The 1,014,574-nt window shown below is 42.3% G+C and overlaps 17 protein-coding genes and 2 long non-coding RNA genes across 65 annotated transcripts; 7 read left to right on the forward strand and 12 right to left on the reverse strand.

The window, feature by feature from the left end:
* Positions 1-5,894: 5,894 nt before the first annotated feature.
* PDE7B (phosphodiesterase 7B) lies at positions 5,895-168,122 on the forward strand. Of its 4 annotated transcripts, none has more exons than XM_080999695.1 (13): positions 5,895-6,769; positions 81,393-81,453; positions 138,665-138,748; positions 144,354-144,505; positions 147,023-147,086; positions 148,572-148,667; positions 150,086-150,186; positions 151,483-151,614; positions 155,848-155,939; positions 157,516-157,660; positions 163,195-163,291; positions 165,035-165,115; positions 166,957-168,122. In XM_080999695.1, exons 1-13 carry the CDS (start codon positions 6,653-6,655, stop codon positions 167,172-167,174), a joined length of 1,440 nt encoding a protein of 479 aa, XP_080855821.1. In that variant the 5' UTR covers positions 5,895-6,652; the 3' UTR covers positions 167,175-168,122. The 4 variants fall into 4 exon arrangements, with proteins under 4 accessions (XP_080855821.1, XP_080855822.1, XP_080855819.1 ...); XM_080999696.1 differs by lacking the exon at positions 5,895-6,769 and adding an exon at positions 38,329-38,719; XM_080999694.1 differs by lacking the exons at positions 5,895-6,769; positions 81,393-81,453 and adding exons at positions 102,171-102,217; positions 102,903-103,051.
* Positions 168,123-168,263: 141 nt separating this feature from the next.
* On the reverse strand, positions 168,264-175,833 carry LOC308473894 (uncharacterized protein). Of its 4 annotated transcripts, XM_080999800.1 has the most exons (4): positions 171,927-175,833; positions 170,174-170,223; positions 169,119-169,151; positions 168,264-168,564 (listed from the first exon to the last, which is right to left on the reverse strand). In XM_080999800.1, coding segments are annotated over exons 1-4 (327 nt in total). In that variant the 5' UTR covers positions 172,169-175,833; the 3' UTR covers positions 168,264-168,562. The 4 variants fall into 4 exon arrangements, 1 of the variants encoding a protein (XP_080855926.1); XR_013984367.1 differs by having other exon boundaries at positions 168,264-169,151; positions 170,862-175,833; XR_013984366.1 differs by having other exon boundaries at positions 168,264-170,956.
* Positions 175,834-178,082: 2,249 nt separating this feature from the next.
* On the reverse strand, positions 178,083-191,768 carry MTFR2 (mitochondrial fission regulator 2). 12 transcript variants are annotated; one of them, XM_080999739.1, is made up of 10 exons: positions 191,648-191,768; positions 190,900-190,967; positions 190,258-190,405; positions 189,356-189,478; positions 186,529-186,633; positions 185,334-185,455; positions 184,464-184,639; positions 182,269-182,575; positions 180,518-180,698; positions 178,083-179,087 (listed from the first exon to the last, which is right to left on the reverse strand). In XM_080999739.1, exons 3-10 carry the CDS (start codon positions 190,318-190,320, stop codon positions 179,022-179,024), a joined length of 1,143 nt encoding a protein of 380 aa, XP_080855865.1. In that variant the 5' UTR covers positions 190,321-190,405; positions 190,900-190,967; positions 191,648-191,768; the 3' UTR covers positions 178,083-179,021. The 12 variants fall into 12 exon arrangements, with proteins under 12 accessions (XP_080855865.1, XP_080855861.1, XP_080855862.1 ...); XM_080999735.1 differs by having other exon boundaries at positions 191,534-191,678; XM_080999736.1 differs by lacking the exon at positions 191,648-191,768 and adding an exon at positions 191,142-191,480.
* A 1,742-nt stretch (positions 191,769-193,510) lies between these two features.
* On the forward strand, positions 193,511-197,247 carry LOC308473929. The gene is made up of 2 exons (XR_013984414.1): positions 193,511-194,702; positions 195,620-197,247. It is a non-coding gene; the product is annotated as an uncharacterized lncRNA (long non-coding RNA).
* On the reverse strand, positions 196,930-221,230 carry BCLAF1 (BCL2 associated transcription factor 1). 13 transcript variants are annotated; one of them, XR_013984346.1, is made up of 14 exons: positions 221,050-221,225; positions 218,092-218,144; positions 217,217-217,341; positions 215,732-216,637; positions 214,183-214,851; positions 213,921-214,090; positions 208,090-208,195; positions 205,698-205,782; positions 204,703-204,878; positions 203,457-203,637; positions 200,616-200,762; positions 198,377-198,583; positions 198,173-198,259; positions 196,930-197,137 (listed from the first exon to the last, which is right to left on the reverse strand). XR_013984346.1 is itself a non-coding variant. In XM_080999568.1 (13 exons), the coding sequence occupies exons 3-13, from the start codon at positions 217,318-217,320 to the stop codon at positions 198,254-198,256; spliced, it is 2,688 nt and encodes an 895-aa protein (XP_080855694.1). In that variant the 5' UTR covers positions 217,321-217,341; positions 218,092-218,144; positions 221,050-221,225; the 3' UTR covers positions 196,930-198,253. The 13 variants fall into 13 exon arrangements, 7 of the variants coding, with proteins under 7 accessions (XP_080855694.1, XP_080855693.1, XP_080855696.1 ...); XR_013984347.1 differs by having other exon boundaries at positions 196,930-197,519; XM_080999568.1 differs by having other exon boundaries at positions 196,930-198,259; positions 203,457-203,568.
* On the forward strand, positions 220,230-240,202 carry LOC308473844 (uncharacterized protein). Of its 6 annotated transcripts, none has more exons than XM_080999676.1 (15): positions 220,230-220,453; positions 225,546-225,687; positions 226,524-226,646; positions 227,128-227,247; positions 227,621-227,740; positions 228,393-228,515; positions 228,795-228,877; positions 230,254-230,379; positions 231,712-231,757; positions 233,104-233,237; positions 234,761-234,889; positions 236,096-236,213; positions 236,904-237,038; positions 238,115-238,240; positions 239,099-240,202. In XM_080999676.1, exons 1-15 carry the CDS (start codon positions 220,448-220,450, stop codon positions 239,218-239,220), a joined length of 1,653 nt encoding a protein of 550 aa, XP_080855802.1. In that variant the 5' UTR covers positions 220,230-220,447; the 3' UTR covers positions 239,221-240,202. The 6 variants fall into 6 exon arrangements, 5 of the variants coding, with proteins under 5 accessions (XP_080855802.1, XP_080855800.1, XP_080855801.1 ...); XM_080999674.1 differs by lacking the exon at positions 220,230-220,453 and adding an exon at positions 221,263-221,480 and having other exon boundaries at positions 224,966-225,687; XM_080999675.1 differs by lacking the exon at positions 220,230-220,453 and adding an exon at positions 221,263-221,480.
* Positions 240,203-242,921: 2,719 nt separating this feature from the next.
* On the reverse strand, positions 242,922-345,321 carry MAP7 (microtubule associated protein 7). Of its 4 annotated transcripts, none has more exons than XM_080999631.1 (18): positions 345,169-345,321; positions 284,316-284,420; positions 282,169-282,246; positions 270,658-270,821; positions 270,088-270,205; positions 266,978-267,088; positions 259,017-259,130; positions 256,869-257,017; positions 256,451-256,551; positions 254,914-255,191; positions 253,790-253,973; positions 252,647-252,839; positions 250,990-251,085; positions 249,188-249,238; positions 249,030-249,072; positions 247,782-247,911; positions 244,621-244,853; positions 242,922-243,735 (listed from the first exon to the last, which is right to left on the reverse strand). In XM_080999631.1, the coding sequence occupies exons 1-18, from the start codon at positions 345,227-345,229 to the stop codon at positions 243,725-243,727; spliced, it is 2,220 nt and encodes a 739-aa protein (XP_080855757.1). In that variant the 5' UTR covers positions 345,230-345,321; the 3' UTR covers positions 242,922-243,724. The 4 variants fall into 4 exon arrangements, with proteins under 4 accessions (XP_080855757.1, XP_080855756.1, XP_080855754.1 ...); XM_080999630.1 differs by lacking the exon at positions 345,169-345,321 and adding an exon at positions 344,878-344,960; XM_080999628.1 differs by lacking the exon at positions 345,169-345,321 and adding an exon at positions 326,122-326,855.
* A 2,320-nt stretch (positions 345,322-347,641) lies between these two features.
* On the reverse strand, positions 347,642-448,074 carry MAP3K5 (mitogen-activated protein kinase kinase kinase 5). 4 transcript variants are annotated; one of them, XR_013984340.1, is made up of 30 exons: positions 446,135-448,074; positions 415,708-415,847; positions 412,773-412,796; positions 407,384-407,577; positions 406,630-406,798; positions 404,159-404,265; positions 398,898-399,068; positions 394,537-394,649; positions 392,786-392,945; positions 385,074-385,227; positions 384,146-384,253; positions 380,548-380,597; positions 376,630-376,725; positions 374,660-374,741; positions 373,937-374,070; positions 372,075-372,202; positions 371,010-371,146; positions 367,835-367,940; positions 365,866-366,023; positions 365,380-365,557; positions 364,907-364,927; positions 364,233-364,413; positions 363,972-364,140; positions 359,467-359,652; positions 357,287-357,392; positions 354,727-354,970; positions 352,093-352,205; positions 350,848-350,960; positions 349,079-349,169; positions 347,642-348,613 (listed from the first exon to the last, which is right to left on the reverse strand). XR_013984340.1 is itself a non-coding variant. In XM_080999503.1 (30 exons), exons 1-30 carry the CDS (start codon positions 446,589-446,591, stop codon positions 348,553-348,555), a joined length of 4,134 nt encoding a protein of 1,377 aa, XP_080855629.1. In that variant the 5' UTR covers positions 446,592-448,072; the 3' UTR covers positions 347,642-348,552. The 4 variants fall into 4 exon arrangements, 2 of the variants coding, with proteins under 2 accessions (XP_080855629.1, XP_080855628.1); XM_080999503.1 differs by having other exon boundaries at positions 349,079-349,155; positions 364,233-364,410; positions 446,135-448,072; XM_080999502.1 differs by having other exon boundaries at positions 349,079-349,155; positions 446,135-448,072.
* A 3,725-nt stretch (positions 448,075-451,799) lies between these two features.
* Positions 451,800-457,422, reverse strand: LOC308473922. The gene is made up of 2 exons (XR_013984405.1): positions 457,318-457,422; positions 451,800-454,173 (listed from the first exon to the last, which is right to left on the reverse strand). It is a non-coding gene; the product is annotated as an uncharacterized lncRNA (long non-coding RNA).
* On the forward strand, positions 457,082-509,785 carry PEX7 (peroxisomal biogenesis factor 7). Its single transcript, XM_080999750.1, has 10 exons — positions 457,082-457,366; positions 459,419-459,476; positions 461,055-461,205; positions 465,972-466,049; positions 467,618-467,726; positions 482,266-482,372; positions 484,082-484,195; positions 486,046-486,101; positions 501,525-501,624; positions 509,121-509,785. Exons 1-10 carry the CDS (start codon positions 457,207-457,209, stop codon positions 509,187-509,189), a joined length of 1,002 nt encoding a protein of 333 aa, XP_080855876.1. The 5' UTR covers positions 457,082-457,206; the 3' UTR covers positions 509,190-509,785.
* A 9,056-nt stretch (positions 509,786-518,841) lies between these two features.
* SLC35D3 (solute carrier family 35 member D3) lies at positions 518,842-844,573 on the forward strand. Of its 2 annotated transcripts, XR_013984354.1 has the most exons (3): positions 518,842-519,429; positions 522,771-526,949; positions 843,881-844,573. XR_013984354.1 is itself a non-coding variant. In XM_080999728.1 (2 exons), the coding sequence occupies exons 1-2, from the start codon at positions 518,994-518,996 to the stop codon at positions 523,595-523,597; spliced, it is 1,263 nt and encodes a 420-aa protein (XP_080855854.1). In that variant the 5' UTR covers positions 518,842-518,993; the 3' UTR covers positions 523,598-528,157. The 2 variants fall into 2 exon arrangements, 1 of the variants encoding a protein (XP_080855854.1); XM_080999728.1 differs by lacking the exon at positions 843,881-844,573 and having other exon boundaries at positions 522,771-528,157.
* On the reverse strand, positions 559,241-571,897 carry LOC308473840 (interleukin-20 receptor subunit alpha-like). Of its 3 annotated transcripts, none has more exons than XM_080999664.1 (8): positions 571,354-571,897; positions 569,736-569,810; positions 568,863-568,992; positions 567,787-567,965; positions 566,367-566,542; positions 565,067-565,205; positions 562,816-562,955; positions 559,241-560,529 (listed from the first exon to the last, which is right to left on the reverse strand). In XM_080999664.1, exons 1-8 carry the CDS (start codon positions 571,448-571,450, stop codon positions 559,474-559,476), a joined length of 1,992 nt encoding a protein of 663 aa, XP_080855790.1. In that variant the 5' UTR covers positions 571,451-571,897; the 3' UTR covers positions 559,241-559,473. The 3 variants fall into 3 exon arrangements, with proteins under 3 accessions (XP_080855790.1, XP_080855789.1, XP_080855791.1); XM_080999663.1 differs by having other exon boundaries at positions 569,736-569,813; XM_080999665.1 differs by lacking the exon at positions 569,736-569,810 and having other exon boundaries at positions 571,354-571,889.
* Positions 590,146-608,663, reverse strand: IFNGR1 (interferon gamma receptor 1). Its single transcript, XM_080999723.1, has 7 exons — positions 608,498-608,663; positions 603,196-603,313; positions 602,859-603,028; positions 599,835-600,004; positions 596,574-596,751; positions 594,989-595,107; positions 590,146-593,309 (listed from the first exon to the last, which is right to left on the reverse strand). Exons 1-7 carry the CDS (start codon positions 608,583-608,585, stop codon positions 592,875-592,877), a joined length of 1,278 nt encoding a protein of 425 aa, XP_080855849.1. The 5' UTR covers positions 608,586-608,663; the 3' UTR covers positions 590,146-592,874.
* OLIG3 (oligodendrocyte transcription factor 3) lies at positions 708,302-714,447 on the reverse strand. 3 transcript variants are annotated; one of them, XM_080998432.1, is made up of 3 exons: positions 714,043-714,447; positions 713,767-713,936; positions 708,302-709,591 (listed from the first exon to the last, which is right to left on the reverse strand). In XM_080998432.1, the coding sequence occupies exons 2-3, from the start codon at positions 713,769-713,771 to the stop codon at positions 708,814-708,816; spliced, it is 783 nt and encodes a 260-aa protein (XP_080854558.1). In that variant the 5' UTR covers positions 713,772-713,936; positions 714,043-714,447; the 3' UTR covers positions 708,302-708,813. The 3 variants fall into 3 exon arrangements, with proteins under 3 accessions (XP_080854558.1, XP_080854559.1, XP_080854557.1); XM_080998433.1 differs by lacking the exons at positions 713,767-713,936; positions 714,043-714,447 and adding an exon at positions 712,852-713,070; XM_080998431.1 differs by lacking the exons at positions 713,767-713,936; positions 714,043-714,447 and having other exon boundaries at positions 708,302-709,767.
* Positions 842,170-866,925, forward strand: TNFAIP3 (TNF alpha induced protein 3). The gene is made up of 9 exons (XM_080999602.1): positions 842,170-842,620; positions 848,747-849,059; positions 856,836-857,026; positions 857,993-858,140; positions 858,617-858,787; positions 859,939-860,119; positions 860,959-861,887; positions 863,484-863,713; positions 864,740-866,925. Exons 2-9 carry the CDS (start codon positions 848,762-848,764, stop codon positions 865,022-865,024), a joined length of 2,433 nt encoding a protein of 810 aa, XP_080855728.1. The 5' UTR covers positions 842,170-842,620; positions 848,747-848,761; the 3' UTR covers positions 865,025-866,925.
* A 27,945-nt stretch (positions 866,926-894,870) lies between these two features.
* Positions 894,871-901,857, reverse strand: LOC308473885 (p53 apoptosis effector related to PMP-22-like). The gene is made up of 3 exons (XM_080999784.1): positions 901,415-901,857; positions 897,968-898,111; positions 894,871-896,704 (listed from the first exon to the last, which is right to left on the reverse strand). The coding sequence occupies exons 1-3, from the start codon at positions 901,614-901,616 to the stop codon at positions 896,490-896,492; spliced, it is 561 nt and encodes a 186-aa protein (XP_080855910.1). The 5' UTR covers positions 901,617-901,857; the 3' UTR covers positions 894,871-896,489.
* Positions 901,858-905,286: 3,429 nt separating this feature from the next.
* Positions 905,287-919,146, reverse strand: PERP (p53 apoptosis effector related to PMP22). Its single transcript, XM_080999778.1, has 3 exons — positions 918,788-919,146; positions 910,491-910,634; positions 905,287-908,743 (listed from the first exon to the last, which is right to left on the reverse strand). Exons 1-3 carry the CDS (start codon positions 918,999-919,001, stop codon positions 908,520-908,522), a joined length of 582 nt encoding a protein of 193 aa, XP_080855904.1. The 5' UTR covers positions 919,002-919,146; the 3' UTR covers positions 905,287-908,519.
* An 8,349-nt stretch (positions 919,147-927,495) lies between these two features.
* ARFGEF3 (ARFGEF family member 3) lies at positions 927,496-997,463 on the forward strand. 2 transcript variants are annotated; one of them, XM_080999470.1, is made up of 34 exons: positions 927,496-928,385; positions 933,858-933,909; positions 942,703-942,784; positions 944,357-944,488; positions 959,805-959,873; positions 961,626-961,748; positions 962,481-962,523; positions 963,249-963,327; positions 964,730-964,834; positions 966,787-967,111; positions 968,210-968,322; positions 968,432-969,348; positions 971,074-971,240; positions 971,886-972,120; positions 973,356-973,463; positions 974,370-974,585; positions 975,373-975,483; positions 976,401-976,551; positions 977,300-977,614; positions 978,093-978,226; positions 978,325-978,470; positions 979,044-979,223; positions 980,157-980,301; positions 981,239-981,361; positions 982,399-982,502; positions 983,432-983,576; positions 984,413-984,541; positions 985,628-985,804; positions 986,825-986,939; positions 987,457-987,559; positions 988,382-988,513; positions 989,235-989,365; positions 992,655-993,882; positions 994,581-997,463. In XM_080999470.1, exons 1-34 carry the CDS (start codon positions 928,301-928,303, stop codon positions 994,770-994,772), a joined length of 6,612 nt encoding a protein of 2,203 aa, XP_080855596.1. In that variant the 5' UTR covers positions 927,496-928,300; the 3' UTR covers positions 994,773-997,463. The 2 variants fall into 2 exon arrangements, with proteins under 2 accessions (XP_080855596.1, XP_080855597.1); XM_080999471.1 differs by having other exon boundaries at positions 971,955-972,120.
* Positions 945,089-947,921, reverse strand: LOC308473019 (tigger transposable element-derived protein 1-like; the record flags this gene model as incomplete). The annotated part of the gene is made up of 3 exons (XM_080998266.1): positions 947,763-947,921; positions 946,035-947,602; positions 945,089-945,100 (listed from the first exon to the last, which is right to left on the reverse strand). The coding sequence occupies exons 2-3, from the start codon at positions 947,574-947,576 to the stop codon at positions 945,089-945,091; spliced, it is 1,554 nt and encodes a 517-aa protein (XP_080854392.1). The 5' UTR covers positions 947,577-947,602; positions 947,763-947,921.
* Positions 997,464-1,014,574: the final 17,111 nt, after the last annotated feature.

Here is a 1,014,574-nt window from a genome sequence, read left to right on the forward strand (position 1 = left end):
TAGGGAAGGAGCATGATGTGGTGGGAGGTTTAAAAAAAGAGAGAAGGAAGGAGAAACCCTAATGGACACAAAGTTATCTGGATTCCAGCCCCCTGCCCCCATCTAACATAGATCATTCATCAGCATCCCTGTGCAAGTATCCGCTTCTAAATTGCTCCGTGTGTCAGAGGTTAAGCTTGTTTTCTGAAATGCCAAAGTTGCCCTGATTTCCGCTCATTTTGCGCATAGCTAAATTTGTTCCCCCCAGAAGAGGGCACTGCACATATATACAAATATGCCAACACAGCCTAGAACTTATGCAGAATTGCAGAATTCAGCTCAAGGGTTTCAAGCGGGGAGATCCTCTTGAACAAGGCAGAGGAACAGCAAGCAAGAAGGGACATTTCCCTTAGCTGAACTACTTATAAATGGGCACCTAAAAGTGCTCGCCATGATGTGCCAGGTATTGCTAGCCATGTTTCAAGATATCAATTTGTGGAAGAGTAGCTGTGCTAGGGCCAGTTTAAATGTTCCAGCTGCCACATTTTAGGAAAACTGCCACGAGACACTAGTTTAACTGAATGGGCTATGATGTTTGACAGCTACATACCATGTGGGTTTTCTCAAATCACGAAAAAACTCTCCATATGAGCACTGGTGGTGACATACACCTACTAAAACCTAACCTGACAATATGCCGCATACACAACTGGCTGGCAGCCTGCATGTTCTATATAGAACCAAAAGGCAGCAAGAAACAAAAGCTTGGTCTCTTGAACTTCTCACCTTAACTTGTGATGCAGTCTAATATTTTCCGCTCTATCAAAGCAGCAGCTAGCAGAGGAACTAATCAGAGAGGGTGATAGAGAGTATCTGATATTAAAGAGAGATGACTGATGCAACTGCTGAGTGGAAAGATAGCACAGCTAGTAGCTGGGTAAGTGGTGGCAAAAGAGCTCTAAAAGGATGTTTTAACTCATTTCTTCATCTAGTCAGATTCTTCTGTTATATGGATCCACGACTTGGCAAATTCCTGTTTAACCCAGCTTTGAAAATAGGGCAAGCACGTTGAGCATTGTGTTGGTTGACTTTCTGTGATTCTTTGTGCCGTATCGGGATGGCTTCTAGATGGCATCATCCTCGTTATGCAAGAAGAAGTGGAATATGAAAGCAGCGAGGCTTTAAGTAAAGGCATGCAGAGGAATTGTCCAATTTCCCATGACATAGTAAACTGTGAAAGGTGGCATATTTTTCACCAAAGCTGCGACCACCTAGCAGCAACAAAGGACAGGGTGGCCCCCATCCCCTTACCCCTGAGTATTCCTTGTAGGAAGTCTGCAGTGAGTGATGTTTCACACTGCAGATACATGACTATTGGCTGATCAGTAGAGTACAATGACTGAATGAACTCAGGGCATCTAATCCTTCACATTATATGCAACCTCTTCACACATCCACATTTCATTGAATGGGTCTGTTCTTTCAAACAACAAGATGGTGGAGGCATAGCTATTGTGGAACGCCACCCCAGTCTCTGAGTGGGGTAAGATTCCAGGGGCTCCCGGTGCTTAACCAGGGTTCAGTTTCCTTAGAATGAGGAACAGTGGAGACTGTGGTGTCTTTATGATGTATGGTTTATTCATACATAAATACAACCTGAGCCTATGGTGGAGGGGGTTTATGCATCAACACTGCAGGAGGGTCTTGCTTCTCCCATAGCGACAGCTTTGGACTGTATCAGAAATTAGACATGGCTCTCACTCTCTGACTGCCTCTAGCCCCACACTCACACCACACTCTGACTATCGTCCTTCCAACACCCAACCAGGAGAGGGAGGGAGCCACTTCCTTTCTTATACTGATGACCCATACCAAGGGGCCATTATGGCCCTTGCCTGGCTAATTCAACAGTGGGATCCTCCATTAGATTTTAAACCTTTCTGGATCCAGGAATTGGAAGGAGCTCAAGCATCATACAACCTAACCTTCCCACTCCCCCCCTCAACTCATGACACTATAAAATGCAAGTGAATGAATGTGTGACAGCCCATTCACATAGAAATAATTAAACTTATGTTGAGGCCATTGATTTACTTCATGGGACTTCACAGAGCCACGTAGCAACATATTTTTCTAGTTACTTCTTGTGCACATGGCTGTGCATTTCATTTTGAGTTAATATTCTGTTTTCTGTTAAGTTTTTTCCTACTCAAATACTCCTTAGGGGCCTTCCTAGGTACTTCCTAATATCCTCATTTTGGAGACTTCTCCACAATTCACAGTAATTACTTTCCATGACCTTTTTTTTTTTTAATTAGTTGGAGATAATCCAATTAAAATGTAAAATATGGTTATTATGATTTTCCATTGGCTTAAACCGAGTGTTTGTCTTTCTCTTCATGCATAAGGAAGGGCAGATATTCCACAAAGTTTCTTCAAAGTCACAGTGACATTTTATTCACCACCATACCATTTTATCCTCCTCTGTGTATAATCTAATGATGCAGTTTGCATTTTGGTTTGGAGGGCTAAGACAACTTCTTGGTTTGCTTCTATCTTTAATTTTTTCTGGCAGGCATGAGTCGGTTAGAAGAATAGTGTGTGTGTGTGTGTGTGTGTGTGTGTGTGTATGTGTGTGCGTGTGCCTTTGCTCTTCTACTTAACAGAAGAATAGTTTCTAAAGCTTAAGACTCACTCAGCACAGCAACCAATGGCTCATTTTGTGGCCTTTTGTATTATAACGGGTGCTAGTTTCAGCTGCTACAGCGCAATTTGCAAAACAGCCTGCATCAGGCATGAACACACACACATAGGGCTTGCCTTACGGAGCATTCATCCTAATTTGCTTGTGGGGAGGTTATATGACAGTGAGCATTCATCCTGATTTGCCTACAGTATGTTTAATATGTCTTCCCATGAATCATTCATTCATTCCATACCTTCCCATGCATTTCCCTGTCACTTTCCTACCTGCAGAAAGCTCTGTTTCTTTTATAAAGTGTGCTGGGGTGACAAAGCACCAGTTTCCTGGTATGTGCCTGAATCCCTCTCATAAAATACTAGCAGTCTGAGTGCACTGATGATTTTTCAGAAACCAGTTACATTTGTTATAGGGAATGAAGTTTTCTGTGCTATGAAGGTGAATGTTTTGTGTGGAACTTGTGTGGAACAAAATCCTGTTGAGTTTAGGCAATGGCAATGGTGCCCACCTGAGAGGTGTTGGAGCTGAGCTTTGGTGAGCTCCAGCTGGGGGGTGGGGAGCCTTGAGTTTAGCTATGACTGAGTAACCAAATTATGAAACAAAAATCCAAAATGTGAATGAAATCAGTTTTTCCTATTTGGCAAAAATGTTTGCACTTTCCCCTTTCCTTCTAGCTTTTGAAAAATCTCTTATATGGTTAATTTTGAAGTTCAGCAGTGAACTGTGGTATAAACATATTGATGTTAACTAATTAATTTCAGATGCCTCAGCACTGAGATTGGACCTTGGTCTCACTGTAGCTCTGAACAGTTCACTGGGATGGGGATGGTTCACTTTTGCAGACAGAGCAGAAATGTGCTTATCATTGTACCACCATGAATTGCTGACGGCATCCAGGACAGGGAGGGTTGCATCCAGGGGGGAATGCCGAAGATACAATCCAGACATACAAATTTCCCAGTTACAGAATTAGCCCGTCTATGGGATTTTTCAGAAACGAATGCAAACATTCATTCAAACCATCCAATTCTACCCACCCACATACTTGCATTAAAGAGGAGCATCGTCTAGAGGGCTCCTGCAAGCATGTTCCACTCCAGACTCTCTTAAAAATGTTCAGAAAAAGAGTTTGGTTAAAGCCCTCTTCAGACTACTGTTTCAGAATGCAGGTTTGAGGACCAAATGATTTAAAGTGGCCTCGTGTCAAAAACTCCCAACCTACGCAAAGCCAGCATGGCAGCAGAAGTCTAAATTAGAATTTTAGCATCTTCACTAGAATACTGGCTTTTCACAAAAGGCACACACCCAGAGATGTGATTCTTCATCTTGTTTGATGTTGCACCTTCCCTTTCAAAACAAGGCTTTTTGAGCAGGTGGTGGTGCCACATGCTTCCTTTGGACAGACATAGAGTCTTGAGTTCCATCACTGGAACCTGGTAAAAGGACATACACTTCATTTAAAGAACACAGAGCCCAGGCATCTGAGTACCAGAACTTCATAAAACTCACAGTCCTGCCACAGAAAAGCCCACCCCCAGTCAAATGTTCTTCTTATTGTTAAATAGGGTTGCCATATTTGAAGCAGTGAGCTTTTTTTGACAAAATTGTTCAGCTTCTTTGGGGGGGGGGGCAAAGGTTTGAGTGAAAATGACACTGCCAACATGGGATTTTCCCAGACAATTTGCCAATTTCCACCCGAACACTGCTGCCAACTACAGTATTCCGGATATGTCCAGGAAATTCCAGATGGATGGCAACCCTGATTGTTAAGCAATTCAAATGAGAAGCCTCTGCGGATCTACTGCAAATCACCCATAGATCTGCTAGCAGATCCTGATCTTACCTTCTGCCTAGCCTCTAAATAATGATATATCCTCACTAGCACCATCTCATACCTACCCCCTCAGAAAGGACACCCACAAACACCTTGAAAGGAAGCAAAGTGTTACAAGAAACCCTGCACTCCACCCATAAGAATTTCACTAGCCCTCTCTCTCCCCCTCTGATAATTTTTGAATGCAATTTCCTTTTCTTATTAATTGATGGAGAATGCTTTAAAAATGCAGGAGAAATATTCTCCATGCTGTTCAATTTGAAAAAGCTGGAGAAACAAGAGAGTACACTGCAACAGTCTGGGACTGTCCTGCAGAAGTTACTGCTGAAGATTAGTCTCACAATGCTTGCTGGGTTTCACAGTTGCACTGGCAACACCTTGTGATGAGTGGAACTGAAGGTCACAGAAAGGTCTAATAGGATGGAACACGCACAATTTCCCTTGCCGGATTTGAACAGTAGAGGAAGGGAAGGACTGCAGCTCGGTGTCAGAGCATCTGCAGTGCATGCAAATGGCCCCGGGTTCAAACTCTAGCACGCCCAGGTAGCACTGAAAGAAAACTCTGTCTGAAATCTTGGAGATCTGCTGGCAGTCAGTGCAGACAGTACTGAACCATATGAACCAATGGTCTGATGCAGTACAAGGCAGATTCCTAACTGTTGGAGGCAGACTCTGTATGTTTCTTTCCCTCTTTCCTTCTCCTCCTGCTCTCTGCCCCTTTGTCCCCTTGCTCTGGCCTGCTTCTTCAACATCCTCTTATATCCACTGGTTGAAAAGGAAGATAATTTAATTCTTTCAGGAAATGCATCCCTGGGACATAACTTAAGGCACGCGGACAGATGAGAGCAATGGGGACAGGTTCTTTTTTTAAAAAGAAATATATGTAAAGAGGGATGTTGTTTTTCCTTATAACACTTCTACCACTTTGGGCTCTGAAATCAAGTCTGTTCCAACAATCTTACAGCATAAATCACACAACACACACACACACACAGAGAGAGAGAGAATGGAGATGAAGACGCTTGTTTTGCGGCAGCAATAGCAGCTGCTTATTTTCAGGCAGCATCGCTTGAGAGCTTCTCACATTCTCTTTCTCCCACCTCTCCCCAAATGTTCAGCCTGCTGTGTTCAGGCTTGGTGTTTACAGTTCAGGGCTATGGAGGAGGAGGAAATATTTTGCCTATTGTTCAGTGACGTCAATGGCTTAGCTCCCAGTCACTTGAGGGACTCTGGTGCTTAGCAAATGTCAGAACAGTGCTGCTACAGCATGTGCCTCCCAAGCGCCTGCTTCTTGCAGCATATCTTTCAGAGGCCTCAGCCTGGATCGAACTGGCGTGTGTGAGGGAAGAGGTATGGAAATGGCACATTTTAAGTTTGTTAGCTTTGGAGCAGATATTATTTCCTGGCCTGTGGCATTAGGGGTGGGGGGGAGTGCTTCTAGGCAGTTTTCTATCCAGTGCCATATTGACACTCTTTTCCAGAGTCTTTTTTTCATATTATTCTAGAGAGAGAAGTATAGTGAATTTCATAATTAGAAGCAGCTACTTATGAGGTGGAACTGTATTCATTGTTTCACAGCTGTGAGCAGATGGCCTTCATTGGTTGTTGTTTTTTTGTGACCTTCCCTCAGCTCTCTCTTTCTCTTCCCACTCCCTGGCCCAGAAGTAAAATTCTGAAGGTGGAAAAATACCTGTATGTTAAAATGTAAGCAATATTTCTTCTTGGTATTAGTGCAAGTCATGGCAGTAGAAGGTTAAACTGAAGTGCCATTGTTGCATTTATGTATTACAAAAAAGCATTTGTAAAAAAGAAAGAAATAGAGAAGTGTTTTGGAAAAAAAATTCTGCAGGGACAGCATATTGATTTTATTAATTTGGAAAGCACATACCCTACCCTGCCTCACTCAGGGATACTTCCAACTATTAAAAAGAAAACAGTCCCATAAAACAAAATCTGGTATGTATATCCACCTCAGTTAGGTGCACCAATAGGAAATGGGTCCTGTAGACGGAGATTCCCAGATTGCTTTCTATAGGTCCGTGTCAAATTGTTAAGAGTTGTGCTTAAGGCTGTGATACGAAGCTCACTTGCTTGGAATGCTGCTCCCTTGAAATCAGTGAGATTTCACTTCCAAGTTTATGTGGTTCGAACTGGGTCTGGTGAAGGCACAAGAATATGAATGTGATTTCTGGGAGGAACTTTCATCAAGGTCAGAGGAACTCGAGAACAAGCTTCCCATGTTGTCCATGCCTGAGGTAAGTTTGAGCAGTTTTGGTTCTGCTGTGTTCACATGATTAGATCCTTTGATCTGCACAAGGGTGGGGTGGAGGGTAGAATCCAGCTCAAATGCAAGACATCAAGAGGCAGAAGCAGCCAGCTGCCCTAGGTGACTGATTTGAGACAAAACAAATGGTATTTACCTATGCATCTTTATATGTTTTAGTAGAGTATGGATTTGGATTTTCTCTCTTGGATGCTCTCTCTCTCTCTCTTTTACTGGACCTATAACATGTACAGCAATAATGTCTAAATCTGTTTGTCTCATATTGCATTTGTAAGCTGAGGCAGCAATCTGGCGCTGTCCCTTCTGCAGAATGGCAATTGTCGGCCAGCAGAGACTAACTGTAGGGTCAAAGTAGGAAAATGAACTTGGCTAAGCAAGCCATCGTCCTGGTTTTGACTAATTATCCTGCCGTTGCTCTGTGTGGAAAAGGAAGTCAGCTAGGATCACCGGGTAAGATCCAGCACATAATCAAGTCTTGTTCAGGGCAAGGAAACAGGAGAGAGATAATGCTGAGAAGATGCAGCCTGAAAAGTGGACCAGAGAGGACTGATTTCACAAAATCTGAATACTGCTCAGAATCTTTCTAGGTTTTTCTTTCCCATTTGCACTAGCTTTTGCCTCACAAGGACAGTCAAGGCTTTATTTTGTTTCCCACTACCTGCCTTATCTTAATTCTCCTTGTTAAGGGCTGAATTAATTTTCCATAGTTTTCTGCTGTGTTTGGTTTACAACAGGGGAGTGGGGACCAGTTGGACTCCAGCTCCCATCACCCCTGGGCATTGGTCATGCTGGCTGGGGCTGATGGGAGTTGGAGTCCCACAACAATTTCTCTATACCTGGTTTACAATAATAATTTCAGAGTGGCAAAAGACTGCATTATGGAAAAGTTGCATGTAAATATTTCTAAAGCGCCTGAATCTTTCAGACAGACCATATTTAGGAAAAATTAGACTACTCCAGTTTCTTCCTTGCATTTTGTATCGTCTCTCTTTCTCTCTTTCTACATGTATTTTAAACGTGCTTGATATACGATGTTGGTGGCTGCTGCTTTCAGAAAAAAACAGCAGCAGCAAAATAGGGTTGCTATGATAGAAAGTTCCTACTTGCCTCACAGTAACAACCTGTGAGCTTGTCTAAATAAGCCTATTATTTTACAGTGGGTTACAGAACTACAAGTCTTATTATAAGACCTGCAGTGTAACAGAATTGGCAAGGGGGATTGTCCTTTCCCAAATAAGCATTCTCAATTGGGAACAAATCATCACTCTGTGTACATATGCAATAGTGTCCCCTTTGTTTCTGCAAAAGATTTATATCCCACTAATGCATTAACATGGCTTAGAACAGCTAACACCAGTTGAAATACGACGATCTCATCATAAAACAACAGCACAAACACACACACACACACACACAGAGAGAGAGAGAGAGAGAGAGAGAGAACATGCACAATATAAGAACTGAAACAGGCTCAGCAGATAAAAGCCCTAAACAGGGTTGAGAAAAACATACTGGAACAGGAAAGTTTTCATAAAATGGCAGGAAATGGCAAGGGAAGGAGTCAAGCCAACCTTGCAGAGCAAGATACTTCATAACTTAGATGCAGCCACCAAGAAAGCTCCTTCTCTTGTCCCAAGCAGCCATGCCTCTGCCACAGTTGGGACAGCTAATAGAGTCCCCTAGGTCTTAAGAAGCAGTCATGTATTGAAGCAGTATTGGAGGAGGTGATTCCTGTATAAGGGCTAATTCATCCTATCTTGTGTTATTTTTGTGGTGCAAGCAATGAAATTTAGAGGCTATAAGCCAGGGCTGAAGAACCTATGGCCCTTCAGAAGACTGCAACTCATATCATCCTTAACTATTGACCATTATGGTTGGGGATGATGGAAGTTGGAGTCTGACAACATCTAGAAGGCCACAGTCCTGCTGCAGACAAAGAAGAATAGAAGGGTGAAATCACTCCTTCATCCTAAGCTTTCCACCCAGCCCAGAGGAAAGGAGAGGAAGGATAACAGATCATTTGCACTTTCCTACAAATGCCCAATGATAAGGCATTATTTTCTGGCAGTTAGTGGGCAGTATTTGGGCCATTTAGGAAGCAATATTTATTTTTAGCCCAGGGTTGTTCTTCCCACAGCCAGGATTTTATACATTTCTATGATACCGTCAGTTACATTACCACTTACCCTTTTGGTTTACCAGGAATGAAGTATGTATAGCAAACTAGATGGGTCAATGTTGTATGGTGGGAGAAAAAAATGAACAATGCAAAGTGGGAATGCTCTATTCCCAAAGTTGTTTCTAACTGAACCCATCCCACCCTCACAACCCCAGTAAATATATATATATAAAATAAATAAATTGTCAAGTAGCACCTTAGAGACCAACTAAGTTTGTTCTTGGTATGAGCTTTTGTGTGCATGCACACTTGGTTATATGGCAGATCTTGATTTGAATGGCAGGGGGAGAATTTGTTATCAAGTTGCTAAGGGTGCCTGATGAGTCAGAAAGAAAACAGGGCCTCATACTTCTTTAACTTATGGTTAAGCCAGGCTTCCTCAAACTCGGCCTTCCAGATGTCTTGAGACTACAATTCCCATCATCCCTGACCACTGGTCCTGCTAGTTAGGGATCATGGGAGTTGTAGGCCAAAAACATCTGGAGGGCCGAGTTTGAGGAAGCCTGCATTAAGCAATGGTGTCCTGCTATCTCATTCTTCTGAAGAGGTAGCCAAGAAGGTGCCCACCAGAGGTTGTGGCCAATGGTCGGATATGATGGGAATCATAATCCAAAGCATCTGGAGGGCACCAAGTTGGCTAATCTGCTTCAAAGTTTTGCAAGTGTAGCATTCACTTTGGCGCAGCTGCTGCACCCATGCAAGCGGTGACCACCTGTTCCAGTATACTAGGACTTCCCAATTACCAAATTCAGTCCACAGACAGTTAAGCATGCAGAGAGATAGAGCTATAGATCTTGGCTGGATTGGGACTTGCATCAGGATGGAGAGCAAAGCCAGGTCTAGAGGCAGAAGCCATTCCAGGTCACGCTCTTAGTTGAATGTCCAACCAAAAGGGGATGGAACAAGGACAGAGGAAAGCAGTGGGTAGAATAGTGTGGGAAGGAGAAGAAAGCAGGCTTTGACCAAGATCAGGAAGCCATGGAGGCATGTTTCCCATCTTGGAATCACACCCATTTGTATAAGATCATTTGAAGTCTATTTCAGACAGCTGTTGAGTGCACAGGACTGTTGGCTTGGTGGAGATCCTACAGTGGTGCTGACTGTTGGAATTGAGGCCTCTACGTGGTGATTTTAGGGACAGCCACTAACATTTACACAACCCAGGCTATCCCCCAAAAGCCTCCATAACTGCAGAAGTCACAGTAGCCACATGTTTGGGTCACACATGGAAGCCCTGGTTTATATTACTAATGCCTCCATGCTGTCTCCACCAGGCTGCAAGCCTACCAGCAGCCCTTGCTCCCACCCCAATTCCCATGACCCCTTTTGTAGAGCCAGTGGGTGTCTGAACCAAGCCTTAGTCTTTCCATCATTTCTAAATAATGTAATGAGTTGCAAATTAGTCATTGGGTGGCATGTCATACATTTATTTTTCACTGGTATTCCTCTGTCTCCAGCATTCTGCCGTACATTTTCTCAGTCTTGTCCCTTCCGAAGAGGACCACGACAAGGCCCTCTTTATTTCCTCTTCATGACTACTCAATGCTCTCATTAAAATATGTCAAACATTAATCAGATGTTAAGTACAGGAAGGAAGCTTGTCATCACTCACAGAAACAATGAATTGTATCCAGGGGCCTGATAACAGTCCTCTCTTCACACAATATAAATAACCAGACACTTGGTTTCTCCAGCAGGGGCTGCAGATATATGGATGTGTTTGAAATCTGTCGACATGATGATGATTGACTGTGTGAAGCCTATGAACAAAATGTTGCTATAATTTAATTGGAGAAAAGATTGGGAGGTAGTTCTGGCCAGAAAGAGTGGGAGGTTGTAGTATATTGCTGTAAAGACTGAAAAGAGGAGAAGGAGATGAGCTTTGCAGCCACTGTCCTCTCTAGTTTTCTTGGTTGCCTTGGCTGCATGCACACTAACCAAATGTAGTTTGTTATTCTTTCCCCAATCCAAAATTGTTTGTCCTCAACATGCTGCTTTCAATCTAGATTGATCCTAGATCCTACTGTCCACGAGGTTGGGTGTGGTTACTTGATATGCATTTGAAAACTCTCCCCTTTTCCTCCCTGCAAATGTCCCAGGTGAATGAAGAAGGAAGTGGTGATTGTGACCTTGGTATATGCCCACCCACTATGTCATTGAGCAGATGTGGACCAATGGTGGCCCATTGCCAGGACCACCAACATCTGTTTCCAAATAGGCACGCTGCAGGGTATTGCAGCATCAATCTGCAATGAGCTTTTATTTTCAGAATGAAACCAGTTTCTCAAGAAGCTCTTTTTAGGCTAAAACATATGCAATAGATGTAGATTGTGGGTGGCCTACATTGAAAAAAGAACTACTCAGTCGCCATTGATTCTGGAATAAAATGTTGTGTGTATGCAGCCTTAATCTTTATTTTGCCCCTTTGGATAACTTATACTACTGTACTACTGTTTTACTTTTAATGTTGTAATTTTTTTTGTGGTTTATTATTAGCAGTTTTTATTATGTTGCATCTACTTGCAGAAAAATTGGGTTGTGAAGGGCATCACATTTGATCAGGAAGCTTTGGGCTTCTCCAGAGCACCTGTTTATTAAGCATTCATCCCAATACTGAAAATTTAGGTTTTCACAATTAATGTGGATTGAAGCATTCTGTCACAACAAGTCCACAAAAAATGTAGTTAGGAAAGTGACAGTGAATGTGCTGAAAAGTGCACATTAAAAAATTGATTAACAGGAAGACTGGTAACCTCTGTGCAAGCAAATTAGTGTAAATACTCACCTCCTGCAAATTCCCAATAAAAAACAAACATCATTTATACATTTTTCCTAGTGGAGAACTTGAAGCTTCAGATGAATCATGGCAAAGCACACACACAGAGAGAGAGGATAAATAAAGGAACCAAGTACAAAAGTGTGTGGTGTGATGGTTAGAGTGTCAGACTAGGATCAAACCCACACTCTGTCAATCATGCGCACTGGGTCTCTCAGATCAGTCTACATCACAAGGTTGTTGTGAGGATAAAATGGAGACTGAAGGAGAACCAGGTGTGCTACCTTGGAAGAAAGGTAGGGTATAAATGCAATAATAAATAAACAGAATACCACAAAAAGCCACCGAGTTTATGCAAGGCTCAGTTATTCATTTCCCTAGTGGATACGCATTCAGTAAAATAACCATTTTGTTGTTGGCATCCATCTGTCTTGAGGCACAATGGAGTTACAGTGCCTGCTGTGACTGTAGAGACCAATACAGGAGAGACATGTTTTGTTTAGCTGGGGCAGATGAAGGTGTCCGGTTTTGCTGCTACAGGTGCACCAAGGTGTTTCTTCTCTCTGTGCTCCTCCCAATGGTCATTCCTCCTCTGGTCACTGCTGTGGATACATGACTTGACTGCCTGTCTCCAGGCACTGCGGCTGCCTGCGAGGAATTTCCACCAAGTGGGGTTTATGTTGCCAGCCTTCATGGCACTGGAATTGACATTCAGCCATGAGAAAATGCAAGCATTTGCAGTGGGACTCACAGCAATAGTTTAGCTGTAAACCCCCTGGTAAAAATGTTGTGTAAACACATCTCCCATGTACATAACATAACATTGAAATGCAGCCACCTGCCACCTTTGAGATAGAACAACATGCAGCCTCTCTGTGCGTCTCTTGCTCCTGTGTGTGTAAGTTATCAGATGTGGAATGAATATTGATTTGCAAAGCGGAGGTGGGCCGACAGGTAGGCTGCAATTATTCTAATTGGAAGATAGAGTTAGACTTAAGCTTGCAAGGAAGAAGCAGACTTTTAATTTTCTTCCTCCCACTTTAAAAAACAGAATTGCAAAAGGCACTGGGTATTGTTTCAAACAAGCCCACTGGCCAAGGTAACACATGCAAAAATGGGAATGAAAGGCTTTGCATCAGATGCCACACCAAAGCGGGCATCTGCTGCACATGCAGCATTTCATGCAAGACCTAGAGCATGTCCCACCAGAGGAAAATAGTGCTCATGTTAAGTGTCCTCTAAAAGACAAAGCCTCCCTGAAAGCTGTTATAAAAGTTCCATATAATTTGCATCACAGCTCAACCATCCCTCCTCATTTGAATAGATGGATCAGAAACACATTATCTGTTCCTGAAGTGCTTTGAGACAAAGTTTCGTTCTAGGTGTCAGGAGCATTGATTTAGCTTTCTGGTAGCTCTGGTAACCTCTAGGCTGGATTATTGAAACACGTTATATGTAGGGATGCCTGGTGGTTCAGAAGCTTCAGCTGGTGCAGAATTTCTGCTGAGTGAGATCTCACCTGCCTATCCTGGCCTTCAAAATGACCCACAAGGAAATGTAGTGCATCTATTCCAATGGGCACAAGATGGAATGGCAGCTTACCTACACCTAAAAAATCAGGAGGTACAATTATGCATATCTGGCATTCACGTATTTGTCAGTATGTCAGGGTACAGGGCACATAGAGATGTTTGGCTGAAGATGGTATAGGTACAATTCCTTTGTTGTTCAGCACATCTTTAGTAGGCATTATCCTGTTGCAAATATATGCATAGGCAATAGCAGTGAAGTACAACAAGCATCATGTAAGAATATTGTGGGAATAAAATTTGGGGCAGTATACTGACGTCCAGTTCTTTCCTGCTGTTTTCATGGGGGGGATCATGGTGCATGCACGTGCAAAAAGAGTGGGAGTAGTGATGCTGTCTGATGATGTTCATTATTGTGTCACTGGTGTGAATGAAATTTAGCATGACATGCAGGTTATATTGGTCCAAAAGCCACAGTTCCATAATACAAAGGTTGAAGTGTAGAAGGAACATTAGAAAAGTCACAGAAGAGTTAGCATTATAATCAGGAAATCTAATGCAATATTCCCCACACATGAATCCACCCCTAGGGTTATTAAATGGCTTCCTTGTTTTAAAAATGTTCTCCACTGAGATCAAGAAATCCATTTGATGTACAGGGTACCCTGTTGATAAGAGCTTTAGGTAGGGGTATCTGAATGCATTTCACAAAGTGATTTGTAAACTGGTATAGTGATGGAAACTGCTGCCATCAAGTCATTTCCTGAAGATATTTGCCAGTCTTGTTCAGGCTCGACTAGAAGGGTCCTTATTTTAAATATGTATAAGTATCTGATTAAGAAGACTCTGAGTCCATGGGCCTCTATGGCATTAGAGATTTCAAATGGGGAAAATGAATGAGGTGTTTACAGGTTAGCCAAGACATCTGCAGCCATCCCAACCAAGTCTGTTTTCTTCATCTATGATTCCTGCAGCTCACCGCTGTGGAACAAAACTGAACAAACATGACACCTCATGCAGCATCTGCCAATATAAATTCAAATCAATGCATGACTCCAACACTGTCCCCATTCTTTCCACTCCCCCCTAGTTCAATACCTTTACACTTAGCAAAGCCTAGAAAGCGAAGATTCCTTGTGCCCTTTTTTGTGGACGCACAACTTATTTCCCTCTTCTAATCCTTTTGAAAAATCTTATTTTTCTCTCTGGGATGGAAAAAGTGGATACAGAATGAGCACATAGGGCCTTCCCTCCACTGTAACCTTGGGACGAGGAGAAAGGCTTATGAAAAAAATTAATAATACACGTTAAAAGAATGTTTAAGAACTGCAGGACTGAAAAGAGACCAGAAGACTTCTCAGTTCTCCCCACCTCCTTTCCCACTGCCTGATTACAGAGTCACAACAAAAGCTCTGCAGCAGGGATAGGGAACCTGTGGCCCTCTAGATGCTGCTGTTCTCCAGCTCACACCAGCCCAGCCAGGTTAGCCAATTGCCAGGGATGATGGAAGCTGCTGCCCAACAACATCTGGAGAACCACATGCTCCCCAGTTGTGCTCCACAGTGATGGTAGGACAACTTTGCAGTGTTCCATCAGTTTAAGGATGAAAATTCTGTTTCTTATAAAGTTGATACAATGACTTCTGTCTGTATGAAATTTGCTTCATGAGGTGTACAAGCTCTTTGCATGCTGGAAACTCGGATGACAAAAGGCTGGGATTCAGCAATTTTTAAGGACAAAAATTGGCTGGCATTGTGAGGATCCTTTGTTTCCTCTAGAAAATAATGTACCTTAAAGGTATCTTTGATATTTCAACTATTTGATGGGTTGGTTGGGTTTATTTATGTGTCACCATTCCAGTGGGCTTTGCCAAAAGTTGCGTACAACAATCATTCACTTACACGAGTACAAAGTGTTGGGGTGGGGAAGTGAAATCAGTTTACAAAGTGTGCCAGTAAATTCAAATAGAACAAACCAACAATTTGGCAAACATAGAATAAATTCAAGCTTGGACCCAGGACTCAACATAAGGTTTGAAAAGAAGGAGCAAGATACTGTGGCATTTCCCAGCAGCTCCAGCCCAACTCTAATCTTTCTCTCATTACCACCAGGACATCATGAATGATAATAATAATAATTTAGAATAATAATTTATTATTTATACCCCGCCCATCTGGCTGAGCTTCCCCAGCCACTCTGGGCAGCTTCCAAAAAAAATTAAAATACTATAATACATCATGGCTATGATAGGCATGTGCCTATTCATGTATCAGGCAATGCAGGGTCCCTTTGGCAGCCTAAGACCTCCCTTCCATCTGGTAACCTCTGGAGGTGGAGGAGGCAAGCTCAGGGCCCCAAGAAGATCTTGGAAGAGACAGAGCCACCAGTATTACTTTAGAATCATCAGTCCATAGCTGCTTGGTGCCAGTTCATCTGTTCTGTAAGGCAACAACTCCTCTGGCTTTGCCAACCCAGATTTGGCTGCTTGAATTCTGTCATATAGGTCCTCTGCTGCTTCAGGATGCTGGGGCAAAACCCTCCTCTCCTTCATTCATTCTTTCTGGACAGATTGGCAGAAATACACATGAACCACGAAGGATTTGCATAATTTGGCTGATTTCCCAAAACCTTTAGTTAAGGTTAGGAGCTATGGCTCATAAGGCAAAAGTCTTACCAACTCACACAAAAATGAAACTCATGGAAGACTCCTGCTCTGAATCTGGGGCCAGTGCTGCAGTGTCAGTGTTTAAGAAGATATGCTATGTTAGCAAATTCCATATGATTATTTATGCTACCCAGTCTCTTCCGAAGCCTATCTTCAGCTGCAGAGCTCAATTGTAAGCATGTTTAATTGACGCATTAGCATGATACCAGACTTGGTCCGCTCTGCTTGTAAATTTCAATCCTGTGCATGTTTACTCATAAATCTGGGGCCTACCCATCTCTTCCGTCCTTTTGCAATATAGCCTCTTACCTCAGCACCCTCCTGTCTCTATTCATGTGCCCCTTTGCACACTGCATCTATCAGCCTTGCTTCTCTGAACATGCAGCCCACAGTGGCTATCTCGTGCCATTATGTCCAGTATAAATGGAAGATGCAAGGAAAGCCATGGGTCACCATGCAGCTAGGCAGCCGCCACCACTATAACTGGTGTTGCTTTCAGGAGGATTGTGGCAGGGAAGCCACAGAAAATTGCTGGCACAACTACACTGTAAGAATAGCCAGCTAACACTTGACTCCACTTTATTCCTACATTGAACACCTGCAGCAACTGAAGTCCCCTCACCTGGGATGCCATAGTGTGGCTCCTAGTTAGCACTCCTTTTCCCTGCTGCGGATGTGCTCCACAAACTAAAGGCAAGGGCCGGCAGACAGTAACTGTTGGAAAAAGAGATGCCACTGGTTTGCCTCTCCTCAGGCTCTTCCTGTCACCACACACTCCATCTCCCTCTATGCTTGGCTACCAGCAGTCCAGTGGTGACTCTGTGAGTCCAGAAGCGCTTCAGGGATGATAGAGAAGAAAACACAGGCACTCTAATTCAAACATAGGGTTAAATCACTTAAAAACAAAACAAAAAAACCACTAAAATATATTGGAAGCTGGGGTTGATTAAGTGGTGGCAGCCTTAGGTTATATTTAAGGATGGCAAGATGAATTAAATTCACAGGAGGTGTTGAGAAGAAAAGTATGGAGCTGGCAACTGTCAGCAGGAGTTCATAAGTGTACAGATACTGAAGCACACATCATTGCAAGGAAATAGTGCTGAGCCATCAGGACTGCGTTGTTCAAATGTGCCATACTTTCCAGATTGCTTTGGCTGGTTTTTCCTCAAGAGTAGCCCAAGCAAGCAGTTTTCCAAGAGTGGAATATCAGAGTGTGTCACCATGCATCAGGATGGGGGTCCCATTTACAGAGCTGTGTGTGGGAAGCCGATAAAAGAAAGAAAGAGAGAGAGAGAGAGAGAGAGAGAGAGAGAGAGAGAGAGAGACTGCTTTCAGCATGCTGAACAGCCGTCTTTTGAAAGCATTAAGTTCATTCTATCAAAATATATGCATATAAGCATAATATATTTTCCAAGTGTAGTTTTTTGGCAACTTCTGTACCTCTAACACTTTCAACAATTTAAGCAAGGCTATGGAAATTACTGGGAGCATTGAAGTAGCACATTTTGTTTGTAGAGAAAAGGATTTGCTGTTCTCTGCTTTTTTGGACCAAAAAAACATCAAGCCGAAGATGAACTCTGTCCTTAAAAAGAGAAAACATTTTCAGAAGTTAAAAAGCTTCTGTCCTCATTTAGAGGGTAGTAAAACAATAACTTTATTGGCAACAGCTGAACAAACTCCACATTGAAGAAAGTGAGTAATTTCTAATGATGTTTCTGTTGCTCTTTACCTGAATACACACATGCATATAATAGTTAGTATGCATTAGTATCCACCAGAACTCCTTTCTCTCTATATGAGGATCATTAATAGAGGCGAGGAAGACTCCATTCTGTTGCTCATGGTAAATGCCAGCTTTTATGTCAGATACCTCCTCCACATTTGTTGCTATGTGTGAAGTCCCACCAGTAAAAATAAAACTCGTCAATATATTTTTTAAAGTCACTTTCTGGTTTAGCATCCTAATATTATTCATGGACCCAAACACAAGAAGATATACAATGCATAGAGGAAACAAAAAACCACCACAGTGTTATAATGTGGTCTTTTATACTAGTACTTAAAAATGGAAAAGAAAGTGAGAGAGAGGAGAATGCCTAGCTTTGTGTGGAAGACCAAAATCAGGATTTGGGGGGGAGGGGAAACAGTTGTGTGGGATGTGAGATTTAAGTGGATGAATGACAGGAAGGACAGGTCACTTACTTCCCCACTGGTCTAACACTCTCAACTACAGCATCTGGGGCTACTTTTCAGGGTTTTTTGAAAAATGCAACAACAAGAAAAACACCAGGGGATGATGTTGTTGCTGAAGAAACATGAAACTGGGTGTAACATGTAGTTTGGCTGTCAAGCGTCCTATACAAGATATGGCGCTATTCAAAATTACAGATACCTGCAAACGGTTTTGCATCCTCCATCTGTTTTCCTGTTTTCTGATGCTTATCCTTGACAGATTACTATCCCTGTTTTGCATTTTGCAAAGATTAGAAGCATTTTTAAAAATAAAAACAAACAAACCTGTGCTATTGTGCACCCATATCCGTGCAGTACTGTACAATTAATCATGTTTCAGCCCCATCCTTGAATCTGTCTGGAAGTTAATTCTCCATGTGTGTGGTGGGAGGGCAGATGCACCTTGTCTCTGGCACTGATGGGAGCTGTTGTATTTGTGCGGACACAAAAATAGGATTGCTTTACTTTCCTTCCATCCTACCTTCCCACCCCCGGTGTCTATCCAGATGGTTAATGCAACTAAATGTGTTTTGAGTCACAGCTATTCTATAATGAGTTCAAACAGATCCATTATTAAACATTATCTTAAATATTTGTACGAAAGCAATATTGCAGGCAGTGGCACTATCTATATATTACAGTGGTGCCCCGCAAGACGAATGCCTCGCAAGACGGAAAACCCGCTAGACGAAAGGGTTTTCCGTTTTTGAGTTGCTTCGCAGGACGAATTTCCCTATGGGCTTGCTTTGCAAGACGAAAATGTCTTGCGAGTCTTGAGATTTTTTTTCGCTCCCCCCCCCCTTTATCTAAGCCGCTAAGCCTTTAATAGCCTTTTAGCAGCTAATCCGATAAGCCGATAAGCCTTTAATAGCTGCTAAACCGCTAATAGCGCTAATCCGCTAAGCCGCTAATAGGGTTGCTTCGCAAGACGAAAAAACCGCTAGACGAAGACACTCGCGGAACGGATTAATTTCGTCTTGCGAGGCACCACTGTACATGCAGATGTGTGTAAGGTCCCCTTCAGACTATCACTATTTTGTGGGGGAGATTCAATTATGTAACGACAAATTTAGGTTTGTGCAATTAAAGTGGGTTAAAACACTCTGGTGCAACCACCCCACAAAAACCAGACTTTTTGCAGCAAGGAAAGTGATGCGGAAATACACTAGAACAGGGTGGAGCAACTTAGGCCAGCCCCTTCAAATATGGCTCTCTGGGCCAATGGGAAGCTCCCCATGCCACACACTCTCCCCAGGCTCACCAGTCCTCAAGTGTTTTTACCTGGTTGGGAATTGTCCCTGAACTCTGTTAATTCCCCTTGCTTGGCTGCTGCATGGAGGATAGAGGCATGTGTGTGTGTAGAAACTAGGGGTGAGTGGATCTGTCTATATTGGCTTCTCTCATTCCCCCTGGAAGAAAATAACAGTGGTTTAGCCAGACCTCATTGGTGGGGGCCCCATAACAGGTCAAGGTTCAGGGCCTCCAAAATGTAGGTCTAATAATAATAATAATAATAATAATAATAAATTTTATTTATATCCCACCCTCCCCAGCCGAAGCCGGGCTCAGGGCGGCTAACAACAATCAAATAATCAAACAATCAAACATTTTAAAAACATTTCATTATAAAAATTAATTAAAATCAAATTGGTGGCAACCGTTAAGCAAAATTCTGTGCAGGTTGCCAGAGGAGAGAGTCAGGCTGCGCCCTAACCAAAGGCCTGGTGGAACAACTCTGTCTTGCAGGCAGAGTCTACCACTCTGCACAGCCTCCAGGGGTCCCCAGACGAGAATGTAGCCCTTGGTCCAAGAAGAGTTTCCCAGCCCTGCACTAGAAGGTGTAGGGCAACAATAAATTGGCAGGAAGTCATATGTAACCCCTGCACAAACAAACCAGAATGATTGCTCAATAAACAGGGGACAGCCTACAATGTCCATGCAGGCATTGTGCAAACAAGTCAGGATGAATGCTCAGTAAACAGGTCATCTGGAGAATCCCGATCCTATTTTGAGAAGAAGAAGAAGAAACCAGAGCAGTGTGGGAGAGATGCCCTCCATGTTTCTATGTTTCTGCTCCAAATTCAGGACCAAATTACAATTCAGGACACTTCTTTTACACTTGCCAACAAGTTTGGAATACTGAAGGTTTGGGGGAGCCATGGAGAGGTGATTTGAAGAAGAAACTGTTTTTTGCTGCTTCTTTATTCTGAAGTTCCCTGGCCCGAAGTGTATTCTTGTTGGAAAGAAGGAAGGAAGGGTGTTGGAGCGAAGGTGTTCTCATAATCATTTTGCTTGCAATGCTCGGCCACTCGTAAACATAGACCTTACTTCAGGAGCCAGTCCAAGACAGGCCACTGCAAGGGAAAGGAATGCCATGCCTAGAAGAAGGGTCTTCACAATCTTTCACCTGGCTGGATGTGTGTGTGTGTGTGGCACTCAGGTTGTGACCCCTTGCTGTGATGTTACAAATGCTCAAATGTTTATTTTCATCAGTAGAATGTTGGAGAATATGCACTCTTGGCTTATAGTAGCTATTTATATAAACTTATAAATTCCTTTCTCCTCTTCTTTGAAACTGTGAGTATTGGTGGCGGCAGAAGAGGGGGGAGGTTCTGTCTAGTCTGAATGATTTTCTTTTCTTTTCTTTTCTTTTCTTTTCTTTTCTTTTCTTTTCTTTTCTTTTCTTTTCTTTTCTTTTCTTTTTTCTCCAGTTTTTCACATAAGAGTAGTCTGAATAAGGACATTTGGATTTCACTCCAGCCACGGACGCTGACCTCATGTTCACCATTACCATGACAACTCTTATGATAGCACAAATGTAGAGTAGGACTTCAGTGGCGAAGGAACACAATTGCTAGCTGGGTTGGAAGGCTGAAGAGTACTTATTTGAATGCTGAGATCTAGTGCAGCAACAGAGTAATGAGAAGATTCACAAAACAATGACACAGTTTTATATTTATTGCCCAGCAAAACTAAGAATCAAATTCCACTCCCCAGTTTCTCATAGTAAAAAGTCTCCAGTATTTTCCACATCCCAAAAACTATTGTGGTGAGAGTTGCAGTTTTTTTAGAAAGTCTGTGCAAGCCCTTGATAGATTCTACACTGAATTATTTTTTTTTAAAAAAACTTTCATTCTCCAGAATACTATACAATATTTATAGATGGTGCAGTCCATGTGTACTTTCATTAGCGATTGCTACTGTTTTGGCCCTACACACACACACACACACACACACACACACAGAGTTGTGTGTTTGGAGGTGGGTGGGGGTAGGTTGCATGCATTCCTTGCTGCAACAGGAATTCAATTGCTGAATTAACCAGACAGGGACCATAAAGGTCCCCAAAGTATGGGTCACTAAAGTAACAAAGGAAGTGGCTCTGTGCCAGAGAGCAAATGGGTGGAGCCCCCTTCCACAACTGTCTGGTAGTTAGAAATACAGAAACCAGATTTGTGTGAGAGAGAACTAGACACTAGAAGCAGCCTGGGCAATTGAGAGATGGAGCCATGCCTGTTTTTTGTTGGCACCCAAGGCTTTGACTATGGGACAAGCAAGATCCTCTTGGGGGCTGTGAGCCCCTCCACCCTCTGTTAATTTTAATAGGTTAACTCTGAGTAAAGCTTATTTGAATGCCAGCCTATGACTGTCACCCGTAGAACCAGCCTTTCTGTATCCTCGAAAAGCAGACTTTGCCATTAGTCTTTCTTCCTTCTCTAGAAGGAACAATTTAGCTTTTGGGTACTGCAATAGACAAGGCCCCTGCACTGTTGAGCTAAGCTGTCCTCATCCAAGAAAAAATCCATTCCGTTCCTGTTCTAAATTTTTAAAGTCAAAAGCCAGATCAAGTCTCCAAAGGAGAAATGGCCTTGTGTTCACTTCATCTGAGAGCTGTGACCCAGAGTTCCATCTGCTGATTATACGTCTGTAGCAGTGCATTAGGCAGCCTTCCAATCAGATGTCTGTGTCACGTCCAAAATACACAGCATCTCTAAGCTTTAATAAAGGGTCATTTTTGTCTTTTTATGTTTTAAGACCATCTTTTAGTTAATGCACTTCAGGAGTGGATACAAAATAGTTTGGCTGTGCCCTTAAGCGGCTTTCCTATGGATTTCACCACGCCACAAAATGGAGCTGTGAAAGATAGCAGCAAAAAACATATGCTTCATCTAAGAAGCGTGTGTCGCCTATGATTCATTAAGAGCTTTCTCCAAGATTACTGCCATGCTCTTGGAAATATAATTGCACTTTCAGGGACTTGCCACAGCTCTTTAAATGGTTCAGCTCAAGTTGGAAATTCTCATCAACTCTCTGAGATTTTAACTGGCCGAAAAGCTACTACTATCTGCTATAGCCATTCCATAGAGAGCAATATGCTCCACCCAGACAGTTTAGAACCGAATGAATAAGGCAGGACAGGGGATGTAAATGAAAAGCCGACTTCCTGTTTGCCTGCTGTTGGACAAGCAGACTTAATGCTTCCTCTTTCAACACAAACACAGCTTGCTGCAGAAATGGTCCAATAACAGAAGTAAAATCATTTGTAAGGATAATGCATTAGCAGTAAAGCTGTCAGGGCATCTGTCCACGGATTCCCAAGGAAGAAATGCAGTGCAAACCTAGGCGTGTTTATTTTTTTAAAAGTCCCACTGTGTTCAGTGGGGCTTACTCGCTAGTAAGTGAGTTTAGGATTGCAGCCAGAATGCAGGAGAAAATATAGCAAAGCATGAGGCATAGAGAGAAACACGCAGGACGTAATTGTGGGGTGGATAAAGTAGGCACAGATCAGTAGCTGAAGGGCTTGTTCTCACCAGCCTTGAACTGAAGAACTGGCTCTGGCACAGCTCTGTATCTATGAGGCATGCAGATCCATGGCAAGACTAACATTCTGGCTTGCCTAACTAGCAGCTGAAAGCAACTCCTCTATAACATTATGTGTTTCCTTGCACACGTGTGTACTTGGTTCCAGTGGCTGAAATTGCACTTGATCCAAACATAAACTTGGCTTTAGTCTTGCTTAGGGATTCTTTTAGTTCCTTTTTGGCTGTTATCTCTATTGCTCTGTTCACTGCCTAGACTCACAGGAAAAGAGAGGTTTTGTTTTGTTTTGTTTAAAAAGTGAAATTAGCAGTACCAACAGTTAATGGAAGGGAGTGGAAAGAAAGGGGCCCCATCCAAGCCATATCAAATTGCTGCCGTGACGGAAGGACAATACAGCAACCAAGGGAAGGTCAGAAATCACCTCTTGCCAAAATTTAGGAGTGTTGTTTTTATTTTATTTTTAAATCCATTTGGCTAAAAAACTAGGAGGTAGTATTTCCATTCAGAAAAGCTTTTCTATTCTTCTTCTTAACAGCACACAGCTGTTATCACTAATGCCTTGACTTCACGTGCATAACATGATTTGACTTCACTGTCGTTTTTTTACTGGGGAAAGTTTCCAAATGAATGCCATGCATGGCCATGCAGAGTCCCTGAAATACTTGTCTAAACATTTGGTATATCTGCTACAGCATCATACTGTGCTGAGAGGCCTCAATTGAAAAGATACATGTTTTGTTATACACATTTTATTCTCAATGTAGGGCAAAGTAAGGAAACGACTGGGGAATTTTTTTTCTGGCAAAGCTCCTATCAAAGTTATTACTTTGAAATGTTTAAAAAGTGTGAGCCCTGACTTACTTACTTACTTACTTACTTACTTACTTATTTGTACCCTGGGTTGCCCCAGAGACTCTGGGTGGCTTCCAGCATACCAGGTGAAATATAGAGACTAAGAGAATTAGCAATCAATCAGGAAGGCCCTTCTTCAAATCTCACCTTTACCAGGAGCTCAGTCCTCCTGCCTCCCATCTGTAATATGGAGGATAACGGCCGCTTACCTGGTTCAGAGGTGGGCAGTGGTTGTGGCCCGGCCCAGCAGTCCCTCACACCCCTGGGGACAAAACAATTTCGCATGGTGGTTGGCTGTTGGGACTTGCCCCGGTTGGCGACTAAAGTCGCTATCCCAAATTTTGAAATTGCCTTATCAGAGGCAAACTCGGGGATGGAGCCTGAGTGGCAGACTGGAGTGGAGAAGTCTTCATTCTGGTCTGTTGCCTGCAAATAAAGGCTGGCTGTGCCTGAGCATGGCACAACAGTTGGCTGAAGAGCTACTCTCTCACCCTCAGCCCTCCCCCCACCTGTCTGTAATATGGAGGATAATAGAATTTACAGGGGCGTTGGGAGGATTACAACTAGATAATGCAAGGAAAACTCTTCAAAGCACTATACAGATACTAAGCATGATTCTGATATTAAGTAAGTAAGTAACCCACACCATAGGCTTCTTGTGAGGATGAGATAAAAAGGTCAAATTCTTCTTACCTAAGATAGAGTCATGAAAATACTGCTGGTGCCCTACTCCTTGGCTCTGAACCAGCTAAAGTTAGCTGTGAATAACTTCCATTCAAAGCTATATTAAAATTAAGCCCTGGATTTTTGATTGCATGGAGATTGTGCAATAAAATTCACTTCACAGTTTTGTGAGAAGTTACAGATTATCATGTCCCCCCCACCTGCCCTGACTATACACCCCATGTGCAGTTACCCCTTTCGGTGAACAGGGGTGTGGAGGTGAAAGAGAGCTTTCCATCGTACCCCTTCCAACATTTCATATAGGAAAACATAGACACTCTTGTGTACTTGGATGGTCCATTTTTTAACACTAAGTTTCACTGGCTGAGATTTACCCCTCTGGCACACACATAACTTACACAGAGGGGTGTGTGTGTGTGTGTGTGTGTGTGTGTGTGTGTGTGTGTGCATTCACTCCCACATAAATTGAAGCCAGGGTAGCCAACAACAACCTTTGTCATTCCTGATCATGGGTCATGTTGACTGGGGCTGATGGTATCTAACAATCAAAGAGAGAGGCAAAAGGGGGCTATTTTTCCCTCAGGGAGAGGCAGTGGAAAAGAGGGGCTCTCTCTTGTACATAGGGACGGTTGGGGGATTATGACATTGGACTGCCACTGGTTTCCCGCTCAGGCACTGATCAAGTTCACACCCACTTAACTTCAAATAGACTCTGGCACCGAGTGCTCACATTCACTGAGTTCAAAGCAGAAATCAGCTGGGCCAAATCTTTTCATGAATTTTCATGGATTTTCATTTGCATAGTCACCTCCGTTCTACATCTTTGAGCCAACTTGGTATATTCATTGTTCTGATTAACTAGTTTCATAGCCCATTTGAAAACAGGCATTTTCTCATTTTCTTCTGGGGACCCCGGGGGCTTCTTATTAGAAGAGGCAAAATATCACTGACAGAGCCAAAAGACGTCAATTCTCATTGTCTTTACAAAACAACTTGGAATTTGTATTTTGCCTTTTCCCAGGGCAACTTTCTAATATTGCCGAATTGAATGCCCTAAGTCTGCACTCCCTTCCATCAGACGCTTCTCTTCTTTAAATACGGTAGATCCTGACATTTGCACTAGTATCCTAATTCAGTTCTTGCTCAGAAATTCAGTCAAAAGATATAATCTTGGCTCCTTTTAAAGCCCAGTAAACTCCCACAAAAGTCCACTGATGGGCAGAATGCAAGAAAGAAAGAAAAAAGAAGGTGGCATGTAGCATGGCTTTTACCAGTTACAGCCCACCAGATATTTCCTGTTGTGAACGACACTGATTACTGTCTCTTTAAATCATAAAGGAAACAGTTTATACAAGATTGGAAACCAGACAAAGTGAAGCATCAAAGTGTACTTTACAAGGGAAGGCTTTGGCAGGGGTGTCATTGACGATGCAGAACAAAATTATAGGGCATGCAAAGCTCTCTTTGGTAATAGATTTGTAAAATAACCAAGCTTGGGATTTCACCCTCACCCCTTGTGTGTCCAAAGTCCTGGGGTAAAATCATAAAAAAGCTCAACAACTACAATCCTAAAGGAAAAAAGGTCAACAACTTTGGTCAACCCTCATGCATGTTAATTTCATCAAATCTGGCCCTCTTTGAAAAAAGGTTGGGCACCCCTGGCTACTGCATTTGGTATTCACTCATGCAGACGTCAAGTCCTTTCAATCAGTGTCTAGATGCTGATTTTTCCAATGCTTCGTCTAACCACAAAATGGGAACTAAGATACATTATGCATGAAGTGGGATGGATGAATCTGACCATTTTGGCTTATCTCTGTTTCTCATTTTTCCAAGTTCTGTTTGCCATATCTCCATGTCAGTTTGCACCTTTAAAATACACACACACACACACACACACACAAAACGAGTCCTCCTGAAAATTCTGCAGCATTTCAATGTGAACTTACCCTAATGTGCATGTGTTTGTATGCAATTTCACCAAATACACACATTTTGCAAGCATTATTGCGTGGACAGGCGGAGTCCCCAGATCCCGCGCGGTCCCCCCGTCATGTGGAATAACAACTCATGACAACGTGCTAGGGGATTAAATTGGCCACAACTTTATTAAATTTCAAATGTGGGTAGACCTTGGCTCAGGCATTGGACGTTCTCCCTCCCCAGTCCCCAGCTGGGGACCTAGGGAGCTTCAGTGTTATCCAGTGTGTGTGGGGGGGGGGATGGGCCGGCTCTGGAGAACATATGTTCAAGCAGAGATAGCCGCCCCCGTTACGCCGCCGCCGCAGGGGAGAGCAATGACGACCTTTCGGCGTACGGTCAAAACCTCCCTTCAGAAACCCCTTTAACGGGGAACCCTGGTATCGCCGCCGCAAAGAGGAAGATGGACTAAAGGATTCCACCCAAGGCCTGATACCGCCAAAGTTGTGACGTTTTGCTACGGGAAAGGTGAAACCTGCCAATGCAGGGAAATTCCTTTCCGGCCCTTTAACAGCGACCTTAACGTAGCAGCGCCTGCATACCTGCGAAGAAAAGTTAACCTGCAAAACCTGCGAAGAAAAGTTAACCTGCAAATAAGACATTAACTGAGGGTGGGTAGGGTGGGAGAAGCTCTGGAGCCAAGTGAGGATTCCCAGGTAAGATCCTCCCTCTATTGTGTGGGCAGGTAATCCCTCCCCTACCTGGCCTGGTCTCCTAGGCAACGCTTCCCCCAAGTGGGATTGGACAACTGACTGAGGTAGGCGGAGACCTCCAGGTATCCCACCTGAGGGAAGGCAAACCAAGCCTATGCTGTTGGAGCCGCTCCAGATCTAGGGGCTGCGCGCGTCCACGCAAAGGGCGCCCCCCGTTTTAAGTGGGGAGTGGTCATTCTCTTACATAATGCATTTTGTATGCTATTTTCAATAATGTATACATTTCACACACACTTTACCTTAGCACCTGCATTTTTGTACACATTACTTAGCTGGAGAATTGCTTTGCAAAATCTGAAGAAGTGCGAATTTCAAAGGTTGGCTGTGTTCCAGTTCAAGTCTTGGATCAGAAAGTGTGAATTAGGTAGATTTGCCTTTAAATGGGAAGCAAATTAAATCCCCCCCTTCCATACCTACACATGAGATATCAAGACATCACCTTCCTTGCTTGTTAGCTGCAAGTCTCTCAGGATGAAGCGGCCAGGAGCAAATGTATTAATTGCACATTATAGACATAACAGACAACACAAAAACATATATATCAGGTTTGTGAAGATAAACATTTCCAACTCATGCCGATTTCAAAATGATGTGCATTTTAACGTTGGTTCTAGATTGGGGGAGGAGAGGGCACTTTCCTCGTTGACATTGTCACTACTGCTCATTCACTCTCTCCCTCTGGGAATCTATACCACTTCTTAGATGGGGAGGGTATGGTGGAAGTCACTGCTTGTATGAATAGGCAGCCACACCAAAGAGGAGGTAGCACAGGGTCAGTGAGCCCTGGGGGTCAGCACTGGGATCCCAGATATGCTGACCCTGGATTGCTGTGGTGCTTCCTGCTGTCCTGTCCTGTCTGGTTCTTCCTACTGTACATCCCAATACTTGCTCAGCCTAGAATAAAATAAAATAAAAAATAGACTTTTTGCAATATGGAAAATTATGGGGAAATGCACTGGAAAATGTGGCACAGTACTTGCTTGATGCAATGTCATCTAACCTCTCTTCAGACAAATGAATGTTGAAATGCTCAATAAATTGCCAACATTGTCTAACCTCTCTGCAAACAAATCAGGATAAATACTTAATTAGAAGGTCATCTGGAAATGGCCGGGGGATAAGTTTTACTCAGAAAAGTCCCATTGAAATTAATGTACCTAACTTAGTGGGTCTACTTTGAGTAAAACTTAGTTGAATACCACCTTTAATCTGAAGTGCACTGAAGAAAAAGAAGAAGAAGAAGAAGAAGAAGAAGAAGAAGAAGAAGAAGAAGAAGAAGAAGTGTACTCTGTCCAGCTGACTGGGTTGTCCCAGCCGCTCTGGGTGGCTTCCGACATATATAACATATATAAAAACATAATAAAACATAACACATTAAAAGCTGGTCAAGGAAGCTGGTTTCATAAAGGCTGTCTTCCTACCACTCAAAGAAGATGGACTGCAAAACAGTATCTCTTCCCCTGTTTATAGAAAGTACATCCTCCTATAACAATATTATATGACTGCTTCAGGATGTATATTCATCCTCACTACAATAAAATATATTTCCCCCTTTTTAAGATAAGGAAACTGAGTAGCTGATATATTTCCTGATACGTTATGTGCGAGAGAGAAGGATTGTGAACTTACATCTCACTTCCATTCTCCTCCTCTGTTTCCCCCCCCCCCCTTTACTGTCTCCTCCTTGCTTCCTCTTTCCTTGTTTCTCCCAATCATTCTCTTCTATAGAGACTGTCTGCTTCATATTCTCTTATCGGGGTGACATTCATTTATGTAACCTCTAACACTCTTGATTACTACAGTGAGAGACTGCCACCAGTGATTAACGTCACTCTGAGTGGTGCGCACTTCAAAGAGCACTAGACTTGCTAAGTGTGTCTTACAGTGCGCACAAAAAGTGGGAAAGAGCACTATCTCTCATCTCCACCAGAAACAGTCTCTGCGCATCTGCCTAGTAGATCTGGAGTGGTATTGCAGTTGTGCTTATGGAAATGACTTAGCGATCTGTCATTGAAAAGCAAGGTGTGCCTTGGCTCAGTGTGTTATCTGGACATATATCATACTTCAAGTCATTTATAAGGCTGTCATGGGACAAAAGTTTCAGCATCAGTAGAAATGGTAGCCAGAAGGTGAAATAAAAACATTTTGCATTGAAAGCATGGGTGGGGAACCCCAGGCACAGGGGACAAATGAAGCCCTCCAGGAGTCTCTCTCCAGCTCTTTGGACTCTCCTTGGGCCATTCCCTCTCATCAAATTCTCATCACATTTGCAGATGGCACCAAACTGGGAGGGGTAACCGAAGCCACAGAAGGCAGAGTCAGGATTCAAGATGACCTTAATAAATGGGAGAACTGGGCCCAAACTTACAAAATGGATTTCAATAGGTCCAAATGTAAGGTTCTACACTTAGGCAGGAAGAACCAGCTGCACAAATATAAGATCAGGGGCAACTGGCTTGCCACTGGTACATGTGAATAGGATCTAGGTGCCTTAGTAGACCACTAGCTTAACATGACAAAACAAAGACACTTAGAGACAAATCTTAATCAAGGCAGAGTAGGGCAGAGAGCAACTCATTCCCCGCTTCATCTGCAGACTTGCTGGCCAGGGCATATGCAGAGGTGGTTAAAACTTCTTCCTGTAGCAGCACTCAGACTTTGGATCCAGCAGATCCATCTGTAACCCTGCACTGCATTTCGCAAACCCTTTATTTTGGGGTCTTATGCCAGTGATGCTATTGCAGACGAATGCAATGCTATTGCACACTAACTGCTACCAGCAGCAGGGCTTTTTGTTATTACTCTACCTATGTATCCCTTGATTTAGACAATTCATATATATTAGTAGAATTCATATATAAACTGGGTACAGGTAATATATATTACTCCTTCATAGTCCATTTTCTGCTACATGTTTTCTGTTGTTGGTCAAGAGACAATGGAGTGTGTCCCCGGGTTGAAGTCAAAGGGCTGCATTAGCAGCATGAAAGTGACGTCCCTGGGGCACAAGCCTGGGAAGTGTGTATGGAGGTCCTGGGTTGCCCAGACGAAAAGACCCCCCCCCCCCGGGCTCACCGACATGGTCCAAAGGAAATCAGAGCAAAAGGTTTGGTCCCAGTTTGGCTAGTGGGAAGTAAAAAATACCAACTATCATGATATCACTAGTGTCATTAAAGAACAGCAACACAGAAATTTCATCATTATACACTGTCAGCATGACAGAGAAAGGGAATAGCAACTCAGTGAGGTGAAAAAGTCTTAAACAATACCTTCCCAAGAGATTCTTGCTTGAAACTTAGTCAAGATCAAAATGAATGTTTTGTAGCATCCTAAAGCATAGTTAACAAGGCCCGCGATCCTGCCTGTCCATGTTATTCTGTCATTGGTTCCCGTGGGAAATTTCCTCTCAATACAAATTTCAGAAAAGAGATTTTCCTTGGGATCTCCCTCTTCCTCAGTAAATCCCCCTTCCAGGTTTCCTCTGATCCTGATAGTTATCAGTCTACCCAGCTGGTGCTGGCCCTTGGTCCAGCGCCGAGGGCCTTCTGGCAGTTCCCTCACTGTGAGAAGCGAAGTTACAGGGAACCAGGCAGAGGGCCTTCTCGGTAATGGCACCCGCCCTGTGGAATGCCCTTCTGCCAGATGTCAAAGAAATAAAAACTATATGACATTTAGAAGACATCTGAAGGCAGCCCTGTTTAGGGAAGTTTTTAATGACAGATGGTTTAATGTATTTTTAATCTTTTGTTGGAAGCCGCCCAGAGTGACTGGGGAGACCCAGCCAGATGGGCGGGGTAGAAATGATAAATAATAATAATAATAATAATTTGCAATTTTAGAAAACCCTCAGGTTAAACACCAAAATATCAAGTGTTCTTTGACTCTTAAACTGACTGGAAACCAGGATTAGAGACCACCAAGCTTTGTTTCCGCAGAACTGGTAGCCATTCTTAAACTTGTCAGTATAAGGGCAATACCATATGTGAGTTAGAAATACAATGATACTGAGCCATGGCAAGTGTGATTGGTGAGTTACTAGCTTCCGTACCTTGCTACTTTTGCGAATGAAGATGACCGAATAGCTCGTGTCAGAAAAGCATGAATGTGAAGTTTGACTCAGACGAGTGGTTTTCTGTCAAACTTCATTTCCTTGCATCAAGAATGGCAGCAGGTTTCCAGGCAGAGTACACATGACAAATATGACTCTGTTGTCTCTGTCCTGAAGAAAGTCATTCTGACCTACCACTTTCACAAGGGATTGACTGTAAAATCCTCGCTCATCCCTATAGTGAATCTGAGTTAATCGCTGAACATTGCACAATTCAACTTTTCCTCCCTGCTAGCCAAGAGCTTTCCTCTTAATCTGGGTCATGTTTAGCCCGATTATGAGCCTTGCTGATAGAATAGTCTGCCTTTAGGATTATAGATCAGGAACTGCTCAAATAATTTCAGTCAACATATGCCTTTAATTCACATTTTAGTCCTTTCATAACACACACACACACACTCCTACTCGCTCTCTCACACTTTATTCTTCCTTTGGTTTGTGTTTTCACTACAAGATAATTATTACTTTCTTGTGTACAGAAGAGTCATTACATTTTGGTTATGTTTTTTAAACAAAACAATTAACGTTGGTTCTTAGTTGTGAATGCGACTTCTTCATTTTATATTTGTTACGCAATAATTATATGACTGTTATGGTATGATCCCTCCCAGGGCTTCTTTTTTCAGCCGGAACTCGCCGGAACTCAGTTCCAGCACCTCTCAGATGGGCGCCATTGCCGTTATAAGAGAACAAGGGAGGCGGTTCATGGCAAGCTCCGGCACCTCTTTTCTAGAAAAATAGCGCTGAACCCTCCTACTTCATAAATAAAATGAGGACAGAATTGGAGAAGAACAGTGCCACAATCGTGATAAAGATGTGAGCAAGGGGTATTAGCTGCACTTCAACTGCCCAAATTGGTTAATATGCAGGGCACCAGCCTCTTTCTCTCCCAGCTTCCAGAGACATGTTCGTCTGTGTCTGTGTGAAGCAGGGGCTGGGAATCTTTTTGAGCTTGACAGATGCATTTCCTCATGGCTAGCCTTCTGGAAGCCACATGCCGCTGGTGGGCAGGGCCAATGCAAAAGTGGGCGGGGCCACTCAGGCGTATTCAGACTCCCGCCCTCACCCCCAGCAATCTGGCTTGGGAACAGCCTCCTACTGAAGCCAGTGGGAGGCATTTGCCTAGACCAATTGCTGTGTAGAGGTGCTATAACCCTTAGGAAAGCATTGCTTCTGTAGACAGATTTTTGGGATAAAGTGTAAAGCCATCTAGTTCAGACCCCCCAAAAAGTTACTGCAACCTTGCATGGAAAGGACAATTCTACCTGCTGCCTTCTTCTGTCAGAAAGCATGGGAAACACTACACCTGGTGAAATTCTTGGTTCTGTGCAACTCTTAAAGGAACAGCAGCTTCCTCCAGGGCCTTCTCTTTACCAGCTGGGCTGGACAACCATGGCTTCCCAAAGCTAGCAAGCCTTTTCTGCACCTGTGTTGCCAGCAGCAGGGAAGAGACCGCAGGTGCAACCAGCACAGCAATAAGAAGGAACATGCCTCTTTCTCTCTTTGAAAGCTTCCTTGGGCACCTCGGTGTGGTAGGAAGAAAAAAGCAGGTATGTTTTCCTTTTAAGATACAAAGACATTGACAACAACAGTTGCAGCTGCTTTTATTTTGATTATATGTTTTGTGGTTTTATATTGTGATTTTATTTTGTGAACTGCCCTGAGACCTGCGGGTATAGAGCCGTATATAAATTGAATGAATGAATGAGAAGGCCCATAGCTCAGCTGCAGGCCATTTACAAGATTTAGTGGAGGACTGGGGGATGCAGCAAAGAAAAGGGAAAACTGCTACAATCGTGGAAGGAAAGTTGGGGTCCATGTACAATTACTTTAAAGTCTTTCATTAATTTGCCATGACAGACGGCCAGCCATGACTCTTTCCAGCTATTGCCTGCAATTCTGTGCACACTAGTCACAGGGTTGCATCCCCTGCTATCAGTTAATGCCATTCCATGTATTAATAACCAGCCAGTTAGAATCCTGATCCCAGGGAGCTGCATTCCTTCCTACCACCTTGGAGTGGCAGTGGTAATTTGTATTACATCACACAGTCATGTAATAATAAACTACTGAGCTAACGTAGTAAGCTGGAAGTTCAGTGGTGTTGCCTTACCTGGGAGTGGCTGTTCATGTTAGTACTTGCAACTCTGACCTTTCAGCTTCTACTCTCATGGTTGGGGTATGAAACTAAGACCATCACTAGCATGATGTTGAGGCCCAAATTCCCCACTATAAATGCACCCAGTGCCTTTATATTATAATAGGAACTGCACCCCTGCTCACGCCCCGCGCCAACCCTCCCTGCCACTCCTCCCATAGTAACCCCCTTCCCACCCCATGCAACCGTTTTTTACCTTCCCAACTCCATTTCTGAAGCCACTTTTCTATTCTGCAACCCCATTTTCACCTTCACTCCCATGTCCATGCCTCCTCCTTCCCCTTCTTTTGTGCAACCCTTCCTGGCACACAAGCCACCCCAACGCTAACATACCCTCCGACATTTCTCTGATGAAAATAGGGGCGTCCTAAGGAAAAGTGGGACGTTCTGGGATCAAATCAGAAATAGGAACAGCTTCTCTAAATCAGGGACGCCCCTGGAAAATAGGGACACTTGGAGGGTCTGTAATTATACATTATTTAGGGCAGGTAAAAAGAGATGTCTGTCACCGATGAACACATCCACTCTTTGCAAAACAGTATGGGGGGGTGGGTTGTTGTCTTGAGAACGTTGACCAAAAAATTCCACTGCTGAAACTGGAGGGCAATAGTGAGGATCCCAATAGAACTCAACAATATGATGTGGTATTTCAATCATGTATGTAACAGCAGTGCATGAGAGAACGGAGCGGCAGTGGTGTACTTTGGGTGCCAGTACTGCATCCGTGGGGAAGGTGATGGGGAGATGTGGGAGCAAGGTTAGGGGAACTTGAGGTTGGGTGCAAGCAGTGGGTGCATGTATCTGCAAGGCCACTGCCATCAACCTGGAACTCCCTTCATGTTGCGATCACTGCCCTGTCCCATCCCTATTGTGACAAGCAGTACTGCTGCTGGGAGGGTGCCACTGTTTCATGTATGTGGACAATTTATTTTTTTAAAAAAAAGGTTTTTTACTTGTGTTTTTCAAAATGTAGCAAGTTAACCGTATAATAAACAGAGTACAAATTAGTTTGGAGTACAAACGTAAACAGAAGTGCAAAAAGTAACAGCACAGTCTTGATTTAATATGCATTATACTCAATAATATGGAAATAGAAATATCTAAGACTAAACCTCTGTGTCTAGTACGTGAAGAATTATGAAACCAAAAGTTTGTCAAAATCTAGAAAATTTAAAAGTTTCCTGTTACCCCTAATTTAGTATCAGAAACACCACTGGTTTAAGAGGGTTCCTGTCAATATGGATTTTGAAGATGTGATGACAAACCATGGTTGCTTATGACAAGAATGAGAACTGGCAAGCTACAGGTTTGTACAGTCCTCCCTCCACCATTCCCCTGCACATGAAGGGAGGAGATTTTTCATTTCATCTGAACGTGGCAAACTGTGGTTTGTGCAAACCATCGTTTGCCCTCAAATTATGTAGTGTAGTGCAACAGAAACTTGAATGGGCGAGAAGTTGGGCTGCTTGACTGTTCAAGCTGAGAGGTCAAAAGACCCATTGGAGGTAACTTCTTGACTTGAAAAGTTGAGCATGTGAATGGATTTATGAAGCAGGCAAGTCAGTGGCCTGCTCAACCATCTCTGATCTATTCTGCAATTATTTCTTCACTAATTAATGATGAACCAACAGGAGTCCATAGCATTCAGACATTTTTGAATCTATAAATTATCTGTGAGGGCTGAGGGGAAATGCCACCAAAATGTTTGTTCTGATCCATGCTTGAATTTGTAGTATGAACAATGCCTTTGGAGGAACAGTTTGATATCTGTTGATTAGCGCCACATTTATTTCCCCTATGCTAAGATATAACCTTATTTCTTTCTGCCTCAAATCTCACATGTTATTCTCTTACAAGTTACAGTAGACAATATGCTTTTATCTGGTATATCTACTTAGAAATGTAACCATCCCTTCTAAATACTCAAAATTGTTCTGGAAACTTTTACATAAAAGATTTAACCTTTTAGTGTTCCCCTTGGGAGATTACATGAAACAAGCTTTTACTGAACCTGTGAGACATTTCATAAAGGATTTTTAAAGCAATCCAGTTGTGCTTTATGATTTTAAGGAAATTTGTCTTGCCACTTCACCCCTCCAGCATAACTGGAGCAGTTCACAGCATTCTTTTAACATTCACATTTGCTTTTAAAAAGATGTATCAGAGATAATTCTCTGCTTCCAAATTATGACATGTCTATGCATGATTATTTATTACAGCTCAAACATGGTGTTGATTCACCTGGCTTGTACCACATTTGTATCAATCTGACTTCCAAATACTTTAAACCAGTACTGTATTATAAGCAAAGGATTTGTTGAATCACCACCTTCCCTTTAGCACTGCCAAGGACTTTCCTTCATTGCCACAATCATATCTACTAATCAAACAAACAAACAAACAAACAAAATGTATCACAGGAACTCACACAATTTCCAGTTGCACTTATGCACTGAGTTTAAGCTTTAAATCTTCTAGATTTTTGCAAAGATCTAGCATCCAAGCTATAAAAGCAACTGTTGTTTGCTGAAATATCATGTTGCATTCTGATTACAATTAGATTAGCAGAGACACCATCAGTTGGGCCTTTGTACAAGTTTAGTGTCACGTCTCATGGAAATGTCTTGGAGAGGCTGGTCAGATCAGCATGAACAGTGGGAGAAGCCTGAGGAGCTGGAGACCAATTATTCCAGGGAGGGATCCAGCAGGCTGAGATGGGCCATGAGAGACATCGGAGTTGCCTGGGGAGAACCTGGGGAGTCTGATCCCGGGGAGGGATCTATTAGACTGTCCCCCAAGCAGCCCATGCCAGCCCAGCCCACAGCCCCTGCACTGCTGGAGCATCCTTTCCCTCCAGTTCCTACTGGTGAGCTTCTGCCTCTGGAGGAGCATCAGATGCCAGGTTGCCTAGAACATGGAGTTGCCAGCACTGGCATGAATGGACAGCTCAGGACCAACCCGCCAGAAGGAGTTCCCGTTTGCTTGCCCAGTCCAAAGACATGCCTCACTTGCCACACGAAACCTTTGTCCACCCCATTACTTTACAACAGGGATCCCTGGTATGTGTCAACGACTGGATCAGCATCTTAGCTTAAGCAGCCAACATATTTCACCTGTTGTGCCTTTAACCTGTGCCTTGCTCATGAACCATACTGATTTGAGCCTGGACGTTTTTGGCAGAAACCATAATCTGAGTTTGAATTCTTTACCCAGAGAGAGCCAGGACATCTCGCTCTTAGTGCATTTTCCACACCTGAAAAGGAAAATCTTATGGTTGTGTGTGCCCCCCCCCCCTTCTCTTCAGTTTGCAGGCCCAGGAACTGCTCTGATGGACCACTGAGTCTTCTTACTCAATCTCTCTCCCTTCTCCCTCCATTTCCTCATTCTCCCATGTGAACACCAAGTTAAAGAGTGTCAGTATATGGTCTGCTTCTTTGTTCTTTGCCACTGAATACAGAGGCTAGCCCCCCAACACACACCCACGCACCATGGTGGCTAGGAAGTGGAAGGCAACCTTCATCTACAGTTAACCTTCACCGCCTACAGCTTTTCTGTGGCTTGGAGTCAAGTTTACTCAGAAAAATGGAGTGCTGCCTAGGGGCTTTGAATATGGACATTGTGTAAGTTTCCATGTTATGAAGTTGATAAGTAAAACTTAAGAAACAGTTATTTTTGTCAAATCCTTGGAAATAAAAACAAATAAATCTGGTATCAACAAATACCAGAAACACTGAAGCATGGGAAATCTGGTCCAGAGTAGTAACAAACATGAAAATACAGTGACAATTCAGATCCAAGTCCTCCTTCAGCTCGTCCTCATAGATCTTGGATATATGTTATATATAACAACAGAACACAGAAAGAGAACAGATCCATTTGAAAGCCCTTGCCTTGATGAGCTTGTTTGTGCCTTTTCCTCCTTTCATATGCCCCAGGTGAATGAAGAAGGAAGCGGTGATTGCAGTCTTAGTATACAACTACCCACAAGACTACCGTCATCTGTTTTCAAGTGGACACACTCATGGGCATAGCCGGGGGGGGGGCAAGGGGGAAGTAGAATAGAAAAACAATAGAAATACTTAGGTAACTGACCAGTCACATTGGTTCTGTCGTCCCCCCCCCCAAGTCCTGCCCCCCACCCAACAAAAATCCTGGCTACGCCCATGTACACACTGCAGGGTAATGCATCAATCTGCAATGAGCTTTTACTTTTGTCATGAAACCAGTTTCTCAAGAAGCACTTTTCGGGACAAAACACCAACAAAATAATCTAGACACTGTGTGGACTATGTAAAAAAAAACACCTCCAAATACCCAGTCTCCATTGATTCTAGAATAAAATGTGCGCACATAGCCCAAGGCTCCTTTTTTATTTAGATTCTTTCCATCAAACCCCTGCAACGTGCAGTCTTGCGTCCTGAAACAAATCTATATGTGAAGCCTTTTTATTTTGCTGGCATTCATCAGCTCGCTCTGGCAGCAAAACTGACTGCAAAAACATTTCTAAGTGAGATCTAGATTCTTTTCTTTTCCTCTCTTTTTTAAAAAAAGAATAATCTGTTGGCGGGGCTGGGTTGGGGGGGGGGGGACACCTCCAGCTCTGGTTTCTTTCTAGAGTAGGGTGGTAGCCTGCCGAAATCACTGCCACATTCTTCCCATAGTAGTCCTTTAAAATTAATAGCACATGCAGAGGAAAAACTAAACCCCTTTGACGTCACTCTTGAAACGAGGAAACATAAACAGAGCAGGCTTCACTCTAGCGAGCTCGCAGGGCGCAAGCTGATTGGCCGGCTCGGCTGTGCCTGTGGCAGTTGACAGCACCTCCCAGCCAGGCACGGCACTGGCCTTCGACTTGCTGCTGCTGCTGCTGCTGAACACTCAGCCACTCAGAGACTGCAGCAAAGCCCCAGCTGAGCGCTCTATCCCAGCACCCGTCTGGCAAGAAAGTGCCGCCGCCGTCTTCTGTGGAGAGCCTCTCCTCTCTTTCTGCTTCTTTGGCACTCTCCTGTCTCCTTGGTCCTTCCACCCACCCCGTTGCACATGTCCATGCGCACCTTCCTCTCTCCTCTCGCGCGTCTCCCTCAATTATTTGCTTCATCCTGAATGCAGTTTCTGGATCCTGCAGCACAAGTCTTCATGAACAAGCTGCGCCGCTCACAGATTTCGCAGCATTCAAAGGTCACAGAACTGCCACTATGGTTAAATGTCTTGTTTAATGGTTGAGGTATGTATATAGCAAATCCTCAGAAACGGCATGATCATGGGTGGGAAGGTTTGTTTTAAAGGTTGCAGAAGGGGGAGGGGGAGAAAGAGAGATTGCGTTTGCCAAAGTTAGTAGCAGAGGTGAGATTTGTGTTTGGAAGAAAACCTTGATGGCTCTCACTAAGAAAACTGCTGCTTGTTTATTTTTTAAATATCCGTGGCTGCATTTTCATCGTTGTTGGTATTGTCCTAAGCCACGGAAACTTGCATGAATTGTAACTGAACTGAGTGCAAACGATAAAGGAAAGGTTCTGGGACAGTAACACTTAATGACCATTAGGAGAGCTTTCTTCCCCCTTTAGTTCTTAAGCATTTCAGTGGCTTGAAAAAGAGAAGCTTTACAGGTAACTGAGGCTGCAATCCTGTACCCATTTACCTGGGAGTAAACCCCACTGAACTCAATGAGTCTTATTTCTGAGTAGACATGAAAAGGACTCTGCTTTAAATGTGCTGGAACAGATAACTAGGAATATCGTGTGTTTTTAACCGATGGAGGGAGAAATGAATGGCAATGCAAATAAAAAATATTTATTAGCAATATATGTTACAGATCTTTATCTTCTGAGTGATTTAGCAGGTTACAAATGCTCCTCTGTTTCCTTAACTTCATTGAAGGGTTTGTGCTGAAACTATCAACAAAGAGATAATATATTAACAGCTAGCTGAAGGGCAAAACAGTGAACAGCATCTTCTCAGGACTGTTTGGTGACATATGCGTTCAACTGGTCATCAAAAAACAGCCTGTACTCTTAACTTGGAGGGTGGCTGCAGCATTCAAGTGACCTGCTAGTGCTGCAGGGAGCAGGAGCAGTGGTTCAGCTGAACAGAACTCACATTGTTTTCAGGAGAGTGGCTGCAACATGCATTTGAGAAAGCTACTCTCAGAGAGATGCATGTTTAAAATCCTGCCCAAATAGCCCATGATGCACACACACATATATAATGGCAGAAAGGTGTATTGTTTGAAGGCATTGCAAGGTTTCATCACTCTGAAAGCTCTGCGAGCTGTTCGGAAGGAGGGACGTGTTGCATTTTTGAAAATTATTGTTCTTAATTTCAAACTCATTTTGCTTTTACGAATTCAGAAACCTTTGATGGGTCACCCTAGCAATATACTTTGAAGGGTTTTTTTTTTTTGAGGGGGGGAAACAAGTAACTGCACTTGATTCATAAGTGCCAGCTTAGGAATGGTAAAATATTAGCTCTGAAATGCAGACTATCTGCTATGTGCTGTGAATGGACAATTGCTATCCTGCAGTGCCTGGTGGGAAAAACAAGGACTTTGTGTATTGCAAATGCATAACTGCAGCTCCTCCATTTCCTTTGCTGTATCTTCACTGATGGCTGCAAGAACAAAGAGGCTGCTGTCATTAATAAATTGCTTAATGACACATTTCATATGCAGAGTTAAGGCATCCTTCTTCCTTTTTTGCCTGTCAGCCACAGTCAGTTTTTATCAGCTGAACTGTTAGCTTCTCTCGCTTCTCTCTCCAGTCTACAGTAGATCTTATACACTGAAAAATGTTAGCAAGCTCCGGAAATTCAAAAACACTATTTTGAAGAGAATCATTTCAACTGCAATGTATAAATTGTGCATTATTCAATTTAAATGATCACTGTAGCAGGAACAGGAATATGGAGAAATCCGAGGGAAGAAGAAAGAAGCCCTCAAACTTTCTGAAGGACACTAGTTTCTGATAGTATTAACAGTGCAATTCTTTACAGGTTACTTTGATGCAAGTCCCACTGTGTTCAGTAGTGCATGCTTCCATGGATGCAAGTATAGGGTTGTACCCTGAACATCCCTGTTGCAAGTTTAATTGGGGTATGCAACTAATGCGGCACTATACTATATGAGTGCTGAGGATTGTAAATGGGAAGAGAATTCCCCCCCTGGCATCCAGAAGTCTTGACTGCTGATCAGGAGAGGTTAAGTTCTGTTTAAATGCTTGTGTCCTTGTGAGTTTAATGGGTTTAAATAAGTCACAACAACCAAGGGAGAAGCTAAATGTTATAGAAGATGCATAGATGCTTGAAAAATCAGTACACCATGTGGTGCATCTCTCCAATGTTCCACAACATGTTGCAGCACTTACTCAACGGCGTGTTGTCATCCCACTGTGGGCTCCCTTGTTCCCTTCAGTGGAAGCGAGCAACTTAGAATAGGGACAGTCAAAACATATGAGTGGAATGGAAAGACATCATGTTGTGCCCTTGCATCACCAGAAAAGAGATGCTTCACATTTCACAGGACAGGAGAAGACCTCAGCGCTAGGATACCGTTTTCAGCATCAGCCATTGCCTTTTATAACATGTTGTTCTTACAATTTGTGATTATAATTCCATTGGTTTCAATAGGTTTGGGGCCCTGAGTGTGTCTTCTATATGGTTAGAGGATCACTCTGCCTCTTCAAAGCATCCATTTTATACAAACATTTTGCATGCCCTCAGAATGTCTGCAAAGAGACTGTATGCAGTATTCTTGAGCAGAGCAACTTTTTCAGGCTTGCAAACAGTGATAAAATGTCTTAAGATGCATACTAACTACAGGAACCAGAACAAAATGCGGAAACAAAATTACACTCTGTTGGGACACACTAGCTAGTTTCTGTAAATGTCCTATAAACAACACTGATCAGTCATTTGTTTAAATTTCTGGTCCACTGCATCCCAAATACTAGGAGCTGATTACAATGTATAATTCAGATGTCAGGTAGACACACAACAATGGTAAAAAAAAATATCCACCCAAAGAGCAGTATTCAACCAGGTTTCATTCAATGTAGACCTATTGAAATTAATGACCTAACTTAGCAATAACAAACTCTAGCCCAAATAAATATGTTCTGTTGTGCTTTGAATAATACCCAGGCCAAATGTTTGCTCAGTTTCCAGAGGAGGAAAGTTCCAAAGGACCTCAGGAAAGAAAACTTAGCGTTAGAATGTTAAGACAAGGTAGCCAGCTAAGGGTGGGATTCACCTAACCATCCCTATCAGCAAAAGCCCTGCACAAGGACTTGTGCAATGGGGACTTCTTCCCTCCTTTCCCTGTGCCCTCCAAAATTGGCTCTGGGGTTCAGGAGAACCCACAAAACTGTGCATAGGCAGGGAGAGAGGAGAACATCTGGCAAGATGCAATACGTGGACAGACAGAATTACTGGAAGAGTGTGATGTTGAATTCCATCCTAAATGTCAGAATAAAATGAAATTATTAGAATGATTTGACTCAACCCCTAAGGGGGCTGGTTACTTTGTCCAACAATGTCATAGCCTAAACATATCAAAGCTCCGTATGAGAATATTAACAGCACCATGTAAGCATTCCATTTTTCTTACGATAGAGTTCATAGAGAATATCTTTATCTTTATGCAATGCAACCTTTAAGCTTTCCTTACATGTGCTCATTTCAGCCTCAAGGGAGGTTGGCACAGGCTGAAATGCATTATGATAAACGCTAATAACACCTTCAACTGCAACTTCCGTATGGTTTTAGTTTGTTCACGTATACCACTACACCACATTGCCTTCAGTCAGGCAGACTTTGGGTCAATAGGTGATTGGAATTGATGTGCAAGCAGCCCATCTTTAAAACTTTGGTGCTTCCTACCACCAGCCATGCCCTACCTAAGGGCAGGGGCAGCTCTTTCAGTCTGAGAACCACATTTCTTTGTAGGCAACCCTTCCAGGGGCTACATGCCAGTGGTGCCTGAGGCCAGAGGCAAAAAGTGAGTGAGAGTCTTTCCTTTCTACAGTAAACTACATACCAGCAACACAAAATTCACAGGCTATTACTTCTCTCTCTCCTCCATTTAGGCAAACAATAGGTTTAACATAGTCAAAGGACACATGACTATGTTCTTTGGGGGCAGAGCAGGGCTGGGGAGGAGATGTAGCTCTTACAGATTCAACCCACCATTGGAGACTCCTAAGGGCTTGCGGGGGCTGCATTCAGCCCCCAGGTCCGAGGCTCCTGACCCCTGCCTGACACACTCCCACAAATGCCTAGGAAATCACAGTAAGCATTGTGTCCTCGTGGCCCAGTCATAAACTCATCACCCTCCCTTGATTATCAAGTCTGCAGTTCCTGACCCACGTGAACAGTAAAGCCGATAAAACTGGTGTGTGTAGTTGAATATTTGCCTTAATAAAGATCATGTTTTGCGACTTTAATACATGCTTAAAAAATGAGAACGTTCAGAGCTGCATTACATGTGCAAGGCAGCAGCAAGACAAGATGTGCCAGTCATTCCCGAGTCCTCTGCTGCAGTTTCCTGTAGCAAATGCAGCAGCTGAAAAATGCTTCATATAGTTTTTCTTTATGGATGAAAAGCAGTGCTAAGCCTGTTCTGCTTTTATGTCCTGAACTTAGTCAGCAATTGTACTCTGTTAGAGAGTTATTCCCGCTCCTCCCGTTTTTTTTTCTTCTGAGAGGAACTATCCACGGACGTCTATTTTTGCTTAGGAACCACCTGTTAACCCTGTTCTTGTCTGAACTCATTTTCATCCAGCCTCTTTGTGCATTATTCCTCAGCTGGATCTCTGGTGACCCATGCTTACAATTGATCGATCCCGTTATTACTCACTGATGGATCCTAGCCATATATTCAGTAACTAAACAATGCAGAGACTTTGTTTATAGCTGAAAGCGGTTGGTGCAGCAGCACTGGACGTCTTTAAAATGATGCTCGTCTACTGAGCTCTATTCTCAACTGGCTTGGTACAGATATCCTGCAAAGTTTATCTTACTTGCAAGGTGCCTGTCATCAGCTGCTAGAGCAACCTTGTAATCTCCTGCGCCTTTCATCACAGGGAGCAAGCAGCAGATGCCGTTGGATGAGCACCTAAGTGCACTTGTCTGAAGGAAGGCAGATGTAGGCTTAACCAGACTTCCTTTTGTGCCGTGTTACAAGGCATGGGTTGACACCTTTTCTGAAAACCAATGGGGAGTAAATGGCAATCTGCAGGAAACCTGAGTTGCAGTTTATTCTGATTCAGTCTTAAAGAGCTGAAGGGTGGAGGAAGAGATGGGGCAAATAAAAAAGCACTCCAACACGGAGCTTGAAAGTGCAGGGCTGTGCCTTGAAAGTACGGGGCAAATCGTAATTGTGAATGAGCCTTAAGTGCAGTTGACAGACAGAGCTGGGACTGGCAATACATACTGGGTTGTAAATGCAGCTATCTGACCAGACTCAGCCTTGCATTTTGATTATTCTTTGTGCACCTTCCACCCTCACTTCAGTCAATGCTCATTACTGCCAATTGACAAATTAATGTCACCTGTGCCTAAAATGTCACGACACCTCAGGTGCTTCTAGACAGGGACATAATGTTGCAAGCAGGTCATTGAGATATCAAAAATGGCCCATTGGCAAAAGTTTTTCCCCCCTTTTTCCTCATTGGATTTCCTACTGGATTAAATGGGTGTAGGTGGGATTTTACAGACTGGCATTTTAGGAAAACAGAGTTGTCTGTGTGGAGTTACAGCCTCATATAGCTCTAGCATCTTTGAATCTAATTAGTGCATGAAGGGGTTAAACCTTGGAGTAAGTTGTCCTGCCAGGCTTAGCCTATGTCATCACTTCCCACCTTGAGAGGAAATGGGTCACCAAGCCTCTGTCTTTCTGTCTGTCTCTTTCTACCCATGTGAACTTCAGTATATAAGAAGCTCTGAGCCTGGCTTTAACCAGCCTCTTTTGTTTCAGACCTGAACAGAGTCTGAAGCTAGTGTTTTTCACTACCAATAGTTTAGAAACCTTTACCTTTTGTAACTAAGGAACATTTTACTGCCTGTGCATCTTTTCTGATTGCTGTATGCAAAAGCACAGGAATTCAACATTGGAAGAGTTTTGTGAGTGAACCATTTTATGACTTACCAAACTTGTGCTCTGCCTCTATGCCAGGGAAGTGTGATAGCTTGGAAACTGCTTTTAAAGGGGGACATTTTCGGGACCAGTGCAGGACAAGTCTCCATTACCTGCCTGTCCATATTACCCTGTGACTAAACAGATGCAATCCCATAGGTATCTATCCCACTGCCAATTCCTTTGCAATCTCTCTCTCTGTCTTCTAGTGAAATTAATAGCTTGTTAAAAGGTAAAGGTAAAGGTACCCTTGCCTGTTCGGGCCAGTCTTGCCAGACTCTAGGGTTGTGCACTCATCTCACTCTATAGGCCGGGAGCCAGCGCTGTCCGCAGACACTTCCGGGTCACGTGGCCAGCGTGACAAGCTGCATCTGGTGAGCCAGCGCAGCACACGGAACGCCGTTTACCTTCCCGCTGGTAAGCGGTCCCTATTTATCTACTTGCACCCGGAGGTGCTTTCGAACTGCTAGGTTGGCAGGCGCTGGGACCGAACGATGGGAGCGCACCATGCCGCGGGGATTCGAACCGCCGACCATGCGATCGGCAAGTCCTAGGCGCTGAGGTTTTACCCACAGCGCCACCCGCGTCCCAAATAGCTTGTTAGTTTCTATAAAAATTAAGTGTTGCTGTGCTCAGGAGTGCTTGTGCTCATACATGGCCCCTTTTGAGGGGTGGAACCTCCCCCTCCTTTTCTTCAGCTATGGTGGCAGGGAAACGGACTGGATGGGTAAAAATTCCCTAGCGTGAGTGACAAGGTTTCCCCCAAGGTTGTCAGTTACACTGGAGGCAGGGGGAGGATGGTGAAGTGAAGCTTACTGGCAGCCTTGAAACTGATAAGATTACAACCATGTCATCTTCACTGTAGGTGGGGGAGGGAGAAGGGGAGTTGTGGAAGGAATGAGAAGGTTTTCCTCCCACACTTTTATGCCATTAGTGTTAAAATGTAAAAATCTCAGTCCCAGGTGTATACAACTATGGTGTGTGTGTGTGTGTGTGTGTGTGTAATGGCATATGGAGGACTAAAAAAAGAAAATGACAGAACATTTCTCTTTAAGGTAGTCCTAACACCGGTGTGGGGGAGCTTTGTCCCTCCAGATGTTACTAAAACTACAACTCCCATGATCCCTGACAATTGGCCATGCTTGCTGGAATTAATGGGAGTTGTAGTTCAGCAACGTCTGAAGAGCCAAAGGTTCCCCGTGCCTATTCTAACAGGAAAGGAAAGCTGGAGTGAAATTTCAAATGTAAATCCATCTTCTTGCATAGCCATCGGTTATGCAAGCACACTGAAAACTGCATTTCTGTGTTTCCCACATCCACACCGACCATGAGAGAGATGCCTCAAAAGTAACTGAAATGGTGTGTGTGAAACCTGCATGTGCCTTCCTTTCAGTGGACTCTTTAAAGTACAAAAAAGGCAGGAGGAAGAGAACGCAACCTGGCACAGTGGTGGTATGGTTGCCTCCTTTACCCTTGGGCTTCTGAGTCAGGGAGAGGTGTGAGCAATGAATTCGTTCCTATGTTTGTCTCCCTGCTGTAGTTGAAAGTACTTCTGCTACCTGGTGTCTCTGCTATTGCTTCCCCCAAGTCCAAAGCAAGCCCCAGTAGAGCTTGGGAGCTGTTCCAGAGGGCAGGACCTGAACCAATAGATTCAAATTACAAAAAGGAAGTTCCGACTAAACATTAGGAAGAACTTTCTGACAGTAAGAGCTGTTCAACGTGGAATGGACTACCTTGGAAGGTGGTGGACTTTCCTCCATTCGAGTTTTTTAAACAGCAGTTGGCATAGCTGCCAACGTTTCCCTTTTTTAAAGGGAAATTCCCTTATTCCAAATAGGATTCCGCACAAGAAAAGGGAAAAGTTGACAGCTATGAATTGTGAATCCTGCATTTAAGAGGGTTGGGCCTTTGGTGTCTCTTCCAACTCAACAGTTCTATGATCCCACCTCTATTAGAGCTCATTCACACTTCCCTTAGTCCCGTGGTTTCTAGGCTCAGGCCCAATAGGGTTTTTTTTGCCCTGCTGCTTTCGCAGGAAAACCCATGGTTTATTGATAAATCACAACAAATTTCAATCAGGTTTTCTGCAGATTGATGCTTGTTCTCATTCAGCAGTAAACCACAGGCTTTCCCAGGAAAACAGATGGGACACAAGAAAAACCTCTTGGATCCGTGCCTAGGGACAAGGGAAGAAATTGAAAGACAAAGGGGAGTAGGGATGAGCCTTTCATTTTGTCAAACAACTCAGCTGTTGCAGGTTTATCTTCATCTTAATTGCTAAGAACATGCTTATTTACATATTTAGCATGATAGGCAAAGCAGAGCCAGGGCCAGGCTACAAGCTAGTAGATAGGATTTACGAAAGGGCTGGGATATGCCTTTACCTATTTAGCTGGAGCATAGATGCCTAAACAGTAGTGTTGATAAGTGGTTTGTAAAAAAAAATTATTATTATTTTAATAGAGGTATTGCTAGGACTTTGCATTTTAGAATATTTATTTACAACATGTGGTTAATATGCTTTTAGGAGTCCTCTTTGCTCTCTAATAAACTCTGGGCATTAATATTAATCCCAATGCTACAGCTGCTATATGTAGTAGATTAGTGATTTGGAGTTCAGTCCTAGAGATAGAACATCATGTGCCTAAGCATTCTCAACAGATGCCTGACCAAACATTTCTTGAAAGCTGGAATTTGAATATCTCTCCAAGGAGGGAGATCTCATAGCTCCACTGGGTAGCTTATTTCACTGCTGAATTGTTCTAGTATTAGGGTAACCTTTAGAAGAAACTTTTTATGGAGAACAAGGCTTTCAATGGCTATGAGTTTTGATATGGCTATGTTCTGCCTTTGCAGTTGGCGTCAGTAATGCTTCTGAATACTAGCTGCTGGAAACTGCTGGACGGGAAGGGGGCTCTTGTGCTCGGGTCCTCCTTGAGGATTCCCATGGGCGTACGTTGCCCACTGTGAGAATAGAACTGGACTAGATGAGCTAGATGGGCTGGACTAGATGGGCCATGGGGCCTGATCCAACAGATTCCTCTTATTTTCATCATAGGTTTTCCTATAGTTTTCTCTCCTTTATTGATCTTACAAGAAAGAAGGGAAATGAAAGAAGAAATCTATGAAAATACAAAGAAAGACATATCAAGGTGTATTGTGCACTCTCTCTCTCTCTCACTCTCACTCTCTCTCTCTCACACACACACACAAAAACCACAATATTGTGTGAGAATCCCTGCTGAAGGACTCTGGATTTTTTTAGACATCCCCATTATGAACTATCTCAGGATATAAACGTTCCATGAGTGTCATATTTTATTGTATAAACAGTCCTGAGCTGATTAAAATCAACTACTTGAAAAAGTTGCTGCTCTAGGCCAAATCTCACATTATCATTCCATCCTTATTCCCAATGGGAGTTTTGCTTGAACAAAACATCAAGTAAGGATTTAGGATTTATTTTGTCTCCATATCAGTTTGGAATGCAGTTAATCCCCAAGAAATCAGATTTCCAGGTGAAATATTGTTATTATTATGTTGCATGAAAAATTATATTATTTACATCAGTGATGGGAGTCCTGGTGCCCTCCAGATGTTTTGGACTTCAACTTTCATCATCCCTGACCATTGGCTATGCTGAGTGCTGGTGGGAGATGGAGTCAAACATCTGAAATGCCACAGGTTTCCTCCCTAGATATTGGCTAAAAGGCAAGCTGAGAACTTTTCAGCCACCCCTCATATACCGTAGATCCCACTGTCAACAGATCTGGTACTTTACAGTGAGCACAAGCACAAAAGAAAGACAGTCGATTTGGGTGTGGGAGGCCTCTCTGTTCTGGTGAGCTTGCAATCTAAAATTTAACTGGGTTGAGAGACAAGATAGGTAAGTCAGAAGTAAAAAATTATTGGGGGAGGCCATATGTACAAATGTAGTTATGTGGTTACATGTACACAGGTTTGTTCTTTATCATTTATTTACACTATTTTAATCAGCTTCTCAAATGAAAGTTGCCCGAGGTGGTGTGCAAGATTCAAACAAACAAACCAGCAAATAATAAAAGTGCCATTTGCAATGCACATGAATGATCTAGTAAATTAAGTTTTGTCAAAATGTTAATTTGGTTGCAGATTGCAGTGTTGAGTCAGATAAAATCATGATCTAACTTTTTTTTTTTAGTTCCCATGCTTTTATTGTTAATGTTAAGTTTTCACTAAAAACATGTCAACATGTATTAGTTTTGAACACTTTTTTTTACTAAAGTAAAAATAAGTTAACATTAACATTTTCCTAGGACTTTTTGCTTCTGGAATCTTGTTGTAATGTTCAGAGAACCTCTAAAATTGCAAAGCATATGCGTCCATATATTGTATTATTATTTATCAGTTTATTGCCCTTCAGAATCGTTTTCTCATTAACCCCTCCCAAGAACCTTTTGATAAAAGTTACTTTTTCCCTATGTCTTTTATAAATGGACATTTATATGGAGTAGCAGGGGCTTGTCATTCAGTGCCTATCCTTATGTTTCAACCATCACATGGGACTTTATAGAAATGCTTCCACATGTTCATGTGTGTGAGCACTTGAACGTAAACATCCTATACCCAAGGACCATGTCATACACGATGCTTTCATGTGCCTATATAGTGCCCATCCCATCTCCCTGGCACATGTATATAACCAAACCAAATGTGAGGATTTGGACTGTGATTTGCTGAGAAACCTCATCTATGCATAGCTGCAGGAACCAGTGCCTTTTTTCTAGCCAAGGGTTTTTAAAAGCAGTCTGCTTCACAACCCCAGAGTACGGGAATTTGGACTGTAAGCATATGGGGATCCACATGTGCAGTTTCCAGGTTGTCCCCAGTGGCTGTAAATCTCTTCCTGGCATTCGGCTGCCCTCTAGGTGCCCAGCATAGAGTGAAGAGAACCACCCCCCAAGTTCACAGTGTGTTAAAGAGAACTAAGAGGGGACTGGTAGACTTGTTCTCACCATGTTGGCATGCACAAAGAACTTGAAACATTAACAAGAAGGGCCCATCCCATTCACTTTGTAGTGAAGCAAGCTTTGGAGATACTTCAAGGCAAAGACAGTTTCTCTTGTTGGTGCCTCTGAGTAAAACTGTTGACTACCACCCTTCAAATTGGAAAAAAAACAGAAACTCAACTTTTTGGGCTAAGAGCAATAAGTAAAGGGAAATGGAACTAAGGATAAGAAGGTACAGTACTAGTGCACCAGTCTCCCGCCCCCTCCCCACAATGGGGTTCCCCTTCCAATCCCTCCTCTTAATGCCAGACTTCTCTTTGAAGAACCCCTCAAACACAAAAAGCACTTTGGGGATTAGGTCTGATAGCTATTTAAAGAGGAAAATAATGCATGATCATTGGGGGCTTTTTCTCTTGATCTTTAAACTGCTTAGAAATCTTTAAATGCTAGAACATCAAGAGGAATCAACAGTACTGTAACACTGTGTTTTACATGAACAAGGAAAATAAGAAAGATGAATAGTGAGAAACAGAGAGAATTGTTCCTCAAATCAAATATATTTTTAATGACTAATTAGAACTGAAGTTTAATTTTTAATGTCTAATTTCAACTGATTAACTGTTGTGCAGTTTTTATTTTTTAAAAATCAAGTCACTTTCACATTTCATTTTTAAAATTTGACTTAGAAAGCTTTAAAAAAACCACCCCTGAATTTCACAGCAGAGTAGTTTGTTTTTTAGCAGCCATTCCCAACCTGGTGCCCTCCAGATGTTTTGGACTAGAGCTCCCACCAATCCCAGCAGCATGGTCAGTGGTCAGGAGTGATGAGAGTTGTAGTCCAAATCATATGGATAGCAGCTGGTGGGAGAAAGCCTGATTTAAAGCAATAACGTTAGGTAGTGGTTCATAAATAGGGACGCGGGTGGCGCTGTGGGTTAAACCACAGAGCCTAGGACTTGCCAATCAGAAGGTCAGCAGTCAAATCCCTGCAACGGGGTGAGCTCCCATTGCTCAGTCCCTGCTCCTGCCAACCTAGCAGTTCGAAAGCACGTCAGAGTGCAAGTAGATAAATAGGTACTGCTCCAGCGGGAAGGTAAACAGCGTTTCCGTGCACTGCTCTGGTTCGCCAGAAGTGGCTTAGTCATGCTGGCCACATGACAGGGGAGCTGTACGCCGGCTCCCCTGGCCAATAAAGCGAGATGAGCGCCGCAATCCCAGAGTTGGCCACGACTGGACCTAATGGTCAGGGGTCCCTTTACCTTTACCTAGTGGTTCATAAAACCCAATCATTTGCACCATATTTATCTTTCAAAAACATGTTTGACAGTGGAATTTGCTGCCAAGGAGTGTGGTGGAGTCTCCTTCTTTGGAGGTCTTTAAGCAGAGGCTTGACAACCATATGTCAGGAGTGCTCTGATGGTGTTTCCTGCTTGGCAGGGGGTTGGACTCGATGGCCCTTGTGGTCTCTTCCAACTCTATGATTCTATGATTCTATGATCTTCATATCAGTTTTTGGGAACAACTGGAAGAATGTTCTAAGTAGGAACAAACTATTGAGTGTTTTCAAAGCTGATATCAAGTTAGAATTATTTGCCTGAGAATCGTTTTCCAAATTCATTTTGTCCCAATATGTGGATTGGTTGATAGTCAGAGGAGGATACCAACAAACTGAAGAGAATTCAGGGTGACTGAGTGTTTCGAGGCAGAAGAGTGTCAATATGCATTCAATAGAAAAGGAAAGAAAAATGGGTTCATATGGCTTGGTTGCAATACATTTCCAACCCTGCTAGGAATAGTGGCAAGGCAAAACAGACAAATGAAAGGGAACACAGCTCCCCAAACAAACCATTGTGAAATATGTGTGTTTACAATGAGAAGTGTATGGAAAATATAACCCCATTAACACTAGCATTAACTCTACTCAGGACAGATTAGAAGGCAGTGTTTCTCTAGGACTTTGCCAATAGCATAAAAAAACAAGCCTCCCTTTCTTGTGCAGCTCACAATTAATGTTTTCTGCTTGCTGAATTGGTATATTGGTTTTATATATTATACAACTTTATTGCAGCATCTGTCTTCCTTCACCATATTATGAAAGACCACGCAACCATGATCTTAGCTGTGTTGCTCCGTAGCATTTCGAAGCCACTATAATTCAAACAGCATTTGTCACTTCCATTGCCCTTCTGTCTCTCCTCCTGCCTTTCCTCCAGGCCTGCCACAACATTGTGAAAATAAAGCCCTGCACAGCATTCAGACTGTCAGCATTTGCAAATTAAGTCATAAGCCTTTCCTTTGCAACTACAGTTGTGACCTGGGAAGTGCCTGACTTTTGTCTCCCTCTCGAGACATCCCTGCTACTCCATAAATTTGCCAAGCCCTTGATGCTTCTTTCCAGAGCCATGTAGCTGATGTTGTAGAGTAGGATTTCCCAAACTTGGATCTCCAGCTACTTTTGGACTACATTTCCCATCATCCCTGCTAGCTAGGGATGATGGGAGTTGTACTCCAACAACAGCTGGAAACCCAAGTTTGGGAAAACCATCATTGCCCACTCTACATTTGATTGGTTTTGTCTCTGCCCAACCTGTTTTTGGTACTTGAAGCTACCCTTGAAATTCCAGAACCACCCTGAGCAGCAGCTTCTTGGTAGCATCAAGTCTCCTTCTAGTCAGTTGGAAGATTCAGACGTGTATTCAGTGGCGTAGCGTGGGGGGTGAGGGGGGGCCGGGCACAACATCTGGGGGTTAGGGTTAGGGGCCGCAAATCCATGGGTTAGGGGGTGCAAATTACTTGCCTTGCCCCGGGTGCTGACAACCCACGCTACGCCACTGCGTGTATTGCCTTCATTAGTCACAGTGCGACTTTTCATGATAGGACAGAAATAATTGTTCTCTCTGCAACAAAAAGTCACAGTGTAAAGTGCTTCTGTTTACTCTTTCAGTCAGTTAGCCATGCCCTCCTGTATGATAGTCCATTCCATTCCTCCTTCCATCCAGTTTTCCATTTCCAAACAGGTAGTCAGCATTCCATGGCTGCTGAACACTCTGTCTTCAATGGGTTGTTTTGAGGTTCTCCCTCATTCAGAGTTTCTATAGGGTGCAACTTCTGTAGACGTCTGGATCTCCTGACAGCTTCTTCACATATGTTATTAGAAACAATATTTGCCACAATATATCTCTCATTATCTTTTTGGAAGATCTTCCGTAAGAAGTATTTGATACAAAAAGAAACCAAGTAAAGATAATGAACCAGGCTCATTTATCTTGATACATTGAAAGGCAAGCTTGAGCATTTAATATCATTGTTTAAATGCTATGTTTACTAAGCATTTAAACAACAACAACATTCTTTTCTGGCAGAAAACATAGGAAAAAATATTTAGTCAAGAGAGAGAGAGAAAAGCACTCATATAGATTTTATTTTAGAAAAAGAAAACACATTTGTCTGTGGATACCCAGAAGAAGAGAGGTCAATGGAAATTCAGAAACAACCTCACTAAATTAAGGTATTGAAAAACAAACATACTCTAGCCGTTTGTAATATTCCATATTGGCTTTTACACCTCTGTATTATAGAAATGATATAGAACACAAATTAGGATAGTAAATGTGAGTAACTTGTTTAAAAAAAACCAGAAAAATTGTGGACATAGACTACCAATATTGCAAAATAGTAACTTCAAAAGTTCCATGAGTACACTAGAAACGCTTATAAAAAGTGTCAGTGCTATTCATCCTCAATGGGTTTCAGTGGGGTTTATGCAGGATGCCACCTGCAAGCTAGTCGGTGAAGCCGCAATGCTTGGAGAACCAGCTGCAGATGTAAGTCAAATCAGATTAGTTTCTCCCTTCCTCATGCACAGTTGGTTTTCATTATGGCTGGGACCCTCTGTGACAGCAATATGGCTTCATGAAGTACCGGTATCTGTGCAGCACTCATATGCTAGCTGTCTGGGAGCCCAATTTAAACAACCTGTAAAGATACGGTACTGTGTCCAGTTCTGGGCACCACAGTTCAAGAAGGACACTGACAAACTGGAACGTGTCCAGAGGAGGGCAACCAAAATGGTCAAAGGCCTGGAAACGATGCCTTATGAGGAACGGCTAAGGGAGCTGGGCCTGTTTAGCCTGGAGAAGAGGAGGTTAAGGGGTGATATGATAGCCATGTTCAAATATATAAAAGGATGTCACATAGAGGAGAGAGAAAGGTTGTTTTCTGCTGCTCCAGAGAAGCGGACACGGAGCAATGGATCCAAACTACAAGAAAGAAGATTCCACCTAAACATTAGGAAGAACTTCCTGACAGTAAGAGCTGTTCGACAGTGGAATTTGCTGCCAAGGAGTGTGGTGGAGTCTCCTTCTTTGGAGGTCTTTAAGCAGAGGCTTGACAACCATATGTCAGGAGTGCTCTGATGGTGTTTCCTGCTTGGCAGGGGGTTGGACTCGATGGCCCTTGTGGTCTCTTCCAACTCTATGATTCTATGATTCTAGGATCCAAAATACAAAACAGGTGAATACTTTTGAAGCTGCAGTCCTCTGCAAACCTGCTTGTAAGTACTCTAAGTTTCACTGAGCTCCGCAAGACTTATCTCTGAGTAAACAGGCACACACAAGATTGAAAAAAAAAATTGGGAAATGGGGCCTTTCTGTGCTCTAGAGTGGTCTTTCTGTACTGGAAGGGAGTGGGTGAATGTAAGGAGTTAGATTAAGCCTTTCTATGAACACAAACATGCATGCACATCAGGTGTTGTGCTTTTTAACAATAGCATAATTGGCAGAATCCATCAGGCAAAGATTTTTGTGAAATAGAAGTTAATGGTAGCTGTCTAGACTTCTTTGGTGATCACTCGCAGCCGAGTAAGATTGTCTTCCATGAAGACATCAGGTTAAGGGCACATGAGTGGTGTGGCCAGGTGACAAAGTGAACAGAGTTCTATTTGCAGGTGTGTAAACCTCCTTTTCTATTTAACTATTCAAGGTGTAGAAGACCTGTCCTCTTTTTCACCTGACTACCCTACACAGGAAAAGGGACTGGGAAATTAGTTAACACCGCTAGAAGGTGTTTCTTCTTTGTGGAGAAAATGCTGCTTTTGTTGGACTATATCACTTGACTTCTGTACCAAATTCATCCCATCGTTGCTACTTCTTGTTTTGGATGGAGTACTCTGTCTTCAAGGTAAGCCTCTGAAAAATAGCCTGAATTGCTAGGTCACCATTTGTAAGCCATTTTTAAGACACACAAGGGAATGAGAGGGAAACAATCTAAGGTGCATCTTTCCCTTCCTCAATTTATTAAATTTTTATTTTAAATCCTATGCTTCTAACATGCACTCTTCTCTGTGACATTTGCACAAACATTGCAATATTTATGCTTAACACAAACTTTTTTAAAAACACAACCAGATATAATGTTCTTTTTAATTTACATTCCCATGTACAATAATAACAGTATGTGTCTACAGTTGATTTCTTAAATTGTCTCCAAACTAAATATAGTATACTAAAAATAGACTGAAATATCTCATGACATTCTGCTGATTATCCAAAAGGCACGATTTTTCAATAAAAGAACTTCAAGGTGAAATTCCAGCGTGAAATTGCTGACTCAGAATTTATGGGCAAGTTTGACTCTATTCCTTTAGGACTTGGTTGAGACCAAGGTTTTCTCCCCAACAGAGCTGTTAACACAATCTTAATTGCTTTGATCTTAATTGCTTTTCCAGCAATGGCAGTTGGGATAGTCTCAGTGATTACAATGTATATATTTGAGCTTGGCTTATGCATCTGATGAAGCGGGCTTAGTCCACAAAAATGTATGCCAGTGTAGTCCTATACATGTGTCCTATACACTGAGCCTCTTGGGCTTGCCAGTCGGACAGTCAGCGGTTTGAATCCACACGACAGTGGTGAGCTCCTGTTGCTCTGTTCCAGCTCCTGCCAACCTAGTAGTTCAAAAGCACACCAGTGCAAGTAGATAAATAGGTACCGCTGTGACGGGAAGGTAAACAGCATTTCAGTGCACTCTGGCACTTGTCACAGTGTCCTGTTGAGCCAGAAGCGGTTTAGTCATGCTGGCCACATGACCTGGAAAGCTGTCTGTGGACAAAATACCTGAAAAGCAAGATGAGTGCCGCACCCCATAGTCACCTTTGACTGGACTTAACCATCTAGGGGTCCTTTACCTTTTTTTAGTTTTGGCCAAAGTTGTTGTCAAATTTCTTTGCAATTTTGCAAAACAACTCGTTTTTGAGCTATTTCTCAAATCAGCAAAAACGACATGGATTTTCCTGGATATTTAATACGATTTCCACCTGGACACTGCTTGCAGCAGCAGTATTCTGGATATGTCCAGGAAATGGCAACCCTACTCTAGGACTGCCACTAGGCAGAGCAATCTTACACTTGTATTATGCTGGGACTGGAGATATACCCCAGTGATGCTGACAGGAAGAGCACTCTATTACAGTGGGACCTCAGGCTAAGAACGTAATTCGTTCTGGAGGCCCGTTCTTAACCTGAAACTATTCTTAACCTGAAGCACCACTTTAGCTAATGGGGCCTCCCGCTGCCGCCATGCCGCTGCTGCGTGATTTCTGTTCTCATCCTGAAGCAAAGTTCTTAACCCGAGGTACTATTTCTGGGTTGGCGGAGTCTGTAACCTGAAGTGTCTGTAACCCGAGGTACCACTGTATATTCTTGTTATTATTAATTTGCTGAGTCTGGGAGATAAGATGAAAAACACATGAGTGGGAATGCAAGAATGGTATAGAAACATGCCCCCACTTCCCTGGAAACTCTTGACAGTGGCTACCGATCAGGCACTAGGCCAGCAAAAATGTCCACATAACAACCTACATGTGGAACTAGTGAACTCACAATAAAGTGAGGCATGCCCCCCCAGCACACACCTCTGTAAGAAAGCCACAACACACATGGCAATGGCAACACCGGTATCGAACAGGATAGAGTGGATCCAGAAAGTGCTAACAAGTGTTACGCCAGCAATGCCAATGCTTGGAATGGAGTGCCTGGCCTTTGCCAACAGAAAGCTTGCCTACATGTGCAGATGCGTGTGTTTCCTGTGTGTGTATGTGACAAAAGGTAGGACGACATGGCACTTATACATAATGGTGTATGTTCCCTTATTCTATTGCTCATTTGTGTGGGGTGTTCTTTGCTGGCAATAGTGTGTCAGGGTAGTTCTGCTACTGTAGCTCATATTGCTCAGGCATATTGCGTACCCACCTAGTGCCCAGAAAAAAGGGGCATCCTGTTTTTTGGTATGAGATTGAAGTGACCATCTTACGTGCTCTCATCTTGGGGGAAAAAGCACGGGGGGGGGCCTAAGATTGCAGCGCAGGTCACATGACTTGCCCAGGAGCACATCATGGAAGATGGGGTTTTTTGACCAGAAATGTTGGACAGTATGATATCAAGGCTTCTGTTCCTAGGACCATCTCTAGGGGCGTGTTGTGCCTGAGAAAGTCACACTTGCTGTCCACCTAGCTGTGGGGCTCTTCCAAGTGCCTGTTGCTTCTGCCACCATCCCTGCTCCCATTTCTCCTCCTCTCCCCACTCCTTATTTAAAATTGTTTTGGTGCTACGCCAGCCCCCTTTCATCGAGGAAGGTGGTCCTTCCCCAGAGTGAAGCATTCTGGGCAAGGTGGCGTAAGAGAGCACCTGCAACACTGCTGGCTTAAGAATCTTTATTCAAAATGGTTGAACGTTTAAACAAACTTCAAACGAAAACATTTTCTATCTGCTGCCACAGCAGCACAGGCACTCGCTGGACCACCTGGGCCACCTTGCCCCAAATGCCTCACTCCTTCCTCAGAGGGAGGGAGGGAGAGAGAAATAGATGCTGCTGTAGTGGCAAAACAATTTTAAACTGGAGGGTTAAGGAGAGGAGAACAAGGAGTAGTAAGGACAGCAGCGTCCACTCTGGCAGTGTAATGCCTTGAGCCATCCCTATGCCGGGGTCCCCAAAGCATGCAGCCCAGGGGATTTACCTCAGTTCACCATACCCTAGGGATGGTACTATCCATCACTTCCAAGTGTCCCTAGCTAGAGGATCTTGACTATAGGATTGTGCTGCTCAAATTTGTCTGCATTCTTTCTTCGTATTCCACAAGGGTGTGTGTGTGTGTCTCTCTCTCTGTGTGTGATCTTGTCACATCCCAAGTGCATCTGATGATCAAGGACAAGTGGCTTTAGATATCTCATGTGGTCTTAGGCATAGTTTTGAATATTTGCTGACGTAGTGATTGCTCTTGCTTTGCTGACACATTGGCTTATTTTATCCCCTACTATTTTTGGAGCTGACGTAGGTTTAGTGACATACAGTGGAATGTCAGCGTAGACTAATGTTACTGGCTGAGGTCATTTGTCGTTATACTCTCCCTAGAACATTATCCTATCTTACTTTTCTGTTGCTGAAGCAAAAACTCTTATGGCTGGAGGGAAATATTTTAAGGCTACACTCCAGAGTGTTAAGTTTTCTTAGTATGGGACAATGAATTTTTATAAAATGTAGAATGTTTCTTAGCCAAGCATCGAAGTTCAGTACATTTGAGATTATCTAAATGCAGTATGCAGAAATGAAATTAGTATATCATTTATCAATTCTTTTTATAACATTATTGTTCTGCTCATTTACATTTCAAATTACCTTATCTTCCGCGCAGTGTATAGCTCTTGGATAATTACAGAAATCATGTGGAAAATACTTCAAGGTTAATGTCATTCTTTGAGGTGACAATTGAAACACTTGCTGCAATTCTATGCCTATACATACATTGCATCCCCTTTGAAAACATTGGTCTTGAATCTTAATCCCAAATTTTACTTTGAAGTTAGTCCTGTCCTCATCTCAACATAGCTTATGTCTAAGTAAGCAAATCCAGGTTTCAAATATTCAGTCAAAACCTGAAGTAGAATTGTAACGTGTTTCCTAAAATGTACAGGAATACATCAGAAATATTACAATAACAATAATTCATCTGAATTTCCTGAGTCATAGGAATTTGCAAGGGTTACCTCTTTACGAGATTTGCCTCCTTGTTATAAAAGCAATAGATATGTACCTGCCCCTGCAATATCTGTTTCTTTACAAATTTATAAGCAGATCAATTTCAGAGCAAGCAAACTCCTAAAGCACACAGCAGAACTGCTAATCCTGCATCAGATCTACAACAAATAACCCCAGGAATCCATTTTATTTATAGTTATTTCAGCTAAACTCCTAGTTCTCTTGAACTCCTAGTTCAAACTTCCTCAAATAGTATGCTTGTCCTCTTCCCAAAATCTGCTGCATATGAAATTCCAAAGACTGATGAGAGATTTCCAGTCAGTAATGAGTAAGACACTCTTATCTCCCATTGCTTGTCCAATTATGCAAAACTATAGTGATTGGCTGTTGGGCTTACAGTAAACATGCCTAACTAGAAGCAATATTTAAGGGGGAAAGTGTGCTTCAAAATAACTGAACACCCAACCCTTGGCATAGAAAAACCCACAAGAAATAATAATAATATTCACACATTGTATATTCACACATTGTATAGCTTTTTGTCACAAGTGAGCATGCCAGACTTCAGTTCCGGCCTAGATGAAAATGACTATAGGAATCTGCTTTAAACTGAGTTGGAGCACTGGTCTTTCTGGTCCAGGGATATCTGCTTCGTTCAATAGTAGCTTCCTAGGGACTTGCACAGATAATATTCCTTAGCACCTGTTAGCTGTTAAATCTATTTAGCTAGAGATACCTGGGACTGAACCATGTATAAGAATAAATCATTCAAAGTAAGACATATATAGAAACACATTGTTAAAGATTCACATAGACTAGTATATGAGCTTTCATAGGCATTACACCCTGTTGTGGGTGTAGAGAAAACTAGGAAGTCAAGGTGGCCATTCTACCAGTAAGCTAAGGTCCATTACATACTTTTTTTCTGTTCCACATTAAAATTGAAACATTTTCCCCTGGAATCATAGAATTGAAGGTACCCTGAGGGACATCTAGTCCAACCCCCTGCATGCACGAATCTCAACTGAAGCATCCTTAAAAGATGGTAATCCAACCTCTGCTTAAAATCCTCTAATGAAGGAGAGTCTGCCACCTTCCAAGGGAGTCCATTCCATTATTGAACAGCTCTTACCATCAGAAATCAGAAAGTTCTTCTCATGTTTAGGCAGACTCTCCTCTTATCCAAGCTAAACACTCAATTCCCTCAAACGTTCCTCATGAGGCTTTATTAAACACTTATTACCAAAGTAGGAATAAACTGGCCGTACCTAGCAGGTTTCATGATGTGTATATTTTCGAAACCACTATGCCTCCCTTAGTAAATCTGAATGGTGTAGAAACAAATTCATTACAATTCTATGCTGTGTTGCAGTAGGAGAGGCATTAACATGTCTATAAATCATAGGGACCTTAAACATCATAACAATATGCACTAAAAAGAGATGAAGTTCTGAAGAAAAAGGGTCTAAGAACTATTTCCAGAAGGATAAAAGAAGAGTCCTGTAGTACCTTAAGGATGTATTTATTTTGGCATAGGTTTCTGTGGCCTTTAAGACTCTTTTGTGTCTAGATAGCGCCAAAGGAAGAGTGCTACAAAGAGGAACGGGGGGGGGAATACCTACTTGCAAAATCATCAATAGAACTCTTTGGGAAAAAATATCAGCCATATTGGAGGTTACAGATGGAGAACCAGGAAAATCAGAACCATGGTGCAATGTGTTTTCACACACAAAAAAAAAAAGAATTCTTATGATAGTAAGGTACAGGAGCTGTGCCAAAATAAAATGTTGGAATAACAGGGGGCTTTTTTATTATAAAAAGTTAAACAATTCAGAAATGTTACTGAGATAAAAAAATGATACAACATTGAAAATGTGACCCTACAGAAAACGAAAGAAGTCATTAAAAAGGCAAAGTATAACCTCTGATGCCAGTTGAAAAAAACCTTTTCAACTGAGTAAAATATGTTTTCGGCCTTGATATACCCCAGATTCTATTGGCACTTTGTATTAATTAATGTTTGGCACTGTACAGTTTCACTTGCGACTGAGTTATTATCCTAATAACAAACTACCTAATACTTGCCCACCTTGGAAAAGACAGATTCATAAAGCTACCCCAGAACAATGGAGGTTCTGTAATCTGATTAAATATTACTGGTTACAAATCCTGTGCATATTTTCCATTGAACTCAGCAAGAATAAATCCTGCATTCTGTGGAAATGCCCCCCCCCCCCGGTAAACATAGATGGGATTGTACTGACCCAAATATAATTAAATTCTATGGAGAAATGCCTTAAAACCAGGATTAGGAACATGCTCCAAGGGCCATTGGCCAAAATGGCTGGGATGATGGAACTTCAAACAACATCTGGAGGTGCCAAAGGCCCACCCACCCCCACCTGAAAACATGATAGCAGTAAGAACCTTAGTGCATGACAACTGGCAAAAAAAATTTTTTTTACCTGTGCCATCAACAGAGGTTTAAAATGCAGAAAACAGCAGATGATGATGATGTTGTTGTTGTTGATGATGATGATTTTATGTTGAGAAACAAAATATAACCATCTGCTAGCAAAAGGTTGCCATATTTCAAAAACTGAAAATCTGGACACAAAAGTTGTTGAGCTGCTTTTAGGGGGCAGGCAAAATTGTTGAACTTTTTTTAGTTTTGCTCAAAGTTGTTGAGCTATTTTTAGGGAAATTCACCAAAATCTACACTTCTGACATGGGTTGCCATACGTCTGGATTTTCCCAGACATTAAATCAATTTCTACCTGGACACTGTTTCCAATGGCCGAAACATGGAAATGTCTGCAAAATTACGGATGTATGGCAACCCTAATGTTGCGGGAAGATGATTATTCAAACATACAAAGTACAGAATACAACCTAAAACCTCAAATAGACTATAAAGGTACAAAGCAGCCAAAATTAAGAGGCGGCTTTTTAAAAAAAAGTCCATTATTTAAATATGAGAATAATTCCCCATTTGAATATATCTGATGGATCAAAGGTATTTAAAAGTGCTTGGCTTTGGCAGGATCATGCCTTATGTATTCATGAGCAGGGTGCATCCTTCAGCTCCAACTTTCACAAACAATTTTCTACAAACTTGTTTTCATCCAACACACAGCTGGTTCTTGTATTGTACTAAAAATATTGACTTCAGAAATACTGAGAATAGAATCACATTGCTAGCTTGCTCTTCAGAGTACACATCTCCCAGGGCTGCAGTAAAAATCTCATTTAAAACTGAGACAGGCTGATACACTGGGATATGTATTTGTGGAAAACAATCCATCACTGGCATGCAAATAAACAAAGTAACATATATTCTCAGTCTCTCAATTTATATAGTCTGCATCAAAGTAAGAGCTCGGCATATTTTATTATGTTTTTAACAATTCCCCATTTTCTGAAGGCGCTTTGTATAAAAAGTATTCCTTTGCACAATGTGTTACAAGACAGATTGTGTTTAGATGTGTTCAGATTGTTGGCTATATATCCATATTGTTGCCATTTCAGTGAAGTTGCGCTTTACAGTAAAATCTCAGCTGCTCCTTGAGTGAAATGTGAGACATTTATACAATGTGCTGTGTTTGTTTAAGATGTACATGAGATTCTTAGCATGCCAATATGTTCTGTTTTCCTGTAATAGTGGGAGAAAAAATCTTAACACCATACTGCATGTTGCCTTTCATAGCTACTGGTTTTATGTCTGGAATTAAGCTAAAATGGCATTGTAGGACGGATTATGCCCAAGTTTTGTGGCTTTTTGTATTAGAATTTGTTTGCTGGTTTAGCAGTTGCTTTTGCGAAATCCTTATTAATTGAGCAACAACAGTTGGTTAGTTTTAAGTCACCAAGTTTTAATTCCCCCAGATTATTTAAACAGATACTGAAATAAAATATCATGCCGTCTCTATATGTGAAAACCTATCATAGTTGGAAAACGGTATTACATTGTTACATACACTCCATGTCTCTGAACAGTTCCAGGAGCACAGTGCTTACTTGGGTTATGTTTCCTTTTGAAGGAAGTCACTGGTAGCTGGTTGGCATTTTGGCAGATAGTGAGGTGAATAATGTAGGTTTTGGCAGAAGCTGGGCTGTAGTGGAATGGAAACAGTGCTGATTGCAACAGACTCTGGGTGGGAAGGAAATTGCTGTAGCCTTACATGCCTAGTTGGAGTCCAGCAACTTCTGGAGGGCCACAGGTTTCCCCATCCCTAATTTACAATGTACAAATACAGTAAGCCAAAATTGTGTGTAGTCAAAACACATTGGGTGCAATGGTCGGTAGGATTGCCAATGTCTTTTTTCCTGAATGCTCACCCCCTTTCCACCCCCTTTAAAAATATGTAAAAAATAATAATTGCCATATACATAAAGCTGGATATGCACAAGTTAAATGCACATGTTGCAGATTTACTGTATACAAGCTCAGCACAGGGAAAGACACAACTTTAGTATCATATTTTCCCATGTATAAGACTAGGTTTCCCCCCTAAAAAATAATGTCAAAAATTAGGGGGTGTCTTATACACGGGGCCATCTCCCCCCATTTTCTTAAATCTGAGTCCCCAAAAATAGGGGGTGTCTTATACATGGGGGCGTCTTATAGGCGGAAAAATACGGTACTTCAACAGTGACCGAAAAGACACTACTCTTACATTAGATCTCATTTTAAGCAGAGAGCTATTCCTAATTCTACCCCACGGCAAGTTTATATACCACACCAGGCAGTGAAGGTTTCCAGGATCTTTATTATTGCAGTTTGATGTGGGATTTTGCATCTTTGAATGTGCACTCATGGATGAAGTTCCTTGCACATTTAAAGAGCCACATTGTATCAAGCTCAGCTAGCACAGATGTTGTGAACAGGGAACGTGTGGCCTTCCAGATGTTGTAGGGCTATGATTTGCATCATCATTGACCCTTGGCCATGCTTGGTGGGGCTGATGCAGGAAAATGCAAGGGAAGTATATATGCCATATATGGGCGTCAGGGGCAGGGCTAGGGCACTACGTGATCTTGAGGGTGATTCATTGTCACATGATGCATGCATGAGAGTGGCTTCTCTGACACTAGAAATCTGGCATTCTTCTCAGGTAGCTTCCTTTCCACTTAATTAAAGGAGTGGTATACAGTACCTGTTTGTAAGGGATATTAAAACCTCACATTACAGTATTGTGAGTTAAGCCAGTGTTAAATCACTGAATGGGCCTCAAATGATTTAAAACTCAAGTCTTTAGGATCATATTTAAAGGTCTTCCTGAATCAAACTTTCTGACAGCTCTGTAACTGCAAGTACTGGGCCATAACACAAGCAGATCTTTAAGCTGCTGCTGAACTATGATTTCTCCAAAAGATACAATATGCCTTAAAGTGTCACTTAATTTCCCCCCCCCCCCTATTTAAGGAAGTGAATCACAAGTTTGAAACTATCCCAAAAAGCCACACTGAGAAGCTTCCATCTGTGGGATGACGTCACTGTGGGATTTCTACCGAACTGTATGTTCTGGTAAACAAAGCTACTGTGCCAATTGCCACAGGACAGGAAGAAAAGAAGAAACCCAATATGTGTCGCCACTGTAATTTCTTATCTATTGTTAAGTTCAGATGTAAAAGCATCACAGAAAGAGCATGAGGATAACTGGGGTGCCATTAAGAAAAACTTGGGTCCTGGAGAGTTATTTTTGTACTTAAGAGTCTATCTTGTACTCAATATATGTAGACAGCATTAGAAATTGTGGATTTTTTCAGCAAAATACACACTAGGTTGCCCGAAAGGATAAAGAGTTGTCTGGTCTATGGCTTTCCTCAGCAATTAGCTCTATGACCTTAATGGAGGGTTGTAAGAGTCTAACTAGCATCCTTGGCCCCATTGCTGCAAGTTAACATTTGCTGCTCCCACAGTTGGCCACCATTTTGTGTTATGTCACACATGATGGCAGCCATTTTGTGACTGGCACCCATGGCGATTTCTAAAAATTCCAAATGCATTGACCAACCCCAAAAGGTTGGTAATCCCTTGCCATGGCTCATAAATGGTTATGTCCTCTATTTTATTTGGATTCAGCCTTAGTTTGTTGATCCTCATACAGACCATTGATTATAGTCTCCAGAATGTACTTTAGGATTGGGGGCATTGGTTGGAGGTCGACATTTTATTTTATTTTTTAGTTTAAGCAGTTTGAAAAAATGCATTTGTACTTAAGTTGTGTACATACTTTACTTTCACTTTAGATAAATATGTTTCTTTTTAAATTATTTAGTTGAGTTATTTGAGCCCCCCAAAAAATTATTGAGCCAAAAAAGATGTCTTGGATAGAAATCCTATGCAGATTCATTAGGGAGTAAGTCCTATCTACTTTTGAAATATCATGCATGGGGTTGACTAAAATGAGGACTGCACCAGCTGTTTGCTTGATTCAATTTAACAGACAAAAGTAGAGTTTTGGGGGGGAGTTGGAATGTTTACTTGTTTAATGTCCATTGGTTTTTCAATGAGCTGCTTATTTGGTTCATTTTCTTAATGACCTAGCCTATTGTCTTCCTTGGAATAGTGACCCCTGACAAATGGAGGATCCTGTAGTGGGTTTGATGATGTCATGCAATTATTTGTCCAGTCAGATTTGCCCGTGTGGCAGTCTTAAGCCAATGCAGAGTGGGGGCAATGCTTCCTTTATTCACTTAGCACTCACTCTGAATGGGATAATACTATGTTTTCCTTTTGATGTCATCTCCCACTCCCCCAGAATCCCCCAAAGAATGGAACTTGTCACTGCTACTGAAAATGTTTGAGAAAAGTGCCCCCAGCTTCAACTCTGCCAAGATAGCATACAGTACTTGGGAAAATATTCATACTGAATATAATAAGGGAACATCTTTATCCATCTAGGCAATGCTAAGATTCTGGCAACTGCCATAAGATTCTGATTTATTCACCACAGCCATTTTACTACATCTAATATTAATCTCGTCTCTCTTTATGTTCTTTCTTGTAACATACCAATCACCTGCTTTTTAAACAGTGCAGTCTCTGGGGAATTCTGTGCTGCTTCATTTACACAATCCTATAATGAACAGAGGTTTCCCCCTGTTGACCCATCGTATAACTTGCAGTGTATTTTTATTTCTGTTTCATCTCCCAAGCTTGGCTGTAAACTGCAGCACTCTTTCTGACCCTCCAGCTAAAACTGAGTCGGGCTTCTTGGGTCCTTGCCAATGAACATGGTACAAAGACTTCAAACAATAGGATTCAGCCACCTCCTGGAGAGCTGGCTCGTGAGTCCTACTGGTTTCAAAGCGCACAGATTCCCCATTTATAATAATGTGCAACAAGAAATCACACAGACAAGAACATGACTAGACTTGCAATTAAAAGATGTTTTCTCTTTCTGAACTCTGTATTTCATACAGACAAATCTTTGTCCTCATAATGCAGCTGTCAAAGGTGTGTGGTTGTGTCATAGCCACCAACAGTAATAGGTCTGGACAAGACTGCCTAATCCTTACATTGGTTGGGCCAGGTGTGCATGGGCTGAACAGAAACTTTTCTCAGCAGCTGCTATGGGACTTTAGAGCCAAAGGGCTGCAACTAGTATTTTTCAGCCTCCCATGTAAACTGTGCCAAAAACCCAACCAGGAAGCAGACATCTTTGTTACCAGGCTGTATAGGTCAAATGTGTGTCCATACATTAGCTCCACATAATTAATTTTCTTTCCACAATTCTGCATTTTTTCCTCTTTTTTTGTTTTTTAAAGCAGATGTTTTAAAAAAGCAGTATTTCAGCAAAAGAAATGGAGGAAGGGGAGTTACAGAGTTGTTTCCAAGTTTTTCTCAGTGATCATGAGAACAAAAATTAGATATATATTTTATTTCTACTAATTGTCCATATCCATATAGCACTAATTTTTCATTTTCCAAGCCAATAAGCTTTTGGGTTCACAGGCATTTCAAATGGCTAAAGTATCTGGAAGGGATACTTGGTCTTTTCTTACGTGATCAGGTTTTCTTCAGTTCAGTTCAAATGCAGTGCAAAGCTATAGCTTAGTGACATGGCACATGTTCAATCCCTGGTAACTCCACATAGGGTTGAGAAAGACTCCTGTCTGGAAAACCACTGCCAGTCAGTGTAATACTGAGATTGACAGCTGAGGCGGCTTCCTATGACCATTTGTTTCCACTTTCTTACCCACACTGTCTTGGCTTAAGGTAATACTTTTCTTCTGGGACTGGTGCCTTTCCAACAGCACTAAAAGAGCAATGTGTTTGTATTTGGGGGAAATGCGATACTACCTAAGATAGCACGTTGATTGGGATGCAACTGAAGCTCTGCAAACGTCATGAGCACCACTTAGATAATATACCGTATGTGATATAATTAGTGCTAAGCAACTATTCCCCCCTCCTTTCTTCGCATCCATGTGGCTTTAGTAGCTTGGGGGGGGGGAATCATTGAAGGCCAAGTGCTTCTACCACTGGACAATTCCGGTCCATACATTGTTTTAATTCAGGAATGGGGAACCTTTGACCATCCAAATGTTGCTGGACTACAATTGCCCATCAGCCCTAGACATCACAGCCAATAGCCAGGGATGATGGGAGCTGTAATCTGGAAACATCTGGAAGGGTAAAGGTTTCAAGCACCTGTTTGTTTGTTTGTTTGTTTGTTTGTTTGTTTGTTTACTTGTTACAAAATTGTACACACATAAATAACAAAACATGACATGAGTCACTAGGGGGTATTCTTGTTTTAATTGGTAAAGAGAAACAGAATTCTTTATATGTGCAGCAATAGTTGCACCATTTTATGAAGTTTTATTATTTGGGTGGTTGTTAGTTTTTTTAACTGTAGACTGTGTGCTCTCCTGTTGTAGAACTCTTTTCATCTAGCTAGATCTTTAAAAAGTGAAGAACAGTATGGCTATCTTACTGTAATTAGGACCAAGGGAAAATCGGGCTCAAAAGCCCACTCGGTCATTAAGTCCTCTGGGTGTCCCTTGGGCCCATCACTCCTTCTCTGCTTAATCTACCTCACAGGGTTCTTAGGAGGATAAAATTAGGAGAACCCATGTAAGCCACCTCTGAGCTCCTTCGTGAAAGGATGGGATAAGCATGGAATAAACAGAAAACAATGATCCTCCACATATTATCTGTAGATGCTGTAGGTTCTCAAACTGGTTGGTCTGAGTTTTCACTTTCTGTGCAGCATTTGTAAGCAAGAGGAAACAGCATTTAAGGTGAATTTAAGTAATGTGTATGTGGGTCTGAGTGTTGTCACTGTTCCAAAGCACCTATCTCTGCCTGCACAGTGAAACACTTGTAAAACTGATGCAATTTATTTGTCAACCTTCAGAAAACTCCTGGCATTTTGCAACAAAATTGTACTGCAGAAAGGCTAGAGACAGGTGAGTGTTTGGGTTTCTTTGTCTTTGCAGAGGTGTAGGCAGTTTGAAAGAGGGGTTGTCGCGCATAGTGTGCACTTTTTCCTCTGGTATATATTTTTGTGAAATATATCTAAACCCATTTGGCCAGTGGCAACAGTAGGACAAAATAGATTTGTATGCACCATATTTCTTTTTTTAGGTGCAAGTAAGGAGTTGTGCAGGTCATTGTGTGAAATTTAAGATAAAAAGTCCCACCAGATTGCATAAAATTGTTCCACTGTTTTTTGACTTTCATCACACAAATCTGAAACCCTGGTGAGCTATTGCCAGTGTAGCTAATACTGGTTGGTCTAGCCTGGTGTAAGGCAGCTCACTATCCCCATATGACAAGACGAATCAAGCACAATGTGCTTGAAAACATAGGTAGAGAAATTTTATGGAATAATGCATGTGTGACTTGAAAGTGAGGATTTGGTGTTTGGCTTCAAAGTGGGGACAAAGTGGGAAGTTTCAATCAGGAATGGCACTGCATACTCAGTGGGTCTTGATTCTAGGTAAGTGCATGTAAGATTGTACCCTAAGTGTTCATTTTCACTTATGGACGTTGGAAACCAAAAAGGCATACTTGTTATGTATTTGGGAGACAATAAATTTGTTTTCAGTCAGTCTTCAAACATCCAATTTCATGCTTTTGGAAATTCTTAAGGGCTCTTCAGTTGTTTGGAATGAGGTGAGGTAAGGACAGACAGCTTCTCTATGGGTCCTGTATCCCCGCCCCCACCCACTGGGTTCTCTGGGTTTCTTTGAAAGATGATTTTGTAAGGTGTCAAACTTGAGACACCCTGTTGGATTATAGGGAGCAACTGTCTGGGCGCATTTCAAAGAGACTTGCATTGAGAGCAGCCTTGGCAATATATCCTGGTGACCAGAATTTTTTTGTCTTGTCTTTTTAGTGGAAGGCTGGGAACTTTTAAGTACTTAATCTTCATTATGAAGGGAACCTTGAGTTTACCCAGTGCTTAGTATCTTTGGCACAGAGCTGCTGGTAGCCTTGGATTCCTCCAGGCAACATGCATTGCATTATCCAGGATATTTTGCAAGGCCCTTCTTCTAAGTTATGTGTGTTTCATTTGGAGTGCAGAGTGAAAACTGGGGGTGCGGGCTGTTTGGTGAATATTTGTTACCCCCCTGCAAAACCTCTTCGGCAAGTGACTGAGAAAGAATGGATGCAAATATATCTTAATATACACATTTTTTGCAAAGCAATTTTTCCCAGTGTGATTAATTTTTTTATATTACACTCAATAACCTGAGTATTTCATGCATACAGTGGTACCTCGGGTTACAAACGCTTCGGGTTACAAATGCTTCAGGTTACAGACTCCGCTAACCTGGAAGTAGTACCTCGGGTTAAGAACTTTATTTCAGGATGCGAACAGAAATCGTGCGGTGGCAGCAGGAGGCCCCATTAGCTAAAGTGGTACCTCAGGTTAAGAACAGTTTCAGGTTAAGAACAAACCTCCGGAACGAATTAAGTTCTTAACCAGAGGTACCACTGTACTTTATCCCAACATATGCATTTTTGCATAACTTGGCATTAATGCATTTTTTTAAAAGTGTGTTTTAACTGTTAAGTTGTTTAAGATATATTGTGCATTAGGTGACACATGCATTTAATCAATAATAGAATATTAATAGTTCATATTATTTTTTATGGAATTTATAATCAATAGTGCATCTGAATGCACATCACATTCTGCCTCAATTAGTGACACAGAACTGTGTGTGTATAAAACTGGATTGGGGTGAAAGTCTTGCCTTTGATTGTGCAGAGTTTTAAATCATGAAGAGAGACTCCACAGGTAGAGAAATCTCCCCCACTTCAGATCTTCAATCTCATACTTAAAGGCTGCAGACTGGATGGAAGTGGTGCATTGGAGGGGGTAGAGTTGAAATTGCACCCCCTCCCCCTCAGAGCTTGCTTATATGCAAGTATAATGAACATCCAAATAGGGCTAGCAAGAGTAGAAAGATAGTTAACTTATCAAGGCTCTCTAACACATCACAATGCACTTAACAGTTCATTCTAGTTGATTGGAGAACTCAAGATCCACCAAAGCATAATAAGAAATCTAACTGAACTATTTCAGATTCTCACAGCCATAATTTCATGAGCATATGATTTTCTTAAATTAGAACACATAGAGTAGGTTTAGGAATAAATTAATACTGAACTGTTGCCACCCTTTAAAATATAGAATAATGTGTTTGTATATCTTTAGATCTCAAGCTGTGTGGAGAATTAAAAAAAAGAGGTAAAATATGTTATGTAAATATAGAAATAACAATAGTTATATATGTAATATTGTTGAGTGAGTAACAGTGAGAAGTTATATAACTAAAGCCCAGCAGTTACTTTGTGGGGTAAACTTTTTGTTGGCACAGTGTACCTGACAAACATGCTGGCCATAGTGGCTGCATTTACTATGGAAGCTGTTTTAGGCCTTAAATGGTTCACGGTTAGACCTCTCAGTTTATATAATGGATAGGAAAATCCAGAAGGTTGGGTTTTGATAGGTCAGTTAATGAACCAGTTGGCTCTAATTGTTTCATGAACATAGGCCAATGAGTTGGCCGATAGAGAAATGGAAGGATATTGGCCAGAGAATAATGACTGATACATAAAACGGCAGTCACAGCATTGCCAATTTCAGAGGAAGAAGTTCAGGTAGGGAAGAATCTGAGAGGAAGCAATAGTAACTGTGCCTAGCAGGAACCTTAAGATTGGTTGAAATCATTCAGGGCAGAAGCTGTGAGGGCTAAAAGGGGTTGGAAAGTTCCAAAACTAGTTTCTGAGGACAGTTTTGTGCCAGAGTGACAACAGAAAGTAGTTGGTTTCAGGAACCAGGTCTCCAGGGACAACTGTGACATTGTCTTTTGCATGTCCTGCTTGTCAAATATCTTGACAAGCAGAGAAGATTCAAAGGATGCTCAAGCAAGCCTACTAAAGACGCCCCTGACCAGAGAGCCAATTTCTTGTCCTCTGCATCTTTTAAGGAATGGTTCATTGGCATCTGGATTTCAAATTAAGGCAGTTAATGTTAATGATATAACAGTTTCCCTAAAAGAACTGTACAGATTTCAGTGACTATTGAAGTTTATTGACAACTTCTAGTCCTATGTATTATTAACATACTTGGTTAAGTAAAGTTTTAATAAATATATTTGTCTACACTTTTTAATAATTCTGCATATTTGTTCATTCCATGCCTATAAACTGAATACACCACTATGCATTTTAGACAGTGCATCAAGTGGAAAAGATTTTATTACAAATTCTATAGTGGTGCTCGCTTTTTTAAGGATAAAGAACTAAAGTATATATATGTAATGCATTTTGAGAAAAGATTGGGAAGCCAATGTTCCACATTTCGGAGGTCTAATAGAGTATAAAGACAGCCAAACCAAGATAGTTGAGTAGTGTTGGTGAGATAAAACCTCAATTTTTCACAAACTGGTTGCCTATTTGGTCATTAAAAGTTAAAATTATTCCAAAAGACTGAGATCCAAATCAGTTAAATGGGATCTTCCTTTAAATACTTGATTCTAGCAAACCGTAATTTTTCACATAGTGAATTTAATATTGCAGTGGATGTTTCCTAATGTACTAACTGAGGAGGCCCTGATGGGTTGTGAAATACCACATAAAACACTAAAGAAAACATTATAAACCCAAACCATAACTTTGTTATCCTTTCACTGGACTACATTACATCCAGATGGCAAGAGTAGCCGTCCTAAGAGGTTGGTGGGGGTTTTGTTTGGCCTTAAATACAGACTCCTTTTTAACGTCTGATCTTTGTGAGATGCATTGAAACAGGGAATAAAATTATATGCACCCATAAAAAGCAAGTTACAGCCTATTTTTATTTTTCTGTTGGATATATATCATTACATTTTGTTCTAATTAGCTACAAGCAAGCATGTCTGCTTAGATAAGAAGAAAATTAAAACCATACAGCTGAGGAGGGCCAAGTCTTCACTCTGGTATACACTTGTAATAGACATTTATACATGCCTATGTGAAAATCCAAACTTGGGGCAATTCAGATGCCTGGCCTGCCTGTGTTGCTTTCTTATAACATTAGGCTATCACTATTGAACCTGCTTGCCAATCACAATTAAAAAAGAAGAAGATGGGGATTAAGTTTATAGCCTAATCATCCTCTTAGTGGTTTACTATTCCATGTAAACAATGAATAAATTTCCAGAACTCTGAAATAATAGTAGCCCAAGCATGTTTAATGTAGGCTAACTAACTCTTGCTAATTTATGTAACCAATTACTTCAGATACAATCATTCTAAGACAGATTAAAAACAGGCTTCTATTATACCCAGTAGGGTGACTTGTAACCAATAGGGTAATTTGCACTTCCATAGTTATGTCACTGGAAAAGTACAAGGTGTTTTCTGTAGTTCTCAGGAATAAATGGAAAAAGTGGCACAGAACACATGTGTTTCACTGCCCACTTCACTTGCAATCCTCTGTACAGCCCGTGGGATAAGAAGCCTAAATGCATACAGGGTCACAGCCTTATTGTTTACTTATATACATATGAACCACATTTCTTTGTAGGCATTTCCCCATACCACTCAGTCCTCATCATCTCAAAAATATACTCCAAATTTGAAAAAATTATGTATCTGTGCAGGAAGATTACGTCACATTCACACCATGCATTTAAAGCACATGGCTTCCCTCAAATAATCCTGGAAAGTGTAGCTCTATGAGGGGTAAACTACAATTCCCAGTATTCCTTGGCAGAAGCCAGGTGCGTTAAATGTGCAGTGCCCCCTATCTGTGTCTTCATTTCTTATCAGTGCTGCTATAACGCTGAAAATATTTTGTAGGCTTTGTAGTATACGTGAAATATAAAGGATAACAAATAATTACTACATATCTTAGGAGGTTAATAATGGAAACTACAGAAAGCCTTACTCATCTGTCTTTGAAATAAAACATTATCCACATAAAACAAGGAGCACAGCCTTGCATAGGTGCAGAGTAAGAGTCTTATTTGCAGTATTCCTTCTTAAGCAATTAGAGTAGGGAGGGAAGAAAAATACCAGCATTTTGTAGTCAGTTCATTAGGGGTCCACCAAATTTTCATCCACAAAAATGGGTTGATTGCATTAGATGTCTACTCACAACTTCTCTCCTTGATCTGCAGTTTTAACACCACTTTTTATTTCAAAAAACAAGTGGAGGGCATTGTTCCTGAGGAGATCCCAGCCAGTCGGGGAATCATATTGGCAACATGACTGTGTGACATCACAGCCTGTCAGGTTTGGCTTTTTAAGAAAGCCAGGTTGGAGCGAGGGAAGTGTTTCCCTCTCAAGCAAATTTTTCTAGGACAACAGTTTGCAAGCAAATTAGAACATACATTCTCACAGTTGAAGACTACATGTGCACACACACAGAGAGAGGAAAAAATGTGTTCAAAATTCAATAGCTTAGATTTAAACTTTGAAAAATTATGAATAGTGTGCAGTTCTATGTTCAGTTAGTTTAGATGGTAAAGCCTTAACTCTTTACTATCCACCCCTCTTACTGACAGATATGATGTAGTTGTGTGTCCTAACTTCTTTCTGTAAGACTAAAGCCACCGTGAAGGATTGGGTTGTCTCCCTGCTACTAATTTTATAGACCTCTTCCTGTTTTGGCAAAAATCAGTAGTTATGCTTCTTTCTGGTTTTTCATATTCTAAAACTAACCAAGTGGAAGAGGTTAAAGGATATGCTTGCTCTTTGTGCATGAAAAAAAAGTGGCCTGCAGTTGTTGCCTAGAAGGCAGCTGGCTGCAAAAGAAGCAGGATGTTTCAGGAACAAATTTATCCTTCTGTAAACATCTGGAAAACTAATCATGTCAATAAAACAAAAAGATCCATTGGGAGGGTTTTGCGCCTTGATTAAGAGTTGGTGTAATGTAGCAATGAAGACTGCGTTCATATATTCACTTGCCTGGGAGTAAGCCCCATTGAGTGTTACTTCAGAGTAAACATATTTAGGAATATCTGTAAGAGTATGAGCCATAAAGGAAGGAGCTGCTGGTTCAAATACTGCTTCATTGCTTAACTCATAAGCTGGTTGTAGATGAGCCACTCTTCTCTCAGCCTCAGTACCACCACGACCCTTATGCCTTCTAGGGATGGGCACAACTGTCCATATGTTTTTCTCACTTTGTCATTTTTCCAAACTTTGTCAGTTCTCCAAACTTCCACATCAGTTAGCAGTTTCTTTAAAAGTCCACATGAAAATGCATCAGGATTTTAATGCAAATTTCTTCAAATTACTTTTTTTCTAATACAGTATATGCATTTTAATGCACACTTTACCCTAGTACATACAGTTTTGCACACATTGGCTGGAGAACTGGGCTACAGAATATGGAATATGTTTTGGCTTGTCTATTGTTTCAGAAAGTCCAGATTACCGGTAGTTAAGTTTCCCCTTAGCTGCAAACTGAATCACATTTCTGCTAGGGTTGGCTCAGGGGGCTTGAGACCCAGGTCTTTGATGCCAGGCCACAAATCTCCTGATCTCTTCCCTCCCCCCCCCAAAAGCTTTGTTTACAGGACAGCTGGGCATGCTGTAAAGCAGGGGTTACCAACCTAAGTCCCATGGGCCAGAAGCGGCCCGCAGAGGTTGTTTGACCGGCCCCCAAACTGCCCCCAAACCGAGCTGCCCACTCACACGCTGTGCTAAACTGGCGCAGCACGGGGACTCGCTTCTGCAGCGCTGGAAATTGCAGGCGGGTGCGCGATCCGGCCCAGGCAAGATAAACCTTGCCGACCCCTGCTGTAATAAAGGGTAGTGCTGGTGACACCACAGACATCATCGTAAGTTGCTCAAAGACACTATATACACTTATGAAAATTTGTGTCATGGGCCTCTGCCACAAGTCCTTTAATTACCTAGTAATGCCCCTTCTCCCATCGCTGCAGAGTGGGAAAATAATTGTGCCTCTTATACATTTTGCAGTAAATATAAGGACCTTTCCACATTGCTTATCAGCATGCTTCCAGGTATAAATCAGTACAGTGTACTCTTGCTAGAAGGAGATGTAGATAACTCCTGCAGGCATGCTGTGCTTCTCCAGATTCATGATTTCAGTGGAGCAGAAGCCCATATTAGACCCCACAAATTGTCTTTGATTAGCTGTCTCACATGGTAAACAGAGTCGTCTGGGCCAACATCATGCTGTATGAGTTCACTGGTCCTTTTATACTTGCATAGAAGCTGTTCAATCAGCTGTTGTTCAGCTAGAGTTTAGCAACCCATTAGATAACATAACTATGTAACCACTGGGACAGATGGGATTTTCTGGGCCCAGTGTACCATAAGTAATAATAATAATAATAATAATAATAATAATAATAATTTATTATTTATACCCCGCCCATCTGGCTGGGTTTCCCCAGCCACTCTGGGCGGCTTCCAAAAGAATATTAAAATACAATGATACATCAAACATTAAAAGCTTCCCTAAACAGGGCTGCCTTCAGATGTCTTCTAAAAGTCTGGTAGTTGTTGTTCTCTTTGACATCTGGTGGGAGGGCGTTCCACAGGGAGGGCGCCACTACCGAGAAGGCCCTCTGCCTGGTTCCCTGTAACTTGGCTTCTCGTAGTGAGGGAACCGCCAGAAGGCCCTCGGTGCTGGACCTCAGTGTCCGGGTAGAACGATGGAGGTGGAGACGCTCCTTCAGGTATACTGGACCGAGGCCGTTTAGGGCTTTAAAGGTCAGCACCAACACTTTGAATTGTGCTCGGAAACGTACTGGGAGCCGTAAGTGGATCGGGAGCTTTGCTGAACCTACAGAAGACACAAAATTCTTCTCAGTTTCTCATTTTTCCAATATTAAATTCAGTTCTCCACATTTCTGCAGCAATTTGTGAAGTTCTTTAAATAAAGAAATCCTTATGAAAATTCATCAGCATCATAGTGTGAATCTCTTCTAATAAGCCTATTTTCTTATACATTCTGACTAATGTACACATTTTTTGCCAGCAATTTCCCCCAATATAATACATTTCTGTAAGCTATTTTCACAAATGTATTCATTTCATGCACACTTTCCCTTAATGTGTGATTTTGTAAACATTGCATGGTTAGAGAACACTAAAAAAATTCACAAAAATGTGGATTGTGAACGATTGCTCTGTTTCAGTTCTCATACTCTTTCAGAAAGTGCAGATTTGATAGATTTGCCCTTAAATGCAGACTGAATTGAATTTCTCCTCCATCTCAAATGCAAACCCTAAATAAGGCAAAGAGCTCAAGTGTGACTAAAAATGACAACAGTAAACATCTGGGCAACTTGGTTTTATATTTTAAATAAAAATATAAGAAATGAATATCTGTAACTCTGACTTCAGTTATTGACTAAAAATCCTGTAAGGTGGGAGCAGGCAGCCTGCCTCATTTCACAAAAGGGCACCTGCACATTTTGTTTTGTATCTTCACTTCCAGGAAGCCTAGTGTTTTACCTTTTTGTTTTTTTAAGGAAAGCTTAGAGTTCAGGACCCCTGCTGCCTGTGGGTCTGGTGCATCTGTGCCTTCTGTTCCCACCTCTCAGCGGCACTGCATGAAACAATAATGTGATGGTTTTTTACTAGAGGAAACAGTCTTGGGGCAATTTGGAGCAGAGAAACTACAGCAACTGCTTAACCCTTGTCCCACCTGCTGGTTGTTGTTGTTTTTTGTTCCAAATGCCCCACTCATCTCCTAAAACTACTTTGCCCCAAACATAGTTTCAATGCTTTTTTTAAAAAGGGAAATGTTAAGAAAAGTAGCCACTGAGTTTTTGTTTCCTGTGCATGTATGTAATGTGTAGTTATGCACACAGTCAGATACGCTGGCCATCGCTGAAGGGATATGGCATGTTTTCTCAATGGCCCAGTGTTTTCAAACATTATGAAATCATCCCAGAACTGCTGTTTTAAGCCTTTGAGAATTTACTTAACTCAGCTGATTTTTGGAACACTCCTTAATTTTACATTTATAATACAGGATCGACAAGCAGTTACTTTACAGCTAACACAGTGAGAGATGCATTTTCTCATCTGTTAAATTTATTAAAAGCATTCCTCTTTCCTTCAAAAAATTTAAACATGTGGGGTCTTAGGGGTGGGGGCAGGTAGTTGAACCTCCTCTCCAGGCTTTAGAATATTAAAGAAATCTTCTTACAAGTTTGCATTAGGTGGTGTCAATTTTCCCCATGCAATTTTTGCTGGCAAAAATGTTTTCCCCAACTTATTTTTGTATTTTGGGATTTAAAAACATTAAACGATGGTAACTGAGTTAAATAGAATGTTAGCTTTGCTTTTAGGAAGGATGTCACATGCCTTCTATTTTCCAACTAGTTTTAAAGGCACCCTTCCCCCTCTTAATTGCAAAGAATATTGCTGAATTAGTATTCTGAGCCACATGAAAACGCAGTGTGTGTGCTTCTCAAAGTAGGCACTATTTGAGGCTATTTCTAAATGCATTCAGATGTTTGTCATCATCAGCAGCGAAATGCATGCTTCCTTTTTTTTTCCTCCCCCCAAAATGCCACTTGCTATTTTGTGGCTTCAGATGATCTGTTAGGAACATATTACATTTTGAAGTTCTGGGGTTCATTTTTGCTCTGCATTGAAGTTAAGTTAGTTCCATGGCCTGGCTTACCATTTTCAAAACTGAAGGGAATAAAGTAACATTTGATTGTTAGTTTCACATGCAGGGAGCATCTTGGGCTGGAGAGGCAACAAGTCCTTTACAAATGCTCTTCTGTTCAACATAAATTACCCATTTGGTCACATGCTGGAGAGGGATCCCACAAATATTTGAATTGTGGTATTTGTACAGAAGATCTGGATTTATTATAAGATGCTACTGTATTTAGTGTGCAGATTTTTTAAAAAAACTTTTTTGCTATTTATAAAAGTTGGTGCAGTTACTTTAAATTGTTAGCCTTGGGCAAATAACCAAAAAAAGTAAGTGTTATTGAAATAAAAACCAATGAGAAGATTGTGTGAATTTGGTTTGGGCAGATCTCATGATAGGAGGTTCAATGTTTCCAACAAGTTCAGAAGGATTTTTGTAGTGTGCTAATAGTTAGTCTTTGCTGCTAGTACTGAATTTGTCAGCTTTGTTGATGTAAAACCAGTCATGCCTTCCCGCAGCTATCATCTATCGTTCCTGTGTATAGAAACTAAATTACACATGGATTTATTATGCGTGTGACCTGCTACACCCTAAATTTACCATCCATCTCAATGGAGATTAAATAAAGTCTAGTCCAGATTCCCAACAATTCCTACATAACCAGCATTGGAATGTGATCCACTTCAGCATGATTTCTCCAATGCTACTGTTTATGTTATGGTCTCATAGATACTAGCCAGCAATCTAGGGAAATTATGAGCTGTGGAACAAAACACAAACACTTGACTGGTGTTGCTTAAAATGTTTCTGACAGCCAAGATTCTACAGATTTCCAAGAGATGAAGTGTGGGGTCTTGTCATGGATGCCGCATTGCACTTCAGAGAGACTTGGCGTCCTTCCAGAACACAGTGTAATCACAGACTCATAGAATGCATGTCATAGAATCATAAAATTGTAAACTTGGAAGGGACCCAGAGGGTCATCTAGTCCAACCTCCTGCAATGTACACATCTCAGCTAAAGCATCCATGGTAGATGGCCATCCACGCTGTGCTTAAAAATCTCCAAGGGATGAGAGTCCACAACATCCCTAGGAAGTCCATTCCACGGTCAAACAGCTCTTAGTATCAAAGGTCTTCCTGATGTTTAGTAGGCATCTCCTTTCTTGTAACTCGAATTCATTGGTTTAGGCCCTAGCCTCCAGAGCAGGAGAAAATAAGCTTGTCCATCTTCCATGTGACAGCCTTTTAGATATTTGAAGATGACTATCATATCTCCTCTCCTCTTTTCCAGGCTAACAATACCCAGTACCCTCAGCCATTCCTTATGAGGCTTGGTTTCCAGATCTTTGGTCACCCTCCTCTTCACACATTCTAACTTGTCAGTACCCAGGTGTGGTCTGAGATGCTTGCCATGGCAAGTGGAATGATCATATCAGAGGACCCCTTCTAATAGCCATTGGGAGACAGCCAAAGTTGTCATGCCACTGCATGCGATATAAATTGATGCTGTAGCCTGTACAATTAATGGATGTCTGGAGGGACAGATTGCTGCCTCTACACTGCCCTTCATGCATGCAGAGTACTGTTTGCACAGGGTCCTGAATGCACATTGAGGTAAAAAGAGGAACAGCACAGGAGAAGCAAAGGAGGATTGGAAGGAGCCACTGCTCTCTTACTCCCACAACATACAAAAATATAAGGTCCTTCACACAGACCTTATTCTTGTGTCATAATGAAGAATCCAAAAGGCATACTTTGTGAGAGTAGGAAAAAATGTTAGTTGCTTATAAATAATAGTGAATGCAAAAGAAAAATCAAATGAGAATTAACGAAGTATTTGTTTGCTCAAGAACAGACCTCCCCATACACAAGAGTTTTCCAGTAAAATATACAGCTATCTTTCTCCTCTGGCACTAATAACTTCAATACAGTATGCATCTTTTAAAGTTCTGTTCTATTAAATGGGGGTGGGGGATCAGTAGGAATGAAGAAGCCTATTAAATACTGTGAAATAGGAAAGGAAAAAATGATTTTCTTGACCAAACAGTGTTCTACTGTATAGTCCATTTCCTCCTTGTGGTAAACCAGAGTAAAATGTATTGCATTCTTGGAAAATATTGAATGAGCTCACCAGTGTAGAGCCATGGCTCCTAAAACATATTTGAGGAATGAATCCATTTTTCATGAAACTTCATTGAAACTCTTCCATTCAGCTGAGTAAAAAATATATGGAGGCCCATCTTGGAACTCCCCGATATTTTTAAAAAATCATTTTTATAATTATAATTTTTATTCACTTTTTAAAATCTAACAGTTTAGCAGTGTAGAACACTTATAAGCTCTCAATGTATAGAATATAAAAACAAATAAGAAACATTTCTAATGTAAGACCTCATAGTATTATATCTATGAAGAATCAAATGTCAACAAAAGGAAGACAAAAAAAGAAGGAAGAAAATAAAGACATAAAAATCTATAAATAGAAAAGAATACAATATTTCTCAAGTACATTCATCAGCATTAGAGATTCCAGCGAGTCTGGTGTAAGGATGATTATTAATGAACTAAATGCTTCCTTTATTGGATGATGAAGAACAGTATGTGTTCATGTAAATGTGAGTGTGAGCAGGGAAAGGATTTCAAACCCAAAGCCTTTTTTCTATTGGGCGATCACTCTAGCCATATAGAGCTATATGCTGTGCGGGGAGGGGGGGTGCTGATTACATAAGAAATTGCATACATAATAAAGTTAAGCCAAATCTTTGTGAAATTGTCCGTTTCTTTTTGTTCCCTCAACAACTGTAGTTTATGGGTTAGTTTTTTCAGTAGGCTAGTGTTCCATACACTTTTGATCAAAATTGTTATTGTCATCCTTTTCATTCATTTTTTACCTCTTTGATGTATATGACTTTTTCCAAATATGTGATTTTTTTCAATTAAATTTTTCAATTGAAGAAAATGCAATGATTGTGACGTGTCTGAAATGGACCTGTGCTCAACTGAAATCATGAATTTCCATTAGCTTTCTTCAGGAATAGAAGGGAAATGGGAACATACAACATTAGAAGGGAAATAGGAATGTATAAATGGCAGGCAGTAGGATGACTATGGATGAACCATGCCAGGTGTAAATACCAGAAGCCTTGCCACCTTGACCTTGTATGACAATAAAGCAACCATCCTGCACTTTAGGCTCCAGCATCGCCACATACTGCAAGATACAGTACAGTTAATGTCCTTATAATTAAAGTCCTATAAATTCCCATGATATGTTCAGTGAAACGACTGGTTAAATTCCTACTCAAGCAAAACCCTGATGACAAACCAAACTGAAAAGAAACGCAAAATAAATAGACGAGAAACCCAGGTTCCTTTTCTAAGGCTTACCGCCACCCCGCATCCCAAAGTGCAAGAGTCACTTCTTAGCCTGATCTCAAGAGGAGGAGATGAGCAAGGCATATTTTCTCACTTAATAAAAAGGCTCTGGTTAACAGAGAACTTTGGCTTCTAAAATGACACTGATTTCTAATGTTTGGATGAAGGAATAGGCATATGGAAAACAAAAGCAGTAAAAGTTGTAAAGCTAACGTGGATTAAATATTGGGTTTTGCGTTGAAAATGTTTTCCTCTCCTTTCTTTTCCCCAGAGGTGTGGAGAAATCTCATTCGATAGCCCAGAGCAGAGTGCCAAATGTGTTCGCATGCTAGGTAAGTGGAGTCCATTCTCTTTAATCTGGAGTTTGGTATGTGGAGAAATATGCACTGTTTTAATGAGGTGTTTCTTTTCAAAGAGTGTCTGCATTTTAATGAGGTTGGTTGGTAGCCATAATTCTTCTGGATGTATAGTTGGCTTTGGTGCAACTGGTATGAATAGTGAATGCATATGAGCACTAATTGATTATAATGAGCCCTCAGTTCACTTGTAGAAAGTTGTTGACAGAATGATTTCTGACTGTTGGCTACAAAATCTAAATGCAGATTGTGACAAGACACTGCATAGCTGGAACTGCATCTATTTATTCATTTTTGCATCAACTTGCTTTTTTATTATTTTAACTAGGCAGCATAAAGAGTACAGGTTCTTATTTTTATCAGTTTTAATTCTGTTTAACAACAAATTGTTTTGCATCTAAAGCAGCTTAACTTTGACGGTCTGGTGTGTGCTGATTTTAAGTGAGAAGTCAATTGGGACTGTTGTTAATTTGATACGAGGAGCGACAGTGTGGGCTGGTGCCTAATAGAACTGATAGGATGAGAGGCCAGCAGAAGGTGGAGCCAGAGCCAATGACAATCAGACCCAACTAATTCTAGTTTTGCCCCTGCTGAGTTCTACAGGGGGCAAAACGGAAATTAAGGAGAAGGAAGTTGACAGCCAGTGAACTGGTTCTAGGTCAGAAGGCAGGCAAGTGGGGGATCTGGCTGAGGACAGAAAGAGGTTTGTACCTCATTCACCCTAATGGATCAGCTTGCACTGGTGAGGAGGAAAGACCATGTGTGAAAACTTCAGTCTTTAATTGTTTTATCCATGTTTTCAGACTTTCCAAATAGTCCAGGAATCTACAGTGGTACCTCGGGTTACATACGCTTAAGGTTACAGACTCCGCTAACCCAGAAATAGTGCTTCAGGTTAAGAACTTTGCTTCAGGATAAGAACAGAAATCGGGATCCAGCTGCGTGGCGGCAGCAGGAGGCCCCATTAGCTAAAGTGGTGCTTCAGGTTAAGAACAGTTTCAGGTTAAGAACAGACCTCCGGAATGAATTAAGTACTTAACCCTAGGTACCACTGTATATTATATGCAATGTCAAAGAGGTGGCAGTGTGACAGAACAATCTTAGCACTTGATTCATGCTGCTGGCAGAGGTTATGATTCAGCAGAGGTCCACACCCCCGCCCTACACTAACTGTATTGGCAGCGGTCGGGAGGGAGGGCAGCACCAACCACCACAGTGACAGAAGTCCCTACAGCACCTCTTAAGATATGGGCTCTTGCCAAGCTGGCAATGAATTTCACCAGCAATAGCCAGCACAAGGCCCTGTAATGAAGTATTTTGGGAATAGAGTAAGGTTGGCAATGGGTCAGCTGAATCTAAACTGATCTGACCCACACCCTGCAATCATAATCTGAGGCCCTTCTTTGTGTGCCTCCTCCATGAGAAAAGAAGGAATGACTCCCCACTTGTGGAATGCTCTCCCTAGGGAGGCTTTCCTGGCACCTTCCTCACATATCTTTAGGCTCCAGGCAAAAACATTTGTCTTCTCCCAGACCTCTGGCTAATTAAACAATCCATGGCCTTTTAAACTGTGGAGGGTGGTGTAGAAATTTAATAAATAAATAAAGAATAAACCCACTCTATTTCCCTCAGAGGGGCATTTGAGGAGTTGGGGCAGCAATAAAGTGCTCTTGGGATCTACCCAATGCCTGTGAGATAGAAGTATCATTGTAAATAAGCTGTAGATCACTGATGATACGTTGGAGTGGTTTTAGCTGGGAGCTGTAGGTGACAATATAGTGGTACTTCGGGTTACATACGCTTCAGGTAACAGACACTTCAGGTTACAGACACTGCTAACCCAGAAATATTACCTCGGGTAAAGAACTTTGCTTCAGGATGAGAACTGAAACCGTGCTCTGGTGGTGCGGCGGTAGCAGGAGGCCCCATTAGCTAAAGTGGTGCTTCAGGTTAAGAACAGTTTCAGGTTAAGAACGGACCTCCGGAACGAATTAAGTACTTAACCCGAGGTACCACTGAATGTGGTGCACTGTTGCCATCCTTCTGGGTCTGCCCTGTAGACAATCATTCCTGAATATCTGTGTGAGCTAGTCAGTCAGTTCCCCCCTCCCTATATTGGGTGCATATACATTGTGTGTAATTTGGCAATAAGTCTTCACGGTTCTCACAAAACAGTCCATACAGTTTTTCACAGAGAATAAGAGAACAGTGGTACAAATAACTCATTAATGGCATTGATAAAACTGTGGCCTTTAGTTCAAGTTGCTCTCTGTGATAAAGTGCAGCTGTACCATGCATTGTGTTCTACACAATTAATAATTTGTGTCCTTTAGTTAGAATAATTATTATCCTCCATTTGGGCATATTCATTATGTAACAGTTATGAGCTTCTAATTTTGTTAATCAGCTCATTAGTTAACTGGTTACAACTACAGTCATACCTTGGAAGTCGAACGGAATTCGTTCCAGAAGTTCATTAGACTTCCAAAATGTTCAGAAACTAAAGCACTGCTTCTGATTGGCTTCAGGAAGGTCCGGCTTCTGATTGGCTGCAGGAAGTGGTATGGCCATGACCTATTGAGATGATCCTCCGTGACCTGGTGCCACATCCAGCAATTGTCTAATTTTGAGTGTACAGTGGTACCTCTTGATTCCAAAAGCAGGATTGGAATTTTATTTGTGGACCACTCAGCCCACTGCTTAACTCTCAATGCTGAAGTTGATGGAGGTGGTCTTGGAGATGGTGTTGGTGTCACAAATCTGATTGCCCTGGAAGATGCAGCACTCCTCCTCACTTGGTTCATTTAAGCAGCACCTCAAAATGGCTTGGTTTGGGAGTGGGGTTTTTTCTGGCATTGTTTCTGGGCTCTGGTGTGATTTAGTTATAAAATATTATTTTAGTATTTTAATGTTTATAGTTTTTCTCCTGGCATTGATGATGTCAACCTTTGACATGTTTGTTAACTGCTCTGAGTGCCATATTTAGAGCTGAAGTTGTAGGATGTAAGTGAACTACAAATAAGCAGTAGAGCTGCCGGAGGGGGCAGCAATTGATGGTGGAGGAACTGCATGATTGCTCCAGGTAGGCTTGAAAGTGTGGAACTAACTGTGATTGGGTACCCCCCCATATTATTCTTCAAGCTAATATTCCTGTTTTTAACCCTAACAAATAATGATGATGACGACAACAACTAATTTATTACCTGTTCTTCATCAGCAGGTCACAGGGTGGGTTACAACAGTTTGAAATTCAGTGTTAAAACAGACTTAAAACAAGTTACTGTCAGAGTAACATGGTAACCCAAGTTTAAGTTTTTGTCAATTTAAAAAAATAACCCTGCCTACGCAATGTATTCCACTATCCCCATATTGCTGCAGCTATTAAAGTGCTCTGCACATCTTGGCTTAGAAGTGCCATTTGCTGTCTGGCCTTGAAAAGCAAAATCTCTTGGCTAATCTTAATCTTCTCATCCTCCACAGTCTTATCCCTCTTATAATCTAGAAAACAGCAACAAAGCTTTTGCCTTTCATTAATAATAATAATAAAAGTAATAATCTTATATCAAGCTCTTTTTTCCCATCTACTTTTCTGCAAATATGAGTATATGCAGTGTCCCCTTTGTACGCAGCATGAATTGTATTTCTGAGTACGTTCTGGTTGTCTGAAAGTTGGTTGGTAGGCTAGGTAGCCATAGCAACAGGTTTGTCAAATTCTGAAGCTGTTGCTTCTGCTTCTGCTAACTTGCTCTTCTATCACACAGCCATAGCTGCTAGCCTGACTTCTTCTTTTAGGCAGAGATTCCTCTCTTTCTGGGGTCCCTACTTCCCACCTGCCAACTTCACATTGCAGATTTTAGTTATCCCATCCTCTAGTTTGTGAAATAAGCTTCCTTGTTCCAGATCTCAAATTATTTCCCCCTTTCACTCTGAAGATGCACACTTCTTCTCATGCATGGTGTTTGCTTGTTTACTTGTCATCACTCACCTTTGTCAAGCTTTTGGTTTCTTCACTCATCTCTAACACAGACTCTCCAGTAACTGCTCCTGCTCATCATTTGTGTTGACATACCAAATCATTGCATGCTACTTCCTTTATGCCTGAAGAAGCCTGCCCTTCCAGACTGTTTCTCTGGATGAAAACAGATCACGGTATCTGTAAGAAGTGCAGCTTAGTCTGGTAAGCAACTTGTAAAGTAGAACTGAGATCCCCTCTTGTTTGTAAGACCCAGAAATAAAACAGTAACCTCGGCATTTTACAATCCCTAGAGTTTCTAAAGGGCTCTTCACTCAGGATGAAAAATCAGAATGGCTCTGACCGTATTAATAGAACGTTATAAATCATCACCATTGAATGTAAGGCCAATTGCCAATGTTGAAAGCCAGGCAGATTTATATGTCAAAATACATTTGTGTTCAAAATTCTGCTCCGAACTAAAGAAACGAAAAACAGGGCTCTTGTGTGTTGTCAATTGGCACAAATACCTGTTATTTTCATCACCTACCATTCGTCTTTTTACTACTAGCAAACTCATCCAAGTGTAAATCCTTATGCAACCGAAAAGGCAACACACACAAATGGAACATCTTCAGCAGGCTTGGGAACCTCAAGGTTTGCAGAAGGACAGAAATCTTTAGAATGAGAAGTCTGTGAGGAGGAGGCTCAGAATACCCCAATGGGGACTGAGCATCCTCAGTAAGTACAGAATGCTGGCTGGGTGTGTCCCAGGGGTGGAGTAGAATATTTTTGAGCTGGGCAAGCAGAGAGGGATTCCTGCTATTTGCAGTCAGTGCATCAATGACTAACATTCTGAATGAATGTGCCAAGAGGTGCATGAGATTCCAGGGGCCTTGGCCCTAAACCAGGGTTTTCGTTTCCTTCGGAAAATTAAGGCACAAGTGCTTTTATGAAATATGGTTTATTTACACATATTTCCAACCTGAACCTTTCAGTGGAGAGGGTGCAGATCGTTATACCTCAAGAGTGTCTCTTGTCACTTCTCCCTCCGCGGGCCATACCATTGCCCCGTGTCACCCTGGTAACCTCTGCTTCAAAAGCCTCTTGCAAAAGGCACTTTTAATTTTGGTGACATCACGCCCCCTGCAACCCTGGCAACTCCCATTTCACATCTTCAAGGGTCTTCCCATGAAGGGCTAATGACTGGTCATCAGTACCATTGTTTCTTCAATGACTCCCCCCCCCCCCCCAGCAAGGCATCACCAGGCTGGCCTCATGAGGAAGTTAGTTTGCTAAATTCAGGACTCTCTGAGCCCCTTTGCAGGCATTGCTTCAATGGCATTATGGATAAGCCAGCCTTGGTCCCAGTTGTTGAGCTTACTACAGCTCCCCTTTGTTCTGGGCCCACCAGATCCCTCCCTCACCCCTATCCTCTGCTGCAGTTGCTGAGTCTTCCTTCTAATGCTCCCTTACAGCTTGGGCTCCCCATCCTTCACCTCCTGCTCTTTCTGCTCATCAGAACCATGCAAGTCCAGATAGTGCCAGGAAGGGAGCATTTCACTAGACTACTAACCGCAGAAAAAGGGCTGCCCCTTGTTTAGCGTTGCTTAGTGGCAACTGGCAACGCTGCCCTTGCATAATCTGAGAGAGATTAATTTTGTTTTAGAAATACTTAAAGAGACACGTATTGGATAAACGAATTGGGATCTGAGGGAACGCTGTGCAGAAGCTTTTCCCCACAGATGCTGTGTCGAAACTGTAAGACTGTTGCTATTTCCTGAATTGATGCCAATTAATTACAGTTGTTAAGTATTGAGTAAGCCAGATGTCCTGTGTTATGTCAGATAATCTAGCCTGGCTGTCTCCAGTGCCTGCGTGGATAACCTGACCACAATATGACTATATGGGGGAGGACATGAGTCTTCTTATGCTCCACAGTGAAGCAGATTCTTCTCCTATAACCCACCCCCCACCCCTGCCCAGCATTTCACAGATGATCGCAGGGACACATATATTTGTAACACCCCTGTTCTCAGACCAACAATTAGTGGCCAAACTGAATTTAAACACATACATGCATGCACCCCACATTGCTCTTCTATGCTCAATGTATGCTGAGCATTCATTCTGTTCATCCTGGCTGTCTCACATGCTGAACCTTTCAAAGTTAACATCTTAAACCAGGGGTCAGCAAACTTTTTCAGCAGGGGGCCGGTCCACTGTCCCTCAGACCTGGGGGGGGGGGGCAGACTATATTTTGAAGGGGAAAAAATGAATGAATTCCTATGCCCCACAAATAACCCAGAGATGCATTTTAAATAAAAGCACACATTCTACTCATGTGAAAACACGCTGATTCCTGGACCATCAGTGGGCTGGATTTAGAAGGCGATTGGGCTGGATCCGGCCCCTGGGTCTCAGTTTGCCTACCCATGTCTTAACATGTGAAGTGGTGGGATTTGCACATAACATGATGCCTAGCGTTTCTGGGTACGTGTATCCACTAAAACATTGCATCCTGTCCTTCAAAGAGTTGTTCTTAGATCCCTGGGGATGGAACTAAAAATGGCCACTTATACTAACAAGTGAGGGTATATATTCCATGGCTTGGATCCAGAGAAGTGCCAGCAGAAGGGGAGTAGTAGTAGCAGGGTTGTTGCTGCGACACAGGAGTATGACAAAATTGGCATGTGTTAATTTTTTTATATAGATGCCTCTTGTGGGTGGATTGAAGATGGCTGATGGCTGGGGTCTCACATTTAAAAGTAAATAAAATAAATAGTTTTTAAAGGGGGGAGGAGTAGGAGTTCTGGGGCTTGGTACAAAACACCTGGCCCTCCTATACCACCCCCTAACAATGCCCATGAGTAGAAGACTTTTTTGCAATTCATTAAAGGTGTCTCCATCTGATTTTTGGCAATGCCCCCACATCACAGCCCATCCCTGTTTAGGAAGGCCCACCTGCCTTCAGAAGCTTTGAGAGTGGGGAGCTGCCAAAAGAGAAGGTGGTGGTAAAATCTCCTTCCACCAATCTTCTTGTAGTGCTTCTGCTAACACCTTTTTACAGGTCACACGATACAGCTTTTTTCTATGAGTTATATAAGTTTTCTGATTTGTTTCATTTTTCTAGCAATAGTTATGCTACTACAGATTTGAGTATTTTCATTGTTCATGTTATTGTATTTAATTGTTTCTTGTTTTAAGATAGCTAACCTTTGTTCCATAATGAAGAAATATTTAATAAACACTAATTTTAAAAAGCAGATAAATATTAACAAAAGAATGTTAGGAGTGTTCCCTGGAGTCTCCCCAAAGGCAAAACTGGGACAGGGATTTTTCTGACAGGAAGTAATTGGCTTACTGGGAATGCCTCATGCCACAGTTTTAAATCGCAAATGATCATTTAATTGTGCTTTTTGTCTTGTGGCAAATTATCAGATTCCTCAGTGGAAAGGAGGCAAGGCTACAAAGTGACATAGATTGTACTTCGTTGTTTGCATTATGTGTTTGTTTTTAAAGAGATGGTAATGAAAACCATGAAAAAACTAAACAGACATGAATAATACCTCCAAAGCTTATGAAGTGTTGTTGTTATTGTTGTTGTTTGTGTCCCAGGAGCAGATAGTTTAGCACTGGACAAATTCCATGGCTGCTTCTTCAACTAAATTGTTAGAATCTGCTATTTCACTTCTTAAAAAAAAAAAAAAGACTCCCATGGCACAAGCATGGGCTTGTGCTACTGAAATCATAGGAATAGGTTCAGCTCAGCAACATCTTCGGTTGGATCTAGACCTGCTTTTCTGGTCACAGAAGCAAGTCTGATCCAGGAGGACCTCTTGCTCCATGCACAAGATGTCCCCACTGGTGCAAGTGAGGCAGATGAGGCAATAATTGCTGGTTTTCCCTTTCCTCGAAGCCCCGCCACCACCTCCAGAAGGTTCCAGAAGTTCCCCCAGGCCCGCAGAGCACATTTTCAGGAGCACCAAGGAACTGTAAGGCTGAAATGAGGAGATTGTTTTCTCCACTATCCTATCAGCTGTGGAAGAGTCCAGATGAATAGGCAAGGGAAGCAGCCAGGGAGGGAAGAGGATACTAGTTGCACTACTGCCACAAATAAAAGGATTGGGGCGGAGGGTCCAGTGGTTTGGCAGGGGGAATTGACAGCAGAAGGGCCATACTGAGAGCCCCTTAAGTCCAGGAGCAGCCCTGTGGCTATTACATTATCTCTCATACTAGAAGCATCATGCTTCTGAAAACCAGTCTCTTGGGGTGTGTGAGCAAGAGAGTACAGTTGCTTCCCGCAGGCATCTGCTTGGACACTATGGGAACAGAATTATGGATTGGATAGGCCTTTAGACAGACCTATGAATTCTTCAGATGGTCCAGTTCCATATGTATAGTGTCATAAGGTCCCACCCAAAAGGACTGTAGCAGGACCCAGTAGTTATGTGATGTTATATGGGGGGGGGGGGACTTGTTACGTGGGTAAATAAAGACGAGAAGCCTGTGGACCCACAATACTTCTGTTATGTAGGCTATTTACTGTTGTGGCAGATTTTCTTCAGTGGACTCTTTAGGGAATTGCACATGTCATCTGCTTTATTATTTAGGAGCCAGAAGAATTAAAAACCCATGTGATTCTAATTATTAACATATTTCCATTTTTTTTAATGACAGAAGGAATTGCAGCAGCATAAATCTGGTTGTCTAATTTCATTTGCTGTCATCTGTACGAAAACAAACTATATGCCTTTGAAGTCTATCTAATATGTGTTATGGAAAGAAATGTCACCATAATTAATTTCAAAAGACTCTGGGCAGAAAGCGTCATTGTTGGATTTTTATTTCAGTCTACTTTCCCTGTACTGTGATGGGATCTATGTTCTGTCAAAGAGCAGCCATTTCGGTACTTCAGCTGTTTCAAAATGTACACTGTTAAAATGAAACAAGAAGTTTACTGTAATTAATGTAGCAATGCAAGGCACTAAGGGCAGATTATTGCTAGGCAAGAGGTTTTAGAAGTTGTTGAAACAAAATCACCATAAAATTATTTCCCTCATCATTTCCCCAAGATTTGGGATGAGCCATCCGCCACACAAATTACGTGGCAGTAAAGGAGGAGAAATGCTACTGATACATCACTAAAATAGCCACCCTTTCTACCTACCCAGCCTGGGAGAAGAGCGGAACACACAATAGAATTCCATAGAATACAATTTTTAATACTGTGAATCAGTGTTAAACTTCTTAATTCTAGCCTCCCATTAAATTTGATGACAATCTTTTCCACTCCTTTCAAGTGTCTTCTCCACCTGTCACTTCCTGCCCATCCTGCTTACCTTCTGGGCAGGTTATAAGAAGGATAGGGCAGCAGATGCTTCCGTTATTCTGCATGGACCACCTGAATGAAACTCATGGGCCACAGTTTGGAAAATCCTGCTTTAAGCTGCTCTATTTTAAAGGAACTGGGAAACTGCAGCCAAAATGTTTCCATCGTTTTCAGTAAAAGCATGCAAAGGCTTATTTTAGAAGTACTGTATGGCTGGAGGAAGCCAGACTGTTGTAAAGATAATGGTACTGGAATGTTAAGAATCTGCTGGAAAATGAAGAGTCATGACTGACTTCCTATTTGTAAAAAGTGATAGATGGCAATATCATTCACGTTCTGCTTGGCAGCTGATAGCATTGCACTGTGTGCCATTCTTAGGTCCTCACAGCATACGACTTAAAACTGTGAGCCTTCCAGTAACAATATGATATCAAACTGAGCCATAAACCTGCCATGCCCAAGAAAACTGAAGTGAATAGGACATCATCAGCTTACATCCAATAGCCTAGTATAGTAGTAGATATTGTGATGCTTATAAAGCCCAGGAGTGTGGTAATTAACAGTAAACAAGGGTAACACAAAAATAATATTCTTGTGAAAATTGGATACCAGTGCATTTTATGCAGAGTGTTATTACGATTGGATGTTATTAGACCCTCCTGTCCAGTGCTCTGATGGATTAGAAAGTGACTAGTGAATGCTTTCCTTGGCCAGGGCATCTAATATCTTCATCCTACAAGTAAACAGCTACAGTAGAGCATGGTGTGGTTTCTTCAGTACAGGAGATTATTTTGCCATTCTATGCTTGTTCAGTGAGACAAGTCCAACCCATCATGATGCCTGTCAATTGCAATTCATGGTGAAAGTGTTGCTTATTAAGTAAAGTAGTGAAACAGCAACACTTCAAGAACTGCAATATGTTCAGCACCCTGATCATACTACTAAATCATTCCTTATCGCTTATTAGGAATGTGAACCCAAGCCCAAGTCCAGCCACTGCTTCACCATTTGCCAACTCACTGTTCCATCTGTCATCTTATGATAATAAATTGTGTACTGTGTCGGCGGGGCCACCAGGGGGCGCATTGGAAGATGGCCAACAATAACATCTCTCTGACACACACAAGGTAATTAAGAGGCTGCTATGGGAAGTATGCAGCCTTCCCAGCCCCCCCCCCAAGGGGATGGGGGGGACTGCCTTGCCAGCGGTGTGCATAATTCACCCCCGGATTCGAAAGAAGGGGGTGCGAACACTTGGCACAAGCCCTCGTCTGAAGTCGGCTCTTCCTGACGCTATCTCCAATCAGCGCACTGGTTCGCTTTGGCTTGAAATATATAATTGGAAATACATAACTGGAAAGAAGCTAAAGCACATACATCAAGCGAAGATCGGGAGAAAGACTGCTGATTAATGGATCTCTGTGAGCGGAGCGACGGGCGGGACAAATAAATCAAGTGAGGAATCACCATTAAAAGACTAGTATGTTTGGAGTAAAACGGAAAGGGGGTGGAGGAAAAAACTTTTCTTTTCTTTGCCTTATGTGAGTATTAATAACCCTCCACCCCAGAGAGAAGAATCGTTGCAGTTTATTAATCACAAGCAGGAATTCAAGAACTGTGTGGAGTGAATTATTGATCAAAGAGAGGATTGGTAAACATCGGAGAATGGAGGAAAGTTTTATGACGCAGTTTCAAATGGCGTCTCGTTAAGACAGGCTTGCCTGAGAAGGACAGGGGGAGGAGGACCAGGGTCATCAGAATGCGAATGGTTAATGGAATGTGATCTAGACCTAGCAGAGCCCTCGGAGATATGTTTGGCAAACCTGGGGAAATCAACGGACAGACTGAGGGAAAGTTCTTTACGGAGGTGTGGAAATGGCGTCTGTCCTTATGTGATATGATTTTTGGAGAGTGTCAAACCCACACAGAGGATGTTTGTTTCCAACCCGCTTGTGAAGATTATCAGAGATCGCAAAGAAAGGAATATATGATAACAACAAGAAGATGAGGAAAGTAACAAAGAGACTATCTGGACAGAACTGGATAGAACTGTCTAATTAAAGCAGAAATATAAGTGATGTTTGGACCCCGTTTCGGAGCTTGATGTATGGGTACCCCCAACAAAAATTTAAAAATCTGGCTGTATAATTTGGAACTAATGTGATTCGGAAATAATGTGATTTGATTGGCCTATTAATAAAAATTATATTTTTTAAAAAAAATTGTGTACTGTGTCATGTGCTGCTGCTCTTTGGGGTCTATAAAGATCAGCACAGCTGGTGTAGCATTGGGAATATCATGATGAGCTCCTGTGCATCAAAATTTGCCACAATGGTATCAAAGTGAAGTAACACACCTTACCATCCAAAGAACTTCCCCCAAATGACCACTATGTCCAGAGTCTATAATTGCCTAACTGAACCTTGATTAAAACCCAATCACCCCGACCCTAAGAAACCTGTTATACCAGATGGAAAAGTGAGATAGTGCACATGCTACAAAAAAAAAAAAAAATCCATCTTTCATTTTTCTCAAACTTTAAATGGCAAAACTAAAAGCCCTGCTGTAAAGTAGAATAAATTAAAGAGATTAAGTCCTAGATCAAATAGTTATAACATGTTTTGTGATAGGATAAGGGAAGCTCTATTAATTTTGAGCTTTTTCCAGAGAACATAGTGTCCTTGCTTCAAAATCCTGGCCTTTGCTTACAGTTGACCGGCAGTTTAATACTGTTTTCTTAAACTAGTCATTGGGCATTTCAGTACTCTTCAACCATCACACACTTTTCAATGGTTGTATTCCAGCAAAAAGGGTACTCCATTTATTTTTACAGAGGGTACTGCACAGTTCCTACACTAATACTTTTGTATAAAAGTGCATATATGAGCAGGAACATTTCCAAAGTATTAGTTGTTGTTATTATGTAATAAACAGAGGACTAAGCTCCTCTTCAGCACCTGTGACTCAGCTGGGAGAAGAAAATGTGCTTAGCCAAAGGAAAAGGATCATTTAAGTCCTACATATTACATTATCTTGGTCTATGAACTTGCTTATGGTTGAAAGAGCCTGAAACAAGGCAAGAAGCAGCTTCCAATGTTATCTTGCCTGACATAAAGCCTGTAAAAAATGTAAACAGAAGCAGAATGTGCGTGCTCTTACCTGCTCTAAAAAAAACCGCACAATAGTATCTGAGGAAGGTAGAGTAAGAGGCTTTCAAGTGGCAGTTGTTTACAAATGACCAAAGTCCCTGGTTTACTGCCTCATGTTATTGACATCCTGCAATTTGAAGCTTTGTTGTACAGTAGGAATTCAACCCTAAACTGAAGTTGTGAAGAGAGAGAGAGAGACTCCATAGTCATGTTGTAACTGATCACTAGGGATTTATTCCCACCAGGAAGAGCAATCCTGAGAAGCACTGGGAGAGGGTGAGCAGCAGATTCTCCACCAAATCTGACTTATGCAGCAGCGGGGCATGTATTAGATTTCTCTATGGGGAATAGATAAGCCCAGGATGCAGCAGATAAATGACCCTGCTTCACTCTTGCCTGGTCCCTGTAAAGGCCTGCTTCAGGTCTTGTGCCAGCTATTGCTACAGTAATAGCTTCTTCTTCTGTGCTTTTCATGGCTGCTGCAGCAGCTTTTAGGCTCCATATCACAAATAGAAGCCAAGAGGTGGCAAAATTCACTCAATCATAGCCTGCTCCAGCAGCATGGATTTGGCATTAGGTTTGCAGCCTTAGTATACTTTCTTCTCTTTGTCTCCCGTGCAGATTTTCAGCCTTGGTATACTTCTGGGTCTAGTCTCCAGCCACAGGCTGTCGCTCTCAGCCACCCTGCCTGAGGAGCAAACTACACATTACACTACGCACTGCATGCAACAAAACATGAACAGAAGAGGATACATTGCTTTTACTATCTGATAATTTCTAGCAGCTCATATTTATGAAGGAAAGGTCCATCCGTGACAATTAGCTGTACTTGGCTGTAGTAGCTGTAATTGAGGGGGGGGGGTATGTTCAGATACAGCTCTGTTGGGGGCTCACAGGCACTGCAGTGTTCTCAGACACCCCCTTTGTCCCTACTAATACTTGTATTTTATTTTTAATTGGGCATCTTTTGGTTTGTTTGCTTTTTGTCTGTGCTTTAGGATATGTTTAAGTACTTTGCTTAGTCTTCTTCTTTTTCTTTGCTAGGGTATCTGTGCATACCCTCCAACATTTTTGATGAAAATAGGGACATCCCATAATAATAATTTTACTATTTATACCCCATTCATCTGACTGGGTTGCCCCAGCCACTCTGGGCAGCTTCCAATATATATATAAACATAATAAAACATTAAACATTAAGAAAACTTCCCTATGCAAGGCTACCTTCAGATGGCTCAGGGGTCAAATGACTCCATATCCTCCAACATTTTTCCAGTGATGTGCCCCCCATTTCTCCAGATGTGCCCCCAGACCCTAAAACATAGCTGTCAACTTACAGATTTAAAAATAAGGGACCAGCAGCCTTGAAAATAAGGGACCTGCAGCCTCACCTGTTCCAGGCACTCCAGTCTTCCTGTCCTCCTGCAGTCTGGTCAAACTCATGCTGGGTAGCTTCAAGAACACTGTCCAACCAACTTTGTAACCAGAGGTTCAACTGAATAGAATCTGAAACACATGCACCTCAAGGCCTATGCAGCCTCAACTTAAGATGGCTCCCCGGCCTGGCTTTGCACTGCAAAGTTTGCAGCAGCACGTGCAACAAAATGGCGTCCAGCATTCAAAAACCTCCTCAGCTTGCATTAACTAGCCACACACAAGGCATGCAAGCTCCACCCTCCAGTCGTTCTTAGACTTCTTATTGGGTGAGCAACACAGCCAAGCAACACAGTTGGAGCCTCCCTCCTCCCTGGCCGGCAGGGAGGGAGGGAGGGAGGGAGAGGAGCTGCTTCCTTTGAAATTTAAGGGACATCATTTAAGGGACATTTAAGGGACATCCATCAATAAGGGACAGCAGCGGGACATGGTGCTGGAATAAGGGACTGTCCCTTCAAATAAGGGACACTTGACAGCTATGCCCTAAAAGGTTGGGGACCCCTTTATAAGGGTTTGCTGTCATTAACTAGACTTGACTTGGAGCTGAGCACTGTTGGAAACAAAAGTGAGGACTAGCTGGACCGCTCCGTGTGACCCAGCAATGAAATTCTCGTGTTCTAAATATATGCCGACTGAAGAAAGCAGTAAGTTTATTCTGCATATTTAGGGATTTCATGTCCACAAATATTTAAAAACTTCATCTGTATGTGTTTTTATCTTCAACAGAGTTTTTCATTGCCTCATTTCTGTTTTCAAAATCCAAAAGCACAATGAAGATATCATATCATGGGGACATCTTATCTCATTTCCAAGCAAATAAGCACACAAGTACCTCATTTGCTTTCCTCTGACTATTACAATGTTCATGCCCCATTTACTCCTGCTGCAAAGTGCTTTCTAGGAAAAAATGTTAAACCAGGGTTCACACCATGTGCCAAAATGCCAGAGGCAAAGTGCTCGTCATCTTATATGAAACAAGTAAGAGTTCGTGTTTTGGTTTGCAGTCAATCACTTTATATGCTGCTACTATGGCACAGAAGACGACAAAAATTGTATCTAAAAGGCATATTCAGCCCATCCATCTTTCTTCACAATTACTCAGGCCTATGATTATAGGTTTTTTAGCAATAACCACACATAACCAGAAAATAATAAGCAATTGTAGGTGGTTTTATTATACTTTTACGTTTCTTCTCTCTCCAATCTATCCATCTGAGCACTAGGTCCTCATGCATGTACTGACCATTTTGCAATGAGACCCAGGGGATTCCCATTCCCAGTGTTGGGGTTACAGAAAGAATGAATATGTAACAGTGGGCTCATTTGTTTAGGTATCAGTGGGTAAACTCTGATGGAACCTTTGGCAAAACCTCTGACTGAGGTATCATTTAAGTTGTTGACATGGCAGAACAGGAGGTTATCACTGAAGAATAGTGTCTGGACAGTGGAATGAAAATGACTGGAGTGGAAGGACAAAGGATTTTTAACAACTTTTGTGGGTCCTGACTAATTTGTTGTGGGAGAGCTGTTGGGAGGCAGGAGGCCAAGGCAGTTGAGAGCCAAAAAGACAGTTTGGTGCCAACTTAAAGCCTGCCTTTCCTTTCAGAGGGAAATAGATGAGGGAGACAGAAACTAAAATGAACACAAGTATACTAGGTTATTGATGGCTTTCTAGTAGACTACAACAGACTGGCAAGATACACAGCAGATATTTCTTTTATCATCAGACACATGGTAGATTAAAAGCAAGTTCACAAATATGTGGAAATCCTTAAGATTTAGCTATTTCAAAATGTGATGTGAATAATAACTGCTTATTCTTTGATACTAGATGTTAAATACTTGCATAGTTCACCTCAGAGCACAGTTATTTGTTAGGAATAAAATGGTGGTTGTGTTGTTCAGATGACCCTGATAATTTAACAATCATAGAAGCATCTTCTCATAAAGTGGCGATAGTGACGGCGAAGAAGACTTTCTTCACCGCCTCTATTGCATCTGCGGAAAACAGCAGCAAGAGACTCTTTCAGGTGGTTCACAATTTAGCAGAACCACCTGCTCCATCAGGCCCCAGTACGGGCCACATGATCTCCTGCAATGATTTTGCAAAGTTTTTTGCAGATAAAGTCATTCAGATTTGAGAAGAGGTAGACTCCACCGTGGGAGCAGGGCCGGGACAGGAGAGTGCTAGAGTCCTTTCTAGTCAAGTTGTGTGGGATCAATTCCAATCTGTTACCTCCGAGGATGTGGACAGGCTGCTTGGACGAGTGAAACCAACCACTTGTCTCCTTGATCCTTGCCCATCCTGGCTTATAAAAGCTAGCTGGGAAGAGCTGGGCGATGGGCTTCGTAGGGTCATGAATGCTTCCCTCCATGAGGGAGCCTTTTGGGACCCGCTGAAAGAGGCGGTTATTAAACCACTTCTTAAAAAAACATCTTTAGATGCAGCCATGATAGCCAACTATCGCCCAGTCTCAAATCTTCCATTCTTGGGCAAGGTGATTGAGCGAGTGGTTGCTGAACAACTCCAGGCACGCCTGGAAGAAGCGGACCATTTGGATCCCTTCTAGTCAGGATTCAGGCCTCATCATGGGACTGAAACTGCCTTGGTCGCACTGGTCGATGATCTCCGGCAGGCTAGGGACAAAGGTGAGAGCTGTTTCCTAGTTGGGCTGGATCTCTCAGTGGCATTTGATACCATCAACCATAACATCCTTCTGGACCGTCTTGAGGGGCTGGGAGCTCTGTCATACAGTGGTTCCGCTGCTTCCTTCTGGGCTGTGTTCAGAAAGTGGTGGTGGGGGATGAGTGTTCAGACCCCTGGGCTCTCACTTGTGGGGTGCCTCAGGGTTCCGTCCTCTCCCCCATGTTTCTCAACATCTACATGCAGTTGCTGGAGATCATCAGGGAGTTTGGGCTGGGTGTTCATCAGTATGCAGATGATACCCAGCTCTACCTCTCTTTCAAATCAGAACCAGTGAAGGCAGTGAAGGTCCTGTGTGAGTGTCTGGAGGTGGTTGGAGGATGGATGGCGGCTAACAGGTTGAGGTTGAATCCTGACAAGACAGAAGTACTGTTTTGGGGGGACAGGAGGCGGGCAGGTGTGGAGGTGACCCAGAAACTACAACTAATCCAGAACACGGCAGCTAGACTGGTGACCGGGAGCGGTCGCCGAGACCACATAACACCGGTCTTGAAAGACCTACATTGGCTCCCAGTATGTTTCCGAGCACAATTCAAAGTGTTGGTGCTGACCTTTAAAGCCCTAAACGGCCTCGGTCCACTATATCTGAAGGAGCGTCTCTACCCCATCGTTCTACCCGGACACTGAGGTCTAGCACCGAAGGCCTTCTGGCGGTTCCTCACTGCGAGAAACTAAGTTACAGGGTACCAGGCAGAGGGCCTTCTCGGTAGTGGCATCCGCCCTGTGGAATGCCCTCCCACCAGATGTCAAAGAGAATAACAACTACCAGACTTTTAGAAGACATCTGAAGGCAGCCCTGTTTAGGGAAGCTTTTAATGTTTGATATATTACAGTATTTTAATATTTTTTTGGAAACTTTCCAGAGTGGCTGTGGAAGCCCAGCCAGATGGGCGGGGTATAAATAAATTGTTGTTGCTGTTGTTGTTGTTATTCCAGGATCTTCTTAGCATAGTTTCTAGTGGCTTGAGTGGCAAATTCAGCAGAGCTTCTTCTCAAAGTGTCCAATATTCATACAGAGAGTCTGGATATTTCAAGCTTCCCCCTGCCCCCGGTTTTAAAAAATATTGTTATCAGTGGCTAAGTGGTGTAAAAAGATGTGACTTCCCATGATTATCTAAAGTAGGGGTTATTTTTCCTCCTATTTGTATTTAAAAGTGAGCTCTCATATTCCTGGTTTCTCACAGAAGCCACTCATATCTTCCTGTTCACAGACAACATTCAAAAAAGTGCTTCCATTCATGGAGATCTGGTCACATGTTAGGCAGTAGCTGCATAGGTGACTTTACTGCTGTTTGGTGGGGTCTTTTCACATGACAGTTTCAGTCAAAGATCTCTGCTCAGCCTTCCAGCCGTGGACCATGCAACACACTCACATTATGCACTGAAATCATCACAGATCAGCTTTTGGCCTCCAAGTGTGGTTTTTGGCCAGCTCCAATCATAGGTAGAGTATATGAGAGATTTCCACCATCTTCACATACCTCATGGTGATGTAGTCTGCAACATGCTTGAATCAGCAGCATTGGGTGGACCCAGCAAGCAGGGTCTCACCAGGGAAGAAGTCAGCAACAGTAGGCATTGGGAAGGGGGCAGGAACAGTGCTGCTGCTGCTGCTCACTGGGATAAGGATGTGGCAGAGTAAGGTGACAGTTACGTTGGGAGAGTTCACAGTTTATTCATACCTGCACACCTGTGGACCTACTGCTGACAACCCAAAGCTGCTTCAACTTCACCCCCATCCCCACTGGGGGACACCATTGTTACTTTGCCGCCTCTCCCATAGATGACTGCTTGAAGAAGTGAGGGACGTCTGGGCATGCCAGGTGGTTTATTTCAGTGCACCACAGCAAGTAAAATTGTTACAGGTCTATCAGGGCTAACCTGACGGGGAGAGGGGGGGTCAGAAGCAGACAGAGTTGTTAATACTGACACACACACACACACACACACACACACACACACATATATCACAGCTGGAATTCTATCTGTCTGGGACATAACAGGCTTACAGCCATGTTTTTTTTTATGAATGGATCAGTGCATCTGGAATCCTACAGAATGTCTTTGTTTTCTTTCTTCTTAACCCCTTTGTTCTAAGGGTCAGGATATCCTGGTGCTAACTACTACTGGAAAATAATATAATTGCAACAACAATGGTATAATACTTAAGAAGAACTTTGCTCTTGGTGCAACTGTGACATTGAAGTGCTTACTATAACGACAGCAGAGTTGAGAAATAATTTTTGTAGCACAGCAGATTAGAGAACATTTGAGAAACTCTTTAATAATACAGCCGTCCTCTGTTTGAGGTGGAAACACTTTAAGGTAAACATGGCAAAGGATTTTAGGACAGTGGAAGTATCATGCTGCTGCTTCTGATGATTTTGGCACCAGCAGGATAACCTTGTATGTTCCGTTTTTTAAAACCTAAGGATGTTAAAATTCACCCCGCTCTGTTTCTTCTTCTGAGAATGAAAATCCTGTTTATCTGCAAGTAGATTTTCCTTTCTAGAAAAGGACAATATGCTTAATTTTAGGCTGGAATGAAAACAAAAATTAAGCTGAAATTAAATTTTGCTTGTTGTAAAACTGTGCAGAAAAGGCAGAAGTACTTGAAATTTAAAGGGGGGAAAAGAATAGTTCCTCTCCCCAGAATGCTGAAAGTGGTTTCTACAATCATATAACTTTAGCCTCTAGTAAACAGGTTTTATGTGCTTTTGTAGGTAAACCTAGAAAAGCATGCAAAACAAAATCAGAGATGACAGTGAGAAAAAGAAATACCGGTATGTGTGTGCACTTTGAAGACAATACCTCTCTCAAACTGATTTCAGTGTTCTTAAAAATCATCTTCCATGTCTTGTCTAACTTTTCTTGTGGAGAAGTTCAAATAATTGTCTCCTTAGCCATCATGCAAACATATTAATTACTTAAACACTGCAACCCCATATGTGTTTACTCTGATCTAAGTCCTACTGGCTTCAGTGGGGCTTACAACCTAGTAAGTGTTCTGGATTGCAGCTCTACCAACACATCTGCATCCCACCCTTCCTCCAAGGAACTCAGGGTAGCATACATGGCTTTGTCCTACTTTATTCTCACAATCAACCATATGAAGGAACAGAAGTCAAGAGATACTTCGCTGCCTAAAGTCAATCAATGTACTTCATAGCGAGCATTGATTTAAACTTGGGTCTCCCCAGTGCAAATCTCAACCTGCTATATCATGCTCTCTGTGTTCTCTGTTGCAGATAAAAAAAAAATCCCTTCTGACTTGGCATGTAATGTTAAATTTGTTGGTGATTTATTTTGTTTTTTCCTGCTTCGGTAGCTTAGAACAGCTGCTATTCTTAAAGAAGCAAGTAAATTTTAAAAAGAGAGAGCAGAAATGAAGTATTTAGGAATTAGAAGGCACTTTGTACACCAAAACATACTTACTAGTGCACATCAGTACAAACATTAGTCACTCTTGTTTGTTGAAAACACTTGAAATGAAGGGCCCTCTGTTTCTGTGGATGGCACAAGGGCCTGAAGAGCAGTGAGAAGGATGTCTTTGGTGTTGTCTTCAAAGGTGAATAATGAGGAACTATTGAATTCTTTGTAGAATCTATTAGCCCACACCAACAGATGTCCTCATATGAACTTGCTGCTTCAGTCAGGGCAAACTGTACAGTGAGGGAGCTAAAGATTTGGGGGGGGGGCAGCTCTAAATGGAAATGAGTTTAATTTCAACATCTTGATTTTTCACCTGACAGTCTACCAAGACCACCAATGTCCGCTCTTTTAATAATTATTTTTCTTTTTAAAAAACAAAATTTCAAATTCAGAACAAACCCAGAGCTGTTCTGTTAGTTATTACGCCATCTCTGGATCTTACTGCTTTCCTGATTCATCTCATTCACAGTTCATTCTGGAATGTGAATCAGTGTTATTTCCTGTCCATCTGAAGGGCGGCTGAGGTTACAAAGTGCCTTGATTAATAGTCTGCTCCTCGGATTTGCTGAGATTGAAAACCAAACAACTGGGAAGAGGAAAGGGGGGGTTGGGAAGCTTACGCTAATTGGATTATTTTGCAGATAAATTCAAATACAGCCTTCTTAATATCGACACCAGAAGGTAGTCATTAGCAGATCAGGGGAAATGGCCCTAAGGGCAAGTCCAGCCAGAGTGAGGTAAATTTCAGATGGCTTTGCTAGGCTACTCAGGCTTTCTCTGTCTGTCTCTGTCCCTCAGTACAGAACATAACTTGACAAAGTTCTTGTGTTTGAAGCCAGATGCAGTTCACATTATAGTGCCTAATTATTGCAGAACTGGTAAATAATTTTTTCCCCTGTGGGTGTATTTGCTAGTACCTTTGTTTGCATGTGGCTTATAGTCAGAGCTCTCAGAGGGTAAAACGGGGAGGGGGGGGAGAAAAGAAATATCTCCTCGGTTGTATTCTCCTTTATAGTTCCAGCAGTAAACCGGGATTAATCAAGTGCAGTTAGCTCAAAACTTGAGAGAGGAGGAGGGAAAGGGCGAGGACAATATTTGCATGTATACGAGAAGGAACAGTTCCAGAACACTCCCGACTGGGGAGCTTTGAAAGGTACATTTCTCCAGGGAGTTTTGGCCAATTCAGCTTCAGGAGTTACAAGGCTGCTGCCAGCGTAAGAGGAGCCTTCTCTGTACACTGGATCAGTGATGTGCAGCTTGTTTTGTTTTTTATATTTTCTCCTGGAGCCAAAGGAGTTTTCCTCTCCAGTAGCTGCAGCCTTGTGTTTTGAGGATGCCTTTGCTGAATAGGTTTTTCAACGTGTCGGACATGGGTAGGCGGTGGGGGACTGAGGGAGATCTGATGCCCTTGTCCACGGGCAGCCTGCCCTTTCGTCAGCAGGGGATCCTAGGTTGGGAGTTGCCTGAGATGTTCAGAATGGTAAAGCTCATTTGGAAATCAAAAAGTGAGCTTCGGGGGACAAAGCAGAGAAGCGTTCTGGACAGCAGCGATGGTCCAAATATTTTGCCAGGTAAACTGAAAATGTTATACAGTTCTTTTGTTGTGCAGGGACGTTTCTGATAGTCTTGGAAAAGTCAAAGCTGACAAATGGCATTTTACATAATGTGTTGCTTTTACCAATAAATTATGTATATGTAGTACATGAGCTTAATGTTGCTTATGTGAGAATACACTTAAGAAAAATTGTATTATTATTATTATTATTATTATTATTATTTAGGTATTTAAGGTGCAGTTCTATACTTAGCTGGGGATAGACCCCATTGAACTCACTGGGACTTGATTCTGGGAAGATGTGTTCAGAATAGTCATCTAGGAGCAACAAGATTGTGATTTAGTGCTAACTTGTTAACTTACTTAAATAATTTGGAGCAGTATGCTGGAGACTTACGTACTCCCTAAATGCAATCATCCATGAAAAAACCTAACAGTTCTGCATGTATCATCATTAATGAATATGCTTTAAAAAAAAGTTTCCTAGGTTTGGGGACCGTATAGATGCAGTCTTGGTGGGTTTGAAAGCCAGCTTTGAAAGCTTGTTAGCTCCTCCAGCCCAAGTTCAAAAGGGAATGAGTGAGGGAAATAATAATTTTTTAAATAAACAAACAAAAGTTTCAAAACCCACTAATTTTAACACAGTGCATATATTTATGAATGTGCTAAAGTGTTTTTCCAATGAAATCAGGGGGTGTTTAAAGTGCTTAACTTCGCCTGAATTCTACCCGAATTATCTTTATGACTTGTTTATAAATGTTTTTGCTCTCCTGAACCTAAGAGTGGGGTAAAAGTTGAAACTGAACTTTGAAGTGGAATCAAAGTTACTTTTTGAAAGTAGTCGAAACAAAATAAAAAAAATCCTTCCAGTAGCACCTTAGAGACCAACTAAACTTGCTGTTGGTACGAGCTTTCGTGTGCATGCACACTTCTTCAGATACTTCTTTTGAAAGTAGTTTGTGAACTTTTGAAGATGCCACCTTTAGTGCCTAGCTAGTAAAGTCTTGCAAATATTTTAAATGTGTTTTCCCTCTTGCATGTTTTCAGCCAAATCTGATTGATGATATTTGACTTCTTTAAAAATGTTACTTTAGGAGGCCATTTGGTATATTTATAAATGGTGATTCAAATAAGTCAACAAAAAATACATCTGTGTTATTTAGACAAAATATTCAATTGGCAGTTACTGTGATCCTAATTTACTCTGCATCTTCATATAGTATGAAAATGTCAGTATAGGTCCATTTCTTTTAGCAATACATGTTGGTAAGATCAAGAAGATACTTTTATTATAATCAGTCATTTTCAGACATTTGTTCTGTGTCTGTCTTCAAAATAGGGCAGTAACATTCTTTGGGTTAGAGTTCTTGTCTTGATTATTTGTATCAAAGCTGATTACACTTGACTGAGTTTTGATTGAACTTTTCAGTTGTTAATGTTTATGTATAAGGGAGGAATGGGGGACAAATTCAGTTTATTTCGCAGCTTAATGTGAACATACCTAATTCACATTTCCTGAAACAATATGGGCATCGAAACATAGCTATCCTTTGAAATTCCCACTTCTCTGAATTTTGGAAAACAATACTCCAACAAAAAATTCTGAACAAAAAGGTGTTTATTAGGGGAAAGTGTGCATAGACATATACATAGTAGTGAAAATAAAATGCATAAATGCATTATATTGGGGAAAGTGCTTATAAAAAGTGTATACGAGGAGAAATTAGCACTAATATGCTGCCTAATTTTCATGATGTTCCTTTTTTAAAAAAGAAATTGCAAACTGATATTGAAGTGTGGCAAACCTAAGACTGGAAAACTAAGAAAGAAAAATGAGCAGATTGGTCTATATTCGTAGAATACGGATTATCTGCCTGAACTTTTATGCACATTAGGTTTCCTTGCACAGTGGGTATCTGGCACTTAAAAACACTCTGTACTGACCATTTGATGTACTAACTTGCACTTATGATAATGCAATAAAAAAACCTATTCATCAATGTGAATATCTCAAAGTGCAGTATAGGAAAGGCCACCATAAAAAAATGGGCAGGTGGAAGGGAAAAGTACAAAAGTGATTCTTCTGTTAACTTTCTACTTGCTGTACTGACTTCATCAATGTTCAAATTTTAAAGCCATAGAAAAGAATTGTGGTCCTGTACATCTTCCTAGAGAAAGCCCTATGCATATCTTTATAAATCGGGGCCACTATCTCATCTTGGATTTTTATATATATATATATAATTTATTACTTATACCCCGCCCATCTGGCTGGGTTTCCGCAGTCATTCTGGGCGGCTTCCAACAGGAGATTAAAAATACATTAAAACAGCAGTCATTAAAAAAAAAAAAAAAACCTTCCCTAAACTAATACAAGTTTTGGAAAGTTTGTGGAAATCCAGAGAAGCTTCTTTCCTTTCTTTCTTTCTTTAGCATGCTTACCGTACAAGCAGCAAGTACATAGTGTACAGAAAAGGGCTGCAATAAGCTAACAGCCAACATCATGTTATAGCATACAGATGCCATACTGGTCACGCAATACTTTTGATCCAGAAAGGAATATTAGGACTGTATGGGTGAAGGTATACCAGGAGCACACAGTAACCCCATGGTAGGAACCCACAGGCTATCATTCAAAGAGGATTGAGGTCAACATGAACACTTTTCTACACTTCTGATTGAATCATAAAGACAAAGTGTATCTTTGGAGGGTACAGGCTGAGTTAGGGAGTATATGTATTGTTTTTGGCAGGATAACTTCTGGTCCACATGATATTGTGGTGACTGTGGAGGGAATGATTGGCTAGGTGGCTGTAGCCAAGCAGCTGCGTTTCAGCATTAGTAATCAACACGGAGGGATTAAATATTGGGCTTTTATATTTTTTAATAAAGCAGGGATGGTAAAAGGAGGAAATCATGTCGGCCTCCAGAGAAAAAGCACTACATACTTTATTTTGCAGGCTGGGAACAACTTATATTGAAAGGACACTAAATTAGAAGTCTTTCCAAAGAGGTTATTTTGGGTAAAGGAAAGAGACCAGGCTATGCATGATTTCTAAAGCATTTTGGCTGGAAAGGGAATAGGGCAAATTGAAAGGGATTTTGAAGTTTTGTGGGGCAATTAGCAGTTCAATATTCAGAGGAATGGACCATGGCCAGAGGGGCATGAGGTAATGCTGTACCGGCCACATGTTGTGAGCAAGGGAGGCTGGAAAATACTGGAAAAGCTACTAAGACAGGAAAAACAATATTGTCATCTACTTGCTATAGCTAGAGAAAAGCTCCCCCTGTGAATTCAGTAGAACATGGTTGTCTCCAGGGCTCCTAATGGCTCTCGTATGTCTGCCAGGAATGTGTATCTGTGTATATAAAAAGTGCAGTTAGTGTATTCTGTGGAAACACAAATGTGTATATAGTGTACATATGTTTCAGTAAATGTCAGAAAAGGGACCAGTGGGAAAAGATTTCTAAAATGTGACATTAATCAGGAGTTTCCAAGGGCAACCAAGTGCCTCTGGTTAATGGCCAAATACCATCCTTGTTTCAGTCACTTACTGGGAAAAGATTGCATTCACCCTGCCTAGTCTGGGAATGTAGAAAACTAGCATCATAGCAGACACATTTCCAACATTTAACTGGTATATCTCAAGAACCATCAAATCCCTTCAACAAATTATTCAATGATTAATTGGTATAGTTTATGAACTGCTTTCATCTTCATTATTTACTGATTACTGTTGGGCAGGCTGAGAAATATCCAGACCTGTGAAGACATTGATTGTTTTTGAGGTGTTTTCTTTTTTAAGAAAAGCATTAAACAATTACAGTGGTGCCCCGCAAGACGAATGCCTCGCAAGACGGAAAACCCGCTAGACGAAAGGGTTTTCCGTTTTTGAGTTGTTTCGCAGGACGAATTTCCCTATGGGCTTGCTTCGCAAGACGAAAATGTCTTGCGAGTCTTGAGATTTTTTTTTCACTCCCCCCCCTTTATCTAAGCCGCTAAGCCTTTAATAGCCTTTTAGCAGCTAATCCACTAAACTGATAAGCCTTTAATAGCCGCTAAACCGCTAATAGCGCTAATCCGTTAAGCCGTTAATAGGGTTGCTTCGCAAGACGAAAAAACCGCTAGACGAAGACACTCGCAGAACGGATTAATTTCGTCTTGCGAGGCACCACTGTATCTGCTGTTCTCATTCTCTCAACACATCTTTCCTCACCAACCTACCTTTCCTCACTATATCATACTCTGTCTTTTCTCCTGCCAACCACTTCGCCAGTGACATCTGTATCTGCAAAAAGGCAAGGTCATTTTAACGCAGCAGATTATTGTGGCCACTCTTCTGACATTTGCAGGCATAAAATCCCAGGGTGAAGGGGAATAACTAAAGAAAGGTGTTTCAAGGTGTTGAGACCAAGATTAGAGAAGATCAGCATCTAGCCAATTACATTACTATAAATCCAAAGTGCGTACAGTCATATTTTATGTTGTGAACTGCCCTGAGATCTATGGGTATAGGGTGGTATAAAGATTTCTAAAAACCCATTTAAAGCCACAGGGTGTAATTCAACATCACACTCCCTCTGAACATTTCATCTCTGTAAGCATTACAGTTTGCTGGATGGCATCATCACTTTTCTCCTCCCCTTGCGTGCTGTTCTGGAAGTTCAACTGACAACCTCCCAAGCCAATTTTGGGCATTCAGGAGGAAGAGAGGAAGGGAAAGCCCTGTTGTGCAAGCATTAGAAGTGGTTTCGGTGACTCCTGCCCATAATGACTTGGATTTAGGTGGTTTACATATGCACAGTTACATGCCTGAAAGTTACACTGAAATTGTTGGCAGTTTCTTCCAAACAATATGCTTTAGATCAGGGTATTAATCCATGTCATCTTGGAGCAGCACCCAATTGCTGGAATAAGTATCTGTACAGATGAAACTATGCCAATGGTTGCCTTTACTCCCCCAGCTAGACTGGAGTCAGGTACTAGCACCACCACAACACACTTGTTTGTACTGTGCTAGTACGGGGATTTTCTCTCTCACTATTTCTATATCCGCCTCTAAGCACAAGTATTTTACGGCATCTCAGGATATAGATATACAACCATTTTAGGATATGTTGATTAGTACTTGCAGCAGTCATTTGGTACACACACACAATCCAGTTTCACACTAGAGTGATCAAACCCACAGTGGGCTGTTTAGAGTTATGCAGTAATACATTTTGGTTGGTTGCGTAAAAGCATGCAGCATGCTAAGAAATGCAATGTGCAGAGCTGTTTCTCAGTACCATGGAAACAACTTTTTCTAGCTGTGACTGAGGCACTGTGGAACATTATGTTTGATTCTGAAATGAGTAACTGTAAAATGAAGGACCGTGATCATTATTCCTCTGAAGGAATATAAGCATCATGACCAGCATTACTCCTCACTGTTTCTCCAGAATGGAAAGGGGAAGAAAGAGGGCTATGGGCTTCCAAAACAGTTGCACGACAGGATATCCACAGGAGGTAAACCTAACCCTGCTGTCAGCTATCACTTCATGTACGTCACTTATTAGGGTGTGGAATCACAAACTAAGAGCATAAGAACAGTTCTCTGGCACATCAAAGAAAACTACCTCACATTACAAAATACAACATGGATGAACTCTTCACTGGTTGTTTAAAGCAGAATTTCACTGGGCTGGACCCAATATAATGGAGCAGGATTTTGTTCTATATTTTTAAACACAACAGGAATTACTCATTGTTCAGTTAAATATGGTAGGTTTATTCTACTGTACAGCAATTGTCAGTGTGAATTCTCTGCCTTCATGAAAACCATACATCTCCCTCTGTTTCCTTCCTTCATATTAAAATGCTTGGCAGATCTCTGCATCCACAACAGGAGGGACACGCAGTCACTTCAAATGCTTTTATGTATAATGAGGGTGTATAAGTGTGTACTTACTTCTCAGATGCCTTCAGGAAGTGAAACATCTCAATAGCCTCTCCCTTTTCCTGTAGATCTTTTAACAACTCCAGTACACAAATGTTTCCCAACAAATAGGTGAACACAAAGAACTGTGGCTTTCTATCAGATGACTGAGTGAAATTGTTTAGCCAATTAAAACAAAGAAGTTGATTGGTTAAGCTGGTTGGAATAAACATCAGTCAAACTTTAGGATGCCTGTATTTTTCTAAACCAACCAACCAACCAACCAACCAAACACCCTCTTTATTGCATATTCTCCTACACACGCACACACTTAATAGAAGTTCTTTTTTTAAAAAAACAACCTGTTGCCTCCCATCCCTAGCCTCTATGCTTGGCTGGAGTCAAGGATCTTGCAACACTATCAGAAAATGATTGAAAAGCTAATTCACATCTTATCCTCTCTTACCTGGAAGCAACCCAGCAGTGCCTCTCCATTGCATGTCTCCACACCATGCCACCATGTGGTTTGGTGAAATGATGTAATAGGTTGTTTCTGTATATTGCACACACACATCTTCCATGGAACTGCTGCCATGAGGGCAACTTCTAAAATACCTCACCCTATGTTTTCATGAACCACTGGAATAGAGGAGGCTCAAAGCTTTGGAGTAGCTACCAAAACACTCATTTGCTTGTCTGCACTATTTGCTTTTGCTTCATGGGAGTCACTGTCAAGAGGTTACTTGCCAGTTTTTCATAGGTACTCCAGCAGGGCCTAGAGAATATTGTCTAACTGATGGCTATGAAGATATGCCCATCTGAAAGAGCTGATTTTATTTCCATTGTTTCCAATGTCCACATACTTGACTGATAGCCATCTAATTAGGTTGTGTGTATTAAATTTTAGTACAATAACAAGTACTGTCTATATAGTAATTATGATCCTGATTGACAGCCTGATTATTTGTTTTCGCCTGATTATTCGTTTTCTTGTCATATAGGGACAAAAATATGTTATCAGAATCTGGTTTAATTAGATTGCCTTGCATCTACAGCTGGAAAATGCTATTAAGTTCAGATTTATCATTGAGTACTGAATATACTCACAACTAAAATTCAGTTTTGTATGCTTACCTAAATTCTGTCTTTGATTTAATGGTATAATGAATGTCTTTATTTTTCTGACCATACTTTATTTTTCTGGTCACATACTTTTAGGCACATACGTTCTGCATGACAAAGTAGGGTAAAGGCTTACTTAACAGAGTTTTGTAATTATATGCTGCAAGTTGGATAACAAAAGTGCAAAACACTCATTGTTAATTAAATGTTCGTGCTTCTTGACCAAGTTGGCCACATAGACCTCACAAGCCTTTCGCTAATATTTCTGTAGGCACTGTGTACCCCAAAATGTGCTTAGGTCTGGCTTTACAGTGGAGCACTGAGAAACTTTATGGTTTGGGCAAGGTCAAATTACTGTATTGGGGGGGGGGGATACATACTCTATATTTAGATGGCCTCACATGCACATATGAAAAAGCACACTGTTTATGTACAACATCATGAACAGTATTAATCATAAAAAATCAATTGGCAGAAATCTAAGATTAAAAAATGCAGATTCCAGCCATAACTCAAACTTTGTGAATCATTAAAATGTTGTGTTTGTCTCTGCCTGTCTAATAGAAACCAGTCACAATTGGACAGCTAAAGTATACTGCCCAAGTGCTGACTGAACTGAGTAATCCAAGCGCATGCTAAATATTTTATTTATTGAACATTTATCTTTAAAATTATCAGTCTAAATGCCGGCTAGATTAGCCTTCAAGTCTTGCAGTAGAACAACAACCACATTCTGATCCAATACATTCAATAGGCTCCCACACTCTTCTTTTTCCAAAAACAACTTGCTGTGACAGGCTTTCCCAGCTCTGGGTCTCTGCCACGGGTGTCTATTTTGTATTGTTTGGAGGTAAATAAGTGTCTGTATGTGTGCGTTGTTGTTTGCATATCATCTTGAGATACTTGGGTAGAAGGTAATTAATAAAATAATAAAAACAACAGTAATAACAACAACAACTATTATTATTATTATTATTATTATTATTAAAACCAGTTGGGAATGCCTATGAATACTATTAGAAAAATAAAGGTTATTTTATATAGTTTGATGCTATGTAGTACTTCATAATTCAGTAACTGGGCGGTTCTGTAAACCAGAGAGGAAGGAACATTCTGATGACACTTGTGGGCAGCATATTAGAAGGAATCCTGGCTAATATGTTTTCCATTTTCCTTCCTTAACCAGAGAAGTTCACCAAAGATGCCTTTTATAGAGTCAGTGACTTATGACTTATGACATCATTATCATATTTGTTTTTGTTTACAAAACCAGAAGCTGGTTCAATCCATTTAGACACATGGTTCACATGAGGTTTCATTTAGCTTTCGTTTCGGTTTCTTTGTGGAGAAGAAATTGAAGTTAACCTTGGAAATAATGCAACAAGTGTGGCGGGGGGCGGCGGCGGGGGGGAATCAGTTGAGAGCATGAGATGATACACATCTGAACAGTTCTGTGGTTTACACAAGCGGATGGTAGATTGCACATTTTCTGAGAGGTTCAGCAAATGAAAGCTCCCCAGACCACTTGAAAGGAACGATAAATAAACTCTGGTCTGTTTTATGAAGTTCTATGGAGTGAACTCTGTTGATGTGTCACAGGTAACAATCTTCCATATGGATCTAAGGTGGCCTGGTGCTGCTGTCTTGTTGTGTAGTTCATTCACATTCCAGAGCTTTAGCAAGAAGCAAACCAGGAGACAGGCACTCACTCACTCATGGCTCCCAAGGCTTCAGTACTACAATTATGCAGAATTAATCAGATTTGTGAATGTGGAATCAGAAGGCACATTCTTGTTTTCCTTGCAGCTGTGGGCCTCCCTTCTCTCTCTAGACAACATTGCCAACTTTAGGCAGCAAAGATTTGAGCTGGAGTGGCATCTTTCCAGAACTAACAGGAACTTGAAATAAAGCCCATAACAAAATCCACATTATTTAGGATCACAGTGGCGGCTTCCCTCACTGCAATGTATAATTCCAGAGTGGGGGGTGGGGGAGATGGCTAAAAACTAGACATGTAGATTGCTGTTGCAACAAAACTATATATATTAGAGAGCACTTTGGATAAGTGAAGGATGTGTATAAATATAGACCAGAATAAATCCAAAATAGTTGACTTCTATGAAAAGTGAATATCCCACTTACTCTGGTTTAATTGTAACTTTGGCCTTCTGTTGTCAGTTTAGAAGCTGTGGTAAATACATTTATTGAGATTTGTTTTAACCTCAGTTCTTATGTGTGTGTCACTTTAAACACCCATGTAAATTAAGATTCAAATATTTAAAATTGGAATGAGAGGAAGGCATAAAAGGCGTAGCAATGACTTCCACTTACACAGTGGGACTACTCCACCTCCCCCAATCATCCAGAGCAGATTTGGGGATGGTTACAGGGCACACACAAGGGAAGGAGAGGGAGACAAGTCCCATTGTGGAAGAAGTCATTCTGCTCACACATTTACTTAGTTGAATGCCATCCAATGTCATCTGCACTACAAATAAAGAGTTGAATTCAGGTGGGCAGAGCAGAGAAATAAACTGTGGGAGTCAAACACCAAGAAATGCAAAAGAAAAAAGAAAAAAGGAGAGAAGTTCAACTGAAATTTAAATAGATGTAAATAAGTTCAGTGACTGTTCACAACCACTCTATCAAAGACTCCTGCTTACTGGACAGACTTGTCAAATTAATAGATAATTTAGCAACCAACATTGTCCAGTAGTTAAAAAGAGACTGTTAATCAACAACCTGAAATACTTTCCATTCAGTGAGACAGACTATCATAGTAAACAGCACCTCACTTAGTAGCAAGCCTTTGCACTACGAAAGGAAGCATGGCTGTCTTTTCACCTCCTGTATCCTGTTGGTACACAGAGGATATTGTACCCTCCCCTACAGAAAGGCTTTTATTAACTGTTGGAGGAATTATTTCTAACAGCATTTCCCAGCCAGACTGCAATGATTCAATTCTTAACATTTCTTTCAAGAGAGACATTTTTCAGGCCTCTGGAAGTCAGCCACTAAATGTCTGTAACACCTTAGGCACTGTTTTTCAACACATCTTGTGGATCACTAATTGGGGTTTTCATAATACCACAAAATTGCAAGCATTCCTTTGATATAAGAAAGAATGTGCTTCGCTGTGGGGGTAAAGGAAAAAAAGATATTACCTTTAAAACGCTATTAATTATTTTTTGCATAGCTTGAAAAGCAGAAGTGTGTGTGTGTGTGTGTGTGTGTGTGTGTGTGTTTTCAAAGGAAATGAATTAGATCTTCCTCAAATCTTGAACTTCACATGGTTCTGTAGTTAAAATACTACTATATATACAATGCATTAAATAATATTGAAAATACTTCGAAATATCATTTTTGTACAACTCCCAATCTTGCATCCTATGAAAAAGAAAATAGCTCTGTAAAAGGTACGATGTTTCAAAGGAGCTCTTTGCAGTAGAATTTCTCGTGCTTGGTTCAGTTTTGACACACCATTTCCTTTTCTGTTAATCTGAATGTACATCCTGTGACTGACAAATCATATACATATGTATTCATTGAAAAATCATTTATAGTTTGCCTTTATACCCTAATATGAGGCACCCAATGTGGCTCACAAAAGACTGAAGAAAATCTTGAAAGGAAATGCGAATTAAATGTCTTTGGAATTAACAAGCCATGTTTGTAGCTAATGACAGAACAATCAAAAAAAGTGCAAGGGAGAAAACTAGAGACAGAAAAACAAACACACCCAAATACACCCACCACATACATCATAGTAAACATACATCCGCTTAGGAAAAAGTCTGCAGCTAATATGGGGATGTTCCTCTATGGTAATTGCACACGTATGTTGAGTGTATGAAGCAAAGGCAAATTAAAATCTCTTAGGAGAACAAAAAGGCTCAGTAACAAGGGCTGTTAAGATTAGAAATAAAAGTTTTGCTTGCCAACAAGAATTGCCTCAATATCTCCATGTGGTAAATGTTGCTACAGTTGATTGAATCGGTGGATTGATTTATTTGTGTACCATGCTTTGTAGTGATTTTGTTAAATCCATCATGCTGGACACAAATAAAGAATTCCTTCAGTTATCTAAAATGGGCCTGTTCTATTTATCTTAAAGAAAGATTAGAGCTTGGAGGTTTTGTTCAGCAATGCATGCATCTGAAATAAACAGTTTTTGACAAGAAGAATAAAAAAGAAAATGACAACTTGATAAGCGATAGGGATCTTGCTGCTAAATGTCTATTTTATCCTGTGTTTCTCTCCCACTTAAAGATGTATCGGCTTTGAGAGGCCTTAATTATCCTTAGGTAGAAGTTTTGTCTATCAAACACAGCAAGTTTGTGTTCAGCCTTGCTCATGCTATTAGCTGAGAATGAGCCACCTAAGGACCACCCAGGCTTTAAAACATTTTTCTTATGGACCAGAGTTAAAATAGGTTGCTACTATGCACTCACTAACCAGTGCTATCTTCCTGTCTGAAATTGTTTCAAGATGGACCCATTTTCTATCACAGACGTAACTTAAGATCGTTCTAAGTGGTTTTTTAAAATAAAATCTAGAGAACAAAAACGTATTTTCAAGTTATGGAAGAATTAAATGGGCTTCTGTTATACCTGTCCTGGCTCCTATCCAGAACATGCAGATAGAGGCTTTTACTTGTAAGTAAAGAAATTCTTTATTCTTCTTCTTCTTTGGTGATCACTCGTAGCCAAGTAAGATTGTCTTCCATAAACACGGTTTTAACAATGAGTCCATAAGTGATTGTGGAGGCCAATTCTGGACCCATACGTCCTTCCTTGGTTTCCGGGTGGGAGTTGATCACGGTGTGGATTTGCCAAGTGTGCCTTTCTCTTAGCACGTTTCTCCCTTGTGTCCTGAGTTCGAGCGTCTTCAAAGCCCATGACACCTTTGGTAAAGGCTGCTCTCCAACTGGAGTGCTCGCAGGCCAGTGTTTCCCAGTTGTCAGTGTTTATACTACATTTTTTTAGATTTGCCTTGAGACAGTCTTTAAACCTCTTTTGTTGACCACCAGCATTACGCTTTCCATTTTTAAGTTCGGAATAGAGTAGTTGCTTTGGAAGACGATCATCAGGCATACGCACAACATGACCAGTCCAATGAAGTTGATGTTGAAGAATCATTGCTTCAACACTGGTGATCTTTGCTTCTTCCAATACACTGATATTAGTTCGCCTGTCTTTCCAAGTGATGTGTAAAAATTTTTAGAGACACCGTTGAGGGAATCTTTCGAGGAGTTGGAGATGGAGTTTATAAGCATTTTGGTTTCTCTGCAAATGTCCTGGTTCTCGAACACTCTGCACTTCAATCGGGAGTAAGCCACACTCACAGAGCTCAGGCGATGCTGGATTTCGGCATCAATGTTGGCCCTTGTGGAAAGATAACTGCCTAGGTAAGAGAAGTGGCCAGTAGTGGTTCAGGCTAAGTAGCAGATACAATAGCAGACACAGTGCCCAGGAGCTTATGAGCAGGGCAATAAGTTCAGAAGTGGACAGCAGTGACAGAGATGTCCCAACAAGTTTCCCCATCTCTCCCACCAAGCTTTTAAAGATGAGACATGGTCACTCTCAATACTTTCTTGCTTTGCAGGAATGTCAAACTAGCAAGTTTTCACTTTGTTAGGGTAGGTGGGTTTGCTTCTATCTGCAAAGGTGGTACCTGGTTCTATGTGACAAGACTGACCCTCTTCAGTCCCTAGTACCTTCTGTTCAGTCTCTTCCACTGGTTGATGCAAGCCCTCCCCAGCCACTAGCTTCTTAGAAGTTTATAGAAAAAGAATCAAATATCCTTGTTTTACAATCATGCAGTGTAAGCATATCCAAATAATGACCAGGCTTGTGCCAAACATTCTCATAGGAGCTACTATTTTGGTTTTACCATAGTGTCCTGGATAGAGCGCATTGGCTATGGGAATAGCAGCTACCTCAAAGTAGTGTTTAGAATTCACCATAAGGAGGAAGTAAATGGAAAAAGCTTAGTGGCAGAAATGACAACATAAGCTTTATTTAAAGAATGGACACACACTTATTTCCCTGTGCAGAATGATCCCTTGGGAGCTTCCAGATGATATGTTTCATGAGCATCCATCCTGATTTGTTTGCAGAGAGATTAGATTAAGTTGTATCTAACAAGTATTATCCCACACTTTCCAGTGCAAGTTCCCCACCACTTTTCTTATCACAAAAAGGTCAGTCTTTGGGGAAAACATTTTTGTTTTGCAAAACCTTCAAATTCAACTGTAAATATACAACCTGGATTTTCTGGAAAATAGTGACAGTCTGGAAACACCTCTTGCCATACTAGTTGCAGTGCCAGGCTGAAATTCTTTCTCCTTACAGTCTATTTTCTAACTGGAAAAAACAAAGCAACACTTTTTTTAAAAAGAGGCTTCATAGTCAGGTGTGATCAGCATCCATCCGTTCTGCAAGAATCAGGTTCTTTCCACTTATTGATTTCTTTCTTTTCTTTGCCTCTGCTCTTCTCTTTGGCGAGAACCTAACTCACGGAACAGGATCCTTTTAAGCATGAGTTCTTGAAAAGCTCCTTAAGAGGAAAAGAAGGAAGAGTAATTGGAGTGGGGGGTGAACAGAATTATCTTGGCATTCTGTGACAGCTGTAATATAATGTAAATTATTACTAATAGAGAGCAATTATAAAGTGTTCATCACGCACTACCTCATTCCCAATAGATTTTCACACAAAAGAGGAGAGATGTTAAACTTGCAGTATGGCTCTGGAGCAGCTGATTATATCTTATCTTGTGTACGTAAGAACTGAGATGTTTTAAAAATGGCACAATAACCATGACACACGAAAGAACATGATGTTCCAGGCAGCAGGATTTGCATTTCTCTCCTCTTTTATAACAATCTAGAGGCTGTCACTTTTATAACCTGGCTATGTTATTGCTTATGTGTGACTGCACTCTGATTTTTCAGCCGTACATCCTTCTTATTTGAAAGCCCATTGCTTGGCGTATGTAATCTTAATCTTTCATTTGCACCGTGCATGCTGTTGCTATTAGTGTTCCGATAAGAATAAATCAAATGCAAATATTGATGCTGTTGCTTGTCATTACTAATGGTTCCACCTTGCGTTACATTCCTTAAGAAATGGTACTTCAGAGCTGTACCAGTGGCTCTCAAAGCTCTTCACTTGCATTAACACACGGTTAACTCCTCAGACAGATTTCTTTTTTTCAGAGCTGCAATTTTTCACCCTGTAGGCGGACTGAAAGCAGAGATGAGTTAAAATGATAACGCCAAGATTTTTTTTAGATAATAGTGCAGCCTAAAATATAAGAAAGAGTCTATACAGAATAACATCAGTCCTGTGATACGGAGTACTTATAATTATCCCTTGAAATCACTTTGGTGCAGTTGTGCTGTGGATTCATCTAGTGATCTGGGTACCAAACGAATACAAGACATCTTCCCCTTGGCCTCTTGTAGGTGTGAGGTCTCTGGTGTTGCTATTGAACTTGCCCATGCATTTCACTTGAGCGGGCACTCCCACACTTATTGCCCTTTGTCCTTGCCATGGAAATTAAAAAGCAAGCTGTGCAGGCTGATCACTAGCTTCATGGCAAATGACCTTCCTTGCTTCAGGCTTAAACTAACCATGATGGCCACAAATGCATGTTTCCCCTGCATGTGCAAAGGGTGCAGGGACCAGATATCAAAAAAAAAAAAAAAAAGCGTATGCAAAGAGAGTGGAATTATCATCTGGTCCATGCTGCCTTCCCTACATACCCTCCCAATGGGAACTTTTGTCCTAGAGGGTAGAGCCAAGTTGGTGAAAAGATGTCAGGTGGCAGGCAGCAGACAGGCAAGCAGAGGGTGGTGGAGAGAAAAGGAAAATGGGACTTCCTTGCTGGTTTACCCCCTTTTACTCTTAAAACTGAACCCCTTGCCCCTTTATATGACGGGAGCAGACTTGGGTTTAGAAGCAAGGGTCTACTGCCATGACCTGTAGGTTGATTCTTCATTTCCTCTTCCTTAGTTTCCTCTTCCATCTGCTTATATTCTTTAGCTACAGCAGTAGCTGCTTAAATAAATTGGTTGGAAGGCAATGCACATTGTCCAGCCAAAACTTCATGAATGATACTCTGTTTACTCTTATATTTATTTTGGCTGTTTTGAGAAGTTCTCTTAGGAAGCAGATAAAATGAAGACATTCTGGACAGGGAATGGCAAAGGGATGCTGTCGCTATGTATTTATGATTAGAAATGACTCAAACATTTACATCCATTTAGCCATTAAAGAATCCAACCAGTAGGCCTTCATTATGTTACTCTCTAAAAGATGGTGCAAATTGATAGTGCTGTATAAATTTAATAATAATATTGAATGCATTAAAGTTTCCTGCAGCTCTTGAATGCTCTTTATACCATAGAATAAGCAACACTTGCTGCATATCAGCCACTACAAAATCCCAGGGAAATGCATTCATTTTAATTTTCTTTAAAATGAAGGTCTATAACTTGAAGGCACTAAAAGAACCTGTGATTTAACATTTCTCAAGTGCTCAATTCCTGGCCCAAACCTGATGCTGGGCAGTTCCAGTATAAAGTGAGATTTAGTGCCATGTAATTTGGTGAGGGATATAATTTCCCCCCACAAGAGAGGGTGGTGGATCTCAGCAGCTTTACTAACCAGAAATTTTATTTCTCTAGACAACCCATTCAGTTTTCCTTTTTTTAAACGGGAAGAATGTGGAGATTAAATAAAGGCTTGGAATGCTTAATAACTTCTGTTCTTTCAGCAATGCAACAAAAAATGTACAACAGTGGGTTCATTTTTATAGAATTATATTATATAATACATTTATTGGTATAATACAGGAAATTGTTATTATACCAAAAGTTAAATTTACAAAAACATTTCTGAGTTGGCAAAGTCATTGTGCAGGGACTTCCCGGTGGTAAAAAATGCTTCCTGGTGATAAAAAAAGCATACAAGATTGTAAAAGTGTAGTGTCCTGGTACTGTACAACATTGGTACTAAAAATGTTGTAAAGCAGTGACTATTGAAACAGAAGATTATTTCCCACATCAAATTGAAATAATACCCTACTACCACAACTAGGGCCAGCTCTAGGTTTGAGGCCAGGGACAATGTGATCTGATGAGGCACCTCCTCTTTCATGCTAACGAATATCCTGAGTAGGAGGGAACGGGGAATCTGTCGATTTCAGTTATCTCATTTTTCCAAGTGGAAATTCAGTTCTCCACATCTCTGCAGCAATTTTCAGTTTTTCTTTTTTTTAAAAAAAAAGGCCTAGCGAATCCCCACCAGACCCTCCAATATACAATTTTCCAAAAGGAATCCAATTATCCTATAGAAATGGGGGAGGCTCTGTGCTGCTTCATACCCACACCCTCCAGGATGGAGTCTCGAGCCCACACTCCCATATCATCCATTACTCTTCTCAGGATCTGAGAACTGACTGACAGCAAAATCATGAGAAGTTGTGTGCCAACAATATATGACATTATTGCATCATACAATATGGGTGTACCTTCCCACACTTGGCACAAAGTCATCATTTCAAGGATATGATAAGTTAAAGAGCAGGTGAAGTTCTTATGCACATAACATGTAACCTAATTGGATTGGTCCCTTCTACTTTCATCTGTATTTAAAACAGCACTGAAATGAAGGGTGGAATATATTTCCCCTTCCTTGTTAGGGGTTGCCAGGGCTTTTTCTCTTCGGGGTGTTCTGGCACCTTTGTAGCATTTTGGCAGGGAGGCACATCTCTCAGGGCTGCGTACCAAAGGCTGTGGGTGGCATAGTGCTTTGTGTTGCACAACAGAGGCTGTGGGTAGCATGCGGACTGGTGAAAAAGTGAAGCTTTTTAAGGGGTGAGCTCCTCTAAAAAAGCTCCACAAGTTCTGGCACCTCTTTTTCTAGTGAAAAAAAAGCCTTGGGTGTTGGTATGATAAAATCTAGGATATGCTTACGGTAGACAAATTATCTACTCAGCTAAAATCAATATCTTCAGTACAAAAGACAACATTTTAGAGAAACGGTTCCTCTTCTTAACAAAAGTAGACACTAGAGATTGAAAGTATAAAAGACGAGCTTGACTTTCTTTGATTATTAAGATTATGTGTTTTAAGCCTTAGTTATCTTCTCTCAGTAATATCTAGCTGATATGTCACATATGCTAATCTTTTAAATATATTTTAATAATTTTAGACCTGATGTTTTTCACATGGCTTTTCGTTTTACTTGTTTTAAATTCAGTTGTCCATACTATTAAGGGTCACTTCTTAAGAGTAAAATGGTAAAATAATGAGAAATCAAAATAGAAAAAGAGAGGATTCTGCTGCTGTGTTTTTAAAGAACTGTAAGAACTGCTGGTTTAATACAATTTCTGTAAAGATGCTGAATTAATAAAACCAATACGGTGTCACGGTAGACAGGAGTACTGAGACTGGGGAGACTTGGGATCATTTCTCCATTCAGCCATGAATCTCAGTGACATTGCACCAGTTTCTGTCTGCCTCCTCTTCCCTGTCTCTCCAGTTTTGCTCAACAAAATTAAGCCAAGCCTTGGCTTAGTGAAGCCATGTGAGTATCAGTCTGCCAGAAAGAAGCTCACACTGCTTTGCTCCTCTCTTTCTGCTGGCATGCTGAGCTAAGTTTGACTTAGTATGCTGTCCAAAACCAGGACTTCTGGTTAAGAGCCAGTGTGGTGTAGTGGTTAAGAGTGGTAGTCTCATAATCTGGGGAACCGGGTTCGCGTCCCCGCTCCTCCACATGCAGCTGCTGGGTGACCTTGGGCTAATCACACTTCTCTGAAGTCTCTCAGCCCCACTCACCTCACAGAGTGTTTGTTGTGGGGGAGGAAGGGAAAGGAGAATGTTAGCCGCTGTGAGACTCCTTCGGGTAGTGATAAAGTGGGATATCAAATCCAAACTCTTCTTCTTCTTCTTAAGCTTCGTCCTCACTAAGTCCAAGCTGCAACCAAGAAGAAACAAGGCTTAGCTTAGCATGTCATGCAAACCTGATCATTGCTCTCTTCACCTAACCTGTTATCCCTGACCTTTTGTAATATGGAAGAATTCCACATATGCTATTCTGGACTCTATAGAGAAATGACAGGAAAGAAATGTAATGTGGGATAACAGTTGGAGAATTACCATAGCTCAGTGGTAGTAGGCCTGGGAATGGCCCTATCTGAAACCCTGGAGAGACACTGCCACTTGCCAGTTAGCGCAGCAGACAATGTTGAGCTAGATAGACCAGTGGTCTGATTTCAGTATGAGTCAGCTTCCTTTGCTCCTAATTTGCTCTTGTAGCAATCATGGACTGCTCAGCTTCTTTTTAGTGCCCTCATCTACTATTGTCTGCTGCTTGGCTTGTTAAAAACATCACAATAAAAAAGTGTGGAAAGCTTGTGTTGGTGCTGCTGCAGACTCCGACACAGAGTTTCCTGTAGGCTGAACAAATTATTCTAACTCTTCCTGGCATCGTGTGCTATAGCTTTGGCCCAGCTACTGAAGAAGTTAGTTTTGTTTCTTAGGCTCTCAGGGTCTTTCCTGTGCACTGGCCCTTTAAAAACAAGCAATACAGTATCTGTAGAACCAGCTGCCCTTCCCAAACACCTGGTTCGTTTTAGTGATTATATGTGTGACCCCCCAGGATGGCAATTTCAGCTGTCAGTATCAAAGTAAATTTGCACCAATTGGGGAAACGTAATAGAATTCAGTGCTTGCTTGAGAACATTTTTTCCTTGTGGAATTTTCTTCTTTTTGAAGCAGAGACTCCATTGGAAAGCAATTCTCGAAGCCTGGAGTGAAGGTGTGTTGTAATTTCTTTTGGGCACATTATCTGCAAGAAGGGAGACAAATTGAGGACAGCAATTATTTGGTTGGGGTCAGGGGTGTTGTTAAGGGAGCAGCTGGTCTGCTATGCTGAGGCCCAGCTCTCTAGCCTGTGTGTGTGTGTGTGTGTGTGTGTGTGTGTAAAAGCTCTACTTGCAGAGTTGCTGGAGATACTGGAAAGCACAGTGCCACGTGAGACCACAGCTGCTCACTATCTTAATATGCTCAGAAACTAAAATGTGCATCTATTCACACCTTATATTTAAAGCAGATGAGCTCCCTAAAGAAATCTGGGAACCATAGTTTGTTGAGGGTTCTAGGAAATATAGCTCTGTAAGGGTTAAACCATAATTTCCAGTCTTGGGGAAAGTATATTTTATGTATACAGCAAAAGTTAGTATACACAATTATTATTTAAATTTGTGTCATGGTAGGCCAGTGAGTAGCCAATAATACCACTGGTTTAGGTGTCTTTTTGATCCTAGTGATTTAAAAGGTAAAAGAATGGCATTAATAAACATGCAGGAGCTATTCTGATAAGGCTGGTCTTATTAGTGCTCAGTGAAGTATGGATCTATCAAGTAGCTACATTTGTGGAGCGAGGTAGAGAGAAGCAGTGAAAACAGTGTAGGTACTTGAGAAGTCTAGACAGTGGATTAAGCATTTCTGTCCTAACTTCATCAAGGCCGTTAGAATTGTAGAGTTGGAAGAGATCCCAAGGGTCATCTAGTCCAACCCGCTGCAAACTAAATCATACACCTGTGGGTATAGGGTGGTATTTAATTCAATAAATAAAATAAAATACATGACAGATGCCCATCCAACCTCTGCTTAAAAACCTCCAAGGAGAGCCCACCACATCTCATGTGAGTCCATTCCACTGTCAAATAGCTCTTACTATCAAAGTTCTTCCTGATGTTTAGTTGGAATCTCCTTCCTTGGAGATTGAAGCTACTGGTTCGGGTCCTAGCTTCCAGAACAAGAGAAAACAAGCTTGCTCCATCCTCCATGTGAGGGCCCTTTAGATACTTGAATATAACTACCATATCTCATCTCATTCTCCTCTTTTCCTGGCTAAACATACCCAGCTCCCTCAACAGTTCCTTATAAGGAAGGGGAGTAGATGAATATTTGGAAAGTTAGAAATATTTTTAGTCTTGCTGTTTTTTGCAATATTCAGCCTTTATATGTTCAATCTGAGTTCAGGCATGGCTGTGGTAATCCTGATGGATGGGACGAGGGGAGTGTGACCCTGCTCCTGCTTCTGATACCATACTGGACCAGCTCCATGGAATGGAATGGGGTCAAAGCTTCACCTACTGGGGTCATGCAGCTGCAGGTTCTGGTGAGAACTCACTGGGAGCCACCGTTGTGCAGTCGGTGGGCTGTCCCACAGGATTCTGCCACCCAAGGAACCTGTTTCAGTTCACCTCATGGGCAGCCCTATTACAGTATTTCCAGTCCAGAGAATAGCATTGGGAGGGTGCTTTTCAGTCCCCTAGCAGTTATATTGTGGGGTACCCTAGTAGTTATATTGTGGGGTACCTTTATCCTCAGTGCTATTTAATGCCTATATGAAGCCACTGGGAGCAGTCATAAGGAGTGTGGGAACAAGGTGCCATCAGTACACTGATAACACTTGGCTCTATTTCTCCATGACATCTGAATCAGGAGAGGTTACACAGGTGCCTGGTGGAAAAGGATGAGAGAAAATAAGCTGAGACTGAACCCTAGTATGATGGAGTTACTGTGGGCGAGTGGTTTTTGGGTATGAGAAATTAGATGGGTGGGGCTTCCATTCCCCTTGAAGGAACAGGTACGTGCTCTGGAGGTGCTTCTGGGTCCAGCTTTGTCACTGAAGGCCCATATAACCCCAGTGGCTAGAAGTGTCTTTTACCAGCAGCACCTGGTACAACAGCTTTGATCATACCTGGAGGGTGAAAACTTGACCATAGTACTTCAGGCACTGTTGAGTTCAAGACTGAACTGTTGCAATGCAGCCTATGCAGGGTTTCTCTTGCACATGACCTGAAAACTGTAGTTAGTGCAGAATACTGCAGCACAGTTCCTAACAGGAGTGAGACCCTGTTGGCATATGTCACCTCTGCTTACATAACTTCACTGGTTGCCAAGCCTGATGTTTTGATAGTCTAGAGTTTCCAGCTGGTTGGATTTAAACAAATTCAGGCAGCCTGTATTAGTGTGTGCTCCAAATAACGCACCTCTTAAAATATAGATGTGTAGTAAAATGATTTTGAAAAAGACTTAGATCAACTTCAGATTGAACAATGAAGTTCCAGGAAATCTTTGTGAACAAAATTAACAAGTATTTGTGTCTGTCTGTCTGTAGTACGAATATGAACTATAATATGTAGAAGATAGCAAGAAATGTGTGTGAGTGTAGGCAATAGAGCACATGCATACAAGCACTATTGTGTGTTGGTTGTGCCAGAGAAGCATTATCCATTGGGCTTTACCATCACTACTCCCTTCACTTGGAATTAACTGCTGACAGCAAAGTTGAATAATTTTCATTCGGAGGGTTTTGCGTGGAACATTTTCCACTAAAAATGCATGCATTGTTCGCGCGCACACACACACACACACACACACCCGGAGTTCCCTAACTTTCACAAATTGCACCTGTTGATGCTCCAGTGAACGAAACAAAAATAAAAGAAGACTACGGAAATTACTTGCCTGATTAAAAAGGAAAGAAGCTGGGCCTCTGAACATGTTCTGGCATGTTGTGACATGTCTGCTCTGCATTTCTGCAAATCATTTTTTTAAAGCTTGATTCCAGCTACCTGCTGATCAGATCAGCTGCTTGATTAAGAGCAAGTTAGTGCAGAGCATGCGTCTGAAGAAGCCGGAGCTCAACTTAAAGAGAAGCTTCTTCCTTATGAAGGAAGGGTGGGGAACCAGTGGCCTCTGCAAATGTTGTTGGGCTCCCACTCCCATCAGCCCCATCACAACAGTCTGGGATTATGGAAGTAATGTCTAGAGGGCCACAGGTTCCCCATCCCTGCCCTGGAGGGAAATGGCAGCCAAGTACAGCCTTGTGAAATGAGCAGCTCAATATTATTTGTAGTCCACCATCTATGTACTGCAGCTTCCTAGATTTAATAAGAACCTGGCCAAGCTGATGTTCTATCAAGAATTTTGCAGGCAGAAAGTAAATGGCTGGCATTTTGTGAATGTTCTAGGGTTCTACGTTTGGTAGGCCTACTCTAGTGCTGGTTGTGCATTTATCTGTTGGGTTTCTAGCCCATCCTTCTTTCAATGGACTCAGGGTAACATCTAAGAGATGGTGTTAACCATTCATGGAAGTGTGGTGCACTCAGACTACCAAATAAGCTGTTTGCACCAAATTTTCAGGGATTCACTGGTATCCATCAGCCCTCTATGTGACATCTGACACCATTCACTATTCCCCAACCTTCAAAAGAGGCTTTTAACATAAGAATAGCCAGGTAGAACAGGCCAACAAACCTACTAGTCCAGCAGCCTCTTCTCACAGTGGCCAACCAGATTTCTGTAGGAAACCTATGAGCACAAGAGCACTCTCCCCTCCTCTGGTTCCAGAAACTTGTATTCAGAAACATACAGTTTCTGTTTTTAAAGCCATCCAAGTTAGTGGCCATCATTGGCTCCTGTGGTAGTAAATTCCATAGTTTAAGTACTTTTGTCTTTCTTTCTGACTCCTCCAGTATTCAACTTCTTTGGATGTCAATGAGTTCTAGCGTTATGAGAGAGGGAGAAAAACTTTTCTTTATCCACTTTCTCCATGCCATGTACATGTTTTTGATACATTATGTACTGCAAGCAGGAAGACCTCTTCGTGAATTACTCCAAGACCAAAATTATGGTCTTTGGGAAGCATAGTCTCAGATTCTTTTTTTTTTTTAATGATATTTATTACTTTTTCAAAATTTCCAACACAGCACTACAGAGAAAAAGAAAAAAGAAAGAGAAAACAATACAAATAACAAATCGAGCAAAAACAATTTAAAAACAGCTCAGACATTTTCAATATCTTATATTTCATTCTCTTATTTCCAGCAACTTCCTCACACCTCCCTTTTTGTATTCTACTTCTATTATTTGTTTCAGTAATTCCTTTCCATCTTACTCTGTTTTCTGTTCTATAATTATCTTAACACATTCTTGCCGTACTTTTCGTTTAATTTTCTATTAATCTATTTATACTTAATTCCTTATGACATTTCTACTAAAGCCATGTACTGTAATTTCATTCCAACATTTTTCTAACAATCCTTAATTTTACAATATTTCTATAAATAGTCTTTAAACTTTTTCCAATCTTCTTCCACCGACTCTTCACCCTGGTCTCGGATCTTGCCAGTCATTTCCGCTAATTCCCTATAGTCCATCAACTTCGTCTGCCATTATCCAACACTTCAGTGTTTTCAAGAAGCAACCATTCTCTCAACCAGCAAAAAGCAGATGGTTCACAACGAAGTTTAAAGGTCTGGCAGGGCAGGTCCACCTCCTTCTTTAGCATCCATCAATAGCTTAAGCTTAACTCGAGGCTTCCCGCCCTGCCAAACACCTCTAGGAGCATCCCTCTGCCACCTCCTGAAACCCTCCATCCCATCCAGAGCTTGCAATGTTTGAAACAACAGCAACATCCCCAGCAACACAGCAGCCCCCATCCCCACCACAATGACTCGGCCCAACAGTAACAACTTCTGATTTGTCCATATTTCCAAATTCCCCTTCTCTTCAATCCAACATCCTTCACGGTTGTCCTTAAGCAGATTCACATTTTTGGCGGTCATACTAATCCCCAAATACCTCTCTTTCTCAACCAATGTTAGTCCTGTCGCCTCCTGAAGCTCTGTCAGGCTTTCCTTCTCCAACTCAGACAGGGCCCTGGTCCCCAAATTCTTCCACTCTTCTCTAAGTTCAATCATAACGAATGTCAGCTTATGTTCATCAAGTTGTCTTTGTATGGATGGGACTCTCCTCTCCAGTTGTACCACCTTAAGTTCAGCAGCAAGGGTTTTTCCCCTGACTTCATCTGCAGTTTGCCGTATCAGAGTAGGTTCCTGTATTAGTTTCTGGGTGATTTCTGAATTGGTATTCACCTTTTGTCCCAACTTATTTAAGCTTTCTACAATTAAATCAGTGTCAATATTTGCAGCATCCAGTTTCATATTCCTCGCATCTGTTTTCTTATGAAGTTGTTCCAGCGAATCATTTATTTTCAAAAATGCAGCCACTAAGGCCTCCTCTGTCGACATCCCGACTGTTTTTTCCCTTCCGTTTGCCATAACACTTTAGAAATTCAAGGTCAATTCCAAAGTCTCACACTTTTCTTATCTTGGAGCTGGAAATTCCCCTAGCCCAGCACCTGTAAAGTAACCGATTTCAAGAGCTTCCACTAGGGGAAAATAAGTTGTATTTGTATCAGTCAATATGTCCTCTTTTAAACACAGTTTCAATAATCCGAAGTTGGTTTCAATTTTCAGTTACTTTCCTCCTTTTTTAAAAGCAGCCAGAAACAGTAGAAACATTGTATTTCTCTTATTTAGCTAGCTGTCAATGAACGTTCTAAGCGCTGTCAATGAACATTCAAAAAAAAAAACATCAGTCTTACTAGCAGCCCATTTCCAGGGTCAGAGCGGCGGTATTTTAAGCCTCTTCGCTCTCTCCCGCAGGCACCCTCAATCCACAACCTCCCCCTCTCTTCTCCACCTCCAAGAGGGGGTTTAATGTTCTTCACCGTTGGAAATTTGATCTTTTACAAAAGACCTTCCAGGACTCCAGCTTGCAACTTCGTTGCCTCAGTCTATTTACACAAAGGGAAGGCGGACTTCCTGTTTTAAACCTCCCCGTTACGATACCAAATTAAACTTTTAGAGATCCAATTCTTCCGTTTCAGCTCTACTCACGGGTAATTACTTTAAAGTCAAATTGTCCACAGGAAAAGGTCAGCGCTCTCCGGCAACAGCTATGCGGCTTTGCTCCGTGGAAGAAGCAGATGATTCGATGCACCGCGCCACTCACCCCACGTCGCTCTGGAGCCCCAAAAACCAGGGTTCCCCGTGAGTGGGGGAGGCGCAAAAGGTGCCCGCTGAATCCCACGTTCACAGGCTTCTCCCGCCTGTGATTTTAACAGGTCTCCGCCTTCGCCGTGGCAGCCAGACCCAGATTTCCATGGAGCAGATTCCTCCCGGTCAGAGGAATTCCGCCATTGCCGGAGGCGCCTCCCCTGGAAGTCCGCGTAGTCCCAGATTCAAATGGAAAATGGATCAGCAGAATCTGGAGCAAATACGCTCCTTCAGATATCTGGGAGTTCTTTTCACTGAGACACTATCATGGAATTGAGGCTATGAAACTCAAAGTGCAGAAAGCTTGTGGGGCACTAATGAAATTCTATTTTACCGCGGGTAAGAACCTATTAAAACCTGTGTTGAAAATCTTAGCCAGTAAAGTGGTTTCCCAGATGCTCCATGGAGTAGCGATATGGGGCATGGACCCAAATGCTAACAAAGCCTTAGAAATAGTGCAGAACAAATTCCTCAGGAAAATGCTCTCACTCCCCAACGGGACCCCAGCTGCTCTTCTTCGTGCTGAAGCTGATGTGAGAACAATACAGGCTAGAACTGATTGCCTGTGCCTAAATTACCGTATTTTTCGCTCTATAACACGCACCCGACCATAACACGCACGTAGTTTTTAGAGGAGGAAAATCCATAGGCATGCCACCCATAGGCATTCCCTCTATAACACGCACCGACATTTCCCCTTACTTTTTAGGAGGAAAAAAGTGAGTGTTATGGTGCAAAAAATACGGTATGTGAAAAGACTTCAATCTCTTTCTGAGGAGAGATTCCCCACTATGTCTCACATAGAACGGGAACAGACCAAATGTTGGAAGGCTGGCATCCAACGCCTCTTGTCCCAATATCAATTACAAGATCTTCAGGGTGACCATGAAGATGGATAAGAGGCACTTAAGAGACTGTCTCTTTAGGTCCAATGCAGAAAGGGATCTAACCATGATTGCTTCTACCAAGAGCTCACCATGGTTCCCACTTATCAAGACGTAGCATGCCCGAGCCAGATACCTGACAAAGCTCCCACTTGCCATACTAAGAATCGCTTTTACAGAACTAAGATTCCAATCGATGCCCTCGGCGGTGTTGGATGGATGGTATAGCAAAGTACATTACGAAGAGAGACTCTGTGTGGACAACCCTGCGTCAAGGACCTGTGCCATTATTTATTGCAGTGCCCGTTATATATAGACCCAAAAGACCGATTTATAAAATCCCTATTTACAAATGGAACACATCTGAATAGGGTGGAAGGGGTGAAATGGCTGCTGAGTGACACTGATGACTTTGTTACTTATAAAGTAGCACTCTATGCACTGGCAGCTAAGAAGATCAGGAGGAAAGAACTAGATAAAATAGTGGTCAACTACAAAGGGGATTCGGATACTTAATTTGGCACATCTTACCTGAGAATCTTCTGCTATTCTATTCTATTTAATGCAACAAATAATTTTAGTAGCTGTGACCATGGTTTTATTGTATTTGTGGTGCCCAATGATTTTAATGGTTATTGTTGTTGTTCTCCTTCTGAATGATGCCATGGCCTATGGCTAGTGCAATAAAAAGTTTAATTGAAAATTGAATTGAATTTTTGATACATGGCAAAAAGCAGGAGGATCATGAACTTTTCTTGCTATATTCTTTCTACTCTTGGGACCAAATGATTGAAATTTCTCAGCATTCTGCCATGTGACCACTTTGGTGGGCTGCTGCAGGGAGGAAGGGGGAGGAAAGTCAACTTCATAGCCTTTTTATTTTATAAATGTGTATTTATAACACTTATACCTTAAATAGCGGTCCAAGGTACATTCACTTCAAGGCACTACTTGGCTTGCAGCATGTTCTCTCTTTTTCTCCTGATCAAGGAGGGATTATATAAATAAGATAAATAAAAATTCAGAAAATTTTGACCCCCTGTATTCACATTGATTTATGGCAGGGTAAATGAATGAATGAATGAATAAGTAAGCCTTTCTTATTTACCTCCTTCTAAGATGCAAAAGTTGCATTTCAGAGAAGCCTGTACACTATCACACTGAGCTACAAAATGAGTTTATGTGCCTGGGAGGAAAAAGCTCTGTGCAGTATTTCCTACAAGTTTACACATGCTAAAATATATGCAATGAGAAACCATATATTTCTACAATTTCATTCAATATTACACAGTCATATGCCTTTGTTCCCAAAGACTCAAGGTTGTGATTTGAGAGAACTAGTATGGGAGCCACTATTGGTATATTACTTCAAGATCTGTAAAATGTTTTCATCTAGAAGTTTTAGATTAACCATCTGTTTTGCATGAACATCCAAACTCCCCCTCTTCTCTCTATATAAAGATTTGCTGCCTAGAAAGAAACAAAATACAGAGGCACGATTATAGGACTTTCCTGCCAAAATAAATATCCTCACTGATTTTTCAGCTTTAACCTATATCTTAGGAAACATTGACAGTGAGGGCAGCAGAAGGGAGGGGGGCATTTTCCTTTGTATGAATAGGATGAGGATATTACAATTTAGGGGCCACTTTCTTTGTGATGTTTTTGGCCAAAGTTGGCCAAAAGGCTTGTCCCCCTGGGATTACTCTGTTTGGAAATTCAGAAAGATTTGGGGAAGGGGAAAACTGAGCCTGCATCACACAACCCAGTTCCTGAAACGTCCTGCTCTTTATGTTTTCAAATATGACTTGAAGAAGAGTTTGGGGAATTGAAGGGCACAGCTAGGACCCTTCTAAATGAATTCTTAAAAACAATTATTTGGTTAATACAGATATTTGTAATTTAAAGGCCTGGACTACAACCTTTGGAGAGATTTTTCAGGGGGCAGAGGGGGTGTGGGAAACTTTTCTTCTGTGAATTTCCTTCCGTCCACATCTTAGGATCCAAGCAAAGTATGTGAAATACAGAATCCTAAACATATTATACGTATTATTATTATTTAGCCTTCATGGTCACAGAGAAAAACTTTTGAGAACTATACAGGAAGTTGTGCTACCTGCATACAGCTATTCACTAGTAAGAACATTTTAGCAGATGAATTGTACAGTTTATAATTTGTTAAATTGAAATAAAATTGCACATTTAAAGAAACCTCTCTATAGGTGTGTTTTGGGGAACTGTGATATAGCTTGGCATATTAATAAATGAAAACTTCCACACAATACTAAGAAGAGCCTGTTCATTGCTTACATTTTAATTCCTTGTCACTAGAGGCAAAATGGCTTTGAAAAGTCAGCAGTCTTGGCCCCACTAATTAAAATGCATACACTGACTAAAATTTGCAGCTGTATAACAAGCAAGGTTTTAATTGATGAATCTAATGATTAAATCGCTGAAAGCTTGCAAACCTTTTAGAAATCAATGGGTGATTTGTGCCGGACTCTTGGTGATCACAAAAACTCCTACACAAAGTTATTTCTGTACCTTGCATAACTTCCCCTGTATAAATCCTACTGCTAGCTCTCATGCTGCTACTGGATTTTCTGAAGGCATGCTTGTCTTCCTTTCCCCATTGCCCAAATGTTTAGATTCCTGCCAGAAATCCAAGACTTGCAACCTAAATATTCAAATTTTGCCAATTTGAGCATGTCATTTGAGTTTTCCCAAAACAAAACCAGAAATGCCTGTGATACAAATAGGGCGTCCAATCTAGAATATTGGAGATGTTCAAGAGCACAGCACAAGCCTTTTAAAACAAAGAACATCCCCCAAAGCAGGTGGCATTTGTCAGAATAAAGACAATCAAAGACAGCCTGGCTAAATTTCCAGCAGGATCGGTTTCAATGGTTATTGTAACACATCTGGCAGGAGAAGCTGCCCATGAGCCAGATGTTACAGCAGCTACTTGGCATTGGGATGCATTAGTTGGCATCTCATGCAAAGAAGGGGGTAGGGAGGAATGAGGGGGGAAATGCTAGGGAAATAAGCCCCCATGCATCTGGATTTAGCTATAGAGCTGTATACACCACAGTCTTGGGAGGTAGAAGGCTCTTTTATTCTACACTAGTTGGATGGGAGCTGCTTACAGTTAAAGTGAAGAAAGCCCACGAAATGCATTGGAAAGAGAATCCCAACCAGTGCTTTGGGGGGGGGGTGTACTCAAGGGTACATAGTACTGGCACCATTTTTTCTATAAGTAAAGCACTGATCCCAGCTGAAGCTCATGTGTGATTTTGGCCAGGCTGTGCTTTAAAATAATTGAAAAACAAAGAAAGTCCAATTGTATCTTCAATAGAATTCACAAATTACTATGTACATATTACATCAATTGCACAATCATAAAACAAAATGCATGCAGTGTGACTCGTTAAATCCATGAGCACAAAGGACATGCATTTGCTGAGAGCTATAAATGATCTGCGAGTCCGTTCTTAATTGGAAATTTGTTCATCATTTGCAAGAAATAGTCACAGATATTTCAGGCAATTGGAAAGGGCACAGTTGTTTAAAATTGTGAAAGTTAATGGTTTGATTCTGCTTTATTGTGTTTGCAAATAAGTTATTACAGTAGCACACACTAATTACCGAGCGGTGCCTACCACAACACTGAAGTGCTTAAAGAAACAATGAGCTAAGCTTTGCAAACAAACTAGTGAAAATTAGTCTAGTCTACATATGCAGCCGAATAATGAAGTGGCAAATTGGGGCTGTATCACTCCAGATTGTTGAAGGGAATGCCTTTTTAATAAGAGCAACTCCTTGCAAGCAAAAGCACATAAAGGATCGGATTTTTGAAAGCTACTGTGTATGCAAATAAATTTCCCACCACCACCACAACAACAACAGAGAACTAACAGAGCACATAGAGATATAAGCAATAACCTTTTCTGCCTGGTGTGCTATATTGTGTTGTTGTTAAGAACATAAGAAGAGCTTGCTGGATCAGGCCAATGGCCTGTTTGGTCCAGCATCCTTTTCTCACAGTGGCTGACCAGATGCATGGGGGAAACCAGCAAGCAGGATTTGAGCACAAGAGCCTTCTCCCCTCCTGCTGTTTCCAGCAACTGGCATTCAGAAGCATTGCTGCCTCCAATTGTGGAGACAGAACATAGCTCTCATGGCTAGTAGCCATCAATAGCCCTCTCCTCCGTGAATTGGTCCAATCCTCTTTTAAAGCCATCCAGGTTGGTGCCATCGCTGCCACCTATGCAAATGAGTTTCATAGTATAGCTGGGCTCTGCATGAAGAAGTGCTTTCTTTTATCTGTCTTGAATCTTCCAACATTCAGCTTCATTGGAAATCCACGAGTTGCTGTTTCTACTTCTAGGACTTAGTAAGCTGAAAACAATTGGCATCCTCCAATTGATGGCAAGTCATGAATCCGAGACATGTCATAGATGGGGGAGCTTCCTATGCATAGTGTTTACTACAGACCTTTGAACACAAGTAGGAGCAAAGGGAGGGGGAGTTGCTAGGAAATTGGTGGAAGGTCAGATCCAGAATCCTGGGACCCTACAGCTTCTTTTCCGTCAAAATAAAATTGGCAGTGGTGAGCATGCTTTAATGAAAAAGGTTAATTCCCAGTTCAGTTCTCTGCATCAATATGTACATGTGAACGCTGCTCCTCTGGTGAAAGGAATTTTACAAAGGCAACAGAACACTCATCAACTAGTATTTACATAATTAATAAAACACATTATCGTAATGAAACTTGTTAGAAATATTAATGAAGGCCCTGGCTATCGGGTTGCCATAGTAACACAATGCATTATATGTTGCTAAGTGAGTTTAGTTATATCAGACTGCATGCGCTGTGCACTTTAAAAACAACAACAACACCCTGTATAGGGTAATTTAAATTCTTCTAACTCAGAAGCTAAATTCCATATATTATCTGGCATTTTTCATTTTTTTATTCTGCTAATCATTGGTTCAGGGAATAAGCTGTAGAATGTGATAACCCTTGTGGTCTACAACGTGGTAAAATGCAGCAATGGCATTCAAGGACAGTTGAGTTATGCTCGTTAGCTTTTGAATCTGGACAGCAATGCAATTGATCTTGATACCTGCAAGGTTTGTTTTTCAAAAACTGTTTTTCAAAAACTAAAGTGAATTGTTTTTTCCAAATGCAATATACCCAACAGGATGCGGCACTAGATGGGCATTTGGACTGATCCGGTAGGGCTCTTATGTTCTTAATGTGCTCTTGAAGTTATGCTAAGATTATAGGGCACTGCAAGGGAGGAAGCCTGGACTTTTACCTTTCCGGAGGTTTTAGAAGGCTAAATGGACCTGTCTGGGGTTGGGTTTGTGAATCTCATTAAAAACATGGGGGAGGGGGAACAGGTTGCTGTTGCACAAATATCATGATAGATCACGTCAGTTGTTCCTTACAGCATAATCCTAGCCATGTCTGCTCCGAATTAAGTCCTGTTGAATTTAATGGGGCTTACTCTCAGGTAAGTGGGGTTATGATTGCAACCTTAGTTCTCAGTGTTTCTTTGCACACTCACAGACTTTTATAGGATAACCATTTCAGTCTGTTTTCTGTAACAAGTGTGGTATTGCACACCCATGAATTGCAGATGTTTGGAGTAGCCCCATTCTCCTCAGCATTGCATATATGTTGACTATCCAGCTCAATATGTTTTTGGTCTACAGCCCTGCTCTTAACTGGTGCTGGTACCAGCCATGTCCCAGTCTTGTCTTGCTTTCTTCTCTACATCCCACATTGATCTTGATGCTTTAGCTATAGCCAGCTGCTTGTTTCTGGTCACTTAAACTGATGTTCCATTAACAGAAAGCTGTCATCAGAGCACCCACACTCGCTGACAGTTACATAATAAGCCATATTAAAAACAAAAAGTGTTACCTAGCACAGACTTTTGTTAAACACAGACAAAGTAAGAAGCGAAGTGGGCAACAGATTAATCTGAGGAACGTCTCCTTTGGGAGAACCAGCAGCTGCCCCAGCCATTGGCTCTGACAGACAAGTAGCTGTTTGTAACACTGAACATTCCTGAGTGATATCTTTTGACTTCAGCTTCAACAAGCAGAAAAGAGACAGCCCTTTTTCCATTTCTCTTTGCTATGATTATTTTTCTTCGTGGTGCAAAGAGGCTGGAGCAACTCTAGCTTTTCAAGATTATAGTTTTCTGTTTCTTTTCTACAGAATCCTTTCTTTTTAAGAGAAGATGAAGTTAAAAGAAAAATGTAACACCCATTCTGCTTTGGTTTTGAAGAAATTAGGCAGGAAGGTAGAATGCATGCAAGAAAGCCTAAAATGCATGTGCCGATTCCTGCAATTAATTATGCTACTATCAAACCTCCGAAATCTTAAGGGTAGAACATACATTACAGTTGCCATGGAGTTGCTATTGGAAATGTCTCCTATGGTAAACAATCTTTACCTGGCCTGCAACTTTTGCAAGTACTCAGCATGTGATTTACACTCAGCACTTTTCTATATACACACAGCCTGTGGTCACTGGGGTCACACAACAGGGACACAGAAATTCACAGCATGATGTGGGCAGATTGCTCTTTTGCCAGGTTGTTAGGGTTTTGTTTTATTTTTGTAAACATGGAAGTTATGCATTCCAGAAATGAAGAAAGTAGAGTGAGCTCTTATAAACTAAAAAAATAAAAAGAACAGGAGAAACTAGTATTCCTCAGCTGAGCCTCTGAAGAAGACAACAGTGTCTGCAGATTAAGATAATCTGTTTTATCGAGCATGGGAGGCGCTGCTTTTGTCAGTGATGTCCTCGGCACTAGCCAATACACTCCTATGACACTACTTCAACTACATATCAGGAAGAGTGGGCGGGTAATCAAATATGCCAGTGATAAATGTAATTATCGAAGTGATGAAAAATGAATTCCCCAATAGCAGATGCACTATCTAGGTGAAAGGGTTTAATCTCAGCATGTGAACACATTTTTGTGTGTGGGAAGGTTGGGGGTGATGTGGAGGGGGCAGGGCTGGCACACATGCACCTGTTCACCCTGTTTCTGCCCTCATGCATGCATTAGTCTCCTTGCTGTTAACTCCTAGACTTGAGAAAGAAACGTTTTCCAAAGTCTTGCAGTAAGTACCCAAGATTCTGATGGAGGTACTTCATGGTAACCTGCCCCAAGGAGAAGGAGCAAGAAACAGTGGACCAGATCCAAATGCATTAACACTTTAAAAGTTGTTTACATGTGACTTGTTGCACCAGGCTGTGAACATCAGAACTTAGACTTCCTAACCATCCACTCCACACTCTTCCCCCCATTTTCCTGTTTTCTTTTTACTACTTACTCCTGCCTAGTAATGTAGGTCAAAATAATGTGAGGAAATCAAGTCCTGTCATGTGTTGCAATAAATCTGTGTTCTGTTTTATTTCTTTTTATTTTACGGTTTAGTATTGCTTTTATTTTGTGCCACAACAGCAGCAAGGATACTTCTCGCGAAGCACTGGAAAACTCAAGATCTACCCACACTGGAAGAATGGCAGATGCAACTGATGGACTATATGCAATTGGCTGAAATGACCGGCAGAATCCGAGATCTGGGAGAGGAGACGGTAGAAGAAGATTGGAAAAAATTTAAGATTTATTTGCAAAAACATTGCAAATTGTATGAATGCTAAGCAGGATGCTTGATCATAAACAATTTGGCACCATCAAAATAGATGAAGAGAAGTAGGAAGATAAGAAAATGTAAGAAAAAACAATTTTTATTTTGGACAAACAGTTGGATAAATTTAATGGATAATTAGACAGTGAGGATGGAAGTAAGGTGATAATTTGCTGGATAAAATTTTTTTTAACATGGAAGGTAGGGGCGGGAGATGTGAGGAGGTCACAAGAAGATAAGAAAGTATGTTATGTTTTGTTATAATTTTGTTTGATTATTATATTGTAACTTAAAAATTTCAATAAAATATTTATAAAAAAAAAAAATAGTATTGCTTTTATTTTGAATTACATGTGGAGGGCACAATAATCTTTTCAGTGCTTAGGGCTTCTAAATGTCTTAATTTGGTTCTGCTTGGATGTCCATTTGATTTACGTCTGTTGTTCCTGAACCAGCAACTGATACACATGGGGAAATGTACTAATGGAACAACTTATCATGCAAAACTCTAGTCAGATTGGAACCAGAAAGTACTAATTTCAGAGTAATATTTTTTCTTTTTAAGCTCATGTTTTGAGAAATGCCTTTAAACATATTATGAGCCAGTCTTTATAAGAAATGTAACTTTAAAGATTGGTGCCTAAGTTTGCCTTTTCCTTCTTCCTCCTCCCCTCTTTTCCTTTTGTACCATGTCTTTTAAATGGTAAGCCTCTGGCTTTTTTTTTTTTGTTTTTAATAATAATCTGTAAGTCACCTTGGGAGCCTTTTTGGGAGAAGAATGGGATTTTAAAAAATTAAATAAAGAAATATTGGTATTTAAAATGCATGTTAATTTCCCAGGAAAGATCCTTGTATTAGAAATGCCACAAATACAGTGGTACCTCTGGTTACGTACTTAATTCGTTCTGGAGGTCCGTTCTTAACCTGAAACTGTTCTTAACCTGAGACACCACTTTAGGTAATGGGGCCTCCTGCTGCTGCCATGCCGCCGGAGCACGATTTCTGTTCTCATCCTGAAGCAAAGTTCTTAACCTGAGATACTATTTCTGGGTTAGCGGAGTCTGTAACCTGAAGTGTCTGTAACCTGAAGCGTCTGTAACCCGAGGAACCACTGTATATGCTCTTGCTTGCAGATCTTCAATGATAATTTTACACTATTTCACCCCATGTATTTTTAATTAAATAAAGATTAGACATTTCAAATCAGCCTAGAGATACATGAAATCAATTGATATGTTCACTATTTTTGATGAAGTAATAAATGAGCAAGAGTCAAGACCTATAGGCGAGGAGTACTATAATTGTTTCCAGTATGTGCTTGTTTTGCTAACCAGATACAGATATGGATTTCCAGGGATATGGAAGTCTTGAATTACTCCATAAGAAGGAAATGACTCACATTTCTTGGACTCTGTCACTGTATTGTCAATTAACTATTGCCCAATTTCCATTAACTTACATGAAACTTGCAAAAGACTTGTTTCTTGTGAGTGTGCTGAAAAACCCGTTAGCATAAAGGATGTGTGTGTCTTAGGCTGTGTACACATTCTTGTTTACTCTGCATCCAGTGCTCCCTCTGCTATTCTGAGAAGCTGTGTACACACAATGTAACACAGAATACATACCTATTCTGTATCTATCCATACAAAATACCAATCTGATGAGTTTCCCCCCAAACCAACTTCAGTCCAAACTGAGAAAAGGAATGACCTGTGTTTTAAGCTTATAAGGTGTATGCAGCCATATTATAGTTCACTGGCCGCTTCCTCCTCTCACTCTCCAAAAAAGGATCAGTGCAGATTCCACGAGCAGTAGGAACAGCATAGGAACATCAAATGTGCACAGATGGCTGTAGACTTCATTACTTTGACTTTTTTTACTTTTAACTGGATGGCTAACCACAAGGAAATACAGACCCTAAGCTGAGAAAAGACCACCCCTCCCCCCAGGTATAGTAAACCCAGTTTACTATATCAAATCAAACTTGGCTTCGTAGACATTTTCCTTTGCTACCATTAATCTCGTGGCTTAATAAGGTATCTCAACATTCTCTTGGAAGAAAATGTGTCTCTAATCTTGGCTGAATAATCATGTTTTGCAGGAGATGCACGGCTGAGAGGTCAGACAGGGGTTCTCTCTGAGCGACGTGGTTCCTACCCATTCATAGACTTCCGCCTTCTCAACAGTAAGTGATCACTTATTGGAAAGTGGATTTGTGGGCAGAGGGGCTTTTTTAAATGCACTATTTAACTTGTTATACCACAAGTCTAATAATTATGATCAAAGTCATAAATTAAATTTCACATTCATAAATTATTTTACCTTAGCTGCGGCATCAGGTGAAAACTGCTTACTCAGTTCTGGATGTTCCCAGAGGCTAGAATTCATGGACAGATAAGAGAACAAGCTAGTACACACTACCTTGCCTGCTGTTGAAGAAATAAAATCAGAGGCACATATGGAAAATCTATTTAACCACATTTCCTTTTGTCCCACAGCTCCCCCCCCCAGGGAAAACTGCTCTCTAGCACTCAATCAGAGCAAATGGCAACCAGGTTTTCTGTGGGTTGCCATTTCCTCCAGTTTAGAGCTAAAGAGTGGGTTTTCCCTGAGAAAAGAGTGGGGCAAGAGGGAGACTGCTTGGACCCATGTTGTCTAGGCACAGGACAAGCAGATGTGGTGGATGCGCCCTTAGAAAGTATCCTAGGGAGTTTCCCCTCCATCTTCCTTATGTGTCAAATAGGAAGCTAGACATACAAGCAAAGGGCTGTTATGTGATGAAGAATCCTGTACCTGCATAACGTGCGGGATCAGGTGTGCTATTTCCACTTGGGATTTCAGGTGGGGCTTCTTTTCTTTGAGGCCTGGGAGTTTTCTAGAATATGTAATCCTGAATTTTGCAACTCATGAAGATTTATGGTTTTAGCTCAATGTTCCTTTCACTTGGTGGAATTTCTGCTTGTGGTATGGGCCACAATCAAGCCACAGTTAAGCACTCTAAAATCCTATTGAACATAACTTAAAATGCTTTCCTTCATCTGAACTGTGCCTTTAACCTGCATTTATTAATGAATCTGTAGCACATTTCTGTGTACAAACCATGTCGCAATTCTGTAAACCCCTCAATTCTCTCAAAGTGAGAGTTCTGATGTGTGTGTGTAATTAAAAATGGCCATCTGTAGAAGAACAAGTTATCTGTATAGTATGAAGGGTAAATTTCACATTTATTTATAGCGCTTCTGTTATCAGATGTTTATTGCATCCTTTCCCCCCATTTTACTGGAGCTTAGCCCAGCTTGGATTTCCAAACAGATTCTCCTGGTAAGGCAGCAATAATTTAATCCTCCGATTGACTAAGTTGCTCAGTGAATCACTGAACCAAATCTTTTCAGTGACTCATGTGTGGTGATTAAAATTGGCTTTCATTATCTTAGGATGCAATCTGTCAATGACTGATACAGCACATATTTCTTGATTGCCTTAATTAAGAACAAGAGGGAATTCCATGTGGTACAGTGGCAGGGGGGCGAGTGAATCCCAGAGTACTGGGGGGGGTGCTTTTCCTTGTTTGTTTGTTTGTTTGTTTGTTTGTTTGTTTGTTTGTTTGTTTGTTTGTTTGCTTGCTTGCTTGCTTATACCACCCTTCTTCCATAGATCTCAAGGCGGTTCACAACATACAAATGCAAGTTAAAAACACCAAATACATAATAAAAGCAAGAACTAAAAACCTCACAAACCAATAACCTGTTATGTTCCTAATGGGAAATTTGTTATTAAGCACTTAGAACTACAGCCCAAGAAAGGGACTATGAACCATATTAATATACTTCATTATTAACACCTATAAGTGATTGATAATGAGACCTACATCTCTTATTGTTCATTAGGACAAATTACACAAGATTGTCCAGTGAAAGTCACTTTCATATCTAAAAATATTAACACTAGGATGCAGATTTCCTTTGACCAACAACTATACAAGTACAGTTAGTATTCTTGGGTTATATTTTCATTCTCTGAACTTTCTTCCTTCATAGAAGTTAGCTTGGGGCTTGGGGGAGACACCACTTGGAGATTTTGCTTCAAGCACCGAAATGTCTTTAGGTAACCCTGGCTCAAGTATAGTGAACTGTATGCTTTGAACTTGACTTGTGGCTCATCTGTCTACTTTAGAGCACATTCTCTCTCCCTCTCTCTCTCTCCCAAGTTTGGCAGAACAGACTACAGTAAGTCTGTAACCTCCAAGCATTTAACTTTATGCACTTAGCAATTAAAAAAAAAAAATGAAAGTGGGGAAGAAATAGGGCAGACATCTGGGGGGGGGGTAATATTCTGGACATCCCACCTGCCATTGAACCCAGTGCTTTGTCTACTGTATATGCAGTTTTGGCTTTAGGTGTGATCACCAGAACGTAACCCCCATGAAAGTTGATACTGTGTTCCAAACCAATATCATAGTGTTCAAATGTAGTGTCTGGTGCACTCAGATACCAGTTTCTTGAAATCCCTGTCAGGCACTAAGGCACAGCTGGAGAGGGGAAAGTGCCCTGGGGAAAGGCATTTTTTTCTCTGAGACATCCCCATGCTCACCATAGAAAGTTCAGCCTGTGTCAGACTGGTGCCTACCAAGATGGACTTAGTAAAGAATCAAACAGGCTGAAGGGCACTGCATATGTGACTTACAGGTTTTGAAAGCACAGAAATTGATACTGGTATCAGACCCATCTAGATGTGGCTTGAGAATTTTTCAGCTCACCCACTCATGAACACCATAAAAAGAATATCCACAAAAACTCCAGCATACCTTTTGGATTTCTTGGTGTGTGTGTTCAAATCAAATACTAGTAAAATGGCATTTTATTTTCAAACCCAATAACATGAATCATTTCATTTGCTTAAGTTAGGCTGCAAGGCTGTGTATGCACCATCCATTTAAAGCTCATTTCTTTCCTCATGCCCAAATGGGATCCTGGATACTGTAGTATACAATTCCAAGATTCCTTAACAAGTTCTCAGGATTCTTTGGGAAATGAAATGTGATTTAAAAGTATGGTGCAGAAGCAGTAAGTCTCATAAAATTTAATCAGGCTTACTTCTGATTAGACATATATTAAAGTATTTGATGATACTTTTAGCTAGAAGATGCACAAGTAAAGCTGGAATACCATGAAACAGGACATAGTTATGGAATCCTCGTGTAGGATTCTCAAAGGACTTCAGTTATGGTGAAAATATCTATGTTTTTCAAATTTTAATTAGTTGAAACCATTACTGAAAGTAGGTTAGACTCTTCCCTTCCCTTCCTTTTTTTTTTTTTTTTTTTTTTTTGAGAAAACCAAATCAACTTGTTGAGATATTTTAATTCACTAAAATAATGTCCCAGTGTTAACTTGCAAATACAATAAAGGATTGTTTTTCTAATTCCATAATTTTTTTTATATTACTTGGACAATATTTGTACAAGAATCTGACTAGTTACTTGATCCTTTTTCATATATGACTTACACTTACTTACACACACACACACACACACACACACAGCGGTGAGTTGCTTAATTTGTTACCTGACCTTCTGTTCTAAGGAAAGGGTGTTCTGATGATAACATTGAGATTTTCCAGCTGACACAAGGAAGAGAGAGAACAAAGTGGATGAACTATTAAGATGATAAATGAAAAACAGGGTTTTCTGTTATTGCAGGTTATGTTCATTTTCCTTAAGGAGGAACGGGGGGAAAGAATGGCTATTTCCTTTCACTTACTCTGTAATCAGCCATAATTTTACACTTTGAAATGTATCTTACTATAAAACTACAGATAAGATTTAGGAAGCTAGGTTAAGACACTCAATCTGAAAATTCCTTAGATGGTTGATTGTCAAATTTATTACTGCGACACAATGCAGTTCTATCATACAATTGCATTTGCAGAATGATTTGCTGCCCCTCTAGAGTCAGTGGAACTAAACCTAAGTTTGCAGTACTTTACCTTAATCTGTTTGCAGATTCAGCAGTTAATGTGCTGTCAGGTATCAACTAATTTGGCCAGTACAATGTTGCTAATTTTGATGGTTTCCCTACTGAATTTAGTAGGTTTTCAGTGGAATAAATTCCTGTCCAGTGGTCGACTAGAAACACAGTGGCTTCTCTAATAGTGGTCATTGGGTCTTTGTCTAATCTTCAGTGGAATTTCTGAACTGGATTGGAAAGCTTGGAGCATACTTCTTGTTCAGAGAAGAAACTCACAAGCAGAGGCAACTGCTGACCAATCAGCACAAGTCAGGCTGTATCCCTGCTTCCATTAACTCCACACCCAGTATGCTCCCACCAATGGACTGTGAACACAGAACATTAGCCACAATCCATATCTATCCTGTAGATTATTGGGAAATGCTGCACTTTGATGCATTTCCCCCTATACCAGCTTCAGTCTGATTTGAAACTATTAAGTCATATGATGAAGACATAAACACACCCTCTCCTCCACTTGTATCAACAGACAGTGGCTTGTTGAAGAGAGAGGTTTGGAAGAGATTGTTTTCTCTCTTGTAACAGAGAGGGAAGCAGGAGAAAGAAAAGAAAGAGAGGGGAGGAAGCAAAGGCTGCTGGAAGCCTAGTAACTTCACCTACACTGGCAACTTGAGCTCAGGGCAGGCTAACCCTTTCATGCACTCAAGCGTGAGTCAGTAAATGAATATTACAACATAGGTGACTTTGAAATACATGAAACCATACTGATAAATACGAAAGTGGTTTGAAACACAGCCAGGGTAGAGTTAACCTCATTATATTTTAAGTCAGTAATATGCACACAGCCTCTGTTAGAAACAATTGATTGCAGATTCTTTGGGAACTGGTCTCTCAGACTGTCTGGGTCAAGCCGCTTCAGTCCTGGCAGTCTGAGAGAGGAGGGGAGGCCAAACAAAGGGACAAAAAGAGAAGATGTCTCTTTTTGAAGTCAGACCCAGTAAATGGAGTATAGCTTATGATGAACACTGAAACATAACCAAGTTTGTCTTGGTTTGTTTGGGTGCCTCCATGTACGAGGCCCAAGACAATTGCCCCAACCTGAACATCGCCTATGCAAGGTAAGTTGGGAGACATAAAAATATAATGAATTGTACATTATCATGCAGCATCTTGTACCAGATACCATCTGGTCATGTGTGTTTAGTCAGTGCCACCATTACATTATTTAAATATAACATGCATTTTTAAGGATATTTTTCACACTTCTGTTATGACTGCAGATGTTTCATTCTGTTTGAAATTTGGCTTTGTTTCTATCTTCCAGTGCTCCCCTCAGCATGGTTTACTCAGCATTCCCTAGAACATTGTTCTATCAAATATTCATGCTGGTTGCAAGTCCAAGGTGTTCTGAATCACATTGCTTTTTTGTTTTTCACTGAAAAACCCACTTAAATAATTCACTCTATCCTTATATTTGTTTTTCCAGTAGAACATGTTAAAGCATCCATGCTTTGATGCTCCATATCTTTGACAGTTTATAATTTGTTTTCTTGTTGCCCTTGGGTGAGTAGAATATAGCGGCAGAAACATACCGTATTTTTCGCTCTATAACACGCACCTGACCATAGCACGCACAGACATTTCCCCTTACTTTCTAGGAGGAAAAAAGTGAGTGTTATGGTGCAAAAAATACGGTATCTGTTTGGAAGAGAAAACCCCACGGTCCTAGTACTTCTGCATTTTCAGCATAGTCAAAATCTGGCCTTCATTGAGTTCCTGCTTATTCGTTTAGCGAAGATCTTTGTACCTGTCATTTTTCCACAGATACCATTTACTCAGGGGAAATTGGAACAAAGAAAAAGGTAAAAAGACTGTTGAGCTTCCAGAGATACTTCCATGCATCCAGGCTACTGCGTGGAATCGTACCACAGGCTTCGCTGTACTTGCTGGATGAAGGCTACCTTGGGCAAGCAAGGGTAAGAGGCATCTCCAACAAACTCCCTACTAAAGACTTATTGTTCTAAATGTAACAAAGAGATCAGCTGAAGATTTGCTTGAGTTCAACATGAAGGAATGTTAGATATGTAGAATTGGATCCTGAGATAATTTAACATAAGGAAGTTCATGGAAAGAATGTTTCTCACCCCCTCCTCCCCCTGTAACCACTTGCACCCCCTGAAATGCCTCTCCAGTGGGTCAGAAGCCTCTCCTGAACAATGTGTGGTAGGGTTTGGGGACTGCTGAGGGAGGGGAAATGACCCAAGTGTGTTGTAGCACACGGGTGGTCAACATGGTGCGGTCAATATGTTGTTGGTCTACAACTCTTATCAGCCCTAGCCAACATGGTCAATAGTTATGAATGTTGCAAGTTGTAGAACTCAAAAGTGTGTGACTCTGGGGGGCACCATGTTGGTTACCCTGATTCTACTATATCTTTAATCATCCTCATGGTCCCTTCCGACTCTGTGATTCTGTGAAAAGCCATACCTTCAAGCAGAGCTGGCTCTGCCATTAGGCACACTGCTGTGGATGCTTCAAGCAGCAGTCCCATGGATGCCCCACTGCCTCCGCAGAAGTGCCACTGATTTCAGCTGTAATCGCGCAAGATTTGTGAGTGCGCAAGATCTTGATTGTTTTGGATAAGATCTCACCCCAAACTGCAGAAGCAGAAGGGCATGCAAAGAAGGAGTGCCAGTGGCGCAACAGGTATGGGAACGGAAGGGCAGGGAAAGGTGGCACCTCCTATTTTGCCTCAAGCGGCAAAACAGGATGCGCTCCCCCTGCCTTCATGGTTTCTAAAACAGCACTGGACCAGGTATTGCAGTGTAAATTAATACAGCAGAGAGCAGGCATTTCAGCAAACAAACGTTTCAAAAGGGTTAAAAGTAGGTTTCAGCAAAGCATACTTTCAGCTAGAGGCAGCAATGGATACTGGTTGCTGGGAACCACAGGAAGGAGCGTGTTCTTGTGCTCGAATCCTGCTTGTGGGTTTTCATGCAGGCCACAGTGGTTGGCCACTGTGAGACCAGGATTCTGGAGTAGATGGGTCATTGGCCTGATCCAGCAGGCTCTTCTTACATTCTTATGTCAGGAAATTTCAACCAGTTGAGGTTTTGTAAATGTGTCCCTGTTTTTGTCTGAAATGTTGGAGGGTACAGAGTTGAGAAGCTCATTTCAGTCTTGGGCAAACCTTCAATTTCTCTTTCTAAACCACTTAGAGACGGTTCTAGCGTTAAGCAGTATGTAAAATATATATGAAATAAATAAATTTCTGAAGTCTGTGAAGCTGAAAGTGGAAAGCAGAAGCTGTGGTTCTTTAAGATGCTGGTTCTTTTTAGAGAAATATATTTAGAGCTATGCTAAGAACTTATTTCAAGGATATATATCTGCTTGGATGGAATGGGATAAAAAGAAAGCAAGTTCAGCATAGCTAATTTTCTACGGTTTCTATGGGTGCTTCTAGAGAACCTGTTTATTGAGCATTTGTCCTGATTTGTTTGCAGGTAGATAAGATGGTCTTGCTGATTTTCTAAATTGTTGTTAATTACACTACAGCCGGGATGTGAAACTATGGCCATCCAGATATTGTCAGACTCCAGCTCCCATCAAGGATGAAGAGAGCAATAGTCCAGAAATGAATGGAGGGCCATAGGTTCCCCAACCCCATTTTCTGAGTTCCTCCCTGCCCCCAATAATGTGAGTTCCAATAACGAGCTTTCCATATAAAAACCTAGTTTTGTTTACAGTGCTGTTTTCCCAACTGACAAATACTAAGCTATATGTAGGTGTCTTAGACTGCAATCTTATGCACAATCAGCTGAGAGTAAGGCTCATTTTGGGCTTGCTTCTGAGACTGGATTAGACATGTATAGGATGGCAGTGTTCGCTATGCAGGTTCCTCTCTAAAACTGGCTACATTTGAACTATTACTTAATTAAAACAAAGGTACTTACACTTTCAAATGTCATAAATGTACCAAAGAGTACAATTTTATGTACTAAATTATTTCTAATATATATTTTTTTCTTAAATTAGTATAATTGTTTTAGGTTTATTATTAATTATTAAATCTAAATATTTATTGTTATCCTTGTTGTTGCTATTAAATATATCGCCTGCCCTTCACCCGGGACAGGTTACAACAAATTAAAATTCAAAATGCAGTTAAAACAGATTACAATCACAGGACCAGGGTGAGTCCTGAAAGCACGTATCTCAGGTGTCAAAGGCCAGGGCAAACATAAGAAAGTAAATAATAATTTGTGAGCTCATATCCAGAGCATATGAAAGGGGATGGTTACTTCTGAACATATATAGAGTGCATTTCCATTACCACTGTGCAAATTCAGCCCACTTCCACATCTCTTAAATGAGGGTGTGCAGTTTCTCAGAAACCATGAGCCCCATAATTTATAAAGTATATTTTAAAAGATTTCACGTAAATCTGTCAATACTTATTTTGTACATTCTGCCTTTTATTTTTATATTCCCAGTATATGCTATCCAAAGTGGGAATGTGGGATTTTGACATTTTCCTGTTTGACCGCTTGACAAATGGTAAGTTGCATAAAATACCTTTCAGAGAACATTGATTCTTAATCATTGCCTTTAGGTTTCTCCATCATCCTTAAATCTTTTATTGCCATAGTTTTTACCTATGTCTCAGTTTTCCTAAATGAAGGGAAGGGTTTAGAAGTGTGCATAGCTGCAGTCACATCATGTATTGCAGAATCTGTTCCATACGGAATCTGGTGGCATGTGCAAACTTCTGAAAAAATGCAATCCATTTTCAAGAGCCCAGTTTCTAGCTCCCATGGTTGTGGGAAAAGGCTGACAATATATGTATGCTGAAGAGATGTCAAAAGGCAGTAGAGATTTGGCTATTGACACCATTATTCCTGGCATCCTTGAAGCATAGAAATACTCATTTCCCTCAATCGCCTAGATCTTGTTTTTTTAAAAAACAACACAAAAAACATATCCAGACCATTTTCTGCTATAATCCAGAATTTGTCTTGCAGATAATTTAAGAAAACTACAATACAATTTTCTTGGGAATTGTTTTTCAATATTATTTGGTTGAAAAAATATATATGCTATTATCTCCTCCTAGCTCTTGAAGCAGAGCAATTTAAATAGCAACCATTCATTTTAGTTTCCAGAATTTGCAGAACTTTTAGACATGTAGGAGGATATTCAGTGCTAGTTCTACTCAGCGTAGACCCATTTACATTAATGGACACTACTGACTTTGATTCATTAATTTTAACGGGTTTACTCTGAGAAGGCTGTAGTTGAAGACAACCCCTTGGAATTTTGAATGTGAATACAAGACAGTTCACCACACCAAACTATTTGCAAAAAATTGCTATCTACCCTACAGGCACATTGTGGGACCACAAGCCAGTACTGCCACCAGCAGTCTCACTGTCTTTAACTGGAGATGGTAGGATATGAACAGGGGATCTTGTTTGGGCAAGCCATTTAGATTACCCACCAAGCTATGCCCCCTCCAGTCCTATGGCCCTTATTTTGGGGGACGCTTCTGAAAATACCATTACGAGAGGGATATTCTTGCCATTGCGGTAACTATGCGTTAACATAACTGAGAAGCAGAAGGAAGGTTTTCAGGCTTATGGAGCCTGCATTTCTGGGTCCCCAGCAAAGCCATTATGAATTATAGAAGGCTGCATTCTAGTGAAATCACCCTCAGGGCCCTTCCAACTGTACAATTTTATGATTCTAATAACTTGCATATCCATGGACAGCACTAGCGGCGCAAGACAGTAACACAATTAACAAGGTTGCTAAATACAGTGATACCTTGGGTTATAGACGCTCCAGGTTACTAACCCAGAAATAATACCTCAGGTTAAGAACTTTGCTTCAGGATGAGAACAGAAATCGCATGTCGGTGGTGCAGCGGCAGTGGGAGGCCCCATTAGCTAAAACGGACCTCCAGAACGAATTAAGTTCTTAACCCGAGCTACCACTGTATGGGGTTTTTTCATCCAGTTAATGCACGTCTCTCTGTTCCCTCAGGAAACAGCCTTGTAACCTTGCTGTGCCACCTCTTCAATGTACATGGGCTTATCCACCATTTTCAGTTAGACATGGTTACATTACACAGATTCTTAGGTAAGTACTTCTTCCCTCTCTCTAGTAAAATAATAATAATAATAATAATAATAATAATAATAATAATAATAATAATAAAATAAATAAATAAATAAATAAATAAATAAATAAATAAAATAAATTTATTATTTATACCCTGCCCATCTGGCTGAGTTTCCCCAACCACTCCGGGCGGCTCCCAATTGAGTGTTTAAAACAATACAGCATTAAATATTAAAAACTTCCCTAAACAGGGCTGCCTTCAGATGTCTTTTAAAAATAGGATAGCTGCTTATTTCCTTGACATCTGATGGGAGGGCGTTCCACAGGGCGGGTGCCACCACCAAGAAGGCCCTCTGCTTGGTATAATATGCTCTTCTTTAGTGTGGGTTAGTGTGACATTTCCTTTATCAGTCTTGGGTAAGTTGAAATTGAACAGTTACATGGGAGGCTCAGCTTCAGCAGCAAACCTGCACAATTCTCATTTCTTATGATAATGGGAATTGGGAGAGCTGTAAAGTTGGAAAGTTGACCCATTCCAGAACTGGAATAAACATATTATCTAGGGAATCTTAAAATGCTAAATTGTTGTTGTTTTTAAGTGATAATCCAGATTCAGAATATCTGGTCTCTGTTTGCCTTAGTGCAGGGGTGATTTTGGAGGACCATATTTTGAGGCCATTTTCAGATAGGTAGTAGCTGTGTTAATCTCTTGCAGCAGAAAACGCAGCTACCAACATATTAATATTCATATAGAAAAGCAATCTTATATAATTATGCAATCATAGATTCTCCCCCTGCCCTCCACAAATACTATTTATTTTTCTTGTGAATCCATGCTTTCATGAAGAACAATAAAGGGTGATTTATAAAATAGGCTTCAAAACCTTTAAAAGTCTGGCAAAGCTTTTCTAGCATGTGGATGCGTTTTTCTTCCACCAAGGGACAGTCTTGTAAGGGTGCCAAGCCACTGGGTTCTTTTTAAGAAAGAGCTTCAGTGGGTTGAATTCAAGACATAAATCCAAAGTTTCAAAATGACCAAACATATTTTAATCACATATTCAAAGAATGATCATGTTTTGGGGTAAGAGTCAGTGGTGTAGTGGTAAATTCTGAAGTGCTGGCACTCTGCATGACAATCCCTATACCCTTAGCCATTCTGCCTATGCAACAAAAATGAACTTTTGACCAATGTAGGCATTATGAATTCAGTGCCAAACCAGCTTTCCTCTCACTTCCACTCCTGCTTAACATCTCCCCCTTCTGGTTTGCTTAACAAACCAGAAGAATTCTCTTGGACTCAAGAGCTTGCTCACTATTTTGTGATATTTTGGTTGGTCTTGACTTTTGAATGCTTCAAAATATAAGTGACACTTTAACCCTTTGCCTTCTAGCACTGTTAAGGGCTACACCAATTGTTTATCTTCTTTTACTTCTAGTTATGGTGCAAGAAGATTACCATAGTCAAAACCCATACCACAATGCTGTTCATGCTGCTGATGTCACTCAAGCTATGCACTGCTACCTAAAGGAGCCCAAGGTAACCAAACTCCTTCCCTCCTAAGAATTAAGATAATTTCTCAATAGGAAATGCTGATGCCATTCTGCTAATGAAAGACAAATGCATTCCTCAAGATGTATATTGGGGTTTTTTGCTTGTGGATTGACTGAGTTGCTCTGAAGCAGAATATAGACTGGGATCTACTAGCAGACCTGTTGATCAGCAACGGTTTCTTAGTTGCTTAAAAATGACAACAAAATTACACAAACACGCAGAAATTATGAAGCTCAAATGAAGCTGCAAGGAGAGGGGGTTTCAGTGGATCCACACTGAGTAAAAGATAGCTGACTACCACCCAAAGTATCTTAGACGTGCATATCCTTTGCTTGGAACATATGAAGGACCTATAAGGCAATCTTAAATCCAGTGTCACCAAATCAATAGAACAGCTGATGAACATATCTGTAGGTATGTACTCTGCTTATGCAGCACCTTTTCCATTTGTTTAGAGCCCTCAGTTAAGCTATTCACAGCTACATTATTCATGAATGCCAGCCAGCAACAGAACAGCTGGATCCGCCCCCCCCCATCATAAATCAAAGGGTGCTACACTGACTTTTGAGATTTGCTAAAATAATGCTTTTTTTACAATGCACTACTTTTACTCACCATTAATATCTGTCATTGTGGCAGTAGTGCATGAGGTTTGGCTGGTATCACTTGTATCTGCATTATCCTTTGGCAGATTTTCAAAAGGTATTTACACGTAACATCCACCTCCCCATTTGAACATTGTTTTGATTGCTGGCACCTCAACCATTTGTTTCAACTGAGGTCACTTCCAGGCATTCATCCTGATTTGTTTACACAAAGTTTGTGACGTTAGACACTGTCAGCTACCTATTGAGCATGCATTCAGATTTGTTTGTAGGGAGGTTGTAAAATGTTGCATTGAGAAAATGGTATCCCACACTTCCCAGGGCTTTTTCTTTTCACTTACTTTTATGCAAAAGGTCTGGTTATTTTTTTTATAAGAAGGGGGTTTCTTTGTGCTAGAATGCCACATCAACTTAACTGCACAACTGGATTTGCTAGTATGTGATTAAAGCCTGGAAGCACCCCAAGTGTGCTGCTGCAAAAATCATTAATGTGGAGCTGCAATATAAACTCAAGAGCCTTTATGACCTCATCAGTGTCATGCAAATGAGCCACATAGTGAATACTCTGCATTGTCATAAAAGTTGAACAGTTTTATGGGCATGAGTTCACTTAACTGTGAATGGTGAGCAACAGCTCTCATATTTCATTTAACCTTGATTTTTTGCATGGTTGCAGCTTGCCAACTTCCTCACACCTCTGGACATCATGCTTGGACTACTAGCTGCTGCAGCACATGATGTAGATCATCCAGGAGTAAACCAACCATTTTTGATAAAAACCAAACACCATCTTGCCAGTTTATACCAGGTGAGAATGTACTTATGTCTCAAAAGTTATACAAGTACAATTTTAGATTTTAATTATAGTTTAGCTGCATTTTATATTGCAGCACTACAATTAAAACGTTAGGTTTTCTATCTTAGGAAGGAGTCATGTAAACTCTGGAACCATTTCTGGATACGAATCCTTCACGATTCTTCTCCCTTATACAAACAAACGTTCTAGTCACCATCACAAATAATCAGACATCATTATATCCAGGGCTGCTCCTTCCTTTTCTTTTTCAAGTTGAGTTTTGGCATCTAGGCAACCCAACTTTTGTGAGAACATCTGAACTTGGTAACTCGTGAAAATTAAACTGATTTGTATAATTTTTCTGTTTTGCACAATACATTTTTGGTTTTTTTTGGTCTTGGGGAGAAAAGTGGAGCTATGTAGACAATGGAAAACTTCCCCTCACACTTTCAAACTTTTAAAAAAAGTTATATTCCCATTACAACATTCAGTGCTATTCTGTATTTCTGTGGAATCCTACCCAAAGCCAGACTTTTCAGAGAAGATCCCAGTTCAAAATGAAGAGCTGTTTCACACAGATACACTGCTTTACTAGTAACTAGCTACATCTTTGTTCCCTGTGCTCCCCCACCCTCTCCACTTATTATATGGTGGATGAGTTACGTGTTTGGCATAGGTTACCTAAATGACAATATAGCGTGCCCTCTGGCATCCCACAGAACCCCTTCCTGATTTAAAGTAGGCCGTAGTGACTGGGAGGTGGGGTTGGAGAGAAGCAGTTGGCCTTTTCCTAGATATTCTTAAGAAATTGGAAAGTTTCAACTCTTATCCTCAAAACATAAAGTACAGTGTGCACAGAGGGGATTTCCAAAGACTGCACCCATGTCTTCAAAAAAGAATGTGAGAAGTTGCCCACAGCAAGCAGTTGCTTTTGTATCTGAAATGCGTAACTGTGGTCAGAGAACCTTAGGATTTATTGTGCTAGTACAGGTTGTATTTTATACTACCTAATTCACTGGCCACTCTCACTTGTGCTCTGCTTATTTCTGGTGAACTAGATTAGTGCGATTGAGTCTGTAACCAGCTCTCTGGGGAATCCTGGCTTTCTATTGAACTAATTGGGGATGGAGGGGAGAGAGAGAGAGAAAGATTCTCTTCACTTCTCACTACCATCTATACTTTCTCCCTGGAGATGTCAGTTGTGTAACAGGCCAGACTGTCCTTCTACACTAAGATAAAGCAACAGACAGGGCTATGAGAGCCAAGGCTATGACAGAAGGATGCTGAGATATCCTGTGACTAACTCAGCTTGCTCTATCTGTTTTGACAAGCCATAGCCAAACATAGATATACCACTGTGATGATCTGGGGCACTGCTCCAGACTCCTCCAAATGTCAGGGGTTCTGGATAGGAGGAAAAGAAAACTCTGAGGGACATTATTATCCTATGAAGTAAATGCAGATTATTCTTTGAGAACTGTACAGTCTTCACAGATAAACCAAAATGTTGCATAATATAATCACATAGACATACAGATAAACTGCTATGTCAGGAATCTTCATAAGTATATTTTCCAAGTGTCCTCATCCTCACATGAACAACCACATCTCAGAGGGCATCCTATTTTAGGAAACCCACATCATGCTAACTTCAAAAGAAAAAATCTAGAGAGCAATATCATAGTTCCATCAGAAGACAGGCTCAACAAACCATTTACAAATTATAAAGCAAGCAAGAAACCTTAATCTTGTAACAAAACAAGATTCAGACTAAATTACCTCCATTTTTATTTTTTATTTTTACATTTGTTGGTTTAGAGTGTTCAATATAATTGTGGAGGCATATCTGAGGCATTCGTTACTGTAAGGCTCCTCAAGACAACATTTTTAAATTAAATACTCATCCTGATTTGCTAATTTGAGGTTGAATCCTGACAAGACAGAAGTACTGTTTTTGGGGGACAGGAGGCGGGCAGGTGTGGAGGATTCCCTGGTCCTGAATGGGGTAACTGTGCCCCTGAAGGACCAGGTGCACAGCCTGGGAGTCATTTTGGACTCACAGCTGTCCATGGAGGCACAGGTCAAATCTGTGTCCAGGGCAGCTGTTTACCAGCTCCATCTAGTACGTAGGCTGAGACCCTATCTGCCTGCGGACTGTCTCGCCAGAGTGGTGCATGCTCTGGTTATCTCCCGCTTGGACTACTGCAATGCGCTCTACGTGGGGCTACCTTTGAAGGTGACTCAGAAACTACAACTAATCCAGAATGCGGCAGCTAGACTGGTGACTGGGAGCGGCCGCCGAGACCATATAACACCGGTCTTGAAAGACCTACATTGGCTCCCAGTACGTTTCCGAGCACAATTCAAAGTGTTGGTGCTGACCTTTAAAGCCCTAAACGGCCTCGGTCCAGTATACCTGAAGGAGCATCTCCACCCCCATCGCTCTGCCCGGACGCTGAGGTCCAGCGCCGAGGGCCTTCTGGCGGTTCCCTCATTGCGAGAAGCAAAGCTACAGGGAACCAGGCAGAGGGCCTTCTCGGTAATGGCGCCCGCCCTGTGGAACACCCTTCCAGCAGATGTCAAAGCGATAAACAACTACCTGACATTCAGAAGACATCTTCAGGGAAGTTTTTAACGTGTGATATTTTAGTGTATTTTTGGTTTCTATGGAAGCCGCCCAGAGTGGCTGGGGAGGCCCAGCCAGATGGGCGGGGTATAAATAATAAATTATTATTATTATTATTATTTCACAAAGCTTATGCAGGTCTGGTTTTTATTGAACATTCAGTCCAACTTGTTTGTAGGGTGGTTATATGACAATGAACATTCGTACCAATTTTATTTATTTATTCCATACAATTTAGATACAGCTTGATTATTTTTTAAAAAACCACCACTTCCAAGTAGTTTACAAATTTCAACCTGATTTGTTTGCATAATGGTTATAAGTCTTCCTGTTAATCATTATCCCACACTTTTTACTTCATTTCCCCATCACTTTCCTAACTGCAAAAAGTCAGGCGTTTTTTTTAAAGCGGATTTGCTGTGCCAGAGTGCTTTAACCCAATTGCACAAGCCTAATTTTCTGGTATGTGGCTGAATGCCTCCTGGTTGCAGTATCTCAAAGTATGTGAAGAGCTGTAGTAAAATACCACATGTAAGGGCAATTTTAGGTGTGTTTTGAAAGTGCATGTGTGGATACAGTGTGTAAAAATATAAGTCTGATGTTTGTTTCAAGCCTGTTAGAACAGCATGCTTTAAAATGTAGCATGACATGGAACAGTGCCCCCTATATCACTATCACATACATAAGGAGCAGCATCTAATTTATTTTAAAAGTTCCAAAACATGTTTAAATTACTTTTTTTAAAAATCCAACCCCCCTTAGCACTCACATGCCTAGTCAATGGTTCTTCTTACACATTTTGGCATAACAACCTGTCAGTCATTTACTGATGCATGTTGATGTGTGCAAAAATGCTAGTTGCAAATAATGAAAAAGCAGCATTTATGTCAAACATTAGACACGACTAAATGTGAGCGCATACAGGAATAAGGTTGTTGGATGAATAATTCCAGAAGAAAATGTGTTATTTCTAGTACATTCCATCATTTATGCATGACAAAGCTGCCTTTTGTGACCGGAGATTTCCAGATGGGAACAGCATGTACCAAGTACCATAATTTGCTTCCCAAAGTACAAAGTTCTGATTTGAGCCCCTGATGCCACAAGGACAGCAGGGGAGCTTTGAACAATGATGACAAGGACCTTGGAACCACAGTCCCCACTATGAAAAACGCCTCGTTATCGCGCAGACTTTGCCTCCAACTTTCAGAGGCAATTACAAATGAAAACATGAGCTCTTGTTTTCTTCCTGCTTGTCATTATAGATCACGAGGTACAGTCAGTGTTAATCATAGCAGCACCAGAACTAAGATACAAAATTAACACACGTACTGTATAAGGGAATTACATTAGTTAGTTGAGGACTCATGATGCTGTTACACTGGTAAAGCTAAGGAGGGAGCCCTGCTACCCATTTCATTCCAAACAACTGATGTACAATGGTTCAAGTGTGTAATTGGAGTGATGTAGTCCTGACTGGTGAATAGGACCGGGGAATAATTCATGCAGCAACCATTGTTTCCCATTCAGTTAGGGAAACATGCACTGATGCCTGTTCCTCCATGCACATGGACTTCACTGGGCTGAGAATCTTTTTGGTTATTTGTTTCCTCCTCCAGAATGTCTCTGTATTAGAAAATCATCACTGGAGATCTACAATAGGCATGCTTCGAGAGTCAAGGCTGCTTGCACATCTGCCAACAGAAGAGAGGTAAGCACCATCCACTAGGAAACTTAAGAAACATGGTATTTTCCAGAAAATTTTGACTCTGACTACTTCGTAACTCCCCTGCATACAGGGAGGTATGCAGAGTATTGATGTGAATGAAAGAAAATACGCATCCTAGGGATAGCCATCTGAAAAAAGTAAAATTACAACATTAAAATCGCCCAGTTTGACTGGTATTGCATGCATTCTAGGGTTCAGCTGAAACACACACACACACAAATTTTGTATCTGAAATGAAACATGGTTCCCATTTCAACAATTGCAGTGATGGAAGGGAGTGTTTGGCAAATTTCGGGTGTGTGTGTGAGAGAGTGAGAGAGAGAGAGAATCAGTGACTGCTATTGTATTTTCTCAAAATTACCCAGAAATTTATTATTCTGGGGCCATCACCACCACACATCCCTTGTGGGTGCTCTTTTGTGCGTTGAACATTTCTAAATAATGTTCTTGAACTGCAAGCCAGGGCATTCTGGGGGGGAACAGCCACCACTCGGTAGTCAACACAAGCAGCTCTGCTGCTGCTGAAGAGACAGCGAAGCACATTAAAGGAGAAATATGCTGCCACCTCTGACCCCAAAGTAATTTTGCAAGGTAATTTTGTGCTGCTCACACCCACTAGAATAGCTTAATTTTCCTCATACATTTGAGCTGAACGTGCCAATATTCAGTCTTTGGATTCTGCCTTAATCAATTCGCTGTACTACTAAGTCATTTTATGAAACAATATACTTTTAGAAATGGGAACAAATTTCGGTAGGGGGGAGGAATTGTGGATAAAAAAAACCTCCCATCCTTCTATTTTTCATGGACAAAATAATGTCACAGTTAATTGTCTGACTAAAGTAACAGCAGATAAGACAGACCAAAGAGAAAAATACCGGCTTACCTTATTTTGTTTACATTCCATTTAACCTTTGGGTATAGGGCAATATATAAATTCAATAAAAAATCAATAATAATAACCACCTGAGGTATACATGAATAGGAACCTTCTATCTTGGACCAGGGTAATGTAAAACATCCCGCTGCAAATAAAGTCAGCATAAAGCAGTGATGGCCAAACTTGGCCCTCCAGCTGTTTTGGGACTACAACTCCTATCATCCCTGACCACTGGTCCTGTTAGCTAGGGATGATGGGAGTTGTAGTCCCAAAACAGCTGGAGGGCCAAGTTTGGCCATCACTGCCATAAAAGCCTCAAAAAGCTTCTCTGGAAAGCCATACATTTTCCTTCACCACTTGCTATTTGAGCTTGTTATGACAAGAGAGCCAATTAAGTAATTGAGCGATTCTAACCAATTACCAGGATGCAGTTAGTGGTCATGTGTCGATAGTTGCTAAACCAGTTCAGAGTGTTTGCTTCTGGGAGTGGGGAGAAAACTTTTGGAGCATAATTGTGAAGAAGTATACCAATGTGAGTTCAGTAATGGTGCATTAAACCGGATGCGCTAAATAAGGATTGCTACAACAATTGGCATCCCCAAACACCAGAAGATAGATGATATGAAGAGGTATTAATAATGCCTTGCTCAAAACACACTTTTCCTTTTTAAACTACAGGCATGATATTGAACAGCAGCTGGGCTCCCTGATCTTGGCAACAGACATCAACAGGCAGAACGAATTTCTGATCCGGTTGAAAGCGCATCTCAAAAATCAGGATTTGAAAATGGAGGATGCTCCTGATAGGCATTTTATGCTTCAGGTAAATGTAAAGATTTTCCTACCTCTTTCTGTGAACACATAACCCGTGTGTGTGTGTGTGTGTGTGTGTGTGTGTGTTTGTATTCATACATTCAATGTGTGGATTGGCTTGACAAACTGTCAAACACTCTATGTTGGGTCCTTTTGTAATACACATGCAGAACAGGGAACAGCATACCACTTCTCTCCTGCTACTTATAGAGCAGAGCTTTCCTCGCCATATAGTTGCATCAGGATTGATACAGGGGCAACAAGTGCTTGTGAACATGTGTAGCGTTTGGAGTATTCTGGTTTACCTAGGCTGCTCCCAGAGGAGGCATTTATTGTGCAAGTGATATACCCTGTTTACTCATATTTAACAGAAGGGCTAAACAACTCGGTCATCATCCTGTAACCTCCCTATATTTCCCAGCACTACTTTTGTCATTTTACCTATCTCCCAAAAAATTTATGATGAAAGGAGTGGAATAGCAGCACATTCCTTCTGCAGTTGCAGACGCGAAAAAAGTAAAACTGAGGCACAGTGGGAGTTGATTCTGGGAAGCTAAATGACATGCTAAAGATGCTATTACATTTCTGGTTGCAAAGCCATTTCATGTCCTGCACTGCAGATAAGGGGAATTCTCTCTCCTTAGCTATTTGCCTGGAGCTTAGAAAGGGGGGGAGGGGGGTTCCATTGAAAACAGCAGGGTTTACTTTTGAATAAACGTAATAGGTGTGGTTCCAGATGGAATCTTGTACGGCTTCAGTCCTCTTGTCTCAGGCTGAAAGTGCTGGTTTTTTGTTTTGTTTTTTACATGATTTTAAAAGATCAGAACACAATTGTTCTGCTACAGTTCGTGCATTTTTATTGGTGCACCCAAGTAAAAGCTAGCAAAGCTCTCACCAGTGTAGGCTTTTTGTTTCTTGAAAGCCATTTAAACAAGCAGGCATTGGTTTCAAAACATTAGAGGAGACGACAGGGAAAGAAGGCAACAGAACAGCAACTATTGAACATTACTGTAGTGTAAAAGATTCCCGGTGTTACTTTTCTGACTTCTTTTAAGGCTCAGCCTAATTAATTACTTCCTCTTTTTACAACTGCACAACTGTTTGGCCCCTTAAATACAAAGAGCAGTTTCTCTGGTTGCAAGGAATCCTCTGTTTGCAAGGTTTTTTTAGAATGCCTGGGACAGAAAGGGAACTAAGGAACGCATTGCTTGGTTGAGAGAAGATGGCTGTAATGTCCTTGCATAGCCCCTTTTCTTTAAAAACACCCTAATTAAATTGCTGCCTCTCCTAGAGGGAGTTGTCCTCACTCTCTACACAATGCTGTTTGCGCTTTTAAGTTTTTTGGTATATGAAGAGCACAATTACAATGTAACAAAATTCTAGTTGCCAAACTGCCTAGAAAAGGCAAACATTAAATTGCTAGCTGGGTTGTGAAGAAAAAGGAAGGACCTAGAACCCAAACACAGCAATGTTTACCTGAAAGTAAGGCTATGATCCTCTTGCACTGGATTGCACTCTTTTAAGTTATGCAATTGTATTATCGTGGAATATCGAAACTGGCCATGAAAAAAAAAGTGCATGCACACCAGTTCAAAACTGGGTGCTGAAATGGTGATGAAAGGCACCAGCTTCAAAATGTGAAGAGAAAGTGTGTGGTGACTATGTGGAGTCAGTAAAGGGGAGGGGACAATACTTCCCACTGGTGTATGGCCCATCGTGGTGTAGACAGAACATAGCAAGATGCTGACACCAAACAAGGGCCACACCTCTGGAAACATGGACAGTGAATGACATGTCAACTTGTGCCTTCCAGCAGAAGAGCAATAATTTGGCAGGGCTAGAAGCCCTCCATCTGGAAGCATTCCAAGGCTAGTTAGATTGAGTGAGACCACTGAGGTTGTGTTCCATGGGGCACATATAACTCAGCCTCTGTATTATACACTTCCATATAAAAAATCAGAATAGTAACTGAGATGGAAGAAATTAAATGTACATATTTTTCTGTAGAGTACAGTGGTACCTCGGATTACAGACGCTTCAGGTTACAGACTCCACTAACCCAGAAGTAGTACCTCGGGTTAAGAACTTTGCTTCAGGATGAGAACAGAAATCGTGCAGTGGCGGCGCAGCGGGAGGCCCCATTAGCTAAAGTGGTACCTCAGGTTAAGAACAGTTTCAGGTTAAGAACGGACCTCCGGAACAAATTAAGTTCTTAACCCGAGGTACCACTGTACAAGAAAAGGTAGAGGGCAATAAAGGGGCTGATGAGAAGTGATGCTGGTTCTGGTTACATATGGCTGAGGTTTAACTATTCTAACAATGAGCATCATAAACAATGTTGGTTGCTGGGGGGGGTGGGGTGGGGGAGTACTTGAATGCCTTGGTTCTCTCCAATCTGTTAAGCTGCCTACAAGATAGACAGTGGGGGGTTTCCACCTATATTTTTTCTCTGTTGGATTTTCTATTACTTTTCCTCTCTGAGATTCATATAGCATAAAATTTGGCATTCATAGTTTGCTTTCCAAAGAGATTCTCTCAGCACTTGAACACAAACAAGTACCAAATTTCAGGAACCGGGCTTCTCAAAAATTAGTGGTCCTGCTGATGGGAACATAATAATTCTCATGTGCAGGGTCATGGGATGACTGGAAACATGTCAGCATGCCAGCCAAATTCTAACCATTTTCTGTTGCTTTAAACTAGGATCTGGCTGCATATATTATGGGAACATTTAATGCAGCATGTAAACTTTTAGCCTGAAGGTACGTCAGCCTCTGTTACTGAGACAGAGCTCTTCTCTAAATATCTTCCCTTTATAGAGAAATACCAGCAAAAATAAATGGCATCACATGAAAATCTTAAATGGATTTTGCAGATGATGTCTGAGTAGAAAAAGCTGCAATTAAACTACTTATTTTTGGTGGGAGGATATTCCCCACTTCTAAAGAGTTCAGCAAAAATATACAAGTCCCTTGTTCTATCAAAATAAAGCCTCACCCTTAATGCATTTTGTTTCGAAGAGGTTCTGGATTGTATTTTATTGAATATTTATACCATTATAGCAGCAGAGATGCTAGATGCTACTATATAGCAGTTAAAGTGTGCTGCTGTTCCTCTCCACTTACCTGATGTAGCTCCTCAGAATAGATGTATTTAACACTTTTTGTTACTCAAGTGTGCACTGAAAGTTATTCCAGAGAGATGTATCCTAAAGCCATTTAGACAACAGTGAACTTCACGTTATAATGAATTATGCTGCATATTCCTATGCATCAATGGCTGGTGTCTGGTTAACTATGAAAATGATACAGTACAGTCCTGCACCTAGTTAGCCTTATTATTTATCTTATCAGCATACTACTACTAATGTGCTGCATGGAACATCTAAGCAGACTGCCATGCACAATTCAGCAGGTGAAGCCTTGACAATCAATGTATCTTCAACTAGGAAGCATTTCACTTCTGCAATTTCTGCTAATCAGGCATCTTACTAAAGGCAGGAGAGCCCTGCCAGAAAAGAAGCTGGTAGCCCTTCTTTTTGCCCAGTATCAAGAATCATTTCCCCTAACTTTGTTAGAAGTGAATGCCAAGCCATCCCTAAATATTTCTAATCTGCTACATTCTACCTATCACATCTCGCTTGGCTGTTCTTCAGAGGGCAGTGACAAAGCCAAATCTAATTTAGGCTCAGAAAGACTCAAATTGGTTGTTCTAGCTGTAATGCAGTAGGTAATAGGATCTTCAGACTAAGGTCCCACTATTATGGTTATTAACCTGAAATATAACTTGCGCTGATTGCTTAACAAAAGAAATGACAGTAGAAGATGCCTCCTACTTCATAGCTTTTAGCTTTTTTAAAAAGCTTAGATCATTATTCCATTTCAAATGGAAAGCCCGCCTGCAGACTGCTTAACATAGCTGCTACTGTGGAGGAGTCAGAGGAACAAATCACGAAGCAGATGCTGCTTCTTCCAAAGCATAATTACAGGCTTACCTGTCATTCTTGCCTCTAGTCTCTCACACCTTGTACTTAATGTTCTTTGACCAAAATAGTATTTCACATGTTCATGGCATAGCCATATTTGCATGAAAGATAAAAGGAGACAACAAAATGAACTCCTCCTCACAGGGGCTGAGATATTTCATATGTGATCAGAAGCAGTATTTGGGATGAGGGAAATGAGAATAAAAGCCACCTAGTAATCATAAAAAGAACAAGTCACACAACTTAAAACAGCTGTCCTGATATATACCCTCACCCAATCAAATAAGTCACTAGGACCACAGCATGGTACTCAAGCATTCTTCCCCTACAGTGTCTTCCTGATTTTGTATTTAGCCAAAGTATATAGGCTAAAGCATTCTACCTCAGAAGGGAAATTCCTGATGTTGATGAACAACTTGTGGGGATAAAATTTAGAAGTGAGCAAATTGATTAAACTGAGTAATGCACTTTCTGGTTGCTTAATGAATAGTGTATCAAGATTTAAGTGTTTGCGTATGAATGCTCTTGCTGTTCGATCAACTGGTCAATTTTGTGATTAATATCTTATGAGGTTTAATTCAGGATTTAGACTAATTAATTGAAAGATCTAATGAAATGATTAATGAACTGGTGTTTATTATGATTAAGTAGCAATGCTAATATAAGGACTACCAAGGTATCAGAAACTTTAAAAAGTTGAAGTTATGCTAGAACATATCAAGTAGTTTGTGCTCTGTCTACTTTTGGTCAAAGTTTTCAAAAGATTGGATTCACAGACCTGCTGTAGGCCACCTGAATGAAGATCATGGAACATTCAGGGTAGATTGGAAACACCTGATGTATATAGCATATCATGCAACAATCTACAAATCTAAGACCAGAACCAGCTAAAAATTATTATGCACCTGAAATTAAAGGGTGTGTTATCTGACCTATATCTGAGCAGGAGCCCAGTTATGTTACAAAGTGGGAAAACAAAGCTGGCAAATGGAGGAAACTCAGGGTTAGAGTCTAGCAGGAAATCATGACAATGGCAATACCAAAGTCAATGTATCATATATGGCAGAATAAAAACATATGGTTTTGCAGCAGCATTCTGGAAATTTTCAGGTACAAAGGTTCCCATGGACAAACCTGGATCCAGAATGATCCTTCCATTAAAATGGTTAATTAACATTTAAGACAATGTATTTGCTTTATGCTAGAATTGACTTTGTTTTATACCATCACTATTATTATTATTTTGACCCAAGTATTCTGTGGGTTATTAGAAGGGGTGGGGGACACTTGCTTTTAGATGGTACTTTTGAAGTTGTGTGTTTATTTCATTTGAAGTTTCTCCCCTTTCCATTTTATTCTTATTCATGAAAAATCTAGTAACTCCCAAAAAATGTGCTGAATTAAACTTTTAATACTGTACTGAGCAATCCTTGTGCCCATAAACAACAGTGGTGTTCTTGGCACAACAGACATTAGGCCTATACTACTCATTCGTTTTGAGTGTATGGAGTGCAGTATCTTTTACTGCGTCATTCATACCATCTTGTCCTTATTTCCAGATTGCGCTAAAGTGTGCAGACATCTGCAATCCTTGCCGGCTCTGGGAGATGAGCAAACAGTGGAGTGAACGGGTTTGTGAGGAATTCTACAGGCAAGGTCAGCAGGCTCATACATTTCACTTTGTGTTTCCAGTCACTCAATCCGGTTTTGTTAATGGGAAATGGCATTTACTCATCCCACAGTGCCCAATGCTCACTTTAAGCCTCCCACAAAAATATGCTGACAGAATTGAGGCCTTGTTGAATAAGTGGCTAGGATTAAAGGGCAGAAGTAAGTTAATAGAACTAAGGCTGTTTAATTAGCTGGGCTACCAGATACTGGGCAACGATGTCTTGAGTTTGCCTGCAGGCATGTATCATTCTTAAAATGCAGTCCTTACAAGTGACAAACCACCAGCAGAAGGGTTTTCAGACAAGCTTTTGTCTACTGGTACCTGGTCATATTATATGGTATGATAACATCTGAGGACAACATGAACCCAACTCACTCAAACTTTTCTGTTCTTGACAAATCTCTACTTGCCTCCAAAGTGAGGTATCATCTTGAGCATTGTGCATGTCATTAGAGTTGCTAATGATTAGAATGCACTTGTCAGGCACACCAAGGGAGATGCCAGTAGATCACAGAGTTTCATGTTATCTTTTATTCATTGAGCTTCACATAGTCCTAATTGTTCCAAAAGGGCATTGCAAACATGTCATACAAAATTACAATTTGGTAAGTTACAAGTCATTACAAAATCTCTATTAAATGTGTGTTGTTGTTATCATTAATCTATGAAAATCAAGAGTCTAAGAATCTTCATCGCAGTAACTGAATGACACAAACCAGGATTAAGTAAAATTTCCTAGGGGAAATTAACACTTACCAGGGAGTACATCCCATGGAACTCAATGGGACTTCCTTCTGAGTATCCCATAAAAGCCAAGATGATAGCAAGCAGCATCAAGGAAGATATTACAGGCAAGAAATGAAGAGCGAGAGAGAATCAGACTGTCATAAATATCTATGGTGTGATTGCACCTGGTATGTTGTGTAGTTTTGATTGTACCATCTCAAAAAGGATCTTATAAAGGTGGAAAGGGCTTGAAAAAGGTTCAGAAAGGTATATTTGGCGCTTTTTAGTGTGGAAAAATGGAGATGAAGGGGGGATATGCTAGAGATGTATAAAATAACGCATCATGTGGAGAACGTGGATAGAGAGAAGTTCTAAAAATACTAGAAACCATTTTCATCAAATGAAGCTGAATGGTGGGAGATTCAGCACAGGGAAAAAAGAAATACTTTTTCCTGCAACACATAGTTAAACTGTAGAATTCACAACAAAATGTAATAATGAGCACTAGTTTAGAGATAAATTTATGGAAAATAAGGCGACCAGTGGCTACTAGCAATGATGGCTGCATCCTACCCTCCAGTATCATACAGGTTTGCTGAGGAGCAGCAGCCATGGGGAGAGTGCTGATGTGCTCATTACCTGCTTGCAGGCTTCCCATAGGTACCTGGTTTGTAGAAATATTGTAAGAATAAGTCACTGGACTAATGGGCCTTTGCTCTGATCCAGCAGGGCTTCTGGTAGACATTTTTAGGATAGCACTGTTAGGACGCATGGTTTTGTAAAGGCTATTTACAATGTGTCTTTTAGACAGCAGTGCAAGAGTACTAGACAATGACAAAGCTTTTTGTTTGTTTGCACGCACATTTACAGCCTCAAACATGGTTGGTATATTAATAGACGTTTCTAAACTCTTGTTAACCTGTGTCCTGTATATCACACAGACACAAAAGAACCGCAACCACCCAGATAAGCCTTCAAAAGTTGTTCCTTCTTTCTGGTAGGTGACCTGGAGAAGAAATTTGACTTGGAAGTAAGCCCTCTTTGTAATCAGCAGAAAGACACAATACCTAGTATACAAATTGGTGAGTATGCAATGCCTTCCATCATTAGCCTGATCATAAACCAAATGATGAAGCACAAATAGATTATTTATGTAAAAGTTACCCAAAGTCAAAATAGTTTTGCAAACACTCCAAGAGACAAATTTAAGCTGCAACAAAAAGTATATACAAAAAAGGTACATACAGGTCAGATCAGCTGTATGGAATCTTTCACTCGCATGATCTGATGCTTTGTCAGACAAATGAAATGTGGGGGGTGGGGTAGGAGAGTAAAAGATTAAATATGAAAATGAAGCCTCAGACATTTTTAAGGCTGGAAACAGACAGCAGATGGAGAGCTGCATGTGGTGGTAAAAGCCCTTTCCCCATGTCCTGTTGCTATGTCAAAACCCATTTTGCAAAATTTTGAAGAACCAGAGTAGTCCCACCTGAAGCCTCCTTACCAGACAGAAAAGTAGATATAATGTAGACACCATACTCAGTGTTCCTGTTTCCAAATCACTTTCAGCGTTCTGAGTAGAAAAATCTATGTGTAATGGTACAGACATTGGTTCCATTAGTAGCTATAATTAAAAAAAAAGAATTCATGACCACCAACCCAGTAAAAGGGTGCTGCCTGAAATGCCTCTAGATGAACCTTGTTGCTTACCTTCTGCAACACAGCCTCAATTAAATACTTAACAAGGAAACAAAATATGAAATCCTGTATTTGTGAAGGACCAAGTTGTTTGTAGTTTTCCAGGAATCCTCCACATCTTCCCCTTTCCCCCTTTGCATATATCGAAGCACATGCGCCTGTGAAGTTGAGAGGTGTGATGCACCCCAGTTTTGCACATTTTGAATAAGCAATTGGAGATCTACTTCACCGTCATCTCTTTCAAATAATTCAAGTCACTAAGATGCAAAAAACTTCCATTCTCCCCCAAACCTGGATAGATTATTTACAAAGTCCTCTTAAGTCTAGGACAGAATTTTAGGACAAAGCTCGTTAGTTGAATAACTCAATGGTTGTTTTCCATTTAAAAATAAATCATCTTTTGGTCCTGTGCCTGCCAAACAAAAGAGAGTTATAACCTTTAAATGTTTTGCTCAAAGAAATGCTTCTACTTTTCTCTGAGCTTTGGAGTATGCAAAAGTTGGACCAGCTATGGTTAAAATCAATGACAGATTAAATTGTTTTGGTGTCTGTCTTCTTTGAGTAATTAAATATGAATTTACCCAGAGATCAAATTCAAAAAGATAGATGTCTGATATTTTTATAATAGTAGCAGCATCACATGAAATGAGTTCGCAACAATTTATGGCCCAACTCTAATTACTGTTTCAGACATTGAACAGATGTTTATCAGGAGTTGTAATATCCTTTTCTGGAATGTGCAAAGTAGCCCTAAGACTTCCTGAACTAGTAAATAAGCTCTCAGGACAGGGGGCACTACTAGATAAGCTAGCAACGTCTCTGCAGGAATTAAACAAATTCAAATTTAATTCAATTTAAACTTAAAATTGGATTAGACAACTAATTCAAGCTTCTGCATGGGGCAAGTCCACACAGTTCAAGTGGTATACCATTGCCCTTTTTTATTAGACAATTTCCATTGCTGAAAACAGCAGAAGAAAGGAGTTGACGTAGAAGCAACTGGTGGTGTTGCCAGCCTAATTAACATAAATTTACATTAAATTTAAATAAATTGAAGGCCTGAAGCTACATGAGGCTCCAATGTTGCCATCTTCCCCCTGCCCTGCCCCCCCCCGCATCACTGCTGAAGAAAACATGGTCCACAGGTTTTATTTCAAGCTTTGTACTAGTGGGAAGGCCTAGCTGACTTAGCTGCTGATATGCTCTGCCTCGTGTTTTCCCTCAGGCTTCATGACCTACATTGTAGAGCCACTCTTTGAAGAATGGGCCAACTTTACTGGGAACACACCCTTATCTGAAAACATGCTGAACCATCTGAGGAGGAACAAGACCAAGTGGAGAAGTCTGCTTCATAAGCAATACAGCAGCAGCAGGAGCACTGACCACACAGTCCCAATGACTGAAAATGAAGAACAGACTTTAAATGAAGGAGAAGCCCCATAGTGCTGGCTTAGCACTCTGCTGCAGTGCTACTACCTTTCACAACAGTGAACAAAACCCTAAGGGGTCTGTTGGGCCATGGTCAACAATGCAGGAAGCGAAGAAATCAGGGAGGAAAGCCAAAGCGACAGATGTCCTCCTCAACTAAACCTACACCACTTCAGGGTTTGGCCCTAAAGTTTAGCCAAATCCCACTTCCTCATCTTACTATCTGAAGCCATTCATCACTTCTGATCACAAACTGCTTGAATGAGAAGCTTTTCAGTAGTGCTGAAGCTGGGGCAGTAGGCAGGTACCAACTAATAAGAGGATTAGAGGATACAGGCAAGACCAATGCATTCTTGGTTATCTATTGCATTCACTTTGGGTCATGCTGTGACGTGTGTTTGTGAATGACGGCTTAGAGCAATGTACAGTCTTCAGTCTGGCAGCTGGGCTGCACATTAAAACCCACCACCAGCACCGTCAGAAGGACATCTGGCCATGCAAGAGAAAAGCGTCTCATTTTAAACAATTAAAGCCTTTTTAATTTTTGTATTTGGTGCACTGGACAAGGAATCTAAGAACCTTGATGTAAGGTTATTCTGTGTACACAAAGCTTTTCCATGGTGGTGCCCCATTTTGTTAACCATTTTATGCCACTTTAGGTAAAGACTGGCATTCTTCTCACTGCAAGAACAGTATTTCCTATCAAATCCAAAAGGGAAGAGTTGTACAGTTTAAATGTTTCCAGATGTCTCTTTTGATGACTGTATCTGTGACCTGTTTATATTCGCACATGTGTGTCTCCTGTACATATAAGGCGCTACTGATCCCATACCGAAATAACAAAGTATTATGGGAAAGCTACCTATATAAACAATGGCACTGTGAACAAAATACTGTTAGTTTTAGTATTGGAAGCATTTGTAAAGATGTTAGACTATTAATACACTTTTGTTTGCAGATAAAGGCCTTAACCTCTAGCATCCATTACTTTCTGATGGCTATCAAAAGTCATCTCATTTTAGTCCGGCCTGTTTTCAGTTGCCCAAGGGTTAGATTAGAAGGGCAATTTATTTGAATGCTTGATACACCTGCGGCTCCGTAGTGTTAAGCCACACTGCTCTAGTTAAGCTGCACTCAGTTCAGTTGTTGCCAATCCCTACCCTCCTCGTATTTTCAAATGATCTGTCCATATTTTTCACAAAATTTTACCTTATTTAGGAACATGGTGGCAAACTGCAACCCAATTAAGCTTGGAGAATAAACACTTAGGGAAAATCAGCAAGGGCTTCATCGTAGTCATGGATCTTGTTGAAATTTTGCAGTAATTGAATATGCTGAGATGTATCCACAATCATTGGGAGTAGAGAGGCACACCCCACCAAAAATTTGTTGAAAGTCATATTTCCTGTCAGACATAAGCTCATTCTTTTTATCATATAATGAGAAGTACTCTACCTACAACAATCACAAACAGCTCATTTTGAATCTCATGAACTCAGTTTTGCATGCCAAAATTAGCAGAAATATGGGAGTACAGTAACTGATTACTGAATATATAGGGGGGAAATTTTCTGGACTCACTTTCTCCTATATATAAGTAGAACCATTAATGGTTTTGCTTATCTACTAGTGCTTCACCAAGCACATTTCATAATGATAGTTACATCTTATTTTGGGCTGCTGAAATTCAGAGAAAAATACAAGATTTCCTAGACTTGTTTGAGAGTGTGATGTGTTTAACAATTTAAAGAAAAATCATCTTGAAAATCATCCAAACCATTATTTTTTTACACTAGTCACATATAAGTTATGTGACTATTAGGTGTGATCTACTTCCAGATTTGCCATAAAATTGCTTATTACATAAGTACTCCTTAATTTCCATGATAACCAAACTGTTATACAATTATGAGGGAGTTTCTATGACAGATTAATTTCAAAAGGCAAGTGAGTACATACAATTACATGTCAGCCCATTCTTCCGTATGCATCCTGCAATGGAAATGTGAATCATCATAAAGTTTAACTATCCTTTGATTTCAAAAAATTCATCATCAAAATAAGGAACAAGTCAACTACCATGAAATCTTAGGTGTTGCCTGAATTGGAACACAGCAGAAAAGCAAACTCACAACAATGCAAAAGAACATTTTGTTTGCAAGTCAAATCAAGAGCTTACTTCTGCTGAGAGATTGAAATATAAAGCTTTTTCTCCCTTTGTACAACGTGGAAGAAAGTGTACTGAGCAAACAGAGCTTCAGGCACACATTTTAGTTGCAACATACTGCAAGAAATTCACTGAAGAACAGTGCTCAAGAACTCTATGACATAAAGCTACACAACAGCATTACATTTTGATTAAACTCAGAGTTCTCTGGACGAGATATGGTACATCTGTGCTTAGGAAACACCCACACTTTCATTGCCTTAATGAGGCCTATAGCAACTCCATATAGCCAATTCACATAGCTAGAGCGGTAATCAGTTTTTTCTGTCTCAGCTTCCCTGACACAGATGAGTGCACTGTTCGTTTAATAAGGGAGCTCTATCTGTGCCACCAGCACATGATAAATTACAACCTACTGTAGGAGAAACCTGGTTGTGTGAATGAATGTCTTGAAGTGCTACTTCCATTAGTTTAAAAAACAGATACTAAAAGCAAGCATTAAGAAGTGAAATATCAGTGATTTGCCAAAAACCAGAACTAAGAAATACACAGCAAGAGCCACAGAGTCTCCAAGCCAAAGGAATGTAAACCTTAGTAAGTCCCAAGGCAGAAAGGAAAGCTTAGGTTGAAAAAATAAAATACTAGTGTGATCTCTTTAGATTAGTGTGAAAATGGACTTTGAAGCCACATTTCACTCTGTGAAGAAAGGAGCTTTATATAAATAGTAATAGCAGCATTAACTTGTCAAAACTATAGCAAAGACTGTTCAAGATTTTCTTCCACATATCAGGATAAGAAAAAGCTAATTAGGATTCCATAGATTATTATTTTAACTTTAATTACCTACCGTGGTATCTCTGTGTCTTTCTGAAGATTGAAGGAGGGATGAACAGATTGCTGAAAAGGATAAATTACTGAATGTTTCAATATTTAACTCCACTTTAACATTTTTCTACAATTCTTATCAGATTCCTTTCTTTTTCAATTTAGGTGGGCAAGTGGGCCACATTGTGATACCAGTGCACTTTAAAACCCTAGCTGCAATTTACTCAAATATTCCAAAACTATATACATATATTTGTGAGAAGTCTCACTGATTTCAGTGAAACACACTTTAAATAAAGGCTGCAATTCCTAAGCACATTTACCTGGAAGTGACAAATAAACAAAAATTCTAGAGTATGTTGATGTTCTCCCCAAGTCTGAAAAACAAGATTTCTCTGGGCATTATCTTCTTTCATTTTTGAATGGAAGAATGGCTATCATGGACAATTTTATTCTGATAGGTCATGTACCAAGCAGTCTATTCACGGGTCAGTCTGAGTTCTTTAACTAGATATGGGCATAAGACACCCTCAACAGCATTTATTTCTGTGGGAACCATACTGCAAAAAGAAACTCTTGCTTTTGTATTGTGGCAAATATTTCAGCACAGCGGATGGCATCTACTGCTGTCTCTCCACTGAACTGATGGAAGGCATGTCAGCAAAACAGAGATTTAGGCAATTTCCAATTATTCCCCTCCCTTCCGCTACCTATGCTTCCCTAAATCTGTTCTGAAGGGCTGGGGGGATCCTCCAAAGAAGATTTTTTAGTTTGGGGATCACTGAAAATTTGCTCCATTCCTCTCCTGCTAACAGATGATGAGCATAACATTGGTAATACTCAATCATATATATATTTAGGTACATAAATTTTACATGCAAATAGAAGTTAGACTTGAGTATAAAACACATCTTTTTACATAAAGCTGCTATGCCAAATAGTATCACATGGTCCTAACAAAACCAAATGTAGGACCAAACTTTAGCTACTATGATTGTGTATTAATATGCATTAAGCTGAAAGGAAGCAATAGATTGTGTTTGAGCATAACACCAAGCAACAGTTCGTTAAAACCAGTTTGTTTACCAAGCCATGAATTTTGTTCACAATTAATACAATGGATTGTTTTGCGTAATGCTGGTTTGTTGCCCACTCTGCTGCCTCTGCAGTGGCCAAGGAATGGCATGGCCTTCACATTACTGGTTCTCTTACTACTACCTAGCTACAAAAATGGGACAGGAACATACTTGTTACACCTCATGCCAAACACAAGCCACAAACTTTTCCTCTCTTCCCCAGTTCTTCAGAATGCCCTACACATCTCTAGATCCTTCCTTCTCAACCCTCCTGAATAAAATAATTTCTTGCTGCAAGACATCTCCCTGCAGTTCCATGGCCATTTCTTTGAAATTTGTTAGCCACCCCAAAATATGACTGATGATAATGGAAGGGATGCATATACTACTCCAGTGGATACTCAATCATCCGACACCAGCTCTGAAAGAACTACCCACCCAGCTTTACCAATCACCCAGTAAACACAAAAGACTCTTGCCCAATTTCTGCCTCCAGAGACCCTCATAGCTGTGAATGAAACACCAAACTTCCCAACCATAAGCAGTGTAAGATGGACTCTTTCCACAGACATGAACATACCCCAAACCACCAACCTCTGTTTCATACCTGAACATATTTGAAGTCTGCTCCCAACTTTGTAAAAATCAATTCCTGACTCCGACTTCTGACCAAGGTCTGCATTATGTCAAGTTTCTTACCTATAGTTGGAGCTCTGGATGGTGGTTGCTCTTCTTCTTTTCCTATCTTGGAACCTAAGGAAGGTGGTGAACCAGTCCTCAAAAGACTGTAGGAAATACACAGGCAATTCATCAGCCCTCTTGGTCCCATTGCACAGTTCCTCTGAGGCATCTGACAGCACATTCAGGCTGATATAGCAGTTGTTTCTGGTACAGACACAATCAGCCTTTTTGTCCTCTTGATGTTTGTACACGGCTACCATGATAATGGCACTTACTGAAGCTTTGCCACCGAAGATGCCTCTCCAGAAATTCCAGGAGCAGAAGAGATGATCTGCCTAGCCAGCAATGGAGCAGCCTGTCTTGGCCACCAATGCTGCTGACTGCCCAGTAGCCAAGGGTGGCATCTGTATCTAGGAATAAGGCTAGTTTATAGGAGAACAGCATAGTGCATGGTTCTACCCCAGAGTGCTTATTGTGAGTAGTGAGAATTTTTAAAAGCTTTTAAGAGTGTTCATCTTTGCACAGCACTGAAGAATGCAACAACTGAACCCTTTCAATGACATTTCTTTGGACAGCTGGCTAAGTATCGCCTCAATGCAGTTCATATTCTAGAGTTCCCTTTTGTACTTTTCTTCATGTGTCAACAAAAATCCCTCTCTCTTTCTTGTCTTTTGCTTCTGTAACAACAGCTACTACTAGTCTGCAGCAGCAGAGCTGAGATATTGCTAATGCAGCTGACACACATAAACAACACCATCTTTCCAAGGGAATACAAAGTAACAAAGAGTGTTTATGTAATTTTTTTTTTAAAAAAAACACTCTCCCCAATAATTGCTATCACACGTTGTTTACAATCTTCAAACCTTGGTACTAGTATGATTACTCTGAGTGAGCAATCATCCTTGGACTGCCTGAGTCCATGGTGATAGCATGATACTGACCAAAGGGGGACTTCAGAGAGCTAAGTACTGAAGGGTCATGAGTGTTTCCCAGAAGCAGAACTGCCAAAAGCACATAAATGGGGAAGAACAAAGGTCAGCTTCATGTACTTGCTATAGATAGGATTTTTGTGAAGCTGCATTTGTCTTTAAAATTGGGGTAAGATACTAAGAACAAAGGAATGCTTTCAACATGTGCTCCTGGATACATGCTAGTAAAAAAATGGCATAAATTTTCTCATTGCAAAGTGGAGCTAGGTTGGCAGGCTGGAAAGGAAGAGCTTGTCATGGCATGGGTGTGGGGAACCCTAATGCTAGGCAGAGGAGGAACGAAGGAAAGAGCTGGAAAACTGCCAGTGAGATTCACTTGGCTGCATGAGCATTTTCTAACAACTCTTACCCATGTGGGTGGCTGGGATACAAGGCTGGAACAAAAGGGATTAACCCAGGATAGCAAGTTTGGCTGCAATGACGAACATAGTTCAAGCAAGCAGAGAATCATGAACCAGTTTCAAACCATGATTTCATATTCCAATATCCTGGTTGTATATAAGCCATAGTTAGGTGGCTGGGGAGGGTTTGGATGTACAAACTACAGTTAAGTTAAACAGACAAACTGTGGTTTAGTGTTAGGTCTGAACAAGGCCTTGTGTGAAATTGTGACTGCTATGCAGTGATGCCAAGAACTAAACTGTATCTTTAACATACTGCTGTAAGTATTCATGTCAAAAGATAACTGTTAATAAAAAAAATACAGAAGGATGATGTTTGCATATGTGCATATCTCACATTTTAGCCAATTTAGTCAAGCATTTGCTTTGTGCTTGCATCTTCACAAGAATTTTTGCCGCTTTCAGATGCTGTTTATAAATACAGGCTGAATTCTACAAGCCTGCTGAACACTCTAGACTATTTCTGAAAATCCCCCTACAGTTCAGAATTGGTTCAGGAATGGGTAATATTTCTTATCACAGCAATCCGTGTGGTTTGGCCCTCTTAGAGCACGTCATACAATTAGTAAGAAGTTCTCAGAATGCACTTCAACTTTTAGATGTCAAAACATCCCCTATTTTCTCACTTTTCTTTAATCAGGATTCTCCCCCCCCCCCCATCAGGATCTCTTGAAGCCCTTCTTGGTCACAGAAGTATCCTAATAACTTTTATATTTGTGAGTCAAGGAAACAAACCATGTATTTCTGACTGCTAGTAGAAATTCTCCATTACCAAATCAAAAACTGATGAGGGTGGGAAAAGGTAACATGACTCCTATAGCCCAACGTTCAATTTCATGCCATTTGTTACTTGGGCTGCCTATGCCAATCTGCATTATGAGTTAATATGCTAGAAATTTTGATCCCATTTTCGGGCTTTTCCAGCAGTTGAGAACATACTGCACTCCATAATTTTCCAAGTGTCAGAGTTCTGTGCAGTGTTTTTTATCAAATATCCATAAATATAAAAGTTAGTCAACACCAAGTACAGAGAATTTATTCAACCTATATTAACCCTAGTGTGAAATATAAGCCAATGCTCATTTATCAATTGAAAGATAAGCAAATTAAAAATAATTAACCACAACCAAAGTGCTGTCTCTATTCGCATGATGATATTTTCTATAGCTGAGTTTCCCCCTTCTACTTATTTAACTTGAAATAATGCTTAATGCATGGTAAAATGCTGTAGAAAAAACCATCAGTATTTTAAAAGATGCAAAACTCCTTAGATGAAGCAAAAAGTTTTATCAGATAAAATGTATTATTTAAGATACTAAAAATGACTTGAGGGCAGATTACTGGATTATGGGAGGTATGTTAGTGCACCAAAATTCTTATGATTAGCAGTGTATCACCAGATGGCACTTCTGCTTTATAAAAAATAAGCCCTAGAATATGCTCCAGATAAAGGAACCTCAAGTCCCATTTGCATCTCAGGATCCAGGAGATCCAAGAAATCCAGGCTACAGAGGTGATTACTAATTCTGTGCCAGGCAATGGTAACTCTATGCCATGCAATGCATTGATTTTTTGGTTTTGGAAAGAAGACCGTATGAAATGTAAGAGAGAACTGCAAAACACAACTGCCAAGCGTTAGAGCTCCCATACAATATCAGGAGATGCACACGCACCAGAAGACAAAGAACAACCATGCATCATGAGGACTGAGCACTTGTAGAGGTTTCACTCCACTGATAAATATTAACAGACCACAGGGAGAAGGGGAAGACAGCAGCAAGCACACTGAGCAAAGAACTCACAAGAAATACCACGGTCACTACAGTCCACATACTACTACATTAAGAAATAGCTGGTCAGCTAGCTGGTCTAGTTCCAAGTGCTGGTGCAGCTGTAATCTTCTAAAGACACCAACAGAATGGGGATGCCATACAAATCAGGGGACTGCTAACAGAACAAGTAGCATAGCACAATAGTAGAGAAATATGTGGTAATGAGCCCACAGAGAGGGGAATTTACCTCTGGATATGCAGGAATCCTGTTTATCACCAGGCAACTGCAGCTTTTGAGAAACTAGCCTTCTACGCTCAAGTTCTTTTAGTATCTACAAAGACCTAGAAACTTCATAGCATGAATATCAACAGACTAAAAACAAAACCAAGGTATTTGGTTGTTAAACTCTACTTCTGGGAAGAAAAGGTGCTGTCTATGGAAAACAGGCAATATAAAAGCAAAACTATTTTTTTTTTGCAAAGCTATAGTATCAGATTGCCCTCTGGTGGTTAGAAGCATGTGTTAATCACATTTAAAATACATGGGTTGGTCATTAACATCTACGGTAAAGGATGTGACTGAGATACCATTTTCACAATCAGGATGACGGAGGAATTTGTTCCGTATTTTTCCGATCGTCCTTTTGGCTCAGAATGCAATCATACATTCCTCTGGATTTTGCAATAGTTTTGGTCAAAAAAACTGTGCACAATAATACGTATTTTATGTACCGTATTTTTCGCCCTATAGGGCGCACCTAGGTTTTTTTTTGGGGGGGGGGGAGAAATAAAGGGAAAAAAAAATATTTCCCCCCCCAGGCGGGGGGGGCGGGGGAAGCCCGAGCTTCCCCCGACCCCAGCCCCCAGAACAGGCTGCTATCCGCAAGCCTGGGGAGCCCAGCGGGAACTCCCGCCAGTCTCCCCAGGCTTGAGGATATCTGCCCGAAGCCCGGGGCATGCTCCGCTGCGCTCCCCGGGTTTCGGGCTGCAGGCTGCTGTCCGCAAGCCTTGGGAGCCCGGCGGGAACTCCCGCGGGCTCCCAAGGCTTGAGGATAGCTTCCTGAAGCCTGCATTCACCCCATAGGACGCACACACATTTCCCCTTCATTTTTGGAGGGGAAAAAGTGCATCCTATAGGGCGAAACATATGGTAAATTAAGTCATATTAAAAGAGGAAATGCATTCAAAAGCATTGAAATCTGTATGTTTTGTGGGGAAGTGCATGTAAAATGAACCTATGATTGAGGACTAGTGACAGTGAAACAAAATGGATTTAGGCTAGTCTAGTTTAGGCTAGTTTAGGTTGGGTCTCTCTCAGTTTTTGGACTGCAACTCCCAGCATCCCTAGCTAACAGTACAGCTAACAGTCATGGATGATGGTAATTGTAGCCCAAAAACTGATGGAAACCCAAATTTGGGAAACCCTGGACTTGATAGTCCTCAGGGTCCCTTCCAATTCTATGATTCTATGAAAACCAACCTCACTCTCAAAATTTCATTGTTCAAAATACAACCACAACTGAACATTCAAATACAAAATGAATTCCGTTTGGAAAAGTTACAAGCAACTGAAAATTATGACAAACATGGAAAAAAACAACTCCTATAAAATATTTCTCTTTTAGCATGAGTGAAACACTCATTAAGACAAGGTTTTTACTCACTCAAAATGTATGGTATAAAGATTTTTATGCAATAAAATCTACAACAGTTGAGAGTAATAATTGCCGTGTCTAAAGGAGATACAGATAACACTCAAATCCAAAATGTGTTTGGGGGGGGGGCTGTTACTGACATTGTTATGCAAAGTGTATGCAGGGCCTTAATTATCTTGTGAATTGCTGCTTGCCTTCTGGAGACCCTTTGATATAGCTTAGACATACTGCTAGAAGCAGAGTTTCCTGCATCTGCTGTCCTTCCAACCTGACTCCTTTTTCACCTCTCCCCTCAAACAACTGAGAGACAAACAATATGCTACAAAACTAACGGAGAAATACTTTGCAAGTTATACAATGCATTTTTGTTGTCGTTCAAGAAGATAAATAGGTTTAGGTCTGATAAGAAGGCAAGTATTGCATATCTTTTAATTTGTCCTAGAATTTCCATTACTGCCACAAAAAAACACCCAACCATACATGGCTTCCAAGTTATCTCTAACCCACTGTTTAAATATTAAAAGGCTATATATCACACACTGCTAATTGTTTACAATTAAGAGGTGACATACTAAGACAGACATCAATATACTGTTAGCTCTAGAGTGGCACATCACTCAATAACTAAACAGGCACACATAGCCAACATTCAAATTACATGCATTTACTGCTATCACATTATTTATGATACAGGCCAAGTAATGTCTTTGCCTATGCAAATATCAATACAGAACTAAAAGCTATCTCTCCCTTGAGAAAGAACCATGCAATGATGGAACAGAATACAATATCAAGCAACAAATTATCAGAAGGAAGCAATTTAATCTCAGGGAAGGAAACCAATATATTGAGCCAAATTTCCTCTGCTTGCCATCCACACAAAAAAACCCATTTGCAAGAATTATAAGGAACAATGCACTGTAACTGGGAAAATAAATAAAAATATAAATACGGTAAGTAAATAAAAATATAAAAATACAATAAATAAAAAGCAACACTCAAAAGTCCGCAGGAGTCCACCAGAAGGTTTGAATACATGGGGAGAACCTGATAAACACACATTACGGGTAAAATCCAGAAACTCTCTGGGCTGTGCAATATCTAGGTTGCATGTATGACGGGGCATCCAGAGTTTAAATGGTTGTGGTAGAAGAGATGCAAACTTTTTTTAGATAACACTTCGACCCTGTATAGTGTACTGTAAGTTACAAGGGGAATGACATATCATATAGCTTATATTCCTCCACAAATCTTCATACACAAGACTACGAAATCTGAAATATTTCAATCATGGAGAATGATCATACAGTTTAGACATAAAGATTTCTTTTGTAAGCAAAATTTACTGGAGTGCAAATAGTCAACAGCAATATTTATTTGAATCATGCATTTCAAATATGCACACAGTTCCTGTGTTTTCTTTACAAACTTTTACAGTATTCAAGGAAATTAATGGTCTCTTACTCAAAACCAAGCAAACACCACTGGTGCCAATTATTGAGATCTTATAAGGCTGCACCACTGAATCAAATTGAGAAAGGGATAATTTTGAGGAAGCTATTCCTTATTATCAACACATTAGCCCTATTCAGTGATGTTCCCATCATGAAATTAGCAATCATGTAAGAGGAAGTGGGGCTCTGTCCACTGGTCCTGTCTTTGTGTCTTCACCCCCAACCTCTCCCTCGTTGTAAATGCATTGGGGGCAAGATCGCAAAGGGAAAGCCCATCAAGCACATGCAAGCTCCGTACATAAGGGTCCCAGTTAATGGGGAAAGGCTACATGTGTTAGGTGGGACAGATGCTCCCTCTGCAGAGATATCCTCAATGTGTTGAAGTAAGGCTGCTGAGATTGTGAATGTGCAGGGGAGAGGCCAAAAGCCACAGCACGCATCAACTCTTCACACAATAGCTAATCCCATTACAGGAAAACAAATGAACAGGATACTGTTTCGTAAATATATTATCATCTACATATAACCAAATTAATTTATATTTTGTTTCTATGGTACTATTCTCTTCCCTTTTTTGACATGTTTATGTGTCTGCTTTAAATTCTGCAGCCCAGACTAGAAAGTTGTTATAAAAACCAGTAAAACATACTCCTGCTGATGAAATATTTTACGCAAACAAATTCCAGAAGCTTGGCTGCTGAAGTAGATTAATGAAAAACAGCTAGCTCTAAAAGCCGTTGCTTTATAGCACAGTATCAAGGTCTACGAAACCAGTGGCAGAGCTTTTCTCAAGAAGCTCTACACCATGGCTAAATATGAATTGCTGGTTTTGCAGGTGATACCTACATCAGCTCATTAGTTCTAATAAGCGTCTGCTTCATACTTGGCTTCAAAACGCGACAGCCAACCTGAAACAAAACACATTTTAAATGCTATTTTTAGAAAAGATTGAAAAAGGAAAATATGAGTTGATTAACACTTTCTCCAATCTTAATGAAGAGGCCAAGCAAGAAACTTCATTGTAGAGCGAGTGAGAATGTCAAACATAGACCTACAATAAACAACCAATTTGTTAGGAAATAACTTATCTGTTTTAAAAGAAGCATTTTGATATGAAATATGTTGGGCTTCCATATATTAGATGGAAATATGCACTAAATATTCTAGCAAAATAAATAAACAAAATGGTAATAGGACAGTCTGCCACAACGCGGCATGAAGTTTTACTCATTTTTCAGAATGAATTATTTCATCACCTGCTCCTATGTGCAATGTGAACAAATCGACTGCTCTTCATGACAAAGAGTTTCATGGGTTGCTTCACAACTTCCTTTCCCACTTTGAGTTTGTCATGTTCTAGTATTATGTGACTAAACTCATTTTATATGGGTTTTTAATTGTTCTTAGCCATTGTGTCTATGTTGGTATATTTTGCTAATGCTTTTATAACTGGTTTTGCTAATTTTGGATGTAGCTGTTGTATTTTTAATGTCTCTGTAAATATGGGCAGTATACATATGCAATTATTGTTGTTCAGTTATTTATTTAATTCAAAATGCATCTGTAAATCTCCCACCAGCTTCTGAATAACTGAAACTACTGCATGGCAGTTTATTTTTTAACTCATTTCCTGAATTCAAGAAGGGTCAAGAGAAAGTATCACAAGAAAATAAACTTGGGATCACAACTGTACAGCTACTGTGTGGCATCCTCTCTGTAAGACAACAGAATATTTCAAGCCATCCCTGTACTTTGAAAGTAAGCCCCCTTCTACTGGCCCCTAATGCAGAAGATGGAAGGCCCTTGCCAGCACTGGGCAAGGATGGGAAAGACATTCAGCTAGTGCAGAGGCAACCCTCTCCCAATCCTTAATCATGGGTAAATGATCAACATGGAAGCCTCCTTCAGGAAGTCCACTCTCAAGTTTCGTCCACTAGCTTTAAAACCATGCTTAATGCTTTTGTAGCAGCATTAACCTTTTAAATTTGGTTACATCTCTTAGTATGTTTTAGATCTCTTCAATGCTGTTGATCTTTTTTATGCTGTGCTACAGTTTCACCTGTTATGATTGTTACTGTTTTCTTTTAATATAAACTGTAAGCTGTAAGTGTATTTTAACTGACTTTATATGTTCTTGTGTAGGTTGCCCTAGCAATTTTAATTAAGAGCTGTACAAAAATATCTATAATTAATAAAATGACAAACTATTTAGCATTTGCTTTCCCCCCCTTAATTGAGATCATAACACTGGACACTATTAGACTTCATTCTATATCACTAGTATTCATGCCATATATAAATAACAGAAGCCATTAACAAAATAAAAACATATACATACCACTGGGGTATCTGGACTGGAAAATGGAGAAGTACCATAGGATCTGTTCTCTTTATCAAAGGAATCATCATTGTTCTGTGATGCAAATTTCTCTTTAAGAGCTTCTGCTATTAAAGCTGCTGGATCCCACTGTGATGCAATTCTTTTTTTTGTTTTGGGTAGAGGTGTACCTCCTGGTGATCTGGAAAGAGAGCCAAAATGTTTGCAATCTTCAGTCAAAGATGCTGCTTCTCCTACATAGTAAATGCATGCAGTACTACTTGCCACCCTCTTCAGTTCTGTGACCCTCCACAGATAGAAGGCTTTTTTTATTCCAGGGAGGCTTCTGACAATACAAGCAGGAAAGAGAAAACTTTCACGTATTCCCTCTCCCCCCTTCAACCACCAAAGCCTTCACAAATCTGCTTCAGAGGATTGGGGGTACTCTTCAGAATAGCATGGGAAGTGTCACAAGGAGAGGTGTATCTGCGAAAGTTGTTTTCTTCCCGGTTTGACAGACAGGATCAAAGTGCTTTCTGAAAGCAAAGGGTCACTTTGAAAAGAATCAATGCATTCTCATGCAAAGTAAATTCTGGGTATCTTGATGTACCACTTGACACAATGTGCACCTGGCCTAGTATTGGGGAAGAGAGTTAAAGAACTCATTGAGTCCACTGTAGATCCTTTCCCATGAGTTCAGCTGCATGTGAGAGAGCATGAAGGAGGCACTTGAACTTTTCAAATAAAACTGGTAACCAATTCTTCATCTATGTCTGGGGAGCTGACACCAAGACGCATTGAACTACATGACAAGTAGGCATCTTCACAACAGCACAATCTCGTGCAAATTTATGTGATGTGCTGATGCATTCAGGTATCAAATGCATGCATTTGCTATCAGACACCTCATTCTTGATTTCAGTTCATTTTCAGATCCAGGAAAAGACTCCTTAGGAAAAAAAGGAAGCTAACCTATTATGGCTATTATTTGAATTCAACAAATTGTAGAACACATATTTTTAGCTTTTGATTTTATTGATCTTCCTTTTCAAAATAAACTGTTTTTAATTAAAAATTGATTTTTATTGGCCATCTTGATGTGATTTTTATCATCTTTGTAAACCGCTTTGAGGTTGTACAGTCGTACCTTGGTTCTTGAATGCCTTGGTACTAGTACATTTTGGCTCCCGAATGCTGAAAACCTTGAAGTAAGTGTTCCGGTTTATGAACGTTTTTCAGAAGCCAAATGTCCGACGCAGCTTCCACTTGAGGGCAGGAAGCTCCTGGAGCCAATCGGAAGCTGCGCCTTGAACGTTTTGGAAGTCAAACAGACTTCCGGAATGGATTACCTTCGAGAACCAAGGTGCGACTGTATTTAGAGTTAAGTTGTATACACAGTTTGTTAAATAAAAATAAATACAGTATATAGCAAAAATGATTTGTAGCAGCTATAACGAACTATCAGGAGAGGTTTCAATGCCATGTCCTCTGTCACCCACTCAGCAGAACAGGGAAAGGAAGGAAGGTTATGAGCACCAACTTAGATTTTCAGGGGAAATAATTCTGCTAGTTCAGTGTGAGTTCTCTGCACAATTTAAGTATTCACTCATCAGTCCAAGTGCATTCAAGCAGGAGTGGGCGCTGACAGCAGCTAGGCACCTGTGCATATAACACCAGTTTCAGGCACTCTTAAATAACTTCTCAGAGGGAAGATGTTGACCATGTTTTATATTCATTATTTTATCTTCAAACGCATGTTCTGCTCAACATACCTCTCAACTGCTCTTAGTTTGATCTTATTTATATCCTTCAGAACATCCATCATAGTGGGAAGAGCTTCTTCCTTCTGCCAACCTGTACTATCTGTAGTATTTCTTATCTTACTTGAAGCCCGACGTTGTTTAATAAGCTCAATGGCTGAATTACGGGAATCAAAATTAGATAGCGGTACAGCTGGACATGGTGGTGCTGGTGGCGGTGGAGGAACAGCAATGTGAGAACTTGGGACTGGTGTCGAAGTCACTCCTGGCTGTGGGAGAGCATTAAAGGCCATGTTTGAAGAATTCACAATGCCTGAACCTATTAAACAATTAAAGAGGTGATATTAGGTGTCAGAGCTGCTTCCAGATCCTAGCTCACAGAGGATCACGCTAGCCAGCGATCATTAAATAAAAGTCTTTATTGAGTTACAGTTTCCATTCTCAAGCTGCTGCGTGCAACTCTACGTCTCATGGTTAGATCGGCGAAGCCCCATCTGAGTCTCCGCCCCTTGTACACCAACTTAATATCCTAGCCTTGCTCCACCTTTTCCGCCTGACTGTTCTTCTCTGGGTCCCTCTGCCCCCCGGGGTCTCTTCCTTCCTGGATTCCTCTGACGCTGACGCTGACCCCCCTGACTCTTCTCCCTCCTTTCGGCGGGCTTTAGGACCTGGCTCCCTTTCCGGGCTGCCTACTGCGCCACCTTCCTGTGCATTTGAACTTGGCACGCGCGCCCAACCTTCCACCTTCCGTCTGACCGTTTCTTCGCTCCCCGATGGAGGTGTGGCCACTCCTGACTCGTGCCCTCCCCCCTGTTGTGAGCTGCCAGCGCTTGATCCCTGGCGCCCTTCCTCTTCCCTGCTCTCTGGCGGTGACGCTGGTCCTGATTTCCAACTGCTCCCCTCTGAGTCCCCTCTGGCTCTATCTTCCTGGGGTGTCCCCCTAGGCTCCCCCCTTGCCCTGGCCACTGGTGCTCCTTTCTGTGAATCTTCTGATTCACTGGAAAGACTCGGAGATCTCGGGTCGTCGTCATCACTCATCTTTTCTTCTGCCTCCTCTCCCTCGCTCTCTGTTTCCTCCCTTGCCCTTGCCTCTGCTCCTGAACCCCTGACATTAGGGAACTTTAATGTTGATATGACAATGGCATGAAGGTCCTTTGATGCACTTTTAACACTACCTGCAAAGTCTAGCAAGTGTTGTCTTCCATGAAACAACAGAAGACTCCAAGGAACAAAATCATACTACCTTGAAAGGTTCTTTTAAAAAGATTATTCAACAGACAAATCATTATGCTACACTGGTTCTGGCAGATTTCAGACTTGGACAAGGAAGACCTGGATTCAGATCACTGTTCAGCCATGACAACTACTGAGTGACTCTCTCTTAACCTAGGTTTCCTCAGAAATATTGCAAGGGTAAAATGTAATATTATAAATAGTGCCATGAATTCTATGGAGAAAGAATTGGATAAAAATATGGTAAATAAACTATACTGGACAACCTCCCACCACTAAAGTCACTCACAGTCCTTCTTTAGTTTAAGATTTCAGACATCACTATTACACCTTTTCAAGCACATTACTATAGTTATAAGGGCTAAAAGAAAATGTTTACAAATTTATTTGTTAAAGTGTTTATAATCCTCATTTCTAAAAGGCTGAATCCTGAAGAATATAGTAACATTTTCAGCTGGTATGGTACAATGGTAAAATATGGGCAATGCACAGAGCCCCAACTTTCATTTACATAATTAATGAATATTTTATAACACACAACAGCCATGACTCCCCCTTTTTTGTTTGAACAGTAGACCTCTATACTATTTCACAATTGCTTTTGATCTTTCCCTCAATCTGAAAAGAAGTTTACCAGGCAGCATTGCGGGGGGGGGGGGGGGGAGAGAGAATGCTGTTCCCTCCTAGGAAGATATAGAAATAATTGCGAGTTCTTTGGATTCAGGCAAAATTCCCAATAACTCTCCTATCTAGTGTGTTGACTAGACTTCTATTTCTAATATATGTTATTTCGTTTTCTCTTGCCTACACTACATATCTAACTTTTAAACATATGAACACTGTGTGCTGGATAATGAAATATCAAGACAGTTTTCTATATAAATGTTGCTATGAGATGGCAGTGTGACTGGACATTATGAAGAGCAGGAGCCATGCATGGACACATGTATCAGGAATCACAAAGACAGGCTTACATGGTTGATCATTTCCTGATCTAGGCACTGCCACAATTGCTGCAATCTGTGCACGAAGATGAGCTAATTCATTCTCAAGAGCAGAAATTTTTTTTAATGCATCTTCATTCACAACAGTTAAGTTTTGCATACTTCCTTTTGTAGCAACCGGCATAACTCCTCTCCATTCATCAAATCTAGAAAATACCAATGTATAGATTTATAAGTGAACAGAGGAAACACTGAAAAAGCCAAAATTATTACTGTAAAGAGATATACAAACATATTCAATCTGACCATGACAGAACTCAACATTAGGTGTTCTGCAGCACAATTCTATATACCGTATGTCTGTGTTTTATGGGCATTTCTCTCAGGTGCAGAAGAGTGCAGTTGTACTCACATCCTGTTTGTTCACTTCTCATAAGCAGCTGGTTGGCCACTGAAAGAACTGGATGTTGGACTAGGTGGGCCACTGGCCTGATTCAGCAGGTTCATCTTATATTCTTATGCACAATCAGAAGTCTACTTGTACAAAGTGCTTCTATTACATATTGGGCAATCTTCTTCTCTCAATAAACCCCCCCATGCCACTGTTCTTTGGGGGGGGCGTGTCTCCTGACATTTAAGAGAGGCATTTCTCGGTGGGTGGGCAGAAGGAAAGGGAATGAGAAAGCCACCATCCTCATCTTCCCTCACTCTCCGTTCTCAGGATACAACCCATTACTGAGAAATATAAATGTGACTGCAAAAGCTTGGATGATGTTCTTATAAAAAATCAAATGCTGATTGTTATTGTCTCTCAAGTAAGGAAAGCAGTAGCTAAGAATCACTGAGACAATTCCATTATAAAACAAACATTTATTCTAAAGACATGTCAGTTTTACTTACCTAAATCTAGCGTATGGTTCTCTTTCATTTTCTGCCATCCACAAAACATCAGCAAGAGATGGTGTAACAGAGCTACTAGAAATACTTTGCTCAGATGTCAAAGAATTCAAACTCTGGATTACCTAAGGCAGCACGGAAGAAATATTATTAAAAGTCTATAAATGTATATCAGTATACATTTATATATACTGTATATATACAAAATATACTATATATATACAAAATAAAAATATCAAGCATCCACTAGTTCTAGTATTTTAATGAATTATTTCTGTTTAGTGAGTGGTGCAGGAGAACCATGTTGTTGTCCTGTCCGATATCCTATCAGCTATTTGCCAAGCAGAATAACCTTTTGAGAGCAAGAACAGACAAATCAGCCACCAATTAAGCCACTGCGGGTTGCCTGCCTTTGTGTGTCAATATGTGATGTGCAGAGGCTCACTGCATGGATCAAACCGCAAGGGCAAAGAGAAGTGAGACATGGTGAGTATCACCTGATCTGCATGGCAAGCCACTGTACACAAATGGCAAGAAGCAGCCTCCAACATGACAACTCTTTATTGCCCTCTTTGGTAGCAATGCCATACTTCCAACCACTTTTTTTACTCCTTGTCTTTATCTTTGAAAATTCTAATCATTCATTTAAGATGAGGTAAACTAGAACTGTCAACAGCAGGGTTATACATATTGTTTCAAGAGGTTTGGAGGCACTACCACCATAACTCTTCTGAAAAGCCAACACTTAGGTGGGAGAGAGCACAATTCTCTCAATTTGTTTTTCAGGAGCACAGTTACAGCACCATCTTTTAGCTGAATTGCAATGGCTAGCAGATAGTATTCAGTACTCCCCCTCCCAAGTACTACAGCATAGATGATCTCATTGTCTCCAAAATCATTTGGCTCTGGACTCTCAAATACTTCTTTTTCATATTCATAGCATAGAAATATTTAGGATTTTCCCTTCCCTTTATCCATTTTCCTCCTTAATTCTCAGTGCTGGATAATAATCATTTCTACCATAACTCAAAATACATTTCTATTACCAATTTCCAAATCCTAAACAGCACAATTCCAGTAGAATTCATTTAGGGATGCCTGCTGTTTGTTCCCTACATTATTATATGCCACACAGAACATGATTTTAAATAATGTATTAAAATTGTATTAATCTTACACTTTGCAATAACCCCTATACCTGAAACTGAGGCCTTGGACAAGGAGTTAAAGAAAGATATTTCCCCAGTCTGCGAACGAAACTTCGGGTAGATCCATACTTCTTTCTTTCCCATGCCCAGGACACCTAAGAATCAAGCAATCCTCTTCAAGTTAAATGAGAATATTTTTAAAACAGCTGTCAACCAATAAAATAACATTTGTTGCTTTGTCATCTATATTTTAGCCAATAAAATGTATGTGCACATTACCGAAACCTTAAGATAGATGCGTTTTGCAGGAATTAAAAAAATGTAGGCTGGTTTTCAGCTTAGTAGCAGATGCAAACACTTGCTGTTTGGGCAAATAAAGGTGATTGTTACTGTGCAGGATTTTAAGGTAAACACGAATCATCAATTTTAATCATACATTTAGGGGGGAAAGGGGGGGTTTCCCCAGGAATGCTTCAGTTGGAAACTGTTTTCATAAATTGATTGACGTCTGATTCAGCATGTTTATTTTACCTGATACATTAATTTATGTGTTGTATCTCTCAAAAGGCCATGGCTGGATGGTTGCGTGGGAGCCTGTTGAAGCTAAATTCTTTAAAGACAGAGGTCTTCTGGTTGGGTCGAGATGACATGGGGTTGGGGGTTAAACTCCCATCCCTTGCGGGGGCGCAATTAGTGCCAGTCTGGGTGTAACCCTTGACGCCTCCGTCTCTATGGAGGCGCAGGTTACAGATACAGCAAAGGCAGCATTTTTCCATCTCCGCCATGTTAAGCAGTTGGTTCCTTATCTTTCTCGCCCTGATCTAGACACTGTGATCCATGCTTGATTACCTCCAGGCTTGATTACTGTAATTTGCTGCTCCGGGGCTGCCCATGAAGCTGACCCAGAAACTCCAGCGGGTGCAGAATGCCACAGCGAGACTACGTATGGGGTCTTCGCCGTGCGACCACATCCAACCAGTGCTATATCTGCTGCACTGGCTCCCGGTGGAGTACAGAGTCAGGTTTAAGGTGCTGGTTCTAACCTTTAAGGCCCTATACAACCTGGGACCCTCGTACCTATGGGACTGCCTCTCCTGGTATGCCCCACGGAGGACCTTACGGTCTGCAAATAATAACATCTTGGATGTCCCGGGCCTCAAGGAGGTTAGACTGGCCTCGACCAGAGCCAGGGCCCTTTTGGCCCTGGCCCCAGTCTGGTGGAATGCTCTGTCGCAAGAGACTAGGGCCCTACGGGACTTGACATCTTTCCGCAGGGCCTGCAAGATGGAGCTGTTCCGCCAGGCCTTTGGTTGGGGCTCAGTCTGACCCCTCCCCTTTTACAAGACCCTGCATATAAGTGGCCTCTCTAACTCTTCTCACCGGCTCATACAAATAGCTGAGCATGGTGAGTACTTAAAGTTCCCAACCCCTAATAGTTATAATTTGCGGGTAGCCATCTGATCTTATTTTGATTTAAATCCGATTTTAAGCTGTATTTCAGTCGATTGCTGAATTTTATGTCTTAATGTATTATATATTTTGATGTTAGCCACCCTAAGCCCGGTTCTGGCTGGGGAGGACGGGATCTAAATAATTTTTTATTTTTATTATTTCAGTAGTCAAAAAGTACTTGGCATGAAATAATGGGGTTGGGGGTGGAGAGATTCAATAAAGCACACTGACAGTGCAATCCTGTGAATGTCTACTCAAAGGGAGGTTGTACCAAGTTCAAGGGGGTTTCCCAGGTAAGTATCACCTAGACTATTGAAATGCACTGTATCTATTATCTATTCTATTAGAGTGCATTTCAATAGTCTGGGTGTTACTTACCTGGGAAACCCCCTTGAATTATTTTAATAAATAATAATAATAATAATAATAATAATAATAATAATGAAATGCACTCTACACTGGGGATCCCTTAAAGACATCCAGAGATGTCTTTTAAGCAGCTAGTGGTAAATTCTGCCACTGGAGTATTGATAGGTGCATCTGCACCGTTTTTACACCTATTCTGCATGATCTGTATTGGCTGCCTATATGTTAGCAGGCACAGTTAAGATGCTAGTGTTGACTTTTAAAACTTCAAATGACCTGCAACCCTGTTATACTTCTTCCCATACCAAACGGTTACCGGGATGGAGGATATGAACTTGTCTGTTGTGGCGTAGCACTATGAGTGTAGAATTCTCTTCTCCTGAAGGCACAGATGGCAACATCCTTGCTGGGAGTCAACAGTCAAATTAAAATACACTTGTTTTTATGGACCTTTCTATTTACTCTGCACCAACATGTTTGACTGATTATTGTTTTTATTAGCAATTTAAGTTTATTACTGTTTTATGTTATATGAGGCTGTGTTACATTATGTGGGAAACCACCCTGTGTTAACCGTGTGTGATGAAGGACAGTCTTGAAATTTCATTAACAAAAATAACTAGCACATGAAGTTATTAAAAGGTAGTGTAGAACTGTAGAAGTTACAAAAAGATAACTGCTTGTGAAAAAGCATATATTTGCTAAATTTTATTACATAATCTGTCCTGTGTTGCATATACTGCAACTTATTTTCATTGCTTATATTTTATTTTAAACATTTTTATGTATGCCACCAATAACTTTGGTTACAGGATGGCATAGAAATATCATTAATCATCATGATGTATGGAAAACTCCCAAGATAGAAAAGAAAGAAAGAAAGAAAGAAAGAAAGAAAGAAAGAAAGAAAGAAGTGAAGGGAAAGGACACACTGGAGAACATTTCTGATAGTGCAGAAATGTGAAGCTAGTCATGAAGTAAAATTGCTATGGAAGAAGCCAACACCTACACACTTCATAAGCACTATTAAGGAAAAAAGAAAAATGTTGATGATCTTACTGCATAGCTTCTTGAGATGGCACATAACTGTTGGAAGTGTGCTCCTGAAGAGGTGTTTGAAGGAAGATGGGATGCAATCATATGAGCAAAGGCATTAAGACAAACTTCACACCTCTGTATAAGCTGTAAAAAGAAAAATGTAATAAAAAGGCAATCTATGCAAATCCAAGAATCTATAATCAACCCAAACATTCTAGATTCTCAGTCAGCAGGGTAGGGAAGCAAACAGAAAAGAGCTAACTCTTCTTCAGAAAGAAGGCAGGATCAGGAGGGGAAAACTTCATGCCATCCCTGGGAAGGAGGAACCTTCCAGCTCTACCTTCTAGAGAAAAACATGGTAGCTCTAGTCATGGTGGCTGTGCTCTGCCTTCACAATCACTTTATTCTACTGAATACCCCTCTGCTATTTGGTGCACTACCCTCCTGATTGAGAACAGAAAGTTGGACTCGCTTTGTTCTTCAGGTCAGCAGGGAGTGGAACAGAGAGGCAAATTCACATTATATAGATCAATCAGATTATAGAGGGTGGTTTATGCCTCTCTTCCGTGATATTTATTATAGTCCTTTTTTTGTTAAGGACATTGTTGGACTCCTAATTCTTGTCCCTTATGATGTTCTTCTTTACTACTATGTTATTGGTGATAAATGCAGTTCTAAGCACTTTCAGTGCTGAAATCAAATCTGAAACTGCAAGACTCCTCCTCTCCAGGAAGGATATACAAGTTTCTCAATCATTCAGCTGTCTTCCTGCTCTACTCCCCAGAAGAACCCTAGACGCTGATGGTAAGCATACAGAATGGAGTCATGGAACACTGTGAAAACTGTATAGCTCTAACTCTGTTTTAATACAAAACTTCCATAAAACATCCCCACTCCTGAGCTTGTCAATAATATTTGCTTACCAATTCTGGTGGCACACCATAATATTCCAGCAGTTGTCTTAAGAGATTCAGTACAAGAGACATAGTACAAAGCACTTGAATTAAGTCAAGTGCCAGTTAAAAATTACTGTTGCACATGCCAGAGGGGCTCAGCAAATATTTGCTACAGCTGCAAAGAGAAGAGTTTATTTCATAATTACGGTAAAACTACAAACTCAGTTTACTTATACATCCACATGAAATATTTATAAATGCAATGTAAAAGCACAATTAGTTAAAAGAGTAATAAGGAAGGAGTATTATAAATTATTAGAAATAATAATTGAATCATTGAATTGTAGAGTACTTTCCCCAAACTCAAGCTGGATCCATAGCATGTGTTTGCAGGAGCAGTATTAATATTCAAAAGGGACACACCTCTCACACACAACTAAAAAACATTGCCACACTTTTACAGCCAAGAGAATGAACCACAATTTCTCAAAAAACACCCCCCCCCCGCCCCTTAACTCAGGAGGCTGCTGATGTTTAACACAACCACCATTTCACCAACACCTCAAACTGAGAATTGTAGAGTTGGAAGGGACTCCCAGGGTCGTCTAGTCCAACCCTCTGCAACGCAGCAACCTCAACCCGCGCTCCCCGATCCAATCCGAAACCAACCTGGACCCGGTTCAGCTTTGCAAATGTGCGAGCAGTTTTATTTCCGCGCCATTCGGAGGGTCACGTTTCTACGGAAGAAAGGGACGGTCGTGCGTTTAGAGACGGAAGGAAACGACTTTTTGTAAACAGAGACCTGGAAATATGATTAAACTGTGATATAAAAATATTGAAAACAAAAAAAGTATTAGCTGAATGAGAAACTGTTACCAGGACAAACTCTGCAGCTTTTGCAGAGACCTCACCAATGTGACAGGAAGAAGGGAGAGCGGGCGAGAGGTCTCAAGCAGAGGAATCCCTTTTCCTCGCTCGTTCATTGCAGCAGCTGAGGGGTCAGGAAGGGGCGTTTTACCATTCGGTGAGGGGGCTGTTGGTGGCGGGTTGCTTTTTAATTTTATTTTTTTGCATCCCGTCGTTTGTCTCTCGACAGGCCCGCTTCCTATCGGCCGGGGAGGAAGCTAGCCCACAACTCGCGTGGAGAGCCAACCCCGCCCCAACGGTCCTCTTCAGCCGTTGAAGGGCTGCTTTCATACGACTTTCCCAAACCGTCGGCTAAAGCAGGACGCTGAACGAAACCCGCCCCGAAGCAGGAGCGCACCGCGCGTAGACCGAAGCAGCTGCCGGAGGGGAAACTCACCCGCCACCGCGAGACTTCTCTCTCTCACACACACACACACACACGCGTGGACGCCGAAGCGAGAGATGAGCAGAAAGACGCCGAGCGCGAGACAAGGACTTAGCGCAATCAAACCTTGGCACTCCTTCTCTCGATTGGGTGAGCGGGAAGAGGCGTGGCTTCGCTCTGCAGCCAATCCCGCAGCGCTAAGGCGCCGTTTCTGGAAAGGGTGTGGCTTGCCGCGGCGCGGAGCCCAACCGTAGGAGAGACGCTTTCGGACCTCGGGGGATGATGGAAAGCGGCAGCGCGCTCTAATAAGTGGGTGGCAGAATCCCCAAGGTGCTATTGCGTCCGCTGTGTGCACGAGACAGTGCCTTATACTGTATATGTTAAACATACGTCAGCGAGGGGTTGTGGTTATAGTTGCACTTCTAGCTGCTTTTATGGGAGATAGCACACAAGACAAAAGCTATAATCACATAATATTTAATCAAGTACCTATTGAAGCTAATGAAAACTTAACAACCGTTGCCATCCCTACCATAATTATATTTATTTATATCCCGGCTTTCCCTTTGACAGCGACTCAAGGCGGCTTAGGTGAGCTAATTTCCACACAAAGCTGCCACGGCAGCCCCTCAGCCATTCCTCCAGAGGTCCACTAGCCTATTGAAGAACGAAGTTGTGTGCCACAAATCCCTTTTTGTGCACCGTCCTAAGCTAACAGGACTCTCAAAGCTCCACTCAGGTGCATTGGAGGATGCTATCCCATCACCAGGGCTGAAGAGTCAAGTTCCGCTTCTCTACATGGAATGGGGGAAGCCGTCCTTTGCTCAGGAAGCGGAATGTTTAGGACCTGCCTTGATAACCACCACTCTGCAGATGAAGTCTCAAAACTGCTAAACCCTAGGGAATAGTGTATACTACAAATCAATTGTTTCCTGATGGCTATGCAAATATCTAAAACATGAGTGCAATTATGCACATGCTAATGAACAGTATTACTAGATTTCACCTTCCTAAATCTAATTTTGGGACGCGGGTTGCGCTGTGGGTTAAACCAGAGCCTAGGGCTTGCCGATCAGAAGGTCGTCGGTTCGAATCCCCGCGATGGGGTGAGCTCCCATTGCTCGGTCCCTGCTCCTGCCAACCTAGCAGTTCGAAAGCTTGTCAAAGTGCAAGTAGATAAATAGGTACCGCTCTGGCGGGAAGGTAAACAGCGTTTCCGTGCGCTGCTCTGGTTCTCCAGAAGCGGCTTTGTCATGCTGGCCACATGACCCGGAAGCTGTATCCCAGCTCCCTCGATCAATAAAGCGAGATGAGCACCACAACCCCCAAGTCGGTCACGACTGGACCTAATGGTCAGGGGTCCCTTTACCTTAATTCTGATTTAATTTTTGTGCAAAGGAAAATTCCAGGTTTCAACTTGCTTTATTTTCAAATTTAGTCTTGATTATTGCTATAAATCCCCTTCCCACAGTATGAGCCTGCTTAAAGTGTATAAGCTCCCACCACTAAACACTGTTGGTTGTTGTAAAGATGCCAGGTGTGCTTTCACTCCCAAGTTGCAGCCTTTTTCTCTGCTTGCAACATGCACTGTTAACAAATAGATACAGTCAGTGGCGTAGCGTGGGGGGTGCAGGGGAGGCCGGCTGCACTGGGCGCAACATCTGGGGGGGGGCACGCTTGCACTCGCAGCTCTCTGCCCCTACCTGGCTCACTCACTCTCTCTCACTGCAGTGCTGGCTGTGCGAATCCGATCCGAGCCGCTGGGTCACCGCCCACTGTGGAGGGGGTGGGTGCCAGGCGTGCGGTGCGGAGAGAGCGCGAGGGACTATCTGGGGGAGGGACAGTGCAGCGGCCACCCAGCGCAGCGCTGAGCGCGGGAGAGAACCACACCAGACCAGACCAGGCAGCAGCAAGAAGCAGCTGGCAGCGGCGGCAGGTTAGGGGTTAGGGGGCGAACATTACTTGCCTTGCCCCGGGTGCTGACAACCCACGCTACGCCGCTGGATACAGTGGTACCTCTGGTTACGTACTTAATTCGTTCCGGAGGTCCGTTCTTAACCTGAAACTGTTCTTAACCTGAAGCACCACTTTAGCTAATGGGGCCTCCCGCTGCTGCGCCGCCACCGCGTGATTTCTGTTCTCATCCTGAAGCAAAGTTCTTAACCCAGGGTACTATTTCTGGGTTAGCGGAGTCTGTAACCTGAAGCGTATGTAACCCGAGGTACTACTGTACAATATTGTCTCAAGAAAGCAATGCCTTCAGGTTTACCTTAGTGCTTAACCACTACTGGCACTGTGATTGTTCCATAGTCCAAGAAACAAGCTTCTCATCTGGTTCAGAAAAAACTTGTTTCCAAATTGAGATTGTGTCTGTGGTCACTCCGATCTGTCACATCTTGAATCTATGGCCAGTTGCAGCTTCCTGGAACATGTCTCTGTGTAACTCTCTCATCAGAAAACACAGCAGTTTCAGTCATGTAAACACTGAATTGGTCCTGCATGTCAAAACACATACCTTATTTCACTTGTAGTGATCTCAAGTCTGACAGGGCCTTCCTTGTTTGCTACTTTGCTCAGTCAAAGTGGTTTGGAAGTCTGTATCACCACATCCATGCTTTTAACCCTTGTTCATTGTAATGTATTTGGTTCTTAAATTTAAGCCAAAACAGAAACTAAAGAATGCTATTCCAGGCCTTGCTGCTCACTGCATTTGCTCTTTGGTTTCCCCCAATGCTCAAATTCTGTGCCATAGCTCATTCTTCTTGCGATTTCTGAACTAGTGCTGCACATGCCTGACTACTTGGGATTTTCACCAATATGTAGGATGATCCTGATGATTTTACTTTTACCCTAATCTTCCGAATCTTGATATAAATATATCTAATACACTACAAACCTTCCATCTCCTGCCACATTATAAAACTAACCAACACATTTATGTCCAAGTCATTTATTTTCATTTATCAGTTCTTCCTGGAACAGTACAAGTGGTATCACCAACATATTTTTTAAGGTGGCTGGGTTTGAATAAAGAAATAGAGCAGAAGTGTGTCTGGTGTATGAGAAGGTAGATGGAGGTGGTCAGTTCTGTTTGTTGTTGTTTAGTCGTGTCTGACTCTTCGTGACCCCATGGACCAGAGCACGCCAGGCACTCCTGTCTTCCACTGCTTTTATATCGTATGTCTGTCAGTATGTTCAGTATACCAGAACTAAGCTTGTTGCAAGCTAGTCAGTGCCCATGCTCTTGGAAGTGACTTTGTGAATTTCTCGAGGAAGAAACATCAATGGCAAAATTATTTTGGTTAGCCTTTTCAAACCCCACAAAACCCCAGGACTTGACAGGACCATAGTATACAAGTAAACAAAACTCACTTTGAACACATCTTTAGCAATCTGAATTAGTGGGGAAATGACATAAGCAAGAGCTATGGAGGGCCAACAGATAGATTTATTTTGCAGTTGTTATATTAATCATCACTAGGCTTGCCTCTAGGACTGAGTTGTTTATTTCAATGCCTAAGGATACCATTCTACCATCAGACTTTGATGCCTTTTATTATCAGAAGGGGTCACATCTGACTGTACTTCCTGAAAATAGAAGATGTCAGGGAATTCAATAAATGTGACAATGTCATAATACCTTTACCTTACTAGATTTTAAAATAAAGGGCACACCTGCCCTCCTGAACATCAAGTTGCAGCTCAATCAAATGGGTGGGTTTTGGTGCATAAACGTGTCAACCTGAGATGAGCTGGCCAATTTTTCCACTACTTCACAGACGCCCCCCCCCCCCCTTTGTAGATATTGAATTGTATCTGATTAAGTAATGCTCAGTGTAGAACCACTGAAATCAATGGACTACTTTAGTAATAGTCCAATAGGACATATAAATGAAAGTACGTATTCTCATAGTGTATAGTTACAGTAAACTATGGAACTTGCTGTGATGGCCACCAACTTGGATGGCTTAAAAAGAGGATTAGACAAATTAATGGAGGAGTAAGCTACTGGTAGCTTCAAACCCCGATGGTTATGTTCTGCCTTCACTGCTGGAGGCAGTAATGCTTCTGAATACCAGTTGCAGGAAACCCCAGGAGGGGAGAGTGCTCTTGTTCTTGAATTCTGCTTGTGGGTCTCCCACAGACATCCAGTTGGCCACTGTGAAAAGGATGCTGGGCTAGATGGTGATCCAGCAGGCCCTTTTTATGTTCTTATGTTAGTAACTAAGTTAAGCCCACTGATTTCAATGGGTCTGCTCATATGATTTAGTCAGAGAGAATCCATTGCTCCCAATGTTGCAAATCTATGCTACTGTTGTAAATTGATGACTTCTGAGCTAATCTACCTTAGAATCATAGAATTGTAGAGTTGGAAGGGACCCAGAGGGTCATCTAGCTTAAAGCATCCATGACAGATGGCCATCCAACCTCTGCTTAAAAACTTCCAATGAAGGAGGGTCCACCACGTTCTGAGGGAGTTCGTTCCTCTTTCAAACAATTCTTACTGTCAAAAAGTTATTCCTAATTTTAGTTGTAAACTCTGTTGTTGTAACCTTGCTTGTTTAAAATAGGCACTGTGCTTCCACCCAAGGGCTTATAAAAATAAAATCCTGTGTGATCTGTGACTAGATTAAGAAAGCATAAATCTCCCTTTTAGATCCAAACTACAGTTTTATAAAGGAGATGCATGGTTGTACATTACAAAAGCCTAGAATTTATTTTGTGAAAACAAGTAATTTGGACAGCTGTATCTAGACTTCTTGGTTACTTAACCTAACAAGGTAAGAATAAATTAGGCTGCATCCATAATACCCATCTGCTTGTGCAACAGAGCTTCCAATTTCACTCCCCCGAGCTCCCAAAAATTGCTCCATAGGGTTCCCCAACTCTCTGGAACAGATTTGGGGGGGCTGAAGGGAGAACTGGAAAGAGCAGCTCTGTTGTGATGTCATAATGTAGACCATAATCTTCATATCACAGTTTACCTTACAAAAGAATGAATTTTTTTTTACTAATGAATACAGTACTTTGCACATTATCATTAAGATACTGAGCAGGGTGTGCTCAACGGTACACCTCAATGCTTTGCATTTATAGATGCCATTCAGTCTAATACCTGGCAGCAGCAGTCAGAGTTCAAGTACCAACAGTGTGACTTTCAGAACTTAGCAATTACTGAAATATAATTTCAAGCAGTAGAATTTATTGGACAAAACACTGGTATTCAGCTTTTAAATGGACACATGAATTCAAGTTTGGCGTAAATTACTCTTTCAATATGTGGTTTTTAAATGTAAAATAGAATGTCAGACTTTCCTCCAAGAATCCTTATAGCTTAGACTTAAACATACAGCTTTAATAATGTTTCTATGGCATGTGTTGGACCTGCAAATGAAAGTCTCATGTCATTTTAGAATTTTCACATCTTTATTCCACTGAAGACTGAAAACATGAAGATATCCAAATGGTCAAGTTATTTATCTGAAGAAAACCCACGGAAAATACTATTTTACAAACTGGGGAAAAGATTGATACATTTGGTAGCTGGATCAATATTGCCATGAGTTTTCTGGCCGACACTTTCATGAGATGTCAGTGAGTCTTCCTCTAATGTTCCTGCAGTAATAATGTCATTTCGTTATACACACTGCTTAAATGTTATAAATGGATAGCATCTAGTGCTTTACATAAGACTATGTTTATTATGCATGTAAACTCTGGGGGGGGGGAAACACTGAAACATGCTTGTGTTAAAAGGTAACTTTTTCACTACAATTTACCTCTTTCTGTCGTACGCCTAAAGGTTTGGAATGTAGGACAAGTCTTCTTGTAAGAAAAGTATGCAGAAGGTCAAGCTACTTTTAGTGCTGTTGCACAAACAGTTGAGGCATTTCCCCATTAGCAGTAAGGGTATGTGGACGGAGAAACGTAGCACCTGTTAAGCTACAGCTCTACTTGTCAGATCTAGATCAGTTCAGAAGAGAACTCCCATCGTGTTCTAGAAATGTGAATGTATGAGAGAATTAATAAGATCCCAACACTGACTTGCATAATGTCCTATTTGCACTCATTTTTCAGAAAATGGGATACAAAAGATAGCAAAGTACTCAGGTTCTCAAACGTGATCAATACCAAGCTTTGTGAAAACAGATTGCAAATCCTTAATCTTGCAGTGCTGTTCAAATGTTGAGACATTTGGTGGCTGCGTTAAACAAACTATTAGTCTCCCAACCCAAATCAGTCAAAGAAATATTATGCTGCAATTTAAACATAAGCCACACAAATAAAAAGTTCAGGAAATTACTAACTCCATCATAGAATTGATCTTTAGTACTGATTTATTTTAAAATGCTGCCTCAAGATTTAGATGTGCAGACCTAAGTTTTACTTTAGAATAAACACAGCTGTGGAAGGGGCAATGAAATACAACTTTCAGGGTTCTCACCATATATTCTGGACAAAGCAAAGTTACACTGCTTATAACAATCAGTAAACATTTTAAAAAGTTGCTCATGACAAATAGTATTGTACTTTTTCTACTTGCTTTTGTATAATCATCAACAGTTACTATTTAGTGAGATTGCAAAAGAACAAAAAACAAAAACTAAACTAAACTACTCTCCAACAATAAAATTTAAGTAAAATGCTTACATTCATTTGAAGACAAGTCATATTATTATGCTGTGTAGATAGCACATAGGTGTTTTCAGCTGTAGTTCATCTTCAAATTTACTATTCCTGTGCAAAAAGAGATGAAAATGTTTGCACTATTTACACTTTGGGTTTTTAAGCCATTTAAAATTAGAATTAGAATTCATAGAGCAATAAAGGAGTTCATAAACCAGAACTACTTACTTTTTCTTCTTTACGTCTCTCCTTGTCTTCATTTTCCATTGTTTCTTCTTCATCTTCCACAAGCCCATCCCCTTGGTATTTGTCATGTGTCCACTTTGGACTGCTACCTGATTTTTTGAAGTTGAATCTTCCTCTGCTACGCTGGAAAGTGCCACGACCTCTTCCTCTTTTAGCCCAGTAATCTACACCATCATCTCTGTCATCATGCTAGAGTAAAACATGGATTAACAATGGAAAATTAAGCATCTAACACACTTTATTTGGAAAAGTTTAAGCCACCTGCTTCACACAGCTAAAAACTGTAGCTGAGTCATTTGTTCTTGATGTTCTGAAGCATACAGACATACAAAATTGCCCGATATCAAGTTAGAATATTGGGTCCATCAAACTCAGCATTGTCCATTTGGACTGGAAAGCTTGCGCAAAACTATGTCTTGGGTACAGGCATCTCCCAGAGCTGCTACCAAAGATCCCTTAACAGGAGATGCCAGTGATTAAATTTAGTATGTTAGATATACAAAGCATATGCTGTGCCACTAATCTAAGGGCCCTCATTGATTTGAAGGGACACAGAACAGATTATTCACAGTTTTAGGTGCAACAAAATATCTTAGTCATTTGCACAGGCTTCTAAACTTCTGCTTGTCTGATTCAATATAAATTGTCTATATTTCAATTATCTATACTACACCCTTGGGTTTACCAGTACTAATTGATGGGATGCAAAAATGTATGGGAAGAAACAGTAAATAATGGGTTAATATACATATTTTCTGAAAAGTCACATGGCAGATTTTGCTACATCAAAAAAAATCAAAGAAAACTAACCATGCCTACCATATCATTCTCTCAATTTCCAATGTTGAGGAATGAGTGTGGTTGCAACTATAACTTATATAGTCAAAACTCAGAGGAACTTTTGCAGAAGTACAAAAAAACAAAGTGGAGGATTCCCAAAACAGCCCAGTTAGGGCTAGGTATGTACAATGCCTACAAATGTTGGCTGGCTGCTGGAGGAGGGGGAAAGGGGAACAAGCACTGTTAACATTTTGTTGCAGATTACACTTGCATTACATTTTTTGATTTTCATCTATAAAAATCTGCCAAGTGAGCAATCAGAAAGATTTTACACAGAAATGCCAGTTCCCAATATTGACATAGTGTAGACCATGAAACAGAAAACAGGACAGACAAGGCTATTCAGATATAGCCTTGACTTTCTTCCCAATGCAAACAGGCTAAAAACAAGTTAAGGAATTGCAAAGCCCAAATCACTTTGGATAGATGACAGGAATTCATTGTCTTCCTTGAATGGATGCTTTTACTTTCCCTCCAATAAATGAATTGCTACTGGAAATGCTATACTCTGGGGGCAACCCTTTGGGGGATAAACTTGCCCATTACCCAATACTGGACGACCAGGCTATCACTGATAGGGAAGGCATAAATAACTCTTTTGCCTCATAAAAGCAGCACAAAGTTATGGTGCAGGTAAAGTTTGTTGTAAACATTCCCCCCCCCAAAAAAAAAACCCGGGTCTAAGGGGCATCAGGAGAATACAATGCAAAAATGTGCTTTTCTTTCTAGTCATATATTGACCAAAGGCTTTGGGTCAGGGAAGCATTTATAACTTCCTCAGGGCCTAACAAGTACTTGGGGGAGGCGGTCGGGGTGAACAGGAGGGGCAAGATTTTTATTTTTATTCAACTGAAACCAGTGGTGCTATTACTATCGGTTTCTCTCACAGCTCTTATGCAAGCCAATCTCCTTACAGTTGAAGGTATTACAACTGTGAAATCTGCTATAGAATAAGGTATTTACAACAGTGTATTGCAGGAGTAAGTCAGGCACCCCAAACTCAGCCCTCCAGCTGTTTTGGGACTACAACTCCCAACATCCCTAGCTAACAGGACCAGTAGTCAGGAATGATGGGAATTGTAGTCCCAAAACATCTGGAGGGCCGAGTTTGGGGACGCCTGTTGTAAGTGCTAGACTTTCTCTCCTTTTCTCTTCACAACTGACAAGCAAGAGGTTGTGCAAAAAGACCTGTCTTCTACAGCTAGTCATTTCTTATCAGCCTATGTAGATGGATATAAAGGCAAGTATGAGCTCTAATGCTCCCCCTATAGGACTCTTAAGATTCTTCAAATGATAGAAGATGCTTTAGATATTGCCTACATAAATTTGCTTATAAGACAAGCTTTGAGAAAAGATGCATGCATAATAGTATGGCACCCACCAAGAAGTATTTCTTGCTTTTTGGGGTATATTCAGGATCCCATTCCTCCTCCTTCGGTCTCTTTTGAAAAGTAGTGTTTGAGTTGCTGGGACCAGTATTTGTTCCAGCAAACACGCCTCTGGCTCTTCCTCTGCCCCTAATTCGAAACTGATTAACCAAAGCATTTATGCATTTAATTTGTTTACACAAAGCAAATGATAAATTCCTAATGCATGAACTAATATGCTTTGTTATCATTCATCAGATAATACCACACACAAATGAAGTGGCTTATGGATCAATCTACAGAATTTAACTGCCACTTTAAGGTAATGGCATTCTAGCTAGCAGAAGAGCGTTTACATATTTTTTTAAAAAGGGGCGTATCCAAGATAACACTTTGAAAAAGTAGTATATGATAGTGAGAAATTTCTAATGTCTAGTAGTCCATAGAAAACACAAAATTCAGCAATTTTTGCTGGTGCTTCTAGTTCTCCAAAGAAGCAGCTTAAAAGCCTAGCTTTGAAGGATGGAGAAATTAAACACATGTGTTCGGGAGTTACTGTTCTCTTACTGCACATTACATTGAACAATCAAAGTCTGGTGGTCTAGAATATTCAACATAAAAAGCAAGAAAGGAGAAAAAGTAAGAGACATGGAAAGAGCCTAGATTTTTTAAAATGCATTTTAACTGAAATAGCACAACAGAGATGTAATAGGAAAAATACTTTCAAGTAACTTTAAAAAAGTAGCATTAAAAAACAGTCTTGACCTTTTTCTAGTTGCTGGCATGGCAAGACCCACAGTTCTGTCCAAGTCATAGCTGCCTTTCAATGTTTCATACACTATCCCATATAGAAGGCTCATTTATAACAGGAACTATATGGCACAATATTACTTACACCAAAAACATTAAATGATTATGTATTCACTCAAAGCCATTAACTAAGGTATAAACCACATTAAGTAACTAATTTGAAGATTTTGGAAAATGGACTTTGGTAACATTTCTGAAAAGATAAAAAGATTGTGGTGTAGTTTTGAAGCAGATGTGGAGGAACAACTGCTATAAGGAAGAAAAGAATAGGTTGCCTGAAGCTTAGGTTCTTAAATGTACATAATACATTTATATTAAGTATGTAAATTCCAAGTCTAATATATAATATGGGTAAACAGAATTTTCATACAGGATTGCATTGCTAGGGCAAGTGCATTGTATTCCCCTTTAAGTCCACTCACATCATGTGAAGAAAACAAACCAAATTATTGGGCGCCAATTAAGAGTCTGCTGAAAGACCAGCAACTTCCGGCTCTTCTTTCCCAAATCTTTCAATTCCAGCTGGTCATTACAAGAAACTCAAGTACATGAGCTTGTTTCCTCACCCCCCTTCAAACCCCTTTTGCTTCTGTGTGTCTCTCTTTCGATCTAAAGCCCAAGGGCAAGGACTACCTTTCTGATGATTTTTGTAAGTCACACCAGAGCCTTTTTTTTTTATGAAGAGCAGAATAAAAATACTTTAAAGAAATAAAAGAAAGCACCACTAAATCATCTCTCTCTAATATACTTATTTGCCACCAAGTAATAGTGTTTCTTAAAATTTAAAACTGGACACACCCTCAATAATAATAACCAGTCCCAATTCCATCTTCCCATTTAAACTACTAAGCTGTTAAAATGTTGCTTTATATTTCACAGCATACATGTCATTCCATAACAAGAATGTTATATATCCCTTTATTGTTGATTATATTCTTGTGTAACTTCTTAGGTCACTTTTTACAAATACTGGTTGCTCACAGTCCAATTGAACATAAGAATTTCTTGTAATTCTTTAAAGTACTTTGCCCTACTTTAGGTACCCTTGATAAACTGTAATATTTTACTATTAAGAATTTAGCTATCCTACCCTATTCTGAAACAATGAAACCATAAGCACAGCAAAGAAGAGAGCAAACAACAAGCCAACTCTGGATTATTTAAATCTTGCAGTTTTAAGGGCCTCAGGATTTTGGCATTTGCAATTAATGGGCATTACTTAACTGTGACTACGTGTCACACAAAACCAACACCTTACTAGTGAAGTTTGGGTTGGGTAGAAGTAATCCATTATTCGATTTGGCCTGCAATGAGATGTAGGCAGTAAAAATGCATCTTGCTCTTCCCCATAAAGAACTCTCTCATCCCATTTTAAAGCACATGATACTATCCAGAGTGTAATGAACTTTAGCCCAATACAAATAAGGCAACTGCTTTAAAATTGTATACACCTGTCTCTCATGCCAATCTCAAATAATGGATGACTTGGCTCCTTATTTGTCACTGAACATGAAAGCCCAGATGGCACTGTTTTCTCTTGTAGTCACACATTACTCTGGTTAATTTGGTCCCTCCTGCTCAAAACACTGCTCATGATTAAAAAGAGACTAGAAATACAAAAAAGTAAAACAAAGAATATGGACAAAGGAATACACACAGCAGAAAAACTTACTCCTTAATTAAGTATCACCAACAAGGTAGAATATTCTGTGAGAAAATTCACAATCAACTTTTCAAACACTTAAAATCATGACTACCAAGCATATGTGCAAGCTAATGGTAGAACAGAATAGGAAACACCGCAGGTGTGGCTAGATGTTTATTGTGCATATTTTTATTATTTTAAGCCAAAAAAGATAAATATATCCCTATCTAGGATAGGATTTTATATATTTCCTCCTTGCAAACTACATTTCCAGCAGGAACTTCTTCAAAATGCACTTCCATAATATTTCACATAAAACAACTAAACCCTAATAATTTGAATGCAGTTATTACAATTATGACTTTTTTTAAAAAACAGGAAAAGTATGGTAGAAACTCACAAATGTGCCTCTAGGTCTTCCAACTCCTGTAAAACCTGGGTATTCTTTCTGCTCGTGATGGGGTTTAAATTCTTCATCTCTTTCTTTCTTGCTGTCCTTTTCTTCTCGGGAACTGGATGAGGAGGAAGATGGGGAGGAAGTTGAGGAAGATCGAGAACGGTCTTGCTCTCTTTTTTGTTTACTGAAAAATAAGAAACCATACTGTTTGCTGTAGCATCCTATACATAGGATTTATTTTCTGTGCCCATAGAAGCTATCCTCTTTTCTTGTTTGAATCTAACGTGCAGTATTATTACACTATCCAGTTTCCGTCTATAACTCTTTAACAGCTAATGGCTCATAGCACCTAACAAGGAGAACCTATTAGCCAGCAAACTAATTTAAATATATATGCATGCTTTACAATGGAAGAGAGAATAAAAGGTAGGGGGAAATCCCCAAGGGTAAAATTCTAAAGTGATACTATTTCATTTATTTTGTACATCTTACCAAGAAGCAAAAATTGATATTGCCTTTTTGCTATATAAACCCAGGGTGCAGAAATAATCAGCAACTGATGGTTGTATGGACATCAGTGTAAGAAAGTAAACAGAAAGTGCAAGTAAATCCATGATTATGTAAGTAAGAGCAGGAAAATATGATCTTCACATTCAATTTCCCCAAAGCAAATACATTTGGCATTGATTTTACAGTTTTTATAGACTATAATACAAATCCCCAAAGGTAGATATACCTGAAGTAATTCTTATCACTGCTACAAGTTCACATTGAGTAAGTTGCTTTATTAAAGACTAACCTGTTCCTCTGAGCCCACTATCTGTCTTGAGGGGGGGAAATAACTCTCACCCCCCCCTTTCCCACATTAAGCCTACATGTCAGTAAAATTCTCATAATCTGGGTGTTATGAGTTGAAAAAGTGCGGAATCAAGCATAACGAACCAAAGTTCTTACACAAACTGTTTACAGAAATGTACTGCATTGAAGTCCAACCTCCTGATGTAGCCTGGATAATAGGACAGATTAATTTGTCATTTTTTTTCAGTGTTAGCTTGCTATTCCAAAGTTTTTGTCCTCATCCACCATAAGCCGTGTAAAAGACAAATACATTTTTGCTGTAAAACAAATAATTTTAATTGTTTAAATTTAGATGTTCCATTGTACAGTGATAACTGAAAGCAATTAAGCTTATAATTACAAAAGTCTAATTAGAAGCTAAAAGCCTAGTTATGGGAGCTAAGCCTTTTACCTGTCATCTTTGTAAGATTTATAATCCTTGTAATCCTTTGGAATTTTCTCCTGCTTCCTTGATCCACTGGATTCCCTGGAACCTTTAGAGTCTCCTCGTTCTTTACTTCTTTCTTTTCTACGACGGTCGATGTCATGTCGAAGATCTGCAGCATCACACTTTAATTTTTTATCTCCCTGGATCAGAAATGTGCAGTGTTTTAGTATTAAAAACCCTTAAGAGAATGAAATAGGAAATCAACCTCTTTGCATGCAATCCTATACATACTTTCCTGTAAGTAAATCATAATGAACCTAGTGGGAATACATCTAAATAAACAGGCATAGAATTCCATTGTTACCCAGCTATGTAAGCGATATTCCCTTTCCCAATAGCTCTTTTGCACATTTAGTAGAATGATCTTTCACAGAAGAGAGTAAACTTGCTTGAATTGGGACTGAGAAGTTATTCTTACAAAAAGAAAGCAGACCTGAAAGAAGCTTTCAAGTGTTATCCAGGAACAAAACTTCAATATAACAACATCTTTAACAATTACGAGGACAGTCTAAAGAAAAGTTTATTTTACATTCTTCGTGGATAACATTGGTAATTAATGGATTGAAGCCAGAGGTAGGATACCACTCGTGAAACAGGGCTTTCTGGATATCACACCCCCACCCACCCCCACTTAAAAGAAAAAAAAACTGCTCCTGAGAGTGAAAGACTTTAGTGCGACTGGCAAATTCGAGAATTAAGCAAATTCAGAGAATCCATTGTCTATTTTTCTAAGAACAAAAAGTACAGTAATCCTTTTGTGTCAAAGTGATAAAATGTCACAATTAGATTACACAAAACTGGTCCACTGAATCCTTCGAAAATGATCAGAACTAGGTCAGACCTATTATCACTTAAGACATAAAATGATAAAAGCACAATTTGTAAAACATGCCTCTTGGATAAAGGGCTTGGATGCTTTAAACCAAAACTAAAATTAAGAATATCAATTTAGAACCTACTTTCTGAGTTTCTTCTTTAAAGGCTCTCTCTTCTCCCGCTAAACGGGTATGCTTCCTCAGGGCACTTGGAGAGATGTCAATCCTCCTAAATGCAAGATTTTTAAAAGTAATAATTATGGCTGCCAACATTCATCTCTGTCAAGTGGAAAACTGGAAACACAAAAGAAGAAGTGCCATTGTGCAGTCTAAAATTGAACCCATTTAAAAGTACAGATACATCTCAAGAATAAAACCCATAGACCTACCAGTCAAATCAAAATAACAACAGCTACACATTTCCACGAAGTTAAACCAACAGCAGTATTCAAAAACCACATAATGCAACATTTTCTTTCAGGGGCAATTTCAAACTAGAAAATTCAAATGCCTTTTTACATTAACAATACACAGACATAGCAACTCCACACAGAGAAAAACAAAACCTGTAGTTCATTTGACAGGTATCATCATTCACTTAAACACACATAGCTAGAGTTAGGGAGTAATGTTTTATATCCTATTTAACTTTTTGCAAACTTAGGCCTTGAGTCAAAGAGCTGTATATCAGAGAGAGCCCCAGCGAGAATTCTAATTCTCTTTGAGCAATTGCCCTGTATGTACTTTTGTAACTACATACAGTTTGTGATACAGTACAGAGGATAGCTATGGAAAAAGCACATATAGTTCCCTTTGCTCTTTGTATCCTGGCCATAAAGTTTCATATCCCCTCCCCAACAGGCCCAGGCCATCCATTAGCTATGCTGAGACCTTCTCTTCAGATGGCAGACTGAGAAGAGTAGCATATTCACACACTGTCCCTCAGTCTGGTCATCCTTCTATTTAGCACTCAAGGAGTTTCTACAAGGCTTTTAACTGGAACTGGGTCACCCAGCCTTGTTCTAAGGAAGAGTAAGCAGTTTAAAGTTTAAAAGTAGTACACTGTTAAATTTAAAAGGTATTTGCTGGCTGCCATGGGAATGGTACACTGGGAAGCAGTGCTGGCTGTGCCCTCAGGTACCAGGAAATTTTGTGCTGGTCCTGCCAATATACACAATTACCATTTAAACTGAATGAAGCATTTATTGATTTACTTACAATATTTCTATACTGCCCATCAACAAAAAATTCTCTGGGCAGTTTACATATAGAAGTTAAGCTATGAAATGTAAAAATAGAAGAAAGACATAAAATATTAATCAATTAAAACAGCATCAGAAAACAACAATAGTGCACAGAACTTAAAAATACACTAAATCTAAACGACATTTGAAAATAAAAAAGTATTCATTTGGCACCAAAAATACCACAACCTTTTTGGAGATAACAGTCTACAACTGGGGCCTCACCACTAAAAAGATCCTTTACCCAGTGGCCACCCACCTCACTTCATTGGGTGGGAGCACCTACAGACAGACCTCTGAAGATGATCTTGGGGTCCAGGTACATCTACACGGGAGGAGACTATCTTCAGTCAATACCAACACTGGGCCCAGAAATTGACTAGGAGTCAGTGCAGTTAACAAAGCATTGGTGTTCTTTTTGTCCTATTTTAAACCAGCTGGATTTTTTGGACTGTTTTCTAAGGCAACTCCATATATATCTCATTGTGGTATTCCTACTGCTTGCCTTTCAGAACTGCACTGTAAACAGGCCTTTATACATCTGGAAAGGTTCAGCTAAATAACACTGAGAATACAGTGGTGAACATAATTTTTTAATTTAGCAGCAACACTCCCACAGAATAATCTCAATAGAATGATCAGGTCTCAGCACAAGTCTTCATTTCTCTGCATTTAAGCTGTCTCCCATCTTGTTTAATTGCCCTCACCATAACCATAACCATAATAATATCCTGCTTCTTCCCCAGAAACAGGTATCAGTATAGCTATATACCAAATGCTGCCCAGGTTCTGCTAAGGAGAAGGACACCTGGGCACTATGATGTCAACTGCCAAGTCATCTCCATATTCTACAGAGCAACTAAGGCTTCAACAGCAGTGCCAAACATACCAGAAGTCCTACAGAGCCCCCATTAGTCTTCAGGGGTGACCCATTTCAATAGGTCTCCATCCATTCACAGGGGGGAAATCTAAACCTCAAGAGGAAGTAACCATGACAAGGGATTCATGTTAAATTCCCCACTTTCAAATCTCCAACCTCCTGCCTTTTTGAAAGAAAGAAAAACCCAATCAGGAGTGTGTCCTGTTACAGAAACATTTTCAATTCATGAAACATTTTTTTATTATTACCAGACTTTAACAATTAAGTATGTATCACATCTGATCTGGCAATTTCCCCCAATAATTTCTTCTCCATAAGGAACTTGTTGTTTCACTAAGAAGTTACTTATCTTTTGGAGAGTAACTAGTATTTCAGCTCAGCAAGAAGCAGAGAAAATTATGTAATACTGCACCTGTGTATTTCAGGACTCTTTTGCCGGGTGCTATGTTCTTCAGTAGACTTCTGATAAGCAGTGAACCTCTCACTTAGGGTCATTCCAGCTGACTTGAAATATTGTTCTGTTGGTTGCAGAGGACAAATACTGTCTAATTTCACTACACACACACACACACACACATACATATATATAATACCAAACAAGGATGTAAAAGAAGCAAATGAATTCTTAAAATATACAAGACACAAAAATAACATTTGTCCCCACATCTTTCTCAAAGTACAGCAACAGGTAACCATTGTATTTTACAATTTTCTCTACACATACACTCTGCCCAGTACGACTACGAATTAAAAAAAAAATAACTTTTTAATGCCGGAGACAGTTCTTTTTGCCAAACATTTTTGCTTTGTGCCCAGAAGAGCAGAATACATTGCTGTATTTGTAGAGGAAAATATTACAAATTTAAAGAGAGCTTATTTGGTTATTTAATTAATTGATAGATAGATATAGAGCTAAGTGTTCTTCATTAATGTTGTAACCCTACACACGTTTATATTAGCGTAAGCCCTCTTAAATTCACTTGGACTCATTTCTAAGTAAACATATATAAAATAAAGATATAGGAGGTTTTTTCCTTAAAAGAAACACAACTTCTTCTTTTCAGACCAGAATGAAGACCTTAACAGCTGAATATATTTAAACATCTGGCATCTTGGCAAACTTGGTAGCATATTTAAAAGTTTCCTTTTTTTAACCCAAGACCATAAAATTAGTAACACACATTACATTTTGAAAGACCAGTTCAACAGATGTTTGAATGTAAATGTAAAATAGAAACACGTGTAAAATTATAACGGACTGTTAAATGCTACAAATAAAGCAAGCTATCCGCTTAACAGGTCAATGTACATCTGTATCAACTTACCGCCCAACATCCAGCACATCTCTCATAACCAATCATTAAAACTTGATATGGCCACTACAAGGGTAGTGCCTCAATCATAATTCCATCAAACACAGGAATTTGAGCTAGCAACTCAGTTTTTGTGCCATTTTTGCCAGGAAGATAGAAGGTTCAACTTTGCCTGTTTGTGCATCTGTTATCTTTCAACAGCTATTTTACTTTTGTAATATGGATTTTGCCATTTCAAAACACATTCCAGGACCTAGTTGCAATGAAAAAGAAAATATCACTGGGCATTTTCAGCTCTAGGAAAGTGAAGAGCTGTTTAGTCTAGCTGCATTGCACCAATAATGTAAAATTACTACTATGCTTTTACCAAAACTCGATCAACAGGTTTTGTTTTGTTTTTTCAAGTGTGTAAAAAGATTGAAATACCTTCGGAAACAAATTATGATTTAGACACAGCACTAATTTGGTCACAGATTAGTGATATCTGGTCAAATTGTGTATTTTATATATTCACTGGAACCATTCAATTTAAATGATCTCTTTAGCTAGCATAATGTCAGGGATTTCATAATTTGGTAAAACATTTTCTGGGTAGGGAAGCTTATTAAGATTTGTTTTGCAGTTCTCAAATTGGCATGAATTGAAAATGTTTAGAAGATCAGCTGACAACTACAGTCGATGTACAAATATAACACAAGACATACAGAAATGCAACTTTCTATCTAGGCCAAGATAAATACTTCATTCTAAGGGTGACATGCAATGATGTACACCCACTTGCATAAAGAAAATTTGCTTATGCAATATGACTACTGGTTTCTCTTCTCCACCCTCCAGCTACTTGCAGCTCCAAAATCTGCTCAAGGGTCCCCCAACTCGCCAGGGCAGATTTGGGGGCATGCAAGGGAGAGAAGGAGAAGAAGATGGCTTGTTACGAGAACAAATGCTGGCTCTTGCTATGTTGGATCTCATCCTATAGTAGGCAAAAAAATCAATTGTCTGCTCCTCCCTTGATGAACAATTAGCAACATCTAAGTTAGTACAGTGAGAGAAATAAAAGCATAAGAAAATGAATTTTCAGTAACTTTATTATAATATTGTGCCCCATGTTGCATAACTGTTAGAGATCTGGTCAATCAGTCCATATACTATGTTATTTTCAATATTTTCACCAGCAAAGTCACATCTTTGAAATTCTTCATGATTTATTACTATTATAACAAAACTAGCTGTTCCTCAAGAAAAAGCAACATAAAGCAGAAAATTTAGGGTGGTATTTAACTACATTCTTGAAATAGCAAAATGAAACCCCCTCTTCTCCCCCATCACCCCCAAATCTGCTCTGGAGGGCTGGGGGAACTCCAGAACAGATTACATGGGTGCACAGGGGAAGAACATACCATTGCAAAAGGAGAAATCCTTACACCAACAGAATGTTCACATTAGTGCTACACTGAACACAACCCAAAATCTGTCCTTAATCAAGATGTCCTGCAGTTGATATTTGCTGAGCTTGAGTGATGGTGCCTTCCAATGAATACATTTGGCAGACCCACTATTCGAACTAAAGTATATGCATGTGGAAATGTTAGGAAAACAGCTATACATATCAGTAATATTAGATAAGAGAATTAACTGTAGCTAAGCAATAAAGCACATATTTTGCAAGCTCAAGGTTCCATATTGAATCCCAGGCCTCTCAAGTTAAAAAGAGGAGTAGGTAACACGAAAGACCTCTGATTGTTACACAAAACCATACTGGGCTAAGTAGACAAAAAGTCTGACCAAAATGAAGGCAGCTACCTATGCTCTCTTCCCAAATGCCTACTTCACCAGGGGGGAAACCCCAATGGCTAACATCTCTAGACTTATACTTAAACACATTCAGCTAGTGTTTTGCAAACACAGCCACATGCCTCTGGCTGCAACTGAAAATCTTCCCCTTCTAATCCCAGCTTGATTCAAATATATGACTGAGCAATGTCATATGTGGATGCTTTTGTTTTGTTTTGTTTTGTTGGATTTGGAGGTAGGTCTTGGGACTTGCCTACACCAAGTAGCAGCTTTCTAGCTAGCAAGTAAGAGCTATCACCATTTTGAGGAGAAACTTAGAAATCTATTAGTAACCAGGGTGTCTTTAAATATCTATTTCTAGAAGAATATCATTTGAATCAGTCAGGCAATCCCAATCAGCTTTAAATATAACTAATTTAAATGCAACTCATTTAATTACAAAATAAGAAAAGTGCTAACACACTGAAATCTAACTAAGATTGGCTTCAGTGCACTGTTCCTTGTACATGTAACAGCTAGGCTACAGCCTGGCCTCCAACTTGCCATTCCATCTTTCACTTTACAGGTGGTCCAGTGCACTGAGGCTGGGGTTATAATGTCTGTCTGTGCCCCCTGTACTTCCAAGTACATCAGATTGCTCTTACCCATAGTGTTTAGTAGATCTGCTCCTATGCACAGAAAGGGTAACATCCAAGACCACAGTTCCAACTGTGTAATATATTTCTTTGTACAATCAAACTTCCCCTTCCTCTCTTCCCACTTTTAGCTCCCACACCCCTCAAATCTGCTTGATAGTTCAGAGACCTTTCAGAGAAGATCTGCAGAGGGCAACAGGGTGGAGAAGAGAAATAGGAAGTCCCACTGAGCAAGTGGAAGTCCACTCACATGACAATGGAGGTCACTCAGAGAGTTCATGGGACTATGGAGGGGGCACACTGGGGGATTTTATATGACATTATTCATATTCATCTCAAAATAGAGTATGCAACTATGGAGAGGAGCATGCATTCCATTTGCCCACTGGGGCTATGCAATGCTGTGTGTCTCTGGATTCCCAAACAACTAATGATTTTGAAGTTCAGCCCTGTACAGGTACCTAAGGACAACTACCATAGTTTTTGCTCCATTACACACATTTTTTTCCTCGTAGAAAGTAAGGGGAAATGTCTGTGCGTGTTACGGAGTGAATGCTTCCCTCCTCCGTGGTTTCCAGCGGGAGAAGAGCCGCTGAATGGAGAGGAGAGAGGGACAGAGTGCCTGCTTCTTTAAAGGAGCAAACCGGGAGGGGAGGCCGAGTGTAAGCGGCTACTGTCCGGTTGGCTCCTTTAAAGCAAGCAGGCTCTCTGTATCTCTCTCGTCCCGCTTTGCTAGAAATAGCAGGAAAGATTTTCAGCTCGCTAAGCGGGGGGGGGGGGGGGAGGAGGGAGAGAAGCAGAACCTGCTTGCTTTAAAGGAGCCTACCGGACAGTAGCCGCTTACACTCGGCTCTCTGTATCTCTCTCGTCCCCACTCAGCGGCTCTTCTCCCGCTTTGCTGGAAATAGCAGGAAAGATTTTCAGCTTGCTAAGGGGGAGGGGGGGAGGAGGGAGAGAAGCAGAACCTGCTTGCTTTAAAGGAGCCTACCGGAGTCCGGTAGGCTCCTTTAAAGCAAGCATGCTCTCTGTCCCTCCAGCAAAGTTTTTCAGCTCGCTAAGGGGGGAAGGGGAGGAGGGAGAGAAGCAGAGCTTGCTCCACGTGTGCTCCTTGTCCCTTGAGTGCTTTTCCTTCCCTCCCCACTTAAAACGTGGTTACAAAGCACAGATCCACATGGATCCTCAGGATTTTTGCACTGGGTCACCCCAAATTCACCATCAGATCACATAGCATGCCCATGGCTACAGTTTGCACCAAAAAAATCACGCACCCACTGTTGCCTGGGGCCGCAGTGGTGCAAAAACATGGTTACAAACATGGATCCACATGGATCCTCAGGATTTTTGCATTGGGCTACCCCAAACTCACCATCAGATCAGCATGAACCACAAAAATCATACATCCACTGTTTCGTGTAGAATATTTTTTTTCTTGTTTTCCTCCTCTAAAAACTACATGCATGTTATGGTCGGGTGCGTGTTATCGAGCGAAAAATACGGTAACTTCACACTCCCATGCCAATCTCTGCCCTTTGGGTACCATCCAAGGCCTACCCAGCTATAAATGGACTGCCTAAGCTCCTTACACTGGAGCAGGAGACCCAACTTCTGGCTGTAAGTTGAAAAACAAACACTTACATCTATGCAAGGCTATTTAGTCAGCAATGCACTTAGTTCCACTACATATTGACATGAGGATGACTTAATTTGTCACTACAGAATTCCTACTGGAGTGTGACAGTAAGGATCAAGAAGACTTAACTAAAAAGACGTTATGCTGCATTTCTCTTTTATATTGACATGTAGTGCAAACCAAAATTATTCAAGACCAGATGAAATCTCAGCAAGTTGTAACTGTATCAGATACACATGCACACAATTAGATGCAAGAGACTGGCCTATGCCAGAGGCACACAACTCAAATCACCCCGAGGGCCACTTTCTTATTAGGAAACCACTATATTTCCCACAATGTTATGATTTTATGCCAGCACTTTATTTAGTCATCTCTAACTAGGTTGCTCTGTACATCATAGCACACACTCATCTTTCCACCCAAACCTTTCTCAGTTAACCCTCTTTTTAATATTTCCTCCCCACCTACAGGGGTCTCTGCAGCTCAATTTCTGTTTCCCCCATCTTTTCACTGTGTATCCCTTAACACTATCTGCTCTCTCACCTCTATTATCCCCATCTTTTCCCATCTCTCTGTCCTACACATCTCTTTAATCTCCATCTCATTTCCTCCTCCTTTTCATCGGAATCCAGGGAAAAGAGGAATAATTTAAGTAAAATCTGCCAAAGCTTCTCTAAAACTATGCAACACTCATCAAAATCTACATATCCATTTCCTAGAATGCTGAATGTTAGGATATATAACCATAAGAGGAAAGCATTAAAGTCTACATGAACATAAAAGTGCTGAATTTCCCAATGGATTGACTTCACCATCACTTTCCTAATGCCATATGATGCTCACTTTGTATGGCAAATTCAAAGCATACCTTTCACATGATGAACTAAGGACACAATGTGCTGAATAAATGACTCTGATGTGCTTTTGCTGGCCTGTGGTAGCTTAATGTGGTCAAAGATGGATCGGAATTCTTGCTCCTTCTTGACTGAATGGACAAGTGTACTAGCAAGCAGCCTGTCTTTAGTCAAGGAAGCAGGTCTAAAGTGCATAACACAAAAAGAAGAACAAAAATTTATGAAAAGCAATTCCTTCATGGATAAGTGAAAATGGTTACAAATTCAGATAATTACCTGTTTGAATCATCAAGTGGTACAGGTGCCATTTTAAGTTTAACTTCAGGTCGATGAGAATCACTGGCTATCATTTTGATCCTAAGTGGGCTCTCCTCCCTGAAAGTAGATTTCTCTCTTGCATCCAAATTCTTGTGCAGGGGAGGACTATAATCAAAGAGTTCTTTGAGCTTCTCAGACTTTACCTGCTCAGGTGACTGGGTTTCTTTCTTCATCATTCTCTCAGATACTTTCTCATCTTCCTTGTGCTTATCTTTTAGTGCACTAGGCCTCTCCACTACATAGCTAGTTGTGTCTTTAAGCTTGTAACTTTTATCTTCTCTAAATCCTTCACTGTCTCTGTTTGCCTTCAGAGAGATTTTAGATTTATACTTTGAGCCTTCCTCCTCAGCATTCCGGTGAGATGCAGCAAAGCCCTTACCCTGATCTGCCAAAACAGACTTTCTGAACTGTCTATAATCTTCAGTCTCCTCTGTGTCCTCCCCTTCAGAGTCATTAAATTTTTGTTTTCCAGATTCTTTATCCATATAATATTCCAAAGCTTCTTGGTCCTCCCACTCTCTCTCTCCCTCTGTCCTCCCTTTTTCTAGCCCTCTCTCCTTCTGAGCATCTTTCTCCCTAGCATTACTCCTCTCAAGCAGGTATACTCTAGACTCTTCATCTGTGTACCTGTGGATGGCAAAGAAGAGAAGAATAACTCCCAACTGCTTTCATTTCAGTTTGTAGCATTTATCCTTATGGCATCCCAACTCCACAAAATGAGTACCAAAGCAAACAAATTTAATTATACAATTATAACGTTTTTTATATATTGACTGATGAGATTCTTCAGTGGCTCTTCAGATTTTTAAACTATTTCTTGCACAAGTTCCTGTACTTCTGTGCCTATTTTATTTTGTAAGAAAACTGCTCTCTATAAGTGAACAGAATTGTACTATCTATCCTGCAGAGCTCAGAGAAACAGATTTCCAACTGGTTGATTATTTCATTTTTAAAAGACACAACATTGCATAAATGGTTACAGCTATGTTCAGTTCTACAGATACATTATAAACAAAGGTGAGAACCTTGTCAGCTAGAAAGTTGCCAATGTCCAGTTTAAATTTAACAATTTCTCTACTGAAGATAGATACAATCTTGCACTTTTGAAAAATCTGGGCCACCACAATGGTATTTCCTTTACCAAGACAAAAGGATCTTTCAGCACTACTGCTTAACACTGCTAGAGCAACTCTTATTAAAGCTGTAAAAAATATGGGAAAATCACTCTCATAACAGGACTCTGTTAATACACATTAATCGGCAGTATATTTCTTCTTTAATTGCTTCCAATGAAGACACTGTAACATACTAATGAAAACATATATTTACAGCTCTGACTGAGAAACAATGAAAAGTTCATGTATACATTCCTAAGTCAGAACCTTAGTATAACCAGCATAAAATTAGAGAAAATTCAGGTACTTTTCACTGCACAATATACATGTATAAAGAAGTATGCTTACTGTACTATTTATGTTATCTTTATTTTTGTAGTTATGGTTCCTACCTTTTCAGAAATTTTGCACCCTTTGTACTTTCTTGATCCCCAGCTTCAGGATAAAAAGAACGTATCCGAGATTCCTCACGTGGAGCATTCTGCGATGCAACTGCTTTAGCAGGACTTCTCCTTGAAGGAATGTGATGCAGTGGGCTATTCTGGGAAGGGCTATAGCGACTAGAGCCATTTCCAAGGGAGCCAGACCCAGACCTCTCAGGGCTATGCTGAATGGAATGCGAGTGCTGAGGTGTGTTTTTTGCTGAGTGGACTGTGCTGAGTAAGTGGGCATCAGAGCATGAGGAACTCTGACTAGGTGGGGAAGCAATAGAAGGACTATGGGGAGACCTCGGACTGTTATCATATGCTGAAAGGCCAGGCCAAATATCACCTGAAGCTGCTGCAGATTTACTGAAATCATCTAGTGCTTCAGAAGGATCATGTTCAAATGCACCCTTCTCCTCCTCTTGTGATTTATTTTTTAATGGACTGTCTTGTAAAGCAGCTCCCTCCGTTTTCTTTGCTTGCTTTTCTGATGACCCACGTCTTTTAGAAGATACGGGAGACTTGCTATATGGAGATGAAGACCGAGATGAAGAGGATCTTGGAGACCTGGAAGATCTGTAGGATCGGCGAGATCTGCTCCGAGATCTCTGGGAAGAGACTGACCTTCTCTTTGGACTTCTAGAACGTGAGCGACCTCGTCTAGGGCTTCGAGAGTGTCTTCTATTCCAAACGGGTCTGTAACCTCCACGGTGGTATCTACCTCCACCTCCTGGGTAATATCCTCTACCTCTTCCTCTATAGCCATAGGGGCGTCTCATTCCTCTATTATTTCTGTAATCTCTGCGGTAATCTCTATTATAAACACGATCTCTACTGCGAGATCGTGAGTACGTCCTAGACCGAGACCTAGAACTAAGATAAATAGAAATGTTAGTGCCCATAGTTTATGACTGTTCTAAAATAAGAGTTACCCATATTATGTACAGTGGCATGGCCCAGACACACCTCTGCCCCAAGCAGCTCCATTAAGGTCAGGAGGCACTCTGAACAGCAGCCTTTGAGGTTCAAAGTGCTCTATCAATGGAATAAAATATAGAAGCCCTCCCTCAAAGAAATGTGCATATAGCTACTCTTTCTGTTTATATGATGGGAGCTGGAGGGGGCTGGGGAGAGTCAGGGTAAAGAATCAGAGCAACTAATTCCCTTGGTTTCTCTTGTTTATAAGCATTTCTTTCTTGACATTTCATCTGCTATAAGCATTAATTCCTGTACATCCTCTGCAACTACTCCACACCCAACAGTAGTCTACAAGCTTCAGTAGCCAAAGCAAAAAATGTCTTCTAAAATCAGTTGAATCTTCTCAAAACAGCACTTAAGCTATTATGTGATTCTTAGCATGCATTTCAAATTTCTGCTGATAATAAAGTCTGTCTTTCAAATGTTAAAAAAAAATTAAACCACTGAGAAAGTTAATAAATGTAGGAAATGTACCTGTATCTCTTTTTTCTAGAGTGTGATCTGGATCTTGACCTTGAACTGGACTGTGATCTGGATTTTGATCTTGAAGAATGTGATCTAGTGTTAGAGCGACCCATTTTTCCCCCAGTAGCTTACACCTACCAAATAGAAAATAGTAAAATGAAACACATTACCTTAGTTTCAGGATGATCAATTCATATATGGATAGTGGTAAATTATGTTTTTTAAAAAAAAAAAATTCAAGAAGAAGCCATTCCACCCTTCCAAAAAAACTTTTCAAATTATCACTAATCTCCTCAAACATTATGTCCCACATCATGGCAAAGATCAGTGGAAAGCACTATAGGTAACAGGGAACAAAAATGTCAACTATTCTTTCAATATTCACACTGAATACATTTAATGCTTATGCATTTTTGTGTGTGCACTGTTCCTTTCTTGATTAAAAAGACCTTTCACTTATCCATGTCTATATTGAACTAAAAATAGTCACTAACTACTCTACTGTTCTTTACCCCAAATATCTACCTTTGATCCATAACTCAGAAAGTCACTCAAAACACCAATTCTTTTTGGGAGCAGTTACAAAGTACCAATCTCTGTAGCCACAGCAGGTGCTGTGATTCTCCAGAGGTTTGAATTCACCCCCCGAGATGCACTCCGTTGTCTCTTGAGACAGACGGATGCCAGCAAACTGTCTCCATCCCCCCAAATGAAACTATAAATGATATGGTTTAATAAAATAACAACAACAACAAATTATTTATACCCTGCACATCTGGCTGGGTTTCCTCAGCCACTCTGGGCGGCTTCCAACAAAATATTAAAAATATTTTTGAATTTTAATGGTCTTAAAAATATTTAAAATAGCTAAGTATTTAGCTTACCTTGCAATCCTGCTAGACAAGAAATGGATTTAAAATTCTCAAATGTTTAATTCCTGTTTTTAAAAAACAAAACAAAAGAGGATGTTATTTGACTGCATAGTTAATACAGGTTTTAAAAAATGGTTGAAGTATTTAAACAGAGAAGATCTGAAGCACAGTCTGATGTGGTGGGTTATGTTGTTTCAAACTCAGAGTAGCATTTACTCGGTGCAACACTGTCTCACAGCCTGCTAAGTTTAAGTTGGTTGTCCAGAAATACAGTACATGTTCACATTGACTTAATTTATTGGCCTTTCCAAAAATTGCTCAGTAAGAATATATAAGTATTGTCTCACAACGTTCTTGTATCTTACAGTAACCTATCCTAGTGCCACCACCTATTGTGGTGCCACAAATTAATAAAGAGGTTTGGGTTTGGGGCATAAAAGCCAGAGCTTAGTCAGAGCCCCTTACCTGCTTGGGAGCAACAGGAAACCTAAATCTAAGGCCCTATCCTGATGTGAAGGTGCCAATGCTCTTTGCCTCTGAATGCAGTGCCTAATCCACCTAAAGTGCTGAACAATGGTATCAGGGACACACAGAGAAACTTTTCTGAATGTAAGAGCTCTCAATGAATCACAAAAAATATATGCTCAACATATATGGTTGCTTATACCTCAATACCTGCCTCTCTTATGAATATGAATGTAATTTTCAGTATTCCAGCATAGTTAAAGAATTTATTTTATTTAGTGTGTTTATATCCTGTCTTCCTTTCACCATAGAGCTCAAAGTGGCTTATATGGGATTATCAGGTGGTCTCCCATCCAGGTCCTAACTAGCTACCAGACTTGTTTAACTTAAGCTTCAATGTGTGTCCTCAGACCAAGCAATGTAAGCCTAGACATTTAGCAAAATAAAAATGAACTTTTTTATTTTAAAAAGCCAGATTAAAATTAATCACACATTTTTAATGTTATCTGGTAACAACCAACCCAAATGAACACATCTCACAATTCTTCCAGAACTGCAAGTCTATGACAAATCCATAATGGGAGAAAAATACTGCACATACTAATCTGCACCACTTACTAGCCACTTTTAAAGTGATTTATACTTCTAACACTTTTAACAGGAAAGTACAACGGACTCTCTTTAAAAAAAGTTCTGACTAGTAACAGTGCTGTTACTTATTAACCCTACAGCAATAACTCTTAGATGCTCAGCCTAATATGAAATGGAGAAAACCTTAATGTAGCCTAACTTGCTGTGAGAAATATAAATTTATGTCATTTATATACCACCCTTCTGCTGGCCTAAGAGTTCTGTAGAACTGTGATGGTTCTGTCAGGAGCTGATGAAATCTGCTCCCTGGTCTAAACTTCTTCCTTCTGTCTTCCCTCAAGGTCCTAAGAAGGTACTCAATATTTTTTCAGCTTGATGTGTTGTTGTTTTTTTGTTTATTGTCTTTGCAAATCTCATTAAAGAAAACATTAAAAAAGAAAAGCTATGAGCCACCCTCCAGCACACACTCCCAAGATACATAAATGAGAGCTAGTTTGGTACAGCAGTTATAGTGCTTAAAATAATAAGCATGACACACCCATTCACTAAGGAGTGTTCCTGCTGCATTTTGCATGGTTTACTGATCCAGCTTGTTTTTTCTGATAAGCCTCTGCTGATGTTGGAAAATTCTACCACCACTATCAAGACTAATGAGCTGACTTGGTGTAAGGCAGCTTCCCAAGGGCCAAATAATAATTATACCAAGTTCACTGTGGAGAATGGGGGAAAGAGTCATAATTAACAACTCTTTTCTTGCTTTGACTTGGGTAAGTTCAATCACATGAAATGAATTGAAAGGGCTTGGATCACACTGTAAATTTTACCTCCAGATGCTGCTCTCAGAGGACACATTTGCATGAGCCTGGGACAATATCCACACACTGCTGCAGTCGAAAGATACTGCAAATTACTGTGATAAGTCATTTTTTGTATCTGTTGGTAATGAAATTCTTAAGGATACACCCCCTTTCTCCAAGATAAGGCCTCCCTGGAAACTCTTGACCGTCATTTGGAAGCAAGTTTAATCGTGCGGACTTGCCCAGAGTCCTGGCACTGTGTGAAGAAGGCACGATCCACTGACTATTCTGCACACCTTTTCGCCTTTCTCAACAAAAGGTCTGGTGCTCAACTGGGAGCCGCAGCCAGTTACGGGCAGCTGTCTGGCAGGGCACGTGCATGATGACATGCGTGTTCGAGGCATCCATTTAGGGCCCTTGGTGTAGCGAGTGTGCCGGGAGGCTTGCCAAGGTCTCTCTCCTTCCCCCTAGCTACACCTCGTCGCCCTTCAACCGACTGGTCGGGATGGCGAAAGATGGAGGCAAGTCAAAACGTTATCAGGCGCCGCTCGTCGCGCGGAAGAGACTAATCAGAAAGCGACGGGCCCCCCCCCCCGCCTGCTCTCGAGGGGCGAGGCGGACCGCTCTCTTTGGCCCCGCCCAGCCGGCCTCGTTCCGGCCTACCTGTTTCCTCCCCCCGCCCCATGGGGGAAAGAGGCGGGAGGGAACGGGGAGAGATGACGGGCCCTGGTCCAAACAAGGGAGGCTGCGCGCAGTGTGTGTGTGTGAGGGAGATGGGAGCCGCCTCTAGTCCCCCTCCCCCTCCGTTCCTCCCGCCCTTGTGAGGCAGACCAAGCCCCTCCCCCGCCTTCAGTTAGAAAAAGGGAGGGGGGGTTGCGAAGGGAAGAACTTGAGGGAATTTTTCAAAAAATAACGGCGTCTGGAAGCAGGGGAGGGAGGGTTGCCGAGCGCGCGAACGAGGCTTCTCGCGCCGGAGCTCCGAAAGCTGACGGGGGGGGGGGCGCGTTTGGAGGGAGGGGCACCCATGGCGCCCGAGGAAGAACCCGAGCAGGCAGAAGACCTCTCTGGCTCCAGCCCTCCTCGGGCCGTTCGAAGTCCTGCGTTGGCTATGGCTCACCCTTCTCTGAGCGACAGCTCCCGTTCGGCTCTCTACCGCTCGGCGGCCATTTCCAGTCACGGCGAAGGAAAAGAAATGGGGGGCGGCGGGGGAGAAAGACAGAGAGGAAGGAAGAACCATAGAGAGAGAAAACCACTTTCTGCGACGTTAGAATAGCACGATGGCATCACTTCCGCTCGGAGAAAGGGCGGAGAGGAAATATGACCTCTTTACCTTGGCGGCCCCAGCTACCCGTATGAAAGATGGCGGTTAAGAAGCGGCTGAGGCGGCGTGAGTGACGCTAGCTGCCCTGGCAGGAAGTCTTCGGCGTCACGTGATCTTTCCTTGCGTTGGAAGGACGCAGGGAGAGGGAAAAGCCTATGCTGCTGAGGCGCATGCGCCTGTCGCGCTTTTTTTTTCTTGTTAGTTATCGTCTGCGCAAGAAATCACGGGTAAAAAATAGGGTTGATTGCTCGAGTCTTCAGAGTTTTGCTATAGCTGCGGGATTACGCCATAGTTTTGGGAAAAACATAAGGGCAGATAATTTTGGGTTCTCATTATGTTGCTCATTTAGGAAAATGTTCGTGCATAGGGTTAGCAGGGAAATTGTGTAACTGCCTTAAAACCAGCCATTGAGCTGCGTTCCTTGGTCCAAATCCGGGATACTGTACAGCCTCCTACTTTGCACTTCTCTTTTTAGCTTATTGTGCCCTTCCTGGGGAAAAGTATAGAACGCCATTTTTCAGTCTTTTGAGTCCGTTGCTGCAAAAAGAATGAATAGTTCTGTGGCATCTTAAAACAAATTCATGCTACAGTTAATTTGTTACCCTGTAACGTGTAACAAACCTAGCAGTTTGAAAGCACTTCAAAGTGCAAGTAGATAAATAGGTACCGCTCTGGTGGGAAGGTAAACTGTGTTTCTGTGCGCTGCTCTGGTTCGCCAGAAGCGGCTTAGTCATTCTGGCCACATGACCCGGAAGCTGTACGGCAGCTCCCTCGGCCAATAAAGCGAGATGAGCGCCGCAACCCCAGAGTCAGCCACGACTGGACCTAATGGTCAGGGGTCCCTTTACCTTTAAGGTGCCACAAGACTCTTCTTATTGTTTTAGAACAGCGTTGTAGAATCACAACATCCATTTAATGTAGGTTGGACTGAGAGACAGCAACTTGTTCCTTGCCATCCAGTGATCTTCTGTACCTTTCGGGCCAACACTGAGCCACTACACACACATTTCCCGGCCATCATCAGTTCCATCCCCATCAATCCCAACCATCATTACTTAGCATTTGGATTTCATAGTACCATGTTTTAAAACTGGCTAACTGACCCTATCCGTTTTCAAATGGAGTGTCCTGGGGAAATGATCCACCGTTATTAAAACCTAGACCTGTCCATTCATCAAAATGAAAGATGCTCCCAACCTCTCAATTCCTTCCCACTCAAGGTTATGATGTTTGCCTAGCTGGGATGGTTTTGCCATATATGAGCACTTAAGTCCACAAAGTGACTTGGGACTTTAGAGTATCCCTGATTCAACATGAGACACCTTATTAACAGCACAATCTGACCTGGGCACATACAAACTGTCCAAATCCCTCATTTCACATTGTCATTTGGGCTTCACAGAGAGCCAAAGCACACCTCTTGTAAATACCTTATAAGCAACAATTTACAAAAGAAATAAAGAAGCTTCTGTCATCTATCACTTGTACATTGTGGGTCTTTACAAAATTGAATAGGTAGGGAAAGAAGCCATATTGTATACTTTGTGACTCTAAGGACAGAACATATCAATAGGTGGCACTCTTCACTCATGCTGCTATCATTATATATCACTTAGTAATAGTATAAGTATAAGCAATTTAGGTTAGTATAGTGTATAGTATAGTATAGCATAGCATAGCATAGCATAGCATAGCATAGCATAGCATAGTATGTGTTTTTTCTGGGGGGTTGCAGGGGTCCCCTAAACATTTTTTGAACCTTTGTCCATTTGTCCATTTACTGTATTTATTTTTCCCATTTTGAAGTATAAAATGGTGATTTTCTTGAGTCAAAATGATAGTACTCCTAAACATTTTTAGAAAAAAGCAGTAAGTATAGTATAGTACAGTATAGTATTATTATTATTATTATTATTATTATTATTATTATTTACTAATACTAGTATAAGTTTTAAAACAAATGCATAGAATAAAAATGGAAGTAGAGGGAATATACAGCTGGGATTAGGGATGGGAGACTTGACAGCTGGGGCAGGATAGTTAACACTAGGCAGAACCAGGGCTCACAGTGTCCCCACTCTTTGTACTGGTTCCATTCCTGTGATCCAGCAGATTAACAAGCAAACATTTATTAGGTCAAGTTATTCAGGGCACAGCTATACCCATATGTATACTTAGAAGTAAGTCCCACTGTGATCCAGTGGACTTACTCCTAAATGTATCAGATGACCATCTTCATTGGCTTATGTTTTGCATGTCAAGGTAGTGCTGACCTTAAAGGAATAAAATAAAGTTGGCTATTCTGCTACCACTGTGTTGTCCAGAAAAGTGCTTCAGATCATACATTTCCAGGGGAGAAGTAATTGAAAGAAAGTAAAATAAAGTAATAAATAGAGGCAATCTTTCAAATACTTTGGTCCCAAACAATGAACAGCTTTAAAGGTCATCAGCTCTTTGCATTGGGCTCTGAATTTGAGAGGGTGGATATGATTAAGTGAGGGAATGAGAGGAGGGGGTGGAGATGGAGGGTGCTTTTTATCATTTTTCTATTCCCTGCAAATGTAACCAGCCCTAATTTAAGGTTTTGATGTGTATACAGTCCTGAGCATCTCATTGTCTAAATGCTTGGCAGACGGCCTTTCCCAACCCAAGTTTTCAATCAAGCGCACCCCTGCTTTCTATGCTGGCAATGGGTGTTGCCCATATGTGGAGCAGGACCTTCTCTGTGACAGCACCACAATTGTGGAACTACCTCCCATTGTTGAAATGACTGCCCCCCTCAGTATTGTCAATTTGTTGCCATTTGAAGGGCATTTATGCATTCAGGCCTTTGGAATAAATTGAATCTTTGCACCATGTGGTATTTATATTTATTTTATGTAGGATTTTATGTACTGATTGTGATAGCTCAGTCGGTAGAACATGAGACTCTTAATCTCAGGGCTGTGAGTTTGAGTCCAGTGTTTGGCAAAAGGTTCCTGCATTGCAGGGGGTTGGGCTAGATGATTCTTGTAGTTCCTTCCAACTCTACAATTCTAATATTCTATGATTGGAGGCAGTGGCCAGAAAGTAAGGATGAAATTTGGCTTAATAGAAGCCAGGACAGACTAAGATAAGAAAAGAGGTGGTAAAGAAACAGCTAAGCTACTTTAAATGAATTCAAATCTCCAGGGCCTGATGAGCTGCATCCAAGGCTACTAAAGGAGCTTGTGGGTGTAATCTCAAAGCCTCTGTCTATAATCTGAGAATTCTTGGAGAACAGGTTAGGTTTAGGTCCCTGCAGACTGGAGGTGGGCAAATGTTCCCCCCCCCCTGTAACTACAAACTGGTCAACTTGATGTAGGTAGTAGGAAAATGATGCTGTGATTACTAAGACCCATTGTTTCCCCATCATCCTGGAAAAAAGTAGCAAGTGTGGTGCTGCAGGGTTTTGCCTCTAGGAGTTGGCTCCTGTGGTGTCCTTATAAGCAACTTGGATGAAGGAATTGAGGGGATGCTCATCAAATTTGCAGATGACATCAGAGTGGGAGGGATAGCAAACTAAATATTAATGATTGTGGATGCATTTGTTTATTCTTCTGCGTTTGCCTACGTGAAGTATTCAAAGCCATTATGGCCGGCCGGCCAACCAGACAGTACTATTGTTTCTGTCTGGTAGAAACTGGAATTTCTTGTTAGTTTATTATTATTTTTTGTCTTTTCTGATTGGCAGCTTAGTTGTAGAGGTGGAGCCCAGCAGGTGTGCTGCCCTCACCTGTGATGTCACTCCACAATATGCAAGCATTCTTTTGTTTGTTATCCCAGAGGCTGGTGCTGCTAGCCTTCCAAAACAGTTGACCTTATTCTTGGCATACAAAACATGATTTCTCTGCTACAGAACAGAGGTGGATTCTGAATGTACTGTTTTTGTTTGACCGCCTAATTTTTCTCCTTCCTAAGATAGAGGAAAGGTGATCACCACCGGCTGCAGCCTAAAGTTTTAAAAGTATTTCTTATGCTTCGCAAGAGAGAACAGCGGTTAGATTTTGCTCAGCCATGCTGCTTGGACACAGAAAGCAGCAGTAGCTTTCCCTCCCAACTTGTCGAGATAATTATTTTTTGAGTTATCTAGATCGCAATCTGCCAGTACAAGGGAACACAGGAGCAACAGTGGCAGTACAAACTCTCAGTCTGCATTTCTGATTTTCTGTTGGATCTGAAAGTTAATCATGGGTCAGCTGTGTACAAAGTGTGTCCAGTTGCTTTGTGACTTGGCTCTCTCAGTAAAAACACTGTCTTCGGGTCTGGTGCAGGATATTCAGGAGTGCTTGGGTCAGATCCATGAGTGCCCCTGTCTGAAACGGAAAAACTTTAAAACAAAGCAGCTATACAAGCCTGCCCTTCAGACCCAGGAAGAGGAGATTGCTCAGGAGTTTCTGCAGCACATTGAAAGAGGTGAGAAGTTTCTGTTATGAAGGTGGGGCAGCCAAAGTTGGAGAGATGTTTACTTGAGCTCGGTTGCTTTGTTTAAGTTCAGTGATCGTATAAAGTGAATGACACAGAGCTGTTTATGCTTCTGCTCTTATAAGCAATGAAGGGAGAATGGGGGAACCAGTATTTCACCAGCACCAAATATTCAGACAAAGCAGTGGATCCCAGTTCCAGGCCGATTGATTAAATTACTCTCATTCAGCATTTGAAATCCCAGTTCTACAAAAGGCATCATAGCAAGGGGTAGACCTGTCAGCCTCTTGCATAAAAGCAACAAGAAATATTGTGGCATCTTAAAAGACTAACAAGCACATACCGTACTTTTGGTACAAGCATGAGCACTTTCCTAAGCCAACATTGAAATACTCTCTGTAAAAACCTATTAGGTATTAGAGGATTGGAGTTGAATTTGTTATTTGAAAACAGAAAGACATCAAATGGAATGCTGTCCACTTCTTCCAACTTTTAAGTGCTCCCATCTTTTGTTTTCATCCTTGATAATCAAGGAAATAGCATGGCTAAGCTGGTTTGCTAAATACAGTAACAGAAATCCAAGTTTGGAATGTCCCAACTACTCTCACAAACTGGCATATATAACAACTTTTTTCTCACATGAGGTTTGGACTGCAAAAATTCAGCTCTATCTAGTATGCTAATTTTAAAGAAGAGAATATTTCTACATGGAAGTTTGTCTCTGTCGTGTTTTATCTGTTGCTTTAAATTCTGTGCATTTGGACTCTTCAGGTATTTAACTTCTTCTGACACAATTCAGACTCTGTTATTATCACATCTTTCTTAAGGCTTTGAAATGTCACCACTTGGCAAGGTCTCCCTAGAGGCTCTGAGGACCTTGGCGTTTTCAGAGAACCCCGGCTTGCAAAAGTCTGCTGCTCTCTATTACTTGAACATAAATCATCAAAACTGTAAGATCCATTCCATACTCTCTTTTTAAAAAATTTGTAGAAACCTGGAGAAGCAAAACAATTTCTCCCAAACGTAGCTGAGTTGTGCCCAAGGCAGTCTTACTGGTTCCCTAGCATGTGTGAATTGGGTCTAGCCCCTTCTAATGCAAGTTCTGTGGATATTTACTTGGAGCCCAGATAATGTGGCACAACATTTGCAGTTACTAGTCTCCCATTTTATTATTTTATAGAGGTGGGCGAGTGCTAGCTGGCTTTTTACTCATATGAGAGGTTGGCAGAAGAGGGTCTAGTAAAAATAAGTAATACAGGTTTAGTTTTCACGTGAGTTTGCACAGACAGCTGAAAGGAGGGCTACAAGGTATTTTGAAAGGCAAAGTAGGCCATCTAGGTGTTGCTCCAAAAGCATCAAGTGTTTGAAGATGTAAGGGACAAGTGTTCCAGAAGAGCTTTTTGCAATCAGCATTTCATCTCATTCTTGCAGGGAACATCCAGCTGCCTCGAGAGCATCTGGAAATATACTATGCTTTGTTGAAGTCTAATGACTTGGAGGTTCAGCAGATTTCATCGTCGTCCCTTGTGAATTTCTTACTGGAGGGAAATGGTGAGTAAATGCCCAAGATAGCATATCCTGAAGTCTCCATCAGCATCAGCTGTGATCTTAGGAACTACCACTGTCCAGTTGCCCTGGTATTTTATTTGAAGGGCAGGATATAAATTCCTATACTAAAAAGTGATAATCAGTAGGATGGATGTTTGCCCTGATAAAATGTGGGGTTTTTTTTGGGGGGGGAGCATTCATTCAGAGGATGGGTTTTGCTTACTTCTCGTACAAAAGGGGTGAGAAATCATTTACTCCGGTGTAAGATGCACTAGTGATATTGTGCGCTGATGGCAATCCTTTTCTCTCTCCAGTATATAGCTGAATTAATGGCACTGTAAACATAACATTTACTCCTGCTTTTACTGACAAACAGTAACCAAGGATCATGTCGTCCAAATGGATCTAATTGAGCCAATTCTGGAATTGCTTGAGTCTGAAGATGCCACAGTCCAGTGTAATTCCTGTGCCTGCATAATGACACTAGCTGTCACAGGTGAGGAGCGTGTCCAAAGCATAGCGCAATAATCAGGTCCAGGGACAATATCACACCCACACCTTGTGATTGAGAGGTAATGATGTGCCTTATCGTTATAGAAATTCTGAATCAAGAAGAGCTGAATTCTGCGAGCAGAGTGGATTATTCACATTGGTATGCTATAACTAGTCGTGGTCAGTGTAGTGGGGCAGAGCTTGTGGAGGCACACTTCTGACACCAGTTTGACTGCAGCTTACCTGGAGGGCTCTGGGTGGTGACACGCTTGGTGCTTCACAGACACACAAGTGGAGCCAATGCAGTACTCCAGGATTGCCTAAGAACTGCCTAGTCACTGGCCCCATACTGTGCAATGAATATAAAGTTGGCCTTGGAGTCCTGGGTTCAAATCTTAATAAATGATGACGTGTACTTTCTAAAGTCAGGTTTTGCTTCAAGGTGACCCATAGCAATAAGCATCTTCACAAAAACCTGATGGTAAACTCTTAACATTATTCATTCTGCCACTAGGCACCCAGGACCCCCAACTCATATGCTGCAACTGTTTTGTGCTGTCCACTCTCTGTTCTTTAAAGTGTGGCTGGAGGAGCATGGATACTTCTTCCTCCAAAGAAACCTCATTGATTTCTATTTTGCCCTGTTGTTTTGCCAGATGTCAGCCATGAAGCCATCGCAGCAGCAGGAGGAGTGGTACCCTTACTGGCCCTTTCTAAATCCTACGATCCAAGAGTCCAACGAAATGCAGTTGGAGCAATTTTCAATCTCACACAATCAGGTATTAGGCTGCAGGGGATTTATTTCAAAGGGCCAAGTGCACTGACACAGAAATTTGTGGCAAGGGAAACTTATCGTCAAAGCTATTGTTTTCTTTAAAATGAAATGTTTTACTTCAAGTACAATGCTAAATCATGTCTACTCAGCGGGAAAGCCAGTTGATTCCAATTGGGCTTATTCCCAGAAAATGCTATTTTTAGCTCTTATCTATGCAGTGATGATAAAGAGCATGTTCATTTGGTCAAAATAGCTCATTAGCAATACCACTCTTCCCTTGCAGAACGGATTCAGCAAATTTTGTTTCGACAAGGTGCTCTTCCAGTCCTCACCCTTTTGTTACAGTCTCCCGACTCGGAAGTACAGGTAAACTTGACATTAAAACAGAAGTTTTTGAGCATTCAAAGCTGTGGAAATAGCCAGCTGCTCAACTGAACCTACAGACACAGGAAAAGATAGACGAGACAGTAGTCTTTTAACATTTTAACTTCCAGAAATTAGTAATTCAGTGGTGTTGCACATACTTTTGCTTGGAGGGGGGTACTACATATGTTTGTGCACCGTGGAAATGAACTGCTAACCTCTTTAGTGAAATGAAGAAACAGGTCATTGCAGCTTGAAGAAAGGTGCTCGTTTCATAGTTCAGATTTGTTGTAGGGTTAAAGAAAATAGCCAGGGGGTATTCCGGTTCCTCAGTTCTGTTCTCAACGTTTGTTTGGAAATAGCTATTAATAGGCTCTAACCTGTTTGAGATTCAAGAACTGAACAAATACTTCTTTCTCATCTTCAAATAGGCTAGTGCAAGAGAAATGCAAACATGTGAATACATGACTGGAGTGTAGATTTTTATTCTGTTCTTACTATGACTCCTGAGAATTGTAAACAGCCTCATGATGAGTATTCTATGATTGCAAGGAATGCCATTTGCCTAGCAGAATCTATGCAGTATGCCTAGCAGAAGGGGGCAAAATAGTGTGTGAGTGATTTGTTAAGAAAAGGGATCTGGTCACCTCACCGTTGCAGTATTGTCCCCCTTTTTTGACTCTTAGACATCCAAACTCTCTACAGAATGATAATTTTCTAATCATATAGTCAAATAGAGTATTTCATAGACCCATAGAATTATAAAGTTGGAAAGGAATCCAAGGGTCATTTCAATACATGCTGGTTGGCACAGGTGGCAGGGTCTAGTGCAGGACCAGCACAGTCTGTGTGGACTGTAGCCATCACAGTTGTGTCTCGTCGGGCAAATATTCTTTTTTCCTGGGACATTCCCAAAACTCCTGGAGATGTAGTACAGTGCCAATCCAGAAAATGCAGGGAGATGCTGTATGCAAATACTCTCTCAGCCAACATCCCCCAAAGTTTACTGTATCTTTCTGGACTCTCTCCAGCTTCATCACACACACACACACACACACACACACACACACACATGCATTTCATAAGAATGTATGGATTCCCTTAAAAATCTGTGGCAAATAAACATGAAAGTTTACTTTAGCATGACTTCAGACCTCGCTCCCCAGCAAATTACCCAGTTCCTGTTTGCAGAGTCGCCAGAGACAGGAGGGGAAACCCTGAGATCCTGGTTATTTTTCAGCAGCAGCAATTTGATCACCCTAGGAACGCCATCATCAGTCATGGTCCCTTTCATTTGCTGTGAGGTCTTGACCACAGTTTAAGAACCCTTGGCCACAAGCTTTCCTTTCTCAAAATCACACCACTTCTCTTTCTTACAGTATTATAGCTGTGCAGCTCTGAGCAACATGGCCACAAACTCGCAGCACCATAAAGCCATGCTCCAAACCGGTGATAGGTTTCTTCTGCGGATGCTCCTTTTCCTTCTGTCTTCATCTGTGGACAAGGTAAAGCTGTGGATTATGCAGGTTTGTTTTACTAACAGCCCCCCTGGTTTATTCAGAAATATTATTTTGATACCAGTGGGATGTATTTCCAAGTAAGGTATGCTTAGTACTGCAGGCTAAATATCTTGTGTTCAGGGAAATGACTGAAAAGATGCTTTCTTCAGCATGGGGGCGCAAGAATACACAAAGGCTGGAGTTAGCTAGATGTGGCATCTTCCATGAATTTCTAAGAGATCAAACTCAGAATCTCCTACAGTCAGAGGGGATTCCATGTTTAAATAATGGTGAGATCTCTTGGTTCAATATTTTCATTCTCACAGTGGTGGCCTGGGAATATAGGGATGGGCTTTTTCCTAATCTCTGCCTGGGGAAGATTGTGAGGTAGTGTGAGGAGTAAAATTTCACAATTACAGATCTTCCCAAACAAATGCAAAATTAACTGGATTGTTCACTAAGGCTGCATACACACCATGCATTTAAAGCACATGACTTCCCTCAGAGTATCCTGAGCACTGTACTTTACCCCTCACAGAGCTTCAGTTTGTAGCACTGTTAAACTACAGCTCCATTATTCTTTTCTTTTGGGGGGGATTGTCATGTGTTTTAAATATGTTTTAAATGCATGGTGTGTATGCACCTTAAATCAAGAGCAATTTGTTCTTCTGAAAGGCTACACATCCTTGTACTATTAGGCACCCACAAGTGGCGCTTTTTTGAGTATCTCTCAGATATCTATGGGGCACTTTCACAGTTGCCTTTAAAGGCTTAGTTTTGCCTCATGTTGCCACAGAGGACATGCTTACATTTTAACTTTACCCATCATTGACACATACCGTATTTTTTGCACCATAACACTCACTTTTTTCCTCCTAGAAAGTAAGGGGAAATGTCTGTGCGTGTTATGGAGCGAATGCCTGCGGGTGGGGGGGGGGGATCTGCTGCAGTCATGAGCAGAGGATCCATGGTTCCCCTTCCTTCCCTCCTCCGTGGTTACAAAGCATGGATCCACATGGATCCTCAGGATTTTTGCATTGGGCTACTCCAAACTCACTGTCAGATCACATGTCTGTGGCCACAGCATGAACCACAAAAATCATATATCCACTATTTCGTTTAGAATATTTTTTTTCTTGTTTTCCTCCTCTAAAAACTACGTGCGTGTTATGGTCTGGTGCGTGTTATAGAGCAAAAAATACAGTAATCCTGTCAGAACATTTTGGAGGTTTAGCAAGTTTTGCATGAAGCTGTTGTGGACCAGTCAGCTTTGCAGCCTTTTCACAGCCAAAAGTTGTTTCTCTATTGTGTTCTGATTTCTTTGTTTTCTGCAACTAGGTTTCCAACCAGGCTTGTGTCTGTCTCAGGAATTTAGCCGTGAGTGGTAAGTACTACAGTCCTAGCATGCTAATAAACGAAAAATTGCAGTCACTTAAAAGATACAAAAATAGAACCCCCTCCTTCCTGTGTTTTGTACAGTCTAGCCTCTGGAAGGAATGTCCTCAAGTCACTCTTTGTTCTTTTAAGTAAGACGAATACCATGTTTTGGTTTCAGGCACGTGGATGGTGTGACTTTTTTTTTTTTTGAAAGTTAATAAACCCTTCAGTTACCAGAGGCTGTGAGAGTGACAGTACTGTTGTTCTAAAGTATACCAACAAACACGGATTCAGTTTTTTAGAGACGGTAACTGCAAACCAATTCAGCATTCAGACTGATGTAAAGATTAGTAAAACTTGATTGACCAATACCTTACAATGCTCAAGGCACATTTCTGCCACAGATGTTCGGGGTGGGGGAGAGATCATGTAGAAGTTTTCCACCATCTATAAAAGGAGAAAAGAGACTAAAGAAGGAGTTGGTGAAAAATATCCCTGGCCACTGAGATTTTTGCTCATGTGCTTGTAATGAAAGATGTCTCTCTGTGTTTCAAATTGACAAGCAAGATCATTAATATGGATTATAACTACAAATCCATACACTTCCTTTTACCATTTTTAAACTGTCGATTCTGTGTGGAAAAAGTAGACAAGAATATGGACACACACACACACACACACACACACAGCTTTTTCTGGGGGGCAGCAGCGTTATGCATACCCCTAAACATTTTGTGAATCTAAGTTTGGCCTCATTGAGGGGCAGTATTTCAATAGTATTCCTATGAATAGGAAAATGAGAGTACCCCTATACACCCCCCCCCCGAAAAAAGCACTGGTTGGTTTTTTGTGTGTGTGTGAGAAAGAGATCTAATCCAGTGGTTATCTAATCCAGAGGCTGCAGTCAATCACTTGCGCCTAGCAGCTGATTTTGAACAACCACAATCCCAACCAAAGTTACAGAAACACAACTCTCTGTACGCTTTCTATCAATTTCAGTCCCCTGATTCTGAAGAGAATTCTTTCCAGCAGTGCCTTTCTACAAACATTTTGCATTGCTCAAACATCCTATTGGTCTGTCTTTCTCCCTTTCTTTTATGCCATTGGCCAGAACACAGGTCCAACCCTCTTGTGCAGTTTGGTCTTCATCTTCTTTTGACTTTTCATTAAAATCAGAGCCTAAAGTTTAACTTCTATACTGTCATAACATAACATTGCCTGATCTGTGAAGTCCAGCTGACTTGACTGAGTCAGTCTAGAGGAGGCCCCTTTCTCTCACAAATCCTTTTCTCCAAAGCAGCTTCTATTGATCTGCACACATGACCTTGAACAACCTTCTCATTTTCCAAACAGAGAGTGGTCAGACCAGCATCGTTGCTTTGCAGATCCCGTCCCACCTGCTCCCTCTCCTGGCATCTAACAAGAAAGACACTCAGCACAATTCCATCATTCTTCTCCGGATTTTATCCCAGCACCCAGACAACCAGGTACACATTTCTGTTTTATATTACCCTTTGCCTTGTAAGCTTTAGTCAAATGTGCATGGCCATAATGTTCCGAGGCAGCTCAACCTTGAAAGACGACAGTGGACAAAAGTTTCATCAGAGGTAACACATTTAAAATGACAGTTTGACGCGGCCAGGTGATCAGTAGACAATAATTCAAAATTCATTCTGAAAAGGCTTCAGCATGCATTTGAAAGTGTGGGATGATGTGCATATCCAGAAATAAGGTTGGAAAGGGAGCGCTGGGAACAAATTCTGATTATAATCATATTGGGTTCTAATCTGTCTTCTCGAGATTCACATTCTGTAGCAAATATCCATTTGTGGTTGTGATGGATGGTATAGCTGCTTTGGCATTGGAGAAAATGTTCTGTGACAGAGGAAACCTGAACAATTAATCCTCAGTAGAGATGCTTATATTGTCTTCTGTTGGGTCAGCTTTTCATCTTGGTTTGCTCAGACTACTTGTTTCAATGCCCTCCAGCCTGGGGTTGTTTTTTTAAAGACCTTTTCAAGGATTCCCATTCTGCTCTGACCTGAATTCCAAGTGAAGTAGAAAAGGAGCTCTCCATGGGAACCCCAGCAGGAAAACAAACTGTGGGACAAAGCTAACATTTCCAACCAAGATGAACTAATGTTTCAGTGGTTACCAACACTACACTGTGTTCCTAGGGAAGAAGAAATCATTTGTTCTTTGGTGACTTTGGGTTTGGTTGACTTCATAGCACCTTCATTCCTTAACAAACGGAAAAGCCCCACATCTTCATAATATAAACTTGCCTGCAAAAATGCATTCGGATGTGGGAGTGACATACAAGTCTCAATATGGTGGGACACAGGCATCAGTAAAACGAATGGAGGTTGTAACATGGGAGGTTTGTGGTGGAACAGGAAAGTCAAATCCTGCATGTGCCATTGGATGCACACACACATTTCAGTATCATCTGATGTGGTTTGGAGGTAGTGGAGGCTCGATTTCTCTGCATTGCTGCCGTGAGTTGGGACTGAAACACGAAGAGACAATTTGTGGAGCTTTTCATAGTTCTTCATAATTGTAGCTCCCAAACTGCAATACACTTGTTGCAGTTCATCCTAAATGTAAAGAGTTTTAAAAACTTAAAAGCATATCTCTTTGATTCCTTAGTAATTCATTCACTCTACTCTTTTTGGTGCCTGCTTAAAAAAAAAAAGCATGTTTGTTTCAAAAGGCCTGTCTGGACATGCAGAATATTGGCATGTGTTTTCTGGTTTTAGTTTATTGCTGATTTTTAATTTTTTTAATGTTTTAAATACTAGTTTTAATTGGGGTTTTTTTTACTGATAATTTTATTGTTTTTATTCTTTTTTTACCCGCTTTGAGCTTTTTATTAACAATCAAGTGATATATATCTATATATCTATATCTCAATCACCCATCTCTAGTCCCATTCACAGTGGTATGGTAGAACCATGTCTCTTCTGCTGCCTTCATTTCAGCTACTCACTGGCTACCTTTCCCTTTGCAGGATGCACTGATGTGTGATGAAGTGCTGCAGGCGGTAGGGAACCTGCTGCTCGCCTCGAAAATGGACCCAGTGATTGTAGGTCACGCTGCCTGCTTTATTAAAAATCTCAGCCTTTCCAGAAGCATAGAGGTGAGTGCCAAGTCTCCCTTTCAGGATTACACATTGTTCTGAAGGCTTCACTTCACTGTTTCTCTTACTAAGTGATATTAAAAGAAGGTTACCAGATTTTTCCCCCAATGAATCTGGGGACACTTTTCAACTTCAATGGATTTTGTATGGGGACTGATTTGTAAATCTGGGGACTGTCCCCGGGAAACAGGGACATCTGGTAACCTTATAATTAAAATGAAACATCGTCTTTGCTTCATTCAAGGGAGTAAATGACCACGTGTTTCAAAAAGAAAAATCTTACCAACAAATAAAAAGCAAGTTGTGACTTTTACGCCTTCACTGTAGGCTTTTTGGAAATTTGGCTTTGTTGGTATACATGCTTTTTCAACTAGGTTGTTCCTGTTCCTCCTCCTCCTCCTCCTCCTTCATTAAATTTGTATACTGTTCTCCATTTGAAGACCATAGGGCAGTTCACAACATAAAAGTACAAAATGAGAACACAAAATACATAATAAAACAAAACCAAAAACCAACCAATAACACGCCTTCCCACATTTAAAAGGCCATAGAATTCTCAACCAACCAAAGGCCTGGTTATAGAGAAACATTTTTGCCTGGCACCTAAGGATATATAATGAAGGCACCAGGAAAGCCTCCCCGGGGGGAGCATTCCACAAACAGGGAGCAACTGCAGAAAAGGCCCATTCTCATGTTGCCATCCTCCAGACCTCTCATGGAGGAGGCACACAAAGAAGGGCCTTAGATGATAATTGCTCAAGAAAGTGGAAACCCACTGTGTATGGATAAATGCTTGCAGGAAATATGCCATATATTCTTGGCTCCTCATACCATCTCCCAGATTGCCTTGTTATCACACACTTGATGGCTTCTTGTGAAATGAAGGCTATTGTAACACATATCATTGCAGACTTACTCTGTATTCATTAATTTCAAGCACATCCGTGTAATTTGAACTCTCCTGGTGGGACAGTCTCAGGGCGTCATGATGCATAACTAGGGCATTTAATAGAACATGCATTTGCATAGATTAAATCCCCACAGATGCCTTTGTTGCACACATTTCTCGGCTTAACACTTGAATAGGCACAGCCCTGAAGGCCCAAGGCAAACTAAGAGCTTGGCATCTATAATTGCGGGTGGGGGGGGGGACACCACAATTTTCAGAATGAATGTAACAACATCATCTACTTTTGTTATTTGCAGAGAGTCATAGAAAGTCCATGCATTGAAGGACTTTTTCAAGCTGTCCAGAGTGTAGACTTTCTAGAAGAGGAATCTCTTCACTGTGTGATGTCTTGTCTTGTTGACCTGATGAAACATGGTAGGGGGCATTCAGAGTGCTGAGTGGATGGGCTGAGAGCACACACATTTTGTACTCATTGATTTCCGCTGCTGCTGCCAACTTTACAGCACAGTGTTATGCATGTCTGCTCAGAAGGAAGTGCTGTAGCCTTTACCTATGCAAAAAGTCAGTGTGCATAGGGTTGCAGCAACCTTACAATTTTGGAGCACAGAGGGAACCAAAGGGCAGTCGTAAAAATCAACAGATTCCCACAGTCAGTTCTACGTTATCCCACTGGCTGCATAGCTACCAGAGCTGCTAATAGGAGTGAAACACAGCAGACAAGTGATTTTAATCCCAACTCAGAGTTGTATCGGTAACTTAGTGTTGACATTGCTAGTAATTTCTCTAGTGCTTCTAGACCAGCAGAGGCAAACATGGTACCCTCTGGGTGTTTACTAGCTGAATGTATGGAAAGGGAGGTAGCAGAGCAGCAGAGCATCAAATTTCCCATCAGTGAAACCCTCCCTAAGGAATCTTCCCACCTATATCTGCTTCTGAACATTTTAACCCCCCCCCCATGTATGTATTTCAGTCTTCTGAAATCCATTTTACTGGCCTCCCAAGCTCTGCTAGTGTCTTTTCAGCCTTGGCCCTAGGCCTGTTCATTTGTCTCCTTTTATTTCAACTCTGCTGATTTAGTCTTTTACACTGCTCTTTTACCACCAGAGGGAGCCACAGTGCGCATGCTGGAATTGGTGGATGACTCCGTGGTATGCAGTCTGGCGACACTGGCTGGCCAAGTGGAACAAGCAGAGCTTTCGTTCCACGCTGCCCTTGTGATCAAACACCTCCTACAGCACAGTACGTATCAATGTAAAAGATCTGATGTTTGCATTTCCAGCGTGCCTGATAACACTCAAGTGACAACAAGAGAAGTCCCATGGGCCCAAACAGGTTGAATAGCAGGGGAGTACACTGTACTGGTCAGCTTTGACAAAACTTTTATTTATTTTCCAATCCTGCTAATTCTAGGATAGTTTTCAGAGAGTTCCCTGGGCTACAATAGGACTCCCTAAGGTGTTGTTTTTTTTCTGGACTAAGTGGCAGCTGCATCTATCAGTTGTCCCACACCAGCAGACTCCTTTGGGCGTAAAGAATACATGTTGAGTTCATGACAGGAGCTTCTGTCTTCCATGTGTACATCCTTTTCTCAGTATTACATTTCCCTGTTGAAGAGAGCAACACTGCACAAAGCCGCTAAAATATTTGTACATCACTGTGCACCATATGAAGTGATGCTTAATTTGAATAACCAGTGATAACATAAACTTGATGTCTCTGTTGAATGCACAATATAACATTAAAAAATAACAGCTGTTGTAAGTGTCAGATTCAGAATAATCGCAGTGAGTGTATATTATTATTATTATTATAGCAGCCAAAATCATCAAGAAATCTTATCATTCCGAGTTACAAACTTCAACTTTATGAACCAAACCTGAAGTTTAAGGCTCTATTCTCCATGCCATACTGGCATTCATGATTGGTATATATGAATTCTGAATATTATTAATTAGCATTATAAAATCTTTATTTATTAAGGTCTCAAGGCAATTACATAGTAAACAAATATAAAAAACACAATAAAAATGATCACACTAAACAACTGCCCAAGCATACATTTCCCACCATAAAATTATCATAAGCATTCCCAAATTATGGATACCAATTTATAATTTGTCATTCACCCAACAACTTAGTAACAAGAAAACCAAGTAGTGCATCAGCAATGTAATGGGGTATCAACATTTTACAGTGCATGTTTACTCAGAAGAAATCCCACTTTGTTCAGTGACTTACTCCCAGGTTAAGTGTGTAAAATGTTGCCTCATGCATTCAGTTTTGTAATTATTCCTGTCTCCAAATTAATTGCACAGAAGAGGTGGTGTCTTTGTTGAAATCTCATATGAGCAAGGTACAGCAATACCTCATCAAGTATCTTATTCACCAAGAGAATCGCTTTCAGCATCTGGGCATATCCACTCTCTGCATATTACAGAAAGGTATGGACTGCTGTATCACTCGCCACATAACGTCCCATGGGATTCCTATGCTATGGCATAACAGCTAAGCTCATCAGTACTTACCAGAAGCACCGCAGCTATAATGCACAGCTGAGTCCTGCCTGTTTCTGGTAATGAAAACCAAAGTCCTCCTTTAAAAAAGGTTTGGTGGAAAGTTAATTGACTCTTATTTCACTGAGAATGCAATCAGAACTTTATACAGGCTCATTTGCCGTATTCATTACAAGCTTCCTACTGGAACTGAATCTGTTCTCATAATCGCAGATATGAATCCTGGAAACAGCTATTTACGGTTCTCATAAAAAAGTGGGGAGCAGTCTTCTTTTTTGGCATTTTTAAAGAATCACAGTGGAAAAGTAGTTATGCATGCACCTTCCAGCACCAAACAAAACTGACTTACTTTTGTTAAAAAATGTATCTGTTAACATGGAATGCAAAATAACTTCCATGCATAAATGTTTGATAAATGGCTTAGATTATCATCACACTCTGTGTCTGAAAGTGGGGAAATACCCCTAGCAAAGAAAGCAGGAGGCAAGATTCTCAGGAGACATTGTTGAACAAGTAAATGATCAAAGGATGCATCTAACTTACTCTTGGAAAGTAATAAAACAACAAGGAATATATTAGGTGTGAGTAATAGATAACTCCTGTTCTCAAAGTTGGTCAATTTGGCTTTGATATGAATGTCAGATTTTTGTAGATCCAAGCTGAATGCAAAACAGGAGAACAAACCCTCTCTCCAATGTTTTGTATAGTTGTGGACCAGAGCAAGATGTACACATATGACAAGTTGTGCAGGTCTAGAAGTTGAGTTGTTGCTTCCCTATTTTTTAGATGCAGAGTTTTCATCAGCATTCAACCAGAGCCAACTAAAGAAGCACCTTGACCAAGTCCGTCAACAAACTGCAGAAACACAGGAGCTTCTCAGTATTGCTATCAGACATATGGACACCTGAAGCCTTGTTCCACCCTATGCGTTTTGCTCTAGGTGATGTCGCTCTGGGTGGCTAGCTTGTTGCCTCTGTATAGGGAGCTGACTCATAATGTGGGTGTCTCAGCTTCACGCCATGGCTGTGGGCAAATCCACAGCAAGCACATGCACAATAGGACTTTTAACTTCCATATGGGTGGAAATTAGGGACCAGTTTACACAGTAATGTATTACTGCTCCATTATTCAACGCTTGATGACTCACAGTAGGATGTGTGGGCAGATTCTACTAAAAAGCACTGTGCTTGAAGTTTTATAAAAGGTCTGTTAGTGCTATTTGATCCATGATGGCTGATTCATACAATGCAGCTCATTATTTGATACATGGATGGGCCAGGCCTGAGGATACTTTCACTATCCTTAGATGTACAGACTGTAGCATTGCATTGTCCTTGTTGAGGCATTCATGAACTGTGAGAGCCTATACTGGTAGACTAATCAATCTTGCTCTAGGTTCAGCTCTGACAGCATGCAATCCATTTCACGAGGCAAATATCTTCATGCTGCCTAGGTGTTTCTGATGGCCTTAAACTCATCTGCAAGTTGATGGCAGTCTCGCATTTCAGAATACCTGAACCCTAATTTCACCCCTTCCAGATGTCCAGTTGTAAATAATAAAATCTTAGCTTTTCAAGTGAAATTTTATTATATTTTATTAAAATCTACATTTTGAAAAAGAAATGTGTGTGAAAAGTATGTATCATGTTAGCTGGTACCATTATATAATGCTACCAAGTCAGCCTATGTTTATACTTGAATGACCAATCAGTTCTTTCATTGCCTAAGGATATGTTGTGGTGGAACACTTTACAGCTTTTGAGACCTCAGTTTTCAGCATGAGGATTTTAGCACATTATCCAAAGCATGAATTTGTTGGCACATTTCAGAAAACTGTTTAGCTTTCTCCAGGATTTAATAAAAATAGTATTCCTTCAGCTTTAAAAAAAACCACACACACACACACACACACACACACACACACAACCTGGATGATTTTAACCCAAGAGCGACAAATTCTAGAAAAGCAGTATATACCCTATCCCTATACACACACACACACCAAAAATACCTGGCAGGAACCATCTAGACAATCCTGGATCACTAGTTTTTATAACTGCCCCACTAGCAAATGAGGACTTCACCAGCATTCATTTTGATATGTCCTAAAGTGAGAAACACAAGTATCATCCATTTATCTCCGTTTGCAATTCTCTTTCTGCTGTCCATCAAAACTCTTTCCCTAATTCAAACACTTCAAAAAGTTGTTATGCAGGGTCCCTGACACTGATCCCTCGTTTAATACACATCATTTTGGAATAGAACACACCTATGGACGTCAGAACAAATTTGCAATAATTTGGAAAAACTTTTGAGCAGTAAATTTGAAACCATGTTGTAATATTTTCCTCTAAAAAGTTCCCATGAGTGCTACTTTTAACAGAAAATGGATGTTAAGTTGAATTATGGCTGCAGTTCAGATGGCAAGGGCATTTACGATACCATGTTATGAATGACGGCACTCTTGATTAAGGGCAGGTAAATTTTACAGTGCCCAAATAACAATTCATAAAATGTTTAATTTGCTATTTTGATATCCTATAAACAGAGACCACTATTGTGCTTTAGGAGGAGTCATGTCAAAAGAAATAAACCCTTTCCCTTAGTTCCCATGTTCTTGTAATATTCATTGTGGTAACATTTGAGAATAATTGGGTTGGATCCTCCTAGAGAAGTCGTCCTTCTTATTGGAGGAAAAGAACCCTTGGATTTAAGTCAATGTCATATTGGATTAACTGCTTTTGAATGTGCTTAGGAACACAATAAGAGGCTTGCTGGATCACAGCAAAGGCCCATCTCGTCCTGCATCCTGTTCTCAAATTGACTAACCATTTGCAGAACCTTAGCACAACCATATAAGCAGGACTTCAGTACAACAACACTCCCCTGACTTGTGATTCCCAGCAACTGGTATTCAGAGGCATACATATGCTGAAGGTAGGACTCAGCCACACCAATGGCTAGTAGCCATTTTTAGCCTTGTCCCCCATTCATTTGTCTAACCCCCTTTTAAAACCATCAAAGCTGGTGGCCATTGTGACATTGTTCGACTAGTGTTGCTTTTATGTTATTTCATGTGACTAGTAGCCCAACTACATGGCTACAATTCAACACCTGAGCACACTGATTTTCTCTATATATTTAAAAAGTGCAAATGCCCCGATACATCAATAGCTTCTTAACTTGCACGCACAAAGGCTTCCACAGCCAACACAGAGCTCTTCTGCCTATAAGGGCTTCCCCTGTTATCTATCAGAGAGGAGAGATGTGTTCACAAACGGAAAGCACATTCAGACCCTGCCCCTCCATTGACATGAATGGGAAAGCCTGTCTGTTCTGGAGTTCCACTGTGCACACAGGAGTCAGGATGACACTGGTGGCTATTTTCGCTCAGCCTTCTGCTGAAAAATAAAAAGGGTTTAAAAACTATGTACTGGCCTCTATACAGGAAACAGGAACACTACAGTTTTGTATTAACCTAAAGTGCATCATCTGAAACCCATCTCCAACTCGAACACAAAAGAGCTAAGATGAAATTTCCTCTATTCAGCTCCCCAAATAGACACATTATATTTGTTCAACAGCAACCAGTGCACCAACAAGTAAATATTAAAAGTGCACATGTTTTCTATGAAGTTTACTTGATACTTATATCCTATATAGAAGCAAAAACTACATATTTTGGGCATTTTAAAAAATAATAATAGCTATGTACAGGGAGCATAGATAACAACATAAAAATATTTTGTTTTTGCTATACCACAATTACTAAAAAGTCCAGACTGGCTTTTGTTCCTCTCCTCCAATTTACTCTAGCCCACAAAGCAGAATTGTCTCACATAATTCCCAACACAGTTGGCATAATTTTCTTTGACACAGCACGCACCCAATAAATTACATGAATTCAAGTGCATTGCAAATCACTTCTCTTTATGACAGCATCCCCTTGGAGACTGATTTCCCGCTACACACTAACTGCCCAATCACACACTAACACCCAGCACTCCTTTTGACTTGAACTGGCACATCATCCAGCACTTTAAAGTGCAACGTATCACTTTAGCGATATCCACTTATAGCAAGTTTGATATAAAAGCAAAAGACCAAACTGAAAGGTAGGCAGTGTGGGAGGCATAGCAGTGGGAGGTGCAAAATCAGAGGGGGGAAATGTCAGGGGCAGCACATGGAATCACAGGATATGAGAGCTTCCTGTTGAACATACAACTTTTACCTGAGTAGCCTGCAGCACTTGTACGCTGAAACAATCCTAACCAGGGTTGCTCAGTCTAAGTCAATCAGGCTACAGGCAGCCCAAGACCTGCTGTCCCTGCCAGAACCTCAACAGAAAGGACTGGAGCCTTCCAAATTATTTTCCATTGCAGCACTTGTTGACCACACACAGAGGTTTGCATTTCCAAAACACCATGAGAGAAAGATCTGGTCTGGGTGTGTAGGAGTCTCTTGCATCAATCACATCATCAGCTAGAGAGAGCTCTCCACTCCTCATTACTATCCAAGTATGGGGCTGAATGACTCACATCATGCCAGAAGATTTTGCTTTTATTCCCTTACAGAAGGGAAACTAGGAAAAATCAAGTTTACAATGTAGTTTTTAAGCACATTTTCTATGATTTATTTTGTACAGAACAAAATTAATAAATACATTATCTAGGATAACAACAGGTTTTCCATTTCATCCATGAAAAAATAATGCTTTCGATTTTTCACATTTTAAAACCTGCTATGTTATTTTATTTTTTAGAAGAAAATGCAAGAAGACAGTAGTGATGCCTAAATATACAGAATGTCCATGTAGGAGTTACATTTACAAGAACCTGATACAGAAGCCTCTATGTTGCCCCCATAATTAAGAGTTCTCTGCAATAATATTTAAACCAAAAGGCTTAAATAAAAAAACACCCCAGTAGCCCTACTTGTAGAGCAGTGAGGCATTTACTTTTCAAGTATTCAATCCGTAAAATGTAAAAGATACTTTGCTGATTTTACATACCTTTTAAAACCAAATACCCATCTTCAAAAACAACAGAAAACAAGTCCATTACCCCAATCAGCCCGTTATTTTTAGAATCCAGTGAAGCTTTTGTCTTCAAGAATGCAGAAAATATCTGTTATGCTAACCAAAGGAACTTGCTGGATATAAGCAATTTATGCACATGAAACATGATTTTTCCTAGTGGTGAGATCTATTTGATAGAAAGGTAATCCAAGTCTATTCCCAATAAATTCTTCTGCTGGTTTTACTATGGCCTTAAAAAAACCCAAAAAAACAGTGTCCAAGAAATCTTTAGAAAACTCGAGAGTGCAAAAACTACCACACTCCTTCATAGCATGGAAGGAACTCCACTGGCTGCAGAGACTTTTATGCCACCTTTGGTAATTTGTAAGCAGAGATCAGACAACTTCTAGAAGAAAAGCCAATAAAGAGCAAATTAGCAGAGAAGGAAAGTTCTTTATAGGGAACAAACAGCAAAAAAGAGTACTTTTATTATAATAAAAACACGCTGGCTACTTCTGTGGGCAGAAGGAGAGAGAAGAGGTGATTTTCACCGGTTCTCCCTTTTACCCACCCTGTGCCACCTGCAAATATGTTTGATAGAGTTGAGGGACTTTCTGGAACAGTGTAGGAGATATGAGGGTGGGAGGCTGAAGGGAGAAATCAGTGGATTGTTAGCAGAGCCTCCATTGGGTCAGAGTTCCTTCAATCAATGGAGGAAGCCCTCCCATCCATGGAAGAGAAGCTCAAGTTCCAAGTCACAGACAGAAAAAGTTAATCAAGGACTTAGTTGCTTCGTATGGTGATCAGATGCAAAAGAAAATAGAATTGCTGAGTAGCAGAGGGTGATCATACAGATGCATCTTGTCGTGAAGGGGTAAAAAGAGCTGCACTGGTTGACATTTCTATTCCTGTACGTCTGCTAAAGTTATAAGAACCCTGCCCTTTGCATCTTGTCATCTTGCCTCACCCTTATATCAAAACAGCCGGTTTCTTAAAGAACACACATTTGGGTGGAGAAAGGATGAGGTATATGCTCTTTCTCTTTGCGGTGAATAATTCATTCCAATCTTAGATTGGCCCAGTGAATCGAACCAGCAGGTTCCTAGTTATTTCTATCTTTCCAACTGGGCTGCAACATGACAAACGTTTTTAAAGCAGAGGTTGTACAATTTGTTCCATGTCCTGAACTTGCACTTAATAAAAAATTGAATCCAGACACTTGCTAGAAACATCTCGGATGCCACACCTCATGCCCATTAGAAAATCAACAAGAGATTTAAAACAAACCTACCTGCTGTTTGATGTGTTTGAACGTTATCTACCTGAGGCAATGGCCCTAGGGTCCCCTCCTCTTCAAAGGCCAAAATGGGAGTCAAAGAAATGTCAGGGCTATTTTTATCATCATTGTTCATAGCATCCAGCCTGGATGGTTTCGTTCCCATGGGCAAGCTGATGACCTCCTCAAAATTATCATTCTGCATAGACACTCCGTTTTCATTTGGATGTTTTCCTGGGTTGAGATTACTGAAATATAATGAAAATATTTTATGGATTATAGAACATTTTAAAGATTATTTTTCTTCTACATTTGTATGCTACACTACTGTATACGGTATGTGAAGTTTAGTACTTGCACCATTTTTGTTGAAGTAAAGAATTAATTTCCACCACAGACAATAATAAGGTCACAAAAGATTAAGTGCTTTTCAGCTGCACTGATTTCCATTAAAGAGGTAACCCAAATGCTTTCCTTTGAATGTCTGTTTCTCCTCTAAGAAAAAGCAGCGGTGCTACACATTGGCCAGGGCCTTTCCCACAAGTTGAAGATTAATGTCCTATTTTTGATAGAATCCTCCCACTATCTAGCATTTTAACATCCTGATTCTTATAATTTTTTAATGTATAAGCTCACATTGCTTTTATCAAGACGAGAATAATCATGACAGTAGAAATAGTATTATGCAGTGGTACCTTGGTTTAAGAACAGCCCTGTTTATGAACTATTTGGTATACAAACTCTGCAAAACCTGAAGTAGTGTTCTGGTTAGCGAACTTTACCTCGGTCTAAGAATGGAAGCCGAACGGTGGAAGGGCACCGGCGGCAGGAGGCCTCATAAGGTAAAGCGCACCTCAGTTTAAGAACGGCTTTGGTTTAAGAACGGACTTCCGGAATGGATTAAGTTAGTAAACCGAGGTACCACTGTATAAAGAAGTCAGTACTAACTCTGTGTAACTGACTGCATATCATGCGGTTTCATTTCCAGAGTCAAACAATCGCATCATATCTATGTAATAATAATAATTATAGTAGTAGTAATAATAATTTATTATTTATACCCTGCCCATCTGGCTGGGTTTCCCCAGCCACTACAGTGACATTATTCCATTAAATAGAATATGAAACAATTGCTACACTGTTAAAACACTGATTTCACTGGAATCAACACAAGCTGCACAGCACTGGCAAGAATATAATAGCTCGGATGGTTAGAGGGTGGTGCTGATAATGCCAAGGTTACAGGTTCGATTCCTGTATGGGACAGCTGCATATTCCTGAATTGCAGGGGGTTGGACTAGATGATCCTCAGGGACCCTTCCAATTCTATGAAAACAATTGAAAACAACTGTTCAAAACTCTCTTAGATGAATTTACAGTGCTGTCTTTGTTTTTCATGCACTGGCAATATGAAGCATTTGCCTGACGCTAGACTAGCTTCTGTTAATGTAAACTCGCAGCTCAGTGGAAGAGCACATGGTTTGCAAAAATAGGAGGTTGACACTTCAGTCTTTAATCATTCTGGTTAAAAAGATCTCAGGCAGCCATGCTGGGAAAGTCCTCTGCTAGAGGGCCTAGAGAATCATTAGCCATGGGAATAGACAAAAATGGTTTAGATGCATCAAATGGTCTGATTCAGTATATAGCTCCATCTGTTGGACTACACCAACTTTAAAAGAAGATTAAACAAATTCATGGAGGATAAGGCTATCAATGGCTAATAGTCACAATGGCTATGTCCTACTTTCATTGTTAGAAGCAGTCATCTTCTGAATACCAGTTTCTGGGAAGTGCAGGTGAGCAGAGTACTTTTGTGCTCATGCCCAGCTCACATGCTTTCCCAGGCATCTGATTGGCCACTGTGAGAACAGGATGCTGGACTAGATGGGTCACTGGAGGGGCAGGCTCTTCTTAACATTAATGTACACAGAATTTGTCAGGCACCAGTGGTGCAAAATGAGTTACAATGCAAATACTGTTGGTCATGTCAAAATAGTGGCCAATAACAAATTTTCACCACTTCTAACCCATGAGCGTCAAGAAAGTGTCCTCTGATTTAACAATTCAATATTATTTATGCAAATTGGATGCATCAGGTATTCTTGTTTTAGTCTGCTTTTCTGCCAATATACACCTCTCTAGAGTTTACACAATTTGCAGATATAACATTCAATCTAAAGAGACAGATAACCAATATACACAATGATAAATATTGACAGCCAGGTGGTACTTGCTAATTAATTTGAAGCAGAATTAAACATTGGCGGGTGCAGTTTTCCCTTTAAATACTGAACATATTTCACTTCTAATGAGCTTTGTATAGTGTTAAGGGTTGGAGTAGCTGTTTTCATTTTGCCTTAAGGCACCTTTCCTGCTCTGGCACAATAAACAGTGCTGTTCAGGTTGGCCATCCTTGTTGCTTTGTTGTTCATTGGATATGCAGATGATGATTTGGTCATCATAAGGAACGGTAGTTTAAAATGAAAAGTGGAAGCTTCTGACCAACTCCTCATGAGCATGAAAGATGAGGAGAGGAGAAGGGACATGCCTAAGCACAAGGTTCTCGATGGCTTATTCTGAAGAGTGGGAAACAAGCTTCCTCCAAGTCTATGTGTAAAAAGTGTGACTATGAGAAGCTAGATAGCTGTGCCGCTGCTAACTGTGCTCCCCGCCCAGGAAGTGCAAAGAAATCTTTGTATACACAAAGGATATTCTTGCTCTGATTCTAGTTATAAAAAAGCTTAAAAAAAACTCAGACATGCTGACTGACACTCATGTAAGAGAGCTACCATTCTTTTCTGTACAATGAAAAGCAGAAATCTAGCAATGTATTTCCTACAGCAACTTCTTTTTCAATAATGGTGTAGTGCAGATAGGAGGAGAAAATGTCTCATTAAAATTTAAAGGGCATGCTCTTAGCTACCAAGCAGCAAGCTGTGCTTTTAAGTGGTTTGATAAGAACGACAATATTTAATGTAGGAACATTTGACAGACACTGAATACAGTAGTACTCAGTGTATTTGATTGCTGGGGGTTGTTTGGTTGTGTTGAGCAGATGATGAAAACTTTCTGATGGATGCACCCAAAAAGGGAAAATAATCTGATTTAATACGCTTTCATATCAGTAAGAAGAAACATCAGGTATTGCTAGAGACATCTCAGTTCAGGTCTCTCACCTGTCAAGGTTGACTGTGGGCTGATGAGAAATTAGCACGTGGGTATGGGTGAGCAATTCCCCATTCCGTGGAGATTCTGGCACACACTGAACCTGAGAACCCATCGCAGGGCTTAATGGAGTGCTCACAGCTAGAGAAAGGGGGGAAAGTTTTCCACATCACTTTTGACAGAAAAGGGTGCATTTACTTCAATCCATGTACATGCTCAGAACAGAAAAGGCAGCAGATAACAGGAGAGGAACAATTATGAGGAGTTCCTCCTACTGATGTGGATGACAAGCCACAAAATGACTATGACTATCTGTGACAGAATAAACATGAACATGAGGAAGCCAATGTGCCAAACATGCACACAGAAAAATTAGATCTGAATAACCTGTTTGAGATACAAGCCGCTCATCTGGATCATCCTTAGTTGTACCAACAGACTTACTTTTTTCCTGTGTTAATTCCATAGCACATCCTTCTCAAACCCGGTGCCTTCCAGATGTTTTTGACTCCAGGCTCCCATCACCCCTGACCATTGGCTGGTTGGGGCTGATGGGAGCTGGGAGACCAAAACATCTGGAGAGTTCCTGGTTGGGAAAGGTTGTCTTAGCACATCATATGCTCCGGGCTTAAAGCAAAGACAGAAATAGAGGGTTCTGCATCCAATTAAGCTCTGCAAACAACTTGGGTTTCCCTCTTGGTGTTAGGAAAACCTCTAATATCTAATTAGTAACAACATCATGGCTTTACAAAACAATCTAGCAAGAAATCTCTCCTTTTGCACCTCTTTTGTTTAGAAATCATAACAGATAATTTATGCCCTTCCAATTTCATGTTTTAAAAAATGCAAATAAAAGTAATTTATGACAGTAGCATAATTACACTTGAAATCAGTGACCCTGCCATGGCCATAGGTCATGTGCAGCTGGAAAGACTGATGATTTTGCCCATACTGATTAAAACTGACCCCCAACTGACTAATTATTTAAAGCTTTGGTTGATTAATTTGGCAATTAAACTAATAAAAGCTTGTATTCCTAATTATATATTTAATTGCACACTGATAATTATATATTTAATTGCACACTGATAATTATGTTTGTAGCAGACTATCATGTGCTTTCACATGCTTTGATTCATCATTGATTTTTTGTTAAATATATTTGGACTGCCAGCTTTTAAAATTGTCTCCTACTCAAGTCATGCTGTGAATAATAATCATTTCAGAACGAAAGGAGATGCGGATCAAAAAAGTAATACCTGTTTCCTTTGCTATCTCCCCATTTTGCTGCTCATTTGATTTCTGTAAAATAAATCATTTTTTAAAATAAAAGTTAGAAGCTCCACTGACAGAAAATGTATCTATATATGAAGGTAGCAATGTTTTCTACAAAGAGAGGATGAAGTGAAGTATCTACCTTCTCTGCAGCTTCTGTTCTCCTAGTTCTTTTCATAATTTCCTCAAGACGCTGCAAAGATAATAAAAATACCCTTTACTGTGGTTAGTCTTTAACTACGGGCTGTGAACACATTGTGAACTCTCTTTTTAATGTATGTGTTCCTATACCAGATATGGGGAACCAATGGCCCTTCAAATGCTGGTGAACTACAGCTCCCATCAACCAAGACAACTGGGAAAACTGGCTGGGGCTGATGGGAGTGGGAGTTCCAACAGCATCTGCAGGGCTACAAGTTCATAGTACTGAATCGGAAACTGGTACTTACTACAGACATGCCAATGCTGCCACTTCTTTTTCTTCCTATTGCTGCGGAATTAAGTGCCCTGACACTGATTTCCTGAAATGGGCTTTTCTATCTCAAGAACCCAGCAGCAGGATAAGAAGGTACAGGTAAAGGTAAAGGACCCCTGGATGGTTAAGTCCAGTCAAAGGTGACTATGGGGTTGCAGCACTCATCTCACTTCAGGCTGAGGGAGCTGGTGTTTGTGCACAGACAGCTTTCTGGGTCATGTGGCCAGCAGGACTAAACTGCTTCTGGCGCAACACCATGACAGAAGCCAGAGCATACAGAAACGCCGTTTACCTTCCCACCGCAGCGGTACCTATTTATCTACTTGCACTGGTGTGCTTTTGAACTGCTAGGTTGGCAGGAGCTGGGACAGAGCAACAGGAGCTCACCCCGTTGTACAGATTCAAACCATTGACCTTCCGATCAGCAAGACCAAGAGACTCAGTGGTTTAGACCACAGCACCACCCGCTCCCTACAGGGGGAGATGGCGGCAGTGGGAGGAAGATGGTGAACAAGCTGCCTCCTTGCATGCTCCCACTCCTGGTTCCCTCCTCTCATGCTCCAGTCCCCCTTGCTACCATGTCCTCCTCTGCCATTTCCCCGTCCTCCCAAGACAGAAACATTCTCAAGAAACTTATTATCCAACAGGCAGGATGGAAGGGGGAGGTGGCAGTGACGGATTGGCCAGGTAGCATGTATCACCATCCAGTTTCTTTTTAACAGGCACCATCACACTATAAGCAGCGAGTTCAAAGCACATTCACAGCACTCACTGCAAAGCTTGTTTTGGGGGTTTCCCTCCATGCAAATGGATGGAACAGAAGAGGCCATCCCTGTTGCCACACTGTACATGTTTGGACTAACAAATATGAAGAGAAGCCTCGTCGTATATGCATAGATCAGGGATGGAAAAACTGTGGCCTGAGGGCCACCTGTGGGTCTTGGCCTAGTTTAATGTGGGAGGCATAGAAGGGGAAATAGGGTGATAAAGGGGAAATGGGGTGGCAGAAACAAGGAAGGAAGGAAGGAAGGAAGGAAGGAAGGAAGGAAGGAGAGAAAGAAGGGGATGCCCATTTCTGGTTTTGGCCCCACTCACCAGCATGTTGCCCCCAACAGATTATCCCTGATGGTATGTGGCCCTTAACAGAAAAAGTATAGGTCCTCCCCAGAAGTGTAGGTCCTCCCTGTGATTTGCAACTCTGATTGTGCAGGGTTCCAAATCAGAGGGCTAATTTGTGCACGTGCAGCATGGACACAAGGAGGGTGCAAGGCCAGAAGACACCCTCTTGTAAAGGAAGGTCCCTGGAAAATGGCTGGAGTTTCTTCTGTTAGGAAATCTAGCCCTCAAGCTCAACCACCGCCCATCCACAAGGCTAAATCGCAGGAAATTCCAATGGCCACCTGCCCTAATGGGAAGGTTCCAGCCACACACAAGATCCCGTTCCACATGCCCATGTGCCTTCCTGTTACCTTCTTCCTTTCCAAGCGCTCTTGTTCTTCTCTCTGGAAATGCTTTTCACGCTCTAACCGAATCTGCTCTTCTCGTAACCGAGCCTCCTCTTCCTTCTAAATGCCAACACAGCAAAGGAAAACATGGATTAACTCATCTATCAACAAACATTTGCTTATCTGCTCATCGAGTTTTTAACTACCCTGACAGTTCACTTCCATGTCTGCAATCCCACAAGCAGGCACCAAGAGGCTGTGTAAGTACAGAAGTGTTTGCATCATAGTTCTTTTCTATTTCCATACTGAAATCAGCTTCTAATAGATTTCATAAGCAGCTTACAATTGGGCTGGGGTTGGAAGGGAGGGTGCTGCTGCTCACAAAAGAACATCACTGGATGTGCAATCTCATTACTTCTCTGTATTTCAATCACAGTGCTTTCCAAATTAAAATGTAGGGTTCTAAATTCAACCCTGTGATTCTATACAGCCTCCTCAAAAAATTAAGATGCCAATGTTCCTGCTTACAGGATCATTCATTTTCCTAGGAGTACATAATTCTTACCTCCACGGTTACTCTTGATGTCTGTATTTATCACCAAGTACCTCCTTTTCTCTGTACATGGATGATATGTTGGGAGGATACATTGAAAACTGTGTTTAGGGGGCCAAACTACACAAGATGCTAAGTGCATCTTTGTACTGAACATGCAGGTTTTAATAAATTGCACTATCTTGTGGGGGCAGTGTCTGATAAAGAGTGGAATCAGAGCAGGTGCAAAGGGGGAGCTTAACCCTTTCCTCTCCTGCTGTAACCCTGAGAGGAATTCCTCCTTCTGAAGGTGCTATTTTCACTGGGAGTTGCGGGGGTGGGGCGGGGCAGGGCACAGAAAGAGTTTTTAGAAAAGGGATTTCCCCTCGCATGTTCAAAGCAGAAATGTACTGGATGATGTGGATGTGACTCAGTCTGGATTTAACCCTGCATTAGTCCTACTGGTTTCAATGGGTCTTCTCTAAATGCTACTAAATCTAGATCCAACCTTATATTTCCAAGTTAAAGATGGAGAACTGGAACAGGGAAAAGGCTAGTTTTGATCTCACTAGAAGCAGACTATTTCAACAAAACCGCTAAAGCAAAAATATGAAACCCAGCATGAACCAGGAGAAACATGTTGTTGTATTCCTAGCAGAGCCTTATTTGAGTGTGTGCTGCCTCCTCCCACATTCCATCTTATGACTGTGACTAACTGGCTTCTAACATCAGCCAACTTTTTCGCCTCCCCCACTCCTCACTTTGTTTACCATCTCATCTGAGAACTCTGGAGAACTCCAAAGCTTCCACACTATTTCGTGACATTTTGGTTGGCCTCATTAAAGTATTGCCCTAAGGTGGCAACGCTTATTGTCCAAAGTGGCAACATTTGTTTTTTGCAGGAATGCAGGGTGCCTAAATGTAGACCAGTGTGGTGCTGTGGGATGTCAGGTTTGGCCACATGAGGTGGCACGACTTGTGTGTCTAAACCAGGAATTCTCTAGGGTGCTAAGGGTGTTTTCTATTCCCTTCATTTCTTAATTTTATCTCGAAAGTTTCCACCAGTTCAGAAAGTCGCATAAGCATCCTTTAGCTATCTCTGCAATACACCCTGATAAAAATGTGAAAATCCTCTTTAATTTCTAAAACCTGCTTCTGAAGGTGTTCCATTTCCTCTCGTTCTTTCTTTTCTTTTTCTTCCGCCAGGCGGCACAGCTGCTCCTCTTCTTCCTGCTTATGCTCTGCCTCTTTCTGCTTCCTCTCTGCTTCCTGTTTCTGAGCCTCCTCCTCTCGGCGAGCTCTTTCTTCCGCTATCCTCTGGGCCAGCTCCTCCTTCTTTTGTCTATGAGCATCAAGAATGAGCCTCAGAAGAATGTACAGTAGGGGAGAAACAAGTGGCAGACAGCAGCAGTTCATAACACAAAAAGTAAAAAGAAGAGTTTTCCTTCTCTGGAAACACAGAGACTCACTCATTCTTTGGGTGGACACCATTAGTAAGGGCCAAATCATACTTCTCTCTGGCCTGTACCAATTTAGAGTGCAGGGGGCAACACAAGCTGGGAGTCTATTGTGTGAGGGTTTACCAAAGTTAGAACTCCCCTTCCATGAATTCTGCAGAGGCGAATTTAGGGGAGCACGACTGGTTCCCCTGCACAGGGCACGGCGGTGGGGGTGCCTTCCTGCTTCCTTCCCAAAGCCTGGTAAGCACTGGGCTTTGGGAAGAGCTGTGAGGGCTCTGACAAGGTCCTAGAATCCTCCATATACCCATATATCATGATTTCTGAAATAAGGTGGAACTATGTACAGTGGTACCTCGCAAGACGAATGCCTCGCAAGACAAAAAACTCGCTAGACGAAAGGGTTTTTTGTTTTTTGAGCTGCTTCGCAAGACGATTTTCCCTATGGGCTTGCTTTGCAAGACGGAAACGTCTTGCAAGTTTGTTTCCTTTTTCTTAACACCGTTAATACAGTTGCGACTTGACTTCGAGGAGCAACTCATAGAACGCGGTGTGGTAGACTTTTTGAGGTTTTTAAAGACTTTGGTGATTTTTGAAGCTTTTCCAAAACTTTCCCGACACCGTGCTTCGCAAGACGAAAAAAATCGCAAGACGACAAAACTCGCGGAACGAATTAATTTCGTCTTGCGAGGCACCACTGTAGATGCAAACAGTAGGGCTGGGCAATATCTGGTTTTCAACATTGTGATTTGGGGGGCTATGACTCATGCAAAGAAATGTTAAGCTGTGCTAAAAGGGCATCTTGTACATCTCTTCTAAATGTTGAGATTGTCACCTTTCAGTCTCTTCCCTCTCTCTTCTTTCCTGCTCTTCCCGCTCTCGTTGTTCCCGGGCCAGCCTTCTTTTTTCGCTAAGCAACCTGGTTGCTTCTTCTGGGTCTGTTGTCCCCGCAGAAGGCTTGCTACAGATAGGAGGTGGTGAAGCAACTGAAGGAGCAGAGGGCAAAACTGGAGCAGCAACTGAAACAGTAAGAAAGGAATATTCAGCAATGCATATTGTGTGTACCTGGACATCCTAGCATCTTGGTGATATTAGAGGGGAGAGGGAGAGGGAGAGGGAGAGGGAGAGGGAGAGGGAGAGGGAGAGGGAGAAAGAAAGAAAGAAAGAAAGAAAGAAAGAAAGAAAGAAAGAAAATAAAAAGCATCTCTAAGTGGTTTAAGAAAAACAGCATAAAATATTCATTAAAATAGTGGTAAAACAGACTTTGAAAGCAGTACACATAGTCCAATGATTAAAATCTAGATAAATCCATAGCTTTAAAAAGCACAAAACACATATTAAAATTACATGTCCGGGTAGAGTTGCCTAAACAAAAAAGTTTTTATCAGGTGTCAAAAAATCAGGAACCATTTATGCAACTTCTGTAACTAGAAGGAAATTTTAAATTGCCAAGGCAGGGTCTGCTAGCTGATGTTGAGAAAAGGAGAGAGGCAGAAGCTGCCCAGAGTGGCAGTGTAATAATAATAATAATAATAATAATAATAATAATAATAATAAATGAGTGGTGAGAGAGGAGTGGGAGGGGGAAGCAGCTTGCTTGCTCCCTCAGGTCCAGAGGGTGGGTGACTAAATGAGTGAACAAGATGACAGTGGCAACAGTGGTGAGGAGGGGAAGAACATGGCAGCAATGGTAGTACTAAGGAGGTAGCCCATTAAAGCAAGGGTTGCCCTCACCAAGGAGGAGGCCACTGTGGGTTTTCTTGCCTGACGGCTCTCCAAAATTTGGAGTCTCAACAAAGACAATGAATGTGAAGCATTTTGAAATCATTAAACTTGGAGGCCTGCCACGACTCCCCCCACTGGCTTTAGCGAATCAAAATGGCACCCAAATGCTACCTGTTTGGAAGATGGGCCAGGGTAGTTAGGAGCACACTGGAACGCTAATAAGGCAAGTCTTACTTTGTGTGGTCTCTGTTTTACAAGGGAGTGCTTCTTGGTTTGTAACCACTGTGGGACTGATGGTTGCTTTCACATGGTCTGTCTTTTCTTCAGTGGTCTTCTCAGACTCCCGCTGTATTTCTTTTTTCACATTTTCCACTTTGCGGTCATTTTTGGTGGGTCGGATGTTGCCAGGGGAGGGAGGGCGTTGTTGAGCGGAAGAGATTCTGGATGATCCATGTGCTGAAACCCCCTTTTTGGGTGTTCCAGGCAAGAAAGGTAAAGACCTAGAGGCATGCCTATTGGAGCCATAAAGGAACAGTATCAGCAACATTAATAGCTGATAACTTATCTTCAAGACTAGCAAGAACAGAACTAAATACAGATAAGCATTTAGCTGTGAACAGTCATGAAGAATACTGCAATCATGCTGAAAAGCTTTCCCTTTTTTCTTGCCAATGGATAAAGATTATGCTGGCACCATGGAAACAGGATTGCCTTCACTAGATGTAGAACAATGAGTTATTGTAACTCTGGGACTTTCCATGCAAAAGGTCCTAGGTTCCAGAGAGAGCTGAATCTGAAACCCTGGAGAGCAGCTGCCAATCAATGGAGACAGTAATGAATGAGATGGACCACTGATCTGACTCAGTATAAAGCATCTCCCTGTGTCCTGCTATCTTCTTCCATGTCTTGCAAACGTCAAAAGTCTGCCTCAACAGAGAGTTCTCTAGTATGAGAAACTCCCTGTGGCCCAGAACCAAGCCCTTCTGTAAAGCTCTACATACCAAAGAGGCATTTTTCAAAAAAGCAGGCTTTCCAGTGTCTCACAGCAAAGCACTTGGAACTAAAGACTACTCTCAAGAGCAATCTGTGATATAGCATGGGCTGTTCAGAGTAGGGGTGGGAAGTTACAAATCCCACTGGACATAACAAAACATGCAACAGCAACATGCAACAACAACAACAAAAACCCTGATGTGTGTAAATGAACTCTTTGGATCCTGAGCAGTGTGTGGGGGGGGGGGTGTGGGTGTTTATAAATAAATAAATAAAAGTATCTGTACACTGCCATAAAAGGATTACTATACTGCCATAGCATTAAACATCAGGGTGGTTCTTCAAACATTTGTTAGCTGTACAATGGTCCTAGAGTGCAAAACAAGGCAGATGAGTAGCGGCCATTTTCTTAGCTACAAGGTAGCTATCATGTGGTGTGAAATGCCTTACTCTCTGTACTTCCATACAGATGTCAGCTGCATGTTTAGCAGGCTGTGGGAAGTATGTCCACTTTAGTATGTGCACGCATGATCGTCCTCTGCCTACATCAGAGACAGAGTGTCCCAGTCTGGTGTGATATCACAGTCTGTTCCAATATTCTCCAGGGTCAAGTGGTTAAAGAAGGCCTTCCTGAGGTGAGTGGGTGGAAAATCAGAGTAGGGCCACTCCTCTAACAGTTGCACTTTCTTTCCATTTCTATGTACATTCTATTTTTCCAGCAAATGCTGGCTGAAAACAGCACTTAAAACGATGCACAGGCGGGCAGCCAATTACTTACCAAGCAGCTGATTTGCTTCTGAAGGTAGCAGGTGAACGTGATCTTTTTTTGCCAGATGGGTTAGACAACGAAAGGACCTTTTCCTTTTCTTTTCTGCTCATCTAAAATTTGACAAAGAGGTTCAATCAGCCACATCACCATGTGATTCGATAAGAAGTTCTTTGCACATTGTGCATGGGAAAAGAGATAGTACACAAAGAAAGGCAACCTTTACTATTAAATTTGATAGTATCTGGTGTTTGGAAATAAGCATTTGCTTATTGGGGGAAAAACCTCAGCTGTTTAAAACTTCATATTAATCATCTTGTTGTCTACCAAACCCATTTTCTCTGATGAAAGCAGAGTATGTAGTCTATCATTTCTGTAGCTTCGCTTCACCACAGCAATAAGCCTATTCATAACTAATGAGCTTACTTACCCCTGCTGAATGTGTAGTCCTCCTACGTCTAACATCAGGTGTCGTGCCAAAGAGTTTTGCTCTGTCTGCTGGATTCCGACAGCTTACGGCCTTGAAGGAGAGAGGGCTGATGGGGCTGCAAGATGCTGAACGAGGACAAATGGGGATGACTAGGGTATGGGAGGTTTTTTATGTTAAAAATTTACATAATATATACAAAACCAAAAAGGTAAAAGGAAAGTCAAGAGAAGGAAATAGGAACAGGAAGAAGGAATGAATGAAGGAGGAAGAAAGGAAATAAGATATTAATACAGAGAGAAAAAGAGACATGCTCAAACTAGAAAGATCACGTGATCATCCTTGGATACCTACAGAGACATTAAAAATGGGAATAGGCCAAGTGTTTCACCACCAAAGTTACACTACTGAATTAGACTTTGTTTCTTGGATTTTTTAAATACTATACCAGTGTGTGGGTTTGTTTTTGGGGGTGGAAATGGGGTGTCGAGTCTCAATGCATAGACTAGAAAGTTTAAGGACAAGGCAAATACAGATAACTTTTTCTTGTATGGATAAGGCAAACACTGCTTGGCTTTGTAACATATTTCTCTCTATGGAAAGATATGGATTGCCTATCTACCGTCTACCCTAAATGTTTTTACTGTATGTATGCCTTAATCTTCCTCTGAAAAGCCAATGGTCCTCAGCTAGAATAAGTATTTCAAATTCTATTCTCCCATGCCTGCTAGACTCCTTTTTCTGAAATGAAGTTGTAAGCGCCTGGGAATACTAACATATTCATAAGAGGTTGTAATATAGTACCAAAATCACCTAGCAAAGGCCTACATTAACTCTTATTATATAAGCTGTGAAATTAATCATTTCCAAACTGATATAATGAGAGAACAGGAAGTGTCATCATTCATTTGACACACTGGGTTTTGTATCAAACACAAGTGACTTTTCCTCAAGTCTCTTGGGACTTAATTGTGTGTGTGTGTGTGTGTGTGTGTGTGTGTGTTCCAGTCTGATGCCTCTTCTTTTTATCCCCTGGCAAATTATTAATGTAGAGCAACAAGGGAAGATTTAAGGATGACCTTGGGATAGAAATTATAGCTGACACACTGGGGAACAATTTGAGGTCATTTGTACTTTAAGATTTTGTAACATTGACGCTTTCATTTTCTATGCATTACTGTTCTCAAGCACTGAGTTCATGAGGTAGGGATGCTGAGCAAATATGTAATATGTAAACAAGGCTCTCTTTCACAAACTCTCTCACAGAAATATTTATCTCGCTAATCATGTTTTCATTCTTTCTCTCTCTCTCTTAATCCAGTAGATCATGTATGGGGAACAAGTGGCCCACCAGATGTAGCTGGACACGCATCAGCCCCACAGCCAATAGTTCAACAACACTGGAAGGGCCAAAGATTGCCCATCTCTGAGGCAGTACCAGACAAAATACTCCCTATTTAATGACTAAGGACACAAGTCAGGGAAAGGTTCCCACTTTCCACTGAAAGTCAGTGGGACTCAGGCCCAAAAGTAAATGGTATGGCCCCCTTAATATCTTAGGGACGTCAATGTGCTCGATTTCTGCAAAACCACTCCTCAATAACCTCTAGAACACCCCCCCCCTTATTTGATAGGCTAAAAACTAACATATGGCTGCGGGAGCAAGTTCCCGCTAATGGAAAAATGCCACATTCTGCTGGCAACTGGATCCTTTTTTTAAAAAGTCAAGTTAATTCCATCTATGGACAAATCAACTATATATTATGAACCTTGGACAAACTTCATTTTAAAACAGGCTTGCAGAGATATACAGTGGTACCTCGTGTTATGTACTTAATCTGTTCCGGAGGTCTGTTAGTAACAGGAAACCGCTCATAACATGAGGTGCGCTTTCTCTAACGGCGTCTCCCGCTGCTGCCACACCGCCGGAGTGTGACTTCCGCTCGCATCCTGGGGCAAAGGTCGCAACAAGGGGCATCTACTTCCGGGTTAGCAGAGCATGTAACCCGCAGCATTCGTAAGGGGGACAGTACGTAACACGAGGTACCACTGTAGTAGTAGTAGTAGTAGTAGTAGTAGAAGAAGAAGAAGAAAAAGATGAAAAAACACAACTGAGTAGAAGAATTAGTTCTATAATGTTTTTCATTTTACCTGCATCTCCTGACAAGGTGGCTGCACTTTTACTTCTGGCCAAGAATGAATGTGTTGGTGTCAGTAGTCTGCTAACAACGCTGCTTTCCCATGGACTTAGCTGCAGACGTCGAGCTGAGTGTCACCATATAAGCAAGATGTTAGATCACATGCCTTCCACAGATGAGCAGGTACCCTACAAAGAGGCTATAAACCACTGCCCCCTGGCAAGAATATTTTTATGACAAACATTAAGCAGCTACAGACTCCTCACTCCATTTACTTTTTATAGTATTATTTCTATTTCACTTTAATTGTCAACACACCTTTTCAAGAAATTGTTGACATGTATCACAGTGCTCTGATGAGCAATAGATGTTCTGTTACTCCTAACCAGAATATATGTCTTTCAATGTGAAGCGTATAGAGTGGCTTATTGTAAAAGGTTTTTTAAAAATTATTTCCATGCACCATCACTACTGTTGCTCATGTCTTTTATTTATCAGCTCTCACAAAGAAAACATTTACCACGGCCTGTTTCACACACTCCAAGAAGCTTTGAAATGGAACTGCCTCCATTTCTGTTGCTTCTTGCAATGTGCAAAAGGAAAACACATGGGAGATGCACAAGGTCTACATGCACTGCATGATTTTCCACACGAAGGAGATGCACATGCTTCCTTTCAATCTGCAACAAGTAGTGGCAGAAAGTGTGAAAGCTTGCCCAATAAGCTTCATCAATCTGCTTCTCGCCTAACACAGGGTTTCATGACACACTAGAATTGATTCAAAGTCCATTTTTCAGATGGTTATGTAACGCTTTTCACATACATGGAGAAACAATTCTTCCAATGTGGGGAAAGAAGTAATCTCTTCTGAAGCTGGTATGCATTCACAGAGAAACAGACAGATAAAAGCATTATATAAGTGGATCCAGATTAAGTTAGCTATACACAGGTCTGATTGAAACCAAGGGGACAATTTAATCACAACTTAACTTCAGTAGCCCTTGTTTCCAAGTGCAACTTAGACTTCATCTAACCCTGAAGCACAAATCACATCTCAAACTTTTCCTGGAAGGAACTTGAATGCTCCTTCTAATTTAATTTTATCACCCCGGGAAAAATGGAGTTGCAGAAGAAAAATTTTCTCACATTCATAGTAGGCTGCCTGCATAAATGCTCTTACATAATAAACTGCTGCAAAAGAGGTTTTTCGTTAATAGAACCATGTCCAGACAGATTACATAAAGTACAAAATATACTATGTATGCCCCCATTAAGGCACATCTGTGGCCATTAAAACTTGAATCTTAAAAATGCGGGGGGGGGGGGCATTGCAGTAAAATCTTGAGGAACATCATTTGCATTATTTCCCCCAATGAGCTGTTCCGGGCACCACTTTTCTCTGCCTACTATGAAAGTCAGCAGATTTTATTCTCCGCCACTTCGTTCACACACATTCGCTTCATTAAACTGTTCACTAGCAAAGTACAAGTTCATGGGAGGGAAAATAATTGAAAGATTCAAGGAAGAAACATCGCTGAGTACTATTGCTCTTGCTGCCCTTTCATTTCCCCGCCTCCTGCTTCTTCTGTAGCAGCACCTTGAAACTTAAGATAGAAATACATGCTTGGAGGCAAACTAAGGGCTTGGAACCTTGCATTTTCCCTTTAACACGAATGCATGGGTGAAACTTGGTGTGGGGGAGCATTTTACCCCATTTTTCTCTCAAGTCAGACTCTGAAACTGGAAGTAGGGGGGAAAATGAGGGGAGATTTGCAAGTCATAATCAGTAGGCATGGGAAGAATTAAATATCTTTCTCCCCTACAAATTTTCCTTGGAAAACCTGAGTGAACTGATTATTTTCTAATCATTTGTTTCTCCCAGTTGTGCAGTGGTTCAATATTGATAAATAATAAAAGTAAAGTCGGCACTGTCATCTATTAGTAACTAGAAAAAGTTGTAAAAGCTAATTGCCAAGTTAACAACATAATGCATTTGTACCACACCACCCCCAAATTTTGCACCAGAAAAGCAAAACAAGCTGCACAACTTCACTTGCTATCACGAACGTTTTACATGCTTCTGTAAAATTTGCTATCAACACAGTTCTAGGCCAAAATTAGAGACCAGTGTGTGGTGGTGGGCTATGCACATGTATCTCTTCTGTGCATGGAGGTCCTTAAGCACTAAGAGGAAGGTCTCATTGCTGGTGCTTTCCCCCTGCCAGCAATGTAATGCCAGAGAAGAGAAGTTGTAGAACACCACAGCTTCTTCCCAAGATCAGAAATATCACAACATCCAGTTCCTCCAGTACTGGTGAGTAATAACATAAGCATGTTGGACAGGAAGAGTAACGTACAAACTGGGTCAGAGCTTCCATGCCTAGAACAGGTTAGACAGAATTGAATCTAAAGTTTTGCAGAAATAGGTTCTGAATATATGTGGTGACAGAACACACACAAATGCTGTATATGTCTAGGAGAAAAGTGGTAGGATATTACAAAGTTATATGTTGATGGATGAAATTAACAAGCCCATTTGCCCCATATCTAAACAATTTTAATAAAAAAACCCACTCCATATCAGCTTCTACCATCTGAAGATCAATAAAGAGAAAAGCAGAGATATTTTTCCACTGGGCAATCAAAGTGAAACTATTTGGAAGGTGAACAATTTTGACTCCAAAGCACTGTAACAAAAAGGAAGAAAAGTACAAATGCATTGTGGTACTTTCTCCTAAGCATAGCCATGAAGAGGTTTCAGTAGGAATCAGTTAAATTTAGCCTGATGTAGGCACTATGAAAAAGGGAAGGACACTTAGCTAGTTGTTGTATAATTTCTTCAGAAAAATGAGGTCTCGAGATCCCGTTTAGTTTTCATTGACCCGAGGGGTCATGCTAGAACAATTAGGAGTAATTCTCTTGGGTTGGCTTATCAAACAGCAGTGCAATAAAATAAAATAAAAAATTATCCATTTTTTCCTATCAAATAGAAAATTTACTTATGTCAGAAATCTAAACCCAATACATTGCTTAAAGTGGGAAAGTATTTTATTGTTCTCAGGATATTTAGTGAATATATGTTCATAAAAGATTAGATTTTAGAAAGGAAATTGCACTTTGTTATTGTTATACTACAACTACACTATTTACTGTTAAAATTGGTCTAAACAGGTAAATGAAAGAAATGGGCTAAATGTAACTCTGGAGTGGAACTTTTCAAAAACATCAGTGACTATTCAGATTTTGTAAACAGCACCAGAATATTTATGAACTCAGGATTCAGGTCTAACTGAAAAGTGTGCTACATCCCCAGTAAAAGGTTTTGAACATATATTTTATGTTTTAGAGCAAAAAGACGGAGCTATTTGATTTATTTATTTTTTACCCATCTGAATTATGTGCACTGTGGAAGCCAACGGTGAAGCTAAGGGCCACCTTTTCCTTTACCTACTAGAGGCATAATTGAAAAATTAAATGCAAAATGCAATTGTGCAAAAGTATGCTAGCATTTTATACGGTTAACAACTAGTTTTCTGAGCAATTAAAATAGTTGTACTCAATTTATTGTATGCATAAGAGACAATGTGTGATAGAGACAGAGTAGACCCACTGAAACGAGTAAGTCCAATTATTTCAATTGGTCCTTCTGAGTACCATTAACAATGGATAAATTTGTGTCACATGGAAACTGCTACATATACAGAGCATATGAAACTGCCTTGTACTGAACCCATCTGTGTCTATTAGTCCAGCTAACTAAATATTTTCAGCCAGGGTTTCAGATAGGAGTCTTACCTAGCCCTACCTGGAATGTAGGTATTGCCCCAAGGACCCTGTGCATGCAAAGCTTGTGGCCTGTCACTGAGGGATAGTCCTGTGTGGTGTTACCTTAATGCATCCATTAGTGGAAAACTACTTAGGGTGCTCCAAATGGATGGTGGGTATAGACAACTATTTACTTGGAAAGTTGTCACCAACCAGCTAAATGGCAAGGACAAATTTGCCACTTTCAGTAGTTCCTATTTGGTGTTGCTGGACAAAAGCTTGAATGGCCTCTTTGATATGTCTTATATCAGGTTGCAGAACCTGTGCTTTCAAAGAACCTTGGGCTTTGCAGACAGTACAATTTATGTTGATCTCAATATGATCTCACCTCCTGGACAGGCACAGATTACACTATGTGTGGGGTTTGTGGAGAGCCGATGTGCTGAGTCCACCCACGCAATCTAAAAACAAAGCCAGTTTGGCTACAGTCCTGCAGTTGGTTCAGAGAGCTATTTTTCATTTTCCGTAAAATATGTTTTTTCTACTAATCCTGTTGTGAAATCATCATGGAGCTAAGTAAGTGGAGCGGGTGTGTGTGTGTGAGATCCAAAAACTAGTACTATTTATTATGCATAGGGAATTTACTTCTGAGCAAACATCCATAGGATAGGACTGCAAGTTCCCCTCATATTTTGAGCTGGGAGTCTTTGTTGGGTGCAGGATCTGTTGAGAAAAATTTAATAAAATGCCCTAGCTTTATAGCCATGCTTTTGCACACCACAGCTTAGCTCCTGAAACTAGCCTGGCTAAGGGCCATCTGGAGTTTAATTTGTGAGGCAATGCCATTTTGGGGAGCAAGGGTGGGGAACTGCTGGCTCTCCAGGTGTTCCTTGACCACAACTCCCAACATCCCTGAGCACTGACGTACGACAACATCTGGTGGGCCACAGGAATCAGGTTTTCGTTCTACACCATAGATGCCACACAGCCACAAGAGCAGAGGACAAAGGGTGCACACATAAAAATACAGCAGAGCACACATAAAAATATAGTAGATACACACACACACACAAACACACACACAGAGAGAAAATGTGGCTCGATAGACTTTTTCTTCCCCTCACATAATACCAGAATGAAGGATCAGCCAACAAAGCTGAATGATGCGAGGATTCAGGACAGACAAAAGCAATTACTTTTTCACAGAGCACATACTTAAATATGGAAGGCACTGCTGGAAGACATGACGGTCACCGACTTGCATGGTTTAAAAATGGCGTTGGACAAATTCATGGATGAAAGTATCCATGGCTACTAGTTACAATGGCTGTGTACCTCCTCCAGTATTGGGGGGAGTATGCCTCTGAACATCAGCTGCTGAAGCTCATAAGCAAGCTTGCTCCTCTTGTACTCATGCACTGCTTGTGGCCTACCAAAAGCCATCTAGTATGCCACTATGAGCAGCAGTATACTGGACTAGTGTTGGGCTGGTCTAGCCAGGCTCTTCTTGTGTTAGAATAATAGAATTGTAGAGCTGGAAGGGACCACAAGGGTCATCCAGTCCAACCCCCTGTAAGGAATCTTTTGCCCAACGTGGGGCTCAAACCTACGATCCTGAGATTAAGAGTCTCATGCTCTACCAACTTAGTAGCAGATGCGGCAGATGTAGTGGCAAATAGGAAAAAACTGGAATTCTTTTGTATAGCTCTGCCAGCCATACATTTGTGTAATGGAGGGGGAGAAGATAGATGACAATCTGACCCTTTAGGGGGAATACATAATTGATAGTCCTTAAAATTGCATTTAATTCTTCGGGTATCTCAAAAGATGCTCGTGTTTAAAAGGCAAATATGACACTTGGCTCCAATTCATATTTAAAGCCATGATCCAAAAATGCAATTTAGGACTACAGAAGAGCTTTTCCATACATAGTTTTCCTCCATTTAATACCAGTGTCACATCATGTCATGTCAGAGGGAAAACTGCTTTTGAGACTCAGTTTCAAAGGCGGCTTGTCAAATAGTGCACAAGGATGCAGCAATGGGAGGGGGGTGGAGAGTTAGCTCTCACAGTGGCCCAGCTTACTGATCTAGATCAGAGATGGGGAACCTCAGGCATTGTGGCCAAATACAGCTCTCTAGACCAGGCATAGGCAAACTCGGCCCTCCAGATGTTTTGGGACTACAACTCGAATGATCCCTAGCTAACAGGATGAGTGATCAGGGATGATGGGAATTGTAGTCTCAAAACATCTGGAGGGCCGAGTTTGCCTATGCCTGCTCTAGACTTCTCTACCTGGCCCATGAAATCCTCCACAGGCCGCACCCCTTTCTAGCTCTGCTTTGCACCCTGATAGTTTTTGCCAGGATGGAATGTGTCCTTGAACTCTGATAATAGATCCAAGATAGAGAGAGGTATATGAGACAAACTAGCTGTACTACTATACATAGAGGGGGAAATACATCTGAGACTCCACCCACTTTTGCTTCTGGCTCCACCCACCACTGGTATAGTTCCTGTCAAAGCTTTCTCAAAAGCAATGCCACCAGGGCTATGAGAGCTATAATCTCTGATAATATGAAGAAACCTAGCTGGTAAAACTCTTAATGACACCCAGGTAGCTCTTCAGAACCCTTTCTTGTTCCAACAACTGAAACTGGGAATCTAAAGGACCAAGTTTGGTAGGACAAGAGTCAACTTTGAAAATCGCTCTGTATTTTCACAGCAAAACTAGGTTACCTCATTCATTTAAATGTTACACGGACACTTCTGCCTGAACATACAGAAGTCTAAATTGTCATGGAATGGATGTACTGGGGAACTGGGAAAGTAAGTTTAAGGAGAGCGCTTTTCAGGAGCAAAACACATGCAATTACAACCACTCCTTTCAAAGCTCAATTCGTGATTTGCAAACGGGCACACTTATCTACAAACACCACTTGCAATAAATAGGAAGTGTGTATCTCTTTTCTGGCTTCCAATACATTTTATCATAAACCTTAAACTTTTTTTTAAGAGAAGAGTTAACTTTTTGGGGGGAGGGGATCTTTCAAAGTTTCTGTGCATTAATATAGAAAAGAACTAAACTATTTTTCTTGTGTAAGAACAATTTCTTGAGAAATTGTACTTTGCTACCTAAAAGGTTGTTACAGCTAGATCAGTCACTCTTTGACAATGTTTCAAAGCTACAGCACATGAACTGTCAGCCTGGCATACAACACAGCATGGGGACACATATATTGCCATACATGCAGAAAAGTACACACAAATACTGAAAGCAAACCCCACAGATAGCAAAGACATAATCAGAACAATCCTACGCATGTTTACCCAAAGCAAGTCCCATTGAATTTAATGGTACTTTCTCCCAGGTAAGGGTGTATAGGATTGCAGCCTGGGTTTACCAAACATATGAGACCTTCCAACCAGTTTCACAATGCTATCTTAAAATAATTGATAACCTTTTAAATATATATAAATAAATAAATAAATAAATAAATAAATATCAACCTATATTTTAAAAATGAGTATCTGCAACAAACCAGATTACAACACTCTGGATATTTTTGGTTAACACTGAGATAGTATATTTCATCTATCGGTTTCTAAGCAACGAACATATGAGACAGACCCCATTTTTTGTTCTATATCCAATAAGACATTAAAATGAAAGAAGCATCTCATTTAGCTGAATGCCCCCCACCCCCGGCCAAAATACTGAAATATGATTTGGAATAAAGCTTCTCTTTCAAATCAAGTCACTGTGTAAGATCACAGTCACTGAATATCCAGTTTCTTACCCAACTTAAGCCAGTTATCTGAATGCCCTGGAGAAATTCAATAACTTGTTTTTAAGTGGTTAAAAAAATATAAAATGACCAAATGAGTATGGTCTAGTGGTGATGTTCAAAAAATTAAAATGGATTCCATGCAGTATGGAGAGATAGATGAGCTGGTTCTTTAGTTTTCAATTCATTTACTAAAAAACCTGACAGAAGCACTGCTTTTAGCACTTGCTAAGTGTACCGATTCAGGCAAGTTTCAATATTTCAGATATGTGGTGTTTTTTTCTTTCCAAAACATGGTCTTGTGTTGGAAGCTTTTTTCTTTCCTCTTTGCCATGTAAATAAAGTGCCTTTAATAGTTGCTGAGGTTTTACAGAACATTTTAGCTCTTTCCTTTCAGTTGTTCCTTTTAAAAAAACTGTACCTCTGTCTGGAGAATTTAGTAATGTTGCAGATGAGGAGGAGAGTCGCTTGTTAATGACTGGATCAACATGTTTCGAAAGGTTCATTGTTGAAACAGATCGCCTGTCTGGATCTAAAACAAATGGAAATAATGCTAATTGACAGCCCACATGCAGAAATGCAACTTCCTAGTCCTCTAGAGGGAAAAGTATACCAGAGTAATAGGTTTTCTTCCTATCAAATGGCACCTTTAACAAACAGGAAGGACTTTCAGGGGACTTTGTAGGTGACTCAAAGACTGGGCACAAAATGATATAATGTCAGGTTGCCATCATTATTCATTCAGCCAAACAAACAGCATTTTAATGAGACAAATCTGAATGAAATGGCAATAAATAAACACAATGAGATTTCCATGTCCATCTCATTGCGCTTACAATAAAGGTGATGCAGTAAGCCTGGAGGAAATATGGGGAAATGACAGAGAAGCATTGGCATGCCTACTCGTATTTGGGCTTTATAAAAACAAATCTGTTTAAAAAGAGCATTTGGCTACTAAGTTCTGGTTTGCACGAACAAACCTTGGCTACAGCTCATGGTTAAGGAGGAGAAGGTTTTAACCACAGGCCCTGATTCAGACACTAGACTAAGTGTAAGCTTGGTGTAGCCCAGCATGTAGTAGGAGCAAAAAAAAGACATAGCAGGGGCAAAGGGGCTGCAAGCTTCTTTCCAGGAGCCTGAATTTTCAGTCTCGGTAAGCCACAAATTAGCTTATGTGTCATGCAAACCAGAAGGAAGTAAGTCTTTTGACCAGGATGCTTCAGAATCATGAGCACCTGTATTATTAAGATGAGATAGGAGTGAATACAGCCAGCACACCATGCCAAGAAAGGAGACCAAAGAAGGGGACGAAAAGTTCGGCAGACTCGAAGTTCTAGGAATTCCTGTAAATAAATTATAGAGGATATAAAGCTGATTTTTGAGGGTTCTTCCCCCAAAGGGAAAAGTTGGTGTCACATACAATAGATGCCTTACCAAAAGCATCCATTACTGAATGGCCATTTGGGCAAATGTCATATTATCCTAATCATTCCAGCCATTATACCAACACCTATATGCCACTTTTTATCAGGACTTTTTTCATTGTCCATATCCACTTTTTCTTATCCTCTCCACCATTTCCACTAGCATGATATACAATCCGAGCCATTTTGTAACCCTAGAGTGAAATTTCTCCTCCACCACCAGCCTTTTTAAAGAAACAAAAACAAAAAAAAAAAAAACAGGATAGGCCAGAAAAATCTGCAATTTTAGTATGACATTCTTTTTTCTATAACAGAAAATAAGCAACTAGTAGTGTGAGGAGAAAGCATGGGGGCTGGGAGGGGGGTTTTGCGAAAAGCTGTTGTGAGTGGTGAGAGAGGTTAGAAAGGAAAAATTAAGAAGTGCTAGGAGAGAGCACTGAAGCAGACATGACCAGAATGCCATCTGCCATGTTTTTTGGATAGACAGAAACTGCATGTCTAGAGAGAGGGGAGGGAGGAGTGAATGGCAATCTGAAGGGCAATCTGCAACACACATACTTTGTAATGGGGTTTATTTTACTTTCCTTAAATGCTGGCTTGGTTTGAGAATGCACTATCACTCTGCACCACCCTTCTCTTCCAATGCTGCAAAGTCAGCAGCTGTGCTATGCTGAGAACTTAACAGTTACTTCAAGAGCACGGAAAGGTAAGCGCACAGTTTAAAGGGATTTCAGTTGTAAATGAGAGGTGGGAAGTGGGGAGAAAGGAGGATTAAAAAAAAAGAACTGAACAACTATATTCCCCCAAAAGGAATTTTGAAAATGTTGTTTGCTTCTGAAAGTAGAGGCGGGGAGAAGAGTCCAAATACTGTATATAAACAGAATCCCTTCAAAACTGTATGCTGTATTTTGAGAAGCTGTGCCACATTCTTTAAGTCACCCAATAATAGCTTGGTAAATGTGAAGGCGGCAGGGGCTATCTATCAGCTCTAGTCTATGCGGCAAGTGTTAGGCATGCACTGTCTCTAACGAAAGATGGTTTAGTTACTGGTGTACTGGTCCTATTCTGAGGAGATAAACTACTGGTGATAAAAATAAAACCAACAAAATCACAGGGATTTATGTACCGGGTTTTCTAGCACCACCCAGAGGTCTGAAGTGGTACTCCAAGCCTGCTAAATCGAGAAAGGTGAATGATGATTCAACAAAATAACCTAGGGACAGAATGCAAGACAATGATTTTCAAAAGTAAAGAAAAATTTAAAAGGCAGCAAACAAGTTATAAAGAGAGAAGCAAAGAGAGTAAGTAGAACATTGTTATGGAAAAGCAACTGTTTATTGATTTTGCAACACAATGAAATTAGTAGTAATATGAAGTACTTGCTCTTGGTAAGCGCAGTGATACACATATTTGTTTCATGATAAAGGCAGTAACACCCATTATTGAGCTTGTGTAGAAGAAAGTATTAGATATATATGCAAATTCCTAATGTTAAAGCGTACCAGGCATCTCTTTAGAATTAAAGCCATCACATGACACCTGCATACACAGAATGCGCTTGGGGAAAATACTGCATGATTTATTTTGTACCTGATATTTTGTCAAACTGATTTTTTTCAGAGGAAAGGAGAAAACTACTTAAAAAGCTTTTCAATATTAATGAATATTAGTTATGCTGATGAGTGGACCCGCCACCCACCCACCCCAAACACTGGCTTTTAAAGCAGCAACAAAATAAAACCCCACTTCTACTTTTTATATAAGAATTCACATTGTTTCCCTAAAATACTCATATTAATAAAGTTCAGCAAGTACATGAGTTTTCAAAAGTTTGGCTTAGACCAAAAGACTGCTGGCACACACACACAAGGTCAGAGAAGAGACAGGCAGAGAGAGAGCGAAAGAGACGAACAAAGCAAATTAAGTGCAAATACAGATGCAGAGAAAAAGAGCAGTCAGTTCTTAAAGCATTAGTTCAATTTCTCATTTGTGAGTGCCTAGGCATAAAAGGCAAGAAGAGTGGACAAGCTTCCTCAATCACAGTCCATAAAGCCATATTAGCACAAAGACAGGGAGCCAGGCTGAGACACCTGGTCTCCTGTTTTACCTGTATTGTTAATGCTGCTGCTGTTATGAAGTGCACCTCCCCAGGACCACCTATTTTGCTTTTGTTTCGGTTTCTGGCTCCTCTCAATTGTGCGCCGCACGACCGCTTCATGGCGCTCCTAATGAGATAACACACAGCTAAATGTCTGAACAGATGCAGCCATATTTTGACAACAACAATGCAATCAACAAGCGTACAATGTGTTCATCTTCAGGTGTGCCCAAAGAGCCATTCCGAATGGAGACATGCATGAACTACCAAGTACACCCATCCTGCTGTATGGGTGGTCACTGCTGCTCATTGAGGCTCACAGACGTTTCCTGCGTACCTGCAAGTCATTTATTTCTTAAATTCATATCCTGACCTTCCATCCAAAGGAGCCCAGGGCCTCAAACACACCAGCAATAAAACAATAAAAAAAAATCTAAATACATCTAAAACTGTATACACAATGGGAAGAATGCAGGAAGGAGCCCACATTGATGCTAGTGGCAAAAAAGTAAATGTGTTTTCACTGCTGAAGGTGGAAATTCAACTTCCCATAAGATCCTCCTAGGACAGTCCGCTTACCTTGTCCTCTTCTATCCGCTGTCGGCGTTTTTCCTCCACTGCAGCTCGCCTTCTCTCTTCTTTTAGTCTCTGCTCTTCTAATTTCTTTTTGCGCTCCTCTAGGTGTTTCTCATAATATTGCCTTGCTCTCTCTTCTTTTTCTACCCAGGCAGCTTCTCTTGCCGCTAAACAGCAACAAAGGAAATTTCACTTACAATGCTGTTTGCCTGGCAATATTCCCAGTTTGAACACCTTAACAGCACTCTAGTATTAAGGTCATTTCCCATTTTAGTTGCAATAAGGTTGGTTATTACAGTGGTACCTCGGGTTAAGAACTTAATTCGTTCTGGAGGTCCGTTCTTAACCCAAAACTGTTCTTAACCTGAGGTACCACTTTAGCTAATGGGGCCTCCCACTGCCATCGTGCGATTTCTGTTCTCATCCTGTTCTCATCTTAAACTGAGGTACTATTTCTGGATTTCTGGATTAGCGGAATCTGTAACCTGAAGCGTCTGTAACCCGAGGTACATTATTTATTTATTTTTTTTATAATGATATTTATTAAAGTTTCACAAAATTATACAAAACAAAGAAAAAAGTATAAAGTACAGCAAAAAAGTAGAAAATAAGAAAAAACATACAAAATAAAACAGTTAAAAACACAATAATGTTCCATAACCTATCTTCCTTACTCTTATTTCCCCGGACCTCCTCATACCTCCCTTCTTTGTATTCCAGTTCCATTTGCTGGTTCAGCAAATCCTTACCATTAATCTTTTACCCAATTGTTAACCTTTTTTTTTTTTCCATATCTCACTGTACATTATTTTACCCATGACTAGAAATTTAATGATTGGTGATGTTTTGCTTTGATATAAATAGCTAAAAAGTTGGATTCTATATCCAAGTACTAAAAATTAACAATAAGTGGACACTATGAAAGCCTTCTTGGGACGCGGGTGGTGCTGTGAGTTAAACCACAGAGCCTAGGACTTGCTGATCAGAAGGTCGGCGGTTCGAACCCCCACAATGGGGTGAGCTCCCATTGTTCGGTCCCTGCTCCTGCCAACCTAGCAGTTCGACAGCACAAAGTGCAAGTAGATAAATAGGTACCGCTTCAGCGGGAAGGTAAACGGCGTTTCCGTGTGCTGCTCTGGTTCGCCAGAAGCGGCTTAGTCATGCTGGCCACATGACCCGGAAGCTGTCTGCAGACAAACGCCGGCTCCCTCAGCCAATAAAGCGAGATGAGCGGCGCAACCCCCAGAGTCGTTCATGACTGGACCTAATGGTCAGGGGTCCCTTTACCTTTACCTTTTATGAAAAACTTCTAGAGTGGAGCATGATTATACTGAATCAGACCATTGATCCATCTAGCTCTGTGTTATCTACATGTACTAACAGCCCTTCTGCATAATAATGGATGGGAGAGGGGAATTACCTTGGGAATTTGTGGAAATTCTACCATGGGCGGTGTTTTAAAAGATGCTAAATTACTACATTATCAACGATGTTTTGAAACATACTTTCCTTTAGCATTTAATAACTATAATCTAAGAAGAGCTATTTTTGCAAAAAGGACAAGGGAACCATTATTATTTAATACATACATACTTTCAAGGGATTGGGGATTGCCAACATTGCCTCCATTAGTATTAGGCTTTTAATTTTGCATGTGACTTTAGGACATTTTTTTAAAAAACTGTTTTGCTCTCGGGTATCATTCATATTCTCTCTCTCTCTCTCTCTCTCACACACACACACACACACACACACACACACGAGGGAGAGAGAGAGAGAGTATCTTATGGGAAGTCTTCATGTAACATCCCTAGAAGGGATCTGGAAATTAGGGTGCATTTTCTGAGATACTCTGAACCTAAAATGTTTAGGAGCATTAAGGATGTGATTCTAAGCGTACTTACAAGGTGGAAGATCTGTAACATATTTTTTTTATAAAGAGGCTTAGGCAAAATTTATTAAATTTGAATAGCATTTCACACTAATAAGGAAAAAACAACACAACCACCAACTTTTTAGAGTAAGTTTTTGTTTATCCCTAAAGGAATGATAGTGCATTATAATAATAGGTTGTATTCAACAAAGTGCTAAGCAGATTGTTTCATCGGAGCAAGAATTTCTCCTCGTACAATGAAACCATCTCTTTCTTTCACCCTCCCCTTGCATTCCTCTAAATCTGAATTTTCTCACTATCCTCCAGAGCATATTTGGGGACAGTGAGGGGGAGCAGGAGGGGGGAAACCCCCTTGTGCTAGTGCTGATTCTTGCACTAGTGCAAACATGGACTTGAATAACACCCATTATATATGCTATATTCTTAATTTATTCAAAAATTTATATCCTGCCATTTCCAGGCAGCTCACAACAAAATTAAAATGCACAGGAAACACAAAACAAATAAAATAAAATGCAGTCTACTCAATATTTAACTAGTCCTGCTGCAGTTCCTGAGAACAGATAACAGCGTACAGGATAGACTGGCTCTGATTAGGGGACATTTGCAGAAGGTGACCTGAAACTCTAGTTGCTAAAAATAAAAAAAGCAATTGATACAATTTTTATCTAAACTTCCACCACCCCTCACTGGCTTGCCAACAAGGTAATAAGTTTTGTCTTATAGATTGATGGCAAGTTATGGATTCTACTGTGAATGCCAAGAAATTAATTTACACTTTGAAATCTCAAAGAATGTTCCTCTGCGTATCTCGGCTGGGTAGTTGGAGAAATGGAGCTATTTAAAAATCTCTTCTTATGAATGAACTGAAGCAGAACACAATGGCATTAGGTAAGATTCTAGCTTGCAAGCACTGATATATTATATAAATTAGCTTACGTCTTGATTATCTAAGCAAATACCAATGGCATCCTTTCGGGCTACGGTTCATTTCAAAATGCAAATAATTGATAATCCAGACAGCAAAACAAGAATAGCTTGTTCTTCCACTTACAGAAACATTAGCATTACTACTGTACTACACTTGAATACCCAGCTTAACCTGACAGGAGCAGGGGGAAGTGAAGGTGGATATTATTATTCAGCTCTGTACTGTACAGGGCCAGCCCTCGGCAATTGTCCTGTTTTGACCAGGACATCCTGGAATTACAAAAGCCATCCTGGATTCTGACTGGATCCCGGAATGTCCTGTCTTTTGGTCTCCTGCAAGAGTGAGGAACTCAAAGACGCTCATTCTTGGGTGCCACGCAAGTCAGCTGGCACATTTTAAATAAGAGAGAAATGTGCACAGTCCCATCTTAGCAGGAGACTGGAGCTGTGCTCTGCGCACCCTCTGTAACTTGCATCCTGTTCAAGCACAGCAGAGTGCAGCCACTTCTTCTCCAAGGAGGAGGCCTGGGCTCTGCTCTCCTTCTGGTGGCAGGAAGGAACCAGATGATGATGGTGGTGATGACAGCCTAATAATAATAATAATAATAATAATAATAATAATAATAATAATTTATTATTTATAGCCCGCCCATCTGGCTGGGTTTCCCCAGCCACTCTGGGCGGCTTCCAACAGAACACTAAAATACAATAACCTATTAAACATTAAAAGCTTCCCTAAACAGGGCTGCCTTCAGATGTCTTCTAAAAGTTTGGTAGTTGTTTTTCTCTTTGACAGCCTTTGCACTCAGGCTACTGCTGCTGCTCTTGGGGGCACCCAGAGGGTCCTCATCAAGGCCTACCCACCACTGCCAGCCCTGCAGGATGCTCACCTTCCTGCTGCCAGCCAGAAGGAGTGCTTCTAGCAGGGCATGCCAGGCAATGGCTCCATGGAGTTCAAGTACCAGGTGGGGGAGATAGGTGGGGATTCAGAATCTTTGTGCTCAGTGCTTGGTGCTGGTGGAGAGGAGTGGTGGGTAGACTGCCCCTGAAGGTGGAGTTTCCACTTGGCTGCCATGACCGAGGCTGTGCACACACACACACACACACACACGTATATGGGGCATGTGGACAGAACTGCCGTCTTCATTTTCATCACTGGGATGTTGGAGGGCATGCTACCATTAGGAAAAAGAGGGGCAATTGCTGGAAAGGAAGTAGCTGCAGCCCTCTGATGGGAGGCAGAGCAGTGCATGCCACATGGCACAGCCAAGACTCCTTCAACAAGCCCGTTGTCTCACACAAGATGGAGAATGCTATATTGTCACCAGTGTCTGTTTGTTAGTTAGCTATTGTAGCATAGCTACCGTTACTAACAACCCAAAGGTGCAGCAGCAGGGTGTTATACCACACCATATACAAAGCAAGCAAGCAAACAAAATAAAATAACACATCAACTTAAATAAATATTTCCTGAGCTGGATAACGCTGCCAGGGTTGAAGTAAGATTCAACTGGCAGTCCAGTCAGCTTCTGTACATTGAGTGGGAAGGTGATGCCATCTTGCCCTTTACTGCAGGCATCCTGATGAAGGATGCCACCTTTAATAACTAAATCAAAAGGATGCTATTTTTCAAGGGTTTGATATATATTCTTCCAGATCTAGTTATACCAGAAAATAAAGCTTCACAGAAGTATCTTAGTGCTGTTGGTCTTTAAAGAGATGACTGTATGTAAATGTATATACATTATGTTCTATGTAAGTTGTTATAATTATTAACAATAAGTTAGAAATGCTGCTCTTTGAAATGAAAAAAGTTTCAAGTGATAGAAACTCATGGGTGGTAAGTCAATATTGCTTCAGGGAATAAATATTGACTGAGCCATAAGTTAATAATGCTACCCCCTCTCCAAATCTCATCTATCATTCAGCGCTTGTCTACATTTGGCTTGTCTTACAACATATGCAACATGCAGATGGCCTGCATAGTGAGGGCAAGAACCTAGCTCTGAAATGTATGTGGATGGAAATTGTGCAAAAGGAAAACAGGAGATAAAAAGAACTCTGCGCTTCCTCTGTTTATGGTTTGCCCTGTATCATTGCTCCATTTCCCTGATACCTCTACAGTGAGAAACAATATAAAAATCACAAAGGCCTTATTCAAAAGTAAGCATGACCCACTGCCAACCCCCCCCCCCCACATCATTAACGAGAATTTAGGGGGAGGGGAATTAAGTGTGAAAAAGAAACGAATGAAGAATCTTGAATTGTCTGTAGATGCACAGACACAGACAGGATGGCTTCTTGATGCAGAGATAAACTGAGAAGAATATTCAAGCAAACAGAAATACATTTTGTGGAATTCAAAACAAAGCTGATAAAAGTGAAGCTGCAATAAAACTGCAATGCAGACATAGCCTAAATCTAGACATAGCCGCTGGGGATACATAAAGCATCAACTGCTTTCCTTAATAGTTAACTATTTCCCCCCTCCAAACACAGTCTTTCTCATCCATCTGCAAGACATAACGGTTGCTGACTTTAAATTATCCTGAAGAGAGAGAGGATGTGAAGCCAAGGCTGCCTCCAACATCTCAGCAGCAACATTCTTTTCTTCCTCAAAAAGGTCCACAATGGACTTGGCAACTTCAGCATGTGACAGAAAGAAGAGTTATCTAGAAGACAGCTTGCACACAAAAAACCCCTAATCTGATCAACAGTATTAACTTTCATTATACAGTCTTGTGTTCATTATATAGTCTTTAATCAAGTGGAAATAATTTTATAAACAATAACTCTCATAGGCATAATATTCAATTGCCATAACAGAGAAAGTTGCAAAAAATGCTGTTGATCTTTTATTGCCTTTTAAATAAACCCTGTAGTTTTTATTATTATTAAAGTTTATCATTACAATTTAATCATCATAACCCTAGAATCATCCTTCATACACTGCCTCTAAACAATCAATGAATTTACAAATGCCCATAAATGCAATTATTTAAAATTAATTTAGAAGGCTCCATTGTCCTATCTTAAGCAATTTCTCCACAGAAAAAAGAAGCCAGGAAAATATTGGTGTATCATGCTGGAAAGTGTTTGCATGCACTTTTTTGCCAATCTTGTATTTCCAAACACTTGGGACTCACATGAGTCTGTCTTATAGCTGAAAAGGAGAAACCTAATATTTCTTTGCGTCTGCAAAAAAAGTGTTCCCTGCTGCCCCAGTTGAACATCTGGATGGTAGTGGGCAGCATGGTGCGGAGCTGCTTCTCACCTGACCCCAGGCTGTTTGCACTGCCATTGCTTACCAGGAGATAAAGGGTGAGGTTGTAGGGAGATTGGTATGGTGCAAATACACTAACAGGAGAACCAAATTGGCTTTGCTGCTGCCTTTGCACTGCATTCACCTGGCCACAGCCTCACTCCTCTCCTCCTAAGTAAGTAGCAATAGCAGCTGAGGCTAGATGACCATCTCCTGGGGATGCTTTAGCTCTGCATTTTCTGCCTCAAGCTTGATGGCCTACAATGCCACCTCCAGCTCCATGGTTCTGTTTTGGCCATGCTGATGGAAGAGCCAGTCTCCTTGTTGCTTAATTGTGTGAGGAAGTCATACTCTATCCACTGCAGCTTCCAAAAAAGATACAGTGGTACCTCGGGTTAAGTACTTAATTCATTCTGGAGGTCCGCTCTTAACCTGAAACTGTTCTTAACCTGAAGCACCACTTTAGCTAATGGGGCCTCCTGCTGCCGCTGCGCCACCACTGCACGATTTCTGTTCTCATCCTGAAGCAAAGTTCTTAACCCGAGGTAATATTTCTGGGTTAGTGGAGTCTGTAACCTGAAGCATATGTAACCTGAAGTACCACTGCACTGTATTTTGGAAAATCGTTCCATAACAAACTGCTGCAGTAAAGTCATACATCTACTGAACCATGCAGCTCTAGCATAGAGACTTTAAGGTTTCACTCTGTTGTATAACCATTTCTCCTGGATGACCAATGAAATAGTTTTAGAAAGTGGAAGAAGAAACTGAACAGGGTACACCAGTCACCAACGTTGTGCCCGAGGGCACACATGTGCACGCAGAGGTCTTCCCTGGTGTCCACAGGTTCCCCCTCCCTTCTGAAATTAAGACTGGCATTCTATTGTAGCCAACAGAATAGGTTGCAGTGTGTATGTGTGTGATATCCACAACACCTGCTTTACAAATGTGCCCACAGGACCTCAAGGGTTTGTCTACCCTGTCTAGGAAATGTTCCTTCTATTGGTTAGTGACGAGGATCATTTCAGGAGGAGGGAAGGGAATTAGTTGCATTTCTGCCTATCTGCAACTGGAGTGAAAAACTGATCTACATCAAAATTTATATAGACAGAACAAGGCATCAGCACTTACACTCTAAATGAAGTGTTACAAATCCCACAACTCCTGCAGCTTGCTGAGGCAGACTGAATATTTTTAGAATGCCAGACTGCATAAAGCAATTATCTGCTGTTTCAACTCCTTTCAGGGAAGCAGGGTGAGTATAAGTTATCTAAATAAATACTACTATGCAGCTGTTTTTGTTTTTTTTAAATGCTGGTTTTATGCTGGTGCTGTCATTTCAGTATCAAGATGTTGTGTATTTGTTGTGCTTTGGGACTAATAGTGAGTGTGTGTGTGTGTATTATTCTAAGAACAGTTTACACAAAGGGAGCAGGAAGTTTGCTACGTTTTCCTAACAGGAAAAAGGAAAGCACCTTTGAACATGACTTGTCATCTTAACAACTATAAAGCATTAAACCAAAAATAAAATAAAATAAAAATAAAAATAAAGCATTAACCCAGGCTTCCCCAACCTAACATCCTCCAGGTGTTGTTCGCCTACAATTCCCATAATCCCTGTTCATTTCCTGTGCATGGTGGGATTTATGAGAGTTGGAGTTCAAAACAACAGGGGAGCCCTGGGCTGTGGAAAGCTACTTAACTGAGAAGCTGGATGCTACAAGCACCTTCTCAGCATAAATCAGGACCCTCAGAAAAAAATAGTAAACCACAGCTAGATTCATATGGAAGGAGGGAATCTTCCAGCTATTCTGGCCCCATGCCATTTAAGAGTTTTCTAAGTAATAACCAGCACCTTGAATAGGGCCCTGAAATGAATCTGAAGCCAGCACAACTGGTATCAGGCCAGTGTAACATGGTCCAAGAAACAGACACCAGAAAGCATTTTGCACCAGCTGCAGTTTCTAAAAACTCTTCCACGGCAGCCACACACAGACCACACTGCAGGATTCAAGTCTGAAGGTGTCCAAGGCATGTGACTAGACTCACTGGGTGTAAAATATGAGGGACACTTCACATAGTATTCCCCCCCCCAAAAAAAATGGAAATGGAACTTATGCTTCAAGTCCCTATTTTGCTTTCCTCTGGTGCCTTGCACTGTCCCTTCAAGTTTGAGCCATGCTGTTCAATTGAATCCTGAGAGTTTGGGCAATATGGTCAAACCGATCAAAGAGAACCAGACTGACTGATGAACAGCCTGGATTAGTGCCAGACAACTTCCTGTTCTATAGTACATGGAATAAAATTATTAAGAAATAAGCAAACATAAACGGAAGAGAAGAAACATGAAAAACACAGCTGTTTTGCAGAAATGTATGTCCAAATGCATGAGAGAGCTGATGATTTACAGATTTGACAGGTAAATAGATAGATAATTTGTTTATCTGCTGTTAATTTTATACTGCTTATTTATCTGTAATCTCAAACCAATGCAATTATGCTTTATGGTCTAAATATAATAGTGTGCAGGGTCTGATTAGAGTGTGAAATAACTATCTTTGCATTCTACTCTTCTTTCTGAAATGCAAAAGGAACACCACCAGCAGGGTCAGCTGCAGGCAACTGTAATGTGCCATTATGATCTATTTTAAAATATGGCAAGTTGACAGACATCATACTGAGGAAGACATTTTTCACAAAATTAAGAGTGGCAGCCACTGTGCTTTGCATTCACATAAGAAGAAAAACAACCTTTTCTCCTCCTCCTTTGAATGGTTGGCAGTTCAGATGCCTCTGGGTATATCCAGAAGAAAAAGTTAAAATATGTTCAAACCTGCTTAACCCTCATGGTTCCTAGCCAAGGAATCTCAGAAATGGTGGATCTGTGAAATGACTGGGAATCTCCAGGATTTGTAGCACACTCACAAAACAACAATTCTCAAAAATTAATTAGTGGAAACTAACTTAGCTGATTAAAGGTAAAGGGACCCCTGACTGTTAGGTCCAGTCGTGGCTGACTCTGGGGTTGCGGCGCTCATCTCGCTTTATTGGCCGAGGGAGCTGCCGTACAGCTTCCGGATCATGTGGCCAGCATGACTAAGCCACTTCTGGAGAACCAGAGCAGCGCACAGAAACGCCGTTTACCTTCCCGCCGGAGTGGTACCTATTTATCTACTTGCACTTTTGACGTGCTTTCAAACTGCTAGGTTGGCAGTAACAAGGACCGAGCAACGGGAGCTCACCCCGTCGTGGGGATTTGAACCGCCGACCTTCTGATCGGCAAGTCCTAGGCTCTGTGGTTTAACCCACAGCGCCACCCGCGTCCCTACTTAGTAGATATCAATTAGTAGATATCAATTTACTCTCTCTTCTATATGGGGAGCTTCAATATAAGGGAACAGACTTCAAGATGGAGAAAACAGACAGAATTTTTCCCCCTCTCCTTTCATAAAACCAGAACTTGAGGTCATCCAATGGCAGGTGATACAAGACAAAGGAATCATAGAATCATAGAATCATAGAGTTGGAAGAGACCACAAGGGCCATTGAGTCCAACCCCCTGCCAAGCAGGAAACACCATCAGAGCACTCCTGACATATGGTTGTCAAGCCTCTGCTTAAAGACCTCCAAAGAAGGAGACTCCACCACACTCCTTGGCAGCAAATTCCACTGTCGAACTGTCGAAGTAGGTCTTCACAATGTGCACCATTAATTTATGAAATTTGCTACCACAGGATATGGTGATGCCCACTAGCTTAGATGGCTTTATAAGGGGAGTATAAAAGTTCACAGAGGATAAGTCTACTAGCCATAACGGCTACAGTGGTACCTCTGGTTAAGAACTTAATTAGTTCTGGAGGTCTGTCTTAACCTGAAACTGTTCTTAACCTGAAGACCACTTTAGCTAATGGGGCCTCCTGCCACCGCTGTGCCACCGCTGCACGATTTCTGTTCTCATCCTGAAGCAAAGTTCTTAACCTAAGGTAGTATTTATGGGTTAGTGGAGTCTGTAACCTGAAGCGTATGTAACCCGAGGTACCACTGTACATGGAAATTCCAGGTTCAGAGGTGAGATGCCACCAGACACCAGTTGTCAAATAGCTGTTACAGGAAGAAGGGCTATTACCTTCATGTGCCGCTTGCAGGCTTTGCTTACCCGAGGCCTCTGATTGTCTACTGTGGAAATCAGAGCACTGGACTAGAGGGATCTTTCACCCTGATCCAACAGGATCCTTCTTATGGAACAAGGGCAGCCAGTGCTGCATTTCAGATGTTGTTGGATTACAGTCCCAATCAGCTTGCTCAATTATCAGTAATAATGGGAACTGTAGTTATAAACATTTGAAGCTCACCATGTTGACTATCTTTATAATACCATTGCAATAAGAAGGTTCTGCATACATCATATTTTAGTTTGCTATGAAACCATGTCAAAAATGAAACCCACCCCAAAACGAAACAAGATGACTTTGATCCAGAGCTCCTGTAAGTAGAACTCTTTTCACAGGACACTCTCACCGGAAGGAGGAGGAGGGAGAGAAAAACCTTCTGGAAAAGTATGGGAAATAGAATTGGGTGTTTGAAGGGAGTAAAATTGGTAAAAACCATCTTCCCTCCTTTCCTCCAGCAGGAGCCTTCAGTAGATCTCTGCGTCTTCCATAAAGGAAGAAGCATTTATGTTTTTGTGGGACACTGTGAGTTCAACCTTAGAACTTCAGAGAAGAAATACCCTTGCAGGAGGTGCAAAGCTTCCTTTTCAAATGTGAACAATAAGAAAATGTACGGCAACCAGTCCGTACGCTTAGATAGTCTTTAGAGGTCTTCCCATGACCTGAGCAAGACAGCCTTTTCTGCTGTGCCCTCTACAGGTGGAAGGCTCACATGGCTCTCCAATGTATTTCCTATTGCAGGCAAAGACATTGGTTATTTTGAAATGTCATGGATGGAGACTGAAAATAGTGTTCCAGAACCTGCAGTAGCTCCTGCCAGTTTGCACTTATTGTGTGAGTAGAACCAAGACACACAAAAGTCTTTTTCAGATTAATGACATTAAGTACTTCTCGTGCTAAGTAACACTACTTTATCCAATGTAGGCCTGACAACAAGACTTGGGTTGGCATGTTCTGTTCCACCACATGCTGAACTTTCTTGTATGAACACAAATCCCTCTCTGTACACAAGATCATATGTGAGGAGGACATGTCTATGCTCCAGCACATGGACAACTTATGTGCTAGGACCACGTGTTGACCAGACCTCAGAGATCTAGTCATTAAATTCCATGAATTATTTTTAATGGCTAAAAGTACACATTTAATTATAGTCTTGTAACTCATGCTGTTTAATGTATAATATAGATGTCAAATGACAAGCATGTTATAACTGACGAGAATCACCAGCTAGAAAGAGTACATTGAGTATGACTCACCTAACAGCTTTTCCCGTTCTTCTCTCCGTTCTCGAGCAAGTCGCTGCCTTTCATCAACTTTCAGTACTGGCGCAGGGTCTGTAAAATAGAAGAAGATTTGAGATGTCATATTAGAAAAAGCAACATTCTAAAACTAATTAACAAGCAACTGTAATGTTACCATTTAAGACCTTTCACATATCATCACTTTCACATATTTAATTGCTATGAGCTTGGGATCTCTCTGTCTTAAAAAAAAAAAGAACCACTGTGAATGGCATCCAATTAATTCTTAGAATAACACTTAAGGCCCGGTTCCCAAAGAGGTGGTCAGCTTCTGTCTGTGTTGCAGCACTTCAGAAAGCAGGTGGGACTGGATGTTCCCATATGAAAATCCTTTCAAATAGAATACACACACACACATATGATTTTTCTCTCTCTCTTATAGACGAGCAACCGTTCATATGAGCTCCACCCTTCAGTGTGAAGTGAAACTACTGAGACACTGAATTTCTACCTAAGTAAGAACTTAACAGGCCATTGATTGGATCCAGAGAAACACCAGCGATGGAAGGGGTAGATGGAAGGGGCTTCTGTCCAGTTTTCAGGGTTATCTTCTCCATCTTTATTCCCCTATCTTGAAGCTCCACCTATTCAATAGGGTTTCCTGACCTTCATGTGAAGTTGTTTGAAGGCTTTGGGGGTGACTGGTGGTGTAGGGAGTCAGAAAGTCACCTTCCACACCCCTTCTTCCACCGCCATTTCTCAAGATCCAACCTCAGGTGTTAGATGTTCAGGGATTTTTTATTTATTTATTTATTTATTTGTTTAGTGCTAAAAACCCTGGTCCAAAAAACTGCTCAAATTACATACCAACAGTCTGTATACACTGCAGCATTTACCAGAAAATGCATGCTTTGTTCCATGCAAACAATATGTGAAAGCATATGTTGTACACCATCGTGATCTCAAGAACAAAAGCTAACTCTTCATACACAGTACTTCTCAGACCTCAAAGATGGTGGCATTATTTAAATAAGAAGACTTATTTTCCTCTGTTGTCACATGCCATAGATCTTGCCTTTATAACTTTTGTTTTAGGGGTACTGAATGAAAGGTTAATTACTTGGCAGAATGCCCAGGTGCCAGCAACTGTGTTATGGGTACAACTGACCAGCTTACGTCCTGTCACTCGATATATAAAATTTAAGATATGCAATAGGGGAATGAAACATTTCACAGGATTTGAGAGTCCTTTATTTCTCACAATTTATAATGAACTGCCTTTCAAATCTGAGCTGCAGAACAGAAGGCATACAGACAGTTGTTAAAGTGATGTGTATATTCAAGAAAATAGAACTCTTTCCTGACTCCTTTAACACTGTGCTTGCCAGAGGGTAGAAAAAAAGGAAACGTGCAGCTAGGACAATATATTCAGTAAAGCCTAGGAGTGTATTTGTTCTCTGAATCCTGTAAAGTAAGCAAAAGAAAACTGGAGTGTGAGACTGAGCATACACAGAAATTCATTTCACCTGGTGCTTATGAAATACATTTACAATATTCAGCATGGGAAGAGAGAGCCAAGGGCATCTGAACACGTGCAGAGAGCCAAGGGCCTCTGAGCACATTCACAAAGAGGTTGGTCAGGGTATGCCTGACCCTAATCTGTATCTTGTAGCTTTGCAAAGGAATAGTTTGTCTGTACATACAGTACGCCGTTAAAGGGAACATCAATTTCCTGGGTTTCATGACTTTGCAAGAACTGTGTCTTGCTCTATGTAAATGCATAGTACAAATACAATATCAGTTTGCCTATGTTGTTTCAATGTTTCTTATCTATATCTGAAAATACAGGTGGCGACCATTTTAGGCACGTCCAATTGATGCATGATTGCTAACGTGCAGGTCCTTTTGGATCTGGAAAAGGGCAGAATGGGGGAAGAACGGGAGGCAGAACGGGGGGGGGGCACACTTATACATGCTCTGCTAATGCGTGCGGGGCCAGAAACGCCCCCCCCCCCCATGAAATGGTTGCCATCTGTAATTAAAAGTTCAGTGACACCTGTGACTGAAAATATCTGTGAAAGAGGTGAAATACATTGTTAAAAGGGGTTTTAAAAATACATCTCCAGGCCGGTGAAAGCAATGAAAAGTTCACAAACTGATACCTGGCTTGGCTCCAGCACTACTGGCATTCTGTCCTAAAGCGGCAGAGGTGGGGCGGCTGGATGGAGCAGCTTTTTTGTCCTGCACCACTTTGGAGTTTTCAGATACTAAAACAAAAAGAGGGAGAAAAAAATATCAGTTAATCAGACCACTACTACTGAGTCAAGCCACCTTTGTTCTATTCACACAAACCTTGCAAAAGCCAAGGCAAAATTTACTACGCAGTGCAACTCTGCAGAGAAGGGGTTCTACGGGATTTCCATTGGCTAGGAATTCAGGGCCTTCTGCTCATTCCATGGCTATTAGAAGTGGAGTGGATTGTGCAGAATGAGCAATTACATCTATTTGTGCAGGCTGTAGAATCTGAGTTAAATGAGCAAGTTTTATTTTAAATTCTAGTGCAGAATACACGCAACCTGATAACCAAGTACATGCTGCCATTATGAAAGATGCAGTCCTTTTTTATTGTCTCTTGCCACCTCTTTTCTTCCTACATATTCTCCCTGTTCAATCATTGCCCCCACTACATATGAAATACAAACCACTGCCATAAGAAATGGGTAGTAATTAAGACAATGATACCTGTACACACCAGATGGTCCAATACTAGAGAGGGAGGCATCTCAAGAGGGAAGAGCCATAGCTCAGTGGGAAAGACTCCCACTCTGAAACCCTGGAGAGCTACTGCCAGTCAGAGTTGACAATACTGAGATAGAAGGCCATTGGTACGACTTGGTATAAAGCTCTCCCTATCTTCCAAAGAGAGAAGCTCTCTTCTATGAACCCCTCATGGGGATTTAATAAACTTTAAAATCCACTAGTATTTGAAAAGGTTTTATTGTTTGTGGGAAGTTAAAGGTTAATCGCTTCCTTAAAATTGGCAGAAAGCACCAAATGTTAAATTCAGAGACTAAGCTGCTGTATTTGAACGTGGTCCAAAAACAAGTACTTCAAGAGAGAGTCAGCCAAATCAATGTGGGGGAAAAGGGTTCCCTGATGTAGTCTGAAAATGTTCTTACAAACATAAGCTACTTTTAAAATAATCAATGAGTACAAACATTTATTATTACAAACAGGGCAATGATTTACACTTCCATCTGCTTAATTCCTTTTCCTGTGCCGATATATTTTTATCCATCAATTAACTCAGGCAGCTCCCTATTTTCACCGACAATACACAGCCATAGGAAAGAGTTCTTTGCCTATGTGCTCTGTCCGCATAGGATCAGGTCCCTCAGCAGACCAGTCAACTTGGAAAGTGTTCTCTGAACGTGAGCAAGATTCAGAACCACTGCTTTAGATTAACAGCCCTGGAACTGTCCAGCAGGTGAGCTCCACTGCCTCCGCTGGAGCTGTTACTGAGTCCAGCACACCTGTTGCTTCTGGTAGGTGCTTCATTTGCAGTCACCCCCCCCCCCTTTTTAAGGTAATGCAAATGGACGCTTTGTCACATGAGATTCCATGGGAACAAATATCTCATGGCCACTGCCAAACTTCTATTTATTTATTATTTGAAACAGTATTATCTTTGGCAGTTAAAAAACAACTAACCAATGACAATATACCTTTTTAAAAAAAATAATGTTTGAACATGAGCAAGGCCACAATCAAACTAAATCAAACTAAACTAGAATTTTAAAAAGTTCTGGGAAGATATAAAGGTCTTCCTGTGGCGCTTAAAAATGTGAAACTCCCAAGCATCCCACCCCTGACTAGGAACCACAACTGAGAAGGTCCTGTCAGGAGACACCACCCACCAGTCTTCAGGCAACAGGAGCACCTAGGGAAGAGTCTTTGTAGATGATCTTAACACATACAGTATATGTCATGAACTGAGAGTCAGACTCCTCATCAGGTGAAAGAGGCTGAAAGGAAGAGCATGCAGAGGAACTGGTACCCGATGAACCTGGGGTAGGCGGTGGTCTCTTCCTAGCCCAAGAATGTGCCACTGCTATCCTCTCTAGAAGACCCTAGAAGACCTGACCCTCCCTTTCTCTGTTGCAATAGGAGTTTTGTAGGAAAAGGTTGAGTCCTTTTAAGTACAGCAGCATCCTGCAGCACAGGTGGCACTAACAGCTATTTTGTACCTGGTGCTACTGCTGGAGAAGGGTTCAATTTTAGCTTGCTCTGTGTTTCCCAGAGCTCTAGCCAGAACCCTGTGGCCCACCTCGCCTTGTATCCAGTCTGAACATCATCTTGTCCTACACCCAGTTGAGTCTGGCCATGCTGCAGTGAGGAGGACAGTGAGCAGGTTTACATGCAGCAGCCATTGTTATACTGCACACACAGGATCCTGAGCAACAGATGCAAACCGAATGGGGAGAAAAAGAGGCCAGATGAGCTATTCTAGATTATTTGTACTTTCTATTATATGGTTTCATCCCTTCTTTTCCTGTGTTTTAAACCAACCTAAATAATAAGTTTAAGGCTGTAAACTAGTAACAGAGCTTTAACTATTGGAATTATTGTACTGTGTTTCGTGTCTATGTGCTTTAAAAGTAAAGAAGTAAATAGTTTTAGTGGTCTGTTACGAAAGACCCATTTGCATGCGCAAAGATTCAGAATAAATCATCTTCTGATCATTTACAGCTATATAATTCCTGGGGTAGAGATTCTTTGCATCAAATTTTCTAGGCACATGAATCCCTGTGCTCTTCCATAAAATCAGGCATTTTGTTATGTAACCAGGAGACATCCTGTTGGTTTCAAAGCCTTGATTTAAGTCACAGAAATGTAAATCTGTAGTAAAATGAAACACCATAGGCCTCATACAGTATGCAAAGAACAAAATTTCAGCAATATTTTATTAAATAAGTTAGAAATAAGCTCTAGGCATGAGTTTCACTAAGTATTCTTATGACATTCTATACTCACTGAATACACCAAATAGTTTATTTCCAATACTCCATGCATGAAATTTTAATGACACTGCTCCGGAGACAAAGCCAGCAATATTAAGGGAATATTAAGGAAATAGTTCATATTGCTGCTACATATGATGAAGGACTTTGCTTATATCAACACAGAAGAAGGTAGTCCAGACAGACACACATAGTTTAATGAAATCGGGAAAGGCAAGACTATTGCTCACAGCATGGTATCATCAATGGTTATTGACCTGAAAACTCATCTAAAATTAGTTCAATTATTACCATATAAATATATTCTATACAACCATATAAATATATTCTATATAACCTCATACATCTCACTCAGCAGTCTCTAGGTTATTAAGAATTGTACCACAATAAATACTTCAATCTTTAAAATTGCCAAAGAACTTCTTGTTGATTTTGCTATAAAAAATGAGCATGGCTGCACTTCTGGAACATATATTGTGTCAGCAAACACTGTCAAAAAATTCAAAAATAAATACACAGGCTGTCTTTACACATCACAGTAAACCATAGTTAATGGCTCCCACTTTACTCCTCTCTTAGTAGTAACAAGAAACCACAACACTTGGCTTAGAGTTGCATCCAAACCTGGGATTGTGGATTGTTCATGCAAACTATAATTTAAAGTCAAGCTCTGAGTGAAACAAACGACAAATTCTGCTTTCGGTGTAACACTAAGCCAGGCTTGTGGTTTGTCGCTCCCTCTAGTGCGAGTGTAGGAGCAAAGCAAAAGCAATCTCCATGTTCATAGTAAACTATGGTTTATCGTGACATGCAGACAACACCATATTGTTCACAATCACACAGTCATTGTTTAAAATTAGCTTTTGAATGGTGTCTTGTTAGGAAGCCATTAACTACATCATGTAGTTTGGGAAGCTACGATTAACTGCTGCTTCCTGGTTTATTTCCCCACTTGAGCAAAGGAGTGAAAGAAGATGGACCAAAAAAAAAAAAAAAAAGAAGAAGAAGAAGAAGAAGAAGAAGAAGAAGAAGAAGCTGTGTGGGTGTAAGATGCTCACGCAGATCCTGCTTCATTCAGTTTATATGGCCTTAAAGAGCTGGTAAGGGTGGCGCTGTGGGTTAAACCACAGAGCCTAGGACTTGCCAATCAGAAGGTCGGTGGTTCGAATCCCCACGATGGAGTGAGCTCCCGTTGCTCAGTCCCTGCTCCTGCCAACCTAGCAGTTCGAATGCACGTCAAAGTGCAAGTAGATAAATAGGTTCCGCTCCAGTGGTAAGGTAAACAGCGTTTCCGTGCGCTGCTCTGGTTCGCCAGAAGCGGCTTAGTCATGCTGGCCACATGACCCGGAAGCTGTACGCCGGCTCCCTCCGCCAATAAAGCAAGCTGAGCGCCACAACCCCAGAGTTGGCCACAACTGGATCTAATGGTCAGGGGTCCCTTTACCTTTACCTTTAAAGAGCTGGTAAAGAATGTGTCAAATATTCAAAAACAAACCAGAAGTGGCTCACTGGGTGGGGTGGACCCACCATCCCAGCTTCCCAGCAGGTGGGTCACTATTGCTTGCCTGGAATGATGCGAGGGTGAGGTGGCAGGGAGATCAGCATGGGGCAAATGCACTGGTAAAACTCCCCACTGCCTTGCCACTCTCCTCTCCTTCCCAGTAACCAACAGTGATCCACCTGTTGAGAAGCTGGTGCTCTCCACCTCAACTGGCAACCAACTTCTGACAATAAGACCATACCACAATACAAGCCACAGTTGTGAACTGGGAAACAATTCTTCCAAGGAATCCATTCAGAACAAATAAAATGATTGGTTCCACACTCAATCCCCTTAAGCACCTCTGAGACCTTTCTTCAATCATCTAAATGTAGAATTCAAGCACAGAGCTTCTACAGCCCCAATATTTCCACAGTCTTTCTCTGCAGCTAAGATTCTTCTAGTAATGTTTACTCAGAAGCACATTTTGTTCAGCCAACCCCCCCCCCCATGTTACTTAAAAAGCTTTTTGCTTATAGTTTCCAGCCTATTTTATCAATTCCCGCTGGATGTGGCTAAGGGAATTTCCCCACTGTTTTTTGTTTAAATTTTGATTTAGGATAATACATCTGTTTCACTATATAAAAATGAAAAGAAAAAGGGAATGGAAAGTACAGACACCACTTCGGAGGAGAAACTGATAACCGGGGCAAATAACACTATAGCACAATCCTAAAATAGGTTATCTGAGGAGTGATATACAGGATATTCATTAATGCTCCCTGAGCCACAGTCAACAGGATGGGGAAGAAAGGGCAGAGCCAGCAAGGAAGAAACTTTTAATTAATAGCCCTGAAAGATGTTTGTCTTTCAACATTTGACAGGCTTGGACTAAAATTGCATTTTAACTTTTTTTTTTTTTTAATGACACAAATCAACAGGTCCGTAAAAAGATGGGAGGACAATTAAGACAGAAAACACAACACGGGGATGTAATGATTTATCAATGACACAGTCTGGGTTCTCCACAAAAAAGTGAGTAACAAGGCTGGCAATATCAAAGGGGAAGCTAGTGCATAAGCAACCTGATTCCTCTTCGCAAGCGTTCTGCATACGTGTGTGTGACTTAGGCTGTGCAACACAGATGACTATGTAGGCAGTCATGATGACTCTGTCTTCAGATTCTATCCTATCCTAAGTCACAGCAAGTACACCTAGGGAGAGAGTTCCATAGGAGCAGTTCAAAGGAGAGGAAAGAAGAGCCATCTGCCTGAGCTCAGTGGGGGGTGATCTCAGAATTTGATTTTCTTTAGCAGGTAGGACATTTAGGGCTTCAAATGTAAATATCAGCACTTTGAACTGGACTGGAAATTACCGTATTTTTCGCTCTATAAGACGCACCAGACCACAAGACGCACATAGTTTTTGGAGGAGGAAAACAAGAAAAAAAATATTCTGTATCTCAGAAGCCAGAACATCAAGAGGGATCGCTGCGCAGTGAAAGCAGCAATCCCTCTTGCTGTTCTGGCTTCTGGGATAGCTGTGCAGCCTGCATGCGCTTAATAAGACGCACACACATTTACCCTTACTTTTTAGGAGGGAAAAAGTGAGTCTTATAGAGCAAAAAATACGGTAACTGGGAGCCCACTGAATGTCTTTTAACATTCAGTTAAAGAAGACAGTAGCAATTAACAATCTGTCCCATGGACTCTGAACCAGTTGTAGTTTCTGGGCCCTTTCAAAAGGCAAGACCACATGCAAACACTTCTTGCCATTCACTAGAATGCATGTTACAACACAGATTAAAGTACTCTCCAAAAAGCAATGCAGCTGTCATAGCAACTGAACTGACATTGATGAAAGTCACTATAAGTTATCGAAAACACTAGGGCATCCATCAGCAACACTGGATCTAAAAACGTCTGTAAACTAAACCTGATTCTTAAGACGGTACAACTCCATCTCAGTTATTACGCTTGTTTGGTTTTTCTCCTCTGGAATCAAGGAAAATTACAGTGAATTTTTATTGTTGCAGCATTATGCTTCAGTCATGAATGAAGGCTGTGTCATTGTCAAACTGAAGTTGCCCTCCTGGGCTGAAAAGCATCTTTTCTAGCTTCCCTAAGCAGTTTTAACGCCAGCCAATATTCAATTCTGCAATGAAAGTTTTGTTAGCTGCTCCTTCACCTGCCAGCTTGCACTCATCCAATCCTAAATTTTATGACCAACGTTCCTTGTGACATGCCTCCTGCCCCAAGAAAAATTTAGAAAGCCCTGAAATCTCATAGAAGAGACTGAATAAATGGCTGCCCACATCACAGAGCAGGGGGGCAGGAGCTAGAAGATGATGCAAGTATAGAAGATGGGCCCAAGTTCAAAAAAGGGTAAGAAATGCCTAATTAGACTGTTCTTCAGAAGCACTGGTAAAATGAAGGCACATATACAATTTTTAAATGCAAAACAATGAATAAACATGCCAGATGTGTGAACCAAACTCATCTAAAAAATAAGAGTTGCATTTTAGAACAAGCCCTGAAGCACATAAAAACCTACGAAATCACCTTGTCCCTGTATGTGACCACCCAACCACTTCAGTCAGCAGAATTGGCACAATTACAGGTGCTACATAATGTCTGTTCCCGGTAATGCAAATACAAGATCCAAGGCTGAGATCCAAGGCTGCCTTTGCTTTAGTCAGTGGAACAGTTTTCTGCTTGTACAAGGCAAGGAATCCAATTTTTGCCAGCCCCGTCTACATACTACCTCTGTGTCATACTTTATGCTATTCTGAAATGTCTCCCAGGATATTTCCAGAGGCTACAAGAGCACAAGTGAAAATCAGGTATCCGTCTTGTATGGAGGTTCATGGTCACAACTGAATACAACCCAGGACACTGGCAATTTCATGCACTTGTAGTACTAGTGACATGCAAAAGCAAAAAGCACTGCCATTTTTAAGAAATTGTATTTAATTTTTAAATTCTGCTAAAAACACTTCAGTTTCTTTTTATCAAATCTGCATACTTTTATCATAAAAAATAAACCCTGATCATTGGAGTTCTAATTCTGACCCTCCTTATATATATCTGTTTCATCTACATCTATAACAGTAATTATATAAAAATGAAGCTTCATGTTGTTCCACCACTGGCCTTCATGTTTTTAATATCCTCACAATGCTTTCTAGTTCAAGGATAGGTTAAAACAGCACAGAACCCACATCTACTTGCAAGGACATGGTAAGGAATTGTTTTCAGGCTGCTTTAATTTATAGAAATCATGCTGCTTTTATTAAAGCAACCTTGGTTTTGAAATGAACTGTTTTATGAGTTTGCCTTTGGGTACTGCAGCTAAGAAAACAACATTATTTGAAACACAATGTTTAATTTATATACAGTGTAAGCAGCTACAATCCTAAGGAACAGTAAGTAAAAAATGCATTTGAGGCAGAAGACCTGAGCAATTGCAAAATACCTTCATTCATAACAAACTTCTCCTCCCTGCATACAGCTGTGTCATCTTATGTTTCACCTGGCTTAATTCATGTTATGACAATCTAACAAAATATTTCAGCAATGTCCTGATTTAGTCAATCCTGGTACAGGGAGTGACAAGGTAATTCATCTGCTATATCAACATGATGATGTGAGTGTCACAGCATATTAAAATCTGGCACCAGACGCAGATATTTGCAGCAACAAGTCTCAAATGAACATTATTCAGTGGCGGTAGCAGCAGGTTAGAGCCAAGTAGAATATAAAACAGAAAAATCTGTGTCCCGGGTATTTTTTGAGATCAACTCAAAGCAAAGACACAAGATAGTAGCAAGAAATCTCACCATATGCACTACATTAAAATGAATTGTTTCCCTTAACGTTTGAAAGATACACCCTTCTCTTTTTTTAAAAAAAGTATCATTTATACTCCAAAAGGAGTTCATATTCTGTTATGATAGAAGGACTGTGAAGACACATTAAAAACATCTGCTTTTCTGTTTTAAGAATCAAAGAGACACAAAACAATTCAGAAGCAATACAATTGCATCAAAAATAAACAAAGCCATATTAAAAGCAGACCTTAATACAACAGAAAACAGTACATCAGTATAATGAATTAAGCTGAAATCCATCCCTGTATTGGAGGAATGAGAGGCACAGAAAAATAAGGGCTTTAAAATCATAATTTAATTGTTTTACGTCTATAAGAGATGGTATAAAATTAATGAATGGCATCTCCTGTCCCTTCAGGTCTATTGCATTAATATTGCGCACTCTCTCTCGCGCGCGCACACGCTCTCTCTCACACGTGCGCGCGCACACACACACACACACACACACAGTCAGTATCAAATACTGCTCTAGCTAAACACTTCCCATAATAATGAAGATCACGGCTTCCACACCACATTTTCCTGATTGCCACACTGCAGTACATTAAGATGAAACATTTTGATCTACATCTTTTTACTCTAAGCCATTGGGTCTCAATCCTACACAGATCCATGGGCAAATAAATGCCATATTTTAAAAAACCAATGGTATTTGCTTACAGTTGTATATGTTTTGGGGCACATATCAATTTAAACCAGTACTCAGAATGTACGGGATGAATTTAATTCTTGTTAACCTGAAAATAATAATTGACTGGATACAGACTTGTGTCTAGCAAAGTTGTATCTGTGCAAGAGGAAAGGGTTAGGAGGTGAGTTTCATCCATTCCTCTTCTCCTGTGCAGTCTCCTGTCCTGTGCCTTCTGAAAAACTACTGGAGGGCTGGCAAACTGCCTGGAACAGCCTGGAAGGTGGTGCTGAGAGAAGCAGAATTTGTGAAAACTGCTCTCCCTCCCTCCTCCCACGTAAAACCTTTGCAGGATCACAGCACTTTCTATGGAGAGAAAAAATGGAATTCTTCCATCACAGAGGAAAAAGCCTGGCTCCAACCACAAAAATAATCAACTTACATGCAGCATATTATTTGAAGTCTCACACACATTAGTTCAGTAATTTTAGCAACAATCTACTGGATTGCTAATAGGCAATTATTATAATCCTTGGATAAAGGAAGGAGGTGCACCAACGCCACAAGGGAAAAAACAAATCACATGTTTGGGTACTGAGGCAAAGAATGGGTGAAATAGATTTAGAGAACAAAACTCCATCTAAAGTATTAAACTTCTGGAAGCCATTTTGTATATTGCGCCCAACGAGAAACCATGGTAAGCAGCATAGATGGAAACTGCAGTCTGTTACAGTCCTTTGCAGCAGAAAGGGTGGGTGGATAGACCATTTTCTGGCTAGGCTTTACTAAGGCAAAGATTTCAGCAAGCGACTATTGTCTCAGCTCTGCTTCATATATTCACCAAGAAATGAAATAGCATAGTATTGTGGTGTGACCATTAAGGTAACTTGCTGGCTGTGATGCAAATATGGCAGGGAGAGAGCAGGTGGCTTTCCTCGCCAATGGTATTGCTGCTCTGGTTCTTGATAAATGCATTAATCAGGGCCTGAGGCTTATAACCAATATGGGAATTGAGCTGGGAACTATTTCACGCTTGTGGTATTTGAGAGAGGAGGAGGAATATGCTCTGCAAGTTTCTAAAGCAGGGATGGGAAATTTGTAGTCATCCAGATGTTATTGGATTACAAGAAAGAGAGAGAGAGAGAGAGAGAGAGACTGAGTGAAATGTAAAATACTGAACACATTTGTATGCAACTTGCAACAAAAAGCCAAAAAACCAAGGCAAGTAAATAGCTCCTTTATCACTGCTTCACTTGTCCATACTGCTTTTAACAATACTGCACTCTAAAAGCTTTTAAGAAATGAAAGCTGCATTCTGCCTTTCTGGAAAACAGCTCATCTTACACAGCTTTCCTTTTTTAAAAGCTATGTGTCCAACAATTTGATATACTGTGCTGCAGATTAATGTATATAAAATTAACATCTATCAAAAGAAGTAGAGTCAGCAGGACTATAGAGATGGCTACTGTTCAAGATCCGCCAATTTGGACTCTCTAGACAGTAGGTTGATAATATTACCGCTGACTGTTCTTCCCCTTCTGCTATCAGATCTAATGCTTCCTCGATAATATTTGTTCTGGTAAGCTTCACCTAAGTATTACTGTTGGGAAATTTTCCTGCCTCTGTTTAAATCAAGTCTAGGAAGGAACTGAGGAAGCTGCTTTATGGTTGAGTCAGACCATCGAGCTCAGCATAGCACACACAAGGGACTGCCAACTTTGGGGAGGGATATGGGCACACCTATAAACCAGAGAAACAGTTGTGGGCACTCTTAAGGCACTGCAACAATTATGATCCCCAAAATTACCCTTTCCTCAATTCAGCTTGAAAAAGCCTTCCATTGCCTACAATAGAAAACTTCTTTGAAGCCTAATTGTGGTGGTGGGACTTTTTCAGCAAGGGGAGGGGGTTTCACAGCTTCGGAGGGGATAGTTAACCTTTCCGTGCGCAGATAGCTCCCCGCAACACCAACCTGCACTGTGATTAGGCTCGAAATAACCTTCTGTTTGGTACACTAGAAAGTATCTTTCAAATTTAATTTTAGGAGTGGGAGGGGTCTTCCTTTAGGCATGAGGGAAAGCCTCTGTGGCCCCAGAGGATGTGCACATTGGACAACAGCAGTAATGTCTAAATTGTACTATTGTTATTAGTCATTTCAGTTTATATGGATCTTTAAGAGGATCCCTTATCTAATAATTATCTGTGCTGCTCTGAAATGAAATTCATTTTACTGTATTTTTTTCTATATGAATTTCATTTGTGATATTTTCAGGATGCTGAATACTGCTTAGAGATTTTATTTGAAATGTGAGGCGGCATATAATTTGCCTAGATAAATTTTGTTCATCTCTGTGAAAAGAGGGGAAAAACAAAGCATGTTTAGTCCATTCATGTTTACTCAGTAAGTCCCACTGAGTTCAACAGGACTTACTCTAAGGTAACCAACTACAGGATTATAGAGTAAATTGTCACAATACTTTGGCTGCAATCTATACACATTTACCTGGATGCAAGTCCCATTGAAAGAAATGAGGTTTACTTTTGAGTAGATAATCCTAAGATTGTAGTATTAAAGGATGACAAATTGAAAAATTATTTTCATTATGTACTGGAATGATAAATACTGTGATGAAGCGAATTTATATGCTATGCTGACAATATTGCTATGCTGACAATACATGTTTAATATTTAAACATGTATTTAAAGAGAGAAATAGAGAGAAAGACTGGAATTTAGAATCGGAATCAGAATCTTCATTACCAGAACAATTTTTGATCTGAAATCATTAAGTACAGACAGCACAAGATAGAAGAACATGTCAACCAGTCTCTCCTTTAATTAGAAATGATGTTCTGCAGACAACATGTGGTTTTTTGGCCGGGCTGAACTCTGCTTCGTACCAAAGGCTGAACTAAAACTGAGGCTGTAACTGCCCATAGTCTGTGATGAGCTCCGTGTGTGTGATACTGCTCTAGTTCTTTGCAAAAGTTAAGAGGAGCTGTGCCCCTTAAGATGCTTTAGATGAGCATTGAACGTGGCAGGAGATGGCAGAAATGCTACAGCACAAAAGACGCAGGAGAGAGAAAGCCACGTTGAATCAGTTACATAGATAGAGAATGGAAACACATATCGTTACTTGACCGGTCTCAAGTGATTTTCTTCTCTGTCAGAAAACAGACTCCTATTCAGGGCACAACATCACATAGAGAATGAGCTAAATGCAGCTACTACCAGCCAACCATAACTTTAACCATAGGAACATAACAGAGTGTCAGGGCAGCAGTCCACATAGTTCAGTATTGTCTATACTGACTGGCAGTGGATCTCCTGGGTTTCAGATGGGTCTCAGACCTACCTCGAGATGCTGGGGTTGAATCTAGGACCTCCTGCACATAAAACAAATGCTTTACCACCGAGTTATGACCCTTCCCCAAAGAAAAACAACACTATAGTGCATACTAACTTGGAGTGCATGGGCTCTTGTAAAGACTTAAGATTAAATCTCTCAAATATACCTTTTGCTTCAGTTGCACAAAATACTACCGGAAAGTCAAGAGTCTCTCTAATTTGGGAACTATGTGTGAAAACGTTTCCGTTAGACAAACACATTCTTACTAAGATGAGCCTAATTTTCAAAATAAAGGTTGGCTGTTTGTTGTGGGAATTGGGGTATCTGATGTATTTGCCCATCTTTTTAAAAACTGCCAAAGAGCTACAATTGCATGCCTACGCTATAAAAATTAAACTGTTTCTAAAGCATCATGGCTCCTCTTAGTAACCTGGGAGATGAGAGAAATTGCTGTGATGTCTAGGAGGCTTCTTCCCCTCTACAAACCCAAAGACAGGTTTGCAATGAGCTTCATCAAGGTATTTTAGTGTATATAAACAAAGTGTATATAAACAAAGATTTATCTTGGCATGAAATTTTTGTCCCAAACACTTTTTATTAAGGAATATGTTTATTTTGATAGAGCTATTTGAAACATGGTGGCAATCATACCAAGCTAGGCAGCTCTTTTTGTGTTTTCAGGGGTGGTCAAAGTAGTGCTTTCCAGATGTTGGACCATGGCAGGCCCAAGACATTTTGCTGCCTAAGGCATTAAAGAAAATGGTGGGGATCTTCCTCCCACTTGAGGTGACTGGAGGTGGTAGCCCCAGCATGGTGGGAGGCAAAAAGGGGGCTGGAAAGGAGTAGGCAGTGGCAGTGGTGGCCCTGCTCTTGCTAGATGTTAGTTGAAGGTGACGAGTGCAGGAAGCACTGAATGGTGCACTTCTTGAGGTGCAGATTTGCCACTCCTCCCAGCTGCCCTTAGCCTGCCGCGTGTAGCAACTGCCTCATGGAGGCTAATGGGCCTGTGTGGGACTTCAACTCCCATCAACCCCAGTCAGCTCAGCCATGAAGGGAGTTGTAAACTACAACACCTGGAGGACACAACATTGGTTACCTCCCTGCTTTAATTGTCATTGGGGATTTGTGTCCCTCCCCTTCTAGATTTGGAAAAATATTTTAAACTGCTGGATACCAGCTGTATACAGAGTAAGAATGAAAAGGTACCATTTAAAATCCACAATGTAAACATCTGATTTTTTATGTGTCTTGGGATTTCTCCAGCCCTGGTAAAGGCCTAACTGTTAAAACCACTAACAGTCTAAAAAAAAGTGGGGGGGGGGGCTGAATTAATGTGCTCAAAATACGTAAAGCTTTATGTACAGCTATATATTCCAAGAATGAATTATTTCACAAAATGTAGAATGTTTCAGCATTACAGGCAGTGCATTTATGTCTTTTTGATTTATTTTTAAAATAGCATATGGATAGTAGATCATAGATTATAAGAATGATCAATAACTTCAGTTACAAAAACATTATTGCTGGTTTCTATTCCTTCATCATCCTTCCTTCTGTTCTTTCAACCCCAAAAAGAGAATAATCTTTTTCTATACAAATAAAAGAAATCTGTCATTTTATGCTACTATAAACAAAAATTAGAATAAATATTGGAACAGTCTGTTTTAAAACAAGCATAGTATGACTTTCAAATTCCTGCAATGCTTTCAACTCTCAAGCCTAAGAAAATATTGTCCTGGTGGGAGAAGATCATGCTAAATGTTATATCATCAGTATCATTGTTGGCAGTTCAACAAAGGAACTGTTTCCTGCTTCTTAATACCATACCTGACTTAAATTGCAACAATTTGCCAGTAGCACTTTGTTATATTGGCACTATGTTAGGAAACCTGAAGTCTCAGTAGGACAGTCTAAGGGTGCATTCAGACTTGAAGAATATTGTATTAGTAACAATGCATTAGTTACAGTGCAATTAGTTACAATTAATTACCATGCTTGTTTAAAAACATGGCCAAACAGTTATGTCCATATAGTAGACAAAATTAATAATGGCAGTGTTTTGCTTATTAAGGTTAACCAAAATCTCACATAATGAATATTGTTTTGTCCATGGCGCCTTACCTGAATGACACTTGCCATGAAATATGGCAACACTGAATATTTTAAATCCCATAATTGCAGTAAAAGCCACCAGTTATCACCTTTGTGTTTTCCTTTCTGGTTAGCAAATAGAAGAGGGACAGGGTTGGGGTTTTTGTTTTTTTTTAAAAAAGCAGCCCATCAGCTAACTGTATTTTACTAAACAATGCCATGCTTTGAAATATGGGGCACGCCAATGAAACTTACTGTCTCCTAGCAGTTGATCAGGTTTGGAGTCTTCCATCCATCTGTCACTTTTTATAGCGAGCATTTTTAAAACATTCATGTTATATTCTTCCCCCTGCTGTCCCTTCTTTTGGTTGCCATTTTCAAAGAGCCATTTAAACCACCCAAAGTAAAGACTGAAGGCAGATTAAGCACCTTACGTATTATTTCCCACACAGCCTGAAGGTCATTCAGGGTAAAACGCTATGGGTGACCAGACATACAACGCAACTGCGTGCATACACTTTTGTTTTCAGACAACAACTTTGTTCACTGAATCAGCTCCAGTGGGGAGCTGTATTGTATGCAAGACAGGGGGGAGGGGGAGGCATACTTAAATAACTAACCCTTAAACCATCAGTGCAGCATCATAAATTTGAAGGGTAAGCTTTGTTAATGAATTAAAAATGACACGCTCCAGCAAAAATTGTAGAAGAAGAATGCAGGTACTTGGATTCTTTCAGTGTCAGTGATACCTAGATTACTAAATAGAGTTTTGTGAACTTCGCACTAAACTGCTAAACACTACAATATGGAAAGCAAATTGCACGAGCATAGTGAAGTGCCGACGTGTCCAAATAAAAAACACCAGTAGCAAGAAAATAACAATGGTAGAATGTATGTGATGCAGCCAGTTCTGAGGCAACCTAACAACTTTTCCAACCCTAAAGAGGCCACGACATATTTTAGGGGGCTTTATATTTTGTTAAGAAATGGCTGAAAAGCTAAACATCCTGAACAATGTGCTTCCATGGTCTGGAGATTAACTGGGGAAGCTGTACCTGTTGTATTTGTGTCTGCTACGTAGCTGACCAGGCTAGATTTTCTCTCTTGCACATTTGTAAAAACATGAACAAAAAATGGAGAAATAGAGGGGGACATGACCATCAAATATTTAAATAAATTGTTTTACTCTATTTTAGATTGTAGTCTTTTGAAATACGCTATAACTGTTTTACTAAAGCCAGCCTGTGGAGATTTTGCCCTAAAAGGTGGCCTAGAAATACTTAAATAAAGACTAGTTACTTCCAACGATGATTCAGCATGATACCAAAGGCCAGATGTTTCAGAGTCCATTCACAGAGCTTTAACTCAGAAGCTAGTTCAATAGGCAGAAAGTGTCTTCCTGTCTTCCTCCCAGAGCCAGGTCATCCCAGGAAAAGTTAGACATTGGAAACTGCTCTAGCACAGTGGCTATTTAAACTGAAAGACTGCATAGAAGGAGAAAATAAAAGCAAACATTGTTTCCTCAAACTCATAGCCTTCAGCAAGCCTTTTTTTTCAACACAAGAGCGAGAAACTTTATTTGCAAAAGACAATATCCTCAGGAATATGATGGATGCACTCCAGGAAAGAAGGCTTTCCTGAAAACCGAATACCCCCATGTAAACATGTGTGCTGACTATAGAAGGTGAAAAAGCAAACAAGTTTACAAAAAGAGTAACAGGTTATGAAAAATCCCTGGTGCTAATTCCCCTTTGGGAAACTTCCAATGTGAAAATAAATCTTATACTTGTATACTCAAGAGGAAAACTCCAGTGAGTTCAATGGGACTTACTCTCATCATGGGCACCCACAGAAATTTTTTCAGGGGTCTGTGTGGCAAAAGAAAACGTTGAAAGATTGAAGCATCTTGTGGATACTGGTATGAGACATACAGTGGTACCTCGGGTTAAGTATTTAATTCATTCCGGAGGTCCGTTCTTAACCTGAAACTGTTTTTAACCTGAAGCACCACTTTAGCTAATGGGGCCTCCTGCTGCCGCCGCGTCGCCAGAGCCCGATTTCTGTTCTTATCCTGAAGCAAAATTCTTAACCTGAAGCACTATTTCTGGGTTAGCGGAGTGTGTAACCTGAAGCGCATGTAACCCAAGGTACCACTGTACCTCTAAAACCAGGGCAGCTCATGTGATCAGCACTTGTGCACATTGCTAACCACAGAAAATCAGTAGAAACTAAAAGGTAAAACAAAGAAATGTATACTCATACTGTATTTACTTTTGAGTTTGTCCTGAGTATGCAGAGAATCTGGGAATGGCTCTGTCCTCGTTTGGCAATTTTTCTATTTGCATAGAACCTGTGAACTGCCCTGAGACCTGAGAGTATAGGGTGGTATATAAATAAATAATAATAATAATACACAGGGGCTGTTCATATTCTCAGGAGCAACTGGCATGGTGGGGCGGTGTTGCATTGCCATTCTCCTGACAGTGGCATAATTGTCACTTACCAGGATGGTGCAGGAACAAGGCAGTAGTGAGGTCAGAGCTGCAGAGTCACACGGGCAGGAGCATCAGTGGATGCACTGGAATGATTCTGCTGGTGTGTCCGCATAGTCCCACCCCTGCATTGTAACAGGATGTGGCAGTGATGCTGCTGTTGGGAGGGTGGGCAGCATGGTATCACTCACCATACCAGTCACTCCTGGTTTTCTTTTGTATTCATCTTTCTTCAGTATCCTTTTGATTTTGTGGATTATGATTTTTTTAAAAAAAATATAGAAACATACATCACCTTTGCAGCATGTGGTCCCCCTATGCACTCTCATAAATCCTCTGGGGTCTTCCAAACAGCTCCTCACAAATCACTGTTGCCCAAAGGAAAATGTGCCAGAAGGCACTTTGCATGTACACATGGATCTCTCTGGCTCTCAGCCTGTATTAGTTTATTTTTTAAAATATCTCATACATTTCATATTTTATATGGCAGGAAAAATACCTTGGAATTTAGTTCTGTTTCACAAGTCCATAGAAAAAATATACATTATTTTGAATTACCTGATCAAACAAAAGAACTATAGTACTCTCGGCTAAACTTGAAGGGTATGATTTTCTTTTGAAGTTTTCCTCCTTGATTATATGTGCGCAAGAGAACATAATTTTGCAATCTTAAGGTCAAAAAGTAAAACAAGTCTGAGCAAGCGGTTGCTTCTCTCTCTCTGCTTTGCTCATGGACTTTATGGGAAGGAAGATTATAATGGTACAACTGAACTGCGAATAACCTTTTATTAACGCAGTCAAAAGATAACTTGTCACACAGCAGCTATATGTTACAGCTAATGACAGAGTCAGGCTAAATAATGCTGAACAAACTTATATTGCATGTGGAAAAGAAATACTTTTATTCAATGCACAGAAATATAATGCACCCTCATCATGCAAAATTCCATTCTTGTCATCATGTGGCTACAGGCTTAATTCCTAGTGTGGGATTTTAAGCAATAGTCACCATCTGGTTCAAGAGGCTTATATGGATTCTGTGATTTATTTTAGATGTAGTTATGTTAAAAATAGCCATAGGATGTTTTCAAGCAATGTTTTCAAATATGATTGATGGGATTTTTTTTTAACCTTGAAGAAAATACTTGGAAATCCTCTTTTAAATATAAACAATTTGGAAATGTAAGTTTTTGAGAGTGATCATGGGGGGGGGGGGGTAGATAAACAATTGTTTTTAAAAATACATTTTGTGATTCCATAAAATAAAACACACCACTTAGTATACATCTCCTTTGCTCAGATTCTAAATGATGCCACTTAATTCACATTGTACAATATCAGTGAAGTGACAGTTCAGTTACGGTTAAATGCTTTCAAAGATCAGTTTTGTTTACAAGCACAAAATGCCACATTTGGGTTTTAATTTATCCAATATACACAACTTCTGGGAGCATGCAGCTGCACATTTACTTCATGCAGGTGTGCACATTTCCTTTTCAAAAATGCTTGTTGCTAAGTAACATACATATTCCTTCCTAAGAAACACTGCAATCTTGCTCGAAAAGAACCCCAATGAATACCCTTCCCCTCTTCCAGCACTGATTTTTTCTCTCAAGGTTGGCAACTACCTGTAAAAGGTACCAAGAAAGGTACCAAGATATTTTGGGCCTCCAACCAGCCAAAGAAATCACAGAAATCCATCAGCTACAAACTCAAGTGACCATGTACTAAGCCTCCAGGTTGAGGATCATCAAAGTACACCAGTGTCCTTCTCACGCAAGTGTTCCATTGATATCAGGCTGCCCCATGATCCCTGCCCTATAGGCAATATTATTATATAAAGCAGATCACCATGAACACCTGGGCAAGAGAGATTACATTAGTAACATATGCTCTAAAGTATTCCAAGAGCTCAAAGAAACAAGTTTCGAACATAGCATTATACCAAGTCAGATCATAGGTCTATCTTGCTCAGTATTGTCAACACTGACTGACAGCAGCTTCCCATGTTTTCAGTCTTACTTGGAGATGCTAGGGATTAAACTTGGAACCTTTTGCATGCAGAGCATTTGCTCTACAGCTGCAGTCCCTCCCAGAATGCAGTTAGAAGCTACACAAATTTCCAGAGCTGTTGAGTCCTACAGAAGTCCTGTACATAAAAACCACTGAACTTGTTCCACAATATCAGAGATCATTTAATTATTTTCCTAGTATGAAAAATATTCAGAGTGGAAATGTTACTAAAAGAACACTTCAAATTGGAAATCCTAAAGTCAATAGTTGAATGGCCTTCTCCAGCAAGACGGGTACTAAGTCAGAAGGTATAATATGGTGGTCCCCAACACTGAGTTAGATCCTGACCTGGAAGACAAAATACTAAGAGGACTCAAATAGTTCTGATGAACTCTCAGTCCACTCTGCTGAGGAGAAGAGCAGAGAAGTTGTTTTACCATCAGGCATGGATCTATGAGTAGCAGCTGAAAAGACCCAAATAGACAGCTGGAGTCTTCTGCATGGGCCTCTTTATTCATCCGGTTCACTGAGATCCTAGAGATGCACCAATAAACCAAAGAGCCAAAATAACCCTACATTCCAAGCTCTAATGCAACTCTTTAAGCAGCCACTCCTTACCAAGGAAGTTCAGGCAACAGGGAAGTATACAGAGGCATGATTCAGCTATGGAAGCTGTTGGCCCAAGCCATGTGCTCTGGAGCTATCCATGGTCCTGCAGACGGTGCTGGGTCCCACTGTTTATAACCCAATTCCTGTTCCTTCAGAAGCCCTTGAATGAACCAACTCCTCAAAGTTCACTTAGACCACACTTCTGCATTACTTCAGCTGGCTACTGGGGAAAGTGGGGGGTGGGGACTCCTCCCTTTTGCCTCCTGTCACTACCAGTTACTGCTCATGCTCCTAAGAAGGCCGGGAGTTGGATACGCCAGGACTGACTGCCCATGGGAGATATGAAAAGGATTAGGAACTGGGATTCAGAACCAGAGGACAAACCAGACAGCTTTATTTCAGTGCTATTCACAGACACTTTAAGTATCAGATCAGTGGAGAGCATACTTGCAGTACTGACTGATTTTTTCATTTCAACCCTGAGATCCACTGACCAGAGCCTACTCCAAAAGACATGCACTTTTAAATTTAAATAAATCTCCATTTGTTTTGGGTACCGGAACTTAACTTGTCTTGCAGTCCTTCTACACATAAAAATAATTCGATCTTGGTTTATCCCTCCCATCCAAAGCTCTCTTAGTTTAAGCAGTATATTCTCTTGGGAGGGGTATCATACTGCTGTTACAATTTTTGACAACTGGGAGTCAGAAATATTTTCTCCTGCTTTGCTTTCTAGAAAAGAACCAATCCTTTCATCCATCTGTTGAGAGGCAGCCTGAGAACATGCAAGGAAAGCCTTATTCTGGTAAAGGACAAGCGTTTTATGAATGACTACTGGTTCTTTTTAAAGTAGGAGACCATACACTTCCTTTTTTCTTGCTTTATCTCTTTCTCACACTAGAGTAATGACAGCATGACCATTTGAACCTTTCACCAAATGATGGTTCACCTTTAGATGCTCTTTTCAGCTCTTGCAGGTAGCTATAAATGGGAAGAAAGCCTATGTGGGATGAGATTATCACCTTGTGAATGGGTTGCTAACAGGTTTCCCAAATCTGTCCTTCAGTGAGAAAAGATGCAGAATTAAAGAGCATTAAACATTTTGTTAAACAGCTAACCTGACAAACGGCCATGATCAGCAACGGTGATTGCGCATAGACAAGTAATGAAGAGATTAAACAAAGCACCAGGATTTAAATGGACCTTAACATTACTAACTAATGTAAAGGTCTGCAGCAATAGTACTGGTTAGCTTAATGATATTTCTATCTGTTGTAGCAATTGCAATGCACTGTATGACTTTTAACTGTATTTTTACAAACATGCCATGGATCATCTGAAGGAAGCTCACAGAACCCACACTTTGGGAACTCCTGAGCAAGTCCAAACCTGCCATGCCTGGAAGGATGGGAGGATGGCACGTCAGGCAATGAAAAAGAGTGGATGCAAGGGTTAAGTAGCTTCAACCTGGCTCTTTTCTGATTGGTCCATTTACACCCAACATTCTTTAGGTGTGACTGCAGTGCTTGTTCTCCTTGGCCCTATATGGAAATACACAAAGAAGCTCTCTTGCATTATTGCTGGGATGGGGGACAGGCACAGACGTATCATTTTTTGAGGAATTGTTTTTGGTGTCTCCATATGTCTTTGGAATCCTGAATCCTGAACTGAATATAACGAAAGCATAAACAGAATCAGTTTTATGCTCCACTGAAATCAATGGGAGATGCCCCCTCAAATCCTATGCAAGTTTAATTAGAAGGAAGTATCACTGAGTTCAAATAGAACTTACTTGTTGAACTCAGTGATACTTCCTTCTAATTAAACTTGCATAGGATTTGAGGGGGCATCTCCCATTGATTTCAGTGGAGCATAAAACTGATTCTGTTTATGCTTTTCACTGAGTTCAAATAGAACTTACTTCTTTCCCACGCTGGGGGAATGGCAGATGAAACTTATGGACTATATGGAATTGGCGGAAATGACTGGTAGAATCCGTGACCAGGGAGAAGAGTCGATGGAGGAAGATTGGAAGAAATTCAAAGACTATCTTCAGAAACACTGCAAAATTAAGGAATGTTAGAGTGATGTTGGACTGAAAATAAGTGGTTTCCAGCTGGACAGGTTAAAGTTAATGATAGACTAAGATTAAAGATTAAGATTAAAGATATGGAAATTTGATATTAAGAGGGAAAATTTTAACGGTATATGATATTAAGACCAAGGATTAGGTTTAAAGAAGTTGAAGTTATATATTTTAATATTTTATCAAACTAAAGATTGGGATTAAAAAAGTGGAAAAGAAACTGCTGGGACTGGAATACAAAAGAGGGAGGTATGAGGAAGTCTAGAAAATAAGTAACTTAAAAATGGAAATGGAAAAGAGATATTGTTTTTAATTGTTATGTTTTTTGGTTTTTTTTAATTGTTGAATTTTGTGTTATTTTTTGTGTGTGTTGTTGTTATATGTATTGCGTATGTTTTTTTTCTTTTTCTTTGTTGTTTAAAACCTTAATAAAAATTATTTTAAAAAAAAAACAAATAGAACTTACTTCTGAGTAAGTTTAGATGGGAAGGTGATATTTGATGCTGTATTGTGTTTTTAATATTCAGTTGGAAGCCGCCCAGAGTGGCTGGGGAAACCCAGCCAGATGGGCGAGGTATAAATAATAAATTATTATTATTATTATTATTATTATTAAGCATTTAACTTTGCAACTTCTGTTCCATTCATTTCAATAGTATTTAGGTGTGGCTGATTTCTGCTGGGTTGCACAATTTAAGCCACCCACCATAAGGTTCAGGCTGCACTGCATGAGCACTCCTTGGTTGTTTGGTATCCTTGGGTTAAAGTTAGTTATTTAGTGCATTCCTGAGAACAGCTGTTTTAGCAGTCACCTTCCCTGTACGGCTGTTTCCTGGCCTACAGAAATGTTACACCGGTTTAGTATTTCAAGCAAGGTTTTCAAAACACACTATCATTCAAATCTACCACAGATAGAGGGCCTCCACTCTCACTGATCTCCTATTCAAAAGCCCTCCCTGCACTTGCAATTCATATATTTTTCCTCAGCCTTCCGTTAACTCACACTTTACCACCCTGCATTACTTCGGAGACCAATTCCCAACGGGTTTGCAAAGTTCAGCTGATGTGGATTCATTTTGAGAAAGAAGAGTTTGGGAGCTGCATGGAGGATTAAATAGAATGGCCTTTCACATCTGGACAGATGGATTAAGGCTGAAATGAAAATGAGGCTGAAGCCTCGGCCTACTTCGTACTGAACGTTTATTCACTTAACAAGCCACACCCATCCCCCATTTCCACAACATGCAATCTGTTACTATTTGCAGTCTTTAAGCTCATGACTGAAATAAAGGGGTGGGGGAAGGATGCTAGCTGAGCAGAAGGCAGCCTGGTACCTGTTAGAACATTATTGTCTTCAATGTCTCCCATATCTGCTATGCTTTAGGGCACATTTTATTTCTGGGAATTAATTTTGTTTTAAAGCACATAAACTAAACAGTCAATTCCTATCAATCCATGTTAAATAGCACATAGATTAATGCACACAGTGTTTTCCCATTGCTTATGGAAGAAGTCACTTAACTTCATCATGAATTAGAATAATTTCAACCAGAACAACATGAACCTGGCCAGCAGTAGCTTCTTATTTTATCATACATTAGCAGCAGCACTGATCATGATGCCAATGAAGGAAGCTTTTTTCTTTCAGAAATAGGAGATTAAAAAATAGCTGTGGACATTCACTAAAAGCATGCACAGCATGACACACCTGAGATTTCTAGATAGGAGATACTTTTACAGAACAGTCCTTCAGTTCTATGAACTTCACAGAATAGGGGGTCAGATATTAAAGCATTCTGACTGAGCTGCGGCTACAGGTCTTAATTCAAGGCACATTAAGACATGCTAGCAAATAGGGCTTCCAGGGCTCTCACTACTTTGCAGTGAATTTGCTACTCCTTTAGTCCTTAACTCGGGCTTACCCTCTGCATCCATCAAGTTTTGAAAAATACATTGGTAAGTTAGGTCCAATTGCCACAGCAGGAAAGATAACTCATTGTTCTGTATTCTGGAGATGGGTCTTTGAAGCCAGAAAACAAATTTAAGGCTATAGGAGAATACACTTCATTGAATAAGAAAAATCCTATAAATTACTGCAGAAGGTTTTCTAAACAAGCTTTGCCCATTTAAATTCCAGGGCAAAATGTGTAACAATGCAACACTCATTCAGATACAGCATAATCATTTTATGTTTCCCTGAAATAACTGCAGTGTACTGGCTTCTACAAGCACATTTGGAAAATACACATTATAAAGAAAAAAAGGTTACTTTCCTAATTTACAGACAATTTAAGGCCCTTTTCCTATACTTCAAATCACAGAGAACCATTTAAGATGAAAATAAGGACCTTACCCACTTCCTCCATTACCGTGGGTCATGTACGCTTTTCCAAGGATCTACTATGGCTTCACGGTGTGACCCATATCAGAGCTGCATGACTTTTCCATTACTTAAATCCACACACAGCCAGCTGGCAGCAAAGCAATCCACAGAAGGAAAGAGAGAAGAGCTTGTGGAAGATACTTGGCTGTGCTACTTCAAAAAAGCCAGGAGGGGAAATATCCTGTCCAAAGGGAACATAGCTATCCAAATCAAGACTGACTTCTTCTTATGGTTTCTGGTTCAGCATCTGATCAAAATGGAGCTTGTCAGTCACATCCATGAGATTATTTGTGGGGGCAGAGAAGGGGGAGACTCTGCAGAGCCTTTCCCAATGCAGTGCGTCAGTAGTATGAGCAGCTTAGCTGAAGGTAAGCCTGAAGCAACTGGCTAGTGGTGGCAGCAGCTGTCTATCACACCACCTCACTTCACAAGTCATAGCACACGCTCCACATGCCCCTATCTACTAGAGAGGGTCCTTATTTTCCAGGACCTTTCCTCCATGCAAATCAATACACACACACCCATTTTGCTTCTGGGCACATTTTTGCTAATATTTAGTTTGTGTACGTTCCTAGGTGTGCAATTCTTCAGTGTTTAACTCTCTCCCTAAAGTCTCTAAAATATGGATGGGGACCTTGTGGTCCTCCAGGTGCTGCTGCTGGACTCCAGCTCCCATCAACCACAGCCAGCATGACCAATGGTCAGGGAATGATGGGAGCTGTAGTCCAGCAACATCTGGAAGGCCACAGGTTCCCTGCCATAGCTTTAGATGCTTGGGGAGGAGTGCCTATGTCATCCGGCCATTCTTTGAACTTTGTCACCACCCAGTAAGCTTCTGAACCAGGCACAGTATCAAACTGGTCGAGTGCTGAAGCATATGACCAACTTTACTGCAGAGGCTAGGGATCTAATTGGAGCACACATTTGACTTGTATTCTGATGGAGCCCTTTTTAAGTGAGTTGTAAGCACTCTTAACTGCTCATAAAAACTTGTCTGTGTTAACAGCTTTCTAACTCTGACTTGTAGCTTTCTATTAAAGTGGGAAACAGCTTAGCTAAGAGCAATATGGTACGTATTAAGACATAATTGATCTTAAGAATGGCAGTATAATGCACCAGCTTAGGGTCAATATTCACAATTGGCTTTGTCCATATATGGGGGTACAAGTATCTGTGTATGAGGATTCCCAACACCCAAAGCAGCTGCCAATCAAGGAACATATGCTAGGATACAGTCTGGCAAGACAGAGAGGCTGAGCATGCCATGCTTGTGGATCCATGACTACAAATGTGAACTGGAAGGGCTTAAACAATTGTTTCAATTATGGGGCTGCACTAAACACTCCACAAAACTGTGAGTTTAATCTCGGCCGACTAAATTGGAAAGCTAATAATAGGAAGCAGACCAAAATACCTTCCTGATAATTATAGTGAACAAATATTTTAAGCATTTTGGGTTACAACTGCCCATCAATATATGCAAACCTTTCCCTCTAACCACAATCACATAATAATTCATGTAATCTGTAATAAATAAGACAAATGTTCTTTTGTGTTCTAGTCCCTACCACAACTGTACCAGGGTCAAGTACAAACGGGCATTAGGGTCAGTTAGAAGCCAATTAAAAAGAATGAAGGAAAAATTAACATGATATGTTAAGAGCATGAGTAAAGTCTGGGTCTAAAGTGACATAGACATAATGAAAATTTTCTTTTTTCACCACAAACAGGAACTTTATATGGACGCTGCATGTGGTTTCTTCTCTACCCAGAAGGATTTTCTTTCAGAATTATATATTAGAGTTTTGCCAACATCTTAGAAATTAATAACATTACAGGTCACAGTACCATTTCCGTTCAGTTGCAGCACTGTAATCTGTTCTAGATAATTTAATTCTTACATTAAATTGGAATAATTGCAAAAAGAAAAAAACCTCATTCTTTTTAAAGTGTAACTTGCACTACAATCCTATGCAGCAACCCTCAGAAGTTAAGTCCTATTAAGTTCAATTGGACTTACTCAGAGGTAAATGTGTATAGGAATGCAGCCTTAATTGAGATCCATCTGACCCTGTCATCCGATTAATAGTGTTTTACAAGCTCAGTATGGTTAAAGGTGTCGGTGAATTTAACAATTCTATCTGAGATATAATTTGAAACAGCATTACTGTTAACTTATCAGAAAAGGGTTGTAATGCTAATAGGCTCCTGAGCAGAAACAAAGAAGTTACACTGTATATTATTATTATTTTTATTATTTGAATTTATATATTGCCCTATAAGGTAAAGTAAATGTAAAGGACCCCTGGACGGTTAAGTCCAGTCAAAGGCGACTATGGGGTGCAGCGCTCATCTCACTTCAGGCCGAGGGGGTTGGCATTTGTCCACAGACAGCTTTCTGGGTCATGTGGCCAGCAGGACTAAACCTCTTCTGGCACAACGGAACACCGTGACAAAACCAGAGTGCATGGAAATGCCATTTACCTTCCCACCACAGTAGTACCTATTTATCTACTTGCACTGCCGTGCTTTTGAACTGCTAGGTTGGCAGAAGCTGGGACACTCCATTGCACGGATTCAAACTTCCAACCTTCCGAACAGCAAGCCCAAGAGGCAGGGCGGTTCACAGGATAAAATCAGAATATAAACCACAAAGTACATAATAAAAATAAAACCAACAACAACAACCCCCCAACACATTTTAAAAGGGCATAGAATGACAATCAGATCAACCAAAGGGCCTGGTTAAAGGTGTATAAAGAAGGCACCAGGTGAACCTCCATTTATTATTTAATACCGCAGAATGTAATTTTTAAGAAGCCCAAGCTACAATACTCAGGCACCACAATGAAACTAAATCTGGTACTGCAGCTGCTGCCACAGACCACCTCCCCTCCACAAAACTGACAAGATTTAAGGCCAGCCTTGTTTTTATTTTATTTTTTAAGAAAAAAATAAATGTGGTTTGAATGGGTGCATAGTTTTTTACAAATAATTTCCAAATAAGTCACAAATGTGAAGCAAACACAGAGCATTCTCTATACGGAGTTTACCTAAGTCTCCTACTGATCCAGTGCCACAAGGCAGAAGATATGTGGCCAAGAATAGCTGATCAGCATGCAAGAGTAGCTGCAGGTTGTCCTAGAACAGAAAGATGTAGGGCACTGCCACGTGCAGCCCTGGGAGCTAAACAGGGTTTGCCTTGGTTATGGGCAAGAATTGCAGCTTTTTAAAGAACCGTGTTGTTTTAGGCACCACAGGGTGATAAGCTGTTGTTTTTTGTGAAACATCTACTGAGTTTGCCAACAATGTCCTAATCGGCTTTTGTGTGTGTGTGTGTGTGTGTGTGTGTTGTTGTTGTTTTTTTTGGTGAAGATACATAGAACGTTGTGATTCAAAAACATAAAGAATTATATACCCTGATGTTGGGAAAGATTGAGGGCATAAGGAGAAGGGGACGACAGAGGACGAGATGGTTTGGCAGTGTTCTTGAAGCTACTAACGTGAGTTTGACCAAACTGCAGGAGGCAGTCGAAGACAGGAGTGCCTGGTGTGCTCTGGTCCATGGGGTCACGAAGAGTCGGACATGACTAAACGACTAAACAACAACAGGGAAAGGGGTGCTGAACTTTTTTTAATGCGAGGGGAAGGATGTGAACAGGAACCTGCCCCTTGATGGGTCCAGAATAATACCAAGGAGTTCACATCCACACACAAATGGTTCCAGACCATACCATCTACTTACATAGCTGTATCTCAAGCGGAGAAGATAAAGAAGCAAAGGGCTTCTGAAGTTGGAAGCCCTGTCAGAAAAGGTTCAGGTAACTGTCAAATTCTTTTTCTCTCTGGAGTCAGTAGAACTCTACCTGGTTTCCTACTCTCCCTATTAACATATGCATGCATAGATGAATTTGAAAAACCCCAACATGCAGTGCAACTAACATCTAGATGAAATGAAGCTGTTTGGATGGGAGGAAGAAATGGTGAGACTCCTTCAGCCTCTGAGGAGCATTGGCTGGGAGGTACCATACCATGCATAGGTATACACTGAAACATGATTCTGGGTGTGCATGATATGTGCACACAAACACACACACCTAGTGGCTACAGGGCTGTGCAGAATCTCTTCCAAATTAACAGATTCTGCACGCATGAAATCAGAATTCTGGTATGAATCAAGCAAATTTGCCTATATTTGCATAATCTATTCTGCCTCTGCTGGAAACAGGTAGGGACAAAGAACAATCAAGCCCAACCCCTTAGGAAGACCACCTACTGTAACCTTTTCTGAAATTCAGCAGTCTTGTCTACGTACTTTTAAGCCTTACATTTGTAACTATAAGACTGTAATCCTATACTAAACTAGACTAAAGGAGAACTACTGGTAGTTCTTTACCGGTTTCTTGCACTAAAAACTTGCTTGGGAAAAAACTTTATTGGAAAAATGAAAAACAAGATTCTCATAATGCAAAATTATGCAGCCACAGCTAAAGTCAGTGCCTGCACAGAATGGATCGTTGAATATACACCTTGAGTTCATTCAGTGAAAGCAGCCCCCTGTCAGCTGCTAAACAGCAGAACAGGATTCCATTTGGCACACTCAGTTCTCCTTTGAAGAAAAGCCACTGAGCTAGTCTAGACTTCAAGAGCGCTACTTCATTACTGGTGATTAATTACCATGGATATGATCTTCCAGTCTGTTACTGGAATAACAGTGGGAATCTGGCCCAGTCTGGGGATCACAGTCCAGGTCAACTAGCTGACGCAAGGAGTATTTCCCTGGATTAACAGAAGATTGACCTGGATTGTCGGGCTGCCCTCACCTATATTCAGGAGCAGGAAGGACAGACATCAGTCCCCGTCCCCACCCCTCTTCAGATTCTCCTTACTGAAATTGGTAATCACACATAATACCAATTGTGAAAGGATGGCTAAGCTTCCTTCTAACCCAACTCTTCTATCTGTGGTAGCTCTTTCTGGCAGTGACAAAAGCATCGGTAGAAGTTTTTTTCAAAGAGTGACTGATGCCAGCACACAGGGTATCTTGCCAGGCAACTGCCTGCAGCCCATAGAGGTCTAAAGGACCCACAGAGTTAAGCCCCAAACCAGCCATCTCTCATGTTTTCTTGGTAATCAGGAAGTCTTGTAGGGAAGTTGAATCATGGGCTAGGGAAATTTGGCAAGCAGCATTCTCTCGAAGGTGCCTATTTATGTATCACAAAAAGAACAAAAGCATTGCAAGGAAAAAGGACAAAAGTGGAAACTGATGTGCACAAAATTTGAATATGCTAATACAGAGATATAGATGCAAATTTGGAAATAATTACTGTAATTTAAACAGAAACGCAATACATCACACCATAGTGGGGGAAGACTGAAACTAGGAGACTGCCTGCTCAGTCTGTTGTTCAATGAGCTAACCGTCAGTGATAAACTTAATGCTTTTTTATGGCCCCTTATCTTTAAATGGGACTTGGATCAAGGGCTCTTCAAATAGAGGACTATGCTCTGTGAAGTAGGCCACATGGCCATCCTCTTACTGGAGAAAAGACCTCCTGCATAAAGACAAACTTCCATTGTGTTCAAGCAGCAGCCCCTACAAATCTGAGAGTTCATATTTCACTCTTCCTAACTTAGCCTCCACACAGCTCTCCCAACACTTCCATGGTTCTTAACTTACCCTTTTTACTGACTTCCTGAGCAAACACTGTGCTCTTGCAAAGAAGGAGGGCCCCCACAAAGACCTCAAGCTGATCTTGGTGTGAAATACAGTGGTACCTTGGGTTACATATGCTTCAGGTTAAAAACGCTTCAGGTTACAGACTCCGCTAAGCCAGAAGTAGTACCTCGGGTTAAGAACTTTGCTTCAGGATGAGAACAGAAATCGTGCTCCGGCGGCGCAGCGGCAGCGGGAGGCCCCATTAGCTAAAGTGGTCTTCAGGTTAAGAACAGTTTCAGGTTAAGAACAGATCTCTGGAACGAATTAAATACTTAACCTGAGGTAGCACTGTATGGACAAATGGATTGAAAGAGAATGAAAGTAATGGCTTTAGCTTCAATACTACAAATTCCGGTTCCTGAAGAATTCTGAAATTGGAATATTGAGAAATCAGTTCCCAATGCTTTCCCCTGAAGTGCATGGCCTCTGTATGCTCTGCTTCAATTTCTGCTAAGGATCATGATGGTCTGCCTTGCTTACAAAAAGGCTAGTGGAATATTTTTGCCCTAGTGCAGGAGGGGTTCTTAAACTGGGGTCCATGGGTAGACTTCAGGGGATATGTGAACAAAAAATGATTTTTTCCCCATGCAGTAAAAGAAATTGTATGTAAAATTTTGTACGTGTTTATGTGTCTTTTTCTGCAGGGGTGTGTGCATAGGCTCCAGCAGATTCTTAAAGCAGTTTTAAAAGGTTAAAAGGTTAAGAAGCATGGCTCTAGTGTGTACATATTTTTCAGTGAACAAACTAGAGAAATAAGAGTGGCTTTAAAATAACTTGAATATTATCCCCACAGTCAACACACCTAAACATTTGCTCACTATCAAATGTCTAAAAGAAGGTTGGATATAAAATGTGAAAACGTATTGTCCTTGGCAGCCCTCTGTGACTTGCCTCTTACCTACCTAAAGGGAAATGAGATTGAATATGTCTGAGACACACAAAGAGACACAAGCAATAGTATTAAGCATTTTAATGTTTGTGTGCACTTGTGCTTATCAGGGCTAAACAAAAAGAATAATTCCACATCATGCCAGGCATTCATTGCCATTTGAGGAGTGTCATAAACTACATATTACTTTATCTATAACCGCAAACATGCCATAATTAAGAACTCAGATAAATGACTGGTTAGAAAAAATGAGATCTCATGTAAATGTAATTGCTTGTTATGCACCTGGCAGGGTTGGCCCAAGACATTCTGATGCCTAAGGAGGAGGAGGAGGAGCAGCAGAGCAAACAAAGGCCATTTGCTCAGCAGGGCAGAGCCGCAACAATAGCCTCCTGGCAGCTGTGTCACTGCCACCTACTGTAAGGTGGAAGGGAAAGGCAGTGGTGCAGCTGGGAATGAGCAGACACCATCCTAGTACACAGTGGTGACAATGGTTCTGGGAGGCTTTTGCTGTAGCTTTGCCCCATCAGGCAAGTGGTTTCTAGCAGCAAACAGTGCTCCCTTCCCAACCAAGTCACAATATATAGTATCCAAGTATACTGCTAAACTATTTTGGCAACTGAGGCAGAAGATTTCACAAGCACCTCTTCCCCCTCACCAACTGTAAAATATATAGTAATGGGGAAACAACTAACTAACTAACTAATCACTGCCCTTTCATGACACCAAGGAAGCACCCTTAGATAATTCATTTATTACAACCTTAGGCTTCACCTCAGATGCAGTCTGCCACTCGGTGAATACTCGTAAAGGGAACAGCGTGCAAATCAATGTCTGCGTGCAGTTTTTGCAAATCACATCTACTACTGTCAGAAGGGGAAACCACTGTTCAAACTTACATATCTTAAATAAACTTACAACACCAATGGAGAGCCAAGGGTTGCATCATGGTGCTGACTGCAGTTGAGGTAATCCACTGCCTTTTCACCTGGCTAACACTCAGAGGAACAGGCCTCAAAAATCAGTTAAATTTGGTTCAAACCAACCATAACCATTTGTATATTATTTTTTAAAAGCAGTATTTTGTTTGACTATCTAGTGAAGGTTCCAAGTGACCCAACCTTGTGAACCCAACCCTCCTATGAGAGTGAAGTGCAATAGTTATTAAGTAGAAAAGGCATGGTAAGCAGTCTTCAACAGCCAGAAAGCCTCAGGAAATAACATAAGATGAGTCATGTCAAAGATCACACTAATCTTTAAGCAAGCAAGTCCTACAGCACTAGCTTCCTGCAACTCTAATGAGAAAAATATAAAAAGGTTAGCATTACAAACATTTGCAACGTATCTCACAAAAAGTAATCCATTTCGCATCATAAATAAGAATCTGTCTGGCTCAACATACCATATTAGGTCATATATGAACATCTGCCAAGAATGAAAGAGTTAGATTTGTTTCTTGTCAATAGCTGCAATCATCTTGCAAAACTAACTAGGGCAAAAAAATCAAGCAGATAACATAAAGTGCACTCCAAGTTACTGATTATATCAGACAAGCAATATCTTAGAGCTACAGGTTATTTTTTTCCTCTTATGAAGGACAAGAGAGTTTTCATTAATGACTCTGGTATAACAATATGCTCAAATAAAATGTGCTTTGGGTCTCCCATGTAAGGGGAGGGGGACATTCTTTCCGCTGCTCAGTTGGGGAAGAAAAAAACAGAAAATAGAAAAAAGAAAAAAGAACCAGGTTGCCATACATACGGGAAACTCTGGACATCTCTTAAAATTCAAAAATTCCCATTATAGGCATCCAATTTCCTGGCATGTCCGGAATTTTCTGGACAAATGGCAAGCCTAAGATTAGTTTCTTAATAGAACAATGTTCCTAGTCAGTTTCCGTCTTGTTACTGGAATCATCATTGTGATAAAAGCTTTGAATTGGACTGCAAGGTCAGTGGAGTTGTCTCATCCTTGAGTAGCCTTAAATCATAAAGGAGTTTGGAAACAAAAAGCTGAATTAAAGGTCCATCAGAAGCCTTCATTCAGCACTGTAACAGTGACACAACAGTGATGGGCAATTAGAGAGGTAATGAAATCAGATGTCTACATTCCACCCCTCCTCTAGCAAGGCCAGCTCAGGATCTATTCATGGAAGTAATAGATGCACATGTTATAGAGGATGATGAGGATTTCACATCCACTTCCTCCTGTCAGTAAAAGAGCAGCACAAGGCAACCAACCAGAAGGGTGTGGGGATGGGATGGATGGAAATTCTCTCTAGGATCATTGCTGCCCAGTGAAACTAGAAACACCAGAGCACAATCAAGCATCCCAAGGACACTTTGGAAACTGAAGCATCAGGGGAAAGTATCTGCCAGAAGTAGGTTTCAGGGACAGTTTTTAGGGGCCAAATTAGACACATTGTGTGAATGAAATCAGTGGCAGACCTTGGCACCTCAAATTTCAGTGCTGCCCTGTGTACACCAAAATCTGCCCCCACACCTCTTGCCTTCCACTGGATGTTGTAGTTGTGGTGCCTGCTGCAGCACCCCAGAAGCTCTGCACCCAGTGCAACCACACTGGTCGCGCTCCCCTAGATTTGGCTTTGATGCAATTATATATTTTTTAAAAACCACAACCCACTAATAGCAGCTGCAGGAGGAATGGAGCAGCAGCAGGGTCACAGGGGTTGGAGAGGGGGTGTTTAACCCTCTTTCCTCCACCCAGTGGTGGCCATAATGAAAACTGCCTCCTTGTGCAAATAGCAGCTTCAGCAATGTGACTTTAGCAGGACCATGGCAATCTTGCTAGTGCTTGGGTCCCCTGCAGCCAATATTTGCATTTTTAAAAGGACTTATATTGCATTCACACCTAGATACGTGAAGGACATGCATGTAGTGAGGCACAGAAGTGAACTGAGGCCTTTACGCTTTCCTCTACTATGCATATAACCTGTCATGTGTGTCAGGGCCTACACACGTCAGCAGCAACATTACTGGGACCGATGCACACAGGTGCCTGCCCCTCTGACAGGCAATATAGGTGGTGGTAGGGGCTGCAGAAACAAAACGTCCACTCCCATGTCCCAAGCATAGATATTCTTCGTGTCTGGGCCATGTGTGATGCAACACCAGGAAAATTCCACTGTTCAAACGTTGCTTTTGGACTTCAACCCTTACCATAAGCAATGGTCAGAGATAAGGGGAGTTGTGGTCCAACTACATCTGAAAGGCCACAGGCTCCACACCCCTGTATTAGGGTTTGTCTCATGTCTCATAAAAATGGTCTCCTGGTCTCCTTGGGAGTGCTCAGTTTCATTTTATGTTTCAACTACAAGACGTCCAGCTACAAAAAGCAACATGCATTTCAATGTTGTTCTAAGACGAAAGTAGGGGAGCGGGGGCCAGAGAAGCAGTGGGTGGGAATACAGTGGTACCTCGGGTTAAGAACTTAATTCGTTCTGGAGGTCCGTTCTTAACCTGAAACTGTTCTTAACCTGAGGTACCACTTTAGCTAATGGGGCCTCCCACCACCGCCACTGCCACCGCCACCAGGTGATTTCTCACCCTGAAGCAAAGTTCTTAACCCGAGGTACTATTTCTGGGTTAGCGGAGTCTGTAACCTGAAGCGTCTGTAACCCGAGGTACCACTGTACAAGGTCCTGCTAATGGCTCCCAGTACACAGAACCTTAAAAGCTTCTGCTATACAATAAGTAGAGTGTGGCTCACAATCAACTTGGCCAAAACACCATCATTCTGCATCTGGCTACTGTTGCTCTATTTTATTTACAGATGGCTCCTGCCATCTGGTATTTGTGTGTCTGTGTGCTTGCCTATCACATATGCCTGCACCTAGGCAGAGAGAGCTGGCATATTCCACATTCTTGTAAACCTTTAAATCTGCAAACAAAAGGAATATTGGGAGGGGGGGAAGTCCACAGATTTTGTTGGAGGTAAATGCAAGTGGGAGGGCTGATTCAAAGGTTTGATTCCTTTTGTGGGATATCCCAAAATTGTATTGTATTAAGGACTGAACAGCTGAATCAGCCTTTATTGTTTTCCTTATGGTCTATCAGTATCCATCTGTACATAAAGTAGAATCCCTATTTCCCAATTATCCAAATTTGCTTTACACTCCCTTTGTAGCCTCTTCTAACATAATCCAATGATAGAGTACATCTGCTTATCTAAATATTGAGGATTCTCCTTCTGCCTCCCTCACCCAAGCATTTTTTTTCAAAAATAAAAGGCAATTAGTCTGTATTGCACACACAATGTATTTTTTTTTATCCAAATATATATTTGCAGCATGATGGCATATGCATTTTGCCTCAGAAGTCAGTCACCTTTTCATAATGCTGAAAGTACTATGGGATATGAACCCAAGTCAAAGGAATAGAATAATCTATTTGCTCAATTTCTAAACCAAGGGAGATGAGCAGCACACACTACAAGGGACCTCAAAGGTTATCGGGTAGTTCTGTGCTCTGTTCAATGCATTACCCAGTCTTGAAAGCAATCTGGTAATCCACCACAGGCAGAACTACTGCATTGCAATAAATAAACTTTGGCTATATGCAGGTTACTAGTGCCTGGTTTACAGTGAATATGACTTCAATTTCCTAGAACTGTTTGTCAGATTAGCATGTTACTACCCATGTCAGGAATGTACATCAGTCCTGATCTTGCACCACTGTATGTGCATTAGGCAACTTATGAATGCAGGAAGCTTCCTTATATATGGAATCAGATAGTTCATCCATCGAGGTACAGTATTGTCTACAATGACTAGCAGAAGGGTTTCAGAAAGGACACTTTCCCAGCCCTACCAGGAGATGCTGGGGATTGAACCTGGGACCTTCTGTGTGCAAAACAGATGCTCTAACCCAGTCTTCCTCAACCTCGGCCCTCCAGATGTTTTGAGACTACAATTCCCATCATCCCTGACCACTGGTCCTGCTAGCTAGAGATCATGGGAGTTGTAGGCCAAAAACATCTGGAGGGCTGAGGTTGAGGAAGCCTGCTCTAACCACTGAGCAGCGACAATCTCCTCATTTTGAAATGAGTGAATATAAATTTTCATATTTATAAATGTATTAAAATCAGTTGCAAAATAGGACATTTGTGTACGAGTTTTTGAAGGTGTGATATTACGGGCACCACCCAATAGGCTTTTCCTAGTTCAAACTAAATCCCATACAAACAGGTTTTTTTTCAAAGCTCAGTCCAGAACTAGAAAAAAAAAATTAAAAGGTGCTGACCGAGCAAGGAATGCACTTTCACCAGTCTTCTAAAAATGTTTTTTCTTCTTCACCCAAAAACCAAGTTTATTTTATATCTATGAATCAATAAATTTATTATAATATTATTGGTTATTACCATTCTGAGATTCTTTGAAGGGTGGGATACACATTTAATAGAATTAATAAAAAATATTTTGTGCATGTATACTTTTATAATGTGAATTTGTTTTAAGATGCAATACCAATTGCAACTGACCCCTGACTGCTCCTCTGCTGGGTATGGTAGGCATACCACAGTGGGAAACCTGTGGCCATCCAGATGTTGCTACGTCGTAACTTTCATAATTCCTGACCATTGGCCATGCTGTCTGGGGCTGATGGAAGCTGGAGTCCAACAATATATGGAGGACCACGAGTTCCCCACCTCCTGTCAGTAGATGAAGCTACTGAGCAAGGAATACATACAAGAATCACATTTGATTTCAGCAGCCATAAGGCATGACTGCAGGCTAATTCAGGGAAAGACAGGTCGTACACTGATAATCAAGACCAGTGCAAGCAGTAATGAGGAAGAGACAAAAAGTACACCCTTGACAAGGCATCCAAAAAGCAGAGCCTCACAGACACTACTACACATACAAGAGAAAGGTGCAGAGACCAAATGCTGCTCATTATCTGATTTAGGGCTGTGGCCACAGCCTCCTATAGCCTATCAATGACATCTGTCATAAAATGGCTATTAGGAGCGGCCCTGCTGTTCCTGGTAAGGCAAGGTTTGGTAGCAGCTTTTTCAGTTCACTAATACAGCACTGGAAAGACGGGTTTTTCCATTCTGTGAAGGGAGGGTGGCTTTTTTTTCTTTTTTTGAAGAATAGAAAGGTACAATAAGAGCTTTATGAGTAAGTGAGCTAATGCAGTTCATGTGGGTGTGTTGGGACAGGAATAAGAATTGTTTATGTAAAGAGTGAGGCATCTAGTTTCCTTCAAAGGTTAAGATAAGCCAGCATAGATGGGCACAGCTTCGATGTTTTCACCAAGTTCTAGATTGCTTCAGCTTCTGCCATCTATCATGGCAAGTAAAACATCCCATAACTGAACTGGTGTAAGTACTAGGGAAGATGTAAAAGAATAAGCCAGCATGGGAACCAGCCTGTCTTTTCAGATTTAAGAGCCAAGTTTCAGACAGGCAACCACTGGCTCAGCTGTGAAAGAAAAGGCTTGCATTTCCAGTTTTTTTGCCCTGTGTACCTTCTCTGGATTTCAATATCCACAACTACCACCAGAGGCCTACCTAGGCTGCCTTTAACCCTTGGCAAGACCCCTCTCCCCTTGCTCCCTTGGAAAGGAACTGTATTGGTGCCTCTGAAGCTGAGAGTAACAATGAACCAGAAACTCAAAAGTTTGCTTTTCATCACCTTTCATGCTCCATCAATGACTTCCTCCACAGCCACTGGGGTCAGGTCTTCTCCACTCTGTTCCACTACCTCCTCCTCCATCAGTCCATCTTCCTGCCTGCCTGCCTGCCTGCCTTCCTCCCTTCCTTTTTCCTCTTCCTGCAACTCTTGCCTGTTCCCTCCTATTTTTTCTCTCCAAGCCCCACTGGCTTCTATAGCAGCACTGGCTGACTGTGGAGGAGACCCCTTGGGTTGCTGTAATGGTCCATGCCAGCGAGCAGATTCCTCCACCAAGTCACACAGAGGAGCCTGCACACCTCACCCAGCCACCCAGAACAGCGGAGGAGCAGCCCAGAGAGCAGGTAGGTGGGCAGGCTATAAATCACTCTGAGCCAGAGTGGAGGGGTGTGGTTTTTGTGCCCCCCTGGGCCTGGGCCCTTGGTGGGGGCCAACCTAGGCAACCCCTAGGTACACCCCTGACTACCACATGTCACTTTTTATGAATATTAAGATCATGAGTAAGTCCTATCGACTGAAAAAGTCAGGTTTCTCAGCCCACTGCCTACTTTCACAAAATTAGATACAACTTCCCATGCCCCGTACATACACACATAACACACTTTCAGAACAATGAAGACTACAAAATACACAGCTGCTATGAAAATAAATCTCTCTCATCTTTCTGGATGAACAAAATAAAGCTCACTGCTGGAAACGCAGTCACACAGTATCATTAGCATGAAAGCATCAGATGTTAAACTTCTGTGATCATCACAGACATCCCTGCCATGCACCAAAGTTAAGAAAAAAGGGGCCTTTTCTTCATTTGTTTTCAAAGTGTCAGAGAGAGAGAATTGATATTATTGTTCACAGGCCCAGAACACATTTGACTGCCCTTGTTATCAGCTGACTGAAGATTCTCTCTGCCTCATTTCCTCTTTAAACATTTAGGTTTCAATTTATTTGTTTACTAAAAAAAAATCAAAATTACAAGAAACTTAGATGCTTAATTACAAAAGCCAACCACAAACTTGTTATCACAAAAGTCAGTACCTGAAATGAGTACTAAATATAGAGAAATCACTTTTAAGACATAGGATAAGTTGTTGTTATATATAATATACGTATGGCTTACCAAAATGTTCAATGCATTGAAATATTCTTTTCCAATAGATATATCTGGCTGGTTAATGTTAAACAAATACTAACATTGCATCTGGATGAACAGGCAGCAATACAGAAAAGAAGAGTCTGTCTTTAAAGAAATACTGTAGTTAACGTTTTGCTTCAAAGGCTTCAAAGAAACAGTGCAAGCCTGACTGTATCTACTCAGAAGTAAGTCAGTAGGGCTTACTCCCAGGCAAGTGGGGTTAGTACTGTAGGCTAAGTCACTTAGCTCAACAGTCATCTCTTTTAAAGTAAAAAAAAAAAAAGCAACTACTTTCCCCTGTTCAATGGACAGATCAAAAATATAAACCATAAGCCACAAACAATGGTATCTAAAATAATGGCTATTCCTTACATTTTGTTGAGTCATACTTTTCTAAATCAAGAGATAGATCCATCTAGATGAGGAATTTGACTCCGTCGCTTAGAAGTCTCCCAGCTAAAACAAGCTTATGATTAACTTACTTAAGTTGTTACCCAAGATGCTCCACATGTGTGCTACTGAACTGCTAAAGGCCATTTGTTTTAGCACTACTTCAAGAAGCTTTGCACAGGAGGGGAAGAAATGACACCAGAAATTCAAGGACTGATTTGCATGACTGGGGTTTTGTGTTTTGTTTTGTTTTTCCAAACCAGGTTGCTTTTCCTTCTGTCAACTCTGTCTGAATCAATGTGCACTGAACCCAAGAAGCAGCAGTTGTGTACAAAAGAAACGGCAGGCCTCTGGTGCACTGGGAGTCCAAAGTGCATCTCTGAAAGTATATAGTGGCCATTATCAATTCAAAAATTCCGTTTGCCCATCACAGTTAGACAACCACAGCTAGAAGAAATACAAGTAACAAAAGGACCTGGAGCACCTAGAGAAGATTAGAGTCCTGAAGTGATTTACAAGGACAGCATACAATGAAAAGCCATTAACATAGGCTCAATGCACAGAGTTACTGAACAAGGAGAGGAAGAGACACTAAACAGCTTGCAAGAAGCCTAGAAAGTTGCCTTATACGTATTGACAGCAGCTCTCCAGGGTTTTTGACAGGATATATCAGAAAGATCAGGATAAAGTGTCACTGGTCTTGCAAGCATCACCAGCTGAAATTGAACAAGCATCTTCTTCTTTTTTCATTTAGAAGAAATAGCAAATTGTTTTGGGGATAGGTAGGTGGACTTAACTGCAAATACTGGAATATGGAGAATACATTCATATACAAACTTTAATATACAATAAATGGCCAATAAATCAGGATTTCAACATAATGAATCCACTTTCATATAGGCTGATATAAGGCCAACAGATCTGTCACTCTCTCCTGCAATATCACATGCTATTGTTAAGGATTTCACTGAATCAAATTCATAAGTCCTACTGATCTTATTGTAATCTGAAATGTATCAATGTGTACAGTATTTGTCTTACACAGAAACATACTTATTTCCTTCATATGTAAACCACCCAGAAAAACTGGTTGAAATTTATAAATCTCTTCTAAACGAATTGCAACCAAACCCCCAGATATTAACAAAATTTACATGGACGTCAGTACTCCTGTATCAACGGAAAATTTCCCCAAGTAAACATGTTATGAATCTCAGTCTTGATGGTGCACTTATAGTGAGTCTTCAAAGTACTTTAAAATGACAGTCAGGTGAGATTTTCACTCCAGCAAGCTGGGGGAAATGGTACTTTGAAGCTTTAAACATTATTGCCCCCATCTGTTGGCACACATAAGCAGCAGCAACAGTGTAGGGCAGGGGGTCAGCAAACTTTTTCAGCAGGGGGCCAGTCCACTGTCCCTCAGACCTGGTGGAGGGCCGGACTATATTTTTTTGGGGGGGGGGGATTCCTATGCCCCACAAATAACCCAGAGATGCATTTTAAATAAAAGCACACATTGTACTTATGTAAAAACACCAGGCAGGCCCCACAAATAACCCAGAGATGCATTTTAAATTAAAGGACGCATTCTACTCATGTAAAAACACACTGATTCCTGGCTGGATTTAGAAGGTGATTGGGCCAGATCCGGCCCCCAGGCCTCAGTTTGCCTACCCATGGTGTAGGGGCACCAGGTTAACCCTCCTTAATATCATGCAAAACTCACTTTGAAGAGAGCACCCGAATGGACACTTCAACATGAAAGCAAATGTCCAAACAAGAATCCGTGTCCTGGAAACTGAAGTGCTAAGGTAAACAAGTTTGGAAGGGCTCGGTTTCTAACAAGCCCATTTGCTCCAAGTTAATTTCCTCCAGTAATTGCATAGAATATAATTTCTACTGGGATTATGACATACGTACATTAAAATAGATAAACAAGAAGCTAAAGTAACTGTGGCTTTCCCAACATAAGTAGTTTGGGACTTGGAGTGGGGATTAAGTAGAACAGCGAATATTCAATAGCTCACTGTTGAATAATTTTCCTCCATTTCCAAACAAGCATTTAAAAACTTTGAAGTGCATATTTTGAAGTACCCAGCCTCCTGGGAGTTAACTATTCAGCTGAGCACATGAATGTAACTGTCATTTTCAAACAAACTAGCACAAGGTAAACATGAATGCTGTTTAAATCTGTAAATATTAGCCTGTCAAACCCTCCCATGGGTTATCTGGCTGAATGAACAGGGAAAATAAATGATCACTATGTCAACAACACAACTGAACTGTGTGAAGTCCTCCTACTTAATAAATACTACCAAAAACCTGACAGCTGTTTTTCATGATTTCACAGTACTGTTAGGAAGGAATACTAATGTAACGTTTTCAATTCTCACAGCTGAGAATGCAAAGGTGAAAAAGCAGTAAGAAATGCAGTCACCCCAAGTCCCAGGTCAAAGGTTGAGACTGAATGGCAGATAATCAGAACCTCAAAAATCCTGGGGGAAGGGAAGCTATTATGATGACTACAGATGTTTAGTTGAGATTTTGCCAAGCAATTCTCTGTAAAACCTCCTTTCAAAGCATGTCTGGACAGTATTGATGTTTTGGGTCAGATGTTTTAAGTACTGTACTTGAGCAAAAATTTGTACCCAACTATCTATAACGGCACCACAATCTGCACAAACACCAACTGAAAATTTCATATTGTGTTAGTTTCCTCAGTCGTCTGGTTTCCTCGGTGGTTTCTCCATTTTAATGACTTTGTTTTATCAGAACGTGCCAAAGGAATAAAACAAACACTTATTCCCTAAATAGAAACACAAATGCCTCTTTACATTATCAGAGCTTCACTGTTAACTGACTGTGTGACTAAAAAGATATAGCATTTTATTTTATGTGATAAACATATCACAACAAGAAGCAGAAGGGGCAGGTTTACAGCCCAGAACAGTTAAAATCCAGAAATCTAGCAATAATATTTCACTAAACACAAACACGTTCAGCATGCAAAAAAGTCAGAGATACAAAACAGACAAATCCTACCCATTATGAAGAATAAGCAACACAGCTAGCAAAATATACTATTTGCTGAGCTGAATATCCTGCAGAGAGCCCTCGCTCCCTGTATTAAGTAATGCATACCTTTCAGTCTCTTGGAATGGCCATTCTTTTGCTGCTCATCTTCCTCATTAATGGTGAACAGAACAGGTGTATTTGGCCTCACGCCTGCCTTCTTTAGCCTCTCTTGCCGGATAGTGGTTGCCGAACCGGGCATGTTGCTATCTTCTTCCTTACTACAATATATCAGTCCCAGACTCCACTTAGCAGCTAGCTAGCTGCAAAGCAGCTCGTTCATTTGTAACAGATCCCGTACGGGTATAAGCAGTGCACAAACAGCTGACGAACACCAACATCCACTTGGCAGACGAGGGCCTGCAGTTTCCTCCACCTTGACGAAATAAAAGGCCTTAATTAAAGGCCCATCGGTTTGGAAACCTCCTCCTCCTCTTGACGCCTTTAAACCTGTTCAGTCAGATCCCATGTCTTCTGTCCTTCCTGATGCAGCACCTTTCCCCCCTCCCTGTATCTTCTTCTTCTTTCCAGCTACTGCACACTGAAATATTCAGCAGGCAGCCCAAGAGGAGAAAATATGATACGCCACCGTTAACAGTTGCCCTGACAACAGTGACATATCCTAATCAAAAGGAGGTCCGTGAATGTCGTCTCCTCAGCTGCAGAAAAGCAGCCTGCCGGAATGTTCCCTCTGTGCACTTGCTTGCTGCTGAGGCAGAGGAAGCCAGCGCACAAAAGGCCGAAACCACCTAGCAGGCTGGGCTGCTCCTTCTTCCCTCGGAGACTGGGTGGAGGAAGGATGGAGCTCCTGCTTGCACAAGCAGGCAAGTTCTGAGGAAGGGAGGCCGACTAGCCTGCAGGCAGGTAGGTAGTATTTTTTGCCAGTTCCTCCCTTAGCTCAGAGTCTGCAAGTTTTACCAAAGCAGGCTCTCTCTTTTGAATTCTCCAGCAACGCTCCCGTTCTTGCAATTGGAAAACATGCTCTACAAAGAAGGTAGGTGCATATTCCGTAAAGGGCAAAAATCTCAAGGCGGTACACAAGTATTTTCTTGTGCAATTAAATAAGAAGATGGTTTTAAAAAAAACCTGAGGCAATGCACCTTGCATGAATAACTGGTGTTCCCTTTGGCAAACATTAACTCGATGCAGCACAAAGGTTATTTGTAACAACAACTTAAGAGGATAGGACAAAGTATTTATCAAAGTTTTCTGGCAGTCAAAGTGTAACATGACAGTGCTCTTTGCTGTTTATAGTACATAAGTCTGCCTGTACATTACATTTCATGAACAACTTTCTTTGTTGGTTTACTTCCTTTTACTATGCCTTTCCGCTCAAAGGCAGCTTAAAATGTTTAGAGAAACAGATCACAAAATATACGCTAAAATTGTAACGATGCATAAAAAAGAAACAGCACAGAGCAAGTTTTTTTAAACACAAACATACACAAACAAACAAACAAACACAGCAAGGAAATTAAAAAAGGAGAAAAACAGAAAGCAAACCAAATGCTTGACTGAACAGAAAATCCTTTACATTTCCATGAAAAACCGCACATAGTCCCATATGCGCTATATATTTAATGCAGTAGCATACCACTTTAAACTGTCATGGCTTCGCCCAAAGAATCCTGGGAACTGTAGTTTGTTAAGGGTAGTGAGAGTTGTTAAGCGTTATTATCCTCACACAGCTACGGTTCCCAGAGTAGTTTAACAATCAATCTCTCTTCCCAGGAAACTCTGGAAATTATAGCTCTGTGAGGAGAATAGGGGTCTCTTAACATTCCCCACTTAACTGTGAGGGAAATAGGGGACTCTTCCTGTCCAGGAGGATCCAGCGGCATGTCTGGATGAACAGAACGAGAGTCCAGAGTCTGAGGTACTACACTGAGAAACTGCCATCCAGGGTTCAATGGCTCAAAGTTCCTGGCAATGCAACCCTAGTATTTCCCACAACAAACAGAGTGAGGAAATTAAAGTATGCATAGTACATGAACTTCTCTCGGCCATAATGGCCGCTTGGCAAAAAAACTCATTCATTTCAATATCCAGTGCTTGAGGCACTTGCAGTAATTTTAGTTCTAGACAAGAAACAAACCTCTATTTGCCAGCACATCCTGCAACATTTCTTCTTCTCAACCTAGTCCGAAGAGGCTATACAGTGGTGCCTCGCAAGACGAAATTAATTCGTTCCGCGAGTTTTTTCGTCTAGCGAATTTTTCGTCTTGCGAAGCACGAAATCCCATAGGAATGCATTGAAATCCAATTAATGCGTTCCTATGGTCAAAAAAAGTCCAAACAAAGCCAAATTTGGTACAACAAGAGTTTATTAAGTGCTCTTTAAAGTCACACATACTGTAAAGAGCATTTCAAAAACTGAAGGAACAATAAATTAAGTTTATAAACATGACAGAAAAAACATTTAAAAATCAACAAAGTGTACATTACATTTTCTAAGACTCTGGGGGACCACTCGAAGAAGGTTCCTCTTCCACTCTTTGCTTCTTGCTTAAGAACCTGTCTATGGTCTGCTGCTTCATCCGCCTTTTCAGCACCTCCCTGAAAGACGACATGACCTTCGTATCAAAAGTGTTCGCAAGGTCACGTGTCACGTGCTTGTCAGGGTGGTTCCGCTCTGCAAAAGCCTGCACATCCTTCCACTTCAGGCAAATGTCCCTCAGTTCTTTGGAGGACAGCCGTTCCTCAGTTGCTTCCTCCTCTTCCAGCGAGGCCTGCTCCTGCGCAGCCTCTGCCTGCAGTTCGACCAGCTCCTGGGTGGTCAGCTCATGGTCGTGCTCCTCCACCAGCTCGCTGACATCCTCCTCTGTGACCTCTAGGCCCATGGTCCTCCCCAAGGCAACAATGTCCTGCACCACTGTTGACTCTGGTGCATCAGAGTCACTTGGTGCCACACAGTCCGGCCACAGGCTGCGCCAAGCGCAATTCAAATTTCTCTGGCTGATCCCTTTCCAGGCCATGGTGATCATCTTCAAGCAGGTGATGATGTCGAAGTGGTCCTTCCAGAATTCCCGCAGGGTGATGGTGGTGCAATCAGTCACCTCGAAGCATCGCCTGAAAAGCTCCTTGGTGTAGAGTTTTTTGAAATTGGCGATGACCTGCTGATCCATCGGCTGGAGCAGTGGCGTGGTGTTAGGCGGCAGGAACATGATGTTGATGAAGCTGAACTCCTCCAACAAGTCCTCCTCAAGGCCTTTAGGATGAGCAGGAGCATTGTCCATCAGAAGCAAAGCCTTCAGCGGCAGGTCGTTGTCCAGCAGGTACTGTTTGACAGCAGGGCCAAAAGCAAGATTGACCCAGTCCACAAACAGCACACGTGTGACCCAAGCTTTGCTGTTGGATCGCCACATGACACTCAGCTGCTCCTTGTCGACCTTGTGTTTCTTGAAGGCCCGTGGGTTCTCCGAGTGGTACACCAGCAGGGGCTTGATCTTCAGGTTGCCGCTTGCATTGGCACAGAAGAGCAGGGTCAGACGGTCCTTCACCCACCACACAGAAATTCAAACCCAGAATTTAAAAAAAAAAAAACCAGCAGAGTGCCCCAATGGTCACAAAAAATCATAAAAATGCAGAAAAAAACCACACAAGCTCCCAGATTCTTGCAAACCTCTCCCCAACACCAAGTCCTTGAATTCCAAACACCCCAACCCAAAATCCAAAACCCCCAAAAAAAGTTTTAAAAGTTTAACTTACCAAACAGCTGCAAAAGAAGTTTTGGAAAAGCTTCAAAAATCAGCAAAGTCCTCAAAAACCTCAGAAAAGGCTACCACACCGCGTGCAATGTGTTGCTCCTCGAAGTCAAGTCACAACTGCACCTCTTCCAGCAATGCACCCTGGGTATTAACGGTTTTACGAAAAAGGAAACAAACTTGCAAGACGTTTTCGTCTTGCTAAGCAAGCCCATAGGGAAATTCGTCTTGCGAAGCGCATCGAAAAACAGAAAACCCTTTCGTCTAGCGAGTTTTCCGTCTTGCAAGGCATTCGTCTTGCGGGGCACCACTGTATGAGGCAAATCTCGAAAAGTGTACCTAGAGGATTTTCAAAACTGTAGCACTCAGGCACTGGCGAAGGAAGAGGAGTGTGGGGGGAGCGGACCGCCCCCAGCAGTGCGATCCCCAGGGTGCCATCCCAGCTGCTCCCCCCTCCCCCAGGATGTGCACCATGCCCCTGTGGGCATGGCGCCCCGCCCCGGGACACACGTCAGCCCCGGCCCAGCCTGCATGAAGCTCCGCCACTGCACTCAGAGGGAGGCTGAAGGCTGGGGTGTGTGAATGTGTTGTGTGAATACATTTTTAAAAGCAGTTCTAGACTACATTGTTAAAAGTGCATTTCTATTTTGAAATTAATAATTCTGAACAGTCAGCTCATAAAAATATCATGGCAGTGTATAATAAAACGATCAAAACATTACCAAATCATGAAATGGTCAACACTGAATCAAATTACTTCTCTGAAAATGACTGGCAAACCAAAAATGTTTTCAGCAGATGAAATATCAAAATTGTAGGCATTTGTCTGATTTCAATAGGAATAGTACTTCAAAGCACTGGTGGTGTCACAACCCTCACTTTTATGGGAGACGCTTGCTCACTTAAGTTTGTTCAAATGCTGGAGAGAATTTACTAGATGATGCAAAATGGTTTCTCTAATACACCTTTCAATTGAGGTCAAAGGTCCATTTTTCACACATCCTTCTATGTATTTGTCATTTTCTGTGTTTGGCCTCCTTGTCACTCTCTACGAAAACTCTGAAAACAAACCCAGTGCAAGGTTATGTAGATGGACATAACCTTGGGCTAAAGATATATGGGTTGGGTTCCCTTTCTGTGTTCTTCAGAGCAAAACAGATGCATGGCAATCTGGGCCAGACTTGGAAAGCCAAACTTTGCCCTCGATTCTAGATACAAGCCCTCATTCCATCCCCCATGCTCAGTTGCTAGTATTTGACCAGCCAATAATAGGTGGGATGAGAGACTTCTGAAGATTTTGTGAGCAGAGAGAGAGAAACACTCATAGAATCCACATGTAAACAATGGCACAAACTACTGAGCTAGTTTTGCCTCACTGTGTTTCCAGTTTTGTTTAAGCTCCTTCCTTCTTGGCAGGATTCCAGCTCTCACGTGTGACACAAGGTGTATAATGAGGCAGAAAATTTTAAGAAAAGAGTGTGAGCCATATGTAAACTGAGTAAATCCCTGCATGGCCCAAGTTGCTCATCCTTCATTAGTTTGCCTCCCAGCATTTTTCAGCCCATCTGCTAATCTAAAGATGAACTAGAAACTTCATTTCTCAAACTTTATCCACAAAAATGCGCACATACCATACTTTAAAAACTACATGTACACAGACATTCTTGATTAAAAGAATGAGCCAGATATTTTTGGTTATTGTAAGCAGCACAGTCATGTCTTAAATAAGCTCCTCTCCCCCTCAGAGAACAATAATTTAGAATGTGTACAATTCACATCTAACAGTTCATGCCAGCTGGCTTTATTTTGATTTAAATAATAATAATATGAAGATCTGAGTTTCAAAATACTTCAGAGCCCATTCCAGAGATGTTTTTATTTAATGCTTTCCAAGGGGCCATTTAGCATGGAAACATACTTTGAATCAAAAGTGTGTTGTGGGTATGTTGGAGATAGTCTTTACCTCAGCTGGAACTGAAAGAATGAAAGGAAGGAAGCAGCCTGTGGGTTCCTTCCCTTCAGTTTGGGACCCCTTCAGTTTCCCCCTCACACATTAAAGCCCTATGATGGGATAGGGAACAATTGACCTTTCACGATCCTTTAAGCCACTATTCCCCATCCTGGTGCCCTCCAGTTGTTTCCAACTATAGCTCCTATCAACCCCAACTTTAAGATATTGAAGGGTCATTATGAGTAGGGTAGTGGGGGGCTTGCTTCCAATAAGTCTTCTTCCCAAGAATATTTCAAACTGCTAGTGAGGCTTGTCACAGATTAATTTATGGGGAGGAGGCATAATTTTCCCTCATGCACTTGTCCATTTTAGGACAACATGCTCAATGTGACATTTTCCCAAGGACTTCGCTTGTAAAAACATAACTGTGAAGTTCCCTGTCTATATCCACCAGTCATGAATGTGTTTTATTAAATTTATTCCTTTTTTTTCTGAAAGCTTCAGAAAAGGAAAGACCATCAGACATGGGGTGGCTGATTTTTGCAAAGGATTTGCCAGAGCCAAGTACATGGCCCGAGGAACTGAACTGTTCAATTGCAAATGATGGCAGATGATAAAGATATCAGCATTGAGCCTTGAGGTCTTTGCCTTTCCTGAATGCTTCAAATATGAAAGGAACAATTGGGATGCACAATTATGCTTCCCTGGCTTCAAAAGTAGATGGATGAACACTTGGGGACAGAATACACCACTGAGGAATTCAGGCCTGTATTCAGGGATACATTCTCTAAATGTCTTGTCTCATATTAACCTGTCACATGACATTCTCAAAGTCACTCAACTTTTCATGTTTCTGCTTTGCATGCACACCCTGTAGTCTAACTTGCTCTATGATGTAGAATTTTGCACTGTAGACCACCTTCGGTGTCCTTGCCACAGAAAGGCAGGGGGAAATGCAAATATAAATACACGAGTACAGGACAATCTATTCACACCATTTCACCTTCAACAACATCTTCCCCCTCCTGAACCACAAATTCTCTGCCAGTCCCTGCCAGTCCCCAATAAACTGCTAAACAGGAGCATTTAGAATTCCTTAGGGCATCTACATTCACCACAGAATAGCCATGATTCAGAAATGTGCCCATCAGGGGGTTTCTCCCTCAACAAACTTCCCATATGAGACTATGGCAGTATAAAATGCATTTGCAGGTGGCATCACCTCCTGCTATCACAGTGACAGATAGATCCACTTCAGCAGCAATTATAGGAGGTGGCATTTCTAAGATTATGCCACGGTGTGGGACTTCCGGGGTGGCGCCATCGGCAATGGCGGACTCCCTCTGAACTGGAGGGACTAGCTCCGCGCGAAACGGGTCTTCTCTGCTACGGCGAAGCGGGGACCCTTTTAAAAATCACAGGCGGATGAAGCCTGTGACCATGGGACTCGGCGGGCACCTTTAGCGCCCCCCCAACTCGCAAAGGAACCCACTAACGGGCTCCGAAGTGAAGAGGGGGAAGTGGCGCGGTGCTGTGAGTCAACTGCTATTTCCGTGGAGCGAAGCTGCATAGCCGTTGCCGGAGAGCGCTGCCTTTTTCCTGGGACAATTTGGACTCTAAAATAAGCACCCGTGAGTACTTAAACTTTGAACAACTGGACCTTAAATAAGGACTTGCGAGCAGAAAGGAATTGGACTTAAAAATTTATTTCAATTTGGTACTGAAACAGGAAGGTCTAAACAGGAAGTCAGCCTTCCGTTCTTTTGTAAACAGAATAAAGCAAAGACAACGTAAACTAGAGCTCAGGAAATCGCCTCTAAAGGGTTGGATTTCATCATTTAAAATTGTGGAACCCCCCTTCGACAGCAGGAGAAGAAGGGGGATCTTTTTCGGACTGTTTAAACCTGCAGAAGTGAGTTTAAAGTAAAGTAACTTTCCACTGTCCTGATCCTGGAGCGGGGTGTCAGGACTGACGTTTGAAGCTCACTGACCAGAGACAAACGTTTTTGACAGATAGCTAAAAGAAGAGAAACATAGTGATTCCACTGTTTCCCTTCGCAGTTTAAAGGAACAAATATTGACAAAATATCTCAAAAAGGAAAACTTTGTTGCAAGAACAAATAGAAGTTTTCCCCCTAGAGGGAGACTGTGAAACTGTAACCAATTCCAGGGAGCCGGCAGCTGTTACAGATTACAATCGTGGGAATAGACATTTGACCTTGCAAGACAATGTATTCAGAAGCTCTGTTGTGTGCTTTCTATAAAACAAATGCCCTACTGGAACAGTTACATGAGAAGATGAATTTGATGGCGAATTCGACTAGAAATTTTGAACAGGCAGTGGGAAAATATGTGGAGCCCACCCAGGAATTAAATCAGGAGTGTGTCCTGACAGAACAGGCCCAACAGGAATATGAGCTTTCGGATTTGACAAATGAACTTGGAAAAAGCCAGATTTGGAAAGAAAAAGTTTGGTTTGGCTTGGAAATGGGGGGCTGGATTGACCCCCCTATGCAGGGATGTTTGGACTTTTCAAATCTGGCAATGGGCCGTGATATGTTTGAGATTGTGGGGGCTCTTAATTTTGGAGGGTTTTTGAAACATGTTTTTAACTACCACATGGAATTTAGTGTTGAATATGGAAAAGGGGCTGATCTGTCGAGAAGAGTCAAAAATATTGCCAAGCTGGAGTTCCCACGAGCAGGAGACAAGGGAAAATACAGTTACAAATATGAAGAAGAGCTGCGGAAGGGACATGGAAGAGACTTAAGGGCCTCGGATATAAGGTTGCCAGGTTAATGCGCTAGATCGATGGGATAATAAGGACTGACAAAACCCAGGACCAGGAGGAAGGGACGCTGGATGAAGATTGGATTTGTTTGTATTTCTTTTTTTTACTATTAGGACTGTTTTATAAAATTGATGAATGTTAGAAAAATGTTGGAATGAAATTACTCGGCTTTAGTAAAAATGTTTAAAGAATTATGAAAGAATATTATGGTTATGAGAAGTTGGTAAGGATAAGATTTAAGTTTTAAGTTTCAAGGTTTTTTTAATAGAAAGATAAGATTAAAATAGTTTAAGGTAATGTAATGACAGAATATTATGAAATATGGAAAGGATTTGCTGGGATAATTAATAACTGGGATACAAAGAAAGGGAGGAGGAGGAGGTCAAAGAAAGAAGGTAATGACAGTTGAGGATTTGAGAATAATGGATTTGTTTTTAAATGTTTTTAAATGTTTGTGGTGTATTTTTGTTTTTTTCTGTTTTTCTTCTTATTTTGAATTTGTATTCGTATTGTTGGAAGTGGTTTGTTTCTCTCTTTTTCTACTTTGTTTTTTTTGTAACTTAAAAAAAATCCAATAAATATCATTTAAAAAAAAAAAAAGATTATGCCACGTTGTGCACATTCCATTGTGAGCACACACCCTAAACACTTCCTTTAGTGCAGCCTTTCCAACCTGATGCCCTCGCAACGTTTTGGACAAAGACCCTGATTTGCTGCTCCTTTGCTGCCATCAGAGATAGTGGTTTTTTTAAGCAACACCTTTAATAGGCAGCAAATTTGAACACTGATTCTGTCAATGATGACAGAAAAAGCATCATGGCACCTTAAAGTTATTAGGCCATAAGTTTTTGAGCATGTGATTGAGTGTATTCTTATCTGTGAAAGCTGATGCCTTAATACATTTGCTCCATCTTGAGTGTGTGGCACAAGACTCTCTGCTATTTTTGCTGTAACCAACATAACTATCCCTCTGGAAATTGTCAGTACAATACCGTAAATAGAGGACAGCTGATTAAAAATGAATGAAATGATCTACCACACACTTAAATATGCAGCAGGAGTCAAAATAGCTGAGTCCTTCCTTAACTTTGGGGGAAAGTTAATTATATGCCATTAAATGAGTACTCTGGGTATAAATTGCCATTGCTAACTTAGGAACAATGGAATGTACAGGTTTGCACTTGGAAGTAAAAACCATATATAAAGCACTTTTTTCCAGAAATGTGGGCCTACTTCAAAGAAAAGTTAATACACCAAACATAAACATTAATATTTCCTCATCATGGCGCCAACACTAATATTACCAACAAACTAAAACCTCCCATCTCTACATCTTAAATGGTATTGCCTACTAAGCAGTTAATTCCTCATTATCCAAATATGCAGTGCAATTGTGTGTTTACTTCTCTCTCTTTCTCTCTCATCTCGCTTACTCAAGGAGATTGTTTCTTTTAATTCTCTAGAGCTTAGGCATTCAGAATGTTTTTCTCCTACTCTAGTGGTCTGGTAGTAGTTTTTGTCATGTTGTTAGAGAAGGATGGCCAATTTAAACCCAAAAACAGGTTTGGACATGTTTGGCACTTGCATTTCTGCATTTTTTTTTCCAAAGTAGAAAAGAGAAGCATGTTGTCTGGTGGCTACAAACTGCCTACTTAATTGAGATAAATTGAGGGATAATGTTTAATTATCTTTGACATGCCAAATCCTTTTCCACCTTGAAAACAGATGAAACACTTCCTTTGTATGCACACTCACTTGCGCTCTCTCTCTGGAAGAACTGCTTCAGAGTTTATAACATGCCTTCGTCATTTACCACAAACCAAGATCCCTGAACTCTAAAAAATAAATTTCCAAGCCCACTAGGCATATGAGCTTTTAGAATGGTGGGCCATGATATTTCCTGTCATTTCCCTTGTTCTATGGAATGTTGCTATATAGCAAATATCATCAGCTAGTTCCTTCAGACATCTTTTGAAGGCATGCCTCTTTTCTTCAGGCTCTCTCTGGCCATTAAAGCTGGACTCTGCTTTTCTACAGTGTGATGCTGTGTTGTACTTTTCATAGTCTTTAATGTTGCTTTCAGTGGTTTAGACCATTGGTTTTATTGTGCATTTATGGTTTACTGTATACCTTCTGGATATTTTTAGAAATGGTCTTAAAATAAATAGTTCAATCAAAAGAGGAAGATCTGTGCACACATTTTGTTCCCTATACTGGAATTAACAGAGCAATCATAAATGTGCATATGGTGAGTGAAGTGGTAGGAGATTTGTTCCTTTCATGGACTGACCATCAGGGACGGCTCTATCATTAGGCTGCCTCAGGTAGCAGATTAAGGCGGGGGTAGGAGATTCAGGTGCTGTGTGGTGCTGGAAGACAGAGCTGTTTGTACCACATGGCTGGCCGTGTGTGCGTGTGTGTGTGTGTGCGCGCGCGCCAAGCTAGCTGTCCTCAGGTGCAATGGAAGACGCTGTCCTATCACCAGTGCTGAAGTAAGATTCAACTGAAAATTCAGCCAACTTCCCTAAGTGAAATGGATGGCAGGAAGGGCATGCCCATTTGTCCACATCTTGCTCCAAACCTACCTGTTAACTCGCTCCAGCCAGAGTGGGGAGATGGTTTCTCTCTTGCTGCTGTTTGTTTGCTTACTGAATTGCCCCCTCATTTAAATTAGCAGGAGGGAAATTAATTATTCAACAGACCTGATCTGGGTGACTGTCAAGGAAGGAAGAAAGGAAGGAAGGAAAGGGCTTTGAATCCAATGTATCCAAGACTATCCCAACACAGCCCAGAGCATCCCATATCAGGTCCTACCACTGGTGGAAATGTTGCTATCATTGCAACTATACCCACAGAGCTTTCTACAGATGAACCAGAGGCCTCCAGGATAAGAAGGCCATGGCCAGCCAGCAGAGGTCCTCCCTGTTGGTGGCCACCCTTCTGCCTCATCCTAAACCCCCTTCAGCCAGCCTTCACCAGGGGTTAGGATTGCTCTGCAAAAGGTCTCCCTTATACTTTCCATTTTCTTTATGAAATGTGCAGTAATCATACTGCATATGACTGTGAAACTTTTTATTATAAGGCTTTAAAATATTGCATCAGTATTCTAGAAGGCATTTATGTTTTATATATGTAAATATGTGTGAGAGCACCTTCTGAAATATGTTGCTTTTAAATGAAAACCAATCTGATCTTGACAGCTTTTAATTTAAAGAAATTTTTTTCAGCACTTTTTCAGGACCATTATCTGCAATATCATTTTAATGAAAACTTGTTAAGATCAGAGTATGTTATAATACAAACATTTCAACTGTCTTCAGAAAGTGGCATCATAAATAAATACAGTACATCCTTTACAGAACAGAAATAATGCTACTGCTCAGCAGCATATCCTTCGATTAAAATGTCAGCAGCACCATCTTGTGGTTCAATCTGTGTATAACTAAATCCTGTCAACTAACTACACAGAGCAGCTGGCTATACCTAAAGTGTGATAGTGTTTGCAGTATTTTATACCTTATTTTGCTTCACTACTCAGTCTGTGCCTTCAGACTGTGGATCTTCAGTCATTAACGTTCTGTGTATGTTAACTGGCGGCAAGAAACACCCCTTCCTATATTTACTATGTTTTTGTGATAAAATAAAATTTCAAAATGCAGCTGCTCTCCAAGGGCAACGGTAAATGTGAGACTGTTGGGCAGATTCTTAAAAGCTCAACCTTGCCTTCATAAAACATTATGTTATCTCCCTGCCAAAGTGCCTTTGGAGATCAACACAGGGCGATGATGGATATAATGTAAAGAGAAATCACAGCAGGTTCTTCCTCCTCCCCTCCTCCCCTGAGCAGTTTCCTTCCTGCTTCACAATTTGCATGTGAGGCAAACACATCAATGAATCACATTACTCTTGCTCCAAAGAGCCTGCTGGATAACTCCAAGGGCTCTAGTCTAGCACCCTGTTCTCACAGATGCCTAAGAGAAGCCCACAACCAGAACTGGAGCACAGCAGCACTCTCCTCACCTGCAATTCTCAGCAACTGGTATCAGGTGAACCACACACCACTTCTTTTTTAGAGCACTGTACAGTGGTACCTTGGGTTACAGACGCTTCAGCTTACAGACTCTGGTAACCCAGAAATAGTATCTCGGGGTAAGAACTTTGCATCAGGATGAGAAAAGAAATTGTGCGGCAGCAGCGCAAGGCCCTATTAGCTAAAGTGGTACCTCAGGTTAAGAACAGTGTCAGGTTAAGAACGGACCTCCAGAACGAGTTAAGTTCTTAACCCGAGGTACAACTGTATATGCATTTATATGTTTGTTTGTTTGTTTGTTTGTTTCTCTCTCTCTCTCTCTCTCTCTCTCTCTCTCTGTGTGTGTGTGTAAACAGTTTTGAAATTGCTCCAGGAATTAAAGGAATTTTATGACATCCAAAGAAAACCTGACTGGTATTCATGCTTTTGACATTTTGTTTGCCTCACCAGTTACAAGATATGCCTTGTAAAATATACCTAGTAAAAAATAAAAGCAACAGCCAATAAGGTGAATCTTCCCATTCCCAGAATCAAAATAAAATGTCTACTCTCAAAATAGTACATGTTTGTGCACAACCAATGGAGACTAGGTCAGACTGCCTTCTTGGGTGGAACAAATTTAAAGCTATTTATTTGACGTAAAATACACACTCCATAATTACAAGCAAATAAACTTGATCCAAAGTGTAGGAAGATCTGTATCCACAAGGCTCTCTCGTCTCTCTTCTTAGAAAGGAAATTTGATAAAGACACGGGATGTGGATCACAGCAGATGTGTGTTAGGACTGATGCATTTATTTCCCTTAAAATATTTTCCTTGACAAAGAACATCCATTCTCATGCACTAGCAGAGTAAAGGGTGACAGCTCAGGGGAAGTTTAGTGAAAAGCATGAGCCATTTCTAGTGCAAGATTACCAAAAACAGCTTCTGTTTTTAAACACTTAGTATGCCATCCTGCTTACAGTTACAAGTGCACATGTCTCAAGGATTTCAGTGGATTTTTCACCCTGTAATGGTGTGTTCCACTACAGCCATTAAAAAATATAATTTTAAACAAGAAAGAAAGACTTATTAAAATGTAACATGTGATTCTTGGCTTCCACGTGTTTAAGACTAGATGAACTTTGATACAGAAAGCCACTTAAAAGGTAGCTTTCATGAAGTATGTCCCAGAAAACAACATAGACTACAACTTCCATCAGCCCCTGCCATAAAAGCCAGCGGTCAGGGTGCTGCAGTCCTGCAACATCTGGTGGGGAATGGTGACTGCTTAGGGAAGGCTGATCTAGAACAGTGGCTCATGCTCAGTTACAAAGAAGATGAAAGAGGAAGAACTCTCCATAAACTGATTAAAGGAAAAGAACTCTCCTGTAAATAGTGACGCCTATGCTGGTATGGTGCTGCCATCTATCAAGGGAGAAAAATCTATTTCCTCTGTAGAAAAGAGGATATCTCAAAACATACCACTGAATATAATTCCATGTCCTTGTGACTAACACCTCCAGAAAGTAATTAACCTGCATTGCAACCTATTCATTTCATCCACCTACACGCTATTTGGATTCTGCTACCCCATATCCTGGCATGGCACACATTGGCAAAGAAATTGCTTTACATCAGCTAGGGGCACACAAATACCAGGGACTGATTTGAATTACATTCGCCTGAGTTCCAGCCTTTTATTAACGTGATCACCTGCTACACCTTGTTGTAAGATATTTTGTATATTACACACACACCCACTGCAAAAGAGCAAACTGAAAGCCCTGCTTTTCGAAGAGAGTTCTGTAGCAAACACTAATTCTAGGATGTAAGGAATTAAATAGATTCCGGGAGGGGGAGGGGGTGAAACAAACAATTTGCACAACAAAAATCAGAGTCAAGACGTTACTCGGCACATTCAGTTCTGAACATCATGTGAGATTTTGAAGGAGCAAGCTTATGCTGAATACAGAAAAACCAAACCATTAAGCAGCTTGACCCTATTCAGAGTCAGATGGACTTTTGTGGGGGTGTTGCTTTGCCTTTTTTATGAACTGCAGCACTTTGCATGAATGTGTTCCTATTATAATGTATGTCCATTCATACTTTGGTTTTAAATCTGCTGTTAGTTGCTTGGAAGCCATTAGTGTAACAAATGACTAACAAGGTAAGAACAACAACAGCAGCAGCAGCAGCAGAGTTTAGGGTAAATAAGCCCACTGAAAGCAATGGGCTGTGGTTCCCCCAACTCTGAATAGGATCAAGTATGTGCTGTTCTCAACTGAGAGATACTTTTAAAAACTCTGGTACAAAAGGTAAAAGCATATGTTGGCTCACAGTCTCCTTTGTCTGCATGTCCCACTTCCATTAGTCATGCCAACAAAGCAGATGATCAGGTCCCCACTTAGCAGAACAATCAGAATTGCCCCCAAATGCAGCTGGGTGGTGCTGTGGGTTAAACCACAGAGCCTAGGGCTTGCCGATCAGAAGGTTGGCAGTTCAAATCCCATTGCTCGGTCCCTGCTCCTGCCTACCTAGGAGTTCGAAAGCACATCAAAGTGCAAGTAGATAAATAGGTACCGCTCCGGTGGGAAGGTAAGCGGAGTTTCCGTGCGCTGTTTTGGTTCGCCAGAAGTGGCTTAGTCATGCTGGCCACATGACCCAGAAGCTGTATGCTGGCTCCCTCGGCCAATAAAGCGAGGTGAGCACCGCAACCCCAGAGTTGTCCGCAACTGAACCTAATGGTCAGGGGTCCCTTTACCTTTTACCAAATGCAGCAGGGGTAGCTGACTAGATTTTGAAGTTAGTTAAGTAACGCACCTTACAATTTAAAGACGTGGGGAAGCTATTAAGTCCAGAGTCTCAAAAACCTAAATGCGCCACTGTCTGCAATAGACAGGTCTTCCTTCTTTGGCCAGCCCCACTCAAGACCATTCTTGAGCAAAAAGAAAATTCTGAACCTTTAGCTTTCCTTCTGGCTAATCTGACTTTTTCCTCTTATGCTCATGCCGATATTTCACTCTGTACCTTGTCACTCTACTACCATCTTTGTCTAAAGTAGACTGAATACTCTCTGGGCAAAGATTGCATCCCTTTCACATATTGCAGAATACTTACCGGTATTTATCACATAACATATCAAGGTGGTGTACAATACATCCACATATAATAAAGCCCAGAATGTCATCAAAACAATGCCAAATAATCATTCAAATGACTGGCTAATCTTAAGAAAACTTAAAAGAGAATAGGCCTGGCAGCATAAGGAGGTCCTCAAGAAACACTTGAATGTCAGTACTGAGAATGCCTGCTGGACACAGCGTGGGGCTGCTGACACTAAATGTCTGACTTCTAGTTGAAGCGAATCAGGCAAGTCTCTGTAAACATGGGAGATTGAGCTGTGATATAAGAGCTCAGGTGGTCTTTAAGGTATCCTAGACTGAGGGTGCTCAGGGCTTTATATATTAATATAAGAACCTTGAACCTGGCCCAGTGTCATATTGGCAGCCACTGCAGATGTTTTAGAAGATGTCACATGCTATCAACCATCTACCCCCATCAACAGTCTAGCTGCTGCATTCTGCGCTAGATGGAATGTCTGGTTCAGGCCCAAATGAGGCCCCATATAAAACACATTGCAAAAATCCAGTCTTGGAGATACCAAGATACTACAGTCACCAAGCTATTCAAATATGGCTGTATCCTGCATACCCTGACAAAGCTACCTAGCATGCAGTTAAAAACAGCACTGTAGTTTTGCTGTCAACTATTCAGGGTATCTTCCAAATGTCCCACACTGATTCAAAAATATTTGACTGGATCATCATGCACAGATTAATCAGCCTTTATCTCCTGGTGCCTTAGAGATGCTTTGGATTACAACTCCATTAAGCCCCAGTCAGCACACCTATGCTGGTTTAGGCAAATTATTGGTTAACATTATTTGCAATTTTGCACTATGCTTCTGTAGTTCAAGAAAGAGAGCTTTCTTATTTCAGAGTTTTCATTTCCATGAAATTACCTGGCAGTTTCACACCCTCCCATTCAGCTCCTAATCCAGAAATAGTGCATAAAGTGTTAAAAAGCACACATCTAGCTACAGATCTTTAGCACCCTGCCCATGAATCTCTATTCTTTATGGCAATTTAAATAAAACAGATATGTAGAAAAAACTGCAATGCTACACAAGAGACAGACAATATAAGAAACAAGGCATGACGAGTATTAGCTTTATTTCAATGTGTGGCTTCAGGAGTACAATTATGATACCAATAAAACAAGGAAGTGCAAATCAGCTCATATAACACGCACTCCCAGAACCAGCTGCAATACTGACCATCCTTAAAAGTAGAATACAGTGTACCCAGAATTGGCTATTTCTACTCAGTAAGCTAGTTCAAATTAAAATTGAAATCATTAATCACACACACCATGCCACAACTCTAGCAAGTGTGCTTTTTCATGTACGTTCAAATTTATTGCTATGAGTCATTCCATTAGGACCAAGTAGAGTTATCCATGCATGTACTTCTGCACAGGATTTTCGACTGCAAAGCGTACACCTGCCTTTTAGCAGAAAGCTTTCAAATCAGATTAACCACACTCTGTAGAAATCAGCATGCTGAAAGGTTCTGCTCTCCAAGTGCTGCCAACCAAGCTATAAAACCCTGGAAAATATAGTTTAAAAATAAAACGTAACTCCCTTACACTCATGGCAATCTAGATCAGGGCCACTTCCAAGTCAAATGAGCAAAATGCAAAGGTGGCAGTTGAAGGACAAAGGCAAAGGGCTCCCCACTATCATGTGTGGCTAATCCTGCAAGGAGGGGGGGATGGCTTGAGAGGGAGAAATAGGGTGACCTGGTTTGACTTCATAGTGAGAGGTTTCAGGCCTGCATCACTTAAGGTACCTGAGGCTTGGCCTTGGTATCTTGTGAGACTTAAAGTGAGAGGAGAGACCTATAAATGTCCAGTTTTCTGGACCAAATTTCCATCTAGTCCTGCATCCTGTATTCCACAGGGGCCAGTGAGATGGGTTTAGGAAGTCTACAAGAAGTCACCAGCCATCTTCAATTGCTATTCCCCATCAACTGATTAGCACATTATTGAAGGACACTGGACCCACGGCAGTTAGTTCCCATTGTTAGGATTGTTTGAAAGTAAATAGGTTCTAAAAGGGAAAGGCAAAACTCTGTGGGCTGCCCTACCAAGATGGGAAACAGGGCAAGGAAACTAGAGAGAGACACAGGCAGGATTATTTCAAGGTGGGCGTTCCAGTAATTAATGAACCAGATGGAGCGAAGGGAGTTTGGGGGCGAAAATGTTCCCTTCTCTGAGGCAGTATGCAATACTTAAGGGACACAGCTGTTGAGTTCCAGGAAAGCTTAGGGGGTAAAGGAAGGGAATCTCAGCCAGGATATGGGGAAAGCTGTCCAAAAGGGCTTGTAAACATGCAAGAGTGGCAGATGGCTCCAGTGGGGACACAACTTCACACCTCCCTCGGCTTGAAAGGGTAAGAGATGATTTCTCCAGCATAGGTCCTAGGGGAGCTGTGCCAGGGAAACATATTGGCTTGCTGTCCATGGCAGTCTTTGGGGGCCCTGCAACATAAAATGGGTCCTTATCTGCTAGTCTTAATAGCTACTGTGTTGTACCATGCTCCTACCAACAGAGTTATGATTTGCTTAATCCACCTCTTTACTACCCTACAGAATAAACAAACTGTGTAATGGTCTGATGTTCAAAAAAAAGCTGGCAAACACTAGATGTCACAGTTCTGTTCTGTTCTCTTTAAATGTGTCGCACCTCAAAGTAAAAAAAAAGCCCATGAGCAAATCACAGAAAACATTATAGCACAAGCTGCAAGTGCCAAGATTCCACTAAAATCCAACCCCTTACCATAACAAAGTAAACAACAGAAGATGCTGGGGAAATCAGCGACAGCTTCGCCAGTTTTTATCTAGCAAGGCTGCCTTTAATTGTTGCCCAGCAAGCAGATATTCAACAGGTGCAGCTTTTCTCTGTGAAAAGCTGCAATCATTGCTAATGGCAGAGGAACCCTGACAATGTAAGAAAATGGGAGGGGGGGATTAAGAAGGAAGTAAACCAACTTGACTGCAATTTCTGAAAGCCCGACTATTCTCATACAACCCATTAGTTCTCTTGCACATCAGAACTTTCGTGGTTATGGCCGCACTGAAACCCTCGATTTTATTTTGGGGCTGGGGATTTTATTCTGGATAACGGAGCCTTGGCTCCACATCCTTGACCAAGATGAAGGTCACAAAGCAACCACAGGTATAGGACGATTTTTATTCTTTTTAGTCTTCCTGAGAAACTGGGGTTGTGCAGGTGCGGTGCCCTTACCTGTTCCAGCAGGAGGCGGCGGCCGGACCCAGTGGCCAGGGCGGCCGCCTGAGTGCATCCGCATCACCTCAGCAGGCGCGCCTTCCGCGCCAGTCCTATGACTCGCTGGCGCGCCTCCACCCTGGAGCGCATCTGGTGTTTTCAGACTCCTTCCCTCAGCAATAACATCCGGCTTCGAGCCGGGCGAAGAGGGGAGAGGGGCGCCCGGGCGCTCGCCGCCTCCCAAACAGACGCCCACCCCCCACGGCGCCCCTTCAGCCCCGTCGGCTGAGAGCCACGGGCCAGACTCACCTGTTTGGGCAGCGGGAACGCCGCTGCTCTTCTTGGCGGCCGCTCCTTCTGCCTCCGCCATGTCGGCTCCCTCCGCTCCGGCGCTCCGCCCCGGAGCTGCTCCGTCCCACCCCCGGGGAGCGGAACGTGGCCCGGGCAGGTGAGAGGGAAAAGGCGCGCGCGCCACAAGCAGACCCGGGAGGGAGGGGCGCGTGGCCGGGCTCGGGTGTTTATGGCAGGCAGCGCCATCTAGTGGGCAGGTTGAAGGCGAGGGAGATGTTGAGGATGCCGCCGCCGCCGCCGCCTTCTCCTACCCCTGCCCGAGGCGCGACGGAGCCCCGCCATCTCCAGCTCTTGCTCAGGCAGGGCTGTGGTGCCTTTAAACGGCACGGCCATGGGGAGACTTTCATTGGCTGAGGGGTGGGGTGGGGTGGGGGGCTGCTTGTTGGTCTGCCCGCCCCATTGAAGTCGCTTGGATTGTTCCTGAAGGATTGAGGCTTTTGCCTCGCCCAGAGAACCATCGTTCTGACTGGGGCGTCTGCTCAGCCGACTAAATAAACAGGCAACAATAAAGTGCGAAGTGGCGCTTCCGCCCGAACGTCTTGAAAGCTGCACATTATTGTATATGGGGCTCAAGGGAGCGGCGGCGGCAGAAATTGGCATTTTAATAACCCTCGCTTTATCTTCCGCTCTCGCGTGTACTTCCTTGATTCTGTTGCGATCCAAGCGCCTTTAGGCACCTCAGTCCCTTCGGAATCCTGCACTGTCCGAGCCCCCCTGGCTAGACGAGCAATTTGGCTAAGCGTAAGGGGGGGGGTTGCACGAACGAAGGGCCACGGATTAGCATATGCTAATCGAAATAGAAATCCGTTTGGCTAAACTTTGAAATCCACAAAACAGTCGGGAGAAATGAACTGTGAACTTTGGATTAATTGGAGCCAAAGTGCAGCAACGAACAGCAGCAGATGGTGATAAAGCCACGGTTCATTCCGTAGCCTGGAGAAGGTGAATGAAATCTAGTACCGATTGTAAAGAAATTACAGCATTATATAACCCAAACTAAAGAAATAAAAGAATCCTACGCAATGCATGCGAAACAGCATTACAATGACCCATTTGAACAGTCAATGAGTTTAAAAGCATTTCTTCTTTATGCCTGTTTCCTGAGCTGCATTCAGCTTTACCAAGTTAACTTCAGTCTCTGGACATGTAGCTGCATTTATTTTCTTGCTTTTGAGGCTTGCAGAGCTCCTTGTAAATTTAAAGGATCCCTTCCAAGCATTATGAATGCTAGTTCATCCACTGGTGTAGCGCATCTACTGGTGCAGAAAGCTCAGTGAGGTCCAGCTGACCCTTCTGCAGCAATGGGTACTGAGAAGCTGTGTTTTTCGCACACAGGCCATGGCTGATCAGCCTCACATGAGTGAGTTGTGAGGGAAATGATGTTTGGCAATGAGGATGGAGAGAGATAAATAGGGCAAGGGAGGACACTTGCCATTGAACAGCGCTCCTGATGCATTTTTCTTTAAAATTCAACGGTATTGGCATTTGGTTTGCTATTGCTAAATCAGAAATTTATACTAAACGTATAGTGATGATTTTGGCAGCTACCTCATTGGTTGGTTGGAAAAGATTGTTGCACCAGAGCAAAGGGCAGTCCAGCCTTGTTGGTAGGGAGAGGGGATTATATTATGTGTTGCCACTGTCCTGTCCCTGAAATCTGATTTTGCTACTTTTGGCACACTCCTAATGGGAGTTTTTTTTGGGGGGGGAAACCCTCCCACTTTCCAACAACAGGCCTCCACCTCCACACACATACCCGCCACCCTATTTTTGAATGGCCCTCAAGTCCAAAAGCATTGCCAGGAAGAGTGCACAAGTATATGCATGGTACTTTGGATCCTGGCCATAATCTCCTGAGCTACTGCACCAGTGCAACTTTCATTAGGGTACAAAGACAACTCCAGGGCAACACTCATGCAGCAGCTCTTATAACTTATCATCACTAAACTAATTTAAAAAAAACCAAAAAAAACACACTACCAACTAAACCAGGCTTCTTCTGTTCTTGTACAGAAGCAAGAACTCAGACTGTGCCAGGCTTCTATTGAGAGACAAAAGCACTCAATTTAGCTACTGGCCCACCTCAGCCCTTTTGATGATTTAAGACTAGCACTAAACTAAAAGTATGTGAAAGCAGTTTTTAGTGCACTGGTGACTAATTAGTGTATGGTCAAGTGTACTAAAATCCTATCAGTTATTTTCCCACTGATTAAAAAATGCATCTGCACATTCCTTTGATGTACAAATTGATGGGTAGCTTTTCTAACTTCTACAGATATTTAGACACTTCTCTGTACTGTACTTCTGTAAAGATGTTTCTGCCTGCTATACTTTCACTAGCAGGACCCTTTAATTATTCTCCATTTCCTCCTGTTTGTCATAGTTCAGATCTTTCAACTACAACTTTAAACCCAGTAAGTCAAGAAATCTATCAGAATTGTGCATCATTTTTTATTCCTAAAATGTATATCACAATGGATAGCTTTAGAACAAGCTAACAGTACTATATGTATTTTCAGGCATATGTAACTGGTACAGTTCAGTAGTACATAAACAACACTAAAAACAAATTGCACTGTAGACCAGGATTTAAGTTACTAAAATAAAAACAATATAAACATTTATAAAGGACTGTAAGTACCAAGTATAATATTCAGCATACTAGAAGGAAAAAGCTACCAAATAAGCTTTACACAATCATTTCAGTTACGAATTCCACCCCAAATTATGAAAACATGCAATGGCCTCAGAACAATGTCTTCAGTTCTTGGAAAGACACTACCCATGGGCCCTTGTGTTTCCCCTGCCCAAAACCTACCCCTTCTACTGAGCCACCCACCCCACCCCAGGCAAGCTGCAAAGCCACCCTGAGATTGAACTGATAGGTCTCTCATCATTCTCTTCTGCAGGCTGAGAAAAAGAGACCGAGTCCCAGAAAACACCCTGCCCCTATCACAGGCTCTGGTTACACATATTAACGCAGAAAGCTAATTTTCACATTTGCTTCACTGATGTGGAATCACATGAAATCGTACAATGGGTCTTTGTAATATTTACATGGGTTTTGTTAATTATAGCCGCTGTTCCATCATTTTAGAAAAAGAGAAGTTTCTGTGTAAAAAAATATTTAAAACTAAAATAAAATTTAATGTTGTAGACAGGTCTCTCAGGAACGTTAGGAGTAGACGCAGCCAGAAAGCTACAGTGTCCTTAGCAACAGTAAACAAATACTGGATTAAAGTGCAACAGCATTTTTATCTTTTTTTTAATACAGAACTCCTGTTCTGGGCTGCTGGAAAGCTCCAGTTCTCTTCAGAGATGGAGGAATCCCTTCAGTTGGGGTCAGGTGTGCTTCTCTCGGAAGTCAGTGATGGCCTTCCACAGTGTACATAAAATCCCACCTCTGCAAAAGAAAGTCACAGCAGGCTTTTTTTTCTTGTTTTGTTTTGTTTTGTTTTACTCACAACAAACAGTATTTTCACTGGCAAAATGTCTTCATTCAGACACCTTGTGCGCTTCTTAAGCAGAAACAATGCACATTAATTTTAGTTCCTATCAATCACTGTGCAATAATGACATCCTAATGGAGATTTTGATGTATATCTTATAATTAAATGCAGTGCACTAGTTACGTAATTGATAAAATGTACTAGTTTAGTTTTAGCTATCATTAAAAAAATACATTAAAAAGCAACACAATTTGTATAAATGCATTATAAATAAGGATTCAATATGTATATGTGAAAGATTATGTCAGTCTAAAGCTTGCAAATAAAAGTAATCGATTCATTGAAATAACAATAAGCCCTTTGATAAAATGAGTACTACAAGTTGTTTTTTAAAACAAAAACAAAAAACACTTGGTTACCTGAGTCTAAGGCATTTTAGATCATCTCGAGTAACATAGCAGAGAACGTCCATTAGTGTGTAGTCTTCGGCCAAAAACTAAAACAAGAAATCTATGATGAAAGTTATGCTGATTGTGCCACTGGTTATCACTCTTGCTTTATTCTTGGGGTTATACAATATCCCCGATTAAATCAAAGTCTATTTGTCTGAAAGATGCACAGAGCACATGTAACATATGAAGAAAAGTGTAAGATGAATGTGTAAGAGTAATGTAATACTTTTGTTTAATACTTTAGTTCTTTATGTACCCATAAGAGCCAAGTAAGAGAACCATGGTGTTCTGGATTCTTTCTACAGAACTCTGGATCTTACACTGTAAAGACTATAATAAAGACAACTGAGCTTTGGTCAGAGGCAGTGCATAAAGAACCAGATAAACTGCTCAAAATTAAGCAGTGTGCTAGTCATTAGTGCATTAGCATTTTTACACTAAAGTTCAGGGCTGTGGAACCGGTGGCCCTTTGGATACTGTTGGACTCCAACTCCCAGTCAGCATGGTCATAGGTCAATCATGATGGGTGCTGGAGTCTATCAGCAGCATCAGGAGGACCACAGGTTTCCCTACCTCTACTCTAGACATTAAGAATATCAGCTATAAGCATTTAAAACAACAACAGCCCAACAACCGGCATCTATGAACCATTTAGAATTTATTTTGTAACAGAAGTCATGGGACTAAGCAAAGTTGTAAGTAGAAGATTGCTTGTTTAGCTGCTTTGTGGACTGCAATAAAGTCACAGAAGGTTTTATCCAGGAGTTGTTGTCAAGGTCGGGGCTGAATGCGTGCACTGGAAAAGCCAATCCAGCATTTCTACCAATGCATCCATGCAACCCTGACCTCGCTAGCATCCTGGCCCACCCAGATGAGCAGTAAGTGACACCAGTGTCAAGAAGGTGACTCCTTATGACACCGTCAGCTCCTGATTTGTTCATTTGCCAAAAAAAGTGACTTTTTTTGGGGGGGGGGAATATGTTTGACTTAATGGTAGTTTACAGAGATTCTTCACACTTATGCCCTGAATGCCCATAGCTCAGTGGCAGAACACATATGTGACATGTAGAAAGCCTACAGCTCAGCTATAGTACAGTGATATTGGACTAAGTAATAAATACAGTGGTGCCCCGCAAGACGAATGCCTCGCAAGACGGAAAACCCGCTAGACGAAAGGGTTTTCCGTTTTTGAGTTGCTTCGCAGGACGAATTTCCCTATGGGCTTGCTTCGCAAGACGAAAATGTCTTGCGAGTCTTGAGATTTTTTTTCGCTTTCCCCCCCCTTTTTCTAAGCCGCTAAGCTGCTAATAGCCTTTTATCAGCTAAGCCGCTAAGCCGCTAAGCCTTTAATAGCCGCTAAACCGCTAATAGCGCTAATCCGCTAAGCCGCTAATAGGGTTGCTTCGCAAGACGAAAAAACCGCTAGACGAAGACACTCGCGGAACGGATTAATTTCGTCTTGCGAGGCACCACTGTAATAAAAGTAGCTCATGACTGAACTAGTGATCCAGTGATCAGACATAATGTATTTCAACACACAATATTAATTCAAATCCAGGAATGATGAACAAATATAGCAATTCTTTTTATGTTTTTTATACACATCGCATTTTCTTCCCATTATTTGATTTCCCCCCTCATTAAACAGATAAAGCAACATTTAAAGGTTTGCAAACTAAACCTCTGGGTCTAGCAAAATCACAAACAGAACATACCTAATAAAATATCTTTCCTACCCTGTTTATGGTTTCTTCATCAGCACCATGAACTCTCAGCCAATTAGTAAGATCTGGATCTTCAACCCCTCCATCAGTTGTGCTATGGTGAGACAGAGACGTGCCAGGAATAGCTGAAACAAATTTTTGAGACTGGTAAGTTAGTGCATTTTTACATTTACATGGACCCATAAACTTCCTCCAACCTTCACGCGGAATTTTACATCATGTGCCCTATAGTTGCCAATGGGGCGAAGTGCTAGATAAAGACTGTGAACTTCAGAACTGAGCTTGTGCTAATTATGATCGGCAGCCAATATGAAGAAATGGCAGGGAAGGACTGTACCCATAATCATGCCATTTGTCATTTTAAGTGACTTGATTTGGGAGAACCCATTTGGAAGAAAAATATTTGTTCATGATCCTTGTGTACATAAAGTGCAGCTAGCTAAAAAACATCATGTATGGTTCAAATTTATGTGAATTGTTTTTTTAAAAAGTGATAACAAAAATGGACCTAACTAGTCCACAAAATAGCTATTTCAGCAGAGTGATTCAAAACAATGTGTGCTAGAACATAAGATTCAAAGAAATCTTAGTTTGCATGTGTAAATAACTTAGGGCAAAGCTTTATAGATAAGTGATTACTGAGTGGCAGAAGGCACCCAAATCTTATCAGATCTGTTGTCAGAATTCTTTCATAAGATCTGCCATGCTGAATTACAACAAGGTCGAGCCTTGTGACAATTAATTTGAATTGTTGCAGGGAAACCTCATGGGCATTTGCTTTGCTCTGTACTTAAGAAAAGTGAGTTGTACCATTCCATTTTGTGGTCTAGGTTTCTGCTCCTGCTTACTCTGGTAAAGCTTCACAATGACCAGTGTCAGTGCTTACACATAAATAATAAAACTAGGCATGTTACAGATTTCTTTTTTAAAAAAACCCAACAACCTAGAAATAAAATTCAGAGAGAATCTTGCTGTTAGCTAGTAACGTATAAATCTTTGTTCTAAGTAAAATTGGTAAAACACTTGCTTTACTGATGCTATACAGTATCCGAAATAATATGCATGCTATGGGTATATCATATGCCTGTTTCAAAGAACTAACTGCCTAGAAAATGTGATAAAGGGTCTTAAAGAAAGGAGGCAAAACAACCAAAATGAAAAAGATGGGTCAGGATGCATGTGAAGGCTTTGACTGCTCAGTCTTCTTTTGAAAAGTGCTTTGAGGAGCAATTGCCTTTGAAGATTCTAGTGGAGCACCTATTGGTTGAGTCCTAAGCTTCAGGTGTTTGATTTCCTGTTCCTTTTCTTCTATAGCGTGATGCAACAAGGCTTGAAATTCTCTCTCCTTCTGCACTAGCTCTTCCAGTAGCCTGTTAAGGAAGTCAGAGAGATGAAAGGAAAGAGTTACATTTCACTATGTGTTTGCCAAGGCAACAACATGAAGTGAAAAGCAAAAAAATGCAGAACTGCATTAGTAATTCCCCAAAGCTACTTCCGTATCTTCACACAACTTCCATGACAAAGCAAATGAAGAGGCACCTGTTAGGCCTATTTCTGAAGTTCCAAAACCTATGCAACTTCCATTCATTTAAGTGAAATGCATTTATTGTTTAATTTCTACCCTGCCTATGGCAAATAAAATCTGAGGAGGAAAGCAAAAAAACCAAAACAAAAAATTAATAAAATCTCACACAGAATCAATAAAATTCTCTCTGTACTCTCTGGCAATGCATTAGTAATGATCACTAAAGAGCAAATTCAACTGTCCGCCTAATTAAAACCTTTAATTTGTAATGATGGGCTGAGACAATTCTCCAAACAGAACCAATTCTGAAGGCTGACAATTGCATCAGAAAAGGTTTTATATGCTGTTCTGTGAAACAGCCCACCAAGATTGAAGGATCCCAGAGCAAGTCCTTTAGAATCAAGGTAAAACATTACATGAAACAAATACTAGGAAAGGAAAGGAAGAAATTAGGATGTGATAATTTTATGCAGTTGCAAATTATTGTGCGTTACAAAGGAGTGCATATATGTAGCAAGCAGGGAGAGGAGGTGAAATGAACAAGAGACCATCCAGTCAACAACACCTGTCTCATCTTGCTTCCTTGCCCCACCCCACTGCCAACCAACCAACTGTTAGACAACACAGATAAAAAGAGTATTTCCCCACCTGCTTGCCAGTGTGTAATGCAAACAGGGAATGCACCTTTGCCTCTTAAATTGGAGCTTGGATTAAATAATATGTGACATAAAGAGAAGCAAATGACCCTCCCCTACACAAATATCCCTCTATTGTTCTTCATATGAGTCCTTCACAAAAGCCTGAACTGCGATGAAAAGGTGGTGCAGGACTGTGTCTGCTTCCAGTGTAATGATGAGTGGAGGATCATTGGCCTTCTCTATAATTTCCCACTCCACTTCCTTTGCCTCGCTCAGGAAGGGGTGTGTGTGTCTGGCTGCAGGAGCTAACTCCCTACATTTACTCTCCCCACCATAATGAGATCCCAGGGAACTGATAAAAGAAGTATGGTACTGTTCCATTTCCCTACCACACTGAATGTCCCAGTATACAACACTGAGCAGGAGCAAGAGATAGTGAACAAGAGTCCACCTTTAGCAGTGCACATACATAGCGAAAAAGTGGTCATATATACAGTATGTGCGAGCATATGCATGTGCACACTTCCGCCACTGAACATTAATTATATGCAGTGTGGAAGGTGTATTAGGATCATAGTGAATTTAGTAGATATTCATGTAGATGGGGGGGGGGGATCCATGCTAACTCCTACAGAACAATCCCAATAAGCAGAAATCTTAGGATTTATGCCTACTTGCTTCTATGAATGTTTTCAGAGCAAAATCAGTTTTAAAAGCAATACTTAAAATAGTTTTGGACCTGGAAGCTAACAACAGAGTTTTTTTATATTCTCTCTCTCACATTATTTGATATATGTTTTTATAATTATTTAGTTCCAAAGACTGAGTTTTCTATAGTATATTTTGAATGGAGGTCAGTAACAATGAAAACAATGCGCTCTAGGTAGCTGTGCTAAGCCAGGTGTTCAGTAGCTTGGATTTGTTCCCGGTGAATGAATTATTAAGAAGACCTGGTGGTGGTTCATACTATTATGAAAATGAATTGTTATTTAATCATGAGTTGTGAATGGCAGGAATATAACAGAAGATCTGGGAAGCCCATGTAACGAAGGAGCTTTAAAACCCCAAGGACATTTTAAAAGCAGGCTTTAGACTGCTATATCAATCTAGCTAGATGTACGATTCACATGGAAGCAGCTTTTTGTGAACCTATTCTAGCCAGAACTAGAAGAATTGTGTATGGACTTTTATTCAACAGCCAGATTTTTATTTTTATTATTTAAGAAAAGCTAAAATCCTATCAGTTGTCTGTTGGGGAGAAGTCATTAATGGAGTAGGGCCTAGATTTGCCCCCCTTGCTCCTCCTTCCTACCAAACAGCTGATAGGCGTTTGTCTGCAGACAGCTTCCGGATCACGTGGCCAGCATGACTAAGATGCTTCTGGCAAACCACAGCAGCGCATGGATACGCTGTTTACCTTCCCACTGGAGCGGTACCTATTTATCTACTTGCACTTTGATGTACCTTCAAACTGCTAGAACTTCCATTTTTCTCTCTCTGCATGCACACAGCCCTGACAGCTCTGTGCTCACTCCACTAAATGGGAGTGTTGGTGTTTTACTAGTCTCAAAGAATTAAACTGATCTGGCACAGCAGATTAAGACTTGTGCAAAAAAATCAATGAAAAATGCCTAATGGATTGTGCAACAATATACTTTAAAATGTTGGTGCAACTTTGTTAAGTGTGATAAGGAATCAGCTCCAGGTCTTCAACTACCTAGGACTTACCTGTTAGTTTCCAATTTTAGCCTTCCAAGTTGAACATTGAGGGATCGCTGGGCAGCCTGGGATTCATGGGATACAGTAGAGCTTAGAGTGCTCACTCCTGAGGTAGCTATAGCATCTTCCAGTACAAGGCAAGGCCGATGAATGGTTGGATTTGGAGGTTGCTCTTCATGTTCCTCCTCACCTTCGATGTCCTCCTGATCAGCTGTATCACTCTCAGATGCTAAACTGAAGTGTGTCCTCAATTCTGTTAGGGAGAAGGCTTGGTGTTAATTATAGCAGTGAAATCACAGAAAAGTATGACGGGCTCTGCAGCCTCCTGTATGATGGGCAGAAAACTTGGAGGACTTGGAACAGTATGGGTTGCACCCATTCTCCAGGCTGAAACCAAGATGCAGTTTGTGAAATAAGAAAGGATCCCAGGGATAATAACCTTGCAGATCTGGCACATCAGGAACAAATAAGAAACCAAGCTGCTAAATTAGGTGCTGATCCCCAGGAGAAACTGGCACAGACTTGTCACCAACAAAGCTTGCTAGTAGCGCCACCAAGAAGGGATAAGATCACACCTATATAAAGCTAAAAGCTGTGTTCAGCTGACGAGACAGCAGCTTGCCACAGAAATTATGCTGACATAGCATAGCAGAGTACTTTGGCTTCCAGTAGAAGTTGAGGAAGTGTACTTATATTGAAACAGACTATATTTGTTTATCTAGTCAACCTATTGCAATTGGCAGAAGTGTCGTCCAGCAAGGCCAGCTATGATCCTGTTTAATTGGGGGGTGCTGAGGATCGAACCTAGACAGCTCATTCATACTGATTCAGATCACTGATCCATCTGGCTCAGTGCTGCCTACACCAGCTGGCAGCAGCTATCCAATGTTTCAGGCACAGGTCTTTCTCAGCCCCAGGTGGAGATGCCAAGGATTGAACCCAAGATCTTCTGCCTACGAAGCATGTGCTGCAGGGTCCTCACCCCTCAGGCTGTTCTTGCGCTTTTTCTTGTTTGCTTACCTTCTTTCCTCCTACCAGGCTTGTTTGACTCTTGCTTTCTTTGTAGTAATTATGTATTTAATTAATTGTATTTACAAAGATTTATAAACCACTTGGCTGCAAAGCTCTCCAAGCACTGTACATAATAAAACTGTACTAGTAGACTCCACTGATCGGCCTGCCAAGCCAGCACTTTTGTCCTGCCTCGCGTGGTTCTATACTGCTCTTGCTTTACATTCCATTCCATTTCATTTTATGGATATGCTTTTGATGCAACGTTGGCATTTTATTGTGTTTATATTGTAAGCTGCTTTGATTTGGTTATGTAAGTGAGATGCAGTTGCAACCAAAAGAAATTATTACTAATTCTAGCAGCCATGTCCTTTATAGGATGTAGGACTGGCACGTAGGCTGATCGTTATAAGAGATGTACAGCAACCTCTGCACTACACACAGGCCTTGAGGTCTGACCAGCGGCAGCTACTAAATCAACAAGTGCTGACTAGGATTTGCACTACATCTATCAGGCAATTCATTCTCATGTCTTGCAAATACTCATTGCAGCTGCATGCAGAATGGAAGGCTTATGGGATTTTTCAAAAATAATCTCTAAAGCTCTTTCCTGGTCACTAAGCCGGAGCACTTTTCATACAGCAAATGCTTCAGGGCTTACTATTTTCCATGCCTCTGACCAGAGTTGATTTTTTTCAAACATTTTATAAATCTATCTAGACCAAACTGCACACTTCCTACCATTTATTTTTATTTTTATTTTTATTATTTTTATTATTATTATTATTATTCAGTAACTTCAAGAACCAGTGCCTGAATGTATGTGCTTTCTTCTTCCTTCCCCATTCTTCTTTTCCTTTTGCATGTTGTTGATAGATTGTGAGGCTGCAGGGCCTGGATCGACTTACCTTTCAAACTCTGTATAGCACTTAGAAAATGATAAGCACTTCAAAAGTGATAAATCGCCTCTTGATTTTAGAAGGAGCTTAGGAAGTAGAAGCTGAACAGTTTTTGATCATTTTGTCTTAATGATATGTACCCCAAAGGGAGCTAATATATATGGTCCGATTAACTGTGTGTTCACCGATCACAGCATGTACTAAGCATTCTGGGAAAGATAGAGTCTCAGATTAAATCTAATGCATTGCTAAACCTTAAAGAAATAAAATGAGGAGTGTAAAATTCAAGTGCCTTGATAATCAGGTGTCAAGTTTTTTAGCTGTAGGTCTTAGAACACTTGCAGCTTTAAGTCCTTAGGACTGAAACTATCATCTTCTTCATACATACATTTTAGTGGGTATATTTTAGAGACACATAGTTGGCATATTTCTGATCCTTCAATCTGTGCTTGAGTCCTGTGCTTGTACACTCCCCCTCCCTCATGGGTAAGCAATAACTGCTTCAAAGATTACAATTTTATTAGGGGAACACAACAAGGGTATGCAACCGCAGACATTAACATGTAAAGTTGGTGATTTCAGCAGAATTTTCCTCCATGTTAAGTGCACTTAGGAGGATAGCCTTTGAGAACTATTTCAGAGAGTGGCAAGTGTCTCACCTGGAACCAGGATCGTAATAGCAGTCTGCACAGCTTTGCGAATTATGCTATCTAGCGCAAACATCCAATGTGGTTTGATATTGTGAGTTCTTAAAACTTTATTCACCTGGAAAGAGACACCGGAATTAGAAACACTATTAAGTTTCCTTTCTAATATTAGAGTGTAGGTGTGCATAACAAAGAAAAGTTATTATTCATTGTCGGAAAGGAAGGCAATTTTGATATTTTCATGTTTCACCACCATTACAACCTAAAAATAGCACCAGAAAAGGATCTTGTGTCCTAAACAGCCATCAGCCTTGGTAGCATGTCAACAAAACAAGCCCTTGCCTTCCCCCCTAACCTTGGGGCTGGAAAGAGGGATGATAGATGCCCGCCCCTCCACCTCAAAGATTGGGAAAAGGGCTGGGTCTTATGAAGCATGCCAGAGGGCATGGAAAATGCACTTTTAAAAACCCTTCAGAATGTATGTTGTCTGAAGACATCTTTTGGGAAATTTTTAATAAAAGTTCAGAACTAGTACCTTGGAGACCAGAGTTTAAATCCCCATTCAGCCATGAAGCACACCAAGTGAATTTGGGCAGTCAATGACTCTCAGTCTAACTTATTTCAGAGAGTTGTTAACACCACCTTGAGTGTCCTGGCTCCCACTCAGTGAAGAACTTGAACATAGGTTGCAGTTTCTACCAAAATCTTTAACGCAGAGATCAGTGCAATGCATAGGCAAAATGCAGTTCAAAGGGACAGCAGCTACACAAGCAAAGACACCGATACGCCAACAACATGCCCCCCTGCAAGGGAATGGGGTGTGCACGACTTAGCACAGCAAGCATTTCTGCTCTGAAGTCTGGGCAAGCAACCTAGCTGAGCCTGCTCTACCTGCTCATGTCTACACTGGTGTCTCTGTGACCTAGGTGGGTCACTGCCTCATCAAGGTGGATGGGGCAGGTGGAAAGGCAACACTGAACATGGTTTCTGACAACTCCAGAGGCAGAGCTGGTGTTCCTGCAGGAAAAATGGATGAGGCAGAACCAATCTTCGACTGCTCCAGAGATGGAGAAGCCTGTGCCTCGGGGCTGTGGGGACTGATGGAGAGGTGGAATAGGGCAAGGGAACGCCCCCGCCTATTTGAACCCTTTTCAGGAATCTCTTCCTCCAGCTCTCCCAAGCAGAGGCCTTCTCAGTCCACTGGATCAGTGGCAGAACTTGGGGCCTCAAATTTCAGCGGTGCTCTGTCCAATGCGGGACACAGGTTAAACCACAGAGCCTAGGGCTTACCGATCAGAAGGTCAGCGGTTCGAATCCCCGTGACGGGGTGAGCTCCCGTTGCTCGGTCCCTGCTCCTGCCAACCTAGCAGTTCAAAAGCACATCAAAGTGCCAGAAGCAGCTTAGTCATGCTGGCCACATGACCCGGAAGCTGTACGCCAGCTCCCTCAGCCAGTAAAGTGAGATGAGCGCTGCAACCCCAGAGTCGTCCGCAACTGGACCTAACGGTCAGGGGTCCCTTTACCTTTACTGTGCAATGCCAGAATTTGATGCCCTCCTGCCTCTCGCCTTCCATTCTACCTCATAGCTGCAGCGCCCCTTAGGCTCTGTACCCAGTACAATCAAACTGAACTAAATTTCTTCCTGGGGTCATATATTTATTGGCCACATCTCTTCTCTGCCCTGGCTCAACCAGCCTCCTTGCACGCACTCACCCACCCGGATCCATGACATCAAGCTCCTTGGAGTTAAATGCGTGAAATAAATGTGATATGTAACTAAAGAAGGAGGATATTTCTCACATTATTCATAATGTATTAGCCTGGACATAGTGTTTCTCATTCTAAACTCTAGCACAAGAAACTTGCTTATTTATGTATTTTGATTCCATTTTGTCTCCAATGAATTCTAGGTGACATACATTGTGTTTCCTCCACCCCTATGTTATCTTCACAACAATGCTGTGAGGTTGGTTAGAATGAAAAACAGTCTTGCTCATGGTCACCCAGTGAGCTTCATGTCTCGGTAGGGATTTAAACTATGCCTTCCCAGCCCTATCCAAGCACTGTGACTACTTTACCAAACTGGCTCGTGATTAACTTTCACTCAGTTGTGTTGCAAATTTAAGACATTCATCAGTATATGAAAAATCAGTTTGGCAAAACTAGCAAAAAAGAGAGAAAGGTATGCTTACTGCATCTTGGAAACCAAAGAGGACCAGCTGAACTTGGCTGATGCCATGACTGTCAAAGTCTAGCTCTAGTTTTAGCTTTGAAAGTGTATTTGCAATAATTTTGCGATCAGTTGTCCGTATAAATTCTCTGAGACTGGCGACTAAAGTTGTGATGTGTTCCCATTTCAGCTTAGGCTCTTCAGGTCCCTGTTAGAACAAACAAAAAATAGCTAATTACCTTTGTGTAATCATGAGGCAATAGTGAAAATATTCAGTGAATATTCTTCTAGGCACTACTTCCATCTATAGATTTCCATAAGGCTTCAACTATTCAGCCTTTTTGCAAATACTGTGCTCTTTTAGCTAGCGGGTGTATATAACAGAAATTGCAGGCCTCCAGAAATAGAAACAAGTGTATTTGGACTTTCAAAAAAAAAAATCTGATAAAAGTTCCTGACCCAAGGTATCTGAAGAAAGTATGGACAGATTACTGGTTAAAAAACAGGAAGAAGAAAGTAGGAATAAACTGAAGGTTTTCACAATGGAAGAAATGGGTTTCCCAAGGATCTGTGTTGGGACCTGTGATTTCTGACTTGCTTATAAATGATCTGGAGTTACGGATTAGGTGTCCAAGTCTGTGGTTCAAGTGTGAAGTGATGCATATTGGGCACCAAAAATTCAAATTTCACAAATATGCTAATGGGGTCTGAACTGGTGGTGACTGACCAGAAAAGGGACCTTGAGGCCATTCAATGACATCAATTAACCCAGTGCATGGCAAACATGTACTAGCAAATTATATGCAAGAGATTATTAGGAAAGGAATTGAAAACAAAGTTGCCAATATTATAATGTTTTAATATTAATCTGTGAGGTGATCACATTTGGAATACGTTGACACATCTTTAAAAAGGATATTGTAGAGCTGGAAAAGTTGCAGAAAGGGGAAAGCAAAATGATCCCGGTTGGAGCAGCTTCTCTATGAGGAAAGGGTACAATGTTGGGAAAGAGGGTTACTTCAGAAAAAAGGTGAGTTAGAAAGACATGGCTGAAGTTCATAAAATTATGCTTAGTGTTAAGAAAGGGGATAGAGAGATGCTTTTCTCACTCATTAGCACTCCCAAGCACCTAATGAAGGTATACAGTGGGATATCCAGGACAGATTGGGGGGCAGGGGGCAAAGACTTCATTACCCAGCACATAGTTGAACTATGGAATCGCCTACCTCAATATGTGGTGATGGCCATGAACTAAGACTGGCTTTAAAAAAGAATTAGACAAATTCATGCATGATATGGCTAAAAATGGCTACTCATCATGTTCACTTTATTCTACCCTCCAGGATCAGAGGCAGCAGGCATCTGAAAAGCAGGAAACAACAGAAGAAGAGAACTATTGCTCTCATCCTGCTTATGGGCTTTTCATAGGCACCTGCTTGCTCACTGTGAAAAGCTGGCTTAGACAGGCCTTTGTCTGACCCAGCAGAGGCTCTTCTTATGTTCCTATGACTTTTAGAAGGCTGTTCTAGACATAAAGAGAAGTGTGACACAAGGCACAGAGGCAGGAGTGAGAGAAAAAGACCAGGCTACTAGTGGTGTATTCATTTTCCAAACTACAGTGTAGTTCATTACTATTCATTGAAGCAGTAAACATTTACTATATGAGCATTTCCAAAACTGCAATAGAAAATGTTGTTTTCAGTTCTATTTCCTATGTCGTTGGTGGCATCTACAGGTGCAAAAGGACTTGGTACATGACACGATGTCATGTATTCAGTGTATGGAGACATTTGGTTTATTACCTTTTCCCTACCAGCACATCTCATTCACACTTTGGAATTTATACCCTGAACTTCTCAGCTAAGACTCTCACTTTTGAATACTTTTGAATACATTTCCCCTGAATGTGTGAGGAAAGCACAGTGAAAAGGATCACATGCCTTTTGAATATTTTTGTATGAACTGCATCACTGGTTATCTGAAGAAAACTCCTCAATTCATTTTAACCACTAATTTGCTTAGAGGCACACACAGGATTGTGGACATGGGTGGCACTGTGGTCTAAACCACTGAGCCTCTTGGGCTTGCCGAGCAGAAGGTCGGCAGTTCGAATCCCTGCAACAGAGTGAGCTCCCGTTGCTCTGTCCCAGCTCCTGCCAACCTAGCAGTTTGAAAGCACACCAGTGCAAGTAGATAAATAAGTGGCAGGAAGGTGAACGGTGTTTCCGTGCGCTCTGGTTTCTGTCACAGTGTTGCGTTGCACCAGAAGCAGTTTAGTCCTGCTGGCCACATGACCCAGAATGCTGTCTTTGGACAAACACAGGCTCCCTCGGCCTGAAAGCGAGATGAGTGCCGCAACTCCATAGTCGCCTTTGACTGGACTTAACCGTCCAGGGGTCCTTTACCTTTACCTTACACACAGGATTAATAAATAAAGTTTGAAAGCAGCAAATTATTATTAATTATTATTATTATTATTATTATTATTATTACCCCGCCCATCTGGCTGGGCCTCCCCAGCCACTCTGGGCGGCTTCCAACAAAATATTAAAATACAATAGTCTGTTAAACACTAAAAGCTTCCCTAAACAGGGCTGCCTTCAGATGTCTTCTAAAAGTCTGGTAGTTGTTTTTCTCTTTGACATCTGGTGGGATGGCGTTCCACAGGGCGGGTGCCACTACCGAGAAGGCCCTCTGCCTAGTTCTCTGTAACTTGGCTTCTCATAGCGAGGGAACCAGCAGAAGGCCCTCGGCGCTGGACCTCAGTGTCCGGGCTGAACGATGGGGGTGGAGACGCTCCTTCAGGTATACAGGACCGAGGCCATTTAGTGCTTTAAAGGTCAGCACCAACACTTTCAATTGTGCTCGGAAACGTATTGGGAGCCAACGTAAGTCTTTCAAGACTGATGTTATGTGGTCAGGGTGGCCGCTCCCAGTCACCAGTCTAGCTGCTGCATTCTGGATTAGTTGTAGTTTCTGGGTCACCTTCAAAGGTAGCCCCACATAGAGCGCATTGCAGTAGTCCAAGCGAGAGATAACCAAAGCATAAACCATTCTGGTGAGACGGTCCGCGGGCAGATAGGGTCTCAGCCTGCGTACCTGATGGAGCTGGTAAACAGCTGCCCTGGACACGGATTTAACCTGTGCCTCCATGGACAGCTGTGAGTCCAAAATGACTCCCAGGCTGCACACCTGGTCCTTCAGGGGCACAGTTACTCCTGACTAATGAGAGATTTAATTACTCTCATCTCAGAATGGTCTGGCTTATTTAGTGTGGAACTTCCTGTACATAATAATGCTGCAAGAGTAAGCCACTTTGAGGCACAGCATTTCCCATATTTGCTGCAACTTGTGGCCTGGGGTTGATAAAATTAGACTCATTGGTGGTGAAATAGATCAGATTGCTCAGCCCTAGTGCTGAGCACAGTTTAGGTATATGCCACGGTCAACTCAGATTTGACACTAAAGTTACATTACTTCACCCAAGGTGAGTCACAGAACAACACTTCATTTATCTACTAATTGCAACATCTGCAATGTGATGCTGTTGTTAGATAGTCATGGCCATTCTCCTGTAACACAATGAAATTTTCTAGCACCATACAAACCAAAGGCTGTTGAGTAAATTCCTCAAAGCAAAGTTGCCAAACTACTAGGGTTAACTGGAGTCAATTCCTTGTAGGCCCATCCTAATGGTGTGCTCTAGCAAGGTCAACTGTGTTACAATTTGGCCAGGGAGAGGAAAGTATTTTTCTGACATTTTTCTGTTCATTTTCCTCACTTTTAAATTGTATTCCCAGATTAAAGTACTCTAATAACAGTGTGTGTGTATTTATACAGAACCACACAAATATTTTTGCATTTCTGTTTCCAAGTCAAACTATAGTCTCTGAGAGTCAAATAGAGCATTTGTCACTATACATATCTTGATTGACATGCTTTTATTCCCTATAAATTTTACATAATTCAGCCATCTAGTAATCTGTTTCTGCTTTCATTTTTAAAGACAAAAGCCCCCAAATATGTGGATTACTGTTTACTAGGAGAATTCAAGTTTGACTTGTGCACACCATATAGTATTTTACGCTTCTCTGCTTCTATTTTTTACTACTTCTTAAAGCCAATTATTTCTGAGAAATATTATTCTACTAAAAAGCCTCTGCTTTCAAAGTACATGCCTAATTTGCACAATTTGGGTGCTTGCTATGCACAATTCTAGGATGTCTTAAATAACTTGTTATACAGTGCACTGAACTTTATAGTTCCATAGTAGTTACTCCTGCTTAAGTGTATATAGGATTGCAGTCTTAAGTCTTGCAGAGGTACTTGCATTTAATTATGTATCCCCACTAAATGAGCCCCTAAACACTCAGTCATCTGATAAAGGTGTTCTAAATTATCAATCATAAACAAATACACCAGAGTAATATCAATGAAACCTTGCAAAAACTTCCAGTTTGGGATGTGCTAGTCCTCTGATTACAAGCACTTATTTTACTGTTAACTATGCTAAGGGTATTTGTTTACCTGTGCTAAGGCTTCCATCAAGTTTCTCACCACCTTATCTTGGTCCTCTGTTAGGATTCTGTGAAGGGTGGCTCGCCGTTCACTATCCTTTTTGAGCATGAAGATGCCAGAATCCTTCTCTTCAGGTGAAGGAGGTGCACTGTGGTCCTCAAAATTCTCATCTGGGATGCTGCGAATATATAAATTAGAAACTGCTATTAAAACCACCAAATTTATTTGCAAAAGTCACTTTCTTTCCATGAAGCAATATGGAAGTTTTACCTTAGAAAAAGGGACCTTAGCCCCTTTGCATCCTTTTCTCCACAAGATTTGGCTCTCATTTTAAAAGAGAATGGGTCAAGCTTTAATTCTGTGTCAGGTGAAACAGAGCCATATTCGCTGCTGCTACTAGTATCTTCTACAACAACAGGAACAGGCAAAGATATGCTTCGAAGATATTCTGCTTATGGAAATGAAGAAACCCAGAAAATTAGTGTAATCAAGCCTGCTGGACACAGTGAATTATAATAAACATTAGCAATGATCCATCTCATCTAGCATGCAAAGCATATGTAACCTGTGGGGCCTATGGGAGTTGATGTGATGCTCACATCCAAGATAATGTCCAGATACACTGAACTGGACCACAAGGAAATGTGGCTTTGGTGGGGAGAGAGAGTACATTATACCCTATGAAAATCCCCACCCACATGTACAAGTCTGGGATCTGCATTAATAAGACAGGATTGATTGTACCAATTATGTCTCTATTATAGCCCTTTGAAGCAGGTTTTGAAGTTGCACAAGAGGCTGTGGAAGGTGAAAAGAGGAAGTCCCACTGTATGAGCAGATGTCATATTCGGATATTATTTTCTCATTTGAAATGGTAAATAAAACACCGAAGTTCAAAGATTTCATTAAGTGTATGAAAAGGAAGGTCTAAATATTAATCTTACCATTTGATCCAACTGAGAGTGCTGTGAGAAAAAAAATAGAAAAGGAAAAGTAATTGAAACCATCCAGAATTCACTTATGAAGTAGAACAAGCAGCAGGTAATTTGACCATATTACTGGGTGGGGGGGGGGGAGTTCAGAGAATTTAAAACAGAGGGGGTTTTGTGTTTTAAGAATTATTTTAAGACACACATAAAGGCCTCAATCTAGCTAAAGTTATTCATGACTCGATTTCACTGAAAAAAGAATTTAACAAGCCTGTTATTACTCTCTTAAGTAAGTCTCAATGCTTTCAAAGGGACGTTAAATATTAACAAATAGTATCATAAACATTTTAAAAAAACTTATTCGATGCAAACTGGTTGATTAAAGCCACATTTTAAGTATGTGTTGAGCTTCTCAAAGAAGCTGTCAGTGTAGGCTAAATTAAACAGAATTGCTAAGCTCTTTGAGCTAGGCATAAATAGGTCTTTACCTGCTAACTTTGACTGAGACTTCCTTTTTTTGCTTGTAACCTTTAAAAACTCATCTATAAGAAGCTCGTTAGCACAGGCTCTCTTGTCTGGATCTGGTTCAAAGCAGCACAATAGGAAGGCTTTTGCCTCTGCTGACATGGATTCAGGAATCTCAGGGTGTATTTTGAACATTCCAACCTGACAAATACAGAAAAGGAAAGACAATCAAGACCTTCCACCACAGAGAGGAGTCTCCTTAAAATAAAACATTACATAAAGTCATTAGCATTTCCATTTGAAACTGGTTTTCATTCCCAGGGAGGCATTCATTGGAATTTGAACAACTTCTTAATATTCTCTCTTTAGCGTATTTTCCCTTTTAACTGAATCACTACTGCAAAATATATTATTCCTCACAGACACACACAGATGAGTGTTTCATCTTATGGCTCTTCTCCAGATCAGCGTCTCTTTTACAAAAACCTAAAACATCTATAGGATCTAACCTTAAACATTGCTGCCTGAGGCTCTCCAAGTTCGTAAAACGGAGGTTTCCCTGTGGCCATTTCAATAATTGTGCAGCCTAGGGACCAGATATCTGCAGCCTTTCCATAACCTCTTGGTCCTTTATCAATGATTTCTGGCGCCATATACTGAAGAGTACCTGTTAAAAACAAGCAGGCAAGCAAAAATTCACTTAGGCAGGAATTTCTTTAATCAAAAGCGAAAGCTGGAAGAAAAGCACACAGTCAAATATTAAATTCCCAGGCTTTCATGGTGTTTTGCACTTTATTGAGCGTGCAAAGCATTTTAGCTGTGTTGGCCCAATGTAATAGGCTTTGTGTCCATGTTCTGTTCTCACCCTTCCCTTCATGTGCGAAGTTTGGGTGCTTCTAATGTGGTTCATTACATCAGAGTTTCCCCAGTTACACCCAAACTGGGAAACTGGTTTAATTTCCATTTACAATCCAGAATAAACCTCAGAAGTGTTTGATTATGGTGCACAAGTGAAAGAAGGAAAGGAGAGCCAGTGTGGTGTAGTGGTTAAGAGCAGTGGACTCATAATCTGGTGAACCGGGTTTGATTCCCCGCTCCTCCACATGCAGCTGCTGGGTGACCTTGGGCTAGTTACACTTCTCTGAAGTCTCTCAGCCCCACTCACCTCACAGAGTGTTTGTTGTGGGGGAGGAAGGGAAAGGAGATTGTTAGCCGCTTTGAGATTCCTTAGGGTAGTGATAAAGCGGGATATCAAATCCAAACTCTTCTCTTCTTTTTCTCTTGTTCTCAGTCCGATAAATCACAGTTTAAAGCAGCCCATTATCTCAGCTATTCTTACAACATAGGTAAAAATAAATACAGTGGTACCTCGGGTTAAGTACTTAATTCGTTCCGGAGGTCCGTTCTTAACCTGAAACTTCTTAACCTGAAGCACCACTTTAGCTAATGGGGCCTCCCGCTGCTGCCGCACTGCCACTGTATGATTTCTGTTCTCATCCTGAAGCAAAGTTCTTAACCTGAGGTAATATTTCTGGGTTAGCGGAGTCTGTAACCTGAAGTGTATGTAACCTGAAGTGTATGTAACCTGAAGTGTATGTAACCCGAGGTACCACTGTAAATGGAATTGTGGGGAGTGACTAAGAGATTTAATTTATTTATAAATATATCTAGACTTTCTCTGCAAGGCAGGCATAAAGTGGAATGCAGCAGTAGCTTACCTTAGGCCACACTGCTTTTATGCAAGTTCTGTTTGCATAAAAGTAAGACTATAATACTGAATTTAATATCCACCATCACCACCAATATCAATTGAAATTAAGAATGAAGAGATTGGTAATCAAAATACATTCTGAACATGATTCAAATCTGCATCTGTGAAGCTCAGTCAGATAATCTGAGTATCATTCATTAGCTGTTTAGCAAGAAAGGGGAAATGAGGCAGGGAACAAAGTCTACAAAGAAACATACTGTCTCAAACAGTATGCTGATACCAAAGTATCTATGGATGCATGCTGTCTTGGCTGCTAGACTGAGGAACAGAACACATACAATACCTCGCTCATCTAAGCAGACGTATTGCCTCTAGCTATATCAGAACGTTTCCTTATAACATGGAAGGTCAGGAAACTGCAGCAGTCTGGGCTTCTCTTGATTCAGGGACCAGGAATGTTGCTGATAACAGTGAAGGAAACTGCTATGTGTGTTGCGCAGGCAGACTATTAATACTTATCTGATGACCACAACTTGGTCAATGAATAAAGCCACACTCCTGAAAACATTTCCCAATGACTTCAGTGCAACTTTGCAAGTCAGTGTGCTTGGGATCTCAACCCGTATCAGGGTTTTAAAAAATGTACAGAACTAAAGCTGTAATCCTGTACCTACCTTCCTGCGAGTAAGTGCCTTATCTAATTTATGCTCCAGAATATTATTTTACTCTTAAATTAGGCGACTCTGCAATATGTTTTAGAAACATACCTGTGAATGTTTCAGTGCATGGATTTATGCCAGCAAGCCTCTTTGATGTCCCAAAATCTGAAATCTTTAGCACTCCACTGTATGTGTTGATAAGTACATTATCACCCTGGAGGGGAGAATATTTGGGATTGTTACTTTTTTTTAATCTTATGGCGGATCTTGAAAAAGAGTTTGCAGCTAAAATTAATGATGAAATGGCTTGTAATAAAAGAGGAATTAAGTGGAAGCTGCTATTAGTCACTTCATTTCTAGTTCAATGAAACTTCATTCCTGAATGGAAAAATTACTTTCAAACATATTATGAACAAATTATTTCAAACATATTATGAACAATTGGCTATTTTGATATTTATTACGAGATTTTGGAATTCTAGATTTCTCTAGGTTTATTATGTAAAGTAACATTTGGATCCTTTCATACTTTCTACAGAAATTAGTTTTTTATTAAATTAGTTTTTAGGGGCTTTTTAATTTGTTTTTATAAATTAGCTTATACAGTGCTTTTTTCTTTAAAAAAACCATGTATAGGGGTACTCTCATTTTACTACTCATATTGAAATACTGCCCCTCAATGAGGCCAAACTTAGATTCACAAAATGTTTAGGGTATGTGTACCCCAGCGTCCCCCCAGAAAAAAAGCACTGAGTTTATATAAAATCTCCCAATCATTTTTTTTTTTGCTTTGCATTTTTAAATATCATGCTGCCTTATTTTTAAAAGCTCTCTACATAAAACAAGACAGAAATGAAATCTAGAAATGAGCAGAAGTACCTCAATCTGCTATGGTTGTGTGTTTGCTGCAAAACAAATAGGTCCATGCACAGTTGCATCTTCTATTCCGAATAGGGGGGTTTCCCTGTGTCATATAACTGCTTATGCAATGCTGCCTGGCAGTTGATAGCTGGCGCTGTTGCAGCAGCAGTGATCTGTCTTATAACATAGGGTGTATACACTGTGCTAGGAAAGAGAACTCCATCTGATTTTATGCAGGCAACATTTTTGAAGAACATGAGTAAAATGGACAGTGCCATATGCACAGCCACAACGTGAACTCGTAGCTGTAAAGGAGATTTGAACTCTGGCAAAGAATTCCAAAAGGTCTGTCCTATTGGATCATAGTAATCTATCCAACTGGATCATTAGCAGCATCTAAGGAAACCGGTGTGGCTGCATAAGGAGCTTACAGATGAGCTGAGAGTTAAGAAGGGAAAATCACAGAGGAGGAGAATACACAAGTAGCCAACAGTTGCAGGGGGAAAGTCATGGTGGCTAAAACTCAGAATGAGCCCAGGCTTGCAAGAGAGGTTAATAACAACAACAACAACAACAACAACAACAACAACAACAACAATAAATGTTTCTTTGGCTATGTCCAAAGTAAGAGGAAGAACAAGCAAGTGGTAGGTCCTCTGCGTGGGGAACATGGAGAAATGGGTGACAGAGAAAAGATAGAACTACTCAACACCTACTTTGCCTTGGTATTCACCCAAAAGGAAAGCAATGCCCAACCTGGTGATAACAGAATGGTAAGGAGGGTGCTACAGCTCAAGATAGGAAAAGAGGTAGTAAGGGAACACCTAGCTACTTGAAATGAATTATACTTTAAATGAATACTAAAGGAGTTGGTGGATGTAATTTCAGAGCCTTTGTCTATTATCTTAGAGAATTTTTGGAGAACAGGTGAGGTCCCTACAGACTGGAGGCGGGAAAATGTTGTCCCCATCTTCAAAAAGGGGTGAAAAGAATAACCAGGTAACTACCGACCAGTGAGCTTGACATCGATACCAGGGAAGATCCTAGAACAGATAATTCAGTAGTCGGTCTGTGACCATTTAGGAAAGGATGCTGTAATTACTAAGACCCAGCATGGGTTTCTCAAAAAAAAAGTAATGCCAGACCAATCTGTTTTCTTTTTTTGATGGAATTACAAACTTGGTGGATCAAGGAAATGCTGTGGACATGGTGTATCTTGATTTCAGTAAGGCTTTTGATAAAAGTCCCCCATGATATTCTCATGAGGAAGCTGGTAAAATGTGGGTTGAATGAGGTAACTGTTAGGTGGATTTGTAGCTGGTTGACTGACCAAACCCAAAGAGTACTCATTAATGGTTCCTCATCATTCTGGAAAAAAGTGACAAGTGGAGTGCCGCAGGGTTCTGTCCTGGGCCCGTTGTTGTTCAAAGTCTTTATAAATGACTAAGATTAAGGAATTTAGGGGATCATATTTGCAGATGACACCAGACTGGGAAGGGTAGCTAATGTTGCAGAAGACAGAATCAGAATTCAAAATGACCTTAACATATTGGAGAACTGGGTGCATGCTAACAAAATGAATTTCAATAGGGACAAATGTAAGGTTCTACACTTAGGCAGGAAGAAACAGACGCACAAATATAGGATGAGGGACACCTGGCTTACTAGCAGTACATGTGAAAAGGATCTAGTGGTCTTGGTGGACCACAAACTTAATATGAGTCAACAGTGTGATGCAGCAGCAAAAAAAGCAAAAACAGCTAATGCTATTTATGCTGCATCAACAGAATTACAGTGTCCAGATCAAGGGAAGTAATAGTACCACTCTATTCTGCCTTGGTCAGACCACTCTTGGAATACTGTGTCCAATTCTGGGGACCACAAGGGTCTGGAAACTAAGCCTTATGAGGAGTGCTTGAAGGAGCTGGGTATGTTTAGCCTAGAAAAGAGGAGACTGAGAGGAGATATGATAACCATCTTCAAATATTTTAAGGGCTGTCACATGGAGGAGAGAGCATGCTTGTTTTCTCTTGTTCTGGAGGGTAGGACTCAAACCAATGGCTTCAAGTTGCAAGAAAAAGGATTCTAACTAAACTTAAGAAAAACTTTCTGACAGTAAGAGCTGTTCAGCAGTTGAAGAGACTCCCACAAGAGATGGTGGACTCTCCTTCCTTGGAGGTTTTTAAATAGAGGTTGGATGGCCATCTGTTGTGGATGCTTTAGCTGAGATTCCATCATTGCAAGGGGTTAGACTAGATGACCCTTGGGTCCCTTCCAACTCTAAGCTTCTATGATTCATCAGCTTAAGACTCTGAGAACTGAATCAAGTTCCTCTCCATTCCATTGCATTTTGCTTCAGAGGGCACTTAAGGGTAACTTCATGTCCATTACATAAATCTAATGCTTTTTTAGAGAAATCTACCTTTATGTCTCGATGCACTATTTGATTGTCATGGAGGTATTTCAATCCTTCAAGAATCTGTTTGGTATAAAAACCAATGGTCTGTTCATTATCCTTTAATGGTCCCCATTTTGATCTCAGAAGAGCAGAAAGGCTGCCTGTAATATGGAAAAAAAGACAATGAAGGCAATTTTCAAATCAGGAAGATCGCCATTGTCATTAGCCCTGTGGAGATGTTCTGGCCAGGCTGGACGGAAAGGGGAGCAGGATTTGGACAAGAGTATGGAACTGATCCTGGGGAAGGGCCCAGTGGCCCGGGAAGGGCTGATCTGGTTGCTGCCTAAGCATCTGGTAGGCTTGTCAATTAAGATAAACAATATCCCTTTTTATTATATAATAGAAAAAGAGAAGGAACTGCTTATTCCAGTTCAAAGGCCTATGCTATTTTTAGGTCATCTGAGATATGCAAGTCGGCAGGAAAGCAAATCCCAACATAATGGAATTGGTAAAGTTCTGTTAATCCAGCCAGCCGCACTAGTTCTAGATAACTAAAGTATAAAATGTCAACATCCTAGGCACATAGAAAGGAATTTCACATTGCACTAAGGTGACTGCTAAACATTTTGGCTTGCCAGACAGAAAAATGCCCCTTTCCCATTCCTGCTGCTCTGGGGCACCCCCCCCCCCACTTGAGCCAATTTCAGGTAGTGTGGGAAGAAGAGGGCAGGAAGCTCTATTGGGGCAAATGGAAGTCATTGTGCAGGGCTGCCACTGACGGGACTCATTAGCTGAATTGTGCCCCAAGATTTGTATACATTGCAGTGCAATCCTAGTGCTGTCTTCTCAGAAGTAAGCCCCACAGAGTTCTCAAAGGCTTACTCTTAGGTTAGGCCTATGGTCTAAGGAACTTAATGTTGTATACATGCCTATTAGATGGGTGTCGTCAGTAAACACTTCAATGCCTGAGCTAATATGAAGGGTCCTGCTTTCTCCCGCTCAGTGAAAATGTGAGCGGAGCCTTGTGAGCACAACAATCTCTGCATCAGAACAGAATATATATATATTCATTAACCAAAAGCTGCTTACCTCCTGGTACTTGTTCCATGAATATCTTAATGAATCCATTTTCACTAAACGAGCCAAGATACTGGACAATGTTCTTATGTTTGAGGTGCTTATGCAAAGCTATTTCTTCATGCAAAGGCTGGGAATACCTGAAAGAAAGTTCAGACTGCTTCAACCAGCTTATTTCACTGTATGGAGTTCCATACCCTACCATGCTGTGATATAAATTCAAAAGCAACCCGAAATAGCAATTCTGCTAGTAAATACTTTAAGGTAAAATGGTATAGGAAATTGCCCAGGCAACGTTTATCAAAAGGAAATAGGTCTAAATGATAATGGAGAACAAACAGGCAGGCAGAAAGCTTGAAGGCTAAATAAATGAACCATCCCAACAGCATAGAAAAATAAAACTCAAGCTTATCTCTTTGGTTGAATAATCCAGCATAAATGAAAAGCTTTTAAAGTGGGAGGTTTATAGGAAATGTCAACCATGGATGTTTGCCTAAAGTGCAATAACATTTTTTTTCCTTCTTCACTGAGAGATCTGCGGTTTTCAGCCAGTATCCACTCACATGTGCTATTTGGCTGGCTTTTTCAGTGATTTTCTGTGTTTCTTCTGGAAAACTAAGGTATGGAGCCTGTTTTAATGACATGCCAGCAGCCAGCTTTTGCAACCCCACCCCTGCTCACAGGAGTAGTTAACTTGTGTTCATGGTGTATTAGTCATTCTATTGTTGTACTGATCATGTGAGTAGACCACACAATCTATTAGGATTTTCTTTGGTGGTGGTGGTAAACCACCAGTGTAATCAGGACTGAGTCTCTGATTTGAGGTATTAAGGTTGAATTTTTACAAATCCATCCATTTGAATCCTTCTGCAGTGTCGTGTTCCTGACCATGTGCTGAAAGTTACCAGACACAAAATCTTGAGGCACAAGACTACTCCAATTTCAGGGATCGAGGGGCAGGGAAGGGCCCACCTTTTCCCATGGCACTTCACATACTCCCATGTGAAGTCTATGGCAGCAATCAGGAGCGTAGAAAGCTGTCATAGACGAGTGTTTTCGAGAACCTGTGTGTTGTGGCCCTCCTGCTCAGGCCCCTGATTCTGAGCTGAGCCCCTCCACTGAAACTCTCCCTCTGAAAGTCTTCCAGGTCCCCTCCTTCCTTGGCTTAGGATGAGGAGGTTGAGCTATCCAATGCCAGGGAAGCCACTTCTCTGCCAGGAGAGGTGAGGGGCTCCATGTCACAGAGTGAGCTATCAGAGGAGCAGGAAAGCCAGGCATTGTCTTCAAAGAACCAGAAGTGCAACCAGAGGCAGGATCATCCACCCTCCCCCCAAGTAAGGAGCACCTGGCTTCAGGCCAGGAGTTCTCAGCAGGCCAAGCATTCTCGCAAGTAACTAGACTTCCCATGTCTCTGTTTAAAAGCATGGCAGATAGTTGGGACCAGTTGTCTGAACAACTTCACATTCCTGTGCAGTCTGATGTTGCAGCTCCTGATCCTGGAATCCTCACCACTGGCCTCATCCCTTAACTGTGTTTAGGGAACCTCGTTGGCACCTAAGGGCATTTGGACTAATTCCTGCTCTTCTCCTGTTGCTAAATTTGCACTGTCAGTCTTCTAGAATGAAGCTTGGCTTCTTTAACTAACAAGCAAGTGCAGCTGTCATTGTTCTTGGGCAGGAGCTAGAACACTGAGAGCCTGGAAATCAAAATATTATGCAAAAATGACTACACCCTGCACACCTAAAGCAGCCTATGAATCACTTTGATTAAGCTTTTTATGCCTAACATCTAACACATCATGCAATTGTTTAAACTTTGGAGAACAAAGAACATGGAGCACATGAAAGCCTATGGAATGCAGACCGTTACTTTACCTGCTATCTCTTTCTGGGATTTCTTTAATGGCAATTCTCACTTGATTGCTCATATCTCGTCCTGCATAAACTACACCGTAAGTGCCTTTACCCAGAATAACTCGATCACCATTTTCATCATATTCGTAGTCATACTACAACAGAAAGTACAACAAAAGGAAAATATCAGTGATTCTAGTATTTATTCCGTTTAAGTATTGTCTTGTGTGCTTAGAAATAACACAGGGAAGTCATGCCTTACCTGAATTAAATTGCAGTTGTCAGCCTGGAATAAACATTTCTAAGAAGTATCTTAGAAGTTCCAAGTCTTCGAAACATAGCGTAACCTCCATTTGTTTCTAAATTTACACCCTGCACTTCAGTGGCCAACTGATATTCCCAAAGCAGCAATTCACTATGATAACACTACTTTGCAATGGATTTTACAGCTACCACAGAGGAATCAAGAACATGACTGAAGCCAGTGATTGTTGGACATGCTTAGGGGCGCAAGACTGAAGCAGTACTTTCAAGTTTGAGATAAACTGCATTAACAACTATTACTGGAACAATCCAGAAGTTGTTAATTTGACACCAATATGAAAGAGATGAGGATTTGGCTTGCTTTTTATCCAAAGCAGTTAAGGCTCATCGAGCTAATTATCCAGTTAAGAAAAAGTAACCCAACAGGAGCACAATTCTGTAAAAGTGTGAGAAGTAGCAGGAATGCAAGACTGCCCTTACCTCCAGAGAGTCTCCATCACATTCACCTTCCTCTGTGTTCTTTCCTATTTCTTCAGTGATGCTATTAACCATTTCAAAAAATCTGCCAAAAATCCATATGAAAGAAAATATAGTATTACAGCAAAATGAATCCTAGTGGTTGCCTCTTTTTTTAGCTGCTTATGACTATTTCGCTGTGTTCATAATAGCTTTCACCCCCTCCGTTTTAAGAACATTGTAACGTAATAAAAGCCTGCTGGATCAGGCCAATGACCCATCTAGTCCAGCATACTGTTCTTACAGTGGCTGGACAGTTGCCTGTGGGAAACCAGCAAGCAGGATCCGAGCACAAGAGCACTCTCCCCCCCTGTGGTTTCCAGAAACAGGTATTCAGAAGCATTGCATAGCCACTGTGGCTAGTAGCCATTCATAGCTTTCTCCTCCATGAATTTGTCTAATCCACTTTTAAAGCCATTTCCCTTCTCCACTCAACAGCATCAGTTCTGATATACAACAGATGCCCATTACTGTGTCCTTTTTGGAAACACAGGAAAACCTGGGGAAAAGTCTCTTCCTTAGATGATTATTCTGCATTGTTTTAAAACCTATCTTTAGTTGTCATTTTTGTGGTGTTTTTAAAGCTATTGTGGTAGATTTTCTGTAAAGTGTCTCAAGATTAATGTGAAGAGTTTTTCATAAATTGATAAAATACATGCAGTTGTGCATGTGTTTATGAATGAATGCGTACTCTAATAATATTGTGCTTCTGAGTACAAACCATGATTTCTAATTATATCACAGCTGGACAACAGGGATTAACAAAATCTACCACATCCATTTTTGCCCTATTCTGTTTGCCATCCAGATTAATTTTTAAAATAGCAGTTGCACAATTTGGCACAGTTTTAGCTTGTGTCTTATTTTCTTTACATTGTTACTACTGTAAAGGAAGACATGCTGATAAAACATCATGCCAAAAGGAATCCTGAAATAAGTTTACTATCACATCAGGATTTCTTTGTATGCTGGAATTGTCTGTATGTGCAATGATTCAATCTTGATGTGAATGTATGATTGCAGCAAGATAATTACTATTACAATTGTTGTTGTTACAATTGCAAAGAAAAATTTGATGGATGTTGATGATTAGAACAATGTAAACTGAAAAAAATGTGACCAACTATTCATCTGAATACAAATTGGAAATCAAAACCAGAAGAATGTTGTGTTTCCCAACACAATGGTGCAACCCTGTAAGCAAGACCAGGTAACTCGTAGCTTCAAAATCCAAGGACAGATTTGGATAGGTAGAACTTTGTAAGCAACCCTTCTAAACATCACTTCATTCTCATCATTCTATGTTCGCCTGAGGCTCACAAATGCTAACCAGTTCATCAGCAGCCGTTACTTCTTTTTAGAATACTGAATATTATTTTTCTTCAAACATTTCAATTCCTGTCAAAGAGCCATTCAGTGTATTATGCAGAATGAAGTAAGACACTGCTGGCAAAATTCTAGAATGTACCAAAAATTGCAGGCATATGAGTGTATCATTTTTTTGAATGTAAAATTAAGCCTGCCTGCACGTAGTTAACTAACAAAGGTATGGTGTAGCCCCCTTTCCAGTGTGCTTGTTCACACATGCCGGGTTTTCTTTTAGAAAACATAAGACCAAAAGGAGACCTTCCACCTGAAGTGGTAGATTCTAGAATTCTAACACTTATACCACTGCAGCATGCTTAGAGAGAAAAGGAATGTGTTGATATTCCCAGTAAAATCACTTCATCTCAATTTTATCTGTGGGTCTCAATTTATTTTGATAAACATTATGCTGACTCTAGTATACACTTGTCTCATGCACACACATCTCATGCTCAGGCGGAATGTAATTGGTCAAAGATGATCCTGTCAGCCAAAGCCAATTTTCTAAACAGCAGCAGCTCACAGGATCACCGTCACGCAAACTGTATAGATAATTGGTGAAAACATACTTTTTGCAGTGGTGTTCTGTACAGAAATAAATTTGGAAGTCATCTGAATTGTGCAGCACGTACAAGAAACAGCATCGTTCTTCAAATTTTGAAATGCTGGAAGAGAAGCAAAGATAGCATGGGTTACTGGTTTTGTGACTCTCTGCTTTAGGCAGTTTTCGTATTTCAAAAAGAAAAATTATGTTCTTTATGCTTGCAAGAGAAAGGATAGAACCATACTTTCTCCAGTTAGTTCCTTCTAAATGGAAGTTGCTCCAGGGAAATTTGTGGCTGTTATACAATTGAAAGATGGGTCAGGATTTCATGGAGGAAGCAGGATAATAAATATTGCATAATGAAAATGAATGCTCTATATTGTATTTCATGTATAATAGATGAACTTAGATTATTGTCCTTTTGCTATATTAAAATATAAAGAACATTCTGAAAAAGCTTCACATAACTGAAAAGATTTGGACCTCAATGATTCAACAAAACTGACTGTTGCAGAAAAGCAGCCCTGAGTGTTTTCTAGAGACAACGCTTTCCAGTCAGTGCTGAGCACACACAAAACATCAGTTTAACAATTACTTTTGCAACAGGGACATTTTGGGACGGCTATTCCCTGTAACAAACAATTTGAGGAGTAGGCTAACTTATTTATCTTACCAGAAATAAACACTTATGAGGAAAATACCTCTTTCTGACATGTGCTGCATAAGCTAATGTAGAAGTCTAGCAGAGTAAAAGCCCACCAACAGAATATAAGTATAATCCATTTGCATTTTACATCTTTCTGTTGAGACAATGCCTCTTCTGTACTTCTGCTTGCAGAATCCTTGTCTGTTTGCTCATCTGTTCTTTCCATGGAGACTAGACCCTTAAAAGTGTTTGAGCCAAGAGTTTCGATTCAGAATGAAGGCCAGGCACCGTTTATTTCCTACCAGATTCTATTTCTTAATTTATAATGAAATGGAAAGAGCCATCAGGGGGCACCCTAGCACAACCGTATAAGTCATTTTGTTGTTCTTAAAGTAGTAAAAGCACCACCACTCAAAAACTGCTGTTACATAGTTATTCTAGGAAACACACAGAAACAGAGGAAGTTATCTATACCAAGTGAGACTGCCTCTCCATCTGGCTCAGCAATGTAAACACTGACTGACAGCAGCTCTCCATGATTTCAAGCAAGAGACATTTCCAAACCTACCTGGAGATGCCAGGGACTGAATCTGGGACCTTCTGAGCCACAGCCCTTTCACATATTTGGAAAGGAGTGGAGTAAATGGTAAAAAGTGCTATGCTCCTTAAACTTCCTAGGGAGATGGGAGCATAGCTGACTCCAAAGGATACAACAAATGTAAAACCTTTCTCCCTCCTCTGTACCTCATATTCAATGACTCCTTGTCCAGAATATGTTGGTCGCACTTAAGTTCCATCAAAATTAATTAATTTAGCAGCATGGTTAGCTTGCCTGATTGATTTAAATCTAACTATCTCTCTGGATTGAAATGATTTTCTACCTCTGAGTTTTGGGATTTCTTTTAACCAGTTATTTTCTAAGTTAATTAACAATGAGAATCATTCTCCCCACCACCACCACCAAGAGTTTGGGGTTGTTGTTTTTTTGAGAATTTAACTAAAAGTTAAATCTCAAATAAAGTAATAAGGAAAATGAGACACTGCATATCCAAGATACTAGGGTCTAATCATCTCCATGGTCAAAACTCACCCATTACAAAAACCACTGCATTATTTTAATGCAGCAGTTGAGATAAGAAGGCGCTAATCTTTATTTGTTCAAGAACAGGCCTTACAATGTTGTCTAGAATTGGAAATATTGAAGATCTGCAATGTGGAGATGTGATGTGCCTCTTTTCCTTTCAGTATGTATCTTGGTGGCTCCTTTCTCATTGAACTGCCGTTCCCTACATGGTTAGCCAGTGTCAGGAGACTTGAGAGAAATTTATAAATCTTCCACTTTGGTGCTATGGAAGGGCACCACGCCATGCCTTCTGCAAGTGCCCTCGGAAGACCACCACTACGAAGTAAGCCCACCTGATACAGTGCAGACCCATCAAACTGCTGCAGTCAGCAACATGTACTCTTTCCTGTATTTCAAGTTTAACAACAACTCATCAAACCTGTCTACAGGAAGCTCCTGTGCAGACAAGCCCTACATAAAACCCAAGCTACTAATGAAGGGGGGGAGGACTGAAGAAAAACCACTCAAACACGACAGAATTACATACACTTGTTCAGCACTCACTGTTGTAGGCCTAGATTTCTTTAATGACACCCTTCATTCTGAAGGAACAAATTCTAGTAACCATGGATTATACAATCTGATTTCAACACTCCTTTTAAAGAAGATGTCTTTTCAGAGCCATTTTATGTCAGCAGAACCAAGTTTAGACTGTACTACTTTAGGCTGCATGTAAAGCTTATGTGTTTGAATGCTTCCTCGCAGAGGAAACACCCTTCCTGAACAATGAAAGCTAGAAGGGCAGGAATAATGTTCACTATAGTCCTCTCCCTAATATGCTTTTTCATTACTGAGATGTCATTTTTGGTAGCAGAAGCATTCAAACATGCAACAAATTCTCTCTCCCAAGTGTCCAGGCTGCCTTCCCATATACTTTCTTTCTATATTCGGCACCTATTTATGGTTCTTACATGACATTTTGTGGTTTTGGTACTGCTACTCCAGAGGATCCTATAACATGCATTTCACCAGCTATCAAGGTACTAAATGTGTTTATATCACTGCCTCTCTCCTAATACTAGTAGATGGAAGCAATAAGCGAGAAACAATTAGGCCCCTGTCCGCATATGTACTAAATGGAAACTTCATCACCACATTTCTTATTGGCACAATGCAGCAGAGGGCAATGCTGCAGGCAGCGGCGTAGCGTGGGTTGTCAGCACCCGGGGCAAGGCAAGTAACTTGCGCCCCCTAACCCCTAACCTGCCATCGCTGCCAGCTTCTTCTTGCTGCTGCCTGGTCTGGTCTGGTGTGGTTCTCTCCCGCGCTCAGCGCTGCGCTGGGCGGCCGCTGCACTGTCCCTCCCCCAGATAGTCCCTCGCTCTCTCTCCGCACCGCACGCCTGGCACCCACCCCCTCCACAGTGGGCGGCGACCCAGCGGCTCGGATCGGATTCGCACAGCCAGCACTGCAGGGAGAGAGAGTGAGTGAGCCAGGTAGGGGCAGAGAGCTGCGAGTGCGAGTGCGCCCCCCCCCAGATGTTGCGCCCGGTGTGGCCGGCCCCCCCTGCACCCCCCACGCTACGCAACTGGCTGCAGGGTGGGCGGTGTGTTGAGATGAGTCTGGGAAACCTGGCTTCGGAATTATGTTAACCTGTGAAGTTCAGACTGCATTCCTATGCATGGCTACCTGGGTGTAGGCTCCACTAATACAGCATGACTTGATTCTGTGTAAACATGGATAGAACTGGGCAGCCCCCATATATATATAAGGTGTTGCCAGCAAACATTTATGAAGAGATAAATGTACTGCCAATATATAATAACTGCTTGAATTATGAGAGGAAGATAATTTATGGACTAGAATATTTGTATGGGGAAAGGTCATGTGGAGCCTCTGGGCAAGATTAAACATTATGTATGTATGTATGTATGTATGTATGTCAGTCATACAAGACAGGAATTCAAAAACTGCTTCATGCACATTTTGAGGATTTCCCCCACAGTTCTGACACCCATTTTTAAAGATTTTGTTTATGTTTAGCTTTTTAAATATGTTTGTGAGGGGGTTATTGGTTTTGCTGCTGCTGCTGCTGTGTATTTTGTGTTCTCGTTTTACATTTTTCTGCTGTAAACCACCCAGCGATCTTCGGATGGATGGCATAAAAATTAATTAATTAAATAACGGCTACAGAGGAAATGTCATAGGTATCACAAATAAATAAATAACTTTACCTTACTCCTCTTATAGAGTCAGCACTGAAGTTCCATTCATGAATGCCTTTCTGTAATGAAGAAGTCAACAAAAATTACCGTTCTTGCGCATATAGCTGTACATACATACAAATGTGTTAATTTGTACATGTTTATGATCAAACAATAAAAATTATTCATTTAAAAAAGAAGCAGCGTACAACAGCTTTTAGTCTATAACTTACAAAATAATGTTTGCAGGTTATTTCCCCCCCACTGTGTTGGCCCTTTTGTAACTGTACACGTCACCTTCATAACAAAGTAGAAATAAAAACACAGTGCATGTGCACACACAAACCTGCAAAGATACAAATAATTATAGTACTGTATGTTTCCTTCACTGAACCTCTGAAACAAAATCTGTTATTTTACCCAGTCTTCACCCTGTGCTATGGGAACCAGTGTGTATCACATTCTTCAAAACAACCCAATAAAATCTCTCTCCAAACATGCCTTTTTTATGTTAAATTCATACATCAATTCACGGCCACTATGCTGGAAAAAACCTATATGTAAATGAAGGGGTTAAGCTGTAAGAACATTTCCATTTCTCATTTCTAACTTAAAACAATCTAACACACATACAAAACCACAGCCACAAGCCCAAGACATTCCCAACCCTTCAAAAATCCTAGTTTCTCTTTGATGCATGTGAGTGACCTCTTTGTTTATGCTGTTATGTTCTCAGGCTGGTGAATTCCTGGCGATTCTGCCAAATTTTCAATCCATTGGAGTAAACATTTTATGGGGACTGTCTAATTCTGACATCTGTTCTTTGGTTACTAATAAAAAAGGCAATTGGAAAACTGCTTCAGCAGCCAACATGAGAGACCCAAGTGTCCAGGCTAAGGCACTACTGAGAGCAGTAGCAATATCAATTCCAGCTGCTACCTTTTACTGTAGCTAAAGTTCAGAGCCAGAAAGTTTCATGCTATCAAAACAATTCGGAGTTATGCAGAGTTTTTTAACAGCCAGGAAAAGTCAGCAATTCTCTCCACGTCAATTGAATATTCAGAGTGAGACTTCCCAGCTATGATGGAATCCAGGGAATGAGTCATGAAGAGTTAGGACGTCAGTGTAATCCAGAGGACAGAGTGACCCTGGACCTTAGGCCTACATTCAGATACCTCTCCAGCCATGAACATACTTGGACAAATAAGTGCTCCTGAAGTCCTACTTCCAAATCCACAAAATGGGAATAACAGTAAATTGATGCACGGGGTTGTGGAAAACATGAGTAAGATAAGGAACAGAAACAAGAATTTCCACATTATGCACTCAATGGTCATTATTACAAATGTGATGTGATGTTTATGGAATCAGCCAGATGTTTAACACTGTTCAACTTGTGGTAACTTGGGGAGCTTGCTAGAAATGATTTTTGCTACATGTAATACAACACAAATAACGATACAGATGTGTCACACGGTGAAATGAAGCAACCGCTGACCTAGTAGAAACTAAACCAGTGTGCAGTTCAAGTTCTGTATGCTTCTCTGACATGGATTCTTACTTAAGCAATCTAGACTGGCTGAATGATGTTAAAGTCCAACTACCGCAAGGGGGAAATGGCTTGCTTCTAAGCAAATTAAATGAAATGGATATAAACAGCAATATTCTACCATGTTTTGCCTTCATAAAGCTAACAAAGGCAACCCACTAGCTTAAAACGAGTTATTAATTCACTGTTAATGTACATGTGATGTGATACTTGAGTATATTCTTACATATGGTATCCAGATTTACTCTACCTGAACAGGCAAATGGTCATGTCTGTAATGTCTTAAGAGATTGTGTTGGTTTATATTCAACAGATATGTTTGATGCAGCAGAAAAGACAGAAAAGGGGGGGGAAAACTGTCGCTATTCCATGCTGCATCAACAGAAGCATAGTGTCCAGATCAAGGGAAGAAGAAGAAGAAGAAAAGAGTTTGGATTTGATATCCCGCCTTTCACTCCCCTTCAGGAGTCTCAAAGCGGCTAACATTCTCCTTTCCCTTCCTCCCCCACAACAAACACTCTGTGAGGTGAGTGGGGCTGAGAGACTTCAGAGAAGTGTGACTGGCCCAAGGTCACCCAGCAGCTGCATGTGGAGGAGCGGAGACGCGAACCCGGTTCCCCAGATTACGAGACTACCACTCTTAACCACTACACCACACTGGGTGTAATTGGGAAAGTAATTGTACCACTCTATTCTGCCTTCGTCAGACCACACCCGGAATACTGTGTCCATTTCTGGGCACCACAAATTAAGAAGGATGTTGACAAGCTGGAATGTGTGCAAAGGAGGGCAACCAAGATGATCAAGGATCTGGAAACTATCTGTCACCGATGCTTTAGCTGAGATTCTGGCATTGCAGGGGGTTGGACTAGATGACCCTTGGGCCCCTTCCAACTAAGATTCTATGATTGATTATGAAAGCTGAGTACACCTACTCAAGAATTTACTGCTCTTCGTTTCAAGATTGCTGCTACCTTTACTCCAGAACTAAACGTGAAAACATCACAGAGTGATCACCTCAGGTTTTCCATGTACTGTTGCAATAAAAAAGATGAACAAAACAAAAAAAAAAACAACTTTCCAATAAATTGCTACAAAAAGCAGCCAATGCCAGGAAAAATTCTCTGCTACATTCTTCTGTAGTGGAAGCAAAATAGAGAAGAAATAACATCTTATGGGTATGAAGTATTTGAGATGTTATCTGGAAAATAACTTTTCCTGTTTCCAACTTTCCCTCAACCCATTCTATTTACACTTCCAGTTTTCCCTCTATAACTTTTGCTTGCTGCCTCCAGTTCCTACTATCAGCCACTTAGGACCACTTTATACATCACGCAGCAGTGAAGCTGAGCTTGCTACCCTTGAAAGCAAGAGCAAGCAGCAACAACTCCTGGTTCCCTGATGAGTGTACCTATAGGATATATCTGCTTTTAAACACCTGCTTCTCACACATGCATTCTATATGTTTAGATATATTCTGTAAAACCACAATTTGTAAAGAAGCTCTTATAAGTACACCTCAAGGTACCAACCTGGTCTTCCATAATTTTATTTTCCGCATCTCTTTAGGCCAAAGTCACAGCACAAGATTCTCCAGAGGTATAAAGGGAGAAGTCTGCCTTTTATATCCAGAAGGTTTTCAACTTCTTGTTTCTTCAGATTCCTGATTACCAATTATGAACATTTCTCAAACAGGCCAGTCACTCTATCTGCCACAAATGGCAGCCTATACATGGAGCACTTAGGAAACAACCTTATTTTGATGGTGAAGTCTGAAGAGTTGTTTCTCATGCTCTGTGCCTGTACCCTTCAGCTCCAGACCTGTAGCCTGTATGGACATGCCATGCTTAATACTCCCTTTTGTTCCCAATATTCATTACTTCCTCACCCTTGGGCTGCTTTGGCTGTTCTGTGTTTCAATCTCTCAAACATGAAAGGCTCTAAATTCTCTCTCGTTTCCACAAACGTCTCCCAATTTCCTTTAAACTCCTTCGATCAAGCAGTCAGCAGTTACAGGATATAAGCTGCACAGAGGAGTCAATGGTTTGTTGCTGTAAAAGTGGTGTGGTAGCAGCTTACCTTATCATCAGGCATAACATGCCAGATAGAGACTGTCTTCTCTTCAGCCTCACTATTAATGGACAGGTAAGAAGGCTGGTAGATTTTCGTAGGCTCTAATATTAAAACCTTTGAACAGAAAAAATACATAGAACATTGTTAAACAGTTACTACATTTCTTCAAAATACCCCCATAAAATTATAAAATTAAGTACTGACACTTCTCAGTTTAGCTCTTGGAGGCAAGGACAAACTGCGCAAAAGACAAACTTTTACTATTTGCCATAAGCAGTTTTGCATTTTGTTAGCTAAATAATTTACTGAATGTCTTCCAGCTTTCAATTTTGATGAATATTCTACTTTACTTTTGTTATTTGGTTCTTACATGCAAAAATGTGAGAAAAAATGTTTTGCTGAAGAAGAAGCACTTGCCAATTTCACAAATTTCCTTAGTCCAAGCCTGATTTGCAGATCAGCCACCTGCAATCTCACTCCATGTTATTAAAAACAAACTCCAGGCCCTCCGAAAGTCTTTGGGAGGAGAAGAGGCACGAGTAGCTACAGGGGAGAAGGGACACCAAACTTTCCTTTTGTGAACTTCCTAAAGTTAGGATCCACTAGCAATATTTAATTTTTATTTTCTTTTTATGAGTAAAACCTACAGAATCAGACTTGAACATGTAAAAATCATTACACCAGATCCACCAGAAGCCTGAGTGAATAAAAAATGTCTTTATGTGGCAACAGAAACTCATCAAGGATGTAGCAGTTTGTGCCACCAGGAGAAGCAAGGCACCTTCATAATTATTCAGATCAACTCATCTTGCTGTTCAAAGTTTATTGCTTTCCAAATTAAAAATGCTTCCCTGCCCCTCATGAATCACATGGCAAGACAAACAGGAAATTGAAATGGTTAAAAATTAATTGGAAGAGTTCAAAACACACTCACAGGAAATCTAACTACAGAGACGTCTGACTTTGTGGCCTCAACCAGAAAGTCCATCCAAAAGTCCACAAGTTCATGTTTTGCTACTTGCTGTTCTGGATTCAGTTTCTTAAAGTGCTGATATATCAAAATAGTCTCCACAATGGACTTGAGGTACCTAGGAGCAACCAACAAAAAACGAAACAAGTCTGTAGCTATTTCCAATTCATTATAACCACTATATGCTTTATCACATTTATCTGCACATCACATTGCCAAGTTGAGAGACTCTCTTATCAGCTATACTGAAAGATGAGAAACATGGGCATGTCTGCACAAAGCTTTATCTGGCATTGTTGCACTAGTCTAGAAAAAGATTGCACAAAAGCAAACACACAAATATAGGCACAAAGTGCAACAAGAAAATCATGCAGACTCTTTTCTTGGTTCATGAGAACAGTACACACCGTGCTGGCCTGCTAGGATCACTTTCTGATCTGCAGATGGACAAGAAACAAACATATTCTAGAGATCTACAAAAATTACAAGAGTACCCAGAGAGTTCTCCAAGACTTAGGAGAGCCAAGCTTATTGCATGTACACGCAGCTGTAGAAACCCAGGGCCAATCATAGTTCCTTCAGTGTGTATGAATCAAGTAAGAGAAAAAAAGATAACTCCGAATTCAGAATGCACCACAGCTAAACAGGTGTTTACTGCTATTTCCACAGCATGTGAAGCAACCATTAATTTGGGATATGTGTGGCTTTGCAGGACTCATTCGACAGAATGAGTGCATCTGTACTATAGCTGGGTAGTAGAGAACAAGCTTTGCAACTTCAAATTCTGGCACCTCCTGTTGAAAGGATCTCAGGTTGTGGGCTTAGGGACAGAACATCTGCCTGAGATCAGTCAGATCATTTATAGCATTGGATTAGATAGAACAATAGTCTGACTCACGCTAAATCAACTCCTTATATTTACCCCCAAAAGCTGCTTGTAGACACATGGAATGTGAGATAATACTTTTTATGGACAAACTGGGCTTTACAATTCTGTATTTTCAAATGCATGTCTTTGTAAAACTCAGATGTACTTGCCTGCTCTCTATTTCTCATCACTAAGATGGTCCAGTGTCAAACTAAATTATAGGTTTATAATATAGTCATGCTGATGACAAGGTACAACAACATTCAGCACATATGCCATGGGCAGCTTGTGTCACTGACAATAAATCTTGCAAATTGTCCTAATTAAAAACTTCTGGTGTCACAAACATATCTGCAGTAGCTAGAAATAGCACCTGTACACGGGTGTGGTTCTATTATAGAATACACAAATTACAAAATCCTGCAACAATAAACATACACCACCATGCCTAAGAAATTGCTTGTACCTATTTCAGATACATGTTGATTGGGCTCCATCACATATTGGGATTCTATCCCACCCAGGGTTTCCAATTGCTTTTGGACTACTGTTCCTATCATCCCTGACCACTAGTACTGCTAGCTAGGGATGATGGGAGCTGTAGTCCAAAAACAGCTGGAGACCCAAGTTTGGGAAATTCTGATCCCACCCAAGGTGGGAAGGCATTGCTTTAGCCTGCTGTGACTGTTCTTTACTGCATCATCTTTGAATGTTCAGTTCAGGTATTTTAAAACACTGAATGTGTTGGTGAGTGACTGTGTGCTTTAACTGCACTTTCAAGAAACAGGCCTCTGCTAAACTGATTGTCACTAATGTGTCAGAAAATGCTGCAGCTGTTCCATGATGGATGTATACACAATCTCTCCTCCCTCCTTCATTTAAAAGTACGGAATCATATATTCTGCGAGGATTAGATAAATGATATTTGTCTTCCACAAATCTTATCTTAATACTGACACTGCCAACATTATCTCTATGGCATCATCTCGATGCCACGCTATGGCAAGACATACAGCTAAAGGTCAGCAGGAGCTTTTCGCCATAGTCGCTAAATAAGACAGTACGTACTAGCTGCTCCTTATAAAACAGGTATTATGGTCTCACTGCCCACATTTTTAATTTACTAAAACAGGTATGTTCCACCTTTCTGTTATAAAAGAGGTTACAAGGACCTCGTTATACACATTTTTATTTATCAAAACATCTATATTCTGCCTTTCTGTGACAGACAGCTCATATAAAAATATATTTAAAATCATCAAAATAAAACCAGAGCAGCAGATAAAAAATAATAATCAAGCAGGGGAAAATGAATTTGGTTTTCCCTCTCATAATTGCATGTATGGAGTGGAGAAAGTGGCTTGGGGCAAGCATGACGAGGAGCAGGAAAATGGTGAGTGGAGAAAGGGCTAAAATACGCCCCCCCACAACTGCTTATTTACTCTAAATGACCCATCTCCCAAAGCTGCTTTACACAAAAAGTGTAGCCATAGGAATATATAGCAAATACACATTCACATTATACATCTGTTGTTGTTTAGTCGTTTAGTCGTGTCCGACTCTTCGTGACCCCATGGACCAGAGCACGCCAGGCACTTCTGTCCTCCACTGCCTCCCGCAGTTTGATCAAACTCATGCTGGTAGCTTCAAGAACACCATCCAACCATCTCATTCTCTGTCGTCCCCTTCTCCTTGTGCCCTCCATCTTTCCCAACATCAGGGTCTTTTCCAGGGAGTCTTCTCTTCTCATGAGGTGGCCAAAGTATTGGAGCCTCAGCTTCACGATCTGTCCTTCCAGTGAGCACTCAGGGCTGATTTCCTTCAGAATGGAGAGGTTTGATCTTCTTGCAGTCCATGGGACTCTCAAGAGTCTCCTCCAGCACCATAATTCAAAAGCATCAATTCTTCGGCGATCAGCCTTCTTTATGGTCCAGCTCTCACTTCCATACATCACTACTGGGAAAACCATGGCTTTTACTATACGGACCTTTGTTGGCAAGGTGATGTCTCTGCTTTTTAAGATGTTGTCTAGGTTTGCCATCGCCTTTCTCCCAAGGAGCAGGCGTCTTTTAATTTCGTGACTGCTGTCACCATCTGCAGTGATCATGGAGCCCAAGAAAGTAAAATCTCTCACTGCCTCCATTTCTTCCCCTTCTATTTGCCAGGAGGTGATGGGCCCAGTGGCCATGATCTTCGTTTTTTTGATGTTGAGCTTCAGACCATATTTTGCGCTCTCCTCTTTCACCCTCATTAAAAGGTTCTTTAATTCCTCTTCACTTTCTGCCATCAAGGTTGTGTCATCTGCATATCTGAGGTTGTTGATATTTCTTCCAGCAATCTTAATTCCGGCTTGGGATTCATCCAGCCCAGCCTTTCGCATGATGAATTCTGCATATAAGTTAAATAAGCAGGGAGACAATATACAGCCTTGCCGTACTCCTTTCCCAATTTTGAACCAATCAGTTGTTCCATATCCAGTTCTAACTGTAGCTTCTTGTCCCACGTAGATATTTCTCAGGAGACAGATGAGATGATCAGGCACTCCCATTTCTTTAAGAACTTGCCATAGTTTGCTGTGGTCGACACAGTCAAAGGCTTTTGCATAGTCAATGAAGCAGAAGTAGATGTCTTTCTGGAACTCTCTAGCTTTCTCCATAATCCAGCGCATGTTTGCAATTTGGTCTCTGGTTCCTCTGCCTCTTCTAAATCCAGCTTGCACTTCTGGGAGTTCTCGGTCCACATACTGCTTGAGCCTTCCTTGTAGAATTTTAAGCATAACCTTGCTAGCATGTGAAATGAGTGAAATTGTGCGGTAGTTGGAGCATTCTTTGGCACTGCCTTTCTTTGGGATTGGGATGTAGACTGATCTTCTCCAATCCTCTGGCCACTGCTGAGTTTTCCAAACTTGCTGGCATATTGAGTGTAGCACCTTAACAGCATCATCTTTTAAAATTTTAAACAGTTCAGCTGGAATACCATCACTTCCACTGGCCTTGTTATTTGCAGTGCTTTCTAAGGCCCATTTGACTTCACTTTCCAGGATGTCTGGCTCAAGGTCAGCAACCACACTACCTGGGGTGTACGAGACATCCATATCTTTCTGGTATAATTCCTCTGTGTATTCTTGCCATCTCTTCTTGATGACTTCTGCTTCAGTTAGGTCTTTACCACTTTTGTCCTTTATTATGGTAATCTTTGTACGAAATGTTCCTTTCATATTTCCGATTTTCTTGAACAGATCTCTAGTTCTTCCCATTCTGTTGTTTTCCTCTATTTCTTTGCATTGCTCGTTTAAGAAGGCCTTCTTGTCTCTCCTTGCTATTCTTTGGAAATCTGCATTCAATTTCCTGTATCTTTCACTATCTCCCTCGCATTTTGCTTGCCTTCTCTCCCCCGCTATTTGTAAGGCCTCGTTGGACAGCCACTTTGCTTTCTTGCATTTCTTTTCCATTGGGATGGTTTTAGTTGCTGCCTCCTGTATAATGTTGCGAGCCTCCACCCATAGTTCTTCAGGCACTCTGTCCACCAAATCTAAATCCTTAAACCTGTTCCTCACTTCCACTGTGTATTCATAAGGGATTTGATTTAGATTGTATCTTACCGGCCCAGTGGTTTTTCCTACTTTCTTCAGTTTAAGCTTGAATTTTGCTATAAGAAGCTGATGATCTGAGCCACAGTCAGCTCCAGGTCTTGTTTTTGCTGACTGTATAGAGCTTCTCCATCTTTGGCTGCAGAGAATATAATCAATCTGATTTCGATGTTGTCCATCTGGTGATGTCCATGTGTAGAGTCGTCTCTTGTGTTGTTGGAAAAGCGTGTTTGTGATGACCAGCTTGTTCTCTTGACAGAACTCTATTAGCCTTTGCCCTGCTTCATTTTGATCTCCAAGGCCAAACTTGCCAGTTGTTCCTTTTATCTCTTGATTCCCTACTTTAGCATTCCAATCCCCTATAATGAGAAGAACATCCTTCTTTGGTGTCACTTCTATAAGGTCTTGTAAGTCTTCATAGAATTGGTCAATTTCAGTTTCTTCAGCACCAGTAGTTGGTGCATAAACTTGGATTACTGTGATGTTAAAAGGTCTGCCTTGGATTCGTATCGAGATCATTCTATCATTTTTGAGACTGCATCCCAGTACAGCTTTCGCCACTCTTTTGTTGACTATGAGGGCCACTCCATTTCTCTTACGGATTTCTTGCCCACAGTAGTAGATATGATAGTCATCCGAACTGAATTCGCCCATTCCCGTCCATTTTAGCTCACTGATGCCCAGGATGTCAATATTTATTCTTGCCATCTCATTTTTGACCACATCCAACTTACCCAGGTTCATGGTTCTTACATTCCAGGTTCCTATGCAATATTTTTCTTTACAGCATTGGACTTTCCTTTCGCTTCCATGCATATCCACAACTGAGCGTCCTTTCGGCTTTGGCCCAGCCGCTTCATCAGGTCTGGATCTACTTGTACTTGTCCTCCGCTCTTCCCCAGTAGCATGTTGGACACCTTCCGACCTGAGGGGCTCATCTTCCAGCGTCATAACTTTTATATGCCTGTTGTCTTTGTCCATGGAGTTTTCTTGGCAGGGATACTATACATCTAGTTTGTGTCTTAACAGAAGAACTATACTTATTGGGCATGTTCTAGCCGAAGCTAAGCACTTTGAATTAGAGGTGCCTGTGAAGTTATCCCTATCCAGGCGTGGGGGGGGGGGGGGAGAGAACACTGTGGGCTGATAAAACTTACCTCAAAGTGGAATCTTTCCCAAAAATTCTCCAACTTAGATAAAAAAATCAAGCCAGAGAAGTATTCCCCTCTCAAATTGCTCATCTCTGTCAACATCTACAATCCCCCAAAGGAGTCCCGTGCCAAAGCACCTCCAAATACACTTACCCCCATAATATTGGTGGCAGCACAGAACAGTAGTATGAAAAGACAGCGCGCGCGCACACACACACATCCTCTCCATCCACCCCACAGTGCTGCCTAACAGCGTGCAACTCTGAAGGGAACTCTGGGAGACAGTTTCACCCAAGGATTCCACAATGACTCCTGTGCAGCAGTCAATATAAGGAAAGGGATTTCTGAAGGTGTAAGGGAGGGCGAGCTTGGATTGGTTCATAAAACCTTTCTCCTGGGAAAGTCAGAGAATCCCAAAGCCAACCCAGAGAGAACTTTAGGAAGTTCACCTGTCTCCCTGGGAGAGATTTCAGCAGGGACCTAAACTGTACCAATGAGGCTTCCCATAGGCATCTGGTTGGCACTGTGAAAACAGGAAGCTGGACTAGATGGGTTTTTGGCCTGAACCAGCAGGCTCTTCTCAAGTTCTTATTGTTTGTACAAGGCAAAGGGGAAAATACAGTGGTGTCACTAATAGGCCATTTTATGATTGAAGGGTTAACCACAAAAAAATAAATAAGGGAACAGCATCTGCTACCCAAACTAATAAGTTGTGTGGTCTGTGGACTTGAAATCCCTTGGTTCAAATCTCATTTTAGCCCATGGAATTCAGTGGTTGACTTTTACCTAGACTCTTATAGCTTGGAGCACACTGAATGTCATCCACATTAACCAGAGAAGGCGCTAATTTAAATGGGTTCCTAGGTCTAGGTTCAATGACGTTTAGACAACCAGGAAAAGGATGTTGAGAAAACTAGTTATCACCAAATAAGGCTGCAGGCTTATGGACACTTACTTCCATCTAAGTCCCAATGAAGTTAGTGGGGAATTAAACATACACAGGCCTGCATAAATACATGAAGTTGGAATCTACACTTTTCTGTACATGTAAACACAGAACAAGTGCATGCATGTCCTGATTAAAGGAGCTAACTTCATGTACATTTCCACACCTTCCATTTCCCAGTCCTTCAGGTCCCTGTGACCTCTTACTTCCCCAGAGACCCACCTTCCCCCCAATTTGATCTGAAATTGGCTGAGGGGTTTTTGTTGCCTAGCAACGTCAAGCCAGCTTCCCGAAGCAACCAAATGGCTGACATTTGTGAGTCCGTAGAGGCTCTAAAGAACGACAACACTGCTGCCTCTTACGTTTTGGAAAGCAAATAATGTCTCATCCATCCACTAGTCTGGCCCTGGCCACAATATCAAGTGGAGGCTACACTGTTAAGTAGAAAATGAAGCAACTTGATTTCAATGTGTAGTTGCTATTTTATTGACTAAAAGCCAGAACCATTTTGAGCTAATAAAAGAGTTTAAAAAGAAGGGGGTGAAACTAGCAACATAATTGGCTTTAGCTATCATTCTGGATGGACAGCATTGCTGAATACAGTACTGCAACTGTCTGTAAATTGTTTACATGGGCTGACTGAATGTATTGGGGAATCTATTTTTTAAGATAACGTGACTAAAATTTTCTGAGCAGTTATTACCAACTACTGCAAGAGATTCTGTTTATATGGAATGTGGGGTCACCTTGCTATGGAATTGTTTGTATAGAAAGGGGGCGGTTTTTGCTTGATGACTTGGCCTCCCGCAAGAATGCCAAGAGCCCAACCTTAAGAGGCAATTGGTGTAATGGTTAGAAAGCCCCACCCATGATGTTTACTGGGTGATCTTGGGCTGGTCAGCTGGACCTACCTCACAGGGTTTTGTGAGGATAAAATAGGAGTAATTTAAAAAAAAACACCACACAGTTGCTGAGCCCATATTCAAAAATCTGGGAATGGGAAATATTGCCACTTAGATTTACACTAATTTCCCCCTCCCCCCAGAATATTCAGATCAGAACAGATGCTAGAGTACTTTGAGTATTTTGATTCAATGCACACGGATCATACAAGAGCCGTACCACGCTGGCGTCTTCAATTTGAAAAGTTTCTCTGAAGCCTGTATCACTCTTGTGTGGTCATTTGCCAGAACACTAGCTCCCAGGAAAAATCCGACTTCCCAGTAACTCTGCAATTTTTCCAAGTTTCCTTTTTTCCCAAGCAGGCTGCTTATCTTTACTCCTGGAGAAATAATACAGAAAAAATTCTCCGTAAAACTGCACCGCAAACAAAAACTCAAGTTAATGCATACTTAAGCTCCGTTGAAATTGGTGGTCCTAATCACCCACAATACGGTGTTCTGATTTATAAACCAGTCTTCCTTCTCTTTCTGCTTCTCTCTTGCTTAACTGCAATCCAGTTTCTCAATATGACAAGATAATAGAAAGCGAGCATTTAACTGGTAGCTTCACTGGATTCTAGACCAGCACCACTAACACATATGGTGACTGGGACGGCAGACAACCTAATCATCCCAAGAGTGCATGCTTTAAGAGATGAGGACATATTGTAGGCCCTTCAAACCCTACCCATGTCCTAGCCAATGGCTACCCAGAGTTTTGAACACTGATCCACTGAATAATTCCGGCATTCCTTACCTATTCTTTGCATCTCCCCATTTTTTAATTCAAGGGGACTGTGACCCACTAATATAGAATAGACCCACTGAGATCAAGAAAACCACAACAAATCTTAATCCCCTGGTTTCAATAGGTCTGTTCTGAGTATTACTTAGTCAGATCTTGTGTTTGTTCTGTAAGCCTCAGAGACATTTCAAAATAGACACAGTGAAGGTTAAGGAAACTCATATCCACAGAACAATCCTCAAAACACTGCTACTAAGCAAGCTTAATTTAGCTCAGAGAGACTTCATTCGGAGCCCTGCAAAAATAAATAAGATTTATTTGTTGTCATATTTAGAACCCACTTTTGAAAGCAATCGTGCAGAAAGTGGCTCACAAATAACAACCACAAATGTCATTTAAAGCATGTGCCCTTCAGATATTTTGGACTATAACTCCCATCGTCCCTGACCACTGGCCATGCTGGCTGGAGCTGATGGGAGTTGTAGTCTAAAACATGTGAAAGGCACTATGTTGGCAAAGGCTGAAATATCAGTTACAAAACAACAATCTAACCATAATAATCATACAAGCAATCTAACCATAATTGCTTTTGCAGCTGCATTGTAGCCGTTTAGAATATTAGTCTGCTATAACAGACTCTTGATAATGCCATGCATTAACCCTAGGACCCTTAGGTTTCAGGGGAAAGGAAATGTTATAGTAAATAACTATTACAACTAATTCCACATTTAGAGGAAGTGTAAGATAATATGTAGCTCAATAAGAACAACCAATGGGGGAAACAACAGCTTGCAGGATCCTCACTAGGACAAACCTTAGTCCTAGAGAGCCAATGAAGTTCGTTATTAGATTATTCATAGACTAGAACTAGCAGGGTTTACTAATCAGTATTCATAATTTATCCAACAATATCACTGAGTCACCATAAAAAGCTCTTTTCATTACTGACTCTGCAAGAGAGACATTTAACCCAGAAAACTGAACTTAGGCAAGATAATTGTAACAGGCAGGATCCATGCAGTGGCTCAAAGTTATACCTTTTTAATGGAAAACTTAGCCGAAGTGCAGAATTACTAACTAACAAAGAACTCTGAATGCATTCATCAGATTGTTTCCTGTAAAACAGAGGGTGGTGAAAATGCTGTCACTGAATTTTATTTGCCTGTGCATCAACAGGCTATAATTACCAACTTTCCGTAGCTCAAATGAGGTATCAAACTGGTGACCAGCGGCCAAGAGAAGGACTGCATAATTAATCCCCGACTGTAATGTTGGTTCTGACTCAAATGCCTTCTTGAACCTAGGAGAACAAACAAGTTATAGATATAGATATATAAAAAATAAGACGTACAAAGGGACAATTATATACATATTTGGTACTCTAAGTGCCGCTCTTCAGTTTGTTCAGCCTGACCAACCCATTCAAGCACAAAAATATTCTGCTTATAATTTTCCATCCAGGCAGCATGGTTATTTTAAGAAGCCAACATTTACAGCACCCTCCTACTGTTTTCTTCAGATTCTTGTGTTTATTCACTTGTGAAAAATATATAGCTGGTTAACATCTTTGCTGTTTTGCACGAAGAACTATTTCTGAATGCTGGCATTAAAATTCCTTATGGCATTTATACTAGAATTATGATTTATGCCCCCTCATTAGAGATTAATATTGTTGTCATGAAGTTCTCCTTCTCTTGTTTATATTCAGTGATCCTGCGACAGTAGGCAAATCAGTACAGCGTTATGCAGTATACCAAACTAGAAGGAAAGGCGGAAGAGTTTTCAAATACATATTTAATAATATCAACACCCAGGGCTTATTTGTAGAATTCATCTCAAGTGCTCAAAGTGCTTCACAATAAAACAATCCTGGCAAGGCATGCCAGGCAGACAAAGGCTGCGGGAATAGGAGCTTGCCCACAGACTTGGAAGTGCTGTAGCTCAGTGGTAGAGCATGCCGAAAGCCCCAGCATCTCCAGGTAGGGCAGGGAGAGGCCTCTGCCTGGAGACCTAGAAAAATGCTGCCTGGCAGAGAAGCCAATACTGAGCTAGATAGACCAAGAGTCTGATTCCATATAAGGAAGCTTCCTATGTACTTAATGAATTCATCAGAAGAGGCTTTAACTGCAGGGACATCCAGCTCACAACTTACACTCTTAGGGTCCATTTATGCACACCCCTTAAGCATGTGTCAATGTAGCTGGGCAGGTCTTTGTTGTTTGAAAAGATGTGTTGGAAGGGACTGGAGTGAGAAGGAAAAAGCGTCTCTATTTTCAGTTACCCTCTCTCACAGCAACTTTTCAAACAAAAGACAAAGGAACCCACAGCAGATCAGTGGTCAGAGCACTGGTCCTTTCAACTCAGTTTAACTCATTTTATTACCTCTCTTCATTTTGCAGTACAGTCAGGCATGACAAAATGAGGAAGGACATTCAAACTAACACAATGTTGATGTCCAAAAAAGAAATCCTTCCCTCCCTCACTAATAATTAACATGTTTGGCAGACACATAATTTCATTGCTGCTATACATTTTCCTGGCAACTTTACAACAGAAAAGAGAAAAGTCCACCAAATAAACTGGAGTTAATCCTTCTACTCAGAATGCACTAACTTGGCACTGAATAACAATTAATTCCTTAAATTTGTAAGATTCCTTGGATCTCTTAAAATGCGGTATGTTGCTAAGCAGGGCAAAAATGCATGAGAGACTAAATCCAATCCAAACAAGCATTTCTGTTCATCCAAAGTGCACACACAAAAGGAAGGCAAGCGGCAGCCTATATTTACCAGACACACCACTTCCCACTTTCCACGACTTTTAAAATGAATTTACTGTAAATAGGCAGTGGCAGAGTTACATGGTGGAAGGCAAAAATCTTGTTTGTATGGAAAACAAAACAGCACAGTGAAAGCATGCCCAGAACTCTCTGCCTGAACCCTGTCTAAAGACCACAAAACAAGGTTAAAGGTGACTGTTTATTGCATTCCCTGTGCTCATCCAGCCTTTGCCCAGTTAAGTCCAACAGCTGCTTTCAGAGGAGGGACAGGAAGGGAAAAGTACAGCTAAAGAACCTGCATTAGGCAAGAAGTTAGGAATCAAATGGGTACAGGAATCACCACCATCTTACCTCCAGAACTCAAGTAGAAGGGCTCTTCAAATACCCCAAATGCTACTGGCACAGTTTCTGCTGTTGCCACTGTTATAACCCACCCATTTTAACACTGGAGTGTTTTGAGCTACGTAAGCTGAGACCTTCCCCATCACCCTGAGTAGAAGCCTGATACGCTGGGAAAGGAACAAGATGGCTCTGCCATAGAGACTTGCCAGTCCTGCCATGTTTAGACGATTTGCAAGGTATGCTACTGCCAGCAACTACAGAAACTTTCTATGTGATCAGGGTGAGACCACACTAAATGGTTCTCCCCGATTATGTGTGCCACTTTGAGCTATCTCTATGTGCAGATGTTTCCAGAAACTTCCTCATGGTGGGTGGTAGAAATGTAAGATAAGAGGTTTCCTCACTGCTTCATTACTTCATGGGTCATCAGTTCACAAACATGCCTCCAGGGAACAACTTGAGAGTACAACATGAATCCTGTGGCTAAAGGCTCTTGGGATTCTGATGCCTCTGAATGGCATGAGGGATCATATTGCTTGCTATCACACTGCAGCTGGATTCCAATGCAATGCTAAACCATGGTTTGGTGCTACACATGCACGAGCACATGCCCTCTCCTCCTCCCGCCACATGGCCAGGAGAAGGACGTCACCAGCAGTTATTTTCAGTTTCCACTAATCTTGTATTTGTTTGGGGACCAAGGATCATGGTTTATCACAAACCCTGGCCAGTTTCAAAAGAAGCCAAAAAAGATATTATGAAGATAGTTTGTTTAGTTAACCAGGGATGTGGGTGGCGCTGTGGTCTAAACCACTGAGCCTCTTGGGCTTGCCGATCAGAAGGTTGGTGGTTCGAATCCGCAAAATGGGGTGAGTTCCTGTTGCTCTGTCCCAGCTCCTGCCAACTTAGCAGTTTGAAAGCACACCAGTGCAAGTAGATGAATAGGTACCGATGTGATGGGAAGGTAAATGGCATTTCCATGCACTCTGGTTTCCGTCACGGTGTTCCGCTGCGCCAGAAGTGGTTTAGTCATGCTGGCCACATGACCCAAAAAGCTGTCTGTGGACAAACACCGGCTCCCTCAGTCTGAAAGCGAGATGAGCGCCGCAACCGCATAGTCGCCTTTGACTGGACTTAACCGTCCAGGGGTCCTTTACCTTTACCTTAGTTAACCAGAGGTTGTGAAGCACCATAGTATCTTATCTGCATGTAACTACTAACTGAGATAGAGATTTCCAGGTGCGTGGAAGGAAAGAGGAAGCCCAAGACTTTGCTTGGGCTTGTTTCAGTTTGTACATGTAGTGCTAAAATCATGGTTTAGCATTATGTACAAATGCAGCTGGCAAGTAAAAGCCCTTCAAGGTGACAGACTTTATTTCCAGTCACAGTCTCAGAATTTATTTAAAATTCTTAAAATTAATAAAAATTGAATAGCTTTTTATATCTGGCTTTTAGAAGAATCTGTCTAGGTGGAAGTTTTCTTTAGTGTGTGACAGAATCTCCTTTAATAATGCATATGGAAACAATACAAAATATACTGTAATACATTAAATGCTAAAGCCAAACCTTTATATTACTACAGCACATAAAATGTCTGCCCAGCACAATAATAAAAACTCAATGTAAACAAAATAAAACTGCACCAGCATGTCAGCCTTGTTACACCATGTATACAAGGAACTAAACATTCATTATACAAGGTCAATTTAATGACTTAACAGCTCTAAACATTTTTAGCAGAACTCCTAGTACTATGCTGGAAGCTTGTTGCTAACAAGTCACTCTCTTCAACTTCTAATATCTGTCCTCCTTTAACCCTCTTCTCTCTCTCTGCTATAGGCTGCTTTTTGGTTATGCCTGCTTGGCTATAGTCATCTACTGGAAACTGGCACAAGCTGAACCCAACCAGCTGACAGCTTTGGGCCCACACCCAGACTAGCTAGAGATTTGTTAGCCAAGCTAACAAGAGGAAGAAAACCATCTTGCCTGATTTACCCTGTCAGCATTATAGCAGCAACGTGTCTGAGAAAAATCTGACAGCTAATAATTAACTTGTCATCGCTGTGTTGATATTAATAGAAAGTCTATCACCTAGCAGCGTTCACTCTTGTCCTCAACTTGGAAACAAGCAGATCATGAGAGAAGATAGGAAGATAAGCCACATGGACTCATCGAGCATGCTTCAATGGGCAAGAAAAAATAATGAAACAAAACTTCTGGCAGTGGAAGAGTTGGTCCCTATCCTACGACATCAACTGTAAAGTTGCCCAGCCTAACTGGAATCATATTTATTCACTAGATTATTAATTAATTTTATGTAGCCACGAGTTTGTAGAAATAGAAAAAAAGGAGCCCATTTCCAACTCCTGTTGTCAGCTGGAGTGTTTTTGTTAAAATTATGTGGACATGTAACATGGTGCTACTTACCATAAGGTGCCTTGGTCTCTACTTTCTGTATCTGTAAATCCAGAATCCAGAAAGATATCTTTGTAGATCCGTCCCACAAGGCAGTACATATCAGAAGGTACTTGACTCTCATGTTCCACTAGAGGTATCATAATATCTAGAGCTTTCTGTCTGTCTCCAGGAAGATTTCGCCTGGGTTTTTTTAATATATAAGAAAAAGAATACAAACATTTGAATTTGTCATAATTCTCTGTTGTCCTGATATCTGAACACATTGCATTCTTTTGGCATGGCTAGAATTTGAATAGAGCTGGGGGGCAAGGCAGGGAGAAAAGATAGCTGTCTCATTAAATTGAATGAAAATAACCTTCTCCTTTTGCTCTTCACAGAAAATTGTACTGTAGGCATCTGGCGGTATGACATAATGCATATGAAACAGGGAACATTTTAGTAAACTCTCTGTTCAGATATTACAGAATAGTTTCTCTTTGCAGTATGATTTTCCTCTGGAGTTTTAACATAATGGGTTGCAATAAAGGTAGCAACAGGAAATGGATCTCATAATCTGTCACAGTCAGTTGAGGCCTTTTGACTTAAAAAAATAGTTTGTTGCTCTCAAGTAGGAAATCTAAAAATAAAACTACTTGCTGATTGGTCAGTGCAGGGAGAATCCATTCTTGCACTGACCACTTTTTGAAGGTCTTCCCATTCCATGTTCTCATGATCATCAGAAACATTCATTCCTTGGCTGACCTCAAATTAATGCAAGTTTCTTTGAGATGCAGAATTGCTTCTAATGCAACCGATTCCAGCATACAGCATTTCCAAGTAGGAAAAAGCACACAAACAAGCCATCGACTCTCAAATACAGATTTCTTTTGCTGCTTGTACAGTGTGTTTATATGCTAAAAAATAATCCCATGTACAATTGTCACACATGGTAATCTAGACCTTGTTTGTATAGCTGTTCTACACAGAAGCTATACATGCAGGAAATTAGTCACATTTGAAGCATCCCTGGGTAAGCAGCCCTCTCCATATTTCCCTAGCAACACAATGAAGGAGACATTCAAGAGTGCCTTTCTATGCTTTGCAGCTTTGTAAAATAATGAACAAATAAAGAATGCCCAAGAGGCAAAATCACCAAATTAATTAGATTTTCTCCACATCATTCCAACTATATTTTATCTCTGTTTTGTCCTCAACTTTCCATCTAGAAAGCTGACTGATATGAGAAATTTAACATGGCTATAAGAGGCTAAAGATTCACTTAATACAGAGTCCATTTCATGTCACATATGTTATGTAACCATTTTGTAAAATGCTGATTAAGTGGTGGCAACATTTGCTCCAGATTTTTTCAGTGTAATTTTTCTCACCTGCTTACTTCCCGGTTGCCACTTTGCTCTCTGTTTATCAAACATGAAAGGCACAAGTCCCAAAACTGGATATGACACTTTGTTCCAAGTGGATTTGCTCTGAGCAGTAGACTCACATGATTCTGCTTCCACCCCATTATTTGCCAAAGGAATAATGCATTGTTTCAAGCTGAAACATTAGAAGAACGAGCCTCACTCCTACCTCAAGTTGCCTAAAGTATTTTACATTTTATTGTTATGAGATATTCAAAACTTAAACTGGTACCCACACACTTTCCGTTCTTCAAGATTACAACAAAGGTGAACTTTCTGTGCATTTCTTTATGATGATGATAAGTTTAAACATATTGTGCCATAACTACAACTATCATATCACAAAGCCTGTGAAAGCTATCATGGCTCACAGATTACAGCTAGAACTTCCTTACAATATGAACACATTACTAGTCAAAAGAAAAGAGATTGCCAAGTAACATTTCAGTTGACCTTGGGAACTGGCCTATCCACTTCCACTGTGTCATCTTTGCTTGCCCAGTGACACACACACAACTCATCCTATTCCATACCCCACTTCAAAACAACCTTCTTCCATGAAATCTTTTCTGCCCCTTTTCAGTTGAACCTTCACCAACCTGGTGCCCTCCACATGTTTTGGCCTACAAGTCCCATTAGCCTCTGCTCGCAAGGCACTAAGTTGACAAAGGCAGCTCAAATGCAAGCCTTGTCCTCCTTATACCCATTCAAAGCCAGGAAATGTTCAACATCCCTTTTTAAAATAATATTTTAAAAAACCAAATAGTTGCCCCTGCATATTCTTATGCAGGGACAGAATGCCTTGTATATTCTATGCCGTGCTAAGCACACCTTTGTTGCTAGATAGCTAAAGGAATTCCAGAGGAAGACCAAATTTGTCCAGGTGCAGAGCTTCCAAATCTGATAAGAAAGAAAGCCAAAGTTCAGAGCCCCATGAGTTGCCCTCTGCTTCTTGTTATCTGCTGCCACTTCCTAACAGAAGCTGTTTTGTCCCACCTATTTCCCAAGCCACCACAGATATCACTGTGTGAAATAAACTGGCAGCTGCCAGAAGACAGTGGCGGCATTGCAAATGGAGTATTGGCTGCACTGTAGCCCAACATTTTGCTGCCCAGTTCTGAGCTTGCCCCACTGATAATAACCTCTCTGCAGGGTTATGCTAGGGCATATAACCATAGCAGCTTGTATGTTATATATGGCAGAAGGTTTCAAATCCTGGTCCAACAAGCTTCCCCAAATGTAACTGAAATCAGTGTCAGGTCCTACTACAATGCAGAGCAAAAGAAATTGGAGGAGAGAGGGAGGGACCAGGGTCAGCTGAGGTCTAACTTATTCCAGGAAAGAAAAAGTAGGGGTGTCAGAGTTTAGGGGAAGCATTATTTCTAATGGTAGCAATCAACATAAAGAATGAGAATCATAGACTACTGCATTATGTAGCAAAGCAATGAATTGGGGCTTACATTGTGCTTTATTTCGTGATCCAGATAAGACATTTCATATATGCACATCACCAGATGTCTTGCAAACAAGAGATGGTCTAAACATTGCACTCGTCACAAGGATGCTAGCCTCTAGTGACAATATTTATTTACCTAAAATATTTATATGCTTCCCTTCATTTTACAAAATTTGCAAGGTGAATAAAACAATTCCCAAGACTGTTTCACAACAATAATAAAAAAAACAACAGTATCATGCACAGTAGAATGCAACATTAAAACCAACCCAACAAATACAAGCATAAACACAGCAGAATCAGTAAAAAAAAACCTTCAGTTTAAACCAGCTTCAACGACATGCTGGAAGGTCTGGGTAAATCATTGCCTGGTGTCAGAAGGACATCAGATTCAGTGCCAAATGAGCCTCATGGGAAAGGCATTCCACCTCCACACAGGACAACTGACGGCACAGCACACAACAGTCACCACCAGCTCAGCTTCAGAAGAGTGGAAGGACTCAAGGAAGGGTCATTGATGAGGATTGTTCGGTCAGCTCAGGTGTGGGAAAATAGTCTTTTAGAGGTATCTGGGTCCTAAGCTGTTTTGAGCTTTTAAAGGCAACAGAACCTTTGACTGTGCTTGGTAACTGAATAGCAGCAAGTGTTCTCATTTTTCAAAACAACTATTTCCCACAGCCATTCCCAATTAATAGTCGAGCATCTCTGTTTTGAACTGAAGTTTCTGAAATGTCTTCAGAGGAAACCCCACATACTTCAGTCTAATTTGGAGGTTACTAGGAAATGGATACCAGTAGCCAGGTATTCTCTCCCTCCAAGGGGGGAATTATGGCTGATGCAAAGGCAAAAGAATGGGGAGGCACCAATTTGAGCTATAAAAGTAGATGCAAGCCAAAAAGTGCAGGAAAAATAGTTTTCAATGTAGAGACATTCCAACAAATGTTTTGCATCAGACATGCTGTGAACAAGCTGGCTCTTCCTCAGAGGGTTCATTTTAGTTATAACTGGAGAACTTGCCTTAGCTGGTAAAAGGTACTGTATTGCATAGATGCCAATTGGTCTCCAGTAACAAAACTGGGTGTTTCAGCTCTCAACCTTTTGAGGGAGTGCATCCAGAACGAGTTGAACACCACTGCACAGGTCACACAATTCACCAACAAAACCTCTGTCTTGACTGGACTAAGCTTCATTTTTTGGCCCATAAACTATCCCAGACAGATATAGCCAGGTACAGTGGTGCCTCGCAAGACGAAATTAATCCGTTCTGCGAGTCTCTTCGTCTTGCGGTTTTTTCGTCTTGCGAAGCATGGCTATTAGCGGCTTAGCGGCTATTAGAGGCTTAGCAGCTATTAACGGCTTAGCGGCTATTAACAGCTTAGCGGCTTGGCGGCTTTAAGAAAAAGGAAACAAACTCGCAAGAACTCACAAGACGTTTCGTCTTGCGAAGCAAGCCCATAGGGAAATTCGTCTTGCGGAACGACTCAAAAAACGGAAAACTCTTTCGTCTAGCGAGTTTTTCGTCTTGCGAGGCACCACTGTATCAAAAACTCCACACCAGGAAATATATGACTTAGCTAAATTGTTTAGCACAATTCATTATGTAAATTAAGACCTTCAAGTCATAAGCATTCCGGTTTCCACCAGGGAACACCATTGATGTAGATATCTAGGCTAGCTCTAAGTGAACGAACTGCCTCCATCTCAGGTGCAATGAAACCTTAATGATATTTGATTACTGATGGCTCAGATCATAAATACGGTAAATCACCAAGTGACTAACATACTAAAGATGCAACACAGAAATTTCATTTCTCTTAGCAATTCTACAGGCCCTACTGCGCCCTGCCATGCCCCAGTTTGCCTCGTGCACAATTTAGAGAACCACAGCTCAAAATTTTAGTCTACCATTCTAATCCTAAGAGAGTATTCATACAGGCTAATTATTTCAGCCACAGAGAAGTCATGTTGTATTCTTGCAAGGGCACAAGGCCTGCTTACAATTACATGCCTACAGTACATTGTGCAAATTTATGTCAGTGTGCATGCTGCACATCACGTCTGACCAGAATTGTGCCGATTTGTACTTTATGCTTTTGAGTATGTTTCATGGATAGTTCAATCAACAATCGTCTCTTCATGTTTTCTGTTTGATCAAACTGCTTTCATAATCATGAGCAGAAAATAAAGTTAAATATCGATTTTCACACAGATGGAAAGCCAAATCTAACTCCCAGGGTGTGAAGGAAGAAGAAGAGGAGGTAAAGAAGGCAGGGAAATGCAGAAAGAGACATATGACTCGAACAAGAAGTTCCACTGAAAAAGCTGAGAAAAGCTTCAAGCTTTTGTAGAAGGAACATTTAAGGAAATGACTTACACGAAACCAACAAAATTCCATTAGGAAAGAAAGCTCTTACCTGTTCAGTGCAAATGCATAATGAAACTTCACGTGATGATGCAAAGCCAAGTCAAAGGTTGGAAGTTTTTCTAATGTCTCTACCAGCTTCACAATAGAATCATAATCCTTCCAAGAAACAGAGTGAAAGGATTTATTTAAGTCATTATAGCAAGAAAGAGAAATAAGAGTAAACTTTCCTGGTGCACTTCTGACATGACAAAACGATTTAACAGTTGCACCTGAAGAGGCACAAGTTAAAGTGGATACTATAATCATAATGTTCTTCATTATCTAATGAAAGAGCTTTTACTCAACCATCCTCTTTCTGCTTCCATTCAACTGCCACCAACTTACTTCTGAGCAGACATGCATAAAATTGCACTGTTCATTTTAAAAACACTAATTTAAACCTGATGTCCCCAATGCAGCACCTACCAAGGCAACTTGCCCACCCTCCAAAAGGAGGGTTTGGGGGAGGGTTGCCTCCCTTTTAGTCTGTGTTATATTGGTTGGTAGGGTAGTAATAGATCTTGATGCCTTTTTGTGTGTTTGTGGGCTGGTTCTGAACATCACCAGTTTTTCTTTTGTGAAATGCATATTCTGTGGTGCCAGAATTCCAAATGTGCCCCTGAACTGAAAAAAATAATGGGCTGCAGGTGGTGATTGAATTAAGCATAATTAAGCCATATTTCTTTTTCATAGGAAAAGGGACTATTAATAGCAAATAACAAATGAGGTAAAATGAATAATTAAAGCTTTCTCTACACACAGGAATAGAAACTGACACAGGTATAATTAAGAAAGGTTATTCAAAGGGCAATTAACATAGGCTAGTTATCACCAATCCCCCCCCCCCCCCGTATTTATCAGGAAGTAATAAAAACAGACTGAATTTACAAGGAGGAAATGTTTCAGTTAAAAGGCACAAGAGCCTTTGAAAAGCTTCAATAATGCCTTGCAGGGGTTTCTAAGCACCATCACAGGAGCATGTGAACAAGTACATGAAGGACCATAGCTCCATTGCAGAGCACTCACTTTACATACAGAAGGTCCCAGCATCTCCAGATAGAGCTGGGAATATTCCTGGTTTGAAGCCCTGAAGAGCTACTGCCAATCAATGGGGGCAATATGGAGCAAGGCAGTATAAAGCAGCTTTCTATGTTGCACTGGGACTCCTGCAGCTTAATCTGACAGTAGTTCCTTGCATACTATCAGATGGCACTTCTGTAGGGTTAAACCCTCCCCCCATCCACTTTGTGAAGTGCTATAGCAAGAAAGGGGATCTAAGTCTGTATGAGAGAGCTTCCTATGTTGCACTGGGACTCCTTCAGCTTGCACTAAAAGTCCCAGCATAGGCATGGAATTTTCTCACATAATTTCTTTATAACCCAGCTACCAAACTTAACACAGTGTTCTCCAATATGCATAATATAATAGACTTTTTTAAAAGGAATTCAGAATCCTAGCCATTATACACCCACCCCTTTCCACAGGCCTAGGCATAGATGTACACAAAGTTGCCATGGCAACAAAGTTCTGTTTTAAAATCTGGCAACTGCATGAGTGCTTTCACTCTGCAGTGAGACATAAGTGCCAGTGAGCCATTTGTCCAGAGCTCCCCGCATGCGTCACCATGCTCTTTTCACTGGAAGCAGCAGCTGACCCAGATCCATTTACTGGTCAAGCATTTGCTCTGAGAATTTCCTGCAGCAGATATTAATTCCCTCTGTTTCTGATGTTCAGGTGTGTGTGCCACTCACTGCTCATGTAGTCAAAACCCATGTTCTGGAGCAGAGGTGTGGAACCCAAGGGCCACATTCCCTTCTGTGCAAGCTTCTGAGGGCCACATGCCCAATGGTAGGTGGGCTGAGAGACAAAAGTGTGCGGGCAAGCTAATGCAAAGTTTACTTTTGTGTGGTAGGCATTACCCAGGTTGTAGGACACATTTCAACCATGAAAAATTACCAGGGATGGGAAGCAAGGCCACTGAGGGGGTGTGGCCTGGAAAGTGTTGTAAGGGCAGATAAGAGCGGCCTGGAGGAATAAGGTTCTCCACTGCTGCTCTAGAGGGAAGTATTAGCAGGCTCAGGAAACCTACAAAGGTTTTACCTTTTTTATTTGTTAAATATCTATCTCCCCCACCCCACCAGGAATGCAAATGTCAAAATGATAAATCAATACAGACTTACAGTAGGAGAAAAACACCTTTTGGGAGGGGACCTTAATGGGGGCAAGCCTCCTCTGAAATAAGGGCCTTGTGTGTTTAGTTAGCCACGGAAAGCTGACTGACCAGGGGTGTGTGGAAAACTGGTTGGGAGGTGGAACTTGAATGAACTATCTGTGGAAGAAGGCACATCTGACTTCTAGGAACAGTGAACAGGAGCACCCCACAGAGTATGATTTTGTTATAATGGATATGTTAGTAGTGAGAAGAAATATGTCGGTGGAATAACAGGAGCAATACATTCAAATTAAACAATAGGATCCTACCTGAATATCTCTGTAAGACAACAACAAGTTTATCACAATGTCAGCAGACAGAAGCTCAATGTTATCCACCCGTTGTCGTATCCTGGCCAGTTCTGTGGCTAGTTCTTTTCCCGTGTATAAGTTACGTGCTTTTCGGATATCATTAAGAATTGACTCCCTGAAGTATTGACTAGAATGGAAAAGAAAACTATCAATTTCAGCCTGAATATTCAAGGACAGTTACTTTTCAGGTAGTCCCTTCAGCTTCTTGAGCTTTTGAAGAAGCTGAGGTAGGATTGTGGGTTCTCTCCAGTTTCAGCAATATCACAGCTGAGGTGCATTGTCCTTGCTATCAAACAGCTTGACCAGGAACAATGTCACTCCACCCAGGTCACTCCCAATACAAAGAATGCTCCTACACACAAGGTTGCACCTGACAAAGTTGTTCCATTTGCATAAATGCTTGTGCAATAAAACATCCCCACCATCTCCTGCCCATGCACACACCACTAATTTGTTCTGGGACTCTCCCCAACCCTAAAGTAGAATGGTGGGAAGTGTGTGGGGATGGAAGAAGAGTAAGAGGAAGTGCAATTGTACAAGCAGAAGTCATTGAATGAATGGGACAACTTCACTGTACAACCTAAGAACACAGAGATTATCATCCCTTGGATGCTACTACCATATGCTATACTTGTCTCACTGATTTCCCCCCTCTTGAAAGGCTTTCACATGTGAATTTGGCAGACGATTGCATTATCGTGAGGATCCTTACCTTGAGCTGGCCTGTGCCACCTTCAAAAGCTGAATGAAACGGTCAACCAAAGGTAAACATATTGGCCCGAGCAGAAGTTCAAAGCTGGGCTGCATCAGCTCAGTTAGTCCTTTCATAAAACTGCTGTCACAACAGTAGACTTTGTTATGGGGAGTTATCATATATGGTACGAATATGTAGTTGCCAGTGCACATCTGCAGGAGAAATAAAAATATACACTCTGTATAAATTATGACATGAGAATGCTTTATTAAAGCTAAACCATTGGACCCATTGAAATCAATGGACTTGAATAACATGTCAATTCATTTCAATAAGTCTGATCCGAGTATGACTTAGTTGGAAATAACCCAGTACAACCTATATTCAATGCTTTCCTGTTGATTACAGCAATTCCTTGGGGGGTTATCTGTCAAGGACCACATGCCAGTTGCAGTCAGGGCAAAAGCTAGCAGCTAGTGGGGCAAAGTCCGAAGAGGGCAATGCACAGCCCTTTCTCTCTCTCTCTCTCTTTCTTTCTTTCTTTCTTTCCATCATCTTTCTTTTATCTCTCTGTGTGTTTCTGTCCAGCTGGGAGCGGAGACAGGTTGGCTGAGAGCTGAGGGTCTCATAACATTAGACCAAAGCTTGCAGATGGCTCACATTTGCTTTAAAACAATTCAGGTTTGAGTTTGTAAGTAGTTAAAAAAAAAAAGGAAAGGATATTGTTTGCAAGCTCAGTGGTACACTTAACGATTACTATTTAACTTGCTATTATTTTGCATTTCCACACATGTGGATCTGCAAGGCCGCGGACAACAACAGAGCAATAAAACATTGCTAACCCAACAGCAAAAGCAAAACTAACCACAAGGATCACAAAGAGATCAACAAAACTGCCTTGAGGCGGGGGCTTGTTTGTTTGTTTCTTACAATCAAGCAGTATACAGTGGTACCTCAGGTTACATATGCTTCAGGTTACATACACTTCAGGTTACAGACTCCGCTAACCCAGAAATAGTGCTTCAGGTTAAGAACTTTGCTTCAGGATGAGAACAGAAATCGTGCTCCAGCGGCACGGCAGCAGCAGGAGGCCCCATTAGCTAAAGTGGTGCTTAAGAACAGTTTCAGGTTAAGAACGGACCTCCAGAACGAATTAAGTACTTACTGTATTTTTCACCCCATAGGACGCACCTAGTTTTTTGGGGGGGAAATAAAGAAAGGTGGGCTTCTAATGACTGAGTGAAGAAGTAGGTCCACGTGGTACGTTATTTACAATGGATGTTAATGCCATGTTCAGGTGTTTTGAGTATTCAGGCAAACCTCTGTATCTGTGAATTGGGGGCAGCACAGGTACTGATGCCAGCACTGCCCTCAACCTTCCTATGTCCTCAATTCCCAACCATCTCTATGTTCTGTGTGGAAGGCCTATAGGGGCTTCTACTCAAAGAAGCCCCCTGCACACCTTCATATAACAAAGAGAAGGCCAGGAACTGAGGGGGACGTGGGGTGGGGCTTGCATGTGCCCCTCTGTGCCCCCATTTACACTGTGAGTTTTCACATTTTAGAAATTATGGTTGAAGCTTCATTTTAGTGTCAGAGAGCTCAAGCAGAGTAAGATCAGTTTCTTAGTATATCTACGGTGGTGTCCTTATCAGTGTTATACTGCTGTAGGGAACGTTACAGGGAAATCTCAGAAGATATCTAGTTTCTGTTACTGAAATATGAACAACCCTAATGAGAACTTATAGCAAAAGACTGGAATTACAAAGTCCTGTTTCCTTAAGCCACATTGGGACTTATTTCCAAATAAAAAAGCTAGCAGTTGTATTATCTATATTCCCTCTCTGTGCAATAATCACAACTCCTCTTGGCTATAAAGATCCTGCCAGCTCTGGAGAAGCTATGACACGTTCATTATTGAGCCTGTCACCACTACACCACGACAAGGTGGTAATCTCACAGCATTCATTATTACGTCATCCAGTACTTATGCTTGGTTAGTGTGATAGCGAAATTGCCAATATTATTGTGGTGATGAGTCGGTGATGAATCAGTTCTCCTTTCTACAGCCCTTGCTGTGTCTCTTTCAGAGACCATCCATAATAACTGTATTGCGTAAGACTTATTGGGGAAAGTACTTCTCTGCAGGGTTTTCCTTTCAAACAGTTGTAACAGATGGCAAAATCTAGAGCATACTATTAAGCCCATTTCTCACATAATTTTCAGCAATCAAGTCAACATGTGCTAATATTGTGATTAATACAAATATACAGCAGAGAGTCCACTTTTACAAGGAGAAAAATAGACAGCTTGCTATCTAACTTGCTATCTAATAGGGATAAGATCAACACACATTTGCAGGATATTGAAATGTTGACAAACTTTCTCATCTTTCATTAGTGGAGCAATTCTCACAATTGTTTTGAGTGTGATAAGCTAGGGGTGAGGAACCTCGCCCACACTTGTATTTCATATAGCCCTTTGGATCCCCTTCCCACCAATTAGGTCTTCATCAGGGAGTCGCTAAGAGGGTTAAGAGCTTTGATGTGGTGAAATTACAAATACAGTGGTGCCTCGCAAGACGAAAAGAATCCGTTCTGGGAGTCTCTTCATCTAGCGGTTTTTTCGTCTTGCGAAGCAAGCCCATTGACGGATTAGCGGATTAGCGCTATTAGCGGCTTTTAGCGGCTTTTAGCGGCTTATCAGCTTATCAGATAAGCAGATAAGCGGCTTAGCGGCTTAGAAAAAGAGGGGGGAAAGGAAAAAAAAAACCGCAGGAACTCGCAAGACATTTTCGTCTTGCGAAGCAAGCCCATAGCAGATTCGTTTTGCGAAGCACCTCCAAAACGGAAAACTCTTTCGTCTAGCGAGTTTTCTGTCTTGCGAGGCATTCGTCTTGCGGGGCACCACTGTATCTGCTGCACGAAAATCAAAACAGAAAGGGCACAGTCCGAAGCAGACTTGCGTTTCTTGCAAATATGAAAACAGCAGTCCATACATTATGCAATTTCATGCATGCAATATTCAGGATGTGATTGCATTTTGAAGTTTGAGGCTTCAAATAACTGCAATGCTTGCAGTTCAGCTGTGTGCTGACCTTATTTGCAGCCTTCTGCTGGGTCCTTGGTGCCTTTTGCACAGTCATGATAAAGGCTGCTGAAGAGCTTTTTAAAAATTTAAACTACAAACCTTGCTTTTTTTTTATTTAAAAAAAACTCTCAAGGAGGTGAAACCTGAGTGGAATTACTAAGAATTAAAACATGACTTTGTTTCCACAGGAAATCGCTCTTGGTGTATGTGTTTTAAAGGTGCATGACTGCATGTCTAAAATGTGACCCTTGAACAGCTTCCACTAGGGCAGGGGTGTCCAACAGGTTAATCGGGATCAACAGGTTGATCCCCGGGAGGTTCAGGTCAATTGTGGGCTCCTTTTACTTTGCGTTGGCATAAGAGCATCCTGCCCCAGCCCCTCACCCAGGCTTTTCACACGATCAGTGGAACAATCTGTGAGGCAGATTGTTTCCTTAGCGATCTTTTGGTGAGCGACTTTTCCCCTTACCCCTTTACTCAATGTTGTACCCCCTCCCCAAAATGGGACTTTCCTCCCTAAAAAAAAGCTCAATAACTTTGACCTGATCCCCTCAAAAACAGCATGTTGTGCATATCTATTGTAACATGAATGGGGAACCTATGCTCTTCTAGCTCTTGTTGAACTCCAACTACCGTCATCCCTGGGAGTGATGGGACTTGGAGATCAGCAACATATGAATATGGCAGGTTACTCTACTTTGCATTAGAGAGATTTATGACAGGCGTCCAGAGGATGCCAGTTTAACCTGTTCATGTGAGATAGAGTATATTAAGGTGTCAACAGCACAAAACATTTCAATATCGAAAGACCTGCCTGCATAATGGAAACATCCAGAAGCCTCCTGTGTCTTGTTTCTAAAATATAATCTCTTTGAAACACATTTCCGGTTCCTGATGTAGCCACAAAATATATAGAATAAAAACAAAAATATCCTGCCCATCTCCCCTACTATTCCTCCTTTGCATGATTGCAGCTGTCTATAAAGTGTTTTGGGAATGCACTCACCCAATGAGTCCCGCCAGTCAAAGTCTTATAGAAGGACTGCTCCTCACACAACGGGGCTCCCCTCCCTTTCTCCCCAATACTGGCTAGGTGAAGGGGTTGAGAGATCCCCCTGAACATCACACAAGGGGGGGGAGAAGGAGGACTGTTCCATCTGACAAACAGAACAGTTTAGATAATTGTGATGCCAACCAAAGGAGAAAACCCACAAGGCCAGCTTCCTTCCTCCTAACAGGTTCCAACAGTTTGAGGCAAATATGAAAGAAAACCATATTCGGCTGACAAATGGTTATTCTGAAAAGCTGAGGAACAAGTGTTTCCCTGTTGTTGTTGTTGTTTGTTTGTTTGATAAAATTTATACACCACTTGATTGTAAAAACAAAAAACCCCAAAGTGGTTTACAGAAAAGTAAAACAATAAAAGTTAACACCCATGCTTACAAACATACAAAAGTTAAAAATTAAAACAGATTAAAATTGCCATTGCTAGAACCCCTTTTCACCACTCTTCTCATTGAAAGCAGAACCACTCTCCACAATCCTATATGGTTTTGTGCACTATTTTAAAGCAGCCTGCGAGCAATTCTTCTGCCACGTTCCCAAATTAACTTGACTTTCCACATTCTGCTCCAACAACAAATTGCTGAATCCTAAAAAGACTAAAGACAAGCCTTAGGCTAGGTGAGCAGTCAACAGTTGTATAGTTAGAGGTCCACCTCTGAATCTCAGAAGTTGAGGGACAAATGGCAACAACCTGCTTGTGGCTTCCTGGAAGCATCTGATGTTTGGATTACAACCATAAGAAACCAAATGCTAGACTATATGAGCCTCTAGTCTGATCATAAGAGCTTTCCTTGTGTCATGAGGATGTTGTATGGGAATTGTGGGCTAAATGCAGTTTATCAGTCCTGGGCATTTGTAAAAGCAGGAAGCTTATCTATCTGTACAGTTTCCAAAAGCAGGAAAAGGAAAGCAACTTGCTTAAAATCAAGCCAAAGGGAAGAAATAAGAGTAGGAATGAGAGAAGGGAATGCATGGGGGTAAGAATCAAGGAAGTTTGCTTGTGTGAAGGGAAAAGAGACAAATTGTAGAAAACCTGGTAAAGACAATGTGAAATGGTAAACATGGCACTAGCAACAGGTTAATTAATGTGATTTCTAGTATTTGCTGCTGGAAATTCAGGCATTTTGACCTAAGTAACAGAGATATATGGAATAGGTGTATCAGAGAAAACTGAGTGGCATACTTTTAAACCTTCAGCTAAGTCACAGGGCAATTCATACCACAATTTACTATTTTTGAAAAACATACTTACATTATTCTTCTGGCAAATAATTTCCTATAAAGAAAAAAAGATAGATATCAGTTGTATAAATTGCAGATGATAACTAATACAGAACTTTGGACCTGAATGCCATTATGCTTGTCCTTGGAATTTTGCATTTATTTTATGGGATTCCACTGCCTAGGGAGAAATTCCCTTTGTATTGAATGCAAGAGGTACAGTTACTGAACCTTCTCTTGTGCCTTTAACAGTAGCCTAGACCACAGAGATTAAAAAGTGACACTTTCCCTAACATGAAGATAAAAGGGACAGGAAAAGATTCACCATTCTGGTTTATGGACTGGTGGTGACTTGAAGGCAGGCTTTTTCAATGTTAGCACCAGCGTCTGACATATGAGAGCCCCCATCTGTACTGGCATTCCACTGTTATTTGAAGGCACACCTGTTTACAAAGGCATTCTCTTGACCTAAGTCTCCTGTTTTAACTGCCGTGCTGTTTTCATGGAATGGTCTTACTCTACGTTTTAAATGCTGTACATTTTAACCATGTTATGTAATGTAATTTTATAATGTAATTTTATAAACCATTCATTATAAACCATTTTATAATGTAATTTTATAAACCATTCAGAAGCCTTTTTTGGCATTAAGTTGATCGATCTGATTAATAAGGCTACATGTCAGACTGTTGTTGAATGTGCAGAAGTAAAGAATTGTGGCAACCTTAGATACAAAACTGGGCAAATGTTACCAATTCCTGTTAGCAAGATAGCAGTTGAATTTGCAACAATATGCCAACCAAGGTTATTTGTTAATAAATCCATTACAATGTCCATTCTGAAGATTTGCGCCGGCACAGCTACTTGACAACTATTTTTATCCAATATATTAAATACTAGTTGCTATTATTGGGAAATTCATATTCATCAGTTATCATTATGCATATCTTGCTGTGCTGTCAGTTGCCATGGACACGCCTTTGAATTGACTGCAAGGAAGGACTTAAAAACATCCAGACGCTCCACACTATTTCTGAATGACACAACAGAAGGGATGTGAGGAAACCACAGGTTAGCTACATAACTTCATCTGTTCGAAAGTCCAATCAGCTTAGTATTTGTAGGCCTGAAGTAAGATAAGGTATATGGTTGTGAAGGGAAGAGTTGTGGTTAGAACTGATTTTGTTCACTTTTATTTAAACAGTTCTATCCCACCTACTTCCCAGACAAATCAAGACAGCTAACAAACCAAAATACAGGAGTAATATTTCAAACACAGTGGTAGCTCTAGATACGAACGGGATCCGTTCCGGAGCCCCGTTCGCATCTAGAAGTAAACGTAACTAGCAATGGCACATCTGCGCACACACGTGTTGCTTTTCGCCGCTTCTGCGCATGCGCGTGACATCATTTTGAGCATCTGCACATGCGGCGAAACCCGGAATAATGCGCTCCGTTACTTCCGGGTTGCCGAGGAGCGCAACTCGAACACGCTCAACTCGAAGCGTATTCAACCCGAGGTATGACTGTACAGAAAAATCAACAAGGAAAACCCACTCATAACAACCAACAATCCCCCTCCTCACACCCACCCACAAACACCCCAGTAATAAATCCAACACAACCAAGCCCCAAAGTCCTTTTCAGAAAGTCAAATCTTTACCGGCAGCCTGATACACCTCAGAATCCCATACTGATTCAATTCTGTGTTTGATGCTCCTATATATCACAAGGTGTATGTATGTTTACATATATTTGCATCAGCTGCTGTTTCAGTTTTGTTTTTTGACCACAGGTTTCTGAAACAGGAAGTGAGACCAGTTGTGGGGTGCGGGGAGGGGGTGGAATGGGAGAACCAGCTGTGGGGTAGTAACCAGTGTCTCAACCATTACTTCCTGCAATTCCAACAACTGAATGCCATACGCTGTCAAATTAAGTCAACTACCTGTAGTAAGGCTAATGCGGAATGCATTGTGCAGGATCAGACCCCCATGGGCTCAGATAGTACAAGCACTCTCATCACACCCAGGCTTGCCCTCCATGGTTCTGTAGTTTTAATTTGCTAGGGTAGTACGATGAGGTTGATACTAGGAAAAACTCCCTAACTGTAATTACAGTGCAACAATGAATTGTTCTGTCTAGGGAAGTACTGCTATTTTCTCCCTTGAATTTACCAGCATATACTGGATGGGCATCCGTTCTGGATGCTTTAGGATATCCTGTCACAGGAATGACATACTGGGTTCCTTCCAACTCTGTGGGTATGTCTGAACTAGAGTCTCTGTGGGCTAGTTAATTTCAATTTTTTATTTGTTCTTCAACATGTCCCACCCGTCAGTTCTTGCCGCTCTGCCCTTTGAACATTTAAGGTGCAAAGAGCAACAGGGAATCAATGCGGGCAAAAAGAGCGGGACAGGTGGGCGGACAGGCGAAGGAGGAATACAAGAATTTTAAAACATTACTTTAATGCAACAGGAAAATTAGCCACGGTGGAGTGAAGTAGACGTGGAATACCTTTTGGGCGTTTACTGCGATTTCCAAAACCTCTGTTCCAGGTTTCTTTCACACTGAGCTTTGAAGCAGTTTGACAGAAAGCAAGAGTAATTGGAAAGACATTTTGTGGTTCCCTTAGCATAGTATTTTTTATTTGTAAATGACTACCCTGTGAGGTAGGCTAAGCCAAGAGGCAGTGACTGGCCCAAGGTCACCCAGTGAGCTTCATGGCCAAATAGGGATTTGAAACCTGGTTTCCCAGGTCCTAGTCCAGCACTCTAACTACCACACCACACTGACCCTGTATGTTTGGCATCTGATTGTGTTTTCCTTTCCAGCTGTTAAGAAATCATGATGACAAATAAAACTGGGAACTGAGTAAGCATATAGAAGTCAATGCAATAAGACATTTCTCTGAAATTCTCAGGTCCCCTCCCACTTCAATCTTTTCAAGCTACAAGAGCATCACTTACCTTCAATGACTGCAGAGAGTCTGCATTTGTATCACAGTAGAGGATAATATTATTGGCCATGCTGAAACTCTCTCGGACTCCCAGGTGATAGAAGAGGGAGGGCTGGCGGAAAGCATCACTCATCTCCACCACTGCAATATCTGCAAGGAAAAGTGAAAAATATGCTTGTCAATCTTAGTTTTAAAGTTCCAGCACTGCAAATATATTTTTAATTAACCTGATGGCTTTTCTCAGCAACCATCAAAGGTAGCTGCTGTCCTGGAGAACAGAAGTTGCTTTTAAAGCCAATTCCAAAACCAGTAACTAGAAAATGAACTACAGTGATGAAATGAAAAAGAACTTGCAACATTTTTGTTGTTGCAAGTTCGTTGCAAGTTCTTTTTCATTTCATCACTGAGTTCATTTTCTAATTACTGGTTTTGGAATTTTCCATTTCGGGGTTCCGGAGTGAAGTGGGGTGAGCGGCGCGGTGCTGCGAACTGATTGCTACTTTCACGGAGTGAAGCCGCACAGCCATTGCCGGAGAGCGCTGACTTTTTCCTGTGGACAATTGGATTTAAAACAAGTACCCGTGAGTAGAAACGGAAAATTGGATCAAGAAATATCCTAATTTGGCACCGAAGTGGTTCAAACAGGAAGTCCGCCTTCCGCTTTTTGTACATAGACTGAAGCAAAAACCTTGTAAGCTAAAGTCTGGAAAGTTGTTTAAAAAGTCTAAATTTCCTTCATTTATAACCACTAAAACCCCCTTGGAAGCAGGAGAAAGGGGGGGGGGAATCTTTGTTTAAGCCTGCAGGAGAGGGAGTGAAGAAAGATAAGTTTCCACCGTCTCAAACCTGGGAACGGGGGGTCAGAGACAGAAATTGTTGGAGAGGTTCATTGACTGTGAATGGAATACTTTGACAGATAGCTAAAGAAGAGAAATAAACTGATTCCAATGTTGCCTTTTGCATTCTAAAGAAACAAAATATCTGAAAAATGAAAATAATTTTCCTTTGTTGGACTTGCCTTAAAAAGATGGATACAAATAGAAATTGTCTCCTCTAGAGGGAGCTTGTTAAATTGTTGCTGCAGTCTACTTGAGGACTCTACAGCTGTGAGATTAAGATCGTGGGACCAGTCCTTTTGACCTCGAATAAAAATGAGTTGGGAGGAAGTTTTGGTGCTTGCTTTATGCAAGACAAGTGCTTTGTTGGAACAGATGCATGAGAGGATGGATCTGATGAATGAGAAAACGGATTTGATGACTGTTGTGGTCAATAACTGTGGACAAACAGGGAATACTGAATCAGAAACCATTCAGGGACCAACTCAGGAACCTGTATTGATTGGGCAAGTGCAGAAGATAATGGAGGAGGTTGCGGTTGCACCTCAAATAATACAAATGGAGAGATCCGAGGCCCTGCAGGAGTATAAGCCGCTGTTTTTGAAGATTGAAGTTGGAGTGGGCCAGGGGGAGTCTGGAGCTGAGGAGGTTCTTAACTTCGGAGGGACTTTGAAATATGCTCTTAAATATTTTTTGGATTACATTGATGACTGTGGGGAGTGGGACTGTGGGGAATGGGCTGGTTTGATGAAGGGAGATGGAGATAATTTTGGGCTGGAACCTCCCAGAGACCTACTCCTCAATTAGAAAGGAAGGAAATTAAGAAAGAGACCAACAAAAGACAAGGAAAAGTGCAGGTATAAACAAGAAGAAGAAGATCTGCAGAAGGGACATGGAAGAGACTTAAGAGCCTCGGACATAAGATTACCAGGTTGATGGACTAGATGGAATGGACAGTAAGGACTGACATGACCCGAGACCAGGAAGAAGAGACGCTGGATGAAGACTGGAAGAAAATTTATAAAGAAAAATTTTTATTTAGGGTTTTAGCCTAAAATTAATGAATATTAGGGAAAATGTTGGAATGAAACTATATGGCTTTAGTAGAAATGATATAAGGAGTTATGTATAATTGAGTATTAAGTTTCAAGCTCTAAGGTATTTTACGGTAAGATAAGGTTAAATAAATTAAGGCAATTTGAATAACAGAATATGGGGAAAGATGGAAAGGATTTGTTGAGTTAATTAATAGGTTAAATTGTTAAGATAAATTATTCAATAAAAATTGAGAAAGATGGAAAGAATTTGCTGAAATAACTAATTAAACTAGAATACAAAAAGGGAGGTGTGAGGAGGTCAATGAAACAAGCAAATGGAAGTTAAAGATATGTAACATGGGATTTGTGTCTTTTTCTTCTTTTTTATCTTTTTGCTGTATTGTTGTATTGGTTTCTATGCTTTGTCTTTTTTTCTTCTTTTTTATGTATTGTAGTGTTGTTTCCTATTTTTTCTTTTTTTCTGTAATTCTGAAACTTTTAATAAATATTATTTTTTTTAATAAAAGAAGAACTTGCAACATTTTTTTGCTATGGAACAACAGATCTAAGCTTTTGTTCCAAGAAGGCTGTACTTTAAGGGGAAATGGCAGAAGAGGAGGGATTTCCTCTTTGAAATAACTAAATAACTGAATCTTGAGGACTCTTCTAGTAGTGGTTCCTCATTGCAGCACCGGCAGCACATCTGGGAGCTATGGACAGTTCTAATATTTTGCATTTATGGGTTCCACCTTTAAAGTGTTCTCATACAACAGGGAAGCATTATGCGGCTTTTATAACTTTCCTTTAACAGAGCCATTAGATTCCTGGCTGTTCACAGGATTTCGCTCCATGGTCTACCAGATTCCACGTAATGCTTCCACATAAAATAAAGTCAAATCATTTTTTTAAAAGTTGTTCCACATCACCTCATCTACCAAAGAACCCTGTGCATTAAAGAAGATTTTGGGATATGCCATAAGGTGTGCAGACAGTTCACATACAGAACTGGCCTGGCTTCCTGGGCATCATCCTTCCGATGAAAAAAGAGTAAAACCTTAGAACGAACACTCTGTGCAATTTCACATTACAGGGAACGATCAATGATAGAGGCAAATCATATTTCAGAAAAACTTGTCTCCCTTTGAATAACTTTCAATGAGTTTCAAAATTTACCAGAACACTGTCTGATATACCAATATACAATCCCCCCCCCCCTTGCTCAGAACATTTTTGTGATTGGTTACTTGCAAGTTCTCATCCTGGAGAACTGAAATGTTTCTTGGATTAGATATTTATAAATTAAACATCCTAGAACTCTGGAACCCTTTAGCCATCCTCCTCTCCTTTGGTGATCTGATAATTTACACCATCCATACAGTGTAATATGTAGGAGTAATGATAAGGAGACATATTCATCACTTTAGAGTCATGATTTGTATCCTTGCTTAAAGTTTACAACTTATTTATGAAGAGCTGCTGTCAGGGCTGGAGTCAAGAGCAGGTCAGAAAGCAAGAAGCAGAGTTTGGCAGGGAAGTTAACTCTTTATTAAAAGAAACAGCATACAACTCAGCAACACTTCCCAGCAAGTACTGCCCCTATGGAGCAGTGGCCAGGACTGATGGTCCCTGCCTTCAACCCCCTCTAAGGCCCCTCCTCTGCCAGATGTTTCCGAAGCAGTCTCAAACCGCTGTAGGGGTACCTTTAATCTCTGCTCCACTCTATGCATCATCCCGTATGGCCTTGATACAAAGGGTGAGGGGAGCTTGTTGCGGTTTACAACACCTGGGAGACAGACTCCTGGGATTATTCTGCAGCCTCTGGGCACCCCTTCTCTGCTTCAGCCTCTGAGGCTGAACTACTCCCTGTCATAGGCTCTCCTTGCTCACTAAATCCCATTGCCTCTTCAGCATCCAATAACTCCCTCCACTCCTTGCCCTCTGACCTCTTGTTAGTGTCCCACCACCAATCTTCTGGCTTTGAGTCTTCCTCCTCTGGGGTGTCCCTTGGGAGTTCCCTGGCCGGTGCCTCCCACCACTCCTTGTCATCCAGCTAATCCCTCCTAGTTACATAAATTTCAGAAAGCTGAATTAAATGCAAGATTCCACATCTCAAAAGCAACAAACTATTCCAGAGGTATCTTTTATCAGAGAAAGTAACTATAGATCAGGGGTAGGCAACCTAAGGCCCTGGGGCCGGATGCAGCCCAATCGCCTTCTCAATCTGGCCCGCAGACGGTCCGGGAATCAGTGTGTTTTTACATGAATAGAATGTGTCCTTTTTTAAAAAAATTAAAATATGCATCTCTGGTTATTTGTGGGGCATAGGAATTCGTTCATATTTTTTTCCAAAATATAGTCCAGCCCACCACATGGTCTGAGAGACAGTGGACTGGCCCACAGTTGAAAAAGGTTGCTGACCCCTGCTATAGATAGAAGTCTTCCTACTTCTGCCTCCACAGTAGCTTCTGAATACAAGTTGTTGAAAACTGCGGGAAGGAAGAGTGTTCTTATGCTTGGGTCCTGCTTCTGGGCTTCCCATGGGCATCTGGTTGGCCACTGTGAGGACAGGATGCTGGACCAAATGGGCTACTGGCCTGATCCAGCAGGCTCACCTTGTGTTCTTATACTATATGTATTGTATTTCTCTTTACATTGTAGTAATTACTTCTAAATCTGCATTTGCTTTTTTCGTGATACGTGTTCTCCTTTTTGGCAAGGCGTAAGTGGTGTCTCTAGCTGCACTCCTATCAGTCTATCAGCTTCACCAGAAGTGAATTAACAAAGAACAACTTTAGAAGTATCTTGGATTCTCTTGTGTGGCCACACTCACGTTACAGGACTGGTTGGTTTTAAAACAGTGAAAGGTGTTGTCTCTGGGTAGGCTATCTACCACAAACCTGTACTATCCGTTAACATTTACTGCATAAGCCTCAGTGCCATAATTCTCCCTAGTAACATAGCTAGCTTTGTGTTAAAGCAAGCAATCTTCTGCTCCTACAGCATCATAAAAAGGCAACATAGAAGATGTGTCTTTTCTCGTGAACATGCCATCTGTCTTTCTCACCCACAACACTTCCTTCCCCTAACCATTCAGTAAATTGTGCTGATTTTTCAAAGGAAAAAAGTGGGGGAGAATCTGTAAAGAGTTTCTCAGAATCTAATAAGCAAATGGATATTTTCAGTTGTTAAAAATAGAGCAATATTTTGTTTTCAACACTATTTCTATCTATAAAGTTATAGACGCTTCTACTGACAATTCAAGAGTAGAAAGTAAAGTGTTGTTAGTAATACTTGTTAGATTAATTATTTTTTAAAAAATAACCCTCAAACATTTAATTGACTGAAGAGTGCACCCTAATAACCAGTCAGTAGATCATCTATACCTTTTTAATACCAGGGCTTATAAAAACTGCAGATGGCAAACACTAAGAGGCATCTCCCCTGTTCTCCCACATAGGATGGATCTTCTAGGATGATCTGACACAACACATGAACACATCATTTGAAAACTGTATTTCTTGCTTCAGAAATGTTGTTTTTAACCATACACAAATTTAATTACCGGTAATGGGTTAATTTAAAAAACTCATGTAACCTAAACTTTATGTTCATTTGTACGCACAGCTTGTATCCACCAAGAGCCATGCATTCAGTATTGTGGGCCCAATTCTGTGCAACTGCCTCCCAACTGAGATCAGGCAGACCCTCTCCCTGTTGAACTTCACCTAGTGAAGTCCTATTTCATCAGGCATTTAAGTACGGTTTCTTATTTTTCTAGTTAGTTTTAACTGGTTTTATCTTTGTAGTGTCTTTTTAACCTGACTTTACACCATGCACAGACTAAGGTGTTAAGCAGTATTTAAATTGTTGAAATAAATAAATAAACAAATAAATAAATATAACTAAGGTAAGCAAGAGCCTGGGGTATAACAGTTGGTAGAGCATAAGACTCTTAATCTCAGAGTAGTGGTTCAAACCCCACATTGGGCAAAATATTCCTTCACTGCATGTTGATTATTATTTTCTGTTGCCTTTTGTAGCGTTCTGCCTTAAATGATGTATTTTTTCATTGTTAACCACCATGGGGTTCTGTGAGAGGAAGGGGTAGGTTATAAGAAACAAGGAGACTGGCTTCATTCTGGCTTAAGGTTTTAGTCTTTTGTATAGACACTGTGAACAATTCTATGCATCTTTACTCAGAGTTAAGTTACAGTGGGCCCAGTAAAGATTATTTGTAGGTAGATGTTCATGAGATAGAAGCCCACGTCTCTTAGGAGATAATACCACAATCATGAATAATTCTGTGTTTTGTTTTTACAGCAGTCTTGTAAATAAAAACTCCGAGGAAGATCACATAAATTCCCTCAAGCTCTCTCAGATGAGAGGATGTACTTCACAGCAAAATAAATAAATAAATAAAAATCATTAAATTGTGGAACTCACTACCACAAACTGTAGGGGTACAAGACAAATTCATGGAGGAGCAAGCTATCAATGGCTACTAGCCCTGACAGCTGTATACCACCTCCAGTATTGGAGGCAGCATGCCTCTGAATGCTAGTTGTTGGGGAAGACAAGTGGGGACGGGACTGTTGCATTCATGTCCTGCTTGTGGATTTCTCATACTGGTTGGCCACTGTGAGAACAGGATGCTGGACTAGATAGGCCTTTGGTCTGGGGACTTATGTTCTTAAATATGCCTTGAATGGATTTCAGAACATAAAGCTTACAGCCCAATTCTATGCACCAATGACCACTGTTTTCTATCATATTATAATATGATAAACGCTGTAGTAAGAAGGGTGAACACCCACTATGACGAACTTTGCACTTAGCTTAAATCAATACTATTAATCACTAAGGTGAATTACCGAAGTTGAAGTGCTCTCATTGTTCTTTGTCATGTAAGCAGCCCAAGAACCAAATGATTACTTCCCATTTAACTATACACTCCTGTTTGCCTCCTAAGGGATTTCATTTAATTTCATACAGGACAAATGAACTGGATCTATAAATGAGCCAGACCAATTTCCAATTGAGCTACATCATGGATTTTCTGGTAGTATTGATAGGACAGCGTCTCATGCTAACGCAATCAAATATTTCTCCACTTTCCCTCTAGTTGGGCTCTGTGGTGAAAGGTGATTAGCAGAACATTAGCCCCTTGAAACTGAAAGGGGGCTAATGATGCATTTCTTTCACTGTAGTCCTTTAGCAAACACAATAAATCTGTTACCCATTTGTGGTATACCAAGCACATCAAACGGTTTGATAAAAGAGCAGAATAGATAGAGACAAGAAGACAAAAGTAACAGCTGTATGTCTATTAAGTTCCATTTCCACCAACACCCATCATTAAAACAAACAGGCAACAGCTTTATCAATCGTAGTGATGTCTAGAGTTGAAGCAACTACACCTGAAACAGAAAGAAATGAGATACTAAACAGCTTGCCTAATTCACTGCCTACTGGGCTCTACATACTTCACAAGGTCAAATGTGAGCAATGATTAACAAACCTAAATACTAGACCTTCACATGGCCTATCAGATATACTGACTATGAAAAAGATATACTTCTCAGGGGGTGGGGGTTATAAATCCCATTCCTAGAAGTTTATCTACAGAAGCGTTCAGGTTGATTTTTATTTTAAACAAACCGCTTACGTATAGTACAAATACTTAAGAAAGAACACTGAGAACTGTAAGGCTGGTCCACAGTATCATTGGAATTATCCAACCAAACTACAGTATCTCTTTTATTTATTAACAAATAAAACCTTTGTTATGAGGAAACTCAGCTGAGCAATATAAATAACAATAAAAACAAGAAAGCCAGTGAAATACGGACATGAGCATGAAGAAGAAATTAAAAAGGGGGAACCCACAGAGGATGCTTCACATGTTTGGCTTGGGCAATTGGCAATATCAGTGAGGTCTATTTTTGTTCAAAGCCCAATGAGATCCAGAGTTAAGAATGCTTGTAAGAATTCTTTCAATAAGTGCCTTTGTGCTCTTTGCATCACTCTAGGAATCAGTGCTTAAAGGTTATAAGGCACTTCAGATTATATCTATGAGCGCTGCAACAAGATTTAGACATGGTATTACTGATATTCATATGATAATTGTAGCTACCACCTACTAGCTCAGGAAGTGCTGAAGTTTCTTATAAACCTAGCATGTATGTGAAATATTCATCAGGAGTAGGAAAGCAATAATAAGCTGATCAAATCACACAGGAGCAGTTCCACCAGTATGAGATTATTGCTGAAGGGTCATGGAAAGCAGAAATACCATTAAAGGTGACTGCATCACTCAGTTTGATTTGTTCTCAAAATTAAAAATCAACTTGAATTGAAGCAACCAGCTAACAAGGCAACAGGGTATCACCATGTGAGTGTAACTACCTGGGTCTGTTTGTCCCTGTCCAACCCCTGCATTTAGAATCCTCAAAGCCCATTGGCTACCTGTTACTTCTGGGTGTTAAGAGTGCTAGGGGAGGGGCAGTTACTTCGCCTTCCTTCCCACAAAGGCAAACACAATATAGTAGCTATCTTTACTGAGAGGAGCACTCACTGGAAGCCTGCTGCCTGCTTATTGGAGCCAAACAAGTGCTCCTATGTTTCAGTTCATTAGTCTTTGTTATTCAGATGAGGTAAATTAGGGTGGGGTGTTTTTTTTAGTTTTTACTGAAAGAAAAAATGATTTAGGAAGCTGAATGTGAGGTAAGAGTGCCACAATTCAACCCATCTCCAATATTTCAGACAACCATCTTGACTGTGGTTTGTCAGTGGTAGAAAGCAAGGTACTAACTTTGTACTTAGGTTTGTAATGTCTGGTTTCCTGTTAGTGTCTAAGGAACTCAATGCTTTTCTAAAAGGATGGATTCCAAGGCTTGCCTAAATTATTATTATTATTATTATTATTATTATTGATTGGCCGGTTACTGACTCACCTTTTATACATATTTCAAGGTGATTTACAAACATATAATAAAAACAATTATATATTTTTAAAAAAACAGTACAAAACACAACTATATACAAGTTTAAAAACAACACAAAACGATCACCCAGAGACTTTTCATCCTGTTAGAAAAAATTGCTGAAACAAAAATGTCTTCAACACTGATGCACATCCTATTCTTCCTTCCCTGGGAAATGTTCTCAGTAAAAACAGACATGTAGAAGCAAGTTGAGATTTCTCCACAACACAAAGCCAGAGGCTACATTTCCAGGGCAAAATTGTTGCAGTGAAAGTAGCTTCTTCCAATTTTTTATGTTATTTTCTGTGTTATTTTCCTGTACTTGTGGTGATTTTGCTCTTTTGACTTTCCAGTATGAACTAGAAAAGTAATACTGAACTGTTTTCCAGCTACCAGATTTTTAATCAGTCATTTCTTTATCTGTTCTTTTCTTTTAAGATTCATTTGGAGTCTCAGCTACTGGCTTTTTAATTAGTCGTTCCTTTCATTTGCATCTATATTACTACTACTACTACTATTACTGTTAATTAACTGCTCTTCACAAGCAGGTGCCAGGGAGAATTAGAACAAATTAAATTCAGTATTAAAAACTGTTAAATTATTCACAGGAATAGGTTGGGCCCTGAAAACACACCTCTCAGGTGTCAAAGGCCAGAAGTGCATCTTCAGTATTCACAGAAAGATGAATAGTGAAGGTGCCAGTTGTGCCTCTGTGGGGAAGGATTTCACAGCTTAGGAGTCACCACAGGGAATGTCCTCTTCTGGTCCATCTCTCCCCCAACTTCTAAGGGTGATGAGACTACCAAGAGAGTCCTCCTGCTGACTGTAATATATGAGAGGATCTATAGCAGGGGGCAGCAAACTTACCGCGCCTCGGGCCGGTGTCTCCAGTGCTGATCATGCGGCAGGCCGGAGGGCGGGGGAGCACGTGCTCATATGCATGCGCACAAGCTATTTCTGGTGCTCCTCCGACCCGGAAGTGGGTAGCCACGCAGTGCAGCGCTGGTAAGAGCGGGCGGTGGAGGTCGCCACGGGCCGGTTAAACGAGTCCCTCGGGCATTATCCAGCCCGCGAGCCTTAGTTTGGGGACCCCTGATCTATAAGGACAAAGGCTGTCTTTCAGGTATTTGGGGCCTGAGACATTTAGACCTTTAAACTCCTTAAACTGCGAGCACCTTAAATTGGGCCTGGAAACGAACTGGCAACCAATGCAGCTGTTTTAGAATGGAGTTTATATAAGTTCTAAAGGCTAAGAATGTCCATCAACCCCAGTGAGTGGGGACAATGATTGGGAAAGATGGAAAATGCAGTTCACAAGACCTGGAAGGCACCATGCTGGCCACCCCAATATCCTTAAGCAATGTGTGTATTTAGTGCCATTTGGGCAGCTCACTATGACAAGGGAATGGTGGATGACAGGGCAATGACCCACCACCAGTAAGGAGTTGGGGAAGCTGGCCGCCAAGTTCTATTGCCACAAATGCAGCTCATTCACCTGCCTCTTTGAGTATACGCAGCAAGAGAAGAGTAGTAGATGCCACCATCAAGAGGCCCAAGGAACTGCGGTAAGCTGACTTTTATTCAGTTGTATAGGTGACCAAGATTAACTTTGCTGAGTATTTATATTCATGCAAGAGAAGCACATGTGTGAAATTACCAGCATGGCAAACAAGAAGTTATTATGCATGCTACTAGAATATTATCTAACTAGTAATTAAGTTATGTTAAATTGCACTTACGTATCCAATACAGAAAGCGGATATGACTCACCCAAATTAAGATTCTTAACACTCTGCATGAAGGCTGTCCAACTTTGTAACATGAGATTAAACAAACATGATAAACAGGTTTGCTTTCATTTTTCACTGGTAGTGCCTGATAGCTTCAGCTTGTGACTGCAGTGACTTAGTTCTTATTCATTCAGTGTTATAGCCAAAAGGTTCAGGGTATCAAATGTTAGTGATATGCAGAGTACACTCACTGAAATCAATCAACATGGCTAACTTAGGTCCACTAACTTAAACGGGTCTGCACCAAGTAAACTTAGTTGGATACAAACATTAAATTCAGAGAAAAAACCTATTATTTTACAAAACAGCTTTATTACAAACGAGTAGCTTCATTATTATTTTTGCATTCCAGTGCTACAGCAAGCCACTATGAACTTTGACAGCTAGTGATGTCATAATGATGTCATGCGCTTGACAGCTGTCAAAATTCATAATGGCTTGCTGTAGCTGCCAATTAGCTCTCATCAGAGGTTACAGAGACCTCCTTTGAAAACACTCCTTTGAGTACATAGTTCCAAAAAGCCCATCTGAAGTCTGCAGATTAAAAATGCTCCTTTTGTAGGAAACAATCTTGCCCCAAACTTATATTCATTAAGATGAACGATAAAAACCTCAGCTTTTAGTTCAGCTTTTAGAGACTAATAGGCTGAGTCATTTTTAAATTGCATGGTTGCTGATTATGTTATTTAGGCGTTTTATGAGAGTTCTTGTTTACATCATAATTTTATTTTGCCCTATTTTGTTGTATACCACCCTATGACCATGTTTGGTGAAGGGTGGTACAGAAACCTTGTAATAAATTTTGTAATAAAAATAGGCTCCAGAGTTACAGCAAAAACAGGCAATTTGTAAAAATTGCTTCTTTCACCTCCCTTTAATTGCAGCAATGAAACTTCTATGAGTAGGGCAGGGGACACAGCCCCTTATATGTAGAGTTTCATGCATACAGCATTGTATCATGTACATTAGAGTCCTGCTGGATCAGACCAAAGGCCTATGCTGGATTAGTCCAGCATTCTGTTCCCACAGTGTGAAGCCAGATGCCCCCAGAATGCCTGCAAGCAGTACCTAAGTGTGACAGCACCCTCCCACTTGTGATGCCAAGAAACTAGCATTTCCGAGGCAAGCTTCCTCTGACACCGGGAGCAATGCATAGCCATCATGACTAGTAGTCATTGATAGCTCAACCCCCATGAATTTGTGAAGAAACATGCATGTCATGGGCTGTTGCTATTATTATTAATTGCACTTATCGGTTTGATTCCCCCCCCCCCACAAAGTAACTCAAAGAAACCTACAAAATACTACAAAGAATAAAACCAGTATAAAGCTAAAACAGAATAAAAACATAAAAACACAAAGCCTAAAAATACATATAAAAGGCAGGTCTAACACATTCCACCTGTCAAAAGAGGCCATGAATATATAAAATCCTTCAAATTAAGGGCCAACGGCCTGGGTAAAAAGAAACCTAACAGACCAAAATTGCATATAATTGAAACCCATTGAAAAAGTCAACAAACACCTTGTTCTGAGCTTTTGGTGACATTTCAGTGACCTCTTTATGACGTTTCCATGATACTTCCAGGTTCAACATGATGTGCATATACATGGTCATGCACATATTGAATGATTATCTCTCTTTTTGTACCCTGAAAAAATATGGGCATTAAATTAGATGGCTAGGTTAATATCGCATTCAAGTTAATATAGTACAGCCTAGTTCTTTTCTCCCCACAGATTGGGGGAAAGGGAGGACAAGGGTGAGACTGCATCCAAAACTAAGGCCAGATTGTGTGTTCTCCCCAGAATATAATGCATGAACAGGCTTAGTTAAGTGCTCTGCATTCTTTTACCAATATGGTCCAGAAAGCTCAAATGTTTTTATTAGTCTCACTTAAGTGCTGCAGCATTCCTTGCAGTCTTTCAGAGTTATGACACAGACACGCAACAGAAAGAAAAGAAGCAATAAACCTGCACTTGAAACTATGTCATAATTTATACATTTCCTGTTTTCATCCAGGTGTTCTTTTTCAGTTGAGCAGTTGATTGACCAATGCATGAGCTCAAATTAACCTTTTAAAACATCATTTATGTCATTCACAATAATCACATTTCCGTTCCACATCATGACTGTACAATTAAAGCTCTACAGTTCTCTCACCGCATTGGAATCCTGCTGTGTAATATCAATATTCACAGGATTCCTGCTGAGTAACATCAATGTGAGGCATGTGATGAAGTAAACTGTAGTCCACAGAAGGTCATGCTACGTTATGTCACAAGATCAGCCTCATTATTATTAGTACACTTTCCCGTTTTGTCAATGGAGCTGCAATGCTGATGCCTTTGGTAATGTTTAGTGTATACTTCCTTTCTGAACGCTGGAAAAGATGGAATGTACAAAGCTGAAGACTAGTGGGACTACTAAAGTACTAAAGAACTCACATATGGCACTTATTCATTTGTTATTTTAGTCTTTGGTTACAACGGGTTGTACAATGTACAACGGGTACATAAGAAGCACGATCCATCCAAAGTTAAGCACTGTTAAAATGAATGTGATTTCAAATAAAGACATTTAAACCTCTGTGTTACCCTCTGACTGAAATCAGTAGGACTTGTTCACAGCAATCCTGATTATGCCACTGAGTTCAATGGGACTTCCTCACAGGTTGGTGAGTACAGAATTACAGCCTGAAAGTGCTTAACTTTGGCTGGATCGTGGGTTGGGTTGTGCCCTTTTGATGTTAGTATAACCTACAGTGGATAATGAATATCTATCTGCATGATGACCACAGCTAGAGATTGAAACATGTATTCTAGTGCTATTGAATGAAAATATAAAGAACCTCCAGTGTTCCACATCTGCTCTCCAGGTGTCTTGATTCTAACATACCATCATTAACAAGTGTGCTGAACACATAAAACAAGGTGGAGTGCCATACGGTAGCTAAGTGTAGCTAAATGAGCTGGAGGAACGCAATCTTAAATGTGTGCACAGAACAAATATCTGTGTAGGTGGAAGCAGAACAGCTGAAGCAGACACAGCCCCTAAGTTATACACGCTCATTTCAATTTGTGATGCCATCCTCCATACATACTATATACACATTGGGGTTGTTTTGAGCAAGTTGAAGAACCTGCTGCCCTCAAGCCACCTCCCTGCCTAGGATGCATTTGTTTTATTTCCATTTGACTTCTGAAAAAGGTCCATAGCCTACCCTTGTACTACAAATGTAGGATTTATTTATTTTTAAAAAAATATATCTTTGAACATGGTGGTGGGGAAAAAGGAGCTATACTATGATATGAAATAAGTGATTATAGGACAACTGTTGGTACTTTCCCACAATATCAGGCCTTGAACACTACCCACCAGGATTTACACTGTGAGAACAAAGAGTCTAAATTGTGATTAGCATGTGCTCAAAACCTTTGATGGGCAGAGCAGTACGTTCTCCCTTTGCACCCGGGAGCTGGATTGAGTGGAAGTATCCCTTGGTCTGGCCCTGCTGGCTTCCATCAGCCTTCCCCTGAAATGGGAGGTAGGATTCTGGAGGGAATCCACTGGATCCCAAGCCAGCCCCACTGGGCCTCATCTGATTCTGATCACGGTTCCAAATCCAGCAGCAATCTGCCTGCCACCCAATGTTCACCCCAGCCACCACGTGGGGCATGACTCCTCAATTCAGCCCCACCAGGCAAACGCCAGTGTTATGACTGCCCCCAAAACTTGAATGTAGCAACTCTGGTGCTACAGAACCAAGCCATGGTCAAAGATAGTGTGCTAGATTACAAATTGAATATTTGCAAGGTTGTGCCATATTGCACGAAGAAACCACGCAGCTCATAGACTGAAAAAAAGTAACCTATCCCATTGCGATACAGCAAGCCCTGTTCAACTGCTCCTGTTATTGCAAGTAGATAATGGGCTGTTATCTGTGATGGGACGATGAGCTGCTTGTGTGTAAAATCCTAGTCCCTCAGAGTTTGGTCAAGTTTGCAAACCTCTGTCTGTAACGGAGCCCCTTAAACATGGCTCCGTCAGTCGCTGGCAGATTCCGACAGTGGTTGCTTTCGGAATCGCTTCCAACATAAAAGCTCCTTAACGGAAACACGTCTTCTGGACTCTCTGCGTGACAGTTTCCGGCGAGGAGTGGGTGTCCCTACAGGAGGTCCTGAAACCTCCCCACTGTTTTCGCTGGAAGTGTCTCTGAGCCATCCCTCCAGCTCCCTTTCCCTCAGCTCAGCTCCTCTCCCCCTACTGGTTCCCTCTTCAGCTGCTGAGTCTCTCCCAACCTGTGTGAGCCCTTTCACTTCCCTTCCTTCCGATGGCAGTTCCCTGACATCCACCTCCCCTCCAGGGCCCCCTTCATCCCCTCTCGCCCCCTCCTCTACGGGCGGTGAGGAGGCAAAACCCCGGAATGAACTTCCTTCATCTTCCGATGTCCCGAACACTTCTCTCCACCTGTTGCGGTTCCTGGTCTCGAAGTACTCCTCCTCCTCAGAGTCCATCTCCCCTTCCCCTTCCGATTCCGAGAATCCTTCCAACTCCTCCTCCTCATCGGTGGTCCCAAAGTATTCCCTCCGGAACCTCTCCACAGGCTGAGGTTTCCTTGGGAACCTTTGATGGAACGTTTCTATCAATACCTCGTCATTGATATCTTCTGCCATTACCCAAGTGTTTTCTGACTCCGGTTCTCCTTCCCACGCTACCAAATACTCCACCTGATCCCCCTTCCATCTGGCGTCGAGGATTTCTGCCACATGGCTGCTGCATTCCCTTTCTTCTATGACCGGTCCCCGAGTGGCCATCCCTTCTCGTCCCCCCTCATACGGTGACAGTAACGACCTGTGAAATACTGGGTGCAGTTTCATGTGGTTGGGTAACCGGAGCCTGAAAGCCACTGGGTTGACCTGTTGAATGACCTCAAAGGGACCCAATCTCCTGGGTCTTAATTTCTTACAACCTCCTTTGAACGGCAACCCTTGGGTTGACAGCCACACCCTATCTCCCACCCTTATGGTTTCACCTTCCCTTCGGTTCTTGTCTGCCTGCCTCTTGTATTCTTCCTTCGCCCTTTCTAAGTTGAGTTGGAGCTGACGATGGATTGCTTCCATTTCTTCTACAAAATGCTCGGCTGCCGGGACACCCCATCTCTCCCCTTCTCCCCCTGGGAAAGCCCTGGGATGACACCCATAATTAGCCAAGAAGGGGCTCATCCCTGTGGACACATTCTCGGCATTGTTGTAGGCAAATTCCGCCAGCGCCAACTTTTCTACCCAGTCATTCTCTCTGTCATTGACATAACACCTCAGGTATTGCTGGAGGACACCGTTTGCTCTTTCCGCCTGCCCGTTGGTTTCAGGGTGCCGGGCAGTCGAAAAGTTGACCTCCACCTGCAGTAAGCTCATGAGCTTCCTCCAGAACCTGGAAGTAAATTGTTTTCCTCGGTCTGAGACCACCCTCAATGGCACCCCGTGCAACCTAAAAATGTGTTCTACAAATAACTTCGCTGTCTCTTCCGCCGTGACTGCATGCGAGCAGGCTACAAAGTGGCACATCTTTGTTAGTAGGTCTACCACCACCATGATGGCTGTTTTCCCCTTGGACTTCGGCAGATCAGTCATAAAATCTATCGACACTGCCTCCCAAGGTCGTTCTGGGGTTGGTAAGGGTTCTAATAGCCCCGCCGGTGCCCGCCTCTCCCCTTTGGCTCGCTGGCATTGCTCACACCCTCTTACATATTCCCGTACATCTTCCCTCACCTTAGGCCACCAAAATTCCCTGGTGACCAACCACATGGTTTTGTGTTGTCCAAAATGCCCCGCCGTGGGGCTGTCGTGCAACTGCTTGAGTACCCTCCCCCTTAAGTCTCCTTCAGGGATATACAGTGCCCCTTTGTAATACAAAGCTCCATTTCTTTCCTCGAAACCCCCTGGTTCCTCTCCCTCACCCCTAAGACCTCTGAGCTTATTCTGGGCGTATTCATCATTCTCTGTTTCCTCTACCAGTTCTCTTTGTCCCACCAATGTCGCCCCACACACCCAGCGGTCCTCTGGAATGACATGTCTCTCTTCTGGTGCTCCCTCCCCCTCCAAATATTCAGGTTTGCGTGAGAGAGCGTCCGCCCTAATGTTCTCTGGGCCTGGCACGTAACAAATCTCAAAGTTAAATTTGGAGAACTCCTGGGCCCATCTCACTTGCCGTTGGTTGAGCACTCGTGCCGTCCTCCAATACTCTAGGTTCTTGTGGTCAGTGCACACTTGCACCTTATGTTGTGCGCCAATTAGCAGGTGCCTCCATCTCCGGAACGCCTCATGAATGGCGAGTAGTTCTCGGTCATACACCGTGTAGTTCCTCTCGGATTTGTTCAGCTTTCGCGAAAAAAAGGCACACGGTCTCCACTCTGACTCCTCCTTCCCTGGCTGCAGAAGCACCGCCCCAATAGCTCTGTCTGATGCGTCAGTTTCCACTCTCATCGGTTTTTGTAAATCCACATGCAGGAGTTGTTGTTCCGAGGCGAAGGCCCTTTTTAGTTCCTCAAATGCTCGCTCCGCCTCCTCAGTCCAAACGAACTTCTTCTTACTGCTGAGACAGTCCGTAATGGGCGCCGTCAGGTGGGCAAAGTTTCGGATGAACTTACGATAGAAGTTCCCAAATCCTAGGAACCTCTGCACATCCTTCCTTGTTTTGGGTGTTTTCCATTCCAGCACCGCCTGGACCTTGCCGGGATCCATGGCCAATCCCTTGTCTGACAGGCGATACCCCAGGAATTCCACCTCCTTGGTATGAAACTGACACTTCTCCAGTTTCACCCACAGCTGGTTGGCTTGCAGCCTGCTCAACACTTCTCTGACGTCTCTCACATGCTGCTCCTCATTCTCAGAATACACCAACACGTCGTCTAAGAAGGCCACACAATTCTTGTAAAGCAAAGGCCCCAGGACGTGGTTCATAAACGATTGAAAGCACGCGGAGCCTCCTTGTAGGCCGAAGGGCATAACTAAATATTCAAATGCCCCCAAAGGGGTGAACATGGTGGTTTTCCATTCATCCCCCTTCCTTATTCGTATCAGGTTGTACGCCCCCCTTAGGTCCAGTTTAGTAAAAATCTTTCCCTTCCTGACCCTTGTCAAAATGTCGTCAATCCTGGGCATAGGGAAAGCCACTGGTTCTGACACTGCATTTAAGGCCCTGAAGTCACACACAAGCCTCGGCTTGTTCGTGTTTTTTTTATCCACAAAAAACACTGGGCTGCCCCCCACCGCCCTGGACTCTCTGATGAACCCTCTCTTCAGGTTCTTGTCAATGAACTCTCTTAGCTCCTGCATCTCTCTGTCTGACATGGCGTACAGCTTGCCTACAGGGAGCTGTGCCCCAGGGAGTAAATTGATTTGACAGTCAAAGGGTCTATGCGGGGGTAGTTGGTCAGCCTCCCTTTCGCTGAAGACGTCGCGGAGATCTGCGTATTGTCGTGGTACCTTCACGTTCTCCGTTACTTCAGTCCCTGCTAGGGTGGCTTGGGCCCCTGCCAAACCCTTTCCCTCTTTGCAGTGTTCTAAGCAATGTGCTGAACCAAAAGAAACCACTCTCTGATGCCAGCCCACCAGCGGATCATGTAACGCTAGCCAGCTCATCCCCAATATAATGGGAGCTCCTCCCAAGGTGGCCACATTAAACGCTATCAGTTCGGTGTGCCTTGCCACCTTCATTATCATTGGGACGGTCTGCAAGCTGACTTCTCCTCCCAACAGCTCCCTGCCATCGATCGTGGTCACCTGCAGGGGGTTGCTTAAAGGGATCGTCTGTATCTGGTGTTCAGCTGCAAACTCTTTGCTCATGAAATTGCAGGAGCTGCCTGAGTCCAACAGCGCCTTTATCTTTAGAGGGTGTCCGTTTGGCAGCTCTAGCGTCACTTCTATCACTAGGGCGGGTTTAGGAGGTTCTGGCGTGGGCACTTTCACTGCTCTTTGGCCTGGCTGCTGTGCCCCGACGGTGGCAGCCAGGCGTTGGCTTTTACTTGCTTCGGTATTTCTTCCTCTCTTCCCTCCACAGCTCCTACCATCCCTTGCCATTCCTTCCTCTGGGGGCAGACTCTGGCAAAGTGACCTGGCTGTTGGCAGAGATAGCATTTCCGGGCGCCTTTTCCCTCCTTCTTTCCCCCCTCACTGGGCTTTGAAACTGCGCGCGCGCGCGCTGTTCCGATTTCCATCGGCTCTGCCGGCGGGAAAGTTGGCTCTGGAATGTCTGGAATGCGGAACTCCTTCCAACGTTCCCCCTTCCCTTCCCGCCTCTCCAATGCTCTCGCCTCCTGGCGCGCTCCTATGGTCAGCGCTGATTTGGTCAGCTGGTCCATAGACTCCGCCCTGGGCGCCCGGGAAAGTTCGTCTTTCACAGCCGAAGAAAGCCCTTCTTCAAAGAGCATTTGAATGGGTTCCGCCGATAGATCCCACCCCAATTTATGGATCAACATGGTGAACTCAGTCCAGTACTCACGGACAGATCGGCTCCCCTGTTTGCAAGCCATTAACTGTCTGCGGACCACTCCCTGTTCAATATCGCTGGAAAACATCAGATCCATGGCGCGAAAGAACTTCATCGTGTCCTTTAGGACGTCACTATTCGCTGCCATCAGGGGTCTAACCCAGTCTCTCGCCCCCTTTTCAAGATGCCCAATCACGAAAGCCACTCGTGATTCCTCGTCAGGGAATTCATCAAACTGCAGATTGAGGGCATATTGCATCTCTGTCCGAAAGCCATGATAGTCTTTGGGCTCCCCCCCAAACTTCTGCACCAATCCTGGTACCTTTCTGACGAGCTGGGTGTCTTTCCCCTTTTTGTCTGCATCCTGAGCCCTCCTCTCCTCAAGCCTCGCCGTCTGCAGCGCTAGCTGGACCTCCAACACCCGGTACCTTTCTTCCAGGCTTGGACCCGCTCCAGCTCCTGCTTCTCCGGTTCCGGCTGGGTTGCTCATGATGCCTTCTCCTGCACAAGCTGCTCACGAAGACTGTCGGAATGCTGTGATGGGACGATGAGCTGCTTGTGTGTAAAATCCTAGTCCCTCAGAGTTTGGTCAAGTTTGCAAACCTCTGTCTGTAACGGAGCCCCTTAAACATGGCTCCGTCAGTCGCTGGCAGATTCCGACAGTGGTTGCTTTCGGAATCGCTTCCAACATAAAAGCTCCTTAACGGAAACACGTCTTCTGGACTCTCTGCGTGACAGTTTCCGGCGAGGAGTGGGTGTCCCTACAGGAGGTCCTGAAACCTCCCCACTGTTTTCGCTGGAAGTGTCTCTGAGCCATCCCTCCAGCTCCCTTTCCCTCAGCTCAGCTCCTCTCCCCCTACTGGTTCCCTCTTCAGCTGCTGAGTCTCTCCCAACCTGTGTGAGCCCTTTCACTTCCCTTCCTTCCGATGGCAGTTCCCTGACATTATCCTTGCAGCATAAAGAAAGCCAAGTTAAATTTGTGTTGTAAAGGGCCTTCAAATTACAATCAGATTGCAACTAATTTAAACATTCAATAAGCATACAATAAACTGAGCACATGTAGAGCAAGTTCATATGTTACATTATCCACACAAATGCAGCAATCACTTAATAATCTGAATTTGTGAATCTATTATGATTCTGTCAGTCATCTCTGCTTCCTACTACATCAGTCCATTTCTCGACAATATAAGACAAGGGCCAGTTCCAACAACGTTTGTCCTCCCATGAAGAAGTAGTCACACAAGGGGAAAAAGAAGAAAAAAAACTAAAATACATATTGCAGGGGGAATTCCAAAATCACAGTAATGCAGTTTTTATCTGAAAGATATCCCTGCCCCCATGGTGTCACTTTTTGCTTTCTGAGCCTAAACAAAGACAACAAAAATGTTCTGTATGCCAGTGACTCAATAATCAAAGCGTATTATTACAGTGTAGCCTCACTAGGCACTACTCCAAGCACTAGAAGAAGGTCCTTTTAATCTGTTTAGAAACAAACCCCATCCAAATAGTTCTTAGAGGGGGGAGAAAACAAAAGAAACATTTGAATAACCCCTAGCTAATCCAACACATGATGCATTGCAGATGTTAGGGGGTGGAGGTGGGGGTGGAAGCAAGCAGGCAGAGACTTCACTTAAGAGAAACAAGTAGAATTAAAAGTGAAATTTCTTAATCACTCATTTTTATTCTATAACTGGTAGTTATTATTATTCTGGAACTGATTTTCAGCCACTACAAACAGCAGATGTTGTGGAAAGCATGTATTTCTGTGCTAAAATGGGGTTTGGAAATCACTCAATCCACTATTAATAGGGGACAAAAGTGTTTTAAGAAGCAACTGAATGTTGCTTCAAGAACTCCAAGACAGAGAGAAAGCCTTAACATTACATTTCATCACAAATTCCAGGAAATCCAAAAATAAAATAGGAATAGTTTTGTAACCAACATTCTGGTTCACAATGTCAAAGGAAAAAGCCTTGGAATGTAGCATCTCCCAAAGGTAAGCAAGACACTATAAGAAAAGAATCACTGGAATTTAGAAAGAGTTGCTCTGCTTCTTGCATTCCCTATGTCCTTGTATGTAAAGCCTTTGAGTCTGCAGCCAAGCAACCATGGTAGAGACTCACTTCTGTACATTCTGGACAGCGTCAAAACTTTGTAAAACAGCGAGAGCCAATTTGCATTGTTTTGTCGTGTGCAATTGTAAAAGCCTTTACTCACTGACAAGTGCATTTAAAACTGTAGTGCAATTTGTTGCGTGGCTGAGAACTGCCCCCTTTTCCCCAGGGGGCAAATTACACTTGTAAAGAAGAAAGTGAGCCAGGCATCCAGATGCCATAGGACCAACCAAGGGAGGCTGGCTGCACGCGCAAGTGCTCCTTATCTCTTGCATTTCCTGAAGAAGCAGAATTGTCCTTTAAGGCTAGGAGGCAAGGGCCATACCTCCAGCAAACTGTGGGACACAAGTGTGCTCTGACTTTAAAGAGCTACTGACCTTTTCAGATTAGAAGAGAGGCAGAGCTATGAATACAACAACCATACCGCAACAGGGACTCCAGTGAAGCACAACAGCAGCTCACACAAAGCCCTCTGTCCCTTCCACCAGTGGAGAGTGACGATAGCCACTTATCCCCTGAATAAGGCAGCTAATAAAAGTACTTGGTGACAACTAATGGCTGCAACTAACGGCTGGCAGGTAATTTGGAACCAATATGTGAAATACTGTGATGCTGCACACACCACCAGCTCGTGGATGTTAGCCTTGCACAAATCCTTGCCCCACTAACCCCAGCTTTAGCACTAAAAGCTCAGACACCCACTTCAGCCCCTATACCCTGGGAAAGGATCTCTACCAACCGCTTCTTTATCTCAGATCCCTGTTAACCATCGGGAACTTCAGACCCAGGAGCTTCACTCCCTAGGCCACACAGCTCACTGGCCCAGCTTCACACCCCAAATATTTTCGCATGGCTGGAATGCACTCTTGAACTCTCATAACGCTTCTTTATTGTCTGGATGGAGAACAGAGACGAGTGGGGGAGTGCATGCAGAAACCAACCTAATGTACAAAGTGGGTGCTACTCCATCCACTTGTCCTTCTGGCCCCACCCACCATGAGCATGTGGCCTTTGGAAAGTTTACCAGAAGGGAATGTAGTCCTTAGGTGGAAAAAAAGTGCTCCCCACTCCTTTGTTCCATTGCCTTCACATGGGTCCCCCCTCCCTCTCTACCAGCACAGTGTGTAAACCAAAATTACTCTTCCACTCAGATGCCAGTTAATTGCATCATGTCTGAAATTTCTATGACTGCCCAGCACGAGAATACTCGTGAATGATCCATGACATCGCAAGAACTCAGTCAGTAGCCAAGGGGGAGACTTGCAGGCAAATGAAATGTTCAACCTCCTTTATGTATGTGAGACAAGTGTTTTCGTTTCTCACTCCAGCTCAGAGATAAAATAATGTAGCCAATGTCTAAATAAAGTCTCCCATTTGGCCTCCATGATTTTGCTAAGCTTCCACAAGACTCCTCCTGTTTCCATTATCACTTATAAATTGCAGTACTGAGCTACTCCAGCCAAAACCTATGCAAAAGGGAAGATGAATGGCACCAGACCGCATGAACTAGTTTGATTTTTCTAACCTGTTAACTACAACTTTTATATTCCAATTCTTATTATAAGAGAAATAGATGTATTTCCCTACAGTCCACCACTTCCTCTGAGAAAGCCAGCTGCTTTAAATTCTCCTCGTCACATAGTAATTAAAATATTTTGGGAATTGTTATGGTTGAGGAAAAGTAAAACAAGCACAGTAAATTAATTAATTAAACGAAAGACACAGAAGCATTCTGCCGGCCAAGAGCTGGCAATTCTAACCTGAAGCACAAAGCAGAAAACAAAGTACGTAGCACCTTGGGATGCACTGGCTAGAATAATGTTTTATGTAACAGGAGTTAATCCCTATGAGTCAGAAATTAACAGCTCAAGCCGGGAAAACATGTTTTAGAGATGAACAATAATGATGCTGTAAGGAGACAATGCTATGGTGAGAAAACGCACATCAATAAGACAGTGATTTTGACTAATTAAAGAGTTTTGTATGCACTGACACACTGATTTGAAATTAACCTTTGTATGTCTTTCAGTGCTGGTGCAAGATTTAGCAAGGTCTAACACAGGGATGGGGAACATCATTCAGCCCAAAGGTCCTATTTCATTTTGGTCAACTTTTCATAGAACCATTGAACTGTAGATTTAGAAGGGACCCCGAGGGTCATCTAGTCCAACTTCCTGCAATGCAGGAATCTCAACTAAAGCATCCATGACAGACCAAAGGTTAAAAAAGTGAGAAGAGCAACAGAGATGGGAAATTTTACCTCCATGCAATAGTTTCTGCACACACTCATACACCCCTCTATATCCTCCATCCGGGCAAGCGTGAATCATTATTAGAGTTCAAAGACACATTCGAGCCAAGCAAAACCATTCAAGGAAGGTGCAAAGCAGGGCTGACAAGGGATGTGGCCAGGCAAAAAGGTGTGTGGCTAGGTGTGGCTGAGACATTTGGCCCACAAGCCTGAGGTTCCATCTCCTTGGTTTAATATATACTGCAACACATACTATTATATAATAGGAGGCTATACAGGACAGCCTTGCAAATAAGTACTAGCCTGCATTTTTCTTTGCCAACCTGTTAGATGGATGATGGAATGGGGTGGGAGGTTGGAGAATTCCACCTACAGCAGCGTGATGCATGCATTTGCTAGGTGTGAAATGGAAGGGGGGCAGGGGGTTCTCCTTTGGCAGAGTGCTTGGTTTCCTTGCTGGGTGCCATGAAGAGGCAGAACATTCCATTCCCCCCACAACCAGCAACAGCAGCCTGCTCCCTCACCTACATGTAACTCCTTCTCACCAGTGGCTACCAGGTTACACACGTGCACACCTATGTTTCTAGATGCTACTGGTAGTCCCCTGGCCTGCCAAATCTAAGCTTGACAAAGCAGTGGAACACCCACAGAGCTTTATTCAAGTTCCAAGCTGCCATCTCTTTGTCACTCCAACATGATCAAGAAATGAAACTTATGGCAGAACCTATACAGATGAAGAGGCAGGCTCAATCCCCAGTGCATGAATTCAACAGCACAAAATAAACTAGAAAGGAGTCTCCTTTGCTTTCTTTGTTAACCGCTCATTGTCATTTTCCACTCACTCTCTTTCTGTATACGACAGCATTTGCATTCCTCTTTTTCTGCTTTACTACACAACTGTAGTCACATGCCCTCTTCTTTTTCTGTCTACCTACCCGCGGGAGTTACTACAGGTTTATTCCTAAATTATCTCTGTTCCCACCCCTCCTACACAAGGGAGACGGGGAGTACAGAAAAACACATGCAGCAATCTGCACAGTGATCTGGAGCTGATTTATTTCTAGCATGCCTGGAACTGATTGATTGATTAATTGATTGATTGATTGAGTTATATACTACCCTATACCCAGAGGTCTCAAGGCAGTTCACAGAAGAAAATCAAAACCACAAAATACATAATCAAAATACCGTGGTACCTCAGTTCACGAACACCTCTGTTGTTGTATGTTTCAGTTCTCGAATGCCGAAAACCTAGAAGTAAATGCTTCTGTTTTCAAACATTTCTTGGAACTCAAAGGTGCGACGCGGCTTCCGCTGAGTGCAAGAAGCTCTTGCAACCAATGGGAAGCTGCACATCAGTTTTTGATCGTTTCGGAAGCCAAACAGGCTTCCGGAATAGATTCCGAGGTACCACTGTAAAAGCAACAACCCAATAGCCACCCCCCCAAGCAAAAAATACCACCACATTTTGAATTCTCTTTGCACTTTGTACACATTCTAAAGTTGGCAAGACTCAGAATTAAAATGTCTTTGTAATTTTTGGAACCGAGTGTGCCCATTGTTGCTGTACTTCGGAATGGACCCATCAGTCTACTTCTGGTCAGCATCAATTTCGCATGTGTTCACTGGTAAATCCATTCTGTCTTCATTTCATGTATTAAGTTATCTGTGTGCATGTTCTGAAACATTTTATCCAGTGTGCACATTTCAAAACATTATATATATATATATATATATATATATATATATATGCACTTTTTCACCTTACACTTTGGAATTCCCTGCCTATTAAGATCAAGCAGGTACCTTCACTTTACTCTTTATGGAACCTGCTAAAAACATTTCTACTTAGACAAGACATCTCAGATGCTTAGAAAGTTTAGGTAATCTTAATCTGTTTTAGTATGTTATCTGTCATATGTTTTAAAGTAGGGTTGTCTGTTTTTTTCTTGATTTTATGGTTTTATCTTCTGCAAAGCGCTTTGAGGTTTTTTATAAGCAAGTGGTGCATAAATTTTTATGAAATTAAATAAACAAATCAGGATTTCTGTAAGTCTCACTGAGACCTAGACGAAAAGCAGGGTATGCATTTTCTTAATTAATCAATATATAAACCTTAGAATTCAATCAAGTATGCCTAGCTTTAGCTCACTCCAACCATACTTGCATATAAGTGTAAGCATGTGGGAGTGTTACTAATAATATTATTATGGTCCTAATCCCGTATTCCATTAGTAAATATTATTCAGTATTTTCTGCTCCAGTATTGCTGAAGTTACAGCTGTTGATACCACCCATTAACACTTTCTTGGTTAACACATCACATTAAGCCAAAGTTGTTGCTATTGCTGTTTTAATGCCTTAATGTGAACATGCAATGCTGGTGAACACACGGCTCAGAAGTTCTTGCCGAGTTCCTCCCTGGCTCCTGCTGCTGCCACACCGACAGGAAACAAGCCAGAGTGTGGCTTGTCATGCCCTCAAACCCGAGTTGTAGTTTCTTTTTCTCGAAACAAACCATGATCCCAGGTTCAGATGTTGTGAGGGGACACTCTCTGGCTTGTTTCCCAGCAACTAGAAGGAAGAACACAGTGAGAACTTTAGAGCAGTGTGTACTAGTGAACTGCATGTTCACATTATGCATAGTTTCTTTAACTATGGTTTAGTGTAACATGCGAAGTGGGCCACCAGGAACATAGGAAGCTGCCTCATATTGAGCTGGACCATCTAGCTCATTGGCTCTCCAAGGTTCCAGGCAGGGAACCTGCCTAGCCTTACCTGGAAAAGCTGCAGATTGAACTTGAGACTTTCTGCCTGAAAAGCAGATGCTCTACCACTGAGCTACAGCCCTTCCCTTACAGCAGAACAACATTTATTGTGTAACCCTGGGACAACATTTCCTCACCAACGGTGCTGGTGGTCATAATAAACATCATCACCCGAATTCTGTAGTCAGAGCTTGGTAAGGTAAACAGTGAGCTAATTCTAGTGGCACGTCAGCTGTTTTTAAAAACTACAGTGACAAAAATGTTCCTTTATAGAGCTCTGACATCACAGGAGCTAAATATAAAGAAGGGGAAATTCCCATACTCCCACACCTTCTGTTGACCTTTTGGCTGGTAATTGCTTGTTAGCTTATCATTTACAGCTGAATAATTAGTATTTATTTCTTAGGTAATTCTGTTGGGGGGGGGAGGAAATAGGCGTGTATATTCTTATTTGCAGGGATGTTGGCATTTTTAACAAAGAACAGTTAATCAACTCTCTTTAATCATGCACACAACTAGGACTGTCAAAGAGTGTAAAGGGGTAGTTGTCACCAACATGTGGATGGCAGCTGGAGGAGGAGAAGACAAAGGGTGAAGAAAAAGCTGTGAGCATAGCAGCCTCTCCCCCATACTTTGTACCCTCTGGAAAACTCAACAAACCTTCTGCACCTGGAACTGGGTGTGGAAACAGCTGTGGGCAAGTGCCTGAGGAAGTACCGTCCACTTTGGGCCTGCCCATAAAATGCAATCCTAGTGTGAGAGACTAGAGTGATGTCTCCTGTTTCCAGGAACTCTTATTGCTGTGAAACTTCTGTGGTTGAGCTGAGTTTGCTTGGACCCTGGGTAAGAACCCAGAGACTGAGATGGAGGTTGTGTCAGAAGGAAATGGACTGAAAAGGATTTTTATATATTAGTAACTTTGCATTGTTATATGTAACTGTGTATTTTTGTTATATTTTTGTTTGAGCTGTCTGTTGTTGCTTCAGGTTTCTGTACACTCCTTAGAGATATTTTAAATATATTAAGTGGTATGGGAATTAAATAAATAAATCAAGTCATATGGCAATCAACTCTGTCTCCGTTCATCTGACTTGGAAGAGGCAGTTGAGGTACTGGACAGGTGCTTGGAGGCACATAAAGATCTGATGTGGACAGATGAATGGAAGCTGAGCCCTGAAAAGGCGAACGTGTTATGTGTTCCAAGTTCTTGTGCCCAGGAAGAGGGAAGACAGTGTGCTATGCATGGGGTTTCACACAGCCCTGCCCAGGAGGAGCAGGTCTGAAGCTTGGGGTCACTGGAGACTCAGGTGGCCTTGATGACTATGAGTGCCTATTCTGAGCGAAGGATGGTTTGTCAACAACTTTAGTAACTCCTAGACTGGATTATCGCAGTGCCGCCTATGTGGTGCTGCACTTGAAGAGGCCTCTTAAACTTCCAGAGATCCAAAAAGCAGCAACCAGACAACTAGCTGGGGTACAACTTGGAACTTACCAAACCTCTTTTTTAAAAATGGCAGCACTGGTTGCCAGTTCGTTTGAATCCAAATCAGGGTGCTCCTTCCCCACAAACTCTATTGGACACAAAAATTGTCAGAGGGTATCCCCCTGGTAGTACCACCACCCTTAGAACTTTGGGTATCAGTGGTCCAGGAGAGGACATTTTTGTGTAATGTCCTCCTCAGAGAGGTGTGTCTGACATCATCATCGTGTAGTTTTTCTCTGTACACTGAGGAGGTACCTCTTTAACCTGGCTTTTGATATATCATTAAAGGGTCTAACCTGTTCCCTGATCTTAAGCTGCTTATAAATTGTGGTAACCTGCCCTGAGGCCTCATGATGATTGATTAGATTCTTACCTGCCCTTCACAATCTCTTTCCTATACACTGTGGGAGAGGAGTCAGGTCCTAAAACAGGGATGAGGAATCTGGTTTTCCAAATGTTATTAACCTACAAGTCCCATTGGCCCTATCAAGCATGGTAAATGGAATGAGGGGATCTGTGCTCCAACATCTGGAGGGCCATAGTTTCCTCACCTTATAAGATATTTATAGGCCAAGTAGATTGATATATTAAGCACTGCCTCTAAGAACCCATTCATATGATTAATCTGGCATAGTATGCCTGTGGGTTTAAGATGTTTTTGGGATATACTGAAAAGTTATGTGTGCCAGCTCAGGACCCAACCTATATTTACCATACTAGTGGCCAATACACTTTCAGCAGCTGGTCAGTAAACACAGGCTAGGGGGTGAACTGAGTGTGGTGAAAGAGTTGCACAAATGGTCCCACCACACAAAAACTAAGCTTGGTTTTTGCTCAGCCCATGTTCAAACCACACCAATTAGACAGTGTCACATGAACAAGTCCAAAGCCACATCAGTGGCTCTGAAAACAGAAATAGAAAGGTGGATGAATTAATTCTGAATAAATCTTTATGTTCCCAGGGAATCCCTGGGTGTGAACAGACAAGAGTGGACTACTTATTTCCAAAGACTTCCTGCCAAAAGACTTAGCACTGAACGCCTATTCACCTTTGTTTACAATCCTCGGGTACTACTGGCTAACAGCAGCTGCAGAATATGGACTGATTACTATCTTTGGAGCCAAGGAAATTATGAACAGCACAAGATGTGACAAAACACTCTAATTATTCTGTCTTCCATACAAAAGCCTAATAACAAATACACACGATCAGCTTTCCCAAAGACTAGCCCAGGTTTACTTCACAGACTAGGAAACAGCAGAAAGCATGTCACATGCTACCGACCTTCCCCAAGGGCCAGATCCCTATGCTAATACTTATCTAGATATTTAAAATATTTCTAATCTACTGTTCAGGTCACATTGTCCTTGCAAGGTATTTCACAAAAAGTTTTAAAAACAAGTAACATAATAAAAACAGGCCTCTGTCTAAACAGGTGATAAAGATGACAACATGCATGATTGGTTTGAAGGGCTGACTCCCAAATAAGGCCCTCAATTGAAAGAAAAGTTGGGTATGATAGCGTAAACTGGTTCCAACTACACCAAGTTATTTACTTTAGCTTAAACCCAGATCTCAGTGGCTACCACAGGAATCGAGCTATTAGATCTTTATCAAGGTTTGAGCAGCTGATGATTGTGACTCCCTAATATTTATAAAATCTTGATAGGATTTGTAGGCAATGGGATCAACCCAAAGCTTAAAAGAATCATGGGAACAGTGTTTCATGAAATAAGAGAAGAACGGAAGTGGAAAGTACTGGGTATGAAAAACCATTATATTCAGTCTCAGCAAAAATATGGGAAAATTCCCTGAAAGCTACTCTCTGCTGGTATATGACCTCAACCACCCTTCGTCATATTTTTATGGTGCTTAACATCACCTAAGTGTTGGAGGGAATGTGAGGCATGGGGACTTATTTCCTTATGTGGTGGGAATGCACTCTTCAAGGAGCTGGGATTGGCTGCAGCTCTTTACCAAGCATGAACACGCAGTGGCAAACCTGGATTTACTATTTTATAACGTGTGTGAAACGTCCCCTCATTTTATCTTTAGGAAGCTGCCTTATACCAAGTCACACTATTGGTCCATCTAGCTCAGAACTGTCCACACTGACCATCAGCAGCTTTTCAGGGTTTCAGGCAAGGGTCTCACGCAACTTTACTTGGCACTTTCATGGACTGAACCTGGGACCTTCTGCTTGCAAGCAAACCCAGGAAAAACAAAAATGTGATGGGTTACGTTTGAATTTCAGACAAAATAATTGCCAAACAGCATTTAAGGGCCACTGGTGTAGATGACCTCAAGACCTTACTCCATGTGCCATGTGAATGATCTGGAATAAATAACTGCCAACCACAAGGCCACCACCTGGATGAGGCTCAGCAGGTCTGGCAAGTACTTCGACGGGTGAACACCTGGGAACTGCACTTGTGCAGCCCCCGTTTCCATAACAGAAGAAAGTCAGCATAGAAATGTAAGAAAACACAGACATAATGCGTATTCCTCTCTTCACCCTACGTAGGTACTGAGAAGAGGTAAATGAAGCCTGAGGCCCTTCGCTTGCCCCACCACCTGCATGCACGCGAGGGAGACTCTCCTCAGGTAAGCGCGCTTTCGACAGCAGGCGCGGCGGCTTTTGCCTTCCGCTCGCCGGAAGGAAGCTCGCCTGCCGACTCACCCGCGTTGTAGAAGCGGTCGAGCACCGCCGTCTCGCCGAAGTCCAGCTTGCCGAAGTGCAGCGTCTGCAGGTCGGCGCCCACCGCCTCGCACGCTTCCCTCAGGCTCTGCAGGGCCCCGCTCTCCGCCGCCTGCAGCAGCCCCGGACTCGCCTCGTTGATCACGTAAGACACCGTGGTGCTCCTGTTGCTGTGGCCGCCGCCGCCGCCGCTGTTGTTTTTGGCCCGGGCCGCCGTGTCGCTGGCGGGGCAGACGGAGCTGCTGTCCTCATTCCAAAAGGTGCCTGGCGGCGGCGCGCCTGGGCCGCCCAGGAAACCCCGGCCCGCCGTCCCCTCGCCTGCCGCCGGCGCTCTCCTGGCGAGCCCATCCTCGTAGAGCAGCGGGCAGCCGCCGCCAAGAATGCCCGGCGGGCTGGGCACCGAGAAGCTGATGATCCCCGCCTCGCTGGGGTCGCTCATGCCGGCTGCTCCTGTCCCAGCCGCCTCCTTGCCCCGGGACGAGACTTTATGCAGATGCCATGCCGCCGCCGCCGCCGCCTTTCCCCCTCGACCTGCTTTCTGCAGTTGGCTTGTGCGAGCTGTTGCCGAGCTGGAAACCGGAGCGGGAGGGGAGGAGGGAGAAAAGGAGCCCTTCTTTGATTTCAAGCTGCAGCGGCGAGGGAAACGCGGATTCCTCCGTTGCCCGCCAAAGCCACCATTGCGCACTCCTTTGCTGAGCCCCGCCGGCTCCTCAGGTTGGCGATCGGCTCATCCGGCAGCCCCAGGCGCCTTTGCAAGGGTATTACTGCACGCCAGCCGCCCTCGCTTTCGCAGGTCTTCAGCAAACCCGCCGCCGTTTGCGGGAGCGCGCCTCTCGCCGGTACGCAGCGTCTACCTCGCCCGAGGGGCTCTGCCAACGTGAAAGACCGGGGAAAAGCAAGCGAGCGAGCTCCCAGCCACTTGTTGCATTGCTACTGTGCAAAAGCAGCACCCTGCCCAGGAAAGGCTCCGCCCTCCTACCTTAGCCACGCCCCCTGCCCTGTAGTAGAGAGAGAACTGCGCATTCCTGCGCTTGTAAACATAAGACGAGCGCCAAAGTTTGGTCGAGAGGAATCGTGCGGCGCCTGAACCGAGAAGTGGCTCCTGTATGATAAAGCGCCCTCTGCTGTGCTGCTCCTCTCGTCGACTTTGCTCAAGGTTGCTTTTACGCAAACGGGAGCCCATTAAGAGGCTTCGCTTTACAGTCCCCACTTTCATTTCCTTTTTAAATGCAGAGACAACTAGTGTTGCAAGATCCTCACCGAGTATAATTTATAAATTTCAGTCCATTTAGATTTTTTTTTGCTGGCATATTCTTCTTCCCTGCCCTTCTCCCCAAGGTCCCAGGGTGGGTTACAGCATTAAAGCACATGGCATGAACCTTATTCTTGAAATACTAGATGTGAAATCGGATGAAGTTAAGCACATATACGAATTCTTATTCTGTTCTTCATCTGTTCAGATATCTTGGGGGGAGGGGTGTCTTGTTCTCCTTAGAGCTGGAAGGTAACAATGAACTGTTCTCTTTGGCAAAGGGTTGTAGCCAAGTGATTGAGCACATGCTTTTCATGCAGAAGATATTCCCTGTCCCAAGCATCTCCAGGTAGGGTTCAGGAAGGCCATTGTCTGAAACCCTGGAGAATTACTCTCTGTCTTTGGACTATAATGAGCTAGATAAGCTAATGGCCTTATTGGGTAAGGGAACTAAGTTTCCTATTCTTATTTATTTAGTTCTAAATCTTTTATACACATCAAAGCAATCCTAGGGTTGTTTCCACCAAGATGTTTCAACAAATATGTTCCAGGTTTTACTTCCAAGTGTACAGGACTAGGGTGGGTTCTATAGGGCTATAAACATTAAAGGCCAGAGTGATTACTGATTGGTTGATTGCATTTATATCTCACCTTGTTTTTCCAAGAGATCTGGGTAGCATACCATATTTTTCGCCCCATAGGACGCACTTTTTCCCCTCCAAAAATGAAGGGGAAATGTGTGTGCATCCTATGGGGCGAATGCAGGCTTTCGCTGAAGCCTGGAGAGCGAGAGGCATCGGTGCGCACCGACCCCTCTCGCTCTCCAGACTTCAGGAAGCTATCCGCAAGCCTTGCAAGCCCGGCGGGAGTTCTCGCGGGCTCACAAGGCTTGCAGGCAGCAGCCTGCAGCCCCGGCGAGTGTCCGCAAGCCTTGCGCGCCCGGCAGGAGGTCCCGCCGAGCGCGCGAGGCTTGGGGCGGCAGCCTGTCGCCCGAAGCACAGGGAGCCCTCAGGAGGGCTCCCCGTGCTTCGGGCAAGTGTCTGCAAGCCTTGCGCGCCCCGCAGGACGTCCCGCCGGGTGCGCGAGGCTTGGGGCGGCAGCCTGTCGCCCGAAGCACAGGGAGCCCTCCGGAGGCCTCCCGTGCTTCGGGCGAGTGTCTGCAAGCCGAGCGCGCCCGGCGGGAGGTCCCGCCGGGTGCGCGAGGCTTGGGGCGGCAGCCTGTCGCCCGAAGCACAGGGAGCCCTCCGGAGGGCTCCACGTGCTTCGGGCGAGTGTCTGCAAGCCTTGCGCGCCCCGCAGGAGGTCCCGCCGGGTGCGCGAGGCTTGGGGCGGCAGCCTGTCGCCCGAAGCACAGGGAGCCCTCCGGAGGGCTCCCCGTGCTTCGGGCAAGTGTCTGCAAGCCTTGCGCGCCCCGCAGGAGGTCCCGCCGGGTGCGCGAGGCTTGGGGCGGCAGCCTGTCGCCCGAAGCACAGGGAGCCCTCCGGAGGGCTCCCCGTGCTTCGGGCGAGTGTCTGCAAGCCTTGCGCGCCCCGCAGGAGGTCCCGCCGGGTGCGCGAGGCTTGGGGCGGCAGCCTGTCGCCCGAAGCACAGGGAGCCCTCCGGAGGGTGTCCCGTGCTTCGGGCAGGTGTGCGCAAGGCTTGGGGCGGCAGCCGTGGTGGGGGCATAAATTTTTTAAATTCATTTCCCCCCCCCCAAAAAAACGAGGTGCGTCCTATGGGCCGGTGCGCCCTATAGGACGAAAAATACGGTACACGGTTTTCTCCCCTGCTCCTTTAATTCCCACAACTACTGTGTGTGGTAGGTTAGGCTGAGGTAGATCATCGCCGAGTGGGGATTTGAACCCTCTCCCAATTCCCACTCCAACACTCTAGCAACTATAGCACACAGGTTCTACCCATTGACACACACTCCAGCATGTGCAACACAGTGTCCTTCTGCCTAAAGAATGCATATTATTATTATTATTATATTATTATTATTATTATTATTATTATTATTATTATTATATTTATTTTAAAATTGTTACATATAAAAAAATAAGCCTATCAAGAATAAACTTTCTGTCCTAACCTCCTTCATATGCTCATTTTCTGTATGCAAGTGCATTTTGCTAGGGGGAACATTCAAAGATACCATCATCCAACCTGTTCCTTGAAACCAAGTTCAGGGACCAATCCCATGCACCCACCAACATGCAGAAATAGCTTCCCTGTCTTCTTTGTGACTCTTTTCTTGCAATAGAACAAGCACTGTTGCTGATACCTCAAGGGGAATAATCCCCTGGCATAGCCATAACAGATGATGTAAGTGCAAATGCAGAACGGGAGACAAACAGACTGGAGGTAGTATGAGTTAAAAGGCTATGGGAAGAAACTTTTCATTTGTTTAATAAATGTAGGCAACATTTGAAGTGACAGGTCTGTTTGACATTCAAGCAAGTTTATTTACAGCTTGTGCCCAAGACCGTACATCTTTGCATTGGCTCAACACTATTAGAAAAAATATAAATAGAAAATACTTTATATGGGATCCACTGTTACACAGTGGTTACAATGTTTGTCTCAACTGGTAAAAGTCAGTATGTTTTGATTTCAATACAACCAATGGTAAAAATGGGAACAGTGGTCAAGTTAAGTTAGACAAAGCTCTTTGCAATGCAATTGAATAAATAGGGTGAATAGAAAGGGTGGAATCTAGCCACTTTCTCACAGCTTTCATCAAATATAATGTTGCTTACAGTGTGACCCCTCTTAACACCAAAAATGTCAGGGATTTTAATTCTGGTTATGTATAGGATACCTTTTGTGTGGCCCAAAATGGTCAAGGACTGAAGCACATGTTCAAATATGATAATTGGGCAATTGGTGGTTTCTGATTAAATTTTTGTGGCATCTACACCTGTCCACAATTTAATTAACCTATTCATTATATATGGAATGAAAATGTATCTGGAATATCCTGAAATACTGCAAGAGCTCCCACAGCGTGTTTTCCCTAGGGAATTTGCAATTTATAGGGAAAAAGAGCCTGTAGCATCTTAAAAACTAACAAATCTTTGAGCATAAGCATTCATGAATTATACATGTGCTGTAATAAAATTCTCATATCTTTAAAGTGTCACAGCCCTCTGTTGTTTCTGTTAAAACAGACTAAAATAGCTCTCAGTCTGGAAGTTTTGGCATTTTATAGAATAGTCCTTGGCTGCCACCTACTGTTCTCTTGAGTGGATCCCCTTTTAGGACACTGTTACATCACATAACAATATAAATTACATTGTTTTTTACACTTAAAATGTTAAGAATCACCATTAACTTTTCAATGACAAGCGTGTTCGTGATTTACAGCCATTTTTCTAGATCAGACAGGAACACTGTAGTATTTACGTAGCCAGGTCTGGAGGGAATAAGACTGTCTTGAAGTAACATAATCAAACTTTTAAAATTAATTGGCCTTATATTATTTGCTTGTGTCTAACACTGTGGACAGTGTTCTCGAAGCTACGAACATGAGTTTGACCAAGCTGCGGGAGGCAGTGGAAGACAGGAGTGCCTGGCATGCTCTGGTCCATGGGGTCACGAAGAGTCAGACACGACTAAACAACTAAACAACAAAATTTGTATTAAATATATATTAAAGGAAAATGATTGCCCTTCACCTTCAGTTTAAAATTTGGCCCTGGTAATAATTGTTGGCCTAGAATATTTTAGGAGCAGACAGAGCCCAACTTTGGGGCAAACCTTTAACCCATAATTTATAACAGGGCTGGGGCACATCAAGCCTTGGGGCCAAATGCTGGCCTCCCTTGGGACTTTGACCAGGCCATATCTCCCCCTAAGCCTTGTTTCACATCTTCCTTGAGTGTTTTGGCCTGGCTGGAAAATGTCAACACTGATGGCACTCTCTGCTTACCTGGATGGTGATAGAAGGGTGTGTGAGTGTGGTGTAGAAACTAGTCTACTATATGGAGATAGATTTTATATTAATTACCCCACCACACACCTTTTCCTCTGGCACTGCAAGCAGCCCCCAGATGGGAATGCCACTCATGGATTAAAACAGGTTCCCTGCCCGTGATGTATAATGTAAACCACCAGCCAATGCTTCTTTATCTGCATGTATTTATCATGTATATGGCTGGATTGGCTGCTTTGCCAGATTATAAACTTAGAATCCTTAGTTTTGAAAAGAACTTTTATATGGGGGCAGAATGTTGGGATACTGCCAGGGAGACAAAGTCCATCATGACTCCACGTTGCCTCCAGACGTCCATCGATCTCCCGTAGATACAGTATCAGCAATTAGCGACACGAGGTCCAGAAATAGCTTGCCACATTCCAGAGCTCATGCACGCTCTATCAGCAGAATTCACACAGCGAAAGATGCACGCAGGAGAGCATTATTTACAAGTTTATTCAGCGTTGGTCAGAACAAAGAAAACATGACTGCCTGCTTCGGTGTCTCAGGCACAGAGAGAAAACGAAAGCATAGACACAACAGAAACATCCTGTGAACAGGAAATACGCAGGCTGTGACACAAACATCCTGCTCCCTTTTAAGGTGGAACGGAAATATCCTAACACAGAATTCCCTTATTCTGCTTCCACTTTCACTCCTCTTTCCCCTCATTATCACCATAAACAACTGCACTTCCAAGACACAGCCTGGAAGAAACACGGCTACTATCTTCCTCAGCAAGTTCTCATCTGTTTGTGATTCAAGAAGTATCACACTGAACCCAATTTAAAAGGATGCACAATTCCTCTTCCTCTGCTCTAGCCTTGCAAAAGCCTCCCACTTCCTCAATGACGCAACCTTTCAAAAGGGAATCAGCCCAGAGAAGACTGAGAGGGAAGGAACTCTCTTCCACATACTCTGCAGCTGTTGCTGCATGCCCCACAAAATCAAGGAGACACACAGAAACTTCTTGAAACACAAACACACACACCAGCAGCTAATCTAGAGGGTGCCAGAAGGGTGGGCAGAGGCCTCCATCTCTTCAGGCATCCAGCACAGCACAGTCTTCCACTCACACTTTTGCTTGGGATTCACCAGGCTTGCTAGAACTGTGGCTGCACTGCTCTTCCCAATGCAATTGGTATTACAATTAGCACTTAACTGAGAAAGGCTGAATTCTTATATCCACATTTAGAAGGCATTTCTATTATACAGAGCCCCTTATCCTTTTCTGATACTTCAAGATTTTTGAGAATTCTCATGTATGGCAACACGGCTGTAAATTTGTAAGTTTCCCCAGGGCTTCCATTCTGGGATCCTGAAGCCCACAACAGAAACGCCCTTCTTCTCAAACCTTCTTGTTTTCAATGCTGGGACAAGGGTCAACACTGTCTTTGAGAGTCAGCTAATTTACTCCCTTCACTTTTCAGTCTAATTTACTCCCTTCACTTTTCAGTCTAATTTACTCCCTTCACTTTTCAGTCTAATTTACTCCCTTCACTTTAATTTGAGGATTCAGCCTAAGTATATTTTAGAATCATGTATCAAATTAAAAAATTAGTTTCTAACTTCTGAGCGGCAAGGTCACATCCTGGATTCTCAGTACAGAGCACTTCATATGACAAGAATGATGTTTTTTGATGGGTGGAAAATGATATAATTCCATAATTTCTTGTTGCACACAGGGTACTTTTGATAAATCTAATGCACAAGTTAACATGTTTAGTCAAACAAAGTTGTACTTTGTATTAAAATTGCTTAATGGTTATGCAACCCTTTTGCAAAATCTCATTATTTATGCTGCTTATCTTTCAGCCACCTACGCAGCTTGAAACCGATTGAAACTTTCAGGCTTTTTGACAATGCCAACAATAACACATCCATGCAGGAAATGCTAGAGGCTAAAATAATTAGGCACTGGTTTTTACATGGCATTGTTTATCATTCCAAGTTCAGAGTCGCAAAAGTGTGTGTCTTAAAACATTTCAGTTATTACAGAACAATGTAATAATTTGCAGAACGATTACTGATAAAACTCTACTAAGTGAGTCATTGGACTTTTATCATGCAAAAACTTACTCACATGATAGGATTTCACAACAAACAGAGCTGCAATCCTATGAGATAAAGTGGTATTAAAATCAATTAAACTTTCTTCTCAGAAAACATGCATCAGATAAGTCTCAAAGCTGCTATCGGAAAAGCATTTGCTCCTGAGAAAACTGACTCAAAAGGGACATCAATCCCACAATGTTAGATATACTTATTAAGATGTGGCATGTATGTTTCTTGAATCGTGGGAAGGAAGGAGGCAGACAGGCTTGGAGGAGGAAATAAAACATACAGAAAGGGGGCAGAGAAAGAAATTAATCTCCTTCGCCCAAGAAGCAACAAACAGACCACTCAGAAAAGAGGAGAGGCAGGAGAAACCAAAAAGACACATGGGAGCAGGTGAGGGAAAGGAAATGAAACGGAAGCTGCCTCCAGACTGTCAGTATTTTGTGGGAGGGAGTCTACGCATATTGGAAATTAATGTTTGTGCAATTAAAATGGATTTAAGTGCTCTGCTGCTCTAGTGCTAGTGCAAAAAATTTAAAAAGAACATTGCCTTTTTGTAGTTTGGAAAGTGATGAGGAAATGCACTGAAAAGTGTGGGACGAATGAATGATTAATAGGAAAACGCCCACAAGCAATTCAGGATGAATGCTCATTATGATATAACCTTCCATCATGCTTTGTGTAAGCAAATCAGAATGAGTGCTGAACACACTGGACACGCCCAAAGAACTCTGCTTTCTTGGTGCCAATCTCAACCTGGGGGAAAAAGAGAGAATGATAAGAAACTGGAATCAGTGGCACTCCTCCTACTTCCTTTCAAAGCTTTCTGTAGTTTTCCAATGAGAGATTGCTCCTTTCTCATTTCCAAGGAATACAGAAAAAAAGTAAACTCCTGGAGAGGGGCAAGAGTGCAAAAGTTTCACAGGCACTGGAGGAGGCTTTCAGGGGCACCATTGCATCTGCCACACTGGGGACACTAGGCCTAATATGTTGTCAGGTGAGAGCTTATGGTGGAAGGAATCTGGCATTTCAACAGAGCTGGTACAGTGGTGCCCCGCAAGACGAATGCCTCGCAAGACGAAAAACTCGCTAGACGAAAGGGTTTTGCGTTTTTTGAGCTGCTTCGCAAGACGATTTTCCCTATGGGCTTGCTTCGCAAGACAGAAACGTCTTGCAAGTTTGTTTCCTTTTTCTTAACACCGTTAATACAGTTGCGACTTGACTTCGAGGAGCAACTCATAGAACGCAGTGTGGTAGCCTTTTTGAGGTTTTTAAAGACTTTGGTGATTTTTGAAGCTTTTCCAAAACTTTCCCGACACCGTGCTTCGCAAGAAGAAAAAAATCGCAAGACGACAAAACTCGCGGAACGAATTAATTTCGTCTTGCGAGGCACCACTGTATTTTTGGTAGTCCTGTATCTGTGTTATCAACATATTTTATGAATCACCAGTTAAAAATGTAATTATCACCACCTACTTTTATTTCATTTCCTACTGACCTCATTGTTTACAATTCCCCATACACATCTCAACAATGTATATTCTCCTGTGATTTAGAATAACACTTTTATGCATCAAATGAAGTATATCAGAGATAGCCAATATGCTGCTATCCCATCATAACTTGTGGCACACAAGTTTCTACCTAGCATTCTCCCAAGAGAAAAAGGCTTCACACAACTCACTCTTCTTCCAGTTACGTACAATCCTCCATACGTGGAGCAAGAATCAGTTTTAAAATGAAACTGAAGGGAGGCTGGGTTAGTTGATCTCTTTCGTTGCAAATGCTTTGAAATAATTATGTGGTAAACCACCCCCTGGGGGGAACCAAGTTTTTTTTTGTTCCTTGTTTGTTGGAACAGAACTCTGGTTCTATTTTGTTGTTTGGGGCAATGCAGACTGGAGAATGCAGTCAATGAAAAAGTTAAAAGCTCACATTCTGTGCATAGAGGTTAATTCTTTTGTAGTTATTTCAAACAACACACATTTTAGAAACTCAAAGCTGCCTCTTTTCAATCCTAGTAATGCTACCTTACTGGCAGAAAGTAAAGCAGCATTCAGATTACACCAGCGCCCAAACTTTTTTAAAGAGGGCCAGATTTGATGAAGTGAAGGGCCATGAGGGCCGACCAAAGGGCCAACCAATGTTGTTGACCTTTTTTTAGGATTGAAGTTGTTGAGCATAGAATATTTTTCCAGATTAAAAGGGAACCATTAAACAGATTTTTAACCATTTGCCATGTCAAACCTGTTCACTAGAATCTGAAGTGAACATTTTATAGGACTATGGCAAAACCCAGCTAAAGTTTATGGCAGGGGTGGCCAACTCCCAAGAGACTACGATCTACTCAGAGAGTTAAAAACTTGCAGTGATCTACCCCCTTTTCAGGTCAAGTTCAGGTCAAAGTTGTTAGTTTTTTCAGGGAGGTGGTAAAATGTTTAGCTTTTTTGGGGGGGAGCCACATTTGTACAGTTTCTTTGGGGGGAGCCAATGATCTACCAGTGATCTACCGAAGACGTCCAGTGATCTACCGGTAGATCACAATCTACCTGTTGGACATGCCTGGTTTATGGGAACGTGCTTTGTCATTACTGATTAATTGCTAGGCTTCCTCTTGTGCTTTTTTTGGTTAACCCTGCCTTTTTGCTCTGGAAAGCAAACTTGCTAAATGCACGCTGCCACCTGCTCCTGTGCTTTTTAGAGGCCTAATTACAATAGTATCTTCAGTTTTATGCATTTGTCTATTTTTAACCTTGTAAATTACCCTGGAATCAATCCTCATGAAGATCAACATAAAAAAATTCCTTCCAGTAGTACCTTACAGACCAACTAAGTTTGTTATTGGTGTGAGCTTTCGTGTGCATGCACACTTCTTCAGATACCATGCACATGCATGCACACGAAAGCTCACACCAATAACAAACTTAGTTGGTCTGTAAGGTACTACTGGATGGAATTTTTTTATTTTGTGTTGACTTCGGCAGACCAGCACGGCTACCTACCTTTATCTAGTAGATCAACAGTTCTAACTGAAATAAATTTAAAAATTCAAGAGCTACACAGGCGAGGGCTGCATCCCCTGTGGAAGTATTTTGCCTTTGTAGTGTCTTTAATGCCCCCAAAGCCCTGTGCAACCCTCATACTTTTAAGCCTCGTGTAGTCTGTCTTTACATATGGGGCAGGGCCAGCCCCTCCATGAGGCAAGGTAAGGCAACTGCCTCCAGAATTCACAGGGGCGGCAGATCCAGATGTAAATCTTTAGTCCCCCTCCTTGTTGCCTGATGTAGATCTTCATGCTCCCCTCCATCCCTGCTGGGGAGGGGGAGGCCGCCATTTTGTGGCTCGCCTCAGTTGCCTCAATGTATCGGGCCACTCCTTTGCGTTGGGTTAGAGAACACGATTAACGGCGCTTCAAACCACGGCAAGGAAACGAAGCGCGCCCAACTCTGCTTGCTATCGTGTTTCACGTTTCTTCCCCGCACGTGGGGGGGAAACGTCCCTCGAGCTGCGACGCGGAACCGGAAGCCTCGTTGAAGAAACACCGAGTAGGCTACTGCTATTGCAAGCCCTAGGGCGCTTCTCCATTACCGCCCCGCCCCAGAAACTGGAGAGGCGGCGCTCTTTGCCCAAACCTATGATGGCGGCGGAGGTGACTTCTGCCCACAGTTCCGGCGGCCGGAGCTGGGCGGGGCGACGGCAACGGGAGCGGGACCTCCCCACAGAGAAGGAGAGGAGGCAGCGCCTCTCCCGCAGCCGGCCCGGGATAGCTCGAGCGACGCGGTTGAGGCTATGAGCCGCGGCGGCGGCGGAGGTGGTGGTGGCGTGCCGGCGAAGCCCCCGAGGGCGCAGGCCTTCCGCCTGCCCGGCCGCCACGGCTACGCAGTCGAGTTCTCGCCTTACCTGCCCGGGCGCTTGGCCTGTGCTGCCTCGCAGTACTACGGAATTGCAGGTGAAACGGCAAGCAGAGTGCGCATGCGTGGAGAGGGGCAAAGCCGTGTTGTGTTTTCCAGGCTGCGCGGTTCTTCCTGCCCATCGACGTTGGTTGAAGGATGTGGTTTGCCGGACAAGCAATTCTTTTAAAAAGAGTAATCTAAAAAGAAATCGAACGGCATCCCGTTTGCATGTTCGCTCAAGCCTTGCTTATTTAGGATTACCTTCCAAGCAAGCGTGATCCCAGCCTTGTTGACTTGACAGCACTGTCCCACTGATTTCGGTGGGGTTTGCTAGTTGCTGCCGTCTAGGCTTGAGGGCTGCATCCTTTAGATGAGTATGCGCTCAGTGGGGCTTGCTTTGGAGCAAACACGCTTGTGGTCGGGCTCGTGCTGCGACGTTGAAAGGTTCCCACAGTGCATAGTAGAAAAAGGCAGTGCTTTTTTTCCTTTAAAAAATGTTTAGGGGTACTCTCAATTGGACTCAAGAAAACCACCATTTTATAATTCAAATTGGGGAAAATAAATACAGTAAATGGACAAAAGTACGAAGATTCACAAATGTTTAGGGGTATGCGTATCCCCAGAAAAAAAGCACTGGAAAAAAGGCATCCAAACGGAAGAAGCGTGCTGTAGGATTTCTTGTAAGATTCTGAGCTGGAGAAAAGGGTGTTAAAATAGCTCTCCCGTTATGTGCAGTGTCAAAACTGTTTACTAAAACACACATACCTAATCCCAATCGTTTCCATGGTTGTCTCTGCTGATGATCTGACATAGGATGTGCTTTTTTGAGGTACTTGTGGCTGATACTTAGCCATAAAGACCAACCTTAACAGTGTTTAAACATAAGGGCCTAAGAACAGTCCTGCTGGATCAAACCAAAAACCCAGTGGCCAACTATATGCCCATGGAAAATCCATAAGCAGGACACTCTCCACTTGTGCTCCCCAGCGACTGTTATATACAGGGATATCACCTCTTATACACGCTAAAGGACAACTTCATATTCTGTCTATGCCACCATAGTATCTTCTTTGTTTTAGAAAATGGTTGATTCCAAACTGTAACACTTAACTGTAACACTTTAGATAGGTTTGATTATGTAAGTGAAAAAATTGTTTTGCAATCCTGTGCATGCTTTCCTGAAAGCAACTCCTGTAAGTCAGTCTTCTTAAATCACCATTTGGTGGCATTGGACCTGACATTCAAGCTTGCTTAAGATGTCTAGTAATGTTCAGCTGAGGTTTTAAAATGCTTTGTATTAAGACTACTGTTGAGTGTCCTGTCACTTCTTACCAGTCCCATTCCAATGAAGAACATGGTTCTGGTCTTGCACCAATAGCATTAATTTCATGGGATTTGTGCAAAAGAATGTCCTGGTGAATTATGTGCTTGCATGACTTAATATATAAAACAGCAGAATTCTACACAGCATGTTTACATAAAATATGTAAGGTTTGCTGTATTAAGTGGTGCTTACTTAAGAGGTAAATATACTGCAATTGACAACAATTAAGTGCATATTTATACAACTTAATGATGTCAATTGAGTTAAACTCCCACAACTTTCTGTGGCTACTGTTTCTTTACTAAGGTTACAAGAGTAGTAGTTTACAAGCATTTTACTGTTGATTTCCCCACCCTTCTGCTTCAGTGTCTTAACTTTGCATTTTCCATCACACATTTCTAGCAGTTGATTCCTACCCACTATGGCATTTGGACTCTGTTTTTTTGAACTGCTGCCAGCCCGAGTGGTCAATGCAGTGCTAGACAGATAAATAGCCTGGCATGGTACAGACAGCTATCATCCTAATAATTCAAGTACTTCACTCTAATCTAATCTAATTATCCTAAAGTATAGTCTAAAGATAGATAAGACCACTGTTTGCTACATTAAACCAGATTGAAGCCTGAATATTCCTGATATTTCCAGGGAACCACAATTATGCCACATTGGGTTCTATGGTGGAATAATGACTATAAATTAAAGAAATAAAATAAAGAAAATAAATACTATATTCTACTATAAGGTATTTCCTTATTTTTCAAAGGGTAATATTTTTCTTTTTCAGGTTGTGGAACTCTGGTAGTATTAGAACAAAATGAAGCTGGAGTTCATCTCTTTAGAAGGTACTATTGTTCTATAATTTATTAATAAAAATATAATCATATAACCTTGATGTGTAGGAATTGTCTCTAACCATCAAAATTGGAGCAGTCAAATAAAGGAAGTTGTGATCAACTTTTGGACTTCAATGTTATTTTAGAAGCTTCATTTTGCTTCTGAATCCAAGCCAAAACTTGGATTTAATGGAACAAAAATGGGATCCTTGGCTGCCTGGGATATATTTCCAAAATTAATTTCTGATTATTCTTGAGGGATAATCTTTAACTACTTTAGCTAGGCTGTAGCGAGGATCATTCATGTGCTCTGATCCTTCAGTGGCAAAGTAGGTTAATTCACAGGTCCAAATATATAGAAGTGCACAAACTTTGGAGTGTCTTAGTGAGCCACAAGGTAATGCCCTGTTCCCCTCACCACCTCTACACTTTAAACTTAAGGGAGAAGTGAGACTTTCTACTTCAGGGATGCTGAGAGGGTCTCCAGCGTAGTCCAGCTGAAGGGATATGATACCCTTTCTCCTCACTAGATTCAAGTACAGGAGGAAGTCTGGGGCTTGTCACACTCACCAGAATGCGGTGAGAAACACAATGGCAAGCATGACAATTAGAATTATGGATTCTTGCAGGTGTGTTTCTGCAAAATGTGATTTACATTCAGAAGAGAATGTGATTCTTTAGTACACTATGTGGATGGGGATACCTGTATACACCCATTTAGGTGCCAATGAGTGCTTCCATCTGCAGTCTTGGTGCCTAAGTTGTGTCCAGTACCTTGTGTGTGACTACATCTCTTGACTGAGAATGTGGAATTTTAGCTACAATGCTACTTGAATGCCGTTTAGAACGTAAACCCTTTAAGCTGAAAAGGGATTTAAAAACCAGTAATGGGTAAGTGGCTGAGGCCTACCATTTGGCAGACTGAGGCCTACCAGACCCCAACCCTTACATAAAGTTTTAGGGCCTTGAAAACAAGGCCAGGGGAAGCAACTGAGGAGGTGGGCAACAACACTCTTGAGATTCCTGACCAAGACGTCAGCTTATAGGTTTTACAGCCAGTGCAGGTGGTGCAGGGCACACACAAGTTGTGCTGCCCTTTATGGAGATACAGGAGAGCAAAGCTTAAAGCGGTGGTGAGGAACCTGTTGACTCTCTGATGTTGTTGCACACCAACTCCCATCATTCTAGTTTAAAACATAGGAGAGGCACCAAGCTAGGGAAGGCTAACTTTGTGAATCAGGCAAGTTATTTATCAGGTGTTTTTTAAAAATCCTGCCCTCCTCTTACGGAGTTCAAAGTAGCATTAGTGGTTCCCCTCTTATCCTTACACAAGTTCTCTATGAGGTAAGTTAGGCTAAGACAGAATGTGTTTGGCTATAGAGTACTCAGTGAAGCTTCATGGCTCATCCAAGATTTTATTCCTGGTTGTTCCCCAGTCCAAAACTATCACTCTTTCTATGGAACTATACTAACTCCTGAGAAGTTAAAAAAAATAAATCAGACTTAAATTTCCTATCTTAGCATATGAATTTATTTAAGTTATGTACCATTTCTCATGAACTAATGTGTTGGTTGCTATTTCTTTAGTTTTGACTGGAACGATGGCCTGTTTGATGTGACGTGGAGTGAGAACAATGAGCATGTGCTTATCACATCCAGTGGAGATGGATCATTACAAATCTGGGACACTGAAAAGCCCACAGGTCCACTTCAAGTCTATAAAGAGCACAGTCAAGAGGTATAATACATGATGTTGTTCCATTTCTTTTCCTTCATAAATAGGGACCTTAACACTTAGGCCTACTAAATACCTACTAAGTTGGTACAATGATAAGTGCAGTATTGACTTTACTCTTAGATTTCATTTTTCATCCTTTTTCGGGGTAATAGCTTGGAATTGGCTCTTTGAGCTGAATTCTCCTAATCTCTCCGTTGGTTTCTTGCCATTGGTCTTGCTCCACTTTCTTGTGTTGTTTTTGAAAGAAGGAAGATCATCTTAAAATTTAAAGAGTACTTTTATAAAGGTTAACTTATTTTTGAACACAGGAAAATCATATTAAAAATTTTAAGAGAAGCACTGCAGATGAGTTATAATTCCTTACTAAAAAGTAGGAGAATTAAATTACATCCACTAGAAATTGTAGTGATCTATCCTAAAGTTATATTTTATTTATCTTTTTCAGAGTTGCCACACATATTGAGTTAAGCTGTTCATGTAAATGTGACCGTCTATTTAAGCAGAGCAGTGCATAGCATATAGCTTTTCTGATCCACTCGGGGAAAAACCACAGTCATTTCATCATCCATAGCATTAATAGCAAACATAAAAGTTTTCACATTCTATAAACTGAACTCAAAAGATTTTTTTCTGGGCTACAGAAATCATTAGCTTGTATTCTCCTATATCATATGAACTTCTGCCTTCTGAAATGAGTTATTACTTATTGGCTCTCATAAAGATGCCTAACCTCTATTTTTTTGCAGACATTGCAGCTATACGGGTTTGACAGAAGCGTGCTGACTCATAATGTTCTGCTAGCCTTCTAATATCTGAAAAATCCTTCAAGAATTATAGCTAATTTTGCTGTGGTTCATATCTGCTGAGGATTGTATTGATCATATAATTTATTTGCCCAGTGAAAAAGAATAAACTTCCTCCTAAGTATCAGAGGTTAGAAAGAAATTCACTGTTTTGGGAAGAACCTGTTTTTAAGCTATTCCTATGACAAAGGGCATGCCTCCTCCACTTATAAGTATCTGAATCTGGTGATTTCTGGAGACAATTTGAGAAGATTATGAAGACTACAAGTCTGAGCCAAATCTAGTCTTTGGGCCTACCCTTGAAACTTTGAAGGTGTATTGTTTATTGAAAAGGGAAAGGTGATTGCTCAAGAAACTACTTGGACATGCTTTTTACTGTCTGATGCAAATTCCCCACCCTGTGAAGTGAAAGCGACCCATGATGTTTGACTCCAGGGTCATCACATCAGTACAGAGGAGACACACAAGCATTCCATTTGCGCTGGTGTTTGAGCCAGCACCACTGATGTGTCAAGGAAAGCGGCATGTTGCAGTGAGATGGGCTTGGTGGCATCACCTTGGGCTTCACCTTCTAATACAAGCAGAGTGTTTCACCAGCAAGTTTCTGTCAGTAAGGGAACTGGGGTCACCATTTGAGGCAAGTGAGACAGAGGCCTTGGGAAAGATTGGATGCCCCGTGGGTTGTTGTGTTAGTTGTTAAAATGGTGGCACAGGCTCTCAGTTCTTAGCATGAAGAAGTAGTTAAAAGTAGTTTGTAACTACTTCTCAATGCTAGAATTATATTTGTAGAATACAGCACAAGAAGAGACTTGATGTCCAGTGTCTCATCATTGGGGAGGGGGGCTTGAATGAGCAGTACAGAGATGGGATCCAAGGCCAATAGGACAGAGCACTAGGGATCATGCATAAGCCAGCCTTCTGTCTCTCTCCCCACTCCAAAATGAATGTCAGGGCCACACATCATACAAGCAGAAGTCCTGGATTGGTGCTGTGGGTGACAAATCAACATTATATAAAACTCATACATTATCTTCAGAGCAAGGATTAAGTCTTGCACATCAGATACTCAGGGCAAGAGGAAATCTGCCTCCCTCCCTCTCCTTACTTTTGGGTGTCACATATCAGAGTTTGTGGCAGCTTGTCTATAAATAGGTAAGACATAGTCTTTGCCCTAAAAATGATAATATTTTACTAAAATATTACATTATTTTAAACATAGTTTGGGGATAGTCTATTACTTATGTTTATTGCTTATGAAGCAAGAGAACTGAAGGCATCAGCCATGGAATAGAGACATTTGTACTGTGATTAGAGACATGTGTACTGTGAGATAAAGAAAAGACTCTTGCAGGTCATCTAAACATGTAGCAAGATTCCAGACTGGAATATGGTTACAGATATCTGGCTGCCATTGCTTTTGAAGAATATCTTAACGCGTAATCCATTTCTTATGAATACTCTCATTAATGTTAATAATATTTCAGAAATAAGCCTGAGAGATTTTCGTTATTGTTGAGGATAAATCCTAATCCTCCCAACATCAAGAGAATAAATAATATAAATATTATATAGATCTTTTATCAGAGAGACTGTTGCTTTTCATTCTCTCTGACAGACTTGGCACTTAAAGGTTCTCTGAGTGATACGACTACTTGTTTCAGAGAATAATGCTGTAAGCATCACATTTTGTTAGAAGTTTCTTTTACCTTGCCCTTGTGTCTGATCTTGTATAACCACACACACACACACACACACATTACTATCAAAGCCAAACTTAAAAGTAGTCACTTGCCTGGTTGAAGGGTAATAATTGTCTCTAAGCAATATTTTTATTTATTAGGTAGTAAAAAGTTTCACGCTAATAGCATCTCTTAGTTTGCTTACAAGGCTTATCAAAAGAAAATCAGCTGGTACAGATAAAAGTAAAATGTTTCTCATTTAAAGTCTTTTTGCATGTTGGTGGGTTCCATTTGTGCAAAGCAGGTGTCACAGGCCCAGCAGGTCTATTTTTGCACACTGCATCAGGATTAGCATTCGACAATTATGGGAATGGTGTTCCACAAGCAGTGAGGACTTTGTGAATTAATGCCCCAAGAGGCTTATCACGGAAACCTCAATATAGTGGTTGTGCTGCCAAATTATTTGTGTTTTGCAGCCTAGTTAACTCACAAAATAGCTATTGTTAGTCATGAGAGGAAAATAGTCTTGCAATCCTTCATGAGTTGCCTCAGATTATACTTTGTGAAGTACAATTGTTGAGATATACTTTCAGATTTTTTTAGCAGAGTGGACAAACGAGGCTGGCAGTTCTGACATGTTGGAATCAGAACTGTCTGGATGTGGTATTCCTCCATTGTGAATCTCTGTATAGGGGGATCCACTGGTACTTTGAATTGTGAAAGAGATACAGTGTTCAAAAACCTAGGGGGTTTCCTGATTTGGGCATTGCCTTCCGTACACAATAAAGGGAGCGGAGGACAGATGAGGGGGAAATGTGTCAGCCTGAGGATAGCCTGACAGAATCATAGAACTGTAGAGCTGGAAGGGATCACAAGGGTCATCTAGTGTAACCCCCTACAATGTAGGAATCGTTTCCCCAACATAGGGCTCAAATCCACAACCCTGAGATTAAGAGTCTCATGCTCTACCAACTGAGCTACCAGAACAGGGGTAAATAATATCTGGACAGAGGTTTAGGAGATAGTCATAGTGAGCAACAGAAATGGCTCTAATCATTTGGACCATAGGGACCATCTTGGAGAGCACATTGTAAATTGCTTTGAGGTTACTTTTTAACAATCAAGTGGTGTATGAATTTTAGGAAATAAAGAATAAGTAACGGAAAGCTTTCAGCTTTCTGTTTTAGGAAGGAAGCCTTGGTTCTAAAGTAAAGACTGCAGTAGTACATTTCCACAAATAATACAATGCATCTACCTACTCATTTATTTCTCATTTCATATGTCATATCATGTAGCTAAATAAGCTTGCATCTTTATGAACGTGTTACTGAAACTTCATGTATCATTAAGCCTTATACAGTGGTACCTCGGGTTACAGATGCTTCAGGTTACAGACTGTTGTTCATTGTCTGAACATGTGCATCCAATTAGCATTATAGGCTACTACAGTGGTACCTCGGGTTACATACTCTTCAAATTACATACACTTCAGGTTACAGACTCCGCTAACCCGGAAATAGTACCTCAGGTTAAGAACTTTGCTTCAGGATGAGAACAGAAATCGTGCTCTGGCGGCACAGCAGCAGCGGGAGGCCTCTTTAGCTAAAGTGGTGCTTCAGGTTAAGAACAGTTTCAGGTTAAGAACGGACCTCCAGAATGAATTAAGTTCTTAACCTGAGGTATCACTGTATAAGGTAAAGGTAAAGGTACCCCTGCCCGTACGGGCCAGTTGTGTCTGACTCTAGGGTTGTGCGCCCATCTCACTTAAGAGGCCGGGGGCCAGCACTGTCCGGAGACACTTCCGGGTCACGTGGCCAGCGTGACGAAGCTGCTCTGGCAAGCCAGCACCAGCGCAGCACACAGAAACGCCATTTACCTTCCCGCTATAAAGCGGTACCTATTTATCTACTTTCACTTAGGGGTGCTTTCGAACTGCTAGGTGGGCAGGAGCTGGGACCGGAAGACGGGAGCTCACCCCGCCACGGGGATTCGAACCGCCGACCATGCGATCGGCAAGCCCTAGGCACTGAGGTTTTACCCACAGCGCCACCTGCGTCCCACATGTATAGCAAACAGTTTAATTCCTGGTGTTAACAAGAGAAAGCTTTCATTGTGGGGCTTTGTTTTGCTAGATACATAAACATTTCAGAAGGTTTGTGCTTTAATTGATTTCATAACAAATATTCTCACTAGTGGCAGGACAGAAAAAAACCACTCTAACTATAGTTTGTCTAACTTGGATGCTTTGTGAACTTGTAAACTGAAATTAATCCTATATTTTCAGGTTTACAGTGTTGATTGGAGCCAGGCCAGAGGAGAACAACTAGTAGTATCTGGGTCGTGGGATCAAACAGCAAAATTGGTATGTTTGTACTTCTGGCTATTTAAATTTTGTATTAATTCAACATGCAGGAAGAGAATCCTCTCTTAACCTGTACCATTCTGTTGACTCTTTGTTTGAACAGATGCTACCTTGCTCTCTCTGCTGAAATTATACTGGCTTAATAAAAATGAAGATGGTTTAGGTCAAGAATGGGGAATCTCGGAATTCTAACTCTCATAATCCTTAACCATTAACCATCCTGGTGGGAGTTGCAGTCCAATAGCAACTGGAGGGCCATTCCTGCTTTATTTCTTGCAAATGCCATAGGCAGTGAATGAATTCAGCATCTGGAGTCAGCACAGGTTGTGGTTCTCCACATAGCAGAAGACCAACTGTTCAAACCTGTGTGAGAGATTTAAGAAAAAATTGCCACCGACCCACTGGGTTGATGATGAAAATAAATTTGAACATAATATTATGTGAAGCAGAATTCCTGGGAAACGAGCAAAACTACAGGTGCTGAAGTATTGCTTTTGGACCTACATGTCCTGCAGTAAGAGGTGAATAAGATGAAAACAGAAAAATAGTACTGCCACTGATATAGAAAGGATATTAGGCCTGGTCTGAGCATGCAGTTGAATGAGATAGTAGAATTCTGAAGATTGTTACCCTTCAGCTGTAGGTGAAGGCGCCATTTTTTAATCCATCTAAAATTGCCTACCTCCAAAAAGTCTATCACTGTTCTATTTCTTCTTGAATAGGTTCTCGTAGCATGTTGTCATGTGCACCAATTAAAAAAGTTTCATGAATAACAAAACCAGAAGTTTAAAGTTTGCTGTCATAAGTGCTGGGGAGAGATTTTTTGCAACACAAACAAGATAAGATGGTAACGAGATTGCTCTAGGACAATGTAGGAGTATTCAAGCACTCAGGTTGTATAGAATTATTCATGCAGCAGGATGGAAAATAGCTAATTTTCAGATATATAAAGCAAAGCTGCTTCATAGGTGCACATTTCTAACAGATCTTAGATTCACACTCCTACACAGAGAAGTTGTTCTAGTGGAAGATGACACCTTTTTATTTTGTATTATTTTCAACAACTAGTGACAACAACTAGTTATTTTTTCTTTCATTTTTTTACAATGCCAAAAGAAAGCATTTTTCTGTCTTTGAATTGGCTCTGTTTTTAAAACTATCTGGGGCTATTTAAAAATAATGTTCATCCTGTGCCTGTTTATGCAAACATAAATCATAGTGATTCCAATGACAGTTGCTACCAAGTAAGTGTGCCTATAGTTATACCTTAAGTTTTTAAAAAGTCAAGGGCTGACATGACTGAATTTAAAATAAAAACCTAATAAACATAATAAAAAACAAAGTTCATCTGTGTAGTAATTTTCCTCTGCTCAGTACTCAGTACTACTCAAAAGTAGAAAATGCTGCCTTGTTTATGAACATCTTATAATAGGACAATAATGTATTCTGTAGTGCACATATTTAGCAAAACAAGTCTATGTTTTTAATGTGAGCAAATAAAATTCAGTATATTGCCTTCAGTTATTACACTGCACAAACAGCTGTTTATTTGTTTACATTATATCTAGTGGGATCCTGCAGTGGGACAGTCTTTATGTACTTTTAAAGGCCACGAAGGTGTCATTTACAGCACAATATGGTCTCCGCACATCCCAGGCTGCTTTGCATCTGCCTCAGGTAAATATTTAACTGTGCAGACATACTCAAAAGGGGAACTCTTACATTATTTTTGATTGCTTTCAAATCCTGTCCAGCAGGTGGTGGTATAAATTTATAGAAGTGGCAGAAGAAATGATAAATGTATAGCTATAATTGAAGTGGAGGTTCAGTAGTTATCTTTTAAATCCACTGACTTGGCCTCTCTACATGGATCAGCAATTGTCTCACTTGAGTGAGCTAGTGGCAATTTTTCACACTGGCATTTCCCCCCCTCCCCCCGCTTCTCTTCAAAAAGTTTTTTCCCCCTTGCCTGTTTGTCTGTATGGCAGTGTAGTGCTTTGCTATACAATTAGGCTTCACCTCTTTTACCTGATATTTCTGTGTCCGTGAGATCAAGGCGTTCCCTGAAAAATGCACCTCGGCAAGGCTTTAGGTAGTGTGTTGATTAAATTTTGAAGCCTGTGGTTCAGAAGAATCGAAAACCAACCATTGTGTAACTTCAGCTCATGCTTATTTCTTGTGTATCTGGCTGACTTTTTATCAAAATGATTAGTATCTCTTGGGGCAAGCTGAAATCCTCACAATGATTTGAAAAGGGATTTGGGAGTATAATGAAAAGGTTCACTGCAGTAAAGATTAAAAAAAAAAAATGATTTCCAGGATATTCTTTAGGTTAACACCATCATACTGTTGCACCAATTTACTTCCTATGGTTTTCTAGGATTATTGTAGTGGCTGCATTAAGACTTAATGTTTGTATCATGCTTTTGAGTGTTCAGAGTGCTTTGTTCACATTACCTTACTGCTGTTTTTGCAACAAATTATATATATATATATATACACACACACACACACACACACACACACACACTGCAAAAGGTGGGCAGGTTGAAGGCAAACATGAGCAATAGTGGCATCCTATAACCAAAGTTAGTTTGCAAAGTAAGATACCAAACCACAGTTTTATTCTTGGGGTTTTTTTTTCTCCTCAGCTGCATTTTGTTAGTTCTCTGAGTACATAGCATGGAATTGTTGCTTTCAGTAATGATGTCTTGAGGTTACTAATGCATGAATTACTGTGGCCTGACTGTCCGGGTCTAAGAATGGCTGCAGTTGGCATACCAACCATATCTGGTAAAATGATTTCATAGCCACTAAGCTATGTGAGCTTCCAGTGAGAAAGATGGATTCAGGAGCACTCCCAAGCTCAAAACCTGTTTTTTCAGAGGGAATGCTATCTTGCCCAGAACAGGCAATCTCTCGGACACCCACAGTGCCTCCTATTTCCCAGAGTCAAAGCTCAGTTTACCATTCATTCCATCACTGCAGCCAGATAACAGTCCAGATAATGCACAGTCTCTTTTGACTCAGATGTTACAGGGAAGTAGAGCTGTGCGTCATCAGCATAGTGACGACATTTTGCCCCAAAGCTCTGAATGACCATACCCAGTGGCTTCATATAGATATCAAACAACATTGGGGACAAGATTGTACCTTGCAGTACACCCGAGTACGAGGACCAGGGAGCCAAAACACAGTTTCCAATGCTACTCTCTGGGCATAACCTTTTAGGTAGGAGTGAAGCCATTGTGAAAGAAGTGATTCCAATACGCATCCCATGGAACCAGTCCAAGTGGATCCCATGGCAAATGTATCAAAAGCTGCTGAGAGATGGAAGAAGCAGTAACAGACGTGCACTCCTTGCATCCTGCTCTTGAAACAGGTCATCCATCAGGGTGACCAAGACTGATTCAGTCCCCAAACTGTGCCTGAACCCAAAGTGAAATGGATCCAAGTAATTCATATTCTCCAGGAACTCCTGCAACTCCTTTGCCACCACCTTACCCAAGAAAGCAGTATTTGCAAACAGGTGGTAGTTGTAAGCCATAGGACTCACATATTACACATTTTTACCTTTACAGCAATAAACATTAACTAAAAATTAGGATTGTGTTTAAGGAAAGATGTACCCTGTGTGTGTGGGTGTTATTTTTAAAGCTCAGCATGTTGTGGAGCTTCTTTGCCTACTGAAGCAGCATAATTAATCTGTTTGATTAGTAGCAGCATGACCATTTCTCTTCTGTGTACCAAATGGATAGGTCAGCCAGATTTTTCTTTCAAGTGTAATGCCATTTAACACTTCAGAGTGATGCATCTTCCTTTCCGCTCCTGAACCAGAATTATTTGAAACCAAATCTAATTTGTTTCAATTGAAATCAGTAAGAAAAGCTGGCTCTAGCCCTCAGCCACATGCAGCTCCTTCACTTGTTGCATGCCTAAAGGATGCTTGAGCTGCAAGATTTTGTACATTTCTTGCAATTCACTGGCTTCTATTCTTCAGTTAGTTTCCCCACCTACCCACCATTGGTAAGGGCAGGCAAGAGTCTTCTGAGCCAAGCTCCTTCAGGTGTAAAACAGCAGATAAATAAATGCCCTTTCACTAAACAGTTGTGCTGGACTGAAAATTTTAGACCCAAAGGTGGACACATACTGTAGTGAAATGGGCATCTTGAACTGTACCTTCCATTTCTTTTGACAGGCCCTTTAAGGACTATTTAATGAGCCATTTTCTCAATCTTTTTGATTAATGAAACACATTATAGAAAGAACAAGATTCAGCACATAGAGGTAGAATACGGGCATCTCACTGGCTGTACTTCTAAAGATGCCGTCCTTTTCTGACCTTAGTGTTCCAGACTTGCTTTTTCTGCTGCAGCTTCTGCAGCTTTTGCAGGGAAAATATTTTATGCTTTGGCAAACTACAGACTCCTAGTTTTCGTTATTCTTTATGGTACAGAGGTCGAACCAGGCCAACAAACCAGCTGTGACCATTATAGACCTTGTTTAGAAGAAGATGCCATACACAGGTCTTAAGAGAAAAATTCCCAGGGACATTTATTGCTGTGTAATAGCAAGAAAAGTTCCAAATAATGAATGATCATTTTACCTGCTTGTGTTTCCCATCAGTTTTGACTGATTTCTGGGTGAATGGACCAGACCAGAAAGTAATAAAGTTGACTACATTGGGTACTGAAAAAGCACAAAATGTATTCTTCGTTCTCTGGGCTTTCCTTTTAAGAACTGTTCTAGGTCAGAACATTGGGACATCTGGCTAGTTCTGTATTTAGTTATTAGTGTTGACAGTGGCTGGGATCCAAAGAGCCACTTACTCAGTATTGCCCTTACACTGTGACCTTTCCAGTGATACTTTGTTTGATCTGATTGGTTAAGATGAGTGCTTCCAAATCATTTTACTAGGAGAAAATGTTAGTCTGTTTTTGTTTGGTTTTGCTGCTTTGAATTTCCACATCAGATGGATCTCAAGATACAATGGTTAAGAGTAATTTATTTGGATAGCTTTAAGAGACATATGATGGGAAGCCACAAATGATGATTTGCCGCTTATGGATGTGATGTAGAAGCTATTTCGTTCTCTGGATTATCCTTTACTATGCAATACAGAAACACATGGCTGCTGTCAAACACTTGGCTTTATTATGTTATTATTATTTAAATATTTATACCACCCTTCATCTGAAGATCACAGGGCGGTGATCTTACATTAAGGCAAAATATGAATTAGCCTTTTGCACATATACATAGCCCCTTCATTCCTTCGTGACATGAGCAATCAAGTGAGGAAGTCTCAAATTAACCATAGTTTCCCATTTTATCTGGACCAGGAAACCATGGTTACCAGCTTTTGATAAAACAGGAAACTATGGCTACTTTGAGACGGCCTGATTAATTAGGGTTATTTAGAGACTGCATTCATGAGCAGGCAAAAGGCTTATTCATATACTGGCTTATTAAGTTGAGAGAGGATTGCCTGAACTGGATTTATATCTTTGGTTGTTTATTCCGCATAACCTTACATGCAATCAGTGCTGATTGTCCATCTTTCCCCCTAACATCCCTTTTTACCATGTTGGTTGATGTAGCACTTTGAGATGACATTTTCAAGGAATGACAAAAAACAGCCTTCCTCATCCTAGTGACCTCCAGTTGTTTTGGATTACAGCCCCAGTCAGCACAGGCATGCTGGCTGGGGCGGATGTGAGCTGTTACCTCCTGGTGCCTTAGATATCAGTTTGGGGAAAACTGACCTACAGGGATGACCAAAATCTTTCACGAGCTGTGAAATATAAACAACTTTCTTAGCTTGTTATACAAAAAATATCTACGTATATTGGCTTTCTGGATTTTGTATATTTTGCTGATTAGGTTAATTGTGTCAAATGGGTTGGCTGGTGCTGCTTCTTAAGACAGGTGGGTTAGTTTGATTGATTATATGTAGTTTTGCCTCTTACATTGTTTCCAGCTCAATAACATTAAAACTGTTTGCCATACCTATGAGACTTTTGTATGGGTTACCGGTCAAGTCACTGCAAGAGATTAACTGCAAAAATCTGTTTCATTTTAAGTTGGCTTGAAATGTCATGAGAGGCATTTGTGTTCAGCATCAAAATGGGTAGGGGTCCTTTTTGAATGACACCCACTTACTTCTACACAAGCTGATAACCAAATGGCGCATGTGGTGGGTGCCCACAAAGAGGAGCGCCCTGCCATTCACAAGTTTTCCCAGCAGTAACTGCACACAGCTGGTCATGTGAATGAACCCTGAGCCACTAGCCTGAAAATGAAACATCCTTTGAAGTTATTCAAGGCTGCTCTAAGTGAGGAGCTTTGCTTGCTACCACAATAACAAGGATACTAGTTCATGGAAGAGTTCAAAATGACATTCTTTTCTTAACTGTGATTCCTGCATTGCAGGGGGTAAACCTAGATGACCCTCCGGGTCACTTCCAGCTCTACAATTCTGTGAATAGAGTTAAATATAAAGCTAGCAAATAACTTACTGTTAAATTAGATTTTTCTATTTGCTGTTCTCCAAAGCCCTAACTGCTGGTGTGTGTTTGTGTGTGTTGCACACACATCCCATCCTATACACGTGAATGGAATTGAAGCTGCAAATGGTTGTTTTATGGAAAAAAATGCATTGACAGCTTCAGGCTTTTTATGGAATTCCTCCCATTAATGCAGCAGACACTTAATCAGATTGTCAGTATATAGATATATTACAGTATGTTTGACAGTATGTAAATCTCTAAACTCTACTTTAGTTCATTGTTTGGGAGAAGGGGAGAATATTATAGGAGAAAAGCAAACAGAAAAATCACTGTATTTATGGTCTAAGAAGTAGAAATAGAAAAAAGTGATTAAATACTTAAGGGTCTGGAGTTGTGCAAATTACACCCATGAGCACTTATTTGAACAAGAGTAGATTATTGGGGGTGATGGGGGTGGCCCTGCCTGAATGGCATTTCAATTAATGTGTATTCAGCATTAAATACATTTTCCATTTGGAAAGGTGCAAAGCACTTTGCAGAGCTGTTAATACTGTATTCAATCATCTGCACTCCTGTGGGAACTTACCCAGTTGCTTCAGCTCTTGTTTAGAGCCCGAGATCAAGATAGCAACCATGAGTTGTTAAATCGATGTTGTCTATTCTATTCTATTCTGTCATGATGTCAGTACCAGTTTCTGGACTGATAAAGCCGGGTGGGAGATCGGGTGGAAGCGGCTGCTCTGGCTCATGGGCCTGATAAATGTCTGGCTGACAACAAAAGGCTAGCCATGTGGAAAATGTGATTAAAGAAATGACATAAATAACAAAACCGCCTGGTGCTTAAAAGGGTTTAATGAGTCATTGTGCCATTTGCCCAGAAGGTCCCTTCTTCCTATCTGGAAAACAAAACCGAGTATCACATAAAGAAGGCCCAAATGCATCTGATACTCGCATTCGGCACTCCTGTGCGATCTTTTGCCATTCAGTCTTCAGAGTTAGAGGTTGTGATCCATGCTTCCATTTTATCATGAAAAACATCATATTTATATTCAAATACTGTTTATGGCAGACTTGTGAAACCACAAAAGTGATAAGCCTGCAAATATTTTTACTACCTCCTCTAGGACTAGCTTGGAAATGCAGGCTTGCTAGCCTCTTAATAGGCTAGTAAGTAAAATTGCCTTCAACGATACAGCCTGGTGAAGTTGTGGCCAGATACTTGTGCCTGCTCTGTTTCCATGCCAGTTGTGGTCAAAACCATGTAGGCTGCTGGAGGAGGGAGGGAGGGAGGGAGGGAGGGAGTGAGTGATCTGTCTTCCCTCTGCCTGCCTACACAGTTGCCTATATAGAATTGCTGGTCGCCTGTGGCCACCAGGATATTGGTCATAAATTTGCCACTAAGTAGCTTCTTACAAAACAGATGCTTACATGTAAGAGGAAAGAACTCTTACACTTATAAATGAGAGCTGCTTCGGCAGCGGGAAGAAATCTGTGAAGCTTGGCATAACAGCCAGCTATTATCTTAACTGCTAGGACTTCAGTTTTAATGTTGCATTCATTTAGAACTTTAATGTGGCTATTACATTTATTTATTATAGTAAATGCAAACTGGTTTTACTCCAGCATTTTCAAGCATCCAGAAAAGTAAATGTGGACTTGCATTTTAGTAGAATTTAGTCACGCTGAAGTTTTCCATTCATCATAATTAAGCTTGGCTTCTTGTAGTAGGGCAATTTTCTAAAGGTTTCCCCCAGCTGCAGTGGACTTGTTTTTCTTTTCAATTTGCACACCAAAGTATCAGTACACACAGAGAAGTAGCAAGCTACATAGCTCTCGAATTAATTAAATTCCTATTTCTCATTCAGCTCTAACATTTTATGTTTAAGAGTTCGACAGCAGTGTTAATGACCATAGTGCATTATGGGAAAATAATTTACACATGAGGAATCTGGAGCTGCAGATAATATGAGACATTGGCAGTCTCCCACAAGCAACTTCAGAACATCAAATTGTTAGGAAAATGTTAACAGACTTTTCCTTGAACTTCTCTAAGAATGGTTTTGATGGGCTACCCATGAGTCAGTTTTAGGATGATCTGAATACTCGCACTAAGTACAAAAGTGCTATGTTTTGAGTCCCTGTAGATCAGTAGAAAATTGTTTTCTCTTTTTACATAAGGGGACTTCCGAGGCTAAGAAGCTACAGATTCTTCAGTGTATCTAGTGGCCTCCTTCTAAGGCATGCAGAGCTGACGAAAACGCTTAAGTTGAGGTATGCTGGCTATACTGCCAGCACATCACAAAACATGGCATTATTCCAGCATTGCAGGTATGTTAGTCCACAATTGTAGCCAGACGCAGCAGCATGTTCATTTAGAACTGGCTGTTTGGGTTTCCATGTAAATCAGCACGCAGCATCCTTGGATATTAGAACTGATCGAAAAGTAACATACCGTATTTTTCCATGTATAAGACTAGGTTTCCCCACCCCCCAAAAATGTCAAAAATCAGTGGGCGTCTTATACACGGATAGTGCCAAGGGTGGACTGGCGATTGGTTGTTGCCCCAAAAGCATGGGGGCATCTTGTAGAAAGAAAAATACAGTAATTTCTGTGTTTTATTGCTATTAAAATTTAGGGGGGGTTATTGGGTTATTCTTGTTTTTATTTTGATTATTATTTATTCTGTGTTTTTATATCGTGGTTTTATCCTGTACCACTCTGAGACCTGCAGGTATAGGGCGGTACAATTGTTGCTGTTGTTGCTGCTGCTGTTGCTGTTGTTATTAACAACAATGCTAATAATAGGGTGCCTGATGATTTTTATGGTTATTGGGTTTTTGTTGTTGTTCTCCTTCTGAATGATGCCATGGCCTATGGCTAGTGCAATAAAAAGTTTAATTGATAATTGATAATAATAGTCCAATGAGCTTTTGTTTGACTTCGTAATAAGCTACACAAATAGCAAAGCAATTTTACATTATACTGGTTCCACTTGTAAGACTGGATGAGTTGGTAGGTGCAACCCAATACAAATATGCAAAGCTGGATTTCTCATTCCAACACAATGGTTTGGGATTTCATCATGTATTGGTACATGCTTGCACAGTACATTAATTTAATGATTATCAAAAATTACTTGGTATGTTTATATTTTATATTTTGTTTAAGCTGTTGCTAAAAATAGTAAAGTTGTTTCAATTTTGCTTAGGCCTATGTATTCCTAGTATACATTGTTATTATGGCAGATGCTTTAACAGCAGTGTTAGTAACTAACTGTCATGGGGATTGCATCTGAACTGGTGTAGTGCATTATCTGTACCCTTTAGATTTGGATCATGGGGAGGCATTTTAACGTACAGGTGCTAAAATAGTCTAGATTTGTTGCTGCCAGAAGTTCATCTATTAGTATGCCTGGCACCATCATTGTCTACATTTAGGTGCTAAGCTAAAAGGTTTGTTTACTCAGGCCTTTGACTGTTCACTTGGAGGGAGGCGAGTTGTGAGGAATTGGCTAGTTTTAGTGCTCATATTCCAGCTGGGAAGGGACGCGGGTGGTGCTGTGGGTTAAACCACAGAGCCTAGGACTTGCCAATCAGAAGGTCGGCGGTTCGAATCTCCGTGACAGGGTGAGCTCCCGTTGCTCGGTCCCTGCTCCTGCCAACGTAGCAGTTCTAAAGCACGTCAAAGTGCAAGTAGATAAACACGGCGTTTCCGTGTGCTGCTCTGGTTCGCCAGAAGCAGCTTAGTCATGCTGGCCACATGACCCAGAAGTTGTACACCGGCACCCTTGACCAATAAAGCAAGATGAGCGCCGCAACCCCAGAGTCGGCCACGACTGGACCTAATGGCCAGGGGTCCCTTTACCTTTATCTTTTATTCTAGCTGGGTGGCTGGGATTTGTCCTTTTACAAATATTCTTGGATTAGTAAGTTCAGGTATGGTGTTTTACAACTGATTTATATATGGTTTTAATTTCACTTTGGGGCACCCATTTGTGTATGAAAAGTGATGACTAAATACAATAAACAAATAAAATTTAGAATAAATACGGGGACTTTGACAATGTTACATTCTTGGTCATTTCTGAGCCTAGAAAAACTGGTTCCTCTGTTGTTCCTTGAGACCTGAAGCTGTTCAGCACCTCAAACTACCTTCTAGCTCCTGTAAAGCCACTTGGTAGCATAAAGACTAATAGCCTTTTAAGACTTTACTGTGGGGACCTTGTTTTGGCCACAGCAGATATGTGAAGTGTGAACACAAGACATATGTACTTAAAAGCGTGTGTGTACCCAGCTGGGAGACCTGATTTGTATGCTATTCTCTGAGAAGTATACATGGGTGTTGAGGGATATGCATCTGTAAACAAGTTTGCTGCATAAAAGTGTGATGTGACCTTTAAGAGAGATGTCGAACACACAGCGGGCTATTTAACAATGGGTCAGAAATCCTTAAATTATTTATTGATTTATTAAATTTATGTCCAAGCCTTAAAGGATGATGTTCACAGTTGTTGTTTTAAAAAAGAACAACCTAGTAATTTTTTTTCAGACAACTGAGACCCATTATTAAAATACAAAAAAAATCCTATCTGCGGTATGGATGAAGACCTCTTGCCTTGGCACTAGTAGCCATTTTCAGCTGCCACGTACTTCATGAGTTTAATGTTAGTCAGATCTATTATATGGGGAAATGAGGCGAATATTCCATTTTGGAATTCAGCATCCCAGATCATGGCACCCTAGTAGTAAATTCGATCTGCGGCCTGCTATAATTAGGCCTGAATAAATGAGCCTTTATTTATAACCTATCATGAATATTATGCAATAAATTAGCTTCCCCCTTTCTGGCAGTAGTTTGCTACAGAAAGGAATGTGACACAGCGCTTTGCGTAGTATTTTTTTATTTATTTGTCATCTAGTAAAATGTTACTTAAATGTTGACCATGAAAATACGCTTTCATTAGCCAGAAACTCACAAATACAAAAACAAAAAAATTATACACTGTGTGAAAGTGAATCTTGTGCATAAGAGGTATGTTGAAGAGCTTGAATGAAGAGCTGAGTATCTTTAATATGTTTTTGCTTGGTTATATTTTGATATAAATATGAAGGTGAGAAATGAATGAAAAGAATGTAAATGAGAATGAATTTATGTCAGGAGGAGGCGGTTCTACAGTCAAACCTTGGTTGTCGAATGTAGTCCATTCCGGAAGCCCATTCAGCTTCCGAAATGTTTGACAACCAAGGCGCGGCTTCCGATTGGTTGCAAGAGCTTCCTTCACTCAAGCGGAAGCCGCTTCAGACATTCGGCTTCTGGAAAACATTTGAAAACTGGAGCATTTACTTTCAGATTTTCAGCGTTCGGGAGCTGAAACGTTCCAAAACAGAGGCGTTCAGGAGCCGAGGTTTGACTGTACAGTACTCGATCTAAACCAGGGGTAGTCAACCTTCTTATACCTACTGCCCACTAATTCATCTTTCTTGATGGTAAAATTTCCTTACCGCCCACCAGTGCTCAATGGAAGGATTCAGCTTATGCCGTAGAACCCCCTACCGCCATCCATTTAACGAAATTTAACAGAATAATGACAGCAAGTTGCATTAGTTTTCTACCCACAGCAGTTAAATGCTCCTCAATCCTCCCCAACCCTTTTTTACTCTTGTTCACCTAGAAACAGGGCCGTCTTTAGCATGCACCACTGGGGTGCAAAGATCCACCCAGCACCCCCAAATTTAGTTTAGCACCCAAATTAACTTTTATTATGCTTATGTCACTATTATCATTTAATAAATAGCGCTCACGCCTGTGCGGCTCCAAAAGGAGTTTTTGTGTGTGTGTTTTGTTTAAAACCAGCTTTTCTAAAGAAGACAAAGGGAGTCGGTGTAAAGACTCCACACATGCACTTACGGTCATAGGGAGGTGTCTGAAAGATGAGACGGGCGGGCATTGTGCGCATGCGTGGGAGAGCCATCTCGGGCAGCTTTTCATTGTTGGAGCAACCTTGTTTCCAAAGGAGCTGGGAGGGCCCTTGCGAGCGTATACGAGTTCTTCTTCTGGAGCCTGTGCATGCTCCCGTCGCTAGATAGGCGCGTTCTCTTTCTGTCTGTCTCTCCCTCTTTCTTGTCATTCCCCCTCCTCCCGGCTTTGGTGAGCGAGCCTTTCCAGAGAGCTCTCCCTGCAGGCGGCGTGAAATCAGTTGTGTCAAAGGTGCTGCTGACCCCGCTGCCACATAGCAGCTCAATACAATACACTTCAGCAGTGGGCGCCTGGCACCCCCCAGAATTCGGTGCCTGGGTGCCCCCCACACCCCTTACACCACCGGGTGAAGACGGCCCTGCCCAGATACATCTTAGGCCGAACTCATCACCTGCTTAGCCTCTGCTTAAGCATCAAAGTAGATAATGGGCCAGACTTTTGTTTCAGGAGAGAAATGGAATGAATGAGCCCAGTATTGCTGGGGCATGCCCAGTGGCATCTTTATAGTTTACCATGCCATTTCACAAACTGCTTATGAAACTTAGCTCAGTTTGCAACCTGCGAGGTCAGGCCCAGTGTTGGAACATGGCATGGTGGCGTGAAAGACCATGTAGATCAGCAGGGCCAAGCAGACTCTTGCGGGCATGCCTTTCATGTATATCTGCATGGGTGGTGGTGGTGGTTTTTTAAGTTTGACCTTTTAATTTTACTGCCTAGCACTGATAGGAGAGGTGATCAACTGGGTGCCTGCATCCACAGCCATTTTTTAAGTTTCCCACAGTGCCTCTGAGCCCAGCCCTCAACATAGAAACACAACGGCAGGACCAGAGGCATAGTGGGAAAATAAAGATGGTGGCAGCTGCGCCATTTTTCTAACTGTGCTGGGCCATAAGTACTAGTGTTGTTTTAAACACTGCTTTCCATTGCTGTAGCAATTGCTAGGGTAGTGCTGGGACAGCCATGGTGGGGAGAGTCCACTAGGCCACTTTCCCCAAGGATGCTTTAAACTTCTGCCAGTCCTAAGGGTGGGGGTTTCTGTGAGAAAAACAAGTTCAAATCTTCATTCAGTGTGCTAAACTAATTGCAGTTATTTGGATATAGGCCAATAAAATTAGCCTGCTGTGATCTTCTCGGATTTTATTTTTCTGACTTTAAAAAAACTGATTCTGATTCTTTGCCACTGGCAAGATTACATGCTACTGCTACATCCTATAGCCAATAGACATTTTTTGGCAGTAGGTACAGGCTGCCATGCCAGGGTTGTTGTTAAAAAACCACTATCCTTTTCAGTAAACTGCGATTAGTGATTCGGGAATAGAGGACAAGCAGTGGCTCCCTCCAGACTGCTACCATTCATTCCCACACTTGGGAAAGAGAGGCTGCAAAGAACACCTGTGCCCTTAGGCAAGAACACATAGCTGTCTGCACTTGTGCAGACATGCATTTTGGTAAGTGGTGGGAAACCGTTGGACCAGAATTCACCCCATCTTCTAGGAATTTGTTCCCATGTGGGCTTTGGGCTTATGCCTTATCCCAGTCTTCTGAGTCATCAATACCAGGAAACTTTATTTATTTATTTAACAACCTTTAGTATATTATTACTTGAACATAATAGCTTTGGGCGCATGTGGAGTGAGGCAGTCCTTCACGTTAACTGGTCCCAAGCTGTTGAGGACTTCATATACATTAAGAATATGGCCCAGTCATAACTTGAATATGGCCCAGTCATCAACTGACAGCCAGTTTGTATCTCTGAGCGAGGATATTTTATGCTTATAAGGTATTGCTCCGGTCAGTAATTGTACTGCAGCATTCTGCACTAACTGCCAAATGGCAGGAGAGATCTGTGTTCTGTTGTCTTCATCTGGCTTCATTCAAAGCCCATAACATTTTGAAGTACCAAAGAGCCATCCTGGCCCTACAATGCTAGAGAGAATAATCAGGGACAATTGTGTCAACCACCTGTCTCATCTAGACTAGGGCTTTGACAGGATTGCAAAATGTTTAGTTTTTGCTTACGGTTGCTTGTTCTCCAGGTGTCCTTGTGTCACAAATATCCAAAAATACTCATACTCCTTCGCTTCTGTACTACATCCAAGTGTTTGTGTTTGTGTGTGTATTAATCAGTTAAAGGCAGACTGTCAAGTATTCTGGGCAGCAAAATGTGGGTTATCATCAAAAACTGTTACCTTATGACAATTTCCCACCAAGTATAATGCTGACATAAAACAGATTTTCTTTTAATTGTATCTCATCTTGAATTGTTCCCGGTGGCTGAAATAACCTCCCACTTCCATCTGGCAGTCTCACTTCTTCAGACTTTTCTGAACCCTCATCTACAGAATCATTTCTGAGCTTTACTTTTTTCTAATTTTTGCCATTGGTTAACCAGTCACTACTTTATCCTCTCATATATATTTTTCCATTTTTAATTTTTAATTCTTGTTACTTTTTGAAATCAGGATTTATAACATAGATATTGCCCAGGGTCATGTCATTTATCACACAAAATGAAATCTTAATAGCAGCATTGTGGTGCAACGGGATTGGTGAACATGTTCAGTACCAATATTGGGAAATACTTGCATTGCAGCTGGGAAAGGGCTGTAGCTCACTGGAGGAGCATGTGTTTTGTATGCAAAAAGGTCCCAGATTCAATCCTTGGCATCTCCGGGTAGGTATGGGAGAGATCCTTGCCTGAAACCCAGGAGAACAGCTGCCAGGCTGTGTCAGCAATAGTGAGTTAGATGGACCAATGGTCTGAGTTGATACACAGCAGCTACTTGGGTTGTATCACTGGGATAAGATGAAAATACAAGGCAGAACAAATAGGTTTTGAAGCAGCAACAGGGGTTTTGAGCCATGGAGTCCAAAGTAGTAGGGGTCCAGTTCTACAGATGAAGGCAGATCACCAGCCTGTTTTAATAAGCCCTTGACCGTTCTTTACCACTACATAACACTTATGCTTATCACTGGTTAGAAGTTTTAGTTGAATTGGGTTCCCATTGTCTTTTAAGCTCTTTTAAGGGAAAAACATTCTTTGATACTGTTGCAGCAAAACAGGCCTGTGCCCAGTTTCCTTTTTCCTTTTATTGAACAGGGAGGCGCTCATTGCATATACATCTGTGTGTGTTATAGATTAGATTGGTTCTAGAGCTGGGCAGCGGGCAAGGATAAATGGTGCTGGGCAAGGAAATTTTATAAATATTTGTAGAACAATTGGAGTAGTCTAATGTTTAAGCAAGTGGTTGATATAACTGAGTTCTAACTGAATTTGGATTCTCTACTGTATGTTTTGATGTTGCAGTTGTGCATTGACTGTCTATACTGTGAACCATTTTGAGGGTGTCTGTTGGGCCAATAGTAGTTGGTATGGCTTTTATTTTTAACAAAATTATAATTACTTAGTGGATTTTAAAAATGTTGCACAGGTTGTTGATATTGACCAAATCATATCCTTACAAACAAAAAATGCGTACCAAAACAAGGAATAAATGCAAACAATGAGAAACGAGGCTGAATCTTGCACTGGTTGTTTTTTAAATGTAGAATTACTGTTGTTAATTCCATCTTGTAGCTTTCTTATTCATTTTTATTTTGCATGTGGTGTTTGATTTGTAAGCTTTCCTAGGTGCAAGCTTAAAAGCTTCACCATTGTGATTATATGAAGAATTGAGTGGATATGTATTGGAAACAGGAAAAGCATTACTTTTTAGTGCTTCTATTTCAGGTGACCAGACTTTAAGAATTTGGGATGCAAAATCGCCAAGACCCCCAGTGATCATTCCTGCTCACCAGGCAGAAATTTTAAGTTGTGATTGGTGCAAGTATGATCAGGTATGATAGCTGGAAACAATATATTTCTAAACTTTCAGTGGTCATGTTTCTGGCTGGCTTGGTAACGTATAGACAAGGAACTTGCTAAAGTTAAGTACTTTGGACAGATTGCACTGGGAGAGACATAAGCACTTGCTTAACTGTTACTTTAAAATTGCTCTCCCCTTTTAAAATGCCACTATCAATATTAGTTTACAAAAAATGAATATTTAACTTCTCTATTGTTATCCTTAATTTGCTACTTGTTTAATTAATACCCCTATGAGAGAACCAGAAGAACACCATTGTCAGGGTGAGGAACCTTTTTTGGCCTAGCGGGCCAGATCTATATCTGCCCCACACTGCAGGCCAACTTTGACAACTGCGCAACTTTGACAACCTGTCAATCATATGATGTTGTAATAACATCATTATGGTAGGAGGAGATTGAACTCCTTATGCATAAGTGTTGATCATTGCCCTTCCAAAGAGGTGTCCTTGTATTGATTCTAGAATTACAGTGGTGCCCCGCAAGATGAATGCCTCGCAAGACGAAAAACTCGCTAGACGAAAGAGTTTTCCATTTTTTGAGTCGTTCCGCAAGACGAATTTCCCTATGGGCTTGCTTCGCAAGACGTTTTGTCTTGCGAGTTCTTGCGAGTTTGTTTCCTTTTTCTTAAAGCCGCTAAGCCGTTAATAGCCGCTAAGCCGCTAATAGCTGTGCTTCGCAAGACGAAAAAACCGCAAGACGAAGAGACTCGCGGAACGGATTAATTTCGTCTTGCGAGGCACCACTGTAAGAGTTTGTGCGATTGACATCTTGGTTTCATTGGCATTCCTGTTGGTTGTTGTTCATTGTCTGAACATGTGCATCCAAGTAGCATCCAATAGGCTACTATTTAGAAAAATTCTACCTGGATGCATAAGTCTTATTTTAATCATATATAAGTTCAGTGTTACTTAGACAATAGACTAAACATTACCTGTTGCCTACCTATTTGTAATGCTATATAAAGTTCATAAACCTTCTCAAATTTTTCAGCAGTGTTAGCTGTTAGTAATGACAAAATAGACACATATTCCATGATGGGAGTCCACGAATAGAATTGCACATTTACATTAAAAGTAATGGGGATATAGAGGCAGAATGAATAAAGGCAAGGAAAACAGAATATGGATATTGATTTAAACTAACTGACTTCAACTTTAGCTGTGGATTGATCTTTTAATTTTTTACTTATCTTACACACATTTTTGGAAACACTGACAAACACACCCCCTTGGTGTGTACGCCTGGTTGAAGAACACTGCTCTAGTATTTAAAGCATTTCTCTCAATCACATATACTGTCTGTCAACTCTAGATTGATAACAGTATTTGTCTGAGGCTGTACTCCTATACACATTTTCCTGGAAGTCCCACTGATTAGGATTAGTATTGTTAATTTCTGTCCCAGCTAACATTGTGCCCGAGTGAATCTTGGTTTATATTGTTCTGTGACATTATATTGCTTTTATTTGATCTATTTTCCCATTTTTGCACAACACCTTGGTGTAGTAAACTGTAAGCCTCTAAGAATTATGCAGTATATAAAAAAAATGAACTCAATAGGGCTTACTTCTGAGGAGACATTATAGGATTGTACTGTTAACAACTGTTCTTTAAGTTTAGCATTTGAAAGCTACACATATATTTACTTTAACCCATTCTACATTTTATTAAATTACCAGAACTTGCTGGTATCAGGTGCTGTTGACTGCAGTTTGAAAGGCTGGGATTTGAGGAACATCCGACAGCCAGTATTCAAGCTCTTTGGGCATACATATGCTATAAGAAGACTCAAAGTAAGTTTTTTTAAAAAAATATTATTACCGTATTTTTCGTTCTATAGGGCGCACCGGCCCATAGGACGCACCTCGTTTTTTTGGGGGGGGGGGAATGAATAAAAAAAATTATTCCCCCCCCCGCCGCGGTTGCCGCCCCAAGCCTTGCGCACACCTGCCCGAAGCACGGGGCACCCTCCGGAGGGCTCCGCGTGCTTCGGGATGCAGGCTACCGCCCCAAGCCTCGCGCGCTCGGCGGGACCTCCCACCGGGCGCGCGAGGCTTGCAGACACTCGCCCGAAGCACGGGGAGCCCTCCGGAGGGCTCCCCGTGCTTCGGGCGACAGGCTGCCGCCCCAAGCCTCGCGCGCTCGGCAGGACCTCCTGCCGGGCGCACAAGGCTTGCGGACACTCGCCGGGGCTGCAGGCTGCTGCCTGCAAGCCTTGTGAGCCCGCGGGAACTCCCACCGGGCTTGCAAGGCTTGCGGATAGCTTCCTGAAGCCTGGAGAGCGAGAGGGGTCGGTGCCCACCGATGCCTCTCGCTCTCCAGGCTTCAGCGAAAGCCTGCATTCGCCCCATAGGACGCACACACATTTCCCCTTCATTTTTGGAGGGGAAAAAGTGCGTCCTATGGAGCGAAAAATACGGTAGATTTCTAGTTTGCTGTACATATATCACTAACATAGGCAGTCTGTGTAATGGAGTTAATGAATGCACAGACACCCGTTAAACATTTGTTTTGGAATCACTTTTATGATTAAAGTCTGGCAGTAACCTGGCTCCATTTTTGTGCCTAGTTCTGCACTGGGGAGCACATTCCATAGACAGGTCACCTTGGCCTAGAAGGTCCCCTCTGAATCTGCTCTTCAGAAGAAAAACCACACCACTCCCATTGGGCTTGCCTACCCTTTGGGTATTCCTAAGTAACTCTTTGGACCACAGCCACTTCAGTGGGTGATTGTGCAAAGAAGTCCCTGTGCAAGTACCTTGCTTCCATCTTGTGGATAAAGTGCACTTTTTTTGTTGATACTTTCAGATAGTATGCTGAAGTGGTTGCTATGATGAAATATAGAACTTATTTCAGATATCTTTTGGAAGTTCTTGCTACTTGTTTAAAACAAGAAAGAGAGATGAAAGGATATTAGGACTATAAACTTTGCTGGGTGGCAGTGGTGAGGAGAATGAAAATTATTATTTTTCACCATTGACGTGCTTGAAAATGATGAGTTACAGTTTTAATTGTGTAAGAGCCAGAAATGAGGTTGACAGAGTTTGGCTCTTGGCTCTTATCTTTGCTGCAGCCTTTGTTTCATCCCCACTGTGTCTGCCAAGGACTATAATAATATATCTACTCTCCCTTATGGGTGAAATTATGAGACTCTTGTGCTGTTGCCAGATTTCAAGCTTGAATCCAGTTTTCTTAATAATAGTAATTAAATTAAAAGAGGGTATTGGAAGAAAATATGGCCTTGTATAGAGTAGCAGTATAGAGTATATCTCTCTCTTAAATGTTCTGTGAAATGATACAGAATGGAAAAGGATACTGCTGCTGAATTGGGATGAGCATTTAAACACTTTGACCATTCATAGGTTGAGAACTCATGCTCATTCTGCAGCCCAAGGGAAAATGTAATAGCCACCTTGGGTGACTGTCATGTAAGGGATTTTAAATGGAGTTGAGAACTTAATTTATGGTAGAGCTGTTGGGTGCTTCTACTGTATAATAAAATAGAAGCTGGTAACTTTAAAGCAGTCTTTGTACTGAGTAATATACTTTATAATGACCCTTTACAAAATTCTCTTCTTAGTTAACTTATATATCTCTCTCCTATATTTGTGCTGTTAATATATGTATCTTTATCTCTTTGTAGTTTTCACCATTTCATGCTACTGTATTAGCTTCCTGTTCCTATGATTTTACTGTGAGGTACTGTAATTTTTAAATTATTTTTATTATTGTTGTTGTCATATACGCAAAATGTCTTGCACTTTATGAATCATGTGCTAATTTTTGCTTCTAGTCTGGGGAAACAGAATTTCCAGGGGAAGGTGCTATATTCTGTGTCTTTGGCCTTGAAAAGGTGTTGTGGGAGATAATTTGGTTATAACTATGGCAATGAGAGAAGATTGGGTTCCAGGATAAGGTTTTATACTTCTGTTGCAGAAACTGGAGATGTTACCTTGCCATCCAGTTATATACTGGCAGCATTACAATTTCTTTCTTAATCCACTTTAATCAGCTTGATACCTTTTGAGTTTGACAGATGGTTTTATAATTTGCCCTCTCTGTATCCTGGCATCTTTATGCCTTTATATTTGGATCTGTAAACTGCATATGTCATACTCAAATAATGGAAAGACAAAACAGATACAGATATTGTTTGCAGTCATTATACATATGTACAGAGAAAGTCTGCAGGGTATGACATGAATCCTGCTCTTATGAGTAATATGAAAGGCGTTTCTATGTGGAGGCTTTTGTGACTGACTGTCATGTTCAATCAGTGCACCTGCCGCTTATAATTCACGCAGGGACTTTGCCAGTGCCTATAGCAATTGCTGCTAAATCAGCATGGGTAACAAACCCAGCCACCAACACTGTAGTAGCTGGTACTGAAGTATTTCTTTCCCCTGTTCTTAATGTTTATAATGCTCTTTTTCCATCTCGAAGCTTCTCAGGCCCAGTTTTCACCAGCAAATGCAGTGGGAGGCATGTGTCTCCTCTGTATCACTTTAGTTTATTTCACTTCTTCATATTGTCTTCCACACAACACCAAAATAGAGCATGATAGAGTGCATGCTTTGTTTGGAAATGGCCTGTCCTTTACATCTACAAGGTAGGACTGGGACTTCATAACATTAGTGCAGAGGGTTCCAAACTAGTCTCCTCCCTGATCTTCTGGCTTTCTAAGCATATGAATGTATATATTTTGCAGGGGAGCCAGCACATGTAGCCTGAAGCAGTACCACTTAGACACAGGTTTACCATCTCATCAGTTATTTTTTGAAGAGTAGGTTTAAGAGGAAAAATGCATTTGTTACACTTGTAGACAGTGTTTTCTAATTGGGGAACACAAGTACTTGTTTATAGGTTTAGACTTGCAAATTTATATTTTCAAGTGCTAGCTAAAAATGTGTGGCTTCTTGCTGTTTAAAGACTGATTTGGCGAGGTGGGGGTGGGGGGGAATTGGCCATCTGCCATGACAGATGCTCTTGATGAAATAGCTGTTTCAGCTAACCAGTATCCTGGACAATGCGGTGGCTTTTTTCATACATGGAACATACCAGAAATAACTTGGTTAGAACTCTTCGAATAGCAACATACCATTTGTTATTATTAAATGGTTTGTGAGAGATAACTTAATCTGTTTCTTCTCATTTTGGAAGATAACCTTCTGTCTCCCCACCCCCACCCCTTTTTGGTACTAATACCAGCATTGTGTTGTTGATACTGTTGGATTTCTTTGTAGCTTATTTAGAACATGTTTCAGAACTGAGCATATCAGTGTTTTACAATTTGATGAGTAGTGAATTAGCTGTAAGGATACTAAGAAACCGACCCATAGTACTTTAAAAATAAAATAAAGTATGTGTTTTAGCTCCACCAATAATGAAGGCATGGTGACCCCCCTCCCCCAATGCCTTTACTATGCCTGCTCTTGTGCTTTGAACAGAAGTTTGATATGTATAAAGTAGGGGAGGATTTTCATGGAATGATGGGCAAATGAGGCTTTCCCCATCACTTGAATTTCTACATGTCAAGTTATTAATGATCCAGAGGCAGAATCCATACCAAAGTTGGCAATCAGAAAATACCATTTAGGACTGCCATAGACATCCATATGTAAAGAGCAGCATTTGATTCTCTAAATCACATCAAAGACTCAGATACCATGCAAAGTTATATGCACACGGGAGTATTTACCCGAAAATGGTACTAAAGCTAAAGAACAAATGTTCTCTAAATCCATTTAAATATCTATAATTCAAAAAGAGAGGTAAGCTCTTGGGGACTTGAAGACAGTATCTTTCTATAATGAATTGGCATACATTATAGCCAAGAAAAAAAAATCGTGTGTGTGTGTTAATGTAGATAGGAAAACTGTAAATTCATTCTGTGGAACATATACTTGCCTCAGCATAAATGCTTTACCTGGTGCGACTTGCCAAGCTAGGAAGGGACTACTGCACAGCAGGGAACATTCTCCTTCCCAGGTCACTGGCATATGTCCAGCTAAGTCCGGCATTTGCCAGCTCATTCAAGCAGCATTTCCCTGCAAGCTCATCAGGAATGAACTTCTAGTTGGACACACTAGGCATCAGGAGTAAGTCTAAAACTGGATTGTTAATGCCCCTCTCCCAGTTTGCACATAATGGCAAGCCATGCTCTGAAAGAAATGTTTGTTCTTGGCTTACCGTATGTGGCGTGCTTAGAATAAAGAAAGCGTAAACACTGGCTTGCAGCTGCTCTGCAATTCGCTTCCCAGCTCCAGAAAGGGAGCAGCAAAGTAGACCCAGCTGAGCAGTGTGCACCAGCTATGCCGCTCATTCGCAGTAAGCCGCCCTTTCTTTCTCACCTTGCACGTGAGTTAGACCACTGACTGAAGCTGGTTGGTGGTGTTTGCCTGCATATTGGGTACCTGCACATTTCACAGTTGAGAACAGATGACATGACTAAGAACGGAAGAAGAGTCCTGCATGTAGTTCCACCATCCTGTTCTCACAGTGGCCAACCAGATGCTTATGGGAAGCCCACAAGCAGGACAGGGATGCAACAGTCACCGGTATTGAGTATCTGATATCCAGCAGTTTAACCACTCCATTTAGTAAAAACTTTCCCCCTAAACAGATGGTGAGCTCTTTAAAAGAAACAGTGCTGTCACCAGGAGGTTTGGTGCAGTGTCATACTTTGACTGCAATTCCATTTTACTAGTTTCCCCCTCCCCTCCCCCAAAGTACCATATTCTCCTCTGTTCCAAATAGAATTACATTGCCATTACAATGACAATATAAGGTTATTAATTCTCTGTAGTTGTACGCAGATGCTTTCTATCGTAATGGCTATTACGGTTTGCAGTTTTACCTGGTATTGTTCTGCAAATAAAAAATACCCTATGAACATCCCAGATAGAGTCTGTAATGCATGCAATTAAAAAACAAACAAACTATGAATGTTATGCAATGGAAGGGAAATGCCAAACTGCAGCAGCTTGTAGGATCTGGCAGATGGCAAGATCTGCAATACCGTAATTGCTAGGTGAGGGATTCTGAAGAAGTCTGGTGCCTCTAGAAGATAATGGAAGATGCCATTTAAACTGTGGTGATAAAAAAATAAAAACCATAAATCCACAAATGGAAAATTATGAAAAGGCAATCTTCCTTTAAAGACATTACTATAGAAGTTTTCCATAGACTATCATTCCACCAATATGTTTTCTTGGAAGATATAATGCAGCAAGTTTTCACAGCTCTTAAAGCAGCATAGCCTGTGCTCACAATCCTAACCCTTTTGAGGTGTTGTTGCCTAAAGTCTTATTTGTATTGATGGAGCATGTCAACAATTCCAGTTGACCCGTGATTAAAGATAAAAATAAGGTACTGATACTTCAGTGATAAAACAACGTTTGTAACATCCTTCATGTACATAGTTCTTCTGAAGTAGATGATTGCATGTATTATTAAGATTTACATTTCCCCCCTTGTTTTTGCACCAAAGGCGCTCTGAGCAGCTTCCAGTAAAATGTAAACATACAAAATCAAAAAATAAAATAACAAAACCAATGCATCTTCTTCTAATAATACAATTTTTAAACTCTTGAAATGATAGACTTCATTAAAGTAATTAAAATCAATAAATTCCATGGCCCTAAAAGGCTTTGCAATAAATAAAAGTTTTGATTTATAGCTTAAAGTGGTAATTTAGTGGGTGACATTAGGAAGGGCATTCCAAAGTATTGGTGCCACTATGGGAAAATAGCTCTCTGGCTGGTTTAATTACTGAATAACCTGTCATGGACTTGGCTGGATGCAGAGGAGGAATGGGAGGCACCAGCTGGGGAGCCCCCAAGGGAAGAAGGCTCAGAGCCAGGGGACTGATGGCAGGACAACAATGAGTGGTCATAGGGAGAAGAGGGGGCAGACTGGGAGGAGGAGGTGTTGGAAGCTGAAGAGGTAAGAAGAGCAGGAAGGGACCGTGGCAGAGATAAATCCAGAATCAGAGACAGGAGGAGGATGGAGAGACAGGAGACAGATGAGTCAGGCTGCTGAAGAAGTCAGGGAATCTCCCCATCCTGCTGCAACCAACGAGGGCTGAAGACATGAAGAAGGCAGAGCAAAGAAAGACAGAACAAAGGAGCCAAAGGTTGCTGGGGGAGGAGGGAACTTAGAGAGCAGTGAGAACTGTCTCATTGAGGCAAGACATGCTGGGAAGAGTTGCTGTGATCACTAGGCCTGAGCTGTTTTGTTTCTTTGAATAAAGAGTGAACTTCACTGACACCTTGTGAATTATTGCTGACTTGATCCCAACTCCCGCCTTGGCATAACCCCTGGTGAGGAAAGGGAAGTACCTCCCTTGGCTCCTTTGGAAGGAAGGTTGGAATATAAATTGAATAAATAAAAAGTATTTCTTGAGGTATGCTAACCACTTAGGTTCCAGAACTGCATAGAGAATAGTTACTTTTCAAAAAACTCTAACATTAATCTGTGTAGTCCCATGCATCATTATACAAGGGCCATGTAATGTTCATTCTGCAAATCTTTTAGTGGTTCATGTTTTGGAACTCATTGCCTATAGACATACTATACTGTTCTAGGTAGAAACAGGCTGAACACAGTTTTATTTCTGCAAGCTTACCCAGGAATATAATTTAATTATCTATATTTAGAGTTTGGTGATTAAGAAGACTGTATATCTTTCTAAATAAAGACTTTTGGACCTCAGATTAGTATTTTATTAGGTCCAGTCTACAACAGTGCCTCATCAATACAGAACACTTAATCAGTACACCCTTTAGCCCAGCCAATAGCACCCATCCATGGTGTGGGGTATCCTGGTTTGCTGCTCCCCAATGGGAACTTTTGAGCAGCTCCTCTTAGCTACAGGAAGCAGGAAGCCCATGTAATTTCTGGACCACCACCCTGGAATTTGCGGTGGCTGGGGACTTGCTTGTACAGCAAGACAATGTTGTGGATTCGATCCCAAAATTTACATAAAGAGTTGACTTTAAAGGGGACTTTTCTTCTATAGAAATACTACCTAGTGCACAAAACAATAGCAGGGAAAGCAAAATGTGCATGGATTTCATAGGAAATAACCATGAGCAGGAGTAAAGTGGCTTTTACATTCTGATGGCGTTTAGCTCAGGAAGTCACTTTTGTTCAAGATAATTTTGTAGTGGAATTAAGTTTCATGGTTTTGGCAAATGTTTATAGATTTGGGACACATGCCTTGCACATAAATGGGGAAGGGACTTTAAAATCAAACTTTGGGGACAGGTACTTTATCTCTTATCTTAACAATACCTTTCAGTATATTCAGTATATTCTGGTTTCTTCTAATTCTTAAGAACATTTGTTCTTTAGCCTTAGTACCATTTTCAGGTAAATACTTCAGTGTGCATATAACTTTGCATAGTCTTTGATGTGATTTTTTTTTTTTGTTTCAGTAATTTTCCAACATCTAGAGGCAAGGATAATTGATTGCAATCAGTTAATTAAAATTGACTATAGATATTTAATTAGGAGCCAAAATAAGATAGCATTATTTATGATGCTGTGATAAAACTTGTAAGATTTCTACACCAGAGAGAACTGCCCTGGTGTGATCTATAATTGTATGATGGTTCATCTATGACTGAAAGCTTGTATTGCTGATAGTGCTCATACACTACATTTTTCAGGTCATGACTTCTAGAAAAATGATTTTGTTAACATCTGTGCAATGAAGTGCCTCACATTCACTGTGATTGGGAATGCTAGGAAATGCATTGTTCTTGCAAAGTACTTTGATTTAATTTTAATTTTTTTGCTGGTTTCTTTTTTATAATTGAAATTCAGCAGCAGTTCTCAACCATTTTTCATGGACCACATGATCATTGCTGGAGATCTCAGGAGATCTCTTTATAAACTTCTTGTTATTCAGTGCCATCATTACCATCATCACCATTACCATCATTACCAGCATCAAAACAATGAAAATCATGGTCCCTAGGCTAGTTGTGATCTGCACCTCCCAAAATAATTCACCTTTCCAATTTTTGCAGTAGAATTCTTGACTGAAAAAAATGTACTGGTGTGTTAAAATGCATATTTTAAAATATATGTCAGCAATACATTTGGAAATACATACATTTAGATAAAAGATATATTTTAATACAATTTTGTGAGGGGTTTTTTTTTAAGGTTGCAGATTAATGTGGAAATGGGGTAGAATGGCTTTATGAAAGAACACATGTAAAATAGAACCACAGGATTGTAGAGCTGGAAGAGACCATGAGGGTCATTTAGTCCATATTCCTGTAATGCAGGAATATTTTTGCTCAACATGGGGCTTAAACCCACAACCCTGAGATTGAGTCTCATACTCTACCAATTGAGCTATTTTGATTGATCCATAAATCCCAGCCTAGGCCAGTTGTTAGCCTGTTCGACATATCTGGTCCTAATCAAAACACCTCTGTCTCCATTGTCAGAGCCAAGTACAGATATTCTCAGCTGTTCCCCAGTCTATCTTCTACCTGAATGAAGCCCACAGACCATAGTTTGAGAACCTCTACAATAGACAGTTCTAATTCAGGAGCAATATTATTGACTTTTATCTGTGTAGCTTGTTAGCACAGACTTCAAGCTGATTCATGTTTACCTATCTATTGCTGCCTCAGTTTATTCAGTCCTTATAAGTTCAGCCACACAGATCAGCACAAAAGTATATGTAGAAGACTTCCCATCTATAATGTATGTAATGAACCAACACTGTTAACTCTTGAAATGCTTAGCCTTTTGTTCATTCCCCATACCTGAAATTTCTTTACTGGATGCAACTAAAGGGGTAAAGCTTTGCCAGCAATCTCTCTTCCCTCTCACCCCCTAGTTATGTGTGCCAATAATCTGAGTGCATAGTAAAACCAGCAGCATTACTCTTCCAGTCTGCTGAGTCAAGCGGTCTGCCTCATATCAATTACTTAATTTTATTTATAGCTAAAATATGTATCTTGCATAATACTGCACAAAACATAAGTGATGTTTTTATGTGATTTTGTTTTAGAGTACAATGCCAGTTAATAATAACCAGAGCTTTGCTTGCTTTGTCTGCTACAAAATCAATGGGAATGCAGACCTGTATTAGGAAACGTTGGTGAGGAGGGGCCTTTAGGGGATGGAGAATCATTGCCGAACAGCCACAACATAAACGAGGGTAACCTAGCATGTTGATTACCGTATTTTTCGCCCTATAGGACGCACCTTTTCCCCTCCAAAAATGAAGGGGAAATGTGTGTGCGCCCTATGGGGCGAATGCAGGCTTTCGCTGAAGCCTGGAGAGCGAGAGGGGTCGGTGCGCACCGACCCCTCTCGCTCTCCAGGCTTCAGGAAGCTCTGCGCAACCCTCGGGAGACCGGCTCCGAGGGTTGCGCAGAGCTGCCTGCAGTCCCGGGCTCAGCGCAGCTCAGCGCGGCCATCGGGAGCGGGGCACAAAGTCCCACCCGGCTCCCGATGGCTGTGCAGAGCTGCCTGCAGTCCTGGGCTCAGCGCACTTCTTCCCATCGCCAGCCCCACAAGCTCGGGGGACAACGGGGAGGCGGAGCACGCCTTCCCGCTGTTCCCTGACCTGGTTCTTCCAGCCCCGCACCTGGGGGGAAATAAATTTTTTTTCTTTATTTCCCCCCCAAAAAACTAGGTGCGTCCTATGGGCTGGTGCGTCCTATGGGGCGCAAAATACGGTACATTGAATACAATTCTTCTTCTTCTTCATAATAATAATAATAATAATAATAATAATAACAATAAACGCCTAGTGTTTTCTCATAATTTCTATCAAATACTGCCTTCATGGTTTTCCCTATACAGTGGTACCTCGGTTTAAGAACAGCCCTGTTTACGAACTATTCAGTATATGAACCCCGCAAAACTGGAAGTAGTGTCCCGGTTTGAGAACTCTACCTCGGTCTAAGAACGGAATCCAAACGGTGGAAGGGCACTGGCAGCGGGAGGCCTCATTAGGGAAAGCGCACCTCGGTTTAAGAACGGTTTTGGTTTAAGAACGGACTTCCGGAACAGTTCGTAAACCAAGGTACCACTGTATCAAAGTGAGAGAGACTTGCATTGCAGTCTTATTCATGCCTACTCAGAAGTAAACCCCATTGAGTTCAGTGGGACTTACTCGCAGGCAGAAGTGGATCACCTTGTGGGTGGAGCCACTGCTGCTTACTGGGAGGCAGAGGGGAAAGGAATGGAAATATCAGCAGGGTTCAGGCTCTCCCACTGGTGCACTTCCACTATGCTGACCTCCCTGCTGCCGCCCCGCACTTACAAGTGGTGTGTGGCAGTGATCCCAATGCTGGCAAGCCAGCATTGTTGCCCTGCCCCATCAGGCAAGCCACCTCTGCTCCCAGGTGCATGCATATAGGATTTCAATCTTACTTTATTTAAACAAAAGTTGAGTATTGAAAGAGGAACCCTACATGCCTTCTTTTGGCTGCAGGCTACAGCCCTTGGAGAATACAACAGACCTAGTCAAATATGTAGTATCAACAGAACATGAAGATAAAGCAATATCTTTGTTTTAGTTGTGAAAAAGGTAATCTTATGGTTCCTGTTTTCATATAGAGTAGACTTGCAATCTGGGTTTATCTTAATGTATTTTGCTTCCCAGATACTCTTGAGTATTTGCCGCTTGACATTTTATTGCTGAACTTGTCCTGCTGTTAAAGAAGCAATATTTAGTTTATATGCCACATACCTGGAAATGAGAAGCATAGACCTTTGCATGAAATGCCGTATTTTGCCATAAGCACTTCTTCACGTCAAAATATATTCCTCAGTCTTATTAGGGGCTAAAAGATCAGGATTGAAGGGGTGAATCCTAGTTTTATTGTAATCTCTTGAAAGTAATAAATGGCTTTCTAAATTGTGACCAAAGAAATATTGGTGGCATTAAAGTATTATGTGTGATTCACTTCCCCTCATATAGACATTTGAGAAGAAAATCTGGCTGATTTCAAACACTTCTAAATAGAACTAATTCACAGGCAAGCTACTATATTCAGAAACCCTTTATAAATGGTCAAATTCAGCCCACAATAACTTTTATTTGAATTTATATAAATGATCTGAACATACATATATTTGGGTCTTCCCCAATTTAATTGTATAAAAATTCCATAAATATAGATATATACAGTAGAACCTCCATTCCAGAAATCCATTCGATTTCCGAAATGTTCAAAAACCGAGGGTCAAAGGGCTGCCAGCAAGTTCAGTGGGGAAAATTGAGAAACACACCTCGGAAGCATTCACTTCTGGGTTTTCAGCGTTCGGCTTCCGAATCGTTTGGCAGCCAAGATGTTCAAAAACCAAGGTTTGACTGTATAGATAAATAAAAATTCCATGCGCACGGCTTGGAAGCTTTGCAAGCATGTATGCTTGGAGGTCCCTTCCAGAATACTCAAGTAGTGTCACCTTCCTCTGTTCCTTTAAAGCCCACCTCTTCCGGGGGGGGGGGGGGGCTTGAGTTTGGTGTAACCACACAATTCTCCAACCTTACTGAAATGACACCTAAATGCATGCAAAGGTTGTTGTTGTTGTTGTTGTTGTTGTTGTTGTTGTTGTTGTATTTGTACTCCATCCATCTGACTGGGTTACTCCAGCCACTCCGGGTGGCTTCCAACAGATATGAAAACATAATAAAACATCAAAAACGTCCCTATACAAGGCTGCCTTCAGGTGTCTTCTAAAATTTGTATAATTATTTATCTCATTGACAGTTGATGGGAGGGCATTCCACAGAACAGGCTCTGCTTCCAAGAAAGCCCTCTGTCTGATCCTTGTAACTTCATTTCTCGCAGTGAGGCAGCCACCAGAAGGCCCTGGGAACTGGACCTCAGTGTACAGACTGAAAGATGGAGGTCGAGATTCTCCTTCAGATACATAGTCATATCCATCCCTTGGTTCCTGCTCCTTGACTAGATAGTAAATTCAGCATAAATATCTGACTTTTTGTAGGTTACCTGTAGACAACCAGAAATCCTGATGGCTGTATATAAGTAACATGTCTGCACTATATAAAGTACAAAATGTTGCAGTATATCCTCATCCTCTAACGTTAAGGGCTACTGTTCAGGGTTCCAGCTTACCATGCCTTCCTCCAGGATGCTAAAACTGTCAGGTGTTGAAGTAGGCCAATATATTCCCCCACATATAGTATTCAACATTTTGTGGTTTCTGGAATTTTAGTTTGTTGGGTTGGGGGTAGGCAGGCATTGTTTTGTAATTCTATATACCTGAAGGTTCACCAAGGTATGCAGATACCTATCCCCGTTGTTTCTCAGTGGCTTTGTTTTACTCCAGTCCAATAAGCATCCAACCACTTGAGTTCATCATTAAAGGGAATTATATTAATAACAACTCTAGGCCATGGCAAATGTGTCAAGAGCCCCCTGCTCAAGCATTTTGGATGTATTTTAAGAAACCAGGAGAGGTAATTCAGTTATCTTCTGTTGAAACTTTAGGTAAGCAGAGTTTGGAATATAGTGATTAAAACAACTTGAACTTACAGGTCATTTCACAAACTAGAAGTACTAGTTTATTTTGATGGAACAATGAATACTACAAAAAGCATTTGGCAGTACAATTGATTGATTTATGTATGTGACAGAGGCATGCATCAATAAATGCATTCTTATTTCTGGTCCAGTACCAGCTTAATAGCTTTTTTCTGATTTATCTGTTGACACATCTTAGGCTTCCTATGTGTGCTAATTACACCCAAATCCTCCTCCTTTTTTGAATGAAGCCAACCCCCCCCCCAAAAAAAAACCCAGTTAAAGCTATAGTTTCCGACTATGTACAAACTCCCATATCCTCTGCATTCAGTGGTCTCCCACCACTGGTTTGGAACTATCAATCCTGTATGTAGTATCTTAAGAAATACTGCATTTTGATGCATTTCCCCCCCAAACCCACTTTGATCCACATTGGTAGAAAGAATGTGATTGTTTCTTAGTAAGACAAGCAATCATTTGCAGCAGGCAGCATTGATTTCTCATATTTATTTTTATGATACTACCTGTGCAAGAATCATCCACAGTTAACATTTTGACTTCGTATAGTGGTTTTAGGAATTCCATATGTAGTTGACTGGAAACATTTCTTTCTATACTTCGAAGATAAAGATTATGTGTAGCTCAGATTTGGGAAACTGTAGGAGTTACTGAACTGTTTTCATGAGGAATTGGCTCTCCACTTTTGTATATATAGAATATCTAGTCATCTGTGGAAATGAAATAACAGTTACAGTGAATGGCCACTAATATACTATAGAACAGTACAGCCCAGAACATTCTTCATACTGACTGCACTTATCAAGGGGGGAAATGCTTCTTCCTTAAATCCTGTTCTTTGATATTCCATTAAAGTTTGATGGGGGGAGAGTGTTATATAAATGAGGCTAGTTCTGAACTTTCAGTAACACCTGAAATAACCTTTCTTCGGAAAAGTGGATGAAAGTTCTTTATACAAGTTATGAAGTGTAAATAGGCAGCTGGTAACACATTCAAACAGATTCTTATTTGGAATCTTAATTCCATAGTAGTCCATGGAAGATTATATTGAACAAGAATGCATTCTTTGAGTATTCAAGAACCTAATTAACCATCCCAGTTGTCTAGTGCTTTTGACTCTGCTTTCTCAAGCTGGGATATTTTCAAATATAGTATGCACATTTGTTTCTGTGGAGGGAGAATAATTTGCTGTAGAAGTATATTTCCTTCACATGGGAATAGTCAGATACAGACAACGACCACGTTGCGTGTGTTCAAAGCATGTGCAATTGTGCACGTGCGCATTACCGCGAACCCGGACATGGCAGAGAAAGGGGATGGGGCTTGTACACACTCCTCTGTCATGTACAATGACCTGGAACGCGACCCCCTCACAAATCAGGGGTTGCCTGTACTGTCACAATGTGCCTCTGTCTCAAGAAAATGTAAGGACCATCCGTACAGCACAGTTTTGGGAGCATAGCACCAAAGAAATCCCTTCAGATAGATTATTAGCTGTCATGGCACTTTGTTGTTTTATCTCCTTAAAAAGGTAAAGGACCCCTGACAGTTAAGTCGCGGACAACTCTGGGGTTGTGGCGCTCATCTTGTTTTACTGGCTAGGGGAGCCGGCGTTTGTCCACAGACAGCTTCCGGGTCATGTGGCCAGCAGGACTAAGCCGCTTCTGGCGAACCAGAGCAGCGTACGGAAACACCGTTTTCTAAACTAAAGAGCCCCAAGTGTTGTACCTTTCATCACTGGAGCATTTCCTGCTCTTAGGTTGCTTTGTTCACATTTTTCTGCAGCTTTTCTAGCCTTGCAGTATCTTGTTGAGAACTGGTGGCCAGATTGTGTGTGTGTGTGTGTGTGTGTGTGTGTGTGTTAGTGTTAGTGTAAAGGCTTGCTGATACTGGCAGTTTTATTTTTGACTGTTTTATTAATATGTTTAAATAGGTTTTAAAGGTTAGGCTCAAATGTGTTGGGTTTTTTGTTTTTTTTTAAACTAATCTTTTCCAGTTATCCAATAATATACCGTAAATGTGTGATATCATGGTTAAATGGATGTTGATCTGCATATGCATTTGCTCTCTGGAAATGAGCGTGTTGGAAAAGAACCTCTCGTTCTCCTGTTCCTCTAGTACTAGGAGAAGCGAAAGAGGGCTGTTGCCATAGTGCATCCATTGTGTAGCCACCATTCTGGTCAGGTGATTTGCAAAGAAATTAAATGAAGATAGATTAAGCAAACTAATTCAGTTGCCTCTAGTGTTTGCAGTGTCCCTAAACCACCCATGAATTGCATTTTCCATAGTTTGGTCTTTCCCCCCTTTCTTGGTAACCACTCTAATGGCAAAACCAGCTGTGTACATTATGAATTGCATATTGTTCTTCTTTTGTAAGCATAGCATGCATATATGTTGAGAGAGAAGGGGTCCTTGGGAGAGAAAAGAAGAAGAGACAAAATTGGTTGTAGTAGAAATCTATTGACTGTAGTGGATGAAGTAAGGGCAAACATTGTATCTCAATGAAAATAGTGAAGAATTATATTTAGTGCACACTAGTTATTAGGTAATGTAGAAGGTGTGTGTGTGTGTGTGTGTGTGTGTGTGTGTTGCAACTGCATGCGGTAAGTAAACAAATGCAGAATGTGATACTAGGTGGAGGTTTCACTTTAAACAAAAGCCCTTATGGATGCAAAGAAATAATTGGAAGGATGTGAGTAATTCCTGGTAAGATCTCAGAAGCTGTGCCACAGATGGGTTGCTGAATCAAAGGTCAGTCACTAGAAGAGGCTGGACTTCAGTGCCCTTCCTAATTTCTTGTCCTGCCCACAAGAACAGAAAAATCTACAGTATAGTTAGAATGAGGACCAAAGTGTGCACAAAGATGTCTGAATTTTATACCATCGTTCATTTATGGAATTGGAATTGTCACTCTATATCTTAATTTTTTAAGTGCAAGGATATACCAACAGCTCAGTACATAAAGCCGAGGTAGAGAACCTCAAGGCCCTGGATGACTGCTGATCCCTGATCATTGGCCATGCTGGCTGATGGGAGCTGTGGTCCAACAACATCTGAAGCAGATTTTCCCAACCTGGTGGTCTCCAGATGTTGTTGTACTACAACTCCCATTATGTCTGACAATTAACCATGCTAGCCAGAACTGATAGGAGTTGTAGTCCAAAACATTTGGAGGGTACCAGGCTCAGGAAGGGCCCCTAACTTAAAGGAATGATTTGGCCTGCATTTAATTTACCTTACGGCTCAAACCAGGTAACAAAATCTTAAGTAATCTAAAAGAGGCCTGAATTTTGAGTACACATTCCAGAATGTAAATGAGAAATGTTTAAGCAGTTGAATTGTCACATAACTGAGAATTATTGATCTTTTGAGTAGAATCTACCTTATACACATACAGGCATGACTGTTAAACAAAATAAGAAAAGAAATTAGTTGTTTCAGTTTTATTGTTGGCTATAAATATACTTTAAACACAGGCTGTCCCACGTTTGTTTCTGTGTGTGTGTGTGTGTGAACATAATAGCTTATTTTGAGTTACTATTTTGTTAATATCCTCTAGATTATAAATGTTTTATTAATGTTTTGTTAATCACATAATGTGACATGCTGTAATTGTGATGTTTAGCTTATTTTTTTGCTAATAGTATTTATAGATTGTAATTATTTTACTGATGGTTCATTAATATATTATTTCTGCTGTAGCGATATTATGTTCTGTTATTGTTATTTTTTGCTTTGAGATTCATTTGAATGGAAAGCAGTATAGAAATACAATTAACCATAAATCACTGAAGATCCTGGTTAACAGGAAGGGAAGTTTAGTCCTTGAAGTTTCCATGTCAGGAAACAGAAGGTGGGATGGAGTATGTGACAGTATGTAGTCCCTCCCAACGGCCTTACTTAGCATAGTAAAGAGTTTTCTCTGCCCTGCTGCCTGCTGCCTGTCTAAACAGGTTTAAGATATTAGGGACGCCGTAAGCACCTAGGACACATCTGAAAATCCCACATTTGCCTGGTATTCTTGTGTGAATTCTGCAGAGCATCAAGTTTCAGACCATTGATAAAATATAGCTAAACGATGAATCAAATATTTCTGATGTAGAAAGTCTCCAGTTGCATCCTTGATATCGTCATTTTTTAAAAAAGAAAAATCAGGTGTGAAACTCTGAAAGACTTATTGCCCCATAGTCTGTAGAAATAGATAGTTCCAGTCTAGATGTCCCAGTTATCTGACAGTAGAAGACAGACTTTATAGGTTCATATGTCATAAAGCTTTACTTACTGTTTAATAAAGATACTTCAGTTTACTGTTTTGCAGTTTATCCCAATGGGAGATCATCATGCCAGCTCTGGATCTAAATCTCCATACTGGGCTGAAGGAGATGTAGCCTTAATGAAGTACTTATTTATGCAGATGAGTCAAAAGACTTGTGCAATAGGATTAATTGCATTTCTAAAGTGGATGAGTTTGTTTTTTAAAAGCATTTGGCAGCTTCAAGCACATCAGCAGTCCAGCATTACATTTTTTAAAATGGCCTTTCAATTACCATAATTACAATATTGTTTCCATCTATAGATTCTGGGATTTCTCCAAGCCTGATCCACTGCTTGAAACTGTGGAGCATCATACAGAGTTTACTTGTGGCCTGGATTTAAGCTTGCACCACCCGAGTCAGGTAAGAGAAAAGAGAGTGTCTTCTTCTTTTTCCTTATGTAGATGGAAACATCAACTGTAGTTTATATAAATTAATCCTCACTTATAAGGGCAATAGAAATTACTCTCTCTGACTAGAGTCTGAGTGGTAGGTTATCAAAACCACAGCTTTGTGTCCTAAGCACTGGGTGCACCTGTTCTACCTCTGGACCCTCAGAATGTGTGAACATGTGTATTGGCCCCAGGTCATGCAACTTGCAGACATTATGCTTACACATGGAATACACACAAGTCCCAGTTACCAAACACAGTGCTTTCCCAGGAAATCGTCCATTAGGTGAGCTGATGGTTTCCATGATTTCCTATGGGAACATTTCTGATTTGTGATCTCTCTCCCATGGTTTCTTAAAATGGCTGCAGCCAGACAGTGAAGCGCAAACAAGTAAGGAAGTGGGCAGACTCTGGCTGTTCGGTTATCTGAATCAACTGTGCACGTAGTGAGGTTTGGGTAAAGATAAGTGAATTTTAAAATAACAAGCAGGCAGATAGTGGGACCTGCTTGTATATGCATAGCATTTCCTTGGCGAGAACGGCATCCGAACAAATCCAATATTAGTATATGGATAGTGTAGACTTAATTATTTATTTTCTCTAACAGCTGGAAAGGTTGGAAGGGATTATTTTTTTTCTGGCACCTAATCAAAAGCCACACTCCTCAAACTTCTCCGGGTGTCCACAGGCAGAATCAACTTGAACCCATTGGTCTTTGGGGAAATGGTGGTTTAATTTTTTTTTATTTTTTTTAAATAGAATCAGTCCCTTTTGGAAGGGTCCATGAGAGAATCCAGTTATCCCATCTTGCACTGCAGCAATTCATCACTAGCAGTTACTGTGACTCTTAGTAGAAAAAAAGTAACAAGCCAAGTACAGTTGTACCTTGGTTGTCAAACAGAATCTGTTCCGGAAGTCCATTCAACTTCCGAAAACGTTCGACAACCAAGGCCGGGCTTCCGATTGACTGCAGGAGCTTCCTGCACGCAATTGGAAGCCATGTAAGCCCCGTCGGACATTCGGGTACTAAAGAACATTCGCAAACCGGAACACTCACTTCTGAGCGGCGTTTGGGAGCCAAAACGTTTGAGTTTCAAGGTGTTCGGGATCCAAGGTACGACTGTAAAAGCAGCTTATTTTATTAAACCACATTTTGTATATATCTCACCTGTCAGGATATAAATCCTTCCATGGCAGCTTATAAGTAACATTGAGTTATATATTTTTTCAATGCATCAGGATCCTTCCCACAAGGCAGTTTATGGTACATCATGCTCTGGGGAGAAATGCAACTATTCACCTGGAGCAGGCCCTGAAGTAACATTTCTTGCCTCTCTCCTGGAATCCTTCCAACAGAGCTGTTAATGGTAGATGACCCTGCTTGAGGCTGTGTGTGTGTGTGTCCAGCTAGAACAGCCCTGAGGTGGTCTTCCCCTGTCTCCCTCTCTGTCCTGGAATCCTTGCCACCCTTTTAGAAATTGCATTTCCCCCTCAATTTTTTTGTGGAGACATCACTTTAAAATTTGTATAGCATAAATAGTACCCATTTAAATAGAACGGATGAACTCCCCTGCTCTTGCTTCAGCGGCCAAATTCATCTTTTCTCAGCTGAATATGTTACTTTGAAGATACAGTGAAATGAGGGAATGTTTCTTCGCTTATCATAAAGGGGTTGAGAGGATGGTATTTTAAGACTTCTAATGTAATAAGCCTGAATAACATTCAACCCCAATGTAAGGGAAATAAATGTAAGTCCTGGGAACTCTTTCTTTAATTCTGCGCCTAGTTTTCATCAGGCCTTCTCTTATGCTACTGAGATAATTGGCTACCATACCTAAATGAATGCTTTCTGTTGAGCAAGGTTTTTTTCTATAGCTGTTGTCTGCCTGAAAGCAGGACTCGCGGTTTGAAGGGGTGCGCACAGGAATATTCTCTTGTAAAAGTTCTGTGAAGTATGAACCATGATTCGGTTTTCTAAATTGCAGTTTTTAAATTTATTTCAAAAGCAGCTGTAGTAAAAAGAATATACATATATTCTATCTTTGCACTGAAGAACAAGACACATGCAAATACACAAGTGTTACATTCTGTGAAATAAATTGCTCAGGGCATCTCTGAGATTAAAATTAAATTCCAGGTTTGGACCCCCTAGAGTAATAAATTTATCCCTACAGAAATCAGTGGCAAAACCTACATTGATTTTAATAGTGCAGGTTTTTAGGACCAAAAACAGCTACTGACTTTCCTAGAGGCTCACTTTGTGAGGAACCACTTATATTTTTAAAAAGTTATTGTTAAGTGGTATATAAATCTAAATAAATAAATAAATAAAACGTTGATGGGTAAGTAAAGTAGCCCTACTTTACTGGCAAGACCTTCTTTACTGGCAAGACCAATTACCACAGCTGCTGCTCTTTCTGCATCTTATGAGGAAACCACCCGCACACTTCTGTTGCCGTGTTAGTAGCTCTAGATGTTGAACAGAGCTGTTAAACTGAAGCAAGAGTTATTTCTACGTGGGTATTAAATATGCCATAATTTAAATGTGCAGGAGTTTTCTTTGTTGCCTGTACCAAGTACCCCCAGTCAATCTATAGTATTCATTTACTTCACCATTAATTTATTGTGTGTTGCACAGCACCTTTTCGTACATGAATGATTCTGTTGAACTACTGGCAGTTGCAATCATGAAGTCTGTTATATTTAGAATTGGAGACATGAATGCAAAATATGCAAGCCTGGGCTGCAACGTGCTGATAGAAAGACAAGGAAGCATATATACACTTAGATGGGCCTTTGTCAGTAAAACAGCCATCATGCTATTTTTGTGAACTGGTAATTGAAGCTTTCAAAAATTCTGAATGATTCCTGCCAGATCTTCTAATAATAATAATGTTGATATTGGCCTACAACATTCTTTCCAAGGATTTATTTCTCTTCGGGATAATAGCGCTAAGTTTTATGTCGTTAAAAATTGTTCATCTTAATTTTCCCCATTGCCCAAGTCTATTTGTTCACGAATAAGTGCAGTCCTAAACATGTCTACTCAGAATGAAGCTCCATGAGTTGAAAGGGACTTAACACCCAGTTAAATGAGAATAGGGTTGCAGCTGGGAAGAGCAATCTCCTAAGTTTAGGAAGCCAGTGGAATGTACACAGTCTTAAATTAAAGCCAGCACAAGCTATGCCTATTCCCCACTATATTTTGTTGCAAGACTACTGCTGGATGAGCCTGGTAGAAGGAAAACAATCCTTTAAAACAGAGTTTGACTTATACCACCCTTTTTGCTAGTGTGAGTTCCACCAGATTGCCCAATCACATGACTGAGCTGGAAGAGGTTTGAAATAGTTTCTCTCCTTGCTCCACCATGCCCCCAAAATGGTGACTTATGCTGATGTATGTTCTGCCATCTTAAGTTCCACCAGCTGAGCTCCAACTGAACCACCATTGCACCAGTTGAGTTGAGTTGAGGTTATGCCACTATGACAGCATAGCCCTGGTTCAGCCAGCACAGCCCAAGGTCTGACTAATCCAAACCTGCTTATCCTGCTGGAGCTTGGATTTGGATTGCACTGTGAGTGTGTTTCCTGGGCCACAGTCTCCAGTTCTTGGCACAAGTATATCAGCTATTCTTGTAGGATATTTTCCCTCTCTCCTTAAGCACTGAGAAGACAGTGTGTCATTCAGGTAATTTCAAAAGGCTGGACAGATTACCTTAGGTACCAGAAAAAGACTGAGCAGCAAAATAAGACTGTAATGATAAATGGCTAATTGGGGACCTGTCAGAGAAGTAAATCAGCTGGCGGGTCAGTGAAAACTAGTGCTAATTAATGAATGGCAACTGGCTTCTACGCTGTTGGTAGGAAATGGTGTGGCAAAGAGAGAATTTTTAAAAATGGGATGACTTTCACTTCAGTAAACTGAATTTTGAAGTTTGTCAGCCTACATTTATTCAGAATTTGTATTCTCTGGCTTTGGAGGGAAGGAAAGGCTTGATTTATGTGCTGCATAATTCCAAATTCCCTACCAGCAGTTTAGTTGGCATGAGAGTAGGAAAACTGCACCATGCTAGTAAGCGAGTGTTCCTTTAATTATTTGCTAGCACTAGCAAATAGCCCTTCACTTTAAATGGGAGTGTCAGGGACAGATTACTGGTTAGATTCTACAGTATTTATTGCCAGGTGTGGGAAGGGGAAAAAACACAGTTCCAAAGGGGGTTGTTCTTTGTTTAAGTAGCATACTACTTATTTAGTAGTATAGCATAACTATTCCTGTTTTATACAGAACTCAGGGGAAGGTCAGAAGAAAAGAGAGGGGTGGCCCTGAAAATATATATTTGTCCTTTCTGCTACAGTCTGCAATACTGTAGAGCTTTCTGGCTGCTGCACTTATGATTGTCACGTGAAGGAAATGCAAAAGATAACAGCACACCTATCATCCATGTGTTCTTTTCCTTTCTTGCTTCCACTTTTATCATCCCCTCCAGCAGTGATGTTTGGAAGTAAGTGTTAATCCTTCCACCTCAATCCCAGTTGAAATACTCTCCGCAGATCCTTGACTCAGATTACTAGTAGTAGTACTTATATAGCCAAAATGCAGCCACAAAGAGCAACAGACTTTGGAAACCCCCAAGGTTTGCAGAAGTACAAAGAAAAAGCAAATAAAGGAGTAAAACAACCCCAAAGTAGTCTAGTGAATACTGAGCATACTCAGTGGGCCTAGGAGATGGCATCTGGCCAGACCGAGCCATGAAGAGACACATTGCAACATTTTGTTGCTGGTACATTTAAATTGCCACTCTTTCTGAAAGATACGTAGATACGTAGAAGCAACTACTAAGGGCTTGCACTTCTGCATGTTTTATTGCAGACAGTGGCAATCTTAGCATGCCATTCACAACTGAAATAAGAAACAAGTATTTTGTACTCTGGTGTTGATATCTACGTGTAAAAAGTATTGCGAAGAAGTACTCCTGAGACAAAACAAACGGCATAAGGCAGCTGTCCCTTGTGTATTTCTCAAAGGAATAGTAATTAGTAGAACTACGTGGGATTACGGCATAACAGAGGATTCCTTAGGAGTGGGGAGAGTCTCTAAAAAGTCTAACTCCCTTTAGCAATATTGATTTTTTAAAATCCCCAGAATAATTAATCACAGGGGAAAATAATTTACTACAATTCTGTTTGTTTATAATATTATAATCAGTTACAATTTTCCTTAATGAGTCTGTACTTAGTTAATTTATGATAATTCATTGAGCAAATGAAGAAGCATTACTTTCCTGAGTCAATTAGCTCTAATCCTTAATCAGTTCTTACCTTTAATACTTGGTATTACGGATAAACTCTTAATACTGCAATTCAGAATTTATCGTAATTAATTCACACAACCGTTTTCCTAATCATCCTCTTCATTCCGACTGCTCTGTTTAATCAATTTCATTCTGCTTTCATGAAGGGCTAAAGAGCTATAGCAACCCTTTCCTTGCTCTCAGGTAAAAATTATTTAAAGGTCTTCTCTGTAGTCCAACTAAAGTTAGAAGGATGATACAACCAAAGATTCCCGGTGATTGGCAAAACCTAGCCAGTTAGGAGCATAAGTCCACATTAATACATATACAAGTGGAGGTTTCATAACAATCCACACCCATTTTCAGCCGTGTCTTCCGTTCTTTGGCTCTTGGCCCATTGTGTGCCTGCACACTTCGATTCTGCCACTTGTATAAAAGGTTTCTGCCTCTTCTGCATCATATTGGGTGTCACGTGTTGCTTTAGCTTGGGTGGTACCAGCTCCTAAATCACTCGTGTGCAGTGTGGACACAACCTGAGAAACCATGGTTTGCACTTCTGTGCTCATACTGGGTTACCTTCATCAAGTTACAACCATAACAATGGGGATGAGCTATCACCAAAACTTGTGCAAATGGATGATATGTCTATGGTTGCCAGTCCTGAGCTTTAGGAGTTCAGTGGGTTTCAAATCCTAAAATGCAAATACTGATCAAACATTCATGAGCCGTTAATTGTAATTTCCCCTTTGTGCCTTCTTAAGTGATACAGCGCCAAGCAACAAGCTTTCTCTTCTCAATCCCATGTGTTGCTCCTTTTATAGCATAAAGATTTTAATGACATAAAACTGTGCTCCCTCTTGAGAACTGGTTTCTGTCTGCCTTCCAAGAGCACACAATTATTTATCAGAATGATTTGCTATTGACGTTCTGTTTGCTCTCATTGCTTAGCTACCCTTAAGTTTTCCCTTGTACAGTCAGAAACAAGAGTTGGACTGAATTGTACAATTTGCTTCTCTGAAGTCTAAATTTTGCAGGAATCCTGTTTGCTCTCCCTATGTTTTGATGAAATTATTGTCACTGTATTTGCGTTCAGGAGCTACTGCATGATGCTAATTAAGTTGATCACAGGTGGGAATTCCCCAAGGATTTTGCAGATGGCGTTTTATGTATTGTTTCCTCTTGGCAATTGAACATGCCAGAAGAGACTTATTTGCTTACTTGTATCTGAATATGATGCTTATGAAACCGGGGGGGGGGGGGGAGTTGTCAGTGAGTGACAAAGCTGTCATTTTAAATGGAGAAGAAAAATCATGAATGATGGGGAGGGTGGGTTGTTAATTATACAAGACATTCGTTTCATATACAGATAATCTTTTTCATCAAAACTATGCTCCCTAAATAATCAATTCGTTCTTTCACAATTGGGACATATAGCAACATAATTTATGGCTACAGCTTTTGTGGTTCAAACTGCTGTCTGCAGTACATTATAGATTGTAAACTATTTTGAGGGTTGGGTTGTTGTTGTTTTAACAAGCAAGCAGTGTATAAATTTGATGAAGTAAATAAAAAAATTTCTGTGTTTTAAAGTGTTTTAATGCTATTTTACATTGTACATTTTAATGCACATTTTACATTGCTTTGAGGAGCAAGGGTCAGCTATCATGTTGAAATGATAGATTACTAAAGGTGACTCTTTTTTTAAAAAAAGCATATGATGGTATTCAATTAAATAATTAGTGCAATGAAACACAAATTTCTCCCCTTGCATGAACCTCACACTGTCCCTATTCTAGCTCCAGAGGGTTGGGAGAAGCCAAGAACAGATTTTGGGGTGCAGAGGAAGAATATTCTATTGTGCAAGTAAAAATCATTGCATTGAGAGAACATTTGCCTTGGCACTATGTTGAAACAATTGTTTTGGATGTATCTGAAATTGTCTTTTTAAAATTTATTTTTTATCTATTTCAATGTCTGTTGGCTAGCATTGTAGGGATGCTGCATTCAAGTTGGCAAGGAGAATTACTGCTGCAACCATTAAAAATATGTGTGCCAAACTATCAAAAAATCATATGGGTTTCTCTTCTAGTTCACATCATGACAGTTTCTTGTTGTGTTCTTCCCCCACACTAGTAACTCCTAACTGTCTAAAATGGATTGTGTTTGCTCTCCATAGGTGGCAGATTGTGCTTGGGATGAAACGGTGAAAGTCTATAGTCCATCTTCATTGATAATTCCATCATAGAAAGAGATTCTCCATGGAGGACAGCTGATTTGGAAGAAATTGCTTCTCCTTTCTCAGGGCAAGGCAGAACTTTCGTGGAATGCATTGCTACAACCTTATTTTAAAATATGTCCTTTGATGTTTTAAATCAGGGGAAAGAAATCTCCAGATGTTTTATGATTCTAACTCCTATAAGTCCCATCCAGCATGGCCAATGACCAGGGACAAGTTGCAGTACAGCAACATCTGGAGGACTATAAATTCCCCCACCCATTGAGATCTACAGCTAACATATGACTTCTTTCACAAAAACTGTGTTGGACCAGTAAAATAATAACAAATTAGCTGGACAGACCAAAAACAGAGAGAACTCTTAGATATGTGTAGAGTATCTTGCAAGCATTCATGTAAAGACTGGGTGATTGGAACTGTATCTTGATATCTACTGAGGGGGGAAATGCAAATCATTGGTGTTCAAATTAGAATTTATTGTACAACAATGTAGCATCTACCTGATGCCTATAGCATTCAATTAATTTTGTTAGAGATACATTTTACAATTGATGTTGCATTATAACATTCTACAATGTTGATGTACAGTAAATTACATTATCTAACTCGGCTTTGTTGAACTTATGTCATTTTCAAGTAACTATTCTTTAATCAGAAAATAATTTGTTTCACTTTGTCTGTGGGTTCTATGAGGGTCGTGCTACAGTCATTTTCCTGAGTCAACAAATTTGGGTTCGAGGTTCAGAGACAGTTGTGCCTGAAATAGGGTTGCCAACACCTGAAAGATAAAATACCTATTGCTCCCTTTCCAACACCAGCCAGGTGTTCTCAGGGAAGCATGCAGAGGGTCTTCCATGCAGGTATGTGTAGGCAACCTCCTGATGCATACAAATATTTATGTTCTGTGGTGCTAATCCCAATACTGGCAAAATATGAAAATGAGTATGCCGTCCTACAATATGTACAAGGTTAAAGCAGTAGCTTTTTCTATGCAGCTTTTCTACAAATCACTTTGAAAAATCCATACCCACAAATCCAAGATGAATTGGTTCTCTGCCAGAGGCATTCAGCCTACTCAGATTTTGGCTGTTGGAACTTTGCACCCTATCAAATACAGTACCGCAAACACTCCAAGAGAGGCCTTGGCTTCCACTACAGTAAAGGTTTGCAAACTGGATTGGAAGACTGGAACCATTTTGTTTGTGTCTTGGCCATGGTAATCTGTCACATTACATATCAGTGATCACTGATGAATAGCACTGTGTTACTGTGTCCTAATCCTAGTTTTAGATTAATGTACTAGGTAGGGAAAAGCTAAGATACAGGAAGTCTTCACATAATTGGGAGAAGATCAATAAATGGGATGATATTATAGGAAAAAATATTTACTAAAACTTTTAATAATTTTAATAACTTTTAAAACTTTTAAAAATAACACTTATGGGTCAGACACACAGCTGTTATCCTTTTGCTGCCAGACATCTGCTATATATAGTTTTTTTAAAAATCTGTTAATTGCATTTTAAACTAAAAACTTTAGCCGACCATAGTTTTGGTTTTTTTTTTAAAAAAGTATCGTATGGAGTACAGTGTCTTCATACCTAAAATCATCTTACGTTATACAACAGTATTGACTATGGGATGGACTACCTTCTTTCAGTTGTGGACACAGACCAGTCCAGAAATATTTTCAGGTGGCTGGGCAAAGCAATCCCAGGGGAACCCTTGCCTGTATACATAAGGAATTGCATCCACTTTTCCGTAAATCTGTCCTTCATTTGCCCATTGCTAGCTCTATGATGGTACATAAGATGTAAGGTAAAAAGGTAAAGGACCCCTGGACGGTTAAGTCCAGTCAAAGATGACTATGGGGTTGTGGCGCTTATCTCGCTTTCAGGCCGAGGGAGCCGGCGTTTGTCCACAGTCAGCTTTCCGGGTCATGTGGCCAGCATGACTAAACCGCTTCTGGCACAACAGAACACCGTGATGGAAGCCAGAGCACACGGAAACACCATTTACCTTCCCACTGCAGCGGTACCTATTTATCTACTTGCACTGGCGTGCTTTCGAACTGCTAGGTTGGCAGGAGCTGGGACAGAGCAATGGGAGCTCACTCCGTTGCAGGGATTCGAACCGCTGACCTTCTGATTGGTAAGCCTAAGAGGCTCAGTGGTTTAGACCACAGCGCCACCACGTAAGATGTAGAAGCAGTTCACGCCATCCTGTTGTTCACAGTGACATCCTGTGTTGTTGTTCAGTGTCGAGAGACTGAACGCTGCAAGTAACGATCTTCATACGTTACCAGCTCCTTTTGTTGCAGAGAGATGCATACAAGGGCCAGAACGCCAAAGTGACCACCTGCAATGTAATAGCCAATATAATCCCAAAGACCATTTGCCAAAAATCCTGGACCTTTGGACAACTCCACCAAAAATTAATTCTCTACTTTCTTGAGATGTAGCTTGAACACTGGTAAGCTGTATGTTAGGGTTGCCTCCTGCTTGGTTCATTTTTTAGTCCCAGAAATATCTGGTATTTTGTGATGGTGATTATTATTACTATAAAGAGGTCTATTATTTTGGGAAGAGCAGAGATTGCTGTATTTTAATTCTCTCACCAGGAGGCAGTGGAACAGATGAAATCCGTAATAGCTGTTGCTTTTTCATTTTTGCTATTTTAGCTATGCCTACAAGCTGAATACTGTGTCTGGGTGTGCAGGAGGCGCCACTGTTGTCAACTGAAATAGGGATCTGTGTATACCTTTTATGCATACCTGTGCCAATTAATCTTGTCCCTCCATGGCAATGAATGGATATGTCTATTGAGAAGAGCTTCATGCAAATTTCACATCTCCTGAACTGGAACAAATTTCAGAATTTGTTTACTATTTAACAAGTCTTTCTTCACTGTATTAAAAACAAAAGTTCCATTTTCTGTTTTTATTGATAGGATCTTGCAGGAGACTGAAGTGTCACAAACACTTGCAAATTTATCAACCGAGAAATTGCAGAGAACCATAAAATGACTGCATATAGCTTTTCGTAATATTCAAGGTAATAAATGCTAGTCCTTTGCAATAAAACTGATCATTTCAAGCCTTAGCAGTTATTCCTTTTATCTCATCTTCCTAGTCACTATGCAAGCAATGTAGTAGTGAAAATTGAGGTAATGGAATATTTTGCAAACTAGGTGTGCATGACTGAGAGATACCAGGGGGAAAAACCTCAACAAGCTAGACTTAAAACTAAACAATAGTCAAGTATGAGGCCAGAAATATCGGACTTTTATATGCAAATTTCTCACTTTGATGAGAGGGGTTCTGCTGCCTGATCTTTACGTCCAATGGATAAATCAAACTCTTCTGTCAGCCATGCCATTTGCTAATGTTTCTGTCACAAGTTTCTAAGTCTAGATGTCCTTTTTAAATACTGAGTATATATAGCCCTGAATATGTACATTAAATAAATGTAGTTTGGCTTTTAACCTTTAACAACTAATTTCTAAACCTGGAAGGATATAAACATCCTGCAGAACAGTGAAAAATGTTTCATCAGCAGTAATTGAAAGCCAACTTTTAATTTTTCAAACATAATCATTTTTAAAAACAGTGGCTTTTAAGGTTCACAGCAGTATCTTAGGGTTCTCCAGTAGCTATATTCACAAGTGGCCTTTTAAGTAGAAATGTCATTAGTATTTAATCCTTATTTTAAAGGGCACATTAAAGTTCTTTCATATTTATTCCTTTGCATGGCTTTGCACATGCCGTGAAAATGCGAGATTCCTGTGAAACTGCTCTGAGTGTTTTATCACAGTAAGCTTTTAAATTATTGTAATTCCACATTAAAATTAGTAGACCAATTCACAGTCTGTACTTAGCTGGAGTAGACCCTTTGAGACAAATGAGATTTTGCCTATGTAAATGTTAAGTGAATCACCTCTAGGAAAGATTTAAGAGATGTTTCCATTTGCCATTTTGCTGTTCCAGCAAATAGTGAATTGTTTATTTAACACACACACACACACACAAGGTGTGTGTGTGTGTGTGTGTGTGTGTGTGTGTGTTCATTGGTCGGGGGGGGGAGGGGCAATCAAAGCGGATTACTAGCAATAATGGCTAAACTAGTTCTGGGAAGCCCCTTAGGAAATGCAGAGTGCTTGGTTGCCCACTGAGATACATTTACTCAATGCTTTGTGGGTAAAATCTATTGTCCATATTGATGTAGATTCCTCTGGGGTATCTGTACCTGAGTATATAGGCAATGGACTGAATCAAACATTGGTTCTCTTCAGAGTAAACCCATTAAAAATAATTACTTGACTTGAGTACATTTATTTCAATAGGCATACTCTGAGGAGGACTAACATTCAATCCAACTGGCTAGCAGATGCTAGCTTGTCATGCAGTTGTTAGGCTGATAGAGAACATAGATATTTTGTTTATCTTGCCATCCTTACAGAAAGGACTCTGTATATTCTGCAATAGCGTTATCAGATTGTACTAGCTCAGAACTTGGTGCAAACAAAAGCAAAGCACAGACTAGGCCAGGTCTATGAAACCTCTGGCCCGCCCGATGATGTGGGTCTCCAGTTCCCATCAGCCTCAAGCAGCATAGTCAGGCATGGTGGGAATTGTCCACCCAAATCTTGATGGCTGGAGGTTCCCTATCTCTGTAGTTCTTAAACTTGAGAAGACTGGCTTGGGGGTAATTCTTAGCCAGCTTTTAGAAGCAAAGGTTAACCCGGAGAGTGATATCCAGCAGTCCTATAAAATGTGAATGAATGATACAAAAGTCACATTTTCTTAGTGCAAAATTTGAAATATGTACATAGTATTGTTGTACCCCGCTCCTTAGGAAACTGCTCTGAAGTCCTTCAGTCTAAACCACCACCCACTCTTTCTTGACCAGTTCATGCAATAAGAGCAAGAAAATCTCTCAGTGGAATGTGATTGAATGATCTGTGTGAATGTGGCTGAAAAAAATCTTGCCACGGGAAAGAAAATCTGGTGAAGTTTTGGCAGGTAATACCTGGGAACATGAACCTGAAAGAATGTGATGCCTTCACACTTTCCCCCTTGTGAAATTTCCATTCCAAAACATTCTTTGTCATGTGTATGACCTGTGGGGCATTTCTAGGTCCTTAAAAGACTGACAACAGGCCTATGACACACATGCTTAAAATCTACGTGTGCTAATTTATATGTATGGATGCCACCTTAGGGGAAACTGACCTGTAAGCAAAACTTTGAAATATTAAAAGTTTTTTAAAGGGGCTGAGGGGGGGTATCCAGGGCCCAGTGTGAAGGATTTGGGGCTCAGACCACCCCCTAACAATATCCTTGTGCCTTGATTCCTTCAGTTTATGCAGCATATGTCCCTAAGCAGTAGCTAATTTTCCTGGCGATCTGCTTGGAAGTGAGACATGGTGAGCCACTGTTGCAGCCGCTGCTGCTTAATTTTCCCCCTCTCAGAAACTTTGGCCAGTTTTTGCTCAGGAATCTCCAGTGGCACAGGTTTTATTGTATCTGTCCTTGTCTGGGGACAAGAATAAACATCCCAAACGGTCTCATTTACTGTGCCAAATTCCACAGCATCCTCTATGCTAATAGCAAACGCTTTCTCCGAAGTGCTGGTCCTTAAGTAGCCAAAATGGCATCATCCAGGCACAAGAGGGAAGCAACAACAGGCTTGAAGGTTTGTGGTGGTGGAGGGGAAAGAAACAACCCCTCCTGCATAAGGTTGGTTGGTGGTAGAAAATCCCCAAAACAAGCCACTGAAGATGTAGCATGCTCAGTGACCATGGAATGCTGACTGATGGGTTGAAGGGGAATGGAAACCAAAGGAAAGGGAGGAAAGAATGGAATATCCTGGAAAATTGTATGACTCCATGCACCAGCAAACCACAGGTCCCAATTTGAATGTACATTATTTATTTCCTTCATGGGGTGGGGCAGGGGCTCATAAAATAATAAACTGTTAAAGCAACCCAGCACCATCAAAATCCATCACAAAGCAAAATTTGTGGGAAATGTCAGGGCCAAACCTGTGTGTGTGTGTGTGTGTGTCCAATCTTCAGTTGTTGTTGTTTTTGTGTGTGTGTGTGTGTGTGTGTGTGTGTTTCATGTTACTTTCTGTTACATTCTATTTGTTGTTGGAAGCTCAGCAAACTTTTATTTTCCTGCAAACGGATTGATCAGATAAGGGTGATTAATGTCAATGATTAAATTATAAAGAAGTGTAGAAATAGAGCCTTTTTTTGGCTTCCTTGCTGCGTGTGTGCGTGTCCATGCGTATGCCTGGGTCTTCTTCCACCAGCATCACCATGAAATTGAGATTTCAAAGGAAAAGAGATTATCAGCCCCTCCACTGGGTCCCTTAATGCAATTTAATGGTAACTGGCAGCAGTGTGTCCTGTTTTCATTCAAGATCTTATCTAGAATTGGTGTGCTGGTGCTCTTCATTCTGTTCTACATTTAACACGCTTGTCCATCCCATAATCCCCAGCATGGTCACAAAAGCGTGAAATCATAGTGAGGAAATTCAGAACGTGCATTAAGGTTATGCTAACAATATTTAAAACAAATCATATCAAGAGAGGCATGATGTAGCAGACAGAATGTTGGATTTGGAGAAAGGGAAATGAATTCAAATCTCCATTTAGCCATGAGAACCGCAAGGTGACTCTGAACCAAGTTGCTATCTCTTAGAGTGGGGGCGACAGGACCTCTTTTCAGCCAGAAGCTCAGAATTCCCCAGAGGCCAGTGATGTGTGGGACCAGAGGCAGAAGTAGTGGGTGTGACTCTTGCCTCTGTACAGTTGGCTAAATTCCAGCCATGGAAAAATAATAATTTTCTATACACATGGACACAAGTCTCCATCTGGGCAAGCAAGGGGCATTCACAAGGACATATTCTGGTCAGGAAAATAAAATAATGGAGGACATGGAGTAAGGCTGGTAAGGGATACGACTTGGGGAATAAGATAATGGTTGGGATAGGGAACCTACAGGCCTCCAGATGTTGCTAGACTACAACTCCCATCATCCTTGATCATTGGTAATGCTGGCTGGAGTTGATGGGAGTTGGAGTCCAACAACATCTGCAGGGCCACCGGTTCCCCATCCTTGGCCCAGGGAGAGTCTTGAGAGCCAGGCAAGCCTGGAGGGCTGTATTTGGTCCCTGGGTCACAAAGGAAAACCCCCCTCCCCCATATCTCATGGTGACTAGCAGCTCTTGCTGAATCAATGGGGGCTGCAAACTATTATATGTTTGCTGCATCATTTGTTTAAAGGGGATGAGTGGTATTGCTAGGAAACATTCTACCTTATAAATTTAAAACATTATCATCACAACTTTTTAAAACTGTACAAAGTTTTGGGCATGAGTTAATGGAATTTTGTAGCTGGTCATTAAGGATGTCCCCATCTCTGCTGTCAGGCCTGTAGCTAGACTTGTAAGTCCTAAGGATGAAATAGTAAATTAGTGAAATTTAAAAGCAATTTGTTTAACATGCTTAGAGTAGTTGTTTTATTTTAAATTTATGTAGATGCCCATCAGTAAAATTATCCAGGCAGCATACAAAATAGGTACAAGATCCCAACAGGCATCTATCTATCTATCTGGCAGCTGCGAAGAACAGGCTGCTGGACCAGATTAGAAGTCAGAACTGCTCTTGTGTTCTTCACAGAAAACAGCACAATGATATTAATAAATGTAGTAATGCATCAATACAGTAATTCAATTATTTGTATTTTCATATTTTTGCCCTGGTGGTGTCTACCACATTTTTCTCAGGCCAGGGTTTGTGATTCACCCACAACTAGCGTGCAACAAGCAAGAGGAGGGGAGTTCAGTGTGGAGGCTGCTCCTCTCCCCGCTCAAGGTGTGGCCCTATCCTGACTGACGAAGTGGGTTGGGGGACTGACCGGCGTTCCTGCCCAATGCTTTATTAGCGACTAAGGCTTAGACCGCTTGGAAAAGGTATAATAGAACCCAGGTCTATCTGAGGCTGTTAGCCATGCGCAGACCCAACGGAGCCCTTAGTATCAGTTGCTAGGGGACTAAAACTAGACACCGGATCCTGGATTTAGGAGGATATTCAGTTTCACCTTCTTATCTAAGTAAAGCCCACGGAACAAAGCGAGAAAAGATGCACATGATTGGGCAGCACATCACCGAAGAAAGTCCTAGACGCTGACTGTCCACCGTATTCGCATAATTAGAAAATGTACAAATCTGTGCAGGGGGTTGTTTGTTCAAATAATCGCGTAGAAGTAGCTCAAAATTAACCTCTTGGTCTTACCCCATGCGCTTGGAAAATGGATCTTTTAATATCCGTGCGTAATCTTCTCGCTTCTTGTTTCCGTTTCAAAGTCCTTTGCAAACAAAAAAGAAAAAAAACAAAAAAAGCGGGGAAGAGAGTAGAGAGATCGCGATAAGTTTTCCACATCCTCCCCCAGTTCTTCTTCTTCTTCTTCTTCTTCTTCTTCTTCTTCTTCTTCTTCTTCTTCTTCTTCTTCAAGCAGTCCTTTGGGTGATGGCAGGTGTCAGGCGGAGTCATTTCCCAGACGCGCTTAGGTGGCTTGCTGAGTTGTTATGGCTGCGCGCTTGTGGATGTTTGGGCTGGGAGTTCCACGTAGGGTTTGCCGGGATCATCCTGGAGGTGGTGTATGTAGTAGTTGCAGCTCAGGGCATCTCCAGTCGGCTGCTTCCTTTAAGATCCTTCCCAACTCCAAAGTTCCCATTGGGCACTTTCCCTTCTTCCTGCTCATACATTGGCAATTGGTTTTCTTCTGTGGTGAAATTTCAAAGCGTTTTTTTTTTTAAAGAGATAATATGCTATTCAGAAATCACCGCATTATTTAATTACCTTAAGCTTTGTGGTGCATTCATTGATAATTTGCCGAAGCACTGAGACTCCAAACACGCGCACACCTCCCCGTGAAGGGTTAACTCTTTGCTGCTGCTTTCGAGGCACCTGTTTCTTTCTGTCGATTGCAGAAAAGCGACCAGGCGCAAGACTGGATCAATATTTGTACTGCCTTATAAAGGACCCTACCCACATTCATTCAATAAGGATGGATGCCTATTCCATTAGCGTAAGTGAACTGCACGGAAAAGCCTAACCTATAAATTGGAAGTTGTGTTTTGGGCTTTGTGTGTAGGTTGCTTGACATATTCGACGAGGCACGCCAGGACTGGTTTGTTTGTTTTCGCTTGGAAGGAGAGACAAAACTTAATGAGGATTCCTCTCTCTCCTTTTTAAAGATAAAGGTTGGGGGGGTGGCAGTTGGAAGGGTGTGGAGGGGGGATTCCACCTACCCCTCGGTCTTTTGATTCAGCCCCGCTCCTCCTCCTCCTCCCTTTTTCTTCCAGGAACAAAGCGAATCCATGATTCACGCGGGTCAAGAAGGAAGCGCGGCCAATGCACTCCAATTGTTCCCATTTAATTAAGGTAATGGGAAGCGCCCGGGCAGCCAGCCCCCCTCTGCGTCAGCAAGAGGAGCTGCTGGGCGATGGTGTAGGCAGCAGGTTCCCGAGCCTGCAGAGGCATTTCCCCGCGGATCCCGTCCCCCCTCCCGCCCGCCCCTATTGATCACTGTCCCCGTCCAGTCCGTCCTCCGCGCGCGCTCTTGGCGCACAGCAAAGTTGCCCTTTCCAGCCTCGCAGCTGCTTCGGCGCGGAGCCCTCCAGCAGCGCCAGGCGAGGGGCGGGCGGGCGGGCGATCGCGGCGTCCTCAGCAGCAGCAGCAGCAGCAGCAGCCGGGAAGGTAGCACCGGCTCCGGCGGGAGGGAAGGAGGACGCAGGACGCACCATGCAGCTGTGCCGGGGCCGCGCGTTGGGCATCTCGGTGGCGGTGGCGCACGGGGTGTTCTCGGGCTCGCTCAACATCCTGCTGAAGTTTCTCATCACCCGCTACCACTTCGCCTTCCTGACGCTGCTGCAGTGCCTGACCAGCTCCACGGCGGCGCTCAGCCTGGAGGTGCTGCGGCGACGGGGCGCCCTGGACATGCCGCCCTTCGGCTTCAGCCTGGCGCGCCTCTTCGCCGGGGTCACGCTGCTCTCCACGCTCCAGTCCAGCCTCACCCTCTGGTCCCTGCGCGGCCTCAGCCTGCCCATGTACGTGGTCTTCAAGCGCTGCCTGCCCCTCGTCACCCTCCTCATCGGCGTCCTGGTGCTCAAGAACGGCATCCCCTCCGTCGGGGTCTTGGTGGCCGTCCTCATCACCACCTGCGGGGCGGCTCTGGCAGGTGAGTGATGGAGAGAGAGGGAAGCCTCGCCACAGCTCCTCCTCGGTCCGCACGGCTCATTTCACCAGGATCCTGCGGGTTCTACCCTGTCCTGCCTCGTTCCTTCCATTAGTCCCCTCTCATCGCCCCCTCCCCCCTTCATATCCAGCTCCTTGGCATGCCCAGCGCAGCCACATCACCTCCCACTCTGTCCTTTCCTCACCCCATCACTTCCCGACTCATCAGCCCCATCACCCACCACGTCCTTTTTCTCTCTCCACTCTGGTCTTTCGCTTGGATTCCCACTGACTCCTGCTGCGACCCTCATGCCACCTCTATCTTACCTCCTTCCACGCTTCCTTAGCTTTTATTATTACATCTCTGATCATCTCTAGAGCTCGCCTCAACCTACATCATGTTTCCACACCAACCTTCAACACAGCAATTTTCTCACCCCTTAAATATATTTTTATGATAATATATTTTCAGCCTAATATCACTGTCCAGTCCTTAATAAAGTGACTATAAAGGTTGGAAGGTGGGTGAAAAGATAGAGATGTAAAAACATGTAATGTAGTTTCTTCCCATCCCCTCAAATACTTTATTCCACACTTACAAGCCTCAACCAATTCCCATTCCATCTCCACCCCTCAAAACACCCCAGTAAAGTCATCAGTATCTTCTCAGCCAATATTATATGAAGATTAGTAGTACCTCGCAAAGTTCATAGCTCCACACTCTTACCACTGCTCCTTCTCCCATGACTCCTTGTCCCATCATCCTCCCAGTGGCAGGGTCTTGTCTCAGCCTTCCTCTTCTACACTCAAGAATACAGTTCTGCTCATTAGCAGAGGCTGCCTCAGGGCGGCTTCACACAGTATGAGCTCCCTGACATGGCTAGTTTTATGTCAGGGTACACATCTGTCTGCCATTCTCACATGTATGTGCACTGTTTGCATAAATGCAAACTATGTCCGAAGCTGCCAAGGATGTAACCCAAACTTGCCCCCCCCCTTCCATCACAACTTACCACCCCCTTCCCCTATGTCATGGGTTTTCTAATTTTTTTAAATACTCATTTTCTCTATAATAAAGAGTTCAGTGAAGGCTCTTTCTAACTAAAAACACACAGGTAGATCACCTCCATGTAAGAAGCAAAATATGTACACTTGAGTACACCTGCAGTACATCTGTCGTCAGTCAAATTTGCACTCCTGTGTTTTCTATGCATGACCCATGGACGTGATTTTTCCTTTATGGGGATTATCTCCATGCAGGAGAAATGTCATGTCTGAAGTGGCCCAGCTGATTTCCCCCAAGCCCTCTTCTTTCGCTAGCCCCATTTTATTTGCAGCTGCCTGGCTTGTCTGTCACATGGCAGCTGTTGTTAAGGATGAGGAAAAACTCTCGAGAAAATCCACATTATGGATCCGTCAGGCAGTGCCACTGTCTCTACAGTCTATAATTAAAGTCTATTACCAGTGCCATTAATAGACAGGGGTAAATTCTATTTAGGAATAACTGGATTGCCAGAATTCATGTATACATGTATGCATGTTCAGAAGTGAGAACAAGTTCTGAATCCTCAAGGATAGTTAAGCTAGGATGAATATGACTGAGTTAAAAAAAATAATGCTTTAGCTATTGCAAGAACTGTGCAGATAGAATAATTAACCAGCAATTCCCAATGTCTTTTTATCTGGTTATTAAACAAAGTGGGGTGTCATATTTTCCCTCACCTTGGAAATAAACTCTTGCTTAGTTTAAAAGGATATGAAAGAATGAAGCACACAAATGAAGAAATATTTGCCCTACAAAGAGATCTGGATATAATTTTATTTTATTTATTAGTTAAGAGCATTTATGTACCACTTAATCATCAAGCCCTGTAAGCAGTTTACATAAAATCACTATGAGACAATGACAGTCAGTAACTTAACTTCTATATTTTTCCCCTATATAAATATTTGTGCCATTTTTCCCTATTTGTTTGTTCATGAGAGGGTGTTATCTAGAGACAGATTGCTCAAGTTGTGTCTGCTTTCCATAGAAGGCAGTAGTGCAGTTGGCCAAAGTTGGATTCTGGACTTAGTGCTTTTAAGGGGGCAGCGCTCTTTAGATGGTAATGTGGACCTTTATTCACCTCACAATCTGGAAATGCAGCCCTGCTGCATCTGAGTACCCTCCTGCTCATTCTGCTAGACCAGGCGCTGGACTTCCTCCCCATTCACTTCGAGAAGGATTCAGTCACAGACAGCTAACTAACATGGGCTGCTGGGCTATATTCTGTATTAATTGGATGACCCAGAGTGTGTTCAGGTGCTCTTATCTGTGGAGGAAAAGGAACAGCTTCCTCTTATGGCATAAGTACCTTGATCACTGTACAATCACAGGGGAAGGAGATGGGGAGAGAGAAACCTTGTTGCAGGGAGAGGAAGAAGCTTGTTCACTATGTTTTCTTACTTCTTTGCCACACTTCTTTGCTCAAGTTCATACAAATTGAGGGAGTGTTAAAATTTACCAGAGGAGATGCCAAGCATCTTCTGGCACAGGTGACAGGTGATTTGGTTTAACTTCAAAGGATAATTTTTAAAACAAATCTACAGGAGTGTATTTGTGAATAGGTTACCATCACAATCTATTTATAATATTTAAAAGCAGCTTTAAGGGTGCTTTGGGAGTTGGAAGGGGTGCAGTGCATTCATCCGAGACCATATCCAGCAGGTGTACCCTATAATCTTAAAAAAAAGGTGTGTATATCTTTTGCAGTGGTAGCCAAATCACCTGCTACCCTTGGCTTTTCTGGGCTACACAAATATGCAAAACTGTTTTGACTGGTGAAACTCAGAACAAAAACCCTAACCACGTGTAAAAACAAGCAATGACTGCTCTGTCATGGTGCCTCAAACTAAGCTATTGTCAAACACCGCACCGTCAATCCTTTTGTTTCCCTCAAAGGGAATGCAAGCAGATATCGGCTCTACAATATTACATATCCAGCTGAGTAAATTCAAGCTCTTTCTATTCAAAGCATTATAGGAATGAATGTAACAAGTGGGCTTCTGCATGTATTTGTGGGTAGTTACTTGCTAAAAATTCATTTAAATGAGGGCTGAATATGAACATTAGAGACCCCTGTGAAATCTTGCATTTGTGCTCAAGGCAAACGGCCTGAGATTCAAAGTCTTACTCATTGCTACTGCTGCAATTGCTCTGGCACTGACCTTATCGCCTGCTGTAGGAAAAGAGGGATGATCCTGCAGAACTAGACTCGTGATCTCTCTGAAATGTTGCTATAGGCAGAGTCCCTACATCCTGGCATGTAAATGCATGTTTCTTTCTCTTTCTTTCAAAATTGGCAGGTGCGGGTGACCTGACTGGTGATCCTATTGGGTATCTGACTGGAGTGCTGGCTGTGCTGGTGCACGCAGCCTATTTGGTACTCATTCAAAAGACGAGTGCAGATAGTGACTATGGGCCCCTTACGGCCCAGTATGCCATTGCTGTTTCTGCCACACCTTTTCTCATCATCCTCTCCTTTGCCAGCATGGATGCCATCAATGTCTGGTCCTTCCCAGGATGGAAAGATCCTGCCATGACCTGCACCTTTATTGTGTGTGTCGTGATTGGCTGTGCCATGAATTTTACCACTCTCCACTGCACCTACATCAACTCGGCTGTAACCACCAGTTTTGTTGGGGTCGTGAAGAGCATCGCAACCATCACGGTCGGGATGGTGGCTTTTAGCGACGTGGAGCCTACAAAGCTGTTTATAGCTGGTGTGGTGGTAAATACCATAGGTTCCATCATTTATTGTGTGGCCAAGTACATGGAAACGAGAAAGCAGAGTCATTATGAAGACTTGGAGAAGGAAATGAGGGAAGAGGAGAAGAAAGAATGTGATGGAGAGCAGCCACCTTTTGTAATGGAGGAGATCTCCAAGGACACAGAGCATGGGGAGACACCAATGGAGGAGTCAGCAAATGGAAGCGACCAGCAAAGCACAGAGGAGAAGGACAGCATAGTGGGACAAGGAAATGCGCCCATTGTCACTGATGGTGGCAACTCTGAAGCAGTTACCAACAGCTCATTAAAGGATGCCTACCTTGGAGTATGGAGGTTGGTTAGGGGGGCTAATTATATGAAGAAAGATTACCTAGTAGAGAATGAGGAGCTACCAAGTCCTTGAAGAATAATTTATTAGCAAATAATCAAGGATATGTGCATTGTTTTCCTTGTGGTGGGAGTACAGAAGGACAGATGCTTTCATATGTTCACAGACAAATCTTAATTGTTTATTAGCAAGATTTTACCTCATTCTGAAGGAACAAAGGCACCATGGTCATGCTTCGATTCAGTGAAATCCCATTTTTTGTGGACTTTCACTGAAATCAAAATCTCTGAGATCAAAACCAGGCCTGGACCACCAAGCAGGTGCCCCCACCACACACCACAGCTTGCTTTTATATTCACATAAGTCAACTTGATTGAATTAATAGTGTGTCCCTCTGTAAGAACTCCCTGAAGTACTAACGGAATTACTCTCAGCAGTTAAAAGCATGAGACACAAAAGCAAAAGCTAAAAAGATTTGTCCAAAAGGTAATTCAAAAGGAAGTATCACTGGATTCTCTGTGGTTTGAAAGCTAAATGAATGGGAAGTGCAAAAACCGTGAATCATCTCACGGATCCCACCTGCCATCTTCCAGATATACTGCAAGTCCCACCTCTATGTGGACAGCCCTTGCAGTGAATGAATGGAAGTAAGATAATAAGATCTTCCTGATAATTGGGCACCATCCAACTTTCTCTCTGCCTATTCTGCCTTTGCTGACAAGATGAGAGAGGTGTGGGAGGTGGACTGAGGCTTCTGTATCCCAGCTGGCCTCAACTTTCTCAACTAGTCTATTTTTAGTTAACATTCATGGTAACAGGCAAACTCAGTGTGTTCAAAAATACTTTGTGCACTGGAAAGTTCGGAAGTCGTGTATTATTTTAAAATGTATTTCCAGTGCAGGATTATTGAAAGAATAAACCACTCTGAGGGTTTCCCCCCCTCCTTACGATCTACAGGTATATAAATTTTATGAAATAAATGAATAAACGTAAGCCATCTGTCCCCAAACTGGTGCCCTTCAGATGTAGTTGGACTCTAATTCCCATCAATTCCCATTAGCATGGCCAATGATCAGGGATGATGGGAAATGTAGACCAAAATATATGGAGGACACCAGGTTGAGGGAATGTGGACATAAAAAGTCCACCTAGTACGTCATCCAACCAGATGCATTCAGGAAGTGTACAAGAAGGTCTTGAAGGGAACAGCCTCTTCCACAGTTGCTGTCAGGTGATATTCAACAGCACACTGTTGCTGAAAATTGAGGCTGTTGTACAGCCATTGGCAAAACAATCCTCCATTAATCTGCTGAATTCCCCTTTCAAAGCCCTCTGTGCTAGCAGCCATCAACAAACGTTGTGATAGTGAATGTTATACATTAATGGTGTGTGGTATGAAAAAGTACTTTCTTTTGTCTTATAACAGAAGCATTATAAGGTGACTTGGGGCTGCATTCAAAAGGAAAGTTTGTAGAAAGGAGTTGATGAGGTCAGGTGTGAGGGGCAGGGATGGGGTGGGGTGGGGTGAGGCAGTGGCAGTGAGACCACCACCAACCCAGAGTTTCCCTCAACCTTCCCCAAGCAGCAAGTTATAAATCGAGGCAATCGTCTCACACGTCCAAGTCCCAGCAGCCTTAAGCTGGATTGAGTTCCTCTGAATGCTACTCAAGAGCTGAATGGTTAACAAGAAAATATTGATATGGTCTGGGTCCTCTTAACATATGTATCTACTAGAAATTATTTACACACACACACACACACACACACACACACACACACTTGCCTCAACACATCAGCCTTGTTTGCACTAAACAAAATGTGTTTCTAACTCATAGCAGGGTTGGGGTTGCATGTGTAAGCCTTGAGTTCATGGACAGTGGCTGCAGCAAACTGAAGTATCTGGAAGCACATTTTACTGCTTCAGGCATTGGCCTGGTTTGCACAACATGGTAAGCCAAACTATGGCTTATTGGGGCTGTGTGAACATGTAGGCTCCTGCAAAAGAGCTCACAAGTCAACTTTGCTCCTCAATTATTATTATTATTTATTTACTCCTGCACTAAGCTAAGCCAAGGTTTATCATCATCATCATCATCATCATCATCATCATCATCTATTATTTATTATTTATACCCTGCCCATCTGTCTGGGTTTCCCCAGCCACTCTGGGCAGCTTCCAACAGAATATTAAAAACACGATAACACATCAAACATTAAAAACTTCCCTAAACGGGGTTGCTTCATGGTTAAGCTCTAATCACATTCTGTAGCATGAATGAACCTTGACTGCAGCTCATAGTTAGTGAGAGAGCTTAACCACAACCCTGTGTTTGGACAACACACTAAGCCAAACTTTGGTTTACTCTAGTTCAGCATGGGGTGGGGATAAAAAAGACTAAGGAGGAACAAAGTGGCTGCAAGCTCTTCTCTGAGTCCCCACATATTGACATGGTCCCAGTAAACCATAGTTTGGCTTAACTATGCAAATCAGCCAATATCTGAAGCAGTAAACTGTGCTTCCATATCCTGAAGTTTGTTACAAACAATGTCTGTGAACCCAAAGCTTGCCCACGCAATGCCACTCCTGCTACAAACTAGGAGCATGCCACAAATCGTAGATGAGTCACACAAAAGGCAAGCACATGTATGCTCTTTTTATTTCAAAGATGATAGGCCTGACCTCTACATGAAAGCCTCTTCCACTCCTGCTGCTGTGTTCCCCATGTCCCACTCCCAATTTCATTTGCAGACTACTTCTCGTGATTTGGGTATTGTGAAGAAGGGAAGAATGAGAAAGCAAGGTGCTGAAGTAGGGAAATTGGCCTTCCATCCAACATTCCCCAATGAAACCCTTTTTCCTTGAGATGCTACTGAGAACAATCAAAAGGACAAAGACAGAGACTATAGGTAAAATTCACCAGTTAACCATGCTTTTTCACTGCAGGCACAATTTTCAGTCCTATATAGGCAGAATTCAGTGCAACTCCCACCCTGCCCATTTCTTTCACTGGGCTTTTATGCTCACTAAAGCCTTGTTGAAGCAAGTGGAGGTTAGGTTATATCTGTGCTTGGTGGGCTTTAGCCCATAATTGTTAAATGGCTTCAGACTGGACCACACTGTGGCTGCATTTAAAGTTTGACTGACATCAATAGAGTACTTGGCTGTGATTTAAATGATCCAAACTGATCACATACTTTGTGTGCAGAAGGTCCCAGTTTCAATTCTGGGCATCCTCCCATTGAAAGATCTCAGATTGCAGGATTGAGGAATACTCACCAGAGACTTTGGAGAGCTGACAGCAGTCAGAGTAACAAGTGGCTTTCAAATCCTGATCCAGAGAACCTTGTAGTTCCTCTGCTTAGGTGTCCCAGGTATCCTGCAATGAGAAGATCAGTGCAGTGGTACCTCGGGTTACATACACTTCAGGTTACAGATTCTGCTAACCCAGAAATAGTACCTCGGGTTAAGAACTTTGCTTCAGGATGAGAACAGAAATCGTGCAGCAGCGGCAGCGAGAGGCCCCATTAGCTAAAGTGGTGCTTCAGGTTAAGAACAGTTTCAGGTTAAGAACGGACCTCCGGAACAAATTAAGTTCTTAACCCGAGGTACCACTGTAATGGTGGTCTAATTTCACTGAAAGTTAGATTGCCCACCAATCTTCCATAACCAGCCATGTCCAACACAAGAGAGCATTGACTGCTGGTGAAATGACAATGAAGCCCAGAAGACCTAACCAGTGCACATGAACCCAGTATTTTCTCCAAGACAATCCCCCAGAATTCCCTTCAACATACAAGGGTTCCATGGGAAAGAAGCTCCCCAGATAACAAGGATTCTTGGAAATGAGGAAGTATGAATCATTGGTGTCGCTTGCGTGTGCACACACACATATGAATTAATGGCCTGATTTGACACACTTTAGTTTCATATATTCATATGTTTTCCTTCTAGGAAATTCATTGCTTTATCATTTATTTAAACATGTAGTTATTTAATAACATTGTCTACCCTTGAATATTAAAATAGGTTCATTCTATTATATGCAGGCAGGTGTGGTTCAGTAAATTAGAAGGCTTAATTACTTTGTAAATTATTTGGCCAAGGCACAGAATAGTGATTCCAGATCCCTTTTTAAATATGTTCAACAAGCCATGGAGAATAACTTGATTTTTGACCACACAACTCTTTTGGTACCTGGAGGCCCAATCAATTGTGCTATGAAGTGCTAACTCACCACCGAATATGGTGCCTTTTCCACATGCTTTGTGCGAAAGTCCTGGTTTGCTGCTTTTAAAAGTGCTAGTAGAAATATCTGAAAATACCAACAGTATTGGACACTTTTAAAGTGTGCTGGTGAAACTTGTACAGTGTAAAAAAGAGAGACAGAGGAGAATGCGTGGTTATGCTCTATCTCTGTTCATAGCTTAACATGGGTGTTTAAGAATTCCCAAGCTTTTAAAAAATGGGGATTTGGTAAATGCAGCCCAGAGGAGGGGTTTTTTTTGTCAATGAAAGAGACTATTGTAATGTAAAATGATATAACTATTGCCTCGTGCTGAGGCATTTTAATTGCATAAATAGAAGACTTCAATTAATCTGGAGAATGAGACATGGTAATAAAATGCATTGCTTTACAGATGCCTTAAGAAGTTTTTTTTCTTGTTGGGGCGGTGAGGAGACGAGTAAGTGGGCTTAAACTTTAAATTTACTTATCTGATGTATTTGTGATCCTGTGTGTGTGTAAGAACGAGACAGAGCGCATGACATGCCTTTTGTAGATTTAGGTGTATGTTTTAGGGCATTATACACCACGGCTTGAATCTAGCAAAGAAGGCCAAGCTTACATGACCAGCCAACACAGCTGCATATTTTTATGTGGATACAGGGGTACCTCAGGTTACAGACGCTTCAGGTTACAGACGTTTCAGATTGCTAACCCAGAAATAGTACCTCAGATTAAGAACTTTGCTTCAGGATGAGAACAGAAATCGTGCTCTGGCGGTGCGGCGGCAGCGGGAGGCCCCAGTAGCTAAAGTGGTGCTTCAGGTTAAGAACAGTTTCAGGTTAAGAACAGACCTCCAGAATGAATTAAGTTCTTAACCAGAGGTACCACTGTATGCATTTTGTGTACAACTAATTGCATGTGACTTGATGCTGAATGGGCTCCCACATCTATATATAGCATAATCTAGGTAAAGGTAAAGGGGCCCCTGATCATTAGGTCCAGTCGTGGACGACTCTGGGGTTGTGGCGCTCATCTCACTTTACTGGCCGAGGGAGCCAGCGTACAGCTTCCGGGTCATGTGGCCAGCATGACTAAACCGCTTCTGGCAAACCAGAGCGGTGCATGGAAACGCCGTTTACTTTCCCGCCGGAGCGGTACCTATTTATCTACTTGCACTTTGATGTGCTTTTGAACTGCTAGCTTGGCAGGAGCAGGGACCGAGCAATGGGAGCTCACCCCATCACGGGGATTCGAACCACTGACCTTCTGATCGGCAAGCCCTAGGCTCTGTGGTTTAGACTACAGTGCCACCTGCGTCCCTGCATAATCTAGGGCTTCTCAAACTGTGGTCCACGTATGACTGAGCTTCATTCAGGTGATTCACAGTGTGTTTGTGGATTTATGGTTGAAAATGGCACATCCATCACATTAAATATTCTCATTGATTTTTAATTGCTTTTCATTTCTTACATTGTATTTTATTGTGTTGCTGAATTCTGTAGAATTCAAATTGTAATGCAATAGAATGCAAAATGTAAGAAATAAAAGAAGCAATTAAAATACAATGAAAAATCATACAGCATCTAGCATGGCACAGGCTGCAAAATCATTAAATGGCCCACCAAGATCCTCTGTAATTTTCAAGTGGCCTGTAGGAAGAAGAAAGCATGGGAATCGCTGACATAATCAATGGTGAAGCAATTAGTTAATGGGGGGAAAGTACTGTACTACAATTCCAGAACTGATGGAATCAAGAGGATAGTCACAGGTTGAAAATCAAGCCCAGATTGGTTTGGCTTGGGACTGTTGCCCTGCTGAGACCAATTTCATGCCACATGGTGTTCAGTCATATGGTAAACATAAGGCAGGATCCCAGTCAGGAGGGTGGCTAGGAGTAAATGATCACTTTGTAAAATATAGGTGCAACTTCCTGCATCTATCTCCCATTAATTGGTCACTATCTGCATTTCCTACATGATTACTGAAAGCTCTTGGCATGAAACTGGCCTCAAAGTCAGCTAATCTCAGTCATGTGAAAACATACTGCACTGTACTGTAGGCATTGCTTACTTGGAATGACTTTACGTGGTGCTGTTTGGCAAAAGAGCTGTCAATCATTGGCCATTGAGACATTCATTTCTATTAATAACAGTGCCTGCAGACCCACACTGCTTAGTACTGTTTAATATGTATCAAAGAGTCAGCACTCTCCTCTGGGAACAGCAGTTGCCATTCTTCAGACTAAAGACATGGGTGAGCAATTTAACATGAGAATATTTTGAAGGGCGCACTACATTTGGTCTGGCAGTTATAATAGGTGATTGAGAATCGAGGGAAACACTTATTGTCGACAGAAGTAGGCACGTCAGAGAGAAACTGAAGAAAGAAAGACAAATTCTCATTTTGCTGCCATAATAAATGAGTGGTTGTGGTGCACAATGGCATTCTCCAAAATAAACATTAATTTTTGTGTCAATATGGCATATTGAATATGCTATTGAGCAGCACCTGCTGTAGCTCTACAAAGCGGGGCATTATAAGAACTCAGGCAAGGAAACCAGCCTAGCTATTGCTTTGGGGTTTTTTTGTTTTTTTGTTTTGGAAAATACATTTTACAAAAGGCATACAGATGTCCGTGTGCTTTTGGCTGAGATGTCCATGTATCTGGTTTAGTCCCTTGCAATCATTGTAGGATTTTGGAGAGAGAGAAGAGGGTAGGGAGAGAGAAACAGTGTCATCAAAGGACTTTGGAACAAAAAACAGTTTGGCAGTGCAAGCTTCAGTTATCACAATCCAACACAGAATTAAACATGCTTAAACCCATTGAAATAAAGTTTTGGTTGGAATGTGGCATCTGCCTAATTTCATTTAGAGAAAAATCTACCAGAAATAAAATAAAGGAACTGACTTTTAATATGCATTGACATACCTACGATTATGGCATAATTTTCTTGGTTACAGGTAGGTAGCCGTGTTAATTTTCTTGGGTCTTTTTTCCGGTCCTCGGTCTAGCATCCACATCCCTTGCCTTGCCTTCTCCTCCTTGCTCCTTTATTTTGCCATTAGTATCTTCCACTACCAATTTAAAGTAGCTTTAAAATCATAAGGAAGGGAGATAGCATCTTTCATAATGCACTAATGCCATTTTCGTTGCATCTCTCAGTCCTGGAAAGCTGGGGACAGGCATAAGAGTGGGGCTGAGGAGAGTGTAATCCTAGGCACACTACAGCAGCATCTAGTCTCTTTATGTACCTAGCTAGAACAAGTAAAGTGCGCAAGTAAGTAAATTAAGAAGAAAGAACATTTTGCTGGTATAACCTCTAGATTAATTGTTCTTTTACAATGTAGAATCTATCATATTAAATATTCCCAGCAGTTGTAATACTCTTGAATGCAGCTTGTCTACTTAGCTCCGCTTTCCCCATTGCTGCCTCTGGTTTTTTAACCATAAGCCTGTTCAAGTGCAGGAGAGGAGGAAGCAATCAACTCTGCCCATCAATTAGTTCTGTGTTCATGCTTGATGAGTTTGCTGGAGGTCATCTCAAAGCTGTTCATTCAGAGCAGTCATTGTTGTAATCAACGCGTGCCGTCTTGTTTCCCTTTCACCCTCTGGAAGGATGTCAGTCAGGAGAAGGTGGGGTGAAGGAGTGTGGTACTCACCCATGCAAACATAGTTCATATTGCTGGGCTAATGGAGCCGATGGTTTATGAAGATTTAAGTCAGGGATGGGGAACTTCTGGTCCTCCAAATCTTGTTGAATTCCAGCTCCCATCAGCTCCAGCCAGCATGGCCAAAGGTCAGGGATGATGGGAGCTGGAGGGCAACAACATCTGGACAGGTTCCTCATCCTTGAGTCAAGCCAGCGTGCCAGAATGCCTCCCTCTTGGCAGTGAGAGGAGGGTGTTGTGGTGGCGGCGGCAGCAGTGGGGCAGAAGGAGTGCCACCTCTTGCACTTCTGTCACCTGAAGTGGGAGCTTCACCCCACCCCACGGGCAAGCCAGCTCTGATTCTTGTGCTGTTCCATATTCAGAAGATAACTTACAAAATGGATTAAACTTGGTTCAGGTTTAAAAAAACAACAACACAGTGATATAAAATGTTTTAAGGGTTTAGTTTTTTACTAAATAGCACCTGATAATTTTAACTCAAATTACTTGATACATGTGTGCTGAAATCAGAAACACCTGCTCCAATCAATGGCAGTCCTGTATTGAATATGAGATACCATCTTTGAAGGAATGTCTGGTGGAATAAAAAATAAATAAATGCCAGTACACTTTGGGGGAAAAGAGGGCGCAGCTTTGCTGTTCTTCACTGCAAGGCTACTTCCTTCTGTATCTTACATTTAGATGATATGTCTGTCTATTGTGATTGTATAACTGAAAGGAAACTGGGTGATTATGCCATAATACTACAAAGCATCTCCATCCTCCTCTCACATATCATGTAGAAAAGGCCAGACTCTCAGATTCAGAATTGGATATCAGGATTGGACAAAGGTCAAGGGCAGAGATTCAATGCTTACTGATAAAAGGCACCAGACCCACACAAAAGTTTGCAAATTAGGTCCTCCTCCTACTGTGGAACATGACAACAAGCAGTGTTGTAAATGCATTGTGCAACTGCCTCACCCTGCAACTCCAATCAAGTAGAGATTTCTTTCCAGGGGTGAACCCCCCCCCCCCCAGAGCACCTGTCTAGTGAATTAATTAAAAGAAATGAAAAAGCTGAGTCTTACATATTGCAGCACTTACAATTTAATTAATATGGTTTTAGGTCTGAGATTTGAATATGAAATTTGAAAGTGAAATTGATGTCCATTAAAAAAATACTTACAACATAATATATTAAATACAGAATAGGAATGATATCAATCAATGGCTTGAGCTGAAACCACAAAATGACGCCACAGCATAGTTCTAATGCATCTTTTATGCAATTGTTTATGCATTCAGCTAAACGAATAGAAAAATAATATATATATTTCACAAAATTTGAAACCTATTATAAAATAATCACCTCTAAATACTGTGGCTGTTCATTATCTAGCTCCTTTTAGCCTCTCATGCAAAAATTACAATACCTAATAAGCTCCCTGTGGAAATAAAGCCACAACCATAAGAAAGCAAGTGTGTCAATGCAATTTATCACAAGGAAGATAAGCATCATAATCTCCATGAGAAAAGAATGTTCTCTGTACGGATCAATTGCTTCATAAGTCTGAATACAAAGCTGTTATCAGGAAGGGGGAAATGGTGCAATACATTGACATGGTTCTTTCTTCATGAACAACCGATACCAAAGAGGCATCTGTTCATAAACTTGTGCACATAACAAAATTGGGAAAATGTGCACATTGCCTTGTACTGGATGCATCTTCTGGACTGCAGTCATAAAACTGAGGGTTCGATAATAACATGAGGTTGACACCTTTTTGAGGGTCCGTGGGCACATATGTAAACTGGAGAAACTGTCTTCATCGCCATCCAATATCACAAAAACACCGCCATGCAGGCAAACACTACAACCAGATGCACCCATATGCATGACAACCATACACGCCACCAGCACATGCCTGCACACTCATGCTCACTGCCAGCCAACAGACTTGATAAAATCCTGCTAGAGAGTATAATACAAGGCTTTTTTCATTTAATGTCAGCAGCGATTAGTGGGAAGGGACACGTCAGGTGCTATGAAAGGGCTCCGCGGGCACAGTGCTGCCTTAGCAACCCATCACATAAGGGCTTAAGAATGGCCTTGGTGGATGAGACCAAAGTGGCAGAGTCCAGAGTTAAGCTTCTGATAGCAGTCATAAAGACACTTAGACGATCACAAACAAGTCTGCAATTCTAACCCCACCTATCTGGGAGTAAGGACCAATTATTTCCATTGTACTTACTTGGCTAGGCTTTCAGCCAGTGGCCTCAAGGTGACGGCCATCCCTTCTTGATTTTTCAGCATCAAGCACACTGAGGTATATTGGCTTAGAGGACAGAAGCTCCATTACAGCTATCATGGATACCAGCCCATCTTCCATTAATCTGTATAATCCCTGTTAAAGCCATCTACACAAGTGACCATCATCACTTTCCTACAAACACATCTGTTCAGTGCTTCTGGGCTTTCCCATTCACTTGAATGGAAGAGCTGACTTCATGCTTGCAAGGTTGTGTTGGTATTGCTGGTTCTAAGCCTGACATGCAGCACTCCAAACCACTGCCTTAAGCACCCCAGCAGCAAAAGTCAACTCTACTTATTTTAAAAGATCTCCATTCAAAACTGAAGCTGGTGCAGTAGTTGAAACCTGAGGCTCTGCCAACTGGACACAAACGGGGTTCATGGGATTGCTCCAGGCCTGTACCTCAGGATTAGACTTGAGCACTGCACAGTTGCCAGCACTTTGTAGGTACAGATTCTGGAGAAGGGGTGAGTGGACGAGGCTGGGCCATCATCAGTGGCAATGATGTGGGATTGCTGATTGGGCAGCTACCCTTTAGCCCAGTCACCAAAGGCAGAAGCCAAAGTACTTGCCAAGGAGGGCAGGTTTGCAGGTGCAGCACAGTCCAAACAAACCAAGGTCAAGCACAGGGAATCAGCCTAAGTCCAAACATGATCCAGGAGCAAGGTGAGGAAACAGTCTAAGGTGAACAGAACAGGGAGGTTCTGTGGGCTTGCAGACAAAGAGCTGCCTCTTGCTTTGCTGTCTCTGAAGAAAGGTGTTGGAACTTAAAGGCTCCATGCCCCCATTTGTCAAGCAGAAGTAATTCTAGGACACACCCTATTTGGGATTCCTACCCCATTTTCCTCCATCTTCTGTACTACCAAGGTATGTGCCCATGGCACTGATCTTCCTACGCCACCATTCTCACCCAGATATGTACTAAGCAAAAGCTTTGTGCAACACTACTTACACCAGTTATTGTGGCAATGGCTGCAGTTGATGCAATAGACCGGTTTGTGCCAGGGTAATGTAGTAGGCTTGAAAAATGTATCGGTCCGATGCAGAGGATACTGACAATCCATTGGTTGGTTTGCATATGTGCTTTTGCTTTCCCTCCTTATTGCATCTGATAGTTTCTGGGGAGTAGGGACTCGAGAACTTAACCCAATTCTCACAAGTTAAATAATATTAGGGGCCACTTTTAAAGGTATTGCCATGGCTGGTTTCTACTAGGAGAGCTGATCTGTGAATCTTTTAAACATCAGCTTCAAGAGGCTGGTTGGGCAAATGAAGATCTAATGGCAAGCAGTGTAATAAAGCAGGCGCTCAGTGACCCTACTTGACTACACTTAACGTTAAAAGCCATTTGGGAACTCGGCTTAAGGAATATATTGCTTTTCAGCTGACTTGACAATTTAATTTGGCTTCTTTACAATGCGCAGCCTTCTGAATATAAAATGCCATAAATTGAATCTTTTTACTGGATAAGCAATAACCAGCTAAGCCCAGTGGAGGGAAGACTGGTATTCATGCAATACTGGAGCAGTCTGCTAGGATGAGGGATATCTAATTTGGGTGAGTGCATTTGCAGCGACTTGGCACCCGCAGGATGTCTGTGGGTAATTGCCAGCAGATCCATATGCAATCAATTCTATATATTCACCTAGAAAACTGTTTTTGAAAAGGGGAAAAAAACTCATCTCACTGTGAGTCCTGCAAGACCTGATCTCTCCTTATTTGGCCCATGTCCAACTGGCCTGAGAGGGCGGGGCCTCCTTGACTGCCACCAGCAACAAAGGTTGCTTCTGCTGTTCAGGATGCCTGGAGACCATCAGGGTGGAGAATTGTTTAGGGGTATTTGCTGTGGTCAATATTTAGTATTGGAAATGCATTGTTTTTGCTGTTTACATAGCTTATGGTTTATTATTATTATTATTATTATTATTAGTTTGACCGTGTTCTGAATTATCAGTCAATTTTTTTATTCAACATTTATTAACATAATAGGTTTTCATTCGTTTGTTGTTTATATTGCTCTTGGATTTTGTTATGTCTTGTAGCTATTAGTGAATGATGCAAAATGTTTTGATGTTGTGAGCAGCCTTGAGCATGGTTTACTATGGAAAGGCAGCATGATAATGATGCCATTATAACTCGGCAAGGCAGCAGATAAATTATATGAGCTCAATCTACACCAACAATCTCATCTTATCTTACCAAACTAAAATATTTCATATATATCAGTGATGCACATTTTTAGTGCAGGGATGGGGAACCTGTGGCCCACCAGGTATTTGATAGACTACAACTCCCAACACCCCTAGCCATTGGCCTTGCTGGGGCTGATTAGACTTGGATCCCAGCATCATCTGAACGGCCAGAGGTTCCCATCTCTGCTTTAGTGCAGAGAAGAAACTCTTGATATGGATACTTTATACAGACATCTAATCATAAAAACATAAGATCCCTGCTGGACTAGACCAAAGGTCTATCTAGTCCAATATTCTGTTTTCACAGTGGCTGACCAGATGTCTATTGGAAGACATGAGTGCAACAGCAATCTCTTGCTTATTATCTCAAGTAACTAGAATACAGAGAGGAAAATGCCTCTAACATTGGTGATAACACATAGCCATTAATAATGGTAACCACTGATAACCTTTTCCTTCATAAATTTGTCTAATGCCATCCAAGATGGTGGCAGTCATCGTAAAGATAGTCAGAGACAAATGAGATACCTGAAATATGGTCAGAAGGAGCTGGCTACTGCAGAATTGATTGCATGTGGGAAGTAGGGCTTGATATATGGCTGACAAAAAGAATTTGGCTCAGTCCCTGGGCTGATGGAATCCTTCTAGACTTAAGACTGGAGATATTATTACAGAGGACAGTAGTAACTGTTTATCTTCCCAAAGCTGTTTCTTTTTCTATGCTTGGCAGTAAATCTAAAAGAAACTGCCAGGATTTACTTCTGATAGGGCTGCCCTACTCGTAACAATAACACAAGCCAACACACGCCCCTTGCAAATTTGTGCCTGGAGCACTTCATAAAATACAGCAAAATTCAATAAACTCATAAAACTGTTAAAACATTAGGAAAATAAAGGAAGGGGAAATGCAATGGGATGTAAGCAACAGATGATGTAAAACAGGGATGGGGGACCTGTGGCTCTCCAGATGTCGTTGGCACCAACTCCCACTTGGCCCACCCAGCATGGCTAGTGGTCAGGGATGATGGGAGTTGGAGTATAATAATACTCAAAGGGTCCCTGCTTCCCCATCCCTAGCCTAAAAGCAGCTGAAATATAGAAACCTTTTACAGGTGGTTTGTAACAGTGGCTTTTTAAAGGTGAGAAGGACAGGCATTTAGAGCAGGGGTGGAGAACCTGAAGCTCAGGGGCCTCACTATCTGACCTTCAGGACTCTTCCCACCTTCCTGAGCCACAACTCTTACCAGCTTTACTTTGCTCTCACCTTAAGTGTTTTTGCCTGACTGGAGTGTGTTCTTGAACTCTGATTGTAGGTACTTGGTTGGCCACACTGAGAACAGGATGCCAGGCTAGATAGGTCTTTTGTTTCCTCCAGCAAGGGTTCTTCTTAGGTACCAACTGCTGTGTTTCAGCTGCTTCTATAAATTACAAAGTGCAGTGCAAGGAGTCCAGAAAAAAAGCCCACAGGTATTACCAAGTCAGATACGCTTCCTCTCCAATTGTATTCTAGCGTTTGGAATATTTCATCCTTTCAGTATCTTCAGCAACATTAAGATACCGATTTCAAATCACCACTTACCCAAGATATAGAAATAAAGCTAATGGAAAAGCTAACAGCTGCATCGGTGAGATAAACAAACAACCCTACAAAGTTCTATAGAGAATAAAACAGTGCTCAGAAGCTCTTTAAATTGTAAAGCGAATGCTTTTTAAATCTGTTTTGTGATGTTTACAGTGACTCTTACATGGGATTATAGGTCCTGGAATGTGTACCACAACCAAATGGATTTATGTAAACTACCCCATTGAACCAATCTGCCCCAGCCCAACTCATCTGATGGAAAAGTCATATTCTCATATACAGAAAATATGAACAAAAATGGCACAGTTTCCTATGTTTTCCCCACTGCTTAATATGGACACAATCGTCCAATCTCTAATCCTTTGCAGGGTTTGCTCTTTTAAAGATTTGTCTCTGAAATGCTTTTTAACACACTTGGGAGTCCCCAAGGCCTACAACCTAAGAAAAACTATGTGGTACAAGGAGTGTTCTTAAGTTATTCAAAAGTCACAATGCTCCCCATGTAAATTAAATTAGTAGATTATATCAAGTGTAGAAACAAGGCATGGAACTTAATGCAGCCTTTGAAAGAGAAAGTGTTAGAGGTATTTTTTCCTAATACAGTGGTACCTCAGGTTAAGTACTTAATTCGTTCCAGAGGTCCGTTCTTAACCTGAAACTCTTCTTAACCTGAAGCACCATTTTAGCTAATGGGGCCACCTGCTGCCGCCGCACCGCTAGAACACGATTTCTGTTCTCATCCTGAAGCAAAGTTCTTAACCTGAAGCACTATTTCTGGGTTAGTGGAGTCTGTAATCTGAAGCGTATGCAATCTGAGGTACCACTGTATATTGCCATTCTTTTGAGAAATACTAAAAAAGATAGTTCTGAATACAGCACTAAGGCGAGTCTGAAAATAATAATCTAGAGAGGAAAAATACCGAATCCACAACAATATGGCATTTCTGTACTGCAACTGGAATTGATTTCTCCAAAGCCTTCCTTTCCTTTGAAGACCAGAAACTGTAGGGTGAGGATATGCTGCTGTGATCTGATCTCTTCCAAATCATAAAATTGCTCTACCAAGATGATAAGTTCAACATTGCATTAGATAGGAGTGATTGAAATTGGCTTTCCTGCTCTCATGGAAGCCTTTTGAGTGGTTTTGAAATTTAATGGCACCTTTCATCTGCTGAGAGGATAGGCTTGGGAGAGTGAAGTGTACAAACATGTACCAAAACAACATGTGTTCCAAGTGGAAAGCCTCGTCTCCTCTAGCTCTGCCATATATTTAATCAGTTAAAATTGTTTAAGCTAATTTTAATCATTTTTTTTTTATATTGTTGTAGCTCTGGTATAAGGTGGAAAAGAAATCTAAATAATAATGATAGTGATAGTAAAAACAAATAAACAAACAAATATTGTTTCACATATCTGAGTGCTGATGTTTATGTAGCCAAAATGGAGCCTTTCACACAGAAGAAGGCTTGAAAATGTTTCAAGGTCTGAAGTCTGAGCATGCTCAATGTGCACAAGTTAACAGGGGAGTTCAGGGGAGAACTGGGAGGGAGGTGGGGATGAAATGGACTGTCCTGAACAGGAGTACCCTACACTGCAACATTTTGTGGCAGGATAGGAGAGGTATGTTCATGTAGTTGTACACAGAAGTCCTTGTGGAGTTTGTAATATAGTAATGGGAACTGATGTTGGAGTAAATGACTCACGGGTTCTCCTCCAACTCTGCAATCCTATAGCTGTAAGACTGGGGCCTGGAGCAGAGGAAGATTGGGGAAATAGTCAAGCCAATTTATTTTGCTAGGTAAGGCCAGGTCTGTTTAGTATCTCCTTTGTCATCTAAGTTGGGGGCAATATGTTGCCACAGAAACTAAACTGAGGTCCAGCCCCGAGGGCCTTCTGGCGGTTCCCTCACTGTGAGAAGTGAAGCTACAGGGAACCAGGCAGAGGGCCTTTTCAGTAGTGGCACCCGGCCTGTGGAATGTCCTCTCATCAGATGTCAAGGAAATAAACAACTATCTGACTTTTAAAAGACATATGAAGACAATTTTTTAAAGTTTGATGTTTTATCGCATTATTATTATTATTATTATTATTATTATTAAACAGCTGGAGACACTTCAAGAAGGTGATACCAATACAGCAAAAGGGATATCTAGTTTTCTCTGCAACCCCTCCTCCTAGCTGGAGGTGATGTCATCCAGGTGTATGTGAGAAAGAGAAAAGACCCACTGTTTTTGGAGTGACAAAAGTCAGAGACAGAGGCTGAGTTTTAGACTCTGGAAGCTACCTCTCATGAAAGCAGTGGGGAAGCAGTTGACTTTGGGTCATCTGTCAGAATTACCGGTACATCCATCTCTTCCTATGTTCAGTGTGTGTGTGTGTGTGTGTGTGTGTGTGTGTGTGTGTGTGTAAAACCATGTACCACAAAAATACCATAAGTTTCCAGTGACTTACTTCCAAGAAAACAGAAACATGTTGCAGCACAGGAGTTCTTGGAGAACTGGGCTGTGTGTAACAATGTTCATTTTGTGTGTGTGGTTGATTGACACCTGTCTATCCACCCTTGCTGCCCTCTGTTTAACTGGGTCGAGGCATCTGTTTCTCAACTAGAAAGTGATGCTTGAATATAATGAAAAGATCAGGGATATATATTGTAATCCAAGAAGTGTATAAAACATATCAAACATAATTTATCACAAGAATGGAAGTGTTTTTAAATTCACTTTAATATGTCATGCAGTTGAGCTTTATGTCTCTGCTCATCAAAGTACAGTATTCCAAAACTTCTTTGATTTTCCTCTACATTCCCCAGACTCTTTTATCATCCTTCTGTTGAGATCCACTAGGTGGCACCATTAGTATAGGCTGATTTTTTTTTTTTTGTTTTGTTTTGTTATTCCCCCGCTGACAAAGTTCGCTTGTCAAGTAAGTTCAAAAAGGACTGCACAACCTTCCACCCACATGACGTAGTCCCAAACAAGAGGGAAACATGAGGCTAGCAAGGGCAGTAACACATTTCTGTTGCTTTGCGTGACTGGGGTTGTGTGAATTTAGGATCGATAATTTTTGCACCGGGCTGGGTCTTACTATCTCATTAAAAACAAACACTTGTGATTACCTAATTGTAAGGATTATGTTATGAAAAGCTTCACCCCTGATTTCATCACTCGTGTAACAGGAACAGGCCTTGCTAGTGGGTTGTCTATTATTTGTTTTTCTTGCCTAGCCAGTTGGCAACCCTGTGTGGGTGTCGCACACCTTATTATTTTTTCATCATTTATTACCTGCCATCCACCCTAAGGTTCCAGGGTGGGTTACAACAATAGAAAACCAATATTATTTTTTTTAAAAAAAATTAAAACAACTTACAATAAATAAATAAGGTGTGTGTCCTAAAAATATCCATCTCAAATGTCAAAAGCCAGGGTAAAAAGGTGTATCTTCAGCATTCGGGTGATTCCTGCACACATCATCACTAGGCCTTCTTGACCTAGCTGTGCCATTTAGAGTTTCTCCCTTTCTCCCTGGGATGCTTTCTGTTGGGCTCCAGCATTTCTCCCCTCCTAACACATTAAAAACAAAACAGTCTGGTAATCTTCCACCAGCAAGGCTCCTTCATCTCCTCATCCCATCATAGCCCTACCTGTTCATGACATTGATGCAGGCATGGCTTTGCAGGGGGCTAGTGAGTCTCCAGTACAGCACTAGCTGGCTGCAGCGAAGGCTCCATTAATATATACCGTATTTTTTGCTCTATAAGACTCACTTTTTCCCTCCTAAAAAGTAAGGGGAAATGTGTGTGCGTCTTACGGAGTGAATGCAGGCTGCGCAGCTATCCCAGAAGCCAGAACAGCAAGAGGGATTGCTGCTTTCACTGCACAGTGATCCCTCTTGCTGTTCTGGCTTCTGAGATTCAGAATATTTTTTTTCTTGTTTTCCTCCTCCCCAAACTAGGTGCGTCTTGTGGTCTGGTGCGTCTTATAGAGCGAAAAATACAGTATTTTTTTGCACTTTAAATGGAAATGAAATTTGGAAAACATGGTGCAAGAAAGAGTTCCCAGGTGCAATTTATTTCTCATTCCACCTCCTTTAATGAAGTCCCTTTATTTCAGAGCACCCGCAATCCAAAGGGCCCCACAGATTGGACTATGTGTGCCGTAAGTGTTATCTTGTTAGTGAAAAATTGAACTGGCATTGATCCTCCTCTCTCCCCCACCCGAGTTAGTGCCATGATTAAAATATTTCCTTTAGCGGCTGGCAGAAGAAGAGAAGGAAAGTGGGAAGCTATTTTTGTAATCAAAATCTGGAAAACAAAAATACACTTGACGATAGCCCCTCAGCTCGCATATTAAACACATGTGCCCTGTCTAATTTACAACCCAATCCAATGCATATTAATTCAGAAGTAAGTGCCAGCGTATTCAGTGGTAGAAGTGTATACATTTGCAGCCTTATTTAGTTTATTGAAGGCATTTGCATAGCACCTATTTAATAAATTGTATTTTAATACTTTTAAAACTTTGTTGAAAGCTGCCCAGAGTGGCTGGGGAAACCCAGCCAGATGAGCGGGGTATAAATAAATTATTATTATTATTATTATTATTATTATTATTATTATTATTATTATTATTAAACCATAACATAAACCATTGTTATTTCAGCTATCACCACAATTTAGATAATGAAAGGGATTTTTAAAAATAGAATAATAGTCTTGTAGACAGAAATGGGCTTAGGCCAGTGGCTCTCAAACAGCCAGGCAGGACCCCACAGGGTCAGACTGCGGAACTTGTGGCCTTCCAGGTGTTGTTGAACTCAGTTTCCCATCAGCTTCAGCCGGTGTGACCAGAGGCCAAGAATAACAATGGTTAGAGTCCTACAACATCTGGAGGGGCATAGATTCCTCATGCTTGTGTAGGGGGAAATGCCAAAGAGAAACAGAATCCAGGGGACATTTCCTTGCCATTGAAGAGGCCTAGCATGGTAGTCATCAAAACACCCTGTGCTGACTGTGGAAATTGCACAGCGATATGAAAGGCTTATGGGAGCTTTTGGCTGCAGAGTGACTTCTCACCACCTCCTTGAGATTTCCAGTTCAAGTACTTCTGCAGTGCTAGAGTTAGATTAGTACCCCACTTGACAGGTCCTTATACATATAACAGTGGGCGGCAAACATGCACTTCTCTGCAAGGATTCTTTGTGCTTGCCAGTCACACTAGGCAGACAACGTTTAGAAGGGGGAGGGAGCAAGTTCAAAAGTTATGGGAAACATTGGCTTTAGGCAGACCTATGGCTCAGGCCTGAAGGCAGCGTTTGGCCTGGTCAGGCACTGGCCAAAGGCCTCATGACTCATCACCATCTTAACCTCACTTGGTCATCACCAGGCCCCCTTTCACCTTCTCTCTCTACCTCACTGCTTCGCCTGGGCTCTGATAATGGGCCTTGCATTCTGGGTGAAGTGGCCAGGCATTGCCTGCTCCACTGTCATGATTTGCCACAGAGGCAAGAAAGGCATTTAAAACTTAGGTGGTTTTTTTAAAGCAACCACCACCACCATCACCAGTAAGCTTAGTAAGTTTTTCCAACTTCCATGGCCACCTTGCGCAGAATGCCTGGCTCTGAGGAGAATGACATGCTTGGCCATTTCTTGGAGTCCAAGTGGCAGGGAAACTGCCATTTGTTTTGAAGTTATTGCATAGGTAAACAATGTGTTTTAGGAAGTAAGCAAAGGGGTGGGGAAGAGGCGGAGCAGTGGTGCTGCAGCCACAAAGAGGCAGGGGGCAGCAGTCACACCCTGCTAAGGCCCCCCTGAAGTACAGTGTCAGCCCTGATGTGACCGAGTAGAAATGTGGAGAAAATGGACTAGCAGAGGCATGCTTTGAATTATTTGGCTTTGTATTTAATTCTGTGGCTTTATGTTTCTGTTTATTCCTCCTAAAAAAACAGCACCAGGGAGTTTTTTGCTCACAAGTGTGCTACAACTCGCAATTTGACTGTATTCCAAGAAAACAATTTTGGTTGGAAGCCTAATAAACACAGCCTTTTCTACATCACAGTGTAATATCCAAATATATAATAATTCATTCTGACTCTTCTACAGCGCAGTCCTATGGGCTACATATCCTGCATCACCAACCGCATCACTGAGAAGCAAATATTTTATTGTAAAAGTAATAATAAGTAAAATACCAACGAACAATGAATAAACATTTTTTTAAAAAATGCTCTGGGACTGCAGAGCTGAAGGAGTGCTCACTTTGGCTTCAGCCAGGGCACCAAGGACCACTGGGATGCAGCAGCTGCTGCCTCCTAGGAAGAACATCAAGGCAAAGAAAAGACTAGCCTGGCTCCATCCCAATGAACTTGGTTCTGCCAGAAAGCAGGCTCGCCCAGCTGCCCAGCTGAAAAGAAGCAGGCTCTGGCCTCAGCCACCACACCTAAGAAAAGGCGCTGGTTGGGTTGGTTGCAGTGTCTCTGTCCATGGTGGCTAAGTTATGCCTCCGAATACCAGTTGCTGGGAGTCACAAGTACAGAGAGTGCTGATGCTCTCAGGTTCTCCTTTGGGGTTTCCCATAGGCAGCTGGCTTGACACTGTGAAAACAGGCTGTAGCCTAGGTGTGCTTCTGGTCTGACCCAGCAGGTCTTCTTCCCCAGCAGATCAGCCTGCCAACAACTGGATATGAATGTTATGCCTGTCCACAACTCAACATGCTGTTCTGGCATTGTCAAGCTCTTCCTCCACCACTACCTTCCCCTTATGTGTCTTGTCTGTTTACCTTGAAAATTTAAGAACCGGTCATCTTTTTTTAAACAACAACAACACCATTGGTGTGAGTCCTTTGGGAGACAATATTTTTCTGAAAAGCAGGATAAAAATTAAAATAAAGTAGGCATCTAGAATTGGCCAATGCAATGTCTTTCACCCAGTCTTTTTCGGTGTCCTTTGCAACCCTAAGGCAAAAAGAGCTTGAATGTTAGGGTGACCACAGGAAGTCTGCAGGGGCCCACTTTGAACAACCACAAGAAAAAAGGGAACTGAGAAGTACAATGTGTTAGTTTCCTTTTGTTAAAGTGAAATAAAGTGGGAGTCCCTGTCAGCAGTTACTGGAAGCCCTGGTCTAGTTGTGGAAGAATATGTCCTAAAAAAAGGGGCAGCTCTGTGGTGGATGAGTAATCTCAGGAAGCCAGAAGGATCAAAAGAGAAAGCTGATACCAAGGCCCACATTATCCAGCTTTCAAATCAGAGGGGCTGGAGCACACATATTTCAGACCTGTGCTTCCACGCAAGGGGCAGGGAGAAATCAGCCACACATAAGGGCAAAGAGGCTGAGGCAGTGATGGGGAAAGCTGCACTTGCTGCTTTTGCTGTCAGTCGTGCAACTTGCAAAAGTGCAGGAGTCTTGCAAGGATGCAGGAAAGCTTGGCCAACCCCACTCCTCTTTGTGGCTTTCAGAATTCACCTCACAACGTATGCATTTTAAGGAAAATATTGATGGTTTGAACTGACTTTTTAAATGAGGAATAGTAGGTAAGGAGCCTGGCTACCTGTTTCTTACTTCAGGATGGGGCAGGCATTGGGAGGGGGGACACAGGATACTGAGGCAGTATATTACCAGAGGTGTGTGGGTGTGATTGGGTGTCTTCCCAGCCTTTTGTAATGGCAGTCTTCAACCTGGGATTACACCTGGAGTCTTTCATCTGCTAACCCTGAACTGTTCCACGGAGCTACAGCCCCATGAGGTATCAGTCTATATGAGTGTTTGGGGAAATCCTACACATAGGGTGGAGAAGGACAGAAGATGGTTGTTTTCAGGGAGGGTGTTAATGTCGTGCAGAGGTAAATTAATCAACGCAGAGTCTTGTTCATAAACAGAATAAAACTTTTACTTAAGAAAATAATGTTGTTCATAAATAGCATAGTTAAAGAGCATACACAGAGTGCTCATAGCAGCTACAGTGGTACCTCTGGATACGAACAGGATCCGTTCCGGAGCCCCGTTCACATCCAGAAGCAAACGTAACTAGCGACGGCACGTCTGTGCATGCGCGTGTCGCTTTTCGCCGCTTCTGTGCATGCACGTGATGTCATTTTGAGCATCTGTGCATGCGCAAGCGGCGAAATCCGGAAATAACACGCTCCGTTACTTCCGGGTTGCCGCAGAGCACAACTCGAACGCACTCAACCCGGAGCGCATTCAACCCGAGGTATGACTGTACCTGACTGTTCACAGAGGCACAGTCTTAGTTACTGATTTACTAGAGTCCTGAAGCCACTCTGCCTGCAACAACACACCACACACACACACACACAAGCTGAAACACACACCGAGATACATTGACTCTGAGGCCCACAGAGAGGCTGGCTACTTTTATAGGGCGAATGAGTCATCAATCAAGATGAGTCACGAGCCACAGGGACTTAGCAGTTTGCTGTTAACAGTTAGCAGTTAGCGGGCTTGAATGATTGTGTAGGCCTTGTCGGCCTTACTGCTTCTGCTCTCAAGAACCTTTGTCTCATGACAGTTAAATGTTGGGAGACTAGAAAGGATGCATCAAGAGGTTCCATGCTGTCTGCCCCTCCCAGTGGGCTATGATGTGAGCTGTGCTGAAAGTGGCTCTGTAGGTTTCTCTTGCCAGCATACTTGTGTCACAAATGGCTTGTGTGAGTTAATCCTAGCATTCTTGCAACTGGTTCCCTCAAAGCACCAAACAATGTTGCAACTGGATAATAGCAAGGGAGTTGCCAGAGTGTTTGTAAGAGTAGCCTTAATTCTTGTGCCTTCTCTGCAAACACTCTCATATATCCAGGTGTTATTTTGTTTCCAACATTACTGAGGAATTGGGGGTGGGGTGGGGTGGGGGTATAGCAGCATAGCTGCAGCGTAGCAGTGGCTATCGATGATGGGCTGTGGAATTGCATTGGCTGTTGTTTTCATTTTATATAAGGTTGGGGAAGTGGATCTGGCCAGCGGTTTGGATTCAGACCTCCCCCAACCCCTGTGGCCCATTTTGACAGGTGTGTGGGGCTGGACACCTGGCAGTCACCTGGCATCACAGTGACACCAGGTGAAGCATTTTCTTCTGCACATGCAGTTTGAAATCAAACCTCACAGGAAAGGAACAAAGCTTTGCAAGTGCCATTGTGGCATCTGAAGAGCCCTATTACTCTGCTAGTGCCAAAGATCAGCTAATTGTCAATGTTTACAAAGGAGCGTGGTTCGCAGGTGCCACCAGTTGGCCGATTGGCGGTGTCCGCAAAACCCTCTTTAGACTGGGAACAATGCCTTTATGTGTCCCACACCTGAAGTCATATGTAACAGGTGTAGGGCACATGGGTGCAGCTTGGGGAAAGCACCCTTGTGGGTCAAATTAGGACTGCTGCTGGAGTTTCTCATGGCTAGATGAGACTCATTTGCTTTCACATATGCAAAATTATCTTTGATTCCAGCAGCCAGCTTAAATGAAAAGGCTTCCATACTAACAGCTTGTTCTCCTTAAGAGAAGTGTCCTCTCTCCTTACCTTACTTCATTCCCTTTCCAAAGTGGTAATGCTGTGTTACACTCTTATCAACTGAGTTTCTGTGGAGCTGTTAGAGTTTGCAAAAACATTGTTTAGTACTGCAGCTGGCAGTACTGCAGCCAACCTCTGTGGCTTGGCTCCAGCAATTTATTAACACAGTTCCCATGGTTGCATCTTGGAAGAAACCAACCTGAGTGTTGGCAAAAGAAACACCACCTCTTAATTTGATTGCTGACACACACAACTATAAAAAGTTACTCTGTTGTCTCTGTGGGTTACATGTTGTTGGCTTGTGACCAGCTTTTGCTATAGCGTTCTCACAGAAAATAGACTGTGAAAACAGAACACAAAATGTACTGGGAAATTAGCAGGTCTGAATGATAATGTAGTGGGAAGCATTTGGACTACAAAACCCATGATGCAGTGAGATTTGTAATTAGGGTGTAATTTGTTATTATATTTATTTATTTCCTTATTTCCTATACAGTGTTACCTCGGGTTACATACACTTCGGGTTACATACGTTTCAGGTTACAGACTCCGCTAACCCAGAAATAGTGCTTCAGGTTAAGAACTTTGCTTCAGGATGAGAACAGAAATCATGCTCCGGCAGCTCAGAGGCAGCGGGAGGCCCCAGTAGCTAAAGTGGTGCTTCAGGTTAATAACAGTTTCAGGTTAAGTACAGACCTCCGGAATGAATTAAGTACTTAACCCGAGGTACCACTGTATTTTGTGTCGCTTTTCAGACAATTACTGTCCACCCAAGCAACTCACTCCAGTTTAAGAGAGAGAGCTTGAAACAGACAGCCAGAGCCAGACACTATCCTTCCAGGCTTTCAAAGATGCATAAAGGAAGGAAGGTGGAGGGAGAGACAGGTGAGCTGTGTGCCTTTGTATCCAGTTGTGGCCAGGCCAATCTTCCTTGAATAGCTGCTGTTGGTTTTTGCTTCTTTGACTGATGGATGTAGCCAAGAAGCCTTTCGCCTTTGCTTCTGCAGTTCCAGGGCAACTGGCAGCCAGAGCTGATTATTTCCTCCAGCAGCGAGTGGGGAAGCAAAGTCCCTGCAGCTGACTGGAGCCTGGCCCAAGAAGTTGGGTTGATGGATGGGGCCTGACTGACTTCCTTCCTGCTATGATATTTTACCTGGGAGGCAGTGAGGAAGCAGCTCCCCAGTGGCCCTGGGTCCCCGGTTTGACGACAGAGGTCAGACTGTGCTGCCTTCAACCCTGTAGACCCCGGAAACATAATGTTGTGTGCCACCCCTCCGAGTGGTGCGAGATTCCAAGGGTTCTACCCAGGATTTGGTGTCTTCAGAATGAGGGACAGCAGAGACTGTGGTGCTTTTATGATATATGGTTTATTTGTACATATATAGAACATGACCTCCACAGCATTAACACCCCAAGAAAGTCTTGCTTCTTCCAAAGCCAAAGCCTTGGATTCTAACAGAAATTAGGCATAGCTCTGTCTCCTAGCTGCCCAGCCTGCAACCTTGCACTTTCCATTGCTATTTAATTCTGCAGTTTTGCTGCTTGTTTTTAGTAAACGCACCCTCATTTGCTACGATATTGTTGTTTTCTTTATTGCGTGTAAGCCATCTTTGGCTCTTTTCTGAGGAATGGCAGGCTAAAAAAAAAGTTTTAGAATCAATAAGGCTAGAAAACCTTCTGTAGGAAGAAAGCACACTGTCCAAATTGAATGTCAGCCATTCTCTAAAAGACAAAACCTTTCCAGCGTGCCTGTCTAAGATTTTAATTCTTCTTCCCTGCTGCCTTTGGAATGGTTTGATAGTTAAAAAAACAATCAACCAACCAACAGCAACAATCCTATGATGCCCTCTTCTTGAAAATGCAGGGTTTCCTGTCCAGAAATGAGGATTGGAGCTGGTGAAGCGGCAGAAGTTAAAATAAAAGGCAGGGAGCTATGTTGTTAGTGGCTCAAATGAGCATTGACTGTGGAGCCTGATTTGTGCTCAGCCCTTACAGATAACTAAGTTCTGCAATTCCCAGTACATGGCCACTACAAAATCAAGTGCATGTTAATGGGGGGAAAGCCCTTTTGTTCAAATCCACCCTCTGTAAAAGCTATAACGCTGATAATTTCTGGAGCAGCAGCAAGCATCACACTCCTTTTAGTTCATTTCAACACAATTGTAAGAGCAAAGTACCAGCAGCCAATGCATACATCACCTCATAATTCCACTAGTTAATTTCTTAGGGTATGATAAGCTCTCACTTTCAGCTGTACTTAATAGAAAACATTAGCAGTGCACTCCTATACTGTACATAGCTATTCAGAAGTAGGTACCACAACATTTAATAGGGCTTGTTCCTAGGCAAATTGTATGTGATTGCAACACAAGTGACATCTGTGTCTTCCTTTTGGCCATCAAATGGGACCATATTGGCTATGAGTCCTGAAAGACCTGCTCCCTGCCTTGTGGGCCTTTCCCCACCTGGCCTGGGAGGGCTGGGCCCTGATTGACTTACTCCAGCTACAAAAACCAAGGCTGCTGAACAGACCCTTGGACTGGGGTATTGTTTAGAGGTTTTTGTTGAGGTGTTGTTGCTGTTATTTTTTGTATCTTTATCTCTTACAATGATTTATGTGGAAATTGTTCAGTTACGTCTGTGTACCTTTTGATGTGTTTTGATGGCTACATTTGTTACCTGTAAATCTTTTCATGTTCTAAGCCACAGTGAGTGTGGTTTTAACTATGGAAATGCGCCTTACAAATTAAATGATGTGATGAAATGTGCTTTTCTGGAATGAAAAGGACGTTTCTGATGGTTAGCCTGTGGAAGTTGCTCCATTAGGGCAAATGGGGCACAGCTTCACCAGCTTCACCAAGCTACTTCCCTACAGCAACTGCAGTGGGTGGAGTCAGCATCCTTCTCCTTAGTCTCAACTTTTCCTGTGGAACTTAGCATCAAGGAGGATGGGGACAAAACTAGAATTAGTTGGTTCTACCTTTCTTTGACCCTGGCTCCACCTACCCTTAACCTTCCTGCATTCTGCCCACCCAGGCCCAATGAACACCAGCTGCCACTGTTGTAAACCTATAATCGGTCCAAGAGACAACACAGCTGGGAGCTAGTGTTGATTTTCCTTTCACTTGGTTCTCACCACTGGGATTTTTGATGGTTTCTTGGTATAGCTCGCATGTAGCTCCAACATCAGCTTTCAGTGCATTGACATCAACCTGGATCCCATGCTAGTCTGCCTGAAACCCATGGGAATCTCTGCCAGAGAGTACTGAGCTAGATGGACCAATGGTGTGGCTCAGTATGAAGCAGTTTCCTATGTCCAATTGCAACTAAATTTGGATAGGGGTTGAAGCAACACTTTGTTCTGGGACTGGTGCCAGTCCCTGGAGGGAGCTTGAAGATGTGCTCCAATGCAAGAGACTCCTGTGGACTCCTGTGAGGGTTGTGAGCTTTCTCCCAGCTCTACGCTGCTTCTCACGTACACTATTGGAGGGCAGGCAGAGAAGTACCAAGTAATCAAATCAAGCCAAACACAACAGAGCCATCTGCTGCATTATCGCAGTGATCAGAAGTTAGAGAAGAAGCTAAATTTACAAAAGCAACATTAACGAGGCTGCTTCTTTGATTCCCTAAATAAATCTCTCCAGAACGCTGATCTCAATGCAGCAGTGATGTGGAGATACATGCTAACCACATTAAGAAACCACATTTGCTTTGCCATATCGAAAACCCCAGCAGTGGGAATCCAAGTGAAAATAAAATGAAAAACCGCTCCTCATTACCATGCCAACTTATCGATTGATTTTGATTGTGAAGCCTTGCTGTGCTTACAAGGATATTTGGCTTCCAATCCAAAATGTCATTGTAATGCTGGGAAAGAGCACTTGAGGACCAGAATGAGGAGTCCACATCACTCTGAAGAGGCCAGTCATTGCATTAACTGACCAAACCCTCAAGCTGTAAGTCAGGGCGATCTCTCATTCTTATTCATGGGACTTAAACAAAAGTCATCGTCATAAGGTGTTAGTTTCTTGCAACAAAAACAACAAAACATCTCAAGGTGTTTCAAACCTTGAAACAAACAAATACATCATAGCATAAACTTTGGAGTCTAGTCCGTGGAAGATTGTTCCATAAGAAACCTGTTAGTCTTTACAGTGCAATAAGACTCTTTATCATCCTTAAAGTACTGCAATCCTTGGTCTCCACCTAATTCATGTTTCTTTCTTGGACAGAGACATGTCTTGAAGAAGATAGTAGCACATGAGTTCCTGGGTAAAATAGCACATTCCTGTTATCCCATGCACATATAGGAACATAACAGGCTACCTTATACTGAGTCAGACCACAGGGCTATTTTGCTCAGTATGTTTACACTGATTGGCAGTGGCTCTCCAGGATTTCAGAAAGTGCATATTTCTAGCCCTATCTGGAGATATCTGTGATTGAACCCAGCGTCTTCCAGATGAAAAGCAGATGCTCAGCCGCAGAGCTATGGCTCTTGCTTAGTTTAACAGTGGATAGCTGTTAAAGGCCATCTTTATAGGCTGCTATATTGGAATATAATGGAATATATTGGCGCTGTGGTCTAAACCACTGAGCCTCTTAGGCTTGCTGATCAGAAGGTCGGCAGTTTGAATCCCTGTGACGGGGTGAGCTCCCGTTGCTCAGTCCCAGCTCCTGTCAACCTAGCAGTTCGAAAGCACCCCAAAAAGTGCAAGTAGATTAATAGGTACCACTCTGGCAGGAAGGTAAATGGCATTTCCGTGCACTGCTCTTGTTTCACCAGAAGTGGCTTAGTCATGCTGGCCACATGAGCCGGAAAAACTGTCTGAGGACAAATGCTGGCTCCCTCGGTCTGTAAAGCGAGATGAGCGCCGCAACCCCAGAGTTGTCTGCGACTGGACTTAACTGTCAGGGGTCCTTTACCTTTCTATTTTGGAATAAAGAAACAGCTGTTTCAGATGCCTCTCTCAGCCATCCATTTCAGTTCCTGTTCACTGGCTGGGAGAAGGTATTGCTACCAGACCCTAATGCATTCTAACTGACCTCACCGAAGGGCTTTCACACGACACTACCACGCCAAACTGTCCTGCAACCAGGACCGACCCACCCATGAGGCAAAGTGAGGTGACTGCCTCAGGTGGCACAATCCTCAGGGGCAGCAGATGTGGCCTCCAAGGAATGCACCACCCATTGCTTTTGCTTTTGCCACAGTGGCAAAGTCAGCTGTGGCACGTTCCTTGGAGGCCAGATCTGCCTCCTCCTAGGTGACCCCCCCCATGCCACCTCTACAGTGACCTCTTGGCAAATAGGAGGCACTCTCATCCCGAGGGAAGAAACCCTCTGAGATCTGCTGGGCTCTGCACCTGCCTGGCATGATTTAGAGTTGGCTGCTTTCCCGCCAGTGACAACCTTTGATTCCCACTCCAACTGTTGGGTAAGGCTGATTTGACTCCTCAGCCATTCCCAATGTTGATCACCACACACCGTTCCTGATGCAGATCTTCACTCACGCCTTCTTCCATGATGGTGTGTGTGTGTGTGTGTGTGCCATTTTGTGGATCACCTCAGGTTACAAAATGCCTCAGGCTGCCCCTGTCTGCCCCTAAGCATGCGTTAACAATCAATGCCGGGATTTATTTCCATAATAAATGATCCTGGGCCAAAATCCAAAGTACATATTCTGCCCCGAGCTGAAAATAAATCAAAACTGCTTTACCAGTTTTTGAAGCGAAGCAGCAAAGATCTGAGCTGTAACAAGAACATTTAACATAGTCTGTGCACATGACATCAGCTTTTTCCCTTGGTACTGGAACTGGCAGCATTTGCCATAGGGTGGCATCATTTGCCACTGCACTTACTTTAATTAAAACAGAACCATGTATGTCCCTAATTATATTTATTGGATGAGTTGCCAATTTTGTCTTTGAAGGCAGCACATTATTAGAAAGGAAAGGACTGAAATGACATATCAGGAACTTTCTCCCCTCCCCCACATAAACTGCAGATTAGCATTTATTAATGCTTGATTTGAACACTTGCAAAAAGCTTGCAAGGTGTTTGCCAACCTCCCCCTCCAAACCCCCAGCAACTCACTTTGGGGCAGCAGAAGCGACTGCTGCTTCCCTAGTCAAAGCAGAGCCCGGGGGGGGGGTCTTCTCCTTGGCAAAAATGGCATGTATAGCATTCGACTCACTCTGAGGATCCCAGGTCTGGTCATTCCAGTTTCTTCCCTGAAATGAAAAGCTAGCAGTGACGAATATGTCACCATTACATGACCCTTGGCGGCTACTCCCAACTCTACAATTCTATGGTTCTATAAACTTGCAATACCCATTCACTACACATAATTTTCTGTCTTTTTTTGTTTATCTTCAAGCTCAAGTTAAGCGTATAAAGTATCTTTTTCACCTTAGCTGTTAGGAATCTTTGGAACCCCACAAAGAGGCCTCACTCATCATCATTCATATGTATACCTCCCACCCATGTGGTTGGGCTTCCAACACAATATTAAAAATACAATAAAACATCAAACATTGAAAAACATCCCTAAACAGGGCTGCCTTCAGATGTCTTCTAAATGTCAGATAGTTGTTTATTTCCTTGACATCTGACAGGAGGGCATTCCACAGGGAGGGCCCTGCTACCGAGAAGGCCCTCTGCCTGATTCCCTGTAACCTCACTTCCTGCAGTGAGGGAACCGCCAGAAGGCCCTCAGCACTGGACCTCAATGTCTGGGCTGAATGATGGGGGGGCGGTATTCACATTCCTCACAAGAACATTTCTGGTGGACTCCCCCCTTTCCTGTTCTTCTTTTCCTCTCTGTATTAATTTCTGCTGCTGAAGAAGTACTTTCACCTCCACCAAGCCCCATCCTCACAGAAAAAGGAAACACATTGAACTCTTGCTCAAGCCCATCAGCTAGCCAAACCGTCACTCTCTTCCCTTTCCCAATCAACCAGATGAGGTACCTTTTTTTTTTTTTTTGGAAGACCTATTCCATGTTTTCTCTTTGCTCTTCCATGTGTGGCTGTCTCATTCTCAAACCTCAAAAACTGGGCTCCAGACTGCTCTGCTTGGGGTTGCAAATGATTTGTTACTGTGATCTGTTGCTACTCTCTTTCCTTTTCTTTTTTTAAATAAGATTTTATTTAAAAATGTTCATAATACAATAAGATAAAAGAAACTAATCTAAATAAAAACAAAAACGTAGAAAGAGAAAACAAAGGGAAACTAAATAAATAAAGAAGCTAAAAAAGATAAAAGAGAAGAGGAAAAGTTAAAAGGTCTTCCAATTTTCCATCTGTCCATTACATAAAACAAATTCTTCCAAATATGTGGTCTATTGCAATTACAGTGGTACCTTGAGTTACAAACGCCTCAGGTTACGAACTCTGCTAACCTGGAAGAGTTACCTCGAGTTGAGAACTTTGCCCCAGGATGAGAATGGAAATTGTGTGCCAGCGGCACAGCGGCAGCAAGAGGCCCCATTAGCGAAAGCACGCCTCTAGTTAAGAACAATTTCAAGTTAAGAACGAACCTCCAGAACAAATTAAGTTCGTAACTAGAGGTACCACTGTACTCTCCTTTCCATACCCACTACTTCCCCAAGTAGGGAGCGGGTGGCGCTGTAGTCTAAACCACAGAGCCTTGGGGGCTGGCTGATCAGAAGGTTGGCAGTTTGAATCCCTGCGACGGGGTGAGTTCCCGTTGTTCTGTCCCAGCTTCTGCCAACCTAGCAGTTGAAAAGCACATCAGTGCAAATAGATAAATAGGTACCGCTGCAGCAGGAAGGTAAACGGCATTTGTGTGCTCTGGCTTCCATCACGGTGTTCCGTTGCACCAGAAGCGGTTTAGTCCTGCTAGCCACAAGACCCGGAAAGCTGTTTGTTGACAAATGCCAGCTCCCTCAGCCTGAAGTGAGATGAGCACCGCACCCCATAATTGCCTTTGACTGGACTTAACCATCCAGGGGTCCTTTACCTTTACCTTACCTACTTCCCCAAGTACCACTTCTTTTCCGTTTGTATTCGTAACTATTTCAGGTGCACTCCTGAACAGAGGAATCTTTTTCTTCTTTTGATCCCTCAGATTTGCACAAAACCAGAAAACTGTACAAGCAAATTTACAATTGCCTGAGTGCAATGCCTAAATTTCTTGGACAGGAATTTTTTTCAGCTATCTGTGCCCATGCCCTGCCAGTACATAACTGGCATAATAAAACCAACAAATTAGAAGTCGGGGGGGGGGGGGGATAAAGGGAATGCCTAGTGGTATGAATGGGAAAGATGGAAGTGGCTCTCAAATAAAAATTCAAACATGTATGGATATGGCCTACTCCATTCCAATCCAAATGGGGGGAAAGCAGATTAACAGCAAAATTATGCTCAAATGTGAACAAGCTCTTTCTCACACCCTTCCCCTCACCACTTTTACTGCATTTTATTTTTCCTATGTGTCCCCATGCATGCTTTAAAAATTAAATCTTAAGGTTTTTAATATTTAGCCTGTTATTAGTGTCCTGTATGCAGATTCTGTTGAATGTCTTTGGTAAGCTCATTCCACTCTTGATATAATAAATGTGCTTATTATCTCTGGTGTCTGTATTATCCCCAAATAATACAGTGCCAGGATTGCATGTGAGAGCTGCAGGCTTGCATGCAAATTGCCCACTTCCTAACATTAGCGAGGATCACTCAGGAAGTCCTCCGGCCATATTCTCTCCAGGCAGTACTTCTGCAGTACAGAGGCATCTCACTTTACCAGCAAAGAAACCACAATATGTGCTTGCTGAGGACATGTTATTCCATTTCTGTGGCTATCACTACTGTTTGTCTCTAAAGAGGTTGTTGTGTGCGTGGCAGTTTCCTGAGTGTCTCAGGTGCCTACTAGAAACTGCCTGTAGATGCCAATGATGAACAAGTGAATACAATCTCCTGTACAAAATACAATGACATCTTATTATACTTCTTGTTGCCAAATAGTTATTATACTTCTGTTCTAAATTTGCTGGATGGGCCCTTTCCCCCTTAATAAGCGAAGCACAGAAGTGTTCATATAGACCTGTAAAGCAAAACATAACTAGCAGCTTATATGTCCCAACCAATGCCTCACCATTTCATGGCACACCTCTCCTCCTCTTATAAAGCAGCAAATGTGCCATCTCCCCATTATCAAGAATCTGTAACCTGTGTAAGATGCTCTCGTCCACTACGTGAGAACTAGACACAGTGCAAATGGTGTTGGGTTGGTGCTATCTGGAATGTTTGGTAAAGAATAAAATGCACTTGGATTATGCTTTTACGGTCTGGATAAAATTTTAGCTACAATGTTTTCATAGGTTCTGTGAACAAGGAGACTGGACACTTGATGTACCATTGTGTTAGAACTTTTGGAATAATGCAGCAAACCTTATGGGAGTAATCCAGTGCATAGAAGTACAGTCAAGTTGATTCAGTTCTAGTATCTTTGAGCCCTGTCTTCTGTATTTCTTATGAACTAAGCATTAAGTAACTGAGCTGACAGGTGTTTTTTTTACTCCAATACAGTACTTAACTTGTGTGTGTGTGCGCACACACACACATACACACAGCCCTATATAGACCTCCCAAAGCAGCTCACAAACATAATAAAAGAAAAAGGGCAGTTTAAAAAGAAACTACTAACTTACTAAGAATTGTATCATCATAATAGACAAAGCTCTGGGGATCTGGCAGCATAAAAATTATGTGACTTTTGAATCATGGGTGTATCAAGAAACACAGCTCAAAATTCTTGGCACATTATCTGGAGCTGATGAAGTACAGTATTTGAAAGAGATATCGTTTTCCACCACTCCCATATCAAATACTCCTTCCCTTTCCTGTGTTCCTTTAATAATGTTGGCATTTGCAGATGCTCATATGACTAATCAGAAAATTGTTATAATTAAATGGTATCAAAGCTAGCCATGGATGTAAACAACTTTCAAAACAACGTTTCCTTTTTACCACAAATTTCTTGAATGTCTTGGTGCTTATTATCATCATCATCATCATTTATTAAACTATACAGACCTTCATCCAAAGATGCGGTTGACAATATAAAAACACAAAAATGCATACCATAATAATAAAAACAATACTCCCAACAGTTTAAAAGACCACAGGTTAATTAGCGGAAGGCTTGCCTAATGGCAAGAGGCTCAGCAGGTGCAAGGCTAGAAGGAGGGAGGGGTAGCTGTAGATGGTGAGAGGACTGAAGTCTATCCTGCCCCTGTCTCTGCTTTATAAGATTGTGAAGCAGTAACTTTCTTCAGTTTTTAGATTTACAATATAAGCACCCTTTGTCCAGTAGGATGTAGAGGCGTAGCCCCTTTGCCTCTCAAGGTTTTACCAACACACTCACCCTATCCTCCATTAAGGCCAGCAAGAAGCATTATCAGAATCCATGGGAAGATGCCAGCCAGCCAAAAACACTCAAGGAGGGTGCAAAGCAGAGCTGGGTTGGCGAGGGAAAGTCCCAAGGCCCAGAGAGGCCACTGGAGCTGCATTTGGCCCTAGGTATGAGGTTCCAGATCTCTAGAATTTAATACTGCATATTAACAGATAATTTCACCTTCATGTCTCTAGATAGCTTTCCCTAAACCTTGGCACCACATACACAATCATCACTTGATGAATACAGCACCAAAAGGTGACTAGTGGAAACGAGTCACTATAAGAACTGCTGTGTCACATCAGACACAAATACCTTTTCATGGATTAACTTGAGCCATCAAATGACAAAGGAATCAAGTGGTGTACATGTATGTATGAGCTGGCTTTCTTATGTCCCACATTATTTTTCCTTCATAACCTTACAATTCACATTTGCGAAAGCTGAGTAGAGAAGTGTTTGAGTGCTTGGAGAAGTTTTAAGCAGCTTTGCCAGATGTGCCTCAGACACACATCTGTTTGTTCATACAAGATACTCCTGTTCAGATGTTATCTTTAAAACACAAATAGGAAAAGGTAAAGCTATGGCACTAACACTAAATGCCAACCATTTAATTTCAAAAGCCAGCAGCATGTACAATATGCATTCATTCTTCCTACATGTGTGACGTTGTATTTGACTGTGTTCACACAGCCAATTACATGTAATTTACCAACATGCTGTAACCAAACTCTCAAACTCAAGCTAGTGAATTCTTCGATTAGCGTGAATTGTCCATGTAATTGATTATTCAAAATTGTTCAAAATATTGGATGCAACTATGCTTTCCTATGGAGAGGTTCCGACTGCTGCCAATTCCTCAGGTTGGATTAAAGTGTCAGGCCTGATTACTTTAAGGTGATCAGAATGCTTTAGGCTAATAGAGGTGACTTCCTCCAGGATGTTGAAAGTGTCAACATTGATTTACTCGTACTGTGTTGATGCAGAAATGGAAAAGTGATATATTTTACGCGATTAATTGCTTCAGAGCTATACTGCGTGCAAAAGGCACGGGGCAAAAATGACAAAATACTATTTTCATTTGCTGAAGTTCTCTGCTTTTTCTGTCTATTAACTGATCACACCTAACCTCCCATTTCTTATAAAGGCTTAATAGACTTCTGTTTCCAAAGACTGGAGGTGTATTTTCACATACTTGAGACATAACAGGGCCTATGGGGTTTCCCCCTTTGTTTCCTATATGTGCTATTCCCAGCATACACCAGTCACAATGTGTGGTGTTGCACGAATGCAGTAGCCAAAAAGCAGAGGAGACTGGGAGTCAAGCTACAAGAATCCTGCTAGATCAGACCAAAGGATCAGAGACAGCGGGGCCAACCAGATGCCAATGGGAAGCCCGCAAACAGGACAAGCCACCCTCTCCATTTGTTTCACTGAAACTAGTATTTAGAAGTATGCTGCTTTTGATCCTGGAGATGGCATATAGCAGTCATGTCTGGTAGTCACAGGCAGATCCATTACAATGTTGTATCTACCAGGGGCTGTTAGTTGCTCTCTGCCAAGCAATGCCTGCCCCCAAGATTTTTATTTGCTGATTTACATCTAACTGACACTATTACTTGGTTCAATTCTAGCTACTACTCCACTACCGTAGCACAATGTCCTATCTGAGGCAAACAGATCATCTCAAAGCTGAATGGTTTTCTGACAATCAATTTCTTTTCAAAGTCTAGCAAGTGTCTTCCATCTAAAGTTAGTACTGAAATTGACAAGCATGTACTCTATGCCCTTATCGTATACGTTTAACTGGTGTTGGTTTTTTTAAAAAAAATATATAGATATTGGTTTGAATTAATGCAATTCTCAACAAATACGTGCATTGGTGCAAGACTACCGAATGAATAAAAGCAGATTACTTTGTTGGAGTTCACCAATAATTAAAACCAATGGCCTTTGATAGTCATTGATGGTTTGATGGTCACCAGCTTCATACAGCAAGCAATTAATCTTAACTGTTAAAATAATTCTACTTAGTAATCAATTAAATCATGACAGGAAAGAAAGTTAGGTTTGCATTTGTATATGCAGTCCCCATTGTTCTTTAAGGTGCAGGAGATACCTTTCTTCATCTCTCTCTAACAGCTCAGCAGAGCACTGTCTCTCATAAACTCTGGACAGAAGTCCCTCTTCCAGAGAATCTTCATACTTTTCATTCTCAATTATTTCATCACTTATTAAATTAGAGAAGGGTATATTAAGTATCCCAGTCTGGGGGTCCCAATCTATTATTATGTTCTGCTCATCTTCCACTTTTGCTTTCTTTGCTGCCTCCTGGTCCTGGGTGGCCCATGTTTGATGCTTTGATGTTGCACTTCTCGTCACTACGTTTGCAAAAGTTTGTGGTTTTTCAAGTGCAGCTCTTTTCTCATCGAAGAAGGTCTCTTTTTGATTATGTGCCAAACAAGTATCTGCCACCACACTGCATTGAGGACAAAAAGTTTGGCCTGGTTTATTGGGAACCAAATTTTGTGAAGGAACTTGGAGGCCATTATGTCCAGAGCCCATCTTATTCAAAAGGGTCTCTCTTGGTTGCTCTCCTGAACAGATACCTGGAGCTCCCACACCAAACTGGGGACAGTAGGCCTGTTCTGTTCCATCAGTTATTAAATCTGGAGGTACTTTTTGCAGTTTGTGAAGCAGTCCCTCTAGTGCGCAAATACCAGCTTTTAAGCTCAGCTTCTCTTGAACCAGAGTTGTATCTTCAGCCCTCAAGTCAAATTCATAGACCACAACTTCATCCTCGTGCTTCTCACCTGAAGCCCTTTGAGATACAAGCTTCATCATGGGTAGCTTATTCTCATCTTGCTCATTTTCAAACATAACCTCCTCATTTAGGCAAGCGTCTTGAGAATCCTGTTGTGCTAGTTGCACTTCTGAAGCTTTTCCCTCAACACTGTTTCCATCACAACATCCATCTCTGCTGTGGGCACTGCCTAGTAAACGAGTGTCCTCCAGAGAGGTCTTCTGCTCTTCAGCGATATTAATAGTAATGAAGTTAATCACAGTTTTTTCAGAAGGAAACAAATTGCCTCTCTCACATTTGTCACTATACTTCAAAACCTGGGGAGGGGGAAAAAAGCAAGCTATAATTTTAAAAAGAAAACTGAGAGATCCGTTAATTGCAGTCTCTACTTTTAAGTTAAAGCCCCAACCCAGCTAAAGTTAATTACTTACTAAGGTTGTACACACACCACTGTGTTAATGTGCATGTGGGTTGTAGAGATCTGATTATCCCATGGGCAGTCTTCTACATTTGTCTATACATTAGCATTCCAAGTTGAACTCGTCTCAATGCTTCCCATCCAGACAAGCTCAGAATCAATGAATTCTGGCCTAGTTCAGCCTCTCCGCACTTGGAACACTCTATTTCTGGGCCTGATGCTGGCAACTGTTTGGTGGGTGGCAAGGGGAGAGCAGTGGTGAATGGCTCTGCCAGGAGAGGTGCATGGAAGTGCGCTTCCAGCTAATATGATGTCCTCCCTTCAGCATGGCATAAGGGTGTGTGCATTGGATTGCTCTCAAAGTCTCACTTTTTTTACTTGAATTTAGTCCTGAATAATGTTAGCTGGATTAGGTCTATGTATAAAATTTATGTGCTTTCACACCGCAACTATTATGCAGATTGGGGAGTATTGCATACACTGCCCTTCCTTTCCTTTCCTTTCCTTTCCTTTCCTTTCCTTTCCTTTCCTTTCCTTTCCTTTCGACCAGTTTCTGGAACAAGTCAAGACTATATCAGTGCTTTCTTTCTAAAAAAATGCTTAGGGGTACTCTCATTTTCCTACTCATATTGAAATACTGCCCCTCAATGAGGCCAAACTTAGATTCACAAAATGTTTAGGGGTATGCGTACCCCTGTGTCCCCCCCCCAAAAAAGAACTGATCTATATTATTATTATTTTGCTGCACAAACAATAGCTAGGAATGTTAGGAAGCTGCCTTTTGCTGAGACAGACCACTGGTGCTATCAGCTCAGTATTGTTTATACTGACAAGTAGTTGCTCTCCAGGTTTTCAGATGGTAGCCTTTCCCATCGCTACCTGGAGATAACAGGGATCAAATTTGGGATCCTTTGCACATACTCCGCCACCAAGTTGCAGCCCTTCCACACAGGACCATCCTTCTAATATAATGTATAAATAGTGGCAGTAGTCTTCCAATTATGTTCAACAATGAAAACAATTAAAAGGAAAACAATTGTCAGGGCCCATTACTTTTATCCTCTTTTGTAGACAAAAAGCAAGGAATTACATTTGTAGATTTTTAATTGAATGGACTGGTTCCTATGCTTGGCTGCAAGTTGGAAAAATGTTTAAGAAGATTGTAGTGCATTTTAAATGGCAGACACTAAAGCCAGGTAGTTTGCTGGATAAATGTGTTGCAAATTCCAAGGGCTTGAATAGCTGGGGACAATGTAGATCCAGTTCAGTGCTTCTACATTTCTACATTTCTTATTTTTCTCAGCAATTAATTCATCCATTCATAATTTGTGGTCATTGATTTCTTTTTTAATGCATCTTTATGTGCAAATATAGCCTTGCTGCTGGCTTCTCAGTACTTTTTGCCTGAGAATACTTTAGTCCTTGCTTAAGGCAAAGATTCTTCAGAATAATTTTCTGTTTGATGCTTATCAGCAAGTTTGTGGAAGACTACTAAACATTAGCCTATTAGGTGAAATAAGAAAATGCAGCACACACACATATTGGGTGGGTGGGTGAATAATAATATAATAGAATTGTAGAGTTGGAAGGTACACCAAGGGTCATCTAGTCCTACCCCCTATGGTGCAGGAATCTTTTGCCCAATGTGGGGCTCAAACCCACGACCCTGAGATCAAGAGTGTCATGGGGGAAGGGCCACAGCTCAGTAGCGTAGCACTTACCTTGCTTATACAAAATACTAGTTTAGGCTCTGACATCTCCACTTAAAAAGGCTCTCAGCAGCCCTACATCTGAGAGCCACAACCAATCAGGGGTAGCCAGCATTTGCCTTTTCTTTTATGTCTTGGAAAAGAACCCAGACTAATTAATATGGCTTCATACTAAATATGATGTAGCAATAACATGGGGAACGTCTTGGGCTTTTGGAAAAAGCAGTTGCAGCCCCCGCCCCCAATATGGACTGGGGGCAAGATGATGGGGGGAGGTGGGTTACAACTCTTTGCCCCAGTTTCTTGACCCCAATCCAAGTAACCGAGCCCCAGGCGAAAATGTTCCTCTTCAACCAGGCCTATGGCTGATTAATATTAGTTAATAAATATTTTCACACGGGGAGTTTTTAAGCGCATGGACTGGGCCTTAACCATGTGATACATTACATACTACAGGGATAATAAAGAACCCTTACCAAGTTTGTAGGGTACTTTTGCTTTGTGATATGAATGTACCTATATACACAACAGCATAACACCAAAATAATAAGGACTATTAGAAGGACAGGCAAAATATATCCGAGTAAGATTGTCGCAGCCTCCTTGAAAGCCGAATCTGTGGAGAAATATGTGCATTAGATGCTGTTCATTTTTCCAAATATCCAGCAGTCATCAGCATTTATTACTGGTAATTGGATATGGAAGTCTAAATAGGCTCCATTAGAAAAGAAGACAATAATAAAAACGATATCAATTATTAATACAAAACATTAAAAAATGCATGCCACAACTCAACAGTATTTTACAAGTGGTTGAGATTTCAACAATTTTAGTATTATAAATTATTGTAAAATTTTTGAACAACAGTGAAAATTATGAAAGCCAGCCAGAAAGGAAGAAATGTTGCCTGTAGCTTCAATAAAAGCACTTTGACACCATTCTTTCTCCCAATTTCTTCACTTATAATACAGCATTTGGGAAATATTATCCCTTTCAAAAGTCGTATGTATGCGGTAAAATACATGTACTCTGTAACTTTTTACTCGTAGAGCAGCTGGGCTAGGTTCTTTTAAACTCTATATTTAGGCTGTTCTTCCCTAGCAAGTTATTGAGGTCCTTGCCAGCAGATTCTTCTTTGCCTAATTTCCCCCAATTATTAGGGATACACAGATTGCTAACAGGGACTAAAAAGGGCTGACTTGCTGGTTTCTAATAAAAGATTCAAAATTAGGCTCTTCAGAATCGAATGGAACCAAAAGGCAGCCACTTAATACGGCAGTGCTGAAAATGGCAAGCAGTAAAAAGAGGGCCTATTTCTGCAACTCTAACCTGAAACGGGTGCAGCAGGCAATATATAACTTTTGATTTTCCTTCACTGAAGAGTGGAAAGTGGAGACCAGTAATTTTTTGGAGGATGGAGCACTAGGCTATTGCGGGTAATTTACAGGTTGAGAGGGAATGGATGGGGAAATGAACACGGCTCAAAGATGCTTCCCCTAAGCTGGCCAATAGCCAGAAATGTTGCGGTGATGGTGACAGAACATTGGAGAGTCATTGTAAATCAGGGTGGGAAAAGCAAAACCTAAAGGACAAGCTAGTCAGGGTGACACAATTCAAAGCAAGCCATTATGTAACCTCCTGGCGCCTTTGCAGTAATTGGACAGAACACTGGAAGATCTCTGCCTTAGCAGTTTTTTGGGGGTAGGTTGGGGCTGGATGAGCTGGATGAGGATACTGCCTGCAGGTTTTCCCCTTATCATCATATAAGAAAGAGAAAGATGGCAGAGGTGCTTCCAGGACTTCTGACATTGAAAAGAGTACTTTTATAAACCAAGGAAAACTCTATAAACGTGGAACATATATGAACAAAGGAAGCTGCCTTATACCAAATCAGACAAGTGACTCATCCAGCTCACTATTGTCAAGGCTTACTAGTAGTGGCTGTCTGGGGTTTTGGAAAAAAAACTGGTCAAATACTCTTCATACTTTTGCAAGCTCATTCATCCGCTGTGCATGTGGGGGAGAGGGATATTCCATGACTTTTTTGTGTCTTACATTATAGAAATGGCTATGGATGGTTTTTCTTAAAAAGGAATCCCCCACACATTGCCACTACTTGAGGTGGTCTGATGGCCTGTGGTAGTCCTATAGCTTTCTTGTAAAAGAATCCTCAATGAGAATGATACAGTATTGTTCCTTTGAAAATTCTTGCAATGGGGGTGGCAGCAGATGCTACCTGGGCATGATCTATGCCTCTGAGCAATGATCCCCCCTCCCCCACATCGGGCCCACTCCTGCAGTTCCAGTACTTGTTTTGAACTAATCTAGGTGATCGTTCACTGTGGTTCACCATTTGGACAGGTTTAGATGATCCTTTGCCTCATTTGAGTGGCTGGGTGTCTCTATAGATCCATGGGCTCTTTAATGATCTATTAGAATTTCAAGGGAGAAGGTACCGTAATAGCTCTTAGCCTATTGTTAAGGCACAGATCCAGCAATTAGGGTTGCCTGGAGATATGGTTTGTCCTCAGCTGACTGTTATTTAGAAAGAAGCTTCACTAAGAAACAAGGTTATATACCGTACCTTTGTAAAGCCAAGAGGATCTTGTCATGACTTGTACAAAAAAGGATTTCTCAACCACTTTTATCTATTTTTAGAATTATTTGATATTAAAGCAACAAATTTGCATCCTGTATTGGAGATGTGTTTTATAGTTCTTTGCTTACCTCTCAACGTAGCAATGCAATCTTTGGAGAGTCCACTGAACAGGAGTGGCGTAATATATACCTGCACTGTGACACAGTACACTGTATTCGACTCTAAATGGAACACATCAAGTCTGTTGCTTTTAATACAGAACATCCACTAGGGGAAAGAAGGTATTGTCACACTTCAGAACTTAGCTATACAACAATATATTGGAGAATCACAGAAACACAGGAACATTCTATCTATGGTTTCATCTATGAACCAACCACCAGAAAGTGGAGAAAAACGTGCATCTCCGTTCAGATTGTTATACCTTAATCCAGGGGTCAGCAAAGTTTTGTGGCTTGGGCCAGTTCACGGTCCCGCAGACGCCGTGGTGGGCTGGACTGCACATGCACATGCACATGCGCAAACGCTATTTCCGGAGCTCCTTCTGGTGCAGAGGACGTGTGCGCAGCTTCCCACTGGCTGCAGGAGCTCCCTGCAGCCAATAGGAAGCCAGCCAGCATCATGGAAGGCAGTCCCCGCTCTGCTCTGTGCCGGTTTAGCACGGCGCATGGGAGCCAACTGAGTGGGCGGCAGAGGTCCCCAAGCAGGCGGTGGGGGTCCATGGGCTGTTTGTGGCCCATGGGCCTTAGGTTGCTGACCCCTGCCTTAATCCTACATATAAGGAGAAAGCAGGCCTATATTTTGTGATTAAGTGAGCTAGCTAAAAAACACAGTGCCATCAGGATAGAGATGACAGCCAAAGAACAGGATCTCTCTCCTTTCTTCACTTTCTTCCCAGCCACCACAGTCATCACATAGTTCAGGTAACTGAGATGAGATCGCAGGCATCTGCTTGGACATGGCACCAAGCCCTGGGTTCCCAGGTTGGCATTTCTTTCTTTGCCACAGCTAGTTCTGGCTCTTCCTCTTGCTGGGAGAAAAAGCAGTTTGGGTGAGGGGAAGGTTTTAAAGGCAGAGGGCAAGACTCCGGCCCACATGAAAAGCGTTAAATATCCCTTCCCCACATATAATCTTCTGCTCCAGATTTGCAACCTCCCACAACTGTCTTGCGCGTGTAGTGGTTTTCTGTCATCATTATCAGGGGAAAGTCATTTACATGACTAAGCACCATGTTATTTTCACCCTCATTGCTCACACTCCCCATTATGCTGTGCTTCCAAGAACTATCCTTCGTCTTCATCATCTATCCACATATGTTATCTGCAAAGCAGACAACTGCCCCTTCTCAACATCTTAATAACATGACCATCTCCAATTAATCCAGAACCAATTTAAATTGCTTAATACCCCTTTCTAATCAAGTTTTACCTGTGTCTTTTTTTTAGTGTTGAATACAGATACGTTATATTGTAGGGTGGGATATATTTCATGCAGATAATTAGGCTCATTTCTGGAGTTTCTGCTCCATGTCTTAGGTGCAGCCACAATGACTGAAATAGATTTTTCAGCAGAAGACAAGGCAAATGCGGGTGGATCAATTTTAGCTGGAAAAGAAAAGCAAGTATATATTAGAGTGTGCATAGTGACAAGAAAACAACTATAGCCAACTGTGATAATATTCCCTCATCAGTCTTTTGTTTTGATGTGTGGTTGCAGAGCAGCGAATGGGGCCCCTCCCTGCTCCACCATCCCTGCTCAAGCCTTGATTTGTAACACTCAAAAGCTGGTGAAGTTATTTTAGCAACCGAGGCACAAAACTCCATAAGCACCTCTCTCCCCTTCAACCTTACGATAAATTGTTTAATTTATTGCCCTTTCATGGCACCCAGAATCAACAGCCCAACAGGCTATCACACTTTTCATAATAGCAGGGTGAGCCATGGTGAATTACAAACTCTTATTAACACCCTTGAACTTTTTTAAAATAAATAAATAAAAACAAAATACCTTTAGGCTGCCTTTAAAGGCAAAGGCCTTAAGCTAGTTTACAAACATGAAAAATCCAAAATACAGTCACAATACAAATCTTGGTTTAGAAACACATTCCACCCAATAATATTAAAAGCAGCCAATCAGTCCAACTTCAATGTAAGCTAAAAAGCATGAGCAAGACAGCTCCCCTGAAATGCAAATAACAGCTTTGGCGAAGTGATTTTTGTTGGGAGTGTAATAGAAGAGAAAGAGTTAAACTCCCACCTGCCAGACTTTACACCACTCACATAACAAAGATGTATGTGCTAGTTGCTTTCATGCAGTGCCATAGCTGGGGACAGGATGGGGACTAGCCGGGTTTTTGCCCCAGGTGAAGACTCCAGAGGGGCACCACTGAGGCTCCCAGCCTCTCTCTCTCTCTCTCTCTCTCTCTCTCTCTCTCTGTGTGTGTACGCAAATGTGTGTGAGGAGGGTGCCAAATTGGGTCTTTGAGCTGGATTAAATAAAGCCTAGTTTGCCCCTGCTTTTATGCAATTAATGCTAAGTCTAGTGTGAACCTCAAAGAAGTTGGGCAAAAAGGCTGTTCATGCAAATGACAAAGCTGTGATTCAAATCCAGTGTTGACACAGGATCTCTGTGATCAAAGCCCTAATCACTTTGCTATATAGAATGAATAATAAACACAGTTTTCAAGCCATGTTTAAACTAGTGCCTGCTTAAGCAACCATCACATCAAATTTTATCGCACGCATTTTAGTGGAGTCTGTTGCACAACATGAGTTCTGACTGGTAATCTGCCCTCTGGAAACTTTCAATACTATTATGAACACACAGCATTCCTTAGGCGTCTCCTTACTGTCTGTTAATGGATTAAACCGAGGAGATTCTGTCCAGCTGGAACAACTTCCATTCAGAAAGGCTTTTACTCTGGCATGATATAGCTCCTTATGGTCACTTGTTCCATGTGAGAGGTCACACCAGGTCTGACTGATATTTCTGCATTCTGCATCGTTAATCCATCTAGCTGTGCCATATCTGAATTTTAAATAATCAATAGAAAGAGAAAAGGTCAGTGCTCATTCTATGATCATGGCTACTAACAATTGGTAGCCTTATCCTATAGCAATTTGTCTAATCTTTAAAAACATCCACCTGAGTTCGTGGCCATCGCTACTTCTTGTGGGAGTGAATTCTGTAGTTTAACTATGTGCTGAAGTGATTATGACAGTATGAACTATTCATTAAATTTATAAGGCACTTTCAAGCAGTGCCGTTGCAGTGGCTTGCAAGAATTGAAACAAAATATATATAATTTAATCAATGCAAGTTAAAATGTTTAACAATCAAGGTAAGGCAGCTCAGCCGGTAGAGCATGAGGCTCTTAATCTCAGGGTCGTGTGTTCAAGCACCATGTTGGGTGAAAGATTCCTGCATTGCAGGGGGCTGGACTGGATGACCTTTGTTGTCCCTTCCAACTCTATGAATCTATGATTCAATTGCTCATACATATCGGACCAAAGTTGCTTGGGTGTTTCCCTACAATGTCCAGTGATTAATTTTGGATTATCATACTGAAAATGTGCAATGTATCCAATGCCTCTTACTGCTATGCTTACGTTCAATAATTCATGTAATAGCAAGAACCACTCGTGATTTTTCCCTTTTAGGTGCTAGCAAGGAGAGGGCATGTGGGGGAGACAGACAGAGATGCTAGGGACTCCTGTTGATCACTGTCTTGCCAGAATCCAAGATCTGTTTATATTTTAAAGGAGCCGGTCTACTGAATGAAGCTACGCCAGCTTCAACTTCAACCTTGAGGTTACTGCTGCAAAAGAAAGCATGATGAAGCATGTTGCACATTTAAAGCACCATTAAAAAAACAAACCCACAAACTAGTATTGGTAGTACAGAAAAATCAACAGCAAAACATACACTAAATACTTCACACTATAAATTAATTTGTCCTCAGGAATCCCTTCTGGCGGCAACCAGTGTAAGACATTCTTCAGGTTTCTGGAGACAAAATGAACATTCCTAGGGCTGGGCAAAGTACAACGCAATGCTGTTGGGAAAAACAAACAAGTTAACATGTGTGGACAATAAGGATGCCACCATTTGTCAATGTGCATTTTGAAAAGCTGATCATCTGGATGGACAGGCCAACAAGTTTTAAACGCTGGCCGGTTTTCCCTGTCTGCAGAGGCAGCTGCCAAGGATTCTGGCTGATGGCAATTCAGGATTCTGATTGCAACCAAAACTGCCTCAGTTTTATGACCATGTTAGATTGGTGTAGTTGTAGCATGTAAACTAATCTATGTGTCACTGGCATTGTGATGTAATGACTCTTGCTATCACTTTGCTCAGGAAAGAAGCATAGCACCCACACTTCATACCTAATGAGGGTCTCTCTTCGCAAACGTAAGGTAAGAGGTGAAGGACCCCTAGACAGTTAAGTCCAGTCAAAGGCAACTATGGGGTTGCAGCGTTCATCTCGCTTTCAGGCCAAGGGAGCCGGCGTTTATCCACAGACAGCTTTCTGTGTCATATGGCCAGCATGACTAAACCACTTCTGGCGCAATGGGACACTATGATGGAAACCAGAATGCATGGAAACGCCATTTACCTTCCGGCCGCAGTGGTACCTATTTATCTACTTGCACTGGCATGCTTTCAAACTGGGACAGAGCAATGGGAGCTCACTCCGTCGCACAGATTCAACCACCAACCTTCTGATCAGCAAGCCCAAGAAGCTCAGTGGTTTAGACCAAAGCACCACCCGCGTCCATTTAACAAAGGCCAGGTAACCTGCTCCTTTAGTGGAGATCAGACTTTCCCCTCTTTTGGTATAGATGGCATTTGCGTCCTCAGTATCCTTTGCATCTACTGAACAAAAAAAGTGTGGATTATATGAGCTGCCGCTTATGCTGGTCTGTGACCGTAATAAAGTAAATTCATTCATATGAGCTGCCTCAACACACCAGTTGCTACTATTTGTACTCAACTTAAAAGGACATCACCACCTCTACATATGATTTCTTGCGGCAAAAGTAATGCTATCTCTTGCTCAGGGATGGAAAAGCTCTCACTCTCACTCTCCTACTTTTCTGTGTAAAACAGAAACCTGACCAGACCATGGACCCTGCTTCCTCAAAATCTGACTTTCGACAAAATAGGCATGCATTGTACTGCAATATGAATAGCAAAATATGAATATTTAGACTCTTAGCAGCCAAAGCAGCAAAGAAGATGTATCATTTCCATCTCACTGAGACACACTGTGCTGTGTAGTAACGCAGGAACCATATTTCCCAGCATTTTTTATTAAGGTGCCAGATGCATTTCTTACAGATTTTAAGAGAGGTTTTAAGAGAGGACAGCGGGAGTGCCAAAGAGTATTCAGTAAGGAGAGAGGATTCAAAACACACACACACACACTAAAAACAATAGTTTTTACAACTCCAAATAACTACAGAAACTTTACTGCATTTGTGCCTTTGGCATGCATACTTGGGACGTAAACCTATTCCAGTTGCAAACCCATAGAGTTACACTTAAAAGGGTAAAGGTAAAGGGACCCCTGACACTTAAGATCTAGTTAATTCAGTGTGACTTACTTCTAAGTAGGCATGCATAAAAATAACCTGTTAACTTTAAAAGAACAGGCAATACTTGTTTTTGTATATCAAGCAATCTGGGCAAGGGTGCCAACTTGAATAAAATATTGGGGGGTGGGAGAGACAGGTAAGCCCCACCCCACATAATCAACTACAAGATGCAGTGCACACATACCATTTGAATGGCAATGCCCATCAACTGGGGGGGGGGGCGCTCCCTCAAATATTTTACTGTGGGGCAGAAGGGATCTCCGCCTCTAAGAGTTGGCTTCCATGAATGTAGGAAACCTTGAGGAATAGAAGGGGGCAGGGAGCGGAAGAGAAGACATTCCTCTCAGAGCTCTCTGTCGCGTCAGGACTCTCCTGTGCTTTGAGGGCTTGCACAGCACTTGTAATCCGTGCGGTGACGAAGATACTCCGCATGTGCTTCCTGCTTGGCAGGGGGTTGGACTCGATGGGCCTTGTAGTCTCTTCCAACTCTATGATTCTATGTGCTCAGAAGCACTCTTGTTTATCCGCTCCAAACTGGAACAGCGGCATTTAAGCAGCTTCCAGAAGCGAGGCCAGGATCAAACTACCCCCAGGCAACAGCACATAGCTCAGTCCAGAACATCGGACCACAAAGAGCCCACAGGACAGGATTCTGAAGAAGAAAGCTACACTTTCCTCGCCATGGTTATTATTCTGCCAGCTGACCTCGCAAGCTTCGCCGAGATTGCAGACGAAGCCTTGAAAGAGCGCGAACAGAAAGGCAGAAACAGGCGAGCCAGCGCAAAGCGCGACGCGCCTTCCCTTCTGCCGGGACTCACCTGACGCCACCGGCTCAGCAGGGGCGGGAACGACGGCCAGGCGCAGCAGCAGCAGCCCCAGAGCCGAGAACCATGGAAGGGCTTCGGCGCCGCACATCGAGAGCGGGCGGCGTGTGCGCCTGTGTGCGTGGTCACATGGCCGCCGGGCGAAGGGGGCCGCGTGCCGCGCCAAACCGGGCAGAAACAGGCGCAAGTAGAGCCGCAGGCCTGCCTGAGGAACGGCAGCAGGTCGCAGCAGCTGAGCGGTTTTCTCTCACACGACGACGGGGTGGTTCCCTCCTCCACGGAGAAGGTGGAGCAGACGGGACGTTTTGGAGGAAGAGTCGCGGGACCGAGCGCCTCCTTTGACGAGGGAGCCGCTTTCCTCCGCCCTAACCCTTAATAGGCGTCTGTCTGTGGGGCGATGCCTGAGGCGGCTGTTAGGAGCTGGCAGAGTACCTGCTGCCCGCGTTTTCTTAGAGGTACTCTTTCCTGTGTGACCTGATGGTTTTCAGGGCCCAGGTCCTAGGAATCCCTGGCAAACAAACAAAACAAGACAAGACAGACAAAACCCAGCCCCCTTTCTTTTCATGCTCTCCCCATGCCCGCACCATTTGCCAACACCTGCTTTACAGATGGTGAAATTCCTGCAAAGAAGTTGCTTCCAAGTAGGTGAGTCGCATAGTAAGGTGGCAACACATGTTACACCCACCCCAGATATGTCTAACTTTCCGTGTGAATGACTACTGGTAAGCTGTGATGGGTCACAACTGAACAGTGTGTGTCTGCACAATATGTGCATGTGTACAGGGTTTTGTATTGATTTGCAAGGCTCCAGGATAGCTTATTCATTAGATACCTGCTGGATCACTGGGCTGTTTGGGGGAGTCTCTGCTAGTGGCCTCCAATGACTCAAGCACATTGTGAAGGCTAACTTTGAAAATGTACAAGTTAGACCATATATGCTTAGGACAAACTAAGCAGACATTTCCTTTAACATGTGAAATTGTGAGTGGGGTTGCTATAGTTGGCAGTGATTTGCGCAAAGGGAAAGCAGTGGGCCAGACTCAACTCCGTACCCAACTCAGGCATTTTTAAACCAGAAAATAGGACTGGGCAATATAGAGCTGAGTTGATAGAGTATTGTCTGCTCTGGTCTAAATGTATTAGTAACCACCCTACATTGCTCCAGGGGTTAGACTCTTGCAATGGGCAATCCTTCTCCATGCTGGGGCCACCCCTTCTATCTTGGTGCTCAGTCTCAGTCAACTCAGCTCTATCAAGTAACGCTGCATGCTGTCCTGCTGCCTGAGGTGTGTCTAGGCGGAAGTTACTGCACCTTCTCTTGCAGCAAGACAGCCAGCTTGCAATTGCTACAAAGTGTACTGTTGCTTGTTCTCTGGCACAATGACAAACATGGCATAGCTTTTACAGGTCACTGTAGCAGCTCCATCACCTTCCATGCCTCCAGTCCTATGCTCACCAAGAGACAGAACTCTAGCAGGGGAGATTAAGGGGAAGGCCCAAACCCCCCCCCCCCCCCGTTTGCAAGCTCCCAGGATCTGCACTGAGCTAAGTTTGACTGCTGCTGGTTGCTTACTCACCTCTCAGATGTAACTCCTCCCCCTCAGATCCTGTGTTCCCACAGAGTAATCAGCCACACACACCTTCTTACTGGAAACAAGCTCCAGTGAACTCAGGAGAACTTGCTTCTGAGTACACATGTGCATGGGATTGTGCCGTTAGCCATATTCTACCAATAGCTGGAGGCCCCTGTTTGCAAGCTCCCAAGATCTGTACTGAGCTAAGTTTGACTGCTGCTGGTTGCCAAATCCTCCCTCAGCTGGACTCCCTCTCAGCTGTAACTCCTCCCCCTCAGATCCTGTGTTCCCACAGAGTAATCAGCGCAGTCATGCACACCTTCTTACGGGAAACAAGCTCCAGTGAACTCAGGAGAATTTGCTTCTGAGTAGAGATGTGTATGGGATTGTGCCGTTAGGCATATTCTACCAATTGCTGGAGGGCCAGCAGCATCTCTCTCACTGACTAATTTGGCATAAAATTAGATACGTCTTGGGTGTGTCATTTGCTCATTCCCACTTGCTAGGTTGCTGGCTGGCACAGGAATGAACAATAGGGTTGTATAGGAGCAGGGGGACTTTTGTGGCATACAGAACTCTTGCAGAACTTCTGCTGCTGTTAAGCAGCCCTTTGTCTCTGCTTGGATAAGATTACCTGGAGATCCAGAATTGTGTGTGTGTTTGAGGAATGGGAATGTGCTGTTGTGATCAGGGTCTATGCTTGGGGCTAGGTGGGAAACATTTGTGGCAGTTCATGATCTCAATCTGCTTTCTTTCCAGGACAGGTGATGCACAGATGAAGCATCCCAGTATAGTGCCCAAGTCATGGACAGATCACTATCTAGATAGGATTAAGCTAGTGGTGGCCTCTGCTTTCTGCAGGGGTGCTGAATTTAGTAAAATGGTTGGCCCCAGGAGGGTGTGAAATCAGATGGATTCCTGTTGTCTCTCATGGGAATTTTCCTCTGGGTCCTCGTCAGCACCCTGGTTGACCTGTGTAGAGGTGGTGGAACAGGAAATATATCTTCCCAGTTATACTTTTCTGCAGAATTGGGAACATTTCAATTCTGTGCAGAGAAGGGCAGTTCAGCTTGCTTGCCCAACTGATCTGTGCATTGCATGGCAACTGTCCATGCAAAGTGAGGGAGAGAGGGAACTTTGGAGGCAAGCACCCACATTATTGTTGTGATTACTGTACTTTCATATCACACAGTGGCACCAGAATGGTACCCATTGCCTGAGGGTGGAGCTCGACCCTCTCCATCTCCAGAAGCAGCTGGAGATGTTCCCTCTTTGGGGGCCAAAGAGGAAGTGGAGCTGGACGATTGGGGGACATCAGTCTACGAGACCTGTTGAGCTCTCTATTGTCATTTCATCAAGCTCAGAGGAGACAGCAGAGGTAGAGGACAGGGCTGAGGAGGTGGCAGAATTGGAGAGCAAATGTAGGTCCATACTGAAACATTGACTCACATCTTTGTGTAAATCGTGGCTATGCGACCATAATGTTGCACTGGGAATGTAGGTTTCCTGCACAAATAGAATCATAGAATTGAAGAGTTGGAAAGGACCCAAGGGTCATCTAGTCCAACTCCCTGCATGCAGGAATCACAACCCTACTTCCTCCTCCCAGCTACACTAAGGAACCATCCTTTCATATTATGTCTGTTGACGGGTCTTGTCCTAATGATGGATTTTCACATTGAGGAAAATATTACTATCTTCTCTAGGACTTTAAATTCTTTATCCTTCAGTTTTACCAACCCACCTGAATTTTCCAAGGGATTTCAGGGACAGAAAAAGCTGAATGGGTCAAAACAAAATTGTTTTTCAACTTGGCCAAAAGATTTGATTGATGACTCAGATTCTGTTAGACATGAATTTATAGGCTTGGTATCAAACACTATTAGATCCTATTTAACAATCGTGATTCAATCTTATTTCAAAAAGCAAAGCTGCCAAAAGAATGCTTTCATTGTCATGCAGTTCCACAAGGCACTTGTGTCATCTATTATAAACACAGAAAAAGTGTTTGGCAATGAAATAGGACAGACAAAGCCTGAAAAGATCCCAAATAGAAAAGCAATAATGGGAGCCATTTTCCAGTACAATTGAGAATGGGGGGAAGGTGCAAACTCTCTCTCTCTCTCTCTCTCTCTCTCTCTCTCTCACACACACACACACACACACATACACAGAGCCCTGATTTGTGAGGGACCTCAACTTGTTTTCTTTTCCCTGTGGGGGGCATGATTTCAGCCTGAGTTAATCATGCTGGCTCCTCATTCATTTCCAGGATGGTGTTGCTAAGCTTCTGGGACCCTGACAGCTGCCCAAGGGTGCTGGTGCCATTTTCTGTTGAAGATTGCTAAATTCCCAGAGACCAGAACTAACCCAAATATACAAGTGGATGATGGAAGTACATTTGTCCAGAGGTCATGAGGCCAGAGTCTGATTTTGCTGTCCTCTCCAGCTGTGGGTAGCGGAGACAGAACAGCAAGGCATGCTAAGATGGTGTCCCCTGGGTTGAAGAAATGAAGTCAATGCATACTTTGTGATGAGACACGTTGATTTTTTGAAGGGGGATACTTGAACTCCCCATCTGATTCCAGGTCTGCTCTGTACCAAAAGGATGTATTAGACCAGATGTATTAGATCAGCAGTGGGGAACCTCAGGTCTGGAGGCCAAATGCAGCCCTCCAGGGCTCTGTATCTGGTCCTCTGAAATCTCCCCAGGCCAAAACCCTCACTGGCCCAAACTTCATATCCTGAAGTTGGATTGTATTCTTGAATTCTATCTGATAATATAGCTACACAGATCCAAGTATGTGTAACAGTGTCTTCTCATCTTAAGGTGAGACAGCAAGCAATGAGTTTGGAAACCACTGTATGAGGGAGAATAAGAATGACTTATTGATAAGCACTGTCAGCAGACTCTGTTGCCCCCATATGCTGACTATAAAGAACATTCTGGTTCACTGATAAACAATATCAGGGATGTGTGGGAAGGTGTAGGAAGAAGTGCAACTATCAGCAGCATTTTGAAAGCTTTGTGTTGTTTTTCTAAAAAGTTGTTCTTTCACCATTTGAACTTATTAAAGAACTTATTAAAATTGACATTTTTTTTTTGCAGCAGAAATGCTAGCATCACAACCCCATTTCCTTTTGTGGTGATGATACAAGCATCTCTTCAGATGGCTAGTACGCACTGAAAACCTGTGTGATGTGGTCTGATTTGCCAGGGCAGAACTGGGGAGACCCTGGTTCAAATCACACTCTGCCATCAAGGTCATTGGATGACCCAGTTGCTTTTTTTTATTATTATCTAACCAACCTCACCGTGTTGTTGTGTGTTGCCTTGAGCTTCTTGGAGGAAAGGTAGATTGTAAATAAATACATAGGAAATACATAGTGAAGCTATAGCACTAGCAGAAGTCTTCAGGACAGCTGCAGGAAGGAACCCTCTATCTAGAAATCTCCATGCAGCCTGTAGAATTCTTGTTCAAAGGAAAAGGGGTGTTTTATCATTAAAAAGCATATAGAACACATTCCACAGGGCTGTCTGCTAAGGCAGAGCCAAGGTTGGCAGCCATTATCAAGCAACCTTTAATCTGAGCTTTTAAACCATTATCAGTTTGAGCGTCCATGTCTCTGTGCAACAAACTCCATGGGGACTCAGTCTGAAGTTAAACAGCAGTCGTTTTCAATATGGAGCCATTTTATTTTGCAGGTGCACCTGGACATAAACTTTACTTTGGACGCTGAAGGGAACATAAAGGCTTGGATGGAATAAATTAAACTAAGTAGAGCACTCGCCATTAATCAGGCAACTAAACAAGCAGAAGCTCCAGAGAATGATCGCAGCTGCCACTCAATTTATCTTGCAGTCAAAACAAGAATGAAAGGAATGGTTTGGCCATGCCATGACTTTCATAAACATCCATTAACAGAAGGGTCTTATCCTACACCCCCCCATCCGATTTTCTATTAGTCTTCTGGAAATCGTTAATGTGTTTGAAATCAGAATTTGGTAAAATGGATTATATGTTGTTATCTTTTGAATAAGGTAGATAATTCCTCACCTGATTTAATATTCCTGAGGCAGAAAGGATTTCAACAGATACATTTCATTCAAACTTGTCTTCCTTTATAAAACACTGCCTTTATGAGATCTTATGCATACACTTTGTATATAACTGTTTGAAAAGTGATTACTATTACACTTGTAGTAATAGCAAATGGGTTTGTTTGGTGATGGTGAAACCTAGGCCTTGAAGTGTGTTTTCTGTTTATAAAATTATGCTACAAAAATATAAAATTGAAATTGAAAAGATTATCAATAATTGGCATTAGGTTATATGTACTGTTTTCATTCAAACCGGTCATTATAAAAGCTTAGTTCACTTAAGAACTAGTGCCTGAGTTTTCTTGTTTTCTTTTACCTTCCTATCTTTTCCTTTGGTGTTGTGCCTTTTTAGAATGCAAGTCTACACTCATGAACTTTATTTTTAAATAAATAAATAAATACATGAAGTAAAATATAGGCATTTTATAAATTATTAATGGTGACAGTGAAATTCTGTCCGTGATGGTTTATTCACAACTGCAATAATCTCCTAATGTTCCAGACGTTGTTTGATGGACATGTGTGAACCAGAGATAGTAGTCAAAATATCTATCCATTATCTATTGTTCAATTGAAAAGTAACCTCTGTTTCAGCTCCTAAATCTTGCAGTATAAGAGTGTATGCTGAAGTAAATCAATGTTTCATGGAGGCAGGAGTATTGCCAGCCGAAGTAACAAACCAACATTGAGTTCCGAGTAATAATGTGGTGCTTAAGAGCATGGGTAGGGAACCTGTGGCTGTCCAGATGTTGTTGGACTTCCAACTCATGTTAGCCCCAGCCAGCATGGCCAATGATCAAGGGATGATGGGGATGTAGTCCAGCAGCATCTGGAGGTTTGCGGGTTCTCCTCCCTGATTTAGGATAGACTTAGGCTGCAATTCCATACATAATTTACCTGGAAGTAATCCAATTTAACTCAATTATACTTACTACTCTGTAGACAATGCAAAGGATTGCATTGTTGAACTGTAACTTTATGGCAGTTTGGGGGTATGGGGAGAACATTTGTTTATTGAGGAGATTATAGTTTAGCATGATGAGAGGCTGAGATCATTTCTTTAATTCCATGGTTATCTTCACTGCAGTTAATTTAAAAAAATGCCATTCGTTTATAGTAAAGGTAAAGGTAAAGGTACCCCTGCCCGTAGGGGCCAGTCTTGACAGACTCTAGGGTTGTGCGCTCATCTCACTCTAGAGGCCGGGAGCCGGCGCCGACTGCAGACACTTCCGGGTCACGTGGCCAGCGTGACAACCCTGCTCTGGCGAGCCTGCACCAGCGCAGCACACGGAACGCCGTTTACCTTCCCGCTATAAAGCGGTACCTATTTATCTACTTGCACTTTAAGGGTGCTTTCGAACTGCTAGGTGGGCAGGAGCTGGGACCGAAAGACGGGAGCTCACCCCGCCGCGGGGATTCGAACCGCCGACCATACGATCGGCAAGTCCTAGGCACTGTGGTTTTACCCACAGCGCCACCCGCGTCCCATTCGTTTATAGTACAAACACCAAACATGGATTTTTGAAGATGTTTTAGAAGGGCATAACCTATCCTGGTGGTGGGAGGTTCTTCCACAAAGCAAACCATCAGTAATTAAATATGATTTGGTCTAGAAAGCTAGATGTGTTCTAAGAAGCCCAATGGCACAGCTCAACTAACCTGGTTCTAGTTATTTTGATGAACACAAGCCCATAACGTAGTTAATCTCCATAAAAATCCAAGTCTTTACATAAATTCATATATAAATTCAAACATAAATTCATACCTCAGAAACATTCTTTCCTGATTATTATAATTCTTAGTGCATTGCCTTACCATCTGCTTATCTGCAGAAATTGCAGTCTCATTGACTTTAATTGTCAGAAGCCCAAGTTGTACAAAGAAATATGAGAATACCTGTGTGATAGGAATTTTATGGTCTTAGATATATGGTAATGTTCATAACTGCACATACATAGATCAACACAGGAAGACCAACCTGGAACCATTTTGATTCCTAAACTGGCCAAATCCTTTCTCTGCAAGGTTAAACTGGAAAAGCCTCCCCATTGTCTCTTTCCTCACAAATCCTGTCTCAAGGATATGTCTGTTTGAATAAGGTGTGAGCCTGTGACCTGGCCCAGGAAATAAGTATTTTACCACTACAAAAGAATGGCCAGGCTCCCCAGGAAATCCAATCAAGTAACCTGCTAGACAGGAGATAAACTGGGACAGGAGAAAAACAACATTTAAATTTCTGTGATGTAGGGGGATGTATCGGAGGGGTGGTCTTAGGTTACACCCCTTCTGTGATGTATGCATAATGTTTCTGGGGGTGGTCTTGATCTAGAGAAGGGGAATTTCAAAAGTCTTTATAAGGCCTTGCAGGCCATTGTTCTGGGTCCTCTTCCTCTCCTGCGTGTGAGGGGAGCACCCTGTTGCGACAGTTCAATAAAGATCAAGCTTACTAGCTGCTTTGCTTCTCAATATTCTCTGGTTGGCCTCTGTTATTTTCTCCTACCAATAGGGAACCTATGTAAGGACTCTATATGGGCTCTTGGATACCCCAGAAGGGAAAAGGGCATATTTTTATTTACAACACCTGCAATCTTTTCTGCTTGGTTGATGGCAGGGTTCTTTTTTACAAAAGAGGTAGCTGAAACAATATATCACTCTGAACTGGCTTACGTGTTGCTTCCTTGTGCTCTACCACAGAATAACAATTGCACAGTGCATGGCAGCAATATGAGCTTTGTCACTGAACATCAGTGAAAGTCAAAGTATTTCCTAACCATAATCTTCCAGATAATTATAGGATTATGCATGACAGTTCTAGCAAAATATGCACCACTGATGACTGTATAGTTGCCAGCTGAATGAAGCAGCATCCCTTGTAACCTTGTGCTTTTCTTCTTGAAAAAATAGGTGCCGGTACTCACCATGAAGTTGTTATAGTAAGTGCCACACTTTTAACCAGTGCTTTTCTTCTAGGAAAAAAGTATGTGCTGGTACTACATACCTCTGAGTACACCAGGAAAAAAGCACTGCTTCTAACTAGTGATATGAATTGGAAAATGGTGGTTCCACCTCACCCCTTCATAGGAAGCTGCCATTGAAACATAGGATTATAGATGGAAGGGTTTTCCCTCTGCACCATGCTTGTGGGAATAGAGGCCTCCCTCCAAAGGAATGTTGTTAATTTCATTTCTATACCACTTTATATTTTTGAAGAAAAATCTCAAAGCAGTTTACAACACATTAAAACACCAGACAGAGCACTCCAGAATAAAACATTACTGAAGAAAGTCAAATATAAAGTATACATTCGGAGCAACATACAGTGGTACCTCGGGTTAAGAACTTAATTTGTTCTGGAGGTTCGTTCTTAACCTGAAACTGTTCTTAACCTGAGTTACCACTTTAGCTAATGGGGCCTCCGCCACCGCGGTTCTGTTCTCATCCTGAGGTAAAGTTCTTAACCCGAGGTACTATTTCTGGGTTAGCAGAGTCTAACCTGAAGCGTCTGTAATAATAATAATAATAATAATAATAATAATAAATTTTTATTTATATCCCGCCCTCCCCAGCCGAAGCTGGGCTCAGAGTGGCTAACAACAATAAAAGTAACACAGTTTACATAAAATCACAATCAATTAATTGAAATGCATTCTAAAACCAATTTATTCTAAAATCAATTCAAAATCAAATTAATGGCAACCATTGGGCTAGAGTTCTGTGAGGATTAACGAAGGAGGGGGTCAGACTGTGCCTTGGCCAGAGGTCTGGTGGAACAGCTCTGTCTTGCAGGCCCTGCGGAAAGATGTCAAGTCCTGCAGGGCCCTAGTCTCTTGTGACAGAGCGTTCCACCAGATCAGGGCCACGGCCAAAAAAGCCCTGGCTCTGGTTGAGGCCAGCCTAACCTCCCTGTGGCCCGGGATCTCCAAGATGTTTTTATTTGAAGACCGTAATGTCCTCCGTGGGACATACCAGGAGAGGTGGTCCCGTAGGTATGAGGGTCCTAGGCCGTATAGGGCTTTAAAGGTTAAATCCAGCACCTTAAACCTGATCCTGTACTCCACTGGGAGCCAGTGCAGCTGTATAGTACCGGGTGAATGTGATCCCATGGTGAGGACCCCGTAAGGCATTCTGCAGCTGCTGGAGTTTCAGGGTCAGTCTCCTGAGGCGTCTGTAACCTGAAGTACCACTGTAGTTAATAGGAAACCAACGTATTGGTGGAAAACCAACATGGTGTGATTCTTCTCCTCAACAACATCACACTGGCCTAGGAATCAGGTACTCAACACCTGCCCCAACAAAGTAGGCTGATCGAAATCAGTGTGATAGACATGCACAGGAGATTAATTTGGGATACTTTGCGGACATTTGGCTTTGATGCCTATTGCCATGCTTTTAATTGGGTCATTATGCAACTCGGCTGTGATTGTGGAAAGGATATCTGAAGGTAATCTTCAAGATAAAGTGGTAATAGAATCTATACGGTAGTGACATTGTTTTCTTATTTAAACTGGATTAGCTGTTGACGTATGTTTGCACTGTAGGAAAAAAACAGACTTTTGGATCAATCTTATCTACAGATCGTGGGTGAGAGTTGCCTCTTACGGCATGTTGTCCATAGTATTGGCTAGAAAGGGACAACATTTTCAAAGTGCAAAAGTCATTTGACCAACATCACATACATTTAGGAGCCTAACAAAGCAATCCTAAATACGTTTATTCAGATCTAAGTTAAGTCCCATTATTTTTAAGGGACTTCACTCTATAGTTGCTGGGCATATGACCATGCCTGGGCAGCACAATCCTAACATGTTTGTGTAAAATAAAACTCCATGTAATGCATCCACAACTGGATAGTTCAGTTGGTTAGACCATGGTGCTGATAATACCAAGGTTGCAGGTTTGATCTCCATATGGGACAGCTGCATATTCCTGCATTTCAGGGGGTTGGACTAGATCAGGCTTCCTCAACCTCATCCCTCCAGATGTTTTTGGCCTGCAACTCTCATGATCCTTAGCTAGCAGGACCAGTGGTCAGGGATGATGGGAATTGTAGTCTCAAAACATCTGGAGGGCCAAGGTTGAGGAAGCCTGGACTAGATGATACTCAGGGTCCCTTCCAACTCTAAAATTCCATGATTCTGTTATTCTAATGCCACTCTTCATTCTCTGATAGGTTTTTGAATGCTCAGTTTTCTCACGGAGTTGGAAATGACTTTAGTCAATTCTTTACTCATTAGTCTCACTGAGATATACTAGAAACAAATCAAGCCAAAGACACTGGATGGCTGTAGCCAAGCACTGCATTTTTCCATTCTTCCTGCTATTTGTAAGGAACCAGTACATTCTGATGGTCTTTTGATGTCTTTCAAATATCTTATGTATCTATTTTATCTGGACATCTAGACTAGAGATTGGGGGAGGGTGTAGCCCCCCAGATGGTGTTGCACTGCAGCTTCCATCATGCCTGACGTAAACATTAGTAAACACATCAGCACAGAATATGGATACCTTTTAGTGCATTGGCTACTGTGTAAAATGACCAGAAGTAAAATGTCAGATTACGTGTTCTTTGTCTTTTTTTTTTTTAAATGATATTTATTGAAATTTGAAAAATACAAAACTTACACAAAAACAAAACAGAAACAAAAGGTAAAAAAATAAAAATACAAAAAATAAAAATACAAATATGAGAAAATAGAAAATATAGAAGAAAAAATAAAGAAAAAAAACAAAACAAGTTCATTATTTTCAAATCCTTAATTGTCATTACCTTCTTTCTTAGACCTCCTCCTCCTCCCTTCCTTTGTATTCTAGTTATTAATTATCCCAGCAAATCCTTTCCTTTCCATATTTCAAAAAAATAGGACATAAACAAATTCTAAACTAATTTAATCCTATCTTTCTATATTAAAATAAACCTTAAAGTTTAAAATTTAAATCTTAACTTTACCAACTTCTTGTGTTCATAATGTTCTTTCATAATTCTTTATACATCTTTACTAAAGCCAGGTAATTTCTTCCAACATTTTTCTATCATTCATCAACTTTATAAAACATTCTATTAGTTAGAAAAGAGAAAAAGAAGCACATAAACAAGTCCAATCTTTATCCAACGTCCCTTCCTCCTGGTTCCGGGATTTGTCAGTCCTTATTCCCCAATCTAACCCGGTAACCTTATGTCCGAGGCCCTCAGGTCACTTCCATGGCCCTTCCGCTGCTCTTCTTCATGTTTGTGGCTGTAGTCTCTTGCTCGTGGTAACTCCAACTTAATAGTGTTTTTATCCCTTCTCATCAGATCAGACCCTTTTCCATATTCATCGCTGCATTCCATGTAGTGTTTAAAAGCATACTTCATGGGCCCTCCATAATTGTGGGCCCCCACAAACCCAAACATATCGCAGCCTGTTACCGTATTTAAAAAGTCCAGATATCCCGACATAGGGGGGTCGATCCAGCCCCCCATTTCCAGACCACACCGAACTTTCCCTTCCCAAATCTGGTTTTTTCCAAGTTCCTTTTTCCAATCCGAAGGATCAAACTCCTGTTGGGTCTGTTCTGTCAAAACACTCTCCTGATTTGATGCCACAAACCCCTGTTCTGTCAAAACACACTCCTGGTTTAAGTCCTGGATAGACTCCACATATATTCCCACAGTCTGGTCAAAACATTCCACTGCCTGTTTAAGATTTCTAGTCGAATTGGCCATCCAGTTCACCTTATCATGTAATTCTTCCAGTAGAGTATTTGTTTTGTAGAGCAGGCTCACCCAGACTTCTGAAAACATTGTTACGCTTTCCCACGGTTATTTTGTAGCACCTGTCAAGTCCTTAAGATTAGTTACAGTTTCAAAGGCTCCCCCTAGGGGGAAGACTTATATTTGTTTTTGCTACATTTCCGAAATACTTGAAATACTTTATCCATATATATTCCTTTAAAATGCGAAAGGGAACAGTAAAGTCACAAGAGTTTTCTTCTTTTAACTATCTGTCACACACAATTAACTTGATAGATTCACGTCAGTCCTGACTTCCCCGCTCCAGGATCAGGACGAAAATAACTTCCTTTTACTCCTTCAAATAGTCAAAAAAAAATATTCCCAGTTTAAAATGTTGGAATCCACTCTTTTAAAAGCGATTTTCTAAGCTCTAGTGTAAATTGCCTTTGCTTTGTTCTATTTACAAAAGAACAGAAGGGTGACTTCCTGTTTAGCCCTTCCCGCTCCGTACCAAATTCAATAGATTTTTTTTCTTTTTTTCTTTTTTATAATCCAATTCTGTCCTTTTCGCAAATCTTCATTTACTGTCCCATTTGTTCAAATTCTAAGTACTCACGGGTGTTTATTTTAAAGTCCGAATTGTCCAGGAAAAAAGGCAGCGCTCTCCGGCAACAGCTACGTGGCTTCACTCCACAAAAGAAGCAGACGACTCACAGCACAGCGCCACTTCCCCGCTCTGTTCCGGAGCCCTTTGCCGGGTTCCTTTGCAGATTGGGGGGGGCGCAAACAGTGCCCGCCGAGTCCCAGGGTCACAGGCTTCACCCGCCTGTGATTTGAAGGGTCCCCGCTGCGCCGAAGCGGTGTCAGACCCGATTTTTGTGGAGCAGCTTCCCTCCGAGTTAGAGGGAATCCGCCATTACCGTTGGCGCCACCTCCGGAAGTCGGCAGATTACGTGTTCTTTGTCAGATGCCCTTATTCAGAGCAATATAGGGAAAAAATTGCTAGTAAATTGCTCAAGTAATCTCACTACTTTTAGCTCAGGTGTTTCTGCCACAAAGGAGAAGCAGTCATCTGGTTTGGCTCTATACCTTCCTGGAAAAACAGGTAACCTGGACCCCCTGGTCAGGGTAGATTAAATCTCCACTCCATCCCAGACTGGTAATTAGTCATACTCAAGGACGCAGCCTGTCATTTCAGTGCTGCACATACAGGTGTGCAGTCCTGAGTGCCAGACTCAGTGTGATTCATGCTCTGGATCTGTTTCACCCAGCAAACTTTACTGTCTGGGTTCATTTGCATCACCATACCTGGACCAGGTGTTAATTGTCATCCTCCCAGCATCCAGTTAGGACAATTCACCTGCAGGCTGCCCTTCTATGACAAAGTAGAAAAGCAGACCGTCTTCCCTATCAAGATGAGAAAAAAGTTATGAAATGAGTACACTACTGCTGTCTTGCCACTGAGGGTCACTCCTCTTCCAGGCATGGCACATGCAGACAAGCACGCTTAATTCTCCTGGTTTTAAAGCGGCTTAATTAGAAAATGCAATAGACATCAGGTAGACTAGTATTTCTAGCAATAATAATAATAATAATAATAATAATAATAATAATTACTACTATGCATCACATCAATTTGTAGTGGATTAGATTGCACCTGACTAGGGACAAAGTCTCAGAAAAGGGTAAAGATTCTAATCTGAAACAAAATTAAAAGCAGGAAGATGTTCACTGGGAACGATTCTTTCTTGTTTTGAAAGGCAAATTGATTGTAAAGTTATCACATACTCCTTGCACCAGCCAAATGGGCAAGAGGAAGATGAATGCCCCCCCCCCCCAAAGCACAGAGTGATGTATGAAATGGAATATTTATATGAAGTGTGAATGAACAGACAGTTTGTCTGTGATAATTGCATTGGTGCTGTATTGATTTAACACAGAGTTGGAGACATGCTAGGTATATTAGCTCCACGTTGTGTAGGACTTAAAAGTAGTGTACAATTTAAAGGACTAATAACTCAGTCTGCAAATTCAGAGGTGGTTCGAGCCCACCCAGGGATGGCTGTGGGCAGGATTCCTGCATTGCTCGGGGCTGGACTAGATGGCCTTTGGTGTCCCGTCCAACTCTACAATTCAGTGATTCTATGTAGGATAACCAATGGGTGGTATTCAATGCTAGTCCTGCTCAGAGTAAACCCATTGAAGTTAATGGAGACAACTTAGGTTCATAAATTTCATTGGGTCAACTCTGAGTAACGACTTGGCTGAATACAGCCCAATATTTATTTTCATGTTTAAGTGTGCCTGTGGAAGGGTTTTAATGCTAAAATTGTGTCTAGCATTTTATGATGCTACTGTGAATGTGTTCTTTCATGAATAGCATTTGATAGAGACTGGAAACTATAAAAGTGAGTCTGTGTCTGCAACCTGAAAGATACCCAGATATATAAATTATGGTGCCCTGACTTGGGGAAGGAAAGGAGTTATGCAGTTTCTGAGCTTAACTCAAATGGCCCTGCTCAAAATGGTGAGTATTCCTGGAAACTGTGCCTAGTTTTGGCTTAGGCCTAACTAAAAGCCACACCATGACTATGCAACAGGCATGTTAGCTCACAGAGATTAACCTCTGGCTCTGGGACACAGGTAGTGTGCTCACAAGCCAAATTACTCAATATAGAGTAGAAACATGCATTATGTTCTTTCTGCATTATGTAATGATTTAAAGCTGATAAATTGATACACACACTTGTAATTAGAGAGGGAGAGCTGTCTTACTCACTCCCCCAGCCCATCCCTGACTGAGCAAAATTTGAATATAAGGAGAGATCTGACGGTCAATTCCACGCTTTGTTGATTTCACATACAGTGGTACCCCGCAAGACGAATGCCTCGCAAGACGGAAAACCCGCAAGACGAAAGGGTTTTCTGTTTTGGAGGCGCTTCGCAAGACGAATTTCCCTATGGGCTTGCTTCGCAAGACGAAAGCCCATAGGGAAATCTCCGGGGACCTCTTTTAAATGCTGGTGGTGGGGAGCAAAGCCTTTCCCCCCCTCCGGCCTTCAGAAGAGGTCCAGGAAGGCCGGCGGGGGCCGAAAGGCTTTGCCCCCCACCGCCAGCATTTTAAAAGCAGTCCGGGATAGCAGGGAAGAGCTTCCCGCTATCGCGGACGGCTTTTGAAGGCAGGCAGGGGGGGAGCAAAGACTTTCGCCCCCCGCCCGCCTTCAGAAGAGGTCCAGGACCTCTTCTGAAGGCGGGCGGGGGGCGAAAGTCTTTGCTCCCCCCTGCCTGCCTTCCCGGGAGAGCGGAGAAAGGCAGCGCCTTTCTCCGCTGTCCCGGACGGCTTTTGAAGACAGGCGGGGGTGGGCTCCCCCCTGCCTACCTTCCCGGACGGCTTTTGAAGGCAGGCGGGGGGGCCAAAGACTTTCGCCCCCCGCCCGCCTTCAGAAGAGGTCCAGGACCTCTTCTGAAGGCGGGCGGGGGGCAAAAGTCTTTGTCCCCCCCTGCCTGCCTTCCCAGGGGCTTTTACATCGCCCCGGACAGCGGAGAAGTCCTCCGCTGTCCCGGGCGATTTTAAAATGCCGCCCGCCAGCATTTTAAGATCGCCCCGGACAGCGGAGAAGTCCTCCGCTGTCCCGGGGTTTTTTAAAATGCTGGGGGTGGGAAGAAAAGCCCTTGTCCCCCCCCCCCCCAGCCTTCAGAAGAGGTTGGGGGACAGACTGTCCCCGGACCTGGTCTGAAGGCGGTTTCCTTAGGAACGCATTAATTGATTTTCAATGCATTCCTATGGGAAACCGTGCATCGCAAGACGAAAAACTCGCAAGAAGAAAAAACTTGCGGAACGAATTAATTTCGTCTTGCGAGGCACCACTGTATAGTTGTTCTCATTTCATAACTGGGTGAAGAAACATGGGCTGCCTCTGTGCATTTTGTTACCTTCCTGTCAAGGGGAGAGAGAGCTCACACAAAGCGGGGGAGTGTTTTAACGCTGGTGTCCTGAAAATGTATCTAGGTTCTCATCGTGTGCTGAACCCTTCACCCACCCAGCACCAATTTCTGTTCTCATCCTGAAGCAAAGTTCTTAACCCGAGGTACTATTTCTGGGTTAGCAGAGTCTGTAACCTGAAGGGTATGTAACCTGAAGCGTATGTAACCTGAGGTACCACTGTAATTCTATTGGCTTTTCTTTTTTGTTGATGCCTCGCCGGTTTTTGTTTGGTATCACTGCTAATTTAGGTATAATTCTCGATGATTGCTGCATCAGACCAAAGGCCTGTCTGTGTCCACCACCCCATTTTCCACAGTGGCCAACCAGCTGCCTCCTGTCTTGTGCAGGACAAGAGCACAAGAGTCCTCTTCCACTATGGTTCCCCAGGAAGAAGCATTCAGAGGAAGGCTGCCCGAACCTGACGGTAGACTTGCAGCCTTGATTTGTAACTCTAGCAGTGTACAGTGACAGTCTTTTCCCACCCCGCCTACCTTTGCAGGAGAAAGTGGTTTATGGGCTTACCCCAATTGCCTTCCACAAGCCTGGACTTGTGGTGCCATAACTGAGCAGTGGCATTTTTCGCCTTCAAAACACCAGTATTTCTCAGTAAGGTGTGTGGCGTAAGTCAGCACTTGTTACATCTTGGCATCCTTAGTTGGCCTGACACACCCTGCCATTTAACATCTGTTTAAAACCTTAGGAGCCCCGTGGGAAAGGCATGCAAGTTCCATAACAGAAATCACACTGCTGATTGTACCGATAACCAAGCTGTTCCTACGATACGCAAACTCTAAGAGCAGAACCAAGCCTAGGACTTAGCTCTTGTCCAAGCTGGTTAAGTGGGTTCTTCTGCTGAGCCATCGGGGAGTGTGCCAAAATGAACACCAAAACCAGATAGTGCCTCTAGATTATTTATTCAACTACGTTTTGTGTTCCAAACCACTGATGGGGAAGCGATGAAGCACAGCAGACCACTCGGTTCTCAATGCCAGCACAACAGGCCTTCAAAATTCGGTGCCATGTTCATCGGCATCCACAGGGGTATTTTGGGGGGGTGTGGAGTGTGGAGTAGAATTTGAAAAAGGGGGAGCAGGCTAGTTTCTCACATAATAACATTGAGAACAATGCCTGTACATTTTGCATGATCTCTGGTTCTGCCAATGCCAGAAACTTAACCTCTTAATAAAATGATGAAAGCTGGGAACTGGGGATTATTTTTCAACTGGAAGGGGGCACAAATGCCCCTCTTAACCCCCCTCCGCTGGAGGTACTGAAGATACTGACTTGTTATAGAATTGTAGAGTTGGAAAGGATCCCATGGGTCACCCAGGGTCTTTCCTCCTGCAATGCAGGAATCTCAGCTAAAGCATCTGTGACATGGCAGGGTATATTCTTATTAAATTGTTGGGGTATAGGTGGCATAACCACCAAGGAGACACCAATACTGGTGGATCTACATGGATGAAGTCTGTTCTCTGTACTTCAGTCTAAATTGTTCCTTTGGACCTGTTTGGCATACTGGGACGGGGAGACAGCGAGAGAACATCTCTCTCTCTCTCTCAACTATGGAGAAGTGTGGCCTCAGGCTTCTTCCTTTTCTCTGTCACAGTAAGGAATCACTTGCTGCTGTATCGGCAAGGGTGACAGAGTATGTGCTTTGCATCCAGAAGATCCAAGGTTCAGTCTCCAGCACCTCCAAGCAGGACTGGGAGAGACCCTCTTGAAATCCTGTAGACAATGTTGAGCTAGATGGACTGATGGTCTGACTCAGTAGAAGGCAGCTTCCTAGGTCTTTTGGTAACTTGCAATGGTCACTGGCATAGTTACATTCAAAGCAGCTAGTCCTCTAGGTTGCCAGGGTTCCAAAATACTGCAGAGATGGAAGCTCTCTGCAAACGAAAGGGTACTTTGCTGATGGGGAAAGAGCCCCCCCCCCCAATCTCCAGTTCTGTTTTTGTCACAGCTCAGGAGGCTTACATGGTATATGAAGTGACAAAAGGAAATAAGATACTGAGCAGTGTTTGAGTATAATTTAAAAAAGAAAAAGAACCCAAGTACATTTCTTCAATTTAACAGAGACAGAAAATTTTAGTGCATATTATTAGATCAACTATGTCTATAAGGTAGCTATTGTGAAGAACAGAAACTAATCATAGCTTCCTTGCCTTAGCTGGAATCAATTACTGTCCAGATGCTAGTCTGGAAAACACAGAACAAGAGTGCCATCTATTGGCATTATTTTTTCCATGATTTAAACTTTTTAGTGAATTAAGGCTGTTTAAGTGTCCCAGAATTATTCAGAAGTGTTACATCCATTCCCCTTTACATTAGTGATCTTGTTGTACTGAGATGTTCTTCCTTTTTGGTGCCTGCATTTTTAAGTTTATTTAAAAACAAATTCCATGCAGAAATATTTATGTAATTGGTGTCTTCCAGAAGGAACGTTTATTTTGCCTTCTAGCCAACAGTCATTTTGAAAATAAGAAATATAAAGACACACACATATATTTTTATAACAAACATGTATGTAATTAAAAACAAATCTGTACAAAAGTGCTTTAACATTACAAACTTGGATTAGAAGTTCCATGCCCATAATTCAAACACAGCATTTTTAGAACTTTGTGGCTAATGTTGGTCACAGAACAGAGAGGTGGGAGATAAAGAAGAAGAGGAGGAGTTTGGATTTGATATCCTGCTTTATCACTACCCTAAGGAGTCTCAAAGCAGCTAACATTCTCCTTTCCCTTCCTCCCCCACAGCAAACACTCTGTGAGGCGAGTGAGGCTGAGAGACTTCAGAGAAGTGTGACTAGCCCAAGGTCACCCAGCAGCTGCATGTGGAGGAGTGGAGACGTGAACCCGATTCACCAGATTATGAGTCCACCGCTCTTAACCACTACACCACGCTGGCTCTCACACATTACAGATCAGTGCTAAACCCTAGGCTAACGACAGATATGGCTTTCAGATATAAACAGAGAACTAACCAGAAATAAAATAAAAGCTGCAAACATGAAGTTTAACTGGCACCATATTAATCACCCACTTGTAAAGAAACTAGGATGAACTTTTTTGCTGCTGAACGGGCAGTAGTTGCTTTGGCATATATTTTACTTTGTCCACTGGAACCGCTTCTTCCTCTCAGGCAACACAATGTAGATGCGATGGCATCCCCAACACTCAATAACCCACCTGATTTGGCACTGTGACATCACTGAGGGCTAATGGAGCCAATTCAGAGTTAACAGTGCACTTCCTGTATCATAGGTTTATTGTGTGGGTAGGTAGTGGAATGCCTAACTATCAGGAGAGAGTTACTGTGGCCCTTATGGTCACTTGTCACCCTCCCCCCAATGTAGGTACTTCCCAATCTGTGGTTACATCTCCTCCACCATACTACTGGCAGAATGGGTGAATGCTTCAGCCTTGGGCTCTGCAGAGTCAGCCTATCTGTAGGTTGTTCAAAAACCCAGAACAGTATTTAGATGGCCCCAAAACGCCTTGATAATCTCAGGTAGAAATGAAGATTTTGCTGAACAGTTCATTAGTTTAGGAAGGTCAAGCAGCTCTTCCTGCAGTGGGTAAGCATACACTGCATTGCACATACGCAATGAATCTGCAGTAAAAAGGGAGACTGTACAGAAATCCTCTGACTTTCGTCTGTTCAGTTCCCCATGTGGCGCCAGTTAGTGCATTGCTTCCCCTTTTTTGCTGTCTAGGCCGTTTGACATTGTGTGGTCCCCTCCCCCTCCCGTATCAGCCCACATTTGTGTCTTATTATAGGTAGACTAGACTAAGGAACAATACAAATGGGGGAGAAAGCCCTGAATATAAATAACCCCCAAAGCAGAGCAGATATATAGGAAGTGGACAGGGCTGACCAGATGCTAGGCCATATGATAAACACCAAGAGTCATGGTGCCGTATAAAAAACTGGGCATTTATATGGTACAGCTGGCTATGCATAATCTTTTCCTAATTTATGAGGCTGGAGCATCTGGTGTGTTACTGTCATTCTATTAGGTCCCCCCCCCCCCACTTCCAAGTGAGCTGTGTCTTGTTATGAGTATCAGATTTTTAAACGCTGCCCTGTCAGTGGGTGAAATGAAAATGCAATTTGGGGAGAGGCATTAATGTGAACCTATTGCTCATAATAATGCCTTTCCGAAGTGAACACGGTACCTGAGAACAAACAAGGGGTGTGTGTGTGTAATTTCTATCAATTCACACACACTTCATTTTATACATGGCTGTAGCTCACAGGCTTTGCAGTCGCAAGGGACGCGACCTGTATTTGCACCCATCTATGTGGCGATGAGAGTTTTTATCAGTTCCAACTCTCAGTCCAAAGAAAAGGAAGAGCGAACTACACTAGACTGGAAACTCTACACAGTTAGGGGAAGGTATCCAGATAGAGGGGCATTAAAATCAGTTGACCACAGACCAAGGCCCAAGCATGTTGGTGCGGCGGGTACAAATTAATGCTTGAGGATATTTATGGAAACTTATTTAACTGTATCTATATAGCTATTATTAGAAAAGTTAGCTGAAGCCCTTCTCTAGAAGTGTGCGTGTAGCTGTACAGTAAAACTAAGTCTTTGGTTATAATAAAACTGTCAGGTCTTCTTTGAAGTAAGAGATTCAATGTGGCTTACTCTTAAATATGTGAGTGTTAGCTTGCAACATACCTTTTGTAGGATTGGGAAATCATAGTTTCAAATTTCACATCATAAATCATAAAAACATATATTATGAGAAGTAAAAAATTGCAGCAAGTGATCCATCTAGGTCTGAATGCTGTTCTCACAGTTAGTTGGCCAAGCAGATGCCTACAGGAAGCACACAACCAGGGCCTGAAACACAGCATTTCACATCCTGAGGTTTCCTGCAGCCAGTATTCAAAAAAGCATACTGCTTCCCACAGTGGGGGTAGCAAAAGATTATGATTCTTGCATTGCAGGGGGTTGGACCAGTTGACCCTCAGTCTTCCTTCCAACTCTACAATTCTTCAAATTTATAGCAGAATACTTCAGATAACCCTAAGTGCTTATAAACCTTTACAATGGATATTTGTGACAGTCAAAAGTAATTGCTTCTCTCTCTCTCTTTTACAATGTTCTCAGATTGAGAAACGGACCTCTTAGGCTTCTGGTGTGTCACTGGAACTCTGTGTTTTCAGCCATTCTTCCACATCAGGAGGAAGCCAACGTCTGTCATAACCAGAAATCTTTCTGCAGCTATCTGGGAGTGTGGGTTGTTCCACATCTGCATTGGGAAGATCCAGATTTGGAACACTGCTACACATCTCTTCTTGGCCACTGACGTCTCTAAAATAATTTTCATTCTCTTCGGCACTTTGTTCACCTTCAGAGATTTCCACAATAATGCCTTCATGGAGACTTGAAGATCTCTGAGAGTGAAGTGTATCTGCTTCTTGGTCAGAGTCACTGAGGCCAGTGGCCTCTCCTGAGGGATCTGACTCTGGCTTAATGTCTGGTTCAGTTACAAGAACAGCGTGTCTGCCTTCTGGTCTGGGGTCAAAGTTGACTGGGTTCATGTTTCTTACCACAGCAGCCTTAAGAAACGAAAAAGGAAATGAAAAAATTAGTGGCAAGTTATTTTCCTTGGAAACAAAAGATAACACACAGCCCATTTCTCATCCGTTTTAGCATGCATGAACACATGGGAGTGCATCAGTTTGCTCATCTTTCAGCTTCTTCCCTGTCCTTCATTTCATTTCATTTCACTTTTAATTTTTATACCGCCTTTCTATATTGCTATGCACAAGGCAGTTTACAAGCTGAAGAAAGAGCAAAATATAATAATCCGGTCCAACACAAATAAGTCATAATAAAATATGTGATAAATTTGTCATACAGCTCCCGTGTTTAGTTATAGCCCTATAAAAATTGTAAGAGGAGTAAAGAAGTCCAAGTAATCCATAAGCTTACTGAAAGATGGGAGTTCATAAATCACTGGAATATGAGATTTCAAGATAAAATACTCAATCTTATGTTTTGCTTAAATTGATATGATGCATTGCAATCTTTTATTCATCATTTGAACATAAATGTGTATTTGGATATTTAAAAGCAAAAAGTGGGATAAATGCCATAAAAGTTAAAATGGTCTTTGCTTTTGACTACTAATACTGCCAGGTTGTGTCAGGCACCACAGGGACCAAGATGTGCACAGGGCCCCATGTGGCTGAACTTGCTGACAGCATTTCTAATCTCCCCACAATGCAGTGCTATGCCATGGACACTGCATTCTGAACACCGCTGCTACCATCTAATAGTCACTCGGGCCCAACATTTTTGTCAGTGCTGCGTCAAAGCGTTTTATACCAGCAGCGGAAGGTTTTTTTCAGCTTTGGGCCTGAACAGCAGAGGTTATTAGGAAGAAAGCAGTCCTCGCTTACTCCAGGCATAGACAAACTCGGCCTTCCAGATGTTTTGGGACTACAACTCCCATCATCCTTAGCTAACAGGACCAGTGGTCAGGGATGATGGGAATTGTAGTCCCAAAAAACATTTGGCGGGCCGAGTTTGCCTATGCCTTACTCAATGTGTTCTACCAAATGCTGCATAGTGCATAATATTATAACTGTGTATTGACTGTATTTTGAAAACTTTTGCAACCCTCTTTGGGAGTCTCTTGAAGCTATAAAGCAGCATGTAAGTTTTATAAGAGAACCAACAAAATAAAATTTGAGTCTGTTTGCTATTAAGACATTATATATGAAGAAAGGTCCGTATAGTTAAAGCTATGGTTTTCCCAGTAGTGATGTATGGAAGTGAGAGCTGGACAATAAAGAAGACTGATCGCCGAAGAATTGATGCTTTTGAATTATGGTGCTGGAGGAGACTCTTGAGAGTCCCATGGACTGCAAGAAGATCAAACCGATCCATTCTGAAGGAAATCAGCCCTGAGTGCTCACTGGAAGGACAGATTGTGAAGCTGAGGCTCCAATACTTTGGCCACCTCATGAGAAGAGAAGACTCCCTGGAAAAGACCCTGATGTTGGGAAAGATTGAGGGCACAAGGAGAAGGGGACGACAGAGGACAAGATGGTTGGACAGTGTTCTCGAAGCTACCAGCATGAGTTTGACCAAGCTGCGGGAGGCAGTGGAAGACAGGAGTGCCTGGCGTGCTCTGGTCCATGGGGACACGAAGAGTCAGACACGACTAAACGACTAAACAACAACAACAACATATGAAGAAAAGAGCTTTAGGCTCCTACAGAGAACTTACCAGAGACTTAGGAAGTTTAATTGTTCTCTGTTTTTTACTGAACCATGTGTAGATTCCTGCAAGGATTCCCGCCAAAAGAAGAAATCCAAGAACACCTACAGTTATAGGCACTGTTAAATCTACAAAATTAAAGAGAGAGACATTTGATACAATAACAAGGCATTGGGTCTAATACTATTAATTCACACATATATGTATGCTACACATTTCAAAGTAGTACAGATATTTTTCAGTAAATTAACAGGTCCTTCCTTGGCAGCGCAGAGCTATTTATAAGACAGCCTGGAGCACAATCTGGATACATAGACGAACACACCCACCCACCCACCCACCCACCCACACCTTTTCTCTCTCTCTCTCTCTCTCTCTCTCTCTCTCACACACACACACCCCCACACACACCCACACACACACCCACACACCGTGCCTGAAGTCCATTCGACTTCCAAAACGTTTGAAAACCAAAGCGTGGCTTTTGATTGCCTGAAGGAAGCAGGCAATCAGAAGCTGCGGAAGCCCTGTCAGACGTGCAGCTTCCAAATGAACAATCAAAAACTTGAACAGTCATTTCTGGGTTTTGATCGTTTGGGAGCCAAAACGTTCAAGAACTAGGCTGTTTGAAAACCAAGGTACAACTACTGTATGTAGCATTTCTAGCTTGAGAGGGGCAGTCTTCCATCAGTAGGGAATTCTACTGAAGGTGTGGGTGGGAGAATGATTCTGAAGAAGCTAGACTGACATCCTGGGTTCCCTCTCACAAATTAGGAACCAGGAAGCTGCATTTTGAAACACAGAACTCCCTGGATGTGTTTGTGGGCCGTCCCATAACTGCAGCAGTTGAACAGCTGGAGGTTATAAAGATGGAGCAGTCAGAAAAAGGTGAACTAGCACCCGTGAATCTAGACAGAATGGCAACTATGCAAGCACAGTCGACTTGCAACTTGCACACACTTACTTTGCACGATCGCAGCTTTATGCACCTGGTGGCTGGTCACCCATGGTCACACAAATGCACGCAAAGCAGAGAGCTGAAAAGTGCTGGTGCAGAAAGCAACTTTAAGCCCTCTGCCTGGCTTACTGTGTTCTGAGAGGTTCCTGACACCCTGCATTGCAGGCAAGACCTACACAGTGTGCCAGCACTGGAAAGGCAGGGATGGTCAGGTGGGAGTGATTCCAGGGTTGTTCTAGCTACACACAGTTTTGACTATATGTACAATATCTGAACCTAACCCCTGTGAAAGTTGTGATCCTCCTCTACTCCAAATTATGAAGCTGAGTGACCACGGTAACCACTGAATTCAGTGGTGGTTACTTCTAAGTAAAGGAGGAAAGAGGCTGTTTTTGCAAAGATGTGGAGGCTGCAGTCCACCCCCACCCAGTCAATCATGTGACATCACAATGATGGCAGGTGACTAAGGGGTAGCCGGCTTGCCAACCTGTCCAATTTGGTTTATGAGGCAGATTTTGTTAAGACTATGGCCCATAGAGCCGTAAAGGTTCCCCACCCCTGTCCTGGTGCTTCTGTATGATCCTCTGCTCTGCAGATTATGAGGCTTTCAAAATAATGAAGAATTAACTTATTTACCTGATGAGTGTTTAGGAGGAATGTCAATACACCTCTCTTCAGATTCTTCACTCTGAATGGCAAACTCTTCTGAAAATCCTTGAACTGAAACACAATACAAGCTTTCCGAAGAAGGAACTTGAATAGATATGGTACATGATGTGTCATTACATACGTCCTCTGCCTCAAATTTTTGACGCTGTAAATAACAAAAAAACTTTTTTTTAAAGTTACACTTGTTTATGTAAATACAATATATGCAAAGAAACAGGAAGGGGGCTGCCAGCTGATTTAAACACTGCCTACTAACAACCTAATTTGCTACTGAAGATTTGCAGAATGGAAAAAGCCTTTTTTGTGGGCTCCATGATACAACCAGATTTTTCTTTCCATGTTCTTAGAATTAGTCAGATTATCCATCTCTGTTTCCCCACTGCATGATTTATACTGTATGTGGTTTACTTCCCTGTTCCTAACATGATGCAATCAATTTTCTCATTTCCCCCTTTCCTCTGTCTTCCCCTCCACCTCCATTCCTACTTCCGTGTCAGTGGTGTTTCAACTAATCAGGGTCCTGGTCCACATTCTTCCTTTCTCTCTAACCTCATTGCTATTTCAACATGCAGTATCCCTCTTTGTGCTCTTAAAAGCTATTGGGGTTTTTTTGCTTAACAGAACCATGTTATTGTTTCTCATCAACTGTCTTCTCTTTCACTGAAACACTGATTTAGCCTCACAGTGTTAGAACAAGAGACGAGATCAAGAAGAAGGGTCGATCGAAGAAGATTGGAAAAAATTTAAAATATATCTTCAGAAATATTGTAATATAAAAGAATGTTAGAAAAGGTTGGAGAAGAATATTAGACCGTATTGGCAGACAGAGTATAATGGAATAAGTAAATATGAAGTGTAAAATAAAAGAGAGAGGAGAATTAAATATTTTCGAATGTCAAAATAAGCAAATGAAAAGAAGGTTAGAAGGATTTGCTGGAGATATGATTTGAATTAGAATACAAAGCAGAGAAGTGAGAGGAAGTCACGGAAATAAGTAAATGAGAAAACGGTTTTAATGGTTTAAGTTGAATTTTTCTTTTGTTATTTTTTTATTGTGATTTTTTGTCTTGTGTATTTTTTTTTGTATTGTGTTTTTTTTTTTGTAGGATGTATGTGATTTGTAGGATGTATGGGATTTGTTTTTCTTTTTTTACTTTTTACTTTTTCTGTAACCTTAAAATTTGAATAAATATTTTATAAAAAAAAAAAAAAAGAACAAGAGACTTGCAGTATCTTTAGATCAATGACCAACATATTGTGGGGCATATACCTAGATACATGAAAATACATATTGGGATTCCGCCCTGCCCCCCAATTGTTTCAAATGAAATAACTAATAAATATATATCGAATTTATAGTTCCTCCTCTTTACCGCTCCTCCTCTTTAGTTCCATTATTACTGTCTCTTTTAAAAAGTCTATTTAAAAAAGAGACAGAAATTCCTGTCTTTTCTTCTTTACCATTACATTATCCTGCATTTGCTGAATATTTCCAAATTTCATTCTTTCTCCTCCTACAACTAAAACATTGGTTTATACTGATTTTATGCTGCCTCTATTACTTAAAGCATCAAGCTTGCCTAATTCCCTCCCCAGGCATGCTTAATTCTCTTCTCCACCCTCTATCTTGAATTCTCAAATCTGCTACTCATTTTGCCCATCCTGCCTCCTGGACTGACCACTTCTGTCTTCTTTACTGGCTCCCCTTTCATTATGACATTCATTTTAAACTTTTGCTCTTTGCTTCTAAGTGCCTGCATTCTCTTGTCCTTTGTTTTGTCTTTTCTCTCACAATGTGGCCCTACTTGTTCCCAACATTTTGCTAGCACTCTCTTCCTCACCAAGTCCCTTTCTTCCTCTGCTTCCCCCCATTTTCATTATTTAGTGCTCATTATTCTAATCCAGAGGGAAGCGGGTGGCGCTGTGGTCTAAACCACTGAGCCTAGGGATTGTCGATCGGAAGGTTGGCGGTTCGAATCCCTGCAACGGGGTGAGCTCCTGTTGCTCAGTCCCTGCTCCTGCCAACCTAGCAGTTTGAAAGCACGTCAAAGTGCCAGTAGATAAATAGGAACCGCTCCAGCGGGAAGGTAAACAGTGTTTCCGTGCGCTGCTCTGGTTCACCAGAAGCAGCTTAGTCATGCTGGCCACATGACCCGAAAGCTGTCTGCGGACAAATGCCGGCTCCCTCAGCCTATAGAGCGAGATGAGCGTGCAACCCCAGACTCGTCCGTGACTGGACCTAATGGTCAGCGGTACCTTTACCTTAACCTTTATTCTAATCCAAGGTGGAAGCACTGCCCCAGGTCTTCAGTGGCAATATGCAGCTGGATCCTACATAATTTTCACAAATCTCTTCCTCCCTGGTGATTTCTTCTCTTAAATTTTAAGGTAGGTGCGTGTTGGTGTGGGTGTGGTAAATTACTACCTTATTTTAAAAGACACTATATACTATTGTTACTGCTGTAGCACAATTAAACCATCAGTACTCTAAGAGATAAAGCTTTGTTTCTTGAAAAAAATGGGGAAACTGAAACTTTAACTGTACCCTAATGTACACAATACTTAGAAACCTGTTTAACATAAATTGTTTTCAATGTATTGTTTTAAATTGTCTTGCTGTGATGAGTAGCACATTGAACAGACTTAGGGCACATGAGATTGTCCATTAAAATCTCTATGCTGTACTCCTGATTCAGAGACACACACACAGCTTCTGAACACAGTAAGTAACAGGAATGACTTGGGTAAAGAATTCCAACTGTCATTGCAAAACTGTCAGTGCTTCAGCATAAATGAACAGGTCAATCATGTGAATTTATGTCGTTGAGGTTTGCAGCACTTATCAAAAAGAAATCTGGCCAACTATGCCCTTAAGGGGAAATAGTGCTATCAGTGGTACACTTGTAGATTGAGAGAAGCAAGCACACACTTTGAAAGAAACACATTTTTTTTCAGGCCTTTACCTTCCCCATGCTAATATCAAGAAGAAAAACAGGATGTCCCTTCACAGCTCAAGAATATTAAGCATACAGCAGGAAACAGGAAACAAAGCACACCCAGAAGTCCAGCCATTAGGCAACTTCCAGTTTCCTAAAAAATGTGTGGAATATACTTCATGTGCCTGCTGGTGAACTGAAGCTCATCAGAACTATGCTGAAATTGTTCTCTGAGCATCACATCAAAAACAGCCTCTACATTAGGGAGAGAAGTTCATAGTCTTAAATTTACCTTTTCCGGGTGTCCTTTTTCCCAAAGGAACACTCTGGAGGTGAAGTCTGTGATGTTTGCCCTTAAAGTAAGTGGGAACTTCTTGCCATATGGAGTGAGAGGAACTTCAGTAACAACTTTTATTAGATGATTCTCAATGTAGATACTAAATTTTGGTGGTGCTATTCGGCCTGAAACAGTTAAACTTTTCCTATTAATATCAAACAGTTCACAGTACTGCAATGCAAGAAAGTTAGCTACAGACAACTTTAAACATTTATCAGCGTATTGAAGCAGTATGGGTGAATCATCAGATCTTATCTGGGGAACAACTTGTGGACAGAATGCAACCCTCAGCCCATTTGTATTGGCTAAAATTCTACTGTATGTAGGAATCAGGCTGCCTGGGCCATGCCACTCTCTTAATATACCTCAAAGTGCTGTGCTGCAAGAATAACAACTATACATTTTTTTAACTCTGTGAAGTACTACAGAAATAATTAAAATGATAATCAATAGAGAGAATCAACAACCCGTGAAGATATTCAGTATGGAAATTGTGAAGCTATCCCACATGAATCATAATTGGAGCATTAACAAAGCCATTTTAATTGGAGGCAGGTACTATTTGTCATAGGCTGCTCACCTGTGCTACACACATCTCCCCCTTAGGGCTGGGCGATATCAGCTTTTCGACATCACGGTGTATTGCCAGCCAAACAATGTGGGGTTGGGCGATATACCAGGATGATGAAAAAACAAGATGCGCTGGCAAGAGCTGAGGCAGTTTCACCCAGGCTTGCAGACTGGGACAACGCAGCTTGTATGCGCTGCTCAGCTGTGGGGAGAGGGTTGCTGCTCCCCACAGCGAGCAGTTAAAGCACCCCGATGCTCTTGCCATTCATGTGCAAGCTGCGAGAGCACCAGGGCTGTCTCATATGCGGGGGGGATGTTAAACTGCTCAACTGAGGAGTAGCAACCGCGCTCCCCTCAGCGGAGCAGTTTCAGAGCCTCCACCGCACCGCTGGCTTGCCAGGCTGGGGGCTCCTTTAACTGCTCAACCGAGGCAAGGGCAGCTGCACACTCCTTAGTGGATCAGTTTAAAGATGCAGAGGGAGGAACAAGCAGTGCCCGCTTGAGGAAGGAACTCTTGACTCCCTCCAGTGGACGCTGTTAGCAGAGGGACTCAGGAGTGGTGGCGGTTTCACCAGCGATATACCACTAAGTGAAACCAACATTGTGGTCTGCTCCTCATACCGGTCCTGGGCGATAAATCAATATTATCACCCAGGCCTACTCCCCATGCTCCACTCTTAAGCCCCTGAGCTTGGAGGCTTAAAAGGGGAGCGAGGGAAGCCTGCAAAGGGCTCTGTGAGTCTCCCCGCTTTACGTTCCTGATCTCAGAGGGGAATAAAGGAGACTTGCAAACCCTTTTCCAAGTCACCTTGCACTTCACTTCTTAGCCTCTGAGACTGGGTACTTAAAAGAGGGAGATTTACAAAAGACTTTAAGACAGCCGCTCCCCTTTGGAGGGGCTCAACCTGGAGAGCAGGGACAGGCTTAAAGCCTTTGCAGAAGTCTCTTTCAAAAAGGTTGTGTACAAGAGCTGCTTTCAGACAATCAGTGCTGTATTTTAATATTTTGTTGGAAACCACCCAGAGTGGCTGGGGAAGCCCAGACAGATGGGTGGGGTATAAATAAATTATTATTATTATTATTATTATTATTATTATTTTCAGGGTACCCAGTACTGGCACTTTTGTTGTTGTTAAAAAGTGTGGCACTTACTGTAACAACTTCATGGTGAGTACCGGCACCTATTTTTCTAGGAAAAAAGCACTGGCTTTGTCACTCAGATGAGTGATGATTTAATCCTGATAAAAAATTTCCTTCCAGTAGCACCTTAGAAACCAACTACAGTAAGTTTGTTATTGGTATGAGCTTTTGTGTGCATGCACACTTCTTCAGATACCAATAAAAGCTCATACCAATAACAAACTTAGTTGGTCTCTAAGGTGCTACTGGAAGGAATTTTTTTTATTTTATTTCGACTACAGCAGACCAACACGGCTACCTACCTATAACTAGATTTAATCCTGCTCTGTGATCTTGCTCCCTGCTGGGAACTTGACAAACAGTGAAGTATTAAACCCTGACTGTCTGCCCTTCAGCTGGCATAATCAGTAACAGTTGATGTTTGGCTAGGTGTGGTTTGGGGAAAATAGTAGTAGTAGTAGTAGTAGTACCCACCCTTCACCTTAAGGTCCCAGGTTGGGTTACAACATTAAAACAACATTACAGACAATTTAAAACAATCCACAACCATAAAAATAAGGTGGGTCCTGAAAACACCTGTAGGTGCAGGTGTTTGAACAGTACAATGAAGGTGCGAGGCACACCTGTGTGCGTAGGTAGTTCCACAGCTTAGGGGCCGCCACACAGAATGCCCTCTCCTGGCTGCCCTCCCAAGCCTTAGAACTACCAAGAGGGCCTTTTCTGCTGGTCTCAGCACCACAGAGGGTCTGTAGGGAAGGAGACAGTCTTTCAGATATTGGGGGCCTGAGTTGTTTAGGGCTTTAAACAGCAAAGTGAGTGGCACCTTGAATTGGGCCCAGAAACAAACTGGGAACCACTGCAACTGTTTTAAAACACAGTTGTATGAGATTTAAATGGAACCCCAGTCAGTAATCTGGTTGCTGCCTTTTGGACCAACTGAAGTTTCTGAGTCGTCAAGGGTAGCCCCAAGTAGAGCGCGTTTCAGTAATCCAATCTGGAAATTACCACAGCATGGAGTATAGTGGCCAGATCACCTTTGTCCAAAAGGGATCGTAGCTGGTGAACATGCTAGAGTGGAAAAAAATGCCACCTTAGCCTCCAGTGACCATGTCAAATACAGGAGCACCTGCAAACTGCAACCTTGTGGGGTAAGTTGAACCCCCATGTGAGCCCTTGATTGCCCTGCAGCCTGGAGATTCCCTAGCCCCATTGCAAAGGATAGCCCACACTCAAGATCTAGAAGCCTTACATATTTCAACGACAACTTACCATTCTCGAACACATGATATCGGTCTGAACGTGTATAGTCAGATTCATGCAGTCCATTAAGAGCTTTAACCTTCACCCAAAACGTATCACACGACTCATCAACCTCGTGGGTGATATCACAATAGTGTTGTGTTATGTTTACACAGTTATCAACTTCCACGTCACCAGCCCTATGTAAAAAAAAACAAAAAAAGAAAACATTCGAAGTTCATATTCAAATTTATAAAGTGTGATAAAATTGCAAAAAAAGTTTATTTTTGTTAATCTGCTGATTCATTAGAAGACAGCATTGAACGAACAAACATTTGGGGGAGGTACAAAGTCAAAACAGTCTTACCTATCATAGCACAGGATGCTCACAGTAAAGAGAGTCTTTGAAGACACACTTTTGTAATCCCACCGAACAGAGGTGTTGAAATTATATGAATCTATGACAATATTGCTTGGTGAAGGCACTGAAAAGGCAAATATTATTACTGCTTTGATGCAACTGAATTAAATGAATTTTGAAAACAGCCAACCAAATGACTATTTATAATTCTAGCAGAAGGATATAAACAGAACACACCAGGGGTGGGGTGGACAGCAGAATTGCCATGTGTGTTTCTGCAGCCTCCCATATGTCACATACATGTGCATTCCTATACATGTAGGAAATGTCCAACCTCTATGCCTGAAATCTGGATGGAGGGGTTTGCATGTGAGGATGTGGGCACCTACAGCTTATTCTGACCTTATGTCAAATGCACGGAAGCAAAGGAGGTCTGTCCTGCGTGCACTCAGCCCACTTTCAGGACGCATGTCAGTAAGTCTAATGAGGTGATAATTCAAGTGAAAATTTCTACAAATATACCAACTGTAGCTCTGCAATGATACCAGCCTTCAAAAATTGTACCACCCTGCATGAACCAAGGTGGCACAGAGAGCTTGAGGTTGGTAAGCTACCTCCCTCACTATGAATTAACTACTAAAAACCACCCCAAATTTAAATTATTTATACGCTCCACTTTAGTAAGAGAGAGAGAGGCTCCCAGAACACCTTGCAAAAACAAAAAACCAGCTGTAAGCTCAACCTTGTTTCAGGCATATGATCTAAAACACATGACCTGAAGAAAAATGTTTTTTTTGGGGGGGGGGGGGAACCAAACTTCGTTCTTAAAGTTATATTGTACTTTTTAATAGCCTCATTTCCCTCCCTAGTTGTTTTTACCTATTTCCTATATTTCAACATTTTCTTCCAATTTCTTCCCACAAAACTTTCTGTACATCATGACAAACCAGGGGTAATAATCCTGCTAAGCCACCTGGTCTAGCCACTTCTAGTGTAGTGAGTGAGGCCTTTCTCATTAAGAGACAGGTCTAGTCTGTGACAGGAACACCCCCTCCCCTCTCTTGATGTAGTTCCCTCCATAGCTCAGTAGAAATGGGTAAGCATCTTAGTCTTGCCTGCTATGCTGAGCTGCTGTTCTGTAGCTCATGAACAAATACAACTTCTCCTGACTCCTGCTGCTTCCTGGTATTTGGGCAGACCCCTTGCAGGGTTTTTGCACACAGTGGGTACCCTTGTTAAACTCCACAGGATGCTTCATCTACAACTGTAAAATATAGCCAGGACTTCCTCTTGCACTGGCACCCACAAGTTATGTTTTTACTCATATTGTGCAATGTAGGTGCAACATTTTAAGTTCCAAATGAATGCCTTTGAGTCTTCCACTGGATAAAAGGGAAGATACATTTTACTTAGTTATAGAGATAATCCACCTTTCATTAAAGCAGGCAACATAATACTTATCTCTATCATGGAGCCATCTTTTAAACTTTTCAGGAGTGTAAGCAAAAGGAAGAAAAGGACAGTTCACTAAGCTGACAATATCCTTTCCACACTCAGGACGATGCACTATGTGAAGCTAAAAGTTCCTAGCTTTTAGTAAACAACTATTCCTTAGAGGCCTTCCAAACTTGAGTTTCCAAACTTGAGTTTTGCAGCTACAAGCACACCAGCTGCTAAACGATACTAAGCTGGGGATCTCTAACATATTTCCAGAAAATACGCAACTAGAGTTCCAAGAGATTTCCCGAGTGCCTCTTCAAATACTTGCTCCACATCTGTTCCTCATGCCTTCCTAAAGAGCCAAAGGCCACCTTGAACCATAGTCACTTCTTCAGAGCATGTATGTCAAGATGAACATGGCAGCCCAAATGCAAAAGTGGCCATAGTGAGAACAGTTTTAAAAGCTTCTTTCCAAAAGACTACACTATTTTAAATCAATTTTTATCCTTCCTGGTTAAATTCATATGGAATAAAAAATTTGAGGTATCTTAGAGATGTCACACACAGACACACAAATCTGACATCATGGCATCACAGTAGTAGTCAGTATTATTTTCTAAATACAGTATCAAATTTAGTGGGCCCATTGGGGACTCACAAACAACTTTTTGGAATCAGTGTCACAGGAGACCTATGGAAGCACTCATCAAAAAATTAAAATCTTGACAAATTTTGGAGAGCTCATGGCATCACAGTAGGAAACACACATGAGTAAAATTAACAAACTAAAAGCACATTAGAACAACAACAGATGACAAATTTGAGGGTCTTAAAGACCACAAAAGGCTGCTTGGTGGAACAGAGGCAGCCTGTGAGTTAGCTATTCCTGATACAGAGGATGTGTCGAAATCTTACTAGACTGATTCAATAGGTTAACACTAATAACTTATCTTTAGAATTCAGAAGTATTGTGAAAAGAAAGAGTTTACATTCATTTCATGGGTCCAGGGCCAGCTGATTTTAAGTGACCTTTATGGACAAGTTAGTTTAGCAGCCTAGTGTGCTTAACTTGCAGAGTCCAAGATTTATTGATTATCATTGTCTGGATCAACTGTACAACTGCTGAAGGCCCCATATCAATACTGTGTGCCCCCCCCCCCCGCCCCAGAGCACAGGTGTAGAGAGCAAAAGTGCACATCTACTCTGCTGCCTCACCCCTGCACACATCCCTGCTTCACTATGCTTCAGTCCATGCCTATAATAATATTATAATAATTTATTATTTATACCCCGCCCATCTGGCTGGGTTTCCCCAGCCACTCTGGGCGGCTGCCAACTGAATATTAAAAACAATACAGCATCAGACATTAAAAACTCCCCTAAACAGGGCCGCCTTCAGTTGTCTTTTAAAAGTAAAATAGTTGTTTATTGCCTTGACATCTGAAGGAAGGGTGTTCCACAGGCCCTCTGCCTGGTTCCCTGTAACCTCACTTCTCACAGCGAGGTAACCGCCAGAAGGCCCTCAGCACTGGACCTCAGTGTCCAGGCTAGATGATGTGGGTGGAGACGCTCCTTCAGGTATACAGGACTGAAGCCGTTTAGGGCTTTAAAGGTCAGCACCAACGCTTGGAATTGTGCTCAGAAATGTACTGGGAGCCAATGAAGATTTTTCAGGACCGGTGTTATATGGTCTCGGCGGCCGCTCCCAGTCACCAGTCTAGTTGCCGCATTCTGTAGTTTCCGGGTCACCTTCAAAGGTAGCCCCATGTATCCCTTGATCACATGCACCAGCACGAGCAAACAAACCCAGGTGTTACTCTGATTAATCTATAACTTTATACGCCTAATATGGTCTTTACCAATGTCATGCCCTCTATGCTTTTGGACTACTCCTCCCATCAGCCCAACCAGCACAGCTGTAATAGCTGTGGCTGATGGGAACCGTAGTCTGAAACATTAGGTCAACAAAGGGCATAGCTGTCAACTTTTCCCTTTTCTTGCGAGGAATCCTATTCGGAATAAGGGAATTTCCCTTAAAAAAAGGAAAACGTTGACAGCTATGACAAAGGGTGACATAATATCACACTGATATACCTAATGATTCATACCTAAGCACTAACAGCCTTTTGCACGGCCAGTTTGGGAGCAAAAAATCCACAGCAAATACAGTGCTAAAGGCCATATCACAATAAAAATATGCATGGCTGGAAAATTTAGGACTTGGGGCATTTGTAAATAAACTAAAGGGTAGGTTCACTTTACTTTCTCTCATATTAAGTTAAAGACTGCCATTCACTCTAATAACAAAAAGAATAGCACTGAAATATATTACGCTGAACACATTTGACTTCCATGACTGGCCCTGTCCCAATTTAAGAGTTCTCACTTTAATGAAATTGTATTAATTTGGAACTAACTGGTATTGTATAATTGGGTTATAATCGGAAAACTAATAAAAGAAGCCACTGAGTGTGGCCTTTTGGCAAAAATTTCTCACAATTCAATCACAGACCCCTTGCAGGTTATTGTGTGCTAGTTTGAGTGTAAGCAACAGTTAATATTGGGCACTAACCAGGTCCTTTGTTCTACAGTATTTTTTTAATGGATTCATTGCATGCTTTTATATTGTTGTAAACTGTTGTGATACATGATACAGCAGTAGATAAATACTTTTATTTAAAAAAATACAATGTAGAATCTGCATGAACTGGGAATTTATCACAGAATGCTTCATTGTGGATCAGCACAGCAAAAAGAGATCTTCTGAGTTATGGAAGATTTTGCCTGAAAATTGCCTCACCTATAGCAACAAAAATCCAGGCAACACAGTTGGGCATACAACTCACATGCTATGTGGCATATTTACTGTAACTTAAGTAAATCTGCTTATACCATGTTGCTTAACTCTAATAATAAATAATTTATTATTTATACCCCACCCATCTGGCTGGGTTTCCCCTGCCACTCAGGGCGGCTTCCAGCAAAATATTAAAATACAAGAATCAACTTCCTTATCTACTTCCTTGTATGAATAAGTGCCAGAGAACCTACTTCTTCTATAATGCAATACAGGATGAAAAAAGAAAATCACAAACATTTTCCAAATCACAAAGCCTTAGAGAAGAGCAAAACACAAGCAGGGGTCTAAAGTCACTTAAAACTCTGTGACCTGGAAGCACTAGCTGCATATTTGACAATATGTGGGAAGTAAATGCAGTGCTGGCTGGCAAGGCAGATCAACTTAGTACAGTATACTGTATTCGGCTGTACGGATTTGAGGCCTCACAATCAGTTCTAACAAACCCTGACTCACTCGAAGCCTAGAATGGCGTTGGGGTGGGCATAATGTCTTTCGTGCATACCTGATACCAGGGTACATGAACGGCGCACACGCAACATGTGGGATATAAAAACGCAATGAATAAATAAATTTGACGCGGATAAATAACGTCCCCATATTTTTTGGGCAGCCCATTACGAATGGGCCTGTTTCAAAAGGGGGCTTTCCCGTGTGTTTCAAAGTGCCCGGTCGACTTTGCAACGAAGATCAGTAACTGGAGATGATGCCTCCTTCGAAATACTTAACCTACGCGCGGACCATGCGTAAAATCCAAAGAGGGAAGCGTGGAGAAGGCGCGCCGCCGCCAAGACCAGAAGCGAGCAAAAATGACCAGCGCTGAACCAACCGAGCTTTGGCATACCGGAAAACTCATTCCAGAAACCAGATCCTAAAACCCATAGCCCAGGCCTCTTAATCCAGGAATCCCTAAGAGTCGAATTCGCGGAGCCAGCCGCGCTGAACAATGCGCCAGGCTCCGGCGGCGCCTCGCTTCAGGAAGAGGCCCGACCCGTTCCCCTCCCACGGTACCTTTCTCCGGCAGTGCCAGCGCGCCAGACCGGCCGCGGAAGGCCCACGGCAAGACCGCCAGGGCGACCAGGAGCTCCGCCGGCCCCATTCTCCTCACCCCGAACCACAACAAACCGCGGCAGGGCAAAAAGCACCGTTGGCCGCCTCCGCACTTCCGCTGCTGGAGCCGCTCCCTCGGAGAAAGTCCCACCCACCCAGCCGGGCTCCCACGGAGGGGCGGGGTGGCTGGAAAGGGGCGGCCTCCGGACTCTTCGGCTGGAGAGTCCCTTCTCTGGGGAGGCGCGTGAGCATAATAAAGCTGCAGCTGCCTCTTGTTCTGGCTGAGATAGTACGGTCCCAGGCAACCTCAGGTTTTGCTGGTTCTCACGAGAGAGTTGATGTGAGCAAGACGTGAACACTTCAAGCATCAGAGCTTATCCAATGCCCATGCTTGGATCAGCTAAATGTTAAGTTGCGAACAAGCAATGTATCTAATCTGAAGAGCATTTGTTGTGGTTATTTGTGTTGACCTCACAATAGCTAGAGCAAAAGGTCAAACAGAGTCACCCTTTCTTTTCTTAAGTTTTCGTGTGTGAGCACAAATCATTCCCAATCATGGCCACACTAAAATTCTGGATTTCGTGGGCGTTCACATTTATCGGCAACCAAACAAAAAAGACAGCCTCAAAATGAAGCGGGGAGTCCCCTCAAAATAAAACCACGAGGTTCCTTCTCCATTGTCTGAAACTACAGGAAAAACTATAGGCTCACATACAGGTATGCACAATACAGTTTCAAAGTGAAACAGTACGTTCCTGCGACATTGACTAAAGAAAATATATCCTAGTTCATTTTACAGTTTTGATCTGCTCTTGACTTTCCGTGTGACCCTAGAATTTTCTGCATCGCATCACTCAGTCATAACTTTAACTTCCAACACTGGCTAAAAACACTGAAAGGTGGTAGTGGAAGCAGAATGCTGGACTAGATGGGCTTTTGTTCTGATTCAGCAGGCTTCTTACCATGTTTTTAAGATTCCAGCAAAAGAGACCAGTGTCAGTTCTGGAGATGCTTGAAATATTAGAGTCCAAAAAAAAAGGAGTGGGGAACTTCTTGTTCTCAGCCCAGATGTGTTTAACTCTACCCTCCCTGTCTGAAGCTCCACCCTTTAAAAAAAATTCCCTCGTGAAACAGCTAGGCTTTAAAAAAACCGGTTTGGATTTGCTGCAATGGGAAATTTAATGATGTCAAGTCTAATTGCAGCATCAAGGGGAGGGATGTCATAGCTCCGTGTGCTGTGACCACTCTTGAAATTTAAAAGGTGCTTTAAGTGTTCACGTATTGCTCACATCAACTCTCTTGTGAGAACCAGCAGAACTTGAGGTTGCTTGGGACCGTACTATCTCAGACAGAACGAGAGGGTTGCGTGACCTGGTTTTATTGCTATGTCAGTGTACAGCTATAAACACATACTTGCAAAGCTTGTTTTTCCTCATAGCTCCAATGAGCAGGGTCTCTACAGCCAAAAATTCCAGAGCCTGTCCCCTTACTGGCTTATAAACTCTGGAAGGTTAGCCACAAAGAATGTGACCCTGTGGCTGAGAAATTTTCCCCATCCAGGTCTGAAAGATGTTTTCCTGTATGAAATTCTGCTCTGTATTACTGGTGCAATATGCAAAAACAATAGTAACTTTTGTACATTTATGCTTTTATCAGGGAAGTAGAAATAACTATGCTTATAAACACATTCATAAATGACTGAGCATACCAAGGACATTGTGGTGCTACATTTGTTTGAAGCGAATGCTTTGGTTTTTTTCTAAGTCACCGCAGCACAGGAAATACTGACCTCATAGTGAAAAAGTGTTAACCTCACCTATTTCACTTTCCCAGTGGTTTTAACAGTTATAATAAATGCCTACTCCAATTTCAGATTACATCCCTTACTATGGGGGAGGCCTCCAGATGTTTCCACGCCACAGCTCCCATCAGCCCTGACCATTGGCCATGTTTACTGGAGCTAAGCGAAACTGGAGTCCAACAATATCTGGAGTGGGAGACCCTAGCAGGATGACTTGGTATGAAATTGTGAATATACTATAAAGAATTCTAAATTTTGAAGTAAGATTCAATGTAGCATGAGTGGGTATAGGCTCATACAATGTGGCTCCTTCCTCTCTTCCCCCCTGCAGTCCCCCCAAAATCCAGAGTAGATTTTGAGTCCATGTGATGATCTGTAAGGAGAAGAGAAGGCATGTCCTGCTGCACATGCCTATTTCCATTGTGCAAGGGGGTGGATATTGAATGTGTCCCTTCAGCTCCAGGATAGAATAACTATGCTGCTCAACACTGCCTTGCCCCCGTGACTGAGAGAGCCCACGCCACATGCCGTGCTGACGTCATGCGCACACACCACTCAATGTGATAATGTCTCTCGCGCACGCCACACAATGGGCTGCTGTGGAATTTTGAGGGGCCCGCCCCCTTGAAAATTTGGAAGCCATCAGACCCCCGCCCCCCAGGTGGCGCTCCTGTTGCTGCTGCATTGACTCATGAATTGTCTTGCACATTACTTGCTCAAGGGTGATGCCACTGAACTCTGTGAGACTCAGGCTGATTTCTGCATTCACTCTATCATTCTTCTGCTTGCATTTTCACAATGTACGTGAGGGTGACACCTTTTATTTATTTACTTACTTATTTATAAAAGTATTTATATATCATCAGCTCATATATAGTATCAAAGTGGCATAAAACAATAATATATATAATAAAACATTAAATATCATAAAAACAATACAAAATAATCATTAAAATGATTAATCAACACAGTTTAAACCAAGCATAGGCAAACTGGGCCCTCCAGATATTTTGGGACTACAACTCCCATCATCCCTAGCTAATAGGACCAGTGCTCAGGGATGATGGGAGTTGTAGTCCCAAAACATCTGGAGGGCCCAGTTAGCCTATGCCTGGTTTAAACAGCTGCATAGGCCTGTTGGCATAAAATGTTCTTCAGGAGTCAATAGCAAGGACAGGAGCAGTTTTAGGGTAGCAAGACCAGTTTGGCCACACTGGGCACGGGTGATGTGGGGGGCACCACAACTATGATGTAGAATGGTGTGCTAGAGATGAGGGGGCTGGTGCCGAATTTTGGTGTCTGCTGAAATTTGAGAGCCCAAATTTCAAGGGCAAGGATGAGCAAGGATGCCTACCAAATCTCTGCTGGAAGAGTGTGGAACCAGTGACACTAAATGACCACCATTTGGGCTTCTGTAACATGGGAGACAGCTAACAACACTCCTCTGGATGACCTCAGTGACTGAGCTTGGATATTAGGGCTCAAATGGTCCTTAAGGTACCCTGGACCCAAGTTGTACAATAGCACAAGAACCTTGAATCTGACCTGGAGCCATATGAGTAAAGCAGTGCAGATGTTTCAGCAGATGTGTAACATGCTGTTGACTGTGTACCCCCATCAACAGTCTAGCCACTGAAGTCAGCTACTGAATTTGCTACTAGCTAGAGCTTCTGAACCGGTCCCAATGGCAGCCCCATATATAATTTATTACAGTAATCCAGTATCAAGACTGCCAATGCATGGAGTACAGTGGCCAGGTTATCTGATATGCACCAGCTGAAGCGGGGAAAAGGCACTTCCAGCCACACCAGTTGCTTGGATGTCTAATGAAATAGATGTCTCCAAGCTACACACCTGTTCCTTTAGAAGAAATTTAACCCCATCCAGATCAGGCAATCGCGAATATTCCAGACATGGGAACCACCTACTCACAGAACCTCCATCTTCCCAGGATTCACACTCCATTTATTGACCACCCATTCAGTCCATCACTGCATTCAGACACTGATTCAGGGCTTGCACCAACACGCCTGATTCAGCTGTTAGGGAGAAATAGAGCTGCATGTCATCAGCCTAGTGTTAACACCATACTCCTAAATCCCTAACCACTTCTCACAGTGGCTTGATATAGATGTTAAATTGCATTGTGGACAAAAGAGTGTCATGCAGAACCCTAGAGCACAAGTACTAGGGGGCCACAGAACACTAGTCCAATCAGGGTTGGCCTTAGGGATGGGTGAACTGGGCTGCCAAGCTTGAGACCAGTGGCATTTTAAATTGTACTCTTCACAGTAAGCTAGGGTGGCAAAAAGCAAGTGGCACACATGTGGTGGACTTATACTGGACCAGCCACACATCACCCCATTATTAGCTGTTCTTCAATGCTTCCCCAGTATTGCTGTAGTATTACTATTATGCTACAGTGCATGAAAAGTGGGACATGAACAGTTTCCTGGGTCATTTAGAGACTACTTAGAGATGACTGTGATCAAGCAGTATACAAATTGCTGAAGTATGTACATAAATACATTTGTGGCATGAAAAGTTACAGGATTTCAGCAGGAAGTTGGCATACACCAGCTGGTGGCAAAGCAGGCCAGAAGCTTTTGCAGGGGCAAACAGTATTGAAATTGGGATCGTGTATAACCGCTCCAGTACCATCATGAGCACAAATAATCATGAATGCATAACAAATAGGATGTCTGGAGGAGTCCTAAATGTTGCAATTGGTTCCCCAGTGTACTGAGCTCCACAGGCAGAACCATTCAGGGGCAGTTAATTAATGCAAATCCCCATGTGTCTCTCCATAAGGAGAGCAGGGAGGATTATCATACTGTCATGTACACTAGCAATTTGTGTGCAAACTGCTCAGTGGAAGATTTCCCTGCCAAAATGGACTGCCAGGCTTCAAGCCACTGCCAATTTTGTGAAAGGCATAGAGGAAATAAGGTGTCTGGAATTAGTTACACCACTCTCAAATATGAATGTGCTTGGTGCTTTCAAGGCGGCTCTTTGTTGATGCATGTTTGGCCCTGATCCATCAAGAGGCATTGCCTGTGCAGCCCCCAAGTACCGAGTGTGGGCCCACCCAAATAGTCCAGCAAGATAATACAAAAGTAACAATAAAATAAGTCTAAGGGTAGACAATTAACATTAAAAAGACAGCTACGTTTTAGAAGTTGGACCCAAAACAAAATATTGCAGTGTGGAGTGTTCCTGTTCAAGCAGGGTTCCTGCCAGCCAGCCATACCCTTTCTTAGGATATTCCACTCCATTTCCTATCTCCTCAGTTCTCCCAATCCCATCTCTCAGCATTTTGCAGTCACTGGGCAAGCCTAGACCTCATTGAGCTGTTGGGTGGATCCTTGCCGCATTTAGAGGTTGCTTTCCTAAAGGTTCTTTTTGTGTACTTGGGGATGGTTTCCCCAAACCTACTGTTGCCTCCCCCGTGCGTAAGTAGTGTCATTTTAGCTAGAGAGGGACCCACAGTGAATGAGTTCACTATTACCAAGCAGCATCTTTTGTGTGTGTGTGCAGGATCAAATCTTGTTTCCATATGCAGATTGCCCTCACCCTATCAGGGTGTCTACAAGCATACAGAGGGGATTTCTGAATATAAGTTAAATCATATAATCATTTTTTTGTTGGGTTGAGATTTACTTTGTAAATCTGTTCATTTTCTAAGGTACTGTACTTACTTAGGAAATCCACTTGGAGTCACTCTAACACAGCAACCAGCTCGAGTCTGACTTTTCACCAGCTATCTGTAATGCATAACATGAAGACCTTGCCAAAAAAGTATGGTCTCCATGCTGATAATGTCTACAAATCTGCATACATTCATTTGATGTCATGCAATCTTTAACTGGAAATTACACAGAAAAGAGAAACGCTCATATTTTATGATTAGTAATGAAACCAAGCCACATTAGTTGGTACTTATCCCCTGCCCAAAAAACCCCCCAAACTGTAAGGCTATTTTTAATTATGTTGGCAGGCTTTTATGGGAATTTGAAGGTCATATGCTGTTTTCTTGTTATCGATATATATCATAATATGGAATTACTGCTTATTTTTGATACTGTGATTTGGTTATCTTGATAGATTTTATTATTTTGGAAATCAATTTGCAAGTCAGGCAAATTATGAGTAATGGCGTGGCATCATAGAAATTATCTGCTTTTCAGCTCAAATTCTTTATGTGTCTACTCAGAATTAAGACCCATTGAATTAACTTCCAAACAAGTGGGTCTGTATCTAAAGCTGTAATGCTATTCCCCTTTACCTGGAAGTAAACCCAGGTGAACTCAGTGGGCTTACTTCTGAGTAGACATGTAGCAGTGCGCACTGTTGCTGAGAGATGAAATCCCCCAGGCACTGGCTTTCTTATCGGATGCATGAACAGTGGTGCTATTTCTTTGCTTGTGGTGTATCATTCAGTTGAAGCAGTTGATAACATAACAAATATGAAACATTTTGCAATATTCTCATTTTCAGAAATGTGCAGTATAAAAATATTAGATAATAAGTCTTAAGGTACCTGATAAAAAGCAGTATTTCCTGTTGTGATGTTTTACATGTGGCATTTAGTGTTTTGATGGAATTTTTAAGCATGAGGCATGGCTAGATGGGAGAAGGAGTTTTAACTTGGGTGTATAAAGAATGAGAGTAAATCCTTGCGTTGGATCTCATATCTCAATCCTAGTAGACTCTGATGTCTTCCAGAGCAGCTGTCTAAACTTTTATTTTTTAAAGAAATATTATAGCTAGACCAATGATTTAATGTTCAAATTTTAAATATATATTTTATATGATTGCAGGTAGAATTCATTTTCTCTCACATATCGGGAAACTTCGAAAAACCATATAGTTATAGGACTCTCCTTATAGGGAATTAGATTACATTCACCTGATCCAGCAGCTGGGCTAAACAACCCTATCCCCAAAGAAAATGGATATCCTTGTTGCCGAGGGATGCGGAGAGGAATTGATATCTGTGCTGTGAAAAGATTGCAGTTTGCAGTTATTAAAACAAAACAGTTTGCAGTTATTAAAACAAAACAAAACAGGCACTACAGTCCTGGAGATGGAGAGCACAGATGCTAGAGCTATTTCCAGAGGAGGGAACATCCGTCCATTCATTGAAAAGTTAGGGCAGGCTGCAAGAGCAGTCATAACTTTTCCAGGCTTTGTTTTTCTTTATAAAACATTGCTTGACTGCTCCTGCACTGGAATGGTGCAGTGGCTGTTTTGCAGCCTCGAAAGAAGCCAAATTTAAAATAAAATGTTTACAAAGTGGGATGATGTCACAAGTGTGTTGCTTATCACAGTGATGTTAGTAGGTGCCACTAGCCCGGAAGTGCTCATAACACCCATATAATCACATTCCTCCAAACAGTAGACCCCAAACAGTAAAACTTCATTTTTTCACATTGGCAGATTCTTCTTGTTTGAGACCTGTGAAAAAGTGATTGCTGAACCACAGAACGCTTCCTTGAGAGAAAGACTTTTGAATCTCCCCTCCCAAATTAGTCAGTTAATCAAGTAGCAACTGTACATTAATTATACAACGAAAAGAGTGTTTGCAAAAGCCCTAACGTATCTACTCCAAAAGTTGTAGAAGCATGCCCTACCCTGAGATGTCTGAAACAAAATATAGATTTGAAACAGAGGTAGTTGAAGCATTGTGGAGCTACCAGACTGATTGAATAGTTTATCTCTGCATTCTGTCAGTAATAGTTATTGGTGTTGATAGAATATAAATAAATGGATATTATAATAGTTTTTTATTGCAGGATGGGAAGATCACATACTGTATAGTAAATCAAGTATTTACTATATGTTCTGGTCAAGAACACTGTAAGAAAATGAGTAAACTGTTATGTGTCCACTTTGATCAGCCTGGCTTTGATGATTTCAAAAGCAAAGCCCTCTATGTTTCTTTCTTTTGTTTCTATCTTAAATATAGGAAGTGAGCAATATAATACTTGATGAGTTCATGATAAATTTTCCCTATGCAAAAAAATAATACTTCCAGTACTCTGCTTGCTGTTTTTTTCTTTCACTTTTCATTCTGCCATTTTAAAATAAAATATAATCTATACCATGTTACTGCATTCAACCGTGTTACTTGCACTTTAAACAAATGCATTCTGATGTTGACATTAAGATCTCAAGTCACACTTTTCTAAATATAACTGTATATTTATATTCCACTGAATCTTAAATTGGGAAGAAAATTACATCCAGCCACTTTTGTGACCTACTGGAGTAATATTGAACTAATTTATAATGTTAAGCAACCCTGCTCTTTTCTGCAATGTGAAATGCCTTTAAAATACTTTTTTTTAATTGGCAGCCTGTGGGATAACTAGCACCCTAAATAAAATTTCAACTTTTTGTGATGTTTATGAAATTATCCTTAAACTAGTGTTGAACTGTACCGAAAAGCTATACAGAAGATTGAATGTTCTGATGTTGATGAGCCATGAACTTTGTGTATAAATTTAAACTGAAAAATGATTGCAGTAACATCATTCAAAGGAACATTTAATGGCTATTTAAAAAAACCCCTAACAGTGGATCTGGCAAAATGAAAGACAATTCAGACATAATGCTTGGCAGTACATTTTGGTGATAATAGACCCACAGATATCAATGCGTCTACCCTGAGTAGGACTTAGTAGATTACAAGCCATTTTGAATTTCTCCCATAGGAACACAGGAAGCTGCTGTATGCTGAGTCAGATCATTGGCCTATCTAGCTTAGTACTGTCTGCACTGACTGACAGCAGCCCACCGGGGTTTAAGGCAGTAAGACTTTCCCATCCTACTGGATATTCTGAGGACTGAACCTGGGAACTTCTGCCTGTCAAGCTGACGCTCTACCATTGAACTATAGCCCCTCCCAGAGATGTATAGTATATTTTTGGTTTGCGGGTGCATACAAATAAATTATGCACAACAAACTGTTTTTGCACTGTTTTCCCTTTATACTTTTTCCAGTTGCCCAAGCAAGGCATGCTTAATTTGATGCATGTGAATAATTTATTATTATTATTATTATTATTATTATTATTATTATTATATGCTTTTTCTGGTATCTGAAAAGTTTTCATGAGAGAAAGTAAAGGATTTAAATCAAATGGATATAATCTGAATCTTGAGGAACTTGGTTACTTTTATAGCAAAGGCAGGCAGCCTGTTACAAATATTTAAGTTGCTAGGGCCAGGGAAACGTTTCTTGAATTAGAATCCATGAGCTAAAAGTCCTGACTTCCTATGGCCAAGGCTGAGGAATCTTGTTGGGAAGCTAATGAAATTTCATGCACTATTTCTGTTGCCTAATCAGCTAAGCAGCATTCCTGTTTCAATACCTGAAACGGGAGGAAGAAGTTATCCTGAAATGTGTCTATGTGCTCAGTGTTCAAGCTGAGCTAGCTGTGAAGGGATTCCATGGTCACTTGATGACATTTTAAGTAAGGGGTGGGGGGCACAAGCTAATTCATTCTCACTGTCTTCTTCCTGGCTCGCTTGGTCCAGGCTCCTTTCAGCCTTATTCATGAGCTGATCAGTGGGAGAAGAGAGGAAGAAAAACTTATTTGCATTATATCTTTGCATTTAAAAGCTATAAATTACAGGAAACTATAAATGTTCCTCCTTCGTAAATGTTACTGCTCATAAAAGCCGCGTTTGCATCTGTGCCCTTATTGAAATTTCTCTTGGCTCCAAAATAGATGCAACAACATTATTAAAACTTATGGATTCTAATAGCATATAGAAGGACGATCTTTTGTCTCCAGCCTTCTCCTTGATGTATTGTTGTCCCCTGGCATGAGATCAGGCAGACCTTAAATTAGTGGGCCTAGAAATGCTGCAGGAAATCAGATTGGGTGGCTTGTAAAACAACAATAAAAAGTCCTGCTCGGGTTTTGCAAGCAGAATCAAGGTGAGGTGAACTGTCCACCTTGAGGAGGCTGCTACCCAATTCTGCTTCCAGCATCCTGATGATGTCAAAGAAGGATCATGGCAGGGAAACAGCAGCACTGTCCCTTTGCCACCAGGACACTCTGTTCACACTGACCAGCAAGACTGGCAGTTCCTATCCACTTGGCAGATATGAACACTGAAGTTATTTTTTCCTATTAGTTCTTATGGGGTGTGTGAAAAAAGAATTACGGGAGTGAAATTAGAGGGTGGGGGCTCAAAGTCACTCTACTGTGAATGGTGCATGGGGATGGCTTTCAATGCCCACCTCCCAGTTTGCATCCATTGGGTGGGATACACCTAAGGAGTCCCATCAGCAGCCCTGTGCAAAGATTTTTTGCTTGCATAGCAGGGCTTTCCTCCCTCTTCCCACATGTGTCCCCCACCAGTTTTAAGTGTACCTAGCCCAAGACAGTCAAAATAATGAAGCTGTCAGGGCTGTTGGTGAGTGATTAGTTGGCCAACTGATCCGCCAGTTCACCAGCCAGCCAGGAAGCTCAGCTAGTACATGACTAACAAGTTTCTCAGTTTGAGAACCTAAGAGGATCATCAATGTGATGAGTTCTGGCTTGCCTGAAGGTGTGACTCGTCTCCCTTCCACCCCATGCCCATGGCCAGCAAGGCCAAGCAGGGGACTGAGGGCAGCAGGAGGGCTGGCAGCAGGAGGGCTGGCATGTACTATGCTGCCACCACTTCTTCCACACCATTGGTGGCCTCAGCAGGGAAGCCATGGCCTGAGGTGACTGGAGGTGGTCACCTGGCCTAGAACTCTGCCCAGGCAGGTCGCAGCAAGGTCCTCATGGTGCTGCATCCATGACTGAAGGAGCAGCAAAGGCGTACCAGGAACAGGTTGCTGCGCCAGGATCACAGAGACAGGAAGCAAGGGAAGCCTGTGTGCTCAACCAACAACACTGGCACCATCTCCACGGGGCCCTGGGGGCCTCAGCACCCACAATTATTTTTTACCTCTGCCCCTGCCTCCGCTGTCACACACCCTACCACACACTGCTACCACCCAGTCTTTGCCCCCTGCTGCTGTGCTCCGCTGTCGCCCAACCTTTGCCCCCCATCCACTGTCCGCTGTCATCCAGCCTTCACTGCCACCACCACCTGGGCTCGCCCACGCTGACACCTTACCTCTGGTGCTCAGGTGCCCCGGCGACGACTGAACTGGGGCCTGCACCTGAACTGTGGGGCCTTTGTTGGGGCCCACTGCAGCCACGGACGAAGGCCACATGGCATACAGAGGCCCCATGGCAGAGGTGCAGGCACAACCGTGGTGCCAGTACCACAGTGCGTGCGCCACTGGGCAGCCATGGTGCAGGGCCCAAGTCAGCACTGCTAACTTGGAATATACCAAATCTACTGCCCCTCACAGCTCTCCCCAGAGTGTTGTCTGAGGCAACTGCCTCAGAAAGACTAATAGTAGGGCTGGCCCTACTTAGTCTTTATCTTAAGCCAAGGAGTTTTTGGTCTTTTGGGACGGCTTTCACCCTTTGCCGTCTACTGTGGCTTCAAGACAGTAACTACTTGTAATTAAAATGTGTACTCTCAGTATAAGCAAGCAGGAGTCAGTGAAATTGATCATTCAAGTATCTGTTGGGAAGGGATAACCTCTCATGTGAATGGTTTCAAAATTTACTTTTTTCTCACCACAGTTCACTTTCAGTGCTTCCAGGTGGAGGCTTAATACTGTAAATTAGTTGTTCCAGATATCATGAATGAGACATTGGCCACAGGTTCTATAATTTATTGATTTTTTCCTGGAAGGGGAAATTTAATCTGGATTAAATTGGGAGGAGCAGGGAAAATATGGCAGACATTCTGTTGCCAACAATATTGTATGAAAACTGGAGAAATGTGCATGCATGAGGAGCACCTATCCCACAGTAAACCCCCACCTGGAAGTACCACGAGATGGTATCCGTGACGTAATTTGAAAGGACTTAGCAAAATGGCAGTCCAGTTGATATGCTGAGTGTCACTTCCTGAAATTTCTTATTATTTTGTATTATTATAAGCACCTCTGCACTCCAGAGCTTCAAGCTTCCCCTTCAAAGGAGAAATTTTAATTGTTGAAATGTAGAGTCGTCTGCTGTCTTTCATTCTTTCTGAGGGGTCTTCCCCTGGAACAAAGATAGTATTTGGTTGAATAGTAACATTCATATGAGAACTCTCAGGACAACAGAACTTTGGGCATCCAAGCATGAAATGAAATTTCAAGGGTCAGGCAGGACAAGCAATTTATTCTGCTATTGGTGTTTTTTCATGCCTCTTAAAAATAAGGGGTCATTTCCTACAACCCTATTGGGTTTTTGGTGACTATATTTTCATACATGATTGAACTATGTAAGGATTGAAACAGCTTTCTCTGTGCTCCTATTTAGGTCAGCTTTCATATTCAGAATGATGTGGGGGCTCCTGAGAAATATTTTTTAGTGTGGGAAGAATTCTACCCTGTTGTCAGGACTGTATGCAGACTTTACCATGATGGTGGAACATCCACACCAATAGGGCGCTCTTGAGGGCTGAGGGGGCAGAACACCAAGGTGGGCATGGGAGTGTTTCTGTTAGGGTTGCCATACACCCAGAATTTCCCAGACATAGCTGGGATTCAAAAACCGTGTCCGGGCAGAAATTGCTGTAATGGCTGGGAAAATCCAGACATGTGGCAACCCATGTCGGAACGGTAAAATTTGGCGAATGTCCTTTTAAAAAGCTCAAAAACTTTTGTGTCCGGATATTCACTTTTTGAAATATGGCCGCCCTAGTATGCTCTGATTTCCAATCGTACTTTTAAAGCCCACTTATTAGGCCAACAACAACCCTTCCAAGAAGAATATAAGGGAACTAGGGATATGGCAATAGAAAGGAAGGAAGATCTAGCCTCATTAAGGAAAGGGGAGAAAATCAGTTCTGTTTGCATTTCTTGCGAACCAACCAAACGTTTGAAAAACACATACAACTGGGGGAAGTTATTTAATGGAAATAGGATGCAAAAATGTGTTTTCTTTGTTTGTTTATTTATAAAAATTCTTGTTTACCACAATTTCATTAAAAAATATATCAGAACAGTATACAACATGGGTAGGCAAACTAAGGCCCAGGGGCTGGATCCGGTCCAATCGTCTTCTAAATCCATGTTTCATTAACATGGGAGATAACTTACAATGCTGCTACAGATGATCTCAGCGATCAAATGGGGATATAAGGATATAAGGATTCAGGCGCTTCCTGAAAAAATTATTGCTGAAATCTGCAGGTTAGTGAAAAACTGCCTACAAAAATGTGTATATTGGGAGACATTTCAACTAAAATGTTGATGGCTTCTCATGAGAACTTTTAAAAAAGATCAGACTGCTTTGGAAATGTGGATAAATGAATTCAGGTGGGAAAAACGAAGACAATAACAGAAATCAAATTTGACAGTTTTGTCTATCGTTATTTCAAATGATTAAAATTCAGGCTATGTGTTAGAATAAGGTTGCCATATTTCAAAAAGTAAAAGCCAGGACACCTCAAAAATTGTTGAGTTTGGTGTTTGTTTTTACAAAAATGTGATTTTTCGATTGACTTGCCTAAGATCCAGGACAAAGCTCCACCTTTTGGAAATTCCCCCCCGGACATCAATTCTGCCTTTGAAATCCTGGTAATGTCCCAGAAAATCTGGACGTATGGCATCCCTGTGTTAGGGTGAATTGTATGCATGGTCAAAATAAGCTAGTATTCCCGTAGAGAACTGATTACTCAACTGAAACAAAAATTGTGCTTGGAAATGATTGAAAGTGTTGGACATGGGCCAATACGTGGAAGGTGAATCCCAATAAGACATAGGTGTTATTTGTTCTGAATTATTGGGCCTGAGAGTTAGGGAGATGGCTTGTTATGGGCAGAGTTGTATTCCCCTAGAAGGAGCAGGTCTGTAGCTTAGAAATACTCTTGCTGCCTATTTCACCAGCTACAACCTTTGGGATAGAGATGGCTTTGCAGCTGTACTCCATGCTCTGGTAATGGCCAGACTGGATTACAGCAACAAGCTCTATGTGGAACTGCCATTGACTATAACTCATAGTTCATTTCTGATATTTCCAGTTGTGATTTGGAAGACTGTCTGAATTTATCAGTTAAAGAAAGATAGATAATGAATAAGACATCGAGTATTTAAACCACAAGCATTTCATTTCAAAATGAAAATAGATAGCCTACCCATCCTGCAACGTATTAGCTAAAAGCTCAAGGCGAGACAATACCTAAACTCTGGCACGTTATATCTTAACCTTAAATCCCAAATAAAATAGACTGAAACCCTCCCTCCCCCCGAAAACAAACAAAGAATAAATAATGTGGCAGCTTTTAAAAAGAAAACATATGACTTCACTGGCAGCCTGGGAAGCATATCTCCTGTATTAGCAACTTCTGTGTTGAGAGCATTAGTGGCTCAGGCGACCTTTGATTAAAACATGAAGCAGCAGCAGCAGCAGCAGCAGTTCCTTGCCAGCCCTTTCCTGACCAAGGGGGAGAGAGCAACCCCTATAGCTGTTCATGAGAAGCGCCACTCTCTCGGCAGGGAGAATGAAATGGGCTAAGCCCGCAGTTCACAGCTCCTTTGTTAATGGCATCCAGCCTCTGGCCTTGGGAACTGACTGACGGCAGTTTGCAAATGTATGTGCTTGGCTGGGAGCCTGCCGTTCCCTTTGTCCCGGCAGTGTAGGGGGTCTAATAGGGAAGCCGGAGCGTGTCATCCCTGACCGCCAGAGCTTCCAAGCAGTAACATGATGGGCAACCTTTCAGACAATATCCAACATGAACATTCAAGGCTTGATCTATTCTTCTTCTAGACACTGGGAGTGACTGATTCCTCAGGCCAATTTCCAGGCCTTATTGCCTGAGAAGAGCTCCAGAGACTGAATGAGGGCCCTTGCCTTGCCCTTTAAAGAGATAACCTGTAGAACAGAAAAGGATGACATTCACAATATTATTTCAATGATTGATTGGTACCAGAAAATTAGTTAGGCATACCTATGTGGAGGTAAGCAGAGATATAGTTTAGTGGAGGGTGTCCCCCCCCCCCCGTGATAATGTAATCTCTAACAGGCTAACAGGTGCTGGAGGAGACTCTTGAGAGTCCCATGGACTGCAAGAAGATCAAACCTATCCATTCTGAAGGAAATCAGCCCTGAGTGCTCACTGGAAGGACAGATCGTGAAGCTGAGGCTCCAATACTTTGGCTACATCATGAGAAGAGAAGATTCCCTGGAAAAGACCCTGATGCTGGGAAAGACTGAGCGCACAAGGAGAAGGGGATGACAGAGGACGAGATGGTTGGAGTGTTCTCGAAGCTACCCACATGGGTTTGATCAAACTGCGGGAGGCAGTGGAAGACAGGAGTGCCTGGCGTGCTCTGGTCCATGGGGTCACAAAGAGTTGGACACGACTAAACGACTAAACCACAACAACAACAGGCTTGAAGGAGAATGGGACAGAAACCCCAACTTTGTGGTCTAACTACATCTCTGAACCAGATGAGCAATAAATACAGCACTGCGCATCATGTAACAAACCACAGCCTGATCACAGAAAGGACAGGAGTACCTGCCTTCTCAGCATCATAATCCCATTAAATAAGCTTCCTTATATTGTTGGGGGTGGAGGAACCAAAAAGACTTGTTAAAAAGACACTTTTAAGGGGACAATTTGCTTCATCAAAAGTATGAAACAGACTGAGTCAGAAGCACATCTATTTAGACATAATCATTTGCATGTGACAAACCTGTGGCACGAGTTCTACAGCGGCACAAATGATGGAAGCAGAAGGGCCTGTGGGCTTGGTAATGGCATGGAGTTAGGCCTGCCCTCCTGCCTGCTTCACCTGCTGCTGTGCTGCTGCCTGTTCCTTGGCCTACAGACTATGGGCAAATGACGGTCATATGCAATGCAAGTGTGCATTAGAAGGGCTACTAACACTCGACACTTGTGGCACACTTGCTAAAAAGGTTAGTTAACCCCTTCCCATTGACAAAGGATGTACAAAGGTGCCTACAACAATGCCTGCTGCCTTCAGTCCCTGCATGGAGTTCTGCCCACTTCCTGCTCCTTCTTCCCAGAAACCCCTGCTCCCAAAATCTCAGTTGTAAAAGGGCCCCCTTCCCCCCCTTCTGTGGTGACATCATACCCCGTTACCCTGGCACCCTCCCCCTCTCAATTCTTCTGTTTCTGTCCACTTCTTAGCTAGAAGGACAGCATCTGCATGGTCAATTGTTCTTGAAGGCCTGGTACATTCTCCTTGCGTTCTTAATGGCACCACTATCAGTGATCTTCTGAACAGCAGAACTGATAATAGCAAAAGCTGAAAGCAGAAGACTTTTTTCAACACAGCCAATCACAGTCCCTGAAAATAATAGCAGATAGACAGTCCCAACTATTTCTGAGGGTATTTGAGTTACTTTAGTTACCAAAAGTACAAATTGTGATATAAAATGCAACATTTTGATGGATCATTACTGACAAAGGAAAAATATTTAGGATTAAAAACAAGCATTTCTTCTGGAGTGGCCTTGAGGAGTAAGGGAAGGGTAACCGGTTTGGAACTTATCTTTTAGCTGATAGAGCATTACCTGATACTTTTACTTGATATGTGTGATGTTCAGATATCTTGATTTGTGCTTTCCCTTCACAGTTGCTAAGCAAGTTGTTTTAGAACAGTGTGGGCAATTCCTCAGTTACTGTGAACTGTAACAAAATTTCAGTTGCATGGGGAAAGTAATTTCTGAAACATGCCCAAGTTGACAGGTGCCACCTCTTAGAGAAAACTCATGACAGTGGCTTCATATATTATTTTCTCTGCATGGTTGCATGGGCCACTGTGCACTCAGGGAATTAAGACCTGGCACTTCATAGTGCATGCATTCTGTTAGCTATGTTTAAATCTCCTTAAACTTTGTTACTGCATTTGTGTGGCTGAGCTTAAAATCCTGGAAGCAGAAGTGATGTCCTTTAAATATCACTCTTATGGGACAAAATGTCAAAATGTATATGAAATGCACGGTTTCCAGTTCCAAATTCTGGGTGTGTTCTGATATACACAAACAGTAGTCCACAGTTGGTTTGGACCACTGATGCACATTGGGAATATATTGCAGAGCTGCTCCCATTGTGGAAGCAAAGCAGGAATCCATTATGCACATCTGTGCATATCTGAATTCCAGTGTGCATAAGACGCCCTTTGATCATGCTGCATGTACATGTAGTAAAAGGCTACGTTACTGATGGGTGCATCATTAAATTGAACTTTGGGCACACGTAGATAGCACCTTGTCACTTAAACAAACACATTGGTTAACAGCTCAGTGAGTGGTTTAATTCTGCATTATTCTTAACATTTCACAAAGTGCAAATTATTGCATTCTTTCACAGGCAAACTCAAAAGTAAAATATGAAACTATAGAGGTACCGTGTTCAGTCGCAAGAGTTTCTAAGTGTTGCTCTTAACTACAAGAAAGTGACTAGTTAACTCGGCTTTGACCAAAGATTGCTAACTATTTATTTAAACATTTATTATCCGTTCCATTCTGAGGGTAAAGAATGAGTTTGAACTATAAAAGCTGAGCCTGCAGGAAGCCCCATCAGTCTCTCCACACTTCTGCTGTCATCCCTATTGTACAGGAAACATTATTCAAATGGCAGGCTCCAAACTCCCAGGTAACTGGGGACAGCAGGATATCAAGTATATTCTTCATCAACCTTTTTGTTGTGATGGGAAGAAATGAACTCACTTCACTTTCATCTTGCTGTGTTCTTGCATCACCCAGTAGGTGAACTGGCCTTGGCCAAACTCTTTGATAAAACACTGCCCTTTGCAGTCATAAATTTTCCATCTCTCAGACAAGGGTGGTGGTGGTTGTTCCTCTCTCTCTCTCTCTCTCTCTCTCTCTCTCTCTCCACTAAAAGATGTGATGCACTTTCTGAAATTACAAACAAAACAGCTGTTTGCTTAAACCCTTGCTCTTCTTTAGGTGGCATGAAACAACAACCATGGGAACCCTAGTAATGGGGTACATTTTACTGCCTAAAACTTAGAACTGATGAACAATATTAAGTGGCAGTTGCCATTGCCATCAATCTCTAATCTAAAACAAGAACTATTTTCTAGGCCTAATAACATACATTTAAATAGAACTTTAGAGAGCACTTTCAGACCTCCCAAGTGTCTGTATTTTCCAGGGAGAGTCCCAGATTTTACAGAAGCTGTCCCAGTTTCAGATTTGATCCTGCTTTTCTTTGGGATATCCCTATTTTCAAGAGAGGGATGTGGGTGGCACTGTGGGTTAAACCACAGAGCCTAGGACTTGCCGATCAGAAGGTCGGCAGTTCGAACCCCTGCGACGGGGTGAACTCCCATTGCTCAGTCCCTGCTCCTGCCAACCTAGCAGTTCGGAAGCACGTCAAAGTGAAATCAAGGCTTTGGTTGTACTCATGCTTATTTATAAATTAATGGAACATGCTTCAAATGTATTTATTTACTCCAGTTATTTATTAGTCACTTTTCAGGGCCAATCTTTCACAAAGCAACATGCAGAAAGAAATCAAACAATAGAATCTCAGGCAGAGCATGAAACACTGAGTGGAAGCAGTCAAATAGATGCATGAAAAGTAATTAGAGCACCGAAATTCTCATACAGAATGGCAATGGTAAAAAGTTTTAAAGGCCTTTTTCAAAGCCAGGGGTGGGTAGTGGCGAGGTCAGAGCACTGGTGGAGGAAGAGGAGTGAGGGGGGAGCGCACTGCCCCCCGCAGCACGTTCCCAGTGGGGTGCCATCGCAGCTGGGCCCCCCCCCCCGCCCACACTGGGTGCGACGCCACGTCTGCTCTCTGCCCCCCGGTGGCGGAGCATGAAGCTCCACCACTGGGTCAGAGATGCTTGTGCGATTTGGGCATACAGTGGTACCTCGGGTTACAGATGCTTCAGGTTACAGACTCCGCTAACCCAGAACTAGTACCTCAGGTTAAGAACTTTGCTTCAGGATGAGAACAGAAATCACACAGCGGCGGCGGCGGCGGCGGGAGGCCCCATTAGCTAAAGTGGTACCTCGGGTTAAGAACGGTTTCAGGTTAAAAACAGACCTCCAGACCGAATTAAGTTCTTAACCCGAGGTACCACTGTAATGACAAGAGCACTAGATTTAGACACAGTGTTGCACCAGCTCTTCATCATTAGGTTTTATAGCAGCTTCTTTTTATACAGTTGAATTTTATCCTGGATGCAATAATAAAAAATAAGCAGCTTAGGACCCATTGAAATGATGAGCTGTGCATGTAAGTGACTTTTAGGCATACAAACACCTTTCTGTTGTAAGCAAATGGTATTAGATAGGAGTATTTCATTGGAACTTCACTGATGTAAACTATGTGTGAGATAAGAATCAAGCCCAGTGTTTCAAAATAGGGAAGAGCAAAGAGTAAATTAATGTAATTAGTTCAATATAAACAATTGGATGGGCTAGCTGGCCCATGCCTTCATGCAGTAACTTGTCATTTGTGTGTGACCTGAGTAATATTCCAGGGCTTGATTGACAGGATAACCAGGCTGTTAGTAGTACCTGAGAAAGGTGTCTCCAGCCACACCTCTTAAAAACTGAGGATTGTCTTCAAAAGGAGACCAACCTTCGACCTGCAGCCATCATTTTGGCCATCAGGTCAACAGTTGTTTCCCAGAACATCAGCAATTGTCTTTCTCCTTATGTCAGGAAGCTCTTGAAACATTATACAAGGATAATTAAGTGGTGAATAAGGGTCAGCCTGGACAAATAAATCAATGGAATAGTTTGAGCACAGACTGGTTGAGCAAAAACAAGGAATTCCGCCATGCCTGTTACCGCTGCTCTTGATGTTAACTGACTTTGTTAACATTACATCTGAAGGCGGCAAGTGGGAAAGCTTTGTGAGGAATCAAAAGCTGAGCAAAGAGACATGGGCTTTAATTGTTCAGCTTTATTTCTGAAATAAAGACATGCAGGGCATCAATTTAGCTGACTTTAATGGAGCACAAAACTGGAGCCATTCTTTAGAATGCTAATTGAGTTAGAAGGGTTTTTTTTTTTAATGCCTCTCAGAGAACAAGGATGCAAAATTGCCCTTACCATAATCAAGTGTAAACTTGTGGGGGTTGTGGGCAATGAAGACAGTGTACAGGATATGGTAAACCTAGGACTAGGTTGGAAAATATTGTTTTACAAATTCACCAGATGGTCTGTTTGTCTTAATGCTTTCATGTTCAAACACTATAGAAATCAAGGTCATTAACTTAGGCAAAGAATTCTGTTGTACACAAGGGGCAGCAAAACAACACTTTAATATACGTGTATGTGTTTTTAAAAAAACACCGAAGAGGCCAACATTTACTTCAATATCAAAGTCTTCCTAAGAGCAAAAAAGGCTTTTGAAATATAGTACTTGTGTTAACCCCCCCCCCCCCGCATTTTACATAGACATCAGTGAAAGATAAAATATGTTACAGGTGATAAAAGACTGTTTTGCTTAAATTGCATAGATGCAATTTAGGTGTAGGTATTATTTTTTGCAACTCTAGTTTTGGAGGCATCCTCCCTTCTCAGTGGAAACTGGGAAAACTACAATAATTAACTCCTCTGTTGATTGTACTGGAGTTTTTGGCTCCTGCCCATTTCATTTCTCTTTAATGTTCTCTTGTAACTACTATTTGGATTGTTAATAGACTAAATCGGGGTGGCTACTTTGTGGCTTTCTAGTCCCAATTTGGCCTAGGAAGCTGTCACCCCCCCCCCACCAACCATACCCAGCTGCCCCATACCTGACCTCATATGTGAAGATTTAAACTGTCGGTTCTTCTAAAACACTCTTCTAGTTTCGAGAACTGATTATTGCAAAACCATTTCACTCCATTAGCTTGTTGATTTTCTTCAGCCTGTAATATGTCTCAAACTTTTGTTTGACAGGCATTTCCCCACCCCCCCGTCTCTTTTTATTATATTTCCTTTCCAAATACTATATACTTTCAGAGTAGCGGAGAACACAGAGGTGGCAAGTCAGTAAGAGAAGTTGGAGATGAATGGTCTCTTCCCTCTATTCCTTCCCCTCAGCCTGCAGTGAATTAGCACAGTTCCCCAATGGTTAACATTCAGTTGTTGAACATCTACAACTATAAAAGACTTTCTCCATGCTAAATCATTCCCCCTTTCAACAAGTTACATTTTGGTTAAACAGTTACTTTTTTTATAAAAAAAACTCTATTATTATTATTGTAACCATTATCAGTATTATAATCGTATGATGATAACGGCAATAATCATTGTTGTGATATTAATTTACTGTACATTCAGTAATCTATGACAATTCTGATCCATTCAGCATAACATTATAATAACAATGTTACTGCAAATTAAACTATTTTCCTCTTTTGATCATGCTACATATATTTTCTATAAACTGAACAAATGGTAATTTTTAGAAAAGTTTTAGAAAACTCATTAAAGATGCCTGACATATAGTGATTGCAGCAAATGTTTCATTAATCTAGATCAGACAAAATCATACAAAGAGATAAAGTAATAATACTAATGCTGATGGCTGTTTTCTGCCTTGGCATGGTTATTTTTCTGCAGTGGTTAAAGTGTGTTTGGCTGTATCTTTTTTTCTCCCCTTTCTTTTCTTCTTCTTGCCCTTTCTAAATGTTTAGTTGGGTCAGTGTGCTGCAAATTTATTATTCAAGGGTTGCAACTTGCTGCTTCACATTCCAAGTGAGCTAGAATGCTATCATAAGAATGTGTAAGTATGTGCAAGAAATGAAATGACGTGAATATAAAACATTTAAAATAATTATACGCAAGATATTATATGATACATAGACTTCCCCCTCACTGATGAATGTGTAAAATATCTATGAGAAACATATCTATGCATCCTCATAAATTACTAGGGTTTGCTAAGATAGGTGTAATGGATTATGTTGAAAGATGAAGAGAGCTTATATACCATAACCAATCAGCTTTTTTCTTAAAGGTCAGGACATTCTGTCTGGGTCCACTTGAGTTTTTGATTCTGCCTTTGCACTATTCATGGGCACAATGTAACTGTCAGTCTCAACAACGGCCTCCAGATCTGCTGGCTCCACTGCTCACAGGGTAACACACAATATTTCACATCCACAAAACAATTCAGCGTCTGCATAGGCAAACCATATGATTGCCATGGGGAGCAATATTGACACACCCTACCGAGCTCTCTTAAGGAGACACTTAAAAGAGCTGGACTTAAAAAAAAGAAGAAAGACTACGGCCTTGCCATTCTTCTCTATTACTAAGTTACCAAATAGCATTTTAATGTTTGGTCTTCATAGGATGAAGTCTAATGCAAATGTCCCCATCTCCCATGCTCTCCCCCCCCCCACAACCCACCCTGTTTCTCATTTTACTGGTTGGTGACAGTTTTACTGCTTTACAAAATGTCCCAGGTCAGTAAGAAGGTAGCTTGATAGATATTAAGCAGAGTTCAGCAGCACGACTGATAGCCTGTTTAGATTTCCCCCAGTGAGTGTTTATCATTGTGTATATATTATTCATTTCTGTTTCCAAGATAAATCCAAAGAGTGGCATGAATTTATATGCATATGAGACTGTACTGCTTGCCTTTAGGGGACTTCAGCACCAAAGTACTGGCTCACTTCTTAAGGCATACCAGGGCAGGTTGAGTTGTACACAGAGATAACTTGTGTTATGAGAAGCATGAAAGAATTCAGTGTCGGGTGCTACCCCCAGCCCTGCCCAAAATCTGTTTTCAAAAATGTAGGACAAGGCAGTACAGCAGAGTGTGGGGTTGGAATGATGAGCCTGAGGGCTGGTTTACTCACCCAAGGGCATAGCTCGATCTCTCATCTCTTGGTTACTCAGTATATGGTAACTCTCAACCAAAATATGTGAACTGTCCCCTCTGAAAAGATGACATCGGACGAGATGAAAGTTTTCACTGTGGTGATGAATGTGCGATGGGTCATCCACACATCTAAGAAATCATTTGGTGGGACACCCAGCTTAACAGGTGCAGGGAGCACGTGCAGTTCTACCCACACCAACTTAAAGGGCTTTAAAAGGGGATCAGATAGGACTACACAAAGCTACTAGAGGCAGTGGCAGACCTTGGTGTCTCAAATTTCAGTGGTGCATGTCCAATACCCAAATCTGCCCCCCACTCCCAGTTCTTGCCTTCCATTGGATGCCATAGTTGCAGTGCCCTAGAAGCTCCATGCCCAGTCATGCTCCCCTAGATGCAACTTGGCTAGAATATTAGAGCAGCAGGCCTTTGAATTACAGATGGTAGGAAGCACCAGTGGGAGTGGGGAGTAGACAGATCTTTTTTGTGCTGAAAGGTTTGTCTTAGGATCAATTGGTGGCCGGAGGACACTATCCTTTGCCAGTGTTAAAGTAAGATTAAGCTGCCAGTCTTATCCGCTTTTGTAAATGGAGTGGGGGTGAGGGGGGAAGTTGCCCTCTTGTCCACCTCAGGGGTCAAAATATTTTGGACCAGCCCTGTGACAGTTGCTGGTGGAATGAACCAGTCTTGAGTGACAGTTTACCTACCCAGGTAAACTACCCAGGTAAATTCAAGATATCTATTTGCTTTAATGCAGAAATGAAAACACATGTATGCTCCAGTTTTTGCTTCTACAAATGTCAGCAGATGTGCAGGCTCACAAATGCCAGCTCAGAAATTAGCAGTATTAGTCATAAGTAGAGTTTACAGTTTATTTATCTACAAACAGTGATGAATTTCCTTGTGAAATATTGACTAACCCATGGCAAAAGATTCTGCATAAACAAAACTCCGACTGCAAATACATACATTCTCTTAGCAGATCATAAATATACATGTTGGGGTGGGTTTTTTTGTCAGAAGCAATAGGCTCAAATTTATCCTCCAAGATGGGAACGCTTATGTGTTCTGCTGTCCATGTCAAGCACATGTCAGGCCACACAACTCTGAAGTGCAGCACTGCTTGCTTGTTTGATAGACAAGACATTACAGGCATTTGTGAGGCTAAAGGCTGCCTTTGTCGCATCTGACGAGCAATAAAGAGAGAAAGGTTGAGAAGCTCCTAAGATGATTTCATTCCATGCTGACTGACAGTAATTTAAAATACACTCTTTTCCTTTTCTTATCTGTACTAGATGGAGAACTAAATGTAATATATGTAGATATGTCTCCTCTGAAGCTGTTACGGAATATGGAGAGTATATTGGGTCACCTCAGTATATCTGAAAAAGTAGAATAAAAGGCCGCAGTAGAAATGATGGCTGTCATACATGCATGTACACAGTAGGGTTTTTTAATGTATTGAAAAGCAGCTCTGATGAGTCAGAGCAGAAGATATGCCAGAAGCTGTTTCTGATAAGATATGGATGGGCAGGGCGGAGGAAGGGGGTACAGTGGGTGTGGGTTGCCCCGGGTGTTATCACTGAGGGGGTGACAAAATGCCGGGTGGCACTCACCGCGGGGCCTGCAGCATGCCTGAGCCACGCGTCTCTCCTGGGAGAGACCCAAACGGACCGCAGAAATCAGGCACTATACAGGTACCTGCACCTTAGCCCAGTAGGGCTAAGAGAAACTTCAAATCAGGTAATGCAATTGTGTGTGTGTGTGTGTGTGTGTGTGTGTGTGTGCGTGAGTGCATGCGCGCAGAGCAGAGAGTGGAGAATGCTCTTTCCTTCCTCTGTGTCACTAACACAAATAGGAAGAGAAACCTCAGCAACTGTTTTATAGTTCTAAATATTTGGGAGATTGAGCCTGGGATTAAATGCCGAATTGTGTCATATCTCTTTTGGCCCACCAGAGCTAGTTTTAAAGTCGTACAGTGGTACTTCGCAAGACGAATGCCTCGCAAGACAAAAAACTCGCTAGACGAAAGGGTTTTTTTGTTTTTTGAGCTGCTTCGCAAGACGATTTTTCCTATGGGATTGCTTCGCAAGACGGAAACGTCTTGCAAGTTTGTTTCCTTCTTCTTAACACTGTTAATACAGTTGCGACTTGACTTCGAGGAGCAACTCATAGAACGCGGTGTGGTAGCCTTTTTTGAGGTTTTTAAAGACTTTGGTGATTTTTGAAACTTTTCTAAAACTTTCCCGACACCGTGCTTCGCAAGATGAAAAAAATCGCAAGATGACAAAACTCGCGGAACGAATTAATTTCGTCTTGCGAGGCACCACTGTATTTTGGGTGACGTGTGATATACTTAGGATCTGTGCTAAAACTTCATGCGAGTGGTTATCCCACTCAAAGTACAACTTTGTAAAAATGCTTTATTACCAACTGCTCAATCTTCTCAGTGGAGAGGTTATGCTAAGTAATAGATCTCATCACTGAATGTGTAAACCTATGTCTCAGTTCAATGGATAGAACAAACACCATTAGATGTTCTGCTGTACAGTGGTACATCAGGTTAAGAACTTAATTCATTCTGGAGGTCCGTTCTTAACCTGAAACTGCTCTTAACCTGAAGTACCACTTTAGCTAATGGGGCCTCCTGCTGCTGCTGCTGCTGCTCCGCTGCTGCTGCACGATTTCTGTTCTCATCCTGAAGCTAAGTTCTTAACCCGAGGTACTATTTCTGGGTTAGTGGAGTCTGTAACCTGAAGCATCTGTACCCTGAAGCATCTGTAACCCAAGGTACCACTGTAGTTTAAAAACCAATAAAACTGTTGCAAGAAAAGAAATGCTTTATTAAAAATTGTGGTCTCTCTCCTCTAGAAAGCTCCTTGTCTTAACCTTGTGTGTCTAAATCTCCTCTTTATTTGATTATTCTGGAAATGTGGATGTTTTAAATGCACAACTCACTTGTGAATGTGACAGACACACGTGAACAACATAAACATGGTCATAAGGGAGTTTCAGTTGCCCGCAGCTTTCCACTGAGGATATAGAAGGCAGCAGATCTGAATTCTGCATTCACATATTATGAGGAATGTACTTAAGAGCTTTAGGTTTCAGAAGGTACTAACCGTAAAAATCCAGCGAAAAGCATTTGTTATTGTTGTGTGTCAGGCATTATTTAATGTTTCATTGGGTTAAAAAACAAACCGTTCCATCAAGCAAATGGGCTGGGGGAGGTGCCGTCCGCTATTATCAGATCGCATTGACTCCTCTGTCATATATGGGAGAAAGCAAAAGAGAAGTTAAATTTAGAACACAGAACTGTACACGAAAGAATTTCTCCCTGGGGTGTTTCTACAATAGGCTACAGAGTACCATTCTCGTGCTCTAACAGATGCCCAACAGAGAAGTTCCAGGCCCTAAACCTCACTGCAGTCTCTTGTGTTAATGAGGACTCTTGATGCAGTTTAAGGTGCACTGGTGAGCAGCTTTAAATCAGCGCGCATCCGGCTCCAGGAAACTTTACAATGGATGCTGAGGCCAGTCTGTTAGCATTCCAGATGTGGCGCCTGTACCTTGCCTATGACCAGCATTCATTTCTGCACTCCACAGCTGGTCCATGTAAATGTGCCATATTGCAGCCCATCTGCTCAGAGAGTGCACAGTGGCACATCTCTCTCTGACAGTGGACCATTTTATTGAACACTATAAATATTGAAATTCATAGGCATGAAGCAGCAGATTTTTAATGTTACTTAGAGAGACATTTGAGCCACAACCTTTGGCAGAAGCATACACTGTTACTATCTCAGTACACTGCGCACCATTTGGTTCAGACTCATGAACAACTTTTCCAGGAATTTCATGGCTCTCCAATCCCAGGTAAAATGGAGTACAGACCCTGAGGGATGATATTTAGTGTGAATGTCACCCTGCATACAATGCGCTTTTGGGATATGGACTTTCCAGCCCTGTGCTGCGTTAAACCATATGTTAATGTTTTTATACTCAGAAAAGATTAGATTGGGGACCAATAAGGTTTCAAAACTACAAATAATAGGCTAACCATTATGAAATGTGAGATATTCCTTTGCCTGCTTCCCCCCATACTCACCCCCCGCCCTCCTGCTTCCCAAAGTCTCTGCAGTTTTTCTTTATTTTTAAATGGCAAATCTGCATTTTGCTACAGGAAAACATCTTATCCATATTTTATAAGTTAATATGTGCACATTTTGTGATAAAGAATAAACATCCCCATTAATTTGAAATTGCTGGCAACTGATCTGGAACAGAAACAAATGCACACTGCTTTGCAAATTGTCTGTCAAGCAGCTTCTGGAAAATGTGCATTTAGATGGCAATGCCTATGCTGACATTTATGTTGCTATCTGTTGTAGATTTCCTCTTTTGCAGTCTCCAAGTAAAGCTGTGATTAGATACAAATTTACCAAGGAGTAAATGCCACTGGTTTTAGTTGGGGTTACTTCTGAGTAAACACACATTTTAACCAACTGCTTTCTTGTTGAACCTAAAGGCAAAGCAAGCTGACCCTTTAAAATGAGAATGCTGCTTTAAATTCAGCTGCAAAATGCACATTTACATAAAAATGTTGTTTGTGATGCACAACTTAAGGAGAAGGGAAATGAAGATGCAGTATGCATTCCTACAAAGAAAATGGGAGGAAGATTACAGATGCACCAAAGTATGTTAATTGAGCCTATTTCCAATATAGTTCCTTCTTTGGGGCCACTCTTTAACCTCCAAGTCTGTTGCAAAAGATTATGAGTGACATGCTAGCGAACTTTGGCTTGTACAATGGGATGCCCAGTAATGTCTGCCCAATGGGCTTCCCCTCCCTTTCTGTCCCCCCTGCTTTCCCCTTCCTGCACACCCCAAATTCTGCTCTGGAGGGTTAGAGAACATGACTGGATATTGCTGTCTGTGATATATGTGAAATATTTGTGACTGCTACTTTTCCAGCTTAATCCTATGCATATTTATTCAGAAGAAAGACCTACTGAGTTCAGTGAGATTCCCTCCATGTATAGGCTTGCAGCCCCTGCTATTTAGAATCAGAGCATTTGCCAACTAAATTGCATCAAATAGGAAGAACAGTCACTGGGGGTGGAATTAAGTACTAGAATTCTCAGTGTGGTATTTGTTTTGTTCAGGGTTATGTCTAGCAGTTAATGTGCCAACTAGCTTTTTTTAAAAAAAAATCTGTTTATTTGTGGATGTAGATAACAGGGGAGATTTTTTTATTTTAAAAAAATCAGATTGGAATAACATTCTGGCACATCCATTTCTCAGTGCTGCAGTGATTCGAGTCAGTTCTGTCGTAATTTTTCAGTTGTCTGAGTGGCCATTTATTTATTTTACAAAAAGAAAAAAAGTGGTGTGTGTGTGTGTGTGTGTGTGTGTGTGTGTGTCTTTAACGGCAAAAGTTGTAACATTTAAACAATAAGCTGTGTCATTGTTCAAACCCGTTCCCCGAGTTCCCAATCAGTAGCAGTGTTATGTAAGGTGGCAGGTTAATAAATGCGACACACTGAAATCATTTGTACCAGATTATCTCTCCTTCCAAACTCTGACAGATGCTAAGTCCAGCTGGTAAAGAAAAGTTTATAGGCGAGCTGGATCTGGGGCCTTCACACACTCCACAATGTTGGCTACCAGTGCTGGTTTTAATGAGTCACGAATTGCCTGTTTATCTTCTGCTCCCTGCTGTTTCTGCATTTTCTCTTCCAGAACAATCCTAGAAACACATGCTGCTACAGACGCTGGAGCAATGTGTGTAGACATTTGAGCCAAATTATTATAAAGAACTCTTTCTTCTCTGATATTAAAAAAAAAGGAGGGGGCAGAATAGCACACTGCCTAGCAAATCGCTATCTCAGATGTTCACTCTGACATGCTCAATATGGCCTACCAGAGAAAGTTGGAGACATTTGAAACCTTAACAACTACCGAAAATGACAGTGTAATTGGCGGGTTTTGTTGTTCATGTTCTGGCTCAGCTAAAAACTGCTCTAAACACTTTGTTTAATGATGTTACATTATGACAACACATGGCTTCTATACAGCAAGTCATCATGTTTAACATGCGTCTACACAGGAACAGGAGCAAGTAGCCAGGAAACAGTAACAGATACACAAAAACAAAGCCTAACAAATTGATGAAGAGTTGCCACATCCAATCTCTCCCTATCAGGCTGTATAGAGATTATAGGGGGTAACATGTGAGAGATATCATGGTCTTCATATAATTATTCCACTATCACTACTGGGAAACAGGATGTGTGTGTGTGTGTGTGTGTGTGTGTGTGTGTGTGTGTATGTGTGTGTGCGGTGCTTAAAAACCTGAAGACCTGCATGATCAGAGATGACAGCTGGACAAAAGAAATGGATATCCTCTATGGGGAATGATACCTCTATCAGGGCATTTTCTACTCAGTTAAAAACTACGCTCTGTCTTCAGCATCATGCTGCAATTGTAACAAACACTCCAATTTGTGTGTCTCTGGAGTGTGTTGCTTTCAGAAGGATGGAGGGCATTGAAACAATTGCTTGTGAGTATGATTTGCTTTTAGAAAGAAGTGTCATAGTTCATTGTTAGCACACAAGCTTTTCATGCAGAAGACTCAAGTTTCAGTCCTCAGAATTTCCAGGTAGGACAGGGAATGTCCCCTGCCTGGAATCCCAGAGAGTTACTTCCCGACTCTGCAGGCAGTGCTGATCTAGACAGATCCATAGACTCAGTGTAAGCCAGCTTCCTATGTTCCTGGTTGTTGCCCAAGGCAATCTGAGAGTTGGTACAGGGCTTACAAGGCAGTTTCTATACTGACTTTGACCAAAAGTCTTTGAGCCAAGTTAAATTCTGGCAATGAAGGCTAAAGAGTTGTTTATGAGCAAGCAAGGGCCTCGTGCTTGCATTACAGGATCTGTATTTTAATTAATTCCGAAAGCCCTTGAATTTTAAAAACACAATAACAAAAATACCTAAGCGTATTAAAAACAACCAAAATATAAATATCCAATAGCTGGTGATGCCAAAATACCTATAAAAAAAGAATTGCTGGGTGCCAAAATGATGACAAAGTTGGGACCAGATGGGCCTCCATGGAGAGAGCATTCCATAGACTTGTTTCTGGCCTTTGGACCTCCACTGCAGCTCTGGACCTCTCTCTCTGCACCTCCTTTAGAGGTGGCGTTCAGAAAGGGGCTTTCAGGTTCAAGTAGGTTTAAGTGGGGACATAGTTCCCTCCAGGTGTTGTTGGACTCCGGTGCCTATCAGCCATAGACAGCATAGCCAAATGTCAGAGATAGCAGGTCTTGTAGTCCAGCAACATCTGAAGGGTACCACATTGCTCATCCTTCATCTGTATGATACCAGGTTGGGATCCTGGTCCACATTTCCAATATTTTTAACGCAGTAGCCAGCATGCTGCAGTGAATATTCTTTTGGATGTGAGCTGGGGATGTCTTGGATCAAACTGCTGCTTAGCCATCAAGCTTAAGGGGTGGGTGCCTTAGCTGAGTCAGTATCTCTCAGCCTGACCCAGGCCCCTGCAGAGCTTGCCTGAAGCCCGGGGTGGGAGTCTTTTTAGAATAAAGTTATAAGCTCAAACAGAAAAGCGGCTGGTCCCTGGCAGGCCCCTTCAGCTTGGCTTAGCCCTCCACAGCCCGTGGCAAGTGTACCCTGCTGTCGCCTCTCGCCTGCACAGGCCTGGCCTGATCTCTGCTCAGGTTTGTTATAAGGATAAAATAGGGTAACTCAGTTAGGTCTCTCTTGAGTTTCTTAGAGAAAAGTCACTGGAAAATCTTTCAAAGAAAGCCCCCAAAGAATGTCTCTCTTTAATCCAGTCATACTTGATGTATTGAGAATTTTATCAATAAAGCTGTTTTGGGCATAAAGGAAGGCTTATAGGGCTACATCGGAGCAGACCGCTTGCTTCATATGAACTTAAGAAGAGCCTACTGGATCAAACCAATGACCCATCTTGTTTGCACAAGGATCAACCAGATATCCAAGTGAAGCCTAAAATTCTCCTATCTGTTTCATCTCCATTTCCCATTTATTTTTTGCAATTGGCTTTGTCCATTTGGTGGAAGCAGAGTCAGTAGAGAATAGTATACCTACCTGACATTGTGACACATTCTGCAAGGCTGAAAAAATGAGAACATCCTTGCATTTGCTTAAGCCACATTTGACCTATGAAGTAATCAGGAATATGGCTCTAAGGCCATTTGTGCTTAAGTTTGAAGTACTGTGGCATTATCTCATGACACAGAACAAAATTCAGACACTTTAGTAATGCTACCTCGACTTGGTTTCTGAGTTTTAATAGGTTTCCACACACAAAAACAAACCTTAAAATATATCTTGACTAATATGGGCTCCCCCCCCCAAATAGAACAATTGCCACAGTCTTAGGTTTCCCAAGGTTCTATTTTTTATCTACTTGCTAGCTGAATACAGGTTTTGATGTCCTCATTAAGAAATGGCAAAGAGAACATTTCCCCCAGTGTCCCCAATTATTAACAGAATGTTTTGAATTTGCCTATTCTTTGCACATGGGAAACTGTATGGTCATTAGACAGATGTTGAAACTCACCAATTTTATATCCAGCAGCTGGAGAAGACAATGGATGTCATATGAAATATATGCCAGGGAAAGAGTCCATAATCTGCACTAGTATGCTGAAAATCACCACTTGCAATTATTCACTGTCGTTCTCTAAAAGGCAATACCATTGTGCTGTGAAATGATAGTATTTACAGAATTTGCTAAGGTCAGTGTTACCCTAATGCACATATGGATACGGTTATTTACAGAAATATATGAACCTCTGTGTTATCTATTGCATTTATCTATTTTAAGTCTATGATGGGAAGAAGGCATACAGATTAAATATTGTCAACATCAAGATGTGGAAGGAGACAGTACGTTTGGCTCCCAACCATGAAATTTTATTCTGCAGTTGCCTTCTTAATGGCATCTCTTGAGGTCAGTGGCTTTGAATTCCCCAATTGTATAGGGTCACTCGGGCAGCATTGGCCAAGGAGAAAAGCTTCAGACAGGGGAAACAATGGTAGAAGTCACCATTTAAATGTTCTGCCTTCTATATCATCCAATTGACTCCATGGCCCCCCACTATGATGTCACTGTTTGACCAGTTTGCTTTAAAACAGCTTAATTGGCTGAAAGGAAAGCTATGTCTGACCATGTTTGTGAGTTTATAAAAAAGAAACAAGCCAAAGCTCTCGCCTTTCAGAAAGCTCATTGTCTGCCTTGTCGGAAATCTTAGATCTGAAATGCAACATCATTCCTTTCATACAGAATTAAGGCCTTGACAGCAATTTTCCCTGGATTGGGGAAATAAGAGATTTTGAAATGTGTTAGTATTGATATATGCTTTTATTTTGAATCTTACCTTTGGCTCATTATTGGCAAATCAGTGCAAATAATAGTACAACTCATTAAAGCAGCATATTTTTATCTAACTGATGAGGAGCGTTTGGTTTAGAAGATTTAGGGCATTTTCATATTTAATCCACCAGTCAGGTTTTTCTTAAATTCATTTATAATGTGAATGTAAATCATACAGTGTTGGGAATGTGCATTCAGTTTCTGCCTCTGTGGTTCATCCCATATTAACATGACATGAATACTATGAGAGAGAGCCTTTAAGGTATTTTTTAATATCTTCGGTGAAAACAACCTTGGATATCTCTATTATTGACCAGATTAGAGGCTTTACAAAAGATATGGGGATCTGTGGCCCTCTACAGGAAGGTGAGGCCGACTCCCATTAACCCCAGCTGACATGGCGAATTATCAAGGATGATGGGTACTGGAGTCCAGCAACATCTGGAGGACCGCAGACTCTTCTACCCCTGCTTTAGATCATTGTGGATCAATATAATTTTGTATTTTGAATACAAAGTCCTACATCAAGAGTGGGGAGGAAAGTGTTGTAGATAATTCAGAAACTTGTCAAAAATTATTCTTATTTAAAATAGCTCCAAACTTCAATATTTTTGCACCATGTTGTTGTTGTTTAGTCATTTAGTCGTGTCCGACTCTTCGTGACCCCATGGACCAGAGCACGCCAGGCACTTCTGTCCTCCACTGCCTCCCGCAGTTTGATCAAACTCATGCTGGTAGCTTCGAGAACACTGTCCAACCATCTCTGTTGTCCCCTTCTCCTTGTGCCCTCCATCTTTCCCAACATCAGGGTCTTTTCCAGGGAGTCTTCTCTTCTCATGAGGTGGCCAAAGTACTGGAGCCTCAGCTTCACGATCTGTCCTTCCAGTGAGCACTCAGGGCTGATTTCCTTAAGAATGGATACGTTTGATCTTCTTGCAGTCCATGGGACTCTCAAGAGTCTCCTCCAGCACCATAATTCAAAAGCATCAATTCTTCGGCGATCAGCCTTCTTTATGGTCCAGCTCTCACTTCCATACATCACTACTGGGAAAACCATAGCTTTTACTATACGGACCTTTGTTGGCAAGGTGATGTCTCTACTTTTTAAGATGCTGTCTAGGTTTGTCATTGCTTTTCTCCCAAGAAGCAGGCGTCTTTTTATTTCGTGACTGCTGTCACCATCTGCAGTGATCATGGAGCCCAAGAAAGTAAAATCTCTCACTGCCTCCATTTCTTCCCCTTCTATTTGCCAGGAGGTGATGGGACCAGTGGCCATGATCTTAGTTTTTTTGATGTTGAGCTTCAGACCATATTTTGCGCTCTCCTCTTTCACCCTCAATAAAAGGTTCTTTAATTCCTCCTCACTTTCTGCCATCAAGGTTGTGTCATCTGCATATCTGAGGTTGTTGATATTTCTTCCGGCAATCTTAATTCCGGCTTGGGATTCATCCAGCCCAGCCTTTCACATGATGAATTCTGCATATAAGTTAAATAAGCAGGGGGACAATATACAGCCTTGTCGTACTCCTTTCCCAATTTGGAACCAATCAGTTGTTCCATATCCAGTTCTAACTGTAGCTTCTTGTCCCACACAGAGATTTTTCAGGAGACAGATGAGGTGATCAGGCACTCCCATTTCTTTAGGAACTTGCCATAGTTTGCTGTGGTCGACACAGTCAAAGGCTTTTGCATAGTCAATGAAGCAGAAGTAGATGTCTTTCTGGTACTCTCTAGCTTTCTCCATAATCCAGCGCATGTTTGCAATTTGGTCTCTGGTTCCTCTGCCTCTTCGAAATCCAGCTTGCACTTCTGGGAGTTCTCGGTCCACATACTGCTTGAGCCTTCCTTGTAGAATTTTAAGCATAACCTTGCTAGCGTGTGAAATGAGTGCAATTGTGCGGTAGTTGGAGCATTCTTTGGCACTGCCCTTCTTTGGGATTGGGATGTAGACTGATCTTCTCCAATCCTCTGGCCACTGCTGAGTTTTCCAAACTTGCTGGCATATTGAGTGTAGCATCTTAACAACATCATCTTTTAAAATTTTAAATAGTTCAGCTGGAATACCATCACTTCCACTGGCCTTGTTATTTGCAGTGCTTTCTAAGGCCCATTTGACTTCACTCTCCAGGATGTCTGGCTCAAGGTCAGCAACCACATTACCTGGGGTGTACGAGACATCCATATATTTCTGGTATAATTCCTCTGTGTATTCTTGCCACCTCTTCTTGATGTCTTTTGCTTCTGTTAGGTCCTTACCACTTTTGTCCTTTTTGCAGCATACTGCAGTTGAAATGATCCTCCCGGTGAATTCTGCCCAGGAAAAAAAAAAATCCTCAGAGGGGTAATCAAATCCAGCACAAAGACTCCATAACCCTTTCTTTGGGTTTTTATCTGTCTATGTTAAAGGTTGATTAATTGGTGACCTTGGACCAGTCACCATCTCTTAGCCTAACCTACCTCACAGGATTGTTGTGGGGATGAAATGGGGAGGAGGAGAACCATGTATACCAGTTTGAGATCCTTGGAAGAAAGAATGCAATTAATTAATTAATTAATAATGTGTTTTTACTTGCCTGTTCATGTATGGGCATGGTATTCAACACTTACTTTTCGCAGCAGTTCCTTCAGGTGTTCCGTTAGAAAGCATACCATATAAATATGGCAAAAAATATTTGCTCATCCACATCAAAAATAATCACCATCAAAAAAAATACCATCACTATTTCAACATTCCAGTTGCTGCCAGTTCCATACCTCTGGCTTCTCAAGTGTTTAAAGTGGCTGTGTCTTCATTCCATATCTTCATTTGAGGAAGGAATCAGGGCAACACTACCAATTGCTCCTGCAGTGTAGCCATGACAAAGAGGGAAGAGATGTGGTGACAAGACCTCTACCCAGAGCAGCAGCCTAGGCTTGGAGTCCAACTTGAAGGAGAGAGACAGCCAGACCTATAGGACCAACAGCAGCAGAAGCAGAGGTTTGGTGGACAACCAGGACCCTAGAATCATGACCAGGCCTGATTCAGAACCTGAGCCAAAGCCATATTGGTGGTCCAGGGATCCATAAAGCAGGACCTTTGGAACTTGTATCCTCAGAGTCTAAACCCTGCAGAATAAATCCTATCCATGCCAGCAACAGCCCCTGCTGTTTACCCATCAGTGCTGGAAATGAACCTGCTGGGAATCCACATAGAGTAGCAGCACCAGGCTCCAGGCCAGAGGCTTGCCACTTTAAGGTCTTCCCCTTCTCAAGGAACAGACAGAAACTGAGAGGGGTGATCATGACCTCAAGACTTTAGTCAGGCCCCAGCTACTCTTAGAACAAGTTGCTCACTAGGAGCTCTCCTTGGTACTGGGGCTATCAACTAGTCTCACATCCTTGTCTCATAAGAATGTAAGACCAGAAATTCTATTTTTACATACTCCATGGGCTCCTCGCTGGGATCAAGACAGGACATGTAGGATGCTTCCATACTAACTGTTTACTCTGAGATTACCACTCTTCGGACACTCACTTTTTACCTATCATCCACACAAAATCATTATTGACTTGTTGTTCTGAATTATCCATTATTTTCTTTTATTCCTTTTCAAAGCTCATTTTTCCAACTTTATTTTTCCTTGGCAAAAACTGAAGGAGTAGTAAAGCCCCGATGGAAAGGAATGGAATGCTGCTGTCCCATCTTTATGCAGAGGTGTTTTCTGACACATACAGCGATGTTTCTGGAAGGCAATCCCTAGTGCCATGTCTCTTCTGTACTTGAGCACACTTTGACCACTGGTAACTTTAGGGTACCATTGTAACAGCTTTTCATTCCTTTAAACACATACTTTCATTCATATCCGATTTCAGTGCAATAATGCTTAACTGATATATCACCAGGATTGCCTTTCTATGGGTTTTTCTTCAGGAATGTTTAAGAATGCTAGGACACCTTGGTTTAATCCAGACATACTTAAACTTGGGAGTAGAGTAGTCATGGCTAACCTAAGTCCTATTGATGTCAATGGGTTTGCTAAGTCTGGATCCAACCCATTTGCCATTACTGCTTTAGTCAGTTCTGGTTAGATTTGAACCATGTTCTGCTTATTTATTTTTTTAAAATCCATATTTATTTTCTAAAGCTCACTTTTATAATTACCTTTTTAAAAAACCCTTCATTTTGAATTGCATGAGCCATTATAAATAACCAATAAAAGCTTTTACTGCTATTTCCAAATAGTCATTTAAAATGCTCCTCTTTTCTCTTTTCTTTTTAGTAACGATGCAGTTTGCATTACTTTTATCTTAAAGATGAAGGCTTTTCATAATGTGATATTTTTGCAGGAAGTTCTCTCTGTTCACATTTTTAGAAAGGTGAAGCAAAGGGTGATTAAATCAGAAACAAAGTCAGTAATTAGCAGTATAAATCTCCGAGTGATTTTAGTAGGTCACGAAATTAACGGGTGCAGACTTTGGACACATCTGCTCTTTTGGCAACTACTTCCCTTTCTGTGTGTTCTGATTGGGCTGCTCTAATCATATGACAGATCTCCTGGAACTTATTTTTGTTCCCAAAGCTAAAGACAAGCAAGTGATGAAACCCTGCATGTCTAAAACGCTAAACACTCTGTATTATGAAAAGTACATAACTCTTAGCAACCGAAGCCATGGTTTTCAGAGGACATATGAAGGAGAGAAAACATAGCGCTCTCTAATAAATTGCAGCATGTTGCATTGCAATTTTCTTGTGTTGGGGAAATGCAAATATATTCGAGGGAAGAGGAGGTGAAGCAGTACAGCATCTACAAGATAGTTAAATATGTTCTCACTTTTTTTTATTCTACCTACTGTTTGATTAGTATAAAAGCTTAGGCCCTGTCTTCACTTCAGCTTACATTGTTCCATCTGATGCCATGTAGTTTGCATTCCTTAGAGCATATTGTTATGTGACCATCTGCTTCCTCCATGTTATTTATTTGTTGCCGTTGTATCCTACCCTTCCTCTGAGAAACTCAGAATAGCAGTTTAGCCTCATATAGCAACCTTGTAAGTTAAGCTTGGAGATGGTGACTTACCCAGGGCTATCCAATAAAGCTTTACAGCTGCACAGGGATTTGGGTTTTTCTCATCCCATCTCAACACTCTACCCAGCACACTCCAATGGCTCTCATGTATCATGTGTTGGCAGAACTAAGGCTGTATCCAGATGGCAGATTCCCCCAGCAAATATAGTGCTAAATAGGACAAGAGGAAAGGGTACCTGTAGGAACATGACCAGCTAGCATGGGAGCTTTAGTGAGGCAGTAGCTGAGATGGATCATCTACCCTTGTCCTGCTCGTCCATCTGGAATAGCAGCAATCAGTCCAGAATTCAGGACAGTCCTCATGCGGCGTGTGGATTATGGGTGCACTGGTTCAGCAAGCGTGATCTTACAAAACCTCCCATTCAACAGCATGAATATATGGTTAGTTGGTCACCAACTAAATAATAATAAAAAAGCCTCAGAAAGAATAGCACACTTTTTCATGGCGGTTATCAGGGTGGCATGGGAGGTGCCGAGAACACACTTCACCTGCAAGTAGTGAGACATATGGAGAGGAAAAAGCAGGTGGTAAAAAAGAAAAGAATTGACAAAGTAGCCTGAATATGGGGGTAGACTGAAAAGGCAGTAATGGAGAAGATTGGTGTGTGTGGTGGGTGGAGAGGCAGGAGAAGGTACTTATGTAGAGAGATCCATCTTCCTTAGGTTTGTAAGATATGTTGCTAAAAATCCACTTAGTAACTTCACTAAGTTTTGAGGCTCTTCAACATAATTAATAAAAGCAATCCCAAAGCAGACATACGAGAGTGTTGTATGTTGCAAGGAAGCTCAAAAGAGCCATGTGATATGTGAATTACGCATTGTCTTTTTATGCTTCTGATTATCATGTGAAGTGGGACGGAGACATGAGTTCCTCAGAGGAAAGATACAGAAATTTGCCTGTGTAGCATCTCACGAGGCACGCAAAGAGGTTCTGCAAATCACTCACACATCCCCTATTGCTGCTTCCTTGGAAACTTCAAGGCACCAGTACAATGGGAGAAACACAATAGACAAGGTGTGGTATTTTACACCCTACAGATGAGATTCCCTCATTTCCAAGTTCATGGATGTCTTTGATACCACATGACATTATTGCACTACATTAACTCTGACTGGAAGTGTATGTCTAGAGACAACAGATAAAACACACACCATTAGCTGTACTGCTAGATAAGTGTTTAATGGTTATTGTATTTGTTTAAAAACCAATAAATGTTTGTTTAATTCCCCCCCCCCAAAAAAAAAAGCTTTGGCACTATGTATATTTTGAAGGCTTTCCTTGATAGGTGTTTGTCCCATTCCTTGTTTGGACTTGAGACAATATTCTCTAGAGGCCAAAGCTTGTGAAAGAGAAAGGAAGAGATGCTATTTCCTCTCAAAAACTGATCCTTCAGAAAATATAGGGTTCCTCATGAAAGGTGCTGGCTATCTATCTTTCTGTGTGTACATAATACAAACAGCATGTTTTGCCCTTTAATATGTGTTTGATAAACCTCTTCGGTTCATTCATGAGACATCCTTCATTTTGCACAACACAAAGCCATGGCAACTGTCCTAACAGGTTGGTTATGTACACATTAGTATCTTAAAATGCAGCAAGGTTGTTTTCCCCTACCACATTTCAAGTCACATTTGCACGGATCAGAAAGGGGATGCAGATGTCTTCCCCCAATGCACATAATCTGTTTGGTTTCCCTACCTCTGTGATGCCCTGGGTTCTTGTTTGTGAAGCTGTGGTCTGTGTGTGCACTGTCACCCACACATGTACAACGGCTGTCTCAGTGTGTACACCTCAGTGTAGCTGCAAAGTGAATGTGGCTTCTGTTCTCAAATCCGATGAAAATTGGTTTCAGGGGAAACACAGCAGAAGTATTTCTCACGAAATCACAGGTTAGATATGGATTGTGACTAATGTCAAGTGTACATGGCTTGAAACACCAGCGATGGGAGTGCACTGGAGCCGGAGCGAACAGCAATGTGTACGCAGCCTTTGTGTGTGAACATCGTGCAGTTCAAAAGAACTCTGTTCAGCATGGAGCTGGGGTTCTTTCTTACAGCGCTATAGTCTTTGTTTAGGTGTCAAGGGAGCATCCCTCTCATCTTTCAGATTGATGGCATCGTCTAGGACTTCCCACATAGACAAGATAAACTAAAGGCTTCTGCAGACAGGTATGTAACTGTGGAGACAGCAACGCTGCAGAAGAGGCCTTCTAATCAGAGCGAATGTTTGTCCCACAGTCAACTTTCTAGCATAGCGGTCACCTTTGACATGACTTGCTGAATAGCAGTTTGTTTTTTAATTTCCATGGTTCAGCCATAGGCCATGCAAAGTAAATACATGTAGACAGACAACAGTGGGTTCAAAGAAACGTAAGACAAGAATCTGCCTCCTTTTCTCCCCTCCCCCAGATCCTAGAAGACAGTTTTGGTAATGGTCATGTGTGAATCAATCTATATTGAGTCTTTGAAGTGATTTTGATGGAAAGGACTGGGATAGAATACTGATAATTGATGGAGTCAACAAGAATTGCCACAAAGTATTCAGGCACATTGATTATGTCCACTGAGTACAGAAGGGGCTGCTAACTCTTAGTGTGACAGAAATACATGTTCTTGACAGCCTATTAATTAAGTACTTAGAAAAAAAGGAGGGCATGGAATTAGGCCTTGAGCAGTCTTGGTCATGTTGACAAGTATTTTTTATGCATGTCTGTTTCACAGAATCAGCCATAATCTGGTATTTTACACACTTAGTCTGTGTACACACCATATATCTAAAGCACATCTAAAATATGCCCTCAAGAATCTTAGGAATTATTGTTTGTTAAAGGTGTTGGGAATTGTAGCTCTGTGAGGGGTAAATTGCAGTTCACAGGATTCTCTGGGGTGAAGGGAAGGTGCTTTAAACGTATCGTGTGTACACAGTCTTACATCATATGTACATGGTATCTTATCTGTGAGTTTATGGGTAACTGAACATGATTATTGGAATATCTATGACTAAGGCGTTCCTTTCATGCTTCAAATGTACAATCATGTACAGATGTTCTAGAGGAAGATCCAAGTTTCCTAAAAATAATTATGATCTGGCAAAAGTTAAGCACTGAACCAAGCAACCCTATCATTACATAACGCCGATTCTAGAGATATGCTGCCATTATGCTGGCAGAATGACCACAGAATCAAATGCACTCTTATCCCAGGGCAGGAGAAGAAGCACATACATAAAAATTCAAAACATGGTGCAGAAATGACAAAAGTTTGAATGGAGTTCTTGGCTTTTGCCAACAAACAGCTTACCTGCACCTAAAGATGAGTCACCAAATTGTTCTAGGTGGCAAGAACAAAAAGTAATTGTGAGGAGCTCCAAAGGGAATCTGAAAACAGGGAGAATGGGCAGTAAAATGGCAGGTGCAATTCAATATAAGTGCACAATGATGCATATTGGGGACCCGACACCCCCACCCCAATTTTACAAAAATGTTTATGAAGTCTGAACTGGTGGTGATAACCAGAAAAGAGGTATTGGAGTCATAGTGGATAGCTTGATTAAAATGAGTGCCCAATGTGAAGAAGGTGAATTCCAGTCATCATTAGGAAAGGGTTTGGAAATAATACAATCATAATGCCACTATGCAAATGTATGGTGTGGCAGTGCTTGGAGTGCTATGTTAAGTTCAGGTTGCTGTACCACAAAAATTATACAACAGAGCAGAAAAGAGCTGAGAAAAAGGCAACCAAAATTATCATGTGGTAAGAGCAACTGCCCTGTGAGGAAAGGTTGCAGCATTTGGATCTTTTTAGTTCAGAAATAAGGCGAGTAAATGGGAACATGATAGAGATGTACAGGATTATGCATGGTGTAGACAAAGTGGGTAGAAGTTTTTCTCCCTATCTCATAGTACCAGAACCCATTAGCTAAAGTGGTGCTTCAGGTTAAGAACAGTTTCAGGTTAAGTACGGACCTCTGGAACGAATTAGGTACTTAACCCGAGGTACCACTGTAAATGTTGGAAGTTTCAGGACATACAAAAGAAAGAATTTTTTCATTCAGCTCATAGTTAAACTCTGGAACTGACCTTAGCTATCAGGCAGGTCTATAATGGAGGAGGTATTTCCTTAGATTACTTGGTGGGCGGCGCTGTGGTTTGAACCACTGAGCCCCTTGGGCTTGCTAATCGGAAGGTCGGCAGTTTGAATCTGCACGACGGGGTGAGCTCCTGTTGCTCTGTCCCAGCTTCTGCCAACCTAGCAGTTCAAAAGTATACCAGTGCAAGCAGATAAATAAGTACCGCTGTGGCAAGAAGGCAGAGCCGTCTTTCCTATTGGGTTTACTGGTGCATCGCGCCAGGGTGCCGGCCTCTCAGGGGCGCCCCAGCGAGTGGGGGAGCTGCGCAGCTTTGCTGGCGGCCTCCCCTTTCTCTCCTGCACGCCCGCCAGCCACGCCTTGTCAACCATATGGCTTGTGGGCGTGCAGCTTGCCTCCAAGCCTCCGTGGGAAGAGAGCGATCCCTGCAGAGGCTTAGGATGGAAGCTGCATCCCACCAACTATATGGCTGGTGGATATGCAGCTTCCTTCCCAAGGATAATACACATATGTATTATCTTTACCCAATATGTGTTTTGTTTGCAATGATTGTGGGAGAGAAATGCACTGTATATATCACAGAATCACAGAATTGTAGAGTTGGAAGGGACCGTGAGGATCATCTAGTCCTACCCCCCTTCAGTGCAGGAAACTTTCACTCAACATGGGGCTTGAACCCACGAGCCTGCAATTAAGAGTCTTGTGCTCTACCAACTGAGCTATCCCTATGCATTTAAGTGCACAAATATCAGAAAACCTTAGCACTGCAGAAAACTCAAAAATGGCAACAATGCCACACAACAATGTCTATATCACAGACAAGAGACTTTAACTCACCTTAACTCTGCTAAGACTTCTCTTTCCATGCTTGACCACCTGCCAGGAAATGTGTGGCAGGCTGGCTTGACCTCCTCCTTAAATCACTTTTGAGAGGTAGAACTTCATATAAACTTGGATGGTCTGGCTAAAGAAAGGCCAAAGATTTACAACTCTACAATATTTCTCGCTTTTGAAAATTAAACGGCACGAAGGAGACACTAAAAAGGGGGTTCACAGAGAGGGGCAATCCCATGCATGACCAGTTCAATATTCAGGACCTTGCTGGAGAAATGGCATCAGTATATAAATTAAAAAAGGAGTTATTGTTTTGTAAGGTGATGTCTATAGAGATGAAGGGCATTCTGGGCTTCCATGGGTATTCAATAGAGCATATATCCATAAAAAGAAACTCTTTAATGCTCCCATGCAAAGGAGTGTGGTTGGTATTTTAACAGGCCTTTTTAAGAAGCTGCAGCTACACAATGGGAGGATGGGGGGGGAGAAGAGACTCATGATGTGTCCATCAAACTGTCATAAGAACAGGCTCATTAGCTTCCACTCCTTTGCAAATTAAACAACTCCCAAAAGCGGAGTTTTGATTTACATACTGCCTGCAAAGCGGTATAGAAAAAATTGGGAGCTTTCGAGAAAAGATGCTGTGTACTTTCTGCATTTTGTTTCATGTTCAGATTTTAATATGAATACTATTCATACTTAAAGAAGAATATATTATTATCCATATTGTGTTATGAAATTATATTGCTATTCTCTCCCAGCCTTAGAATCTCACTGAACATATACAGCTAAGTCGTCAGCTAACATAAACTGTTATTTTCCTCCTGACATTAGTGGAGGCAGACTACTTTAGTCCATTTTGCGTTCTAGAATATTATTGGTAGAATTATGGTGTGAGGTGATCTGGTGTAAATTAGTGAAGCCCTGCTTTGAAAAGCCCAACAAGTTAGCTCTTTATTATTTATCAGTAAAGTGGGCACACAATGAAAACACGGACAAGGGAAATTTGCACAGTGTTTAACTTAGGTCAAAAAAACAAGTAATTTGTTAAGTGGCAAGGGCACCAACACGTGCCAGGTCACGCTGGATTTTCTTTAAAAATAAAAAAATAACTAAGTTAAACTTTCAGTCAACCTGAAAATATCTGCTTTTTATGGGGGCAGTGCGGAACGAATGGGACAGCAAATCTTTTTTCATTGGGCTATTTTCAGAAAGTGAAAAGCTCTATGGAAGAGAGTGGGAAGAAAAAAGAAGGGGAGGAAAGGGAGGGAGGGAGAATGAAAACGAAAGGTGACAAAATCTGAGGTAAAAATGTTTAATTAAAAAATGAAAAACGTGTATGGAGGTGTGCAGAGAATGAGAGCTGAGAAAATCTGAGGTAAAAATAATGTTTAAAATGAGAACTATGGAGGGGTGTATGGGAGGAATGAGAGGCAAGAAAATCTGAGGTAATACAATTTAAAATAAAAATGTGAAACAAACAAGAATTAAAGAAATTGGTAGTGAATCTGCTGTACTTCATGATGAAGAGGTGTTTCAGCACTAAGAGAAAAGGAGGCTCAGAACATAGACTCTCTAAAACTTACTTTAAAACTGAATGAGCAAATCTGAATAAATTCCTCATATCATCAAGAAAAGTAGAAGGAATCAACTGAACCTTTAAAAAAAGGCCAAGGCACACTGCCTTTGAAGAAAATCCTATACAACTCATGAGACTTGCCTCTGAGTAATAATGCATAGGCTTAGGCTTCAAACCTCCTTTCTCTGCTACTTTGACCATGCCAATTTCATTAGTAAATTGACTTACCAGTTAATCATAAGTTAATTAGTTGAATAGCTACTTTCATAAAATGCTGTGTGATCCAAGGATCAAGAAACAACCATTGCAAGCTTATTATCTTAACTGAAGAACTGAAACAGAAAATGTGCTACATGTATGTGTGTGTCCCCTGAAATCTTATTACAGCTGACACATGCAGGCTACCACTGTTTATGTTTGTTGAATATTTTCTTCTAAGTTCTTCAAGAACCACACTAGGTGTCACCCTATCCATCTCTTTTCCACCTACCACTTTCAAAAATATGTGCTGTTTCCGTGGTTGAAGTTTAATTCTTACCATTTCAAATAAGTTTTCTTTTAGTGCACCTTGGTGTCCGTCCTCAGCCAGTGCAGCATATTTTGTTTCTAGCAATCGCTTTCATCGCAGAAAAATGTTTTCTCCATATGCCACCTAAAATTACATATTGTTCTTATACCTATGTTTTGATTACATCCTTTTAGAACAGTTTCCATGTAATATAAGTTGCATCTTACGAAAGCTGTTATCTTACAGTTTATTTTATATATATTTAAGTAATTTCACCCATATAAAGTACAACAAGAATCATTCTCTCTCTCTCTCTCTCTCTCTCTCTCTCTCTCTCTCTCTCTCACACACACACACACACACACACACAAACACAAACAAACGTATCTTGTGAAAGCAAGAATGTTGGATAGTTTTGACCTCCAGTGTCCATACAATGAGCTAAGGACAATACAGAAGTTTGGCTGTTTTTCTATACAGACCTGCTTTTGTATTCTTGTCCGGGGCTTGATCCTTGGAGCCCTGTGAGCTCAGTAGATGCCTGGGAGATAGATGTGATCTGTTAGCCTCATCCAGAGCCGACAGCTGAACCACTTTCACACAGGCAAGCAGGTATGGCTGTGCCTGGGTAACAGATGAGAACCCATGGGGAGCCCTTGACTATGGAGAATGAACAATCAAAAGAAACCATATTGGACACAGATACAAAAGGACTCCCCTGTTTTCCCCCCTCTCTGCCTGATTTTTTGTTGTTGTTCCCTTCCCCCGCCCTGCTCTTTCTTGCTAAGCTGCAATGAGTGTGGAAAATGCTTCCCCTTGGAAGTATATGAACCACGTACATAGGGTCCAGATGCTGTTCTGTTCTTTCACCTCATCCCTGTCTGGCAAGCTCACTTGATTTGATTTGCTGCCATTCTGTATGTGTAAAGAGAAAGAGAAAGAGTTCCTTAAAAATTGCCTCTTGTTGGCACAACACAGGTGACACCACCCTTGATAGATACCTGGCATTAAATATAGTCTTATGGCATTAAAAAAAGTAGTCTGGGGCATTAGCAAATATTGTCTTGTAAAATGCATGTTTATTTATAAGTCAGAGCTTAACCAAATGAAAAATATATAGTGCACCATACTATGCATGTTTACTTGGAAGTCAGGCTGCATTGCACACCATGAATTTAAAGCATCTCCCCCCCACCACCAATAATCCTAGGAACAGGAATTTGTTAAGGTGCTGGAAATTGTAGCTCTGCGAGGAGAGAATAAAAAATTATTGGTTATATCCAGCACTAGCTGCATTCACAGGGCAGTTTATTCTATTTTTAAAATGTTTCCCTAACTGTTAATTTCCACATTACATTTGAGCTTTCATGTGATGTAAAAACCATTTCTGGAACTATAGGGGAATATAGCTCAGGCTTAGTGCTCTTTTCCACATTGTTTGCCAATGGATTTTTTTTTTCCTGGAAGCAAATAACGTGGAAATGAGCACTAAACTGTAGCTCCAGAATTGGCTTTTACATCGTGTGAAAGCTCAAATAAAGTGCAGAACTTAACAGTCACGGAAAATATGTGAAAATGGAATAAACTGTCATGTGAACGCAGCCATTGTTTGTGAGCAAGGGGAATGAATCTCTACTCATGTAATGAGACTTCACCTGCCTTCCCTCTGTAGCCCTCAATCCACCCTCAAAATCTGCTCTGGATGGCCACAAGAGTTGCATGGGAGAGGAGAGGTGAAGTCCTGCTGGATACGCAGAAGTTCACCACCACAACATTGGATTCTGTCCTCCTTCAATAAACATAAGAATAATAATTGCAAATCCTGACTTGAGCAGGGCAGGGAGTTGAACCAGATGACATCCCAGGCCATTCTGACTCCATGACTGCCAACAGGAAAGTTTGAATAGAATACATGTTAAGGGTCTGCCTCAGACAGGTATCATTCAGTGTCAAAGCACACCTCAAATACTATGCAGTATTTTCAAGTGGGCTCCTAATAGCCATGAATTCTGCAAGATTCCTCTGTTAAATGGCTTTTTTCTAGAAATTTCTCTTACAAATTGTTGCAAAGGCTTACTTTTTCATTGCATTTAACCTTCATACCATAGCTGTCAACTTTCCCCTTTTTTTAAGGGAAATTCCCCGCAAGAAAAGGGAAAAGGGAAAAGCTATGCTTCATACCCAAATCCCCATCCATGCCCGTTTGTTGTTTTATCTCCCCTAGCCCTTGCAGGCCAGTTTTGACAGCTAGACAAAGCTGTCCAATTGTCAATCACCTGATGTAAATATGAATATCTGACAATCAGCTGATTAACCACAAATCAGCTGATTGAACGTGCCTGTTTTGAGCAGTTTGGGGGTTCTGGAAGACCTGATCATTTTTTGGATCTTCAGAACTCATCCTCCCCTTTCAAAACTGTTTTGTGCAGTACTTCAAAGGGGACTTTACATATACCACCAATCAGGTAATAGGTGGTGCCTGCAAACACGCTGTCAGCTGAGCCAGGTTACCCCCTGACCCATATATGACTTCAGGTGTAGGGCCAAAGTGGCCTGGAGGGCCAAATGAAGAGGCCTGGGAGGCCTAATTAGGCCTGCAGATGGGATGTTTGCCACCCCTGATAGAGAAGAGTATTCCTTGGATAACATAAAGTTGTTATTAAGATTCAAGACACTAGAGCTATGGAGTGCGTACTCCTTCAAGCAAACCAAAGCTAATTCCAATCACATGGAGCCACCCTTAGAGTTATATCTGCTTCAACTCTGCACATAAATGCAGCAATCTTGTTGAAACTAAGCTGCTGTGGGTCAGGTCTTGGCCCAGACTGGACACTGCCTGGGAACCCTAGGTATGTTGCCTTGAGTTTGATGAAAGAAAGCTGTAGCATAAATGAAATGAGAAAGCAAACTAGTCATTGCTTTCAAATGAGAAAGCAAACTAGCCAGGAAACCCCAGGCACTTTTCAGGAGGAGGGTTAATTACAAGGACTGCAATGGCAGACAAACTTCTCCAGAAGTCAGCTTGCCCCCCTGCAATGTGGGGAAGTATTTGATGCATTCCAGTGCACAGTCTCACTTCCCATGTGGCACCACTGAGACCTAGCAACTGTTCTTCAGCAGACAAGTTCATATGGAATTGGATATTCGAAAAGCACTGTTCTAAACTCATCTTTGGGAACGGTGATTCTCACAATTCATTGGACCCTTAACTTTTGTTTCCCGCTTCATTGATTCACAAATACCGTACAGCTACAGCACAAAGAAGAAAAAAGAGTTTCAGAATCCGAAACTATAGACATATTCTGGGCACTCTCAGCAATGTTGTAAAGGGGTTAATTTAGCATTGACCAATGTTGAAACACATTTGCCATCTTTATTTAGATAATATAGAGCTGTCTCTCCCTGCTAGTCTATTAAGATTAAGTAAACTGTTTCTCATCATTAGTGTGTCTAATGACAAGAGAGACGGAGCTGAACAGGCAACGCCTTCTCTTACTGTGCAATCCAGCGAGGTCATTTTCTCATTTTTCAGATCCTCACCTGCAACAGAAAACCCCTAATCCCCCTGCCTTTTCTGAGTGGACATCATCTTTTGTCATCAAGGTTCCATTTGAGCCCTCAACTGACTCATCGGAAGGGGGGGGGTGTGTGGAGTGAGCTGGGTGATGTATGTTGCCACAAAAAGGGCTTGTGTTTTACTAGCTGATGTCAAACTGTTGGTTCCTAGTCCCAGAAGTGCCATGCCCAGTTTAGTTAATAACAGATTGTCAAATAAAGCAATAAATCTTCTTGCTCAATGACTTCTGTGCAGCTTCCTCACATCCCCATTAATTCTGCATGATGAGTGAAGCTTTCTGCACCCATGCTACCTCCAGAGGCATGCCAGCACCATGGAGACATATGTGAATACACTGAAGCAGCACTTTGGGTCAGTGATGAAAATCCTGACAACACAGAAGTGTATAATATAGTTTCAGAGAAATTTGAGGTCCATTACCACAAGTTTGGACTTGTATTACCTTCATGACAGCCCTGCAATTGTTTAACAATTTCAATTATTTTTTACTGATGAGGAATAGAGAGTTTGTGTACAGTGGTACCTCAGGTTACAAACGCTTTGGGTTACAAACTCCGCTAACCCGGAAATAGTACCTTGGGTTGAGAACTTTGCCCCAGGATGAGAACAGAAATCGTGCGCTGGCGGTGCAGCGGCAGCAGGAGGCCCCATTAGCGAAAGCGCACCTCTAGTTAGGAACAGTTACAGGTCAATAACAGACCTCCGGAACAAATTAAGTTCATAACCTGAGGTACTACTGTATTTGTATAGTTTGCCTTTCAGTACTATATCCACTAGGCCACATTGGCCTTTCAAAATGCCACACTATCCTTTGCATATATTGTAATTTTATATTCTGCATGAAGATCTTGCAATAGGCAAGCGAGAAAGGAAGATGAAAGAAGGAACTAGTACAAAATATATTTGCTTGCACATATCTTGTAATACTGCTGCACAGACCTCCTCTGAAAGAAGCAAAGCCTAATTACAGCCCCAGCATCATATGGGGTTGGTGGGGGGGTCAACATCTTTTGAGAAACAGCCTAAGGCCACCTTCCTAGAGAAGACACTGTCCAAGGATGCCATATCTAGGGACTCAATGATCCTCCAACAGGATCCTCCAACACCTTTACCTTTCACACTGGCTTCAGACCCTCCAGCCCAAGACCCCAGCAGCAGTGGTGACAATGGACCTATGCTTTTCTGATTGGGTAGACAAGTTAAATAGACTTTCTCAACTATGGAGATATAGAATCTTCATTCTGTTTATTAGGTGAATTGGGATGGAGATGCTGAAATTATGCATGGCTCAATTTCATGCAGCCCTTGGCTTAATCTCACAAGGAATTGGGAAATGGGAGAAAGGGGGGGGGAGAGAAAGGAGTGGCAGGGGGGAGAAAGAGGGGGGGCTTCCCTCACTTTTGGTTCCACTCCTGCCCACATTTGACTCCAAAGCTGCCCATTGCCAGTATGCAACTCCTGACAGATTGCCTCCAAGGGAATGAGGCTCTTGACAGAAGATAGCTCTTAGCAAAATGTGGCCCTTGATTTAAATGATTAAACAAATAGCTATTCCCAGGATGGAACAGGCCAATTCCATGCCTCACACTCTCCAACTTTCTGAACTGTGAAGCCGCTTTCTTAAAGTGGGTTGGAAGAGAAGACCAGCAAAATAGTCTCAGGTGTTGTCAGGAGCAGCCTGATCTAATAGTCAACTCTCATCTCTCAATTAAGATATTTTGGCTGCTTTGCTGAATATGAAATCATAGTTTCCAAGGTCTGCTTCTTCTTTTGAGGCTCCTGTGCTCACAGCGTTGGAATATTCCACTCACCAGATTCCAGTTAAAATGCTAGGGTTGTCCCCAACATTTGCAATTCTTGCAAATGTTAGCTGCAACCCTAGAATTGGTTAGAAATAATCCTGAATACATATGTTGCCAAAGTTAAGCATTTTATGGTACAAAATGCACTTGTAAGGAAGCAGGTCCTATAGTTTGTTTGTTTGTTTGTTTGTTTGTTTGTTTGTTTGTGTCTAACCTACCTTTTTATAATGTAACCACGGTGGTTGAACTGAGTCGAATATACTTCAAAGGAAACAAGCTTAGGATGACACATTGCATTTCTTCATTTCAGTGAAAGTGTTCAATATAAGCAACTATCTCTTCCACTTAATTAATGGGACTTAAATGTGTTTATTTTGCAGGGCTTAGGAATGCAAACACAGGAACAAAATAATTCCCAAACAGTTGGGGAGGGGACCCCCAACTTTTACTATCTCTCCTTGTTACGGTAATTCATAATATGTTTCTTCTTCGAGGCACCTTCTGTTTCTTGCATTTGCAATGTATCATAATAATTTTATTCCTATCAAATCTTATTATATTTGCATAAAATAAGAATGATGTAGGCCTGCCAAACATTTGTGTTGCTGGATTACGGTTTTTGTTTTTTCTCTCATTACTATCCAAGCTTTCGAATCACTGTGGAACATAAAGGGTGGAAAGGAGGAAGTGTAGCAAAGGCTTATGGCTGTCTGTGGCATAAAAGTGGATTATAATGTCATTCGCTAACTGACAGATCATTTAGTGTCCTGGAAGAGTCTGTTTTCACACTGCTGACATTTTCACAGGGGAATTTCAGGAAGGCTTCTTATTGTCAGAGCTATTTTTCACCCAATTTGTTTCCAAATGATGTCTAACCTGAGGTCTCCCCCCTGAGAAGGATTTAAGCAATGATTAATGAGAAGTGTTTGGCCAGACCCACCTGGGGAATGGCCCATCTGCAAATTCAGGTAAGATGTAGCTGCCTACAAGACATCAGCTTGCGAATGGCAGGCTGTTTCCCATGGCTTTAGGCATTGTTCACAGCAAATGCAAGATGTTCACTGTTAGCATTGCTGTGATTCATAAAAAGGAACCAGAGATAAATGCCATTCATTCTGTCTTGAAGTTTTGTAGGTACAGTTCCTATGTATTTCTCCTAGGATTGTTCAATGTGTATTGATGGAGAGCATTTATAACTGCTTGTGGGTTAAATAGATGGTAGCCTCTCATTGCTATCCACTTATTCAAAGTGTTATTCACCCACTATTACTATTACTATTACTATTACTATTACTATTACTATTACTATCACACAAACTTTAATAACAGTAACAGATATGCCACACAGTAGTACTTGGTGGGTCATTCTCAGAGGCCCACGGGAGCTCAGATACAGAAGTTGTCCTGACTTGTTCCTTACTTTGAAACATAAGCTAAGATCATTCTTAAGGAACATAGGACTCTGCCTTATGCCAGGTCAGGTTCTTTGTCTACGTAGGCCAGTAAAGCTGTTAGCACCTCTACGGAGGTCTTGTAGGCTCAAGTATTATATTTTGCTAATCAGAATCAGACTGGATCTTAGCAGGTCCATAAATACAGTCTTAACACAGCCTTTCTCAGCCTTGGGTCCCTGGATATTGTTGGACTACAACTCCCATCATCCCTAACTAGCAGGACCAGTGGTTAGAGATGATGTGATATAGTCCAGCAACTTCTGGGGACCCAAGGTTGAGAAAGGCTAGTAACAGGAGAGGGCATGAGAGTAAGCAGGGTAGAGCAACTGCTCCCCATTGCCCAATTGCCAGGAGCTGCCTGGCATTTGCCTGTTTGTTCAGGGTTCTTGCAAATTCAGGATCACTGACCAATGGGTAGAACAAACCAGCCATGGAGTGGATGAAGCAAAGAAGGTCCCATCATTTAAAAACAAAATCCAGGAAAGGCATTAAAGTGCAGACCACCTAGGGTACAAAAGCTAATTTTGTACAAGTCAAAATAACAAAAGAAGAGACCTGCTGGATCAGACTAAGGTTAATCTGGAGCAATTTCCTTCTTTTAACAGGGACCAACCAGATTCCTCTGGGAAGGCCACAAGCAATATCCCATTATTGTTCCATAGCTGCTGGTATTTAGCTGGTATTTCATATAGCCATGATAACTAATAGCCACTGACAGGCATCCTTCATAAAGTTGCCTAGCCTTCTTTTAAAGCCATCTAAATCACCACTTCTTCCATTACAGAATTCTGTGTTATGTGGATGCTTTTTTTGTTTTGTTATTTGGTCAGTTCTGAATCTCCTGTCAGCCGACACTATTATTTGTTGAGACAATCTGTCAAAAGAATATTTCCCCATTGGTGTCTGCTGTCAGAGCTCTAAAACTACCTTTGGGGACCTTGGTTTCTCCACCCAGCCTCCAGTTGTAAAGCGCTGGATTGGATATATTTCTTCCTAAATGATTGTGCATTCCTAGGTTTATGAGAAGAGTTGGAGGATCACGTATTGTCAGAAAACCCTTTCCTGTACTGTTTGCAACCTAGAGCCCCATCTGTTTAAGCAATGGTGGGAAATGGAATCTGCAACATCTTACAGCCCCATACATTACAGTGGGGGGTGGGCTAACATTTTCAGGCTTAAGGGCAGCATTCACCATTGGCCAATTCCTGGGGTCTGTACGCCACTGGTAGGTATAGTCACCCCACATTCACACATACTGTACATACACACACACACACACACACACACACACACACACACAGCCACTCTCTCATCAAAGGATTGATCTGATGACAGGGAAGGAGAGATTTGCATCCAAGTGCTGGGCTGTGTCAAGAGCTTTAAACATCTCCATCCACCCCAGAGCCATGTCACTGGGCTCTTGAGAGGGTAGAAAAAATGCTGGGTGGGGGGGGTGCTGAATCAGACCCATGGGCCAGGGAATTAGCCATCCTTGTTATACAGCAAAACAAAATGAATCCAACTGCCTATAAATAAAACTGTTTCTTTGTAGAGAATACTTTGGATTGATAAAGAGCAAGTATCCAGAAGAGGAAGTATTCAGACTGAGATAACATATTTTTTCTTGGAAATCTCCAGCAACTGCCTCCCCCCCATTGACTATGGATCCAAATGTTTTCCCTTGCAGTATTCGGCTTATCACAGGGTGTATATGATGGCAGTTTTTTTAAAAAACACCAACTGTTGTGAAAAAGAAATGCCTTCACTTTGTGTACGAAACACATCACGCAAAGCAATCTCACACTTTCTTTAACTACTTCTGTTGCCAGCAACATGTTTACCATGATTTAGATGTCTATTATACGCATGAATGGCTTGTCTACTTAATTTCATCAAAAAAATGAACCCTCATAAGAGGCACAGATGCTGGTATGATGGTAATCAAATTAGTTTTTGGACAGGTTTATGGCCACTTGCTGTCAGTTAAGCTCTTTTTGGCTATCTTCACTCTTGATACAGTTTTGATGGTGATTAATGACTCCATTAATACACTGTTTTTGCTGTGATAGACATAACATTATGGTGTTGTTGACCGCAGATGATCATAACATTCTGTAAAATCTACTTCTCAGACACATTAGTCATATCTAATGTGGAGATGTCAGAAGGTATGCTGCAAGCTCAATATATGTGGGAATTGTCCAGGTAGCCTTAAAAATATAGGCATAGATCCCTAGATCCTTAATTCATGGCCACGACAGCAACAAAAGCGGGAATGAGCCCATATACCTCAGTCCTCACAAAAAGCAAGGCTTCAGCAGAACTTACTTGCAAGTAAGTGGATGTAAGGGTTATATTCCTAGTCATATTTACGTGGAAGCAAGTATATAATGACTAAGACCGGGCTGTAAGGCTGAAATCCTTATGCTGTTTGGGACGTTATTGTGTCAACTGCCCAAGCAATCTCCAAATTCTATAGCATGTATAGGGATTCAACAGGACCACTTAGAAACTTCCTGAGAGTTTAGGAATCTCTCTAATTCCACCAGCCTCCAGGAGTAAACCATCTTAACAATTTCCCTGCCCTTTGAACAGGTGCTGCAACATAAGCCGCACCAGGAAATGGTTTGTCCAGGACATATACAGGGAAGTTCATATTGGGAAAGTCCCACTGTTGTCATGACAGCCATGAAATCCTGAGCTGACCTAAAACGGGTTCCTATAAACCAGCTCCAAGATCACCTCTGACATATCAAGCAAGGAGATGGTTGGACTGCAAGGCTAGGCAGTATACCAGCAGAATCGCCCATCTATCCCTAGATTGCAACACAAGAGCCAAGACCTGATTTCTTGAGTCTCCTGGTAGCCAATCCCTTTGATGGTAGAGCCCACGTTTAAGTTGTATTGAAAACATAGGCAGAACGTGTGGAAGAAATCCACTCCTCCCATCTCATACATAAAGGTCTCCATGATGCATACCGTAATTAAAATCATGTTTAACATTACATGTAGTTTGGCCCTTAGGTGTTGCTATTAAAATATATGTGTCTTCTGTGCAAATAGTGTCACCTACTGACAGAAATCATGTATTGTAACTCAGTGTAATATACCATGAGAGGAGTCAAAAGAAGGAGGAAATGAAAAGTACCAGCATTCAGAGAGGATGTGCGTACAGTGGTACCTCTGGTTACGTACTTAATTCGTTCCGGAGGTCCGTTCTTAACCTGAAACTGCTCTTAACCTGAAGCACCACTTTAGCTAATGGGGCCTCCCGCTGCTGCCGCACCGCTGCACCGCGATTTCAGTTCTCATCCTGAAACAAAGTTCTTAACCCAAGGTAATATTTCTGGGTTAGCGGAGTCTGTAACCTGAAGCATATGTAACCTGAAGCGTCTGTAACCCGAGGTACCACTGTATAAGCAGAAGTGTGTGAGAATGCAAGAATGCTTGGTGGTGATGGTTCAGAGTAGTAAATTGCCCACAAAACCAGGAAAGACTATGACAGAGAGAAAAAAGAGGGCAATATTCCAAGTGCTTGAAATAAACTTTATTCCAGACTTGATACATTTTGGAACAATTCCTTCCTCAGGTGCACATTTTTAGCAGGGACTTGTCCTGTGCATTTGATGACAATTGCTAAAAACATGCCCTCAAGAAAAGATTTGTTCCAAAATGCTTCATACCTAGAATCAATTTCATTTAAATACTTGTAATTTCTCCCTCTTCCCCCCCCCCCGCCCCTTTTAAAGGAAGTTCAAGCATTTTAATAAGTGCAGACAAGTCTTTACTTTAAACCCCTTGTCCAAATGTAAATATTGGTGGTGATTAAAGTTATTAGCATAACATTAATAATGAATTTATTCATCCACATCTCACTGAAACCCCCCTCCCACTCGCTGCTTTAGAAGCATTATGTAAATGTTTAGTTTAGATTTTAGCAAATGCCTATTTCTACCTGGGTGGTCATCAAGAAAGCTGCATAACTATCTGGATAAAATACTTTCTGACTAGTTCAATAGTTATCCCAAGCATTGATTTTACTAATCTGGCTAATAAAAGAGCTAAATATTGAACTATAATCTGTCAACTGAAGATCAACAGAAACTTCAAAGTATCATGCCATGTGTCCAACACAATGGATGATTGTGGTGGGTCTACCCATTTTCTCTAAACCTATTAATTTATTATAATTCCTTTCAAATACTTAAGTATGATCCCATCTGCCTACTATATCCTGGCAACTTCCCTGATAGATTTTACCTCATCATTAGAGGAAAGCTTGTTATGAGAACAGCTACCAAAGTATTCTGCGCCCTACATATACAAGACATGAGGTGGGGGCAGAGAACATGTTTCATTTTCTATTTTCATCTCTCTCTCTGTGTGTGTGTAATCTTTAATCAATTTTAGGGCTAGGAACAAAGAAGAACAAAAGACAGGATAAAACAGAGAAAAGGAATCAGGGAAAACAATGACAAATTTTAGCTAGTTTGCCAAAAACAACCCTGCATTGAAATGAGATCCTATGTGCATATAGGTGTGTGTGTGCGCGCGCACGCACACACACACACACACACACACACACACACACTTCACCATATTTGAATAAAAATATTCTTATAACAAGGATGTTACAATAATCTCTCCCAGTTGCTCAGTTCAGGCTCCGATATACTTTAGATTGCTTGTGTGTACAGTTTAAGGTGATCTATAAGACCACAAGGAAAACAATATAATTAAAAGCAAGCAAAATGTCACAAGGTTGTTGTTGTTGTTATTATTGCCAATATATATTCTGAGGTTGGAATCTACTTTTCAGTATAAATATTATCATTTAAGCAGAAAGGAATGTAAATTTGCCTCTTTAGCATTGTAAGTAGCTGTGGTGGAAACGTTAAAGAACCCCCCCCCCAAAAAAATCACGTACTATGTTATGATAAACTCCTACAATTAAAACTAGGTGTGTGCATTGGATTCGTCTGAATCCCAAGTCAAACTGGGGTGACTTGAAGGGATTTGGGCTTGTCAGAGGTAAAGGAAGATCTGTATGATGTGGCCAGAGTCAAATGGGGAAACCCCTCAAGTGCTTTGTGGCACCTTGGTGATTCATATGCCAGAGAAAAGCTGCAGACAAGCATCTGCTAAAAGCAAAACTAAATGTCTCTCAGCTTACCATATAAGGAAAACGCCAGGATGGGTGATGGGGAATGTAACAGTAGCCAGCAGCCTAGCAAGAGGGTAGAGGGAGAGCACTGTTATAACTGACAGTCACACATGATGTAATTAAAGGCAACGGTTTTATCTGAAAAGTGATCCCTTTTAGTTCTCTCCCCGAAAAAGAAATCCATTTAAAATGAACCCAAGCCCCAAGCCCCCAAACCAATCTGTATTTTATTTACCTTTTTAAAAGTCTTACTTGTTGCTGTAGTCTTATGTTTTTATAATTATTTTTCCCCTGACTACAACTTACATTATCAGCTTAGGTTTTTCCCTCTATACATGGATGTATTAAGTGGAATATAAATTTAGCGAGTAAGTAAACAAAATATAAATCTTAGAAGGATCTGGGCAACCAGGGCCCAGTAATGCTAATTCAGGATTGGTCCCTCTAGCCTCCTTTCTTTGTTGTTTGAAGATTGTTTAAAAATAACTAGTATGTTCTCCATGATTTCTAGCCCTCCTCAGATGTAGTGCCCCTCACATAACGAGGGGGAGAATGGCAATGAGCCCAGTGGTCCCACCCTCTTCACTTCCTAGTTTCCTTCCCTTCTGTCTTCCATGTAGGGGGTTGAATGTCTGCACTGAATGACTTTCTCTACCTGTGTGATTTAGAACCTTAGTTGTGCATGGTTCTCAATTGTGTGGGAACTGTATTTATTTATTTATTTATTTATACATTTATATCCCACCTTTCCCCCAAGGAGCTCAAGGTGACCTCCATAGTTCTCCTCCTTCCATTTTATCTTCACAACAAGTAGCTACGGGAAGAGAAGAGATCAGTAAGGAGGAAGAAGAGGTTGCCTCTCTGTCTACTACCCTGCACTGGTTCAGGTAGTGTCAGGGAACTGCCATCGGAGCAAGAGGCGGAGGGAAGGCTCCAGAGGGATGCAGGAGAGGGTCCCAGTAGGGAGAGAGGCAGCCCATCTGCTGGGGAAGGAAATCAGCGTAACACCAGTGGAGAAGGGGGGCAGATGGGGGGATCGGAGAGGAGGCTCCAAGACTCCTCACCGGAGACCAGCAGAGAGAGTACGGGTACTCCGCTGCCCACACCCTCCCTGCGCAGAAGACTTCCGCGCAGGGAGAGTAGGAGGAGACTTGGCGTCAAACAACTTTTATGCTGGAAAAGGTTCAAGAAACGCCCACTGACGGATTCTGCCAGCGACTGAGACAGTCACGATGCTGGAGGCTGTTCAGTCAGAAAGGGTTTAACCAGGTAACCTCGCCAGCAGTGGCGGCAACTTACGCACGAGCAACCCCTAAATCCATTACAGGAAGCTTATTGCAAGCATCGTTGCTTTACTTCCAACACTCTGAACACTATTTTGGACTTTGTTCATTGGGGGGAGAGTATGCGGAAGAGATCTGGTTACAAAATCACATGAGCTTCAACCAGGTCAAGGGGTTTCTTTTAATGAGAAAGAAAACTGATAGGAAGGAGCCTCCTGTATTTTGTATCAGGATTCATTTCCAACACAAACTGGCATCAAGTGTAATGTGTTATTAAATCTGTGTATTTTGGAAAGTGCATTTGATTTGGGTCAAACCCTGTCAAAAAATACTAGATTTTACACAAAAGGGCACAAGTTCCAAGCATGCACCTTTATGACGTTGCCCTTAGGGGAACTTTGCTGTGTCCTGGGGTCAAAAAGGCCCAGAGTTGCTCTGTAGGTCATTGGGATTTTCTTCCAAGTAAACACATTGAGGATTGGGCCATAAATTGCTGTCCTTCGTAACCAATCATGTAAATGTACTGTGTATGTTGCAGAAGCAGTAGGGGGAGAGGGATCAACTTGCATGTGGATACAAAATATTTCACTTCTGGCACCTCAGTGATTAGTTTTTGCTTCTTCTATTGTTACTCCTTGTGGTTTCATCTGTAATATGTATAGTGATTGTTTGCAGCCTGGCAACAGAATGAAGAAGTGGGGAGGGTGGGAAAACCATAGCCCCTTGTTAGCTGCAACCCAAACTTCAAAGGCTTTGGGGGCACGGAGCAGACAGGTTTAAAGCAGGCATGGAAACAAAAGGGGCCACTTCCACCCAGACTGAGCCAGGGTGAGTTCTTGGTTTACTTTGTTTGTTTGTTTTAAAGCAAAACTTCTGGCAATGGGTAAGATACATTCTGTCCATGGTTGTATGCCCTCAGTTCTGCATCAGATGGAGATATGGGCATTTACAGCACCATAAATCAAGGAATAAACCATACATGAGCAGCTGGCCCATGTGCTAATAACTATAATTATTAATCATGTCAATTTCACACCCTTCAAATTTACGCTATGTGCTTTCTGCAGGAAAGCCATCCTTGGCGCCGTGAGCTGTTTATGGTATGAAAATATGATGTGCTGATGTTCTTGGATAATTGTTCCATCACCCTGAAATTGGGTGGTGGGGTACCCAGTGCCCAACAATAGAGGGAGGGGTTTTTCCCTTGCTATCTGGTATGCATCATTGTCACACATGTGCCACTGTTGCCAAAGTCAGTGAAATACTTTCGACGTTTGTCCCAGGCTTTTTACCACTTAGTCACCTTTATTTTACTCTTATCCCTTTTGGAGATCTACTTTGATGTTGCTGTGGCATCATTTGGAAAGTGCCAGCCATAAAAGTAGTATTTAGTCATTGTTGTTGTTGCTGCTGGCACCAGTGTTTTAAGTTGAGGAGTCTGAAAATATGTCTGAAAACAACAACAGCCCCACTACCTTTCTGTCTTAAAGACAATGTGCCAAATACACACACACACAGACCCCCCCCCATAAGATTGCACAGTTGAATTCAGAAGAAAAATAACTTGACAGTGATGCTTCTTCCTACATAAGGGTTTTTATCTTTCTTTTTTACACTGACATTGGCAAACACTATTTGGCAATAAAGCAAACAACTTCTAGAGGAAGTGATCCAATTATTAATTTTTAACCATAGTTTTCCTTAACAACAGAAGGCTTTTTGGAAACTAATCATGATGTTAACTTGACACTGCAATGTCTGCTCATCACCTACCATCCTGAAAAAGTGCACAGGACACTTCCCACTTATTTTCTGAAGCTGGCACGGCCCCCATCGGGCAGTATCTAAATTACTCCTGCTGACTTTACAGCTGCTCCATTCCAATGACCCCCAGAAGGATCTGGGAATTGTTAGAGGAAATTTCTATTAATCAACCACAAACAGACTATTACCATTTCACACTTTGCTTCCATCATTTCACACATTTAATGAATATGAAGGTCTGTTCTTCGATCCCAAAAAACATTTACAATGGGAGAGGGAGGGGGAATTAGAAAGAATATAAGTTAGAAAACAATAGAGATCAGATGTCAACAAGTGTTACTGCTAAAGTATTCCTGAAACTGCCCAGTCAGTATCAAAGGATGAAATCTGGTGTCCTGATTGCAAGCAGGCAGATGGAACAGAGTATAAATGCCCACGTACTATGTTCTCAAATTTAAGAAAATGTTTTTCCTCCTCTTGTTTGTACTTCTCTGGCACAATGAGCTAGAGGTTCACACACTGTCTGAAATGGCACGGGGGTCCAGATAGAGAAAGTATGAATAAAAGTAATGATACTTCCATACTAGGGTCTCTTGGTGCTATGCAGTCCAATTTATTTGCCCCAGAATAGGGTTACCAGACGTCCCTGGTTCCCGGGGAAAGTCCCCGGATTTGCACATCTGTCCCTGGAATGTCCCCAGATTTGCAAATCTGTTCCTGGGAAACGTGGCAGCAGCAGCCTCAGCAGCCAGGAGCCAGCCTGGTAGCGCAGTTGGCTCTGGCTGGCTTCAGGAGCGGCTCGCTGCTGCTGCCACTGCCAAAAGGGAACCGGGGACGTCCAGTGGTACAGATCTCCTGTCCCCTTCCCCCTTTGTTTTGACAGATTGGGGGAGGCTCGGGAGTCGCGGGCAGGTGGCTGTTGCCCAGGAGGGGCGCAAGGCACACAGTTTCTCTGCCATGCACCCTGTGAAACATAAATGCACAGATTTTTTTTAAAACTGGGCAATGGCTGCCCGCCCATGACTCCCAGGCCTCCCCTGATCAGTCAAAACAAAGGGGAAAGGGGGCAGGAGATTGTGGGAAGCCTGGGAGTCATGGGCATGTGGCGTGCCGTTGGCCAGTTTTTAAAAAACTCAGCGCATTTGTGTTTCACAGGGTGCGAAAGAAGGGCTTTGCACCTTTATACAATATGCATGTGTGCTTGGGCCCAGGGTCTTTTGCCTCACCATCCCCACTACTAACTCCCTGTTGCTACTCAGCTTCAAAAAAAAAAAAAAAAAAAGGGTCCTCGAATTCATTGAAAAAAAATCTGGTAACCATACCCCAGAGGATTAAATACGCCCCCATGACAAGGAGTCTCCTTCCTATTGCTGGATCCCTGAGGTTACCCAATAAAAGTCGCACACTTCTCCCATGTATTATTATTTATTAAATCTGTGATGCTCCCTTTCTCTCGAATCACAACCTGGAAATTAAAATAAGGCTGCCATCCTAAGCACACTTTCTTGAAAGTTCACTCCCTCAAGTGGCCTATGCCCAGTAAGGCAGCCTCTAAGTAATTTTACTTTTTAAAAAAATTATAAGAATTCAAACTCAGTGTGACTTATTTCACCATGAACATGTTTAGAATGGGAGTGTTAATGTCAAACAGGCTGCTCTTATTTCTCTTTCAGAAATCTAACATACAAGACAAAGCACAATGCCCGGTGAAAATGCACTTTGCTGACTGCAGTATTTTCCCACTGCTGACACCACTGACTTTTCCATAAGAAGCAGAATTCCATACATACACTGAATCATTTTTCTGCTAACATCTTGAAAACCTGGCCTACACTACAAAGGCAAACTTGTCTGCAGGATCAAACAAAAGGCCCTTCTATTCCAGCAACCTGTTCTTGCAGTGGCCAACCAGGGATGGATCTACACACAGGAAAAAATGCTATAAGTAAGCCATAAATTAAACTGTTATAACGAAAGAAGAAAAACCGCAATGGAAAACCGGAAATAATATTTTTTGCTCTCCAGCGCCATCTAGTGTTGCATGTTTATAATGCATTCCAAAAACTGTTTTTTGACTAATATAGCTGAGTCCCAGATGTCTCTAGGAAGCCCATAGCAGGATACTTGAGCATTTGAGTATAGCATAGCACATTGAGTATAGCAAACTAAGGCCTAACCGCCTTCTAAATCTGGCCCACGGATGGTCCGAGAATCAGCGTGTTTTTACATGAGTAGAATGTGCCCTTTTATTTAAAATGAAATAAAAATGCTGGAAAAGTTTGCTGACCCCTGGTATAGCATCATTTGAGCCTGAAACTTCTGTGGTTTTGTTCCTCTTCCTGGAACTCTTTTCATCTTGTTTGTATCATTTTGAAATATTACACAGCCCCTGGATACCTGCTGACAGCAAAGCTCTTTGAATGACTTCACACTTTGGTAAGGAAATGCTTTCTCTTCTGTTGCAATGATTTACTATGACATTTCAGCATACTTTGTTTCAGGCTTATCATGGCTGGCTTATCAGTCGGCAATTTTAGGTCCTCACCTGAGGTACAAACTAGATGGCAAAGCAGAACTCCCCTTCTCTTTAAATTCTGATAAAAATCAGTTGACAGACTGTGCCGTTTTGGGGGGAAGTGGGAACAGAAATGGATGAAATACACAAGCAAGTTCACGTCTTCTGGGTGCATGAATCCTGGCAAATCTCCAAAGCATAATTACATTGGTTTCCCCATAATGACAGTTTGGTTCTTTGAGGATGCTACATTCTGCAACTCTTGGGCTATTGCACAACAATGATCTGAGGAAGTGGGGAAATAAATATTGAGGAACGCCTTCATTCCAGGAGGAGAAAAGAGGGAGTCGAGTGACTGGGGAGATAAGGTGATGAGGTAGGGTCTGGTGTCAATTGTTCTGAAGACACACAGTATGTAGATAAGAGAGTGAAGCTGTTGTTAAGATCCAAGGCAGTTACTAGTAATATGGGATTCTGTGGGACTTGGAGAGTGAGGGATTTTGAAGCTTTCCTGTTAAATTACTAACATTGCCATATTATGGTGCTACTTCCTCATTTCTGCAAGTGTATCTTCCACAACATGTAGGGTTGACTCTTTGCTCCCAAAACTCCAGTTCCTTTTAACAGCTGCACAACGGGGGGGGGGGGGGGAGTCAACAGGTGATGTTTTCCGATTACTACATCTCAGAAACCTTTACCTGTTGGTTTTCTGATTACTGTGTAGATAGATACTGCTTCTTCCAAAGCTGACAACCAAATCAGCCCTACTTCTGCAATCAGCAGGAAATCATCCCTCAGAAAACAATCAATTTTAGTAGCATATAGAAAATATAATTAATGCAGTCACTAAACAAAAAATACAAACAATCTTAAGGGTTCACTCCTAAATGCAAACCACTTTGGTATTTATTTTTTGAAAAAGAAAGCAGGTGTATTGATTATTTTAATAATTAGTAAAGTAAGATACGTATGCGGAAGTCAATCCCACTGAAGTCAACATGGTTTCCCAGTAACATCACATGCACACCATACATTTAAAGCACCTGTATGCCACTTTAAGAGTCATACTTTCCTCCAAAGAATCCTAGGAGCTGTAGTTTGTGCTGAGAATTGTAGCTCTTTGAGAGGTTTTCTAATCCAAGGTTTATCTACTCATATCTAAGTTCTGTTGAGTTCAGTGGGGCTTACTCCCAGGTGAGTGGGTAAGATATTGCACTTTTAATTTTCATGTTTGGAAATGTCCACAATGTTTGGGAAGGGCACTGAATACCACAATCGTAATAGATGCTGACTTACAAATTTTGTCAAATTATGAGACTGAATTTAGAGTAATTTTGACACACAACCATTTGTATTAATTGACAGCATGGCTCTGATGCATACATTGTCATTTCACGTGTCCGATAGACTTTTCAGTCATTCCTCCCCCTTTCATTGAGAAGATAAATGCATTATGCACTACTTAATATATGGGATCCCTGGCATTTAAACATCCCTCGGGTGCATAAGCAATTACTATTGTAATCAAAGCTTCCCTCTGCTTTACACTTCTCCTTTGATTTAAGATCAGTCGCATCCTTTATTGTGCTGCTCCTCCTGTCAGATCAACCTGGACGGCAGGAAGCCTGTTTGAAAAAACTCCCAAATTATGGTCTTAGGCTTTGCAAACTGCAGCTGAAGTCCAGAAAAACCAAACTTGGATACCAGTGGTCCAGAATCATGAAGTCCATTGCTGGCTACCTGTGCTCTAATTTATTTAAGGCATTTCAATCCATAAGAACGGCCTTCCTTAAGAGGCTTTCTCGTGCTGGTGTGTTTGTTTATTTTTATTTACTTCTTATTTCTTATTGTATTTTGTGTTCTCATTTTGTCTTTATATGTTGTGAACTGTCCTGTGATCTTTGGATGACGGGTGGTATACTACTACTCCTACTCCTACTCCTAATAATAATAATAATAATTGCTATTGTTATTATTTCAGTTTGCTGGTTTTGCATGATGGACCATGGGTTTCAGTTCAGCAATTTTATGGATGTGCATTTTAAAGGATGAAGTGTTGTGTCTCTCTTCAAAGTACTAAACAAAATCCATAATCCCCAAGGGAGGAGAATGATCCAGAGTTAGGAGCTGTGTTCTTTCTGCTACCAACAATGGAGAAACTTGAAACAAAATTTGTTTGCATAGTTGTTATTCTAAATGCTAATCTCTATTTGTGCCCCCCCCATGTCAATTTCTAGGCTTCCAACAACAACAAAAATGGTTGGCCACACTGATTTCATAATAATGAAGTGATGTGTAAGATGCTTCTAGAGAGTCTGAAATGTATTGGACATAGCAGATCTATCCATTTTCACCTATTGGATGCTGTGTACAATTTCTGGGGCAGGAAAGAAACCATGAGAGAGCAATTCTACAGTCAGATGACTTTCTTCCAAAGAAGCAGGCTCGCTGCAATAGGTGTATATAATGCAATTCAGTAAATTCAGCCTCTGAGGAGTAGGGGGACGGGGGAGGGGGTGGAACAAAGCTGCTTCTTTTGAAGATGATTCTATCAGACTAAAAAAAAAATACAGGAGAAAAGCACAGCTTCTTTCAGCTGTCCCCTTTTGTGCATTTTCCCATACGAAACTATGTTACCACCGCTGCTCTGCACTTTGTTATTATGACAGGAAAAAATGAATTTCTAATGAGGTATCTGTACCAGCTGCAAGCACCTTGTGGATCTCCATGGACCATAAGCACAGTCAGATGTATTTTCTGAATGCAAAAAAGGCCTCAAGGAGGAAGGTCAATTGTACACACACATTTCCTGCGAGAAGCTCTTTTGTGTTCTGAGTCAAACTCTTAAGATTTTCCACCCCTCCCCTTCTCCTCAGCTATGGAAATTCTTTACTTTCTTCCCAGAGCGAAACACCCCAAAACAGATTGGGGCATGAGAGAGTGTTGCTAGGATCCCAGCACTTAAATAATAGGCCTGAAAAGTAAAAGGCATATTCTGGGCTTTCAAGTAGATTTGTACCTAGGGCTGATTTTGACATGATGTGAGGGGAGAAATGGATGGTCTCTCGCAATATTAGAGCCATCAGATTCCAGCATCTCCACTTGAGCCTTCAAAGCTCTGCTCAGATCTCATAGTACTTCCACAGTGTGATTCTACTTGTTTCAGAGTGGACACAACCCTATCCAGAATAGCCTGACCTATCCAGGAAAGAGGAACTGGTCTGGATGATGGGTAGTCTTGTACCCACAGCTTTTTGAGTTTTGTAATGAACAAAAGTTTCTGATAATGCCTGAACACATAAACCACAACAATCCTTGGTTACCTCGATACAGTTACAATGTGGTGCATTTTCCTTCCTCTCTTGTAGAAATTTTACAATACTGTTTACAGTGAAGTTGGAGAGCCTTTTGCTGCCTGAGGGCTGCATATCCTCGTGGGCAACCGTCCAGAGCCACATGACAATAGTAGGCAAGGCCAAAAGCCAAAGTGGGTGGAACAACAAATGTAAAATTTGCCTTTCTGCAGTAGGTTAGTTCCTGTAGACATTCACACACACTTCTCTAAGCTCCATCCAGGCAAGCAAGAGTCATTATCTGAATTCAAATATACATTTCAGCCAGGCAAAATCAAATTGAGTGTGAATCAGGGCCAGTGAGAAATGTGGTCTGGGGAGAGGGGTGTGGTCCTGATAAGAGATTCAAGCACTAGATAGTTATATTTGAAGGGCCACAACTGGCCCCTGGTCCTGAGGTTCCCCACCCCTGGTTTACAGTGACAGCCAGTTTGGTTTAGTAATTGTAGTTCAGAACTAGGACTTGGCAGACTCAGGCTCTTCATATCTGGACTCAGTCATGAAGCTCACTGGGTAACATTGAACTAATCACTAGCACTCAGCCTACTTCACATGGTTGCTGTGAGGATAAGAAGTGAAAGGACCATGTAGGTCATGGGTAGGCAGACTAAAGCCTATCTGGCCCAAACGCCTTCTAAATCCGGCCTGCGGACTGTTTGGGAATCAGTGTGTTTTTACATGAATAGAATGTGTGTTTTTATTTCAAATGCATCTCTGCGTTATTTGTGGGGCATAGGAATTTGTTCATTTCCCCCCAAAAAATATAGTCCGCGCTCCCCCCGCCAAGGTCTGAGGGACAGTGGACCGGCTCCCTGCTGAAAAAGTTTGCATGTAGGCTGATGTAGGGTTCCTACATGGGAAGATGGCTGGGATATAAATGCAGTGTGGTATTCAACTAAGTTTGACTCAGAGTAGGTCCATTGAAATTAATCAACATAACTAAGTTAAGTTCGTTTATTTCAATAGGCCCACTCTGCATAAAACTTAATTGATTACCACCCATAGTAAATAAATAAATTAGCCAGATAGTCAGATATTGCATATCTTTTTTCCATTAACAGGGTAGAAAATGTCTTGCTAATGCAGGGGTAGCTAAGCTGTGGGCACCCAGATGCTGTTGGACTACAAACCCCATCATCCATGACCATCCGCCATGCTGGCTGGGGCTGATGGGAGTTGTAGTCCAACAAATATCTGGAAGGGCCGTTGGTTAGCCACCCATCTGCCAAGGGCTGCTTCGCATAATTTGGCCAAGGTTTTGCAATTTGTGGGTCTCAAACTTAACAGTCTTTAGGCAGCTGAGGCAAAATCGTGAGTGCTGAGAATGTGAGTGTGATCCACTACTGATGTATAACAAGACGTGGGTTTATGTTCCTCCCAAATTCCCCTGAGTCTCCATGAGCTAAAACCAGAGAGCTTTCAGGTCAAAAGCTAGACCAGTGAGGTAGTCTCTGCAACTAGTCAAGAACTGAAGGAGGACCATTGGTGAGGGAGAGGGTTTGACAGCATTCCTGCTAAAACAGTTTTGAATATCCATTCCCTCCTTCACATGCATCAGCATGATGCAAAATCTCTACATGCTCACCTGCCAAACGTATATTTTTTTAAAAACTATTTTGTTTCTTTCTTAACAGACTAAAGAGTAGCTGTACAGTGGTACCTCAGGTTAAGAACTTAATTCGTTCTCCTGTTCGTAACCTGAAACTGTTCTTAACCTGAGGTACCACTTTAGCTAATAGGGCCTCCCGCTGTTGCCGCACCACCGGAGCACAATTTCTGTTCTCATCCTGAACCAAAGTTCTTTTTCTTTTTTTTAAAATGATATTTATTAAGCGTTTTAAAGTTACAAAAAAAACACACAAAGAAACAAAGAAGAAAAAAAACAAAGGAAAAGCAAACAGCAGTCAAACCATACAAATCAATAAAAATAAAAAAACAAAGACAAAACACATCAAAATCCAAAAAACAAAAGTAAACCACAAACAATTAAAAACAGATCCAATATTCCCAAATCCTTAACTGTCATTGCCTTATTTCATCGACCTCCTCAAACCTCCCTTTTTTGTATTCCAGTTATTAATTATAACAGCAAATCCTTCCCATTTTTCATAATATTCTGTCATTAAATTACCTTAATCTATTTTAACCTTATCTTACTTTAAAAGACCCTAAAAACTAAAACTTAAATCTTATTTATACCAATTTCTCATAACCATAACATATTCTTGCATAGTTCTTTTTAGCATTTCTGCTAAAGCCAAATAGTTTCGTTCCAACATTTTTCTAATACTCATTAATTTTACAAAACAATCCTAAATAGAATTTTTTTAAAAAAAACTTTCTTCCAATCTTCCTCCAACGTCTCTTCCTCCTGGTCCCAGGTTTTATCAGTCCTTTCTGTCTCATCCATTTAGTTCATTAACCTGGTAATCTTATGTCCGAGGCCCTTAAGTCTCTTCCATGTCCCTTCCGCAGATCTTCTTCATATTTATACCTGTACTTTACTTTGTCTCCTGGTCCTTTCACTCGTGGAAACTCCAACTTGACAGTATTTTTGTCCCTTCTCGACAGATCAGCCCCTTTTCCATAATCCACACTGAACTCCATGTGGTATTTAAAAGCATGTTTCAAAGTCCCTCCAAAGTTGGGGACCCCCACAACCCCAAACTCCTCACGGCCCATTGCCAGACTTGGAAAGTCAAGACATCCCTGCATAGGGGGGTCTATCCAGCCCCCCATCTCCAAGCCCAACAAAATTTTATCTCTCCAAATCTGGCTTTTTCCAAGTTCATTTGTCAAATCCAACAACTCATGTTCCTGCTGGGCCACAGCTCCCTCCATCTCTGCCACCCGAGGTCCAACAACAATCTCCTCCCTCATCTGATCTGTCAGAGCACACTCCTGAGTTGATTCCTGAGTGGGTTCTATATAGATACCCACTACCTGTCCAAAATTTCTAATCGCCACAGTCATCAAATCTGTCTTCTCATGTAACTGTTCCAATAAAGCACTTGTCTTACAGAAAGCATGCACCAGAGCCTCTGAATACATTGTTATGCAAGGTCAGAAGTCTGTTCCCACGATCTTAATCTGTTTGCAGCTGTGAAGCTCCCCAGTTCAAGTTTAATAACAGTTTCACAAGCTCCCTCTAGGGGAAGAACTTCTATTTGTATCAATCTCTCTTTTTTTTTTAACAGCAGATCTAACAACAAAGTTTCCTTTTTCAGATATTTTGTCAGTATTTGTTCCTTTAAAATGCGAAAGAGAACAATGGAATCACTATGTTTCTCTTCTTTTAACTATCTGTCAAAAACATTTGTCTATAGTCAATGAACTTCCTAAAAACGTCTGTCCTGACATCCCGCTCCCAGGTTCAAGACGGTGGAAAATTACTTTTCTTTACACTCTCTCCTGCAAGTTTAAACCATCCGGAAAATATCCCCCCTCTTCTCCTGCTTCCGAAGGGGGTTCAGTAGTTTTAGATGATGAAAGTTGATCCTTTACAAACGATTTTCTGAACTCTAGTTTGCCATGTCTTTGCTTTAATCTATCTACAAGAAACGGAAGGCTGACTTCCTGTTTAGACCTTCCTGCTTCAGTGCCAAATTAAGAAGAATTTCTAATCCAATTTTCCCTTCTACTCACAGATCGTTGTTTAAAGTCCGATTGTCTAAGTTTGATCTGCTCACGGGTAGTTCTTTTTGTAACCAAATTGTCCCAGGAAAAAGGTAGCGCTCTCCGGCAACGGCTGTGCGGCTTCGCTCCACGGAAGAAGCAGTTGACTCTCAGCACCGCGCCACTAACCCCTCTTCGCTCCTGAGCCCGTAGTTGGGTTCCTTTACGGATTGGGGGGGCGCAAAAGGTGCCCGCCGAGTCCCATGGTCACAGGCTTCCTCCGCCTGTGATTTTTTGAAGGGTCCCCGCTTCGCCATAGCGGAACAGACCCGTTTTCCGTGGAGCCAGTCCCTCCGGATCAGAGGGAGTCCGCCATTACCGATGGCGCCACCCCGGAAGTCCCATCCTGAACCAAAGTTCTTAACCCGAGGTAATATTTCTGGGTTAGCAGAGTCTGTAACCTGAAGTGTATGTAACCTGAAGCGTACCACTGTATATTACCACAAGTATCATAGATGACATGCATCTGAATATCAGCTGCCAGAGAGCACAAGGAAGGAGTGTGCTCTTGTGCTCATGTCCTGCTTGCAAGTTTCCAATAGGCATTGTGAGAACAAGACGCTGGACTTGATGGGCCTTTGGCCTGAGCTAGTAGGGGGTCTTCCTATGCTCTTATGTAGCTATGTTAGGATGCAACCCTAATTGTACTTTGTTGTGGATTGTTGTCTAAACCGATCTGCTTTGTCTTCATTCAGACCAACATTGGAAACACCAGTGAGAAAACCTAAGATGAAGCGCCAACCCCACTTGCCTGGGAGTAAGCCTCATTCAATTCAGTAGGACTTGCTTCTGAGTATGTATGGCTAGACTGGACTCTAAATCTGCTGCAGCAAAAGCAACAGAGTCCTGCAGCACCAACCTTAAAGATTAGGAAATGTATTAGCGATTGAATTACTGTGAAATAAATGGGCTAGCTTCGAAACTTGTTAGTTACAAGAGACTTTGGGGATGAAACAAGCTTTCTGTGTGAATATTGGCATGAAGGCCAAAGAAGGACATGAAAGGTGTTCCTCAAAAGTATGGATCCTCAGAATGCAAAGAGCTCCCCACCAGCTATCATACTTACTCCTTGAGTAAAAGAGTCATGTCTACTACACACATCCACGCACATCCTCTCCCTCCCTGATCTAAGGCCAGGACTCACTGATGGATTGACTGACTAGCTATCTGTCAGCCATCTCTCTGTTGGTGGTGGTGACAGTGATGGATAGTGATGGATAGCTGTGACACAGCTCCACCTTCCCCACTTAACCATGTGCATGACAGAAGGTCCCCTCAGGCCAGAGCTGCCTATTCCAACAAAGCCCCCAAACAGGCATTTAGAAGTGTAAAAAACAATGCCTTTGGCTCCAGCAGTGATTGGGCCTACAAATTTGGGGCCCTTTAATGAGTTGCTAATGTGAAAATAATTTTCTTTTCTGACTTTAGAATTGCTGGGATAAAGACAGATGGAGCAGTGCCATAGAATTGATAATGGCTTGGCCAAAGGCTAAAAGACAGCTCTTCAGGAAGTGCTTTCAAGGAGGAGGGAATTCTGTCACTGTCAAGAGCTGACAAACAGCCACTTAAGTTTTTTGCATGTTCTCACAGACAAGGCAAAAAAATTCTTTCAGAAGTTTTCCTACTGTATTTGTGTTACAGGAGGCAAACTGATTTAAGATGAGAATGACTGAATAAGTGATTACTCATACATCCCTTATAATACCATTTTTTTCTAGAGACACTATATGAAGATATATCAAAGAGAATAGAATTTCAAATTAGTTTGAAAGAAATGGAATAAAGATCTTCTCAATATATAAAGAAGTAAGTAACGATGGCTTTAAAAAAAAACTTGCCAGCAAATTGCCTCTAAGAATTAAAATGTTGGCTACTTAAAAAAATGCTATTTGGTTAAATTAGACAACAGATTTTATTTTGTAAAAATTATGTCATTACATTCACGTACACACAGCTTCTCTTGGTTTGATGGAGGATTTTGGAACATCTATGCCTATGGGAAGCTTACAGGAGAAGATGCACCTTCTAACTTTTGTTATGTCTTTACTATGAGCTAGAGCAGGGGCAGCCAACATGGTGCCCTCAAGACCCAGATGGATTATCACTGTCATTATCTCTGGCCGTTCTCCATGCTGGCTGGGGCTGGTGGGCCTTAGAGTCCAACCACTTTGGGAAAGCAACATTTTGGTTCCCCCTGAACTGGAGCAGCTATTACCAGAAACACACGGAGATGACTGGAAATGGTTTCTATGTAATGATCTATCCCCCCCTCAATGGCTATCATGTATTGTCCCAGCCATCACACCATTGTGGAGTCACTATGTGGCCAGTTTCTTTACCAGGACTGCTCTGTTGAGAGGACAGGCAGTGCTGGTATGGATACTTTCCAAGCCAGTCTTCACAATACTGTAAATTGGGTTACCCATGCTTCACATTGCAGTCACAGGCATCATGTAGAAGTCTCCCTGTGCTTGTTCTCCAACTCTCAGCACTGTTGTTGTTGTTGTGTTTGAATGTGATAATAATAATACTTAGCATTTTAAAAGTATGGTTTGAGTGTTGAAGATCACTACATACATTTCCTGGCTAATCTGCATGATGGCCCTCTAAGGTACTCCATCATTATCACGGCATTGAGATACTGGACTGTGGCTAATAGAAACTAGCTTGTGCAGGGACTTCAAGCCAGCCTGGAGCTGCCATGAGATATGATATATTCTATCCAATGCTGCACCAGCAGAAACCCTCTGGAACTTCCATTTTCTCTCTCCTCCCACCAGGCACCCCAAAACATGTTCCAGAGTGTCCCCCAACAAGAGAGGAAGATGTTTCATTACATGCATGCCAGCAGAGATGCATCTTTGCACCAAAGGAGTAGCAGGAATGGATACGGACTATGGATGGTGTTTGTGAGGGATGGGTCTGTGAGAGGTTATACATGCAAGTCAGGACTTCAGTACATTACTATTCCTCCTTCTCCATTCAAAAACAATTTTGGGCCAAATATTTATCCTATTGGCTTCAGTATCTAGCAGTGGCATATACAATGTAACAATGGAAAAACAAATGGCATTGATTCTCCCCTTCTGTGGCAGGCTGCTTAAACCCACAGTTTAGGGGTGTTGTGTGCATGTGTGTAGATTTGCAGCAGTTAACACAGATAAGAAGACCATACAAAATTGCTTCAGAGAATCTTCCCTCAGGGAAAAAACCTGTGCAGTAGCTCTCACTCCATACTAACAAGTAAAGGGCTCTGAGCATATGGGGGGGGGGGGGAGAAGACACCAAATTGCTTAGTCAGACCTGCACAACGTGAGACTCAACAAACAAAATATACAAACCGTCAGCCATATATAACAAGCCATCAGGGCTCCATACACCACCTTGGTTTTTCTACTGCAGTTTTGTGGGCTGTGCTCCATTTGGTAGCTCCCAGTGATTGGTCAAATGTATTGCTATTCTGCCATAATGTGGTGCTACTCCAAGATGTGATTAGCAGACCTAACTCCCTCCCAGAAGACTTTAACAAAGTAAGTTAGTAATCCTCTTTCACTTGCTACATTTTCACATATTCCAGCGCTGGCGTGCCTATAAAAATGAACACACTTTGCTTGCATTTTGACATATTGCTTGTTTATTTACACACCGCCTTGCTTTCCACTGTGCCCTGGTAGAGAAACGACATTGAAACAAATTGAGAACATGGGATAGGCACTCTCCACCAGAATGCCTGGTAACCCTGTTTTATTAATATATATGACAGAATCATGCTCTTGCTTTCCTTTTGTCGCAAATCCCTCGAGAGGGACCGTGTACAAAGCGATAACATCTGGTGTCCATTATTTCGCCAGATCTGTTGTGATTAGTCCATATGATCAGTCTGGCCAATTGGTGTGGGATTGCGGAGCTGCCCCCCTCCCCCCGCCAGTCCACTTGAGCTGTCACTTCTGCTTTGGGAGCCTTGCTAATTTGCCAGTGCAATTTCCAATATTTGCTAGATTTCCACAAGGAAATCTCAGAGCCTTTCGGGGCAATAGCCTGTACAGCTTCAAACAGAAGGCAAACCCTTGGTAATAAAAGGGAAGCTTTATCAATTAACTCAAACAGCTCTGTCGAAACAGTAGCAGGACTCCCTCCCATTTCAATTAAGGGCAACTTATTAAATGCTCCGGTTAAAAAAACTATTCAAGCAAGCGTCTGGAAGGGCAACCAGGCTGAATATGCTGACTCACGCTGGAAAAGGAAAAAAAAAACCTAAAGCAAGGCTGCCCTGTTTTACAAAAGAAATCCTGCTTGCCAATTTTTCTTTCCCTTCTTCTGTTCTTTCTGGTAGCTGGATTACATCCAACTGAAAGAATGAGTGGCCAGTTATTTGAGAGGTACAAAAAGGGTTAAATCATGAAGACGGGCAGTTTCATACAACTCTTATTCCCTTTTCATGCTGTTACACATCTTGTTTAACTTATCTGCGTGCAGCTTGGTGACAACAATATCAATACTCCTGGCATGCCTGCTTATGATACCAGGATTTTAGAATATTTTCACTGCAATGTCCTGCTAGAATTCCAGTTGCTTCTGATTTCCAGTTGCCAGAAAGCACAGGAAAGGAGTGCTGTTGCACTCAAGCTCTGCTTGCAGGGTTCCTTGCAAGTAGCCGGACGCAACAAGGCTCTTCATATACTCTTACAAATAAAGCACATTCCCCACCCCGCCCCACAAGAATTCTAGGCACAGTGCTTTTGTTTAGGGTTGCTGGGAATTGCATCTCAGTGATGGGTATACTAAAGTGCCTGTAATTCTTTGAGGAGGGAAAAGTGTTCCAAATATGCTTTAATGATAACAGTGTATATGCAGCTGAACATGCCGAAATAGGCTCTCCTTATTGCTGTAGCACCTCCCACCCTTTCCTGCTGAAACTTACCTGGCAGGAGGGCAAGGCCATAGCAGAGAAGGAGACACAAAAAGGTTGAAGGTGTCTGTGAGGCCTCCAGAGCTCATTGCTTTTCTAATGAGATCACTAGAAGCATGACAAGATCTGGAGATTGAAAAGAAGCTAATCTGATCCCAGTCCTAATCAAGTCACACTCAAAGCCCATTTTAGGTGAGCCTGTTCCTAATGGAGCTCAAAGAAGGTCACCCACTAACAGTGCAAAGCATTGCACAGTTACAGGCCACCCCTAATCTTTGCCAAGCAGTAGCAAGAGATTCCTTGGTAATCAAGCAGCGAAGAGTCTTGTGGCACCTGAAAGGCTGACACATTCATTATAGCAAATGGGTTAGTTACTTCATAAGAAAGCTTATGCCATCGCACGTATGTGCAGCAAGACACATTGTTGTTTTTCTCTCTCTTTCCAATAGACCAAAAACAGTTGTTTTGGAAATTAAAGTGTTTCCGGATATATCCAACAGAATATGAGTCACTGCAAGGCTGGGACTGAGCTAATGCCCTTTCTCTACTTTAGTGCTGCTTTATACTGTTACTGTCATGTGAGAGAGGCAAAGATCATTCTGTATTAGATGGCCAGTTGATGTCCCAAAGTGAAGAGCGAAGGTCACTCACTTAACTGTTATGGTGCTGAAAATATACATAGAGACTGTTTTATCTGTTTTGAATGTAACCAGTGATGAGGAAAAAGATCTGTGTTTTGCAGCTGGCTGTGATGAAAAAGCTTTTAAATAATGGTGTTTAGCTTCACGGAAGCTTTGGCCTTCCAGATGTTGCTGAACTGCAACTCCCATCAGCCCCAGCAAGCATGGCCAATGGCAAGGGATGATGGGAGGTGTAGTTCAGCAATATGTGACGGACCAAAGCTTCACTACACCTGCCCTGTATGGATGGATATCTGTTCTCCACTGTCTACTTTGAATGTCTATTAATAAGCAAATGGGGCCTGCATCAAAATGTTGCCAAGTGCTCCCTTTTGAAGGTATTCCTTTCCACTCCCTCTGGTCTTCTCTCCTCTCTGCTCCAGAAGTCAGCCCACATTCCATGGCCACTGAGCCTGCCCAGTCTTCACTGGGTTGTCTCCCTTCCTTCCCCCACACCGCCTCCAGGATTTATTCCCTAAAGATTTTTCATACTTCTGAAAACCTGAGGCTACTGATCCTTTCTGCTTCTGCATGGATGGTGCTGGTCTTCTCCCCACATAGATAATGAGTTTGCTATTCGTATAATGGGATGGTGAGTCCTCCTTAGGAATAATGCTCTGAAATAGTGAGGGAAAATATACCCTTTTTAAAAAATTGACGAAAAGGCCCATTTTGCTATAGTGTGGTCAGACGTTACCTACTCGGAGCTCAGCTGCATTAGGCTAATTTCCATAAGCATCATGTGGTGTTACAGAAACCACATTTTGCCAAGCTGTCAACTGTACAGCCTTCTCTTTGCTAAACAGACTCCCATTAAAACTGTCTGCACAATTTGTCAGTTAAATGAGGTACAAGAGGGACGCTCTATTTGCCCCTAATTAGCTGTGCAGACTACCTTTGTCTGTTTGATTAAGTATTCACATTATCAATTTTGTTTAATCTGATTCATTTCACATACTTCCCCTGGGACTCAGCCCATACGGTTAACTAATCTCTGATATCATCTCTTGTATCAAGCTGCAATGAACTCCCACAGATCACATTTTCTAACTATATCCCCCACCTCTCCTGAAATCTTCAGAGAAGAGGAATCTTGCGTGATGAACCAAAATTAAACTGCCTGATTGGAACTGAGCACTGACATATTTTCCCTAAACCATAACAAAGTAGCTCTATCCCCGGTGTAATTCCTAGCCATCCTTTTAATGCTTTCCTCAGAGGGGTTAAATGAAAACACACAACTAGTTGAGATAAGTCTGTAATTGGAGTCATTTAGTATTTAGGGGTGCGGGTGGCACTGTGGGCTAAACCACAGAACCTAGGACTTGTTGATCAGAAGGTTGGTGGTTCAACTCCCTGCGACGGGATGAGCTCCCATCACTCGGTCCCAGCTCCTGCCAACCTAGCAGTTCGAAAGCATGTCAAAGTGCAAGTAGATAAATAGGTATTGCTCCGGCAGGAAGGTAAACGGCGTTTCCATGTGCTGCTCTGGTTCGCAAGAAGCGGCTTAGTCATGCTGGCCTCATGACCCGGAAGCTGTACGCTGGCTCCCTCGGCCAGTAAAGCGAGATGAGCGCCGCAACCCCAGAGTCGGTCACGACTGGACCTAATGGTCAGGGGTCCCTTTACCTTTACCTAGTATTCCGTCTTCTCGCAGTTATGGTTGGTCATGGGTTGCAGTACCATTACTTTAGGCACCCTTGTTTTAGGCGATGAAAAAAACACATTTTTTTAAAGATATAAAGACCAAGCAAGGGGCTATGGTTACCAGGAATGTGTGTTTCCTAGCCATGGGCCCAAGAAGACATGCTTCTGTTTTATTATAGATCCAGTTAAAGCACCTCTTGTGACCTTTAAATCCCTATAGATCTGGATCTAACTCCCAGATAGCCAAGAGCAAGGGAAAAGGTATATGAGGGAGGGAAATAATTTGTTTGAGCCAGAGACTGAGGAAGGCACAGATACAGTGAGAACTAAGTTTGGAACGGTGAATGCTAAGAGCATCTTGGGGTGCTGGCTGTCGCCTTAGGCAGTGTTTCTCAAACTTGGGTCCCCAGCTGCTGTTGGACCACGACTCCCATCAGCCTTGACCACTGGTACTTCTAGCTAGGGATGATGGGAGTTATAGTCCAACAACAGCTGGGGATTCAAGTTTGAGAAACACTGCTTTGCAGAGCTTAAGCTGTACCCCCACTTACACTCAATATTTGTAAATAAACACAAATATTACAAAATGCAATTACCTTCCAGCGGCCACCTTCCACAGGAAACCAAATATGAATAAACACTGCACCCTTAGAGCTTCTCACCACTTGGAGATGAATGAAACAATATGAAAGGGAAGTAACTGAGTAGGACTGGGGCACCTTCTAGAAGGGTGGTTCCTAGCACTACAAAGTCCTTGTTCTTTCTCTGCAAACTGCAATTGGAATAGAAATAGACTTTCCACACTATTGGACGTCTTGCACTTTTTCTGCATGTTCAGCCTGCTATGTTCCACCCACACTTTGTCAAAAAGTGAAGTGTTTATAGTGTTTGTTTGGGATTCAAAGTATAGATTGGAAGTGTTTAATTAGGGGAAGGGAGGATTGCTTTAAATGGTGATAACCCGAGAGCTTTTCTTTCTTCTTAATTAAAAAATAGTGTTATCCTGTTATAGTGCTATAATACTTTTTCATTTAAGCAGTGTTTTGCTTTTTAAAAAATGATAACCAGAAAAGCATTTTACTGCTAATAAAAATATTGACTCTAAATAGTTTAATGGGTTTATAAAATAAAGATAACAGAGAATGTGTGCTAAGCTGTGATAGGGTCACCTGCCTGACATGTCACTGCCCATATCAAAAGCATTCTTCTTTTAAAAGATGGGAAAGGAATGCTAAGGGCTGTGGAGATTTTCCCATCCACCTGTTTAAAAGTTGGACCGAAGATGGAAGAAATGCTGAGAAGAAAGCACAATAAATGTTAACCACCACGCTGGTTAATAAATGAATGAGGCATGGTGATTCCAGACTAGTGTGGAAGAAACCTGGGGACTACAGTTTTGAGCTGCAGAACTTTTAAGATAATTTTGGCCAGAGTTTTCAGTGGCCTCATTTACACATAACACTATACCATTGTTTGTTTAACAAATCATGAGTTATTCCACTGATCAAACTGTGGGATAAACAGCCTCGTATAACCAACATGCTTTAGTGTAATCAATGCGTGAAGGGGTTAAGACTACAGAGAAAGCTGTCCTGCCAGGTTAACCTCACTTTGGGATGAACTAGGCTGAGGCTCCAATACTTTGGCCACCTCATGAGAAGAGAAGACTCCCTGGAAAAGACCCTGATGTTGGGAAAGACTGAGGGCACTAGGAGAAAGGGACGACAGAGGACGAGATGGTTGGACAGTGGAGTAGATCATTAAGCAAACAGTCTGTGAGCACCTAGAAAGGAATGCTGTGATCACCAATAGTCAGCATGGATTTCTGAAAAATAAGTCATGTCAGACTAACCTGATCTCATTTTTTGACAGAATTACAAGCCTGGTAGATGAAGGGAACGCAGTGGATGTAGCCTACCTTGATTTCAGCAAGGCATTTGACAAGGTGCCCCATGATATTCTTGTAAAGAAGCTGGTAAAATGCGGTCTTGAATATGCTACCACTCAGTGGATTTGTAACTGGCTGACTGACCGAACCCATCAATGGTTCCTCTTCATCCTGGAGAAGAGTGACTAGTGGGGTGCCACAGGGTTCTGTCTTGGGCCCGGTCTTATTCAACATCTTTATCAACGACTTGGATGATGGACTCAAGGGCATCCTGATCAAATTTGCAGATGACACCAAACTGGGAGGGGTGGCTAACACCCCAGAGGACAGGATCACACTTCAAAACGACCTTGACAGATTAGAGAACTGGGCCAAAACAAACAAGATGAATTTTAACAGGGAGAAATGTAAAGTATTGCACTTGGGCAAAAAAAATGAGAGGCACAAATACAAGATGGGTGACACCTGGCTTGAGAGCAGTACATGTGAAAAGGATCTAGGAGTCTTGGTTGACCACAAACTTGACATGAGCCAACAGTGTGACGCGGCAGCTAAAAAAGCCAATGCAATTCTGGGCTGCATCAATAGGAGTATAGCATCTAGATCAAGGGAAGTAATAGTGCCACTGTATTCTGCTCTGGTCAGACCTCACCTGGAGTACTGTGTCCAGTTCTGGGCACCACAGTTCAAGAAGGACACTGACAAACTGGAACGTGTCCAGAGGAGGGCGACCAAAATGGTCAAAGGCCTGGAAACGATGCCTTATGAGGAACGGCTAAGGGAGCTGGGCATGTTTAGCCTGGAGAAGAGGAGGTTAAGGGGTGATATGATAGCCATGTTCAAATATATAAAAGGATGTCACATAGAGGAGGGAGAAAGGTTGTTTTCTGCTGCTCCAGAGAAGCGGACACGGAACAATGGATCCAAACTACAAGAAAGAAGATTCCACCTAAACATTAGGAAGAACTTCCTGACAGTAAGAGCTGTTCGACAGTGGAATTTGCTGCCAAGGAGTGTGGTGGAGTCTCCTTCTTTGGAGGTCTTTAAGCAGAGGCTTGACAACCATATGTCAGGAGTGCTCTGATGGTGTTTCCTGCTTGGCAGGGGGTTGGACTCGATGGCCCTTGTGGTCTCTTCCAACTCTATGATTCTATGATTCTATGATTCTATGTTCTTGAAGCTACCAGCATGAGTTTGACCAAACTGCAGGAGGCAGTGGGAGACAGAAGTGCCTGGCGTTCTCTGGTCCATGGGGTCACAGAGTCGGACACGACTAAATGACTAAACAACAACAGCAACAGGCCTATTGTTATTCCCTCAGTCTATCTTAGAAGTTCAGCATGTGAAGAGGTTTTAAACAGGTTGCTGCAGCTCAGACCACATGGCTCTACCAAGCCTTTCTTGTGTTCCTGTACCAATAGGAACTTTCACCACTGTAATTAAGCTAAGTTTTATTGCCTGTGTTTTCTGACTGATGTATGGACAAGCACATGAACCTGACCTTTGTAAGTTTTACTTACCAAACATGTGGTCTTTTCTATAATAAGGGAAGAGGGAAGTTTTGGAACTCACAATGGCATATTTTAAAGGTCTAACAGCCTATATTTCCACACTTTACTTTGCTGCATATTTTATGATTTTAAATATTTGCTGAGATTCTCAAATGCTTGCCCGTTTAAGGCAGTTCACATATTTGCATTCCAAATCATTTTGCTAATAAGCAGGGCTCAGAAGCTACTACTATTAAAACTACTGTCGAAAGAAATTTCTACTTATTAACGTGCAGATATATTCCATTGATATGAAAAAGATATGTAGTCAATACAGTGCAACAAAATTAAACTCCATGTTTCTTTTTTTCCAGCAGAAAATAAAATATAGGTAACAATTATTTTATGATGCAAATTTTAAATTCCATTTGGGTATGTTTTAAAATTACCCAAAATTACAGCATAACACTATGAATAGAGATAAATCCAGCTCTATTCAGTGAGGGTTTCCCCCAGATAAAGGCTTTGTTTGGAGGGGGTTTCATTTTTTGCCTTTTTTCATGATTAGATGGTTGCTCTACATTATCTTCTTCTTCTCCCTTCCTTCTACTCAAAGCTGCTGGTAAACAGCCAATCACAGAGGAAAGCAGAATTGGCTGGTTGCCTTCTAGTTGTGGATCTGAAGCCAAAGTGAAAATGATGGGAGCAATGGGACATTTGCTGGCTCTAGATTTCTTCCCCCTTTTGCAGAACAATGTCACTAAAGGTTATTGCAGGCGGTGTAGACTAAATAGGTCTGGGGGTGGGGGGAATTAACCCAATATAAAAGAGGTAGTCTCAATTGGCAAAAATACTGAAATAAATGTAGGGCAAAAATGCTAGTTCCAAAAGCAAGGTTGATCTTTTTTATAGAAAAAATAGAAGAGGGGGGAAAAATAGATGCCTTTACATTCATTGCAACCTTGCCACCCTAATGGCTGCTTTTAATGCAAACTGTGTTAAAGTCAGACAATGAGAGCTCAAAAACCATCAGCTAGTTTGGCAGTGTCCTTATTTCTTTCATATCCCCCTCGCCAACAGTTTGAAAGTGAGATGGCTAATTTTGTGCCTGACAAGAAAGGATGGATCATTTTCTTGGATGCTGCTATCAGCAGACTCGGTGCTGGTACACTTTCCAAGGGAGTCCCCAAACTACAGGTTACTGGCAGGCAGACAAACTCACTGACAGCCATTTGTGACCAACTATGAAACACCATCTGCTCAAGTTGAAGGAAGGTGGGGGAGGAACATATCCAGCAAGTGATACCACTGTGAGAAATGATTTTTCTGTGTTGACAGACACACAGTGGTCTTCAGATAGCCCTAAAGAACAAACTGATGTTATTTTATGAGGAGAGTGTGTGTGGTGGTGGTGGTGTGGACATAACTGGGCGCCTTTGGTCTGATTCTGTAGGTGACATATTCTGACTCATTCACAACTCGAAGAGGGAGGAACTGAATTCAGAAATCCTAGATGAACTGCACGTACAGTGGTACCTCGGGTTAAGAACTTAATTCGTTCTGAAGGTCTGTTCCTGAAACTGTTCTTAACCTGAGGTATCACTTTAGCTAATGGGGCCTCCTGCTGCCGCCGCGCCACCAGAGTACTATTTCTGTTCTTATCCTGAAGCAAAGTTCTTAACCTGAGGTACTATTTCTGGGTTAGCAGAATCTGTAACCTGAAGCGTCTGTAACCTGAAGCATATGTAACCCGAGGTACCACTGTATTAGTGTTGGTGCCTGTGTGTGTGTGTGTGTGTGTGTGTGTGTGTGGTGTGTGTGTGTCCAACAATTATCAATAAAATCACAGTTAAAGCAGGCACCATTGTTTTATTTTCTGCAATGCCTTTTCCCTCATAATGATATTCATCCAAGTGACCATAAATGCAGGTTATAATGATGTGTTGGAAGTTAAGCCACTCTTATTTTGTCATGGTAAAATGAACGCTGACCCAGATACAGGGTCAACAAAGTACATAACAAAGTAGTAGCTTTCACACGACACCTTGAGAAATGCCATTCTTGTAAAGAAAAATCTATCCATGTTCTGAAAACTGTGTGCTTCATAATTTGTAAAGAAACAGTATTTGTGAGTGCACAAGACTTCTCTTGTAGCTTATTCAATGCAGGTAATTGATCACTAAGGTAGGGAAATGTTTGAAATCTTAGGTTTTCTAAATGCACCCCCTTGAGATAGCCGTTTGGAATTTGACAGTCAATTTGTGTGCAATTAATTTGATTTTTCTGTGACACTTCTAACCATGTCTATTGAGACATAAGTCCTATGGAAGTCAATGGTATTCCAGTACGGAAAAGTAATAGATGTTATTGATAAAACTGTTGGAATTCTGCCTGGGTCAGAGGAATGTGCCACAAGCGTAGGCACCGGCAGATATTCCTGTCGACCTCCCCGCGTCTCCCAACCTCTGCTGATAAGCAGGCGAGGTCCGGCGATTCTTCTCAGATGTATGAGAGGAACACACCGTTCTTCCTCTCTCCCCTTTGGTGTCCCCAGGGAGGGGAAAGAAGCAGACAGAAAACTATTTACATCATTTATTTCTGCCTCTTACATCAGTACAGAGAATCATGTCTGCACTCAACAACAGCAAGAAGTAACTCCTCCCAAGTACATCCAGTACGGGTCATATGACACACACACACACTGAGCTAACATCCGGTGCTCAGTACAGAATGGACTGCCCCTTTGTTCCCATGGCAACAGTCACAAACATCCTGTCTGGCTTTCCAGCCACAAGCAGCTGGCTGAGCTGCTAGAGCCTTTGCTTGCTGCAGCATTGGTGCTTTATGGTAACATACTCCCCCTAAAGTATCAATGTGTGCTGCGAGCAAAGCGTCATCCAGAGAAGAAAACAAACAGTTGTTATATTTATAACATTCCCCTGTTGTTTCAGTTCCACCCTTGGAACTACCCGCCACTGGTTTAACCAATGTACCTCTCTGGTTGTGTGACTTCGCATTACCTCGGTTAACAACTCTCTGTTGTGCCTTTGTCTCTGACTCAGACACAGCTTCAATCTGTCCTTGGTCGTTTACAATAGCAACATATGCAAGGTTAGCAAACTCCTTTGAATACCTCTTGGGTGGTACACCCTTCGTTGCTCTCTCAGACCTGCGTAAGAGGTTCTGATCCTCTGTGCTCACTGGTTCAACCTTTGGACTCTGTTGAGAACCAGTAGCAATCAGTGGTTCTTCCTTCACCTGTGAAGGTCTATCCATTGTGTGAGATTTCCTCTCAATGACTGTTACAACTGAGCTGTCTGAGCTATCGCTGTCATCATCAGTACTACTGAACTCAATAAGATCAAACTCATCATCATCATCATCATCTGAATCGTTTCCTGTGGGAAATGTCTGTACTACCCGCTCTTGCTTTGGAGCACTCTCTAGGAACTTTGTGAGAATCACCTGACCAGATTCAGACAAAATTACTCTGTAGAGACCTTTTTCATAACCCACAAAAATGCCTCTGGCATTCTTTACTCCACCTGGAGCTTCTGTTCTCACAGGAGACCCGAAAACCTTAAAATAGGCAACAGAAGGTTTTCTATTGAACAGCTTCTCAAAAGGAGAACATCCCAACTCTGTTGAGACTTTTCTCAACCACACATGAAGATAGGACGCTAGCGATTCGGCCCAATATTCATGTGGTAAATGTGAACTCAGCAATTGCGCATTCATCCCCTTTTGCAATTCTTTGTTCACTTTTACACAGACCCCCCTGTTCCACGCTTCTTGCGAAACTGCCACTTTGTGGTCTATCCCTTTTCCATCCAGGAACTTCTGAAACTTCTGTAACAGAAAAATTTGCTTCTCATCTGTGAAAAGACAATCAATGTTAGCATCATGCATACTTTTAACCTTGTCACAAAACTCCTGAAACTTTTCTAAAGTTTCTTGCGGTTTCTCCATCATATAAACCCAAGAATAATTAGTGAAACAATCCACACACAAAAGGTAATATCGTGCACCGCCTCTAGATGGTTCTAGAGGACCAATCACATCAGCATACACCCGCTGAAATGCTCTGTCGACCTTCTTGGTCTTGGTCACCTTCCTGGTGCTCACACTGGTCACACCTGCGAGAGAGATTTCGTTAGAAACATCAGAATTACATTTCATGTAATCACTTTGATCAAAAGTCAACAAATACAGTCCATCTTTCTCTTTGGCAGTAAGAAACAGTTCTCCATCTTTGTAGATCTTGCAGGTTTTAGCATCATAGGACAGTTTCAGTCCTTTCTTTGCAATCTGCGACACGCTCAGCAGATTAAATCTCAGTTCTGGAACCAGGTAAACATTGCTTATAGTCAAGTTCAGACTCTCAAGATACACAGTCCCAATTCCAGTCGCTTCCAACTCCTGACCGTTGGCCTGTTTCACAGTGAAGCTTTGCTTCTTCAACGTCGAAAACAGTCCTCTGTGCGGGCACATATGAACCGTGGCGCCCGTGTCAATTATGAACGAGTTCCCAACATCTGGCGTGGTTCCTTTCGCCATCATAGCCTTTGCAGGTTTCACCTGGCACTTGGTACGGCTTTTGCCTGACGCCTGAGGCTTCGTAGAGCTGCTCTTTGCTCCTCTTGACTGGCGCGGCTTCTTACAGTTTCGCTGTAGATGCCCAGTCTGTCCACAATTGTAGCATCGGACAGCACTCAATGCTACACCATGCTCTCCAGTAGCATCAGCAGTGGGGGAATTAGAACTCTGTTCTTCCCTCCCCCTGTCTTTTTCTTCCAGTGCAGCAAGTCTGTCGTGTTCATTCAGGACCACAGCACAAACTCTCTCCGCGGTCAGCTGCGCGGCCGGTAGGGAACCAAGCTGACTGGCAACAACCTTGTAGGTGCGGCTAAGGCTGTTTATCATCATGAAGCAAAACACTTCCTCCTGAAGACGAAAATTGCGTTCCACCATCTGTTGACGCAGAAACTTCATTTCTGTCAGGTGCGCTTGAACATCTCCATCAGGCGCAAGTCTCAGATTGGTCAATTTCTCAAAATACAGCAACGCTGAAGAACCAGCATCTCTCTGATGCGTTGTACGCAGCGTGTCCCATACCTCTTTCGCATTTTCTAAATGCTGAACATGCACCAACTGATCATCTGAGACACTCAGAATTATAGCAGTCCTGGCCCTTACATTCCGTGATTCCCAACCTCCGGTTGGTGCTGCAGGGATGGGGTTTTCAATTACATCAAAAAGCCTCTGATTCTGCAGCAGGGCCTTCATCTTTACAGACCAAGATGAATAATTGTCATTGGTTAAGGAAGGAGGGCAAGGCAAAGCTCCTTTCCTGGCATCCATCTTGAAGCCAAGCCTCTTCAGCTTTCCAGCCCACACTCTCAAACAAACTGTAAAATCCAACAGTTGTTTTTTCCTTTCTCACGCAGCAAACTGCAAATTGTTTACGCTCTTTGCACCTGGCAGCTAAACTCTGGCTGCTATTGAAAAGTCCCTTCCAAGAGCTCGTAAACCTTGTAGCCAAAACATTCTCTGGTTTTGTTTCGCTTTCCCAGGCTCAGTGTCCAGCCCCTCTGCCAGTAACTTTCCGTTACTTAGCAACAATGCATTTCAATAAGACATCTTATCTACCACAAAAATTTGTGGAATGCAGGCCTCTTCCTCCGGAGCTTTTGTTTTCTTTGAAACGCAGCTCCGTGAACCAGGGAATTAATCTTCCTGCGTTCACACTTTTAGCCCGAAATGCAGCATACCTTGAGCTCCGTTGCTCTGGAAAACACCTCTTCTTTCCATCAGCTGTCTGTGGAGCCTCTGGCATCTTTCAGACGCTTCTCTTCCTCCGTGGAGCAGAGGAGGACAATCCACCAGCCTCTCATGCAGAGGTCGATGGATCGAAACCATCCTCTGCTACCACTGTTGGAATTCTGCCTGGGTCAGAGGAATGTGCCACAAGCGTAGGCACCGGCAGATATTCCTGTCGACCTCCCCGCGTCTCCCAACCTCTGCTGATAAGCAGGCGAGGTCCGGCGATTCTTCTCAGATGTATGAGAGGAACACACCGTTCTTCCTCTCTCCCCTTTGGTGTCCCCAGGGAGGGGAAAGAAGCAGACAGAAAACTATTTACATCATTTATTTCTGCCTCTTACATCAGTACAGAGAATCATGTCTGCACTCAACAACAGCAAGAAGTAACTCCTCCCAAGTACATCCAGTACGGGTCATATGACACACACACACACTGAGCTAACATCCGGTGCTCAGTACAGAATGGACTGCCCCTTTGTTCCCATGGCAACAGTCACAAACATCCTGTCTGGCTTTCCAGCCACAAGCAGCTGGCTGAGCTGCTAGAGCCTTTGCTTGCTGCAGCATTGGTGCTTTATGGTAACAAAAACTGTGACTTTCATAACATAATCTTAGGCATCTCGATGAGGATATAAGTTCCACCATGTTTAATGAAGCTTACTCCCAGGTAAGTGTGCACAGGATAGGACTGCAGCCTTAGTAGATTACTCATTTAGATTAGTGAATTCAAAATCTTTTGTACAACCAAAAAGATACTGCAGCTTCCTGCCAACAGATAGTTGTCAATTGTTTTAATGCAAACATTTACAAAAACTGCAGACACCATTTTCCCTCTTCCATCTCATACATCCAACAAAGGCTTCTTCTAAGAAGGTGCCTTCTATTATAATGTGTTTAAATTATCTAAAACTAAGTAAATTATGCTTTTTAAAGAAGTAATATTTTATTAATATGCACATTTAGGCCAATTTCATCACCTAATGAGGTAAAAAAATTGATTGATAGTTAAGTCATTAATTGATTAACATTTACAGTGGTACCTTGGGTTAAGTACTTAATTCGTTCCGGAGGTCCATTCTTAACCTAAACTGTTCTTAACCTGAAGCATCACTCTAGCTAATGGGGCCTCCCACTGTTGTCGCGCCACCAGAGCACGATTTCTGTTCTCATCCTGAAGCAAAGTTCTTAACCCGAGGTAATATTTCTGGGTTAGTGGAGTCTGTAACCTGAAGCGTATGTAATCTGAAGCGTATGTAACCCGAGGTACCACTGCATTTAATCAGGTGATAGCCCAAATTCAGTAATATATCAGGAATGTTTTAATGTTTAAATATGGCACATCATTTAAAGTCCTGTTGATATTGATGGAAGACTTTAAGCACATGTGCAATTCTCTCACTGAATTCAACCAGCATTAAAAATGCTTTGCTGTGGATGGATGATGCACAAACTTTCCAGCATAAGTCAAACACTGAGTCTTGAAGTCATCTTGACTGCTGCTGCTATTTAGGGCAAAGGGTATGAGGATGAATTATATATGTTACCACTAGAGTTATTATCAAGAGTAAAAAAACTTATATATAAATACTACTTTGTATGTGAATTTGCAAGTTTTAGATTCCATAAAGAGCATCTCTTGTGCTAGGCAGAAGGGGTAACTTTCTTGCTCATTAACTTAAATACGGCACGCAGCCAATGACATATGCCAGGTCTCCTCTCTCTCTGGCCAGAAAACTAGCTTTCTCTCTCTTTTTAAGAGTCTTAATAGCTCTCTCTTTTTTAAAGAGTCTTAATAGTCCTGAGTCTTATGATTAAGTAATGAGAGTTGGCATGCAAAGTGTCTGAAGTTCAGCTGATCTTGCATTATTTTTGTAGGTCCTGGCAGGCTATTAAGAAGAGTGTTAGAAGGTAAAATATGCAGACAAAAGGCTAAATAACATAAAACGAATGCAAACCTTATTGTAGCCATGTATAGATATGGAAAGGACCTTCCAAGCCCAGTATATGACTATGGTTAATGCATCCCACCCTGTGTGACAGCTTGCCTGACTTCCAGCTTCAGCCAGTCAGTCAAATTTATTTGTTAAAAAACACTGGTTTGAGGCTCCACAGTGAACCCCTTGTCTATGGCCCTGCTACATGGCAAAAAAGTGTCTTCATGGCTGCATCATTAGTGTGAAAACCCACCCTGGCTAAAAAGTTAGTTCAGTTCTAAGGTGGCGATTCTGATGTTCAGCCTACGTTATCTACATTGTGCATAGATTACATGATAAAATGACCAGCCCCTTTGAGAACTGTTGTTTGAAGCATGTTATATCACAGGGAAGAGCATGGGGCTTCCACAGGAACCTTTGATGAAAGGGTTACAAATGCTCATGTTTTTTCAGGAGTAGAAAGCAGGCACACACTGTTTAAAACATGCCCAAATAATGCATAATTGTCTACTGTAGAATACCTGTGAATGAACACATTCAAGGAACAGTTCTGGAGGAGATGAGTTTGGAACAAGCTGCCTGTGCTCCCTTCCCATTATGAGTATTGTCCACACAAGAGAGGAACCTGGAAATTTAATGGATTTCATAGGAACAGTATTCAGCATGTGTTTGTTTCTGCTTTTGAAACCATTAGGACTTAAATGTGAAAGCCTAGTTGTGTCCAGTGTGTATTCTCATGTATCAGGATGCAAGCTTGTTATTTAGTACATTCATATGCCACCTTTTTCTCCTGGGAGCTAAAGGTGATGTACATGGTTCTCCCCTCCCCGTTTTATCCTCAAAACAACCCTGTGAGGTAGGTTCAGCTGAGAGCTCCATGGATGATTGGGGATTTGAGCCCTGGTCTCCCAGATCATAGTCTGACACTCTAACTATTGCACCACACTGGCTATCATAATTTGTAGGTGTTATCATGTATGTGAAAAAGAAAAAAAGATTAGGGGAAACTCTTAATATGAAACTATGCCACCTGAGATTGCTGGAAGATGTACAGAATTTCTCCTTTAATCTCCTTGGGATTCTGTGCAAGTCCATCATCCTAAATATCTTTCTTTAGAAAGTGTCTGTGTTCATATGGCTCAAAAGAAGAACAAAAATGAAGGGGGTGGATTTTGTTCCCCTGGGGTCTCCCATTGCCTTGAACCAAAGTGGGCGCTTGAAGCTGGAAATCGGCAGCCTCAAGTGATGCAAAATAGAGACAAATCAGCAGCATCATTGTCCTCTGTGCTCCGAGGAGGAGGAGAAGCACACACATCCCATTACGCCAGAGGGCCTGTGCGATTTGCCTGTGGGAACATTACAGGCCCATGACAGGCAAAATGGGATGGGGGAAACAGGGAAGCCTTATGATTTAAATATGCTTTCACTTATGGCCACACAGCCTAGAAAAAACAACACCAAATCTAAACATTTGTCTGCAGAATCAGGTGATGATTGGCTCTCTGCTGTCTCAAGGGGGGTAGGAAAATGGTTCCTGCACCTGCCACCTAATTCAGTTTAAAACCTGACACATTTACCAAGAGTGGGCTGGCATAATGAAGTCCATTCAGGCTGTCAGTGGAGTCAATAACTTATCCCCAACTGCTTTTGTTTCCGTGGCGGCAGAGCCTCTGATCAGGCTGAGGTACTTATTCAAGTAAAATTTATTTTCAATTGGAGGCCATAATACCACTGGCACAAGCCTGGCTTTGATGGAGGCTTTTGCTGGAGGCAAAACTATTGTTAAAGTTTGTGTCCATTGTCCAGTCTCTTTGATGTGTCAAAGCTGGCTTAACAAGCTGGTTAAAAACTGTTTCATATAACAGGTGTGTCCTTTGAGGACACAGGGACATTTTTCAACTGCTTTGGAAAGACTAGTTCAGCGGAAGACGACTAAAGATTTATGTGCTGATTGGTGGTGATCCATTTGAGCCAACCTTCGAGCAAGAAAACAAGATGCAGCGGCTTACTTCCTCACATTGCAGTGTCCCTCTTTCTGGGAGACAATTTAGAATACATTTGCCCTTGTTCAAATGAGATGGGCAATTATTTGGAAGCAGCACAATGTTAGCATGTATTTATTGATGCAATGAAATGCCCATTTGGGGTACTGAACCACAGAAACTGCTTGAAACTGATGTAAGATTGCAGCGCAGGCATAAGCGGAATGGTAATGCTAAAAAGGAATAACAAACAGAAGGTAAACTATAAGGCAATTAGTTACACAAACATCAAAAAGTAGCTAAGGCTGGAATCCTGGGAGGAAGCTCTAGTTGACTCAATAGGACTTACTTGGAAGTAGACATACCTAGGTTTGCACATCATCACTCCCAGTACAGTTTGTTGGTTTAAAATGATATATTTTTGGCCAGTGATGAAAGTGGGAGCTGTTGGATTTAGGTCCACTTGCTGGGCTGGACCACTTCAAACTGCAGGTGTGGGGAATGTCACAGATTTGAATGCTCCCCAAAAGGAAGAATTCACTATAGATACAGAATTAGCATGTTATGAAGACATATCTTCATCCCTATCATGCTAACTCTAGATGACCAAGAAATCTTCTCCCTGAGAAGCATTCGAAAATACTACCCCCTACCCCCACCCCACCATGTGCAGTCTGAAGTGGCACATTGCAGCAATATTTATACCATGGCATATATATAGCAACTGGGCTCTTTAGAGTCCAGATCCACAGTTCAAATGAGGGCCAACTCAGACTTCAGTCTTAGTAAAATAGCTCCTGGCAATTGGTCCAACTCATTACAAAGCATCTCTGAGTGGTGTACAGCAAAATAATTATCATTTAAAAACAGAGAAACAACAACAACATTTAAGTGTCCAGATATGCTTCCTGAAATAAAAATGGGTTCACAAGCACCTTCAGCTGTACAAACGATGGTGCCTACCTAATGTTAAAAGGCAGGTTTGACTTAAATTAACTGAGGCCCCTGCTGGGCCTTTCTGGATTTCTGCTATTTTGTGGGGAGGTTTCAGTTACATGCTGGCAATTGAAGCTGATTTGGAGCTCTTTGCACAACAAACCTAAAAAGGTAAAGGTAAAGGGACCCCTGACTGTTAGGTCCAGTCGCGGACGACTCTGGGGTTGTGGCGCTCATCTCACTCTATAGGCCGAGGGAGCCGGCGTACAGCTTCCGGGTCATGTGGCCAGCATGACTAAGCCGCTTCCGGCGAACCAGAGCAGTGCACGGAAACGCCGTTTACCTTCCCACCAGAGTGGTACCTATTTATCTACTTTCACTGCATGCTTTCAAACTGCTAGGTTGGCAGGAGCAGGGACCGAGCAACGGGAGCTCACCCCATCGCGGGGATTCGAACTGCAGACCTTCTGATCGGCAAGCCCTAGGCTCAGTGGTTTATTCCCAACCAAACCCAGACTATTTGTGATACGGAAAGTGATGGGGAAATGCACTGGAAATTGGAGGGTAGCATTTGATTGACACAACACCATATAACTTCCCCACAAACAAACAAACAAACAAACAAACAAACAAACAATAAATAAATAGCTGGCATTGTCTAACCTCTCCACAAACTTTGTGGGAATGAATCCAGATTCATGCTCAATAAACAGACAACCTAGAAGCGACTACTAATTCTATTCCCTCCCCCATATATTTAAATGTTCTGAATGGAACTTGTTTACAAGTGAGAAAACCCATGGCTTCTGTGACTGGCTTCTTCTGGGCAACATATGAAGAGAAGAAATAAGCACATGCTTATATCTTTCCCACTGAAGTGAATGGTTCTTAAAAGTACTTAATTTTGGCTGGATTATTTGGGATTTCAGGAGATGTTGATTACACTATTTCCCCCGCCCGAGCTCTATAAGGATGCCAAAAAGCCCTCATTTAAGCAAAAGGCCAAATATGAAAGGTGTGTGTTGTGTGCAGATGCAATTTACGCAATGTAGGGCAAGGGAGAAACGAGGCACTTCCCCAATTCGGTGCGCACACACGATTCGGAGCCCCTCAGTCAGGACGGGCTGAAGTCCGAAGCAAGGTCAGCACCATGGAAAGAACATCTTTAAAAAACAAATAAACCACCCAACCTATATTCAGGAGCTAGCCTGCTCTTCACGTTCCTTGTTTTCCATGCAAACCTAGATCCTTAACAGAACCAACCGCATTTTCTATCTTTCAAAAATAAAATAAAAGTTTTTTTAAACGCATCTGCCTATTGAAAAAGTTTGCAAAACAATAACAATTCAGCAACACCCAAATAAGTGACCACGCAAGATAATCACTAGCCTCATCTATGCCCGATAATACAGAAAAGATATTCGTTTGCTTATAGATAAGATTCCTTATCCACCCTTCACCGTAAGGTCCCAGGGCGGCTTACGGCAATGCAAACAAGACAATTAAAAACAAATGACAGAATTTTAACCATTGATATACAATAAAAAATCCTCAAGTAAAATAAGTTCCAAGAAAAAACAGCTCAGTATAGGTTAACCAAAAGAAGAAGTGGTTGACCTATGGCAAAATGAGGGGCCAGCGCGTCTTAAGCTGCTGTGATCTCGGAGCAAAGTTGGGTTTAGATCGTCTTGACGGACCCATTTCTCTCCCCTCGCTTCTCCCCACAGATAAAAGAGGGCATTAAGAGCCCACCATGGCTGAGATCTGATTGGATCTCACTTTGCAGGCTAAGAAAACATTTAAAGTATCATCATGAATTATGACGAGTAGAGAAGGGGAAACAGAGACTCGTTTGTTTTCTTTTCTTTTGCCTCCTCCCAAAAGCAATGAATATACACATTTCTAATTTAAAATTTAGAATATTGTGCGATTACCCTACGAAAGCTGGAGCATTTAGACAGCGTTTTAATTCGTAGTCTCTCATGTCAAGGGACTTTTTGCAGCAGGCGGGGGGGGGGGGCTTTTTGCGAGGAGGAAACCACGTTGAACAAAGCGGAATTTACTTCCCAGTAAACATGCATAAACAGGCTGATGGGAGAATGTTACTTTGAAGCGCTCCAAAACTTTCGACGGGCTTGCACCAATTGGTGGCTCAGGGAAATTGTTGAATTACACACACACCTTCCCCATTTTGAGTCCACGTTTATTTATAATCCGGGACTGGGGATTTTCTTCAATAAATGTTTAGCATTAGAGGTTCAGACGCGAATTTCTAGTGCTTCAGTTTAACCGGGTTGGCTCTGAGCAGCCTCTGCGCAGCGCGCTCGGCTCTGCCTCCTGGATAGTCTCAGCTTTTCGATAGGAGCCACCAATGCCAGGCGAATGGATTTTGTAGCTGCTCCGGGGTTGAGAACGCTTTGCCATCTGGTGGGACGAACTACGACCCTGCCTAGTGCAAGTGGGTAGTTTCTACGTGGAAGAAAGAGATTCACAAAAGGAGTGGTGCGCCCGCGCTTGCGTATGGAAGGGGCTATCGATTTCGGAGCAGAATCGGTATCCGACCGCATTTCTTATGCAGCCAATTGCAAGAAGCGTAGAGCAGATCAGCCCATTTGTAGAATGGAAAACACGGGGGACATCTCCAATGTTGGTGCCAATGTGTACTGGGCGGGGGGGGGGCGCATGGAGGGGTCTTCAACTTCTAAAAATATCTCATACAAAGGGAGGGCTCTCCCTAAGAAAGCAGCAATATCCCTCACTAGCACGAGTGCAATTATATTGGCTATTGCTTGAAAGGTGAACAAGCGGTGTAAAAGTTCAAATCAACGGAGCAAAGTGTCCTTTGCAAGACTGGGGAACCAAAGGACTCCAGCTCCCATCACCCCTGTCCATTGGCCAGGCAGGCTGGGGCTGGAGAAGAGTCGGGGTTGGACAAATACCCGCCTCCCCCTCTCTGGATGGAAATACGCTGCCATCTACATGCCCAGATTCACGGCCGTCTGTTTATTTTGGCTTTAGCTGCGTGTCTTCAACGAGATTCTGCGTTTTTGTACGGAAGGTGGAGAAGACTCAAAAGTTATTCGAAACAACGGTCTATTTTCGTGTCATCCCGCGTAGGATATTTTCCCCCCTCCACTTTGTCTCCTGCATTCTATAGCTGCGTGACCTAAATCCTATATCAGTGCAGAAAGGAAGATTGCATAAGGTCGGGGGGGGGGGGGAGAGAAAAAATGTGGCAGAACCGTAAGAAAGCGGCGAAGTAACGGATGAGGATCCACTCTTTGGCTGTGGCGCAGGGATCTCCAATATAAAAGTATTTTCTGAGTTCCTAGGGATTGAGTGGGACCTCGAAAACAGCTTCGGGGTTAATCCCTGGCTGGCTGAGAGGCATTTTCTCCCAATCTCTTTCCTCCAGTCCTGCAGTCGAGGGCAGAGAACGGAGATCGTGACAGGTCCCTGCCTTGCTTCTTGAAGGGCCTCTTGCAAAGAGTGCTGCGCTCGGTGGATTTTGGTCTTCAACCCAAAGCCATTTGCTCTTTTGATCCAACCAGGCATTGCTGCGGGCCGGGGGCCTGGCCCTGAGATGTACACGGGCTCGCTTAACACACGCGCGCGCTCTGCTTTGGAGGCGAACTTGTTTTGTAAATCGATAGGCCAGCGCTATGGGTAATTTCCAGATCAATAATAGATCACTCAAGATTGGTCAGCACACGCTCCCTGCCTTACAGTTTGTGATAGGAAAAGGAAAGAAAGAGACGCAGGGGCTCCTTTTATTTGGGGAGAGGGGCAAAAGTGTGAACTTTTTAAGGTTGGTGAGCAGATTCCAAAGGAAAAGTTGGGTATTAGCAGCGGCTCGCCCAAAAATCGAGAGCGGGATTCGTGCGCAATGTCAAAACTGAACCCAACCTAAAACTGGGAGTCCATTCCCAAAGGGCGCCGGAAAGTGGTTCATCATGGCCAGCAAACGTCGCAGAGTTCTGGCCTGCTCGATCCTTTGGAACTAGACTGAAAGGCCTTGCGATCTCTCCGCCCCTCCCCCGCCCCCACCTCAGACTTAGCAGCGTGAACCCGGAGAGGATCCCTCGCCCGGCCCTGCTGCGCGCCGCGTTGTTTCCGAGCGAAGGCAAGCGGCGCCTCAAAGGGTCGAGGGAGGCTTCCCAGCTGGCGCCTCCTCCGCAGCCCGCTCTGTCCCGGACCGCGCGGATTTGCGCGGCCGCCTGTTTTGCATATGCGTGGCGATTGGAGGAAGGGATCAAAAGGCGCGCGGGAGGCGCTCGTTTGCTCCCCAGGCAGGCTGCGAATGCAAAAGAGGCGAGGAGGAGCCCCGCGGGTTTGGGGTTTTTAGGGGGCGGGGAGGGGTAGAAAGCGCACTCCCATGGAAACTAGGTTCGAAACTCGCGCAAGCATCCATGACCGCCTTAACCACAGCTCTTAGCAATAAAAATATAAAACTAGGCTGTGGGCACGATCCAACCAGGACATTCATAAGGGAGGCGTTTTGCCTCGAAGACGTAGCTGCAAAATGGTTTTGGGGGAGGAAAAATAGCTGCAGCATTGCTCACAAGCTCTCCTCTGAAGGAGAAACGCAAAGGGAGCGAGGTCCCTCGGGGATCTCTTTTCCCGTACCTTATTTCCAGAGGCCAAGTTTGGGCAGAACTTTGGAACTGTTCGCTGTTGTTTTCTATCCGCCATCAGGTATGAGGGTGGCGCGCCCCTGAACCCCCTAACTGGTGCAGAAGGCGCAGTGAGGCAGCGCCAACTGGTCTTTGGAAAGTGCGGAAAGCTGCCTTTCTAAACAGCTCGTGCAAGTCACAGAAAGGGGTCCGAGTAGAAACGGAGGACTGTCGGTCCTTTAGATCTCTCTCTCCTCCCCTCCCCCTTTGCTTTAGCTGCCCAATTGCTCCTCTGCGATAGCAGAAGGCGTGAGGTTTTGTACGCTGAGAAGGAAAAGTGTGCGAGTGCCACTGGGGGGGGGGTAAAGGAAGAAAAGCCTCAACCTTACCAGTTAACCTAGCTACTAGTTAGCCTTCACTGCTGAGATCGGTCTGGGATCTTCCCTAGACCCAGCTACTTTTACGCGGGCCTATGCTCAGCAGTGAGTCCCATTGAGCTCAAGGCAATAAGTTCCATTGCGCTCAATGGGACTTTACTCTCTAACAAAAGCGTGTAGGGCTTTGCAAGCTTGACGACTTTCCTACGGTTCAGTTCCGAACAAAGCACGGCTGATCAACTACGAGCATCCCACTTTGGCTTCTTTACTGCATTTGATTTCCAAAAAAAAGGAGAAGCAAAGGAGCCAGAATCGAGCCTTTGCCTTAAAATCTTAGGAATTAGCAGGCACAGCGATGGTGATGGATGGGTGGAAGTAAGATGAAAGGAAAGGTACCCAAACCCCCAGAAGGATATTTTTATTTTTCGTCGCATATTCCAAAACTCAAAAAAGTTGTGTGTGTGGTGCAAGTCAATGTGGAGGGACATTCTGGAGCTGAGCTCCTCGTCCACCTCAGGAGTTTTCCAATCGCCCTCAGCTCCCGGATCCGCTCATCTCCAGGCTTGGCTGCGGACAGGAGGCTTCTCTCTGTCAGACTCCATCCTGATTTGCAGGATTGTCACACGCATCTCCAGCACGCACGCACACACCGTCCACACGCAGGTGGAGCTCACGCCTAAGCATTTGGGCTGGGCCCTCTTCCACCATCACCAAATCAATAGTCCCTTTGGGTCACTGCATCAAATTCAGAGGCAGAAAAGGTCTGGGACTCGTGTGTACGCTCGTGTATGTGTCGGAGACAGACGCGGGTGGGGGTGGGCTTTGATATTTTCACCTCGATTTAACAGTTACTGCAAGCGAGTGAGCGGAAGAAGAGTCTTCATTCACACTTTTCCGCCTTCTGCTACCCTTATTTAGTTATTTAATTAATTTACATCCCGCCTTGGAGACATGGGTGGGAACCCGCTCCCTTCACAAGAAAGCTTATTCATTGAAAAACTTACAAATCGGCGCATGTTTTTTGGCTAAGGAAAATGTGCTTTTTTTACATGGAGGGTGAGGGAGGAAAAGACCAGAACATAATGTTTTTATACAATGCAAAGTTGACTCAACAACATCCTCGTTTTGAGAGGGGGGTGGGCGTTGTGAGAGGGGCAGCCTTGAGATGAGAGGGAGGAGAATATTATTTGAACACACCACAGCCCAAGTTAAGCACTTTCGTTTCACTGATTGCAGCGGGGAAATTGTTTTTTTTTAATGCCTAAATCTCTATTATTGGATGCAATGGAAATTAAAACTTCTTAACTCTGCCTGCGTGAGATGTTGTCAGCTTCTAATCAACAATAAACTCCATGCTTCTAGGTAATTGGGTATCAGGAGTGCCAGCTCGGTCCCACGACCGTGGGTGCCCGAGGCCGTGGTGCCATGCAGCGTGCATGGCCCTGGCACCTAAGTTTGTGGGTGCCCGGCCCCTTCATGGGGAATTTTGTGGGTGCTCAAGCACCCAGGACCCCAGGGACTTGGCAGCTATGGTAGGTATAAAACATTTGCCTTTTAAGAAACAAATGGATTTCCCTTGGAAAGCTGCAAATGATGGGTGAAGATAATGTTTTATTTCTCCAATGACAGTCGTTATCAAATTATTTAGTCCTACTCATTTCTCCCCTACTCATTCCCCTCATTTATTTCTCTCTTTTCAAAAACAACCCTTTCACTCACGTCTCCTCCCTTGTTATTTATATTGTTTTTTCTAAAGCGATGAATTTGGTAGATCGCATCTCTCGCTGAATTATGTCTCTCGCTTTCCTTGTCGCTGAGGGCAATGCATCAACGGGAAAATGATCACCAGCCCCCTAACATACGCCTCCTTCCCTTTAAAGCTAGTAAAAAAAAAACCCCAAACCGACCAATTTTACCAACTGCAGCCTTGCTTTGAAAACCTCGGAAGGGTTCTCCTATTACAGTACTTTGAATTATAGCATTAATGTATATATATTTCTAGCTATCAATCTGGCACCACTTACTCTGGAATATAACCCCCCCCCCCACGACTTTTAAACTATCCCAGAGAGGAAGAGGTGTCTGAATTGCACGTCCCTCTCAAGTGTTGTACGTTGTTGTGTTTTTCTTTTAACCACAGCAAAGTCAGACGTGAATTCAAAGTAAAAAAATAAAACACCCCCCCACACCCATCGCAAAACACAAGCAGAAGCCCAGACGAAGTTCTCCGCAGAATGACGCAAGGCAAATCAAAGGAGAGTTTTGGTCCAGTAGCAGGAGGTCCAGGCGCAGGACAGATGGGCATTGGCTGGTGACGGGAACCAATCAAGTGAATTAAGTTCAGAGGCCATTTCCAATGTCTTCATTCTCAGCCTTCCGTGGCCAGCGGAATAAACTTCATCTCGTATGTATGTATGTATGTATGTATGTATAAATAAATAAAAACATAATCAGTGTGGCAATGAAAAATGTCAAGGCACCACTGAATCGTATTGAATTTAGAGTTACTTAAATCGAACGGATTCATTTCTCTCGTTTGATCTTATGAGAACAGCCCCTTAAGACTGCAGGGGAGGACTAACTAACATCTCGTTTGGTTTCATTTAAGAATAAATAACTAGTTTTAAGATTTATAGATATATATATATTAGGTTGCTGTGGGAGTCGGGAGGAAATCGAGTTCGACTTCTCAGTTTGGCAAACGATGGCTTTGAATCAACGAGCCCCTCACTTCGGGGTTTCGTCGCCACACTTTCTTTTGGGCACAAAGAGCTCTGATTTATTCTTCCCCTTTGCTTGCCGGCGTTTGTTTTTACCAAGTCTGGCTATTGTTGTGAGTGTTGCAGTCATTTTATGCGTATTAGGAATTCATGGAGATTTCAGTCCTGTTTCAAAAGAAAAACCAACCTATGTTCCATGTCATTTGGTGCACAAAATAGGGGAGGTTAGAGTGGGAAGTTGGACCTGTTAAACCGGAAATTAAATCGGGAAATTCTCCTAAATGTACTTTTAAATCCAAAATTCTATCTGGAGGGTTTTAAATATATATATATATTTATTTATTTTGGATGCTCCTCACACCTATTCGCAAATACCCCACTGATTTCACCATGTATATTGTCTTGAACTCGCTGAAGGAAAGATGAGATAGAAATGTAATAATAATAATAATAATAATAATAATAATAACAACAACAACAACAACAACAACAACAACAATACAATGGGACTTGCTTCTAAGTAAGTGCGTCCTAGGCATAAAGCATATTCGCAATCGGATTCTACCCCCGCTTTCTCCGATTTAATACCCACCAAGTTACTACGGCATTCTCCCAAATAGTTTGCAAAAAATACATGAATACAGTTTTACTCAGATTTCAACTCCGTACAGCGCATTTAAGTCTCCCTCACCTTGCAAGGCTTTACCCCTTCAAAGCAGCTTTTCATTGGTTTTGAAACAAGTCCCACTCTAAACCAGCTCTCGTTTACCTCCCCTCAGACGAAGAAGGAGGTAGAACCAAAAAGAAGAAACCCAAATCTTTTTTTGAATTATCATTTCACCGTTTTTAATTTGAAATTTTCATCCAGAAACACTGGTCCATAATAATAAATATATCGATAGTTCTCAAGAATATATAAAAAATAAAGACACGTCATCGTCTGTGAGGCCCTTCACAAAATAGTGTCAAGCAAGCGCCCAGAAAGGGGGAACGGGAAAGAGAGAGAGAGCGAGAGAGAGAGCGGGGAAGTTCCGAGGGAGAGTCAGGGGGACGCCGAGCCCGCATGCAGGATGGGACTGACTGAAGGATGGGAGGCCGGGGAAGCTGGACGCGGCGGATCCGGCGTGGAAGAGTTGTCTCTAACCTAGTGCGGGGAGGCTGGACGGCTCCAGGGCAAAGCGGGGAGGCAGCAAGCTGTGTTGTCTAGAGGGAAGAAGATCCTGGGCTGGCCCGTCGAGACTGCACTCCTAAATCCTTGTTACAAGGAAAACTGCCTTGGTGCCGTCCGAAAAACCATGGTCTGGATACGAATAATAACAACGTAAGCTCGAAGCACGCATGCAGTCGCTTGAGAGGAACGGACGCCCCGTCGGAAAATTAAAAGGGTTCCTGTACCTGCCCCAGCGTAACTTAAAAAAAGAAAAAGTCACGTGCAGTCCGATTCAAAAGCCGAACCCAAGCCAGTTTGCTGAGTTTAGCCAATTAGCGTCCCTGGGTTACTCTTATTTTCAAAAGGTTTATGTTCCCGGTATAAAAGGCCTTGGTTTGTGGATCGGACCGTTCGTCGTCTAAACTCCCCTAGCCCAGAAGACACTGGAAATAAGCGTCAGTGGATATAAACCCCACGCACCCCCCACCCTTAAATAAAGGATTCACCCCTCTTTTCTCGGGAGGAAGCCCCGCAGGTTTGAACGGGACTTAATCCAAAGTAAGTCCTCTTACTTTGTCTAACTCTTGTACTTGCACTGACTTGCACGGCTTGACTGAGAAGTCCTGATGAAGTTTGCACAGGATTGCAAACTTCACTAGGATCCTGGCCACTGGTTTTTAAAACGAGCTTACTTCCAAATCAGCCCGCACACTCTTCAGCTCCAGGAATGACCCTTCCACGCTTTCCTATACGGCGAAATCGTTGCGAACCGCAATCCAACCAAGTAAGCGACCGCTTCTGCGGCTGTGAACAAGTACAGTACAATGAAGAGAGAGAAAGAGAGAGAGAGAGAGAGCCATCTCTTCTCCCGCCCCCCATCCGTTATCAAGCACTTATTTACATTCTCGTTCCCTCCCCTCTCCCTATTTCCTGAATTGACAGGGATTTTAAAAGAAAAAGAAATCACAGGAAAAACAAAACACCCAGAATCCAACCAAAAAGGTTACCTTGCAAGGTCCTTTGCCCCTAAACACACACACACGTTCCCCTGGTTACAGCAAATGAAGTTTGGAGACAACATCAGACGGGACAAGGGAGGAAGGGAGGGAGAGAGAAAGAGAGAGCGAGAGAGAAGGGAAAACAGGAGTTGGAGGAGGAGAATCAAGCATGCGACGACACCGCGGGACCTCTGGGCTGCTTCACCTTCTCGAATCCTTCCGGCTTGCCCCCCCCCCGTGGCTTCCCGGGCAGCGAGAGGTTTTTTTTCCGAGGGGGCGGGCGGTGGTCTTCGCTAGACCCTCCCGCGGGCGGGCGAGAGACTTGGCCAAGGCCCCCTCTGAGAGGCGGCGGCGAGTTCACTTCAGCAGGTCCTTGGCTTCTGTGGAGATCCGGGCCAGGCTGGCCGTCGTGGTGAGAGCCGAGAGGTGCGGCGGCGGGGGCATCTGGCAGATGCTGCAGGGACAAGGCAAGCCGGCCCAGTGCTGGAAGCCCCCTCCCAGCTGCAGGGCCGGCGGCGCCGGGGGGGTCTTGAGCAGCGAGTGCGGCGGCCGGATGGCGCCGATGGCCGGCAGGGAAGCCGAGAGCGGAGACGGGTTGCCCCCCGAGGACAAGGCGCCGCCCAGGATGGGGTGCACAGGGTGCACGGCGCCCGGCGGGTGGGCCGGGTGCCCGGCGGAGTGCGCCACCGTCCCGCAGTGGAAGGCCGAATGGTGGCCGCCGTAGATCTCGCCCACCAGCCGCTTCATCTCCTCCAGGGAGCTGGTGAGCATCAGGATGTAGTTGCGCGCCAGCAGCAGCGTGGCGATCTTGGAGAGCTTGCGCACCGACGGCCCGTGCGCGTAGGGCATCACCTCGCGGAGCCCGTCCATGGCCAGGTTGAGGTCGTGCATCCGCTTGCGCTCGCGCCCGTTGATCTTCAGCCGCAGCTGCTGCAGGTCCTGCTCCGACAGCTGCTTCTTGATCTTGTACTTGCTGCTTTCGCTCGACGAGCCCTTGGAGCCGGCCCGAGAGAGGCCCTCGCCCGGCCCGCGCTGGCCCACCTCGCTCTGCGTCGACGAGACTGAATGGTGGTGGTGATGGTGGTGGTGGTGATGGTCCCGCAGGTACATCTCCTCCATGTCTGGCGAGGAGGCTCTGCTGGAGAGAGAGCTGGAGTCAGAATTCATGGTCTGGGTGCAGGGGCCGGGAAGGTGCAAGAAAGGGCTTCCCCGCTCGAGGGGAAGGAGGAGGAGGAGGAGGAATGGCAAGCAGGCAGGCAGGAGGGCCACCAAGCTCTTCTGCCAACGAGAATGAAAGTGGTCGAGACAGAGAAGGAGATCCCCCTTCCCCGCCTCTCTCGCTCTCTCCCCTCCCTCTCCAGGAGAGCTGCCTGGCTTCGTGTGCGTGCGGCTGCGCGCCTGAGCTCGCTCTAAGGCTGGCTCGCCAGCCGAGGGGCTTTTTATAGAGCCGCGGGCGAGCCAGAGAGACAAAAGGCGCCCTCCTGCCTCGAAGGGGCTTGTTTCGGGATGACGCGCCATTCTTCAGCTTGGACGGCCCCGTTTAGCAAGGACCCCGCTTCGCAGGCATTGTGCGCCGGAGCCTCCCGCGGACCCCTCAGCCGAGGGACCCGCGGGAGTCCCGGAGACGGCAGCCCCGCCCCACCGGGGAGGACAGTGCGCACAGCCTGCGCTCGCTTTGGCCTCTCTTCCTCGACGGGCCGGGAGGAGGCTGGAACCCTCGTCGGGGCTTAAGGGCGGGGGCATTTTGATCCTCCCTCTTGGTATGTGTCAAATAAATAGGGGGTGGGTGGTGGGTTAGGAAGTGGAGGAGGGGAGAGAGACACGATCCAACATGCCGGGAGCTGGGTTTTCCAAATCCCCGCAGCTCCGAGCTTAGGGAGGCGCTCGTGCTCCTTTAAGCAACGTCGGGTTTTGTCCGTCCTCTGCATGTTTACTAAGAAGCAAGTCCCGTTAGAAGTACTTTTGAGTAAACGACGTGTAGAGAAGAGGCGGGGAAATCTTACTCCGAAGTAGCCTCCGAGGGGTTTCCATGAGGTTTGGGGGAACACTCTGAGGCTACTCAGGAGAAAGTAGGCTTTATGATGCCACTCCTCGGCCGCGGTTCGCTGCCCGGCAGAATCCGTGGCGCTCGATCAGGTTAGCTATCCCCGCGCGGGAACAAACGAATATCGTTTGCAGTTTAATCCTATGCGTGCTTACTCATAAGCAATGCCTTGTGAGTTCAGGGCGGCTTGCTCCCAGGTAAGTGGAGATAGGACTGCAGTCTTAATTGAAATGCGCATCAGACTGCTGTCCCTGAAGCTCATCCCCTCTTCCCAGTGCATTTAAAGGGGCTGTTTTTATTTTGACTGGGTTGTGGTTTACCCTACTGTCGGTTTCAGAGGAAAGCGTGCTTCGGTACTGTCCAATCGACGTGTGAATGCTTTGGTTTACTCTATAAAAATGTAGGCCATGTTCCTGAATAACTCACTTTTCGAAATAATTTATCCCGCCCCAACGTCTCATAATACCTCTGGGCTGTCCAGAGACGGTAGACAAGGGCTTTACTGATGCATAAATTTATTTTATTATTATTATTGTGAACTATAAACGCGGCGGTTCGCAGACTATATTTTTGTTGTTTTTCAGTTTAAAATATTGGAGTTTTGCCTGACATCTCCATGGACTTACCAATTCTTTTATCATTTCTCAAAGTTATGTTGAGTTTGTTTATTTGGTTGGACGGGAAAAAACAGGGATAACTTGCTTCCCAAGTGAGCGCGGATACATATATATTGGAATCTCCCCAATATCTCTGAAAACTTTCAGTCTTAAAATATGATTGAGACTGCGTAGATTCAACGGAGAGTATAGTTTCGAGTATTGCGCTTAGCTTAGGCCATTTACTGGGAAGCAAATTCTATTGATTCTCTGGGATTTAACTTTCAAATAAATCTGTTTTTTTCAGATCAGTTTATGAGTCTGCGGGAAATGGCTCACAGATGAAACTGGACTCGGTTCCGTTCGCATTCCTTTGGCTCACGCAGTGTTCGTTTCTTTCTGTCTTGCGGAAATATGCATAAGGCATCCTAAACGGCGCAACAACTCCGCGTGTGTCTGTGTGCGCGTGCGCGTGCATGTGAACAAGTGACCCCCAAGTAAGCAAAAAAAGAAGCCGCCTCTGCCACACGTCACCAAGGGGGACAACATTCTGCAAAGCGGAGCCAGCACAGAAACGACTACACCCAATGTAATGTGCACTCAAATTTGTAAGGTAAAGCAGCGTAGTTCTCCTAAAACGACTGACCACCCCGACCCCTAAATATGTTAACTTGGAAGTAAATGCCACTGAGTTCAAAATGCCTGAATCCAAACTAGAATTTTTACCATGACCCCAGTTCTCCTCTGCGCACTTACTGGGACCAAACCAAATTGAGAGGCAACTGCGGCGATTATTTCCCCGTTGCCTATTGTTGAGCGAGGAGGGCACCCGTTTCTAAAACTCTTCGCTCAAAGGGAAGTCCCATTTTGTTCAGGATAACTAACCTGTGAGCGTAACCAGGATTTTTGTTGGGGGGGGGGGCAGCCAAAGTTGTTGAGTTTTTTTTAAGGAAATCAAAGTAAAAATACCCGGTGAATAAGATATTGCGGGAGGCAGACTTCTGCTGGGGGGGGGGGGGGAACCTCAGATAATTGAGTACTTTCAATGCTTAATAATAATATTTGTGGATCTAACCCCCAGGTAACTCTAGAGCTCACAGTGACGTTTACTGGAAAATCCAGCCCGCTGAGATTGATGGCGCATCTCCTGCCCCAAGAAATAGGCACGGAATGAGGACCTTAGCATGGAGTCTGCAGCAGCCCCCACTTGGCACTCAGTGCCACTGCGTGGGTGCCCTCCTGCAGGCAGAGGCGGGGTTCAGTCTTGGCCTTGGGCTTGGAATTCCCGGGACTAAGTGAAGGCACACTGTCCCTTTGCAACTCATCCTTTCATAGAATTCTGGGCACTGTGGTTTAAACCTCACAGTTGCCATTCTCAGCAGCTCTTAAGAAACTTCAGTGCCCAGAATTCTTGGGGGGGGGGGTGTGCTTCGACTGTGCTTCAAAGGTGTGTGTAGGATGCCCAAATCTCCTCGTTCAATGTGAGTTGGATCACCGCGCAGAAAAGCCAGGGACTTTGGCAACTGGTTCGGTGGTGAGACCGTGCGAGAATTTGTTAGGCCGAGGGCCTAGGAGGAAGCATGCGAGGGCCGGCGGGGGGAAGGCTTGGGAAATGGTTGAGGGCAGGCCAAAGGGATGCGCCTTTGACTGTTGGGGCAACTAGTTGACAATCTCGCTTGTCATTGGAAAGGGTTGAATGACAGAGGGTCAGCGACTGGAAAAGGAAGGCGCACGCGCGCCTCAGCTTCTGGAGACCTGTCAAGAGAAGTTTGCTCCGGAGCGAAGACACGCGATAGCTGCTCCGGGTCTTGAAGATGGTGCTGGACACCGCGACGGAGAGCAAAGGCTTGCAGTCTGTTTGCCAGCTGATATGCGTATGCGTAGATCCGTCAAACATACGTGCAGAAGTTTGCTCGGCCTTTATTGGTGGGTTTTCTTCGATCCAGGCGCGCGCACTCCTCGATTGTGTGAACTCAGGAAAGTAGTTGCGCGCCTGAGCCTTCCCACCTTCCGGCACTCGAATGGCGCTCAGAGCGCGTGGCCACTCTCTAAATCGAGAGAATTTAAATCCAGGGAAGTCTGCCAGGGGAAGAGGGGGGTGCCGCCTTCGCAGCACCTGCTCCCCCAAAGCACTTGCAGGCATAAAGGATCCCTCTCCAGCGGAGCTCTACCAGGGAAGGGGGGAAAAGTACGGTAGATATTTTTAAATACTTTATGGAAAGAAAGAAAGAAAGAAAGAAAGAAAGAAAGAAAGAAAGAAAGAAAGAAAAGGTAGGTTTTTGAAAATAACCAGACTCAGAAATAATATCGATCTTCCGCATTTCCTCCTTTAAGTCCCTGAGATGGAGGAAATCCCCAACCAAGTGACGGAACTGGAAGCGAGGCTGCCTGGAGCAATGGAAGCTTTTAAAACAGTGAAGCCAAGCCAATATTTAGAGGCTCCTTAATCCCAGACCATTTGCTCCAAGCAGACCTACTTCATTTTAGCATGATCTCCGATGATGTTAAGAGATCTGTGCTGCCGTCCTCCGCACGTTTTCTTGGGAGTAAGCGCCACTAAGCTCAGTGGAACTTACTTCTGCATAGATATGCAGAGGCTAAAGCGACAAGTTAACCTCAACCCTTTCCCATACTTTTATTCCCGCACCCCCACACGGAGCCCAGTCTTACCCCATCTCGGCGAAGATGCGGCTCCAAGCCAAAGGCTCGACCTGGAAGCGACGTCACTTTTCCAAAGCCTCCGAGTTGACAGCACTTCGGTCCTTTCTTGGGCGCGATTCCTTGCATGAGAACCCTAGAAGTACCGATCGAAGCCGGTGGCGAGGTCTCCTCGCTTTACTCTGGAGAATGCATTTTAAAAATATTAATAGTATTATTAATAATAGCGTAATTGTTTTTTTTTTCCTAAATCGGAACTATTTTAAAAGGAAAGAAAGGAAGACTGACCATCCTGAAGTACACCGGCAGCTGTCCAGAGAGCTCCTCCGTCGGAATGAACGATATTCACTGCCAAGGCGACTTAAGGACGATGTTTGGAGGAGGTGAGTGAAGCCTTCCCCCGGTCCCGTGACGAGTAACCGGGACTGCCCATCGCCTTCAAGTCGCCTCCCGGGGCGGAGCCCTCTGCTGGATCCTCTGCGAACCGAGCAGTCCCGGACCGCCCGAGCACGACTTTCCTACGGATTTCTCCAAAGCAACTGCTTCATCGGGGAGCAAACGCCTCTCCCAGCCCGCCCCACTCCTGCATCGCTCGACTGCTGACCCTCGATGGGAAACTGAGAGACCCTGAATGGAGGTCTTCATAGAATCGTAGCGTTGGAAGGGACCCCGAGGGTCATCTAGTCCAACCCCCTGCAATGCAGGAATCATTTGCCCAACGTGGGGCTCGAACCTACAACCATGAGATTAAGATTCTCGTGCTCAATCAGTTGAGCTGCTAGACGGAAAAGGTCTAGCAAAGCACGGCGTCTGGAGAGCTCCCCTCTCCCCGCTCGAAAGCAGCGGCCCAGTTGGGGGTGAGGAGGAAAGGGAGATCAGGCATTCGTTCCATATGGATGGAAAAACACTTTTTGCATGCTATGGGGCATTCCTCCCCCCAATGCGTTCGATGGCTGAGCTGTAATTCCGAAACCAAGTCCCGCTCACTGAGCCGCAACTGTTCCCAAAAACATGGCCTGAAACACTCGGCAACATTTTGCAACTTTTACACCCTGTTCCAGCTCTGAAGCCTTGTCACCAACGCAGCAGCGTCCCGGTGAAGCTGGGTCCTTCCCCCGCGTTCTTCACGTTTAGTCCTCACGGAAGAAGGTGGTGGTTTTTAAAAAATGTTTAACTTTGGACTGGCACTTGGATCAAGCTGCATCGAAACCAGAAGTTTTACAGCATGCTCCCTCAACCTCGGCCCTCCAGATGTTTTTGGCCTACAACTCCCATGATCCCTAGCTAGCAGGACCAGTGGTCAGGGATGATGGGACTTATAGTCTGAAAACATCTGGAGGGCCGAGGTGGAGGAAGCCTGTTTTACAGGATTGTCTCTACTGTATAAGCATGTCTATACGGAGCGTGTAAAATCTAGCTACTGTACTTTAAAATGTCTGATCGTGTGTGTGTGAATGTGCATGCGTGCGCGTGCACACATTTTTGGGGACTCCAAAATACAGTGGTACCTCGGGTTAAGTACTTAATTCATTCCGGAGGTCTGTTCTTAACCTGAAACTGTTCTTAACCTGAAGCACCACTTTAGCTAATGGGGCCTCCCGCTGCTGCCGCGCAATTTCTGTTCTCATCCTGAAGCAAAGTTCTTAACCTGAGGTACTATTTCTGGGTTAGCGGAGTCTGTAACCCGAAGCGTATGTAACCTGAAGCGTATGTAACCCGAGGCACCACTGTATCCACTGCATCACAAGGTAACATAATCTCGATTTATAGGGCTACAATATGGCGAGGACCCAACTAGCTTATGAAGGAAAGTTAAAAGAGTGATTATAACATTTGGTAATGGAGACACCCCTTCCTTCTTAACTGCTCCCTGGTGACTAAAGCATGCTAGTCATCGGGTATAGCGCGCAGTTGTTCCTACATTTTTAAAAGGAGCCCCTTCATTTTCCTCCTTAGACAGCTGTCCCTCGGCGCCCTCACCTGGGAGCGAGCCCCACTTAAACCTTGCAGCCTCATTCCTCGTTCTTCTGCCACTCAGTCTCAGCCTAACCTACCTCACAGGGTTGCTGGGTGGTTAAATCAGGAGGAGAACTACGTGTACTACATTGAGCTCATGGGAGAAATAAAGGTGGGCTATAAATGCAATCAGTAAATCCATATCCTAAAGAATCTGGTTCCAAAGCAGACCAGAGCTTGGCCGTTGGAGAGGTTGGGTCTCTGTCCTGAAGTGATCCCCTTGACTTCCGTGCACAAGCGCCGGGGCCCTTTCCTTGATGGAACCCCCTAGACCAGACAGCCTGGGCGCAGGGAAGGAACAGTGCTTTATTTTCTCCCGTTGTTAACAAGGCAGCAGCAATCCCGAGTCTTAAAACCTTCCTCAAGGCAATCATAGGACGATGCATTACGCAATTATTACACCTATTATTATTTATTAAATTTGTATACCGCCCTTCATCCGTAGATCTCAGGGCGGTTCACAACGTACAATAGGGAAAAACCCCCCACCGCAAAATGCATAATAAAAACAAGAAAAATAAACAAATTACCCCACCACAAACACTGCCCAGCTGCTTACCCCGGAGCAAATCCCCTTGTATTGCGCGGGTTTTACTTGCATGCAAATGGACACACCCACAAGGGATCGGCATTCAGTCATTGTGCTATGGAGAGGCGCTCCTTGTGGCAGGCAGGCGGACTCTGTGGGACCCCTTGTTTTTACAGGAGCATAGGGATCTGCCCAAGTACTGAGTCAGGCCACGGTCCACCCGGCTCAGTATTGTCTACAATGAGTGACAGCGGATCTCCAGGGTTCAGGAGGCCAGGAGGCCCCCCTCCTGCCCTACCTGAAAATGACGGAGGCTGAACCTGGGACATCCTGTGCGCAACGTTTTACGCCGCGATCCTTGACGTATTTACTAGGAAGTGAGTCCCGCTGTGTTCAAGCGGATTGACTACCAGGTCTGTTTGCACAGGATTGCAGCTTTCGGGTCTCTGCGTCCCCCACCCTCCCACTCGCGATGAGCGTCGAGACGCTGTATTTCGATTTTAAGAAGGAACCGCTGGTGGAGCGAGGCTGGATGTGGACCTGATGCTCTCTGTCGGGTTTGTGATGCTCATATAAAGCAAACGCAATGCCTCAGGTATCACTAAGGCAGACCGTTTCCCAACCGCAACACGAAAGAAACTACTTTGAGGTGCTCCTTGTTTGTGCCATGTCTGAGATGTTGTTAATGTGGAGGAGAAATCAAATACCACGTGCTACTCAAAGTAGAATTTATATTTCCCTGACAGCCAGCCCCCACTGGCCTCTGCATGACTACTAAGTGATTAATCCCCTGTTCGTTGGGAGGGTGATGATGATGATGATGATGATGATATCTCACCTTTCCTCTTTTCTCCTCCATACAACCTTGCGAGGTAGGAACGCTCATGTTAGAGTGGGAATCTGAACCCTGGTCCACAAGATCCCAAGTCCTAGTCAAACACTCTAACCACTACACCACACTGTCTCTCAAGTACATGTGCACTGCAGGCAGCCCCATATAAGAACAAGCAGATTCAAGCCAAATAAACAGTATGAATGTCTTATAGTCTGATGCAGGTTGCAATGGAACAGATATCAAAGGAAGGGTGTTTTGGATTGATGTTATCACTGCCAGTTGCATGTGCATTGCAGGCACAGGAAATGCAAAAATGATTTAAACTCGTGTGGAAAAACCTAACTTTTTTGGGGGGGGGGAGTGATGCTAAGACTGAAGGTGCCTTTAGCAGGTCACTTCATGTATTACAATTTCCAGGGACACATGTCAGATATCAAGTGGGGGCAAGAACCCCATCTCCCTAGCCTACATACATGTTTCAAGGGTTTGGTAAGAAACACAAAATGTTGACCAATCACATTCGTTTTACAGGTGGGTGCCATTCAGTTCAGCACTTTTATTTCCTGTTGCAAACCAACAGGCCTCATTTAAGCATGTCCCTGCTTCTCTTACTAAAATTATGGCACTTGCATGTGGGACTTCAGCTGGATTGTGCCCCATACATTTTGTATGTACCCTTGCAAATGTAATATGGAAAATGGGTGGGAAAAAAGAAAAATTAGAATGAACACCTATTATTTAATATAAATTATTATGGCCCTTGCTAACATAAACTGTTAATATGGTGCAGAATTCATCCAGAATCCCAGAAAGTTGATTAAGTCTCCTATAATTAAAAGAACAACAACAGAGTACATGTACATACAATCTGTTCAAGCAATTTAACAATGAGAAGAGTTTCCCCTGTATCTGTTCCTCATGCTGGAAATGCATTTCTTAAACAAAAGTCACATTGATTTGGAGTAGACCTTTCACGGACATAGGCTGAGGATGAACATAAATAGCCCAGAATAATCTATATAAGATTATCTTAAATGGCAATATTTTTTCCTAATGGGACAGGTCTTGTTAATTAACAATATACAAGTGCTATTTGTTAGAGTCCTGTTTATGTCAGGAACATTTATGAGTGAGTAACAAGGAGTGGGACCAAAGCCTACATTTGCACACAATTAATTTTATTATTATTTTATTATTACAATTTATTTCTATACCACATTTTAGCCCAAATGTCTGCAAACTGGCAGGCAGCATATTAAAATAAAATATGCAATGGAGTACAATAAAATGCCATAAATCCATCAGCAAGCAAAACAGCAAAATCATGAAGGTGGAGGGCCAAAAGGAAGCCTCCCAATGGTAGAGGATGAAAGGGTATTCTCATCCCTCACACTTGATATCCATTCAGGCTGCAATCCATGTTGATGCCCATTTAATTTAATGGGATTTACTTCTGAGTAGACATGATTAGGATTGCAGCTCACCCTAGTCTCCTAAAGCTGATGTAGCAAATATTTTTTTACCCATCTTAGTATCTTTAAAGAAGACTGACTGTAAATAAACAAATGGATCAGGTATCAATGACTCGTGTTCACCTGATGTCTGGTTCGAATGGGAAATCAAGGTTTATGAAGCACCAATGAACTGGGAATCTGGTAAGATTTCCCACCAAGTGATCTGAAAGCTCCAACCACAAAGGAAAGCTCTCTCACACTTCTTACTCTTTCAACAGAATTATAATTTAGAGGGGAAGTAAACATTGCATTTGAATCAACCCCCCAGTAGTTTGATTGGCAAGACAGAGAGCTTCAGATTCAAGAAAGCAAGATCCCTGGCAAGGGTGGGTGGGTTGAAGGGACAGGGGGCCACGCAGCATTTGGAAAACAGAAGTTGCTCTTTTCCAAACCACAGCTGGTTCGCTCACCCCTTTGGAACCACATTTTCCATCAAAGGAGAATGCCTGTTTGATGAAGAGCAGAAATCATGTCTGACGAGGACAGAACTGGCTCGAAACATTTTCAAACAGCCTTGAATGCAAGGATGCGAGAGTGTCTCTGAATAGCAGAAGCTGCTGAAGTGCTAATTATGAGAATATATAGGAAATGTAATTTGTTGGCAGAAGTGGAAGTTTAATTTTAATGATGCATAAACAGCATGGCTGGTTAGGACCAGCAAGATTCATTATATAGTTCCATTTTGGCAGTCTTTGAAACACATGAACGTCTATAGGCAGCAAGTGCTGACTTGATTTTTACTAAGGGATTCTGTTCCAGCTGGAAAACACGTCTCTAATATCAGACTCCTGGTTCTTAGTTTTTTATATGTTTGATATGGTTCACCTTCTGTCCTTAATAGAGAAGTAGAATTTTGCAGTAGCAAGGGGTCTGGCTCTAGCTGAAAACCCAGAATGTTATCCTTACATTGAGCATATAAAAAGACTGTGTTAGTATTGTGAGGTAGATCCACAGACTTCAGTCTTTTTCAGAGTCCAGGTAGACATTATGGGAGAAATGAGCTGCCCTTGCACTCATTCTCTCTCTCCTTCTGGTAGGTAGTCAAACACAGCATGTGACATGACATCATCTTACCATATGTTGCACTCCCAAAAGGATAACAGTCAGTTATGTAAGCAGTGCACTCTGATATGATGCCACACTGCCCTCTGCTTTCGCGAGTGACACAGAATTCAGCTGCATATTTCTTGTATGCCTTCCCCAAACTGGTGGCTTCCAGATGTTCTAGACTACATCTTCTATCAGCCCAAGTCAACATGGCCATTGGTCAGGGAAGTTACAACTGGGCATTATAAGGCTGAGGAAGGCTGGTATACTTAGAACCCCATGGTGCATGTTTAGAAGCAACATATAAAATGAAACCAACGTGGCAGTTATAAATCAAGGGTTAATTTCATTGGAGTGAAACACTTGAAAGGCCATTTCAGCAGAAAGTCTAAACACATGAACAAATGTCACTAAAATCAATGGTAGTAAATTTTGGCCAGATTACATCATCATGTCCCACTGTTTCCAACTTAACTGAACATTGGATTATGTCACTGAAAGCGACTTCTTCAGAAAGAAGGCATTTTGCAAGGCTGATTCCACAAGTTTTATGTGGGACTGTGTTAGTGCTGGAAATAGCAGGGGTGCCAACTTGAATAAAATATTGGGGGCCCCGAGTAAGCCCTGCCCCACATAACTGATCACATGATGTGGTGCATGAACACCATTTGAATGGCAATGCCCATCAACTTTGGGGGGTGGCAGCCCCCTCAAATATTTTATTAGGAGTTGACTCCAATAGTTAATACAATTCTGAGAATCTCATGTTTGATTGACAGCCATATGTCAGGAGTGCTCTGATGGTGTTTGCTGCTTGGCAGGGGGTTGGACTCGATGGCCCTTGTGGTCTCTTCCGACTCTATGATTCTATGATTCTATGATTGATTTTTGCAATCCTATCCAAAATATTAATCCAACAAATTGATGCAATGAGCCTCTCACTGAAATTAATGGTACAACTCCCAAGGATTTAATGGTTTTGGAGTGTCAGTACCAGTATATTTAGTGAGCCATGTGAATAGATGCACAGCAATAATGTACTCAACTGATTCCTAGAACAAGATGAGTCAAACTCCATTCTCTTCTGGACTGAATGCAAAAACTTAAGAAATAAAAAGGAAAGCCTTCCCCCAACGACTAATCATAAAGCTTGGCGAGTTGGACTGACAGTGTTGGAAGTCAGCTTGCAAAGTGTAATTAGTTTTATTTACTGTTCATGAATTGCTAATCCTCAGTGGCATTTGCTACTAATAGCATGAAATTAGTTTGTATAAACAAACAAAATCACTTATTCAGCGGTGTGCATTTGATTCGCTGTACTAAAGGCAAGGCAGTACCTGAATACTAAGTTTAACTTTTAATGAACGGATTACAATAAGCGAGTCCATGAGCCTTTTCAGGCTGTTAAATATACAGAGGTATTAATTAGCAGTGGGGTAGGTGATCCTTTTTTGGATTGGTTGGAAATGCAACTTGTTTATATCCATTGATTAGAGAGTTTATTTCTGAAGGGCTTGTAGCCGCATGCTGTCATTGGTAATGCGCTTCCACTGTTTGTTTTTGCCATGTGAACTTTAAAAGACTGACACACAATCCTTAGTGTGTGGAGAACTGGCGGCTGCAGACATTCTGATCCCAGGAAAGATTTGATTTCCCTTGACACCTGGAGCAGTTTGCATAAGAAGCTTAGGAAGATTTCTGCACTCCTTCATCCCCTCCCCATCCTTTTACATATGTTTAATGCACTATGCCATGCAATGTATTTAATGTCAAGCATGCCATCACTGTATTTTGGTGAATAGCTGTGCAACAGGCCTTGGATCAAGAACGGCATCTCATCCCCCTCATCAGGCTATTGAGCTTCCCAGGCTGAGACCATCCCACAGGAACCGATGCACAGAGATTCCTCTTGCAACGTCTGAGCACATCATAGGTATGGGCTGCAAAGCCTATATAGCAATAAAGGACTCAGGTTTGAACCTGTCAGGTTATAGGCTTCCAAAGAGAAACCAGCCCTGAGCCTGAGAACACCATATAACATAGGTGGGAAAGTTTCACTGATGTGACTGGTCAGTTAGTTAAGTATTTCTATTCTTTTACTTGATCGGTAGGGCAGGTGCTCCTCTGCTTCCCCTTGCCTATGCCCATACCTCCATGGGTCCTAAACGCTGTTACAAGGCTCCTGTTTTAAATTGCCCCCTCTTAGGAGCTGGGGGATACTGCCACCTTTTGTTGCAACTCTCCACTTGATCTAATAGCACTATCAGTAGAGCAGGAAGCTCTTAATGCCAGAGTCTTGGGTTCAAGTCCCAAGTGGAGTGAAGGTTTCCTTGTGGTCCCTTCCAACTCTACAATTTTATGATTCATGTATATTCCAGGGTTAATACTTTGGCATTCTGAACTGAGATGGAGGGTTGGCCTTGGCAAGCCTTACCCAAATGAATCCCTGATCACTTGCCACTAACTAAAAATCTGTCATTTTCTTTTTGCCAACCAAAGTCTACACAGCCATAACAAACCACAGCAGAATCACATTTCCCATGTGCAAAATAGTATAGATTGTGTGCTAGGATTTTATTTTTTAAAATACTTATTTATTGGTTAAATTTATGTCTCGCCCTTCCTCTTGAAGCACATGTGAGCCATCCCAAAAAAGTACAGGCTGGCGGTGTGTCTGTGTTAGTAAGCTGACTGTGCCTTTTGGGGCAGCCATCTGGCACTAGAATGGCAAGAAAGCTATTTAACACCCTGCCCTGCCTTTACCTGGTTTACTATTGGCCTTGGTCTTAATTCAGATGTATAACACTTTAAGACCATGCATACAGTACTTTAACTTGCTCTCTATTAATTTGAATGCATTTAGGCAAATGGAAGATAATGCACTTGGGAGAAATAATGTCCAGGCCAAGTATTCAATGGGATAATGACATTCATAAAGCAGTGAAACAAGGGTAGGTTATGCTGATTGGGAATTGATAAAATTTTGACATAGAGATTTTATTTTTTCAACCCCTAAGGGACCGTTAATGGTCTCAAAGGGGATTCTGCATATCCCAAATGCCATATCCACACCCCATTTATAAAGACCTATAGCCACTTATCTGCTTATCCCTTGTATGGATCTCCCACCTCTGGTCTTGTGCTGTGGGCCTTGACTTTAAAGCTTGTATTTCTATTCTAACAGAGCAATGGTGTCTCCCACTAAATGAGTAACTAGATATTTATTAAGAAGCAGAGGCACTATAAAGGACGGAGCAGTAAAAGCAGCACTGGGAAGCTTAGAAGTAATGATAGTAGCCGTATTCTGTTCTGCTACCATTACTGTCGAAATAATCCAATTCAAGACTCTGGAGGGAAGGCAGAGAGGGGGAAACAACAGGAAAGCCACTGCTAGAATGAGTTTTGATCTTCAACCAATTTGGAGGCAGGTGTCTTTTATTTGTCTTATAAATAACCAACCCACAAAGTCAGCACTTAAATAAATAATAGTGGTGGCTAATTAGTAGCAAAGGAAGCCACTATCAATTAATAAAACATCTATGCTGCTTCTGTATCAACTGCACTGGAAAAGAATGTTTATAACATGTTACATCTTGATGTCGGTGAAAGTATCCTTCCTTTAATACACTTTGGTGTGGGAGTTTTCCAGCTTCTCATGATATTTCAGTTACCCTGTTGCTGCTGGGTCAGAGGGGTACATTCTGGGCTTGGCAGGAAATGAAATAGTCACACCATGCTCTTCAGTGAACTCCAGCCTCACCCAATCAACTCTAACGCATGCTGAATGAAGCAAGGATGTTTGCTTGGCAGAAGTATGTACACATCTGCTAAAGGGCACTTAATGTATGAGTGGGCAGCATTGCACAAGCTGTAGAGCAGCATTCTCAGGGGCTGAAAGAAACCACTTCAGCTGGGGTTGGCAAACTGCAATCCTTTCCCTCCCAGCATGTACAAGGATGGATATTATGCCCCACTTCCCAGTGGCATACCGTGGGAGGGGGGCATAGGGGCAGTTGCCCTGGGCACGAAATTGTTAGGGGTGCAAAATTTCAACACCTGGTGCTGCCTCAATACAGATGCACACTTCCATTGCTTGGGTCAGTTGAAAATGCGAACCAGGAAGTGGCCTCTCCAGACAATCGAATGACTCTTATTTTCTTATCTCTGTGGCTGTGATCTCCTGGGTGATGTGAATGCCTTAAGCAGTTGAATGCGCATGCGTACTCCATCCGTGTCCCTCCCTTCCACCCCTCGCACATGGCCCCAGGTGCTAACAACCCACTCTATGTCACTGCCATATCCCATCTGTCTTTCTTCACTTAAAAGCGCAACACTATGCCTACCGATACGTCCAACAACCTAGCCCTACACCAGACAGGTTTTGGACCAGATGGGTTTAACAGACACATTAATATGAGTTTGAAAAGTTAGCAGCACCTGTCCTTGTATCTGGAGTTTTAATAGGCGGTTAGAGGGATGCTGGGCAATAAGGACATGAAGTATTGAAGAAGGATGCCACTAGAGAGTAAAGCTTCATCAGGGCCTATGGCGCTCATGAGACGCTGCTTGCTTAACCCCAGTGGGATGGATTCTGACTCATGCTATCTCTCAGTGCTTCTGTGTTGCCTTGGATAATGACCAGCCTCCTCCTTGGATTCTGGCAGCATCAGGTCACCCATGAGTTCTCTTCCTACTTGCCACACCAACATGCTCTCCTTTGTAGTGTTTATAATGTTGTGCTGGTATATAAAGAACTGGGGTCCAAGCTACTACAGATAAAAGCAAGTGATCCAGCTCCTTTTCTGGAAAGTAATACTGTACAAATATATTACTTGCACAGACAGAAATAGACATTGGATTTATTTCAGATATTAACTGAATAATTTTTAAAAGAGGAACCTACTGAATTTGCTGAAGTCTGGCTTCTGCCACATTTCCATGTTATTAGCATTATGTATACTTTATATGGGGTGCCCATCTATAATACATTCAGAAATCAGGAATAGAAACTATAAACCATTATAGCAACCAAATCAAGATTGTATGCAGTTTTTAGATACTTTGAACTGGGTAATTACTAACTTAACTGTGCCTGTGAACTTGTCCTCATTAACTTAATAATTAGCAAGATCTTGTTTGATCTTGGAGTTCATTAGCCATTGCAGCTGGAAAATAGTTTCAGTTCTAACACATCAAAATAGACAATTAAAGTGATAATAAAGAATCAATATCATTACCTGCTTTTTAGATTTCCTGGGGTCGCCATGTGCCTAATTAAACAGCAATGCGTTTTTTAAAAAAGTTATTTGGTCCACTTTGTTTTTGGATTAACACAAGGAAACCTTGGCATTATCAAAAGGCTTTTTGAAATGAAGCTCTGGGTGCACAGTAAACCTCACCAGGATGTAATTGGGTGCGGTGTCTGAAATCATGGAGCTGAAATTAGCTGTGAGAAAGATGGAGCTGAAGATGTGGTTCAAAAATAGTTTAAGATGACACCCTTGCATTTTTTTTAAACCAATGGGACTAAACCTTCCAGACTTAGCACTAAATCTAGACTAAGGGCTCATCCACACTGCTTGTTCTCTCTTTACTGCTGAATCAAATGCCAGTTGGGTTTTCTGTGGATTGATGCTTGCTTCGATTCAATGTTAAAGAGCAGGTTTTTCTGGAGAAAGTGGCAGAACAAACGGAAAACTGCTTGAACTCGTGCCTTCTAGGCACAGGGTAAGCAAAGCATGGACAAGATCTAAGCTAGTTGTGCTTTAGTCCCATTGCAATCAATCCAATAGCTTAGTCATAACTAACGTTAAGTCCTACGGATTTCAATGGGACTAAAGCAAGACTTTGGCCCAGATGCAACTCTTCAAGATTCCAAGCACAAGACTTCAGTACACTGGACTACATGTGAACATCTTGTAGGCATGAGCAATAATACGTGCAACTGGTTCCTTGACAAACTCACGTACTGCTGCCCAGGTTTTAGTGTCTTGTATTTCATGGGTATGTCTGGAGTCCCCATGTGTCTCATGGGGTCCCCATGTTTCTCATGTGTCTCGAGAGCGAGTGTGGTGTAGTGGTTAAGAGCGGTAGACTCGTAATCTGGTGAACCGGGTTCGTGTCCCTGCTCCTTCACATGCAGCTGCTGGGTGACCTTGGGCTAGTCACACTTCTCTGAAGTCTCTCAGCCTCACTCACCTCACAGAGTGTTTGTTGTGGGGGAGGAAGGGAAAGGAGAATGTTAGCTACTTTGAGACTCCTTTGGGTAGTGATAAAGTGGGATATCAATTCTAAACTCTTCTTCTTCTTCTTCATGTATTAAGAACATAGGAATGTTGGAAAAGCCTGCTAGATCAGGTCAATGGTCCATCTAGTCCAACATTCTGTTCTCACAGTGGCAACCAGATTATTGATTATATTTATTTTATTTATTAAATTTGTTAGTCGTGGAGCAACCCAGAGCAACCTACGACCAAACCAATAGGCAATAAACCCCACATAGATACATTAACTCCCAAAAGCAAGAAAGCTACATTACAAACATCTCACACACTGTGAAATGCCTGTGGGAAACCTGCAAGCAAGACTTGAGCAAAAGAGCACCCTCTTCTCCTGGGTTTTCCAACTGGCATTCAGTAGAATGCTGCCTTCAACCTGGAGCTGAGTGTAGCCATCATGGCCGGTAGCCTACAATAGCTTTCTTGAATTTGTCTACTCCTCTTTTAAAACCATCCAAGTTGTTGGCTATCACTGCCTTCTATGGGAGGAAGTTCCATAGTTTACCTACGTGGGATGTGAGGAAGTAACTTTCTTTCATCTGTCCTGAATATTCCAACATTTGGCTTCATTGGGTGTCCATGCGGTCTAACGCTAAGAGAGATGGAGAAAAAGCTTTTCTTTATCCAGTTTCTCTGTGACATGCACAGTTTTACAAACTTCTGTCATGTCACCTCTTACTCTCCTTTCTGCCTAAACTAAAAAGTGCCAAACACTGTAACCTTTCTTCATAGGGAAGGCTCTCCATTCTCTTGATCATTTTGGCTGCCCTTTTCTGAACCTTTTCCAACTGTACAATATCCTTTTCGAGGTGAGGCAACCAGAACTGTACCTACTACTCTGAATGAGGTCTCAAGCCATAAATTTGTATAATGGCATTATCCTATCAGGAGCTTTAAATTCTGTTCCTTTCCGAATGATTCCCTAGCATGGAATTTGCCTTTTTCACAGCTGCCACACACTCTGTTGATATCTTCATTGAGCTATCTACTATGACCCCTAGGTTTGTTGGCAGGTCTGTCACCACCAGTTCAGTCCCCTGAGCATATATTAGCCATACAAGATATTTGGAGGCCTCACCCATGACAACTGACTGGAAATACTTTCCTCAAGTCAATGTGCATAACATCCAAGGCCTATCAAGTTATTTCAACACCTGAGGTGAAGCAAAACCACCCACAACTGCCTCTTGCACTCCTTGGTATTAAAAACAAACAACAAAACGAAACTGGAAAAACCAGTTGGATAACTAACCATGAGTCGCCTGTTCTTGACACCAAAATCAACTGCCTGAGGCAACCCCCTCACTCTGCTCAATGGTAGGGAAGGCCCTCATCATATGTGATATATGCAGGCATAGAAATGTCATATCAGGGGAATGATCCTATGTCTGCAAAAGGGAATAGGAGGAAAAACATTTATTTTTTGCAGTCACTAGAAAATCACTCATTTGGGGCATAAGCTGTGTGAAGTGCTGCTTCTAACTTGACTGTGCATGTTTGACTGGGGGGGGGGGAGAGCGGAGCACTGGGGAAGAACTCCACGGCTCTGCCGCCATTCAGAAATGGAGGGGTTGTGTGTGTGCGTATGTGTGAAATATAATGAAAGCAGCACATTAGCGCCTGGCCTGCTGGGCTCACACAGCTGAAAGCAGCCAGTGGGTGAATTTCCCAGCATCCAGGAACTTTGTCTCAGTTCTGTGGGTTTGCTCAAGTGTGCAATGGCTGTTTGCAAGGGAGCTTTCCCGCTGGGTGGGTTTGCTTTTCTCCCAGCAGCTCAGAAAAGGTGAGAGCGCTCCTTCATGTCATCCCTGGCTCCCCCTCCCATTTCCACACATCTCTCCCCCCCAACCCCTTGGCCAAGACAATAGTTCCTCCAACAGGTCCCCTCTGTTAGATAGCCATTCCCTCTCCTAGCTCTCACACTGGGACATTTTTCCACATTTCCAGGATTATGGCCACTTTAACTTAGATCTATGTGTGTTGCCTCCACATACAAAGAAGCACTTGGGGACAGGATTAGTAGGATTAGAAGAGATTCACATATGTCCAGTTCAAGCAATTGGTATTCAAAGCTTTACACTTTCAAATGCCACCAAGAGAGAGAAAAGGAGCTGAGAGCTTGCTTTGCCTTTCAGCACCTTCATGAGGAGGACAGTGCTTTATTTCTCTCTTTCCTCCCCCCTCCCCCACACTTTGTTAAGTCTTTAAAGCTGCAGTAACTAAGGGGAAGCCATCCCCCCCTCCCTGTCTCTTTAATTAGATGCAGCAGCACAGATCTTAAGTGTGTCTCCAGTGCTGCAAAAGCAAGCTTGCGCTGCCCAGAGGACACAAAAACCCACTATATTCTGGAATCAGCATCTTTGTGGAAGTCACAGAACCATCAGGACTCTTTTGGGACAAAGTCGGAAACATGCAAAGATAATTCTTGCTTCACTGATGCTGGAAGACAGACGACTGAATATAATGTAAAGTGTAACAAAACCTGAAAAGTTTAGAGACAGTGGTGTAACTCCTGCAAAATCAACTGGGAACTCTCCTACCAACATCTAAGGGGAATATTTCCATGCAGAAAGGATTGAGAAGCAAGGTCCAAAGTTATTCATACGAATGCTCCAGAACTGAAAGACTTTTCTGGAATATTTTTTGTTTCTTTCCCAAATCAGCTTACCTTCTGCTTCTGAAGTTGTTGCCCATTTTTGCTAGGATCATTAAAACTTTTTTTTATTTTTGAAGGGGGGAATTGACAGAAAGGATTTTATCCTTTCTTGATTTTTATTTAGTCCATTTTTAGATTGCTTACTATCCATAGATCCCAAAGCAGCACACAGTAGGGAAAATAAAAATACAGAATCAAAACACACAGATTTCCTTATAAACTTAGCATCATTTTGGACGGATTAATAAAAATGCATACATAAATATACAATATCCATATCCAAAATAGGCACATCTATATAACAAAGATCAGAAACCAACACACAAGGTATCATGACCTAAACAATGTAAAATACACTAGTCACACTCCAAGCCAACATAATACGCAACCACTATCCACACAACTACTCACACACCATCACTATCAACTTCCATTTACACAACCCCTGCAACCATTCGTCACTTCATATAAATAAAATAATGAATAAATGCTTTAACAAGAACTCACATATATTCACATACCACCCTTTCCTAAAATATCAAGGGAGTGTACAGCAATATCTCTACAAACCAAGCACCCAAACCACTCACCCTCATCATTACTAAACCCACATGCACCCACTACACACTCAAATGTTCCTTACAAGTGATTACTACCAAGCACACAGAGACAACAGACTCTGCTCATCTCTGCAGCACCAATGGGCTCCTGCCCCACACTCAAAGAACTATCAAATACTTTCCTCTCACCTCTCACCTGGGAGAGGGCCAGCTCTATAGTACTGTTGGCTTCTCACCCTGGGTGGCATAAAACGACTTTGCTTCAAGAACTCACAACAGTACCACCCACAATATACACAGAATGCACAACGGGACAAACTGTGACACACTTTCTCAGCACAGAGCTGTGAATTTAAGTAAATGAGAGATGAGATTGGGTCAAAGATATGTTGTTTTGTTTTGTTTTTTTGCTTAACTGAAATAGAATTTGTCTCACATCCATCCTTATGCATGTTACTCCCCAAAGAAATCCTATGGAACAGAACAGGACTCACTCCTCAATTAACACATTCTGGTAAATACTCTTGGGGTAGCAGTTGTGCAACTGGGTCCTATGCATGCTTACTCAGAAGTAAGTCCTGCTGCGTTCAGTGGGATTTATCCCCCTCCCCACTGTACCTACTTGTTTGTGAGGATGCCCTACTGAGCTCTGAGATACCGGTCAAGCAAGATTGCAGTATTCAAGTCATATTCTATGGGGGAGCTATCCTTAAAGAACAGTGACTATTTTTTCCTCCCCAGTAAATGAGGTCCTTCATCTGTTACTGTGCTTGAAGTTAGATTTGTTTCATTTGCTTTGAGTAGAAACAAACAGGATTCTATGTGGCTTTGTGAGTATTTTGAGCACTCTCCAGACACCCACAAACCTCCTGGCAAATGATTATGGAACTTTCATTATAATCTATCCATGGCCTTTGCATAGGGCTTAGTTTTGTTGGGTATCTGATTGGGGAGAAGGCTTGTGCTAAGACCCCGGGCTTGAGTTGTCTTTTGCTCTCATTGCACCATGAGACTGTGTGTGTGTGTGTGTGTGTGTGTGTGTGTGCGCACACACACACGCACACACACGCGCGCGCACACACACACACACACACACACACACACTATTGATGCCTGGAATTCGATTCAACTACAGAGATGCAGAACAGTTTCTGCTGTATTCCAGCAATTTTCAATGTGCTCATATGTAACAAACACAGTAGGGGGCTAATCCCCATGACAAACATTATATCCTTTTCCTGACTCACTTATACTTTTGAATTAAGTGCGGGGGTGGGTGAGGGAATCCGGACCTCTCTTTGAAGTTTCCTTTTCCTCCCTCCACTAAGGATATGTTGGCAAGCTGGTTTGAGCTTTCCATTTTGAGCCAGACTTCACAATAAATGAAATGCAATTGAGCCACAACAGCCTTCGTGTGATGTAGGCAGTGCTTAATTTGTATTTTATGTATTATTATTTTTTAAAGAGGCACTGGGATTGAAGCCAGAACAGAAGCTTCTCCCTGAATCCCAGGCTTTCAAGCAATGACTGCTTTCTCAGTAATAAAGGGGAAAACACTTTGCACATGTGTAGAGGCTGCAGCTGGTACTCCAGATGACATGTTTCTTCAGCATTCATCTTGATTTGCATATGCAGAAGTTGGATTTAATCTGGTATTTGTTGAGTATGCTTTTTTGTGGAGGGGGATGGTACAGTGGTACCTCTGGTTAAGAACTTAATTTGTTCTGGAGGTCCGTTCTTAACCTGAAACTGTTCTTAACCTGAGGTACCACTTTACCTAATGGGGCCTCCTGCTGTCGCTGCACAATTTCTGTTCTCATCCTGAAGCAAAGTTCTTAACCCAAGGCACTATTTCTGGGTTAGCAGAGTCTGTAACCTGAAGCGTATGTAACCTGAAGCGTATGTAACCTGAAGCGTATGTAATCTGAGGTACCACTGTATTAAAAAATGAACATTTGTCCTGATTTGCTTGTGGGGTGTTTATTCATCTTCCCATTAATCATTTGTCCATTCCACACTTTTCAATGCACCCAACTTCCTATGACTTTCCAATCTGCAAAAAAGTCCAATTTTTTATTTTTACACGGAATTATTGCACTAAGCTGACAGATCCCTCTAATCCACTTTAACTGTACAAACCTAAAGTTCTGGTATGCACTTGAATCCCTCCTGCAAAATAGTAAGTCTGAAGGAACCCTGATTACAATTAGCCTTTGGGCACAGAAAAACACACACAGAGACAAAATCTATCCCCCAAAACAACACTGTTCTCTCAGTTTCTCATTTTTCCAATCTTAAATTCAATTCTCCACATTTCTGCAGCAACCTGCTATTTTAAAAAACCACTTTAAAATATTCAATATTTTTGTGCAAATTTCTCCCACTGAGCAGTTTTGACTAATGTACATATTTTTTGTGAACAGTTTCTCCACATATAAATGCAATAAATACATGCATAATAATAAAAAAACATTTTTTGTGATATTTTCTCTAACATTTATGTGCACTTTCTCTTGTCATACATTCATTTTTGTAAAAACTGATTGGTTGAAGAACTGCACCACAAGCTTCAGGTAAGTGTGATTTTCAAAGGATGACAATGTTTTGGGTCTCATGTTCTTTTGGGAAAGTGTGAATTTGATAAATTCACCTTTAAGTGAAAACTAAATAAAATTTATCCTCCTCTGCTCCTCAAGAGCTCTGTATTCTCCTCCTCCTCTTCTTCATTTGATCCCTTTGAGGGTAGTACACATGATCTGGAAATGGAAAGTGAGCTTAGAAAGGAAAATAATAACACATGTATGCCTGAGTTTCTTTTTATGTAGGTATTGCATGCCTTTTTTTGCATTTATATCTTACCTTTATCTCCTCCCTATTTTCTCACACAATCCTATAGGTAGAATAGGCTGAAAGACAGTGACTGGCCCAAGGTAACCCAATGAGCTTTATGGATGAGTGGGGATTTGAAGCACCATCTCCCACGTCCTATTACAGCACTTCTAGAAGAACCAAGTCTAACAGATCCAATGGGAATAGCCTGTTTCCCCACCCCTTTTGTGCTACTGTCTTACCTATCAGACTTTAGTTAAGTCTCTCTTTTTCACCCATGTAGATGGACTCATGCAGCATCCTACAGTAGCAAAGCGTTTTGTAAAAACAAACACACACATCAGAAAATGTTTGCCCCCCATTTAGAAAACTTGCACATAGCTTTCTCAAACATCTGCTAAGCTCAGTCCCCAGAGACAGAGCCTTTGTCCCTAGAGTAGAGACCTGCCCAGTAATTAAGTATTACTGTCCACAGCCTGAAATGTACTGAAAAACTGTTTGCTGAGAGCAAGTGTGAATTCTTTCACTTTTGCAAAATTCCTGCCATCCCATTTCCTAAACTAGGCTTGGCTACGACACTACTGTTTCAAGTCATGCAACTACTCTTGCAAGGCATTCCCCATTCTAGCCTACAATCTTCTTTGGCGATTGCTCATAGCCAAGTAAGATTGTCTTCCATGAACATGGTTTTAACAGAGAGTCCCTGTGGAGGCCAATTCTGGATCCACACATCATTTCACAGTGGGGACATAGGTTTCCAGGCCAGAGTTGATCATGGTGAGGGTTTGCCAAGTGTGCCTTCCTCTTAGCACATTTTCCCCTTTCCCCCTGAGTTCAAGCGTCTTCAAAGTCCATGACACCTTTGGTAAAGGCTGTTCTCCAATTGGAGTGTTCACAGGCCATTGTTTCCCAGTTGTCGGTGTTTATACTACATTTTTAAAGATTTGCCTTGAGAGAGTCTTTAAACGTCTTTTGTTGACCACCAGCATTACGCTTTCCATTTTTAAGTTCAGAATAGAGTAGTTGTTTTGGAAGATGATAATCAGGCATCTGAACAACATGACCAAACTAAAGTGAATGTGTAGGAATTGTCAGTGGACACTAGTCAATGTCAACTTGCCTTGGGGACTCTGCTGACGACCTGGGAGCAGTTCAAGCCTGAGGTCAGTCAGGTTTGAAACATTGAAACTTTGAAATTTTTGGTTTCAAGACCTGATAGTTTAAAACCTGTTTGCAGTGCTTCTGAATATAGGCCTTTCCAGATAATGTGGGTTTCCATGGAGAATGCATAGGATTACTAATTCACAGAGCACAATGTTCTTTTGTAGGGAAATCACAGTTTTCTGAAACTATCCTATCAAGTTGTTAGAGCAAAGTGGAATATTGTTTTGAAACATGGGACCTCATTCTGGAACTAGTACTGCTCATGAATGCAAGTTTTTCACAGTGTCTGCAAAACATCACTGGTACATCTTATTTGCATAAATTTGCAGCTCTATTCTGAGTGTGTCACACTTTAAACCAACGTGCATAAGGCAAGACGTGAAATTTCTCAAAAAAATTTTTTTAAAAAACAAACCACCCACAAGTGTCTAAATTTGAGGCCCACCTTGAGCTTAAGGCACCAGGCCAAATGGTGTTCATAGTCTTTCTTCTGACTGGACCAGAACAGAAAAAGGCAATGGAGTATAGAGAGGAAAGACACAACCACACCCCCATACAGCCAGTCAGGTGCCATTCACTGGTGTGGATGGAAAGTGGCAGAATAGCAATCATTATCCATGACAAAAAAATGGTTGGGGCTGATGGGAATTGGAGTCCAACAACATCTTGGGGGGAGGGCAAAGTTTCCATATCCCTGTGCCATATTAACAGATAGTAGGATTTTATCTGGGACGCAGGTGGCGCTGTGGTCTAAATCACAGAGCCTAGGGCTTGCCGAGCAGAAGGTCAGCGGTTCGATTCCCCGCGATGGAGTGAGCTCCTGTTGCTCAGTCCCAGCTCCTGCCAACCTAGCAGTTCGAAAGCACGTCAAAGTGCAAGTAGATAAATAGGTACCGCTCCAGCGGGAAGGTAAACGGCATTTCCGTGCACTGCTCTGGTTCGCCAGAAGCAGCTTAGTCATGGTGACCTCATGACCTGGAAGCTGTATGCCGGCTCCCTCAGCCAATAAAGCAAGATGAGCGCCTCAACCCCAGAGTCAGCCACAACTGGACCTAATGGTCAGGGGTCCTTTTACCTTTAGGGTTTTATCTGCATCCAGTTAAGAAGCTCAAAGTGTTAGTGTGCTCTTTAATACCTTAAACTACATGCCGTGAAAACTCTAATGTCTTTTCATCTTGCCAGATGAGATCTCTGTTTCAAACTATAGACCTTTCCTTAGACCTTTTTCAACCTTGTCATCTCTATTCTGCTTTGAATATCACTGTGCATTGGGTTTACCCATTTCCAATGTGCTTGAATAACGCTAAAGAAATTGAATAGGGTTTTTTTATCCAGCCCCCCTTTTTTTAGGAGAAAGAAGACTGAGGATGGAAAAAAAGATTAAGATGTAAGCTGGCTAGATAAGCTTGAAGCTCGGTTTATTGCTATCGCTGAATGAGGGTACAAGGATATAAAAGCAGACCTGCTTTATTGGAGCTGAAGCGAGGTTGGTGGGAGACCCATGGCAATTGTGTGCCACTCCATGAAGGGATGTTTCATTAATTACACATTAACTATGTGCACTGAGTAGGAGGTAGAGGATAGAAAATGCAGATGTTTCTGCCGCCCAGCTGAATGAAAACCACTCTTGATCCTGTCAAAAGAACATTTTGAATCAAAGGGACTTCACGGGAGCAAAAGAATGAGTTCTGTGGCAGAGTGCAATGATGCGGCCTTTTAATCATTAAGCCCTTTTATAGCGGTAAAATGAACATCCATTGTCATGGCCACTCCATTGGGGCCATCAGGCCAGGTTAACAGGGGGAGATGGTTTATGAAGGGCACTAAAACAGGACACAAGCAGCCCAACTGCTGGAATTCAAAAGGTAACAAGCCCAGTGAATGACAAAAGCATGAGGAGCAGTCCAGATTCGTTTGCTCAAATTACTTTCCTCTTCACTCCCTTCACACAAGATGGATGCAGACCATCTGTAATGAGTATTAGCATTTATAAGCCAAGTCGGTCCCTTTTTTGTTTTTGTATGAGTGTCTTAATGTGTCTTTAATGTTTACTGTTCTTTCAATGAAGGCTCCTTAGGGAAACAGAGAAAACACTGCATTATTTTTTATCACCTAGAGTATTATGGTGAAAAGAGCCTGTGTCTCCTACCCCTTACCCCAGCTATCACACATGAAACGGTAAAAGCCATAAAAATGCTCATTTTAGCAGCAATTTCAAATAAATACGTTTTCACAAGGCAGATGGACACTGCATTTGTATTCTCAATATTTGTGATGAGATGAATCATTACTGTTCCTGCTAATTATTATTATTACTGTTGTAGAAGTAACTAATAAAACATTCACCCACTGCAAGCAGACCTTCAAGTCTCAGAAGCTGCCCAGAAAAGGGGACAATTAAAGTTCACTGAAACAGAAAGTAATGATAAGTTTTGTCAATGAACGGATTTGTGCCCTCAGCATCTAGAACTAGAACCTAAGCAAATGCCATTGTTAATAACATTCGTTATCTGTGAATTAGTGAGACAAATGCTAGTCATGGGTGATCTGAAACCAACAATCTGAAAGCGACAGTAGCTGGCTTGGGGGAGGTCCTTCTAAATTAATTTCCCTGGTGGTGCATGCAGTGTTTGAAAGCCTCTCTTTTTGGATGCTGCCCCATTGGAGAATCCACACTGAAATTGGCTAGGAGAGAAAAGAAGGATCCTCAGGTTAAAAGCATCTACCCTCCTATTTCTTAACATGTTAACCTCTTCTTGGTAGTAAATTTCCACTTTAGTTCTTGAGAACCTCTCTGAGATCTTATGATGAAGGGTGGTATATAAGGCAAACAAACAAACAAATCTTTGCTTCTACTGCATTTTTTTTCCTGGTGAGCTTCTCAATTGTACTTGCCCATGTATGGAGGACTAGTGGGTGGGGAATTGGCTGCTTGGGTGAGAGATGAACTAGATGGAATTTGTTCCTCTTAACTTGATGTATATCATTGCCCTGCTGTGGAGCTATAGAATATATTTCTGCACACAGAGAACTCAAGAAAGAATACTCTTTCTTTTCTCTCCTTCCTCAGTGTAAATTTTTAGCCTTCTCCATTACACTAAATATGCAGCATCAGCTAAGTTTGAGTCAATTCATTATCAGGTAGACCACCATTATGATTCAGTGGTCACATTTGATTTCTAAATGGTGCTCCCTCACATTCCTGCTTCGCCTTAATCTGCACCAGTCCTTTACTAGTTACATGTTTCTGCAAGGCTCACTTAATGGGTGTCATCAGTGTAGAAAGCATTAGCCCACCATACCAGATGCTTCTGAGCACATGTTTTGATGCAAAAGGTTTGAGGTTCAATCCCTGGCATCTCCAGGCAGGACTGGGAAAGACACTTGTATTAGGAAATAATTTGTGAGGGCCCTCCTCCGAGATTTCGACTGTCTAGGGGCCTCCACAAGGTTTATTCCAGCACTGGTTAAATGGACCAAGGGTCTTACTCTGTATAAAGGAGCTGTAGATGCAAGCATGTGGCAACCGTTTGAGAAGCTTGGCATGTGTATAAACAACCTGTTACAGAGTCACCTTGTAAGGAGCCAGATCAAGTATTCATCGGTCCTGAAGTAGTGGAATTATTTGGAAAATAGGAAAACAAACTGCCTTCCATTTCTAGGGAAAGCTGGCTTTCTCATGTAAACTGCAAAGTTAGATGTATCGAAAGGCTTTATAACTGAATATTGACATGAAAGCATCAACATACTTAGGAGAAATGAATGTAAGCCAATATGAAAGCTAAAGCTCCTGATTCAATATTTTGCCACCAGCTTAATGCATTTGCATTAGGTAACTGGTCATCTTAAGCTAAAGTGAGACAAAGTCTGTTCCATGAGCAAATTGACTTTAGATTGGGATTTGTATTTTCCTTCAAAAAACCCTATCTAACAAAAGCCACATATCAGAAGCAGTATTTATGGAGGAAGGGAGAAGAGCAAGGAATTCAGTTGCATGCTTATACTATGTTGACCATTTTCTTGTAATTTTTATATGATCAGCTACGTAGAATGTGGAACTTCATCACAACTAACATCCCTAAGCTAAATAGCTTTCCATATTTTAATAGTTCCAAATGCTGTGCTTTGGAACTTCTCCAAAGATTGCTTCCTATAAATTAAGTAATTCCAAATGCATGAATATTGAATTATGATTTTTCTCCATTTTCTTCATGGTAAATTCATTAAGGGCAAATGGGGAAGGTAAAATACATGAACTGGGATGCACAAATTTAAATTTTACCAGAAGGATGTTGAGTCTCAACTCACAAATTCACACATAAGGACACAAAAAGAAAAATTTGAATGCAAAGTTCTTGAATGGGTAAATATCCATTGGAATTTGAGTTCATGCCCTGTGAATTTTGTAAAAATCCCTGCGAATGCAAAGCTTGCTGAGAATATTCATTTGGGCTCTGTTGTAAACTAGTAATCTACAATTCTAGATAGACATGACAAGTGAGACTGTGTCACATAAAGTTCCTCTGGGGTCTGTAACAACAGCCGCACACAAAACAAAGTCACTTCATTCCCTGCACTTCATTCTGTTGTCATGTTAAAAGCAATGAATTAATTTCCCCCTCTCTTGCTCTCCCCTCCCTCTGCTACTACAGCCCTGTAGTAAATCAAAAAAGTAAACGCTCACTCTCATTGTGCAGGGCTTACTTCCAGGCCCCTACAGTTTCCACAGTAACTAATTAGAAATTTGCATATCTAAGAGAGAATTATTTAATACCGATGTAAACCCTTTTATTCTTCCAAGCTTGTCCTTTTTCTACTCAACTTCTGGTAGATGTTGGGCCTTAAGGTCATACTGTACAAACTCTGAATGTAGGTGGCCCTGGTCTCGCTGTTTTTTGAGTCGGGGTGATTCATACCCTGTGAAGAAAATGTCTTGCCAGGGTTTTGTTGAAAAGCAACAGTCTGAAAAGCAGCACCGATTCATTTAGTTGCCATTTGTTTCAATCTGTAACATCTTCCTCATTCCTCATTAGCTAACTCTTGTGTAATTGAGTCATGCATTTTTAGATGTGTGAAACCAGCAGAGCTGGGTCACCTCAATACGCCTTCCTTCCTAGCTCCATTTACTTATCCTGTACATGCCTTTCAAGACCTTTCTTCTGCAAGGCAGAACAGGATGGTTCTCTAATGTTGAGCAGAAATTGCTTTGTGCGCATCAAAAACCTAGCGATGGGAGAAGGGAACAGATTATTGGACATTTTTTTTTTTTTGCTTTAATATATTAAATCAAACTCAGGAAGCAGTCATGTAGTGGCATATTAATTGTATAAACTTATTTTGATTTTTAATTCCTGGTAAATTACTGTTCCCATTTTGGATTTGGAGAGGTCTTTTAAAAAGCAAATAGTGTGCATATGTGCTCCAGGGAGCACATTAGCTATCCTTCCACCCCAGGCGACCCCAGTAACTTCCTTTCCAGAAAGTAAACGATTTGTTGGTTTGAATTGCAGCTCTTCTATCCGTTCAGCTTCACAATCCAAATAATCTGTTCAACATTCTTATGTTTTGGTCCATTTATTCACACACTTGTTTCAGAAGCCAGAGCAGACCCTAGGCTACCACATACAAGATGCAGAAAGTGTATGGGAGGCAGAAAAGAGCCTTCAGCCATGTGTAATTCTGGATTGGGAGACTACATCAGGCAAGAATCCCTGGCCTAAAGAAAAGTGATATGTGTACATGGAGTCCCCTCTTTTCACAGATGAAACACTCACACAGTTATGTATAGCAACCATGTTACTCCTATAGCATAAAAATGGTAGGGCTTGCGGTTGGCCAACACCAGTCTCCCAGGCTTCTCTTTGTTTTTGCTTACTGGATGAGGCAGCAATGAGGTCAGGGCTGCACAGTGACATCAGTGCAACCACCAGAGTGACCAGATGCAGTCCCACTGGTAAATCTCCTGAGGTACTGATCTTGCTCCCACCATGCCCCAGCATCATACAGGTAAGCAACAATGGCACCAGTGTAGTTGTTTTTTAAAATGATATTTATTGAAAGTTTTAAGATTACAAAGAAAAACAAGAAAGAAAAGAAGAAAAAAAAAGATAACAACTAAACAATACAAATCGATAAAAGTCAAAATCAAAAAGCAAAAGCAAAACACATAATACATCAAAATCAAAAAGCAAAGTTAAACAAAAAAAATTTAAAAGCAAATCCAGTATTCTTAAATCCTTAACTATCATTACCTTATTTCATCGACCTCCTCATACCTCCCTTTTTTGTATTCTAGTTGTTAATTATCTCAGCAAATCCTTTCCATTTTTCATAATATTCTGTCATTAAATTACCTTAATCTATTTTAGCCTTATCTTACCATAAAAAACCCTAGAACTTAAAACTTAAATCTTATTTATACCAATTTCTCATAACCATAGCATATTCTTGCATAGTTCTTTTTAACATTTCTGCTAAAGATAAATAATTTCATTCCAACATTTTTCTAATACTCATTAATTTTACAAAACATTCCTAAATAGAATTTTTGAAACTTTCTTCCAATCCTTATCCAGCGTCTCTTCCTCCTGGTCTCGGGTTTTGTCAGTCCTTTCTATCCCATCCATCTAGTTCATTAACCTGGTAACTTTATGTCCAAGGCCCTTAAGTCTCTTCCATGTCCCTTCCGCAGATCTTCTTCATATTTATACCTGTACTTTACTTTGTCTTCTGCTCCTTTCACTCGTGGAGACTCCAGCTTGACAATATTTTTGTCCCTTCTCGACAGATCAGCCCCTTTTCCATAGTTCACACTGAGCTCCATGTGGTAATTAAAAGCATGTTTCAAGGTCCCTCCAAGGTTGAGGACCCCCACAACTCCAAACTCCTCCCGGCCCAACGCCAGATTTGAAAATTCAAAACATCCCTGCATAGGGGGGGTCTATCCAGCCCCCCATCTCCAAGCCGAGCAAGACTCTATCTCTCCAAATCTGGCTTTTTCCAGGTTCATTCGTCAGATCCAACGACTCATGTTCCTGCTGGGCCACAGTTCCCTCCATCTCTGCCTCCCGAGGTCCAGCCACAACCTCCTCCCTCATCTGATCTGTCAGAGCACACTCCTGAATTAATTCCTGAGTGGGTTCTGTATAGATACCCACTACCTGTCCAAAATTTCTGATCGCATCAGTCATCAAATCCGTCTTCTCATGTAACTGTTCCAATAAAGCACTTGTTTTGCAGAAAGCACGCACCAGAGCCTCCGAGTACATTGTTGTGCAAGGTCAAAGTCTAATCCCACGATCTTAATCTATTGCAGCTGCAAAGCTCCCCAGTTCAGATTAATAACAGTTTCACAAGCTCCCTCTAGGGGAAGAACTTCTATTTGTATCCATCTCTCTCTCTCTCTCTTTTTTTAAAGCAGATCTAACAACAATGCACCAGTGTTGGTTGGTGGTGGTGGTTGCAAGTGTGTGAAGTGTGTGTTGTGGGCAAAAGGAGAATACAGTGGTACCTTGGGTTACATACGCTTCAGGTTACAGACTCCGCTAACCCAGAAATAGTACCTCGGGTTAAGAACTTTGCTTCAGGATGAGAACAGAAATTGTTCTCCGGAGGCGCGGCGGCAGCATGAGGCCCCATTAGCTAAAGTGGTGCTTCAGGTTAAGAACAGTTTCAGGTTAAGAACAGACCTCCGGAACGAATTAAGTACTTAACCCGAGGTGTTACCATAAAGCACCAATGCTGCAGCAAGCAAAGGCTCTAGCAGCTCAGCCAGCTGCTTGTGGCTGGAAAGCCAGACAGGATGTTTGTGACTGTTGCCATGGGAACAAAGGGGCAGTCCATTCTGTACTGAGCACCGGATGTTAGCTCAGTGTGTGTGAGTCATATGACCCGTACTGGATGTACTTGGGAGGAGTTTCTTTCTTGCTGTTGTTGAGTGCAGACATGATTCTCTGTACTGATGTAAGAGGCAGAAATAAATGATGTAAATAGTTATCTGTCTGCTTCTTTCCCCTCCCTGGGGACACCAAAGGGGAGAGAGGAAGAACGGTGTGTTCCTCTCATACATCTGAGAAGAATCGCCGGACCTCGCCTGCTTATCAGCAGAGGTTGGGAGACGCGGGGAGGTCGACAGGAATATCTGCCGGTGCCTGCTTGTGGCACATTCCTCTGACCCAGGCAGAATTCCAATAGTGGCAGCCTTCGGATGGTTGCGATTCATCGGACATCTGAATGAGAGGCTGGTGGATTGTCCTCCTCTGCTCCAAGGAGGAAGAGAAGCGTCTGAGAACAGCCAGAGGCTCCACAGACAGCTGATGGAAAGAAGAGGTGTTTTCCAAAGCAACGGAGCTCAAGGTATGCTGCTGCATTTCGGGCTAAAAGTGTGAACGCAGTCTGATTAATTCACTGGTTCACGGGGAGCTGCGTTTTGGAAAAATACAGCTCCGGTAGAAGAGGCCTGCATTCCACAAATTTTTGTGGTTGAGATAAGAAGTCCTATTGAAATGCATTGTTGCTAAGTAACGGAAAGTTACTGGCAGAGGGGCTGGACTGTGAATGTCAGCCTGGGAAAGCGAAACAAAACCAGAGAATGTTTTGGCTACAAGGTTTACGAGCTCTTGGAAGGGACTTTTCAATAGCAGCCTGAGTTTAGCTGCCAGGTGCAAAAAGCACAAACAACTTGCAGTTTTGCTGCGTGAAAAAAGGAAAAAACAACTGTTGGATTTTACAGCTTGTTTGAAAGTAAGAGAGGCTTGGATTCAAAATGGATGCCAAGAAGGGGGAGACTTGCCTAACCCACCTCCCTGGCCAGAGACAGTTATTCATCAGGGTCTGGATGGATAACTACCCCAGAAGGGGTGAGCCAAGATGATGCTGGCCAAGTTCCTAAGAGCTCAACGAAAGCTGAGGATAGCTTTGACCCCAGAGGGGAGAGTGCAGGAACTGTGGCTGTTGGAACTGTTGGTGTTCCTGAACAAGGTGCAATGGGTGTTGCTGACAGGGGGAGGGAAGAACAGAGTTCTAATTCCCCCACTGCTGATGCTACTGGGAAGCATGGTGTAGCATTGAGTGCTGTCCGATGCAACAATTGTGGACAGACTGGGCATCTACAGCGAAACTGTAAGAAGCCGCGCCAGTCAAGAGGAGCAAAGAGCAGCTCTACGAAGCCTGAGGCGTCAGGCAAAAGCCGTACCATGTGCCAGGTGAAACCTGCAAAGGCTATGATGGCGAAAGGAACCACGCCAGATGTTGGGAACTCGTTCATAATTGACACGGGCGCAACGGTTCATATGTGCCCGCACAGAGGACTATTTTCGACGTTGAGGAAGCAAAGCTTCACTGTGAAACAGGCCAACGGTCAGGAGTTGGAAGCGACTGGAATTGGGACTGTGTATCTTGAGAGTCTGAACTTGACTATAAGCAATGTTTACCTGGTTCCAGAACTGAGATTTAATCTGCTGAGCGTGTCGCAGATTGCAAAGAAAGGACTGAAACTGTCCTATGATGCTAAAAGCTGCAAGATCTACAAAGATGGAGAATTGTTTCTTACTGCCAAAGAGAAAGATGGACTGTATTTGTTGACTTTTGATCAAAGTGATTACATGAAATGTAATTCTTCTGTTTCTAACGAAATCTCTCTTACAGGCGTGACCAGTCTGAGCACCAGGAAGGTGACGAAGAAGGTCGACAGAGCATTTCAGCGGGTGTATGCTGATGTGATTGGTCCTCTAGAACCATCTAGAGGCGGTGCACGGTTTTACCTTTTGTGTGTGGATTGTTTCACTAATTATTCTTGGGTTTATATGATGGAGAAACCGCAAGAAACTTTAGAAAAGTTTCAGGAATTTTGTGACAAGGTTAAAAATATGCATGATGCTAACATTGATTGTCTTTTCACAGATGAGAAGCAAATTTTTCTGTTACAGAAGTTTCAGAAGTTCCTGGATGGAAAAGGGATAGACCACAAAGCGTGGAACAGAGGAGTCTGTGTAAAAGTGAACAAAGAATTGCAAAAGGGGATGAATGCGCAATTGCTGAGTTCACATTTGCCACATGAATATTGGGCCGAATCGCTAGCGTCCTATCTTCATGTGTGGTTGAGAAAAGTCTCAACAGAGTTGGGATGTTCTCCTTTTGAGAAGCTGTTCAATAGAAAACCTTCTGTTGCCTACTTTAAGGTTTTCGGGTCTCATGTGAGAACAGAAGCTCCAGGTGGAGTAAAGAATGCCAGAGGCATTTTTGTGGGATATGAAAAGGGTCTCTACAGAGTAATTTTGTCTGAATCTGGTCAGGTGATTCTCACAAAGTTCCTAGAGAGTGCTCCAAAGCAAGAGCGGGTAGTACAGACATTTCCCACAGGAAACGATTCAGATGATGATGATGATGAGTTTGATCTTATTGAGTTCAGTAGTACTGATGATGACAGCGATAGCTCAGACAGCTCAGTTGTCACAGTCATTGAGAGGAAATCTCACATAATGACTAGACCCTCAGAAGAGGAGGATGAACCATTGATTAAGCTTAGTACTGGTTCTCCAGAGAGTTCAGAGGCTGAACCAGAAAGCAGAGAAGAGCAGCAACTTTTACGTAGGTCTGAGAGAGCAACGAAGGGTGTACCACCCAAGAGGTATTCAAAGGAGTTTGCTAACCTTGCATATGTTGCTATTGTAAACGACCAAGGACAGATTGAAGCTGTGTCTGAGTCAGAGACAAAGGCACAACAGAGAGTTGTTAACCGAGGTAATGCGAAGTCACACAACCAGAGAGGTACATTGGTTAAACCAGTGGCGGGTAGTTCCAAGGGTGGAACTGAAACAACAGGGGAATGTTATAAATATAACAACTGTTTGTTTTCTTCTCTGGATGACGCTTTGCTCGCAGCACACATTGATACTTTAGGGGGAGTATGTTACCATAAAGCACCAATGCTGCAGCAAGCAAAGGCTCTAGCAGCTCAGCCAGCTGCTTGTGGCTGGAAAGCCAGACAGGATGTTTGTGACTGTTGCCATGGGAACAAAGGGGCAGTCCATTCTGTACTGAGCACCGGATGTTAGCTCAGTGTGTGTGAGTCATATGACCCGTACTGGATGTACTTGGGAGGAGTTTCTTTCTTGCTGTTGTTGAGTGCAGACATGATTCTCTGTACTGATGTAAGAGGCAGAAATAAATGATGTAAATAGTTATCTGTCTGCTTCTTTCCCCTCCCTGGGGACACCAAAGGGGAGAGAGGAAGAACGGTGTGTTCCTCTCATACATCTGAGAAGAATCGCCGGACCTCGCCTGCTTATCAGCAGAGGTTGGGAGACGCGGGGAGGTCGACAGGAATATCTGCCGGTGCCTGCTTGTGGCACAGTCCTCTGACCCAGGCAGAATTCCAACAGAGGTACCACTGTAGTTAAATCTCAGGGAAAGGGTGTGCAAGGGCAGCTCTTAAATGCTGCTCATGCTACTTCGATGCTTTTTCTTTTTTTTTTTTTCAAAGAAGTAAATACATTCTCATCCTGCAAGAGGTATTAGGATGACTAATACTGTGTGGATACAAGCAGAGTCAAAAGGGGGCTTAATTCCCCCTTCCCTCCATGGCTTCGCGGCTTGCAAATAAACCTAAGCCAGAAAGAGAACACAGTGCCCCCCATAGAAACAAGGCTTGTTGTGAACTCTCCTCACCACACATCTGCCACCTCACTTCTTTATATTCTCTACAATGAACTCTTGCACAACAAAGACAAAGCAGACAATTTATCCAGGTACTGGTACTTCATGACATATTACCAAGAAGCCACACAATGAGAGGAGAGTTCCTATAGTGAAAGCAACTCCTGGTGACCCATTCAGAATTAACTGTGGAAATAGTTTTATGGCCTGATGGCCTCTGGGCTGTGAAAAGAGGAGGTCTGTAGTAAAATCCGGGTCAATATTCTCCTCAGCCCAACCCTAGAATTAACTACGATCGCTTTTTGGTATATTCTTCTTGAGGGCCTTTGCTTATGGTGGGTTGCTAAAGTCTGGCATTTAAAGCCCCAGCAATTAAATTTTGTTATATTTAAATTTAAATACATCTCCAGCCTTAATGCTTAAGGGAGTTACATTTATTGATGATGCTGATGATACATATAGTTGGTTCATCTCTCCCATACTGATGGCATCACAATAAAAAAGAAAAAGAACTTGTTTTTTCATGTGTATGCTGGTCTATGGTTAGGGGTCGGCAATATATTTTGTTCTACACTTCCGTCATCAGTAAATGTTCAGCTGGGAAGGGAGAAGAGTTTTGCCTTTTGAAGGGGAAATTCTTTACATTTGAAATTAGTATACAGTTGTAACTTGGTTCTCGAACTGTTTAGTAGCTGAACAAATCGGCTCCCACACGCTGCAAACCCGGAAGTAAGTGTTCCAGTTTGTGAACATTTTTTGGAAGCCGAACGTCTGATGTGGCTTTCGTTGCTTCTGATTGAGTGCAGGAAGCTTCTGCAGCCAATTGGAAGCCGAACCTTGGTTTTCAAACAGTTTTGGGAGTCAAACAGACTCCTGGAACGGATTACGTTCGAGAACCAAGGTACCACTGTGCATGTGCCTTAGTGTCTTGTATATATGATTGTGAATGTGATAAGAACACAGGAAGCTGCTTTGTGCTGAATCGGACCATTGGTCCATCTAACTCAGTATTGTCTACACTGACTGGTAGAAGTTTTCCAGGCACTTTCTGGCAGGCTTTCTTTCTACAAGCCTCTCTGGTGATTGAAAAGCAGACGCTCTATCATTCAGCTGCTGCTCTTCCCAGGTACAGATAGGTAACAACAATAACCCAAGGACAAGAAATGCAGATTAGGTTAATTCGGGGGGGGGGGCAGAATGTGGAACAGGATCTAGTGGAAGATCTCTGGGCAATTTCCACTTTGGCAGCAACAACTCCAGAAGAAGGTTTCTCACCTAAATTAGGCTGCTAAAATGTAGAAAGCTGATGAGAATGGACTGTAAACTTAGTTCTAGATTCCTAGGCTCAGAATGTGCTGAGACACATGGTGTTCTTTGATTTTAACTGTACATCTCTGATGCACTGGGCTCTGATTGGTAGATCTAGCAAAATATCAAGTGCATCTGATCAGCCTGAATTCCGCCCACTCCTGGGTTAACTCATCTTTTGCTAATTTCTGCCAACACAGCTGCAGGATTTTATTTTTATATATCATCTAACTACTGTGGTCACTTGAGAAATAATCACAATTGGTTTCTGTAATAAAAGGGAAAGCCAGGACTTTCATCCCTTGGAAGGAAAACAATTTCTACCTATTCTCTGAAAGCATATAGTTGTAATTAATTGCAGAGTAAATGGGAAATCTCTATGGGAGTTTTCTGCCTCCACAACATCCACACTTTTGTCCCTGGTGGTGTCCCCCCCCCCATTCTTTTCCAGCTTTGAGCTACCTCATTAACACCTACTTGTTGAATACCAGGCACACTTCTATGTTTTAAAAATGAGAGAACAGTTTCATTCAAACCAGGCAGGACTGCTAATTATGGTCATTTGAATGGTACTATACTTTTAGCATATTGCTCATCAATGACCTTGAATCGGAGGTGAGCAGTGAGGTTTGCTGTTCACAGCAAATTATTCAGGGTGGTTTAAAAAACAAAGTCAAAAAGCAAAGCAGGGAAGGTAGGAGCAGGGATGGGCATAAAAATGGCAAATACAGTTCTGTGTAAGTCTGTCGATTTTGGTTTTTCTTCTCATTCTTCCAGTCTTTAAGTTCAGTTTTCCATATTTCCACTTCATGAAAATTCCAAAGCATTTTAATGCAAATTTATTCCAATACACACATTTCTGCGTGCATTTTTGACCAAGATACATATTTTTGCAAAACAATTTCTGCTAACACCATGCATTTTTGTATGTTATTTTCACTAATATATGATTTTTTTATGCACACTCTAAACTCACATATGCATTCCCCCCTCCTACACATTACTTTGACTGGAGAACTGCAATGCAAAATTCAGAGAAGGGTGAATTCTGGGGTGGCTACTTATCAAGGAGCAGGAGGAACTCTCCTCTGAGGATATGATACAACACTTGGGGCTTTTTAGCTTAGAAAAAAGTAATGGAAAGGAGAGAAGGAACAAATACAGGGAAAATTCATTTCTACTGGCCTGGCACTATAAAAGCAAGCCCTAGCCATTAAAGATCAATATAATATATTCAGAACATGTTTCCAGAAGGAAAAGTGTAACTTTAAACATTTAAAAATAAAGCTAGAAACCCAAACTGCTTGCAGGATGATCACTAAGGAAAATATACTGTCATCTTCTGAAGGAAATCACCTGCCCTACAAATCCTCATTAAACAACTTAGGCAAGGCTGGTTTATCGCAGATGTGGATAATCAGACATATTTTGTCAAGATAAAAATAAAATACCCCATGCCATATGGGCCTCTTTCCTGAATCAGCAAAGATTATTAATGTTGCCTCATAAATGTGGATGGTACTTTTATTAGATTAAATGAAAACCTTTTGATTGAATAATGGATGCATAGACTTCATCTGATTTGCCTTTCATCTTCTCCTTTCAGATTCTTTCTTCTTTGCTTCTGGCAGGGTAAGCTGCCTCATTCCTCAGACCCTTTTAAGGCTGCATTCCTATACACACTTGCACGAGAGTAAGCTGAATAAGTGGGGCTTACTTCTGATGAAACATGTGTGGGATTGCATGGTAAGGGAGCAAGCCTAATATCCAGGATTGGAACAGTGGGGCTAAATGGGATGGCCACAATCAAAGTCCTGCAGTTCATACCGTTCGAGGCAAGAGACAGGTGTTTTGACCATATTTTGCTTCACTAGCTCCAGGCTGCCTCAGCAGAGAGACCTGGGTCCCTCGCAGGTAGCTGGCCTGGCTTAGGGTCAAGTGAATCCATGGCCAGTTCCCCTTGGCTTGGGTGCGCTGCAGGCCTCATGGTGAGTGCCGCCCGGCACTTTGTCACTCCCCTCAGTGGTGACATCACACCACACACCCCTTCCTCCACCCCTGAGTGGTGCAAGATTCTGGAGGCTCCAGGCACTCAACCAGAGTTCATGTTTCCTTGTGGACTGAGGCACAACAGAGATTGTGGCATCTTTATAATAAATGGTTTATTTACACACATATACAACCTGAGCCTATGATAGAGTGGTTCACAGCATTCACACCCCAAAAGCTTCTTGGTTCTTCCATAGCCGCAGCCTTAGATTCAAACAGAGATCAAACATTGCTCTCAAATATTGATCTGACTCTCTCCAGCTTGCAGCTTTACCTCTAGGTTATATCAATGCCAAACTCTACTCCAAACTCTGGCTTTGTCTTCTAACTAACCATGAGCCATTTACCATTGCACACAGAGCCCCTTTCCTTTGTTTCCTTTAATGGCCCATCACCTAGGCACCACCTCAACACAGGAAGCTAGCCTGCCTTATATTTTAACACTTGCTGGATCCAAGGAGTAGAAGGGTCTCACATATAGCCTACTTACTCCACCACAAACACATAGCAATATATACCCCAAAATAACCAATGATACAATAAAACAAAGAAGTGTAAAGTACAAAGTTCCCATTCTAAGAATTGTCAAAGTAATTTTAATTTTTTTAATTGACTGAAAGTGGGTGTGCACTTATTAAACATTATTAAAGGTGAAAAAAAGTTATACTGATTTTATCAGTTCACTATGTTGAGAAAGAGACATGTTCTTCAGCCCTATGCATCAGAAGTAAGTCTCACTGAGTTCAATGGAAGTTGCTACATTGTAAGTGTGAATAGGATTGTGATCTTAAAAGTGGTAAGGCCGTCCAAGAAACTTGAAGAAAAGCAGGGCTGCAATTATCTGACTACTGGGACACAGGCACCTTTGATAATATCTGGATTGGGTTACAGTCATGTGCATTACATGAGGTTGCCTCTGAAAGGTATTCAGCAGTTTCAGCCAGTTGAGATTATGGCAGCCAAATCACTTGTAATTACTGACGAGGTGGGTTTTTTTATGGAAACATTTTAAGTAAAGTTTTTTTAATTAAAAAAAATCACTGCCTGACACTGACCACAGTGTGCATGTATCAATTAGATGCCTGGTAAAATTAAAAGTATTGGTTTTGTCTTTTAAAGACCAAAAGGCTCTGGGAACAGGGAAACCTAAGAAAAGCAGGGTTTTTGTTGCAGATAATCCAAAGTTCAGCACTTTTAATGCAAGAATAATACAAGATCATGCACTGTAGCATTTCTTGCTGCTTGAGATGATATATACCATCCTAAGGCAGTAAAACTAACTATATTAGTTAACCCCTGCATTTTTCAGACAATGACCCACCTGTAAGTAAGCCTCCAGCCCTCTACATAAAATAGTTTTTGAACTTGTAAAAACCCAAAGACTGAAAGTCCTGTTTGTGTGGAGGTTCTTCCAAAGCCAAGGGACCACTGTGGTAAACGTCCTGCTGTCACACAAACCAAGACTTGGTCGCTAGACTATAAATAACACACAGGCTGATTTTGGGAACCATGATCTCTTGGGTGAGTCCCAATAGTTCAAATATAACATGTGGTTCACCTTGAGAAGATGCCAAGGGATCCTCAAGCAAAGTTTAGCCCTTCCTCTCCCCCCCCCCACAGACTAATTTAATGCATGTAATTTGCTGCCCATGGGACTAAAATTCTCTAATCAAACACAACAGGCATACAATGCAGAAGCTGGTGGAAAACGCTTCTTAGACTGTCCCATTAAATCTGCCTCTCAAGCGGAGATATTCCCCTCAAGAGGCATGTGAAAGCCACAGCTGTCATGCCCTCCAAGTCCTTGGCATCCCTGTTAACAACAAGGGTGCCAAATGTGGCCGACAAATTATATGAGATCAACCCAGGAGTGTATTTTACACAGGCCAGCAAACAACTATGATGTGGTAATATCTGTGCTTAGAATTTTGTATTCAAGCTCTCTTTAACTGGCATGCGAGCCATCTCTGTAAAGCGCTCTGTGAAGCATGTGAAAAATTTTTTTGAGATGCAGAAAGACTTAACCTATAGGTACAACCAGACTAAATTAGCAATTTCCCAAACATTGACACGTGGCACCAGGCTTTCCCCCTATGCAGAATCCTAATCCCAACAGAAGGCTGCTTTCTCGGTGTTGGGCTGCCTGTGGTAAAACTTGGAGTCATGGGGAGAGCTTGGGAATGTCCAGGAAAGCTGGCAAAATAGAATTAATACCAGAGAAGCACATGGTGTGCTTAAAAAAAAGTGGGCCAAAAATACATCCAGAACACCAGAACCCTGCCTGTTTTGTTTTATCAGCAAGTGCATCCAAGAAATGCAGATTCTCAAATGTCCACATCTCTTCCAATTTGTCATTTACCATAACCCAATCTTTCTACTAGGAGTTGCGCAACTATAACCATGTATGATGTTATTATTATATTCAGTTTGTACAATCTGACAACCATAGATGCTGCTGTCCATAAGCCAGAAAGACAATATATTCTTCATGGCTCTTTCCACACACACAAGAGCACAAAGACCTAGTCCAAACTACTGTGCAACCTGAGATGTTACAGGAAACCAAGCTTTGCAGATGGTACTGGATTTTTAGACTGCCTCAGAAGATGGTGGTCTCTCCTTCATTGCAGATTGTTAAGCAGAGGCTGGAAGGCCCTCTGCCAAGGATGCTGTAGGAGCAGATTCCCTACACTGATGGACATTGGACTAGATGACCGCTCAAGTCTCAACTCTATTATGCTATGAGTCGGCTGGCACATGCAAAGTAGGGGAGGGAACATAGTTCAGTGGCAGAGCAGATGCCTTGCAGGTAGAAGATCCAAAGTTGCACCTTTGGTAAAAGGTAAAGGTAAAGGGACCCCTGACCATTAGGTCCAGTCATGGACGACTCTGGGGTTGCAGCACTCATCTCGCTTTATTGACCGAGGGAGCCGGGGTACAGCTTCCGGGTCATGTGGCCAGCATGATTAAGCCGCTTCTGGCGAACCAGAGCAGCTCATGGAAACACCGTTTACCTTCCTGCTGGAAGACCTATTTATCTACTTGCACTTTGACGTGCTTTTGAACTGCTAGGTTGGCAGGAGCAGGGACCGAGCAACGGGAGCTCACCCCGTCGCGGGGATTTGAACCGCCGACCTTCTGATCGGCAAGTCCTAGGCTCTGTGGTTTAATCCACAGCACCACCCACGTCCCTTGCACCCTTGGTATCTCCAGTTAAAAAAAGGTCAGGCCCTGGAAAGCTGGAGATCATGTATGAGTAGTAGGTCATTTTATAGTACTTTTGTTTATTTCATCATTACACTTATAGCCTGCCTTTCCTCCAAGGACCACAAGATGGCATACAAGAGGCAGTCTCTCCCTCCCTCCCCATTTTATCCTCACAACAACCCTGTTAGGTAGGTTAGATTGAGAGGTAGTGACTGGCCCAAGGTAGTGACTGGCCCAAGTGACTGGCTCACACCATGAGCTTTATGGCCAACTGGGGACTTGAACCTTGATCTCTCACATCCTAGTCCAACACTTTAACCACTGCACCACATAGGTGGACCAGTGATCCTGTGTTCAGATTCTCTGGCAGACGGTTCATGTGCCAGCTGCTTATGTGAGGGCAGTAGCTGCACAGCAGACTGATACCAGTTTGCACAAGCAGAGCAAAACCAAATGGTCTGATCTTAAAAATGCATCAATATATTTACTCTCTGGCATCCGAGGCAAACCTTATTTTATTGCATCATAGTCTCCCTGCAGAACTATTAATATATGGTAAACCTACCCCCCCCTTTTTCCTCAAACCCACCCATTAAGTAATGTGCACTGGCTGTTACTTCTTATAAATAATAGGGATGTACAAAATGTCATTCCTATTCAATGCTTGTGAGGCTCTCTCTCCCTCTCTCTCTTTTTGTGGTGCTTATTGATGCTGCATCTGTTTTGTCGGTGCGTCAGCTAATGGAGAAAGTTAATTGTGTTGGTTGTAAGGCCACCTGTCACACGCATGCCTCATTTCCATACTAATGGTCCAACCGTGGCAGGCAGCATACTTCTCTGCAGTAACAGCTCCTGTCTCTTTGGAAGCCTGGGCCAAATCTGCCTAGGCAGCAACTGTGGGCCCCCTCCATGAATGCCTCCAGTATTGTGTCAAGCCGGGCTTGCATTAACCCCCTACTGGTGCCCCTAAAAGTAGATTTTTTTTAAAAAAAAAAGACAGAAAGAAGGAAAAAGAAAGTGGAAACAAAAATGTTATGCTCAAACTAAGCCTGCGTACGTAGCCAGAGGACTGGGCAATGCAGCCCGTGGGTTTTTAATTCCTCAGCAGGCTTGACATTTCCCTTCAGAGCTGCTGCTCCTTCCTTCAGGCAGGCAGGTGGAGAAGACAAACTGCCTTGTCCAGAGGCAGCATCACCTCAGGCAGTAGAGTGGGGGCGTCAGAGTGGGATGTAAAAGAAAAGGAGTGCCCTGGATCAGATCAGAAAGGGGCGTCTAATCCAGTAGCTCACCTTCTTTCAGTGCTCGGCAAGATGCTTCCAGGAAGGGCCATGAGCAGAACCGCAAGGCAATAGGTCTGCTTGCTTCACAGCATCTGGTGATCAATGGTACACTGCCTGGAGGTTCCATTTAGCTGCCATTGCTAATAGTTGGTGATGCTGCCAAGAGCATATGCATGCCCACGTTGTAGCAGCGGTATAGTAATAATAACAATCATATTAATAATTTTATTATTTATACCCTGCCCATCTGGTTGGGTTGCTAGAATCTCTTTCTTTTTTTAAAAAGATCAAGTAGCCAGTGATATGATAGACCTCTGTTCAAGACCCCAGGAAGCTGCTGCCTCTCAAAATAGACAACACAGAGCTAGAGGTACAAACTGTTTTCTTGGGCAGAATGCAGACTTCTGTGTTGTGTGAAGAAGTACTTTCAGTGGTCCATTCTGAAGCCACTGCCGATTGGTTCAGTTGGATGACCCAAAGGCAGTGGTACCTTTGGGGTAGGACTTTACTGTAGGACAGACATCCAGGACAGAATGAGCAGGCGGGCCCCTCAACACAGCAAAGTTGGCTTACTACATTTCAAAGTAAGGAATATACATTGCATCTAAAGAGGAGTACATGTGTAAGTGTGTGTGTGTGTGTGTGTGTGTGTGTGTGAGAGAGAGAGAGAGAGAGAGCATGCAAGCATTAAATCTTGAGTTTATAATTACCCATCTGCATCACCGTTCAAGATCTGGCAATATGAAAGACAGAAATGCATTTGTGTCTGTCTAATTTTCCCATAGCATTCACCTTACAGCCCCAAACGCCTTTCTTTACTCGTAGGGAAGGGGCTCCAACCTTGCCCCTCTTCTTTCAGTTGCACCTCTTCCACTTCTATGCTAGCCTTTCTGATATGGGGCAGCCAAGACTGTATGCAGGATTCCAACTACAGCTGTGCTGTAGCTTTACAAGAGGGCTTTATGATAGTGCAGTTTCATTTTCAATTTTTTTAATCCCCCTCCCCAACTGGAATTTGTCTGTTAGGGGCAGGGAAAGTTAACACACCTAGCAAATACTTGGACTCCCATGAGGACAGATCTACAGATCAGTCTTCAACTGATTTATTATAATCCCTTTTCAGGTGACTGGACTGTGTGGGGAGAGCAGCAGTCCCCTTCTCCACACTAATGCATCCTAACAAATGTCTGAAAATGTCATTCTCCCTTACCAGGGAATACCAGGAATTGTAATTTGGGGTGGCTAAGAGAGCAGACTGAGAATGCTCTGTACCACCCTAAACTGCCATCTCCAGGATTTTGAGGGGAAAGCCATAGCAACTAAAGGTCGATAAAACAATATAGGTTCTTAGTCTTGTGACACTGGCAAATTGTTAGCAGATTTGCAGTAAAATAGGCAAATGGACTAGGTCACACTCCCCTCCATAATTACTGCCCAGCTCAGGCTTTGCCAACCTGGCAGCTTTCAGATGTTTTGGTCTACATCTCCCATCAACCCCAGCCAGATGCCCTGGTTTTGACTGATGGGTGTCTCCGTCAAAAGCATCTGGAGGGTACCCGGTTGTCAGGTTGTCAAAGGCTGCTCGAGCCCTTTAAGCTTAAAAATGAAGTACAATGGTACCTTGGTTGTCAAACTTAATCCATTCCGGGAGACTGTTCGACTCCCGGAACTTGGTTCGAAAACCAAGGCGTGGCTTCTGATTGGCTGCAGGAGCTTCCTGCACCCAAGTGGAAGCTGTGTCGGACGTTCGGCTCCCGAAAAATGTTTGCAAACCAGAACACTTACTTCCGGGTTTGCGGCATTCAGGAGCCGATTTGTTCGGCAGCCAAGCCGTTCGACAACCAAGGTACCACTGTAAATCATACTAGTCATATAATGGCTAGTATAATGACATAGTATAATGTCATATAGTATGGCTAGTATATAATAAAGGACGTGAGGGCACTGTCCTGTCAAAGTTATGCTTAAATCTCATCCACCTGGAATAATGAAAATGCAAAATTTTGGTTTGTTGTGCCTTTATTCACCTCCTGTTATAATCATCATAATCATCATCCAGACAGCTTTTAAAAAAAAGAAAAATACTTACATAGGGTTATAAAATATGCTATGGAAAAGATGAGAAAGAGAAATGAATCAAGAGGCCCCCCCCCCCCCAGCAATGCTGGGTTTGGCCCTAAAAATCAAATGGCAAATACTCCATTATGTAGGCTTTGCTAAATTCCCTCATGAAGTACAAAGTGGTGTTGTTGTTGTTGTCTTTTACCTTGAAGCATATGCGCTGGGCAGAATGCGAGGAAATTGTGAAGCAGGTGGTATGGCAAATGAATTTTTACCTGAGATATTCTCCTTTTCACTTCCCAGCTTTGTTTGAATGATGGGAAATAGATAAAGGTGGTGCAGGAACAAGGCCTACCTCCATGTGAGGAAGAGGATCATCTGCTGCATTTGAGTTGGGCTACTGTGAAAGGCAAAGGGGTGGGGTCACAAAAAAGACCACAATTGTAGCCCTCTATAATGTGCAATTGAGTTGCTGTTGCATGCACTTAAAATAATTTGGTATCTCAGATCACAGTTAAAGTCTTGACCAGGACAAGGAAATTAATTGACGACAAGGGATGGGGGAAGGGAATTCATTTCAGTTCATATTTAAAGGTGAACTTCCACAACCTGCAGTTTCTGAAACAAGGTGGGAACTGAAGCACAACCATCCTTCAAAATTCACATTTCTGTGAATTTTGCAATGCAGTTCTCCAGCCATGTAATGTGCACCAAAATGCTTACACTGAGATAAAATGTGCATAAAAATGCACGTATTAGTGAAAATAACATACAAACTTCATATTATGGGAAATTGCTTTGCAAAGAATGTGTATATTGGGAGAAATCCACATTAAAATGCTAATAGATTTTCATGAGAACTCCCCCCCCCCTTTTATTAAAAAAAAATTAAAATTAACAGATGTAGAAATTTAGAGACTGGAAAAAATAAAAAAGAGAAGCTAAAATTATTATTATTATTATTATTATTATTATTATTATTATTATTTATACCCCGCCCATCTGGCTGGGTTTCCCCAGCCACTCTGGGCGGCTTCCAACAAAATATTAAAATACAATAGTCTGTTAAACACTAAAAGCTTCCCTAAACAGGGCTACCTTCAGATGCCTTCTAAAAGTCTCGTAGTTTTTTCTCTCTTTGACATCTCATGGGAGCGTGTTCCACAGGGCTTGTGCCACTACCAAGAAGGCCCTCTGCCTGGTTCCCTGTAACTTAACTTCTCGCAGTGAGGGAACCGCCAGAATGCCCTCAGAGCTGGACCTCAGTGTCTGGGCAAAACGATGGGGGTGGAAACGCTCCTTCAGGTATACTGGACCTAGGCCTTTAGGGCTTTAAAGGTCAGCACCAACACTTTGAAAATGGACAGATTCGCCCATCCCTTGCGGCAGCCCTTGTAGCTTGCCTCAGAGAGGCACTTACTAAGCAATCAATAGAAAGTGGCAACAAGTCTTTTATTAAGGTAAAAAGTGTGATTGTACTATTGACTCTCTGTTAAGATATTTATGGGGAACATCAGAGTTCCTCTCACCTGAAAATCAAGGCTGATTTTGTGGCTCGAAAAAACACTCTGAGACCTTTTGAGGGCAGCACATTTTCTTGTTACCCACAGTCATATTTAATATAATGTTGTGGTGCCCAATGTAACCATGTGGAAAGGCTTCCACAAGTCTGGCAGGAACATCCCAGGTAATGAAGGACTTGTAGTTCTTAGTTAAGGAATTGTTTCTTCAGTTAAAATATTTAGCATACAAATAAAGCCACCCATACAATAAATGTATTGTACACACATACAGTATGCGTGTATACCTGGCCGTTATTATCTTTTGCACACTACTCTACAAAGTGCTTACTCATTTGGAACATACCGTCAAAACAATCCTGAAAATAAAGCATGCTGCCAAGGAAGACAAAGGGTAAAATCCACTTGGCAGATGGCATCCTTAAGTGGAATGGAGAAGGAAACAATTTTTGGTAATTCCCCTTCTTGTGAACCCCATATCCACTCTGTTGGGAGAGTTGGGAGACCCGTCAGAGCAAATTTGGGAGGGTGTGTGTGGCTGCATCAGGAAGGAGAAATTACGTGGAATTGCTGGTGGACGTATTCCATCAAGAGAGCATCAGCCATTGGATACCACCCAGAGTTAAAATAAGAGCCCTGATGAAGTAGACCAAAGCCGTATTTAGTCCAGCATCAAATTTCCCACTATAGCTAACCACAAAGAAGACAGGAGAGCAATAGCTCTCTGCTGCTGTTGTTCCTTTAACCTTTACTAGTTGTGTCCAGGGCTGTTTTTCTAAACCCATGAGCCCCTGTGAAATCACAACCTGCACCTGTCAAAGGGAAGAAGCACCCCACACATTTAAAGCACATGACACTCCTCAAAGAATTCAGGGAACTGTAGTTTGTTAAGGGTGCAGCGAACTGTACCTGTGTAAGGGGGAACTACAGTTCCCATGATTCTTGGGGGGGGGGTCATGTGCTTTAAATGTGTGTTGAATTTGCTTTAAATGTGCTGTATTTTTCCGTGTATAAGACTAGTGTTTTTTCCTAATAAATAATGTGAAAAATTAGGGGATGTCTTATACACAGATATATCTCCCACCATTTTCTTAAATCTGAGTCCCCCAAAATAGGGGACGTCTTATACATGGGGGTGTCTTCTAGACGGAAAAATATGGTATATAGCGTGGATCTGCCACAAATTCCTTCTTCTAAACACTGTTAATGCAACAGGAGTCCTTTCATTTGCATCTGGTTGTCTTATTTCACAGCAAAGGAACTGAGACTAAAAGATAAGAGGCCATATTGATCAAGGTTGTATTGTGAGGCCAGATATAAGCTAAGGTTTGTACCTTGCTATCACAGGCACAAGTTCTATCTTTAAAGACTCTCTAGACATTTGTAAGGTTACTTCTTTAATTACATAGAGTAGGGGTCTCCATCATGACACATATGCCCCAAGGCCTTCTCTGGTACCCACAGAGCCCTCTCCCCACCAATATTAGGCTTGAAAGAATTATTCTGTTGGCAGCAATAGGAGAGGTTGTGGTGTGTGTGGTTACCCATGACAGTTTCCTCAGTTTCAGATTTGCCCATGGACCCCAAAAGGTCAGCAACCCCTAACATGGTATATGATCCTTCTCTGTTCAGATATTTATGTGTGCAAGGGGCCTCACAGGGCAAAGCCCTGTTCCCCTACTCCATCTCCCAGCATGCATGCTTACAGGCAGAAGGGCAGGGCATCATGGGGAATGGGATGTTTGGGCACATCTCCTGAATCTCCCTCTACCCCTTGGCCTGGAGTTCATATAACTTGGCCAAGCAGAAGGTACAGACCGGATGGAAATATGTGAGTCATGCACACATCTCCAAACAGTCACATATGGTTCTGGCTTGAAATTCTTAGCATTTGGGAGGAAGGAATATGACACAGTACCAATACTGTTCATTCTTCTTTTTTAAAAAGGGGAAAAAACCCTGTCGTTTTATGCAAAGCATATCTTGGCTGTATAAATCCTTCCAAAACAGTATTCTAATTGAACAACACTCGGTACATGTTTATGCTGTTGCCAGCAATGTTAAGTAGACCAAAATGGATTAAAAAGAGGAACTGTTTTGCCATATGTATGCAATTGTGTTTAAATCATTGTCAGGCTTTGGCACAGCTGAATCCAATACTGAGAGGTAACATGTGTGCAATGTAATAGTGTAAACATGGGAATTCCAAGTGGTGAGAAGATCAGAATCAAATGGCATAAAACACTTCTCATTTCTAAGCAAATTATGCTACAACCACCTCATGGGTGTGTTGTAATAAGATTTGCACTGACACATTTCTCCCATGCCTGCTTTCTCTTTGTGCATGGGTTGCATAGTATATGACTACAGAATCTATCAAACAGGTGAATTAGAGCACCACCCAGGTACGACAACATAATTTAGGGAAACCAGGAATTCCAGAGCCAGCACAGGCTGTTCTTCACCTGTGCCCACCACAGGTGGCGCCTAGTCTAAACCACTGAGCCTCTTGGGCTGGCCGATCAGAAGGTCGGTGGTTCAAATCCCCAAGACGGGGTGAGCTCCCATTGCTCTGTCCCAGCTCCTGCCAACTTAGCAGTTTGAAAGCACACTAGTGCAAGTAGATAAATTGGTACCACTGTGGCGGGAAGGTAAATGATGTTTCCATGCACTCTTGCTTCCATCACGGTGTTCCATTGTGCCAGAAGCGGTTTAGTCATGCTGGCTACATGACCTGGAAAGCTGTCTGTGGACAAACGCTGGCTCCCTCGGCCTGAAAGCAAGATGAGTGTTGCACCCCATAGTCGCCTTTGACTGGACTTAAACGTCCAGGGGTCCTTTACCTTTACCTTTTTTACTCAGTAGCTAGAGTCAAGAGCATGTTTAACAGTAAAAAAAAATACCGGTGTCAGTGAAGTTAACTCTTTATTCAAAGTAAGCCAAACAGCTCAGTTCATCAATGAAAATGACACTAAAATAAACTGTTGCAGTTGAAGTGTCTGTCTCCTGCAAAAAAAAAGTAAGAAAAAGAAACCCTAACAAACGAATGCTACTGCAAATGTAAGGGCTGTGTTCAATGGGAAACATTAAACCAATTACCCTAATGGTTTACCAACCAGTTAGGAAGTTTTCCAGCAACACTAGCCAAGGGCTTCCACATATGAAAGCTCACAGAAGAGGCTTTGAGTCCATCCCTTCTTCGGAGTCTTTCACTTTTTATCCAATTTGCTCTTGGCAGCCTGCCTAACCAAATGAAGCATCCCTGGGCCCTGATGCTTATGTCGACTATGTTTGCTCAGCATGCAAAAAGAAGTGAGACAAGTGTCTCTCTCTTTACATCTGCATGATATTTATTGTTGCTAAAAACACAAAAAACACAAAAAAACCTCTAATGTTCTGCTGAATACATCCTCCTATGACTTGGCCAGATTTATGCTACCTTTAAAAAGAAGACACAATCACAATGGTCTTTATCACTTCAGGAAGGCACTTATGTGATTCTTATGGGGTTAATTCATTCTGTGACTCATTGCAGCCGAATTAAAAATGCACAAGTATCAATCAGTTTAATCTCATGCATTTGCTTGTATCTTATGACGGTTCTAAAATTGTGACATTGGCCTTCCTTAAGAAGTGGAGAAAAGCTAGAGAGTTCCAGAAAGACATCTACTTCTGCTTCATTGACTATGCAAAAGCCTTTGACTGTGTTGACCACAGCAAACTATGGCAAGTTCTTAAAGAAATGGGAGTGCCTGATCACCTCATCTGTCTCCTGAGAAATCTCTATGTGGGACAAGAAGCTACAGTTAGAACTGGATATGGAACAACTGATTGGTTCCAAATTGGGAAAGGAGTACGGCAAGGCTGTATATTGTCCCCCTGCTTATTTAAATTATATGCAGAATTCATCATGCGAAAGGCTGGGCTGGATGAATCCCAAGCCGGAATTAAGATTGCCGGAAGAAATATAAACAACCTCAGATATGCAGATGACACAACCTTGATGGCAGAAAGTGAGGAGGCATTAAAGAACCTTTTAATGAGGGTGAAAGAGGAGAGCGCAAAATATGGTCTGAAGCTCAACATCAAAAAAATGAAGATCATGGCCACTGGTCCCATCACCTCCTGGCAAATAGAAGGGGAAGAAATGGAGGCAGTGAGAGATTTTCCATGATCACTGCAGATGGTGACAGCAGTCACGAAATTAAAAGACACCTGCTCCTTGGGAGAAAGGCGATGGCAAACCTAGACAACATCTTAAAAAGCAGAGACATCACCTTACCAACAAAGGTCCGTATAGTTAAAGCCATGGTTTTCCCAGTAGTGATGTACGGAAGTGAGTGCTGGACCATAAAGAAGGCTGATCGCCGAAGAATTGATGCTTTTGAATTATGGTGCTGGAGGAGACTCTTGAGAGTCCCATGGACTGCAAGAAGATCAAACGTATCCATTCTTAAGGAAATCAGAACTGAGTGCTCACTGGAAGGACAGATCGTGAAGCTGAGGCTCCAATACTTTGGCCACCTCATGAGAAGAGAAGACTCCCTGGAAAAGACCCTGATGCTGGGAAAGATGGAGGGCACAAGGAGAAGGGGACGACAGAGGACGAGATGGTTGGACAGTGTTCTCGAAGCTACCAACATGAGTCTGACCAAACTGCGGGAGGCAGTGGAAGACAGGAGTGCCTGGCGTGCTCTGGTTCATGGGGTCACGAAGAGTCGGACACGACTAAACGACTAAACAACAACAAACAAGAAGTAAGGAACTTGCTCAAGGAGGTGAAGAATAAAGGCAGAAAGAGCTGGGAGGGAGGAGGATTCTTTTTCAAAGTTCTAGATTGTCACTTAAAATTCCTACTGAACATAAGAAGCTTCCTTATATTGAGTTGGATCCTTTGTTGATATAGATCAGTATTGTCTACACTGACCACCAACAACTCTCCAGGTTTTCAAGCAAGGAGTCTTTTTAGCCCTGCCTGAAGTTGCCAGGGTTGAACCTGAGACCAACTAATGTTCAACTAATCTTCTCTTACAAAAGTTTGAGGGAAACTGTATTTTGAAGCCATCTCTAAATAAGCAGCAGTCAGGTAGTAGGTAGGCAGGTAGGTCATACAAACATTTTTTTTCTAATAGGAACGACATAGTTTAGTGATAGAGCACTTGCTGGTATCCCTATTAGGCCACATGGTTTGCAGTTCCATCCCAGCACTTCTAGATAGGGCTGGGAAGACTTCTGCCTGAAACTCTGGAGAGCTACTGTTAGCACATGTCAATAACAGTGAGCTAGTATAAGATAGCTTTATCTTCAGGCAACCTCACCAACTAGGCCCAGCATCACCCAGAAACACTGACATCTGTCCTGGGCAGCTGGGTTAATGGGCAGCCCATTTTAATTTCCTAGACTGTCCCCAACGCAACATTTTCCCCAAGGCACTGTGGGAAATTAATAAGTGAAGCCCCAGCTCTTAGCCACCTGGAAAGCTCATGACCACCAGCCTGCCAAAAGAGGAAATGGGCTGCACCAGAAGTAACTTTGCCAAGGGCCCCCTCAAACTGGCTTTGGCACCAACTTTGAACAAAGCATGCAATTCGAAATCCACATTTCCAGAATCGAGTCCTTCCTCCACTGGAAGACTTGACTGGTCTTGTGGATTTGTTTTCTGAGATGTTACTTCCAGCTAGAAATAAACACAACCCTTCAGGGCCAGCCCTACCATGAGGCAGAGTGAGCTAAGTGCTTCAGGCAGCAAATGCTAAGAAACAGTGTGTTATACGTGGCCTGGCCTGTGACTCCTAAGCTAGCCTGCTGCCCTCAGGTGCAGTGGAGGATGTTTTCATGTTGCTGGTACCAAAGTAAGATTCAGTTACCAATCTAGCCAGTTTATGTACATGGGATGGGGTTATGCGCCGTCTTGGCCTTTACCCAAGGCAGCAAAATGCCTTGTCCAGACAAGGAACCCTTTATCCACACTCAATGCACTAGTGAATTCAAACAGGTTTAATCCCTTTAAGTTGAAAGCTGTGACAATTAAGCAGAGATGAAACTAATTTACAGACACACAATTTAAATAGTACGCATGATAAAGCATCAGGCTTTTTGTTTTATAGAACTCCAGGGAGCTTCTCTAGATTTTGTTTCTAGAACACCATTTTGCTACCTTGAGCCACTAAAGAAGCATGTTTAAAGTATTAATTTGGACCTTCTGATCTTCAGCTTTAGCCTGTGACACAGCATCATTTTCCTAGACCAGTGGTTCCCAATTAGGGGTCCAGGGACCCCTGGTGGCCCGCAAAACACACCCAGGGGGTCCGTGGCCCCATCCCTTGCCTCCCACCCATTGTCATTTTTGCCTGGAAATATCACGAATTTATGGTCTGGTGTTTTTTTTTAATATATCTAAAATCCTTTGCTTATTAGGGGCTACCCCACTTTTTGTTCAAAAAATTGCTTTGCAGAGGTAACTACCACAGAGTTATCAAAATTTTCAAATGTAGGGGGTCATAGCTTAGCTTTTGAAAAATAGGGGCTCCTCGGTAATTAGCTAATTGGGAACCACTGTCCTAGACCAAGGTCACATCCCCAAATGTTGAAAGAACAAAGGGTTGGGTGAATTTCTGCAGTATTTATTCTTGAGACTCCCTCCCCCCATGCATCATTTTGCGACACCCCCTGAAGGCAAAATGACATCTGCATCCTCACGGCTATGGAAAGAAAACACAATGCTTTAAAGCCTCTCAGAAAATCTACAGCACAGTTAATATGATTTAAGCCTATATTTAAATTTTATGAGACTCATTTTCAAAGCTAATAACCCAGTTTACTGTGCACAATATCAAATGCAAATTTTATTACTGACTTGGTAAAAACAAAGACATATTCATTAGCATATCTCAGTGCTTCAACCTTTTTAGCCAAAAGGTGTACCTGGAGTAACAGTGGGAGTTTTTATATGTGTTGTAAATTACGGTTACTATCTCATTAGATAAACACATTTAAAATCAGGTTATCATTCACTTATATATCAGAAAGTTGTTTGTTCAATTGCAGCTAGTCTCATATTACAACATATGGTGCATGAAATTCTTAGCCTAATAAAATTTTGAGGTAGAGGGAACTGGTGTCTTGGAAAAAACTGTTTCTGCTCAAGGAATGGCTCGATATAATCTGTAATTGCTGGCAAACAATTATGCAGCAGGCTGTTTTGTACTTAATAGTATTTACATCCTTGATTTTATTAGCAACAAAATCTGAGTGGAACTTGTGAAACAGAAATTAATTTTTGCACGGAAAGATGTAAACTTATAAGTTAAGGGTCCAGCAGATTGTGGAAATGTAAAAATAAATAAAGTATACTGCAATTAAAGAACTTTCCTTACTATCTCTTCCTGGGGATTATTTAGCAACCACATAATGACTACAGTTGCAGCTGCACTAGTGTAAATTTGGAGAAACTCCAGTGAACTTGTTGATGGGACATTTGACACAGTACACAGTGGTTAGTTTGTATGCTTGTATTAAAATGTGTGTCCTAACTTGCAGTAATATACAGTAAATAAAATAATAGTAAAATAACACAACAGCACCGACATAATTAATTAAGATATGCACAAGGTCCACAAAAGTAGAGCAAATCCAGATTTGACAAGCATTTTTAAAAGTTATGGGGAAAGGGCTTTACCTGGTACCAAATGTAGGACACCACAACAAAAGTGGCTCTTACACAAGTTTCTAACCCCCCCAAAGTGGGAACAATTGTAGAAATGCCACCAATACAGTAATTATCTCAGTGCACAGACAAACACTTATGGGGAAAAGTGGTCAATATGAGCCTCAGACCATATAAAGTGTTTTAGAGGTGAGCATCTGCACCTTAAAAATAGACCTGTAACCAGTGTAGCTGGCTGAATGTATTCCTTGAGCTAGTTCCAGTTAATAGTTTATCAGCTGTATTCTGAACTGAAGTTTCTAAGAAGCCTTCAAGGCACTTAGTAATGAAATCTAGAGATGACGAGACCATAGCTGTGGAGAGCTGTGGCCAAGACAGGCTGCTGTTGGTGTACCACCTTTAGCTGGTAGAAGGTGTTGCATGCTGTAGAGAGGCTTCCTCAAACTTGGCCCTACAGATGTTTTGAGACTACAATTCCCATCATCCCTGACCACTGGTTCTGCTGGCTAGAGAGCATGGGAGTTGTAGGCCAAAAACATCTGGAGGACCGAGTTTGAGGAAGCCTGCTGTAGAGCTTACTTGGGCTTCCAGTGACAGAACTTCATCAATCAGAAACCCCAATCTGTGTGTCTGAACCTTTAGGGCAAGAGTAGCCATTGTAGTGTTCTTCAGATGTTGTTGGACTCCAACTCCCATTAGCCCTGGCCAGCATGGGGAATGGTCAGGTATGATGGGAGTTGTAGTCCAACAACATATGGAGAGCACCACATTGGCTACCCCTTGTTTTAGGGACAGGGCAACCTTGTGTGTAGTCAGTTAAACTCCACCTGCTCACTCAGCCAAACCATTCAGCAACAGCACCTCCATCTTGTCAGTATTGAACTTTGCTGGCCCTCATCCAGCTCCTTTTCATCCCATATGTCAATGTAGCCTCATTGATGTAAGATGAAGAAGAGAAGCAGTATATCATCAACATACTGTCGGCACCCCACTCCAAACCTCTGGAGTAACTCACACAGTGTGATTTCATGTTGCTGCTAAATAGCATGGGAGACAAGAACATAACATAAAGCTATGGGTCCAGGCTGTAGCCTGAACATGGAACTGTTACTATCCCATCACAGGAAGTTTGGCTCAAGTAGAATGCTGGCATTTACAATATTGCTTTCATGGACTGAAGTTAGCTCTTTACTTTTCTCTATAAGAAAGACCGACTCAGGACAGCAGCCTATCCCAGCCCTGTCTGGAGATGTTACACAATGAACCTAGGACCAGGCATCCCCGTTTCCCGGGAACAGTCCCCGGATTTACAAATCAGTCCCCGTACAAAATCCAATGAAGTTGAAAAGTGTCCCCGGATTCATTGAAAAAAATCTGGTAACCTTAACCTAGGATCTCTTGCAGAATGCATGTGCTCTACCATTGAAGTACCACCCTTCACAAGAGCACAGGCCCTGACTCATAGAGAAACATCCACATTGCAGTCTTGTCCAATACAGATTTTGCATATATTAAAAAGCGGGGCAGTGCTGATGGGAGTTGTAGTGCAAAACAAGTGGAGGGCGCCCAATTGGGGGAGGTTGGGCTACTGCATGTTTAACTCTTGGAACACATCCCAGTACAAATGCTTTCAGAAGCCATTGTGAGTTTGTTATCACATTATGGTTACTTTATTTAATTAGGTAGCTTCAGTAATACGTGGTCTAAAAATCATGGGCCAGAAGACGAATTATAGCAAGTGTTCAAAATGTTTGCCAGTCCCTATGATGCACAGTTTTGTGTGTATGTATGTGTAACATTCAGTGTTCCAAATGGCTGTAGTATTAAATACTTCAGTTTAATTGATGCTTTCTATGCAGTTTTACAGGGTGATAAACAACTGGTAAATCACTGGCTTTTAAGGAAAACTTGGAAGATAAATGTATGGCAGCTTAATAAACTGTGTATGTTGCAAGAACCACTAGTGATAAAACCAAGCCAGTCTGAAAGGAAGCATCATGTGAGGTTATGAAGGGATCTGCCTTATGCCCGGTGCTACTGATCATATATACAGTATATGATCAGTAGCATATACAGAGACAGAGATTTGCATTAGGCAAAGTGAGACAACCACACCAGGTAGCAGATAGTGAGAGAACCCAGGGCAGTGCCCTTGCTGTTCCTCCTAAGCTCCCTTGGTCATTCTCCTCTGATAGAGGACAGAGGTGTATTTTCTACACGGCATGTTCTGTACCCTTCATTCCTAAACCAGCCCGCTGCCTCAGGTGTGGTGACAAACACTCCCCCATTATTGTTGAATTTCTATTTGTGGAATAGGGAGGGACACTCTCTTGCCCTTCACCTCAGGCAACAAAATGTCTCAGACCTTCCTTAGATCCTGTTTACAGGACCAACACGTTGTCTTTGTCATCTGTGCATCACATAAAACCAGACCACTCTCTCTTCTGAACTCTTCCCAGAGTCATCTCTCCAGGATAACTACACACACAGACAGACTTTCAGGTTTTCCTCAACCTTCTACAAACACACACACACTCACGTCTGTCTTTAGAGATGCATAACACATATTACTGGTAAAAGGGCTGTACACATATACACATGAAACCAGGAATTATACACAGGAAGACAAACAAAGTAGTAATAGGTATAGATAAACAGTGTAGGTGTTCCGTTCATAAGAAAATACATCAGTGAGTAACTGTTACCTCATTAATGAGGTGTGAATTACTGGAAAATATAGAACAATTAACCTCAAGCAGCTGAGCACATTTCAGCTGAGTCTAGAAGGCAAATCTTGTGCTAGCGTTTTAATCTGTGATTGAGCCCTAAAAAGAACATCTCTTTGATACAAGTGTCTCATTTTTGAACAAGCAGTGTTGCTTCCTCTTGGCACCTTTTCATTGGGCATGATGCCACACTGTCCCAAATCCCAGGACTTTTGAGGATGGACTTCCCAGCAACCTGTGCTTGGTTTTCACTTACAACCACGACTAAAGTTTCCAATAGTTCATTGAGTATTGCAACCCTGGGCACATTGATTTAGGAGGATGTATGGTTAAACTGAGTGGGATATACTGCCAACTGAACACCATGCATTGGAATCAGCTGCATGAAGTTCCAACGCGGCAAGGGAAGATGCAGCTGGGATGAGCTCCTAGCAAACTAAATGAGACTTACAGTTCTGGTTAGTTATGCATAGGATTGCACTATGAATTTGTGTTTTACATGTTATATCCAAGCAAATGTAAAGCTTCACTCGGAAGCTGTTTTTTATTGGGATGGTCAGGACAACTCAATTTGCCTTGTATTTTTTGATGTTAAAAAACAAACTGCTAATGAATTAAAACCGTTAATAAAATTTAGCATTCCTGAAGTGCTATGTGTATAATATCTGCTCACCTGGGACTCCAGGTGGGCGGCCGTTGCTGCACGGTACGGCCATGGTGGGTTCAGGGAGGCTGCCATCTTCTGGTGTGGCTGGGGGAGGGGATAGCTGGCACTGCCTATCTCCAGCCACATCAGGACCCAAGTTAAGGGCAGCCAATTGGAGGCTGGGGCTTGGGGGCTGCAAGCAGCCCACCCCCAGACTATTTAAGGAAGCAGCCAGGTGTCAGCTGCTCTCTTAGCTGATTGTCATGGGATTTTCCCACCCAGTCTTTAGGGGCCCGTCGGGGGGGGGGAGTGGGGGGAGAGTGTTGTCTACGGACCTTGCTATGGTTTATTTGGTTGCCATAATTGGGTCCAAGGAGGAATTTTCTCCTGCAAGGAAATTGGCCGGCTTGTACGTTTTCACCTACCTCATAGCAACCACCACAAATTTGGCAGTTAAGGCATTGGGTTGCATCCTTAGTCACAGGGGTACCCCGTTAGAAGGGTCCAGGAGGGATGAATCTGTCGGGAAGTCCACTGTGGGACCAATGGGCCTCTCTCAATGGTGGCCTGTGTGGGGTCGTGGCATCCAGTCCATGTTGGGGTGACTCCCCAGCACAACAGGTTCAAGCCCACCAGGTAGTAGGTGGGCTGCCTGATGCAGGATACATGTCTTTCCTGTAATCAATAAAGTGGTGGCCTAATTCAGCACCATACCAGTCTCCTGTGTCATTCTTGTGGCCCTCCCTTCACCTACCATGGCTATTATGTGCCTGTGCTGGCAAATACTTGCATTTGTCACCTGAAAATAAAAATATAACTTTGATTTTAGATTTGATTAGTATTTTATCCATCACAGTTGCCCAATTTGAGTTGAATTGTGTTAATTCATTGTGCCGTCAATTAAGCTTGTGAAACAATGCATTTCTAAAGGGGGGCTTTTTTATGGAAAGGTATAGACATGGAAAAATTTTCCACCCCACATCACTGGACTGATCTGGTTCTTGTACTGAGCTTTTACCAGGCGGAAGCCCCCACTTCCCAACTTGTGGAGTCCTCCTCCTTTTCAGTGGTTCTCACACAAGAGAACTTCTCAGTGCATTTTCCCTTTTATGTACTTGGAATTAAACAAACACCCTTAACAAGCATTCTCCTGTCCCAGCTGATGCACATTCCTGTTGGCCCTTTGCCAATGTTTGAAAGCCAAAATAGTACTGAAAAACAAGGGGGGGAGCATAAAATTGAATTGTTTTGTTTTGGTACTTAAAGCAGTGAGCAAACAGCCCAAAATAATGAAAAGCAAACCAAATACTTTAATATTATTGTAGTACAGTCTGTTTTATGAGTTAACAGACGGAAGGATTCTTTGCTGAAATGTACAGTCTGCTTCTTTGATAAATGAAAGTACAGTTCCCTCACACTGGTTGCCTGCTGTGGCATTTTAAAAGGCAGCCAAACATCCTTGGGATTTAAGCACCATTTTCTGTCAGGTCTCTGGTGAAATTACAAAACTGAAGTTGTCTACACTGACATCACACAGACACTCACTCTCTCACACACTCTAGACAGGGTGGGGCAGACTGCTTGAATTTGGTTTATATAATTTGCTAAAGATGGGAGTAAGCACTTGCAGTATGAAAAATATCCTTGTGATATTTAACAGAATACCCCCCCCAAAAAACACAATTCACTCAAGACAAAAATATGAGGGGGGAAGTGGAACATATGTAATTGCTTGTTTCCCCTCACCCCCACCTGTCATCCTTTACAAGTCTGATAGTAGAGTAAATAAAGGTATATAAACGTGCAAACTTGATCCAACATATGTGTGTGTGTGTGTGTGTGTGTGTGTGTGTGTGTGTGTTCAGTGGAACCACCACTCTGGCTCTATAGAAGCTTTTCCACCCTTCTCATTCTGGCAGCTCCTTAGGGAAGGGTGGCAAAGGGAGCTTCTCTTCCTTATGTAGTTTCTTGCAGTATTGAAAAAGAGAAAGAGTAAGCCACAGTTTGCTGAATCAGAGAGAACTGGGAGGGTGGGAAGGAGGGGGAAAGCACACTCTCGAGGGATTCTCACCCACATAGGCACAAATCCAAACCTTCTTTGGGAAAAAAAGATATGGTTTAAGGTGTCTAATTAAGGCTGCTGCTAGGTAAACAAAACTGCTTAAAACATGTTCGTCATTAAAGTGTCCCCTGACAGAAGGACGAGGCAGCAGACTTGGTGACAGAAGGGAGGAGAAGAGAGGCATATGGACCCCAGTTCTGTCCCCTGCTGACAGGCTGCCTAGCTGCAAGCCCCCTTTTCATTGCCTCTTCTTGTGAGCAGCAGATTGCCATGCCCCAACTTCTCCATCTGTATCCAAGGCTCGTGTCCCCAACAATGTGGCAGCCATGTCGTTTTCATCCGTAGACTATAGCAAGAGGAGGAAGGGGGGAAGGTTATGAGGAGACGAGAGACGGGGGCGGGGGGAGGCGGAGGGGAGGGAGATTAACAACCAATAATCACAATGCTATCCATAATGCATTGTCTCTGCGAGATTACATGGTATATTTCCAGTGGGGATTGGCCCATCCATCACAGGCCTTTATTGGCCCCCTTTTTTGTTGTTGTATAGAGCCCAAACACTGTCGTAAAAATCTAAACTGCTTAATTGCTGTGCTGTAAAAATTTGCATATCAGAGATATGTCATTCCATCGTTAAATGGCATTAGGCATTTGTTACAAGGCCCCGGCACCTCGGGAAAAGGGTCACCTATTGGCATTGTACACAGTCCCTGGCTGAATTCTAATCAACAGCAATTATGGGCTTTAAATACTATTGCAATTCAGTGTTGGCTGATTTCATGTGATTTACTGCCCACAAGCACACTGATCCCCTCAGGGATTTTTTGCAGAGGGACAGAATGTTGTTTTATCTCCCTCCTTATTCGGTTTATGCTGGGCAGCAAGCCTGTTACCATTGCAATTGAAGACTAGAACAAATACTAAGTCTGGTACCATATTTTCATAGTCTCCCTTTGCTTTGTCTATTAAAATCTTACTTTTCTCATTACTGACAGACGCTGAATAGAAGATTATACATTTTAATGGACTATATTTTAATTCAACTTTTCCAGCCATCCCAAAATTTACTCAGGACTCCTCTCCTACCAACACCCACACCATACACTTAAAGCACTACTACACCACTTCAGCAGTCATGCTTCCCCGCAAAGAATTCTGGGAACTGTAGTTTGTTCAGGGTCTCCTAACAAACCAGAGTGCCCAGAGTTTATGGGATTCTTTGGGAGAAGCTAGGACTGTTAATGTGCTATAAGGGTGCTTTAAACGTATGGTGTGGATAAATTAAGCTGTCACCTCTACGAAAGACTCACCTTTTCCTGTTTATATTTATTTATTAAATTTATATACCACCCTATACCTGTAGGTCTCAGGGCAGTTCACAGGATAAAATAATAATATAAAAAACACAGAATACATAATCAAAATAAAAATACAGCATAAGCCAAATATTTTTGTGACGCACTTTGATTTCAGAATGAAGTCTAAGGTATCCTTACTTCTGGCCATACACCCAGAAGATGAGAGAGAGCAAAGGATACAGTGCAAAATCAAAGCTGATCCATAGAATCATAAAACTGTTGAGTTGGAAGGGACCTCAAGGGTTGTCTAGTTCAACCCCCTGCAATACAGGAATCTTGACTAAAGCATCCATGGCAGATGGCCATCTAATCTCTGCTTAAAAACCTCCAAGGAAGGAGAGTCCACCACCTTCCAAGGGAGTCTGTTCCACTATCAAACAGTTCTTACTGTCAGAAAGTTCAGTCAGAATCTCCTTTCTTGTAACTTGAATTCATTGGTTCAGGACATAGCCTCTAGAGCAGGAAAAAACAAGGTTGCTCCATGTGACAGCCCTTTAGATCTTTGAAGATGACTATCATATCTCCTCTCAATTTCCTGTTTTCCAAGCTAAACATGCCCAACTTCTTCAGCTGTTTCTCATAAGGCTTGGTTTCTAGAGCCTTGATCATCTTAGTTACCCTCCTCTGCACATGTTCCAGCTTGTCAATATCCTCCTTAAATTGTGGTGCCCAAAACTGGACACAGTGCTTCAGGTGTGGTCTGACCAAGAAAGTATGGAATTGGACTATTACTTCCCTTGACATGGACACTATACTTCTGTTGATGCATCCCAGAATACCATTTGTTTTCTTTGCTGCTGCATCAAGCTTGTGGTCTACTAAGACCCCTAGATCCTTTTTGCATGTACTGCTGGCAAGCTACATGTCCCCCATCTTATATTTGTCCAGTTGGTTATTCCTGCTTAAGTGTAGAACCTTGTGTGTGTGTGTTTTAAATGATACTGTTTTACTGTGTATTCATTATGGATCTTTATATTTTACCAGTGCACTGTGGTCTAAACCGCTGATCCTCTTGGGCTTGCTGATCAGAAGGTCGGTGGTTCGAATTCCCGTGACAGGTGAGCTCCCATTGCTCTTCCCCAGCTCCTGCCAACCTAGCAGTTCAAAAGCATGCCAGTGCAAGTAGATAAAGAGGAACCACTGCGGCGTGAAGGTAAATGGCGTTTCCGTGCTCTCTGGCACTCGTCACAGTCCTCCATGCACCAGTAGCGGTTTAGTCATGCTAGCCACGTGACCCGGAAAACTGTCTGTGGACAAACGCCGGCTCCCTTGGCCTGAAAGTGAGATGAGCGCTGCAACCCCATTGTCACCTTTGACTGGACTTAACCATCCTGGGGCCCTTTACCCCCCCCCCCCTTTTTATACTTTTTATACTTTATAAACCACCTAGAAGCCTTTTTTGGCATTGTTTAAATAACAATAGTAATAATAAAATTTGTGACACCACACCATTATCACACACCAGGTTTACTGCTTCACCCTGCCCCACACTACACATTGAGTAAGACTTTGCTTTTACTACTGCACATAGTGTTAATTTACTTTCCAACAGTTTGCCTTGCATTGGCTTCTTAAGCCTTGTATATGCATTGAAATCCTGGGATGTGAAACATGTGGGGGAAAAGGGAGATCTCACCTGCTGCCCCAACTGACAACTTCCATATTTTCATGGCTCATTAGTGAACAAAGCCAATATAAGTACTAACTTGAATGAGGGTGTGAGATACATTTAAAGGTAGGTACCCTGGAAGGTGGGACACGGGTGGCACTGTGGGTTAAACCACAGAGCCTAGGACTTGCGGATCAGAAGGTCGGCGGTTTGAATCCCCGCGACGGAGCAAGCTCCCGTTGCTTGGTCCGTGCTCCTGCCCCCACCTAGCAGTTCGAAAGCACGTCAAAGTGCAAGTAGATAAATAGGTACCGCTCCGGCGGGAAGGTAAACGGCGTTTCCGTGCGCTGCTGTGGTTTGCCAGAAGTGGCTTAGTCATGGTGGCCACATGACCACCGGCTCCCTCGACCAATAACGCGAGATGAGCGCCGCAACCCCAGAGTCAGTCACGACTGGACCTAATGGTCAGGGGTCCCTTTACCTTTACCCTGGAAGGTAGCTTCAAATCTGCCATACATAATGTAAATAACAAACTACTGCATTAGACAGAAATAAAACAACCTGCCAGGCAGCCACACTGAATGATGTGCAAGAAGCTTCAACCAAAGACCTTCTCCCTGCTCTCAGATAGTACAGTACCAACCAGTGAAATGGAGGGGAGTGTTCTGAAAAAAGGCGTGGCTGGCTGGGTGAAACACTGAACAGGAGCCAATTTTGTTGCAGATCCCATTATGAATGGTGGTTTTTGTTTTGTTTTTTAATTTTGTGTCAAGGGGGAGAAAATTCAGGACAGCAAGAGAGTCACACGTATTTTAGCCTCATAGCAAAGTCATGGACATACCCAAAGGATGAAGCAAAAATAAATAAAAGTTTAAAAGCAGATACCTTTGCAAATATAATTCTAAATATGGTAGACTAGAAAGTTCAGTTGACTTCCATGTGACATTTCCAGTGGTTTGAATTGCTGCTCAGTTACTGTTAAGCCTAATGCTTCGGAGTAAGCTCTTTCCAAGTAAGATTTAAGGTGAAAGCAACCCAAGAAATGCATCTCAGACTGGGTGCAAATACTACTGGTGCCTAACACCACAGAGAATGCCTTCCCCGATCTCCATTAGCCCCCCCCCCACTACCCCATCCCTCCCTTAGGTCATCCAGTTAAAAGGTCATATTCCAGGAACCTAGGTTACTTCCACCAATAATTAACTGAGGACCGAGTTCATTAGTTAAAACTGGGCTAGCACACATGTGAAAATCACCAGAGCCTTTGATACGGGAAGAAAAGGGAAAGCAATCTGTAACCCATCAAAGCCTTTGCCACAATAAATGGCTTGTCTATTCCAGTGTACACAAAGGTGCAAAATAACAGGAATAGTAAAGTTCTGCAACTGCCCTATTAACATACTGCATTCAGTTTGACTCCTTTATATTTCATCAAACAGTTTAGAAGGCACCCAGCATAAAACATCTTCATAATTGTAATCATATATTTGACCATTTAACGTGTGCACCATAATGTACCATTAGTTACACAAATAACTAATAATTTGCTAATGACAATATTATGTTAAGTCAGTTTAGGGGCAATTAAAGTGAATGATATTTACATATGCCTAATGAATCACCGTCGATGGCAGATTAAGAGATTCTAATGAATATTCATCCAGACATTCACAACCAGCTCCACAGTTTATAAACTGAATTATGGTTGATTTGCCCTTTTAAAAATGAATATGTGAGTATCTTCTGCATGGAAAGAATGAACAATTGGGGCTGATTGTAAAATTTTTTAAAGCGATGTACTGGTCAGGACACAAAACATTTTTATGCACTCTCATACCCCTGAGCTTCTAAGCTCTTTTTATACCACATATCAGCGTTGATGAACTATCTCCATTTTCATTCGAGCCGAAGACATGAAATATAGAAATTGTTTTGTGTTGAATTAAATGCAATTGGAAAGTTTTATGCATCCTCACTAAAAGAAATAATTACAGGTAGGAACCCATCAGCTCACAGGGCCTGCAAACGATGCCCTGGCCGTCAACATTAAACAAAGCAAGAGGGAAATCTTTAGCAGCAGATTCACAGAGATGATCCAACACTTGCTGAAACAGATATAAATAATTTTCCTTTTTTTAAAAAAAACTTGCACTGGAATCAGCAATGCTGGAAAGAACTCAGAAAGGGCAAAAGGATAGGATCAATGCAGGAAGCTGCCTTACACTGAGAGCATGGTCCATCTAGCTCAGTATTGTCTACTTTGGCAGCGGCTCTCTCTAAGGCTTAATACAGGAGCCATTCCCACCCTACCTGGAGATAGATGCCAGGATTGGGACTTGGGACCTCCCTAACACAAGGTGGATTCAGTCCTTCCCCATTCTGGAGGGAACACTGAGGCCTCTGGACGTTGTTGGTTTCCCACCATTCCATCATGGTCAATGCTCAGGAATGATTGTGGGTGAGGGAGGGTCAGGTTCCTCCATCATTATTTGTTTATTGTAAAAAGGGTGTATCCCAGTCCTGTTCAAAAAGGAAACCAAAGTGGCTAGTTGGGTAAGCATGAGGCTGTGGGATTTCAGAAGGTATGAAGGCTTTGCCTGGACCAAGTGTCACACTCACATCCCTGTAAGCTATTGGGATGGAGATAGGAAGCAGAGGAAGGGGAAGGTAGATGAGAGGGATCTGTTGAGGGTGCACAGAAAACATCCCACTCCGCAGAGAAGGGAGAGGATAGCTTTCTCCCAGCCTTAAACCCTTAACTGCAGCACTGATCCAAGAACTTTTGCTGTGTTAATGGGGGCCCAAATGAGACTTCATGTCGCATGGGGCAGCACTTTAAACAGTCTTGCTGCACCAACCAGGCATCATTTTCTGCCTTCATCTGTGTCCGCTCCCTGAAGGCCCCAGTGCTAACTGAAGCAGGCAGGTTCATTCTGCCACATGGCATTCAGAGGGCATTGATAGGTACAGTGGTACCTCGGGTTAAGTACTTAATTCGTTCCGAGGTCCGTTCTTAACCTGAAACTGTTCTTAACCTGAAGCACTACTTTAGCTAATGGGGCCTCCTGCTGCCGCCGGGCCGCCGGAGCACAATTTCTGTTCTCATCCTGAAGCAAAGTTCTTAACCCGAGGTACTATTTCTGGGTTAGCAGAGTCTGTAACCTGAAGTGTATGTAACCTGAAGCGTATGTAACACGAGGTACCACTGTACTTAGAAAAACTCAGAGCACAGTACTGTGCACAGGGGTGGTTTTAGGATGGCGTGACTGGTGCAGTCGGACTGGTCACCACACTGCAGGGAGCGCCAAAAAATGCTTTAGAACGGAGTGAGAGAAGCGGGGTGCCAAATTTTAGTGTCGTACAGGGTGCTGCTGAAATTTAAGAGCCCAAAATTTGCGACTGCCATGAAACAAATTTGCCTCTGGGCAAATTAAGATGGTAGCTCGCTAGGAATGTGTTTTGCAAAGTTTTAAATATAACAGTTAAAAAGAGAGGAAGGGGCAGGAGATGCAGGGCTCAGGGCAACAGGCACAGAGCTCAGGCCTCTGGGGTAACTGCTAAAAAGACCCTTGATGGCAGGACCACCCCGACTGAGGACAGTTCGGAATAGCAGCTTCCTGTAATACCAGGGCATTGGCTGGCAGGCATCCAGCCTCACTTTATAACTACCCCTTTACCCATAAGGCATGCACTGTGATGGTTCGCAGAGAAAGCCTTCAGTCACATTCTCAGCATATTCATACTCCCCACTCTTCTCCCTCTTCTACTGGATGCTGCTCAGGACAAACTTCCTAAGACCCACACTTGACATTAGCAGAAGACAACAATCAGTGGCAGCCAATTTGGACATGCCAGCCTCAGGCAGTGTGGGAATGCAGCAATGCTCATCTCCCAACAGCTGGGTTGCTGCTGCTTACCAGGAAGGAGTGGGAGAGGGGTGAAGCAGCCAGGAGGCTGTTGTGGTGCAACACAGCCAATCTGGTGCTTCCGCCGGTACATTTGCGCTGCACCAACCTTCCTCTGCAGCATGGTAGGAATTTTACTCTTTCTTTATTGCTCTTTAACTAGCAGGTTGTTGAGCTCTTTTAAGTCTGATGACCTGCCTGCAACAATATGCTTTCACTTGCAAGTGCTACCCTCACAAAAGAGACTATTTTCCTTCTAACTTCTAGGACTTTGAAGAACTTCTGTCCTTGTTAAATTGCCCCGATCTCTCTTGTCCTGCAGCAGAATCCTTTCTCGGTTGTATAACTTCAACACTCTCCATTGCTTTATGACACTGCGACTTCTCTTGGGTAATTTGCATGGAAACAAGATATAAACATACTTTGCATCTCTTTCCAGCTAGTCAATGTGAACTCCTCTCCCCACAGCTAGTGCAGATTATTAAAGCTATGCACAGCATTTCTGAAATCACCACCTCATATTTAGCACATGAACCCAAAAACGAATTCTGTTGGCATACTTGGAAGAAAGTTCTCTGAACTGTGTTTGGTGTAGCTTATTCTCAAACAAGTACATAAAATTGATTTACAGACAGGAGAAAAAGAGTCTGAGAGACAGCTCCCAGTTATAAGTTGATTATAATTATTGTTACACTTGCATATCTGTCAACAAGATTCTGTGGCTGTCGTTGTTGAATATTCAACCTGGATTTCTAAGTGATCTTAACTAAGTTTGATTCAATTTAAGCACAGAAAAGATCAATTTTCTCCACTACCACTGGCCTTCTTGGTTCTTACAATACTATCTAAGCCTTATTTTGGGTACTTAAATGTTTTGTTTATGTCACAGATGAAACTGCTATGGATTCCATGTAGAAATGACTGACTCACAAATATGCCATCACAAGGCAAAGCAGTAGGGAACATGTTGCCTTATAGTTCAGTCAGTAGAACATGAGACTCTTAATCCCAGTGTTGTGGGTTCAAGCCCCATGTTGGCCAAAAGATTACTGCATTGCAGGGGGTTGGACTAGATGACCGTTGTGGTCCCTTCCAACTCTAAAATTCTATGATTCTATTATTCTAAACTGGTGGGAAAGAGTGGCAACCACATTCAATGACCTCTTGTCTAAGTAGAGAAAGTGATAAAAGGGCAAAACCGGAGCAATGTACAGTAAAAGCACTAACATTATTAGTCATTTTACTGCCTGTAAGGAGATTTCTAATTCTGCTTTACTGCATTTACACTAAAACAAGCTAGCTTTAGCCCAGAATAGTGAGACTCTGCTCTAATATAACAATCTCCTTTCAAATCATATCTGGTAATACATAGTAAATGTGATTACTAAAGGTAAAGGGTAAAGGGAACCCTGACCATTAGGTCCAATTGTGACCGACTCTGGGGTTGCGTGCTCATCTCGCTCTATAGGCCGAGGGAGCCGGCGTTTGTCCGCAGACAGCTTCTGAGTCATGTGGCCAGCATGACTAAGCCACTTCTGGTGAACCAAAGCAGCACATGGAAACGCCGTTTACCTTCCCGCCAATGCGGTCCCTATTTATCTACTTGCACATGATGTGCTTTTGAACTGCTAAATGTGATTACTACCTTTCTGCAGATAGGAAACTAGTGACTTGCATGCGCAGTGTAATGACTTTGTGGTTGACATATGTGCCTGACTGGTGCTAGATGGTTATTCCAAAAACAAAGGAGTCAATACCCAGCCCAACATAATCATTGCAATTATCTGGTGAAGAATAAAAAACAAACAAACTTTAACATGATATCGAAAATGATTTATCCTGATGTGTTTTGAGCCAGGGCATATTTAAGAGATACTCTAAAACACCATTTTTAAACCAAGCATGTGATCCATAAACCCGATTTTAAATATGATGCAACTACAGGTAATCACGACAAAGACTATTTTAACAGTTCTATTTCAACAAGTGGTAAAAAAAATCAATTCATTGACAATACTGAGCTAGATGTACCAATGATCTGATTCAAGATAAGGCTGTTTCCTATGTTCAGTAGTGGACACTGTGCTGGGTTAGCAGTGCTCACATGACCTCCGACAGCCAGGTCGCTGCTGCTTGCTGGAAAGGATGCAGAAGCGCCAGGGAGGTTTGTGCGGTATAAACACACTGATGGAGCCAATCCAGTGCTCCCGCCATTGTGTTTGCACCATGCCAGTCTCTCCACCACCTCTCTCCTTCTCCTCTCCTTCCCAGTAAGCAGCAGGGACTCTGCTGCTGGGAGGCCAGGTGAGTGCCACCACCCCACCATGCCATCTGCTGTTGCCTGTATTCTTCATCCCCATTGTGGAGGGCAAATGGCAAAGGAGAGCTTTTCTCCTTCGCGTCCCCTTTGTGGTCTTCCCAACGGCATCTGGTCACCCACTGTGGGCAATGGGTTGCTGGCCAAATGGGCCATTGGTCTGATCCACCAGGGCCCCTCTCATCTCCTTAATTTCCCCTTCCACCTGCATTTGCCCTAAGAGCCCCAAGCTGCTTGCCAGCAAAGCCACAAAAATGGTGGCAGTGACATTTGTTAAGAGACAGGCTCCTTTCCAAGGGTCCAATTCTGCCTTCCTCCACGTTGGTTGCACAGGAAGACTGATAGGCATTTAATGAACCACCGTCTAACCTGTGTGGAATAATCTTCCTGCTAATCTCCAAACTTGCTTCCTATCTGTCCAAGCAGCAGCAGGACTTAAATCTCTTGTTTACACTTTACTAGCTGCAGATTGTAAATGTTTTATGAGACGCTGAGCTTGCAGCATTACTATTTTATTAGAACGTTGAATATCTTGGGTTCATTGCTGTCTTGCTCGCAAGTTCTGCAAGGGGAAAAAAATTACCTTCTTACTTTACATGAATGACAATTCGGGAACCTGAAAGATGTGGTTTGTTGTCTTAATTGCTTTATGCCTCTTTGGATGGATGTGGGAATAGAGACTTGGAAACATTCCCACTGTTTGTCTTGTTGAAATGGTGCATAGCTCCTGAATTAAAAGAAAGTTTAATATTTGTCATTAGCCATATGAACATTCTGTTAATATCAGTTTTGGAGCTGAGGCCGACTGAAGGATGATATTCTCGGATCCAGACATTTGGGCTGCATACACACCATTTATTTAAAGCACATTTAAAACATTTTAAAAAGGAATCCTGGGACGTGTAGGGTACTGGAAATTATAGTTCTGTAAGGGTATTCTGTAAGGGACGCGGGTGGTGCTGTGGGTAAAAACCCGCGGCAGGGTGCGCCCCTGTCGCTCGGTCCCAGCGCCCGCCAACCTAGCAGTTCGAAAGCACCCCCGGGTGCAAGTAGATAAATAGGGACCGCTTACTAGCGGGAAGGTAAACGGCGTTCCGTGTGCTGCGCTGGCTCGCCAGATGCAGCTTGTCATGCTGGCCATGTGACCCGGAAGTGTCTGCGGACAGCGCTGGCTCCCGACCTATAGAGTGAGATGAGCGCACAACCCTAGAGTCTGTCAAGACTGGCCTGTTCGGGCGGGGTACCTTTACCTTTAAGGGTATTCTGGGGTGATGCTTTCAATGGGTTTTTAATGTACACAACCTTGCTTAAAACACAACCGTGTGCTTGCTAAAGAAATGTACACTCAGGAGTGTCCACTTTCCACTTTTTCTCACGGTGTGGAGGCCGAAAACCAAGTTTCAAATTACCACTGTCCCATTTCTTATTGCATGCCTACAAAGGGGTACAAGCAGGTGTACATTCCCTCCAACTGCCTTGTACTTACTTAGCAGCTTATGATTATTCTCCGGAATCAACAACCCATTTAGATAAGTGGAGATGTGTTCTGCCAGCGACAGTGGGGAGATGGCAAACGGGAGACCCCTTAAACCAGAGGTAGGGACCCTTTTTCAGTCCAAAGGCTACATTTCTTTCTGCGTACCCTCCGATGGTCACATACCAGTGGGGGGCTGGGGGCAGAGGCAAAAGTGAGTGGAGCAATGGATGTAAAAGTTACCTTTGTACTGAAGCAAGTTTCTACCCTCACTCACACAGTTCTCCCTATCCCCCAGACAAGGCATTGAGAGGACATAATCCAGCCAGGCCAAACAAAGTAGGGCCAGTAAAGAGTGTGGCCTGGGGAGAGGGGGGTGACCTGGGGAAATTTCCAAGGCCTGGAGGACTGCATTTGGCCCCCAGGGCTGAAGTTCTCCACCATAGGAATGGTGCAGAAGGGCTTAAACAGGCAAAACAAAGAGAGTCAAGGTCACATGGATATAAATGTCTGCCTTGTCAGAGTCAGGCTATCTAAGGGGCCTTTAGTGAGGGACTGAAATTGGAACCTAATGGTTACACAAAGCCCTGGTTCCTTTCTTTCAGCACTCCCAAATTACACAGCATGCCCCAAAGCTCAGGGGTCCTTTCACTGTCCTGAAGAGTTGGAGACCAGGAGAAGTGGCATATCTATGGCCAAGTACACAGGAAACCAACAGCATGTGATGTTGTGATGCATTGGCTGAGTGCAGTTGCTGCCAGGCAAGGAAGAGGAGAAGCAAAATACGGAGGAGGCGTGCCAGTGGGGAGAGGCCCCAGAGGGATGACAGCCTCTCACTCTGTTGCCTTCAGAAGCCAGGGAAGAAGGAGGAGGAGGAGGAGGAGGAGGAGGAGAGTTTGGATTTGATATCCCACTTTATCACTACCCTAAGGAGTCTCAAAGCGACTAACATTCTCCTTTCCCTTCCTCCCCCACAACAAACACTCTGTGAGGTGAGTGAGGCTGAGAGACTTCAAAGAAGTGTGACTGGCCCAAGGTCACCCAGCAGCTGCATGTGGAGGAGCGGAGACGCGAACCCGGTTCACCAGATTACGAGTCCACCGCTCTGAACCACTACACCACACTGGCTCTCCGTCATGCTCCACCCATGGAGCAGAGGGATGCCCCAGCAACAGGGGAGGGTGTTGACAAGCCAGGAGTAGAGGCTGGCTAGCTGGAGGAGGAGGAGCCAGAGGGACGGACTTCTGTCCTGTTGCCAATAACTTGGTGCTGCCCCCGCCACTGGAAACAAACCAACAGCCACATCAGAATAAACACAAGCCTCCAAGTCTGCCAGTCTCACACTTGGAGGGCTGCATTTGGTCCTGGGCCCCCCCACCACCCTGGAACAACTGCTGGTGCTTGGCCCTTGATCTCTCAGCCTGAATCTCCCACTTTAATCGCCACTGTGTTGTTTTAATGGGATTGCTTTATGGTATACTTTTGTTTATGGGCATTTACATTTTTACACTTGTCAGCTGCTTAGAAGCCTATTTTGGCATTGAGCGGTATATGTGCTTTTAGTCTGGTTTTACAGTTTTCATTGCATTTTAAAACAACTCCAAATATACAATTTTAACTTTTATCGATGGAACGTATGTAGTTTATGTTGTGTTTCAGTCACTTCAGTGGCAATGCTGAAAGTGCAGTGGTACCTCAGGTTAAGAACTTAATTCGTTCTGAAGGTCTGTTCCTGAAACTGTTCTTAACCTGAAGCACCACTTTAGCTAATGGGGCCTCCCGCTGCCGCCGCGCCGCCACTGCGCAATTTCTGTTCTCTTCCTGAAGCAAAGTTCTTAACCTGAGGTACTATTTCTGGGTTAGCGGAGTCTGTAACCTGAAGTGTCTGTAACCTGAAGCGTCTGTAACCCGAGGTACCACTGTATAGAATAATGATGGTGAGAATTGTGACAGTATATCCCTTTTGCATCCAGGACTGTTTTTAGTTTAAAGGCGTTAATGCTCAGTTTGCAAACACCAGCAATGTAAAATTATGCTTCTGTGATAGGAATGGAATGCCCTGGAGTGTTAGAAAAAAACCCTGGTGTGTTCCCTGGCTTTGGCTGAGAGCCTATTCAAATGTGATTTACCATGGTACAGTCCTCTCACAAAACTTTAGCACATAATGGACACGTGAGGGCTGTTTGCTTTCAAAGATTCTTTTGTCTACACTTCAAAATTTGCTTGGGATATTTTGTGGAAAGCTTATACATTTTCCACATGCCTGGCATGTGAACAACCCCTGAGATGCATCTCAAGGAGATATGTCCCAGGAGAAGACTGTCCCACGCGGAATGTTGGAATAGAAGCTACGGTCCAATGGGTGCTACAGTCAAAGCCTCTCTCCCAGAAGCCCTAATTCAGTTGCAGACATATGCAAACCATTATTTAGTGATGAAGAAATGCTACTCTGCAGATGCATTCTTATCATTGCCCTTCATGTTGTAGAGAGAACTTTGACACTATGAAATTCTCAAATGAAATCCTGGTGGGAAACAGTTTGCTCCCATTCCATATGAAAGCCACATGCTATTTTTAAGAATTTTGAGTTAAAAAGCCATGAACAGCTCCACATTTTAACATCCCGTAAGAGCCCATTGTAGACAATGTCATCTCACAAGGATGAATCGATGGCACCGCAGCGTCCTCTGCTGCAGTAACCACCAAAATAAACGTAGCAGGTTTAGCTATCCTACACTGCCCTCTTCTGGTCATTGCCTATTTTAACAGCATAGTAATTTAGGGAATCGGTGCAGTAAGTGCTGACTTTAGTTCATGCACTGATTTCTTAATCAGTACATTCACCAATGCAGACTTCTACATTTTGGTTATATTATTTTTAAAGGGTCATATAACCATTACCAACTTTTTGTTTACAGAAGCAGGCTTCTCTTAATTAACCACATGTGATGTCAAAACTGCTGCAAAGAAGGTGATGAGAATTCAGAGCTCTAGACATCTGTTCATCCCCATCAAATTCTATTGGTATTTTATATAAAACTTTTAGCATGCAAAGGGCTAATCCTATTCATGTGGGGTAGGGGGAAACTGACAGGTTTATTTGTTCAAGTGTACCCATTTTACAGACAGGAAATGGAGGTTCAGAAAGGAAGTGGCTTCCTGAAGGAGGGCACTTTGAAGCCCTTTCTGCACCACAGATCCCTGTATTTATCCCTCATTTCCCCCCCTGCTATGTCAAGTCAAAATACACTCTGTGCAGGGATTTTGCATTTTCCAAGGATACAAAGTGAAATAGTTTCTGCCTGGCAATTGTGATTCTCTCCACCCCACCCCCCAATAAATTAATTTGTTGCATGTCTGATTTTTGTGTGGAATGTGACTGAATGCCTCATGAGTACCTATTGGCCCTTTTTTGATGATATAGTCCATGGCACATAATGTGCCCTGTCTTGTGGGATCTTGCCCTTAATATTCAGCATGTGGCGGAATTGCTATTGCAAGGCCATTCATTTCAGCTTTTGAAACATTAACCAACCTGTGGCTCGCCAAACCATTTTCATCACATGAACTTACCATATTTTTCCATCTATAAGACGTCCCCATGTATAAGACGACCCCTATTTTTTGAGCCCCAAATTAAGAAATAAAAATTTTAAACATTCTGTGTATAAGACGACCCCCAATTTAAAACTTAAAAAAATGGGGGGGGGGCAGTCTTATACATGGAAAAATACGGTAAATACATTTCTTCTTTCTTCTTTCTTCTTTCAATAATGTTGCTTTTTAAAGCTGCAATTCCCCACATCAGCCACGTGATGGCAGCCCTTCTAAATGTAATGAGTGAAGGCTGAAGCAATGTTTAATTAGAAATCTGCCAGTGACCAAAGCCAGATTCTGTACTCTACTATTTATTTCTTTAATTACAATTTACTTTGCTTATTAGAATATTCACACCTTTCCATTTTAAAGTAAAGCACTTTCAAAATAAATAGCCTGGGCGAGTATAAAGCAGCTCCCTGTGTTTCTTGAGAGTCCCATGGACTGCAAGAAGATCAAACCTATCCATTCTTAAGGAAATCAGCCCTGAGTGCTCACTGGAAGGACAGATCATGAAGCTGAGGCTCCAATACTTTGGCCACCTCATGAGAAGAGAAGACTCCCTGGAAAAGACCCTGATGTTGGGAAAGATTGAGGGCACAAGGAGAAGGGGACGACAGAGGACGAGATGGTTGGACAGTGTTCTCAAAGCCACAAACATGAGTCTGACCAAACTGCGGGAGGCAGTGGAAGACAGAAGTGCCTGGCGTGCTCTGGTCCATGGGGTCATGAAGAGTCGGACACGACTAAACGACTAAACAACAACAACAACGACATGTTTCTAGCTCCTGAGTCAGACTGGAGCCCTGCTGAATCTGGATCCTGTTCTACAGCGGTCAGCCAAATGCCTATGGGAACACCAGAAGCAGAACACAAGGACAATAGCATTCTCCTGCTCATGATCTCCAACAACTGGTATTTAGAGGCAAGCTGCCTCTGTCCTGGAGGTGGTATGTAGCCATTATGACTTCTTCTTGTCATTGGTAGCCTTATGCGTCATGGATTTGCCTAATCTCCTTTTAAAGCCATTCCAACTGTTGCCACATATTGTGGGAACAAATGTCAAAGTTTCACTATGTGCTGTACGAAGAAACACTTCCTTATGTCTGCTTCAAGGGTGCCAGCTCCTGGGGGCCGAGGCACTGTGCCCCCCCAATCTTGTTTTTTTTTTGAAGGGGCCGGGCCCCCTCAATGTTCAGAGGGGCCCCCACATGACACCAGGACATCACACGCAAGGCATCAGGAACCCCCTCAATCCTTCAGAAAAGGAGGCAATTCTGGTCTGGGTAACTCCAGGACCTAGTATTATGAGGAGAACAACCTCTCTCTCTCCGCCTTCACCTCTGTTCTGCATCATTTTATTTACCTCTCTCGTGTCCCACTTACTCACCTTCACCACCACCCCCAACTATAAAGCTGCCCCCAAACACTGTAGCCTTGTCCCCTGGTCATTTTAGTTGGTCTTTTTCTGCAAGTTTTAGTACAGTAAATAGCCTTTTGGAGATGTAGAGGCCTGAACTGTGCACAGTATTTCAAATGCAGTTGCACCACAGATTTGTAAATAAGCGCTATGATAGTGGCAATTTCATTTTCAAAATCTCGATCCCTTTCCTAATGACCCCTAGCACAGATTTTTGCCTTTTCAACAGCCGCTGCATGCTGAATCAGCCTTTACACTCAGCTACCCACCATGAAAATTCCTTTTCTGGTCAGTCCCTGTCAGCACAAATCCCTGTCAGGATGTTTTGCCCAAACGTGCATCAGTTACATTGAACTGTGTTTGCCATTCTAATGCCCATTCTGGGGAAATTATTTGAGTGCTTCTTGGAATCTTGTCTTCTTCGTACAACAGTAAATAATGTGGTGCCATCACGCTACTGGCCAACCTTACTTCAGACCAGCTTCCTTCAGTTGCCCAAGCCCAAGTGTCTGTGCTATTTTCACTGGTGCCAGTGTTAGATATCACAGATGTGAGCTGCCCACACTAAAGTAGCAGTGCCTGGGAATCAGTGTTAGTGCAGGGGAATTGCTGCTTCAAATGGGAGCATTCATACCCAGGTATGGACCACCCAGCCACTTCCACACACAAACACCACGAACAAGGGCAGATCTATGATGAAACTAATCAAGCTTCAGCTTCAAGGCACCTTATTCCAGAGGGGTCCCAGAAGGGACTTTAGTCCACATTGCTTTTTAAAAAAATGGGTCTAGAAGACCCAATTTGAGTTGCACAACTCAAATCCATTATTCTTCAACAAGCCCAAAGTTTGAGATTCAGTAGCACACATGCTGTAAGAGTAACTGAAAAACTGCAAGAGATAGAACAATTTTATTCACATCAGTGACTTTGACATGGGACAGCAATTTTAATCAAAACAACAATTGTAACCAAAATTTGAGATGTAGTAGTTAAATTTTTAAGAGAATTGTGGCGATCTGTCGTGGAACAGCCCTATTGTCGGAGATAACAGCGGTTACCCAGACCTCATTGCTGGTTGCGAAGGGGCGCCTAAGACAGTTCAAACTTCAGGGCCACAAAATGTAGGTCTGCCACTGACCATGAACTCCCATCAGAGAGTCAAGAGAAGAGCAGGCAGAGCTGCAGGCGGAGAACAAGGCACCCTCAGGGACCAGGAAGGGTTGAAGCAAGACACCTTTCCCCTCCTATCTGAACTCCCTGACCTTCTGCCCTGAGGGAAGCCCTTTCTTCTTCCTGGGACATTTGCTTGATGGCCAATCTCACTTTGGTTATGGCCAGCTACGGGTAAGGAACTGGAGGGAAACAGGAACTGGCCACAGGAGTGATAAGGGGAAGGCTCACTTCCTTAATGAGCGCATCTGGGTGCCTGAAACTTTTAAGATCAGGCCAAGGCTGTGCTTAAGCCATTGCCCTTCCCATATGAACTTACAACCTTTCCCCCACTTCAATAATAGACTCATTAATGTCCCACCTAGTTTGTAGTTTTGCTCGCTCACTGCTATTTCCTCCCCTCTCCTGCCACATTGAACAGAGTCACTGCTTTGCAAGGCTAAATCCATCTTTCATACTTCTCGATTGGGGAATGGCTGGAGCTCAGTGGCACAGCTCATGATTTGCATACACAAGGTCTCAGGTTCAATCGAGGTGTATTCAGGTAGGGCTGGGAGAGACGGTGTTCTGAAACCCTGGAAAGCTACTGCCAGTCATTGTTGGGCTAGACGGACCAGTAATCTGACTCAGTATGAGACATTTTCCTAAATTCTCGTTGCACTAGGGAAGCTGTAGCTCCTTCCTTTGGACTGGAGGGATATGTCTGTCTTTTCTCTCATGTTTTTAACAGCATCATGTAACTACTGGGAAACTTGCTCTGGAAATTTGGTGTCTCTGTCCCCCCCCCCCCCCGCACACTAGAGCACTTCAGTAAAGGTAAAGGTAAAGGGATAAAGGGACCCCTGACCATTAGGTCCAGTCGTGGCCGACTCTGGGGTTGCAGCGCTCATCTCACTTTATTGGCCGAGGGAGCCGGCTTACAGCTTCCGGGTCATGTGGCCAGCATGACTAAGCCGCTTCTGGTGAACCAGAGCAGCGCACGAAAACGCCATTTACCTTCCTGTCGGAGCGGTACCTATTTATCTACTTGCACTTTGACGTGCTTTTGAACTGCTAGGTTGGCAGGAGCAGGGACCGAGCAACGGGAGCTCACCCCGTCACAGGGATTCGAGCCACCGACCTGCTGATCGGCAAGTCCTAGGCTCTGTGGTTTAACCCACAGCACCACCCGTGTCCCTTAGAGCACTTCAGTATTGCTGAGAAAATTTCTGTGCCCACACCAGGCATCTAAAACACACAGCTCCCCCCAAAGAATCCCAGGAGCTGCAGTTTATTTCACAAGACTACAACTCCCAGTGCTCTTAACAAACTTCAGTTCCCAGGATTCTTTAGGCATGTGCTTTAAAAGTATGGTAAGGGTGTGGCCAATGCTGTGTGTGTGTGTGTGTGTGTGTGTGTGTGTGTGTGTAATTAGTTATAAGTGGAATTTCAGTGTTGCTCCACCTAGCACTTAAAATAGCATTATAACACCTTGCAATGCCATTCCCCAAAGGCCGAGGTCCTTCTATCATGTTTCCTCCTGAGAAAATCTTGATCAAGCAAAGGGTATTTTTGCTGCCTTAAGTAAAGCAGGAAGTGGCAGCCCCACCCCTATCCCAGTCAAGCTGCAGAGGACCTGAGGCTGATTTTGGTATTTTGACACCAAAATCAGAATATCCCTGAAGCACCTCTCCCGCTCCCTGGCAAAGAACATTCAATAATAGTTGAATAACTAGCAATTAGTTTCCTTTCAGGACACCCACAACCAGCTGCCTGAAGCAACTGCATCATCCTGCCTAGGGAGAGGGCCAGCCCTGAATGTTATCTAAAAGTATCTTCTTTCCAGGTCATGCCTATTTTGTGGCATGTTGCTGACCACAGCTGGAAAATTAGTTATAGAATATAGATCACCCTTCAATTGCCCCTTGAACAGCCTCCCTTAATTGTCCCAGTATCAGTTTCTATTCCTGCAGAGGAATAATGCTAGTTCAACAACAACAAATAGAGAATATTTGTGTGTACATTTATGAAAGATATTACCATGGTACACAAAGAAAACATTTGCTTGGCTTGAGATCATTCTATAGGTGTATACAGCAAATAGGAGTGGTTTGTTGCTTACTCTGGTTGACTTCTCGTATTAGCTTTTGATGTTAACTAAAGGGTCATAGCTTAGTGATAGAGGATTTTCTTTACAAAGAGAATATTCCAGGTCAAATCTCCAATATTTCCAGATATAGTGAGAACTGCCAGCAGGCAATGGGAAAAACCTTTGCTGGAAACCCTGGATAGCTGCTGCACAGACAATATTGCCTAGATGGGCCATAAGATTTACTAAAGGTACCATCAGGCTGTTTCTTCTCTATAGTGTTCTTTTAAAAAAATAATATGAGTTTTTATTAGGACTTTCTCCATAGGGTATTTTTGTGAGCTTGGTGACCCTTTCTTCTGGAGTGATTTAATATTTACCACATCCTGGAGATACATTGATCTAGTACAGTGGTACCTCGGGTTACATATGCTTCAGGTTACAGACTCTGCTAACCCAGAAATAGTACCTCGGGTTAAGAACTTTGCTTCAGGATAAGAACAGAAATCATGCTCTGGCGGCGCGGCAGCAGCAGGAGGCCCCATTAGCTAAAGTGGTGCTTCAGGTTAAGAACAGTTTCAGGTTAAGAACAGACCTTCAGAACGAATTAAGTACTTAACCCGAGGTACCACTGTATGCGGTAAATACCATGTTTCACTGCTCAGCTCTACATTCCATTTTGAAAGGTCATTTTGCAATACATTAATCAGTCCTTTGGACCCTGGCCGGAAGTTTTTATCTTATGCCATAATTTGTATATTTTGCCATTCTGCTCTAGCATGGGCAAAGAGGGGGCAGCTTCCCCCCTAAATCAATACAAATCAATACAAATCTGAGGTTCTGCCCCACACCCCAACAAAATCCTGCCTCTCCTAACAAAAATCCTGGCTACACCCATGTGCTCCCAAGTGCTCTAGGATAGAATTTAGCACTGGCCGAAGAATTCACTATTCTGAAAAATTTTGTGAGAAATTTAGATTCCACTATCACAGCAAACCTGACGGAGGTGTGCAATGTTACGTTGGAAATGCTATGTTGTGTGATCAGATCATTTCCAGTTGATGCTACCTGATGATGTGGACTGCATACTTACAGTGATGCATCCATCCACATGACCTCTGGATCCCTGCCCTTCCTGGCTGGTTAAAGCCAGCTGGAGTTGGGGGTGGCCAGGTGTATCCAAGGTGCTCTGGACTTTCCCACGCTTCCACTTGGATGTGAAAATCTCTTGAACAGTTTCCTGAAAATTCTCCTACTTTGTTAAACCGTGAATGCAGTGGTCCTTATCCCAGGCCTTCCACCCAGAGTAGTCTTTTCCACCCTAGTGTTGCTGGAGTACAATTCCCATCATCCCTCACAATTGGCTGTACTGGCAAGGGCTGATGGGAGTTGGAGCCAACAACTTCTGGAAGACACCAGGTTCAAAGTTAGCATGTCTGTCCTAGGGACAGACTTCTGTTGAACTTCCTTCAAGAGAGCACCTAACACTTTTCTTTGTAGATATAAAATATGAATTCATAAATAACCAGTGCTATTTTTCTAGAAAAAGAGGTGCCAGAACTCACTGTGAACACCTCCCTTGTTCTCTTACAATGGCAATAGCGCCCTCCTGAAATAATATAACAATAATACTAGTTTATTATTTATATGCCGCCCAACTGGGTTGTTCCAGCCACTCTGGGCGGTTTCCAACAAATTAAAACACAGTAAGACATCGAACATTAAAAACATTCACGAGAGATGCTGGAACTGAGCTCCAGCTGAAAAAAAAGCCCGGACTATAACTATACAGTGGTACTTCGGGTTACAAATGCTTCGGGTTACAAATGCCTCAGGTTACAGACTCCGCTAACCCGGAAGTAATACCTCGGGTTAAGAATTTTACTTCAGGCTGAGAACAGAAATCGCGTGGTGGCGCGGTGGCCCCATTAGCTAAAGTGGTACCTCAGGTTAAGAACAGTTTCAGATTAAGAACGGACCTCCGGAACAAATTAAGTTCTTAACCAGAGATACCACTGTAATAATGTTATAGCATTCCAGTGTTGGGGGCATGGCCAGCCACTGTGACCTTGCCTCCCAGCTCATTCCTTCAATGAACACACAAGTGGCCTTGTCTGAAGAGGCCTTTAGTCCCACTGAGTTCAACAGAACATAAAGGTAAAGGTACAGGGACCCCTGACCGTTAAGTCCAGTTGTGGACGACTCTGGGGTTGCGGCGCTCATCTCGCTTTACTGGCCGAGGGAGCCGGCGTTTGTCCGCAGACAGCTTCCAGGTCATGTGGCCAGCATGACTAAGCCACTTCTGGAGAACCAGAGCAGCGCAAAGAAATGCTGTTTACCTTCCTGCCGGAGCGGTACCTATTTATCTACTTGCACTTGACATGTTTTCTAACTGCTAGGTTGGCAGGAGCAGGGACCGAGCAACGGGAGCTCACCCTGATGTGGGGGTTCGAACCGCCGACCTTCTGATTGGCAAGTCCTAGGCTCTGTGGTTTATACCACAGCGCCACCTGCGTCCCTCAACAGAACATACTCCCTAGAAAAACACACCGAGGGTTGTAGCCGAAGTCTGGTGCTGATTCCACATATCTATGAAGCACCTGCTTTTACACTACCAAGTTACTGTGTGTGTTGCTCTTATGTGGAGGTTGCCGGTAACAGCGACTACATTGTGTGAGATGCACAGGAGTGCAGCAGGTGCACCTGGCCACAAACCCATTTGGCCATCTTAAATCTTCCCGACTTCCCTTTGGAAGAGGCTGACTAAGCCCTGTCTCGCAGTAAGGTTTCTTTACTTTCACAAGACTAGCTGAACTCGTTTGAAAACCAAGTAGGAATTTACCCTGTTTAGACATGCTCCTTTATGTGGTGTAGTCAAGCAAAAAGCCTAAACAAATGGAGATAAAACTTATTTTCCTGGGTTATGACTGGCCCATCAGCTATGAAGCCCACTCTGTAAATGAAGGGTGCAATAGAGCTGGAATTTATTACTCTCACAATACAGCTGAATCCTCATTAAAGGATAACATGGTCTAGCTAGATGTATTTTCTTTTTCCCTTTGATATTGCATCCTTGGAAGGATTTGAGCTGAAGACAGCAAAAAAGTAAATACTGATGTACAGGGCATGGTCATTAGAATAATAAATACTAGAGGCGACTATCATCTGGCAAGCAGAGCTAAAACAAGATATGCTAGAAACACTTGGCCAGCACCTCTGCAATTATTATGAGGGCTGAGTATACATTTGTCAGAGGAAGCTCAAGCTGCCAGAACATTTCTTCTGAAAATGGACAACAAACTTCAAATCCTTCCAGACAATGTTATGTTTCACTCCAGCCTCATTTTGTGGGTAAGGAAGCACTTCTTGCACTGATGTCCTGGACCTCTATCTTAAAGGTAAAGGGACCCCTGACCATTAGGTCCAGTCGTGGCCGACTCTGGGGTTGCGGCGCTCATCTCCTTTTATTGGCTGAGCGAGCCGGCGTACAGCTTCTGGGTCATGTGGCCAGCATGACTAAGCCGCTTCTGGCGAACCAGAGCAGCGCACAGAAACACCGTTTACCTTCCCACCGGAGCGGTACCTATTTATCTACTTGCACTCTGATGTCCTTTCAAACTGCTAGGTTGGCAGGAGCAGGGACCAAGCAACAGGAGCTCACCCCGTTGCGGGGATTCGAACCACTGACCCTCTGACTGGCAAGTCCTAGGCTCTGTGGTTTAACCCACAGCGCCACCCGCATCCCTGACCTCTATCTTTGTTGTTGTTTAGTCGTTTAGTCGTGTCCGACTCTTTGTGACCCCATGGACCAGAGCACGCCAGGCACCTCTGTCCTCCACTGCCTCCCGCAGTTTGGTCAAACTCATGCTGGTAACCTCGAAAACACTATCCAACCATCTTGTCCTCTGTCACCCCCTTCTCCTTGTGCCCTCCATCTTTCCCAAAATCAGGGTCTTCTCCAGGGAGTCTTCTCTTCTCATGAGGTGGCCAAAGTACTGGAGCCTCAGCTTCACGATCTGTCGTTCCAGTGAGCACTCAGGGCTGATTTCCTTAAGAATGGATAGGTTTGATCTTCTTGCAGTCCATGGGAATCTCAAGAGTCTCCTCCAGCACCATAATTCAAAAGCATCAATTCTTCAGCGATCAGCCTTCTGACCTCTATCTTAGGGGGCTTTAAAAAATAAATACTATAGGGGGTCAGCTGCAGAGGACGTATAAGCGGTAATGCAGGGAAGAGAAAGACTTTTCTTCAAGTCAGCTATATATGGCCCTCTTCTAACTCATTCTGCCAGCACCAGATTTGAGGTTGGTGTGGGCAGTTCTCCTGCATGGAGTGCTGAGCAGGGATGGGGATGGGGACAAAAATAGGAAGATCCATAATTGAGAAGATCCATGTGGGGATGCCAAATTGTGGCCTCACACAGGGTGCTATATTAGAAAATATTGCCAAAGTCTGTCCCTATTCCTGCCAAGTCTCATTTTGGGATGGCACCCACCCCATGCACTGTATGGGCTGTAGTGGTTGCCTATTATTTGGAGCCACATGTGATTATTATTTTTTCCTCCTTAGGTTCTGATTGTCTTTGGGCCATATGGGTTTTTGATTCTGCTTATGTCACACCAGTCTTTTCAGGGTGGTAGGGCTCTAGGTTTCTATCATTTTGGTAGGTAAGGTGCAGGAAAGAAGTGAAGAGCAAAGTTCTTTGTAGAGATGAGCAGTTGCTTCCTCATACATATCCATAAATGCCTCAAGAGTATAAACAGGAACACATACCAAGGTCTGGCTGGAGGGAGCAGAGAGAGGCAGGCTGAGACTGTGTACACACTATACTTTTAAAGCACTGTCAAACACATTCTTTCCTCTCAAAGAATTCTGGGTGTTGTAGTTTACCCCTCACAGAGTTGCAATTCCCAGCAAAACCTTAACAAACTACAGTGCCTAGAATTTTTTTGAGAGAGAAAGAATGTGCCTCAAATGTGCTTTTAAAGGTATAGTGTGTGTACACAGCCTGAATTCTCTCAGCACATTTAATGTACCAGCAAGGAAGGGCTTGGAGTAGGAAGTTAAATACTCTGAGGCCCTGAGCCAAGATGAGATGTAGGTATAATGCTCTGTGGCTCAGATTTATAGGATCCCACACTGCTGAGAATTGGTTTATATAGCAGCTGCTACCCATTTGCAGGTCCTCTGAGGGTCTTCAATAAAATTTGCTGCTCATTTATAATCCAGGAATTGTTGTGTTCCAAGTACAGTGAGGGAGTTTCCCAGCAATTCAGATGAAATGTAAATACAGCAACTCCTGGCTCTTGAGTTGACACAGAAATATTTCCTAGGGTGACGAAAGCAAAATAAGGCTGTGTATACACCATATACCAGTTTGTTAACGGTGCTGGAAACTGTAACTCTGTGAGAGATAAACTACAGCTCCCAATATTCTAAAGTGATGTGCTTTAAATGTGTGTTCTGTATGCATCCTCAGATTCATACAACATAAACACAGCTAGACTAGGAAACCTGAAGCCCTCTAGATGTTGTTGGACTTCAGTTCCAATCAGGCCCAACAGCATGACAGCATGACAGAGGTCGTGGGAGTTGTGGTTCAACAGCACCTGGAGGGCCACAAGTTCTTTATCCCTGATTTATCTATTTATTTATAGCGTTTTTACCCCACTTCAGCCAAAAAGGCTCCCAGAGTGGCTTACATAAAATCAAAACACCACCACATGCTGACGTGCAGTCCAGCCAAGGGATTCAAAAGGCAGGCTGCTCTTATCTTCGGCTAGTGTCCACACCAAGCCACCCCTACATTAAGAGAGAGATCTTACAATCTGCATGCTTCTAGCTGTCAGAGGTGTACCACAATACAAACATTTAATCTAAGAATGGACCATTTTATCTCACCCTACCAACCCAAATGTCCTGATCTGAAGAGTGGTAGAACAGGTGTATGCATACAACAAAATTATCATGAATTATGGGAGGGCAGGAATCAAAGTATGACAAGGTTTAAAGATTTAAATATTTTCCAAGAACATTGCAGCCTGAGGATGGGATCTCTAGCCTACTGATCTGCCCTGGACTGTCCGTGCTCACGTTACTTTTCACTTGGGTGCCTAAAGAAGAGGACAAAAGCAAATGACAATTTGCATAATATTTGCTATATGCTAATTTATGTGTATAGAAGCAAATATAAAAATAAGTTCCTCCAGGTACATCTAGTTTCTCCCCCAAAGCATAGAGCACTGGAGCTCATTACCAGGCCCGTAGTTCCACCTTCCTGCCAAATAGTCCTTCCATGGGCTGCAATGCAAAATGCAATGGATTGACTAAGAACTAATTTAGCAACCAGGAAGGTAGAATTTGTGAACCATGAAGCTCAAATGTTTAAGATTCTTGGCTTTAGAGCTTCAGGAGGTTCTTGTGCAAATGATTTTGCCCAGTGCAACTGATACACCAAGAGGCCTATCTTCATTCTTCATCACCAGGTATATTACAAATACACCACCAAACAGCAATAAAGTCAAATGATACAGGTTTGCTTACTCTCTTGGCTCAAGACAGTTGACACACACTTTCCACGGAAATGCTGCTTACCTTCCCGCCGGAGCTGTACCTATTTATCTACTTGCACTTTGACATGTTTTCGGACTGCTAGGTGGGCAGGAGCAGGGACCGAGCAACAGGAGCTCACCCCATCGTGGGGATTCAAACCGCTGACCTTCCGATTAGCAAGCCCTAGGCTCTGTGGTTTAGACCACAGCGCCACCCGTGTCCCTAATAAGGACAAAAGAACATTTGGAGCAGTATTCTGGACTGAAGCTTTCTCTTTTACCTTTTCCAATATTATCCTCTTCAGCAACATTCCGTGAGAAGTGTTGGGGGAAGGCTATGAGGTTTGTTTCCCTCTTAAAGTTTTTTATTATTATTATAATTCATTGTATCTTCTGTAAGCTTTGAAAATCAATAAAACACCTTTTTTTTCCATTCCTTATTTTAGTAGTTCAGTACACAGCAAAAACCATCATTTTCTACAACCCTCTTCCATCTTAAAGAACTCCAAGGGAAAATAAAACAAATGTGTTCAGGTACTATCATATTGTCCTCCCAGATGAGAACAAATGGCTTCACAGGTGTGCCAACATGGTTTTATTTTATACCCAACTCCAAATGGAGTCCCGGCTGGCTAGCAACAAAATATATGTATATACAAAACTGAAAACCAGAAATTGAAACGGCAATAAAACAACCCCAACTTTTAAGATAGCAGCAGCACATAAAGTAATCTCTTTTGTTACATTGCTCAGCGCCACCACCCATGGACCTCACCCACAGCCAAGCCTCCACAGCAAATCCCACAGCAAACAGCTCAGGAGAATCGTAGAATTGTAGAGCTGAAAGCGTATTCTAGTCCAGCCCCCTGCAATGCAGGAATTGCAACTAAAGGAAGAGGCATTGCTTTAAATACTTAGGCCCTAGGTTGTATAGGACCTTGTACACTACTACCAATACCTTGGCAGTCAGTGCAAGGAATTACACCATTTAAGGATCAGTAGAAAATTTTCTCCCACCACTGGCCCCAATAAGCACCCTGGCCTGGACATTCTGCACTAACTGCAGTCTCAAGCCCTTCTTCCCAAGGAAGCGAGGACTGTTTTTCTTACCAGGATCCCTAAACACACACACATCTGACAAAAAGACAGTCTTGAGGATATAGGTATGGGCTGCAGCAATATTTTGCACCTGTGGAAGTTTGCTTCTAAACTCTTTTCCAGATGCAAAAGGACAGACCTGTATCTGAACAAGATTCTAGCAGCCCTTCCTGCCTTGATTTTTTTTTAATTACAAAAATAGTGTTTCAAGTGGGGACAAGGTTCCGGAGTATGATCCTCTCCCCCATATAGAAAAGTAGTGCATCAGACATACAGTGGTACCTCGGGTTACATACGCTTCAGGTTACAGACTCCGCTAACCCAGAAATAGTACCTCGGGTTAAGAACTTTGTTTCAGGATGAGAATAGAAATCGTGTGGCGGCGCAGCAGCAGCGGGAGGCCCCATTAGCTAAAGTGGTACCTCAGGTTAAGAACAGTTTCAGGTTAAGAACAGTCCTCCAGAACGAAATAAGTTCTTAACCCGAGGTACCACTGTACCACAGGGAGGTTTTTGAGCAGTAAAATAAGCATCTAAAATTGTGAAGTGCACTGTGTACTGTGAAGTGATGCAGACAAGGAAAGTCGTTATGGATCAGCCTTTATTTTTGCCCAGAATAAGTAAATTCCCCCCACCCAACAACTGCTCCCATCAATCCAAGCCATAGCTGTCAACTGTCCCTTATTTGGCGGGAAAGTCCCTTATCCCAGCGCTGTGTCCCGCTGCTGTCCCGGATTGATGATGTCCCTTAAATTTCCCTGGTTTCACAGGAAGCAGCTCCTCTCCCTCCCTCCCTGCCGGCCAGGGAGGAGGGAGGCTCCAACTGTGTTGCTTGGGTGTGTTGCTCACCCAATAAGGAGTCTAAGAACAACTGGGGGGGTGGAGCTTGCATGCCTTGTGCCGATCAAATCGGCCGTGTTGCCTGGGGACTCACCTTTGCTCAGCGCTTCCCAGAGGAGAGGTGACGGTGGTTTTCCTTGCTGCATCCCCTTTGCCAGGTTGCTGCACTGTGGGAACCACCGCTTGAGGCTTTGTTTGGCTGCTGGCTGGGCTTTCTGCCTTTGGCTCGGAGGGGCTCAGAAGTTGAACATACCTGTGCTGGGAAAAACCATTATTTTGGCTGCTGATCCCTTATTTTCGAGGCTGCTGGTCCCTTATTTTCAAATCTGTAAGTTGACAGCTATGATCCAAGCTGCCATGGCCCAACAGTCAGGAAAAGTGAGAGTTCTAGTTTGGAACATCTGGAGTGGGGAGGAAATAGACCTCCCAGTGCAATAATCCAGGTTTAAAAGCAGCTGTGGTCTTTTGTTTCTGGTCCATCCCACTAGGTGGCAGCACATGATCCAATTTACAGTACTTCAGTTTCAAGGGACTGTTCAGGAATGGTCAGCATTTTGCTCTATCTACACTTGTCCTGAATCAATAAATTAAATGATATTCATATAGCTAAAGGTTACACACACACACACACACACACACACACACATATTAAAAAACCATGACAGACAATTACAAGGTTAGACCGCTTAAATTTTCCAAAGCATTATAAAAAGAATAAAGTAAACCATTATGTGGTTCAAAAATTCCCATGATTACCGCCTGCGCAGATGAATCTAGATGTTGCTCTAAAGAGGGGGTTGGAAACCACAAGTCAAACCCCAACGAAGACTCCAAAACTGAAGCTTTCATCGTTCTAGCCTGAGTTCTGGTGCTCACTAGTAATCCAGGGGAATCCAGGGGAATCCAGGGGAATCCAGTACCTTGGTAGACCCTGATGATGGTGGTGATAGGTTCCCAGGGAGACCCAGGGGAGAGAAGCAGGGGACAGAGAAAGAATAGCCCATTATTTCAGTCACATGTATTCATGCTCAAATAAGGCTTTCTTTTCTATCCTGCCTTTCCTCCCAAAAGAGCCCAGGGCAGCAAACACACAAGTGATAAAACAACCAACCCTTCTTTTAAAAATCCTTAAAAAACAATTCTGATACAAATACAGACTGAGATGGATCTTTATTTGTTTATTTATTTTAATTTTAATTTTTTTTATTTCCAAAACCAAAAAAAGAAAAATTACAAACATCAAATTCAAAATCCATATTCGTTTTCTAACATAAGCCTATTACATAGTTAACTAAATTAAAATATACCTAATTGCTCTAGATTTCTCTTTGCTTTATATAAATACAATGCAATTAGAAATTCTGTACTGAAAGCTTTTTTGTTATAAATATTATTATAAATTCCCCTATACCCCCCACTCCCCTTCACCCTTGTAGATCTTTATTTAAAAGGCTTTTCTCTCTTTTTTTTCTTTTTTGGAAGAGGAAGGTCTTCAGCAGGTGCCAAAATGACCACAGAGACAGTGCCCGTCTTACGTACATTCAGGGAGAGGGAATGCAAAAGGGCAGGTGCCACAGCACTAAAGCACTGGTTCCTACTTTGTGCGGAACGGACCTCTTAATAACATGATATCTGCAGGAAGCCCTCGCCTGCAGAATGCAGTGTTTGGGTATATAAGGGGTGAAACAATCTTTCAAGTATCCTGGTCCCAAGGTTTTACACACCAAAACCACCACTTCAAACCTAGCCCGACAACTAATTGGGGGGGGGGGATATGTTGTTGCACTACAACCCGCACCAGCCTCAGTCAGCATGGTCCAGGGGTGATAGGAGCTAGAGTCCAGCATCATCTTGAGGAAACCATCTTGGCTACCCCTGCCCTGGTATCTCCAGGTGATGGGAAAGGCCTCTGACAGAGATGCTGATGAGCTCCAGGCAGTCAGGAAAGACTCTACGGTCTTGAAGGACAGCACTCTCAGTTCTCATCTGGGCCCTAGAGCCTTTTCCTGCGTGTGTCATGGCACACCACCTAATCTTGACTGGGAGGCAAAAGATTAATTTGTCTTCTTGCATCAGTCCCAAGGTAGAACTGCCTCCTCTCTTCTCAGAGCAGGGCTCTGGATAAGGTAGGTGAGTTAAGTCACGACTCTGTCATGATGCCACCTCCTCTTCCTTCCTGGAACATATTTTCTAGAGTAAGGCAGTGCCTGCAGCAAACTGTTTTTAAAAGCGTTGTTTCTCCAAGTGAAATGCCAAAGAAATATTTGATAAGATAAATGGCTGGAGAAACAAAACAAAACAAAAAAGGATGGCCTGCTTGAGGCATTGGGGAGGGGCAACACAGAGGAGGCCACCGGCTCTAGTCTACTGACAGCACCCGTGTCCTTTTAAGGACTGGAGGCAGTGGGAAGTACAGCTCTTCCCACAGCAGAAAAACCTGCACCCACTCTTGTTGGCAGGTACATTCCTATTGAGCCTGAGTGTGAGATGGGAAATCCCCGCTTTGTATTTCAACGCATAGGCCTTTCCATCCGAGCATAATAAGTGCCCTGATGGATCTGCTGAATGGCCCATCTAGTCCGGCATCCTGTTCTCACAGGGACCACCTGTGGGAAACCAACAAGCAGAACAGCGCACAAGAGCCCTCTCCCATACCCTACAAGTCTCCCAATTTTCCAGGGACAGTCCTGAAATTTCAAATGCCATCCTGGCTTCTGGTTTGATTCCAGATGTCCCTGAGCTCGGAGAGGAGGAGGAGCTGGAGCGCTTCCCCCCTTCCTGAGTTTTTGTGTTATTATAGAGGGAGAAAAGCTATTTCCTAGCCACACTCCTCTCCTCTTACAAACCTTTTCTCCAAACCACGGTGGACGATAGTTCCACCTAAGGGGGATCACCTAGGAGGACACTAAGAGGCAAGAGGGTGGTGGGAACACTGGAAGTGGGCTGGAAGAGAAAGGGGGGATATAATATGGTGACCTGCAAGGTTTTTGGGTAACTATTTGGATATGCTGCATAAAGATATGTCTTATTTTGCCGAAAATTCCAGATTGGGTGATAAATCCATTTTCAGACACTGTGGAAGCTAGGGTTAGTGGAGGAAGAACTCATCGACCTACAAAATGACCTTGAGCCGAAACCAACATTTAATAATTTTTTACCAAGAGTTATAGTTACAAAAGGCATTTTCTTATTGCTATCCTGCACTAGGAACAGTACTTAAGCTCCTTGGTGCATTTCCAACATCATATTGGGTGAAATGAGGTTTTAGTGTTGCCATGCAATGTCTCTCCAAGCAAAGAAATGGACTCCAGATTAATGTGACATTTTAAGACTCCTGCTAAGTGATTTTAAACTAGACATTGGGAAACTGGTATAACTTCATCAAGCCCATCCATCATGTTAAAAATTTACTGAACAGTGAAGTAGTTACTAAATGTGGTGTCTGAGATTCTTGCTAAATGACTATCAGACTTTGAAAAGCTGGTATCACTGGGTCAGGTTCAACAGATTTCTTGAATGAATTCACCTAAATAGTCATGACTGGATTTTGAAGAAATGTGCAGCTAATTGTTACTGTTTTCAATTTTACAGTGTTACTATTTTCCACAGTGGGTCATGCAAACCACTATTCTGAATGCTGTTTTTATAGTGTAGGGGGCACTGGAACCAAGGGGGTGGTGGCCCAAAAAAGGTTGGGAACCACTGCTCTAAACTGAAAAAGTCCCACAAGTTGCAGTCTTTTTCTCACAGTGGTTTTGCTCCATCCCCTCAATCATTTTGATTGACCTTTCCTGAAGTTTTTCAGGCATTGCAATAAGGGAAACATGAACATGTGGTGGGGAGGGGGGGCGGAATTGACAGAAGCATAGCAGCATTTAGCAAGCATGGAAGATCTGAATTAATAAAGGAAAACAGCTTTAAAAATAATTTTTGTGGCAAGCTTCATATTGCTGTAATTCTATTCTGCCCATCTTTAATCCTCTTCCAGTAAAATAAAAATAATGGCTAAGGCTGTAAGCACAGAATCTCAGCTTTTCATGTATCTTCGTTCCCTTTGTGACAAATGCTGTTTGAGCTTCGTTTTCTGGAATAACGAATATGGAATTTCTTACTAGCTGGCCTGGAATGTACCTAATGGGAGAGGACACAAACAAAGCTTACCCTTATATAGAATTTCTTGTGTGAGAAACGCATAGCCGTTCTAAAATAGATCTGAAAGGAGAAGCCCCCTGTGCATGTCGAAGCATATTCTCAGTAAGGATGGAAAGAGAAAGGAAAATAAAGAATACTTAAAATGAAAGCAGCCCAAAATTAGGAACCGTGCCTTTTGTTTTCACCCTAAATTAGGGAGCGAAGAAAAACAAAGGCTCAAAGAGTGCAATCTTCTGCATGCTTACCGAGAAGTAAGTCCCATTATTCTCAGTGGTGTTTACTCCCTTGTAACTATGTTTTGAATTACAGCCTCAGAGCATGCACCCCCCCCATGGAATTCCTTTCCCCCTTGAATGTATAGCTATGCAACATCTGGAAGGCAACAGGTTGGGAAAGTGCATTGCGAGGAGTTGGACTAGATGACCCTCAGGGTCTCTTCCAACTCTACAATCATTCTATGAAACCATAAATTATAGATTTTATATTTTTAAAACAGTAAATCAAGTTTTGGTTTGATTTTAAAAGTAATAAATTTCCTTTGCCACCCAACAAAACAAAACAAAATTTCCCATCTCCAGAAAAACATCTCCCACCTCCAATAGCTTCAAAAATTCTGAAACTTTAGCATCTCTGCACACGTAGTCTGAGGGTCAGACAATTCTGTAGTCAGACATACAGAACCCAATATTTGTGGGGAGCAGTCGGGGATGGATTTAGATGAAGAGAGGCCCTAGGCTACTCCACTTGTGAGGCCCCTCCCCATCCCCGACCCTCACAACTAGAAGAAAATGGAATAGTGTTATAAACAAAAGCCTGTTTCCAGGCAGGACAATTGAAGAACAAGGGCTAGGGAAGTTGGGTAGGTTGAGGAAGGGATTTCCAGGGTTGTTCGATCACCACCAGGATGTCCTAGTTGGAAGCTGACATTTCAAACAATGGATTATCCAAGGCTCAAAACCAGTGAAGAAACCAGTCTGAGCGCAAGTGGGAGTCAGGAATCCACCAACTATAGGCAAAATTTGAAATGTTCAGATGCCTCTCGCTGATTTCAATTAAGTAGCCTTGGGAGAAGATCCCGCCTCACATGCTCTTTCTCAGAAGAGGTGAATTTCCATTATACTTCTTCAGAAGTAACATAGCGCCACTTATATTTGAAGAAGTCAGCTCCTCTGTTAGAGCAAGCCTGCTCCAACCTGATGGGCTTCCTATGTTTTAGACTACCACATCCATCTGCCCTCATCAGCACAGTCATGCTGGAAGCAGATGATGGGTTTTGTAGTCTGAAAAATCTGGAGGACTTCAGGTTGGTGAAAGTTGAAGTAATGTGTAGTTCAGGAGGATTAATAGAAAGCCCAATCACTCATCTTTTTCACACACACAACTATGAAACATGATTCACACAAATTGATTGAGAACAGTAAGGGGATCAGAGGGTTTGTCTTAAACTCAACCCTTGAGTATAAGTCATAGGAAGAGATACAAGTCAGTATACACTAAACATGGACTTTTTGTTGGTTGGTAGGTCTTCAGAGGAGGTGGGAATCAGCTTGTTCTGAACTGGGTTGTACTCCCATCTAAGGATCAAAGCCACAGCTAGGGAGTGCTATTGGATTCAGCATTTACTTGGGATGCACAACTAGCTCCTGTGGCTTCAACCCCCTTTCAATTGATTACAACTGTTCCAGCTCTGGTTACGGTTATCCTGACCCCCAGTAACTTCCAGAGTAGACAACTGCAATACATTGTGTTTGGGGCTTCCTTTGAAGACTACTTAGAAAAATCAATTGATTCATAGAATCATAGAATCATAGAGTTGGAAGAGACCACAAGGGCCATCGAGTCCAACCCCCTGCCAAGCAGGAAACACCATCAGAGCACTCCTGACATATGGTTGTCAAGCTTCTGCTTAAAGACCTCCAAAGAAGGAGACTCCTTCACACTCCTTGGCAGCAAATTCCACTGTCGAACAGCTCTTACTGTCAGGAAGTTCTTCCTAATGTTTAGGTGGAATCTTCTTTCTTGTAGTTTGGATCCATTGCTCCGTGTCCGCTTCTCTGGAGCAGCAGAAAACAACCTTTCTCCCTCCTCTATGTGACATCCTTTTATATATTTGAACATGGCTATCATATCACCCCTTAACCTCCTCTTCTCCAGGCTAAACATGCCCAGCTCCCTTAGCCGTTCCTCATAAAGCATCGTTTCCAGGCCTTTGACCATTTTGGTTGCCCTCCTCTGGACATGTTCCAGTTTGTCAGTGTCCTTCGTGAACTGTGGTGCCCAGAACTGGACACAGTACTCCAGGTGAGGTCTGACCAGAGCAGAATACAGTGGCACTATTACTTCCCTTGATCTAGATGCTATACTCCTATTGATGAGGCCCAGAATTGCATTGGCTTTTTTAGCTGCCGCGTCACACTGTTGGCTCATGTCAAGTTTGTGGTCAACCAAGACTCCTAGATCCTTTTCACATGTACTGCTCTCAAGCCAGGTGTCACCCATCTTGTATTTGTGCCTCTCATTTTTTTTGCCCAAGTGCAATACTTTACATTTCTCCCTGTTAAAATTCATCTTGTTTGTTTTGGCCCAGTTCTCTAATCTGTCAAGGTCGTTTTGAAGTGTGATCCTGTCCTCTGGGGTGTTAGCCACCCCTCCCAGTTTGGTGTCATCTGCAAATTTGATCAGGATGCCCTTGAGTCCATCATCCAAGTCGTTGATAAAGATGTGGAATAAGACCGGGCCCAAGACAGAACCCTGTGGCACCCCACTAGTCACTCTTCTCCAGGATGAAGAGGAACCATTGATGAGCACCCTTTGGGTTCGGTCAGTCAGCCAGTTACAAATCCCCTGAGTGGTAGCATAGTCAAGACCGCATTTTACCAGCTTCTTTTCAAGAATATCATGGGGCGCCTTGTCAAATGCCTTGCTGAAATCAAGGTAGGCTACATCCACTGCGTTCCCTTCATCTACCAGGCTTGTAATTCTGTCAAAAAACGAGATCAGGTTAGTCTGACATGACTTATTTTTCAGAAATCCATGCTGACTATTGGTGATCACAGCATTCCTTTCTAGGTGCTCACAGACTGTTTGCTTAATGATCTGCTCCAGAATCTTCCCTGGTATTGATGTCAGACTGACTGGGCGGTAATTATTTGGGTCCTCTCTTTTCCCCTTTTTGAAAATAGGGACAACATTTGCCCTCCTCCAGTCTGCTGGGACTTCGCCTGTTCTCCAGGAATTCTCAAAGATGACTGCCAGTGGTTCTGAGATCACATCTGCCAGTTCTTTTAATACTCTTGGATGCAGTTCATCTGGCCCTGGAGACTTGAATACATCTAAACTAGCCAAGTATTCTTGTACTATCTCCTTAGTTATTCTGGGCTGTGTTTCCTTTGCTGAATCATTTGCTTCAAATTCTTCAGGTCGGGCATTGTTTTCTTTATCGGAGAAGACTGAGGCAAAGAAGGCATTGAGGAGTTCAGCCCTTTCTGTGTCCCCTGTTTGCATTTCACCATCTTCTCCTCTGAGTGACCCCACTGTTTCTTTGTTCTTCCTTTTGCTACGAACATACCCATAAAAGCCTTTTTTGTTGCTTTTAACCTCTCTAGCAAGCCTGAGTTCATTCTGTGCTTTAGCTTTTCTGACTTTGTGTCTACACGTGCTGGCTATTTGTTTGAATTCCTCTTTGGTGGTTTCCCCCCTTTTCCATTTTTTGTACACATCCTTTTTTAATCTTAACTCAGTTAAAAGTTCTTTAGATAGCCACCCTGGCTTCTTTAGGCACCTTCCATGTTTCCGTCTCATTGGTATTGCCTGACGTTGTGCTTTTACTATCTCCCTCTTAACAAACTCCCAGCCATCATGAACTCCCTTTCCTTTTAGTATTACTGTCCATGGGATCTCACCCAGCACTTCCCTAAGTTTTATGAAGTCGGCTTTCTTAAAGTCAAGAAATTGAGTCCTAGTATGCTTGGCTGCTCCTTTCCGCTGTATAGTAAACTTCAGAAGAGCATGATCACTCGCGCCTAATGATCCTTCCACTTTTACCCCACTAACCAGGTCATCAACATTGGTTAGGACCAGATCTAAAATGGCTGTTCCTCTTGTTGCTTCTCCCACTTTCTGGACAATGAAGTTGTCTGCAAGGCCAGTGAGGAATCTGTTTGACCTTGTGCTCTTGGCTGAGTTTGACATCCAACAAATATCCGGGTAATTGAAGTCCCCCATTACTACTATCTCCCTTCCTTTTGCATGCTTGGCCATCTGTTCCAGGAAGGCATCATCTATGTCCTCCATTTGGCTTGGGGATCTATAGTAAACTCCCACAATGAGGTTCTTCTTCTCTCCCTTAATTTTGACCCAAATGCTCTCACTTTGGCTTTGAGGTTCTAAATCTTGGATCTCTTCACAGGTATACACATCCCTGACATATAACACCACTCCTCCTCCTTTCTTGTCTGGTCTGTTTCTCTGAAATAGATTGTATCCCCCCATTATTACATTCCAATCGTGGGACTTATCCCACCAGGTTTCAGTGATGCCTATTATGTCATATTTAGTTTGCTGTACCAAGAGCTCAAGCTCATCTTGTTTATTTCCCATGCTTTGCGCATTAGTGTACAGACATTGAAGTCCATTAATCATTCCCCCGTGTCTCTTATTTAAGGATTTTTTCCTCCCACCACTAGGTCTGCGTGCTGTTTGCTCCATTTGGTCTATGACATTTGGATGATTCAAAAAGAAGCAGCTCAGCATCTGTTCAGCATCTGATATGGGGCATTTGGAACACATTCAACATTTAAAACAGCCTCACTGGATTCCCACATGTTTTCAGTCATGATCAGAAGTGCTGAACTTCACCCAAAAAGTCCTAAATCACTTGGTAATGGAGTTTCTCAAAGAACTCATCCTCCCGGGTCTCCATTTTAATATTGTCATGTCTTAGTTTTGCAAGCTGCCTTGAAAATGTTCACTCAGGATAAAGATTACTTAAATTAATAAATTAAAATCACAACTAGACCCTGATCCAGGACAACCAGAATACATGTACTGTATTCTCCAAATACTTCCCCAAATTCTACGATGCAGATCTCCATAGGAACCTGGAATGTAAGAACCATGAACCTTGGTAAGTTGGATGTGGTCAAAAATGAGATGGCAAGAATATTGACATCCTGGGCATCAGTGAACTAAAATGGACAGGAATGGGCGAATTCAGTTCGGATGACCATCACATCTACTACTGCGGGCAAGAATCCCATTAAAAAAATGGAGTGGCCCTCATAGTCAACAAAAGAGTGGCGAAAGCTGTACTGGGGTGCAATCTCAAAAATGATAGAATGATCTCAATACAAATCCAAAGCAGACCTTTTAACATCACAGTAATCCAAATTTATGCACCAACTACCGGTGCTGAAGAAACTGAAATTGACCAGTTCTATGAAGACTTACAACGGCTTCTAGAAATGACACCAAAGAAGGATGTTCTTCTCCTTATAGGGGATTGGAATGCTAAAGTAGGGAGTCAAGAGATAAAAGGAACAACTGGCAAGTTTGGCCTTGGAGTTCAAAACGAAGCAGAGCAAAGGCTAATAGAGTTCTGTCAAGAGAACAAGCTGGTCATCACAAACACTCTTTTCCAACAACACAAGAGATGACTCTACACATGGACATCACCAGAAGGGCAGTATCGAAATCAGATTGATTATATTCTCTGCAGCCAAAGATGGAGAAGCTCTATACAGTCAGCAAAAACAAGACCTGGAGCTGACTGTGGCTCAGATCATCAGCTTCTTGTAGCAAAATTCAAGCTTAAACTAAAGAAAGTAGGAAAAACCACTGGGCCAGTAAGATACAATCTAAATCAAATCCCTTATGAATACACAATGGAAGTGAGGAACAGGTTTAAGGATTTAGACTCAGTGGACAGAGTGCCTGAAGAACTATGGATGGAGACTCGTAACATTATATAGGAGGCAGCAATGAAAACCATCCCAATGAAAAGGAAATGCAAGAAAGCAAAGTGGCTGTCTAACAAGGCCTTACAAATAGCAGGGGAGAGAAGGCAAGCAAAATGTGAGGGAGATAGTGAAAGATACAGGAAATTGAATGCAGATTTCCGAAAAATAGCAAGGAGAGACAAGAAGGCCTTCATAAACGAGCAATGCAAAGAAATAGAGGAAAACAACAGAATGGGAAGAACCAGAGATCTGTTCAAGAAAATTGGAGATATGATAGGAACATTTTGTACAAAGATTACCATAATAAAGGACAAAAGTGGTAAGGACCTAACAGAAGCAGAAGACATCAAGAAGATGTGGCAAGAATACACAGATGAATTATACCAGAAAGATATGGATGTCTCGTACACCCCAGGTAGTGTGGTTGCTGACCTTGAGTCAGACATCCTAGAGAGTGAAGTCAAATGGGCCATAGAAAGCACTGCTAATAACAAGCCCAGTGGAAGTGAATATATTCTAGCTGAACTATTTAAAATTTTAAAAGATGATGCTGTTAAGGTGCTACACTCAATATGCCAGCAAGTTTGGAAAACTCAGCAGTGGCCAGAGGACTGGAGATGATCAGTCTACATCCCAATCCCAAAGAAGGACAGTGCCAAAGAATGCTCCAACTACCGCACAATTGCACTCATTTCACACGCTAGCAAGGTTATGCTTAAAATTCTACAAGGCAGGCTTAAGCAGTATGTGGACCGAGAACTCCCAGAAGTGCAAGCTGGATTTCGAAGGGGCTGAGGAACCACGGACCAAATTGCAAACATGCGCTGGATTATGGAGAAAGCTAGAGAGTTCCAGAAAAACATCTACTTCTGCTTCATTGACTATGCAAAAGCTTTTGACTGTGTCGACCACAGAAAACTTTGGCAAGTTCTTAAAGAAATGGGAGTGCCTGATCACCTCATCTGTCTCCTGAGAAATCTTTATGTGGGACAAAAGCTACAGTTAGAACTGGATAAGGAACAACTGATTGGTTCAAAATTGGGAAAGGAGTACGACAAGGCTGTATATTGTCTCCCTGTTTATTTAACTTATATGCAGAAATCATCATGCGAAAGGCTGGACTGGATGAATCCCAAACCGGAATTAAGATTGCCAGAAGAAATATCAACAACCTCAGATATGCAGATGACACAACCTTGATGGCAGAAAGTGAGGAGGAATTAAAGAACCTTTTAATGAGGGTGAAAGCGGAGAGCACAAAATATGGTCTGAAGCTCAACATCAAAAAAACTAAGATCATGGCCGCTGGTCCCATCACCTCCTAGCAAATAGAAGGGGAAGAAATGGAGGCAGTGAGAGATTTTACTTTCTTGGACTCCATGATCACTGCAGATGGTGACAGCAGTCACGAAATTAAAAGACGCCTGCTTCTTGGAAGAAAAGCAATGACAAACCTAGACAGCATCTTAAAAAGCAGAGACATCACCTTGCCGACAAAGGTCCGTATAGTTAAAGCTATGGTTTTCCCAGTAGTGATGTATGGAAGTGAGAGCTGGACCATAAAGAAGGCTGATCGCTGAAGAATTGATGCTTTTGAATTATGGTGCTGGAGGAGACTCTTGAGAGTCCCATGGACTGCAAGAAGATCAAGCCTATCCATTCTGAAGGAAATCAGCCCTGAGTGCTCACTGGAAGGACAGATCGTGAAGCTGAGGCTCCAATACTTTGGCCACCTCATGAGAAAAGAAGACTCCTTGGAAAAGATCCTGATGTTGGGAAAGATGGAGGGCACAAGGAGAAGGGGACGACAGAGGAGGAGATGGTTCGACAGTGTTCTCGAAGCTACCAACATGAGTCTGGCCAAGCTGCAGGAGGCAGTGGAAGACAGGAGTGCCTAACTCCTGTCTAAACGACTAAACAACAACAATATTGGCAGTAGGAGTCCTGGCAACACAGCTGAAGGTGTGTTGGCTAGGAGGCTACAACAAATGTGGAACTGCCCATTATTTTAATTGACTCTGTAAGGACAACCAGAGCTACAGATGACCTCACTGTGTTTCATTTGACTCTGTAGGGCAAAGACACTTCCCCCCAATTGTTTTTTACCTCCCATAGAGCTACAATTCCCAGAACTCTGAGCAATTTACAGTTCCCAGGAGTCTTTCAGCGACGCCATATGCTAAATGTCCCTCAAATGGGTCTGCCCCATATGGTATGTTAAGCTTACAAAAATAGAGACTCTGTGTTTTATTTTTTGTAAATTGGGCTTTGGGGTAATAAGCAACAAAATAAATGTATAATAAAACCTTCTTTAATGGTCTCCCAGCATTACAATATAATTAGTGCCTACATCTAACCGCATTACTGTCCAAGAATAACCTCAGCTCTGTTCAGCACATTGTCTTCTGAATAATCACATTTCCTTAATCACTCTGGAATTTCCTCCCCACAGGAAATCAGATTATTTTACATGAGATTTGAGATCTCATGGAAAAGGAAAAATATCTTATGAGATTATTAATTTCAAATTATTTGTTAAAATTCTATGCTGCCCTTTGTCTGAGGATTGCTATATAAAGTTTCAGTAATCTGGCCCAAGATGGAGATCATTATAACAATTACAGTTACTAATGTAACATTTTAGAGCTGAAATAGATGTGCATTGCAATCATGTGCACATTTACTCAGAAGTAAGCCCTACTGTATTCAATGGGCCATACTCACTAGCAAATGTCTTTTAGCTACAGCCTTAATCAGTATATGAGCTGGAGGCTGATTAAAGAGGGTGAAGCCTATTTAATTTGAAAGGTGTCTTTTCCTTAAACACAAACTGATAGCTTTGCTATTGTGATTGGCCTCCATGGAGCTCCCTTGCTTGTTGGTGCTACCTAGTTGGGTGTGTTTCCCCCACTGGAGTGGGGAAGATAAGATGCTCAGTGGGCTTCAGTGGCCAAGAATGCCTTCCACCAGCTTCAGCTGGTGGCCCAACTATGCCGCTATCTGCACAGGGATAGCCTAACTACTGTTGTCTATGCTCTGGTAACCTCAAGATTAGTTTACTGCAATGCGTTATATATAGGGCTGTCTCTGAAGACGGTTTGGAAACTTCAGCTGGTGCAGAACTCAGCGGCCAGGTTGCTCACCAGAGCAAGACGGTTTGAGCCTATTACACCAATCCAGGTGTGATTGCACTGGCTACCAATTAGTTTCCGGGCCCAATTCAAAGTGGTGGTTTTGACCTATAAAGCCTTAAAGGGCTCAGGACCGCAATACCTCAAGGACCACTTCTTTCCAGATGAACCTACCCGGACCCTGAGATCATCTTCTGAGGCCCTTCTTTGTGTGCCTCCTCCTCGAGAGGTCTGGAGGGTGGCAACACAAGAATGGGCCTTTTCTGCTGTGGCTCCCCATCTGTGGAATGCTCTCCCCAGGGAAGTTTGCCTGGCACCTTCATTATACACCTTTAGGCGCCAGGCAAAAACATTCCTTTTTAACCATGCCTTTGGTTGATTTGATTGACATCCTATGCCCTTTTCAAATGTGGGGTTTTTTTGGGGGGGTGTTATTGAGTTGCTGTTTTTATTTTGATTATGTATTTTGTAGTTTTATATTTTGATTTTATTCTGTGAACTGCCCTGAGACCTCCAGGTATAGGGCAGTATATAAATTCCGTTCATAATAATAATGATGATGATGTTTTGCCCAGGGACGTGTGCATACCCTCCAACATTCCTCTGATGAAAATCAGGACATGTATCTTTTGGTGTTGTGCTCTTGCAGAAGCCAGCTGATTTGTGTGTCAGTGCGGCACCACTCCAAATGCCAACACTGGGGGCAAGCGCTGACTCATCCCCCTCCCCAAGCTTGGCAGTGGTATTGGAAATGAAAATCGGGACATTCTGGGATCAAATCAGAAGCCTTCTATAATTCTGGGGTGTCCCTGGAAAATTGGGGCTGTTGAAGGGTAGGCATGTGAGCGTCTACAGGTTAGCTGTGACTGTAACTGCTGGTTTTCACACTTCTTGCATTTTGGGGTTGCAGCGATCTGACGGACAGGCTTCCAGCTTGGACTGTACTTATTGCAGCAGCAGCCAATGTGGTGAGGCAGCATTACCATCCCAACACCAGTGTCACTGCTGCTTACCTGAACGTGGATGAGGCAGGGCAGTGGCGAGACTGGAATTGAGAGGATGCACCCCTGAAGCCAATTTGGCACTCACAGGTGTGTCTACACAGCCCCAACCTCGCTTCCACCTTGTGCCACCTTAGGTCTGTCTAGGTAAGCTGCAGAGATGCCGATGGTGGATGGGTGACTTTGCAGGTCCACTCCACCGTGTTCGCTGCTACTGGCAGATTGGCTCCCTCCTACATGGCATATGGTGTAGTCCCTGCCCTTGATGGGGGTGGCAGATTTTGGTGTGTCCAGGGATAATGGGGGGATGCATTATTTTCCCTCCATTTCAGGAATTCCTGAGCACCTCCAGGGCTGATAATGCATAGGACATGGTTGCCATTCTCCCAGTATGATGGCGGCACATCTCTTCCCTCCCCCAGCGAAACGTAAGTGTAGGGTTATTCTTATTAGCAAGAAGTTAACTAGGTGATAAAACATTGGGTTGATAAATCACCTAAAAAATTATGTATCACAGATTTTGCTTCTCTTTAAATCTATTTTACAAATACAGCATTGACATTACCATGAAAATCATGTTGTCTAAGACAGGAAAGGTTTAGAAAGATGAACACCAACCACCCAAACCTCAAGATGGAAATCACTCAGTTCCTCTCTTTTTAAGAGGAAGCAGTTCATCATCCTCTAGCTCACAACAGAGATAGGAGGAAGATACTTAGAAGACACTTGGTTCTTTGTAAAACTTGGGCCTCATGTTGTACATCTATTCTGCACCACTTGATGCCTGATGCCCTAACCAGAAAGGACTTCTACAGAAGCAAATGGCTTATGCTGGATTCACAAGAACTGTGGCTCTCGTAGGACAGCAGCAGCTAGATTCAGTCCTCCCAAAAAAGATATTATTCTGTTCAAAGGGGAAATGTGTAATTAACCCAAGGGGTTTTCCTCTGAAGCGTGCTTTTATGTATCCTCTACCTTTTAGCTTGGTGATTTTCTTTAGATTGCTAGAACCTTGCGCTATTGAAAACCCACAGGAAATAATTAAGATGGGGGGAAATATCCAAACCACATCCTGCATCACACCTGTTTGACACAGTCCCCCTAGCCCATGGGCCTGGGTGCAGTGGTGGAGCTCTCTCCCCAGGGGCATTTGCAAAGTCTCCTCTATTCCTGCTTTTAGATAAACTTGGGTGGAGCCAGGGGAGGAGGGTGTTTTTGTTCCAAAAGGCTTTATATGATGCTTTACTGTGCTGATATTTGGGGCTTTTATGCAGGTTTTCTTGTTTGACCTGAAGTATTTTAACTGTTGTTTCATTAGGGATTTTTATTGAATTGTGAGCCTTTTTCTAAGGGGAAAAAAATAGTACCATTATTTTGAGTAGCAGGATATAAATATGTTTGTTTCTCTTTTTTCTAGGTTCAAGCACAATGCCACGTCTTCATTTAAACTGAAAAAGAAAAGATATACAATCTGAGTCTTTAAACCGTCCCAAATTCATCTGTTCCAGATCAAATGTTCAAAAAACAAGGAAATTGTTTTTGAGTGGATGAAGCTTTTGAAATCAGGACCATCTGCTACATCCAGTGAAACTGCAATGTTTCAGAGTAGAAAACGTTCTTGTCAAACGTGTCTCATAAGGGATATGATTCTACTGAATGAATCAGTGCTCTTTTCCTTATAATCCCTTAAGTGATATTACAAAGTCTAGTGCTCAGATGGTTGTGCAAGAAATACTGAATGTCACTGGATTTTCTGATCTTGTGACACACAGATACACACGATGCCAGTTATACAGACTTTTTTCCTGCCTTTAAAAAAAAAAGTTGCCACTTATTCTGTTCATTCTGTACTTTCCAGCCTTGTCATGGCTGCACACTTCCTGCAGACACTCAAGTCAGCTGCTACTGACTGACTCTCTAATGCAGACTAGCAGGGTTTTCTCAGACCCACTACAAAGGAGCCGCGGCAATAGGTCAAAACTCATCCTGAGAGAAGAAAAAAACCAAAAGACTTTCCTTTCCTCACATCCCCATTCATAAATTCTCGCTGAAAGGTCTTCAATGGGAGGCCCTGCAAACCCCTGAGACAAGAACAAAACAGAAAGTGATCGAAGAGATTTCAAGAATACCTGGAATTTTAAACTGAAGTTGTTTGAACTAATGAATGAATGAATGATTCACAGTTACAGTCATCCCAGCACTTTAAAAAGAACAGCTATGGTGTAATGGATAGTGTCCTTGACTTTGGGTGAAAGAGATATGGGTTCAAATGGGTGCTTAGCCAGGAAATCCCTTTGCTGTCCTTAGGCAAGTCACCAAGCCACTAGCTTACCTCCCTGGATTGTTGTGAGGATAAAATGTATGTAGGGAAATGTGGACAGCCCTGAGCTTTGGTAAATAAATAAGGTGAGAGAGATTATTGATTATTTCATTTTGGCTGCTGTTAGGTGTGTAAGTAAGCTTCGATTTCCATTCAGATCTGTGTTGGTCGCATGCACCGCTGTTTCCATTCTGCTGCAGCTTAGCGTCCAACAACAACAAAATATTCATCCCACTGTCCGCTGTGTTGGAATTTTATATAATTAATTGTGTAACCATGTTATTCCACACCATTAATATCAGTGGAAAGGAAAGCAATGCAAATGGAAGACATAGATTGCGTATCATTTGCAGACTGAAAACAACTGAACATACCAATTGTATTCGCTGGATTGAGTTCCATTACAGACAAGCGACAAGTAAGTGAGCATTACCAATATCCATTCCCATTTTTTGCCAGAATTCTCTGACATTCCCAGCTGCTGTTGACCGCTGATCTCTGTTGAGACGGTGGTTTGATGATTTCAAAAGCAAGCAACAACAAAAAAAGTTACATATCCTACAAGAAGTGACACTAACAATGCTTTTTAGACTGAAAGATGACACTTTGGAGAGACTTTTGCACATGATACAAAAGGTGTGTCAGCGTTTGTTCGCCTTTTGTTCTCTTGCTTTTTCCACCTCTGTAATGGAAATGCTGTAAAGCACCGTATTGAATAGGTAAGTCAAGACCCACAACTAGGTCACATCCTGGTCCAAGAGCCACCGTTGCCATAAAGAGAAGGAGAAGTGGCAGAGGCAAGGAGTTATGACAACAATGGGGCCCCTGCACAGTTTGATTTGTTCTGGACCCCACACACCCCTAGGGATAGCCCTGGTGCTTAGTTTCCACCAGTCACCATGCTTACTTGGGATATTTAAGGAGGGTCAATAAAACTCCCAAGGCATATTTATGGATGATATGGGGATTCTCATACACTGCTGAAGGAGAAAAGTTAAGGGAGAGATAAAGGGGGGAAATGAGAAAGAAGGAGAAGGAGGAACAACAACAAAATGCTGGGTCCATTATATAATTTAATGCTGTCTGTTGTATTGGACCATATATCATATTTTTGTTTTAATGATGTTTTATTGCGAACCACTCTGGGCTCATAAAAGGAATGTTTAGGAATATGAAATACAATTACAGTCGTACCTTGGAAGTTGAACGGAATCTGTTCCCGAAGTCCATTCGACTTCCAAAACATTTGAAAACCAAAGCGCGGCTTCTGATTGGCTGCAGGAAGCTCCTGCAGCCAATCAGAAGCCGTGGAAGCCCCGTCGGATGTCCGGCTTCCAAAAATAGTTCGCAAACCAGAACACTCACTTCCGGGTTTGTGGCGTTTGGGAGCCAAAATGTTCGAGAACTAAGCTGTTCCAAACCAAGGTATAACTGTATAATGTTAATTTTTCTCTCTCTAATATACAAAATAGTAAGGATGCTATCATGCTGCAGTTCACCTGGTTTCAGACAGCTGCTATTAACAGCTGAGTTATTGGACAGGAGACCCTGACAAGTTGAGAAGAAGAGAGGAGGAAGGATCTGGAGCATGGAGATGCAGGCCCAGGTGATGTGAGGAGGAGGAGGAGAGAACTGGAGGGCAGAGATGCAGGTGGCCAGGAAGTTCAGGTGAGTGGTCCAGGCAAGGTGAGGAGGAGGAACAGGATAGAGGGAAGCAGGCGGACAGCTCAGGCAAGCCATGGAGCTATGGTGAGATCAGAGTGGGGACGTGGGTGGCGCTGTGGGTTAAACCACAGAGCTCAGGACTTGCCGATCAGAAGGTCTGTGGTTCGAATCCTCCCGTTGCTCAGTCCCAGAACTATGCTTACAGAGCACCAGATATAACCCAATAATTTGCTGTTATTGTTGTTGAAATCTGGTAAATTGGCAATTGTTTACATTTTATCAGTAAGTCAAAGCTGAATCTAAGGACGGGGTCAATTCACACGTCCCTAGCTGTGAAAAGTATTCCTTTCATTGACACAATAGCTTCTTCCCTATAGAATTAGCAATACACTGCAGCAGCTTTTCCATTACCACCACTTTCCAAACTTTTAAAAATAAGTCTGTAGTTTCCAGGGTTTTTTCCTATCTTCTTCCAGCACTTTTGCCATTTGTAATCTTCACATGAGCTATCAGCTCCACGTGGACTGTGCATGATGCATTGTTCAGAAGAAGAGTTAATAAAGAAGATTGAGGGAGTTTATCAGACATCCTGCAGTTTCCTTTGGTCGGAAATGTTAATGTATTAATACCATAGCTTTGTTATTTGAGTCTGTGTTTCTGGAATATTTGAAAGTCAACTTACTTGTGCAAGAGCCAAAAGTACCTCCCCACCTTCTGCCCCCCTTTCGAGCAGGCAGTTCAAAATTCTTTAAACTCAAGGGCAGGGAATTTCATTTGTTTTAAACTGTTTTTAATGCTATACAGTGGTACCTCAGGTTAAGTATTTAATTCGTTTCAGAGGTCCGTTCTTAACTTGAAACTGTTCTTAACCTGAAACACCACTTTAGCTAATGGGGCCTCCTGCTGCTGCCGCGCCGCTGGAGCCCGATTTCTGTTCTTATCCTGAAGCAAAGTTCTTAACCTGAAGCACTATTTCTGGGTTAGCGGAGTCTGTAACCTGAAGCGTATGTAACCTGAGGTACCACTGCATTTGATATTGCTGTAGCATCTTCTGCTGAAGGGTGGGTAACAAATCTAATTCAGTAGTAATAAGAAACAGAGGTATCTCCCTCTCCCCACCTCCTTTAAAGCTATTTTTGGTCGCTGCAGAAAAAGTGGTGTGACACTTCTAATGATTTATTGAGCAACTGTACCCCACAATGCCTCTGAGGAAGGATGTGCTGTTATAATCTAGCAGTTTTCCAGGTGCATTGTTGTTGGTCGTTGTGGGTGTGTGGCTGCCCACAGTAGGGCAGTAGGGACAGCCATCCCTCCCCCCCCCATCCTTTCTTAGAGGCATAGTGGGGCATGATCATCCTGGAGTTCACTAGGAGATTTTGGCAGGATTCAACTAATACATGGGTAGGCAAACTAAGGCTTGGGGGCTGGATCCGGCCCAATCAGCTTCTAAATCCAGCCTGCGGACGGTCCGGGAGTCAGTGTGTTTTTACATGAGTAGAATGTGTGCTTTTATTTAAAATGCATCTCTGGGTTATTTGTGCGGCATAGGAATTCATTCATGCCCCCCCCAATATAGTCCAGCCCCCAACAAGGTCTGAGGGACAGTGGACCAGCCCCCTGCTGAAAAAGTTTGCTGACCCCTGAACTGTGTACCATCAGCAGACACCCTGTGCAAGGACTTCCGCATGAGCAACTTTCTCATTGCTGCTCCCTCCATGCACCACCCCCACCCCCCAAAATTGACTGGGGGATTTGATAGAAACCCTGGAACTGGAGGAGAAGAGTGGGAATCATTCTGTCTGGCAAACCAAAATGCTTGCCCTCGCGGAACAGTCGCCTTAGTTGAATTCTTCCCAACATATCACAAATGGATCATTGGATCCCTTATGTACCGTATTTTTTGCTCTATAAGACTCAGTTTTTCCCTCCTAAAAAGTAAGGGGAAATGTATGTGCGTCTTATGGAGCGAATACAGGCTGCGCAGCTATCCCAGAAGTCAGAACAGCAAGAGGGATTGCTGCTTTCACTGCGCAGCGATCCCTCTTGCTGTTCTGGCTTCTGAGATTCAGGATATTCTTTTTCTTGTTTTCCTCCTCCAAAAACTAGGTGCGTCTTGTGGTCCGGTGCGTCTTATAGAGCGAAAAATACGGTAAGTGTGCATGGTTGGCATATTAGCATCCAGGCAGGGGCTGGATCTTGCAGATGGGACATTCAGATCTATGTGTGCATGCCTGACACGCTAGCCTCTACATATACTGATTTGGTATATTTCCATGCGCTGCTCTGGTTTCGCCAGAAGCGGCTTAGTCATGCTGGCCACATGACCCGGAAAAACTGTCTGCGGACAAACACCGGCTCCCTTGGCCAGTAAAGCGAGATGAGCACTGCAACCCCAGAGTCATTCGCGACTGGACTTAACTGTCAGAGGTTCTTTACTTTTTTTATTATTCAGTCATTTGTCGTCCACACCAATGGGCACACCTTGATGGAATGTATTCATGCTGTCTTGCTTTGTCCCCATCCCCATCATTTCTCTTGCTCCCTCCACTAACATTTTCCACTCTGGACAAGCATGGAGGTATTTTTTTATTTTTAATATTTATTCAAAGTTATAACAAGACATATTATCCAAAAACATATCCTTATTCCCCCCCATTTTTCCTCCCTCCCCCCTCCCACCCAGAACCCCACCCCACCCCCACCCCGACTTCCCTCAGTTCCAATCTTTGGTTTCTCTAATATTGCTATTTTCTGCATGTTACAAAGTTGTATAGATCCTCAAACTGTTTATCTGATTATTATCAGTAAAAAAATTGTGAATGTTTATTCCAAGCAGTCCAATTCGCTTTGTTGCATCTTCAGATACTTTGTGAAAGGTTCCCATTCATCCTTAAAGAGCATGGAGGTATTTTTATACCTCTCTATATGGATTTTTTTTTAAAAAAAGAAGAGCTTTTCACCAGAAGTGGACAAGAGTGCATGAGCACTATTACCAGACGTTAGTTACCACGTTTCACAAGAGAGAAAATGGAGGTTGGGCTTTTTTGGGAGGTGGGTTATCAGTTTCCATTTGTGGGCTTAGGAAGGTAACAGCCAAGAAACCTAAGAATATCCCATAGGCCCTCAATACCATTAACCACAAAAGCACACATTCTCTCTCTACCTCCTCTAGGTGCCCAAGCATTTTCAGATCAAAACCAGGCTGTGTCTTGCCTTCAGAGACCACCTGGTGAGCCCTTACACTGATGAGTTTAGGGCTCTTTTCATAAATGGATCCAGTCTGACCTCCGCTTATTAGAATGGTGAAGCTTTTATGTTAATACCTGTGATTTATGCAGAGTAGGGACTCTACCAACCCCCACACTGCTTTCTCTCTTGTTCTGACTCACCGCGGGGGTGGTTTGCTCCAGACCTCCACCTATTGCCTTTCTACCCAACAGTATTGTACTCTGAACCAAGTTGTTGAAATGTGGATATACCTCCAGCATGTGGTGACCAGTGGAAATAGGTACTTGGCATTATATGGGCTGCCCTAAACAAAATGGCTAGCTTGTGCTCGGATGAGGAACCAACGGAAGTAGGGATTTGGTGGTAGAGGCCAGCCACCGAAACACCACCACACACACAAAATCCCACAAACAAGTTTCCATACCACCAGTGACTGGATGTTGACCAGGTTAGCTCCACTCGGTGAATTTTCTGTGGAATGGGTAAATCCAGAGTAAATGAAGGAAAAGTACACAGGCTGGAATTTGGATAAACATGACACCACATGAGAAGCCTCTGAGCATGAGCCGTACTGCTTCCACAAACAAAGGGAGAAAAAAAGAAGTCTCTTCTGTGCTGATTCTTACAAATGTAAAGTTCCCCACCCTCAAAATTTTAAAGAATTTTCTCATGTTTAATGTTCTGTTGAAAGCTGGCCGGAGTGGCTGGGGAAATAATAAATTATTATTATTATGTCTACCCTTTTTTTTTTTTACTTCTTCACCCCACCCCCAATTTAATCCCCCCTAAAACCCCTGCAAATGTGCCAAAAAACGTCCACCCAGAACTTTCAACACAGGACTCATTTAATGCAAAATGTATCCCAGAATCTTCCACATGATGCACAAGTTCCTATTCTGGGCATTATGTCAGAAGCAGCTGATAAAACAGCAAGCCAGGCAATGAGGCAGTAGGTGAGACTGATCAATGTGGCTATTTTTAGAGAAAGTTCAGAGTCAGACAGACCACATTGTGCCCCCACACCAACAATTAGCCCACCTCAGAATTCTCTAGTTATTTTTAAAATGCTTCTGTGACCACATATGCTCCAGCCCACTCAAAACCTCCTCAATGCTTAACCAGGGGGAAAACCTTGTCAACCACTATATTTCTCTCAAAGGGCTTCCAGCGTGTTTCCCCACCTCATTTCTCTCATATATGATTTCTAGTACTCCCACCCTGACGTGATCAAAATACATTGGGAGGAGGGGAAATTCCATCCTGTCTGATGATACATAGTGGTGCTATGAATTTCGATAGGAGGTGCCTTTACCTTAAGCTTGCAGAAGTTGATAAGGCAGACCTGAGATTCGTGATGAGGAACCAGTAAAGACTGAATGACTTTAAAGAAAAACCACAAACACATAGTGTTTAAAGGCTAGGATAGGAGATGAGTATGAACAAAATTGAAAGTTTGGTTTGGATAACCAGGTCTAATAGACAATACTGGGGCAGGTATGTTGGTAATGTCTCTGATTTACTAATAAAAATCAACATTCCTGAGTGGAATACCACAGCAATTAACAACCATTTTAATGTGTGTATATGGGTGTTTTAGAGTTTGGCAGCTCTTTCATAAAGTTCTGAATCACATTTTTTTAAAGAAATGAAAACAGGATTTAAATAACTGTCATGACTATACAAGCAGGGCATACAATCCACCTATACTTTGAAACTTTTAAAGCTTTACTAACAGAAACTTCTTCAAACAGACAAAATAACAAATACAGTATGTTACATCCAAATAGTTGCATAAAATCATATAGTTATCCAAGCATAGGTTCAGATTCATACAAATATAAAATTACCCCAAATAGACCTAAAACCTCCACACACAGATTCCATTGGCCTGCATTCCAGCCTGAAGCTGTTCTTCCTTGGCTGGATCTAGACACATAAAAAAAAACGTTTCAGGAAAAACGCATCGTAAACCTCATAATGAGAAATCACATTGCTGAAAGACGGAACTCTACAGTGCCATCTGGTGCCACAGTGTTATAATGCATTTAAAAAAGGTAAAGGTAAAGGACCCCTGACAGTTAAGTCCAGTTGCGAACGACTCTAGGGTTGTGGCGCTCATCTTGCTTTACTGGCCAAGGGAGCCAACTTTTGTCCACAGACAGTTTTTCTGGGTCATGTGGCCAGCATGACTAAGCCGCTTCTGGCGAAACCAAAGCAGCGCATGGAAACGCCGTTTACCTTTGTGCCGGAGCGGTACCTATTTATCTACTTGCACTTTGACATGCTTTCGAACTGCTAGGTTGGCAGGAGCTGGGACCGAGCAATGGGAGCTCACCCCGTCACGAGGATTTGAACCGCCGACCTTCCGATCAGCTCAGTGGTTTATACCACAGCGCCACCCGCGTGCCATAATGCATTTTAAAAGCTTTTAAAAAAACAAAAAACCTTATGTAGTTGAGTCCCTGGAGAGGCATGATTTGTACACCTTTCCTCTACAGCGGCTTGAGAACAAAGACAACTCCCTCAAAAACGAGATTTGCAACTGAATAACCCTCCCATGTGATCTAAGTTAAATATCATGTGAGAGAGCAGCAGAGATACATCAACAGTTAATTATCACCCTGTTAGGTAGTCAGAGAGCTCTTAACTTCAATGGAATTTTCCATGTCCCTTTAGCAATACACATACAGAACCACTTTCCATTTCAATGTAATGTACAATTAAACAATTATACTGGCCCTTTAATTGGTGAAATGCTAGAGATGGGAGAATCTAAGGCAGACCTGATGGCAGGTAAAAGAGTTTAGCAAGCAGTAGGAATGGGAGAGGAAATTGATTCAGTTTGCATTTAAATTGGGCATCTTAAGGGAAACTTGCTTTGCAAAAATCTGTATTAGGCAACAAGTTTATACCTTGGGAGAAATATGCCCTACAAACTGGTGTATTACCATGAAAACTTAAAAAAACATACTGATGACTGATGCAGAAATACAGACAACTGAACACAACATTGGAAAGATGAGAAACCATGAGAAACAAAACTGACAGATTTGCCCATACCTAGCAAGCCTGGTGTGCTCTGGTCCATGGGGTCACGAAGAGTCGGACATGACTAAACAACTAAACAACACCAAAGCAAGCAGTGAAATGATGACAGTCATCCGAAGAAGTATAAACTATATATATTAGCTGGCCACAGAGCCTAGAACTTGCTGATCAGAAGGTCGGCGGTTCGAATCCCCGCGACGGGATGAGCTCCCGTTGCTCGGTCCCTGCTCCTGCCAACCCAGCAGTTCGAAAGCACATCAAAGTGCAAGTAGACAAATAGGTACTGCTCTGGCGGGAAGGTAAACGGCGTTTCCATGTGCTGCTCTGGTTCACCAGAAGCGGCTTAGTCATTCTGGCCACATGACCCGGAAGCTGTACAGCGGCTCCCTCGGCCAATAAAGCGAGATGAGCACCGCAACCCCAGAGTCAGCCACGACTGGACCTAATGGTCAGGGATCCCTTTACCTTTACCTTTACCTTTAGGTCTCTCTCTCTCTCTCTCTCTCTCTCTCTCTCTCTGTCAGAGAAGGTACATACTGTGTCTGTTTTAGTGCCTGAGACAGAAAAATTTCTACCCTTGAGTTGAATTAAATTGGCATTTAACTGTACCACAAAACAGACTGACTGAGATTGCTAGCTTGCCAGCCTTTAGAACTGGCCCTGTCAGCTTTTCCAAGGGACACCCAGATTACTGTTTATTTATTTGCGTTAACTACTTAGAACAGGGGTTGCCAAACTGAACATCATTCAGATGGTCCACAGCATCCTTGTAAAAATATACAGCATCTGGCACAGCACATAACAATTGCTACATGAGGTAGGGGAAAAAATTAAATGGTCCCGCAAATACCCTCAGCAAGTTTCAAGTGACTTAAGAGTGTGACAAGATTTTGGGTTCTTTGGGGCATGATTGACAACTCTTCACACGGTCTTGATTTTACTGCTCAGTATTACTTATTTTGAACACCTGAACATCCCTCTGCATTTACGCAGTCATCCATTTCCACACCTGTATGTGGTTCTGAGAAAATGAAAAGCAGAAATAGTTTTGTCCTGTTATTCCCTTAGCAATCCAATCTGCTGTTTCCTTCTTGTTGCTTTTTTAAAAAGCCTCTTGATATGTTATGAAAAGTGACTGGAAGATTCACACTATTAATAATAATTGGGCAAGTTCCCCCCCCCCCCAAAAAAATAATGGTTTTATTTATATGCAAACAAAGGAAAAACATTTAAGTCTTAAATACATGTTTCAGTGTAATTGGACCACATGACTCAGTCTACATGATGTAATCACGTTTCCCTCTTTTGCAATCCCAGAATGAAGGCAAGGAATTGATGGGCTCAGAATACCTTTCTACTGAGTAAGGAAAAGGAAACCAAATGTAAAACCCTGTATGTGACTAGTACTGAATCATGCCTTTAAGATTTATCCAGGCAAAAGGCTTGCAAGTATCGGAACCAGATCACAGGCAAATAACCCAGAGGTCTCATGGAGGGAGAGGGGTGGGGCACCGGGGAGATTGCATGTGGCAAATACACTAACAGAGCCAATCTGGAACTCCATACCAGCCTCTCTGCTAACTCACCTGCCACCTAACAGAGCAGTTCCACACCTCCACCCCAGCCTAGAAGCCACTTCTGAAATCCAATACCCTTTACTACACACAAGAAATGGACCCTGTAGAGCTGTTCCAGTAATCCCTAGTGAATTGACAAAGTCAGATTCCATTTCAATAAAATATAAGCTTAAAATAGTTAATAAGTTCATTATAAGTTTTTATGAATGTTTGCTTTAAACTGTTTTTAATATTGTATTTTTAAATTGCTGTAATACTCCCAGGAACCTGATGGCGAAAAGCTGGCAAGAGAATTAATAAATAATAATAATAAGTATGCTGCTTATGATATTCTTCTACTTAAATGGTTTATCTTTTCTTTTCTAATTAAAGAAACCCCTTCCGGCAGGGGCCTGACTTTCATAGCCTTTCCCTTGGATGATGTTGTGGATACAGGCAAAATAAAATGGGCAGAGGGAAATATTTTGAGCCTTGTTAAGCATATTTTTTGTTTCATAGAGGAACTAATTATTTGTGCGTTAACCACCCAAAGTCTATAAAGACTCATGTTGATGTACAGCAAACTGGAGTTGTCAATGGTTACTCAGATTTGCTTTTGGCTGTTCTCTATTGGAATATACCCGACAAGAATACAAATTTGCAGTGAATTAAAGTAAGCTTTTCCACATGCTTTCAAGTCTAGAAGTACCCCACCCACCACCACTGTATTTGAAGAAGTACAAATCACAAACCTTGGAAACCAAGTTTTTAAGGTGTCCAACCTACAGCTTCTTTCCTTCCCATTCCTTCAAGTTATTTTTGTGACAATGGAAAATAATGAGCTACTGTACTTGCAGATACATGGGGGGGGGGCGTAGCATGGGGACCAGGGGGCAGTGGCCCTGGGTGCAAAATTCTGATGGGGTGCAACCCGGCGCGCACACCCACCCACCCCGACACTGGCTTCCACAGGGATCTCCATCATGCCCTGGCAAAGGTGACAGAGCATCCCGTTTTGGGGATGCCACTGCCACCAAGGCCCCATCCTAGGCTCCTCATCCTTCCCTGCCTGCCTGCTGCCTTGCCGCCAGAGGTCTCTGGGCCCAGAGCCTGGCCTATACGGGCCTCACTGCTGCGTCCCCGGCAGAGGCTGGCAACCATGGAGGCTCTGCACAGGCTGGGCAGAGAACTCCATCCACCTTCCTTGTGCTTCCAAGGGCTAGCCCGCGCCGAGGCCAGCCCCCTCACTGAATGGCTGCCTGGCAAGCGCTGGCTTGCTCCTCACTCTGCAGACCACACTCCTCGTGTGACGGTGGGAGCAGCCCAGGCCCATAGTGAGTAGGCACGGACAGTGGGAGGCAGGCAAAGGTGCAGCCTTGCTCAGCCTGACGCTCCTCTCCATGGGCATCAGGGTGATTTGCCCACCAAGGACTGCGTCAGCCTGCTGGGCTCCCCCCTGCATCAGCAGGCAAGTGGGGCAGCACAGCCTAGCTTTGCTCCAGTGGGGGATCGCTCCGGTAGTGGTGGCTTGCCTGCCCCGGGTACCTGCAACCCCCTCTATGCTACTGGAATGCAGTGACTGCTGCACCAGAATCCCAGGCTTTGGTGCTATGCAAGTAAGCTGCAGTTCTATCCAGTTCACATTTAAACACAAACCCACCCAATTCACACTTTCCAAAGCCACATGTGAACTGAAACAGAGCCATCTTTCAAAGTTCACACTTCTCCAAATTTCTCAATGCAATTATCTACATAAGTAATGCGTAAAAAAACCCCCTGCATATACCAGTCAGTGTAGATTGTACTGAGTTAGACGGGCCAATGGTATGATTCAATATAAAGCAATCTCTTGGGTTGATTGTGTGTGTCAAGGAAGAAAGCCAACAGAGAGAGACCAGGCAGGTGTGGGCTGATTTTTCTTCCAATAAGTGCCCTCAAAAATTTACTCACTGCTATTAGGTAACATTCATTTGGGGCCACAGTAACTTAGAACTCAGAACTGACATTTTAGTCCCCATGCCAGGAACCTTGCAATCAAAGGATGTACTGAACTATATTTAGTCATCTGTAACATGAAGCCAACTGAGGCTGCAAATGTCACAGAGGGGTGACCTTCTTAACTCTTTTTCCTCTGTGGATTTCCCGCTAAAAATTATGTACCCAAGCTGCTCCTTCCCCCAGTTTGAGAAAAATATACTCGTATCCATTCTCTCCTGGAGAGAAAAACAGTTGGTGGGGTGATAGCTAGGCAGAGCCAGCCCACCTATAAGGCAAGATGAGGCAGCTACCTTGGGCAGCAGGCTTCACAAGAGCAGCACATCCATCCTCCGACAAATTCTTTGCCCACTGCTGCTGCACACTCCTGGAGGCTGGATCTGCTGCACACTCCTGGAGGCTGGATCAGCCCCCCCCTCCACCCCCACTGCCATGCTCCCTCTTAGTGAATACATTGATTTTCTGCTCACTATACAGGTATAGTATCCACGGTAAATTCTGGTCTCCTCCCACCCCTAGGGAGGAAATGGCAGGGGCTGCGCTCTGGGGTCTCGTGCGGTCTGCACCTGTCCACATGATTGAGAGCAGGCCTGTTTTTGCCTTGCAATTCCCACTTCAGCTGCCAGGTAAGGTTGATCTGAATCATCTGCTACAGAATACTGCGTCCATATCTACATTTGGTGAAAGGAGGGCCCAAGGAAAATCCTGCTGACACTTAACTTAGGAGCTAAATGGGTGCATCCATACAGGGGCATTATGTCACACAAGATCCAATGAGTCTGCGTGCAGATTTGAGCAAGAGTGTCCACACATGAGCAGTTTAAATTTTCAGCCTTGGATATGTGTAAAGCTGTTTCCCACCCACACAAGGTATTCTTCCTTGATGGAGAGGTTGCACTCAATTTCCACTTCCCCACCCTTCAGTGTTGTTTCTCAAGCATGTCTCAAGCTATTTCTGTGACTATGCATTCATACCTTTTCATAGCTAGGGAATGCACCGTACAGGAAGATCAAATCATAAATTCATTTTATGCACATTTCCCTGAAAAGGAATGCTTTTTTTTTCTCTGTGCACATTGGCAAACTGTAGATAAGCACTCCAGCCTTCTTTGGCTTTAAAGTTTTTACCCTAAAATATAGATTTTGTCATTCCTGATCTGCTGTGATGGGAATGTCATTCACCCCTTCCCACTCTAGGGCAGCTGCCATCCCTTCCTCCTAGCCCCATCTGTAGTGCCAGTTCTGTGGTAATGTTTGGATGATGGTGGTAATAATCCAAATTTGCCCTCCATCTCCTCCTCCGAGTGTGTACCTCTCTTCAACACACACACACACACACACACAGAGAGAGAGAGAGAGAGAGAGAGAGAGAGCGCAGTAGGGAGCATCTTTGGGCTGTTTTGCCAGGTTATTTCAATGGGCCAATGTTTTTACTATTAAAATTATTTAATTATTTGTCACTCTAAAAAACAAACAAACTCAAAGCACTTTACAACAATTACTTCCGTTTTGTGCAAAAGGGATGCATGAAAAGACAATGAACAGTCTTTTCACAAGCTCACAAGGAGCAGCTATGAGGTACTGAGTGGGCACCCTATATCTGAATTGGCGAGTGTTGCCAATTCTATGCATGCAGAAGTAGTTCAGCTTGATATTGATATTTAATATACCTGTCTTCCTCATGAGCAGATCTGCACAAAGCAGGTGTATCAAAAATAAAATTTTAATGTGCCTTCAGCAACTCCTGCAAACAGGCAATCTTTTCCTTTGGGATGCTAGAAAGAAAATGACTGCATTGTGCACAGGCAAAAAGCAAATGAAAGTCGCGGGTGTGGTGACAGAGCGCACCCAACAATTTACATGCAGTCTTTCCTACCACCCAACTACCACTGTCTAACCACTTAAAGATAAAAAGCTAAGCAGGATCTCCTCCCCCCCACACACACACACCATATCGGCTGATGCAATGGGAGAGCGATCCTGCTTGGTCTGGGTGCAGGAGTGTTTATATATTTGGACTTCATAAAAAAATTGCAATGGTTGGTATCTGATGAGGATAAATACATATTTATCAGCTTTCTCCCTGTCCAGTTTACATGGCAACTCTGACCGAACTCAATGAACCTCTCTGTAAACATGCCATGTCATCCATGTTGCAAGACAAACTGGTCAAAACCAAGTGAGAGTGACAAGGTTGAGCATAAAAAGTGAAATGTCCAAGAAAGACTTTGTCAAACTTGCATTGATGAGAACAAGTGCCATTTCACCATGACCTAAAAGAGGCTTACTGGAACAAAGACCCTCAAATTTTCAGCAAAATTTCCCAGGAATTAAAGAAGCAATTTTGTAGCTCGTGAATCTTCCACCAGAAAATGCACTTTTGTGCAACTTCAATTTGCATAAGAATATTTCAGGCTCGTTCCGAGGGTTTTCTCCCCCTCCCGCCTCGCTTGCTCAATGTACAGCTAGTGGCTTCCCTTTAAGGAAACACTTAGTCACCTGGTCTTCTTACCCAAGTCTGGCATTCCCCTTTAGGAGAAGAAAAAAAACTGTAACAGTGCATATGTCTGTGTGTGTTTAAACAAAAAGTAGCAAAAGTCAGCTTGCATGCTGTTTATACTATATTCTAGGTTCCATCTCTGCATGCATGTATATGCCCTGTTGATATTTGCTTACAGAGGCAGGAGCTGGCAAACACTCAAAATGTAGAATCTGTAACATGCACACATGCATGTATGCAAGAAAGCAGTAGTGGCCTTTTCCTTAAGCGCTTGCATAATGGCCTGAGGATTTTACCACAACGTTCACAACAATTATAGAGGGCATCTGTTATTTGTTGTGCAAGATGAAATGCAAGTTTTCTTTACCCTCAATTCTGAAGCATGTTTCCTTTGCATGCATCTGTTAAGGAAGGCACACAACTTTCCTGCTGTTTAAATAATTATCAGACTCAAACAGCTTTGCCAGCAACAAAAAATAAAAATAGATAACTGACTCCTTATGTGACTTATGTTATTAGGATCAAAGAAAGCAGCCTGGCACCATCTGATCTACGGGCAAGCTGACAGAGGCAAACATCTGGAGGAAAAGATTTGTCATACTGGAGGGGAGGGGGAGTGTAAAATCCTTGTGATCCTTTTTTAAAAAGCAAAAGTACCGTAATTGGAGGAGGGGTTTGTTAGTATGAACACATGCCTCAATTTATCTGTATGGGAAAGAATTTAAATATTTTAAAACCTTGTGTGCCTCAAGGGAATGGAGTAGGGAATTGCCTGTTTTGGATGCATATTTATGTCAGATTTTCAGCAAAACAGAACACAGGAAGAAGGAAAAGCTCTTATCGCCCCACTCCCATGCTCCCTTGGGTGCAGCCCAGTTTAAGCTGGCTCCTACTCCAGCTTTGTTTAAGCAAAGACAAAAGATTTACTCCTGACACCAGTGCAGGAGGGTCTATTAGAACAACCAGTGCTCAGCCCTTCAAGTGAAATGCCCAGCAATTTTAAAAAAAACGTTTCCATATATTTTCAAAGCCTTCAAATCCCAATGTGTCTGCAAGCCATACACCCCGACAGCTGCATATTCAGGGTGGAATCCGACACAGCACTAAGTTCCTTAAGCACAAACATTTCTGCTTGCCTGATGGAATGATCAGCCCTCTCCAAAAACCATCTAGAACTGCTGGGATTGGCTCAGAGGGCTAGAGGTGGCATGTAACAAACTTACACAGCCTTGTGGAAACTCATGAGACATAACCACAAGGTTCTGGTCTGCTAAAATTTCCATGGAACTTTTCACTTCATTTGGGTTATTAATGGTGTTTTTTTGCTCAGATTCCAGTGTTGCTTCTGCCATAGCAAGTTTCCTTGCATTGAGCAAACTTCCCTTTGCCATCTCCCAGCCTAAAGTTCGGTTTGTTGCTGCCTTGGGCTCCTTTGAGAGAAAGGACAGGATATGCAATAATAATCAATAGCATTTTGCTGTAACTGTTAAGAAGAGCCAGTGTGCCAGTATGGTTTAAGACTAGGACTTGGAAAACGAGGGCTCAGATGAACCCCAGGCATGTAACCTTCCGTCATTCTGTCTGATTGTAACCTTCCTCATGGGGTCCATGAAGGAAAGGTGGGGGCATAAATGTAATAATAAATAAGGCACCAATTTCAGTAGGGACTATAATAATAATTTTTTTAAAAAAACAGAAAGAAGGCTGTCAGGAAAAACATGCAATGAAAGAGCTAGAAGTGAGCTAGAGTTACCGGTATATATATCTACAATGGAACTGAAGAATGCATATTGGAAAATGGTAGATTTTTTATTTTAAAAAATTTGTATTAGGCGTGCCCTAGGTTAATATTAACACATATGCTTAAGTTTTAATTAGTACAGGCAAATATCTGTCCAAGATCAGCAAGCTCAAAGGAAAATAAAGCCACTTGAAAAACCATGTGCTGCCTGAGATTTGTCTTTGTACTATACAGGATGTAGAAGTCAGTGGGGCAGTGGGGGAGACAAAGGGGTCGGTCTTCCAGGATATGAGTTTAATTGAAGAAAGCAGTTGTATGACACAATGCTGAAAAATTCCCTGTATATATTCATTCTGAGTAAGTAAATATCGTCTCTGCCAGGCATCCTGTATAATGTGTTTCTAAATGGTTGAACCATCATTCATCACACAGTGACAAAGGGTGTGTCCTTATAGTCACAAAGAACAGTACCAAAGCATTCCTCGTGTTGTTGGTTTTTTTATTTAAAAAATCCATATTTGCTTGCAACATATAAATTACATATAAAACAACACTGGCATTCTCCCAGTAAAATTGTGGCAGGTATGAACAGGCCACCTTGGTAGGCTCTGAAAATCTCATTCTTTGACGCTGCGGTTCAGATGGATAACCTCAAGGAGAACAATTGGTGTACTGTATGGATTTGAGCTCCTGCCAACCTAGCAGTTCGAAAGCACGTCAAAGTGCAAGTAGATAAATAGGTACCGCTCTGGCGGGAAGGTAAACGGCGTTTCCGTGCGCTGCTCTGGTTCGCCAGAAGCGGCTTAGTCATGCTGGCCACATGACCCGGAAGCTGTACGCCAGCTCCCTCGGCCAATAAAGCGAGATGAGCGCCGCAACCCCAGAGTCGGCCATGACTGAACCTAATGGTCGGGGTCCCTTTACCTTTACCTTATGGATTTGAGAGTAAAGGAAAATGAGTGGTTTCCAGACATGGTTGATCCCAGCTCTCTCTCGGGAGCCTATAACCAGGGACTGAATGTGGGAAAGCCTTGCTGAGTTGAAGTTCCATGTGTGGCCCTTGATATTATGGCAGGGACCCTACAACAGCCTGTTCCTTTGCTCGTGTGGTTAAGCTCTTGTTCTGCAGGGTTTGGTTTCTATTCCTGCTGTAAGTAAAGTGCTAGTTGCCAGCAGCACACACCCTAAAATAAACTTTGCCTGGGAAAAGTCACATCAACCTGGGAAGAGGACTAACGTTCATAAAACTGCACTCAGCATGTATGAATTGCAGGATTACTCACCCAGATATATCAATGAATACATCCTGTATGCAGTTTTATCAATGCTATTAGCCCTCTTCCTCACATTCGGGCTCATACCAACAGGTTGGAATAAGGGAGTTTGCACTTAAAGGAGCATTTACCTAAGTTGCACTTTCAAAAATAAAACAAGAACTGAAACTGAAGCAGCCATTGAAATTTGCAGATCTCTGAATTTCACAATGCAGTTCTTTGGCCAAGTCATGTGTAAAAAAAATGCATTATCAACAGTAAAGTGTGCATAAAAATGTGTATCTTATTGAAAATAGCATGTATTATGATTAGGGAAAATACAAAGGAAATACAAAGATACAAAGGGGAAATGTGCTTTAGTATGGAGAAATCCACACTTAAATGGCTGATGAGGGCTTAAAAAGAAAGAAATATATAATGAACTAAAAAAGGTATTGAAATATACTTTCTTGAAGAAACCAGAGGCCTTCCTCTTGGGCATGGTCGGCCAATTGGTGCGAAGGGAAGACAGGAATTTTTTTATGTATGCGACAGCAGCGGCAAGAATACTTATTGGGAAATACTGGAAGACACAAGAATTGCCTACCCGAGAAGAATGGCAGAGGAAAGTGATAGACTATATGGAACTGCCTGAGATGACCGGCAGAATTCGAGATCAGGAAGAAGGGTCGATGGAAGAAGACTGGAAAAAATTTAAAATATATCTTCAGAAATACTGTAATATAAAAGAATGTTAGAAAAGGTTAGAGAAGAATATTAGACCGTATTGGCAGACAGAATATAATGGAATAAGTAAATATGAAGTGTAAAACAAAGATAGAGGAGAATTAAATAATTTCGAATGTTAAAATAAGTAAATGAAAAGAAGGTTAGAAGGATTTGCTGGAGATACGATTTAAATTAGAATACAAAGCAGAGAGGTGAGAGGAAGTCACGGAAATAAGTAAATGGGAAGATGGCTCTAATGGCTTAATTTGATTTTTTGTTACTTTTTTTATTGTGATTTTTTGTCTTTTGTCTTTTTCTTTGTACTGTTTGTTTATTTTTGTAAGATGTATGTGATTTGTTTTTCTTTTTCTACTTTTTTCTTTCTCTGTAATTTTAAAATTGCAATAAATATTCTATAAAAAATAAAAATAAAAAGAAAGAAATTCACAAATTGATGTGTAAATGTGGAGACTGGAAAAAATGAGAAACAGAGAGAATCCAAAATTGTCAGATACAGCCATCCCTACTCACAGGTATGACAACCCCATAATGTGTGGCAAGAAGTTCTGTCCTCCACCATCCTCATATTGGGACTCACATCTGCAAAGTGTGTCTGTGTAAACTGCAAAATGATTGGCAACCTGCCCCATGTGGGCGCCCGTTGCAGACACTTCAACCAGGGGTGGCACATCCCTTTTCGCCGCTTGAGATCTCACCCAAAATGGATGTGATCTTGCCGGAAATTGGCACTGATGGCAGCAGCAGTCCTCCGCTGCTGCTGGAGGTGGCAGTGCAGGTGGGGCATCTGTGGGGCATGCTGCCCGGAGGGCTTCTGCCACCTGAAGCAGCGGCCTCATCCTGCCTAATGGCTGGGCTGGCTCTGACGTCAACACACAGAGATTGGAGGCGGGGTCTGTTGCCGCTCACTCATTGTACATGCTGATAAGTGCTCTTTTTCGAATGAAGAGGGCAATTGCCTCCCTAGAAGATTTAATGGCTTCTGTGCACAAACCTCCAAATCACAAGGTTATAGAGACCTAGTGCTAAAAAAGGCACTGTGAGCCCTTTCGTGTAGCCTGCTTGTTCATTGTGTGCAGAGGGTGTAGAAAGAGTTCTTCAACTTCATCTTGGCATTCCAGCCAACACTATTTAATTTTTCATCACACTGGTAACCAATGTGTGTGAGTGTGTTGTGGGGGGCGGTAGGACTCAACAGTGAGAAGAACTGTGATTGGTGGGGAGCAAAGGACTTACAGTGGTACCTCGGGTTAAGTACTTAATTCATTCCGGAGGTCCATACTTAACCTGAAACTGTTCTTAACCTGAAGACCACTTTAGCTAATGGGGCCTCCTGCTACCGCTGCGCTGCCAGAGCACGATTTCTGTTCTCATCCTGAAGCAAAGTTCTTAACCTGAAGCACTATTTCTGGGTTAGCAGAGTCTGTAGCCTGAAGCGTATGTAACCTGAGGTACCACTGTATTGAGTTCTCCATGACAGCGGATATTGTTACTCAATTTTGTATCTGTTGCTATTTTTATTTGACTTTGTTAATGATGGCGCATAGAAGCTTGTGACCACCTCCTACATAACAACAGGGTTAGCCTGGAGTTATGGGCAGCGTAAGATAAAATCCCATAATAAGCATTTGAGCACATGTCCACAAACTCCTAACAATGTTTTTATATCTTGATGGCACACTTATCTGTCTGAATGAGCTTTCATGCCAGCCCGCACATCTGGGATAAAATCCACGCAGACTGGCTGCCTCCCTCCACTCCCACGTAAACTGCAAAAATGAACGAGTCAGATAGATCGCTCAGCCAGCCTTTTCCTGAGTCGTTAAATAAATGTCTACAAGTAGGCAGAAGCAGGGAAGGTGGGGGCAGAAAATGAATGAAGTTTGCCTTCGTAGTTGCACTTTCATCTCAGTTCATTTTGTGGGCTCTGCAGGTGTTGTTGTCCCATTTGCTGAAAGATCCATTATTCTGACACCTCCCTTTTATGTCTGGTTCAGGCGCTGGTAAGACATTTGCTAACAGGATTTAAGAGATATGAAGCTCTAAGCGTACAGTACTTTGATATGGCAGCTTCCCACAGCAATGGCAGCGTCAAACATGAAGTGAGGGAGGAAGTACCCCTTGCAAAAAGGACCAGCTGCTTTGTGGAGATACAGTTGCTGTTTTTGCAGCACAGTTCATACACCAGCTAGCCCATTTTAGCCAGCAACAATCCACACAGAAGTGGCATCACACCAGTGTGAATGGCAGGTGAACCCATGTTCAAAATCAGTTTGACTGATTGTTGCTCAGTATGACAGATACAACCTTAGGAGTCTCAGAAAGACATTACAGTGGTACCTCAGGTTACATACGCTTCAGATTACATACGCTTCAGGTTACAGACTCCGCTAACCCAGAAATAGTACCTCGGGTTGAGAACTTTGCTTCAGGATGAGAACAGAAATTGTGCTCCGGCGGCGCGGCAGCAGCAGGAGGCCCCATTAGCTAAAGTGGTGCTTCAGGTTAAAAACAGTTTCAGGTTAAGTACGGACCTCCAGAATGAATTAAGTACTTAACCCGAGGTACTACTGTACTCATTCAATCATCCAGTTTTGCTCTTCATCCTTCCTCTTCCAATATACCAGTGGTTTTCAACCAGTGTGCCATGGCACCCTGGGGTGCCTTGAATGATGGTTAGGGGTGCCACAGGCAACACTGGCCTCTGTCCCTCTTTCCTTCCCTCCCTCCATTGATGCCTTCTCGTGTCTCTGCCTCCCAAAGGCTTGTGTGGCTGTTTGTTGCAGCAGTCCTGGCTACAAGCTCCCCAGGCAAATGGTGCCTCTGGGGCTGGCCAGGGAGGAGGCACCTCCCTTTGAGGTGGGGAGGGGGAAGCTCAGAGACCAAGGGCAGTGGTGACGACTGCCCAAAGAACTCCCAAGAAGAGGGAAGAGGAGGCTGAGGGAACACAAGGGAGGGTGTTTGAAAAAGGGTGAGAGTCTGCCAACTCTGCAGGCAAGGGGTGACATAACTGGGCTGCTGAGCCCCACAGGGGTGCCGCAGAAAGAATGTAGTTGGTCAAGGGATCTGTGGACTTGAAAAGGTTGAAAACCTCTGCATTAGACCATTCACTCATCAGATAACATATGGGTTCATCCCTGAAGGTCAGCATTCAGAGTTTGCAATAGTTAGGTAATGAGAAATGTGGTTTCTTTTCCAAGAAGTGATTCTGATCCATGGTAGAAATTTTCCCCTCAGGATTGTCAACTTGGGCATACATATATATATACACACACACATATGCTTTTATTGCAAAACTTCTATAGGGCTTCTGTTCAGTTTTTTACTTACTCTTGTTCATCCAGCCACTGGAACATGTGATCAGCACATGATATTGGCCTCAAAAGGCAAGGGAGGAGGGGGTGGCATCAGAATAGGCTGATGTCATATAATATGAGAATAACTCAGTTCAAAAGTTCAGCAATTGGCTCTTACTCAGGAGCCCTAGGAAACATAAATGTGACACAAAAAGTGACCATTGGACAAGTTGCATATTGTTTTCAGAACTGGATTCATTTCACACAGCCATGGGCACCGTGAAACTAAAAGTACATAGATATTGCAAATCTGACTTATCGCTCTATACCAGTGGTTCTCAAACTTTTTTCTCTGTGCCACACTTTCAGAAAAAAAAATTTGCTTGTGCAACACCAGATTTTTTTTATTGATAAGAAATACATTGGGAAACAGAAAGAAACATCTCTAAGCAGTGTTTGATTTATAACATAGAACACAACTATAATATGATCATGGGAGATCCAGAAAGTATGAAACAATGCAGCTACATAAGAACATGAATCATTCCCTAAATATCATTATAAACGAGCCTCTTGCATAGGTACCTTAAGTATGTATGCAAACTCAATGAGAGCTGTGCGCTTGCTTTTGCTGGGTAATCTCATTTATAATTAGGTCCAATTAGAGACATACAAACTCTTATCTCATCAATACAAAGTAGTGGGGTAGGAAAGCTAAAAATAATGCCAATATATTTCACATCTGGCAACTAATGCAGCCCTTTGGTTTCAGATAGTACATGGGTAGACGAGTCTAAAAAACCTGGGACACAAATTTTCATGGTCCTCTAGCAGCTATGGTGGTTCATTTACCAGAAGTAATGTATTTAGTGTTAATGGTGGAAGTGTATACTTGATTCTGACCAAACTAAGCCTCCTAGAGCAAAATATACATCAGATATTTTGGATATGTATGAATTTCATGTGTTGTTAGGTTTTTTTAAGCAGATCCAAGTCCATGTTCTTCTGCATATTTTATTAATTTGAATTTGTGACTTGCCATGATCTAAAAAGGGAAAATATGGATAACAATAATACAAAATGAAATAAAGAACAGAAAGATTTCAGCTTATCTTACACTCCCTTTACAATCTGGAAACAGAAACTGTACTGTACTCAAAAAGGCAACTTGCTTTTTAATGGATTAATAATAGGCTAAACTTAAGATGTTTGCATGTGTGATCAATTATTAGCTAACTATTACTCAGTTTAAAAGGAATCATCTCTATCTAGCAGGCTTTTCAGTCAGAGTCATCTAAGATTCGTTATTGTGCAATGGTTCCCTATTTCAATATTGCCTTAACCACAGCTTGTGTAAACCCATGGCGCACACAAGATACAAATGTTAAAGTTAAAACTTTACTGCATGAGAAATAAAATTAGGGAATAGACTTCAGATAATAACAGTGTACTCATATATTGAAAAGCTTACATCAGGCTTCCGCAACCTCGGCCCTCCAGATGTTTTTGGTCTACAACTCCCATGATCCCTAGCTAGCAGGACCAGTGGTCAGGGATGATGGGGACTCTAGTCTCAAAACATCTGGAGGGCCGAGGTTGAGGAAGCCTGGCTTACATTGTCCAAGTAATAATGAACAAAACTTAAAACATAGTAAGATCAGTGGCACAGTAGAGCAGAAATGCAGGGAACACAGTTCCAGGTCTATTTTCAGAGTAGGCGTGATTATGTCATCTGTCAGAGCACCAAGGTAACTGATGGACCCTTCTTGTCCTGACTAGTGAATGAGGTGATAACGAGGCTTTCAAGTTTTACTATTGTTTATGAAAGATTAGCATGGAGGAAGTCAGAGAATCGACAATCTTTTGGACACCGCAACAGACCCATTATCAGGATTAAAATCCTCTTGGGAAAAGGATTTAAATATCTGTATAGAAAACAAACAAACAAACAAATATTTCTATAGAGGACATAGACTGGAAAGCACTTTGGAATTCTAAGCTATACAAATCAGTTCCTTCACATGTGGGAGACTGTTCCTTAAACATTTTACAGTACACTGATGGCAATGCACACTCAGTCAACTACCTTGTATTACTTCTAGTACATCACTGAATTGCTGGAGAGGTTGTGAAAATATAGGAGCTTTTTCCCATCTCTGGTAGGAATACCCACCCTTTTCTTTATTTTGAAATGAAATTGATTAGGAGGTATCAAATACTGTTTAAAAAACCATTCAAATTTCTCGTCAGTTATCCCTACTAAATATGGTTCATATGAAGGCATTTTGCCGAAAGGAACTGTTGACATGAATGCTGTCAGCTGCAAAGATCTCTATAGCACAATTATTTTTAAAAATATAACTCTATCTTCATGGTATAAAAATCTCTGGAATTTAGTTATTGCAGAAAAAATAATACACAAGTTATGGATCTCTAAGGGATCTCCATATAGTGATCCTTTCTTATCGGCACAACTCAAAACAACAAGCTTTGGTAGCACAAACAAAAATCTGAGACACAAGAAAAAGGTTACTTCTTGTTTCTGTCAAGCACCATGGAAACTCATACACAAAAACCACAAAGTCCCTTTGACATATCCTTAAGCCATAGATTACACAGATGATCAAGCAATTTATGTCATAAATGGCCAATTATGCCCTTTTAATTGTCTTATATAGACAATTAGGTCAGAGTTTACCTCAAAGGATAAGAGGTCACAAATATGACATCATTCAACAACCAATAGAACATTTCCATCTCCTAAAGTATCACCATTCTGCAGCAAAAGAATTTCCAAGGTAGACTGCTGCATGACACTGCTGAACTACAATTTATCAACAAATAAATTTAGGGCTCAGTAGTAGCACAGGGAGGTCCACACTGGCAGAGTGATGCTGGCATCACTCCATGGGCACAAGACAATGGAGACTGCAGAGCTAGGCGGAGGAAAGGAACAGAGGTCCAATCCAAACACAGACAAGCACCAGCACAGCACAAAGGGGTTTGGATTGCTTTCTCTCTCTCTCTTTGGAAGTTCCTTCATTTCATCTGCCTCCATAGCTTAAATGTTTAAAGAAGTTGGAATTATTTCTGCAAAAGCCTGAGAAAACAGATGCGGAAAAGCTGGATTAATAGGAACATACTGTAACATTCTTTAATTCCTGTATTGTTCATACTGCCTGTTTAACACCTACATTTGTACATGGTAGCTTTGGCGATATCCTGAGGTTGCAGATTTAAGTCCAGTGCAGTAAAACAGGGAAGAATCAGTCATCCCTAAAGCAGTGAGAGAAAGAGAGAGAGAGAAAGAGAGAGAGAGAAAGAGAGAGAGAGAAAGAGAGAGAGAGAAAGAGAGAGAGAGAGAACATTGCACACACACAATGCAAAAAAGGTACAATATGACAACCAGTGTGTTGCAGTGATCAGAATGTGGGACTGGAACCTATAATGCTAGGATTCAAATCCCTCCTCAGTCATGAAACTCACCAGGTGAGCTTGGGACAGTCACTATGTCTTTGTTTAACCTTCCTCACAGGGTTGTTGTGACAATAAAAAATGAGCAAGGGGAAGGATCACATATGCTACTGTTAGCTCTTTGGAGGCAAGGTGGACTATTTATTCATTTCTTATTACATTTGTATCTCACCTTTCCTCCAAGGAGCTCAAGGTGGTGTCCATAGTACTCCTACTCCCCATTTTATTCTCACTACAACTCTATGAGGTAGGTTAGGCTGAGAGTGAGAACTGGCCTCAGATCACTCAGCGAGCTTCATGGGTGAGTGGCGATCTGAACCCTGGTCTCCCAGGACAACCGAGTCTGACACCCTAACCACTACACCACTCTGCCTCTGATAAACAAACATTTGTGAGTGTGACATAAGAAATATATTTGATTACTGAATCACAATATAATTTATGGTGAATTACATCTAACTATAATTTAAACAGTTTTAGTGAGTAAATACTCATAATGCAATGATGATGAGATATAATCTCACGTTCCAGCACATGCAAAGGATGTTCATCTCAATCTCAATCCAGATGTGCAGAACATAATAACGGCATGCATTCTGACTCACATCAAAATATGTGACGCTATAAGGATTCGGGGGGGCATTACCATAAATTCATTCTAATTAAGTATGTTTATTATTCTAATTAAATATGAATTGTTATTATCACTTTTCATTTCTGTCCCACTTTTCCTTCATAGGACTCAGGAAAGTCCAACCTATTTTTATCCTCAAAACAGCCCTGTAAGGTAGGTCAAGCTCAAAGACAGTAACTGACCCAAGGTCATGCAGTAAGTTTCATGACTTATATGGCTTTGAATCCTTCTCTCCTTTATCCAGAACTCTATCTACTATACTACACTGCTTGCCTTATGAGAAAAGTTCTTATTAATGTCTATTACTTTTATTATATGACTAACAGCCTAATAATCTATCCTGCCTCTTGAATTATTTTTGATAGCATTTGATGAACAGGGCTGTTTTGCTCTAACAAGTCAGTATCAAATGTGCCTGGCTCTAACAATAACAAGTCTAGTCATCATCCTATAAGCCGTTCTACTGTAAAAATAAATACATGAATCCTCACTATAAATGGTAATGTACATGTTCACCTTTCAATGTATTGAGGCTTTAGAATGTAGTTGTGCAAGTCTGTAAACCCTGTAGATTCATGATTTGCAATTTGTATAATGACATCTCATTTTAAGCGTTATCCAGGCACTCAGTAATAGCTTCACCTGGCCAGGTTTAACCTTTCCTCTTGACTGCATACAAAGTCATTTCCTTTCTGATACATTTGCCGCCTTCATTTCTCATACCCTCCAGAAATAAAAAGGGATCAGGAAACCTCCATTGTGAATGCTGTGGCTGTGTCATAAGTCACATGTGTATGGTGCAATGTTCAAAGATTGCATGTGCTAATTTCACAACCACATCCATGTTACGAGTGTGTAACTGGACTCACATGTGCACAGCCAGCCCTCATGTATCTACTGTACACACTGCTGTGGGGTTTAGGATCTTTTGCTGGAGTGCTTTTATGGATGAGTGTTAACCCTTAATCTTATGCCCACAAGAAGCTCACACACAAAGAAATAAAGAAAGCTTGGTTTATTACATAAAACAGGAGTGACAGAATATATAAAAATGCTGCTTTAGACAGCAAGGTTACAGCCTAAGAAGGTAACGAGACAGTTTCACCCGGCGCATCGCCAGCCGGAGCCAAAGCAACTTCTTTCAACATCACGGTTTATTGTCAAACCGTGATGTTTTCAACATTGCAATGTTGAAAACCTAACATTGACCCCATACTTCTATTTTCTGTACTGGATTTATATTGCCATACCCTCCAACATTTCTCTGATGAAAATAGGGACATCCCATAACATAATGATAATTTTACTACAGTATTTATACCCCAGGCGTTTCCGTGCACTGCTCTGGTTCGCCAGAAGCGGCTTAGTCATGCTGGCCACATGACCCGGAAGCTGTACGCCGGCTCCCTCGGCCAGTAAAGCGAGATGAGAGCCGCAACCCCAGAATCGGCCATGACTGGACCTAATGGTCAGGGGTCCCTTTACCTTTATTTATACCCCACACATCTTACTAGGTTGCCTCAGCCACTCTGGGTGGCTTCCAACATATATAAAAACATAAAAAGTTTTAAACATTAAAAAACCTTCCCTATATAGGATTGCCTTCAGACGGTTTGGGGGTCAGATAATTCCATAACCTCCAACATTTCTCCAATGAAAATAGGAACATCCTAAGGAAAAGCGGGACATTTCTGGATCAAATCAGAAACCTGGACGGCTTCTCTAAATCAGGGACATCCCTAGAAAATAGGGACACTTGGAGGGTTTGTATTGCTAGCTAATTCACTAGCTATGTTGGTTGGCATCCATCTGTCTCGGGAAACAATGGAGGAATGCGCCTTTGAGGATGAAATCAAACCGTTGGAGAGTTATAGTGCCTGCTGTGGTTGTAGAAACTGATACGGGAGAGACATGTTTTGTTGCAGCTGGGACAGATGAAGGCATCCATTTGTGCTGCTGCAGATGCACCACGGTGTTTCTTCTCTCTGTGCTCCTCCCAATGGTCATTCCTCCTCTGATCACTGCTGTGGATACACAACCTGACTGTCTGTCTCCAGGTGCTGCGGTTGTCTGCAAGGGATTCCCACATGGCGGAGTTGATGTTACCAGCTTTCATATCTTGTTTGCAGACATATTTGTAATGCAGTCTGCCAATGGGCCTAGTTCCTGAAGCCAGCTCCCCATAGAGTATGATCTTGGGGACCCTGCCTTCTTCCATTCTGTGGGCATGACTAAGCCAGCATAGACGTCGCTGAGACAGGAGTGGGAACATGCTGGGGATGTGGGTTTGGGAGAGCACATCTGTGTCCTGCCATGTGATGCTCAAAGTCTTCCTGACACAGCACATGTGAAAGGCATTAAGACATCGCTCCTGGTGGTTGTAAGTTGCCCATGACTCACTTCCATAAAGTAGCATGCTCAACACACAAGGCTGGTAGACCTTCATTTTGCAGAGATGAGCCAGGGTGAACAAACCCCTGTTGCTCCTTGAGTGGATGTACACACCATATTTAATCGAGTTGAAGGCATATGAGAGCACTAGGGAGAATATTCCAAAGAGTGTTGGGGTGAAAACACAGCCTTGGCTATACTGAATGGCAATTGTGATGAACATTTACGGTAAATGGGCCAAAGGACCAGGTTTGCACGCCAATACAGTAGTGTGCATTTCTTTGCTTCATTTTTAAAGGCTTGCTGTCCTGTGTTCACAACTGTTCTGGCTTCTATAATGGAACTCAGGCTGCCTTTAAAACATGCTGTCATTCTGTTACTTTAATCTTGAAAATATATAAAGAACTGGTCCTGGAGTCTTGCAACGAATCTTGTACTTACAGAGATCTCCTTCACTGCCAAGAAAAAAAATACAAATAAAAATCCCATATGCTACCATTCTGAGAGCTCTGACATGTGCAAGCGTGGCTGTGGTGCAGTAGCAGCATAAATGTACGCTTTATTTAGGTTACCATTGCCAGGATAGTCTTGTGGCACCTTAGAGTAATGAATTTATTATAGCATAAACTTTCACCGCAGTCCACTATTTCATCAGATGCCTAAGTGTGTATCTACAACACATACACAAACATGCAGTTTGAGACCGTAAAAGTGTGATCAGAAGGAAATCCTCACTGCCTGCTCTTTTTTGCATTTCATTTTCTTCTGACTTCACCCTTCTAAATTCCTTCCACTTGCTAATTCAGGATTATCACTTCATGCATCTAACGAAGTGGGCTGTGGCTCACAAATTTATCAGGTTCTAAGTTGTGATATTTATGTGTGTGTGTATTATACAGTTTGCAATATATCATACATACACCCTATTGGAATACCTAGTAACAGAACGCTTCATTATGAATATTACTTCGGTTGTGTGACTGCATTTCGGGTCAAGAAAATACGAAGAAAGCTGGGATGTGGCGGAGGGGGATGGGGGGAAATTTAAACAGATTAAAATACTGAACGGAAGTAAAAAATAAAAAAAAGGATTAACGCAAGTAGGGGGGGAAGCCCAAGGTGATTCATGTGGGAGAACCCCAGCCTGAGAAACGCAAAAGAAAAGGAAAAAATGGGCGGGGAATCTGCGAAGGTCATCCGTGCGCGTGCGCTGACAGAGACGAAGGCAGGGGAGGAAGTCACGTGCTTGTACGTGCTCCTCCTCAGGCGTCGCTTGCTCTCGGGGCGCCCCCTGGAGGGGCTCTGCCTGCAGCGCGCCGGGTCGCTTTCCTTCGCCCTGGAAGCAGCTGTTGTTCTGGCAGGCAGCTGGTGTCACATGTCGGAAAGTCCCTCGGCCGTGGAAATCCCCGCATCCACACTCTGTGTGTGTGTGTGTGTTTTGCTCCACATAGTAAAACAGCGGAAAGAAAGAACCACACGCAGACAGCAGGAGGCGGCGGCCAAAGCAAAAACAACAACTGTAGCAGCAGCAGCAGCAGCAGCAGGAGGAGGGTGAGGGGGCAGCTAACAAAGGCGCCTCTGGACCAGCCAGCACCCTCGGACCAGGCCAGCAGAGATCCCGAAGCTTCTTCGCGGGGAAAGGGACGGGATTCATGGCTCCCCCGAGCCGCATCTCTCCAAGTCCGGCTCGTTTGTGCTGAGAAGGATTTACTGGCGGAGTCATTCGAGGGTCACTGCCTCCCCCCAGCCCCCAGCTCGCCGAGTAAGTCATATGCCCTGGGTTGGGGTTTTTGCTTTGCAGTTTGTGGGGTTGCTCGCGGGGTCGGTGAGGACGACGAGCCAGCCGGGGGGGGTGTCTATTTTTGCTTGCATTTATGGAGATGCTGCTGCGCATCTCTCCCCCCCCCCCACCCCGATCCTCCGCCGTCCTGGGTTGCGTTTCTGTTTAATGCGAAATGTGTATAGCATCCCAAAGAGAAGGAGTTCTTAGTTAGTTTGCTCCAGTTAGGCGCAAACAGCGAGCAGGTTAGTTCTGAGGATGCTTCTGTAGTTTCGGTTATTGCTTGTGTGTTTCCATTTAAAAAAAAGAAAGAAATGCTGTAGAGTTTCCCGTGAAGACGAATTGATGGTTAAACTACTCTGTGAATTGTAGTTCTGTGAGGGGAATAGAGAGGGTCTCTTAACAACTCTCAGCTCCCTTAAACTACAGCTCCCAGAATTCTTTGGGGGAAACCATGACTGTTTAAAGTGGTATCCTAGCGCTTTCCTCGCTCTGTAATCTACACAAGCTCAGAGGCTTTATTACTTTACCTATTCTAGAAGTTCAGTACTGAAAGCAACTTCTGGGCTTGAACCCTGGCACAAGTATGCCCTTGCAACAAGTGCTAGACGCATTCAAGTAATACTTGTTTGTTGCATAAAGTTACATAACTGCATGACAACTCATACAAACAGTTATGAAATATGTATTATTTCCCATTTTTAAAGCAAAGACTTGCATAAGCTATTTGGGCACTGCAGTATGTGCATTTTCGAAGTAAAACCATTAGCTATTTAATTCTAATGATTATTTATTACACCACAAAAAAGGGACATTGAGGAAGAACATGAGCACCATTCATACTAATCCAGAAATTTTGTAACATCTCCAGGCTGTAATCCTGAACATAGTTACAAGGGAATCGCCAAATTATTTGTGTTGGAAACATGCGTAAGATTGCATTTTCAGGATTTTTGTTTATTATTTTGGTTATTTAAAGCAATAACCAACCCCCCTCACTTGAACAAATTATTTTTTAGTGCCTCCCAACAGGGTTTACATTCATAAATCTCCAAACTTTAGATAAAGAGAGTGGAACTTTCAACCCAGATACAGACCGGACCCTGCACTAATTAGTCCTAGCTAATGAATGTTATGTTAATGGGTCCCCAGCCATGGGTGTTAGGGATGCCGTTTCACTTTCATATCAAGGACTGGACGTGGAGCATAGTACAGTGGTACCTCGGGTTACAGACGCTTCAGGTTACAGACGCTTCAGGTTACAGACTCCGCTAACCCAGAAATAGTACCTCAGGTTAGGAACTTTGCTTCAGGAAGAGAACAGAAATCGTGCAGTGGCGGCGCGGCGGCAGTGGGAGGCCCCATTAGCTAAAGTGGTGCTTCAGGTTAAGAACAGTTTCAGGAACAGACCTTCAGAACGAACTAAGTTCTTAACCCGAGATACCACTGTACTTTTCCCTAACTGTGTTTGAAAATGCTTGTAGATGGTCAGACATGGATTGTCCTGAGGAATGTATATTACCAGGACATAGATTATGAGACCATTTTTTCTCCTAGCTCACTGTTGTCTATGTGTGCTGTTCTACATTAACTGGCAGCTTCTCTTCAGGGTTTCAGCCAGTTTTCCCAGCCTTGCCTGGAGATGCCAATCCCTATGTGGGACTTCTTGCATGCAAAACATGTGCTGTGCCATTGACATCCAGCTGTTTCCAGGAGTGCCCCAAGAAATTTGCAAGACATGGGACTTGTAGTCACATCTGAATATTCCAACATTACAAAGATATGCATTCACTTCCCTACACACCCTTAAACTGCCATCCAAGACACACTTATCTGAACATAAGTCACATTGATATCAGTGGAACTTGCTTCCAGATAAACTTGTATGGAACCAGACTGCAAGATATAAAGTTAGAACTGAAAAGCAGTCTCCTCCTGCATGATGCCAATGAGAAAATAATATCCAAATAATGGGGTCAATACCTTGTCTGTAATTTCTGTGGCCACCTTGAGTAATTTTATACATCTCTATCATGCCCCTCCTACTCACCTTTTCTCTGTACAGTACTAACCCCCCCCCCCCAATGTAGGCATTTAGGACTTTGTCCGTGAGTATACTGCTTGTGGCTAGAACTGTAGACATTTGAGACAGTTCAGTGCAAGGATGTAACAGCGTGGGCATATCTTTCAGGATGTGGGATAAGATTGGCTGGTGAGTGAGGGATATGGCAACAATCTGGTTGCAGAATATGACACCCCATTGATCTCCAAGTTTGATTCAGCTGATCTGACTATGTGAAAAATGAACACAGTGTTTTAGCTGCAGTTCATTCATTTTCAGCTTTGTATTCTTGCTATAAAAAAAGCGCACCTAGACATTCATGTTGTTGTGCCCATAACCTAGGCTTAAGGTGCCGTTTAGCTTCTAGCTTTCATATCTCGGTTTCTAACACTGCTTTCAGACAATCTTAAGGTCCATTGTAGGAGTCAGCCGAAAAAGATATAATTTTCTAGTGGACTCGCTTAATAAAAACCATTGCGAGCCTCTGCAGTAAATGCTTTTTTGTTTGTACACTGTGGACCCTAGCAATGAAATATTGACCGGTGCTTCAAAAATTGGATGTGCTTCCTTTCAAAATGACAGCGGCCCTTTGCACGTTTATTGTACCTGCTTGTACCTGCAAGGTGTTTTTTTCCCCAGCATCTGCATAATGTTGCCGTTATCAAAATTCCATTCCATAAAATTCAGATTAAATGGGGAAATAATGTAGGGTGGTGTTTTGATGAGGATAATGTTGTGGGGACAGTGCACAAAGCCTCCATTTATGAGCTGCACAGTAAACGGCCCAGCTGTATAACATTTTGTCTGCTTTACTTGCCCACATTACTTTGTGGGCATCATGACCTGTGAGGAATAGAATTGGATTGTTGTTTTATGGCTTCCGAAGGCTCCATTCCTATGCAGCTTTTGTTTGGTATATTGGTTTCTTCCGTGGAACTGTCTTCCGCAGAGTTACTGGGCAGCCTGACCAGGCACAGTCTTACTTAAACTGGCTTTTGCAGTCCTGGCTTTTAATCCAGTGGACACATTTGCTAATGTAGGAGCGGGGGAGGCCATTTTAGCTAATTCCTCTTTCCCACTTTCATCGCCGCCGCCACCAAATTTTGTTCCAAAGAGTTGAGAGACCGTGTCTGGAAGGTGGTATGGGAAGTTGCAGAGGGAAGGGAGGCTCAGGAAAAATGGTCACCCCTCTTCTTAAATCAGAGCCATCCACCAGGAACAAAAGCTTCTCTGCTTGTGGGATGCTATTATTGTAGTCCAACTTCTTTGCAGCTTGATTTGGTTTTTAAGTTGTTGTTATCATTGTAGTAGTTCTTATAGTCACGGTTTTAAAACATTCCTATTAGTGAGATTTCTGTAGACGAGTTGGTGAAACGTAAGTTGGTAAAATTGGCTGAGAGTCTGAGGGTAAGTCTCTGGAAGGAAGTCTCATTGAAATCAGTGGACTTACTCCTCAGTAAACATGTGCAGGATAACCCTCATTGTTGGATAACTTCAAAATAGGCAGACGTGCTCCAATCCATAGGACATGTTGCACTTAGGAGAACAGCTGCTGGCAGAATAGGAATGTTAATTACGTAGTGTTCTAATTGAGCTTAACAAATTGGATAGTCTATTATTACTTAACATTGGAAACAACCAGTGCTTGTCCTAAGCATCCCTTACTGATGTCATCATCCTTTACACATACAAACTTTACCAGGGACACCACTGACTCAAAATTGTCCTTTTGTGTTAAGTACTTGCAGGATCACATCTTTCATTTGAACATGTTAACTGCATACACATCTGTTCACTTATACAGTTCAAAATGCATAGAGAAATGTAATGTGTGTTTGTAGCTCAGGGAGTCTAAATGTGCATAGGATTCCTGGACAAAAAGTATTGTGGGAAGGGAACTAGCACCGGCATTATAGTTATGGGGCAGGATGTGGATTTGATCATACTTACAGTAGGCCCCCTAAAATCAGTGGTTAGTCTGCTGTCAGTGGGTTTACTCTTAAGTATGATTGAATCTGGATCAAACCCAAGCTATTGATTACTGATGCTTTTCCTATTTTTTTATTAATAGCTTATTGACCACATTCATTCAGAAGAAAGTCACATTTATCTTATTCCCTTCCAAGTGACTTTGGATTAGTAGTTTGCACAGTTCTTAACTATTTTTCCATTTTAGGGCAGGTACTGTCCATCTTCAGCTGCCTTCCATCCCATTATCCTTAATACCTTGTTTTGAAATACATGCTTTTCTTTAAAGTAAAAAAAGCAACTTTTCACCATTTCTGAGTAATGCTGTCCTGAGTTGGTGGTGATGGTGATGGTGGTGTGTGTGTGTGTGTGTGTGTGTTAGGCTGTATATCTGGGTCCCTTCTAGTTCCTTGATCCAGGAGGATGAAAATCCTGGAATAGCCAGCTTCTTGATGAGTTAATAGCTCCCTAAGTATTGGTCCTTAGGGTAACAAAGTGGTTTTATGCCAGAGGGCAAAAGAGTGGGTTCCCCTCCCTCGCCTAGCTGTTGGTGAGAAGGACAAGGGCCAGAGGTATGTGTGAGAGAACAGAGCTAGAAGCAGGCTGCAGGCAGAAACTTGGGGGGTGGGGAAAGGTGCCTCCTTTCTATTTAGATCCAAAGCTGTGGCTATGGAAGAAGAAAGACCTTCAGGGGTGTTAAGGCTGTGAACCCCTCCACTGTAGGCTTAGTTTGTATTTATGTGTAATAAACCATATATAATAAAGACACCACAGTCTCCACTGTCCCTCATTCCAAGGAAATGGAAGCCTGGATAAGCACTTGGAACCCATGGAATCTCACACTGCTCGGAGATTGGGATGGTGTGCAACAATACATTTTGCTAAGTTTTTAGTAGCAAAAATGCCTTTGTTGCTGTTAAGCCTTGCAGGCTTGGAGAATAAATAAATAAATAAATAAATAAAAGTTCCAAAACCTAGAGAAAGAGGAGAAGTAAGGAGGCAGTGAAAACACTACCTTTTAGGTGCATTATTTGTTGTGCAGTCTTGAGTGCTACTGCTGAGAGCAAATGCAAGGCCAATTAAAATGCGACGTCTCACTGTTCCTTTATCATTGGCCTATTAGACTAAATAAGTAGCCTAAACAAGGAACCTGCTTATTTATTTAAAATATTTCTTAACTACCTTTCATTAGAAGATTCCTGGGCAGTGTGGATAAATGTGAATTAGAATTATTCACATGTCATATGAAAACAGTATTTTAAAAAAACAACCACAGAGAGGACAAAATAGAAGACAGGCTAAAAACAAAAAACTGAGGAACAAAGAAGACAGTTTTGACTAAAATAATCCATATTGCCTATGCAGTGCTCCAGAAATGTAGGACTGAACATTTTTTAAGGTTATTTGAACCAGTTACTCAAATACTAGGTGGGTATTTTCCTACTTCTCTAAACTATGACATGTAATTATCCATGTCGTCTAAATAAGTTCGTTGTGTGTGGGGTTTCATGCTGTATATTGTAAGACTGTTCAAGAAACCAACCTATGCCATGTGCTACAAGCAAAGCTCCCCCACTCCCCGAAAAAAATCCAGCAGAAAAAACCCAGAGGCTCTAGTTAGTTTGATCATAAGGGGATTATGGAATGGAGAAACAGACAGGGGGGATTCTGAGCTAAGAGGAAATTCTGCTGTCATCTCAATAGATTTACAGCTGAGTAATCCAGGCTCTCCAGTTCTGCGCCATTGGGCACACCGCAGTTCCCTAGCTCTAGAATTAACATAGGGTACTCCTCCGATGCAGATTTCATTTTCAGTAGCAGGTGCCTGTTTGCTTAGAATTTCTGATAAATCAGTCGTAAATGTGAGTGGTAATTTTAAGACATCCATACCAAAGAAGCTTCTCATTGTTGCTGATGCACTTGTGTCACAGAAGCTATTGAGGCTGAACTTCCTGTTTTAATGTAATTTATGAAAAAGGTCTGTGTTTTGTGCCGAATTTGGGGTAGGGAGAGGAAGGAGGATTTAATGATAATTTTTTAAAAAACCCTTCTTTTACTAGTGTTCTTTCCTCTTTTAGGTTTCTTCTTGCAAAATGGCTGGCTCGCAAATCATTCCTCAAGCTTTATATTTGAGCAACATGCTGAAAGCTGTGAAGATAAGGGAGAGAATGCCCGAAGACCTTGTCAAGTGCACCAATGGAATAATCCAGCATTTTAAGACTATGCATAGATACACCATAGAGATGTTCAGAATGTGTCAATTTTGCCTACAGTTCCAGGAGATTCTTCAAAAGGCCCTTATTGACCAAGCAACTCAAACCTCACTAGAACGTCAGAAGAAACTGAACTGGTGTCGAGAAGTTAAAAAACTGGTGCCCCTGAAGACAAATGGTAAGCCGGGCTTATTTTCTCCTTGTTCAGGCACAACAGAAATAGCATCTGCTTCATTTGTGGACCTTGAGTGTGTTTAGTTCAAATTGCTTTTAAAATTAAATTACAAAGGGGCTGTTTTTCTCTTCTTTCAAGTGAAATGGTTGCCTAATGTCAAACTAGGGCATAGATGTATATTACGTTAACTTCATGGACTTATGTACTGTTGCCCTAAAGAACCTTCTTGGCTCACAGGCAGCACTTGCATACTTTCTGAACAATGCTGCCGAATGTGAACAAAAAGACACTGATCTGGATTGTATATATTTCAGTGAAACATACAAAGAGGATATACAAACGACTGGAACATCCTCTTTTTGTGTTTCCTCCACTTGTTATTTATGACACTTCCTTTTGTCCTCCAGAGTTGCTCTCATTGAACCAGGAACTGGAATCAATTGGTTCTTAGTATTACTTTTTATCCATGCAACTATTAGATGTATATCAGGTTACATATTTGTGAAACCCTTCTTCCAAGTTACTCAGGACATGGTGCATGCTGCACAATTCATTTCGGAGGGTTTTAAAAACTATATATTTGGGGCCTAATTTCAGAAAATTTAAATTTTCAAGTCAGTTTGAGAGCCAGTGAGTGGCCCACCCACTCTTTATCAATTTAAAGGTAACTTTAAATTACTCCACATGAAACAAGTATTGTTTGATACACATTCACACAGTTGGGTCGCTATATTGTTGCCTTGTGCTTGTGTGGAGTAAATTGCCATTTTTGTATGGTGAGCCACTCCATGCAAACCATTGGCCTTGTGATATAAGAATGCAAATATTCACGTATGTCTGTATTTGTTAAGATATCCTGATTTCAGTTATCTTGAAGGCTTTAAAGGCAGGGTATAAATTTTCAACACAATTAAAGAGACAGTGAAACCAGTTTCATGTGCCCTATGAATGTGGCCTTCAAGGCATGCAGTGCATTGGGTCATTACATGCTTCTTGCCCAATCAGGTATTAAATTAATTCTTGGCTTGATGGCGAAGACTCTGACTCCAGAATCCTGAATAGTGCCTTCTTTATACCTGTCCTGATAGGACTTCCATATAATAATTACAGATCAGGGCACTGAGAAATCTCTTCACTGGTGGTGCCCACCACTTCAGTGGGTTCCAAGCTCATTTCTAAACTTGGGCCCTGTTTCCAACGCAATAAATAAATCCAATGTGATGTCTGAAGCAGCAATTAGCACAACTCTGTGGGAAGAAACGAGTTAGGTGAACATCTGGAATGCCCAAGCACAAGTTGCTGCTTCAGATATGACATCAGTAGCGTGGAAAGAGGATGTACGTCGCTCACACATCCCCTTTTTGACACTTCCTGCAATGTCTAGAGCCACCAACAGCTTTCATAACTTTTTACATCTCCTGAATTCTCCTCATTGTACAAGTTGTTCTGTCTAAATTAATATGAGCTGAATGTTGCTGGGCAAGAGGAAGTGGTGTAATGAGGTGTCCTCTCAAGAGCAGTTTTGCTCCCTCCTACCTGGACAGTGCAGTGCAGCAGCAAGGTCAGGCTATGCAGGTGCCCCAGCAGAGCCAGTCTAGTGCTTCTGCTGCTGTATGCACAGAGCCCCTACCTCACCCCTGTGCCATCCAGGTAAGCAGCAGCAACACAACCATACGGAGGGCAGCTCCACAGCACCTCCTGTTACGAGGACTAAAATAAAACTTAACACACATGCCCCCAGAAGATGAGAGTGATAACATCTGTGCATTCTTTTTATTTATTTGTCAGATTTATAAACCATCCTTCAGTACACAGTAATCCCTGGGTAGTTTTCAACATATACGATATCTACATCATAAAATACAAATATTTGATATGCTTCATTGGGAGAAATGGTAGGATAGAAATTTAGTTAGATAATTATAGTACAGTTACTATAAAATCATATCAAGTGAAAGGGCAGAGCAGCAACTCAAGACCTTGAGACCAGTTAAAATCAAAACCGCTCAGTTCATTCAAAAGCTTAAGAGAGTAAGTGTTAGGTCTCAAATGGTGGATCAGGACCTCTCACTGGACTGTGGGAGCTTTAGGAGTGGGTCACTTGGGGCCCTTCCAGACTATTGCCGTTTTTATGTGGGATTCCGTCACATCCCAGCAAATCCAGGTTGTGCAATTCAAGCTGTTTGGAGATCTTGCACAACAAACCCACTTCCCCAAAAGACTGAACTTTATGATAAGGAAAGTGACAGGAAAATGCACTGGAACATGTAGGGCGACACTTGCTTTGACGCAGTGTCTTCTAGTCTCCCCACAAATAAATCAGAGCGATTGGTCATCTGCATCCATATTGGAATTGTTTTTAGATAATTTAATTGTTTTATTATTCCTGTGTTTGCCACGTGTGATGCTTTGTGAAGAAGGGTGGGATATAAATTTACTCATTTATTAAATGAATAATTTTATTGAATGTCATCTAATCTTTGTCAAATACATCAGGATGAATGCTGGGTAAACAGGTAGTGTGCAAGCACCCATGTTGTCCCTATGGATGCTTCACTTGCATCCAAAGAAAGGCAAACATCTTTGCATGGGCTGTCTTATTTAAAAGTAGACAAGTCGCTGTTCTATACTGGTATTCCTCTACTTTCCCTTTCTGAGAGATCCTTTCATTCAAGCCCTGAAACAGAGTTTCAGGTTTCTGAGCACGTGTTAAAACCTGGACTACACTTCCTTATCTCTAATGTGTATATTCTGTTCTGATCGTGTGAACTATTGAACTATTGCATTTTCTTTAAGTGGCCTGGCTTGCACAGCGCAGTAAGCCAAACTGTGGCTTCTGCAATGTGTTGGGTAGTTTCGCTCTTTCTGACTTGTGGGTAATCTCTCTTTTCCTTCATGAGCTGTAGCCAATAAAAGGACCAGAGAGGAGCAGAGCTGCTGTCACCTTCTCCCCAGGAGCCCACACATCCACACGCAATGTGTGAACACAGCCAGTGTGTTAAACTACACACTTACTAGATGAGAGTGTAACAGTAGTAAAAGATCTTCTACTTTGCATCACTTCAAAGTAGAGAAATAGAGAGAAGGACTTGGGTTTTGTTTTTTTAAAACCCAGCTACTGGATTTTTAAGAATGGATCCTGGAAAGCACAGACCCATATGGGTTTGTTACTTTGTCAGGGGGTCGGGGAACAGTTCCAGTCCCAACCTTTTCCCCACCTCCACCACAAGACTTAAAGGAATGCCCTATTCAGCCCCTCCCCCAAGAATAAAGAAGGAAATTTGCAAAATAAAACAACCCGATCCATCTCCTTTGCACATGCATGCATCTTTGTGAGCATGGAATGGATCTTGACAGGCGTTCTGCTGAGTCCTGTCCCTCCTGTGCTTCCCATCAGAAGCCTAGATGAAACCTCTCTTGACTGACAGTGGGTGGGCATATTACACAGAAGGCCTTTGGCTAAGGGCTCTGTAGAATGATATAGACGGGACCCCTGTCATGCCCACAAAGGGTTCTCTCCACATGGAGGAGGTGGTTTGTGCCCTAAATAAATAGTAAAATAACTAATAAGAAAAGAAACAGCAGTTTCATCGTAGCCAATAGCATTGCATTTGGTCGTTCTTACAGTCATAGATCCATTTGTAGGGGGTTAGCTCTGTGCCCATTTTGAGACCCAAGAAATAAATGCATCTGTTATTTCATCACAAATAATTTTAGCAAAAGTGTAGAAAGATTGCATACAGTTCTGGGAATTTGATTTCAAACATGACGTGCATTTGAGGATTGTATTTTTAACGTAAAAGATTGGAGGAAACATCTCATTTTAAAAAGATTCCAACATCTACTGACTAGCAATTTCGCTTCTCTAATGAATAGGCATTCCAACTTACCCTAGCCACGCCTACTTGGAAAGTCCACTGTGTACTTCACAGTTCAAATGTCTCTTCATCGGAACAAGAAGTACAATAGCTGTTACTCAACTACTAGTCAAATAGCTTAACACTGGGGAATTCCAAATGCTTAGGGAATTTTGAACTGGCGTTTCAGTGTGCAGAACTGAAAGCAAGCGCACACAAGGAAAAAAACCCTCTTATCTTTGCTCTAGATTTTGCAAAGGGAAATTCTTTACAGGATGTAATAATTGTCCTACTTGTATGCCATATTTTTTTATACTTGGTAAAGCCAGAAGACTATAAATCAGCCTTGCAAGCATTTTTTTTGACCCTTGCATTTAATATATAGTTTTTGTTTGTTTTAAATATAATTATGCAAAGACAAGCCAGCTTTCTGAGTTGTGTTAGATAATTCTGTTTAAAGCAAAAAAAGAAAAGAGTAGTATTAAGTGAGGACCTACCCCTTTATAAGAAATGCTTCTGTTTTAGCACTCGGGTGGGCAGAGGGTGTATATGCCACATAGCTCTGTCCTGCACCCCCAAAGCTATCCTGCTTCCCTCGCCAGGGTTTAAATAATATTGCCAGTCAGGTTGAAGGAGCTGCCAGTCTGGTTGGCTTCTGTACATGGAATGGGGTGAGATGTCAGGTTGTAGCCAACTAAGTTTCTCTCAGAGCAGACCCATCGAAATTAATACAAACAAGGTAGTCATGCCGATTTATTTCAGTGGTTCTACTCTGAGATGGAATAACATTTGGATACAACTCACCATCTTGTCTTTTTCCTTTTGTCTGGCAGCAGAATACATTGGGACTGGTCTTGATTTTGGTAGAGTGGAGGAAAGGATCCTGCTCTAACAAACAAACAAACAAACAAACAAACAAACAAAAAAGAGCACTAGTCAGGACCATGAGACAGGGATTTGGTTGGGGTACTGTTTACTTAGGCCTTTGGTGCCATTTTTCAAATGGAATGGAACGTTTGTGTAACCACAACAAAAACAAGTGTCTCTTTAAAAACCAGGCAAAGGATCCCTTCTGTTGCTTGACACTCCCATCCTTCTCCTGACATTCTTCTGTCCCAAAACAGTCACAAATCTGTCGCTGCTGCTTTTAGTGGAAGAGTTTGTCTTCCCAACAATTTGATTTCAGATACAGTGGTACCTCTGGATACGAACAGGATCCGTTCCGGAGCCCCGTTCGCATCCAGAAGCGAACGCAACCCGCGACTGCTCGTCTGCGCGTGCTCGGGTCGCGATTAGCCACCTCCGTGCATGCGCATGACGTCATTTTGACTGTCTGCACATGCGCAAGCGGCGAAACCCAGAAGTAATGTGTTCCGTTACTTCTGGGTCGCTGCAGAGCGCAACCCGAAAGCGCTCAACCTGAAGCACATTTAACCCGAGGTATGACTGTATTTGTGGTTTTTTGGTGGGGAGAAAGTAGAACTGCAAGGGTAAAATGGTTCTCCCCACTGCAACCCCTTTAAGGGAGGCAGTCTGCAGCACAATCCCCACCTTTCCTAGCCAATTGGCTGCAGGATCCATCCCCTTTTCTGGGCCAAGAATGAAAGGAAGGGATACTGATTTTTCAACAAAAGTCATTTCCTCCCTCCGCCCAAGAGTGCAAAGTTTAAAGCCCTGTGCTTTACTGTAGTTCCTCTCTCTAAAGCAGAGGTTTTCAACCTTTTTGAGTCCACAGCTCCCTTGACCAACTACATTCTTTCTGCGGCACCCCTGTGGGATTCAGGAGCCCAGTTCTGTCACCCCTTGCCTGCAGAGCTGGCAGCCTCTCACCCTTTTCCAAACACCCTCCCTTGTGGAATGTTCTCTCAGTCTCCTCTCCTCTCCCCTCTTCTTGGGAGCCCTCCGGGCAGCGACTGCCGCCGCCCCTGCCCCAGAGAGACGTGTCTCCTCACACTGCCCCCCAGGGGCCTGGGAAGAAGATGCCCCCTGCCTTAGTGGCCCAGTGGAGGCTGGCTAAAGGTGAACTTGAGGCCAGCACCTTACCTTGGGAGGCAGCAGCAGGAGCAGTGGGCACTGCCAGACCTGGATGGCGGAAAGGCTCCCCTTCAACACTGGGCACTCAGCTCCCAGGCAGGCCTTGCACACACAGCAAGCACAAGAAAGGCCAGCTCAGTGCCTGCCTGCCCAGCCTTCCACTTGTCCATCCATTCCCAACAGCAAGGGCTTGTGGATCAGCTGGCTGGGCTTCCTCACCCACTTGCTTGCTTGCTCCGAGGCCGCCTCAGCTCTCAGCAACCAGCACCCTCTTGCCAGCCCCAGATACACCAGGAGCTTGTAGCCAGGGCTGCTGCAACAAACAGCTCTGCAAGCCTTTGGGAGGCAGAAACACAAGGGAGGGAGGGAAGGAAGGAAAGAGGGACCGAGGCCAGTGTTGCCTGTGGCACCCTTGGCCATCATTCAAGGCACCCCAGGGTGCCACGGCACCCTGGTTGAAAACCACTGCTCTATAGCAATCCCGGCAACTTTTTCCTCAATGAGAGCGTTCTGCCACAAAGCCCATGTCTGGAAACAATTGGCTGGAGTGATCTGTGCCTAGAAAGTTCACACAGTGCTGCATGCATTGCTATATTTTTGTGAGAATTCTCCATGAGTGCCAGAAACTTGTATGTTTGACACAACCCAACTAACCACATTCATAGTAAAACAATTTCTTATAAATCCACTTTCTCTTTTGCTTCTCAATTTTCAGTAGCTTGTTTAGGAAGGAAAAGGCTGTGCCCATAAAATCTAGTGCTGATAGTGTTGACTAATGTCATCTCTGAACACTTTATAGAGAATGGTGCCTTTTCAGCAAAAAATAAAGTAAAATCAGCAATTGAATTGAGTATTTTCAGTCTGTACTTCCCCTTAAACCAGTGTAAACGGCAATTTACTGCCTGGTGTTCTCTGGTCCATGGGGTCACGAAGAGTCGGACACGACTAAACGACTAAACAACAACAAACGGCAGTTGGAATAGGGAAATCTCCTCTAGCTGTATCATTAATTAAATTGACTTTCTTAAGCTTTGTAGTTATAGTCAAAGCTCTAATATCCTTTCACCCTTGAATACTAGCTATTGGGAAGTGGTTGAAAATTAAACTCATAGAGCGTGATCCACATGCACAAATGGGAACTGTGCACTGAAAGTGGCGTGAGTTTATTTTTATACTGACATTTTTATAGGATGAATAGTTTCATCTGCGTTTTATATTCAGTCACTTCTCCATTCAGGGGCAGATTGTCAACTTTTTCATTCATACCAGTTGTCCACACTATATAAACACTATTTTGACACTCTCTGTGTGTTTTAAAGATCAAAACTGTTCTGCCAACCTGCACAGAATTCCTTCAGCACCAACAAGATTTCTGCGCAGAAAGGCAGAACGTTGGATCTGTTCTTGTTTTCTACATGTAGCATAATCCCATTGGAGTCGCACATTCAGAATTATCCTCTCTCTCTCTCTCTCTCTCTCTCTCTTTCACACACACACACACACACACACACACACACACACAATGTCTACCATACTTGGTGGGGGAATGCTGGATTAGAAAAATACAGCTATTTGTCAGTGTTCACTTACTCAGACCGGGAGCAGGAGAACAGACTACCCCATACTCCCAAAATTCAGAGGATACTAAGCCAAAGTAAAAATAGATTGCTTGAGGGGAGATTTCTAAGAAACGTTAATTGCTTCTCCAAAGCATTACTGGTTCGTGCAGAACCAGATATTTTATTTTTAACGAACTTGAAATATGTATGCTGTCCATTATGTTTTGGACTTTTATTTTTATTTATTTATTTATTTATTTATTTATTTATTTATTTATTTATTTGTGTTTGTGTGTATGAAACAACTAACCCATTTCATTTCTCTGTAGGGGATGGGAATTGCCTGATGCATGCTGCATCCCAGTACATGTGGGGCGTCCAAGATGTCGACTTAGTCCTGAGAAAAACGTTGTTTAGTGCACTCAGGGAAGTGGACACACGCAACTTTAAACTGCGTTGGCAACGAGAAACACTGAAATCGCAGGAATTTGTGGCAACAGGACTCTGCTATGACACCAGGGTATGTTGGACTGATTTATATAGCGAATAACGTTTCAAACCTTGGTATGGTTGGGCGGATCGTGACTTCCTGTGTATAATTATGCAGGATGGGAGGCAATTATGGCAGTGAGCTTAAGAAAGTAAAATTGCAGAGCTGCCAACTAGTTAAAACATTTTAGTCCATTAAGTTTACTGGATTTCCCAATATATTAACAAAGCGTTTCACTACTGTGGAGTTTCCAACTCAAGTAACCTCCTCAGAGATGGGTTATTTCCATGGACCACCCACATCTCCAAAAGTTGGCATGTCTCTGCTCTTCCTGTTATGAAGAGGCGCTGCTACACCCACCCAAACAAAACAAAAAACACCCATCCTGCTTTTTAGAAACATACAGCTAGACATAGACTTCCCATCCAAGAATCTACATCATGTGGGGGGCCTCTGCTCTTGCTTCTTTCTACAGGAACCTGCTGGTTGAAAGGATAAATTATCCTCTCTATTAGTTGCTAGCCCAAGTAGTCTATAAACTAGTCTTCTCAAACCTGGAAACAGCCAATACTAGCTTCACATGTTAAGATGAAACTGCCTCTTTACACTGCCGTCACAGCTGCTTATTTGGATGTGGTGGTGGTAAGAGTGGAGTGGTGCAACACAGATGCATTGGTGCCTCCAACTCACAGAAGTATCGAGAAAATAAGATTCAAGCAACTGCGTTGTTTCACAGTCTTCAAGTTGCAGGCTTGCAAGTAACCACTTGCCTGCTAGGCAAGAGAGCATTTGTAAATCAGAAGAGAGAATGCAACATCAAGTCAACTGCAGCCGTGCCCTTAATTAGTGTTTCAGGTTCTGTACCTCTGGAATGCATATCGTATGAATTAACTTTCTCAGTATTCAGATAAGGAAAAATAATCTGCATGCAAGGCCTCCCAACTTGCATGATACTAACCCAAAGCTAAATAGATGTATTTTCTTTTTCTGCATTAGAATTGGGAGGACGAATGGGAGAACCTCATCAAAATGGCATCTGCAGAAACATCAGTCGCCCACAGAGGCCTTCAGTATAACTCATTGGAAGAAATCCACATATTTGTCCTTGTTAACATCCTACGGCGCCCAATCATAGTTGTCGCAGGTAGGAATGTGTCTTTTGCTTTCGAGTACTGTTTGCAGTGGGCGATCCAATGTTAGTGTTGAACACCCATGCTTCTATGAAGAGCATTCAGAAGGTTTTCAGTGTCATGGAAGTGGAGGTGGGCAACCAATAACATGAAGAGCACCTCTGTTCGTGGCGATTGTTTCCTGTAAATTTCTACATTCCTACAAATTATCATCTGAAAGAGACAATTTACCACCACCCCCGGGTTAACAGTATTTACAACTTAAGAAAACACAAACACTGTTTATGACACAAAAAGTGTTGGTGACCTCACTTATGAAAGCGATTTAGGGTTTGGGTTTATTTGTTTTTACATCAGCTTCAATATTTCCTCACAATGAGTTATTGATATTCTTCTGATAGTTTGGAAATTAAAATGGAAATGTTTCCCTTGCTCTGTTGCTGACAAGAGTCCTGTTTAACTAAACCTTGCTTTTCTTTTCCTGAAACAGATAAAATGCTTAGAAGCTTGCAGTCAGGTTCAAGCTTCTCCCCTTTGAATGTTGGCGGAATTTACTTGCCTCTCCACTGGCCAGCAGAAGAGTGTTATCGATACCCCATCATCCTGGCCTATGACAGTATGCATTTCACCCCTCTGGTTGTTCTGAAAGAGAGTGGCCCAGGTAGGTCTCAGACATTACCGCTATATTGTGTTCTGCGCTGGTGTTTCCCTGTTTCTTCTCTTCAAACCAACAGCAAATCCATTTTGATCTCTCTCATCCTGTTATACATCAGATGCAGTCTGGGAGTCACTCTTGCTCTCCAGACCACCCCTCTGGGAATTGCTTCTTCTTCTGCTGTGTGTGTGTGTGTGTGTGTGTGTGTGTGAGAGAGAGAGAGAGAGAGAGCATGCAATGCAATTCTGCAGACTGTCCACTACAGTGGTACCTTGGCTGTCGAACTTAATCCGTTCTGGGAGTCCGTTCAACTCCTGGAACCGTTCGAAAACCAAGGCAGGGCTTCTGATTGGCTGCAGGAGCTTCCTGCACTCAATCGGAAACCACAGAAGCCACGTCAGAAGTTCGCAAACCGGAACGCTTACTTCCGGGTTTGCGGCTTTCGGGAGCTGATTTGTTCAGGAGCCGAGCCATTCGACAACCAAGGTACCACTGTATTGGCATACAGTCCCCAAAAGATTACCCCCAAGGTAATGCAGCCTTCAACGGGGGTGGGGATTATCTACTCCTTTTGTATAGGAAATACTTCGTTTGGGCAATTTATTCATCTTGAAGTGGCTCATAACTTTTACTCTTTCATAAAGGTAAAGGTAAAGGGACCCTTGACCATTAGGTCCAGTTGTGGACGACTCTGGGGTTGCGGTGCTCATCTCGCTTTATTGGCCGAGGGAGCCGGCGTACAGCTTCCGGGTCATGTGGCCAGCATGACTAAGCCGCTTCTGGCAAACCAGAGCAGCACACGGAAACACTTTTTACCTTCCTGCCGGAGCGGTACCTATTTATCTACTTGCACTCTGACGTGCTTTCAAACTGCTAGGTTGACAGGAGCAGGGACCAAGCAACGGGAGGTCACCCCGTCGCGGGGATTCAAACCGCCGACCTTCTGATCGGCAAGTCCTAGGCTCTGTGGTTTAGACCACAGTGCCACCCGCGTCCCTTTCTTTGCTCTTTTATAATTCCAGTCAATTTCCATAACTACCTCTCTGGGTAGTTGTTTTCGGTTATCAGCCTTAGGGTCTTAATATTGCTCACTTCTGTGTTGTGCCTGTCTTTTCCCATTTAATTCACAACAATCCTCTTTCCCCCCCTTTCCATAGAGATCCGGGCAGTCCCATTGGTCAGCTGTGAAAGAGGCAGGTTTGAAGACTTGAAGGTGCACTTTCTAACAGATTCTGAAGAAAGGGAGAAAGAAAAGCTGCTAAGAGATTACCTGATGGTGATAGAAATTCCCGTGCAAGGCTGGGATTCTGGGACAACACATCTCATTAACGCTGCAAAGTGAGTCTTCATCTTCTCACTGTCCAGCACTTAACTTGATAACAGATATTCTTAAATTGGCAATGTATTCAGCCTCTCACTTTCAGATGCCCTTTTCAAAGGGTGCATTCTCTGCTTTTATTGTGGCATTTAATCCCAGACAATTAAAATATGTCTATAAGAACAAAACAAAACAAAAAAACATTCAGGCTGGCTCTGGAACTTACAGAATTGATAAAGATCCTAACAGCTTCTGTTAGAAAACCAGTAAATGAATTTTCAGAGAAGGGCTTCCATTTGCACAACAGGCATTCCCTCATCCTACCCTTGTGCTCCCCAAAATTGGCTTGGGGGAAGGGGTCAAGAGACACCCCCCCCCCCCAAAAAAAAAAACTATGCCCAGGAAGATGGAAGGGAAGATCATTCCGTTTGGCAAGCTGATATGCTTGGACAAATGGAACATTTGTAATAGCACAGTGTAGAATTTCACTCAGAATAGCTATCAGTCAAAACTGAGAGTCAGGTTCTTTCCCACTTAATGGGGAAGACACCCGGCACTGCACAGGGAGAGAAGGAGAGCCAATTTTAAAGAAACTACAGCTTGCTTGTTCTCTTTCTGCCTAGCCCAGTCCTGTAACTAGGACTGAGACAGTGTCTCTTTATTTTGCTAAAAGAGACGTTAAAGACCATTGTCAGCTTCATAAGTGTAGGCTGTGCTGCTTTCAATTATGCACTCTTGCTGATGTAGGATGGCAGCTCTTCCTGTTCTCCCGTGTTATTATGTCATCCCAGACTGTATAAGGTTTGCTGCCTTTTCCCCACCTGGTGATACCAATTCCTTTGTCTCTTTTGCCTTGAAGGTTGGATGAAGGAAACTTGCCCAAAGAGATTAACCTAGTGGAAGATTACTTCCAGCTGGTGCAGCACGAATACAAGAAGTGGCAAGAAAATGCTCGGCCCGCTGGGAGGGAACCGGGTCAGAGGAACCAGGTGGAGCTGAACTTGCCCCAGCTGTCGCTCGTGGAGGCAAAATGCGAGACTCCCAACTGCCCTTTCTACATGTCCGTGAGCACCCAGCCTTACTGCCATGAGTGCTTTGAGCAGAAGCAGCAAGGGAGCAAGGCGAGGAGGCAGAACTTCCGGACGGGGTCTGAGAAGCCCCGGACAAGTAAATCCAGCTCACCTAAGAGCGAACACCGCGAGCCTGCTGCACGGGCATCTGAAGAACTAGTGTCAGGGCCTCGCTCTGCACCCCCCACAGCCCCGAGCCTTTTTCTGTACAGCGAAACCACTGCCATGAAGTGCAGGACCCCCGGCTGCCCTTTCACCCTGAACGTGCAATACAATGGGCTCTGCGAACGCTGCTACAACAACACTGCAGAGCTCAGCCCTTGCAACAGCCCAGGTGAGCAGAGGCCACCAGACCAGGTGACCTGCATGTTCTGCCTCAAGGGCGCCAATAGGACCTTTAATGGCATGTGCAGCTCTTGCTTCAAAAGGACTAGAGACCATTTGTCAAGTGCCAGCAGCTCAGGTGTCGCACCTTCGGGCCATCAGAGGTCCACATCGGACCCCACCCATCTGTCACAGAGCCTCCTTCAGCAGGCCTGCCATACGGCTAGCGGCAGCAGTGCAGCAGAGTTGCCACCGCCGCACCCTCCACCCCAGAGACCAGAAGAGTGGAAGAAGGGAAGCAGGAAGTGCAGGAAGCCCGGCTGCAGCTTTTTCGGGACTCCTCAAAACGAAGGCTTTTGCACACTGTGCTATTTTGAGTACCAGGAAAACAAAGGTGAGCGTAAGGGAATGTGCTTCTCTTCTCCTTCACCCTTACAGAGATTTGGGCTGGCGGGGAGAGGGGTGTTTGCAAGCAGTGGAATGGAAGGTGCTCCTGTTCAATCTCAGCTTGCAAGGAGATGTAAGATGCAAACAGGACGAAGCAGTGAGATGAAGTGTAATTCTAAAGCATTAGTAATGCTGAACTGCAAGACGGAATGCAAGCCTGCAGTGGAAAAGCTCAGCTTACTTCCAGCTGCATTAGTCACTTATAATATTGAGGAATTCCAGTGCACTTTTCATGTTTTGCTGAAGTATGCAGAACAGCAACCTAACCTCAAGGGTTTGCTGTATTGGGGATGCATTTAGTTACTGGGGCATGTCCCCAGAAAGGTCCCCAGATTCCTTTCTGAAATCCTGTTAGAGATTCAGTTTAAAAGCTCACTATAGGGTGCAGGTGGAAACATGATAGAACAAATTTGATAGTTTCCTAAGCAGCTCTCCATGATGGCAAAATGTACGTGCTCACTGAACAAACCATTTAAACTGCATTGGAAAAATTGTCTAGTCTGGATTGGGGGGGGCATGTAAGGGTTAAAGAGGAGAAAATTCTAGCCATAGACTAGAGCAACTGATATGAGAGCAGCTGAGTAACTTGCTTGAACATATACAAAGTCAGACTGTGGGGTCACTCTATCTCAATATTATCTTAACTGGTTGGCAGAGGCTCTCCAGGTTTTCAATTAGGGGTCAATTGTTGGGGGGGGGGGTCTTCAGATTCCGGGGATTGTTCCTGGGGTGTTTTGCAGGCCGTGCTGTAACACTGAGTGTTTTAAAAATGAATCCACACAGTTCATTTTTAGAGTTGTCATTTGTTCTCTGCGTCCATCTGCTGTATGGCATACAGAAATTCAGACAGTCCTTCTTTCCCCTTGCCGTATCCCAGTGCTAGAAGGCACACCTGCTGAAAATTGCTCCACGTTACAGAGGGTCCCTGCAAAACAAGAATACATCCTTGCTAGTATATCTCAAAAGGGACCATTTTTAGCCTCTACAGTTCATGTAACATTGCATTCAGTAATAGCCCAGTGATGGGTAAGGTGGAGCACAGACAACAGTCCCTTTTCCCACTCTGTGTTTTCAAAGTTTGGTCGCCAAAGTCACAGCTCAGTGGCAGATGTTGACCATTGGGACTGGTGGGGCAGAAAGCGGCAAGCCCAACAATAGGTGGAGGCAGAGCTAATGAGAGGCAGAGCAAGCTGCTTCTAGTTTTGCCTCCATTCCATCCCTTCTGAGTTCTACAGTGGCAGCACTGGGACAAAGGAGGTGGAAGCTGACAGCCAGGGCCACACCCTGGACTGGTTGGAACTAGGAAGGCAGGCTGGTTGGGGCTGGCTGTGACTGACTGAGATTGGTGGGGCAGTACCCTGTTCACCCTAATAGACCAGTCATCATTCTTCAGTGGGTCACAGGTTCATTCCCTGACATCTCCAGGTAGGGCTGGGAATGTCCCCCGTCTGAAATTCTGGAGATTCACTGTAGAAAAGACTGAGCAAGATGGCAGCATCCTGCATTCCTAAGTGACCACTTTCTTCCTTTGCTCTCATCATAGATGCTTCGGTGCCCCATCACAGAAGGTCTCAGCGGACTTCTCCTGCCTCAGGGCACTCGGGAGTCTCAGCTGCTGTGTACCAGAACACCGTTTCCTGCCTGGGTCGAGAGTGTGGCACAATCGGGAGCACGATGCTCGAGGGCTACTGCCAGAAATGCTTTATAAAAGCACAGAGCAAGCGGCTGCGTGAAGCCAGAAGAACTGAAGACCAGCTAGTGAGACAATCAGAGGTCAGTCAACATAACAAAATCTTTCTCCCCGATTTAACTTCTTGCCTTTCTTCCTAGAAAAGTCTTTATGAGTCCATTTTAAGAAGAAGGAAAAATACACTCCCATTATCATCCCTTTATGTTAGTAGTTTATTGCCAAGGATTCTGGAGATGATAGATACAGGCTCCTGAATAACAATAAAAAATTTAAACCTGCTTTTATTATCTAACCAGAAGGATGCTACATCCAAAGCATATAGAGGAACAGGGGATTATTTCTGTAGCTGTTCTCGGAAGTGTTAACTCCTGTTGATATTAACTTCTCAGAAATTACCCTAGTGCTAGTGCTGCTCTGTCGCAATACAGTGGAATGGAAAACGTACATAATCTGTATCGTGTGTGAGAGAGGGGTGGATGGGAGAGGGAGAGAGAAATCTGGCCTGTACCAAAACTGGAAAACCTGAGTTTTTAGATTAGCCTAACACCAAATTCTTTTTGTTGACCTAGCCCAAGTCACTTATTCTTTCATCCATTCTTCATTTTGCAACCATCAGAATTGTCAAGAAAGTGTCACATACTTGTAATAGTTTTCCTTTTGTAACTAGAAGGGAGCAGTCTACTAGTTCTATGCAAGCCAGAAGCAGATTACCAGGTGGAGATATGCTGCTGCATTTGCTTCCCAGCTGGTGCATCTCTGTTGCTTATGGGGACGGGAGAGGAGGTGAAGAGGTCAGCACAGTGCAAATGCACTTAGCAGGAGCAATGGGTCATCTTGGCTTGTGTCCTGCCCTCTTTCCTGTAAGCCACAGTGATCCACTCTGCAAGCCACTTCTCATGCAGCCTGTGTCAGTGTCTTATCCAAGGCGCTTGCACAGAAGCAGCATGATTGTTTTCTAACTTAAAAAGCACACCACTGCTTGTTTTCGTTTTGGTTTTCACCTTTGGGAACTTCTGGTCAATAATATGACATGAATAAAAGTAACTAAAGCTCAGATAAAGGCTGTGACTGTTACAATTAGACCTGACAATGTTCTCCATTGTTTTTAGCGAACAGGACAACACAGAGATTTACGCCAGACATTCCCAAGCTCTCAGAAGCACAAGTGTGCCACAGCTTCTTGTAGGAACAACTTAGCTTCCAGGAACGGGGAACTGTGTCCAGAGTGCCTACACGTTGGTCAGCAGGCCCAGTTGGGGGGAGCTCGGGGGGACCCTCCAGCAGCTGAGCTCCCCAAGGAGCGCTGCCGAGCCCCTGCCTGCGACCACTATGGCAATAACAAGTGCAACGGCTACTGCAACGAGTGCTTCCAGTTCAAGCAGATCTATGGCTAGCAAGAGAGAATAAACGCCGGCTTTTACCTTGTGAAAGGAAAATGGTGCTAACCTCCAAAACACTCAACCCAGTCTCATTCACAGTCTGTGGAAAAAGTACACGTGACTTTGTGGCGAAAACAATAAGCTGAATTGTACATGTACACGTACACCTGCTTGTGCATGTACGTACAAATGCACATTGTGGCACAAAGAACAATATGCTCTCCGGAATTCTGTATCCTGGGACAGAAACACAGTTTGCAGATGCAGGATGCTTATGCCGAATACTTGACTACAAACTCCTTTCTCAGTGCTCTGACTTTGTTCTATGCTAATACGCAACCATAAGAAATGAACAGACTGTGTTTCTTGCACCCCTCTTTCTGCCGATACTTCTCTTGCACACTGTCTGAATACTAAGCGTTCAAAATCCAAGGAAACCCGCCTGAGATGAAGGGTTTCCTGCACTGCAACTACCACACAACCTGGGGCTTGTTGTCCTTGAAAATGCTCATCTCTCTACCAAACAGAGTCTGCTGGAAGCCATGAATGAAACAAGGTTATTAGCAAGTCATGGTAGAAGCCTTTAAAACTTGATTGTTTGGCTTAAAATTTATTTTAAAGAAACTGGTTTTGTTCTTTCTCTCTTTGTTCTTAACCAGAGTTTCATGCATGTAAAACAGCAGTCATCATCAACAACTTGGGTCTGTTGGCCACTGTTTCTCCATTTCATAATCTGTGTTTTCTTGTTTGCTACTAACCCTGCTGTCATAATTTAGAAATATGGAAGGCAGCTGGGTACACATCTCTTCCGATATGAAAAGTTCCCCTAAATACATGCTGTTCATACATACTTGCTGGCATAGGACAGGGCTTAGGCTGGAATCGTAACAAAAGCATAATGAAGATGCCCAAGGGTGCAATCCTAACCCCACTTACCTGGGAGCAAGTCCCACGGAATTTCTTCAAACGTGCTTCCAGGTGGACATGGTTGGGATTGTTCTGTTAGGCACGTTAAGACCCTGTGCTCCATGCAAACTGTGGCTGGCATCTGTCTGTCTTGGGGGACAATGCAAGAGGGTGCCTACAGTGGTGAAGTTAAACAGTGGAGGAGTTGCAGTGCCTGCTGTGACCAGTGTATGTCCCGCCCTGTGTTGTTCTCTGCCCAAGAGAACAGACCAGGGGCCCACTTAGCCGCTTGCTCCACTTCCCTGGTAGTGCATTTTAGATCCAAATGGGAGCCAAGCTGTCCCAATCTCTACAGAACCGAGTGGGAAATGAGGCTTTATTTGAGCTCCTGCATTTTCATGTGGAGCAGGAGCTGGCAGAAGAGCTGGGCTCAGCCGTTCACTTTTCTCCTTCGCTGATTGCTGCTGTAAAGGACCTGTGAGTGAATCCCATCTAAAGGGAATGAATGGAGTGCAGTTTGAAAAATGCTGCTTCTGCAGAAATCCCATTGATTTCCATAGTGTTTGGGACCAGCTTTTCAATTGGAGAATTTTCCAATCACAAAGCCACTATCAGATCCGCACGAGTTAGGCACTAAATAAAATGGCTCCTGAAGCCCCGCAGTCTAGAATGTCCTTTCTTTCCCCACCTGGCCTGATGAGTCTTTTGCTTCTGCTGTGCTGCTTGTGCTTCTACTTTCGTATATAATCCTTCCATGGCTCTCTCTTCTCCAGCCCCATTTCCTGTGAAAATCCTACACCCTGTTTTGTAAACTTTGTTAAATGTGAAGACATGTTAAAAATATTTATATTATGTATTTCAGAAGTGTAATTTTTAAATTTGCACAGTTTTGTTTTTAAGTATGGTTACTTTTTATTTCATTTTACCTCCAAAGCTGCGCAAGTGTATAACTGTGGGAGAGGGCGGAAGGGATAGAATCCAGTGGTAAAAATAAATTATTTAAGGATTCATTGTTCTTAGTGTTGTTTTATTTTTGCAGTTATTGCAATTGCTATTCTTAGAACTGTCATTCCAGTCTAGCAGCTGTTGTCCATGAGTAGATAAATGTGCTCACACAGCTGCCCTACCAGGAGAGGAAGCACCAAGCCACACAACATGACCACCTCCTAACAGATTGTCAGGAACATTGGGTCTAACAGCTTTATTCACCTGTTTTCCCAGAGGTAGAGGAAAGTGGGAGAGGGGTATGCAGCAGACCATGCTAGGAATGCTGGGGGAGAAAGAGATTTTACACTCCCTCCTCCTCTGAGATAAAGCTGTGTTTATAACCCTGGGGGATATAACCCAACCTATGACCTTTTGTCCCTGCACCAATTACAGTAACCCTATTTAGGCATCAAAGAATGTAGAAGGAAGCAATACAGAATAAAATGGGCCATGTGCATCTGCTTCTCAATATCCTTGTCTCTGCTGGCTCCACCTCAACTTTTCCACACTGAGTGGGAAGCCCAAAGGGGAATTCTTCACACATTCAGCTAAGTATGCTTAGAATCTTCCATGCGATCAGAAACCTTGATTGTGCAAAGTTCGCAGTCATTGCTAGGATTCCCCCTTAAGACCTTTGGCCCCAATATGTGAAGGTTAGGGGTGGAACAAGTGCAGATAGATGAGGAGAGCTTTGCTGGCTCAGGTGAAAAGTCCACAGAGTTCAGCATGCTGTTCGTAACCAACCAGATCCCTATGGAAAGCCTGCAAGGAGGACTAGAGTGCAACAGCTCCCCCCAGCACTTGTGAATCCCAGCAATTGGTATTCAGAGGTGGGTGGGTCTCTGCCCACTCTCTGTACTTTATATCCCCATCTTTGAACACTTGGATAGTGCCAGTATATCATGAAATGTTGCAGTGTTGATCTGTATGTAGTGATGTGCTAGTTCATATCTATCGTATTTATTCTGTGAACCGCCTTGAGACCTCTGGGTATAGGGCAGTATATAAATTCAATAAATAATAATAATAGCTGCAGGCACATCACTACATACTACATCACCAAACATAATTTGCATACGTTCCACTGAACAATAGTTTCCACTGGAGAGTCTTTGAAAGAGGTATCTTTGCTCAGGGGTGGCATTTTCACACTAGTATCACTGACCTGGCAGTTCCCTGTCAGCACTTACTACTGTGGTCAACTTGGGCTCCACATTATTTTTCTTGTGCTCTAATCAGCACAGAGTGGGTCAGTCTAGATTCCATTTTGGATTTCCCACAATGCCCCATAGTAAAACTCCTTTGTGGGAACTTAAAATGGTAGCTAGACCCAGAAGCACTTGGAGCACCAATAGTGGAGAGGGAGCACCAATAGTGGAGAGGGATCTTTGCCAGAAGCACTTGGAGCACCAATAGTGGAGAGGGATCTTTGCCAAGCCTCACTCCCAAAAATCTTAAACTGACTCTGGCTCTGGCACATTCTGGATTGATTTGCCAGCTTCAGAAGGAAAGCTGTCTCCATCCTACTTTGACGCCATCAAGCACTATTATATCACTTTACAAGTCATGCTTTCCCCCAAGGAATCCTGGGAACTGTACTTTGTTAAAGACTCTGAGAGTTGTCGGAGGCCCCTATTTCCCTCAGAAAGATACAATTTCCAGAGTAGTTTTAACAATCAATCCCTCTTCCCATGGAACTCTGGGAATTTGAGCCCTGTGGGAGAAATAGAGGTCTCCTAACAAGTCTCATCACAAACTACAGTTCCCAGGATTCTTTGAGGCAGGCCATGACTAATAAAATGGTATAATAATGTTTTAGCTGTATGGTGCAGATGCAACCTGAATTTCGAAGCGGAGGGTAATAAGACAAAGGTCATCACCTTCTTAGGTACTAAACACTTAGCTCTGAAGAGCACATCAGACAGTCTAAAACTACAATGGCAGCTGTTTGGCAGCTTTAAATCTCGGAGCCAGAATGGTGACTGGGTTGGATTTTAATCAGATTTCAAAGTCGCATTCCCTTATCATATGCAGACACTCAAGAGGCAGCATCGTTGAATGCAGATATGTCAATGGTCAAAGAATGTCCATTACGAAAATTACGAAAATTCTCCTTTATTCTTATCTGCTCAGCATTGCAAAGCTGTTACTCATATCTTTCAGTCACAAGAGGTGTTCTATATCACGCTGAAGTACCTCATGCAAATGACAAAGCCTTCTGTGTGAACCGCAAATTAAGCATTTTAAACACACTGGTATTTCCCTGACTTCTTTGGGGGAGGCTGCATTTTAGACCACTAGCACAGCCTAGAACCAGGTTTCAAGCTGACAAGTATTTTCCAGGAGGGATCTCAAATGCAGAGGCCTGAATCACAATTCTCGCTCAGAATAGGTAAGAGGGTTGCACAGTTGTACCACACACCAAGAATACAGTTGCTGGTGCGGAGCAAATTATAATAGATGTGCCCATCCTACGCAACGTGGTGTAGTGGTTAGAGTGCTAGACTAGGACCTGGGTTGAAGTCCTCACTCAGACACAAAGCTCACTGACTGACCTTGGGAAAGTCATCGTCTCTCGGCCTAACCTACCCCACATGGTTGTGAGGGTAAAATGGGGAGCGGGGGGAGCACGTATGCCACTTTGAGCTCCTTGGAATAAAGGGTAAAATAGATATGCAATAAATAATATAAATAAATCTCACTTTGACCTTGTTAGTGTCTGAACCCAGGCTTTTGTTTCTTTTGTCAGCAATGCAGAACGAAGACATAACATTGGGTGTAATAGGTAGTTTATGACAGAAACTCCATGCCTACTCTCACACAAATCTCCCAGTGTGCAGCAGCCATACTTTTTTTTGGGGGGGGGGGTCATATAATTTTTAGTCTCACACTGAACAGATTATATCAACTGTGAAGCCACATGCTAAATTCACTCAGTCACTCTATGGGTGTAGATTCTTGATGATGACTTGGCTAGGCTTTACCAACCAGCAACTTTTGATTGCTTCCTCTGCTCAGTGTGTCCTCTATAATTGGCAACTCCTGGGTACCCATGAGGCCCCATCAACCATTTTATTTACTTCCCCAGGAATATGCTGTCACTTTAATAATGCAAAGGAATAAAGTAAATAATCTTAATTAACTAAAATAATATTGGGAGCGTTTTCACCCTGAGGTACCTACCTCTGGTAATCTGCATGCCTCTTCTGGTTTAATCAGGGGAACTACCTCCTGCATGCCTTAGATACATAGACCTGCCCTGGGGAAGAGAAGATATTTCAGGGCTATCCTGAAGTAGGCTGGGTGCATTGTGAGATCAACGACTGCATTCCAGTGACATTCCAGAAACAAACTCCAAAAAGAAATTCAACAGGCTCGTAAAAAGTTTACCTCTCTGCTCTTTGCTTACACCTGAAGCAGCCTGTGTCAACCTGGTGCCCTCCAGATGTTTTGAACCAATCAAGAGTCAGTGCCTTAGTGCTGGAACAAAGTGCATAGAACCTAAAGCTGCTGTTAGAATTAAGAGCATAAGAAGGGCCTGCTGGAGTCTATCCAGCTCATACAGCATCCTGTTCTCGCAGTGCTCAACCAGATTCCTGTGTGGATTTCGCAAGCAGGACCTGAGTGCAACAGCACCCTCCCCTCCTGTGGTTTCCAGGTACTGGTATTCAGAGGCACACTCCCTCTGCCAGTGGAGATAAAACATAGCCATCTTGGTTAGCAGCCATCGAGAGCCTTGTTGCCCATGAATTTGTCTAATCCTCTTTTAAAGTTGACGGCCATCACTGCCTTTCAGCGAGTGAATTTAACAATGCGCTGTGTGAAGATCTGTCTTGGATCTTCCAACCTTTATCTTCCTTGGATGCCTCCAACTCCTAGCATTATGAGAGAGGGAGAAAAGCTTTTCTCTATCCACTTTCTCAACACCGTGGATAATTTTATACACCTCTGTCATGTCCCTCTTACTGACCTTTTCTCTATACTAAAAAAACAAAAACCGCACCCAAATGTTGTAATCCTTCCTCAAAGGGGTGTTGCTCTACCCTCTGGATCAATTAGGTTGCCCTTTTCTGAACTTTTCCCCAACTTTGCAATATCCTTTTTGAGGTGTGGTACACAGTACTCCGGGACGCGGGTGGTGCTGTGGGTTAAACCACAGATCCTAGGACTTGCCAATCAGAAGGTCAGCGGTTCAAATCCCCGCGACGGGGTGAGCTCCTGTTGCTCGGTCCCTGCTCCTGCCCACCTAGCAGTTCGAAAGCACGTCAAAGTGCAAGTAGATACAGTAAATAGGTACCGCTCTGGCAGGAAGGTAAACAGCATTTCTGTGCACTGCTCTGGTTCTCCAGAAGCAGCTTAGTCATGCTGGCCACATGACCCGGAAGCTGTACACCGGCTCCCTTGGCCAGTAAAGCGAGATGAGCGCCGCAACCCCAGAGTCGGTCACAACTGGATCTAATGGTCAGGGGTCCCTTTACCTTTACCTTGACACTGTACTCCAAGTGTGTTGTCCCATAAATTTGTATAATGGCATTACACCAGCAAGTTTTATTTTCGTTCCATTTCCCGAAGTTTCCTATCATGGGATATGCTGTTTTCATGGCTGCCACAGATGGGGTCCACAACTTCACAGAGCTATCCACTATGACTCCAAGTTCCCTTTGCTGATCTGGCACTGTCAGTTTAGACCCCATGAGTGTATATGTGAAATTAAGATATATTTTTTGCCCCAACCTGCATCATTTCACACATGTGTACATTCTGTTGCATCTGTCATTTTACTCTTCATTCTCTCAGTGTGGAGAAATCCTTTTGGAGCTCTTCACAATCCTTTTTTATTTAACCACCCTGAAGAATGTAATATTGTCTGCTCACCCCCTACCTCTTTCTTATTTATCATCAAGTTGCTAAGCCCAGATTCCAATACCTAGCAGAAAGCGCTTCACAGGTTTATAATATAAATGCTTGCATAGTCTAAGGCTCTAAGCTCATTGGACTGCCAATGTGAGGACTGAGAAATGAAAGGATTTCCTGAAAGTTCCCCTTAGGAAGCAGATGAGCACCCTGCCTTTTCAGAATACAAATGACTTAGCCGTGCACTAAAATGTATGCAAAACCCCTCCAGACTCTTTGCTTCTTTTCCTCACAAAGTGACAGTGGGTAGAAATATTTTCATCGGGTCACTTGCCTTATTAGCAATGGGAAGTTCGGTGAAATGTCTCGGCATGCCAGTTCATTTCTAGTATCGGACTTTCCTGGAGTTTACTGGCAGACAGCAATAAAAGGACAAAATGTTATTAAAAACAAAATCACTACAATGCCAAGAAATTTCCCTAGAACACCAGAGCAATGTTGTGACTTCCAGTTTACATCATCTTAAATGTACTCTGATTTGTCTGGTTCTGATAGTTATCACAGGGCAATTGCCTTTACACTAGGGCCCCATTTCCCATGAAGTCCTAAAAATTTGACTTCAAGTCACAGGTTTCTCATACTCTGCTGTGAATGACGTGTCAACATTCTATTGCCATTAAACATAATGATGGGGACAATGGAAAAAATAGCAAAAGTAAACAGCTGACCTGGCAGTACTCCAAGTGGAAACCCCACGGAAACAAAAGAAAAATGGCATAATGGCCTTGCAAAGGCCCCGTCTGGTGCCATGGGATCTGTGAAGGGAACTTCCTGGTGAGTTGTCCCAAAACGTACCGGTTCCTGGAAACCACATTTATTGGAGGAGTCATGAGTACAGTAACAACAGAGAGTGGTTTTAAAGGTGTTCTTCCGCTAGTTGAAAGCCTCTCTTACTCATAGAAAGGCTGTTCCTAATTTAGCAGAAGAATATTATATGCAAAAAATGACTCCAAATTTAGAGGAGTTATTCTGTGTGCCCAATCCCTTTCTACATGCATATTATATGAATAAATACAAAAATACCCAAACCCATACGTTCTTTTGTAAATTAGATAATATTAGCCTGATACTAATGTAACTATTAATAGCCTGCTACATTTTGTATGAATTCATTCCAAATATTGTCATATTTATCCAAGCAGAGTCTACGTCTATAAGCAGTCCGTTCGTAGGTTGCAAGTGTTATCATATTATCAATCCACTGATTAAAGGAGATAATGTCTTTACTTTCCCAGTTCATCAAGATCAGCCTCTTGGCTACCATTAGAGCGCGTAAAATCCATTTTTGTTGTTCAGTTGTTAACTTCCATATGGTAGGTATATAGGTCAGAACAACATTCTCGGCTGAAAATTTTAGGTTTTTTTCTGAACAGTCATAGTTATACAATCCAGCAGTTTCTCCCAAAATTTAGTAAGTATAGAACACTGTATAAACATATGTTTCAGTGTTGTCCTGACCACATCTCCAGCATAATGCGGACCTGGGGAATCCTTTAAAAAGACAGCAGGTCACTTCTGGGGAGGGAGGGGGCAGGAGGAGATGGCTGAATCCACAGGCTTTTTTAGAAAGACAATTTGAAATGTCTTTAAATTCCCCACATATTAATACAATCTGCAAGGCTGTTTTCACCCTTTCCCACCTCCCCATGCCCCACCCACTACATTTTCCAGCTAATGAGAGTTAAGAGTCCAAAACGTCTGGACAACATCCAAAACAACCTGTCACCAGGTTGGCAAAGTTTGGATCAAATATTCCAGCTGTCTCCCAAATGCAGCTGAAACACCAGCACCAAGAACACATGAATGGCTGTGCTGTGCTGTCTTGGAGATTTCATGGATAACTGCAGATATGATCACAGCCACAGTTCATATGTTAGGTTCTTCCTAGGTTTGTCTACTTTCTTTTCCCTGGCCTTGCTGCTGTGTCTGTAGTAGTAGCTGCAGGACAAGTGTAAATCCAGAAGACAGAGTCTTTTTAGCTATGCAAATACGGTGATAGGAAAAGCTTCCCTAGTTGAATTTCTGAGCGGGGGTGGGGAGAGGACAGCAACTTTATTCCTTCTCCATTCTACAAGCTTTTCTTAAAACTCATGTCAACACTAGTGCTTTCTTTCCAGTCCCATCCACCTTCTGTTTGGATAAAATATGACACAAAGACATTTAGGACAAGGAAGATGATGCCATCCTTTACCTGGTGCATTTTGCCGTTTTCTTTCTTAGCTGAGCACTGCCATCTAGTGTACAATTGAGTTTACATAAACCAATTTAGAAAGTTTATTGGGACAGTAAATAAATACGTAGATTACTGTTATAGTTGTTGCATGGTGTCAACTATATATATATAGTGTCATTAATGTGCATGATGCTCTCCAGCGCTTAATGGGGTAAGTCCCTGTTCCAAAAAGCTTACAATCCTACACATTTTTTCTTGGTTCTATTTATGTAGTAGAATCATAGAATAGTAGAGTTGGAAGAGACCCTGAGGATCATCTAGTCCAACCCCCTGCAATGAAGGAATATGCAGCTGGAGATCAGGCCTGCAACCTTGGCATTATCAGCACAATGATCTAACCAACTGAACTATCCAGGCAGCACTTAAAATGCTTTTTGCGCTGCCCAGGAATCAAACCTGGGTCACAAGAATAAAATACATCCCTAAACAGGATCATTTTAGACTACAGTGGCTCCCAGTGTAAAGTGAGACAGACATTAGATATTCTGTTAATACTGAAACTGACATGGGGACAAATAGAAGATGACGCCTTCACCCTGGTATGGCTCCCCTTTATCACATACACAGCCCAACAAGATAATGACAAAAATCCAAAACAGCGTACAAATCAACATAGCTAACCTGATCCAAAACACCCACCCACCCCCACTCACACACGAAAACAAAGATCACCACAGCCAATCACAAACAAACAACCACACCCTAGGCCAACCCCAACCTCTCTCACCAACAAAGAAACACAAGTGAATAGCAGAGAACCTACACAAGCGAGGCTGACGCAAAACCCCACATATATTAAGGAAAATAGAAACATTGCCACCCGACCCCACCCCACTCACCTTTTCCCCCTCCACCTCTTCCCCCCCTTTTCTTTCCAATGTCTCAACAAATGAAACTGATCTGTAAAAAATGTTTCTTGAAGAAAAAAAAGAGAGAGAGATTGCACATACTTTTGTAACCCAAGAAAATCTTTAATAAAAGTACATTTTTTAAAAAAAAATATTCTGTTGATGAAGTTACAATGGTCTTATCACATGTCTGAGGCTCTGCCCTTCTTACATACATAAACCCCAAGCAGTTTAGAATACAAGTGATTTAGTCACAAGGATGCAGAACAGGTAACAATGAGAACTGGGCCCAAGTATCCCCCTTTGCTGCCCCATTCATCCCATCTCACTGCTTCCATTCTGTATTCTGCACAGGTCCATCTACTGGTCTTAAAATGATTTCTTTGTGTCCTACTTTTTCTAATAAACAGCAACGGCATCCAAAGCATCTAATATATGTCTCCTTACTTGTGCTTAAACAGGTGGATCTTGAGCAGTTTAAAGCACAGCTTGGACAGGGAAAGAGGCATCTTTGAGCAAATCATTGGCGGGGGGCAGATCTGAACGTCCTGGGATTGATGGAAGTGAGAGGGTTCAGTTCCACTTACATTGTGTGTCGTTTTGGTACTTCTTTCTTGTTTAGGAGTCACACAGCATTCCCCACATTTATTCCACTACTTCTGTCATTTTATTCCAGGGTTTTTCAGACTCATTTTCTGACTTTCCCCATCATTTAGGGGTTCTCCAGATGACCAACTGGTCAGGAGGACCAGTTCTGCCGCATGACTTGGATTTTCCTACTTTCCCCCAGCGATGCAGGGAGATTCCATGCTGCTGTACGGAATCTAATGGAAAGTCAGAGCAGAGGAGCCACTTATCCGAAAGAGTTGTGCCACCATCAGTTAATAGAAACTGTATTGGCAGATTCCCAATATGATTTTGTGGGTTTGCACACACCTTCTATACCCCTCTCCCCAATTGCCTATAAACATTCTAACTCCAGGTGCCAAATTCACTTCCAGATAGAACAGCCCTTCCTGGAAGATGCTTTGATTTTCATGGATCTCCAAACAGAGATTGTCCAAAATATGTTTTCTTTTTAAGAGACTGTGGGAAAGGTGTCCTCACATCATCACACTTTCAACAGTTATTGTACAGTCTCACATGGCATTCTTTTCTAAGGTTCTAGAGAAGGATGCAGTCAACTTTGCATTGAGAAAAGCTATAGTTCAGTGGCAGAGCTCATCTTTTGCATGTTAAAGTCTCAGGCACAACCCAGGGCATCTTCAGATGTGTCTAAAACTCTATAAATCCCCTGCCAGTTTATAGAAATAATATTGATGTAGATGGACGAGTGGTCTGACATGGTAGGCATGTTCCTAAGCCCCAGGACACTAGTGTCAATTTTTGAGCAATGATAGTATGTCTTTCTATCACAGGGTCAGTCTTAAGTTTTTCACTGCCTGAGAAAAAAGCTAAATGGATGCTTCTGGACCCAGCTGGTCTGTCCACTCTCAACTCACCTGATCAGCTTCCTCCTCAGCTGATGGTAGAAGAAAAGAGCCTTCAGGCAGGTGCTGGGTATGCACATACGCAAGTCTTTCTAGATCAGTTGTTTTGAGTGGTTTTTGAGGTTGGTGTTGTTGGTGAGGGCAGTTGTATTTCCTACATCAAAACTGTTCAAGTTAATGTGCTGCAAGGGATATAGGCAGTGTGACTAAGATTAAGACAATGCCTTCCATACATACCAGACCTTTAAAGCACATTGAGAGCACATATTCCTGGGAACTGCAATTTGCCAAGGGTGCTGGGAATTGTAGGTCTGCGAGGGGCAAACTATAATTCCCATAATTATTTGTGGGTGGGCTGTGCTTTGAATGTGCTTTATAGGTCTGGTGTGTATGCAGCCAATATAGTAAGTTATGAGTTTCGTCGTACACAATATCTTACTATATAATAATATTGTAAGTCTGTCATCTTCCTACAGTTTGTGTGGCTGCCAATAGGTCACCACAGCAACTCTAGTGTGATGGCAGCAGGCAGGCAAGTAAGCAGTGCTGGTGGCAAACATCCTGGGAGGTGGGAGGTGCTTGCCAGGCTGCTCTCTGAAGTGCCTCCCACTTCAGGGGCAGGGGTGGCAAGTGCAGTAAGCAAGGATGTCAGCCACCAGTACTCCAAATGCATAAAGGTTTTATCAAATACTTGTTCGGAAAACATCCTCCATTGTATTTCCCCCACCCACCCATTTCATCCATTACTGCATTCAATATTGCTTCGTGTCATAATCTTTGTAATAAATCTCCTCCAGGTGGCATATGTGTGCCTAACAAGAAGAACGGACATCATAATAATCTTCAACCACAGAGTCCAATTTTGGGTGTTGGGTATAGGTCATACAGTTTAGCATTCTCAAGCAAAGGGAGTTGAAAAGCATGGCATAGAATACCGTAATTCAATAATCCTATTATTAACTTTTTTCCTGATCCCATCTTTTAAGGCTCATATCTTTTAAAAATGATGTGAATGCTTTGCACTATTATTGAAGTATTTTAATATTCCTGCATTTTTGACTGTGTTTTTGAGTTTTTGTGGTATTGCACTTTATACCTGCAGCACGAGTATTATTACTGCTGCTGCTGTTATTGTTACTGCCTGTATTTTTGAATCACTGCTTGGGTCCAAGAGAAGGATGGGGTGGGCCAGGCATTCAGGGCTGCCACCATTGGCAGGATCAAGGGTAGAAGAAGTATTTTGGGACGAGGTAGCCATGCACCCTAGGAGATAAGCAAATCTATGCCACAAAGTCTTGGCAGCCATGCCAACATACCCTCCCAGCTGGGTGGACCAGATCTGACCCTGCTCCACTCACCTGGGTACTCTGCAGTACAGGTTGGAGAGGTGGAGGGGGGCAGGGGGGCAATCGTCCATAGGGATTCCATGTCTCACACCATAAAATCAATTCGTCTGGAAGCTAGGTGTGAAGGTATGAACCTGATGTTGGACCAGAGAGACAGAATGGGGATTTTTGGGTGTTCGGTATTTCCTATATCCAGTCTAGCAATTTTGTGGGAAATTCTTCATTGCAGAACCAGGAGTGGCAGCTTTGAGAACATGAACTTTCTTCTTGAAATAATAAGCAGCATTTGGTGTGGCTTTCAACAGCTGACTAGCTGCTGACACAGAACCGGTTTCTCAAAGAATCTTTTGTCTTCTACAATATATATGGAGTTTCTGCCCCGCCCTCCTTCCCTGGCAATCTTTCAACAGAACACCCTTTCAATATCCTCTGTTCTTATGCAGCCACAGGCAGCATCCAAACACAAGAGGGAGCAATCAGCCAGCTTGGGGGAACTGCGAAGTGTACAAAGTGCACAACAAATCTTTGGAGGAGGGGACCAAAATGCCCAGTGAGGACTGAGCATGCCCAGTGAACATGGAATATTTAGCAATTGTTGCTGAGAGAGAAGGAAACAGACACCCAAGGTAGAGGGTTAATGGAATGCAGTGTTCTAGAACAGGGCAAGGTTCCAGCCAGGCTTGAATGGTGCAAGCACTCCACACGGCAATATTTTGATGTAGTTCCTACCTGTTCATATAGTTTCCAATTAAAAAAATAATAGAATAGAATAGAGAAAGATTATCAGTGTGGCATCACAAAAAGAGAGCAAATATAAAGAACATTTTAAAATACTGGAGTTTCATTATTGCACGTGTTATATTCTACTATGAGGGTATGGGCGAGTGCTTTTCTCAGTGCAGACACAACCGTATGTCATTCTGGTCTGGTGCAAACGTAGTGAAACATAGTTGCTGAAATAAATGATGTTATTTCTGCAAGGCAATTTATGTTTGGTTGTCATCCACTGTTATTTTATTATAACAGACAAGGAGTCTGTGTCAGAGGAGCCATCACTGCCTTGATCCTGCCAGGTTTGTACCCCCAGAGCAGAAAGTGGGCTTGTGTTGTTCCCCTTTTATTTCCCTTTATTTTGCTTTAAAAAAAAAACACCCTCCTGTTGTTTCAGTGGGGGGGGGGTGTTACTACACCAGCTCCAGGGCTGGCATAGTTTTTCTCCCTTGTCTGGGACAAGTTGAGGGAACAGGAGGCCTTTGGATCTTATAGACTATTTTGATGGGGAAGCAGAGGAAGAGTAAAACACCCTCATCCCCCATCTACATTCCCAATAAATGGGCAGTCATCCACAGAAGGGGGGGGGGGAGAGAAATACATCACAGATCTTCTGTCCATAGTTCATCTCTTAATGTCCCAGTGGATGCCCATGAAGACATTCAATTAAAGGCAATATGAATTTCCATCTGCTATGTTTGATGTGTGTTCATGAGCATGCAAACCCTCACTTGTTCTAACAGCCATTTAATGATGAGCGTGTATGTATGAGTGAACTTATCTTCCAAATTGATATGTGCAAAACTTCCCTCTGTGCAAGATAACGGGGACATGCTGCAGCTCCCTGTGGTGTATGCAAGCCCGTGCAGAGCTTTGTCTGAGGCTCGTGGCAGGAGTCTTGTTCTTGGCATGACAGCGTTAAGTCTGGCAGGTCCCTGGAATTCCCCTGCCCTGGCCAGCTTAGCCCTCCAAGGCCCAGAGCAAGTGTACCCGGCTCCCCACCCTGGGCCTGGGTGTATGTGAGAGAGAGAGAGTAAGGAGAGAGAATGTGTGCACATCTATGTATTTGTGCATATTGTTTATTCTATAAGGTAAGGTAAAGGAAAAGGACCTCTGGATGGTTAAGTCCAGTCAAAGGCGACTATGGGGTGCGGCACTCATCTCGCTTTCAGGCCAAGGGAGCCGGCATTTGTCCACAGACAGCTTTCCGGGTTATGTGGCCAGCATGACTGTTATGTACTGAGTTGAATAGGATCCAAACTGTAGCAGTCTGATTGGTCCTAGAACAATAGGATCCAAAAGGCAGCAGTCTGATTGGTCCTAGAACAATAGGATTCAGAATGCAGCAGTATGATTGGTCCTAGAACAATGCAGCAGTATGATTGGTTGGCAGGAACCACCCAATCCTGCTCCAGATAGAAGTGAATCCACAACCTGATTGGCTTACAGTAGAATTCCAGAATTAGCCAATCATGTGCAGCCCATTGTGTAAATAATGTATATAAAGCAGATACTGTGAGGGGACATTTATTCATTCCTCCTCACCACTATGAGCTGAATAAAGAGCATGAAATCACTTTGCGACTCTGAGTATATTTCACTGGCGACGAGGATGGGATCCCGCTGAGCTGACTGCCACACACAGCACCGCAGCACCGCCAACTGCCGCACCGCTGCCTCGCACCGTGTATCCAGGCTTCAGCTCCGGGGCACAAGGAACTCAGAATGGCAGCCAACAGCAGCTTCTCGCCATTCAACCCAGCATCTGGAGACTGGGAAGCGTACGCCTCCCGTTTCACCTTCCTCCTAGAAGCCAAGGGGGTCACCGACGAAGAAGACGCCAAGAAGAGGGCGATATTCTTCAGCGTCTGCGGAGAGGAGACGTTTGAAATCGCCCGGGCTCTCCTTGCGCCTGAAGACGTCGCTACTGTTCCATACAAAACAATAATGGAACAGCTGAAGGGGCACTTTTCGCCGCAGCCCTCAGTGGTGGCTCGTCGAAATGCCTTCTACGCAAAGCGGCAAGCCCCTGGGGAAACCATAACTGGGTTTGTGACCTCTCTCCGCCAAGCCGCCCGGTTCTGCAACTTCTCAGAGCTGGAGAACATGCTTCGTGACCGCCTCGTCGGTGGCCTGAAGGATGAGAAGCTGCAACGGCGCCTCTACGCTAAGAAGGACCTAACGTTCCAGGTCGCTCTGGAGGAGGCCCTGGCAACAGAAGCTGCCGAGAGGTCGACCCAAGAGGCACGGCCGAGCCTGCCATCCCAACCGAGGGTCCACCATGAAGACCTCACCGACGACTCAGGATCCGACAGGGAGGAGGTGCACCGAGTACAGCAGCGCACTCAAGCAGCGCACAGACCACAGCTGCCTCGACGAGAAGGAGGGAACTGCGCAAGCTGCGGGGAGAGTCGCGAGAGGAGGACCTGCCGTTTCCGCAACGCAGAGTGCAGGCAGTGCAGAAAATCGGGACACATCGCCCGGGTGTGTCGGGCTCGGCCCACCCGACACCAGGCATCAGATGACCAATCCAAGAGCCCCAGGTCCCGGGGCCCAACGCACCAAGGCAACTCGACGGAGCTCACGGACTTCCAGGTATACCAGTTGCCCCACCCCAACGTAGAGAAAATTTATGTAGAGGTACAGATAGAGGGGGCCCCATGCCGCATGGAGCTTGACACGGGTTCAACTCTATCCATAATCTCGGCAAGGACCTTAAGGAAACTGTGTCCCACTGGGGGTCCCAAACTCAGGCCGGCCCCATTCACCCTCCGGGACTTCCAGAAACGTAAGGTCCCCACAATGGGGGTGGGGACCTTCAGGGTGCAATACCGAGGGCGGACGCGGCAACTGGACTTGCTTGTGGTCAAGGGCCCCTACATTAGCTTACTGGGATTGGCATGGTTTGGACCACTGGGGCTAGCTGTCACCGGGGTGAACCACACTAGCTTACAAGTGGACGTGGACGCCATATGCAAGGAATTTCCAGGGGTTTTCGATGGGAAATTGGGACAGTATACGGGCCCCCCCATTGCGCTACAGCTTGACCCCGCAGTACGACCGGTCAGGCTCAAGGCCCGCCGGGTCCCGTTCGCCTTGAAACCCCGTATAGACGAGGAATTGGACCGACTCGTAGAGCAAGGAGTGCTGGAGCCGGTGCCTAATGCTCCCTGGGAAACCCCAATCGTCACACCCGTCAAGCCTAATGGTTCGGTCCGCATCTGCGCAGACTACAAATGTACCATAAACAAGGCCCTCACGGCCCACGCATACCCAGTGCCAGTGGTCAGCCATGTCCTTGCCACCCTGGCTGGGTCGAAAATTTTTGGCAAGCTGGACTTGGCCCAAGCATATCAACAGCTGCCAGTAGATGAGGCCACAGCAGAGGCACAGACGATTGTGACGCACAGAGGAGCGTTCAGGGTAAAGCGGCTGCAATTCGGTGTCAGCGTGGCACCAGGCATATTCCAGAATATAATGGACTCTCTCCTTAAAGGGATTCCTGGCGTCACCCCCTTCTTCGATGATGTGTTGATTGCCGGCCCCACACCAGAGGAGTTTGAGGACCGCCTCCGCACCGTTCTGCACCGTTTCCAGACGGCGGGTCTCAAGGTGAAGCGGGAAAAATGTCTACTAGGAGTGCCTCAGGTGGACTTTCTGGGATTTATGGTGGACGCAGAAGGGGTCCACCCGACTGGGGACAAGGTACGGGCCATTTGTGATGCCCCAGCGCCCAAGAGCAAGACTGAACTTCAGGCCTTCTTGGGACTATTGAACTTTTACCATTCCTTCCTTCCCCACAAGGCGGCGGTAGCGGAGCCCCTACACAGACTCCTGGACAAGCGGGCCCCTTGGGTGTGGGGCCAGCGCCAGGAGGCCGCATTCCAGGCAGTCAAGGACTTGCTTGTCTCAAACTCGGTCTTGGCACACTTCGACGAGAGGCTGCCGGTGGTGCTAGCATGCGACGCCTCACCCTATGGCATTGGAGCTGTCCTGGGGCACCAACTCCCGGATGGAAGAGAGGTACCGGTGGCGTACTTTTCCCAGACACTCAACACAACCGAGCGGAACTACTCGCAAATCGACAAGGAGGGTCTGGCAATCGTAAAGGGAGTAAAAAAATTCCATGATTTCTTGTACGGGCGGCCCTTCACCGTGGTGACTGACCACAAGCCGTTGCTTGGCTTGTTTGCCCCCGAAAAGCAGACCCCCCAAGTGCTGTCTCCTCGCGTCCTCAGGTGGTCAATTTTCCTTGCCAGCTACCAGTATGCACTGATTCACCGACCTGGGAAGGCGATGGGCCATGCGGACGCCCTCAGCAGGCTACCACTACCGGAAACAGGCCCTGACCCAGCACCTGCACAAGAGGTTATGAGCCTGGAGCTGCTTCCCGACCGCCCCATTCAGGCACAAGAAGTTGCACACCATTCCAAGAAAGATAGGGTCATCTCCCGGGTCCTGGACTGGGTGTGGAGGGGATGGCCCAGCAGCAGCCCCGGGCCAGAATTCGCCGGCTACACAACCCGCAAACATGAACTGTCGGCCCACAAGGGGTGCCTGTTATGGGGAAGCAGAGTCGTTGTTCCCCAGCCCCTCTGCAAAAGGGTCCTCACAGCCCTACACGAGACACATCCAGGGGTAGTAAGAATGAAGGCCCTTGCCAGGAGTTATGTGTGGTGGCCGGGGATCGATGGAGAGATAGAGGCCTGGGTCAAACACTGCCAGGCCTGCCAAGAATCCCGCCCAGATCCCCCAAGGGCCCCAGTCCAGTCCTGGGAGTCCGCCCGAGCACCATGGTCACGCCTGCATGTGGATTTCGCTGGCCCCTTTCAGGGGAAAACATTCTTCATAGTGGTGGACTCCTACACCAAATGGCTGGAAGTCGCACTGGTACCGTCCACTTCCACGTCCGCAGCCATCCGGGTACTACGCAGGCTGTTTGCAACCCACGGGCTCCCTGACACTCTCGTCTCAGACAACGGGACTGCATTTACGTCAGGAGAATTCCAAACCTTCACAGCGCAGAACGCCATCCGCCACATCCGTTCGGCGCCGTTCCACCCTGCCACCAATGGCCAAGCAGAACGCATGGTGCGGACCACCAAGGACACCCTTCGCCGCATGATGCAAGGGGACTGGGAGTACCGCCTTGCCACATTCCTTCTAGCACAGCACAGCACCCCCTGCTCAACGACTGGCCGGAGCCCCGCTGAACTACTAATGGGTCGGCGCCTTGCAATCAGATTGGACCGCCTTCACCCCGATAGAGCTCAGGATGAGGTAGTGGTGGGGGAAGGCAGGAACCCCCGGACCTTCGAGGCCCAGGACCCAGTGTACGCAAAGAATTTTGGGGCAGGCCCAGCATGGGTACCCGCCACAATCACCAGGGTCACTGGCCCCGTGTCGTACGAGGTGCTAACGGATGGGGGGCAATGCTGGCGCCGCCACTGCGACCAGATACGGCGACGATTCCCGGGAGAAAACCAGGAGGAGGACAGGTCAGAGGAGTCCCAAGGGAACAGCGGGGCAGTGAGGCCCATAGAGCAGGAGGGGCCAGCAGGAGAGGCAGAATCAGTAAATACAGAGAGGACCCGTGAGGCCGAAAGGACACCGGAACCAGAACCACGACTGAGCGAGCCGGTTGCACCAGACCAAACAGCCGCATCACAGCCAGCATCCTTGGAACACGAGCCAGAACCCGGAGCCCGGACCAGGGAACACCCCAGGCCACAACGCACACGTAGGCCGCCGGCATACCTTGAGGACTATGAATGCGACCTCCCGGGCAGGACTGGAACTTAGAGGGGAGGGGTGTTATGTACTGAGTTGAATAGGATCCAAACTGTAGCAGTCTGATTGGTCCTAGAACAATAGGATCCAAAAGGCAGCAGTCTGATTGGTCCTAGAACAATAGGATTCAGAATGCAGCAGTATGATTGGTCCTAGAACAATGCAGCAGTATGATTGGTTGGCAGGAACCACCCAATCCTGCTCCAGATAGAAGTGAATCCACAACCTGATTGGCTTACAGTAGAATTCCAGAATTAGCCAATCATGTGCAGCCCATTGTGTAAATAATGTATATAAAGCAGATACTGTGAGGGGACATTTATTCATTCCTCCTCACCACTATGAGCTGAATAAAGAGCATGAAATCACTTTGCGACTCTGAGTATATTTCAATGACTAAACCGCTTCTGGCACAACAGAACACCGTGATGGAAACCAGAGCGGACGGAAACACTGTTTACCTTCCTGCTGCCGTGGTACTTATTTATCTACTTGCAATGGTGTGCTTTGGAACTGCTAGGTTGGCAGGAGCTGGGACAGAGCAACAGGAACTCACTCCGTTGCAGGGATTCAAACCGCCGACCTTCTGATCGGCAAGCCCAAGAGGCTCAGTGGTTTAGACTAAAGCACCACCCGCGTCCCTGTTTATTCTATATCTCAGGGATGTCCAACTAGTAGATTGTGAACTACAGGTAGAATCCCTGGATGATCCTGGTTGATCATGGGATGCTTATCGTGTACAAAAAGTGACAAGGAAAAAGCTTTAAAAAAAGCACTCTTTGCAATCCTCCCCAAAGAAAGCTCAACGACTCTGGGCACTTCACTCCTAAAAAAAGCTCAAAAAGCTCAACAACTCTGGGCAATCCACCCACCCCACACATGCTCCTCCTCCCTCTAATGACAATGGGTAGATCACTGCAAGTTTTTCTTTATACTGGGAGTAGATCACAGTCTCTTGGGAGCTGGACATGCCTGCTATATCTGATTCCTTTTCAGATAATCAGCTCTTTAGCTCCTGTGTTTAGTGTAACAACAAAAAAAAGGCACATTAAACATAGGAGTCAAAGAGATGATTATCTGAAAAGAACTGCTGCCTGACCTATGTTTTTCTGTAATAACAACAATGGTGTAGGACCTCAAAAGCACTCTATATCATCCAAGGACTCTGCAGATATTCATTAGGAAGTTACCTGTGAGCATTCCCAGTTTTCTTCTTCTTTTTCTTGGGTGGCTTTTGCTTTCCTTTCTCCCACACCTTGTATTTCAATGGAGAAAAATAATATAGGATAATTGTGCCTTTTGTTCAGCTATGTGAAGCCAAAAAAGGGGGAGGGATATAACTCAAAAGCTGTCTTCTCCTAAATATTTGGATTGCTACAGCTGCATATCCAATCTGCGCTGGGTATCTATGAAATATTCACATGGAAGGTAAGAATCTCCATGCATCGCCTGATATATGGAAACCATCTTGATATGAGGATTGGACGAACGAAAAAATTCACACAGGATTATAACTGGTGTTTATCTGCTTAAGGAGATTATCAGAAGAGATCATAAAGAAAAAAAGAAAAAATATACGAACAAGATGAGATGTGGAAACAGCAAGATAAGACTGGATAGAATTATGAACATTATTTGGACTGATTGGATATTACAGTAATGCAGTAGCAAGAAGATGATTGGAATCCCCCTTCGGAACTTGAAATATGGGTCCCCTCAACAAAAATTTAAAATTCGCCTTTGTAATTCGGAATTTATGTGATGTGATTTGATTTGATTGGTCGGTTAATAAAAACTATTTTTTTTAAAAAAAGAATCTCCATGCATCGCCTTTGAATCTCTAAGTGAATTAGACAGATAGCAGACAGAGAGAATAAGGGAAGGGCCAGACAAATTACAGAACATAATTTGCAAGTTGAAACAGAAATGGTTCTGTAGCAGCCAGCAGAAAGTGTTTGACGAACAGAAGCTAAGCCGAGAAACTCTACTTAACAGCAGAACTATGTGCAGAATTGCAGCTACAGCAATTCAACCATAATAAAAAATAGTGAGCCATATTGTTAACTCTACACAAACTAGCCAGACCTGATATACATGTCCCCTGACTCTCCTAGTGCATTCAAAGGATTTCACAGCTAGATGTGTGGGAAAAGGAATCATATGACTGCTTCTTTATCTTGTGGCCACATCCATTCTCAACAACATATTTTTAAAAAAGCATGGGTGTGTTTTAAATACCACAGCCACTGGTGTCACATTCTGAAAAGCAAGCTGACTTTCAGATAGGCCAATCAGATGTTTGCTTTGCTTTGCAGGCAGCTGTAATTAACATGCTCTGAATTTGCTCCAGGTTCAGGAGGAAAGCATGCAAATCAGCTCTGCTGGGTCAGACCAAAGGCAGGTCTACTCCAGAATTCACTGGCCCATCATTGGGAATCCCACAAGCAGGACATGAGCACAGCAGCACTCTCCTGCTAATGATCCACCTCAGAGGTATACAGTTATTACTAAAGGGAGTATAACTTTCATGAGTAGTTGCCACTGGTGGCCTTATTTATTTGTTGCATTCAAATCCTACCCCTTTCTCCCAGGAACTCACTGCAATGTACATGGTTCTCCCCTTCCTTATTTAATCCCCACAACAACCCTATGAGGTAGGCTGAGAAGCAGTTACTGGCCCAAAGTAACCCAGTGAGTTTCGTGGCTAAGTGGGGTTTTGAACATGGGTCTCATTCCTAAGCATTGTAAAAAGCTTATGGAAATATTCCTTCTTCTTTTTTTAGATTCACATTCACAAATGCTGTGTGCCTTACATTCCTCCAAATGACAGAACTTATGGGAATGTCCCCATTCTGTAACCCAGGAGAGCCATTGCTAATCAGTGTAGACAGTACTGGGCCAGACAGACCAATGGTCTGACTCAGTATAAGGCAATTTCCTGTGCTCAGATGTTCTCTGCATTCACCGTGTACTCTGAGACCTTTGTTGTATGTAAGGCAGTCTTTCTTGTTGTATGACTTTCCTTTTGAGTGTGAAAATAAAGCTCTTTTGGTTCCGCCTGTCTTGCAGGTCCTAAGGCAACACCCAGCGACTTGCCCTGCGTGACTGTGGTGCTCATTCATCAAAGCAAAAGCATCTCTCCTTCTCAGCTCTAGATCTGTTTCATATCACTGCCAGCCAACAGCCAACCACAGTCTGTGCTGTGCGACTAGTGGAAAGATGCTGTTTCTTTGCCACTGTTTATAAATTGCCAAACTTTCCAGCCCATCCTCCATTAAGTGAAGTGGGTTGACGCTATGCAGACAAAAAGCTCGATCTCTCCCCACCCCATTTTCTTACGGTTACTACAAACTAGCACAGTTTCTCTTCTTCCTCTTTTTCAATTTCCTGTTCGGTGTCATTGTGGGCATTTTTACCATGTTAGCATTTCTTTGAACTCTTGTTGGCACTTGCCTAGAGGGAGGTGGGTGGTTCTTAATAAGGTGATCTGATGGCATCTGGGAAACCATCTGCCTCCATCGCCTTTGGTGACCAGCTACAATTTAATGCTACCCTGTTTGCATCTTCAAAGCACTTTAAAGATATTATGATACACAGTTCTTCTAGATTACAGTATACATGGTCATAATTGGCAAATGGCTGCCTCGGTTTTGTGCACGTAGAGCATATGAGGTTTCCCAGCAGCTATGCAATGCATCCCTGAAGTCTTGGCCTCTTGGGTCCTTAGGTGACATTCTGAGCTCAGCAGCCTCACACCTGCCTTCTGCCTTCTCTGTGCTCCGAAAGAGCTTGTCTCAATGCATGTGGGGGCATGCCTGCAATACCATGAGTCCCTGTATCATCTGCACTGGCTTCAAGATTGAGAGCTGAAGCAGGTGGACCTGTACAATGGTACCTCAGGTTACAGACGCTTCAGGTTACAGACTCCGCTAACCCAGAAATAGTACCTCGAGTTAAGAACTTTGCTTCAGGATGAGAACAGAAATCGTGCGGCGGCAGTGGGAGGCCCCATTAGCTAAAGTGATACCTCAGGTTAAGAACAGTTTCAGGTTAAGAACAGACCTCCAGAACAAATTAAGTTCTTAACCCGAGGTACCACTGTACTGCCATATGCAATGTGGCTTGAGCCAGTGTTCATTTGAGGTCCTGTTCCTCTGCACCACACCTCTCCTAGCCACTGCACTTCTAACCAAGAGAAGGCAGGTCTTTTAAATTTCAATTGGGCTATTGTATATTAACCGAATGCATAATTTCATACTTATTTTATATTATCAAGGGAATTGCTGTAAGGTTAGAATATAATCACACCCAACCCTCAAGAAGTCGTCCACCTAAGCATCTACCAGTGGCATCTGACCGCCAGGGACATGATGGGGTCGTAGGAAGCCATATGCCACCTAGATGTTGAGACAATGTTTTCCAGCCCATTTGTTGTCCCTAAGGGTCAGTTGCTGGACAAGGGACATGGAGATGGAGATGGTGATTGGAACTGGGCTTTAGAGCAGAGGTAGTCAATGCTGTACTCTCAAGATGGCCCAACAACCCCAGCCTGCATGACCAATGGTCAGAGATGATGGAAGTTGTAGTCCACGACATCTGGAGAGTGTCACATTGGCTACCCCTGCCCTAGAGCAAGTACATCAGCTGTAGCAGTACTCACGAAAGAGAGCTTCTTCACAACCAATGTGCATAATGTGTTTTACTGCAAACACACTAGTGTAATGCATGGCATTGGAAATGGGCAATGGAATGTGCCAATCAGCCATGGTGGATTCTGCAGCTGAGGTCCCTGAGTGCTTGGATGCCTGTCAAGTCTACCCTTCAGAGTGATGTGTTTAGCACAGCAAACTACATCCTACTTCTACCCTTTATCTTACTTGATATCCCTCCATGTCCCCCCACATCATATCTTGATTAAATTTAAAACAAAATTAGATAGATACCTCTTTATAATGCAACTCAGCTTATTAACATCCACAAAATGGAAGTCTTTGACTCCCTTGAAATGTTTGCGGCACGGGTTTGTCAAAACCAGTTGGGAAAGTCTGCCTGGCAAATGAAAACCAGGGCAAGAAGGTGGAGTTCCTAAACACAATTATGAGGCTTCAAAACATCACTGCAGCTCTGCCATGGGAAATAGCTGTGTAACTTTGATTTCCAAGCTGGAATGGCTTCCCTAGCATTTGTCTAAATGCCCTCCAGGGATTTCAGGAGAACAGCTTCTTGGTGCACAATACAAAGGCGTTGTTTATTGGGAATCTCATCCAGTGAGGTGTGGCTTCATCCAGCCCCCGCTCAAGGCAAAGGCGCAAAACAAGTTTCAACGGAGGTCTGAAATTGTCATGGGGAAGATTTCTGCTGATTCAGGTTTTCAGTGTTCAGCCTTCACCTTGCAGTATTTGTCAAAGCCTTTTTAAAAGAAGGAACAGAACACCCTGGCTTCCTCACGTCTGGAACCTTTCATAAGAAAACACTAAATTCTAAAATATGTGTGCATGTATACAAGTCAGTTGGATAGTGACACTATTTCTAATATTTGACAACATTCTACGATACAAATGGTAGAGAACTTGGACTAAATATTATCCATGGTGAGCTGCTTCCTTATCCTAAACGCCAATCCACAAACCCTATGTTTCTCTCTCTTTTCATAACATTCCACCACCCCAACTCTTTCTATCTCTTTCTATTTTCTTTTCTCATTATTTTGTTGCTGATGCTACGAAGTCCAGCTTTTTAGCCATAGCCAACCAGGTCTGTTTCTGATATAGGGTTGAGATGACAGAAAGTTCAGGACACGTGAGCCTGCCATATTTGTCTCCAGTGCCATCTCCCCCCCACCCCATACACCCTTCTACCACATTTGCCAGAAACAAATAAAAGTGGAAGTACGGTAGTTAAGTTAGAAGAGGGAGAAGGAGCAGAGACAGTGGAGCCTAGGAGATGTGACAAGCCAAGAGGAGAGGAGTTTCTGCATTCTCCTCATTCAAATATTAGGAAACACTGGGTGATTAAAAATAATAATGAGACTGAACGTGAGTCTTTTTAGTGATGTGACAAGAAGTAAATTGATCTCATGCTATCTGTCTCCTGCTGAATACACTGAATCTTTCACAAAACAGTTAACTTGTGGTATGAGTACAGAATGCTTGTGTTTCATTTGGCTCAGGTTTTGGATGAGTAAGAGACACACCTGGGGAGTGTCTGTGGGAGAGAAGAAACACAAGTCTAGGCGTATTATCACATCATTTCCATTTCCATCTGCTCACATTAAAAACCCTATTCAAGATTACAGCCTGGTCCCTTTTTAATTTATATTATCATCATCATCACCACCACATAGTCAAAAGGTCTACTCTTAAAAAAAATTTAAAAAAAACAACTTCAGCTGCAGAACAGATTTATTCTGCCTCATGGGGCCTTTTCAGCTTCTGCCATCTTTCTTGGTTTCATAACATTTTAATTTTGCAGAAGTCCCATAAGTAAAGAACTTCCCCCTCAGGCCCAGTGTGAATTTGGACAAAGTCGCTCTGTCACACCCAAATCGGTTTCAGATATTGTTGTGAAGTTAAATGAAATAAACACAAAAAGCTGCCATAAAACTTGTGTGTGTGTTTATGGGTATGTAATGCAAGAAACAGGAACTGTATTTTATATCTGTGTCCAAGCCCAGGAATATTTAATGTGGGCTGAGGGTGCAGAGTGAGATGCTCATCAGAACTACTAATGGCTCTGGGACAGTCTCTCCTGACAGGTAGATGTTACCATACCATAGGGAGACAGTCACCACAGGTGATACAGAGTTGGCTCAGTTGGGCTGGCCAGTGCTGGGAGGAAACTCCCAGCCCAGCCCAGCAGCTTGTGAGTCAGAGGTGAAGTGGTTTGGACAAGGGAAGAACAAAGCACTGTGGAATCTTTTTACAGGCCATTTCTCCTACCACCAATATGCTTGCAAGTAATGGACCACACAGGTATGGAGACCCAGAATAGCCACACCTTTACCTCACACCAAGGAAGTGGAGGGAAATGACCATTAGGGTGAAAAAGTGAGAGATTATAATGATTGTTATTTGTTACATTTATCTACCATCCTTCATCCAAAGATCACAGGATGGTTTGCATCATAAATATTCCCCACTCACTGTATCACCCTGGAGACATTTTCTTCATAGCTACAGCCACCACCACCATAATACAGCAAGAGGGTTTGACTCTGAGAGCTGGGCCTGGCCTTACCTCTTGCAAGTCAAGTGGCTGTGGAATTTGAAGGCAGAAGGAGAGAGATGCCAAGATAGGAGATATACCATTACGTAAATTCCTTGGCAGACTGAAAAGAGACGCCACATCCCCAGTCAGCCAGTTTTGGAAGGCAATATTTTAGTAATTAGTAATAGTCAGAATGCAACATTTACAGCCTTAAAATGGGCATCTCTATTCTCTCTGATTGTTTTCCGTTGCAGGTCTAAAGGTTTTCCCAAACAATCAAACTCCAGAGTCATTTTAGCCTTTGCTAGATACTCCAGAAAGCTCCATGACTGACTATGATGTCCTATCAGTGCATGATGATGAGTGGAAATTGTCGTGCCTCTGAAGTTTCTGGCAAAATACCCTTTTGAGTTTCACTTCACCTTAGCCTATAGGGAAACAGGGACTGATGAATTAGTTGTGAATACTGCTTCCAGTCTTTACTCACTAGTGAACAAGACAAAGATTACTACTCCATGAATGGGACTAAACCCAGCCAAGAAACAAATCAAATACATTCCCAACCACATACAGAGAGGTGCAAGACACTGTGATGGGGTTCTACTGAGCAAAAGAACAAGTCCAAAAATTCAGCCTCCTTGGGGCCCTCCTTGAAATAAGGTTTCCAATCCCATGCTTCTAAAACCATGGCAGACATCATCATCTTTTTGTGTTTTGTGTCCTTGTTGTGTTTAAGCACAGTGAATTAACTGTGTGCTGTTCCATAACTACAGCCAGCTGAAAGTCCCCTCACCACTTCCTAACTTCCTTCCCATGGTAGTCAACGTGGTACCCTCCAGATGTTGTTGAATTACAGCTCCCATCAGCCCCACCCCTTGTATGAACAAGGTCAAGAATGAATGGGAGTTGTATTCCAGAAACATCTGGAGGGCATCACATTCTGCTTCCTTAGGAGAAACTTTGTGGAGCTCTGTTAGAAAGGTGTATAGAATTCTAAGATATAAAGCTCTCACCTTACCAGAACTTGTGTGCAGTCCAAATCCACTCTGCATGCTGAAACATTCCCTGAATTTTCAGCATCACTTTATCCGTTCTGAGGCAAGGATATGCAGACTTTGAAGGCTGAAGGTAATTTGTCACCTCATTACGACTAGATGTGCTCAAATTATGGTTTTGAACTATTATGTATTTGCACTAAAATAATGACGAAAAGAACATTCCAGTGCTGTCACTAAAAGCATGCTGAAGGGCAAAGAAAATTGTGACCATTTCCTTGCATTTAAGCACAAACAAACAAACAAAACCTTCTGTACTCATAGAAAAGAGCCAAGTATTAATTTGCAAAGCCCTGAACAACTTGGATCAGAGATAACTTAGGGACCACCTGAACCCTGATATCTCAGTTTGATTACTGAAACATCTTTGGTTTTCCTCCAAGTTAGTGAAGCTATCTGGTGTCGACATGAAATTGGGGCCTTCAGTGCAGGGGCAGACTTCGGTAATCTTTGGTTATATGGTGCCCTGTGTGAGGCCAAAATGGATCTTTTCAGTTATGGATCTTCTCAGTTTTGTGCCCCATCAGCTCAACACCCTGTACAGGCTGTTGCCCACAAGGCCCTATATCTGGAGCTGCTTCAGTGCTATTGGTCCAGACTTGTGGACTGCCCTTCCAATAGAGATTCAGCAGACACATTCAGTACAGTGGTACCTCGGGTTAAGTAGTTAATTCGTTCCGGAGGTCCGTACTTAACCTGAAACTGTTCTTAACCTGAAACACCACTTTAGCTAATGGGGCCTCTTCCTGCTGCCGCGCTGCCGGAGCACAATTTCTGTTCTCATCCTGAAGCAAAATTCTTAACCTGAAGCACTATTTCTGGGTTAGCGGAGTCTGTAACCTGAAGCATATGTAACCTGAAGCGTATGTAACCCGAGGTACCACTGTATTAATTTTTAAATATTTGCTGATAACATTTCTATGCTGCCAGGCTAACTTAGACAATTAAAGACATTTATTTCTTTTATAATTAGTGGGTGATCTGCAGGTTTGGATTATTCTATCATTCTCTCTCTCTCTCTCTCTCTCTCTGTGTGTGTGTGTGTGTGTGTGTGTGCACTGTGCAATGATCAGCGGCGTAGCGTGAGTTGTCAGCACCCGGGGCAAGGCAAGTAATTTGCGCCCCCTAACCCGGGGCAAGGCAAGTAATTTGCACCCCCCCCAACCCCTAACCTGCCGATCTGAGTCGAGTTGCTGCTGGCGCTGCCGCCCAAACCACGCCGCTTGCCCGGAGGAGGAGGGGGGCAGAGAGGCGAGGAAAATGCAACATGGCCCAGCAGCTGCAGCAGCAGCAGCGGAGGCGGGGCTGTGAGGAGGGGCTGCCTGGCACGTCCTCCGCAGCCCTGACGCGCGGGGCTGAGAGCCGCTGCCTGCCGGACGCCTTCAGCCCGGGCGCGCGCACAGCTCGTCGGTTCCACGAGACATGGGGCTCTGCTACAGCCTGCGCCCGAGGCTCTTCGGCGACTCCGGAGGCAGCGAGCGCGCCCCCCCAGATGTTGCGCCCGGTGCGGCCGGCCCCCCTGGCACCCCCCACGCTACGCCACTGGCAATGATGCATTTTTTTATACTTGTGAAATGGAACTTCTCCTCTCCTTCACCTGTTCACGCCTCATGCTCTCCCTAAATCTGCTCTGGAGGGTTACAGGAACCCCTAGTACAGATTTAAAGTTAAGCAGTGGGGGGGATGACTCCTGCTGCGCAAGCAGAAATCCTAATAATGAGTTACTTAGCACTACATTGGATGCAGCCTTAAGTATATATATATATATATATTTACAAATAAATAAGTAAGAAGCATACTATTGAAGGACATCTTGACATAAAAGTTCATACTATTGTCTGTTGTTTCCATGTGTTTCCGGTTTTAGATTATGAACCCTCAGGATAAGGACCTCCTACATCTCTTCTTTGTAAAGTGCCATGCACATTGATGAAACTATATACACCTTTTTGCATGTAGGACAGGAGCTTCTGAGGTGGGGAATCAGCCCATTGTCAAAACCCCACCTGTCATTTGAAGCGAGAGAGGTTGCATTGTGTAATGCTTTTCATAGTGTGCTTGGCAATCCAGATACAAGATCCAGGTGGGTGCCAACAGGACTCTAATTTTTCATGGACCTGCTGCTTCATGTTAATGGAACTGGGAGGGATAGATTCCAAACTGCATTTCTGATCTAGCAGAACTCCAAAGCATATATTTAAATGAATGTGCCATTTCATGGGCTTCAAAGGCAACGTTTCCACATGCCTAAGCTGTTGTGGGTCTCTGCCCTTAAGCATTTTCGTATCAACCCAACACATTTTTTAACCATTCAGTGGGAGACAGCAACTTTTTATTAATCAGCTTTAAATATACAATATAATCTTTAACATGCAGTTAAATTATGTCAGAACAGTGTACTTGGGTTGGAATTCAACTATTCAAACCACAATTACAGTTGGTTTAACACTTAACTAACACATTATACTGTATAATATACAGAACTTAGTAGTGACATAGTTCCTGCCAGTGAGGCTTAGAATATCTAAGGCTACAATTCTATACATGCTTAATAAGCATAGCATTAGCCTGTAAGATGGTCAGGATAAATGATGGGGGAAAGGGAAAACAGCAGTAACAATGCATCAACAGGTGGGTGGGTTTTATTTTTTCCATCTCCCCTCCCCCCAAAAAAAAGAATTCCTGCAGGCATCCATGATATAAAGGAACTAGCTATCAAACGGTCTGTTCCTTGTGAGGCAGTTTCCAATTCAGTACCTACTAGGCTTTTCCTCCCTGCAGCACCAGTTCTATAATAAAGAGGGATTGTGCTACTTCTCACCAATTGTTGTGCAGAATTACAAATATATTACAAAATAATTACCTCAGTGAAAATATCATAATAAGGACTTTTGCCACTTTCTCCCCACCCCCAAGCACTGACCACTGAGGATAGCTATGTGATTATAAAGCAAATGTATAAACGAAAAGAGATTAATACAAAAGCACAGTAGGAATATTAGCAAATGGTTACCTTGCATAGCTTTGCTTCTGTCTTATGAAAGAGCATGAGTTGACTCGTGCCATTTTGTCTGCAGCCATTTCTCCCATTATGGCTTACACAGCGTATTCGCAACACACAAGTAGGCAGGTGAAATTCCAGAAATGGAGATCAATGAATTTAAATATATTTTCATGTGCTTAAAATTTCATTTCTGGTGGCATGAGTAGCAAACACCAGCAGAATTTGGATACCTCATGAGGGAATTTTTTTCCTGCAATATAGGAACACCTGAAGGACTGTAGATGCCAGAGAATCAACTGATAAAACTCATCCAGTTTCAATTAACATATTAAGCAACTAAAACAAACATTTCAGTATTTCAGTTCTTAGGATTTCCATTAAGTTGCCAGGTTAGCTTCGCTAAATAATGCTACCACTGACAATTTCTTCTTCCACAAATTATTAAAAATCCACTGGTTAAAACAAAAGGATGTATGTGGACTGTTCTCAACCACAATGGGAACCAAATTCCCTTTCAATAGGAACAGATCAGATTCATTTAAGTATGCACAATTTAATATGTAAGTCTTCAATCACACCAGTTGATTAGTGAATGCTAGATTGGTCTACTCTGCCACAGAAAGGCATTTACACTATAACCTGCCCGTTAAACAGGAAAGGTAAAAAATTTTGGTTCTTCCTAGGAACCAAAAAGGTTTATTTAAAAATCTAACTATTCTACATCAAACCAAAAAGGAAAATAGGAATAACGTATTGTTTTTAACACTTTGGCATATTTTTCAATGTGTTTTAAAAAGCTCTTAAGCCCCTCTACTGCTTCAATGTTTGGCTAAGGTGGTGGTGGAGGCTGAGGGATATTTTAGTCTGCACATAACCGGCATGCAAAAGTTTAGGAAATCAATAACATGACTCTGTTGCTCTTCCTAGAAGTTATGCATAATAAGGTTTGACATTTCCCAAAATATGATCTTCATACAGGGGGAGGCAGCAAAGGAAGAATCCCAAACCTATACCCATAAGACACATGGTCCACCCAAAGCCATAGGACCAGCTGAGCTCATTCCTTATATTTCCTGGGTAATTTTCACGTAAATATTTTGAGACCATTACAGCGTAGATGACAAGGCCCATGAGAGAGAATACAGCTGTGAGAAAGAAAGAAAAAACACTTTAAGTAAAAATGAGTGGTGGTGAAAACAGAAACAATATAATTCCTTCTCATCATGAATTAAGATCAGGTTAGTGCAATGCACGCTACACAAGGTTGCCCTAAAAGAGTGTTCAGAAACTGCAGCTGGTGCAAGAGACAGCATCCAATAAATTTCTGCATTCGTTCTGCATTCAGACCATATTATGCTGTTCTTATATCAACTGCACTTGCTTTCAATTCGTTTCCAGGTTCAGTCCAAGATGGTGGTTCTTCTCTATAAAGCCCTAAAAGGTTTGCAACCGGGGTATCTGAAAGGCAGTCTCCTCCCATGGGAACCTCCCGTAAGAACCTCTTCCCTGTCTAAGATTTGGTTGGTGGCAATGCAAGAAAGGGGCTTCCCTAAATGGCTTCAGCCCAATATACCTGAAGGAGCGTCTCCACCCCCATCGTTCAGCCTGGACACTGAGGTCCAGCACCGAGGGTCTTCTTCTGGTTCCCTCACTGCCAGAAGTGAAGTTACAGAGAACCAGGCAGAGGGCCTTCTCAGTAGTGGTGCCCGCCCTGTGGAACACCCTCTCATCAAGGAAATAAACAACTATCTGACTTTGAGAAGACATCTGAAGGCAGCCCTGTTTAGGGAAGCTTTTAATATTTGATGAATTATTGTATTTTAATATTTTGCTGGAAGCCGCCCAGAGTGGCTGGGGAACCCAGCCAGATGGGTGAGGTATAAATAAATTGCTGTTGTCGTTGTTGTTGTTACTTGTGGCAGCATCCCACGTTTGGAATTCCCATCCAAAATAATGGCTAGTTACAGCTCATAGGAACTGGAGTTTAAATGGAGAGTTCCAGGTTCCCCATCCCTACTCTTAAAGAAGGTAGCAGAGAGAAGATTGGGTGGTTGGAGATTATGGAGCAGACCACCCATGAGGACAGTGATGATAAAGCTATAAAGACGTAAAATGGCCTGGTTTAGGAGGCATCAATTCCTAAGGCATTATATATATGTGTGTATATATATATATATATAGGCAGTTAACTATTTTGTCATGTGATTCTGTAATTATTACTGAGCTGCATCTTTGTGAATTCATGCCACTCTGCACCACCACACCCACTGCAACTATGCAAAAGGACGCTCCTGATTCATTGTGCACTTTAAGAAGGTCTGTTGCTCTTTCCCTACAGCTAAAGAAGCAACTACTCTCTCCAGACCAAAGCCAGGCATCCACCCTTTGCACCGAAAACACAGCCTTACCCGCAACAAAACACAGGCCTCCGATGCCTCTGATGAAGTTGAAGCGAAGCGTCGGGATGGCAAATGCAATGATGGCCAGGGCAAAACAGATCACTATGATTACAAATCCAACAAAGAAAGTGGCCGCTGCAGCCTTACCCCAGGCTGAAAAGAAAAATAAAAGTTAGCTGCATTTTGCTCTCTGTTATTCCAAGATAGCCGTACAAGTATATGCAGTGCTTTTTCCCCCCTAAAAAAAATGTTTGAGGGTACTCTCATTTTCCTACTCATATTGAAATACTACCCCTCAATGAGGCTAAATTTAGATTCACAAAATGTTTAGGGGTATGCGTACCCCTGTGTACCCCCAGGGGCGGGAAACCACTGAGTATATGTAACAGTTAAAGATGATGTGTGTCCTCCCCTTTTTGTATGAACTGGGCTTTTAACATAAGTCTGGTGATAGATATTAGTTTTTTTCTTCCAAACTACTTTTCCCTCTGTTAAGCTGGATTGCCAGGTTATGGTATTGTTTCAAAAACTTATTTGTCCAGAGGTGACTGTCAGACAAGCAAAGCTTGGCTCAAATGACTCTTGGTTGTCTTAAGAACTGTTGTATGTCTTTAGCCGTAATAATATCCTGTCACATTAACACACTGTGTGTAGAAGCTGAAGGGAATAGGGGAGGCAGGAATAACCCCAAAGTGTCAGGGAGATAGCAATCCAGAGTACACATCTGCCTCTAGTCTTTGGGTGTCAGTCGGGAATGAATGAATAAATAAATATTTTAAAGAGTCGCCTTGGGATTTTCATATACATTCATGTAGATGAAATCAATACTAAATCAGTCAGGATCTTAAAAACTTGAGACTCAATGTGTAATGTTGCAGAACATCTGCTACTGAAATGAGTATTTAAAACACACACACACACACTGATTTTAATTCAGGTATTTAAAGTTTTTGAGGCAAACTGTTATGCCCATTATATTATGTGCCTGAGCATATAGAGTAGGTGGGTAAATAGGTACATAGAACTGCATTACTGCTGTTTAATGATCCCACTGGCTTTTTAAATTGAACAACACAGTCAAATGAAATTGACTCTCTCTGTCTCTCTCAATCTATTATACTTTCTATGGGAATTGTTGGTGTCCCAACAGGCATAATCTTACAAGAGGCATTCCCCATTCCCTAGCACTTGAGAGGGAATGCCTTTTTAAAAATAGGAGTTGCAGTTTGCAGTTTTGCTAAGACACACACACAAACATGCACACAAAATAGAAATATGTAAAATATACCAGCCAATTGATCAGGGGCACCTTTTTAATTGATCAAAATGGTTTTAGTCTATTAAACTAACCAGTTAATTGACTAAATACTATTGAAGTCTTACTGTATCATAGATGTGTATTTGCATAGCTTGATTAAAATGCTGGTGTTATTTTGGAACAAAATAATGAAAAAATAAACAATATAGAAATTATTTCTAACATATTTGGAAACTTTAGGCCTGCAAAGCATCTCAAGTTCTGCAAGGTTTTTCTCATATTGTCACCCAGCCAATGCTGGTCAATTGTTCTAAGAAGGAGAATGGGGGAAAGGCAGTCTTTTGGGGGAGAAAAGCCTAGGGAGACAAGATGCAACCCAGAGATCTTTATCTAACTCTCCGTCCATCTTTTATGGCATGGTGGGGAACCTGTGGTACTGCGTTGCTGGACTACCTCGCTCATCATGCTTGACCATTGGCCATGTTGGCTGGGGATCATGGAAGTCCAACAACATCTAACATGGCCACAGGCTCCCCACAGATGTATAATGGCATTTGGCTCAAAGCCAAACAAAAATATGGAAGAATCTGTATCAGACTAATGTACACACTATACCTTTAAAGCACATTCAAAGCACATTCTTTCCCTCAAAGAATTCTGGGCACTGTAGTTTACCAATCACAGATTTGCAATGCGCTGTAGTTTACCAACAACAAACTGCAGTGCCGAGAATTCCTCAGGGAAAAGAATGAATTTTAAAACATAAAACATAATTCTAAATTTTGCTTTCAGGTAAGTATGTATAGGGATTACAGCCTTAAAGTAACGTCCCCATCTTTTACCACCTAGCAGAGAGAGTTTCACATTTATTTAATATAACTGTACATGCTTAAGAATGGCTGAAACATTACATACAAACCACAAAGGAATACTTATAAAGCCAAAGTCACATTTCTTATTTAAAGGGTGAGGAAGAAACAGAAGTATTTTGATCATTGAGTCCTAAAATCAGTTCCCAAACTTGACAGGAGAACACTAGGAATTAACATATCCACCAGGGAGGGGTGGTGCTGTGTGTCAATTGACCAAAACGGTGAGCACTTACTTTTTACTAGTAGTTTTGCATTTTTACATATTATGACCAGCTCATAAATTGACCCAGCCCACAACCCAGATTTTCACTTCCTATTTTAACATTTTTTTCATCCTGACAATTATTGCAATTGCTGATTAACCCAACATAATCTCTTGTGAATCACAAGAGGAAGCAGAAGGAAGTCATATGGATTTCAAAATTGATGTTATATGGGAAACAGGGAGTCCGTATTAAGAAGATGCTTAAGGGAGGCCTTCATCCCAGGGCATATCTTAAGAAAGAGATGAGGAATGACATCTTAGAGTAGACCAAAGTTATTCTACTGTAGATATAGATTTGCTAAACAGAAACTTACCCAAAGTGACGGTTTGGATATACATTACACCATTTGTCCAAATAGATTTCCTTCCTATTCATTAATATTATGCTTTCCCCACACAGTTCAACACAGGCTCTATCACATGATTCTTCTGAATATGCAAAGCTCAGTTCCACACAACAGTTCTTTACAGTATGCTTTCTTTTATGGATTCTCTGCCTGATGACATCTCCATGTCTACCCAAAGCTATTTCTTGTCATGGTGGAAAGTCCAGGGAAGATAAAAAGGAAGCTGTTAACCAAACTTTGCTTATATTGTCAGCACTTGTTCTACTGTCATGGATATAAAATCGCTCCTTGAAAGCCTGAGGGAAGATTACTCATTTATGTAACTGGATTTTGCCTCATTCTAGCATTTCAAGGTCACTCCTTGTCATAATTGCTAAAATCCATTCTTAAAAATAATTTCTGAACATTTATATTTTGAAGAAAAGTTTAGGAGATATTGGTCAAAGTGAGCAGAAGCACTCAAGTTCAGAATAAGAAGAAAACATTACACATATTTACCAATGAAAGGTAATTACTTTCTTCTCTAAGCTCTCCTTTCAAATAGGAGATGATAAATTAGATAGATGATAGAGAAAGAAAGAAAGAAAGAAAGAAAGAAAGAAAGAAAGAAAGAAAGAAAGAAAGAAAGATGATAGATAGATGATAGATAGATATAAAGCTTGAGTAGACTAATCACGATCATTGGATCATAGTCTTTACCACTGTGATTCTTACCAAAATCCATGAGCGATATGCATTCCCATTCTTCTCGTTCAGTACATAATCTCCATAACGAGCCTTGTTGCACAAACGGTCGGGTTTCTGAGTTTACCCAGCCCCAACCAACCAGTGCAATGATACCAAAGATCATTGCTAAGCCCAGAAGAAGAGGCATGATCCATCTGCAGCGTGTATAGTCCAGACCATACTGAACCATCTTGTTTGGGTCTTCTTTAGTGGTTTGACAGATAAGCAAAAAAGTCTTCCTACTATTTGCTTCAGCAGCCTGGGAAAAACAGTAGTTTAATAAAGGTTTATGAAAAGTGTGTGTGTGTATATGTGTGTGTGTGAAAAAGAGAAAGGAAGAAAGACAAAGACAGCAAGCAGCTTTGTGATCCAGACAGGCGCTGAAGGAAAAAGCTCCACCTACATTTCACTGAACAAGTTGCTGCAACAACCTGTTGAGCTGGAAAGAAAATTCAGGGCTGTGCACACCTTGAAACCCGCCCTCCCTTTTCTTTTTCTTTTTGCTACTAATTAAATGATTATTGTGGCCCATTGCCATTAGCATTTTACCCTTTCCTGGCTTTAAGATTTCACAGCAAAGAGCAGTGTGATGTATTGGCAGGAAGAGAGAAAAGAAAGATGGTGAACAACAAAAGTAGCCGTTGGTTTACCTTTATGAAGGATGAACAGAAGGTCGTGCCAATACCACTTGAGGGTGATACTGATAGGCTATATTATCCATACTTTCAAACAAAAAAATGTTTAATTTTATCTTACTGTAACAGTGATGGCTTCCACTAAATATACTTAGGAGTTGTTCCTTTGGCGAAAAGGCTTAAAATTCTCTTAGAGAAATTGTGGTTTCACAATAATCTGTCAATGAAAAGGAGGCAGTGCCAGCTATGCAGCCAGCCATGTTTTGAGGCTATTTGAGGGGAGTGTGTTTGCCTGAGAGCTTTATGAAATGAATTTTGATTTGCTGAATCCAAATCTGACTTTATCTAAGTCTCCAGTTTAGCATTGACCAGACTCTCCAAAATTTCTCCAATGAAAATAGGGACATCCTAAGGAAAAGTGGGACATTCTGGGATCAAATCAGAAACTGGGACAGCTTCTCTAAATCAGGGACATCCCTGGAAAATAGGCACACCTGGAGGGTCTGTGTTGACCCTAAAACCACAGCTAGCAGTCAAGTCAGCTAATGTCAGCTCCTCACCAGCACAAACATGCTCTTGCATATTCACCATTCAATCAATTTAGATGGGGTTTTGAGGGCAACCTAATGTTAGACCTAACTCTTATCCCAAACCATTTCAGAAGCCTAAGCTGGAAATTTTAAAAATGGCGGCCAACTGGAATTTATTTTGGGCAACAACACAACATCTGCACAAAATATGTCGTGAAACCAATCTTGTTAGTTATGTAGTAGATTGAATGACAAATGATAGACTGTGAGGGCCCCTCAGGCAAGATGCCCTTAGTCAGTCCTTTTAAAATAGAAAGGGTGGGATCATAGACTCCACGCCCCAGCACTGTTGCTGTGGGAGTTACTTCTCCACATGATCCAAAGGCAGACAGCAGTTGGCTGGGGAGCAAGGAGGAGCTTCTCATTGTATCATCAACCGTCTCATGTCCAAAACTGCAGCAGTTTTGCTGAGCTGCTCTTTGAGTAAGGATGTATTTGTAAGCAGACCACAGTAATAATTTCCCTTCTGTTGTTTATATATTTGAATGGATACCTCCCATTCTTTTCCCCCTATTGCTTAAGACTTTTGAAATGTAAGAACATGAATCTTATAATGCAATCTGCACAAACCTAGTGCCCTTCAAATGTATTGGACTATAACTGCAAAACATTTGAAGGGCACAAGATTGGCCAAGGCTGTCGTAATGAATCTGCTTGTTGGAGAATTTAAGGCACCCTAATGTATGTTTGCATACTAAAGATGTTTTTAAAAGCTGCCGTAATGGCAAAATTGAGAAGAGAAGACTCCCTGGAAAAGACCCTAATGTTGGGAAAGATGGAGGGCACAAGGAGAAGGGGACGACAGAGGACAAGATGGTTGGATAGTGTTCGCAAAGCTACCAGCATGAGTTTGGCCAAACTGCGGGAGGCAGTGGAAGACAGAAGTGCCTGGCGTGCTCTGGTCCATGGGGTCACGAAGAGTCGGACACGACTAAACAACAACAACAATGGCAAAATAAGGGAAAAAATAAGGATGGTAATTAAGGGGCTGTTCTTCCACTTCACCGTTTAGTGATCTGTAGTATGACTTGTTCTTTTCTCCAAGCTGTTAAGTTTAACCAGGAAACTGATTAAACTGGTACTTTAAGATAGGATGCACACAATACTTTTCACATCCTGAATATGAGGAGATTAAAGGGCTGCTACGGACATGTTCATGGTCATCTCCCCTGTTGGTCATTCATTTGGCCAGAGATGCAGAGGTAGAGGTCTTTGGTGCAAGCGGGGTGTGTGGAATGATGGCTGGCATGTATTTCAGTAGTAGTGGCGGTGGCGGGGGTGGTGGCGGCAGGGCCCCACCCTGCCCCTTGTGCATTGGGTGAAACACGTTAAGGATATCCCCGACATCAGGCTCTCAAGATGTTGCTGAACTACAACTCCCATCAATCCCAGCTAGCATGTCCAATGACCAGGGTGATGGTAGCTGTAGTACAGCAAGTTCTTGAGAGCCAAAAGCTCCCCACACCTGCCCTATATGAATGTCAGTGGTGGGACTAGGGTAAGATGTGTGACTTCTGTGACAAGTATAAAGCCCTTCTGTGGGAATGAAAGGCTAGATAAGATGTGATGAACTAGTGATCTGAAAATTGAATGGAGGATAGGTTTATCATCAACTGTTAATGTGGACTGCTACTATTTAATTACATCAACCAGCCAGGAGGCACAATTCCATTTCCCCCATTCCCCCCTATTTCCCATTTCTCCCACCAATCAGCATTCCTGGCTGCTGGGGGTGAACTAAGAGGAGCAATTAGAGTCCTTAAGGCCAGAACTAGTCACATGAAGATTATCGTCTTGATTTGGCTCTTCTGTTGCCAAACTAGAAGTGTGTAGCTGCTTTGGGAAAGACACTTGCTGGCAGTGCCTTTTGTAAGATTTGGGGCGCTGTGACTCACCTCAAAGCACATGCCTCTGTAAAAGTAGTGTATGCCATTTTGGCTTGGAATATAGCCAACCTCTGCTGGTTCCAGCATGCCATTGGGTGATTTGCAATGGCATGTGAAAATAATGTCTCCACAATTGCATCAGGCTTTACTCAGTTGTCTTGGGTACAAACTGACTTTTGCTTGAAGTCACCACACCCTCTGGGATGGTGAGAATAGGCCATCTGTAATCCACAGCCACTGCCTGTGTTCTAATTATCTTGTCAATAACACCAACCCTCTGCTTTTTTAAAAATTTTTTTAAAACATTTCCCCATTTTATTAGCATAATATAACTTTTATAATTTTAAAACACTTCATTTATTTACAAATGCATACCGAAATTATTCTTTAAAAAGTCAAAAGATATTTTATTTATTTTAAATTACCGTATTTTTTGCTCTATAAGACTCACTTTTTCCCTCCTAAAAAGTAAGGGGAAATGTGTGTGTGTGTTATGGAGCGAATGCAGGCTGCGCAGCTATCACAGAAGCCAGAACAGCAAGAGGGATTGCTGCTTTCACTGCGCAGCAATCCCTCTTGCTGTTCTGGCTTCTGAGATTCAGAATTTTTTTTTTATCGTTTTCCTCCTCCAAAAACTAGGTGCGTCTTGTGGTCTGGTGCGTCTTATAGAGCGAAAAATACGGTATGTTAACCTTTCTCTGCATAACCAATGCAAGGCATGCATGTCATTTTCTAATGAAACACTCCCATTTTAATTTATCAAAACTGTTTATTCAACTGAAGTCCGTATGATACGAAAGCCTGATCATTTAGTACAAGCAATTATTAAAAACAGACTTACTACTCTAAAACATCTGAACATAAGCCATTAAGCAAAATAACAAATTATGTGTCCTAAAAATATCCCTAGTCTATACAAACCAAAATCATCCCACCCCCTACAGATTTAGGACACATTTTGTTGAATTTAAAACATTTGTTCCTACTGAGGGTAGATTGTAGGGCATGAAGACTGGGCTCCATAAAAAAAACAGGACAATAACTGCTGTAGCAACTGAGGGGTACAAAAAGGAGTTATTTAAATCTTGCTATCCCATGGCAAATGGAAGGCTGACTCTACTTAATAAAAGCTACATGTCCTGTTTAAGTCTTATAATTAAAAACAAGAAAAGAGTTTGCAAGTGTAAGGCGTGCACTAATACTAAACTCCCTCTTCATTTCATTGATCATGTTAGGAGGTGCTCCAGATACGATTTTATCAAACAACTTCAGCACAACTTCCAAGGCATGCAAATGTAAATCCTCTACTGAAAAGGACCAGCGTTTTAAGAGCTGCCTCAAAACATCCATTTATGTATGTGCCTGAGGAGGAGATAACCCCATGGCATGCTTAAACGCCATTTCAACTGGTGACATAATGCCACTACTATGTGCATGAACACCCATGACTGATTATCAGCCTGGATTTATCTTTGGAGATACCTTTGCTAACCATACTCAAGGAAATGTCGTGTTCTTGACCAATCCTCCAGATGCTCTTGGACTGTAACCCCCCCTCAGCACCCGCCAGCATGGCCAAGGGTCAGGAATGATGGGAGTTGGGAGTCCACAACATCCAGAAGGCACCAGGTTGAGAAAGACTGTACCAAAAGATGGGTTTGGCCTTTGAAGGTGAAAGCACACTGCTGACTTACCATGGGCGGAACCAGGCGGAAATTAAAAGGAGCCATTCTTTGTCATCACCTATCAAATTCCACTTTTAAGAACTGTGTAAGTTCTTAAAAGTGACAAGCAGTATCCAATGCTGCAGTTCCACTGCTGCAACATACTTCTGTAATGGAATGGAATTTCCTCCTCTGTCCCCTCCAGAAGAGAACACTCCAGAAAAGATTTTGGGAATGCACAGGGGAAGGAGCCAGCAGAACTAAGCATGCAGTGCACTGAATACAGCTCAATGTTGACAGACGTCTGCATGAGTTACTCAAAAAAGATATTATGTGAACAGTCAAATGGTAACAGTCATGAGAGTCTTACCTTCCTTAAGCTTTCTCACTTTAAAAAAAACAAACCCCACTCATTTTTTTGTCTATTTAGATGTTTTGCAAAGTTTGACAATAAGTACAACCATTTATTTAAAAAACAGCAAATATTCCAAACTTTTAAAGAAACTTTTGTATTCTTTGGTTGTGTGTTGCTATGTTTTGTGATTTAATATACGTACAGTGAGGCAGCAATCACATTTCAGAGTGCATTAGTTTTTTCTTGAGAACTTATTTTGCTTTACCACCTTTATTAAGCAAATTATTCAACAGTGGATGGATTCATTTGGACAATGAGAATTATAAAATACATCAAACAGCCATGTCTGAAGTTATAAATCACAATATACAACATTTCTGCAAATACAAAAACCCCTGTAAAAAGGTATAAAACTGATATTTGATCTTCCAAACTCTTCTTAGTAATATACTTTAAATCATGATGACTATCATGATAAACATAGGTTTTATACATTTACAAAATATTTTAGGTATATGAAAGTATACACATATTCCAATCAAGGTTTCCAGTCATAATAACCTTTTTAAAAAAATATTGTGTTCAAAATAGTACCACTTTAATCCTGTCCATCACTGCATATAGCATTTAACATCTGGACACTTTGAAAAATATTTGTCATCATCCAAGTTACATAACCCAAATTTAAACACTTTTAAGTCCCACTAATTTTAGTTTGGGAACCCCAGGTTGCAATTCTATTGTCAGTAACTCAATGGGCTTACTTCAGAGTAAAGAGTTATAGGATTGCACTGCTAAGCACATGCTTAACTCTCCTAGATGTGATCGACTATGGAGGAGCATCGCCATAGATTTAAAAACCTGCAATATACTATCTCACTGCTTGATAATTGCCCATCTTATCTCATATCATATGATTACGGCTAGTTTTGTAACCAGCTTTTAGACATCTCTGGGAAAGCTACAGTTCTCATTTCATGGATATGGTATCCCTCTTGTGATTTTTCTGCCCTAGGGACTACCATTACTACCATTACTTCTGCTACAGCACGTTACTTTTTGCAATTTATTTGTATCAAAAATGGGATTTCAAAACTCGTATAAAAATGTTTACAGGGAGGTCCATTTAGCAAGGATAAAATTATATCAGATATTGGGGGTTGTGATAGAAATGCAGCTCTAAAGCTTTCTTCCACCCTCAATTCACAACTGAAAAATGTAAAACATACAAAATATTTTACAGTGCTTGGAGATTGATTGACATAGGGCGGGAGGAGATTTATGTAATTAATTTGAAAACCTACAAATGCCAGTATGCATTATACTTGTGCATACAAAATGTTGCAGTCCTTGCACTTGAATTTACTGTGGAGTAAGTAGTAACTATTTGAGCTCAGTAATCATACTGGCTGCAACTCTTAAGCACTCTTCTGGTGCAAGCCTCACTGAAACTTTGCTTAGCTTAAAAGATTATGTGCAAAATGTATAAATATTTATTCTGCACTTTTCCAAAGCATTCTCATAGACACTACCTTGCTGCAACTGCTTTTAGTTTTTTCTAAAATTCACATCAGACTGACATTACTGGATAAGGATCCCGCAAACCTAGACTCTAAGGGTTGTGCTGGTCTTAAAGTGTAAAAGGAATTTACTCAGTAAAATATCAAAACATAGAAACAAGCCACACGGAGACACATCTTACTTTCTTTTGAGGTTATTAAAAGCAAACTTGTATTAACCATCAAAATACAATTTATTCTGTCTTCCTTGTAAAAACAGCAGCTGCCAGATCTGAAAATGGATACAAGACTAAAAACGAACTGTGAAATTTGGCTTAATTATTAGAACAAAGCTAGGAATTCTATGTCAAATGAAAACAGGGCAATATAAGCATGCTCTTTCCCACAAGCCAGAAACGATATAGTTTTCTTTACTGAAAGCGATCTTTTCTACTAACTCCATATCAAACACGTTCGCCACTGCTGTAGATGGGGTAGGGTTTGATGTTGCCCAGGACTTCATCTTCCCAGTTGGGGAGGCAGCAGAAAAAGAAGGCACAGCCTATTGCAATCACAGTGCTTGCCCAGCCAAAGCCATAAGCCCAGCTGAACATGTTGCTTCCTGTCAATGGAATGTCCTCCACAAACATCACTGGATAGATGACCAGGCCTATAATTTGGAAAGCAGCTGAATGGGAAAAAAGCGAAGAAAAACAAATTAGGAGTTAAATTAATAACCTTTTGTCCTGAGAAACTTATATGAAGCTAACTGTATTCTTGTTAAATGTTTCATCAGTTACTCCTACAATTACAGACTGGTTGCAGCACCCTCACGCTGGGCGTTCCAGAATCATTAACTATGTGTTATTTCTGAGCAGATGAAATAAAGAATGTTCAACTCAGTACTTGCCTTGCAAACTGGACACAATTACCTTATCAACACCACAGACTCAAAGTGGTTTTAACAGTCATTCCCCCTTCTAAGAGAAGCTGGGAAGTAGTTTGGGTTCTGTAACAGAGCATTCTTAGCACCTCAATACTATAGTTCCCAGGATTCTTTCTAGGATACTAGGAACTGGTATGGGTTTGCAGTGTCAATAAGTTTCCACAGTAGTGCCTGAAGTTCCTAGCAGTCGTGGAAATTCTTCACATAACTGGGAATTTATCCACACACAAAAACCCTGTATGTTGCAGTATAAAAAGGAAGAAGGAATGATGGGGGTGTACAAAATCAGGAAAATGTGTCAGCTGCCTCCACTTGAGGGTGCTGCATCTCAAGCAATGTCATGTAATGTACATGCATTTCCTGCTTTAGGAACACAATGCATTCCCTGAAAATTGTTTGTTAGGCAAGCATTCATATAATGTGTCCATGATTCTCATTCGCATAGCGAGTCAACAATGTTCATTGATTACTATGGGGAAATTTCTAATACACTCCTGACCCTAGGAATCTTGCACATAGCAAGGTTTGGGTACTAATTCCTTGTGTTCAGATAAGTGAATTTCGCATAGCGAGCGTTCCTAAAGCAGGACGTGTGTCCTTCAGCCTGGCATGCAAGTCACCCTGTGAACACGCACGTCTTGAGTCACCTCAACACTAATACCTTAAAACACATATAAGACATATCTGCCACTGAAAATCAAGATAATTTAGTTCCTAGAAACAATGACATTTGACTGCTAAAGTACATAATGGTCTAGTTTGGCTGTAACAGTAAGCAATGGTTTATTAACACATGCATGAGCCTGGGGTTTATCTATTCACCCTCCTGCTTGCTCCTCCAGGCCAAAGATCAGAAACTTTTACTTTCAGTTTCAAGTAAGCACAGTTAAACATTTGCATCCAAGGCATTTAGTTAAAGCAGCCACTATGTTTTCCAGGCAGATGCCTTTTCTGTAACTAGTCCTAGGAAGCGTGTGAATCTGCAGTGAAAACAAGTTACAAAAATTATCTCTGCTGCTACTTCTGCAATTGCAGAAATCACAGAAATTGTAGCATTATGTACCTGTGTAGCAGTTGTTCACAGTCTTTATTGGCGGTTGGTCAAGATGGGTTTGGTGCAGGGGAAAGTAGTCCCTATTTCCCCCAACATGGAAAATGGCTCTCATACAGAGAAGCTCTATAGGTCAGAATCTGAGACTAACAGAGGTGGTAAGTCAAAATTAACATAAATGTTGGTGGGAGTTCGGTGCCTTAACATGTGTGTGTGTGTGTGTGTGCTGTTACAAATCTCAGATATGCATCCCTAAATATTACAACCTTGATTACTTCTTGACTAACACAAGCATAGTCATTACTGATTAGTTTTTGAAACGAAAACAAAGTTTTCTCTAGGACCAAGAAGATTCTGGAAAACAAATCTAAGAAAAGTCACATTGTATTCAGTGTAAGCCCATTGTTTAAAAGCGGTTTCTCTTAGCTGCAGTCTTACCAACGACGAAGAGCAAACCTCCAATGCCTCGAACAAAGTTGAACCGTAGAATATCAATGGAAAAGGCTATGACTGCTAGGCAGAAACAGATGCAGAGGATGACAAAGCCAACAAGATATGTAGCAGCAGAAGCTCTTCCCCAACCTATGATTTAAAATAAGGGGAGAAAAAGAGAGGGTATAATAATAATAATAATAATAATAATAATAATAATAATTTCTTATTTGTACCCCGCCCATCTGGCTGGGTTTCCCCAGCCACTCTGGGCGGCTTCCATAGAAACCAAAAATACAGTAAAATATCACAGATTAAAAACTTCCCTGAACAGGGTTGCCTTAAGATGTCTTCTAAATGTCAGGTAGTTATTTATCGTTTTGACATCTGATAGGAGGGCATTCCACAGGGCGGGCGCCACTACCAAGAAGGCCCTCTGCCTGGTTCCCTGTAACTTTGCTTCTCGCAATGAGGGAACTGCCAGAAGGCCTTCGGCGCTGGACCTCAGTGTCCGGGCAGAACGATGGGGGTGGAGACGCTCCTTCAGGTATACTGGGCCGAGGCCGTTTAGGGCTTTAAAGGTCAACACCAGCACTTTGAATTGTGCTCGGAAACGTACTGGGAGCCAATGTAGGTCTTTCAAGACCAGTGCTATGTGGTCTCAGCGGCCGCCCCCAGTCACCAGTCTAGCTGCCGCATTCTGGATTAGTTGTAGTTTCCGAGTCACCTTCAAAGGTAGCCCCACATAGAGCGCATTGCAGTAGTCCAAGCGGGAGATAACTAGAGCATGCACCACTCTGGTGAGACAGTCTGCGGGCAGGTAGGGTCTCAGCCTGCGTACCAGGTGGAGTTGGTAGACAGCTGCCCTGGATACAGAATTGATTACAGAATATTACACACACACACACACACACACACACACATGAATTTAGAGCTTAGTGATGCATGCAGAGCACATATTTCACATTTTGCAAAATTTGAATGCAGCTCCAAGGTAACAACAATGAATAGAACACACATGATTTTTTTTAGAGGAGGCCATGAATCCTGTTGGATTTATATACAAGCAGCAACCATTTTGTGTGGGGGTTCCATTCTTGACCTCCATGTGCATCGGCAGCAGATGCAAAAGCCCAACCCGTTTTTAGGCCACTTCTGGGTCAGCAGCGATGAGCGTGTGCATGACACGTCAATCAGACACCTGTAAAATGGTTGCTGCCTGTCTATACTGATATATAGCCCAGAATCCTGTTTCTTCACAGTGACCAACCTATGGAAAGGCTACAAGCAGGACATAATGGCAACAGCCCTCTTGCACCATCGCCCTCCTGCAGCAACTGGTATTCAGATTCACTTTGATCACACTGCCTCCGATCAAAGAGATAGCATGCAGTCATAATTACTCATAGCCTTATCCTCCATCAGCATCATATCATTATCGTACATTATGTTGCTTCTCTGGGCCCTGCTCAACTATCTAGGTGCATCCAGTGTTGCATATACCCTGTCTAAGACAGCCAGATATTGAGAAAAAGGGTGGCTTAGCTGTGCTTTAAGCTGGTAATGTGAACACAGCCTAAGAGTGTGAGACAATGGATTTACATGACTCTGGAGGCCAGTGGTAATAACATATTCTATCATTTTATCAAAAGGTATTAAGAGAAGGAATGTATGGATTCAGTAATAATGTGGTAGCCAAAACACCTTAACTGCATTGAAAGTCCCAGATTTGAAGCTGTTCAGTTTTAATGAGACAGAAAATGCACAAGTCAAGAAATGAGACTAGATCCGGCAGCTTGCTTAAATTAGAGCTGCAAGCTTTAATACAGACCTTCGTGTGCACTGAAAAGTACAATTCTGTGCCCATGTATTTAGAAGCAAGTTCCACAGATAAAGTTAAGTGCTGTACCAACATACCAAATATTCCTTCCAAGGTAACTTGAAAGTTTCTTGCTCGTGGATTGTGTCCTTTTATTGCTTCTTGTTGAGTTACACACCAGAATTATTGATGACTAGTCTGTTAATTGGCCCTTGTCAGATTTCATTCAGCCAGGGGCTTTAATTACCAATCTGAAGCACTAAGTTTGCTCTTAACATTTTTATATATTGGGAAACAGCTGACAGGTTCTAGGAGCCACAGGTGAGGTTGGGGGGCCAAAGATGGACAAACTACCCCAGAAAGAGCACCCCCGCCAGAGGTACTACTTCTCCCCTAACACTACATGCACCCTATCTAAATGTAGAGGGCACAAAAAGGTTGTATAATGCCCAGCTTACACATAATGCTACACCACTGTTTAGCATTATGTCTGAACCCTAAAGTGTTGTTAATCTGACATGCATTTAATAAGGACAAGCCAACTTCATAAACAACGGTTTGAAGTTGGCTTGTTTCCACTAACCATAGTTAAAATTAACTGCAGTTTGTCAGGTTTGGATATTAGAACAAGCTGCAGTTAGCCAAAACTGGAAGTGAAAGCTTCCAAAACCCTCACAAAGGTGCGCCAGAGGAAGAAAAGGTAGTATTCAAGCCCAGTACTCACTCCTATTATGCTAAACCATGTGTATTATTTATTACATATGGATTATTGTTATCTATATACTGCTTACTGTCAAAATAGGCTTCTAAGGATGGCATAGGAGAGCACATCTTAGCTTGTGTTGCGCATTCCTGTTTACACAACATCTTTAAAGGCATACCGCTTAATTGCATTTGTCCCAAATTGTCTCTAAGGATGATATAACCCTTAACCATTGTTAAATCTAGAAGGGAAAGATAGAAACTAAAAAGAGCTGGAGAGAGGAAGTGACTGATCCCACAGCTTGCCTCAAGTTTCAGTGCTTTAACCATGACCATCAGCTTGAGCAGTCCTTAAATAATCCTGTTTTCTTCCTCCTGTGTCTCAGAATTAAATCAGACGCAAGGGTTAGTAACAGGTAATTATTTAATAAATAAAAGAAGGACAAAGGTAGGTTCAGCTATGTAGGTCTACGATGAATCCACTGATTAGAACAGTTTATAGCTATAAAGATGCTTCACACACAATAATTCAGGAAACTCTTAATTACAAAGCTTCTTTGTACCTCAAATGATTACGAATGCTGTGTCTGTAAGTTTGTGGTCCTGGGGAGATTGGAAAAGCTAATATGAAAACACCCAAGCAGTTGGGCTTGTTAAACTTTGATCCTGATCATAATTGTTACAGTGATGGCGCAACAGTAATAATAGACATAATTATTATCATTCCAGAAAGCAAGCCACTCCTAAAATCTCTATGTCTATTCAGGGCTCAGTCATTTATTTTTATATGATCACATGCCTTTGCCTCTGTACATTTTCCCTACCCTTCTTCGGCTTGAATAACCCTCTTCAGGCAGCATCATGCTTCACTGGAAACTCAATACGTCAGGCAGGAGTGGGGCTGTGCTGAATTGCCCCATGCCGCATCATGTCATCTACAAACTCCCCTGCCTGTGCCTCACATACACTCGTGGTCACATGGGTGGCATGGAAGCCTCCGAATATTCAGCTGCACATGAGAAAGCCGTCTCCCAGCAGAGATCTCCACAGAAATGACTACCTGGCACAGGTGATGAAGGGTGCTGAGGGCTTTCTCAGCCCTGCTCCTCTTCATGTGCTGAATTTACATAAGAGTATAATGCCTGAGTAGGCGAGTGCTAACCATGGTTAACATTATGGTTCTCCTCCTTCCTAATCATAGTTTGCTAACCAAACTAGTTAAGAGGGGATACAGTGGTACCTCAGGTTACAGACGCTTCAGGTTACAGACTCCGCTAACCCAGAAACAGTACCTTGGGTTAAGAACTTTGCTTCAGGATGAGAACAGAAATTGTGCGGCGGTGGCCGCGGGAGGCCCCATTAGCTAAAGTGGTACCTCAGGTTAAGAACAGTTTCAGGTTAAGAATGGACCTCCAGAATGAATTAAGTTCTTAACCCAAGGTACCACTGTACTCTTAAGTATTAACTGTGATTAATATTGTTGACATAATGCTTAACCACAGTTTAGAGTTGCTCTGCCCAGCTGCAAGGGAAACAATAGCTATATATATATTTTCTATTGATGGGAGTTAATTTTGAGGGGGAAATACAGCCATACAGGAGAAGAAACTTGCCCGGTTTCTTCCCCATTTCTGTACTCCATGCAAGAAGCTTCCTTGGGCTGTGTTTTCATTACAAAAAAAGAAAACCTGGGGAAAGAGATTCATTATTCCAAAGTTAAGTCTAATTTGGTTCTCAGACAAATCTGAATTAAGACGCTGGCAATTTAGAAATCATTACAAGCGGAGGTTCCCTCCCATCCCTTCATATGGAGGGTGTGGCTCTTTTCCATACCCTCTGCAACACTCAAAACCAGCAAGTACAAGCTTGATCATGAAGCTGCAGCCAAGGATGGTTTGTATCAACAAGTATTCTTTCTTGAAGTTAAGCTTCTTTATGCTTGGGAAGGGTGGGGAAGAAGCACTAGCAGAGAAGGAGTTCAACCAGAAATCTCCCACACCACCATCATTCTGTGCGACTGCTTCACACGGCGTCCATTGCCATATTTTAACAAAGAAAACATAATGGCAAGCAGCAGGTTTTTGTGGCAATCTTACAAACTAACTTGCTTATTCTGACAAGTCAATCTTAGTTGAGTAGAGAGATTTGACTCCCATCCAGTTCCAATGAATTTGAAGCACACCACCCTTATTTGGAAAGCAGTATTTCTAAAAATCTACACATGTTCTCAGTCGGTACATAAGAGATATGCTGAGGGAAATGACCTGAGAATACGTACCAGTCTCTCTAAAAATCCAGTCTACCTGGCTGGCGCAACAGCCTAACTTTCATAGCAGCTACCTGTCATGTTTTAAGTATCTCACTATGCATGGTAGGAACTGCTCCCCACCCCATAGTTTTCCCTACCTAGAAAATGGAAGATATTTCCAGTCTACTCTAGGTTACAGTAGCCTGGAAATATCTTCCAGTTCTCACCATTTACTTCCGCCTTCCTGACCTGTTGAAAGGTGCCAACGCATCATAATATTTCCTATGAAAAATTATCAGCTTCCAAACCACATGGGTGATCCTTGCTAGCAAGTTGTGTTTTGGGGGCTATCTACTTTAAAGAGTAAAAACTAGATCACATGCAATTCCGCTTTCAATACTCTTTGTGCCTGTAAAGGTTACACTGCTTCATTTCTAGTCAGTGCATATACTGTAACTTCTTGGTTAAATCTGGCAACTTTTTAAATCACAAATCTTCTGGTTTATTTTTGTTTCACTTTTGTTACACTATAGCCCCGCTGGATAGCAATAATGTGGTAGTTTGTGGGGACACATCACAGAACAAACTATAGTAGAACAATTCTACCAGTAATGTACTACTATCATGCCAAGAACATGTTGCAGAACACACCCACAATAAAACACCAATCTGGAGGGCCCAGGGTAAATTGGGATGGCAGGAGGAATGGGAAAATCTAGTCTGGTTGTAGCATAACAGCAGCTGGACATCTTCACACATGCCTCTAATAATGTATATGAAAGACTCTAAAAATGTCTTTCTTTAGAAAAGAAGCAAGTTAAGATGATACTTAGCCAGCATCATCAAAAAATTTATTTTTATTTTTAAAAAACTTATTTAATATTCAAACTGTAAGCTCCCTATAAAAGGTTTCAACCCAGAACAGTTTTTTAAGCATGAGTGAAAAAGTGCCTCAAGATACGTTTAGGTACAGCTTGCAACTTAAAATAAACGAGGCTCTAATACAAATAAGCTGCTGCAATTAAATCTGCAGTAGTCTGCTTGAGCAGATGGGTTATGGCACACTGTAAAGGCAAAGTGCAGCTGTGACCATTTTTAATTTAGCAACAAAACAGCACAATAGGAGTGGTCTTATCTATGCTTCTCTAGCACTGATATGGTTGCTTGTCTATAACCGTCAACTGTGTACAGAGAGCCAACAAGTATATAGTTTGCACATCCCTAAGGAGAGTTCTGACCTTCATCTGAACATGTTTAGGGTGGGGCCAGGCTTGCCACTCCCCATGAGTGTCAGTAAGGAGGCAGTTGCTGTGAAAGATGATTCCAGAGTTAATTTAAAAAACAAAGTCTCTAGTCCTTCTACAACCCAAGATAAGATGAAAAACATGGAGGCGGGATTATGGCCATTATTATTATTACCACCCTGCCCATCTGGCTGGGTTTTCCCGGCCACTCTAGGTGGCTTACAGAATATATAAAACATAATAAAGCATCAAGCATTAAAAATTTCCTGATACAGGGCTGCCTTCAGATGTCTTCTAAAAGTTGTATAGTTCTTTATCTCCTTGACGTCTGAAGCGAGGGCACCCTTTCAGTGTTTTTAAGCAATGAATGAAGTCATGAAAAGGAGTTCTGTTTCCTGATGTCCATTGTTAAAACTTTTTCTGTCTTGTCTGGTGAATATGTGCCCCTCAGACAACAATTCAGAAATCCAGGATAGCTGTGACTTGGCAGTAGTGTTCTTACACAAAAACAAATTGTGAAGACAATTCATGATCTTTCTAACTCAGCTTTCTATATAAGAGATTTCTAAAACGGGCTTTCCACCCCACACCCCACTACTGAATTTGTAAAGCATTTTAAAATGTCCACTAAAAGCAATTTAAAATGTATCTGCCAATGCAGGAAAAAGTCCATCATTATTATACCCATATTTGCAGGGAGCAATTGTATGGCTCAGAGTATGGGTCATGGCAGCCTTGTAAAACACCCCAGTGTCGTTATATCCTTTTTGTTGCTGGCGTGGGGAGTTCCCTTTTACCTAGTTTCCTGGCATTCTTCCCCCTTTCACACCCTTCAAGAGAAGTGCAGCAGTAACACAACTAAGAGACCATTTCTTGTTTTCACTCCATTATAAGGATTGACACCTTCCCCCTGCACTTCTCCCACAGCAGCCATTTTCAATGGGCGGAAGGTAAAATCGTGTAAGGAGCCTGTTTTTAAGGGCCACACTAAGTAGCAATAAGGTTTCTCCGTTCCTAAAATCCAAGTGCTCACCGTTATATTAGTTCCTGGGCACCATACAACACCCCCCCCCCCCGCAATAACGTATTACAAAGACTGCAAAATCTGGATTTATTTTGTTTTAGTTCTTTTTGTTCAGTGAGAGCTGAACTTCTTGCATGACTTCTTCTATGCCCCCAATTTGAAGAATCAGAAACAGCTCTGCAGAGTCTGGCATTCAAAGAAGAAAGTCTCATAGGGCCTCCGTCAATCACACATATACTTGGATTGTGGCCTATGTATACGGCTGACATTTACTGCATTATACCCAAAGGAATAACTGTTACCTACTATTTGTGCCTATTCTGCTGACAGAATGCAGCTTGTCTTTCTTGAATGCTAAATTTTATATTTTTCCAAGACTAATTAGCATGTTCACAGCCAACATATAAAAATTCTGAACGTTTTTACATGCTTTGAAAGAGTAATATACTACTTTGTGAGAAAGTGTTGATTTTAGAGCAGAAGTAAACCTGCATATGGAAAGTCACGTTCCAAAATTATTCCAGCAGGTCGAGCCACCAAGCAACTCAGAAGCTGCCATGCGAGGATCCCTGTCACACAACGGACATCTTGTGCACTTCAAACAAGCAGGCAACAATGCCGCTGGACAAGTCTTCTCAAAATTAAAGAAAATAGCATTTGATAGGGTGAAGGGTGTGGCCTCATCCAAGGCCCTTTGAAATGAAGAGAATGATCGTACAAGTCACTGGCATAATTGAATAATGTCCTCTTCTTTTGTTGAAGTCTAGTTCTCATTACACATCAAAACAGTTAACTGAGCAATCTAAGAGCATGCAAGGCGTTGCTTTTTTAATTCTTATCCCTGCCTCTCCCGCAGGTCCTAGCAGTTTTTCTTAGTCTTTCCTCTCCCTGTTGCCTAATTCAATGCCAGCCCAGTCCTATTCTGCCTCCCAGGCTCACCAAGTCCCAAACTTTCTTCTACCGGGATCGGATAGTTTTAGTTTTAGTTAACAGCCACAAATATGCCAACGCTTCTCACAACTCTCACAAGGCCCAGATACGAATAGCATTTCCTTAACAGCAGGCAACGTTAGCAAAGGTGACCTTTGTACAATGCATCCTGGGCCTCTTACCGGTGCATTTTCAGGCACCAGTTTAGCCACTTAGGCCAGAACTGATGATTTAGATTCCGCCCCCTTTCCCCCTCCCCAGTTATTTTAGTGCGTGGATGGGTCCAGTCCCTGTGAAGCCCATAACCAGCCCATGCTCCCGATTTCGGATACTCACTATAATCCATCAGGGATCTGCACTCCCAGTTCAAATCATTTTCGTTCGCTTTCATGCAGTCCGACCAGAGAGAGGCTTTGCGCACGTAAGGCTGTTCGGCGGACTCGAGCCACCCCCTGCCAGACAAGGCGATGATGCCCAGGATGATAGCTAAGCCCAAGAGAAGGGGCAGGAGCCACCGGCACCTCCAGCAGGCCAAGCCGCAGCGAACCATGTTGGGCAGAAGAGTGGGAAAAGCGGAGAGGAGGAGAAGATCCCTTGGACTGGGCCGGGGCGCGCGCGCGAGGCCGCTTTGAGGAGCTGGGCGCCTTTTAATCTCCGCGCAGGGAGGAGAGAGCCGCGCCTAGATTCCAGGCACCGAGGAGAGCAGGGGCAGCGGCGGCGGCGGCAGCAACCAGTTGAGCCAGAGAGAAACTTGGCTGGTAAACAAACCTGGCTTCCAAGTACACTCCCAGGTTTTTAACCCTTCGCTGGCAAGCACCACGGGCGTGTTGGCTGAAGCGCAGCACGGCCAATGTTGTTCGAGGGGAGGAGATTCGAACTCGCTGCCAAAGCGCTGGTCTTGTTTTGAGGCAGGGGACACGGCCTGGCGGATACACGCGGCAGCAGGCCCATTCCGGAAGTAAGGCCCGCGGAAAAGCGCACTCTTTTCCTGGAGAAGCGCTCCGTTTGCAACCAATATTGACTTCCAGGTAAATGTCACAGAATCATAGAATTGTAGAGTTGGAAGGGACCATCTAGTCCAGTAGTTCCCAACCTTTTTTTGGCCATGCCCCACCTAAGTATCTCTAAAATCCTGATGCGCCCCCGCCCTGACATATTATTATTCAAAAAGTGATCTCCTATTCATGTGGACGAAGCCTAAAAGGCCATTAACTGTTAATAACTTATTCTCGAATTGCCCCCCCCCCTTAGAAATCTAATTGCCCCCGCCCCACATTGGGAACCACGGATCTTGTCCAACCCACTGCAATGCAAGAATCTTTCACCCAACCCGGGGCTTGAACTCACAACCCTGAGATGCTAAGAGTTTCCTGCTGCACTGACTGAACTATCCTTCCTTAAGAGCAAGCTGCATACAGTCGTACCTCGGAAGTTGAACAGAATCCATTCCAGAAGTCAGTTCGACTTCCAAAATGTTTGACTTCCAAAGCACAGCTTCTGATTGGCTGCAGGAAGTTCCTGCAGTGAATCGGAAGCTGCAGAAGCCCCTTCAGACATTTGGCTCCAGAAAGAACATTCAAAACCCGGAACACTCCCAGTTTTTGATCATCCAGGTGCCAAAACGTTTGATTCCCAAGGCGTTCAGGAGCCAAGGTACAACTGTATAACCTTTCTCCCCATCTCCTTGTGAATCATTTCATAAATATATGTTCCCCAAGTATACTCATTATTTGAATGGTCCGTATTTCTTAAGCAGTATTGGACTTTTTTGGTCCTGCCTTCTAGGAGTATTGGGGTTGCTTTCATGTGGCTTCCTTGTACCATACATTTTGATATATTTGTCAGAGCATGTAAGGTTGAAGGTGAACAGCCCACGGTGCAAGCTGTGCATCAGGCAGGCAGAGCAAAGGCAGCATCCCCCTTCCCCCACCATTAACAAATCTCTCAGACAGCTTTTGGTAATCTCTCCATCTTTCGTACATTCCTAACCCATGTAGTCACCTTTTCAGCCTGGACTATCCAGCCCATACTCCCTAACCTTTAAAAGGTTTTGGCCTTACCCTAACCTGGTGCCTTTGATATGTTTTTGGATTACAACTCCAGCCACCTGAGACTGGTGGGAATTGTAGTCCCAAACATCTGGAGCGAACCAGATTTTGGAAGACTTGGCATCTAATTTGAGCTTGTCTGTTTATTGGCCATGTTTGCATGTCCAGCTAAATCCACATTTTACCATGAAGGCAACAAGCCTAATCTTTCCCTCTGCTTCTTGCAACCAGTACTGATGCACTCCTTATAGAAGAAATTGGGAACCATCTTTCCCTTTCTAATTCCCTTCACTGCAACTTAGCATGTTGTCTGAACTGTATACTGTGCTTGATGTTAACTGGTTTGTTTACACAAGCCAGCTTCATAACCCATGGTTTCAAATTGGATTGTTTCAAACAAACCATAGTTAACATTAACCAGGGTTTGTCAGTCCAGATAACATGACAAGCCATGTTAAAGGAAGTGAAAGATTTTAAAGTTCTCATGGGCGTGTCAGAGGAAGAGAGGGCAAAGGAGAGCTTTGCTAGTACAGTGCTGCCCTGGCACAAGGGCACTTAGGCAAGATTTTATGTAGCTCACAAATCTAGAATTTATTTTTGATCGCATTGCAATGGTCAACTACAAATTATATTTGATAGGGCCTACACCTTAAAATGATTTCCCTTAACACCTCTTTTGTGCTTTTTGGACACCTACTGATCTGAATTTCAAGAAGAGAGAAGCATTGCATAGACCAGTACAGAATTTGAAACATTCCAAAATATCAGATGCTGGCTTGCAAATGCCTGTACATGACTATATTAAATTTTCACACAATACATAAGACTTTGCATATGCTTGTTGTAGCACCTCACGTATTCCTTCTCAAATGGAGATGAACCTAAACAGACTGTAAACAGTGACTCCACACAGAAAAATGCATCTAGAGAACTCACTCCTGTCTGGTCCCTTGTATGGTTCCCTTCATTCCTTGTTCTAAATATCTCAGTCCTACATCCAAAAAACAAAAAACTTCCCTAATTGGGTGGGGGGACGGACTTCAGTGTAATACAACTATTGAGTAGAAGCATAAGGAAAGTCAGGGAGCAATGAGCACCTAGCTTCTCCTGGGAATCAGTGCCAGATCTACAGATATTGCTGTAGGGGGCAAAAGTCTGCACTGCTAGGGGCACCTGCCCTTTCTTGCCCCCCAGCCAACAGTCAGTAGCTCTTGACCTTTTTGTGGATTTTCCTGTCTGATGCCCCCTTCTCCTTCCTGTCTGATTACCCTCTCCCTGACAACAGCTCCAGATCACTCTGGACCATCCAACCCAACCTGCAGAGATGTGGCTGTCGCAATTCAATTTGACCGTTGCCCAAATCCCTCTGAAGAGGCCTGATTTGGCCTGGGACTTGGCAGAAGACCTACTTAGCTACATTCTACTAATTCAATATTTTATTACTTCATTCTCCTGCACCTGTGGGTTAGACCTCGGCATCTTCCAGACGTGGCTATAATCCCAAAGGAGCCTAGGGAGGATTGTCTGCTGCGGAATTTTATCAAGTGGAACCTGCAGCAAAATGTTGCCTTGTGTCTTCGCCACCCACTGATGCCACGAGGGACTTCTTTCCAAGGCTCCTCCAGCCACCAGGGAGTGTGTGCAATCTCTGAACTTGATAAGGAAGTGAAAGAAGAATTTGGCTCCCCTGAGACTGTCATTAGGTAAGGAAAAACAAGATACACAGCTGCCTGCCATGCATTTCAGTGTGCGTCAAGTTTGGCCCTCAGGTTCTTTGCGTGCATGAGAAGCACTAACCTTCCTGTAACTGGTTTTTGATAAGCATGCTGGAGTGACACTTATTCAATTCATTATTCTGAATCAGATGCTTTTAAATTTGGTTTTGAAAACGCACATGACTTGCGATCTTGGAGCGTTTTATCTTTACCTCTTAACACAAATGATGGCTTTGTGGCATTAAAAATAAAACTGACCCAACTTGCTTACTGTGCAGTGGGTGGGTGCACAATCTCACTTCTGATCAGATCACAGTGGGGGAGTGAAAAGATAAGCCTCCTGTCTGTGTCTCCTTATGGACTGGGTTCCCCAGTATTTGTAATTACTGTGTTTAAGGAATAGCAAGATACATAGCTGCATCTACGTAATTTGTCCCTCAGGAAACCATGAACAAAGAAATGGACCTGCACATATAATAATAATAATGACAAGGGGCTCTGGCACATCAAGCGTCTAAATATCTTTGTCTTAAACCCTTTGCAATGCAAGAATCACAGCTAAAGAGTCTTGGAAAGTTGGCCATTCCAACCTCTCTTTAAAAATCTCCCCAGTTAGTCTGTTCCACTATTGAACAGCTCTTAACCATCAGCAAGTTCTTCCTCATGTTTAGCTGGAATATTTTGTCTTGTACTTTGAAAGCATTGGTTTGGGTTCTACTAGAGCAGCAGAAAACAAGCTTGCTCCATCTTCCATGTGGCAGCCCTTTAAATATTTGAAGATGGTCATCGTTGAGCAGCCTCAGGCCCAGGACAGAACCTTGCAGTATCCCACTTGTCACATTTTTTCCAGGATGGTGAGGAACCAAGCCTCATGAGGAGCAGTTGAGGCAGATGGGTATGTTTAGCCTGGAAAAGAGGAAACTGAGAGGAGATATGGTAGCCATCTTCAAAAATCTCAAGGGAAGATGGAGCAAGCTTGTTTTCTCCTGCTCTGGAGAGTAGGACTAAACATCAGGAAGAACTTTCTGACAGTAAGAGCTGTTTGACAGTGGAATTAACTTCCTCAGGAGATTGTGGACTCTCCTTCATTGGAGGTTTTTAAGAAGAAGTTGGATGGTCATCTACAATGCATGATCTAGTTGAGATTCCTGCATTCTAGGGCATTGTACCAGATGACCTTTGTGGTCCCTTCTGACTCTACAATTCTATGATTCTAACCACCGGTGAATAATTTCATTTACCAAATTGTTTAAAAGTGGATAATTAGCTAAACTATTTTAATCCATTTCCAGCCTTGATTGCTTAATATGTGCCTGTCATTAGATTTGGTTGCAAGTAGGAGAACCTCTTACTGAATTTATTTACACTGCCCTCTGCTGGAAAATGCTCTGACTATTAAACACCCTTTTTGTGTTGTCTGTAAGCCAAGCCAATGTATATGTGACACAGCACTGGGCAAGTGTTTCTTCTGATGTGCTCATCCCACTCATACACGGCATGCACAGGTGAGGATTCACTGAGAGCAAAAGTGGCTGGAACTCTCCATGCTCACGTTGCCTCCTTGTCAATCAATCCACCGGTCCTATCATTTCACACCCAAAGATGCATGACTTATATTCAGAGCCAGAAACTAAGATACAGTAAGTGCAATCAGCTAAAGACAGGTAAGGCACAGAAAGGCCAGGGGGGCTTAATACCCATCTCCCAAGTTTTTCCTTTTACTGTTGAAGCAAGGCACACCCTATTCTGAATTTTTATATGAAAAGGGCAGATACACGAATGACAGCCTTGTTGTCATGTCTGATTTGGCTACATGATACTCCTTTTTCAAGTGAATCACAATGAGACCTTTGGGATGGACTCTGCTTGCAAAGCTCTCCCATACACCCTTCATGAATCAGTGTTATTAAATGGGTGTAACTTGTTCAGGTGAAGAAATCTGTCAATAATGTCAGTGAGTCAGCCCTTTGGCTGTTGGTTAAATGGTTACAGCCAGATGCAGGCCAGCGTTGAATATGATGCTGCTCTTAACAAGTAGTCCAACCCTTAAGCAAAATTAGATCCACCCTTAGTAAGTGATTTTAAAGCTCCCTTTGGCTTAAGACTAAGCAAACCTTTTCTGATAAGAACTGAAGTCATCCAAACTAAACTAAGCTGCTTTCAGTTTTAGCACACTTATTGAACTGAACTACTTCAGACTGCAGTTGAGAGATCACCTGTCTGATCACTCTGTCGTGTAATAAATAAATCAATAACACCCTTGCAGGTAGAAAAGTTGCTAGGCTGGAACTCCTCCCCTGGGCATGCTATATTTCTGTGCGCAGTGAAGTTATTTCTGCTTTAAGTGTTGTTGTTTAAACTGGGGAAAACAATCAAGCAATTTTCCAGTTTCAGTTTGAAGTGGTACAATCCTTGGAAGGCCAATGTGTGGCTATCTCTGAGAATAAACCCTGAAATGCCTTTTGAAGTAGATGGTCCTTTCCCTTCCATTGTTGCTTAATCAAAATAAAGCTTCTACTTACATTAAACTTGAAAATCACCAGAGCAGACCTGTTGAAATTACTGGACCTAATTTAGTCATGTTCATCAATTTCAATGGCTCTACTCTGAATAAAACTTAGCTGGACACTCCCTTCTCTTTTCACTGCTGCTTCAGTTTTGTTTCGTTGTTAGGATTCTTTTTAATCCTGAACAATTAGGATTTTAATTGTAAGCCGTTTTACGTTCAGAAGCTGACAGCCTAATTTCCAGCTGCAGTTCTGTACACACTTATCTAGGATTAAGTCTCACTGAACTCAATGGGACTTACAGCTCAGTAGACACATGAATATGATTGTGCTGCATGATTCCTTTCCGCTTTTAGCACAGCATACTAATGCCATCCTTTCCATGTTCAGACAGAACTCCAATTAAGTTCAGTAGGAACATAGGAAGCTGCTTCATACTGAACCAGACCATTGGTCCCGTCTAGCTCTGTATTTTTTCACACTCCCTGGCAATGGCTGTCCAGGGTTTCAGGCAGGGAACGTTCTCAGCTGTACCTGGAGATGCCAGGGATTGAAACTGGGACCTTCTGCATGCAAGGCAGATGCTCTGCCACTGAGCTGTAGCCCATCCTCAACTCATACATGATTTTCAACCAAGTAGGTGTGTACACCACTGCTGCTTAAAACAAATTTTAGCAATTTGCCCTCGAAGGGAGCTCGAGGGTCATCTAGTCCAACCCCCTGCGATTGCGCAAATCTCAACTAAAGCATCCATGACAGATGGCCACCCCACCTCGGCTTATAAGGAAAGAGAGCCCCTAAATTATGGAGGGAGTCTGTTCCGCTGTTGAACAGCTCTTACTGTCAGAAAGTTCTTCCGGATCTCACTTCGGAACAAATGCCAAACACATCTTTGCCACTAGAGGGCAGAAGATGCAATGTTAAGGAATTCTAGGAACAAAATCCAGCTATTGGCAATTCACACCTTGGTGGCTGTGGGCACCACAGTCTTTTTTCTGAAGCCATTATTTAAATTATTTTTCTATAGTAAACAACAACAACAATGTTCTGAAGTCACTTACCAGATCAGGAAGTTTATCCTTTCCCAGTATATGCTCACAGCTTTTCCTAGAGGCCTTCCTTGTACTTTAAGTACCTGCCTTTAGCATATAAGCACTTCTGATAATAAACTCTTTTAAATATATCATATGTTTGAGAGGATGTATCTATTTCCCATGATAATCATTTCGTTAAACACAGTTCTAACACTGGGGGGGGAGGCATTATGTATTGAGAGTCACTTATCCAAATAACCTGGGTTAGAACTGTTTACACTGTTTGGGCAATCCAAAGTTTACCAGGCCGCCCTGGTACACAGACACTGGACAACAAGCAACAGCAGAAGCAGCCCACCAGGCAGGGCAGAGTTGCTGTGTCAGCTTTCTAGCAGGTGGGTCACTGTTGCTTACTGGGAAGGGAAGGGTGAGGAGGTGTGACACCAATCTAGTGTACCTGACGACGTCCTGGCACCGTGCCAGCCTTTGGGCTGTCTCTCCCTTCTACCTGCCAGCAAGTTAACGTTAACAACTCCACCCCACCTACTGATCCACTTCTCTGCAAAAGTGGAACAAAGAAAAAATCCTGCTGCAACACCATGATGGTCATGTATCCCTCTTTACAGACAACTGTCCTCTGTTCAAAAGGTGGCAGAGGACAGTCCTCTATTTGAAGGGCTGTTCTGTTCAAATTCAGTTTAAAGGTACAAAGAACTCATAGAATTGTAGAGTCATAGAGTTGGAAGGGACCACGAGGGTCATCTAGTCCAACCCCCTGCAATACAGAAATATTTTGCTCAATGTGGGACTCGAACCCACTACCCAACTCATTAGAAGAGTGAGCAGGGGCCTTGCACTCAGCATCTTGACAGCAAACTGGGCACACTCACAAAGGTCACTTGGTCGCAGGTGCCCCGCTGTGGAGAGCTGTATTGCATTTCCATTTAAATTGTCATAACTATTTCTCCATTTGAATCGATGCCGATAAAATTAGCATATGGAAATCTCTATCCTTTTAAAAGTTATTTTGATGCTGCATTTTTTTGTGATGATGTGGAAGTGGTCACCTTATCCAACACATTGCTAAATTCCCTTAAGATTGTTTCATTACTTTCATATATGATGTGAATGGCAGACTAAAATATACACTGAAAACTCTAACTTACTGAAATGACTGTTTTTATGTTGGAGAAAGCTCCTGGAGCTATAAATGGCCTTTTAAGGTAACAAAATGCAAAAGCAAATTTATAATCAATGACCATATACAATGCTCTTATCTGAACATGTGAACCAAAACCATGTTTGACCAAAGGGACCCTTGTTGGGATGTGGGCCTTTGGCAGGTGCCCAGGAGCTCAATTTCCCACCAGCCCCAGCCAGCATGGCCAATAGATAAGGATTATGGGAAATGTAGTAGTACAACAAATGCCTAGAAGGCCACAGCTTCCTCATCTCTATATGAAGCATGAAAAGCCTAATCCCCACCTCCCCAAAAAAGAAAGCCATTCCTTAAAGACACAAACCAGTCCTTTCATTTGCAGGCTATACCTGGTCCGTGGTAGAGGCAGTGTTGTATGTGTTTGCAGGGTTGTTTCGTCAAGTGGCAAAGGAGGAGGGGTGGGGAGGAAGTTTTTTTTCATTATTATTATTATTATGCATTTTGTATTTTTAATTATTTTTAATCAAATAGATCCAAGTGAAAAAGAGAGAGATAACCCTTTGGTTTCAAAACACTTTGTTTATTCAACAAAATACGTGACCCCAGACAACAATAACCAGCATTTTTTTAAAAAAAAACAACACCCAGTGGTCAGCATCCCGAAGGCGGTACCATCTCCTAGCTGTAAAAGATATTTGTAAAGCCATTATGCCGATATCTTTGACGATTTCGCTCCAGGCAGGAGCTACGAGTCTCCTTTACGCGGACTCAGCTCACTCACTTGCCCCTACGCAGCTCGCATAGGGGTTTTGCAGCCCGGCGGATAAAGCTTCCTTTTCCTTTTCCGCAGGCCCGATTTCCCAGGAAAAGGAAAGGAAACACAGCCCTTCGCACTCGAGATCCGTTCTCGATGCAGCCCCGCTTCTCCAAAGCTTCATTTTCCTTTTTCCTATCTCTTGCTCCCGTTTCTCCCTTCGCCTGGCGAGGGAGTGGTGGCCTCTGTTGTTGTTGTTGTCCCAGCTTCCTCCGGGCGAATCTGATCCGCTTCGCCCCGCCTGATAGCCAGCACCGGCGACGGAGCCCCTCCTTCCCTCCCTCCGGTTGGCGAAGCCGAGCCCGCCCAGCCGAAGCCTCCGCCGCCACCGCAGGAACCTGCTGCTGGAGGCGGAGGCAGGATGACGTGTCGCCGCCGTGGAGCTTTGCATGATTCACCGGCAGCGGCAGGCGGAGGTGGGATGCTGCGCGCTGCTCGCCCCGCTTAGAGGGCGCTGAGCGAGGAGGACCCGCGCCGCCCTTTAGCTCTGCCTGCCGCCGGCGCCTTGGCTCTCCTCTCCCGCCCCCGTTGCTGCTGCCGATCGAGGATCCCCGGAGGATCCAAGAGGCAAGATGGAAGGAATCCTGAAGAAGCTGCAGAAGGAAGCCTCGGGGAACAAATACAAGGCGATCAAGGAGAGCTGCACCTGCGCCAGCGGTAAGGAAGTGGGCGAGAGATAGGGGGACTCTCCTCTCCCCGGCGCCCGAGGGCAGCCTTCCCTAGCTCCCAAGCATTGCTGGGTGGGCGCTTCGGATACCTGATCCGAGAGATATGACTCTGATGCCTAATCCCGTTAGCAGAGACGGCATCAAAGCACCGCGCCGATTTGGTTGTGCTCGTGTTGTTGGTTGCGCGGGAGGGGGTGGTGTTTGTGTTTGCTTTCGGATGACCGGGACGGTTCTAATCCTGCATCCATCCCACTGGCCTTCGATCTGTTGGCCTTCAGACGGAGATCCCTGCAGGGCAACTGAGCCCAAGTGTTTGCCAGAGCTGCTTCTAGGATGTAGTGGGGTTCTTTGGCAGCTTCCCCCCACCCCAGTACATCTTTTATGCTATAGACTATTCTAGTTGTGTGATTTCAGCGGATCTTCCAAACCTATTGCAATAAATCTCCTTTGCTTTAACGGCGCTTGTCAGTCGGCACATCAAAACACCAGCTTTCAATTCCTGGCCGGGTTTTTTTAATCCTCCGCCCCAACTAAGCAGCGTTTAAAACAAACAAACCCTAAAACCACAAAAATGGGCTCTGGAATTGACTTCGGGTTGTGCTCTTTTATTGCAGAATGCTGAACTGAGCCAGGTTAGCTGTTTACAAAATGGGCATAACCCTAGGTAATGGCTTTTTTTGTATTTTAAGGAAGTGTAATGACATAATGAGGGCAGCTAAATGAAGATTCAGATCTGCTGGGTAGAAAGACTTAATTGCTTCTCTCCCCTGACTGCCTAACCAATTGCCATTTTTCAAACCAACCAACCAGATTTATTTCATCCGCTTCACCAGGTCCTGTAGAAGGAGCCACATCCAGCGTTATAACATGAGTTAAAAGGAAAATTTAGTTCCTGCTCACCTTTTTATTAGCAGCAGGTGCTTTCTTCAAATATGAATTGGCAGTCTAATGCCATTTAAATGTGCCAATTGCCCTGTGGCTATTTTCCTGTGTATTATGGGTTGATCTGGTTAATATTTTCACAGTGAATTTTTGGTAATATTCCTTTTTTATATATATTCCTCTCCATCTATGTATTCAGTATGATTTACACATGGGTTACTCTAAAATAGATGTCCTTCCACAAATTTGTACCAAAGACAGTGATGGTGGTGGTGTTTTTATGTTCTGGAGTTAGCAGAAGGGAAAACAGCTTTAGTGGGCTGTAAGTTTGTGACTGAAGGGCATGGCCTTTTAGCTGGGGGCAAGGGAAGCTAGGGAAACTTCTTATTTTCACCAGGAATGTATAATGCCTGCTGAAGTCAATGGGGATTTTAAAAATGCTTAACTTTGGCTAGGTCATGCCATAAACAATTGTGATGTTGTACTGCTTCAGGAGTTGGCTTTCTTAATTTAACATGCTTGCTTAGAGAATGAGTGCAGTTACTTAAGAAGCTATGCAAAGGTGCACTTCAGGCAGGTGAGCAGGAGATTCTTACCTTTAATGTAAGGGACACATGTACTGGGAAGAAATGGTGCCCTTGCATTGTAATGGTGCCCATAAAATGTGTTGCTTAGGAAAAAGTGTTTTCTCACATCTCTCCTGTGGAGTGGCAATGAAGCAGCTCACCTGTGGGCAAACCTGCAGGTGTTTAAATGTATCTGCAACAACAACAACCCTTTAAGCAGATTTTTAATTATTGTTTAAAATGCCTGCTTCATGTTAAATTTGTTGGATATTGTGCATGATTTGTATGGATAGTTGTTTGCTATTCAAGATGGTTTGAAAAGGAAGAAATAGAGTTTTGGAAGAGCAGGATAGATATGATAAGTAATAATGCAATAAGAAAGCTTGACTAAAGGAGAAAACTATAATGATGAGCACAGAAGCATCACAAATAAGGTGCAGTAGTTTCCATGTCCTTGTGTGTGGGCCACAAGCTGAGTTGTTTGTTGAAAATTATACTTTTAAATAAGGCCTCATCTGGACTGAAATTTTGTGATCTGAATTGCAACTAATTGCACATATCGACTAATGCCTCCAAAAGCAATATGTACGTCTGCATAAAAAATACAGTCATGCTTGTGAATATTCACAGGCACTTCATAGACTAGGAGTTGGAAGCTTCATTGCCAAGACAACTGCCTCAAACTTCCTTTGCACATTACATTGTGAATTTGCGCTTGTAACAAAATCTAGTAAAGGAAGCAATTTTTAGATGCATTGAACTTAGGTTGTATCAGTGACAGCCAGCACCTTGAATAGTGTTTCTGAGGTTATAAGAAACCAGGGCAGATGTTAGAGCACCATGCTGGCAGTGAACCCCCACCTCTTTAAAGAGAAAGCTTTGCAAAATGCAACAGTCTGTCTGAGGCTCCTAAACAGTCTTCAAGGGCAGCCCCATGTGTTTAAACTGGGTGTTCCCCGCCCCCACCTTGTGCTTGCTAAGTATTGCTTCCTTCCCATGCTGCCACTTATTTGCATTTTCCCTAGAAAAAGCAAGTTATAATTATTTAAAAGAAAATTTGTGTATAAAAGACATACCGTACATGCTGATCTGCCTTTCACACTCATTCTGCCAGTTTCAGTGGGAAACAAGCAATCGGCTTTGGGCCACGAGAAGCGTACCAAGGTAGTAGAAAGAAAAGTAGAGTAATTCAAAAGGACATGTGAGCTAAGCCTGCACATAGTAACTTTGTGTGATATCCAGTGTGCCGTTCTACTTGCAGAATGGCTTTGATGCCACAGAGGCACCTGCTAATACTGATGTGGGAAATCTTTGGCCCTCCAGATATTGCTGAAATGCCACTCCTATTATCCCTGTCCACTGGCCATGTTTACTGGAGAGTTGTACTTCAGCAACATCTGGGAGGCCAAATGTTCCCCACACCTGTATGCAAAGAAGGAGAGCGGATTTCCTCCAAATTCCCCTTTCCTTTGAAGCCTGCTGTACCACCTTCTTGCCCTTCTGTATAGTCTCCCAGTCCTCTGGAACTGAATTTTGAGGCTGCAATGGGGAGAGAGAAATTGCTGGAAATTGTTTTCCCGATCCCTTACATTAGTGGATTCCTCCACTGCATTAAAAGCCATCCTGCAAGTGGAACAGTAACAGTGGATTTCATCCTGTAAAGCAGGGTTGAGGAATCTGCAGCCCTCCAGGTGTTCATGGGCTCTAGAACCCATCATCCCTGAGCACTGGTCATGGTGACTGGGGCAGATGAGAGTTGGAGCTCAATAACCCCTGGAGAGCAACAGGTTCCCTGTCTCTGATTTAAGCAGCGGAGACATGTAGGCAAATGCTTTTCGGTATGGATACTATGGGTTAGCTACAAGCTAAACCAAATACACCTCAGTGCAAAACCTTTGTAAATATGTATACAAATCAAGAGCTTTTATTGAATCAACAATATGTGTATCTGCTTTAGGATGATGATGATGATGATGATGATGATAATAATAATAATAATAATAATAATAATAATAATAATTTAATTATTTATACTCTGCCCATCTGGCTGGGTTTCCCCAGCCACTCTGGGTGGCTTCCAGCAAATATTAAAACATAGTAAAACACCAGACATTAAAAGCTTATGTCAGATGCTACATTTTTTTCTTAACTATTTGAGGTTCATTCAATGGTTTCCCACTCCAACTATATACTTTCAAATGCATCTATCTATACCACAGTGCTCCATGTCATGTCCTCCCATCCTGCTTTATTTAATCTGCAATAACTAACATCTCCCAGTTTTAAACTCACAAGCACTAAAGCAGAATTGCTACATTGCTTTTAAGCATGCCATGAAAAGGGATAGACAAGACCATGACAGGCTCAGGGTCATAAATAGATATTTTTGAAGCCTTGTCAAATTGCACATGCTCCACTTAAATTTTAGCAAAAAAACAAACAAATAATTGGATTTCTGCAATACTGTGCTTCTTAAATGTGCATAACACATAGGAAAATGCCTTACATTGAATCAGTCTGTTGGTCCATCTAGCTCTGTATTGTCTATGCCGACTGACAGTGACACGCCAGGGTTTTCAGGCAAGGATCTTTTCCAGCCCTGCCTGAAGATGCCAAAGAACAAGGGTCCCTCTGCATACAGAACATGTGCCCTGTCACTGAACTACAGCCCCTTACCATTCCAATAGTTTCTGCCTAACACATGAGCTTTAAGATGGTTTGAAAATTCTGTCATTCCAAATAACGTGGAGGCAGGAAGGCATTTATCTCCTAGACCAGGGGTCTCCAATGTGGCATCTAAGAGCACGATGGTGCCCCTCAAGGTATTTCTCTGGCACCCACAAAGCCTCTGAGCTCCACCACCCACTGCCTGCTTGGTTGTAAGGTGGTTACCTTTTTCTCCCTTGAAAAGTACAGGCAACCCTCCATTTATTGTGCACTTGCGTGAAAGTGCATGAAATGGAAAAAGCCTTCAAAGGCCCTTTCCACCCCTGTCCCCATTTTGCCCTTTTAGTGATGTTTCAGTGACACCTTTATCAGGTTTCCAGGTCACTTCCGGGTCTGGCGCTGTGTGCGTGTGAGCAATCACACACCTGTCTTGTGATGAAGAGTGGTACACTAGTCTAATAGAATAAAATATCTGTCATATCTAAAACAGGAGTTGCCTGTGCATGGAACTGAAGGAGGAAGTTAAAAGCCCACCATTCTTTCTCACTTCCTCCTTTAGTTCTATGTGCTTCTCAAGGCTCAGATTAATTCTGTCAAATCCTACTTTTACTCAGATCATTTGGAAAAAACAAAGTATTTGTGTGCATACTGTGTCTCTCTGTGAGGAGCGGTACTGAGAGAGAAAAATGACCAGAAAGGTGGCAACCACAGCTCTCACTGACAAATATGAATGTGCTCACAAGCCTGAAAAGGTTGGCAACCCCGTCCTAGACCTTGCCAATCATTAAACAGGTTCGTTCCCTTCATGGTCAGAAGTACAAGCTGCTTGTCTTTCTCAGCTCCTACTCACTTTAAAAAAAAAAAAAGTTGCTTCCTGGGCAGCTTGACCTGGCTGGTTATGTTCCTGCTACAACAATTTAGTGAGCTGCATGTGAATGCTGTTTGACCGTTGCATCTGTAACAATTATGTCTACACATAGTCACAACTTCAGCCAGTTTAAATGAAATTCACACAAGATGCAGAGCATGCAGCAATTTATGCTTGAAGTATACCGGTGGTCTCTGCCCTCACATACCTCCCAAATGCACTGGAAAAAAGGAACATGTTTTTTCATGCAAGATCTCGGTGGCCATTTTGGGTGCTGCACTCTTGCCCTGAAAAAAGCACTTTCTTCAGGGCCGCAATCTCAACCAACACCCAGAATTGCATGTTTTGGAGCATCACACGAGATCTTGCCCTGAAAAAGCGCTTCCTGGAAGACACATGTCCCAGGTTAGGGCTTGAAAAAGTTGGACAGTATGCCTTCATTGCCCTCTATAATGATTCTTCTCCCTTCTCTATACAGAAATGTTAGAATCCCCAGAGGCTGCTACGAAGATCCCTCCATATCAGCTAAGGTAGGAAATGTATACCGCCTAGGTTATAGATGTCAACAAAGATACATGAAGCGGCTGCAGAGCTTGAGACTTGCTTATTGTTGAAACCAGAGTAAAAACGCTACGATAGAAAACTTGCAGCATGCTGTAAGCAAGCCATACTAGGGGTGTCATCTATCATTTTCTATTTATCACTTACAAGTTATTTTTACAGATTTGTAGTGTTCAGAAAATGGTCCGGTTCCAAGAAAGCAGTGTTGTCCATTTTGGTTGAAAATATGACTGTACAGGCAGTTGTCTACCAGGGTTCAATTTCTACCACAACTATCAGCAACAAGACTTTTTCATCTTACTAAAGATACAGCTCATGCAGCTGAATGGAATTAATGCTGATACACTCAAGAGGCACTGCCAAAATTAAGGGTTCCCAGGACCCAGGTGCCTTCCAAAAACACCCACCCCCAAAATCACTTTTACTTTAAATACAAGGGGGGGTGAAAGTTGTTTTAAAAGAAGAGTCTTGAATGCCTCCCCTCCCTTCTTCCTTCCTTCCTTCCTCCCTTTCCCTTTTGCACTGAGACATAGGCTCAGCTAATGTTGGCTATCTCCTCTTCTTGAAGTCAAACATGAACTGTTTTGTCTCTTCCATCTACTGGTGATGTCCAATTGAAACTGTTCCCTCTCCTCTAATATTCTAACTGGGTGCTACCAGCAGAGGAAAATGCCCACTTCTGATTGGATGCCAGCAGCAGAGAGAACTGTTCCCCTCTTTTCCAAGTCTGCTGGCCAATCAAAACAGTAGGAGTGTCTAAGGAGACATGGAGAAGAGTTAGAGAAGCTTAGACTATGCCACCATTCCAATTTGGCCTGGAGCTCTGCCCCAGCAGGTCTCACAGGCACCATGTTGGGGACCCCAGTCACAACATATCTTTCACTTGGCTTTGCTAGCTATAATAATCCATCTTTCTATTGAATACCATTGGTGAGGTAACTTAGGTTAAGATTGAGTAAAGGTAGACTCAGATTCTCTTTAGGATTTTGCAAAACTCTTTCATAGGTTTTTGGCTCCTTTTTCCATTCTGATTATTTTCTGCCATGGTTTCAGTTCCTTTTCTTCAGTCAACAGAGGAGGGAAATTCATCTGCAGTTACACTGCTTTTTACTAGTGAAATCTTGCCAAATAGTGATGCACTCAGTTTGGATCATTGGTCTGTCTAGATTTTGCTGCCTAAAAAGCTTTCTGTATTCATTTAAAACTTGTACCTCTAGACTTGAACTGATTGCTTTCTAATGTTCAGGAAATGTTATTTCATCAAAAGATATTGCCTGAAAATATCCAGCGATCAAATAAAAATATGAATAATAGTTTCTGAAAGCATGTTTTGCCCTATGAAAGGAAACTGCAAGACTTCTAGCTGACTGTTTTTCTGGCTTCTCTTTCTCCTTATCACTGATGCTTGTTTTATATTATTAGTGTATGTTTTTTATAATGGTTCATAGTTCAGCAAACTGTTATGAAATTGTCATTGTCTTTTGGATAATACAATAAACTTATTGATGAAATAAGTAGAATTGAACGGAAGGAAATTTTATCCTTTCCTTTGGGAGAAGTTTCATCACTTCTTGATATTGCACAATGGAACTCTGGCAAACCCTGTAAAACCAGATTTTCTTAAATCTAGAACTAAGAATTGTCTTACTGAAAGTTTTCCATAAATGGTGTCATAGTGGGTAGTTCTGTTGAATTCTACAACTAAGGCATCTCTGTTTAGGATGTTTTGAGCCCAGAGTATAGCTTAATAACCTTCAGTACATGAGTAGTGTTGATTTCATCACTTCTTCCTTCTCCCATCTGATTTATTTTCCATCAGCTTTGTCTGGGAGTCTTAAGTAAGCAGGAAAAAACTGATTTACTCTGCAGACCACCTCTCATTCACAGAGGGTTAGCTTGATAATTGCTATTGATGCCAGTGGGTTTGCTGGCCATCTGGCATTTGTTCCATTGCACATATGAAGCAGATAACATTGTGAGGTCTTGTGTCACTGCATCTGGGTTAAGACCAAGGTTTTGTATTACTTTTGTTACGGATTATTGAGTTTGCTGACATGGTTCATTGTTGCCTCAGGGGGAAAAATGAATGTATATTGTATAAACTGTTTCACAATCAAGCACTGCATATGGTCCAGCATCATTAGCAGATAGTAAAGGTGTGCCTTGTTTATTCTCCCTGATGTTAACGATTCTTTGCCATCCTGCACTACTTGGTGACACCATCTAGAAGTTGCTGTGTGCTGACAAGCTGTTACTGCATGGTGTTAAAGGGAATGATTAAACTGGGGTAGAACAACTGAGCTAAGTGAAGGGAAAAGAATAGCATTGTACTACAGAGTTGGTTATTAGTCTGTGTTTATAAACTAACTGTATCCAACCAGTGGAAGACTTTGGGCTCTCAAATTTCAGTGGTGCTAAAATTCAGCACCCCCTGCCTCTAGAGCGCTCTGTTCTACAGCATTGTTTTGACACCCCTAGAAGCACAGCGCCCAATGCAACTGCACTGGTTGCCCTGCCCTAAAACCTCCTCTGATCCAACCCCAGTTTGCAAGCAAGATCCTTTCTGATTGGCTTATTTCCCTGCCACATTAAACAAGATGCATTTGCTTTTCGGGTTCTAGTGAATGGATTTATGTTCATTTTTAATACTGTTGGAATCAGCTGCATGAAATAAAATTCTTTACTTTTCCAAGACACTGGATTTCCCCACTAATTTTACTAGAATGTGTAGAAACCAAGAAAGTTTGAGTGCATCTTGCGTTGGAATCAGTAATGGATGGCAGGGCCGGTCAGTGGTGCTCCCCTGACCTCTGGCTGACCACATCACTGCTCTACCAGGAGGCAGAGGGGGAGGTCAGTGTAGTTCAAGTGCATTGGTGGAACTAATTTGGTGCCCTCACCAGTGGGTTAACACCTTGCTTCTGCCTTTGTCCTCCCCTTCTACCTCCCAGTAACACAGCCAACTGGAGGTCAGGTGATCACTGCCACCCCACCCCACCATCCGCTACCTGGTTGGAGCTAGTTAGAATAAAACAATGAAACCCTACTAAATAAAGCAGTGGAGAGTGATCTGCTTTTCTGAGCACATACCGGTAGAGCCACCTGAGGCATGCTCCTTTTTTCATTAGTTTCCTCCATGTGATGGAAGAACATGAAGGATTGATTAGTAAACCACCTGACTTTTACAAATGGCGCTGTGGTTTTAACCACTGTGCCGCTTGGACTTGCCAATCAGAAGGTCAGTGGTTTGAATCCATGTGACGGGGTGAGCTTCCGTTGCTCAGTCCCTGCTCCTGCCAACCTAGCAGTTTGAAAGCACACAGTGCAAGTAGATAAATAGGTACCGCTCCGGCAGGAAGGTAAACAGCGTTTTCGTGCTCTGCTCTGGTTCGCCAGAAGTGGCTTAGTCCTGCTGGCCACATGACCTGGAAGCTGTACGTCGGCTCCCTCGGCCAATAAAGCGAGATGAGCGCCGCAACCCCAGAGTCGTTCGCAACTGGACTTAATTGTCAGGGGTCCCTTTACCTTGCATGCATAGCTGTTGATGATGTGGGGTGCTTATATGCATATGCTCCTTTTTCCTGCCCTAAATCACATCCCAAGCTGTTGTAGTACCTTCAGTAGGAAATCATTATTTGTGGGGAGCAGTGAAATGGTAACATAATGTGGGAAATGGGGCTGTTCTCCCACGTGTCATTGTCCCAGTCCAGATTGAGTTTCTCTGCAGCTTTTTATCAAGAATGTAAAACGGCAGGTTCTGCTTAGGTTATTGTTAATGAAATGTGTAGTTTGGCCCTGAGAATGCCTGTGGATGTCCAAGAAACGAGCCTGAAAGAGCCAAAAGGAACTCCAGTAATTGCTGGATGCCCTAAATTGTCAGTAGCACATTTGGCCAAGCAAGCATGGAGGGAGATATGTGAATGAAGCCCCAGCACTGATTTATAATAATGAAGTGAAATGTATCCATTTAAGAAAAGGGAAAGATAAAAAAAGAGGTAAGTCAAGTTTCTTACACACTTATAACACACCCCTAAAACTGTTGTCTATGATGAAGCCCTGTTATACAATTGCGTCATCAAAAAGAGACTTGCACCTAAAACAAATTATATCAGGCTGCACCACTGACCCAAAAGAGATGGTTCCTGACTTTGCCAATCTACTGTGGACAGAAGTAGAAGAGAATGTGGCAGGCTGAAGCTAGTTATCAGTTCCAGCTGCCAGGCAGTGCCCAACATTAAAGGGCCCGTCACGGGTGCATGACATCACACGTGCAATGCCCCCCCCAACCCAGTTATGCCTACTCTGCCCACCCACCCACTCACCACCAGCAGCCTTACCTTTGTGAAAAGGATGTGTGGGGTGAAGATGCTTCACCCTGCGTGTCTCTGGCAGAGATCGCCAGTGCACCTTCCAGGAGGGTTCTCTGGCGCACGGTGAAGACTCTTCAGAAGGACACGGCAGGGCCAAGCATCTTCATCCTTTGTTGCTATTTTTATCATTCCCCCCCCCCCCATTGTTCATCTGTTCTTGAGAAAGAACACTGTGTTTTTAACACCCATTCTTCTTGACAATGCTATGTGGATTCTGTGTTTATCTAAATGATTCCGTTGAAGAATGAAATAAAAATGGATACAATTAGTTCAACTGTAAGTGAGCAATGGCCCTTCTAAGGGAGCTATTTCCCTTAGCCTATAATACGAATGATTTTACTTGCTTTGGGCTATGCTACTTATAACTGCCTATAGTTTATTCATGTTTGCTGTCAACACAAAAGCAGTTATGCCTGTCATAGCAGCTCTGATGTAATCCCACCCGAGGGAAAAAAGTCATGATTTCCCCCACCATCGTCCTTGAGTTTTTATCTATCCTAGGTTGCTAGTAGCAACACCTGAGCAACATTTGCTATTAGGTCTAAATATAGCCTATTAAATTCGAGGTGGAAATGATAGCAAGCTAATCACAAATATGTTTTCATGGCAAGCCCCAGGTGGTTAATATGGCATATATAAACTCCCAGGATTTGATACCACAACAATTTTTTGTTTTTTAAAAAATTATATCAGTAAGCAATTTTGTGAAGGGCTTGCCAGGTGTTGACTGGTACACAATTCTTAGCCAGGCCCAAATCTTGACCGCTAGCCTTACACCTCAGTGAGAAAGCAAAGGATGAACTGTGCTGTGTGGCATTTATTTGAACATAATATCTCCCTGACTACCCAAATTTCCCATTATTTCTGGAGACAAACGACAGCTGTGTCCAGGTACACACAGCACAGCCTAATTAATTTGCTGGCTTCTCCCTGAAGTAAGAGATAAGGAAGCGTGAATTCCCATGACACACATCACACACCAGGTTGTGAATGCTTTCTAGAAAAAGTCTATTTATTTTCTATATAGCTTTTTAAAAATAGCTCTAGAACTTCCACAGCAACATCTCTGTTACTTCTGAATAATTCAAAGAGGTATGTTGGTCAAAACCTGAAAATATCTGACCAGGTTTCAACAAACCTCCTTGTTTTGGCAAAGGTGGTTCCGTAACTCTGGCAACTCTGCTGAGGTCGGGGGGGGGGGGTGTCTCGGCAATTGCTCTGTGGTCCCTGCAACTTCCAACTTGGGAAGAGGTCTGGGAATTATTTCTAAGTTTTGACCAAGCTATCCAAAGAGTTTCTGCCAAGGCTGGTAAAACTGGCTTTTTACTCTTCCTGCTGTGGAGCAGAAAAGGCAGGGGTGGGGTGTACAGTGAACACTTTCCCTCCACCTCTCTGTCGGCAAATGCAAGGTGCAGAGGGGATTGGAAGTTGCTGCCTCAGGGTGCTCAGTGCACTTTGTGGCAGCAGCTCCCAATGGTACAGACTCCCTACTAGTTGCGGGATGAGAGACTTGACAGATGGGGCGACTACAACTTTTGACTTGGTCAGCAGAAATGTTTTAGAGCCCTGTATTTAACTTTTCTTCAAGGTTACTCTCATAGCAGTACTTCATATTCCCAGCCATATTTTGTGCCTTTGCTTTATATTTTTAGCTCCACGTGGCATGCCCCAATTGAGAATTTTCATCATATGCTTATTGATGGGGGCAATGGAACTGTCCCATGACTGTGACCTTTAATAAGATGATGATATTACTATTATTCAATGTTTAATTCTTTACAGACTGTTACTCCACCACCACTCTGCCACACAAGTAATCATGTAGACATCATTTCTTTTTAAGAAACTCTTCAAACAAACCGGCAAGACTTCAATTACTCCCTAGCACCAGTGTCCCACCTTTTCTATGTAAAGATGACATCCTTGCATTTGTCTGTGCTAGAATGCCTGCCTAGTCAGCTATAAAAACAAGAAAAGGTATAAATAGCAGTGCCCCCCCAATTCCCTATAGAGATAGGAGATGTTGCTCTTCATCTTGAAAAGGGATGGACAGGTTAAAAGCACAAAGGGTAAGGATACACTAACTGTTGTGCTGTCAGTCCCTTACATCTGATGTGAAGGACCAAAAGTTACAAAGGGCATTTCCAGATCATTGGTGCTTTGTGGTGGAATTCAGTCACAAACCAACAAATGCATGTTGCAAAATCAAAGTTTATTTGGAGCTCTTGCGCAACTTTCCACATCAGACCTTTTGCGATAAGCAAATTCATGGGGAAACACATTGGGAAATGTGGGATTGTGTGTGCTAGATGCAGGAATGTCTAACCTCCCTGCAAACAAATCAGAATGAATGCTGAATAAACAGGTCATATGGAAATAACCAAAGTGTGTTGGGTTGTAAACTTTCTCCATCTCCTCTATCAGCCTTTGAGGACAATTGGGTTTGTTAACGTTCTACAGATGTTGTAAGAAAAAAAGATTCAATTTGTGCCAATTCTCATTTCCATCTCAATTTTAATTCAGAGCTTGAATTAATGAGCCATTTCCATTCTCTTCACATTTGAAGTCTTTTACTGCCAGAATGAAGTAGTTGAACTTCCATTTTACTATCGGCTTCTCACAGCCAGCGACTGTGTTTCTGTGACCTTGCTAGTGTTCTAGATTTTAGTTGGCCTGTCATGTCACTGCTGTCCATAGTGACAACATCTCAGACCTGGAAACAAGAAAAAGGCAGCTCAGCCAATTCCCAAAATGGAACGTGGGAAAGGTCACTGATTTGCATTGATGGCATTTACATTTTAATAACTCCTTCAGTTTCAGGCAGGACCCCCCCCTCCCTGAATTATAGCTTCTCTGCTCACACTGTGCCAAAGCTATTTGAGGAAGACACCAAAGGAGGGTGAGGCAAGCAGTTTCTTTCCTAATCATAAAGAGCCAGCCAATAGGATCTGCACTATTTCGCTCATTTTAATAATGGAAGATGGTTTCCTCATCACATTTCTTTCTTTCTAGCTCACCATAATTGGAATGTGAATACTTTGGTCCATAGGTTTCTCTAATTTCACTGCCATCCTGTAGGTTCTTGTCTGTTCTCAGCCCAAACAGTGAACCTTATGAATAATTAGGGCAGCTCCACACATTTTGTTTGCTGCAATTGGAATTACCCCCTTAATTCCAAATATGTTCACAGTGTTACAGGTTTAGGAAAGAAGGCAGCAAGGATCCTATGCACAACAAATATTTAGAGCAGTCTTATACTTGGATGCATAGGATGCTTTTGCTAAAAAAAAACCCACAGACTCACTAATCATCCTCAGTCAGCAATCCCTTTGCTTCTAAGGCAAAGTAGAAGCTTGAAGGAGGGTCATGGTAGAGGAAGGAATGGCCCACTCTGAAATCATAGGCTCTCAACTGCAGCAACATGCAGTCAATTTACAGTGTTAAAATTAAAGCTCTGCAATTCTAAGCCAACTAAGCAATCTAATTGGCCAAGTGACTGCTGATGGTAAAATATATAAAATCACTGAGAGGGACAGGAAATGACAGTTCATTTTGTTAACTGTTGTGATGGGAATATAGATGGTCCATTAGCATTAATCAGAGCTTTAGCTAAATGCTTTTCTCAAGAACAGGGAGGTCACTAATTGAATCAGTCCTGGTTTTTAATCCGTTTTGTTGCTTCTGAGGTTTTATTTTAAAAAAAAGAAATCTGATTTTTATCAGTTAAAAGGATACGGCTGTAGATCAGCCTTTGTCAGCCTGGTGTTCTCCAGATCTCTCGGACTGCAGCTCCCTTCTTCCCCTGACCATTGGCCGTGCTGGCTGGGGCTGATAGGAATTGCAATCCAAAATGTCTGGAGGGCAACAGGTAGGGAAAGAGATGGTGGGCATTTTGCTGAAATACACGGTTGCTATGCAGTGAGCCATAAAAGGCAGAGCTGGCTTTCAGCTGTAATAAAGCACTCACTGGCTCAGTTGTAATGGAATACAGTATGTCTGCTTCCTCTTCTACTGAAAATGTGGAAGTCTGGCTGATTGCCAGATGACAGATAAATGGTAGCGATTTGTGCTTTGAAAAGTTACAGGATTTCAACAGGACGTTACAGGATATGCACAGACAGCAAATGAAGCGGTATGACCACCCCAAAACTTTTGCCGGGACAAATAGCATTGTCAAAGGGATCACATATCATGGATGTTCAATGAACAGGACACCTGGAAGGAACCTGCAATTGCTTCTTTTATTACGTACTATGATGAATGTTTGCATCAAAGAAGACTAAATGTAACATATGCTTCTGAATTGCCTTTCAAGAGCCAAATTCAAAAGTTACAATGTAGGCTTTCTGAATGCATAGTCCTAAACAAAGTTTATTTTTCTTTGGCCATCAGGGAGAAGTGCCTCCTTCCACTCCAGCTTGCTTTGGAAAGCAAGAACGTGAAGCTGGCCCAGCATGCTCTAGCAGGGATGCAGGTATATGGCAATGAGGTTCTGCCGCAGTTGGATGTGTTTGATGGAGGTGGATGGTGCCCTGCTGACATTTTAGTTGCTAAGGCAGGGGTGGGGAATCTCTTTCAGCTTGAAGGCCACATTCTCTCATTGGCAATCATTTGGGGGCCACATACCAGTCGTGAGTGGGCAACAGATGGACTCAATTGTTGCTACAATTCAACTGTGCAAAAGCCAGATGTTTCTACACATTGATCTCTAAATATCTCCTCAGGCCATGCTGTGGGGTTCCACAGGGCACTGTTTTGTCCCCAATGCTATTCAACACTGGGAGTGATCATTAGGAGTTTTAGTGCAGGATGTCATCAGTATGCTGATGATATCCATCTCTGTTTCTCCATTACATCTGATTCAGGAGAAGTTGTGAAAGAATGGGGCCCAGGCATGGATGCAGTGGTGGACTTTCCTGGACAGGGTTAGCCTGACTGCGGCAGTTCATGTACAGTGGTACCTCTGTTTTTGAATGTCTCCATTGAGAAATGTTTCGAAACTCGAACACCAAAAACCCAGAAGTAAATGCTTCCGTTTTTTAATGTGCCTCGAAAGTCAAATGGCTTCCGCTGAGGTACCACTGTATTTTTATCAATTTTCTCTGTAAATTTGCAGACCGCCCTTTGCGCCTTGGTTTTCAAACATTTCGGAAGTCGAACGGTCTTCCGGAATGGATTACGTTTGAAAACCAAGGTTCCACTGTATTGGTAGCTTCAGGACTGGATTATTGCAATGTGCTTAATGCGGGACTGCCCTTAGGTCTGGTCCAGAAGTTTCAGATAGTGCTAGTACAGAATGCTGTGGCAGGAACAGACTTCTGCCAACACATTACACAAATGTTAAAACAGCTACACTGGCTTTCCGTCTGCCACTGGGCCAAGTACAAGGTTCTTATACTAGTGCAGGATTTCTCAAACTTGGGTCTCCAGCTGTTTTCACTACAATTCCCATCATCCCTGACCACTGGGCCTGCTAGCTAGGAATGATGGTCCAACAATAGCTAGAGAAACCCTGCACTAGTGTATAAAGCCCTGAATAACTTAGGCCCAGAAGGACTGCCTTACCCAGTGCACTCAAAGTTGATCACTGAGATCATCTAGGGGAGCACTATTGGTGGTTTCCCATAGGCCAGAAGCATGAGTTATATCAGTTAGGAGTTGTGCCTTGGCTGTTGTGTGCCCAACTCTATGGAACTGCCTCACCACAGACACCATCCCTACTGAGTCTTAAATGCCTGGTCAAAAATCACTTGATTGCAGGAGGCCTTTGGACCTTGAATGCATCGCTGATGCTTTACATTATTTTCTGACATTTTAAAATTCTGAGGATTTTTGAGATTTACTTTAAGCTTTAAATTTTGTATATTATGTATTTCATTGTTGTAAGCTGCTTTGAGAACTGCATGGTGAACAATGGGGTATACATTTTTAAATATAAAAAACATAATAAGGTATTTTGGGGAGTAATGTGATTATTTATACCAGCATTATGTATCAAGCAAATCAAGAATCCCTGTGATTAAGCAGTCCCATTCTCTCTTTGCAGAAGCTACTGTCTGATGAGAGATTTGTAACCATGGAGACAGACTCTGATGACAAGCAGTTGCTTAATCAAATGCTGAATGCAGTCAGAGTGACTCCTTCCCTCAACGAAGACCTGCAGGTAGAAGTTATGAAGGTTAGTATTTTTCAGACGTCAGTACTTACGTGGCTGCAGAGGAGACTTCCTGACTGACTCAACTCTGCAGCTCTCTGGAGCTTCTCTGAATCCTTAGTAACATTTCTTACGTCATGGTACGAAACCAGCTCTCATATTTTTGTTGCAAGTTGAACTCTGCTTTACCAACTGAAGTCTGGATTCATAGGGCATCAGTCTGTCAACATGACATTTATGACAGAAGATTTAAATTGTGACCACACTGTTGAGACAGAAAATCCTTTGAGTCCCCTGGTAGCTAGAAACAATGGCATGCAAAGAGTTTTGCATTTTTATGCCTAATGTAAAAAGCAGGTGCCTTTAGCAAACAACATTGCCAGTAGCAGATGGCATGGTGGGGTGCCACCGTTCGGCTGACCTCCAGTCGGCTGCCACGCTGCAGCTTATCAGGGGGAGTAGTGAGGTTGACGCAGTGCAAACACACCATCAGGAGCACCAGATTGGCTCTGCAAGTGTGCTTGCAGCTCACCACTTTGCTTTTTCTCTTCCATCTCCCAGTAAGCAGCAGGAACAAACTGGAGTTTGGGTGAGTGGGCCCCACCGCTACCACACTGGCTGCTATTAAGCATTGCACTGTGTGATAAAGGAGGCCACATATACTGTTTATGTAAGGTGGCTCATCATGGGCTGGTGGTGTAAGAGACGTGAACGTGTGGGGCGGGGAGAAAGGTTAACATTGTGGGTTGTTGGGTTGTTTTTTCTGGGAAGCTTTAAAACCCCTTTGTGCTCAAAATACTCTAGTGCCAGAACTGAAGTGTGAGACTTGTAAATCCTTTGTATATTTAACGCACACTGCTGTTCCTAGAACTATACACACTTTAATTGCTGAGAATGAAATCAGGAGGAGTGCTTCCTTGGCAAGCAGCCTTGTGCACTGGCGATGAGGGGATGCCATTAGATCCTTGTTCCAACTGTCTTTTGTCATGTCAGTTCCTTCCTGGAAAAGATATGCCTGACTGGTGAGAAGTAGTGTTAAGATAGATGATTTTTCAGCTTTGGGGTGTATAAGAGAAGGGTGTGTATGAAAGTGAGTGCTGAAAATGAGTACAGTGGTGCCTCGCAAGACGAAATTAATTCGTTCCGCGAGTTTTTTCGTCTAGCGAATTTTTCATCTTGCGAAGCACGAAATCCCATAGGAATGCATTGAAATCCAATTAATGCGTTCCTATGGTCAAAAAAAGTCCAAACAAAGCCAAATTTGGTACAACAAGAGTTTATTAACTGCTCTTTAAAGTTAATAAACATAAATACTGTAAAGAGCATTTCAAAAATTGAAGGAACAATAAATTAAGTTTCTAAACATGACAGGAAAAACATTTAAAAATCAACAAAGTGTACATTACATTTTCTAAGACTCTGGGGGACCACTCGAAGAAGGTTCCTCTTCCACTCTTTGCTTCTTGCTGAAGAACCTGTCCATGGTCTGCTGCTTCATCCGCCTTTTCGGCACCTCCCTGAAAGACGACATGACCCTTGTATCAAAAGTGTTTGCAAGGTCACGTGTCACGTGCTTGTTAGGGTGGTTCCGCTCTGCAAAAGCCTGCACATCCTTCCACTTCAGGCAAGTGTCCCTCAGTTCTTTGGAGGACAGCCGTTCCTCAGTTGCTTCCTCCTCTTCCAGTGAGGCCTGCTCCTGCGCAGCCTCTGCCTGCAGTTCGACCAGCTCCTGGGTGGTCAGCTCATGGTCGTGCTCCTCCACCAGCTCGCTGACGTCCTCCTCTGTGACCTCCAGGCCCATGGTCCTCCCCAAGGCAACAATGTCCTGCACCACTGTTGACTCTGGTGCATCAGAGTCACTTGGTGCCACACAGTCCGGCCACAGGCTGCGCCAAGCGCAATTCAAATTTCTCTGGCTGATCCCTTTCCAGGCCGTGGTGATCATCTTCAAGCAGGTGACGATGTCGAAGTGGTCCTTCCAGAATTCCCGCAGGGTGATGGTGGTGCAATCAGTCACCTCGAAGCATCGCCTGAAAAGCTCCTTGGTGTAGAGTTTTTTGAAATTGGCGATGACCTGCTGATCCATCAGCTGGAGCAGTAGCGTGGTGTTAGGCGGCAGGAACATGATGTTGATGAAGCTGAACTCCTCCAACAAGTCCTCCTCAAGGCCTTTAGGATGAGCAGGAGCATTGTCCATCAGAAGCAAAGCCTTCACCGGCAGGTCGTTGTCCAGCAGGTACTGTTTGACAGCAGGGCCAAAAGCAAGATTGACCCAGTCCACAAACAGCACACGTGTGACCCAAGCCTTACTGTTGGATCGCCACATGACACTCAGCTGCTCCTTGTCGACCTTGTGTTTCTTGAAGGCCCGTGGGTTCTCTGAGTGGTACACCAGCAGGGGCTTGATCTTCAGGTCGCCGCTTGCGTTGGCACAGAAGAGCAGGGTCAGACAGTCCTTCATGGGCTTGTGGCCAGGCAACTTGGCCTCCTCCTGAGTGATGAAAGTCCTTTTGGGCATCCTCTTCCAAAACAGCCCGGTCTCGTCGCAGTTGAAGACCTGCTGTGGAACGTAGCCCTCCGTCTTCACAACCTCCAGGAACTCCAAGGCAAAGTCTTCAGCCGCAGGAACATCAGAACTGGCAGCCTCTCCATGCCTGACCACACTGTGGATTCCAGATCTCATCTTGAACCGGTCAAACCAGCCTCTGCTTGCCTTGAAGACTTCTGGCTCGCCTGAGGTTCCTGGCTGTTCCCGGATGAGGTCTGCGTGCAAGGCCTTGGCCTTCTCACAAATCACGGCCTCAGTCACTGTGTCCCCTGCACGCTGCTTCTCTTCTAACCAGATGAGGAGCAACTTCTCGACCTCCTCCAGAACAGCTGGGCGGTTCTTCACGATCCTGGTGACTCCCTTGGCTGCATCAGTCGCAAGGATCTTCTCCCTCATCTTCAGGATGGTGCTGATGGTCGATGGGTTCCTGCCGTGCTCCCTGGTGAGGTCCATCACACACATTCCATCGTCGTGCTTCTGGATGATCTCCTTCTTCATTTCCAGCGTCACCTTCTCCTTCTTCCTCTCGCCGGCCTCTGCAGCAGCAGTCTTCTTGGGTCCCATGGCAGCACAGCTCCTAGCTTCGTAAACTCAGAAGAAGAAAAAAAATCAGTGATTCAGACCCAAAAAATTCAAAAGCACCCAGCCACCCACCACACAGGAATTCAAACCCTGAACCAAGTCCTTGAATTCCAAGCACCCAACCCAAAATCCAAAAAACCCCCAAAAAGTTTTAAAAGTTTAACTTACGAAATGGCTGCAAATCACCAAAGTCTTCAAAATCCTCAAATGGCTGCAAAAGAAGTTTTGGAAAAGCTTTAAAAATCACCAAAGCCTTCAAAAACCTCAACTGCTCCCCCAGCCACCCACCACACAGAAATTCAAACTCAGAAAAAAATTTTTGAAAAAAAACAACATGGCCCAATGGTCACAGAAAATCACAAAAATTCAGAAAAAACCCACACAAGCTCCCAGATTCTTGCAAACCCCTCCTGAACTGTCCCCCCAGCCACCCACCACACAGAAATTCAAACCCAGAATTTTTTTTTTTTTTAAAAAGAAAGTGCCCCAATGGTCACAGAAAATCATAAAAATGCAGGAAAAAACCACACAAGCTCCCAGATTCTTGCAAACCTCTCCCCAACACCAAGTCCTTGAATTCCAAACACCCCAACCCAAAATCCAAAAACCCCCAAAAAAGTTTTAAAAGTTTAACTTACCAAACAGCTGCAAAAGAAGTTTTGGAAAAGCTTCAAAAATCAGCAAAGTCCTCAAAAACCTCAGAAAAGGCTACCACACCGCGAGCAATGTGTTGCTCCTCAAAGTCAAGTCGCAACTGCACCTCTTCCAGCAATGCACCCTGGGTATTAACGGTTTTACGAAAAAGGAAACAAACTTGCAAGACGTTTTCGTCTTGCGAAGCAAGCCCATGGGGAAATTCGTCTTGCGAAGCAGCTCAGAAAACGGAAAACCCTTTCATCTAGTGAGTTTTCCGTCTTGCGAGGCATTCGTCTTGCGGGGCACCACTGTATTCCTTAGCCTGTTGAAATTTATTTCTCAGTTTTAAATCTATCACTGTTTCATCCCAGGAGTTATACAGGGGAGCTCTTTCTACACAATGTTATAAAAAGAACCTTGTAGGGTATCAATGTGATTCTTTCTAAATCTGTTCATTTGGAATAATATTTAACCCTTGCATATTTATATAGGGTGACAAAGTACTGTTGTTCCTTGTTTTAGTTCATACTGTTATGGTGAAAGGCATGGTGGCAGGAGCCTGAGGGGAAAGAGACAGATTTCCATTATTTTAATCTATCTAGTCTTAGTAGCAGATTTGGCCAATTTAAGGATCCAATATATAATTCCCTGTAATACACAATACCTCAGTCATCTGTTGGGAAGTGAAATGGGGCCAGCTAAAAATAAGGTGGTTTATGCAAACTCAGGTGATTCCCTGTGTTTGTGGAAGGGTGTTATTTTGTAAATGGAAAAGCAAAGGGATATTTAGAACGTAGGACCCCATTGCAAGGACCCCATACACAGGGACAGCAAGGGCCTGCTGAAACAGAAAACAACCTCATGGCATTCTACAGTGATGTTTTGTGACGGGGGTGGGGAGACTTATACCCCAACACCCATAGCAATAACAAGCTTAAGATCATGGCTGGCAGCTAGACCCAAACCTAAATCCTTTAGCATTATTTAGCAAATTCCAGGAGGCAGAGAGAGGCTGGGAAAGGTGTCCTTTTTCCTCCTTTTCCCTTCTTTTTCTATCCCAAAACATTCTCTCCACTATGAGCCTTGAACAAGGCTACTGTTCCAGGCTGCAGCCTTGGACAGGAGGATGTTTCTTAGGAAGTGGGGATACATGCATGTTCTTAGGCTGGTATATTATCTATTTAATGTATAAGGAAATCCCTAATCCTAAAGGAATGTAAACTGTCTAAAACCTAGATAACTCCTGTGAGACCTGTTATATTTTACTAAGCACCACCAGCCAGTTACAACTTCAGAATTTATCCATTTATTTTTTGAATTTATATCCCACCCTTCAATGCATTAAGGATGAATAAGACATGAAAATGCATAGGTACACTCTATGCCTAACTTCCAGAATCCTGTTTGGAATCTCACAGATTCAATTTCTTTTCATGAATTTTTAAAAAAGTTTTTTTTTGTTTTTTTTTTGAAGGACATATGTTAGAATTAGGCTTTAGACTCTAAAAGTCTTCACTGCTATGTGTACTAAATGCTTTCAAAGTGGGTGGTGTTTGGGGTTTTGTTTTTGCGTTTTTCTTTTGGTGCAATGGGATTTTTCTGCTTTGTCCACAAGAACATGTGCCATCTTGACAAGAACAGCACCAAATTTAGTCAGGTCAGCTATGCGGGTGCTATCTGATCTCCTACTACGGCCAAGCATCCTTGTTTATTAATCTGAATGATGCAACTACTATTTGTCACCTCATAGCAGACCAAACTTTGGAAATGTCTCTCTGACTTGCTTTTGTAAGATTCTAAAGCATCTATAAAGATGTCAGGAAATACCAAACACTTTCTGCACCCAAAAGGCTTTTGTTGTTCACACTTTGCACTGATAAAAAATACCTATTACATTACCCCCATCACTAATTATTGTCCAACTCCCATATAATCTACTAGTAGCCTTGTACCCAGCTTTGCTCAGGAATTCTAAGAAACTATACCAAAAATAAAGTAATGCAATTTTGAAATCAGTGGTTAAAATCAGTGTAGTTTTGAAAGGTCCGGTTCACCATCTTGATTTCAAATGGCATCCAGTTGTACCCACATTTATGTCTGCTCCTTGGTCTTTGGAACTATCGTGCAAAATTTAGTTTTGATATCCTAAGAGATGTCCAAATGCCTAGTGAACAGACAAATAAACAACTTTCCACAATGTGCGATAGATAAGCTGCTATTTCACTAATGCACAGTCTAGATGTCATTTCCTGATCACAAACTACTGTATTTTTCCATGTATAAGACACCCCCATGTATAAGATGACCCCTCTTTTTTTGAACCCAAAATTAAGAAGTCAGGCCAGAGCCCAAACCAGAACCCGGGCCACCCACACAGAGTCCAAACCCAAGCCCCGGCCAAACACACCAGAGTCAGAGCCACTGTGCATTCACCATCCATGAATAAGATGACCCCAATTTTTTACTTACATTTTAAAGCAGGCTTCCACAACCTCGGCCCTCCAGATGTTTTTGGCCTACAACTCCCATGATCCCTAGCTAGCAGGACAAGTGGTCATAGATGATGGGAATTGTAGTCTCAAAAACATCTGGAGGGCCAAGGTTGAGGAAGCCTGATTTAAAGCAAAAAAAAATTTGTCTTATACACAGAAAAAATACAGTACATTTAATAATGGAATCATGCATACCTAATAACTCTCCCATCCATCTCATGGATGAATTTCTCTGTTCTCCTCTCAATTATCTTTAATAGAATAAGGATTACATCAGCACTGGAACTGGTGAATTTTGTGAATGACCAATAACTCAGAGATATACTAGGGAACATTGACAGTCTCCTAAATGAGGTTGTCAACATTCTCTAGTGAATGTCTGACAAATGAGGGCATAGTAATGCTGACATTAGCACAATACATCTGGGATTCTCACTATTAGATGTGAATGGGAACATTTACCAAATTCCTAGCATACTTTGTAACAAATATACACTTTTACTTTCATATTTCACTTTTTGTCAAAGTCTCATTTCCTTTTACAGTGGTGTCTCGCAAGACGAAATTAATCCGTTCCGCGAGTCTCTTCGTCTAGCGGTTTTTTCATCTTGCGAAGCAACCCTATTAGCGGCTTAGCGGATTAGCGCTATTAGCGGTTTAGCGGCTATTAAAGGCTTAGCGGCTTAGCGGCTTAGCGGCTAAAAGGCTATTAAAGGCTTAGCGGCTTAGAAAAAGGGGGGGGAGCGAAAAAAATCTCAAGACTCGCAAGACATTTTCGTCTTGCGAAGCAAGCCCATAGGGAAATTCGTCCTGCGAAGCGCATCAAAAAACGGAAAACCCTTTCGTCTAGCGGGTTTTCCGTCTTGCGAGGCATTCGTCTTGCGGGGCACCGCTGTATTACATCATGTTGCAGTGCAGAGTTAAAGGTCTGTCATGTTGGCTGCTAAGGAAAGGAGCTGCTTCAATACCCTGAATAGTGGAAGCATGTTCTCAATGGGGTTTCTGAGAGATTCTCAGTCTCCTGCATCTAATTCAGCCCAATCCAGATACTCTGTGTTCTTCCGAATGCCTGCCACAGGAAACTAGCAACACTTGTGTGGGTAGATCTACAAGTCACTATTTGGAAGAAAAAACTTTAGTTATATTAAGGTAAAAGGTAAAGGGACCCCTGACCATTAGGTCCAGTTGTGATTGATTCTAGGGTTGCGGCGGTCATCTCGCTTTATTGGCCGAGGGAGCCGGCGTACAGCTTCCAGGTCATGAGGCCAGCATGACTAAGCCACTTCTGACGAACCAGAGCAGCACACGGAAACACCGTTTACCTTCCCGCTGGAGCAGTACCTATTTATCTACTTGCACTTTGACGTGCTTTCGAACTGCTAGGTTGGCAGGAGCTGGGACCGAGCAACGGGAGCTCACCCCGTCATGGAGATTCGAACCGCCGACCTTCTGATCGACAAGTCCTAGGCTCTGTGGTTTAACCCATTAATTATATTAGCATTGCCATTTTTTTTAATGGAGCCCGAGATATTGCTTGACATGAAATAATTTAGCTTTCTCCCTCACTTTTATCTCCATGCCGATAAAAACCACTAAATTTCTGTGGTTCTGGTTGCAGACAGTGAAGGGGGGGGGGAAAGAGTCATCCCCAAATGTGAACCCTTTAGCAGTGCAGGAGAAGATTACAGGAGGCACAGAGAGGTTACCTGCACTTTACAGGTAGATTTGAATGGAATATTGGGTGTCTTCTTTCACTAATGTAGCTAACAGCTGCATTTCTCAAACCCTAAGCTAATAGCCTCCCAATGTTCTGGACTTCAACCTCTATCACTGGAGAGTTAAGCACTGGCCATGCAGCTGGGGACTGATGGGAGTTGTAGCCCAATACATTTGCAGGGCACCCAGTAGGGGCAGACTGTCCTAGAAAATATGAAACTGCTGAGAGAGCTGCTGTGTGCAAAGAAAAGCGAGAGCTGGAAACAACTAATTAATCCCTGCTCAGCTAGTTCCCTGAACTACTGTCAGTAGTGACCTTTTCTAGTATTTATGAGGCTGTCCCCCCCCTTTACTGTTAATTAAAGTGATAAAGAACACCAGGATTGGTGGTATGAATATTTCTCACAATATTAATAGACTTTGATCCTTGTTTTTCACCCTGACTCTAGAAAAACTAATCTTCATAAATTTAGCAGGTCTGTGTGGTATGTCATGCAGGAATGGAAACAAACAGAAGCCTTTTGTGTTGCTAAAAGAACACATGTAGGAAGGGATTAAAGAAGGACTGTTGATATCTGTATTGCCACCTGTTCAGTTTAGTGTTTACCCAACTGAGTGGCGGAATATACTTATTCCCAGTGAGCATTTGTTTTTGTGGTGCTTCCTTTAGGGAACCTGCCATCTCCTTTTAATGAATAGTAAATATGTAACTTACCAAACAGGAAACTGATGCTCTAGTTGTGGCCCCCCTTCCTCAATCTTTCCATAGATTCAATTTTGTGTGTGAAATAACAAGTGAGACCTGATCCTCCTAGGCTTGTTTACCTGGCTTGTTTAAGTCTCACTGAAACAAACTTCTAAGTGATTATGTGTAAGACTGAAGTCTAAAATTTATACATATTTGATATATTTTTAGTTACTCCCCTTGTATAGTTTTATTCTCGCCTTGAGGTTACACTGGCCTGTTGTATTAAACTTCAGTAAAAAGTAGGCTTTTAGGGCAATATCAGATCATCCTGTTCATAGGGTATGACTGGTGGTAAATAGAGCAATCTATTAAGGTTGAACTTTTCTGGATTGTATCCAATGGTGGCTTTGCAGAAGCTGAATTCTATTTGCAGAAGGTGAGACACTTGGTTTTTCCCCAATTCCTCCACCACCAATGTTTAATGTTAAGAAACAATTATAAAAGAGGCTCACAGATGGCAATCCTGTATATACTTACTTGAAAGAAAAACCCCCATTGTTTTTCTGCTTTCTATAGTTCCTACATTCCTTGTATTGTCCTAACTCTGAATGCCAAATCTACTAGCAGAGCCATTAAAGAACTCTGTTAAATGATTCTCCTTGTTTCATTATGTTGTTGCATATCAGCTGACTTTTTAGTTGGAGTTTTCTGCCTTAGCACAGCAAATTAATGAAGGCTTTATTTAGAGAATGTACATCATGTCACATACTTGGTTATTCCACTCCTGATATAAGACTTTGCCCGGACGTTTGAAGCGTTGATCACTCTGAATAATAGTTTCTAGTGGCAGCAGAACCTTTTTACAGTTCCACTGATTAATGGGAAACCACTATGTTCATCATCTTCGTAATTAAACATGCCATGCTTATACAACACATCCAGAATAATGAATGTTTTTGCCCTTGTTTTGTTCATAGGGCACACAAAAAAATCACTTGAACCAGACTATTGGGTTTTATTTCAACAATTGGAGACAACAATAACTAACTTTTATTGTCTCCCAGACTCTGGTCAATATTATTTAGGTTATTTATTTATCTGCAAAAAGCTCAATGGAAGCAGTCTATTGAGGCCTACAGAAAACATGAAAATGGGCAAATAGCTGAAATATTCCATGTTGCACTCTAAACAACGAGCAACACGTTGGCTAATAATATTCTGACAATATTTTTGTAACACTATACTGTGTCAAAATACATAAACAGAAGATATACAAAATGTGCATGGAGTCACAAACTAATAAACAACAATTCAATGTTCCATGAACAGGAATGGAAGGAGTGATAAGTCACTATTAAAGATCACTAAGATGGAGACAGAATGCCTTTCCAAAGTCAATATCCTGTAAACATGAGATGATGGGTGCTCCAAATGTAGCAATAGGGTGCTCCAAGCACAGCAGCAAACAGTACAGTTCTTCCAGAATAATGAACTGTTTCAATGATAAGTCTTCATCAGCTGGCAATAATGTAAAATAAATCCCATTACATTCAGTTGCAATACAGAAATTGTAATGACAAGCCTGCATATAAACAATAAAAAATACATACCAAATTAATTGTCCCCAAAGGTGCATCAAATGGCCATGGATCAGCAATCACTTGTAAATGTAGTAAGCTGATACTGTTGGTGAAACCCTAGACAGTGGTACCTCGTGTTGCGTAACCTTCAGATTACAGAATCTTCGGGTTACGGCCGCGGCAAACCCGGAAGTGTATACTTCCAGGTCTCACTGTGCACACATGCACAGAAGAGCACCTCCAGTTACGAAGTTTTCGGGATATGGCCGGGCCTCTGGAACAGATCCCGTTCGTAACCGGAGGTAAGATTGTATTCCATGTTGCAGACAGAAGCATATATTGGCCCTGAACATATCTTGGCTCTACTTCTCCTTCCAATCAGAACTAGTGAGGGCGATGAAGGTCCTGTGTGAGTGTCTGGAGGCGGTTGGTTGGTTGGTTGGTTGGTTGGTTGGTGGATGGATGGTGGCTAACAGATTGAGGTTGAATCCTGACAAGACAGAAGTACTGTTCTTGGGGGATAGGGAGCGGGCAGGTGTGGGGGACTCCCTGGTCCTGAACAGGGTAACCGTGCCCCTGAAAGACCAGGTGTGCAGCCCAGGAGTCATTCTGGACTCATAGCTGTCCAAAGGCATATGTTACTTTCTTCAGCTTCATGTCTACATCCATCCATTATTTCTTCAGGTTCTTGCTTTTCAGGGTATTATCTATTTTATCCCAATTACTGTGGTAATCCTGCCCCCCCCCCTCTCATTCCATAGATTTTCAGCCCTGCTCATCTTCAGAGCCCTGCCCTGATTAGCTCATTCATGCCTCAGTTACTTGTCTCTTGTCTATTGCGCCTTTTCTTCAGTCAATATTTCTGTCAACCTGTCCCTCAGGTTTCTTCCCACTACCGTACTTGCTTTTGGTCTCCCTGTCCCTTAGCTCTTTACAGTTTAGGACCTCTTCAGAGCCTACCTATTAATAAGTTTGATTTGCATTGGTCATCTTATCTTATTCATAGCTGCCTTGAAGCCCCTATCAGAGGGGGAATCTACTGTGTTTCCTGAGCCGCTGTATTGATCATGAGCCAGAGGGCTGCAGCTAATTTTCATTTACAGCAAATGTACATTACATACCCAGGATGTTATTTTTAATTTGTGAATGCCATATGAAGTCTTCATTGTTTAAAAACAAACAAATAAATCTGAGATTAGTGAAGCACCCATTGAATGTTCTCCCAGCCATATGGGAGGTATCTACGAGCAGATCCTATGCAGTTGGGGTTGTATTTAATTGATCTGACCACATGGAGCGACACAAAGCTCTGCCCATGTGGTTGGGTCATCTGCAAGGTATGGGGGACTCTGTTAATACATAAGTGTTTCCCCACCCATGACTGAGAGAATATTATAAAGAGCACCTGAAATACCCAGCAAACTGTGGGAATATATATATATATATATTGAAACAGGACCTACGGACAGGCAAGTCCTTGTATAATGGGCAAATTTCACAACAGAATTCTAGAGCTGGCTAAAACCCCAATGAATGTATCTCACATTCTTCATAGCCTTAATTCTTACCTAGTTGTATGACTGTGTTGTAGATATGCTGATTATTCCTTGCTTCTACAGTGGTACCTCGGGTTAAGAACTTAATTCGTTCTGGAGGTCCGTTCTTAACCTGAAACTGTTCTTAACCTGAGGTACCACTTTAGGTAATGGGGCTTCCAGCTGCCGCCGCACAGTTTCTGTTCTTATCCTGAAGCAAAGTTCTTAACCTGAGGTACTATTTCTGGGTTAGCGGAGTCTGTAACCTGAAGCGCCTGTAACCCGAGGTACCACTGTATATGCCTGTATTAATAACACACCATTGTTTCATGTTTGTTATACACAGACCCTTGCCTGCATCTCTACTGGACATGGATTTTTTTTCTTGTTTTCTCTCCCTTCATTCTCAGCATATTTGATTGGAAGTGTTATTATATTTGGTTTATGAAGCTGCCATTATACCCACCTCCCTCTTGAATGTGGGTGGTCTAGAGCACATGATTGGAGAAAAGCCCAAGCAGCTCTGTACACTTGCGTAGATGTGCGCATCTGATGTGAGGGTCTGTTGCTTGCTAGCTGACTGTTTAATTTAGCAACATGGAATGCTTGTCACTTAGTGTGTAAGGGGGTAATCATGCAAATAGATCTGGAGAAAAGATGATTGGGAAATTGGTGTTATAGCTGTGAAAGCTGCAAAATACCAATACACTTGTAGATTTTCAAGCAGTTATTTCTTCTACGAGATACTTTTGTGTGTGTGTGTGTGTGTGTGTGGCATGCTTCACAATAATATATAATAGACTGTTAGTCTCCCTTGCCCTTTCTGAATAATATCTCTTCTTTCCAGTGTAGTGAAGGACGGACAGATTCATAGGTATACAAAATACTCTGTAAAGACTTAACCTGAAATGTTTCTAAAACAACAGCCATGAGCCTTTAAGATTTGTGGGCTTAAAATTTGTGATACTTGAGAAGAAGAAGAAAGAATTTAATTGGGCTTCATGTTACTTCCTTTTTGTTAGGACTAGGAATTGGGGGGTGGGTTGCATTCATTTTATAAAGCTGTTTTTGTGCAATCCTGCAGGCTATAAACAAAAAAGCACAGTGGAGTCTATAGGCCATACAGAAGTACCGTATTTTTCGCCCCATAGGGCGCACCGGCCCATAGGACGCACCTAGCTTCCCCCCCAGGTGCGGGGCTGGGGCAGGGGAAGCCCGTGCTTCCCCCAACCCCAGCCCCCAGAACAGGCTGCTCTCCGCAAGCCGTGGGAGAGCTGCGCGAAGCCCGAAGCCTGAAGCCTGGGGCGTGCTGAGCTCAGCGCACCCCAAGCTTCTGGGTGCAGGCAAGCTCTCCCACGGCTAGCAAATAGCTTCCTGAAGCCTGGAGAGCGAGAGGGGTCGGTGCGCACCGACCCCCCTCACTCTCCAGACTTCAGCGAAAGCCTGCATTCACCCCATAGGACGCACACACATTTCCCCTTCATTTTTGGAGGGGGGAAAGTGTGTCCTATAGGGTGAAAAATACGGTACTTTAAAAGGGACGCAGGTGGCACTGTGGTCTAAACCACTAAGCCTCTTGGGCTTGCTGATTGGAAGGTCGGCAGTTTGAATCCACACGATGGGGTGAGCTCCTGTTGGTCTGTCCCAGCTCCTGCCAACCTACAGTTCAAAAGCACACCAGTGCAAGTAGATAAATAGGTACCACTGCAGCGGGAAGGTAAACGGCATTTCCATGCGTTCTGGCATTCATCACAGTCCTCTGTGCACCAGAAGCGGTTTAGTCATGCTGGCCACATGACCCAGAAAGCTGTCTGTGGACAAATGCTGGCTCCCTTGGCCTGAAAGGCAAGATGAGCGCCGCACCCCATAGTCGCTTTTTACTGGACTTAACCATCCAAGGATCCTTTACCTTTTACCTTTTTTAACTTCAAAAGGTTGCCTAACCCAGTTCTAGGGGAAGTCGTTTTCATTCTGTTAAAGACGGCATAATCCATTGTTTCTTTTCCTTGTTGATCTGAAAAATCTCATCAGCATATTATCAGTTGTGTGGTCGGGCAACCAAGGAGCAAAGCAGTAGTTTTTTCAAGACAGAAAGCACTCTGGCTGTAATTAAAATCCACATCCTCATTATGGATCACTCACTAATGGAAACAGCATTCATCAGGGCATTTGCAAGAGGACAATCATTCTAATATTGTTTGCCTATTCAGTTAACATTACTACACATAGCAGGCTTTCTCTTTTTATAGGTGAAATTTCTGTTTCATGCTCTTCTTTCCATTTTGTCGAGCAATTTTGGTGCCCTCCTTAAACTGCTCTGAGTTAGAGACCTTGCTCCGGGTATATTGTCTTTTTGAAAAGCAATATTTGTATTACGCACAGTATGGCTTTTTTTAGTTGGCACTAGTAATCTGGAATGGGATCCCTAAGGTGATCCTGCAGACAACTTTCTTATTGTGTTTTAGCTGCACATTTTAAACCTTTATAATTCTGAGTTTATTAATTGGTAACAATAATATTTAACTTTCTACTGGCTCAGTTTCTATTTTTTTAGGCCTTCTCAGGCTTTCTTAAACCATTCAGAGAGAGCAGAGAGTGTTAAGAGAGAGCAGAGAAATAATGCCAACAGAGGCCACTGAAATCCAGTTTTATTAGAGGGAGGATTCTATTCTAGTCCTCTCTTCTCCAGATAATGTTTGGGTAGAATCCTTAAATTTCTGCTTGCCATTTTGCAGATACTTTCTTTAAATTTGCATATTACCACAGTTGAATAATATTTTAAAGCTTATCAACAGACATTTACAGTATTTTGTGCACTGTTACAGTTTGTACATGTTTTAATTGTTAGTCAATAATAGCTAGCATTTTTCCTGGTAACCACAAATTTCCTATTTCTCGCAACCCAAGGGTTGTTAAAGTGTGTTAAAAGACATGTATGACCTGGTTTACTTTCAGGCTAACCTTCTCAGGGGCCACTGTAAAATCATCCTTCCACAAATCAGAGGCTAGGTGGAGATGACCACAACCCAACATTCTGCGCCATCTCAGCTATGATTTGGCTTGTCCTAAGCTTGCTGGGAACTGTTGTAAAGCAGAATTCATACGATGAGTTTTGACAGAGGGTAGATGCCCCATTTTCAGATTTTTGGGTCATTGGGTTTGATACCAAAATAGACAGTTTCATGTGACATTGAACTTGTCTTTCTTATTACTCATGAATGAATGGAACCCAAGTCACTACATGTGATGATGGGTGGATATCCTTCAGAATATAAAGAGCTGGACATGATTTTTCCACCAGGTCAGACTGAGTAGTGACCCCCAGAAGGCGCTCCTTCTTTATTCCTATACTCTCTTCTGGGCTACATGAATTAATCTGTGGGATCCTGCCTTGAGGAGAGGTTTGATTTGCCCCTCTGGTCTGTTTCTGCCTTGTGATTCTGTGATTAGCAAAGGTAGGACATGCGGTGGACTTGCTTCTCGGTGAACTTCATAGCCTTGACCAGGGTTTCAGGGCACCTTCCTACTAAAGCTCTTGCCCTCTGTTGTTCCTTTGATTGCAGGTCCTGCTCTGTATAACATACACTCCAACATTTGAGCTGAATGGGAGTTCGGTACTTAAGCTTGCTGAGGTGAGTGCTCCTTCTTCACTGGGCTATGTTAATAAATTAACCTAGCAGTCTGTCACTAGAAGGTGCCTTTAGCAGCTAGGTCAGAGATAAATTACTCAAATGACAAGAGGACCAACTTAATTTGGACTTGTGCATGAATTGAACCTAACTATCGATTGAATTTACACATTCTATGATTTTTTTTCAATGCTTTTTCAGTTCAGATTCAAATATGTAAAGATGGCATGATTCCAATTCATAAGACCAAATAATAAAAGAGGATCGGTGGGTAATTGTTTAAGCGGCTATTAAACTAGGGGCTAGTTCCTATTAAAGTGTTAAGTCTGTGTTAGGGTTCTACTATTTCTGACTGCATGGTGAAATACACCTCTATATATATATAATACAATTAAAGCATATTTCCTGTCCCCCACCCCCAAGAATCTTGACAACAGTTGTCCCCCCCCCCCGGTGCAATTCCCCTAATAAACTACAATTCCCAAGATTCTTGGTGGGGGGCGAGATGGGCTTTAAATGTAGGGCGTTTATGCAGAATGAATAAGGCTATGCTAGATCTCATGATGTTCCGAATATCTAGCATTTTGTGTCCAGCCATTTTGGTTTTGGTTTTGTTTTTGTTTTTTGTATGGAAGAACACTGAATCATGTGACCTCTTACCTGGAGTCTGAAATGGTACATTCCAAATAGAGGTGTATATATGAATGAAACAAGTAAGCCTCTTCCATCAAAATATGAGAAGCTATATTAAAACCATCCGGTAACCGTTCAGACTGGAGCCCTAGTAGTTTTCTTACTTGGGAAAATATTGTGGTATAAATGATACTATTTAGACTTGGGTGATTCAGAATTTAGACTGTTGTCAGAAATACCGTATTTTTCGTTCTATAGGACGCACATTTCCCCCTCCAAAAACTAAGGGGAAATGTGTGTGCGTCCTATAGAGCGAATGCAGGCTGCGCCGCTAAGCCCAAAGCCAGAACAGGAAGACGGAGCACTGCGGAGCGCTCCGTCTCGCTGTTCTGGCTTGGGAACAGCCTTGCTAGCTTCTGCAGGACAGCGGGGTGAAGGCACCCCGCTGCCCTGCAGAGGTTTGCGCGCAGCCCTCCCCAAGCTAGAGCAGACGGCTGCGCGCAAACCTCTGCAGGGCAGCGGGGTGCCTTCACTCCGCTGCCCTGCAGAAGCTAGCAAGGCTGTTCCCAAGCCAGAACAGCGAGATGGAGCGCTCCGTCTCGCTGCTCTAGCTTGGGGAGGGCTGCGCGCAAACCTCTGCAGGGCAGCGGGGCGCTGCGCTCCAAAGGCTTCAGGGATCTTTGAGGCTGGCGGTGGGGGAAAGCAGCGCTTCCCCCCCACCGCCAGCCCCACAAGCTCTGGTGAATGTACCTTGAACGCACCTTGTTTTGGAGGGGGAGAACAAGAAAAAAATTCTTTTTCCCTGTTCTCCCCCTCCTATGATCCGGTGCGTCCTATGGTCCGGTGCGTCCAATGGAGCGAAAAATACGGTAGTTCTATATCATTTAACTTTCATTTTTATTTATTAAATTTGTATACCACCCTTCATCTGAAGATCACAGGGTGGATCACAACATAAAACAAAAATAAAAAAAGATGAGATACATAATACAATGAAAATGAAAACAAAACAAAACAATAACCACCCTCCTACTTCTACCAATTATAATTATGTTGGTAGTCTTATTTTATTACATCTATAATTACATTGCTTCTCCTGTTCCTTTCTCCCTTCTCAACCAGGTGTGCATTGAAACCTATGTCTCCAGTTACCATCAGCGGAGTATTAATACAGCTGTGCGGGCAACTCTCAGCCAGATGTTGAGTGATTTGACTTTACAGTTACGGCAAAAACAAGAGAATCCAGTGAGTTCTATAGCAACAACAATGGGTTGTGATTTCCTCGCAATGCTACTTATGGCTTCATTCAGACAGCACTTTATTCCCTTTTCCCGATGTTTCCTTACCTGTTAATTTCCATGTTTTATATTATCTTTCATACAGTATAAAAGCCAGTTCTGGAAAACTAGCATCCAGCAAAAGTTTAGTGCTCCTTTCCATGTTATGGAAATTGCTTCCATGTTAGCAGCCAGAAACAAACTGTTTGCAACCCCATTAACTTGGAAAATCACAGGAGTTTTGCAATTTTATGTGATGAAATTCAGGGCAATATTCCAGCATATAGTTATTTCCTGCCATTTAAAATGTATCTTGATATGGCACTAAATAAATAAATAAATAAATAAGCAAGCCGCAGTTCCATACTGCAATACATAATGCAATGTAAAAGAAATGTTGGAATCCAGGATAAAAGTGCTAGGATTATAGTCAGAAAAACTAATGCTATAGTGCATTTGTTTATCTCATTTAGAGACAGAAAATTTTTCAGAGCCCGGCTTAGCAACACACTATTGCAGCGCTGAAAGCCCATCTGGAAACTCCATAATTCTCCTCTGGATCGGGTTAGAGTCTTGTCTCAGGAGTGGTTTCCTTGATTGCTCATACGTCTAGAAATAGAAAAGTGAAAAGCTGTTCTTCAGTAAACATGGATACTTTCCCATACCTGTGCTAATGACAATACATTTCTTTCATGAATAGACAGCTGAAAGCCAAGGAGTCCTTCAGGGGTGCAAGAGCCCAGGTATGAGTTCATAACTACTCAGAAACTGGTTTATTTCTCCCCTTCAACTCCCCCCCCCCATCATCATGCCTATGCAAAATTATTGTGAATTTTGTTACAAGCCACCCCAGTCTCTGCCAAGCGGTAGCAAGGTTCCAGGGGTCTTAACCAGAGTTTGTGTTCTTTTGGAATGAGACGTGGCAGAGGTGGCAGTGTCTCTAAGAAATAATGGTTTATTCACACATATTTACATCTGAGTATTATGGAGAGAGAGTTCATAGCATGTACACCTCAAGAGGGGCTTGTCCTTCCCAGCAGCGCTGCATTGGATCCAGAGGCATCCTAAGCACCATCCCTGTGTCTCTCTGTCTTTCATGCAGTTGTCCTTGAAACCTTGCATGGAGTTCTGCTCATTTCCTCCTTCCCAGCAACACTTGCAAGAAAGAGCTCCTCCCCTTCCACTTCCAGCATTCCCTTCCCCCAACGGTTGGTCAAATCGTTTTCCTCGGTAGATATTTCATTCCATATTTTGTGCCAGAGCATTGAATTAGGGGCAGAGGAGAGTCCTGTCCACATATCCCCAGATAAAGCTTCTCTTTCAACGCCATATCCCATGTCTTCCTCATCATATTTTGTGCAAAGTTTGAAGTCACTGAAGCTGGAGATGTTTCTGCAGGTGTCAAACTTTGGTCTAGTTAGATGTACACATGGCTGCTGCTAATATGTGTCCTTTACCCCTTTTGGAGATTCTACCACAGAGTCCCTTTGTGACGATGTTGTCTCTGTCTTCGCGGTTCTCTGTGAAAAACTTCAGGCAGTTATCAGGTGAGTAATTGTTTCTGAATTTAAACTAAGTGTTTAGGTAGAATCACTCTATGGTATAGAATCAACCTGAACATTGAAGCATCTGTTTCAGACTTCTGGTACCTCTTGCCTTTTTAAAGAAAAATGCTCTTCTGCACATACAGAACAGCTAGAAAAATATATAGAGATAATGTCACAGAAAAATGCATTTTTCCCATTCCTCCACTCCCTCACTGGGCTACTTAATCCCATGTAGTGCTCTGCTGTTTCCATCAGCAATACAAAAATGGAAAATGGAAAATTTTTAATGCAATTTTTCTGTTGCAGAAACTCAGTAGCTTCAGACCTATGAATAAGGCCATTAGTAGGGATTAGTGACACACCTTTCTAGACTTGCTGATATTAGTTTTGGATTTATTACTCCATTATGGAGTTTTATTTTTTGTCTGTTGTCTACTTGTGTCCACCTGATGACTGAATTCAAAGACAGTAGGGAACAACAATTAGCTATCTTTCAAAAAAAAAAAAATTGTTCCATTAAGCAGTTAAAGCAACTTAATCTTTTCATTTTGTGATAAGACAATGGTAAGCCACCTTGAGTATTGCATGCCAGCGTGTAATTAGCACACATTTAAGTTAATTAGTCCTTGACGTGCTAGGCTGCGATATATGAACAGAATCATGGAAAAATTATTTGAGAAGTGAATTGGCTAACAATAGAGTAACTCTGATCTACACTGCAAAAGCAGGCATTTCCCATTTCCCAGTAATTATCAGTACTAATGTGTCCTATATTAAGTTTAAGTAATTACTCGTACATCCAAATAACTGTAATTATTTGCATGTAGGATCTGTCTACTTTGTAATTGCAAGCAGTTTATTAGCAGTAGCTTTATTTATATCTATTGCATTTTGTGCTAATGGCACACATTCTTAATTACTGCAACAATCCTGTAAGTGAAGTAGTTGTTAATACTGAACAGCAGTATGCATTATATATTACTATTATTATATTTGCGAAGTGCCCATTATTATACTGATTAGTGAACCCTTCTACATTAAATATGTTTGGGAGTTTTTACTAAAATATTTTAATTTATTGCTTCAGTGTTTTTTACCATGTTCATGTGATTATTATTTTTTAGAATTCTGCTTGTTCATTTTGTGAAGTGGGAAGTGATATATACATTTAACGATTTCAACAGCCCTGAACATTTTCATGAGAAATTGATATTTCTGCTTAGGAGAAATTGATTCTGGATAATTGCATTCAGCTGCTTTTATGTCCATTTTCTTCACAGAGAATTTTCCTTTTGTATTTTTCCATGAAATAGGAAGAAAAAGTATTTGCTTTTTTATTTGTATTATTGCATCTGGTTGAAAAGAACAATAAACCGTAAGACACTTTGCTTCCATTTGTCAGTGAGAATCAGCAGTTGCAACTTCTCTTCTTGGAATGCATTCTTTCGATGCTGAATAGTTCCTCTCCTAATATGCACCATCATAAAGGATTCACTGACCTCATATGGTAAGTAAATCTGCTTGGAACCTTTTGGAGTGCAATTCTGTTCACTCATTGGGTTCATGGCTTACTCCCCGTTAAAGGAAGATTACATTCTTCGAGAAAAACTGGAGTTTCAGTCCTACATAAATGTGCTTAACCATACTGGAGCAAATATAAAATAGTTTTTTCGTCCAATCAAGACTATAAGTCATTCAGGGTTGTAAACCCTGCAAGGACCCTCCATAAGTAGAAGAGGCTCTTCATGCGATACTGCTGACCTCAAACTTATGGATGGCTCTAAACTTGGATAAACGTGATGCACCAGAGAGGATGGGATTTTGTAGCACATAACTGCTTCTCCTCAATTATTGTTTGCATTCAAGAAGACTAAGCCCCCAAAGAGGGCTTTGGTAAATGAGAAATTGTCATGAGTATGTCATTCTCCATGATAAAAGTAACCTCTGGACCTCTTTGCCAGAGAGGCCCTTTCAAGCCTTTCCAATAATAATACTGTCTCCATTCCCAAGGGAATAGGTGCCCTCATTCATTCAACAGATGCTCATAATACTGCCTCTATATTAAAATTGTGTGTGTAGAATATAGACCGGGGTAGCCCTGGGTCATATGACACAGTAAGCTAAAAAATTATTTGCTCCTCTGCTTTATACAGTTGCACAGCGCAGAGCTAAGTCAAGGTTTGTGTGTCATACAAACCAGGATGTGTGGTTAAGCTCTCATCACACTAGCCATGAGTTACAGCTCTGTTTTAGATAAAACACTTAGCCAAACCTTGGCTTAGCTCATTGCTGAGTCAACATGTTCACCTGGTCCTGCTAAGTTATAGTTTGGCATACAGTGTTGTGCCCAATGTGCTCCCCTCCAGATGTTGTTTGACTCAAACCCCCATCAGCCCCAGCCAGCATTTCCAGTAGTCAAGAATGATAGCCATTCTAGTTCAGCAATATGTGGAGGGCACCATTTTGGCTACTCCTGATATTGTGACGTTTGACTTCAAAAAGGTGTGCCGGTAAAGATATAGTAGCTACATTTATATCTGTATACATATTATAATTCTATTTACATATGCCTCTTCCGTGGTGGCGGCGGTGGTGGTTCAATTTCTGTAGGCATTTTATGGGTGCTGAGTGCTTTACAATGATCTCATTTATAAATGTAACTGAAGTTTGTTGTCCAATGTGAGTACAGTGGTACCTCGGTTTAAGAACAGCCCTGTTTACGAACTATTCAGTATACAAACCCCGCAAAAGCGGAAGTAGTGTTCCGGTTAGCGAACTTTACTGTCAGGGGACTGCCATCGCAACGGGGGGGGGGAGGCAGGGGGATACAGAGAGCCTCCTATGCTTCTGAGGAGCAGCCCCTCTTCGAGTGGTGGGGGAAAGCCACACCTCCAGTGGAGCAGGGGAGGAAGGGGAAAGCCGAGCGAGGGGAGGGCTCGAAGATGCTACTGAGAGCCCAAGCACCTCACCTTTCCTGGCTGACGAGGAAACAGGCATGCTGTTTCCGTCACCCAGTTTGCACAGAGGGGTGAAACGTAAGGAGGGGAGATGGAGATTTGGGGTGTCTAAGTTCTTATGCTGGGGGGAAGACTGGAAGGGGCCACTCCCGGAATCTGCAAGTGACTAAGACGGACATGAACTTTGTGGTTCTGCACTGTAAATAGTTTGCACAAAATAAAAACATGCAAAAGACAGGTCGGAGTCCTGCCTGGTTACTCGTGTGCAACCACCTCACCACCTGACATTTACCTTGGTCTACGAATGGAAGCTGAACGGTGGAAGGGCAGGAGGCCTAATTAGGGAAAGTGTGCCTCGGTTTAAGTATGGCTTTGATTTAAGAACAGACTTCCAGAACGGATTAAGTACATAAACTGAGGTACCGCTGTAGTGTGTTGATTCCTCCCTGTTTGCCACCTATTTGTTTTTTTGTTTCGCTCCCATGCTGCTTTTCTTTTTCAGGAAGCAGCTGTGCCCGGCTCTTGTAGTAATCTTGGGAAATCCAGTCCATGACAAAACCATCACCTCTGCTCACAGCAACATCTTCCACGAAGCTGATTCTCCTTCCTCAGGGGTCTCCGATCACGGCAGAGGGTCAGGTTGCTCTTCCAATGCGCCTGCCCTTAGCAGTCCTGCTGCCCGGACAATCTATTACATTGCAGCAGAACTTGTCCGATTGATGGGATCGGTGGAGTCCATGAAGCCGGTCCTGCAGTCTCTTTATCACCGAATGCTTCTGTACCCCCCACCTCAGCACAGAGTGGAGGCTATCAAGATCATGAAAGAGGTGAGCTAACTGCAAATACCATTTTGTTTGTACCCATCTCCACCCCATGGATTTCCTTTATTGACCCATCCACCCCCCATTTCCTTTATTGACTGCAAAGAGTTCATATTCAAAAGCAATTCTGTATATAGATTGTTTTCGTATGAAACAATAAATGCAGTGATAAAAGAAGCAGGGGAGGGACACAAACCCAACCGTGACATTTCAAAGTAAAACACAAGTAATTAAAAAGTCTTCATTCTATGGACTCAAAAACTGACAGAATATGTGGAGTTAGATAGCTTATCAGAAAAAATAAAGAATAAACCAAAGCAGGAATTGTCTAAAATGGGAAGTCTTTAAAATATATTTGAAAAATAACTACAGCAGTTTAAACTCTGTCACAGCATTTGAATCATTTCAGTAGTAGCTTCAAGAAAGATATGAGACCTAAGTTAAATTAATAATTAGTTAGGTCATAACAAAAGTGTGTATTGGCAACAAGTAATATACAGTTGAAGTAAGGAACAGATGGGAGGTCGGGTCTACAGTCAGAAGACCAATTTTTGCCTTATTGTTTTGTAAATAATATTTTGTTCATTATTATTTTCGTTTTCTGTTTTTCTTTTCTTTCTTGGTGTATCAACAAAAAAATCAAATAAAAAATATATATAAAAAAGTCTTCATTCTAGAGCTGAATTCAGACAGTGAAGAACGGTAATCTGAGAGGACTCCCGGAGCAATTAGCTCCAAATTCCGGCACCAAAGTCTCTGGCCATCTGACCCCTGCCCCTCCCTCCAGTTTTGCAACATGTGAAGAAGAGATGCCAAGCAGGGCTACTCCAAACTGATCTCAAGGAATGGAGGTGTAGGGATGCTTTAGAGAGGTAGGCCAGGGCTGCTCCGTAACATTTAGGCCGTCAGTGTTGGCAAGCTAACACAGGTTTTATCTGCTTTCTGAAACCAACTTATGTTAATAAATTGATGGGTACATCCTGCATCCTTGAATTAATAAGCTCAATGCATCCTAGGGCAGATCAGCTTACCGAAGAAATAAGGTTTGTTCCAGCACCGTGCATTTGATCTGTGAGGAGTTTTTTATATTTCATACAAATTTAGATACTTGGCAGTCCTCGGCGGCTTTGCGATTTGGCAGGGCCCTGCTCTACTGAACCAGAATGCAGGAAAAGGTCGATTTCGAAAAGGAAGTCCCACCTGGATCTTCTCAAACTGTATGTTCTACTAGGTTTCCTTAAGCCAATAATCCTTTTTTAAAATGCATGCTTTTCCAGTTAAGAAAAAAAGAGAGAGTAAAGTGTGTCTTGTTTCTGTTTATTGTAGTATCTTGGACGGGATGAGTGAAGCTTGCGCGAAAGGTGGGATTGAAGCCTGCTATGCTTCAGTGTCCTGTGTCTGTGCCCTCCTTGGCACCCTGGATGATCTCAGTCAAGGGAAAGGCCTCGACGAGGAGCAGGTCCATCTGCTTCTCCGACGTATGGACGAGTTAAAGGACGGGGGCGAGACAAGCAGAGATTCCATGGAGATAAACGATGCCGATTTTAGGTGGCAAAGGCGCATCCTGTCATCAGAGCATACCCACCCCCCCTGGGAAACTGGCAATGAAAAGAGTCCTGACATTAGTATTAGCGTCACCACAGATACTGGTCAGACAACCTTGGAAGGTGAAATGGGGCAGACCACTCCAGAAGATCGTTCTGAAATTCGTAAAAATTCTCTCCAGTCACCGGCTGGACAAATGGGTAAAGAAATTCATTATAAAGACCCAGAATCAGAAACCATTGACCAGCCAGATGTTGTTCAACGGAGCCATACAGTTGTTTATCCAGATATAACTAATTTTCTTTCAGTTGACTGCAGGGCACGTTCTTGTGGATCCAGGTACAGTGAGAGCAATTTCAGTGTTGATGACCAAGATCTTTCTAGGACTGAATTTGATTCATGTGACCAATATTCCATGGCAGCAGAGAAAGATTCCGGAAGGTCAGATGTTTCAGACATAGGCTCAGACAATTGTTCGTTGGCTGATGAAGAGCAGACCCCAAGAGACTGTCCAGGTCACAAATCCTTACGAACTGCTGCCCTTTCCTTGAAACTTCTGAAGAACCAGGAAGCAGATCAGCACAGTGCCAGATTATTCATCCAGTCCCTTGAAGCTCTTCTCCCTCGACTTATCGCTCTTTCTAAAGTGGAAGATGTTGATTTGGCCCTCCAGAACTTCGCTTCAACTTTTTGTTCAGGTTGGTGATCATTTTCTTCACAGCCAGTATTAAATGAACAATGCAGAGCATTGCTGATTAAGGGTCTTTGATATGTCAAATACTCTTTTCAGATATGTTTGAGAGAATCTGCATTCTAATCCATTTGCAGCCCTGTGAATTAATTCTGGAGTTGATGCAAGGCACGTCTGTGTGGCCTGGCTCCAATGTCACTATTTTTTTTTCCTACAAAAGAATGAAAACATATTTATTTAATTTATTCATTTAATAAGATTTTTGCACTGCTTGATTGTAGAAACTCTCAAAGTGGTTTACCCGAAAGATAAGGCAATTAAAGCAGGAAAAATTTACAACCCTGCTTTAAAATATACATAAGTTAAAATACTAAAACAGGTTAAAATCACCTTAGCTTTCTAAACATTTGGGTAGGCTTGTCTAAACAAGAATGTTTTTAGCAAATGTTGAAAAGAGTTCAGTAAAGGTGCCTGCTTGATCTCAATAGGCAGCATGAAAAAGTTATATATCAGAATCTGAACCCTTGTGGACTTCTTAGGAAAGATCTACAAACAAGGTACAAAATTCCAGTCTGCTGCTCATGGATTTTTCCAGCAAAATCCTTGTGGAATTTTCATTTTGACACAGCAGTTTTCATTTGTATTCCTGCATTTTTGACCAATCAGCCTATTATAGCCTATTGTATTATATTACATAAAACTGTTCAGCAAGCACAGTTTTAACATAACATTTCAGTCACACCACATCCTGGTGTCAACTTTATAAGCTGTGTATACGATGTACATAATGATAGGGTTACAGTAGTATATGGGGACTCTTTAATGCTAATCAATTTCCAGAGCAAATTATCCCATAAGCCAGAGGTTCAAATGTTTTAGTACACTTAACTACTGGATGTTCATGTTTAGTTTTATTTAAGAAGCAAGCTGTTACTAATAAGCTGCGCCCACTAATATGGCAAACTGCTTTTGTATGCAAAGGTGTGCCTTTATGATGTTTTGAGAACCTTTCTCCAATATATTCTGTAAAGGTTCTGTACAAACAAGGTTCTATGTATAAAGGTTCTATGTATTGAAACCCAAACAAAATCCAACACCTTATTTACTACACCAGTCTGTTTTAATGCATTGCTGACAGTGGCATCTACTTTCTTCGTGGGAGCGGGTGGCGCTGTGGTCTAAACCACTGAGCCTCTTGGGCTTGCCAATTGGAAGGTCAGCAGTTCAAATCTGTGCGATGGGGTGAACTCCTGTTGCTCTGTCCCAGCTTCTGCCAACCTAGCAGTTTGAAAGCATATCAGTGCAAGTAAATAAATGGGTACCGCTGCAGTGGGAAGGTAAATGGTGTTTCCGTGCGCTCTGGCTTCTGTCACTGTGTTTCATTAACCAGAAGGGGTTTAGTCCTGCTGGCCACATGACCCAGAAAGCTGTCTGTGGACAAACGCCGGCTCCCTCAGCCTGAAAGTGAGATGAGCGCCACAACCCCATAGTCGCCTTTGACTAGACTTAACCGTCCAGGGGTCCTTTACCTTGTTCAAAATAGAGCAGTCTCCACTGGGGCTGTGGAAGGCACTTTGGCTAGTGCAATAAAGGTTTCTGATCATGTAGTTACAGAAATGTGAGTTATAGTGCAGTAACTGGTAAATCGCCATATAAAAAGAAAGCGGCCTTGCATCTCTAAAGCCAGATTTCTCTTACAAGGCACTTGCTATAGCTCTCTGTTTTTTGGTAGGTATGATGCACTCTCCAGGATTTGAAGGGAATGTCGCCTATAGCTTCCAGACACTGATGAATGCAGATAGTCTCTATATGGTCTCTCATTATACTCTCCTGCTCAACCTGAAGCTGTCCAATGCAGATTACTACCGAAAGAAGCCTGGCCAGTCCCCTGTGATCATGGTGAGTGGAATGCAATGCTGGGTATGGTGAAGAACAACACACATTAGCAACTACCCTGACTTCTTATACCTTGTTGGCCCGCAGCTCAGTGAATAAATATGAAGTACTCAGATTTGATGCAGGTTTGACCCAGGGGAGCATTAAATTGGAGCAACTGGGTCCAAATCAGTTTTTGTCTGTTTCGTGGATTTAAAGGGTAGGAGACTTCAGAAAGCAGAGAGGGCAATATTTTACAAAAGCTATTCTTAGAAAATACTATGGGAAGGAAAAATGAAAATGTATAGAAACATTTGCCACCAGACTCAAGGGGAGTTTTGTCCCCTGGTTCTTTCACCATAGGGAGAAAAGTGCTTCCTGAACCTCATCATTCTCCACTTTGCACAAACTATAGTTTGTTGTGTTTGGACAAGAACCTATGGTTTGCTAAGGACCAAAAGGAAGTTAGGGAAACATGGCGGGGGGGTGCGGAGAGAAGCCATCCCGAGGCTCATTTTTGCACAAGTATATGACATTATGGTTTGGTGTCACATCTGAACTGCATCAGAGAGAAAGACGGGTGGTTATTATGTGTGCCGACAGATGCATAATTTTATCTATGCTTGTCACCTTGGTTTTATGCTCCTGATCATATCTGTATGTTTCTAGAAGTCTCTGAGGAAAAGCAACATGCCCAGTAATGCAGTGGTAGCTGAATTGTGCTGTTCCATTCTGCAGAAGGAGTTTATGAAGCAGGTCCAATCCAGTGGAGTTTTGATGGTATTTTCTCAGGCTTGGGTCGAAGAGCTTTACCATCAAGTGCTGGAGAGAAATCTTCTTGGAGAGGCAGGATATTGGGGGAGCCCTGAAGAGCACAGCCTCCCACTCATCACCATGCTGACTGGTCAGTATGATTTGAATACTAGGGCGATATAGAATTAAATACACATCTTTGGCTAAATGCATTGCGTGTCCAAAATGTCCCAGTCCCAGTCAGCATGGCCAGTGGTCAGGGTCTTGTATTATTATGATGGGAATTGTTGTATTATCATAATGATGACAGGTGACTGACCAGTGAGTTTTCCTGCCCACCTGTGTAGCAGTGGGGAGTTAGAAAGACCTGACCCACCAGGCCAAAAAGGATACCCACACCTGATTTTTATAATGCCATTTATGATAAGGTTACCAGATTCTTTTCAATGAATCCGTGGACACAATCAATCAATATTACACATTCGGGATGTTGATACTGCAGCGATGGCGGTGGCAGAGGGGCGGCCGCTGCCGGGGATCTCTCAGCTGGGAAGGAAGGCTTCCCGTTGCCTAACTGAGAGATCCCTGCCCCCTCCTGCTTGCATGCAAGTAGGAGTTGGGAGGCTGCTCCCTGCACCACCATCATATGGGGACTTCTGAGCAGCTCCTGAAGCCAGCCAGAGCCAACTGCTCTGGGCTGCTGAGACTGCCGCTGCTGCATTTTCCAGGGACATTAGATGAAATCCGGGGACATTCCAGGGATGGAATTTGTCCGGGGACTTATTCACAAATCCGGGGACTGTCCCCGGGAAACGGGGACATTTGGTAACCCTGATTTATGACTGCAATAACTTACATTTTGCAGTTGCTTTGTTTTAGTGGCTCAGTCTGACTTTACGGAGGCACCTCCATCCCTCACAACATGAAATAACAACTAGCATGTGTGAACAATCATTATAAATATCAAATACCACAGCCAGAGCTTTCTTATATCACTTGTAAAATGGCCTGTATCCAGTGGCAACAGCAAAGCTTCTAGCAGTGGAACAGGCTTGAAGGTAATTTTCCTTCTCACCTGTAGCCCGCCCCCCCCCCTCTGCCCCATGTCCTCCCTAAATCTGCTGTGGAGAGTCCCCACAACTCTCTGGAGCAGATTTAGCGTGGAGGAGGGGACCTCAGGAGGAAAGAAGAGCCACTGAAAATGACTTCCCTTCCACTGTTAAAGGCTTTACTGTCAGCTGAGCAACACTGCTGGATCAATCTCATACTAGTGGAGACGTATCACACATTCCTCTGCAACTCACTTGAGGGAATTCATGAGGCAATTGTCCCTTAGGTGTTTCCCCCCTTTATCCCATAGTAACTTCTTGTTGTTTTTCTTTGCAGACATTGATGGTTTGGGGAGCAGTACAATAGGTGGGCAGCTGATGGCCTCTGCATCCTCACAGTCTCCTCTCACCCACACCCGGAAGCCAGATGATGCTGTTCTTGCAGGTAAAGGATCTGCATCAAGGGACCCATGAGCCACATTTGTATATATTTGTAGTATTTCAGATATGCCCCACCCCCCAATCACTTAATCTTCATATTTTTATGCTGGATGTGAGTTAGGTAAAGCTTCCTTCTCGGTTTCTTTATCTCTCATGTCTACGCGCATGAACATATGCTGATCCAGGAACTGTGTTTTAAATAAATTATTATTTACTAAATTCATTTGATGCTTTTTCCAAAAATAGCTGAAAGTGACTTACATAAAGTTAAAATGCAAAGATTCTATAACACACACACACAAAAATATTGGTGGTGTTTAAGCAGAAGTTGGGTGGTCATCTGTAATGGATGCTTTAGTTAAGATTCCTGCATTGCAGGGGCCAGGACTAGATTACCCTCAGGATCCCTTCCAGATCTACAGATTCTATGATGCAAAACCACCAAAGGATTCCTTTTCATATATGCATACTGGGAAGCAGGGCTCATTTGGGAGTGGAGCTAGCAACATGGCCCCACTCCTGTTTCAACTTAGGAGGGAATGATGGATTTTAAACTTTCGTCCCAGCTCTCTCCAGTCATGATGAAAAGCATGTGTCTCCATACCGCCTGTTAATTAAGGGGTGGTGGGGGGACCTGACATGCTTTGTATTCTTATTATTTTAATTGATTACCCACCCTTCACTCTAGTTCCCAGCGCAGGTCACAACAATTTAAAAACCATTTAAAACCTTACAGCTGTAACAAAAATTGCAACCACAAAATTGCAATTTTGTCCTGAAAGGTGTCAAAGGCTGGGATAAAGAGGTGCATAATGATGCTGTTTGCATCATTTCCGTCTTGGCTCTGACTGATGCTTGTATTTCCCAAGACTCCTAATAAACCATTTGTTTCTCCTTTCTGCTGCTTCAGGTACTGCTTTTGCCCGATACCTGTTAATTGGTTGCTGGAAGAATTTGATTGACACTTTATCCACACCTCTAACCGGCCGCATGGCAGGCAGCTCCAAAGGATTAGCCTTCATTCTAGGAGCCGAAGGAGTCAAGGAGCAGAACCAGAAGGAGAAGGATGCCATCTGCATGAGTCTGGATGGACTGAGAAAGGCAGCTCGCCTTAGCTGTGCTTTAGGTATAATGCACTCATCAGCATAGGCCCCATTTTTAATTGAATTTGGGCAGGTAGATGTCATCCTTGCAACACCCAAATGTGGCAGCTTGAAAAACAGAAGCAAGCAGTAAGCTGGCTTCACTTCCTCCTATATATTTCTCCTTTTATTGCCAGTGTTTCAGCTGGTATATATTTATACCCTGCCCATCTGGCTGGGTTTCCCCAGCCACTCTGGGCTGCTCCCAACAGAATATTAAAAACACTATAAAGCATCAAACATTAAAAACTTCCCTAAACAGGGCTGCCTTCAGATGTCTTAAAGTCAGGTAGTTGTTTATTTCTTTGACATCTGATAGGAGGGTGTTCCACAGGATGGGCGCCACTACTGAGAAGCCCCTCTGCCTGGTTCCATAACCTCACTTCTCACAGTGAGGGAACAGCCAGAAGGCTCTTGGAGCTGAACCTCAGTGCATAGCTGTCAACGTTTTCCATTTTTTAAGGGAAATTCCCTTATTCCGAATAGGATTCCTCGCAAGAAAAGGGAAAAGTTGACAGCTATGCCTCAGTGTTTGGGCTGAATGATAGGGGTGGAGACGCTCCTTCAGGTATACTGGGCTGAGGCTGTTTAAGGCTTTAAAGGTCAGTGCCCACACTTTGAATTGTGCTCAGAAATGTACTGGGAGCCAATGTAAGTCTTTCAGGACCAGTGTTATATGGTCTCGGCGGCCACTCCCAGTCACCAGTCTAGCTGCCGCATATATGGCTAGTGGGAGGCACAGAAATTCAATAGACCTGTTTCTTGCTGCAGGGGTTGCTGCTAATTGCGCATCTGCCCTTGCTCAGATGGCCGCAGCTTCATGTGTTCAAGAGGAGAAAGAGGAAAAAGAGGTGCAAGAACCCAGTGACACCATAGCTCAAGGTATGACTCATCAAGGGGAACAATGGTTATCATTAGTGATGATATGTATTAAGATTATATGTAGTTGGAAGCCTTGTCAAATGTAATTTTCCTGGGCCTGCCTATAATAGGGATGTCTCCCTTTAGGTCTACTCTACTATAAAGATCAGCAATGGCTGCCTGCCTGCAGAGAGGCAGAGCCTACCTAGATCTGAAAGTGATTGGGTGGGGTGAAGAATCTCATTGCAGTTCTTGTTTATTGCTCTGTATTACCTGCTTTTCCTGAGCATAAGCAGCATAGATATCAATGGGCCCTATTCCCAGATAAATTTGTTTTGTATGGCAAATGGGAAACGCTGTCAACATTCTATGATTCAACATTGTTCTGTGATTTAAATAAAGTAAGGCGCTAGTAGCTGCATAGGATGTGCAGAAATCAGTTGTTTCAACTATAGTGAATTCTCAGGCCTTTTCTACACTTTTGTTAAACACTGCCTGAACAGAGAAGGAGTCAGGATTGGACCCACTCATCCTGCCCAGCCTCTGCGCATTCAGCAAGAAGTGTGAAGCAGGCTCTCTGCGCACAGTTCCCTCTGTGAAGACTCCTCCATGCAATCTGGAAACTTACCCAATATGGGTTTCCAGTCATACATAAGACTCTTTCCTTTATACAGCTCCTTTCACACTTGCCACTGAACACGTGCAAGTTTGTTCCAGGGAGCACGATCCATTTTCTTACTCCCATGTATTTAGTGAAGGTAAGAAAAAAGACTAAGGCCTGCATGCAAACCTTGAAAGAAGCTGAAAATGAGTTTGTTTGCTTTTTAAAAGGAAAAAAAACCTCTACAATAACAGTTCTCTCCTATACAGAAGCCTTTCTTGTGTTAGACGTAACAAGAGATTCTTTATTTCTAACATTCATATTTGTAATGGCACAGTGAAACAGAAGGTGGAGCAAAGACTGGAACAGATGGGGAAAGTGCAAGGGGTCTGCCTCCACACAGCCCACGTTTTGTGCATGGATGCCATTCTAAATGTGGGGCTGGAGATGGGAAGCCACAATCAAGACTGCTGGCCGCACGTATTTAGGTATGGAATTGGAAACTGTATTCCATCTTCAGTTTGAGGCAGTTTAGGCTGGACTCCAACACAACATTTATTTGAAACTGACAACACACGTTGATTGGCAGGTACCTAGTTTGCTGTTCAGTGCGTTTGGTGTACTTTTTTCGATTCCATAAAAGTAACCAGGCAGTGTGCTTGTACTGCAAAAAGAAAATGAAACAGTACTTTTTTAAACAGTGACTATCCCCCATTCAGTGGGCAATAACTATTTAGGTAGGAGCTCAATACACATTTGATAGTTCGCTGCATACAGGACCAATTTGCAAGTCACACTAAACTCAAAGTATGGCTTAGTACACATGTGCAAGTGTGTAATTTTCCAGAGCAAAGATCATAGTCAGTTTGCTCCCTCCTGGTCTCTAGTTTATCATCTGGTCTATAGTCATCAGTTATGGTGACTCTAGATAATCCAGACAATAACCCTTGTATTATTATGTATCTTATTTCTATATATTCGAGCATTGAAAATTCACTCTCTGTTATGCAACAGCTGCATCTAAAATGTAAATGTAATTTAAAATGTTTTTAAAAGTCAGTAATGTTGTAAGGAAAGTTTAAGTTTATGACTAGCTAGTGCAGTGACACCTTGCTTCCAAAAGAGCTTTTCATTTCAGGAGGCGTAAGACTACTGAAGATCATCCTCAAAGAGTAAATGTTGTATGCAGTGGAAAAAACCAATAAGGTCCTCTGTCCTTTTGCTTTGTTTTTTCAGAGTTTGTGAGTACATCAGCACACTGGAACATGCTCATTTCAGTGATGGGACATCTCAGCCACCGGTAACTATTACCCAGGGCCAACAGGCCACAGACGGGCTTCAGGGAGATGTTCAGTCTACAGACAGCACCCAGGAACTGACGCTAGATCAAGAGACTGCACTGAGGAATAATCCTGTAATCCAGCCTGTTTCCATTCAGGAGCTCATCAAAGAAAGTAGCAAGGGAAGAGCGTTTGATTTCCGTGGGGGCAGCCTGATGACTGGAAGCAACGCTGCCAAAGCTATCCTTACCCTCTCCACCCAGGCAGACAGGTATGGTTGGCATCACATTTGACAGTTGCTACATGTTCTGAGTTTCTTCAAGAAACCATCATGGATGTGTTACTGTGAATATCCAAAATTTGCACATGATGACATTCTAGTGCAGTGCTGCCAGCACCAGAAAAACATTAATGAATGTTGTAAAATATATACAGCCCCACTAATGGGCATGCAGTTTTTACTTCTCCCGGGTACTTGTGCTGGTTTACTTCCTTTCCACCTACTTCCACCCTGGGCTCATTTGTTTGTGTATTTTAAGTCAGACTCCATGTCCCCCTACTGATGCAGCAATAAAACTGCTAGCACATTTGTAAAGCTAAGCAGGTTCCCATATGGTTTCAAATTGGATGGGGGACCGTGTGTCGACATTCCTGCATTGCAGGGCTAGATGACTCTTTGGGTCCCTTTCAACTCTAAAATTCTATGATTTGGTCAGATCAAGTGATATATTCTGCCTTTTTGCCCGAAGGCTATTTGAAGATGCTGTTGACAAGTTGAATCTGATGGCATTGGGGGGTTTCCTGTATCAGCTGAAGAAAGCCTCTCAGTCCCAGCTCTTCCACTCAGTTACAGACACTGTTGATTACTCCTTGGCAATGCCAGGTAAGCCTCTTAAGACACAAAGCATCCTATATATATGCTATACCATGTATACAATTTAAATTATCAATTACTCTGCACTGTCTTTTTTGCCCTGGTAGGTGAAGTAAAATCTACCCAAGACAGGAGCAGTGCCCTCCACTTGTTCCGTCTTGGAGGGGCCATGCTCCGAATTGTAAGGAGTAAATGCCGCCCTCTTCTCCATCTTATGCGCTGCTGGAACTTGGTGGCCCCTCACCTAGTGGAGGTGAGAGAATTACAAAGGCTTCTTCCCCACCCATGCAATTTCTCTTTGTATTGTAAAAATTGCAAAGGGCAACCACAATGTTAATTAATGTACTTGAAAAAGAGAATGTACAGGTGAACGAAGCACTAAGAAAGATTATACTCTGGAAATTTGCAGGCTATAGCCATCAGCCTAGCACAGTTCTTAGACAGATCCTCATAAAAACAGCTTTATTCATTTCTTCATGATAGGTTGGCTGTTTGTATGTTTGGTTGATTTATGTCTCCCCCTCTATCTCATGGGCTCAGAACGACATACAGCCATTTTTCTAAGGGGATCGCAGTCTAAGGAAATCAAATAGCTCGGGGAGATAAAAAAGGCAAAATAAAATTAAAACAGCATTGTAACATGAAATCTAGCTCAAACAGATTTCCTCGTTGTACTTACTGTAGACATTTTTAGTGCTAGGCCTCAGCAGATTTTCTTTGAATTCTCTCCCACCCTCCTCCTAAGTAACAGTCCTTGCCAGGTCTTGTCGAAAAGGCATTTTTTGCTTGACTGAAATTCTGCTTTTTACTCCTCTTGTTGCTGCAGGCTGCCTGCCATAAAGAAAGGCATGTTTCTCGGAAGGCTGTCTCTTTCATCCACGACATCCTAACTGAGGTTCTGACAGACTGGAATGAGCCCCCTCATTTTCACTTGAATGAGGCCCTCTTCCGCCCCTTTGAGCGTATCATGCAGCTGGAACTCTGTGACGAAGATGTCCAGGACCAGGCAAGCTAAACCTTATTTATAATGGCAACAGCCTACCTTCAACTGCAAGACCACTTTGATTCTTATTATATGCCTAGCAATCGCAATCCTTTCAGTTGCTTCCTGGGAATGGGAAATGGCAAAAGAAGATTCTGTGCTGGGCTTGTTTGTATCTTATACTGGAAAGGGTTTAGCATTGGGAGAATTTCATTTGAAGTGTCTATCTTTCAAGTTTCTGAGCAGGTGTTGGTGGATTCCAATTCCCCTAAGCCCCAGCCAGCATGTCCAATGGTCAGGGGTGATGAGAGGAAAGCCACAGTCTCCTCACCTCTCTTTTAAAGAGTGTGAGCAATAGCAACATCACCAAAGTCAGGAAGGGTTTTTAGTTGGATTTCCAGAGCTGGAACGACAAATTATCATGAGCATCTGAAAAAGAAACAAAATGCTCTGCTTAATATGCATAGGATATGGGCCTCGCAATTCAGTGCTTATTTGTGTTGCCATAGTGCGGGTTATTTTTTTTAATTATAATTAGAAAAATGTTATCAACAATTGTATTGCTTTCTACTCAAGTCATGTAGGTCTCCTATAAAAAAAATAAATAACCTGGTAGCATTATTCGGTTGTGTATATAAAATCAGAAGTGGGTCACCAGGGGTGGCAGAGTTAGCTTTCCAGCAGGTGGGCCACTGTTGCTTACCAGGAGTGGCAGGGCAGTGGACAGGTTGACGCACTGCAAACAACACCCATAGGAGCACTGGAATGGCCCCACCAGTGCACTTACCCTGCTGCAACCTCCCCCAGCTCCTGATAAGCCACAGAGACCCTGCTCCTGGGAAGCTGCTGTAGTATCTCCACCCCACCTGCTGATCTGCTTCTGTATTTCTCACACAGTATTTTCTCTGTGCTGGATTATTTACTTCTGCAATGCTTTGTGTGCTCTGATTGTGCCAGGTGATCACATCCATAGGCGAGCTGGTGGAGGTGTGCTCAACTCGGATCCAGTCAGGGTGGAGGCCATTGTTCAGCGCACTAGAAACTGTGCGCAGTAGCAGCAAGTCGGAGGTTAAGGAATACCTTGTTGGAGAGTATTCAATGGGTAAGACCTTTCTGCAGTTTTCTAGATACCACTATTTAGGTACTGGGTTTTTTAAGGGGCAGTGTTTGAAAGGCAACAAATCTATATAGCAGACTATCCAAAAACATACTGAATAAATGAGTAGATCTGAGCTACTGTGAAGTTTTTGCATCACAACAGAGTTCTGGAAGGTCTTTACGGTGAGTGTAACATTTTCCCCACATGTTGAAAAATTGTGTCAATATAATTTTTTTGTTGTTGTTCAGCAAAAAGTTGTAGAAAATGGATGAGCCCCTTTGAACTCACTGGGACTTCCTTCTATGCATATAGGATTGTGCTGTCAGTCACTAACCAACATAATTTGACTCTATGCTTGTCTCTAGTAGCTGCATTTAGTAACATGAATGTTTTTATGTTGTAAACCACTTTTGAGATATTAATAGTAAGCAGTATAAAAGCATCTTCAATGAATTTTCAAAAATACATATACTAGGTTTGTCTGTATCAACTGTGAGTGAGCACTGAATGCAAGATTTGGTTCAGTGGCCTGATTTGGCTCAAATTGTTTTGGAGGCTGCTCACTTCATTTCAGGTCTGAATCAGGAACTCACTTAAGGAAAATCAAAGCTTGGTTCTCAGTGATTTAATGGGGATACATACACAGACTCAATTGCTACATCTGTGCAGTTAGATGAAGGCCAACGTCTCCAGTTGTACAGAAGACTTGTAAAGTGCCTGTGCAGCATGGCACCTGAAACCCCAAAATCTGGAAGAGCCATTTTGACTCTGAAAATTTATTCCCATTTTCCTTGTAGTAAAGCCACTGAACACTGTGGGGCTTACTTCCAAGTAAATGTAGAATTGCATTGCACATTAATTTGAACCAAGTTAGAAAATCATGGGCTTTTCCAGGTAATGTGTATCTGTATCAGCTAAACAATTATTCTTGCTCCCTTAGGAAAATGCCAGGCACCTGTGTTTGATGTCTTTGAAGCATTTTTAAATACAGACAACATCCAGGTCTTTGCAAATGCAGCCACCAGTTATATCATGTGCCTTATGAAGTTTGTCAAAGGATTGGGTAAGGAACCTTTTAAATATATTCATCTGTATGTTTACTGTAGGGATTGATGTTTGTGGAGACAGATGCAAACTGTTTACTGAATGTCGACAAAGGCTATGAATGCATTTTAGAGGTATGAAGCCCTGTGGTTTTTGTATGAGCACTGAAGTCACAGCACTGTGATTTGAGAAAGTGTGCCCACATGGAGCTATTATGGTGTTTTGTTGTAATTCCACCCTCCCAAATGCTTGCTTTTTCCAAGAATGCTACTGGGCTTTTTTGTTTCCTTTTTGAAAATGGGTCCTTTGCCATTCCCTGATCTGCAAGCTTTTTTTTTTTTTTTTTTTGCCAGGCACCCTCACAGTTGTGAAAGAGATTCTGTCTACAAAAAGTTAACTGCTCTTTCCTGGTGATGAGGGTGGAGTGGGGAACAGTGTGAAGGAGACTTTCATACAGTAATAATAATCAAAAGCTTAAAGAAGTCTCACAAAGGGCAGGGTAGGAGTGACGTCCTGGCGACACTTCTTCCTTACGTTTCTAAGTTAGAAAATATATTGTGGGGTTTGCCCCGTCTTGCACAATGTAGTTGTTAATATTATTATTATGAACCAAAGCATTCTCTGCAAAGGAGGTCCTCCCACACCTCGTGTTAAAGCAGTTGGCAACCACTCCTCCTTGTTGCACATTAAGAGTACAAAACTGCACCTGGGGTGCAGGGTCGCTGGGTGCTTCAATGGAAATGAGGCACAAAAGGGCCAACTTTGAAGTGATCATTCTGGCCATCTGTAGAGAGCATGGAAATATATTACATGAGGAGTGGGATGGCCCTACAGTAGAATCCCTCTGTGCAGGCAGGATTGAACATACTATGTCTAACATTTCCACCAAGACATTTCTTCATCCTCCTCTGCAAGTTATTCCTCATAACTGCTGTGTGCATTTTGTGAATTGGTGAATCCCTCTGGATTCCACAATCACCATACAGGGTCATAGTAATGAAGAGCATTCAGACCAGCATTGTGTTCTGCTTAGACGTTTTCTTTCTTCCATCCCAGGGGAGGCAGATTGCAAGGAGGTTGGGGATTGTGTGCCAGGATCAGGATCCATGTCTACAGACTTGTGCCTTCCTGCTCTTGATTACCTCAGGCGGTGTTCTCAGGTGAGCACAAGGATGCTAAAAGCTGCTTGAAATGGCATCCACAAGGGGGTAGAGGCTCCCTGTAGCGGCTCTTATTTGTGTAAACAGGTTGGTCACTGCAGCATGCAGAAAAGCCCTGAGCCTCATGGTGAGCCTCTTACAATTTCTCTGGCTGACACACATAGCAAATCTTTGAGGTTTCTCGCATTCTGGCAGTGTAGTCTATTTCTCTCTCTTGCCACAGGGAGCACAGATTACCAATTTCTGTGCTCTTTCTTCTGCCAGATCAGAAGCTGTGCAAGTGTTTAAACACAGTGGCAACAGCTTTTCCCATCGCTCCTCTTATTGAGGAAACATAGCAAAGTGATTGGGCTACTAACGGCTGCTGGGCTTGTCTCTGTTTTGCTGGAAGAGAGAGAGAGAGAGAGAGAGAGAGAGAGAGAGAGAGAGAGAGAGAGATCACATGATGGAGCAAAACCTGGCTGCCTAGGGGCAACTTTTACTCACCGAAGGTGTTAAGGAAAGTGCTTGCTTATAGAGTTGCCAAGACCGGATTTGTAAATACAAGGCTTAGGATACTTCCATGCTCAGGTTTTGATCAGGTCCTGTGTACATTAAATCAACATGACCAGCAAATGACAGACACTCTGCATGATAGATATGTGGTGTCTCATGCCCATATGGGAGTGGCTTGATTATATTATCTTTAGCAACCATATGCCACGTTATCCTTCTGTTTCCTGGGGTTACTCCCACATTTCTGAGTGTAGCATTGAAGCCTGAAACAGAAGCCAAGACAAAATCCCTGGGCACACGCACCCTTCCCTGTTAGAATATCAAACTATTTTAGCCAAATCGTTTTCTGTGTGAATGTTCTACAACATGTAGCTCTGAATCTATCATGCCAGCGCATACTGCAGAGTAGTCTCATCATTTCTCTCCCTTTTTAGTTGCTTGCCAAAATCTACAAAATGCCCCTGAAGCCTATTTTTCTCAGTGGGAAACTTGCTAACTTACCCCAAAGAATACAAGAACGATCCGCAAGCAGTGAAGATGGCATTGAGTGTGTCCTTTCTGATTTTGATGATGACACAGGTAAGCAAAATTACTGTTATGATCCTAAAGAGGAACGTCCTTAAATAGCACTTACCAAATGGGGCTTGTCCCCATTCACCTGGGGCTCTGGGGGAACAGCTTTTGCTACAGCCGCAGCCCAGACCCAGGGGCTGTCTTCTTCCTGCACGGCCTGGTATCTTCCCTTCTAGCTTCCTAGGAAGGCCTGCCAAACAGGCCAGTCAGGACCCAGGGCAGGGGGCTGAACTAGGCCCACTCCTGCTGTATTTAAGAGGACAGCCTCAGGTAGTCACCTTCTTGGGAGGTTGTCACAGGATTCACCACTCACCCACCCAGGCTGTAAGTGACCTGCCAGAAGATGAGCGGGCAGGCGAGGGTGAGGGCCTTTCTATGCTTTATCCAGTTGGTCCAGGGGATGTCTCTGTTTGGGAGTCCACACAGGGCCAATGAACCATAACGCCCCTCCCAATGGCAGCCTGAGTGGGATCGTAGCTCCTGATCCATGTCAGGAGCGACCCCCCCCCCCCACCAAGTGCAGCCCCCCACCTACATTCTGTACATTTACGCATTTATATATCTAAATATTTTATAATCCTCCCACCATTCAAAAATATTGTTGCCATGTACGAAGAGAGAAGTAAAAGGAAATGCAAGGCTAGAACAATAAGAATACATTAAAACCATCACTAAAACCTGACAGGAAGATTGAACCAAGTGATCAGCATCTCTCAAGCACTTATAAAAGAAAAACGGAAGAGAAATGGGGCAGGAACTGGGAACCTAGCAAAATTAATTCCACAACAGAAAACCTATGCTACACATAGCTTCTCACATGCGATTTTGTTTTGTTTTCCTAGGCCTTATTAATGTCTGGATCATTCTGCTTGAAGAGTTGACTACTGCCATATCCAACTGCCCCCGTCAGCATCAGCCTCCCACCCTGGATTTGCTCTTTGAACTATTGAGAGATGTTACCAAAACACCTGGTAATTGTTTTTAATTTATTGACTACTACTAAAGTGTAGTAGTAGTCCTACCCCCTGGGTTGGAGCAGGGATGGGTGGGCTCATTAAATTCCATCCCATCCCATCTCCAGGCAGATTTTTAATAGAGAATCCATTTGAACTGCCTGGAAACACAGAGTTAAAAGTACTACCTGCAAAGTGCTCTGAGGGTTGCGCCCTGCCTCTGCTCCCCCAGAATACAAGTTTTTTTCTTTAAACCTTTCGAAATGGCACTCACTTGCCTCCAGCATGCCCATCTATTGCATGGGGTTCCTTATCACCACACACCTTGGACGAACTTTGTGCAAGTCCCCCTGGGCGCAGCAGAGCTTGGTGGCATTCTGTCACTCCCAGGGGGAATTATACAGGGAAAAACATGGCTGCCTCCATGATGGCTGCAACATAAGCCAAGCAAACAGACTCTCACAGCTCTGATAGCACTTTTGTATCACCCCAAACACATCTAATTGATTTACTGCTGTTAACATTTTAGTATTGTTATATTTTGTTGTATTTTGTAACAAGGACACAGGGAGCTAGGCAATTTCATTGGGGGGGGTGAAATTCGAGAATGACTTATTAACAGTTAATGGTCTTTTAGACTTCCTCCACATGAATAAGAGTTCACTTTTTGAATAATAAGAATTATATGTCACCGGGGGGGGGGCATGCCTGCTATTTATAGATCTGTTAATAAAGTAGCAAACCCACAGGTAGGGAAATACACATGTGTATCATAGAGATGCCACCTGAGTGTTGACTTCCATGTTAAATGTGCAGCCATTATACATGGGGCTTTTTTAAAAGGGGAAATTGTAATATGAGAAGCTGCCAGTAAATTACTGGCATGCCAATTATGAAAGAAGCTATGCAAATGGCAGGTGAAGTTCCATATACAGTAAGGGCACAGTTGTAAGTGAAACCCTCCTTGCAGTGCATCTTTGCTCTCTGGTCAGTCTCGAGGAAGGGAATCCACCATGGGTATATAGGATGCATTGTCCTGAGTTAGCCCTAAGCATCTGTTTGAAGGCCCAACATATTTATCTGTCTTGTGTTTTTATTCTCTAGGCCCTGGATTTGGTATTTATGCAGTTGTTCACCTTCTGCTCCCTACAATGTCCCTTTGGCTTCATCGCAGCCACAGCGACCATTCTTACTGGGATGTGGCATCTGCTAATTTCAAGCATGCAATTGGCCTTTCTTGTGAACTAGTAGTGGAGCACATTCAGAGTTTCATACACTCAGGTAATTTTATGTAGTCTTATATGTTGCAACCCATTCTAACCATACTCTTGTAGACAAACTTTAGTTTTGGCATTAACGATTACAGTGTGATCAAGACCTTTTAAACATGGATGAACTGCTATTGGAAGAGAGAAAAGATTATGGTAGAATTACATATATACACTGGAATGTGCATATATACACTGGAATGTTTATTTCTCCAGTGAAAAGTGAAACGACTCAGCTGTCCTTGCTCTGTTTATATCAGGCTTCCTCAACCTCAGCCCTCCAGATGTTTTGAGACTACAATTCCCATCGTCCCTGACCACTGGTCCTGCTAGCTAGGGATCATGGGAGTTGTAGGCCAAAAACATCTGGAGAACCGAGGTTAAGGAAGCCTGGTTTATATGAAAATTTCAAAGACACCCATTCACAGTGCATTTAAGAATGGGATTTGATTCCCAAATTAGGTTTTGAGCCTCCAGTACCAACCAAACATTCTCTCTGACCCCAAACCATCTGTGACTATAAAGTACACAGCACCATGGGTATTTGCATGGCAAGGAATACATTGACTAAAGCACAGGCAGATGAGTCGAGGCAGTGATCCAAACACTACTGTGAAGAGGAAACATGTAACTAAGCATCCTAGCTGAACTGGGGCAAAGGTTTTCCCCTAGTACTAAATGTCACAGCATTATAGTAAACTGATTTGAGGGTTGTTGTTGTTTTACAATCTAGTGATATATGAATTTGACTAAACAAGATAAATAAGAAAAAATAATACTGTAAAACTGTAACGGATCTGAACATCATCTGGTATTATCCCACTGCACAAAAGCTAGATCCAGGCCAAGCAAGCAGCTCTAATTATCCTGACTAGAGTATTAGCAATATCCCAGTTTATAGCCAGGTCAGAGGGCAGCATGCATGAAGAAGATGCCGTGTGCATTTATTTCTAAAAATGCAGTAGTTCCTCTGTGTTGTAATTCTATTAAATTATGGTTAATATCAAAGCCAACTGCCTAATTTCCTCTTTAGATATTGGCTATGAGAATATGATTAACACAATGCTCAGAGACCTCTTCAAATTACTGGTAGCTTGTGTGGCAGAACCCACAGAATCCATCTCTAGAGTTGGGTGCTCCTGTATCAGGTAATATGGCTTTCATTTCTATAGTCATTTTACACATAGGCCCAGTTTGCACGTAACACTAAACCTCACAGGTCCTTTGGGGGGGGCACACAATTAGACATGAAATACTAATGTGAAAGTTAAAATTACCTCTAGTTAAAGAAGGTATGGGTTCTAAAGGCTTCTGCAGAAAATGTCAGAAAATTATTCTTTGCCAACTCAAAGTTCAGACTTTGAAAGCACCTGTCCACCCAATAACTCTGCGGCTTTGAAAGCAGTTTGCATCACTTCCCTTCATGCTTGAAGTATGGGGAGAAATACATTAGTTACTCCTTCAAACCTTACACAGGAGCACGTTCAAGTGATATTCCAAGGTGCCTTGATCTAAGCTTATGTATTGGGCTTCACTTGGCTCTTCATAGATCTACATCAATAAGAAAAGCCGTTTTGGCTTTTAAGCTAATCCCAGTTTTGCAATCGTCTTGTGAAATGCTTATTGGCTGGTTATCGGCTTCATGGTCTTTTCCTTTATCTATAGATATGTTCTAGTGACAGCTGGTCCTGTTTTTACAGAAGAAATGTGGAGGCTGGCATGCTGTGCGCTGCAGGATGCCTTCTCAGCCACTCTTGAGCCAGTGAAGGTATCACTTGCATTTAACTGGGTGCCGCAAGCATCTCTCCTAATATGTGGCTACTATTTTCTTAGACTGTTGCTCTCATCTATGATTACTTAGAGAGCAAACACCTTGGAGGGAGGGAGCATTGGTTGTTTGAACTAGCATCTCTGTGTGGGTGATGTATAAGCAGCCAGCAAGATTTCTGCAATGACAGCGCTTTGGGAAAGCGGCTCAACCATCACAGAACTTTTGATGGCTTATGGTCTCTACTCATATGGAAAAGAAACAACATCTCTGCATAAGCTCAGGCAGGAGCTTGAATTTAGCTCCACACACACTTAAGGCCATCAAATAAATGGGGTACAACCTGTGCACGACCCATTCTAGTGGGCACTTCCAGACTCTCACTAGTGAGCACTTTAGAAAAAATAAGTTGGAAGAGCATGATGTACATCAGGTTCATCAATTAGGTATGTGTGTGAGAGAGAAAGAAACTGATGTCAGCCAGGGGTCAGCAAACCTTTTCAGCAGGGGGCCAGTCCACTGTCCCTCAGACCAGACTATTTTTTTTGGGGGGGGGGGGAATGAACGAATTCCTATGCCCCACAAATAACCCAGAGATGCATTTTAAATAAAAGGACACATTCTACTCATGTAAAAACATGCTGATTCCCAAACCGTCCGCGGGCCGGATTTAGAAGGCAATTGGGCCACATCCGGTCCCCAGGCTTTAGTTTGCCTACCCATGGCTTAATATAACCTAGCACAATCTTTTTTTAAAATCAACCCTATTGGTTGCTTAGCATTCAGAATACACACTGAACATCTGGTGCTGTTTCTCTGCAGAATCTGTTGGGCTATTTCCACAGCGGCTCTGAAAACTTCACTGGGGATGCCTGTGAGGTGAAAGTGGCAGCCCCTTCCCTCTCTCCTAGTGCTGAAGCCGAATATTGGAGAATACGGGCCATGGCTCAACAGGTGAAGACTTTGAGAGATATAATGATCAAAATGCATATTAAATTAAACCTAGGCACTGGTGCAGGCTTAACACTTCTACAGTAATCAGTTGGATTTGCATGCTTAACTGTGACTGGATTGTTTCCTGTGAGCTTTGCTTTTACACACAGTTCATGGTGAGATTTCTTAATTGTTTTAAGCCGTCTTTTTTATACAATTTCAATTAAGGAACAGTCAGGTATTGATGCCAACATTAATTAAGCATTTTAAGATGGCTAGGCCTGATGCACCTCCGTTTAGTGAATGCTTCTTCTCTTGCCGAGTTGATAATCTTTGGATGGGCTGGACCATGAATTTTTTTTGTAATGAAACCTAGTCTTCCTTTTTTTCTTTCCTCACATGAAACTATTTAACTCAGTAGTGGGTTTATCTGGGCAGAGAGCATCACTTGCTGTGCTGGGTGTTGCCACTTTTAGAATTCCATTTACAGTCCTGGGTTAAGGATATATAAAGAACTGCCTTGTACCAAATGAGGCCTTCAACCCATCTAACCCCCTGCTGCCTGCTCTGTGTTGTAAATGGATGCAGTTTATGAACTCCTCAACCTTTTACACAGTTCTGCTGTGGGAATTCCAGAGTCTGGGACATCCACATGTGCAAATTGTGTGCTCTGCTGCTGTGTTACGTCCCCTTCCTGAATTGGCCCAGGGCTTTAACAAGTTGGTATTATTTGTTTTTGTAGGTGTTCATGTTAGACACACAGTGCTCCCCCAAAACGCCAAACAACAAAGAAGGGTTTGAGCATGCTCAGTCCTGTGTGCTTATTATCGAGTTGCCTCCTGACAAGAAGCCCAATGGTCATACGCAGAAAAGGTAAGGTGACTTGTTTATTACAAGACCCAGAGGGCAAAGCAAGACATCAGACAGGTGCAGGGCGTAAAGGGAAAGTCTGCACATCTATTTAAATCTGGGCAGATTCGTTTCTTGTGGCAAAGCATGAAAGGCAATCCGTGCTGACCCTCAAGGAGCACTTTTTCTCATCCTGTCATCCCAGTCTTCACTCAAGCTAAACGCTTGCCATGATTGGCCATATTGAACACTTACCTTGGTCCCAGTAGCTTGCATTAGATGCAGGCCTTCATTGCAGATCTTAGACTCCCATCTGTAATGCAGAATACAAACCAGTCACAGTATATGGGGAAAGTGCAGGATATTTAGGAAAACATGGCTTCACGAGCAGTTATTGCAGAAAGCCACCGGCTCTTACATCTGAATTGCTATAATTATTATTAAAGGCATTTTGTAACAACAGTGAGCAACATTTTATGAATATATATAAGCATTCTCTTTCTGGATCAGACCTAGCCCCAGCACTCTGTTTTGTAGCCAGATGCCTTACCAAATGATGTTGAATTGATGCTTGCCTCTGTTGCATGTCTGGCAATCAGTTGCAATGCCTCTGTTCATTCAGCTAGCATGGTTAATAGTTGTTGTTAGGTCTCTCTTTCACGGCTGGGAGATGGTCAAGAATAGGGGTGAAGGGAAAACGCACTGCCTCTTCTACAGCTGTGCAAACTGTCTCCCTCCCTGCCCCCCATTTCTTCCGGAGGGCTTGTCGTGACTGATTTTGGAAGTTACTTCTGCCTCCTCTTCTCCCCCTTTACTGCAGTAGCAAAGCAAGTGTCTGCTACAAGCTTTGCAGCACATAGTGTGGAAGATGAGGAACACAGGAAGAAGGTGCCTTATATTGAGTCAGAGCATTGTTCCATCTACACTGAATGGCATTGGCTCTCCACATTTTCAGGGGCTTCTCCCATCCTAACCTGGGATTGAACAGGGGATTGAACCAAGCACCTTCTGCATGTAAAGCATGTGCTGTAGCACGGAGCTACAATTGTTCCCCTGGGGTTTTCTGCTATAACGATTTTATAGCCTAATCAGTCACTCTTGAGCCAGAGAAAATAATGTTCATGCTGCCCATGTTGTGCCTACACAGAAAACACTGTGATAAAAAATAGATGATGTATGAAGGGGACCTTACTGCCTAATTTGTTTTAGCTGCTTGATCCATAGTAAAGTATGGCTGCTCCCTGTTGATAAGGCTTGCTGCAACAGTAAGTTGTTTGTTTGCTTGCTTGCTTGCTTGCTTGCTTGCTTGCTTGCGCCTGTCTTGCATGCACAGCTCTGTAACCGTTCTGGCCTTTTGTAGAATTCCTCTTTTCCTATCTGATTTTCTTTCCTTTCTTTTTTTTTAAATGCCGCCCATCAATGCACAGGAAGCTTGGGTAAGGGAGCATTTCAGCCTAATGCAAAAGGCAAAATAAAAGTCCTTGATTTAATATCTATTCTCTTCCACAGAAAATACCGTTTTAGCTAGGCAGTCCTAGCAATAAAAGAAACTGCTGTTTGCCAACCGCCTAGGTTGAAAGGTCACATATTCCGCCCCCTCCCAATTCTCAGGCTGGTTTTTGCCAAGAATTGGGCCAGTGCAGCTGTAGCTGCAACCGCTTGATGTGCTGGAACCTCTGTCTGAAATGTTCTTGGAATGGGAGGTTTCACTCCCACAAGAAAGTTTCATGTATATAGTCCCCTCACCACAGTGTTGTGTGAGTGCACGAAATATGGGGGACTCTCCCGCCCCCATGCACAATGCTGGCACATTTCAATATGTCACTGTATGATTTGCATGCACTTTAAAAGGGAAGCACAGCCCCAGAGCCCCTTGCACCACTGAGCTGAAGTCCGCATGCAGCTGGGGCACAACACTTTGGACAGACATCAGCTTCTGCCTCGAGAATTTCTATAGTGGGTCACTTTTGATGAGGCCCATGAAATGAATGCCAGAGCGCAACCACTAGAGAGTGTCACAGCACAAGAGAAGGAATATATTTTTCAAGGACATGGGCAGAAATGGAAGGCCTGGGAGCTGGGGGAAGAGATTCAAGCTCAGAAAACAAATTTCAAGGTAGCTACATTTCCATGAGGCTGACTGGATGCAGAACAAACCGATTTGTTTGTTTTCATTCATGCTCAAATAATATATTCTCCACTTGAAAATGCTAGCTTTGTGTTCCTAATTACTGCTGCAATCCTATGCATTGTTATTTGGAAGTAACTCATTGGTACTTATTCCCAGGTAATTGAGTTTATGACTGCAGCCAAAGACTTAACCTTTTATTTTCTTTATGCACACAAAATAGAGAATAGCACACTGTCCAGACCATCATCTGACCCATATCTATAAACTTATTCATGGTGGTGAATAGGCCAAATATCCACTGTGGCTTGAATGTTTGGCCTTTCATTTGTATTCTTTGGTGCGATACCAAGGTATACATATATCCAGTTTTCCCCCGATAAATTCCCTTATAAAAACCCTGGGGTGTTGTTCATTTGCCTCCATTTTCAAATAATATTTTGTTTAACATTACATTGCTATAATAATGAATTATCCATGTTACAAAACACATATTAATGTATAAATAGAAGACTAATGTAAATGTTGAGGATTTTGTATGATAACCCTTTAAAGCAAATATGAGAAACCTATCACTCTTCAGGTGTTGCTGTACTGCAACTCTCATCATCCCTGAGTGTCGGCTATCTGGGCTAGGACTGTTGGGACTTGAGAGTCCAGTGGCGTGTGGAGGGGCACAGGTTTCCCAAACCCTGATGTCAAAGAATATGTCTCCTTGGAGGAAAGGTGGCGTATTAATATAATAAATAAAAACATTTTAATTTGCAGGGAGTGTTAAATTCAGTTTGGGTCAAAATTGTAGGAGAATGCAGCAAGAAAATGGATTGTGCATGTTGCCTGGACAATATTGATCCAGAGCAACTTTTCCCAACTTGGTGCCCTTCAGGTGTTCTGGACTACAGTCCATATCAGCCCCAATCAACATTGCCAAAAGCAATTATAGGAATTATAGTTCAGAATATCTGGAACAGTACCTGGTTAAGGAAGGTTGGCACAGAGATAGTGTTTTGAGGGATTTTTTGTAAGTAGCTATCATATTGATTGTGATATAGTTATAAATTCACCAGCTGGAGTTCCTTGGAGGAACAGTAGGATATAAATTCAAGTGATTTAAAAATATTATTGAGATACTCAGTGTGTTTGTCATTCCTTCCCCAACCCTTTCCACCTTCTGGCTGCATGAAGTATCCCTTTCAGAACAATTGTAGTGAGCCTGCTGTCCCACCAAGTGCTGCTACAGAATTTGTACGATATTTTGTTGGAAGAGTTTGTGAAAGGGCCCTCGCACTCTGAAGAGAAGGCTGTGCACCAACCACCAGAAACTAAACTGGCAGGCTTCCTCAGGTACATTTCTATGCAGAACTTGGCTGTCATCTTTGACTTGCTGCTGGATTCCTACCGGACAGCCAGAGAGTTTGATACGAGGACTGGGCTGAAGTGCCTGCTCAAAAAGGTCTCTGGCATTGGTGGAGCTGCCAACTTGTACCGCCAATCGGCGATGAGCTTCAACATTTACTTCCATGCCTTGATCTGCGCTATTATGACCAACCAGGAAAACATCACTGCAGAGCAGGTGAAGAAAATCCTCTTTGAAGATGACGAAAGAAGCACTGATTCATCCCAACAGTGCTCTTCGGAAGACGAAGACATTTTTGAAGAGACGGCCCAAGTAAGCCCACCAAGGGGGAAGGAGAAGAGGCAGTGGAGGGCCAGGCTGCCATCTCTGAGTGTCCAGCCTGTCAGCAATGCAGACTGGGCTTGGTTAATCAAAAGGCTTCATAAGCTCTGCATGGAGTTATGCAACAACTATATTCAAATGCATCTGGATTTGGAAAGCAGTGCCGATGAGCTCCCGGTCTTCCGAGGAGACCCCTTCTTCATCCTTCCGTCCTTCCAATCTGAAACATCCACCCCATCTACCGGAGGCCTCTCTGGGAAGGACACCCCTTCGGAAGATGACAAAAGCCAAATTAGGGATTCCCTGACGGAGAATGTCACTCCCAAAGGAGGGAGTGGAGATATACTGCTGCTTCCGCCCTTGAGTCCCAAAACAGAGAAGAAAGACCAAGGCAGGAGGAAAGAGTGGTGGGAGAGCGCTGGCAACAAAATCTACACCATCGCCACAGACAAAACTATATCGAAGCTCATGACAGAATATAAGAAAAGGAAGCAGCAGCATAACCTGGCCACTTTCCCCAAAGAGATGAAAGTCGACAAGAAAGGGGACCCGCTAAGCACCAGAGGGCCAGATTCCCCCCTTCCACAAAGGCCTCAAAATCTGGTTGATCAGGGCCAAATGAGGCACTCCTTCAGTGCAGGGCCAGAGATTTTGAGACAGGAGAAGAGGTCACGCTCTGGGTCAACGGTCAGTTCACTCAACATATCCGTCCGGGATGGGGAGGCGCAAATACAGGTAAGAAAACAGCCTGACGGAGAAACTTAAAATGGAAGAAAATATGCCTTTTCAATTGCAGTAGTTGTTTTCCTCGTGTGGGATTAAGCAGAAAGCAGGTCTTCCGGAAATATGCATTCATTATTGTAGACTATCACACACACTTGTGCTTGCAGGGGCAGCCTTAAGCACTGGGCACTTGGGGTAAAATATTAAGGTGCCCCATACAGCCACACCCACCTGCCCACTGACCCTTGCAACCTCTGAGCCAGAGCAGCCCATTATACCCCATGTTCTATCAAGCTTCAGGTTCTTTGTGAGTTTCTTATGCTAACTTCCAGCCTCAACAGGAGGTTTGTGACACTTCCTACAATAACTTGGCTTATCCAGTACTTTCCATTGCTGTCCCTTGCCTTGCTTTTAGTTTTTCATTTTAGTGTGTTTGCCACACCAGCTACTCCTTCATGCATCTCGGCCTTACCAAAGTGAATCATATGCATGGTGAACCAAGATGGCTTGGGGTGGAAAAGTTAATTATAGAACTAGCCCTCAGTGGCAGGCTGTGTTTTGAACCTTAAAGACTTTTTCATTGGGCAACTTAAGTTTGATGCTGACGTTTTTCAGAAATTACTTCATATTTACATTATGAGCTATATTCTTCACGATGTTTTTACACAGCTATATAGTTACAGATTTCCTCTCTCCCTGTATCATTTTAGGCATGGACCAACATGGTATTGACAGTTCTTAACCAGATTCAGGCCCTTCCAGACCAGATCTTCACAGCTCTCCAGCCAGCTGTGTTCCCTTGCATCAGTCAGCTGACTTGTCATGTGACTGACATTCGAGTTCGCCAGGCTGTGAGAGAATGGTTGGGCAGAGTGGGCAGAGTGTATGACATTATTGTGTAGTAGACACTGGATGCAGTACCCACTAGAGAATGAATTGAAGGCATACAAATATAAAGTGCAGTTGCTGAAATGTTATCTTTTGAAAGTGATGAGGTAACTGTCTACTTGCTGGTAATTAGAAACTGGCAACATCTGTCCCATGCCGTTAACTGCTTAAGAGCACAGTTCAATCTTGCTCATGCCTACAAGAGCATGTGGTAACCACAGTGTGCTTATACATCAAGTATCCCAAAATAATACTGTATATTAAATCTGAAAATGCTGTTTTAAGTCAGGCTGATATATGAAAACTCAGTATATTGATGTTGCATATTTTTCAAAGAGTGAAGTATTTCTCCACAGGGAAATGGCAGTGGAATGAAGGTGGCACAAAATGGACACCTTCATAAAAGTAGGCTAGATACAGAACAATCAAAGTGAGAGCCTGCTTTCACAAACCTTCAGTGTGGCATCAACATCTTCCCACTCTAGTGCAATTTTGACTTAAGTACATTCTGAATGCAAGCTCTTTGATTTTCTGAAGAGTACAACAGATGCATAGGTGTCTTTAGTATAGAACCTTTTTGTGCCCCCAAAACTGGCAGACTGACATTTGAAAGTATCTCAATTTAAAAAAACAAAAAACAAATTGATGGAACTCAATGAGCTGTTTCAATAAATTGTTCATGTAAAACGTGACATGAAAAACAGATGACCCAAATTCAAAAACTGATACATTTTCAAAATTCACAGTGCACATTTCATTTTCTGTCACACACCAGGGTTGTGGTGAGAATCAGCTGTGCACTGGCTTCTGAGCCCCTTTTAATGTGATTTGGTGACATCCTAGATGTGGATGCGGTATGGTGTCATATGGCAAGAGCAGCTTGCCTGGTGGAGCATCAGTGTTGCTGACCAAGAGGAGGGACGAGCAACTGTGTAGTTGGGGCTGTGCTGTCACACAGCCCTTATCACACCTTTCCTCTTCCTCCCAGAAGTGATAGCAAGACTCCTACTGGAAGGCTGTTCCTGCAGTTCTGCCCCACTGGGGGAAGGACTGTTATGCTATGGTGCTGGAAGCTGTCTAGGGAGGAAATAGTTAATCCTGCATAGGATAACATATGCCAAAAGCCATAGACTTCTAAGAGGTTTCACCTCCTTTGATGTCAAGCCAAAGGTCTTTAAGTAAGGGAAAAGATCATAAATATGACTACAGAAAAGAAACATAAAGCTGCAACTTGCCTGTTTTCTACAACAGCTGCCTTGTCCCATTCCTACATTGTAGGTGAACATGTCGGATGTTTGACTACTGCCCCAGAATTCCCTCTGTGGCCACCTCAATTTGTTTTTTCTCCATGAAAAGAAATAAAATAATTATGTAGGTTTGGAAGGTGGTACCCATTTTATGCTCTCATCTGTCCTGTGAGGCTGCTTAGTTTGAGAAAAGGGTAAAGCAGCCTTCGTATCAGAACAGGGATTTGAACAGAGACCTTTCACCCTGGTCCTCTTAAATCTACTTCCTTTATCCAAGCTGTCTAGCATACACAGCTAAATATATAGTCCATTAATTAGAAAAGGGCCTATAAAATATGGGTGTGGCCACCTTTATTTATATGCCACAGTTATATGTTGCCTATCTCCCACTGCATTCAAGGTGGTCCATAATTTTGAAAAATTGCTTGCATTTTAATCGGTATGATGCAAAAGCAAAAGGACACAGAAAGCAGAGAAAAATAATTGCATTCAAGTACTCTGCGGGACAGTTCTGTGCAAGGACAAACCAAGTGGTAGCTGTTCCTAACCTAGCTGAAAGAGTAGCACTTGCTGTCCCAGCTCTGCCTCTGGTGCAGAATGGTGACTGATGAGAGCAGCTCCCATAGGGGAGGAGCCAGCTGGGTTTGGCCCTAGATAAGCATATGGAGAGAGGACTTGCTGCCACCCCACCCAAGTGATAGCTGGCCTCATCCAACATAGGAGACCTCATGTCTTAATTATTTCTAAAACACAACAGCTAACCCTCAAATCCGTTTGGCACATGGGCCCATACATATGTCCATCACATACCCAGGAGATCAGACTGAGTCTTGTCAATGATGACCTCAAAAACAGGGTGCACAGATTGCAAGGCTGGTGCAACTATACAGGTAAGCCTTGCAAGAGCAGGTGTTTTTTTAAAGACCCCCAACAAAGTAATGTGTGATCTCAGGGTCACTTGCAGTGTCAAAGATGATGATGCTGAGGACAACTTTTGGATGGCACATCACAGCCTCTCATGCCAGCCCTGAATATTGGTCTCATTAATTGAACTGAAAAGGGGTGAGTCTTCATCAGCCTGATTTATGATGCATTGCAGTTTGCCTTGGACAAAAATTCCCTTACTCCTCCCTCTTTGTTTGTATGTTAAATGAATGGGAGACTATGAATGTACACAATCTCACAGCTGCTGAATCCTTGTAACTATATTATGGAATTCTTTGTCAAAGAAGCTGCTACTGTGCCCGAATTTGATTGTTTTGTTCTTTTTTTTCATTTTCCATTTAAATATGCAGTGTTTCTATGGCTCTTTGTGAAGTTGGAATTTTTTAGGGGAACATTTTCAAGTGATGCACGCCTACATTGTTTGTTAGTTGGATTTTATATGCAATTCTAGCTTGTCCCCTATAAGCATCTATTTAACGGAGTCATTAAATAGAGAGAGAAAGATATACAACACTCAGGATTTCTGCATCTGTTCTACTGAATGCCAAAAAATAGTAATTCCTGGATTGCTAACAGAGGGGTGGTCGTCCCCCCCCCCCCGGTACAATGAAGTTTATGTTACATGTGAACCAATATTGTGAATTGCACACGTTGAGAAGATAAGTGTGGCATGACAAGATTTTTATGGCCATTATTACAGGAAAGACAAAAGTGGACTATTGTTACTTTTCTTAAGGAGCTGAGGCAGTACAGCCACCAACTGCAGAAGCCACCTTAAACCATTCCTGATTGCAGCTGCCCAGCAGATCAGGATGTTTACCCCACATTGCGTCCATCCTCTCTCTTTGGATGCCAGAAGCAAAGCAAACCATATAAGCTGGCCTTCAACATAAAGGTATGGGAAGTTTTGGCTGGTGAGCGGGGTAGAACAGGATAGAAGCACCACATAGGGGGGATTGTCGAGGGGTTATGCACTAGGTGGAACAAATGGAAACTCATTTTGGTGGCTTAACAGAACGCAGTAGCATTGTTAGGAGTGGAGGCAGTCTGGACTTTTCGGCTGACCTTGAAAAGCTGCTATAGCCTTAGGTGATAATGAAATAAATTGCACAGACTCAGAAGGCAAATGTCAAATCAGTCATGAACCACAAAGGCAAGTCTTATGGGTGTGGCAATGTCCCTTTTGAGCTTCCTTCTCTGCCAGCAAAAGGCTTCCCAGTCACGTTCAATGGAAGGAGACACTTAATAAGCTCACTGGCCAAGTTGCACCTTCTGCTGCTATGAACTAGAAGTTCTTACGAGCAAAGCATCCATGCTCCTCTAGTGGACATGGCAAGGCATAGGAACTCATTGAACCTTTGCTTTCTCCCACCCAATCTCAAAACAGGGGATCTTGGGCAATGCCACACACAGCATTCTGTGCATTAAAGCCTGCACCATTTCATAATGAAAAGCTCCTGTGATTATATAACATGGCACACATTATTATTATTATTATTATTATTATTATTATTATTATATGTATTAGTTGCCCTCCACCAACAGGTCCCAGAGCACATTACAACAATTTAAAATTTAGAATTAAAAACCATTAAAAGAAATTAAGAGCGAAAGGAGTAGGGTGGGTCCTGAAAACAAGTATCTCAGGTGTCAAAGGCCAGGGGGCAGAGGATGGAACTTGTACATTACAAAAATCAGAGCGGCAGCCCTGTGTCAGGCTTGCTCCTCCACCTCCATTCTGTGTAGTGCAACTTCTCTCATGTTCAGTGATCTCTGCTGTATAAGTATTTTTCTGCTAAGACCTGGGGGCAAAACTGAGAAAATGCTGTGAGCAGCAAGATAAGGGCAGGGTGTAATACACGTCAGAGAGAGAAGACTTAGCACAGGGCTATCATATTGGATCTTGTTTGTTCGTCTAAATATAGTTCTGCCCACAGAGAACACTCCATCTTAACTAAAATGGAAAAGATGCTGTACTACAGAACTGCAACGTCATTCTTAGAGCAACGAAGCTGCTTATTTATATGGCAAGAGTCTCTTCCAGCAATGGTTACTGTCTACCATTTGGGATACAGTGCCAAGCTAAATGGATAGAAACCACTTTTCTATTTATTGCTAAGAAGTGAAAGCCCCAAAGGACTGTTCGTTCTCTTATGCCAAAGATACAACTCGCTCAAAAGTGAATATAACAACAACAAAATTGACTTGGCTTTCATTATGGAGCCTTGCTCCATTTCACATATAGGTAGAAAATCACAGGAATCCAAAATGTATTGAAGGCTACAAATGGGTAAACCCAGCCTTTTTGCCCTATAAGATGATTGTAGCCTTTTGCAAGCATAATTCGCAAAGCACTGAAGGCCTGCAATTTGGGAGGAGGTTGGTAGGTAAGAATGACCAGGAAAGATGCAGTAGAGCAATGTATGTTCCCCTTGGTTCAATGTCAGTGCGCTCTGTATAAACAGAGTGGCCATATAGAGTCAGCATATGCCTACACAACTATGAATATATGTTATTAAACTTTCCTTGAATCCTGCCCCATCTTTCCTTGTAATGTTAAATTAAAATGACTTCCCTAGTCCCCTTTCCTCTTTTCTTGTGAAACAGATTTGTTCCGTTTCAACCCCCCCTGTGTCTATGTTGAACAGTTCGTTGTAAACCACTTTACAAAATGTATTTTGTGTATATTTTGTTCAAAGGGAATTCTTAAAGGAAGATATTTTAAAACAAATAAACTATTTATGTTGCTCGTGTTGTAGAATAAAGTAAATCCAAAATTCAACTACTTGGAGGTGTGTGTTGTTTTTGCCGTATCAGCAACGGGGAGCATATTATGCGGCAGATGTTTATACATATAAAAAGTAGACATAAGGAACTCCTTCTCCGTCTCTGGCACAATTTGAGACAGATGAACACTCAGAAGGATGACCACCACAGAAAAAACCCACGGTTCTCATTGTTTGTGAACACCCACAGGAAGAATGCATTGACTTCGGATGGGCTGATTGACAAGGAGGATTGCCAGTATCCCATCTCCACCTCATCTCATTATAACCTTTAGTGCGCTTTTTTCCTCTCTGTGGCTTCTTACAGAGGAAAAGCGAGTGGGGAGCTGACAATCCACCCTACTGAAGCCATTTCTACGACAGAGAGTTACTAGAGGCCTGCTGAGAGGGATTATTTTGATAAACAGGAAGATGGGCAGAAGCATTTAGGAAGCTTCTCTGTGGAAACGTATTAATAACTGCATGAGATTATGGCTCTGGAAGTTTTGGGGGCTCAATCGGCTGCACCCGACGCTTCCTAAGCAAACTTGGCCCTCTAGCTGTTTTTGGACCACAACTCCCATCATCCCTAGCTAACAGGACCAGTGGTCAGGGATGATGGGAATTGTAGTCCCAAAACACCTGGAGTTTGGCCATGCCTGACCTAAAGCTTGTGCTGTATATCACCATCATCTTGATCTATAGATTTCTCATCTGAGTGAGTTTGATTTTCTTTCTCTCCACCTAAAGACAGCTTGACTTATGCAGCTGCACTGTTCATTCTCTGTTCAGAAGAGCACTGCCCACTTTTCTTTACAGAAGGGAGGACCATTACTGAATGAAGTCGTGCAGGAATATTATTCAGACAGGAAACACATACAAATGGAGGTCAACAGAAGACGATGGGGTTGGCTGCTGACAGTAAAGGGGTGCATCGCTTAACTTGTTTCCCCTTTCCCACCTATATACAGTAGTTCCCTTCTTAAAAATAAAAGGCAGGTCAAGGTTAAAGTGATTACTAATGTGGCCCTTATGAGGTACTATTCTGTAGACATCTCTGAAAACAATTGGAAATATCAAGGACTCCCATAACAGAAGCAAAAAAGTTTCATCTCTGAGAAATCATTTGCATGGCTGAATACCCAGAGTAGCCAACAAGACTACACAGCATTTGATTTTCTTCTGGCTCATTCCCTGAGTGATTACTAACCTTCCTGACATTTCATTTTACAGCTTCTTCATATATTTTTCAGAGGCCCAGTGTAATTACGATAATCTAGTCTCCTGCCTTATGTTACAAAATCAATACAGTTTTACCCACATGTCCCCTCAAAGTCCATGGCACCTCATTGTGGCTGCTCTCAGGCCTCGCGGGTGTGTCAGCAACTGCAGCGGACTGTCGAGAGCCGCGGTCTGTGAAGTGGATCACTCCCACGAAATGGAAGGTATTTGTATCAGGTTTCCTTTCTAGTTACACAAAGAACATTTGCGCTTCCTGCATCTGTTGGCTTGAGGTCAGAAAGTTTGTCATGGAAATAGCACTGATTAAAAATTTAGTAGTTCCAATTCCTTAAAAAAAAAAAAAATAAGAATCTCAAGGTTTAGGTCTCCTTCAGCAGGATCAGTGAGCTCATTAAACAAGAAGAAAGGGGCCTGGAATAAAAAATAATAATTCCCTGCTGTAACTTTCATTAATTAACAAAGGAACAAAACTTCCCATTATCTAAAATTAATGAGACCACTTTGCCGAACCTTTTCAATCAATCCATATGTTTTGTTTTATTTATAACTTCCTTGTCATATTAAGCACCTACCCCAGCATCTGCAGAACACCCCACTCCACAAAATTTGAACCCAAAAACCTTATCATTTCAGCAGCCAGATCAAAATAGAACAAACAACTTCTCAAGAGAAACCCCTGCTATTGAGTAACTTGCAAGTTTTACAGCTTTTATAAATGGAAGGGAATTTTAACTATTTTAAGACAAACGTTTTCACTGAAATTACTACTAAACCACAGAAGCACCCATGCTTTGATATCAGCGAACCAACCAGGCAGTATCCCAGCAATATTAGGAAGTGAATTTGTTCAAGCACCACTTTGGGTTTTCACAGGTCTTACACTGACAGCAAAGGTTTTAGACTAAAAGACTTGATCAGAAATCTTTATAAAATCAAAATATAAAACAATACTTACAGGATAACATGTGAGCATTGAACATACACAGAAAAAGCACAATAGTGGCAGCTGCAATAAGGGATCTGACGTGGGAGCCATGGATTTCAGCTATGTTGTTTTGCTCCTGCCTTCAGATTTGCCCTCTGATCCCGATCCTGATTGCTCTTTGGTCAAGCTTGTTCTTGAACCCTTTCTCTTGGTTGCCCTCATATCTGATTGTCCTTTGGTCCTGGCTCTGGGCCAGACTTTTGCCCATACCCCAACCTTGACAAAGATGGTGTCAAGACATGACACAAAAAGAAAAATGTGGCAGGGAGGGAAGAAGAAAACTTGAAAACAATTGTTGGATCACACTAGATCTTATGCATATCAGTTCCACCAGAAATGATGGCACGAAGTTCCACCTGCTCAAGCCACACCACTCAAACACCAATCTTGTTCCCTATATGTAAGAAGTACTATTTAAAAACATAAATAAAAGTAGTAGAAACACTTCTCTAACTGTTCAAATCAATCATCAGGAAAGGATGCATAATGATATGCAGAATAAACAAACCATCTCCAGGCTTGCTCATGTCAGAATTTAGTCTTTGACAAATGAGAATATCTGAGCAGTAAACCTTTCCCTAATACACTAAGGCTGAAGGAACATTCTGTTATACGGAGAAGCAGAGTATCTGGACTTAATTCATATTGCTTTCACACCATCTGCTTCTAGTTGTCATTTCCAGTTACCTGCTCAGAGGGGTGCATGTTGAATAGCCTGGCAAGGATGCTCAGTTCTTGCAAGTTTCCACCAACAATGAAGAGAGCAGAACCACTTCAAAAGCAAGATGTTCTTGCTATCTAGTGTTTGGGAGTCCAGTGCTAAATGCAACAATCGTTTTGAAAAATAACAGAAAGTAAGAAAGCATACTCCATGTAGCTGAACACGACATCTGACTAGCACGTGCTCCTCAGTACATCATGGTGCAGAGTACTTTTTGTTTCCCATCCACAAGGTAAGAAGCAAACACAATGCAACTTGTTCCATAATACCCCCCAGGTTCCCTGACCAAAGCAGCTGAACAGACCATTGTGTTAGAATGAGCTGAGTTTCAATAGCTTTCATTTCTACAGTAGAAACACCACAGGCAGAATCTAGTAGAATAACAGGTTTGTTAAACTGCATGAACGCAACAGAATACCTAAAAATGCTCTACTTTAAACAGTAGCTAATACTAAGCAGAATTAATTCCATTCTTAGAAAAGCGCAACTGGAATGTACTGTTGTCACCTCATGAATCGTTTCACAAACACCATATATTGGAAAGCAGAAAATCTGTTGATAAGTTTCTCTCTGCACAATTATTTTGGAACTACCCAGAAACAAGGTGTATATACAGAAACTACTGCTCAAGTATATTCAAGAATATTTGTTCAAAAGGTATCAGTTGCTGCTATCATTTTTTCTCTTTATCACCATCATTGTCAGTATTTTGTCTATGCTCAGGTTCAGTAATTGTCCAATTTTATTAAAACAAGCGTCCCTTGGAGGAGAAAAATAAGCCTGAGCAGCCTCAGCTAAGGTTGCGGTCCTATACAGTGGTACCTCAGGTTAAGTACTTAATTCGTTCTGGAGGTCCGTTCTTAACCTGAAACTGTTCTTAACCTGAAGCACCACTTTAGCTAATAGGGCCTCCAGCTGCCGCCGCGCCGCCGGAGCATGGTTTCTGTTCTCATCCTGAAGCAAAGTTCTTAACCTGAAGCACTATTTCTGGGTTAGCGGAGTCTGTAACCTGAAGCATATGTAACCTGAAGCGTATGTAACCGGAGGTACCACCGTACATACTTACTTGGAAATGAACCCCATTGAACTCAGAGGCTAGAAGACTAAGAATTCATAACACATGAATATACAAGTTTGGCCAACAGATTTCAACCCAAGAAGAGTGCCCCAACAGCTCTACTGACAAAGTATTGGGCTGACAACCGCCTCCTGAAGTGGTAATACACATTCCTGTGCTCTTGGACCAATTTTTTCCACCTCTGATTTTGCTAAATTAAATCAGCAGCTAGAATCCCCATGAGTCTTCCAGCGAAGGCTCTCTTTAATAATGCACATTTCAATTCAAAAACTTTCACTTGGATGCAGAGACCATTTGCTTACTGTTTCTCGCTGGTCTTAGAAAGGAAAATGATGTTCCAGTAGTTTGAGCATTGGCTGGCAGCCAGAATCCTTGAATCGCAAGGCAAGTTTTGGCACAGCGGCCTTGGGCATCATGCTCAGAAGGCTCTTCTGCCCTCATCCTGCCTCTCAGGCGGGGTCTCCCCGAGAACAACACCTTTGGTCAGAAACTTTGTTGAAACTCAAATAATGGACCACAATGAAGCCATGCAATTAAAAAACCCCTGTAATTTTCTAAGAATCTTATCTCCTGTTACTGTATTCTCTGTTTTGTTATTGTATTCTCTCTTCAAAAAATTAATAAAAGTTGTTTACGTAAAAATTAACAAAATCAAAAACAGCAGAATATGCAATTACCAAAACAAATGATGGGGAATACCATATAGCTATAAACTAACACAGGTCTTTACTGTGGACACACTTTCCATACAGTGGCACAATAAGGGCGGGACCTTGGTTTGTCCTTGTCTTACCACTTGTGGTTTGGGGAAAACAAACCAGTAGCTTGGTTTAGGATAACATGACAGTTGAGACGGTGCCTTGATTTGTCCTTGGCACGACAGCAGCAGGAGCACAGGAACTCATTCACATTAAGCCATAGTTTGTTTTAAATTCTGGCAGCTGACTGCTTTATATCAATTTCCTAATGAAGCAACTGAATATGTCTTCTCCTAAGAAACATGGCCTGCAGATAAGCAATAAGCCAGGAGCATTTTTTCATGAGTTCTGAAAAATGCAAGTTGTGTTCTGCTTCGAAACAATTCAAGTTTGATGTACTTCAGCAGCAGAGTACCAGCTCAGAGGATTACACTTTGGATTTTTAAAGTGTATTATTGTTATCGCCTGCCCTTCACCAGCTGGTCCTAGGGTGTGTTGCAAGAATCTAAAATTCAGAATTAAAAAGTTAAAGCAGATCAGTGTCCACAGGAACAGCATGGGACCTGAAAACAAACACCCTAGGTGTCGAAGAACAAGGTAAAGAGGTGAAAACTAGCAGTCTGATATTTTCCCACACAATGATGGGAAATACTATAACAAAAAATAAATACAGTGGTACCTCAGGTTACATACGCTTCAGGTTACATACGCTTCAGGTTACAGACTCCACTAACCCAGAAATAGTGCTTCAGGTTAAGAACTTTGCTTCAGGATGAGAACAGAAATTGTGCTTTCGTGGCACGGCAGCAGCAGGAGGCCCCATTAGCTAAAGTGGTGCTTCAGGTTAAGAACAGTTTCAGGTTAAGTACGGACCTCCAGAACAAATTAAGTACTTAACCTGGGGTACCACTGTAAATAAAATCTGCCTATTCGGTGAGTTTGGACCCAGTGGTACACTCTACGACAGTGGTGGCCAAACTTGGCTCTCCAGCTGTTTTGGGACTACAACTCCCATTATCCCTAGCTAACAGGACCAGTGGTCAGGGATGGTGGGAATTGTAGTCCCAAAACAGCTGGAGGGCAAAGTTTGGCCACCACTGCTCTAGGAGGACTTTGCAGCAGATGTTCAAGGCCCTCCTCATATAAAATGAGCAATGGGGAAAGCATGAACAGGACTGGCTTGCTACATTTTGAAATAAGTGAAGTAACACAAGTTACCATGTAAAGGGAGTGTCCTCCCTCCAGACCATTTGGAGTGAGTGATGTAATGTATGTTATCAACTAAACAGCCCCTCTGCCATGGGCATAGCCAGGATTTTTGTTAGGGGTCAGGCCTTTTGTTGTGGGGCAGAACCTCAGTTAGCTATGTAATTTTTACTGATTTTTATTAATTTGGGGAGCAGCTGCCCCCACCTCCTTGCTCCCTACCTGCCTTGCACACATGCACACACACACACACACACACACACACACACCTCTAGTGATCCCTCTTTAAGAGGCTTGTTATGTTTTGGAGAGAAACTCTTTGGGTGGTTTATGCAGGAATGTGAACCCTTTGCCAGAAGCAGACTGCAGGTGGGAGTTGCATGTGTGGGAGCCAGCACAGAACAGGGCCATGATAAAATCAACACTAAAACTGCCCTCCAATTATAAAATAAATGAAACATTATATTGAAGAAATCTAATCTCTGTCTTTATTTGTGCGCCTGAGAGGACATCACAAAGGCCACTTGAAGTGAAGCCATAAATCTGCTTTCTTTTTCAGAGAAAGGACTTTTCAGAGAAAGGATAAACACATTTTAATTTTAGATGCCTTTGAGTGGAAGGTATGTGCCTTTTAACTGGCAAATGGGACATTTGCTGCTATATTAGCTACACGACTTTTGTTATCTATTTAAAGCTTTTTGTTCATTATGGTTTATTGATGAGTTTTATTTGTGCTTTTGTTGTTGTTACGTGATATAGCGTAAACCAGCCCAAGAATTCTAATAAAGACAAATTGATGGTATTTAAAACATAGTCTCAAAATAAATACGTAAAAGATCATGTTTTTCAGATGGATGTTACATTGAGAAAGCACCTTGCAGGATTCTGTCAGGGGGCCGTGCAAACAGTTTGGCAGGGCAGAGAATTCTCGCTACAAGCAAAGCAGAAATCATAGTTTGGCTAAAGGGTATTCATGCTGAGGTCATGCAATGGTCAGGTTGCATCCTGTTTTGCGAACTATTGCCGCTAATGATGTTTAAAAGCACATTAAGTAAATCCATGTATAATAACAAACCCAGAGGGAGACTGGGCTACATAACACATAAAGTATAGAAAAACAAATGGAAGCAGACTTAAACGAATTGGACAAATAGCAGGAATTAACCAAATGAGATTCAACCTGGAAAAATTCAAGCTAATACATTTAGGAGGAAATAGCACATCTAGGCAACTGGACACTAATGCTTTGAGGGCAGCATTTTCTCCACTGATAAAAGGATCTCGTTAAGCTACAGACTTGTTCCAACTCATAATGGACATTAAAAAAAGAAAAGAAATTACCAGTTCTGTCTAGAATTTGCCTACAAGGCTTAGTGGGGAAGACTGGATGTGTGTCTGAATTTTATCCTATAAAGCCTTGACCCACTTCACATGGCTTTGTTGGCTTACGAGGGTTTTTGGGGGGGGGGTGAAACACACACACCAATTGGCCCTGGTGCTCATAGTGCTTGATAGTGTGGAGCAGGAGCATTGCCATGTTCTTCAGGTTCCTGGGGAGGCCGGTGAGTTTAAGGACCAGGAAAGATATAAAGGGTTTTTCTCTCTCCTCCTTCTGCCCCTACTCCAGTCTTATATAGCATTAGAGGTTTTACAGGTGCAAACCTTAATATTTTACAGTGCATCTAGAACATCTCTCAGTTGTAGACAGGATTGGAAGAGACATTAAAAAGGGTAAAAGACACCTGACAGTAAAGTCCAGTCGCAGAAGACTCTGGGGTTGCGGTGCTCATCTCGCTTTACTGGCCGAGGGAGCCGGCGTTTGTCCGCAGGCAGCTTTCCGGGTCATGTGGCCAGCATGACTAAGCCGCTTCCGGCGAACCAGACCAGTGCACGGAAACGCCATTTACCTTCCTGCCAGAGCAGTACCTATTTATCTACTTGCACTTTTTGGCGTGCTTTCAAACTGCAACGGGAGCTCACCCTGTCATGGGGATTCAAACTGCCGACCTTCTGATTAGCAAGCCCAAGAGGCCCAGTGGTTTAGACCACAGCATCGCTGGAAGAGTCATACAAACCTGTTAATTCTTTCCACAGGTGAAGGGGGCACCACAAGTATGAGAGACTGCTGCTGCTGCTGCTGCTGCTGCTGCTGCTGCTGCTAGCCTTTCCCCTATTGAGCTTGGGATGCTTACCTGCATAGGCTTTCCGGGAATGAGGAACTCCAATCACACAGGGTTCCCCATCCCATGGAAGCCTACGCATGCCGTTTTGCCACAGGGCCCCCCTCAGCAGGAGCAGGACAGCCCCACAAACAGCAAGGCTGACTAACACATTTTGATGCAAGTGGGGGGAAATGCATACTGCATTACTATCTACAGAGAGGGTTCCTGTGAGACCATTAAGTCTGAAACCTATACGGCTCTCTTTTGCAGACATCCAGACATGGACAGCTTAATGCCAGAGGCAAGGCAAATAGTGCAGCCCTCACATCTTGTGAGTTACAACGCTTCCCTTCTGTTTTCAAAGTAGTAGCCTCAGTTTAGGGTGTATGTACACATTTAAAGTCCATTCCAGGCAGCACAACACAAGCAGGGAACACTTCCCCTTCCTTTGTTTAATAATCTTAAGGTTTACTTAAGGCAAAAATGTATGCCATATATTGTTTGCAGAGTTCAATGAAAGCAAATGTATAGAGTTATATAGTATTGTTTCTTCTGCCCAAGCAGCTTGTATTCTCAGGCAAGCTTCCCTTTCAAATTCTTCCAATTTCCAATTTGGGTTTGGAACTTAACAGGTTAAGTTGTTCCCATGATGCCTCAACATTCTGACGTCAGCCTTAGAGTCTGGGAGGAGTCACGCTCTGTTCCTCTCTGGTCTCTGAGGGAAGAAGTCGCAGTGTTTAGTCATGGCTGCTGTGAGCCCAGGAGATTCCTGGGGAAAGTCGGAATAAAGAACTGATATTAGACAAACCTGGTCTCTGTGTGTTTGTCGGAAGCTAAGTGAAGCCACGTGACAGTTTTCACCGCTGTGTTCAACTCTGCTGAGGCGTGACTGGAGAACTACTGGAGACGGAGCTGAGTGGCGCAGCTCGGAGGAAGCGCGCCGGGCATAAAGAGCTAATTGTGGATCGTAAATCAATTAGCGGGGGTCACGCCAAACCAATAAATCAATCGAACAGGTTATGGACCCTTAATCACCGATCGTAAAAACTGTCACAGGAACGCTTTGAAGTGCCGGAATGCGTTTGGAGCTGAGGCAGGAGGCGGTGAGATTTTTGCCTGGTGTTAGGAGGCAAAGGAGTAGCTGCGGAACTAAGAGAGCAGCTGAAAGACACAAAGTGGTTGCCTGTGCTGAGAGCTGAGTGCTGGGAGCTGAAGAGCAGCTGGAAAATCGTTTCTCCACGGATGGGTGCCGGAGGAGCTTGTGATCTGTGAGTACAGCTTGGGGCCCCTTGGGAGAACGGAAGACAATGGCAGGCAGCCAGGTCTTGGAGGACATTGCGTTTGAAATGCTCACTCTAAGAAGTTGAGAAAGGGCTGTCTGGAAATGTGCTGCTGGGATGTGCTGTGAAGCTTCAGCAGGAGGCCAGAGCCCCGGAGAAGTATTGAGAAAAGCCTAGAGATGGCTGCAGCCCCTGTTCCTGATGCTTTAGCCTCAAGGAGTGCTGGTGAGCAGATCGGGGGGGCGAAGGATTCCAAAGGCAAGTGTAAAGGCTTGTCCACTGTGCGTGCTGGAGTGGAATGTCAACAAAGCAGGTTCCCAGAAAGCCGCAGTGGGAGCCAGGCCAGAGGGGGCGGAGCTGGCAAAGAGTGCTTTTCCGGAAGAAGGAGGGCCAAGCCAGCTGGGAGGAGCCCCGGGCAGTGTTTTTCCACTGGAGTTCGTCGTTGCTGCCCATGGAGAGCGGAGACAGCTGGGCAGGAAGGTCCCAAGGTCAACCAGCTGAGTTCCCATGGGAATCAGTCTCGGAAAGGAGGCCAGCGTGGGAACGCAAGGGAAGAACGTGGTTCAGACGCTGGGGAGGGTTGTTTTCTTATCACTGCTTCTATGGCAACTGTGAAGAACAACTCCAGCCAGGACACGGTGACGCGCTGGGTTTTGAATACTGCTGTTGGTCAGCACCTGCTAAGCGAGCCTGCTGGCGAAATGCGGAACTGCAGAGCTGTTTCAACAGGACACAACTGTGATGTTAGCAGACGGAATGAGAAAGTCGGTTTCTGCTGTGGCTAACATGTCTTTTTCTCCTTTACAGGAGGAGCTAGAGGTCTACGTTGTGCCGGGACTGAATTGTTGTTTGTTATCCATTTTCAGTGGGGGGAAACAAGTGGCCAACGTGAAAAGGGGGCAGAACAATCTCTTTGTTCTGGAGTCACCTCTGGAGGGTGGTGGGAATGCTGGAAAAGCACAGGCGCAGTGTGCTAAGGTTCCCAGTCATGTGCAAAAGCTGCACAGGTGCACAAAAGGGTACAAACTCCGGTAATGTGGGAGGTCCCTAGGGTGCAGGGCATGCAAGGGTGCACAGGTACATGGTTTTCCCGGGTTTGGGAGGGTAGCCAAAGAGCCCTTTGAGCTCTTTGAGGCAGGTGGTCCAAAGGTTCAGGAAATGATCTTCTGTGGATATGATCCTGCAACCAATGGGTGGAAGTTTGCATACCCAGAGGGTGATCAAACCAAGCTGCTGGTCAGTAAGCAGGCTGAGTTCTGTGAACAGGGTGGGTGTTCAAGGCTCAGGGATAGTTCTGTTTTTCTCTCAGAATGTCTGTCTGATTCTGAGGAGGAAAGGGAGCCAGAGGCTGATCCCGGTGATGGGGACCAGGTCCAAGATCAGGGTTCAGAACCCGGTGATGGGGACCAGGTCCAAGATCAGGGTTCAGGGCAGGTCTGGGCATCTCCAAAGGTTGTGAAAGGAGTGTCCAGGTGTGAGGCTTCATCTCCGGTTAGCGTAATGGAGAAAGCTCACAAACAGGGTGTCAAGTCAGAGGGGGAAGGATCTGACGGAGAAGACACAACTGCTGGCCCAAATGGGTCAGTAGGGTATCAGGTCACAAGTGCGTGGAAAAGTGTCGCACAGTGTGATTCTGGGAGTGTTGAAGGGGTTCAACAGGTGCCTGGGAAAGATGCCGGGAAGGGGCACAAGGCAAAGGGAAAGGTGTTGAACTCAAAAAGGTCTTGTCAGAATGGTTCGGCAAGAGGGGGTGTTGGGTTTGGAACTTAACAGGTTAAGTTGTTCCCATGATGCCTCAACATTCTGACGTCAGCCTTAGAGTCTGGGAGGAGTCACGCTCTGTTCCTCTCTGGTCTCTGAGGGAAGAAGTCGCAGTGTTTAGTCATGGCTGCTGTGAGCCCAGGAGATTCCTGGGGAAAGTCGGAATAAAGAACTGATATTAGACAAACCTGGTCTCTGTGTGTTTGTCGGAAGCTAAGTGAAGCCACGTGACAGTTTTCACCGCTGTGTTCAACTCTGCTGAGGCGTGACTGGAGAACTACTGGAGACGGAGCTGAGTGGCGCAGCTCGGAGGAAGCGCGCCGGGCATAAAGAGCTAATTGTGGATCGTAAATCAATTAGCGGGGGTCACGCCAAACCAATAAATCAATCGAACATGAGGAACTCCAATCACACAGGGTTCCCCATCCCATGGAAGCCTACGCATGCCGTTTTGCCACAGGGCCCCCCTCAGCAGGAGCAGGACAGCCCCACAAACAGCAAGGCTGACTAACACATTTTGATGCAAGTGGGGGGAAATGCATACTGCATTACTATCTACAGAGAGGGTTCCTGTGAGACCATTAAGTCTGAAACCTATACGGCTCTCTTTTGCAGACATCCAGACATGGACAGCTTAATGCCAGAGGCAAGGCAAATAGTGCAGCCCTCACATCTTGTGAGTTACAACGCTTCCCTTCTGTTTTCAAAGTAGTAGCCTCAGTTTAGGGTGTATGTACACATTTAAAGTCCATTCCAGGCAGCACAACACAAGCAGGGAACACTTCCCCTTCCTTTGTTTAATAATCTTAAGGTTTACTTAAGGCAAAAATGTATGCCATATATTGTTTGCAGAGTTCAATGAAAGCAAATGTATAGAGTTATATAGTATTGTTTCTTCTGCCCAAGCAGCTTGTATTCTCAGGCAAGCTTCCCTTTCAAATTCTTCCAATTTCAGCTCTCGAGACTCCATAAAATGCAATTATGGAATTATATCTGCTGATAATATGCGTGTGTCCAGTGCAGTTTGATCTACCCTAATGCAAAAGAAATTACTTTTAAAAGATAATTGCTAGGCACAGTAAAATGGTTGTACTTAACCCTAGTTTGTACAGAAGCTACATGAGAGAAGCGGAAATGCATTATTATAATATAATATAATATAATATAATATAATATAATATAATATAGTATAGTATAGTATAGTATAGTATAGTATAGTATAGTATATAGTATAGTATAGTATAGTATTGTATTGTATTGTATTGTATTGTATTGTATTGTATTGTATTGTATTGTATTGTATTGTATTGTATTGTATTGTATTATATTATATTATATTATATTATATTATATTATTATTAGAATTAGAATTGTCTTCCACTGCTGCACAACCTGTCCATTTTCTTATAAACTGGTTTATCCAAGTACTCTCATGGGGGCATGGAAAATTCAGAATGAGTTATATTTGTCACCAATCCTTATCCCATAGGACAGGCATGCAAGTCTAACTGAGCAAGTGTTTTTGTTTTGATTATTATTATTATTCAGTTAATAAGAGGATGCTACCTTCTGTTTCTTGCAAAGTGTTGCCTACCTTGCCTTTACATCCATCAGAAGTGCTATCGATTTTTAAAACGTCCTTTATTTTCTTTTTTAACTATTCAAATATTTATAACCCACCTTACATCAAGTGATCTCCTGGCAGAATACAACAGTGAAACACAAAATAGAACAATGTAGGGGTCCTTCTCTGGATCCAAGGCTTGCACCTTGTTCTCATCTCCCACATAGCTGTCCTAGGAGTGAGTGCTCCTTCTGCTGCAATAATGGCAAAGGGCAGACAAGATGTGGCGCCATGGCAGAAACCCAGCTGGCTAGCAGCAAGCACAGCAAATAGAGAAGCCTCAACGATGGGAAAGAAAACAAATAAATAAGGCAATACCTTGGCTTCTTACTATAATACTACTCAGCAGCAAATTAATTATTCATTATGACATATTTACTTATGGCTTTTATATTAAACTGCAAATTACACATTGAAGGTCATTGGGAAAAAGCAGAGGGCCCACCTCTGTGGCCGAAGGGTGGAGAAAAATGAGCCCCAGGCAAAAAGTCATAGAGCTGCCCAAATAAATACTGCTGCTTCTCAAGATTGAGAAAGCACAGTGGCCATATAGAGAGCCCACCATGTGCAACAATGAGGTGAAAAAATAAAACCCTAATAGCTTTTCCAGCATGAAGATTAGAATCACCATGCTTCTTCATCTGCATAAATATACCTGGGGGAGAAGGTTGACTGCTACTGGAAACCTAGGTGTGTGGAGGGGAGACAAAATAGTGTTGTTGTTTTTTGTTGTTTTTTTAAATGATATTTATTAAAATTTCCAATAAAAAGAACACATCAATAAAAAAATTAAAAAGAAAAAAGAAAAATACACAATTCAAAAATACACAATACATAATCCAAAAAAACAAAAGACAAAAAAGAAAACAGTTAAAAACAATAGAGACAAAATAGTGTTACAGATATCGTGTTTCAGAGAGGGTGCAGAATATGGGTCAGCCTAGACAAAGCTCCTATGCTCTTTAATACAGTACTAAAATGGTACAAGGGTATTTAATTTGGACATGAAAACAATCAGGCAGGGTCTTAGAAGACTCGCAGCATGCAGTAGGCAAAATGTACTGTAGTTTGAGAATTAATCTAGGGAAATTCAAGGAAGGACAGTAAAGCAAACCCTAAACAATAAGGCAACAATGTTATTTGGACAAGACAGGCTATGTGCTAGGAAGAGGGTGTGTGTGTGTGTGTGTGTGTGTGTGTGTGTGTGTGTGTGTGTTCTTTGCATTGCTTTCTGCAGTTATCTCCTGTACAAAAAATTGTACTACAAATCTCCACAAATAGCTTTTGCTCCCAGTGTTTACTTTGTTCAAGAGCTTTGTGGTTCAGATCTTCACACAGGCTGAAACAGGACATTACATTGCTTGACTTTTAAACAAAAATTGCTTCATAGCTTTATAAAATTATCTTGTTAAAAGATACTTTTCCTTAACAATATTGTTGATCAACTGAGATTCTTCCATGGTGGCTGGAAATAGTTTGATTTCTCCACTTACTACTTTTCAATTAGTTTTTTTACTATTATGAAATAACACATTATTTTGCCACAACTTAGGCACAAAAGCAACTCAAGCCAAGCAATAAATTCAGGGGGCCAAGCACCTTTAAAATTCTACTTAGGCTGCAGTCCTGTGCCCACTTGCCTAGGAGTAAGCACCACTGAACTCAATGAGATCTGTTTCTAACGAAGCCTTATAAATTGCACAACTAATGTTCTAAAATAGTCACAGCCAATTGTCCTAACCTTATTCATATTCAGACAAGAATATATGTGCACGAAAGAAGACTGTGATGGCCAGTAGGGAAACAGAGTCCTAACATGGCAGAATAGACTGTATGATGTTCCAATTGCAAGCGGAGCACCACATTTTTAATGCTTCTGTCCACAAAAAAATAAACACAGCTCTGTGTGAAGATCTATTGCGGAGGGAGCCCTTGGGGAGGCGCAGAGGGGAAGTGAGGAAACATTTGAAGTGCTACCCTCACCTTCACCTGCAGTCTGAAGGTGGTACAGTCCACAATATTCTACCACCTCTCTCAACTTCATGCATATAACCAGACTGCATACCAACATTTCGACATAGCTGAGAGTCGCAACATACATG

The sequence above is a fragment of the Podarcis pityusensis genome (assembly GCF_964106645.2).
Source record: "Podarcis pityusensis genome assembly, chromosome: 3".
Lineage (NCBI taxonomy): Eukaryota > Metazoa > Chordata > Lepidosauria > Squamata > Lacertidae > Podarcis > Podarcis pityusensis.

Coding starts and splice junctions, on each gene's coding strand:
- PDE7B (XM_080999693.1), top strand. CDS start 102,814: ATGCCTTTGCTGAATAGGTTTTTCAACGTGTCGGACATGGGTAGGCGG. Junction 103,052..138,664: donor TGGTCCAAATATTTTGCCAG/GTAAACTGAAAA, acceptor CATGTTTTGCAG/GAGATGCACGGCTGAGAGGT. Junction 148,668..150,085: donor TACATTACACAGATTCTTAG/GTAAGTACTTCT, acceptor TTTTACTTCTAG/TTATGGTGCAAGAAGATTAC.
- LOC308473894 (XM_080999800.1), bottom strand. CDS start 172,168: ATGGTAGCCGTGTACAAACATCAAGAGGACAAAAAGGCTGATTGTGTC. Junction 170,224..171,926: donor ATCCAGAGCTCCAACTATAG/GTAAGAAACTTG, acceptor TATCCTTTTCAG/CAATCTGTTCATCCCTCCTT. Junction 169,152..170,173: donor AAAGACACAGAGATACCACG/GTAGGTAATTAA, acceptor TTTCCATTGCAG/GATGCATACGGAAGAATGGG.
- MTFR2 (XM_080999739.1), bottom strand. CDS start 190,320: ATGTCTCTTGTACTGAATCTCTTAAGACAACTGCTGGAATATTATGGT. Junction 184,640..185,333: donor GAACCATACGCTAGATTTAG/GTAAGTAAAACT, acceptor GGTATTTTCTAG/ATTTGATGAATGGAGAGGAG. Junction 179,088..180,517: donor CCAGTCCAGATACCCCAGTG/GTATGTATATGT, acceptor GTTTTGTTTCAG/GTTGGCTGTCGCGTTTTGAA.
- BCLAF1 (XM_080999566.1), bottom strand. CDS start 217,320: ATGGGTCGCTCTAACACTAGATCACATTCTTCAAGATCAAAATCCAGA. Junction 214,852..215,731: donor GGTGCAAAATTTCTGAAAAG/GTAGGAACCATA, acceptor TGCCATCCACAG/GTACACAGATGAAGAGTCTA. Junction 208,196..213,920: donor CTTAGTTCATCATGTGAAAG/GTATGCTTTGAA, acceptor TGCAACCAACAG/AACAATATTTCAAGTCAGCT.
- LOC308473844 (XM_080999674.1), top strand. CDS start 225,462: ATGGGTCAGCTGTGTACAAAGTGTGTCCAGTTGCTTTGTGACTTGGCT. Junction 236,214..236,903: donor TGTTGACCTGATGAAACATG/GTAGGGGGCATT, acceptor TTTTACCACCAG/AGGGAGCCACAGTGCGCATG. Junction 237,039..238,114: donor CAAACACCTCCTACAGCACA/GTACGTATCAAT, acceptor TTAATTGCACAG/AAGAGGTGGTGTCTTTGTTG.
- MAP7 (XM_080999628.1), bottom strand. CDS start 326,254: ATGCCCGGTTCGGCAACCACTATCCGGCAAGAGAGGCTAAAGAAGGCA. Junction 267,089..270,087: donor CAGCAGCATTAACAATACAG/GTAAAACAGGAG, acceptor CATTTGTTTTAG/ATCCAGACAGGCGATCTGTT. Junction 255,192..256,450: donor AGAAGCAAATCAGCTGCTTG/GTAAGTAATTGG, acceptor TGGCTCCAATAG/GCATGCCTCTAGGTCTTTAC.
- MAP3K5 (XM_080999502.1), bottom strand. CDS start 446,591: ATGAGCGACCCCAGCGAGGCGGGGATCATCAGCTTCTCGGTGCCCAGC. Junction 412,797..415,707: donor ACTCTCTGCAGTCATTGAAG/GTAAGTGATGCT, acceptor TTTTCTTTATAG/GAAATTATTTGCCAGAAGAA. Junction 392,946..394,536: donor ATTTGAGCTACGGAAAGTTG/GTAATTATAGCC, acceptor TTATTTCTCCAG/GAGTAAAGATAAGCAGCCTG.
- PEX7 (XM_080999750.1), top strand. CDS start 457,207: ATGAGCCGCGGCGGCGGCGGAGGTGGTGGTGGCGTGCCGGCGAAGCCC. Junction 459,477..461,054: donor GGAGTTCATCTCTTTAGAAG/GTACTATTGTTC, acceptor CTATTTCTTTAG/TTTTGACTGGAACGATGGCC. Junction 466,050..467,617: donor GGGATCAAACAGCAAAATTG/GTATGTTTGTAC, acceptor CATTATATCTAG/TGGGATCCTGCAGTGGGACA.
- SLC35D3 (XM_080999728.1), top strand. CDS start 518,994: ATGCAGCTGTGCCGGGGCCGCGCGTTGGGCATCTCGGTGGCGGTGGCG. Junction 519,430..522,770: donor CTGCGGGGCGGCTCTGGCAG/GTGAGTGATGGA, acceptor CAAAATTGGCAG/GTGCGGGTGACCTGACTGGT.
- LOC308473840 (XM_080999663.1), bottom strand. CDS start 571,450: ATGTGCGGCGCCGAAGCCCTTCCATGGTTCTCGGCTCTGGGGCTGCTG. Junction 567,966..568,862: donor TATAGTGTGAAGTATTTAGT/GTATGTTTTGCT, acceptor TTTAAAATTCAG/ATATGGCACAGCTAGATGGA. Junction 565,206..566,366: donor ACACTAAAAAAAAGACACAG/GTAAAACTTGAT, acceptor TCTTTCCCCTAG/TGGATGTTCTGTATTAAAAG.
- IFNGR1 (XM_080999723.1), bottom strand. CDS start 608,585: ATGGGGCCGGCGGAGCTCCTGGTCGCCCTGGCGGTCTTGCCGTGGGCC. Junction 603,314..608,497: donor GCTGGCACTGCCGGAGAAAG/GTACCGTGGGAG, acceptor TTGCCTTTTCAG/TGCCTTCACCAAGCAATATT. Junction 596,752..599,834: donor AAAAAGGACACCCGGAAAAG/GTAAATTTAAGA, acceptor TGTTATTTACAG/CGTCAAAAATTTGAGGCAGA.
- OLIG3 (XM_080998431.1), bottom strand. CDS start 709,623: ATGAATTCTGACTCCAGCTCTCTCTCCAGCAGAGCCTCCTCGCCAGAC.
- TNFAIP3 (XM_080999602.1), top strand. CDS start 848,762: ATGGCTGGCTCGCAAATCATTCCTCAAGCTTTATATTTGAGCAACATG. Junction 849,060..856,835: donor GGTGCCCCTGAAGACAAATG/GTAAGCCGGGCT, acceptor ATTTCTCTGTAG/GGGATGGGAATTGCCTGATG. Junction 861,888..863,483: donor TGAGTACCAGGAAAACAAAG/GTGAGCGTAAGG, acceptor CTCTCATCATAG/ATGCTTCGGTGCCCCATCAC.
- LOC308473885 (XM_080999784.1), bottom strand. CDS start 901,616: ATGGTTCAGTATGGTCTGGACTATACACGCTGCAGATGGATCATGCCT. Junction 898,112..901,414: donor CATATCGCTCATGGATTTTG/GTAAGAATCACA, acceptor TTTTCTTTTCAG/CCTGGGGTAAGGCTGCAGCG. Junction 896,705..897,967: donor AGGCCTGTGTTTTGTTGCGG/GTAAGGCTGTGT, acceptor TCTTTCTCACAG/CTGTATTCTCTCTCATGGGC.
- PERP (XM_080999778.1), bottom strand. CDS start 919,001: ATGGTTCGCTGCGGCTTGGCCTGCTGGAGGTGCCGGTGGCTCCTGCCC. Junction 910,635..918,787: donor CAGATCCCTGATGGATTATA/GTGAGTATCCGA, acceptor TTTAAATCATAG/GTTGGGGAAGAGCTTCTGCT. Junction 908,744..910,490: donor AGGTTTGCTCTTCGTCGTTG/GTAAGACTGCAG, acceptor TTTCCCATTCAG/CTGCTTTCCAAATTATAGGC.
- ARFGEF3 (XM_080999470.1), top strand. CDS start 928,301: ATGGAAGGAATCCTGAAGAAGCTGCAGAAGGAAGCCTCGGGGAACAAA. Junction 959,874..961,625: donor CGGTACTTAAGCTTGCTGAG/GTGAGTGCTCCT, acceptor CTTCTCAACCAG/GTGTGCATTGAAACCTATGT. Junction 961,749..962,480: donor GGCAAAAACAAGAGAATCCA/GTGAGTTCTATA, acceptor TTTCATGAATAG/ACAGCTGAAAGCCAAGGAGT.